Source organism: Musca autumnalis, unplaced genomic scaffold, assembly GCF_047663935.1.
Source record: "Musca autumnalis isolate F117 unplaced genomic scaffold, ASM4766393v1 scaffold_1, whole genome shotgun sequence".
NCBI classification, from domain to species: Eukaryota; Metazoa; Arthropoda; class Insecta; order Diptera; family Muscidae; genus Musca; species Musca autumnalis.
In genome coordinates, this window is record NW_027411644.1 from 16663006 (window position 1) to 17816438 (window position 1153433).

At 36.8% G+C, this 1153433-nt stretch overlaps 10 protein-coding genes and 1 long non-coding RNA gene across 45 annotated transcripts; 5 read left to right on the plus strand and 6 right to left on the minus strand.

Annotated features, from left to right (window-relative positions):
* Positions 1-137156: 137156 nt before the first annotated feature.
* dsx (transcription factor doublesex) lies at positions 137157-617242 on the plus strand. 12 transcript variants are annotated; one of them, XM_073968035.1, is made up of 8 exons: positions 172844-172976; positions 184516-184855; positions 192882-193296; positions 245032-246539; positions 543097-543228; positions 543432-543578; positions 589564-590032; positions 617066-617242. In XM_073968035.1, exons 4-7 carry the CDS (start codon positions 245564-245566, stop codon positions 589920-589922), a joined length of 1614 nt encoding a protein of 537 aa, XP_073824136.1. In that variant the 5' UTR covers positions 172844-172976; positions 184516-184855; positions 192882-193296; positions 245032-245563; the 3' UTR covers positions 589923-590032; positions 617066-617242. The 12 variants fall into 12 exon arrangements, with proteins under 12 accessions (XP_073824174.1, XP_073824189.1, XP_073824198.1 ...); XM_073968059.1 differs by having other exon boundaries at positions 172853-172976; positions 245035-246539; XM_073968017.1 differs by having other exon boundaries at positions 172973-173346; positions 184224-184855.
* LOC141394159 (uncharacterized) lies at positions 575937-576371 on the minus strand. Its single transcript, XR_012410271.1, has 3 exons — positions 576288-576371; positions 576163-576227; positions 575937-576099 (listed from the first exon to the last, which is right to left on the minus strand). It is a non-coding gene; the product is annotated as an uncharacterized lncRNA (long non-coding RNA).
* A 156506-nt stretch (positions 617243-773748) lies between the features above and the next one.
* Positions 773749-779965, minus strand: lds (transcription termination factor lodestar). The gene is made up of 4 exons (XM_073968109.1): positions 778322-779965; positions 777705-778023; positions 774787-775640; positions 773749-774722 (listed from the first exon to the last, which is right to left on the minus strand). The coding sequence occupies exons 1-4, from the start codon at positions 779795-779797 to the stop codon at positions 773958-773960; spliced, it is 3414 nt and encodes a 1137-aa protein (XP_073824210.1). The 5' UTR covers positions 779798-779965; the 3' UTR covers positions 773749-773957.
* Positions 779966-781775: 1810 nt separating this feature from the next.
* On the plus strand, positions 781776-783189 carry mgr (prefoldin subunit mgr). The gene is made up of 3 exons (XM_073963272.1): positions 781776-781972; positions 782156-782553; positions 782615-783189. The coding sequence occupies exons 1-3, from the start codon at positions 781886-781888 to the stop codon at positions 782721-782723; spliced, it is 594 nt and encodes a 197-aa protein (XP_073819373.1). The 5' UTR covers positions 781776-781885; the 3' UTR covers positions 782724-783189.
* A 2866-nt stretch (positions 783190-786055) lies between these two features.
* mRpL40 (mitochondrial ribosomal protein L40) lies at positions 786056-786971 on the minus strand. Its single transcript, XM_073963273.1, has 3 exons — positions 786816-786971; positions 786520-786759; positions 786056-786455 (listed from the first exon to the last, which is right to left on the minus strand). The coding sequence occupies exons 1-3, from the start codon at positions 786839-786841 to the stop codon at positions 786140-786142; spliced, it is 582 nt and encodes a 193-aa protein (XP_073819374.1). The 5' UTR covers positions 786842-786971; the 3' UTR covers positions 786056-786139.
* A 3256-nt stretch (positions 786972-790227) lies between these two features.
* Nasp (Nuclear autoantigenic sperm protein) lies at positions 790228-817982 on the plus strand. The gene is made up of 5 exons (XM_073968597.1): positions 790228-790419; positions 812428-813290; positions 813367-813526; positions 813603-813880; positions 816834-817982. The coding sequence occupies exons 2-5, from the start codon at positions 812490-812492 to the stop codon at positions 817098-817100; spliced, it is 1506 nt and encodes a 501-aa protein (XP_073824698.1). The 5' UTR covers positions 790228-790419; positions 812428-812489; the 3' UTR covers positions 817101-817982.
* On the minus strand, positions 799080-986807 carry LOC141394267 (uncharacterized). 24 transcript variants are annotated; one of them, XM_073968423.1, is made up of 8 exons: positions 986659-986807; positions 970416-970821; positions 941687-942035; positions 836499-837816; positions 834930-836414; positions 818452-818691; positions 800038-800175; positions 799080-799957 (listed from the first exon to the last, which is right to left on the minus strand). In XM_073968423.1, exons 4-8 carry the CDS (start codon positions 836794-836796, stop codon positions 799677-799679), a joined length of 2442 nt encoding a protein of 813 aa, XP_073824524.1. In that variant the 5' UTR covers positions 836797-837816; positions 941687-942035; positions 970416-970821; positions 986659-986807; the 3' UTR covers positions 799080-799676. The 24 variants fall into 24 exon arrangements, with proteins under 24 accessions (XP_073824524.1, XP_073824638.1, XP_073824494.1 ...); XM_073968537.1 differs by having other exon boundaries at positions 837449-837816; positions 986659-986781; XM_073968393.1 differs by having other exon boundaries at positions 986411-986751.
* A 17451-nt stretch (positions 986808-1004258) lies between these two features.
* On the minus strand, positions 1004259-1024216 carry LOC141394339 (inactive CLIP domain-containing serine protease A3). The gene is made up of 5 exons (XM_073968608.1): positions 1023584-1024216; positions 1005717-1005868; positions 1005372-1005631; positions 1004881-1005310; positions 1004259-1004758 (listed from the first exon to the last, which is right to left on the minus strand). The coding sequence occupies exons 1-5, from the start codon at positions 1023777-1023779 to the stop codon at positions 1004600-1004602; spliced, it is 1197 nt and encodes a 398-aa protein (XP_073824709.1). The 5' UTR covers positions 1023780-1024216; the 3' UTR covers positions 1004259-1004599.
* A 33884-nt stretch (positions 1024217-1058100) lies between these two features.
* Positions 1058101-1061536, plus strand: LOC141394169 (putative SERF-like protein). The gene is made up of 3 exons (XM_073968123.1): positions 1058101-1058378; positions 1058710-1058815; positions 1060442-1061536. Exons 1-3 carry the CDS (start codon positions 1058372-1058374, stop codon positions 1060521-1060523), a joined length of 195 nt encoding a protein of 64 aa, XP_073824224.1. The 5' UTR covers positions 1058101-1058371; the 3' UTR covers positions 1060524-1061536.
* Positions 1061537-1079701: 18165 nt separating this feature from the next.
* On the plus strand, positions 1079702-1135178 carry LOC141394385 (uncharacterized). The gene is made up of 4 exons (XM_073968656.1): positions 1079702-1080265; positions 1129220-1129484; positions 1129550-1129703; positions 1134776-1135178. The coding sequence occupies exons 2-4, from the start codon at positions 1129245-1129247 to the stop codon at positions 1134874-1134876; spliced, it is 495 nt and encodes a 164-aa protein (XP_073824757.1). The 5' UTR covers positions 1079702-1080265; positions 1129220-1129244; the 3' UTR covers positions 1134877-1135178.
* Positions 1135179-1141918: 6740 nt separating this feature from the next.
* On the minus strand, positions 1141919-1145577 carry Manf (mesencephalic astrocyte-derived neurotrophic factor). Its single transcript, XM_073968648.1, has 5 exons — positions 1145410-1145577; positions 1145089-1145175; positions 1144898-1145022; positions 1144567-1144708; positions 1141919-1142249 (listed from the first exon to the last, which is right to left on the minus strand). The coding sequence occupies exons 2-5, from the start codon at positions 1145171-1145173 to the stop codon at positions 1142083-1142085; spliced, it is 519 nt and encodes a 172-aa protein (XP_073824749.1). The 5' UTR covers positions 1145174-1145175; positions 1145410-1145577; the 3' UTR covers positions 1141919-1142082.
* Positions 1145578-1153433: the final 7856 nt, after the last annotated feature.

A 1153433-nucleotide genomic window follows, 5' to 3' on the forward strand; every position in this document is an offset into this window, starting at 1 on the left:
TTAAGATTAAATAAAAGTTAGATGGTATTGAGTAAAGTTTGAAGCAAATTTCAAATATACCCTACATTGAGATGATCGACCAAAAGCATTCTATTAACAATTACGGTTGATTGCTTCTTTGACATTCTGTAGATAAAGGGCATATTTAAAAAAATATGTAATTTGTTTACCCAATATATAGAGGAAGGACTTAATTAAGGATTTAGTGCAAGATGATAAACAGAGGACTTTTTTTAACGGAACACGCTACGTGAAAATATTGATCCAAAGAATTACGGGATAGTCAAATTGAGATACCTCCCTAAAATGAACATTTATAATTGGGTTTGATATGTGGTAACTATGATATTTTAGTACCCATCCCAGACAAACTAGAAGCGTTTGAATAATCATATCATACCAATCGGTGATATGCATGTCCATCGTAAGCTAGATTTTCAATCAATGCGAAATCCTACTACAAAGAATGTGAATGGACGGCTTGAAAGGACCAAAGCTGTAGTCGCTCGCTAAATACCAGGTGGTTGAACACTCGAATGAGTTTGATGAACTTCGTCATACGGAGTTGAGTATTTTACAACTTTACTCAAGTTTTACCGCTATCCACGCATATTGTCAAATATTGGCGCCTGGAATTTTCGCTCGGTGGTCCCGCTACAGAAGCCAGGCAAGGATATTAACAGCCCTAGTTTCCTTCTATCAACAGGAGGCACTACTACTGCACCAAAAAAGACCGTGCGATACAGGGACTTACGCAGGGGATGGGCCAGGAAATAATCAATTATATTTCGAAATAAGAAGTCGAAGACCCGTAGAATGAAACACGGAATCCCTCAAGACGGAGTGATATCTCATAAGCTGTTTAACCATTACCATTGTTATATTCCGCACCCTCTGGACGGCATAGAGATCGCAATGTATGCCGATGATTGTACGATCTTGGCGTCGGGTCCTATCGTAGATGACATATTTAACTAATAAGAAAATATCCGTCGCATACATCGGGCTCCTCGCGGATAGTTTTGAAATTTGTTGCAGTAGGTTGTCCTTGCGAATCCCTTTACGACGGTACAATTTTTCTCTTGCGCAAGTCCACACTTCCTCAGGTAATGGCCTAAAAGCTTCAGGAAACCTTGAAAACACCACCTAAAATGGCAAATCCGCAAGATAACTCTCGCAGGGATTTTCTGATTGGTTCAAACTTTGCACATTGTATTGTTTCATCTAATCATGTATCAGCGGCCTAATTATGTGAGTCGATTCGATTGTGAATTTACTCGTGAATAAGTTTTCAACACGAGAAAAAAACGACATGATAAGTCTTCTGCCAGACTATGAAAATTTTCATGAAAATGTTTTGAGCTTATGGGTAAGAAGGGAGAAAGGGAGCTCCTTCAACTCCGCTCTCTCCTAAAAGCTAAAATATTTTCATGTGTTATTTTCAGTGTCTGACACAAGAGTAAGACTCGATCGAAATCTTTGATCGAATGTTTCGAGAGTAACCGGTAATCGAACTATGTGTTCTTCAGGGAATGTTATGAAGGTAGATGTCAAAAAAATGTGTTTATTTCAAAGCAAAAACTAAAAAACAAAATTATGGATGAAAAATGTAAATATTTGTGGAATTTTTTGAACAATACATTGAATAATAATTTCGGAATGAAGTTTTGCTAAGAAAATATAAAAATTAGTAATGTTTGCAAAATTGTTTTGACATGCTTGTTACAGTTTGCAAATACATCTACCTTAATAATTCTCTCTCAAAATAAATGAGAGAATTTGGTGGGTGTTTTGACTTAGCCTCTCTGAGAGAGTATTTCCTTTGGTAAACAACTGGGGATGAGCTGTTTAAAATGCACTTTATTAAAAGTTGTTCACCTATAAAGTGAAGGCTATTAATCTTAAATAATTTTTTGTTTTGCAAAATTGATATTTTTTCAACTTGTATTTTAACGACTGCAAACACTAATTTTTGGTTAATGATAGCATGCATACATATGTATTTATTTTAGTTCTAATTTTATCACAATTTCTCAAAACGACTGAAAAGGACTTTTCCCAATTTCTCTTGTTATTTTGTGTAAAAAATGCTCACAATTGTTTACTAATATCATTTTTCCTCTATAAACCGTCAATAAACAACAATTTTTTACATTTTAAACAAAAATAAAATAAGAAATCTTTCATTTCGTTTGTTTACGATAGGCCATTTGGCTACGAGAAATTACTCGCAAATTTATGCTCAATTTCTCGATAATTTTACTCGATAACGAATGTTGTCATCCCAACTTTGAGTACTCGGGTCGAAACAACTCGAGATCGCATCACGTAATTAGGCCCCAGGTTGGCATATGGCCTATATCGGTCAAGTCCTTTGGGTACCTCCCACACAAAATTTGGGAAACAGCTCATGTCGGATTGTTTTCTATTTTTTCGTGAGATAATGGCACTAAATCTCAAAAAAAAAAAAAAAAATGCAGGTATCAACTAAATTGGGTAGTACGTAAGATAACTCCTGAAGGGACAATGGTCCAAACGTTGTACATTGTATTATTTCTTACAGAATCGAATTATTTCCGAATATCGACTACATCGAACAACTCTTTCGGGTAGCTCCCACACAAAGTTTAGAAAGAATGCAGTTTAAGAACTCGTCTTGGATCATTTTTTTTAAATTTTGGCAACATATTTTGTATGTGGCCCTAGTTAAAACGGTCAAATTTTTTCGGAGGCAAATCTATACTTCCTGAGAAATTGGCACAAAAACTCAAAGAAATCCTATAGACGTCAGAAGTCTTTGTTTGCTTCTTTCCTTAAGATCCGATACCGATACTTTCTTACTTGTTATGTTTGAATCTGGACACAGAAGAACCGGAACCAGATAACTGAAAACCATATAGGAATTAACATATTTGCGGTCGACGCAGTCGATCATCGGATGTCGATTTCTGACCACTCATCCTAATGAATGAAATGAAATGATTTCAAATGTTGAACTGTTACCTATTTTAATGGGAACAAAGTTTTTACTTAATTCCGAGGCCTCCACCTTTTCATTTTTCCTGTGTCACACACAGAATCCTGTAAATGTAAAAAATAATGCTCGCAGCTATGCTATGGGCTGATCATCTTAAAGAGACGACCATGACACTGTGTTTTCAACCGAGTAACCCTAACTAACCACTACACTGCGATGGATGATCAACAAGGCATCCGTAAGGACGCCCAACGTCATAGACTCTTTCTGATATTACTCACTGTCTGGTGGAATACGCGAAGTGAAACTGATTTTCTTAACAAAAGCGGTGAGATTGGAAAATTAATGGTGAAAAGCTTCGCCAAACCGACCCCAATAACTCCAAAACTAGGAAACTGATAACGGACTCAACAGATTGACCGGTCAGCAGGAGTGTAATATGGCTGGGCCATCTGAAGTACTGCGATTTAAGAATTCTAAAGCCTTGGGAAAACGCATAACAGGACTTCAGTCACATTTGACGATATCACCCTGAGTGATTAGAAGAAATGCGCAAGATTTTTCAACGGACAGTTTGTCGAACACCTCAAGCGTTGTTGTAACAGTGTTTATTATTGAAAGTTTGTTCGTTCTTCTGCTCAATCTAGGTCTGGGTCTATATCCAGTTCAAGGAATATGGATGCTTCGATGGGATGTAACCACAGGTCCACTGGAGTTAGATTAGTAGGTTTGGTAGGACTGTTGAAAAGGTGCAGTGTGTTGGGCCGCATGCTGGGCAGATGTTTTGCACGAAGACATTGATCTTTACCCTGCAAGAATTCAGGCGACTGCAATATCCCGAGCGTAGTTAAGCCAAAACTACTTTGGTTTGCCGTGGTAGTTGACGCTCTTCAGCTGCGATAGATGGGGGATGTACTCAGGGGACTTTATTCACACTGTACTTGCTTATGGCCTTAGTCACGGTGTCCGTATGAATGTTATTCTAACCTGCTTGTTGATCTAGGTGTTCTCTCCTGTATCGTTGGACCAGATGGTGATTGGGATGGCAAGTACTGCAACGAGAGCATTCCATCAACACTACGGCAGTGAGTTCTTTTGAATCGACCAGCGGCTGCCAATCCAGCATCAATCCTATGCTTCTACGTAGGTTTAATGCTGCTACAACAACAATGAAAGCATGGCATTGTTTGATGTACTTGAATTCTTCAAGTCTCTTTGTCTCTTCATTCCATGTAGATGTTGCAGTCCTCAGGGGCGCATTCCGATAGTTTTATAGCTTACCACAGACCTACCTATCGCGTTATATGTGGTCATCAATGTTTCTTTATTTGCACACCAAGTGCTGCCGGCTAGAATTTAAGGGCCTTGTTCCTACATCTCAGCTAGTCTCAGATACCTGTGCCGTGTGCGGACGACGAAAACATTCTGTTGAATGTGACTCCTTGAATCTTGAGAAAGTTCGTGGTCGGAATTCTGCTACCTTCGAGAGAGTGACTTAGCCGTTGTCCACAATTCACTTATTCTGGGATGATTCGATACCCGATTGACCTGGAACCACACAACACAAGAGTTGCGGCCAATTGCTGCCACCTCAGTCTACACATGTCTGTTAGGTAATATAATGTGTTGCACTACTTACACTGTTATGATCATTGCACTGTTAAGATTCGTATGGACTTCGGTGCTATCGTAAGGACCTTCTCGATGTCATCGAACGTCAACTAACTATCGAATATCGTGCATCAACGTTCTTCAGAAACTTCGGGTAGTGAGTGTTGTCCAAGACGGAACCTCAATCGTAATAATGAATTATACTCATGAGGATTCATTAAAATCCTCAACCTGTAGGTGGCCACATTCATCGTACACGAAGTCTGGAAATGGACAGGTTGGTGTATATATCAGCAAAAGTAAGCCGACTTCTTCTCAGAATCGGCAATAACTATGCAGTTGGCGATCACCCGTCACACTGTTTGAGGTTGCTAAAATGTGCAGGTCGAAATGGAACAATTCGGATCGTTAACTATCCGTGACAAACTGAGAAGTAGGAGCATGGTAATATTGTACCTAGCCAGCAGGTGCAGGCAACGAAACCTTGTTGAACTCAAAAACGAAATATGTCGGGTCTGAAATAAGATGTGCAATGCCAGCTTGGTCGCTTTGCGATTTGTAACCCGCCCTAAGAACTACAAATTGTGACACCTCAGTAAAATTAGATGCTTTCGTTGCAGTTCCTGCTGGTCGGAGCGGCTCATGCAGGATTGATTAACTGGAGCCCTATATCGGCATGCACAGATTCCGAAGGAAACCCAAGTTGATTACACTACCGCTCACTTGAATAGAACCCCACTGCAAAATTTTTTTCAACCTCAATTTTTTCCAAATTATACAAGATATGAAATTATTACGTTTTATTATATTTTGCTTCCTTTGTTTGGAGTAAACTTAGACATTCATTTGCATTCAAATCCAATTTGTATAAGAATTATGCAAGGAAAACAAAATAAAGTCAAAAATTGAAGTAAAAAAATTGGCTCATTTGAATAAAACCCCCCTTTAAAACTTGGGAATACAGAAAGATTGTATTAGAATATCAATGCATATTTACTCTATATTGAAAACGAAGTACTTTCAGTAAAATTCAGTAAAAGTATATCCCTCCTGATTAAGGATACACCCGTATATCCTGCTTTGGCAAGGATTCTTTAAATAATCGGGTGTAATGCCCAACAAAGCTTGCTTTTTTTATTCAACAAGTTTATTTTTGGAAGATTGCTGTCTCCTTTAGTCGTACATTTTACGCATAAATCATTCCCATACATTTTAGAGAATATTTTCCACTCTAGAATATGGCGGCCCCCGCAAGGACATCCGCATTTCTTTTCAAAATTTTAAGTTTTTATGACTCGAAGTGTACAAACGTTTATAAAATCGTGATGAAATTTCCACACGGGATATCCAAAAATGTAACTCACTACTGGATATGTCTGTTTCAGAACTCCTTTGTAAATTGTCGTGCGCATTAGGGTGAAATAAATTGACGCCCAAGTCCTTCATAATTAGTAAGGACTATCCTTATTAAGTAAACAATTGCATAACTATAGAACTATTTTTTTCGCGTCTATTGAATGGAAGACCATCTTCTAAATTGTTTCTGTAGCGACGAATGTGCTTTTATGGTGCTGGAAGGCATTACTAATTATTAAGGACATGAGCGTCAATTTACTTCACCTTAATGCGTACGGCAATTTATAAAGGAGTTCTGAAACAGACATATCCAGTAGTGAGTAACATTTTTGGATATCCCGTGTGGAAATTTCATCACGATTTTATAAACTTTTGTACACTTCGAGTCATAATAACTTAATATTTTGAAAAGAAATGTGAAAATCCTTGCGGGTTCGCCATATTCTACAGTGGTAAATATTCTCTAAAATGAATGGGAATGATTTATGCGTAAAATATACGACTAAAGGAGACAGCAATCTTCCAAAAATAAACTTGTTGAATGAAAAAAGCAAGCTTTGAATGTCTAAGTTTACTCCAAACACATGAAGCAAAATATAATAAAACTTAAAAAATTCATATCTTGTATAATTCGGAAAAATGGAGGTTGAAAAAATTTTGCAGGGGGGATTCTATTCAAGTGAGCGGTAGTGTATATCAAAGCGCGGTATTCCATCTATTTCAATGTCATCTTATGGAATAAATGTTCCATATCGTGTCATCTATCTTATACATATTATTTAAAAAAATAGCTAGACTGAGATTCAAAACAAACGACCTCCACAAGACGTCAACACTGTTTTTATTTACTAAATGTCGAAGTACCTACAATTTCCTTCCTCATGTCACCTGAATGTTTTTTTTTTGTTTCCTCTTCAACAGATGTCTTCCTTTTTATTTAGTTTTTGTTTCCAAATATTTTGAAAGTCAATTGCTATTGTTTGATAATTTAAGTAGTTGTTGTAGCCAGCCAAGCATTGTGGAAAAGTCGAAAACTTTCTAAATTGTATGCAACCACAACAAATGAACGAACAAACAACAAACAAAAACATTTGTTGTACTATTCAGTTGTTGGTTGGTTGGTTGTGTTGGCTACTGGTTATTTGTTACTGACAATGAGTGGTTTTTGTATCTTCATTTTGTTAATAGCAGCCCAGAGATCTTCGGTTATCTCGAGTTTTTCATTTGTGTGTTCAAATAAACCGTACGCACATCAAAACTTTGAGGTAGCTACGTATGTGGCTCAATGTGGCCAGTGGCTTTTTGAAAGGTATCTTAGTGGAGATATGGGGGCCTTTAAGGGGTACAAAATATGAAGAAAAATTATTAAAATTAGAAATGTGTTCATTTAATAATAATTGTATGTATCAGCAGTGAGGAAGTATCTCTATAATGTAATAAATGTTAAGGAAATAGAAACTAATTTTGTTTATTATGACTATATATGCGTATACATTATGACAACACAAATACGTACCCCTGCACGTAATATTATTTAAATTTCAATGTAAAAATGACCACCGCTCTATCTGGGTTTATTTGAAGTAATATGGAAATATACGTTGGTCAAATATATATCCATAGAGGCAAATATATATCCATAGAGGCATGGGTGACGTAGGGGATGGAAGATACCAAGGAACGGTCCTGACCGGTTTTAACATGGCAAAGCCCAGGATTTATCTTGGTCCCTCTTTCATCTCAAGTGGACACTGACCTCCCCGTGGTGTCACCTGGGGAACTGCCTTTAACACCCGTTAAAGGTAGTGAGCTAACATGTGCCGCGCGTTCACCCATAAGAACGTTAAAAACTTGGGTTTGGGCGTCGGGTTAGTAACCCTCCCCTAGAAAAAACAGCCTACTATGAAAAAACGAAAGAAAAGAAAAACAAACCCCTCTAAAGTTGACGAACCCCGCAAACGTTTTAAGGACCATGATCTGCGAATCTGCACCTGGAATGTTCGCACTCTTTATAGAGAAGGTGCAGTCTTCGCATTGGCAGACGTACTTGAAAAGTACAAGGCCGATATTACTGCCATACAGGAAATACGATGGATTGGGAAAGGCGTCACAACAACACCTAAAGGTGACGCACTGTATTATAGCTGCCATGACGTAAAGCATGAGTTTGTTTGCGGATTCGTAGTTAGTCGGAGACTAAAACATCTGGTATCCAGCTTCACCCCAGTGAATGAAAGACTTGCTGCAATTCGAATAAAAGCTAAATTCTTCAACATCAGCTTTATTTGCGCTCATGCTCCCACTGAAGAAAAGGACGAACAGACCAAAGATATATTTTACGAGCGCTTAGAAGAAACATATGATTTTAATGCCAAAATTGGAAAGGAGAATATCTTTGGCCCAACAGTCGGGAAATTCAGTCTCCACAGTGAAACATCTGACAATGGTATGAGGCTGATAGACTTTGCAGCTGCAAAAAACATGGTAGTTAGCAGTACCAGATTTAATCATCTCGATATTCATAAGGGCACCTGGCTGTCCCCAGATCAAAGAACAAGTAATCAAATTGATCATGTTGTGATAGATGGAAGACATTCATCCAGCGTGTTGGATGTACGATCGTTCCGAGGCGCAAACATTGATTCGGACCACTATCTTGTTGCAGCAAAGGTACGTACCCGTCTAAACGTTGCAAATAAAGCACGAACAGACACAACGCGGAAGTTGGACATCGATAGGCTGCAAACACAACAGATAGCCACAGCATATTCCACTCAACTAGCCCAATTGCTTAACGCGAGCACTCCTTGTCCCGATAACATAACAACACAATGGCAAAATATTGCCCACTCCATGCAAACAGCCGCAAAATCCATACTTGGATTCCAGAGACCTCCACAAAGGAATTCATGGTATGACCAGGAGTGCCGTGCTACTACCGAAGATAAAAATGCGGCATATAGAGCTACTTTACAATCAGTAGCAACGCGTAGCGCACGAGAGAGATATCGGGAGAAAAGGAGAGAAGAGAAACGTCTTTTCCGCAAGAAAAAGAGAGAGATGGAAAAGCGGGAGTGTGAAAAAAATCGAGATGTACAGGAGCCAGAATGAAGTCCGAAAATTCTACCAAAGAGTGAAACATCAAACAGATGGCTTTGGTACAGGCATATCCTCCTGTAGAGACCAGCAAGGTAATCTTGTAACAGATACAGATAGCGTGCTCAGGATATGGAAGGAACATTTCTCCAATCTGCTGGTGTCCAATAGTGGTAAAGACGATGATACCGCAGATCCAATCCCAGAAGATGGTATAGAATGTATACCACCCGGCCAAGATGAGGTAAAAACAGCAATCAACCGGCTGAAGAATAATAAAGCAGCAGGAGCCGATGGCTTACCAGCCGAGCTGTTTAAAACCGGAGGCGACGCGCTAATAAGGTGTATGCATCAGCTAGTTAGCACCATCTGGCAGGAAGAACGCGTACCCGACGATTGGAACCTGAGCATACTATGTCCCGTACACAAAAAAGGAGATAAGACTGTATGCTCCAATTATAGGGGCATAAGTCTACTCCCTATTGCCTATAAGATAGTGTCAGGGATACTGTGCGAACGAATAAAGCCTATGGTCAACGACATAATTGGACCATACCAATGTGGCTTTAGACCTGGCAAGTCCACCATTGACCAGATATTTACCCTGCGGCAAATCCTAGAGAAGACCCAAGAGATGCAGATCGACACATTTCATCTTTTTGTCGATTATAAAGCAGCATTCGACAGTCCCCTCCGATCAAAGGTATTCCATGCAATGTTTGAATTTGGTATTCCCGCAAAGCTCATCCGGCTTTGTAAGATGACTCTAACTGATACTAGGTCCTCAGTTAAAATTGGAAAGAACCTCTCCGAAGAATTTTGTACCAAAAGAGGTTTCAGACAAGGAGACAGCCTTTCGTGTGACCTATTCAACATTTTGCTGGAAAAGGTAATACGAGATGCAAATGTCAAAAGAAATGGCACAATTTACACCAATAGCCACATGTTACTTGCCTATGCTGATGACATAGACATCATGGGACGATCAGTAAAGGAAGTAACTGATACCTTTAGGAAGGTCGAAGCAGAATCTGCGAAAGTGGGTCTGGCGGTAAACGGCGAAAAGACCAAATTGATGGTGTCGACGCGCAAAGCGTCCATAGAGCTCGGACCAACCGTAGAAGTTGGTACCTACAATTTTGAGGTAGTTAAAGACTTCGTCTACCTCGGCACTGCCATAAACACAACAAACAACATCAGTTGTGAAATAAGAAGAAGAATTGTATTGGCCAACAGATGCTACTATGGTCTAAGTAAGCAATTTAAAAACAAAGCCACATCTCGTCAAACAAAAATAACACTATACAAAACGCTGATACTACCCGTGCTAATGTATGGCTCCGAAGCATGGGTACTTGCGCAAGCAGATAAGGCAGTGCTTGGTGTGTTTGAGAGGAAAATTCTTCGAAAGATCTACGGGCCGATTTGCGTTGACGGTGAATATCGACGTCGTATGAACCACGAGCTATATAAACTATACAAAGACATGCATATAGTTAAACGTATCGAGATGCAACGATTGCGTTGGCTAGGCCATATCATGAGAATGAGCGATGATGAACCCGCTAAAAAGGCGTATGAATACATGCCACATGGCGGTGCACGCAGAATCGGCAGGCCTAAGCTTCGATGGAGCACACAAGTGGATGAAGAAATGGAAAGGCGCGGTATTCCAAAAGTCAAGCGAAAAACAGAGAGGAATGGAGATCTTTTCTTAGTTCGGTCTATGGAACAAATGTTCTGTAATGGGCCAACTAAGTAAGTAAGTAAGAGGCATGATAATCAGCGCTAATCAAAACCTAGCCTGCATATGTGGATTAGAGAATCATAATAGCATGAAGGCCCCGTTCTCCATATTTTTGAAAATTCTTTTCCAACATTTGTTTCCTCTTACTTCATCCCTGACCATGTGTGGCGTTTATTTGCATTAGCAACTGAGTTTATGATGTCTGAGCGTAATTTTATATTCTACAATTACTGTTTTTGTTGTTGTTTCAAGTTTTTCTTTACACTTTACCATGACTTGTGTTTGTATGTTTGTCTATTTTCCATTTTAATATTACAACTCGGAATTGTTTGTACATGTTTCTGAATGTTTGGTTAGTAGCTAAGAAGAAGACGAAGCAAAAGATAAAGAAGTTTAGCCATTTCACAGTTTTCCACTTGTATTTGTTGTATTGTTTGTGGTTTATGGGGTCAAAATCGATTCAAAGTGAAAATTGTTCATGTCGAATGTATACAAATGTTTATTTTGAAATGGCCTTTGTCGAATTGTCTTAAGAAGCTGTGGAATTTTAAACATGAGGAAATTATGTAAATCTATCCCTGGTATGTTTGCAACAATGTCCAGGAAATTTAGGCAAGTCAGTCCTCTGCTAAAGAAGAAAACATACATTTTAACATTAAAGTTATACTGCCAGTACATTAATCAAATCACTGGTATAGTCCAGATCTATTTTGTAAGAAAGGGAGAATAAGTTAAAGGGAGACCATCATTTCTCGAACGAAGTAGAATTGAATGAAGACTGAATACAGAACGAGGCTAAGCTAAAGCCAGATCTTCATCTTTATTAGACTCTCAGTCATCTTGTATCCATAAATAGGTGTGAATGGATGAGAGGCGTCTAACATTTGTATGAAGCATTTCTTTTAACTTTACAGAATTCCAATTCCGTTTGAGATTTTCGACTTGATTTTTGAATTGGCTAATCCCACGATCGATTTATTCTTAAAAATTTCAAGATGTTATACCTCAATTAACAAAACCATCTATATGAACTCTGAAAATATAATCATGCCTGGGAATATGCGGACTGAATCTGACAATTGCTTTTTTTTGACGGAATTCAATACGAGTTTATTTAAACTCAAATATTAAACAAGAATTGCAGCATTATATTGTATTTCTTCTTGCAAAACTGCTGGGTATAGAACAGAATTTAACAGATAAAAAAAACAATGTTCGTAGGTGACAAAAGAAGAAGTGATAGTCGCTTAGTAGAAAGGACGTTCCGAGACATCATCTCTGCTGCAGCGGCACGCCAAATACCTGCGGGTCGAATATCCGAAGTGAGACCAAACTTTCCAGCAGAGGAGAAGGGACTAGCAAAAGAGTGTGATGAGCTTCGTCGTGCCAACCCCAGTGACCCCAGAGTCAATAAGCTGACACTGGAAGTTAACAGGTTGGTTGGCGGGCATAAACATAACACGTTTTAAAATAATCTGAAAAATTGAAACATTGGAGCCGGGATAAGTGAATTTTTGGCAACGGCTAAGTCACTCTCGAACCCTGGAAAGAAGGAAGATAGGACCTCAGTCCTGTTTGACGACGTTACGATCCGAATTGATCCAAAGAGCTGCGCAAGTTGGGGACGGCGTCGTATTAGATATCTTCCTGAACTACCACAATGGATAATGTTGCGAATGTCATGAGGAACGCTAAATCATCCAAAGCGTTGGTCCCCGATGGAATCTCCATGGAAATGCTGAAACAGCTGGCCCTTGAGGCTTTAGTCCTCCCCAGCTTGAGAAACAGCTATCCAGTTGCCGATCATCAGCGTGGATTCCGTAAGCAGCACAGCACGACAACAGCGCTGCACGCCATCTCCACACATATTAGTCGAGGAATCAACCAGAGCAAGCCGTGTGACAGAACAGTGATGGTGGCGCTTGACCCTTGATACTGTCAAGCACTCCACGCTGTTTGAGAACATCGAGCAGACAACCCTCCGGCCAAGTTTGAAACGTTGAAACGTTAAATTATATGCGTGGACGCCAGTCGAACGTTGGATTCAGGAACAAAAAGTCTAAGCACCGTAAGGTGAAACAAGAAGTTCCCCAATGTGGTGTGATATTTCCAGAACTGTTTAACCTCTACCATTCCTGTTTCCACCAACTCTGTTCACCCTGGACTGCAGAAGAGAGAACAGATTTGAATGTCATTGGTGGTAGCAGAATTGCGACCACAAACTACGCCAAAATTCTAGGGGTTACGTTCGACAGCATGTTCACGTCGTCCGCGCATGACACTGCTATCTGCGATAAGCTGAAATGTAGGAACAAGGTCTTCAAGACCTTAGCCGGCAGCATTTGGCGTGGAGACAAAAAAACTTTGTGTTAAGTTATGCTGTGGCAGTTTGGTCCGCGAATATAAGTGCAACGCGATGGAAAAATATTCAAACTTGTCAGAATGTAGCCCTGAGAAATGCAACTGGGTGCCTCCTCATGTCTGCAGTGGACCATCTACATGAGGAGATAAGATTGTTTCAGTACAGCAACACAATGGCATGCTTTCGTTGCAGTGCTTGCTCGGGTGTTAAAGTAAGTGAATATTATCCTAATCAGCATATGGTGGATAGGACCCCCCCAACCAGACACGCCTGGAGGTATCTTCATGATCTAGACAAAGAAGTCTAGCGTTATAAGAGAGAATACCTAGATCAACAAGCCTATAAAGCAGGTTTAAATATCATTTACACGGATGCAGTCACTGATGCCATAAACAACTATAGTGTAAATGCGGTCCTTGGACCTTCGGACCTATCTATCGCAGGTGAGGAGCGTCAGAGTAGTTTCGGCTCCAGTAGATTTGTGGTTACATCCCATCGAAACAGCGGCATTCCTAGAACAGGAGAAGGTGAAGGGCGGAGAACTTGAGGGGGCTATTTGAGACGGGGAATTTTTTGTGGGGGGGGGGGGGGGGGTGTAGGGGGCAATTATTGGTACGTCAATTTTTTTGGATGGGGGGATATTTTTATCTGAGGATATAGTTCCCATCAAAACTAACCCTATGTAGACTTTTGTCAGAACAAAATATATGTTAAGGGGTAGTTTACACTATCTATCAATGTCATATGACACGAACTAAAAACATTTCATATCTACCCACGCAGGTAATGTGAAGACGCATTCTTATTACATTTTTGTTTGTGTGGACCAGAGTGAGGCAGAGAAATTTTTTGGATCTCCCTTGTGCTCTCAATGAGCGTAAATTTGTTGTTGCTCGCAACGTGTTAGCATCTACACAGGCTGTGAACGATAACCAATTTACGCTCACTTAGAGCACATTGGCTCTCTTGTGAGTCACAATGCCTTCCACTGGTGTGGACGCACAAAGTAAGTGGCGTAAGGAAAATCCCCACATATTAGCGACTATATAACGATGGAAAATTGCATGTCATACTCGTATGACAGTTACATATAGTGTAAACTACCCCTAAGTTGTATTTTTTGTCATTTTATATTGAGTTACTTGGTCACAATACTCAATTCGAAAATACTCGGTGAGAACATTCCGGTCCTATCCATTTATTAGTCTATGTCGCGAGTAGAATTCGAGCGAGTATTTCGGAGCCTTGGATAGAACCAGAGCCACGTTAATCAGAAAATTAACTTACAAATATATATTAAGAACACTGTTACAACAACAACAAAAGAATTTCTGGACGTTCTCAGGATGGGCATTTCCAGCTAACAGACCTAATCATCATAGTGTACACAGAATAAAATTAGTTTTCTTGCTATACAACCATTTTAGTTGGATCCATGGACTTGCCCATGAAAAAAAATGTTCAAAGGATCGAGTTACCTCCCGAAACACATGATATCGCTGTAAACAGTACCCCAAGGAGTACTTTCGGTAAAAATTTCAGAATGATCCTCGAACAGCCGTTAAACTGCATTTAAGCGAAAATGTTTAACTTTAGTGAGAAATGTACCCGATGATGTTGTTCGATATAGACAACTGCAGGGATGGAAAATAAAAAATTCCTAAAAGTACTAAAATAGTACTTTTTTCATTGAAAAAGTACTTTTTTATTATTTTTTAAGAAAAAATTAAAAAAAAAATTTGCTCACTTATCACGGTGTGCCTTAACAAATTTAAATGGAAGGTGCTTACACCTCGGAAGTTTTTGCTGATTCTGAAAACAATGCTAATAGATGAGAAATATCAAGAAACAAAAAAAAAATCGCCGGAGGGATTTTAAAATAAATCGCGATTTAAGTTCACATTTTTAGGGGTTCTTTAGGTTTTCACGATTTAGCTTGGAAACCGCGAGTTCTGTGTAAATGGGTCTAAAGAAAATGTTGTAGCAGAGAAAATTATCCACAAGATTGGCCCTTATGATATTTTCGTAGGTTTTACCGTTTTTGAGATATGGAAGTTCAAATTGGGACAATGCACTGACTGTATCGCAAATCGTTTATATTGAATCGTTTATATATCTAATCACTCGGAGAAATTTTACGATGCGTAAAGTTTTAGCCAAATAGGATGCTCAATTCGTAAGTAATCGTTCTCATCAGTCATTATACTGTCAGCCGATAGGCTAAAGAGGGTATATAATACACTTTGATACGATCAAAAATGTGCTTCATCGAAATAATTGTTTTAGACCCCAAGTATGTTTAGACGGATTTCGTTTCAGACAGTTTGGAGTCGATTTAGTCATATCCGCCCGTTTGTCTGCCTGGTGTGCACCATAACTCTCGGACGGATCAAACTTTTCGCTAAAATGTTGCGCACGATAACTCTCGAAGGCAGTAAACGAGTTGGTTCATACTTTGCACGTCGTAAAATTTCTACCAGACATAGATGAGGTTACAATATGAACTCTATATGTCTACTCCATCGGATACCTCCTATACAAAATTTCGGAAAAGTGCAGTTTAAGACCTCCTCTCGAATCCCTTTGATTCTTTTTGCAACCAATTGTATTCGCTGTCCCTATTACGACGGTACACGTTTTTTTCATGGGCAAGTCCATACTTCTGAGAAAATGTCCCGAATGCAGTGTAGCGGATCCGCCCATTCGGTCCAAAATTTGTCCTTCGTAATATTTGGTTCAAATATAGATCCTTTGGAAATTTAGTCCATGCATCCTGACGTAAAAGCTCTAAATTATACGGTGATCAACTGAAAGGACAGGTGGGCGCGATATCTAGTGAAAAAAAATTTCTCCCAAAAATAAGATCCACTTCCAAAATAGATTCATTCAGGCCCTTCTCTATATTTTTGTCGGCAAGTTCATAATTTCAAAAATGGCCAAAAAACTTAGAAACTCCTCTGAATACATAATTTTTAGGAAGAAGCGGCCACACGCTTTCGGCACAATCGGCTTACACTTTTATAATTGGCGTCGGCAGGTTTTTTTTAATTTTGGGAAGCATGGAAGTTTGGACTTGCAGGGGAAAAACATTGTACCTGCTACAGAAAAATTCAAAACTATTCGAGACATGTCCTTACAAATATAGTGATAGGGTAGGTATCGGAGAGAATTTGTCACATTTGGCATCTTCGTACTTGAAGTTTTGACAAACTAAGACCTAATGGGTTAATCCGTTTAATAAATTACACGCAGAGAAAAAATATTTTTCGCTTTTGTTGGAACAAAAATATCTGTTTTGGTTCCAAAAATGTATTTGTTTTGTTCAAACATTGTAATCCAAATCCAAAAATACCATCTTTTGTTCCAAACATAGAAAACAAAAACAACTTTCGAATTTCCGCAATATTGTAAAAATCGTTAACAATACCGATTGTAGGAACTATCATAATCTAATTTTTGTTAATTTTCTCGTTTAGAGTTAAGCTTGATGATCTGAAATTATTTGCAAGTGAAAAAGGAAAGCCAAGGACTCGAACCCACATAGTCACCAAATTACGTTACCTGGTTTCATTGGTGGTAAAGCAAATCTTCGGACGTATCGACTATGTAATGGCTTCTCTGTCCTAGAACTTATCGTTTCTCAAATGCAAATGTGTTTTTGTACATTAACGCGGATACTTGGCCACAGAAATGTATTTTCTTCACGACAAACGCTTTTTGCGCTGACTTTGAAGTTATGAGTTTTTGGCTTTGAACGCTAACACGCCATGACAACATTTTTTGATATGTTTTTCAAGGACGTGGGTTCAAATCCCAGCCGGGCTCAGCCTGTTTTTTACTTTTTGAAATTTTGCCTTTTTTTAGAGCGAAGATAATTTTTTTAATGATTTTTGTTAATTTTCTCGTTTAGAGTTAAGCTTGATGATCTGAAATTATTTGCAAGTGAAAAAGGAAAGCCAAGGACTCGAACCCACATAGTCACCAAATTACGTTACCTGGTTTCATTGGTGGTAAAGCAAATCTTCGGACGTATCGACTATGTAATGGCTTCTCTGTCCTAGAACTTATCGTTTCTCAAATGCAAATGTGTTTTTGTACATTAACGCGGATACTTGGCCACAGAAATGTATTTTCTTCACGACAAACGCTTTTTGCGCTGACTTTGAAGTTATGAGTTTTTGGCTTTGAACGCTAACACGCCATGACAACATTTTTTGATATGTTTTTCAAGGACGTGGGTTCAAATCCCAGCCGGGCTCAGCCTGTTTTTTACTTTTTGAAATTTTGCCTTTTTTTAGGGCGAAGATAATTTTTTTAATGATTTTTGTTAATTTTCTCGTTTAGAGTTAAGCTTGATGATCTGAAATTATTTGCAAGTGAAAAAGGAAAGCCAAGGACTCGAACCCACATAGTCACCAAATTACGTTACCTGGTTTCATTGGTGGTAAAGCAAATCTTCGGACGTATCGACTATGTAATGGCTTCTCTGTCCTAGAACTTATCGTTTCTCAATTTTGTTTACAAAAAGTATTGTCAACCCATAAAACCAGTCCAGAAATTTTTGATTTGAGTGTATATACTTCTCATATACACTTTTCACATAACATGTGGTCTGTTGCAGTACTGCAAGAATCTACTATTTTTGACTACTTTTTCCGATAACATAAAGGAAAAAGTGTTATCGTAGTAAAAAATAGTAGCTTCTTGCAGGTTCTGAACAAAGCAATGGATATAAATGTCGCATATAATATTGCAATCATTGATGAACACAATACATGGTTTGCTGCATTGGCTGGCAACAAAGCCAAACAAAAAGCCACAAGCACCCACCCACCACAACATAAGGAATAATTAAACACCATAACAAACTCCGATATAACACCAAACCTCAAAGCGTAATGAAGATGGAAAAATGAAACAAAACAGAAACAAATAAAAACCAGTAAGGAAAGGATCAAAGTCGAGCGGGGCCGACTATATGATACCCTACACCACTGTGAATATGTAAAATATAAATCGGAGCTATATCCAGATCTTAACCGATTTTGATATAATTTGGCACATTTATTTCCAGACCGAATTCAGTCACACATTCCAAATATCATTGAAATCGGACTTATATAGCGTGTTTGGAGCAGCAAATACGCGAAATCAGCCGAAAATATATATGGGTGCTATATCCAAATCTGAACCGATTTCGATATAATTTGGCTCATTTATTTCTAGACTGAATTCAGTCACACATTCTAAATTTCATCGAAATCGGAAATGTATAGCGTGTTTGGTACAGAAAATACGTGAAATCGGCCGAAAATATATATGGGAGCTATATCCAAATCTGAACCGATTTCTATATAATTTGGCACACTTATTTCTAGACCGGATTCAGTCAAACATTCCAAATTTCATCAAAATCGGACGTATATAGCGTGTTTGGTGCAGCAAATTCGTGAAAACGGGCGAACATATATATGGGACCTATATCCAAATTTGAACCGATTTCGATATAATTCGGCACATTTATTTCTAGACGGAATTCAGTCACACATTCAAAATTTCTTCAAAATTGGACGTATATAGCGTGTTTGGTGCAGCAAATACGGCAAATCGGGCGAAAAAATATATGGGAGCTATATCTAAATCTGAACCGATTTTCACCAAAAGCAATAGCGTTCTTCCTATGGCTAAAAAAGTTGTAGTCCCCAATTTTCAGCTGAATCGGACAAAAAATCCGACCTGAACGTTGCGAACAAAAATACATGGACAGACGGACAGACAGACAGACAGACAGACGGACGGACATGCATAAATCGACTCAGAAAGTGATTATATGTATATCCCCAAAAGGAACTATGGGTCTATTTCGTTTCCTTTTGTATGTTACATACAAATGCACAAAGACATAATACCCCTTACCACATAGTGGTGTAGGGTATAACAAGAGTCTCATTGTTGGTATACATACACACAAAAGCAAAGATAAAGGCATCATGTCATACAAACAAAACTCACCATAATTGTTTTTTTTTTTCAACACGGATCGAATAGCGAGAGAAGAGAAAAAAATGTCGAAGAAAAGAGAGAACTATTGTCCAGTTGACAAAACACAATTGTTGGAATCACAATACTACATTTGGAATTTAACAATATCTTTACAATACATATTTTGCTCTTCGAATATTGTTGGATCAATCATATTTTTTTCTCTGCGTGTAGGCCGGAGCTATATCCACTGAAAAATGTTCTTAATTCATCATTGAATGATAACTATTTTTGAAAAATTCGAAGGCCTAAAATTACAGTCAATTTGTATAATTTATTTATTAAAAAATATCAAGTAAAAGTAATAAGTTAACTCTCCTAAATAATTTCGAAAAGATTTGTATTTTATGTGCTAAAAGAGGAGACTCTCAGCTTCAAAAATCCTGTAATACATACATATGTAAACGTACTACAACGTTGAAAAAGTTTTACAACTCATAGTCGTTATTCAGAAAATTTAATAAATATAGTTTTACTAACTTACCTCCTTGCCACTACACCAACCTGATGATATTCCAAAACAAATAAAACAATGAAAATGGGTTCAAACATTTCAACACTTCTGCAATAAAACCAATCCATTTCACCATATCTTTGACAATCTCTTTGACACGAAATTAACACTATCCGAACCGAAACGAAATATATATGGTCTGTTCCTTTACTTCTGAAAATGGTAAAACCGGCAAAAGTAGCAAAAGTTGTTAACTGCCCCCATATGAATTGTATGGTGTCTGAAGTAAAGGAACGCTTTCCGAGTAAAAAGTGGTAAAACTTGAAGATACTTGAACGTAAAGGAACAGAGCTATAATAGTAACTCTGTTTCTAAACTTCTCCAAAATAGGCGCGATTTCGTTTCAACGATTTAAAAAATACCGAACTCGGGGAGATCACTATTTAGAACGCAATAATTACGGAGCGGCGAAAACAAAACGAGAAAATTGCAACCGATTTACTCTCATGACAACACGAATTACGTCACATTAGCAAAATAACACTGACAATAAAATTGAAAGACCCAATTTCAAAAGAAAACACTTTTATTTTACAATTACACTGAAGACCATAAATCAGAGTTTTGGAATTGACACTTTTCCAGGATTTTTAATAAAATAGTTTCATAAATTTTTACATTTACCACTAACGAGCACAATTCACGTCCGACCGCCTTAAAAATTATGAATAACTGGAAATGAATAAGGAAGAAACAATGTTGTCAATTTTCAAAGGAGAGTAACGCGTTGCCAAATGCATTGACCGACCGACCGACACAAACACACAAATTCTGTTAACAGAGCGACTCATAAACAAAAGAGCAACAACAAGTACATCTCCTCACTGGGTAATAAAGAATCACAATATTATTATCGAATTTCCGCTGAAAACATTTCTATTTCGCTATTATGTTATTTTTTTTTTCATGAATAGATTCGTTGTAATTGATGATTTTATTATGATTTTTAACAAAATATTTCCTTCAATTGCTAATTTACGAATAACGATCACAATTCACGACCGACCGCCTTTAAAATAATCGACAACTGATTGAAGGAAGAAGCAGTGTTGTCAATTGTCTCAATAGAAAAACGAATTTTTAAATAGGTATCCCAAAAAATGTTTCTGTTTTCTGGGGTTTACACAAGACACTACGGTATAATAAAAGAAAACTCCTGCCTTCGGGGGAGCTTTGCTGATTATTTCGGGTGCGGATAGTTGTACATAGTGAATCAAATAGAATAGCAACTGCGGACAGCTAAGAATAATTTGGTGAAGATATTGGGGCAAACGTGTGAGTGCCTATGAATTATGTATTGACAAAGTTTACTTTTAGCACCACTAAAATATCCCATTAGTCCCGGTTCACACTAGAACGATTTCAGGGAAAAAAGTTCATGAAATTATGTGTCCATAGATCGAGTTTCATTGTAGAGTAATATCATGAAAATGAAATAGTGTCCCCATTCGATCTAAGATCACCTAATTTCATGAATTTTTTTCAATGAAATCGCTCTACTGTGGACCGGGACTTAGGATATCGATACTTTATAATATCGCTTTTCTGGAAGTGCGGGAGAGGAGTCATTACAAAGTCTAGAAGTAATACAGCGCTTATAGCGTTGCTATGAGAATGGAATATACACATGTTCTTTGCCATTTTTTTATAAAAAATAAATAAAATTAAGGACGACAGCAATTTATTAAAAATTATTATTTGTAATATAGCCTAAAAGGCCAGAACAGAATCGATCGTCGCTTGCTTTGCTTGTTTCCCCAAATGTCAAATTATAAAGGAATGCCAGAGCCTCCCAGCAAAATGTTCGATGCCAAAGATGACATTCAATCATGGGTGCAAGTGATCTAGCATGTCATCTTTTTAGCATCTTCATCGATGAATTTTATATGAGCGTGGACCCCAAAAGATGACGTTCTTTTCTGGATCCTATGCATGTCATTTTAACCAATGCGTTGACATGTCATTTCCACCAATGCTTTGGCATGTCATTTCCACCAATGATTTGACATGTCATTTTCACCAATGCTTTGACACGTCATTTTCACCCATGCTTTGACATGTCATTTTAACCAATGCTTTGGCATGTCATCTTCACCAACCCCTTGGCGTGAAATTTTCATGTCTTGTTTGGAAAATGGAAATGCTGTATTGAAATATGGTTTTCATGAAAAACAAAACTCTTTATTAATTCAAACGAATTCATGAAATAGCTACAATTAATTTATCAGTTTAGTTTTTCAAAAGTTTACATCCAAAATTGCAATGTAATCACCACCGCTGCAACGCAAAAGATTACTTCCTCCGTTCTCCGCAACTGATATTCTTTCATCTTACAAAAGGTTTTTTCAATTATCTTCCCATCACCAGTTCAGATTTCAACATGGACTCCAAATGCACTCCTTTAAGTATTTTTATTTCGTAAATTACTTTTATTTTATAATTTTGTTATTTTATAACAACATTTTGGTAATTTATACTCTTTTGTTTAGTGACGGAAATATGTAGGGATCTACAACCCGGCTTGCTTTAGGGATCTCTAAGAACAAAATGTAACGAACGGAGAGGAGAGACTTTTTCTGGAAAATACCATTTATGCTTAATTAATTTATTTTTAATTGTTGCTTTCCAAAAGTCGTTTCTTCTTTATTTTCAGATTCTTGTTCCTTTTCGTTTCGGACTTTTTTTCAAATTCCAAGAAGCGAGATTTGATTGATTTCGTTCTATGTCAGATTTAGATCAGACAAGGGAACTTTTAAAATAGCAATGTGTGCAGTCCGATTCTATTTTTAGCTCGATGATTGGGACTTCATTTTTATTGCAGACATTTCGAGCTTCATACAATACCAATTGTTTAGAAGTTTTTGTTGTCTGATATGCAGGAAATGTAAGACAACATCACGACGACAGCTCTAACAACTTTGGTCTGTCCCAGAACCTGCAAGAATCCACTAATTTTTACTACGATAACAATTTTGCCTTTATGTTATCGGAAAAAATAGTAAAAATTAGATTTTTCCAGTACTGGAACATACCAATATGGAAATAAACAGGTGTGCAAATAAAAACACAAACATCATCTCTATTGGATCGATGGAATGGGTACAAATGCTGATGAAAAGATCGGATCTTTCACGACTTCGTTTGCATTGGTTCAAATCCTAATGAAAAGATCGGACCTTTCACGACTTCCTTTGAACCAATGCAAAAGATGACATGAAATCACGTCATCGCAAAGAAACCATTCCTTCAAATTTTGCTGGGCTTGTTGCAAATCCGCCTGCGTTCTCCTTTAGGAGGCTCTGGCATTCCTTTATAATTTGACATTTAGGAAGCAAGCATAGCAAGCGACGATTGATTCTGTTCTGGCCTTTAGGCCTTTAATACGACCAAAAATGTGCCTCATCGAAATAACGGTTTTAGACCCCAAGTATGTTTTGACAAAATTCGTTTCAGACAATTTGGGGTTGATTAAGCAATGTCCCGCCGTCTGTCTGTCGGTCTGGCTGGTGCGCACGATAATTCTCGAACGGATCAACCGATGCGAACCAAATTTTGGGTCTCGTAATATTTTCTCCGAAGACGGGTCATATCGGTTCACTCCTTCGGGTACCCCCCTCCACAACAGTTCTAAACTAATTCATTCCCCTCAATTGATTTTATATCGCTTTTCGGATTCTTTCATGGTAGTTACTCCGTTTACATTCAAAGCGCATTTACATTTTCCTCTAGAGACCACATTTATGAGCGGTAATTTTTATTGCCAAAGCCCTATGAAGCAAAAATAAGAAGGCTTCTGGTGGAGTACGGGCGGTGGAGAAATAAAACAAAATGATGCTTCATTGAAGGAAGTGTTTGACATCACCAGTTAAAAGGTGATGTTCCAAGAGGAAAAGAACCACAAACTGCAAATTGTGAGCAAACGCCGCATTGATTACTCCAGAGCTGCCAAGATCATCCACACTTAACAGCTCAGCGATTTTGATTGTTCCGAAAGTAGAGCGGACTCATCCGACAACAGCATAGATAGCCCGCGGGAGTATACTCATACACGCAGAAAAATATATGTTAGAAATATGTTTGGATCCAAACATAATTTGTTTGTGTCCAAACAAATATATGTTTGCAACATTTTGTAACATATCTCAATTGAATATGTTTGAGTACCAACATAATTTTTATGTTAGAACATATTTTTTATGGGTGGAGAGGATTTTTTCAAAGAGAGTAACAACAGGGCTCTCGCAGCTGCGGAATGCTACTTTATAATAAAGAGCTGTGTGCATGGTGTAATGCGTAATGTGTTGTGCTTTGTTGTTGTTAAACAACGTAACAAGCGAAGAGGAAAAGAAAAAAATGGTAATAATTATGTTGGTATTTTTTCATCCGTGATCTAGAGAACATCATTGAGTAAAGACGGTAAAGTGAGTGAATAAATCAGTGTTTTGTATTTTCTTAAAGAAATTGTGCTTTTTAGTAAATTAAATGTCCAATACATTTTATAATTGAATCAAAAAGGTGAATGGAAATATTTCATTGGACAAGGAAGAAAACGCATTTAATATTGGTAATTATTACATCAATGCATTTTTCATATACATACATATGTATATTTGAATATGGATGTACTTGTTTATTACACTATATAATCATTTGATTCCAGATGCCGATTTCCCGCTGATGATTTCAACTTTGAAGAAAATGTGTTTTATTTCACAACTAAGGAGAAGCGTTCAATGATGTTTCTATATATACACTCCACGTCAGTAGAATAGAACACCTAAATTTTTGTTAATGATAGCTTATTTGTAGAGATTTAAAGTCTATGATGTTCCGTATCCAATACAAAAAAATTATGTTTCTAGCCCTTCGCGAAATGTTTTTATGATCAATTTTCTGAGAGTACTATGAAAAATAGGCATTTATTTTTGGTCATCAGGATAGAACAGTCATTTTATTTTCGCGAATTTTTGAGATATTAATGCCGAATTTTCTTTCAGTCGATAAACCAAGGCTTTCTGATCATTTTTCACCAAAGAAAACCTATAAATAATTCTGCGAACACCGAAATAATAGCTTAAAAGGGTTTAAATTGACCGATAAATGAAAAATCTCGGAATATCAATATGTGTGGCGAATAAACACAATAAATTAGAATATGACACAGACAACCTCGACGGAAACAATCGACTGCTTCGGATGCTGATAACATGGAACATTTTCAAAATAATTATGAAAAACGACAAAATTTTTTTAGAAAACCTTTGTTTAACAAAATTATTTTCCGCGATTTATTTCGATGAGGCACATTTTTGGTCGTATCAAAGGCCTAAAAGCTGAGGGTATAAAAAGAAAAAAATATTTATTTTTAAATATATTGCTGTCTTTTCTAATTTTTATACCCTCAGCCTTTAGGCTATGAAGGGTATATACACTTTCATACGGGCAAAATGTGCCTCATCGAAATAATGGTTTTAGACCCCAAGTATGTTTGGACGAAATGTGTTTCAGACAATTTGGAGTCGATTGAGCAATGTCCGTCCGTCTGTCTGTCTGTCTGGCTGGCTGGAGCGCACGATAACTCTCGAAGGGATGAACCGATTCGGTTCCAATTTTGGCTTTCGTAATTTTTTGCCCAAACTTAGTTTAAGTTCGAAGATGGGCTATATCGGTCCACTCCTTCCGGTACCTCCCCCACAAAAGTACCAAAATGTTCGGAAAATGTGTGTGCATGATAACTCTTGAAGGGAGTAACTGATTTGGTCCATACTTTGCACATCGTGAAATTTCTACCAGACTTAGATGAGGTTCCAATATGGGCTCAATCGGCCCACTCCTTCGGGTACCTCCCACACAAAATTTCGGATAAGTTCAGTTTAGGACCTGCTCTCGAATCGCTTTGATTTGTGTTGCAACATCCCCCATACGACGGTACAAGTTTCATTAGGGGCAAGTCCATACTTCCTGAGAAAATGGCCGGAAAGGTGCAAAAAGCCCATATGACACCTTGTGTAGTGGTTGGAGCGCAAGATAACTCTCGAACGGATTTGTCGATTCGGTACAAAATTCGGCCTTCGTAATATTTTATCAAAACATAGTTTAAATTCGAAAATGGGCTATATCGGTTCTTTCCTTCAGGTACCTCCCCCACAAAACTTCAAAAATGTTCGGAAAAATTTTGCGCACGATATCTCTTGAAGGGAGTGACCGATGTAATCTATACTGTGCACATCCTAATATATCTACCAGATATAGAACACGTTCGAATATGGACTATATTTGTCTACTCCTTCTGGTACCTCTCATGCAAAATTTCAGATAAGTTCACTTTAAGACCTGGTCTCGAATCACTTTGATTTTTGTTGAAGCGATTTGCGTTCGCTACCTCCATTACGACGGTAAAAGTTTTTTCAGGGGCAAGTCGATATTTCTTGGGAAAATAGCCCGAAAGTTGTAAAAACCTCTACGTCACCATATGTGGCGGTCGATAGCACGATAACTCTCGAACTGTTCAACCGATTTGGTCCAACATTTGGTCTTCGTCATATTATATCCAAACTTAGTTTCATGGGCAATACCGGTCCACAACTTTCGGTACATCTCCCCAATATTTAAAAAATGTCACTAAAATGCTAGGACGATATCACTTGAATGGGGCAACCAATTTGGTCCAAGCGTTGGATCTCCTAATATTTTATCAAAATTTAGTTTAACTTCTAAAATGGCCCATATCCGTCCTCCCTAAGTCCCAATTTACATTAGGCGAGTTTACTTGCGGCAATTGTCAGTTTGATGGAGAGAGAGGTGAGGCATATGGTAACCCTTTGCCTCTCAACACCCTCTCTCACCTACAAACTGACAATTGCCGCAAGTAAACTCGCCTAATGTAAATTGGGACTAAAGGTGCCTGCCCTACAAAAGTTCAACATTTGTGTCTTAATGCGGTTAATTCCTAATCCACATTTTTGTCGCCAAGTTCAAATGTCCAAAAAGGGCCACAAAATTCTGAAGAGACCTTTAATACATTGATCTGTCCGGAAGTTAAAGTTTCGCTTCACATTGGCTGAGGGTATATATCTGTCGGCAAAGCCGACTGACACTTTTTTACTTGTTTTTTATTAAAAATGGCAAATAGTGTGTGTATATTCCTTTCTCATAGCATCGCTATAAGCGCTGTATTAGCACTTTTACGCTTTGTAATGACTTCTCTCCCGCACTTCCTGAAAAGCGGTATTATCAAGTATCGATATCTTATGTCCCGGTCGACAGTAGAGCGATTTCATTGAAAAAATTTCATAGAATTAGGCGATCTTATAGTACGTTTATATATAACCGGATTTAACAAACCCACTGGGTTTCAAATGTCAATTCCATTACATATACGTCAAACAAATCCTCATAAGGAAGGTTAACCCTGCAAAAGGCTATAATATAAACATGGCCTTAGATCGAGTTCCCCACTATTTCATTTCCACTATTTCATTTTCATGATATTACTCTACAATGGGACTCGATCTAGGTACACACAATTTCATAACATTTTTCCATGAAATCGCACTAGTGTGGACCAGTACTAATGGGCGTGGAATTGAATATTTTAGTGGTGCTAAAAGTAAGCTTTGCCAATACATGATTCATAGGCACTCACAAGTTTGCCCCCAATATCTTCACCAACTTCTGCTTAGCTGTACGCAGTTGCGCACCCGAAATACTCAGCTAAGCTCCCCGATGGCAGGAGGTTTTTATTATACACAAGACACTAGTGTAAACACCAGAAAACATAAACATTTTTTGGGATACGTATTTAAAAATCGTTTTTCTATTCGGACAATTGACAACACTGTTTCTTCCTTCAATCAGTTGTCGATTATTTTAAAAGCGGTCGGTCGTGAATTGTGGTCGTTATTCGTTAATTGGCAATTGAAGGAAATATTTTGTTAAAAATCATAATAAAATTATCAATTACAACGAATCTATTCATGACAAATAAGAAAATTGTGAAATAAAAGTGTTTTCCACGGTGTTAAAGCATTTGTTGTTGGCTCTTACTGGTCGCACACATTGTTCAAAGGGCCTGAGTTGTTTTTTAAATTATCTATATTTATTTATTAATGTCTTTTCGAAAGCATAGTAGTTAATATTGTCTCATTTGCGACTACATTTATTTTCACAAGCATTCATTGCATCAAGTAATTCGTATACATGCATTTACATGATAATTTACGTTAAGTCGAGTCATAAATAATTTGTCATATAACGAGAGCTATCTGTATTTATTTCTTTGTTATGTCTTTTTGGCTGTTGAATTCGCCCTGAAACCTAGCAAGATAGTGTTGTTGTGATATTCATCCAGCAGTCAAGAGAGACCAACAAGAGAAGACAAACGTGAGTACATATGTATACATGTGCGTACATATGTACATTCATATCAACGCACTGTTCTTTCCACTATTGTTGTTGTTGGTTTCTTTCTCTCCTGGTAATGCAAAATAATACCGCTAATACTAAATTGTTGATTATTAGAAAATAGAAATAAAGTCAGAATTTAGAAAACGTTGAAGAGTGAAGATCTGTGTTTTACTTGGTAGCTGCAAGAAGTAAAAGGTTGATTTACAAAGCAAATAAACCAACACTGTGGTTTAGTTAGAAAATTACAAAGTGCTTAACAAGTGATTTGTAAATTTAAATGAGCTAACTGGCCCTTGAGGCAATTAGAAGATATTCAAGTGGATGGTTATTTCTCGGATTTCATGAAGTTCGCCAATTGAGGCAAGAGGTGTTGCTTGAGAAAACTATCAACAAATTACGCTTTCCCTTGTGGAGACAAATTGTGCTGTCAAGAGGCATTTTGTGAGTGAGACATCGAGGTTTAATTGCTGTTCATGAGCTAACAATCTTGGAGAAGATATCCCAGTAAGCGGCTAACCCAGGTAATTTCCAGTAGTGACCCACTGAGTAAGTTTCCGTACCCAAGCCGGACCCTTGGGTTAGGAGTGTGCCCATTGTTCGTTGGATACATTCCAGGGTTGCCAAAATAGGCAATCCTTAACATTGGCGACCGTGACAGGACATTTGTGTCCTTTTAACATAAAACGAAATTGCTGTTATTTCCAAGTGCATTTGGAAATTGTACCCGCCTTTTCTCGTCAGCCATCATTTCCGCTATTTTGCATAAATAAAAAAGTCAATTATAAGAGACAGATTTGTTGCTTCAGATTGCTGAATTCAAAATTTAGAGTGAGACAGCATTCTCATCAAAGCTTCTAACTTGCTTTTCCATTTTTTGGATACAAACTTGCTCTTTAGCAATTCGTTGCGTAACTTTTTTTTGTCGTTGAGGCAATTTGTTCTTGCACAAATTTTATTCGGATAAAATAATTAATTAAAAATGACTGATGAGTCAAATCAGGTGTCCCAAAGGGAAGCAACTATTGAGGAATTGAAACAACAGAGGGGTTCGTCGAAAGGAAGTATGACGAGAATAAAAAATGTCATTGAGTCAAATGCTTCATTATCCGCTACCGAGTTGGAATGCAGGTTAGGTATTATTGAGTCTTACTATAAGCAAGCCTCTTACTACCAAAACCAAATCGAACGCTTGTCCCCTAAAGACAATGACAGGGGTGAAATCGATGAACTCTACATAAGTGTTAAATCTAAAATCCTTACTCTCATAGGGCAAGGTAGAAGGTCAAGCATACCTGAACAGTCATTCATATTGCCTCAAGCCCCATCCAATAGATTACCCAGCCTTAAATTGCCCAAATTTGATGGAAAGTATTTAGAATACAAGAATTTTATAAATACTTTTAACAATTTGGTTCATAACGACACAAATATTTCCACTTCCGAAAAGTTTAACCATTTGTTGTCTTGTCTCAGTGGGGAAGCTCTTGCTACTATTAAAGCATTCCAGGTGACTGATGAAAATTATCCCAGTGCCCTTAAAAGATTAAAAGAGCGATACGACAATGACACACTAATCTTCCTCGAAAACGTAACGTCTATGTTCGAACTTCCCAAATCCAATAAGCCTGTCCCGAAACAATTACGAAACATTGTGGACACTATTTCTGCCCTGTATAGTTCACTGAAATCTCTTGGCTCATTTGAACAGATTTGCGATGCATTTATAATTCATCTCGCAATGAGCAAAGTCGATTCCGAAACCAAAACACGTTGGGATGAGTTCATTGATTATTCAAAATTGCCCTCTTGGGCTGAATGTTGTTCCATGTTGGACAAACGTTGCCAACAATTGGACGCGCAGTGCCGACGGACATCAAAACAAATCACTGCTAACCCAACAACAAGTTACTCTCATAGTAATAACAAACAACATGCATTTGTAACTAAAAACATGCCTCATGATTTCATTTGCAACCATTGCTCAAAATCAGGCCATATGATTTCAACCTGTCAACGATTCATCGTTTTAACTCCCAACCAACGGATCGAGCATGCCAAAAAACAAAATCTTTGTCTCAACTGTTTAGCAAAAGGACATGGTTGCATACAATGTCCCTCGAAGTATTCATGTCGATTCTGTAAACAACGACATCATTCGCTTCTGCATAAGCAAACAGAATCGTCTTGCTCTAGAGAAGAAGAAGAACCATCAACTTCTTCCGCTGCCTCGCATGGCACTTTCGAAAACAAATCCAGTCCTCAAGTGAGTAATGTAATTCTTGCTACTGCCTTAGTTTTGGTTCGTGACTCTGAGGGAAACTATAAATTTGGACGTGCTCTTCTTGACTCATGTTCTCAAGTGAATTTTATAAGCGAAGGTCTCTGCAGGTCTCTCAATCTAAAGAAATGTTCAAATTCGGCAGACATTTCCGGAGTTGGCTCTTCTAAGTTGAAAGTCGCTCACAAAACACAAACTACAATCCGTTCTCGCTTGAATAACTTCAGCATGTCTTTGGAATTTCTTGTCTCTCGCAACATTACTGGTTATCATCCAGACGAAAACATGTCAATAAATGATTTCAATTTGCCCTCTAACATAGAGCTAGCAGACCCGGAATTTCACCGTAGGAAAGGAATTGATATGTTGCTTGGCGCAGAGTCATTTTTTACCCTCTTGTCTGTTGGTCAAATTCGACTTGGAGAAAACTTGCCCACATTACAAAAAACCCTCTTAGGTTGGATTGTCTCAGGGAAGTATACAAGTAGAAATACGACAACAAAACATAAATCATCCTACGCTGTTGTAAAAAATGATAATATTTTGCAAGAGCTTAACAAAAACGTTGAAATGCTTTGGAAAATGGACTCAGTTGAGGGCAAACGTCAAATTCTGTCTCAGGAACAGCAAGAATTCGAACAACACTTCTTAAACACAATAACTGTTCAATCCGATGGTCGAATAATTGTGAAATTGCCGCTTAAAGGCGATCCAAATAGGCTTGGCGATTCAAGAGATATTGCTTTGCGTCGTTTCTTTTCCATAGAACGAAAATTGAATAAAAATCCAGAGTTAAAGGGAAGTTACACCCAATTCCTTAAGGAATATGAAGAACTAGGTCATATGTCTCAAGTCGATGATGCTGATATTTCATTTCCCAATTATTATATACCACATCACTGTGTTCTTCGACCAACCAGTGTCTCAACGAAGCTCCGTGTGGTTTTTGACGCATCATGTCGTACTTCCTCGCAGGTGTCACTAAATGAAATAATGATGGTTGGTCCAACAATACAAAACACTTTACTCATAACATTGCTTCGTTTCAGATGCCATCGCTATGGATTGACAGCTGATATAGTTAAAATGTATCGGCAGGTTATGGTTCACCCTGAAGACAGAAAACTACAGCTGATCCTTTGGCGAGATAATTCTACGCAACCTGTGCAAACATTTTGTCTCAACACCGTTACCTACGGAACTGCTTCAGCACCATATCTAGCAGTCCGAAGCTTACATTATGCCGCGGAGCGTTTTCCAAAGGATTATACAGTTGGGAAGTCAGTTGTCACAAATGACTTCTATGTAGACGATATGGTTACTGGGGCAGATGATATTGCCTCGTTACAACGCATTAAAAAAGAAGTATCAGAAATTTTATCTTTCTCGAAATTTGCACTCTCTAAATGGCATAGTAGTTGTCCAGAAGTCACATCATACGATGATGGAATTAAGGAAATGAAACTTGCAGATGACGTCACCAGCACATTGGGTATGACATGGCACTCGAATGATGACACATTCCAGTTTGAGTTTCGGCCATCGAAGACTTATTCGCATAATACGAAAAGGAACATTCTTTCTCTGACGTCAACGCTCTTTGACCCAATGGGTTTAATAAGTCCTATCATCATAAGGGCGAAAATCTTACTCCAACGTCTTTGGATTATCAAGTGTGATTGGGATGAATCCGTTCCCCAAGAAATTGATTCGGCATGGGAAGTCATTTTGGCCGATTTTCATAATCTGTCCCAGGTGCAACTTCCTAGATACATTCTCTTACCCAATTCCATTGATGTCCAACTTCACGGATTCGGAGATGCTTCTACTAAAGCGTATGGGTGTTGCTATTATTTTCGCTGTGAGGATGCGTATGGTAACGTAGCAATTCGTTTGGTAACATCGAAATCCAGAGTTGCACCTTTAAAGACAAGAACACTACCTCGACTGGAGCTATGTGCTGCCCACTTGCTCGCAACTTTCTGGAACCAGTTGAGACCATTTTTTAATTTTCCTATATCAAAAATCTTCTTCTGGTCGGATTCACAAATTACCCTCCATTGGATCAACTCACATTCGTCTTCTCTATCAACATTTGTGGGTAATCGAGTTGCAGAGATTCATGAAATTTGTGGCGATGTCTCTTGGAGATATGTTCCCACCGAGAAAAATCCGGCTGATTTAGTATCTCGAGGTTGCTCTGTCTCTGATCTTGAAGAATCGTCTTGGTTCCAAGGACCCTCCTTTCTCAGGGGTACAGTTTCAGATTGGCCAATTCATTCTGGTCCCAGTCTCAGCGAACCCGAGTTGCTGCTGGAAAGACGTAAAACCACATTGGCAACAAATTCTGAAGAGCTACCTTACATATTAAAATCAGTCCATAAATACAGTAACTATTTAAAATGTCTCAGAATTTTCTCATACATGTTCCGTTTTCGTTCAAGGAAGTTAACCAAGGAGTGCACCATAACACCAGATGAATTAAAACATTCACTTCACAGGATAGTATGGTTCATCCAACAATATTATTTCTCGAAGGAGTTCCTTGAGCTTTCAAAATATGGCTCTGTTTCTGGTCATCTCTCATCATTGGCTCTGTTTATGGACGATGTTTCAGGAGTACTACTTATACGAGTAGGTGGCCGGCTGTTAAATTCCGACTTAACACCAGAGATGAAATTTCCATTGTTATTGCCCAAAGTGGATCCGTTCGTCAAAAATATGGTAATTCACATTCACCGCTCTAATTATCACGCTGGTCCGAGGGCCCTAGTCTCACTAATTCAACAACAATTTTGGATCGTAAATTGTCGTTCTTTGGCCCGCCAAGTCGTCCATCAGTGCATACATTGCTCTAGATACAAACCAAAATTACTGTCTCAGGTAATGGGCAACTTACCCAAGGAACGGGTAACTGGTTCAAGACCATTTGAAGTTGTTGGAGTTGATTTCGCTGGTCCTATACCAACGTATCTCAGGATTCGAGGGAGGGCTCCCCAAAAGTCCTACGTAGCAGTCTTTGTTTGCTTTGCCTCAAAGGCTGTCCACCTTGAAGTTGTCTCTGACTTGTCCAGTGAAGCTTTCATAGCATCTCTAAAGCGGTTCGTTGGACGAAGAGGCATTCCGTCCAAGATACATTGTGATAACGCAACTAATTTTGTGGGCGCAGACCGGAAATTAACCGATTTTCATAAATACTTTCACAATGAAACAAATAAAGAAGCCATCTCCAATTTTGCCTCAGGGAAATTGATAGAGTTTTCATTCATACCCCCAAGGGCAGCACATTTCGGTGGTTTGTGGGATGAACGCTATATATCCTGCCCAGTGCGTCGGTCGAATATACATTTGGCCATCCTTCAACGGGTTTTCCCTGTTTGCGCCTTTGAAATTTTTTTGATGTTGGAATCCATGTATAGTATGACGGTACTTGTGAATATAGCAAAGTTTTGGCGAAGGGATCGTTTGCACATAATTCGAAGAATGCTGTTAAAGTCGTAGCCGGTGGCGTCACTGCTCTTTCTCGTGCATTTGCTTCGTTGAAATAAACTCTTTGCCCATTTTCAAGATGTACGGATAAGTGCACAACAGTTGGGTAGCGTTGGTGGATAGGGAATCCCAAAATTCTCCAAACTGCCTCATTGCTGCAATCCTTAAACACACGGAGATTCAATAAAAAATAACGTTTCTTTGTGGTCCATTGATGAGATTGCACAAGTTGTTGCTCTTTTGTTTATGAGTTGCTCTAGCTCTGTTCCTTTACGTGCAAGAATCTTCAAGTTTTACTATATTTTACTCGAAAAGCGTTCCTTAACCTCAGATACCATACAATTCTTATGGGAGCAGTTTACAACTTTTACTACTTTTGCCGGTTTTACCATTTTCAAAAGTAAAGGAACAGACCATCTGTTAACAGAATTTGTGTGTTTGTTGTCGGTCTGTCAATGCATTTGGCAACGCGTTACTTTCCTTTGAAAATTGACAACATTGTTTCTTCCTTATTCATTTCCAATTATCCACAATTTTTAAGGTGGTCGATCGTGAATTGTGGTCGTTAGTGGTAAATGTACAAATTTATGAAAATATGTTATTAAAAATCCTCGAAAAGTGTCAATTCCAAAACTTTGATTAATGGCCATCAATGTAATTGTAAAATAAAAGTGTTTTCTTTTGAAATTGGGCTGAAAATTATGTTCTATTTGTCAATTCAATTTTATTGTCAATGTTGTTGTTCTTTTGCGAATTTTGAGTAATTCGTGCTGTGATTAGAGTAAATCGGTTGGAATTTTCTCGTTTTGTTTTTGCCGCTCCATAATTATTTGTGCGCTTTAAATAGTGATCTCCCCGGGTTCGGTATTTTTTAAATCGTTGAAACGAAATCGCGCCTATTTTGGAGAAGTTTAGAAACAGTTACTATTATATATGTATTTCGTTTCGGTTCGGATAGTGTTAATTTCGTGTCAAAGAGATTGTCAAAGATATGGTGTATTGGAGAGGTTTTATAGCAGACGTGTCGAAATGTTTGAAACCACTTTCATTTTTTTATTTGTTTTGGAATATCATCAGGTGAATTGGCGTAGGTTGGTGTAGTGGCCAAGGAGGTAAGTTAGTAAAACTATTTTTATTAAATGTATGTGTATATGGTAATATTCAAAAATGTTTTACAATCGTTGAAGTTGAGGTTCACCATTTAATAAGTCGCGAACTGTCAATATATTTTATAAAATATGAATATATTTATATTAACTGAAGTGTTTTAGCCACGATCTCATAATATGGACCATAACAAATAATTTTCGTGGAAGCTGCGTTGGTGGTAATATAAAAAAATGGGTAAAAATGTGTTGAAGTTAGCAAGCTTTTTTGTGTTTTTTCTTGATTTCTGGTCAAACCAGGGAAAATTCAGACCTGAGCTCAAAGAAAGAATTGAAGAATACCCCTTGGGCAACATGATTCTAATGTGTGACTTCTCGATATATACAGTGCATCCCCCTAAAATCGATGCTGACATTTTGAAATCGGGGTTTTTTGAATTTTTCTTATAATTGGAGGGCGCAACCAGATAATGACCTAGTCTGTTTATTGGATTGTAGAACTCGTGATTCCACGTCGTTTGATGTATATCTCATGAGTGTGCTCCCCACAGCTCCCTAGTAATAGGAGTCCAAAGTCGAATTTTTGGTGCGTAATTTTTCTTTAAAAACCTATTTTTTGGCTTAAAAATTTACAACTGTGACTCAGGTACCCTTGAACACCGCGTGATTTTAGTTTTTTTCCGCGCCGGATTCAATGAGCCCTACCGCGATCGAATCCATCCACTAAAACCGCTGATATAGATACCCTGAAAATAGGAAAATAAGCAAAATTTTATTTTGACTAATCCGCATACTTAACCGAGATTGCCCTTAAATTTTTTTACATAAATGGAATCCTTTATACACGATTATAAAATTTGTCAAAAAGGTGTGTCATGAATTTCAGAGATTCGGGAGTAGTATTCGTATTTAACCAAAAATAGAATCAGGTAGCACATCCGCGGTTCTTGACGAATCTGTATAACATTTGCCTTATTGAGGTATTTTTAACAGGGGGTCACTGAAATCGGATGCGCCTTATAATCATATGAACATCGCGTTATTTTTACCCACATGAAGCATTTTGGTGTAGTAAGATGCAACTGATGGCACACTTTGGCGGTTAAATGAAACATGGAAAAATGCAAACATATTGACAGAGATCCACTCGCTCTATGCGAAAAGCACATGCGCCTCAACTGATTTTAACTATTTCGCGCGTTATACGGTTTTTAACTTTTATGTTTTTTGTTTGATTGTAATATCTATATCACTCTTTATTTTCTAATTCTATTGCTTATCACACTATGCAAATATACTTTCACGATGATAAACTATTTTTCTTGAAGAGGTTTTAGCAAAATAATTCAGGTTTTGTTAGGAAATTTAGCGAAATAGTAGAATAACTCCAAAAAATTTTCTCAAATTTTTCGTATTAAACCAAACAATATATTCTTGAAATAATGTTCCAACAATAAACTTTTGTCTTTTGTTGTAGCTGCAGTATGCAATTTAAAATCCTAATCAATAAAATTTTGGTCTCACATTTTTCTGCACGTTGTCTAGATTCTGTACGTATTTTTAATTTATTTTTTAGAGATTTTTATGGACTCTGAGTAAGAATAAATAAAATTTACTCCAAGATTCCTTCATTATTTTTTGATTTTCCGCGAAAATGAAAATAAATTTAGCTAATATTTAGGCGTCTACGAATAGATATTAAATGTTGTTACCGATTTATATATACATTTTGGTATTACAACACAAAGGGCATTTTTATACCCTCAGCCTTTAGGCTATGAAGGGTATATACACTTTCATACGGGCAAAATGTGCCTCATCGAAATAATGGTTTTAGACCCCAAGTATTTTTGGACGAAATGTGTTTCAGACAATTTGGAGTCGATTGAGCAATGTCCGTCCGTCCGTCCGTCTGTCTGTCTGTCTGGCTGGCTGGAGCGCACGATAACTCTCGAACGGATGAACCGATTCGGTTCAAATTTTGGCTTTCGTAATATTTTGCCCAAACTTAGTTTAAGTTCGAAGATGAGCTATATCGGTCCATTCCTTCCGGTACCTCCCCCACAAAAGTTCGAAAATGTTCGGAAAATTTGTGCGCACGATAACTCTTGAAGGGAGTAACCGATATGGTCCATACTTTGCCCATCGTGGAGCGTGTACCAGACTTAGATCAGGTTTTAATATGGACTCCATTGGTCCACTCCGTCGGGTACCTCCCACACAAAAATTTGGAAAAGTTCAGTTTAGGACCATCTCTCGAATCGCTTTGATTTTTGCTTTAGCAACTTGTATTCACTGCCCTCCATACGGCGGTATAAGTTTCATCAGGGGCAAATCCATACTTCCTGAGAAAATAGCCTGAAAGTTGCAAAACACCCCTATGACACCTTGTGAGGAGGTTGGAGGGCAAAATAACTCTCGAACAGGTCTGCCGATTCGGTCCAAAGTTTGGTCTTAGTAATATTTTGTCCAAACATAGTTTAAGTTCGAAGATAAGCCATATCGGTCCACTCCTTTAGGTACCTCCTCCACAAAAGTTCAAAAATGTTCGGTAAAATTGTGCGTACGATAACTCTTGAAGAGAGTGGCCGAATTGGACCATACTTTACACATCTTAATATATCTACCAGATATAGATCAGGTTCAAATATGGACTATATTTGTCCACTCCATCCGGTACCTCCCACACAAAATTTCCGATACATGTTCACTTTAAGACCTGCTTTCGAATCACTTTGATTTTTGTTGAAGCAACTTGCATTCGCTGCCTCAATTGCGATGGTAAAAGTTGTTTCAGGGGCAAGTCCATACTTCTTGAGCAAACATCCCTGAAGTTGTAAAAAACCCCTATGGTACCATATGTAGTGGCCGGAGATCCATTCTTTTTAGTATCTCTAATCCTAATCAACATTTTTGTAATTTCAAACGCCCACAATTCCCTAAATACATGCGTTTTTTGGGAAAAAATTGTTTCAATATACACAGGCTGAGGGTATATCTCTGTCGGCCAAGCCGACTGATACTTTTTTACTTGTTAAATATTTTTTCTTTATAAGGGAATAAAACCCCCCATAACTTTTGGGCGCAGCATCCAATTTTGTGAACGCGAACATATTTGAAACCACGATTTTTTTCTGAACCCATGTAACAAAAATCGTGAATGTGCTTGTCAAAATTTTCTTAAATTTTTTCTCGATGGAATTGTAAAGGAAATTTGAATTTAACATATGTATATACATATAATATATAATTGCTCCACAAACATCCCATACGGGATACATATTGAGCTCAATGATATGGGACCTACTGCTTATTGCCGAGCCCGAACGGCGTGTCTTAAACACCACTTGTAGAGAAGTTTTATAATAATAATTGTTTTACATGGCTGAAATACTCAGGAAATGTCGCCAACATTACTGAGGGGTATTTTGCCACCGTTGACTGACCGGGGAATCGAACCTCCGGCGTGCAAGGCGGGTGTGCATAACATTGCACTACGGTGGCACATTTTAATGTGCTTCACATTCACATTTACGTTCCCTTGCTCTCAGAAAGCACCCACTGGTGCATGTATTTGTTTGCACCCAAACATATAATTTGCTTGGACCCAAACATATAAATTATTCTCCATTTAAAGGAAACCAAAAATTATTTAAAAGCCTTCCATAACTTCCGCAAGATGTTAGTGTGTATTCGGGAAGTGATTTATAATAAATGTGCGTTTTCGCTTGAATTTTACCTAAAATAGATGAATAGTTCCGACCTAATTTTCCCACAATTTCTTCAACTAACTCACAAAATAATTTTGAAAAAATATTTTTTCTTACAAACATTTTTTAAATTTGCTCAATATATTTTTTGTTTTTGCTATAATATGTGAACCGCTAAACAGATTTGTAAAGTTTTCATTTGAAGCTTCTCGATGTTTAGATTACGTACATATTTTTGAAATATTTTTAGGATGCATAAATAGCTTGAATATTATTAAAATAGGTTGCAAACTACCAATTTTTTTTAATTCTTTCTTATTTTCCGCAAAACATGACATTTTTTTACTAAAGTTATGGGACCTCAGTAATCATATAGTACGTTGGAAGTCATTAATTAACAGTACTTCTCAATATAATGAGTAGCGTTTTTTATATCCTCAGCATTTATGCTAACGAGGGTATATACACTTTCTCTAAAGCCACTCGCTGAAACGTTCATACGAAACTTTTCCATTATTTTGGCGTTCTTAGGTCGAGTTTCCCAATACAGTAGTTTCATAAAATCACTTTAGTATGGAACTCGATCTATAAAGTTTCGTATGAAAGTTTCAGCGTGTAGCTTTAGAGTTTCATACGGGCAAAATGTACCTCATCGAAATAATGGTTTTAGACATATTTATTTATTTAAACATACTTGGGATGTTTGGACGAAATCCGTTTCAGACAATTTGGAGTCGATTTAGCAATGTCCGTCCGTCTGTCTGGCTTGTGCGCACGATAACTCTCGAACGGATCAACCGATTCGGTCCAAAATTTGGCGTTCGTAATATTTTGCCCAAACTTAGTTTAAGTTCGAAGATGGATTATATCGGTCCACTCCTTTCGGTACCTCCCTCACAAAAGTTCGAATATGTTCGGAAAATTTGTGCGTACGATAACTCTTGAAGGTAGTCAATACTTTGCATATGGTGAAATATCTACCATACTTAGATGAGGTTCCAATATGGTCTCAATCTGTCCACTCCTTCAGGTACCTCCCACACAAAATTTTGGAAATGTTCAGTTTAGGACCAGCTCTCGAATTACTCTGATTTTTTTGTAACAACTTGTATTCACTGCCCCCCAAACGACGGTAAAAATTTCATCAGGGGCAAGTCCATACTATGGACTATGACACCGTGTGTAGTGGTTGGAGCGCAAGATAACTCTTGAACGAATCTGCTGATTTGGTCCAAAATTTGGCCTTCGTAATATTTTGTTTATATTTAAGTTCGAAGATAAGCCATATCGGTCCAATCCTTCAGGTACCTCCCCCACAAAAGTTCAAAAATGTTCGAAAAAATAGTGCGCACGATAACTCTTGAAAGCAGTGACCGATTTGGTCCATACTTTAAACATCCTAATATATCTACCAGATATAGATCAGGTTCGAATGGGGACTATATTTGTCCACTCTTTTTTGGTACCTCCCACACAAAATTTCGGATAAGTTCACTTTAAGGCCCGCTCTCGAATGGTCCAAAAGTTTTACGATGACCCACTGAAATTACTAGTAGGGGCGATATCTATCAAAAAGATATGGACTATGTCGGCCCATTCCTTTCAGTACCTCCTTCGCAACACTTTTGAACTTTAACCCTAATACACTTTTTTGTCGGCAAGTTCAAATGTTCAAAAAGAGCTACAGAATTCTGAAAACAAAAATCTTAAAAAAATTTTGAAATTTGTTCAATGGAAAACTAAAAAAATTGTCTTTTCCTCATATACCCTTTCTAGCCTAAAGGCTGAGGGCATAAATATGTATATGTATGTATAGTATAAAAGAAATAAGTGCAATGAATGCTTGGATGTAATTAGTGCGGGAACTTTTTTGAGTGTAGGGGAAAAGTGGCAATGTATTTCTTCATATTTTTCCATGGTCCACACGGCTATGCGGTGGTATTCTTGATATTTGAAAAAAAAAATTAAGAAACGTTATAACCCTAGTGAACACACATCAATAAAAACACTTCACTTTACACTTTGTTTATTGTAGATAATCCTGATGATTTGATTCAATGAAATTGCGAAATATCGATAAATAAATATTTACAACAGAATTTGACCTTGGACTTGACTAATCTATCCATTGTTAACAAAGAAAAAGTTCGAATAACAACACATTGATACAGTATGGGATAATAAACCCAATCAGTAGAGATTAATATTCCCCACGTAGGAGATGTGGTTCAATTAACCAGCCAGAGATACTATTAAGTATGGCTAAATCGGTAGACATAGAATTAAAGAATATTCTCAATTTCTAGAAGACACAAACATTATGACATATTCAGTACGTACCTCATATACAATTATTTTCTAATCTTTAACAATTGACTTTTTGCCCACAATGAAATCTTAACAGATTTTCCTCTTTCCAAAGTAACAACGCATAATTTTTAACTAACCTCAAGGTACCTCAAGGTGATTAGCTTGTCAAAGGAAGTCACAGTACAACTGTGCACACTGACTGTGTTGTCAACACTCAATTAAATAAACAACTAAAGCCAAATGGCATTCCACTCCATGTGGTTTTGTTGTTGTTTTTGTTACTGTTAATATGCGCATAAATTACCGTTTGCACATACCTATCATAAATGAAATGGCCAATATTGTTCAATGATTCCAGCCAGCATAGATACATCTCCAACTCCATCCACTCTTCATTTAAATTGGATGGCTGTGTAAAGGGTTATCATCATATCATGCGTGAAGTACCCTATCATGAAATTGATTGCCAACACTTTATTTGTTATGCATGCCGCCGCCGATATAACTACGAGGAGGGGGAAATGTAAACATATAACGACGATTCATACATAGTTGCTTGTGGTGACAAATTGTTTTCATGTTCTGGGTAGTTATAAACACATTTGAGTTATGGGAAGTATGCCACAAGCATTTGTAGTCCAATTATGGATAACAATTGAATTCGTATTTGTTTCTTCCAAAAAAATAATGAGTTTCAAAATTCCGTATCACCTCCTTAACAACAAAGAATTGACATTTGCACGTGACGAAGAAAGCCTTCAGTTTTTCATTGTTTCTGTAGGTATACTTTCCCAGTTATTTGACAGCACTTCCTATTATTCGTCATCATAAGCGTTGGTAACACACGACTGCATCAACATCAACGACAATCCATTTCACACCTTTTATTTATTGTTTATGATGGTCGAACGACAAACAATGCCCCCACCTTCCTTCGACCATCCATCAACATATCGTAACAGAGATGATATCGAGAGTTTATGTGTATAAGCGGGTGTTTGTGGAACTGATGGTATTAACATATCATGATTTAATTATACCACAAACAAAATTCATCATTCATTCATCCATTGTCAACAATGTTTTATTCTCTACAATCTTCTTGAAAGGGGTTGCTTTCACATTTCCTCGTCCACACACACTTAATCGACATAAAAACACGTGAACATTTCACACATCCTGAAACGTGTATAAATTTTAATGAACATTTCAAATGTGTGTGTTCGCAATGATTACTGTCATATTTGATGTTTGAAAGCAGCAACAGGCATATTTGAATGTGAAAGCGTGTTATTCATTTGCGTGAGAGAGATTGTGCGGATTGTTTTAAGAGTATTTCTGAATGGACTGTATAGAGCGGCAATCGGCACACAACAACAACCACTTGGGCAAACACTCTATATTATAGAGTTATGTTTAAGAATTGTTTTCAAGGACACGAATAGAAGTAAGAATATCCTATTATTTTAAGGTACTAATTATGCAAAAGTAAGCTTGTTCACTAGGCCGGGGCGATTTGTGTGGAAGAAAAAAACCTTAATGAGCCCTTCGCGTTTCTGATTCCTGGGATTGAACTGAGCAAAACAGTCCACTGGACCATATGTCTACGATGAAAATCGAGCCACCCGACACAATTATCAAGAACTCTCTAGTACATCGCAAAAGTATTGGAATGCTTCTTCAGGCAGTTTTGGCCTTGAGAAGGTGCAAACTTTTCGGAAAATGTCGATAAATGACATTGTGCTACAAAAGTTGACCAGAAAAATATTCAAGCGTTCTGATGCAAAATTCTATCGTATTGGATCCATGGACAACATAAGTGCCTTTAGTTTGTTTGGGTCACTTCGTTTTATTTTTTTATACGGTAAAAGTAGTGAAAATCTGGCTTTCTTACATTTTCAAATTTAAACGGACATATCTTCTTTTTCCGCAACGGATATCTATTGATCCTTCTTCCTTTTAAGAGGCGAATAATATCTTTCGAACAAGTTATTATTTTTTTAAATCGGTTAACAAATGGTTAATTTATAGTGGCTTAAGTCTGAAAACCCCCACAAACAACTATAACTGAATTTCTCACAATTTTCAAAATTAATATTAAACAAAACAAAGAACTGTTGTTGGCGTTTTTTTTATTGTTGGACTGCAGAATTTTACATCTTTGTGTTTATTTCAGCTTTAGTCCATATTTTGTTGTATTCAAGTATTTGAATAACAACAAAATGTTTTACAGTGGATATGAAATTGATTAGTTGCGGGCGGAGGGTAGGAAATACTATAGTTTCAGTTGTCACCAAACAACTTCATCAGTTCCCTTTTCCGCCGACTCTGTATCGATAAACAGGTCAATAAGCCCATCCAGCAAATTAAACAAAATGAGAAATTTGCTATATGGCCCTAAAACTGATTACCCTACAATTTGAGTCGAACTAAAGAATTTTATATCCACCACTGTTTTTATGTCGTCTTTGCTTTGCAAAAGAATGCGAACATAGGAGTGTTGCTTCAATAAGCGGGGGTAAAACAACGAGAAAGTTGTTGTTTTTGCATTACGCATTGATCAACAAGGCCGTGCTGATGCCTATTATTGTTGTTGGCGTTTTTTATTGTTGGACTGCAGAATTTTACATCTTTGTGTTTATTTCAGCTTTAGTCCATATTTTGTTGTATTCAAGTATTTGAATAACAACAAAATGTTTTACAGTGGATATGAAATTGATTAGTTGCGGGCGGAGGGTAGGAAATACTATAGTTTCAGTTGTCACCAAACAACTTCATCAGTTTTTGTTTAATTTGCTGGATGGGCTTATTGACCTGTTTATCGATACAGAGTCGGCGGAAAAGGGAACTGATGAAGTTGTTTGGTGACAACTGAAACTATAGTATTTCCTACCCTCCGCCCGCAACTAATCAATTTCATATCCACTGTAAAACATTTTGTTGTTATTCAAATACTTGAATACAACAAAATATGGACTAAAGCTGAAATAAACACAAAGATGCAAAACAAAGAACATTATATTTTTGAAAATTATGAGAAATTCAGTTATTGTTGTTTTGTGGGGGTTTTCAGACATAAGCCACTATAACTTAGACCATAGAACGGTACCTCTCGATTTTCCGTATTTAGAAGATTATGGCCACAATAATCCATTGAGATGTCTGAAATTTGGTATTTAGTCTTCCTTGGGGGTATTCAACTTTGTCCTCTAAATTTGTCGGTATAGGCCCACGCCTTCATATAGCTCTCATAGAACGGTACCTTCCGATTTTCGGTATTTTCAAGGTTGTGGCTTCAATATTCACCCGAAGTGGCTGAAATTTGGTATTTAGTCTTCTGGGGAAAAATTGTATACCCCCAAATGTTTCCACAGAATTTTGTTGGTATGGGCCTTATATAATCCCCAAGTAACGGTACCTCCCGATTTCCGGCATTGTCAAGGTTGTGGCCATCAATATTCCTCCAAATAGTTGAAATTTGGTATTTAGTCCTCATTTGAGGTATAAAACTTTCCATATGAAATTCGTCTTTAAAGGTCCACGTTGGAAGTAAAATCCTTTCCGACTGAATTTCGTCGGTATAGGTCCACGTTTCGATATAGCCTGCATAGAACGGTACCTCCAGATTTTCGTAATTGTAAAGGATGTGATGTCAATGTCCTACCGAAATGACTGAAATTTGTTATTTAGTCTTTCTTGGGGTTATAAATATGTTCGTTCGTGTATGTTCGTTCGTTTATTATTTCAGTTACCAGGTTCTGGTTCCTCTGTATACCGACTCAAGAATTCTGCAACCCGGACTGGTTGCGTCCATAAGGAATCTGGAGACAGGAGAGTGGGGTTAGCTGGGCAGCTAAACAAATGCAGTGTATCGTGGCTGCATCGTCCGGATCTAAACTGGGCTAAAACCATTCGAGTTTGCTTTGGCAGCTGGCGTTCTTCTGCTGAGATGGATGGGGGGTGGTCCCCAAGTACGGCATTCACACTGTATCCCTGTACTGCCTGCGCAACCATATCAGTGTGAATACTATCCTCCCTGCCTGGTAGGCTCCTTGATCTAAAGGTTCTCTTTTATACCGTTCGACCACTCTCTCTAGATCAGGAACATCTCTCCTGGCGTGTCTGGGTGGAGGATGCCTGTCCATTAAATCGTGACAGGGATGCTCACTGCGATAACACCCAAGCATCTTATTGCGTTGACGCCCCGGTAAAATCTTCGTCTTCTCATGAAGATGGTCCACTGGTGCCATGAGGAGGCACCCTTTGCAGTCATCGGGGCAGCATTCTGGCAGGTTTGAATCTTCTTCCACTGCGTAGTGCCAACAACGCTGGCGCCGCAGAGCTTACCACAGACCGGCCTATTGCATTGTAGGTGGTCAACAGGGTTTTCTTATCAGCTCCCCAAGTGCTGCCGGCCAGCGATTCAGCACCTTGTTCCTACCTGTGATCTTATCGCAAATAGCTGTGGCGTGCGCGGATGACTAAAACATGCTATCGAAGGTTACACCCAGTATTTTGGGGTAATTAGTGGTCGGAATCAGTGCACCATCGACCAATATGTTCAGTTGTGCATGTGGTGAACAGTGTGGGAGTGGATTGAGCGGCGAATATTTTCATATTCCTCAGATGAAAGAACTGCACTAAACGCCAAGATCGTACAATCATCCGTCTGGAGGGTGTGGAATTTCAGAATAAAATATGTTAAACAGTTCTGGAGATATCACCCCTCCTCGGGGAATTCCCTGTATCACTCTACGCATTCATTTCCAAGGCGGCCGGTTCTATGCACCGGTAGTAACTCATTATAACCCAGTTGCAGTGGACCAATGAAACTGAAATGTTGGACATATATCAAGGTTTTGGTATAGCCTCCATATAGCGGTACCACCCGATTTCAGGCATTTTAAGGATTGTATCTTCATTTTCAACCCGAATTAGCTGACAATTGGCATTTGGAGTTCCCAATGGTGCAAAAACTCCCCCATAGAACGATACCTCCCGATTTTCGGTATTTTGAAGGATGTGGATGTGTTTATACATTTCTCTATTTTATTGGCTTGTCTGAAGAGAATTTTAAACAGAAAAATTGTACACATAAACAGTTTTGTACCTATTATTGAAATATTTGTTGCATAAGAAAATATGTAAAATGCATAAATTTTGCATTTTGCATATGTCATATGTTTTGATTGCAATGTAATCAGATGCCAAAAATATGCCCAGTCCCAAAATTTGACATGAATCGGACCAAAAATAGGGGTTGCATATAATTCCGCTGTCTAATCATCAGGAATATTAGATGTTGTTGTTGAAGATTTTTAGGTTATGGGCGAATCGTGGGCTTTATGAACTTTATATTATATTTTTGAATACAGGACTATATAGTAGACACCCTGAGCATATCCGGAATGCCATATGAAGCTCCTATGACTTCCCCCGATGACGTAATTACAGCTTAAAGTACTCAAAATATGCAATTTTTACAAGATTCATCGTATGTTTTTTATATTTTTTGATATATATTCGCCATAATTATTTCAAAAAACGTTTTGTATCGAGCGTATAACATCTTCTTAATATATTAGTGTCGAAAAACCCGCACAAAATATTTGTTTGTATCCGAAAATAACGAAATTCTGGGTAAAACTCGTAAAAACCGATTTTGAGCTATATCTCAAGAACAAGAGCTGATGGAGAAAAACCGTGACCAGATTTGAAAATAGCTCGCCCATTTCATTTAGAAACAACAACAACATCGGTTGAAAGAAAAGTCGTGTTGACCAGTGTAATATTTTATTAAAAAAATGTTTAAGGATAGGTACATACATAAGCTGTCTCGCTTGCCTTGCTTGCTTCTGGTAAAGGCATAAAAAAAGAAAAGGGAAACCGAGTTCGAAATTTACTCGCCCCTCTTAATTCTTTTATTTTTTTTTATGCCAGAAATGAAGCAGGAAAGCGAAGTAAGCAGGCGAGGCTGCTTATGTATCCAGGCCTTTAGACTAAAGACGGTAAATATGGGGGATTACTGAGTAAAATCAGACACTTTCTCGAAAAGTGGTTTTTGATTTCCTTTATTTTTGTATGCTGTGGTGATGCTGCTTATCCGCAAAACATTTCAGTATATTTTCATTTTTTGTGTCAATGAGCAGCATCACCACAGCAAAAAAAAAATAAAGGAAATAAAAAATCATTTTTTGAAAATTGTCTGATTTCACTCAAAAATCGACATATACACTTTTATACGACCAAAAGTGTGCCTCATCGAAATAACCGTTTTAGACAATTTGGAGTCGATCTAGCCATGGTCTTCCGTCTGTCTGTCTGGTGCGTACGATAACTCTTGTACGAAGCAAACGATCGTGTCCTAAATTTGGCATTTGTAAAAATATTTTCAGCAAGTTGCGGCTTCCATTACGACGGTACATTTTTTTCGGGGTCAAGTATATACTCCCTGAGATAATGGCCTAAAAGCTCCAAGAAATCTTGACTTTGTAGCAAATCAGCAAATAACTCTCACAGGGGTTTCTGATTGGTTTGCATATTGTATTATTTCATCTAGTCATGTATCAGGTTGGAATATGGACTATATCGGTCCCGTCCTTCGTCCACACATAATTTAAGAAAAGTGCTGTTAAACTGCCACTCAAATTTTTTTCGGGGACAAGTCTATACTTCCTGAGATAATGGCCCAAAATCTCCAATAAAGCCTGCCGGCCCCAACTAAACTGCGTACTTCGTAAGATTACCCTCAAAGGGAGAAACCAATTTGGGCCTAAAGTTGTACATTGTATTATGTCTCACAACCTCGAAATGACTTGACTACATCGTGGATTGTTTTTAAATTGTTGGCAACATGTTGTGTATGCGGGCCTAGTCAAGACGGTGGTGTAATGTATTTGCTTCTTTTCTTTAGGTCAGTGGCTGGGGGTTTATCTCTGTCGGTACAGCTGACTGATATTTTCTTACTTCTGTAGGAAATATTTGATGTCAAACTAAGAAAAGATTTCCATTTCATATTTGTTGTTTTATTTCTCCAATTTGAAATAACACGCTTTTCGATCTCGTTTTCCACATGGTTATTCCATCGTAGCCTTGGCTCTCCAGTTCAGCGTGTACCGCCATGCGGCCCATATTCATACACCTTTTTAGAGGATTCATCATCGCTCATTCTTATGACATGACCAAGCCAACGCAATCATGTATCTCGATACGTTTACCTATTGTATAGCAGATACAGCTCGTGGTTCATACGACGTCGATATTCACCGTCAACGCATATTAACCTGTAGATCATTCGAAGAATTTTTTCTCAAACAAACCAAGTATTGCCTTATCTGTCGAAGGCTGCTGTATGATCGACAAAAACATTGTAAAGGCGTAGAGTTGCCGCATCTCGGCTGAATGTGTGCTGAAACACGATTTCGTATGCTTTGACTTTTGACTTAAAGCCGGAAGAACATGCAACTTAATGAACTAAGCCAGAAATCCTGTTATGTGACGAGGCCTTAAGTGTCGATCTGCATCATTTGGGGTTTCAATGGTGGATTTACCTGTCTAAAGCCGCATTGGTATGACCCAATTATTTCGTTGACCATGGGCTCTAGTTGTTCGCACAATATCCGTGACAGTACCTTATATGCAAAAGGGAGAAGACTTATGCCCCTATAATTAGAGTACACAGTCTTATCTCCTTAGGTTCCTATCATCGGGTATGTGTTCGTCCTGGAGGTGGTGTCGCTTATCAGAGTGTCGCTGTGGTTTTGAACAGCTCGGCTGGCAGATCATCGCCTCCTGTTGCCTTTTTATTCTTCAGCCGATTTATTGCTGTATTTACATCATCTGGGCCGGTTGGTATACACTCAATACCATCTCCTGGGATTGGGTCTGAAATATCTTCTTCGTCTTCGCTACTATTAGATAACAGTTTGGAAATATGCTCTTTTCGTATCCTGAGTACACTATCTGTATCAATTACCAAATTAACTTGCTGTTCTTTACGGGAGGATGTGCCTGTACCAAAACCATCAGTGTGATGTTTCACTCTTTGGTAGAATTTTCGGACTTCATTCTGGCCCCTGTACGTCTCGATTTTTTCACACTCCAGCTATTTTTTTTTTTTTTTTTGCTGGGGAAAAGACGTTTCTCCTCTCTCCTTTTCTTCAGATCTCCCGATCTCTCGTTAGCTACGTTTCTGCCGATTGTAGAATAGCCCTATATGCCGCATTTTTCTCTTCGGTAGCAGCACGACACTCTTGGTCACACCATGGATTCCTTGGCGGAGGTTTCTGGTATCCAAGGATGGATTTTCCTGCAGTTTGCATGGAGTGGGCAATACTTTGCCATTGTGCTGAAATGCTATCCGGACGAGGAGTGCTTTCATTAGGTGATTGGACCAGTTGATTGGAATATGTTGTGGCTATCGGTTGTGATTGCAGCTAACACGTGTCCAACTTCCGTCATGGTGCTCTTGAATCAATTTTAAATGGAAGGTGCTTACACCTGGAAAGTTTTTGCGGATTCTGAAACTACAATGTTCATAGATGAGAAAAATCAAAAAACAAAAAAAAAAAAATAGCCGGAGCGCTTTTTAAATAAATCGCGATTTAAGTTGACATTTTTAGGGGTTGTTTTGGTTTTTGCGATTTTGCTTGGAAACCACAAGTCTTATCAAAATGAGAGTAAAGAAAATGTTGTAGCTATCAAAATTCTCTACAAGATTGACCTTAATGATATTTTCGTAGATTTTACAACTTTTGAGATATAGAAGTTGAAATTGGGACAATTCAAATTCAATTCAATTCTGTATCGTCTCCTTATAAAACAATGTCATGAATGCAATTTTCCAACTTAAACTTATATATCTACAAAAAATGTACAACCTAGGAAAAATTACATAAGCCAGTCTTGTAGGGAATTTTCACAGCTATAAGATTTTCTCAGGTCCCATGCCGATAAGACGTGCCGTATTCAAGCAAAATCGCGAAACCCTAACAAAAAAAAAAAAAAACTAAAAATGTAAACTGAGCTTCTTTATCTCAAAAATGGTACCGCCTGAGAACAAATCATAAACATCAATCCTGTAGAGAATTTTCAAAGCTACAACATTTATTTTAGCTCCATTTCGATTGGACTTGCGGTTTCCAAGCAAAATAGTTTAGGCGTACCCTTCATGACATTGTTTTATAAGGGGGGCGATACAGTCAGTGCATTGTCCCAATTTGAACTTCAATATCTCAGAAATGGTAAAACCTACGAAAATACCGTAAAGGTAAATCTTGTAGAGAATTTTCATAGCTTCAACACTTTCTTCAGTCTCATTTTGATAGGAATTGCGGCTACTAAGCAAAATCCTTGAAACCTAAACAACCTCTAAAAATGTCAACTTGAATCGCGATTTCTTTGGAAAGCGCTCCGGCGATTTTTTTTTTTTGATTTTTCTCACCTATGAACATTGTAGTTTCAGAATCCGTAAAAACTTCCGAGGTGTAAGCACCTTCCATTTAAATTTGATTCAAGAGCACCGTGCCGTGTTATATCTGTTCGTATAATATTTGCTACGTTTAATAAGGTACGTACCTTTGCTGCAATAAGGCGGTGGCCCGAGTCTATGTTTGCTTCTCGGAACGGTCTGACATCCAGTCTCAAACATATATTTGTTTGGATCCAAACATATTTCTAATATATATTTCAGGGTGTGGTACTGCTAACTACCATGTTTCTTGTCCCTGCGAAGTCTATCAGCCTCATTTCATTGTCAGATGTTTCAATGAGGAGACTGAATTTCCCGACTGTTGGGCCAAAGATATTCTTCTTTTCAATTTTGTCATTAAAATTGCCATGGGCATTAAAATCGTCATGGACAGGACAACGGTGATGTGTTACTGCTAAGCGCTCGTAAAATATATCTTTGGTCTCTTCGTCCTTGTCTTCAGTTGGAGCATGAAAGCAACTAAAGCTTATGTTAAATAATTTTGCTTTTATCCATATTGCAGCAAGTTGTCTTAACCTCCAACCAATAACAAATCTGCAGCCAAACTCATGCTTTATATTATGACAGCTTTATATTATGACAGCTATAATACAGTGCGTCGCCTTTAGATGTTGCTGTGACGCCTTCCCAATCCATCGTTTTTCCTGTATGGCAGTAACATCGGTCTTGTATTTTTCAAATACATCTGCCAGTACCTTCTCTATAAGGAATGCGAACATTTCAGGTGCAGATTCGCAGATCATGGCCCTTAAAACGTTTACGGAGCTGTTAACTTTGTTTTTCTTTTTCTTGGTTCTTTTCGTAGTATCCCTCCCAAAATCAATATACTACGCCCAACCCAAGTTTTTAACGTCATTTTAGGTGAACGCGAAACACATGTTACCTCGCTACTTTTAACAGGTTTACAGATAGCTCCCCGGGTGACACGACTGGGAAGTCTGTATCCACTTGAGATGAAAGAGGGACCAAGATGAGTCCTGGGCTTTGCCATGTTAAAGCCGGTCAGAGCCGTTACTTGGTGTCTTTCAACAGGTGTTTCAAAAAGCTCCCCAGGTGACACCACTGGGAAGTCTTTATCCACTTGAGATGAAATAGGGAGCAAGATGAGTCCTGGGCTTTGCCATGTTAAAGCCGGTCAGAGCCGTTACTTGGTAACTTTCAACCGCTACGTCACCAAAATAATGTTTCAAAAATCTATCATGCCAATTTATACTATTCAAAACCATTAAAAGTTACGCTTCCTAAATTGAGGTTGTGATTTGTGCACTAAATTGCAGATTGAAATTTCGTTTAATGTCCTTGCTTTTGGTCAACTTCCAGGCACATTCATTTCACTGCATTTTGACAGACAGACAGTTGTTGTGGCATGTTTGTGTACCTACCTCTACTGACAATTGTTGTCATTTGTTTCTCACACTTTTAAATTTATGTACATTTTCAAAGCTATCACCGGAGTTAGTCCCTGTGTTACTAACCCATGCTCTATCGTTGTTGTTGTCATGTTACATTCATTTGCATTCTATTTTTTTTCTCACTTCACTTGCAAAAAACCATTCTAAAAATTGTTTGTGGCCGGCCACTCTATTTGATCCTTTGATATGAAAATTCCTTTGGAATGATGGTTGGTTGGCCTTGATGGATTTTTAAAAAAGCTTTTTAGTTGATGTCAACCAACATCGATGATTGATTCAACAAAATTTCAATCAAAATGTAGTTGATAAGTTTTTTTTTCTACTACAACAAAACAAATGATTTACATTTTGAAATTAAAAATAACACAAATTGAGACTACAGACATAAATATGCACATATGCAAATATTTGTCGTTTTCATAGTGAAAATTGGTTGTATGTAGAGTTTTTTTTGGGGTTATGATTAAAGTCATGTAGAATTAATGCGGAATGCGTTATTGTATGATTTTCTATACTACAACTGACAGCTACAGGGGTTCCATAGAAGACCAGAATGTCTTCTCATAAAAGATCTGTAGATATTTTCATAGAAAACAAGAAAAAGGAAACAGTCGGCTTGTGGCATAATGAAAAGAAGGAAATCCAGTATGGCTTGTTTTTTTTCGTTGTAGTAAATAGTGAGACAACTATCCGAATAAAGTTTACAATTTATGCGCGAACAAGTCTCAACCTCTTCCTAAGCCTAAATGTTTGAACTTTTGTGGGAGGGTGCCATTTTAGAATTTGACGTACGATTAAAAGAAAATTGCCAAATCTGGGACACCCTTTTGAGAGTCTTTTCAATTGGTGGTCGTAGAGTTTCAACAGGGCAATTATCTCAGGATGTATGGACTTACGCCTGAAAAAATATACTGTCAAAATAGCCGCGAGGACTAACTGTGTTAAATTTTTTTACCACGTTGCGTATGTACACATTTGTGAAAAATTATGTGAAAACGGGAAGAACTAGAATTCTGAAAAGTGGAATGAGGGTCACTGATAGAGAATTAGAAAATGTACCAAAGGGTTTTAGGAAATTCGACCTATAAGTGTTCGAAAGGTACTAACAGAAACTAAATTTGGTACCAATTGTATATTTTGAACGGTTATCACCGTGCTTTTGAATCAAATTTAAATGGAAGGTGCTTACACCTGAGAAGTTTTTGCGGATTCTGAAACTACAATGTTCATAGATGAGAAAAATCAAAAAAACAAAAAAAAATCGCAGGAGCGCTTTTTAAATAAATCGCGATTCAAGTTGACATTTTTAAGGGTTGTTAAGGTTTTCACGATTTTGCTTAGAAGCCGCAATTCCTATCAGAAGGAGACGTAAGAAAATGTTGTAGCTATGAAAATTCTCTTTAAGATTGACCTTTACGGTATTTTCGTACATTTTACCATTTCCGAGATATTGACGTTCAAATTGGGACAATGCACTGACTGTACCGCCCCCTTATAAAACAATGTCATGAAGGTTGCGCCTTAACTAACTTTTAATGAAAACCGCTTACACAGGGGAATTTTTGTGAATTCTGAAACAGCAATGTTCATAGTTGAGAAAAATCCAAAAACAAGAAAAAAATCGCTGTAGGGATTTTTAAATAAATCGCGGTCAAAATTCACATTTTTAGGTGTTTTTTAGGGTTTCACGATTTTGCTTGGAAACCGCAAGTTCAATCGAAATGGAGGTAAAGAAAATGTTGCAGCTGTGAAAATTCTCTACAGGATTGAAGTTTATGATTTATTCTCAGGTTGTACCATTTTTGACATAAAGAAGCTCAGATTACATTTTTAGGTTTTTTTGTTAGGGTTTCGCTATTTTGCTTGAATACGGCTAGTATTATCGGCATGGGACCTGAGAAAATCTTATAGCTGTGAAAATTCTCTATAAAACTGGCTTATGTAATTTTTCCTAGGCTGTACCATTTTTTTAGATATATAAGTTAAAGTTGGGAAATTGCAGACATGACATTGTTTAATAAGGAGACGTTACAGAATGGAATTGAATTTGAATTGTCCCAATTTCAACTTCTATATCTCAAAAGTTGTAAAACCTACGAAAATATCATTAAGGTCAATCTTGTAGAGAATTTTGATAGCTACAATATTTTCTTTATTCCCATTTTGATAGGACTTGCGGTTTCCAAGCAAAATCCCAAAAACCTAAACAACCTCTAAAAATGTCAAATTGAATCGCGATTTATTTAAAAAGCGCTCCTGCGATTTTTTTTTGCTTTTTCTCATCTATGAACTTTGTAGTTTCAGAATCCGCAAAAACTTTCCAGGTGTAAGCACCTTCCATTTAAATTTGATTCAAGAGCACCGTGTTATTGCTAAAATTTTGAAATTTGGTATGGGAATACAGTTTGGGAAATGGTGTTAATATAAGGAAATTGTTTTGGAAATTCGTACTTATATGTACGAAAAATACCAAATGGTACTAAATTTAGTACAACCTGAATTTGGGTGAACGGATGGAGCTGGAAACCTGAAATTTGGAATTAAGATTACTGTTGGATAGTAGTATTGCGAAATTTTGGAAATTCGTACTTATGCATACGAAAGTACTAAATGGTACTAAACTTGGTACAATTTGGATCTGGATGAACGGATGGAGCATACGAAGTAGCTGGTCCTTTGCTAGTCTTCTATAATCGAACTTGATTAAAGTGTGAGAGAAATATAACGATGCGATTCTGATATTTTACTTGGTCACAGTGGATGTTTTTAAAGCTTTTGTACCATTATGTCAGGAAACATGGACATGCCTACAAAAAAATTTTACCCTTGTAGAGGACCACAGGAAGTAATGCTGGTAAAAAGTTGCAAACTCTCTTCGAAGAGACTGAGATTTTGCGACATTATCAGAGGTGTGGTCCGATATAGTTAGTCCATATTCGAAGCTGATGTATATCGCGGTAAAATATTACGACTTGTAAAGTTTGAACACAATCGGTTACTCCCTTCGAGAGTTATCGCGATTACCATTTTATAGCAAAGTTTTGAACTTTTGTGGGGAAGTTCCCGAAGCAGTGGACCGATATGGCCCATCTTGAAATTGATTTAAATAAGGACAAAAAGACCAGCTGATCTTCTCCTAGAAGCCCATAGGGTCTTCTCCTTCAAACCCTTTCGTGTTCTCGTTGTAGTCCATCTAGACCAATGGGTATTCTAATAGAATATCATCTGGTCTTTACATGGAATATCATCTGATCTTCTTTGCGTAAAGGACCATCTGGACTTCACGTACAGGTCCATTTGATCTTCTTGTTGAAGTGCATCTGATCTCCTCTTAGAAGACCAGCAAGTATTTTCATAGAAGTCCAGCTGGTCTCTTCTTAGGAGACTCTGTTACAAGACCACCTTTTAGCTGTCCATCGGGTATTCTCGTAGAAGTCCTTCCCTGTCTCGATGAAAACCATATCGTCTTCTCGTAGACGTTCATCTGGTCTCCTCGCAGAGCAACAGTAGGTATTTTCATGGAATACCGAAGGTCTTCTCATAGAAGACCAGTAAGATGTCAGGTAAAAGGTCAGTAGGGGTCTTCTCATGGAAGACAAGTAGGTATATTCATAGAAAAAAAATTAGTAAGTCTTCCCATAGAACACGAGTAGATTTCTTAATAGAAGGCCAGAAAACCTTCTCAGCGAAGAGCAGCAGGTCTTCTGATAGAAGACCAGTAGGTATTCTCACAGAAGACCACTTGGTTTTTCGATAGAAGACCAAAAGGCCTTCTTAAAGAAAAATAAAATTTATTTAAGATTAATTTTTTTAATCGAGCTTTATGATCTATTATACAAGTGAAAAGGGAAAGCCGACGATTCGAACCCACACACCCACCACTATGTGACATCCATGTTTCGACTTTGGTAAAGTCTCCTCAGACATATCGGATGTGGAGCGGCTTCGATGTCCTCGAAATTTTCTTCTTTCAAATGCATTTTTGTTTTGTATTTTACAACAACAATGAGGATTTTCACATTTAGTTGTGCTTTCATGACAAACGCTTAGCGCTGCCTTTTAGATCATAAAGCTCGATTAAAAAAATTAATCTTAAAAAAATGATCTTCGCCTAAAAAAGGCAAACATTTTCAAATAAAATTTATTTGATCTTCTCTAATCGAAGACCGGTGAGTCGTCTCATAGAATATATGTATGTGGTCTCATAGATGACAATAAGGTCTTCCTATAGAAGACGACTAGGTCTTCTCAAAAAAGACAGGAAGGTATTCTTAAAGGAGACCAGAAGGTCTTCTCATAGAAGACCAATATGTCATCTCACAGAATACCAGTTGGTCTTCTCATAGATGGCCATCTGAACTTCTCGTAGAAGTCCAGCTATTCTTCTCATGTAAGACCTGGTTTTTCTCATAAAAGACCGGTAGGTCTTCTCGCAGAACATCCGTAGGTCTTCTCAAAGAAGACTATCTGGGTTTCTCTTAGAAGAGCAGTACGTCGTCTCATAAAATACCAGTAGATCTTCTCATAGGAGACTTTCTCGTTTCCTAGAAAAAGACCAATAGGACTTCTCCAAAAAGTAAAGAAGGGTTTCATTTACAAGACCACTTGTTTTTTTTATAGAAGACATGTAGATCTTCTCACATAATACCAGTAAGTCTCATAGCAGTGGGTTTTCTCATAGAAGGCCATTTGGTTTTCTAGTGAAAGACCAGTAGTTTTCTTTTCTTATATAAGACCCACGGTCTTCTTATAGAAGATCAAAAGTTCGATTCGCAGATCATCAGATTTTCTCTAATCAAAGACCACCTGGTCTTCTCATAGAATACAAGTATAGTCTTATTATAGAAGACGAATAGGTCTTCTCTAGACAGCGGAATCCTATGCAAATGCATATATGGTTAGGATGGTCGTAGAGAAAATCTGATTAGACAGAAACTCGTTTTATCACAAAATAAAACGAATTAGGCCCAGAAATTTTTGCATGTTTTACATATCGTACATATTTTGACATATTTTAACATATGGCTGAAATTTGGTATTTAGTCTTCGTTGGTGGTATAAAACATTCCACCTGAAATTTCTCGGATAGATTCATGTCTTCATATAGCCCCCATCGAACGGTACCTCCGGATTTCTGGTATTTTGAAGGTTGTGGCCTCAATAACCCTCGAACATGGCTGAAATTTGGTATTAAGTCTTCCTTGGAGGTATGATACTTTCAACCTCAATTTTGCATATGCAAAAATTTATGCATTTTGCATATGTTTCGATTGCAGTTTAATCAGAAGCCAAAAATATGCCCAGTCCCAAAAATGGACATGAATCGGACCAAAAATAAGGGCTGCATAAAATTCCGCTGTCTAGTCTTCTCAAAGAAAGCCTGTAGTTTTTCTTAAAGAAAACCAGAAGGTTTTCTCATATAAGGCAATTAGAACACCAGAAGATCTTCTCATAGAATGCCAGTAGGTCTTTTCATGGAAGACCAGAAATCCTCTCAATAGAAAACCATCTGGTCGTCTCGTAGAAGTCCAAAAGGTCTTCTGATAGAAGAAGGAATAGAAGTTGTCTTAGAAGACCAATAGGTCTTCTCAAATTCGAACGATTGGGGTTTTTATTGAAAAACTGCGGGTCTTTTCAGAGAAGGCCAATTGTGGTTCTCACAGAATACCTTTAAGGCTTCTAGCAGAAGACCAGTTTAGCTTTCCGTCGATGTTTTGGCTGTCCCCGATTGCATGTCCCACTAATATACACTGTTTTGCTTATAAGATCCCTGTAGGAAGCCTGTGGTCAAGTGTAGACATGTCACCACTTTATCTACTATTATGGTGACATTGTCACCATTTTGTCTACAGGTTGTAAAAAATCGTTTGAAATGTTCATTGTCTTATAAAAGTGGATTTCAAATGTCAATTCCATTACATATACGTCAAATAAATCCTCGTCATATATCCAGTGGATTTTATTGGACGATACGTTTACCAATATTGATGTCGTTGTATAGCAGATACAGCTCGTGGTTCATGCGACGTCGATATTCACCGTCAACGCAGATTGGTCCGTAGATCTTTCGAAGAATTTTTCTCTCAAACACACCAAGCACTGTCATGTCTGCTTGCGCAAGTACCCAGGCTTCGGAGCCATACATCAGCACGGGTAATATCAGTGTTTACATTTCAAAAGAAAACTCGAAAATCGACGAATAATCGATTTTCTGCGGTTATGAAAAAGTCGAGTTTTATGACAAGTGAAATAATCGCCAGACCGAAAAATCGCATTTTTAGTTTTAGACTAAAATCGAAAAGTCGAAAAATCGATTATTGCCTTCCATTACCTATCCCTATTTTAAACTGCTTACTGAAACCAAAGTAGCATCTGTTGGACAATACAATATAAACTCTTCGGAGAGGTTCTTTCCTATTTTAACTGAGGACCTCGTGTCATTTAAAGTCATTTTACAAAGCCGGATGGGCTTTGCGGGGATACCATTCAGACATGGCTTGAAATACCTTTGAGCGCAGCGGGCTGTCGAAGGCTGCTTTATAATCGACAAAAAGGTGGTATGTGTCGATCTGCATCTCTTGGGTCTTCTCCAGGATTTGCCGCAGGGTAAATATCTGGTCAATGGTGGACTTGCCAGGTCTAAAGTCGCATTGGTATGGTCCAATTATCTCGTTGACCATAGGCTTTAGTCGTTCGCACAATATCCCTCACACTATCTTGTAGGCGATAGGGAGAAGACTTATGCCCCTATAGTTGGAGCATAAAGTCGTATCTCCTTTCTTATGGACGGGAGACGGGATGCTTAGGTTCCAATCGTCGGGTACGCGTTCTTCCTTCCAGATGAAGCTAACTAGCTGATGCATACATCTCGGCTGGTAGGCCATCAGCTCCTGCTGCCTTATTATTCTTCAGCCGACTTATTGCTGTCTTTACCTCATCTTAGCTGGGCGGTATACATTCAATACCATCTTCTGGGATTGGACCTGCGGTATCTTCGTCGACTTCGCTTCTATTGGATACCAATAGTTTGGAAAAAATGTTATTTCCATATCCTTAGCACATTATCTGTATCAGTTACCAGATTACCTTGCTGGTCTCTACAGGAGGATGTGCCAGTTCCAAAGCCATCAGTTTGATGTATCACTCTTTGGTAGATATTTCGATATTTTCACACTCTCGCTTTTCCATCTCTCTCTTTTTCCTATGGAAGAGACGTTTCTCCTCTCTCCTTTTCTCCCAGTATCTCTCTCGTGCGCTACGCGTCGCTACGGATTGTAAAGTAGACACTCCTGATCATACCATGGATTCCTTGGTGGAGGTCTCTGGTATCCTAGTATAGATTTTGCGGCTGCTTGCATACAGTGGTCAATACTTTGCCATTGCGCTGATATGTTATCGGGATGAGGAGTGCTTTGATTAAGCAATTGAGCTAGTTGAGTGGAATATGCTGTGGCTATTCGTTGTGATTGCACCTTACCGATGTCTAACTTTCGTGTTGTGTCTGTTCGTACTTTGTTTGCTACGTTTAACCGGGTCCGTACCTTTGCTGCAACAAGGTAGTGGTCCGAATCAATGTATGCGCCTCGGAACGATCGTACATGCAACACTCTCGATGAATGTCTTCCATCTATCACAACATGATCAATTTGATTTCTTGTTTTCTGATCTGGAGACAGCCAGGTGCCCTTATGGATGTCGAGTTGCTGAAATCTGGTGCTGTTGACTACCATGTTTTTTGCCGCTGCAAAGTCTATCAGCCTCATACCATTGTCAGATGTTTCACTGTGGAGACTGAATTTTCCGACTGTTGGGCCAAAGATATTCTCCTTTCCAATTTTGGCATTAAAATCGCTTAGTATAATTTTTATGTCATGGGCTGGACAACGGTCATAAGTTTCTTCTAAGCGCTCGTAAAATATATCTTTGGTCTGTTCGTCCTTGTCTTCAGTGGAAGCATGAGCGCAAATAAAGATGTTGAAGAATTTTGCTTTTATTCGAATTGTAGCAAGTCTTTCATTCCCTGTGTGAAGTTTGAGACCAGACAATCCGCAACCAAACTCATGCTTTATGTCATGGCAGCTGTAATACAGTGCGTCACCTTTAGGTGTTGTTGTGACGCCTTTCCCATTCCATCGTATTTCCTGTAGGGCAGTAATGTCCGCCTTGTACTTTTCAAGTACATCTGCCAATGCATAAATTGCACCTTCTCTATAAAGAGTGCTAACATTCCAGGTGCAGATTCGCAGATCATGGTCCTTAAAACGTTTGCGGGGTTCGTCAACTTTAGAGGGATTTGGTTTTCTTTTCTTTTGTTTTTTTATAGTAAGCTACTTTTTCTAGGGGAGGGTTACTAATCCTGCAAACACTGCAAATTTTAGCTCACTGCCTTTAACGGGTGTTTAAGGCAGCTACCCCAGGTGACACCACGGGAATGTCAATGTCCACTTGAGACGAAAGAGGGACCAAGATAAATCCTGGACTTTGCCATGTTAAAGCCGGTCAGGACCGTTCCTTGTTATCTTTCATCCCCTCCGTCAGTATAGATTCACTATTGACATTTCCTACAGGGATTGATTGAATTAAACATGTAATTGTTTTGGTTCTACACATTGTTGCCTCCTCCAACATAAATTTTTGCTTTACTTCTCAGTGCATTCTCTTGAGCCATCAGTAGCATCGTGGAGCACACAACAAATTGTTCTCATTGTTTCAAAAACAGGATATTATCTTGGATTTGTCAATGAACAAAAAAAAAGCACAACAAAAAGACAAAACAAACAACTTGAAATTTACAGCAAAACATCTGCAAAAGTTCAACGAAAAATCAGGCTATGCATCCGGTATCCTACAAACAAAAAACGAAAAGAAAATAAACCAAATGCGATACCAAACTGGATGAAATAAACAAATGACAAATGGCTACTGGTTAATTCATATGTGTCCCATCATACTGGCACGATAATGATCTACGCTCATCGTGATATACGACGGGCAAGTGTCTGGTTTGTCATGGGACTTAAAATTGGTACCTGATGTACACTTCATGTTGCACTGATGTTGAAATAATTAAAAATGATTTGTTTTGATGATGAAGAGCAGGGGATCTACATAGGCAGAGTAATTTCATGACATTGACATTGCTGCTAACATGGTGAACTATACAAATATTCCACACCATCATAATGATGATGATAATGGGACTTTTGCCTCATAACAAAGTCTAACTTAAATTTGCATACTCCATCCAATCAATCTGGCATGAAAGGAAATATCCCTTCCATTCATCCCAAGGCATTCACATTTAGCAATGACCATATCAAAACACACACACACACTTTTATGTGCTTTAAAATGTTTGTTGTTTTCTACAAACGCCTGTTTTAAGTCTTAGCAACCCAAGACAAATTCCGTCTAGCTTGAGACCAAGCCAAAACATTCCTACCTCTAAATTTGGATTCATGATAATGAGTTTGTCAACAAAGATCTTGCTTTCGACTGTCGACCAGCCAACATAGTGCAAATGTTTGCCTTTAGATTTGTCGTGATACAACGCAGACATGAAAATGCACTAAATACAAATATGTTAATTTCTTTTGTCTCCGGAAGAAGTTCTAAAGAATGAGGATGAATGTTGAAAAAGTATTTTCTCCAGGGTGTTATTTGGAGGCACACACAGACACATCCAAAACTTAATTTTTATAAACGTTTGATTTTCCAGCAAAACTTGCCAAGTTCTGCCAGATATGAAATTATTTTCATTAAATCTTCCAGCCCAGATTCAGTTGGACATTTCATTATGAACAAAATTATCATCTCCAACCCGAGAAAAAAGTGTCATACGTTTGCCTAATAGGCCCCACCAGCCATGTATCACTGCAACAATACCCATAGCTTCCTGGTCCTTTGGTCAAAATGAAATATTTCACTTATGTGACCGACAATAAACTCTGTGACATGTTAATTGCTGCATTTTAATATACACTTGTGGCAATTTGTTGCTTGGCATAGCAGAGGATAGGTAGGTAATTATCTTTTATGTTTGATCTACCAGAAAACCCGGTGAACACATATAAAAATGTTTGTGGGAATAGTAGATGTCGCAATATTGGGGTGAATACTTCGTGTCTTAACTTAAAGCTAAAAATGTTTGAGTTATGTCACTGATACACAGTGGATCCACTTGTATGGAGAATCTGGCCAAAAGTATTTCCAGTGCAAATAGCAAGCTAATACCTTGGTTACAGCTTTGTGCTGCTGCGAAGATTATTTTAAGAAACCATGAGCATAGTATTCTCTAAATGTACGTGGTCAGATAACAGAGTTATTAATAACTTAGCTGGCCCATTACAGAACATTTGTTCCATAGACCGAACTAAGAAAAGATCTCCAATTCTCTCTGTTTCGTGCTTCGCTTTTTGGAATACCGCGCCTTGTCATCTTTTCATCCACTTGTTTGCGCCATATATTCCTTGGCCTGCCAATTCTGCGTGCACCTCCATGTGGGTCGAATTTATACGATTTTTAAGCGGGTTCATCATCGCTCATTCTTATTATATGGCTTAGCCAACGCAATCGCTGCATCTCGATACGTTTAACTATATTGATGTCGTTGTATAGCAGATACAGCTCGTGGTTCATACGACGTTGATTTTCACCGTCAACGCAGATCAGTCCGTAGATCTTTCGAAGATTTTTTCTCTCAAACACGCCAAGCTCTGCCTTATCTGCTTGCGCAAGTACCCAGGCTTCGGAACCATACATCAGCACGGGTAGTGTCGAGTTGTGGCTTTGTTTTTAAAGTGCTTACTTAAGCCAACGTAGCATCTGTTGGCCAATACAATTCTTCTTTTTATTTCACAACTGATGTCGTTAGTTGTGTCGGCGGTGCCGAGGTATACGAAGTCTTTTACTACTTCAAAATTATAGGAAACAACGTCAAAAGTTGGCCCGATCTCAATGGACGCATTGCGCGTCGACACCATCAGCTTGGACTTCTCGCCGTTTACCGCCATACCCACTTTAGCAGATTCTCCTTCGACCTTCATAAAGGTATCGGTTACTTCTTTTACTGATGTTCCCATGATGTCTATATCATCAGCATAAATAAGCAAGAAACATCTGGCTATTGGTGTAGATTGCGCCACTTCTTTTGACGTTTGCCTCTCGTATCACCTTTTCTAGCAGGATGTTGAAAAGATCACACGAAAGGCCGTATCCTTGCCTGAAACCTCTTTTGATACAAAACTCTTCGGAGAGGTTCTTTCCTATTTTAACTGAAGATGTTGTATCAGTTAGAGTCATTTTACAAAGCCGAATGAGCTTACTGAATGAGGATACCAAATTCAGACATGGCTTGGAATACCTTTGAACGTAGCGGGCTGTCGAAGGCTGCTTTATAATCGACAAAAAAGGTGGTAGGTGTCGGTCTGCATCTCTTGGGTCTTCTCCACGATTTGCCGCAGGGTAAATATTTGTTCAATGGTGGACTTTCCAGGTCTAATGCCGCATTGGTATGGTCCAATTATTTCGTTGACCATGGGCTTTAGTCGTTCGCACAATATCCTTGACACTATATTGTAGGCGATGCGGAGAAGACTTATGTCCCTATAATTGGAGCATAAAGTCGTATATCCTTTTTTATGGACGGGACACAGGATGTTCAGGTTCCAATCGTCGGGTACGCGTTCTTCCTGCCAGATGGAGCTAACTAGCTGATGCATACACCTTATCAGGGTGTCGCCCCCGGTTTTGAGCAGCTCGGCTGGTAGGCCATCTAGCCGGTAGCCGGTTTATTGCTGTCCTTACCTCATCTTGGCTGGGCGGTATACATTCAATACCATCTTCTGGGATTGGATCTGTGGTGTCTTCGCCGTCTTCACTGCTATCGGATACCAACAGTTGGGAAAAATGTTCTTTCCATATCCTGGGCACACTATCTGTTTCAGTTACCAGATTACCTTGTTGGTTTCTACAGGAGGATAAGCCATCAGTTTGATGCTGCACTCTTTGGTAGAATTTTCGGACTTCGTTTTGTTTCCTGTACATCTCTATTTGTTCACACTCCCCCTTTCCCATCTCTCTCTTTTTCCTGCGGAAATGACGTTTCTGCTCTCTCCTTTTCTCCCGATAGCTCTCTCGTGCGCTACGCGTTGCTACTGATTGTAAAGTAGCCCTATATGCCGCATTTTTCTCTTCGGTAGCAGCACGGCACTCCTGGTCATACCATGGATTCTTTGGTGGAGGTCTCTGGTATCCAAGTACTGATTTTGCGGCTGTTTGCATGGAGTGGGCAATATTTTGCCATTGTCCTGATATGTTGTCAGGACGAGGAGTGCGAGGAGTGATTAAGCAGTTAGGCCAGTTGAGTGGAATATGCTGTGACTATCTGTTGTGATTGCAGCTTGGACATCGGTCCAACTTTCGTGTTATGTCTGCTCGCGCTTTGTTTTCTACGTTTAATCTGGTACGTACCTTTGCTGCAACAAGGTAGTGGTCCGAGTCTATATTTGCACCTCGGAACGATTGTACATACAACACGCTTGGTGCATGTCTTCCATCTATCACAACGTGATCAATTTGATTTCTTGTTCTTTGATCTGGCGACAGCCAGGTGCCCTTATGAAAATCGAAATGCTTAAATCTGGTACTGCTAACTACCATGTTTCTTGCAGCTGCAAAGTCTATCAGCCTCATACCATTGACAGATGTTTCACTGTGGAGACTGAATTTCCCGACTGTTGGACCAAAGATATTCTCCTTTCCAATTTTGGCATTAAAATCGCCTAGAATAATTTTAATGTCATGGGCAGGGCAACGGTCATAAGTTTCTTCTAAGCGCTCGTAAAATATATCTTTGGTCTGTTCGTCCTTGTCTTCAGTGGGAGCATGAGCGCAAATAAAGCTGATGTTAAAGAATTTTGCTTTTAATCGAATTGCAGCAAGTCTTTCATTCACTGGGGTGAAGCTGGAGACCAGATGTTTTAACCTCCGACCAACTACAAATCCGCAACCAAACTCATGCTTTGTGTCATGGCAGCTATAATACAGTGCGTCACCTTTAGGTGTTGTTGCGACGCATTTCCCGTTCCATCGTATTTCCTGTATGGCAGTAATGTCGGCCTTTTACTGTTCAAGTACATCTGCCAATGCGTAAACTGCACCTTCTCTATAAAGAGTGTGAACATTTCCGGTGCAGATTCGCAGATCATGGTCCTTAAAACGTTTGCAGGGGTCGTCAACTTTTGAAGAATTTGTTTTTATTTTCTTTCGTGTTTTCATAGTAGGCTGTTTTTTCTAGGAGAGGGTTACTAACCCGACGCACAAACCCAAGTTTTTAACGTTCTTAAACGTGAACGGGCGTTAAAGGCAGGTCCCCAGTTGACACCACTGGGAGGTCAGTGTCCACTTAAGATGAAAGAGGGTCCAAGATAAATCCTGGACTTTGCCATGTCAAAGCCGGTCAGAACCGTTCCTTGGACCGTTCCATCCCCTACGTCACCCTCGGCTTAAAATAATGCACAGAAATCAAAAAGTCAAACGTATATTTTCAACAAAATTGTTTTTCATTTAAAAAGGTAAATATATGCGGCTAATGTTTTACAAGAAGATTCTCAAACCTTGAGAATAAGAAGGCCTAAAATAAAATGTCTCAACAAATTAACTGTTATATAGGGTAACATCTTTTGAATAAAGATTTTCTATAGTTTGGTATCACAAACTTCGGTTCGAAAATGTGGATAAATTCTCCAAAATGCCTGTACGGTTCTAATAAAACATGGACTGGAATTTAAACGGTGGGTCGCTGTTGAAATTTTCATATTAAATATTGTTTATTTGTATTTATTCCTTTTCCGCAATACGAAGTATCGGGCATTTTGCTAGTACTGTATAATCTTAAACCCATGACCTACATTGGAAGTGCGAGGTGGGCACTGGTGGGCATCATGACTGAAATCATAGGTCAAATTAATGTATATGATCGAATTGGCATTACAATTTTGAATATATTTAGTTGCACCTAAATTGTATGTTTTACTCACTACGAAAAAGTATTAGCAAAATGTTCCGACTTTTGGAGCTACTATTAAGGTGAACGCGTTCGAATGAAACAAAAACTAATATACATTTTTTTAAAAAGTTCCATGTCCTAGCTGTCACAGTTGCCACAGGTTGTACCAAAAATTGGACATTCAGTTTTTTTTTTATTTTTGCCAATGGCTAGAACCACTGTGTGATGGTGTAAATGGCATTTTGTGGTACAAAAATTTTTTTTTGTAAAAGAACTTCGTTAAAAGTTAAAAGAAAATAGTACAGAGAAGGCGGTTTTTAGAGCTTAGGAAACAAATTTATTTAAATGGAATCAAAGTCGATTCCAGCGCATTATAATTTACGTTTTGGAACTAAGTAAATTGAAATTTCACAAAACAATTTCGACTTTGCCTCAACTACTGCCACCAAGTAGTCTCAAGTCTGCTGTTATGCAATAAAACAGTATTTTTTATTTCAATGACGCATAATAATTTCTAAAACTAAAATCGTTGAGGAAAACTTTTTCATATATAACCTTGAATAAATATTATAACATTGTAATGAAATAAGTTATTCCAAATTCTAATTAGGTCAAGTCATTCATTTGCTTAGAATTACTTGTGTGTGAAATTTGCATAGCTGGCGTAGAATTTCCTGAAAAAAAAAATAATTTCATTAATTTTTTGCCTATACTTATCATAATACACACTATTAAGTAGCTATTATTTTATTTGGACCTTAATCATTGTCATTGTATTATAAATTATTTGATTTTTTTCATATCAATGGCATTAAACGTGGCGAAAATATTTTTAATTAATACGACAAAGTCAGGAAGTAAAAGGTCGGTTACTATAATTACCCCCAGAGGACAAAATTACGGTGGTTCTTAAATAGTTTTAGGAAAGCCAAAAAAAGAACTGTAAATTAGGATTCTTAAAACATTTTTAAATAATTTTTAGAACAAAGAATAGAAAAACTATAAACATATGCAGATGTTTAGAGTATTTTTATATTTATAAACGTGGATTTTTTTAAGAATTTTCTGAGGACTAGAAACGTAGATTTTTTAAAGAATTTTCAGAGGACTATAAACGTGGATTTTTTTAACGAATTTTCAGAGGGCTTTTAACGTATTTTTTTTTAAAGAATTTTCTGAGGACTATTAACTTGGTTTATTATTAAAATACTCAGCCAGCTAACTGTATAATTGTTAACTACAACTAGAATTCTATAATTGCCATTGTTTAGAACTGCAAATGTCATTGCGTTTCCTCCCTCCCTCCCTCCTCTTGATATGATGTAATTGTAGTACTTGTTTTTAGATTATACAAATTAAACACTTTAGTTTCAATAGTCGCGTCGTAGGCATGTGTAATCATATACATACTGACGGACAGCTAGGAGACAGACTGCTATATTTTTTTCATATTCAGCCTATTAGCAATTACGGTTGCAAGTATAAAGTGTTGTGCATTATTTATCATACATTACATTAGTCCAGTCAAAATAGACATTGAAATATCAAAAATTCCCACAAAGCCGAATTTGGTGGAGAGTTAGGGTTTGCCATTAGAAGCAATGTCCTAAAAGTCCCCATCAATCCCATGTATGCTAAAACAGTTATTCGGGGTCAAAGGTCAAAATTTAGAGATTTTTTTGGTTTTCGGATTTGAAAACAGTGGGTCTAATCAACAAGTGTATCGTGACAATATGATCTCGTACATATGCCGGCACACCCGTCTTAAACGCAGAAGATCATGGAGCTAGGCAACATCAAATTTTCAACGGTGGCAAAATACCCCTCAGTAATGTTGGCGACATTTCCTGTTTATTTCAGCCATGTAAAACGTCTCTACAAGTGGTGTCTTAGGACACACCATACGGACTCGGCGATAAGCTTTAGGTCCCATATATATGAATAGGGGTGCACTCATTAATATGACAGAAGTCTCCCTTGTCCCGCCTGGGATGTTTGTGGAACAATTATTATTATTATTATTATAGTATTTTTTCAACCATTGTAGTCAGTGCTAAGGGTGAATAATTCGCATTCACTTCATACAGCGACACACTCAAATATTTCGAAGTTAGTTGGTGATAGCGAGCTGGCTACTGCAGGGAGCTAGCTACACGTGTTAGAACTAAATGTTGTTTGCAATACTTTTTGAGAACTATCCATTAACTTGTGGTGGCTAATATATTTGGCACTGGACCTTCGGGGTTTTCAGTTCTACCGGGCTCTTGAGTCATCTGTTCCATTCGACACTGGACTTTCGGCTTTCGAATCATTTGTTCCATTCGGCACTGGTCCTTCGGGGTTTTCAGTTCTACAGGGCCTTCGGGTCTGCTGTTCCACTGTTTGGGTAATAGTAGTACATTGCAGAAACCAGACCGTGGCCTAGACTAACACCCGAACGACGTATCCATCGTGTTCCCGAACGTCAACAGCCGAACACACGTTAAATTTGTATTTAAACAATAAATCCTCGATTTAGCCTCCTGTAAAGGGAGAGTCTTTGTCTTTTCATTTCGTAAGGTTTAGTGGGTCCTTGTGGAGACCTTTTACACAACTGAGCTTACCCCAGCCAACGAGAAAACCACGTTACAAAAGTGACAAGAGCAAATATTGTAGACAGAAAAAATCTCTACATGTTTGGTCTTTATAATGTTTTCCTAGAAGAAGTCATTCTTGAGATATTGCGGTTTTACAAAACACATCATTTTTATGCACTTATGACGGCGTGGACGTATACCGACAAATTTCTAAGGGAAAGTTGTATACCCCGAACGTAGACTAAATAAAAATTTCAGCCATTTCGGAGGAATATTGAGGCCACAACCTTTAAAATACCGAAAATTAGGAGGTACCGTTCTATGGGGGTTATATCAAAACGTGGACCGATATAGCCCATTTGCAAACATCCTAGGAGTAATAGAAACTTCCATACCAAATTACAAAGCTCTATCTTAAAAATTGCGAGCTGTTTCTTGATTATATGTCGACTTAGAATTTTACCCTGATCAAGAATATATATAGTTTATAGGGTCTCCGATGAATATTTCGATGTGTTACAAATGGAATGACAAATTTTATTATACCCTCCATATTATGGTGGGGCGTATAAAAACTGAGTAAGGCCACAAAAATGTCCTTTGACCCTGAATAACTCAATTTTTCAGTAGTCACACGGTAAAGTTTGCGGTAAAGAAAATTGATTTTTTGGATGAGAACGAAGAGGGAAGAGCACCTCCCAGTTTTTTCCTCCACGCTCTCATCCAAAAACGCAAAGTTTGCGCATGTGACTACTGAATGGGGACTGTTAGGACGTTATTTCTAATGGCAAACCCTAACTTTCTAACAAAATTCAGCTTTGTGGGAATATTTGCTATTTCCCCTCGTTTTGTAATTAATTACCCGCATTTGTTGTACATAGTTGGAAAATTATAATTGTACTTAGTACTGGAATCCGCACGTGTGGTGGAGAATTTGATTTAAAATTAAGATATGAATAAGTGAATAGACGACATAACAAGTGGACAATGGCAACGACTTGACAGAGTAGATATGATATTGGTCTGATTTTTCTGGGTTCATAACAATAGCAGTCATGCCCCGCATTGTTACATTAATGTGGTGGAATTTAGAATTGAAATTGTTGACATATCTTAACGCGTTGAATCCAGTCACGACATTTTCTTTATATAATTAATTAAAATCAAATACTTGTTAATAAGTTATTCAGATTATGTTGCAATTTATATTTGCCCATGTTTCCATTAAATGTTCTTTGCGAATAATAAGTCATATGTGTGAATGCTGGTGAGACATAGTGGGACGTGTAGGCGTAAATGGTAATAATCATTGTTTAATGTCCTGCAAAAACAAAAGCATATGTATCTTAGTTGTTGGCAATGCCGGCAGATGTAAAAAATTCGTTGTATCTAATTTCCAATTGCAATTTAGTAATAACTTTATTATATATAAGACTGTGTGTAATTTTTTGAGTCATGGAAAATTATCCATATTCTGACACCACAGCGTGATAGAAGACGAAAAATAAGAAGATATGTGTCCCGGCGGGAACAGGGAACTGTTACATCGACTTTCGCGGTTATGGCCCTCCAAAGACCTGAGGCCTTAATGACAAAAGGGATCATTTTGACAAGCTCATATCTTCTAGACCACTAGGAATTTTGATTTACTCGTGGAAGCAAAATTGTAGCTCTTGTCTTAAAGATACTAATTGTGAACACAAAAAATCCATTCAACTTCATCTTCAAGGTCAAAATCGTTAAGGTCAAATTTCCGTTATAATTTTTTCTCGGACTTTGGTCTACAGATATCAAACCGATCAAAATTGAAGCAAACAACCAACTACAAAAATGTACCTTAGATCGCAATAAACAACTTTTTATAACATACGAACTCTGTGAAATGGTTCTTTAAGGTCAAAATGGCAAAACAAAGTTCTCTTCATAATTTTGTGGCCCTTTTTGGATCATTGAACTTGCCGGCAAAAATGTGGATTAGGAATTAACTGCACTAAGACACACATGTTGAACTTTTGTGGGGCAGGTATCCTTAGGGAGGACCTATATGGGCCATTTTAGAAGTTAAACTAAAGTTTGATAAAATATTAGGAGATCCAAAGTTTGGACCAAATTGGTTGCCCCATTCAAGTGATATCGTCCTAGCATTTTAGTGAAATTTTGTAAATATTTGGGAGAAATACCGAAAGTTGTGGAACGGTATTGCCCATGAAACTAAGTTTGGATATAGTATGACGAAGACGAAATTTTGCACCAAATCGGTTCAACAGTACGAGAGTTATCGTGTTCTCCGACCGCCATATTAGTTACACAGGGGGTTTTTTACACCTTTCGGGTTGTTTTCCCAAGAAATATGGACCTGCCCCTGAAAAAACGTTTACCGTCGTAATGGAGGTAGCGAATGCAAATCGCTTTAACAAAGATCAAAGTGATTCGCGAGCAGGTCTTAAAGTGAACTTATCCGAAATTTTGTGTGAGAGGTACCAGAAGGAGTAGACAAATATAGTCCATATTCGAACCTGATCTATATCTGGTAGATATATTAGGATGTGCAAAGTATGGATTACATCGGTCATTCCCTTCAAGAGTTATCGTGCGCAAAATTTTTCCGAACATTTGTGAAGTTTTGTGGTGGAGGTACCCGAAGGAGTGGACCGATATAGCCCATCTTCGAATTTAAACTATGTTTGGACCAAATATTACGAAGGACAAACTTTTTGGACCGAATCGGAAGATCCGTTCGAGAGTTATCTTGCGCTCTAACCACTACACACGGTGTCATAGGAGCTTTTTGCATCTTTTAGGCTATTTTCTCCGAAGGTATGGACTTGCCTCTGATGAAACTTGTTCCGTCGTATGGGGGGTAGCGAATACAAGTTGTTGCAACAAAAATGAAAGCGATTCGAGAGCAGGTCTTTATCTGAACTTATCTGAAATTTTGTGTGGGAGGTACCCGAAGTAGTGGACCTATTGAGTCCATATTGGAATCTCATCTAAGTCTGGTAGAAATTACACGATGTGCAAAGTATGGATCAAATCGGCTACTTGCTTCAAGAGTTATAGTGCGCACAAATTTTCCGAACATTTTCGAACTTTTGTGGGGGAGGTCCCGAAGGAGTGGACCGATATAGCCCATCTTCGAACTTAAACTAAGTTTGGTAAAAATATTACGAAAGCCAAATTGTGGACCGAATCGGTTGATCCATTCGAGAGTTATCGTGCGCTCCAGCCTGCCAGCCAGACAGACAGACGGACGAACATGGCTTAATCAATCCAAATTGTCTGAGACACATTTCGTCCAAACATACTTGGGGTCTTAAACCATTATTTCGATGAGGCACATTTTGCCCGTATGAAAGTGTATATGTATACCCTCGTTAGCATAAATGCTGAGGGTATAAAAATCATTAAAGATAAACGTTTGAAATTACAATCTTCCAATAAATTCCAATTAATAAAAAAGAGGCGTCAGATAAAAAAATTTCCTTCAATATTTATACTACGTTATTCCAAAATCGTTCAGAAATCTTTACGAAGATTCGGAAGGTACCTCCGATTTTCATACGATATTATTCGGAAGAAAAAATTCGCCTTCCGAATTTCCTAAGGATTTTCTTCCGATTTCGTTCCGAATTCTAACCGATAAAGCTTCGACGTTTCCTTCCGAAATTATGTCAACCACTTCATACAACTTTCGTTAAGATATTCACCACTTAATACACCTGATGAACACTGTCACCAAGTGCGAAACATATCGTGTAGTGGTTAGTTGATCACAATTTCTATGACATTCTTTTACATTTGCAAAAAGCCTCTGCTCATTCAGCTCATCTCGAAAGAGAAGAACAACAGAATTCTATTATACCCAATTCGGATCCGTTAGTCATTAGGTAACCCACTAAAAAGTAATGTAAATAAAAATATGTACTTATATTACTCCTTACTAAGTTATGAGTACGTTGGCACAGAGCGTGTATGTCCGACTAAAAATCCTTGGGTTGTATATTTAACGCTAACCGTCGTCATGCGAGCTTTTTGTTGACAAAATAAAGAACAGAAGTTGGTGCACATGTTAGATTTTAAGCAACCCTTAAAGTATGTACTCGTGGCCGAGTGTGTAGTGTGTTCGGCTACAAATGAAAAGTTCGCATGATCAAATCCAGCAGGGAGCAAAATAAAATAGCTAGTTATTCTAGAGGTCATAAAGGTCAGTGCGACATGTCCTTGTTAAAATAATGGGTTAGTAGGGGTTTTGTAAGTAGTTACGACTTCCGAAAAGTACTATAAAAACCCATTACCACCGAGCGACATTGATATAGTAAAACTTATGGAGCTGCAACGATAGCGTTGGCTGGGACATGTCAGAAGGATGGATAAAGATGGCACCGTCAGAAAGGCAGAAATAGCCCCTCAAGGGAAGGCCTAAAGTCCGACGGAAAGACCAGGTTGAGGATGCTATCACAAAACATGGCATCGAAAATTGGAGAAGTAAAGCAGAAAATCGGTGCGTTTAGAAATCTATTCTTAGTTCGGCTTATAGAACTGGACGTTCTGTTTAGTATAAAAACCATCTAATTAAGTAAGAAGCATGTGTACTTGCAAAGTCTGTCAATGGAGTGTTTGAGAGAAAATGAACCAAAAGCTCTATGAGATGTACGTCAACAATGTCATTTAAATTTTAATTGAATTTAATTTATTTTTAGAGAAAACCACTTTTGATGTATTTCATTCGCCACCCTAATTTTTTTTCAAAAAAGGTGGATGTTTGGGTCCTCCTAAAAGTACTTCATATCAAAGAGTTAACGCTATGTATTTAAAAATAAGTATGCAACTGAAAGATAATTTCAAAACTTTTTATTTAAATTGCTTATCACAGATTATAAAAATAAAATTTAATACAAAAATATTACAATTTAAATAAACACATCTTATCAAAGTAATTGGGAGGGGAATGTCATCTGTCGTCATATCCAAGCAAAAGCGTGTGCATATTTTGTTTTTTTTTTTAATAAACTGACCTATGACATTTATTGTCAAACAATGTATGCATATATTGTATGCAGGCAAATGTTTGCAGATTGATTTCATATCTTGCCACAAAAACGTTTTCCGTATTTTATTTTATTAACTCATGGTATCAAGGCTAAACATGTTGCAATAATATAGGTTTATTCAACTTGTGTGGGAATATGTCCAACAGAATGTTTAGGAGAACTAAATATCTAGAAAAATCCGATATCGATTTTTTAAAACTACTATAGTATTGCGCGTTCACCCATAAGAACAAGAAAAACTTATTATTAAAAAAAATGTTTAAGGACCATAATCTGCGAATCTGTACCTGTTTACGTATTTGCAGATGTACTTGAAAAGTGCAAGGCCGACAGTACTGCCATACAGGAAATACGATGGATTGGGAAAGGAGTCACAACAACACCTAAAGGTGATGCACTGCATTATAGCTGTCATGCCATAAGGCATGAGTCTGGTTGTGGATTTGTAGTTAGTTGGATGTTAAAACATATGGTCTCCAGCTCCACCCTGGTGAATGAAAGGCTTGCTACAATTCGTGGCATAATTACAGGTAGTGGTATCACACCAGCTGTTCGAATACGAAAAGTCAAATCCCTTTATAATAAAATTGTTTTTGTTTTAATTTCCCCAACAATATTAAGAAAATTTTGACATAAAATATTCACAATTTTACGATACCACTATGTGCCATGCTACAATTCGAATGAAAACAAAATTCTTCAACATCAGCTTTATACGCTATTCTCCCACTGAAGACAAGAACAAACAGACCAAAAATATATTTATTTTATTTATTTATTATACCCTCAGCCTTTAGGCTAAAGAGGGTATTTACACTTTGATACGACCAAAAATGTGCCTCATCGAAATAATGGTTTTAGACCCCAAGTATGTTTGTACGATATCCGTTTCAGACATTTTTGAGTAGATCTAGCAATGTCCGTCCGTCTGTCTGTCTGTCCGTCTGTCTGTCTGTCTGGCTGGCTGGTGCGCACGATAACTCTCGAACGGATCAATCGATTCGGTTCAAATTTTGGGTATCGATATATTTTGTCCAGATTCGATTTAAGTTCGAAGATGGGCCAAATAGGTCCACTCCTTCAGATACCTCCCCCACAAATTTTCAAAAATTGCCGCAAAACTTGTGCGCACGATAACTCTTGTAGGGAGTAACCAATTTGGCCCATACTTTGCACATTATGAAATTTCTACCAGACTTAGATGAGGTTCCAATATGGATTCAATCGGTAAACTCCTTCGAGTACCTTCCACACAAAATTTCGGAAAAGTTAAGTTTAGGACCTGTTCTCGAATCGCCTTGGTTTTTGTTGTAACATCTTGTATTCGTTGTCCCCTATACGAAGGTACAAGTTTCCTCAGGGGCAAATCCATACTTCCTGAATAAATAGCCTGAAAGTTGAAAAACCAACCCTATGACACCATGTTTATGGGTGGAATAACTTCACTTTAAGACCTGCTATTGAATTACTTTGATTTTTGTTGAAGCAACTAACATTCGCTGCCTCAATTACGATGGTAAAAGTTGTTTCAGGGGCAAGTCCATACTTCTTGAGAAAACAGCCCGAAGGGTGTAAAAACCCTATGGCACCCCTATGGTCTATGTCGCTCCATTTCTTAAGTACCTTTTCCGCAAAATTTTTTAACTTTAATCCTAATAAAAATTTTTGTCTGTTCATACGACCAAAATTTTGAAACCCCTAAATACATAAGTTTTTTGTGAAAAAAGTGTTTCAATTTGCACAGGCTGAGGGTATATCTCCGTCGGCAAAGCCGACTGATACTTTTTTACTTGTTTTATAAACTGACCTATGACATTTATTGTCAAACAATGTATGCATACATTATAAGCCGGCAAATGTTTGCAGTTTGATTTCATATCTTGGCACAAAAACGTTTGCCGTATTTTATTTTATTAACTCATGGTATCAAGGCCAAAAATGTTGAAATAATTTAGGTTTATCCATCTTGTACGGTAAAAGTACAACAGACTAAATGTCTAAGTAAATTATCTACAATGCTCTGGAGCTCTTTGAATTTGAGAAAACTAATTTTATCTTTACTTTGTTTTTCGATGGATAATAATGCATATTATGGGGAGCTGATTTTAAAACCCGTTAAAGGTAGGGAGCTAAGACCTGTCTCACGTTCACCCATAACATCTGATGGACTTCTCAGCTGCAAAAAACATGGTAGTTAGCAGCACCATATTTAAACATTTCGACATTCATAAGGGCACAATAAATCAAATTGATCACGTTGTGATAGATGGAAGACATTCATCTAGCGTGTTGGATGCGCGATCATTCCGAGGAGCAAACATAAACTTGGACCAGCACTTTGTTGCAGCAAATGAACGTACCCGGTTAAACGTAGCAAATAAAGTACGAACAGACACAATACAAACTGATGGCTTTGGTACAGGCACATCCACCTGTAGAGACCAGAAAGGTAATTTGGTGATGGTGCAGATAGTGTGCTCAGTATATGGAAATAACATTTATCCAAACTATTGATATCCTATACTAGCGAAGGCGACGAAGATACCACATATCCAATCCCAGATGATGGTGTCGAATGTATACCGCCCGGCAAGACAGCAAAAAACGGCTGAATAATAATAAGGCAGCAGGAGACGATGACATACCAGCCGAGCTGTTCAAATCCGAATGCGACACGCTGAGGTATATGTATCAGCTACACCTTTTTCAGATGTAATTCGAATTACTTTAATTGTAATTTGAGAATTCTTTAATTTGTAATTCTAGAATTCCATATGTTATTCGAATTATTCCTTTTGTATTTCTTATTATTTTATTTGTAATTCCAAACAAAACATGTATAAAATCTACTCAATTCATTTCTAATAAAATAATTCTAATTACAAATGAAATAATTCGAATTACAAATGGAATAAATCGAATTTCAAATGGAATAATTCGAATTACACATACAATAATTCGAATTACAAATAGAATAATTCGAATTACAAATGGGATAATTCGAATTACAAATGGAATAATTGGAATTATAAATGCAATAATTCGAATTACAAATGGAATTCTCGAATTACAAATGGAATTCTCGAATTACAAAGGAAATGTTGAAAAATGTGTAGTTAGCACCATCTGGCAGGAAGAACGCGTACCCGATGGTTGGAACCTGAGCTTCCTGTGTACCATCCACAAAAAGGGAGACTGTTGCTTATAAGACAGTGTCAGGGATATTGTGCGAACGACTAAAGCATATGGTCAACAAAATAACTGGGTCATACCAATGCGGATTTAGACCTGACATATCCACCACCAGATATTTACACTGCAGCAAATCCTAGAGAAGACCCAAGAGATGCAGATCTACACCTACCACCTTTGTGTTGATTACACGATTCGACAGCCAAAATTACACATGAATTGGACTATATACGTCTGAAACTGTAGGCAAAATGGAGTAAAATTACACTTAAGATTTTTCGTTTTCTCATCCTGTTTAAAGAACATTCAAGTTTAAAAGGACAAAATTTATCAACAACATATTTAAAATACTTGTACTCATGGCACAATGCTGCTGTTGGTGTCATATTAAAGAGAATAATATTGGCCTTATATAATAATTTTTATTTATTTCATTCAAATATCATCAAACATCAAAAATGTCCTTGAAAAATTAAATACTGAAAAATCCTTTGAAAACATCCTGTAATTTTTTTCAAAACAAAAAAAATATATGTTAATATCCTTTATGTAGTGCAAAACTTCCCGAAATTCCAACATCCTAGCTTTGTAAGTTATTTTTTAATAAATATTTGCATGCAATTTTTCAAAGATAACACTGTGCAACAAGGTTTCTGTGCGGTGGAAAATTCCTTTTGGAGATGAAAGCCCTTGATGAGTATATTAAGAACCCAAAAGGAAATTTTCCCCATAGGTCAAGTTTCTGAGATATCGCGCGATGAATTTTTTGAATTTTCGCCTATGGTGCTTGATAAAATAGCTTTATATCTCTGTTTGCCGTTATTGTAGCTTCGTTTTGAGATTACATTTCTTCAGTCAAATCGAATGGCGAATCTTTTTGTGGAACATTTCATTCTTCTAACTCAATTCCTTTCATGTCTTTTCGTCCTTTCTTTCTTGAACCGTAGTAAAAGTATCATAAGATGAGATTTTACAGCATCCAAATATTCCACAAAAATGTTGCTCAGAGAATTTTAGGTACGGTTCTCATTTACAACTAATCGATATTGTCACGTTTTCATTGTCTTTTTTGGCATTTACCCGGTTTTTGTTCAGAAAAAACCTATGTTTTGTTTTTCTGTATATTCGTTATTTGTTATGTATTGGTAGGTAGACATAACCATTGGTTATCGCTTATATTGACATCTGGGATGTATCTGAAATATTTACCATATATAGCTCCCGATATGCTGAACACGTTAATGACAAATTTTCTTCGAAAATAGATCCGGTTATCTAATATTTTGAACCGGATATAGCTATATAAAACCTGGATTTTGTACCGATTTTAAGTAACCGATACCATTTGAATGCTAATAAAATTGCCAATCACGGAAAATAAATTTTTTGACAGCATCTTACCTGAGTTCGGTGCTAAAACAAAAAACCCGTATTCTTGAACCGTTTTTAAGGAAAAAAATATGGAGATAAAAGCTTAGTGGATGAAATATTCTTTTTGCCGATGAAAGTCGATGAAGTTAATAATATGAACCCGGAAGGACAGTTATACCATAGGTCAAACTTCTGAGGTTTTATGTCTTTGTGCATTTGTATGTAACATACAAAAGGAAACGAAATAGACCAATAGTTCCTTTTGGGGATATACATATAATCACTTTCTGAGTCGATTTATGCATATCCGTCCGTCCGTCTGTCCATGTATTTTTGTTGCCAAGGTACAGGTTGCATTTTTTGTCCGATTCAGCTGAAAATTGGAGAATATAATTTTCTTAGCCATAGGAAGAACGCTATATATTCGGCCGATTTGACGTATTTGCTGCACCAAACACGCTATATACGTTCGATTTTGATGTAATTTGGAAGGTGTGACTTAATTCAGTCTAGAAATAAGTGTGCCAAATTATATCTTAATCGTTTCAGATTTGGATATAACTCCCATATATATTTTAGCCCGATTTCAGGTATTTCCTGCACCAAACACGGTATATATGTTTGGTTTCGATTAAATATAGAATGTGCGACTGAATTCGGTCTAAATATAAGTGTACCAAATTTTATCGAAATCGCTTCAGATTTGGATATAGCTCCCATATATATTTTCGGCCGATTTGACGTATTTGCTGCACCAAACACGCTGTATACGTCCGATTTTGATGAAATTTGGAATGTGTGACTGAATTCGCTCTAGATAAGTGTGCCAAATTATATCGAAATCGGTTAAGATTTGAATATAGCTCACATATATATTTTCGCTTGATTTCTCGTATTTACTGCACCAAACACGCTATATATGTGTGATTTCGATGAAATATGGAACGTGTGACTGAATTTGGTCTAAAAATAAGTGTGCCAAATTATATCGAAATCGGTTCAGATTTGGTTATAGCTCCCATATATATTTTCGGCCGATTTCACGTATTTGTTACACCAAACACCAATTTTGAAGACATTTAGGATATGTGACGGAATTTTGTCTGGTAATAAGTGTACCATATTATTTAGAAATCAGTTCAAATTTATATGTATATATCCCCTATATATATTTTACATATTCACAGTGGTGTAAGGTATCATATAGTCGGCCCCGCTCGACTATGATTTTTTCCTTACTGGTTTTATAATTATCATTTTCAATATGTTGACATTTTAAAGCTAAATGTAAAAAAGACCTGTGCCAAATTTGAGATTGGTTAATATATATCTGTCCTCATGTGCTAGATACACCGTATGGCGTGTGGAATCAATTTTATACCCTACACCATATTGTGGTCAGGGGTATTATGTCTTTGTGCATTTGCACAGAATCACTTTTTGAGTCGATTTTTGCATGTCCGTCCGTCTGTCCATTTTTTTGTTCAGCTGAAAATTGGGGAACATAATATTTCTAGTCATAGTAAGAACGCTATTGCTTTTGGTGAAAGTCGGTTCCGATTTGGATATAGCTCCCATCTATATATATAAAAGAGCAGTGAGGTGAGGTATTCACTGACTGATTCATCAGCGCCCAGACGAAACCGCTGAAGCTAGAAAGTTGAAATTTTCGGTGTAGGTTGATGTTGGTGTGTAGGGGTGAGATAAGGCTGGGTTTTTGAAAATTCGACCTAGAAGTGTACGAAAAGTACTAAAAGGTACTAAATATGGTACCCTTGGTATTAGGCAAACGGGAAGAGTTAAAATTCTGAAATTTGGAATGAGGGTAACTGATGGAGGGTTAAAAAGATGTACCAAAGGGGTTTCGGAAATTCGAACTACAAGGGTACGAAAAGTACTAATTGGTACTTAATTTAGTACAATTTGGATTTGTGTGACCGGATAGAGCTGGAATCCTCAAATTTGAAATTAGGGTCAATTGTGGAGAGTAACAAAAAAAGGTTTTTGGAAATTCGAACCATAAGTGCACGAATAGTACTAAATGGTACTAAAATTAGTACAATTTGGATTTGGGTGAACGGATAGAGCTGGAATACAAATATTTGGAATGAGGGTCACTGATGAAGAGTAACAATGAAAGGTTTTTGGAAATTCGAACCATAAGGGTACGAAAAGTACTAAATGGTACTAAATTCAGTACAATTTTGATTTGGGTGAACGGATTGAGCTGGAATACAGACATTTGGAATGAGGGTCACTGATGAAGAGTAACAATGAAAGGTTTTTGTAAATTCGAACTATAAGGGTACGAAAAGTACTAAATGGTACTAAATTTAGTACAATTTGAATTTGGGTGAACGGATAGAGCTGGAATCTTGAAATTTGAAATGTGTCACTGGTGGAGAGTAACAATGAAAGGTTTTTGGAAATTCGAACTATAACTGCACGAAAAGTTGTGAATGGTACTAAATTTAGTACAATTTGGATTTGGGTGAACGAATTGAGCTTGAATCCTGAAATTTGTAATGAGGGTCACTGATGGAGAGTAACAAAGAAAGGTTTTTAGAAATTAGAACTATAAGTGCACGAAAAGTACTAAATGGTACTAAATTTAGTACAATTTGGATTTGGGTGAACGGATAGAGCTGGAATCTTGAAATTTGAAATAAGTGTCACTGGTGATGGGTGCCACCGTGGTGCAATGGTATGCACGCCCGCCTTGCACGCAGAAGGTCGGGGGTTCGATTCCCCGGCCAGGCAACATCAAACATTTTTCAACGGTGCAAAATACCCCTCAGTAATGTTGGCGACATTTCTTGAGTATTTCAGCCTTGAAAAACTTCTCTACAAGTGGTGTCTTAAGACACGCCGTTCGGACTCGGCGATAAACAGTAGGTCCCATATCATTGAGCTAAATATGAATCGGGGTGCACTCATTGATATGAGAGAAGTCTCCCTTGTCCCGTATGGGATGTTGTGGAACAATGTTTTGTTTGTTTTGTTTTGTCACTGGTGGGGAGTAACAATGAAAGGTTTTTGGAAATTCGAACTATAACTGCACGAAAAGTTGTGAATGGTACTAAATTTAGTACAATTTGGATTTGGGTGAACGAATTGAGCTTGAATCCTGAAATTTGTAATGAGGGTCACTGATGGAGAGTAACAAAGAAAGGTTTTTAGAAATTAGAACTATAAGTGCACGAAAAGTACTAAATGGTACTAAATTTAGTACAATTTGGATTTGGGTGAACGGATTGAGCTTGAATCCTAAAATTTGTAATGAGGGTCATTGATGGAGAGTAACAAATAAAGGTTTTTAGAAATTAGAACTATAAGTGCACGAAAAGTTCTAAATGGTACTAAGTTTAGTACAATTTGGCTTTGGGTGAACGGATAGAGCTGGAATCCTGAAATTTGGAGTGAGAATCACTGATGAAGAGTAAAAATAAAAGGTTTTTGAAATTCGAACTATAAGTGTGCGAAAAGTAATAAATGGTGCTAAATTTATTAAAATCTGGGTTTGGGTGAACGAATAGAGCTGGAATCCTGACATTTGGAATGAATGAAATTTGGAATGAAGATTAACAAAGAAAGGTTTTTGGAAATTCGAATTAAAAGAATGCGAAAAGTACTAAATATAGTACAATTTGGATATGGGTTAACGAATAGGGCCGGAATCCTGAAATTTGGAATGGGGGTCCCTGATGAAGAGTAAGAAAGGTGTACCAAAGGTCGAAAAGTCCTAAATGGTAGTGAGTTTAGTATGATTTGGATTTGAAGAGCTGGAATCCTGAAATTTGGAATTAAGATTACTGTTGGAATATAGAATGGAGAGATGGAGGTAGCTTTGGAAAATCGCACTAATGTGCACGAAGCAGTACTAAATGGTACGGAATTCGCAATTTGTATTTGCGTGAACAGATTACTGTTGGAGTATAGGATTGAGGTAGTTTTGGAAAATCGTGTACGAAAAGTGCTAAATGGTACAAAATTTTGTACCTTTTGGTATTTGCTATATGGTATCGAATTTTGTATAATGGGTTTCAGGGGAACAGATAAAGCTGGAAAAGTGAATTGGGGTTAGGATATATGTTGAATATAAGGAAATAATTTTTGAAACGTTTATCTATGTGTACGAAAAGTTGGGTAACATGTTGGTACCAAAACCATTTTGGTATTGTGTAAACAGTTAAGGTACTAAATTTGGTATTGGTGTAGGAACAAAGCTGGGATTATATAATTTGGAAATACGCTATTTGTAGAAAAATACGAAATGGAAAAATATTTGTTATGAAGATCACTCTAAAATTTGAGACAAAGTTCTGAGTTTGAAAAATTGTACTGAATATTGTTCCATTGATATGATGTTAACGTCAAGGCGTTTCTAAATAATGTACTGAAATTAAGTAGTCAAACGTGAAGTATCTTTTCAAAAAATGTTTTTTGTTCTGACTGCTTTGGTATTTTAATTTGAAACCGTGGTCCAATGCAACAACTTTGTTAACTAGAAGTTACTTACCCCCTGATAATAAAAAAAGCCTAAATTGAAATGCCTCTAACAAATTTTTCGTTATATACGGTTGACATACCCGTGGACATTAACTACATTTTCTTGTATAAAAGTTTTTCTAACCTTTCATGCCACAAATTCCGAATTTCCGTTGGAAAAAAATACTCTAAATCTTCAAAATATCTCTTCTAATAAACCTGGATTTAAGTGGACATTTTTTAAGTTAAACTTTTATATCCAAATTTAAAGAAAATTGGACAATATAGATTTGTTCTTCTTTTAAAATACACTAAGTTGAGACGTACCGTTATATGGGGATATACGAAAACGCTAAAGCTAGATCTTGCATTGTAAATGTGCGTGATTGTTGTTGAAGGGGTGAGATAAAGTTTAGTGTTTGGAAATTCGTACTGGAAGGGAATGCTGTGTTAGTGAAGTGTTAAAACCAGGAGTCAAATCTGAAATTTGGTAGTGGTGTAGGGATGCGATACGCCATTTTATTTTTTTGTAAATTCTGACTACAATCAAAAAAATATTGGTAATAAAAATAGGTCTTAGTACAACAGAATTTCCAGTATTCACCATTCCCGTTTTAAATATTGTTTTTATATATGTTGTTCCCTTTCCGCATACGAAGTAGCGGGCATATGCTAGTATATGTATATTCTCGCCGTGAATTTGCTGCACAAAACACGCTATATATAGTTTCACCAAGGGCAGTAGATTTGCTGCTCATGATAGTAGATACACTTCAGTTATAATCGGAAATCTTAAACTTTTATTAATTTTGCATGTTAAATTTTGTTGAAAATATTACAGTGCATTAGTAACTGGTATTTTCGAATCCCACCCCTAGCACTTTCCTAACAAAATTTGGAACGCAGGACCTTACTTCTTGAGTTATCCTAGGTGACATTTCGTAGCATACTTTCATCGTTTTTACACGTAAATATTTACCATTATGGCACACTATCAATATTTCCAACATTAGATATTTTCAATATTTTATTTCGAAACATCGATTGCTATCGATATTATCGTTAATTTATCATCGCCATTAATTTGTAAATTAAAATGGCGGAAATGTCGATGCTTTTGTTGACATTTTGAACAAGTAGTTGACAGAAATATAAAGGAGAAAAAACAATTGCTTTTATTTAATAAAAAATACACAACAACATATTTAACTTTTCCGAAAAATTTGTACGTGTGACTACGGACTTATTTTCTCACATCCACAAAACCGAAAAGCCTAGAAATTTCTATTTATTTCAATGAATTTTAGGTTAGGGGTTTTTAATTCTATAATGTCGATAGACAAAACTATCTATCGATATTGAATTTAAAAAAAAAATAATCGATATTATCTATATAACCAATTTCTTTGTCCTTTAATTGCTAGGAGCTTATTTGCAAAACGAAACAAGTTGTTCTAGGTCAACAAAAAACTTATTATTGTAATTTTTGCGTTCCAGTTCATGTTTTTCTTATTTAATTTGTATAGTAATAAAGTTTGTGTGTTGTTAAATGACTTTGTAATCTATTAGAAACAATGAGAGATAACTGAACTTGTCATTCATTATTTGCAAATAGGCTTTCTAGACACTTGCCGATTGTTATCAGCTGTGGCATGTGGTGTAAAAGTAAATAAACGAAAATGCCTATCGGCTGGTAGTGACAATTGATAACCGTTTCTACTGTTTACCTAGGGCAAATAATGTCATACAATAGGTCGGAATAAGTATATTTTATTGTAACAATTAAACAAATATAGCACGGTGTGCCTTAACCAAATTTAAATGGAAGGTGCTTACACCTGTAAAGTTTTTGCAGATTCTGAAACTACAATGCTCGTAGTTGAGAAATATCAAGAGACAATGCACTGACTGTATCGCCTAGTTATAAAACAATATCATGTTCAGTGCGCCTTAACTAACTTTTGATGAAAACCGCTTACACATGGGAAGATTTCGCGGATTTTGAAACAGCAATGTTCATAGATACGAAAAATAAAAAAGCAGAAAAAAACGCCGGAGGGATTTTTAAATAAATCGCGATCAAAATTCACAATTTTAGGTTTTTTTTTAGGTTTTCACGATTTTGCTTGGAAACCGCAAGTCGTATCGAAATGAGTCTAAAGAAAATGTTGTAGCTGTGAAAATTCTCCACAAGACTGACCTCTAGGTTATTTTTGTAGGTTTTACCATTATTGAGATATAAAGGTTCAGTTCAAATTTTTAGGTTTTTATCTTAAGTCTTCAAGAAATTGGTTGGAAACCGCAAGTCATATCAAAATGATACTAAAGAAATTGTTGAAGCTGTGAAAATTCTCTACAAGATTTGATGATTTATTTTTTCCTAGGTTGTACCATTTTTAAGATACATATATAAGTTTAATTTGGGAAATTGCAGTAATGACATTGTTTTATAAGGAGGCGATACAGTCAGTGTTTTGTCTCAATTTGATCTTCTATATCTCAAAAACGGTAAAACCTAAGAAAATATCATAAAGGCCAATCTTGTAGAGAATTTTCACAGCTACAACATGTTTTTTAGACCTATTTACATAGGACTCGCGGTCTCCAAGCAAAATCGTGGAAACCTATAAAACCCCTAAAAATGTAAACTTAAATCGCGATTTATTTGAAAATCCCTCCGGCGATTTTTTTGTTTCTTGATATATCTCATCTATGAGCATTGTAGTTTCAGAATCTGCAAAAACTTCCCAGGTGTAAGCACCTTCCATTTAAATTTGGTTAAGGCACACCGTGATAGATGTTGTAAAATTGATAAACTGTATAATATAAACTATAAAATTTCATTGACAATAATGTCTTTAAGTTAATTTATATGCATTTTTGTTAATTCAATTATTGCGTAAATTTTTATTAAACATTTACTTTATTTGAATTAATTTTACAACAACTACTGTATAGAATTGAACTCATTATTTTCATGTTTATTTTATTTTAGGTTTTATTGTATTTGTTTCGATCATTAAGTTGCAGTCTAATACCCAATACAATTAATTTGCATTAAGATGTGCATTTAATTTTACCCTGTCAGACGACAGTTTCTGCATTTACGAAACAGCTGATTGCTGGTAAACAACTGTTTTGTTGTTGTTTGCAATGCAAATTGTGTCTCACATACTTATGCTCCCTCTTACATGAATATGGGCTCTCTTTTACAGTATTGCCATATTGAAATACCTAAATTCAGTTTGATTTTGTGCATTAAGAATGTGGATAATTCACGAATTAATTTGAATTATAGTTCAAGAGTTATGAACTACCCAGTTGGTTTTGTCCGATTGCGAAGCCTGAAAAATCAGCCACCAACCTAGAATAATACCGCCCGATTTCTCTTCTTTAACATGCAGTAAAAGTTAAACTTTTTACCCCTTAACATGGTTTTAGGGAATCGCATAGCACAACAACAGCTTTGATTTGCAGTAGATAACGACCAAAATTACGACTGGCCTATATTAGTGACAGTTCTTGATCTGTTTAAGGGGTTCGATACAGTCGATCATTCATTGCTGATTTCCGGCATCATAATTTCTACCCGTCGAAATGATGTCGCACATTGGCTTGCCAATTACTTTAATGACAGACAAGCCTTTGTCAAATTCCGTGATCAACAGTCGAAATATCGCAAAAACCGGAAGTGGCGCAAGATGGGGACTTTCTACCAATTTATTTTGCGTCAGGCGTTAATATTCACTACGTAAGAGCTAAGATTTCCGACTATCTAGACACCGTAGACCATTTCTTCCGGGAGCGAAATCTTGTTTCATCCCCCAATTTTCACTTCCTGGACGTGAGGAGGAAATCCAGAGCTAGAAGAACATTATTTTCTTCTTGGAAAAACGATACTGTTATGCTGGTGAGGAACACAATATTTCGTGACTGAACGAAATTATTGACCCCAAAAATAAGATATGGAAAAAGAAGAAATATAAAGTCTTGTACAGAAAGATGTACGAGGATAACACTCTCCTTGTGTTTGGAAAAAAGAGCTCTCCATGAATATTCTGACAATGACTAAAGTCCATGATTGTCTTATCTGCAATTGCGGGAGAAGCTCTGGATTTTCCTAACATATTGACATGGCATCCTTTGTATAGCTGCGTTTTTAGAAATTACCAAAGATGGCAATGAGGAGTTTTAACTTCACCCAAGCAACACAAACGGAGAGGACAAACTAAAAATTAGCGAGTGTGAAGGTAAAGCATCTTCAGAGTGAGAGATCACTAAAATGATCCTGGTTAACCAGGAACATCTCCATCGAAATAATATATGACTGTTTTTGTACCATCCGCTTTTAGGCTAAGGTATATACTCATGCATACGACTAAAATATGCCTCATCGAAATAATGACGCCTGAACAAACTTTAAACGAAAGGAGCTTACACCTGGGAAGTTTTTGCGGATTCTGAAACTACAATGTTCATAGATGAGAAAAATCAAAAAACTAAAAAAAATCGACGGAGGGATTTTTGTAATGTTTTTTAGATTTTCAGGAATTTGCTTGGAATCCGCAAGTCCTATCCCTTAAATGGTGCGCAAAACTCTCGAACATCGTAATATTTCTACAAGACATGGATCAGGTTTGAGTATGGACTATATCGGTCCATTTGACACACATTTTTACGAAAGGTGCAGATTAAGACTAACTCTCGAATCGTTTTTATACACCATTATATGTAGGTTATAATTAGATTTGTCATTCCGTGTGTAACACATCGAAATATTCGTCGGAGACCCTATAAAGTATATATTCCTGATCAGCATAAGATTTTAAGTCGATTTAACCATGTCCATCTGTCGCAATTTTTAGGATATAGATTTGTAATTTGGAATAGAACTTTAAATTACTACTAGGATGTTTGGTATTGAATATGGGCTATACCGGTCCACGTTTTCATAAAGCCCCCATAGAACGGTACCTCCCGATTTTCGGTATTTTGAAGATTTTAGCTTCATTATCACACCGAAATTGCTGAAATTTGGTATATAGTCTTCGTTGGGGGTATACAACTTTCCACCAGCATTTTTCGGTATAGGTCCACGTCTTCATATAGCCCCACCTCCCGATTTTCGGTATTTTGAAGGTTTTAGCCTCATTATCACACAGAAATGACTAAAAATATCTAATAAGTCTTCGTTGGGGGTATAAAACATTTCACCTTAAATTTCCAAGCAAAATAAATTGGAAGTAGTGCAATGTGGACTAGTTCTGTCACGGCATGTTTTGATGCAGTTCAACCGGAGTCGTGAAAAAGGCACTCCAGTCCTCACATTTTAACCGCATTTGGATGCAATCCAAAGAATCACATCCACTTGTCACATTTTAACAACATCCGGATACAGTTCAGCGGAGTCGTGAAAAATGCATTCCAATTCCTCACAATTTAACAGCATCCGGATGCAGTCCCAACGGAGTCGTGAAAAGGCACTCCGTTCGCTACATATTATTAGCAGTTGTTAGAGATCCCTATATGTACATAAATTAGTTTGTACATCTCTACAGACAGCGGCATACATTTTCCAATAAGAGATAATCGTGTTAACATTTTCAAACATTTGTTAATACAAACTAAATAATATTTAATTTGTGAACATTTTTCCGGTAACTCAAGAGAAGAAAATGTCCGAATGGATTGCTGTTGGAGTACATGTCGAAATCTTAACTGGTGATGGGAAGACAACCCATTTAGCAAATGAAGCAAAAACAGTTCAGCTTGGAACAAATGGAGAGCGGAGGAAACACGCATATTTGCGATTGAATTCAATGGAGAATTTTCATAATTTGTGTTAATGTAATAAAGTTCTTAATATATTTGTTTTACACAAATAATGCATTTTATTTGTTCTGGCATTTTTTGTAATGGCTTGCTCAATTTCCGCAGAATACCTGTATCAAAACACGTGCTTTGGACTGCCTCCTATTCTACCCCAAAGTGTTAGTTAAAATGCAATACCAAAGGGTCAGTTAAAATGCAGTGCCAGAGGGTCAGTTAAAATGCAGTGCCAAAGGGTCAGTTAAAATGCAGTGCAATGGAGTGCCTCTTTCCGTAGTCACGCTCTTGTAAAAATCATGAGTGAAAATGCATAATTTGATGCACTTCCAGATCACTTGTACATATCATTTAACTGCCTCTTTGGAGGCAAACTTTTTGCTGGGTTGTTGATATAACTCCTCGTCTTCATATAGCCCCCATAGAACAATACCTCCCGAGTTTTGGTATTTTGAAGGTTATGGGTTCTGTGTCCCACCGAAATGACTGAAAATGGTATTTAGTCTTTATTGGGAGCATAAATCTTACCAACTGAAGTTTTTCGGTATAGGTCCAGGTCTTCCTATAGCCCCCATAGAACGGTACCTCTCGATTTTTGGTATTTTTAAAGCTTTAGTCACATTATTCTACCGAAATAACTAAATTAGGTATTTTATTTTCGCTAAAGGTACAAAACATTTGTACAGGTACAAAAGATCCCTTACAAAAAATCAGATAGTACGAGGGCTGAACGATAACTATATGGCCCAACAATGAAAACGCGAATATTTACCATCAAGAATAGTTTTATTGTTTTCTTAAATAGTCTCCAGCATGATTTATAAGCTTTTTCATGAGCTCAAACCAATTGTTGAATCCCTTTTCCCACTCCGATTTAGACACCTACAGAACATGGTTTTGAACGCTTTTATAGCATCTTCTGGTTATGAAAATCGTTGACCACGCCTTTTTTTCTTGATATGCTGGAATCAAATGAAGTCATTACATCCCCAATCAGGGCTGTACGGCGGATGACCCATCAATTCCACCGTCCTACATTTCTCAAGCCGTATAGACACCACACGGTCAGTTTTGCCGAAGAAACAGGCAACCATTTGCTTTGAAGTGCTTCTTACATGAGCTGCTTTCGTCGGATTTGGCTCGCTTTAGAAGAAGAAATGACCAAAGATGTCTCTTTCTGACGGTGCATAACATGACGATCTTGCATTATCCGTTCACGCTAATTCACGGGTTAGTTTTTTCTTATACAACGGCCGATTTTGGGCGACACTCACGACCTTCGTTTTTGTACCCTTTTTGATTTTTGATTTTTGTTGTAGCAACTTATATTCACTGCCCCCCATACGACGGTACAAGGGCAAGTCCATACTTAATGAGGAAATAGACCGAAAGGTGCAAAAAACCCCTATGACACCGTATGTAGTGGTTGGAGCGTAAGATAACTCTCGAACGGGTCTACCGTTTCGGTCCAAAATGTGGCCTTCGTAATATTTTGTGCAAACTTAGTTTAAGTTCGAAGATTAGCCACATCGGTTCACTCCTTCAGGTACCTCCCCCACAAAAGTTCAAAAATGTTCGGACAAATTGTGCGTACGATAACTCTTGATGGGAGTGACAGATTTGGTCCATACTTTACACATCCGAATATATCTACCAGGTATAGGTCAGGTTCGAATATGGACAATATTTGTCCACTCCGTCGGGTACCTCCCACACACATTTTTGGATAAATTCACTTTAAGACCTGCTATCGGATCGCTTTGATTTTTGTTGAAGCAACTTGCATTCGCTGCCTCAATTACGACAGTAAAAGTTTTTACAAGGGCAAGTCCATACTTCTTGAGAAAAAAGCTCGATAGTTTTAAAAAACCCCCTATGGCACCATATATAGTGACTGGAGAGCTCGAACAGAATACTGCGTTCGTCCACACTTTGGATATCGTAATATTTCTTCGAATATTAGATGAAATTCGAAGGTGGAAGGAGTGGACCTTCCGATACCTCCCCCAAAAAGTTCGAAAATATTCGCTAAAATGGTACTCTAGTTAAAAAAGCTCTATCTGTCGATATCCCCGAAAACTTTTGCGCTTTAATCCTATCCATATTATTTTGAAAACCCCCTAAATACGTAAGTTTTTTTTGGAAAAAAAGTATTTCAATCCATACAGGCTGAGGGTATATCTTTGTCGGCAATGTCGACTGATACCTTTTTACTCGTTTCCTATAGTGCTTCATAGTGCTATAGGATAGCCCCTTATCAATTAAGTTGATCGAGGCACTCTTTATCACGTCGAAAGTTGTGAAAAATGATCGGACAAAAATGTTCCCAAGAAAATTCCATTTTTTGGCAAAGTGATTTTTCATGTCACAGTAAACAACACAACACAAAGTCGTATGGCAAACTGTCCTAAGTACGTATAGTCTAAAAATGTTCAAACAGTCCTAAAAAGTTTCAAAAGGCGCCTAGCAACACGCGGTGTCGCCTAGGCCAGATAGTTTTCCTGCAGCCCTTGATTTTTGAAGATTTTAGTCCTAATTTTCTACCGACTTGGTTGTTAATTGGAATTTTATCTTCCCAGACGATAGAAAACTTATAGAAAACATCCATATACATTAGGCCGGGGCGATTTGAAAACCTTAATGGTCCCTTCGAGTTTCTGATTCCTGGGATTGAACTGAGCAAAACAGTCAACGCTTGAATATTTTTCTGGTCAACTTTTGTAGTACAATGTCATTTATCGATATTTGCCGACAAATGTGCACTTTATCAAGGCCAAAACTGCCTGAAGAAGCAATCCAATACTTTCGCGATGTACTAGAGAGCTCTTTTTGTCCTTTGTTTTGGATCGCAAATCTCAATGGCTTGGCTGCTTAATGCCAAAATATTCGAAAAAACGTCAATAAAAAACTTCAAGTCAAAATCGGGAGGCTCGATTTTCGCGGTAGACATATGGTCCAGTGGAATTTTTTGCTCAGTTCAATCCCAGGAATCAGCAACGCGAAGGGCCCGTTAGGGTTTTTTTCTTTCACACAAATCGGCCCGGCCTAATATACATATAGGGTTTAAGTCTAGCCGGTTTTGCCCAATTTTATGTATTTCGAGGATTGTTTGTCAAATATTCGAACCGAGATTTGCTGTAATTTAACATAATGTGCTGCCTGATGATACAAAAACTCAATTCGGAAAAAAATTTAAATATTATTTTACAAAAAACAACGGTGGCGCCCTACATGTGCTCTTTTAAATGGAGGAATAAGAGGAAAGGTTTAGTACGTTTACAGACGAAAGAAAACTAACACCCCGGTTACACTTAACCGGATTAACCCAGTGGGCTTGGATTTCAAATGTCAATTCCATAGCGCAAACGCCAAATAAATCCTCTCGAAGTAGGTTAATCCGGCAAAAAAGTCTAGTGTAACCGTACTATAATTATTCCTATTCACTTCAATACAGTTCGTGGTGGAGGGTACAAAAAGTTCGGCTCGGCCGAACCTAACGCCGCGCAGAGGTTCAGAGTCGATTTTTCCTGGTCAAAATTCTGTAACCTTTGAAAGGATAGAGATATTATTATAATTGGAAACAATCAAAAACGGTCTATTAGTTGCAGACAAATTCACGGTCAACGTTTTTATACCCTCAGCCTTTAGGCTAGAAATGGTATATACACTTTCATACGGGCAACATGTGCCTCATCGAAATAATGGTTTTAGACCCCAATTATGTTTGAACGAAATGTGTTTCAGACAATTTGGAGTTGATTTAGCAATGTCCGTCCGTCTGTCTGGCTGGCTGGTGCGCACGATAACTTTCGAACGGATGAACCGATTAGGTTCAAATTTTGGCATTCGTAATACCTTGTCCAAACTTAGTTTAAGTTCGAAGATGAGCTATATCGGTCCACTACCTCCACCACAAAAGTTCCAAAATGTTCGGAAAATTTATGGGCATGATAACTCTTGAAGGCAGTAACCGATTTGGTCCATACTTTGCACATCGTGAAATTTCTACCAGACTTAGATGAGGTTCCAATATGGACTCAATCGGTTCACTCCTTCGGGTACCTCCCACAAAAAAAATTCGGACAAGTTCAGTTTAGGACCTGCTCTCGAATGGCTTTGATTTTTGTTGCAACAACTTGTGTTCACTTCCCACCATACGACGGTACAAATTTCATCAGGGGCAAGTCCATACTTCCTGAGAAAATGGCCGGAAAGGTGCAAAAGCCCCTAGTGGTTGGACCGCAAGATAGCTCTCGAACGGATCTGTCGATTGGGTTCAAAATTTGGCCTTCGTATTTTATCAATACATAGTTTAAATTCGAAGATGGGCTATATCAGTCCACTCCTTCAGGTACCTCCCCCACAAAACTTCCAAAATGTTCGGAAAAGTTTTGCGCACGATAGCTCTTTAAAGGAGTGACCGATGTAATCTATACTTTGCACATCCTAATATATACCAGATATAGATCAGGTTCGAATATGGACTATATTTTTCTACTCCTTCTGGTACCTCTCATTGATGTTTGTTGAAGAGATTTGCATTCGCTACCTCCATTACGACGGTAAAATTTTTTTCAGGGGCAAGTCCATATTTCTTGGGTAATAGCCCGAAAGGTGTAAAAACCCCTATGTCACCATATGTGGCGTTCGGAGAGCACGATAACTCTCGAACTGTTCAACCGATTTGGTCCAGAATTTGGTCTTCGTCATATTATATCCAAACTTAGTTTCATGGGCAATACCGGTCCACAACTTTCGGTACTTCTCCCCAATATTAAAAAAATGTCACTAAAATGCTAGGACGATATCACTTGAATGGGGCAACCAATTTGGTCCAAACTTTGGATCTCCTAATATTTTATCAAAATTTAGTTTAACTTCTAAAATAGTCCATATCGGTCCTCCCTAAGTGTCCCTGCCCTACAAAAGTTCAACATTTGTGTCTTAGTGCAGTTAATTCCTATTCCACATTTTTGTCGGCAGTTCAAATATCCAAAAAGGGCCACAAAATTCTGGAGACACCTTAAATACATTCGATCTGTCCGTAGGTGAAAGTTTCGCTTCTCATTGGCTGAGGGTATATATCTGTCGGCAAAGGCGACTGAAACTTTTTTACTTGTTTTTACTATTTTTCATCAAAATAAGAGTGTTTTTGTTTTTTATACCTTTCTATATATTAAAAACGGTCAAATTCCAATAAATAAACTATAAAAAAATGAAAAAATGGAAAGAATTCTTTTTTTGAAATGTTCATCATAACCCAACTTAGGTTTTTATGCAAAGAAAATTTGACCACGACCATCTTTTTCAATTTTAATCTTTTCTACAAAAACTACTGAACTGATTTTCCTGAAATTGTCATGGGATGTACAGCGATAGCCTCCGTTGGAAATAGGATGAATATTTACTTGCATTTCGAAGGAGGCGGCGTACTTCTCTTTGCCATATTTAAAAAAACGCCATATCTTTAGCAATAACGATCAAATGCTGTCATAACCCAACTTGGGTTTTTATGGAAAGACAATTTTACTGCGCCCACTTTTTTAAATTTTCGTTTCAATTTAAAGTTTTTCTGCAAAAACTACGGAACCGATTTTCCTAAAATTGTCAGAGAATGTACAGGGATGGCCCCCGAAAACAGGCTACATATTTTATTGAGTTCCAGAGGGGGCGGGATTTGTGATATTTAAAAAAACGCTATATTTGCTAAAATTACGGATGTATCGGTTTAAAAATATAGGGATCAATCTACAATGTAGTACTTCTTTGGGGCCTAAAGACACGAACACGCCTGTTTTTTAAATGTTATATCTTCAATACTACTGAACCGATTTCTATCAAGTTTGCTGTAAAAGCTCAATGTTTGCCGTTGTTATGTATATTTTATGCATTTTGGAAGAGGGGGTACCTTCCCCACGCCTTTCTTTTAAACGTTATATGTATAAGCCAAGCTTATGATTGTACCGGTCACAACATAAATTTTGGGAGGCAATGGGGTTGTGTGTATAATGTTTTTTAATTACACTGTGCAACACGAAAATTATTAACCATATTCTGACACTGCAGTGTGATAGAACACCAAAAATTAGAAGACTCGTGTCTCGCCGTTTATGCCTATCTCATCAACTTTCGCGGTTATAGGCCTCCAAATGCTTGAGGCTTTGATGTAAAAAGTGTCATTTAGTCAGGACTATATCTTCCAAACCGTTAGGAAATTTGAATTTATCTCGGAGGCAAAGTTGTACTCTTGTCTTAAAGAACAAAAATTGTGAACACGTATAATCCATCAAGCTTCATCTGCAAAGTCAAAATCGCCATGTTCAAATTTCTTTTTAAATTTTTTCCCATGTTTTGTTATACAGCTTTTAAACAGCTTAAATTTGAAGCAAACAACCAACTACAAAAATGTACCTCAGATCTCAATAAACATCTTTCTAGAATATACGAACTCTGTAGAAACGGATCTTAATGGTCAAAATAGCAAAACAATTGCGATTTTTATCCTATTTTCTAGGATTCTGCTCCATAGATATTAAAATTCAAGAAAACAATCAACCAAAATAGTGTAGCAAAGGCATCAATAAACAACTTTCTGGAATATGCGGTAAATGGTAAAAATAGCAAAAATCTTTTGAAAATATCCAATTTTTATACTTTTTTCTCCGACTCTGGTCCACAGATACGCAACCGCCCAAAAATTAAGGATACCGTCAATCACAAAAATGTACCTAAGTTTTCAATAAACAACTTTTTAGAGCATATGAAGATTCTAGGAATGATTCTTAGGGCTGAAATTCACGAACAATTAAATTTTTTTAGCATTCCCCCTGCTCAGGTTTGGAAATAACAAACTGTTAAAACTCAAGGAAATTTGAAAGGTTTGTTATTTACGAACCCGAACAGGAAAGAATGATCTTAAATAATCGAATTTTGAGCTTGAAGAATCGTTCCTAGAATCTTCATTTGTTCTAGAAACTTGTTTGTTGAAATCTACAGTACATTTTTGTAGTTGACTGTATCCTTAATTTTTTGGCGGTTGCGTATCTTTGGACCAGAGTCGGAGAAAGAAGTATAAAAATTGGATATTTTCAAAAGATTTTTGCTATTTTTACCATTAAGAACGGTTCATACACATTTCGCATATTCCAGAAAATTGTTTATTGAAGCCTTTGCTACGCTATTGTGGTTGATTGTTTTCCTGAATTTTGAACGGTTTAATATCTATGGAGCAGAAGCCGAGAAAAGAGGATAAAAATCGCAATTGTTTTGCTATTTTGACCATTAAGGCCTGTTCCTTCAGGGTTCGTTTATTCTAGAAAGATGTTTATTGAGATCTGAGGTACATTTTTGTAGTTGCTTGTTTGTTTAAATTTGATTGGTTTGGTAGCTGTATGACAAAACTTGAGAAAAATTTTAAAAGAAATTTGACCATGGTGATTTTGACCTTGCAGATGAAGTTTGATGGGTTATATGTGTTCACAATTTTTGTTCTTTAAGCCAAGAGCTACAACTTTGCCTCTGAGATAAATTCAAATTTCCTAACGGTTTGGAAGATACAGTCCTGACTAAATGACCCTTTTTACATCAAAGCCTCAAACCTTTGGAGGCCCATAACCGCGAAAGTTGATGAGATAGGGAAAAACGGCGAGACACGTATCTTCTCATTTTTGGTGATCTATCACACCGTGGACTCAGAATATGGTTAATAAGACATGACTCAAATAATTACACACAGTGTTATTTGTTTTTATTTCAATAAGATTCTTTACATTTCATTATATAGATGAAAGGTACAATAGGTACATGTTTGGAGCCAAATCGGACCACGCCCACTTTTTAAATATGTTTTATCTTGAAAACTGATGACAACGCCCACTCTTTTCAATACATTTTTTTCAAACCATTGAACCTAATTTCATGAAATTTTCAGGAATATCCCGTGGTCCAAAATGTTATATATTTGTAGACGAATTTCGGGAACCTAGAAAAACGATATGTATACAAATTTCCTTAAATGATGAGGCTCAACGGGCCATCAGCCATGAAAAACTAAAAAATATCAGTCTCAATAAGCGGAAGAATTCGACTTAACCATATTTTTTTAACTTTTATAATTTGATTCCCTGTCATCGACGATAATAAATCCTAAACAGCATCAATAGGCAAAAGTCCTACAGTAAGAAGTTACAGTCAAAATCTGTTTGTAAATCGGTCATATTTTTGCGAATACCAAACCTTGTTCCATATTGTTTTTTAAAAGTTCTACTCCCCTAATGTTGGAATTTCACTAAAAGTCAGTACCTGAGGAAAAACAAAATAGTTCACTACGTGTAAACACTACGGTAATTTATTACAACGTTTCTTAAAGGCAATAGTACTACCCACCTAACTAAAAACCAGTGAATACAATATCCCTAATAGTATTCGAGAAAAAGCTATTTCTTTCTCCATACATTTGTAAAAATTACGCATTTTCCTAAATGGGGGAAAATTTACGTCGTTAGGTGCATGCCAACCCCACACCTTTCAATATTTTGACCTAATTTTTTGATTTCCTAAGTTTCAATATGATAACTATCGAATCCCATATAGAGATTAAGGTTTGGTAACGACTAAAAATTTTTGTTTTGACCAGGAAATCGATTTTAGAACCATTGTGCGCTGTTCATTTTGCAGTTACTTGTCCTCTCGGCGCCTTCCACAGGAAATGTGTTAAAAGTATATCAAGTACCTCGAATAGACAATGAGCAAAAATGGCTACGTGCATTATAAGGCCTATTCGAGGAAGGGATATCTTAGGAAATTTCTACCGAATGTACTCTCTGTGGTTCTGTTTACAACGATATTATATGTTTCCGTAGGCAAGTCCATGGTTTCTGACATAATGTTCCAAATGTAGGATTAACTAACTGGCTGGTGGACGCGAAAATTATCTAAAGCCCTGATGGCTAAGACATTGCTGCTTACACAATTACCGGCATACACAAAACCACCATGATTAGGTGTAAAAACAAACTTTACTCACACAAGCTGTGTTAGTGCAAGCAAAACAAATGCTTATCCACGTGTGCATAGGATGTAATGATCTAAAGGAATGGCTCCACTTCCGAAATGAACTATGTCGGTCCATTCCTTCAGGCACCAACTCCACAAATTTTCAAAATGTTTGCTCTTTAATCCAAATCATTTTGTTAGCAAAATATACGAATTTATTTGGAACGTCCACAATCGTTGAAGTTAATAACCCAAAAGTTTAGATTTTTGCCGCCAAAAGGTTTTAGTAGTGTTAGCCGGTATTCGATGAAAGTCTCTACTCTCACAGACTGGTGGTATACCCTCTCGACGAAGCCATCTGATGCCTATTTTACCTGTTTTACATGCACCTTAACAGCGAGACCCTTAGGGAAATAAAATGTCGGTGCTTTCTGATTTATTATTTTTCCGCCTTACTGTTCTCTCGACCTTACACTGAATGGTACATTTAATACCGACCTTACATTCTTCTAGACACTGGAAGAATACCAATCTATATTCAAAACATGTTACCAAATTTGTCGTCTGTACAGAAGTATGTGGCTGTACTATTTTTATACCCTCCACCATATGGAGGGTGTAATTAAATTTGTCATTCCGTTTGTAACACATCGAAATATACGTCGGAGACCCTATAAAGTATATATATTATTGATCAGCATAAAATTCTATGTCGATTTAACCATGTCCGTCTGTCCGTCCGTCCGTCAGTCCGTCCGTCTGTTGAAATCAAGATACAGCTCGCAATTTTAAAGATAGAGAGTAAATATTTGGTACAGAAGTCTTTATTACTTTCAGGATGGTTGGTATAGAAAATGGGATATATCGGTCCACGTTTTGATATAGCCCCCATAGAACGGTACCTCCCGTTTTTCGGTATTTTTAAGGTTTTATCTTCATTATCCTACCAAAATGGCTGAAATTTGGTATTCAGTTATCGTTGGGTGTATAAAACTTTTCACCTGAAATTTGTTGGTATAAGTCCACGCATTCATATAGCCCCCATAGAACGGTACCTCCCGATATTCGGTATTTTGGAGGTTTTAGCTCTCATTATCGCACCGAAACTTCTAATATTTGATACTTAGTCTACGTTTGGGGTATACAACTTTCTCCCAGAATTTTGTCGGTATCGGTCCATGCCTTCATATAGCCCCCATAGAACGGTTCCTCCCGATTTTCGGTATTTTGTAGGTTTTAGCTTCATTATCACACCGAAATGGCGGAAATTTGGTACTTAGTCTACGTTGGGAGTATAAAACTTTCTTCCAGAAATTTGTCGGTATCGGTCCATGCCTTCATATAGCCCCCATATAACGGTACTTCCCGATTTTCGGTATTTTGAAGGTTGTGGCCTCAACATTCCTGCGAAATGGCTGAAATTTGGTATTTAGACAACGTTGGGGATACTCAATTTTCCTCTTTAAATTTGTCGTATAGGTCAACGCCTTTATAAAGCCCCCATAGAACGATATCTCCCGATTTTCGGTATTTAGTCTTCTTTGGGTCTAAAAACATTCGGTCAGAAATTTGTCTGTATGGATCGACGTTCTGAAATAGCTTTCATAGAATGGTGCCTCACATTGTTTTACAATTTAGTATTAAGTCTTCTTCATACACGAAAGGAAACTAATTATTCCATTTTACTTCAATATAACTCGTGGTGGAGGGTATAACAAGTTCGGCCAGGCCGAACTTAACGCCGTTTTTACTCGTTATTTTTCTCTCTTTGGTAGAATATTCGGATTTTATTCCGTCTAAATACTGTCTGTGCCATTAGCGTTTTGTCAATCCGTTTGTAATTTCATGTTTCTATTATCTGTTATTCATTGTGCCCAGGGCTTTCTAGTACTCATATTGTTCGGAATATAATTTTATGAATGAACAATTTGTAGACAGAATATCGTGTGTCATGACCTTGTCTAGAATTGAGTCCTTCTTCGGAATATATTTTTATACTTATGAACTGCAACTATGTCGAAAATTTAATTTTCCTTCCCTTTCCCAAGACCAACCCAACCTAACACTCATTTAACCCAACTCAAGGGTCTTTTGAATCGAATGTATGCACCACACACAAACACACATCAAATATCGGTCATATAGTATTCGAATATGCAGGCATATCACAACAAGGGACCGGGAAGAAGAGGAAGAAAAACAAACTGGCATACACGTGCCAACTTTTCGCTGCCTGCATTCTGTTCTAGTCACATAGCTGGGTGAGGGAAGTGAGCGAGTTGCGGTAGAACTAAGGCGCAAAAATTACACATTTTGTAGAGTATTTATAGTATGTACTTTGGTCATATATATATTGTGTCTACATACGTACATATGATGGGGTACAGGGAGCAGATAGGTAGGGAACAAACGAACAAGGGGCATACACTACTTCTACATGTGCTCGTGTTCGGTATTTATTTAAGCTTTTTAATAATACAGTTACTAATCTTGTAATAATACATTTCAAACATGAGCTAAAGTACACGTGGAGATGAACGAACATACAAATTTATATATTTTTTGTTAGGACATGGGAAAAACAGCAAACAAAAAGTTATAAATATACATAGTAGATATAATGGAGATTATTGTATCTTTATGTGTATTTGTATCTTTATGTAATTTGATTTGTATTCAGACACAAAAATATTCTACAATAATAAAATGATTTTTTACAATCATTTTGTTACAAATCGTATTTATTGTGGTATGTGTGTGGGCGTTTTTTTTTTTTATCGGTTTCAAACATGTTTGACATGCATGTTGTAAGTTAATTTCATTGTTTATTGAGGGCGGGGAGGTAGAAAACGTGTATTTTTTCACAATATTGTAAAGGTTTTGTTTTGTTATATTAGCTTCCGTTTCCTTCTTGTTTCGGATGATGACATTGACTTACATATGTTCACGGTATGACACGCATGCATTCATTCACCTCATAAACTTTCGTTTTTTACATTTCACTGTCATTGTCGTTTAAACATGCAATGTATGCATGTTTTTTATGTTCACAAATCATTAGGAAAATTAAAGAATTATTCAGTTGGGGTGGAGGTGGTGGATCGTGACAAAATTCTTAATAAAATTAACATAACCAAGTTAATGGGGAATGCATTTACAATTTATAGAACATGAAAGAAGAAACTGTTCCCTTCCACCTCTAAAGCAGGTTGTTATGTTCACATAGCGTATACGTTTTCCCATTAATCATGCACCATACTGTACCACAATGAAGTTAGAATAAAAAAATTGACTTGTTTAAGCGATATTATACATAGATTACTTCAAAAACTTAATGAATTTGGACATAACCAAAAGACTAAATCTCTACCCAGCAAAAATTTGGATCCGGTAGTCATTACGTAACCCATTACAAAGTTATGTAAACAAGCTTCTTTTCTCATTACTAGTAATCTGAAAAATGATGGGCTATTTCGTAAAAATTTTATAAGGCAAACCTACTTACATTCCTCCATTCTAAGTGATGAGTACGTTGGTACAGACTATAAATCCTAGGGTTGTGTGTTCAACGCTCACCGTAGGCACGCGACTTTTTGTTAATAAAAAATAACAGTTGGTAGTGAAAATGTGCACTGCACATTTAAATGTTTTAACAACCCTTAATGTTCGTGTGCGTGGCAGAGTGTGTAGTGTATTTGGCTAGAAATCTAACACATGAACCGTTCAAGTCAGGCAGAGCGCTAAATAAAATGAAGTAAAATGAAAATAGATTCTCCACATCAACTGTTCTAAAAATAGAATTTTTTTTAGTTTACTTTTCAACTTCTAGTTGCCACAGAATAGCTAGATATTCTAGTGGTCATAAATAACTAGTAAATCAGTGCGACATGCCCTTGTAAAAATAATGGGGAAGGAAGGGGATTTGTGAGTAGTTACGGCTGCCAAAAATCCTTTACAAAACCCATTATTTTCGGAGGACTTTTTTTTGCATCAGTTGAGAACGGCTGAACCGATTTCGATAATTCTTTCTGTAAAATGTTCGCCATAACCCGAATTGGGTTTTTATGCAAAGAAAATTTGACCACACCCACGTTTACGCACACTTTTTCAATTTTCAATTTGAATCTTTTCTACAAAAACTACTGCACCGATTTTTCTGAAATTGCCGGGGAATGTACAGGGATGTCCCCCGGGTAAAATAGACTACAAATTTAGTTGAATTCCGGAAGGGGCGGGGTATTTCCCCTTTAAAAATTACTTATCTATATAAATAACAAGTGAGCCAAGGCTATTGTCGGGTCGGGGCCGACTATGTGATACCCTACACCACTACACCTGTGCATAAGCTTTTGACTGCTAAAATGCAAAATATTAAAATTGAGATAGCTTAGCGCCTTTGCTCTGAATGTCTTCATTAATACAGGTCAATTTTTTTGAAACGCACTTAAATGCATCGTCGGTACAACTCAAATAAAACAAGTAAAAATGTATCAGTCAGCTTTGCCGACAGAGATATACCCTCAACCTGTGTGGATTGAAATACATTTTTTCAAAAAAAAAAAAAAATAATAATAAAAAAAATCCAAGTGATTCGAGAGCAGGTCTTAAAGTAAATTTATCCAAAATTTTGTGTGGGAGGTACCCGAAAGAGTGAACAAAATAAATATAGTCCATATTCGAACCTGATCTTTATCTGGTAAATATATTAGGAAGTGTAAAGTATGGACCAAATCGGTCACTCCCATCCAGAGTTACCGTGCGCACAAATTTCCGAACATTTTTGAACTTTTTTGGGGGAGGTACCTGAAGGAGTGGACCGATATGGCTTATCTTTGAACTTAAACTAAGTTAGCATAAAATATTGCGAATAACACATTTTGGACCGAATCGGTAGATCCGTTCGAGAGTTATCTTCCGGTTTTTTTTTTTGCAACTGATGAGAAGACTCCTAGTCTCATCACAAAGTGTACCAACGGAAACTAGAGAAAACTGAAATAAAATGAAAACACGCGCGAGCTATGTTGTTCGCTTCGCTGTTTATGAGAGACTCAAATTTTATTTGGTTATTTGTTTCAACTATACCTTAAAATCTAATCTAAAAATAAATAGACTCACAAAATGCACGCTGTACCTAAAAATGCATTATGTACCCAGCACGCATAATGCTTCGTGTGTAATAAAAATACACAATTTATGGCCGACAGTTTTCTTATCTTTAAATATAGACCCTAATCACACAATGACCTCATGCTTTGTTGATTACAAATCTATCTGACTCCACTTAACATAGGAAAACAGTTCTACAAAACTGTACAGCAACTTTAAGGCTATTTTCTCAGGCAGTATGGACTTGCTCCTAATGAAACTTGTACCGTCGTATGGGGGGCGGTGAATACAAGTTGCTACAAAAAAAATCAAATCAATTCGAGAGCAGATCCTAAACTTAACTTTTCCCAAATTTTGTGTGGGAGGTACCCGAAAGAGTGGACCGTTTGAGTCCTTATTGGAACCTCATCTAAGTCTGGTCGAAATTGCACGATGTGCAAAGTATGGACCACATCGGTTACTCCCTTCAAGGGTTATCGTGCGCACAAATTTTCCGAAAAATTTCGAGCTTTTGTGGGGGAGTTACCGGTAGGAGTGGACCAAATCGGTTTATCCGTTCGAGAGTTATCGTGCGCACCAGCCAGCCAGACAGACAAACGGACGGACATTGCTAGATCGACTCCAAATTGTCTGAAACACATTTCATCCAAACATACTTGGGGTCTAAAACCATTATTTCGATGAGGCACATTTTGCCCGTATGAAAGTGTATATACCCTCGTTAGCATAAATGCTGAGGGTATAAAAAGGATCATGATCTGCACCTACCATGTTAGAACCCTTTATAGGGAATGTACAATTTATATACTGGCGGATTACCTCCTGACAGCAAGAGCCATAGAAGGGAAAGAAAAAGCCAACTTTAAGGCCGCTATTATAGAAGACTTCGAGTTTGTAGTTAGCCGTATGTCTCTCTCGTCTCCAGATTTATCTCGGCCGATGAAAGAGTAGCTATAGTTCGGATAAAATCTAAATTCTTCAACAACACTCTTTTCTGCGCCCTGCCCAGACCGACGACAAGCACAAGTCGGCAAAATATATATTTTACGAGTTCTTAAAAAAACAAGTAAAAGCAATCAGTCGGCTATGCAGACAATTAACCACCCTCGGTCTATGACTTTAGAACATTCCGGCTTTGTGAGAATGTTCTTTGGACTTAATCTATGTAGATTTGAGAGAAATTTTACGGTTTGCAATGTTTCGGCTCAATTCATAAGTTTCTGAGTTTATCAGTCATTTTGTGCAGTGCATTTTTTGGGATTATCATTACCTTATTAGCCAAATCCAAATAGATATTAAAATAGCAAAAATTTCCACAAAGCCGAATTTTGGTGGAGAGCTAGTTTAAAGAAGAAAAGCCGCGGACGTCTATTCTTAGTGAGTGTTTGTTAGACACTGATTTTTATTCCAAAATATTTCTCTTACGAACTAATTATGACAATCTAACTTAACCTAATGCAACATAACAATAATTCTTATCCATTCTGAGAACATTGAAATGCTGCATGTTTCACCATTCAAGTGAACTTTTCTACCCTTTGAGCGCAACGACATGTGTGCGTGTTTGTGTGTGGTCATGGCCTTTCTTGTGATACACAGTTGTAGGCACAAGAGTACAAGATCACTGAATAGTTCCAATCCCACAGCAGCGGGTTCTTTCGTACCGGATTGACCCGGAACAACACAAAACCGATGTTCCGGCCAGCGGCTGCCACCTCAGTGTGTACATGTTTGTATTTGTTTCGTTTTTCTGTATTGGGAGCGGCATATCCCGCAATGCCTGCTCCGAATTCTATTGGTCCGAGCCGGGACGGAGGAAAACCCAGGACCAATATATCTGTGCTCAGTTTGTCACATCCGCATCTTCACCCACATCCAACCTTCGGTGAGATGCAATAGATGTCAGGAGTGGGTGCATCTAAGGGGTTGCTCTGGACTCGTCCACGTGAGGGACTACAACAGGGACTATGTTGCTGCATGCTGCGTGAACGCAGTCCCCAGTGAGTCGTCGTCGGATTACGAGACTCCCTCGTCGTCTGATTACGAAACTCCCCCGCAGTCCCCTCGACAACAACCGCACACGCAGCCTTTAACACCAGCCGTTGTTGTCCCAATCCCCGAAAATGCAGCCTTTTTGCAATTGAATTGCAATGGACTCCGAGGTAAGATCGAGGAGATAGTAGATTTTATGAGTCGGAAGAACATCAAGGTCGCGGCGGTGCAGGAAACCAAGCTGAACAACAACCACAGCTTAGAGCATTGTGATGGTTACAATGTTCTGAGGAAAGATCGCACCAGAAGTGGAGGTGGGGGATTGGCTTTCCTATTGCACCAGTCTGTCCAATACAGACCTATCTCGCTTGAGCCTGTCTCTAATGACCCGTACATGGAATGAATGGGGGTAGCAGTCAGGTGTGGAGCTGCCGAGATAGAGCTGCTGAATGTATACATCCCGCCGAGAAATAGCTGTATCCCTGATTATAGGCCTGACATTAGCCCGCTCTTGCAAGGTCATAATCGTGTGGTCCTGGGGGATTTTAATGCGCATCATGAGATGTGGCATTCGGCCCTCGGAAACGACCAGAGAGGTACAGCGCTGGCTGAGCAGATTGATAGCTCTACGTTTTGCACGGTCAATGAGGACGCCCCAACCAGAATTAGAGGAGAGTGTCACAGTTCGCCTGAATTAACAATCGTGTCACCTGGTCTGACAAATGACGTTACCTGGCAACCCGTCATTTCCCTTGGATCAGACCATCTCCCCATAATTGTCTCCATTAGCAGACCACCAGACTTCATCACCTCTGAACGCCGCACGTTCGTCAATCATAAGAAAGCTGATTGGCCGAGTTTCAGAGAGTTCACCAATCACCGCTTCAGAGAATTGTCCAATCCTTCTGATGTTCGGGTAGCGGAAAGGACGCTCCGGGACATCATCACTGCTGCAGCCGCTCGCCATATCCCTGCTGGTCGAATACCCGAAGTAAGACCAAATTTCCCAGCAGAGGCGACGGGATTAGCAAATGAGCGTGATGAGCTTCGTCATATCAACCCCAATGACCCCAGAGTCAGGGAGCTGACACTGGAAGTTAACAGGCTGGTCGGCGAGCATAAGCGGAACAAATGGTTAAATCATCTGAAGAGCTGCAACACTGGAGCCGGTATAGGTGAATTGTGGGCAACGGTTAAGTCACTCTCGAACCCTGGAAGAAGGGAAGATAGGACCTCAGTCACGTTTGGCGACGTTACGTTGACTGACCCGAAGAGGTGCGCAAGTAATTTCAATCGACAGTTTGTCGAGCATTCCGAGAGTGACAGGGCGAAGAGAAGAGTATTACGTCGCATCAGATCTCTTCCTGCCGAGGATGAACCACCACAATTCACAATGGATGATGTTGCCAATGCCATCAGGAACGCTAAATCAGCGTTGGGCCCTGATGGAATCTCCATGGTAATGTTGAAGCAGCTGGATGAGCCGGGAGTCGAGTATCTCACCAAAGTCTTCAACTTGTCGCTAGCCACCCTCATTGTTCCCGAAGTCTGGAAAATGGGCAGGGTGGTCCCACTACGGAAGCCAGGCAAGGATGCCAGCAAAAGTGAATCGTACAGACCGATTTCGCTTTTGTCGCCCGTAGCAAAGACACTTGAGGCCTTGCTCCTCCCCAGTATCAGAAATAGCTATCAAGTTGCTGATCATCAGCATGGATTCCGTAAGCAGCACAGCACGACAACAGCGCTGCACGCCATTACCACATATATCTGTAAAGGACTCAACCAGAGACGGCCGTGCGATAGAACAGTGATGGTGGCGCTTGACTTATCAAAAGCCTTTGATACAGTCAGGCACTCCACGCTGTTTGAGAACATTGAGAAGACAACCCTCCGGCCAAGCTTGAAACGTTGGACAGTCAACTATATGTGTGGACGCCAGTCGTACGTGGAATTCAGTAATAAGAAGTCCAAACCCCGTAGAGTGAAACAGGGAGTTCCCCAAGGTGGGGTGATATCTCCGGAACTGTTTAACCTCTACCTCTCCTGTATTCCACCCCCTCCAGACGGCATTGAGATCGTGACGTATGCGGATGATTGCACGATCCTGGCGTCGGGTACCTATCCTGATGACATCTGTGAGAGACTGAACAACTATTTAACCGATCTTACCACCTTTTTCCATTCGAGGAATATGCAGATTTCCGCCACAAAATCTACAGCCACTCTGTTTACCACATGGACAGAGCAGTTTGGACGTGAGTTGAATGTCGTGGTTGACGGTAGCAGAATTCCGACCACAAACTGCCCTAAAATTTTAGGCGTCACATTCGACACTACTTTCACGTCGTGTGCGCACGCCACAGCTATCTGCGACAAACTGAAAAGTAGGAACAAGGTCCTCAAGTCCCTAGGCGGCAGCACTTGTTGTGCAGATAAAGAAACCTTGTTGACCACATATAACGCGATAGGTCGGTCTGTGGTAAGCTATGAGGCTCCAGTCTGGTCCCCGAGATTGTGTGATACGAACTGGAAAAAGATTCAAACTTGCCAGAATGCCACCCTGAGAACAGCGACAGGGTGCCTTTTCAAATCTTCAGTGGACCATCTACATGAGGAGGCAAAAATTCTTCCTGTAAAGCAATACAATGAGATGCTTTCGTTGCAGTACCTGCTTGGATGTTATCGTGTGAGCCATCCCAATCACCATCTTGTGGGTAGGCCCGGCCCATTCAGGGAGATCAGGAAGGATATCCATGCTCTAGAGGGAGAGGCCCAACGATACAGGAGAGAACCCCCAGATCAACAAGCATATCAAGCAGGATTAAATAGCATTCACACGGACGCAGTGGCCAAGGCCTTAAGCAACTATAGTGTGAATAAAGTACTCGGAGTACATCCTCCATCTATCGCAGCTGATGAGCGTCAGCTGCCACGACAAACCAGAGTAGTTTTGGCTCAACTACGCTCGTGATATTGCAGTCGCCTAAATTCGTATTGGGCGGAAATCGATCGCGCCGTGCAAGACATATGCCCAGTATGCGGCATGGGCCCGCACGACACACAACACTTTTTTAACTGCCCCGCCAATCCTACCCATCTAACTCCAGTGGATCTGTGGCTACATCCCATCGAAGCAGCCATTTTTCTGGAACTGGAGATAGACCCAGAGCCAGATTGAACAGAGGAACGAACATATAAACATAATAAAAACTCTGTTACAACAATAACAACAACTGAATAGTTCAATACTTTCATTGCCTGCTGGAGAGCTGATAAATTACCAAATCTATTTTTATAAGTGGATTTTCCAGCGGCCAAATCTACCCAAAAGTATGTACAACATATCGACGCCTCCAAATAATAGTATGCTAAGTCGACTTAGCATGTTTTCAAGTTCTTTACATTTTTATATTTAACGTCCTTTAACTTAAATTCTGTCAAATTTTGGTAATGATCGGACAATCCGAACAGAAGTTATAAACAAATATTTACTTAGCATAGTACTGAAGATCAAAGAAATTTCCAAACTTTGAGAGCTTTTCCTGCAAAACTCACTTTTTAGACTTAGCATACTATTATTTGGAGGTGTCGATATGTTTGTACAGCTAGGGTTTGCTATTAGAAGCAACGTCCTAAAAGTCTCCATCGATCCCATGTGTGCAAAGAAAGTTATTCGGGGTCAAATTTTAAGGGTTTTTAGGTTTTCGGGTTTTTTTTTTGAAAACGGTTTATCTAATCAAAGAGTTACTAAAGTAAGTATTGTAGACAGAAAAATTATCTACAAGTTTGGTCATCATAATTTTTTCCTAGAAGGAACCATTCTTGGGATATAGCTGTTCTAAAAAACACATAATTTTTATGCACATATTCAGAAGAACCGGCTAAAATAACCGAAGAAATCGGGTCTGTCCCCAAAAAAAAATATATATATATGATTCATTGAAGAGCGAAATTACATATACTGTTTTTTTCGAGAATAAATAGTTTACAAATTTATAATTATTGTAATTAAAAAAAAAAATAGTGTACAGCCGTCAAACTCAATTCAAACATAATCAGTGAGACGATTTCTTTGCCTGTTTTTTTATTAGTCTGTGGCGTCAGACGTATTGTGTGTTACTTCTTTCCTTTGGGTCCCAGGCTGAGGTAATATCACTGTCGGCAAAACCGACTCATGCTTTTCTGCCTCATCTTCTTGGTAAATCCTTAATTTACTTTTGCAAAGGGAACCCTCGATATGCCGTTATAAGGGAAAAAAATTGTGTTCGATGTTAATGTCAACTTGCAAATCAGCATTTTTGCATATTACCAATTCCAGGCGTGGCAAGGAACAACTTTAGCTGTCTAAGACTATAAAACTCCGCCGAAACAACTTAAGCTCTGCCTAGCGCAACATCTGATATGCTTGATGAGCTGAATAACCACCAGCGAAACGATCGTAGCATATAGGTTAGATGTGTGTGGACTTCGCTAGTTATCACTTTTTCAATAAAAACTCATTTGGTCAATTAATTTATTCAATTAAAACTTTCACAAAAAACAGATATAAAAGTAACAGTCGGCTTGGCCGACAGAGATATATCCTCAGCCTATGTAAATTGAAACTTTCATCTACGGACAGATCGAATGTATTTAGGGTCTATTCAGAATTTTGTGGCCCTTTTTGAACATTTGAACTTACAGACAAAAATGTGGATTAGAATTAAAGTTCAAAAGTGTTGCGGAGGAGGTACTTGATGAAATAAACCGACATAGTCCATTTTGGAAGTGGATCTTATTTTGGGAGTCATATCTTTTCGATAGATATCGCGCCCACTAGTCATTTCAGTGGGTCATCGTATAACATTTGGACCAGTAAGCCGGGAAGAATGCAGTTGTCCACGGAAAACAAAATATCGCTGTAATAGCACTTAAACAAAAATGTTGAACTTTTGCAGGGGAGGTACCTTAAGGAGGGTGCCAACATTTGCCATTTTAGAAGTTAAACTAAATTTGGACAAAATATTAGAAGATCCAAAGTTTGGACCGAATTGGTTACCCCGTTCAAGAAAATGTATGGTACATACCATTTTAGTGAAATTTTTTTAAATTTTGGAGGGAAGTACTGGTGTTTGTGGACCGGTATTACCCACCTTCGAACTGAAACTTAGTTTGGACAAAATATGATGAAGACCAAATCCGTTGACCAGTTCGAGTACTATAGTGCGCTCCAGCCACTACACATGGTGCCATTGGGATTTTTACAACTTTCGGGCTATTTACTCAGGAAGTATTTAATTGCGCATGAAAAAACTTGTACCATCGTACAAAAAGACTCAAAGAACACTACATGAGCAACAGGATACTAGTGTATGATTTTGCGATATATCCACCTAAAATTGATGCTGACATTTTGAAGCCGGAATTTCGGGGTTTTTGAATTTTTTTAATAATCCGGACGCGCAGCAATGTAATATCTAAAAGTCATAAAAGGATTATAGAACTCGTGAATTTACATCCTTTAATGTATATCTCATGAGTGTGCTCCGTACAGCATCCTAGTAATTGGAATCCAAAGGCCAAAATTTGATGAGTAATTTTTTTTTTTAAAAACATAAAATTTACAAGTGTCATTCAATTTCCTTTGAATGCCGCGTGAATTTAGTCTTTTACGCGACGGATCTAATAAGTCTTTCCGCTTCTGAATCAATTCACTAAAACGGTGGATGTATGTAGATAACTTGAAAATAGAAAAATCTGCAAGAATATATTTGACAAATCCGCGTACTAAATAATTTGTATCATTTATACACTATTATAATACATATTTGCAAAAACGTGTGTCATAAATGACAGATATACGCCAGTAATATGGGTATTTCACCCAAAATAGAATGTGGAGGCACCTCCGCGGTTCTTGAATAATCTTTTTAAAATAGGTGTATATCGACATAATTTTGATGGGCGGTATTTTTGATGGGTGAAATCGGATGCGCATCAAAATCGTATGCATATTGCGCTACTTTTACCCAATTTAAGGTTTTTTTGCATTCCCTATATCCAAAATCGGATTCGCATAAAATGATTTTAACTAATTCGCGAACGACAGGCTTTTTAATTTTCACACTTTTTGATTGATTGTAATTTCAATATTCTTCTTAATTTCCTATCCTTATAAATTATCACATTAAGCAGCTAAGCTGTTGTGTCGGTATACCATATTTCTTGATGAAGTTTTAGCAGAGTACAATAATTATTGTATGAGATTTTAACGGAATAGTTGGAGAATTCCCAAATATTTTTTTTTCCTATCAAACCAAAAAATATATTTGGAACAATATTCCAACAGTAAGTTTTTTTCTCTTTTTTTGTTGCTATAAAATGCAATTTATATATCCAATCTCTATAAATTTGGTTTCATATTTTTCTATGCATTGTTTAGATCCTGTAGATATTTTTAATTTATTTTTTGAAGGTTTGTACGGACTCTGGGCGGGATAATTTACTTCAATAATTTTTAATAATTTGCTGATTTTTCGCGAAAATAAAAATAAATTTCGTAAATATTTAAACATGTACGAATATATATAGAATGCTGTAAGCGATTTATGCATACATTTTCTTATAAAAACAATAAAGACATTTTTAAGTATTTTTCTTTATATGAGAACAAAAACCGCTACAATTTTTGCTCGCATCGAACGAATTTGAAGCCAACATTTTTTCCAAAAAATGTTTACCAAAAATCATTGTTGTGCCACTAATTTTTTTAAATGTTTTCAAATGGAATTGCAAAAAGGAAATTGTTTATCATACATTGCCACCGACTAACTTCACAGTCAGTTAAATCATTAATTTATCAAATCAAATGGTTTAATTTAAACGTTTTTTGCAATCAATTAAAAGTGTGAGAAGAGAAGTTTATTTTTTTCGCCAATTTACTACGTCATATATTCTTTTTGTTAACTTATGGCATAAACGCGATAGCTTCACATACAATATAACCACATGCTTCTCAAGCGGCCTCATAAATCACCAATGAAGTGAGTAAACACGCTGAGACTCACACTCAGAGTGTTGATGAATGCAAACTGACCGCAAAATAAATGAAAAATAGGCTACAATATATCTAAAGGAACTAAACCCTTGGGCTTAAGATGCCGTTTGTGGCCATTTAAATTCGTATAAATTTTATTTTAACATTATAATCAGATCAATCTCAACGAAATTTGAGAAATTTCGGTTTAACAAGGTTACAGAACACTTTGAATCTACTGAACATATTTTTTTTTTTGTTTTAGTCCCATACAAAGTCATTTTGGAAATTCGTCGGTGTCATGCTTAAGTGTTCCATAGTTCATTTGCCTGATTCGAGAAAAACTCAAGTTAATGTTTGAGTCTATACAGTCTGAAAGTGGTGCAAAAATTCAATATTTAAAAGCACAATTCTGATTAATTAAACTCAAAGAATATATCAGAAGTTGATTTTAGTCAGATATCTCTTATAGTCTAGAAGTTATGGCCAATTTTTACAATTGCAAAAAGTTGCTGATTTGTTCCATGGGTTCTTTTTTCGTGTTTTTGGCAGTTTGCTTCACATGGAACACGTTATGTCACATTTCACCAAACCAACTTTTTGTCAATTGTGTTCCACCTCCCTTACGTGAAGTGCTACTGAGAACCGGAAATTCAGGTGGTTAAATAAAACAGTGGTATGAGAAAGAAATACATTAGATACCATTTTTAAATGTTTCCTTTACATTTATTTAAGGGGTTGCCACTTGTCACTTTGAAGAATAGCGATTTTTTGTTTTGTTTATCTTATATGTTTTGTGTTAGGTGGAGGCGTTAAAATTAAGCGAACATAAATTTAGTATCATATAACAGTACAATATTTAAAATAATTTAGATTTAAAGACTATTATTCTTCAGTTTTTAAACCAAGTCCTTTGAAACAATTTGTTCCATACGCCACATTATTCGCAACTTTAAAAGATTGTGCAATTTTTTGTTCTATACGCCAAACGACATGGATATGGAACTAAAGAGTTGAAAGTTGTTTTGTTCCATACGCCAGGCTTTATGGATATGGAACAAAATGATAAATTTGTCGGTGTCGCAGGGCGGATATGGAACATATTGGCATCTTAATATCTCAGAATCTATAAGAGATAGAGAAAAACCGAATAAAAATCTGAAAGAGCATGTTTCAAAACCTTGTGAAGGTACCTTTATCTCAAAATGTCAAAAATGGCGTATGGAACACTTAAGCATGACACCGAAGAATTGGGGTTTTTGTAAAATGTCTATAATACAAAAATTGAAAAACAAAATTGCAGTGTTCTGAGGTTCCCATTCAGTTTCGTCGGATTCCAAGGAAGACGAAAATACCGTTGATTTCTTTATAACGGTAAACGTAGAGAAAACGAGCTTTCTTAGGTTTTCAACTTTAAACGGCCATAACTTCTTCTTTGCAGAATGGATTTGAATATTATATTTCAAACAAGCCCTTTTTTAGATCGGTTAGCAAATGACTATGTTTTGGTGGTATAACTGTGGAAAAACGAACAAAACATAATTAGTTGAATTATTGTGCTATCACGACCTAAGGAGTTTGTATTGAAAAAGTGATACGGAGCGAAATCCACACATCCCACTAATATTCTACGATCCTTACGCTGGTGGTTATTTAGCTCATCAGGCATATTAGATGTGGTGCTAGATAAAGGCTGAATTTGATAACTTGTATTTATACTAAACTATACAATCGAAGGTTTTTTCCTTCATGAATTTTAATGTCTTTCAGTTTGGAAGATTGATACAAGAAACTCAGTCTTTGTCGAGCATCACATCTGATATGCCTGACGAGCTAAATAACCACCAGAGAGACGATCACAGTTTGTGTTCGTAATATGTATTTCGAATTTTTAAACGTTCGAACATCCGTGCGTATAATTAATATTATGTTTTTTAAGTGATATAAATTATACGCACGGATGCTCCAACGTTTTTGCCACCGCTCATTGGCCATAACTCTAAAGCAGTGATGACCAAAAACACACATTTGCAGATTATAACTTGCGCTAGTGTGAGTGGAAACGTAAACAATGCATTAACCGAACGAATGTGTTTACAGTGTACGTGTGTGTCGTATGCCCGCGGGCATAGGAAAGTTGTTGTTGGTGGCCATCACTGCTCTAAAGGTATGATGTCAAAGGCAAAAATGTTCTTCACTAGGGTTATGAACATTTGACTTTTTTTCTCAAAAATGATTTCCAGATCTACAATTTTTCCGTTCCTTTACTATTATGGTGAAACTGCTCATGAGAGAGCAATTTTGACAGTTTTCTCTTTTACCAGATTTACCATTAAAACTAAAGGAGCTAAGCTTAAAATAACGCTTATTCTATTAAAGTATTAAAGTTTACGTAAACCACTTTGATTTTTTTTAAATGCAGTGAAATTAAAAAAATCTGAAAAAATGATATTCTGTTGCACGAATGAATGACTTTTTGCTTATTATTGACTATAATAACTTTTATTCCATTTAAATATTGAAAAAGGTCCCGCACAAACCATTTTAATTGATATAAAATGATATATATGTAATGATATGATGACGATAAATTTAGTTAGAAACAAGAGGATATGTCATTTTGGTAATGTCATGTAGCCCCAAAGCTTATTTTCAGTTATGTATCTGCTTATAGTAACTTCAAAAGAATGAGTGACTTTTAAAGAATATTTTTCATATTTAGTGAATTTTTTAAAAAATATTTTTAAATATTTCGTGCATTTTTTAAAGAATATCGTTCCATGTTTCGTGGATTTTTAAAGAATATTTTTCAATATTTCGTGCATTTCGTTTTTATACCCTCAGCATTCATGCTAACGAGAGTAATATTTTACCCAAACTTAGTTTAAGTTCGAAGATGGGCTATATCGGTCCACTCCTTCCGGTACCTCCCCCACAAAAGTTCGAAAATGTTCGGAAAATTTCTGCGCACGATAACTCTTGAAGGGAGTAACCGATTTGGTCCATACTTTGCCCATTGTGAAATGTGTGACAGACTTAAATAACGTTCCAATATGGACTCAATCGGTCAACTCCTTCGGGTACCTCCCAAACAAAATTTCGGAAAAGTTCAGTTTAGGTCCTGCTCTCGAATCGCTTTGATTTTTGTTGTAGCAAATTCTATTCACTGGTGTCTATACGACAGTACCAGTTTTATCAGGGGCAAGTCCATACGTCCTGAGGAAATCGGTCCACTCCTTCTGGTACCTCCCTCACAAAAGTTCAAAGCTTTTCGCTAAAATGGTGTGCACGGTAACCCTCGAAGGTAGTAACCGAGTTGGTCCATACTGTGCACATCGTAATATTTCTAGTAGACATAAATTAGGTTCGAATATGGACTATATATGTCACTCCTTTTTCAGGGGCAAGTGTATAGTTCCTGAGAAAATGACCCGAAATCTGTAAACCCCCTACGACATCAGTATCTGGAGCGGACGGTAAGACTCGAACGAATCAGCCGATTCGGTCCAAAGTTTGACATTCGTAATATTTTGTCCAAATTTGGATTAAGTTCGAAGGTGAGCCCTTTCGGCCCACTCCTTCGGGTACCTCCCCTACAAAATTTAAAAAAATGTCACCAAGGTCCAAGGGGATACAAAGATCTCCTAATATTTTATCCAAATGTAGTTTAACTTCCAAAATGGTCCATATCGATCTTCTCTTTAGCCGACTGATACTTTTTTACTTGTTAAGATTATTTATAAAGAATATTTTAAATGTGCATTTTTTAAAGAATATTTTTTCATATTTCGTGGATTTTTTAAAGAATATTTTTTTTATTTGAATATTTTTCCATAGTTACTGGATTTCCTAAAGAATATTTTTTTGAATATTTGTCCATAGTTCGTGGATTTTCTAAAGAATATTTTTTTTTGAATATTTGTCCATAGTTCGTGGATTTTCTAAAGAATATTTTTTTTGAATATTTGTCCATAGTTCGTGGATTTTCTAAAGAGTATTTTTCCATATTTCATCGATTTTTTTAAAGAATATTTGTCCATAGTTCGTGGATTTTCTAAAGAGTATTTTTCCATATTTCGTGGATTTTTAAATAATATTTTTCAATATTTCGTGCATTTTTAAATAATATTTTTCAATATTTCGTACATTTTTAAAGAATATTTATTTGTCCATATTTAGTCGATTTTTTAATGAATATTTTTCCATGTTTCTTGGATTGTATAAAGTATATTTTTCATATTCCGTAGATTTTTTAAGAATACTTTTCATCTTTCGTGCATTTTTTAAAGAATATTTTTCCATATTTCGTGGATTTTTAAAGAATATTTTTCAATATTTCGTGCATTTTGTTTTTAAGATTATTTTTCCATAGTTCTTGGATTTTTCAAAGAATATTTGTCCATATTTAGTCGATTTTAAAGAATATTTTTCCATTTTTCGTGGATTTTTTAAAGAATATTTTTTCATATTTCGTAGATTTTTAAAGAATATTTTTCATATTTCGGGAACTTTTTATTGAATTTTTTTTTCCATTTTTCTTGGATTTTTTAAAGAATATTTTTTGAAATTTTGTAGATTTTTTAAAGTATATTTGTCATGTTTCGTGCATTTTTTATACCCTCAGCCTTTAGACTAGAAAGGGTATATACACTTTCATGCGGGCAAAATGTGCATCATCGAAATAATGGTTTTAGACCCCAAGTATGTTTGGACGAAATGTGTTTCGGACAATTTGGAGTCGATTTAGCAATGTCCGTCCGCCTGTCTGTCTGGCTGGTGCGCACGATAACTCTCAAACGGATGAGCCGATTTGGACCAAAATTTGGCTATCGTAATATTTTGTTCAAACTTAGTCTAAGTTCGAAGATGGGCCATATCGGTCTACTCCTTCAGGTACCTCCCCCACAAAATTTCGAAAATGTTCGGAAAATTTGTGCGCACGGGAACTCTTGAAGCGGTTACTCCCTTTGCACATCGTGAAATTTGTACCAGACTTAGATAAGGTTTCAATATGGACTCAATCGGTCCACTCCTTCAGGTATCTCTCTCACAAAAATTCAAAAATCTTCAGAAAAAATACCATACTTCATATACATCCATACTCTGCACATCCTAATATATCTACCAGATATAGATCAGGTTCGAATATGGACTATATTTGTCCACTCCTTTGGGTACCTCCCACACAAGATTTCGGATAAGTTCACTTTAAGACCTGCTCTCGAATCACTTTGATTTTTGTTGAAGCGATTTACATTCGCTACCTCCATTACGATGGTAAAAGTTTTTTCAGGGGCAGGTCCATATTTCGAACTGTTCTACCGATTTGGTGCAACATTTGGTCTTCGTCATATTTTATCCAAACTTAGTTTCATGGGGCAATACCGGTCCCCAACTTCCTGTACTTCTCCCCAATATTTAAACAAGTGAGCAAAGGCTATAGTCGGGACGGGGCCGACCATGTGATACCCTACACCACTACCCCTGCGCATAAGCTGTTCACTGGTAAACATTTCTTTAAGGGAATATAATCCGACTACCACCAAACATAATATGCCTCTTTCTCTCTGGGACCTCCATAAACAACCAACATTTCGTGACCATCAGATCAAAATTGCGACCTGTATCGTGATTGCAAAAAATGGAAGAATTTGATGCATTACCAACTATTGTAGTATCTCCCTTGTTTGACCACCTTCGCCAACCTACTTTACACCAATGTACAGGTAATATTTTCTTCTTCCATTGGCAGGCTTTGCCGTTGAAATACCAATATATCTCCGTTGTTTCTACTTTCCTTGCCAGGTTTTGCTTTTGATATACCTCTTAAAGAAACAGAGCTATTGACTTTGAAATAAAACGTTGACCTTTTAACAAATAAGTTTTTGCCCTTTTCGACCCCTAAATATTATCCGACTATCACCAAAATCAATAGGCTTCTTCCCCTCCGGGACCCTCATCAACACCCAAAATTTGGCGACGATCCGATCAAAATTGCGACCTGTATCGTGATTACAAGGTTTAGATGGACAGACGGACGGACGGACTGACGGACGGACACACATAGCCAGATCGACTCAGCTCGTCGAGACATTCATTTTTGTATATATGTATAAGTATGGGTCTACGACCATTATTTCAATGCGTTACAAACTTTTTGGGCAAAACCAACTTATAATACCCTCCCCACATAGTGGTGTAGGGTATAAAAATGTCACTAAAATGTTAGGACGATATCACTTGAATGGTGGAACCAATTTGGTCCAAACTTTGGATCTCCTAATATTTTGTCAAAATTTAGTTAAACTTCTAAGATGGCCCATATTGGTCCTCCCTAAGGGTACCTCCCCCACAAAAGTTCAACATTTGTGTTAATTCCTAATCCATATTTTTGTCGGCAAGTTCAAATGTTGAAAAAGGGCCACAAAATTCTAAAGAGACGCTAAATACATTCTGTTTGTCCGTAGATGAAAGTTTCAGTTCACATTGGCTGAGGGTATACCTCTGCCGACTCACACTTTTTTACATGTTAACAATATTTTTCCATATTTCGTGGATTTTTAAAGAATAATTTGTCTATATTTAGTCGATTTTTTAAGAATATTTTTCCATATTTCGTGGATATTAATAAATATTTTTAAAAATTTCGTGCATTTTTTAAAGACTATTTTTTCACATTTCGTTGATTTTTTAGAGAATATTTTTCATACTTCGTGCATTTTTTAAAGAATATTTTTTTCATATTTCGTGCATTATTTAAAGAATATTTTTATCCAAATTTCGTGGATTTTTAAAGAATATTTTTAAATATGTTGTGCATTTTTTAATGACTATTTTTTATACATCGTGCATTTTTTAAAGAGTATTTTGCCATTTTTCGTGAATATTTTTAAATATGCATTTTTTAATGATTATTTTCCATGTTTCTTGGATTTTTTAAAGAATATTTTTCCATATGTCGTGAATTTTTTAAAGAATATTTTTCCATATTTCGTATATTTTTAAAGAATATTATTAAATATTTCGTGCATTTTTTAAAAAATATTTTTAAATATTTCGTGGATTTTTTAAAGAATATTTTTATACATTTCGTGGATTGTTTAAAGAATATTTTTATACATTTCGTGGATTTTTTAAAGAATATTTTTAAATATTTCGTGGATTTTTTAAAGAATGTTTTTAAACATTTCGTGGATTTTTTAAAGAATATTTTTAAACATTTCGTGGATTTTTTAAAGAATGTTTTCCATATCTATATATATAAAAATGGTGTAAAAAATGTATAGTAATTCATAAAATGAGAACGGCTAGGCCGATTTCTGTAAAATTTTTTGTCAGTTATTCGTATTTTCGAGGAGAAGGTCTTTACGGAAGAAAATTTTGGATAATCTCTCTGGAAAAGTCGGAAAATTGGAAAATTCGAAAATTGAGTTTTTTGTATGAAATTTTATTCCTTAATAGCGAGACGAAGTTCGCCGGGTCCGCTAGTTTCGTATATTTTTAAAGAATATTATTAAATATTTCGTTCATTTTTTAAAAAATTGTTTTAAATATTTCTTGCATTTTTGAAAGAATATTTTTCCACATTTCTTGGAGTTTTTAAGAACATTTTTCCACATTTCGTGGATAGAATATTTTTTAATATTTCGTGGATTTTTGTAATTACATTCTTCCATATTTCATGAATATAATATTTTTCAATACTTCGTGGATTTTTTAAAAACATTTTTCCATATTTCGTGGATTTTTTAGAATAGTTTTCCATATTTCCTGCATTTTTTAAAAACATATTTGTCCATATTTTTCCATTTAGAGGGCAAGGGCGTAGAGTTACAAAGAGTAGTTCAAATGGGCGGCTCGTAGGTAATGATCACTGACAGATGCTTCTTGGTAATATACCACAAGAAGGTTAACTAGTAATCTAATTATCCTTCAAAGCAGATTTTTCCTTAACTTTAATTCGAACCTAGAAAGATGTCATGATGTCGTCTGTAAACACCCCACGACATTGTTTTCGTACATTCTACATGTCCGAAAAGTATGTTATTTGCCACATTTTTTTAATGTGTTATTTTATTATAATCCCAGCAAAATGTTCGATGCCAAAGATGACATTCAATCATGGGTGCAAGTGATCTAGCATGTCATCTTTTTAGCATCTTCATCGATGAATTTTATATGAGCGTGGACCCCAAAAGATGACGTTCTTTTCTGGATCCTAAGCATGTCATTTTAACCAATGCGTTGACATGTCATTTCCACCAATGCTTTCATTCATTTTCACCCATGCTTTGACATGTCATTTTAAATAATGCTTTGGCATGTCATTTTCACCAACCCCTTGGCATGAAATTTTCATATTGTTTGGAAAATGGAAATGCTGTATTGAAATATGGTTTTCATGAAAAACAAAACTCTTTATTAATTCAAACGAATTCATGAAATAACTACAATTAATTTATCAGTTTAGTTTTTCAAAAGTTTACATCCAAAATTGCAATGTAATCACCACCACTGCAACGCAAAAGATTACTTTCTCCGTTCTCCGCAACTGATATTCTTTCATCTTCTTTCATCTTTTACAATTAACTTCCCATCACCAGTTCAGATTTCGACATGGACTCCACATGCACTCCTTTAAGTATTTTTATTTCGTAAATTACTTTTATTTTATAATTTTGTTATTTTATAACAACATTTTGGTAATTTATACTCTTTTGTTTACTGACGGAAATATGTAGGGATCTACAACCCGGCTTGCTTTAGGGATCTCTAAGAAAAAAATGTAACGAACGGGGAGGAGAGACTTTTTATGGAAAATACCATTTATGCTTAATTAATTTATTTTTAATTGTTTCTTTCCAAAAGTAGTTTCTTCTTTATTTTCAGATTCTTGTTCCTTTTCGTTTCGGACTTTTTTTTTCAAATTCCAAGAAGCGAGATTTGATTGATTTCATTCTATGTCAGATTTAGAACAGACAAGGGAACTTTTAAAATAGCAATGTGTGCAGTCCGATTCTATTTTTAGCTCGATGGTTGGGACTTCATATAATACCAATTGTTTAGAAGTTTTAGTTGTTTGATATGCAGGAAATGTAAGACAACATCACGACGACAGTTCTAACAACTTTGGTCTGTTCCAGAAACTGCAAGAATCTACTTATTTTTACTACGATAACAATTTTTCCTTTATGTTATCGGAAAAAATAGTAAAAATTAGTAGATTTTTGCAGTACTGGAACATACCAAAATGAAAATAAACAGGTGTGTAAATAAAAACACAAACATCATCTCTATTGGATCGATGGAATGGGTACAAATGCTGATGAAAAGATCGGATCTTTCATGACTTCCTTTGCATTGGTTCAAATCCTAATGAAAAGATCGGATCTTCCACGACTTCCTTTGAACCAATGCAAAAGATGACATGAAATCACGTCATCGCAAAGAACCCCTTCCGTCAAATTTTGCTGGGAATTAGGCCCACTGTTAATATTTACTCCATTGGGCTTAAAACACCGGATTTTTTACTTCGTTTCTTTTGGTTCCATTCTTTGTTTTCCCTAAAAAAAACTATTGCTTTTAAAGGGCTATAGTTTGCAAAGTACAAAAACTTCTACCCGCATTCTTTGGCAAAGAAGATTCGTGAGAATTCGACAGTCATCCCAAATATTTCGAATTTCACTTAAAGAAACAAACAGTAAGAGCGGGAGGTAAAAGAAACCGTAACTGAAATGAAGCACACTTTAAACATGCGATCGGCATACTGTCAATAAAACGAATGATATTATGAATTTAATTGACATACTGCTACCGTGGTGCAATTTTTGGCAATCCTGAATTCCAGTCCCAGCAAATTGACCACAAAAAGATAGTAATATGAGAGCAACAATTACGATGATCAATTTTGTTATTGTGTAAGGTAAAAATCGTACACTGTCGTTCACATATATTGATAAATCTTACATTATCGCAGATGTTGAGCAAGGGGATGCCTGGATTTGAACTTTCAGTATTTAAGGCTTGTTGTGTGTAGACATACGCTTACTATTAATGCAAGCTTAAACACTTTGTTGTATTGTTTTTCATTTTTCATTATACCCTACACCACTATGTGGGGAGGGTATTATAAGTTGGTTTTGGCCAAAAAGTTTGTAACGCAGCAAAATAATGGTCGTAGACCCATACTTATATATACCAAAATGAATGTCTCGACGAGCTGAGTCGATCTGGCTATGTGTGTCCGTCCGTCAGTCCGTCCGTCTGTCCATCTAAACTTTGTAATCACGCTACAGGTCGCAATTTTGATCGGATCGTCACCAATTTGGGGTGTTGATGAGGCTCCCGGAGGGGAAGAAGCCTATTGATTTTGGTGATGGTCGGATAATATTCAGGGGTCGGAATGGGCAAAAAACTTATTTGGGGAAAAAGACAACGTTTTATTTCAAAGCTAATATCACCGCACCTGTAAGGGGTATATCAATAGCAAGACCTGCTGATGAAAGCAAAAAATATCACCTTTACAACGATGTATAGTAGGTTGTCGTAGGTGGTCAAACAACGAAGATATCGCAATAGTCGCTAATACAACCCAACTTTTCATTTTTGCGATTTTAACTATAATGACGAATGTCAAAGCTTTGGTTGAGGAGCTTCCAAAGGCAAAGCTTGGTTATGAAAGTAAAATATCCCACCTTTACAATGATGCAAAGTAAGTTGGTGTAGGTGGCCAAATAACGGAGATATAGCAATAGTCGGTAATACGAGGGCGGTTCGGAAACTTCTTAGCCTATCAATGAGAGAGAATAGTTAGTTTTTCAAAAACATTTGTATTTTTCAATATAATCTCCTGAAACTTCAATACACTTAGTCCAACGCTTTTCTAGCAATTCTATCCCTTGTTTTCCTCAAGGTCTTCAAAATAGTGGTTTACAACTGTAATTGCATCTTCATTTGAGATAAAACGCTTGCCAGCAAGGAATTTTTTTAGATTTGGAAACAAGTAAATGTCACTGGGAGCTAAATCAGGAGAATAAGGTGGGTGGTCAAGCAACTCGTACTTTAATTCGTTGATTTTAGCCATTGTTAAAACACTCTTGTGCGCTGGTGCGTTGTCTTGATTAAAAATTATTTTTTTGTTTTGTAAGCCAGGACGTTTTTCTCGAATTTGTACATTTAATTGATCCAGAAGGTTGCAATAGTACTCTGAATTTATTTTTTAACCCTTTTGCAGATAGTCAATCAATAAAATACCTTTGAAGTCCCAAAAAACCGTTGCCATAACCTCACCAGCCCGTTGAATTGTTTTTGCCTTCTTTGGGGCACTTCCTCCAGCTTCAGTCCATTGTTTGGATTGTTCTTTTGTCTCTGGAGTATAGTGGTGGATCCATGTCTCATCAGCAGTTATGAAACGACGCTTAAAATCCATTTTATTTCGCTTAAAACGATCTAAACAAGCTTGAGAAATGTTCATTCTTATGCGTTTTTGATCGACTGTTAACAAATGCGGCACCCATCTTGCAGAAAGCTTTTTCATCTGTAGTTCTTCATGCAAAATTAAATGGACTCGATTTGAGATGCCCATGATATTAGCAATTTCACGCACTTTTACTCGTCGATCATTTAATACCATATCATGCACTTTGGCTACAATTTCTGTTGTTGTTGCTGTTTTTGGACATTCAATACGTGGTTCATCTTCAATGCTTGTACGACCACGTTTAAATTTAGCAACCCAATTTTTTACTGTTGCATATGAAGGAACACTTTCACCTAACACATTCACCATACCATTATGAATTTCTTGTCCCGATAAACCTTTTTTATGTAAATATTCAATGACAGCACGCATTTCTAATTTTTCCATTGTAAAAAAATTGCGGATGTGCCTTTTTTGAACACCTGTTTCTATATGAAGGAGTTGCCAGATCGAAACAAAATTTAGCATGTGTTCATAACAGAGATGGAAGTTGCCAAAACACTTAACTTTTTTCTGTTTATACCGCGCTTTTTGTGCTAGGCTAAGAAGTTTCCGAACTGCCCTCGTACATCCCATTTTTAATTTTTTTTTTCGAAATCGCGATACAGGTTGCAATTTTGATCGGATCGTCACTAAATTTTGGGAGTTAATGGGGGTCCCACAGGGGAAGAAGCCTATTGATTTTAATGATGGTCGAATATTATTCAGGGGTCGGAATGGGCAAAAACTTATTTGGAGAAAAAGTCAACGTTTTATTTCAAAACCAATAGCTCTATTTCTTTAAGAGGTATATCAAAAGCAAAACCTGGCAAAGAAAGTAGAAAATATCACCTTTACAACGATGTAAAGTAGGCTGTCGTAGGTGGTCACACAACAGAGATATCGCAATAGTGGGTAATACATCCATTGATTTTGTTGATAGTCGGATAATATTTAGGGGTCGGAATGGGGAAAATCTCATGTGGATACAAATTCAAAATTTTATTCTTTGTGAATATATCGATTTCTAGTAGGGGTACGTCAACGGCAAAGCCTGTCAATGGAAGAAGAAAATATTACCTGTACATTGGTGTAAAGTAGGTTGGCGAAGGTGCTCAAACAAGGGAGATACCACAATAGTCGGTAATGCATCCAATTCTTCCATTTTTTGCAATCACGCTACAGGTCGATGGTCACGAAATTTTGGTTGCTTATGGGGGTCCCAGAGAGAAAGAGGCATATTGTTTTTGGTGGTAGTCGGATTATATTCACTAAAAGAAATTTTTACCAGTGAAAAGCTTATGCATGCCCACTGCCCCTGTGGTGTAGGATATCACATGGTCGGCCCGTCCCGACTATAGCCTTGGCTCACTTGTTTTTGATTTTAGTTATTTTTTTGTTTAAGGTATTTAGCGCCGAACTCTTCTTTGTTTGTTTGTATATATTTCTTATAAACCTTGAGGTTAATTTTTTTGTCTTCATCACTCTTGACATGTAGTTGGAGCTTCTCTGCAGTCTCATTTAATATCGGGCACAGCGTTGTGAAATTGGCGATATTTACAGTCAGTGCAGATGAATCCATAGATATTTATGACATTATTTCAAATACATGCATCATCTATACTCTGTATGCTTCATCTTACCTGACCCGATACCTAACATTCGCTTCTTCAGCCGTACTAAAAACATATTCCAACTCATCCATTATCATGGCATGACCTAGGAATTGAAATTTCCAATGTTCATCAAAGCACTGTGCGGTTTTATAGTGTATCTGCTCTATTTAAGATTGTCGTCTTGGATCAGACGTGCCAATTGCCGTTCGTTTTCGTGACAGCATACCATAAGTATTCTCACTTTCTTTATATCTATAGTTATGTGGTAATGAAAAAAATGCCTACCACAACGAGGCAACATATCTTTTGAACACAACAGTCTCTTAAATGGATAGTACAACAGTAACTTTTGACTCAGAGACTTAAACAGACATAAACTCTCCGCAGTAGTGATACTAATCGCACACTCACTCATTTGCAGCGGAATATACATAAATGTAAACGTTTTACCAACATTGCACATAAAATAGCTTAATACGTACCTACACTAGACCACATAAGTCTGGGAACAAAACTAAAAAACTTTATATTCGGCATATTAAAACAAGCGGAACACATTTATGAAAGTAATTAAGTGGTCCCGATAGAGAAATTTGTGCAAAGAACATTTCACTTTCCTTTGAGTCCACTGAGCTTATTGTTGTTGATTTGGTTTCCTCGTAGGTTACGGAGCAGATAAACTGTAGCAAATTGGACATTCGACTTTGAACATTTCGGACTGTCGACAATATTATTGTCTTCTTCAGAATTTGCGTAATCTATTGATCAAGACAATGATTGCTTGATTTCCCGGTTCCAACCTTTTTTGTCAGATGATGTTAGCCAGGGCTGAGCAAAATGGAGAGAGAGGAAAATTTAAGGGAGAATTGATATTTAAGTTTTCTTGATGTTTCATTACTTATTTCAACATTTTTTAAACATTAATGCTGTATTTACAAAGAAGAAAAATAACGAACGGAACTATTTGATGACGAACAAAGGCTATGTTAAAAGGATAAGATTTGCACAATGGAATGTCAGAACGCTCTATCAATCTGGGAAATTTGCTGAACTGCCAAAAGAACGTGATCGATTGAATATCAGTGTATGTGGTCTCAGCGAAGTCAGATGGAATGGATGTGGCGAGGTACGCAATAGAAAAGGAGATATACTACTGTACTCCGGAATGCCGAACCAAGATGATAACCACATAAGAGGCGTAGGGATATTTTTGACAAGGTCATCTCAAAAAGCCCTCGTAGACTGGAAGGCAATATCGGAAAGGATTATTACTGCCAACTTAAGAACTAAGCGTAATATAATTACTGTAATACAGTGCTACGGTCCCACAGAAGAAAGCGATCTAACAGAAAAAGAGTAATTTTACAGTCAGTTGAGCAACCTACTTTCCCATATACCAAAGAAAAATTTTGTACTACTGCTCGGAGATTTTAATGCTCAAGTGGGATGTGACAATGATGGGTACGAGAGTGTCTTAGGAACCCACGCACTTGGAAATCGCAACACTAATGGCGAACTACTAATAGAACTGTGCTGTAACTTTGATCTCAAGATAGGTGGTTCGCTTTTCCCTCACAAGCGAAACCATAAAACTACGTGGAGAGCTCCCTCTGGCAATTATGAGAACCAAATTGACCATATTTGTATATCAAGAAAGTGGAGCAGTATGCTATGTGATGTACGCAACAAAAGAAGTGCAGAAATCGGAAGTGACCATTATCTCGTTTTAACAGAGGTAAAACTAAAACTATCCCAGCATAAAAAGAAGAATGTCGACTCACAAAGAAAAACCTTTGATATCGAGAAACTAAAAAACAGCACAACCAAAAATATGTTCATAGACCAAGTATGTAATATCAACATAAACTCCCTTGATACACTAGAAGAGAAATGGAAACGATTTAAGGACAACGTAACGGAAATATGCACGACAGTTTTAGGATTGAATCGAAAACAACAAGATGCCGATTGGATAACGAGTGAAACATGGGAACTAATTGAAGAAAGGAAAATCGTCAAGGGCAAAATGCTTTCTGAAAATGCTGAAGACAAATTGGAACTATTCAGAGAGAAGCACAAACAGTTATCCAAAGATATTAAAAAGCATGTAAAAAAGGACAAAAAGTCTTACTATGGTAAAATGGGGAATGAGGCTCAGACAGCTGCTAACAAGGGGAACTTAAAAGAACTCTATAAAATTATAAGGAAATTGAGCGGCAAGGATACACTCATAAGTAACACGCCTGTAGAAGATGAAACAGGGTCTCTCGTGACATCAAAAGACGAACAAACAAAAGTTTGGAAAAGACATTTTGAAAAAACGCTGAACATCAGCCAAAACCACCAAGCACAATTCCTCATCTCAAAAATACATCCCACAAATGCATAGGTAAAAACAGAAAATCCTTCAGTTGCTGAAATAGAAGAAGCGATTAATACCCTAAAACCCGGTAAAGCCCCAGGCAACGACGGCATTCCAGCAGAATGCTTTAAAGTCTGTAGCAATATAATGGCTGAAAAACTACACCCGTTATTCAAACAGATATGGGAGTAGGAAACTATCCCACAAGACTGGAAAGAATCAATTATAGTGAAACTTCCTAAAAAGGGTAACAGAACAAAATGTGGCAACTGGATATGCCTCTTCTTACTGCCATCAACACTACAAATTTTCAACAAAATAATTTCAAATAGAATAGCCGAACCATTAGAAAAATTGTTGCGAAAAAACCAAGCTGGTTTCCGAGCAAGGAATTCATGCATCGACCACATATGCACAACAAGAATCATCATTGAACAATCCGTAGAGTATAACGCAAGTTTATATCTAGCATTTGTGGACTATGAAAAAGCGTTCGTGCCCTAAACAGAAAATACATATGGAGCTCACTTCTATCAAAAGGAATACCCAAGAAACTAGTGACACTTATAGAAAATAGCTATATTGGTACGACTTCCAGAGTGTTGCACGAAGGAGTCCTCAGCGAAGCGTTTTTTACAACCAGCGGAGTGCGACAAGGCTGCACATTATCACCGCTATTATTCGTCACAGTTCTTGAAAATCTAGACTCAACACCATCTGGTCTAAATTGGAATTTGTTCGACAAACTTGGGGATCTGGAGTATGCAGACGATGCCGTTTTACTTACAACAACATACTCAGATATGCAAAACAAATTACTCAACCTGTCAGAGGAATCATTAAAAGTTGGTCTGAAAATAAACTGCGGCAAAACAAGAACTATGAGGATAAATGCCAATAATAACAACCCGTTTATGATATATGGAGAAGCAATAAAGAATGTGGACCGTTTTGAATATCTTGGTAGCATTTTATCAACAAAAGGAGGTACCACGGAGGACGTTGATAACCGTATTAGAAAAGCCCAAGGAACGTTTGCGTCGCTGAAAAACATTTGGTCATCTGAAACATTAAATATAAAAACAAAAATCAATATCTTCAATTCTTGCGTGAAATCTACGATACTGTATGGATCCGAGACATGGCTTACCAATACCACAATAACCAATAAACTTCAAGTATTTATAAACAGATGTCTTCGCAACATATTAAAAATATGGTGGCCACAAACTATATTTAACGAACGTCTCTGGAATATAACAAATCAACAGGAAATAAAATCTGCAATCACTCAAAGGAAATATGGCTGGCTCGGCCACACTCTTAGAAAAAGCGAAACTGATATTTCCCACTCAGCTCTCCATTGGAATCCCCAAGGACGACGCAATAGAGGCAGACCGAAAACAACATGGAGAAGAACACTAACAACAGAAACCAACTTATCAATCGATCAATTAAAATATATGTATAGCAAATGATAGAAATGAATGGAGAATCTTTGTAAATAGACTAAGTTTATAATATGTTACACGTTTATAAACATGTCATAATAAATAAAAATGCTGTATAAAATCGTCCACAATGCAAATTATTAAAAAATATAAATAAAAAATTGCATAAATGTTTAATTATTCATGGTTCACAAATATTATGAGTAAGTTTTCACAATTTGCCAGTGTGCGGACTTACGCAGGATTTCATTTCTGTGGGGGCCCACCTTGCCCAAAAATCATGAAATTAAAAAAATGTTGTGCAGAGTTAAATAAAGCTATTTTAAAGGGTTTTTAGTTGATTTTATATGAAATATTGACACAAAGTATATAATTTCAAATGAGAGAGTTTACAATATTATAGATATAAGTTTGAAATTTGGAACAGAGTAAAATAAAGAATAACATAATACGTCTTGGGGGCCACCGTGGTGCAATGGTTAGCACGTCCGCCTTGCACTCAGAAGGTCTGCGGTTCGAATCCCAGGCCAAGCAACATCAAATTTTCAACGGTGGCAAAATTCCCCCTCAGTAATGCCGGCGACATTTCCTGAGTATTTAAGCCATGAAAAACTTCTCTACAAGTGGTGCCGTAAGACACGCCGTTCGGACTCGGCAATAAAAAGTAGGTCCCATATCATTGAGCCAATATGAATCGGCGTGCACTCATTGATATGAGAGAAGTCTCCCTTGTCCCTTCAGGGATGTTCTGGGAACATATGTATGTATGTGTGTATAATACGTTCAGTATAGTCCCCATACAAAAGTTCCGCATGGTATTTTGAAGTTTTTAACCAAATTCTCCAACGGAATTGGCGCAATAACTAAAAAAAACTTTCAAATGAATATTACACATGTAGATTTACGTGTTGGTGTATCCCAGAATTTTTAACCACAGTAGCTCTTATTTGGCATTTTCGATTCTATTTCAAAGATTTTCAGTATTTCTTATTCTTTAAAGTACATATCCATATATCACAAATTAACTTCAGTCCCATTAAAAAATTTTTGTGTTACTTTTGCCTTATTAAGTCATCAATTGGACAAATTTTTACCGCGAGGACTGATGCTTATAAGAAGATCTATCTAAAAAACCTATTAATGTTATTTGTATACCATTAATTAATTGAAATAAATAACTCCAAAAAAAAGAATAACTCGAATCTCCGAGTGCAGATTAGACTTGTACCGAACATTTCCAATCAAACATTTCCAGCTATTGTAAGAAAATAATATTCTTTTATGTCATAAAAACACGAAAACTTTACTATTTTACCAGAAGTTACAGAGTCCATGCAAACCAACTAAAAAATTCACAAAATTAGATTTATGGTCTGTTTCAGTACTGCAAGAATCTACTCATTTTTAGTAGTAAAAACGTGTAGATTTTTGCAGGTTCTGGAACATGCATTTAGAACAGAAAACATTTTTATCAGGAGTCGGGCGATACCAATTACGACTCATATACTCCGAATTCTACACGCAGTACTGTTTGAGACTACAAAACCCACATTCGGGCTCGGCAAAATTTTAGCTAAGTCCTGACAAAATAGGTTGTAACCTGACCGTTACATTGCAAAACCGCCTCTCTGATATTACATCCAGTATCAATACAAAACTACCTTATTAGTGCATGCATAATCCCAACTTCATGCATAATTACTACTCTATTCGAACATTATTCAAACTTCAGTGTATTTCCTGGTTAACTCGCCTTACAAATAATTCTCATTCACTCCGTAAACCCAGATGGATAAGATGTTTAGTTTTCGTCGCTGAATGGGTCGAGTGCTGGCGTTAAACGAAGTACAAGATAAGACGTGTGGCATTGTCCGCAGTCACTTGAACCGAACCTAGCAACAGCCGTCGGCCCTGCGATTCGTTCGCTCCTTGCGATTTGTTCGCTCCTGCCGATTCGATCGCTCCTGCCGATCCGTTCGCTCCTTGCGATTTGTTCGCTCCTGCCGATTCGTTCGCTTCTGCCGATTCGTTCGCTCCTGTCGATTTGTTCGCTCCTGTCGACTCGTTCGCTCCTGTCGATTCGTTCGCTCCTGTCGATTCGTTCGCTCCTTTCGATTCGTTCGCTCTGTTACCTCTTTGCAGAGTAGCAGAACCGACCGTCAACAGCCGAGTACGATCAATCACCCGAAAGCCGCCCAGCCGATTGTCGATCCAATACCGAGCCGAGTACTGCCGAGAAGAATATCGCCGCCAACTACCAACAAGCCGACAGCATCCGAGCACCCCAGAGCCGAGCAAACCCACCCGACGACTACCAACGAGTCGACCGTATCCGACGGCATCCGATTACCCAGAGCCGAGCAACACATCCGACATGCCGACGAACAACCAACAACCGAATATCACCGAGCCGATCCACATATCCGACGACTGTCGAGCCGACAGCCACCCGACTATCACTAATCCCATCACCACACCCGATCATCATCGGGCCGACAGGCATCCATCCGAGATTGTTCGTAGCATCAGCCAATCAATATACACTACATCCCCGACTAATCTCAAAACCATTGAATATTCATATATACGTAATTGTATCAATAAAGCATTGAAGCACAATTAACTGTTGTTCTTACTTAAGGTTTGTGGTCCTTAAGTCGACTCTGGAAACGGCTGAGCTAACTTCAGCCTTCGGTAAAACCACTCGTTATAAGGTTAAGTCGAAAAAACTCCATCTGATATCCCAATGGTTGTTCCGCCTTTTATCTATCTTAATTGTACGATTAGATGTTTATGAACTCGATGACATTTAAATCTTTCCAAGGTCTATGACCAAAGATTAAGCACTTCTGTCGGCACCAATTTACGAAAATTCATAACTTTTGTTTTCTCGAAAATATACCCTCAGCCTGTTTGAGTTGAGACTTTTATCTATAGACAGATCGAATACGGGCTTCATAACCAATATCTCTGTCCTAAAAATTGTGTAGTCAGGAAGTTTCATAATTTCGTGGTCTTTTTGGACGTATACACTTTCCGACAAAAATATCAAAAGATTTGGGTATAAAACTTCACGATTGTGAGCGTTGCGAATAAATGTTTATGTTGTGGTCATAAATTTGACTTCGATAAGAGCGCAAAAGTTTTGCACTTTTGTGGAGAATATACCTGAAAGAATGGACCATTTTGGAAGTGGACCTAATTTTGAAAGTCATTCCTTTTGATAGTTATCGTGTCAATCCGTCATTTTAGTTGGTCAAGGTACGATTTAGAGCTTTTGAACCGTTATGTCAGGAAGCATGGACTTACCCACGGAAAATAGAATATCACTGTAAACAAGACCACAAGAAGTAGCATTGCCAAAAAAGGTCCAATGGATTCTCGATAAAATTCACTTCACAAGCGAATTGCACTTATGTTGAAATTTGTGAGGGAGGTATCCGAAGATGTTGTCCCATATAGACCTTCTTGGTACTTGATATATGTACGTCCAGAAGTAATTTTAGGATGTTCAAAGTTTCGGTGAAATCGTATAATGGCATTTTGTATGGGAGGTTTGCTGAAGGAGTAAACCGATATAATCCAAATTCGATCCTAATCTATGTCTCGAAGAAATCGATTTGGACCTCGACAGTTATTGTGCGCACCATTTTAGCGAAACATTTTTTAGACCTATGGGAAAAAAGGAGTGGACCGATATGACATAAAGTTCGGTTGATCCGTTCGAGAGTTATCATGCGCTCGAGCCAGACTGACGAAAGAACTGGGCTAAATCGATACCAAATTATTTGAAGCGGATTTTATCGAAACATATGAGGTCATTATTTCGATGAGGTAAATTTTTATTGTTAGCCTAAAGCCCGAAATTACAGCAGATTTTAATACCATTTAACCAATGTTCGAGCATTAATTTTGTTTGCGGTTCCTTTCAGCTATAACTTTGTTAATGGTAGGAAAAAAATTAGGTGGGTATGCAACTTATAGCAGATATTAGCACTATATAATGCACAACAATAAATTTTTCTCCATTAAATAAATAATAAAAATATTAAGGCAGTAAAACAATTTTCTTATTGGTTTTAGAGTTTTCTCAAAAAGAGTATTCAAACAAAAAAATTTAAATATTTTTTAGACAACTTGTTTATAAAGTACATTTTTAGAAATTGAAAATTCCAAAAATAAAATTTATTTTAGTGAAAAACGTAATAATTTCTTAAAGTAGCTCAAAAAATTTTAGTCGACCAAACCATTTCGGGGGGCCCGAGCAAATTTCTCTACAAGTGTGCTCTTTATAATTTTTTCCTAGAAAGAACCATTCTTGAGATACATATGGCGGTTCTAAAAACACATCATTTAAACGCACAAATTCAGGGGAATCGGCTAAAATAAATAAGGTAACCGGGTATGTCCCCCCAAAAAATATATGTTTCGTTGAAGACCGAAATTATACATATCTTTAAAAAAATCGAACAAAATCGGAGCGTGTTTAGTAGAGTTATTCCATGTTAGATTCATTTTATGCACAAATAGACCGTTTAACCCACATGTGTAATCGAAAGCCCAACGGGAACGAACCGAACGAAAACTCTCCGATTTTTCTTTTTTGGAAATTTTGTTGCGCTGATTACTGAAATGTATAATTTTCATTGGTGGCGGATCCGGTTCGCCGGTTGTTTGACCCGGAAATCCAGAACTAAAACCGGGTTAGACCCGGTTCTACTGGACCGATATCCTTTGAAAGCTTCTGGAAATTCCTAACACATGGCGTTGTTATTTTAACCGGTGCGCCTCATAATGTTCTTACGCGGCTTACTTCTTCACTTGTGTAATTTGACACTTATATCACGATATCTCAAGAATGGTGACTCCTATTGACAAGTCATCAAGGCCATTCTTGTAGATAATTTGTAAGCCTGCAACTTTTACTTAAGTCGATTTCGTATAGATCTGACCGCTTTTGGAAAAAAACTTAATAAGGCCACCAAAATATGACCTTTGAACTGATACGAAGAGCACTAAAAGGTACTAAATATGGTATCCTTTGTGTTAGCCAAATGGGAAGAGCTAGAATTCTGAAATTTGGAATAAGGGTCACTAATGGAGAGTTAGAAAGATGTACCAAAGGGTTTTTGGAAATTGAACTACAAGTGTACGAAAAGTACTAAATTTTGTATCAATTGTATATTTTTAACGGATAATAGCTAAAATTTGGTACGGGAAGTGCTGTTGATGTCAGGAAATGGTTTTAGAAATTCGTACTTAGGTGTACGAAAAGTACTAAATTTAGTACAACTTGGATTTGGGTGAACGGTTAGAGCTAAAAACCTGAAATTTGGAATTAAGATTACTGTTAGATTGTATGATTGAGGTAGTTTTGGAAATTCGAACTTTTATGTACGAAAAGTGCTAAATTGTACTAAACTTGGTACAATCTGAATTTTGGGAGAACGGATAGAGTTGGAAACCTAAAATTTGGAATTAAGATTAGTGTTGAAGTGTAGGATTCAGATATGGAGGTAGTTTTGGAATGTGTACGAAAAGTACTAAATGGCACTAAATTTAGTACAACTTGGAATTGGGTGAACTAATACTCGTAGAACTAGAATCCTGAAATATGAAATTAAGCTTAATGTTGAAGTGTAGGATTGAGGTAGTTTTGGAAACTCGTACTTACGTGTACGAAAAGTACTAAGTGGTACTTAATTTGGTACAATTTGGTTACGGGTGAACAGATAGATCTTAGATTTGGAGTTAAGATTGCTGTTGGACTGTACGTTTGAGGTAGTTTTGGAAGTTTTGGGCTGGAGCCCTGAAATTAAAAAAATTAAGTTTACTGTTGGAGTGTAGGATTGAGGATATTTTGGAAATTCTTAGTTATGGATACGAAAAGAACTAAATTTGGTACAATTTGGATTTGAGCAACCGGATAGAGCTGGGCTGCTGAAATTAGGAATTAAAATTACTGTAGGAGTGTAGGAGTTGTGGAAATTCGCAAAATTGGCAAAATGTGCCTCATCGAAATAATGGTTTTAGACCCCAAGTATGTTTGGACGAAATCCGTTTCGGACAATTTGGAGTCGATTTAGCCGTCTTTCTGTCTGGCTGGTGCGCACGATAACTCCCGAAGGGATGAAACGATTCGATCCAAAATTTGGCTTTCGTAATATTTTGTCTACTCTTAGTTTATGTTTGAAGATGGGTTATATCGGTCCACCCCTTCCGGTGCCTCCCCCCGAAAGTTCGAACATTTTCGGAAAATTTTTGCGCACCATAACTCTTGAAGGGAGTAACCGATTTGGTCCATAGTTTGCACATCGTGAAATTTCTACCAGACTTAGATGAGATTTAAGTATGGACTCAATCGGTCCACTCCTTCGGGTACCTCCCACACAAATTTTTGGGAAAGTTCAGTTTAGAACCTGCTCTTGAATCTCTTTGATTTTTGTTGTAACAACTTGTATTCACCGCCCCCATACGATGGTACAAGTTTCATCAGGGGCAAGCTCTATCGGTCCACTCCTTCAGGTACCTCCCCCCACAAAAGTTGAAAAATATTCGGAAAAATTATTCGCACCATAACTCTTAAAGGGAGTGATCGATTTGGACCACACTAATATATCTACCAGATATATATGGAGTTCGAGTATTGACTATATTTGTCCACTACTTCGGGTACCTATCACACAAAATTTCGGATAAGTTTACTTTAAGACCTGCTCTAGAATCACTTTGATTTTAGTTGAAGCAACTTGCATTCGCTGCCTCAATTACGACTGTATTTTTTCAGGGGCTAGTCCATACTTCTTGAGAAAACAGCCCAAAAGATGTAAAAAACCCCCATGGCACCATATGTTGTGTGTGGAGATCACGATATATCTCGAACCGATTTTGTCCAAAAGTGTGGCCTTTGCCATAGTTTTATATCGAAGATAGGCAATACTGGTCCACAACTTCCGGCACTTCCCCAAATTTAGTTTAACTTCTAAAATGGAGGTACCTTAGGGTACCTCCCCGCAAAAGTTCAACATTTGTGTCTAAGTGCAGTTTAAGGTCTGCTCGCCTCTGCAACACTTTTAAACTTTTATCCTAATCCATATTTTCTTCGGCGAGTTCAAAAAAAGGCCACAAAATACTGAATACACTCGATCTGTCCGAAGATTAAAGTTTCAATTCACATAGGCTGAAGGCAAAGCCGATTGATACTTTTTTACTTGTTCCATTGCGTAGCACATAAATTCGGGGACTAAATTGGCGCCGCATAGCTTACCATAGACCTAGGTATAGCGTTATATCTCTTCAAGAAGCTTTCTTAATCTGTAACCCACGTGCTAGAGACTTGAGGACTTTGTTCCTACACGGAGGAAAAAACGGCCTATCTAAATATGTCCCAAACATATTTAGCAGCAAACACATATATGTGTGCAATAGTCCCAAACATAACATACCTATGATTGGGTCCTGCAAACAAATATTTGTTTGGGTGCAAATGATTGAGTCCTTGACTAACATGTGTCATGTGGATTGCTGATGGTGCTCGACAAACTAGCGATTAAAATGACATTCTTAGGCTTAGGACCTCAGTCTTCCTTTTTCGCCTATCCTATCCCTGCTCTAATTTTAAAACTCTTCAGATGATTTAGCCACTTGTTTCGATTGAGCTCATCGACCAACTTGTTAACTTCTAGTGTCTGCTCCCTGACTCTGGGGTCACCGGGGTTGGTTCGAAGAAGCTCATCACTCTCATTTGTTAATCCCGCCGCCTCTGCTGGAAAATTTGGTGCCAGTCAGGGGTTTTAGAGCTATAGGGCCATTATCTCAGGAAATAGGGAATTGCCCCCGAAAAAATGTAGAGGCTGCAAAAATTTCAAAATGTCCACGGTCCAATGTTTGAAACCATATTTCAGTACACACAATGCACAAGGCACAATGGTGTGGCTTGAACTCTAAAAATGCCGAAAATCTGGCGGTACCGTTCTATGGAGAATATAACATAAACGTGGACTTGCGCCGACAATTCTCTGTAGGAACATTCAAGCTATGGCAAAACGTTCGACCGACCATTCGCTGCATTAATATTTGATATCACTTGTGAAGTCGAAATAAATACCGAAAATAGGGCGGTATCGCTCTATGTGGGTTTTATAAAAACGTGTACCAGCACCGACAAACTTCTCAGGGAAAGTTTTGCAGTCCCAACGAATACTAAATACCAAATTTTTACCGTTTCGTTACTGTGGCTAAAACCTGCGAAATTGCCAAATTCGGGAGGCATCGTTCCATACCTACACCGACACTTATCTACAGGATGTATGTACATTAGGGCGACCCAAACAATGTTTTTTTTAAAGGCCTGCCACAAAATTCTTTTCCATTTGATGCAAGAACCTTATTAGGCGAACATTTATATAACGTACTTCTCTGTAGCGAAGCTGTTTTTGGGTCACAAGTGTAAATTTTAATTTTGAGTTATGAATGAATATGAATTCTGCCAAATGTTTAACTATTTTTACAATTTTAGACGATAACTTATCAGGTGGCCGGCTAAATCTTTTGTCGCATCAAACTGAAATCACTTTTCCGAAAGAAAATCACAAAATTAGCTACACTGTTACTATACTAGTCTTGTTCTCCTCTACTCAGAATGGTCTCTGAGAGTTCACGCTTTCGTGTTTTTCTTCGGTCTTGTTGTACTGCTCTGCTTCTCTGTCGCTGAACAGCTTTTGCAACATTGTATTAATTGTATTTGATTGGGGAGATCGTCGTCGTGGAGCTCAAATTTCTCAATATGTAGTGTTTTTAGTTTTGTTTTTGTTTCTTCGATTTCATGTGGTGTTGCTTAAGTATGCTGTCGGTTGGCCTCTCCTATGGATGGTTTTCGCGTCGTCTGGAAAAAGTGGAAATAAACAAACTTTAAAACTTATTATGTGTTGTTGTTGAAACCAGTTTCAAATTGTCACTGGTATCCTTAACATCGTTAATCGTTGTCGCCAAGATTGTGGGCTTTTGTGCTGCTTCGTCGTAGCAAAACAGAAAAGTGAAGAAAAGTGGATCCCACTAAAAAAAAAGGAAAAAAGAAGCTGTGTCCTCTATAAAATTCGTAGAATCGTTCTTTTTTGTGTTCAAAGATCAACGAATCTCTTCTGTCTGCCGCCAGCAGACCGCGATACGTCTGGTTTGATCGTTTGTTATATTTTTATTGTTGATATTTGAAAATTATTTGCATACGAATAAATGTTTGTATGTGTGTATCTATGTAGCTGTGAATCTGAGCAACAAATGAGAGATTTCTCAGTGACCGATAAATGAATGCTGGTTGTGGCGTAAAGAATGTGCGCGATTTTAAGTTCATTCTCCAAGCAAAGCGACAACCATTTTAATCAGTGAGCAAAGTAAAAGCATTGAGAGATGTCAGTCTAACACAAAGAAAAAAAAAACATAACCATTACCCCCCATTTTACCGGTCGCTCAAACGACTTCTGATCGACAATATCAGAGAGAATATTTCGAAAAGTGTTGGTGTAGGTGATCGTGTGTGTCTGTTTGTTTATAAATTTTTGTTTATTTTCGTATTATGCTTATCAATGTTTTGGCCGCGATTGTCACATTGTGGTTATAATTTAAAGGAAACAAAAAAATTAAAAAGAAGTGCATTCGATCGATTCGATTGATGTTGGAATTGTGACAAAAAGTGGTTTCTGAGGTTGTCAGTTTGCGTCTTTATCGATCGACACCTACTATGCGACTAAACACCCAACGTGGTTAAAATAGAAGCCGTTTTAAATTCCAACCGCATTAATGACAAATACGAAAACCAACAACAGCAACAATTACCTACGCACAAAAGTTGTTGTGCCTAAATAGTTTATAAACACTGGGCGACAAAAAATTTACAGCTATTGTTTAAAATTTTTATGAAATAAAAACTGCGGCCCTTTTTGATTATCGTATATGTGATCTTAAATATGTGATATTATCTATTTACCTATGTGTTCGTATTTTTATCTACCTAATGAGAGAATAGTAGTGCAGTCTAGTTTCCGAAGGTGTGTTAATTTTTATTGGTAAGTAAAATATGTACATTAGGCTTATTACTTTTTGACCTTTTTCTCAAAAATGATTTCCTGTGGCGGAAATGAATGATGAACTTTTGCCTATTAATTACTAAAATAACGGTTATTCTATTTAAGTATTAAAAAGGTCATGGTCATGAAATGACAAAAAAAATTTGAAAAAATTAATTCCTTTTGCTCGAATAAATTAACTTTTTGGGAAAAGTACCGAAAGGTACTAAATATGGCACCCTTTATATTATATTATTTATTTATATACCGGGCCTTTTCATCTCATCATCCATTTGTATGCGCCATCTATTCCTTGGCCTGCCAATTCTGCGTGCACCGCCGAGCGGTCCGTATTTATACACCTTTTTTGGGGGTTCATCATCGCTCATTCTTATGATATGGCCTAGCCATCGTAATCGCTGCATCTCGATACGTTTAACAATATTGATGTCGTTGTATAGCAGATACAGCTCGTGGTTCATGCGACGTCGATATTCACCGTCAACGCAGATTGGTCCGTAGATCTTTCAAAGAATTTTTCTCTCAAACACACCAAGCACTGCCATGTCTGCTTGCGCAAGTACCCAGGCTTCGAAGCCATACATCAGAACGGGTAGTGTCAGTGTTTCGTAGAGCGTTATTTTTGTTTGACGAGATGTGGCTTTGTTTTTAAACTGCTTACTTAAACCAAAGTAGCATCTGTTGACCAATACAATTCATCTTTTTATTTCACAACTGATGTCGTTTGTTGTGTTTACGGCGGTGCCGAGGCATACGAAGTCTTTTACTACCTCAAAATTATAGGAACCAACTTCAACAGTTGGTCCGATCTCAATGGACGCATTGCGCGTCGACACCATTAAATTGGTCTTCTCACCGTTTACCGCCAGACCCACTTTCGCAGATTCTCCTTCGACCTTCATAAAGGTATCAGGTGTCTATATCATCAGCATAAGCAAGAAACATGTGACTATTGGTGTAGATTGTGCCACTTCTTTTGACGTTTGCCTCTCGTATAACCTTTTCCAGCAGGATGTTGAAGAGATCACACGAAAGGCTGTCTCCTTGTCTGAAACCTCTTTTGGTACCAAACTGAGGACCTCTTGTCAGTTAAAGTCATTTTACAAAGCCGGATGAGCTTTGCGGGGATACCAAATTCAAACATGGCTTGGAATACCTTTGAGCGCAGCGGGCTGTCGAAGGCTGATTTATAATCGACAAAAAAGTGGTACGTGTAGATCTGCATCTCTTGGGTCTTCTCCAGGATTTGCCGCAGGGTAAATATCTGGTCAATGGTGGACTTGTCAGGTCTAAAGCCGCACTAGAATGGCCCGATTATCTCGTTGATAATAGGCTTTAGCCGTTCGCGCAATATTCCTGACACGATCTTGTAGGCAATCGGGAGTAGACTTATGTCCCTATAGTTAGAGCATAAAGTCTTATCTCCTTTCTTCAGACGGTTTATTGCTGTCTTTACCTCATCTTGGCTGGGCGGTATACATTCAATACCATCTTCTGGGATTAGTCTGTGGTATCTTCGTCGTCTTCGATGGATACCAACAGGTTTGAAAAATGATCTTTTCATATCCTGAGCACACTATCTGTATCAGTTACCCAATTACCTTGCTGGTCTCTACAGGAGGAGGTGCCTGTACCAAAGCCATCAGTTTGATGCTTCGCTCTTTGATAGAATTTTCGGACTTCATTCTGGCTCCTGTACATCTCGATTTTTTCACACTCCCGCTTTTCCTTCTCTTTTTTTACTGCGGAATAGACGTTTCTCCTCTCTCCTTTTCTCCCGATACCTTTCTCGTGCCCTGCGCGTTGCTACGGATTGTAAAGTAACCCTATATGCCGCATTTTTCTCTTCGGTAGCAGCACGACACTCCTGATCATACCATGGATTCCTTGGTTGAGGTCTTTGGTATCCAAGTATGGATTTTGCGGCTGTTTGCATGGAGTGGGCAATGCTTTGCCATTGCGCTGATATATTATCGGGATGAGGAGCGCTTTGATTAAGCAATAGGGCTAGTTGAGTTAAATACGCTGTGGCTGTCTGTTGTGATTGCTTACCGACGTCTAACTTTCGTATTGTGTCTGTTCGTACTTTGTTTGCTACGTTTAACCGGGTGCGTACCTTTGCTGCAACTAGGTTGTGGTCCGAGTCTATGTTTGCTCCTCGGAACGAGCGCACATCCAACACGCTCGATTAATGTCTTCCATCACAAGGTGATCTATTTGATTTCCTGTTTTCTGATCTAGAGACAGCCAGGTGCCCTTATGGATGTCGAGATGTTTAAATCTGGTGCTGCTTACTACCATGTTTTTTGCCGCTGCGAAGTCTATCAGCCTCATGCCATTGTCAGATGTTTCATTATGGAGACTTCAAGTATATCTGCCAATGCGTGGAAGTAGTGGACAAATATAGTCCATATTCAAACCTTATCTATATCTGGTAGATATATTAGGATGTGTAAAATATGGATCAATTCGGTCACTCCCTTCAAGAGTTATCGGGCGCACAATTTTTCCGAACATTTCTGAACTTTTGTGTGTTAGGTACCTGAAGGAGTGGACCGATATGGCTTATCTTCGAACTTAAACTAAGTTTGGACAAAATATTAAGAGGGCCAAATTTTGGACCGAATTGGCAGATTCGTTCGAGAGTTATCTTGCGCTCCAACCACTACACACGGTGTCATAAGGTTTTTTTGCAACTTTCAGGCTATTTTCTCAGGAAGTATGGGCTTGTCCTGATGAAACTTATACCATTGTATAGGGGACAGTGAATAGAAGTTGTTACAACAAAAATCGAAGCGATTCGAGAGTAGGTCCTAAACTGAACTTCTCCGAAATTTTGTGTGGTAGGTACCCGAAGAAGTTGACCGATTGAGTCAATATTAGAACCTCATCTAAGTCTAGTAGAATTTCACGGTGTGCATGGTACGGACCAAATCGGTTACTCCTTTCAAGAGTTATCGTGCGCACAAATTTTCCGAACTTTTTTTTTGGGGGGGGGGGGGGGGTGGGGACCGAAAAGAGTGGACCGATATAACCCATCTTCGAAATTAAACTAATTTTGGACAAAATATTACGAAAGCCAAATTTTGGAACGAATTGGATAATCCGTTCCTGAGTTATCGTGCGCTTCAGCCATCCAGACAGACGGACGGACATGGCTACATCAACTCCAAATTGTCTGAAACGGATTTCGTCAAAACATACTTGGGGTCTAAAACCATTATTTCGATGAGGCACATTTTGCCCGTATGAAAGTGTATATAGCATAAGTTTGTCTGTTCCAGAACAGCAAGAATCTACTTATTTTTACTATTTTTTCCGATAACATAAAGGAAAAAATGTTATCGTAGTAAAACTAGTAGCTTCTGGCAGGATCTGGAACAGAGCAAGTCTTGAGGGTATAATGATACAGGGATATGAGGTAGTAAAAAATACATAACACTAATGTACATACGCAAATATAGAAATGAGAGAAATACTGCTGGAAATAGTATTTTTAATCCTCTAGAAATGATAATTTACTACAAATTATGAATATTAATTACATGTTCATAGTTTATATAGTCTAATCCAGCGACTAGGTACCTATAAGATTGTGTCTGTTGTATAAACCACTAAACCATATGGTCAATACAATAATGGGGCCATATCACCAACGTACATTACGGTTTTACACGTGGCAAATCCACAGTTGGCCAGATATTTACCATGCGGAAAATCCTGACAAATACCCATGAGATTACTTACTTACCATATTTTTGTTAATTGCAAAGTGGCTTTCATCAGCCCTACACGTTGGTATTCCCACAAAGCACCTTGTAAGATGACATTAACTGATGTCAGGTCCTCTTCAGTTAAAATAGGAAAGAACCTCTCTGAACAGTTTGCTACCAAAGGTGGTTTCAGGCAAGGAGACAACGAATGCGTTGGCTAGGCCATGTCATAACAATGGGCGATATTGAACCCACAAAAAATGCGTATAAGTACTGGACGCACGGCGGTACACGCAGATCGGAAAGGCCATGGCTCTGTTCGAATAAACTAGTGAAAGATGAAATAAAAAAAACACGATACTCCAAAACGGGAAAGAAAAGCAACAAATAGAGAGGAGTGGAAATCTACTCTTAGTTCGATTTATACGATAAATATTCTGTAGAGGGTCATCTAACTGAAACTATCTAACGGGTGTTTAAAAATGCATGTTTCTATACAATTTACTACATCATTTTTGTTGATCAGTGTTGTGCGTATTGCTTTCGGTGTAACTGTTTCAACTAAGGGACCTATTACTTTAGCGACTCTGAAAACAAAACAACAACTGAAGTGACAAAAATGGCAATTTATTGCAACGGAATTAATATCTGTATGCATCTATATGTACATATGTATTTAGTTAACTTACATACATATCTACTTATGTATGTTTGTACGTTTATAAGGCATTGCAACAAAGTTGTTTAACTTGTTACATTACATTGCCATCGACGGACGACTAACTAACTTACCAGCAACGTCTATCTTCCAACAAAGTCAAATACCGAAATAACCTACCCATCGACCAACCGGCTGGTGTTGGTGTCTCAACTCCAAACGTCACATTCACGTTGATCGTTCTCTTTGTTTTGAATCTCAGTGTTTGAAAACAAAAGCGCTACAGACCAGGGATGGAAAATTAAAAATTTCAAAAGGTACTAAAATGGTATTTTTCATTGAAAATTGATTTTTTATTGTTTTTTTAATGAATTAAAAAAATATTCATTAAAAATACAACATCAATAGCTTATTTCTATGAAGAATGTAGCAAAATCGTAAATATGGTATAATTAACTTTGTCATTCCGTTTGCAACACATCGAAATATTCGTCGGAGACCCTATAAAGTATATAACCATTGGTCTGTCCCAGAACTGCAAGAATCTACTATATAATTGTTCCACAACCATCCCAGGCAGGACAAGGGAGACTTCTCTCATATCAATGAGTGCACCCTGATTCATATTAGCTCAATGATATGGGACCTACAGTTTATCGCCGAGTTCGAACGGCGTGTCCTAAAATACCACTTGTAGAGAAGTTTTACATGCTGAGATACTAAGGAAATGTCGCCACCGTTGAAAATTTGATGTTGCCTAGCCGGGGAATCGCACCCACGACCATCTGCGTGCAAGACGAGTGTACATACCATTGCACCACGGTGGCACCCAAATCAAGATACAGCTCACAATATTTAAAACAAAGCTTTTACTCGTAGGATTTTTGGTATTGAAAATGGGTTTTATCGGTCCACGTTTTGATACAGCCCCCATGCCACGGAACACTCCCAATTTTCGTTATTTTCAAGGTTTAAGTCACATTATCGTACCAAAACTGTTGAAATTTGGCATTTGATCTTCGTTGGGGCTACAAAACTCTCCGTGTCCACGTTCTGATATAGCCCCCATAGCACGGTACCAACAGATGGCCCAAAAAACATATTTTGGTGGCCGATGTTAACTTTGTTTTACGTCAATAATCAAAACGATAGTTTGACAATCGATAGTTTGACAGCACTAATATAGCCCCCATAGAAGAGGTATTGCAGGTTTTCTGATTGGAATGAACTACGATACCGCTCGATGTGAAGTCTTTCAAATGATTAGTCTACTTTATTGACTGTAACTTGGTACATATTTTGTATTCTCAATGGGTATATTCCCAATATGAAGGTACATGCATACATTCAAATTTGTCAACTTGTCGCAATAGAGGAAGTGAAATGGTACTGAATTGACCGCGGGCGTACTTCGGTACTTTTTATAGTGAAATGGTACTGAAAAAAGTACTATTGTACTGAATTTTCCATCCCTGCTACACCACTCAGCAGCCAAAAGAGCACAGATATGTAAAATTGAAAACGTCACAGGTATGCTATTTTTTATATCCTACCCTACACCACACTGTGGTAAGTAAGGTGTATTATGTCTTTGTGCATTTGTATGTAACATACAAAAGCAAACGAGATAGACCCATAGTTCATTTTAGGCATGTATATAGAATCACTTGTATGTCCGTCCGCAACGTACAGGTCGCATTTATTGTCCGATTCAGCAGAAAATTGGGGAATATCATTTTGTTAGCCATAGGAAGAACGCTATTGCTTTTGGTGAAAATCGGTTCAAGTTTGTATATAGCCCCCATATTTATTTTTTGATCGATTTCACGTATTTGCTGCACCAAACACGCCATATATGTCCGATTTCGATGACATTTGGAATGTGTGACTGAAATCGGTCTAAAAATAAATGTCCCAAATTTTATCGAAATCGGTTCAGACTTGGATATAGGTCCCACATATATATATTCGGCCGATTACACATATTTGTTGCACCAAACCCGCTATATATGTCCGATTTTAATGAAATTTGAAATGTGTGACTGAATTCGGTATAGAAATAAATGTTCTAAATTCTATCGGTTCAGATTTGGATATAGCCCAAGTATTTCAAGTATTTGCTGGCTGCACCAAACACCCCATATGTGACCAATTTTGATGAAATTTGGAATGTGTGACAGTTTAAGTGAATAAATGTACAATATTATATAGAAATCAGTTCACCCATATCTATTTTACATATGTACAATGGTGTAGGGTATCATAAAGTCGGCCCCGCCCGACTTAGATAGTTTCCTTAATGGTTTTCTTTTGGTTTGTTTTGTTCTTGTTTCTGGTAGTGATGCTGTCAGTTGATGTGTTCTTTTCAGTTCATCACTCTTCTTGGCGTGAATGCAAAGGAATAGCGTTCCTGTGTAACAACAAATCTTCTCTTACTAAAAAACACGATCAACAACTCAAGTTACAGTGCCAACTTATGTTGGAGACTGATAGTATAGCGTAGAGTAAAACGAAAGATATACCTCTGTTTAAGTGAATTCCTTATTTATAAAAAGAATACGTAAGGTTTTGCTCAGAGAATGCCTTGCAATTGACAGTAAAAATTCATACTATCAGCTTAGAGTTGGTAAAAAATCAATCACACGGAATGTTGCACGCTTTTTGCACGCTTATACTTCCTGACAAGATGACCTAAAACCTGAAAAATTTCTAGTAGAGCACGATAACTCTCAATTATTTTGAAAATTTTATCAAAAGTAATCCTTCCACACTTCTTGCTATAATAATCAGATAGCTCTAAAAAACAAAACTCTTGCTGAGCACGAAAACCCTCCAAAGGAGTAACATACATCCTCCAAACTTAGCATGTCATTTTATTTCTCCCAAACTTCAAGTTCGAGAATAAACTGCATCGGTCTATGCCTTTGGGTAACACACAAACTAAAGTTCAATACGTTTAAATACAGTTTCTGGTATCGTATTAACATTTTTACAGTGGCTAGTCCTTGTGCTAACGATAACTTGTTCAACTTCCCGAGATATGAACCCGAACCACACAAAATGATTTTTGTTTTGATAAAAATACAATTAAATTGGATTTTATTATTGTACACAGCGGTACAATCATCAATTGAATACTTAGGGTCACCTCTTCCTATATTTGACTTTCAAAGTTGTTTTTTTTACTTATCAGATCATTGGTTCAGCAGTGAATTGTTCCACGCCGAAGATTTTGAAGAACTATATGTGGCTTTGAACGACTGCCGAAAAATACTCAAATTCTGGAAGACCCACTGAAGACGTGAATATTTATTTTTTCACACACACCACCATAGTATGGCGGGTATATTAAGTTAAATTTCTGTTTGAAACACATCGAACTAATCATTTGCGACCATATAAAGTATCACGGTGCGCCTTAACTAATTTTAAATGGAAGGTGCTTACACCTGGGAAGTTGTTGCATATTCTGAAACTGCGATGCTCATAGATGAGAAATATCAAGAAACAAAAAAATCAAATAAATCGCTATTTAGGGTTCTTTATGTTTTGACGATTTTCCTTGGAAACCGCGAGTCCTATGTAAATGGGCCCAAAGAAAATGTTGTAGCTGTGAAAATTTTCCACAAGATTGACTTTTATGATATTTTCGTAGGTTTTACCGTTTTTGAGATATAGAAGTTCAAATTGAGACAATGCACTGAATGCAATTTCCCAAACTAAACTTATATACATATCTTGAAAATGGTACAACCTAGGAAAAAATAAATCATCCAATCTTGTAGAGAATTTTCACAGCTTTAACATTTTCTTTAGTCCCATTTTGATATGACGTGCGGTTTCCAAGCAAAATCTTGAAGACTTAAGATAAAAACCTAAAAATTTGAACTGAACCTCTATATCTCAAAAATGGTAAAACCTACGAAAAACCCTAAAGGTCAGTCTTGTAGAGAATTTTCACAGCTACAACATTTTTTTAAGACTCATTTCGATACGACTTGCGGTTTCCAAACAAAATCGTGATAACCTGATCGAGATTTATTTAAAAATCCCTCCGTCGTTTTTTTCTGTTTTTTTATTTTTCTTATCTACGAACCTTGCTGTTTCAGAATCCGCGAAATCTTCCCATGTGTAAGCGGTTTTCATCAAAAGTTAGTTAAGGCGCACTGAGCATGATATTGTTTTATAAGGAGGCGATACAGTCAGTGCATTGTCTCAATTTGAACTTCTATATCTCAAAAACGGTAAAACCTACGAAAATATCATAAAGGTCACTCTTGTGGAGAATTTTCACAGCTACAACATTTTCTTTAGGTCTATTTACATAGGATTCGCGGTTTCCAAGCAAAATCGTGAAACCCTAAAGAACCCCTACAAATGTGATCTTAAATCGCGATTTATTTGAAAATCCTTCCGGCGATTTTCTTTTTGTTTCTTGATATTTCTCATCTATGAGCATTGTATTTTCAGAATCTGCAAAAACTTCCCAGGTGTAAGCACCTTCCATTTAAATTTGGTTAAGGCACACCGTGGTATATAAATTCTTGACCAGGATGAAATTCTAAGACGATCTAACCATGTCCGTCCGTTGTAAACAGTCTAGCATACGCAATAATTGAGACAGAACGCTAACATTTTGCACCTGAGGGTATTTTTTTTCATAGGCAGGTCCAGTTCGAAGATAGGCTATATACGTCCACGGTATAGTATAGTGTATGGTATAAAATTTGAAATTTAATGGTTCCAATGACACAAAACTTCCCCACTACAAAATACGAAGATAGGACCACGTTTTGGTATATCCCCATATATAACGGTACTTCCCGAGTTAAGACATTTTGCGGATTTTAGATACAATTTGTAACCGAAATAGCAATAATTTGTAAAGTTGGGCAATCTCGTTCAATTGAACGATCCGGTTCACTACCTCGTTCAATGGAAACCGGTAATTTCTTTGACAAGACTGCGTATACTTAATTTCACACGTTGGTTTTTATGATGTTACTCATTCGTCTTTGAACGAGGACAGTGATCCGGATCGTTCAATTGAACGACACTTGAAGTTTTCAGTGGTCAAGAAACTTCTCCACCAACAAGTAAAAAAGTGTCAGCCGGCTTTGCCGACGGATATATACCCTATGCACCGAGCGAATGTATTTATGATCTCTTCAGAATTTTGTGGCCCTTTTTGGACATTTAAACTTGCCGACAAAAATGTGGATTAGGAATTAACTGCACTAAGACACAAATGTTGACCTTTTGTGAGGGAGGTACACTTAGGGAGGACCGATATGGGCCATTTTAGAAGTTAAACTAAATTTTGTACCTGAAGGAGTGGACCGATATGGCTTATCTTCTAATTTTAACTATGTTTGGACAAAATATTACGAAGGGCAAATTTTGTTAATTTTGCTGTTAATTAATTTTGCAGATCCGTTCGAGAGTTATCTTGCGCTCCAACCACTACACACGGTGTCATAGGGGCTTTTTGCACCTTTCAGGCTGTTTTCTCAGGAAGTATGGATTTGCCCCTGATAAAAGTTGTACCGTCGTATGGGGGGCAGTGATTAAAAGTTGTTGCAACAAGAATCAAAGCGATTCGAGAGCAGGTCCTAATCTGAACTTATCCGAAATTTTGTGTGTGAGGTACCCGAAGGAGTGGACCGATTGAGTCCATCTTGGAATCTCATCTAACCCTGGTAGCAATTTCACGGTGTGCAAAGTATGGATCAAATTGCTTACTTCCTTCAAGAGTTATCGTGCGCACATCTTCGAACTTAAACTAGGTTTGGACAAAATATTACGAAAGCCAAGTTTTGGACCGAATCGGTTGATCTATTCGAGAGTTATCGTGCGCTCCAGCCAGCCAGACAGACAGAGGGACGGACATTGCTAAATCAACTCCAAATTGTCTGAAACGGATTTCGTCCAAACATACTTTGGGTCTAAAACCATTATTTCCATGAGGCACATTTTGCCCGTATGAAAGTGTATATACCCTCGTTAGCATAAATGCTGAGGGTATAAAAATCGTTAACATAGGTCCATGTTTAGGTATAACCCATATGAACGGTACCTCGCAATTTTCGGTATTTTGAGGATTTTAGCTACAATTTTTAAGCTAATAAATAAATACACCTTATCGGCGTATCAACTCCGGTTTTGAACAGCTCGGCTGGTAAGCCATCGGATCCTGCTGCCTTATTCTTATTCTTCAGCCGGTTGTTTGTTGTCTTTTACTCATATTGATTGGGTGGTATACATACATTCAATACCATCATCTGGTATTAGATCTGTGGTATCTTTTTCGTCTTAGCTAGTATTGGATACTAACAGTTTGGAAAAAATTAGAACTATATGGAACTATCTAGTTCACTTCGCAGTTCCAATGGCCCACATTTTTTCCTTGAACAAACTGCGTATACTTAATATCCCACGTTACATTTCATGACGTTACTCATACGTTTTGGAACTAGTACAAGGAACTAGGCACTAGATTACCCAGCTCTAGAAAAAATGCTCTTTCCATATCCCGAGCACTGTAACTGTATCTGTTACCAAATTACCGGTAGGATGTGTCCGTACCAAAGCCATCAGTTTAATGGTTCACTCTTTGGAAGAACTTTGGGACTTTATTCTGGCTCCTGTACATCTAGATTTTTTTTCACACTCTCGCTTTTCGATTTCTCTCTTTTTTCTGCGTAAAACAGTTTGTCCGCTCTCTCTACTTTTCTCCCGACACCTCTCTTGTGCGCCACGTATTGCTGCTGATCAGGGATGGAAAATTCAGTACAATAGTACTTTTTTCAGTACCATTTCACTATAAAAAGTACCGAAGTACCCCCGCGGCCAATTCAGTACCATTTCCATACTCTAGTCTAGAAAAATTTTATTTGGTACTAAAAATGCAAAATTAAAGATTAAAATTACTAGAAATTTTATAAATCTGGATATATGGGAATATACCAAAATATGAACCTATGTTGATCATTTTCTTCGTGGAGCTCTTCCACCCTTTGAGAATCCGAAATATAAAGTTACAGTCACTACGGTAGACTAATCATTTAAAAGATTGACATCGAGCGGTATCGAAGTACATTCCAATACGAGAAACTGCAATACCTCTTTTATGGGGGCCATATTAGTGCTGGAAAACTATCGACAGTCTAACTATCATTTTGACTGCTGAAGAAAAACAAAGTTTACATTGGCCACCAAGACATTTTTTGGACTATCTGTCACGAATTATTTAAAAAGAAAATCATTTGTTCAGAGTTCAATATAAATACGGCGATCAATACGATAGGCGGACTATCGATAGTTTGCCAGCTCCAGGCTATTTAAAACGAAAACAAAGTATCTAATTTCAGTAATTTCGATGGGATACTGAGGCTAAATCTTTTAAAATACCGTTCTAATAGGGCTATATCAGAACGTTAACTCGCACTGACAAATTTCTGGGAGAGAGTTTTGTGGCCCCAACGAAGACTAAATACCAAATTTCAACAATTTTGGTATGATAATGTGGCTCAAACCTTCAAAATACCGAAAATCGGGAGGTACCGTTGTATGGGAGCTATATCAAAACGTGAACCGATAGAGCCCATTTCCAATACCAAACTTCCTAGGAGAAATTAAAGCTTCTGTGCCAAATAAAAAGCTCCATATTAAATATTGAGAGCTGTATATAGAATTCAACAGACGGACGGACCTGGTTATATACTTTATAGGGTCTCCCACGAATATTTCGATGTTTTACAGACAGAATGACAAAGTTAATTATACCCTCCAGTATGGTATAAAAAAATATACCAATTTGGAATATTCTTCCGATTTCATAGATTTAAGGTTTGTAGTTGTTTTTTACTGAATAAAAAAAATTTATATTTATCCTTAAAATATAATAAAAAGTACCTTTTCATTGAAAAAAGTACCATTTTAGTACTTTCTGAAAATTTCATTTTTCCATCCCTGCTGCTGATGGTAGAGTAGCCCCATATTTCGCATTTTTCTCTTCGTTAGCAACACGACACTCCTGGTCATACCACGGATTCCTCTGTGGTACGCAAGTATGGATTTTGCGGCTGTTTGCTTGAAGTGGGCAATACTTTGCCACTGTGTTGATATGTTATCGGGACGAGGATTGCTTTAATTAAACAATCATTCACTGGCGTGAAGCCGGAGACTAGATGTTTTAGACTCTGCTTAACGACAAAACCGCCACCAAACCCATGTGGAAGACCAGTCTCAGCATTTCTTTACATTTCAGAACAAGTGATTATTTGAATGGTTAAAAAACGTCAAGTTGGCATCCCTTTTATTATTGCTGCAGCTGTATTCTTATGAAAGTATGCTATTTCTTTCTCTCATTTCTCCACAAAGTGTATGCTACTATTTTTATAGAGTAAACAAACCACATCCTAATATATTTTGGTGTCTTTTTTTAAGTTAAAAATATTGTTTTATTTATTTATGTATGTACAGCTCTCGCTATCATATACGACCTCTTCGCTATCGCATCTCCGATATGCGATCTAGTGACTAAATATTAGTAACTTTGTAAATAAGTCACCAAATATTACTCACTAGCGAATATGTTTAGTGACAGCCACTAGAGCACATAGAAACTGTTTATTATTTAGTTTTTTTTCTGCGATCAGAGAACAGAAAACTCCTCTCTTTCTCCCAGAAAGCATGCTTTGCAATGCGGCGGCGACGTCAGTGGGAGAGTTACCTTGATTGCATTGCATTAATGATTGTGTTCGCGTATTGTTTTAGACTTCTTATCAGCAATCAAATATACCAGAAAAAAAAAAACACCAACAACATTGTTGTTATTATCGCTGTCTGCCTGCCTTTTTTGCCGGTATTGTGAGTATGCACAGTTTTTTTTTATTTGTGTATGGCCTAAGAGTTAACAAAACGAAACAAAAGAAGAACTCAGTAAGAAACGACAAAACAGTTCATTGTTTGTCTCTCAGTGTCTAAAACATGAATATGGGTCTGTCTTTTTGGTGTTGTTTTATAAATACGTACGTACCCTCGTTCGCAATTTATGGCCACTTGCCAAAATGCAGTGGCTCATTTGAAGTGTTTTTGCTGTTGTTGTTGGTTGGTTTGGGAACTACTGGCATGCTATGATGGATGGTATCAAGTTTGTCATTGCGTTTGCAACACTCCAAAACTTTTACAACACTGTGCAACATTTTTAAGGCGATCTTGTGCAAACAATTCGAACTGGGGATTTTTTGAAAGTACAGATCCAAACGACAAGAAACCCTAGTTGGGTTTTGTTGTGTCAGATCCAGCTCGGATTTTATGGACCCATCTAAACATGGTTAAATATTGAGTTTTTAAAGAAATTCTGGGCTATATCTATGAAATCAATGCGAATTTTCTTCTGACCTTTTTGTAGATAAGGACAAGAATAAAATATTTGGAGAAATAATGAACACGAAAAACTACATTTATTGCCTCAAATTTCAAAACATATGCAAAAATTTAACAATTTTTATACATTTCGCACCGTATCTCCAAAACCGTTAATTTTTTCTGAATATTTTCTTTCGGAAAAATATTCCCTGGAATGCAATACACAACTCTTCAGAACATGTCATTGTTGTAAAATGCCTCTATACCGTTGTTTTCAGTACATTTTTCAACGACAATTTAATAAAAATGTCAATAATGTAGTGAAATCCGAAATGCGAGAATAAACTGTTGGTGTGAACTGTGTTTGAAATACGTGTTGTAAAAGATATGATGCAAAATACCGCTGAAACAGCATGAAGTAAGCATTTAAGAGTTTCAGAATGTTCTAAAGAATTGTTGAGAACTTTATTTGGAAGACTTTTGCAAAAGGTTACTTCGTTCAACTCCCAATAGTTTAGCCGATACTGACCAGAATTTCAGCAATTATGTAAAATATTCTATATTTTATAGATTTTGATGCCCTAGATGGATTTTTCTTTAGGAGTTTTTTTCAAAAGGTAAGTTCTACTAGTTTAGGGCTACAATATTGCTAAAGACAGCAAGGCCAAATTCCTATTCGTTTCTGAGATAAAGGCCTGATAAATGCAAAAAAGTGTAGATTTAGCCCGGTTAAGATGAGGCAAAAAAAAAAAAAAGGAACTGGATCTGACAGAACAAAACCCTACTAGGGTTTTTGTAGTATAAATATGTACTTTCAAAAAATGCATACTAGTGCATAGTGCAATAGACCTAAAAATGTATGTATGTATGTGCATTTTGAGGTATTTCGAGGCCCATATCTCGAAAGGTATTGGAGTTCTGTGAAAATAATTATACTGTTTATTATGAATATTGAAAAATATTTTTTAAAAAATCCACAAATATTGAAAAATATTTTTTTAAAAATCCACAAATAATGAAAAATATTTTTTAAAAAAATCCACGAATATTGAAAATTTTTTTAAAAATCCACGATTATTGGAATATTGAAGTCACGAATATTGAAAACTAGTTTTTAAAACAATCCACGTACATATATTGAAAAAAAGGTTTTTTACATAAGCCACGAATATTGGAAAAAAAGTTTTTTTTTTTTTATATAAGCCGCGAATATTTAAAAAATGATTTTTTATATGTATAAGCCACGAATATTGAAAAATATTTTTTTTAAATCCACGAATATTGAAAAATGTTTTTTTTAATACACTAATATTGATTTTTTTTTTTTTTAAATCCACGAATATTGAAAAATATTTTTTTTAATTCCACGAATATTGAAAAATATTTTTTTTTTAATCCACGAATATTGAAAAATATTTTTTTTTGAATCCACGAATATTGAAAAATATTTTTTTTTAAATCCACGAATATTGAAAAATATTTTTTTTAATCCACGAATATTGAAAAATATTTTTTTTTTAAATCCACGAATATTGAAAAATATTTTTTTTTAAAGTCCACGAATATTGTAAAATATTTTTTTTAAATCAACAAATGTTGAAAAATATTTTTTTAACTAATCCAGGAATATTGAAAAATATTTTGTTAACTAATCCACGAATATTGAAAAATATTTTTTTAAAAAATCCACGAATATTGAAAAATATTTTTTTTAAAAAATCCACGAATATTGAAAAAATATTTTTTTTAAATAATCCACGAATATTGAAAATTTTTTTTTTTTTAAATCCACGAATATTGAAAAATGTTTTTTTTAATACACTAATATTGATTTTTTTTTTTAATCCACGAATATTGAAAAATATTTTTTTTTGAATCCACGAATATTGAAAAATATTTTTTTTTAAATCCACGAATATTGAAAAATATTTTTTTTTAATCCACGAATATTGAAAAATATTTTTTTTTAAATCCACGAATATTGAAAAATGTTTTTTTTTTAAGTCCACGAATATTGAAAAATATTTTTTTTAAATCAACAAATGTTGAAAAATATTTTTTTAACTAATCCACGAATATTGAAAAATATTTTGTTAACTAATCCACGAATATTGAAAAATATTTTTTTAAAAAATCCACGAATATTGAAAAATATTTTTTTAAAAAATCCACGAATATTGAAAAAATATTTTTTTTTAAATAATCCACGAATATTGCAAAAATATTTTTTTTAAAATAATCCACGAATATTGAAAAATATTTTTCTTTAAATCCACGAATATTGATCAATATTTTTTAAAAAATCCACGAATATAGAACAATATTTTTCTTTATATCCACGAATATTGTAAAATATTTTTTAAATCCACGAATATAGAACAATATTTTTCTTTATATCCACGAATATTGTAAAATATTTTTTAAATCCACGAATATTGTAAAATATTTTTAAAATCCACGAATATTGAAAAATATATATTTTTTAAATCCACGAATATTAAATCCGCCAATGTTGAAAAAATATTAAAAAAAAAATTAGGAATATTAAAAAATATTTACAAAAAAATCCACGACACTTGGAAGATATTTTTAAAATAAAATCTACGATATATTTTCCAATATACTTTTTAAAAAAAATCCAAGAATATAGTTTTTTTTAAAGCCACGAATATTAAAAAATATTTTTTTAAAGCCACGAATATTAAAAAATATGTTTTTTTTTTTTTAAAATACACTAATATTGACAAATATTTTTTTTTAAATCCACGAATATTGACAAACATTTTTTTTAAATCCACAAAATTGAAAAATATCTGTTTTAAAAAATCTACAAATATTAAAAAATATATTTTTTAAAAAATCCTTGAATATTGAAAGAATATTTTTCAAAAAATCCTCGAATATTGAAAAATATTTTTCTTAAATCCACGGATATTGAACAATATTTTTTAAAAAATCCACGAATATTAAACAATATTTGTAAAAAAAAATCCGGGAGTATTAAAAGATATTTTTTTTAAAAAATCCAGAAATATTGAGAAATATTTTTTAAAAAATCCTCGAATATTGAAAAATATTTTTCAAAAAAAAAAAAACACACGATTATTAAAGAATATTTTTTAAAAAATCTAGGAGTATTGAAAAATATTTTTTAAAAAATCCAGGAATATTGAAAAATATTTTTAAAAAATATATGAATATTGAAAAATAGTTTTTTTAAATCCACGAAAACTGGAGAATAGTTTTTTTTAAATCCACGAAAATTGAAAAGTATTTCTTAAAAAAACCCATGAATATTGAAAACTATTTTTTAAAAATTCCACGAATATGTTTTTTTAAATCCAATACTTTTTAAAAAATCTACAATTATTAAAAAGTATGTTTTTAAAAAATCCACGAATATTGAAAAATATTTATTAAAAAAATTCAAGAATATTGAAAAATATTTATTAAAAAAATTCAAGAATATTGAAAAATATGTTTTTAAAAATTCCACGAATATTGAAAAATTCTTTTTAAAAATTCCACGAATATTAAAAAAAATATATTTTAGAAAATCCATGAATATTAAAAAAAATATTTTTTAAAAAAACCACGAATATTGAACAATATTTTTAAAAAAATCCGGGAGTATTAAAATATATTTTTTTTAAAAATCCAGGAATATTGAGACATATTTTTAAAAAAAATCCACGAATATTGAACAATATTTTTCAAAAAAATTTCAAGATTATTAAACAATATTTGTTAAAAAATCTAGGAGTATTGAAAAATATTTTTTAAAAAATCCAGGAATATTGAAAAATATTTAAAAAAACATGAATATTGAAAAATAGTTTTTTTTTAAATCCACGAAAATTGGAAAATAGTTTTTTTTTTTTAAATCAACGAAAATTGAAAAGTATTTCTTAAAAAAAATCCATGAATATTGAAAACTATTTTTTAAAAATTCCACGAATATGTTTTTTGAAATCCAATACTTTTTAAAAAATCTACAATTATTAAAAAGTATGTTTTTAAAAAATTCACGAATATTGAAAAATATTTATTAAAAAAATCCAAGAATATTGAAAAATATGTTTTTAAAAAACCACGAATATTGAAAAATATGTTTTAAAATATCCACGATCATTGAAAAATATTTAAGAAATTCGCGAATATTGAAAAATATGTAAGAAATCTACGAAAATAGAAAAATATTTAAGAAATCCATGAATAATGAAAAAAAGGAAATTTTGTTTTTAAATCTGCGATTATGGAAAAAATATTTTTAAAAAAATCCACGATTGTGGAACACATGTTTTTAAAAAATCCGCGATTATGGAAAAATATTAAAAAAAACACGATTATTAAATAACAATTTTTAATAATTGGCAATTACTGATTTTTGTGGACTTAAATTATGAAAAATATTTTTTCACACATGCAATTGTATTCGTGTAGCCCTATGGGGCGTGGACCATTGCCAAAATCAGTTTGATGATAATCTGCTTGTAGTAGCCGGGTGGATGATAATTTACTTGGTAAAGTCGGGTTGATATAATTTGTCTTAGATTAGTCGGGTTGATATAAATCGACTTGGTGCAATCAGGTTGATGATATTCAGCTTCGTGTTGTCGGGTTGAAGGGATTCTGATACTGTAGACATGCTGATGATACTCGACCGAAATCAGATTGATGAAGTCGAGTTGACGATACCTGTCTTGGTGTCGGGTTGATGGCACTTGGTTGGTAGTAGTGAAATTGATGATACTTGGCTTGTTGTATTCGGGTTGGTGTAATCAGATTGATGCTACTCTGCTTCGTGTAGCGGAAGTCATTTTGATGATACTCTGTTTGCAGCAGTCGGGCTGATGATACTCAGCTGGGTGAAGTCGGATTGGCGATACCTGTCTTGATGTTGTCGGTTTGATGACACTCGACTGGTGGTTAAGGAGTTGAAGATACTTGCCTTGTTGTATTCGGGTTGATTTAATTTTTACTCGGCTTGTGGTTGCCTCGTTAGGGCTCCTTTGTTAATTGCGCTTTGAACGAAGAGCTGATGATAATTTTGACGAAGCAAACAACTCTCAGGAAGCCAACGAATCGCAGGAGGTGAACGCATTGCGAACAAATCGCAGAACCTAGGGCTTGGCACACCATTTTCGCTAGTACTAGGTGTAATTTCAGCACTTGACCTCTTCTGATGTCGAAAACTGACATACTAAAACGGGGAGCAACATAAAGGTATTCAGAATCGGCTAATCAATTGGACTATTATCTCTTTTGACCATTATCTCATGAAGTATATAGAGGACGCAAGGAAAACATACTGCGATATTTTTCAAAACGAGCAAAGACTGAAGATTGCACTATTGAAATTTTAAGTGGGAGGTACCTGAAGTAGCCATATTCGAACCTGATCAATGTTACAAGGAACAAATTTGGACAAAATTAGTTACTACTTTAGAGAGTTATAACGCTCACCATATGAAAGATCTAAATTGATCTAAAGGTTGTCGTTTATACCTTTGGATCCCTCTCTGCAGATCCCATATGAAAGATCTAAATTGATCTAAAGGTTGTCGTTTATACCTTTGGATCCCTCTCTGCAGATGCCTCCTGGCGTGCATTTGTGGGATAAGGCTGTCCAGTAGATTGTGACAGGAATGCTCACGGCGGTTACACCCAAGCAAGTGCTGCATAGACAACATCTTCTTGTATTGATGTACTCTAGCGCCGCATAGCTTACCACAGACCGGCCTATTGCCTTATAAGAAGTCAACAAGGTTTCTTGGGGTGCTGACAGCGACATGAGAACCCTGTTCTTACCTCTGATCTTACCGCAATTAGCTGTGGATTGCGCGGACGACTTGAACACGCTTTCGAACGTTACTACCAGTATCTAGGGGTAGTTGTGATCGGAATCACGGCACTATCGACCCCTTATTTCAGCCGATCAAGTGGGGAGCAGTGCGGTAGTGGATTAGGGACCCGAACAAATGGAAAAAAAACGTTAAAAAAAGATGTTTAAACAGATTAGATTAGGTACGTCGTCTAAAAGATTGGAAACAGTAAAAATATTTCTGAATTACTGTTATACGGAATGATAAATTTACCTTAAACTTTGTTAAGCAAATAATGAAATCATTGATAAGGAAGCATTTGCCTCAGTACCTACATATCTACCGACCACATGAACATTTCCATTTGCTTGCCATCCATATGAACCTTTCTAACCTCTGGTGCTGTGACGACATGAACAACTTTTGCTGTCTGGTTTGTGTGACACATAGAATTTGACCACCCCCATTTGGGAATTTCGGAAGATGTGATTGAGTAACGATTTGCCCAGACTCATACAAAAACAACAACGAAAACAATAAGGAACGTGCACATGCCACTTCAGTTGAATGTCAAACAGTGGAATGCATTTTAAAATGTTCTCGAACGTAAACACAAAGCTAAACAGGCAGCCAGCAAGCTATAGCTAGTCCGCTAAGCGGACACAATCTTAATTCTAAAAGAAATGAATAAAAAGTGCATACAAATTAAATAAAAATGCATACACCCCTACATACATATGTATGTACATGTATGTAAGTACATGTATGTAAGTACATGTATGTAAGTACATGTGTATGTATGTAATCAAGTGACATACCCATTTGCTGCTGATAACACGGCACAAATTGCAACAAAAAACAAAACGTATTTTGTACTATTTAAAAAAAAAATTAAAAAAAAAAATAAAGAGAAACTCAACTGTTTTCTAATCTCAAAACAAACAAATGTATCTACGAAAAGCGAATATAGTATTCCGCCAAGGGGTCGCTGCAGCCTCACCCTCTGTCCGCCGCCAACAAGCAAACAAAACAAAAAGAAGAAAACGCCAATAATGGATGCAAATAAAAACAAACAGAGACGGGGAAGCAAAAAAAATACCAAACATCACAAACATGAAAACAAACATTCTGCTTGCAATACAAATGTCAAATTGAAAAACAAGCAGAATGCCACAAAACAAAAATACAAGAAAAAAGCAACAAATTATTTTCAACAACAATCACAACCAGTTAATCTCAACTAACTAAAAAAGCCCACAACAGTATGGCAACATTTTAGCAGCGAGAGACCCAAAGATGCAACCTTCCAACTTGCTACAAACAACGTGTTCTTGGTGGCGAGTGTTTGTTTGCACGGCAAGTTGTAATGCAACTCGTTGCGAAAGAAAACCGGCAAGGTTGCAACATATAACAGACGCATTTTCACCTCCTCCCTCTCAGAAAACCCCTTCCTTCAACGACCAAACGGCCCATGACAACAGCAAACTCCAAACCAAGCCGGTCAGTCAACTATTCTCTTCGCGACCATCATATGTTTTTGTTTTTACTTTTATTCCCTTATTCAAGAATAGAACTCACCAATACTGCGACACTGCAGATGAGGAAGTGACATAAACTTAGTCTTCGCACAACGTTTGCGAGAGATTTGCAAACGTAAACATACTCTTCTGAGCTTATGCATATCTCGCCATAGAAGCAAACGAACTTTGCAGACAATCTCTCGGCCAAAGGTATTGTTGCCATCCATTGGAAAAGGGACAATTAGAAGTGGTCAAATGATACCGGTTGACTGGACACTGAACTCCTCTTCAAGACAATTGCGGATAGTTGGTAATAAAATATAACATTGTTCCAGTCAAGGAAACGTTATATAGTTCTATAGATTTTCAATTAGGAGCTGGACCTTCATCTCGGTGGCCGTGACTCATGATTTAACTTCGCGAAAATTCAATGGATTACAACAACAAATATCGAATTTCACACATCATTTCTTATGAATGTCTATGGTCCATTAAAGTTCGCAGCAAACCATGACTGAAAGAAATGTGGCTTCTAAGGACTCTTTCTGAAAGAAAGTGTGCTTCTATAGACCGTTTCTGAAAGAAAGGGTGCTTCTACAGATCCTTTCTGAAATGCAGGGTGCTTCTATATACCCTTTCTAAAAGAAAGTGTGCTTCTGTAAACCTTTTCTGAAAGAAAGGGTGCTTCTGTAAACCTTTTCTGAAAGAAAGGGTGCTTCTGTAAACCTTTTCTGAAAGAAAGGGTGCTTCTGTAAACCTTTTTTGAAAGAAAGGGTGCTTCTGTAAACCTTTTCTGAAAGAAAGGGTGCTTCTGTAAACCTTTTCTGAAAGAAAGGGTGCTTCTGTAAACCTTTTCTGAAAGAAAGGGTGCTTCTGTAAACCTTTTCTGAAAGAAAGGGTGCTTCTGTAAACCTTTTCTGAAAAAAGGTGCTTCTGTAAACCTTTTCTGAAAGAAAGGGTGCTTCTGTAAACCTTTTCTGAAAGAAAGGGTGCTTCTGTAAACCTTTTCTGAAAGAAAGGGTGCTTCTGTAAACCTTTTCTGAAAGAAAGGGTGCTTCTGTAAACCTTTTCTGAAAAAAAGGTGCTTCTGTAAACCTTTTCTGAAAGAAAGGGTGCTTCTGTAAACCTTTTCTGAAAGAAAGGGTGCTTCTGTAAACCTTTTCTGAAAGAAAGGGTGCTTCTGTAAACCTTTTCTGAAAGAAAGGGTGCTTCTATAGACTTTGTAAAAGAATGGGTATTTCTATAGACCCCTTCTGAAGGAAAGGGTATTTCTATAGACTCTTTCTGAAGGAAAGGGTGCTCCTGTAGACCCTTTCTGAAGGAAATGGTGCTTTTGTAGACACTTTCTGAAAGAAAGGGTGCTTTTATAGTCCCTTTCTGAAAGAAAGAGTGTTTCTATAGACCCGTTTTGAAAGAAAGAGTGTTTCTATAGACCCTTTCTGAAAGAAAGGGTGTTTCTATAGACCCTTTCCGAAAGAAAGGGTGTTTCAATATACCCTTTTTGAAAGAAAGGGTGCTTCTACAGACCCTTTATAGAAGAAAGGGTGCTTCTATAGACCCTTTCAGAAAGAAAGGTTGCTTCTGTAGACCCTTTCAGAAAGAAAGGGTGCTTCTGTAGACCCTTTCAGAAAGAAAGGGTGCTTCTGTAGACCCTTTCAGAAAGAAAGGGTGCTTCTGTAGACCCTTTCAGAAAGAAAGGGTGCTTCTGTAGACCCTTTCAGAAAGAAAGGGTGCTTCTGTAGACCCTTTCAGAAAGAAAGGGTGCTTCTGTAGACCCTTTCAGAAAGAAAGGGTGCTTCTGTAGACCCTTTCAGAAAGAAAGGGTGCTTCTGTAGACCCTTTCAGAAAGAAAGGGTGCTTCTGTGGACCCTTTCAGAAAAAAAGGGTGCTTCTGTAGACCCTTTCAGAAAGAAATGGTGCTTCTGTAGACCCTTTCAGAAAGAAAGGGTGCTTCTGTAGACCCTTTCAGAAAGAAAGGGTGCTTCTGTAGACCCTTTCAGAAAGAAAGGGTGCTTCTGTAGACCCTTTCAGAAAGAAAGGGTGCTTCTGTAGACCCTTTCAGAAAGAAAGGGTGCTTCTGTGGACCCTTTCAGAAAAAAAGGGTGCTTCTGTAGACCCTTTCAGAAAGAAATGGTGCTTCTGTAGACCCTTTCAGAAAGAAAAGGTGCTTCTGTAGACCCTTTCAGAAAGAAAGGGTGCTTCTGTAGACCCTTTCAGAAAGAAAGGGTGCTTCTGTAGACCCTTTCAGAAAGAAAGGGTGCTTCTGTAGACCCTTTCAGAAAGAAAGGGTGCTTCTGTAGACCCTTTCAGAAAGAAAGGGTGCTTCTGTAGACCCTTTCAGAAAGAAAGGGTGCTTCTGTAGACCCTTTCAGAAAGAAAGGGTGCTTCTGTAGACCCTTTCAGAAAGAAAGGGTGCTTCTGTGGACCCTTTCAGAAAAAAAGGGTGCTTCTGTAGACCCTTTCAGAAAGAAATGGTGCTTCTGTAGACCCTTTCAGAAAGAAAGGGTGCTTCTGTAGACCCTTTCAGAAAGAAAGGGTGCTTCTGTAGACCCTTTCAGAAAGAAAGGGTGCTTCTGTAGACCCTTTCAGAAAGAAAGGGTGCTTCTGTAGACCCTTTCAGAAAGAAAGGGTGCTTCTGTGGACCCTTTCAGAAAAAAAGGGTGCTTCTGTAGACCCTTTCAGAAAGAAATGGTGCTTCTGTAGACCCTTTCAGAAAGAAAAGGTGCTTCTGTAGACCCTTTCAGAAAGAAAGGGTGCTTCTGTAGACCATTTCAGAAAGAAATGGTGCTTCTGTAGACCCTTTCAGAAAGAAAGGGTGCTTCTGTAGACCCTTTCAGAAAGAAAAGGTGCTTCTGTAGACCCTTTCAGAAAGAAAGGGTGCTTCTGTAGACCCTTTGAGAAAGAAAGGGTGCTTCTGTAGACCCTTTCAGAAAGAAAAGGTGCTTCTGTAGACCCTTTCAGAAAGAAAGGGTGCTTCTGTAGACCCTATCAGAAAGAAAGGGTGCTTCTGTAGACCCTTTCAGAAAGAAAGGGTGCTTCTGTAGACCCTTTCAGAAAGAAAGGGTGCTTCTGTAGACCCTTTCAGAAAGAAAGGGTGCTTCTGTAGACCCTTTCAGAAAGAAAGGGTGCTTCTGTAGACCCTTTCAGAAAGAAAGGGTACTTCTGTAGACCCTTTCAGAAAGAAAGGGTGCTTCTGTAGACCCTTTCAGAAAGAAAGGGTGCTTCTGTAGACCCTTTCAGAAAGAAAGGGTGCTTCTGTAGACCCTTTCAGAAAGAAAGGGTGCTTCTGTAGACCCTTTCAGAAAGAAAGGGTGCTTCTGTAGACCCTTTCAGAAAGAAAGGGTGCTTCCGTAGACCCTTTCAGAAAGAAAGGGTGCTTCTGTAGACCCTTTCAGAAAGAAAGGGTGCTTCTGTAGACCCTTTCAGAAAGAAAGGGTGCTTCTGTAGACCCTTTCAGAAAGAAAGGGTGCTTCTGTAGACCCTATCAGAAAGAAAGGGTGCTTCTGTAGACCCTTTCAGAAAGAAAGGGTGCTTCTGTAGACCCTTTCAGAAAGAAAGGGTGCTTCTGTAGACCCTTTCAGAAAGAAAGGGTGCTTCTGTAGACCCTTTCAGAAAGAAAGGGTGCTTCTGTAGACCCTTTCAGAAAGAAAGGGTGCTTCTGTAGACCCTTTCAGAAAGAAAGGGTGCTTCTGTAGACCCTTTCAGAAAGAAAGGGTGCTTCTGTAGACCCTTTCAGAAAGAAAGGGTGCTTCTGTAGACCCCTTCAGAAAGAAAGGGTGCTTCTGTAGACCCTTTCAGAAAGAAAGGGTGCTTCTGTAGACCCCTTCAGAAAGAAAGGGTGCTTCTGTAGACCCTTTCAGAAAGAAAGGGTGCTTCTGTAGACCCTTTCAGAAAGAAAGGGTGCTTCTGTAGACCCTTTCAGAAAGAAAGGGTGCTTCTGTAGACCCTTTCAGAAAGAAAGGGTGCTTCTGTAGACCCTTTCAGAAAGAAAGGGTGCTTCTGTAGACCCTTTCAGAAAGAAAGGGTGCTTCTGTAGACCCTTTCAGAAAGAAAGGGTGCTTCTGTAGACCCTTTCAGAAAGAAAGGGTGCTTCTGTAGACCCTTTCAGAAAGAAAGGGTGCTTCTGTAGACCCTTTCAGAAAGAAAGGGTGCTTCTGTAGACCCTTTCAGAAAGAAAGGGTGCTTCTGTAGACCCTTTCAGAAAGAAAGGGTGCTTCTGTAGACCCTTTCAGAAAGAAAGGGTGCTTCTGTAGACCCATTCAGAAAGAAAGGGTGCTTCTGTAGACCCTTTCAGAAAGAAAGGGTGCTTCTGTAGACCCTTTCAGAAAGAAAGGGTGCTTCTGTAGACCCATTCAGAAAGAAAGGGTGCTTCTGTAGACCCTTTCAGAAAGAAAGGGTGCTTCTGTAGACCCTTTCAGAAAGAAAGGGTGCTTCTGTAGACCCTTTCAGAAAGAAAGGGTGCTTCTGTAGACCCTTTCAGAAAGAAAGGGTGCTTCTGTAGACCCTTTCAGAAAGAAAGGGTGCTTCTGTAGACCCTTTCAGAAAGAAAGGGTGCTTCTGTAGACCCTTTCAGAAAGAAAGGGTGCTTCTGTAGACCCTTTCAGAAAGAAAGGGTGCTTCTGTAGACCCTTTCAGAAAGAAAGGGTGCTTCTGTAGACCCTTTCAGAAAGAAAGGGTGCTTCTGTAGACCCTTTCAGAAAGAAAGGGTGCTTCTGTAGACCATTTCAGAAAGAAAGGGTGCTTCTGTAGACCCTTTCAGAAAGAAAGGGTGCTTCTGTAGACCCTTTCAGAAAGAAAGGGTGCTTCTGTAGACCCTTTCAGAAAGAAAGGGTGCTTCTGTAGACCCTTTCAGAAAGAAAGGGTGCTTCTGTAGACCCCTTCAGAAAGAAAGGGTGCTTCTGTAGACCCTTTCAGAAAGAAATGGTGCTTCTGTAGACCCTTTCAGAAAGAAAGGGTGCTTCTGTAGACCCCTTCAGAAAGAAAGGGTGCTTCTGTAGACCCTTTCAGAAAGAAATGGTGCTTTCAGAAAGAAAGGGTGCTTCTGTAGACCCTTTCAGAAAGAAAGGGTGCTTCTGTAGACCCTTTCAGAAAGAAAGGGTGCTTCTGTAGACCCTTTCAGAAAGAAAGGGTGGTTCTGTAGACCCTTTCAGAAAGAAAGGGTGCTTCTGTAGACCCCTTCAGAAAGAAAGGGTGCTTCTGTAGACCCTTTCAGAAAGAAAGGGTGCTTCTGTAGACCCTTTCAGAAAGAAAGGGTGCTTCTGTAGACCCCTTCAGAAAGAAAGGGTGCTTCTGTAGACCCTTTCAGAAAGAAAGGGTGCTTCTGTAGACCCTTTCAGAAAGAAAGGGTGCTTCTGTAGACCCTTTCAGAAAGAAAGGGTGCTTCTGTAGACCCTTTCAGAAAGAAAGGGTGCTTCTGTAGACCCTTTCAGAAAGAAAGTGTGCTTCTGTAGACCCTTTCAGAAAGAAAGGGTGCTTCTGTAGACCCTTTCAGAAAGAAAGGGTGCTTCTGTAGACCCTTTCAGAAAGAAAGGGTGCTTCTGTAGACCCTTTCAGAAAGAAAGGGTGCTTCTGTAGACCCTTTCAGAAAGAAAGGGTGCTTCTGTAGACCCTTTCAGAAAGAAAGGGTGCTTCTGTAGACCCTTTCAGAAAGAAAGGGTGCTTCTGTAGACCCTTTCAGAAAGAAAGGGTGCTTCTGTAGACCCTTTCAGAAAGAAAGGGTGCTTCTGTAGACCCTTTCAGAAAGAAAGGGTGCTTCTGTAGACCCTTTCAGAAAGAAAGGGTGCTTCTGTAGACCCTTTCAGAAAGAATGGGTGCTTCTGTAGACCCTTTCAGAAAGAAAGGGTGCTTCTGTAGACCCTTTCAGAAAGAAAGGGTGCTTCTGTAGACCCTTTCAGAAAGAATGGGTGCTTCTGTAGACCATTTCAGAAAGAAAGGGTGCTTCTGTAGACCCTTTCAGAAAGAAAGGGTGCTTCTGTAGACCCTTTCAGAAAGAAAGGGTGCTTCTGTAGACCCTTTCAGAAAGAAAGGGTGCTTCTGTAGTCCCTTTCAGAAAGAAATGGTGCTTCTGTAGACCCTTTCAGAAAGAAAGGGTGCTTCTGTAGACCCTTTCAGAAAGAAAGGGTGCTTCTGTAGACCCTTTCAGAAAGAAATGGTGCTTCTGTAGACCCTTTCAGAAAGAAAGGGTGCTTCTGTAGACCCTTTCAGAAAGAAAGGGTGCTTCTGTAGACCCTTTCAGAAAGAAAGGGTGCTTCTGTAGACCCTTTCAGAAAGAAAGGGTGCTTCTGTAGACCCTTTCAGAAAGAAAGGGTGCTTCTGTAGACCCTTTCAGAAAGAAAGGGTGCTTCTGTAGACCCTTTCAGAAAGAAAGGGTGCTTCTGTAGACCCTTTCAGAAAGAAAGGGTGCTTCTGTAGACCCTTTCAGAAAGAAAGGGTGCTTCTGTAGACCCTTTCAGAAAGAAAGGGTGCTTCTGTAGACCCTTTCAGAAAGAAAGGGTGCTTCTGTAGACCCTTTCAGAAAGAAAGGGTGCTTCTGTAGACCCTTTCAGAAAGAAAGGGTGCTTCTGTAGACCCTTTCAGAAAGAAAGGGTGCTTCTGTAGACCCTTTCAGAAAGAAAGGGTGCTTCTGTAGACCCTTTCAGAAAGAAAGGGTGCTTCTGTAGACCCTTTCAGAAAGAAAGGGTGCTTCTGTAGACCCTTTCAGAAAGAAAGGGTGCTTCTGTAGACCCTTTCAGAAAGAAAGGGTGCTTCTGTAGACCCTTTCAGAAAGAAAGGGTGCTTCTGTAGACCCTTTCAGAAAGAAAGGGTGCTTCTGTAGACCCTTTCAGAAAGAAAGGGTGCTTCTGTAGACCCTTTCAGAAAGAAAGTGTGCTTCTGTAGACCCTTTCAGAAAGAATGGGTGCTTCTGTAGACCATTTCAGAAAGAAAGGGTGCTTCTGTAGACCCTTTCAGAAAGAAAGGGTGCTTCTGTAGACCCTTTCAGAAAGAAAGGGTGCTTCTGTAGACCCTTTCAGAAAGAAAGGGTGCTTCTGTAGACCCTTTCAGAAAGAAAGGGTGCTTCTGTAGACCCTTTCAGAAAGAAAGGGTGCTTCTGTAGACTCTTTCAGAAAGAAATGGTGCTTCTGTAGACCCTTTCAGAAAGAAAGGGTGCTTCTGTGGACCCTTTCAGAAAAAAAGGGTGCTTCTGTAGACCATTTCAGAAAGAAATGGTGCTTCTGTAGACCCTTTCAGAAAGAAAGGGTGCTTCTGTAGACCCTTTGAGAAAGAAAGGGTGCTTCTGTAGACCCTTTGAGAAAGAAAGGGTGCTTCTGTAGACCCTTTCAGAAAGAAAGCGTGCTTCTGTAGACCCTTTGAGAAAGAAAGGGTGCTTCTGTAGACCCTTTCAGAAAGAAAGGGTGCTTCTGTAGACCCTTTCAGAAAGAAAGGGTGCTTCTGTAGACCCTTTCAGAAAGAAAGGGTGCTTCTGTAGACCCTTTCAGAAAGAAAGGGTGCTTCTGTAGACCCTTTCAGAAAGAAAGGGTGCTTCTGTAGACCCTTTCAGAAAGAAAGGGTGCTTCTGTAGACCCTTTCAGAAAGAAAGGGTGCTTCTGTAGACCCTTTCAGAAAGAAAGGGTGCTTCTGTAGACCCTTTCAGAAAGAAAGGGTGCTTCTGTAGACCCTTTCAGAAAGAAAGGGTGCTTCTGTAGACCCTTTCAGAAAGAAAGGGTGCTTCTGTAGACCCTTTCAGAAAGAAAGGGTGCTTCTGTAGACCCTTTCAGAAAGAAAGGGTGCTTCTGTAGACCCTTTCAGAAAGAAAGGGTGCTTCTGTAGACCCTTTCAGAAAGAAAGGGTGCTTCTGTAGACCCTTTCAGAAAGAAAGGGTGCTTCTGTAGACCCTTTCAGAAAGAAAGGGTGCTTCTGTAGACCCTTTCAGAAAGAAAGGGTGCTTCTGTAGACCCTTTCAGAAAGAAAGGGTGCTTCTGTAGACCCTTTCAGAAAGAAAGGGTGCTTCTGTAGACCCTTTCAGAAAGAAAGGGTGCTTCTGTAGACCCTTTCAGAAAGAAAGGGTGCTTCTGTAGACCCTTTCAGAAAGAAAGGGTGCTTCTGTAGACCCTTTCAGAAAGAAAGGGTGCTTCTGTAGACCCCTTCAGAAAGAAAGGGTGCTTCTGTAGACCCTTTCAGAAAGAAAGGGTGCTTCTGTAGACCCTTTCAGAAAGAAAGGGTGCTTCTGTAGACCCTTTCAGAAAGAAAGGGTGCTTCTGTAGACCCTTTCAGAAAGAAAGGGTGCTTCTGTAGACCCTTTCAGAAAGAAAGGGTGCTTCTGTAGACCCTTTCAGAAAGAAAGGGTGCTTCTGTAGACCCTTTCAGAAAGAAAGGGTGCTTCTGTAGACCCTTTCAGAAAGAAAGGGTGCTTCTGTAGACCCTTTCAGAAAGAAAGGGTGCTTCTGTAGACCCTTTCAGAAAGAAAGGGTGCTTCTGTAGACCCTTTCAGAAAGAAAGGGTGCTTCTGTAGACCCTTTCAGAAAGAAAGGGTGCTTCTGTAGACCCTTTCAGAAAGAAAGGGTGCTTCTGTAGACCCTTTCAGAAAGAAAGGGTGCTTCTGTAGACCCTTTCAGAAAGAAAGGGTGCTTCTGTAGACCCTTTCAGAAAGAAAGGGTGCTTCTGTAGACCCTTTCAGAAAGAAAGGGTGCTTCTGTAGACCCTTTCAGAAAGAAAGGGTGCTTCTGTAGACCCTTTCAGAAAGAAAGGGTGCTTCTGTAGACCCTTTCAGAAAGAAAGGGTGCTTCTGTAGACCCTTTCAGAAAGAAAGGGTGCTTCTGTAGACCCTTTCAGAAAGAAAGGGTGCTTCTGTAGACCCTTTCAGAAAGAAAGGGTGCTTCTGTAGACCCTTTCAGAAAGAAAGGGTGCTTCTGTAGACCCTTTCAGAAAGAAAGGGTTCTTCTGTAGAACCTTTCAGAAAGAAAGGGTGCTTCTGTAGACCCTTTCAGAAAGAAAGGGTGCTTATGTAGACCCTTTCAGAAAGAAAGGGAGCTTCTGTAGACCCTTTCAGAAAGAAAGGGTGCTTCTGTAGACCCTTTCAGAAAGAAAGGGTGCTTCTGTAGACCCTTTCAGAAAGAAAGGGTGCTTCTGTAGACCCTTTCAGAAAGAAAGGGTGCTTCTGTAGACCCTTTCAGAAAGAAAGGGTGCTTCTGTAGACCCTTTCAGAAAGAAAGGGTGCTTCTGTAGACCCTTTCAGAAAGAAAGGGTGCTTCTGTAGACCCTTTCAGAAAGAAAGGGTGCTTCTGTAGACCCTTTCAGAAAGAAAGGGTGCTTCTGTAGACCCTTTCAGAAAGAAAGGGTGCTTCTGTAGACCCTTTCGGAAAGAAAGGGTGCTCCTGTAGACCCTTTCAGAAAGAAAGGGTGCTTCTGTAGACCCTTTCGGAAAGAAAGGGTGCTCCTGTAGACCCTTTCGGAAAGAAAGGGTGCTTCTGTAGACCCTTTCAGAAAGAAAGGGTGCTTCTGTAGACCCTTTTAGAAAGAAAGGGTGCTTCTGTAGACCCTTTTAGAAAGAAAGGGTGCTTCTGTAGACCCTTTCAGAAAGAAAGGGTGCTTCTGTAGACCCTTTCAGAAAGAAAGGGTGCTTCTGTAGACCCTTTCAGAAAGAAAGGGTGCTTCTGTAGACCCTTTCAGAAAGAAAGGGTGCTTCTGTAGACCCTTTCAGAAAGAAAGGGTGCTTCTGTAGACCCTTTCAGAAAGAAAGGGTGCTTCTGTAGACCCTTTCAGAAAGAAAGGGTGCTTCTGTAGACCCTTTCAGAAAGAAAGGGTGCTTCTGTAGAACCTTTCAGAAAGAAAGGGTGCTTCTGTAGACCCTTTCAGAAAGAAAGGGTGTTTCTGTAGACCCTTTCAGAAAGAAAGGGTGCTTCGGTAGACCCTTTCAGAAAGAAAGGGTGCTTCTGTAGACCCTTTCAGAAAGAAAGGGTGCTTCTGTAGACCCTTTCAGAAAGAAAGGGTGCTTCTGTAGACCCTTTCAGAAAGAAAGGGTGCTTCTGTAGACCCTTTCAGAAAGAAAGGGTGCTTCTGTAGACCCTTTCAGAAAGAAAGGGTGCTTCTGTAGACCCTTTCAGAAAGAAAGGGTGCTTCTGTAGGCCCTTTCAGAAAGAAAGGGTGCTTCTGTAGACCCTTTCAGAAAGAAAGGGTGCTTCTGTAGACCCTTTCAGAAAGAAATGGTGCTTCTGTAGACCCTTTCAGAAAGAAAGGGTGCTTCTGTAGACCCTTTCAGAAAGAAAGGGTGCTTCTGTAGACCCTTTCAGAAAGAAAGTGTGCTTCTGTAGACCCTTTCAGAAAGAAAGGGTGCTTCTGTAGACCCTTTCAGAAAGAAAGGGTGCTTCTGTAGACCCTTTCAGAAAGAAAGGGTGCTTCTGTAGACCCTTTCAGAAAGAAAGGGTGCTTCTGTAGAACCTTTCAGAAAGAAAGGGTGCTTCTGTAGACCATTTCAGAAAGAAAGGGTGCTTCTGTAGACCCTTTCAGAAAGAAAGGGTGCTTCTGTAGACCCTTTCAGAAAGAAAGGGTGCTTCTGTAGAACCTTTCAGAAAGAAAGGGTGCTTCTGTAGACCCTTTCAGAAAGAAAGGGTGCTTCTGTAGACCCTTTCAGAAAGAAAGGGTGCTTCTGTAGACCCTTTCAGAAAGAAAGGGTGCTTCTGTAGACCCTTTCAGAAAGAAAGGGTGCTTCTGTAGACCCTTTCAGAAAGAAAGGGTGCTTCTGTAGACCCTTTCAGAAAGAAAGGGTGCTTCTGTAGACCCTTTCAGAAAGAAATGGTGCTTCTGTAGACCCTTTCAGAAAGAAAGGGTGCTTCTGTAGACCCTTTCAGAAAGAAAGTGTGCTTCTGTAGACCCTTTCAGAAAGAAAGGGTGCTTCTGTAGACCCTTTCAGAAAGAAAGGGTGCTTCTGTAGACCCTTTCAGAAAGAAAGTGTGCTTCTGTAGACCCTTTCAGAAAGAAAGGGTGCTTCTGTAGACCCTTTCAGAAAGAAAGGGTGCTTCTGTAGACCCTTTCAGAAAGAAAGGGTGCTTCTGTAGACCCTTTCAGAAAGAAAGGGTGCTTCTTTAGACCCTTTCAGAAAGAAAGGGTGCTTCTGTAGACCCTTTCAGAAAGAAAGGGTGCTTCTGTAGACCCTTTCAGAAAGAAAGGGTGCTTCTGTAGACCCTTTCAGAAAGAAAGGGTGCTTCTGTAGACCCTTTCAGAAAGAAAGGGTGCTTCTGTAGACCCTTTCGGAAAGAAAGGGTGCTCCTGTAGACCCTTTCAGAAAGAAAGGGTGCTTCTGTAGACCCTTTCAGAAAGAAAGGGTGCTTCTGTAGACCCTTTCGGAAAGAAAGGGTGCTCCTGTAGACCCTTTCAGAAAGAAAGGGTGCTTCTGTAGACCCTTTCAGAAAGAAAGGGTGCTTCTGTAGACCCTTTTAGAAAGAAAGGGTGCTTCTGTAGACCCTTTCAGAAAGAAAGGGTGCTTCTGTAGACCCTTTCAGAAAGAAAGGGTGCTTCTGTAGACCCTTTCAGAAAGAAAGGGTGCTTCTGTAGACCCTTTCAGAAAGAAAGGGTGCTTCTGTAGACCCTTTCAGAAAGAAAGGGTGCTTCTGTAGACCCTTTCAGAAAGAAAGGGTGCTTCTGTAGACCCTTTCAGAAAGAAAGGGTGCTTCTGTAGACCCTTTCAGAAAGAAAGGGTGCTTCTGTAGACCCTTTCAGAAAGAAAGGGTGCTTCTGTAGACCCTTTCAGAAAGAAAGGGTGCTTCTGTAGACCCTTTCAGAAAGAAAGGGTGCTTCTGTAGACCCTTTCAGAAAGAAAGGGTGCTTCTGTAGACCCTTTCAGAAAGAAAGGGTGCTTCTGTAGACCCTTTCAGAAAGAAAGGGTGCTTCTGTAGACCCTTTCAGAAAGAAAGGGTGCTTCTGTAGACCCTTTCAGAAAGAAAGGGTGCTTCTGTAGACCCTTTCAGAAAGAAAGGGTGCTTCTGTAGACCCTTTCAGAAAGAAAGGGTGCTTCTGTAGACCCTTTCAGAAAGAAAGGGTGCTTCTGTAGACCCTTTCAGAAAGAAAGGGTGCTTCTGTAGACCCTTTCAGAAAGAAAGGGTGCTTATGTAGGCCCTTTCTGTCCGACGTTACACCCAATATCTTGTGTGGTTAGTGCTTGAAAGCAGTCGAAGTTCCATCAATATGTTCAATGAAAACGTAATTTCATTACGTCGCCTGGAAGTTATGGAACGTCCGAAGGTTACAGGTAAAAAAGTTCACGAAATATCCCACAGCGGTGCACCGTGGAGAATTCATTGTTTCATCGCCTTTTTTTACCTTTCTGTGGCTTTTCCTGATTTTTTTACTGGAACGAAGCTAATGTCAACCACGAAAAATATAAATGGAATAGCCAGCAAATTGCCAGTTTGAGCATTTTTTTATTTCATTTTCATTCTCCCTACCCATTTCATCAATAAACCAAAACTTGCCGCAAGAAAGCTGGCCTAATCTAATTTGGGACTTATAGTAATGGTAAGATGTAGCACGGCAACCCTAGACAACATATCGGCACACAAACACATTGGTATGTGTGAGATTTCATTCCTATGTGGGTCGCTGTGGTGTGTAAAACGAGCAACAAGAATGCACTGTGGCACTGCTGAATCCAAAGAAGCTTGTGAAACGGTTGCAGTTGCAGTGTGTGCAGTGAAAGGGGAGAGGTCGAACTTACGTCAGTCGGCAGTGTGATGATGATGAGGTTTATGAAGTCCAACTAAGCTGAGCTGCAAGCATGCACTTCAAAACAAAGGGGAAATGCATGAAAAAGAAAGGTAATTTGAGAAGAGTACCAACACTATGTATTGACACTTACATATGTATATACCAGGGGTACATGATATGTACATAGGTACGTATGTATGTATTCCAGTACATAATTGAATACATAGGCTTACAAGACACCACAGCGCACGAGCAGCTCATGCAACCAATCCAATATATTTGCAACTCTCCGAATCCTTGCAAACTATCCTCCAGCAGCCAAGTATTTACCAAAACAAGAGAAGAAGAAACACAGTAGCAACAACAACAACAACAATAGAGAAATGGCAACAATAGTGCGCGCCAGTTCCATTCGTCACTGGTTGACTGCATGCTAGCATGCCTGCCTGTCTAGCTGTCAGCCTTGCTCAACGTGTAAAGAAGTGTGGCGAGAAAAAAAAGAAACAAAAACCCAAGCCCTAGGCTCCACACTACCACTGTGTCGTAGGTATGCACCACCAAGCAGAAATGCATCACCATCCAGTCCAGTCAGTTTGCATTGGCAAGCCCTAAGTGTTGGTACGCGATTTCAGGCTCGAAGCGAATAATTTCCGTGCGATTTCTTCTATGACGCCAATTTAAGTGGACGTGTTTTTGTTCTCCAAGTGAAATAAAGCGAAGTAAAAAAACAAATGTGACCGCGCGTTTTGGCGTTTATGAATTTATATTTGTCGCACGTTATAAAAACAATTACTATAAGAATATAAACAACAACAAAATCGGCTGAGAATAAAACAATAAATAAACAAAACCATTACAACAATTCAAATACGCCACCACACAGTTATAAGGCAGGCTAGGAGCCTGTCAAACCGACATAACAAATAAAAAAAATAACAAAAAAATATGTTAAACTAACCGGCCGGACAAAAAAAAAAACACCAACGACGACAGACCCACCGCCAGCTACAGTAGTGATAGACCGAGACCGGCATGAAACAATACCACTGGTGTTACCAGATTAATGAGAAAAAGCCTTCATTTATAAGTGTAAATAATACCGCTTCTTAAAATGACTGAAATTTTTGATCTGTACTGCGATTAATGTTACCGACAAAAATCGGTAACATTAAAACCCAAAATTATGAATGAAAAGTTCAAATAAAAGTTGACAACAGTGTAGCTATTTGTCGCTAACTCAAAGAATAATATCTGTAATTACTGAAATTACAAGTATTTTAATTTTAACGACATTTGTCGGTAACTCAAAAAAGTAGTTAGAGAATCGCACTACTGATTTGTTGGTGATACGAAACAGTTAAGAAGTCAGTCGGTATAATCCTCAGCCTATGGCACTAAAAGAATTCAAATTGAACCTAATTATTCCACGGACAGGTTAATTTGTTAAGGTAAGGTCACATTACGCAAATATTTGCTCCAGCGACAGTCAGTGTGCCATTACTGAGAGCAAGGGAGCGAAATAATGTATTGAAATGTATGCTCACTTGCTCTCAGTAAGCGCACACCGAATGCCGCTGGAGCAAATATTTGCCTAATGTGACCTTAACTTTAGAGATATGGTTCTTAAAATAGCCCTAAGCTGGAATAAATGGCAAAATGTTTAGCATTGTTGGGGGGAAGGTCCCAGAGGCAGTTAGTCTTAAAATTTAAATGGTAGAACCACAACCGCCTACACAAAGAAAAGTCTACTTCCATACATGGACCAACATTTTCAAAGATTATATGAAAATGTTTCCATTGGTGTGGGGACGGATCATCCCCTGGGCCGCACCCTTGGCTGCGTCCCTCTTAGAAAATATATGTCGACAGCTAAAATTTGGGAACCAAATGAGTTGTATAAACCATTACAAAGTAATGTAAACAAGCTACATTACGCGTAGGGTAAAAAAACTAATGACTTATTTCTGTAAAATTTTGAAATACAAAATCACTTATTTTACTCATTACTAAGTAATGAGTAACATTGACACAACGAAATTGTGGGTTAAACGCTCACCGTCGGCAAACAATTTTTAGTAAACACTTTTTTTATCAATTTTTAGTAGAACCACTAGGAGTTCTTGGATTGCATACCCAACAATAATTTAGGAGCCAAATGAACCGAATAACCCATTACAAAGTAATGAGAACAAGCTACCTGCTACATTACCAGTAGGACGAAAAATTAAGAAGAGTTGTACATTTAAGCGTTTTAAGAACCCTTAACGTTCTTAAGAGTGGCACAGTGTGTAGGGTGTTTAGCTACAAGTAGGTTCGCATGTTCAATTCCAGCACAGAGCAAAATAAAAATATAAAGTGTGTTGAAATTGAGCATAAAATTCTTCTCAGCAATTTTATGTTTTTTAGCTAATTTTTCGACTTCTAGTCGTCAAAGAATGACTAGTTAGTTAGCCCGACATACCCTTGTTTTTACAGTGGGCTAATAAACTGTTTTATTTTGTAATTGAATTGGTTGCTGGACATAAACGAGCGTTTAAACAAACCATGGTGTATGTAGTATTAGCCCGTTTAGACTATAACCTTTTACGATGATTAAGGGCATTATCTCTATTTAAGTGCTTAATCCACCCAAATCCACCCTGATTTACCATACAAAATTAAATCAATTCAAAACTTGGATTTGTTTTAAAACAAATGTTAAATCGAAAAATTAAATGTTAAATCGCAATTGATATACAACACTGCTTTTTGCTCCTAAAAATGCAACTATTGCAATTTGTACCAATATTGGCAACTATGTTCATGTGCCGTTTATTTACTAGGGTTATGACTTTTTGACCTTTTTTCTCAAAAATGATTTCCTGTAGCGAGAGTGAATGAACTTTTGCCTATTAAAAATTTGCTCCAAAATTGTTTTCCTGTTGCACGAATAAGTGACATGTTGCCTATTAATGACTAAAATAATTTTTATTCCATTTAATTAAAGTGACTCCAAATTTCCAAAATGCTCATCTATAAAAACTTTAAAAGCTTTTTGTGCGTGAGCTTGTAATTAAGTTTTTATCTAATCTTATGCAAAAGCTCATCAAAATATGGCACACGGATGTGAGGTTGTAAAAAAGTCATAACCCTATTATTTACATTTTTCAAATAACTGTAAACAAAAACACACAAAAACAAACAAGCGGAAAAATAGAAAAAATATTAAAAAAATGGATTTAATTTAATATAAATTGTAAACAACATATTTAATAGCAATTTGTCAGATTATTTTTTGCAGTATTCCATTCCATTTTTAATTTTCATACGTAAATTTTCATACGTAAACAAAGATCAGTTGACTGGCATCTTGTATCATTTTAGACTAGACTAGTCTACTAGGATTTGAAAGTTGGATCTAGAAATCGAGTCGATTTAAAATGACTAGTCTAAACGGGCTATATGTTTCGCAATAAATCAGAAGATCGCAGGTTCAGTACCAGCAGCCAACAAAAGAAAAATGTGGAGTGTGGTGAAATTGAACAACAGTTTTTAAAATGGAACATATGTCGTTTTTAGGCTATTTGTCGATTTTTAGTGGCTATTGAATAACTGCTTATTTCGGGTGACATGCCCTTGTTGAAATAACGTGCTAATAGGTTGATTTGAAAGTAATTATTTCAATTGTGTGTCGGTGACCTTCAGACAATTTGCAAACGATGTAGGCATTACCGTCCGTCTGATTACTATAACTTCCGAAACTTTAAACAGCTTTATATTTGTTATAAAGGGTTATATACACTTAAAACGACCAAAATTGTGTCTCATCGAAATGATGGTTTTAGACGCCAAGTATGTTTGGACGTCCGTATGTCTGTCTAGATGGTGAGCATGACAACTCTCGAACGGATCAACCGATTTGGTTGAAATTGTGGGTATCATAATATTTTGTCCATACTTAGTTTAAGTTCCAAGATAGGTCATATCGGTCCAGTACCAGCGCCACAAAAGTTTAAAAATGTTCGCTAAAATGGTGCGTTCGCTAACTCTTGAAAGTAGTAAACGAATTAGTCATAACATAGCATATGGTAACATTATATCTAGGCATATATCAGGTTTGAATATGTACTAAATCGATATACTCCTTCGTGTACGTCCCACACAAAATTTGGAAAAAGTACAGTTAAAAAGTTTTTCTCGGATCGTTTTGAAATTGTATGCAACAAATTCTTCTTGCTGGTCCAGTTACAACGGCGATTTTTTTCGGGAGGCAGTCAATGCTTCCTGAGATAATTGCTCGATTTTGAGTGGGAGTAAAACATGCTAAAACACGTAATTCGAAATATTTCATTTGTAATTCGAATTTCAAATGGAATAAAACAATGCTATGACAAAAACTAAAAGAGTACTCGGTGAGAGTAGAAGCTGCTAGAGCGTGTTTTACTCCCACTCAAAATCGAGCAAAGCATACTTACTTACTTAGTTGGCCCATTACAGAACATTTGTTCCATAGACCGAACTAAGAAAAGATCTCCATTCCTTTCTGTTTTTCGCTTGACTTTTTGGAATACCGCGCCTTGTCATTTCTTCATCCACTTGTATGCGCCATCTATTCTTTGACCTGCCAATTCTGCGTGCACCGCCTTGTGGCTCGAATTTATACGCCTTTTTAGGGGGTTCATCATCGCTCATTCTTATTATATGGCCTAGCCAACACAATCGCTGCATCTCGATACGTTTAACTATATTGATGTCGTTGTATAGCAGATACAGCTCGTGGTTCATACGACGTCGATATTCACCGTCAACGCAAATCGGTCCGTAGATCTTTCGAAGAATTTTTCTCTCAAACACACCAAGCACTGCCATGTCTGCTTGCGCAAGTACCCAGGCTTCGGAGCCATACATCAGCACGGGTAGTATCAGTGTTTTGTAGAGCGTTATTTTTGTTTGACGAGATGTGGCTTTGTTTTTAAACTGCTTACTTAAACCAAAGTAGCATCTGTTGGCCAATACAATTCTTCTTTTTATTTCACAACTGATGTCGTTTGTTGTGTTTACGGAGGTGCCGAGGTAGACGAAGTCTTTAACTACCTCAAAATTGTAGGTACCAACTTCCACAGTTGGTCCGAACTCTATGGACGCTCTGCGCGTCGACACCATCAATTTGGTCTTTTCGCCGTTTACCGCCAGACCCACTTTCGCAGATTCTGCTTCAACCTTCCTAAAGGTATCAGTTGCTTCCTTTACTGATCGTCCCATGATGTCTATGTCATCAGCATAGGCAAGTAACATGTGGCTATTGGTGTAAATTGTGCCATTTCTTTTGACATTTGCATCTCGTATTACCTTTTCCAGCAAAATGTTGAAAAGATCACACGAAAGGCTGTCTCCTTGTCTGAAACCTCTTTTGGTACAAAATTCTTCGGAGAGGTTCTTTCCAATTTTAACTGAGGACCTAGTATCAGTTAAAGTCATCTTACAAAGCCGGATGAGCTTTGCGGGGATACCAAATTCAGACATTGCGTGGAATACCTTTGGTCGGAGGGGACTGTCGAATGCTGCTTTATAATCGACAAAAAGGTGAAATGTGTCGATCTGCATCTCTTGGGTCTTCTCTAGGATTTGGGTCTTCTCTAGGGCTTGCCAGGTCTAAAGCCACATTGGTATGGTCCAATCGGACTTCATTCGGGCTCCTGTACATCTCGATTTTTTCACACTCCCGCTTTTCCATTTCTCTCTTTTTCTTGCGGAAAAGACGTTTCTCTTCTCTCCTTTTCTCCCGATATCTTTCTCGTGCGCTACGCGTTGCTACTGACTGTAAAGTAGCTCTATATGCCGCATTTTTCTCTTCGGTAGCAGCATGACACTCCTGGTCATACCATGAATTCCTTTGTGGAGGTCTCTGGAATCCAAGTATGGATTTTGCGGCTGTTTGCATGGAGTGGGCAATATGTTGCCACTGTGTTGTTATGTTATCGGGACAAGGAGTGCTCGCGTTAAGCAATTGGGCTAGTTGAGTGGAATATGCTGTGGCTATCTGTTGTGTTTGCAGCCTATCGATGTCCAACTTCCGCGTTGTGTCTGTTCGTGCTTTATTTGCAACGTTTAGACGGGTACGTACCTTTGCTGCAACAAGGTAGTGGTCCGAATCAATGTTTGCGCCTCGGAACGATCGTACATCCAACACGCTGGATGAATGTCGTCCATCTATTACAACATGATCAATTTGATTACTTGTTCTTTGATCTGGAGACAGCCAGGTGCCCTTATGAATATCGAGATGATTAAATCTGGTACTGCTAACTACCATGTTTTTTGCAGCTGCAAAGTCTATCAGCCTCATACCATTGTCAGATGTTTCACTGTGGAGACTGAATTTCCCGACTGTTGGGCCAACGATATTCTCCTTTCCAATTTTGGCATTAAAATCGCCTAGAATGATTTTAATGTCATGGGCAGGGCAACGGTCATATGTTTCTTCTAAGCGCTCGTAAAATATATCTTTGGTCTGTTCGTCCTTTTCTTCAGTGGGAGCGTGAGCGCAAATAAAGCTGATGTTGAAGAATTTAGCTTTTATTCGAATTGCAGCAAGTGTTTCATTCACTGGGGTGAAGCTGGATACCAGATGTTTTAGTCTCCGACTAACTACGAATCCGCAACCAAACTCATGCTTTACGTCATGGCAGCTATAATACAGTGCGTCACCTTTATGCGTTGTTGTGACGCCTTTCCCAATCCATCGTATTTCCTGTATGGCAGTAATATCGGCCTTGTACTTTTCAAGTACGTCTGCCAATGCGAAGACTGCACCTTCTCTATAAAGAGTGCGAACATTCCAGGTGCAGATTCGCAGATCATGGTCCTTAAAACGTTTGCAGGGTTCGTCAACTTTAGAGGGTTTGTTTTTCTTTTCTTTCGTTTTTTTCATAGTGAGATGTTTTTTCTAGGGGAGGGTTACTAACCCGACGCCCAAACCCAAGTTTTTAACGTTCTTATGGGTGAACGCGCGGCACATGTTAGCTCACTACCTTTAACGGGTGTTAAGGGCAGTTCCCCAGGTGACACCACGGGGAGGTCAGTGTCCACTTGAGATGAAAGAGGGACCAAGATAAATCCTGGGCTTTGCCATGTTAAAGCCGGTCAAGACCGTTGCTTGGTATCATTCATCCCCTACGTCGAGAAAAGCATATGTGCTCTTATTCGAGTGGCATAGAAACATAGAGAATACTCACGATGCTTTTGAATCAAATTTAAATGGAATGTGCTTACACCCGGGAAGTTTTTGCGGATTCTGAAACTACTCGTACAATGTTCATTGAAGAATAAAATCAAAAAACAAAAAAAAAATTGCCGGAGCGTTTTTTAAATAAATTGCGATTCAAGTTGACATTTTTAGGGGTTGTTTAGGTTTTAATGATTTTGCTTAGAAACCGCACCTCCACCATAGAAGGAGGGGGGGGGGGGGACCCATTTGACTACAGAATCGGTTGTAAGTTTGTATTTTGTTTTTCACAGTTTAAGAAATATTTCTACCACAAAATGTTTATATAGGTGCAGGTTTTGATCTAGACCCCATAGGACGATATCTCCCGATTTGTAGGTATAGGTCCACGCCTTCATATAGCCTTCAAAGGACGGTACCTCCGATTTTCGGTATTTTGAAGGTTGTGGCCTCAATATTCCACCGAAATGACTTAAATTTGGTGGTTAGTCTTAATTTGGGGTATAAAACATTCCATATGAAATTTGTCGGTATAGGTTACACGATCTCATATAGTCCCCATAGAACAGTATATCCCAATTTTCGGTATATTGAAGTTTTTAGCCTCATTATAACACGGAAATGGCTGCAAGATGGTACTTAGTCTTCGTTGAGGGTATAAAACTTTCCACCTGAAATTTGTCGTTATATATTTGTCGTTATAGGTGCATGTCTTCATATAGCCCCAATAGAACGGTACTTCACGATTTTCTACATATAGCTCGTTTTCAACCAAAATAGCCAAAATGTGCCGATATAGGTCGGTCAAATACCCCCATAGGACCGTACCTTCCGATTTACGGTATTTTGAAAGTTGTGGCCTCAATGTACCACCGATATGACTGAAATTTAATATTTAAATTGTCATAGGTGTATAAAATGTTGCAAAAAAGAATTATCAGTATAAGCCCTTTTCTTCAAATAACCCCATATAAGCGTACTTTCCGATTTTCGGTATTTTAAGGTTGTGTCATCAATATCCGATCGAAACGGATGAAATTCAATATTTAATCTCCGTTTGTGATATAAAACTTCCCACCTGAAAATTTCTGGTATTGTTCAATGTTTTTATATAGTCGGTTTTGTCCAATTTTAAGTATTTCGCTCAATTCGGAAAATTGTAAATATTGATCCATGTTTTGGAAACAACAAAAATGTCGCCCCATATTAACTGTTTTGAAGGGAGTATTATCAGTTGAGATATATGTACTACTCCTGCAATAAAAGGAAGAGTTTAGTACTTTCAGAAACGAAATAAAACTAATTGTTCCTATTCACTTCAATACAATCAATACACATAGACCAACGATGCCGTGCGACATCGGCTTATAGCACGTTTCCGATCTCAACTCATCCTCTATTAGTAGAAAATGTCTTCGGCCCTGCTCTCTTGAATTGTGTTTTCTGAGAAGGTAGAATAAGTCGATAATGTGAATAAATACCAAATTCCTGTTATTTCCGTGAGATAATGAGGCTAACATTTTCAAAATACCGATAGTTAGACGGTGCTGATCTATGGCGGCCATATCACAAAGTGGACCTGTATAGACAAATCTATGTCTGAATATTTTTTGCCCTCAACAAATACTAAATACAAATTTCAAGCTACTTTGGTTTATTGTTGGCTTATTAGGACGAAGTTCTTTTTTGTACACGTTTTCAATTTATTCAATTAATCCCCCCAGATGTATACATACCTACACATAATCAATGACGAATATACCGAAAAACAAAACATAGTATAATTCTGAACGAAGTCTGAATAAATGTCAAAAATGACAATGAAAACGGGACAAAATCGATTAGTTTTCAAAGAGAACCGTGTCTAAAATCTTCTGAGCAACATTTTTGTAGAATATTTGGATGCTGAAAAATTTCATCTTGTAGTACTTTCAAGAAATAAAGAATGAAAAGAACATGAAAGGCATTGAGTTAGAAGAATAAATGTTCTACAAAATGATCCGTCAATCAATTTGACTGCAGGCATGTCACCTCAAAACGGAGCTACAACAACTCCAAACAGAGATATAGAGCTAATTTCCCAAGTATTATAGGGAAAGAATCAAAAACTTCATAGAGCGATATCTCAGACACTTGACCTATGGCGAAAATTTCCTTTTGGCTTCTTAGTATTCCCATCAAGGGCTTTAATCTCCGAAAAAAATTTTCCACCCCCCAGACTTTGAGTTTTATTTGTGAAGTATTTTTGAAGCCTTTTCTATCAAGACCACCTATAGTCTTGTTTAGAATCATTTCTCAATAAATACACATTTACAATCGAAGGCTTTTTTCTTAATGATTTGTATTGTAATGCCTTCAGTTCAGAAGGTTGACAGATTGGCAGTAGCTTAGAACGATAAGACCTCGGCAACATTGTCGGTTTGTTGGAGAGGACCCAGGTTCGTAACGCAGCCGGGGCAGCCGGGCTCTGCTGTGAATTTTTATTTATTGTTGACCTATTAGGATGAAGGTCAATATTTATAAAAGTTTTTGATTAATTGAATTAAACGTAGTTTTGTATTGAAAAAGTGAATTCTAGCGAAGTCCCACACTACTTTAAAATTCCCAAATTCGGGAGGTACCTTTCAATGGGTGCTATATCAAAAGGAGATCCTGTACCGGCCATTCTCAGCAGGAATATTTTATACACCCAACAAAGACTAAATACTAAATTGTAGCTATTTCGGTTGAATATGTGATAATACAACCATCAAAGAACCGGACATCGTGACGGCTATATCAAAACGTTGACCGATATGGCCCATTTTCAATACCAAACATCCTAGGAGTAATATAAATTGTCAAGCTCAATCTTAGATACTGAGTTGTACAGTAGAATCTCGATAATTCGTAATGCAAGGGATCAGTCATGTTATACAAATTATCGAGGTATTCGATTTAGCGAGGTTAAAATGCAAATGATATGGCTTCAAGGGACCGGCAACTTATACGAATTATCGAGAATTTCGATTTTTCGAGGTACGAATTACCGCGGTTCTACTGTATTTTGATTTCAACAGGAAGACAGACGCACATATTGACGGACATCGTGTTATATAGGCATAGAATTTTATGCAGATCAAGAATATATACTTTATAAGATCTTCGAGGAATATTTGGATGTGTTAGACATGAAATGACAAAGGTAATTATACCCTCCTCCTCTTAAAATCCCACTGATCCTATTCCAAACCTGGCAACAAAACAAAGAAAGTGGCAACCTTCAATGATGCGATAGGCACATAGAAGCATAGGGTACTATCGAACAACACGATCGCACTGGGTTCGTTAATAATTTGTTGGATTGTTTGTTGTGTTTGAGCATGAGACGGGTTGTGTTTGTTGATAGTTCGATGGCAGCCACAAACGGAACATTGGCCACCAGCGAACGTCAAAAGTGGTGGTGTTGGTGGCGGGCGATACTTGTTTGCGCCTATTTTCCCTCCCCAAGCATTTGCATTGAATATATTATTGCTGTTATTGTTGTTGCTGTTTTTATAGTGATAGTTTGTTGCGCGTGTTTCATTTGTATTGCTGTTGTTGTTATTGGTGTACATTGCTGGTGCACACGTACTACAACAACGACAACTACAATGACAACAACAGCAACGACACAAGAACTATTATACTTGTCTATTTAACAACTACCAATGCCTTAGCCATCCATTGGGGGGACCTGGGGACCGACCAATGGTGCTTGTCTCAATGTTTGTTGCACTGCAGTTTAGCATTACCCTCAAACCACCAAGTGGTGAACACCTTAAAAAAAATAATAGAAAAGCCAAAAGAAAGAGTGAAACACAAAAATAAAACAAAGTGACAGTAGTAGCAACAAAAACAACAACAACAATAGCACCACTAATATCAAGAAGAAAATCAGCAACAAACAGTCTTCTCTCCGAACTAGGCAACCAGCCACAAGTTGGATCTTGTTGGCAACGGTTACGGCACAACAACGACAACGCGACGAAGTAGTTTTTGCATTTTTTTGCGAATATTTTTTTTTCGCCAACTGCACAGCCAAAGCAAAGTCTGTCAGTCAGTTCGTTGGTTTCCAACAAAAAATACGGTTGTAAAGTGTTGTCGAAGACGGTGGCGCGCATTGTGCAAGATCCATGAATAAAAAAACAAAATCAGAGGGCTAGCAACATCAAGAACTACTTCCTATGCCGACCTCTACCATTCATGTGCTGAAGACAACATCTTCAGACATCAGCATCTTCATCAGCTGAACATGCTGTTGATCAGCTTTGTGTGCTCTCTCTCTCGCGTGTGTACCATTTTTCTCTTCGCCTCTGTTGTTGATGGAACAACGTGCGGCGTGCGTTTAGTTCTTTCGCGTTAATGGTCAAGGGTGCGTATGTATGAGTGCGTGATTCGAATGCGTATTCGTTCATAGGGCCGTTTGTCACATTATTTTTTTATGGGATTGATGTTGATTTGATTTTGTTTGGATCCCTCTTTCTGATTGTGAATGTTGGACATTTAGCTTGGTGTCAATCTCTTTGTCACGCTGACCGAAAAATGCGTATGGAATGTTTGTGACAGTTTTTACCTTCGCCAAACCCAACGTGACGCAATGTAAATGCAAAATAAAAAGTAAACACAAAATGCAATAAAGTAACGAAAGTTAACAGAAAAAAATGTGGTAATTGTTTTCAAACAAAACATTAACAAAAATATTATTTACAAAATTAACTTAGCGGCGGTGTTTTATTTATAGAAGCCGAAAGAGATAAAAGTGCGTAAAAACAAAGAAGAAAAGAAAAACACAAAGCCAAAAGAAAAATAAACAAAAAAGCCGGCGGCCACTAAACATGAAATTTGTGTGCGTATTTTTAAAACAATAACAAAATCAAATTGAACAAAAAGAAAAAAAAAACTGAACGAAGCGCCAACAACATCAACACCAATAATATTATTAATTATTAATAAATTGTGTGCTTTGACTTAATGGAAGTGTCATTATAAAATTCCATAAAAATTTATTAATGAAAAAAAAATTAAAATTACAGAAAATAAAAACTCAATGAAATAACTAAAATCAATTGCAAAAATATTTTGTAGAAGTGCAACGCAAAATTAAGGCAAACAATAATGTAAATATTAAAATACAATATTTTGAATAATGAAAGTGTTACCGCAAAAATTTCAAAAGTCATACCCCAATCATCAGCAACATTACAATTAACAAATAAATTGTGTTCCAATTAAATATAAAGTTTATTAAAATCCACGAAAATTTTTCAGATGCTAATAATTTCGAAATAAGCTGAAAAAAAAATAAAAACAAAATATACAGTGAATACAATAGCTAAAATTTCAAAAGAGATTAAATAAAAATTACTATAAAGTGTAAGTTATTTAAATTAATAAATCAAGTGAATAATATTTACATGTGTATTTGCTAAGAAATTAATTGTTGGACATTCGTAGCTTCTCTGTGGACATAAATGGTGAAAATATTTACACACATATTTTTAGATGACTATAACAGAACGTTTGTTTTCCAGCCTAGGTCAGGATAGATAATGCATTTCTGCTCCTCCTCTGAGCTTGTCATAGATGTTTTAGTGTTCCCCCCATGCGTGCTATGTCAACAAGAACCAATTCCAAAATTTTTCACATGAATTGTGGAGGAATATTTCTCGCCTCAGCCTTATGGCAGAAGCGGGTATATAAATTTTGATCGAAAATTTTGCTCATCGAAATAATGGTTTTATACCAAATCAGTTTCAGATCATTAGGAGTCGATTTAGTCCTGTCCGTCGGCCCATCTGTTTTTTTTCTGGTGGACTGGTGCGCACGTTAACTCCCCAATTGTGTAACAAATTTGGCCCAAATTTTGGATTTCGTAATAATTTATCAAAACTTAGTTTAAGGTCGAAGATAAACCATATCGATCCAACAATCCTTCGGATAGCTCCCACACAAAAATGTTCGCAAAAATAAAGATTAAGAACATGTATCTGATCTTTGTGATTTTTATACCCTGAGCATTTATGCTAACGAGGGTATAAACACGTTCATACGGGCAAAATGTGCCTCATCGAAATAATGGTTTTAGACCTCAAGTATGTTTGGACGAAATCCGTTTCAGACAATTTGAAGTCGATTTAGCCATGTCCGTCCGTCTGTCTGTCTGGCTGATGCACAGTGCGAAATATGGGAAGTTTAGTGGAACTTTAAGGAAATTTGGAAGTACATAAAATTCATTATATTTATATTGCAATCGTTAGCTAAGTATCCCAACGTAAATAGCCCACAGTCAGTTTGGCGATTTACTTCGCGAAACGGCTTTTGAGATTTTACCCTTAAAGAAATGCAAAAAAAATATTATTGTTTTTGAACAGTTTTAATCGGGAAGAAGTGATTTTTGGAAGTTTTCAAAATATATTTTTTTGTTTTCCGTGGACATTTCAAAAGTGATTCCCTGAAATATTGGATCCTCCTCTGTTGGTAAAGCTATAAAACAGATACAGAAACGCGCAGTTTTCGGAAATATTCAAGATCTTTCTAAATGTCTTCGTAAATTTCATTTAATTTTACAAAAGCGGAAGGTAAATGCGGCAATGACTGGCATTTTTGACTGTGTTTTGAAGAAATGGACTTACAAATTCTAACAAACGATGATTGCTGTGAAATTAGGAATCCTCTCGCATTTTTTCATAGTTTTGACCTGAAAATGTTTGTGATTTATATAGTGCAACATTTTTAGATGCTGTGGTGTGCCAACCTGAACTTAATCTGAGACATTATTAATAAAATTTATGGTACAGCCCTGCTGAATAGACCAATAAACATTATAGATACAAATGAAAATAACAAGTAAAAAAGTATCAGTAGACATTGCCGACAGAGATATACCCTCAGCCTGTGTGGATTGAAATACGTTAAAAAAAACTTACGTATTTAGGGGGGTTTTCAAAACAATATGGATAGTATTAGAGCGCAAAAATTTGTGGGGATATCGATAGATAGGGCTTTTTTAAGCTGAGTTTCGACAGTATTTAGAGTACCATTTTAGCGAATATTTTCGAACTTTTGTGGAGGAGGTAGCGGAAGGTCCACTCCTTCCACATTCGAATTTCATCTAATATTCGAAGAAATATTACGATATACAAAGTATGGACGAACGCAGTATTCGGTTCGAGTGATCCGAGAGCAGGTCTTAAAGTGAATTTATCTAAAAATGTGTGTGGGAGGTACCCGACGGAGTGGACAAATATAGTCCATATTCGAACCTAACCTATACCTGGTAGATATATTAGAATGTGTAAAGTATGGACCAAATCTATCACTCCCGTCAAGAGTTATCGTACGCACAATTTTTCCGAACATTATTAAACTTTTGCGGGGGAGGTACCTGAAGGAGTGGACCGATATGGTTTATCTTCGAACTTCAACTAAGTTTGTACAAAATGTTACGAAAGCCACATTTTGGACCGAAACGGCAGATCCGTTCGAGAGTTATCTTACGCTCCAACCACTACACGCGGTGTCATAGGGTTTTTATACACCTTTCAGGCTATTTTCTCAGGAAGTATGGACTTGCACCTGATGAAACATGTAACGTCGTATAGGGGACAGTGAATACAAGTTGTTACAACAAAAATCAAAGCGATTAGAGAGCAGGCCCTAAACTGAACTTTTTCTAACATTTTCGAACTTTTGTGGGGGAGGTACCTGAAGGAGTAGACCGATATGGCCCATCTTCGAACTTAAACAAAATATTACGATAGCCAAATTTTGGACCAAATCGGCTCATCGGTTTAAGAGTTATCGTGCGTACCAGCCAGACAGACGGACGGACATTGCTAAATCGACTCCAAATTGTCTGAAACACATTGCGTCCAAACATACTTGGGGTCTAGAACCATTATTTCGATGAGGTACATTTTGCCCGTATAGAAGTGTTGGGTTGCGGGGCTCCCCCTAAAAGTGGACCATTTTTGACACTTTATGTGTGAGGAGGTTTTTTATTCACTAACATCTCAATTTTTGTCTGTAATCTTTAAAATACTTAAGATCAGGGTACGTGTCTTATGGGGGCTATACCAAAACGCTATCCTATTTTGAAAATATTTTGAACATAAGTTTTCTTTAACAATTTACAGCAAAATCAATTGAAAAATGAATGTAAAACGTATAGGCGGCAGCCGCCCTTACATGAGCGCTACAGGAAACCGCTGGTCTATATGGCCCAATTTGAACCACATACTATCCACTAATATAAACAACATTTTAGTAAAATTTTATGAATCTACGCCGCTTTCATTAAAAGTTATTAGTAAAGGTCCGCTAAAGTGCTCATATTTCGCATTGTGTGGTGGTGCGTACGATGAACCGATTCGGTCCAAACGGATGAACCGATTCGTTCCAATATTTGGCCATTGTAACATTTTGTCCAAACTTAGTTTAAGTTCGAAGATAGTCCACTTCTTCAGGTACCTCCGTCACAAAAGTTCGAAAATGTTTGGAGAAAATGTGCGCACGATAACTCTTGAAGGGAGTAAACGATTTGGTCCATACTTTGTTGATAGTGAATTTCTTACCAAACATATATGAGGTTCCAATAGCGGTCCTAGCGGTCTATTCCTTCTTGAGCTGATCAACCGATTTGGTCCAGAATTTGGCCATCGTAATATTTTACCCAATCTTATTTAAAGTTCGAAGATGAACCATATAGGTCCAATCCTTTATGAACCTCCCCCACAAAAGTTCAAAACTTTCGGTCCACACCAGTTATTTCAGTTACCTCCAACACAAATTTTCGGAAAAATGCAGATTAAGACCTGTAGTGCGATTCTCTGACTCATTTTTTGAGTTACCGACAAATATCGGTCAAATTAAAATGCTTATAGTTTTGGTTATTAACGATGTTTTTCGTTAGCGACAAATAAAAAGCAGTCGTAAAGTTCTACCGATAGCATGAGTGTTTTCAACTTTTATTTGAACTTTTCATTCATAATTTTACGTTTTAATCTTACCGATTTTTGTCGGTAACTCAAAAAAATGAGTTAGAGAATCGCACTACTGCTCAAAACTCACTTTAATTTTTGTTGTAACAACTTGTCTTCGTTGCTCTCATAACAAAGATACAAAATTTTCCAGGGGCAAGTCAATACTTCCTGAGAAAATGGTCAGAAAGTTGTAAAAAAAACCCTTATGACACCATGTGTAGTGGTTGGAGCGCACGAAAACTCTGGAAAAGACCAGCTGATTGTCTAAAATTTGGCCTTCATAATATTTTGGACAAACTTAGTATAAAGTCGAAAATGAGCCATATCGGTCCACTCCCCCACAAAAGTTCTACACTTTTCGCTAAAATAATACTCCCTATATCTGTTGAACGGAGTAACTGATTTGGTCCAAACTTTGGCTTACCTAATATTTTGTCCAACTGTAGTTTAACTTCGAAAATTATCCATATCGGTCTTCTCCTTAGGGTACCTCCCACACAAAAGTTCAACATTTTTATTTAAGTGCAGTTTAAGATCTGGAAAATTATACCGATACCTACTCCTTGTGGTCATGTTTACAGTGATATTATGTATTTCGTGGGCAGGTCCATGTTTCCTGACGTAATGGTTCAAAGCCCCTAGGTTATACAGTGATCAACTGAAATGACTCCCACATTAAAATCTACTTTCAAAATGTACTATGTCGATCCATTCCTTCGGGTACCTCCTTCGCATTACTTGAAAGCTTTATATATTTTTGTCGGACAGTTCATACGGCCAAAGAAACCACAATATCTAAACACCGCCTAATACATATTTATTGGAGAAGAGGTTGCGTAGTCGGTATTCGATTATATGTATATGGTCCGTAGAATAAAGTTTCAACTCACACAGGCTGAGGGTATATCTCCGTCGGCAAAGCCGACTGATACTTTTTCACTTGTTTTGCGGTAGATCGTTCTCCCGCCATTAATAATAACGTTAGAATTTTTTCGAAGGCAAATCCATATTTCCTGAGATAACGGCACAAAAATACTAAAAGATCCTGACTGTTGTGCATGAGAACCTACGAATTGAGTAAACGTAAAGTTTCTTTTTCCAAAGAGGTCGATCACCAGCCGATAAAGTACGACAAGACGCGCGGCTCGTCCGCAGTCTCGGCACTCCTCAGCTAAGACTCGATCAAACTCTTAGCAAGTTCCAAGTCTCTTAGCAAGCTCCAAGCTCTTAGCAAGCTCCAAGTTCATGGCAACCTCAACGTTCGTAGCCTGCTCAACGCTCATAGCCAGCTCAATGCTTAGCCAGCTCCTACATATTAACCGATTTCTTCCCCGACAGCAACCCGAGTGCAGAGCCGAGCACACCCGACAACTGCCGAGCCGACAGACACCCGATTGCCCCGAGCCGACACAAAACTCATATTGCATCAATTTTCCTCACATCGTTTAACAAACAGCAAGATTGTATAATAAAGATTGAAATCGTAAACACTCGTGTGTTACTTAAGGCTTGTGGGTCCTTAGGCCGTCCCTGTCAGCGACTGAGCCTACCTCAGGCCTAGGCAAAACCACTCGTTATAGTGCCATAGGGTTTTTTTTTACAAATTTCGAAGTTGTTGAGGCGACCATTTGCTTCAAGGTCTTCTTCCATAAACAAGTTTCGTTGGATTTGGCTCGCTGTTGAAGACCCAAACGGTCGATTTCTGTTTTGCTTCGCGCTCCTAAGCATATATCCAAGATTCTTCGTCTGTGACGATCTTATAAATGTAGTTCGAAGCACCGCGATTGTTTTCGTTCATAATTTCTTTGCACAAATCCTCAAGAGCCTTTTTTGAACGATTGACAAATTTTGCTGGATCTAACGAGAAAAATCCAGGTATTCATGCAATATCAAATGTTAGTTGCTGGAAGAAATGCCCAAGGATGCGTCTATCTAACTGTATATAACATGACGATCTTGCATTATCCGTTCACGCACGGTTTCATTTTTTTCTGGCACAAAGGCCGATTTTGTACGACCCTCAGGTGCTTCGTTTTTTGGGTGTGTCGGCCACGATTGAATTCAATAAACCTGTTTCTTATAGTGATATAGGATGGTCCTATATCGGCATACAAATATTTAATTTAATCGATGCACTCTTGCCGTGATTATCCATGTCGAAAGTTGTAAAAATTATAGGACGAAAATGTTCACAAGTAAATTCCATTTTTTTGCAAAGTGATTTTTTCAAGACACTGCAAACAACACAACACGTGCTCGTATGTCAAACTATCCTGAGTACGTTTAGGCTAAAAACTGTCAAACATTAAAAAAAATATCAAATGACGCCTGGCGACACTGCGTGTTGCCTAGGCTAGAAGGTTTTCTAGTGCACCTCGTAGTTTCCGATCTTAAATAGTTTAACGGCTCTTAAAGCCTAAGCATTTTATGCCGGCTTATTGCCGGACTTCATATAAACATTGAAAAAACAAAAGCAATGCGACTAAATACAACAAACAATCGTCCATTTCTTCTAAACGGAAAACCGCTGGAAAATGTGCAATCTTTTATATATCTAGGTAGCACTATTACAAACACCGGTGGAAGCGCTGACGATATCGAGAACCGTATAAAAAAGGCACAGCAAGCTTTTGGACAACTCAAGAACATTTGGACATCAACATCTCTTTCCATTCAAACCAAGATACGTATTTACAACTCAAACGTAACTTCAGTTCTTTTGTACGGTTGTGAAACATGGAACGCGGCGCCTCAGCTCATACAGCGACTACAAAGCTTCAGCAATCGCTGCCTAAGGCGCTTGCTAAGAATTTACTGGCCCAACACAATACCAAACAACAGGCTATGGGAGCTAACGAGTCAAACGACAATCTATATAAATATAATGGAACGGAAATGGAAGTGGATAAAGCATACACTACGGAAGGATGCTGGTGATATAACAAGACAAGCCATTGAATGGAATCCACAGGGAAGTCGGAGAAGAGGACGCCCAGCACACACCTGGAGGCGACAAATTGAAAAAGATGTTGAAAGAAGCGGTGTTACATGGAGTGAAATAAAATTATTAGCATTAGATAGAAATAGATTTCATAATTTTGTTCTGGCCCTATGCTCCTTATAGGAGTTTAAAGGAATAAATATATAAATATATATATTGCCATCTTGAAGAGTCATGCAGTCTAGGCAGCAGAATATATTGAAGACAGTCATACAACGGCACCGTATGACTGCACATTTCTTCCAAATTTGTTACATAAGTTCACTATTATTGGAAGATTCAATTTCATTAAATGTTTTTAAATCCAATATTTCTATTCTACCCCACTATGTGAGGAGGAGACATTGAGGTGATTTTGTCTCAATATTATGATACTAGAACCACCTTTTATCATATCCAATTGAATGTCTCGAGGAGTTGAGCCGATCTAGCTATGAGTGTCCGTTACGTTCAACTAAGCCTTTTAATCCCTCTACTGTTCGTAATTTTCTGTTGTCCGTATACTTTATCTATGTTCAGTAGGGTTATGATGAGTTTCTACATAAGATCACATACAATATTAATTATAAGATGATTCGGTACAAAAACCTCACTCACAAAATGATTTTAACATTTGAATTTATTAGAATTATGGCAATTTTTTGAAGTCACTGTAAACTGATATATAATTGAAAATAAACTTTACAGCCACATGAGACAACCAATATAACGTAACATTTACTTCTCACTAATTATATGGGCCATATAGGTCCACTCCTTCAGGTACCTCCCCCACAAATGTTCAAAAATTGTCGCAAAACTTGTGCGCATGATAACTCTTGTAGGGAATAACCGATTTGGTCCATACTTTGCACATCGTGTAATTTCTACCAAACTTAGATGAGGTTCCAATATGGACTCAATCGGTCCACTCCTTCGGGTACCTCCCACACAAAAAAGCCGACTGATACTTTTTTACTTGTTTTATTTAATTCTGAGAATCATAAACATGTCGTAAACGTTTTTTTTTTCTCAAATATATAATTTTTGTACAAAAAAAAAAAAAAAAAAAGAAAACGAATTATTCAAAATTTTTTGAAAGTGGTTGCTGCATGACCTTTTTCAATATTTGAATGGAATAAACGTTATTTTAGTTATTAGTAGGCTTAAGTTTATTCATTCATGCAACAGGAAATAATATTTGAGATTTTTTTTTTTTAAATCAATTTTGTGCGTATTTTTTATATATCAATAGAATAAACGTAAGTTTAGCGATTTAAAAAAAGCTCATTCATTGGAGGAACAGGAAATCATTTAAAAAAAGCGAAAAGTTATAACCCTAATTTTCAGCTTATCATGGATACGATAAATATAATAATGCTTATTACAAAACAAAAAAGCAATTTATATTTTACACATATTTTTTCTTTCATTTCAGATTAACGGCTAAATAAAAAAAATCTTTGTGAGCTGGATAAAATATCTAAAAAAGCAAACTATAACCCGAAATAATATAATTAAGTTTTGTAACTAAAAATACATAATAACCAAGCGCCGATGCAAACTAATATATACAAAAAAGTAAATAGCAAATGAAAAAATTTCTTTGTTATGAGAAAAGTGATAAAAATAATAAAAAATGTTATTTAAAATAAAAAAATATTTAAGAAAAGTGAATGAATAAAATTGCCGTCGGTATTTAGAAAATAAATTTCCGTAAATTGTTAAAATATACCGTTTGAAGAAAATAAAGTATAAAAAGTATTAAATATATACAAAGTGAAAACAATTTCATAAACAAAGCTGCAAATAATTCAACAACAAAAACAAAATTATTAAATATCACTGAAAAGGTAATTTTAAAATTAATAATGTAAACATTATTATTATTTTTTTCAAATATAATTTGTGAGTAAATATTTGTATTTATTTTTGTTCAATTACACTGTTCAACACTGAAAATAGATACAACTCCTACAAAACCCTAGTTGGGTTTCGTGTTGTTAGATCAAGTTTGCTTCAGAGGTTTAAACAAGATTCGAACTGGTTTCAGAGAAATTGCCTTGATTTGCTCTAAAAAGTCAATATTTAGTTATGTTCAGATGAGGCAATAAAATATAAACCCGATCTAAGAACACAAAACCCAAATATGGTTTTTTTCGAATCTGTCTGTACTTTCATAAAATCTGCAGTAGAATTTGTTTGCGCACAATTACCTTGAAAATGTTGCAAGTGTTATTTTGTATACCTTAATGGTAGAGAAACACCCTTTACCCCTAAGGTATAACACTTTGTTATGATCAAAATGTGGCTCATTGAAATAATGAGTTTAGACCCCAAATCCGATTGAGACAATTTGGAGTCAATCTAGCCGTCCGTCTGACTGAATGATTAACACGATAATCCTCGACCTAATGGACATAATTTGAACATTTGGAGTAAAAGGGAGTCATCATAGCATTGAGCGTTTATGTGGCCTCTCTGGAAGGTGCTTGCCTCTGGGAAAAAGATGAACCAGCAATTGGCTCCGTCATTGATCTCTTTTAGGGTGAGCTTTCTCTGATGATCGATAACAGTGCCTGCTGCGTAGTTCTGAGGTATCAACACGGACTAACCGTACATTCTTCGCCCTCCCGATAGTCTCGAGTTTTAAATATGTCGTCATCACGACAGTTTGTTTATGCGATATACCACGTCATGATAGCTCATAAAACATTTGTGAGCTATGATAGCTCATAAAACATTTGTGAGCTGAGGTGTCGAACAATCGTTCGATTGAGTTGACTCCCCTAAAAATATAGGGACACTTTTCCCCATATGGTCGAGCTTCAGTCCGATTTTCCGCTTGATATGTCCCTTTGTTATTTTCCCGAATTTTTCAGTTTTACCGTCAAGTACCTTAGGTTCTCTTCAGTTCAGCGTGCTTGGAGCGTACGCTGCTTGTGATGACCTGAAATTTGTACCATCTTAGATACCACCGACATAAGCAGGTTCATTTTTATACCCTCAGTCTCTTTGATATTTTCAGCCGTAAAGCTACTTACTTAGCTGGCCTATTACAGAACATTTGTTCCATAGTCCGAACTAAGAAAAGATATCCAATTCTCTCTGTTTAGTGCTTCGCTTTCTGGAATACCGCGCCTTGTCATCTCTTCATCCACTTGTTTGCGCCATCTATTCTTTGGCCTGCCAATTCTGCGTGCACCGCCATTTGGCTCCAATTTATACGCCTTTTTAGCGGGTTCATAATCGCTCATTCTTATTATATGGCCTAGCCAACGCAATCGCTGCATCTCGATACGTTTAACAATATTGATGTCGTTGTATAGCAGATACAGCTCGTGGTTCATGCGACGTCGATATTCACCGTCAACGCAGATTGACACAACAAGCACTGCCTTATCTGCTTGAGCAAGTACCCAGGCTTCGGAACCATACATCACGGGTAGTATCAGTGTTTTGTAAAGCGTAATTTTTGTTTGACGAGTTGTAGCTTTGTTTTTGAAGTGCTTACTTAACCGAAAGCAGCATCCGTTGGCCTATACAATTCTTCTTTTTATTTCACAACTGATGTCGTTTGTTGCGTTTACGGAGGTGCCGAGGTAGACGAAGTCTTTTATTACCTCAAAATTATAGGAACCAACTTCCACAGTTGGTCCGAGCTCAATGGACGCATTGTGCGTCGGCACCATTAACTTGGTCTTCTCACCGTTTACCGCCAGACCCACTTTAGCAGATTCTCCTTCGGCCTTCATAAAGGTATCAGTTACTTCTTTTACTGATCGTCCCATGATGTCTATATCATCAGCATACGCAAGTAACATGTGGCTATTGGTGTAAATTGTGCCACTTCTTTTGACGTTTGCCTCTCGTATATCCTTTTCCAGCAGGATGTTGAAAAGATCACACGAAAGACTGTCTCCTTGTCTGAAACCTCTTTTGGTACAAAACTCTTCGGAGAGTTTTTTTTCCTATTTTAACTGAGGATCTCGTCTCAGTTAATGTCTTTCTACAAAGCCGAATGAGCTTTGCAGGAATACCAAAATCAGACATGGCTTGGAACACCTTTGAACGTATAGGGCTGTCGAATGCTGCTTTATAATTGACGAAAAGATGGAAGGTGTCGATCTGCATTTCTTGGGTCTTTTCCAGTATTTGTCTCAAGGTAAATATCTGGTAAATGGTGGATTTGCCAGGTCTAAAAGCCGCATTGGTATGGTCCAATTATTTCGTTGACCATGGGCTTTAGTCGTTCGAACAATATCCCTGACACGATCTTGTAGGCGATGGGGAGAAGACTTATGCCCCTATAGTTGGAGCATACAGTCTTATCTCCTTTCTTGTGGACGGGACACAGGATGCCCAGGTTCCAATCGTCGGGTACGCGTTCTTCCTGCCAGATGGAGCTAACTAGCTGATGCATACACCTTATCAGGGTGTCGCCTCCGGTTTTAAACAGCTGGGCTGGTAGGCCATCAGCTCCTGCTGCCTTATTATTCTTCAGCCGGTTTATGGCTGTCTTTACCACATTTTGACCGGGTGATATACCATCTTCTGGGATTGGATCTGTGGTATCTTCGACGACTTTGCTACTATTGGATACCAACAGTTTAAATGCTCTTTCCATATCCTTAGCACACTATCTGTATCAGTTACCAGATTAACTTGCTGCTCTCTACAGGAGGATGTGCCAGTTCCAAAGCCATCAGCCGTAAAGCTAATGAGGATATATACTCTTTGATACGATGAAAATGTGCCTCATCGAAATGGTGATTTTAGACCCCAAGTATGTTTGGACGAAATCCGTTTCAGACTGTCCGTATGTCTGGCTGGAGCGCACGGTAACTCTCGAGCGGATCAACCGATTTGGTCAAAAAATCGGTTCTCGTAGTATTTTGTCCAAACTTAGTATAAGTTCAAAGATGGACCATATCGGTCCACTCCTTTGAGTATCTCCACCACAAAAGTTCAAATTTTTCGCTTAACGTTGCGCACGATAGGGAAACATTTCAATTGTAATTCGATTATTCCATTTGTAATTCGAATTCCATTTTTAATTCGAGAATTCCATTTGTAATTCGAATATTTCCATTTGTAATTTGAATTATTCCATTTGTAATTCGAATATTTCCATTTGAAATTCGAATTATTCCATTTGAAATTTGAATTATTCCATTTTAAAATCGAATTATTCTATTTGTAATTCGAGTTATTCAATTTATAATTCGAATTTCAAGTGGATAAATTCGAATTATAAATGGAATAACTCGAAAATCGACCAATAGTCGATTACAATCGATTTCCGGCCATTATCAAAAAGGCGAAGGTCGAGTTTTAGGACAATTGAAATAATCGCCAGACCGAAAAATTGCATTTTTTTATTTTTAATCCAAAATCGAAAAATCGATTACTGTTTTTCATTTCCTATCCCTATTCCTGTGGCCAAAAAGTATTCGCTTTTCAGTGCCGGACATTATGATCCCTTGAAACAATTTTAATGTAATGGTCAGGGCATTCGTTATATGAGCCCCTTTTGTAAATAACAGCCTCACACCAGATTCATGGTTACTGTCACTGAGACCCAGTATGGAGATCCCATATCTTAACATTTCCTGTTCGACTTGGAGAAACTTGGAATTGATATTTGTCTCGTCAATCCAATCATAAATCCATGTAGGATATCCAAAGGACGTCAGCGAGTATTCCGGTTAATTTCTGAAATTTTTGATTATCGATACGGTAGCAAGAAAATTTAAGAAAAGTGGGGTGTCAGCCTGCCTTTCTTAGTTTTATGTTAGGGATGCTACCTATGCGACCAAACACACAGCCATGTAACGGGAATATTTAGGACTCTGCTGCAGTGACTTTCTCCACCAGTTTTCACCTACTTCCTTCAAACGGCATGCATCACCGTGGCCATTCAGGCTAGAGAGGACCGCGAAAAATTCGCACAGTCACTCAGGGATAATAGGTTCTCGGACATATACTCCAAAATCACTTCTCTCCCTCTCCCACCAGACTGAAGTCCCCCCTCAATGGAGGGACTACGATAAATGGAACCTCATTTTCCGATATTTGTTTGATTTCGATTATTAATTTTTTATGAAAAAACATCTCGCCATTTGGAATTTCCATGAAACTTGTTATGATGGCTATTTAAGTCACAACATCATTGATGTCATTGAAAATCACAAAAAAATATTGTGTTAAGTTGTGGCGTGTCGTTGTGTGGAAAATGTCATCGATATTCATGCGATTAACAATTTAAATCCGATCAATCGATACGTCAATTCTCAAAGAAATAAAATTTGGTTTGGCAAGAAAATACCTTGGTCCGCCAGGTGTATTATCAGCAGCAGCAGCAGCAACAACAACAACAAGAACATCAGCAATAGCCTTATAATTGATTGGTGATTTTGTGGGACAACAACACGAATAATATTACAACATTATCCAACTTTATCCCATACCTCATATGTAAATTTTTGTAATATTGCAACTGTCACTCAATTTCAAGTTTCTGGCAACGCACACACACACACACCGAATATACAGCACAACAATGAAGATGTTGATAATGAAGTGGAGGCTGGAAAGTTGTTTCGCAGTTGCCTGCTCTTTAAGAGGTGATTACAATAAAAAATTCTGTTAAGAAAAAGAAAAAGCAACGCAAAAAAAATAAAAACTAAACCAAAGTAAATTCAAAATGGTTGTTGAAGAAATTCGATATCACACAACCACTTCCATTTCTTGTTGCAGCCATGAAGGAGAATAACTATGTTTTTCGCCTTCTTGCCGCTAACAGCCTCAGCAGCAGCTTAGACTATTGCCCAAGTCTTGGTGACATCTTCTCGAGTTACATTTAACACACAACAAAGTATTGATGGTTGGTTGGCTTTACTAACTGCCAGGCTGGCTGAATTGTCAAATGACTGACAGAGTAGAGCAGAATAGAGTGTCGTTTGTTGACGGTGAGCCGTGATGGACATCTACTATTACTTGAAGGCAGCCAATTATTTGTCAACTAAATTTGGTTGACGAAATTTCTTTTGAATAGTTTTTGTTTTTTTTTTTGGTTTTAATTGGAATTGCCTGTTGCTTTTGTTTGTATTTTTTCTTAATGAAAACCAAATGACAATTAAAAGCATCAAATACAAATCCTTGTTTTTTTATTGTTTAGCTTTGTATAGAGGATAATTTATTCACATTGGGTTTCATTGGAAAATACTTCACAAGAAAGTCTATTGTTTATAAACGAATTGTTAAATATTGAACCTAAATGTAGGTACACAAGTGGGGAGGTCACATTTTCAGTGGGACACTCTTAAGGTACGCCATTAAGTGGCCCATGTAAAAATAATTATAATAATTATTATTAAAATATCGATGAAAGATACCAAGCAACGGTCCTGACTGGCTTTAACATGGCAAATCCCAGGATTTATCTTGATCTCTCTTACATCTCAAGTGGTCTCTTACCTCCCCGTTACCTGGGGAGCTGCCTTTAACACCCTTTAAAGGTAGTGAGCTAACATGTGCCGCGTGTTCAAAATTTTGGTTTGAGCGTCGGGTTAGTGACCCATCCCTAGAAAAAAAGCATCCTACTATGAAAAAACAAAACAAAAGAAAAGAAAAGAAAAAAACACATCTAAAGTTGGCTATCCCCGCAAACGTTTTATGGACCATGACTTGCGAATCTACACCTGGAATAGAACAAGGTGCAGTTTACGCATTGGCAGATGTACTTGAAAATTACAAGGCCGACATTACTGCCATACCGGAAATACGGCGTCACAACAAAGTGACGCACTGTACTGTGGCTGCCATGACATAAAGCATGAGTTTGGTTGCGGATTTGTAGTTGATTGGAGGTTAAAATATCTGGTCTCCAGCTTCCCTCCAATAAATGAAAGACTTGCTACAATTCGGATAAAATATAACAATTAATTCTTTGACATCAGTTTTATTTGAGCTCAGGCTTCCACTGAAGACAATGACGAACAGACCAAAAATGTATTTTACGAGCGCTTAGAAGAATCACATTGATCACAGACATTAATTGAAAACAAATTAATACTAAAAATTATCTTCGCCTAAAAAAGGCACAATTTTCAAATAAAAAAAAAAAAAACATGGTAGTTAACAGTACCATATTTGGCATAAGATGAGTTGAGCCGCTCAGCTCCGATCGTGATGACATTTTTTATAGGTAGATCTCACCTTCCTGATCACGACAATATATAATTTCTTCTTGGGAAATCCATACTTCCCGAGATATCCTTTGAAATTCAAAAATTCCTTTGGTTAAAGCCCAGCTACTAAGAAAAAAAAATTAAATTAAAAAAAATGTTGTTCCCATGCCCTAGATTTGCTCCTGTCCATAGGAGATAGTCTTAAATGTAAAATGTCCATAGGAGAAAGTCTTAAATGTAAAATTTAAAGAAAAAAAATTAGCTGAGCGGCTCAACTCAACTTGCTCCCCAGATTTAAGCACCACGACATTCACAAGGGCACCTGGCTATCTACAGATCAGAAAACAAGAAATCAAATTGATCACGTTGTGACAGATGGAGCACACATTGACTCGGACCACTACCTTGTTACAGCAAAGGTACGTACAAATAGAGTACGAACAGACACAAAACGGAAGTTGGACATCGTTAAGCTGCAATCACAACAGATAGCCACAGCATATTCCACTCAATGGTCCAATTGCTTAATCAAAGCACCACTCTCCCCGATAACATATTCTAACAGCGCAAATTCCATACTTGGATTCCAGAGGCCCCCACTAAGGAATCCATGGTATGACCAGGAGTGTCGTGCTGCTACTGAAGAGAAAAATGCGGCATATAGCCCTTTACAACCAGTAGCCACGCGTAGCGCACGAGAGAGGTATCGGGAGAAAAGAAGAGAGGAGAAACGTCTTTTACGCAGAAAAAGATAGACATGGAAAAGAGGTAGTGTAAAAAATTGAGATGTACAGGAGTTAGAATCACGTCCGAGAATTCTACCAAAGAGTGAAACATCAAACTGATGGCTTTGGTACAGACACAAACTTGAACAAAAATTATGAAATTAAAAAATGTTGTGAAGCGTTACATAGAGCTATTTTAAAGAGGTTTTAACAAATTTGAACAAATTTTCCGAACATTTTTGAACTTTTGTGGGGGAGGTACCTGAAGAAGTGGACCGATATGGCTTATCTTCAAATGTAAACTATGTTTGGACAAAATATTATTAAGGCCAGATTTTGGACCGAATCGGCAGATCCGTTTTAGAGTTATCTTGCCCTCCAACCACCTCACACGGTGTCATGGGGGTTTTTTTGCAACTTTCAGGCTATTTTCTCAGGAAGTATGGACTTGCCCCTGATGAAACTTGTACCGTCCTGTGGAGGGCAGTGAATACAAGTTACTAAAACAAAAATCAGGGCGATTCGAGAGATGGCCCTAAACCAGGCCTGCTCAAGGTGCGCACCTGAGCTGTCGGTGTGTGTCAATTTTCTCACACACACAATTTAAAAAGAGAGCTTTTGTTTTTGTTTTGAATATTTTCAAAATTAAAAATCAGTCTCTATTGAACATTCAATGAGGAAGGTTCTGTTTTCGAATTTGTCTATGAATTTATATGCGTACACTGAAAAAATGAATGAAGATACTGAGTACGAATTTTTATTTGCCTAAAATTTTTACGGCAAATTAGAGTGTTTGGTTTGTCAACGCACTTTGGTTTGTCACGAACTTGATTTGCAACAAATTATAACATCAACAGTCACATTTGGTCAAAATAAAATAATTATTCTACTCTATATTTTGAAATATAAAATAAAAAAAACTGTTACGATATTTCTCACAGTATACAGAGAGACATAGGAAAATTGAAATTTGTGTATTTCAAAACCAACACAATTACAAAATGTGTTTGTATTTGTCTGAGCAGGCCTGCCCTAAACTGAACTTTTCCGAAATTTTGTGTGGGAGGTACCCGAAGGAGTGAACCTATTGAGACCATATTGGAACCTCATATTACTCTGGTAGAAAGTTTACACTATACAAAGTATGGACCAAATCGGTCACTCCCTTCAATAGTTATCGTGCGCACAAACTTTCCGAACATTTTCGAACTTTTGTGGGGGAGGTACCGGAAGGGGTGGACCGATGTAGCTCATCTTCCAACATAAACTAAGTTTGGGCAAAATATTACGAAAGCCAAAATTTGAACCGAATCGGTTCATCCGTTCGAGAGTTATCGTGCGCACCAGCCAGCAGGACAGACAGACAGACAGACGGACGGACATGGCTAGATCGACCCCAAATTGTCTGAAACACATTTCGTCCAAACATACTTGGGGTCTAAAACCATTATTTCGATGAGGCACATTTTCATCGTATCAAAGTGTATATACCCTCCTTAGCCTAAAGGCTGAGGGTATAAAAATTCAGAAAATTACATTTATGGTCAAAGATCTACACATTTTTAGTAGTTAAAATGTGTAGATTCTTGCAGGTTCTGGAACAGGCATTTAGAAAAAAACAGAAAACATTTTTATCAGGAGTCTGGCGATATCAAATACGACTCATAGACTCCGAATTCTACTCGCAGTACTGTTTGAGACTACGAAATCCACATTAGTTCTCGGCAAAATTTTAGCTAAGTTAAGTCGAAAAACTTCATCAACTGATATCCCAATGGTTGTTGTTCCGCCTTATTTCTATCATAATTGTACGATTAGATGTTTATGAACTCAATGACATTTAAAACTTTCCAAGGACTATGACTTCTGTCGGCACAGCGGAGGCAAACTTAAGAAAATTCAGAACTTTTGTTTTCTCGAAACAAGTTAAAAAGTATCAGTCGGGTTTGCCGACATAGATTTTGCACTTTTGTGGAGAAGATACCAGAAAGAATGGTCCATTTTGGAAGTGACCCTAATTTTAGAAGTCATTCCTTTAGATATGTATGATGTCAAGGCGTCATTTTAGTTGGTCATGGTAAGATTTAAAGCTTTTGAACCGTTATGTCAGGAAGCATGAACTTACCCACGAAAAATAGAATATCGCTGTAAACAAGCAGTGGCATTGGTCAAAATGTCGAATGGATTCTCGAACAACCCTTATATTGTATTTATGTTGAAATTTTGTTAGGGAGGTATCCGAATATGTTGTCGCATATAGACCCTCTTGGTACTTCATACACATATGTACGTCCGGAAGTAATTTTAGGATGTTCAAAGTTTCGGTAAAATCGGATATTGAAATTTTGTGTGGGAGGTACCCAAAGGAGTGAACCGATGTAATCCATATCCGAACCAAATATATGTCTCGAAGAAATCGATTTGGACCTTCGAGAGTTATTGTGCGCATCATTTTAGCGAAACATTTTGTAGTCTTGTGGGAAAAAGGAGTGGACCGATATGACTTAAAGTTCGGTTGATCCGTTTGAGAGTTATCTTGCGCTCGAGCCAGACAGACGAACGAACTGGGCTAAATCGGCGCCAAATTATTTGAAGCGGCTTTTGTCGAAACATATGAGAAGTCAAAGGCCATTATTTCGACGATTTACATTTTTATCGTTAGCATAAAGGCCGAAATTACAGCAGATTTTAATACCATTTATCCAATGTTTGAGCATTAACCCACTTTAAGCCACTGGTCGTTTAAACGCCACCAAAAATGGTTCCAAAAATTTACGCAAAATTTGGATGTTTTCGCACATTTTTGTGGGGTTTTTTGCATTTTCTTATAGTATTGTCTGTTATCTATGATTACATGCTCGTAAAGCTTTATTTGGCCTATGCATCTCCACGCAATTGGACTAAAACGCAAGCAATTAAAAAAATCTACTATAAGTTTTAGAGAAAAAAGTTAGTTATTAAAAATGATTAAAAAGTGTCAAAAATATCATTTTCATATAAAATTTTAAGTTTTCTCCCAAAAAAAATCTCGGCGCTAAGTGGGTTAATTTCGTTTACGGTTGTTTTCAGCTACAACTTTGTTAATGATAGGAAAAACATTCTGGTGGGTATGCTACTTATAGCAGATATTAGCACTTTATGAGGCACAACAATAATTTTTTCTCCATTAAATAAATAATAAAAAATTAAGGTAGTAACACAATTTTCTAATTGGTTTTAGAGATATACTCCACGGAAAACACTTGATATATCGTACATATTGTCCAGTAAACATGTCTTTTCATGCACTTCCAATCCGCACAGTACTAAACTCGTCATTTTTTGAATACAGAATGATTTTAAAGCCCACAGGGCCCCCACCCCTGCGTACGTCCCTGACTATAATAATTTTTCTGAAAATTTTGTTGGCACATTGGCTCTTGATTTCCGTTAATTGGACATATCTTCCGAAGCGAAAAAAACATTCGTCCATTTGTAAAAACATTTGTAAAAACATTCTGCCCATCCCTGCAACATTCTGACATACATATATCGGTTCAGATTTTATATAGCCCCCATACATATATATATATTCCCGATTTTGCTAAAACTCGTTCTATTTGATCGATTAAATAAATTTAGTATATGTTATTTTCTTAGGCCCCTGAGTAGTTTCACAGATTTTCGCAAAAATCGGTTCAGATTTGGATATAGCCCCCATATACATCTTCCCCGATTTTGCTATAATTTGCTCAGTTTTTCATGAATAGCCTTCATATTTAACGCGGAATGTTTCCTCAGGCCCCTGTTCTGTTTTACCTATTGACCTAGGTTGGTGAATGTTTGCACAAGTACTTATGAGGGCACAGGAATGGAAAATATCAACTTTGGTCTATATCGGTTCAGGTTTGAATATGGCTTCCATATAATATCGCCCGATGTCACTCAATTAGGAATAATACACATTTCCCTAATTTAATCAATAGCTCACATACATGTCGTGTTTAGCGCATTAAATACAAAAATCGGGCAAAAATATATTTGAGAGCTATATCCAAATCTAAACCGATTTTTTTCAAAATCGGTGAAACTGAAAAAGGGGCTAAGAAAACATGATATGTTAAATTTGTAGGCTATTTTTTCAAAAATTTACCGATTTATAGCAAAATCGGTGAAAGATATATATGGAGGCTATATCCAAATCTGTACAGATTTTTTGAAATCAAATCAAAATCTGTAATACTGAACAGGGGCCTGAGGAAAGACCCCATGCTAAATTTGAGGGTTATTCATAAATATTAAGCGATTTATAGCAAAATCGGGGAAAGATGTATATTGGAGCTATATCCAAATTTGAACCTATTTTTACGAAAATCGTTGAAACTACTCAGGGGTCTAAGAAAATGTCACATATAAAATTTGAAGGCTATTCGATTAAAGTTGACCGAATTATAGCAAAATCGGGGAAAGTTATATATGGGGGCTTTATCCAAATATTAACGGATATTTGTGAAAATCGGGGTAGCTTATTAGGGCGCTACGAAAATAACACATATTAAATTTGAAGGTTATTTGATTAAAATTGAACGAGTTGTAGCAAAATTGCAAAAAGATATATATGGAGGCTATATCCAAATCTGGACCGATATGGACCAAAGTTGATATTTTTCATTCCTGTACCCTCCTATGTACTTGTGCAAGAATGGGTCAACCTAGGTCAACGTCTTCTATTTTTATCCAATTTCGTATGGAAGCGGCAACACTGTGCGACGCGCAAGGCGCCCATAGAGCTTGGACCAACTGTGGAAGTTGGCTCCTATAATTGTGAGGTAGTAAAACAGTACGTCGGCCTCGGCACCACCATAAACACATTTCGTCAAACATAAATTACGCTTTAAAAAACACTGACACTACTTGCGCAATCAGCTAAGGCAGTGCTTGGTGTGTTTGAGAGAAAAATTCTTCGATAGATCTAAGGCCCATCTGCGTCGACGGTGAATATCGACGTCGCCTGAACCACTAGCTATACAACGACTGATAGTTAAATGTATCGAGATACGATTGCGTTGGCTAGGCCACGTCATAATAATGTGCGATGATGAACCCGCTAAACAGACGTATAAATACGGCCCACATGGCGGTACACGCAGAACATTAAGGCCAAGGCTTGGAGGGAACAAGTGGCATAGGACATTAGAAAACGCCATATCCAAGATTGGGAAAATACAGCAACAAACAGAGAAGAATGCAGATTTTTTCCCTAGTTTGGCTTATGGAACCAATGTTCTCTAAAAGACCAGCTAACTAAGTAATATTCAACTAACTCACTGAATTACTATTCCCCCGTATTTATATCTCATCTGACAAAGCAGGATTTTCTATGTATCTTCCACAATAATCCACTGAAATGGCAACTGTTAATCGATGTGTTCATTAGCTATAATACCTATAGAATTTCTTCTATGTACAAAGGACCTTTAAGATTTTCTATCCGTAGAATACCTATGGAAGGTCTTCTACATATAGATCTTTATAAAAGCTATATTCTATATATATAAAAGTTCTCCTATCCAATTTATGAGTCAGGGAAACAAACACCATGAAAGGACTTGGTTTCCTTATATTTTAGTCTGTCCAGTACGGGCCTATCTTCAGCATGACCCTAGTGTCCGGTACAGCGTGGAACTGCCGAGATAAAGGTGTTAAATATGTACATACTGCCGATGAATAGTTCTGCCCTGGGTCATATGTCTGATACTAATTCACTATTGGAGGGCAATAACCTACAGCGGCTTTCGCATAGAATTCTCGAATTACAATTAAAATAATTTGAATTACATCTGAAAAAGGTGTACTCTTTATGTGTGTTTTTAGAGCGCATCCTGGAGATCGTAATATTACAACAACATCTTCACACTTGATATAAATTCAGGGAGTGGCTCCTAAATTATCCTTACAATAGTCCAGAAGCTTAATCTCAATCTTACTAACCGTTCAATAAAAAATCGGTTATGTAGAAACTAAATTGTCGCTACAATTTTTCAACCCAAGCTTTTATGAACAAAAATTTTATTTTGCTTTTCAAAATAGTCAGGCTTAATCCCATAGTCGTTGTTTTAATATTTTATTAAAACAACTTTAGATTATTAGTGGAAAAAAATTGTTAATTAATCCTGAATTAATTTGTCTGCCTAGTTGGCAAGCAAACGCATTTAAGAATCATTTACAGCATTTACAATGATGATAATGGGAATGAACGTTGAAAGTTTAACTCTCCCGTTGAACGTTGAAAGTTTAACTCTTAAACTTGTTTAGCCACTTTATAAAAAATGCATTATGTTTGCTGTTGCCGTCCGGTTTTTCATTCAAAAAAATACTCTTAACACGATTTCTGCTACAATTCATGCAGGCAATCAATCAAAGATCTTTAACTCTCTCACATTTCTAATGTCCATGCAACAACACACCGTATGTCTGTCATGATATTTGTCAGTTGCTTGAGTGGTTTGGTGCCACTTCTTGTTACTAGAATTGTTGTTTTTTTATTTTTGCGCACGGAAGCTGCCGTTAGCGAACAGTTTAAGCTGCCGTTTCGAATAATGTAAAATGTTTTTTTAAAGATAAAGAACAATCTTCTATTACACTCTTTTTATTCTATTTAAGGTAATGTATAAAAATTCAAACTGTTGAATTGAGCAGAGGTAATCTTGGAGTAGGTCTCTATTTGACTTACAAATTCTTTGGTGCTATATAAATGGTGTCATGCTATGTTCCAGACGCCGTTCGGCCTCGGCATAAAAAGTTCGTTCCGTATCAATGAGCTACAAGTGGGGTCGGGCAGCACTCAATTGTAGATTTTGAAAAGTAACGGACAGAAAATGTTTAAATTAAAAATAATTTTGCTATAATATGTTTCTTGTGGTAATCTTCGGTATCTTCGGAAAAATTATATAGTTATTCGAGGTGTAATCGAAAAGTTTGGAGCCTAGGCAACAACGAGGAAAGTTAGAAAGTACCATTGGAATGTTAGATATGTTTTAGCATAATCGTACTCACTACAGTTTTACATACGACCATGTGTTGCGCTGTTTACAGCCACTTAAAAAATCAATTTGCCAAAAAAAAAAAAAAAAAAACACAAGTGAAAAGTCGTTAAGTTCGACCGGGCCGAACTTGTTATACCCTCCACCACGAGTTGTATGGAAGTAAAGTGGAACAATTAGTTTCCTTTCGTTTATGAAGAAGACAAAAACTATGGGTCTACATTTCAAAGTACCGAAAATTCGGAGGGACCGCTCTATGGGGGCTATATAAAGGTGTGGACTATACAGACAAAATTCTGGGGGAATGTTTTGTAGCCCCAACGAAGACTAAATACCAAATTTCAGCCATTTCGGTGGGATAATGAAGCTATAAACTTGAAAAAAGCGAAAATAGGGAGGTACCATTCTATGGGGGCTTTATAAAAGTGTGGACCTATACAGACAAAATTCTAGGGGAATGTTTTGTAGCCTCAACGAAGACTAAATACCAAATTTCAGCCATTTCGGTGGGATAATGAAGCTAAAAACTTGAAAATACCGAAATTCGGGAGGTACCGTTCTATGGGAGCTATATCAAAACGTGGACCGATATAGCCCATTTGCAATACCAAACATCCTAGGAGTAATAGAAACTTCTATACCAAATTACAAAGCTCTATCTTAAAAATTGCGAGCTGTATCTTGATTTCAACAGACAGACAGACGGACGGACAGAACATGGTCAGATCGACATTGAAATTTAGCCTGATCAAGAATATATATACTTTATAGGGTCTCCGACGAATATTTGGATGTGTTACAAACGAAATGACAAATTTAATTATACCCTCAATAGTATGGTGGAGGGTATAAAAAAAAACAAGTAAGAATCACGTTAAGTTCGGCCCGGCCGAACCTGTTATACCCTCTACCACGACTTGTATTCAAGTAAAACTGAACAAATAGTTTCCTTTCGTGTTGTGTAAAACACGGTGGCTAACTTTCGAAATACCGCAAAATGGGAGGTACCGTTCTATGGGGGCTATGTGAAGGCGTGAACCTGTACGGACAAATTTTGGGGGCAATGTTATATACCACCAAGAAGACTACCAAAATTCAGCCATTTCGGTGGAATATTGAGGGCATGAACCTGTACCGACACATTTCTGGGGAAAGTTTTATACCTTCAGCTACAACTAAGTACCAAATTTCAGCCATTTCAGTGTGATAATGAAGCTAAAACCTTCAAAATATCGAACATCGGGTGGTAGCGTTGTATGGGGGATATATCAAAGCATGGACTGATATAGCCCATTTCCAATACCAAACTTCCTAGGAGTGATAGAAACTTCTATACCAAATTAAAAAGCTCTAACTTAAAAATTGCGAGCTGTATCTTGATTTCAACAGACGGACGGAATAGAATTTTACCCTGATCAAGAATATACATACACACTTTATAGGGTCTCCGATGAATATTTCGATGTGTTACAAACGGAATGACAAATTTAATTATACCCTCCAGATTACGGTAGCCGATTTTGACACTCATGAGTCACTTGCTGAAAAACAATTGTAAATGTGGATTGCCACTCTAAACAATAAGTGCAAGTGTGGCTAGCCATTCAAAAAATAAGTTATCTGAAATCATGGGTCACCAACCACTACAAATGCAACCGTTCTGTTTGTGTTGGCCAAACACGTGATTTTCCATCCTTCTATCCGAATAGATAGCACCTACGAATTTTGTATACAGTGATATTTTGCCACTTATTTTACCATTTACGTATAAGCAACGGTCTTGATACGTTTAGTTTTTTGTGGTGGTGGAAAAAATTACTTACTTACTTAACTGGCCCATCACAGAACATTTGTTCCATAGACCGAACTAAGAAAAGATCTCCAATTCTCTCTGTTTCGTGCTTCGCTTTTTGGAATACCGCGCCTTGTCATCCCTTCATCCACTTGTTTGCGTCATCTATTCCTTGGCCTGCCAATTCTGCGTGCACCGCCAAACGGTCCGTATTTATACGCCTTTTTAGCGGGTTCCTCATCGCTCATTCTTATTATATGGCCTAGCCAACGCAATCGCTGCATCTCGATACGTTTAGCTATATTGCTGTCGTTGTATAGCAGATACAGCTCGTGGTTCATACGACGTCGATATTCACCGTCAACGCAGATTGATCCGTAGATCTTTCGAAGAAATTTTTTCTCAAACACAACAAGCACTGCCACGTGTGCTTGCGCAAGTACCCAGGCTTCGGAGCCATACATCAGCACGGGTAGTATCAGTGTTTTGTAAAGCGTTATTTTTGTTTGACGAGATGTGGCTTTGCTTTTAAACTGCTTACTTAAACCAAAGTAGCATCTGTTGGCCAATACAATTCTTCTTTTTATTTCACAACTGATGTCGTTTGTTGTGTTTACGGAGGTGCCGAGGTAGACGAAGTCTTTTACTACCTCAAAAATTATAGGAAACAACTTCCACAGTTGGTCCGAGATCAATGGAAGCATTGCGCGTCGACACCATGGGCTTTAGTCGTTCGCACAATATCCCTGACACTATCTTGTAAGCGATAGGGAGAAGACTTATGCCCCTATAGTTGGAGCATAAAGTATTATCTCCTTTCTTATGGACGGGACACAGGATGCTAAGGTTCCAATCGTCGAATACGCGTTCTTCCTGCCAGATGGCGCTAACTAGCTGATGCATACACCTTATCAGCGTGTCGCCTCCGGTTTTGAACAGCTCGGCTGGTAGGCCATCAGCTCCTGCTGTCTTATTATTCTTCAGCCGGTTTATTGCTGTCTTTACCTTGGCCGGGTGGTATACATTCAATACCATCTTCTGGGATTGGATCAGTGGTATCTTTGTCGACTTTGCTACTATTGGATACCCACAGTTTGGAAAAATGCTCTTTCCATATCCTTAGCACACTCTCTGTATCAGTTACCAGATTACCTTGCTGGTCTCTACTGGAGGTTGTGCTAGTTCCAAAGCCATCAGTTTGATGTTTCACTCTTTGGTAGAATTTTCGGACTTCATTTTGGCTCCTGTACATCTCGATTTGTTCACACTCCCGCTTTTCCATCTCTCTCTTTTTCCTGCGGAAAAGACGTTTCTCCTCTCTTCTTTTTCTCCCGATACCTCTCTCGTGCGGTACGCTTTGCTACTGATTGTAAAGTAGCCCTATATGCCGCATTTTTCTCTTCGGTAGCAGCACGACGCTCCTGGTCATACCATGGATTCCTTGGTGGAGGTCTCTGGTATCCAAGTACTGATTTTGCGGCTGTTTACATGGAGTGGGCAATGTTTTGCCATTGTTCTGATATTTTATCGGGACGAGGAGTGCTTTGATTAAGAAGTTGGTCCAGTTGAGTGGAAAATGCTGTGGCTATCTGTTGTGATTGCAGTTTACCGATGTCCAACTTCCGTGTTGTGTCTTTTGGCACTTTGTTTGCTACGTTTAATCTGGTACGTACCTTTGCTGCAACAAGGTAGTGGTCCGCATCAATGTTTGCGCCTCGGAACGATCGTACATCCAACACGCTCGATGAATGTCTTCCATCTATCACAACATGATCAATTTGATTACTTGTTCTTTGATCTGGAGACAGCCAGGTGCCCTTATGAATATCGAGATTATTAAATCTGGTACTGCTAACTAATGTTTTTGCAGCTGCAAAGTCTATCAGCCTCATACCATTGTCAGATGTTTCACTGTGGAGACTGAATTTCCCGACTGTTGGGCCAAAGATATTCTCCTTTCCAATTTTGGCAATAAAATCGCCTTGTATAATTTTAATGTCATGGGCAGGGCAACGGTCATATGTTTCTTCTAAGCGCTCGTAAAATAAATCTTTGGTCTGTTCGTACTTGTCGTCAGTGGGAGCATGAGCGCAAATTAAGCTGATGTTGAAGAATTTTCCTTTTAATCGAATTCCAGCGAGTCTTTCATTCACTGGGGTGAAGCTGGAGACCAGATGTTTTAACCTCCGACCAACTACAAATCCGCAACCAAACTCATGCTTTGTTTCATGGCAGCTATAATACAGTACGTCACTTTTAGGTGTTGTTGTGACGCCTTTCCCAATCCATCGTATTTCCTGTATGGCAGTAATATCGTCCTTTTCAAGTACGTCTGCCAATGCGAAGACTGCGAAGACTGCACCTTCTCTATAAAGAGTGCGAACCATCCAGGTGCAGATTCGCAGATCATGATCCTTAAAACGTTTGCGGGGTTCGTCAACTTTAGAGGGGTTTGTTTTTCTTTTCTTTCGTTTTTTTTTCATAGAAGGCTGTTTTTTCAAGGGGAGGGTTACTAACCCGACGCCCAAACCCAAGTTTTTAACTTTCTTATGGGTGAACGCGCGGCACATGTTAGCTCACTACCTTTAACGGGTGTTAAAGGCAGTTCCCCAGGTGACACAACGGGGAGGACAGTGTCACTTGAGATGAAAGAGGGACCAAGATAAATCCTGGGCTTTGCCATGCTAAAGCCGGTCAGGACCGTTCCTTGGTATCTTCCATCCCCTACGTCACCCGGTGGAAACAATTCTTGAGTGCAAAAAACAAGATCAAGTTGTGTGCTTGATTTTCAAGTGTTTTTTTTTTTGTAACAGAATGCATATGCATATTGTTCCTATCTCCAACAGGAAAAAACCTTCATTATACCCCAACTTTAAGACAAATAAACCTGTGAAGAGCTGAGTTGGGCTGAGCCCAACATTTTATACCCTCTACCATTAATTACAGTGAAAGCATATTTCAGCCATTTCTTTTGGATAATGCCGCTAAAACTTTAAATATGTCGAAAGTAGGGCGGTAGCGTTCTATAGACACTTCTGTGCTGAAATATTTGATAGCTCCAAAAGAGACTAAATATTAAATATTAGCCATTTGAATAATGTGGCTAAAACATACAAAATCAGGATGTAGCGTTATATGGGGGGTATATCAAAACGTCGATCTATACTAACAAATTTCTGACGGAAAGTTTTTAGACTCAAAGAAGACTAAATACCAAATTTTCTATATTTCGGTAAGAGAATGTGGCTAGAACTTAAAAAATACCGAAAATCAAGAAGTACGCTTCTATGGGGATATAGAAAGACGTGGACCTATACTGATAATACTCTTCTGGAATATTTTATAACTCTTGGAAGACGAAGTAACGAATTTCAGCCATTTTGGTAGGATAATGAAGCTAAAACCTTAAAAATACCGAAAATCGGGAGGTACCGTTCTATGGGGGCTATATGAAGGTGCGGGCCGATACCGACAAAATTCTGGGGGAAAGTTTTAGACCCCTAAAGAAGACTACGTACCAAATTTCAGCCATTTTGGTAGGATAATGAAGCTAAAACCTTAAAAATACCGATAATCGCGAGGTACCGTTCTATGGGGGCTATATCAAAACGTGGACCGATATATCCCATTTTCAATACCAACCATCCTGCAAGTAATAAAATCCTCTGCACCAAATTTTGACTCTCTATCTTTAAAATTGCGATCTGTATCTTGATTTCAACAGACAAACAGACGGACGGACAGACGGACATGGTCAAATCGACATAGAATTTTATGATGATCAATAATATATGGTAACATGGGGCGCCTTTGCCACGTTTTTGTTCAAAATGTTGTCATACCGACACCGTTAAAGTTTTTTCAAACATTATTTTTGGTACAAATATTAGCGTATCTTGACTATATGTTTTGATATATCACCAATATTTTTGAAAATTTAACATAGCTGAAGCCAAGGTTTACCCTTTTAGAGCACGCGACTTGTGATTGTATATTATACAAATTAAACATTTTTGGATAAAATGAAATGTTTTTGGACGTGGCAAAAAATTTTGGCCTTAAAAGATAATTTGCGTGGAAGCTGTGGCTATATTTATGTTAAAAAATGGGTAAAAATGGGTTGAAGCCACCATGTCTTTTTTGTTTTCTCTCGATTTGTGAGTAAACCACTCTTCTCTCGATTTTCTTGTCAAAGTAAAAGTAGAAGCAAACTAAATAAGCATCATCTCACTAATGCATTACTTTTCAATATTTGAACTGCTTCTACCCTTAAATGATGCTGACATTTTGAAGCCAGATTTACACTGTTTTTTTTGAAAATTCCTTCTAATTTCATTCCGCAAACAGGTTTTTCAAAAAACCATATATAGGATTGTAGTACTTGCGATTCTGAGTTATTTGATACGTATATTGTGAATGTTGTCTGCACAGCTTCATAGAAATCTGCATCCAAATGCGGAAATTTCGTGCGAAAATTTTTCTAAAAATCATATTTTTCGGGTCTAATATTTTCAATTGTCTCTAGAATACCTCGTACTCCATTGCACATTTTAGTTTTTTACGATCCGGATCCAATAAATCATTCCTCGTGAAAATCCATCTACTAAAACGCGAGTTACGAGAAATTTCAAAGTAGAAAAATCACCTAAAATTGTTTTTGAAAATATCACGTATTTTATCGCCTTTTCTGCGGATCGTTTCCACTGCAATGAAAAAACTAGTGCAGCATCTTCGTTTTAGCGGAAACAGAGATTTGAAAACTTCACTGATAAGGAAGCTACATTCATTTTATCCCAAAAAATGGTGTGTGATGCTACATCCACGGTCCTTGATTGATCGCCTTCAAATAGATATATATCGATGTAGATTTTCTTGGTGGACACTGAAATCGGATGCGGACAAAAATTGTATGCACTTTGCGCAAATTAGCGATATTTTATTAGTTTTTTAATGCTAAGATGCAGCCGATGCTACATCTTAGACTCCAAATTATATTTCGAAAAATATATAAAACTTAATAGATATGGTCTTGCTGTACATGAAAATCACATGCGGACAAAATGGTTTTGATAATTACGCGATTTACACGTATTTTAAAATGCATATAAATTAAAATGGGTTATTAGACCTCTATTTCCATTTCAGAAGCTTTGAGATATATCCTCATCAACCCAATTACCTTCCCTAATGGGAAAGCTTTAATATGAATGACAATAAAGCAAAATCCGTCTATTTTGTTGGGAGATTTAAGCAAAATGAAAGAAGTATTCCTATAGTTTTTTTACAATATTTTCTACTACATAATGCATGTGAAAAAATATTTTTTCAAACAAAAAATATTTTTTTGACCAAAATATATGCTTATTATGGATATAACATCGAAACTATTACACTAATCTGTATGATTATAGTCTCATTTGATTGACCGTGAAGTTTTGATCCACAATACATTTTTATGTAATTTTATGACCACTAAATGGGCCTTAATTTTGAAAAAAGTTGACTTATATTCAATAATTTATCAATTTTATGTACATTCTGCGAATTCTGTGTAACATTTTGATGGTATTATGCAATCTACTCGCTGAAGTCACTTCGATAGAACTTTTTTGTAACAATTGTGCTCATTAAAATAATTAGCGTTTTTATAATATTTTCTTCCTTAAAAAGCGAAATAAAAGCGCCATAACTTTTGTCCGCAACAACCAAAAATTGGCTCGCGACCAGATTCGTACTGGGCAATTTTTGCCTTAACCTACATATCAAAAATCGTTGATGTAGCGCGAAAAAAAATTATGCTTTTTTTCTGAAATGGAATATGAAATAATTGACAATATTCGTGATATAAATGGTTATAATTTTGTTTTTAAAATATTATTTTTAAGAATTTACAAAAAGTCAAAAAAGTGGCGAAGCCTCCCCACCCATGGGGCAGCTTCGCCATCGATATTGAATATTTTCCAACGGACTCTAAAACTGTAATTTACCATACTTTTTCCTTAAATATCAACATTATGCGAAAAAGGAACATGTTTTCTATTGAATAATCAAAAATGATTCTAAAATTCACAAAAAGTAACCGATTTTAGCGGTAAATTGAAATAGGTTCCTCGAATTTACGTACAAAAATCATAATATAACTAAAACGAGATACGTTTATGATACTATTTGATTTTAACTTCACATTATAGTGTGGTATATCTATGTCATAAAGAATTGAAGTTAAACATGACAAATTTCTGACATTAACCCACCACACCCCTATCATGGCGTAGGCGCCGCACTCCTAACATATCACATAATATGAATATATTGACATTTGTTATTGTTTTTATACCCTCCACCATAGGATGGGGGGTATATTAAGTTTGTCACTACGTTTGTAACTACTCGAAATAATCATTGTAGACCCCACAAAGTACATATATTCTTGACCAGCGTGCAATTCTACATCGATATAGCCATGTCCGTCCGTCTCACTGTGGGTGAAATCCAAATCTAGCAGGGAAAAATTAATAACTTTTAGACTAGTTAAGATAGACTATTGAAATTTTGATCATATGTTTTTTATGACCGTAGGCCCCATGTTATGGAGTATGGTTTATATTGGCCCACATTTTGGTGTAGATCCCATATAACGGTACCGCCCGATTTTCGGCGTTTTGAATAACTTTGCTAAATTTTCTGGCCGAATCAACTGTATTTTGACATTTCGGATTCCCTGAGGTCAAAAAAATTCTCCACAAAAATTGGGGCATAGATCCACGTTTTGGTTTATCCTCCATATATAGGTATTTTCCGATTTTAGTTATTTTAACGTTTTTAAAAAATTTTTCTGACCGACTTAGCTGTATTTTGGCATTTAGGGTAACCAGTGGCCAAAAAAACTTCTCCCAAAAAAGTGGAGGCATAGCTTCACGTTTTGGTATAGGTTCCATGTAATGATATCCAAACTAAACGACTTTTTTACTTCAAAATAAAATGGCGATAAAATAAAGAGTTGCAAATAGTAGCAGTCGGAATTTTCGGAGTAATTTCCTCGGAGTATGTATTTTAAAAAAAGCAATATTCGGAAGTGATCCCCGGTTATCCCCGGTTAGTTGTACTTTATATAAGATACTTAAAATCGAAGATTAGCGTCTTAATAATTAAAGATTATTTTTTTGAATATTTACAACAGTAAATAATTATGCAACCACTTTCTTTTTAAAGCAGCATATCCAAACTGTTGGAAAAAATTCAATTATGCACTCTTTACTTTAATTTTTCCCACAATTTTTGACGATCAAACCAAATACCAAAAAAGTCGATTTAGCAATCACGAATAAAAACTCCCAATGTATGTATCGCTATAACAGTCAACTACAATAAAATACAAATTTGTTTATTGTTTTCGGGTGCAGCAAGATGTTTAGAATAGGACGCCATTAATTATTTTCATATAACATAAGGTCAGTTTTGGCACTTTTGCTCCGCTAGATTTTAAGTTCGCCCACAGTGCGTCTGTCCGTCTGTGGAAATCACTCTAGCGTCGGAACGGATTGACGTAGGTTGATAAAATGTTGGGAAAATATATTATATGTACGTAGGACTATTGGTATTGAAAGCGGGCTATGTAGGTCCACGCTTTCGTATAGCCCCCATATAAAATGACGCGTGACGCGTCGCCGTTTTAAGGAATTTTTAAGATATTTGTCCCATTTTACCACCGAATTGGTTGTAATTGGGTACTTTGTGTCTCCAGAGGCCCAAACACTTTCCTACCATAGTTGGGTTATATAGGTCCACGTTTTGTTATAGCCCCCATTTAAGGCCCCATATAAAGTACGCGTCATTTTAATATATTTTGAATGTATTAGACCCATTTGACCAAAGAATTGGTTGTAACTTCGTATTTTGTGTTTCCAGAGGCTAAGAAACATTTCTACCATAAAATGTTTATATAGGTCCACGTGTTGATATAGCCCAAATAATACGATATATCCCGATTTTCGATATTTTGAAGGTTTTAGGCTCATTATCACACCGAGATGGCTGAAATTTGGTATTTAGTCTTCTTTAGGCGTATAAAACTTTCCCCCAGAAATTTGTAGGTATAGGTCCACGCCATCATATAGCCCCCATAGAACGGTACCTTCCGAATTTCGGTATTTTGAAGGTTGTGGCCACATTAATCCACCGAAATGGCTGAAATTTGTGGTGGAAGGTATAAAAAGTTCGGCCCGGCCGAACTTAACGCTTTTCTTACTTGTTTTCATGCAAATTATTGGGATTGCTATTCTTCAGTAGTTGTCATCTAACGGTATAAAATATGTTTTTGATATCACAAAAGGTAAAGAAGATATCACAAAAAACACCTACCATAATTATTTTTCCCAATACCCTCAAAACACAAAACCGCGTTCGTTCGCTATTATACTTATGACACAACTGCCAACTTTTGGGAGACGATAGATATTCATTAAACTCATAATTTTGCCTTTAGCGGATTTTTTCTAGCACTTGTATTTTGCGAGAAAATCGGGCCCAGTGGCGAAGGCGCCCCATGTTACCATATATACTTTTTAGGGTCTCCGACGACCACACATACACATATAAATAGAATGAATGTCAATGCAATTAACATAAGCTTTGTTCCAGAACTAAAAATTTTTAAAATTTTCACCACTTTTACACATTTTACCCGAGAAAGCGTTCCCATACACACTTCTCTTTAAACAAAAATGGCGCTGAATGACGTTCTCTTTAAAAACTTTTTACTCGAAGAATTTGAGCGTGTAAAAAATAGTAAAGTGGTTGCCGGCGTCTGATTGGGTTATACGCCGACTTTGACGTATGTTCCATTTTTCCGTTCCCGAACTATTTCAAACAACTTTTATGTGAGAATAATTTTTTTACAGTTCTCTGTTTTACGAGTTTTACGAGTTTTACTATTAAAAAGTACGGGAACGAAGCTATAATTTTGTGACGTTATCATCAGCGCTAAAAGCTATTAATTTGTAAATTCATTTCTTCACAATGTACAATGTTTCTATGTATGTGTGTCTTCCTCTTTTGATTCTAATACCGTGAATGTCGTAATAATTTCAGCAGAACATATGAGGCGTTGATTTCACATCAAGGAAATTACTTAATAATAAGTTCATTATTTATTTATTTTTGTTGTAAATTGGAGAAAAAAAATCAATGTTGTTTAAATTCGTATTAGGAAATTTATTTTTTAATTCCGCGAAAACTATTAGAAATTTTCATGTGATACGTCTCATATGTGTGAATTTTATATGTAATACTTCCCTGCAAACATTTGCTATCTGTTTATTGTCCAATGAGTCACTTCAATTAGATTGCACAAACGAATGCGATAGTCGCATTCTTGTCCAAAAAGATAAAGCTCTCGGGAAGAACTGTTCCACTCATTAGATACTTTTTTGAGTGTCTAATTGGACACTTCAGAAAGTTATTAAAACGATAATATCGGTGGAGCAGTGGTAAGCATGCTCGCTTTGCAATCTGAATGCCCGGGTTCGATTCCCAGGCCAGTCGACATTTTTTTAATGACAAATCTTTTTTTTAACTATAAAACATTAATATAGCTAAAAACTTGATAAAAATAATAATAAATAAAAAAGAACAAAATTTTATTTTGATTTTGTTTTTAACTTTATTCAATTCCTTTTTATTTTATGTTTTGTTTTATTGTTGTTGTTGTGTCGTTAATCCTTTGTTTGGGTTATTTTTAACTTTTTGGTTTTTTATTATTTAAATTAATTCAATTATATTTTTATAATTGTTTCAGGAATTGTAGCTTATATTAATTATGTCATTTGAAAAATGTGATGTCGCCTGACCTGGTAATCGAACCCCGGACATTCTCATTGCAAAGCGAGCATGCTTACCATTGCACCACCTGCGTATATAACCATCTGTGTACAAAAGTCTTATTTGTTCAACTTACAACAATTCTAAAAATAAATGTAAGCTGTCTAATTTGTATCCAAATAAAGGATGGAAAATAGATATGTCTATCTAATTTCCATCCTTCATTGAGATATAAATGAGATAGCTTACATTTATTTTTAGATACATATGTTATTGTTGTTATTTGTCTATCGTATTCTTTTCTAAATGGTGACTTTATACGATACAAATGGGATAACAATGCAATTGTTATTGTATATTAGACAAATGTCGCATTTTTACAGAAAATTAGACACCAAAAAGATCCTCATTTGTAAAATTAGATAAAACTCACTTCCAATTGCTGGCAGGGTTATTATTATCATATTCAAATGTATGTATGTATGTAAACTTGTACATATATTTTATGGCGAGCATATGTTGCCTAATAAAATATATGCGGATGCTACTGAAATATTTATGTTTAGTTACTATGAATTAATTTTTAGCAAATTAAAAGCGGTAGAGACGACTGTATAATAAAATGATTTACAAGTATCTTAGAATCTAATGTTTCGTCTTGAGGGGAAATTATAATCAATCATAAAAAAATTACACAGACATGCATCAAATTTGTGTTGTACTTTTTTCCAAAGTCATAATACTCGTATGTATTATTAAATCAAATTCCTTTTATAACTTTGTTTTAAAATCTAACATCACCCACCCTTTGTTAACCTTTGAAAATCCCATTTTATGGCTTTGTTTCTGAACACAAATCCTTGATAGCATTACAAATGCAAGATTAGAATTTTTGTATCCGAATAATACAACTATGAAAATAAGTGATTTAGTTTAGTTGCTGTTGCTGTTGGCAGTCAAACCTTAGAAAAAGTGGTCACGAAATTGTCGCTTATCAATCGTCTATGCAAATATGTACAAATTTGCACAGTTTTTGTTTGTTTGTTACTTTTTTGGCATACAAACTAATGATCGATGGACAGATGACAATACAAAAGTAAGAATGGCAATATACATTGGCTGATGGACATCATTCATTCACTGTTGATGGCCACATTGACAAATAAACAAAGAGTTAAAATGTATTACAGTCGAACTTCTCTATAGCGAACACTTCTTTTATGAATAATTCTCTACAATTAATGTTTAAGACAACACAACTTTTAAATCTGTAATCTTTTTACAAACAATTTGACCTATAAGTTAGTAATTATTTCTGCTCAGCAGCTACGTTATAGGGAAGTTGGTCTGTATTAAAGACTAGCTGATATGAACCGCAGTGCACTCATTGATCTGAGAGATGCCCCTTATGTGATCATGATTTTCGAATAGGAGACAAGAAAGTCTTATTATTGATGACCGGACTATCCCTTAAAATTCCGGGAGATAGTCTTATAGAAAAACTTCTGTTCCATAAAGGAGGATTTGCTGATCTTCGCCTGGCGGAGCTTTCTTTTATATATTCAACATATATTCTTTGACAAGTTCTGAAGTTTTTAATAAAGAATGTCGTAAAGTATAGACGGCCTTTTGTAAAAATATCGAAAGGTAATTTCATAAAAGACCAGCAGGCTTTCTAATAGAAGAGCAGAAAAATTTACCTTTAGGACGGTCCTCATATAGACAACCAAAATTTCGTCGCCTACAAAATCAGAACATTTTCTTTTTGGCGAGTAGAAGGCCCTTCTCATAAAAGGCCAGATGGTCTTCCTTTAGATGGCCACAAGAAAGACCAAAGAGTAAACTAAAGGGTCATCATATAGAAGATCATAAGGTATTCCCTTAGAAGACCAGGAATTCTATCCCTAGAATTCCAGAAGGCCTGCTCACAGAGAACCAGAAAGTCTGTTCATAGAACACCAGAAGGACATCCCATCAAAGTCCAAAAGCCCTCCTCATAGAATACCAGAATGTCTCCTCAAGAAGACCAGAGGGTCTTACCATAGTAGACCTAAAGGTCTCCTTATAGAAGAAAAGAAGGTCTTCATTTAGAAGACCAGAAATTCTAACCATTGAATTCAAGAAGGTCTGCTCATAGAATACCAGAGTGTCTTTCCCAAAGCAGAAGGTGTCCTCATAGAAGACTAGAAATTCTCCTCATAGAAAGGTTTTGAAATAGAGAACTCAAAAATTTTCTCATAGAACACCAACAAGCTTTCCCAGAAGTGTCCTCACAGAAAAAAGGTCACGTCATAAAAGACCATAATGCCATTGAAAGAAGACCAGAAGGTCTTCCCACAGGAGACCAGATAGTCTTCCCACAGAAGTCCAGAAGGTTTTTCATCAGAAGACCAGAAGGTCCTCCCACAGAAAGCAAAAAGGTCTTCGCATAGAAGACTAAAAGGTCTTCCTACAGATGACCAAGAGGTCTTCCTACCGGAGACCGATAGGTCACCTAATAAAATACTATAGAAGACCCGAAGTTCCCCTAATACAATACCAAAAGTTCCTTGCATAGAATGCAACAAGGTCTTCCCACAGAAGACCAGAAAGTCTTCCCATAGAAGACCAGAAGGTCTTCGCATGGAAGGCCAGAAGTTCCTTTTTGGGAATGCAAGAAAGTTTTCCTAAAGAAAACATAAGGTCTTCTCATAGAAGGCCCAAAGTTCTTTCCGTAGAGGACCAAAAGGTCTTTCTGGGGAAGGACAGAAGGGCTTTCCATAGAAGACCAGAAGGTCTTCGAATATATGACCGAAAGATCTTCCCATTAAATACCTAAAGCTCTTGAAATAGAGGACTAGAAAAGAAGTCCACATCATAAAAAACCGGAAGGTTACCTCATAAAATACAAGAGAAGACCCGAAGCTCCACTGAGCGAAGAGCAGAAGGTCTTCGCATAGAGGACCAGAAGGTCTTCTCATAGAAGACCAGAAAGTCACCTAATAAAATACCAGAAGGCCTTCCCAAAAGGTCTCCTCATAGAAAAGCAAAAGCTTTTCCCATAGAAGACCAAAAGTTCTTCCCATAGAAGACCAAACGTTTTTACCATAGGAGACCAGAAGGTCTTCGCATGGAAGGCCAGAAGTTCTTTTTTGGGAATACAAGAAAGTTTTCCTAGAGAAAACAGAAGGTCTTCTCATAGAAGGCCCAAAGGTCTTCCCGTAGAGGACCAGAAGGTCTTTCTGCGGAAGACCAAAAGGCCTGCTCATGGAAGACCAGAAGGTCTCCTCATAGAAGACCAGAGTGTCTTCCCATAGTAGAACTAAAGGTCTCCTTATAGAAGACAAGAAGTTCTTCATTTAGAAGACCAGAAATTCTAACCATAGAATTCAAGAAGGTCTGCTCATAGAATACCAGAGAGTCTTTCCAAAAGCAGAAGGTATCCTCACAGAAGACTAGAAATTCTCCTAATAGAAGACCAAAATATTTTCCTAAAGAATATCAAAAGGACTTTCTGAGGAAGACCAGAAAGTCTTTCCATAGAAAAAGGTCTACGAATAGAAGACCAAAAGGTCTTTTTATAGAGGACCAAAAGGCCTTGCAATAGAGAACTTTAATGTCTTCTCATAGAACACCAACAAGTTTCCCCCAGAAGTGTCCTCATAGAAAAGAAGGTTTTTGCATAGAAGACTAAAAGAGGTCTTCCCACCGAAGACTAGTACGACAGAAGACCAGAAAGTCTTCCAACAGAAGACCAGAAGATCTTCCAACAGAAGACCAGAAGGTATTCCAACAGAAGACTAGAAGGCCTTCCAACAGAACGCCAGAAGGTTTTCGTAGGGAAGACTCGAAGGTCTTCCTAGGGAATACCAGAAAGTCTTTCCAGAGAAGACCCACAGAATACCAGAAGGTCTTCGCATAGAAGCCCAGAAAGTAGCCTAATAAAATACTATAGAAAACCCGAAGGTCCCTTAATGGAATATCAGAAGTTCCTCTCATAGGAGACAAGAAAACCAGAAGGTCTTCCCATAGAAGACCAGAAGGTCTTCGAATAGTTGACCGAAAGGTCTTATCTACAAAGACCTAAAGGTCTTGCAATAGAGGACTAGAAGATTTCCTCATAGAAGACCAATAGGCCTTCCCAGAAGTCTCCTCATCGAAAATAAGTCCACATCATAAAAAACCAGAAGGTCGCCTCATAAAATACAATAGAAGACCAGAAGCTCCACTGAGCGAAGAGCAAAAGGCCTTCCCATAGAAGACCAGAAGGTCTTCCCCCAGAAGACCAGAACGTCACCTAATAAAATACCAGAAGGCCTTCCCAAAAGGTCTTCTCATAGAAAAGCAGAAGCTTTTCCCATAGAAGACCAAAACTTCTTCCCATAGAAAACCAAAAGTTCTTCCCATAAAATACCAAAATGACTTCCCATAGAAGACCAGAAGGTCTACGCATGGAAGTCCAGAAGTTCTTATTTGGGAATACAAGGGAGTTTTCCTAGGGAAAACAGAAGGTCTTCTCATAGAAGGCCCAAAGGTCTTTCTAATAGAAGAGCAGAAGGTCTTCGAATGGAAGACCAAAAGGTCTTCCCATAGAAGACCAGAATGTCTTTGAATAGAAGACCAGAAGGTCTTCGACTAGAAGACCAGAAGGTCTTCGAATAGAAGACCAGCAGTTTTTCGAATAGAAGACCAGAAGGTCTTCGAATAGAAGACAAGAAGGTCTTCGAATAGCAGACCAGAAGGTCTTCTAATGGAAGACCAAAAGGTCTTCCCATAGAAAACCAAAAGGCCTTGCAATAAAACTCGGATGTCTTCTGATAGAAGACCAAAAATTTTCTCACAAGTGTCCTCATAGAAAAGAAGGTCACCTCATAAAAAACCAGAAGATCACCTCATAAAATACCATTGAAGACAAGAAGGTCCCCATAATAGCAAACCAGAATGTCTTCGCATAGAATACAAGAAGGTATTCCCACAGAAGTCAAGAAAATCTTCCAACATAAGACCAGAAAGTCATCATAGGGAAGACTAGAAAGTCTTCTCACAGAAGACCAGAAGGTCGCCTATTAAAATGCCACAGAAGACCCGAAGATCCCCTAATATAATACCAGAAGTTCCTCGCATAGGGGACCACAAGGTCTTCTCACAGAAGACCAGAAAGTCTTCCACAGAGGACCAAAAGATCTTCCACTGAGGACCAGAAGGTTTTCCTAGGGAAGATCAGAAGATCACCAAATAAAAGACCAGGAGGTCTACTCATAGAAGACGAGAAGGTATCCTCACAGATGACCAGGAGGCTTTACAATAAAAAACCAAATGATCCCAAGACCAGAGTGCCTCCTCATAGAAGACCAGAATTTATACCTAGAAGTTCTTCCAAAAAAAGGATTATCTCATAGAATGAAAAATATCTTCAAAGAAGCCCCCTTGCTAAAAATCGTAACTACTTATATAACTTACTAGTAACATCTCATATAATAAGAAGTTAGTAAGGGTTTTGTAAAGGGTATTTTTGCTAGATAGGAATTCTTTTATAAGGTGTTTAGTCGGTCTTCCAGTCAAATAAACTACAATTTACGGCGTGACCTACATTGCCAACAAATAAATTCAACAGTTAATTTCACGTTTTGACAAATTATGTTTATTATTTGTTTGCGAAACTTTCCTGTGCCTAATTTTTTTAAGAGGACATGTCTAGGTGGCTGTCTAACTCTGGTGAAGGTTCTCAGAAAAAATTACAACAACACAATGACGGTCGGGTCACTCACTGCTAGACACTGTCAATTGAATTAAACAGAACAGAGCATATTACAAATACACAAAATCATAAAATAACAACAGCTACAACAAGAACAACAACAATAAAAACGAGAATAAAATGACATAGAAAGAAATCAGAGGAGGAAAAATGCGACGACAACAACAACTAAAATAGGAAACAATGCAAAATGATGTCATTTAAGGCGATTCAAGTCGCATTTGCTTTCTTTGTTGTTGTAAATTGACGACAATGTTTTACAATTCATTTGCTTTTCCATATTTTCAATTTTCATTCATTTGAACTACCGACTGACCGTAGACACTGCGTTGGTGATCGCCTGCAGTCAATATGCGATGTAGGTATGTATGTAGGTAGGTATGTATGTTTGTAGTAGACAAGTTTAACTTATGACCAGACCGACTAGCCAATCGACAGACATAGAATTTATTCATATAACATGAATTTTGATTTATTCCCTGCTTGTTGTCAATTATGTTTTCTTTCTTTTATTGTGTTTTTATTTTATGTGGACAATATTTATGGGTCCGCGTTTTTATGCCGCATGTTAAAGCTTTCAGATGGTTGTAATAAAAGAGTTATTGACATGACATAGGAAATAATTGCAAGTTTTAAAAGAAAAATTAGTTTGCACCTTATTTCACAACCCTTTAGATTTGAGAAATGTTGAAAAAATATGCAAGCAATTTGTATCAAATATCTAAGGCAAAGTTCTTGTGTTTGGTTCACCAATGATTAATCGGCAAATGTCATTAATAAAAACGTCAGTATCAGCTAATTAATTCCTTGGGACACTTGTTGTTGCGGTACCCACACTTGGTTGGGTACACTCGTATGTTGGAACACGAAATGTCAGAAATACATTGTATAATTATGGTAAAGACGGAACTTCTCGATTGCATATTTATATAAGTTTACGAAACAATAGCTAATGTCGTATTAAAAATGTTTTTAACCACAGAAAGTAAACAAATGTATAGCCCTTGGTCGTAGAAGGTCATGTTTCATAGTATTATTTTAATTGCTTTTAAAAATCGATTTCTACAGATGGATTTTCCCAGTTCTACCACATGTTCTAGGACCATATGCCGCCTTTATTTGTTAGCTACTAAAATAAATTATTTAACATTGTAAATATTATTTAATACTATTACTTCCTACATGTGCCAATGGTTTTCCTCCACCCAGCTCCCACTGACGTTTCAATCTAAACTATTATCATGTTAAACAGTATTTAAACTTATGCCCTCTGGTAATCATGTACCTTCTCACTTCACCATTTCATTTAACATTATTCAATTTGTACTACTAATCTCAAATCAATAAATTATGTGGTGATTATTCAGTTACACGCCCTCTGGTTATTTAATGCGATCATTGTTTATGGCAATGCTACAAAACACATAATAAAATTATTTCTTAAATGTAATAAATAAATAAATAAATAAATAAATAAATAAATAAATAAATAAATAAATAAATAAATAAATAAATAAATAAATAAATAAATAAATAAATAAATAAATAAATAAATAAATAAATAAATAAATAAATAAATAAATAAATAAATAAATAAATAAATAAATAAATAAATAAATAAATAAATAAATAAATAAATAAATAAATAAATAAATAAATAAATAAATAAATAAATAAATAAATAAATAAATAAATAAATAAATAAATAAATAAATAAATAAATAAATAAATAAATAAATAAATAAATAAATAAATAAATAAATAAATAAATAAATAAATAAATAAATAAATAAATAAATAAATAAATAAATAAATAAATAAATAAATAAATAAATAAATAAATAAATAAATAAATAAATAAATAAATAAATAAATAAATAAATAAATAAATAAATAAATAAATAAATAAATAAATAAATAAATAAATAAATAAATAAATAAATAAATAAATAAATAAATAAATAAATAAATAAATAAATAAATAAATAAATAAATAAATAAATAAATAAATAAATAAATAAATAAATAAATAAATAAATAAATAAATAAATAAATAAATAAATAAATAAATAAATAAATAAATAAATAAATAAATAAATAAATAAATAAATAAATAAATAAATAAATAAATAAATAAATAAATAAATAAATAAATAAATAAATAAATAAATAAATAAATAAATAAATAAATAAATAAATAAATAAATAAATAAATAAATAAATAAATAAATAAATAAATAAATAAATAAATAAATAAATAAATAAATAAATAAATAAATAAATAAATAAATAAATAAATAAATAAATAAATAAATAAATAAATAAATAAATAAATAAATAAATAAATAAATAAATAAATAAATAAATAAATAAATAAATAAATAAATAAATAAATAAATAAATAAATAAATAAATAAATAAATAAATAAATAAATAAATAAATAAATAAATAAATAAATAAATAAATAAATAAATAAATAAATAAATAAATAAATAAATAAATAAATAAATAAATAAATAAATAAATAAATAAATAAATAAATAAATAAATAAATAAATAAATAAATAAATAAATAAATAAATAAATAAATAAATAAATAAATAAATAAATAAATAAATAAATAAATAAATAAATAAATAAATAAATAAATAAATAAATAAATAAATAAATAAATAAATAAATAAATAAATAAATAAATAAATAAATAAATAAATAAATAAATAAATAAATAAATAAATAAATAAATAAATAAATAAATAAATAAATAAATAAATAAATAAATAAATAAATAAATAAATAAATAAATAAATAAATAAATAAATAAATAAATAAATAAATAAATAAATAAATAAATAAATAAATAAATAAATAAATAAATAAATAAATAAATAAATAAATAAATAAATAAATAAATAAATAAATAAATAAATAAATAAATAAATAAATAAATAAATAAATAAATAAATAAATAAATAAATAAATAAATAAATAAATAAATAAATAAATAAATAAATAAATAAATAAATAAATAAATAAATAAATAAATAAATAAATAAATAAATAAATAAATAAATAAATAAATAAATAAATAAATAAATAAATAAATAAATAAATAAATAAATAAATAAATAAATAAATAAATAAATAAATAAATAAATAAATAAATAAATAAATAAATAAATAAATAAATAAATAAATAAATAAATAAATAAATAAATAAATAAATAAATAAATAAATAAATAAATAAATAAATAAATAAATAAATAAATAAATAAATAAATAAATAAATAAATAAATAAATAAATAAATAAATAAATAAATAAATAAATAAATAAATAAATAAATAAATAAATAAATAAATAAATAAATAAATAAATAAATAAATAAATAAATAAATAAATAAATAAATAAATAAATAAATAAATAAATAAATAAATAAATAAATAAATAAATAAATAAATAAATAAATAAATAAATAAATAAATAAATAAATAAATAAATAAATAAATAAATAAATAAATAAATAAATAAATAAATAAATAAATAAATAAATAAATAAATAAATAAATAAATAAATAAATAAATAAATAAATAAATAAATAAATAAATAAATAAATAAATAAATAAATAAATAAATAAATAAATAAATAAATAAATAAATAAATAAATAAATAAATAAATAAATAAATAAATAAATAAATAAATAAATAAATAAATAAATAAATAAATAAATAAATAAATAAATAAATAAATAAATAAATAAATAAATAAATAAATAAATAAATAAATAAATAAATAAATAAATAAATAAATAAATAAATAAATAAATAAATAAATAAATAAATAAATAAATAAATAAATAAATAAATAAATAAATAAATAAATAAATAAATAAATAAATAAATAAATAAATAAATAAATAAATAAATAAATAAATAAATAAATAAATAAATAAATAAATAAATAAATAAATAAATAAATAAATAAATAAATAAATAAATAAATAAATAAATAAATAAATAAATAAATAAATAAATAAATAAATAAATAAATAAATAAATAAATAAATAAATAAATAAATAAATAAATAAATAAATAAATAAATAAATAAATAAATAAATAAATAAATAAATAAATAAATAAATAAATAAATAAATAAATAAATAAATAAATAAATAAATAAATAAATAAATAAATAAATAAATAAATAAATAAATAAATAAATAAATAAATAAATAAATAAATAAATAAATAAATAAATAAATAAATAAATAAATAAATAAATAAATAAATAAATAAATAAATAAATAAATAAATAAATAAATAAATAAATAAATAAATAAATAAATAAATAAATAAATAAATAAATAAATAAATAAATAAATAAATAAATAAATAAATAAATAAATAAATAAATAAATAAATAAATAAATAAATAAATAAATAAATAAATAAATAAATAAATAAATAAATAAATAAATAAATAAATAAATAAATAAATAAATAAATAAATAAATAAATAAATAAATAAATAAATAAATAAATAAATAAATAAATAAATAAATAAATAAATAAATAAATAAATAAATAAATAAATAAATAAATAAATAAATAAATAAATAAATAAATAAATAAATAAATAAATAAATAAATAAATAAATAAATAAATAAATAAATAAATAAATAAATAAATAAATAAATAAATAAATAAATAAATAAATAAATAAATAAATAAATAAATAAATAAATAAATAAATAAATAAATAAATAAATAAATAAATAAATAAATAAATAAATAAATAAATAAATAAATAAATAAATAAATAAATAAATAAATAAATAAATAAATAAATAAATAAATAAATAAATAAATAAATAAATAAATAAATAAATAAATAAATAAATAAATAAATAAATAAATAAATAAATAAATAAATAAATAAATAAATAAATAAATAAATAAATAAATAAATAAATAAATAAATAAATAAATAAATAAATAAATAAATAAATAAATAAATAAATAAATAAATAAATAAATAAATAAATAAATAAATAAATAAATAAATAAATAAATAAATAAATAAATAAATAAATAAATAAATAAATAAATAAATAAATAAATAAATAAATAAATAAATAAATAAATAAATAAATAAATAAATAAATAAATAAATAAATAAATAAATAAATAAATAAATAAATAAATAAATAAATAAATAAATAAATAAATAAATAAATAAATAAATAAATAAATAAATAAATAAATAAATAAATAAATAAATAAATAAATAAATAAATAAATAAATAAATAAATAAATAAATAAATAAATAAATAAATAAATAAATAAATAAATAAATAAATAAATAAATAAATAAATAAATAAATAAATAAATAAATAAATAAATAAATAAATAAATAAATAAATAAATAAATAAATAAATAAATAAATAAATAAATAAATAAATAAATAAATAAATAAATAAATAAATAAATAAATAAATAAATAAATAAATAAATAAATAAATAAATAAATAAATAAATAAATAAATAAATAAATAAATAAATAAATAAATAAATAAATAAATAAATAAATAAATAAATAAATAAATAAATAAATAAATAAATAAATAAATAAATAAATAAATAAATAAATAAATAAATAAATAAATAAATAAATAAATAAATAAATAAATAAATAAATAAATAAATAAATAAATAAATAAATAAATAAATAAATAAATAAATAAATAAATAAATAAATAAATAAATAAATAAATAAATAAATAAATAAATAAATAAATAAATAAATAAATAAATAAATAAATAAATAAATAAATAAATAAATAAATAAATAAATAAATAAATAAATAAATAAATAAATAAATAAATAAATAAATAAATAAATAAATAAATAAATAAATAAATAAATAAATAAGTAAATAAATAAATAAATAAATAAATAAGTAAATAAATAAATAAATAAATAAATAAATAAATAAATAAATAAGTAAATAAATAAATAAATAAATAAATAAATAAATAAATAAATAAGTAAATAAATAAATAAATAAGTAAATAAATAAATAAATAAATAAATAAATAAATAAATAAATAAATAAATAAGTAAATAAATAAATAAATAAATAAATAAATAAATAAATAAATATAGATAGATAGCCATATCAACGCCCACACGAAACCGCTAAAGCTATAAAGTTGAAATTTTGACTGTTTATTGCTTTGTTGTGTAGGGGTGAGATAAAACTGGGTTTTTGGAAATTCGTCCTAGAAGGGCACGAAAAGTACGAAAAGGTATTTTTTATTAGGCAAACGGGATGAGCCAGAATAGTGAAATTCGGAACGAAGGTCACTGATGGACAGTTGACCAAAGTGTTTTTGGAAATTCGACCTATTTGGTACCAATTGTATATTTTGAGCGTATATAGCCACAATCTTCAAATTTGGTATAGGAATCAAGGTTGGGAAGGGGTGTTGATATAAGGTAATGGTATTGGAATTTCGTACTTATGTGTACAATTTGAATTTGTTTGAACGGATAGCGCTGGAATCCTGATATTTGGAATTGATATTACTGTTGAAGCAGGGTTTAAAAGCCTGCATCTACAAGCAAGCATTAGCTGTACACTTCAACTGCTACACAATATTGACACACACGGCTAAATAAGCAACCGGACGCATATTTATTTTTGTACATTTTTTGCTTATTTCGCTTTCTACGCCTAATATTTTTTTCGTAAGGCATAACCGGCAACCACGCTACATATTTCACAGTCGGCTGACAATTCGTCGAAGGGAAATAGCAACAGAGGGTGTCTTTCTGATTAGAGTTGCCAACGCAGTAATAAAAAAGGAGTCATTTAATGTCAAAATGTCTCCATCATATGGTAGAACCTATAAAAAAAATTGTTCCACAACATCCCATACGGGACAAGGGAGACTTCTCTCACGGTAGAACCTATAGAATACTAATTATTATTGTTCAAAAATAAAAAATATATATTAAACGGCTTCACCAAAAATTCAGATGTCCTTTGAACGAAAAATTGGAAATTGATTTTTAATGCAATACACTGGTAACCCTGATCTCAAAAACAATTGTTTATTGAAAACCTGGCTAAGCCGTTGATACTTTGTTGCTTATTCTCTTTTCTGATATGTGTTGAACATGTGTGCTGCAAAATATGTGTATGCGTGTCTGATGCTATTGTATTATAGCGACGATATCAAATAACATCAGCATCGCTAGCAATATTTTTGTGAAATTTGTTGCTACTTGTTACTGTACTGAAAGTACTGAATTTGGTACAATGTGGATTTGGGTGAACATATGGAGCTGAAATCCTGAAACGTGGAATTAAGATTACTTTTGGATTGAGGTAGTTTTGGAAATTCGTACTTATTGGTACGGAATGTACTAAATGATACTAAATTCGGTACAACTTGGATTTGGGTGGACGAATACAGATGGAATCCTGACGTTTTGAATTATGATTACTGTTGGAGTGTAGGATTGAGGACGTGTTGGAAATTCGTACTTATAGTTACGAAAAGTACTAAATGGTACTTAAGTTGGTACAATTTGGATTTAGGCAAAAGGAAAGAGTTGTAACTTTGAAATGTGGAATTAAGATTATTGGAAATTCGTATTTATGGGCACGGAAATTACAAAATTTGGTACGATTTGGATTTTAGTGAACGGATGGAGCTGCAATTTGGAATTAAGATTACTGTTGGAGTGTAAATTGTGGAAGTTTTATGGGTACGAGACTTATTATAATATGGAGACTTATTACAATATGGAGATGGGTGAACGGATAGAGCTGGAATCCTGAAATTTCAAATTAAAATTACTGTCGATTTGTAGAAGTCAAATAGTTTTGGAAAATGGCACTAAATTAGGTACAATATGGATTTGGGTGAACGGATAGTGCTGGAATCCTGAAATTTGTAATTAAAAATAAAATATAGGTAGAACAATGCCAAATCTTTTCCACTAATAAAATAGTTGTTTTAAAATATAAAAACAACAACAATGGGATTAAGCCAGACTATTTTGAAAAAACAAAGTAGGACTGTTGGATTAAGAAAGTTTTGAAAATGTGTATTAATAAGTACGCAAAGTACTAAATTTGGTACAATTTGGATTTGTTAAAGTGAAGAATTTGGGATGTTTTGGAAAATCGTACGTATGGATAGGAAGAGTACTAAGTTTGGTACAATTTGGAATTGGACGAACGGATATAGCTGAAATCTTGAGATTTGGAATTACGATTACTGTTATTATTATACCCTCAGCCTTTAGGCTATGAAGAGTATATACACTTTCATACGGGCAAAATGTGCCTCATCGAAATAATGGTTTTAGACCCCAAGTATGTTTGGACGAAATGTGTTTCAGACAATTTGGAGTCGATTGAGCAATGTCCGTCCGTCTGTCTGTCTGTCTGGCTGGCTGGCTGGAGCGCACGATAACTCTCGAACGGATGAACCGATTCGGTTCAAATTTTGGCTTTCGTAATATTTTGCCCAAACTTAGTTTAAGTTCGAAGATGAGCTATATCGGTCCACTCCTTCCGGTACCTCCCCCACAAAAGTTCGAAAATGTTCGGAAAATTTGTGGGCATGAAAACTCTTGAAGGGAGTAACCGATATGGTCCATACTTTGCCCATCGTGGAGCGTGTACCAGACTTAGATCAGGTTTTAATATGGACTCAATTGGTCCACTCCGTCGGGTACCTCCCAAACAAAAATTTGGAAAAGTTCAGTTTAGGACCATCTCTCGAATCGCTTTGATTTTTGCTTTAGGAACTTGTATTCACTGCCCTCCATACGACGGTATAAGTTTCATCAGGGGCAAGTCCATACCTCCTGAGAAAATGGCCACAAAGGTGCAAAAAGCCCCTTGACACCTTGCGTAGTGGTTGGAGCTCAAGATAACTCTCGAACGGATCTGTCGATTCGGTCCAAAATTTGGCCTTCGTAATATTTTATCAAAACATAGTTTTAATTCGAAGATGGGCTATATCGGTCCACTCCTTCAGGCACCTCCCCCACAAAACTTCAAAAATGTTCGGAAAAATGTTGCGCACGATAACTCTTGAAGGGAGTCACCGATGGAATCTATACTTTGCAAATCCTAATATATCTACCAGATATAGATCACGTTCGAATATGGACTATATTTGTCCACCCCTTCTGGTACCTCTCACACAAAATTTCGGATAAGTTCACTTTAAGAACTGCTCTCGAATCACTTTGATTTTTGTTGAAGCGATTTGCATTTGGGTGCCACCGTGGTGCAATGGTATGCACGCCCGCCTTGCACGCAGAAGGTCGGGGGTTCGATTCCCCGGCCATGCAACATCAAACATTTTTCAACGGTGGCAAAATACCCCTCAGTAATGTTGGCGACATTTCCTGAGTATTTCAGCCTTAAAAAACTTCTCCATAAGTGGTGTCTTAAGACACGCCGTTCGGACTCGGCGATAAACAGTAGGTCCCATATCATTGAGCTAAATATGAATCGGGGTGCACTCATTGATATGAGAGAAGTCTCCCTTGTCCCGTATGGGATGTTGTGGAACAATGTTTTTTTTGTTGATTTGCATTTGCTACCTCCATTACGACGGTAAAAGTTTTTTCAGGGGCAAGTCCATATTTCTTGGGAAAACATTCCGAAAGGTGTAAAAAAAACCCCTATGTCACCATATGTGGCGGTCGGAGAGCACGATAACTCTCGAACTGTTCAACCGATTTGGTCCAATATTTGGTCTTCGTCATATTATATCCAAACTTAGTTGCATGGCCAAAAATGTCACTAAAAATTCTAGGACGATATCACTTGAATGGGGCAACCAATTTGGTCCAAACTTTGGATCACCTAATATTTTATCAAAATTTAGTTTAACTTTTAAAATGGCCCATATAGGTCCTCCCTAAGGGTACCTGCTTTAAAAAAGTTCAACATTTGTGTCTTAGTGCAGTTAATTCCTTATCCACATTTTTGTCGGCAAGTTCAAATTTCCAAAAAGGACCACAAAATTCTGAAGAGACCTTAAATACATTCGATCTGTCCGGAGATGAAAGTTTTGCTTCACATTGGCTGAGGGTATATATCTGTCGGCAAAGCCGACTGACACTTTTTTACTTGTTTTTTATTAATAAAGATACGAAAATTCTGATTTGACCAAAATTCGTTTTGAAGAAAACTGAATGCAATGACAGGCTCATATTTTTTATTTTTTTGCATATTTGCATATTTTGCATATGCACAAAATATGCAACTAATTTTTTTGACGAAAATCGTCAAATTAAATTTGGAAAGTCATCAAAAAGTGTTCTAAATTAAGTTTATTGTCGTTAAACGACGATTTCTTAGCAGATTATTATGTTATTAATTATTATTCCGCCACAGCAATAAATCTGGACTAAAAGACTTAGAAAATGTCCTATAACCCAGCCTTCTTATTACAACATAAGTTGCTTTCTAATACAAATTTGTTCAAAAACTCAATCAGAAATGTCAAAATGAACGTATCCAAATATGTTGATAGTTTCTGCTCGGCCAAAATTATCTGACAGAACAAGAAATGAGTTAGAAACTAAGGCTAAGGGCCATTATTAAATGTGTTCTTTTTCTATCTGATGGATTTGAAAACGCAAAATAAACCAATTTAGAGTCATCAAAAATATAACTTTTACATTGAATGTTATTGCCAGGAAGCTCCTCCCTGAAATTCAATCATCACTTTTAACTTTATGTTAACCGGAAAACTATAAATCTGTTCGGTAAATCTAAACTATAACAAAAGAAGACTTATAATAATGGGGGTAAGAAAATATTGAATATTACATAAAATCTCTTATATTTTACTAATAACATATAGCATAAAAAAACATATACAGGGCAATCATGAATATTTCCCTCTGAATTTTCCGCAAGGAAAATAATTTTAAAAAGTGAAATTCTTTTAAAATCAATATTTGTCAAAAGTGAAATTCTTTTAAAATCAATATTTGTCATTATGGCATATTTTAGTCGAATCGACAAAAATATTCCATTTTTTGGCATAAATATGGAAATAAAAAATTGTGAAATTGGAGAAAGGAAACAAATTCCGCGCGGAATTTTTATTTCTGATTGCACTGATAACTATATTTTAATACCCTACGGATATGATGTCTTAGTGAATGAGTTTGCAACATGCAAAAGTAAACGAAATAGACCAACAGTTCCTTTTGATTATCTGCATAGATTCGCACTTATTCATCTGGCCATGTCATTTTGAAAACAAAGTACAGGTCACATTTATAGACCAATTCGCATAAAAATTGGAGATTTTTGGCCCTAGTGCGATCCCTGTTTATTTTGGTAAGAATCGATTCAGATTTGGATATTGCCCACATATATAAAGTATAATCTCGATAATCCCTACACCACAGGTTTCGGCGGTGTCCGAATTATCAAATTGTCCGGATTAACGAATAGGAAAGAAAATAAATTATTTTCTATGATTAAATCACTCGTGGTAGTTATATAATAATACCATTTTAAATTATAATTGCTAATACCCAACTTTTAAATGAAATAAAGAAGTAAAAAGTGCTCTAAGTGTAAAAAGAAATGAGATTTTTCTATACGACAATCCGGACATTTTTGTTGGCATTGCCGTATTTGTTCCTTTCCTTACTTTTTACCAATTTACCATGCAACAAGACTCAATTTTCCCAAATTACATAAAAAGCCAATCAGATTGTGAAAGTAGAGCTAGAAATATGACGTTTTTAAAGTTTACAGCAGGATGTAAGCAAAACACGGGACAGATGTGAAATTTCATTTTTTTTTTGGAAATTAAGATTCCTTGCAATCTTTGCCTTTTAGGTGTATAGTGTCTTTGGCAACTTTAATGACAATATTGCGTTGAATATTTGTAGATTCACTTTGGCAGTTTTGTTGAGATGTGTGTTTTACTTACTATTTGTATGTAAGTCGAGCTTAATCTCATATTTGTTGTTTTCAAATTTAAAAAAAAACAAGTTTAAAGTGGGATGTAGTTAAAATTGATTACTTTTGGGATGGCAGAGAATACTAGTTTCGTCCAACGCCACTTGGACTCATCAGTTCTCTTAGTTCTTTGTATTGAAACAAAGAACCCTTCCCCAATTTTATAACGACTCGAGCTCAAGAATAAGTGTGACTGATGAATTCGTTTAAATGCGAATTCAACCGAAACACCCAAAAACTCTCGTAGCCGCATATGTAAACCAAAATAACTGCTCCCACTGTCATGTGTCCCCACATTGCAGAGAATGCACATAACTATTTTGACAGTTGTCGAAAAATAACAACAACCAATCGTCCACGGTGCTCTGTGTCTATTTTTAGATTCACTTTGGCAGTTTTGTTGAGATGTGTGTTTTACTTACTATTTGTATGTAAGTCGAGCTTAATCTCATATTTGTTGTTTCAAATTTAAAAACAACAAGTTTAAAGTGGGATGTAGTTAAAATTGATTACTTTGTTGTTTTTAAATTTGAAAACAACAAATATGAGATTAAGCTTGACTTACATACAAATAGTAAGGCGAATATTTTTCTTAATATATTTATTTATATCCTAGACAACAAGACTAATTTGTTATAAAAGGTGTTATATCCTTGTACTCGATAATTTTTACTAAATGTTGCTGAAACAATTTTTACAACAACTTCTCCATCAAACAACTGTCAAAATTCGAAGCATTTGAAATAATTAGTACACATTATCGAGTACACGGTAAGGTATAAGTTACTTAATTGCATATACAAAAGGGTTATGACTTTTCGACTGTGCTATCAAAATTGCTTTCCTGTAGCAGGAATGAATCAACTATATTTTTTAGCATTCCAAATGCTTTTCTAGCAGAAATATGTGAGTGGTTTTGTCATGTTAAAGATAATTCGAAGGTTTTTGACTTATTTTACCACTACCACGCTATTGTGTGGTTTTTCTGGGTGATGTCATTTTGCACTAATCATTGGGTGTTCTTCATTTTGCTTATTATTCATCGTGGATGGGTATAACAATAATGCATTACTTTTTTGTTTTTCAAAATAGTCTGGCTTAATCCCATTGTTGTTGTTTTATTATTTTAAAAAAACTAATTTATTAGTGGAACAAGTTTGGCATTGTTCGCCAAGGGGTAAGGCAGGGAAGACTAGTTTCGATCCACGCCACTGGATCTCATCAGTTCCCTTCTTTCCTGTTTGTGGATATTCTCCACCGAAGTTTTTTTTTTTAATAATTTCTTCAACAAGAAACTTTTTATACCCAAACATCAATCGTCAGCTCGAAGTATAAAGGTGAACAAAGAAAAAACTTCAATGAGAAGTTTTTCTTTGGCAACCTAACACAACTATTTTGAAAAACAAAATTGTATTAGATATCCCAATAAAAAACGACGCCACCAATGTTCAATAATGCATTACTTTTCGCCGAGGAGTGAACATTTCCCAATTTTGCATTGAGCGGTTGTATGCGTACAATACACATATAAAATTATGTATTTTAGTGCATTAAACTGAAATCATGCCATCAATATTAAAGCGGTAGTTAGAACATTTTTTCAAAGAAGCTTTTTGACCACAAAGAACAAAAATTGCCTATTTATGTCTGCATATACTGAATAAAGGACTAAACACTAAAATATATTCAAATCTAATATGTGGATTAGGGTTATGACTTTTTGACATTTTTTCTCAAAAATGATTTCCTGTAGCAGGGATGAATGAACTTTTGCCTAATAATCACTACGCTATCGTTTATTCCATTGAAATATAAAAAAAGTTCACGCACGCATCGATTTTAAAAACATAATTTTTTGAAAAAATGTATGAAATAAAAAAATTTTTTTTTCAAAAATTATTTTTTGTTGCACGAATGAATAAATATAACCCCACTAATAACTATAATAATGTTTATTTCACTCAAATATTGAAAAAGGTCATGCACAAACCACTTTGAAAAAATTTTAAATTTTTTGTTTTTTGTTAAAAAATTATATCCCCAGCAAAAAAAGTCATCCCAAAATCATGGGTTTTGTAAGGGATTTTTGGCAGCCGTAACTACTCGCAAACCCCCTTTCTTCCCCATTATTTTTACAAGGGAATGTCGCACTCAGTTTGTAGTTATTTTATGACCACTAGAATAACTAGTTATTCTGTGGCCACTAGAAGTTGAAAAAAATTCTATTTATAGAACAGTTGATGTAGAGATTTTTTTTAATTTCATCACACTTCTTACTGTTATTTTACTTTATTTTATTTCGCTCGCTGTGCGAGTTGAACGAACCCTCTGATTTCTAGCCAAAGACACTACATACTATGCCACGCACACGAACATTAAGGGTTGCTTAAGAACTTAAATGTGCAGTGCACATGTGCACCACGAACTGTTATTTTTTAATTAAAACAAGTAAGAAAAGCGTTAAGTTCGGCCGGGCCGAACTTTTTATACCCTCCACCACAAATTTCAGCCATTTCGGTGGATTAATGTGACCACAACCTTCAAAAAACCGAAATCCGGAAGATACCGTTCTATGGGGGCTATATGATGGCGTAGATATATACCTAAAAATTTCTGGGGGAAAGTTTTATAAGCCTAAAGAAGACTAAATACCAAATTTCAGCCATCTCGGAGTGGTAATGAGGCTAAAACCTACAAAATATCTAAAATCGGGAGATATCGTATTATGGGGGCTATATCAACACGTGGACTTATATAAAAATTTTATGGTAGAAATGTTTCTTAGCCTCTGGAAACACAAATACAATGTTACAACCGATTTTCTGGTCAAATGGGTCGGATACATTCAAAATATATTAAAATGACGCGTACTTTATAAGGGGCCTTATGTGGGGGCTATACCAAAACGTGGACCTATATAACCCAACTTTGGTAGGAATGTTTTCTGGCCTCTGAAGACACAAAGTACCAAATTACAACCAATTCCGCGGTCAAATGGGTCTAAACGTTCAAAATATATTAAAACGACGCGTACTTTATATGGTGCCTTATATGGGGGCTATACCAAAACGTGGACCTATATAACCCAACTTTGGTAGGAATGTTTTTTGGCCTCTGGAGACATAAAATACCAAATTACCACCAATTCTGTGGTCAAATGGGTCTAATACATTCAAAATATACTAAAATGACGCGTACTTTATATGGTGCCTTATATGGGGGCTATACCAAAACGTGGACCTATATAACCCAACTTTGGTAGGAATGTTTTTTGGCCTCTGGAGACACAAAGTACCAAATTACAACCATTTCGGTGGTAAAATGGGACAAATCTCTTAAAAATTCCTTAAAACGACGACGCGTCACGCGTCATTTTGTATGGGGGCTATACGAAAGCGTGGACCTACATAGCCCGCTTTCAATACGTACATATTATATATTTTCCCAAAGTTTCATCAACCTACGTCAATCCGTTCGGACGCTAGAGTGATTTCCACAGACGGACAGACGGACGGACATGGCTATATCGATGTAGAATTGCACTCTGATCAAGAATATACATATATACTTTGTGGGGTCTACAATGATTATTTCGAGTAGTGACAAACTTAATATACCCCCATCCTATGGTGGAGGGTATAAAAACTCGCGTGCCGACAGTGAGCGTTGAACACACAACCCTAGGATTTATAGTCGGACACACACTCACTGTGCCACCGTCCTCATTACTTAGTGAGGAGCAAAGTTAGTAGGTTTGCCTTGTAAGTTTTTTAAGAAGTATCCCATTACTTTTCAGATTACTTGTAATAGGAAAAGAAGCTTGTTTACATTACTTTGTAATGGGTTACGTAATGACTAATGGATCCAAATTTTTGCTGGGTCTTTAAATAAACGATTCTCAGAATTGAAGAAAATTAGTGAGAAATAAATGTTATGTCAGTTTAATTATCTCATGTGACTCTAAAGTTTATTTTCAATTGTATATCTGCTTACAGTGACTTCAAAAAATTGTCCATAAATTTAAAATCATTTTCTGAGTGAGGTTTTTCCACCGAATCACTTTATAATTATGATTTTATGTAATCTTATGGCGAAACTCATCACGCTATGATACAGGGATATAAGGTTGTAAAAAAGTCATAACCCTAATGTGGATATTCAAAACGTATACTTCTATTTATAGTTATATTCCATGGTTCTCTAGTACTTTTTCCCAATTTTGTGCTAAAAAACGAACCCTTTTTCCAAAAACTAGAAAAAATTCCGCTTTTATCTAAACAAAAATCGCGATGAGTAATTCTAGCTCCTTTGTTTTTCTGCTAGACAATTTTGGCCGAGTAGAAACTATCACCATATTTGGACACGTTGATTTTAACATTTCTGATTGAGTTTTTTGAAATTTTTCCATTACCTACATTTGTATAGGAAGCAACTTATGTTGTAATAGGAATGCTGGATTATTTGACATTTTCTCACTTTGTGAAAACTGATTTAAGTCTTATTAGTCCAGATTTATTGCTGCGGCGGAATATCTGGAGAGTCTCAATAACATAATAATTTGCAAAAAAAAACTATGTTAAACGGCAAAAAAAACTTGATTTAGAACTCTTTTTTTTTGATGATTTTCCAAATTTAATTGACGATTTTCGTAAAAAAAAAAAACAAAAAAACACTTGCATATTTAGCATATTTTTTGCACATTTTGCATATTTTTTGCATATATTTTGCATATTTTTTGTATGTTTTTTGCATGTTTTTGATATTACCCCAAATATCGAAAAATTGACCCTCAAAACGCCTAGATCCAAAATTTGAGTCCAATCGGAAAAGAAATAAAAAACATGCTAAAATCCGATGTCTAGTGATGAGTGAGTGACTGACATAACAACGCCCAGACGAAAACGCTAAAGCTAGAAAGTTGAGACAAAACTGGCTTTTTGGAAATTCGTCATAGAAGCGTACGAAAAGTACTAAACGGTTCTAGAATTGTGAAATGTGGAAGGAAGGTCACTGATGGAGAGTTGAGCAAAGTGTTTTTGGAAAATCGACCTATTTACTACCAATAGAATATTTTGAACGGATATAACTACAACCTTCAAATTTGGTATGGGAATCAAGGTTGGGAAGTGGTGTTGATATAAGGAAATGGCTTTGGAAGTTAGTACTTATGGGTACATTTTGGGTTTGGGTGGAATCCTGAAATGTGGAACTAAGATTACTTTTGGAGTGTAGGATTGAGGAAGTTTACGAAATTCGTATTTATGAGCACGGAAAGTACTAAATTTGTTACAATTTAGATCTTAGTGAACGGATGGAGCTGTAATTTGGAATTAAGATTACTGTTGGAGTGTAGGATTGAGGAAGTTTTATGGGTATGGATTTGGGTGAAAGGGTAGAGCTGGAAACCTGAAATTTGGAATTTGGAATTAAGATTAGGTAGGCTTGCTGGATTGAGAAAGTTTTGAAAATTCGTACTTATAGGTACGAAAAATAAAAAATTTGGTAGAATTTGGATTTGTTATAGTGAAGGATTGGGGTAGTTTTGGAAAATCGCACGTATGGGCACGAAGAGTACTAAATGGTACTAAGTTTGGTACAATTTGGAATTGGTGAACGAAAATACATAGTTGGAATCTGGAGAGAACGGTGGCAAAATACCCTTAAGTGATGTTGGCGACATTTCCTGAGTTTTTCAGCCATTTAAAACTTCTCTAAAAGTGGTGTCTTTAGGACACACCGTTCGGACTCGGATGAAGTCTCACCTTTTCCCTTACGGAATGTTTGTGGAAAAATTATATTATATATATTAGTACAACAAAATTGTCAGTGTTCGCCATATCCATATTAAACATATTTTATTTGTTTTTATATCATTTCCGCATACGAAGTAGCGGGAACTTTCCTAGTAAATAAAAAAAAAACAAATAAATATTCGAAAAAATATTACGATAAGCTAAGTGTGGACCAACGCAGTATTCGGTTCGAAAATTGTCGTGCGTAATAGCCACTACACTTGCTGCATTGTTTTTTTACAGATTTCGAGTAATTTTATCAAGAAGTATGGACTTGTCACTCAAAAAAAAACTTGTAGTATCGTAATAGGGGCCTTGAGTGTAACCTGTTGGAAGAAAAATTAAAACGATTCGAGAGTAGGTCCAAACCTGCACTTTTTCGACATTTCGTGTGGGAGGTATCCGAAGGAGTTGACACATATAGTCCATATTCTAACCTGTTGTTCGATTCTGTAACTCATTTTTTTGGTTACCGACAAAATGACACTTCTCTTCTCTCCTTTTCTCCAGATACCTCCCTCATGAGCTACGCATTGCTACTGATTGTAGAGTAGCCTTATATGCCACATTTTCCTCTGCGGTAGCAGTACGACACTCCTGATCAGACCATGGGTTCCTTGGTAAAGGTCTCTGGATTTTGCGGCTGTTTGCATGGTGTGGGCAATAATTTGCCATTGTGCTGATATGTTATCGGGAGGAAGAGTACTTTCATTAAGCAATTGGCCTAGTTGAGAGGAATATGCGGTGGCTATCTTTTGTGTTTGCAGCTTACCGATATTCAACTTTCGCGTTGGGCCTGTTCGTGCTTTATTTGCAACGTTTAGACGGGTACGTACCTTTGCTGCAACAAAGTAGTGGTCATAGTCTATGTTTGCTCCTCGGAACGATAGTACATCCAACACGCTCGATGTACATATTGTAGCAAGTTATTCATTAACTGGGACAAAGCTGGAGAATAGATGTTTAACCTGCGAACAACTACAAAATCCGCAACCAAACTCATGCTTTGTGTCATGACTAGAGTTGTACTTTTTAGCTCTTTTAGCTGATCGCTCTTTCTAGTTCAGCTCTTTTCAACGAACTTGTTCGTTCTTTTAGTTCAGTAGTTCAATCGTTCGTCGAAAAGCTCTGTCAGTCAGCTGTCTTTTCGTTCTATCGTTCACCTGCTCTGACTCGTTCGCTTGCAAGTTCGTTCATTTGTATACAAACACATATTTATACCGAAAATGATCAAACAAGAGAAGAATATTTTTAAGAACTCAGCAGCGAAAATAGGTTTGGTGTGATTAAAAAACAAATTTGGAATTTTTTAAACTAAACTATTACCTTTACAAAAGGCATCAGTTAACTCTGACGACGGCGTCACATTTTGATACGTGAATGATGTACTGAATCGTTCGCTGTTTAACCGTTCCTTCGTTGATCGTACTTTTATCTTTCGGTCAGTGCTCAGTGAACTACTGAACTTTATCGACAGATCTAGTTCGTACGCTCTTTTCAATGAATCGTTCAATTGTCATGACAGTCATGACAGCTATAAAAGAGTACGCCACTTTTAGGTGTTGTTGTGACGTCTTTCCCAATCCATCGTATTTCCTGTATGGCAGTTATATCGGCCTTGTACTTTTTAAGTACATTTCCCAGTTGCTTGGTATCTTTTATCCCCTACGTCAGCCAAGTTGGACTTTATTTATACTTTATTTATTAGGTCAGTTCGATAACTTCGAAAGTAAAAAGTATTTGCAAGTACTCCTCATTTCTCTTTTACTGAACAAGTTTGTTATCGATCCTGATTTTGTAAAAGTTTGTAAAAATTTGTAAACATTTTAGTGTTATCGTACAGACCTATTGTCAACAAAAAAAGAAAAAAGTATCTTAAGTGATGAGTGGGTGTCCGTCTGTAGAAACGCATTGCTAGACAGTTTAATGAAAGGCACCGGCTAATTTAGAAAATTTGCAATTTGTTGGCAAAAAATATGTACGCAATGGTCAATTTGTGCGCAAATTTAATGCTGTGGGAAACAATCAAAGTGCCGAAGCAGACATCGAAATAATTTTGTCAAGCAGGGTAATGAGTAATGTTCGAGGGTTTCTTTTGTGTGAATTTCTAAGGAAAAAAGCTTCTTTTTTAATTTTAATGAACACGGGCGTAGCTAGAGACCTACATATATTCATTGTATATAATTAAGCAAATGTTCAAGATGCGTTGTTCTGTAATATTCTGCAAAGTTCTTTGACATTACCAAGATTATTTTCTCCGTAATTATTCATATGCACATATGTATATTATCCCGTATGTTTTATATTATTTCAAACATTTGCTTTCAATTTAATTTAAATATTTTTAAATTTGTTGCCACAAATGTTTTCTTTTATGCGACAAAGTACACACATACATAATACATATCAAATATTTTTTCTATAAAGAATTTATTTTTGATTTTAATTCGATTTATTTTTCTTTTCTATCGTTGCAGCAGTTCCTTTCTAAAAATAACAAAATTTGATGTGATTTAGCAACAAAGATTCAAATTGATATTACAAAACACTTGCACGACGACCGCGACAACGTCAATCTCTGCAAAGTTGAAATACCTCGGTGACCGGTGTGGCAATTAACCAATTAAACTAAATGTGAAATTTGAAAGAATACAAAAGAAACAACAAATCAAAATCTTTTTCATTGAAATTGAAAACAGAAATGCAAACAAAAACAAAAGAAGGAAATCACAATAATGGATGAGCCATAATCGACGATTCTTGCATTGATCTTCTAGGCATAAACAAAATCTAAACAGACAATCACTTAACCTAAATTCACAAAGTTTTGAATTTTGAATACTCACAATTTTATCGCAAATCAATCCAATCTCATTTCTAAATTGAGATAACAAACTGTTTGTCAACAACCCACCGAAGCTTCTGTTTTGGTAAAGTAAAAGAAAACTGTCATCTCCTTGGCTTTTTGCTTTTTTCGTCAGCACCTTGTTGCCCAATTCAACATTTTGAATGGTTTCTGAGGACAGCGCTTGGAACAGCAGCGACACAATGTCCGATACGGACATGCACGATTCGAAGCATGACATTTGCGGTGGTGCTTCCAGCTCTAGTGGCAGCACTGGCGCCCCACGAACCAAGCCGAATTGTGCCCGCTGCCATAATCATGGCCTGAAAATCAAATTGAAGGGCCACAAACGTTATTGCAAATTTCGTTTTTGTAATTGTGAGAAATGCCGTCTGACAGCAGATCGCCAGCGGGTCATGGCCATGCAGACGGCACTGAGACGGGCCCAGCAACAGGATGAGGCCCGCATCCTGCAAATGCATGAAGTGCCGCCGGTCGTACATCCACCGACGGCATTGTTAAATGCCCACCATGCCCATCATCATCATGCCTTGCCGCATCATATACAGCAGCTGCATCACCATCCGCATCATCCCCACCCACATTTGGTGGATGCCTCAGCAGTGGCAGCGGCAGCAGCTGCTGGAGTTGGTGTTGGTCCGGTACCCGCTCATCATATTGCTGCTGCTGCTATTCCCACAATACGTTCACCGCCACACAGTGATCACAGCGCTAATGGTGGCGGAGGAGGAGGAGGCGGTGGGGGTGGCGGAGGAGGTAGTGGTGGCAGTGGATCTGCTCCTGGTTCAAATGGTGGAGGTGGTTGTTCAAGTGGTGGTGGCGGCGGCGCCGCTTCCAGTTCCTCTGCCATGAATGGCATGGCCAGGAGCAGTAGTGCCGCCTCAAGTTCCACAGCTCCACCACACCACACACCACCGGATCATACACAACATCACCACCACCATCATCATCCACATCCCCACTTAGTTTCGGTGCCACCAACCGCACAATCTGTCGACAGTTCATGTGATTCATCATCGCCGTCGCCGTCATCAACCTCCGGTGTGGCTGTACCGGTATTGGTATCAAATCGAAAGGCGAATCCAGAACAACAACAGAATGGTGCTGATATGTCTATAGGTAAGTTTATTTGCATTGAGTATTGTATTTTAATTTGTAAGAGTAACAAATAATTTTAATACTATAATATAGTGAGTGTACCGATCTTCATCTAGGTTTTGATCCACTGAAGTGTAATCATGAAGAAATATTTCTTAACATAATGTAGTGGACCGATCTTGATCTAGGTTTGGAAAAGGTTTTGATCAAATAATTATTACTCCATTCGTCAGGCGCCGTCTAAAAGAACTTGGTCTTAACCGCCTTTTGTATCCGGATCTTCGAATTCCATAATCAAGTAACCGTTTCCGTCCTCTTAATTAGGACAGTGGCAATTTTTTCTATTCCTATTTGGACTGACTATGTTGCCGGATCGGTTCATGCTAGGAGTAGCACGGTGCGCCTTAACTAACTTTAAATGAAAGGTGCTTACACCAAGGAAGCTTTTGCGGATTTTAAAGCTATAATGTTCATAGATGTTCATCAAAAACAAAAAAAAATTCGCCGGAGTGATGTTTGTTGTTTGCGCCATCTATTCCTTGGCCTGCCAATTCTGCGTGCACCGCCAAGCGGTCCGTATTTATACGCCTTTTTAGCGGGTTCATCATCGCTCATTCTTATGATATGGCCTAGCCAACGCAATCGCTGCATCTCGATACGTTTAACTATATTGATGTCGTTGTATAGCAGATACAGCTCGTGGTTCATGCTACGTCGATATTCACCGTCAACGCAGATTGGTCCGTAGATCTTTCGAAGAATTTTTCTCTCAAACACACCAAGCACTGCCATGTCTGCTTGCGCAAGAACCCAGGCTTCGGAGCCATACATCAGTACGGGTAGTATCAGTGTTTTGTAGAGCGTTATTTTTGTTTGACGAGAAATGGCTTTGTTTTTAAACTGCTTACTTAAACCAAAGTAGCATCTGTTGGCCAATACAATTCTTCTTTTTATTTCACAACTGATGTCGTTTGTTGTGTTTACGGAGGTGCCGAGGTAGACGAAGTCTTTTACTACCTCAAAATTATAGGAACCAACGTCAACAGTTGGCCCGATCTCTATGGACGCTTTGCGCGTCGACACCATCAACTTAGTCTTCCCGCTGTTTACCGCCAGACCCACTTTAGCAGATTCTCCTTCGGCCTTCATAAAGGTATCAGTTACTTCTTTTACTGATCGGCCCATGATGTCTATATCATCAGCATAAGCAAGTAACATGTGACTATTGGTGTAGATTGTGTCACTTATTTTGACGTTTGCCTCTCGTATAACCTTTTCCAGCAGGATGTTGAAGAGATCACACGAAAGGCTGTCTCCTTGTCTGAAACCTCTTTTGGTACTAAACTCTTCGGAGAGGTTCTTCCCTATTTTAACTGAGGACCTCGTGTCTGTTAAAGTAATTTTACAAAGCCGGATGAGCTTTGCGGGGATACCAAATTCAGACATGGCTTGGAATACCTTTGAACGCAGCGGGCTGTCGAAGGCTGCTTTATAATCGAGAAAAAGATGGTAGGTGTCGATCTGCATCTCTTGGGTCTTCTACAGGATTTGGCGCAGGGTAAATATCTGGTCAATGGTGGACTTGCCAGGTCTAAAGCCGCATTGGTATGGTAGTTCGCACAATATCCCTGACACGATCTTGTAGGCAATAGGGAGTAGACTTATGCCCTTTAGTTAGAGCATACAGTCTTATCTCCCTTCTTGTGGACGGGGCACAGGATACTCAGATTCCAATCGTGGGTACTCGTTCTTCCTACCAGATGGTGCTAACTAACTGATGAATACACCTTATCAGCGTGTCGCCTCCGGTTTTGAACAGCTCGGCTGGTAAGCCATCGGCTCCTGCTGCCTGATTATTATTTAGCCGATTTATTGCTGTTTTTACCTCATCTTGGCTGGGCGGTATACATTCAATTCAATCTTCTGTTGGGACTGTGGTATCTTCGTCGTCTTCGCTGCTATTGGATACCAACAGTTTTGAAAAATTTTCATTCCATATCCTGAGTACACTATCTGTATCAGTTACCAAATTACCTTGCTGGATGTGCCTGTACCAAAGCCATCTGTTTGATGTTTCACTCTTTGGTAGAATTTTCGGACTTCATTCTGACTCCTGTACATCTCGATTTTTTCACACTCCCGCTTTTCCATCTCCCTCTTTTTCCTGCGGAAAAGACGTTTCTCCTTTTCTGCCGATATCTCTCTCGTGCGCTACGCGTTGATATGGTTTGTAAAATATCCCAATATGCCGCATTTTTCTCTTCGGTAGCAACACGACACTCCTGATCATACCACGGATTCCTTGGTGGAGGTCTCTGGTATCCAAGTATGGATTTTGCGGCTGTTTGCATGGAGTGGGCAATGCTTTGCCATTGCGCTGATATGTTATCGGGATGAGGAGTGCTCTGATTAAGCAATTGGGCTAGTTGAGTGGTATATGCTGTGGCTATCTGTTGTGATTGCAGCTTACCGATGTCTAACTTTCGTGTTGTGTCTGTTCGTACTTTGTTTGCTACGTTTAAGCGGGTGCGTACCTTTGCTGCAACAAGGTAGTGGTCCGAATCAATGTTTGCGCCTCGGAACGATCGTACATCCAACACGCTCGATGAATGTCTTCCATCTATCACAACATGATCAATTTGGTTTCTTGTTTTCTGATCTGGAGACAGCCAGGTGCCTTTATGAATATCGAGATGATTAAATCTGGTACTGGTAACTACCATGTTTTTTGCAGCTGCAAAGTCTATCAGCTTCATACCATTGTCAGATGTTTCACTGTGGAGACTGAATTTCCCGACTGTTGGGCCAACGATATTTTCCTTTCCAATTTTGGTATTAAAATCGCCTAGAATGATTTTAATGTGATGGTCAGGGCAACGGTCATAAGTTTCTTCTAAGCGCTCGTAAGATATATCTTTGGTCTGTTCGTCCCTTTCTTCAGTGGGAGCATGAGCGCAAAAAAAGCTGATGTTGAAGAGTTTAGCTTTTATTCGAATTGCAGCAAGTCTTTCATTCACTGGGGTGAAGCTGGATACCAGATGTTTTAGCCTCCAACTAACTACGAATCCGCAACCAAACTCATGCTTTACGTCATGGTAGCTGTAATACAGTGCGTCACCTTTAGGTGTTGTTGTGACGCCTTTCCCAATCCATCGTATTTCCTGTATGGCAGTTATATCGGCCTTGTACTTTTCAAGTACGTCTGCCAATGCGAAGACTGCACCTTCTCTATAAAGAGTTAAAACCGGTCAGGACCGTTCCTTGGTATCTTCCATCCCCTACGTCACCATATTTGAGATATAGAAATTCAAATTGGGACAATGCACTGACTGTGTCGCCTTCTTTTAAAACAATGTTAAGTACGGTGCCCCTTAACTAACTTTCAATGAAAACCGCTTACACCTGGGAAGTTTTTGCGGGTTTTGAAACACCAATTTTCATAGATGAGTAAAATCCAAAAGAAGAAAAAATCGCTTGTGGGATTTCTAAATAAACAGCGGTCGAAATTCACAATTTTAGGTTTAACTTAATTTTTCAGGATTTTGCTTGGAAGCGGCAAGTCCTATCGAAACGGGACTAAAGAAAGTGTTCTAGCAGTGAAACTCCTCAACAACATTTTCGTTAGTCCCATTTCTATAGGACCTGTGAAAACATAAAAAAAACCTAAAAATGTGAACTGTGAACTGAATGTGAAAATGTGAACATGTGGTGTCTTAAGACACGCAGTTCGGACCCGGCGATAAACAGCAGGTCACATATCACTGAGAAAATATGAATCGGGGTGCACTCATAGATATGAGATAAGTCTCCATTGTCCCGTCTGGAATGTTTGTGGAACAATTTTAGGTAGTATAAGCTTGTTGTTCTAGAGATTATCCTTTGTATCTTTCGACATCTCTCTGTATTAATCATGAAAATGTTGCCTTACTAGTCTACCAGTAACGTCTCTATTAATACGTTGTTGACATGTATGACAAGTTCCATAACATCCAAGAATTATTTCCCCTTCTTATGCATACGATCATTTGGCGACATGACAAGACACCCGGTTGCAGTTCTCAGGACATCAGGTTTGGAGTTCCTTACGCTGCGTACCACTGGACCATTAGCAAACCATCCAGGTGTCGCATACTTTACCACAGACATGTTTATTGTAGTATCTGGTCAACAAGATTACCTTATCTGCATCTCTCTCGTGTTGTTGGCTAGCGATTTGAGAATCCTTTTCCTCCACCTTAGCTTATCGCAGACGGTTGTGGCAAGTTCGAAGTATCTGAATAGGATGTCGAATGTGGCCTGTAACATTTTGTAGTTATTTGTGGACGTAAATTCTTACTCTCTCTCTCTCTCTCCTTTGTCCACGTAGTGAAAAGTGTGGTTTAGATATTGTCAGGTTCCTTGAGTGAAAATATATCACCCCACCTTGGGGATCTTCATGTTCCAATATACTACATCCATCCACCGTCCCGAACTCGGTTGGAGGATGGTGTCGTTAAGCTGGGTGGGGTAGCTATCCGTACGGAATGCTTCCTACGAATCTAGTACCATGAGAACGGTCTTATCACACGGATTTTGCTCATAGAGTCTACTACTATTTTGTTTTGGCGTGAATAGTAATGATCGGCAATTTGGTAAGACATGAAGAGACACTCCGTCGGGCAGCACTATGATGGGTTTGAATATTTTTCCAACACGCTGCCCTTATATTCGTTGACTACCCTGACGCCGCATAGCTTACTACAGACCGACCTATCGCGTTATATGTAATATGCGCTGTTGTCGTGCTGAGCTGCTTACGGAACCCATGATGATCGGTAAGTGGATAGATATATTTTGGGGCTGGGAAGAAATAAGGCTCAAGAGTTTTTGGTACGGGCAGCAAAATCGGGCAGCATGGCTTCAGCCCATTTTCACCCAGCTCATTTTGTATACTTCAGATACGCTGTGGGTGGCTAGCGACAGGTTGAGAACTTTGGTGAGATACTCGACTCCCGGTTCATCCAGCTGCCTCAGCATTGCCATGAAGATTCCATCAGGGCTCAACGCTTTGGATGTTTTAGCGTTCCTGATGGCATTTGCAAGATTATCTTTAGTGGCGGTTCCTCCTCGACAGGAAGAGATCTAATGCGACGTAGTACTGTTCTATTCGTCTTTCCAGCGATGCTCGACAAACTGTCGATTAAATAACTTCGGCACCTCTTCGCATAATGTCGCCAAACGTGACTGAGGTTCTATCTTCGTTCTTTTTACGGTGGGAGAGTGCCTTAACCATTGCCCACAATTTACTTATTCCGCCTCCAATGTTTCAACTCTTCAAGTTATTTCGCCACTTTTTCCGCTTATGTTCACCGATCATACTGCTAAATTTCCAGTGTCAGCTCCCTGACTGTGGGGTAAGAGGGATTGGTGCGACGAAGCTCATTACGCTCATTCCCTTCGCCTCTGCTGGGACATTTATCAGACTGTCCTCTCTACTACCCGCACATCAGAATGGTTGGGAATATCTCTAAAGCGGTGATTAGCGAAATTTATGGTACTATTATCTAATTAACTTTCCCATGACTGATGAAAGTGCGGCATTAAGAGGTGATGAAATCGTACGGTATGCTAATGGAGACAATTATGGGGAGATGGTGAGAAATGACGGGTTGACAGGTGACGCCAATTGTCAGACCAGGTGACACGATGGTTATGTCTGGTGAACTGTGATAGGGCCGTCCTCATTAACCGTGGAAAACGTAGAGCTATCATCTATCTGTTCAGCCAGCGCTATAACCCTCTGGTCGTTCCGAGGACCTAATGTCCCCCAAGACCAGACGATTATGACCTACCAAAAGTGGGCTAATATAAGGCTGTCAACATAGGTCTTCCGTTCGAAGTCGCTCGAATTTCACTAGCGAGTAGAATTCGAGCGAGTTTTTCGGAGTTTTGCTGGCAGGTTCGCACGACAGTTCTCGAACGAAAAATTTTGATCTCGAAACACATATATTGCCCAAACTCGGTTTATGTTCAAAGTGGATCCTATCGGTTCACTCCTTGTGGCAAAATCCACACAAATGTTGAACATATTTGTCTTGTTAAGGGTCTGTTCGAGGATCCTTTGGAAATTTTTACGGAAGGTAGTTTTAGTGGCCCCGTTTACAGCGATATTATGTTTTTCGTGGGCAATCCCATGTTTCCTGATATAAAGCTCCTAAACTATATGACCCTAAAACAAGACCCACTTCCAAAATGGACTATGCCGGTCCATTCCTTTATGTACTTTCCCAGCAAAACGTTTGAGCTTTAATCCAAACCATTTTTTTGTCGGCATGTTCATACACACAAGATTCTACAAACCTGTACAATACATATTTTTTTAAAAAGTGTTTCATTTCACACAGGCTGAGGGTATATCTCTGTCGGCAAAGTCGACTGATACTTTTTTACTTGTTCTTTACTATACTGCAATAAATTTTGTCCAGCAAATAATGGTCCAGCCCATTCGATTGATACTCTATCATTAGGTAATAGTTACAACTTGTAATAATGACGGTAATTTTGCCCCTAAAGAGAGCTAAAGAAATTTATGGAATATTTCATTGTTTTGTTGTTGTTTTTTCAAGCAACTCCATTATAATTGTGGTTAAATTTGTAACGCCTTCCGAAGAAGACGCCGAAGTAAAAAATGGCCATTAAAGCAATGAAATTAAATCTGCCAAAGGTATTATTTGCCAATGTCAGCCAGGCATAGACGCAACATTTTTTTCGCTAGCCAATCATTGTAAGCATTGGCACTTTGTAGGGTTTCTTTTTAGTTCTAGATTTCATTAAATGATGGTGTATGAGTGTGTACAACATTATGCTGGCATTATGGTAATGTGAACGGGGTTACATAATCTCATACATATACATACATTTGTTCATATGACAGAAAGCAAAAGTGCCAGTTCCAGTGAATGATTGGGCATATTTTTTTGCAACCCTTCTTAATGTAAAGTGTGAAACAGAGGTGACAAGAATTTTGCGAATAATGGATTTGTTTCTTTTTACACCAAAAGTTCGTCTCAGGTCATTTTGGGCTATTATTTGTCTATAATGGGAAAGTAACTAAGAATAGCTTTATAGATTATATTTATCAGCCAAACCTGTGTATGTACATAGATACATATGTAAGTGAAGTGTAGATAGATATCGATGTGTAAGCGCTGTAGTAACGATAAGTGTTTTTTGTAGTAAATTTTAATCAACAGTTTAGAATGATGATAATCGTTTTTGTTTTTTTTTTCTTTGTACCTTGTATAAACATGCCGGCATAATACATGTCAAATAATTATAGTTCGCTTGTAAGAACATCAGAATGACATGTTAATGGGCCTAATGCATACTAATGCATGCACGTTTGCCCTAAACAATTATTGCAAATTGTATCACCGAACTGTGAAATTATTTTCACCGCAAATGTTAACAGGTTAACATTCGATGCTACAAATCCTCCGCCACGAATTGTTTAACCATTAAACATTTCACTTTTCCTTCATCGCATGCGATGATCAATGGGGGTTAAATTCATCGTAGCATGCATGAGATCTAAGATTTCCATTTCATATGAAAAATTTAAATTTTAGAAGGTTCAAAAAAGTAATTTTCTGTTTTGCTGGTTGTTTCGATGTATTTTTTTAACAACATAATTAATTGCCAGTCGTGTCGAAAATCAGCCGTAGGCAAATTTTAATGTAGCACTTAACGTCTATTAGGCCTGATTGTATGACACATAAGAAGATGTTTGAACATTTAAGATATCGGACCCTCCATAACAAAGGATTTTTTCTTTGTGAAATTCATGCAATCGCTTTTATAGAAGGAAACAAGCCTTTTGTGGGAATTTTTTTTGCTTCTGTTATAAAATTGCCAACTTTTCTTCACTAATAAAATGTTAAAACACCAACAATGGAATTAAGCCAAACTATTTTGAAAGAGAAACAAAATGTATTTTCATTTAATTATTAATCGAGCTATATGACCTAAGTAGATTATATTGAAAAATTTATATATAGCGAAGTCCTACACACATCAACCGCTATGCAACGATCGTTTCATTACCTCGTTACGTTAACATCATCAGGCATATTAGATGTGGTTGCTGCTAGACAATGTGCGTGATTTGGAGCCCTTAATTATATGTACAATATTGCAAATTAGCATTTGTGAATTTTAAATTGAAGCTTTTTATTTCCAAAGACGAGTCATTTGTCCCCCTGTCCAGTCAAAAGAGACGTGCGTTTAAGGGGAAATAGCAAAAATTCCCACATAGCTGAATTTTGGTGGAAAGCTAGGGTTTGCCATTAGAAGTAACGTCCTAAAAGTCCCCATCGATCCCATGTGTGCAAACGAAGTTATTCAGGATTGAAGTTAATTTTTGGTGGCCATATTCAGTTATTTTGATTTTTCTCAAAATCTCTAAGACCTATCAGAAATCGACTTAAGTAAAATTTGTAGGCTTCAAAATTGTCTCTAAGAATGATAATTATGACTTTTCAATAGGATTCAACATTCTTGAAATATCATGATATAAGCGCATATGTGAAGAAGTAAGCCGCGTAAATAACGACGCCATGTGTTAGGAATTTCCATAAGCTTTCAAACGAAACTTTGCGGTAATCGGTTCAGTAGAACCGGCTCTAACGCGGCTTCAAATCTGACTTTTCGGGTCAAATAACGGGCGAGCCGGATCCGCCCCGCAGAAAATTTTACATGACAAAATTTCAAAAAAAATAGGGGAGTTTTCGGTGGGGTCGTTCCTGTTGGGCTTTCGATTACACATGGGGTTTAGATGGGCTATTTTTGCACAAAATGACTCTAACATGTTTGATCTTTTATAGAAGGTCCATTGATCTTCTTATAGAAGGTCCATTGATCTTCTTATAGAAGATCCATTGATCTTCTTATAGAAGACCATTTGATCTTCTTACAGGAGACTTTTTGGTTTTCTTCTAGAAGACACTTTGGTCTTTTTATAGAAGACACGTTGGTATTTTTAAAGAAGACACATTGGTTTTCTTTTAGAAGACCCTTTGGTCTTCTTATGGGAGGCCTTTTGGTCTACTTATAGAAAACACTTTGGTCTTCTTATAGAAGACCCTTTGGTCTTCCTATAGGAGACTATTTGGTTTTCTTGTAGAAGGCACGTTGGTATTTTTATACAAGACACTTTGGTTTTCTTTTAGAAGACCCTCTGATTTTCTTATAGGAGACCCTTTGGTCCTCTTATAAAATACCCTTTGGTCTTCTTATAGAAGATCCATTGATCTTCTTATAGAAGAACGTTTTGCCTTTCTATAGGAAATTATTTTGTCTTCTTGTAGAAGACACTTTGCCTGCTTATAGAAGACCCTTTTGCTTTCTTATAGAAAACGCTTTGGTATTCTTATAAAAGATCCTTTAATTATCTTATTGATCTCTCGTTGGTCTTCTTATAGAAGAGATTTTGGTATTCTTATAGAAGACACATTGTTCTTCTTTTAGAAGACCCTTTGGTCTTCGTTTAGAAGACTATTTGACCTTCTCATAGAAGACCTCTTGACACTTGACACTTTGGTCTTTTTATAGAAGACACTTTGCTTTTCTTTTAGAAGCCCCTTTGGTCTTCTTTTAGAAGACACTTTGGTCTTCTTATAGAAGACCCTCTGGCTTTCTTATAGAAAACCCTTTGGTATTCTTATGGAAGATCCTTTAATTTTCTTATAGAACACCCTTTGGTCTTCTTATAGAAGACCCTTTGGTATTCTTATAGATGACTTTTTGGTCTTCTTATAGAAGACCCTCTGGCTTTCTTATAGAAAACCCTTTGGTATTCTTATGGAAGATCCTTTAATTTTCTTATAGAACACCCTTTGGTCTTCTTATAGAAGACCCTTTGGTATTCTTATAGATGACTTTTTGGTCTTGTTATAGACGAAACTTTGGTCTACTTATAGAAGACACTTTGGTCTTCTTAAAGAAGGCCTTTTGGTCCTCTTATAGAAGACCGCTTGGCCTATCTACAGGAGAATACCCTTTGGTCTTCTTATAGAACACCCTTTGGTCTTCTTATAGAAGACACGTTGTCTTTTTATAGGAAACCCATTGGTCTTCTTTTAGAAGACCCTTTGGTCTTCTTTTAGAAGACCCTTTGGTCTTCTTTTAGAAGACCCTTTGGTCTTCTTGTAGAAGACTCTTGGTCTTCTTGTAGAAGACTCTTGGTTTTCTAGTAGAATACCTTTTGGTCCTCTTGTAGAAAACCTTTTGGTCCTCTTCTTATAGAAGACCCTTTGTCTTTCTTATAGAAAACCCTTTGGTATTCTTATGGAAGATCCTTTGATTTTCTTATAGAACCCACTTTGGTCTTCTTATAGAAGACCCTTTGGTCTTCTTATAGAAGACCATTTGGTCTTTTTTTTTTGGAAAAGCCTTTGGTCTTCTTTTAGAAAACCCTTTGGTCTTCTTTTAGAAGACACCTTGGTCCTCTGTTAGAAAATCCATTGGTCTTATTGTAGAAGACCTTTTGGTCTTAAAAGAGGTCTAAGACGCTTTAGACCTTTTGGCCTTCTTAGTCTTCTTATAAATGAACTCTTGGTCTTCCTATAGGAGACTCGTTGGCCTACTAATGGAAAACCCCTTGGTATTCTTATGGGTGCCACCGTGGTGAAATGGTATGCACGCCCGCCTTGCACGCAGAAGGTCCGGGGTTCGATTCCCCGGCCAGGCAACATCAAACATTTTTCAACGGTGGCAAAATACCCCTTAGTAATGTTGGCGACATTTCCTGAGTATTTCAGCCTTGAAAAACTTCTCCACAAGTGGACACGCCGTTCGGACTCGGCGATAAACAGTAGGTCCCATGTCATTGAGCTAAATATGAATCGGGGTGCACTTATTGATATGAGAGAAGTCACCCTTGTCCCGTATGGGATGTTGTGGAACAATGTTTTTTTTTTTCTTATAAGATTACCTTCAGTCTCCTTGTCCTTGTCTCCTCCTGTGGCTTTTTATTGATGCCTCTTTGGTCTTCTTACAGAAGACCGTTTAGTCTTCTAGTAGAAGACATTCTGGTCTTCTTATAGAAGACGCTTTGGTCTTCTTATATAATACCCTTTCGTCTTCTTATAGAACACCCTATGGCCTTCTTATAGTAGACCATTTGTCCTCTTTTTGAAGACACTTTGATACGTTGGTCTTCTTACAGAAGACCTTTTGATGTTCTTATAGAAGACCCTTTGATCTTCTTATAGAATACCCTTCGATCTTCTTATAGAAGACCCTTTGGTCTTCCTATAGGAGACCATCTAGTTCGCTTGTAGAAGACCCTTTGTTCCTCTTGTAGAAGACTCTTTGGTCTTCTAAAGAAGATCAACTGATTTTTTATACGAAAGCCTTTGGTTTTCTTATAGAAAACCCTTTGGTCTTCCTTTAGGAGACTATTTGTCTTCCTATAAGAGACTATTAGAGGACACCCTTTTGGTTTTCTTATAGCAGACACTTTGTTGTTCTTATAGAAGACGGTTTGTTCTTTTTATAGAAAACCCTCTGGTATTTTTGTAGAAGACCTTCTGGTCTTTTTAAGGACGACCTTTTGTTCTCCTGATAGAAGACCTTTACTTCTTCTTAAAAAAGGTCCTTTGGCCCTTTTAGAGAGGATTTTTTCGTCTTCTTAAAAAAGAGTCTTCGGTATCCTTACAAAAGACACTTTGGTCTCCTTAAAGGCGACCTTTTGGTCTTCTTATAGGAGACCCTTCGGTCTTCTTATCGATGGAAGGCCCTTTGGACTTCTTATAGAAGACCCCTTGGTCTTCTTATAGAATGCTCTTTGACTTTCTTAAAGTAAACCATTTGGTCTTCTTAAAGAATATTCTTTGTTTGTCTTCTTAAAGAAGACCCGTTGGTGTTCTTATAGAAGGCACTTTGATTTTCGGTCTTCTTGGAGAAGACCCTTTCTTGTTTTTATAGAAGACACTTTCGTCGTCTTATAGAAGATACTTTCGTCGTCTTATAGAAGACTCTTTGGTCTTCTTATAGAACGCTCTTTAGTCCGCTTAAAGAAGACCCTTTGGTCTTCTTAAAGAAAACCATTTGGTCCGCTTAAAGAAGACCCTTTAGTCTTCTTATGAAGGGTTCTCTTCTGATGGCTGAGCAAAAGCTCTTCTCATACAATAGCCTGTGATGTTCCTAATGAAGGTCCTATGATCTATGATTATAAAAGACCCTTTGGTATTCTTACGGAAGGATAATAAGTTATTGTATAGACGATTAATAGTCGTCTTTAAGGTGATCAAAATTGCAAATGGCAGAACAAAAGCTCTTCTCAAGAGGACCCTGTGATCTTCTTATACAAGACATAAATAATTAAATTGTAATTGGTTACTAGGTCGTTTTTGTAATGAATTTGTAAACGTTTACTGTCACTTAATTTCATTAGTCATTTTGATTAAAAATAAAATCTTGTGGAGTTCCACTTATCCTACTAATGTGCTACGGTTGTTTCGCTGGTGGTAATTCAGCTCATCAGTTACTGGCTTTACTTGCATCTAAATATTTCAACATCATACGACATCTATAAACGTATTTGTGGCAAATATTTTTTTCTTCTTCTTTTTGATTGCGATACGTTTATATTTACAAATCTAGTTTTTCTAGATTGAAAAAAAAAACTCAAAACAAGAACAATTCTACTTTTTTTCAAACAATCCAATGCAACTTCATCATCACCTTCCTACACACGAACTTTTTCGTGCAATACCACAAACATGTTTAAACTTCCGCAAACCATAGCTGAGGCTTCAAAACAAGAATTTTATCTCTGCACAGTAATCTTGAATTAAGAAATAAATGTATTTTTTTGTGAACGAACACATTACAATTGCTGGGCATATTGGATATGAATAATGTTTATGATTGTTTAATAGAGAGATTGGCGCTTAAGGGGGAGTTCATTGTTCATTCAGTATTTTGGGAGATACTACAGATGATCGATAAAAGAAATAGATATTTTGACTACAGTTTTTACTTTAAATGAATTTTAATTGGCCATAAATCTGCAGGGCACACTATCCAGGAATATTCGTAATAAGTTATGCATGTAAAACAAATATTGTCGACCATTCGAATGAGACAATCGAATGTGTGTGACAGCTAAACTATGACACAAAATACAAATATCCTCAAGGAACTTCTAAAGCGTTCCTTTTTTTCTTTAACTGCGAAAAAGGCTCTAGTGTCGCTATCTCCAGTCATCGGTCTGTTTGGCCAAGGGGCTAATTTGCTCATTTAAATTTGCAAAATTATTGGTGTTACACATTGCTATTGTCGTTTCATTATGTATGTGTATAAATTTCAACCCTGTTTCGCTTACCCTCAGGAGAGCACTTTCCAGCTAAACTGAAATTCAATTGAATTTAACTGGTTCTCAGATCATTACTAACGAATATGCAAAGTCCTTTTGCATGTAAATTGTGATCTTAATTGTGAGAATTTTGAAAAAGAAACCACAAATGGCCAGTAAGTTATGCAAAATTTTAATTCTTCCCTGTCACAGAATGAGTGCTAAAAATTTACATAATACGTACTGACACTTTGAAACAATTTTGCATGTTACGCAAATTGGTTTCCATACAAAGTGTTTAATTTATTCCAAAAAATCCATTTCCCAAATCCCAGGCGTTTCTATGTGGAACTATTATTTCTTTTCATTTTAAAAATCTCAAAAAATCAAAAACCAGATCGATACAGTTATTCCCCTCACCAAAATTAAAAGTATATCAAATGAAGCGGTACAGTTATATTAGGGTCATACATAACTTTCCTTTCAGTAAACTATTCTAGGTTTCATAAAATAGTGGCAATTTCATAATTTACACCGAACTTCTTCCAACATAGCGACAAAAGAAAACGTGCCACAAATGCTTTTGCTAAGCATAGCTGTCTTTTGTTCAAATAATAGAAAAGAGAGAAGAGCCACTTTACAGCTCTGCGTATAGTTAGCTGCTCGTGCTCGCTCTAATGATGTTATTTGCCATAAATCACAACAGGCTCGAGATGACAAGCCCCATAAATTCTTGTTTAGACAACAAATTTGGATCGTTTGCGGTAAGCTGTTGCAAATGCAGCAACGTTTCTTTTTTCTTCTTCTTATGGCGACTTGTTGCTGCTATTAGCGAAATGCAAAAAAATCACGACATGCCAACCAAATAAGCTGGTGGTGGTGGTGGTAGCTGTAATTTGGAATCACCACTCATTTGGAATGGGAATTCAACCATAAAATTGTTATAACTGTGGCGAACGCAGTTGGGTCTTGGCTTAGAAAATTGATCGACTGACAACCAGTTATCACTTACACACACCCTCTTCACAATACGTTGTCATGTTTAATTTTGCATATTCCCATTTGGCTAACTTCATGTTTCATGCGGTTTCTTAAAAAAAACACGTTACAACATTGTTGATCTTTGTTTTCTTAGACTGTGGCAGCTTTGAGGCGCCTACGCTTTGAATGACAGTTTTTGTCAATTGGAGCGTAGATTGTTGGATTTGTTGTCATGAAATATTTTTGTTGACATTTTTTGTTGTCATGTGACAAGTTCTCAAGTATTGGCATGTGACAGAATTTTTTTATGAAGGGATATTCCATGTGGCATAAATATTACAAAGCAAAGGTATAACAGCATAAATGATTTAAGAGACATGAATGCTGGCTTTACTGTTCCCACAATTTGTTATTTTTCAACTTCAGTGCGCATTGGAATTTTGTATTTTTTTTTTGTGTGTTATAATTTAGATGCTATACCTACGAAAATTTTATAGCTCTTATGCTATTGAAAATATTGAATACGCATAGCAGGCCCTTAGGAGGTCTTCGATGCCTACAAGGCCAATTGGATGCCTTCTATCCCTAGAAGACCCTTATAAAATCTTCTATCAATAGAAGATCTTTAGAAAGGCTTCTATCTATGGGAAAGCTTTAGAAGGTTTTCTATCCATAGAAGTCGCTTAGAAGCTCTTCTATGCATAGAAGACCCTTAGAAGGTATTCAAACAATAGAAGACCTTACAAGGTCTTCTATATATAGAAAATCTTTAGAAGGTCTACAATCCACAGAAGACCTATAGAAGGTCTTCAATCCACAGGAGACCCTTAGAAGGTCTTCTATTCATAGAAGACCCTTTGAAGGTCTTCTATACATAGAAGACCCTTTGAAGATCTTCTATACATAGAGGACCCTTAGAAGGTCTTCTATACATAGAAGACCCTTAGATGGTCTTCTATACATAGAAGACCCTTAGAAGGTCTTCTGTACATAGAAGACCCTTAGAAGGTCTTCTATACAAAGAAGACCCTTTGAAGGTCTTCTATACATAGAAGACCCTTTGAAGGGCTTCTATACATAGAAGACCCTTAGAAGGAAGACCCTTTGAAGGTCTTCTATACATAGAATACCCTCAGAAGGTCTTTTTTACAGAGAAGACCCTTAGAAGGTTCTATACATAGAAGACCCTTTGAAGGCGTTCCATACGTAGAACACCCTTAGAAGGTCTACTATACATAGAAGACCCTTAGAATACCTTCTATACATAGAAGGCCCTTAGAAGGTCTTCTATACATTGAAGACCCTTAGAAGGTCTTCTGTACATAGAAGAGGCTTAGAAGGTCTTATATGCATAGAAGACCATTACAAGGAAGTCCTTCTATACATAGAAGACCCTTAGAACGTCTTCTATACATAGATGACCCTTAGAAGGCCTCCTATACATAGAAGACCCTTAAAAGGTCTTCTATACATAGAAGACCCTTAGAAGGCCTTCTATACATAGAATACCCTTAGAAGGCCTTCTATAGATAGAAGACCCTTAGAAGGCCTTCTATACATAAAAGACTCTTAGAAGGTCTTCTATACATAGAATACCCTTAGAAGGCCCTCTATACACAGAAGACCCTTAGAAGGTCTTCTGTACATAGAAGACCTTTAGAAGGTCTTCTATACAAAGAAGACCCTTTGAAGGTCTCATATACATAGAAGACCCTTTGAAGGTCTTCTATACATAGAAGACCCTTTGAAGGGCTTCTATACATAGAATACCCTTAGAAGGCCTTCTATACATAGAAGACCCTTAGAAGTTCTTCTATACATAAAAGACCCTTTGAAGGTCTTCTATACATAGAAGATCCTTTGAAGGTCTTCTATACATGGAAGAGACTTGAAGGTCTTCTATACATAGAAGAGCCTTTGAAGGTCTTCTATACATAGAAGAGCCTTTGAAGGTCTTCTATACATAGAAGAGCCGTTGAAGGTCTTCTATACATAGAAGAGCCTTTGAAGGTCTTCTATACATAGAAGAGCCTTTGAAGGTCTTCTATACATAGAAGAGCCTTTGAAGGTCTTCTATACATAGAAGACCCTTAGAAGGCCCTCTATACATAGAAGACCCTTAGAAGGTCTTTTATACATAGAATACCCTTTGAAGGTCTTCTATACATAGAAGACCCTTAGAAGGTTTTCTATACATAGAAGATCCTTTGAAGGTCTTCTATACATAGAAGACCCATAGAAGGTCTTCTATACATAGAAGACCCTTTGAAGGTCTTCTATACATAGAAGACCCTTAGAAGGCCTTCTATACATAGAAGATCCTTTGAAGGTCTTCTATACATGGAAGAGCCTTTGAAGGTCTTCTATACATAGAAGAGCCTTTGCAGGTCTTCTATACATAGAAGAGCCTTTGAAGGTCTTCTATACATAGAAGAGCCTTTGAAGGTCTTCTATACATAGAAGAGCCTTTGAAGGTCTTCTATACATAGAAGAGCCTTTGAAGGTCTTCTATACATAGAAGAGCCTTTGAAGGTCTTCTATACATAGAAGAGTCTTTGAAGGTCTTCTATACATAGAAGACCCTTAGAAGGCCCTCTATACATAGAAGACCCTTAGAAGGTCTTTTATACATAGAATACCCTTAGAAGGCCTTCTATACATAGAAGGTATTCTATACACCCTTATGGCTCTGGCACATACGGTCCGTTGTGCGTCGCATCACGCGTTGAAAACAACATCCACATGAAATATGTGTAAGCGATACCAAGTTTGTTCTTGTAGTTTTCATGTGGTTGTTGTAACGCATCGCTCAACGGTCCGTATGTGCTGAGCGCTTTAAAAGGTCTTCTGTATATAGAAAATCCTAAGAAAGTCTTCTATGAATATAAGACCCTTTAAAGGTCTGCTATCCATAATAGTCACTTAACAGGTCTTCAATCAATAGAAGACCTTTAGAAGATCTTCCATACATTAATGACCCTTAGAAGGTCTCCTCTTTTTATCCATAGTGGACCCTCTTCGAAAATCTTTTATCCACAAAAGACCCTCAGAAGGTTCTCCATCTCTAGATTGTTCGAATGTTTTTTCCCAAAATGCACTTAAAAGATCTTCTATCCATAAAAGACTCCTTAGGAAATCTTCTATCCGAAGAAGGCATTCTAACCATTGAAGATCCTTAGAATGTCTTCTATCCGTAGGAGACCCTTAGAATGTTTTCTCTCCATAGAGGACTCTTAGAAGGTGTTCTTTCCATAAAGGGACCGTGGAAGGTCTTATATGCATAGAAGAGCATTGGTTATTGTTGTTGTAGCAACACATATAAGTTCGTTCGTATATTATTTCAGTTATCAGGTTCTGGTTTATCTGTATCCAAACTCAAAAATTCTTCAATCTGGACTGGTTGCTTCCAGCAAGTGACAGGTGAGTGGGTTTGCCTGGGCAGCTTAAAAAATGCATTGTGTCGTGCGGTCCCAATCCACATGCCGGGCAGGTGTTGGGTATCGTGGCATCAATTCGGTCCCATACGAATTGAGGCGGCTGCATCGTCCGGAACTTAACTGGGCTAAAGCCATTCGTGTTTGCCTTGGCAGCTGGCGTTCTTCTGCTGTGATGCATCCATCGCATGGTCCCAAAGTTCGGCATTCACACTGTATATCTGTACTGCCTGCGCAACCGTCTCAATGTGAATGCTATCCAAGCCTGTCTGATAAGCTCGTTGGTGTAGAGCAGTGATGCTCAAATATTTTATGCATTAGCCTCTCTGAGAGTGCCTTTCCCTTGCTAAACAACGGCAGATATGAAAGAAAAGAGCGTATGTTGTTGTTGTACATCCCTTAATGTATATGTGCGGGTCTAGAGCAGCGTCAGGCGATTAGGCGCCCGTGTGCGCTCATTTAACGTTGCTCTCTCCACCCCCACAATTCAACCCATTGAAAAAGCATGCACTCACACAATGACATCCTGTAAAGTATGCAATAGAAAATTATGGTGCCTGACGCTGGTCTAGAGCAGCCAAGATCACCCATATACATACGTTAACGTGACTGCAACAACAACATATGTTCTTTTTGTTCTCATCTGTCGTAATTTAGCACAGGTATCGGTACCAATACAAACGCATTGTTTTCGGCCTCACGCATACGACTTCCTCTCGCTCTCTCCACAAACAGCTTGGGCGTTAATGCATTGCTAAAAATAAAAATCATTGAAACAAACGACAACAGAACCTTCTTCATTGACTTCTGAACGAAGACTGAGTGGTGGTTGTTCTGTTGTTATTCTCATCAAGGGCACGTGTGCCCCTTTTTGCCGGATGCTGATTTAGCAAAGGCAAGACTCGCTCAGAGAGACTAATACACAAATTATTTTGAGCACCGCCGGTCTAGAGCAAGGGTAGGCATTGTGACTCACAAGAGAGCCCATGTGCTCTAAGTGAGCGTAAATTTGTTATCGCTCACAGCCTGTGTAGATGCTAACACTTTGTGAACAACAACAAATTTACGCTCATTGAGAGCACAAGAGAGACCCAAAAATTTTCTCTGCCTCACTCTGGTCTAGAGGTTCTCTTTTGGACCTCTCTATCTTTAGATCAATGTGAGGCATTGTGAGATTCGTGAGCGTAAATTTACTCTCGCTCACCACCTGTTAGAGCAATGTGAGGCATTGTGAGTTTCGCGAGCGTAAATTTACTCTCGCTCACAACTTGTGTAGACTCTAACAGGTGGTGAGCGAGAGTAAATTTACGCTCACGAAACTCACAATGCCTCACATTGTGTTAGATCAGTATCCGGCACTAACACAAACGCATTGTTTGTGGTATCACGCATACGACTCTCTCTCGCTCTCTCCACAAACAGCGTGTGCGTTAATGCATTGCTAAAATTAAAAATCATTGAAACAACCGACAGCAGAACCTTCTTCTTTGACTTCTGAACGAAGACTGAGTGGTGGTTGTTCTGTTGTTATTCTCATCAAGGGCACGTGTGCCCCTTTTTGCCGGATAATGTTAGAGTCTACACAAGTTGTGAGCGAGAGTAAATCCAGGTCAGGCAATGTGCGCTTGCTGAGAGCAAGTGAACGAAAACTTTAATGTAAAATGCATTGAAATGTATGCTAACTTGCTCCCAGCAAGCGCACATTGCCTGACCTGGGAGTAAATTTACGGTCACGAAACTCACAATGCCTCACATTGCTTTAGATCATGAAGATCTTTCCTGACATGCCTGGTTGGGGGAAGCCTGTCCATTAAATCGTGACAGGGATGCTCATGGCGATAACACCCAAGCAGGTACTGCATCGACAACATCCTGTTTTGCTGATGCACCGGTAAAACCTTCGTCTTCTCATGAATATAGTACACTGGTGTCATTAGGAGGCACCCTGTTACAGTCCTTTGAGCGAATATTCTGGTAGGTTGGAATATTCTTCAACTGCGTAGCCACATATCCTACCACAGACCGGCCTATTGCTTTCTATGAGGTCATCAAGGTTTCTTTGTCAGTACCCCAAGTGCTGCCGGTCAGCGACTTGAGGACTTTGTTCCTACTTCTGATCTTATCGGAAATAGCTGTGGCTTGCGCGGACGACTTAAACATGTCGAACGTTACACACAGTATTTTGAGGTAGTTAGTAGTCGGAATTCGGACACCACCGGCGAATGTGTTCAGGTGGAGCCGTCCAAGTGGTGAACAGTGGCAGTGGATTTAGCAGCGGATATTTTCATACTCCTCTGATGTTAGAACTGCACTAGGTCAGTTATGATGATATTTAACCTATCACGTATGTCAAGGACCCCATCCGTATACATTACGATCTCTATGCCGTCTGGATGGTGTGGAATTCCAGAAATGTAGAGATTAAACAGTTCCGGAGATATCACCCCTCCTAAGAACTCCCTGTTTCACTCTAAGGGTCTTGGACTTATTGTTTCTGAATTCCAAAAACAACTGGCGGCCGCAAATATGGTTGATTGTCCAACGTTTTAAACACGGCTGGAAAGTAGTCTTCTCCATATCATCGAACACCTTGGCACGGTATCGAAGGCCTTCGATAGGTCAAGAGCCACGGCCTGTTCTGGTTTAGTCCTCTAATGATAGGTGGATATTGCATCCAATGCTGATGTAGTACCATAGACGACCTCTGGAAGGGTCTATAGACCGGCGGAAATATTCTATGCATAGAAGCCCCAAATAGGCCCTTGGTATGTCTTTTATCTATGGAATACCTTTAGATGGTCTTCCGTCTATATAAGTGCCTTAGAAGTTATTCTATCCATTGATAGAGGTCATATATCAATAAAATAAACTTTACGGATCTTATATGCATAGAAAACTCTCCAACAGACTATGGTTTCATCCACATAATCCTTGGCTCATTTTTTGCATCTCCACAGAAGTCGCAAAATAGCTACGTTATTAATTATATGGGAGTGTTCGTTTTTTTTTCACTCCCTCAATCCTCGGTAAAGAAGCGCAAACAAATTACACCCACTTTATTATTAACAATAGACGACGATTTTTAAAAAAGATAACCAAAAGAAAAGGAGTCAAATTAACCAGACATAATAAATGACACGCCTTTTAACATGTTAACGACTACCATTTGCCCAGAGATGACTTGAGTATCGTTTCAGCCACAGTTTTGCATGAAAAATTTAAACGCAAATGGTGATGGCAGGCAAACGTTTGACATAGACGCCTTAAAGATGTTTTTGCCTTTATGGTGATGATGTTAAGTTTTCGTTAGGCGGCGGAATGACTTGCTTTTTTGGTTCACTGCTTTGGTTTGTATCAGCAACAGGTTTGCTGAAGTTGTACGAAGTTGTACGTACCATTAATATAGACAAGAGCATGCAACAGGTTTGTTTGCCGTCGTCATTGGCCTCTAGAAATGTTGTTTAACATTAAACACAATTAAACAGACAGGATATATATCTTGTGTTTGTTGTTGTGTTTTTTGTTTTACTTTAATTTAAATCGATCTAAAGACAAGTTCATTGTGCGGCATGTGATGCCTAATGTCTAGCTAGGATTCGGATGTCAATGCTTCATGTGTTCGACTAGTTTTCAATAAAACAAGACAACGTGTGCTTAAGTAGTTGTATCGTTTATAACAAAAACAAAAAATATACATACGTGGGGACAACTTGTCTGTAGAAATGATTTCATTAGCAGAAAAACCAGTGCCACTTTCTTGCCTGTCTGTGTTTTTTTTCCTTTTTTTTTTTTGATGAACATCTGTCAACGACAGTGACATCTTTTACGGCATTCCAACATTTGTTTGGTTAATGAAGCGTTTTTGGCATTGCTATTCGGCTATGATGAAGTGTGGCAATATTCATGCAGCAACTATTTGACAATATCTCAGAGTGTCTCTGTGTAGGTCGTCTAATAGAAATTAGTGCGATTGTAGGTAGATCAGCTGTTGATACAAATTTCTGTTTTGGAAAATAGTCATATCGATATTACTTTGATATTGTTCGACATATGATTACAATGTCATTAGATTTTAAAGTAATTAATATGTGGAATTATGAAGATTTCTAAAACTAAAATACTAAATTGCTAACAATCAATTGGGCTATAAAGACGCTCTATTAAGATGTGAGGTGGATGTGGGCTGTGTTACATTTTTCTATTGTGTTGTTGTGCTTCCTCTTAAATATGGGCCATCGTATCACGTGGCCTATTCGTAATAAGAGATACAATGAAAATACGAACGATGCCCGCTTGACACGACGGGACAAATATGAAAAATCTTTTTATACCCTCAGCATTTATGCTAACGAGGGTATATACACTTTCATACGGGCAAAATGTGCCTCATCGAAATAATGGTTTTAGACCCCAAGTATGTTTGGACAAAATGTGTTTCAGACAATTTGGAGTTGATTTAGCCATGTCCGTCTGTCTGTCTGGCTGGAGCACACGATAACTCTCGAACAGATCAACCGATTCGGTCCAAATTTTGGATTTCGTAATATTTTGTCCAAACTTAGTTTAAGGTCGAAGATGGGTTATATCGGTCCACACCTTCCGGTACCTCCCCCACAAAAGTTCAAAGATATTCGGAAAAAATTGTGCGCACGATAACTTTTGAAGGGAGTGACCGATGTAATTCATACTGTGCACATCGTAAAATTTCTTCCAGACTTAGATGTGGTTCCAATATTGACTCAATCGGTCCACTCCTTCTGGTAACTCCCACACAAAATTTCGGAAAAGTTCAGTTTAGGACCTGCCCTCGAATCGCTTTGGTTTTTGTTGTAGCAACTTGTATTCACTGGCCCCCGTACGACGGTATAAGTTTCATCAGGGGCAAGTCCACACTTCCTGATAAATAACTTGAAAGTTGCAAAAAGCCCCTATGACACCGTGTCCCAGCAAAAATTCGGATCCATTAGTCACTACGTATGTAAACTATTACAAAGTAAACAAGCTTATTTTCGCATTACAAGTAATCTGAAAAAAAAATGGGATACTTCTTTAAAAAAATTACAAGGCAAACCTACTTACTTTGCTCCTCACTAAGTAATGAGACGGTGACACAGTAAGTGTGTGTCCGACTATAAATCCTAGGGTTGTGTGTTAAAAAATAACAGTTCGTGGTGCACATGTGCACTGCACATTTAAGTTCTTAAGCAACCCTTAATGTTCGTGTGCGTGGCACAGTATGTAGTGTCTTTGGCTAGAAATCAGAGGGTTCGTGTGTTCAACTCGCACAGCGAGCGAAATAAAATAAAGTAAAATAAAAGAAGAAGTGTGATGAAATTAGAAAAAACCTTACATCAACTGTTCTAAAAATACTTACTTACTTACTTTTCAACTTCTAGTGGCCACAGAATAACTAGTTATTCTAGTGGTCATAAAATAACTACAAACTGAGTGCGACATGCCCTTGTAAAAATAATGGGGAAGAAAGGGGGTTTGCGAATAGTTACGGCTGCCAAAAATCCTTTACAAAACCCATGATTCTGGGAGGACTTTTTTTGCTGGGGTGTAGTGGAAGGAGCGCAAAAATATCCATGCCCTTAAAAATTTTTTTTAAAATATGCACGCCCTTGAAATATATTATTTTTAACATATCCACACCTTTAAAAAGTCTTATTAAAATATCTACGCCCTTGAAGAATCGTTTTCAAGTATCCACGCCCAATGAAAAATCATTTTAAAATGTCCACGCCCTTAAAAAATCCTTCTAAAATATTCACGCCCTTGAAAAATCTTTTTTTAACATATCCACGCAAAAATCTTTTCAAAATATCTACGCCCTTGAAAAATCTTTTTAAAATATCCACGTCTTTGAAAAATCTTTTTAAAATATCCACGTCTTTGAAAAATCGTTTTTTAACATATCCACGCCCTTAAAAAATAATTTTTTAACATGTCCACGCCCGTAAAAATCTTTTTAAAATATCCACCCCCCTGAAAAATCATTTTAAAATATCCACACCCTTGAAAAATCTTTTTAAAGATCCACGCCCTTTAAAAATCTTTTTAAAATATCCATTCCCTTGAAAAAATCTTTTTTAAATATCCACGCCCTTGAAAAATCTTTTTAAAGATAAAGATCCACGCCCTTGAAAATTTTTTAAAATATCCGCGCCCCATGAAAAATCATTTTAAAACATCCACGCCCTTGAAAAATCTTTTCAAAATATCCACGCCCTTGAAAAATCTTTTTTAAATATCCACGCCCTTGAAAAATCTTTTTTAAATATCCACGCCCTTGAAAAATCTTTTTAAAATATCCACGCCCCTGAAAAATCATTTTAAAATATCCACACCCTTGAAAAATCTTTTTAAAGATCCACGCCCTTTAAAAATCTTTTTAAAATATCCATTCCCTTGAAAAATCGTTTTAAAATATCCACGTCCTTGAAAAATCGTTTTAAAATATCCACGTCCTTGAAAAATCTTTTCAAAATATCCACGCCCTTGAAAAATCTTTTTAAAATATCCATTCCCTTGAAAAATCGTTTTAAAATATCCACGTCCTTGAAAAATCGTTTTAAAATATCCACGTCCTTGAAAAATCTTTTCAAAATATCCACGCCCTTGAAAAATCTTTTTAAATATCCACGCCCTTGAAAAATCTTTTTAAATATCCACGCCCTTGAAAATTTTTTAAAATATCCGCGCCCCATGAAAAATCATTTTAAAACATCCACGCCCTTGAAAAATCTTTCTAAAATAATCACTCCCTCGAAAAAATCTTTTTTAAATATCCACGCCTTGAAAAATCTTTTAAAAATATCCACGCCCTTGAAAAATATTTTTAAATATCCACGCCTTGAAAAATCTTCTTAAATATCCACGCCTTGAAAAATCTTTTTAAAATATCCACGCCCTTGAAAAATATTTTTTAAATATCCACGCCTTGAAAAATCTTCTTAAATATCCACGCCTTGAAAAATCTTTTTAAAATATCCACGCCCTTGAAAAATATTTTTTAAATATCCACGCCTTGAAAAATCTTTTTAAAATATCCACGCCCTTGAGAAATATTTGTTAAATATCCACGCCTTCAAAAATCTATTTAAAATATCCACGCCCTTGAAAAATCTTTTTAAAATATCCACGCCCTTGAAAAATATTTTTTAAATATTCACGCCCTTGAAAAATATTTTTAAAATATCCACGCCCTTAAAAATAGTTTTTAAAAATCCACGCCTTGAAAAATCTTTTAAAAATATCCACGCCCTTGAAAAATATTTTTAAATATCCACGCCTTGAAAAATCTTTTTAAAATATCCACGCCCTTGAAAAATATTTTTAAAATATCCACGCCCTTGAAAAATATTTTTAAAATATCCACGCCCTTGAAAAATATTTTTAAAAAATCCACGCCCTTGAAAAATATTTTTAAAATATCCACGCCCTTGAAAAATATTTTTAAAATATCCACGCCCTTGAAAAATATTTTTAAAAAATCCACGCCCTTGAAAAATATTTTTAAAATATCCACGCCCTTGAAAAATATTTTTAAAATATCCACGCCCTTGAAAAATATTTTTAAAATATCCACGCCCTTGAAAAATATTTTTAAAATATCCACGCCCTTGAAAAATATTTTTAAAAAATCCACGCCCTTGAAAAATATTTTTAAAATATCCACGCCCTTGAAAAATATTTTTAAAAAATCCACGCCCTTGAAAAATATTTTTAAAATATCCACGCCCTTGAAAAATATGTTTAAAATATCCACGCCCTTGAAAAATAGTTTTTAAAATATCCACGCCCTTGAAAAATAGTTTTTAAAATATCCACGCCCTTGAAAAATATTTTTAAAATATCCAAGCCCTTGTAAAATATTTTTAAAAATCCACGCCTTGAAAAATCTTTTAAAAATATCCACGCCCTTGTAAAATATTTTTAAATATCCACGCCTTGAAAAATCTTTTTAAAATATCCACGCTCTTGAAAAATATTTTTAAAATATCCACGCCCTTGAAAAATATTTTTAAAATATCCACGCCCTTGAAAAATCTTTTTAAAATATCCACGCTCTTGAAAAATATTTTTAAAATATCCACGCCCTTGAAAAATATTTTTAAAATATCCACGCCCTTGAAAAATATTTTTAAAAATCCACGCCTTGAAAAATCTTTTAAAAATATTCACGCCTTGAAAAATCTTTTTAAAATATCCACGCCCTTGAAAAATATTTTTTAAATATCCACGCCTTGAAAAATATTTTTAAAATATCCACACCCTTGAGAAATATTTGTTAAATATCCACGACAAATTGGGCATTTTATCTTCTCTAGGGGTTTACAATTTTCCACCTGAAATTTCTGGGTATAGATCAACGTCTTCTTATAGCCCCCATAGAAGCATGCCTCCCGATTTTCGGTACTTTGAAGGTTGTGGCCTCAATATCTCACAGAAATGTCTGAAATTTATTATTTAGTCTTCGTTGGGGGTATACAACTTTCCACTCGAAATTTTAAGGTATAGGTCCACGTCTTATATAGCCCCAGTAGAACAGTACCTTCCTATTTTCGGAATTTTGAAGGTTGTGGCCTCAATATCCCACCGAAATGTCTGAAATTTCGTATTTATGGCCTGTTTCTCTAAGACGATTCGAATTCAAATTCGTTCGAATTACTAACAAACACGTATTGTTGTAAGAAAAATTTGTTTCATTGAAAACAAAAAAAAAAAATCAAATGAAGTTTGGTAGTAATTCGAACGAATTAGAATTCGAATCGTCTTAGTGAAACAGGACATTAGACTTCCATGGGGGTGTAAAATATTCCAGAAGGTATTATCAACATAGGCGCACGTCTTCGTATAGCCCCTATAGAAGCATACCTCCCGATTTTCGGTATTTTGAAGGCCACTTTTATGTGTTCGAGTTTTTGGTCAATTTTCGTATTGCTGAATTCTTTTAAAGGAAGTATTACCAATTAAGATATTCTGCTCCTGCAAGGAATAAAAGAAAGGGCTTAGTAATTGCATAAAAGAAAGGATACTAATTGTTCCTATTCATTTCAATAAAGTTCATGGTGGAGGGTATAACAAGTTAGACCCGAACGAACTTAACGCCGTTCCTACTTGTTTCATGTTCAATTTTGATTTAATTGTTATTTTCAATTATTCTCTTTTTTTTGTTTATTTCAGGTAAGTTGACTCTAACCATTTCACTATATGCATATGGGTAAGTTATTCTAATCCGCTTTTATAATTCGGAGAATAAAAATTTCTAGGTTTCCATAACATGTCATTAATAGGGTGTTACAGGACAGTTAGTTGACAGCTAATAATTTTCTGTGGTCACAGAACGTTTGCAACATAAATTTAAAATTTGCTTATATTCGGGTTAACGGCAAGCACAGCGTATAGTATTTGCAACTCATATCGTAAGCATGACCATAAACATGGCCCATCGTCTGTCTGTCTGTCTCTCTGTCTCGTCGACGGCTTAGTAACTCAGTTACAATCATTCACTCACACAAAAAACTCATTTGGTACATTCCGGGTTTTTCATTTATTTTTTTCTGTTGGTGTCTTCTTTGACTTCAATGTCAGATGAATGGACTGTTCCATCTAAACCACAGTGTATTGGGCCGTTTGTCTGCCAGCTAATATGGTTCGTTGGGCTGGTTTTGCCGGTAGTCAAGTCTTCTTGCATTCACCCGACTTTGTTTGTGGTGGCCAAGAGTTGTTTAAGTTCTTTGTTGGCTGGTTTGCCGGTGTCTGTTGTGTACCATCCACAACAACAACAGAAACATCCATAGACAGACACACACAAAGCTCTCGGATTATATGACATGCTTGCAACATTGTTGCAAATGTTTGGAATTTTAAACTTGCCTAGTTGATGGTGACGACGCCGACGAAGACCACGACCGGTATGCTTCAGTTCATGCTAAACGTTGCATTATATCTTATGAGGCCAAAAGAGAAGTCAAAATAAGTACTGGATGGATGCATCAACATGCACTCTGTGCACTCCATGCACCATGTCGATGACCAAGAAAAACGAAAACCGAAAGGCGAAAGGCGACGACGTCCAATATGCCGCGCCGGCTATTGCTCTTAAAGCTTTGACTAAGTAAGCTACTTCTACTGCTGCATCTTGGCAAAAAAAGGTGAAACCATCCAGTTCCATAACGCATATTAGTTTCTGCTTCAGTAAAGGGTTATGAAATTAGCGATTCCAGATGATCTTAATTAAAAAAATAGTCATTAAATCCCGTCTCCACAATGAAACATGTGACAACGGAATGAGTTAACAGCACCTGATTTTAATATCTCTTCATAAGAGCACCTGGCTGTCAGCAGATCACGTTGTGTCAGATGGAAGACATTTGAAAAATCCATACTTGGATATCAGAGGTCTCCACCAAGGTATCCATGGTATAACCAGGAATGTCGTGCTGCTGCCGAAAATAAGAATGCGGCATTTAGGACTACTCTAAAATTTGAAGCAACTAGACGCCCGAAGTGCTCGCTCAAATTCGAGTAGATAGTGAAAATGGCTCTGTTTTTCTATGCCACTGTAATAAGAACGCATATTCTTTGCTCCTAGTTTGCAAGTGGAGAGTCAACTTTTTGTGCAACTAAGGCTCTTTAAGTACACTCACTCGCGAGTAAATCGAAGCGAGCATATCGAAGCTCTGGAAATGGGAAACGTTTTTTCTGCGGTAAAAGGAGATGCGTTAAGTAGTTGACACCATCTGACAGGAGAACACGACGCCGATGATTTGAGTGTGATCATTCTTTGTACCGCCCATAAGTAAGAAGGTAAGAATTTGTGCTCAAATTATAGTGACATAAGTGTGCTATCAGTACGGCTATAGACTTGCCAAATCCACCATTGACCAGATATTGTAACGTGAAAAATATGTTCAGGTACATAAACCTGCCATAGACGCTTCTATAGGCCAATTCCACAACACAGCTCACCCTAATGCATATGGGTTTATTTCAGTTCGCTGCATCTTCGTTAAAGAAGCTAACGGAAATAGTTCCCATTCAACTCATGTCTGCTAAATTTTATGTATTTTAATTTTCGCTATTGAGCCAATGAGCTTGCTACTTCATGAGGGGGCTTTCTATTCGCCAAAGTAAACCTGGTTGAGAAGTTGTGTTGACAAATTGTTGAGGGAGTACCTTGACATTGATACATTACACACAGAGATTTTTGTTTACTGTACGAGACAGATACATCGGTTTTCTGTCCTAAAAGGGAACTTCGATATTCTGCAGAGTCCGAACGGTGTGTCTTACGACACCACTTGTAGAGAAGTTTTACATGGCCGAGGTACTCAGGAAATGTCGCCAACATTACACTGAGGGGTATTTTGCCACCGTTGAAAATTTGATGTTGCCTGGTCTGCGAATCGAACCGCAGAACTTCGGGTCGGGTGTGCATACCATTGCACAAGGATGGCACCTCCTACCCACCCTTACCTACACTGTCTGATTATTTGCTAAGGATGTTTTTACCTGTGTTTTGTATCCCTAGCGAAGACTAAATACCAAATTTCAGTCATTTCAATTGAATAATGCATATAAATCTTTCAAGATACCTAAAATTGGGGGTACCATTCTTTGGAGGCAATATAATGATGTAGAAAAATTTCCGGTGGAATGTGTTATAACCTCAACGAAGAGTCAGTACCAAATTTAAGCCATTTCGAACGCTAAAACTTTTAAAATACCGAAAATCGGAGGTACCGTTCCATGGGGGCTATATGAAAACGTGGACTTATACCGGCAAATTTAAGGTGGGATGTTTTATACACCCAACGATGTCTAATTACCAAATTTCAGCTTGAACGGTGGGATATTGAGGCCACAATCGTCAAAATACCGAAAATCGGGAGGTACCGTTCTATGGTGACTATATGAAGACGTGGACTTATACCCAACGAAGACGATATACCAAATTTCAGCTATTTCGGTGTGATATTGAGGCCACAATGTTCAAAATATCGGAAATCGGCGGTACAGTTATGCTGGGGCTATACGAAGATGTGGACATAAACCGATAAATTTTAGGTGGGAAGTTTTATACCTCAATCGAGGACTAAATAACAAATGTTAACCATGTAGGGGGGAGGGGGTATACTGAGCCACAATCGTCAAAATACCGAAAATCAGGAGGTACCGTTCTGTACGAAGACGTGGATCTATACCGACAAATTTTGGGGAAATTGCATACCCTCAACGTAGACTAAGTACCAAAATTCAGCTATTTCGGTGGGATATTGAGGCCACAACCTTCAAAATACCGGAACTCGAAGGTATCTTTCTATGGGGGCTATATGAAGACGAGGACCTACATATATCGACAAATTTTTGTTAGAAAATTTCATACTCCTCAACGAAGACTAAATACCAAATTTCGGTGGGATATTGAGGCCACAACCTTCAAAATACCGAAAATCGGAAGGTACCGTTCTATGGGGGCTATATGAGGACGTGGGCCTATACCGACAAATGTCTTGTTTAAAGTTCTTTACTCCCAGCGGAGACTGAATACGAAATTTCAGTCATTCCGGTGCAACAGTGAGGTCACAACCTTTAAAATACCGAAAATCGGAAGTGCCGTTCTATAGTGGCTGTATCGAATCGTGGACATATATATAATGACCCTGAAACCTTCAAAATACCTAAAATCATGCGGTACTTTTCTATGGAGGGCTATATGAAGATGTGGAATTATACCGATAAATTTAAAGTGGAAAATTTCATACCTCCAACGAACACAAAATAGCAAATTCCAGCCATTTCGGTTGGACATTGAGGGCACAATCTTCAAAAACCGGAAAATCAGGAGGTACCGTTCTATGGGGGCTATATGAAGACGTCAATCTATAACGACAAACTACAGGTGGAAAATTACATACCCATTAACGACGACTAAATACAAAATTTCGGTGTGATATTGAGGTAACAACCCTCAAAATACCGAAAATTGGCAGGTACCGTTTTATGGGGGCTCTATGAAGGCGTGGACCTATACCGACAAATTTAATTTGGAAAGTTGAATACCCCAAATGAAGTTAAATACCCCAAACTAACTACCAATTTTCAGCAATTTCGGTGTGATACTGAGGCTAAAACCTTCAAAATACCGTAAATGGGAAGGTACCGTTCTATGGGAACAATATCAAAACGTTGACCGATATAACCCATTTCAATGCCAAACATCCTAGGAGTAACAGAAACTTCCAAATTATAAAGCTCTGTCTTAAATATTGCGAGCTTTATCTTGATTTCAACAGCAGACGGTCGAATGGACGGGCAGACAGACAGACATGATTATATCGGCTTATGGCCTGTTTCCAATTCCAATTCGTTGGAATCACTACCAAATTTCTAGGAAATGTTTGTTTGATTGAAATAAAAACAACACGGTGCGCCTCAACTAATTTTAAATGAAAGGTGCTTACACCTGGGAAGTTTTTGCAGATTCTGAAACTACAATGCTCATAGTTGAGAAATATCAAGAAACAAAAAAATCGCCGGAGGGATTTTGAAATAAATCGCGATTTAAGTTTAAATTTTTAGTGGTCTTTAGCTTTTTACGATTTTGCTTGAAAACCGCGAGTCCTATGTAAATGGGCCTAAAGCAAATGTTGTAGCTGTGAAAATTCTCCACCAGATTGACCTTCAGGATATTTTCGAAAAATCCAAAAACAAGAAAAAATCGCTGTAGGAATTTTTAAATAAATCGCGGTCAAAATTCACATAGGTGTTTTTTTAGGGTTTTCACGATTTTGCTTGGAAACCGCAAGTCCAACGAAATGAAGCTAAAGAAAATGTTGTAGCTGTGAAAATTCTCTACAGGATTGACATTTATGATTTGTTCTCAGGCTGTACCATTTTTGAGATAAGAAAGCTCAGTTTACATTTTGAGGTTTTTTTTTGTTAGGGCTTCGCGATTTTGCTTGAATACGGCAAGTCTTATCAGCATGGGACCTAAGAAAATCTTATAGCTGTGAAAATTCTCTAGAAGACTGGCTTATGTAATTTTTCCTAGGTTGTACCATTTTTTTAGATATATAAGTTTAAGTTGGGAAATTGCAGTTGTGACATTTTTTTTATAAGGAGACGATACAGAATTGAATTGAGTTTGAATTGCCCCAATTTCAATCTCAAAAGTTGTAAACCCTACGAAACTATCATTAAGGTCAATCTTGTAGAGAATTTTGATAGCTACAACATTTTTTTTATTCTCATTTTGATAGGACTTGCGGTTTCTAAGCAAAATCGCAAAAAAAAACAACCCCTAAAAATGTCAACTTGAATCGCGATTTATTTAAAAAGCGCTCCGGCGATTTTTTTTTTGTTTTTTGATTTTTCTCATCTATGAACATTGTAGTTTCAGAATCCGCAAAAACTTCCCAGGGGTAAGCACCCTCCATCTCCGACGAATATTTACATGTGTTACAAACGGAACACATCTTTACCTCCACCATAATATGGAGGGTATAAAATTATGAGTTGTTATGACGTGGTTTTATCTTAGCATGGGCGGGGTATTCTCAGTCCCGGACAGAGTCTCCATAAGGGCCTACTAAACCAATCTGTTTTCCCTACCACACAATGAACGTAAACAAACAAAACGATTCCCGTTCCAATCACACAAAGCCAACAACTTTTCAGCTTCTCTGAATCGTTTTAAAAACAAAACCACAAACTTTTCAATGTAAAAATATGAAAACCGTACGATTGCTGAAATGTACTTCCGCTATGCTTTGCCGAGCTTTTTCATTCACCACCCAAACAAAAAGAATTTTTGGCAAACGTTTGCTGTGCGTTACGCACACAATCACATACACATGTTATTGCTTAACCACATTATAAGTTAGCATCAGCATACCACAGTGAATTTATCAACCACCAAACGTTTTTGATTTATTCACATGTGTTTAGTACTATTTCGTTTTCTATCTGCTCTTGTAGAGTTGAGTACTTTTCGCTTTTCGTTTTGTTCGCACTCACGAATATAAACAAAACAAAACTAAACAGCGAGCTCGGCCAACGAGGGTTATGTTTCGTTTTGTATTGTTCCTATGGAAAATACGAAACGAAACGATTGGAAATATTATTTAAAGTAGTTTTACGTACTCTGCTAATACATATATCATTCGTAACCCAAAAATCCGAAAACCTCAGTAAGTGCCAATGAACTTTCAGTCCATAAAATGCGTTTCGTTATTTTAACTCCGATAATTCGAAAAATCTCTGTAATTCTTAACAAATGCCCTGTCGGTAAATTGTGAGTGGTACCAGAAGGTTTGAACATGGACCCTTAGACTTAGACCCCTTTCCTTAAAAAAAAACTCCTGATTCAAATTCACTACACACAAAATTTTACTTGATCATCTAAATAACCCTTTATAGCTGGTTGCATTATTTGAGGAAGTTGTCGATAAGAACCACTTCCAAACGACAAGCACACAGTGCTACACATCACACTGATGCACCTTGCACTTGTTCAGATTACTCGTATAAGGTATTCTTGGTTATGCATTCGAAGCCTGCTATGTCGTCTGCAAATCTAGAGGCGTGGAGCAGTGTGTGTAATGAAAAACTAACTTCATTGTTAGTGGAGTGGGGTGTCTGGAATATATTTAACTGGTCTCTTCTAGTAAGGCGTAGCTGTTGCTACATATCTGGACTTAGGTTGACTTACAGTTTGGTTTCCCTGAAATAAAAAAAATGGCAAAGCCACATTTTTAAGCTTTCGCAGCAATTATCTTTGAATTGAATTTTAGTTGTTTTTCCTCATTGTGATTACAATTTGTTATTAATGTTGTTGTTGTTATACTTATTATGTTATGTGTGACACCGTAATGAAAATTTTGCCTCTTTGATGAATGGTTAACAAGAATAAGAATATTAATTATTTATTTAATATTGAGGCGTGTGGAAATTAAACGATTGTTCCATGAACCGGGTTGGACCAAATCGGTTACTACCTTCCATTCATCGTGCACACGATTTCAGCGAACAGTTTTGATCATTTGTGGGGGAGGTAACCAAAGGAGTGGATCGATATGATCCATCTTAGAACTTGATGACTTGATGATATTATGACTGCCAAATTTTGGACCGTATCGGTTTATCCGTTGGAGAGTTATAGTGTGCATGGTGCCTTTGCGGATTTTTACAGCTTTCGGGTCATTTTCTCAGGAAGTATAGACTTGCCCCTGAAAAAACTTATAGCGTCATAATGGGGCCAGCGAATACAAGTTGTTACAACAAAAACCAAAAAGATTCAAATTTTGTGTGGGAGATACCCGAAAGGGTGGAGCGATATAGGCACATTTTGCCCGTATGAAAGTGTATATGCCCTCGTTAATATAAATGCTGATGGTATAATAATCATATCTTGGTTTTTCTCAGTGTATTCCATGTTTATTAATTTTTTCACATTTTCCCCCTTTTTTATCCATTCATTCCTTTGCTGCACTATAGGCTGCACACACCACCACCATACAATTTCCCAATTGTAAAACAACGGCTTCTTGTGACTGAGACTCACTCGTCTCGAACTCAAATCGATGCGATGCAATGCAATGCCGATATTGATTTATTTCTTCTTTTACTGCTGTTACTCATTCTGACTGTCATTTCCATCAATGTTGCGTTATTGCTTTTTAGTTGATCGTAATCAATTTTGTTAATTTTATGATCGAATGTTCAATATTGCGGAATCTACTAAAGATCACACAAAGGTCAGGCAAGCAATCAATGCTTGCCCATCAAGCAGAAAGAAATTGTGAAAATCGAACGAAGGAATCGAAAAACGATGCAGAAAAATTATACAATCCAATTTGTTTTCGATTCGTTTTGTTTTTGCATTTTTGCGTCCTTCGTCTTAGGTACAGAGTTGCTCTGTCAAATATTGATGAAAATGATGTTGAGTTGAAAGATGACTTATTCATTTCTTCTTCACTAGTTAGTTACACAGGTGGCAAAGATACCCAAGTATGCGGAGAAAAATTTGACAAATTGACATAATATTTTAATACTTTATATGCCGCTTTTCGGTTTTCAATCAGAAGTTCAAAAAAGTCTCCCACTAGCATCGACCCATCTGCTGTTTGGTATACAGATGTGTTATACTGATGAGTCAATGGAAGGACAGAGAATTGGACTGGGATGCTTCAGGAGGAGTTTCAAGCGATTGCAGAGTGTCTTAAATGTCTAAATGTGGTGCATACATATGTATGTTCCCACAACATTCCCGAAGGAACAAGAGTAACTTCTCTCATATCAATGAGTGCACGCCGATTCATATTGGCTCAATGATATGGGACCTACTTTTGTATTGCTGAGTGCGAACGGAGTGTCCTACGACTCCAACTGTAGAGAAGTTTTTTTTATGGCTGAAATAGTTAGGAAATCATAGTCAACATTACTCTGAGAGGATTTGATCTGGTAGAGAAATACACCAAGACCTCACTTTGCGTCGTTTCACGTTGCGTTGTTTTCGAAGATGCGTCGTCCGATTTTCGACGTTGCGTTGTTTTAATGGAGGGTATATTAAGTTTATTTTTCCGTTTGTAACAAATTGAAATAATTATTTGTGACCCTATAAAGCGTAAATTCTATGTTGATATTAAGTCAATTCGGTGGGGTGAAGAGGCTAAAACCTTAAAAATACCGAAAATTGGGCGGTACAGTTCTGTGTTTCGTTCTATCAAATATTTGTAATACAAAACAACCTAGGAGTAATAACAACTTCTGTGCCAAATTATAAAGTTCTGTCTTAAATATTGCGAGGTGTAACTTGATTTCAACAGACAAACGGGCGGACATTAGGAGGTCCTTATTTCGGACACCTTTTCAAAAGGTGGTTTTTGGTCTCCATTAACATTTGCTGTGGTGATACTGCCTGCCCATCAGCAAAACATTTCCGAATATTTTCCAATTGTTTTGACTAGCCGTTCCAGTGATATCGCGCCTTGAAAAAGTCGAATCCTATAAAAACTGTATGCAGAGAAATACTCATAATTTCTTTAATATTGGTCACACATTGGGGCAAGATTCCAAAAAACGGAGATTAATTCAGGGATGCATTTGGGTGATCTAATGTTAATATTTTTCGAATGTTTACACTTCAATCAATATAACGGAACACAGTTTTGGTGCAAATTGAGGGATTGGAGAGGTATATTCGAAGCCCTCATAAATGGGTACCATATAAACTATTAAGTGTTTTTACGATTTTGCCTACATTTCTTATTTGATGAATCTAAAATCATCTAATATGATAAATTATTGGTTAAGCTAATATTTGGCAAAAAATTATTAAGTTAGATCAATATTTTAGTGTAGCTCCCATACAAGGGTATCTCCCGATTTTATGTATTTCGAGGGTCTTGACCACATTTTTTAGTACATTTATCTGTAAATTACGATTTATAGTTCTGAATGTCTAAAAATTCATAGTGTGGAAATTTGTCAATATAGGTCAATGTTTTGGTATAGAGGTACAGTCTAATTTGGGGGTTTTCGAATATTTTATGCATATATTGCAACTAAACTAGCTGAAATTGTGAATTGTGCATTTTGTAGGGATTGAAAATATTTCTATCAAACACCATCTCTATATATTTTCGTTTTGGAATAACCTCCATATAAAATATTCCGCTACTTTTTTAACTCTAAATACTTTTCAAAAATAGGGACAAATGGATACATTTTAAATTAATTTTTAATATGCTGCTAAACTTCTTTTGCCATAAAAATATTTTTCTAAGACTCAGATTTCTAACTGAAGTTGACGATTCCATTCTAAAAAGGGCAATTTTCATGCGTAAAAAATATTACTCTTTATACACCAAAAAATTTATTTTTTTGTGGTGCTCTTTAAATTATTAAAAATTGTTTAGCTTTATCACAGTTTAACTGTAGAAGTAAACAATAATAAACAATCTTGACATTTTGGTTAAAGACTTAGAATTTTGTACCATATTACAATGCAACGAGAGTTATACCAAACCCGAATTTAATTTTTTAATTAATTTCCATTTTTTGCGATTTCACCCCTTGTGCATCGTCATCATTTCATATAAATCATTATATACAGTAACTATAACATAATGGTGGACCTGCACACATTGTCTTATGTAGGGTGACCACAGACATTAAACCAAAAACACGACATACTGTACAACAATAACAGGAAAAATTAAGACAAAAACCCAAAAATGCAAAAATTTTACCCACAGCTATTTCCACCATTTTTGACATAACTCAAAATGGGCAAACAAGAAGCAAGTTTAGTTTGCGCAATATCAAAGACAACAATTAATAGAAAAATACAAAAAAATTTCTCACGACCTTCCTGACACTCTTTTTTGTTGTACTCCAATACATTTCAAAATTATGCAACATCTGGACACATTTTGACGAATTTTTTAAGCATTTGTACAAGACTTTTTCAGTACAATTTTTTCCTAAAATATTAAGAATTACCTCTGTTAGAAACTTCCATTTTGAAAATGCCAACTTTAAGTAGCAAAAACTACGTTATGTCGATTTGAAAACAGCAAAATTTAATATTTTTCACCTGTTTCATAAATTTTAAAAATATGTTCAACTTTAACACTGTGCTACACGAAAAGTAAACAACATACGACTTTGCTACTTTGGCTAGTGAGGTAGAATTTTGTACTCGTTAAACCTGTCAAGACAGATTATCAAAAATTTGTGTTTCAATTTTTCAATTAAGATCCGTTTTTTTTTCAATCTTGTCCCACCGTGCGTCGGGCGGGTACTATTTGTTAAAAAAAAAAAAAACAAACAAAAGTTGCGGTGCACGTGTTAGCGTTTAAACAACTCTTAATGTTCGTACGCGTGGCCTAGTGTGTTCGGCTACAAATCAGTTCGCATGATCAAATCCCATAGAGAGCAAGATAAAATAAAATAAAATAACAAGTAAAAATGCTTTGCCGGCAGAGACATGCCCTCAACCTATGTGAATTGAAAGTTTAAAGGAATCGACCAACATAGTCCATTATGGAAGTGGATCTTATTTTAAGAGTCATATCTTTTCGATAGATATCGCACCCACTAGTCAGCCAGAAAGGATGGACTTGTCCACGGAAAAAATTATATCGCTGTAAACAGGATCACAACGAACAACATCGGTAACATTTCCAAAGGATCTTCGAACAGACCTTAAACAAATGTTGCACTTTTGTGTGGGATGTACCCTAAGATACCTCCATTTTAGAAGTTAAACTAAATTTAGACAACATATTAGGAGATCTAAAGTGCATACCGTTTAAGTGATTTTTTTTTAATATCAGGGGGAAGTGCCGGAGATTATGGACCGGTATTGCCTATCTTCGAACTAAAGCTATTACAAAATATGACGAAGGCCAAATTTTGGACCAAATCGGTTGATCAGTTCGAGAGTTATCGTGCTCTCCAGCCACTACATATGGTGCCATAGTTGTTCTTACAACTTTCATGCTGTTTCCTCAAGAAGTATGGACTTGCCCCTGAAAAAACTTTTACCGTTGTAATTGAGGAAGCAAATACAAGTTGCTTTAACAAAAATCAAAGTGATTCGGGAGCAGCTCTTAAAGTGAACTTATCAGTAATTTTGTGTGATAAGTACCCGAAGTAGTACACATATGTAGAACCTGATCTATATCTGGTAGATATATCAGGATGAGTAAAATATGGACCAAATCGGCCACTCCCTTCAAGAGTTATCGTGCGAACAATTTTTCCGAACATTTTTGAACTTTTGTGGGGGACGTAACTGAAGGAGTGGACCAATATGGCTTATCTTGAAACTTAAACTATGTTTGGACAAATTATTACGAAGGCCAAACTTTGGACCAAATCGGTTGATCCGTTCGAGGGTTATCTTGCACTCCAACAACTACATCCTGTCATAGGGGATTTTTTGCAACTTTTAGACTATTTTCTCAGGAAGTATGGACTTGCCCCTGATAAAACTTGTACCATGGTATGGGGGGCAGTGAATTCAATTTGGTACAAAAAAATCAAACTGCTCTCGAAACTCTTTGATTTTTGTTGTAGGCAGATCCTAAACTGAACTTTTCCGAAATTTTGTGTTGGAGGTACCCGAAGGAGTAGACCGATTGAGTCCATACTAGAACCTCATCTAAGCCTGGTAGAAATTTTACGATGGGCAAAGTATGGACGAAATCGGTTACTCTTTTCAAGAGTTATGGCGCGCACAAATTTTCCGAACATTTCTGAACTTTTGTGGGGGAGGTATCGGAAGGAGTGGACCGATATAAGCCATCTTCGAACTTAATCTAAGTTTGGACAAAATATTACGAAAGGCAAATTTTGGGGGCAAATCGATTCATCCTTTCGAGAATTATCGTGCACACCAGCCAGCCAGCCAGACAGAAAGACGGACTGACATTGCTAAATCAACTCCAAATTGTCTGAAACACATTTCGTCCAAACATACTTGGGGTCTAAAACCATTATTTCGATGAGGCACATTTTGCCCGTATGGAAGTGTATATACCCTCGTTAGCATAAATGCTGAGGGTATACAAATAAACTAAAAACATTTCTATGTTTTTCTATTTTTAGAACTGTTGAGGTGGGAATTTCTTTTAATTTTAGCACACTTCATATTTTTATACAATCAGAATTTATGATAACGAGGGTATATAGACTTCCATACGGGCAAAGTGTGCACGATAATTCTCGAAAGGATGAACCGATTTGCCCCCAAAATGTGCCTTTCGTAATATTTTGTCCAAACTTAGATTAAGTTCGAAGATGGCTTATATCGGTCCACTCCTTCCGATACCTCTCCCACAAAAGTTCGGAAATGTTCGGAAAATTTGTGCGCACGATAACTCTTGAAAGAAGTAACCGATTTGGTCCATACTTTGCAAATTGTGAAATTTCTACCGGACTTAGATGGGGTTCCAATATGGATGCAATCGGTCTACTCCTTCGGGTACCTCCCACACAAAATTTCGGAAAAGTTCAGTTTAGGGCCTGCTCTCGAATCGCTTTGTTTTTTGTTGTAGCAACTTGTATTCACTGCCCCCCATACGACGGTATAAGATTTATCAGGGGCAAGTCCATACTTCCTGAGAAGATAGCCTGAAAGTTACAAAAAGCCCCTATGACAGCGTGTGTAGTGGTTGGAACGCAAGATAGCTCTCGAACGGATCTGTCGATTCGGTCCAAAATGTGGCCTTCATAATATTTTGTGCAAACTTAGTTTAAGTTCGAAGATATCGGTCCACTCCTTCGGGTACCTCCCCCACAAAAGTTCATGGGAGTGACCAATTTGGGTCCATACTTTACACATCCTAATATACCTACCAGATATTGATCAGGTTCGAATGTGGACTATATTTGTCCACTTCTTCAAGTTCACTCTAAGACCTGCTCTCGAATCGCTTTGATTTTTGTTGAAGCAACTTGCATTCGCTGCCTCAATTACGGCAAAACAATTTTTTCAGGTGCAAGTTAATACTTTTTGAGAAAACAGCCCGAAAGTTGTAAAAAAAACCCCTTATGGCACAATATGTAGTGGCGGGAGAACTCGAACCGAATACTGCGTTCTTCCACACTTTGGATGTTGTAATATTTCTTAATATTAGATGAAATTCAAAGGTGGTGGTTATATGTCCACTCCTTCCGGTACCTCCCCCACAAACGTTCGAAAATATTCGCTAAAATAGTACGCGCTATTTCTCATACACGTAGCAACCGATTTGGTCCAAACTTTGGATCTCTAAATATTGTCGAAACTTAGTTTATGTTCAAATTTGGGCCTTATCTGTCCAATCTTTGTGGTACCACCCACACAAATGTTCAACATTTTTGTGTGGTTCAAGGATCCTTTGGACATTTTTACCGAACGTTTTCTTAGTGGCCCTGTTTACAGCGATATTATGTTCTTCGTAGTCTAGTGTGATAAAAAAAAGCCCTATCTATCGATATCCCCGCAAATGTTTGAGCTCTAATCCTATTCATACTTTTGTCGGTTCATACGCCCAAAATTTTGAAAACCCCCCTAAATACATAAGTTTTTTTTTGGAAAAAAGTATTTCAATCCACACAGGCTGAGGGTATATCTCTGTCGGCAAAGCCGACTGATACTTTTTTACTTGTTCTACTTCCAAAGGCCATAAAATAACTAGTTATTCTAGTGGTCGTAGAATAACTAGTTATTCAGTGCGACATGCCCTTGTTAAAATAATGGGTTAGTAGGGGGTTTTGTAAGGAGTTACGACTACCAATGAGCACTATAAAACCCCATTATTTAGTAAGGATTTTTTTACTAGAAATGATTGTACTCTTTGAGTTTTTTAAATTATTTTGTATTAAACTACGATTAATTAAAAAAAGTAAGTCCTCTTTGAAAGTGGGCATGATATAACATGCTATAATTCTACCATGGTAGTGGGATTCGAATACTTACTACTTTTTCCAACTTTTTTAACATTTGTAAATAAAGTTATTCCCTTATACCAGTGTTTTATTTTAACAAACAAATTGTACTGATTAACATATTTGTTGTTGTTTATTAAGTAAATTATCTTAAACATCTTAAAAACTTCGTCATTTTTCGATTTTGCGAATGGTTGCACAAGAATCAATGTAACCATGAAACTTCACATGAAATTGACTTCCATTTAATTTTGCTGGGTAGGCAACACTGTTTTTAGATAGAAAATAAAACACATTTTAACATATCAATATAAAAATAGTTCAATAAAAACATACAATTTATCTATAATGCAATTGCAATAAAATGCTTACCATATGTCGTATGAACCCATTTACCACATGTTGTCTGGACATACTTTTGTTTAATAAACAATTCATCTGTAGCAGCTTGTGATCGTTCGTAATTATAACTCGCTTTTCTGATTCCACCTGTTTTGCAAGTGATCACCCGCAAATTTATATGCATTTTAATAAAATTGTCACATTAAAAATAACAAAAGCTGAAGTCGTAAAACTCTTCACTTTAAAATAACAGCAGCCATTGTCAGGAAGTCCTTATGCTAATCAATGAGAGAAGAAGATAAACATAAATTACATGAAATAAGATTAATATGTCCATTCAACACAAATGACGCTTTGAAATATCAAAATAAATGAAAGGAAATTTTTGGACAGCCATTAAAAAGGATCATGATTAAGGCGGCGGTGCAAATGAGAAAAAAAGCAGTATTTGATGTTGCTCCCTTTATTTTGTTCATATTATAATCGTGATCGTGATATTACTTATCACTGAATTTATCATCTTTTAGTTATAAGCTCTGAGCTCTTTATGTCAACGCCAATATCAATCCATTTTTATTTTTACTTCTACTGAAATGCTTATTTTTTCCGACCTGCCTAGATATCAACGACCAATCCATATCTCAATGAATGTCACTTTAAATCAGTTTGAATTTAAAATCTGCCGTGAAATTAACACGACCAAGTGAAGGTATCATTTTTTTGTAATTTTGCAAAAGCAAGCCATTTAACATTTATTATTCAATCAAGTGGAAGGGATATGTATGTGTACATATGTATGTATGTACCAATCTGTGTGTATGGTATTGCAGTGAATGGTTTCATGATGGGATTTCGCCTTTAGTTAAAAAAATGTTACAAACTTATATGGACGTCAACTCATAAAATCTTTATTTTTTGTTGTTTGCAGGGCCACATTGTAACAGCATCGACTTTGCATATATCATTTCTTAATATTGATATAAAATCGCACAACAACAAACATTTTATCGCATCGTCTATAAATGAATTTGTTTGCGGTATCCAGGGCAGATGTTAAGCAAGATTTATTTACGAAAAAAAAATTAATAAATCGTGACATTTACCATAATCTGGAAAAAAGTTGTGTTGAGTTTGGCTGTTTATTTGAGATGTAACATTAATAGCATTAAGAAATATAATAAAGGGAAATTGTTTAGACTCCGTTCTGTGTACGAGTATGTCAGACACCCAGCAAAAAAAAAAAAACTTACAAAATAATTCGTTTTTTTTTTTTGGTAGTCGTAACTACTTACAAACCCCCAACTAACCCATTATTTTAACAAGGGCATGTCGCACTGAATTACTAGTTATTCTATGACCACTAGAACAACTAGTTATTCTGTGGCCGCTAAAAGTTGAAAAAAGCTAAAAAACTATATTTTAAGAACAGTTTGTTTTTATTTTCAACGCACTTTATATTTTTATTTTATTTCGCTCACTGCTGGATTTGATCATGCGAACTTCTGATTTGTAGCCAAACACTCTACACACTCGACCACGCGTACGAACATTAAGGGTTGTTTAAACACTAACATGTGCACCACCATTTGTTCTATGTTGTCAACAAAAAGCTCGCGTGCCGACGGTGAGCGTAGAACCACCCTAGGATTTGTAGTCGGACACACACGCTCTGTGCCACCGTACTCATAACTTAGTAAGGAGTAATATTAGTAGTTACTTTTCTTTACATTACTTTGTAATGTGTTACATAATTATTAACCGATCCGAATTTTTGCTGGACATGAACATTTGTTCTAAAATCTACTGTGTACACGCAGAGAAAAAAATATGATTGATCCAACAATATTCGAAGAGCAAAATATGTATTGTAAAGATATTGTTAAATTCCAAATGTAGTATTGTGATTCCAACAATTGGGTTTTGTTAAATCCAAAAATAGTTTTTGTCAACTGGACAATAGTTCTCTCTTTTCTTCGACAATTTTTTCTCTTCTCTCGCTATTCGATGCCGTGTTGAAAAAAGCAATTATGGTGAGTTTTTTTTGTATGAAATGATGCCTTTATCTTTGTTTTTGTGTGTATGTATACCAACAATGAGACTCTTGTTTTTATTTGTTTCTGTTTTGTTTCATTCTTCTATCTTCATTGTGCTTTGAGGTTTGGTGTTATACCGGAGTTTGTTATGGTGTTTAATTATTCCTTATGTTGTGGTGGGTGCTTGTGGCTTTTTGTTTGTCTTTGTTGTCAGCCAATGCAGCAAACCATGTATTGTGTTCATCAATGATTGCAATATTATACGCGACATTTATATCCAAGTTATGTAAAAAGTGTATATGAGAAGTATATACACTCAAATCAAAAATTTCTGGGCTGGTTTTCTGGGTTGACAATACTTTTTGTAAACAAAATTAGATTATGATAGTTCCTACAATCGGTATTGTTAACGATTTTTACAATATTGCGGAAATTCGAAAGTTGTTTTTGTTTTCTATGTTTGGAACAAAAGATGGTATTTTTGGATTTGGATTACAATGTTTGAACAAAACAAATACATTTTTGGAACCAAAACAGATATTTTTGTTCCAACAAAAGCGAAAAATATTTTTTCTCTGCGTGTACAGTGAGGCAGGATTTGATTTTATAGACAACATGTAAAAATGTGTTATGTTCGGTCGGGCTCAAGTCTTTATACCCTCCACCAATATTCCAATATTCTCCAATATTCTGAACTAAAATGGAAGAAATAGTTTCGTTTGCTCTTCACAATTTTTCGATGATACATTTGTGTAACCACTAAGAACCCTGAGTGCGGAAAACTTCAAAATACCTAAAATTGGATGGTATCGTTATCGTTATAGCGAGACTAAGTCCTCAAATTTTGGTGGAGAATTTTCTACTCGGAACCTCAAATATCATATTACAGGCAAATTGGGCGAACAAAGTTAATAAAAACTTCAAAGTATCTGAAATTGGGCGGTACCGTCATATGGGCCAATACTAAAACGTGGGTCTACGTCAAAATTTTTTGCTGAAAACTTGTTTGACCACTGAAAAGCACGAGGTAGACTTCTCTCATATCAACGAGTACATCCCAATTCATATTAGCTCAATGATATGCAACCTACTGTTACAACGAGTCCCAACGCCGTGTTTTAAGACACCACATGTAAAGAAGTATTACATGTCTGAAATACTCAGGAAATGTCGCCAACATTACACTGAAGTGTATTTTGCCACCGCACAATGGTTCAGAAATCAATTTTCCTGGCCAAAACCCCAATTTTTTGACGTCGCCGATTGGTAATTTCTATATGGGATTATACCATGACCAACTGAAATGATTGGAGAACTCGATATCGAAAAGAATGACTCCCAAAATAAGATCTACTTCCAAACTGGACTATGTTGGTCCATTCCTTCAGGTATCTCCGCTGCAACACTTTTGAGCTTTAATCCAAATCCATATTTATGCTAACGAGGGTATATACACTTTCATACGGGCAAATTGTGCCTCATTGAAATAATGTTTTTAGACCCCTAGTATGTTTGGACGAAATGTGTTTCAGATAATTTGGAGTTGATTTAGCCATGTTCGTCCGTCTGTCTGGCTGGCTGGCTGGACCGCACGATAACTCTCGAACGGATCAACCAATTCGGTCCAAAATTTGGCCTTTGTAATATTAGGTGAGGTGAGGTTCTAATATGGACCCAATCCGTCCACTCCTTCGGGTACCTCCCACACAAAATTTAGGAAAAGTTTAGTTTAGGACCTGCTCTCGAATCGCTTTGATTTTTGTTGTAGCAACTTCTATTCACTGTCCTCTATACGACAGTACAAGTTTCAGCAGGGGCAAGTCCTATAACACCGTGTGTATTGGTTGGAGCGCAAGATAACTCTTGAACGGATCTGCCGATTCGGTCCAAAATTTGACCTTCATCATATTTTGTCCAAACGTAGTTTAAGTTCGAAGATAAGCCATATCAGTCCACTCCTTCCGGTACCTCCCCACAAAAGTTCGAAAATTTATCTCATAAACAGAGCACCCCGGTTAAGGGTCTGTGCGAGAATCCCTTGAAAAATGTTTACCTACTGGTCCTGTTTGCAGCGATATCATGTTTTTCGTAGGCAAGTACATGCTTCCTGATATAATGGTCCAAAACCTCTGAATTATATGGTGATCAACTTACACGACAGGTGATCGCGATCGCGATCTATCGAGGTTAATGACACCCAAAATAAGACCCACTTTCAAAATGGAATATGTCGGTCCATTCCTTTAGATAGCTTCCCCGCAAAACTTTTTGAGCTTCCCTTTAAATATATACATACGTTGAGGGTATATCTCTGTCGGCAAAGCCGACTGATCCTTTTTTACTTATTTTGTCGTCAGGTTCAACGTCCAAAGAATGTTGAAAACCCCCCAAATACATAATTTTTGAAGAAAAGATTTCGGTTGTGTATCCGGTATTCGATCTGTCCGTAGATGAAAGTTTCAATTCATAAAAACTGTGGGTATATTCATCTGAGAAGGCACATTTTGATCTACCTTCTGGAAATCTCTTGTTGAAAAAATATTGCACTGCTTTGCGGTGTCCACTCTAACTCGAAAACGGCTGGACTTAATAAGCTCACAAAGATGTACGTTTTCAAGCTACCGAGGACACCGACTTCAATTTTGCTATTTCGAGAAGAAGGCGTTTCAAGTTGTACAAATCCAAATAAATTTTTCCCTTCCGACCCTCGTATCACAATCAATTTTGTTCCGATCGACTTGAAAATTTAACTGCTATGATATTTATACTTCCAAATAACCCAGTGATTTTTATGCCCTCCACCATAGTATGGAGGGTATATTAAGTTTGTTTTTCTGTTTGTACCACATCGAACAAATCATTTGCGACTATATAAAGTATATATGGGGATTTCTGAGTGAAATCGGACACTTTTTCAAGATGAGGTTTTTGATTTCCTTTATTTTTTGCTGTGGTGATGCTGTTGACTAACAAAACATTTTAGTATATTTTCAGATTTTTTTTGACTAACGGTTCCAGAGATATCGCGCCTTGAAAAAGTCAAATTCTGTACAAACTACATGCAATGAAATACTCATAATTTCTTTAATATTGGTCCAAATTGAAAAAAATCTTTTTTTGTATGTTTTGTTGTTTTATCAGCTATTAAATGAAAAATACCGAAAAAAAAATGCACAGTGGGCTTGGATTCTATTTTCGCGATTTAATATTTAAAATCAATTTTTAAAGATGTTCGACCCCTTCGATTTTCTTTAAATTTTTTTGTATTAAACTACGTTTAATTACAAAAATTTTAAGTCCTATGTGGTAATGGGATTCGGACGACTACTATTATTTCTGAATTTTTTAAAATTTGTCAATTCAATTTTTCCTTTATACCTTTGTCCAAAATTTATTATTTTATTAAAAAAATTAAAAGTTTCATTTATAAATATTTGTTTTGATTTTATATTTATGAATTTATCTCAAACATCTTAAAAACTGCGTCATTTTTTCGATTTTGAAAATGCATCAGCGAAAATTCCATTAAAGCCCACTGTTCATTTTTTTCTATTTTTTATGATAAATATATAATATATAATGATAAATATGTACTCTTAGCTTCAAAAATACAGGAAATACAAATTTTGGACAAAGGTATTAAGGAAAAATTGTATTGACAAATTTTAAAAAATTCAGAAAAAATAGTAATCGTCCGAATCCCATTACCACATAGGACTTAAAATTTGTGTAATTGAACGTAGTTTAATACAAAAAAATTTAAAGAAAATCGAAGGGGTCGAACATCTTTAAAAATTGATTTTAAATATTAAATCGCGAAAATAGAATCCAAGCCCACTGTGCAATTTTTTTCGGTATTTTTCATTTAATAGCTGATAAAACAACAAAACATACAAAAAACGATTTTTTCAATTTGGACCAATATTAAAGAAGTTATGAGTATTTCATTGCATGTAGTTTGTACAGAATTTGACTTTTTCAAGGCGCGATATCTCTGGAACCGTTAGTCAAAAAAAAATCTGAAAATATACTAAAATGTTTTGTTAGACAACAGCATCACCACAGCAAAAAATAAAGGAAATCAAAAACCTCATCTTGAAAAAGTGTCCGATTTCACTCAGAAATCCCCATATATTCTTGATCAGTATAAAATTCTAAGACGATCTAGGTATGTCCGTCTATCCGTCTAATTGAGCTAGAGCGCTATATTTTTGCACCCGAGTGTCTTTTTTCCATAGGCAGGTCAAATTCGATGATGGGCTATATCGGACCTCGTTTTGGTATAGCCCCCTTATAACGGTATCTCCGGATTTTCGGTATTTTGGCGTTTTTTGCTACGTGAAATTTCACAGTTGGTCAAGAAACATCTCCACCAGAAACCGTCAACATAGGTCCATATTTTGGTATAGCTACATTATATGACCGCACTACCTGTAATTTGCCGTTTAAAGTTCTAGTGCTCACAAAACATTTCCATCGAAAACTGTCGACACAGGTCTATGCTTTGGTATAGCCCCCAACCTCCAGATGTTCGGTATTTTGAGGATTTTAGCTACAATTTTTAACCGAACTGCCTGTAATTTGACGTTTAGGGTTTCCAGTGGTTACAAAACATCTCCAATGAAAACTGTCAACATAGGTCCACGTTTTGGTACAGCCCCTCTATAAAGGTAACTCCCGATTTTCGGTATTTTGAGGATTTTAGATACAATTTTTAACCGAACTACCTGTAATTTGACTTTTGAGATTCCCAGTGGTCACAAAACATTTCCACCGAAAACTGTCAACACAGGTCTATGCTTTGGTATAGCCCCCAACTAACGGTACCTCCCGATGTTCGGTATTTTGAGGATTTTAGCTACATTTTTGACCGAACTACCTGTAATTTAACATTTATGGTTCCCAGTGGTCACAAAACATCTCCTCCAAAAATTTTTAACATAGATCCACGTTTTGTTATAGCCTCCATATAACCTCCCGATTTTGGGTAGTTTGAGGATTTTAGCTACATTTTATGACCGCACTAGCTGTTATTTGCCGTTTGAAGTTCCCAGTTGTCACAAAACTTCTCCACTAAAAATTGTCCACATAGGTCTATGTTTTGGTATAGCATCCATATAACGGTACCGCCCAATTTTCGTTATTTTGAAAATTTTAGCTACAATTTTTGACCGAAATATTTGCAATTCGACATTTGAGGTTCCCAGTGGTCACAAAACATCTCCAACAACAATTATCAATATTGGTCCACTCTTTCATTTATCATTTTAACTTATTTAGGTATCAGTGGTCACAGAATATCTCCGCCTCAAATTGTGGACAGGATAGAAAATAAATATTCAGTTTTAGTTCAGAATATTTTATGGTGGAGGGTATAACAAGTTCGGCCCGGTCGAACTTTACGCTTTTTTACTTGTTTTATTTTCGAAAGTGACAAGTGGAGTTAAGGACTTATACAGTTATACAAAACCTTAAGGTCTCGGTACATATGAAGCCTCGGCTTTCAGGCCAGGCGCCTTTTTTGTCTTGCTTCATTTCTGACATAATAAAAATAGTAAAGAAGAAAACAACCTAGTTCACGGCGCACCTGAACCAACGGGAACAGCAATGTTCATAGATGGGAAAAATAAAAAAAAACCAAAAGTTCACATTTTTAGATTTTTTTTTTTGGTTTTCACGATTTTGCTTGGAAACCGCAAGTCCTATCAAAATGTGATTAGAGAAACTGTTGTAGCAGCTAACATTCTCTACAAGATTGACCTTTATGATATTTTTGTAGGTTTTGCCGCTTTTATGATATATAAGTTCAAATTGGGTCAATGCATTTATAAACAATGATATCTACGGTGCACTTTAACTAACTTTAAATGAAAACCGCTTACACCTGCAAAGTTTTTGCAAATTCAGAAACAGCAATGTTCATAGATGGGAAAAATCCAAAAACAAGAAAAAATCGCTGGAGAGATTTTTAAATAAATCGCGGTCAAAGTTCACATTTTTAGGTTTATTTTACGTTTTTGGAATTTTGCTTGAAGACCGCAAGTCCTATCGAAATGGGGCTAAAGAAAATGTTGAAAATGAAAATTCTCTTATTTGTGCAACAAAATTTCTTATACATTTTTTTAATTTTCCCTTATTTTAGTCCATTGAAAAATCCCCAAAAAGTAGTTTACCTGAAAAAACTTGATATATTAATAGCTAGTTGTATGCAAATGTATGTATGTGATCTAGTCTTTTATCAATACTCGTTTTCTGAATCTACACCCATTCATTCAATCTGCAGCTTACAGCCATCCTTGATTACATTAATGATGATGATAATGACCAGCTTTGGTGTTATAGCTTAAATGATATAAATGGTTTTTTAATTATCACCTACCACCTGTCCATCTGCATTGTCATTAATCATCGTTTTTATGACAAATAAAAAAAACAGTAGCTGCATTTAGAAAGTATTTTTACACATACTGAGATATGGATAAAACGAAAATTTTGAAGATTTATGTATGTATGTGTTAAAGATTTATTTAAGTCATCCTTGAAATAGAGGAATTCGTTTTCTCTTGCTCTAATGTGCCTATCTCAATTTGTCAATTTACCTGTCATTGAAAAGATGATGATGGAGTTGTGGAATTTCAGGTTGCCTTATGGCAATCCTGCTTAACTAATTTAACAATTATGGTCACATAAAAAATATACATATAATACGAAAATATCAAAATATCAATTTTGTTAACAATTATTAATACGAGTACATACTTGTACATATGTATGTATGTTTTGATATACATATATAGCTTACAAATCAAGTTTTTTGGGAACACAATCAGCTGTTGTGGTGCACCGATAGCTTATCCCTATTTGGTAATAAAATGAAAGTGAGTTAATGTTAGCGGAAAAAAGTGGTTTTCTTAAAAAAAAAAAAACTGTGTCACATGTTGTATTTTAAAACTCATATGGCCTTGACATTCAAGTATATGATGAGAAAGCCATTTTCTTAATTCATTGCAAACATATAAGCGTGTTAAAAATCAATTATAAAATTTGAAATCACTTTTTAGGTTAATTAAAATTTTTAAAATTGTATTTCATTTTAAATGCCATAAATTATTTGAAATTTTTGGTTTAAAATACTAATTTAAAATTTGTTTCTTGAAAGAATGATTAATTTTATCATATATAGAGTTTTTATTTTACCATATATAGAGTTTTTGTTGATGTCATTAACATCGTTTTTTGGCATCACAAGCGAAACGTCGATAATTTTGAAGTTTATCGAAAAAAGTCTTTTTTTACAATTTCATTTTCAAGTTTTGGTGATAAAAGTTACTCATTTAAAACTAAGTAGAAATTCGTGTGGTCTTTTTATACGCTCAACCTTTATGCCTTTGGATGGCAAGTATGATTGGACAAAATCCATTTCAGAGAGTTCGATGTCGATTTAGCTCTATCCGTTCGTCTGTTGGTCCGTCTGGCTTGCCGTTGGGCGTAATAACTCTCGAACAGATCAATGTTGCGAAATTAGATCAAGTTCGAAGATGGGCGGTATCGGTCTACCCTTTTGCTTAAATAACATTGTGAACACAAATGTTGGGGCAGAGATAATGGAGATGAAAGCCCTTGGTGTGTGTATATTAAAAACCGCGAAGGACAGATGCGCCGTGAGTCGAACTTCCGCGTTATGACGTGATGAAGTTTTTGCAAGATACCCTGTAAGCCATCATGAATTAGCAATATATCTCAAGGCGGATCTGTACTTCGGGGTTCATAATATACTCACCAAGGCCTTTCTTCCCCAAGAGGAATTTTCCGTACCCCAGACTTTCACCTCCATTTTGTTGCACAGTGTTATCTAATCTAATCTAAAAAAAGTGTGTTCAGCCAGGTGAAAGGTACCACCTACGGGGCTATATCAAAGAGTCAACCTATCTTTAAATTTTTTGGCGGAAAAGTTTTATAGCTGCAGGGAACTTCAAGAGTCAAATTGAGGGTAGTTTCATCAAAACAATGTAGACCCTCAAAAATGGACCCATGTTGACGAATTTTAGTGGAGAAATTTCGTGACCACTGAAAATTCCCCGAAAATCGGGAGGTACAGTTATATGGGGGGATATACCAAAACATGGACCTATATTGACGATTATTTTTGAATAGACAAAATTGTACCTAAAATTCTCAAAATACCGATCATTACAGCTAGTTCGGTTAAAAATTGCAGCTAAAATTGTCAAAGTACCGAAAATCGGGAGATACCGTTATATGGGGGCTATACCAAAACATGGACCTATGTTGACGATGTTTCGTTGAAGATGTTTTATGACCACTGAGAACTTCAAATGTCAAATTACAGCTATTTCGGTTACAAATTGTGGCTAAAATTCTCAAAATACCGAAAATCTGGAGGTGCTGTTATATGGGGGCTATACCAAAACATGGACCTATGTTGACGATGTTTGGTGGAGATGTTTCATTACCACTGAGAACCTCAAATGTCAAATTACAGCTAGTTCGGTTAAAAATTTTAACTAAAATGTTCAAAATACCGAAAATCGGGAGGTACGGTTATATGGGGGCTATACCAAAACATGGACCTATGTTGACGATGTTTGGTGGAGATAGTTCATGACCACTGAGAACCTCAAATGGAAAATTACAGCTAGTTCGGTTAAAAATTATAGCTAAAATTCTCAAAATACCGAAAATCGGGAGGTACCTATATATGGGGGCTATACCAAAACATGGACCTATGTTGACGATGTTTGGTGGAGATAGTTCATGACCACTGAGAACCTCAAATGTCAAATTGCAGATAGTTCGGTTACAAATATAGCTAAAATTCTCAAAATACTGAAAATCGGGAGGTACCGTTATATGGGGGCTATACCAAAACATGGACCTATGTTGACGATGTTTGGTGGAGATAGTTCATGACCACTGAGAACCTCAAATGTCAAATTGCAGATAGTTCGGTTACAAATTGTGGCTAAAATTCTCAAAATACCGAAAATCCGGAGGTACCGTTATATGGGGGCTATACCAAAACATGGACCTATGTTGACGATGTTTGGTGGAGATGTTTCATGACCACTGAGAACCTCAAATGTCAAATTGCAGATAGTTCGGTTACAAATTGTGGCTAAAATTCTCAAAATACCGAAAATCCGGAGGTACCGTTATATGGGGGCTATACCAAAACATGGACCTATGTTGACGATGTTTGGTGGAGATAGTTCATGACCACTGAGAACCTCAAATGGAAAATTACAGCTAGTTCGGTTAAAAATTATAGCTAAAATTCTCAAAATACCGAAAATCGGGAGGTACCGATATATGGGGGCTATACCAAAACATGGACCTATGTTGACGATGTTTGGTGGAGATAGTTCATGACCACTGAGAACCTCAAATGTCAAATTGCAGATAGTTCGGTTACAAATTATAGCTAAAATTCTCAAAATACCGAAAATCGGGAGGTACCGATATATGGGGCTATACCAAAACATGGACCTATATTGACGATGTTTCGTGGAGATGTTTCATGACCATTGAGAACCTCAAATGTTAAATTGCAGATAGATCGGTTAAAAATTGTTGCTAAAATTCTCAAAATGCCGAAAATCGGGAGGTACCGTTATATGGGGACTATACCAAAACATGGACCTGTGATCATATCCTTTGGGATATAAGTTTGTTGATCACTAGGAACCCTAAGTGCCAAATTATAGCTAATTCGGTCTGCAAATGTGGCGAAGAACGTCAAAATACCTCAAATCCGGAGGTACCCTTATATGGGGGCTATATTTCAGCACTCTATCTCAATTATTGCAGACGCTAGAGTGATTACAACAGACGGACAGACGGAAAACGGACATGGCTAGATCGTCTTAGAATTTTATACTGATCCAGAATATAGATACTTTATAGGGTCGCAAATGATTAGTTCGATGTGTTACAAACGGAATGACAAACTTAATATACCCTCCATACTATGGTGGAGGGTATAAAAATACCGACTACCAAAACTGTTTAAGTGTATTTTTCTTTGGATCCACCGCCCAACAACGGTGAGGGATGGGTCGAAGGGATATTCTTTTCTGTAAAGGGCATCGAAGATCCATCCAGCCTATGTATTTAAGGAAGCTCTGGATATATTCAGATGTTGGTGAAACATATTTTATTTACCCACTACCAAGGCTGCTAAAGAGTAAATACTTTGGGGCCCCCTTCCAAGAAACGGTGAGGGGAGGGTAGAAGGGATATACATCTATACAGATAAATTTCTGGCGAAAGTTTTTAGACTCAAAGAAGACTAAATACCAAATTTCCGATATTTCGGTAAAATAACGTGGCTAAAACCTAAAGAAATACCGAAAATCAAGAGGTACGCTTCTACGGGGGATATAGGAAAACGTGGACCCATACTGATAATTCTATTCTGGAATGTTTTATAACCACTTGGAAGACTAAATAACAAATTTCAGCCATTTCAGAATTATGAAAGTCGGGTGGGACTGTTCTATGGGGGTGGACCTAAACCGACGAATTTCAGTCGGAAAGGTTTTTACTTCCAACGTAGGTTAAATACCAAATTTCAGTCATTTCGGTGTGTTGTTGTGGCCACAACCTTCAAAATACCGAAAATCGGGAGGTACCGTTCTTTGAGGGCTCTATGAAAACGTAGACCTATATCGACAAATTTTATATGGAAACTTTATACCCCAAATGAAGACTAAATACCAAATTTCAGTCATTTCGGTGGAATATTGAGGCAACAACCTTCAAAATATCGTAAATCGGGAGCTACCGTTCTCTGGGGCCTATATATAGGCGTCGACCTATACCGCCAAAATTCTTGAGGAAAGTTTAATACACCCCCTAAGACTTACGTACTTAGCTGGACCATTACAGAACATTTGTTCTATAGGCCGAACTAAGAATACCTGGAATACCGGAATACCGCGCCTTTTCATCTCATCATCCACTTGTTTGCGCCATCTATTCCTTGGCCTGCCAATTCTGCGTGCACCGCCAAGCGGTCCGTATTTATACGCCTTTTTAGCGGGTTCATCATCGCTCATTCTTATGATATGGCCTAGCCAACGCAATCGCTGCATCTCGATACGTTTAACAATATTTATGTCGTTGTATAGCAGATACAGCTCGTGGTTCATGCTACGTCGATATTCACCGTCAACGCAGATTGGTCCGTAGATCTTTCGCAGAATTTTTCTCTCAAACACTCCAAACACTGCCTTATCTGCTTGCGCAAGTACCCAGGCTTCGGAACCATACATCAGCACGGGTAGTATCAGTGTTTTGTAGAGCGTTATTTTTGTTTGACGAGATGTGGCTTTGTTTCTCACTGCTTACTTAAACCAAAGTAGCATCTGTTGGCCAATACAATTCTTCGTTTTATTTCACAACTGATGTCATTTGTTGTGTTTACGGTGGTGCGGAGGTAGACGAAGTCTTTTACTACCTCAAAATTTTAGAAACAACGTCAACAGTTGGCCCGATCTCTATGGACGCATTGAGCGTCGACACCATTAACTTAGTCTTCCCGCCGTTTACCGTAGGACCCTTTTTAGCAGATTCTCCTTCGACCTTCATAAAGGTATCAGTTACTTCTTTTACTGATCGGCCCATGATGTCTATATCATCAGCATAAGCAAGTAACATGTGGCTATTGGTGTAGATTGTGCCACTTCTTTTGACGTTTGCCTCTCGAATAACCTTTTCCAGCAGTATGTTGAAGAGATCACACGAGAGGCTGTCTCCTTGCCTGAAACCTCTTTTGGTACAAAATTCTTCGGAGAGGTTCTTTCCTATTTTAACCTATTTTAATCTCATGTCAGCTAAAATCATTTTTCAAAGCCGAATGAGCTTTGCGGGGTAACCAAATTCAGACATGGCCTGGAATACCTTTGAACGTAGTGGGCTGTCAAAGGCTGCTTTATAATCGACAAAAAGGTGGTAGGTGTCGATCTGCATCTCTTCGGTCTTCTCCAAGATTTGCCGCAGGGTAAATATCTGGTCAATGGTGGACTTGCCAGTTCTAAAGCCGCATTGGTATGGCCCAATTATCTCGTTGACCATAGGCTTTAGTCGTTCGCACAATATCCCTGACACGATCTTGTAGGCAATCGGGAGTAGACTTATGCCCCTATAGTTAGAGCATACAGTCTTATCTCATTTCTTATGGACGGGGCACAGGATACTCAGGTTCCAATTGTCGGGTACTCGTTCTTCATACCAGATGGTGCTAACTAGCTGATGAATACACCTTATCAGCGTGTCGCCTCCGGTTTTGATCAGCTCGGCTGGTAAGCCATCGGCTCCAGCTGCCTTATTATTCTTCAGCCGGTTTATTGCTGTCTTTACCTCATCTTGGCTGAGCGGTATACATTCAATACCACCTTCTGGAATTGGATCTGTGGTATCTTTGTCGTCTTCGCTGCTATTGGATACCAACAGTTTTGAAAAATGTTATTTCCATATCCTGAGTACACTATCTGTATCAGTTACCAAATTACCTTGCTGGTCTCTACAGCAGGAGGTGCCTGGAGGATGGGACTGTGGTATTTTCGTCGTCTTCGCTGCTATTGGATACCAACAGTTTTGAAAAATGTTATTTCCATATCCTGAGTACACTATCTGTATGAGTTACCAAATTACCTTGCTGGTCTCTACAGCAGGAGGTGCCTGTACCAAAGCCATCAGTTTGATGCTTGACTCTTTGGTAGAATTTTCGGACTTCATTCTGGCTCCTGTACATCTCGATTTTTTCCCGCTTTTCCATCTCTATCTTTTTCCTGCGGAAAATACGTTTCTCCTCTCTCCTTTTCTCCCTGTATCTCTCTCGTGCGCTACGCGTTGCTACGGATTGTAAAGTAGCCCTATATGCCGCATTTTTCTCTTCGGTGGCAGCACGACACTCCTGATCATACCATGGATTCCTTCGTGGAGGTCTCTGGTATCCAAGTATGGATTTTGCGGCTGTTTGCATGGAGTGGGCAATGCTTTGCCATTGTGCTGAAATGTTATCGGGATGAGGAGTGCTTTGATTAAGCAATTGGGCTAGTTGAGTGGAATATGCTGTGGCTATCTGCAACAAGGTAGTGGTCCGAATCAATGTTTGCGCCTCGGAACGATCGTATGTACATCCAAAACGCTCGATGAATGTCTTCCATCTATCACAACATGATCAATTTGATTACTTGTTCTTCGATCTGAAGACAGCCAGGTGCCCTTATGAATATCGAGATGATTAAATCTGGTACTGCTAACTACAATGTTTCTTGCAGCTGCAAAGTCTATCAGCCTCATGCCATTGTCAGATGTTTCATTGTGGAGACTGAATTTTCCGACTATTGGGCCAAAGATATTTTCCTTTCCAATTTTGGTTTTAAAATCGCCTAGAATAATTTGAATGTCATGGGCAGGACAACGGTCATATGTTTCTTCTAAGCGCTCATAAAATATATCTTTGGTCTGTTCGTCCTTGTCTTCAGTGGGAGCGTGAACGCAAATAAAGCTGATGTTGAAGAATTTTGCTTTTATTCGAATTGTAGCATGTCTTTCATTCACGGATGTGAAGCTGGAGATCAGGTATTTTAACCTCCGCCCAACTACAAATCCACAACCAAACTCATGCTTTACGTCATGGCAGCTATAATACAGTGCGTCACCTTTAGGTGTTGTTGTGACGCCTTTCCCAATCCATCGTATTTCCTGTATGGCAGTAATATCGGCCTTGTACTTTTCAAGTAGGTCTGCCAATGCGAAGACTGCACCTTCTCTATAAAGAGTGCGAACATTCCAGGTGCAGATTCGCAGATCATGGTCCTTAAAACGTTTGCGGGGTTCGTCAACTTTAGAGGGGTTTGTTTTTCTTTTTTTTTCGTTTTTTCATTGTAGGCTGTTTTTTCTAGGGGAGGGTTACTAACCCGACGCCCAAACCCAAGTTTTTAACGTTCTTATGGGTGAACGCGCGGCATATTGAGGTCACAACCTTTAAAATATCGGAAATCTAAAGTTGCCGTTCTATAGGGGCTATATGAAGGCGTGGACTTATACTGACAAAATTCTGGGGGAAAGTTTTATACCCACAACGATGACAAATTACCAAATTTCAGCCATATCGATGTGATAATGAAACTAAAATCTTCAAAATGCATAAAATCGGTTTGTACCGTTCTATGGGGGCTATATCAAAACGTGGATCGATATGGCCCATTTGCAATACTAAACATCCTAGGAGGAATAGAAACTTCCATATCAACTTACAAAGCTCTATTTTCAAAATTGAGAGCTGTATCTTGATTTCAACAGGACGGACAAACTAGCCATGTCATATCGGCTTATAATTTCACCCTAATTAGGAATATATCTACATATATACTTTATAGGGTTTCCGATGAATATTTCGATGTGTTACATATGGAATGACAAATTTAGTTATACCCTCCATGTTATGGTGGAGGGTATAATAAATATTTCTAATTGTGTTTGTCTATTTTGCCTATTTTGGTTCATTTCAACTAATTAGTGATTTTTGCTCCACAACTTCTTACAATACTTTTTTATTACATTGTATTCTTTGTACTTTTATTTGCATGCACATGTGTACACACATATGCATAGTTGTGTTTGGATTAGTTTTAAACTTATTTATGTTCGTGTATTTAAAAAACAAAATAATAATAAGAAAATATTTATTATTAACCATAAAAACATTTGGCACTGTTGTTAAACAGCATACCAACAAACACATTGTGGCATGGCAAAACCAACGGCAAAAAAATAAAACTTTGAAAATTTTTTAATTGCATTCAAACTCAGGATGCGTGTTAATTATTACTCACATTACACTGTGCAACAAAATTCAATTTTTTTCAAAATGATGGGAAAACACGGTTACATTCTGAAAGTAAAGCTAAAAATATGAGACACGTGTATCGGCGTTTTTAAAGTTTACGTCGGAAAGTAACCAAAATAGGCGGGGCAAGTTTCGCCCATTTTTAAATTTTTCGAAATATTCGAGTTTAGATATCTTGGAATCCTTGCATTTCAGGTATATAGTGTCTTTGGCAACTTTACTTAAAAGTTTAACCCTCATGCGGTTCATCAAAGGGGTATTTTTTGTCCTTTTTTCGAAAATCTTTCAAAAACTCATTAAAAATGTGTTCGTATCAAATCCGAATATTCTACAAAATTGTTCGCCATAAAATTTTACTATAGGTCTTAGAATACACCAAATCTGTAACTCTTGTCTAATCGCCAGGAATCTCTAAAAATGAAAAACACGTTTTAGGGTTAAAGTCGGACTTCATTTGAGTTTATTCAAAATTGTCCCACAAAACATAATTTTAGAGAGATGACGTCAAAAACAAAAATATTCTCCGTCAAATTTCACTATAGGTCACCAAAGAAAAGAAATGTCTATTTACATTCTATAGCATAAAAATATCAGTATCAATTTTGCTGAAAAAACATGAAAATATTTCCCAATTTTTTTGATGAAAATGTTTTCCTTCTTTTTTTTTTTGTTGATACATGGAAGTAATATAAAACTTGGTTATAGGTAAAAAGCGTCAAAGGATGAAAAATTCTACACAAAATTTCACTATGAGTTTCAAAATAAACCATAAATCTATGTACACCATTTCCTTAAAAAAATTAGATTACAAATTTAGATATATTAGGATGAAATTTTATGTTTTAATTTTGGACTGTTAATTTTACATAATTCCATACTGGATCAAAATCTAGCAAAATCCTTTACTTTTTGGGAATATTGTTAAAGAAAGAAATGTTCCAAATGAAATTTCTTTATAGGTCTCTGAATAAAAGAAATCTGTAACCATAGCATATAACATTCTTAGCAGCACTTGTTTTTGATATATATGCTTTAGGGACATATTTCCCAATTTTCATACAGATTGTCGTTGTGATTGAAAAATATAAATATCTTATTGATGTTTTTTCGTTACAAATTCATACAGAAGATGTTGTGCGTTCAATTTAAACAGCTTTAAAAACATTTGTTGTGAATATATATATGAAAAATATAAAAAACCCAGATCGGACCTGCCAAAATTGCGTATTTTTAATACTTTCAACTTAAATTCCGTAGTTAGGATAAGCCATTGGTTACTTATATTGCATGCGAAAATACAATAGAGGTCTACGGCTATAGTCCAGTGAAAATATAGGTGTCATATGGGCTCTCACATGCACAAGTTGGTGTGGTCCAAAAAACTACAATGATGGGACTCACTCCTACTTTGGTGGCATTTACGGAATAAACCTTAGAAAGTGACATAAATGACTATGACTGGGTTCGTTATGGTCATTCATGATACAGCTATTTATGTCAATTGCTAGGGTTAATTCCGTTAATGCCACCAAAGTACGAGTGAGTCCCATCATTGTAGTTTTTTGGACCACACCAAACTGTGCATGTGAGAGCCCATATGACACCTATATTTTCACTGGACCATAGCCGTAGACCTATAATGTATTTTCGCATGCAATATAAGTAACCAATGGCTTATCCTAACTACATAATTTAAGGTGAAAGTATTAAAAATACGCAATTTTGGCAGGCCCGATCTGGGTTTTTTAAATTTTTCAAATATATATTCACCACAAATATTTTTAAAGCTGTTTAAATTGAACGGACAACATCTCCTGTATGAATTTGTAACGAAAAACCATCAATAAGATATTTATATTTTTCAATCACAAAGACAATCTGTATGAAAATTGGAAAATATGGCCCTAAAACCTTTATATCAGAAACAAGTGCTGCTAAGAATGTTATATGTTATGGTTACAGATTTCTTTTATTCAGAGACTCATAATGAAATTTCATTTGGAACATTTCTTTCTTTAACAATATTCCCAAAAAGTAAAGGATTTTGCTAGATTTTGATGCAGTATGGAATTGTGTAAAATTAACAGTCCAAAATTAAAACATAAAATTTCATCCTAACATATATAAATTTGTAATCTAATTTTTTTAAGGAAATTGTGTACATAGATTTATGGTTTATTTTGAAACTCATAGTGAAATTTTGTGTAGAATTTTTCATCCTTTGACACTTTTTACATTTAACCAAGTTTTATATTACTTCCATGTATCAACTAGAAAAAAGAAGGAAACAAATTTCATCAACAAAATTGGGAAATATTTTCATGTTTTTTTCGGCAAAATTGATACTGATATTTTCATGCTATAGAATGTAAACAGACATTTCATTTCGTTGGTGACCTATATTGAAATTTGACGGAGAATATTTTTGTCTCTGACATCATTTCTCTAAAATTATGTTTTGTGGGACAATTTTGAATAAACTCAAATGAAGTCCGACTTTAACCCTAAAACGTGTTTTTCATTTTTAGAGATTCCTGGCGATTAGACAAGAGTTACAGATTTGGTGTATTCTAAGAACTATAGTAAAATTTTATGCCGAACAATTTTGTAGAATATCCGGATTTGATACGAACACATTTTTAATGAGTTTTTGAAAGATTTTCGAAAAAAGGACAAAAAATACCCCTTTGATGAACCGCATGAGGGTTAAACTTTTTAACAAAAATATTTCCCACACCCTCCTAAGTAAAGTTGCCAAAGACACTATATACCTGAAATGCAAGGATTTCAAGATATCTAAACTCGAATATTTCGAAAAATTTAAAAATGGGCGGAACTTGCCCCGCCTATTTTGGATACTTTCCGACGTAAACTTTAAAAACGCCGATACACGGTCTCATATTTTTAGCTCTACTTTCATAATCTACTCGATTTTCCTTGTCATTTTTTTTGTTGTCGCACAGTGTTATTAGGGTTATTGTTTGAGGAATACATAAGTTATCTTTATTTATTGTTTAAAATTAAAGGCCATACACATTTCAGAACATTTTGCAACTTCCTCATTTTCATTTTAAGAAAAAAATAAAATCGGAAAAGCTCAAACTCTACCTTATGCCTTTGTTACGCCGATAGAATACCCCCTATCCTGGCGTTTTTCTTGTGTGTCACCCAAAAATCAACTAAATAATTGAATATGCACGAACTTGTATCAAGTACATATATCGTAACCCTATTTGGACATAAAAAATCTGCAACAAATGCCTGAATATTTTCGTTTTCTCTCTGTTTTTTTTTTATTATTTTGTGGTGAAGTTGGAAATACCAATGTTTTGGGAAATTTAACAATAACATAAATATGTTATGAAAATATTATGTGTGCACCGCAGCCAACAACAACACCAACATTAACTAGGCTGATCAATGAAAAACGAAACGAATTCATTGCACGTTGTTATCAGGGACGTAGCAATTTTTGGTTGGCCTACCGAAATAAAAATGTGGGAAGTTCTTGGAAATGTTGATGTTTATTTTATTTCAAAATCAGTGGAATCGGTTTCATTTTGATGATCGATAATACTGAACGTGGATCATTTTTTGCCCCACGTTCTATGCTATGTATAGTAATACTGGTATCCACCAACTGGAACTCCTTCTCTTTTTAGTTAATAAGAAGATATGGTTGCGTATGGCAAATGTCAAAACGTATACGCCGCATTAATTTGAATAATACCTTCCAAATAGTATATTATTTAACTATAGTTGTCGGCAAAAGCGACTGCCACGTTTCTATTTGTTGTAAAATTTTTAGTTGTTGTAGTTCATACATATACCTTATACGGAAAAAGACAATTATTTTTAGCTCTCCTATAAAAGTTGACCCCTACTACGCCTATTATTGCTCCTGCTTATTTTTTTTTTCTTCAATTGCTTTCGAATTAAATTTTGGTGTTTTTTTTTCATTGTGCGTATAAACTACGTTGCTGCATATTTTTGTAGATCTACAAATTGTATCGGATTTGATTCCCTTAATCGCATTATTCTGCCGCATTCATTTCAGCACACTTGTATGCATTTCACACACAATTCATAAAATTGAGCAGTGCATATTTTTGCAGTTGATTTCTACTTTATTTGCTATTTGGGTTTTTCAGTTTATTGGTGTGTGATTTCTATACATTTTTTGTTATTTTTGCTAGCCTGACTATTATTATTTGTTTGTCCTGCAACCCAAACTATTGTCATTGCCTTATGGGATTCCATATGCTGGTCTTTAGTTAGGTTTTTATTACCTACAATTCCAGCGTGGTTTTTGTTTCTTTCTCTTCGTTTTTTGTTTGTTGGCTTGCGTGCGACAAAATCAGACATTTTGCAATATTGGAATGGTTGTATTCCGTTTATAAGCATTATTTATGATGTGGTGGTATTTCTTGACAAGTATAGAATTGTAACGAAGTAGAAGGGCATTTTTATACCCTCAGCCTTTAGACTATAGAGGGTATATACACTTTGTTACGACCAAAAATGTGCCTCATCGAAATAACGGTTTTCGACCCAAAGTATGTTTGGACGAAATTCGTTTCAGACAATTTGGAGTCGATTTAGCCATGTCCGTCCATCTGCCTATCTGTCTGACTGGTGCGCACGATGACTCTCGAACATATCAACCTATTCGAACCGAATTTTGGGTATCGTAATATTTTGTTCAAATTTAGTTTAAGTTCGAAGATGGGCCAAATCGGTCCACTCCTTCAGGTACTTCCCACACAAAATTCGTATTAAGTAAAGTTAAAGAGGTCCTCCTGGATCGTTTTTCCAGTAGATTGTCCTTGCGGCTTCCTTTACGACGGTACATTTTTTCTTGCGCATTTACATAGTTCCTGAAATATTGACCTAAAAGCTCCAAGAAACCCTGACGGCACCAACCAAAATGACAAATCCGCTTTGCTGCAGACTTTGCACATCGTATTATTATTTTATCAAGTCGTGTATCAGTTTGGAATATGGACTATATGGGTCCACTCCTTCGGGTACCTCCCACACAAAATTCGGATAAAGTGAAGTTTAAGAGCTCCTCTTGCATCGTTTTGAAATTTTTCAATAGATTGTCCTTGCGGCTTCCTTTACGACGGTAAAATTTTTTTCTTGCGCAAGTCAATACTTCCTGAGATAATGGCCCTAAAGCTCAAAAAATCAGCGTCCTTAAAATATTCTTAAAAAAGAAGATTTCTTCTAAAAGAAGATTTTGGAGTCTTCTACAAGAAAACTTTAAGCTTTTCTATACGAAGGGCCCTAAGTCAATCTGAAGACCTCTAAATCTACTCTAAGAATACCTCTGGATATTCCATATAAAGACCTTTGTTTCTTTTATGAAAATAACTCCGGTTCCCCACTGGGTCTTCTAGAATAAAACTTCTAATTCTTCTGTCTTCTTTAAGACGACCTCCTCTCTAAAAAGACCTATATGCCTTCTCTGAAGATCTTAGGGTCTTCTATAAGAAGACTTTTTCAAAAAATCCAAGCCCTTAAAAATATTTTTAAAAAATTTACGTTGTTGAAAAATATTCTTTAAAAAATCTACGTCCTTCAAAAATATTCTTAAAAAATCCAGGTACTTGAAAACATATTCTTTAAAAAATCAGGTCCTTCAAATATACTTAAAAAAATTCACGTCATTAAAATTTTTCTTAAAAAATCCAAAAAAGATTTCTACTGAAATAATAATTAGAACGCCACAATGCTTGAAGGTAAGAAATTGTTAAAAACCACCCTAATATTTCTACACATAAATATTGTCCAAAAAACAATAATGTAGAAGTGGAAAATAACTAAAATCGACCGAATATCTTCAATTAATTTTACAACATCATTAAAATACTCAAAATAAATTCCAACAAATTTCTGTTGCACATTTGTTGCGTAGTTGAAGTTTGCTGCCTGTACCCATATTGGATTGTTGTTATTGTTTCAGCAGCTATGTTTTTGGCATAAATATTTTTATTGGTTGTTTTGCGGTTGTTTTACAAGTAAGAAACAGAAGATCTGTTGGTTGATTAGAGAAATCGACTGGAAATGTTTATTTGGCAGTGTAAAAATGTTGTTGTAATAGCATTTATACAAGCTATTGGAATGATTTTTTGTGTTTGAGAATTGCCCATAAACTGCTCATTGCGGATTCCAAAAGATTTAAATTTAAATCTTCGTCAAAAAGCCAATCAGAAAGTTCGTTGGACATGGATGTCGATCAGAGGAGAAAATGTCGCTGTCGACTATTACCTTTTTATTGGAATTGCACTGAAACTAAACGAACACTCTTTCCTTTGTTATGATGCGTTCTTAATCTCCATAAAAACTCTACCTCTCTATGACCTCTGGGTCTTCTCTAAAGAGGCCTCTAAATCTTCTCTAAAAAGACTCCTGGTTCCTCTATCAGATGACTTGGAAGTTTTTTTATAGAGGATACAGAGGTCTTCTCAGAGAAGAATTAGGGGTCTTCGTATAGAAAACCTTTAAGTTTTCTTGTAGAAGACTCCAAAATCTTCTGTTATGAAACCTAGAGCTATTTTTTAGAAGAACCCAAATATCTTATAAAGAAAGCCTTCTGAGAGAAGACTAAAGGCCTGGGTACATAAGATGCCTCGGCTGCTTGCCTTGCTTTCCTGCTTCATTTCCGACATAACAAAAGTAAAATAATAAAGAAGGGCAACCTATTTCGAAATTGGCTCGGCCATCTTTATTCTCTTATTTTTGTTATGTCAGAAATGAAGCAGGAAAACAAGGCAAGCAGACGAGGCAGGCCTTTAATCTTCTCTCAGAAGGCTTCTTTTATAAGACCATTGGGTTCTTGTTAAAAAGTAGCTCTTGGTCTCATAAAAGAAGATTTTGGAGTCTTCTTCAAGAAAACTTTAAAGTTTTCTATACGAAGACCCCTAATTCTTTTCTGAGAAGACCTCTGTATCCTCTATAAAAAAACTTCCAAGTCTTCTCCAAGAGGTATTTTGGGTCTTCAATAAGAAGACTTCTAAGTTTTTTAAGAAGATCTCAGCGTCATCTAGAGAAAGAAATCAGAAAAATTTAACTTTGGGTCCCCTAAAAGCAGAACTTCGGGTCTTCTGCACAAGCCTTATAAACTACTATAAGATGACCACAAAGTATTATCTTAAAAAACGAGTGGCTTTTCTCTAAGAAGACCCCTGGATCTTCAATAAGAAGACCCCTTGTCTTAAATCCGAATAACTCTTAATCTACTCTAAGAATACCTTGGATATTCCATAAGAAGCCCTCTGTTTCTTTTATGAAAATAACTCAGATTCTCCTCTGGGTCTTCTAGAATAAAGCTTCTAAGTCGTCTGTCTTCTCTAAGAAGACCTCGGAGTCTTCTATAAATGACCCCTAAGTTCTCTCTAAAGGGTGCCACCGTGGTGCAGTGGTATGCATACCCGCCTTGTACAATGAAGGTCGTGGGTTCGATTCCCCGGCCATTTTCAACGATGGCAAAATACCACTGAGTAATGTTGGCGACATTTCTTAAGTATTTCAGCCATGTAAAACTTATCTGCATGTGGTTTCTTAGGACGCTCCGTTCGGACTCGGCGATAAACTGTAGGTCCCATATCATTGAGCTAATATGAATCGAGGTGCACTCATTGATATGAGAGAAGTCTCCCTTGTCTCTCAAGAGACCTCTAAGCCTTCTCTTTGAAAATCTTAGGTTCTTCTATAAGAAGACTTCTAAGTCTTCTCAAAGAAGTCCTATGGATCTTCTCTACGATGACCTCTGGATCTTCTATAAGTATTCTATAAGAATACCTTTTGGTCTTCTATAAGAAAGAACTCTGGGTCTTCTAGATAAACAATTCTGTGTCTCTTCTTAGCAGACCTTGGGGTCTTCTACAAGATAACCTTTGGGTCTTGTATAAACAGACCTATAGGTATCCTTTAAGAAGACTTCTAAGTCTTCTCAAATAGAACATCTGGATATTCTATACGACGACCCAAAGGGTCTTCTACAAGAAGAGTTCTGGATCTTCTATGAGAAGACCTCTGAGTCTTCTATAAGAAAACTTCAAGGTCTTTCGTAAGAAAACATCTAGGTCTTCTATAAAAATAAATTTGGGTCTTCTATAATAACTCTAGGTCATCCAAAAACAGATCCAAGAATACCTTTTGGTCTTCTATAAGAAAGAACTCTGGGTCTTCTAGAAAAACAATTCTGTGTCTCCTCTAAGCAGACTTTGGGGTCTCCTATAAGAACACCACTATGTCTTCTCTAAGAAGACCTTTGGATCTTCTATACGAAAACCTCTGGATCTTCTACACGAAGACATCAAAATCATCTAGAAGGAGACCTTTGGTTCTCCACCTAGATGACCGCCACAATCGGATACTAAATGTAAGTTATCGTGCCTATAAGTAATTTTCGTTGGTACCGGCAGGGGGTTTTAGGGACTTAGGACCATTAGTTAAGTATAGACTTGTCCCCCGAAAATATTGTATCATCGCCATAGGGGCTGTAAGGTCCACCTGCCGTTTCCGTACGAGACATGTCCTTTATCTGTACTCCTCCGAAACCATTTGGAAATGTCATGTGAGTGGTACCCGTAGGAGTGGATGAATCGAGTCTATGCCTGGTAGAAATAGTACCTGCATAAAAGATTAACAAAATTTTTAGAACATTTGTGCGGAAGGTGGGTGACGTAGGGGATGAAAGATACCAAGGAACGGTCCTGACAGGCTTTAACAGGGCAAAGTCCAGGATTTAACTTGGTCCCCCTTTAATCTCAAGTGGACACTGACCTCCCCGTGGTGTCACCTGGGGTAGCTGCCTCTAACACTTGTTAAAGGTAGTGAGCTAAAATGTGCCGCGTGTTCACCCGTAAGAACGATAAAAACTTGAGTTTGGGCGCAGGGTTAGTAACCCTCATCTAGAAAAAACAATCTACCATGCAAAAACAAATCCCTCGAAAGTTGACGACCCCCGCAAACGTTTTAAGGACCATGATCTGCGAATCTGCAGACTATGTTCGCAGACTTTATAGAGAAGGTACAGTTTACGCATTAGCAGATGTACTTGAAAAGTACAAGGCCGACATTACTGCCATACAGGAAATACGATGGAATGGGAATGGCGCCACAAAACCACCTAAAGGTGACGTACTGTATTATAGCTGCCATGACGTAAAGCATGAGTTTGCTTGTGGATTTGTAATTAGCCGGAGACTAAAACATCTCGTATCCAGCTTCACCGCAGTGAAGGAAAGACTTGCCAAATTTGCAAAGGAAAATATTTTTTGCCCAACAGTCGGAAAATTCAGTCTCCACAGTGAAACATCTGACAATGGTATGAGGCTGATGGACTTTGCAGCGGCAAAAAACATGGTAGTTAGCAGCACCAGATTTCAACATCTCGACATCCATAAGGGCACCTGGCTGCCTCCAGATCAGAAAACAAGAAATCAAATTGATCATGTTGTGATAGATGGAAGACATTCATCGAGCGTGTTGGATGTGCGTTCGTTCCGAGGAGCAAACATAGACTCGGACCACTACCATGTTGCAGCAAAGATACGCAACCGGTTAAACGTAGCAAACAAAGTACGAACAGACACAACACGCAAGTTAGACATCGGTAAGCTGCAATCACAACAGATAGCCACAGCATATTCCACTCAACTAGCCCAATTGCTTAATCAACATAACATATCAGCAAAGTATTGCCCACTCCATGCAAACATCCGCAAAATCCATACTTGGATACCCGAGACCTCCACCAAGGGATCCATGGTATGATCAGGAGTGTCGCGCTGCTACCGAAGAGAAAAATGCGGCATATAGGGCTACTTTACAATCCGTAGCAACGCGTAGCGCACGAGAGAGATATCGGGAGAAAAGGAGAGAGGAGAAACGCCTTTTCCGCAGGAAAGAGAGAGAGAGATGGAAAAGCGGGAGCGCGAAAAATCGAGATGTACAGGAACCAGAATGAAGTCCGAATATTCTACCAATGAGTCAAGCATCAAACTGATGGCTTTGGTATAGCCACATCCTCCTGTAGAGACCAGCAAGGTAATTTGGTAAATGATACAGATAGTGTACTCAGGATATGGAAAGAACATTTTTCAAAACGGTTGGTACCCAATAGCAGCGAAGACGACGAAGATACCACATACCCAATCCCAGAAGATGGTATTGAATGTATACCGCCCAGCCAAGATGAGGTAAAGACAGCAATAAATCGGCTGAAGAATAATAAGGCAGCAGGAGCCGATGGCATATCAGCCGAGCTGTTCAAAACCGGAGGCGACACGCTGATAAGGTGTATTGATCAGCTAGTTAGCACCATCTGGCAGGAAGAACGCGTACCCGACGATTGCAACATGATTATCCTGTGCCGCGTCCACAAGAAGCGAGATAAGACTGTATGCTCTAACTATAGGGGCATAAGTCTACTCCCTATTGCCTACAAGATCGTGTCAGGGATATTGTGCGAACGACTAAAGCCTATAGTCAACGAGATAATTGGACCATACCAATGTGGCTTTAGACCTGGCAAGTCCACTATTGACCAGATATTTACCCTGCGGCAAATCCTGGAGAAGACCCAAGAGATGCAGATCGACACCTACCACTTTATTATCGATTATAAAGCAGCCTTCGACAACCCGCTACGTTCAATGGTATTCCAAGCCATGTCTGAATTTGGTATCCCCGCAAAGCTCATTCGGCTTTGTAACTCTAACTGACACAAGATCTTCAGTTAAAATTGGAAAGAACCTCTCCGAAGAATTTTGTACCAAAAGAGGTTTCAGGCAAGGAGACAGCCTTTCGTGTGGTATTTTCAGCATCCTGCTAGAAAAGGTTATACGAGAGGCAAACGTCAAAAGAAGTGGCACAATCTACACCAATAGCCACATGTTACTTGCTTATGTTGATGATATAGACATCATGGGACGATCAGTAAAAGAAGTAACTGATACCTTTATGAAGGTCGAAGGAGAATCTGCTAAAGCGGGTCTGGCGGTAAACGGTGAGAAGACCAAGTTAATGGTGTCGACGCGCAATGCGTCCATTAAGCTCGGACCAACTGTGGAAGTTGGTCCCTATAATTTTGAGGTAGTAAAAGACTTCGTCTACCTCGGCACCTCCGTAAACACAACAAACGACATCTGTTGTGAAATAAAAAGAAGAATTGTATTGGCCAACAAATGCTACTTTGGTTTAAGTTAGCAGTTTAAAAACAAAGCCACATCTCGTCAAACAAAAATAACGCTCTACAAAACACTGATACTACCCGTGCTGATGTATGGCTCCGAAGCCTGGGTACTTGCGCAAGCAGACATGGCAGTGCTTGGTGTTTTTGAGAGAAAAATTCTTCGAAAGATCTACGGACCAATCTGCGTTGACGGTGAATATCGACGTCGTATGAACCACGAGCTGTATCTGCTATACAACGATAGCAATATAGTTAAACGTACCGAGATGCAGCGATTGCGTTGGCTGGGCCATATAAAAATAGATAAATTTAGATATTTTCTTAGTTCGGCCTATGGAACAAGTGTTCTGTAATGGTCCAGCTAAGTAAGTAAGTTGTGCGGAAGGTACCCGAAATAGTGGACCGATATGGCCGATTTTTTAATCAGTTTGTAGTTTCAGAATCCGCAAAAACTTCCCAGGTGTAAGCTCCTTTCATTTAAAGTTCAAGAGCACCGTGTCTATCGTTTTGATTGATGTCGTAAAACAAAGTATACTTCGGCCACCAAGACATGTTATTTTGGGTTATTTGTCGCGAATTATTTAAAACGCAATCGATTCTGAGTGCGATATAAACAATTGTTGTAAATGATGAAAACTACATATAGTCCAACTATCGATAGTTTGCCAGCTCTGGTCCGAAATGATTATTTCGATAAGGCATATTTTTATCGTATCAAAGTTAGTATACCATCGATAGCCTAAAGTCTGAGGGTATAAACATGCCTAAATCGAAACGATGACCTTAATTAGCCTAAATTAGCGCATAAAATTCCGCTGTCTAGTTCACCGTTATATAAATGAGGTAATACTTTAATATTTTTAAAATGTCGGTTGGTTTTCAACACTATTACTTGTGTAAGTCATTTGAGGTGGAAACTAATCCTTTAGCAGTGGTAAATAGCCATTGCTCGACTTTCTTCTATCTCTGTTTGCTGTGTTTATAACTCCATTGATTTATTATAAAGCAGCAGTTACTTCGCTGCTGTCGTGAACCGACATTGTAACGAACGTTTGTTTCATGCTGACATGACTTCGTGACAATTAAATATATTTAACTCAGGGAATAACGCTTTAAGCGCTAACTATACTCTGCTTTACCATCTATAATCGAGAATGTGTGCCCTCAAGTCTTTTAAACATGGATAAAGTTAAAGAATTACACTTTTAATTAGCTTTAACAGAAGGAATTTAAGGGGAATTAAGGAAATCACAAATAAAATATGATAGAAGTGTCCAAGTGAACGACTTTGTTTTAATTTAATCGCGTGCTGTCAGTCTTGTGCATTCAATGTATTCGTCAGACTATACATTTTTATCCACATTTTATTAAATAGTTATTTTCATCTGCAATTTGCCGCGCACACACACACACAGTTGCAATATATGTATCATAAAATTAGCATTGGTGACGGACGACTAACCGGAATTCTTTATAAAACGAAAAACAATTGTAGAAAAAATAATTTTTATGATTATGGCTGTATGAAAGGGATACAGTGTGCAGAAAACAGTAGAATGTAAACTCACTCCCTATACCCAGGTATTCACACATCTTTTATAAAATGTTTCATTGTTTGGCATAAAAAAAGCAAGCAGAATTTTTTAAAAATATATTCAACTAATTCATTTCCAAATTTAATATCACATTTACCTTATTTTATTTTATTTTATGTTTACCCCAAACTTCGAAATCATCTCCAAAAATTTCACCAAATTTCTTTTATTGCCATTCACTGTGTTCGTTTTAATCTCGAATTTCAGTTCGAATGAATGAATTGAATTACTTGATTTTGGGTAGAAGTAAACATAATTTAGCTTTGCTGATTGTCTGTCTTTCTCTTCGTTCCCTTGCAAATGATATCGCAGATAAGTGGCGGTTAAGTTGAGTGCCGCATACAACAATTGGCCATGAAATTGCGAATCCACCAAAACCCAAAAAAAGGGCAATAACAATAACATCTCCACACAACTGCCAATACATTTACGTTGATAATCAAAATTGTCTACGTTTTATGGCTTTATAATCAATTTTTTCATATTTTACGATGTAATTATGTTGAGGTTCCTCATCTCAGTTGCTAAGATAGAGAGATACGTGTTTATTTTTTGTGGGTACACCGTATTTTGGGGGCGCAACTAAAGCCGCAAAAAATGCTAAATTTTATGTGGTGCTATATCACAATAAACAGTAAATGATGGATGGAACAGTGGTATAGTTTTTTTAAGAAATAACAATCGTATAAGAAGATTTAACTGTCTTTTGCGAGAAGACGTAACATCTAACATTACATTAACAGTTTTCTGCGAGAAGACTTAACACGCTATTTGGGGGCGCAACTAAAGCCGCAAAAAAGGCTAAATTTTATGCGATGCCTTATCACAATAAGCAATAAAATATGGATGTGGAGGTTAACAGTTATTATTTTTCAGAAATAATAGTCTTCTAAAGGAAGACTTAACAGTCCTCTGCGAGAAGACCTAAAATTTAACATAACATTAACATTTTTCTGCAAGAAGACTTAACACTCCGTTGGAAAACTTGAGAGACCTCAGTAAACGTCTTAACAGTCTTCTATAGCAAGTCCTTACAGTTATCTATGAGATGTCCAAAAAGTCATCTGTGAGATGACTTAACAGTCATTTGTGAGAAGACTTAACAGTCTTCGGAGAAACAACCCTTCTACGTTACTGGATGTACAACAAAAACACACGCTCTCTTTATTGCTGTTGTTAAACAACGAAAATACTCTCTCAGAGAGACTAATGTACTGTAATAATTCTGAGCACAAATGCTTAAAAGAGAATATATACAAGTCTTCTTAGAATATACTTTACGGTCTTAAGCAAAAAAAAAACTTGTAGTCTTTTATATATGAAGACTTAATATCCTTTTGTGAGAAGTTCTAACAGCCTTCTATAAGAAGACTTAACAGTCCTCTGTTTGAAAACCCAACAATCTTCTATAAGAAGACTGAACTGTGTTCTAAGAGAAGACTTAACTACCAAGACGTAACAAACTCCTGTGAGAAAGCTTAGCCGTCTCCTATGAGAAGACTTAACAATCTTCGGTGAGGAGACATAAAAGATTTCTGTGAGAAGACTTAACAGTCTTTTGCGAGAGGACGTACCTGTCAGAAAGAAAACATAAAAATCTTCTTTGAGAAGAAAACTTAACACTATTTTGTGAGAAGTCACAGTCTTCTGTTTGAAAGCTTAACAGTACTCTGTGAAAATACTTAGCACTCTTCTTTGAGAAAGCTTAACAGTCTAATTTGAGAAGGCTTAACAGTCTCCTGTTAGATAACTTAACAGTCTCCTATTATAAGACTTAACAGTCTTCTGTGAAAAGAATTAACAGTCTTCTGTTAGAAGAATTAACACTCTTCTTTCAGAAGACTTAACAGTGTTCTCTTAGAAGACTTAACCGTCTTCTATCAGAAGACTTAACAGCCTGCTGTTAGAAGACTTAACAGTCTTATGTTAGCAGATTTAATGGTCTTCTGTTAAGACTTAACATTCTTCGGTTAGAAGGTTTACAGTCTTCTGTTAGAAGAATTTATGTTAGAAGACTTACAGTTTTCTGGTAAAAGACTTAACAGCCTTCTGTTAAAATAATTTACAGTCCTCTCGTAGAAGACTTAACAGTCTTCTGTTAGAAGACTTAACAGTCTTCTTAACAATCTTCTATTAGAAGACTAAACAGCCTTCTATTAGAAGAATTATCAGTCTTCTATTAGAAGACTTAGCAGCTTCTATTAAAAGACTTAGCAGTCTTCTACAAGAAGACTTAACAGTCTTCTAATAGAAAACTTCACAGTCTTCTAATAAAAGACTTCACAGACTTAACAGTCTTCTTCTAAGCAGCTTCTAGTAAAACTTCTATTAAAAGACTAAGCAGTCTTCTATTAGAAGACAATATAGCAGTCTTCTATTGGAACACTTAACAGTCTTCCCGAAGAAGACTTAACAGTCTTCTAATAAAAGACTTCACAGTCTTCTATTAGAAGACTGTAAAGTCTTCTGAGGCTATTAAGTTTTCTAAAAGAAGCCTGTTAAGTCTTCTAACAGAAGATTGTTAAGTCTTCTAATTGAAGACTGTTAAGTCTTCTAATTGAAGACTGTTAAGTCTTCTAATTGAAGACTGTTAAGTCTTCTAATAGACGACTGCTAAGTCTGTTAAGACTTAACAGTCTTCTGTTAGAAGACTTAGCAGTCTTCTGTTAGAAGACTTAACATTCTTCTGTTAGAAGACTTAACAGTCTTCTGTTAAAATACTTAACAGTCTTCTGTTAGAAGACTTAACAGTCTTCCGTTGGAAGACTTAACAGTCTTCTGTTAGAAGACTTAACAGTCTTCTGTTAGAAGACTTAACAGTTTTCTGTTAGAAGACTTAACAGTTTTCTGTTAGAAGACTTAACAGGCTTCTTTTAGAAAACTTAACAGTCTTCTGTTAAAATACTTAACAGTCTTCTGTTAGAAGACTTAACAGTCTTCCGTTGGAAGACTTAACAGTCTTCTGTTAGAAGACTTAACAGTCTTCTGTTAGAAGACTTAACAGTTTTCTGTTAGAAGACTTAACAGTCTTCTGTTAGAAGACTTAACAGTCTTCTGTTAGAAGATTTAGTAGCCTTAGAAGACTCAACAGTCGTCTGTTCGAAGACTTAACAGTCTTTTGTTAGAAGAGTTAACTGTCTTCTGTTAGAAGACTTAACAGTTTTCTGTTAGAAGACTAAAGGGTCTTCTGATAGAAGTCTTCACAGTCTTCTTTTAGAAGACTTAACAGTCTTCTGTTAGCAGATTTTGTAGCCTTAGAAGACTTCACAGTCGTCTGTTCGAAGACTTAACAGTCTTTTGTTAGAAGACTTAACTGTCTTCTGTTAGAAGACTTAACAGTTTTCTGTTAGAAGACTAAAGGGTCTTCTGATAGAAGTCTTCACAGTCTTCTTTTAGAAGACTTAACAGTCTTCTGTTAGCAGATTTAGTAGCCTTAGAAGACTTCACAGTCGTCTGTTCGAAGACTTAACAGTCTTTTGTTAGAAGACTTAACTGTCTTCTGTTAGAAGACTTAACAGTTTTCTGTTAGAAGACTAAAGGGTCTTCTGATAGAAGTCTTCACAGTCTTCTTTTAGAAGACTTAACAGTCTTCTGTTAGCAGATTTAGTAGCCTTAGAAGACTTCACAGTCGTCTGTTCGAAGACTTAACAGTCTTTTGTTAGAAGACTTAACTGTCTTCTGTTAGAAGACTTAACAGTTTTCTGTTAGAAGACTAAAGGGTCTTCTGATAGAAGTCTTCACAGTCTTCTTTTAGAAGACTTAACAGTCTTCTGTTAGCAGATTTAGTAGCCTTAGAAGACTTCACAGTCGTCAGTTCGAAGACTTAACAGTCTTTTGTTAGAAGACTTAACTGTCTTCTGTTAGAAGACTTAACAGTTTTCTGTTAGAAGACTAAAGGGTCTTCTGATAGAAGTCTTCACAGTCTTCTTTTAGAAGACTTAACAGTCTTCTGTTAGCAGATTTAGTAGCCTTAGAAGACTTCACAGTCGTCTGTTCGAAGACTTAACAGTCTTTTGTTAGAAGACTTAACTGTCTTCTGTTAGAAGACTTAACAGTTTTCTGTTAGAAGACTAAAGGGTCTTCTGATAGAAGTCTTCACAGTCTTCTTTTAGAAGACTTAACAGTCTTCTGTTAGAAGATTTAGTAGCCTTAGAAGACTTCACAGTCGTCTGTTCGAAGACTTAACAGTGTTTTGTTAGAAGACTTAACAGTCTTCTGTTAGAAGACTTCATAGTTTTCTGTTAGAGGACTAAAGGGTCTTCTAATAGAAGCCTTCACAGTCTTCTGTTAGAAGACTTAACAGTCTTCTGTTAGAAGGCTTAACAGTATTCTGTTAGAAGAATTAACACTCTTCTGTTAGGAGACTTAACAGCATTCTGTTAGAAGACTTAACAGTATTTTATTAGAAGATTTAAGGGTCTTCTGATAGAATACTTAACAGTCTTCTGATAGAAGATTTAACAGTCTTCTGTTAGAAGACTTAACAGTCTTCTTTAGAAGAATTAACAGTCTTCTGTTAGAAGATTTAGTAGCCTTAAAATACTTAACAGTCTTTTGTTAGAAGACTTAACAGTCTTCTATTCGAAGACTTAACAATCTTCTGTTAGAAGACTTAACAGTCGTCTATTCGAAGACTTCACAGTCTTCTGTTAGAAGACTTAACAGTCGTCTATTCGAAGACTTCACAGTCTTCTGTTAGAAGACTTAAGGGTCTTCGGATAGAAGACTTAACAGTCGTCTGTTCGAAGACTTAACAGTTTTCTGTTAGAAGACTTAACAGCCTTTTTTTGGAAGACTTAACAGTCTTCTGTTAGATGATTTTACAGTCTTCTGTTAGCAAACTCTGCAGATTTCTGTTAGAAGACTCTAGAGTTTTTGTTTTAGAGAACGCTGTGGCCTCTGTTAGAAGACTCTAGAGTTTTAAAGCTTGCTGTTGGAAGTCTTAACATTCTTTTTTCTGTCCATTGCTCTGTTATGGATTTTCCATTATTAAATATTCTTAACTGTTTTTGTATCCCACAAACCACTTCCACACATTTCGGTAATTTGTTGTTTTCGTCAAATGTTATTGCATAAAAAATATATGTTTTGTTTTTAAATATTATTGGGCATTCAACATAACACTCCCGTGCATTATGTTCTCCGCACATTGCTTTGTTTTTTCTGGAGCCTAATTATTTAGACGTGGTGTTTTTTTGATTCTCTCATTTATTTAGCATCACGTAGATGTCAAATATGCAATTGAAAAATACGAAATCAATTTCGAAATATTCTCGACTCTGAAAATAAAAAGAAAATATTTTCGTTTGCTTTAAAGGATGGAATCACGATTTCCTTTTGTCTGGCGAATTTTGCTTTTGTTTGGTTGATTGCTGCCAACAGAAATAAAATAAAAATCGCCTTAAAGTCATAACACTAAATACTACAACAGGGTTTGTACGTGACACAGTAACATGTTATTAACTTGTCGCTCAACGTACAATTTTTTTCCTCTTTACTTTTTGTATTTTTGCGCGAAGGAGGAGGCATGACAATGACTGGTTTTTCTTTGAGTAAGAACTTCTTACCTGCACTCATGTTAAGAATCTTGCTGTAGGTTATTTCAACCCATATCAAGAAAATATGGCAAAATTTGACCACAAAAGTTAAGAGAATTATTATTTTTTTTTTTTTTTTTCAAATATATTTTGATAAGTTAGCAACAAGGAAAATCTAAAAAAAGATGAACCTATTCCTTTTTGTTTACAAATATAAAAACCGTTACATCTTTATCTAAACACTTAGAATATTTCTAGTCATTAGAAAAAAAAAGACTAGAATTACAACAAATGCACAACAAACTTATATTCACTTCCAATAACAATAAACATCGGCATTTAATATTCACTGGACATAGTCGGTCGTCGTATGATTCTCTAGCATTACCCTCTGCATGTGCCCATAAAGTGTCAAAATTATTACAACACTGCATTTGCTTGAAGTTAATTTATAAGAAAAACAACTTATTTTGCACATTTTATTGATGGCAGAAGGAAAGAAATTCATTTGTCGCTTAGAATATCAAACTAATGTTAGAGTTCACACGTCCCCATAGACGAGGTCTGTCTTCATTCATTCAACAAGTGTGGTGGCCGATGTGTTGGTGTTGGTAGTGGTGGATTCATTAGATATGCAAACACGTTTTACATAAATACGTGATTAAAGTTATATATTACAACTTGTTAAAGAGTAAATAAATTAAGCACATTGCGATTGGAAGTAGAGGGAAATAACAAGAGGGAAATACAGAGCGTGTAATCTGTATCTTAGTGGGTGTTTTTAAACAACTTCATGGTTTGAGAATCTATGCTTCGGTAAATATTTATGTTTATAAAATAAATGAATGATGATGAAGTACTGATAGGTTAAATGTCTGACAGCTAATGAAAGCCCATACAAAACAATTATGAAATAATTAGTCGACTTTTCCGACAGTTAAATCCCTTATCCTATGATTGTACAAAAAATAACGAAGTCGTCAGGACTATTGAGAAATCCCTAGAACATAAACAATACACCTTGGCTGCTTTTCTGGATATAGAAGGTCTTCAACACCGATAGTACCTCAGCAATAAAACAAGCTCTAGATAACTTGGGCGTGGAATCATTCATTGGTAGCTGGATAACCACCATGCTGCCTCATTGGGAAACAGTATGCTGGCAAAGCACTTAAATAGGGGAACTCCACAGGGAGGAGTTATCTCGCCACTGCTTTGGCTCCTCGTCAAACTTGGTCATATGGGAATTAAGGTGGTTGCTTATGCGGACGATGTGGTAATACTCGTCTCTGGTTTGTTGTTCGTCCTGCTTTGGCTCCTCGTCATTAAGGAAATCCTTATCAAACCTGGCCATATGGGGATTAAGGTTGTTGCTTATGCGGACGATGTGGTAATACTCGTCTCTGGTTTGTTTCCGTCCGTGATAAGTGACATCATGAACAAGCTGTGGTCTGGGAGTGAACCCAGATAGAGGCCAAATAAGCAATCCCCAATCTACCAAGACTACGAAGTCAAGAAATACCCCTATCAGATCACGCCAAGTACCTAGGCGTCATCCTAGATTCAAACGTAACATGAAACATCTTCCTCACAAAGCAACAGTTGCATACTACACATAACCTAAAATGGTGTTATGGGTGTACACCAGCATAATAAGACCAATTCTCACAAATGGAGCACTAGTATTGTGGCCAACAGTGGAAAAGAAAACTACGCAGAAAAAAACTATAGAGCATACAAAGATCCGCATGCATCGAGGTGACAGGGGTAATGAGGACTTGTCCGACTGAAGCCCTCAATATAATGATGCACATTCTGCCAAAAGATTTACACATCAAAGTCAATAAGAATGTGGAGAGATAGAGCCTACGGACATGCGTGCGTGCTTACAAATTACCGAAAGTAATAGCAAATACTGTTGATTACTGCGCTCCTACAATGACATTTGATCAGACTTTTGTAGTTAAATTTTTAAGCAGGATGGAATAATGGATCACCTCTGACAGGGCATGACATCCAGGTATACACAGACGGCTCAAAGATGAAATGTGGAGTCTGCTCTGGTGTATTCTCAGATGAAGCAAAAAGATATACATCCACAAAGCTACCTGAGGACTGCAGTGTTTTTCAGGCGGAGATACTGGCAATAAAGGAATCTTGTATTAACTCTTACAGTTCCACAGACCAAACAAAATAGAATTTTTTGTCGACAGTCAAGCGACGCTCCTTGCACTAAAATCAAACTCTAAAGAACTAGCTAAACTAGGCCGTCTGTCAAGAGTAGTTTTCACTTGGATTCCAGGTCATAAGGAACTTGTTGGGAACGAAAAAGCGGACGAACCAGCTAGAGCAGGATCCGCCTCTAACGAACTCCCAAAGGCGTCAGTCGCAATACCAATGGGAGTAGTTAAAGGGGATATTTTCAAATAGTATCTATCACTGGTCGAGAGTAGATGGAACAAAACAGAAACATGCCGAATGTCAAAATAAGCATAGCCTCAGTGCAACTCCTAAACACTTTATATGGGGGCTATACTAAAACATGGACATAAGTTGAAAATTTTTGGTGTAGTAGCTTTGTGGTCACTGAGAAACTCAAACGCCAAAAAAAGCTACAATTCTCAAAAAACCCAAAATCCGGAGGCACCGTTATATAGTGGCTATACTAAACAAGTAAGAACGGCGTTAAGTTCGGCCGGGCCGAACTTGTTATACCCTCCACCACAAGTTGTATTGAAGTAAAATGGAATAATTAGTTTCCTTTCGTGTATGAAGAAGACTTAATACTAAATTTCAGCAATTTCGGTAAAACAATGTGAGGCACCATTCTATCGGGGCTATTTCAAAACGTCGATCTATACCGACAAATATCTGAAGGAAAGTTTTTAGGCTCAAAGAAGACTAAATACCAAATTTCCTATATTTCGGTAAGAGAATGTGGCTAAAAGTTAAAAAATAACGAAAATCAAGAAGTACGCTTCCATGGGGATATAGGAAGACGTGGACCTATACTGATAATACTCTTCTGCTATATTTTATAACTCTTGGAAGACGAAATAACGAATTTCAGCCATTTCGGTTGGATATTGACGTCACAATCTTCAGTATTACGAAAATCGGGAGGTACCCTTCTATGGGGGCTATATCTAAACGTGGACCTATACCGACGAATTTTAGTCAGAAATGGGGCAATATGAAAGCGTGGACCTGTACAGACATATTTCTGGCGAACAGTTTTATATCACATTGAAGACTAAATACCACATTTCAGCCATTTTGGTGGAATATTGAAGACACAACCTTCAAAATAGTACGAAAAATGGGGAGGTACCTTTCCATGGGGGCTATTAAAGGGGAAATTTGAGTACCCCCAACGAAGTCTAAATACCAAATTTCAGCCATTTCGGTGGAATATTGAGGCCACAACGTTCAAAATACCGAAAATCGGGAGGTACCGTTCTATGGGTGCTATATGAAGGCATGGACCGATTCCGACAAAGTTCAGGGGGAAAGTTTTATACCACCAACGTAGACTAAGTACCAAATTTCAGCAATTTCGGTGTGATAATGAAGCTAAAACCTTCAAAATACCGAAAATCGGGAGGTACCGTTCTATGGGGGCTATATGAAGATGTGGAACGATACCGACAAAATTCTTTATACCCCTAAAGAAGACTACGTACCAAATTTCAGCCATTTTGGTAGGATAATGAAGCTAAAACCTTCAAAATACAGAAAATCGGGAGGTACCGTTCTATGTGTGCTATATGAAGGTGTGGACCGATACCGACAAAATTCTGGGGGAAAGTTTTGTACCCCTAAAGAAGACTACCTACCAAATTTCAGCCATTTTGGTAGGATAATGAAGCTAAACCCCTAAAAATACTGAAAATCGGCAGGTACCGTTCTATGGGTGCTATATGAAGGCATGGACCGATACCGACAAAGTTCAAGGGGAAAGTTTTATACCACCAACGTAGACTAAGTACCAAATTTCAGCAATTTCGGTGTGATAATGAAGCTAAAACCTTCAAAATACCGAAAATCGGGAGGTACCGTTCTATGTGTGCTATATGAAGGTGTGGACCGATACCGACAAAATTCTGGGGGAAAGTTTTGTACCCCTAAAGAAGACTACCTACCAAATTTCAGCCATTTTGGTAGGATAATGAAGCTAAACCCCTAAAAATACTGAAAATCGGGAGGTACCGTTCTATGGGGGCTATATGAATGTGTGGACCGATACCGACAAAATTCTGGGGGGAAGTTTTATACCCCTAAAGAAGACTACGTACCAAATTTCAGCCATTTTGGTAGGATAATGAAGCTAAAACCTTAAAAATACCGAAAATCGGGAGGTACCGTTCTATGGGGGCTATATCAAAACGTGAACCGATATATCCCATTTTCAATACCAACCATCCTGCAAGTAATAAAAACTTCTGTACCAAATTTTGACTCTCTATCTTTAAAATTGCGAGCTGTATCTTGATTTCAACAGACAGACGGACAGACAGACGGACGGACGGAGGGACATGGTCAAATCGACATAGACTTTTATGCTGATCAATAATATATATGCCTTATAGGGTCTCCGACGAATATTTCGATGTGTTACAAACGGAATGACAAATGTAATTATACCCTCCATATGGTGGAGGGTATAAAAATGCACCTATATTGACAATTTTTAGTGGTGATGTTTTGTGACCACTGGTAATGTTAATTTCATTCTCAAAATACTGAAAATTGAGAGGTATTGTTATATGGGGGCTATACCAAAACGTGGGGCCATATAACCCATCTTTGAACTTGAGCTACCTATTCTTATTGCGGATGCTAGAGTGATTACAACAGACGGTCATGGCCATATCGACTCATAACTTTATCCTAATCAATCGGTTTGATGGTCGGGATCTTAATTGAGCTAAAACCACTTATGTGTGCCTTAAGTGGGGTACACACGATCAGTTTTGACTGTCAATTTTGCTCAAATAATCGGTTGCTTGCCAGTGTGGCCGTTCATTTTTGTCTGTCATCAGGCAACCACAAAATATTTTGTGGTTGCTGGACAGTTTGACATTAATAGATATTTCCGAAAAATTGACAGTCAAAACTGATTGTGTGTACCCCGCTTTAGCAGCTGACGCTTTTCTACTGCGATGGATGGGGGTAGTATCCGAGTACAGCATTCACATTGTATCTTTGCACTGCCTACGCAACTGCATCAGTGTAAATACTATCCAAGCTTGACAATCATCCGCATACATTACGATATATATGGAGGGTGTGGAATTTCAGAAAGGTAGCTGTTAAACAGTTCCGGAGATATCACACCGGCTTGGGGAATTTCCTGTTTCACCTTACGTGTTCGTTCGACTTCTTATTTCTGATAGTTGCATATCCAACACGGCTGGAGTGAAGTATTCCCCTTTTCCTCGAACTATGCATTTTTCGGAGTCCATGCTGCTGTGAGGTAACTCGGAAACAGGTTCTTACCATGGGGAGAAGTAGTGCCTCTTGAGTCTTCGCTATTGACAACAGGAGTAGATGTAGGTGTGCGCCTAAAAAATTATGCATGTAGACGAACTGAAACTGTTGTTCAGTTTCACACACTAACACAATCTGCCACGTTCCCGCACGAAACCTTTTTAATGAAAAACAAAGTAAGAGGGGAACTAGAAAAGTTTGCGGCCTAATAATGAAAACCCAATTATTTACCATCAAAAATAGTTTATATACTATACAGACTTCAACGAGAAAAATCCATTTTTGCGGCCAATTGGTCAAGCAATATCGAATATTAGATGGTGGAATAAATGCCCAATGTTGCCTCTATCTTACGGTATTTAACATGGCAATATTGCATTATCAGTCCACGCACGTTTTAGGACGACACGGCCACGATTGAATTCATTACACCGGTTTTTCATCTGGCAACACTACCGGTTGCATAGGCCGCAAATTTTCTAGTTCCCCACGTATGGGTATGTTGACGTTGCCTAACGGGTTGTTTATAAAATTTTTAAAGGACAATTTTGTACCACAAATATTAGGTACGATCGGCTTAAGGCACGACACGTGTCGATATTAGGCATGAAAGAAATCTGCTTGTAAGATTCTCTGCAAGCATCCTTGTCGGGCTTCAGTAAGAAACCGACTTCTGGTACAATATAGGTGACTAACACTTGTCAAATCATTGAGATTCCGTGTGGACTCAACGCTTTGAATGATTTCGCTTTTCGGACGACAGCGCTCATCGTAAATTATGGTGATACCCCCACGGCTGAAAGGGGTCTTAGGGTTTGGCAAACTCCTCTTCGCCCTACATCTCTCGGTGTGCTCTACAAATTGCCGAGCACCTCCTCGGATCTGTCACAATCACGCCGTTAAAAATAACAGCCCTTTCATCCTTAATCCTGTACCAATGTTACATTGCTACGGGTGGTTTGTCACTTTTTCTGCATATACTGTCGACTACTAACCTGTTGACTTCAAGAGTTCACTAACATTTGGGTCTTCCGGGCACTACTACTATCGCCTCTGTTAGAAAATTTGGTCTAATTTCGGACATTCGACCAACAGGTATGTGACTGCAGCTATGATGATGTCGCGGGAAACTCTCTCAGCTGCCAGGGGACCTGATCGAATAGCCAGCTCTCTGAAACTTATATTGGTAAATTCTCTGAACCCTTGTCAATCAGTTTTTCTATAGTTCAGAAAAAATACAACGGTCAGAGGTTATGAAATTGGGTGATATATTAAAGGAGACGATGATAGGGACGTGATCTGCGCCAAGTGAAATTACAAGTTGCCAGGACACGTCATTTATTAGACTGGATTCTGCAATAATGATGTCTGTCGAGCTGTGGTAATCTCCTCTTATCCTCGTAGGAGCCGTCTTCGTCTAGCGTGCAAAAAGTGAGCTATCAATTTGCTTGGCCAGCGCTGTCGTTGCTTAGGACGGAATGTCAAAACCCATGTTGACCACTGAAGTCCCCTAACACCAGACAGTTACTGCCAGGTATATAACGCAGGGCACAACAATTCATCGGTGGTATGTAAACATTAATCATCACTACCTCGGCAGCTACTGCTACACCATTTTTATTCCATGTATGAATCATTATAGTCAAGCTCAAATGAGACAGGTATGTACTGGACAGATTAATGTATAAGGAAGGCAAGCCCATCTCCTCCGATTCTTGTACGATCCTTTCGCAAAACGTTGCGTTACATCGCTATAGTCCTGGAGGCGACTGATTGAACATATTCATGTGATCTCGGAACAGGTATTCTGAGATACATTGCCGCTTCTATGGTGAAGAAATACACGAGCACACAGTTGATGAGGTGACGAAGATTCCTCGGAGACAATCCGGTGCATTGAATCGATCTCGGAACAGGTATTCTGAGATACATTGCCGCTTCTATGGTAAAGAAATACACGAGCACACAGTTGATGAGGTGACGAAGATTCCTCGGAGACAATCCGGTGCATTGAATCGGAAGCCGTGGGATTGATCATATTGATTAGTTATTTTAGTTGGTGTCGGCAGGGATTTTAGAGGTTTTGGACCATTATCTCAGTAAGTGCAGAAAAATTTTGTGTGTGAGGTACCCGAAGGAGTGGACCAATATAGCCCATATTTTATTCAAAATTATGTCTCAATTAGTGATCCTATTTTCTTCTATTTGCAATAAGACTGAAATCAAACCCATGCAAAAAGGAACTGCAGAATAAATTTCTCGCAGCATTTATGTTACTAACGCCTTCATTTAAATGTATGGATGCATGTACATATGTATCTCCACCTCTATCCTTTCATGCTACAAAACATTGTGTGAAATATCATATTATATTACAATCTAGCTTGTAGCTCTTACATGTAAAGTCACGTTTTTTTTTTTTGGCATATTTACCCAAACACTCAACCTAATTAGAAAAATAATTTATTTATAATTCGAAATTATGTTTTCTCTTTTAACATGTTAAGAGATTTTAACCAAAATTACTATTGGACATGCAATATCACACAACTGCTGAGCGTGCTTTGGTGGCTAAATTGCGGTTTAGGCCTAAGACTAACAAAAAAAAATGCTTAGGAATTGAACAACAAAAAATGAATATTTTTCACCTTAACCATCAACTAATTCATAACTTCCGTTTCTTTCTTTTTCTTGGTTTTCATTGCAGGTAAGTTGAATAAGAGGTTTCCACGGCAATAATGAAGTTTTATAAAACACGCACACGTAGAACCATAACATTGAAGTTATGCCTGTCTAAAAATGCATCAAGATCAACTGTCATGTTTTTTTTGGCAAAATACCAAAAACACGTTGACTGGGAATTGAGCGGTAAGAACAATGAGCTGGGCCAATAATGCCAACTAATAAAGCCGTTATTAACTACAGATTATTAATTTTGAACATCTGTTGCGATTTAGGCTGTAACACGAAATGTGAAATTTATTTGGTTTGTGAACATGTGAAAGGGAAATCTTACAAATTTTAAATCACAAAACTCTTCAAGGCAGGAAAAAGACAAACAATATATTATATTATTACAAAAGCAAAAACAAAAAGTGAAGTCGTCTTGATAGACGACCCCAATGTCATCTTGTTAGATGACCTTAAAGTCGTGTTGATAGACGACCTTAAATTCGTCTTGATAGACGACCTTAAAGTTCTCGGTTGATAGACAAGACGACTTCAAGTTGCTTATCGAGACGACTTCAAGGTTGTTCATCAAGACGAATTTAAGGTGGTCTATCAAGACGACCTTAAGGTCGTCATTTAAAGCGACTTTAAGGTCGTCTATCAAGACGACTTTAAGGTCGTATATTAAGACGACTTTAAGGTCGTATATTAAGACGCCTTTAAGGTCGCCCATTAAGACGACTTTAAGGTCGTCAATTAAAACGACTTTAAGGTCGTCAATTAAGACGACTTTCATTTCGTCTATCAAGGCGACTTTAAGGTCGTCTATCAAGACGACTTTAAGGTCATTTATCAGGAAGACTTTAAGGTGGTCTATCAATCGACCACATTAAGGTGGTCTATCAATCGAATATTTAAAGGTCGTCTACCAATCGACGACTTAAAGGTCGCCTATAAAGGAGACTTTTATTTCGTCTATGAAAACGACTTAAAGGTCGTCTTTTAAAGCGACCTTAAGGTCGTCTATGAAGACGATTTTAAGGTCGTCTATCAAGACGACTTTAAGGTCGTTTATTAAGACGACTTTAAGTTCATCTATAGAGACGACTTTAAGGTGGTCTATCAATCGACGACTTAAAAGTCGTCTACCAACCGACGACTTCAAGGTGGTCTATCAATCGACGACTTAAAGGTCGTCTATAAAGACGACTTTATGGTTGTCTTTTAAAGCGACTTTATGGTCGTCTATCAAGACGACTTTAAGGTCGTCTATCAAGACGATTTTAAGGTCGTCTATCAAGACGACTTTAAGGTCGTCTATCAAGACGACTTTAAGGTCGTCTATCAAGACGACTTAAAGGTCATCTTTTAAAGCGACTTTAAGGTCGTCTATCAACACGACTTTAGGGTCGTCTTTTAAAGCGATTTAAGGTCTTCTCTCAATACAACTTTAAGGTCTTCTATCAAGACGACTCTAAAGTCGTCTATCAAGACCACTTTAAGGTCCTCTATTAAGACGACTTTAAGGTCTTCTATCAAGACGACTATAAGGTCGTCTTTTAAAGCGACTTTAAGGTCGTCTTTTAAGCGACTTTAAGGTCGTCTATCAAGTCGACTTTAAGGTCGTCTATCAAGACGACTTTAAGGTCGTCTATCAATCGACGAATTTAAGGTCGTCTATAAATACGACTTTAATTTCGTCTATCAAGACGACTTTAAGGTCGTCTATCAAGGCGACTTTAAGGTCGTCTATTAAGACGACTTTAACGTTGTCTATCAAGACGACTTTAACGTCGTCTATCAAGACGACTTTAAGGTCGTCTATCAAGACGACTTTAAGGTCGTCTATCAAGACGACTTTAAGGTCGTCTATCAAGACGACTTTAAGGTCGTCTATCAAGACGACTTTAAGGTCGTCTATCAAGACGACTTTAAGGTCGTCTATCAAGACGACTTTAAGGTCGTCTATCAAGACGACTTTAAGGTCGTCTATCAAATATAATATAAATGACCTTTAATTTATCAGGATGAATTTAAGGTGGTCTATCAATCGACGACTTGAAGGTCGTCTATAAAGACGACTTTAATTTCGTGTATCAAGACGACTTTAATTTCGTCTATCAAGGCGACTTTAATTTCGTCTATCAAGACGACTTTAATTTCGTCTATCAAGACGACTTTAATTTCGTCTATCAAGACGACTTTAATTTCGTCTATCACGACGACTTTATGGTTGTCTTTTAAAGCGACTTTAAGGCCGTCTATCAGGACGACTTTAAGGGCGTCTATCAAGACGACTTTAAGGTCTACTATCAAGACGACTCTAAAGTCGTCTATCAAGATGACTTTAAGGTCTTCTATCAAGACAACTTAAAGATATTTTATCAAGACGACTTTAAGGTCGTCTTGCAAAGCTATTTTAAGGTCGTCTATAAAGGCGACTTTAAGGTCGTCTATAAAAACGACGTTAAGGTCGTCTATAAAGACGACTTTAAGGTCGTCAATTAAGACGACTTTAAGGTCGTCAATTAAGACGACTTTAAGGTCGTCAATTAAGACGACTTTATGGTCGTCAATTAAGACGACTTTAAGGTCGTCTGTCAAGACGACTTAAAGGTCTTCTATCAAGACCTTAAGGTCTTCTACCAAGACGACCTTAAGGTCTTCTATCAAGACGACCTTAAGGTCTTCTATCAAGACGACCTTAAGGTCTTCTATCTAGACGACCTTAAGGTCTTCTATCAAGACGACTCTAAGGTCGTCTATCAAGACGACTTTAAGGTCATCTATAAAGACGACATTAAGGTCGTCTACCAACCGACGAGTTTGATGTGGTCTATCCATCGACGACTTTAAGGTCGTCTATTAAGGCGACTTTAAGGTCGTCTATTAAGACGACTTTAAGTCGTCTATTAAGACGACTTTAAGTCGTCTATTAAGACGACTTTAAGTCGTCTATTAAGACGACTTTAAGTCGTCTATTAAGACGACTTTAAGGTCGTCTATTAATATGACTTTAAGGTCGTCTATTAAGACGACTTTAAGGTCGTCTATTAAGACGACTTTAAGGTCGTCTATTAAGACGATTTTAAGGTCGTCTATTAAGACTACTTTAAGGTCGTCTATTAAGACGACTTTAAGGTCGCCTATTAAGACGACTTTAAGGTCGTCTATTAAGACGACTTTAAGGTCGTCTTTCACGAAGACGTTAAGATTGTCTCCCAAGACTACTTTAAGGTCATCTATTATGAAGACTTTAAGGTCGTCTATCAAAACGACTTTAAGGTCGTCTTCAGAACGAATTCAAGGTCGTCTATCAACACGACTGAACTGAACTAGTTCTTCTAAATATGGATAAGGTTTGAATATAGACTATATCGGTCCACTCTTTCAAGTACCACCCTCACAAATGTTCACTATTTTTCTCAAAATTGTATATATTTACATGCCTCGGATCGTTTTGCAATTTTTTATGAACGTATAAGTCCATACTTCTTGAGATGATAGTTTAAAAGCTTCACAAAAGCATGCACCAACCATAAAGAATAATGGGCATGATAACTTAAAAATTTAGTACCCTCTTGGGCCGAAAATTTAAATTATTTCTTCCAAACGTACAACATTTTCCACATATTCCTCTCAAAATAGAATCAAGTTCCAACATGGTCTGTATCGGACAACTCCTTCGATTAACTTTTTCTCAAAACAATGTCGAAATTTTAGTTTAAATATAGTTTAAGGGCTGTTCGACGATAGTTTTGAAATTTTAACCGAATGTTCTCCTTGTGGTCCCGTTCACTGCAATTTAATATTTTACGTCCATGCTTACTGATATAATGACCCAACAAGCTCAACAAATCCTACGGTGATCAAAGAAGTTACTGAAATTGGTCCTGTCTTTGCAGATTGCAATATTTCTCTCAAACTTTAATCAAGTTCCAAGATCGTCTATATCGGACAACTTCTTTCTTTCCTCACAAAGAGGACGTCAAGAATATCTTTTCTTCATGTCTCAGACCAAACAAACAAACATGTAAAAATTATTCAATTTTCGAAATATTGCATTGTGTAAATACATAACTGACAGTATCTTTTCAACTTACTTCATCGCCTACAGAAATTGTTGTCTATTTTGTTTTGATTACTTAGTTATGGGTTTTTACTACATAAAAGAGCCATAATGACGCCAGTATAGCTTGATAACATGTCAATGAACTGGTTTCATGGGTTTAAGATAAAAATGAAACTAAAACTCAAACACTGAAGAATATGCCGAAGAAGCATAAACGGACAATGGTGTAAGCTACATGCAACAACAACAACTACACTGTTCACGAGTTATGGTCTTAATGATATTCGATGAAGATGCATTTCGATACATGGCTAAAATTTTTATGATCATCGAATGTAGTTTTCTTATTTTTTCATACACCTTGTTCCCTTGTACCATACATACATACACATGTATGTTGGTACATGCCTTTGAATCTTTGAAGTTGTTTCCTAACACCAGACTCACGTTCAGCAGGCTTTGCCACCCCATACCATATCCCCTGGGGTTAAAAAGAAAACCTCGTGTTTTGCTTATAGTTGCCTTTTGTGAAAACATGATTCCAGTAATTGATGTAAAGCCAACCTCTCGAAGCAGTTTACTGATTGTTTTTTGTGATATATCAAATGGTAGGTTGGAAGTAAGGAAACTTGAAGTTTTGCTGCGGTGCTTTGTGGGGAAAACACAAACGAAATCTATGGCGCTAACATTGGGCGTGAATAAACATGTTAATCATATTTCAATATTGCCGGGGAGATATAGTTTTGTTTTACTATCCTATTAAGGTTTAAGTGAATAAATATTATTTTATAATGGCCAAGCAAAAAAGAAAATTGTCAATTTTGGGTGGTGGATAAAACCAGGGGTTAGTGAAGAGTTTGAGATAAATTTCGGACCTTTGAGGGATTTGTAATATTAAGGTTACTATATGATGTTATATAAATTCCTAGGCGATTTTTTGATAAAGCTTCCAGTTTAATATTATTAGTATCAATTAGCCATCCGAAATTTTTTTCAATTATTTCTGAAGGCTAATTACATGAAGTTTTAATTTATTATTTATTTAATATATTAGTTTTTAGTAAATACAATGGTAATATGAAATAGCATTAGCTACAATCACTACCAGTTAGCTTTATTTTATTTCATCTAAATATTGTTTACACATTTTTATAATACATACATTAATTCAAACAATGGCGCCCAACGTGGGGTCCTTTGATCGCACAGAGCATGCCTATTACTACTTGTCATTCTATGTTTTATTTAGAAACGTATATTCCATATTAATTCTGCCTCATTATACCCTCCACCATATGGAGGGTATAATTAAATTTGTCATTCCGTTTGTAACACATCGAAATATTCGTCGGAGGCCCTATAAAGTATATATATTATTGATCAGCATAAAACTCTATGTCGATTTGACCATGTCCGTCTGTCCGTCCGTCTGTCTGTCTGTTGAAATCAAGATACAGCTCGCAATTCTAAAGATAGAGAGTCAAAATTTGGTACAGAAGTTTTTATTACTTGCAGGATGGTTGGTACTGAAAATGGGATATATCGGTCCACGTTTTGATATAGCCCCCATAGAACGGTACTTCCCGATTTTCGGTATTTTTAAGGTTTTAGCTTCATTATCCCACCAAAATGGCTGAAATTTGGTACTTAGTCTACATTGGTGGTATAAAACTTTCCCCCAGAACTTTGTCGGTATAGTTCCATGCCTTCATATAGCTCCCATGGAAAAGTACCTACCGATTTTTCGTATTTTGAAGGTTGTGTCTTCAATATTCCACCAAAATGGCTGAAATTTGGTATTTAGTCTTCAATGTGATATAAAACTGTTCGACAGAAATATGCCTGTACAGGTCCACGCTTTCATATTGCCCCATTTCTGACTAAAATTCGTCGTTGTAGGTCCACGTTTCGATATAGCCCCCATAGAACTGTACCTCCCGATTTTCGTAATACTGAAAATTGTGACGTCAATATCCAACCGAAATGGCTGAAATTCGTTATTTCGTCTTCCAAGAGTTATAAAATATTCCAGAAGAGTATTATCAGTATAGGTCCACGTCTTCCTATATCCCCATAGAATCGTACTTCTTGATTTTCGGTATTTTTTAAGTTTTAGCCACATTCTCGTACCGAAATATAGGAAATTTGGTATTTAGTCTTCTTTGAGCCTAAAAACTTTCCGTCAGAAATTTGTCGGTGTAGATCGACGTTTTGAAATAGCCCCCATAGAACGGAGCCTCACATTGTTTTACCGAAATTGCTGAAATTTAGTATTAAGTCTTCTTCATACACGAAAGGAAACTAATTATTCCATTTTACTTCAATACAACTTGTGGTGGAGGGTATAACAAGTTCGGCCCGGCCGAACTTAACGCCGTTCTTACTTGTTTTTTGTTTCAAACCTTGTCCAACATGTTTTCCCAAGAACCACCTACTTTTCATAACTTATTCTATGCTACACTTCCAAACTCGTATTAGTTCACGGTGCTCTTGAACCAACTTTAAATGAAAGGGGCTTACACCTGGGAAGTTTTTGCGGATTTTGAAATTACAATGTTCATAGATGAGAAAAATCAAAAAACAAAAAATCGGCGGAGTGCCTTTTTAAATAAATCGAGGTCAAAGTTCACATTTTTAGGGTTCTTTAGATTTTCACGATTTTGATGGGAAACCGCAAGCCCCATCAAAATGGTGCTAAAGAATATTTTGTAGCAGTAAAGATTCTCTACTAGACTGCCCTTCATGATATCTTCGTAGGTTTTACCATTTTTGAGATATAGAAGTTTCAGTTGTTACAATGCACTGACTGTGGGCCTTAACTAATTTTAAATAAAAACCGCATACACCTGGGAAGTTTTTTGCGGATTCTGAAACAGCAATGTTCACAGATGAGAGAAATCCAAAAACAGGAAAAAAATCTCTGGAGTGATTTTTAAATAAATTGCGGTCAAAGTTCACATTTTTATACCCTCAGCATTTATGCTAACGAGGGTATATACACTTTCATACGGGCAAAATGTGCCTCATCGAAATAATGGTTTTAGACCCCAAGTATGTTTGGACGTAATGTGTTTCAGACAATTTGGAGTCGATTGAGAAATATCCGTCCGTCTGTCTGTCTGTCTGTCTGGCTGGAGCGCACGATAACTCTCGAACGGATTAACCGATTCGGTTCAAATTTTGGCTTTCGTAATATTTTGCCCAAACTTAGTTTAAATTAGAAGATGGGCTATATCAATCCACTCCTTCCAGTAACTCCCCCACAAAAGTTCGAAAATGTTCGGAAAATTTGTCCGATCGATAACTCTTGAAGGGAGTTACCGATTTCATCCATACTTTGCCCATCGTAAAATGTGTACCAGACTTAGATAATGTTTTAATATAGACTCAATCGGCCCACTCCTTTGGGTTCCTCCCACACAAAATTTCGGAAAAGTTCAGTTTAGGGCCATCTCTCGAATCGCTCTGATTTGTGTTTTAGCAACTTTTATTCACCGCCCTTCATACGACGGTACAAGTTTCATTAGGGGCAAGTCCATACTTCCCGAGAAAATAGCCTGAAAGTTGCAAAAAAAACCCCTATGATACCGTGTGAGGTGGTTGGAGCGCAAGATAACTCTAGAACGGATCTGCCGATTCGGTCTAAAAGTTGGCCTTAGTAATATTTTTTCCAAGCATGGTTTACGTTTAAAGATAAGCCATATCGGTCCACTCCTTCAGGTACCTCCCCCACAAATTTTCAAAAATGTTCGGAAAAATTGTGCGCACGATAACTTTTGAAGGGAGTGACCGATTTGGTCCATACTTTACACATCCAAATATATCTAGATATAGATCAGGTTCAAATATGGACTACATTTGTTCACTCCATCCGGTACCTCCCACACAAAATTTCGGATAAGTTCACTTTAAGACCTGCTCTCGAATTTCTTCGATTTTTGTTGAAGCAACTTGCATTCGCTGCCTCAGATACGATGGTAAACGTTTTTTTCAGGAGCAAGTCCATACTTCTTGAGCAAACTTTCCGAAGGGTGTAAAAAAACCCTATGGCACCATATGTAGTGGCTGGAGATCCACTTCCATAATGGTCAATGTAGATCCATTCCTTTTAGTATCTCCTCCGCAAAACTTTTGATCTCTAATCTTAATGAACATTTTTGTCGGTTCAAATTCCCAAAATTTTTAAAAACCCCTAAATAGATACGTTTTTTGGGAAAAAATTGTTTCAATATATACAGGCTGAGGGTATATCTCTGTCGGCAAAGCCGACTGATACTTTTTTACTTGTTAAGTTTATTTTATGTTTACGAGATTTTGCTTGGAAACCGCAAGTCCTATCGAAACGGGGCTAAAGAATATTTTGTAGCTGTGAAAATACTGTTAGGTTTTCACGATATACATACTTGAAAACGGCAAATCTTATCGAAACGGGACAAGAGAAAATCTTATAGCTGTGAAAATTCTCTACAAGATTGGCTTTCGTAATTTTTTACTAGGTTTGCACCATTTTTGAGATATATAAGTTTCAGTTGGGAAATTGTAGTCATGACATTGTTTTATAAGGAGGCGATACAGTCAGTGAATTTCCCAAATTTGAACTTCTATATATCAAAAATGGTAAAACTTAAGAAAAAATCATAAAGGACAATCTTGTAGAAAATTTTCACTGCCACAACAGTTTCTTTAACTCAATTTTGCTATGGTTAGCGGTTTCCCAGAAAAATCGTGAAAACCAAAAAGAAAACCCTAAAAATGTAAACGTTGACCGCGATTTATTTATAAAACTTCCCTGGTGTAAGCTCCTTTTATTTAAAGTTGGTTCAAGAGCACCGTTGGTTTTGCTTCATTCTTTTTTGCACCATCTATTTTAAAGTAAATTACAATGTAAAACTGGTTTGAAAAACACGCACAATATAGAAAAATGTGATCTGCATCGCCCGACTGAATATTTTCTTCTTACAATTGGCTAGAGATTTGTTTGTTTACTTAGTCAAGATTTATGAGAGGATTATTGGCGCAGCAAAACAATTCTGGAACTTTATGTGCTTCAGTAATCATATCGTATTTGATTGTGCAAGCAAATATTCAAACAGTTGTTATAGTTGATTAGTTTCGTGGTAGCTGGGGCAGAATGAAACGTATGGCTGATCTAGCCAAATGAGGAATTTGGTGATTGCGGGGCGATCAGAAATGTGTATAGAAGTGAGGAGTTTGAAAGTATTTTTTATATTTTACATAGTTTATTTTTTTATATTTTAATAAAATATCTAAAAAGGGAAATTGATGATTGTATGAACCCAGTTATTGTTCCACGGACCATTTATAGTCCTAGAAAAAAGTTATAGTTCTATAAACCATCTAACCCACCCCAAAATTTATAGATTTATAAACAATTTATCCCATCTCTCCTTCTACTGGCAATTTATAGTTCTATGAACCATCCATGACTCTGTTCTATGAATCATCCATTATTTTATGAGCCATCTATGGTTCTACGATCAACAGGATGGCTCTATGGTTCTGCGAACCATCCAAACCATCTGTGGTTCAATGCACTCTCTATGGCTTTGTGAACTATCCACCCCAAAAGATCCTTACTAAATAATGGGTTTTTATAGTACTTTTAGGGAAACCTCCCTACCTCCCAAAATTTGAAATGAATTGGTCCAAAAATAGGGGTTGCATAAAATTCCGCTGTCTAATAATGACTAACGGATCCGAATTTTTGCTGGGATGTTTCGAAAACCCTTCATGGCAGGGGTGCGATGTTGGTGGTTTTCCCGCTACTTGTGGTGATTTTTGACGTACACAAACCACTGTTTAAGCAGGAATGTCAACTGTTTTAAGGTAAAAATCGCTACAGACCTATGGTGCGTATGTGGCTGTAGCGATTTTTACCTCGGAACAATTGGCATCCCTGCTTCGTGGTATAAACCATCTATCCCAGATATTCGTAAACTTGACACAGTAGGGTAATGACTTTTTTGCAACCGAGTGCATCTGAGTGGCGGATGGTCCTTTTTGCGGCACAATTGAGAGTCATAATTTCTCTAGTGGGTATTGGAGCATTTGAGAGCTTTCGTATTGTCAGTCAGAGCTAGAGTGCGGTACAATTGACCACCCAGCAAAAAAATCATTACCAAATAAAAGGTTTTTTAATCATTTTTGGTAGTCGTAACAGCTTTCAAATCTCCCTACTAACCCCTTCTTTTAGCAAGGGCACATTGCGCTGAATAACTAGCTATTCTAGCTAGCTACTCTTTGGAAAAATAAGCAAAAAAACATATTTCTATTTTTGAATGGTTGAGATGTAATTCAACACAATCCACATTTTTATTTTGCCGTCTGCTAGATTTGAACATACAAACTTCTGATTGATTTGTAGCCAAACGCTTACATGAGCACCACCAACTTACCGTAAATGAAGAAAGTAGTTTGTTTACATAACTTTGTACGACACGAGTGGTGTGGAAGAAGATTTTCATGTCATCTTTCTAGCCGCCTGTTTCTTTAATCTCAGTTATACCATTACTAAAGGTTCTTTTACTTGGCAATAATACCTTATCAAAACCTGCAAAAAGAAGTACTCGGTGATATATTTCACCCGTATAGCTATCGTCCATGAAAACTCCAACTGATGAACTTGGCTATGGGGTAGCCGTTCTCTTCGAATGTATGCTGCAATCGAACTGCAACGCCTGTAATTTTGCTGGTATTAACTTTTGTTGTGGCGGCAACAATCATCACAATTGATCACCACAGGATGGACACACATTCTGGAGAGCTTGTACGATCTGGCAATTCCAGCTTTTGGGCTAAAGGGGGTGTATACACTTCGATGCGACCAAAATGTGTCTGATCGAAATAATGGTTTTAGAACCCAAGTATGTTTGGACGAAATCTGTTTCAGACAATTTGGAGTCGAATTAGCAATGTCCGTCTGGCTGGCTGGTGCGCATGATAACTGTCGAACGGAACAACCGATTCGTTCCAAAATTTGGCATTCGTAATATATTGTCCAAACTTAGTTTAATTTCGAAGATTGACCATATCAGTCCATCCATAAATTGGTGTGAATGATAATTCTCGAAGAGAGAAATCGGTTTGCCCCAAACATTGCACTTCATATTATTTTTTCCAAATATAGATTGGGGTCCAATATCGTTCCAAAATTCGAAATAAGTGAAGTGTAAGAGCTCCTCTCTGCTCGTTTTGAAATTTTTCAGCAGGTTGCCCTTGCAGGCAACTTTATGACGGGCATCACCTGCACAGCATTTAGGAAAAAGTGTAGTTTAAGAGCTCGTCTCGGATCGGTTTGATTTTTTCCAAAAAGTTATTCTTGTGACGGCGTTATTTTGTTCGGGGACAAGTCCATACATCCTGAGATAATGGCCCTAAATTTCCAAAAAACCTGCCGGTACTAACTAAACTGGTAAGTTTAGTTTTGTACATTTTATTATTTCTTACAGCATCGAATTATAATATAATAATAATAATTGTTCCACAAACATCCCAGATGGGACAAGGGAGACTTCTCTCATATCAATGAGTGCACGCCGATTCATATTGGCTCAATGATATGGGACCTACTTTTTATTGCCGAGTCCGAACGGCGTGTCTGCATCGAATTATGTCCGAATATTTACTGCATCGTACAAAGATTTCGGGTACCTTCCATAGTTTTTAAAATTTTTGACAAGATGTTGCGTGTGCGGTTTTTATAATTTCTTTCGGGGACAAGTCCGTACTTCCTGAGATATTGACCCAAGCATTCGTTGCTTCTTTTCTTTAGGTCCGAGGCTGAGGGTACATCGTACAGCTGATTGGTACTTTCTTCTTCTTCTAGTACTTCAATAAAATTAAGATTCAATATAAGTGAAACCATTACAACTGATTAGATTTCGTAATTCGAGAAACGTGGAAGGTTTTTTTCTTTTCGCGTATTAATTATTTAGTCTAAGAAGGCATCTGAAAATTAGTGAGTTAAAATTATCGGATAAAAAAATATAAGAAAAAACTACACACACATTTTCTGCCAAGCTTAAGCCACACACACAGGAAACAGTTCAATCACTTAACTAAAAGTGGGTGGACATTTGTACAATTGTGAATTCATATCAGGTAATGACAGAATAATTAACAAAAAGAAAATGACAAAAATTGTATAAAAACACCCACTTTTAATTCATGTGTGGTTGTTGTATACTTTGCTAACGGGGTAAGGTAAATAAGGCGATATAAAATATAACAAGGGGAATATGGAGAACGATAGCTACGTGAAGCAATGATATTGATTGTATTTAATCAAGAAAAGACTCAATTTGATCCCACTTTCATCACAATTGGATACTGCCCAGCAAAAAAAAAAAACCATTACAAGTTAACGGGTTTATATAGTTATTCTATGGCCACTAGAAGTTTAAAAAAATATAATTTAAAAACATATTTTAAGAACTGTTGAGGTAAATTTATTTTCTTTAAGCGCGAATTTTCTTTAACAACATAGAAATATTTCTATAACAATTATATGTACATATCGGCCTTTTTGTAAATTTACTTCTGTTGAAACTGCGGTATGCGGTACTGTATCTCGCGAATTGTTGTAATAGTCCGGTCAAAATAGACATTGAAATAGCAAAAATTCCCACAGAGCTGAATTTTGGTGGAGAGCTAGGGTTTGCCATTAGAAGCAACGTCCTAAAAGTCCCCATCGAAAAATATTCGGGGTCAAAGGTCAAATTTTATGGGTTTTTTAGGGTTTCCGATTTATTTTTTTGAAAACAGTTGATCTAATCAAAAAGTGACTAAAGTAAATATTGTAGGCAGGAAAATTATCTACAAGTTTGACCATTATAATTTTATTCCTAGAAGGAACCATTCTTGAGATATAGCTGTTCCAAAAAACACATGATTTTTATGCACTTATAAGGGAAATATGCACATATTCAGACGAACCGGCTAAAATAAGCGAAGTAATCGGGTCTGTCCCCCCAAAAAATATATTTTTTCTTGAAGAGAGAAATTATAGCTATCTTTTAAAAAAAATCCAACAAAATCGGAGCGTGTTTAGTAGAGTTATTCAATGTTAGAGTCATTTTATGCGAAAATAGCCCATTTAACCCACATGTATAATCGAAAGCCCAACGGGAACGACCCCAACGAAAACTCTCCGATTTTTTTCAAGTTTTGTCCGAAGGTAGGGTTTGTTGCGCTGATTGCGGAAATGTATAATTTTCAACGGTTGCGGATCCGGTTCGCCGGTTATTCGACCCGAAAGGCCAAATTTAAAAACCGTGTTAGAGCCGGTTCTACTGAACCGATTACTGCAAAGTGGATATCGTTTGAAAGCTTACGGAAGTATCTAAAACATAGTGTCGTTACTTTAACCGGTTCGCCTCAATATGTACTTACGCGGCTAATTCTTTATTTGACCTTTAGGTCGCGATATCTCGAAAATGGTAAGTCTTTATTAAGAATCATAAAGACCATTCTTGTAGATAATTATTAAATCTACAACTTTTACTTTAGCCGGCTTTTGCTAAGTCTTACCCTTTTTGAGAAAAATTAAAAAAACTGAATAATGGCTCCAAAAATGACCTTTGACCCCGAATAACTTGTTTTGCACACATGGGATCGATGGGGACTTTTAGGACATTGCTTCTAATGGCTAACCCTAGCTCTCCACCAAAATTCAGCTTTGTGGGAATTTTTGCTATTTCCCCCTTATACGCATGTCTATTTTGACCGGACTATAATATACCATAACTTTTGAACGCATTTAGGTAAAATAAACTGTTTTAGCACGATTCACCGATGGATTTCTTAAAATTATAATTTGAGCGGAAGCTGTGGTCATATTAATGTAAAAAAATAGAAAAAAAAATCGTTGAAGGAAACGAGTTTTTTTAAGTCAGTTTTCAATAAGTGGCTTTACAATAAAATGTAGAGTATAATGTTCAAAGAAGAAGTTAAAGAATACACTTCAGAGATGAAGTTTCTAATGTATGATTTTTTAATATAACCACCGCATCAATCTCAAACGGATGCTGACATTTTGAAGACTGAAAAATTGGGTTTTTTGAATTTTTGCTCTAATCGGAACGCGCAACTGTACTCGTTTAAAAACTGATTATGAGATTGTAGTACTCGCGATTACGCATTTTTTGATGTATAACTAGGGCGTGTAGCCTTCAAAGGTTCACAACAATCTCAGCTTAAAGTCGAAATTTTTGTGCGTATTTATACCCTATACCACAATGTGGAAAAGGGTATTATAAGTTTGTTTTGGTAAAAATTCATGTAACACCGCGAAATATTCGTCGGAGACCCCCAATGTGGTATACCAATCTTCATATCTCGACGAGATAAAGCGATTTTGAGATGTGTGTCCGTCCGTCAGTCCGTCCGTCCGTCCGTCTGTCCATTATAAATTGTAAACACGCTCCAGGCCGCAATTATAGACCGATCGTCACGAAATTTTGTATGGAGGTCGGGTTTAGATCAGAATAGATCCCTATTCTTATTGGTGATGATCGTGAAATATTTAACGGGTGAAATGGACCAAAAACATAATATTTATCCAATTTTCTAGCGGCTCTGTAGGTCTCAATAATAGTCCGATCAACGCGTAATTTTAAGTAAGGTAAGAGTATATCACAAAGGAGTAGCTTGCAATTTGAGATGGCGATCGGATAATATTTAGAGGGTTAAATGGACCAAAACTTTTGTGTGAAAATTGTGAAAATTTTTAATATACAGCTTATATCTTAATTCCTGGAAGTGACATTCCGGACAAGTGAGATATACTTGAAAGTGGATCGCTTGACCTTTCAATTGATGCCAATTATGTTGGTCTACATGATCAGATAACAGAGTTACAGCCTAATATATTCCTTTATTTGTTTGTAGTGTAATAATAAACTCGCTAGAAGTCGCAATTATACATCAATAGTCACGAAATTTTGCACCGGGTAAGAGTATAGGTCGAAAAAGATGCCTACAATTTTGAATGATGATCTGATATTCTTTAGCGGGTGACATGGACCATTACTTTTGTATGAAAAATATAAAAATTTTATTTTTGGTCGATATTTTAATTCCTTGAGGACATATATATTTCGCAAAGTACCCTACATATGGAAAAAAACTACTGACCTTTCCTCTGATGTAAATTGCGATAAAGTGTTTGCTAGATAACGGGCCTACTGCCTAATATATAATGGGTTCTGTGTAGAGAACCACATTTTTATCCCATGCTACATATTGTCTCTCCAAAATTTATGTAACACCACGAAATATTCGTCCTAGACCCCTTATTTGGTATGCCAAAATTCATATCTCGACGAGATAAAGCGATTTAGCGATGTGTGTCCGTCCATTAAAAATTTTAAACAAGCTTAAGGCCGCAATTATGGAAATGGAAATGATTAGTTTTTGGTGATGATCGTGAAATGTTCAGGGGATGAAATAGACCAAAAACAAAATTTTAACCAATTTTGTAGCGGCTCTGTAAGTCCAATTAATAACCTGCAAAATTTTAAACAAAGTTTGAGTTTATGATGAAGAAGAAGCGTACAAACCAACGTTTGTGTGAATTAATTTTCCTTTCCTGCTACAAAAATGCCTTTGTCATGCTAGAAAACTTTTTGGTTTTGGTTATAAGTATTTTACATTACATCTCTGATATTTGATAATTAAATTTTCACAATCATTGGAAAGAAGTTCCGTGGAGAGCGATTGTCCAGAGATAGTGGTATAGGGTATCCCATGGTCGGCTCCGTCCGACTATAGACTTTTCTTACTTGTTTTTTTTTTTAAAAACCAGTTTTTTGGATTCAAAACTTACAAATGCCTTTCGATTTCAGTGGAAACCTGCGTGAATTTAGTTTTTTTACGTTCTGAATCTAACAAGCCTTTGCGCGTCTAAATAGATCGGCGGATATGATACCCCTCAAATTTCGAAAATATGCAAAAAATATTTTTGAAAATATCGTGTATTTAGACGCGTTTCAGATGTGTGATTCCTACTTAGATAAATAGAGCGAAACGCATATTTAAAATGTGCGAAAACAGATATTGAAAAACGTTCGCGAATCCGGAGATATAATAGATTTTTTCTAAAAACTGAGTGCGATGCTACATCCACGGTTCTTGATGGATCGCATTGAAATGACATAGGATGATGTATTTTTTAATGGTGATCATTGAAATCGGATGCGCATAAAATGCAAATGTACTTCGTGGAAATTATGGGCATTTTACTGTTTTTTGCACCCTAACATGCAACTGATGCTACATCGTGGTCGTCAAATGGAATTTCACAAAGTGTATATCAAATAAGAGGGATTGATTCGCTGTTTTGGAAAATCGGATGCGCATCATTTCATTTTCACTATTACTCGGTTTATATGCGTTTCAAATGTTGTAATATTCAATATAACATTATTTTAATGTTATGCCACAATTGGAATTCCTTGTGATTTAATATAATGTTCTAAAAATATTCGCCAATAGGAAAACTATAAGTGAAAAAGTTGTTGCAACGGAATATCTTCATTATTGCGTGAAATTTGGACGAAAATGACGAAGAACTCAATCATTTTTTCTTCAACATTTCCTATAAAACCATAAAAAAATAAAATTAGAATAACATAATTTTTATTTTTTTCGTCACATTTTCATTGTATTTTTGCAAATAACACGAATTCTATAGCTCCAAACTTAACGACTTAGGTTTCATTTTATTCCTCACAATGTCTGGATGCTGCTATAATTTTTTTATATATTTTTTGTAAGTATAAGCGCTATTGTTTCAAAAATATGTTTTTAAATACGTGAAATTGTTTAATAAATTTAATTTTTCGCGAATCCATTGAAACTTTTTGAATTTTTTTTTTGCATATTCTCAAAGGGTGCGAATTCAGTTAACGACAATTGGATATAACAGCTTACTATATTAAGCCGCGATTTTTTTAGAATTTTTTCTAATTAGCATAATTAAAACGGTCATATCTTTTGCGCGCAACAATCAAAGTTTGTAACGAAAACAGATTTGGAATGACGATTTTTTTCTTAATCTATGTACCAAAAATCATAGATGTAGTATCAAAATTTTTTTTTGATTTTTTTGAAATGGAAAAGACGATTTTAGACATTTTTGCTGATATATGTAAATGTGGCAAGTGTGTAGTGAAATCATTCACACAAAAGAAAGTGGAAACTAGTGTTTGAATGTCAAAAAGACGAATAATAATAAACCATTCACCTGATCAGCGCATTTATACTTAAAATTTACGCACAAAAAAAAAACATTTATATTTTTTGACATTTTAACCAAAATTATTACTTGTCACTCGCAGTAAAAGTGATGTCCTCTGCTCACATTACCACATTAAATATATTTACATTTTTCCTTTCATTACAAAAAACACACATCTGCATTTTATTACCATTACTCGAATGCACATCATCGTCAGGTCCCAAAGACAAACTTAACTAAATGTAAATCGCAAAGCCTGGGAAAGGCACAAGCAAAAGCAGTCAAACTGTCAGTGACATTGACCACCACATATCCAGCTGTCAATTTGGCGCTATGTCCAATAAGCTATTTGAATTTCATTAAAGAGTGAGTGTTTGTTGCAGTAAATGTTGTAGAAACAAAGTCTCCCCTCAACCTTAAATCGCCGCTTTTAAGCTACATCGACAGAATTACTCAATTTAGGCAAAAGCTATCTGTTGCATACATGTACATATGTGCGTATGTGTGGGGAGCAGAAAAAGCACCAACAACAAACATTTTAAAATTAATTTCATTTTTGTATCTGTCTATCTGTCTGTCGTATGCAAGGAATGTAATTGCAAAGTAGTTTCTTCCGGTTGATATCGAACGCTGCTACTGCAACTGAGTTTGAATGTAAATGAATTTGTTAAATTTCTTTTTTCGTTTGGTTTTTGTTGTGAGTTTCTTGTTTTTAGGAGTCCAACTATCATGGGCCGGCCAGTCGACCGGCCTTTCGATCGTTTAGCAAACAAAGTTAAATTGTGAATGTAGTTAAGCGCAAATATCCCGCTGTGCCAGGTATATAGATTTTCAGTTGGGTTACAAACATTAGCTTCGTTCCCGTACTTTTTTATAGTAAAACTCGTAAAAGAGTAAACTGTAACAAATGTTTTCTCACACAACAGTTTTTAAAATAGTTCGGGAACGGAAAAATGGAAAATACGTCAAAAAACTGGAACAAATGTCAAAGTCGCCGTATCAGCCAATCAGACGCCGGCAACCATGTTACTATTTTTTACACGCTCAAATTTATCGAGTAAAAAGTTTTTAAAGATAGCGCCATTTTTGTTTAAAGAGAACTGAACATTTTACAACTTTTTTTGTGTACCGGTACGGGTAAAATGTGTAAAAGCCGTAAAAATTGTAAAAACTTTTTAGTTCTGGAACAAAGCTATTATTTTGTATTTGTTAATGCTGTTATTTGTGATATTCAATATCTCCGTGTCACCTTGTTTAAATTATGATGTGTTTATAACCCTAATGCCGCTACACCAAGGCCTTGATTTGCATCCCTTTCTATATGCATCACGTGCTTACAAAAACAAAACAGATGTTAAGGTAAATATAACTGACATTTTTATGTGAGAGAAGATCGTCTAAAGATTGCCTAAAGAATTATCCAATGCGAACAAGAACGTTTAAAAAGCAAGAAGTTTTAAAAATTTTAAGGAATATACAGGAAAGCCTTAGCAAAGCGTACCGTTCCTTATCCCAGAAAAAAACACCAAATAACGGATATACACAGTAATTTTTGGTAGTCGTATTATTTTATGGTCACCAGAAGGCGGAAAATAAGCTACAAAATATTATATATCCCATAATATTTATAATATTAAAACCTGTAAGGAAAATACGAAAGTCGGGCGGAGCCGACTATGTGATACACTACACCACAATGAATATATATTCTCTTCAGTAATAAGAGTACTTAGTTTTACTTTATTGGATGCCTTTGCGGCTTATAAGCTAGTTAAATGTGAACGAAGATGGACATACACATGAAATCGGACCGATTTATATCTTAATAATTTATTTATATCTTAATACATATCTTAAAAAGTTTAATAGACCGCTCGCTATCTGTCCGAATTTCGTGATAAAATATACATATATGGGAGCTATATTTAAATCCAAACTGATTTAAATTAAATGTTGTTATAGTACGTTTATGTATTTAACAAGCCCACTGAGTTTCGAATGTCAATTCCTTTGCGTATACGTCAAATAAATCCACATTAAGAAGGATAACCCTGCAAAAGGCTATAATATAAACAGACTATTGCCTTATGTTTAATCACGTATTCCATTTTTAATCCAAATTGGAGAAGCAATGAGACGTGATCGGTGCGTCATATATATTAAATCACGCGAAAATATATGGGAGCTATATCCAAATCAAAACCGATTTCAATATAACTTGGCAAACTTATTTCAAGACGAAATTCCGTAACACGATCAAATCGGACAGAATTTGCGTGTTTGGTACACTAAATACCTCAAATCGGGTGAAATTATATATGGGAGCTATATCCAAATCTGAAACGGTTTAAATATAAGTTGGCACACTTATTTCTAGACCATATTCCGTCACATGTTCCAAATTTCATCAAAACCGCACAGAATTTGCGTGTTTGACGCCCCTAATCACTCAAATCGGGTGAAAATATATATGGGAGCTATATCCAAATTTGAACCGATTTCAATATAATTTGGCAAACTTATTTCTAGACGGAATTCTTTCAACCATTTCTAATGTCATCAAAGTTGGACATACATAGCGTGATTGGTCCTCCAAATACCTAAAATCGGGCGAAAATATATATGGCAGCTATATCGAAATCTGAACCGATTTCAATATAATTCGGCAAACTTATTGCTAGACCAAATTCCGTAACACATTTTAAATTTCATGATGGATGTGCCGGCAGTCGAGTATCTCACTAAAATTCTCAATCTGTTGCTAGCCACACACATCGGTTCCGTAGTCTGCTTTTGTCGCCCGTAGCAAAGACCCTTGAGGCTTTAATCCTCCCCAGCATCAGAAATAGCTATCCAGTTGTTGATTATCAGCATTGGGTTCCGTAGCGCTGCACGCCAGTCGAGGACTCAACCAGAGCAAGCCGCGTGATAGAATAGTGATGGTGCCATTTGACTTATCAAAAGCCTATGAAATTGTAAAGCACTCCACATTGTTTGAGGATATCGAACAGACAACGGCCAAGTTTGAAACTTGATAATCAATTATATGTGTGACAAGCCCCGTAGAGTGAAACAGGGAGTTCTCCAAGATGGGTCCAGACGGCATTGAGACCGTAACGTATGCCGACAATTGTACGATCTTGGCGTCCGGTACCTTCCCTGATGTCATTTGTGGAAGGCTGAACTCCTATTTGACTGATCTTACCACCTTTTTCCACGCGAGGAATATGCAAATATCCACCACTAAATCTAATGGACGGCAAAGGTGAGAACAGAGTTGAATGTCATGGTGGATGGTAGCAGACTTCCGACCACAAATTACCCCAAAATTCTAGGGGTCACATTCGACGCACAGCTATTTGCTACAACCTGAGATGTAGGAACAAGGTCCTCAAGTCCCTAGCCTTCAGCACTTGGGGTGCAGATAAAGAAACCTTGTTGACCACATACGAGGTGCACTAAAAAACCTTCTGGCCTAGGCAACACGCAGTGTCGCCAAGCGTCATTTGACATTTTCTCTGGAAAGTTTGACAGTTTTTAGCCTAAGCGTACTCAGGACAGTTTGACATACGACCATATGTTGTGTCATTTACAGTGACTGAAAAATTCACTTTCCAAAAAAATGGAATTTACTTGTGAACATTTTCGTCCTATAATTTTTCACAACTTTCGACATGGATAATCACGGCAAGATTGCATCGTTCAAATTAAATCTTTGTGTGTCGATAAAAGGCCATCCTATATCACTATGAAAAATTGGTTTAATGAGTTCAATAGATCAATCAATTGCCAAAAATAGACCGTTGTGCCAGAAAAAAATTAAGCCGTGCGTGAACAGATAGTGCAAGATCATCATGTTATATACCGTGAGATAGAGGCATCCTTGGGTATTTCTTCCACCAACTAAGATTTAATATTACATGAACACCTGGCCGCAAAAATGGATTTTTCTCGCAGGATCCAGCAAAATTGGTCTATCGCTAAAAAAAAGGATTTTGTGGATTGGTGCATAATTGTAAATAAAAACAATCGCGGTGCTTAACAGAACATTTATAAGATCGTCACAGACGACGAATCTTGGATCTATGCTTAGGAGCCCGAAACAAAACAGGAATCGACCGTTTGGGTCTTCGAAAGCGAGCCAAATCCAACGAAAGTTGTTCATGGAAAAAGACCTTCGAAGCAAATGGTCAACTGTTTTTTTTTCGGCAAAACTGACCGTGTGGCGACTATACAGCTTGAGAACTGTAGAACGGTTAATTCAGAGTTTTACACTACAATTTGTTTGCCTGAAGTCTCCTGAGGAATTCGAAAAACGAACAATAGAACACGAATCGTTCGAGCTCTGACACATCGACGCAAACCACTGCCTGTTTGACCGGACAAAACGTGGTCATGCGCCATACAGCCCTGACTGGGAATCCAATGACTTCATTTGATTGAAACACATCAAGAAAAAACGGCGTGGTCAACAATTTTCCTCACCATGGACGCATGTCAAACTGCCCAGAGTACGCTTAGGCTAAAAACTGTCAAACATTCCAAAAAAAATTCAAATGACGCCTGGCGTCACTGCGTTTTGCGTAGGCCAGAAGGTTTTTTAGTGCTCCTCGTATAACGCGATAGCTCGGTATGTGGTAAGCTATGTGGCGCCAGTTTGGTCCGCGCATTTAAGTCCTACGCGATGGAAAAATTGCAAATGAATTGCATCTTTTGGGGTCACGCTCTTGTAAAAAGAATGAGTGAATATGTTAAAAAGATTACATTCCATTTCACTTGCGCCCATGCTTGAATAGCATCTTTGGAATCGATAATTATGCTGGGTAGTAAAGGGTAAATAAAATAGTTTTGTCTTGTAAAATTTGTAAGAAATAACTCATTATTATTGAACATACTGGTAATGCTGTAGGTAGCATGTTTACATAATTTTGCATTGGGTTATTCGGCTCATGTGACTAAAAAATTTTTGCTGCGGCAAACCTGCCATCATCCCCTCCAAGCGAAAGAGGACAATGAAAACGACTGTGTCCCCGCTTACCAGCGAATTAAATAGGGATCAACGAGAAAGCATAACCTAACGTGCATTTGTTATAAGCTCCAAGCTGTCGTTCCAAAAAGCAGTAACGGTGTGTCATAGGTTTTTTCTGAGGATATTGAAATCTCAATCCCATGACAGTGAGGAATCCATAAGGTGATCTTTAGAGGGCTGTTTGGGTGAAGGAGGAAGCACGTTTTATCTGGATAAGTAGAGCATGCACTTTGATGACATACACGAATACCTCGAGAGCTTTGAATATCAGACCTCCAGAATGAATCTATTGAAATTGAAGTGGTTGCGCTCATATTGAAAAATGGAAAAACTGGAACAACTGTAGAAGGAATCTAATTATTTTCTAATGGTTTTCGGCTCATCTATCCTTTTTTTGGTCCCTTTTTAATTTATTTCACGAATTTGAAAAAATATTTATATTCTCTCGAAGTTAGAGGGAGAGAACAACTATTGACTAAACAAAATACTATCTTAACTGTTTTTTATCATCAACTAATTAAATCAAATTTTCACTTATTTTCATGACTTAACATAAAAAGTTCTCTACTCAATAGATTAACTTCACCACGCTATGTCTACCTCTAAACGATAGCATCAGAGAAAAAAATAAAACTTGAAAATTGGCCTAACGTCAATGGTCATCATTGTTATTGGCAAAACAGGTAGTTATGGCATTTTCACTTGATGGCTTATTCACGATTTTCAACTGCATTCGATCTGAGTTTAAGGCAATATTTTCAGGGTGTTTTTTGTTGCTATTTTGCATTTGATTTATTTGACATGACTTTGCGGTATCTACGATGGCTTTGGTACAATAATTCAAAGAGTTTCGGCTAAAATGTAACGAATTGAGATAATGATTTATGGCAAATAAAGTGGTGATTATGAACTGATAATGAAATGGTATTGTGAATCAATTTCTGACAGTGTCATGAAATAAACCGATTCAATGGTAACACGATAGTTAAGTTGGCTATCGTCATATCTAGAAATAGAATGTATTAAAGAAATCCTCTAAATACTTGAAACTGAAGTGGCATTACAGCAGCAGTTTACCCACCTAAAGAGCATAAATTGATATTCTTAAATAGTATTTTAAGGAACGACTTACCTGGCCACACTTTCTAAATTTCTTCTATACATCTGTTATAGTAGACACATGAAAAATAATATATACAAATGTGTGTATGTATGGCCATCATCAGCTCATAGAATAAAAAATGCAATTCAACGCCTAAACATGACACACAACGGATCATTGATCTCTTTGCTGGCTGCTAAAGTAGGAAGCACTTACGAGTACATGGAATCGTTGTTTAAAAAACACTCACACATCGCATAATTATGCATCATTTGTTGATGTACGCCCAAAGTCATGTCAGTGGTACAACAACATCAGCATAATTATACTTTAATGAATAGCTGCGATCTGTCAAAATGTTTCAACTGAATGAAGCAACAAAAAAATGATTGGAGTTTCCATTGTCCAAACGGAAATAGATTAGTAAAATTAAGTAAAAATGGAGTTATGTCGAAGGAGTTCTTTAGAAAAAAAAAACACAGCAAATGCTCCCATTACACTGTGCAAAATTTTTAAGCTGATCTTGTGCAAACAATTCGAATTTTGATTTTTTGAAAGTTTCTAAAGAAATTCGGGGCTATATCTCTGAAACCAATGCGAATCTTCTTCTGACATCTGAAGCAAATTTGTAGATAAGGACAAGAATAAAATATTTGGAGAAATAATTAACTCGAAAAACTACATTTATTACCTCAAATTTCAAAATATATGCAAAAATTCCACAATTTTTATACATTTCGCACCGTATCTCCAAAACCGTTAATTTTTTCTGAACATTTTCTTTTGGAAAAATATTCCCTGGAATGTAATACACACCTCTTCAGAACATATTATTGTTGTAAAATACCTCTATGTCGTTGTTTTCAGTACATTTTTCAATGACGATTTAATAAAAAAGTCAATAATGTAATGAAATCAGAAATACGAGAATAAAATTTTGGTGTAAACTGTGAAATACCTGTTGTAAAATATATAATACAAAATACCGCTGAAACAACACGAAGTAAGCATTTTAGAGTTTCAGAATGTTCTAAAGAATTTTTGAGAACTTTATTTGGAAGATTTTTGCAAAAGGCTACTTGGTTCAACTACCAATAGTTTAGCCGGTACTGACCACAGTTTCAGTAATTATGTAAAATTTTCTATATTTTATAGATTTTGATGCCGTAGATGGAGTTTTTCTTATGTGGTTTTTTCAAAAGATAAGTTCTACCAGTTAAGGGCCACAATATTGTTAAAGACAGCAAATCCAAATTCCTATTCGTTTCTGAGATAAAGGCCTGACGTTTCTTTTGGAAAAATATTCCCTGGAATGTAATACACACCTCTTCAGAACATATTATTGTTGTAAAATACCTCTATGTCGTTGTTTTCAGTACATTTTTCAATGACGATTTAATAAAAAAGTCAATAATGTAATGAAATCAGAAATACGAGAATAAAATTTTGGTGTAAACTGTGAAATACCTGTTGTAAAATATATAATACAAAATACCGCTGAAACAACACGAAGTAAGCATTTTAGAGTTTCAGAATGTTCTAAAGAATTTTTGAGAACTTTATTTGGAAGATTTTTGCAAAAGGCTACTTGGTTCAACTACCAATAGTTTAGCCGGTACTGACCACAGTTTCAGTAATTATGTAAAATTTTCTATATTTTATAGATTTTGATGCCGTAGATGGAGTTTTTCTTATGTGGTTTTTTCAAAAGATAAGTTCTACCAGTTAAGGGCCACAATATTGTTAAAGACAGCAAATCCAAATTCCTATTCGTTTCTGAGATAAAGGCCTGATAAATGTAGATTTAGCCCGGTTTAGATTAGGCCATAAAATCCGAACTGGATCTGACAGGACAAACCCCTACTAGGGTTTGTGTAGTCTAAATATGTACTTTCAAAAAATGCATACTAGAAGTTGTTTGCATTTTCAGTGTTGCATAGTGTTATGAAACAATTTTTGGTCGCCACACCTGCCTACAAATCAACCTACTAACCGCCTTTCAGGCCGTATTAATACGTCTTTTTAGCGGGTTCATCATCGCTCATTCTTATGACATGGTCTTATCCCAGCAATAAAATCATTACCAAATAATGGGTTTTTATAGTCATTTTTGGTAGTCGTAATTACTTACAAACCCCTCTACTAAAGGTAAGGTCACGTTAGGCAAATATTTGCTCCAGCGACCGGCAGTGTGCGTTTACTGAGAGGAAGTGAGCATAAAATTTAATTTAATTAAAATTTAAGCGCACACTACCGGTCGCTGGAGCAAATATTTGCCTAATGTGACCTTACCTTTACCCTTTATTTTAACAAGGGCATGACGCACAGTGTTGCAGCTTCCATACAAAAGTGGATAGAATAGAAGTCGTTTACCTATGTTGATGAATTTTTGCACAAGTACTTATGAGGTCACAGGAATGAAAAATATCAGATTTGGATATAGCTCCCATATATATCTTTTCCCGATTTTGCTACAACTCGTTCAATTTTGATAGAATAGCCTTCAAATTCTTTATAGGGAAGGTGCAGTTTACGCATTGGCAGATGTACTTGAAAAGTACAAGGCCGACATTACTGCCATACAGGAAATACAATGGAACGGGAAAGGCGTCACAACAATACCTAAAGGTGACGCACTGTATCATAGCTGCCATTACACAAAGCATGAGTTTGGTTGCGGATTTGTAGTTGGTCGGAGGTTAAAACATCTGGTCTCCAGCTTCACCCCAGTTAATGAAAGACTCGCTGCAATTCGATTAAAAGCAAAATTCTTTAACATCAGCTTTATTTACGCTCATGTTCCCACTGAAGACAAGGACGAACAGGCCAAAGATATATTTTACGAGCGCTTAGAAGAAACATATGACCGTTGCCCTGCCCATGACATTAAAATTATACTAGGTGATTTTAATGCCAAAATTGGAAAGGAGAATATCTTTGGCAGTCTCCACAGTGAAATATCTGACAATGGTATGAGGCTGATAGACTTTGCAGCTGCAAGAAACATGGTAGTTAGCAGTACCAGTTTTAAGCATCTCGATATTCCTACGGGCACCTGGCTGTCGCCAGATCAAAGAACAAGAAATCAAATTGATCACGTTGTGATAGATGGAAGACATGCATCAAGTGTGTTGGATGTACGATCGTTCCGAGGTGCAAACATAGACTCGGACCACTACCTTGTTGCAGCAAAGGTACGCACGGAAGTTGGACATATTCCAGTCAACTGACCCAACTGCTTAATCAAACCACTCCTCGTCCCGATAACATATAAGGACAATGGCGAAACATTGCCCACTCCATGCAAAAAGCCGCAAAATCAGTACTTGGATACCAGAGACGTTTACAAAGGAATTCATGGTATGACCAGGAGTGTCATGCTGCTACCGAAGAGAAAAATGCGGCATATTGGGATACTTTACAATCCGTAGCAACGCGTAGCGCACGAGAGGTATCGAGAGAAAAGGGGGGAGGAGAAACGTCTTTTCCGAAGGAAAAAGAGAGAGATGGAAAAGCGGGAGTGTGAACAAATCGAGATGTACAGGAGACAGAATGAAGTCCGAAAATTCTACCAAAGAGTGAAACATTAAACTGATGGCTTTGGAACTGGCACATCCTCCTGCAGAGACCAGCAAGGTAATCTGGTAACTGATACAGATAGTGTGCTAAGGATATGGAAAGAGCATTTTTCCAAACTGTTGGTATCCAATAGTAGCGAAGTCGACGAAGATACAACAGATCCAATCCCAGAAGATGGTATTGAATGTATACCACCCGGCCAAGATGAGGTAAAGGCAGCAATAAACCGGCTGAGGAATAAGGCAGCAGGAGCTGATGGCCTACAAGCCGAGCTGTTTAAAACCGGAGGCGATACGCTGATAAGGTGTATTCATCAGCTAGTTAGCTGCATCTGGCAGGAAGAACAAATACACGACGATTGGAACCTGAGCATCCTATGGTCAACGAAATAATTTGACCATACCAAAGCGGCTTTAGACCTGGCAAGTCCATCATTGACCAGATATTTACCCTGCGGCAAATCCTGGAGAAGACCCAAGAGATGCAGATCGACACCTACCACCTCTTTGTTATAAAGCAGCCTTCGACAGCCCGCTACGTTCAAAGGTATTCCAAGCCATGTCTGAATTTGGTATCCCCGCAAAGCTCATTCGGCGTTGTAAAATGACTCTAACTGACACAAGATCTTCATTTAAAATAGGAATGAACCTCCCCGAAGAGTTTTGTACCAAAAGAAGTTTCAGGCAAGGAGACAGCCTTTCGTGTTATCTTTTCAACATCCTGCTAGAAAAGTTTATACGAGAGGCAAACGTCAAAAGAATTGGCACAATCTACACCAATAGCCACATGTTACTTGCATATGCTGATGATATAGACATCATGGGACGATCAGTTCCGAAGCCTGGGTACTTGCGCCAGCAGATAAGGCAGTGCTAAAGTGTGCAAAAACCAAAATTTTGTTTTGTCAAAGATATTTAATTTCTATATGGGATTCGATAGTAAACATATTGAAACTAAGGAAACCAAAAAATTAGGCCCAAATATTGGAAGGTGTGGGCATGGCGTGCCCCTAAAGGCGAGCATTTTCCCCATTTTTGAGAAATACGTAATTTTTGCAGATTTCTGGAGAAAGACGAAGCTATTTCTCTGAAACTATAATAGTTATTGTGTTCTCTGTTTTTTTGTTAAGTAGGTAGGATTGTGGCCTTTAAAAATCGTTTTAGCAAATTACCGTAGCGTTTACACAACATGATCTATTTTATTTTTCCTCGGGTACTAAATTTTATGAAATTCCAAATTTAGTGGACTAGAACTTTTGTGGAACAACATGGAACAAAGCTCTGTTTTCACAGAAAGATGCCCGAAGGTCTCCTCTTCCAATCCATATATACTTTTGTACCCGTCCCGTTCCGTCCGTTTAACACTTTTTTCAATTTATTAAAATTACATGTGTAAAAATATGTGTTTTTCTATAATGTTTCCATATGAATTACAGTTTTTTGACAAAAATTACAACTTTTTTGAGTATATGAGTTTTTATACGAGTTATATAAGTTTTATTAAAACCCAAGGAGAATTTTTTTAATTATTGAAAAAATTTAATTTTTTTTGTAAAAATTTTTTTTACAAATTTTTGAAAAAAAATTTTTCGACATTTTTTCGATTTTTTTTTTAGTTTTTTTTTTGGTAATTATTTTGTTTATTTGTTGCTGTTTGACCATCTTTAATACATAGGAAGATATAAAAACCACAAAAACACTCATATTTTGATAAAAAATAGTTAAAAAACTCAAAAGTTTAACTTTGACCTTGAATTGCAACTACCAGACCGAACTTGACCGCTTAAAATTCGTCTGAAAGCTGATTGTCTTATCTGTCTAACAAAAAAATAATTATGAATATATCTCTATCCGTTCAAAAGTTACAGAATTTTGACCAGGAAAAAACGATTCTGAACCACTGTGCGTCGTATGAACCACGAGCTGTATATGCTATACAACGACATCAATATAGTTAAACGCATCGAGATGCAGCGATTGCGTTGGCTAGGCCATATAATAAGACTGAACGATGATGAACCCGCTAAAAAGGCTTATAAATTCGAGCCACATGGCGGGGCACGCAGAATTGGCGGGCCAAAGAATAGATGGCGCAAACAAGTGGATGAAGAGATGAGAAGGCGCGGTATTCCAAAAAGCGAAGCACTAAACAGATAATTGGAGATCTTTTCTTAGTTCGGTCTATGGAACAAATGTTCTGTAATGGGCCAGCTAAGTAAGTAAGTAAGTAAGCCTTCAAATTTAATATGTGTTGAATAGGCCCTTGAATAGCTACACCGATTTTTACAAAAATCGGTTCAGATTTGGATATAGCTCCCTATATATCTTTCACCGATTTTGCTATAAATTTTTGAAAAATAGCCTTCAAACCTGAAACCGATATGGAATAAATTTAACATGGAATGTTTCCTCAGGCCTCTGTTCAGTTTTACAGATTTTCATTTAATTTCGTACAAATATTTTATTCTTGTCCTTATCTACAAATTTGTTTCAGAGGTCAGAAGAAGATTCGCATTGATTTCAGAGATATAGCCCCGAAATTCTTTAAAAACTCAATATTCAACCATATTTAGATGGGGCCATAAAATCCGAGCTGGATCTGACAGAACAAAACCCAACTAGGGTTTCTTGTCGTTTGGATCTGTACATTCAAAAAATCCTCAGTTCGAATTGTTTGCACAAGATCACCTTAAAAACGTTGCACAGTGTAATCGACAAAAAAATGGTAAGTGTGGATCTGCATCTCTTGGGTCTTTTCTTGGTAATTATCTGGTGAATGGTGGTATAAAGCCGCATTGATTATTATTTCGTTGACCATAGGCTTTAGTTCTTCGCACAATATCTCCTACACTATCTTATAAGCAATGTGGAGCAGATCTCCTTGCTGGTGGATGCTCCGATTCCAATCGTGGGGTACGCGTTCTTCTTGCCATATGGTGCTAACTAGCTGCTGCATATACCTTATCAGCGTGTCGCCAAAGGTTTTGAATAGCACGGCTGGTAAAACATCGGCTCCTGCTGCCTTATTATTCTTCAGCCGGTTTATTATTTACATCATCTAAGCCGGATGGTATACATTCAGTACGAATCTTCTGGAATTGTATCCGTGGTATCTTCGTCCTCTTCGCTACTATTGGATACCAACAGTTTGGAAAAACGATCTTTCCATATCCAGAGCACACTATTAAATAAATTACCTTTCTGGTCTCAACAGGAGAATGTACCTGTATCATATCCACTTTGATGTTTCACTCTTTGGTTAAAATTTCGGACTTCATTGCTGCGGACTACCATGGTTTTTGCCACTGCGAAGTCTATCAGCCTCATTCTATTGTCAGATATTTCACTGTGGAGACAGAATTTCCCGACTGTTAGGTCAAAGATATTCTCCTTTCCAATTGTGGTATTAAATTGCCTAGAATAATTTTAATGTCATGGACAGGACAACGGTCATATGTTTCTTCTGTTCGTCGCTGTCTTCAGTGGGAGCATGATCGCAAATAAAGCTGATTATGAAAAATTTGCTACTTTAGCACATGTTAGCTCACTACCTCTAACGGGTTTTAAAAGTAGTTCCCCAGGTGACATCACGGTGTGGTCCGTGTCCACTTGAAATGAAAGAGGGACCAAGATGGGTCCTGGGCTTTGTCATGTTAAATCCGATTAGGGTCGTTGCTTGATATCTTTCATACCCTTCGTCACCCATTTACTAAGTAATGAGTAATATAAGTAGTATTACCTTGTAAAACTTAAAAAGGTAAATCATTACTTTTCAACTTACTGGTAATGTAGAAGGCATGATGTTACCATTACTTTGTAATGGGTTATTCCGCTTATGTTGCTCCCACTTTCTTGCTTGGAAGTCGACTTCATTTTATAGAATTTTTCATAATCCATAAAAAACGTGAAGTTATGATAAGATCAATATGAGCATTTATCAATAAACTTCAAATTATTATTTCAACTTGTCAAACTGCCTCCAATTAATTTACTCAATATCAATATGAGCATTTATTAATAAACTTCAAATTATTATTTCAACTTGTCAAACTGACTCCATTTAATTTACCTCCGCATTTCTTCATCAATCTCTTAAATTTCTAGTTTATTAATAGTTCCATCTTCTAGAGCACTTTCTTACAATTTCCTTTATGGTGTACGAGTTATTTTAGTCTTGCCTCAGCAACTTCAGCTATTCTTAGGATGTGGCTATGTGCCAAAGAAACCTGTTTGACATCTCTTGTCGTTACTTATTAAAGATCATCGATGATTTTTAATTGCAAAATGACATTAAATGCCAACAAATCGCCTAGAAATATATTGCATCGTATTATTAAATTATTTTTCATGCCATTCACAAAAATATCTTTGGGATCGGCAACAATTCTCCTCATTTATTCTAATTTAGCCTTGATTCAAAACTAAATTATGCTGACAACTTAACTAACTAACTAACTGGCCAAAACAGTTTTGTTAACCTTAATTTATTTTAATTACTTACTTCATGCATGCAACTACATGAACCAGCGCTTAACTCCTTGCGTGAAATGATTTGCTTTGGTTTAGTAGAGTTGGAATTTGGTGTTTTTTCAAGCCTGGCCATTTATGCATTTGACTTGGAGTTTGAAAGTGTTGGCATGAGTTTTTAGAAATTGACACAGTTTCATATTGAAAAAAATATTATCTTAATATCGTCGTTGTTGAACGCAATGACTATCGTATTTCAGCAACATTGTTGCACATGGATATTCAATAGGGTGTGACGATGTTCACACCAAAACGACATTCATAACCAACAAACAATGAATGACTGACGACACTGTAGCAAAAGTGACGTTAGAAGAAAAGAAACATGTTCGTTATACGAGGTTTACTTAGCAAATTTGATAAATGGAAATATTTCATAGGAGTGCCATGTATAATGTGAAGTAGTGCGTCCGGCTACAAATCAAAAGTTCGCATGATTACATCCAGCAGAGAGCAACCTCAAATATTCTAAAAAATATAACATATTTTTATCTTATTTTTCAACTGCTAGTGGTTATAGCATAATATTCAAAAATATAATGTTTTTTTGTTTTGTTCAATAATTATTTTCAAAATTATGAGAAATTCAGTTATAATTCTTTTGAGGGGTTTTTCAGACTTAAACCACTATAACTTAGCCATTTGCTAACCGATTTAAACAAATAATAACTTGTTCTAAAGATATTATTCACCCCTTTAAAAGGAAGAAGGATCACTAGAAATCCGTTGTGAAAGAACGAAGATATGTCCGTTTAAATTTGAAAATGTAAGAAACCCAGAATCTCACTAATTTTACCGTTATAAAAAAAATAAAACGAGGTGACCCCAACGAACTAAAGGCTTTGTCGTTGTCCATGGATCCCAACACGATATCATTTTGCATCAGAACACTTGATTATTTTTCTGGTCAATTTTTGTAGCACAGTGTCATTTATCGACATCTTTCGAAAAGTTCAATCCCAAGAATCCGAAACGCGAAGGGCTCATTAAGGTTTTTTCCTTCCATACAAATCGCCCACCCTAGTATCGAAATATTTTGTCCAGATTCGATTTAAGTTCGAAGATGGGCCATATAGGTCCACTCCTTCAGGTACCTCCCCCACAAATGTTCAAAAATTGTCGCAAAACTTGTGCGCACGATAACTCTTGTAGGGAATAACCGATTTGGTCCATACTTTGCACATCGTGTAATTTCTACCAAACTTAGATTAGGTTCCAATATGGACTCAATCGGTCCACTCCTTCGGGTACCTCCCACACAAAATTTCGGAAAAGTTCAGTTTAGGACCTAGTCTCGAATCGCTTTGATTTTTGTTTACGCAAGTTGTATTCGCTGTCCTTTATACGACGCTGTAAGTTTCATTACGGGCGAGTCCATACTTCCTGATAAAATAGCCTGAAAGTTACAAAAAACCCTAGGACACCGCGTGTAGTGGTTGGAGCGCAAGATAACTCTCGAACGGATCTGCCGATTCGGTCCAAAATTTGGCTTTCGTAATATTTTGTCCAAAATTAGTTCAAGTTCAAAGATGGATTATATCGGTACACTCCTTCCGGTACCTCCCCCACAAAAGTTCGAAAATGTTCGGGAAGTTTGTGCGTACGATAACTCTTGAAGGGAGTAACCGATTTGGTCCTTACTTTGCACTTTATGAAATTTCTACCAGACTTAGATGAGGTTCCAATATGGACTCAATCGGTAAACTCTTTCGAATACCTCCCACACAAAATTTCGGAAAAGTTCAGTTTAGGACCTGCTCTCGAATCGCCTCGGTTTTTGTTGTACCATCTTGTATTCACTGTCCCCTATACGAAGGTACAAGTTTCCTGAGGAAAAAATAGCCTGAAAGCTGAAAAACAAACCCTATGACACCATGTTTATGGGTGGAAGCGCAAGATAATTCTCGAACGGAAATGCCGGTTCCGGCCAAAATTTGGCCTTCGTAATATTGTTTCCAAACTTAGTTTAAGTTCGTAGATAAGCCATATCGGTCCACTCCTTCAGGTACCTACCCCACAAAAGTTCAAAAATATTCGGAAAAATTGTCGGCACGATAACTCTTGATGGGAGTGTCCGATTTGGTCCATACTTTACACATTCTGATAATATCTACCAGATATAGATCAGGTTCGAATATGGACTATATTTGTCCACTCCATCCCGTACCTCCCACACAACATTTTGGATAAGTTCACTTTAAGACCTGCTATTGAATCACTTTGATTTTTGTTGAAGCAACTTACATTCGCTGCCTCAATTACGATGGTAAAAGTTGTTTCAGGGGCAAGTCCATACTTCTTGAGAAAACAGCTCGAAGGGTGTAAAAAACCCCTATGGCACCCCCATGGTCTATGTCGGTCCATTCCTTTAAGTACCTTTTCAGCAAAATTTTTGAACTTTAATCCTAATCAACATTTTTGTCGGTTCATACGAGACCAAAATTTTGAAACCCCCTAAATACATAAGTTTTTTTGGAAAAAAAGTGTTTCAATTTGCACAGGCTGAGGGTATATCTCTGTCGGCAAAGCCGACTGATACTTTTTTACTTGTTTTTTATTAACTGCGACAAAGATAAGCTTTATTGGGATATGAATGATTTTTTTCAGCATGAGCAAGTCCATACTTCCTCCAAATGTCCCTGTCAGTACCAACTAAAATGACTGAAGAGCAAGATCACTGACGAATTGAACATCCGATTTGGCCGAAACTTTATACATTGTAAAATTTCTTCCAAACGTACATCAAGTTCCAAGGAGATCTATGTTGGAAAACATCTTAGGGCACCTCCCTCACAAAAGTTTAAACTTTTTGATTAAGTACAGCTTGAGGACTGTTCGCGGACCGCTTGTAATTTTTTTACTTAAAGTACCTTTTGTGGGTAAGTCTATAATTCCATATAAAATGGTCCAATTGCTCTAAAAAAATCACGGTGACCAACTTGCGTTCCTTATGGGTACGATAACTATCCAAAAGTAGTGATTGATATTGCTCCAACCTTTGCGTAGCGTAATATTCCTTTTACTTTCATTTCAAATCATGCCAAATAATTTGAATTTCTATCAGATATGAAAACTGTAGCAATTTGAAACTCATTTATTCATCTTTGTTATTTTTTTTTTTAAATTTTTTAGGAGATCCTCGTATATCCCTCTACATTTTGTCACTTTCTTTGTTCCAGTAGAGTGAGAGATATTTTATGGCACACTGGTCTGCAGATTGAACAATACCCAGATCATTTTTAAATCTGCTATGGTTGTGGGTAGTATATCTCCTCCTGTTGTCACCTTGGCAGACGATAGACAATCACATTATGTTGTTACCACCAGATAATAACAAGTCAATGGGTCTTCCCACTTCACTCTAGGGGGTAGTTAGATTTTCGTTAATGATATTTAAAAAAAAAGTTTGACATAAACAAAGTCAACAAATTGAAACAAAAGTGGAACAAATACAGAAGCGTAGCTAACAATGCGACAATAAATAATAAAACAACAAAATTATATGCCCCTCAAGTTAAGCTCTTTGTTACATCCCTGCTCTGCTGAAACTTTTCGGATTATGAAACCACATAAAGTACTTTTGTGGTAATATGATGCTAGAAATAGTAAAGACATTAACGTAAACGATTTTAAACATATATTTTTACTCCCTCGCACGTCGTTTTCCTCACTTTGTTTGCATCACTTGAAATACATTTAACAAATGTTAATATATTCCATACTAAAGTGAACTTTGTCCGCTCAACCTTTACTTGCGAAACGCCATCAAAACATTGAATCTTAAATCTTGCTTAGGTTTCTTGGTATCAAATAATAATTTCTCCAAAAATTGAGTCTCTATTGTTTATGCCATTTCGGCAATCATAGTTTAGCACTCCTACTAAGTAACGGAATAACATTTACTATGGAAGCAGTGAATTTCAATGAGACAAGGCAACAGCAGCAACATAACGGCAAAAAAAAAAACAAGTTCAGCCTATTTATCCTTGGTTAAAGAAAATGCATAGTTGTAGATTTAGTGCGGGGTTTTTTCATAATTTTCAAAATTGTTATAGAGACAAACTGCACAATGGCACGGTTTCAAATAGAGACTGAATATGACGAAACACTTCAAGTGCTAAAGATTCATGTTAAATCTTCATTACAAACTTAAGAATTCTTTTTAAATGTCTACTTCTTTAATGATCCAAAGCCATATGTATGTCCGTAGGGGCCTAAAATAAGAAATCTGCACATAAACACATATCATTTTTGTTATAATTACACAGAGGAAAAAAGGTCTCTCTAACTTATGTCCCAAACATATTTTTTAGCGAACATATATATGTTTGCAACAGTCCCTAATATAACATATGTTTAGGTCCTTACTTACATACTTAGCTGGCCCATTACAGTACATTTGTTCCATAGACCGAACTAAGAAAAGATCTCCAATTCTCTCTGTTTTTCGCTTCGCTTTTTCCACTTGTATGCTCCATCGAAGCTTAGGCCTCCCGATTCTGCGTGCACCGCCATGTGGCATGTATTCATACGCCTTCTTAGCGGGTTCATCATCGTTCATTCTTATGATATGGCCTAGCCAACGCAATCGTTGCATCTCGATACGTTCAACTATATTCATGCCTTTGTATAGCTGATATTGCTCGTGGTTCATACGACGTCGATATTCACCGTCAACGCAAATCGGCCCATACATCTTTCGAAGAATTTTCCTCTTAAACACACCAAGCACTGCCTTATCTGCTTGTGCAAGTACCCATGCTTCGGAGTCATACATTAGCACGAGCAGTATCAGCGTTTTGTATAGTGTTATTTTTGTTTGACGAGATGTGGCTTTGTTTTTAAATTGCTTACTTAGACCATAGTAGCATCTGTTGGCCAATACAATTCTTCTTCTTATTTCACAACTGATGTCGTTTGTTGTGTTTACGGCGGTGCCGAGGTAGACGAAGTCTTTTACTACCTCAAAATTCACCGCCAGACCCACTTTAGCAGATTCTCCTTCGACATTCATAAAGGTATCGGTTACTTCTTTTACTGATCGTCCCATGATGTCTATATCATAGGCATAAGCAAGTAACATATGACTATTGGTGTAAATTGTACCATTTCTTTTGACATTTGCATCTCGTATTACCTTTTCCATCAAAATGTTGAATAGGTCACACCAAAGGCTGTGTCCTTGTCTGAAACCTCTTTTGGTACTGAACTGTTCGGAGAGGTTCTTTCCAATTTTAACTGATGACCTAGTGTCAGTTAAAGTCATCTTACAAAGCCGGATGAGCTTTGCGGGGATACCAAATTCAGACATTGCATGGAATACCTTTGATAGGAGGGGACTGTCGAAAGCTGCTTTATAATCGACAAAAAGTTTATATGTGTCGATCTGCATCTCTTGGGTCTTCTCAAGGATTTGCCTCAGGGTAAATATCTGGTCAATGGTGGACTTGCCCGGTATAAAGCCGCATTGGTATGGTCCAATTATTTCGTTGACCATTGGCTTTAGTCGTTCGCACAATATCACTGACACTATCTTATAGGCAATAGGGAGAAGACTTATGCCTCTATAGTTGGAGCATACGGTCTTATCTCCTTTTTTGTGGACGGGACACAGGAGGCTCAGGTTCCAATCGTCGGGTACGCGTTCTTTCTGCCAGATGGTGCTAACTAGCTGATGCATACACCTTATCAGCGCGTCGCCTCCGGTTTTAAACAGCTCGCCTGGTAAGCCATCGGCTCCTGCTGCTTTATTATTCTTCGATTGATTGCTGTTTTTACCTCATCTTGGCCGGTTGGTATACATTCTATACCATCTTCTGGGATTGGATCTGTGGTATCATCGTATTTGCTACTATTGGATACCAGCAGATTGGAAAAGTGCTCCTTCCATATCCTGAGCACGCTATCTGTATCTGTTACCAGATTACCTTGCTGGTCTCTACAGGAGGATGCGCCTGTACCAAAGCCATCAGTTTGATGTTTCACTCTTTGGTAGAATTGTCGGACTTCATTCTGGCTCCTGTACATCTCGATTTTTTTACACTCCCGCTTTTCCATTTCTCTCTTTTTCTTGCGGAAAAGTCGTTTCTCTTCTCTCCTTTTCTCCCGATATCACCCACTTGCGCTACGCGTTGCTACTGATTGTAAAGTAGCTCTATATGCCGCATTTTTCTCTTCGGTAGCAGCACGACACTCCTGATCATACCATGGATTCCTTGGTGGAGGTCTCTGGTATCCAAGTATGGATTTTGCGGCTGTTTGCATGGAATGGGCAATATTTCGCCATTGTGTTGTTATGTTATCGGGACAAGGAGTGTTCTCATTAAGCAATTGGGCTAGTTGAGTGGAATATGCTGTGGCTATCTGTTATGTTTGCAGCCTATCGATGTCCCACTTCGGCGTTGTGTCTGTTCGTGCTTTATTTCCAACGTTTAGACGGGTACGTACCTTTGCTGCAACAAGGTAGTGGTGCGAATCAATGTTTGCGCCTCGGAACGATCGTACATCCAACACGCTCGATGAATGTCTTCCATCTATCACAACATGATCAATTTGATTACTTGTTCTTTAATCTGGAGACAGCCAGGTGCCCTTATGAATATCGAGATGATTTACTCTGGTACTGCTAACGACCCTGTTTTTTGCAGCTGCAAAGTCTATTAGCCTCATACCATTGTCAGATGTGGAGACTGAATCTATTAGCCTCATACCATTGTCAGATGTTTCAATGTGGAGACTGAATTTCCCGACTGTTGGGCCAAAGATATTCTCGTTTCCAATTTTGGCATTAAAATCGGCTGGAATGATTTTAATGTCATGGGTAGGGCAACGGTCATAAGTTTCTTCTAAGCGCTCAGAAAATATATCTTTGGTTTGTTCCTCCTTTTCTTCAGTGGGAGCATGAGCGCAAATAAAGCTGATGTTGAAGAATTTAGCTTTTATTCGAATTGCAGCAAGTCTTTCATTCACTGGGGTGAAGCTGGATACGAGATGTTTTAGCCTCCGACTAACTACGAATCCGCAACCAAACTCATGCTTTACGTCATGTTGTGACGCCTTTCCTAATCCTTCGTATTTCCTGTATGGCAGTAATATCGGCCTTGTACTTTTCAAGTACGTCTGCCAATGCGAAGACTGCACCTTCTCTATAAAGAGTGCGAACATTCCAGGTGCAGATTCGCAGATCATGGTCCTTAAAACGTTTGCGGGGTTCGTCAACTTTAGAGGGGTTTGTTTTTTTCTTTCGTTTTTTTCATTGTAGGCTGTTTTTTTCTAGGGGAGGGTTACTAATCCGACGCCCAAACCCATGTTTTTAACGTTCTTATGGGTGAACGCGCGGCACATGTTAGCTCACTACCTTTAACGGGTGTTAAAGGCAGTTCCCCAGGTGACACCACAGGGAGGTCAGTGTCCACTTGAAATGAAAGAGGGACCAATATAAATCCTGGGTTTTGCCATGTTAAAACCGGCCAGGACCGTTCCTTGGTATCTTCCATCCCCTATGTTTGGGTCCTGCAAACAAATAATACAAAAGCCACAAAAACATACACACATTTATAAATAGCGGTGATTGTTTATTTTATTGAAATGCATAGAAATATCAAACACAAAGCAACAACAGACGCATAGGTACATACAAAATCCCAAATACTAGAAATTTATAACAGAGTATAATGAAAGAAAAACGGAATAGAATAATTTATAAAAAAAAGTAGAAAAGTAAAAAAGTATTAATTATAAAATATAGAAACATCGTTGAACGCTTCTCGTTAGTTGTAAAATAAAACATATTATCCTCAAAATTGAAATCATCAACGGGAAATCGGTATCTAGAAACAAATGATTATATAATGTTATAAATAGTTACATCCATGTTTTAAATATATGTATGTATGTATATGAAAAATGTATATAAAATTAGATTTCTTTGTCCAATAAAATATTTCCATTTACCTTTTTGATTCAATTATAAAATGCATTGGGGATTTAATTTACTAAAAACTACCATTACTTTAAAAAACCCACAACACTGATTTATTTACTCACTTACCGTCTTCACTCAACAATTGTATTGAAGAAACTGAAGAAATAATATTCTCTGCCATGCTCGCAAAAAGAACAAAAATAATTCATACCTTTTGTATTTTCCTCTTCGCTTGCTTCGTTAGTTGCCTGTAAGTTACAGAAAAATGCCTGCTTGTGGAAGAATAAAACGCAAGAACAACAACAAAGACCGAAACACAAGGGTTTGGTCGCATACCACATACACACGACCAAAACAAAAACAAACTTTTACACCCTCCCGTCGTCGCTTCTGCGTCTTCCATTGCGAGAGCCCTGTTGTTAAGCTTTTTGACAAAAAGCCTCTCTCTCAACCTATAAATAATATGTTCTAACATAAAAAATAAGTTGGTACCCAAACAAATAAAATTGAGATATGTTACAAAATGTTGCAAACATATATTTGGTTGCAAGTCTCAAACATATATTTGTTTAAATCCAAACATATTTCTAACATATATTTCTCTGCATGTAGACATACAAAAATTCAAATAGATAAATTCTGATATCTTTGGCATGTTTTTAGATATTTTTCTCATAAAAATATGACAAAAGATATTCGAAATCATGTAAGAATATTATAATTTTTCTGTTTAATTTTTTTAAAAAATATGCAAATTTCACTGTCTACTCATAACATGCCCTTTTTTCTTCTTTACATTTTACATTCACTTTTGTCCCATTGTCCTCTGTCTTCTCCTAATAAATCATCCGCAACTATTTTGGTGCTGTTATCGAACTTTTTGTTTTCAATTCCTTTGCAACATTTTTCCTTTCTTCAATACCTCCTCTGGGTATTCAACAATGAAATATAATGCCACCCTTTGTGGCCATCATCAAAATGTAATGGTTTTTAAATTATGTTTCGACAACAACATTTTTCCATCAAAACATGTTTCAGGCTATTCGTAACATTGATGTGTTAATAATTCAATGGCAGAAATGCTGCGGCGATGAAATCATTGTTCAAAATAACACCACCCCAATATTGGTAAGCAACAACAGATAGCTATAATTATTTTCTAGACTGGCTAAAAATGATCCATGGAGACTGTAACACTGACTAAGATGGGTTAGGATGCAGCGCCACTGGAGAAACGATCATGACTAAGCACTGTTTTCCTCTTCTTCCTATTACAACTCTAATATTACAAGATACAACAAAGCAAAATTGGAAAAAGAATAGGAAGTAGTAGAAGAAAGTATCAACAAATTGATTGTTGTTCGCCTATATATAGTGATTTGTTTCAGGCAATTTTCATTTAAAAATATCATAATAACAATTATTGTTATTATTTCCCTGTGGCTAATGGCAAAGGTTGAACAACAAACGTTAAATACATTTAAAGAGGTTCCTAACAAGATATTATTACGACATAGTATCGATTGTAAGAATTATGCTATGAGCTTTCATTAATTAAATTGAATTAAATCGATTTTGTAATTTGGTATAGAATTTTATTAGAAGTAATGAGACATGGTTTGGAAACTCTACACTGTAAAATAATAAACAATATATGAAGTGATTTCAATGCTGATTTAATAACAAAGCAAGTTAAATAAAACACTGTAAAAACCAGTTCTTAGTTACTTAAAAATAAATGTTTGAGTGTTTGGATGAAATATTTGTTTTGATACATCTTCTATTGAAACGCATAGAAATACCAAACACAAAAGCAACAACTGGCGCATAGGTACATACAAAATTCTAAATAGAAGAATCACATAACAGTCTTTAATGAAAGAAAAGCCGAATATAATAATTTATAAAAAAATTTAAATAATAATAGCGTCACACTTTTAGAAAATAACGAATAAAACCTATTAATTATAAAATATAGAAACATCGTTGAACGCTTCTGGTTAGTTGTGAAATAAAACACATTCTCCTCAAAATTGAAATCATCAACAGGAAATCGATATCTGGAATCAAATGATTATATAATGTACTAAGTAGGTACATCCATATTTCAAATATGTGCATGTATATGAAAATTTTATTGATGTAATTACCAATATTAAATGCGATTTCTTCTTTGTCCAATAAAATATTTCCATTCACCTTTTTGATTCAATTATAAAATGTATTGGGCATTTAATTAACTAAAAAGCACCATTACTTTAAAAACACAAAACACTGCTTTATTTCCTCACTTTACCGTCCTCACTCAACGATTGTCTTGAAGAAACTTAAGAAAAAAAAAAAAACAAAACAATTTATGCCATTTTTTCCTTTTTGCTTGCTTGGTTTGTGAGTTACAGAAAAAAATGTCTGCTTGTGGAATAATAAGTCGCAACAACTACAACCACCCAAAGCAAAAACAAACTTTTTCACCCTCCCGTCGTCGCTTCTGCGTCTTTTTTGCACCATACACACAACTTTTTATTATAAAATAAGCGAGAGTCCTGCTGTTACTCTCTTTGAAAAAATACTCTCTCAACCTATAAAAAATATATTCTAACATAAACAAGTAAAAAAGTATAAGTCGGCTTTGCCGACAGAGATGAGGGTAGCCTATGTAAATTAAAACTTTCATTTACGGAGAGATCGAATGTATTAGGGTCTTTTCAGAAGTTTGGACTTTTTAACTTGCCGACAAAAATGTGAATTAGGATTACAGTTCAAAAGTGTTGCGGAGGAGGTACTTGATGGAATGAACCGACATAATTCATTATGGAAGAGGAACTTATTTTTTTAGTCCTACCTTTTCGATATATATCGTATTACTTTTGGACCGCAATGCCAGGAAGCATGGAAGATTTCACTAAGAACATAATATCGCTGTAAACAGGACCACAACACACAGCATCGGTATACATTTTCAAAGGACTTTCGAGCAGACCTTAAACTGCACTTATACACAAATGTTGTACATTTGTGGGGGAGGCATCCTAAGGTGAGGACCGATATGGGCCATATTAGAAGTTAAACTAAATTTGGACAAAATATTAGGAGAAATGTTTGGACCAAATTCACCGTCTACGCAGATTGTCCAGTAAATCTTCCGAAAAAATTCGTTCAAACACACAAAGCACTGCCTTACTGCTTGCGCAAGTATTCAGTGTTCGTAGCCGCATACTTAGCCAAATTTGGCCAATAATATTCTTCTTATTTTATAGCTGATGTTGGTCGTTTGTTTATTGTTCTGCCGATGTAGACGAAGTCTTTAATTACCTCAAAATTAGAGGAGCCAACTTCCACAGTTGGTCCGAGTCCTCCTCTCAACTTTCTTAAAGGTATCAGTTACTTCCCTTTCTGATCGTCCCATGATGTCAATATCATCAGCATCAGCATAACCTTTTCCAGCAGTAGGTTGAATAAGTCACACGAAAGGCTGTCTGAAACCTTTTTGGTACTAAACTCTTCGGAAAGGTTCTTTCCTACTTTAACCCGGTGTCAGTCAGTTAAAGTCATCTTACAAAGCCGAATGAGCTGAATTTGGGGATACCAAATTCAGACATGGCTTGGAATAACTTTTAGCGTAAGGGGCTGTCAAAGGTTGTCTTAAGTATCGGATTGACCCGAAACCATGGTGTTTCGGCCAGCGGCTGTCAACCCAGCATCAAACATTTGTTTCTACGTAGGTTTCATGCTGCTACAACAACAACAAAGGTCGCTTTATAATCGACAAAAAGGTGGTAAGTGTCGATCTGCTTCTCTTGGGTCTTTTACAGGATTTGTCGCAGGGTAAATATTTTGTCAATTGTGGATTTGACAGGTCTAAAGCCGCATTGGTATTTCGTTGACGATAGGCTTTGCTTTAGTCGTTCGCACTAGATCCCTGGCAGTATAAATGGAATATGACAATAGAAAGCTTTCTTGTGGAAGAGGCACAGGATCCTCAGGTTCCAATCGCCGGGTACGCATTTTTCCTGTCAGATGCATTTACCTAACTAGCAGACGCATATACCTTATCAACGTGTCGCCAATGTTTTGAATATCTCGGCTGGTAAGCCATCGGCTCCTGTTGCCTTATTATTCTTTAGCCGGTTTATTACAAAAACATTTTTTTTATTGGAAATCCTATCCCCTAAATTTTTCATTTGACCCAAAAATCGTATATATGACATATTATGTTTTTTCGTGGGTAAGTACATGCTTCCTACGGTGACCAACTGAAATAACTGGTGGACGCAATATCTATCGAAAGGAATGACTCCCAAAATAAGATCCACTTTCAAAATGGACTATGTCGGTCCATTCCTTCAAGTACATCCTCCGCAATACTTTTGAGCTTCAAACCAATTATATTTTTGGACGGCAAATGCATATTTACAACAAGAAAGAAAGTGTAAGTCAGCTGTGGCGACGAGATATACCGTCAGCCGGACTTAAAGGAAGTATCAATCTTGTAACTTCATAACTAGAGCCGCATACACAAATTTTTTTTCATAAATTTAAAAACGATCGCAGATGAGTCCTTAAGCATCACTTTTTCCAAAGTTTGTGTGGGAGGTACCGGAAAGAGTGGTCCGATGTTGTCAATATTCTGACATATTCCGAGTCTGTAAGAAATAATACGATGTACAACATTTGGAAAAATCAGTTTCTCCCTTCGATGGTAATCTTACGTACTACCAAGTTCAGTTAGTGCCGGATATTTTGGGCCATTATCTCAGGAAGTGTGGACTTGTCCCCGAAAAAAATGAGCAAGAAGAACTTTTTGAAACATTTTCCAACACTATCCGAGAGGAGTTGTTTTAACTGCACTTTTCCAAAATTTTGTGCGGGAGGTAAACGATGGACGGAAGCAATAGAGTCCATATTTCATCCTGACACATGACTAGATTAAGTAATACGATGTGCAAAGTTTGGACCAATCAGAAACTCCCTGCAAGAGTTATCTTGCGGAGTTGACATTTTTGTTGATGCCATCAGGGTTTCTTGGAGCTTTTGGGTCTTTACCTCAGAAAGTATGGACCTGCCCCAGAAAAAATTTCACCGTCGTAACAGGGACGGAAGAAAGACTTGTTGCAACAAATTTTCAAAACGATCAGAGATGAGCTGTTAAACTGCACTTTTCCCAAATTTTTGTGTGGGAGATACCCGAAGGATGGAACCGATATAGTCCATATTCCAACCTTATACATGAATGGATGAAATAATACAATGTGCAAACGTTGGACCAACCAGAAACTCCCTGCGATAATTATCTTGCGGATTTGCCATTGTGATTGATGCCGTCAAGGTTTCTTGGAGCTTTTAGGCCAATATCTCAAGAAGTATGGACTTGCGCAAGAAAAAAATTGTACCGTCGTAAAGGGAGCCGCAAGGACAACATGGTGGAAAAATTACAAAACTATCCGGGAGGAGTGGACCGATATAGTCCATATTCGAAGTTTGGACAAAATCGATTGCTCCCTTCGAGAGTTATAGTTCACACCATTTTACAGAAAATTTTTGAACTTTTGTGGGGGAGGTACCCTAAGGAACGTAAACTAAGTTTGGACTAAATATTACGATACCCAAACGTTGGTTCGAATCGGTCGATCTGTTCGAGGGTTATCGTGCGCACCAGCCAAACATACAGAGGGACGGACATGGCTTAATTGACTCCAACTTGTCTGAAACGAATTTTGTCCAAGCATACTTGGGGTCTAAAACCGTTATTTCGATGAGGCACATTTTTGGTCGTATCAAAGTGTATATACCCTCTAGGGTCTAAAGGCTGAGGGTATATAAAGGGTTCAAAATCTGTGTAGCCGGTATTAGATTCGATATTGTCAATAGACGAAATTTTCAATTCACACATAGCCGAGGGAAAAGCCGACTCATTCTGTTTACTTGTTTTACATTTTATTCACACTTTTCCACCTTCTCCGCAAAAGAAACAATTATTAAGTTATTGATGATCATGCATCAATATCAATTTGATTTGTTTAAAACTTTTCCATTGATTTCCTGTACGTGTGCTGCTACACTGACAACAACCCACTATTATTGGCTACTGTTTGAAAACATTTACAAATTGTAGGTGTGAAAATGAATATAAATCCCGTTGTAGTCGTATTTACATTTCGAAGCACTTGACAAATGCTATGATCTCTTAATTGCGCAAACCCATTTAAAACAGTCCCCGTAGCCCCATAGCGAATTTTTAAGAGATTTTTTTCTAATTGCTTATGGTAATTTGTTTGGTTAATGAGACACATAACGGTAATGGACGGGCATTAAGGTAAAGTGTGTGGCACAGTGGGTGGATCAAACTAATAAATGAAAGAAAAAAAACAAAGAGAAGACAGTTAACCATTTATTGAACCAAGAAAATTATTAATTCGTTCTATATAAAACACATTTTTTTTAAGATAAACAAATGTTTATTCCTATTGTAGTAAAATAAAAAACCCATTGAGAAGCCCAATTTTGTATCGAGTCCACGAATTCTTTAAATGAGAATTCTCAAAGAATACTTTAAAAATGTTGTTCCCTTACATGTTAATCAATTACCAATAGCCACTGTTAATTTTTATGTTATTAATATTTTATACAAATTCATGCAATTTAAAACCTAAACAACAATCTCTATTGTAAAGTTAAAAAATCATCACTCATTGTCTATTATATATTCCATACGTTTCTTGTTTGTAGATTGCATTGTAATTGTAATCAACCACCACCACCGCCAACAACAACCAACCCTTTCATGTGACATGTATAAATACCTCAATTAAGCGCCCCCTAAACCAAACAACAGCAAAAACAACGGTATTGGGCAACAATGAAAAGGCTAAGTCGAATCGATTTTCTAAATACATAAGTGAAAGAAACGTTTTCAACAGTAGGCGAATATGAATGATTAACAAAATGCTGAAAGCTGACTTGCAGTTAAGTCAAGTGATTCGTTCAATGTAGGAAAAATGCGGTAGCATAGTCGCAAAATACACACAACAACAGCAACAGTTGAGACAGGCAGGACCGACAGGCCGGCCAGACAATATCTTATTTATGCGAATAAATTGTAATTTAACCATGACTCGCGTGCACCGCCTATGACAGTAGAGAGACATTTACAAATGGTGCAGAAATTTTATTATCTAAAATGATTAATGATTACCACCAGGATTAGGTGATCTTGTTAGAAGATAACTGGTGAAAATCAAAAGCTTAAACAAATTAACCAACTTAATTAACCCCTTTTGGACAAACAATGATTTTTGATAATTTTTTTTATATCATATCAAAACAGTTAAGGCTTGAGTTCGACTTTTGAATATCCACATATCGCACCTGTTCAACAAAAGGGTAGCAACTCAAAATTTTGAAATTTTCTCTTTCTATTTAAAAACGACACATAATGTTTTAGTCAGCCAAGTTTTCGATACTGCACTTAACACTCTGCTACCTCTCAGCTGGTCGAGATGTTCATTAAAACCTCAGCCTTTCATGCAACAAAAATGTGCCTCATCGAAATAATGGTTTTAGACCCCAAGAAGGTTTGGACGAAATTCGTTTAAGACAATTTGGAGTCGATTTAGCCATGTTCGTCCGTGTGTCTGTCTGCACGATAACTCTCCAACGTATCAAGTGATTAGAACCAAATTTGTTGCACTTCGTAATATGTCCAAATTTAGTTTGAGCTCGATGATGGACCATATCGGACCACTCCTTCGGGTACCTTCCCACACAAAAGTTCAATTTTTTCTGTAAAGGTAAAAAAGTATCAGTCGGCTTTGTCGGCAGAGATATACCCTCAGCCTGTGTGGATTGAAATACTTTTTTCACAAAAAAAAAAAAAAACACTTATCTATTTAGAGGTTTTCAAAATTTTGGGCGTATGCACCGACAAAAGTATGGATAGGATTACAGCTCAAAAATTTGAGGGTATATCGATAGATAGGGCTTTTTTTATCACACTAGCCTACGAAAAACATAAAATCGCTAAGAAACCCTTCGGTAAATATGTCAAAAGGAGCCTCGAACCACACAAAAATGCTGTACATTTCTGTGGGTGGTACCACAAGGATTGGACAGATATGGCCCGAAACCTTATCTAAGTCTGGTACACATTTCACGATGGGCAAAGTATGGACCAAATCGGTTACTCCTTTTAGGAGTTATCGTGCGCACAAATTTTCCGAACATTTTCGAACTTTTGTGGGGGAGGTACCGGAAAGAGTGGACCGATACAGCCCATCTCCGAACTTAAACTATGTTTGAACAAAATATTACGAAAGCCAAAATTTGAACCGAATCGGTTAATCCGTTCGAGAGTTATCGTGCGCACCAGCCAGCCAGACAGACGGACGGACATGGCTAAATCAACTCAAAATTGTTTGAAATACATTTCGTCCAAACATACTTGGGGTCTAAAACCATTAATTCGATGAGGCACATTTTGCGAACTAAAGGCATTTTCGTTCTCCATGGATCCCAACACGATAGAATTTTGCATCAGAACGCTTGAATTTTTTTTCTGGTGGACTTTTGTAACACAGTGCCATTTATCGAAATAATGGGTTTTTATAGTACTTTTTGGTAGTCGTAACTACTTACAAAACCCCCTACTAACCCATTATTTTAACAAGGGCATGTCGCACTGAATAACTAGTTATTCTATGACCAATATAACCACTAGAATAACTAGTTATTTCATGGCCACTGGAAATTGAAAAATAAGCTGTAAGTTAAAAAAAATATTTTCTATTTTTAGAACAGATGAGGTGGAATTTGTTTTCAATTTCAACACACTTCATATTTTTTATTTTATTTCGCCCTCTCCTGGATTTGAACACACGAACATCTGCTTTGTAGCCTAACACACTACACACTCGGCCACGCGTACGAACATTAAAGGCTGTTTATGCGCGTACATGTGCCCCAGCAACTGTTCATTGTTTATACCCTCAGCATTTATGCTAACGAGGGTATATGAAGAAAAGACAAAATTTTTTAGTTTTTCATAAAAAAAAAATTAAAAATTTTTTTTAAGCTACATGAATGATTTTTGGTACATACATTGGGAAAAAAATCCCATTCTTAAATCTGTTCGAGATACTAATTTTGGTTGTTGCGCGCAAAAGTTATGGCGGTTTCAATTCTGATAAAAAGAAAAAAATCTTTAAAAGACTCTAATCATTATATTGAGAAACTCTCTTAATTAGGGGCTCCCTACATACTATATGGTTACTGAGGTCCCATAACTTTAGTGAAAAAGTTGTAAAATTTCGCGGAAATTAGGAAAGCATTCAAAACAATTGGTAGTTTACAACTTGTTCTAATAAAATTCAAGCTGTTTATGCATCTGAAAAATATATAAAAAATATGTACGCAATCTAAACATCGCGAAGATTCAAATGAAACCAAAACTATACAAATCCGTTTAGCGGTTTGCATATTATAGCTAAAAACAAAAAATATATTGAGGAAATTTATAAAATTTTTGTAAGAGAAAATATTTATTAAAATTTATTTTGTGAGTTAGTTGAACAAAATGTAAGAAAAATAGGTCGGAGTTTTTCTTCTATTTTAGTTAAATTCCACGCAATAAATCACATTTTTTATTCTAATCACTTCTCGAAAACACGCTAACACCTAGCAGAAGATATGGATATCTTTCAAATAAATGTTGGGTTCCTTTAAATGGGGTATAATCTTGAAATAAAATTGTATCGGGTAATGTTCATTTTGAAATGCGTGTAAATCGCGAAATCCTCAAAATCACTTGATGCGCATGCGGTTTACCAATACAGCGAATTCTTCTCTTTTAATTTGTACACATTTGCCAGGATTTACTTTGGCGGCTAAGATGTAGCATCGTCTGCAGTTTAGTGTGCAACAAACTGTATTACGCTTATATTTTGCACAAAGTGCATACACATTTTATGCGCATCCGATTTCACTATCAACTGTGAAAAAATACATCGATCTAAACATATTTCAATAAAATCCGTCAAGAACCGTGGATGTAGCATCACACAGTATTTTTTGGATAAATCGGATACAGCTCCCATGCCACTAAATTTTTCAAACCGGTGTTTTCGCACAAACGCGAGTGAAATGGAAACGATCCACATAAAACGCGAATTAGTCAGCGATATTTTGAAAAATATTTTTCGCAAATTTTTCAATTTTTGCAGTAGCCATTTCCGCCGTTCTAGTAGATGGATTTTTACGATCTGCGATTCATATGATCCGGATCGTCGAAAAACTAAAATATCGCGGGGTACCAGCACACTCAAAACGATATTGTAAATACTGTACCCAAAAAATAGGTTTTGTAGAAAAAATATCGCACTAAATTTTGGCCTTTGTCAGTAAATTACTCTGCTGCTGTGTGGGCTACATACTTAATATACATATCAGATTATGCGAAATCGCGAGTTCTTTACTCCTATAATTGGCTTTTCGAAATATCCGAATGCGCGTCCCAGTTACATAAAAAATACAAAAAACACCTGAAATCCGGCTTCAAAATGTCAGCATCCATAAAAGGTGGATGCAGTGGAAATTTTGGAAAGTGATACATTAGAAGTGTAATCTTCATTTTGCATTCTCCAACTTTTACTTTGGACAGATGTCCGTCATTTGAATGGTTTAATCAGAAATCGAATAGCAATGTAAAAAACCTGTTTAGATTCAACGTGTTTTTACCTATGTTTTTTCCTTTACGCGGTCGTAACTACCACGTAAATTAAATTTTTTTGCTAAATTTTTGAGCTTTGTACAAAAACATCTAAATTAATCCAGCAATAGTCATAGTTACTGGCAAACTACAATAGTTCGCGTATTATAATAGTGCAAACCTTGGCTTCATGGAAACTAAAAAATTTTGACTTTTCCTCATATACACTTTCATACGGTCAAAATGTGCCTCATCGAAATAATGGTTTTAGACCCCAAGTATGTTTGGACGAAATATGTTTCAGACAATTTGGAGTTGATTTAGCCATGTCCGTCCGTCTGTCTTTCTGTCTGGCTGAAGCGCACGATAACTCTCGCACGGATCAACCGATTCGGTCCAAAATTTGGCTTTCGTAATATTTTGTCCAAACTTAGTGTAAGTTCGAATATGGGTTTATTGGTCCACATCTTCCGGTAACTCCCCAACAATAGTTCGAAAATGTTCGGAAAATTTGTGCGCATGATAACTCTTGAAGCAAGTAATCGATTTGGTCCATAGTTTGCACATCGCGAAATTTCTACCGGACTTAGATGTGGTTTTAATATGGACTCAATCGGTCCACTCCTTCGGGTACCTTCCACACAAAATTTGGGGAAAGTTCAGTTTAGGACCTGCTCTCGAATCGCTTTGATTTTTGTTGTAGCAACTTTTATTCACTGTCCCCCATACGACGGTGCAAGTTTCATAAGGGGCAAATCCATACATGCTGAGAAAATACTCCGAAAGCTTTAAAAAACCCCTATGACACAATGTTTAGTGGTTGCAGCGCAAGACAACTCTCGAACGGATCTGCCGATTCGGTTCAAAATGTTGCCTTCGTAATATTTTGTACAAAAATGTTCGGAAAAATTGTGCGCATGATAACTTTTGATGGGAGTGACCGATTTGGTCCACACTTTACACATCCTAATATATCTACTAGATATAGATCAGGTTCGATTATGGACTATATGTGTCCACTCCTTCGGGTATCTCCCACACAAAATTTTGGATAAATTCAATTTAAGACCTGCTCTCGAATTACTTTGACTTTTATTGAACCAAATTCCATTCGCTGCTTCAATTACTACAGTAAAAGTTTTTTGTAAAAACCCCTATGGCACCATATGTAGTTGCCGGAGAGCTCGAACCGAATACTGCGTTCGTCCACACTTTGGATATTGTAATATTTTCTCGAATATTAAATGAAATTAAAAGGTGGTGCTTGTAGGTCCACTCCTTCCGATATATCCCCACAAAAGTTCGAAAATATTCGCTAAAATGGTAATCTCATAGACGTAGCCACCGATTTTGTCCAAACTTTGGATATCTAAATATTGTCGAAACTTAGTTTATGTTCAAATTTGGGCCCTATCTGTCTGTTCGAGGATCCTTTGGACATTTTTACCAAAGGTATCTATTTATCGATATCCCCGCAAACTTTTGAGCTTTAATCCTATCTATACTTTTGTCGGTTCATACGCCCAAAGTTTTGAAAACCCCCCTAAATACATAAGTTTTTTTTTTTGGGAAAAAAGTATTTCAATCCACACAGGCTGAGTGTATATCTCTGTCGGCAAAGCCGACTGATACTTTTGTACTTGTTTTCAGGAAGTTGGTTTTGCAACTCCCTTTTTGACGGTACAACTTTTTTCGGGGGCAAGTCCATACTTCCTAAGATAACAGCCCAAAGGTTCCAAGAAACCCTGAGGGCGCCAACTAAAATGGCAATTCCGCAAGATAACTCTCGCAGGAAGTTTTTGATTGGTTCAAACGCTGCACATCGTATTATTTCATCCTATAATGTGTCAGGTTAAAATAAGGATTATATCGCTTCCGTCCTTCAGGAAAAGTGCAGTTTAAGAGCTCCTCTCGGATGGTTTTGAATTTTTCAGCAAATTGTTCTTACGTTGGCCTTTAGGACTGTACAATATTTTTCGGGGGGCAAGTCCCTACTTCTTGAGATAATTACCTAGAAGGTCCAAGAAACCCTGAGGGCGCCAACTAAAATGGCAATTCCGCAAGATAACTCTCGCCGGAAGGTTTTGATTGGTTCAAACGCTGCACATCGTATTATTTCATCCAATAATGTATCAGGTTAAAATAAGGATTATATCGCTTCCGTCCTTCGGCTGCCTCCCACACAAAATTCGGGAAAAGTGCAGTTTAAGAGCTCCTCTCGGATCGTTTTGAATTTTTCAGCAAATTATTCTTACGTTGGCCTTTAGGACTGTATATGTTTTTCGGGGGGCAAGTCCATACTTCCTGAGATAATGACCTAAAACCTCCAAGAAACCCTGACAGCACCAACCAAAATGGCAAATTCGCAAGATCACTCTTTCAGGGAGTTTCTGATTGGTCCAAACTTTGCACATCGTTTTATTTCGTCCCATCATGTATCAGAATGAAATATGGATTATATCGATCCCGTCCTCCGATTGCCACCCACACGAAATTTGAGACAAGTGCAGTTTAAAAGTTCCTCTCGGCTCGTTTTGATTTTTTTCACCAAATTGTCCTTGCGGTCTTCTTTACGACTGTACAATGTTTTTTTCGGGGGGCAAGTCCATACTTCCTGAGATAAGGGCCAAAAACTCCAAGAAACCCTGACGGCAGCAACTAAAATTATTTCATCCAGCCATGTATTAGGATGGACTATGGACTATATCGGAGCAGTCCTTAGATTCGGTTTCCTCCCACATAAAATTTGGTAAAAGTGCAGTTTAAGAGCTCCTCCAGATAGTTTTGCATTTTTTCCAGCAGAATGTCCTTATAATTTGAATTTTTGAATTCTTTCAGCAAAATATCCTTGCGTTCCCCTTTACGACTTTACAATGTTTTTTTGGGGGACACGTCCATACTTCCTGAGATAATGACCTAAAACCTCCAAGAAAACATGGTGTGTTTCTCGAAGGGTGTTTCTGATTGGTCCAAACTTTTCACATCGTATTATTTCATCCAGTCATGTATCAGGTTGAAATGTGGATTATATAGGTGCCGTCCTTCCGTTGCCTCCCACATAAAATTTGGTAAAAGTGCAGTTTAAGAGCTCCTCTCGAATAGTTTTGTTTTTTTTTTCAGTAGATTATCCTTATATTTTTTTTCGTTTTCATGTTTTCCAAGAAAACATGACGACACCAACTAAAATGGCAAATCCGCAAGATAACTCTTACAGGGAGTATCTGATTGGTCCAAACTTTGCACATCGTATTATTTTATGCAGTCATGTATCAGGATGGAATATGGACTATATCGGTCCCGTCGTTCGGGCACCTCCCACACAAAATTTGGAAAAAGTGCAGTTCAAAAGCTTCTCTCGGATAGTTTTGGACATTTTTCCAAAATGTTCTTCTTGCGGGCTTTGTTAACGAGGCTCAACTTTTTCGGGGTCAAGTCCATAATTCCTGAGATAATGGCCCCAAATATAAAAAAAAACAACCTCCCGGAACTAACTTAAAGTAAGATTACCCTCGGAGGTAGAAATCGATTTGGTCCAAACTATGTACATGGCATGAACTTTGTTCGAATATAGACTACAGCAGACCACTCTTTCGGGTGCCTTCTAGTGCAGTTTGATGATTTGTCTGGGATCGTTTTTTTAAATTTTTGGTAACATGCGGACAGTAAAATTTTGTTACTGAGCAAATTGTTAGGTCCGAGGCTGTGGGCACAGTTGACTGATACTTTCTTACTTGTTTTGATATATGTAAAGGTGGGTCTACGACCATTAATTATTTCGATGGATTACAAACTTTTGAGTCAAAATCATTTTGCTACTGTTCCCACTTAGTGTCGTATGTTTCAGGATCAGACAGTCCTTTGATATCCTTCTTATGTCGTAAATGCTCCTTTATAGCTCCAAAAATACGTAGTTTTGTTTCAGACCGTGTAAAGAGTGTCGTTTAATGATTCGTCTGGGATCGTTTTTTTTTTTTTAATTTTTGGTAACATGTTGTGTATGCGGCCCTAGTTAAGACAGTAAAATTTTTTTCGTGAGCAAGTTGTTAGGTCCGACACTGAGGGCACAGTTGACTGATACTTTCTTACTTGTTTTGATATATGTAAAGGTGGGTATACGACCATTAATTATTTCGATGGATTACAAACTTTTGAGTCAAAATCATCTTGTTACTGTTCCCACTTAGTGTCGTATGTTGCAGGATCAGACTATACTTTGGTATCCTTTTAATGTCGTGAATGCTCCTTTCAGACCAGAGTCTTTTAAAAATATCGATTATCTAACAATGTTCACCACTGTTTGTCTATGGCATACAAGTGGATTCATGACATTGTCGTTAGTGATTTTATTCTATGTTCTTCTCGTTGATTCTTATTTTTTTTTTTTGAGCGTGTCGTTCTACAATAACAACAATCACAAATATGTTGATGCAATTTGTTGCATGTCGTCTAGATAGGTGAATGCAGCTGTTGCAGACAATTCTTCAACTTCATTGCATATCATAAATTGTAACGCATTGCTTGCATTTTTGTTTCTGCCGCTGTTGTTGTTGTTAGGCCCTCCCCACAACACCGGATAGATGAAAGAGGTTGGAAGCGTAAGTAGCTGTTGGCAATAATGAAGTGAAGAATACATGTTTTTTGTCTAATAGACTTTTGGCAGGCAAAGGCAGTCTTATCTTCAAATGTAATGTATGTTCTTCTTCGTCTTTACTTGTATCGTCCATAATCGTGGCCGCCAACAGGTCTTTCCTATTCATTTCTATGGACTTTGATTTTGAATTTACAGTAAAAAAACATAAAAGAATTTTCTTATGGTCGGCATAACTGGCGATTAAAATGCACAACTTGTAATCACAAGATAAATGTATGTTGTGCGTAAATTGGTTTGTCGAATGGGCAGCATTTAAAACGGAATAACAATCACTTGTGTGATTTCGCGACTTACAATAAATATAACATTACATAATGTAGAAACATTTTGTGTTAATGTGTGTAATTTGTGCGCATTTACCCCGCCGTTTCTATATGTCCAACATGGGATTTCAAAGCTGTGTTTAAATAATAGAATAATTTGGTCGCCTAATTGTCATTTTTTCAAAAACATATTGCGTAAACTTTAGAGCCCTTTAATTTAGATTTCAAATTTATATGAATACAATTAAAGTGACATTTGGTGTTCCTATATGAAACCAAAGACATAGAACTGTAAAGACTGGAAACGATGCATAATGCAAAAATGTTTATGAAACAAAGTATATAAACATTTTACCAACAACAGGGGTATGTAATGGATAAAAACACCATTAAAGCGCAATTCGGCTTATATAAATTGTAGGAAAGCAAAAAGTTGGACTCAGGATTGTATTCCACAGCAGTTTCCAGTTCATTGAATATGAAGTTGGCGGTTAAAATCGGCTGAAACTACTTAACAGAATGTTGTTATGATATCGTAACAACAGAGCTTAACTCCCTCTATTGACAAATGTTAACAATTGAGTTTTCCAATCTTTATGTATTTACATCTTTGATGAAACAAAGAAAACAACGCACAAACATAAACTATTTACTGACAAAATTATGACCCACTAAAAGTGTCAAAGCATTCACAAACGCTTGAAATATGATTGAATGCATGAATGAGTTGCATTTAGAGGCGTCTCGTTTAGCGGAGTGTAGCGATGCATTTTGCTGAAAATAATTTGTGTGCAAGCAGATCTTCAGCAGATACTTAACAAATAGTTGATTTATTTGTACAAAAAATATTATAAGGAAGGAATATTAAGTCATATTGAATACGACCCTTGGTGATATTGTTGCATTTTGATATGTGTATTTTATTGTAATAGATTATTTATTTTAATCCGAACTAAAATTTCTAACATGAATATATTTGTATTCTTCTTTTCAGGTATGTTCGCCAAAATATATTTCTTAAGATGTTGTCAAAAAAACTGTGGGTGAGTCAGAAAAAAATTGTTTTTGAATAAAGGCAACAAGTAAGAAATTATCAGACAGTTGTTCCGACAAAGATATACCCTCAGCCTCGGATCTAAACACAGTCCCTTTTTTTGAGTTTTTTTTTGGTCATTTTCTCAGGAAGTATGGACTTGCCCACGAAAGAAATTGTACCGTAGTAACTAGTGCCTCACACACAACATGCTGCCAACGATTAAAAAACTACCCCAGGCGAGTCCTTAAACTGCACTCTTTCCAAACTTTGTGTGGAATTTAGCCGGAAGAGTGGTCCGATGTAGTCAATATGCGCACAAAATGTGAGTCTTTAAAAAATAATGGAATACTCAATTCGAAATTTGGTATCCACAACATTCAAAATACCGAAAATCGGGCTATATGAAAACGTAGACTTATACCGAAAAATTTTAAGTGGAAATTTTATATTCCCAACGAAGACTAAATAACAAATTGCAGCCATTTCGGTGGGGTATTGAGGGCTCCACCTTCAAAATGCAGAAAATCGGGAGGTGCCGTTCTATGGGGGCTACATTTTAAAACGACAGATATAGGTTTTTTTCAATACCAATCACCAAGGAGTAATATCAATTTCCATATCAAGCAAGTAAAAAAGCATTAATTGGCTTTGTCGATAGAGGTATACCCTCAGCCTGTGTGACTTGAAATACCTTTTTCCCAAAAAACGTATGTATTTAGGGAGTCTTCAGAATTTTGGGCGTATGAAATTGCCGACAACGATATGGATTGGGATAAAATCTCAAAAGTTATGCGGGGGAGGTACCTGAAGGAATGGACCCACATAGTTCATCTTGGAAGCGTGTCTTATTTTGCGAGTCATTCATCTCGAAAGGACCATTACATCAGGAAACATGGACTTGCCCACGAAAAACATCAGGGCAAAACAGGGCTACTAGGAGTACCTTAGGTTTAGGTAAAAATTTCAAAAAGGTTCTCGCACAGACCCTTAACCACACTTTAAAAAAATGTTGATCATTTGTGTGGGTGATACCCTAAGGAATGGTACACTAAGTTGTCGTGCGCACCAGCCACTACACTGCTGACCGTAGGGGCTTTTACAATTTTTGAGTCATTTTCTCAAGAAGTATGAACTTGGCACTGAAAAACTTGAATAGGGGCCTTTAATGAAACCTTTTGCAATAAAAATCAAAACGATTCGAGAGGAGGTCCTAACTTGCACTTTTCCGAAATTTGGTATGATAGGTATCCGAAGTAGTTGACACATGTATCAGGATATTCCAGTCGCCTAAATTCTTATTGGGCGTAAATCGGACACGCCGTGCAAGACATCTACCCAGTATGCGGCATGGGCCCGCACGACACAAAACACCTTTTCAACTGCCCCGCCAAACATACTCAACTAACTCCTGTGGATCTGTGGTTACATCCCATCGAAGCAGCGACTTTCCTGGAACTGGAGATAGATCCAGAGCCAGATTAAACAGAAGAACGAGCATACAAACATAATAATAAACACTGTTACAACAACAACAAGTAGTTGACATACGTATATAGTCCACATTCTAACCTGATCTATGTCTCGTAGAAATATTACGATGTCCAAGGTATGGACCAAATCGGTTACTGCCTTCGAGAGTGTGCACCATTTTAGCGAAAAGTTTTGAACTTTTGTGGGGGAGGTACATAAAAAAGAGGACCGATAAGGCCCATCTTAGAACTTGATTTAACTTTGACGATTGCCAAACTTTGGATCGAATCGGTTTATCCGTTAGAGAGTTACCGCGCGCTCCATCCACCACACATGGTGACATAGCGGGCTTTTACAGCTTTTAGCCCATTTTCTCAGGAAGTATGGAGTTGCCCCTAAAAAAACTTGCACCATCGTTAAGGGACAGAAAATACAAGTTGCTACAATAAAAATCAAAACGATTCGAGGTGAGGACTTAAACTGCACTTTCCCGAAGTTTTGTGTGGGAGGTACACGAAGGAGTGAATCGATATAGTCCATATTCCAACAAATATTACGATGTGAAAAGTATAGACCAAATCGGTTAGTCCCTTAGAGAGTTATCGTGCGCATAATTTTTGCGAACACATTTGAACTTTTGTGGGAGAGGTAGCCGAGGGACTGGCCGATATGACCCATCTTCGAACTTAAAATAAATTTGGATAAAATATTACGGACCAAATCGGTTAAACCGTTCGAGAGTTGTCGTGGGCTCCAGACGGACGGACATTGCTGAATCGACTCAAAATTGTCTGTAACGGATTTCATCCAAACATACTTGTGACACATCTTTCCCGCATTAAAGTGTGTATACCCTCGTTAGCATAAATACTGAGGGTATAATTACAAAGCTGCGAGATGTGCCTTGAATCCAACAGGCATGGCTATATCGGATCTATTTTCGCTAAAATGGTGCGCACGATAACTCTCAAAGTCAGTTAACGATTTAGTCCAAACATTGAGCACCGTAATATTTGTTGCACATTGCATTTGGAAAATCAAAGTTCGTTAAGGTCAATCTTGTAGAGAATTTTCACAGATGCAACATTTTCTCTAATCCCATTTCGATAGGGCTTTTGATTTCCAAGCAAAATCCTGAAAACAAAAAAAGACCTAAAAATTTTACATTTTTATTAAAAAATCCATCCAGCGGTTTTTTCTTGTTTTTGGATTTTTCTCATCTATGGACATTGCTGTTTCAGAATCTACAAAAACACCCAGCGGTTGTTTTATAAGGAGGCGATACAGTCAGTGCATTGGACTGTGGTATTCTTTAAATATAAGAAGGAAGCTTCCAAAACAGATTGCATCGATATTCTTGGCCAAGTTATTCGAGGATTCTATACCACATAACTTTGAAGGAATCGATGTCCGTTTATGGCAATACAGTTTCTCTATAACGTAGCCTTTGCGGACGAAGAATAAAGTGAATATCTTGGATTAAAAAAATCATATTTTAAATCTAAAAGACAAATCTTTGAGGGTAATTTTTCATTACAAAGTTCGTCTGTACCTTGATTTCGATAGTGGGACTGTAATCGAATAGCTGGCGAATAGCTTTACGGTGTCGCCGTCGATGTCACCAACATATATATTTCCCAGTCACATTTTTAATATCAGACCTAAATTTGCAAAAAAAAATGCCCTCACTGCAGTTTTAGGAAGGAACTCAATCAAGAATCTCACTAACATTCCAATAGTAAAATAAAAAACCCAAATCAAACTTCCCAGCAAAATTTGAAGGAAGGTGTTTTATGCGATGACGTGATTTCATTGCATCTTATGCATTGGATGGAAGGAAGTCGTGAAAAATCCGATCATTTCATTATCATTTGAACCCATGTAAAGGCAGTCGTGAAAGATCCGATCTTTTCATCAGCATTTGAACCCATGCAAAGGAAGTCGTGAAAGATCCGATCTTTTCATCAGCATTTGAACCCATTCCATCGATCCAATAGAGATGAATTTTGTGTTTTTATTTATACACATTTTTGTAAATATGTAAGATTAATTTTTATACCCTCCACCATATGGAGGGTATAATTAAATTTGTCATTCCGTTTGTAACACATCGAAATATTCGTCGGAGAGCCTATAAAGTATATATATTATTGATCAGCATAAAATTCTATGTCGATTTGACCATGTCCGTCTGTCCGTCCGTCCGTCCGTCCGTCCGTCCGTCCGTCTGTCTGTTGAAATCAAGATACAGCTCGCAATTTTAAAGATAGACAGTCAAAATTTGGTACAGAAGTTGCTATTACTTGCAGGATGGTTGGTATTGAAAATGGGATATATCGATCCACGTTTTGATATAGCCCCCATAGAACGGTACCTCCCGATTTTCGGTATTTTTAAGGTTTTAGCTTCATTATCACACCGAAATGGCTGAAATTTGGTACGTAGTCTTCTTTAGGGGCACAAAACTTTCTCCCAGAATTTTGTCGGTGTCGGTCCATACCTTCATATAGCCCCCATAGAACGGTACCTCCCGTTTTTCGGTATTTTGAAGGTTTTCGCTTCATTATCACACCGAAATGGCTGAAATTTGGTACGTAGTCTTCTTTAGGGGTATAAAAGTTTCCCCTAGAATTTTGTCGGTATCGGTCCACACCTTTATATAGCCCCCCATAGAACGGTACCTCCCGATTTTCGGTATTTTGAAGGTTTTAGCTTCATTATCCTACCAAAATGGCTGAAATTTGGTACGTAGTCTTCTTTAGGGGTATAAAACTTTCCCCTAGAATTTTGTTGGTATCGGTCCACACCTTCATATAGCCCCCATAAAACGGTACCTCTCGATATTCGGTATTTTGAAGGTTTTAGCTTCATTATCCTACCAAAATGGCTGAAATTTGGCACGTAGTCTTCTTTAGGGGTACAAAACTTTCTCCCAGAATTTTGTCGGTGTCGGTCCATGTCTTCATATAGCCCCCATAGGCCGGTACCTCCCGAATTTCGGTATTTTGAAGGTTGTGGCCTCAATATTCCACCGAAATGACTGAAATTTGGTATTTAGACTTCGTTGGGGCTACTCAAACTTCCCCTTTAAATTTGTCGGTATAGGTTCACGCCTTTATATAGCCCCCATGGAAAGGTACCTCCCGATTTTTCGTGTTTTGAAGGTTGGGTCTTCAATATTCCACCAAAATGGCTGAAATTTGGTATTTAGTCTTCAGTGTGATATAAAACTGTTCGCCAGAAATATGTCTGTACAGGTCCACTCTTTCATATTGCCCCATTTCTGACTAAAATGCGTCGGTATAGGTCCACGTTTCGATATAGCCCCCATAGAACGGTACCTCCCGATTTTCGTAATACTGAAGACTGCGACGTCAATATCCAACCGAAATGGCTGAAATTCGTTATTTCGTCTTCCAAGAGTAATAAAATATTCCAGAAGAGTATTATCAGTATAGGTCCACGTCTTCCTATATCCCCATAGAAGCTTACTTCTTGATTTTCGGTATTTTTTAAGTTTTAGCCACATTCTCTTACCGAAATATAGAAAATTTGGTATTTAGTCTTCTTTGAGCCTAAAAATTTTCCGTAAGAAATTTGTCGGTGTAGATCGACGTTTTGAAGTAGCCCCCATACATTGTTTTACCGAAATTGCTGAAATTTAGTATTAAGTCTTCTTCATACACGAAATGAAACAAATTAATCCATTTTACTTCAATACAACTTGTGGTGGAGGGTATAACAAGTTCGGCCCGGCCGAACTTAACGCCGTTCTTACTTGTTTACAGTAGGCTTGATTTAGTAGGAGACTCGAAATCACCACCAATGTTGCAAAACCTCTCGTCGCAATGAAATGTCATTGTATAGGGTTGGTGAAAATGACATGCCAAAGCATTGGGGGAAATGACATGCCAAAGCATTGGTGAAAATGAAATGTCAAAACATTGGTGTAAATTACATGCTTTGGATCCAAAAATGAATAGCATCTTTTGGGGTCCACGCTCATATAAAATTCATCGATGAAGATGCTAAAAAGATGACATGCCAGATCACTTTCACCCATGATTGAATGGCATCTTTGGCATCGAACATTTTGCTGGGTTACTTTGCAACACCAAACGTGTATGGCAGTTTGGCACGCTAAAAGACAACAACATTGATGTTGATGTTATTTATGGGGCAAGAGAAGAATTGAGAATCCATTAAAAGTATCACTTCATTCTTTTATGCTCCACAAAAATAAAATACATTATTGCAAACAGTTGGACCTCGATTGTTTGGTATAACTAGGGGATAAAAAGAAAATATTTTGGATAATCGATTTTCCAGGAAAGACTAACTTTTTATAAGTTAACTTCTCGATTAATCATTTTTCCGATAATCAAGGTCCCACTGTAACCAAACAAGACTGCAACAATCAATACGAACAAAAACTAGGTACCTCTTTATTTGCCATTCAATTGTGAACCGGTTAAGGTATGTCGTGTCAAAATATTTACATTTTTTGTTGCTGTTGATCGCTCGCTACTACTGAACTTAATGGCGTGGGCACAAAGGTAAACAAACTAAACCAAGCGTAACATGGAATACCATATTTTAGATGCAAGTAACAAAAAACAATAAAAGAAAGCCACAATCCATTCTTTGCCTTAACCGTTTTGTGTTTGCTATCAAGGTGGTCCGTCCCCAGTAAATTGAGATTCTATTTCCATCATCTATTTCTGCAATTGCAATGATGATAGTCGGACAACTAAAAGGAGCTATGCCGTGAAAGACAATCTATTCAGAGAATATTCTTGAAAAATACAGAACAAAGACAAGGGGGATAAGGGTATTAAAGGGAGATTTTTTTAAGTATACTCGTAATAGTCAGAGGCTCTACCACAGTTATTTTAATACAGATTTTTCCGATTTTTTATCTTTTTATTTGTTTTTAAATTCCTAAAATATATTATTTTCTTCCTTCTTTAAAAAGTTTGTGGCAAAATCGTTTGTTTTGTTGCTGTAATAATCAAAGGTGCCTTTATCCCTTTATCCCATTTATCCCCAAACTCTGATATCGCGTCAATATAACGTTAATGATGCTTGATATTGTTTTTTCTTTCTTACCACAACGCATACTTTCACATAAACACCGGCAAAAATTCCAAACCACCTAAACTGTCACCGTAGACCTGGTTAAGACCAGCAGAGTGTAAATGTGCAACAATTGCTTGGACATTTTTTTCTGCCCTTCTTCTACAGCTACTTCGGTACAGTTCAAACCATTTGTGTCTTGTATGTTCAGCTTGTAAACAACTTTTGTGTGATTAATGATGCCAGAGAATACGAAAACCATGTGTTTGCTAAACAATGGCCAAGGAGTGTAAGGTAGTGGCCACCACCACTTATTATGCCACAGACATCTCTGACAGTTAACTAACCATCGATCCGACCAACCACCACACCATACATTGTAATCGATTTGAGGCTAATGATTGTTCCACCACTTATGGTGGAGAAGCCACTTATTGTTAGTCGCGGCAGAGAGTGGCGTAACATGAAACATGTCACCCAGCAGGCTAAGGACCTCACCAGATGAAAGTTTCAGTTTTTATAATGTTTAGGCTGGACACTGAACCGATAAATGCCAGTGTAATAACACTTTTTTATTAACACCAACATTGTGGAAATAACAATTTTAATTACAGACTCGGTAGGACATGATTTTAATTGATTTATTGAGAAAACGAACTCATAAACGATAAATCGAGAGAGAGATGATATTTAGATTATATTTCAAATTATAATAATTATTATTATAATTTTTTTAAACTGAAAATGAAGAAAAACCAATTTGGAATTCTTCTTCAAAAATAGAGAAGGATTGCCATTGTCCTTTAGAAAGAGTATTATGTAAAATGTCTTTTTTCTACGTCATTGTCCATTTTAAAACTATGTCTAAATTTGGGAGTCAAGAAACCAGGAAACCGTTTTATTTGGTCGCTATATGATTTTTTGAGCTTTTGTTTCAGTAAAAAACAACTACGAAAAATTATATTATTGTAATAAGAAACACATGGACTATCTACTATGAAAACAATCCTTGAACAGGCCTTAACTATCCGATATAGAACTTCTAGATACGTTTGGGACAAATATGTATTTCGATGTACAAAGTTTGGACCTATGTCATTCAGTTCTTTCCATTATCGTGACCAGCAGACATATAACTGAACCTCGCACTGCCTTAAACTACACTTAAACAAAAATGTTGAACCTTTGTGAGGGAAGTGCCCGAAGGTGTTATCCAATATAGGCCATCTAGGAACATAATGTACGATTGGAAGAAGTTTTATGATGTGAAAGGTTTCTGCCAAATCGGATATTCAATTCGTAAGTTATTGTTTTCACCAGTTGTTGTTGTTGTAGCAACATAGAAATCTACGTAGAGAAATATGTTTTATTTTGGGCTAACAGCCGCTGGTCGATACACTGTGGTTTCGGGTCAATCCGGTACGAAAGAATCCGATGCCTTCATCCATTTAATTTGGTATCGGCAGGATGTTTTAGAGCTTTCGTGAATTATCTCAGGCTTAGTAAAAATTTGTGAGAAACCGCTGCAAAATTTCTTCAAAAGAGATACCCAAAGGAATGGGAAATATTGCAAAATATTTGAACTTTTGTGAAGTAGGATACTGAAAAACTTATCTGTATGTGTTCTGCCTAAAGACGAAGTGCAAAAAGTCTTCTCTCTACACAACAACTTCGACAGGTCTTGTGTCCATATATGATAATAATTGTTCCACAAACATGCCATACGGGACAAGGGAAACTTCTCTCATATTAATGGGTGCACCCCGATTCATATTAGCTCACTCATATGGGACCTACTGTATATCGCCGAGTTCGAATAGCGTTTCTTAGAATACCACTTGTAGAGAAGTTTTAGATGACTAAAATACTCAGGAATTGTCGCCAACATTACTGAGGGGTATTTTGCCACCGTTGAAAATTTGATGTTGCTTGGCCGGGGAATCGAACCCATGACCTTCAGCGTGCAAGGCGAGTGTGCATTCCACTGCACCACGGTGGCACCCTTGTGCCCATATAATATTTTGAATGGTCCTTGTAAAACTTTCAAAAGGTCTTTTGTCTACAGAACACCTTTCTAAGGTTATCTGTATATAGAAGACCTTCAAAAGGTCTTTTGTCTACGGAAGACACTCAAAAGGTCTTATGTCTATAGAAGACTATCAGAAGGTATCCTGCTATGGAACGCATTCAAAGAATAACAAAGACCTACAAACTTTTATAGATAGGACCTACAAATGTTATTCTGTCTTAAGAAGACTCTGAAAAGGCCTTCTGTCTATAAAAGACATTGAAAAGGCTTTCTGCTTAAGACCTCCAAAAGGTTTTCTGTCTATAGAAAACCCTCAAAAGATCCTGTTTCCATAGAAGTTCTTCAGAAGACCATAAAATATCTTAAGGAGACCTTCTTCTGTTTGGAGAAGACCTTAAAGGTCTTCCTCCTTTAGAAGATCTTTAAAAGGTCTTCTGTTTATAGAGGACTCTCAAGCGGTCTTCTGTCTATAGAAAGCCTTCAAAATGTCTTCTTTATCTAGACCAACTTCAAACGGTATTCTGTCTCTAGAAGACCATCAAAAGGTATTATGTCTATAGAAGACCTTCTAAAGGTCTGTTCTCTATACAAGACCTTCACAAGGTCTTCTGTTTTAAAAAGTCCTCTGTCTATAGAGGACTTTTCAAACACCTTCTAAAAACCTTCTGTCTACAGAAAACCTTCAAAAGGTATTTTAAGTATGGAAGATCTTTCAAGAGTTTTCTTCAAAAAGAATATTTTGTTCATAAAAAAAATCTTCTGACCCTTTGAAGGTCTCCTGTCTATAGAAGGCTTAAGAAGGTCTTTTGTCTCTGAAATGGTCTTCTTTCTATAAAAGACTTTCCAAGGGTCTTCTGTCTATAAAAGTCCTCCAAAAGTATTTCCGTCTAAAGAAGACCTTCAAAAGTTCATTCCTGTATAGAAGACCTACAATAGGTGTTTGGTGTATAGAAGACCTTCGAACGGTCTTATGTTCATAAAAGGCGTTCAAAAACCCTTCTTTCCATAAATGACATTCGAGCGGTCGTCCTTCAAACGGCCTTATTTCTATAGAAGGTCTTCTGAAGATCTACAAAAGTCCTTAAAAAGGTCTCCTGTCTGTAGAAAACGTTCTTAGGGATTTCTGTCCATAGAAGACCCTTAAAAAATTATCTGTCTGTAGACGACCTTTGGTAGGTCTGCTTTGCATAGAATACCTTCAGAAGGTATTCCGTTTTCAATGGTCTTCTGTCTATAGCAGAACTTGCAAGGTTCTTCTGTCTATAGAATACATTAAAAGGGTATTTTTCCCATAGAACCTTCGAACGGCTTCTTTCCATTGAATACCTTTTAAAAATCGTCTGTCTGTCTTTTGTCCATATATGTCTACAAACCACCGGGGGGGCCACCGTGGTGCAATGGTTAGCACGTCCGCCTCAGAATGTCTGCGGTTCGAATCACAGGCCAAGCAACATGAAATTTACAACGGTGGCAAAATTCACCCTCAGTAATGCTGGCGACATTTCCTGAGTATTTCAGCCATGAAAAAAACTTCTCGACAAGTGGTGTCTTAGGACACGCCGTTCGGACTCGGCAATAAACAGTAGGTCCCATATCATTGAGCCAATATGAATCGGCGTGCACTCATTGATATGAGAGAAGTCTCCCTTGTCCCTTCGGGGATGTTGTGGGAACATATGTATGTGTATGTATGTCTATAAACCTCCTGTCTACATAAGATCTTAAAAAACTCCTATTTATAGAAGGTCTTTCAAGAGTTTTCTGGCTATAGAATGGTCTTATCTCCTTCGAACGGTCATAGAATACCTTCCAAAAATCTTCTGTCTACAGAAGACCTTCAATAGATTTTACGTCCAAAGAAGACCTTCAAAATATATTTGATGTATAGAAGACCGTCGAACGGTCTGAAGACGTTCAACAAATCTTCTGTCCATAAATGATCTTCTGTAAAAGGTATTCCGTCCAAAGAAAACTTTGTAAGGGACTTGTATCAATAGAAGACCCCTTAAAAAGTTATCTGCCTGTAGACGACATTAAGAGAATCTTCTTTGTACAGAAGACTTTCAAAGGGTCTTCTGAGAGAAGACCTTCGAAGGCCTTCTGTATGCCTTCTTTAAAAAAGTCTTTTGTGTACAGAATTCCTTCTGTTTATAGAATACTCTAAAATGGGTCCTTCAAAACATTTTATGGCCTTCTGAAGGTCTACAAAATACTATAATAATTGTTCCACAAACATCCCATAAGGGACAAGGGAGACTTCTCTCATATCAATGAGTGCACCCCGACTCATATTAGCTCAATGATATGGGACCTACAGTTTATCGCCGAGTCCGAACGGCGTGTCTAAGACGCCACTTTTGTAGAGAAGTTTTACATGGCTGAAATACTCAGGAAATGTCGCCAACATTACTGAGGGGTATTTTGCCACCGCTGAAAAGTGTTTTGATGTTGCCTGGCCGGGGAATCGAACCCACGACCTTATGTGTGCAAGGCGGGTGTGCATACCACTGCACCACGGTGGCACCCATACTATAAAAAATACTATAAAAAATTTAATTAGGAAACTTTCAGACGGATTTCTCTCCATAGAAGACTCTTTAAAAAGTTATCTGTCTGTAGGAAACATTCAGAGGGTAGTCTTCTTTGTAAAGGCCTTCTGTGTATTGCAGACTTTAAAAGGGTCTTCTGTCTGTAGAATGCCTTTACTTCATAGCTAACTTTATAAAGGTCTTCTGTCTTTGTGATACCTTCTATCTATAGAATACTTCAAGATGGTATTCTGTCTATAGAATGCCTTCCAAAGACCCTTTAAAAGGTTTCATGTCCATAGAAGACCTTCAAAATATCTTTGGTGTATAGAAGATCTTCGAACGGTCTTCCTGTGAACGGAAAACCTTCAAAAAATCGCCAGTCCATAAATGACCTTCAAATGGCCTTCTATCTTCTGATGACCTTCATACGACCTTCTGTCTATGAAACACCTTCAAACGGTCTTTTGTCCAAAGAAGTGCTGATGAAGGTCTACAAAAAACCATAAAAAGGTCTTCTGTCTATACAAGACCCTTAAACAGTTATTTCTCTGTAGACGTCTTTCAGATTATCTTTTTTACATAGAAGATTTTCAATGCGTCTTTCGACTATAAAATACCTTCAAACTGTCCCCTGTCTATAAATCAAAAAATCTTCTGTGTATAGAAAACCTTCGAAAGGTATGCTTCTCTTATCCGCACAAGACCTTCAAAAGATCTTCGGTCTGTGGAAGAGTTTCCAAAGGTTTTCTGTTTAAAAAAAAACCTTCAAAATGTCTTCTGTCTATAGAAGGCTTTAGAAATGCTTCTGTCTATAGACAAGTTCAAAAAGTCACATATCTAAGAAAACCTTCAAAAGGTCCTCTTTCCATAGAAGACCTTTAAAAGTCCTTCTTTCCATAGAAGACTTTTAAAAGATCCTCTGCCCGTAGGAACCTTCAAAAAATCCACTTTCTATAGAAGATCTTCCGTTTATAAAAGAGCTTCATATGGTTTTCCATCTATAGAAAACCTTCAAAAGGTATATGGAAGACCTTCAAATGGTTCTCTGTCTATAAGGGATCTTCGGAAGTGTTCTGTCTGTTGAATGCTTCGAAAAGGTTCAGTCTATAGAAGTCCTATAACAGGTATTCGGTCTATACGACACCTTAAACTGGTCTTCTGTGTATAAAATACCTTCCAAAAGTCTTCTGTTTATAGAAATTCCTCAAACAGTTATATACCAAAAGGAGACCTTCAAAAGGTCTTCTGTCTATAGAAGATTTGCAGATCCTTAATAGGACGTTTGTGATGTAAGTTTTCCAAAAGATATCCTGTCTGTAGAAGACTTTCGAAAATACTTTCTGTCGAAAGGATCTTCGCCGTATATAACGCCTTAAGAGAATTTTGTGTCTAAGTATGACCAATAGGGGGTATTTTCGTACGGAATACTTGTTTTATAAATAACGTATTTGCCCATAAAATGTGATCATCTTAAAAGGGTAACACTTTGGGTAACAGGAAGAAGAAGATTATTTTTATTTACACCAGCGCGACCTTTACATATTTTCGGCCCATAAATAGAGAGAAATCTTTCAATTTCAATCTGTTTTATTTAACTGTCGATTCGATTTGTTTGTTCATTTGTTTGAAATAGCCCACCGGAACACTTGCCCACAACTAACGACTTGTGGGTTACTTTGCCCTGATCCCCTCGCCCAATTTGCTAAAATGTTTATGGCACAGGAAACACGTGTAGCCGAATTGTGATGTCATTCCGCAAGATGTTCGAATACATGCATACAAATGTTGTACTAAATCTATCATAAATTTTAATTTGTAATTTTGATTTGTGTTGTTTGTTCGATTTTCACTTTTCTATTTTTTTTTTTCGATTTTCCTTTTTTCTGTAAATTGATTTCCAACACTTTGTTCTAAAAACACCTATCAAACAAAAGACCAGCCACTGAATGTGGTGGCTGGGGGGAGAAAGGTGACAATGGTTGGCGAGTGGGTACCCACACTGCAAAATGAGTTGTGCAAAATTTAAAATGAATTTGTTTAAATTGAAAACGAAAACTGCATTTCACTGTTGCTGCAATTGTTCATTTCACTTTTGTTTCGAGTGAAATGTAAACAATTGTGGCAATTATCGACTAGAGAAGCGTTTTGTTGTCTGTGGCGTGTGAATGTTTGGTACCTGTACATCTACATTGTACATATTTACATGTTAGAATGAATGGAGGTGGCTGGTAATAGAATGGAGATCTTGCAAAATTGGGTGTGTTTGTTTTTTTTTCTCAGGGGAAAGTGCTTGACTATTAACATAAATGATGTATCATGATTTCCATTTTACTTTTCTAAGTTCAAGGCAATTGCAAGTGTTACAAGATATTAGACAATTCATGCGTTCTCCCCAAACAGGCAGCTATTAACAAATCAATGAAATGGAAAAGTAAACAAAAACTGTCAGAAGTCATAAATTAAGGTATTGGAATGTTGAGTCAGTCAGTCGTGTATCATTCACTCAATACTAGTTTTTCGTTGGGAAACAAATTCCATTCAAAGTATTATTTCGCATTGCAACAAAATCAAATAGTATCGTATAACATTGACGTATATAAGCACCCTTTAGCAACTGCACTTTACTATCATTGATGTTGTTGTGGTTGTTTCTGTTGTTGTTGTAGTGACTGTTGTTAATAATATGGCTATAAGTTAATAATACTAATAAAAACTTGCACGTGTACCAATACACAGCCATTTTTCTAATACTAATTGTTTACTTGCGTATGTGTTAGTTTTGCTGTTAAACGTGTCAACTGATAAGTGCAATTTTGTTGTTTTTGTTATTGTAGAAAATAATTGCGACCTAAATTTATAAATTGTGCCAAGCAAATTTGTATTGACTGAATTCTTGACTTCTCTAAAAGATTATTAGTGCTATACATTATGCAGTGGGAAAGGTCGTACATATGGAAGTAGGTCAGAAAAAGTCGTGACTATTAAGTAATGTGCCAAAGGAGTTTTTCGGAAGGAAAATAATCTTTATTACTTGGGAGACAGAAGACCTTTTGAAGGTATTATATAAACAGAAACACTTCCAAAGTTCTTCTATAAACGGAAGATATTTAGAAAAATGTTAAAGGCCTTCTCTAGACAGAAGATCTTCTAAAGGACTTCTAGAAACAAAATACCTTCTAAAGGTCTTCTATAGGTTGCAACCCTTCTTCTATAGAGAAAAGTCCTTTTAAATGTCTTCTCCTCAAAATGAGGAAGAAAAACGTCAAAAAGTGTTTTTCTATGGACAGAAGAATTTTTGATTTATAGACAGAGGACCGTTTGAAGGTCTACTATAGACAAAGAAGTACTTCTGAAGATCGTCTACAGACAGATAACTTTTTAAGGGTCATCTATGGACAGAATACACTTAGAAAGTTTTCTATAGAGAGAAGACTTTTTATGGTCTTTTTTAGACCTTCAGAAGGTAGTTTACATAGAGAATACCATTTGATGACCTTCTATAGGCAGAAGTCCATTTGAAGGTCTTCTAGATATAAAAGACCGCTAGAAGGTAACTTATGAATAGAAGAACGATCGAAGGTATTCAATACATTCAAAAGGAGACCTTGACAAGGTCTTCTTGAGACATACGAACTTCTAAAGGTCATCCATAGAGAGAATACATTAAAAATGTCTTCTATAGACAGAATATCTTCTAAAGGCCTTCTGGAGATATAAGACCTTCTAAAGGTCCTCTATAGATAGCAGGCAGTTCCAAATGTTTTCTGTATCTTCCAATGACTTCTATGGACATAAGATTTTCTAAAAGTATTCTAACGAAATTAGACCTTGTATAGGTCTTCTAGAGGTCGTCTACAGATATAAGACATTTTGAAGGTCGTCTATAGGTCTAAGAACATGTCATTTATACAAGGAAGTTCTTCCTAAGGGTTTCTACAGAGAAAATACCTTCTAAAGGTCTTCTACAGAGAGAAGACAGTTCAAAGATTTTCTAGAGACCGAAGACCTTCCAAAGGTTTTCTATAGACAGAAGACCTTTTAAAGGTCTTCTATAGAGTGGAGACCTTGACAAGGTCTTCTTGAACTTCTAAAGGTCATCCATAGAGAGAATATATTCCAAATGTCTTCTATAGACAGAATAACTTTTAAGGGCCTTCTGAAGATATAACCCCCTTTAAAGGTCCTCTATAGAGAGCAGACCTTCCAAATGTCTTCTGTACCTTCTAATGTCTTCTATGGACATAAGACTTTCTAAAGGTATTCTAAAGAAATTAGATCTTGTATAGGTCTTCTAGAGCTCGTCAACACAAATAAGACCTTCTGAAGGTCGTCTATAAGTCGAAGACCTTGTCATTTATACAAGGAAGTCCTTCCTAAAAGTTTCTACAGAGAAAATACCTCCTAAAGGTCTTCTATAGAGAGAAGACAGCTCACAGATTTTATAGAGACCGAAGACCTTCCAAAGGTTTGCTATAGGCAGAAGACCTTTTAAAAGTTTTCTATAGAGTGAAGACCTTCTAAAGGTCTTCTACATACAGAAAACCTTTTATAGACATAACACCTTCAAAAAGTTATTCTATTGACAGAATATCTTCCAAAGGTATTCTATAGGCAGAAGATCTTCTATAGACAAAAGAATTTCTTAAGGTCTGATATAGACAAAAGACTTTCTAAAGGTCTTCTATACATAGAAGATTTTCTAAAGGTCTTCTAGAGACAGAAGACATTCTAAAGGTCTTGCACAGATATAAGACCTTCAAATGTCTTTTAAAACTGACATAGGATCTTCCAATGGTCTTCTAAAGATGAAAGACTCTCTACAGGTCTTCTCTTGATTTAAGACTTTCTAAATGTTTTCTATAGACAGTAGACATTTTAAAGGTCTTTTATAGACAGAAGGCATTCTAAAGAACTGAATTTTCTAAAGAACTGAATGATCTTCTATTGGCAGAATACCTTTCAAAGGCCTTCTATAGACAGAAGACATAACAAATATCTCCTGTAGGCAGACGACCTTCTAAGGGCCTTCTGTTGACAAAGGACCTTCTAAAAGTCTTCTATAGACAGAATATCTCCTAAAGGTATTCTATAGACGAAAGACCTCTTTAACAAAAGAAAAACTTTCTAAAGGCCTTTTATAAACGAAATCTATGGACTGAAGACATTTTACAGGTCTTCTATAGACAGAAAACTGCTAAGGGTCTTCTAAAGACAGAAGGCCTTCCAAAGGTCTTCTATAGTCAGAAAGCCTTCAAAAGGCATCATGTGGCCAGAAGAGCTTCTAAGGGTCTCCTATAGACAGAAGACCTAGTTCCAAAGAGCTATTCCGGAAAAAGAACTATTAGTTCATTTAGTTCCTTTCGTTTTTCTCGTTCCTTCAATTTAGAGGTCTTCTATAGACCGAAGGTCGTCTAATGGTCTTCTATAGACCGAAGACCGTTCAAAGGTCTTCTATAGACAGAAAAGTTTTAAGATTCTCTAAATACAGAAGACCTTCCAAAGCTCTTCTATAGTCAGAAAACCTTCCAATTGTATTCTGTAGACATAAAATTGTTAGAGGTCTTCTAAAGCCAGAAAACCTTCCAAAGATAGAATACCTTCTGAAGGTCTTATATACCTCTCCATGATCTACCATGGACCAAATATCTTCTGAAGATCTTTTATAAACAGAAATCTTTCCAAGGGTTTTCTATGATTAGAATACCTCTAAATCTTTTCTATAAATAAACGACCTTTAAAACTCTTCTAGAGACATAAGGCCTTCTAAGGGTCACCTGTGGCCAGAAGAGCTTCTAAGATATTGCAAAGGCTTGCTATGGGCAAAAGATCTTTCAAAGGTCATCTATAGACAGAAGACCGTCTAAAGGCTTTCTATGATCTATAGACAGAAAATCTCCCAACGGTATCCTCTAGACCGAAGAGCTTCAAAAGCATTTCTGTAGACAGAAGTCATAAAAAAATCTCTTCGGCATGGACAGAGAACATTTTAAATATCTTTTAAAGCAGAAAACCTTACAGACCGTTCAAAGGACTTCTACAGATTGAAGACCAACAAGGGGTTTCTATGATTAAAATCAAAAGAGCTTCCAAAGGGTTTCTATTGACAGAAGACCTTATAAGGATCGTCTATAGACAGAAGACGCTCAAAAGGTTTTATACAAACAAAAAATTTCTAAAGGTGTTCTATAGATGGACGGCCGTCTAGATATCTTCCATAGACAACAACCAGGTAAATGCCTTACAAAGACAGAAAACTTTCTAAATGTCTTCTCTGATCAGAAGAACTTATAAAGATCCTCTATATACAGAAGGCCTTACCACAGCTTCCTGGGGATAGAAAATTTTATAAGTATCTTCTATAGGCAAAAACCCATTCAAATATATTCTATGGATAGAAACGCTTCTAAAGGTTTTTGATCAGAATACTTTCTAGAGGTCGTTTTAAAACAGTTCCTGTGGACAGGAAACCTTTTAAAGGTGTTCGACCGTTCAAATGTCTTCTATGGATATAAGATCTTCCAAAGGCTTTACATGATCAGAATACCTTATAGAAGTCGTCTTTAACCAGAAGGTTTTCTATAAAGAGAACATGTCTTAAGGTGGTCTACAGACAGAAGAACTTCTAAAAGCCAAAAACCTTTCAAAGTCTCCTGCGGGCAGAAGACCCTACAAACATCGCCTAAGGTTAGAAAACCTTCTAGGAGTCTTCCATCGACCGAAGACTTTTTAAAGGTCTCTTGGGAGCGGAAGACATTATGAATGTCGTCTATATTTAATCTGCAGGAAGATGATCTTCTTAGGGGTTTCTATCGGAATTAGATATCATAAAGGTATACTATATAGAAAAGATCACCTCACTTGATTTAGGGACAGAAGACCTTTTGATTGCCTTTTAAAGGTCTTCCATAAACACTTCTTCTATGGGTATTCTATAAGAGATGGGGAATAAAATATATTCAACAAGATGTACGCCTGTTACAAGTTGTTGGTATCTTAAGGAATATACAACATTTCCCCAGAAATCTAAGTTAAGCTTCCTCTCATTATGGAGAGTTCCTGTTGAACTTCCCTCTTGTTTTGTTTTGTCCCCTCACAACATTTCTCATTATGATTTCTAAAAAGTATTTTCGCATGCTGACTGTGAAGTTTATTACCAAAAAACGATGAAAACGAAGCAGAACAATAAAACATTGCTTTTGCAAAATCGTTTCATTTTTTTATTTTAATTTTTCAAAAGAACAACTGCGCTTTACTATGAGCTCGCGTAGCATATGCACGAAGTCACATGTATACATATATCTGTAGTTTTAACAAAATATTAAAAAGCAGAAAAGGCCTTTGGCAATTTTTATGCAAAACAACAACAAAAAAACGAATAGGTCATAAAAATATTCTCCACTTTTTTTAAGTAGCGGGGACAGTTGATGTTCTTTAGTTTTGTAGAATTGGTTTTCCGGTAATTTCATTTCGAAAAAGAAAATAAAATATAAAAATATACATCTTACATATGCTCAAATCTTTTATCACAATAATTACAGTGGAACGCAGATATACAATTTTCTATTTTCCTCAACGACCACACATAAGATTCCTTTGTAAATGTTGGCATAAGAACCCGAAATCCACTGTATTGTATTTAACTTCAGTTGATGATTTTCTGTACACACACATTCGGGGTCTGCCTGGTCGATCATAAAAATGTTAATGCGGTTTTTAGAAAACAGAAATAAAAATTCTATGCCGCTGCAGAATGATTTTTAAGACCCCCTGATTATTGTGTGTCGCGGCTTTTGTAGTGTGTAGTTCTAAAGTTGTGTGAAACTTTTTGTATTTAAAATGCATCAGCATAGCCTCGCGTTGCCGGAGCATAAAATTAAAATTTACAACTTTGTTTTGAACATTTAATTCTCTACTTTGCACAAAAACTGATTAACTTTTAAAGTTAATAAGGGTTTTATAGGTTGAAGCGACTATTTGAGTTGCATGTCCGTTTTTTTTTTTCTAATTTAACTTTTTATGTCCTGGCGAAACAACAAGGGGAAGTCATAACAATTAAAACTAAGCCATAGAATATTAAAATCTAATCAAAGAAAAATGTTGATTAGTTAATAAAAATTGTTAAGGGAACCTCATCATCAGAGGGAAATGTACATGTAGATAATTTTTTTATTGCTGATTTAATTTCTTATGAGTTGGGGTTCCTGGAAAATTGTTATGTTCCTCAAAATGAAATGAAAAAGCTTTTGAAAAAGAGTATTTGTGTATACATATAACGGTGGGAGGTAATTGATGATAATATCCTGGGAAATGTGCCACTATCAGTCGTATTTTATTTTATGAGAGTTATGAGAGTTATTAACTCTCACGGTAATAGGAAAACCCATATAGAAGGCCCTACTAAATGTCTTCGATAGATCGAAGACTTTTTGTTTGCATTCTATATAAGACTCAGAGACGTTGTTTTACACCATTTTCAAACCAAATACATTCCAAAAACCTTTTAAATACAGAATTCTTCCATAAATAGGAACTTTTCTTAACTTTATCAAAAATGATAAGTCTATCTAAAGGTCTTCTTTCTTCTTATGTTACTTTATAGACCAAAAACCGACAAAACGTCTGATGTAACTGTTCTAAGGACAAGGCGAAGATACTTATAAAAATATAAATTTTCTAAAGGATATCTATAGACAGAGGGTCATCTACAGATCTACAGACTAGAATTGTTTTTGACCTTTTAAAGGCCATTTATACACAAACACGTAAAAAAGTATCAGTCAGATTTGCCGACAAAGATATACCCTCGCCCAATTTGAATTGAAACTTTCATCTTCGGACAGATCGAATGTATTCAGGGTCGTTTCAGAATTTTGTGGCCCTTTTAGGACATTTGAACTTGCCGGAAAAAATGTGGATTAGGATTTTATTTCAAAAGTGTTGCGGGGGAGGTACTTGAAGGAATGGACCGACATAGTACATTATGGAAATGGATCTTATTTTGGGAGTTAAATATTGAACTACATATGGTGCCATAGAGGTTTTTTATACCTTTCGGGCTGTTTTCTCAAGAAGTATGTACTTGCGCCTGAAAAAACTTTTACAGTCGTAATAGATGCAGCGAATACAAGTTGCTTCAACAAAAGTCAAAGTGATTCGACAGCAGGTCTTAAAGTGAACTGATCCGAAATTTTGTGTGGGAGGTACCCGAAGATGTGGACAAAGTAGTACATATTCGAACCTGATCTATATCTGGTGAATATATTAGGATGTGTAAAGTATGGACCGAATCGGTGATTATCTTCAAGAGTTATCGGGCGCACAATTTTTCCGAATATTTTTGAACTTTTGTGGGGGAGGTACCTGAAGGATTGGACCGATATCGCTTATCTTCGAACTTAAACTATGTTTGGACAAAATATTGCGAATGCTAAATTTTGGACCGAATCGGCAGATCCGTTCGACAGTTATCTTGCGCTCCAACCACTACATACGGTGTCATAGGGTATTTTGCAACTTTCAGGCAGTTTTCTCAGGAAGTATGGACTTGCCCCTGATGAAATTTGTACCATCGTATGGGGGGCAGTGAATACAAACTATTATAACAAAAATCAAAGCGATTCGAGAGAAGGTCCTAAACTGAACATTTCCAAAATTTTGTGTGGGAGGTACCCGAAGAAACCATATTGGAACTTCGTCTAAGGCTGGTAGAAATTTCACGATGTGCAAAGTATGGACCAAATCGGTTACTCTCTTCAAGAGTCATCGTGCGCACAAATTTTCCGAACATTTTCGAACTTTTGTCGGGAAGGTACCGGAAGGAGTGGACCCATATGGCCCATTTTCGAACTTAAACTAAGTTTGGGCAAAATATTGCGAAGTGCAAAATTTGGTTCGAATCGGTTGATCCGTTCGAGAGTTATCGTGCGCACCAGACAGACAGACGGACGGACATTGCTAAATCGACTCCAAATTGTCTGAAACGGATTTCGTCTAAACATACTTGGGGTCTAAAACCATTATTTCGATGAGGCACATTTTGCCTGTATTAAAGTGTATATAGCCTCGTTAGCATAAATGCTGAGGGTATACAAATCTATAAAGGCTTAAATAACTTCTGTTGTCACATTGGTATATAAATGATTTCTGTTTACAGATAATCTCTCAAAGTCTTACATAAACAAAGAGTTTTAAAGGACTTCTATCGACGAAAGGCTATTCAATAGCCTACTATAGACAAAAAAATCTCCATTAGTCAAAAGGTACAAATAGCTCCGAAAGTCTTTTATATATTGAAAATCTTCTTTAGGTCGATTACCTCCCAAATCGTTACAGAAGTCCAATAGACCAAGGTGATTTAGAAGGTAATCGACCTAAAGAAGGTTTTCACTATATAATAGACAGAAAACCTTTCTAGGGTCTATAAAAAATTGCCGTTCTAAAAAAAGTATACCCCCTAAAGATCTTCTAAAAACAGAAGGCTTTTTAAAGCATTCTAAAGACAGATGCCCTTCTAGATAGTCTTCCAGAGACAAAAACTATCCTAAGGTAATTGATTGGCCCTTTGTTTTAAACGAGTTCTTCTGTGTCTCTGTCTTATTTATCTCTTTCTTTTTTCTTCATCCTGCTGTGGCTCATAGGACGTTATTTTCTAAAGGCGCGTGATTCGTTTCAGTGTCAGATGAGCGAACCTTTGCCTTCTCTAGTGAAATTGAGGAAGTTTTTTTTGAGCTCTTTTTAGCGTTATCACATATTTTGTTTGGGCGTGCTCATTTACCATTTGCACTTTTACGATTTCGTAGATCTCTCCCAGAACTTTGCTCAGTAATTGCTTCTGGTTTTCTCCCGCCTGCACTAGTTTATTCCAGAGGTTTTTGTGGATATTTTTCGATTCACTCGCTCTCGATTTCATCGCGATTAGCTTGTTCCTCAATTTTATCGAAAGCCGCAATTTGTTTGTTTGTTTGTAGACGAGCAATTTGTTGATCTTCGTCTTCTCCGTATTGGTATCCCTAGTTGTTTCTTATTTGAGGCAAACTCGTTGTGGCGTTTACAACCTTGGACGTTCATCTGTAGAAAGATGTAAGACCATCACCATCTAAAGGCCTTCTATAGATTGAACAACGTCTTAAGGTCATCTATAGATAGAAAATCTTCTTAAGATATTCTATAGATAGAGGGCCATTAGAAGTCATTTGTACATGGATAAGATATTCTATAAAGATATTCTAGTATATATTGAAGACTTCTAAAGGTCATCTTTAGACGAAAGACCTAAAAGTCATCTATATATGGAAGACTTTCTTAAGATCACCTATGGATGGAAATCTTGCTTAAGGTCTTCTATAGATGGAAGAAGTCCTAATTGTTGATGTAGACCTTCTAAGGATCTTCTATAGTTGGAAAATCTTCAAATCGTATTTTATAGATGAAATACCTTCTGACGGTTTTCTATAGATGGAAAACTCTTCCATAAACAGAAGACCAGATAAAAAGTATTCCACCGATTGGAGACCTTTGGAGGACCTTTTATCTATAGAATACCTATAGAAGGGTTTTCATCAACAGAAGACCTTTTGAAAATGGTCTTCGATGGAAGACATTCGAAAGGTCATTTATAGATGGAAACCCTTGTAAGGTTCTTCTATAGTTGGAAAACCTTCAAATGGTTTCTAAAGGTTTTTTGTTTAAGGAAAAACTTGAAAAGTTCTACTGGATATGGCAGACCTTCTTACGGGCACCTGTAGATAGAAAACATTCTAAAGGTCATCTATAGACGAAAGCCCTTCTAAAGGTCATCTATGGATAGAAGACCTTATATCTTATATTGTATATATCTTGTATAGATGGAACCTCTTCCACTTTTCTTAACTTCCTCTTCTTAAAGTCTACTATAAGGATGTTCCATAGATGGAAGATATTTCAGTGAGGGGTCGTTTTTAGATGGAAGACCTTCTAAAGGTCTTCTATTACATTCTTACAGTCTTCTACAGACTGAAGAACTTCTAAAGTTCTGTATATGGAATACTTTTTGAAGGTCTTCTATAGACGGAAGATTTTCTAAAAGTTCTATATATCGAAGACCTTCTTGAAGCCTTCTACAGATGGAAGACCCTCTAAACGTCGCCTGTAGATGTGAGACCTTCAAAAATTATTCTATATATGGAAGACTTTCTAAAAGTCTTCTATAGATGGAAGGCTTTTTAAGGGACATCTATAGATGGAAGACTGTCTTTAAGTCTTCCTTAAATAGATGATGGGGGGAGACCTTCCAAAGATCTTCTATAGATGGAGTGTATTTAACTTGTCATCCACAGATGGAAGGCTTTCTTAAGGTCTTTTATATGACCTTCTTAAGGGCATCTATGAAATTTCATCTAAAAAGCCTATATATGGAAGATCTTCTAACGGTCTTCTATAGTGAGAAAACGTTTTTCAGTTATTCTGTAGACAGAAGTTCTTCTTAAGAACTTCCATCTTCTATGGACTGATGATCTCTTAAAGGGCCTCTATAGCTAAAACGCATTCTCATGATTTTCTTTAGACAAAAGATCTTCTGATTTCTTCTTTAGAACGAAAGCAACTTAAGTTCTTCTATATACAGAAAAACTTTTTACGGCCTAAAAACTAAGAGCGACAAATTTCTTCTGCGAAGAATAAGTTTTAATGGAATATATGCGACCATTTTTCTCCTTCAAAAAATCTCTCAAAGACATGATAACTTTTATAAATATATACATTGGTCTCGTAGAGACTTGAACCTTTTTAAGATTGTCAACTTATTGAAAGTCTTCATTAGAACATTTATAGACAAAAGATCAACTAGGGGTTTATATATCACACGTGAACACAGGTTAAAGACTTTTTTAAATATCTTGTTTAGACTACATACACAACTCCGTGTAGATACTGTTTTATTACCCGATACGTTTTGTATCAAATAAAGCTATGTTTCATTTAGATTACAGTCCTATATTAAAGTTACTTCATTTACTCACTTTTATTAATACACGATTTACTTCTTTACTAGACCGCCTCACAATTCCCCGGTATTTATGCCCAACCGCTACTCGTTGCCGATGTTTCTAGAAGATCTGGTAGCATCTTAAAACTAACTGTACAACAAACAAACATACGCACAACTCGCCTAAGCGACCACCAACACACATGTACGTGTGAGAGGATGACACATACAAAACAAACAAATGTTCATCAATGATATGAAGTTGTTGTTGTAAAACCGATTTAAATAAGAAGACTTTAGCTTTGTTCCTTTACTTTTTTAATGGTAAGGGTGGTAAAAGAGAAAAGTGTCAAAATTGCTCTCTCATGAACACTTTTACCAGAAAAGTAAAGGAACGGAAAAATGGTAGATCTGGCAGCAATGTCAAAAAGAAACATAAAAAATCAATTTTCGTCTTTTATTTCACAGTTTTTAATTTAGTTTTGTCAGCGTTCGACTTTTTCTTCTGTTTTTCTTTTTCATTGTGAAATAATCGTCAAACAAAAGTCGAAAAATCAGTTCTGGCATTTTTACCTGCAGAAATTTTGCTGGTAGCCTGTGGTAGAAGAGAAAGCCATTTTTGCTCTCTCCACTCTCACTCTCTTAAAAATTGCTTCCAGTTTTGCCACTTTTCGGGGTTAAGGAACGCTTTGCAGGTTAAAAATGGTAACAAATGGTAAAAATGGTAACCTCAGGTAAGTAAAGGAACACAGCTATTATAAGACAGCGTCAGGCACCATACTTTTCTATTGCATACTTTACGGGGCGTCATTGTGTGATTGCGTGCTTTTTCAATGGGTTGAATTGTGTGTGTGGAGAGAGCAACGTTAAATGAGCGCACACGGGCGCCTAATTGCCTGACCTGGTTATAAGAGTGACCCAGAAAAGAAGCCATATGCATTTGACCATCTAAACCAATGGAGGGCAAATTGCGAGAGACTTATGTATTTTTTACACTTTTGTGTATGAGGCCGAGCATTTCTACCCAACAGTGATCTAAAGGCTGTGTTCGTTTTTTGGAAGATATTTTGTCTTCACAAGACTTTCTAATCATCTGCAATAGACAGACGATTTTGTAAAAGTGTTCTCTATACAAAAGATCTTCTAAATGTAATCTACAGACTGAATTCTTTCCATAGACTTCCATATATAGTTTATTCACAGGCATTAGTAACAGTTTTTTTTTAAGATTTCTATAGTCAACGGACCTAGTTAAAATCTTCTATAAGCGTCCTTCTTACTGAAGACCTACAAATACCTTTAACAGACATTTTATTTCTTTAAAAACCTAAACCTTGGAGAACTTAAGTCTGGTTTTTTGTGTATAGAAGATCTAAAAATGAAAATTCTCTGGGAGAATAAGGTATTGCTTTCAAGTCCTTTCTTTTAATATTAGGTACATTACCTTAAGGAATATTAAAATTAAGGATTTCTCAATGAATTGTTTATGTAGATTAGTCGCTTTTACTGGATCTAATTAATGTTTCCTAAAAGTCCTACATACATACATTCATGTTGTGTGGCAGAACAAAAAAAATATACCTCGAAAGTATATTATACAAGACTTGAAAAAATCAGGTTTGCCTTAGGAGAGCGTGTAATTGGGGGTGTTCTCGTAGTGTAAATGCGGTAGCAACAACATTCCCTTAGCAACTATTTTTGTTGTATGTTTTCACTTTGAACGTTGTAAGAAGTCTTCAACTCATCTTACTGTAGAATACCAACAAAACCAACGATCATTAATATGAGCAGCAACAAGTCGATCGACATTTTTGAAAGGCAACATAAACTGCTGGCAGGAAGCCGCCTATGGCTTTTGTGTGTAGGCTATAAGCGAACAGACGCTTTTAATGGGCTTTTTATGAACGTTTCTTTAAGTTTCTTCTTACCAGAAAATTTGCACAATATATTTTACGATCGTAAAGGGCATCATTGCTTGCAGGCCGGCTGCCTGTCTGCTTTGCAGTGTAGTAAATAATAAGTACCGCCACCACCTCCATTCTTATTGCCATTCTACTCTCATGTTTGGCGTAGTACTGCAACATATTATTAATTCTGGTTTTCCTGGAGATCGCATTTGTTGTTTTATTCCACAGCAGGGCATATTTTTATGAGTTTTTTTTAATTTAGATTTTTTTATTTGAAGAATTCACAGTAGCTGCTGGTTAAGACATGAAGTCGTGATATATGAAGGTTAATGGGTGACCAGATTAAATATTTTTGGAGTTTTTTTTTAATATGATATAAATTAATATTCATGTATTTGGCTCTCTCTAGTGTTAACTTACTTTGATGTACAGAAATCCAGTGTGTTGGGTACTACTACTTCATAGACCTAAGTAAGTCCCTTATTGACAATTCCGTATAAAATTGTAATTCAACTGTTTATATCGTCCAACATAGTATGGAGGGTATATTAAATTGGTTTTTCTGTTTGCAACACATCGAACTAATCATTTGCGACCCTATAAAGTATATATACATATATATTCTTGATCAGGATCAAGCCATGTCCGTCTGTCCGCCTGTCTGTTGTAATCACTCCAGCGTCCGCAATAATTGTAATAGAACCCTAAAATTTTGCACCTGATTGTTTTTTCTCATTGGCAGGTTAAGTTCGAAGATGGGCTATATAGGTCCACGTTTTTGTATAGCCCCCATATAACGGTACCACCCGATTTAAGATATTTGAGGATTTTATCTACATTTTTTGACAAAACTAGCTGAAACTTGACGTTTGAAGTTCTTAGTGGACTAGGAACTTCTCTACTAAAAATTGTCAAGATAGGTCCACGTTTTGGTATGGCCCACATATAACGGTACCTCCCGATTTAAGGTATTTTGAGGATGTTAGCTACATTTTCCTCCCGAATTGGCTCCAATTTGGAACTTGGAGTTTCAAGTGATTAAAAAACTTCTGTACCAAAAATGGTGAAGAGAGGTCAACGTTTTGGTATAGGCCCTATATAACGGTACCTCCCGATTTAAGGTATTTTGAGGCTTTCAGCTCCATTTTTGACCGAATTAGCTGAAATTTGACATTTGAGGTTCCCCATGACCAAAAAGCCACTCTACTGAAAATTGGCAAGATAGGACCACGTTTTGGTTAGTCCCCATACGACGTTACTGCCCTATTTCAAGTATTTTGACGTTTTTAGCTATATTTGCAGACCGAATTAGCTGTATTTTGGTCATTTAAGGATCCCAGTGATCAAGAAACTTCTCCGACAAAAATTATGGATATAGGTCCACGTATTATTGTAGCCCCATATAACGGTACCGACCGACCGATCAGAGTATTTCATGGTGGAGGGTATAAAAAGTTCGGCTCGCTTTTTTACTTGTTCGCTTTAATTTCTTCTCTTTTTCATTCCAAGCTCCGTAAAAAATACAACTTTTTACTACAGACCCGGGGTTTTTCAAATGTTATTTTTGATATTGGGGATTGCTACATTATATGCATGTTGAGAGTAGTCTCCCCTGTCCCTTTGCGGATATTTATGGAACATATGTTATGTTATTCATGTTTCCTGTTTACTGCAAAATCTAAAAAAAAACCTTTAAAAAATTAGAAATATATAAGAGAAGATTTTACCACACTGTCACCCCTCTACGGCGTGTTCAAAATTCAAAAGCAATGTTTGTCATAAAATTTTAAAATTTATTACCCAAAATGTTATTTGCAGACATTTACAACTGTTGAAGTTGGCTAGAGTCGGCAATGATTTCTACAAAAAGAAAAGGCAAAATCCTCTATTTCCTCTTATGTGCTGGTCTAAGCTTCTAGCCATGTATGTGTGCTATGCTGTCGTTTGAATTATTGCCACTCTTAGAAAATAAACGCTGGACATATTTGACTTTTTTGTCGACCTTTTCAGTGTTAAGTACCGATGTTACCCAAACAACCACTCAAACAAGCACTCAATCTTCGATACTAAAAATGTCTTAAATTCTTTTTTAATGTGCATTCTACAATTATTGGGCGCGAAAAGTTTTTTTTATCTCCGGCTTGTTCAATGGAAACCGACCATAGAAATCTATTAAAAAAAATTTTATGCAATTTATAATTTATTTGATGAGCGGATTAACAGATTTATTGAAAACAAAAATCGTGGCATAAAACATTAGCATTTCAAATTTTATTTAACAACAATTTAACAACACCTATCTGAGCCATTCGAAGTAACTGAAATTAAATTCAGATAAATGTAAATGAATGAATAAGTAGATAGGCAGCATCTTGTGCCTGAGGAACATATTCATAATGGCAAATCAGGCACTAGAAGTAAGGCCAGACATTTGCTGAAACAATGCTGCAATCTTCTATTAACAAGTAAAAAAGTATCAGTCGGCTTTGCCGATAGAGATATACCCTCAGCCTGTGTGGATTCATCTATGAGATATATGTATATAGATATTTTAGCGAATATTTTCGAACTTTTGTGGGGGAGGTACCGGAAGGAGTGAACCTATAAGCACCACCTTTGAATCTCATCTAATATTCGAAGAAATATTACGATGTGCAAAGTGTGGACGAACGCAGTACTCGGTTCGAGCTCTCTACATGTGGTGCCATAGGGTTTTTTACAACTTTCGGACTGTTTTCTCAAGAAGTATGGACTTGCCCCTAAAAAAAACTTTTACTGTCGTAATTGAGGAAGCGAATGCAAGTTGCTTCAGCAAAAATCAAATTCGAGAGCAGGTCTTAAAGTGAATTTATCCAAAATTTTGTGTGGGAGGTGCCCGAAGGAATGCGCAAATATAGTCCATATTCGAACCTGATCTATATCTGGCAGATACATTAGGATGTGTAAAGTATGGACCAAATTGGTCACTCCCATGAAGAGTGCACACAATTTTTCCGAACATTTTTGAACTTTTGTGAGGGAGGTACCTGAAGGAGTGGACCGATATGTCTTATCTTCGAACTTAAACTAAATTGGTACAAAATATTATGAAGGTCACATTTTGGACCGAATCGGCAGATCCGTTCGAGAGTATACTTGCGCTCCAACCACTACACACGGGGTCATAGGTATTTTTTACAACTTTCAGGCTATTTTCTCAAGAAGTATGGACTTGTCCCTGACGAAACTTGTACCGTCGTTAGGGGGGCAGTGAATACAAGTTGGCACAACAAAAATCAAAGCGATTCGAGAGCAGTCCCTAAACTGAACTTTTCCGTAATTATTTGTGGGAGGTACCCGAAGGAGTGGGCCGATTGAGTCCCTATTGGAACCTCATCTAAGTCTGGTAGGAATTTCATGATGTGCAAAATATTTGCCAAATCGGTTACTCCCTTCAGGTTGTAGGCACCAACGGCTTCCAAACATTTTGCGACATGTGGAGTATGCAACGGTCACTCTATTGCCCAGATGTTCCATGTTACGTTTCCATAAGAGTTTCGAATCTAGGATAACACCTTGGTATTGGCACAAAATATTATGAAGGCCACATTTTGGACCGAATCGGCAGATCCGTTCGAAAGTTTCTTGCGCTCCAACCACTTCACACGGGGTCATCGGTATTTTTTACAACTTTCAGGCTATTTTCTCAAGATGTATGGACTTGCCCCTGATGAAACTTCTACCGTCGTATGGGGGGCAGTGAATACAAGTTGGCACAACAAAAATCAAAGCGATTCGAGAGCAGTCCCTAAACTGAACATTTCCGAAATTTTATGTGGGAGGTACCCGAAGGAGTGGGCCGATTGAGTCCCTATAGGAACCTCATCTAAGTCTGGTAGGAATTTCATGATGTGCAAAATATGGGGCAAATCGGTTACTCCCTTCAGGTTGGAGGCACCAACGGCTTCCAAACATTTTGCGACATGTGGAGTACGCAACGGTCACTATATTGCCCAGATGTTCCATGTTACGTTTCCATAAGAGTTTCGAATCTAGGATAACACCTTGGTATTGGCGTGATTTGATAGCGGCATTTTTATATATTTAGTCTTAAGACTAACCCCCAGTTTTTGTAAAAAAATTTATTCTTCTCACACGAATTGTCAAATTTTGTAGATCGATTTACTCGCTTTAGCGCAAATGTAGAGCGCTGATTTTTAAAAGAGGAATCCTTAATGATATATGGAACGGGTATACGAAATATTAGATGTGTATGTCATCTGGGGGCTGAGCTATGAATGCCTAAATTATTACGAATATAGACGAACGAACAAAAATAAGTTACAAAAACTGGGGGTAACGAGGGATATACACTTTAATACGAGCATAATGTGCCTCATCGAAATATGGTTTGGACGAAATTCGTTTCAGACAATTTGGAGTCGATTTAGCAATGTCTGTCTGTCTAACTCTCCAACGGATTAACCGATTTGGTCAAAAATATGGCTTTCGTAATGTTTTTCTTAATATTCTGTCCTAACTTAGTTTAAGTGCCACTGCAATGGTTTGCCCGCCCGCTTTGCACGCTTATGGTCGTGGGTTTGATTCCCAGGCCAGGCAACATCAAATTTTCAACGGTGGCAAAATATCCCTCAGTGATGAGTATTTCAGCCATGTCAAACTTCTCTACAAGTGGTGTCTTAGGACACGCGGTTCGGACTCGGCAATAAACAGTAGGTCCTATATCATTGAACTAATATCGCTCATGTACTCAAAGAGTGACACATCTCAAAAAATCCAGTTTCGAGGAACACGCGTTTTAAGTTGGCCATTGAAATTTGACTTCCCAATTTAAAAAGATTATTACACAAAAACTAAAATAACTACTTGGACTAGGGATAGGTAATGAAAAGCAATAATCGATTTTTCGACTGAAAATGCGATTTTTCCTTCTAGCGATTATGCCGTACTTTTTCATAACCGCAGAAAATCGATTATAATCGACTATTCGTCGATTTTCGAGTTTTCTTTTGAAACTGTAAAACCGCCAAAAGTGTAAAACCGCCAAGTCTACAATCTACGGGCAAGCTCGAAAATCGATCACAAGATAATCGATTATGCGATATTCCCTCCAGTCGACTACGATTTTTAGACTTTTGACTGCAAAAAGTCGACTAATCGATTAATCGAAAGTTGACTTACCTATCCCTAACTTGGACCATATTTTGCAAACTGCTAACCAGATATCACTGCTAAATTTATATGCAAGATCAAGCATGATTTGAAGAGTTTTAGTGCTTCATAAACTAAAAAACATTTTTGTTGAATTATGCCAAACTCTTAGTAAATGAGCTGTAACTCGTTGAGTTTAAGAGATATCAGCATGAAAATTTGACACAATATAAAATAGAAATCGTAGAAAATAGAAATTGTTAACTCTGAAAAACGTATTTTTTGAGTTATGCCACTCTTTGAGTAAATGAGCGATATGATCGGGGTGCACGCATTGATATGAGAGAAGCCTGCCTTGTCACATCTGGGACGTTTGTGGAACAATTATATTATATAGTTTAAGTTGGAAGATGGGCCATATCGGTCCACTCCCTCGGGAGTTCCACTCCCCACAAAAGTTAAAATTGTTTCGCAAGAATTATGCGCATGATAACTTTCGAAGAGACTACCGATTTGGTCCATACCTTACACATCATAATATTTCAATCAGACATAGATCAAGTTTGAGTAGGGACTATATCGGTCCACTCCTTCGGGTATCTCTCACACAAAATTTCGGAAAAGTGCAGTTTAAGACCTTCTCTCGAATCGTTCTGATTTTTATTCCAACAACTTGTATTCGCTGCCACCATTACATGTTTTTTTTCAGGGGCTAGTCCATACTTTCTGACAAAAGCCCCCAAGCTGTAAAAATTCTCTAAGGCACCATGTGTAGTGGATGCATCGCACGATAACTCTCCAACGGATATACCAATTCGATCCAAATTTTGGCTGTCGTAATATTTTGCGCAACCTTAAATCAAGTTCTAAGATGAGTCATATCGGTCCTCTACTTTAGGTACCTCCCCCAAAAAAAACAAAACTTTTCACTAAAATGGTATGCACGATAACGCTCCAAGGCAGTAACCTAGTTGGTCCATACTTTGCACATCGTTATATTTTTACGAGACATAGACCAGGTTCGAATATGGACTATATATGTCAACTCCTTAGGGTACCTGCCACACAAAATTTCAGAAAAGTGCATTTTAGGACCTCGTTTTGGTTTTTCTTGCAACACTCAAGCCCCTATTACGATGATACAAGTTTTTTGAATGGCAAGTCCATACTTCCTGAGAAAATGACCCGAAAGCTGTAAAAAACCCGAACGACCAGCAAGCGTAGTGGCTGGTGCGTACGACAACTCTCAAACGGAATACTGCCTTGTTCCACAATGTGCATATCGTAATATTGCTTCGAATATTAGATAAAATTCGAAGCTGGTGCTTACAAGTCCACATTTTCCGGTGCGTCCCCCACAAATTTTCGAAAATAGTACGCGCGATATCTCATAAACGGAGCAACTGATTTTGTTTATGTTCAAAAGAGGGCCCTATCGGTCCACTCCTTGAGGTACTACCCACACAAATGTTCAACATTTTTGTTTAAGTGAGGTTGAGGGTCTGTTCGAGTACCCTGTGGAAACTTTTACAGAAGGTATTCCTAGTGTCCCTGTTTACAGCGATATAATGGTCCAAAGGTCTAAATTATAAGACCCACTTCCAAAATGGACTAAATCCACATCCATATTTTTGTCATATTTTTGTTTTTTGGGAAAGAAGTGTTTCAATTTACACAGGCTGAGGGTATACTTGTCGGCAAAGCCGACTGATATTTTTTTAGTTGTTTGTCCAAACATAGTTTAAGATGGTACCTCCACAAAAGTGGTACGCGTTCTTGAACAGATATGCCGATTTGGACTAAGCTTTAGATCCCCTAACAGTTTGTACAAATGTAGTTTAACTTTCAAAATCGTCCATATCCTTCTTCTTCTTAGGGCACCTCCCCAACAAAAGTTAGACTATTTTCGGACAAATTGTGCGCACTATAACTCAAGAAGGGAGTAAACAATTTGGTCTATACTTTGCCCATCATAATATTTCTACTAAACATAGCTGAGGTTCCAATCGGTGAGGTCTGTCGGTCCACTCTTTCGGGTACCTTCCTTACAAAATTTCAGAAAAGTTCAGTTTAGGACCTACTCTCGAATCGCTTTGATTTTTGTTGTAACAACATGTATTTGCTGCCCCCGTTACGATGGTACAAGTTTTATCAGGGGCAAGTCCATACTTCCTGAGAAAATAGCCCCAAAGGTGTAAAAAACCCCTATGGCACCATGTGTAGTGGTTGGAGGACACGATAACTCTCGAACGGATATGCCATTTCGGTCCAAACTTTGTTTAAGATCGAAGATAAGCCGTATCGGTCCACTATTTTAGATACCTCCCCACAAAAGATCAAAACTTTTCACTAAAATGGTGTCCACAATATCTCTCGAAGTCAGTACCCGATTTGGTCTATACTTTGCACATCATAATATTTTTAAGAGACAGAGGTCAGGTCTATGGACAATATATGGTAAAAATCAAATTTTCTTCACAATTCCATTTAAAAAAAATTAAAATTTTGCGAGCACATGTACGATTTTTGGTTTAGAGGTTGAGGAAAAAATTGGCCGATGCGCGCAAAGATTATGGCGGTTTTTATTCTCTTACAAAGAACAAATATTTTAAAATTTCTTATTTGTTGAATTGATATTAAAATAGCTCAATAGGGTCCAAAATAACCAAAATCGGCCAAATATGCTTATTGAAGCTATATCAAAATCTGCCTTTGGCCCCGTACAAATTACTATGGAAACAAAGATCGCTAGGTTGGCACGGGTTTACTTTAACCGATCGCCATAAAATTTTATATATAAGGTTTTTGGATGAAAATGAAAAATTTTAGGGAGTAAGAAATCAAAAAAAGGAGATATTTTGTTTTCTTGGGTCACCCTAGTATATAACCAGTAAATAGAGTAAAATATTAATTGCTATTATTATTTGCAGCGCCATCACTTTTCTTGTCACTTGAAAACCACTTGAATTAAATTGTGTGTTTATATTTACATTACATAAAAGCCTTTTGACATTAATGGAAGCATACGTTATGCACACTTCAATTATGATCTACATCCCATTGATTTCGATAATTTAAATAAACACAAAAATTCACTTTTTTCTCTATCAAAAGTATTGCAGACACAATAATCACGGCTTAATGGAATTAACTTATTTCTGAGAATTCAAAAAAATGTATTTATTATCAATCAAATTTGCAAATCTGTAAATATTTTCTTTTGCCTTTGCTGAATTTTGTAATTTTTTATGATTTTATGCTTTTTTCATGTGACGCAATCCAGTCGCTGTGGGAGTTTGTTTCGCTTACAAATTATTTGACAATGTCTGTTTGTTTGTGTAACTGAGTAGCTGACATTTTGCTTTTTAAGCCTTGTGAATTGATTGTCATAAGATATGGGTCGGACGTTGATGCTGAAATCAAATGCTACATCGAAAAGTATAAACCGTTTAGTTTTATTAGTGAATGTTTTTTTTTTTTTGTTTTTGAGAAAACCTCACACCAGGAGAAATATTTCGGTTCATTATTGTAGGTTATTGACTCAAACATGAACATATTCACTCACTGTTATTTTGGATGTTTACTTGTACGTATGTATATAAACAAAATAAGTGTGTGTATTAATGTGGAACATATAACATATTTATGATGTAGAGTCTAACTTGGTTTACGTGGTGGCTATACTTTATAGCCTCAATTAGTATATAAGAAAGAAGGCCCACTGAGAAGTAAATATTAGCTTTGCAATTACCTAGCAAAAAAACTGAATTCTTCACAGAAGTTATATGTAGAAGTTGACTAGATTTTGGACCGAAATCTCAGATGGAAATCCCACTTATCCACCGAGACATCGTTCTTAATTTGGGGCGAAATCTAAGGGAAAACCTTGGGAAATTCGGAAGGGAAATTATAATATTGAAGGAAAAAACACCAAATCAAAAGAAGCATTAGAGAAAAATTTATAAAAATAAACTCAACAGAAAATGAAAATTCCATTTTAGTGAAGAGAAAAGCGCAAGTAGGACTGAATTCGTTAAGAATTTGTCTGAACATTCTGCCGAAATTGTGCAGACATTTCGGATATCCGAAACTTGATTTGCTGGGTATTCGTGTATTTATGTGGTACTTTCTTTGTCCCATATTATTGAGTAAAAATTGAATCAGGAGACTTTTCTCATATAAAGGAGCGCACGGACGTTTCTTGGTTTTCATTTTTGTACAATTTGCTTCTTGTTACGACCCAACTTATTACCCACATACATTTTGAATATGCTTAATTTGAAATCAACAAAACGCACACTTTTTTTGCTGATACACTCTTTTTATTTAATTCAATGCATAACAAATTCCTATATATAAAAACAAATTAATATCAACAACGAATTGCCAACGCAATGTTTACAACAAAACAGCAAATGCCACAACAACATAACATTATTATTGTTATAATAATAAAATCCATAATCGAATTTGTAAGCTAAAATATTGAACAAATAAATTTGACTGCATTATTTATGCATTTGTGAGTGGCCGCAATGCTGAAGGAGAGGAGAGAGAGGCCAACAAAACACATATATAAATAAATTGAGTTATAAATAAATCACAACATATTCTCTATGACAAAATCTAGTTGTAAATAAAAAAATAATGAAATTTTATTGGGTTTCAGTTTTTTTGATACCATGTTGTTGCTTAGAGCAAACATATGAATACTTGATTTAAAATTCATGCTGTAATATGGAAAGTAGGGACAAAATTAGCATATTTCACATCAAATTATATATTGTTTCTGTATATGGCGAATAACAAAATTCCTTTACAATTCCATTTGAAAAAAATTAAAAATTTTTTTTACGAGCACATCTACGATTTTTGGTACAGAGGTAAAGGAAAAAAATCCGGTTTCAAATCTGCTCGCGTTCACGAAATTGGCCAATGCGCACAAAAGTTATAGCGGTTTTTATTCTCATATAAAGAAAAAATATTTAAAAATATCTTTTTTGTTGTTATGAGAAAATGTATGCATAAATCGTTAACAGCAGTCCGTATCTATTCGTAGATGTTTAAATAGTTATTAAATTTATTATTATTTTCGCGGAAACTCAACAAATAAAAAAAAAATTGAAGTAAATCCAAATTATCCTGTCCCAGAATCCGTACAAACCCTCAAAAAATAAATTAAAGAATATATGCGGAATCTAGACAATGAGTAGACAAATATGATACCAAATTTATAGATATTGGGTACATAAATTGCATATTATAGCAACAACAAAAGAGAAAAACTTATTGTTGGAAAATATTGTTGCAAATATTTTTTGGTTTGATTCTAAAAATTAGAAAAAAATATTTGGGAGTTCTCCAACTATTTTGCTAAAATCCCATAGAATAATGAATGTATACAGTTAAAACTTCATCAAAACATATGGTTTACCATCGCGAAGGTTTAACTGATTACTGTGATAACTTATAAGGGTAGGAAATTAAGAGTAAAATTGAAATTACAATCATTCAATTAATATTATAATTAAAAAGCCTGTAATTCGCGAATTAGTTAAAGTCGGTTGATGCGCATCCGTTTTTGGATACAGCTAATCAATCTCTGTCAAAATTTATGCATATTTCGATGTTTCACTCAGGGGCCATTGTGTGCCACCAGTTGCATCATACACTGCAAAAAACCTTAAATTTGGTAAAAGTCGCGCAATGTGCATATGATTTTGATGCGCATCCGGTTTCGTCAGCTCCTATCAAAAATAGGTCCAAATATACCAATTTTAATTAGATTCTTCAAAAACCGCGGATGTGCCTCCACATTCTATTTTTGGTGAAAAACCCATATTACAAGCGAATCTCTGTAATTTATGACACGCGTTTTCGCAAATATTATAATCGCGTATAAAGGATTCCATTTACGTAAAAAAATTTCAAGAAAATCGCGGTTTAGTACGCGGATTTGTCGAAATAATTTTTTGCTGCTTTTCCTATTTTCAGGGTATCTATATCCGCGGTTTTAGTGGATGGATTCGATCGCGGAAGGTCTCATTAGATCCGTCGCGTAAAAAAACTAAATTCACGCGGGGTACAAAGGAAATTGAATGGCACTTGTAAATTTTAAACGCAAAAAATAGGTTTTTTAAAAAAAATCACGCATCAAATATTGGCCTTTAGACTCCAATTACTAGGATGCTGTAAGGAGCACACTCATGAGATATGCATTAAACGACGTAGAATCACGAGTTTTATAATCCTAATGTGAGTTTTGAATATTATCTTGTTGCGCGTCCGAATTATTAAAACAATTCAAAAAACCCCGAAATTTCGGCTTCAAAATGTCAGCATCAATTTTAGGTGGATGCAGTGGATATATCGAAAAATGATACACTAGTATCATATTGCCCATGAAGTATTCTTTGAGTCTTTCTTTGGGCATATGTCTATAAAATGTAAGGTTAAGTCTAAAATCGGAAGGGAGCATAAAAAAACTTGTTGGCTTCAACCCATTTTTACCTATTTTTCTACATTGATGCCAACACAGCTTCCACGTAAATTAATTTTAATGGTCGACCTTATGGGATTCCTCCTAAAACACTTCCGTTTAAAGAATGTATATCATACTATATAGAATATGTTAACAGTTCGCGAATTCTGAAAGGGTGAAACTCGGATTCATCGATTGTAAAAAATTTTTGTTTTTCGCCATATACACATTTTCATCTGTATATAGTTTGTGTCAAAATAGTTGTTTATTTTTTTGTCATTAAAGACATATCCAAAAAAGAAGAATAACAGTTTCATTAATGCAGTGAGATTCTGTACCTCTTATTTAACTGATACTGACTTCACAATTCGCCTTTATATCTTTACTCAAATAGTTATCATTCGGTATCTTTCATAAAGTTTTACATCTTTCTGCCTGAGTTCGTTTTCGATGGTACAATGACAACAAACAAAGACCCATAATAAATAATATTAAAAACTCGTCGGCAAAAGACAATATACAATAAATGTTTTCCCAAAGCTTACAAAAGAAGCTAGTTTATTGATTAAAGAAGATCGGGCAAAAAAGATACTGATGATTAAATAATTATGTCAATATAAAATATAAGGAGGATCGTAAACAAGTAACAAAAGGCTATAGTCGGGACAGGGTCCAATACACCACTACCCCTGCACATTAGGGATATAACTTTTTGCACTTTTTTGCAGTTATCGAAAATACCACCACATAGCCGTGTAGAGCATTAAAAACTATTATGAAATAAGGTGTAATTTTTTCTCTATCGCGAAAAAAGTTTCCGCACCAAATGCATTGAAGTTCAGTAATGCATTTTTTAATTTTATCAGTTATAACAACATGTTTGGTTTTCATTAAAATTTTTATTTTTTTGTAATCTCATTTAAAATCATTATCAAAGCGTTCTGGACCAATTTGTTCTCAAATCGCGCCATTTAGGACCATATTAGGATTTTTTGACACTATTACAATTTTTGGTTTTTCTTTATAAACTCGCGAATTTTATGTTTATATTTTTCGTACCTATCGGACAAGAGAATATGGTGTCATTTGGAACAAATTCGCGAAAGTTACAGACCGTTTTTAATGACTTTGCCTGTGAAAAATTTATTTTTGTCTATAAATATTTATTCAAACAAAGCAAATTTAAAATTATGAGTAGAAAAAATATCAAAAGGGTTTTAGTAATTGCGGTCGGTGCTGAAACTTTTTTCATCGAATCGATCTTAGAAACGCGTTTTCATTATTAGGACAAAATTCCCCACATGGTACTGGTGTTGTATTTTTGTAGAAAACAAATACAATTCTCACAGGCAAGGTCAACAAAAACATCCTGTAACTTTCGCGAATTCGTTGCAAATTAACTCAAATTCTCTTGTCCGATAGGTACAAAAAATACAAATATAAAATTCACGAGTTTATAAAGAAAAACCAAAAATTGCAATAGTATCAAAAGTTCCTAATATGCTCCGAAATGGCGCGATATGAGAACAAATTGGTCCAGAACGCTTTGATAATGATTTTAAATGAGAGTACAAAAAAATAAAAATTTTAATGAAAAGCAAATATGTTGTTATAACAGATAAAATTAAAAAATGCATTTCCGAACTTCCATGCATTTGGTGCGGAAACTTTTTTCGCGATAGAGAAAAATTGACACCGTATTTCATAATAGTTTTCCATTCTCTACACGGCTATGTGGTGGTATTTTTTTGGTTATAGCCCTACTGCACATAGCATTATAGGTATAAATATTACTTTTAGGGGGATACTAAAGTTATTAGCTTACCTGGCTTTTGATATCAGATTGTTTAAGGTTAAAATTATTACAACCGCACTAACGCAATCGCGATATTTTAATAAATATAGATCTATTACTTCAAAGCTAAGCGCTATAGAAAACTCGTTCTATAATACATTATGTATTGATTCCCTCGAATACATTAAATGTGTTGAAGGTACCTGAAGTAATGGACCGAAATAGTCCTTCTTGGAAGTGGATATGAGTTTATGGAGTAATTCCGAAATAGTCCTTCTTGGAAGTGGATATGAGTTTATGGAGTAATTCCTTTCGATAATTATCGGACCTACTAGCCATTCTAGTTAATAACCGTAGGTATTTTTAGAGTATAGACCGGCCCACGAAGAAATTCTCGTTGTAATCAGAATCAAATAATTTAAAATATTCATCGAATTGGTTAAAGTCGGTTGATGCGCATCCGATTATGGATACAGCAAAACAATCTCTTTCAATATTTTACATATTTCGATGTTTTACTCAGTGGCCATTGTGTGCCGTCAGTTGCATCTCACAATGCCAAAAACCTTAAAGTAAAGGGTGGTTAAATTGTAAGGGCCGATGTTGATTTTGAATAAAACACAAACTATTTAGGAAATTATTGTAATTTTATTTTATTATGATATATTGGTATTACTCAATTATGTATGGAACAAAATATCGGCCAAATGGGCGCCGCGACCACGGCGGCACACCTCCATCCGATGGTCCAAATTTTCGATGACCCTGAGGCATAATCTCATCCTTTAACTCTTGAATTGTTGCTGGCTTATCGACGAACACCTTTTCTTTCAAATAACCCCAAAGAAAAAAGTCCAACGGTGTCAAATCACATGATCTTGGCGGCCAATTGACATCGCCATAACGTGAGATAACACGGCCATTGAATTTGTTGCGAAAAAGAGCCATTGTTTCGTTAGCTGTGTGGCAAGTGGCATCTTCTACAGACCCGGTTTGCTCGAATTTTTTCACGATTTTTGCGATTGTACGCACATTTGGACGATCAAATTGACCAAAAAAATCACGAAGTGCACGATATGCATTTTGATTTGAACGCCCATTTTCATAATAAGTCTGGATAACTTTAACACGTTGTTGGATTGTGTATCTCTCCATGGTTCAAATTGAGTAAGTCTGAAATAGAGAAATGTCAAATAAAACTCGGAAAAAACTTGGCGTTTAGGTGTGGTTCACATTCAACATCGGCCCTTACAATTTAACCACCCTTTAGGTAAAAGTCGAGCAATGTGCATACGATTTTGTGCGCATCAAAAATACGTCAATATACACCTATTTCAAATAGATTCTTCAGGAACCGCGTATCTCTGTAATTTATGACACCCGTATTCGCAAATATTAGAATCGCATATAAAAACTTATATTTGTGTAAAAAATGTTAAAGAAAATCGCGGTTTGGTACGCGGATTTTTCAAAATATATTTTTGCTGATTTTGCTATTTCCTAGGTATCTATACCCGTGGTTTTAGTGGATGGATTAGATCGCGGAAGGACTCATTAGATCCGTCGCGCATCACATTTTGGCCTTTAGACTCCAATTACTAGGATGCTGTACGGAGCACACTCATTAGATACACATTAAAAGTTCTGTAATTCTATTATGTGTTTGGAATATTATCTTGTTTGGCATCGGGATTATTAAAAAAAAATTAAAAAAAAAAAACCCGAAATTCCGGCTTCAAAATGTCAGCATCAATTTTAGGTGGATGCAGTGGATATATCGAAAAGTCATACACTAGTATCATGTTACCCATGGAGCATTCCGTGATTCTTTCTTTGGGCATAGATATATAAAATATAAGGTTAAGCCAGAAATCTTAAGGGAACATAAAAAAAACTTGTTGGCTTCAACCCATTTTTACCCATTTTCCTACATTGATGCCAACACAGCTTCCACGAAAATGAATTTTATTGGTCGACATTATGGGATCCCTCCTAAAACACTTCATTTTAAAGAATTTCAATCATACTATATAGAATATGTTAACAGTTCGCGAATTCTGAATGAATGAAACTCGGATTCATCGATTGTAAAAAATTTTTGGTTTTTACCAACTTTTGGAATGTTTCTATTTAGAGATGACCGCTTCAGAAGGGCTTTTGTTTATAGAAGACCACATAAGGATGGCTTCTGTTTATGGAAGACGTCTTTAGGGAGGCTTATATATTTATAGGAGACAACTTTTGGAGGGTTTCTATCCTGAGAAGACCGCTTTAGGAAGGTTTCTATCTATGAAAGACCGCTTTAAGAGGTCTTCAGTCTATAGAAGAGCACTTCAGGAGGGCATCAATCTGTAGATGACCGCTTCTATATACTGAAGACCGCTTTAAGAGGCCTTCTCTCTATAGAAGACCGCTTTAGTATGGCCTCTATTTATGGAAGACATCTTTAGGAAGGCTTATATATTTATAGAAGACAACTTTTGGAGGGTTTCTATCCATAGAAGACTGCTTCAGAAGGGCTTCTATTTAAGAAAGACGTCTTTAGGAAGGCTTATATATAGAAGACAACTTTTGGAGGTTTTCTATCCAGAGAAGACCGTTTTCGGAGGACTTCTATCTATAGAAGACCAATTCAGGAGGGCTTCTATCTGCAGAAGACCACTTTAGGAGAGCGTCTATCTACAGAAGACAACTTGGTCTTTTCGCCGTTTACCGCCAGACCCACTTGCGCAGATTCTGCTTCGACCTTCCTAAAGGTATCATTTACTTCCTTTACTGATCGTCCCATGATGTCTATGTCATCAGCATAAGCAAGTAACATTGGCTATTGGTGTAAATTGTGTCATTTCTTTTGACATTTGCATCTCGTATTACCTTTTCCAGCAAAATTTTGAATAGGTCACACAAAAGACTGTCTCCTTGTCTGAAAGCTGTTTTGGTACTGAACTGTTCGGAGAGGTTCTTTCCAATTTTAACTGAGGACCTAGTATCAGCTAAAGTCATCATACAAAGCCGAATGAGATTTGCGGGGATACCAAATTCATTACATTGCATGGAATACCTTTGATCGGAGGGGACTGTCGAATGCTGATTTATAATCGACAAAAAGGTGATATGTGCCGATCTGCATCTCTTGGATCTTCTCCAGGATTTGCCGCAGGGTAAATATCTGGTCAATGGTGGACTTGCCAGGTCTAAAGCCACATTGGTATGGTCCAATTATTTCGTTGACCATTGGTTTTAGTCGTTCGCACAGTATCCCTGACACTATCTTATAGGCAATAGGGAGAAGACTTATGCCCCTATAGTTGTAGCATACAGTGTTATCTCGATTCTTGTGGACGGGACACAGGATGCTCAGGTTCCAATCGTCGGCTGATGCATACACCTTATCAGCGCGTCGCCCCGGTTTTAAACAGCTCGGCTGGTAAGCCATCGGCTCCTGCTGCTTTATTATTCTTCAACCGGTTGATTGCTGTTTTTACCTCATCTTGGCCGGGCGGTATACATTCTATACCATCTTCTGGGATTAGATCTGTGGTATCATCGTCTTCGCTACTATTGGATACCAGCAGATTGGAGAAATGTTCCTTCCATATCCTGAGCACGCTATCTGTATCTGTTACCAGATTACCTTGCTGGTCTCTACAGGAGGATGTGTCTGTACCAAAGCCATCTGTTTGATGTTTCACTCTTTGGTAGAATTTTCGGACTTCACATTGGCTCCTGGACATCTCGATTTTTTCACACTCCCGCTTTTCCATTTCTCTCTTTTTCTTGCGGAAAATACGTTTCTCTTCTTTCCTTTTCTCCCGATGTCTCTCTCGTGCGCTACGCGTTGCTACTGATTGTAGAGTAGCTCTATATGCCGCATTTTTCTCTTCGGTAGCAGTGCGACACTCCTGGTCATACCATGAATTCCTTTGTGAAGGTCTCTGGTATCCAAGTCTGGATTTTGCGGCTGTTTCCATGGAGTGGGTAATATTTTGCCATTGTCTTGTTATGTTATCGGGACAAGGAGTGCTCTCATTAAGCAATTGGGCTAGTTGAGTGGAATATGCTGTGGCTATCTGTTGTGTTTGCAGCCTATCGATGTCCAACTTCCGCATTGTGTCTGTTCGTGCTTTATTTGCAACGTTTAGACGGGTACGTACCTTTGCTGCAACAACGTAGTGGTCCGAATCAATGTTTGTGCCTCGGAACGATCGTACATCCAACACGCTCGATGAATGTCCTCCATTTATCACAACATGATCAATTTGATTACTTGTTATTTGATCTGGAGACAGCCAGGTGCACTTATGAATATCGAAATAATTAAATCTGGTACTGCCAACTACCATGTTTTTTGCAGCAGCAAAGTCTATCAACCTCATACCATTGTCAGATGTTTCACCGAGGAGACTGCAATTCCCGACTGTTGGGCCAAAGATATTCTCCTTTCCAATTTTGGCATTAAAATCGCCTAGAATAATTTTAATGTCATGGGCAGGGCAACGGTCATAAGTTTCTTCTAAGCGCCCGTAAAATATATCTTTGGTCTGTTCGTCCTTTTCTTCAGTGGGAGCATGAGCGCAAATAAAGCTGATGTTGAAGAATTTAGCTTTTATTCGAATTGCAGCAAGTCTTTCATACACTGGGGTGAAGCTGGATATAAGACGTTTTAGTCTCCGACTAACTACAAATCCGCAACCAAACTCATGCTTTACGTCATGGCAGCTATAATACAGTGCGTCACGTTTAGGTGTTGTTGTGACGTCTTTCCCAATCCATCGTATTTCCTGTATGGCAGTAATATCGGCGAACATTCCAGGTGCAGATTCGCAGATCATGGTCCTTAAAACGTTTGCGGGGTTCGTCAACTTTAGAGGTGTTCGTTTTTCTTTTCTTTCGTGTTTTCATAGTAGGCTGTTTTTTTTTTAGGGGAGGGTTACTAACCCGACGCCCGAACCCAAGTTTTTAACGTTCTTATGGGTGAACGCGCGGCACTTGTTACTTCACTACCTTTAACGGGTTTTAAAGGCAGTTCCCCACGATAAATCCTGGGCTTTGCCATGTTAAAACCGGTCAGGACCGTTCCTTGGTATCTTCCATCCCCTACGTCACCCATAATTAAAAACCAAATTAAATTTGGTCTTATAGCCTTTTTGTGCACACGGCATAACGATCACATGTAATTTTGGCCCTTATGACCCAAATGTAATTGACCAAAAGTGACCCTCGCTACGTTTAAACCTTTTCTCCACCAAGGCAGTGATCAGAGATGAGGATATTCTTCAGTATTTTCCACAATTGTAGATTTTTAAGAATATTTTTTCGAAATTGTCCATATATACTACTTCTGTGTATACCTTAAAACTCGAAGTCGTTTCCTCTTCCTTGATTTAACTTACCCCTTTTTTCCATTGAGATAAAAATCCTTCCCTAATCTTTTTTCAATAAACACTGCTACATGTGTGTTCATTTGTTTGCATTCAACAGAGGCTTTTGTCAATGGATTTTGTTTTCTTTGTTGTTATTGTCACATTGTGTACTTTTCACAGTTTATTGTGAAGCAAAACATAAAAAAACTCTTTGTTGATTCTTTTTTGTAAAATCGTATTTAACCGCTGATTGAAGAATTGCAATACAATAATGCGTGAATGATGGATTGGACTTTTGTCGGTAGGCAATTTTATAATATTTATTTTCAATTAACTGAACGATAAAAAAAATGATTTATTTTAATGGAATTTAATTGAGTTAAAAAAATAGAGAGGCGAGTTTATCTGATTTTCTGATTCTACACTATAAAAAAATAAACAAAAACTGGTTTAAGAATGTATACCTATTGTGATGTTGTCATTTGAAAACTAGCATAGATTAAACTAGGTTAAGTTACCAAGCACAGCTATGGGAGTCGACTTTAACCCCCTGTTTTGTAGATCGATTTGGGTGCCACCGTGGTGCAATGGTATGCACGCCCGCCTTGCACGTAGAAGGTCGGGGGTTCGAATCCCCGGCCAGGCAACATCAAACATTTTTCAACGGTGGCAAAATACCCCTCAGTAATGTTGGCGACATTTCCTGAGTATTTCAGCCTTGAAAAACTTCTCCACAAGTGGTGGCTTAAGACACGCCGTTCGGACTCGGCGATAAACAGTAGGTCCCATATCATTGAGCTAAATCTGAATCGGAGTGCACCCATTGATATGAGAGAAGTCTCCCTTGTCCCGTATGGGATGTTGTGGAACAATGTTTTTTTTTTTGTTGTTTTGTAGATCAATTTACTCGCCTAAGCGCAAATGTAGAGCGCTGATTTTTATATGAGGAATTCTTTACTAAATATGGAACGCGTCTACGAAAAATTTGGTACGTATGTCATCTGGGGGCAGAGCTATGGATGCATAAATTATTACGAATATAGAGGAACGAACAAAAATTAGTTACAAAAACAGGGGGTAAGGGGCTTTTAAAAAAACCCATATATAAACCCATTATTTGGTAATGTGATTGTTTTGGTACCTTTATTAACTCAAATAACAACCGTAATCTCGCAATATTATAGGATTGCCATACTATTCTACTTTTTGACACTTTAGATGTATTTAAATATGAATACGAAATCTCAAGGAAAATATTTTCGTCTGATGAACATTAACTGCCATAAATCAACACGTTCATCATCGTAGACTAGCTTTTGCACCTTTTTACAATAAATATTTCAGCAAATGTTTGTCGAATTTTGTTTTCCGAACATTGATTTCCATGAATGTGGCTTGTGTAGCCAACAAGCACTCGCATTATAGAATGGATGATTCATATTCATTAATTTATTTGCAATTGTAAAATGTTATAAATTTATAAAAGCCTAGTGTTTGCTTTTCATATTCAAACCGAAGTATTGTCTTATCATTTATCTGATAATGTCACAAAGAGGCTACAGGTGTTAGCACAAAGTAGCGTTAAATCAAATGAGTGTCAAATCTCAAAACTCCGGACATATGTCACATTCATAGTTGAAAGTTTAAGCTTATTTTGTTCCAATTTGTGACAGATTATCATCTGTGGAATTTTTTTATTTAGATATATGCAATATTATACTAAATTTGTTGATCTGAGCTGGCTGTATGTAAAAATTACACAATTTCCCTGTGCTGTTAGACCTATTCCAAAGATCATGATATCATTTGTATTCTTGTGTTAAAGTAAACAATTATTTATCTACTTATTTTTAATTTATTTCTCATTATATTAGTTGTATTTATATTTGCTATTGTCATATAAATGTGCCACGTGTCACGTATTATAGCCTATTTGAATGACGCGAATATAATAAAAGTGACGGTTTATTATGTTCAAATATATCTCAAAATTGTCAGTGGCCCCACCAGATTTCCTTAAAGTATTACCATTGAAATCTGAAAAAACATAAATATTACAAAAGCTTCCCTCGATAACGGTATTCGTAATAGAGACCAAAATACGATTTGAAACATGGAATATTTTCACAAAGCATAAACACTAAACCGGGGCGATTTGTATGGAATGAAAAAAGTGTTATCGGGCGCCTGGAGATTCTGATTTTTGGGATTGTACTGAGCAAAAAAGTCAACTAGACCATATGTCTACGGTGAAAATCGAGCCCCCGGATTTTGACTTGAAGTGTTTTTTCAAGGATTTTTGGACATTTTGGCATATAACAACCAAACCACTGAGATTTTCGATCCAACACAAAGACAACAATTGTAGCCAAGATAATAATAAAGAACTCTCTAGTACATCGCAAAAGCATTGGAACGCTCCTTCAGGTAGTAATGGCCTCGAGAAGGTGCACATTTTTCGGAAAATATCGATAAACGACACTGTGCTACAAAATGGAACTCAAAGTCAGTGGGTGGAAAACTTCTTTTGGAGATGAAAGCCCTTGGTGAGTGTACTGAGAACCCAAAATGAAATTTTCACCATAGGGCCAAGTTTCCGAGATACTGCGTGATTAATGGTTTAATTTTGGCCCCTTAATTTGTGAACAAATAGCTTTATATCTCTCTAAAGCGTTATTGTAGCTTCATTTTGACATTACATGTCTTTAGTCAAATCGAATGGTGAATCTTTTTGTAGAATATTTCATCCCTCTAACTCAATTCCTTCCATGTCCTTTTCGTCCTTTATTTTTTGAACCGTAGTAAAAGTACCACAAGATGAGATTTTACAGCATCAAAATATTCTACAAAAATGTTGTTCAGAAGAATTTAGGTACGGTTCTCATTGATGACCAATCGATATTTACCCGTTTTCATGGTCCTTTTTGACATTTGCCCGTATTTTGTTGAAAAAACTGTGTTTTGTTTTTATGTATATTCGTTATTGGTCTGTGGTGCTTCTGAAATACTTACCATAAATTGCTCTTGTAATGACGAACACGTTAATAACAAATTTTATTGGAGGAAAGATCCGGTTATCTAAATTTTTGATTCGGATATTCTGATATTAAAACCGATTTTGGAACCGGTTTTAAGTAACCGATAGACCGAATATGTATATCATTAGAAAGCTAATAAAATGGTCAATCAAATGACAGCAAGTAGCTGAAATGACAGCAAGTAGCGGAAAACTTCTTTCTCCAAAAGAAGTTTTCCACCCACTGACTTTGAGTTCCATTTTGTAGCACAGTGTCGTTTATCGATATTTTCCGAAAAATGTGCACCTTCTCGAGGCCATTACTACCTGAAGGAGCGTTCCAATGCTTTTGCGATGTACTAGAGAGTTCTTTATTATTATCTTGGCTACAATTGTTGTCTTTGTGTTGGATCGAAAATCTCAGTGGTTTGGTTGTTATATGCCAAAATGTCTAAAAATCCTTGAAAAAAACACTTCAAGTCAAAATCCGGGGGCTCGATTTTCACCGTAGACATATGGTCTAGTTGACTTTTTTGCTCAGTACAATCCCAAGAATCAGAAACTCCAGGTGCCCGTGATGATGTTCAAATCGCCCCACTCTAATAAACACTTTTTATACTTGTCCGGATTACAAATGATTCTGATAATATAAACAAGTAAGAACGGTGTTAAGATCGGCCAGGGCGAACTTGTTATATCCTGCACCCCGTGTTGTATTGAAGTAAAATGGAACGATTACTTCATGATGCTCTTGAAGCAACTTCAAATGGAAGGTGCTTACACCTGGGAAGTTTTTGCTGATTCTGAAACTACAATGTTCATAGATGAGAAAATTCAAAATACAAAAAAAAAAATCGCCGGAGCGCCTTTTAAATATATCGCGATTTAAGTTGACATTTTTAGGAGTTTTTTGGGTTTTCACGATTTTGCTTGGAAACCGCAAGTTCTATCGAAATGGGACTAAAGAAAATGTGGTAGCCAAAAAAATTTTCTACAAGAGTGACCTTTTTAAAAATTTCTTAGGTTTAACCGTTACTGAGATATAGAAGTTAAAATTGGGACAATGCATTGACTGTATCGCTACCTTATAAAACAATGTCATTGCTGCAATTTCCCTGCGCCTTGACTAACTTTAAGTGAAAACCGTTTACATCTAGGAAGTTTTTACGGATTTTAAAACAGCAATGTTTATAGGTGAGAAAAATCCAACAACAAGAAAAAATAGCTGGAGGGATTTTTAAGTAAATCGCGGTCAAAATTCACATTTTTAGTTTTTTTTTTTTGGGTTTTCACGATTTCACTTGGAAACCGCAAGTCCTATCAATATGGAACTAAAGAAAATGTTGTAGCAGTAAAAATTCTGTACAAGATTGGCTTTGGTATATTTTTCCTAGGCTGTACCATTTTTAAAATATATATAAGTTTAAGTTGTCAGTGCATTATCCCAATTTGAACTTCTATATCTCAAAAACGGTAAAACCTACGAAAACACCATAAAGGCCAATCTTGTAGTGACTTTTCATAGCTACAACATTTTCTTTAGTCCCATTTCGATAGGACTTGCACTTTCCAAGCAAAATCTTGAATCCCTAAAAAACACTTAAAATTGCCGACTTGAATCGCGATTTATTTAAAAAGCACTCCGGCATTTTTTTTTTGTTTTTCGATTTTTCTCATCTACGAAGATTGTAGTTTCAGAATCCCCAAAAACTTCCCAGGTGTAAGCACCTTCCATTTAAAGTTGCTTCAAGAACACTGAGCTTTCCTTTTGTTTATGAAGAAGACTAAATACCAAATATCACCAAGTTCGGTAAAACAATGTGTCTAACCTTCAAAATAACGAAATTCGGGAGGTACCGTTCCATGGGGGCTATATCGAAACGTCGATCTATACCTACACGTTTCTGGTGGAAAGTTTTTAGACTCAAAGAAGACTTAATACCAAATTTCCGATATTTCGGTAAAACCTTCAAAATACCGACAATCAAGAGGACTGCTTCTATGGCGGATATAGGAACCCGCGTACCTATACTGATAATTCTCTTCTGGAATATTTTATAACCGCATGGAGGACTAAATAACAAATTTCAGCCATTTCGGTGGGAATATATCTTTGGTGCAACTAGTGTTGAAGAATTTTGCATTTATACGTATTGTAGCAAGTCTTTCATTCACTCGAGTGAAGCTGGAGACTAGATGGTTTAACCTTCGATCAACTTCAAATCCGCAACCAAACGTATGCTTTATGTCATGGCAACTATAATACAGTGGGTCACCTTTAGGTGTTATTGTGACACTTTTCCCAAGCTATCGTATTTGCTGAATTGCAGTAATATCGACCTTGTATTTTCCAAGTAAACTGCACCTTCTTAATAAGGATACGAACATTTCAGGTGCAGATTCTCCGATCATGTTCCTTAAAACGTTTGAGGGGGTCGTCAACTTTAGAGGATTTTTTCTTTGGTTTTTTCATAGTATTTTTTTTAACGTCCTTATTTAACGGGAGTTAAAGGCAGCTCCCCGTGGTGTCACCTGGGGCAGTGTCCACTTGAGATGAAAGAAGGACCAAGATGTGTACTGGGATTTGCCATGTTAATCCCCTGCGTCAAAACCATATATGTATCACTTGCTATTATTACTTTTCAAAATAACCTCACTCCGACCATTAGTCCGGTCAAAATAGACATGCGTATAAGGGGGAAATAGCAAAAATTCCCACAAAGCTGAATTTTGGTGGAGAGCTAGGGTTGGCCATTAGAAGCAACGTCCTAAAAGTCCCCATCGATCCCATGTGTGCAAAACAAGTTATTCGGGGTCAAAGGTCATTTTTGAAGGCCCGCTAAAGTAAAAGTTGTAGATTCAATAATTGTCTACAAGAGTGGTCTTTATGATTCTTAAAAAAGACTTACCATTTTCGAGATATCTCGATCTAAAAGTCAAATAAAAAATTAGCCGCGTAAGTACATTATGAGGCGAACCGGTTAAAGTAACGAAACTATGTGTTAGATACTTCCGTAAGCTTTCAAACGATAATCGGTTCAGTAGAACCGGGTCTAACCCGGTTTTTAAATTTGGCCTTTCGGGTCCAATAACCGGCGAACCGGTTCCGCAACCATTGAAAATTATACATTTCCGTAATCAGCGCAACAATCCCTACCTTCGGACAAAACTTGAAAAAAATCGTAGAGTTTTCGTTGGGGTCGTTCCCGTTGGGCTTTCGATTATACATGTGGGTTAAATGGGCTATTTTTGCATAAAATGACTCTAACATTGAATAACTCTACTAAACACGCTCCGATTTTGTTGGAATTTTTTTAGAAGATAGCTATAATTTCGCTCTTCAAGAAAATATATATTTTTTGGGGGACAGACCCGATTACTTCGCTTATTTTAACCGGTTCGTCTGAATATGTGCATATTTCCCTTATAAGTGCATAAAAATCATGTGTTTTTAAGAACAGCTATATCTCAAGAATGCTTCCTTCTAAGAAAAAAATTATAAGGGTCAAACTTGTAGATAATTTTTCTGTCTACAATATTTACTTTAGTCACTTTTTGATTAGATCAACCGTTTTCAAAAAATAAATCCGAAAACCTAAAAACCCTTAAATTTTGACCTTTTACCCCGAATAATTTTTTTTTGCACACATGGGATCGATGGGGACTTGTAGGACGTTGCTTCTAATGGCAAACCCTAGCTCTTTACGAAAATTCAGCTTTGTGGGAATTTTTGCTATTTCAAGCTCTATTTTGACAGGACTAATATTCCTTTTCTACATCCATGTTTAAATTTTACCATATTTTTTATGTTTCACCATTCGAAATTCGTAAAGGTTGTAAATATTGTATAATTCCCCAACACTTTTTTGTTAATATTATCACTGCGGGTATTGCCAAGCACCGACGTAGCCAGGGGGGGGCCCGGGGGGCCCGGGCCCCCCCCGAAATGATTTTAGTTCCCATAGGATATTAGCTTATGTTACACATTTTTTTTAATTTTTGAGTAAAATTTTAAACCGTTTTAAATTATTCAAGAAATATGTAATGTAGTTGGAAGCATTACAGAGAATTATTTAACTACATTGGTACACTTATTGTCCAACATATTTGAAAATATAATAATAATGAACAAGTTAGGCTTTTTGAGCAATTTTATGCATAGTTCTTGTTAAGTTTTAAGGTGTTGTTTAATCGGAATTTTAGGCTGACGGTGTTACTAAGTTCAGAACAATACGTATATTTGTGTTTATTGAACGTTTGTTTGTAGGTCCAATACTTTGGCTTATAAACAACATCCAGAAAAACATTTTTGCGATATTTCGTTTTTGAAATTTTTTATAATAGCAATTCAACAAAAAAAAGTAAAACTGTTACTTAATCTTTGAGGTTTTAAGTATTTGTATATTTTCTCTAACACGTTGTTATGATGAACTATTTTGAAATTCATAACAATTACAAATTCTTTATTATGTTTGAAATTTGCAATAAAAATACTATTTTTTTGATATAATTTCTGTTCCACCGCAGTGTCCTAAATGTCTATTGGACAAAATGATTTTTCTGCCGAATTTTTATGTTTTGTTCGACCTTTCGAATGTTAATAAAATCAAGATTATTGAACTTGAGGTCAATGTTTGTATTTTACTAGCTGAACCCGGTGCGGTTCGCTACCCTGAATAAGGTAAAATATATTTTGACAAATTTATTTGTTGGCCAATTTTTCGTCACACATTGCAACTTTCATTAAAATCGGGTATATAAAGCGTGTTTGGTGCATCAAATACATGAAATCGGAGGAAAATATATATGGGAGCTATATCCAAATCTGAACCGATTTCAATATAATTTGAAAAATTTATTTCTAGACCCAATTCCGTCACACATTCCAAATTTCATTGAAAGTGGACCTACATAGCGTGTGTGCATAAAATACATGAAATCGGCCGAAAATATATATAGGCGCTATATCCAAATCTGAACCGATTTGAATTCTAGACCATTTTAGACCGATATATTTTTAGACCAAATTCCTACACACATCCAAAATTGGGAGACATTATCTGTTACCATTCTATAGATACTTGCATAAAAAATCTAAATTTTTTGGAGGTACCTCCGATTCTTATGATATATCTCCGGATCAACGCGGAATTTCAGAAATTTTTATAGCCTCTGTTATCTTCAGGGCATGTAGTGATATACTCTGAAAATTTAAGGAAAATCGGTTTAGCGGTTTTTGAGTCCAAAATTACAATGAATTTCATCTTCAGAGATTTTTCTGTGGATTACTCTTTGAATAAAACCAGAAGAAAACGGCATAGAAACCCACAGCAATTGTATTTTTGGGAAGTACTTTCAATGGATGCACATTTCTAGAAATGTTAATTTTTCCTGCTTCGGTAAAGGACCTTGTGACGACAAACGAAATCTAAAAACTGATCGGAAACAGGATCTTCTTCGTCAAAATCTTAACAAGTACCACTCGACTTTGCGGACAGGAATATACCCTGAGTCTGTGTGAGTTTAAACTTTCATCTTTGGGGGGAAAATACCAGAAGAAGTAGACCGAAAAGCACCATCGAATTTTGTATATATAAGGCTCGCTGAAATATTGCGATAAACAAAGTTTGGACCAACGCAGTATCCGGTTCGAAAGTTGTCGTGTGCACTAGCCACTACACATTTTCTCTGGAAGTATAGACTTGCCTCTGAAAAACCTGTACGGTAGTAATAGGAGCCCCGAGAACACTTGTTGCAAAAAAGCAATGCGTTTCCAGAGAGTTTTTTTTATTTATTAATTTATTTATTTTATATTTTTACTTATAACTAATTATTAGCATAAAGGGAGTAAAGCCATGAACAAGGTCTTAAGCTTACACAGCTTATCCAGAGAGGTCTTAATCTGCACTTAGCTGAAAATTTTTGAAAAACTCTGCGGAAGTTTGCCGAAAGAGTAGATAGATCAAAATATCACGAAGGCCAAATTTTGGACCGAATCGGTTGATCTGTTTGAGAATTATCGTGCTCCCCAGGCGACTACCCAGACGAACGGACATAACTAAGTCGACTCCAAGTTTTCTGAAACAGATTTCTTCCAAACACACTTTTGCCCTAAAGCCATTATAGAGTATAAAAAATGTGGGAAAAATTGTGTTTATGGATTTTTGCTAAAGGAATGTATACATGTATAGACCTTGGATTGGGCGACATAATTTAATTTTAAACGAAGTTAAGACTGGATTCCAGAGATTCCCTTGTTCCTGGTAAATTTATGAGAAGATCCAGAATTTCTATAAGTGAAGTCCGACGATTGGGCGCCAAAATTAGTCTTACATAACCGCGATTAGGTGCTAGAATTTCTTGATGGATAGACTAACTATTGCTCAGCATTAGTTCTCAGCCTTCAGAAATTCTTTGCGATATGTAGACATCGGATTTTTGCATATTTTTGAAAATTATAATGTTAAGATATTTGAAAATTAAATGTTATGATATTTCTAAGGTTTTCCATTGTATTCGCTTTCTTTTGGCCTTACCGAAGTGATATCACTGAATTTCATAACATTCGCTGTAGTTTTGAATTATTTGATAAATGATACGCCCAAAAATATATGGCATTATAAATATATTCATTGTTTTGACCATATATTAACTGTGACATATTGTAAAAAAGTTCTAAAAACAAGATAAAATTGGCCAAGAAGTATTGCGCCATATGAACTAAAAAATAGTATTATTTCATTAGTAGAGTAAGTCTAAAATAAGGTTTGCATCTTTACTAAACATGAACTTTCAAAATTTTGGTCAGGTGGGCCCCCCCCGAAATGAAATCCTGGCTACGTCCCTGTTGCCAAGTGGCTAGTGGATTTTTTTCCTTTATAAATCATGAGCAATTTTATAAAAGAAGAAAATAAATGCTGACAGTTGAATGGCGAGTTGTCAGTATATGTCAAATTTGGACAAACATGTGGTATGTTTAATTTAAAGACGAAGAAGAAGAAAAACGACTTTGCATCGCTTTTGTGTTAGCCATTGCGGCATCTGTAAAAATATTATGCGTATGACGCTGCTGTTGTTGCTCGTTATGGATGTGTGGCAGACGGCATAGAGACATTGTGAACTATGTTGAGATTTTTAAGAAAATATAACGAAGCCCAACAACAACAACAACACCGACGAAAAAATAACAAATATTTGGCAAGTGCTAAAAAAATGTTAAACATGTTGCACGTGACTTGTAACAAATTTGCTTGCATCGGAAGGATGACTGTTGGATGATGTGGTGGGCAAATGACCATGTCCATTATTCACACGCATATACATACACATACTGATATTGAAGGAGGTATTATGTTCAGCAAAAGAAACGGACAAAGAGTTTTATAATTCAGCACTACGAGAAACAGTCGAATGTTTGTTGCTCTTGGTGTGAGCCATAGCGGCTCTAAAAGAGTTTTGACCCCAAATAGTTAACTTTTTAGTATGTATTTCGAGTATTTTTGGTGATACAACCTTCCTAAAGGTGACAAAAGTCATAAGCCAACATTTCCATAACTTTGTAATTCAATAATCATATGAAAACAAACACAAATATACATAAATATGTACATATGTATGTGTATATGCTTGCTTTGCATCCATTATCCGTTAATACACATGCAAGTGTGAAACCCTATAACTGATATGTATGCCATCTTTAAGATCTCCTCTGCGTACTTATATGAAATAATCTACTCTGACGCCATTTAATATAAAAAGCGAACAAGAAAAATACTTAATGTCAATAGATGGCTTCAATATTAAGCTGCAGCTGCCTGCCTGCCAACTTCGGCTACTGCTGCCTGATTTCGCCATTCGTGACTACATTCCTATTATTGGCTTCGGAAATAAATAAATCATAGCAATATGATGGCGTGTATGATGAATTTATTTCTGCTTAAAATTATTGTCATTTCAATTATAGCCTGAATATATTTAGTCTCACGCAACACCATAGGGCATTAACTTTTTAAGCGTCTCTTCTTGACTTGGAAAGTAATAAAATTAAAAAAGGTTTCATTGGATTTGTGGCTGTTGTTATTACGGACGGCGATCACCTAGGGAGACTTCACTACAAGTTAGGTACGATTGGTGGGAAGGGGCGAACATTATTGTGACATATTTTAGGAGTTCATAGGTGGCCTCAAAAAAAAAAAACATTTTAAAAAATCCACGCCTCAGCAGTTCATAGGTGGTCTCAAAAATATGCTTAAAAATCCACGCCTCAGCAGTTCATAGGTGGCCTCAAAAATATTCTTTAAGATCCAAGGCTCAGCCGTTCTTAGGTGACCTCAAAAATATGTTTAAAAATCCACGCCTCAGCCGTTCTTAGGTGACCTCAAAAATATGTTTAAAAATCCAAGGCTCAGCCGTTCTTAGGTGACCTCAAAAATATGTTTAAAAATCCACGCCTCAGCAGTTCATAGGTGGTCTCAAAAATATGCTTAAAAATCCACGCCTCAGCAGTTCATAGGTGGCCTCAAAAATATTCTTTAAGATCCAAGGCTCAGCCGTTCTTAGGTGACCTCAAAAATATGTTTAAAAATCCACGCCTCAGCCGTTCTTAGGTGACCTCAAAAATATGTTTAAAAATCCACGCCTCAGCAGTTCATAGGTGGCCTCAAAAATATTCTTAAAAATCCACGCCTCAGCAGTTCACAGGTGGCCTCAAAAACATTCTTAAAAATCCACGCCTCAGCTGTTTGGAGGTGGCCTCAAAAACATTCTTAAAAATCCACGCCTCAGCAGTTGATAGGTGGCCTCAAAAACATTCTTAAAAATCCACGCCTCAGCAGTTGATAGGTGGCCTCAAAATTATTCTTAAAAATCCACGCCTCAGCAGTTGATAGGTGGCCTCAAAATTATTCTTAAAAATCCACGCCTCAGCAGTTGATAGGTGGCCTCAAAAACATTCTTAAAAATCCACGCCTCAGCAGTTGATAGGTGGCCTCAAAAACATTCTTAAAAATCCACGCCTCAGCTGTTTGGAGGTGGCCTCAAAAATATTCTTAAAAATCCACGCCTCAGCAGTTGATAGGTGGCCTCAAAAACATTCTTAAAAATCCACGCCTCAGCTGTTTGGAGGTGGCCTCAAAAATATTCTTAAAAATCCACGCCTCAGCAGTTGATAGGTGGCCTCAAAAATATTCTTAAAAATCCACGCCTCAGCTGTTTGGAGGTGGCCTCAAAAACATTCTTAAAAATCCACGCCTCAGCTGTTTGGAGGTGGCCTCAAAAACATTCTTAAAAATCCACGCCTCAGCTGTTTGGAGGTGGCCTCAAAAACATTCTTAAAAATCTACGCCTCAGCTGTTTTGAGGTGGCCTCAAAAACATTCTTTAAAATCCACGCCTCAGCTGTTTTGAGGTGGCCTCAAAATTATTCTTAAAAATCCACGCCTCAGCAGTTGATAGGTGGCCTCAAAATTATTCTTTAAAATCCACGCCTCAGCAGTTGATAGGTGGCCTCAAAATTATTCTTTAAAATCCACGCCTCAGCAGTTGATAGGTGGCCTCAAAATTATTCTTTAAAATCCACGCCTCAGCAGTTGATAGGTGGCCTCAAAATTATTCTTTAAAATCCATGCCTCAGCAGTTGATAGGTGGCCTCAAAAATATTCTTAAAAATCCACGCCTCAGCAGTTGATAGGTGGCCTCAAAAATATTCTTAAAAATCCACGCCTCAGCAGTTGATAGGTGGCCTCAAAATTATTCTTTAAAATCCACGCCTCAGCAGTTGATAGGTGGCCTCAAAATTATTCTTAAAAATCCACGCCTCAGCAGTTGATAGGTGGCCTCAAAATTATTCTTAAAAATCCACGCCTCAGCAGTTGATATGTGGCCTCAAAATTATTCTTAAAAATCCACGCCTCAGCAGTTGATAGGTGGCCTCAAAATTATTCTTAAAAATCCACGCCTCAGCAGTTGATAGGTGGCCTCAAAATTATTCTTAAAAATCCACGCCTCAGCAGTTGATAGGTGGCCTCAAAATTATTCTTAAAAATCCACGCCTCAGCAGTTGATAGGTGGCCTCAAAATTATTCTTAAAAATCCACGCCTTAGCAGTTGATAGGTGGCCTCAAAATTATTCTTAAAAATCCACGCCTCAGCAGTTGATAGGTGGCCTCAAAATTATTCTTTAAAATCCACGCCTCAGCAGTTGATAGGTGGCCTCAAAATTATTCTTTAAAATCCACGCCTCAGCAGTTGATAGGTGGCCTCAAAATTATTCTTAAAAATCCACGCCTCAGCAGTTGATAGGTGGCCTCAAAATTATTCTTAAAAATCCACGCCTCAGCTGTTTGGAGGTGGCCTCAAAATTATTCTTAAAAATCCACGCCTCAGCAGTTGATAGGTGGCCTCAAAATTATTCTTAAAAATCCACGCCTCAGCAGTTGATAGGTGGCCTCAAAATTATTCTTAAAAATCCATGCCTCAGCAGTTGATAGGTGGCCTCAAAATTATTCTTAAAAAATCCAAAAAAATCCAAGTCTCAGCAGTTTGTAGGTGAACTCAAAAATATTCTTAAAATCCACGCCTCAGCTTTTTGGAGGTGGCCTCAAAAATATTCTTAAAAATCCACGACTCAGCTGTTTGGAGGTGGCCTCAAAAATATTCTTAAAAATCCAAGCCTCAGCTGTTTGGAGGTGAACTCAAAAATATTCTTAAAAATCCACGCCTCAGCTGTTTGGAGGTAACCTCAAAAATATTCTTAAAAATCCACGCCTCAGCTGTTTGGAGGTGGCCTCAAAAATATTCTTAAAAATCCAAGCCTCAGCTGTTTGGAGGTGGCCTCAAAAATATTCTTAAAAATCCACGCCTCAGCTGTTTGGAGGTGGCCTCAAAAATATTCTTAAAAATCCGCGCCCCAGCTGTTTGGAGGTGGCCTCAAAAATATTCTTAAAAATCCACGCCTCAGCTGTTTGGAGGTGGCCTCAAAAATATTTTTAAAAATCCAAGCCTCAGCTGTTTGGAGGTGAACTCAAAAATATTCTTAAAAATTCACGCCTCAGCCGTTTGGAGGTGGCCTCAAAAATATTCTTAAAAATCCACGCCTCAGCTGTTTGGAGGTGGCCTCAAAAATATTCTTAAAAATCCACGCCTCAGCTGTTTGGAGGTGGCCTCAAAAATATTCTTAAAAATCTTGCTATGAAGTCAGAACTTAATCTTAGAGGTATTTTAGAACGTCCCGGAAAGACTAAAATAACTAGCAGAATCTAAAATATACCTGGTCCTAACCTCTTCTCCTTGAAATAAAAAAAAAACAATTGTTCAATACATAATCACTTACATATTTTACTCTTAGCGTATATTTGTTTGTTAGTGTGTTTTCGTTGTGCGTCAACACATCTGCTTTCGTATCGTCGTTATTCACTAGCAATCGAAGTGTACAAGTTACACCGTGCCCAATACAAATTGTCTTGGCCCATCAACATTTCCGATAAAATATAACTAAATACTCATCTTGAATAAATAATTGCAAAGCAACAATAATAAACGGATGAAGAAGCACACGCGTTGAGAAGTGGCCAAATGAAATTAAAACTGCATAGCTGAAATAGAAAGGAGACGAGTTTGGGACCACCAATAATACCAACATGAAATTTGTGCCAAGAATGATAGGGAAGGTAAGGCGGAAAAAATAGAATTGCAACAAATGATCGGTCCTGAAATAGCAAGAAATAAAATGAAACACACATCGACATGCATACACACTGGGCGAGAAACACTAGGTGACCGGGTGCAAAAAGTACTTTTAAATATTTTCACACATTAGAAATGACTTATCGTCATTTTTTTGTTTTTGGTTTTGTTTTGCGAGAATGTTGTGCATTTTGTTGCCGTTGACGTTGCCATTATTGTGTCGTCGTCTTTGTCGTGGTTCTTGTTGACTTTTTGTCTTAAAAGTATCTACAATAAATTACAAACTAATGTGTGTATTTAACAAATATCAACAAACGGCAGCGCTATTGTGCTGTTGTTGTTGCAATGCAACCATCCAACCGGCCGGCTGGTTGGTTGGTTGGACGAACGTCCAACTACGCGACCAGAGCAAACCAACAAACATCAACCAAACTATCGTCATCATCTCCACTTCAAACACACGCCAACGCCAACTATTCAAACCTAACCTCTCCCACCAGGGACCCCGTTATCGTTGGAAAATTATTACGTGATTTCATAGTTTGCTTGGCTTTCAACCTCCTTCACTTCCTCCTCCTCCACACAGTTTGGCTCTTAGCCATGGAAAGAACACTTGTACGCTATCTCTTCTGTTACATGCTTAGCAATTAAACAGACATACATATGTACGTACATCTATATTTCTTGCAGCGTTGTAAAATATATACAATAAACTGCTCTACGTTGTAGCGCAGCAGAGTCGTGGGAAAGGGTAGGGGATTTTTGATTTATTACATGCGTTTACAAATGATCCAGATTGCTCACAGAGGGCTACAATGAAAATGAAATTGTAGCAGATAAAATAAAGCCCTGCAGGCACTATAATAAACAATCGTTTAAAAGCGTGGATTTTTAAGAATATTTTTGAGGCCACCTCCAAACAGCTGAGGCGTGGATTTTTACGAATATTTTTGAGGCCACCTCCAAACAGCTGAAGCGTGGAATTTTAAGAATATTTTTGAGGCCACCTCCAAACAGCTGAGGCGTGGATTTTTAAGAATATTTTTGAGGCCATCTCCAAACAGCTGAGGCGTGGATTTTTAAGAATATTTTTGAGGCCACCTATCAACTGCTGAGGCGTGGATTTTTAAGAATAATTTTGAGGCCACCTCCAAACAGCTGAGGCGTGGATTTTTAAGAATAATTTTGAGGCCACCTATCAACTGCTGAGGCGTGGATTTTTGGGAATATTTTTGAGGCCATCTCCAAACAGCTGAGGATTGGATTTTTAAGAATATTTTTGAGGCCACCTCCAAACAGTTGAGGATTGGATTTTTAAGAATATTTTTGAGGCTACCTCCAAACAGCTGAGGCGTGGATTTTTAAGAATATTTTTGAGGCCACCTCCAAACAGCTGAGGCGTGGATTTTTAAGAATATTTTTGAGGCCACCTCCAAACAGCTGAGGCGTGGATTTTTAAGAATATTTTTGAGGCCACCTCCAAACAGCTGAGGCGTGGATTTTTAAGAATATTTTTGAGGCCACCTCCAAACAGCTGAGGAGTGGATTTTTAAGAATATTTTTGAGGCCACCTCCAAACAGCTGAGGCGTGGATTTTTAAGAATATTTTTGAGGCCACCTCCAAACAGCTGAGGCGTGGATTTTTAAGAATATTTTTGAGGCCACCTCCAAACAGCTGAGGCGTGGATTTTAAAGAATATTTTTGAGGCCACCTCCAAACAGCTGAGGCGTGGATTTTTGAGAATATTTTTGAGGCCACATCAAACACCTGAGACGTCGATTTTTAAGAATATTTTTGAGGCCATGTCCAAACAGCTGAGGCGTGGATTTTTAAGAATAGTTTTGAGGCCACCTCCAAACAGCTGAGGCGTGGATTTTTAAGAATATTTTTGAGGCCACCTCCAAACAGCTGAGGCGTGGATTTTTAAGAATATTTTTGAGGCCACCTCCAAACAGCTGAGGCGTGGATTTTTAAGAATATTTTTGAGGCCACCTCCAAACAGCTGAGGCGTGGATTTTTAAGAATATTTTTGAGGCCACCTCCAAACAGCTGAGGCGTGGATTTTTAAGAATATTTTTGAGGCCACATCAAACACCTGAGACGTCGATTTTTAAGAATATTTTTGAGGCCACATCAAACACCTGAGACGTCGATTTTTAAGAATATTTTTGAGGCCACATCAAACACCTGAGACGTCGATTTTTAAGAATATTTTTGAGGCCATGTCCAAACAGCTGAGGCGTGGATTTTTAAGAATAGTTTTGAGGCCACCTCCAAGTAACTGAGGCGTGGATTTTTAAGAATATTTTTGAGGCCATCTCCAAACAGCTGAGGATTGGATTTTTAAGAATATTTTTGAGGCCACCTCCAAACAGTTGAGGATTGGATTTTTAAGAATATTTTTGAGGCCACCTCCAAACAGCTGAGGCGTGGATTTTTAAGAATATTTTTGAGGCCACCTCCAAACAGCTGAGGCGTGGATTTTTAAGAATATTTTTGAGGCCACCTCCAAACAGCTGAGGCGTGGATTTTTAAGAATATTTTTGAGGCCACCTCCAAACAGCTGAGGCGTGGATTTTTAAGAATATTTTTGAGGCCACCTCCAAACAGCTGAGGCGTGGATTTTTAAGAATATTTTTGAGGCCACATCAAACACCTGAGACGTCGATTTTTAAGAATATTTTTGAGGCCACCTCCAAGTAACTGAGGCGTGGATTTTTAAGAATATTTTTGATGCCACATCAAACACCTGAGACGTCGATTTTTAAGAATATTTTTGAGGCCACCTGCAAACAGCTGAGACGTCGATTTTTAAGAATATTTTTTAGGCCACCTCCAAACAGCTGAGGCGTGGATTTTTAAGAATATTTTTGAGGCCATCTACAAACAGCTGAGGCGTGGATTTTTAAGAATATTTTTGAGGCCATGTCCAAACAGCTGAGGCGTGGATTTTTAAGAATATTTTTGAGGCCATGTCCAAATAGCTGAGGCGTGGATTTTTAAGAATATTTTTGAGGCCATGTCCAAACAGCTGAGGCGTGGATTTTTAAGAATATTTTTGAGGCCACCTCCAAACAGCTGAGGCGTGGATTTTTAAGAATATTTTTGAGGCCATCTCCAAACAGCTGAGGCGTGGATTTTTAAGAATATTTTTGAGGCCACCTCCAAACAGCTGAGGCGTGTATTTTTAAGAATATTTTTGGGGCCATGGATTTAGTGGATTTAGAAAGTTTTTATGTCACCCATTACATGAAAAACCCCTCTCCCCGTCCGACACTATCCTCCAAACAGGTGAGGCGTGGATTTTTAAGAATATTTTTGAGGCCATGGATTTAGTGGATTTAGAAAGCTTTTATGTCATCCACCACATGAAAACCCCCTCTCCCCGTCCGACACTACCAACAATCTCAACCTATAATATATATTTTCTCAATAAATAGTAAATTGTAAATGTTTGTATCATTTTGTTGTTTATTAGCTGTCGTGTATGTGTAAGCGGGCATGTCAAAAAGTGTGCATGTGTGAGTATTTGTTTATTGCATTCACAAACATGGCCTTTTCCATGTATTTGTGGCACGTGTAGGCAATTTACAGTGGTAATTGCGGGAGGGTGTGTCGAGGAGACGTGCATTAGAGAGGTTTGTCTAAACAACAATAACGTCCGTTCTACTGCTGAGAGCTGTCTACCTACACAAAGTCCACGTATATTTTTTATTTATTTTAGTTGCACTGTTGCTTCTGCATTTTGTGGTTACACTTTGTGCATGTGCATGATTTCCGCAATTCTGTTGCTCTAGTTGCTATATCAGATACCGGCGATTGCTTAATGAATAGCAAAAAAAGCCGGCAACAAACATTTTCATGCCTAACTAAAGGAATTTTGAGCTCTCTCTCTCATTTAGTGTGAGCAATAGTTTCCGTACGGAAAGAGAGTTACACGCGCTAACAAATATTGTTGCCATTGATGATGATAAATTTTGTTGAAAATACTACGTCGTTGTAAAACGCAAAGAAGGCGACGACGTCGACGTGGACGTTTGCAGCGAAGTCCACTTACGTTGAAAATAAAATTAAATCAAAATCGAAGAAATTGAATTTAAAAATAAATTGAAAGTGAATTACATGAGCAAATTGCCAAACAGGCGATATTCTATATTCGATGTATCATTTCTTTGTTTTTTTGTGCGTACACAAAAATGTTCTATTATCTACGCTAATAATAAGCTCAGTTAATGTCACCTACTTTAAGGGTCTAGAATATTTGCAAATTAACTGACACTGGTTAAAATAGAAACAATACAGATTAAGACCAATGATTATGAGTGACTGTCTGAGAGACTGGTATCTTCACTGAAGCTTCTGAAGCTAAAACATTGAGTCGTAATCGTAAGGGTGTTGAAATAACCCACTAGTTTGTGTCCATTTGATATGGTTTCGGTATAGGTATAAGGTTGCGCAGCCACTTCATCCAAGAAAGTTGTAGGAAAAATTAGTAATGCTGTACTCCAAGACAGTTATCTTCGGCTCAGACTGGAAAGTGTTTTAGAGCAACCTGCATCAGGTCAAACAAGGATGGCAAATATTTACCACTCGTCAGTTGATCAACATTCACAATAATTTCGTTTATAATCAAAACTTCGATTTGCTCGATTTTACTTGCCATTGAAAGTACTCGTAGAGTACGAGTTTTACAGAAGTTTAATCTCCATCCTTTTATTTTATGTGGCAGTGCTTACTTGTACTTCTTGTATACAAAGAAGAATGGGAGCCAACATTTTCGAAATAGAGTAAGAGTTTATTCTAAGAGTGAACTAGAGTAGCGACCAGTTTTTCAACACAGCTCATAAGGAAACACAATACGAGGGTTGCACGATAACGTTCTGGTCTAACAATGACAAACCCCCAAAACATGGTTTTAGAACGATTCAACAGCATCTTCGGACGACGAAAATCGTTGACCACGCCTTTCGTTCTTGATAAAATGAAGTCATTGGGTGCCAAGTCAGGGCTGTATGGCTGATGACCCATCAATTCCAGGCAAACAAATTGTAGTGTACTACTCAGAAATAACAGACCTACTTTGCTCAACCCGCATAGTCGCCACATGGTCAGTTTTGCCGAAGAAGCAGGCGACCATTTTCTAAGAAGTGCTTCTTCCATGAACAACTTTCGTAGGATTTGGCTCGATTTCATTGACCCACACGATTGTCAAATTGTTTTTGATCTAACGAGAAAATCCCATTATTGCGGCCTGGTGTTCATACTATATCAAATGTTAGTCGGTGGAAGAAATGTCCCAGAATATCTCTGTTTCACGGTATATAACATGGCGATTTTGTATTATCCGTTAATGCACGGCTTAATTTTTATACCCTCAGCCTTTAGGCTAAAGAGGGTATATACACTTTGATACGACCAAAAATGTGCCTCATCGAAATAATGGTTTTAGACCCCAAGTATGTTTGTACGATATCCGTTTTAGACAATTTTGAGTCGATCCAACAATGTCCGTCCGTCTATCTGCCTGTCTGGCTGGCTGGTGCGCACGATAACTCTCGAACGGATCAATCGATTCGGTTCATATTTTGGGTATCGAAATATTTTGTCCAGATTTGATTTAAGTTCGTAAATGGGCCATATCGGTCCACTCCTTCAGGTACCTCCCCCACAAAAGTTCAAAAATGTTCGAAAAAATTGTCCGCACGATAACTCTTGAAGGGAGTAACCGAATTAGTCCATACTTTGCACATCGTGACATTTCTGCCAGACATATGGACCCTATTGGTCCACTCCTTCGGGTACCTCCCACACAAATTTTTGCTTAAGTGCAGTTTAAGGCCTGCTCTCGAATCGCTTTGATTTTTGTTGCGGCCACTTGTATTCACTATCCCCATTACGACGATATAATTTTTTCAGGTGCAAGTCCATACTTCCTCAGAAATCAGCACGAAAACTGCAAACAAACCATATAATACCATGTGTCGTAGTTGCAGTGAACGATAACTCTCGAACGTATCAACATATTTGGTTCAATTTTTGGGTCTTTCAATATTTTGTCCAAACTTAGTTTAAGTTCGCAAATAGACTATATCGGTCCACTCCTTCCGGTACCTCCCCCACAAAGGTTCAAAATTTTTCGCCAAGATTGTGGGCATGATAACTCTAGGAGAGAGTAACCGAATTGAGCCAAAGTTTGCTATTGGTAATATTACTTTCAGGCATATATCGGGTTCTAATATGGACTATATCGGTCCACTCATTTGGGTACCTCCCACACAACATTTGGAAAAAGTATAGTTGAACAACTCCTCTCTGATCTTATTAACTTGCACTTGCCGCCCCTGTTACGACGTTGTAATTTTTTTTTCGTGGGCAAGTCCATACTTCCTGAGATAATGACCCAAAAAGGTCCAGAAAATCCTACCGGCACCACCTAAACTGCCTAATGTGTAAAATAACCCTTTAAGAGACGAATCGATTTAGCTCAAACATTGTAAATCGTATTATTCCCTACAGATTTGTATTAGGTCCGAATGTGTACTACATCGGATCACTCCTACGGGTACACTCTACCCAAAGTTTGGAAAAAATGCAGTTTAAGGACTCGTCTTGGCTCGTTTTTGCCGGCCATTTCCATCCTGGAAATTTTTCCCAACAGCTAAAAAACCTACAGAAGTATTGAGTTAACTTTTTTTCTTCGGGTACGTGGCTGAGGGTATATCACTGTCGGCTCAGCCGACTGATACTTTCTTACTTTTTTTATGGCACAACGGCCATTTTTGGCCGAACCTCACGACCTTCATTTTTGTAATTTGGTATGAATGTTTCTATTACTCCTAGGATGTTTGGTATTGCAAATGGGCTATATCGGTCCACGTTTTGATATGGCCCCCATAGAACCGTACCACCCGATTTTCGGTATTTTGAAGGCTTTAGCCTTATTATCACACCAAAATGGCCGAAATTTGGTACTTAGTCTTCGTTGGGGGTATGAAACTTTCCCACATAAATTTGTCGGTATAGGTCCATGCCTTCATATAGACCCCATAGAACGGTACCTCCCGATTTTCGGTATTTTGAAGGTTGTGGCCACAATAATCCACCGAAATAGCTGAAATTTGGTACTTAGTCTTCGTTGGGGGTAAAACAACATTCCACCAGAAATTTGTCGGTATAGGTCCACGCCTTCATATAGCCCCAACAATAATCCACCGAAATGGCTGAAATTTGGTAGTTAGTCTACGTTGGAGGTATATTTTGAAGGTTGTGACCACAATAATCCACCGAAATGGCTGAAAATTCGTAATTGGTCTTCGTTAGGGGTGTAAACTTTCCCCTAGAAATTTGTCGGTATAGGTCCACGCTTTCATATAGCCCCCATAGAGCGGTACCTCCCGATTTTCGGTATTTTGAAGATTGTGGCAACAATAATCCACCGAAATGGCTGAAATTTTGTAGTTAGTCTTCGTTGGAGGTATAAAACTTTCCCCCCAGAAATTTGTCGTTACAGGTCCATTCGTTATTTTGAAAGTTAGCCACAATTTTTTACCGAAATTGCTGAAATTTGAAATTTAGTCTTCTTCATAAACGCAGGGAAATTGTTCCATTTTACTTCAATACAACTCGTGGTGGAGGGTATAACAAGTGCGGGTATAACAAGCGCTAAACTTAACGCCGTTCTTACTTGAGTTTTTTTTTTTTTTTTTTTTTTGGAAGATGTCAAGTTCAGGTCACTGCAAACAACACAAGACATGGTCGTATGTCAAACTGTCCTATGTACGTTTATGCTAAAAATTTTCAAACTTTCCAATGGAAATGTCAAATGACGCCAGGCAACACGCAGTGTTACATAGACCAGAACGTTATCTTGCAGCCCTAGTATCATATGCTTTATTGGAACAGATTGCCGACAGTGATCTGCACTGTGTGATTTTGTTTCGTTTACAGCTGTGGATTGAGAAAATACCCCCTCTTACAAATAAAACAAAAAAAGCTAAAAGAGTAGTCGATTTTGAGTGTATTTTACTTCCACTCGAAAACGAGCAAACCTTATGTGCTCTTATTGGAGTGGCATAGAAAAGCAGAATATACTTGATTTCCTTTTTTCTCGCATATGTACTCCCGCTCGAATTCGAGCGAGTTTCACTATCTACTTTCACTATCTATGTACATTCAGCAGCTGCTTATAACCAGAGCCACAGTATAAATCAAGAACTTCTTTCCACTTTCCCTCCCGGTCTAGTTCTGTTTTGTTTTGAAAAATAAATTTCTAGCGTGTTGTTCTGGCTGTCCCTATTACAACGGTACATTTTTCCGGGAGCAAGTTCATACTTTCTAAGATAAGAACCCAAAAGTTCTATAAAACCTATCGACACCAACTAATATGACTGCTGAGCACCATAACACACAACTTGAGGACCCCATTTGTCCAACACTTTTAACATCGTAAAATTTCTTGCTAACGTACATAAAGTTTCAAGTTCTATATCGAACAACACCTTCAGGTACTTGCCTTCCAAATTTTCGTTTAAGTGTAGTAAGGGTTGTTCGTAAGGGTTGTTCGAAAATAGTTTTGAAATTTTTATCGAATTTTGTTCTTGTAATTTTTATTACAACTATATAATATTTTTGTGGACAAGTCCACGCTTCAGGCCATAAACAAAACCAACGGTGGCCAACTACAATGCCTGCATGGAAAGGAATGACTTCTACAATTAGATCGGGTTCAAAAATGGACTATGGAGGTGCATTTCTTTAGGCACCGTCTCCGCAAAATTCCAACACTTCTCGAATCCGAGGCTATATTTCTATCGGCCACTCTGACTGATACATTTTTCTTATTGTTTCCGAAGTTATATTTTCTTCAATTGGATTAGTTTAAAAAATTCTTCCCTTAATTCTTCCTTTTCAATTTAGAACGAATAGACAGCTAAACAAAAAGAACTGAATAGTTCATTTAAAAAACTGAGCTAAAATGATCTATTATGCTTCTATTGTATTTTAACTCTTTCGAAAATTTTAGCCAAATTTGGCCAATAACATTTGCATAATTATTTCTTTAGGCCACCCCTCAATTTGTTTACACGTGTAGAAACATGCGACACATGTCAGGTCATCTTTCAGCCTTCTTTGAAACCTTGTCTTTAATTTTGTCCAAACGATGTTATTTGTTTTTTTCGACAAATTTGTCACTTGTAAGTCATACCCCCAGTTTATGTATTTCGAAACGAAAATGTGTGCGCATGAAACACACCCAAACCTTAGTTTTGGAAATATTATTTCCTTTGCTTTTGATTCAAAACAAAAAACAAATTTGAAACGCACACTCAAATTTGGTAGTTTTTCTTGCGTATTCATTTTCTTATCGACATACATAAACAGGCCCTTAATGTTTTACACTTGTCAAACATTCTTATATTTGTACCCACATTTGTATGGTTTAGTGGTTTGGTAATTTAATTTCGTATTATATTTTTCAGCATTGCGTTATATCTTACGAACCAATTACATGGAGCGGAAGGTTGACGCTAATATTGCGATCATGTGTAATGCTAAAATTGAATTTAACATTGAATACCCTACCCTAACCCTACGTTTACAAATGCCAGTATTGGCATGGCAATAGCAAAAATACAAACCTTTTTCACAAATACATATACTGTCTGTGTGTAAACGCCTAGTTAGGTTGTCCACAGAATGTCAGAGTACCTCTAGGAATAATATTTAAGTTATTGGAGATACGTTCATGCCAACAGTTTAAAAGTTTTAACCCTTTTTAAAATATTAAACATAAATAAAAAATTAGAATTTTATAAATTTTAGTAGTTTAATTTCCATAATTAAATAAACATGTCATAAATATAAAACTGCATTTATTGATTAACATCCGACAATTTTAACGTCATTAAATAGTAAATTGATTGGCACTTTAATAGGGTATTCAATTGGTATTACTACTTCCATCATTGGCCTAAGCAATAAAGTTATTTTCAAGACCATCACTAACCAATCGGAAATGTAAAAATTGTCAATCAATAATTTTAATTAATTTAAATTTGTCTAGGCAATTAGTCACTGCTTAATTCATTGAAAATGTCTAATTCCAGTTTCTTGTCCGTTGGATTTGGATTTAGAAGTGAAATCAAATCATTCGCATGAATCATTTATTTAATTTATAAATGATACGATACTCGTATAAATTTACAATAATACCCCATACAGATTATATTGCAATATTTAACATTGCAGGTGCATATCAGCACAAGTTAACGGATTTAAGTTGTGTTTATGTAGTTGTAATGTCGTAACAGTTTTTTTCTTATTGAGAATATAGTTCAATGAGTTACACGTGCAAAAAGTAGATTGATCAATTTATCCTCTGTCGCGGATATGATCCCCCAAACGTTACTTAACAATAATCTCTTAAACAAGAACTTTTTATACCCAAGTGTCAATTGTTCGCTCGAATATGTATGTGTCCAAAGAATAACTCTCATTGAGAATATCTGACCTCTACTTAGAGAAGATAACCCGCAACGTCCCGAGATTTTATATACGCAAGAAAAGCTGACCTCAGACGAAATCTATTCTAAAGAAGATGGCCTTAGACGTCACATACTCTAAAGAAAATTACGTCAGACGTAATTTACCCAACTGAAGATGATCATTTCAGTCGTCATCTACTCTAGAGAAGATGGCCTCAGAAGTTATCTACGTTAAAAAAGATGACCTCAGACTTCATCTAATTTAAAGAAGATAACCACAAACGCCATCTACCCTAGATAAGATGACGTCAGATTTTGTTTACTTAAGATAAAGTTATCTCAGGAGTCATCTTACTTACTTAGTTGGCCCATTACAGAACATTTGTTCCATAGACCGAACTAAGAAAAGATCACCATGCCTCTCTGTTTTTCGCTTGACTTTTTGGAATACCGCGCCTTTTTATTTCTTCATCCACTTGTATGCTCCATCGAAGCTTAGGCCTGCCGATTCTGCGTGCACCGCCATGTGGCATGTATTCATACGCCTTTTTAGCGGGTTCATCATAGCTCATTCTTATGATATGGCCTAGCCAACGCAATCCTTGCATCTCGATACGTTTAACTATATTCATGTCTTTGTATAGCTTATATAGATCGTGGTTCATACGACGTCGATATTCACCGACAACGCAAATCGGCCCGTAGATCTTTCGAAGAATTTTCCTCTCAAACACACCAAGCACTGCATTATCTGCTTGCGCAAGTACCCATGCTTCGGAGCCATACATTAGCACGGATAGTATCAGCGTTTTGTATAGTGTTATTTTTGTTTTACGAGATGTGGCTTTGTTTTTAAATTGCTTACTTAAACTATAGTAGCATCTGTTGGCCAATACAATTCTTCCTCTTATTTCACAACTGATGTTGTTAGTTGTGTTTATGGCAGTGCCGAGGTAGACGAAGTCTTTAACTACCTCAAAATTGTAGGTACCAACTTCCACAGTTGGTCCGAGCTCTATGGACGCTTTGCACGTCGACACCATCAATTTGGTCCTTTCACCGTTTACCCACTTTCGCAGATTCTACTTCGACCTTCCTAAAGGTATCAGTTACTTCCTTTACTGATCGTCCCATGATGTCTATGTAATCAGCATAAGCAAGTAACATGTGGCTATTGGTGTAAATTGTGCCATTTCTTTTCACATTTGCATCTCGTATTACCTTTTCCAGCAAAATGTTGAATAGGTCACACGAAAGGCTGTCTCCTTGTCTGAATCATCTTTTGGTACAAAATTCTTCGGAGATGTTCTTTCCAATTTTAACTGAGGACCTAGTGTCAGTTAAAGTCATCTTACAAAGCCGGATGAGCTTTGCGGGGATACCAAATTCAGACATTGCATGGAATACCTTTGATCGGAGGGGACTGTCGAATGCTGCATTATAATCGACAAAAAGGTGATATGTGTCGATCTGCATCTCTTGGGTCTTTTCTAGGATTTGCCGCAGGGTAAATATCTGGTCAATGGTTGACTTGCCAGGTCTAAAGCCACATTGGTATGGTCCAATTATTTCGTTGACCATTGGCTTTAGTCGTTCGCACAATATCCCTGACACTATCTTATAGGCAATAGGGAGAAGACTTATGCCCCTATAGTTGGAGCATACAGTCTTATCTCCTTTCTTGTGGACGGGACATAGGATGCTCAGGTTCCAATCATCGGGTACGCGTTCTTCCTGCCAGATGGTGCTAACTAGCTGATGCATACACCTTATCCAGTTTTAAACAGCTCGGCCGGTAAGCCATCGACTCCTGCTGCATTATTATTCTTCAGCCGGTTGATTGCTGTTTTTACCTCATCTTGGCCGGGCGGTATACATTCTATACCATCTTCTGGGATTGGATCTGTGGTATCATCGCCTTTGCTACTATTGGATACCAGCAGATTGGAGAAATGTTCCTTCCATATCCTGAGCACGCTATCTGTATCTGTTACCAGATTACCTTGCTGGTCTCTACAGGAGGATGTGCCTGTACCAAAGTCATCTGTTTGATGTTTCACTCTTTGGTAGAATTTTCGGACTTCATTCTGGCTCCTGTACATCTCGATTTTTTCACACTCCCGCTTTTCCATTTCTCTCTTTTTCTTCCGGAAAAGACGTTTCTCTTCTCTCCTTCTCTCCCGATATCTCTCTCGTGCGCTACGCGTTGCCACTGATTGTAAGGTAGCTATATATGCCGCATTTTTCTCTTCGGTAGCAGCACGACACTCCTGGTCATACCATGAATTCCTTTGTGGAGATCTCTGGAACCCAAGTATGGATTTTGCGGCTGTTTGCATGGATTGAGCAATATTTTGGCATTGTGTTGTTATGTTATCGGGACAAGGAGTGCTCGCGTTAAGCAATTGGGCTAATTGAGTGGAATATGCTGTGACTATCTGTTGTGTTTGCAGCCTATCGATGTCCAACTTCCGCGTTGTGTCTGTTCGTGCTTTATTTGCAACGGTTAGACGGGTACGTACCTTTGCTGCAACAAGGTAGTGGTCCGAATCAATGTTTGCGCCTCGGAACGATCGTACATCCAACACGCTGGATGAATGTCTTCCATCTATCACAACATGACCAATTTGATTACTCGTTCTTTGATCTGGAGACAGCCAGGTGCCCTTATGAAAATCGAGATGATTAAATCTGGTACTGCTAACTACCATGTTTTTTGCAGCTGCAAAGTCTATCAGCTTCATACCATTGTCAGATGTTTCACCGTGGAGACTGAATTTCCCGACTGTTGGGCCAAAGATATTCTCCTTTCCAATTTTGGCATTAAAATCGCCTAGAATGATTTTAATGTCATGGGCAGGGCAACGGTCATATGTTTCTTCTAAGAGCTTGAAAAATATATCTTTGGTCTGTTCGAACTTTTCTTCAGTGGGAGCATGAGCGCAAATAAAGCTGATGTTGAAGAATTTAGCTTTTATTCGAATTGCAGCAAGTCTTTCATTCACTGGGGTGAAGCTGAATACCAGATGTTTTAGTCTCCGACTAACTAGGAATCCACAACCAAACTCACCTTTAGGTGTTGTTGTGACGCCTTTCCCAGTCCATCGTATTTCCTGTATGGCAGTAATATCGGCCTTGTACTTTTCAAGTACGTCTGCCAATGCGAAGACTGCACCTTCTCTATAAAGAGTGCAAACATTCCAGGTGCAGATTCGCAGATCATGGTCCTTAAAACGTTTGCGGGGTTCGTCAACTTTAGAGGGGTTTGTTTTTCTTTTCTTTCGTTTTTTCATAGTAGGCTGTTTTTTCTAGGGGAGGGTTACTAACCCGACGCTCCAACCCAAGTTTTTAACGTTCTTATGGGTGTACTCGCGGCACATGTTAGCTCACTACCTTTAACGGGTGTTAAAGGCAGTTCCCCAGGTGACACCACGGGGAGGTCAGTGTCCACTTGAGATGAAAGAGGGACCAAGATATATCCTGGGCTTTGCCATGTTAAAACCGGTCAGGACCTTTCCTTGGTATCTTCCATCCCCTACGTCACCCAGGACTCAGGAGTCATCTACGGACTCAGGAGTCATCTACGGACTCAGGAGTCATCTACGGACTCAGGAGTTATCTACTGCCCTAGAGAAAATGTATTTCATCTACTCTAGGAACGATGACTTTGGACGTCATTTACTCAATAGAAGAGAGAATATAACCTTAGACGCCATATACTCGTGAGTAGATGACTCGAGAGAAGATGACCTCAGACGTCATCTACTCGAGAGATGATGACCTCAGACGTCATCTACTCGAGAGAATATAAACGTAGACGCCATCTACTCGCGACAAGATGACCTCAGACATCATTTACTCAAGAAAATATAGCCTCAGACGTCACCTACCCAAAAAAATATGAACTTAAACCACATAACCTCAGACGTCATCTTCTCTAGAGAAGATGAATTCAGACGTCATCTACTCGAGAAAATATGACCTCAGACGCCATTTTTTTTCAGACGTCCTTAGACGTCATCTATACAATGAAGGTGCCCTGTAGAAGATAACCTCAGAACTCATCAACTCTAGAGACCTCACAAATAATAAACTCTAGATCGGATGACCGTAGACGTTATCTACTCAACAGAATTGAAACTCAGAATTTATTTGCTCTAGAGGAGACGACACCATTTACTCAACAGAAGATATGTTTAGACCTCATACACTCCATAGAAAATGACCTCAGACGTCATATACTTTATAGAAGTTGACCCCAGGCATCATCCATTCGAGACAAGTAACCTCCGACGTCATCTACAAGTGACCTCAAACGCAGGAACATACACAGGTAGTTTTTTGAAGTGTCCTAGTCCCTCCTGTAGTGCGATTCTCTAACTCATTTTTTGAGGTACCGACAAATATCGGTAACATTGAAATGCAAACTTATGAATGAAAAGTTTAAATAAAAGTTGACAGCACTCTTATTATCGGTAGAACTTTATGAATACCTTTTATTCGTCGCTAAATTACCGAAAAACATCGTTAATGGCCAAAATTATAAGCATTTTAATTTTACCGATTTTTGTCGTTAACTCAAAAAAATGAGTAAGGGAATCGCACTACTGATATGAAAATTGGTAATACACTTTTTGGCCAAATAGTCTTACTTGGTTGGTGCTAAGACTTCATATACTTTAGAGAAGATGATCCCAGGCCTTATCTACTCAAAAAATCCCTCTCATTTAGAATTTGGTTGTCCCTCTCATTTAGAATGTGGGTGACTTCTAAACCATTGGTGATCACTTCCTTACGGTAGCGTAAAAAACCACAAACCACACGTATTCTCTCTTTATTTCTCATTTGCCATTGCTTAGTAATGGGGAGAGTGTCTTACCACTACTAATACACGAACTATTCTGGGCACCCCTGTTCTAAGCCATGCAAATATTTCTCTATTTCAAAATTTTTAAAAGGTTCACCACGCGAAATGCCGATCTTAATTACCGCATTATAGAACCATTTTTCTAACAAAGCTCCCAGGCCGAACCACTACATGAGAGGCTTTGTGAATGTACATGTGCCAAAGTCTTAGCACATTCTTAAGCAAATATCTTAAAATTTTTATACAAATTTATCAAACGAGGCGCGTGTTCTGTTCCCTTGATCAAATATTAAATGTCAACTTACCTGTCAAAAAATGTTAACAAACTTCTATTCACATTTCATACTCTTTCAATCCCATTTTTATCTTTTACTAAAATGTTTACTTGCTTTATTTACATTCGTGCTTATGTATATCGTGACACTTGAAACTTAGCCATGAACTTGGCCAATTTATTTTATATCTTACCACAGTGTGGTGTGACGCTGCTGTCGTTGTGTATGAGTTCTTGGACTATGTCAACGTGTTTAGTATTGCACACGTTGCAGTTGTAGGAATGACAGTTTGACATTCATTCTTCGTTCATTCATGAACTGATAAAACGCGTTGCCTTTTTAGTTTAAAGGAAACCGAAATGCATTAACAAAGATAAATGGCCTTAGAATTTAAAAACATAACCTGACAAACTCAAACACACCGAGGAGACAGAGAACAAAGCTGGAACAGGTGGAAGGAAGTTGTAGGGTAAACAGTGATGACGTATGGATTACAAATTGTATTAATGAACATACAAACATATGTATGTACATTCGGGTTATAAATTTTCAGAATTTTTTGGAAATATCACAAATACCACTACATTGCCGTATAGAGCATGGACAAATATTAGGAAATGCATTATCACTTTTCCCATACCGTTAAAAAGTTTTCCCACCGATTGCATACAAATTTTTTATTGCAGTTTTTTCTTATATGTTTTCCATTACAATAGCATATCGTTATTAAACAAAGCTATTTGTTATTTAAATTGAACATAATCTTCAATATTGGAAAATTATAAATACCTTCAATACATAAATTTCGCCAAATCGCGATATATTAAGGGTTTATTTTAACATAAATAAAGCAAATGTATGCAAATAAATGTTTGTTAAAAAAAATAAAATCAAATTGTTTCTTTATAAAAACGTTCAAAAGGCGTTTAGAAATCTTAGTCGGTCCGGAAACTTTTTTCACCGAATCGAACTAAAACACGCTTTTTTGTTATCAGCACAATATTCCGCACATGGTACTGGTGTTGGATTTTTTGTACATTTTTACAATTATACGAGTATAATAATTTTATTTCATTTCATCAATGCTGGAATAAATATTTAGTATATTTTTATAACGAAGCGACTTAATTTACACTCGAAATCCCCTGTAACGAAGTTGTTTTTAATGCAAAAGTGGAAATTCTCACAAAAATAATCTCTCTATAATAAATTTTTTCTATAACTTAGTAATTTGTCGGTCCTCAAGTGCTACGTTATAGATAAGTTCGACTGTATGTTGAACTCCAAACTGCAACAACTAATAATATCAAAAAATACAGTTTTTATAGAATAGATTATTATTGAACCTCCCAATATTAGCAATAAATGACACACCCTTTATCTTTTTACATGATTTTGTTTAATATGAATATTCAAAAACGTAAGATATTTTGTGGCTCAAATATGAATGTATGCCTCATCGCCTTTTTTATTTTTCTTTCGCATTTCCCAATCTTAATTATATTTAATATTTCTTTATATACTAAACAAACATATGCACATATTTGTCGCGAACTATTTATGATTACATCGACAATTCATTTGCGAAAATCTGAATGGTTTTAATTGGCACTTGGCAAAATGTTTTAGGTACATAAAAATCATATTATTCAACAAGAGACTACTTAGTATGGTGTCACTCCCACACCTAAAATAAAGGAAAATGTGGTTACACACTTAAAAATTTTATAAATTTTCCTCATGAAAACAAACATCACAACGATATTACATCATTTCCATATTGATGGATGCATTCTGCAACAAATGTATTTGGTAATAAATTTCATTCGGATGGATACACTCAAATTTATATTGTCGTAGATTGGAATTTAGGAAACAACTGCATTTAATTTGAAAATTTGTATACACACATTATTATTAGACTTAGACTTTTTATATTTGTATGCAGTTCCCAGAGAAGAAGAGATCAACCATTTTGTTGTAAAAGGTAGCAATAAAGGGACATTTTCAGATGATCTTAAATTAAAAGTAGTTTAAACAAGTAAAAAAGTATCAGTCGGCTTTGCCGACAGAGATATACCCTCAGCCTGTGCAAATTGAAACACTTTTTTTCACAATAAAGTTATGTATTTAGGGGGTTTCAAAATTTTGGTCTCGTATGAACCGACAAAAATGTTGATTAGGATTAAAGTTCAAAAAGAGACCATGGGGGTGCCATAGGGGGTTTTTACACCCTTCGGGCTGTTTTCTCAAGAAGTATGGACTTGCCCCTGAAACAACTTTTACCATCCTAATTGAGGCAGCGAATGTAAGTTGCTTCAACAAAAATCAAAGTGATTCAATAGCAGGTCTTAAAGTGAACTTACCCAAAATTGTGTGTGGGAGGTACGGGATGGAGTGGACAAATATAGTCCATATTCGAACCTGATCTATATCTGGTAGATATTAAGAGAATGTGTAAAGTATGGACCAAATCGGTCACTCCCATCAACAGTTATCGTGCGCACAATTTTTCCGAATATTTTTGAACTTTTGTGGGGTAGGTACTACTACGTACTTAAACTAAGTTTGGAAACAATATTGCGAAGACCAAATTTTGGCCGGAACCGGCATTTCCGTTCGAGAATTATCTTGCGCTTCCACCCATAAACATGGTGTCATAGGGTTTGTTTTTCAACTTTCAGGCTATTTTTTCAGGAAGCATGGACTTGCCCCTGAGGAAACTTGTACCTTCGTATAGGGGACAGTGAATCCAAGATGGTACAACAAAAACCAAGGCGATTCGAGAGCAGGTCCTAAACTGAACTTTTCCGAAATTTTGTGTGGGAGGTACTCGAAGGAGTTTACCGATTGAGTTCATATTGGAACCTCATCTAAGTCTGGTAGAAATTTCATAATGTGCAAAGTATGGACCAAATCGGTTACTCCCATCAAGAGTTATCGTACGCACAAATTTTCCGAACATTTTCGAACTTTTGTGGGGGAGGTACCGGAAGGAGTGGACCGATATAATCCATCTTTGAACTTGAACTAAGTTTGGACAAAATATTACGAAAGCCAAATTTTGGACCGAATCGGCAGATCCGTTCGAGAGTTATCTTGCGCTCCAACCACTACACACGGTGTCATAGGGTTTTTTGTAACTTTCAGGCTATTTTCTCACGAAGTATGGACTTGCCCCTAATGAAACTTACAGCGTCGTATAGAGGACCGCGAATACAACTTGGGTAAACAAAAATCAATGCGATTCGAGACCAGGTCCTAAACTGAACTTTTCCGAAATTTTGTGTGGGAGGTACCCGAAGGTGTGGACCGATTGAGTCCATATTGGAACCTCATCTAAGTTTGGTAGAAATTACACGATGTGCAAAGTATGGACCAAATCGGTTATTTCCTACAAGAGTTATCGTGCGCACAAGTTTTGCGACAATTTTTGAACATTTGTGGGGGAGGTACCTGAAGGAGTGGACATATATGGCCCATCTTCGAACTTAAATCGAATCTGGACAAAATATTTCGATACCCAAAATTTGAACCGAATCGATTGATCCGTTCGAGAGTTATCGTGCGCACCAGCCAGCCAGACAGACCGACAGACAGACAGACAGTCAGACAGACACACGGACGGACATTGCTAGATCTACTCAAAATTGTCTGAAACGGATATCGTACAAACATACTTGGGGTCTAAAACCATTATTTCGATGAGGCACATTTTTGGTCGTATCAAAGTGTAAATACCCTCTTTAGCCTAAAGGCTGAGGGTATAAATATTGATTTTAAAAGACATTAAATTATTCCCAATTTACTTTAGGCAAGTTTACTTGCGGCAAGTCCCTGTTTGTAGGAGAGACACGTAAGGGGAATGGAAGTGGAAAAAATTGCTCGTACCGGCAATTCCTTTTATATTTTTCGTGTTTGGCATTATTTTCATTGTTTTGAAAACAAAACTTGTCGGAACAGAATTGCCTTTTATAAACGCAAGAGGCAAGTTTAAAAAGGAACGAGAAAAATTGCCACAAGTAATCTCGCCTAATATAAATCGGGACTTAGATTTTGGTTAAGAGTTGAACAAGCAACCCAACAAAGAAGTTAGATATCAGACCTCAGACGTCACCTACTCTAGAAAAGATAACCCCAGACGTCATCAACTCTAGAGAAAAAGACCTGAGAAAAATAGATGACCTAGAAAAGAAGACCTCAGAAGTCTCACACCTTAGAGCAGATGACATTAGACGTCATATACTCTAGAGAAGATGACCTCAGCCGTCATCTAACGCAGAGAAGATGACCTCACATGTCATATACTGTAGATAAGATGCCCTCAGACTTCATCTGGAATAGAGAATATGACTTCAGATGACTATCCACTCTAGAAAAGATGACCTCAGACATCAATTACTGTGTGAGGATGACCTCAAACGTAACTACTCTAGAGAAGATGACTTCAGACGTCATATAGGGCAGATAAGATGAGCTCAGATGTCATTTACTGTAGAGCAGATGACCTCAGACGTCAGAAACTGTATAGAAAATGACCTTAGACGCCATCTACTCCAGGGAAGATAAACTCAGACGTCATATAATGAAAAAAAAATAGCCTCAGACGTCATAGAGTGCAGAAAAGATGACATCAGACGTCATATAGTTCAGACTAGATTACCTCAGACGTCATATACTGCAGATCAGATGACCTCAAACGTCATAGAGGCTAGAGAAGATGACCACAGACAACATACACAGTAGAGAAAGTGACCTGAGACGAGAAAAGTTGAGCTTAGATGTCATCTACTCTTTAAAAGATATCCTAAGACGTTATATACTGCAAAACAGATAACCTCAGACGTCATCTACTCTTGCGAAGATGACTTCTGACGTCAATTACTGTAGGTAAGAAGACCTCAGGCGTCATCTACTGCAGAGAAAATGACCTCAAACGTGACTACTCTAGAGATGATGACTTCAGGCGTCATCTACTCTAGAAAAAAAGAATCAGACGTCATATAGCGCAGAGAAGATGATCTCAGACGTCATCTAGTGTAGAGTAGATGACCTCAGAAGTCATCTATTTATTGTGAAAAGATGACCTTTGACGTCATCTACTGCAGAGAAGATAACCTTAGATGCCATATTCTGTAGACAAGATTAGAGTTGGGTCATCTAGTTCCTAGTTCCTGGTACTAGTTCCAAAGCGTATGAGTAACATCATTAAATATAACGTGTGATAGTAAGTATACGCAGTTTGTTCAAAGAAAAAAGGTGGGCCATTGGAACTGCGAAGTGAACGAGATAGTTCCATATAGTTCCTTTGGCACAACTCTAGACAAGATGACTTCAGATGCCATATACCGTAGAGAAGATGTCTTCAGACGATGACCTGAGACGTTATATGCTATAGGAAGATGACCTCATCTAAATCAGAAAAGTTGACTTAAAACGTCATCTAATTTAGAGAAGATGACCTCAGTCGAAGATGACCTCTGCTGTAACGCAGATGACCTCAAACGTCATCTACTCTTGAAATAATCTCGGACGTCGTCTACTCTAGAAAAAAATGACCGCAGACGTCATATATTATAGAGAAGATGACCACAGTGGAGAAGGTGACCTCAAACGTAGAGAAGTTGAGCTCAGACGACATATACTCTAGAGAAGATGACTTCAGACGTAATTTATTGTAGAAAAGATGATCTCAGACGTCATCTACGGTAGAGACGATGACTTCAGACGTCATCTATACTTTATAGAAGATAATGATGTTCTCAGAAGTTTTCTACTCTAGAAAAGATAACCTTAGACATCGTCTACTTCAAACGTCATATAGTGCAGAGAAGATGACCTCAAACGTCATAGACTCTACAGAAGATGACCTCAGACATCATACACTGTTAAGAAGATGACCTGAGACGTTATATACTGTAGAAATGATGATCTCAGACGTCATCTACTCTTGAAAATATGACCTGAGACATTATATAATGTAGAAAGGATGGCCTCAGACATCATTTACTCTTGAAAATATGACCTCAAAAGTCATCTACTACAGAGGACATGATCTATGACGTCATGTACTGTAGAGTAGATGATATTAGATGTCATCTACTGCAGAGAAGATGACCTCAGACATCATACACTGTAGAGAAGATGACCTCAGAAGCCACATACTGTAGAGAAGGTGACCTCAGACGTCATCTACAGTAGAGAAGATGATCTCAGACGTCACACACTGTAGAGGAGATGACCTCAGACGTCATGTACTGTGGAAAAGATGACCTGAAACGTCATAGACTCTATAGAAAATGAGCTCAGAAGACATCTACTTTAGAGAAGATGACCTGAGACGTTATATATTGTAGTGAAGATGACCTCAGACGTCATCTACTTTTGAAAAGATGTACTCAGACATCATATACTGTGGAGAAGATGACCCCAGACGACATCAACTGTAGCGAAAATGACCTTAGACAACATCTACTGTCGAGTAGATGACTTCAGACGTCATACACTCTTTGCAAGATGACTTCAAACATCATATACCCTAGACAAGATGACCTAAAACGTCATAATACTGTAAAGAAGTTGACCTCAGACTTTTTCGACCGCAGCGAAGATGACGTCAGCTGTCATCTACTGTAGAAAATAAGAACTCAGACGTCATCTACTATGGAGAAGATATTGTCAGGTGCTTCTACTCTAGAGAAGTTGGCCTCAAGCGTCATCTACCGTAGAGAAGATGACGTCAGACATCGTCTAATGCAGGGAAGATGAACAGAGACCAGGGATGGAAAATTAAAATTTTCAAAAAGTACTGAAATGGTCATGATAGAACATGGTAGAACAAAGAAGGCAAAGTAAATACTACAATAAATACAACCAACAACAACCACATTGAAATTTGTTTTTGTTTGTAATGTTAGTGTCACCGGAATATGTAAACAAAATAAGGATATGTCCATAAATTATTGGAATTTAAAAAAAAAAACTAATAACTTTTGAAAAACATCAATAAAAATTCGTTACATTTTCAATTTGAATTTTTCCATATCATTCCACGAAATGCATAATTTCTCACAGAAAGTAGAATTCTTGCAAAAATGCTGGAAATTCTTTGATAAAGGAGATTCAGTTTCAATCTTTTGTTTTCGAAATCAAAGTAGCCCATGTTTATTATTACTTTATTTTTTTCAAATTTAACAAAATACCACACATATTAAATGTTGTACCGCCTCTGTAAGCGGCGTTTTAGTGTGCGGCACGTGGTTCGGACTTGAAGAAGATTACATGTCGTTGATATGAAGAAGTCTTTATGGGAAATAGTTTTTTCGGAATGATATATTTTTTCCTCAAAACATTATATCCCTAATGTACATCGAAAATTGAAGTAAATGTATAAAATGTACGGAATTTGACACTAACATTACAGTTCACGATCATTATACCAAAATTGTTGAAATTTCGTATTTAGTTTTCGTTGGGGCTACAAAACTCTCCTCCAGAAATTTGTCAGTGCAGGTCCAGGTTCTGATAAAGCCCTCACAGAACCGTACCACCCGATTTTGGGTATTTTAAAGGTTTTAGCATCATTATCCCATCGAAATAACTGAAATTAGTTATTTTTATTATATATTATTAAATGTATTTAAATTCACGTTTTACTATAGCATAGCTGGCACTATCGTTTTGATCGCCTCCGCAAAGCTCTGTTTATATTGAACTATAAACAAATTACTCTTTAAATAATTCGTGCAGATAGCCAAAAAAATGTTTTGGTGGCCGATTTGTTTTACGTCAGTAACGATGAAAATTATTAATGTAGGTTCATATTTTGGTATATTCCCAATATGAAGGAACAGATTTTTAAAATTTTTTGCAATTTGCGTAAATAAAAATTTTAATCGGGGAAGCAAAGTGAGAATTTTGCATTTTTATTTCTAGATAATTTTTTTTTCTAGAAATCGTACCGAATTGACCGCGGGGGTACTTCGGTACTTTTTATAGTAAAAAGGTGCTGAAAAAAGTACTATTGTACTCAATTTTTCATCCCTGCCACAGACGTCATATATTTAAAAAACAAAAAATGACCTCCGACGTCATTTACTACAGTGAAGATAACGTCTGGCGTCATCTACTCAGACTTAACCAACTTTACAATATATCACCTCGTACATTTTCTGCTCCACAGAATGTGATCTCAGCCTTCTGGTGAAGATGACCTCAGACATAACTACTTTAAAGGAAAGACCTCAGGAGCGTTTCAATAATTTGCTGTTATTGCTATTAACGACATATCTTCACTACACTGGGAAAATTGTTTTGCATCATAATTTTAAATTTTTGTTATTAATATGTATGTGAATACCTAATTATGTTATTTATTTCCTTTTTTTCGTTACAGGTATGTTATTATAAACTAAAAATTGTCACGGGTTTGAAATTTTTCTATGTAAGTATAACATGTTTAATATATTTTTTTGCTCTTCTTCTTTAAATGTACTTTGTTGGCCATTTGCGATGAGGCAAAAAGTAAATCAAAGTGAAAAATAAACATTGTTAACTACTATCAGGAAAACATTAGCGCACAGAATTTTAACAGCCGCACTAACTTGACATTTTGGTATGACAAGAATTTTCACAATGTCAACAGTAGTGACGAAAAAAGAAGAGAAGCCATGAAAAACATTCCGCCTCAACCTTCTGCTAGTCGAGTTATTTTAAATGCGATAAACTAAAAAAGGCCAATGAAAAATACTTCATCAATGGTCTTGAAATTTCGCATAAAATCTGGAGAATATATTTAGCTTGTCATTTCATTTGTAACAATACGACTCGTAAATTTCAATCAATTTTAGTGTGGCAACTAAAACCTAATCGATTGTTGTTATTGTCGATGTTATCGATTGTGTTATTTAACATAATTATGTATACGAGTATATGTATAGTATAGGTGGTATAACATAAAATATTTCCTAAGTATACGACTATCTTTTGTTGCTATGCATAAAAACATGCAGATGCCCCAAAAATCCTTCAATAACTGCTGCAATTCCTTGGCTTACAATTCAAACTTCCACAGAAGTCTACACCACTTTTGTTATGGTTCTTTGAAAATTTTATTAATGTAAACTGTTTACTTCTTTTTTAGTTTTCCTCCAGTCCAAAATGTCAGAGTCCATGACACCTAACATAGGGAAATTTGATATCTGAAAAGATGCAAAGAACATAAAGCTGATCTGAGCTACAGGATTTGCCACAAATGCAAACAAAAAAATAAAACAACAAAAACAACAGAAAAACAAACAACACCGAACGTAGTGTTGCTCCTTTAATGATTGTTTTGACAATCAGTCAATACAAGTTATTCGGGTTGGAGAGCAGAACTCTAGAGGATGGCATCATCTTTTGCAATTTTGCAGCAACTGCAGTTCACGTGAAGGCCTTTTGGTATTAAAGAGGCCGTGTTTTAGCTGTCATTTGTTGTTGCAGTGATTGCCGTCGAGGCATTCGAATAGCGATCTACTTGAACTGTGGTTTGAATGTTGCAACAGTGTTAGGCTTAACAACATTTTTCCTATCAGCATTAATTAATATTTCCCCCATCTTCCCTTCCCCTTTGAAGTCGTTCATCCATAATTAAATCTTAATCTTGTCTTATAAGGAATTGTAAATTATTCATATCTTATACGATGGGATAATGTAAATTGAAGCCTAGCTCTTGATTAATAAGCGCAGATGTTTGCAATGCTATTCCTACAGCTATTATCGTAATTCAACCAACCGACCAACAACAATGTTGCTAATATGGTAAATTGACGTAATTTCTGATCTAGTGTTAGAACAACCATGACATAATGCGGAATGACTTCAAGTGTAAGGTAGTGTTTTCTTGTCAAGTGTGATAGACGGCATCGTCTAATTATTAGATTAGAACGTCAATACTGCACAGTCTACTGGATTGGGTGAATGTGGCGTTAAAAAATAGTTAGCTTGAGGAATATTATGCTTTTGACCAGACGACCGGATGCACTTTATATTCTTAAAAAAGACTACCAAAGTCGTCCCACACTTAAAAATGAAAGACGTGCAACGTTCTCTAGAAAAAAGAACTACGACGTTAATTATTGTATAAAATATGACTTCAGGTGTCGCCCTCAGGTGACTTTAGAGGTCATCTAATCTTACGAAGATGACTTCATACGTTATCTGTTCTTAATAACATGACCTCAAACGTCATCCAGTCTATCTAGAAGATGACTTAGAAGAAAATGACCTTCACTTTCATCTACCCTAGAAAATATGACACCAGATGGCAACAACTCCTGATAACATAACCTCATCGCTTACTCTATAAAACATGATCGCCAAAGTCCTCTGCTCCAGAAAATATGTCCTGGACTTCATATATTCTTGACAGGATGTCTTTAAAAGCAGTATAATCTATAGAGGATGACATTTGAAATCACACAGTCTAGAAGTAATGACCTCAGGCGTCATATACTCTGGAGAAGATAAGCTGAGACGTCAGCTAATTTAGAGATGACCTCAGCCGTTATCTGACCACAGACGTCCTCTACTGTAGAGAAGTTGACATATTCTGTAGAGAAGTTGACATACTGTAGAGAAGTTGACATATTCTCAAGAGAAGACGTCATATACTTTTAAAAAAATGTCCTCAGACGTCATCTACTCAAGAGAATATGACCTCAGGCGTCATCTACTCTAGAAATGAAGATCTCAGACGTCATCTACTCTTGAGAAGATGACCTCAGATGTCATTTACTCTAGAGAAGATGGCCTCAGACGTCATCTACTCTAGAGAAGATGACCTCAGATGTCATCTACTCTAGAGAAGATGACCTCAGATGTCATCTACTCTAGAGAAGATGACCTCAGACGTCATCTAATCTAGAGAAGATGACCTTAGCCATCCTCTACTCTAGGGAAGATGACCGCAAACGTCCTCTACTCAAGAGAAGATGACCTCAAACGTCATATACTCTAGAAGTGATGACCTCAGGCGTCATCTACTCTAGAGAAGATGACCTCAGCCGACATCTACTCATAGAAGATGACCACAGACGTCATATACTCTTGAGAAGATGGCCTCAGACGTCATTTAGTCTTGAGAAGATAACCGCAGACGTCCTCTACTCAAGAGAAGATGACCTCAGACGAAATATACTCTAGAAGTAATGACCTCAGCCTTCATCTACTCTTGAGAAGATGACCTCAGATGTCATTTACTCTAGAGAAGATGACCTCAGATATCATCTACTTTAGAGAAGATGACCTCAGATATCATCTACTCTAGATAAGATGACCTCAGATATCATCTACTCTAGATAAGATGACCTCAGACGTCATCTACTCTAGAGAAGATGACCTCAGGCGTCATCTACTCTAGAGAAGATGGCCTCAGGCGTCATCTACTCTAGAGAAGATGGCCTCAGGCGTCATTTACTCTAGAGAAGATGGCCTCAGACGTCATCTACTCTAGAGAAGATGACCTCAGACGTCATCTAATCTAGAGAAGATGACCTTAGCCATCCTTTACTCTAGAGAAGATGACCGCAAACGTCCTCTACTCAAGAGAAGATGACCTCAAACGTCATATACTCTAGAAGTAATGACCTCAGCCTTCATCTACTCTTGAGAAGATGACCTCAGACGACATATACACTAGAAAAGATGTCCTCAGACGTCATCTACTTTAAAGAAGATGACTTCAGATATCATCTACTCTAGATAAGACGACCTCAGACGTCATCTACTCTAGAGAAGATGACCTCAGACGTCATCTACTCTAGAGAAGATGACCTCAGACGTCATCTACTCTAGAGAAGATGGTCTCAGGCGTCATCTAATCTAGAGAAGATGGCCTCAGGCGTCATCTACTCTAGAGATGATGACCTCAGGCGCCATCTACTCTAGATAAGATGATCTCAGGCGTCATCTAATCTAGAGAATATGACCTCAGATGTTATTTACTCTATAGAAGATGACCTCAGCCGTCATCTACTCTAGAGAAGATGACCTCAGCCGTCATCTACTCTAGAGAAGATGACCGCAGACGTCCTCTACTCAAGAGAAGATGACCACAGACATCATCTACTCTAGAGAAGATGGCCTCAGGCGCTGACGTTCTCTACTCAAGAGAAGATGACCTCGCTAGATGTGATGACCTCAGAAGTCATCTACTCTAGAGAAAATGATCTCAGACGTCATCTAATCTAGAGAAGATGACTTCAGATGTCATCTACTCTAGAGAAGATGACCTCATCCGTCATCTACTATAAGGAAGATGACCTTAGGCGTCATCTACTCTAGAGAAGATGACCTCCGATGTCATATACTCTAGAAATGATGATCTCAGGCGTCATCTATTCTTGAGAAGATGACCTCAGATGTCATTTACTCTAGAGAAGATGGTCCCAGACGTCATCTACTCTAGAGAAGATGACCTCAGATGTCATCTACTCTAGAGAAGATGACCTCAGATGTCATCTACTCTAGAGAATATGACCTCAGACGTCATCTAATCTAGAGAAGATGACCTCAGCCGTCCTCTACTCTAGAGATGATGACCTCAGGCGTCCTCTACTCTAGAGAAGATTACCTCAGGCGTCATCTACTCTGGAAAAGATGATCTCAGGTGTTATCTACTCTAGAGAAGATGACCTCAGGCGTCAAACACTCTAGAGAAGATTGCTTCAGGCGTCATGTACCCTAGAGAAGATTGCCTCAGGCGTCATCTACTCTAGAGAAGATGGCCACATGCGCCATCTACTCTAGAGAAGATGACCTAGGTGTCATTCAGTCATGAGAAGATAACCGCTGACGTCTACTCAAGAGAAGATGACCTCAGACGACATATACGCTAGAAGTGATGACCTTAGAAGTCATCTACTCTAGGGAAGATGGGCTTAGACGTAATCTACTCTGGAGTAATCATCTCTAGATGAAGTGTCATTTAAGATCACCTTCTCAGAAATAGATGATGTCTAGTAATCATCCTCTTGAGAATAGTTGACCTCTGCGATCATCACTTCTACAGTGTATGACGTCTTAGGCCATCTCCTCTTGAGTAGATGACGCCTACTTTAGGGAAGATGACCGCAAACGTCCTCTACTCAAGAGAAGATGACCTCAGGCGTCTTCTACTCTAGAGAAGATGGCCTCAGGCGTAATCTACTCTAGAGAAGATGACCTCAGGTGTCATCTACTCTAGAGTATATGACCTCAGGCGTAATCTACTCTAGAGAAGATGATCTCAGGTGTCATCTACTCTAGAGTAGATGACCTCAGGCGTAATCTACTCTAGAGAAGATGACCTCAGGTGTCATCTACTCTAGAGAAGATGGCCTAGACGCCATCTACTCTAAATAAGATGACGTCAGGCGTCATCTACTCTAGAGAGGATGACCTAAGACGTCATACACTGTAGAAGTGATGATCTCAGAGGTCATCTATTCTCCAGATGATGATTACTAGGCATCATCTATTTCTGAGAAGGTGATCTTAAATGACACCTCATCTAAAAAAGATTACTTCAAACAGCATCTACTTTAGAGAAGATGACCAAAGACGCCAAAGCCAAAATTTGGCTTTCGTAATATCTTGTCCAATCTTAGTTTAAGTTCGAAGATGGGTTATATCGGTCCCTACTTTGGACAACGTGAAATTTCTACCAGACTTAGATGAGGTTCCAATATGGATTCAATCGATCCACACTTTCGGGTACCTCCCACATAAATTTTGGAAAAGCTCAGACCTGCTCTTGAATCGCTTTGATTTTTTGTTGTAACAACTTGTATTCACTGTCCCCTATACGACGGCGTAAGTTTCATCAGGGGCAAGTCCATACTTCCTGAGCAAATAGCCTGAAAGGAGCAAAAAATCCCTATGACACCGTGTATAGTGGCTGGAGCGCACGTTCCCTCTCAAACGGATCAGTCGATTCAAGTCCAAAATTTGGCCTTCGTAATATTTTGTGCAAACTTAGTTTAAGTTCGAAGATAAGCCATATCGGTCCACTCTTTCAAGTACCTCCCCCACAAAAGTTCAAAAGTGTTCGTTAAAATTGTGCGCACGATAACTCTTGATAGGAGTTACCGATTTGGTGCATACTTTACACATCCTAATATATCTACCAGATATAGATCAGGTTCGAATATGGTCTATGTTGATATGATACGGATACGTATCACACAAAATTTCGGATAAGTTCACCTTAAGACCTGCTCTCGAATCACTTTGATTTTTGTTGAAGCAACTTGCATTCGCTGCCTCAATTACGACGGTAAAAGTTGTTTATGGGTAAGTCCATACTTCTTGAAAAAACAGGCTGGAGAGCCGATAACACTCGAGCTGATAAACCGATTTGGTCCAAAATTTGACCTTCGTCATACTTTGTTCAAACTTAGTTTCAGTTCGGTCCACAACTGCGGGTACTTCCCCCAATATTTAAAAAACGTTTCTAAAATGGTCTGCACGATATCTTTTGAACGGGGCTACCAATTTGGTCCAAACTTTGGATTTCTAAAATGGCCAATATGGGTTCTCTCCTTAGCGTATCTCCCCCACAAAAGTTCAACATTTTTGTTTAAGTGCTGTTTAGGATCTGTTGAAAGATCCTTTGGACATGTATGTATACTAATGCTGTTCGTTGTGGTCCTGTTTAAAGCGTTATTATATTTTCCGTGGACAAGTCCATGCTTCCTGGCATACTGGTCCTAAAGTTATACTATGACCCACTGAAATGAATAGTGGGCACGATATCTAGAGAATAGATATGACTTAGAATAGATATCTTCTTCCATAATGGACCAAGTCGGTCCATTCCTTTAAGTACCTCCTCCGCAACACTTTGAACTTTATCCTAATCCACATTTTTGTCGGCAAGCTCAAATGTCCAAAAATGGACACAAAATTCTGAAAAGACCCTAAATACATTAGATCTGTCCGTAGATGAAAAATTAAATTGACATAGGCTGAGGGTATATCTCTGTCGGCTGATAAATTTTTTTACTTGTTTTGAAGTACTATCAACACCAGTGTCTGTAACATGCAATTGTCAACTTTTATCTGATATTCTGATATTTCCATATTAACTATTGACAGTTACATGTCCAAGTTCATATATTTGTTATCTGTATTATTTAAAGCACAGTGTTCGGAATTCCATGTAGTACTTTCCTTAAACCCAAAGCAATCTCATTCAAGTGCATGTGAAATATTAATACATTGCGTACATTTTCGTTGAGGTCGTAACACTGTGACATTTAAGCTATGGCAGATTTTTCAACAACATGTTGGCAATATGCTTGACTCAATATTTCATAAATAATTAATTCAAACGCGTATTTTTAGCACAGCCTTCTTTCATCTCGCTGTTGTTGTTGTTGCTGCTGTTGTTTCCCTTATCCGGACACACAAAGAATGCGAAAAACGTGTGCCGATTCTTGGTTGGTGTTTGGCGGTCGATTATTTCCAGTTGGTTGATTTCGTTTATAAAGAAGTCTTTGGCTTTGTCGTCACTGTCATCATCTACATACAGACATACATACATACATATGTACATTTATCCAATATAAGTCGCACCAATTTAAGCAGTGAATCAATTTCCCTTGGACTTCATCATTGCTAGCCGCTATAACCACTTTACATTACTGTCGTTTGTGGTGAAGGCCAATGTCCCTCTTGTCTTGACATTGTTGTTGTTTTTTTTTAATATTCTGCTTTCATTAAATATTTGTTTAATATTCAATAGATTGTTGTCTGCTTGTCGGCTTTTTTCCCGGCTTCAATGTAATCGAATGTAACAAATACAAGAACGACAAAAAACCACAAAAATGCAAATGAAGATGTTTTGGAGGCCATAAATGCTTTGTGCCAGCATTTCAGAGTCATTTGAGCGCGACATGGTGTTTATGGAGGCAATTCATTGATGCAGAAAGTGTTAACTGCCAAAGGGTAAATATTTACGAAGCTTGAAAGGACATTTTTGTAATTGTTTTTGTTTGCCCATTTCTTAGTTTGGCATAATTATGTCCAAGGGATGACAAAGTCATGGGTAAGGCCATCGCCCAGATTTCACAAGCTTCTGATTTTCTATGAGTACTATTTTTATGTGAAATATGTTAATGTTTTTTTTAGGAAGAGGAATCTTTAGAAGCTATTAACTGTAATTATGTACATATTTAAGTTCAACAGTTTTTCTTAAATTTTTTGAAGCTTAATTGGTATCACAAATAAAGATTACTAAAAAGGTTTCTGCGACTTGATGTCATGAGAACATGGACTTCCCGCTATTACAATTTCGACACAATCCGAGGAGTGTCTTTAAAATGCGCCAATGAGCAAAAGTGTGCAAAAGTGAACTCTTCAGCGGAGGTGTCTGAAGAAATTGACGAACATGGTCCATCCTGGTATTGGATCTAATTTTGGAATCTATTCCTCTCGAATGTTATCGCGACAACTTGCCATTTTAGTCGGTCACCACCGTAGTTTTTAGAGCTTTTGGGCCATTATTCCATAATGAATGGACTTGTCCACGAAAAAAAGTATATCGTTGTAAGCAGAATTGCTAGGACTATTCGAACTTGATCTAAGTTTGGGCAAAATATTAAGAGGACCAAATCGGTTAATCCGTTCGAGAGTTTTAGTACAGCAGAAATATATCCGAAACGGAATTGATACAAAATTACATAGGCTCTGAAATTTCGATGATGCACATTTTTGGTCGGATCAAATTGTATATACCGTCGTTAACCCGAGGAATGAGGGTATAAACTAGACCTTTACTTAAAATTAATGCTCCATATGGGACCTTATCTCAGAATAAGTGCTCCGGACATATGCCCCTAAACTCAGAGTAGATTGTGCTTAGCGGACTGTAGTTATAAGTAAATGGCCCTAAACGTAAATGCTCTTGGCGGGACCTTAACTCAAAGTAAATGGTCTCAAATAGACCACAACTCGGAGTAGGTGTTCGTGTTCGGACCATAACTCAAACTTAATGGCTCTAGCGGGACCTTAAATCAAAGTGAATGCCTTAAATGGTCCATACCTCATGGACCATAACTCAATGTAGACAGTCCTGACGGGACCTTAACTCAGACTAAATTGCTCTGGCGGGACTTTAAATTAAGTCAGAGTAAATGGTGCTGATCGGACTTAAATTCAGACTGAATGGCTTAAGAGAAAACGGCCGGAACATAACTCAAAATAAAATACCTTAAATCTGAGAAGCAGGTCTGGACTGGACCTTAAATCATAACCATAACTTTAAGTATATGGACCTGAATGGACTTCAACCCAAGGTAAGAGGCAGTAATCGAACCATAACTCGGAGTTGATGGTCCTGGTCGGACCTTAAGTCAGACCAAATGGCTCTGACGTGACTTTGTCTCAAAGCACCCTGTCCGAACTTTAACTAAGAGAAGATGACCATGCACGGATCTAAACTCAAATTAAATTTTCTTTAATAGACCACAACTCTCAGCAGGTGGTTCTGTCCAATCATAGCAATTTACGCAAACATCAACCCAGATTAAGTGGCCCTAAATAGACCATAACTCAGAGTAGATGGTCCTGACATCTTTTAACTCATACCAAATGACTCTGACGGGACTTTAGCTCATTGTCAATGATGCTGTCCCTGTTCGGAACTGAACTCAAAGTAAACTGTCTTGAATGGATAGTAGTAACATCTTTTCAGATGTAATTCAAATCATTTTACACCTTTTTCAGATGCAATTTGAAACATTTTAGTAGTAATTCGTAACATTTCATTTGTAATTCGAGAATTAAAATTTGTAATGCGTAACATTCCATTTGCAATTCGAATTATTCCATTTGTAATTCGAATTATTCTAATTATAATTCGAATTATTCCATTTGAAATTCGAATTATTCCATTTGTAATTCGAATTATTCCATTTGAAATTCCAATTATTCCATTTGTAATTCGAATTATTCCATTTGTAATTCGAATTATTTCATTTGTAATTATAATTATTCCATTTGTTATTCGAAGTATTTTATTTGAAATTACAAAAGAAATCATTCGAATTACAAATGGAATAATTCGAATTTCAAATGGAATAATTCGAACTACAAATGGAATAATTCGAATTATAAATGGAATTATTCGAATTACATATGGAATAATTCAAATTTCAAATGGAATAATTCGAATTACAAATGGAATATTTCGAATTACATTTTAAATTCGAATTATTCCATTTGAAATTCGAATTATTCTATTTGTTATTCGTATTATTTTATTTGTAATTCGAATTCTTTTATTTGTAATTCAATTTATTCCATTTGTAATTCGAGTTATTCTATTTGTAATTGAAATTATTCTATTTGTAATTTCAAATGGAATAAATCGAATTACAGATAGAATAATTCGAATATCAAATGGAATAATTCGAATTACAAATGGAATAATTCGAATTTCAAATGGAATAATTCGAATTACAAATGGAATAATTCTATTACAAATAGAATAATTCGAATTACAAAAGGAATAATTTGAATTACAAATGGAATAATTCAAATTACAAATGGAATTCTCGAATTACAAATAAAATGTCACGAATTACAAATAGAATAATCGAATTACAACTGGAATGTTTCGAATTACATGTGAAAAAGGTGTAGAGTAGACGGTTTTGACAAAGCCTCAACCCAGAATAAGTGGCCCAATACGGACCATAACTCAGAGTAGATGGTCCTGAACGACCTTAACTCAGACTAAATGGTTCACTGCTGCTTACCGAACTTTCAATCAGAGAAGATGTACATTGCCTTATCTCAACTAACTCAAAACAGGAGGTCCTGAGTACGCCTTAGAATAGGTGGTTCTGACTAAACCTCAACGCAGAGTAGGTGGCCCTAAATGGACAACAACGCTGAATCGATGGTCCTGGTCGACCCTAATTTATACCAAATGGCTCTGATGGGACCTTAGCTTAGAGTAAAAGGTGCCGACCGAACTTTAGCACAGAGAAGATGGCCCTGCCCGGAACTGAACTCATAGTAAATTGGCTTAAATGGATCATAACTTAGATGTTCCGACTAAACCTCAGCCCAGAGTAAGTGCCCTAAATGGACCATAACCTAGAGTAGATGGCCCAGAACGACTTTAACTCAGACTAAATGGCTAACTAGTGCTTACGATATCTTAACTAACTCAAAACAGGAAGTCCCGAGTGGACCTTAAATCAGAGTAATTTACACAAAACAAACGAATAGGTGGTTCTGACTGAACCTCAGACCAGAATAATAGACCAAATGGCACTGAAGAGACTTTAGCTTTGAGTAAATGATGCTGGCCGAACTTTAACTTAAAAAAGATGACCCTGCCGGGAACTGAACTCAAAGTAAATTGCTTTAAATGGACCATAACATAGAGCAAATGGTTCTGACTGAACCTTTACCCAGAGTAAGTGGTCATAAATGGACCTTAGAATAGATGCTTCCGACTGAACCTCAGCTCAGATTAAGAGGCAGTAATCGGATCATAACTCAGAGTAGATGGTACTGGTCGGACCTTAACTCAAAGTAAATGACCTTAAATGGGCAAAAACTAAAACAAAAAATAACTAAAAGAAGAAAGCCGAACTCATAACTTCCAAAGGCTGCGCTAAAAAGCGTTTGTCATGGAAGTCTTACAAATTTAACGGACAAATATCCGTCATTGTTTGAACACATTACATTTGAGAAGTAAAAGTTCGTTGCCACAGTAGCCGATATGTCCGATGAGCTGCCTACTAACAGCGAAACTAGTCACGTAAACTGGTGGTTGTGTGGGTTCGGAGCTTCGGTTTTCCTTTTTCACTTGCAATAAAATCGCCGGTCATTAAGCTCAACTCCAACGAGAAATATTAATAAAAGAAGAATGTTCTGCAGTGACTATAGCTCAGATTAAATAGATCTAACCGGACCATAGCTCAAAGAACATAGCAATGCTCGGAACTTAACTCAAAGTAAATTGCCCTAAATGGACCATGCGTCTGAGAAGAAGCTCCAGTCGGGACCTTAACTCCGATTAAATGGCCCTTAACATACAAGAATTCGGAGTAAATGCTTATGGCCGGAGCTTACATTAGAGTAAATAGAGGTAACAGCACTTTAAATAGCTCTGACTGGACTTTAAGTCAGAGTAAATAGTGGTAGTGGACTTTAACTTAATGTGAATAGCCCTACACGTACCATAACTCGGAGAAGATTACTCTGCCCGGAACCTAACTCAAAGTAAATGGCCCTAATTAATTTGCTCTTAACGGACCAGAGTAAATGGTTCTGGCCAGAGCTATAGTTAGGGTAAATAGATCTGACTCGACTTTAAATCAGAGTAAATAGCTGCGATCGGACTTTAACTCAAACTAAATAGTCCAAAACGGACCATAACTCGGAGAAGATTACTTACTTACTTAGCTGGCCCATTACAGAACATTTGTTCCATAGGCCGAACTAAGAAAAGATCTCAAATTCTCTCTATTTGTTGCTTCGCACTCTGGAATACCGAGCCTTTTCATCTCTTCATCCACTTGTTTGCGCCATCTATTCCTTGGCCTGCCAATTCTGCGTGCACCGCCAAGCGGTTTGTATTTATACGCCTTTTTAGCGGGTTCATCTTCGCCCATTCTTATGATATGGCCAGCCAACGCAATCGCTGCATCTCGATACGTTGAACTATATTGATGTCATTGTATAGCAGATACAGCTCGTGGTTCATGCGACGTCGATATTCACCGTCAACGCAGATTGGTCCGTAGATCTTTCGATGAATTTTTCTCTCAAACACACCAAGCACTGCCACGTCTGCTTGCGCAAGTACCCAGGCTTCGGAGCCATACATCAGCACGGGTTGTATCAGTGTTTTGTAGAGCGTTATATTTGTTTGACGAGATGTGGCTTTGTTTTTAAACTGCTTACTTAAACCAAAGTAGCATCTGTTGGCCAATACAATTCTTCTTTTTATTTCACAACTGATACCGTTCGTTGTGTTTACGGAGGTGCCGAGGTAGACGAAGTCTTTTACTACCTCAAAATTATAGGAACCAACTTCCACAGTTGGTCCGAGCTCAATGGACGCATTGCGCGTCGACACCATCAACTTGGTCTTCTCACCGTTTACCGCCAGACCCACTTTAGCAGATTCTCCTTCGACCTTCATAAAGGTATCAGTTACTTCTTTTACTGATCGGCCCATGATGTCTATATCATCAGCATAAGCAAGTAACATGTGACTATTGGTGTAGATTGTGCCACTTCTTTTGACGTTTGCCTCTCGTATAACCTTTTCTAGCAGGATGTTGAAGAGGTCACACGAAAGGCTGTCTCCTTGTCTGAAACCTATTTTGGTACCAAACTCTTCGGAGAGGTTCTTTCCTATTTTAACTGAGGACCTCGTGTCAGTTAAAGTCATTTTACAAAGCCGGATGAGCTTTGCGGGAATACCAAATTCAGACATGGCTTGGAATACCTTTGAACGCAGCGGGCTGTCGAAGGCTGCTTTATAATCGACAAAAAGGTGGTAGGTGTCGATCTGCATCTCTTGGGTCTTCTCCAGGATTTGCCGCAGGGTAAATATCTGGTCAATGGTGGACTTGCCAGGTCTAAAGCCGCATTGGTATGGTCCAATTATCTCGTTGACCATAGGCTTTAGTCGTTCGCACAATATCCCTGACACGATCTTGTAGGCAATAGGGAGTAGACTTATGCCCCTATAGTTAGAGCATACAGTCTTGTCTCCCTTCTTGTGGACGGGGCACAGGATACTCAGGTTCCAATCGTCGGGTACTCGTTCTTCCTGCCAGATGGTGCTAACTAGCTGATGAATACACCTTATCAGCGTGTCGCCACCGGTTTTGAACAGCTCGGCTGGTAAGCCATCGGCTCCTGCTGCCTTATTATTCTTCAGCCGATTTATTGCTGTCTTTACCTCATCTTGGCTGGGCGGTATACATTCAATACCATCTTCTGGGATTGGGACTGTGGTATCTTCGTCGTCTTCGCTGCTATTGGATACCAACAGATTTGAAAAATGTTCTTTCCATATCCTGAGTATACTATCTGTATCAGTTACCAAATTACCTTGCTGGTCTCTACAGGAGGATGTGCCTGTACCAAAGCCATCAGTTTGATGCTTGACTCTTTGGTAGAATTTTCGGACTTCATTCTGGCTCCTGTACATCTCGATTTTTTCACACTCCCGCTTTTCCATCTCTCTCTTTTTCCTGCGGAAAAGACGTTTCTCCTCTCTCCTTTTCTCCCTGTATCTCTCTCGTGCGCTACGCGTTGCTACGGATTGTAAAGTAGCCTTATATGCCGCATTTTTCTCTTCGGTGGCAGCACGACACTCCTCATCATACCATGGATTCCTTGGTGGAGGTCTCTGGTATCCAAGTATGGATTTTGCGGCTGTTTGCATGGAGTGGGCAATGCTTTGCCATTGCGCTGATATGTTATCGGGATGAGGAGTGCTTTGATTAAGCAATTGGGCTAGTTGAGTGGAATATGCTGTGGCTATCTGTTGTGATTGCAGCTTACCGATGTCTAACTTTCGTGTTGTGTCTGTTCGTACTTTGTTTGCTACGTTTAAGCGGGTGCGTACCTTTGCTGCAACAAGGTAGTGGTCCGAATCAATGTTTGCGCCTCGGAACGATCGTACATCCAACACGCTCGATGAATGTCTTCCATCTATCACAACATGATCAATTTGGTTTCTTGTTTTCTGATCTGGAGACAGCCAGGTGCCCTTATGAATATCGAGATGATTAAATCTGGTACTGCTAACTACCATGTTTTTTGCAGCTGCAAAGTCTATCAGCCTCATACCATTGTCAGATGTTTCACTGTGGAGACTGAATTTCCCGACTGTTGGGCCAAAGATATTCTCCTTTCCAATTTTGGCATTAAAATCGCCTAGAATGATTTTAATGTCATGGGCAGGGCAACGGTCATATGTTTCTTCTAAGCGCTCGTAAAATATATCTTTGGTCTGTTCGTCCTTCTCTTCAGTGGGAGCATGAGCGCAAATAAAGCTGATGTTGAAGAATTTAGCTTTTATTCGAATTGCAGCAAGTCTTTCATTCACCGGGGTGAAGCTGGATACCAGATGTTTTAGTCTCCGACTAACTACGAATCCACAACCAAACTCATGCTTTACGTCATGACAGCTATAATACAGTGCGTCACCTTTAGGTGTTGTTGTGACGCCTTTCCCAATCCATCGTATTTCCTGTATGGCAGTAATATCGGTCTTGTACTTTTCAAGTACATCTGCCAATGCGAAGACTGCACCTTCTCTATAAAGAGTGCGAACATTCCAGGTGCAGATTCGCAGATCATGGTCCTTAAAACGTTTGCGGGGTTCGTCAACTTTAGAGGGGTTTGTTTTTCTTTTCTTTCGTTTTTTCATAGTAGGCTGTTTTTTCTAGGGGAGGGTTATTAACCCGACGCCCAAACCCAAGTTTTTAACGTTCTTATGGGTGAACGCGCGGCACATGTTAGCTCACTACCTTTAACGGGTGTTAAAGGCAGTTCCCCAGGTGACACCACGGGGAGGTCAGTGTCCACTTGAGATGAAAGAGGGACCAAGATAAATCCTGGGCTTTGCCATGTTAAAACCGGTCAGGACCGTCGCTTGGTATCTTCCATCCCCTACGTCACCCAAATCTTTAGAAGCTATTAACTGTAATTATGTACATATTTAAGTTCAACAGTTTTTCTTCATTTTTTTTTTTTGAAGCTTAATTGGTATCACGAATAAAGTTTACTAAAAAGGTTTCTGCGACTTGATGTCATGAGAACATGGACTTCACGCTATTACAATTTCGACACAATCCGAGGAGTGACTTAAAAATGCACCAATGAGCAAAAATGTGCAAAAGTGAACTCTTCAGCGGAGGTGTCTGAAGAAATTGACGAACATGGACCATCTTGGAATTGGATCTAATTTGGGATGTATTCCTCTCGAAAGTTATGGCGCCAACTTGCCATTTTAGTCGGTCACCACCGTAGTTTTTAGAGTTTTTGGGCCATTATTCCAGGATGAATGGACTTGTCCACGAAAAAAAGTATATCGTTGTAAGCAGAATTGCAAGGACTACTCGAACTTGATCTAGGTTTGGGCAAAATATTACGAGAACCAAATCGGTTGATCCGTTCGAGAGTTTTCGTGCAGCAGAAATATATCCAAAACGGATTTAATCCAAAAATACTTGGGCTCTGAAATTTCGATGATGCACATTTTTGGTCGGATCAAAGTGTATATACCGTCGTTAACCTAAGGGATGAGGGTATAAACTGGACCTTTACTTAAAATTAATGGTCCCTATGGGACCTTATCTCAGAATAAGTGGTCCTGACTGGACTTTATCTCAGAACATATGCATATCTCAGTAAATTTAATTTAAATTCTAAGTAAATGACCCTAAACGTAAATACTCTTGGCGGGACCTTATCTCAAAGTAAATGGTCTTAAATAGACCATAACTCGGAGTAGGTGTTCGTGTCCGGACCATAACTCAAACTTAATGGCCCTAGTGGGACCTTAAATTGACCATACCTCGTGGACCATAACTCACAGTAGACAGTCCTGACGGAACCTTAACTCTGACTAAATTGCTCTGGCGGGACTTTAAATTAAGTCAGAGAAAATGGCCGGAACATAACTCAAAATAAAATACTTTAAATGCACCATAACTCTGAGAAGCAGGTCCCGACTGGACCTTAAATCATAACCATAACTTTAAGTATATAGTGTTGATTGGACTTCAACCCAGGGTAAGAGGCAGTAATCGGACCATAACTCGGAGTTGATGGTCCTGGTCGGAACTTAACTCAGACCAAATGGCTCTGACGTGACTTTATCTCAAAGTAAATGGTACTGTCCCAACTTTAACTAAGAGAAGATGGCCATGTACGGATCTTAACTCAAATTAAATTTTTTTAATAGACCATAACTCTCAGCAGGTGGTCCTGAGGGGACCTTAATTTACAGTAATTTACGCAAAATGGACCATTAAACAGAGTAGGTGGTTCTGACTGAAACTCAACCCATATTATGTGGCCCTAAATAGACCATAAGGTCATGTTTATATTATAGCCTTTTGAAGGGTTAACCTTCTTAATGAGGACTTATTTGACGTATACGAAAAGGAATTGACATTTGAAACCTAGTGGGTTTGTTAAATCTGGTTATATATAAACGTATTATAACTCAAAGTAGATGGCCCTGGCAGTTCTTAACTCCGACCAAATGACTCTGACGGGACTTTAACTGAGAGTCAATGGTGCTTGCCGACTATAACTTAGAGATGATGGCCCTGTTCGGAACTGAACTCAAAGTAAACTGCCTTAAATGGATAGTAACATAGTTTTGATGGTTAAGACTGAATCTCAACCCAGAGTGAGTGGCCCTAAATTAACCATTACCTAAAGCAGATGGTTTTGTCAAAACCTCAACCCAGAGTAAGTGGCCCAAAACGGACCATAACTCGAGAGCAGATGGTCCTGAACGACCTTAACTCAGACTAAATGTTTAAGTGATGCTTAGCGAACTTTCAATCAGAGAAGATGGTCGTGGCCGTATCTTAACTAACTCAAAACAAGAGGTCCTGAGTGGACCTTAGAATAGGTGGTTCTGACTGAACCTCAACCCAGAGTAGGTGGCCCTAAATGGACAACAACGCAGAATCGATGGTCCTGGTCAACCTTAATTTATACCAAGTGGCTCTGACGGGACTTTAGCTTAGAGTAAAAGGTGCTGGCCGAACTTTAATTCATAGTTCATTTGGCGCATAGGGCGAAGCTGCTTTAAAGACCATAACCATAACTTAACTCATAGTACCTTAAGTGACCATAACTTAGAGAACAAGATCCTGACTGAACTTTAAATCACAATAATTTACCTTGTGTAGATGGTCCTGAATGAACTTCAACCCAGAGTAAGAGGCAGTAATGAGACCACAAATCAGCACCGTGTACGCTAACCGACGTTAACTCAAACCAAATGGCTCTGACGGGACTTTAGCTTAGAGTAAAAGGTGCTGGCCGAACTTTAACACAGAGAAGATTGCCCTGCCCGGAACTGAACTCAAAGTAAATTGCCTTATGTGGATCATAACTTAGAGTAGATGGTCCGACTGAACCTCAGCCCAGGGTAAGTGCCCTAAATGGACCATAATCTAGAGTAGATGACCCAGAACGACTTTAACTCAGACTAAATGACTAGCTGGTGCTTACCGTATCTTAACTAACTCAAAACAGGAGGTCCTGAGTGGACCTTAAATCAGAGTAATTTACGCAAAACGAACGAATGGGTGGTTCTGACTGAACCTCAGTCCAGAATAATAGACCAAATGGCTCTGATGAGACTTAAGCTTTGAGTAAATTATGCTGGCCTAACATTAACTCAGAAAAGATGGCCCTGTCCGGAGCTTAACTCAAAGTAAATTGCTTTAAATGGACCATAACATAGAGCAAATGGTTCTGACTGAACCTTTACCCAGATTAAGTGGCCATAAATGGACCTTAACTTAGAATAGATGCTTCTGATTGAACCTCTGCTCAGATTAAGAGGCAGTAATCGGATCATAACTCAGAGTAGATGGTACTGGTCGGACCTTAACTCAAAATAAATAACCTTAAATGGGTAATAACTAAAACAAAAAAGAAATAAAATAAGAAAGCCAAACTCATAACTTCCAGAGGCTGCGCTGAAAAGCGTTTGACATGGAAGTCTTACAAATTGAACGGACAAATATCCGTCATTGTAAGAACACATTGCATTTGAGAAGTAAAAGTTCGATGCCAGAGAAGCCACTCCCACAGCCGATATGCCTGATCAGATGCCTATTAACAGCGAAACTAATCACGTAAATTGGTGGTTATGTGGGTTCGAATCTTCGGTTTTCCTTTCCCACTTGCAATAAAATCTTCGGTCATTAACCGCAACGAGAAAAATTAATAAAAGAAGAATGTTCTGCAGTGACTATAGCTTAGATTAAATAGAACTGACCGGACCATAGCTCAATAAAGATAGCCAAGCTCGGAACTTAACTCAAAGTAAATTGCCCTAAATGGACCTTGCGTCTGAGAAGAAGCTCCTGTCCGGACCTTAACTCAGATTAAATTGCCCTTAATGTACAAGAATTCGGAGTAAATGCTTCTGGCCGGAGCTTACATTGGAGTAAATAGCCCTGACTGGACTTTAAATCAGAGTAAATAGTGGTAAAAGGACTTTAAATAGGTCTGACTGGACTTTATATAAGAGTAAATAGTGGTAACAGGACTTTAACTCAAAGTGAATAGCCTTACACGTACCATACGTACCATGGCCCTAAATGGACCATGCATTTAAGAAGAAGCTCCTGTCCGGACCTTAACTTAGATTAATATGCTGTTAACGGACCAGAACTCAGAGTAAATGGTTCTGGCCAGAGCTTTAGTTAGGGTAAATAGATCTGACTCGACTTTAAATCAGAGTAAATAGCTGCGATCCGACTTTAACTCAAACTAAATATTCCAAAAAGGGACCATAACTCGGAGAAGATTACCCTGCCCGGGCCTTAAATCAAAATAAATGACCATAAATAAGAGTAGAACGTTCTGCCCTGACCACAACTCAGAATAAATGGACTTGAGCGGGGCCTATCTCCCAGTAAATTACTCAAAACGGATCCAAACTTGGATTAGGTGGTCCTGACCGCAGCTTAACCCAAAGTAAATGAATCTGACCCATTATTTTGAGTAAATAGTTCGAGACGGATATTGCTGCATAGTAAAGTGTTATGCCTGGACCTTAAGTTAGAGAAAATGGTTTTACCAAAAAACAAATTTCTGCCCCGCCATCGTGCTCTCCAGCAAACCAGCCATCCAGACGGACAGGGCTAAATCGTATATATAGGTCTTAATGGCTACGATTATAAATAAGGTATATTAAAAAGTTTCACAGTTTTCCGTAAAAAAATAAATCTGCCTGCTTTAAGCCTCACGAAACTGAACATCTACAACTTATTATATATTTTGACATTAACTTGTTCATGCATACACCGTATCATTTAGTTTTGGTAAAAATATTTTAATCGACTTTGACATTTCCTTAAACAAGCTAATTAATTTTTTAAACCTTTTTGCCGCAGAACTTCGGCTGGCTGGGCCAATGACCATGCGTGCGTGTGTGTGTCACGTGGTTTATTATCAAATTTCATCCTATCACCCTTGCCAAAAGTAAAAAGCCGTCAAAATTCTTCGAAACTTAATTGTGCTTTGGCAAGCTCCCGAAAATTGTAATCATGCGGAACTTAAAAAAAAAAACAACAACATTGTGCCCCCTTCGATTATCAAATAACATTTTTCTAAAGGGCATTTTTTCAAACTCACTGAGATACCGAAAGGTGCCGAAGATGAACATCAATAGCCAGGCAGGCACCCTTCTAAGGATTTCATAATTGGAGACATTTTATGTTAGTGAATGAACTCAATGCTCTCAATGAAACTAGATGCTGGCTTTGGGTTTTTTCTCTATGCCGATAATATTTTTTTAAACAAAAATATGAATTTGAGCTCACAACATAGTTTAATGTTTTATTTAAGCGCCGTTTCGTTTATAGTTCTTGGTACTCTGTGGTTTGGAGGTTGGCTTCGTCAGCGGGTGATAATGAACTCGAGTAAAATCTTGTGTGCGATACCAAGACAATTGCGCAGCCAGGACAATGAAGTGCACACATTAAATGTCAAAACATGAAAAAATAGTTTTTAAGTAGACATTCGGACCATGGCAAAACAAATTTTGATGTCATGAATGACAATAAAAATGTTATTAATTTTGTTTGATTTCAGTTTTCCGATTTTTGTAGTTTTGTACTATTTTGTTAAGGAAAAAGGCAAAGCAGTGCGTAGACATTTGTCAAAAGTTTAAATGTATTTATTAGTGAAGAGGCTTGCACCTTTGCTAATGTCTGCTTAAATTTGACCTTTGTTAACGACAGGTTAGGGATCATGCTTTTGCAAATTTAAATGTCACACACCACATAGTGTCTCGTAATAATATCGCTATACATTCCTCGGAAATCATAGCCACTGGGAGATTTACAGGGCTTCCAAGACCCTCTCCTCCACATCCGCTGAATTTGACTAGATTATTTATTTACTTTGCAGCCCACAATATATCCACTTGACATTTCTATAGATGCTTTCGAAAAACTTTGACGAACATTACACCAAATACTAACTTTCCTCTTTTGAATATAATTCTATGCCAATCTTCATATCGCATTCAAAAAGACTCCACACCCCCACAAATCTCATTACGCCCAGGCTGTTATAAATCCATGAGATTTAACAAGTTTTTAAAAAAGTCCATAAAAATGTGTTGTTGTTTTCTAGCATTTTAGAAGTACTCACGCCACGTAATCACCTCTGTTGCTTATAAAACATCACAATTTGAATGTAATCCTGCATTTGAAGTTTTTTGAAGTTTTCTGTTAACGGCTAACATTTGTGAAGTACGTCATTATTACCCTTGTGGACGGACTTGGGCAGGTCGTAAAACTGAACTCGACTACTTTTGTTCATGAAACGAACTGCACAGTTGCTGGTTCTGCCTGACTGCTCCTTGCTTGCATGAAATTCATGGCTTTTTTATGACCTTTTGCCAAAAATGCACTGGCACGCACACTTCCACAGCAACAGCAGCAGCTTACGAACAAAGAATTTGTCTTATTGCCATGTTATAGTGTCGAAAACTCATAACATGAAAATATTTTAAGCTGACATTTAAATTTTACAATAATCCAAGTCCAAATTTTTGTCTGCTTTCTGTGATCCAAAAATTGAAGGGACACTTCTTGGAGGTCGCTAAATGAATGACTGAGCGACATGTGTAAATAATAAATTCTCTCATTGGAATATCTACACTGAAAAAATGTTATCACAATTTACCATAACAAACTACCGAAGAATACACCCGGTCATTGCGTAGTAGTTTTAGTTTCTGGTAGAATATAAGTTTGGTTTGACGAGAGGTGTTTTGCATCCATTTAATTATTCTCTTGATTTCAAAACTTGATGTTTTTAGTTTTATTTATGGCGGTCCCGAGGTAAACAATGTCATTTATTACCTCAAAATTATAGTTCTGAACATCTACAGTTGGTCCGAGTCTACTGGAGCGCTGTACTCCCAGTACTCCGCGAGTAATATCGAGCACATCGCAGGTCTGGTTTTAACTTGATGCCAAATACTGCAAGGGATCAGCAGTAAAAACGGAAAGATACCCGAGCAATTGATTTCTTCGGCTTGGGAAAGTTTACACAATTTAAGTTATGGTCCGGCCAGAACATTTTTCGTTGGTTAAGAGTCCTGGTCCATCTACTCTGACTTAAGGTCTTTACTCTACACCAAGCCCCATCCAGAACCATTTACTCAAAATTAAGGTTCGCTCAGATTCATTTACTCTGAGCCAAGGTCTAGTCAGGGCCATCTACTCAGAGTTATGGTCCGTTCAGGGCCACATATTCTGAGTTATAGTACGGTCGGTGTCATCTAATCTTAGTTATGATCGGTTTAGAATAATTTACCCTGAGTTAAGACCCGTCAGGACCATTAATCTGAGTTAAGGTCAGAACAGTAACTTCTTCTCAGTTTTATGGACTACTTATGGTCAGTTATTTTGAGTTAAGGTCCATTCAAAACCATTTTCTCTGAGTTATGATCCGATTAGGGCCATATAATCTGAGGACCAGTCAGGACCTTCTTTTTTGGATTATGGTCCATTTAAGGCAATTTACTTTCAAGTCCTACCAGGATCATTTTCTCTAGTTATAGTCTGTTCAGGGCCACTTACTCTGGGCTGAGGTGCGATTAGGACCATTTAATCCAGGTAGGAATGTTTACTCCGAGTCCAAATTCGTCCTGGAACATTTGATCAAACTAGAGGTGCGCTCAGTGCAATTTAGTTTGAGTTAAGTCCCGGTCATGAGTTTTGGTTCATTTAGGACGGTTAACCTGAGCTATTTGCTTTGAGTTAAGGTCCGGGCAGATACATCTTCTCTGAGAAATAATCCATTTAGGGCCACATACTTTGAGTTGAGTTCCGTTCAAAGCTATTTATTCTGACTTCAAATCCGGCCAGGACCAACTACTCTGAGTTATGGTCTGTTTAGGACCGCTTACTCTGGGTTGAGTTTCGATCAGGCCCAACTACTTAAAACTATAGTCCGTTTTGGTTAATTTGGTCTGAGGTAAGGTCCACACATGACTTTCTTCTTTGAATTATGGTTCATTTAAGGCAATTTACATTTGAGTTATGATTCATTTAAGGCCATTTACTCTAAGTTAGGATCCGGGCAGTGCCATCTTCTCTGAGTTATGATTATTTTAAAGTCATTCACTCTGAGTTAAAGTCCGGTATGCACCGTTTACTTTGAGTTAAAATCCCGCCAGAGCCATTTAGTCTGAGTTAAGTTCCTGTCAGGGTCATCTCTCTGCATTTTGGTTCATTTAGGACCTTTAATCTGAGCTATGGTCCGAACATGACTTTCTACTCAGATGTATGAACCATTTAAGTCCATTTACTTTGAGTTAACGTCTGGGCAGGACACTTACTTTGAGTTATGGTCCGATTAGAACCAGTTAATGTGACTATGTCCAGTCAGGACCTTCTTCTTTGAGTTGCGGTTCATTTATGTCCATTTGCTTTAGGTTAAGCTACGGAAAAAGCCACCTTCACTGATTAATAGACCATTTAGGGCTACTTACTCTGGGTTAAAGTCCGGTCAAATCTAGTTACTCTGACTTAAAGCTCGGCTACTCTGTGTTATGGTTTGTTTAGGACCACCTCCTCTGGATTGAGGTCCGGGCAGAGCATCTACTCAAAGCTATGGTCTGTTTTGGGTATTTTGCTCTGAGTTAAGGCCCATACATAATTGAGTTAAGGTCATTTACTATGAGTTAATGTCCGGGCAATGTCTTTATACCCTCAACCTTTAGGCTAAGGAGGGTATATACACTTTGATACGATGAAAATGTGCCTCATCGAAATAATGGCTTTAGACCCCAAGTATGTTTGGACGAAATGTGTTTCAGACAATTTGGAGTCGATCTAGCAATGTCCGTCCGTCTGTCCGTCTGTCTGTCCTGCTGGCTGGAGCGCACGACAACTCTCGAACTGATGAACCGATTCGGTTAAAATTTTGGCTTTCGTAATATTTTGCCCAAACTTAGTTTAAGTTCGAAGATGAGCTACATCGGTCCACTCCTTCCGGTACCTCCCCCACAAAAGTTCGAAAATGTTCGGAAAGTTTGTGCGCACGATAACTCTTGAAGGTAGTGACCGATTTGGTCCATTTTTTGTATAGCGTAAACGTTCTACGAGAGTAATATGAGGTTCCAATATGGTCTCAATAGGTCCACTCCTTCGGGTACCTCCCACACAAAATTTCGGAAAAGTTTAGTTTAGGGCCATCTCTCGAATCGCTTTGGTTTTATTTTAGCAACTTGTATTCACTGCCCTCCATACGACGGTACAAGTTTCATCAGGGGCAAGTCCATACTTCCTGAGAAAATAGCATGAAACTTGCAAAAAACCCCTACGACACCGTGTGAGGTGGTTGGAGCGAAAGATAACTCTTGAACGAATCTGCCGATTCGGTCCAAAATATGTCCAAACATAGTTTAAGTTTGAACATAACTCATACCGGTCCACTCCTTCAGGTACCTCTCCCACAAAATTTCAAACATGTTCGGAAAAATTGTTCGTACGGTAACTCTTGAAGGGAGTGGCCGAATTGGTCTATACTTTACACATCCTAATATATCTACCAGATATAGATCAGGTTAAAATATGGGTTATATTTGTCCACTCCATCCGTTACCTCCCACACAAAATTTCCGATAAGTTCACTTTAAGACCTGATATCGAATCACTTTGATTTTTGTTCAAGAAACTTGAATTCGCTGCCTCAATTACGATGGCAAAAGTTTTTTTTAGTGGCAAGTCCATACTTCTTGAGCAAACAGCCCGAAGAGTGTAAAAACCCACTATGGTACCATATGTTGTGGCTGGAGATCCACTTCCATAACGGTCAATGTCGATCCATTCCTTTTAGTATCTCCTCCGCAAAACTTTTGATCTTTAATCCTAATCAAGGGTATATCTCTGTCGGCAAAGCCGACTGATCCTTTTTTACTTGTTTTTCTCTGAGTTATGCTCCGCTTAAAGTAATTCACTCTGAGTTTAAGTCCGGCTACCACAAATTACTTTGTGTTAATGTCTCTCCAGAGACATTTAGTCCGGGTTAATGTCCGGTCCGGACTACCTAATCTGAGTTTTGGGCTGAGGTAGAGTCAGGATCATCTACTCAAGTTTTGGCCCGTTTTTGGGTATTTTTTTATCAGTTAAGGCCCAGTCATTTAAAGCCATTCACTACGAGTATTAGTTAAGGTCAATACCGTGCCATCTTGTCTGAGTTATGGCCCATTCACTTTGAGTCAACGCACTTTACTCTGTGTTAAAGGTCCGCCAGACCTTTGAGTTGTGGTCAACTTGGAGCCATTTACTTTGACTTTGATCAGCTCAGGAGACATTTACTTAAAACTAAAGACCGCTAAAAATTAAGATTATTCAATTAAATAATTAATTAAGAACCCGTCAGGACCATTTATTGTGAAAGTCCGGTCGGAACCATTAAAAAAGGGGTTAAGGGAGCGTTAGTCATGACATAGCCCATAACGCCATAACCATAGAAAACCAAAAACTATTTGGTTCTTATGGCTATGGCATTATGTTATGTCAGTACTAATCGAATGCATTGATTTCCATTGGTTTGGTTAAATCAGCTGATTAATATGGCGTTATGACGTTATGGTTATGTCATATTGTATCTTTAAGGCCCTTTTTTATACCCTCAGCCGTGGGCAAACCATGTGATACGATAAAAAATGTGGCTTTGGACGTAATCCGTTTCAGACTATTTGGAGTCGATTTAAGCCTGTCCGTCCGTCTGTGTGGCTAGAGCGCACTATAACAATTGAATGGATTAACCGACTTTGTCCATAATTTGATCCTCGTAATATTTTATTCAAACTTAGATGAAGTTCAAGGGTGAACCAAATCGGTCCACTCCCTCGGCTTACTTTCCACAAGGGTTCAAAGTTTGTGTCTACAATGGTGTGCACCATAACTCTGCAATGGATTTGGTCCAAATTTTGCACATCGTAATATTTCTTCAAGACACAAATCAGCTTCGAATATTGAATCTATCAGTTTAGGAACACTTCTTGGATCGTAATGAATTTTTTGCAACATTTTATGCTCGCATCCCCTTTTACGACAGTGCAATTTTTGGGGGCACGTCCATACTTCCTGAGATAATGTCCCAAAAGCTCTAAATAAACCTGTCGGCACCAACTCAAGTGACCGATAAGCACGAAAACTTACGAATTGAGTATCCCAAATAAGATCTGTGTTGCCGTTCCTTCAAACCCGTTTACTCTGAGTTGAAGTCTGGCCAGGATCATTTAATCTATGTTGGGGTCCTTTAGGGTCATTCATTTCACATTAGGGCCCGCTACAAAATCTCAGTGAAGAACACCGTAAACAATTAGCAGGAACTCCTTTAAAAAATGCCTGATAGATTTCCCTCAGTGTCTTTAATGTAAACGTCATTTATCTTCATTTACACGACAATCGTTACATATTTACATAACTAAACTTAAACATCCCTACCGTGTCATATTCTTCTATTCACTTGCCTGTCATACTCTTCGTTCTTCTTATCTTATCAAACTCTTAAATCATCATTGTCATAATCATCATCATTAACATTATCTGTGGTTATTGCTGCTGCTGCTGCTGTTATCAGGCAGCAGTACTTGAATTTGAAAACCAGAAAGAAGTCCCACAGCCCTAAAGTACTATTTGAAGATACCGGCCACAAAACACATACACACACAAACACTTACAGCATTAACCCCAGGAAAATTGAAACAATAAAGGACAAACTAAACTTTAGTTACTAAGGGAAAACAAAATTGAAGAAAAAGAGGAAGATATGTTTACGTGTGTGTGTGAGTGTTTGTGTGCAATCCAAGTGCCCTGGTGTTGGGTCGTTCGTTTTGATCATAAACTCTGGGTTGATTGTGGCCGTTAGCACTAATCTCTTCTACATGCGGTATTCTGCATATTGCTTTAGGGCGGGGCAGGAATTGCATGCAGTTGGATGGAGAGTTGTAAAATCTTTATTATCCTTTGTATGTATGCAAGGCAAATCAGTTGTATTTGTTTACCCACAATAAGGTTGTATACAAACACACATACGTAATTGGACATACATATGAATGTAGATTTTAATGTAGGTATGCAAATGCTAAGAATTTTGAGGCACAATGTTTAAGAAGCATACATACATATGTACATATAAAACTTTGGAGAAGACAATCGTGATCGGAATATCTTTATCTTAAGTTTATAGGGTCTGTAGAAGCACCATTTCTGAATGAAGGGGTCTATAGAAGCACCATTTCTGAAAGAAGGGGTCTATAGAAGCACCATTTCTGAAAGAAGGGGTCTATAGAAGCACCATTTCTGAAAGAAGGGGCCTATAGAAGCACCATTTGTGAAAGAAGGGGTCTATAGAAGCATCATTTCTGAAAGAAGGGGTCTATAGAAACACCCTTTCTGAAAGAAGGGGTCTATAGAAGCACCCTTTCTGAAAGAAGGGGTATATGGAAGCACCCTTTCAGAAAGAAGGGGTCTATGGAAGCACCCTTTCAGAAAGAAGGGGTCTATAGAAGCACCCTTTCTGAAAGAAGGGGTCTATAGAAGCACCCTTTCCGAAAGAAGGGGTCTATAGAAGCACCCTTTTTGAAAGAAGGGGTCTATAGAAGCACCCTTTCTGGAAAAAGGGGTCTATAGATGCACCCTTTCTGAAAGAAGGGGTCTATAGAAGCACTCTTTCTGGAAAAAGGGGTCTATAGATGCACCCTTTCTGAAAGAAGGGATCTATATAAGCAGCCTTTCTGAAAGAAGCGATCTCTAGAAGCACCCTTCCTGAAAGAAGGGATCTATAGAAGCACCCCTTCTAAAAGAAAGGGTCTATAGAAGCGCCCTTTCTGAATGAAAGGGTCTATAGAAACATTCTTTCTGAGAGAAAGGGTCTATAGAAGCATCCTTTCTAAAAGAAAGGGTCTATACAAGCACCCTTTCTAAAAGAAAGGGTCTATAGAAACATTTATTCTGAAAGAAAGGGTCTATAGAAGCACCCTTTCTAAAAGAAAATGTCGATAGAAGCACAATTTCGCAAAGAAAGGGTCTATAGAAGCACCCTTTCTCAAAGAAAGGGTCTATAGAAGCACCCTTTCTCAAAGAAAGGGTCTATAGAAGCACCCTTTCTCAAAGAAAGGGTCTATAGAAGCACCCTTTCTCAAAGAAAGGGTCTATAGAAGCACCCTTTCTCAAATAAAGGGTCTTTAGGAGCACCCTTTCTCAAAGAAAGGGTCTTTAGAAGCACCCCTTCTCAAAGAAAGGGTCTATAGAAGCACCCCTTCTCAAAGAAAGGGTCTATAGAAGCACCCCTTCTGAAAGAAAGGTTCTATAGAAACACCCTTTCTGAATGAAGTGTCTATAGAATCACCCTTTCTGAACAAAAGGGTCTATAGATGCACCCCTTCCAAAAGAAATGGTCTATCGAAGCACCCTTTCTAAAAGAAAGGGTCTATAAAATCACACTATCTGTAAGAATGGGTCTGTAGAAGTATAGAAGGCGTTTATAGAAGACATCAGACCTCAGCAAAAGGACATTTTAATGGTAAAATTATAAAATCTTAAATCAAAACCCTTTCTTAGCAGCTACGATATTTAACTTTATTAATTATGTAATGCCTCTTACCTTTTTTCTTCGCCGAGTCTACCCAATATCTAATATAAACCAAATAAATGTGCACTTACATATTTAACTAAGAACATCTATCCTATCGTTTCTTCCCATCAAAAGATAAGCCAATACTCAAATTATAATGCAATAGTTCCCCTTTCTTCTCCCAGTTCCACATGAAGATCATAAAAACTTTATATCCTTTTTAGAAGTGATTGCTTGTATGTATGTATGTGTGTGTGTGTGTGTGTGTGCCCAATGCCATTCATGTGGCATAAAGTATGGAATGTTCTGCAAAAGTGTTCATATTTGCATTTCTCATATTCCATCCATCCATTCCACTCAGGAGGCAATTTACTTTTGACTGGTTGCGAACACATGGCTGTTCGACTTGCATACACGAAATGCATAAATTAACTACACACAAACTCCCAGTTACAGTCAAATCAGATGTGTAAAACTTAACACCCATCATCATAATACTCTTTCTGCATATGCCAGTACCTACCTACTTGCCTGCACAATATTATCCATCACTTGGAAGTTCTCCAATGGAAGTTCTTCATTTCATTCATTTCACCAAGGATGGATTAAGATTTCCAAACATTAGCCAAAATGAAATTCCATTGACAGCCTTTTTGGCAAGTAAACCGTCTGTCTGTCTGTTAGGTCATGGGTAGTTACGTGAACGCATTCAGACTCTTTTGCTTGTGGTTTTTGTGTTCATCCATTAATTTGAGCACTGTTAGCCGAGGTAAGTGTATATTCCGAACGCAGTAATTTGAATATTCTTGAGGCCGTTGTGTAATCATGACAACAGGTAGAAAGAAGATCGTTAAATATTGTACTTAAATATCGTTAATTTGTTAGGGAGGGCAATATAAGGATGGACATTCCGGAACAGCTTCCAAGTTTGCGAAAAGTATAAGTTGTCAATTACTGTAATTTTTCTTAAATTACAAGTGTGGCTTTACTGTGTCCTATACATTAACTTTATTTTTTAAGAGTCCTTAGTAACGAGAAAATCCATGGAGATGGAGAATTAAGGTCTTAAAATTTTAACAAATATTCCAGAAGGGACAAGGGAGACTTCTCTCATATCAATGCCTGCACCCCGATTCGTATTAAATTAAAACAAGTAAAAAAGTGTCAGTCGGCTTTGCCGACAGATATATACCCTCAGCCAATGTGAAGTGAAACTTTCACCTACGGACAGATCGAATGTATTTAAGGTCTCTTCTGAATTTTGTGGCCATCTGAACTTGCTGACAAAAATGTGGATTAGAAATTGACTGGACTAAGACACAAATGTTGAACACTTGTGGGGGAGGTACCCTTAGGGAGGGCCGATATGGGCCATTTTAGAAGTTAAACTAACTTTTGACAAAATATTAGGAGGTCCAAAGTTTGAACCAATTTGGTTGCCACATTCAAGTGATATCGACCTAGCATTTAAGTGACATTTTTTAAATATTGGGGAGAAGTACCGGAAGTTGTGGACCGGTATTGCACCATGAAAATAAGTTTGGACATAATATGACGAAGACCAAATGTTGGACCAAATCGGTTGAACAATTCGAGAGTTATCGTGCACTCCGACCGCCACATATAGTGACATAGGGGTTTTTTCAGCTTTCTGGTTGTTTTCCCAAGAAATATGGACTTGCCCCTGAAAAGACTTTTACCGTCGTAATGGAGGTAGCGAATGCAAATCGCTTCAACACAAATCAAAGTGATTAGAGAGCAGGTCTTAAAGTGAACTTATCCGAAATTTTGTGTGAGAGGTACCAGAAGGAGGAGACAAATATAGTCCATATTCGAACCTGATCTATATCTGGTAGATATATTCGGATGTGCAAAGTATGGATTACATCGGTAGCTCCCTTCAAAAGTTATCGTGCGCACAATTTTTCCGAACATTTTTCAACTTTTGTGGGGGTGGTACCTGAACGAGTGGACCGATATGGCTTATCTTCGAATTTAAACTATGTTTGGACAAAATATTACGAAGGCCAAATTTAAGACCGAATCTGCAAATCCGTTCGAGAGTTATCTTGCTCTCCAACCACTACACTCGGTGTTGTAGGGGCTCTTTGCAACTTTTAGGCTATTTTTTCAGAAAGTATGGACTTGCCCCTGATGAAACTTGTACCGTCGTATGGGCGGCAGTGAATACAAGTTGCTGCAACAAAAATCAAGGTGATTTGAGAGCAGGTCCTAAACTGAACTTTTCCGAAATTTTGTGTGGGAGGTACCCGAAGGCGTGGACCGATTGGGTCCATATTGGAACCTCATCTAAGCTTGGTAGAAATATCACGATGTGCTAAGTATGGACCAAGTCGGTTATTCCCTTCAAGAGTTATCGTGCGCACAAATTTTCCAAACATTTTCGAACTTTTGTGGGGGAGGTACCGGAAGGAGTGGACCGATATAGCCCATCTTCGAACTTAAACTAAGTTTGGACAAAATATTGCGATAGCCAACTTTTGGACCAAATCGGTTCATCCGTTCGAGAGTAATCGTGCGCACCAGCCAGCCAGCCAGACAGACAGACAGACGGACATTGCTAAATCGACTCCAAATTGTCTGAAACACATTTCGTCCAAACATACTTGGGGTCTAAAACCATTATTTCGATGAGGCACATTTTGCCCGTATGAAAGTGTATATACCCTCGTTAGCATAAATGCTGAGGGCATAAATATGGGACCTACTTTTTATCACCGAGTCCAATACATAGACTATGGTGAATCTGATAAAAAATAACCGTTATAACCTGATCAAAAATATCAGTATTTATTTATTCATCAATAACTATCTTGCCCCCTCCAAAGTAAACCTCCTCAAACACTTTTGTCAGTGTTTTTTTCCCAATCCTCGAAAGGCTTCTGAAACGCACTTTTTGGCAGACATCCTGTTTCGATTTCTCTTGTATCTTCACAATCGTAGCAAAACGCTTTACTTTCATCGGTGTCATTAGATTTGTGAAGAGGAAAAAGTCAGCGGCGGTCAATTCTCATGAATACGGTCACAAAAGCTTTGTGTCTTGCTTTGTAGTTTCAGGAATTTAATATTTATACCCTCAGCCTTTAGGCTAAAGAGGGTATTTACACTTTGATACGACCAAAAATGTGCCTCATCGAAATAATGGTTTTAGACCCCAAGTATGTTTGTACGATATCCGTTTCAGACAATTTTGAGTAGATCTAGCAATGTCCGTCCGTCTGTCTGTCCGTCTGTCTGTCTGTCTGTCTGGCTGGCTGGTGCGCACGATAACTCTCGAACGGATCAATCGATTCGGTTCAAATTTTGGGTATCGAAATATTTTGTCCAGATTCGATTTAAGTTCGTAGATGGGCCATATAGGTCCACTCCTTCAGGTACCTCCCCCACAAATGTTCAAAAATTGTCGAAAAACTTGTGCGCACGATAACTCTTGCGGGGAATAACCGATTTGGTCCATATTTTGCACATCGTGTAATTTCTACCAAACTTAGATGAGGTTCCAATATGGACTCAATCGGTCCACTCCTTCGGGTACCTCCCACACAAAATTTCGGAAAAGTTGAGTTTAGGACCTGGTCTCGAATCGCTTTGATTTTTGTATACGCAAGTTGTATTCGCTGTCCTCTATACGACGCTGTTAGTTTCATTAGGGGCAAGCCCATACTTCCTGAGAAAATAGCCTGAAAGTTACAAAAAACCCTATGACACCGTGTGTAGTGGTTGGAGCGCAGGATAACTTTCGAACGGATCTGCCGATTCGGTCCAAAATTTGGCTTTCGTAATATCTTGTCCAAACTTAGTTCAAGTTCAAAGATGGATTATATCGGTCCACTCCTTCCGGTACCTCCCCCACAAAAGTTCGAAAATATTCGGAAAATTTGTGCGTACGATAACTCTTGTAGGGAATAACCGATTTGGTCCATACTTTGCACATCGTGTAATTTCTACCAAACTTATATGAGGTTCCAATATGGACTCAATCGGTAAACTCCTTCAAGTACCTCCCACACAAAATTTCGGAAAAGTTCAGTTTAGGATCTGCTCTCGAATCGCCTTGGTTTTTGTTGTACCATCTTTTATTCACTGTCCCCTATACGAAGGAACAAGTTTCCTCAGGGGCAAGTCCATACTTGCTGAAAAAATAGCCTGAAAGTTGAAAAGCAAACCCTATGACACCATGTTAATGGGTGGAAGCGCAAGATAATTATCGAACGGAAATGCCGTTTCAAAACTTAGTTTAAGTTCGTAGATAAGCCATATCGATCCACTCCTTCAGGTACCTATCCCACAAAAGTTCAAAAATATTCGGAAAAATTGTGGGCACTATAACTCTTGATGGGAGTAACCGATTTGGTCCATACTTTACACATTCTCATAATATCTACCAGATATAGATCAGGTTCGAATATGGACTATATTTGTCCACTCCATCCCGCACCTCCCACACAAAATTTTGGATAAGTTCACTTTAAGACCTGCTATTGTCTCATTTTTATTTTTGTTGAAGCAACTTACATTCACTGCCTCAATTACGATAGTAAAAGTTGTTTCAGGGGCAAGTCCATACTTCTTGAAAAAACCCCCTATGGCACCCCCATGGTCTATGCCGGTCCATTCCTTTAAGTACCTTTTTAGCAAAATTTTTGAACTTTAATCCTAATCAAAATTTTTGTCGGTTCATACGAGACCAAAATTTTGAAACCCCCTAAATACATAAGTTTTTTGTGAAAAAAAGTGTTTCAATTTGGACAGGCTGAGGGTATATCTCTGTCGGCAAAGCTGACTGATACTTTTTTACTTGTTTTTTTTAATATTCGAGTTAATGTATCGTGGAATCCTTGCATTTTAGGTATATAGTGTCTTTGTCAACTTTACAGAGGAGTATGTGGGGAATATTTTTGTTAAAAATTTTAACCCTCATGCGGTTTATCAAAAGGGTCTTTTTGGTTTTTTTTTCGAAAATCTTTCAAAAATTCCTTTAAAATGTGATCATATCAAATATTTTGCAAAATTATTCGCCATAAGATTTTACTATAGGTCTCAAAATACACCAAATCTGTAAATCTTATTTAATCGTTAGGAATCTCTAAAAATAAAAAAAAAAACGTTTTAGGGTTAAAGTTCTGAGTTTATTCAAAATTGTCCCACAAAACATTATTTTAGAGAGATGACTTTAGTGATATGAATTTCACTAGGGGTCACCAAATAAATGAAATGTCTATTTACATTACATATATTGAAAATATCAGTATCAATTTTACTGAAAAAACGCGAAATTTGTCCCAATTTGTTTGATGAAATTTTGTTCTTTCTTTTTTCGAGTTGATACGTGAAAGTAATATGAAACTTGGTTCTAGCTGAAAAGTGTCAAAAGAGGAAAAATTCTACACAAAATTTCACTGTGAGTTTCAGAATAAACCATATATCTCGGTATACTATTTTCTTAAGAAAATTAGATTAGAAATGTACATATTTTAGAATGAAATTATTGGTTTTAATTTTGGACTGTTAATTTTACATAATTCCATACTGGATTAAAATCGAATCCTTCCTGGGGATATTAGTCTCCTGATGCGATATTTTTGACTGTTTCGCGAGATGTACTTATCACTTTTTGATCGATCGTGAATTAAAAAAAATCATAAACGTCTTATTTTTCAGAAATTCCCGGTTTGAGACCCTTAGGACACTTTTTACCCCCAATATTATACATTGGTCCATATGGCAACCTTTAGTAGTGATATTCTATACCTGTAGTGCGATTCTCTAACTTTTTTTTAATATCGAACCGACATCGGTAGTTAACGAAAATATTCGGTTGAGTTTACAAATGTGCTATTCTGTAACTTTATGTTACCGATTGTAGAAATCGTTAGCACATACCGACGAATATCGATGGAAAGCAAAAATGTCAAATATTATATTTTAATATTTATTAATGAATTTTTGTGTTAAAAAGATAATTCCTTTGTAACTACTGAACATAAATCGCATAAATCTGGAAAAAAGGACTGCTGTTTGGAGGAATGTGCCGAAAATAAGTATCCGCAAGTACCCCAACAATGCGTTAAACAAGGGCAAAGCATCAAATGTTGTTGTTGTAACAACATTTGCTGTTGAAGCATAGAAACCTACGTAGAAGCACAGGTTTGGTGCTGGGTTGGCAGCCGCTAGCTATAGTTTCGGGTCGATCCGGTACGAAAGAACCCGCTACCGTGGGATTGGAAGCATCAAATGTTTATGTGAGTAAAGTAAGGAGGAAAATGAACAATACATGATTGACACAGACTTTGGTGGTTTTATTCCAGGATATGTTATCAGTTATGTAATAGCTCGGCAAGCCAAAAATGCAGAATATCTCTATTTAATGGATTTATAGTGGACCAATAAATTTGCCAACAATCTAAGGAAGTGTGCATCTATCTATACACCGTGTGTAGCAACAGAAGCTGCATGATTTATGTTTAATAGATGTAATGAGTGTGTGTGATATAGAAATATAAATGTGGTAGATCCTATATGTATGTATTTAAGTCGCTGTTTTATTTTGTCTAATTACATAGGATCATATTTTCGGTTTTGTGGCTTGTAATGAAATTCTGAATAGCGCAATTAAAAGAAGAACTAGACAAAGATTGAGGGTTAAAATTTGAAATGAGATCGTGGATCCACGATACCTCCCGACTTTCGGTATTTTGAGGATTTTAGCTACAATTTTTAACCGAACTACCTGTAATTTGCCATTTGAATGTCCTAGCGGTCACAACACGTCTCCACTAAACATTTTCAATATAGGTATTTTGAGAATTTGAACTACTTTTTGAACCAACCACCTGTTATTTTCATATGAGTTTGTGGTCACGAAATTTATCCACCGAAAGTTGTCAACATAGATCAATAATGCGGAATTTGTATATTTACATCATTAACATACATATTTTCAAATGAAAACGCCCTTTTTTAAAAGGAATTAGCTAAATATTGCAATAATGTACTGTCGTTAAGACCTAACAACTACTTTTTTTGGTTGTTAACTTAACAATAATTTTCGGTAATTAACGACAAAATTTACCGACAAAAATCGTTAAAATTGGTTACAGAATAGCACTTACCGAAAATTATCGTTAACTACCGACAATCGTCGTTAATTCTGTCGTTAAGGAGTTACAGAATCGCACTACTGGTACTTGTTAGTAGTTGATCCTTTTTATACCCTCCACCATAGGATGGGGGTATATTAAGTTTGTCACTACGTTTGTAACTACTCGAAATAATCATTGTAGACCCCACAAAGTATATATATTCTTGATCAGCGTGCAATTCTACATCGATATAGCCATGTCCGTCCGTCTGTCCGTCTGTGGAAATCACTCTAGCGTCCGAACGGATTGACGTAGGTTGATGAAACTTTGGGAAAATATATTATATGTACGTAGGACTTTTGGTATTGAAAGCGGGCTATGTAGGTCCACGCTTTCGTATAGCCCCCATACAAAATGACGCGTGACGCGTCGTCGTTTTAAGGAATTTTTAAGATATTTGTCCCATTTTACCACCGAATTGGTTGTAATTTGGTACTTTGTGTCTCCAGAAGCCAAAAAACATTCCTACCAAAGTTGGTTTATATAGGTCCACGTTTTGGTATAGCCCCCATATAAGGCACCATATAAAGTACGCGTCATTTTAATATATTTTGAACGTATTAGATCCATTTGTTGTAATTTGGTACTTTGTGTCTTCAGAGGCCAGAAAACATTCCTACCAAAGTAGGATTATATAGGTCCACGTTTTGGTATAGCCCCCACATAAGGCCCCTTATAAAGTACGCGTCATTTTAAAATATTTTGAATGTATCCGACCCATTTGACCAAAGAATCGCTTGTTACTTTGTATTTGTGTTTCCAGAGCCTAAGAAACATTTCTACCATAAAATTTTTATATAGGTCCACGTGTTGATATAACCCCCATAATACGATATCTCCCGATTTTCGATATTTTAAAGGGTTTAGCCTCATTATCACACCGAGATGGCTGAAATTTGGTATTTAGTCTTCTTTAGGCTTATAAAACTTTCCCCAAAAATTTTTAGGTATAGGTCCACGCCATCATATAGCCCCCATAGAACGGTACCTTCCGGATTTCGGGTTTTTGAAGGTTGTGGTCACATTAATCCATTGAAATGGCTGAAATTTGTGGTGGAGGGTATAAAAAGTTCGCCCCGGCCGAACTTAACGCTTTTCTTACTTGTTAAAAATAAAATTCTTAAAATTTTATAATTTTCAAGCCTTTACCAAAGACATGGGGTATTTTGGAACATCCATTACATTTCGAAAACATTTATTTAACATCTTCCATTAGATGTAATTATTGATTTTTGTTATTATTGTCGTACTATGTGGGTTAATATTTTATTTATACATTCATTCACATTTTTTGCAAAAATCCAACTAATCCAACCAACTAATTTTTGCAAAAAATCCGACTTTTTATCACAATTATCTGTTATTTGTTCATAAAATTGGCTGGTGGACGCGATAAGGAGTGACTGACATTGATCGAAACTATAAAGGACAAGTTCCTCCGGTACCTCCCTACCTCCGTCGGCCATATTTATATTTAATTTTTTAAATGCTTCGCTTTTTAGAAAAATTACTTTGTTAATTATTATTTTTTTGAAGCTGTAAAAATATAATTAAAATAAAACCCCCATCCAATTTGTATTTATTGCCAAATACAACTGGAACATGCAAAAGTCTTAAAAATTCTAGCAATAAAATTGTAACTAAAATAGCAATTTAGAGAGTCTTCGGCACAGACATTAACTACACTCGAATTTCTTAGAATTTCAGCTGCCATCTGCCAGCGAACATAGGTCAAGCTCTTTCTAGTTGTTGCACTACTAGTTTTATTAGTTATTTTTTATTAATTTTATTACCAAACATAAAAAATGTATTTTTCCTGAAAAAAAAAAACGAATGAAATCGCAAATGGAATGCAAATTTGTATTGCAATACAAAATAAAGCGAAAAACGTCAAGTCATAAAATTACAATATGTCTGGAAAATAAAAATATTTTGTTTTTTATTGGCTCACATTATGTGGTGGTTGTAGTTGTTGTTATACTCACAACAAGGCACAGAAGTAACAACCTGCAATCAAAAATGTTTGCCAAAGCCATACTTGGAGCCATGCTTCTTTTATTAGGGAAGCTCTAAAATTAATTATTTTATTAAAGTATTTCCATGTAATGCTTAAAATTTTTATAACAAAATAAGTCATATTTTTTTCTTTGTTGGAGAAAAAGTTTCATGAGAACTCTTCATACCCCTGGGATATGGATGGGTATGGTAATATGTTGTGTAAACAAGTCATTTTATAAATGTTGCATGCCGTCGCTGCCGCACACACAGCCATGCATGCAATTTGCATTTTGCATCAACAGACGATATACATACATAATTAGGCGGCTAACAAGATAGCAACCAGTCGTCATTCATCCAGACAACAAGTCGTTTGGCTAAACCACATCAGCCCATCACTAGACATCGGTCTGACAAAAAATTCCGCTTGGACGATAATCATCACAATATCATGCCTATTTTTAATTGGAACATATTTCAGAACGCTCATAACATTGTTGATGGCTGACCACAAATTTGTCCGCACCTAATTTGTCAAATGTGATCAGAGACAAAATAATAATGAAATGAGGATGGAATATCAAATAAATTTTAAATTTTATTCCATCAAAAAGCAAGCTATTAACAGACGTAGTCGAATATATCCGTTATTGCGAGATATAATCTGAATTTTGCTTGAAATGAAGTAAATACAAGTAAGAGAGGGTTATAGTCGGATGGGGCCGACCATGTGATACCCTACCCCACTACCATTGGGCATCACCAGTTTTCCACGGAATCTACTTAATATAATTGCGTAATATTTTTGCCGTCCGATAATACATACATAAGTTGATATACATGATAATATCTCAGAAATTTACACATACATACACCGTAATTACTGGAAAATTTGGGTGTAATTTTCCTTATTTTATAATGGACAGCCGGACCTTTTTGTATTAAAAAAAAATATCAAGAGGCATTTAGAAATAGCTTTTGGACGATTTTTATCGAGGTATTACATTACCTCGTACGGCGTTGTAATTTGCATCAACTTAAAAACACTTGGATTTTCACTAGCATGATTTGAAAACTCTTCTCTTATAATTCCGACATTTTGTAGCATGGAAGGTAAATGTAGTTCTTTACAAATAAAACGATAAATCAACTCACTTATATGTTAGACAGAAGTTTCGTATTCTAACCGCTACATTGATATAATTAGCATCAAAGAAGAGGTAAACAGTTTGTTTTTGGTTTTGTTTCTGTAATTTTTCGGATATGCCAAAGAATTTAAAATATGGACCAAATTATTTAATTTTGGATATTTTTGCACATAAATTATGATCAATTTCTCCCGATCATTATCCAGAAATAATGGCATTTTCGTTGACCAAAAATCTTACCTCGTGCAAAATTTTGTCATTATTGAAAGATACCTGCGGCTCCCAGAGTGATTTGATGACACTACACACAATTAAAAATGTGGAATTCTTGTACACTGTACCCCGGTTAACTGCCTTTCATAAAATTCCAAAAAATTGAGGCAGTTACGCGGAAAAGGAAGTTACAAAATCCCGCATAGCTACCTTATTTGGGTACTTACAAAAATCTCTTTTAAGCCATACAAATAAACGCCAATTTCCCATGCAAATATACGGTAGTGCATTTTGCCACTGTGTGGTTAAAAGAGCACCAGATTCCGGGAAAACTATAAGTTTAAAAAAAGTTATTTATTAAAAATGCTTAAAAATTAAAATAAAACTAAATTCAAAAAAATTAAAATTGCTAGATAAATAATTTCTGGCGCTAAGTGGGCTAGTTACCTTCCGAAAAATGACAACAATTCGACCATACTAGTGCGGGTAATAAACAGAGGAAATTATTGTGAAATTTTCTTTTTGGGGAAAAATTTGACGGGCAAATAATCGCATTGGGTACTTAGGAAAAGTAGTTAACCGGTACACTTTGAACTCATTTATATGAAAATACGTTGGGGATTTTGAATGTGAGGCAGGGATGGAAAATTTAAATTTTCAAAAAGTACTAAAATGGTACTTTTTTCTTTAAAAAGGTACTTTTTATTATTTTTAGGAAAAAAATCATTTTTTTATTCAGTAAAAAATACAACAAAGGCTTATATCTATGAAATCTGAAGAATGTTGCAAAATCGTATATATTTTATACCATACTGGAGGGTATAATTAACTCTGTCATTCCGTCTGTAACACATCGATATATTTGTCGGAGATCCTATAAAGTAAGTAACCATGTCCGTCCGTCTGTTGAAATCAAAATACAGCTCGCAATATTTTAATTAATTACTCCTAGCATGTTTAGTATTGAAAATGGGCTCTATCGGTTCACGTTTCGATATAGCCCCCATGCAACGGTACCTCCAGACTTTCGTTATTTTGAATGTTTGAGCCACATTATCATACCAAAATTGTTGAAATTTGGTATTTAGTTTTCGTTGGGGCTACAAAACTCTCCCCAGAAATTTGTCAGTGCAGGTCCACGTTATGATATAGCCTTCACAGAACGGTACCACCCGATTTTCGGCATTTTAAGGGTTTTAGCATCATTATTTTTAATTTTTTTGCAATTTGCATGAATAAGAATTTTAATCTTGGAAGCAAAGTGAGAATTTTGCATTTTTATTTCTACATAATTTTTTTGAATTGAATTGGCCGCGGGGGTACTTCGGTACTTTTTATAGTGATATTGTACTGAAAAAAGTACTGAATTTTCCATCCCTGATGTGAGGCAATTAAACGGGAAAGGCAGTTAAGCGAAAGGTAGATAACCGGGGTGCAGTGTATATTCTAGCCTGTAACTCTGTTATCTGATCACGTACATCAACATACATAATTGACATCAATGGTCAAAGGTTGCTCTTCTAAATATAACTCACGTGGGCGGAATGTGTCTTCCAGAAATCAAAATGTAAGATACATATTGAAAATTTTACCAAATTTGCACACAAAAGTTTTGCTCCGTTTAACCCGATATATGTATATTAACTGATCATCATGTTAAATTGCAAGCTTCTTCTTTGTCACAAACTCAAACATTACTCAAAATTGGACTGTAATTACGACCTACAGAGGCGCTACAAAATCGGGTAAATTTTTTGTTATTGGTCCATTTCACCCAGTCTAGTCTGGTCCGAACCTCGGAAAATGAAAAATTTCGTGACGATTGGTCCAAAATTGCGGCCTACAGTTTGATTGCAATTTTTAATGGATGGACACATCTCAAAATCGCTTTATCTCGTAGAGATATGAATTTTGGTATACCACATGTGGGGTCTACGACGATTATTTCGCGTGTTACATGAATTTTCGGAAAAACAATCTTATAATACCCTTTCCACATAGTGGTGTAGGGTATAAAAATCAGTCGGCTTTTCCGACAGAGATATCTTTAGACAAATCGAATACATTCTACATAACCGAAATACCTTTCCCAAAAATAATGTAATTAGGGAACATTCAGAATTCTATGGCATTTTCTTCACGTATGAACTTTGCGACAAAACAAGTAAGAAAGTATCAGTCAGATGTACTGACGTAGATATACCCTCAGCCTCGGACCTAAAAAATAAATAAACAACACAATCATTATGACGTACATAAAATATATTGATTTTGTACCACAAGTTTGATTGAAAATACGTGAAATCTGTAGGTACTATAATGTGGGGCTATACCAAATCAGTGACATATACACAAGATTTTAATAAGCAAACTTCAGATTCATAGAGAACTCGAAATATATAAGATTAATTTTGCACACTAGCCATCTTAGTATGTGTCGGCTGGCGTTTTTGGGGCTTTGCGCCATTATCTTAGGAAGCATAGACTTACTCCGGAAAAATTGTACCATTGTAATAGGGACCGTGAAAATAACATTCTGCAAAAAATTTCAAATAATTCAGAGTCCTCACACTACATCTTTCCCAAATTTTGCGTGGGAGCTACCCAAAGGACGGGACTGTATGAAATAATACGATGTGCAAAGTTCGGACCAATCGGAAACTCCCTACGAGAGTTATCTTGTGGATATGCCATTATAGTTGGTCAGGATTTCTTAAGTTTTTAGACCACTATCTCAGGAAGTATGGACTTTTCACCAAAAAAAATGTACTGTCGTAAAGGGGGTCGCAAAGATAACCCGAAGAATTGGACCGATATAGTCCATATTCAAACACGATCTATGCCTGGAAGTATTATTACCATATGCAAAGTTATGACCAATTCGGTATCCCGCGCACCATTTTAGCTAATATTTTTGAACTTTTGTGGTGGAAGTACCGGACGGTACTAAGATTGAACAAAATATTACGGTTGATCTGTTCGAGAGTTATCCTGGGCATCAGCCAGACAGACAGACGGACGGACATTGCTATATCAACTCTAAATTGTCTAAATCGGATTTCGTCCAAACATATTTGGGGCTAAAAGCCATTATTTCGATGAGGCACAATTTTGGTCATATCAAAATTTATATACTCTCTTTAGCCTAAAGGCTAAGGGCATATACATATATAGAAAATTTTAGGGTATTTTTCCTAACGATTGTGGACGTTCCGAATAAATGCTGCTTACGTTTTGCTAACAAATTTGATTTGTGTTAAGGGCAAAAGTGTTAAACTTTTGGGGAGGAGATAGCTGACCGACATAGTTGGGTATTGTAGGAACTGTTTGAGCTTTTGGGTCCAAAAAAGCATATCATTGTAATCAGAATCACAAGGACTACCTTCGATGGAAATAAGAAAACAAATGTTGAACTTTGTGATATAGATATCGTTGTTGTTGAATTTTTGTTGAATTTTTGTGGGTGAGGTGCCTGAAGCTATTGTCCGATATGGTTGGTCGGATGCTGATTGGTTTGCGTGGTGGCTTGGTTACGTGGGTTTAACATGCCGTTTCGAAAACCACACCCCTCATATAATGATTGCTATTTCGTTATAATCTATTGGTAGTTATATATATCCAGCCCGATGAATTGAGAAATATCAAAAGGTCGCCCAGACCTAGTTCGGTTTTATCAGCGAGATTATAAACGGAACGGTCACGGAACTTTCAACATCAGTGGCATTTGTGAAGGGCAGTAACTGGTGATGTCCTCAACAGTTTCCCCACTCCACCGTTTATTTAAAAAAAGTTTTTTTCATGGGCAAGTCCATACTTCTTGAGAAAACAGCCCGAAAGGTTTACAAACCCCCTATGTCACCATATATAGTGGCTGGGGAGCACGAAAAATGGTCCAAAATTTGGCCTTTGGTCATATTTTATCCAAACTTAGTTTCCCCCAAATATTTAAAAAAATTTACTAAAATGATATGATTTTCTATCTCCTGAATGGGGTCATCAATTTACCTTTTAAAATGACCCATATCGGTCCTCTCCTAGGTTCCTCTCCCACAAAAGTTCAACATTTGTGTCTAAGTACAGTTTAGGGTTTGGTCGAATATCCTTTGGAAATGTATACATACATGCTTCCTGGCATACTGGTCCAAACTGAAATGACTAGCGGGCGCGATATCTATCGGAAAGATATAACTCCCAAACTAAGATCCACTTCCACAATAGACTATTTCGGTCCATTTCTTTAAGCACCTCCTCCGCAACACTTTTGAACTTTAATCCTAATCCACATTTTTGCCGTTTCATACGCACACCCCCTAAATACATAATTTTTTTTTATTTTTTTTTTTTTTTTGAAAAAAGTCTATATTTACATTAGGCCTTGCGGCAATTGTCAGTTTGTTGGTTGGTGAGAGAGTGTGTTGAGAGGCAAAGGGTTACCATATACCATATACCTCAATTGCCGCAAGGAAAATTGCTTAATGTAAATATGGACAAAGAGTTTCAATTTATATAGGCTGAGGGTATATCTGTCGCCAAAGCCGACTGACACTTTTTTCCTTGTTTTTTTTCAAAAGTTGGAATGCTTTTCTAAAATACAAAAATAAATCTTCTAGTTTCCCCTACTTTCTCCATTGTTTGCTCTCTGTCTTTGTTTTACTCTCTCTCTTTCTCTCTCTCTCTCTCTCTCTCATGCAAAAACCGCTTTTTGTGTCCACCATAATATGGAGGGTATAATTAAATTTGTCATTCCGTTTGTAACACATCGAAATATTCATCGTATACTCTATAAAGTATATATATTCTTGATCAGGGTAAAATTCTAAATCTATATAACAATGTCCGTCTGTTGAAATCAGGATACAGCTCGCAATTTTTTAAAATAGAGCTTTGTAATTTCGTATAGAAGTTTCTATTACTCCTAGAATGTTTGATATTGCAAATGGGCCATAACGATCCACGTTTTGATATAGCTCCCATAGAACGGACCTTCGGATTTCCGGTATTTTAAAGGTTGTGGCCTCTATATTTCTCCGAAATGGCTGAAATTTGTTTTTTACTCTTTGTTGGTGGTACAAAAGTTTTCCCCAGAAATTTGTCGGTATAGGTTCACGCCTTCATATAGCCCCCATAGAACGGTACCTCCCGATTTTCGGTATTTTGAAGGTTTTAGCCTCATTAACACACTGAAATGTTTTAAATTTGGTACTTAGTCTTCGTTGGGGGTACAAAGCTTTCCCCAGAAATTTGTCGGTATAGGTTCACGTCTCTATATAGCCCCCATAGAAAGGTACCTCTCGATTTTCGATATTTTGAGGATGTGACCTCAATATCCAACCGAAATGGCTGAAATTTGGTATTTGGTCTTCATTGGGGTATACAACTTTCCAACTGAAATTTGTCGATATATATAGCCCTCATATTTATATAGCCACCATAGAACGGTACCTCCAGATTTTCTTTATTTTGAAGCTTGTGGCCTCAATATCCAACCGAAATGGATGAAATTTGGTATTTAGTTTACGTTGGATGTATTAAACCTGAAATGTATGGGTATAGGTTCACGTATTCATATAGCCCCCATAGAACGGTACCTATAGATGTTCGGTATTTTAAAGGTTTTAGGTTTTTATGGTATCAAAATTTGTCGGTATATATAGCCCCCATAATTTTCCCGATTTTCGGTATTTTGAAGCTTGTGGGATCAATATCCAACCGAAATGGCTGACATTTGGTATTTAGTCTTTGTTGGGGGTATAAAACTATCAGCCTGAATTTTTTCGATATACGTCCAGATCTTCATATAGCCTTCATAGAACGGTACCTCCCGATTTTAGGTATTTTCAAGGTTTTAGCCTCAATATCCCACCAAAATGGCTTATATTTGGAATTTGGTATTTGTTTGGTATACTCGTTGGCGGTATACAATTTAGCACCTGAAATTTGTCTGTATGGGTTTACGTCTTCATATAGCCGCCATAGAACGGCTTGCGCAGGCTAGGATGCTACTAAATAAACGCGACCCGTGCCCAGTCGTTGGCCATTTAGATCCTCGGCACATGAAATCCGTCGGCTAAGTCGAATGATTTCTTTTCACTTCTCTAGAAGCATTTCGGCCTAGAACACACTACCCTATGTTTGATATTTATTTTAAAATTTTCTGTAGCAACTACTCCTTACCGCGACTGCTAAAGACAACAATATCTTTTTATCTTATAACTTACACATACATTCACAAAAAGGAGTTAGCGTTTTTCTACATCTTAATGAGTTTAGAATACTAATCAGAAGAAAACACATTTGGGGGGTCTGATAGAAGAAGCTAACGCTTTAGAAACGCTAGCATGACACTCATTCGGCGCCATGTGTCATAATAAGACTGTCAATGCACACCTTCACAGTCATTAGAGTTTTTCGCAATGTCAACAATGTTATGTACAACAACAAAATGAAATGCCACCATCGAACGTTCGTATTTCCTTTTCTTCTCAACTGTCAAATAAATCAAACGATTAACTAAATAAATTATTTGATCAAACTAAGAGGTTGTGAGTTGAGATGCGGCATAGAAATAAAAAGAAGAACATTTACATAGTTATTCAATTTGTCCGCCGTCTGTCCGTCCCTTGGCCTGTCAGTCATTCAAATCACATGCCTTATTATGTGACATCGCACATTGACAACATCCACACGCTATCTGCAAATAAAACTCATAAATCTTTGTGCAGAAGGTAGCAACAACAACAACGACCAGCTAGCCACCCAGCAAACCAATCGTACCAACATCGTAACGAAATCGGAAAAAAAGTATTAGCATATTCTAAGGGAAATTTACTTCCGACATTCACTCCGAAATCGGAACGAAATCTGAACGAATTCCACTACGAAAAATCGTATAGAAATCGGAACGAAATCTAAACGATTTTGCTTCTGAAATTGTTCCGATGTGTCGGACATCCGACATTTGGTTTGCTGGGCAGCCCCAGCCATCCATACATCGCTACCGCCAATGATGATGATAAAGATGACAAACAAACGCGGCCGTTTTGTGTTGTAATTACATTCCTCACTAATTGTGGGCAATCTCTTCTAAATCGACACGCATCTAAACAAACAAATTTAAACGAAATAAAAGCAAAATAGATTTCCTGTCAAATTTAAATGGTCGGATAATTTATGGCGGCACTGACTAAAGGCAAGAGAAAATGTTTTGAAATGCAAAAAAAGAACTACAAATCGTTTAGAATGAAGAATGAACAAAATGATGCACATGTTCAGTACTGAGGTACTGGGACCCTTGCAAATTTATTTTTATTCAAATACCGTTTTTATGCAATATGACAATTTGAGTATGCAATTATAACATTTTGAATTGACAACCTATTTAATAACCCTTTAATATGTATTTTCTTTCCTCCAAACATAAATTCCAACCAATAGTTATTAAACAAACAACCTTGCCGAATGTTAAACGATGTAAAATTGAGCAATTACAATCGCTAATGGGACCGCATGGTTAACAACAATACCAAAAATGGGCTTGTTTTCCAATGCATACCGAATAGGCTAACTGACATGTTGTGTTGGTTTGTAGGCTCTGGAGTGACAAGGATAAAACACAAACAAAAAACGAGTAAATGTAACAGAAAGAGACTGAACGAACGACGATTTTTAGTTGTTCAGCGCAAATTGTAGGCAGGTATTGTGTTTTTAGTAGCCATGTAATGACGCGCGCATAACGGAAATAGCCGGAAATGAAAGCCTACAAGTGCTTTGAATGACACACTCATTTTTTATGAACAAAAGAAAGAAAGAAAACAAGCCAAAAAAATGTTTTACACGTATAGAATAGTAGACAAATAACAAATAACTTTACATGAATGCACATGTTTAGGTATTGTCGTAGGAAACCACAGAAACAAACCAGAAAACAGTCGACAAACACAACAGACTAATGGACAAAGTGTTCTTTAAACGTAAATGTAAATGGGGAGAGATACATCAGGCCTATATGAGTACATACAAATGTTAGACATATAAATGCATGGAAAGGGCGGAGCCATTGTCGAAGTATGTATTTTGTTTCCATTTTGTAAAACTTACCGTTTACAGATTAAACATTCTTATCATATTTTTATACCCTCAGCCTAAAGGCTAAAGGTATATGGTAAATTTCAAATTTCTTTTACAATTTCATTGAAAAAAAAAAATAAAAAAAAAATTTCCAAGCTCAGCCGAATTTTCACAGCTATAAGATTTTCTCAGGTCTCATACCGATAAGACTTGCCGTATTCAAGCAAAATCGCGAAACCCTAAAAATGTAAAATGAGCTTCTTTATCTCAAAAATGGTACAGCCTTAGATAAAATCATAAACGTCAATCCTGTAGAGAATTCTCACAGCTACAAAATTTTCTTTAGCTCCGTTTCGATGGGACCTGCGGTTTCCAAGCAAAATCGTGAAAACCTAAAAAACACCTAAAAATGTGAATTTTAACCGCGATTTATTTAAAAGTCCCTACAGCGATTTTTTCTTGTTTTTGGAATTTTCTCATCTATGAACATTGCTGTTTCAGAATTCACAAAAACTTCCCCTGTGTAATCGGTTATTAAAAGTTAGTTAAGGCGCACCCTTCATGACATTGTTTTATAAGGGTGCGATACAGTCAGTGCATTGTTCCAATTTGAACTTCAATATCTCAAAAATGGTAAAACCTACGAAAATACCATAAATGTTAATCTTGTAAAGAATTTTCATAACTACAACATTTTCTTCAGTTTCATTTTGATAGGCAAAATCATGAAAACCTAAACAACCCCTAAAAATGTCAACTTGAATTGCGATTTATTTAAAAAGCGCTCCGGCGATTTTTTTTTGTTTTTTGATTTTTCTCATCTATGAACATTGTAGTTTCAAAATCTGCAAAAACTTCCCAGATGTAAGCACCTTCCATTTAAATTTGATTCAAGAGCACCGTGTAATGCCACAGCCATAAACATAAAAAACCAATTGGGTTTTGGTTTTCTATGGTTATGGCGTTATGGCTATGTCACGTCTAATTCCACCTTTAGTTGATGGCGGCAGGATTTTTTTTCGTGAGAACGTTTTGCAATAAAAATTCAAAACCATAAGAGACGAGCTTTAAAGTGCGCTTTTCACAAATTTTGTGGGGGAGGTACCCGAAGGACGGCACCATATATTTCATATTCCGACCTGATACATAACTAGATGAAATAATACGATTTGCAAAGTTTGGACTAATCAGAATCTCCCTGCGAGAGTAATTTTGCGGATTTTCAATTTTAGTGGGGGCCCGTTAAGGTTACTTGAAGCTTTTAGGCCATTATTTCAGGAAGTATGGACTTGCGCCCAAAACAATTGTACTGTCGTTAAGGGAGCCGCAATAACAACCTGCTGAAAAAAAAATTCAAAACAATCCGACAGCAGCTCTTAAACTTCACTTTACCCGAATTTTGTGTGGTAGATACCCGATGGAGTCGACCGATATAGTCCATATTCAAACACGATTTATATCTCGAAGGGATAATGTGCAAAGATTGCACCAAATCGATTGCTCGCTTCGGGAGTTATCGTTCAAACAATTTTACAGAAAAATGTTGAACTTTTATGTGAGAGGTACCCGAAGGAGTGGACCGATATGGCCCATCTTAGAACTTAATCTAAGTTTGAGCAATTTATTGCGAGGTGCAAAATTTGGTTCGAATCGGCTAATCCGTAATCGTGCGCACCAGCCAGATAGACAGACGGATATGGCTAAATCGACTCCAAATTGTTTGAAACTAATTTCGTCCAAACATACTAGACCCAAAGTATGTTATTTCGATGAAGCACATTTTGCCGTATGAAAGTGTATATACCCTCGTTAGCATAAATGCTGAGGGTATAAACATCCTACTAACCCATTAACAAGGGTATGCCGCATTAAATAAATAGTTTTTCTATGGCCCCTTGAAGTTAAACAAGTAGCAGTCGGCTTTGCCGACAGAGATATACTCTCAGCCAATGTGAAGTGAAATTTTCACCTACGGACAGATCGACTGTCGATACCGACTATCGATACCCAACCACCGTCGAAAGAAGTAATTATCGAGGGAATTGACAACATTGTTGCTGAAATTCTAAAATATGACCCCGTATTCTTCGGAAATATTTTACATTCACATTCTCAACAGATTTGGAACCCAGCAGTTTCCCCAATGATTGATAATCATTATTACAATATTGTGCAGTTTACTGCTGGAGCGAATTGTCAAACAAGTCGATGACAAACTGCGGCCAGAACAAGCTGGATTTAGTAGCGGGGGTTCCTGCGTCGCTTAAATCAATACCTTACGGATCATAATCGTACAATCCATTGAAATGCGCTTCCCATTATACATTTTTTCGTTGATTAAGAAAAGGCCTTTGACTCCATACATCGACAATGTATTTGGGCAGAACTTTAATATCTGGGGATGCCACAAAAAGCAGTTACGAGAATGAACGTGATGCACGAGGGAAAAAACCAAACCCTTTACTACAATCTTGGGTGTTATATTTATGCTCTTCTTGGTGGTGATCGATGACGTAGTGATCGATGGTGATGACGTAGACGTGCCTACCACGATAAACCTAGAGGTATTTTGTGGGAGCCACTTAAACCTAAAAAGGTTGGTTTTACGCAATTGCGTAATACGAAAATTTAAATTTTTAAGCCTTGTGCTCATTATATTGAGAAACATTGTTAATTTATGGCTTCTTACGCACTAGATGATTACTGAGGTCCCATAATTTTAGTGAAAAAGTTGTAAATTTTCGCAGAAATTAAGAAAGAATTAAAAACAACGCGAAAATTCAAACGAAACCAAAACTATACTGTTTAACAGTTTGAATATTATATCAAAAATATATATGGGGTTTCTGAGTGAAATCGGACACTTTTTCAAAATGAGGTTTTTGATTTCCATTATTTTTTGCTGTGGTGATACTGTTCATTAGCAAAGCATTTCCGTATGTTTTTTTTACCAACGGCTCCAGAGATATCGCGCCTTAAAAAAGTTGATTGCTGTAAAAACTATATACAAAGAAATACTCATAACTTCTTTATAATTGGTCCAGTTTGAAAAAATCTTTTTATGTGTTTTGTTGTTCTATCATCTATTTAATGCAGCGACGACCACAGAAATACAACCAAAGCGAAGACATGAATGAACGTATGAGTGAAAAAAGCAACAAGCACATTATGTTTTTGTTTGTTTTCGTTCATTTACACTGTACGTGAGAGAGAAAAGCAAATGCAAAAACAACTCAGTGGGCGCCCTTACTATACGATCTAAGCAAAGAAGCTCGTCCCTGATTTAATGAAAAATAGAAAAGAAATTTGCACAGTGGGCTTTGATGCAATTTTCGCGATTTAATATTTAAAATCAATTTTTAATAACGATTGACCCCTTTCCATTTCTTTTTTGTATTAAACTACGATCAATTATAAAAATTTTAAGTCCTATTTGGTGGTGGGATTCGAATGACTACTATTTTTTTTAATTTTTTTTTAAAATTTGTCAATACAATTTTTCGTTTATACCAGTGTGAAACATTTGTTATTTTACCAAAAAAAAAAAAATAAAAAATTTTTACACTTGTTTTGTTGTTTTAAAAACGGAGTTATTTTTCGATTTTGAAAAATGATTAGCAATTATTGTACCAGCCGGACAATAAGCTTACTAAACTGATGATCAAATAACTACAGCTCGGGAATTATATGACTGAGCATCCGAGCCAAATAATTTACCAATTATTAAAGGGATATTTTCTTCAGAAGATGATTATTTAAATACGAAAGAGGATTAGAATTTGAAATATGCAATGGTTATACCTATCGCCGGCACAAAAAACTTTTGTTCAGTAATACCCACTAATGCTGGTACACCAGTTTCTAAACCATTCTTAAAACCGCTAAATAAAGAAGTTTTTAAGATGTTTAACATAAATTCCTACATAAAACAACAAAACAAATGTTAATAAATGCAACGTATTATGTTTTTGGTAAAATAGCATATTTTGCACAGAAAAATTTTATTGACAAATTTAGAAAAAATAGTAATCATTCGAATCCCACTACCAAATAGGACTTAAATAATTTGTAATTGATCGTTGTTCAATATAAAAAAATTTCAAGAAAATCGAAGGGGTCAATCAATCATTGTTAAAAATTGATTTTAAATATTAAATCGCGAAAATTGCATCAAAGCCCACTGTGCAAATTTATTTTATATTTTTCATTAAATAGATGATAAAACAATAAAACACACAAAAAAAGATATTTTAAAATTGGACCAATTATAAAGAAGTTATGAGTATTTCTTTGCATATAGTTTTTACAGAATTCGACTTTTTCAAGGCGCAATATCTCTGGAGCCATTGGTAAAAAAAATCTGAAAATGTACGGAAATGTTTTGCTAATGAGCAGCATCACCACAGCAAAAAAAATAAAGGAAATCAAAAATCTCATTTTGAAATAGTGTCCGATTTCACTCAGAAATCCCCATATATATTCAGCAAATTTACAACATTTTTGTAAGATATATTTTTTCAAATTTATTTTGTGAGTTTGTTGAGGGAAATGTACAGAAAATATGTCGGTGTTATTCTTCTATTTTAGTTAAATTTCACGCAGAAACGCATAGTTGTTATTATAATCACTTCTCGAATACACTCTAATATCTAGCGCTAGGTATGTAGGTGTTTCTTTAAATGGAATATAATCTTGAAATAAAACTGTATCGGGTAATATACATTTTGTAATGCGTGTATATGGCGAAATCCTCAAAATTACTTGATGTGCATGCGGTTTACCAATATTACGGATACCCCATCCCCTCTTTTAATTTGTACACATTTGCCATAATTTAATTTGCACAAAGGCCGTATTTTCGAAGTTTTAGGCACATACCACACCGAATTGGTTTTAATTTGTTATTTAGTCTTCGTTGGTAGCATTAAACTTCCCCCACAAATTTGTTGATATCGGTCTACCTTTTAGTATAGCTTCTAAAGAATGGCACCTCCTAATTTTCGATATTTTCAAAGTTTTAGTCTTCTTTGGGGCTACAAAACTTTGGTCAGTATGGTTTGATATAGCCCCTATATAAAGGCACCGACCGATATTCGGTACTCTCAGGGTTTAGGCCTCAGTTCCTACAGAAATGGCTGCAATTTAATATTTTGTCTTCCTTGACCTAAAAAATAGAGTCAGACAGCAATCTTTGATATGAAGGAAGCCTTTGCGAGGATGGTCGTGGGAAACAGACATTTAAACATATAAATACTCTTGAGCTAAAGAAAATGTTGTAGCTGTGAAAATTCTCTAGAGGATTGACGTTTATGATTTGTTCCCAGGCTGTACCATTTTTGAAATAAAGAAGTTCAGTTTTTTGCGATTGAATTGAATTTGAATTGTCCCAATTTGAACTTCGATATCTCAAAAATGGTAAAACCGACGAGAACACCATAAAGGTTAATCTTGTACAGAATTTTCATAGCTACAACATTTTCTTTAGTCCCATTTTGATAGGACTTGCAGTTTCTAAGCAAAATCGTGAAAACCTAAAAAACCTCTAAAAATTTCAACTTGAATCGCGATTTATTTAAAAAGCGATCCGGCATTTTTTTTTTTTTTTTTTTTTTTTTGATTTTTCTCATGTATGAACATTGTTGTTTCAGAATCCGCAAAAACTTCCCAGGTGCAAGCACCTTCCATTTAAATTTGCTCAAAAGCACCGTGCCCCCTTAGAACGGTACCCTCTGATTTTCGGAATTTGCAGGAATAGCCATTTTCGGTAGATTTAGCCACATTATCCTACAGAAATTTTGTATTTAGTATTTGATATGGGTATAAAAAATGCCTACAGAGAATCGTGATGCAGTGTATAAAAAGTTCGAACGGAGGATATAAAAAGTAACCCCGTTCTTACTTGTTAAAAACTAAAAAGTTTCCACTATAATTAAAAAATTCCCCAAACAGAGTCAGTCCTTCAAAAAGTTATATTTTTTTATGGTTTTTGTTCTTAGGCGGTGACAAACATCATTGCTAATTTTTTTCAGTACAGGGGCCTAATTTAGTTTTCGATTCGATCGAGTAGTTGCTCGTGAAAAAAGTTGTCGACACGAAATTAAACGGCATGATGGTTCTCGATCGAAACCTTTCATGTGTCCTTCAAGGAACATTATGAAGGTAGATGACAAACAAAACGGATGCATGTGTGAATGCACGAGTGAAAAAGCAACAACCAAATGATGTTTATTATTTGTTTTTGTTCACGCGTAGTGTAAGTGAGGGAGAAACGCAAATGCAAAGACAACTCAGTGTCTTTCTATTTTATCTACATAACATAACTATTGCTTTATATATTTTAAAGAGTATTCCTTATACATACATAAAAACCAGAATTATGCTGCCCAAATGGTTACTTTCGAATAATACCTACCACATCCCTTTTTAAATCATGTCTTGAGCATTGAAATTGCTTGTAGGTATCACTAGAATTTTCGAAAGAAAGAAACACAAATTTTCTCTGTTGTGTCATTTGATATCATTGGCCTACATTTTAAATGATGTGCTACTGATCCTTCTTAATAAAAAAAACTTTTTCTGGATTTCATCATCTCCTTTGCGGACAAAATAAGTACAAAGGTGTAGTTACCTATATCGTATAACCATTACCAAACATTTCTAAAGAAGTACCCACAGAAGGCTCATCACATCAACATTTACCATTGCTATCGGCAAAACATCCATTAACCCATAAATAAATTTTTCTTCATTATTTCAAATCAATTTCGCTGTAAATTTAAACATTATGCAATGCTACTCGCATGATTTTACATCGAAAGCTATGTAGTAATGATATTGCATTTCATATTAAAGTGGGGAAATGTCAGACACACATACACACACACACACACACCAATTTATGTACGTAAATTCGTTCTTCACCTTTGTTTTAACAAACAGTACAGCAGTCAATATCAATTTCTCCTTCATTACTGCACTTCTGCCTCTATCGGTTTGATAATTCACGTGTCTGTCTCTTTTGATTATTTCCCCACATGTTTAGACAACAACAACAACAACAAAAACAACAACACAAACACCAACAAGTTTTATGCTATCCACATGGTGGAGAGCATTTTTGAGCGAACACACATTGTCGTCGGCAAACATAAAAGGTGGAGATAACGAAGCCAAAGCAATGCACAAATTCTAACCAATAACCGATTGTTGTTCTGCCGTCTTAACCAGTGTTGCCGTTTTGGGCATTTCGGCCCAAATTTGGGCCGAATAAAAAATAATTTTTAATTTTGGGCCGATGGGCGGCCCAAATCCATTTTGGGCCGTTTTCATGCTAATAATTTTAAACAATATTTTATAAAATATCAGATATTAGTCTTCGAACACTTATTACATGCTTACTTTTACTATTGGATGGATTTGAAAACGTAAAATAAAGCAATTTGGTGGCATTAAAAATATAATTTTCACATTAGAACTTAATGCCAAGAAGGTCCTCCTAGTAGTTTAATGGCACTTTTAACTTTTAGTTACCCGGGTTTTGAAATATATTTTCATGATACTTAAGTATTTGGTAAAGATTCATGCATTGTGTTCATAAGTCCCGGTCCACACTAGCGTGAATTTCATTAAAAAATTTCATGAAATTAGGCGTTCTTAAATCGAATTCCTCACTGCAGCAACTTTAAGATTTTACTCTACTATGGAAGTCGATCTAGAGACGCATAATTTCATGACATTTTTTCAATGAAATCACTCTAGTGTGGACCGGGACTAAATAAAAAAGTTCATAATAATTTGGTGGCAACGGAATCATGCCAAGCTAGAGGTTTTTTTCTATTTTTGGCATATATTTTACCTATAATTAACAACCTTAAGAATGAATTTCAAGCAGGTGTATCCTATTTATATCCGAGTGTCAACTTAAATTGTCTTTTTATATAAAAAAATAAAAAAGAGCATCAATATATTGACATTGACTACAAAAATAAATCGTACCAGCTCGAAACTTCATGAATATTTGTAGGCACAAAAGCAGATAATTACATTTAAGTAGGACTTAACAGAAAATAAAAAGTTTGAAATAAAATTTGCTGTTTTGGAGTTTTATTTTAAATTACTAGATCAAAGTAATAAGAGAATAGACTATAAAAGTGACCCAAATACCCCCCTTTATTACAACTCTTCTTTTGTTAAAGTTTGGATTTTGCGTACAGATTTATAGCGTTTCGGCTAACTTAAAGTTGAAAGTAATGATTAAAATTGAAGGAGGACCTTCTTTGTATTAATGTTTAGTGTGAAAATTACGCTTCTAATGCATCCAAATTGTTTTTTTGCGTTTTCAAATCCATCCAATAGTAAAAAACTAAACTTCTAAATACAATAACTCCATATAAGGTAACCTCAAACAATGTTTTGCCTATTATGAACCAGTAGTAGGATTCTGTAACTCATTAAATTAAATCACAAAATTATGACTAAAAACATAAAGAAAAGTTGGCATCACTGTTTGTGTCGGTAGAGGCTTGCGACTACTTTTAATTCATCTTTTACTTACCGAAAAATTTCGTTAATTATCGTAGAATTTGGGGTCACAGATTGGAATTTGCTAAGACTCGGTGAAACTATACTTTCTTTCATCTCAAAGAACACATCTTATAATACCTTTGGAAATTTTGTTGTTGAAAAATAGTGCATATTCTTGAGGTAAATGGCTATCTGCGAAACCATCTTTTTGTAAAAGCGTTTTGCGGTGCCAACGATAGCTCGAAAACGGATGGGCCGATCATAGTATATTTTTGTAAGCGTTTTAGGAACCTAGTAAAACAGAGTTAAAAAAAAATATTTTTTAAAAAAAATTTGAGCTGTCAAAGTCAAAATTTCGATTTTAACAAAAAAATTTACTGTTTTTAACAAAAAAATTGGGAAAAATATTTTTTTTAATCTGTCTCGCTTAAAGGCAAGCGTTTTATGTATGAATGATATAATAAGGCCATATGAAGATCAGTCAATTCGTTTTAGAACTATGGTTGGCACCGACTTCAAAAACGTCGTTTCGAGAAACACGCACTTAAAGTTTATATGCCACATTCAAATCACAATAAATTATTGGCTTCCAATCATTATATCTCAGACAATTTTTGCCGACATACTACCTTTACGTAAAAATAGACAATATTTTTTTTCGATTTTTCTAAAAGTAATAAAAGGTATCTATGAGAAATACATATGTATATATCATGGTAGAACAAGAAAAGGTAGCAGCAATACCCAGCTGACTGAACTGGGCTGTAGTGTTAGTGTCAAATTCCATACGACATTTTATATATTTATTTCTATGTTCGATGTATAATAGGGATATACATTTTTTGAAGAAAAAAATTATTCATCTGAAATAAAAACAATTTCCCATAAAGACTCCTTCATATCAATGACATGTAACCTCCTCCAGGTCCGAACGACATGTCGCACACTAAAACACCACTTATAGAGGCGGTACAATATTTGTTAATATATGTGGTATTTTATTAAACTTGAAAATAATAAAGCCCTAATAAACATGTGCTTTTTGTTTTCAAAAGCAAAAGATTGAAACAGCTTCTCTTTTTTCAATGAATTACGAGCGACCCCAAACATTTTGCAAGAATTCTACTTCCTGCGTGATATTGTGTATTTAGTGGAATGATACGGAAACATTCAAACTGAAAATCTAACCAGTTTTCATTCATGTTTTTCAAAATATTCAATCAAATGTGAAAAAATTATTAGTTTTTTTTTAATTCCAATAATTTATAGACATTTCCTTATTTTGTTTACATTTATATTTGACACTAACGTTCCAAACAAAAACAAATTCCTTTGTGGTTGTTGTTCGAGTTGTATTTGTTGTAGTATTAACTTTACCTTGTATTTGTTCTACCATGTGTATATATTTTAATTTTTAATGTTGGGCCGTTTTAGGTCGTTTTGGGCCGTTTTTAGAAAAAATTTGGGCCGAAAAAAAATTTTCGAACGGCAACACTGGTCTTAACATTAGCTCCGCCTCTTTGGCAACCAAATTTAAACACGAGAGAGACTAACACTGACTGTCATTTTGCAATGTTGCCATCATCATTTGTATGGATGCGTGTGTTGTGTGCCTTTTGGTTGTGGTAGATGGAAAATGTGTATGAAGCATATACATAAAAAACAACAACAACATGGAAGTTTTTGTTGTTGGTTAGGTAGTAATGGTTATTGTCTACAGTATGTGGCAGTATAATTGGGATCATATAATATTTAATTAAATGGCAGTCATTGTATTGTCGTACACACAATATACAAATGTATGTAGCACGGTGCGCCTGAACCAACTTCAAATGAAAGGAGCTTACACCTGGGAAGTTTTTGCGGATTCTGAAATTACAATGCTCATAGATAAAAAAATCAAAAAAAAAAAAAAAAAAAAAAACGCCGTAGCGCTTTTTAAATAAATTGCGGTCACAGTCCACATTTTTAGGTTTTTTTTTAGGTTTTCACAATTTTGCTTAGAAACCGCAAGTCCTATCGAAATGGGTCTAAAGAAAATGTTGTAGCAGTGAAAATTCTCTACAAGATTGATTAATGATTTCCCATTTTTGAGATATAGAAGTTGAAATTGGGACAATGCACTGACTGTATCACTTCCTTATAAAACAATGTCATGACAACAATTTCCCAACTTAAGCTTGTATAACTCAAAAATGGTACAACCTAGGAAAAAAATTCAAAAGCTAATCTTGTAAAGAATTTTCACAGCTATAAGATTTTCTCTAGTCCCATTTCGATAAAGCTTGCCGTCTTCAAGCAAAATCGTAAAAACCTATCAAAAAAAAAAAAATAAAAATGTGATCTGGGACCTGATTCTCGCATACGTGATCGAGTAACTTCGATCGATATTTTCAGTATTTGCATTACGACATCCGTTATCGAATTCACTTTCGAGTGGAATCTTGCGAGTTTTTGCACGCCACACATGATTACCTTCGTTCCCGTACTTTTAATAGTAAAACTCGTAAAAGAGAGAACTGCAAAAAATTTGTTCTCACACACAAGTTTTTTGAAATAGTTCGGGAACGGAAAAATGGAAAATACGTCAAAACAAATGTCAAAGTCGGCGTACCATCCAATCAGACGCCGGCAACCATGTTACTATTTTTTTACTCGCCCAAATTTGGCGTGTAAAAAGTTTTTAAAGAGAGCGTCATTCAGCGCCATTTTTGTTTAAAGAGAAGTGAACATTTTACAACTTGTTTGTGTACGGGAACACTTTTTCGGGTAAAATGTGTAAAAGTGGTAAAAATTTTAAAAACTTTTCAGTTCTGGATCAAAGCTATTATTTTTGTGCCATAAAACGAACTTTAATGGAAGATTTTGCAATAAATCTAAACAAAAGCACATACATACTAATGATTTTTTCTAATAAAATGAGTAAGAAAAATAGTCAAAAATTGGCTCTTTCTTAAAAATTAAAAATATATTTTCCAACAATCCTCATTGCGATTTTTATATTTTTACAACGTGTGAAGCAATCCATCTCTTAGTAATTACAGTTTGAAGCTATCTACATTTCAATAGTAATAGTTTTAATAGTTTTGTATCTTTGTCATTGTGAATGTGTAACTATTCCTATTTTATATTGTGATTGATTCATTGAATTTTAAAGTTAACTGACTAAATGCAACCATGTAAATAATTTAATCTGCTACTCTTGTAAACCAACTCATTATTGTTAATTAGTACTTAATTGCATACTGAGTACCTAACTAGAAGAAAATTTAATAAAGTCGCTCAGTTGTTGATTTACAATCTAAGGCGTTACATATCCAACAGATAAGATCACAAGTGGTGATCTCTATTCTAACAAGTTATGTAACTATCAGATAAGATCACAATGAGACAAAGTGCACCTCCGGCAGTTACATCAAATCTCGCTTGTGTTTTCTTGTCCACTCCAGACACCATATTGTTACACGTGGAATTTAATTTGGGCCACTATTACTTTTAAATTTATTAATTTATTGGATTATTAATCATAAAAACGCTTTTTTCGAAAATGTATATTTTTTAACAAAAAAAAATTAAATTTTTTCAAAGTTGTTTCAATATTCAATATTTGAATGGAATAAACGTTATTTTAGTTATTAGTAGGCTTAAGTTTATCGTGTTAACTTGCCAGTCAGACAGACGGACAACGCTACTCCAAATTTTCTGAAACGGTCTTTGTCTAAAGACACAATGAATCGCGTTTCTGGTGGTGACCAAAGTGAATATATAATTTCTGTAGTCATATGGTTAAGCATTAACTAATTGTCGTGATATTGAACCTAAAATCGAAAAAAAACCGAAAATAAGTAAACGGTAGGGTTGACCTCCTGATGACCCTTATCCTTTTACCAGTTGGTTACGTATCCTCGTTATACCGTATTCTTATCAGACCGCTCGGAGGGAACCACCTACAATCCACTTTGGTTTATCTATTTTTTTATCCAAAATGCGTAAAGGGCCCATACCAGCGAAGCACCCAAAACTAAAGTAGCTGAGTGGGTTTGAGTTTAGGCGTTGGGTTAATATCTCGCACTAACAAAAAATAAAAACACAGTATAATAGAAAACGAAAAAGAATGAAAAGCATATTACATCTAGTAATTTGGCATTACAAACCCCGATTCATATTAGCTCAATGATATGGGACCTACTGTTTATCGCCGAGTCCGAACGGCGTGTCTTTACGACACCACTTTATAGAGAAGTTTTACATGGCTGAAATACTCAGGAAATGTCGCCAACATTACTGAGGGGTATTTTTCCACCGTTGAAAATGTTGATGTTGCCTGGCCGGGAAATCGAACCCACGACCTTCTACGTGCAAGGCGGGTGTGCATACCAATGCACCACGGTGGCATCCTTGTATCCTTTCAGATACACGATCCTTAAAATTCCTTAACCACCCACGAGGTCTAGCAGATAAAATTTTCCATAAAGACCTACGAGTTATGATAGTCCCTATACAAATATTCCTTAAATATCCAGCACCTATGATAGTCGCTCTAAAAATATTATTAAAAATACACGAGCTGAGACAAAACAAGTAAAAATATGTAAAAAGTTCGGCCGGGCCGAACTTTTTCTACCCTCCACCATAAAATATTCTGAAGTAAAACGGAATAATTATTTTCTTTTCTGTTATAATTTTGGGATTCCGAGACCACTTATACCTAAATAAGGTAAAAAAATCATAAAAATCATATGGGGCTAAATCAAAGTATGGACCTAGTTTCTGGTGGAGAAATTTTGTGACCAATGGGAAACTCAAATGTCGAATTGCAGATACTTGGATCAAAAATTGTAGCTAAAATCCAAAAACCCGAAAATCGGGAGGCACCGTTATATGGGGGCTATACCAACACATGGACTTACGTTGATAATTTAAAAAGGGGGGTGGCTATACAAAAACATGGACCAATGCTGACAGTTTTTGGTGGAGATGTTGTGTAACCACTGGGAACCTCAAATGTCGACTTACAAATAGTTCGGTCGAAATTTGTAGCTAAAATCTTGAAAATACCGAAAATCTGGACGTACCGTTCCATGGGGGCTACACCAAAACATGGACCTATATTGACAGTTATTGGTTGATATGTTTTGTGACCACTAGGAACCTCAAACGGCAAATTACAGGTAGTTCGGTCAAAAATTGTAGCTAAAATCCTCAAAATACCGAAAATCGGGAGGTACCGTTATATGGGGGCTATACCAAAACATGGACCTACGTTGACGGTGTTTAGTGGAAATATTTTGCGACCACTGGGAACCCCAAACGTGAAATTACAGGTAGCTTCGTCAAAAAGTGTAGCTAAAATCACTAAAATGCCGAAAATCGGGAGGTACCGTTATATGGGGGCTATACCAAAAAGTGGTCCGATATAACCCATCTTCGAACTTGATCTTCGAACTTGACTAGATCGTCTTAGAATTTTATACTGATCCAGAATATATGTATATACTCTATATGGTCGCAAATGATTAGTTCGATGTGTTACAAACAGAAAACCAAACTTAATATACCTTCCATACTATGGTGGAGGGTATAAAAATATATACATATACCTTAAAACTCCACTATCTCAGAAAGCCTCTCTAAAACAAAATCCACAAGTTTAAAAACTTCCTCAAAAATATTTATCTAACAGAAAGGGTACTTCTCTAGACCCTTTTTAAAACAAAGGTTGCTTCTCTAGACCGTTTCTAAAACAACGGGGCTTCTCTAGACCCTTTCTAAAAGAAATTGTGATTCTCTAGACCCTTTTAAAAAATGGTAATTGTCTAGACCCTTTCTTAAGCAAGGGGTGCTTTTCTATACCCATTCTAAAAAAAGTGTGCTTCTCAAGACCCTTTCTAAAACAAAGGGTGCTTCCCTATACCCTTTCTAAAACAAAAGGTGCTTCTCAAGACCCTTTCTAAAACAAAGGGTGCTTCTCTAGACCCTTTCTGAAACAAAGGTTGCTTCTCTAAACCCTTTCCAAAACGAAGGGTGCTTCTCTAGACACTTTCTAATAAAAGGGTGCTTCTCAATACGCTTTCTAAATCAAAGGGTACTTCTCTAAAACCTTTCTAACACAAAGGGTGCTTCCCTAGACCCTTTCTAAAACAAAGGGTGCTTCTCAATACCCTTTCTAAATCAAAATGTACTTCTCTAGAACCTTTCTAACACAAAGGGTGCTTCCCTAGACCCTCTCTAAAAGAAAGGGTGCTTCTCTAGACCCTTCCTAAAAGAAAGGGTGCTCCTCTAAACCCTTTCTAAAAGAAAGGGTGCTCCTCTAAACCCTTTCTAAAAGAAAGGGTGCTCCTCTAAACCCTTTCTAAAAGAAAGGGTGCTCCTCTAAACCCTTTCTAAAAGAAAGGGGTGCTCCTCTAAACCCTTTCTAAAAGAAAGGGGTGCTTCTCTAGACTTTTTCTATAACAAAGGTGATTCTGTAGACGCTTTCTAAATCAAAGGGTGCTTCTCTAGACTCTTTCTAAAATAAAGGGTGCTTCCCTAGACCCTTTCTTAAAGAATGGGTGCTTCTCTAGACCCTTTCTAAAAGAAGAGGTGCTTCTATAGACCCTTTCTAAAACAAAGGGTGCTTTTCTAGACCCTTTATAAAATAAAGGGTGCTTCTCTAGTCGCTTTCTAAAACAAAGGGTGCGTCTGTAGACGCTTTCTAAAACAAAGGGTGCTTCTGTAGACGCTTTCTAAAATAAAGGGTGCTTCTGTAGACGCTTTATAAAAAATGGTGCTTCTCTAGACCCTTTCTAAGACAAAGGGTGCGTCTGTAGACGCTTTCTAAAACAAAGGGTGCTTCTGTAGACGCTTTCTAAAACAAAGGGTGCTTCTGTAGACGCTTTCTAAAATAAAGGGTGCTTCTGTAGACGCTTTATGAAAAATGGTGCTTCTCTAGACCCTTTCTAAGACAAAGAGTGATTCCCTAGACCCTTTCTAAAACAAAGGGTGTTTCTCTAGGCCCTTTCTAAAACAAAGGATGCTTCTCTAGACCCTTTCTAAAAGAAGGGGTGCTTCTCTAGACCCTTTTTAAAACATTGGGTGTTTCTCTAGACCCTTTCTTAAACAAAGGGTGGTTCTCTAGACCATTTCTAAAACAAAGGTTGCTTCCTTAGACCCTTTCTAAGACAAAGGGTGCTTGCTTACACCCTTTCTAAAAAAAGGGTGCTTCTCTAGACCCTTTCTAAAATAAGTTGTGTTTCTCTAGGCCCTTTCTAAAAGAAAGTGTGCTTCTCTAAACATTTTCTAAAGGGGTGCTTCTCTAGACCCTTTCTAAAATAAGTTGTGTTTCTCTAGACCCTTTCTAAAAGAAGGGGTGCTTCTCTAGACCCTTTCTAAAAGAAGGGGTGCTTCTCTAGGCCCTTTCTAAAAGAATGGTGCTTCTCTAGACCCTTTCTAAAAGAAGGGGTGCTTCTCTAGACCCTTTCTCAAAGAAGGGGTGCTTCTCTAGTCCTTTTCTAAAAGAAGGGGTGCTTCTCTAGTCCTTTTCTAAAAGAAGGGGTGCTTCTCTAGTCCTTTTCTAAAAGAAGGGGTGCATTTATAGACACTTTCTGAATAAAAGTGTGCTTCCTTGGACCCTTTATTAACGAAAGGGTGTCTCCTTAGACCCTTTCTGAAAGAAACGGTGATTCCATAAGACGTTAAAGACTTCACTGTGACCCCACTTTTATCATTGCTTTTCTGGGTATTTTTTAAAAAATAATGTGGGTATGATATTATTATTTCTTTTTTAATACTATTCTATAAGTTTAATTTTTGTACTTTACTTTATTTATTTTTCTTTATAAAAAATTTAATTGTCTACAACTGAATATAACCACACGTTCCCTCTATTGCTGTTGACTTGTTTAGAACCAACAATTTCAAATTTCACGAAGCAATAATCAGCTACAAATATACACTAATTCATTGATTTAATACCTTGGAATCCATGTTCTCACGTAAATAAGTAGATACATGTGTATCTTGGATTCTACCCCCTGCTATTGTTAACAGAAAAAAAAAATTTCAATGTAATTTAAACATTTTAATGAAACCAGAATTATAGAATTATTTCATTTTGTTGTTATTTGTCTAGAATTGGCTGGTTCGCTGGTTGGCTGGGAAATTTGATTCTAATTCCATTCAATTTGTCAGCTCAAACAATATACACCCTACATCAGACACACAGAATGTTGTAAAATCTGCCATTAGAACGTCTTTTTATGGCGAAAAAAAATTAAATTCCACTACTGATGTCTCTTAAACGCCTGTTAGATTATACACTTATAACATGTTTAAGAGCATTATTTCGATTTATTTGACATATTTATATTGTATCAAAAAGACATATTGAAACGACTGGATTTGCAAAATCCGCCATAGTCTAAACGTACTATTACTATATTGTTATGAAATCATAGTAATTGAGGCTATGAAGGTTATAGCCACCACGTAAACCAACCAACCATTGTTATAAAGTATTTTAAAGTCGACTTTACCCGCAAATAGTTGATCTTGCTAGTTCTGTTTGTGGTTGCAATATTTGTTGTCTTTGTTGTTCTTGTAGTTTCATTATGTAGGTATTGTATGTCTTCTCTCATGGTTGTGTTGAAAACAGGCTGATTGAATGGCAGCCAAACGCCATCGTCAATAGGGGCAAGGTAGAAATAATGCTTGAATATACATACATACATATGTATGTATTTGTACATAATGAAATTAAATTCTCATACATAAGTAAGTATATTGATGTGTGAATTCTTATTTGTTTACAAAGGCCATTTTGTATTTATGAACTATTGTTCTTAGTCGAGAAGCTTTTATCAGCTTATGGTGTGATAAAGAAGCCCTTAAGTGTCTTAAGGGCCACGCGTATGTAAATACGTGACTATTTGTACGTAGTCTTTAAGCAACATTGAAAATGTTATCACTATCAGCTTTCCAAATAAAATTTTAAAAATGAGGAATGTTGCATATGTGTTTGTTTGACAATAGACTTAGTAGTTTTTATAGCACAGTCAAACTAAATATTGAAATTTACCGTTACAACTAATGTACTAAAATTACCCATGTTTGCAAACAGTAATTAGAGGTCAAAGATAAATTTTTGGATTTTTCTCAATACCATGTTCTCTAGGTTTCCTAAAGTCTAGCATTCGCGATGAGTTATCGCGATTCTATAAGTCATATTATACACCATATTCACAACTGCAAAAGTTGTAAGTTTGTAACACTCTCCGATATTTTGGAATTTGGTCCACAGGAATTATTACGAGAATGTATAGTTTTCCTTGGGACGGTCCCGGTTAAGTGTTATTTGATCCGAGAGTGAGGATAAACAAGGAAGAACGGCGTTAAGTTCGGCACGGCAGAACTTTTTATACCCTCCACCACGAACTGTATTGAAGTAAATACGAACAACTAGTTTCCTTTCGTTTATGAAAGTACTAAGCTCTTCCTCTACGTTAAGACTTATTCCTTGGAGGACCAGAATATCTCAATTTATTGTTTTCCTTTTGTATGTCATCCATTTCTATGGGATGGGTAATCTAGTTCCTAGTTCCTTGTACTAGTTCCAAAACGTATGAGTAACATCATGAAATGTAACGTGTGATATTAAGTATACGCAGTTTGTCCAAAGAAAAAATTTGGGCTATTTGAACTGCGAAGTGAAATAGATAGTTCCATATAGTTCCTTTGGCACAACTCTAATGATGAGACCACAAACTTCAAAATACCCAAAATTGGAAGGTACCGTCCTATAGGGACAATATGAAGACATGCACCTATCCCGATAAATTTCAATTGGAAAATTGTATACTCCAGCGAAGACAACGAGTAAACACCAAATTTCAGCCATTTCGGTTGGATATTGAGGCCACAACATTTAAAATACCGAAAATCGGGATGTACCGTTCTATGGGGACTATATGAAGACATGTACCTATACCGATAAATTTCTATCGGAAAATTGTATACCCCAGCGAAGACTAAATACCAAATTTTAGCCACTTCGGTTGGACATTGAGGCCACGAATCTCAAAACACCGAAAATCGGAAAGTATTGATTTATGGTGGCTATATGAAAGCGTGGACCTATACCGATAAATTTCTATCAGAAAATTATATACCCTAACGGAGGTTAAATGCCAAATTTCAGCCATTTCAATTGGATATTCAAGCCACAACCTTCAAATTAAGTCGTTTATCTATGCCGATAAAAATTGTATACCCTCAGCAGAGGCTAAAACCAAATTTTAGTCCTTTTGCTTGGATATTGAGGCCACAACCTTCATAATGCCGAAAATCGAAGGTACCCTTCTATGGGAGCTATACCGACAAATTTTATGTAGAAAGTTTTATAACCCCACGAAGACTAAATGCCACATTTCAGCCATTTCGATTGGATATTGCGGCCACAACCTACAAAATACTGAACATCGAAAGGTGCCGTTCTATGGGGGCTATAAAAGACGTCGACAAATACCTATAATTTTTTTGTGGAAAATTGTATACCCCCTGAAGCCATTTCGGTAAGATATTAAGGCCACAACCTTTAAAATACCGAAAATCAGCGGGTACCGTTCTTTGGGCACTACATGAAGACGTGGACCTACACCGAAGAATCACTGGTGGAAAATTGTATACCCCTGCGTACACTAAATACCAAATTTCAGCAATTACAGTTTGATATTGAGGCCACAACATTTTATGTGTTATCGTAACGTACCGTTCTAGGGGGTGGGGGGGGGGGGGGTAATCTTTTTTATCTCTACTGAAAAGTTTTTTAAGATACGAGGTGTAGAAAGTGGGCATTATCAGGGCCATTGGGCAGTAAATAACTCTTTGTTATCATATTTTGATAACGGGATCTAAAGTTTAATTTGTCCTTGAAAACTATTTCATGAGTTTTGAAGCAAACCTCTATTCTCTCCTAAAAAAATATTTCAGACATTTCCTTAAAAATACCGAAAATCGGAAGGTACACTTCTATGGGGGCTATATGCATAGGAGGAAATCTACCGACAATTTTCAGGTGCAAAGTTGTGCCCATGTATCATATTAATCTTTTTTTTCTCCTGAAAATAATAATGTTACGGAATTAGGTTTGAACTTAATCTCGTGTAGACGTTATTTTATTTCCCGATACGATTTGTACCAAACTAAACAGGGTTCGTTTTGGATTACGATTCTACAATGCTTTATTGAGGTTATTCATTTATTCCCGCAAGACTTTTTTTCTCTTCTAAGCACAAAGCTTATCTCCAGTAAGCACAAAGCTTTACTCTACTCAGGTTACTCATTACTCTTTAGTTTAAAAAGACGACGTAACTTGCAGAATGATTTATAACTACGCCGATTTACTACTGAATTCCCACCCGCTGCCCATTCGTATTTATACCCGCTTGCGCATGCATAGACTGTTCCACCACCCTTCATCTGGGAGGTTCTCCAATGTTCAACGAGATCCAGATGCATATACACACATACTCGAATACAAACAGACGAATAAATGTAAACAACGCATCAGTGCTCCATCGGTAATAAACACGATGGAGTACGAAGGTTTACATGACATCACATTATAGAAGCATAATAATTTCTTACTTACTTACTTAGCTGGCCCATTACAGAACATTTGTTCCATAGACCGAACTAAGAAAAGATCTCCAATTCCCTCTGTTTTTCGCTTCGCTTTCTGGAATACCGCGCCTTGTCATCTCTTCATCAACTTGTTTGCGCCATCTATTCTTTGGCCTGCCAATTATGCGTGCACCACCATGTGGCATGTATTCACACGCCTTTTTAGCGGGTTCATCATCGCTCATTCTTATGATATGGTCTAGCCAACGCAATCGTTGCATCTCGATACGTTTAACTATATTCATGTCTTTGTATAGCTGATATAGCTCGTGGTTTATACGACGTCGATATTCACCGCCAACGCAAATCGGCCCGAAGACGATGCATACACCATATCAGCGCGTCGTCTCCGGTTTTAAACAGCTCGGCTGGTAAGCCATCGGCTCCTGCTGCTTTATTATTCTTCTGCCGGTTGGTTCCTTTTTTACCTCATCTTGGCCGGGCGGTATACATTCTATACCATCTTCTGGGATTGGATCTGTGGTATCATCGTCTTCGCTACTATTGGATACCAGCAGATTGGAGAAATGTTCCTTCCATATCCTGAGCACGCTATCTGTATCTGTTACCAGATTACCTTGCTGGTCTCTACAGGAGAATGTGCCTGTACCAAAGCCATCTGTTTGATGTTTCAGTTTTTTGTTAGGACTTCATTCTGGCTCCTGTACATCTGGATTTTTTCACACTCCCGCTTTTCCATTTCCCTCTTTTTCTTGGGGAAGAGACTTTTCTCTTCTCTCCCGATATCTCTCTCGTGACCTACGCATTGCTACTCATTGTAAAGTAGCTCTATATGCCGCATTTTTCTCTTCGGTATCAGCACGACACTCCTGGTCATACCATGAATTCCTTTGTGGAGGTCTCTGGTATCCAATTATGGATTTTGCGGCTGTTTCATGGAGTGGGCAATATGTTGCCATTGTGTTGTTATGTTATCGGGACAAGGAGTACTCTCATTAAGCAATTGGGTTAGTTGAGTGGAATATGATGTGGCTATCTGTTGTGTTTGCAGCCTATCGATGTCCAACTTCCGCGTTGTGTCTGTTCGTGCTTTATTTGCAACGTATAGACGGTTACGTACCTTTGCTGCAACAAGGTAGTGGTCAGAATCAATGTTTGCCCCTCGGAACGATCGTACATCTAACACGCTCGATGAATGTCTTCCATCTATCACAACATGATCAATTTGATTACTTGTTCTTTGATCTGGAGACAGCCAGGTGCCCTTATGAATATCGAGATGATTAAATCTGGTACTGCTAACTACAATGTTTTTTGCAGCTGCAAAGTCTATCAGCCTCATACCATTGTCAGATGTTTCACTGTGGAGACTGAATTTCCCGACTGTTGGGCCAAAGATATTCTCCTTTCCCAATTTTGGCATTAAAATCGCCTAGAATGATTTTAATGTCATGGGCAGGGCAACGGTCATAAGATTCTTCTAGGCGCTCGTAAAATATATCTTTGGTCTGTTCGTCCTTTTCTTCAGTGGGAGCATGAGCGCAAATAAAGCTGATGTTGAAGAATTTAGCTTTTATTCGAATTGCAGCAAGTCTTTCATTCACTGGGGTGAAGCTGGATACCAGATGTTTTAGTCTCCGACTAACTACGAATCCACAACCAAACTCATGCTTTACGTCATGACAGCTATAATACAGTGCGTCACCTTTAGGTGTTGTTGAGACGCCTTTCCCATTCCATCGTATTTCCTGTATGGCAGTAATATCGACCTTGTACGTTTCAAGTACGTCCGCCAATGCGAAGACTGCAACTTCTCTATAAAGAGTTCGAACATTCCAGGTGCAGATTCGCATATCATGGTCCTTAAAACGTTTGCGGGGTTCGTCAACTTTAGAGGGGTTCGTTTTTCTTTTCTTTCGTTTTTTCATAGTAAGCTGTTTTTTCTAGGGGAGGGTTACTAACCCGATGCCCAAGCACAAGTTTTTAACGTTCTTATGGGTGAACGCGCGGCACATGTTAGCTCACTACTTTTAACGGGTGTAAAAGGAAGTTCCCCAGGTGACACCACGAGGTAGTCAGTGTCCACTAGAGATGAAAAAGGGACCAAGGTAAATCCTGATCTTTGCCATGTTAAAACCGGTCAGGACCGTTCCTTGGTATCTTCCATCCCCTACGTTATGATTGCAGTAATAGTTGTTGTTGAAGAACTCATACGAATAAAGTAAATCAGCGTTAGGCAAGAGAGCGCCCACGTGCTCTCAGTGAACCCTTTTCTCTCCACACACACACAATTCAACCTATTGAAAAAGCATGCACTCACGCAATGACACCCCGTAAAGTATGCAATAGAAAACAAGTGAGCAAAGGTTATAGCCGGGACGGGGCCGACTATGTGATACCCTACACCACTTTAGGGAGATACTAATGTTTTCACTTATCTGGCTTTTATAACAAATGACTTAAAGGGAACTGGACCAAAATAATTAATATTTAATTTCATATTTGACTACTGTCGACATCTACCTGCTACTGGTTAAAAACTTTGCTGGTCTTTTTGATTGCCATTTTGTCATTAAAGTAAAAACTTCAAGATATTAAAATTGTAATAGCTTATCGCCTTTTGCAATTACTCTTATATTTTATGCCACATTTTGTATTAATTTAAAACTCAGATGTTTATTTTCATTGCAATATGTCGAACAGAAGCAGAAATATCTGACATGGAAATAAAATGTCATAAATTGGAAATAGGGATATCCCAGAGTCTTTTCAACATCAGAAGCATTTTACCAATTTTGGTAACGCGATTGGGACCATTTTAAAGCTCAGAATATCTTTATTGTTGAAACGCATCCAACCAAAGCTGAGATATTTGAAGAGTACGATTCAAATACAAAAATGGGAAAGTGGGATATGCGCCAACTTATTTTGTATCATAATAAAGGTGATATTTTCCTCTTCTATTGACGGGCTTTCCATTTGGAATACGACTACTAAAAGCGGGGATATTCGCATATGAATAAACCTTTAAATTTTTGTCCACATACGTTTTTTTTTTGCCCATTCCGACCCTTAAATATTATCCGACCATCACCAAACTCAATATGATTCTTTCTCTCTGGGAACCCTATCAAAATTGCGACCTGTCAAAATTGTGATTACAAAAAATGGAAAAATTGGATATATTAACGACTATTGCGATATCTCCGTTTTTTGGCCACCTACGCCAACCTACTTTGCATCATTGTAAAAATAGAATTTTCTACATTCATAGTCATACTTTGCTTTTGGAATGTCCCCAACCAAAGCTGTGATATTCGTCATTACAATTAAAATCGCAAAAATTAAAATTTGGGTTATATTAGCGTAGCGTGATTACAAGGTTTAGATGGACAGACGGACGGACGCACATATCCAGATCGACTCAGCTCGATGATTTTGGTATATATAAGTATGGGTCTACGACCATTATTTCGATGCGTTACAAACTTTTTGGCCAAAACCAACTTATAATACCCTCCCCACATAGCGGTGTAGGGTAGATGTTGCCTATCGCTTGACTAAATGCAGCTTAAATGTCGTTTAGGGGCACCTCTCGGCTGAAATTTTTGCAGTACGGCTATCTACTGAATACAACGATATATAATTTTCCGGGGGGAAGTCCATACTTCCCGAGATATGGGTCTTGATATTTCGGAAATTTCGTACTTTCACATCTTGAGGTTGTTTATGGGCACCTCTCGGATCGGGCTGACATTTTTACAGTAGATAGCCCTTGGCATCCTGAATACAACGATATATAACTTTCCGGGGGAAGTCCATCCTTCCGAGATATGGGTCTTCACATTTTACAATTCTAACATGGCAATATGGGCATCGTTTTAAAGCTTATGGAATGTAATTTTATGCACGCGACCTATTTTTACACCTGTTTATAGGAGAATGTATTAAACTCCATTTCAAAGCCGGCTACTTAGGAAACTTTAAATTTACAAGAAAGTTTTGTTTGCGTAGCCCACTTTTGTCCCTGTCCATAGGAGAAAGTTTTAAATCCCCGGCTACTTAAGAACACTTTTCAAGAGAGTTTTGATCCCAATAATAACTTAATAAATTATTATTAGAAAATCTAATTACCATTATTAATTATTGGGGCCATTGGAAAGTACTCTTCGTGAGCTTTAAAACGAGTCCCATATTGCATAGGTTTAAAAAAAAATGGTGATAAAAGTAAAAAAGTCAAGACCCATACCTCGGGAAGGATGGACTTAACCCCGGAAAATTATATATCGTTGTATTCAGGATGCCAAGGGCTATCTACTGTAAAATTTCAGCCCGACCCGAGAGGTGCCCATAAACAACCTATAGGTGTTAAAGTACGAAATTTCCGAAATGTCAAGACCCATATCTCGGGAAGTATGGTCTTCCCCCGGAAAATTATATATTGTTAGAATCAGGGTCCCAAGGGCTACCTATGGTAAAAATTTCGGACCGATCCGAGAGGTGCCCCTAAACGACACTTGTTCCCTAAATGCTTAACAAAAATTTACGTTAAAATTCGAATTCTTAAATTAACAGAAATTCATCTAAATTTACTTAAGTCTACCAGTTACATAAGTAACAATATTATGTCCTCAGATAATATAATCGTGGCATTATCAGGGCTATTGTGTAGTCAACAAATCTTTGTTATCATATCTAAGATATCTTGAAAAATTATTTCATAATTTCTGAAACAAACTTTTTATTCTCTTTTAATTAATATTTTCTTTCTTCCCCTTTCTTCAATTTCAGATCTAATATTAGATTATTGCCAAAAATTAATAGAAAAATTTGGTTATCCCTGGGAGATGATGCCGCTAATGTATGTGATACTAAAAGATGCCGGTGTGGACATCGATGAGGCTTCAAAGCGTATTGAAGAGGGTAAGTTGGAACAAAAAAAAATCGAAAAGGAAATCATAGTAATGATTAGATAAACAAACGCCAATCCATAACTAATACCAGTGTTTTCTGTAAAAGCAAAAAAAAAGATATAGTTTCAAACCAAGAAATGAAACTCTCGTAATTCCAAATATTTTTTATCGGATATAGTCAAACAAGGACATAAATTACAAATTTTCTTACAGCCATACAATTATTTAAACAATACGACAGTCTGATAAACATCTATGATGGACACGAATGGCGTAGTAAAGCAAGTCTGAAACGTAAGATGGAAAATGATGCCAGAACAGCTGAATGTGATGAAACAACCAAACGTATGAGAATAGAGGGTAAGCTGTGCTGCATATTTCTTTTGATTTAGTTAAAGGGTTCAACAAAGAGTTTCTCTACTGATAGCCAGGATTCAAACAGAAAACACTGTATTCGTTCGTCTATTTCTCTGTGTGTGTGTGTGTGTTTCTGTCAATATTTGAAAATTGTTTCTTTTTTTTTAAATTTTGTTTTAGGACAACATGTTGTCAATGAGTACTCACGTCAACATAATTTAAATATTTATGACGGTTGTGAATTACGTTGTGCCACACGGCAATGTGGTTGATAAGTAATCTCACAAAAGCCGCCGTCATATTTCAATTGAAATTGTGCTTGCAAATAAAGTAGATTTTCTTTTTGTACAAATTCTAAAATATTCTATAAATCAACTAAAATTCAGTTACTAATATTGGAAATATTGGACTGAAATGAACAATTAACAAAAACAGTAAAAAGAAAAGGTGCTTAAATGTTATTGTTGTGTAAAGAATAAAAAGTAATAAATAATTTAAAAAAAAAAATTAACGAGCTTAACCCAACAATTTGGCAAACAACTGCTAATCCACTCTTCAATACCTTGAAAGACAAGCATACAAAAATAAAAGTAAAGTAAATTTTTAAATAAAAAAAATACTCACTATGATAATAAACAACAATCAACATACCTAAAGTTTCATGGATCATCAATCAAAATACCCTCCTAAACTGGAAAAATATGAGTCGCGACAAAAGGACATGGCAGCTGCAGCATATATATCAACAATCAACTATACCATTTCAAGGAAAAACAGTTATCAATGAAAATCGATACAAAATTTACAGAATGTCATGACTTCTTCCGCGGTGGAAGAAATAAATATCTTAATTTATCGAAATTTTATGAAATATGTAAACAAAAAAGAAAATTAATGGAAAAAGTTACGGAATAAGCCTGTGGACACTTTATGTGTTCCTGTACTTTTTTAGTGGTAAAAGTAGTAAAAGAGCGAAAATGAGATACACCCACAACATTATTTCAAAAGTACGGGAACGGAATAATGAAAAAACGTCAACAAAAACTGGAACAAATGTCAAAGTCGGCCTACCAGCCAAGGCCACAGCCATGTTACTATTTTTTACACGCTCAAATTTGTCGTGTAAAACGTTTTTAAAGAGAAGTGATTATTTAACAACTTTTTTTGTGTAAGGGAACGTGTTTTCGGGTAAAATTTATAAGAGTCGTAAACATTGTACAAAGTCATTAGTTCTGGAACATAGCTTTTATGTTTAAGTCCATATTTACATAAAGCAATTTTCCTTGCGGCAATTGTCAGTTTGTCGGTGAGAGGAGGTGTTGAGAGGCAAAGAGTTACTATATGCCTCACTCCTCTCTCCAGCAAAGTGACAATTGCGGCAAAGAAAATTGCCTAATGTAAATATGGACTAACATTTTTATTCTACACCATTTTCACATGTAATTCGAATAATTTCAGTTGTAATTCGAAACATTTCACATGTAATTTGAGAATTCCAATTGAATTTCGAATTATTTCATTTGTAATTTGAGAATTCCATTTGAAATTCGAATTATTTCATTTGTAATTTAAATTTTTCATTTGTAATTCGAATTATTTCATTTGTAATTCACATTTTTTCATTTGTAATTTGAATTTTTTCATTTGAAATTCCAAATGAAGAACTTTGATTTACAAATAGAAAAATCAAATTACAAATGGAAAAATTCGAATAACAAATGAAATAATTCGAATTTCAAATTAAAAAATTCAAATTACAAATGAAATAATTCGAATTTCAAATGGAATTCCCAAATTACAAATGAAATCATTCGAAATTCAATTGGAATTCTCAAATTACAAGTGAAATGTTTCGAATTTCAAATGAAATAATCAAATATCAACTGAAATTCTTCGAATTACATATGAAAATGGTGTAGTTGAAGTTTTTATTTTTACACTTCAAAAAAACGTTTTCTTGTTACACTTCAAGTGCCATCCTACGTATAAGGCATAATTATAGTACAGTTATCACCATACGATACCACAGAGACATCTGCTGGTGTAGGGATAGATAAATTGAGTATCAATTAATTGATTAGTGGACTTTTTTCGTTAAAAAGTCCTGAAATCGATGTCAACTTTTCGAGAAGTCGAGTTTTCATGACCGATTTTCAATTTACCTGCTAACTAGGGATACGTAAAGTCAATTTCGGTTAATCGATTATTGTTGTTTAAAAGTCGTAGTCGACTATTGACTGTGCGAAAACCGGATAATCGACTTTCGAAAGACGGAATCGATAATTAGTCATAGTTGACGTTACTCAAGTTTTAGGTTAATCAAAAGGTCTGTTCGATAACTCAAAAGTTTGTACAAACTTTTACAAAATGCGGTTCGATAACAAACTTGTTCAGTTAAAGAGAAATGAGAAGTGCTGCAAGTAGTTGCAAAAACTTACAAGTACTTTTACTTGCGAAGTTATCGAACAGGCCTAATTTTTAAGTTCTAAACGAAAACCGAATAACCGATTATTGCATTTCACTATGTATCCCTAATACTAATGGGTTTTCATAGGACCCTTCCAGAAATCCAAATCGCTTACGAAGCTCTATCTAATCGACTTTGATTTGAAGGGAAAAATCGACAAGTCTAAAGCGGGGTACACACGATCAGTTTTTACTGTCGATTTTTCAGATATATCGATTACTGTCAAACTGTCCACCAACATCAAAACATTTTGTGGTTGCCTGATGACTGACAAAAATAAACGGCCACACCGGCGAACAACTGTAAAAACTGATGGCGTGTACCTGTAAAAACTGATGGCGTGTACCCGGTTAATCCCCGGGCAAAAACAGCTGATTATCACTCCAGTTGTCAAAAGGCATTATTTTGAATAAAATTACATACAAAAGATAAACAAGCAATTCACAGTAATGGTGTGGTAAATGGTCCGATTATTGTTATCGATGTAACACCTTCTTATTCCGCCATGGTTGCTTGCTAGTGCGGCCGTTCATTTTTGTCATTCATCATGCAACCACAAAATATTTTGTGATTTTTGGACGGTTGGACCGTTATCGATAATTACGAAAAATCGACAGTCAAAACTGACAATAGATCTGTTCGATAACCAAAATGTTTGGACAAATTTGTACAACCTTTAACAATTGTTGTGTTCCTTTACTTACCTGTGGTTACCATTTTTTCCATTTGTTACCATTTTCAACCTGCAAAGCGTTCCTTAACCCCAAAAAGTGGTAAAACTGGAAGCAATTTTTAAAAATGCCTTTCTCTTCTACCACAGGCTACCAGGCAAATTTCTTCGGGTAGAACTGATTTTTCGACATTTGTTTCACGGTTATTTGACAATGGAGAAAACAAAAGTGAACAAAAACGGAAGAATAAAAGCGAACGCTGACAACACAAAATTAAAAACTGTGAAATAAAAGAAGATATGTGAATGTGTATGTTTCTTTTTGACATTGTTACCAGATCTACCACTTTTTCGTTCCTTTACTTTTCTAGTAAAACTGGTCATGAGAGAGCAATTTTGACAGTTTTCCCTTTTGCCACTTTTACCATTAAAAAAGTAAAGTAACAAAGCTAATGTGTACTGAACTTAAAAGTCGACTTTTACATTCGATTACGTATATCCCTCCAACAGATTTGTATGTATTCATGGTACACAGACGACATCGACTGTCAGAAATAACCTGTTACGCTGAGCCATCTGACTTTGATAATATTTTATCTCAAGCTTTTGCCACGATCATATCCATTAATTTAATAGTAAACGTAAGGTCATGTTTATATTAAAGCCTTTTGCTGGGTTAACCTTCTTAATGAGGATTTATTTGACGTATACGCAAAGGAATTGACATTTGAAACCCAGTGGTTTGTTAAATCCGTTACTATTAAATCGTATTCTGATTTAGACATTCTGCAAAAATTGTTGAGATTTGAAAGATATAAAAACTGTAATCTACAATCAATTAAACCCAATCAACAATCAACAAACTCAATTCAACAATCAAATAGCCATAATTCTTCAATCAACATACCATTATGTACCGCAAAGATCTACAATCAACTTTCTTCCTGGTTGGCGTTAAAAACTGGAGCAGCACCAACTTGGGGTATGTGCACTTCAATATACCAAGTCTTTTAATTTATAAACAGAACTACAATAATTTATATAAACTTTCTAAAATTTGAAATAAAACAATAGTTCTTGTAAAGCGTTTAAGCTTTGTTTCGCAAAAAAAAAATACATATGTGACACATTTCAAGATGTGGAAAATGAAAGTAATTCACTGAAATATTAAAATATTTCTCAAAAAACTAATTAAAAAAATACACCATTAAATACATTGATCTCGATTATAGATTCAAACTCATGAATCGATTAAGCGGAAAATGATACAATTTGATACACAAATGGCCTGTTCCAGAACTGCAAGAATCTACTAGTTGTTACTACTTTTTCCATAACATGAAGGAAAATTTGTTGTCGTAGTAAAAAGTAGTAGCTTCTTGAATCTACAAATTTTTACTACGTTAACAATTTTACCCATATGTTATAAAAAAAAAAATAGAAAAATTAGTAGATTCTTGCAATTCTGGAAAAGACCAAAAGTAAAAAGGTATTTTTGTGTTGTAACAATATGTATATATACATAAATATTAAATGCTTAAGTGTGAAAAAAGGAGAAAATCCATTTTCCGGAATATATCCGCGTTAATTCATTATTTATAATCGAGATATATATGTATGTATGTAAGTCTGCGACTCAATTTTTGTGAAAAAAAATGTGAAATGAAAACTATTGTGAAGGAAAAAAGTCAATTAAAAAAGATAAAGAAAATATTTCTTCTTTTACATTTTGATGGAACAAATTGTTACGAATACATATTTGGGTGATGACTTTATTACAACCTCATATCCTTGTATTATATTTAGATGAGTTCTTATTTAAGATACAATTTTACGCACAAAATGATTTTAACACTTTTATTTATATTGTTGGACGTTTTTTTCTTACTCCAGTAATTTTAGCATTTGCTTCCGAAACCATTACAGGCCTGGGTAACTGTAAGTAAGCACCATATGATCACTATTTACTTACAAACAATAGGTCTGTACGATAACTTCCCCAGCAATAATTACTCAGTAAGTTCCAGCAAACTCTCTCAGTGAATTTTACTCTCTCAAACAAGAAAAATTGCAGAAAGTTATAGAACATTTTGTAAGAACTTGCAAGAAAAACAGCTGTGAAATTTTCTTGTTCAAAAATTTTAACATTTCAAGTTGTTTACATTTAAACAGCTGATTAAAAGTCAGCTGACAAAACTTACAAGTAAAGACAAAGCAGTAGGTCTGTGTTCGATAACTCAAAAGTTTGTACAAACTTTTACAAAATGCTGTTCGCTAACATACTTGTATAGTAAAAGAGAAATAAGTAGTAGTTGCAAGTACTTGCAAATACTTTTTACTTGCGAAGTTATCGAACAGGCCTAGTGTGTTTGTTTGTATTAGGCCTGTTTGATAACTTTGCAATTAAGAAGTAAATGCAAGGTCTTGCAAACTTGTACAAACTTTTGAGTTATCGTACAAACATATTGTGTTAAACAACAACAAATGCCTCAATCGAACGAAGGCATACGATGTTGCCTACATTGTACGTGTGCGTCTGTTTGCCTTCCTATGCTACGTATGTATGTACGGATTTGTGTCGTTGCCCTTTTCTGATAATAAAATTTATTAATCCGCTAATTGACGTAAAAATACTAGAATTCAAAAAATTTCAAGTGGGTTTTTCAAGCTTCTTAAAGGCATCAGTAACATTTTTTTACTGATCGACCCATGACGTCAATATCATCAGCATAATCCGGTCGAATGAGCTTTTCAGCGATACCAAATTCAGACAGGACTTGGAATAACTTAGAAGGTAAATGGCAATCAAAGACTACTCTATAATTGGCAAAAATTTGGTAAGTGTCGATCTGCATCTCTTCGGTCCTTTCCAGGAAAGACCCAGGTCTTTCAGGTCAATGGTGGACTTGCCAGGTTTAAAACCGCATTGGTATGGCCCAATTATTTCGTTCACCATAGACTTTAGTCGTTCGCGCAATATCCCTGACACTCTTACAATAAGAAGCAAATTTACTTACTTACTTAGCTGACCCATTACAGAACATTTGTTCCATAGGCAGAACTAAGAAAAGATCTTCAATTCTCTCTATTTGTTGCTTCGCACTCTGGAATACCGCGCCTTTTTATCTCTTCATCCACTTGTTTGCACCATCTATTCCTTGGCATGCCAATTCTGCGTGCACCGCCAAGCGGTCCGTATTTATACGCCTTTTAGCGGGTTCATCTTCGCTCATTCTTATGATATGGCCTAGCCAACGCAAACGCTGCATCTCGATACGTTTAACTATATTGATGTCGTTGTATTGCAGATACAGCTCGTGGTTCATGCGACGTCGATATTCACCGACAACGCAAATTGGTCCGTAGATCTTTCCAAGAATTTTTCTCTCAAACACACCAAGCACTGCCATGTCTGCTTGCGCAAGTACCCAGGCTTCGGAGCCTTACATCAGCACGGGTAGTATCAGTGTTTTGTTTTTAAACTGTTTACTTAAACCAAAGCAAACAGCTGTTGGCCAATACAATTCTTCTTTTTATTTCACAACTGATGTCGTTTGTTGTGTTTACGGAGGTGCCGAGGTAGACGAAGTCTTTTACTACCTCAAAATTATAGGAACCAACTTCAACAGTCGGTCCGAGCTCAATGGACGCATTGCGCGTCGACACCATCAGTTTGGTCTTCTCGCCGTTTACCGCCAGATCCACTTTAGCATATTCTCCTTCGACCTTCATAAAGATATCGGTTACTTCTTTTACTGATCGTCCCATGATGTCTATATTATCAGCATAAGCAAGTAACATATGGCTATTGATGTAGATTGTGCCACTTCTTTTGACTTTTGCCTCTCGTACGACCTTTTCTAGCAGGATGTTGAAGAGATCACACGAAAGCCTGTCTCCTTGTCTGAAACCTCTTTTGGTACAAAACTCTTCGGAGAGGTTCTTTCCTATTTTAACTGAAGATCTTGTGTTAGTTAGAGTCATTTTACAAAGCCGAATGAGCTTTGCGGGGATACCAAATTCAGACATGGCTTGGAATACCTTTGAACGCAGCGGGCTGTCGAAGGCTGCTTTATAATCGACAAAAAGGTGGTATGTGTCGATCTGCATCTCTTGGGTCTACTCCAAGATTTGCCGCGGGGTAAATATCTGGTCGATGGTGGACTTTCCAGGTCTAAAACCGCATTGGTATGGTCCAATTATTTCGTTGAACATAGGCTTTAGTCATTCGCACAATATCCCTGACACGATCTTGTAGGCAATAGGGAGTAGACTTATTTATACCCCTATAGTTAGAACATACAGTCTTATCTCCTTTCTTGTGGACGGGACACAGGATACTCAGGTTCCAATCGTCGGGTACTCGATCTTCCTGTGCTAACTAGCTGATGAATACATCTTATCAGCGTATCGCCTCCGGTTTTGTACAGCTCGGCTGATAAGCCATCGGCACCTGCTGCCTTATTATTCTTCACCCGATTTATTGCTGTCTTTACGTCATCTTGGCTGGGCGGTATATATTCAATACCATCTTCTGGGTTTGGGTCTGTGGTATCTTCGTCGTCTTCGCTGCTATTGGATACCAACAGTTTTGAAAAATTTTCATTCCATATCCTGAGCACACTATCTTTATCAGTAACCAAATTACCCTGCTGGTCTCTACATGTCTGTACGAAGCAGAATTATCCCCCACAAAGAAGTACTCGATATTTGGTGATTTAGTCGACCCATGGAGCTCACGATTCAGCAAATTTGTGGGATGAAATTTCGCTTCATCGTCACACCGAAATGGCTAAAATTTGGTACATTGTCTTCGTAGGGGATATAAAACGTTCACCTAGAATTTTGTCTGTATAGGTCCACGCCTCCATATAGGCCCCATAGAGGGGTAGCTTCCGATTTTCGGTATCTTGAAGGTTGTGGCTACAATAATCCACCGAAATGGCTGAAATTTGGTATTTAGTCTTCGTTGGGGGACATACAACTTTTCATATGAAATTTGTCGGTATAGATACAAGTCTTCATATAGCCCCCATAGAACGGAACCTCCCGATTTCCGGTATTTTAAAGTTTGTGCCTCAATATTCCACGGAAATTGCTGAAATTTGGTAATTAGTCTTCATTTGAGGTATAAAATTTCCATATTAAATTTGTCGGCATAGATCCACGCCTTCATGTAGCCCCCATAGGACAGTGCCTTCCGATTTCCGGTATTTTGATGTTTGTGGCCTTAATGTTCCACCGAAGTTGCTGAAATTTTGTATTTAGTCTTCATTTGGGGTATAAAACTTTTCATATAGCCCCCATATAACGGTACATCGCAATTTTCGGCATTTTAAAAGTTTTGGCCTCAATATTCCACCGAAATGTCTTCGTTGCAGGTACAACATTTTCCACCTAAAATTTGTAGGCATAGGTTCACGCCTTCATATTGCCCCCATAGAACGGTACCTCCCGATTTTCGGTATTTTGCAGGTTGTAACTTCAATATTTCATCGAAATGGCTGAAATTTGGTATTTAGTCTTCGTTGGTGGTATAAAACGTTCTCCCGAATTTGTCCGTACATGTCTACGCCTTCATATATCACCATAGAACGGTACCTGCCGACCACAAATCTTCAAAATACCGAAAATCAGCCAACGAAATGGCTGAAATTTGATATTTAGTCTACGTTGGAAGTAACAAGTAAAAAAGTACCAGTCGGCTTTGCCGACAGAGATATACCCTCAGCCTGTGTGGATTGAAATACTTTTTTCCCAAAAAAAAAAAAAATACTAAGGGGTGTTTTCAAATTGTTGGCCCTATCCACCGACAAAAAAAGTATGGATAGGATTAAAGCTCAAAAATTTGCGCGGATATCGATAGATAGGGCTTTTTTATCACACTAGCCTGCGAAAATATATGCGGTTCGAGCCCTCCAGCCACTATATATGGTGCCATAGGGGTTTTTTACAACTTTCGGTCTGTTTTCTTAAAAAGTATGGACTTGCCCCTGAAAAAACTTTTACTGCCGTAATTGAGGCAGCGAATGCAAGTTGCTTCAAAAAAAAAATCAAAGTGATTCGAGATCAGGTCTTAAAGTGAATCTATCCAAAATTTTGTATGGGAGGTACCCGAAGGAGTGTACAAAAATAGTCCATATTCGAACCTTAGGATGTGTAAAGTATGGACCAAATCGGTCACTCCCAAGAGTTATCGTGTGCACAATTTTTCCGAACATTTTTTAACTTTTGTGGGGGAGGTACCTGAAGGAGTGGACCGATATAGCTTATCTTCGAACCAAATTGTGTGTGGAATCGGCAGATCCGATCGAGAGTTATCTTACGCTCCAACCACTACACACGGTGTCATAGGGGTTTTTTGCACCTTTCAGACTATTTTGTCAGGAAGTATGGACTTGCCCCTGATGAAACTTGTACCGTCGTATGGGGGGGGCAGTGAATATAAGTTGCTACAATAAAAATCAAAGCGATTCGAGAGCAGGCCCTAAACTGAACTTTTCCGAAATTTTGTGTGGGAGGTACCCGAAGAAGTGGATTGAGTCCATATTGAAACCATGTCTAAGTCTGGTACACATTTCACGATGTGCAAAGTATGGACCAAATTACGCCCTTCAAGAGTTATCGTGCGCACAAATTTTCCGAACATTTTCGAACTTTTGTGGGGGAGGTACCTGAAGGAGTAGACCGATATGGCCTATCTTCGAACTTCGTTAGCATAAATGCTGAGGGTATAAAAAATTCATCACCCTATTGTGTATTGTATACTAATTCACTCTTAATTATTTCCTAATGCTGTGAGAATCGCTATAACTAGGCCTTGTATTCTAATATGTTTACAAAATCCGTTTGGAAACATGTTTTACGTTTAGATTTTTATTATTCGTATGAGGACCGCAACAAAGTTGTGTCCAATATATGTACATTTGAAAAAATATGTAGAATCCAATGTGCCTAGATATAACTGAGTTCCTACATAATAATTTTGTGTTGCTTTTAAGGGAATATATTGGATATTGCCTTAAAAATACAAAAGAAACACACAATTATTTGTTTCACATTTTCAATTAAAATATTTACATCACACCTGTTGATATTTTTTGTTATTATTGTTAACAAAAATTAAATGTATATTTATTTAAGAAATTATTGTTATATATTTATTTGTAATTAGTTTAGAAAATATTTTTTTATGGCAGTTATATGTTCCATATAGAAATATTACTTTTTTTATATTTTTAACAATAAGGAATTTGTAAATTTATCTCACAATTATTTTTTGATAGTACGGTTTATGTTTTTTACTAGTGGCAACTCTATGGGGTGTGTAAAACATATGGCAATAAATGCCTGTAAATATTAAAAATATATTTTTTTATTATTTTTTGCCAAATGTTTTACCTTAGTTTTTTATTAATCTAATTTTAAGAAAAAATATAGAAATTATATTAAATTTTATTTAAAAAAAACAAATCTATAATTTTATAACAATTATATTATTTACAAATGCCATATATCATAATTATATTTCATGTCGAATTTCAATTTCGATACTTCAAATATTTTATACAAAAATATTTGGCAGCTTTAAAATTAAATTTCACACAAGATGTACTTAATATAAAGAATTAATTTTATTTAAGCTTTAAGGATCTCCTTCTAAATGTTTTCTTTTTTCATAACACTGTTGCAATGTAAACAATTTTTTCAGCACAAAACAATAGTCCTGTTCGATAACTTCGCAAGTAAAAAGTATTTGCAAGTTCTTGCAAGTACTTGCAACTACTTCTCTTTTACTGAACAAGTTTGTTACCGAACAGCATTTTGTAAAAGTTTGTACAAACTTTTGAGTTATCGAACAGACCTAATATTGTTTATTGTTTGCCGGCCTTAATATTGAATAAATAATTTAAGGTTGCAGCATCTTGAGTATGGTTTAAAAATTTCATTACTCAATAAAGTCGTGTCATGTTATGAACTGAAAACATAAAAACACTAAAAAAATATCAATTAACAATAAAACACACAATTCCATTGGCTGTTTAGAAAAAAAAAAAACAAAACTTAAATGTTCGCTATTTAAAAATAATATGCACAAATTATGTGCATAAATTTTTTATTTAACTAATTTCACCATCAAACTTTTGGAAAACTAAACATAATAAAAAATTAAAAAAAACAACAACAGCAACATAATACCAAAAATGTGTTAATTTAGAAATCATAACATTTTCGAAAAATCACTAATTTAATAATTAAATATAACAGAATCTATTAACCCATACATATATAGTAAAAATGCTTAAGCAAAGTTTGTAAAATTGAAAAAAATGAAAATTAAAAATAAAAATAAAATAGTTTTAATTTTACTTTGCTTAAATATTTTTCTTTTCAATTTAGATTTACATTTTAAACTTAATTCCCCAAAAATAGAACAAAAATTAACAATTACATAAACGAAAACAAAAACAAAATAACAAAAAAAAACTAAAAAAATAAATACACAACTTTCAATCTAAAAAAACTACATAATAATTTAATATAATAACACACAAATTTAATAAAAGAAAAAAATGTTTAATTAAGAAATTTACAATGCCACAATTGTTTTGTTTTGAATTTAGCCACTGCAATTCATTTGTACAGAATTATTGTAATTACCACACACACTGTATACAAATAAGCGTTGGAAGTTTTTTTTTTATTATATTATATTATTATTAATCTAATTTCCTTGTTTATTTTAAGTTTTATTAAGTTAAAAAAAGAAACATAATTGTGTATGAAAATTTTTATGTTAATTTTTAAATTAAATGTAAAAAAAAACTGAAAAAAAAAACAAACAACAAATAAAAATCACGAAAAAAATAAAGTTTTAAATGTTATAATAACAAACAGATAGTAAGTGGTTTCATTATTACAAGGTAAGGTATTTTAAATAAATAAATATACATTTTTTATAAATTCAATTAATTAAAATATTGTAATGAGTTTTACAACAATTTTTTTTGATTTTTTTTATACTCTGTTTTTGTGGTATAGACATCAAAAACACTGGGTCAACTTATTTCACCTAACTAAAGCTGGGTACACATTGCCAGTTTTGAATGTCGATATTTCGCAATTATCGATAACTGTCAAACCGTCCAGCAACCACAAAACATTTTGCGGTTGCATGATGAATGACAAAAATGAACAGCCACACTAGCAAGCAACAACAAAGCTGTCATTCAAAACTGACAATGTGTACCCAGCTTAAGACAAGAATAAAAAAATCTATAGCAAGAAATTAATTGGTTTGTTCCACTACTGCAAGAATCTACTAATTTTAACAATTTTTTCCGATAACATAAAGGAGCAAGGAGCAAATGTGTCAAAGCAAACACATCAAACATCAGTATTTTATATTTTTTGGTTTTCATTTCTAACGGTATTTAGTTAAGGGAAGTCAAATGATTTTTACATATATATCTAGATCCTCATGGTTGCTCACAAAATTTTTTTAGAGATAAAGGAACAATTTTTCAAATTTCAATAGGGTTGGTCCCATCTGTCGAAATTTTCCACCAGTTGTACATTCCAATAAAAGCTGTGTGCTATGATTTTTTTAAGATTTTTTAATTGATAAACAGTACCAACCCAGCATAAATTCGTATCCGTTAGTCATTATATTACATAACTACTTTCTTCACTCCTTACAAAGTAATGTTTACGGTGGCAGAGAGCGTGTGTGTCCGTCTATAAATCCTAAGGTTGGGTGCACGCGTATTTTTTGTTAAAAAAATAAATAAAACAGTTGGTGGTGCACATGTAAGCGTTTAAACAATCCTTAATGTTGATACGCGAAGCACTGTGGGCAATGTGTTTGGCTACAAACCAGAAGTTCTCATGATCAAATCTAGCAGAGAGCAAAACAAAATAAAATAAAAATATAAAGTGTGTTGAAATTGAAAACAAATTCCACCTAAACTGTTCTACATACAAGTAAAAAAGGATCAATCGGCTTTGCCGACAAAGATATACCCTGTGAATTCAAACACTTTTTTTTCAAAAAACGTATATATTTAAGGGGTTTAGAAAATGTTGGGCGTATGGACCGACAAAAAAAATGGATTTGGATAGAAGCTCAAAAAGTTTTGCGCGGAAGGTATCTAAAGGAATGAACCGATATATTCCATTTTGAAAGTGGGTCTTATTTTGGGTGTCATTCCCCTCGATAGATATCGCGACCACATGTCGTTTCAGTTGGTCACCATATAATTCAAATATCATAATTCAAATATCAGGAAGCATGTACTTGCCTACGAACAACATGATATCGCTGTAAACAGGACCACTGGGTAAAAAATTTCAAGGGATCCTCGCACAGACCCTTAACCGGGTTGCTCTGTTTATGAGATATCGCGCGTACTATTTTAGCTAATATTTCCACCGGAAGGAATGGATCTACAAGCATCACCTTCGAATGTCATCTAATATTCGAAGAAATATTACGATATGCAAAGTGTGGATCAACTCAGTATTTAGTTCAAGAGTTGTCGTGCTCTCCAGCCACTACATGGCGCCATAGAGGGGTTTTACACTTTTCGGGCTGTTTTCTCAAGAAGTATGGACTTGCCCCTGAATAAACTTTTACCAACGTAATTGAGGCAGCGAATGAAAGTTGCTTCAAAAAATCAAAGTGATTCCTGAGCAGTTCTTAAAGTGAACTTATCCAAAATTTTGTGTGGGAGGTACCCGAAGGAGTGGACAAATATAGTCCATATTCAAACCTTATATATATTTGGTAGATATATTGGGATGTATAGAGTATGGACCAAATCGGTCACTACCATCAAGAGTTATCATGCGCACAATTTTCCGAACATTTTTGGAACTCTTGGGGGGAGGTACCTGAAGAAGTGGACTGATATGGCTTATCTTCGAAGTTAAACTAAATTAGGACAAAATATTACAAAGGCCAAATTTTGGACCGAATCGGCAGATCCGTTCAAGAGTTATCTTGCCCTCCAACCACTACACACAGTGTCATAGGGTTTTTTTTGCACATTTCAGGCTATTTTCCCAGGAAGTATGGACTTGCCCCTGATGAAACTTGTACTGTCGTATAGAGGACAGTGAATAGAAGTTGCTACAACAAAAATCAAAGCGATTCGAGAGCAGGTCCTAAACTGAACTTTTCCGAAATTTTGTGTGGGAGGTACCCGAAGGAGTGGACGGATTGGGTCCATATTATAACCTTATTTAAGTCTAGTAGGAATTTCACTATGTGCAAAGTAGGGACCAATCGGTTACTCCCTTGAAGAGTTATCGTGTGCACAAATTTTCCGAACATTTCCGAAGTTTTGTGGGGACCGATATAACCCATCTCTGAACATAAACTAAGTTTGGACAAAATATTACGAAAGCCAAATTGTGGACCGAATCGGTTGAGCCGTTCAAGAGTTATCGTGCGCCACCAGCCAGCCAGACAGATGCACGGACATGGCGTTGTTGTCCTGCTTACATCGGTATTATGTTTTCCGTGGACAAGTCCATGCTTCCTGGCATACTGGTCCAAACGTAATACCATGACCTACTGAAATGACTAGTGGGCGCGATACCTATCCAAAAAATATGACTCCCAAAATAAGATCCACTTCCATAATGGACAATGTCGGTCCATTCCTTTAAGTACCTCATCTGCAATCCTTTTGAACTTTAATGCTAATCCATATTTTCGTCGGCAAGTTCAAATGTCCAAAAAAGGAAAGTTTCAATTCACATAGGCTGAGGGTATATCTCTGTCGGCAAAGCCGACTGATACTTTTTTACCTGTTTGTAAGTAAGTAGAGGTTAGTAGGGTGTTTTGTAAGTAGTTACAACTAATGATTTTTTTGTGGGAAATGATACAGTCCTGTAGAAACCACATATCATGCACATTCGTATCTTTAAATTCGGGCCATAAAAATTCGTTATCATTTCACTATAGCGAACACCGTTCACAGTAATTTCTTGATACCCTGCTTAAGCTTTTCATTGGTAAACATTTCTTTTAGGGAGATATTGAAATGTTCGCCCACCTTGGCTTTTATACCAAATGACTTAGGGATAACTGAACAAAAATAAGTATTTACCAAGTAGATTGTCGACAGTAGTCAATGTCAACTACTTCTGCTCAGATGGTCCAGTTTTACTATCAAGTTATCCCCTTGGAATATGACCAACAGAAGCAGAGATATCCGCATTGGAAATAAAATTCCACAAATTGAGATATCTCAGCGTCTTTTTCAGCTCAGAATGTCTTGATTATTATAGGTCACTTTTGTTAAAATGCGTCCAATCAAATCTGGCATATTCTCAATTCAAGTAAAAAATGGTACACGACCTAGTTTTCATCATTGTAATATCATCTTCATTGGCAGGTTTTGCTTTCAGAAGCGGAGATATTCCATAAGAACATCACGGTCAATTTTTCTCCACATTAGCTTTTTGCCCATTCCGACCCTTGGATATTATCCCACCACAAAAATCAATCAGCCCCCAAAAATTTCGTGACGATCCGATCAAAATTGTGACTTTTAGTCTGATTACAAAAAAAATTGGATGCTATTATTTTCCCCACATAAGTTTTGTAGCCATTCCGATCTCTGAGGTTCCAATATAGACTATATCGTTCCACTCTTTCGGGTACCTACCACACAAAATTTCGGATAAGTTCAATTTGTATTCGTTGCTCCCATTACGGTGGTAAAAGTTTTTTGCAGGGGTAAGTTCATACATCCTGGAGAAATAGTCCAAAAGGTGTTACAAAGCCTATGGCACGATGTGTAGTGGCTGGAGCACACTATAACTCCCGAACAGATTATCCGATTCGGTGCAAAATTTGGCCTTCGTAATTTGTTGTCCAAACAGTCCACTCCTTCGGGTACCTTCCCCACAAAAGTTCAAAAATGTTCGGAAAAATTGTGCGCAACCGATTGGGTCCATACTTTGCACATCGTGATGTTTCTACCAGACATAAATGAGGTTCTAATATGAATTCTATCGATCCACTCCTTCTGGTACCTCCCACACAAAATTTAGGATAAGTTCAGTTTAAGATCTGCATTCGGATCGCTTTGATTTTTGTTACAACAACTTGCATTCACTGCCCCATTACGACGGTACACGTTTTTTCAGGTGCAAGTTCATACTTCCTACAGCATCATGTTTAGTGAGAGGTCAGCCGATTCGATCCAAAATTTGTCCTCCAAACTTAGTTTAAGTTCGAAGAAGGGCTATATCGGTCCACCCATTCCAGTACCTCCCCCTAAAAATTCCAGCGAAATACACTAAAATGGTACGCACGACTATCTTGAAATTATCTTCAAATTTAGTTTAACTTCGAAAATGGCCCATATCATTCTTCTCCTTAGGGTATTTCCCATTTTTTTAAGTTCTGTTTACAGTCAGTTCGAAGACCCTGTGGAAATTTATACCGATGCTTCTCCGCGTGGTCCTTTTTACAGATATAATATATTTTTCATGGGCAAGTCCAAGCTTCCTGACATAGCGGTGAAAAAACTAAGTTATACGGTGATCAACTGAAATGACAGGAGGACGCGCTATCTATCGAAAAGACATTACTCCCAAAATAAGATCCACTTTTAAAATGGACTATGTCTATCCATTCCTTCAAGTACCTCCTCCGCAATACTTTTGAGCTTTAATCCAGCAAGTGGAAATGTATACCGATAGTCGGTACATAGAAAAAGAAAATGTAATACACTGTGCAGCAATGAAAATGCAAACAACTTCAAATGGTCATTTTCTGAAAGTAGATACTGAAAATTCAAAAACCCTAGTTGGGTTTCGTGTTGCTAGATCGGGTTTGGATTTTATAGCCTCCTCTAAACCGAGCTAAAACGACCTTTTTCTCCACTGATCGGGGTTTTATCTCAGAAACTAATAAGAATTTTGTTTTGCAATCTTCAGCAATATTGTAGCTATATAGAACTTCGTATCAAACAGAAGAACTAGGAAAAACTGCATCTAGCGCATCGAAATTGATAAAATATATGAAAGGTTACACAATTTCTGGAATTATGGTCAGCAGCAGTTAAACTATTAAACTACTTTCACAAAATTTTTCCAAATAATGTGCTCAGGAATTTTTCAAAACATTCTACAACTCTAAACTACTTATTTCATGTTATTTAGTCGGTATTTCATATTATACTTTTTACAAAATATATTTCAAACATTTCATATTTTCATATTTTGGATTTCAAATTGTATTTGAAAAATATGCTAGAAACAGCTTGATAGAGGCATTTTACAAGAATTGAATGTTCTGAAGACTTGTGATGACAACGAAAAATCAAATAGTTTTGGAGATATGGTGCGAAATATGCAAAATAATGGAATTTTTCGATATATTATGCATTTTGAGGCAATAAATGCAGTTTTTCGAGTTGATTATTTCTCCAAATAATTCCTTCATGCTCTTATCTACATCTTTGCTTCAGAGGCTTAAACAAGATTCGAATTGGTTTCAGAAATAATGCCTCGGTTTGCTCTAAAAAGTCAATATATAGCTAGGTTTAGATGAAACCATAAAATCTAACCCGATCTAACAACACACAAATAGTTTTTGTCGATTAGCTGTGTACTTTCATAAAATCGGAGGTAGAAGTTGTTTGCACAAAATTATCTTGAAAATGTTGCACAGTGTTATTAGACATATTTTTGTTTATGTATTTTTATAATAAAATGTTATTTGTTTGTCTTTAAAAGAAAATCCCTTGGATAAATAAAAATAAAATAAAAAAGTAAACCTTGTTTTTTTATTTCTGACCTAAAAGGCGAACAATACCAACAAAGATAGACAGTCCAAAAGTCAACAAAAATTACATCGAATTTTAATCCCAATATATATTTTTGTTGGCGAGTTCATACGTCCAAAAAGGGCCACAAAATCTGAAAACCCCCTAATACAAAATAAAGAATAAAAAACCATAACAAATATGAAAAGGAAACACAAATTATGACCAGGCCGATTAGAACTTAACTATCAAAACCTATAGAAGAATTGGAAAGAAGGAACAAATAAAAAGAAGAATATTATTGTTATGGGGTACATATACAAGAAACAAAGAGAAAATCATTCTGTCATACAAACAAAACACACACAAATTATTTTTTCACCACGGAGAAAAGAGAATAACATTGTCCAGTTGACAAAAAACTATTGTGGGATATGACAAAACTAATTGTTGTAATTGACAAAAACGATTGTTGAAGTCACACTGTAGTATTGTGACGGTATCGAACAATATCTTCACAATACATATTTTGCTCTTCGAATGTTGTTGGATCAATCATATTTTTCTCTGCGTGCTTCCCAGCAAAAAATTTTATGAACACGCCATTACTTCATGCATTACCGAGTAATGAGTGCCCATTACACTCCGCATTATCAGCCATTATATATAATGGTTAACACATAACTAATTACTTCTTTACTCACTAAGTAATTAGTACGGTGGCACAAAGCTAGTGTTTCCAACTACAAATCCTAGGGTTGTGTGATTAAAGCTCACCGTCGGCATGGGAGTTTTTTGTTCACACAATTACAATTAGAAATGTTGATGTACATGGTTGTGTTTAAACAAACCTTATGGGTATTTTACACGATATGTTTTTTACATATGGGTTGTCACTTTTTGTATACAAAATGTATATCCAAATTGTCAACACATATGTAAAATAACATATCGTGTAAAGTACCCATTACTGTTCGTACGAGTGGCCTAGTGTATAGTGTGTTTGGCTACAAATCAGAAGTTCTTGTGTTCAAAATCAGCAGGGAGTGAAATAAAAGAAAATGAGAAAACAAAAAATGTGATGATTTTAATTTGAATATAATTTCACCATAATTGTTCTAAAAATAGCTTAGCTTTTTTCGACTACCGGTATGTGGTTAAATATGTACTTAAAAACATATTTATGGAAGTACTTCCTTCCTATGACATCCCCATGTAAAAATAATGACTTTTACGGTCAATTTGTAGGTAGATACTACTGTCAAAATTTTATGAATAAAGTCATTACTTGGTAATGACTTATTTGCTGGGTATCCGCGGACGTAATATATTATAACCCCATGGAAGACTAAAAAACAAATTTCAGTCTTTCGGTGGAATATTGACGTCGCAACCTTAAGAATTACGAAAATCGGGAGGTACCGTTCTATGGGGGCTATACCGAAACGTGGACCTACACCGAATTTCAGTCACAAAGATAAATACCAAATTTCAGCCATTTCGGTGGGTTCCTGTGGCCACAACCTTCAAAACACCGAAAGTTCTATGGGGGCGTGGACCTATACCGACAAATTTCTGGGAGAAAGTTTTATACCCCCAACGAAAGCTATGTACCAAATTTCAGACATTTCGGTGTGATAATGAAGCTAAAACCTTCAAAACATCGAAAATAGGGTGGTACCGTTCTATGGGGGTAATATGAAGGCGTAAACCTATACCTACAGATCCCAGGTGGAAATTTTTGCACCCCCAACGTAAACTAAATACCAATTTTCAACCATTTCGGAGGAATATTGAGGCCACAGCCTTCAAACAACCGAAAGTCGGGAGGTACCGTTCTATGGGGGCTATATAAAAGCATGGTCCTATACCGACAAATTTCATATGGAAAGTTTTGTACCCCAAATGAAGACTAAACACCAAATTTCAGCCATTTCGATGGAATATTGAGGTCCCAACCTTCAAAATACCGAAAAGCGGGAGGTACCGTTCTATGGGGCTATACTAAGGCGTGGACCTGTACCGACAAGTTTCTGGGGGAAAGTTTCATACTCACAACGAAGATTAAGTACCACATTTCAGCCATTTCGGTGTGATAATGAGGCTAAAACATTCAAAATGCCGAAAATCGGGTGGTACCGTTCTATGGGGTCTATATCAAAACTTGGGCCGATATAGCCCATTTGCAATACCAAACATCGTAGGAGTAATAGAACCTTCTATACAAAATTACAAAGCTCAATCTTAAAAATTGCGAGCTGTGTCTTGATTTCAACAGACGGACAGACAGACGGACTTGGTTATATTGACTTAGAATTTTACCCTGATCAAGAATATATGTATGTATATACTTTATAGGGTCACCGATGAATATATCGATGTGTTACAAACGGAATGACAAATTTAATCATACCCTCCATACTATGATGGAGGGTATAAAAAGGTCCAGCCCAAACCACTTTGAATATTATATTTATGTGAAAATATACTATGAAGTGATAAAAATCCCTGTTGCACGAGAGAATCAACTTTTGCCTATTAATGACTAAAATAACGTTTATTCCATTTAAAATTATATATATTGAAAATCTACTACATACATATATTTTCTTTAAAGATTCCCTATGGAAATCTATTTCCTTAAAAAACGTTAAAGCAATACATCAAAGATTTCCTGAACTGCAAAAACTGAAACGTTCATACCAAGAGAGAGACATATAAAAAAGTGTTATTCCTCATGGAAAGCAAGGAGTCTTAAATAGACATTAAATGAAACATCTTATCCTGCTTCCACTTGCCATAGAACATACATATATATTATGCCATGTAAGAGACATTGGCATCGAAACGGAATTCATTTCCCATCTTGGCTATATGTGCCCCATCATTGTTTCCTTTGGTTATGCTGTTGGCACATTTTATGCACCCAACAAATGGTCGTAAAATGCAAAGTGTTTATGGCGAAATTCTTTTTTTCACTATGCATTTTAAATCTACTAAAACAAGTGATGGGAAGGGGTGGGGTTAATTTGATGACATCCCTTAAACAGATGCGTCAACTTTTTATCCTTTCGCAAAATATATGTTTGACGACATTTGATGTTAAGTTAGTTTGATGTTTTTATTACAAAAAAAATACATTAATGCAGTACGGCCGTACATACATATGCGATCGTATGAAATATGAAAATTACACACAAAATCCTTTTGCGACTTTAACACCATCCCTGTTCAATTTTTGACACTTTGAAGTAAACTCTTATGTTGTTCTTAGTAGTTTGGCGATGCGTAATGTCTAATTAGAGAAAATTATATGGCAAATAGTGTGAACGCACACCAATGACATTAGCATACCACAACATAAATAGCATCGTGATGATTTCAAAATTATAGTCTACTAAATTTTGCAGTTATCTGAAGATATCATTATCAAATGTCATTGTCCCAAATTAACAGCACAAGTCAAGACAACAGGTGTTTGCTGCTGCTACAGATGGATTGATATCATGAATGTCTCCAACATAGTTAACCATTTGATCAGCCATCATATTTTAACGACATTCAATTGCAAACATAAACAGAATCGATATCGATAGTTCAGAAAATGTACGTACGCTCACACTATGGGCGTTGTGAGTAATTTATTAATTCAAATTGGTATTTTTGGTTCCGTACACGTAATAACGCAGAAATCAACCAAAATTAAAATGCACATACGACAGGTGTTGTGTCAGGCTGACATTGTTAAATAAGAAAAGCTTCAATGAGGAGATACAGTGAAGGCGTAACTGTCATAACGCATCTTCATAAAATTATAGGTGTCTGATGTGATCTGATAAGCATTTGATTGATGAAACCATCAAACGTTGTGTTAATTATATGCGGCAGTTGGTTATGTAAGGTAATTTAAATACAATTTAAGATTTTAATGGAGTTTTACATTAACAGAAATTCAACAACAAAAATTAAACATATTTGACAATGAAAGGGGTGCACTATGGTTTCAGTCAGGAAATTTTTGGCCAAAACTATTTTTTTGAAGTGTCAAAATTTTAATTTTTTTCCCACGATATAATAAAAAATACTTTATATCAACCAAACATAAGTAGTAGGGTTATGAATTTTTGACATTTTTTCTCAAAAATGATTTCCTGTAATGAGAATGAATGAACTTTTGCCTATTAATGCCTAAAATAACATTCATTCCATTTTATTATAAAAACGCTTGAAAAAAAATAATTTGAAAAAATTCTATGAAATGGAAAAAATTTTTTTCTCAAAAAATTATTTCCTTTTGCACGAATGAATGGCCTTTTGACTATTAATGACTAAAATAACTTTTATTCCATTTAAAATTTTTATGATATATGAGATAAAGTTATATATAATATAAAATGATATATATGTAATAATACGATGATAAAATTAGTAATAAACAAACGGTTATGTCGTGTGCTCCTATACCTTGTTTTCAGCTAAGTATCTGCTTAAAGCGACTTAAAAAAATGGTCAAAATTTCTGAAAAATAAAAACTTTAAAAGCTTTTTGCGCGGAAGTTTTTATACAATCAGCTTTAAGGCTAGAAGGGAATATGAGGAAAAGTCAGAATTTTTTAATATTCCATTTGAAAAAAATTGAAATTTTTTTTTTACGCTACATGAACGATTTTTGGTAGTATTGAGAAAAAATTCCCATTCTCAAATCTGTTCGAGATACTAATTTTGGTTATTGCGCGCAAAAGTTATGGCGGTTTCAATTCTGATTATTAGAAAAAACTTATAAAAACGCTATTCGTTATATCGAAAAACATTGTTAATTTATGGCTTCCAACATACTATATGTTTAATGAGGTCCCATAACTTTAGTGAAAATTTTGTACATTTTCGCGGAATTTAGGAAAGAATTCAAAACAATTGGTAGTTTGCAAATTGTTTTAATAAAATTCAACCTGTTTATGCCTCTGAAAAATATATAAAAACAAGTGAGCAAAGGCTATAGTCGGGACGGGGCCGACCATGTGGTACCCTACACCACTACCCCTGTGCATAAGCTTTTCACTGGTAAACATTTCGTTTAGGGAATATAAACCGACTACCACCAAAAATAATATGCCTCTTTGTCTCTGGGACCCCATAAGCAACCAAAATTTCGTGACCATCCGATCAAAATTACGACCTGTAGCTTGATTGCAAAAAATGGAAGAATTGGATGCATTACCGACTATTGTGGTATCTCCCTTGTTTGACCACCTTCGCCAACCTGCTTTACACCAATGTAAAGGTAATATTTTCTTTTTCCAGTGACAGGCTTTGCCGTTGGAATACTCCTACTAGAAGCCAATATATTCACTAGGGTTATAACCAAAAAAATACCACCACATAGCCGTGTAGAGCATGGATGACTATTATGAAATGCGGTGTAAATTTTTCTCTATCGCGAAAAAAGTTTCCGCACCAAATGCATTGAAGTTCAGTAATGCATTTTTTTAATTTTATCTGCAACAACAACATATTTGCTTTTCATTATAATTTTTATTTTTTTGTAATCTAATTCAAAATCATTATCAAACCGTTCTGGACCAATTTGTTCTCAAATCGCGCCATTTCGGAGCATATTGATATTTGCAAAAAAGTGCGAAAAGTTATATCCCTAATATTCACAAAGAATAAAACTTTGAATTTGTCTCCTAATGAGTTTTTCCCCATTCCGACCCCTAAATATTATCCGACTGTCACCAAAATCAATAGACTTCTTCCTATGGGGGACCCGCATTAACTCCCAAAAAATTCGTGACGATCCGATCAAAATTGCGACCTGTAGCGTGATTACAAACAAATCGGAAAATGGGATGCATTACCGACTATTGCGATATCTCTGTTTTTTGAGCAGCTACGACAACCTACTTTACACCGTTGTAAAGGTGATATTTTCTACTTTCCTTGCCAGGTTTTGCTTAAGATGTACCTCTTAAAAAATCAGAGATATTGGCTTTGAAATAAAACGTAGACCTTTTCTCCAAATAAGTTTTTGCCCATTCCGACCCTTGAATATTATCCGACCATCATTAAAATCACTAAGCTTCTTCCGCTGTGGGACCCCCATTAACCCCTAAAATTTCGTGACGATCCGATCAAAATTGCGACCTGTGGCGTGATTACAAAAAAAAATCGGAAAATGGGATGCATTATCGACTATTGCCATATCTCTGCTATTTGACCACCTATGACAACCTAATTTACATCGCTGTAAAGGTGATATTTTCTACTTTCCTTGCCAGATTGTGCTTTTGATATACCTCTTAAAGAAACAGAGATATTGGCTTCGAAATAAAACGTTGACCTTTCTCGAAATAAGTGTTTGCCCATTCCGACCCCTGAATATTATCCGACCATCATCAAAATCAATAGGCTTCTTTCTTTTCGGGACCCCCATTAACCTCCAAAATTTAGTGACCATCCGATCAAAATTGCGACCTGTAGCATGATTACAAAAAAATCGGAAAATGGGATGCATTATCGACTATTTCCATATCTCTGCTATTTGACCACCTATGACAACCTAATTTACATCGTTGTAAAGGTGATATTTTCTACTTTCCTTTCCAGGTTCTGCTTTTGATATACCTCTTAAAGAAACAGAGATATTGGCTTTGAAATAAAATGTTGACTTTTCTCCAAATAAGTGTTTGCCCATTTCGACCCCTAAATATTATCCGACCATCACCAAAATCAATATGCTTTTTCATCTGTGAGACCCCCATTAACCCTCAAATTTTCGTGACGATCCGATCAAAATTGCGACCTGTAGCGTGATTTCCAAAAAAATAGAGAAATGGGATGTATTACCAACTATTGCGACATCTCCGTTATTTGGTTACCTACGCCGACCTAGTTTGCATCATTGTAAAGACGGGATCTTCTACTTTCATAGTCAGGCTTTGCTTTTGGAAAATTTTCAACCAAAGCTGTGATATCTGTCAATATAATTAAAATCGCAAAAATGAAAATTGGGGTTTTATTTGCTACTATTGCGATATCTTCGTTGTTTGATCACCTACGAGCACCTACTTTACATCATTAGAAAGGTGATATTTTGTGCTTTCATTATCAGGTTTTGCTTTTGGTATACCCCATATAGAAGCTGAGATATTGGCTTTGGAAAAAACGTTGCCTTTTTATCCACCTAAGTTTTTTGCCCTTTCCGACCCCTAAATATTATCCGACCATCACCAAAATCAATAGGCTTCTTCCCCTCCGGGACCCCCATCAACATCCAAAATTTCGTGACGATACGATCAAAATTGCGACCTGTAGCGTGATTACAAGGTTTAGATGGACAGACGGACGGACTGACGGACGGACAAACATAGCCAGATCGACTCAGCTCGTCGAGACATTCATTTTGGTATATATAAGTATGGGTCTACGACCATTATTTCGATGCGTTACAAACTTTTTGGGCAAAACCAACTTATAATACCCTCCCCACATAGTGGTGTAGGGTATAAATATTTACGTAAGATTCAAATGAAACCAAATCTATGCAAATCCGTTTAGTGGTTTGCATATTATAACAAAAACAAAAAAATATTGAGGAAATTTATAAAATTTTTGTAAGAGAAAATATTTATTAAAATTTATTCTGTGAGTTAGTTAAAAAAATGTAGGAAAAATAGGTCGAAGTTATTCTTCTATTTTAGTTAAAATACACACTAACATCTAGCGGAAGATATGGGTATCGTTCAAATAAATGTTGGGTTCCTTTAAATGGGGTATACTCTTGAAATAAAAATGCGGTTTACCAATACAGCGAATTCTTCTCAAATTATGAGTAATCGCGAGTACTTAAATACTATTATATGTTTTCTGAAATACCCGAATGCGCGTTGCAGTTAGATCACAAATACAAAAAACACCTAAAATCTGGCTTCAAAATGTCAGCTCCATAACAGGTGGATGCAGTGGAGATTTTGAAATGTGATACATTAGAAGTGTAAACTTCATTTTGTATTCTTCTACTTTTACTTTGGACAGATATCCGTAATTTAAACGGTTTAACCGCCAATAGAATAACAACGTAAAAAACTCGTTTGCTTCAACGTGTTTTTACCTATTTTTATTCATTTACGCGGTCATAGCTTCCGCGCTACATTTTTGAGCTTTGATTAAAAACACTTCGTTTGATCCAACTATGGTCATATTTCGTGGTACACTGCAATATTTCGCGAATTATAACATTGCAAACCTTGGCTTCATCAATGTTAATTTTTTTTTGACTTTTCGTCATATACACTTTGATACGAAAAATGTCTGTCAGTCTGGATTGTGCGCACGATAACTCTCGAACAGTTCAACCCACACAAAATTCAGATAAAGTGAAGTTTCTCGAATGGTTTTGCAATGTTTTTCAGTAAGTTTTCCTTGCGGCTCCCTTTATGACGGTACAATTTTTTTCTTGCGGAAGTCCATACTTCCTGAGATATTGGCCTAAAAGCTCCAAGAAACCCTGACGGCACCAACCAAAATGGCAAATCCGCCAGATAATCCTCGCAGGGAATTTCTGATTGGTGCAGGCTTTGCGCATCGTATTATTTCATCCAGTCCAGTATGGGATTGAAATATAGACTACACTCCGTTTCATGTCAATAGCACATTTCAAATTGCTTTTTGCTAAGATTGTATGCAATCGTTGGTAAAAACTCATCAAAGTATCATACAGGGATACAAGGTTGTAAAAAAGTCATAACCCTAATAAGTAGCTTTTGTAAATACCGATAGATGTCGTTAGTATGTGCAGTGTCAAAGTTGGCAATATTTTGTATAAAAACAAGTAAGAACGGCGTTAAGTTCGGCCGGGCCGAACTTTTTATACCCTCCACCACGAGCTGTATTGAGCTTTTTGTTTCCTCTGGCAACACGCAGTATTAAATAACAGCAATCTCGGTTCGACAATTTGACAAAAATTCCACTGAAATACAAAAAATTGGGAAATACTGGCTAGACTAAAACCCGGATATATGTACATGGATAGTTATTTGCGAGTAAATTTTCTGTCTTCTAGGGACACATACATAAATCCCATTAACAACCAATTCGGTAGAAAAATTGTGACAAAGATCTTCAACAAATCTTAAATGGGGGCACCCTTATATGGGAGCTATACCAAAGCCTGCAAAAAGATGTATATCCCAAAAGAAGCCTGAATACCAAAATTTCAGTCATTTCGGCGGGATATTGAGGTCATAAACTTCAAAAATACCGAAAATCAGGAGGTAACGCTCTATGGAGCCTATATGGTGTTGTGGATCTATACCGACAAATTTTAGGTGGAGTGTTTTATACCCCCAACGAAATCTAAATAGTAAATTTCAGCCATTTCGGTGGGATCAAAATACCGAATATCGGGAGGTACCGTTGTATGAGGACTATATTACGACGTGGATCTATACCTAAAAAATTTCAAACCTACCAAATTTCAGCCATTTCGGTGAGACACTGTAGCCACAACTTTCAAAATTCCGAAATACGGGATTTCAGATGGTGTGTTTTACACCCCAACGAAGACTAAATACGAAATTTTTGTCATTTCGGTGGGATATTGAGTCCACCACCTTCAAAATACCGAATATCAGGAGGTACCGTTGTATGAGGGCTATATTACGACGTGGATCTATACCTAAAAAATTCAAACCAACCAAATACCAAAATTCAGCCATTTCGGTGGGACATTGCAGCCACAACCTTCAAAATTCCGAAAAACGGGAGGTACCGTTCTATGGGTGCTATATGAAGGCGTGGGCCTAAACCGACAAATTTATACAATTACAAACAATTACAAATAAACTTTATAAAAAATGACCAAATATGACCACCGCCAAATCAGTTTTGGAAGCTAGCAGGGGGCCTTAACTAACAAATTCAGTAGTCATTTATTGCCACTTTTTGCCCCTTTTAAAAAAGGCGTTTTTATACCATTCACCATAATATGGAAGGTATAATTAAGTTTGTCATTCCGTTTTGTAACACATTGAAATATTCGTCGGAGATCCTATAAAGTATATATATTCTTGATCAGCATAACATTTTAAGTGTATGTGACCATGAACGACTGTCGTCTCTTGATATCAATATACAACTCGCAATTTTTAAGATAGAGCTTTGTAATTTGGCCTTACAGGCCGCAAGGCTCTCGGTGAAAATGACAACTTTGTACTAGCCTTCCTCATGCCCCTTTCGCAGCGCGACAAGTTCACCGAATGTTGAGGAGGTTTTGATGTTTAATTTAAACAGAAACCGGTGAACTTTTGTTACATCATATATGCCACAACCAGAAGATAAATCATTTGGCGACGCATCTGTTGCAAAAGTCGAAAACCACTGAATTTAAAATACGCCAATTCCTTATTACACAGAAAAAAATAATTACTGCATTTCAGGAATAGTGTTCATAAAGTCTTGCCAAGGTTCTACTTTCTGCATTTCATGAACGCCTTTCATAGAGCAAATAAAAATACTGGTTTTTTTCTGAGAGATTGAAAAAAATTTTTGACGAGCTGTTGTTTTTTTATTATTGGACTAACAACCGCCACACACCACCAGCCAAACCAGAGGACAAATTTTGCTACTTTTATTAATTCTTTTATTTTGTATTATTGTAACTTACTGTTTCTTCTAATGATTTTCACTGTAGATGTTATCGTCTTGTGAACATAGCAGAACAATACGAACCATATGTACATACATGCTGAGTCTATCAGCACTAGGTTGAGCTATTAGATGTTGCCTTTATATTAAAGAAATTAAAAATTTGTTGTTGTTGTTGTTGCAGCATTTAAACCTACGTAGAAGCATAGGTTTAATGCTGGGTTGGCAGCCGCTGGCCGAAACACTATGGTTCCGGGTCAATCCGGTACGAAAGAACCCGCTGCCGTGGGATTGCTTAAAAATTTGTAGTTGCGAACTATACAGCCAAACACTTTGTTTTTTCGACACCAAACGCACTGTACTTGTTTGGTTTGTCAGTTAACTGGTTCTGCCATATTCAATTTTTGCCCTTACCATATACTTCTAGAGATGTCCTGGGATGGAGACCTCCCTTAACCGCGGTTATGAACTTCAAATGTATTGTTCTATTAATCACTGCTTCATTGATAGATGCATAGTGATCATCAATTTTTAAAGAGTTGGACAAAACCATGACAGGGAATTTTAGTTTCTTTAGTTGTTGCACCGATTTGCCGTCCACAGAAAGCTGAATCTGTTAAATGCTGTTTATCTGGAATAAAAGTTAAGTTCAGCTCAGCACACTTTCTATTGAAAATTGTCGTTTTCCTTTGTAATTGTTCCATGGCCATATCATAATCTTGGTCGAAGACCATGATCAAGAAATCGTCCGCATATTGAAATACCAATACCATAGTTCTTGAAACCTTAACATCATGTAGCCCCGCTGAATATAGATTGAAACGAACAGGAGACAGACAGCATCCCTGTGGGAGGCCATCTGCCACTTCAATCTCTTCATCACCAAGTTTCAAAATCCGCTTAGAAAGAAAATTGATTATCCAATTGGAAATATATCGCTCATTTACTCAAAGAGTGACACATTTCAAAAAATCTAGTTTCGAGAAAAACGCTTTTTAAGTGTGCGATTGGAATTTGACTTCCTAACTTAAAAAGATTATTACACAAAAACTAAAATAACTACTTGGACCACAATTTGCAAAAAGCTAACCAGATATCAGTCTTGCAAGATCAAGCATGATTTGAATTGTTTTAGTGCTTCATAAACTTAAAAACCTGTTGTGTTGAATTATGCGAAGCTCGTAGTAAATGAGCTGTAACTCCTTGAGTTTTAGAGATATCAGCATAAAAATTTGACACAAGATAAAGTAGAAGTTGTAGAAAAAATAGAAATTGCTAACTCAGAAATCGCATTTTTTGTGTTATGTCACTCTTTGAGTAAATGAGCGATATGTGTTTAAACCAATCTTATTCATAATTCTAGCCAAGACATCAATCCGGAGTCCGGACGCAGTGTAGGCATTATTTATGTCTAACGAGAGAACATGGACCTTATAGTTGTGGGCTTTAAGCAGAGCCACTCGATGCAGAAATTCATTGACACATGTGGATGTGGACATCCACACCGTAATGGTAAGATGTTCTGGTTTTCAAGCTGCTCAAGAATTGAATCCTTCAACATTAGTTTAATGCATTTTACAAACACTGATATTAACGATATTGTAATTTTCAATTAATTCCAAGTCTTTGTTTGGCTTCGGGATTAGTACAATTTTGATAATCCGCCAGCTATCTCTAATCGCATTTTACTTAAGTGCATTGGACATGGGTTCTCTTTGATAGCCCAGGAAGAGCCCTTATCATTTCATACGTGATGCAGTCATGGCCAGCGGCCGAACCTTTTTTCTTTTTGGCAAGGACATTCTCACTCACGGTTTCATATAGCCCTCATAGAACGATACCTCCCGATTTTCGGTATTTTGAAGGTTGTGGCCTCAATTCCCGACCGAAATGGGTGATATTTGGTATTAAGTGCTAGTTGGGGATATAAAAGTTTCCCACTTGAAATTTGATGGTATAGGTTCACGTATGCATATAGCCCCATAGAACGGTACCAGAGAAATGCGTAAGTAGCTGATTTTGACACTCATGAGCCACATGCTAAAAACAAGCGTATGTACGGCTTGCTACTCTAAAAAATAAAGGGAAGTGTTGCTTGCCATTCTCAAAATATGTATGTACGAGTGTGGCTAGCCACTCACAAAAAAGGTGTTTAAAAATGGATATTTTTTTACACTTGTGTATGCTTTGCCAAGTAGTTTTAAATTAGGCCTGCTCAAAGTGCGCAACTGAGCTGTCGGTGTGTGTCAATTTGCTCACACACACAATTTAAAAAGAGAGCTTTTGTTTTTGTTTTGAATATTTTCAAAATTACCAATCAGTCTCTATTGAACATTCAATGAGAAAGGTTCTGTTTTCGAATTTGTCTATGAATTTATATGCGTACACTGAAAAAATGAATGAAGATGCTGAATACGAATTTTTATTTGCCGAAAATTATTACGGCAAATTAGAGTGTTTGGTTTGTCAGCGCACTTTGGCGCAACAAATTATAACATCAACAGTCATATTTGGTCAAAATAAAATAATTCTTCTACTTTAAATTTTGAAAAATAAAAACAAAAACTTGTACAATATTTCTCACAGTCTACAGAGGCAAAATGAAAACATTGAAATTTGTGTATTTCAAAACCAACACAATTACAAAATGTATTTGTATGTGTGTGAGCAGGCCTATTTTAAATACCCCAATAGAAAGTGTCTTCGAGACAACATTGATGACTCGTGCACGACATTTCCAATTCGTTCACGACTCTTTGCAGACAGCCCTTTGGGATCGTTGACGACTTTTTCACACAAGTGTCCCAGTATTCATGCACGACAACATGGGCGACAAGGTAAGCGAAGCTGTCGTCGAGGACGACTTCGAAGACAAAAACCCTACATTTCGTTAACGACCCTTTGCAGACAGTGTCTTGCAATTTGTCACCAACGACCCTCCAAAAGATAATTTCATTTACATACATATGTTTTTTTTTAAATTTTATTAACATAAATAATATAAAATTTATGTACATACATATAAAAATAAACTACATAATATAAAAGCATTTGCGCGGTAGTCTGGTATATAATCAAGAACGGTCCAAGACGCTCTTGAACAACAACTTCTAGGGCGGCATTTTAGGCGAATTCTGCAAAGAATAAAACATTATGCACAATCTTGTGATGTATAAATATATGTATATATGTCATTTATACACTTCCCTTTAATTGTTTCCAGGATCGCGGTCCAATATAATAGACTCCAAATAAACAATTCCGATTCGATGTTGATTGCTTCATCCTGTGTTAAAGAAACAAACAAAAGTCATTGTTTTAAAGTTAATATGTACATCAGCCATACTATTTTTCACTTACCTCCCGCTATTTACAAAAATGTCGCGAATTTTTAATTCAAAACGTAAAGTTTTAAAGATTTCAGTCGTATTAAAATATTAACAACTTTTAGATATACATACATACATACATACATATGTATGTACATAGCATCCCAGTAGAAAGTGTCTTTAAGACAACATTGATGAATCGTGCACGACATTTCCAATTCGTTCACGACTCTTTGCAGACAGCCCTTTGGGATCGTTGACGACATTTTCACTCAAGTGTCCCAGTATTCATGCACGACAACTTGGGCGACAGGGTAAGCGAAGTTGTCGTCGACGACGATCTAGATGACTAAAATCCCCATATTTCGTCGACGACTGTTTCACCGACCTTGTCTTGCTACTAGTCATCGATGACTCAATTAAAGACAATTTCGTTTATGTTGTCGTGTGTCAAATTTTTATTTTTATTTAATTATAAAATATATATTTTTTACAAAATAAATTAGTTAAACAATTAACAGTACTTAGCTCCAGTATGTTCTGCAATGTACCATTTTCTTCCAGCTTTACCACGCCTTACACTTTTTACCCCAGCCGACCGAAAGGCGAACTCCTTTTATTTTTGGATTCTGCAAAAAGAAATGATTTTAAATGAATGTTGTGAATATCTCCTAAATATTCTAAAATCTTACCATATACCACAGGCGTTGTATTTTACAGTCGCTGGAATTTTCAATGTTCTTTAATCTAAATGCACCTATTCAAAAAATAACTACAATTAATTTTAAAGTATTTAATTCTATTTATTCTAACTTACCGTTTTCTACATAATTCAGGTTGTATAAATAAAAATTGTTTAATCAGTAACGCGGTTCCGAATTTTGTGACTTTATAATTTTACATTCATTACAAATCAAAAATTGTATAAACAAACAACAACATAAATATGTATACAATTGTTTCAAAGCACACTTATGAGCATTTTTCGGTTTGTTGCCAAGACACAATGCAAGACATGGTCATGCATCGTGGCGTGCACGACAATTTCGGAAATTTCATCAACGAATCGTCGACGAAAATGTCATCGAAGACTCGATTTTCTATTGGGACGCAATTACATTTTCTGTTTTACTTTCTTGCTCATCGCACATCAAGTGTTGTTTTCAACCCTTGTAATTCAACCGTTTGTCTTATGTTCTCCGAGAGAGTGAGAGCAAAAATCATTTTCTAAAACTGATTTTCAAACGTTAGAAGAGCATGCAAAAGCACGCATAACATTCCAAGCAAATAAACAAAATCACACACAAACGAAACAACAAAAAATAAATTTAGAAATGTTTATTTTTTGTAATGTTGTGTGTGTGCTTCCACTTGATAAGTCACTTGGCAAACTATCTACGATTGCGAGTTTTGTAACAGTGCAAAATATGATGAATACTTGTTTTACTTATTACGCACAAGCAACGGTCTTGATGCGTCGCAAGTATTTTTGGTGTTGGTGGAAAAAATACAGAGTGCAAGAAAACACACGCGTTAAAAAAGCAAAAGGCTCAAAAAACTTTTGCGTGCACAATTGGCTTACGGGGACAAGTAACTCATTGATGATCTCTGAACGGTACCTCCCGATTTTCGGTATTTTGAAGGTTATGGCCTCAATATCCCACCAAAATGGCTGAAATTTGGTATTTAGTTTTCGATGGGGGTATACAACTTTCAACCTGAAATTTGGCGGTATAAGTCCACACCTTCATATAGCCCCCATAGAACGGTACCTCCCAATTTCCGGTATTTTAAAGGTTGTGGTCTCAATATTCCTCTAAAATGGCTGAAATTTGGTATTTAGTCTACGTTGGAGGTAAAAACGTTTCCAACTGAAATTCGTTAGTATAGGTCCACGTTTCGATATAGCCCCCATAGAACGGTACTTCCCGATTTTCGGTATTTTGAAGGTTGTGGCCTTAATATCCCACCGAAATGGCTAAAATTGGGTTTTAGTCTTCGTTGGGGGTATACAACTTTCCCCTCAGAAATTTGTAGGTACAGGTCCTCGTCATCATGTAGCCCCCATAGAAAGGTACCTCCCGATTTTCGGTATTTTGAAGGTTGTGGACACAACAACACCGAAATGGCTGAAATTTGGTATTTAGTTTTCGATGGGGGTATACCACTTTCAACCTGAAATTTGGCGGTATAAGTCCACACCTTCATATAGCCCCCATAGAACGGTACCTCCCAATTTCCGCTATTTTAAAGGTTGTGGTCTCAATATTCCACCAAAATGGCTGAAATTTGGTATTTAGTCTACATTGGAGGTAAAAACGTTTCCAACTGAAATTCGTTGGTTAGGTCCACGTTTCGATATAGCCCCCATAGAACGGTACTTCCCGATTTTCGGTATTTTGAAGGTTGTGGCCTTAATATCCCACCGAAATGGCTAAAATTGGGTTTTAGTCTTCGTTGGGGGTATACAACTTTCCCCTCAGAAATTTGTAGGTACAGGTCCTCGTCATCATGTAGCCCCCATAGAAAGGTACCTCCCGATTTTCGGTATTTTGAAGGTTGTGGACACAACAACACCGAAATGGCTGAAATTTGGTATTTAGTTTTCGATGGGGGTATACCACTTTCAACCTGAAATTTGGCGGTATAAGTCCACACCTTCATATAGCCCCCATAGAACGGTACCTCCCAATTTCCGCTATTTTAAAGGTTGTGGTCTCAATATTCCACCAAAATGGCTGAAATTTGGTATTTAGTCTACATTGGAGGTAAAAACGTTTCCAACTGAAATTCGTTGGTTAGGTCCACGTTTCGATATAGCCCCCATAGAACGGTACTTCCCGATTTTCGGTATTTTGAAGGTTATGGCCTTAATATCCCACCGAAATGGCTAAAATTGGGTTTTAGTCTTCGTTGGGGGTATAGAACTTTCCCCTCAGAAATTTGTCGGTACAGGTCCTCGTCATCATATAGCCCCCATAGAAAGGTACCTCCCGATTTTCGGTATTTTGAAGGTTGTGGCCACAACAACACACCGAAATGGCTGAAATTTGGTATTTAGTCTTCTTCGTAAATGAAGGGAAACTAATTGTTCCATTTTACTTCAATACAATTCGAGGTGGAGGGTATAACAAATTCGGCTTCATTTTTTTCATTAAACGCAGTCCGTATTTAATACGTTTGTTTTTTATATTATCAGCCTCACTCCATGCCATGAACTTACCTTCATGATCCTTTCTGTAGAAAGCTGGCTCGTTGTTAAAGCGGCGTTTTTTTTTTTTTTTGTTCTTGGTTAACAGTTCTTTGTAACTGTTCGTCTCCATTATTCATCTTCATCATCTTTCTATGCATACCTTCGTCACGTACAGACGTCGAAGCTTCCATAACCTCACACTGTTCGGCCACGGTCAAAAATTTGTTTTAGACCAAAAACAGCAAAGAACGCTGTGCAAATCCACGTCTCAACTAAGGAATAGATAGGTAAGTCGGCTTTGGATTAATCAAATTTTTGCTGTCAAAAGTCTAAAAATTGTAGTCGACTTTTGTATGGAGGGAAAATCGCATAATCGATTATCTTTTGATCGATTTTCGAGTTTGTCCATAGATTGTTGACTTGGCGGTTCTACAGTTTCACAGTCGATTATAATCGATTTTCTGCAGTTATGAAAAAGTCGTAAGTCGAGTTTTAAGACAATTAAAATAATCGCCAGACCGAAAAATCGCATTTTTAGATTTGAGCATAATCGAAAAGTTGAAAAATCGATTATTGCTTTTTATTACCTATCCTTAGTCTCCACAGCAAAAATATTAAATGATTTAAAATAATACACCACTTGCCGCTACAATCAGCTCCACAGCCACACAAATTCTTCACAGCAAAAAATTATTCAAAAGAAAGTTGTACAGAAAAAACTTTGTTATTTGCTCCACTTATACACAGTTTGATGACGTCTGAACTCTACAAATGCTCAACCAGGAATGAAGCTACGAACTAAATGCACAATTCTACTTCCATGCTAGAAAATGTCGCAATTATGATAGAAAAGTTTTGAAATTATGAAACAGAAATTAATTCCCAGTTTTTAAATAGATGTTAATTACAATGCTGAACGGGACTCGCAATACAAATTTTATATTTTTGAAGAGATATGTATGTTTACAACAAATTCTGTGGAAAACTACTCCCTAGGGGAAAATGTATAGTGTATCACATGGTCGGCCCCATCCGACTATATCCCTCTCTTACTTATTTTTTTCTGCATTTCACTTAACACTTCAATTTCAGACTACCTCAAGTTGAACCCTGGAAAGCTATTCAAGCTTACGAAAATCGACGCACAATGGTTCTGAAATCGATTTTCCTGGCCAAAACCCTAATATTTTGTCGTCAAAGAATGTTAATTTCTATACAAAAATTTTTCCCCATTTTGAAAATATGTAATTTTGCAAATTTCTGGAGAAAGAGATAGATATTTCTGGAAAACTATAACAAATATTGTGTTCATTGTTTTTCTGTTAGGTACATACATAGAAAAAATATGTTTCGCTTTTGTTGGAACCAGGTTTTCGGAGTCGGAGTCGAGCAATTTTGCTGGAGTCGGAGTCTGAGTCGAAAAAAGTAACTCGACTCCGACTCCGGGCAAAATTTTTTCCACGTTATAATATTAAAATTTGAAAAAGAACATTTTTTTAAAAATCACTATTTATTTTAAAAGAAAGGTATACGAAAACATATATGCAAACGGTATATTATACTAAGTTAAAGGACAATTCACAGGATATTTACTATCCTCTGCAGTCTATTCATCCCTATTTTTTGATTCAATTAATTTTTTACATTTTTGTAAACAAAAGTAATGTTCTATGACAATCGAATTAAGATTAGACCTTTAACCTCTTTCGTCAAAAGTCTTACTGGTCTTCTCACAAAGGTCTATTGGTATTCTCGTCTTGTTTTTTATGAGAAGTCATCCTAGTCTTCTATTAACGACATTGTGCAAAATCTTACTGAATACCCTGTGACACAAAATAGAAGTCAAGATCTGGGGGTGGAAAAATTCCTTTTCGGAATGAAAGCCCTAATGAAACCCCAAAGATCCCATAGCTGAAATTTTTGAGTTATGACTTAATGCATTTTTTGATTGACCCCCATCAATCGTTGAGAAAATAGTTTTATATCTCTGAGATATTGTTTCATCTTTTTTGGATGACATGTTTTCAGTTGAATAGAATGAGGAAACTTTCTGTCGTATATGCTGTCCTTCTAGCTCAGTTCCTTCCATGTCCTTTTTGTTCTTGAACTCAAAAATAAAACAAAATTAAATTTTCTACAAAAATGTTCACTGAAAATTATATGTAGGTTTCCCATACCCAAGAAATCGATATTGTTTATGTTTGTAATGTTTATGTATTTCGGTAAATTTCGCATAATCTATTAAATATGTATGTATGAAATTCGGATGGTTACGCTTCTGAATTAGGGCATCATAAATTCGTCGTTGGTCAAGGACAGATTCATTACGCCATAACGCAGAAGTCTGAAAAACAGCGAATCTTTCTTCTAGGATTCATTACAACCTCAATGAGGCCTTTAGAAGTAGTTTAAGGGGTGATCCCTACTTATACATTTCAGAAAAAAGTAGAAAGTATAAATAGCATAGAATATGTGTTCAAATTTTTAAGTCGATCGGAACAATATTGCCTTAGTATGAGTGTTGGATGGGAGCAAATTATTTTATTTTGTATGCCGCATATGGTAAAAACCAAAAATGTTTTACAATCGATATATCCTAGTTTCACCCATTCAGAATTCGCAAACTGTTAACATATTCTATATAGTATGACTGAAATTCTTTAAAATGAAGTGTTTTAGGAGGGATTCCATAACGTCGACAATTAAAATTAATTTTCATGGAAGCTGTGTTGGCATCAATGGGTAAAAATGGGTTGAAGCCAACAAGTTTTTTATGTTCCCTTCCGATTTCTGGTTTAATCTTACATTTTATAGACCTATGCCCAAAAAAAAGAATCACAATATACTCCATGGGTAATATGATACTAGTGTATCAATTATTCCATAAATGGAATCCTTTATACGCAATTATAATATATGCAAAAACGCGTGTCATAAATTACAGAGATTCCTTATGATTTGTATTGTCACATATTTTGAAAGCTTAAAGATTTTCTCACGCGGAAGAATTCCGTCAAGAATATACTCGTGCAAAAAAGGAAAACCTTCTAACTTTGTTATTTTTCAATCTACTATATTCATATATGAACATATATGTTCGAATGTATTCGAATGAATGTCCCATCTAATGAATATGTAAGGAAAAACTAACACATTAGCCTATATAGGCCAAAATATAGGAACAAATTAAAAACTTGTGCTCATTTTATTCATTTTTAGTGGTATAGGAATTCACTCTCGGAGTCGGGAGTCGTGAAAAAAACTCGTCTGGAGTCGGAGTCGAGCCAAAAATACCTCGACTCCGAAACCCTGGTTGGAAGAACAATTCATGTGTGTCCAAAAATGCCATCTTTTGCTCCAAACATAAAAAACAAAAACAACTTGCGAAATTCCTCAATATTGTAAAAATCATTAACAACACCGATGGTAGTCTAGAATTTTTACAAAAACTATTGTCTGTCCAGTGATTTGATCGCATATAATTCTAATATACACTTTCCACATAACTTTGGCACATGGCCAGGTTTTGAATGAAGAAATATAACTACTCCATTGCGCCAATCCTCCATGCACCTACCCCAACATAAGAAATAGCATAAAACCATAACAAATATTAAAGGAAAACACAAATTTACGACCAAAAAACACTTCCCAGATTGTGGTGTAACTCAACTATCAAAACACTAAGAAGAGTGAGAAAGAAGAAACAAATAAAAACAAGAATCTCATGGTTTACATTAACAAATATAAATTAAAAAAAAAAAAACAAAGATAAGAGGAACTCATACAAACAAAACTCCCTAAAATTATTTTTTCACCACGGCATCGAATACCGAGAGAATAGAATAAAATTGTCGAAGAAAAGATAATAATAGTGTCCAGTTAACAAAAACGATTGTTGGAATCACAATACTACATAAGGAATCTAACAATATATTTACAATACATATTTTGTTCTTCAAATATTGTTGGATCAATCATATTTTCTTCTCTGTCTGTAGGTAGGATTGTTGTTTTACACATAGTGTGCTATTTTATTTTTAGTGAAATGCCAACATTAATGGAGTACCAGTCCAGTTCCCTCCGTTTAACACTTTTTTAAATTTATTGGAATTACATGGGTAAAATGTGTGGTTTTCTGTACCGTTGTTTCAATGTTTACATGTACACAACCCAGTGTTCATTGTTTTTTTAACAAACAAACAAACACAACACTCTGATTTGTAGTCGGACACACTAGCTCTGTGCCACCGTACTCATAACTTAATAAGGAGTAATTTAAGTAGTTATTTCTGTTTACATTACTTTTTAATGGGTTACATAATGACTAACGGATACGAATTTTTGCTGGGCAGCTCTGTGCCACCGTTCTCATTACTTAGTAAGTAAGTAGTAAACAAGGAAGTAATTAGTTATGTGATGACCATTATGTATGTACTCCCTGATAATGCGGAGTGTAATGAGCACACATTACTCGGTAATGCATAAAGTAATGACATGTGCTTACTAACTTTTTGCTGGGTAATACCGGCTACGCAGATTATAAAAGTATGAACTTGTCGACTAAAAATATATTTAGTTTGAAGCTCAAAAGTTTGAACGTACTTGAAGGAATGGGCCAAAATAGTCTATTTTGGAAGTGCTTATTTTGTTATCTTTTTTTTGGGAGTCAATCCTTTCGACAGATTTCAGTTAATCGCCGTAGAGATTTTGGACCACTAGGACAGAAAGCATGGACTTGCCCACGAAAAACATAATATTGCTGTCAACAGGACCACAAGGAGTATACTCGGCAGAAACGAACAAAAAAATTCATTTCGAGGGGGCCCACTAGAACATACGAGTATATGACATTTTTGAAGAAGAATGTTAAAAAAAATGTATGAAAAATGTTCATTTCGGGGGGTGGAGGGGCCATGGGGGACCCCAAGGCCCCCCTTGCTTACTCCCCTGATCATCGGTATACACTTCCAAAGGATCGTTGAACAGATCCTAAACTGCACGTCAACAAAAATGTTGAACTTTTGTGGGTGAAGACCGATATTTCTGAAGTAAAACTACATTTGGACAAAATATTAGGAGATCCAAAGTTCGGACGGCTGCTCAGTTCAATATATATAGCGCGTAGCATTTTAGATATGGATAGAATTTTATAAGCCGTGAGATGCTTCTGCATCTGTAATTGGAGTATATTAGCTTGTCTCCTTTTTATGTACGGTTCCAATCGTCGCGCGTCCTTCTGTCGCATACTCCTTATGACCCTCAATATGCCGCATTTTTCTCTTCAACAGCAGTTCTTTGGTGGTGGCCTCTGATACCCAAGGAAAGATTTTGCGGCTATTTGTATGCAGTGAACAATATTTTGCATTTTTGTATTGTTTTCGGGACGAGGAGTGTTTATTTTTAGTAATTGAGTAAGTTTTGTGCGCCTATCTGCTGCAACTACAACTTTCCGATGTCCAGCTTTCGAGTCGTGTGCATGCAGGTACCCAAAAAACCCATCTATAACAATATGATCAATTTCTATGTCGAGATGTCTAATCCTGGTGATACCTAATTCCGTTATCGGATTTTCACTATGGAGACTGAATTTTTTGACAGTCGTTTTATTAAAATCACCTAGGATTATTTTAATGTCATGGTCGGGTCAAAATATATTTGGTTTGTTCGTCATTTTATTCAGTCGTTTCAGTTTTAACCGAATTGTCGCTAGTCTTTCATCCTCCGCTGATATTCTGGAGACCAGGGCCCTATTCCTCGAAACAACTTATCGCTTTTCATTTTGCACTTATCAAAAAGTAGTTATTTTGAAAAGTGATAACCTTTGTTTGTTCCACAAAATTACTTTTCAATTTCCCTTGCACTTAGCAAATTTGTCTATTACACATGAAATCATTCGAATTACAAATGGAATAATTCGAATTACAAATGGAATAATTCGAATTTCAAATGGAATAATTTGAAATACAAATGGAATAATTCGAATTACAAATGGAATAATTCGAGTTACAAATGGAATAATTCAAATTTCAAATGGAATAATTCGAATTACAAATGGAATATTTCGAATTACAAATGAAATAATTCGAATTACAAATGGAATAATTCGAATTACAAATGAAACTCTCGAATTACAAATGAAATGTTACGAATTACAAATAGAATTCCCCAATTACAATTAAAATAATTCGAATTACATCTGAAAAAGGTGTAAAAACCTTAAAATAGTTGAAATCGGACGGTACTGCTATATGGGGGCTATAAAAAACGTAGACCTATATCCATAATTTTTTGTGGATACGTTTCTTGGTGATTGACTGAATTATACCTAATTCGGCCTGGAAATGTAGCTAATAACCCCAAAGGAGCTGAAATTGGGCGGTATATGGGGGCTATAATAAAAGATGGGCCTATGTCGGTAAGTTTTGGAAGCATATTATAACTACATAATTCGTTCTGAAAATGTAGCTAAAAACTTTAAAATAGCTGAAATCGACGGCACTGCTATATGGGGGCTATAACAAAGCTCAACATCCAACTTGATTTAAGACACGTGTGAACAGCATTTCATCCCCCTATCTCAACTCGTTCGGAAGACAGCGCGATCACAACAGATGGACGGACGGATGTGGTTAAATCAACTTAGAATTTTACGCTGATCAAAAATATATGTATATACCTTATAGGGTCGCAAATGATTATTTCGATGAGTTACAAATGAAATGACAAACCTAATATGCCCTCCATATTATGGTGGAGGGTATAGTAATAAATAAAAATAGTCTCTCAAATAGAGTTTAGTCTAAATGTAAAATCGAGAAACATCGATTTGTGAGGTTGAGGGGTTGTTCGTAGGGTGGAATTTCGGATAGTGAGAGTTCGAAGTAGGATGGTTGATTCAGAGGGTAGAAGTTCGGAAAAATCTTTACAATTTCTTGTCATAACCGTGTTTTCACTATTTCCGAACAAAATCTCACTTTAACAATGTACATTGGCAAAGAGAACGTTTACCTCGCAAATTTAAGGCAAACTTATCAAAATTTGATCTGCAAAATCACAATGCAGTGATTTCTGTGGAACGAAAGAGCACATTTTTTTGCAAAATTTTAGCAAAATACCCTTTGTCGTTGAACTTTTCACTTAGCAGAAATAACGTTTGTGGAACGGAAATCAAAAAAAGAGCTACATTTTTTTTGAAAAGTAAGCAAACTCACTTTATAATTAGCAACTTATCACTTATCAAAAATAATGGTTCTGTGGAACACTTAACTTTGAGCATTGTCAAAAATATTGATAAGTGCAAAATGAAAAGTTGATAAGTTGTTTCGTGGAATAGGGCCCTGATCTGACTAACTGCCCACAGCCAAATTCACGTTTGGTCTCATTCCAGCTATAATACAATTCGCCTCCTGTAGGTATTGATATTGGTCGTATGGTGTTCGGCTTGTTCCATAGTATATCTTGTATGTCAATAATATCGGCCCTGTCCATATCAAGTACATCCGCCAATGTGTGCAAACATCATCTGAATTAAAACATTTTAGCTGCAGATTCACAGATCATGGTTATTAAAAGTGTTGGGCTTTGAGCTTTGGTTAAATATAAAGTACCGAAGTATCTCCAGCAAAGACATACAACTTTGAAGATATGTAGATAGGTGCATTTTGTGTATAACAGAAGCAAAACAGATACATTATAGTACATCTATAATTATAATAGGTTTGTCCTCGTACTTACTAAATATTGCTGAAACAATTTTTTCAGCAACTTTTCCTTTATACAACTGTCAAAATTCGAAACATGTGTAATAATTATTGCAAATTATCGAGTACACGGACAGGCATAATATAAATAAAAATATCCAGGTTTCTCCTCTGAAGTTTCTTTCTTCATTTCTGTTCTTTAAAAATGTGATTTTTCAAACAAAACCTTGCCTCCCCTAACGCATGATAATAATCCTGATGAAGTTTTGAAGTTTTCTATTGATGTCCAACAAAATCAAATATCAAATCCTTTCTTCTTTCGCCAAACATTTGAAATTCCCAAAAATAATAAAATTAAGAACTACAAAGGAGAACAACAAACTCACAAAATGTCATAAAAAGGAGTTTCATTTTTACTACCGTCACTATTTTTATTACTTAGATTTTGCGTTATAAGCATACACGCACAAACAGGCTCTCACAGACATGGTCGATTCCATGACATTGCCAGCAAATAATTGCTAACAAGACGGATGTTTAATGTGCAAAAACGTCTAGAACTTGCTAAAATATACAATAACAATTCATGAGGAAATCATAAAAAAGAGCGTCGTTTATTTGAGAATTTCACAAACATATGTGACCCTGATTGTGGCGATAAAAATGGATACACTAAAGGATAACACACCTAGACCAGTGAACTAATGAAGAATTTCAATTAACGTGTTGTTTTTGGACTTGAGATTGAAAAATGAAAAAAAAAACCGATTATAATAAAAGCAATTCAATATTAAATTGATGAAAAAAGCAAAAACTACCAACAAAATTTTAAGGTTCACATTCACTAACAAGCTTCCGTGTCCAGTCGATGATCCCTTTAATAACAATGTGCGATAACAAAAAAAAATACGCAGAATTTTATCAATTAGAAGAACTCTGTAAGAGCGTTTTATTAAACAGTAGACCTCCGCAGGAAAGTTCTATCATATATAAGACCTCCGTAGGAGGCTTCTATCATATAGAAGACCTCCGTAGGAGGCTTTTACCACATAGAAGACCTCCGTAAAAGGCTTCTATTATATAGAAGACCTCCGTAGGAGGCTTCTGTCATATAGGAGAACTCCGTAAAAGGCTTCTATCATATAGAAGACATCCGTAGGAGGCTTCTATCATATAGAAGACCTGCGTAGGAAACTTCTATCATATAGAAGACCTCCGTAGGAGGCTTCTATTACATAGAAGACCTCCATACGAGGCTTTTATCACGTAGAATACCTCCGTCGGAGGCTTCTATCATATGAAGACCTGCGTAGGAGGCTTCTGTCATATAGGAGAACTCCGTAAAAGGCTTCTGTCATATAGAAGACCTCCGTAGGAGGCTTCTATCATATAGAAGACCTGCGTAGGAAGCTTCTATCATATAGAATACCTCCGTAGGAGGCTTTTACCACATAGAAGACTTCCGTAGGAGGCTTTTACCACATAGAAGACGTCCGTAAAAGGCTTCTATTATATAGAAGCCCTCCCTAGGAGGATTCTATTACATAGAAGACCTCCATACGAGGCTTTTATCACGTAGAATACCTTCGTCGGAGGCTTCTATCATATGAAGACCTGCGTAGGAGGCTTCCATCATATAGAAGACCTCCGTAGGAGGCTTCTATCATATAGAAGACCCCCGTAGGAGGCTTCTTACATATAGAAGACCTCCGTAGGAGGCTTCTTACATATAGAAGACCTCCGTAGGAGGCTTCTATCAACTAGAAGACCTACGTAGAAGGCTTCTATCATGTACAAGACATCCGCTGGAGGCTTCTATCATATAGAAAACCTCCGTATTAGGCTTTTACCACATAGAAGACCTACGTAAAAGGCTTCTATCATATAGAAGACATCCGTAGGAGGCTTCTATCATATAGAAGACCCCCGTAGGAGGCTTCTATCATATAGAAGACCTCTGTAGGAGGCTTCTATCATATAGAAGACCTCCGTAGGAGGCTTCTATCAACTAGAAGACCTACGTAGAAGGCTTCTATCAACTAGAAGACCTACGTAGAAGGCTTCTATCATGTACAAGTCATCCGATGGAGGCTTCAATTATATAGAAAACCTCCGTAGGAGGCTTCTGTCATATAGGAGACCTCCGTAGGAGGCTTTTACAACATAGAAGACCTCCGTAAAAGGCTTCTATCATATAGAAGACCTCCGTAGGAGGCTTCTATTACATAGAAGACCTCCGTTTCTATTAAATAGAAAACCTCCGTAGAAGTTTCTATTAAATAGAAGATATCCTTAGGATGCTTTTTATCAAATAGAAGACCTCCGTACGAGGCTTATATCATATAGAAGACCTCCGTACGAGGCTCCTACCATATAGAAAATTCGGGAAGAAACCTTAATCATTTCTAGTTTTTCAAAATATTCGACTCAAGATATCTTGGAATCCTTGCATTTTAGATATATATATTGTCTTTGGCAACTTTACTGAGAAGGATGAAGGGAATATTTTTGTTAAAAAAATTAACCCTCATGCGGTTCATCGAAGGGGTCTTCTTGGTACTTTTTAAAACCTCCATCATCGTATTATTTTGGACCAGGCAAAAATCGTACATGTGAGGGCCCATATGTCATCTATATTTTCACTAGACCATAGCCGTATACCTCTCATGCATTTTCACATACAATATGAGCAACCTAGGGTTTATCCTGATTACGTATTTTAGTTTAAAGTATTTAAAAAAGCTGCCAAAGACACTATATACCTAATATGCAAGGATGCCAAGATATATTGACTCGAATATTTCGAAAAACCTAGTAATGGGCGGAACTTGCCCCGTCTACTTAGGTTACTTCCCGACGTTGACATATTCAGAATCTATTCGGTTTTTCCTATCATTTCGAAAAAAATAATTTTTGTTGCACAGTGTAATGCTTCAGACCATTTGTGAATATTTTTGAATCTTTCTTTTGTTTGTGGAGAAAATATTCAAAATTTAGAAAATTAAAAAATGTGTTTTTCTCATAAAGTTTGAAAGTGGAGTAGAACTCTAAGAAGACAACATTTTCTTTTGTTGGTTGTTCTGTTTTGATTTTACCTGCAATTTCTTCTTCGTCCAACTGCTTTAGAAAAATAATAATACATTTTCTTTTTTTTTTCCTTTCCCCTCCAATTTAACCAATCCCTTGACCTTATATAGCTACCGAACATTTAAATCAACTGACACAAACCTACTACAATTATCAGCGTTATGCAGCATTACCACCGGTCTATTGGGGCTATCCGTCCATACAATTTAGTCGTGCCGTTTGGACGGAATTACCAAATCCTAATTTTGCCGCAATTATACCACCGCATCTAGCTGCCACAACACCCGATGGACCTTCGGCGCTGAGTCGAAGGTCACCCAGTCCCCTGAAATTAAGTCGACCAAGTAGTAGTCTGGGAAGTGAGTCAGTAACGACAAATTCGTTACCAACACCAACGACTACAAGCGCATCGGCGGCCGGAGTTTTAGCAGCTGCAGCAGCGGCGGCGGCAGCAGCAGCTGCTACGTAGCATTATCATCAACAACAGCAACAGCAAAAATTGGGCGCAACGTCAACGTCATTAGCATCTGCAGCGGCAACTGCAACGGCGGCAATGGCAACAACAACTGTTTTGGAAGTGTAAGTATTGAATATTTTTTTTAATTTGGTATTTTTTTGTTCCCTTATGGCAATTCTTTTATTATGAGGCAATTGTTAAGTTGTAAGTATGAAATAACGTTGTAAAACATGGAAAATTGTATGAAATATACTCCATTACATTTTAATTTTACATACCAGCCTAACTACTGGGTCAAATTAAAATTTTTTTCTTTTTGATTCTTTCATTTTACAAACTTTACTGCAAGATATGGCGTTCATTTTCATAATGCAATAAATCTCCATCTTCGTTGTTTTAAATCTCCTCTGATTGTGGGCCGGCCAAAAGCCACAAAAAGTAGGCTGGCTTTATCCACATCTTGGCTTGTTCACAAAGCCATAATTGACTTGACAGCCATGTCTGTCATGGTTTATGGATTCGGTGTGAATATTATTATTTTATTTTGTTTTAGTCGTGTTCTTTGCCGTTGAACCTTGCCAAAGGATGAGCATTAAGAAGATAAACGACGCTTCATCGGTCTTCGGATGATATTTAATATGTGGTAAAACTTGTTTTAATCTAATAAATTTTATAGCATGCTTCGTTAGGCCAATGAAATTGGTAGAGTGTTGGTTTGAGTGTCAGAAAAATAAGCTGAATGTGATAGGAGGGAGGGCCATTGGATGCGTTTATTTTCTGCAAAAACGTATTTTTAACAATTTTTCAACATATTCCAACAAGAAAATTTCACCATGGAGCTTTACTTTTGGCTAGACGATGAAGAGCGCTGTTTAGAAAACTCAGGAACATACAACATTCTGCGAACCTACCCCTGATACGCGTGCACACTGATATTATTGCCCCAAAGGTAGTGCGATGAAATACGAGAAGTTTAGAGAGCTTTTAGAAGATAGATTTCATAATTGTTTGTTAATAATATCCTCGACAAAGTATCCCGCGCAGGCGTTTCAATTAAAAAACTAAAATTTTGGCATACATAAAACAAACAGCATTGGACAGGAATGAACTGCTGTCAGAACAATGGTCGTATTTGACACACTTCCCGTAGGTACATAAGTACCCACTTCATGTATGTAGTTGTAGTCGAAGAAGTTATGGCGAATTGGATGGCAACAGCTAATTTTTTACCTTTAAGATAACGAGAGAATACATTTCTGAGTAAAATCGGCCACTTTTTCAAAATGTGGTTTTTGATTAAATATTAAAAATCAATTTTTATCACTGATTATACTCTTCGATTTTCTTGAATGTTTTTGTATTAAACTGCTAATTATTACAAAATGTTAAGTCCTATTTTGGTAGTAGGATTCGAATAACTATTTTTTTTTTTCTAATTTATTTTTTAAATTTGTTAATAAAGTTTTGCTTATATACCACTGGGGATGGAAGATACCAAGGAACGGTCCTGACCGGTTTTAACATGGCAAAGCCCAGCATTTATCTTGGTCCCTCTTTCATATCAAGTGGACACTGACCTCCCCGTGGTGTCATCTAGGGAACTGCCTTTAACACCTGTTAAAGGTAGTGAGCTAACATGTGCCGCGCGTTCACCCATAAGAACGTTAAAAACTTGGGTTTGGGCGTCGGGTTAGTAACCCTCCCCTAGAAAAAACAGCCTACTATGAAAAAACGAAAGAAAAGAAAAACGAACCCCTCTAAAGTTGACGAACCCCGCAAACGTTTTAAGGACCATGATCTGCGAATCTGCACCTGGAATGTTTGCACTCTTTATAGACAAGGTTCAGTCTTCGCATTGGCAGACGTACTTGAAAAGTACAAGGCCGATATTACTGCCATACAGGAAATACGATGGATTGGGAAAGGCGTCGCAACAACACCCAAAGGTGACGCACTGTATTATAGCTGCCATGACGTAAAGCATGAGTTTGGTTGCGGATTTGTAGTTAGTCGGAGACTAAAACATCTGGTATGCAGCTTCACCCCGGTGAATGAAAGACTTGCTGCAATTCGAATAAAAGCTAAATTCTTCAATATCAGCTTTATTTGCGCTTATGCTCCCACTGAAGAAAAGGACGAACATAGCAAAGATATATTTTACGAGCGCTTAAAAGAAACATATGACCGTTGCCCTGCCCATGACATTAAAATTATTCTAGGCGATTTTAATGACAAAATTGGAAAGGAGAATATCTTTGGCCCAACAGTCGGGAATTTCAGTCTCCACCGTGAAACATCTGACTATGGTATGAGGCTGATAGACTTTGCAGCTGCAAAAAACATGGTAGTTAGCAGTATCAGATTTAATCATCTCGATATTCATAAGGGCACCTGGTGGTCTCCAGATCAAAGAACAAGTAATCAAATTGATCATGTTGTAATAGATGGAAGACATTCATCGAGCGTGTTGGATGTACGATCGTTCCGAGGCGCAAACATTGATTCGGACCACTACCATGTTGCAGCAAAGGTACGTACCCGTCTAAACGTTGCAAATAAAGCACGAACAGACACAACGGGGAAGTTGGTACTCGATATGCTTCAAACACAACACATAGTCACAGCATATTCCACTCAACTAGCCCAATTGCTTAATGAGAGCACTCCTTGTCCTGATAACATAACACACAATGGCAAAATATTGTCCACTCCATGCAAACAGCCGCAAAATCCAAACTTGGATACCAGAGACCTCCACAAAGGAATTCATGGTATGACCAGGAGTGTCGTGCTGCTACCGAAGAGAAAAATGCGGCATATAGAGCTACTTTACAATCAGTAGCAACGCGTAGTGCACGAGAGAGATATCGGGATAAAAGGAGAGAAGAGAAACGTCTTTTCCGCAGGAAAAAGAGAGAAATGGAAAAGGGGGAGTGTGAAAAAAACGAGATGTACAGGAGCCAGAATGAAGTCCGAAAATTCTACCAAAGAGTGAAACATCAAACAGATGGCTTTGGTACAGGCACATCCTCCTGTAGAGACCAGCAAGGTAATCTGGTAACAGATACAGATAGCGTTCTCAGGATATTGAATTTCTCCAATCTGCTGGTATCCAGAAGTAGCGAAGACGATAATACCATAGATCAATCCCAGAAGATGGTATAGTATGTATACCGCCCGGCCAAGATGAGGTAAAAACAGCAATAAATCGGCTGAAGAATAATAAGGCAGCAGGAGCCGATGGCTTACCAGCCGAGCTGTTTAACACCAGAGGCGACGCGCTGATAAGGTGTATGCATCAGCTAGTTAGCACCATCTGGCAGGAAGAACGCGTACCCGATGATTGGAACCTGAGCATCCAGTGTCCCGTCCACAAGAAAGGAGATAAGACCGTATGCTCCAACTATAGGGGCAAAAGTCTTCTACCCATCGCCTACAAGATAGTGTCAGGGATATTGTGCGAACGACTAAAGCCAATGGTCAACGAAATAATTGGGCCATACCAATGTGGCTTTAGACCTGGCAAGTCCACCATTGACCAGATATTTACCCTGCGGAAAATCCTGTGGAAGACCCAAGAGATGCAGATCGACACATATCACATTTTTTGTCGATTATAAAGCAGCATTCGACAGTCCCCTCCGATCAAAGGTATTCTATGCAATGTCTGAATTTGGTATTCCCGCAAACCTCATCCGGCTTTGTAAGATGACTTTAACTGATACTAGGTCCTCAGTTAAAATTGGAAAGAACCTCTCCGAAGAATTTTGTACCAAAAGAGGTTTCAGACAAGGAGACAGCCTTTCGTGTGACCTATTCAACATTTTGCTGGAAAAGGTAATACAAGATGCAAATGTCAAAAGTAATGGCACAATTTACACCAATAGCCACATGTTACTTGCTAATGCTGATGACATAGACATCATGCGACGATCAGTAAAAGAAGTAACCGATACCCTTATGAAGGTCGAAGGAGAATCTGCTAAAGTGGGTCTGGCGGTAAACGGTCAGAAGACCAAGTTGATGGTGTCGACGCGCAAAGCGTCCATAGAGCTCGGACCAACTGTGGAAGTTGGTACCTACAATTTTGAGGTAGTTAAAGACTCGTTACCTCGGCACTGCCATAAACACAACAAACAACATCAGTTGTGAAATAAGAAGAAGAATTGTATTGGCCAACAGATGCTACTATGGTCTAAGTAAGCAATTTAAAAACAAAGCCACATCTCGTCAAACAAAAATAACACTATACAAAACGCTGATACTACCCGTGCTAATGTATGGCTCCGAAGCATGGGTACTTGCGCAAGCAGATAAGGCAGTGCTTGGTGTGTTTGAGACGAAAATTCTTCGAAAGATCTACGGGCCGATTTGCGTTGACGGTGAATATCGACGTCGTATGAACCACGATCAGCTATATAAAGACATGAATATAGTTAAACGTATCGAGATGCAACGATTGCGTTGGCTAGGCCATATCATAAGAATGAGCGATGATGAACCCGCTAAAAAGGCGTATGAATACATGCCACATGGCGGTGCACGCAGGCCTAAGCTTCGATGGAGCATACAAGTGGATGAAGAAATGAAAAGGCGCAGTATTCCAGAAAATGAAGCGAAAAACAGAGAGAATTGGAGCCCTTTTCTTAGTTCGGTCTATGGAACAAATGTTCTCTAATGGGCCAGCTAAGTAAGTAAGTAGTATGTATATACCACTGTGCAAAATGTGTTTTTTTAGCGACAAAAATACATTTGGTTTTGTTATTTTATTTAGGAATTTATCTTTAATATCTTGAAAACTTCTTCATTTTACGCTTTTTAGAACGGTTTAGCAATTATTGTACCAGCATTAGTGGGTATAACTGAATCACTTGATGTGCCTACGATAAGTTTAGCCATTGTATGTCTCAAATTCAAATCCTCCTTCGTATTTAGGTAATGATCTTCTGGAGTAAATATCACTTTAATATTTGGTAGATAATTCGACTCGGATGCCCAGTCATGTAATTCCAGAGCTGTGGTTATTTGAATTTAAATTTATTTGAATTTAATCAACTTAGTTAGTTTTTTGTCCGGCTGGTACAATAATGCAATTTAATGTCATTTTACAAAGCTGAATGAGCTTTGAGGGGATACAAAATGCAGACATGGCTTGGAATAACTTTAACGTAGGGTGCCGTCGAAAGCTGCTTTATAATCGACAAAAAGGTGGTATGTGTCTATCTGCATCTCTTGAGTCTTCTTCAGGATTTACCGCAGGGTCAGATCAATGGCGGACTTTACAGGTCTAAAACCGCATTGGTATGGTCTAATTACTTCGTTGACCATAGGTACCCCACAAAAGTTCGAAATTGTTCGGAAAATTTGTGCGCACGATAACTTTTGAAGGGAGTAACCGATTTGGTCCATACTTTGGACATCGTGAAATTCCTTCCAGACATAGACGAGGTTTCCCTCCCACACAAAATTTCGGAAAAATCCCGTTTAGGACCTCCTCTCGAATAGCTTTGATTTTTGTTACGACGGTACAATTACAACGGTATAAGTTTTATCAGGGGCAAGTCCATACTTCCTGAGAATATAGCCCGAAAACTGTAAAAACCCATATGGTACCATGTGTTAGTGACGGGAGCGCATGATAACTCTCGAACGGTCGGCTGAACCGTTCGAAACTTATCGGTCAAAAATTAGGCCTTCGTAATATTTTGTCCAAACTTAGTTTGAAGAAGAGCACTATCCGTGGGCATTTTCTGGTAACCCCCCTCCCCTAGAAAAAAGTTAAAAAAGTGAACGGAGCAATCGTCCAAAGTTTGGTTCTCCCAATATTTTGTCCGAATGTAATTTTAATTCAGAAATGGTCCATATCGGTCTTCTTCTTAGGGTACCTCCCCAACAAAAGTTCAAAATTTTTGTTTAAGTGAAGTTTAGGATCTGTTCGAAGAAACTTTGGAAAATTATACCGATGCTACTCCTTGTGGTCCTGGGCAAGACCACGCTTTCTGACATAGTGGTTCAAAACATCTAAGTTATACGATGATCCACTGAAATGATTGGTGGATCCAATATCTATAGAAAGTAATGACTCCCAAAATAAGATCCACTTCCAAAATTGACTATGTGTGTCCATTGCGTCAAGTACATTCTCCACAACACTTTTGAGCTTCAAACCAAGTATATTTTTTGTCCGCAACTTCATTCTTCAAAAAAGGCCCACAAAATCTGCGTAGCCAGTATTAGATTCATATTTGATCTGTCAGTAGATGAAATTTTCAATTCTCACAGGCTGAGGGTATATCTCTGTCGGCAAGCCCGACTGATACTTTTTTACTTGTTAAAAATATTTTTCGCAAATTTTTCAAATTTTGCAGTAGCCGTTTCCGCTGTTCTAGTGGTTGGGTTTTCAAGATCTATGACTTATATGATCCGAACCGTCAAAAAAACTAACAAATCGCGAGGTCCCAGCACAGTCAAAAGGATATTGTAAATACTGTACCCAAAAAATAGGTTTTTGTTTTGAAAAATATATCGCAATAAATGTTGGCTTTTAGCAGTGGATTACTGTGATGCTGTCTGGGCTACATAGTCATTATACATATCAAATTATCCGTAATCGTGTGTAGTTTAATCCTATGATGCCAGCATTCATAAAGGGTGGATGTAGTGGAGATTTTGAAAAGTGATACATTAGAAGTGTAATCTTCATTTTGTATTCGTCTACTTTTACTTCGGGCAGATATCCGTAATTTAACGCTTTGACCGCTAATCGAATAACAACTTAAAAAACCTCGTTAGCTTCAACGTGTTTTTACCTATTTTTATTCATTTACGCGGTCATAACTTCCACGCAAATAACATTTGTTAGTCAAATTTTTGAGCTTTGTTAAAAAAAAACACTTAATTCCACCCAGCAATAGTCCTAGTTACCGGTAAACTACAATAGTTCGCGTATTATAATAGTGCAAACCTTGGATTCAAGGAAACTAAATTTTTTTGACTTTCACTCATATACCCTTTTTATCTGAATAATTGTGGACCTTTGTCCATACATTTGTAGGGATATTTCCTGCCCACAGAGAACTGGAAAAGCCGAATAACTGATTTGGTTGAAAATTTTATTAACGTGGGGCTACATACCAAATATTGTCCATTTGTCAGTCAGTTAATCCAGTTGGAAAACTTTTCTAAAACCTTCAAAATTCGTCAAATCATTGATCTGCAAATACACTCTTTAGCAACCAAACTTATCTTCGTGATTGATTTAAAGTCTGTTTCCCTATTCAAATATTATGATTTAATGCCGTTATTCCAATTATATGGAAATGCCGTTTTATCACATATGGCCTATAGCAACCCTGTGACTGACTTAAACCCATTACCTTCTCAACTAATGATCTCTTTCTCTCTTTCGCTGGCATATCTGCCACTCATGTGGGTAGTTTAGTTGGAGCTATTAAAATGGTCATAACGTTTAAATTTTTTGGCTCATAAAATGAGCAGAAAACAACTCTGCACCTGAGGTAGTAATGCAGCAGCAGCAGCTAATGTAAGCCCAAACACAAACGCACACACATACATATACATAAACCCTCCTGCAGCATTTCCATTTATAATGGCATTCTACGAATGAAATGCATCTTTACCATTGCAATTATTATTATTGTTGTTGTTGCTGTTGCCATTGAGCTAATAAAAGTAAAGCTCTCAAGACTTAAAAAAAACGAATTTGAAGAAGACAGGCACTTAAAAAGCTGGCAAACCATCATAAAACAGCAAAAAAAGCAAACGGCAACAAGAACAATACATACTACATAGACGGAGGGTAGCACAAACATTCATCGCAAACACACACAAATGCATACATACACGTGTACATACATTTTGACCAGGTGATTAAAACAAGTTTTAATACATTTTGAGTGAACATTAAGCGAAGATAGCACAACCTCTCCATAGTCGTCAACGTCCATCACATCACCTGAATCAGCTTATCCAGCCACTCACATTTAAAATTCAATTGAGAATTTATGCATTCAATAGTAGTTTTCTTTTTTTACATTTTTATCTTTCGCGTAATAATATAAATATTTATATACATATATGTATATGTTGTTGTGGTTACACTATTTTGTATTAGAGAAGAACTCTGTGGGAAATGTCTAAAATTCTATAGAGATCAAAATATTTTACTTACTTACTTAGCTGGCCCATTACAGAACATTTGTTGCATAGGCCGAACTAAGAAAAGATCTCCAATTCTCTCTATTTGTTGCTTCGCACTCTGGAATACCGCGCCTTTTCATCTCTTCATCCACTTGTTTGCGCCATCTATTCCTTGGCCTGCTAATTCTGCGTGCACCGCCAAGCGGTTCGTATTTAAACGCCTTTTTTGCGGGTTCATCTTCGCCCATTCTTATATGGCCAAGCCAACGCAATCGCTGCATCTCGATACGTTTAACTATATTGATGTCGTTGTATAGCAGATACAGCTCGTGGTTCATGCGACGTCGATATTCACCGTCAACGCAGATTGGTCCGTAGATCTTTCGAAGAATTTTTCTCTCAAACACACCAAGCACTGTCATGTCTGCTTGCGCAAGTACCCAGGCTTCGGAGTCATACATCAGCACGGGTAGTATCAGTGTTTTGTAGAGCGTTATTTTTGTTTGACGAGATGTGGCTTTGTTTTTAAATTGCTTAATTAGACCATAGTAGCATCTGTTGGCCAATACAATTCTTCTTTTTATTTCACAACTGATTTCGTTTGTTGTGTTTACGGAGGTGCCGAGGTAGACGAAGTCTTTTACTACCTCAAAATTATAGGAACCAACTTCCATTGTTGGTACGAGCTCAATGGACGCATTGCGCGTCGACACCATCAACTTGGTCTTCTCACCGTTTACCGCCAGACCCACTTTAGCAGATTCTCCTTCGACCTTCATAAAGGTATGAGTTACTTCATTTACTGATCGTCCCATGATGTCTATGTCATCAGCATAAGCCAGTAACATGTGGCTATTGGTGTAGATTGTGCCACTTCTTTTGACGTTTGCCTCTCGTAAAACCTTTTCCAGCAGGATGTTGAAGAAACCTCTTTTGGTACAAAACTCTTCGGAGAGGTTCTTTCCTATTTTAACTGAGAACCTAGTATCAGTTAAAGTCATTTTACAAAGCCGGATGAGCTTTGCGGGGATACCAAATTCAGACATTGCTTGGAATACCTTTGAACGCAGCGGGCTGTCGAAGGCTGCCTTATAATCGACAAAAAGGTGATAGGTGTCGATCTGCATCTCTTGGGTCTTCTCCAGGATTTGCCGCAGGGTAAATATCTGGTCAATGGTGGACTTGCCAGGTCTAAAGCCGCATTGGTATGGTCCAATTATGTCGTTGACCATAGGCTTTAGTCGTTTGCACAATATTCCTGACACGATCTTGTAGGCGATAGGGAGAAGAGTTTTGCTTATGTCTTATCTCCTTTCTTGTGGACGGGGCACAGTATACTCAGGTTCCAATCGTCGAGTACTCGTTCTTCCTGCCAGATGGTGCTAATTAGCTAAAGAATACACCTTATCAGAGTATCGCTTTCGGTTTTGAACAGCTCGGCTGGTAAGCCATTGGCTCCTGCTGCCTTATTATTCTTCAGCCGATTTATTGCTGTCTTTACCTCATCTTGGCTGGGCGGTATACATTCAATGCCATCTTTTGGGATTGGGTCTGTGGTATCTTCGTCGTCTTCGCTGCTATTGGATATCAACAGTTTTGAGAAATGTTCTTTCCATATCCTGAGTACACTATCTGTATCAGTTACCAAATTACCTTGCTGGTCTCTACAGGAGGATGTGCCTGTACCAAAGCCATCAGTTTGATGCTTGACTCTTTGGTAGAATTTTCGGACTTCATTCTGGTTCCTGTACATCTAGATTTTTTCACACTCCCGCTTTTCTATTTCCCTCTTTTTTCTGCGGAAAAGACGTTTCTCCTTTTCTCCCGAAATCATTCTCGTGCGCTACGCGTTGCTACGGATTGTAAAGTAGCCCTATATGCTGCATTTTTCTCTTCGGCAGCAGCACGACACTCCTGATCATATCATGGATTCCTTGGTGGAGGTCTCTGGTATCCAAGTATGGATTTTGCGGCTGTTTGCATGGAGTGGGCAATACTTTGCCTTTGCACTGATATGTTATCGGGATGAGGAGTGCTTTGATTAAGCAATTGGGCTAGTTGAGTGGAATATGCTGTGGCTATCTGTTGTGATTGCAGCTTACCGATGTCTAACTTTCGTGTTGTGTCTGTTCGTACTTTGTTTGCTACGTTTAACCGGGTGCGTACCTTTGCTGCAACAAGGTAGTGGTCCGAGTCTATGTTTGCTCCTCGGAACGAACGTACATCCAACACGCTCGATGAATGTCTTCCATCTATCACAACGTGAACAATTTGATTTCTTGTTTTCTGATCTGGAGACAGCCAGCTGCCCTTATGGATGTCGAGATATTGAAATCTGGTGCTGCTAACTACCTAGTTTTTTTCGGCTGCGAAGTTTATCAGGCTCATACCATTGTTAGATGTTGCACTGCGCAGACTGAATTTTCCGACCGTTGGGCCAAAGATATTTTTTCCTTTCCAATTTTGGCATTAACATCGCCTAGAATAATTTTAATGTCATGGGCAGGACAACGGTCATATGTTTCTTCTAAGCGCTCATAAAATATATCTTTGGTCAGTTCGTCCTTGTCTTCAGTGGGTGCATGAGCGCAAATAAAGCTGATGTTGAAGAATTTTGATTTTATTCGAATTGTAGCAAGTCTTTCATTCACTGGTGTGAAGCTGGAGACCAGGTGTTTTAACCTCCGACCAACTACAAATCCGCAACCAAACTGCTTTATGCTTTATGTCATGGCAGCTATAATACAGTGCGTCACCTTTAGGTGTTGTTGTGACGCCTTTCGCATTCCATCGTATTTCATGTATGGCAGTAATGTCGGCCTTGTACTTTTCAAGTACATCTGCCAATGCGTAAACTGCACCTTCTCTATAAAGAGTGCAAATATTCCAGGTGCAGATTCGCAGATCATGGTCCTTAAAACGTTTGTGGGGGTCGTCAACTAGGGGAGGGTTACTAACCCTGCGCCCAAACCTAAGCTTCTAACGTTCTTATGAGTGAACGCGCGGCACATTTTAGCTCACTACCTTTAACGGGTGTTAAAGGCAGCTACCGCAGGTGACACCACGGGGAGGTCAATGTCCACTTGAGATGAAAGAGGGACCAAGATAAATCCTGGACTTTGCCATGTTAAAGCCGGTCAGGACCGTTCCTTGGTATCTTTCATCCCCTACGTCAACCAAATATTTTATAATTCATATAATTTAACATAATTTTTATACAAACATTTTTAACGCTTCCCTAACCAACAAATATACTTTTACGAAACATGATAGGACGTCAAGCTGTTTATATTTTCGAATTTAAATATTTATAACATAAATTACTCTGTGTTGCAGACTATTTTGTGTTTGGGAATTTGTGTGTAAAATGTAAAATGCGATCACACAATAATATTCCTATTAATACGCCTATTAATATTTTGAAGGTGTAGCAAGATACCTTTTTTGAGTTATGGAGAACGTTTACCTCCAATACATTTGAAGACTGATCGTTCCTCTTTACAACACAATATATGTACATATGTACGTTCTCTGTTATATGATTGGAGGCGCCTTAGAGTTACGCTATGACTTGAGTTAATCTCCCACTCATGGAACCATGCACAAATAAATCACAAGTTTTTATCTATTATTTCCTATTCATTTTCTGGGATGAACTGCAACCAGAAGCTATGCCACAGCAACATAACTAGGGTACCAGCTATCTCTGTACATACGTATGTACATATGTATACATGTATGTATGCACTAGTAGCTAATATTACATTTTATTACATTACATTTTAATTGCTGCATTTAGAAGCCCAGCAGTAATCAACGGGCAATAAATTCCACAAACGAATTAAGTTATGCCTGGCAACTGGCAGTTTGAGAACACCACCTGTAAATTAATTAATTAAAATATGAAATACCCACTCACACACACTCAGGGGTGCAAAACAAAACATGTAAATCGAATGAATAATGTGTAAAATATTACAACTAAAAAAGAGATACATAATTAAACTAAAAAAAAATATGTGAAAATTAAAAGAACAATAAAGAATATATTTTATTTAATGCCTAGACAGTATGAACAACATTTTAAAATAAAATGTATTCTATTTTTAAGTCGGTTGTTTGGTTTTCATTCTGTTGCTTGCTGACCTTTCTTAACATTAATTTGTGCCGAAATTAGGTTCTCTTATCTGGACGTCATATCGTTTGTCGTCATGACGTTTGTTTAAAATGAGACTCTACCTACCACAAAAGAGTGTGGGGTTTGTTGTCAAGCATGGAAATCAAGCAAATACATGTTGTTGCCCCTTATCTTTCAAAGAGGATTGTAGAATCAACTGGTGTTTGTTTTTGCCTTAATTCAAATATTTGAAATAACACACACAACTGATAAGAATTCAATGTTAGATCTTTGTTGAGACAAATTTAATTCGATTATATACACACTTATTTTATGAGATATGAATCATCACATACCTAAAAGTGTATAAAACAGTGTTGAGTCGGGTTTGCCGACAGAAATATACCGCCAAAGCCACCGACGCACAATGGTTCAAAAATCGATTTTCCTGGAATGTTAATTCACAAAATGAAAAATTAGCATGAGAATTCAAAATCCTTTTGCGGTTTTGCTCTTCTGACATAATACCATCACCTCCATTTGGAATTTACCACACCCCATACTAAATCGCTTCGGAACTTGGACATGGGAGTTACCTTTATATGAAAAATTGGCCGACAGAAATATACCGCCACAGCCACCGACGCACAATGGTTCAGAAATAGCTTTTCCTGGAATGTTAATTAACAAAATGAAAAATTGGCCTGAGAAATCAAGACCCTTTTGTGGTTTTGCTCTTCTGACCTAATACCATCACCCCCATTTGGAATTCACCCCATATCGAATAGGTTCGGAGCCTGGATTTGAGAGATGCCGTTATCTGGGGGCTATACTAAAATATATATCTATATTGGACATTTTTTGCAGAAACATTTTCTACTCCCGAAGAAACCAAAATACAAAATGACAGTTAAATTGTTTGGGAAATGTGGCCAAGACCCTCGAAATGGGCAAAATCAGGAGATATTTATATGGGTGCTACTCCGCTACATTGCAAATTTTCTGCGAATAGGTGTGCTACCCTTTAAGAAACGAAGATTCCAAATTAGAGCCCAATCAATTGAAAAATATGGCCAAGACCCTCGAAATAGCTAAAATCAGTGCTAACCTATATATGAGGGCTATACCAAAGCTTGGGCCTATATTAATGATTTTTTCATAGATTGTTTATTTTTACTAATAACTCAAGGTACTAATATTTGGCGAAAATAGTTGGAAAATTTGGGTGAAACGTAAAAAATACTGGAAATAGGGGTATACCTTTATATGGGGGTATAGTAAAAAGTATCTGACATGACCCATTTGTATACCCTCAGCATTTATGCTAACGAGGGTATATACACTTTCATACGGGCAAAATGTGCCTCATCGAAATAATGGTTTTAGACCCCAAGTATGTTTGGACGAAATGTGTTTCAGACAATTTCGAGTCGATTTAGCAATGTCCGTCCGTCTGTCTGTCTGGCTGGCTGGTGCGCACGATAACTCTCGAATGGTTCAACCGATTCGATCCAAAATTTGGCTTTCGTAATGTTTTGTCCAAACTAAGTTTAAGTTCGAAGATGGGCTATATTGGTCCACTCCTTCCGATACCTCCCCCTCAAAAGTTCGAAAATGCTCGGAAAATTTGTGCGCACCATAACTCTTAAAGGAAGAAACCGATTTGATCCATACTTTGCACATCGTGAAATTTCTGCTAAACTTAGATGAGGTTCCAAAATGGACTCAATCGGTCTACTCCTTCGGGTACCTCCCACACAAAATTTCGGATAAGTTCAGATTAGGACCTGCTCACGAATCGCTTTGATTTTTATTGTAACAACTTGTATTCACTGTCTGCCATACGATGGTACAAGTTTCATCAGGGGCAAGTCCACACTTCCTGAGCAAATAGCTTGAAAGGTGCAAAAAACCCCTATGACACCGTGTGGACCGATTCGGTCCAAAATTTGGCCTTCGTAATATTTTGTCCAAACATAGTTTAAATTCGAAGATAAGCCATATCGGTCCACTCCTTCAGGTACCTCCCCACAAACGTTCAAAAATGTTCGGAAATTTTGCACGCACGATAACTCTTGAAGCGAGTAACCGATTTTATCCGTACTTTACACATCTTAAAATATCTACCAGATATAGATCAGGTTCGAATATGGACTATACTTGTCCACTCCTTCGGGTACCTCCCAAACAAAATGTTGGATAAATTCACTTTAAGACCTGCTCTCGAATCACTTTGATTTTTGTTCAAATAACTTGTATTCACTGCCCCCCATGCGACGGTACAAATTTCAGCAGGGGCAAGCCCATACTTCCTGAGAAAATAGCCTGAAAGGTACAAAATCCCCTATGACACCGTGTGTACCGGATCTGTCGTTTCGGTCGAAATGGTGGCCTTCGTAATATTTTGTGCAAACTTAGTTTAAGTTCGAAGATAAGCCATATCGGTCCACTCCTTCAGGTACCTCCCCCACAAAAGTTCAAAAATATTAGAAAAAATTGTGCGCACGATACCTCTTGATGGGAGTGACCGATTTGGTCCGTACTTTACACATCCTAAAATATCTACCACATATAGCTCAGGTTCGAATATGGACTATATTTTTCCACTCCTTCGAGTACCTCCCAAACAAAATTTTGGATAAATTCACTTTAAGACCTGTTCTCGAATCACTTTGATTTTTGTTGAAGCAACTTGTATCCGCTGCCTCAATTACGGTAGTAAAAGCTTTTTCAGGGGCAAGTCCATACTACTTAAGAAAGCAGCCCGAAAGTTGTAAAAACCCCCTATGGCACCATATGTAATGGCTGGAGGGCCCGAACCGAATACTGCGTTTGGATATTGTAATATTTCTTCGAATATTATATGAAATTCGAAGGTGGTGCTCATATGTCCACTCCTTCCGGTACCTCCCCCACAAAAGTTCGAAAATATTCGCTAAAATGGTACGCCCGATTTCTCATAGACGTAGCAATCGATTTGGTCCAAACTTTGAATCTCTAAATATTGACGAAACTTAGTTTATGTTCAAATTTGGGCCATATATGTCCAATCCTTGTAGTACCACTTCATTTGTAATTCGAGAATTCTATTTGTAATTCGTAACATTCCATTTGTAATTCGTAATATTCCATTTGTAATTCGAATTATTCCATTTGTAATTCGAATTATTCCATTTGTAATTCGAATTATTCCATTTGTAATTCGAATTATTCCATTTGAAATTCGAATTATTCCATTTGTAATTCGAATTATTCCATTTGAAATTCGAATTATTCAATTTGTAATTCGAATTATTTCATTTGTAATTCGAATTATTCCATTTGTAATTCGAATTATTTTATTTGAAATTACAAATGAAATCATTCGATTTACAAATGGAATAATTCGAATTACAAATGAAATCATTCGATTTACAAATGAAATCATTCGATTTACAAATGGAATAATTCGAATTACAAATGAAATATTTCGAATTACAAATGGAATAATTCGAATAACAAATGGAATAATTCGAATTACATGTGGAATAATTCGAATTACAAATGGAATAATTCGAATTACAAATGGAATTCTCGAATTACAAATGGAATTCTCGAATTACAAATGAAATGTTACGAATTACAAATAGAATTCTCAAATTACAATTAAAATAAATTGAATTACATCTGAAAAAGGTGTAGTGGTCGTGTTTACAGCGATATTATGTTTTTCGTAGGCTAGTGTGATAAAAAAGCCCTATCTATATCCCCGCAAATTTTTGAGCTTTAATCCTATCCATACTTATGTCGGTGCATACGCCCAAAATTTTCAAAACCCCCCTAAATATATATGTTTTTATTTTTGGGAAAAAAGGTATTTCAATCCATACAGGCTGAGGGTATATCTCTGTCGGCAAAGCCGACTGATAATTTTTACTTGTTTGTAATAATATCTCTATATGTAATCCAAAGATCTCTATAAATTTTCAAAACATTATCTTTAATCTTGTGAAGTAAAACGAATAATATTGGGGACCCATTGCTTTGGGGTGAGGTTATACAAGGGCCTCTAAAAAAATTGGCTTGAGAAATCTGATCTACTATTCGAATACCATCACACTCACTGACCCGAAAATTGTTGCGTAATAAGAGATGTTGTGTAATAAGAGATGACTTAAGGCTAATTGAACTTAAATAGCTATGCTGGTCTGCTTTGAATAACACGTTGGGATAGCTCATCGCCTCATCACCAACACATTTGGTATTGATTTAAAGATTTTACTATCAGGTTCTTACCTTGGAATATTTCCAACAGAAGCAGACATATCCGGCATTGAAAATAAAATGTTTTCGTATATCCCCATAGAACTGTACCTCCCAATTTTCGGTATTTTGACCATTTTAGCAAAACATTTTAAGCGAACTAGCTGTAATTTTACTTTTGAGATTCTCAAACGAAACTTCTCCACAAAAATTCGACAACAGTAGCCCATATTTTGGTATAGCCCCTATAGAACGGCACCTCCCAATTTTCGGTCTTTTGACGATTTTAGCAAAAAATTGTAAGCGAACTAACTATAAATTTACTTTTGAGATTCTCAGTGGTCACGAAACTTCTCCACCAAAATTCGACAACATGTTTTGGTATAGCCTCCATAGAAGGGTACCTCCCAATTTTGGGTATTTTGACGATTTTAGCTAACATTTTTAACCAAGCTAGCTGTAATTTGACATTTAAGGTTCTCAATGGTCACGAAACTTCTCCACCAAAAATTCGTCAACACAGGCCCGTGTTTTGATATAGCCCTTATAGAACTGTACCTCCCAATTTTCGGTATTTTGACGATTTTAGCTAAAAAAATTAACCGAACTAGCTGCAATTTGACATTTGAGATTCTCAGTGGTTGCGAAACTTCTCCACCAAAATTCGAGAACATAGGTCCATGGTTGATATAGCCCCTATAGAACGGTACCTTCCTAAGTAGGTCCATATTTCGGTATAGACCCCATATTATGGTAACACCCGATTTTCGGTATTTTGATAATTTTAGCTACATTTTTTTGACCCAACTACCTGCAGTTGACATTTGATATTCCCAATGGCCACAAACCCTCTTCACAAAAATCATCAACATAGGTTCATGTTTTGATATAGCCTCCATATATCGGTACCTCCAGATTTTCGGTATTTTAGTTAAAATTTTTAACCGAACTAGCTGTAATTTAATTTTTGAGGTTCTCAATGGTCACAAAACTTTTCCACCATAAATCGTCAACAAAGATCAATGTTTGTGTATAACCCCCATATAGGGCTACCTCCCGATTTTGAAGATTTTTGCAGGAATTTTTAACCGAACTAGCTGTAATTTGTCAAAACATATAAAAAATATTTTTTTCACATATTACTTATATTGTATGTGCAATAGGGTTATGACTTTTCGACATTTTTTCTCAGAAACGATTTCCTACAGCACGGATAAATGAACTTTTGTCCGATTAATCATTAAAATAATGTATATTTCATTGAAATATAAAAGAAGTTCACGCACAAATCCATTTAAACAAATATTTTTTTTTAAATTTATGAAATGGAAAAAATCTCAAACATTAATTCCTATTGCACGAATGAATAAACTTAAGCCTACTAATAACTAAAATAACAAGTAAAAAGTATCAGTCAGCTTTGCCGACAGAGTTATACCCTCAGCCTGTGTGAATTGAAACTTTCATCTATTGTCAATATCAAATGTAATACCGGCTGTACATTTCCAAAGGATCTTTGAATAGATCCTAAACTGTCCTTAAACAAATATGTCGAACTTCTAGGGATGAATACCGATATGGACCATTTCTGAAGTAAAATTAACTTTGGACAAAATGTTAGGAGATCCAAAGTCTGGACTGTTGCTCCGTTCAACAGATATAGCGCGTAGCTTTTTAGTGACATTTTTAGGTACCGGAAGTTGCGCCCATCTTCGAAATTAAACAAAGTTTGGAAAAATATTACGGAAGCCAAATTTTGGACCGAATCGGCTGATCCGATTAAGAGTTATCGTGCGCTTCATTCAGCCACTTTACACGGTTCCATAGGGGTTTTTATAGCTTTGGGGTCATTTTCTCAGGAAGAATGGATTTGAGCCCTAAAAAACCGTCGTAATGGCGGCGGTGAATGCAAGTTATTACAACAAAGATCAAAGTGATTCGAGAGCAGGCCCTAAACTGAACTTTTCCGAAATTTTGTGTGGGATTTACCCGAAGTAGTGGACCGATTGAGTCCATATTGGAAACTTATTTAAGTCTGGTAGACATCTTACGATTTGCAAAGAATGGACCAAATCGGTTACCCCCTTCAAGAGTTATCGTATGCACAAATTTTCCGAACATTTTCGAAGGTCGTAAGCTGCATTTTTTTGAAATTTTGTGTGGGAGGTACCCGAAGGAGTTGACATAAGTAGTCCATATTCGAACCTGATCTATGTCTTGTAGAAATATTACGATGCCCAAAGTATGGACCAAATCGGATACTCTCCTCCAGAGTTGTCGTGCGCACCATTTTAGCGAACATTTTTGAACTTTTGGGGGGGAGGTACCTGAAGGAGTGGACCGATATGGCTTATCTTCGAACCTAAACTAAGTTTGAACAAAATATTACGAAGCCAAATATTGGACCGAATTGACAGATCCGTTCGAGAGTTATCTTGCGCTCCACACGTTACACACGGTGCCAAAGGGATTTTTTGCAACTTTCAGGTTATTTTTTCTGGAAGTATGGACTTGCCCCTGATGAAACTTGTACCGTAGTATGGGGGATAGTGAATACAAACTGTTACAATAAAAAACAAAGTGATTCGAGAGCAGGCCCTTAACTGAACTTATCCGAAATTTTGTGTGTGATGTACCCGAAGTAGTGGACAGGTTGAGTCCATATTGGAAACTTATTTAAGTGTGGTAGACATTTCACGATTTGCAAAGTATGGACCAAATCGGTTACTCCCTTCAAGAGTTATCGTATGCACAAACTTTTCGAACTTTTGTGGGGGAGGTACCGGAAGGAGTGGATCGATATAACCCATCTTCGAACTTAAACTAAGTTTGGACAAAATATTACGAAAGCCAAATTTTGGACCAAATCCGCTCATCCGTTCGAGAGTTATCGTGCGCACCAGCCAGCCAGACAGACAGACGGACGGACGGACATTGCTAAATAGACTCCAAATTGTCTGAAACACATTTCGTCCAAACATACTTGTTATTTCGATGAGGCACATTTTGCCCGTATGAAAGTGTATACCCTCGTTCGCATAAATGCTGAGGGTATAAAAAATCCGTCAGGACCCTCTAGAGAGTAGAAGAAGTGACTGGATAAAAATTTCCTATTTCCTGTCTGAAATACTGTTTCCCATTAATATGCAATTTCATATGTTTACGTCCAAATGTAGAACTGACAAAACCAACACCGATCCTCAACATGACACTCACACACTCATATTTTTTTACAAAATACTTTATTATCATCAAAATTTATGTTGTTATGCTTACTGCATTATTGTCACGTAAATCTTCCTTGTCAAAATCTGCTCAAGCATAACTAAATTTACGTAAAATTCATCTTTTTGGCACACGAAAAACAAAGAATAATTTAATGAAGCTATTAAAAAAATAAAAAGTGAAACAAAAAACCACAGCCAACATTAAAACGAAAAAGAATTTCCGAAAAAAAGCAAATTTTATGATGACATTAACAGTTCTTGTCGTATGAAGGTTTCAAATCAAACTCAAATATATTATTTGCACATTTATTGCCGTAGGGATGGATACATTTCTTCATCCCTAAACGGCAAACAGCATCATCGCGATGTCAGGCAAACAAATCGAACTAGAAAACAATCAACAGCAAAACTTCAAAAGTCATTAAAGTTTTGGCGAAATAAAGTTGAAAAAAAAACAACAATTTTTTATTGCCTTTCGTAGAATTGTTGATGCCTTTGGGGTGATGGCGAGATGCTGACGACGATCTTCAAGATGATGATGATGGCGATGAACGTGTCATGTTGTGCCATTGTGTTTAGCCAACAACTTTGGTGGTGGTCCGGCGTAATGTGAGTCTATGTTTATATTGTTATTTGGCACTTATGATGCGTCGTATGCGAGGCCAAAGGAACCACCAAAAATTGATTTCCCTAAGAGCTGCGAAGAAGAGACATAACAGTCAAGCACTAGAAGTTTGTAATTATGCGTGTCCACTTAATTTGAAAAAAAAGAATACATTTTGTCAACATATAAAATTAACCGTAGAACATGAGCATTCGCCACCATAATGCCACGTCTGCAATGTCTTTGGCAATTCTGCAACCCAGAATACATATTTGTCGGTATTTCTTTCTGCCATCTTTGAATTTTATGCTTTGTGTTCGGAAATATGTTTTAAGTACTTTGAGATTTTATGACCATACAACAAATGTACGCAGCCGATTACTATTTCAATTTATATGTTACTTCGTTACTTGGAATCAAAAAAAAAAAACAATAAATAGGGAAGAGGTAAAATTATTTTTCAGGATACAGAAATGGGAAATCTCCAAGGGATAAATGATATATGTACCATAACTTTAGCTTATACCAGATCAGCAGTTGAAATTAAGAAAAAATGTCTAAAGCATTTAATACCAATTGAGCCTTTACACAAGATCCCTTCATGCAGTCTAACCTATTTAAAGCCTTATTGGAAAAGGTCAACCGATATGGGACTAAGCAAAATATACCTTCAACATGTCATATGTAGGAATGTATTTGTGATGTACCCAAGATGCCTCAGAAATGCATTTTTGAGTTTTTTTTTTTTTTTTTTTGTGGCCCAAAGGTTTCCCACAACGTTCTCCTCTTCTTCCATGTATAATTGATGCCTGGGGACTGAAAAAGTGGTGATAATGTGAAATTATAATTTCAATTTTTATAGTTCAACTAAACATGCGGCAACATTGTTCAAGTTTCTCATTTAAAAAAGGATTTATTCAAGTAATTCCTTGTTGAAGCGATGGAAATAAAACCCAAGCTTTTGTTTCGCCCCAACAACACAAAGAAGTGGAAGAAGGGAAATAAAAACAACTTTAATGATTTATTGCCGCAACAACAGAAGACGAAGAAAAAAGAAAGAAAATATAAAATTTTATGCCAAGAAAAAAATAATTAACCAAACTAAATTTATGTTTATTACTTTTAATGTTAATTTTTTCTGGTTCGGCGGCTATGAGGGCTAATAAAAGCAAAACCTGAAAATATCAAACTTATGATTTATAACCTTATATTGCACATTAGGGTTATGACTTTTTTACAACCTCATATATCTGTGAGTTTCTACATAAAATTACATAAAATGTTAATTATAAGGTGATTCGGTGAAAAAACCTCACGCACAAAATTATTTTAAAATTTGAATTTAATCAGAGTTATAGGCACTGTAAGTATATATATAATTTAAAATAAATTTTAGAGCCACATGACATAACCAAACTGTCATAAATAATATTTGTTTTTCACTAATTTCCATTAATTCTGAGAATCAATATGATATAAATTTTTCAAAAAAAAATAAATATATATCAAAGACAGCGCTAAGCGTTTGTCATGAAAGCACAACTAAATGGGCAAATACCCATTGTTGTTGTAAAAAACAACAAAAAAAATGCATTTGAAAGAAGAAAAGTTCGATGACAGAGAAGCCTCTCCACAGCCGATATGTCTGAAGAGTCTCTGCCAAAGGCGAAACATGCATGTCACATAGTAGTGGTTGTGTGGGGTTCGAATCTTCGGTTTTCCTTTTCCACTTGCATCATTGGTCATTAACCTCGATTCCAACAAGAAATTGATTAAAAATTAATGAAAAAACAAGTAAAAAAGTATCAGTCGGCTTTGCCGACAGAGATATACCCTCAGCCTGTGCAAATTGAAACACTTTTTTCACAAAAAACTTATGTATTTAGGGGGTTTCAAAATTTTGGTCGTATGAACCGACAAAAATGTTGATTAGGATTAAAGTTCAAAAATTTTGCGGAAAAGGTACTAAAGGAATTGACCGACATAGACCATGGGGGTGCCATAGGGGGTTTCTACACCCATCGGGCTGTTTTCTCAAGAAGTATGGACTTGCCCCTGAAACAAATTTTACCATCGTAATTGAGGCAGCGAATGTAAGTTGGTTCAACAAAAATCAAAGTGATTCAATAGCAGGTCTTAAAGTGAACTTATCCAAATTTTTATGTGGGAGGTACGGTGATCTATATCTGGTAGATATTATGAGAATGTGTAAAGTATGGACCAAATCGGTCACTCCCATCAAGAGTTATCGTGCGCACAATTTTTCCGAATATTTTCGAACTTTTTTGGGGTAGGTACCTAAAGGAGTGGACCGATATGGCTTATCTACAAACTTAAAGTAAGTTTGGAAACAATATTACGAATGCCAAATTTTGGCCGGAATCTGCATTTCCGTTCGAGAATTATCTGGCGCTTCCACCCATAAACATGGTGTCAAACGGTTTGTTTTTCAACTTTCAGGCTATTTTTTCAGGAAGTATGGACTTGCCCCTGAGGAAACGTGTAATATCGTATAGGGGACAGTGAATACAAGATGTTACAACAAAAACCAAGGCGATTCGAGAGCAGGTCCTAAACTGAACTTTTCCGAAATTTTGTGTGGGAGGTACTCGAAGGTGGACCGATTGAGTCCATATTGGAACCTCATCTAAGTCTGGTAGAAATTTCATAATTTGCAAAGTGTGGACCAAATCGGTTACTTTCTTCATAAGTTATCGTACGCAAAAATTTTCCGAACATTTTCGAACTTTTGTGGGGGAGGTACCGGAAGGAGTGGACCTATATAATCCATCTTTGAACTTAAACGAAGTTTGGACAAAATATTACGAAAGCCAAATTTTGGACCGAATCGGCAGAGAGTTATCTTGCGCTCCAACCACTACACATGGTGTCATAGGGTTTTTTGTAACTTTCAGGCTATTTTGTCAGGAAGTATGGACTTGCCCCTAATGAAACGAACAGCGTCGAATAGAGGACAGTGAATACAACTTGCGTAAACAAAAATCAAAGCGACTCGAGACCAGGTCCTAAACTGAACTTTTCCGAAATTTTGTGTGGGAGGTACCCGAAGGAGTGGACCGATTGAGTCCATATTGGAACCTCATATAAGTTTGGTAGAAATTACACGATGTGTAAAGTATGGACCAAATCGGTTATTCCCTACAAGAGTTATAGTGGGCACAAGTTTTGCGACAATTTTTGAACATTTGTGGGGGAGGTACCTGAAGGAGTGGACCTATATGGCCCATCTTCGAACTTAAATCGAATCTGGACAAAATATTTCGATACCCAAAATTTGAACCGAATCGATTGATCCGTTCGAGAGTTATAGTGCGCACCAGCCAGCCAGACAGACAGACGGACGGACATTGCTAGATCTACTCAAAATTGTCTGAAACGGATATCGTACAAACATACTTGGGGTCTAAAACCATTATTTCTATGAGGCACATTTTTGGTCGTATCAAAGTGTAAATACCCTCTTTAGCCTAAAGGCTGAGGGTATAATTAGGAATCCGCCGAAGTTCCACACATTCAACAATTATGCTACGTTTCACGGGTGGTTAAGTCCGATCATCGGGCATATTAGAATGTTATTTTAGTGGGTGGACGAAGGCTAAGCTTGGAAACTAGCGTTTATACCACAAATCCTTCGAAAATTGTATATCCGAATTATTTATTATTTTAATGTCAGTTATTTAATTCCAAAATTTTCCTAAACTTTTCCTATAGTCCGACTTGGCTGGCAACCCTATTTTTTATACCCTCAGCATTTATGCTAACGAGGGTATATACACTTTCATACGGGCAAAATGTGCCTCATCGAAATAACGGTTTTAGTCCCCAAGTATGTTTGGACGAAATGTGTTTCAGACAATTTGGAGTCGATTTAGCAATGTCCGTCCGTCTGTCTATCTGTCTGGCTGGCTGGCTGGCTGGTGCGCACGATAACTCTCGAACGGATGAGCGGAATTGGTCCAAAATTTGGCTTTCGTAATATTTTGTACAAACTTAGTTTAAGTTCGAAGATGGGTTATATCGATCCACTCCTTCCGGTACCTCACCCACAAAAGTTCGAAAGTGTGCGGAAAATTTGTGCATACGATAACTCTTGAAGGGAGTAACCGATTTGGTCCATACTTTGCAATTCGTTAAATGTCTACCAGACTTAAATAAGGTTCCAATATGGACTCCATCGGTCCACTACTTCGGATACATCCCACACAAAATTTCGGATAAGTTCAGTTTAGGGCTTGCTCTTAAATCACTTTAATTTTTGTTGTAACAATTTGCATTCACTGTCCCCCATACGACGGTACAAGTTTCATCAGGGGCAAGTCCATACTTCCTGAAAAAATAACCTGAAAGTTACAAAAAAATCCCTTTGGCACCGTGTGTAACGGGTGGCGCGCAAGATAACTCTCGAACGGATCTGTCGATTCGGTCCAATATTTGGCTTCGTAATATTTTGTTCAAACTTAGTTAAGGTTCGAAGATAAGCCATATGGGTCCACTCCTTCAGGTACCTTCCCCCAAAAGTTAAAAAATTTTCGCTAAAATGGTGCGCACGATAACTCTGGACGAGAGTATCCGATTTGGTCCATACTTTGAACATCGTAATATTTCTACACGACATAGATCAGGTTCGAATATGGACTACTTATGTCAACTCCTTCGGGTACCTCCCACACAAAATTTCGAAAAAATGTAGCTTACGGCCTTCGAAAATGTTCGGAAAATTTGTGCATACGATAACTCTTGAAGGGAGTAACCGATTTGGTCCATACTTTGCAAATCGTGAAATGTCTACCAGACTTAAATAAGTTTCCAATATGGACTCAATCGGTCCACTTCTTTGGGTACATCCCACACAAAATTTCGGATAAGTTCAGTTTAAGGCCTGCTCTCGAATCACTTTGATCTTTGTTGTAATAACTTGCATTCTCCGCCGCCATTACGACGGTTTTTAGGGCTCAAATCCATTCTTCCTGAGAAAATGACCCCAAAGCTATAAAAACCCCTATGGAACCATGTAAAGTGGCTGAATGAAGCGCACGATTACTCTTGATCGGATCAGCCGATTCGGTTCTGTAATATTTTTCCAAACTTTGTTTAATTTCGAAAATGAGCACTATCGGTGCGCAACTTCCGGTACCTAAAAATGTCACTAAAAAGCTACGAGCTATATCTGTTGAACGGAGCAACATTCCAAACTTTGGATCTCCTAACATTTTGTCCAAAGTTAATTTTACTTCAGAAATGGTCCATATCGGTCTTCATCCCTAGAAGTTCGACATTTTTGTTTAAGGACAGTTTAGGATCTATTCAAACATCCTTTGGAAATGTACAGCCGGTATTACATTTGATATTGTCAATAGATGAAAGTTTCAATTCACACAGGCCGAGGGTATAACTCTGTCGGCAAAGCCGACTGATACTTTTTTACTTGTTTCATTTGGCCTTCTATTCTATTAGAGCCCCCTAGGAAGGTCCTCTTTTCTATAGAAAACACATATGGAAATCTTATATTCTAACAAGACAGCTACGGAGGTCTTCTATTCTATAGAAGACTCCTACAGAGCTCTTCTATTCAATAAAAGAATCCTACATTGCTCTTATATTCTATAGAAGACTCCTACGGAGCTCTTCTATTCTATAGAAGACTCCTACGGAGCTCTTCTATTCTATAGAAGACTCCTACGGAGCTCTTCTATTCTATAGAAGACTCCTACGGAGCTCTTCCATTCTATAGAAGACTCCTACGGAGCTCTTCTATTCTATAGAAGACTCCTACGGAGCTCTTCTATTCTATAGAAGACTCCTACGGAGCTCTTCTATTCTATAGAAGACTCCTACGGAGCTCTTCTATTCTATAGAAGACTCCTACGGAGCTCTTCTATTCTATAGAAGACTCCTACGGAGCTCTTCTATTCTATAGAAGACTCCTACGGAGCTCTTCTATTCTATAGAAGACTCCTACGGAGCTCTTCAATTCTATAGAAGACTCCTACGGAGCTCTTCAATTCTATAGAAGACTCCTACGGAGCTCTTCAATTCTATAGAAGACTCCTACGGAGCTCTTCAATTCTATAGAAGACTCCTACGGAGCTCTTCAATTCTATAGAAGACTCCTACGGAGCTCTTCAATTCTATAGAAGACTCCTACGGAGCTCTTCTATTCTATAGAAGACTCCTACGGAGCTCTTCAATTCTATAGAAGACTCCTACGGAGCTCTTCTATTCTATAGAAGACTCCTACGGAGCTCTTCAATTCTATAGAAGACTCCTACGGAGCTCTTCTATTCTATAGAAGACTCCTACGGAGCTCTTCTATTCTATAGAAGACTCCTACGGAGCTCTTCTATTCTATAGAAGGCTCCTACGGAGCTCTTCTATTCTATAAAAGACTCCTACGAAACTCTTCCATTTCTACGGAGCTCTTCTATTCTACAGAAGACTCCTACAGAGCTCTTTCCTTCAAGACACCTGTAGAGGTCTTTTATTCTATAGAAGACTCGTGCAGATGCCTTCTCTTTGATAGAAGACTCCTGCAGAGGTCCTGCAGAGGTATAGAAAACTCCTGCGGAAGTCTTCTCTTCTACAGAAAACTTCTAGGGATTCAATAGATGACTCCTACGGAGATCATCTGTTGTACGGAAAACCGTACAAAAGTTTTATATTCTTTTGGTCTTTTTTATACGCTTTCGATTCTGAAGAAGGCCACATCCGTGGCTTAAATATTCGTTTTATAAGTAAATCCCAAGTAACTGAGAAACCGTTTTTCCTTCTTCTTTTTTATTTTCAGAGATGATTGAGATATCCACTCAACAGATGGCGTTTTATTGCCTGTCTAAAGGAAAGAGTCTGTCTGTCCATACCTGGCAAAGTATCTTCTAACTACAACTGTATTAAGTATCCTGTTTATTCGTTAATGTACTCGTATACTTCGTAAAGAAAAAAATCTACAAAAAAAGAAACAAAATTAATTACTCCAGTATAGGTATTTCGATTAATTAATTAAATAAGAAAATACATAACCACCAAAATTTATTTTTGGTTGAAAAGTCCTTCTCCTCCAACTGCTTCGATATTTCATTTCCTTTAATGCGCCAAATACAAATTAATACATTACAGTGTCACATACATATGTGCGTATATATGTACACCATCAATGGAATAAAACTACATGAACATAAACCAGCGATGCCCATAATATTTCCATGTGTGTATGCATGGGTGAAATAAACAACCACATGATGTTCATCGTTTGTGTATGTACACGTACACTGTACGTGAGAGAGAGAAGCAAATGCAAAAACAACTCAGTGGGCGCCCTCACTATACTGTCTTTGCAAAGAAGCGCGACACACAACATCCAACATCCAAACAAACATACATGAATGTAAGTTTAAGCTATATTAAGATTAAAGTTCTTAAAACTTAATAAATTTTTTATTATAAACAAGTAAGAACAGACTATAGTCGGACGGGGCCGACCATGTGATACCCTATACCACTATCCCTGTGCACTAGCTTTCCGGGCTAGCTGTTATAAGATGTGCATTAGAAATTTTACCAATTTTCACACAAAAGTTTTGATCAATTTAACCCGCTAAATATTATCCGATCATACCGTTGACTTGCACGCTACTTCTTCATCTCAAACCAAAACTACGTTTAAAATTTCGCGCCGATCGGACTATTATTGCGACCTACAGAGCGGCTACAAAATCGAGCAAAAATTTTGTTTTTGGTCCATTTCATCCCTTTAACATTTCACGATCATCGCCAAAAACTAATCAGTTCTATTCTGGTCCAAACCCGACCTCCATACTAAATTTCGTGACAATCGGTCCATAATTGCGGCCTCTAGCTTGATTACAATTTTTAATGGACGGACAGACGGACGGACGGACGGACGGACACACATCGCTAAATCGCTTTATCTCGTCGAGATATGAAGTTTGGTATACCACATGAGGGGTCTACGACGAATATTTCGCGGCGTTACATGAATTTTTGGGAAAACAAACTTATTATACCCTTTTCCACATTGTGGTATAGGGTATAAAAACAAATAAAGCAAATAAATGTGATGAAATTATTTAGAAACAACAAAAACAAGTCATTAGATTCTCTATATTACAATTTGTTTATAAAACAAGAAATTAATTAAAATAAAAACAAAAAAAAAAACATTTCAAACTTTGAATAGAAAATATGATCTCAATGAATTACAGATGGAAATTTTACACATGTATGTTAAAAAATAAATAAAATATTAAACGATTATGAAAATAAAAATGAAGTAAATAAATAAATGTATATTAAAAATACTAAAATAAATGTTTTCTTTCAAATAGGATAAAAATACAAAATAAAAATTGAAACAAATTTGTTATTGATGGAACTCAGTTCGTTATACCTCGATAGACAGAGTGTTTGAATGGTAGCCAATTTATATCGGGAATAATCAAATGCCTCTATAAGGGTGGAGAAAGAATATCTTACATCAAAGACCCACGGATAAACAAAGAAGATATGTAATGCCAATAAAAATCTTGACAATAAATTTTTAATTGTGTGTGTGTTTTTTTTTTCTAAATCATCGCCCTTTAGAGGAAAATGTGGCTAAAACTTTTAAAATGCCTCATATCGGATGACAAAGTTTAATTGTGGTTAAATCAAACGTGTACTCATTTTACAATTTCCAGTAGGATTATCTGAAAATCCTGTCAATTTGTACAAAAAAAAACGCGAAACAAACATATTGTGCGCCCAGCAAATAAAAACTAAACAGTCGGCATTGCCGACATAGATATAGCCTCCGCCTATGGAAGTTAAAAACAATTGAGCAAAGATTATATGCAGGAAGTGACCGAACACTACTCTTGGGAATGAGCTTTACAGGGATAACAATTCCCTTTAAGAAGGAACCGAAACTAGTAACAAATAAACCATCGTCGTTGCCACCAGCTAAGCAGAAATATCTGAAATGAAAATAAAATTCCATAAATTCGAAATTGGGATATCCCAGCGTCTTTTTCAACATCACACGTACTTCACCAATTTTGGTAACGCAATTGGGAACATTTTAAAACTCAGAATGTCTTTATTGAAGGTCATATGAAGGTCATACTTTCCTAATCCATTGACAGGCTTTCCAATTAGAGTTCGCATACTAGAAGCGGAGATATTCGCATAGGAATAAAACGTTGAATTTTCTCCACATAAGTTTTTTTTCCATTCCGACTAGAGTTGTATAGTTCATGAACGAACTAGTTCAATTGAACGATTCATTGAAAAGAGCGTATGAACTAGATCAGTCGATATAGTTCATTATAGTTCAATAGTTCACTGAACTATAATGAGTCGGTGACCGTACGATCAACGAACGATTCACAATCTAGTTCAACATGTCGTTCACAAATACATAAAGTGACGGCGTCGTCTATGTTAAGGGATGCCTTCGTAATGTGATTAGTTTGTTTATGTTTTGGATCAAGGTACATGGAATAGCTGTCCGAAAATTAAGATTTCTACAAAAACATATTGTAACATATTACAATATGTCGAATCGATTACTTAATGAATCTGCCTTTTTGGATAGAAAAAAGGGATAACATAAAAAGAAACACACACGCACAAAGCTTTTTTGCAATGACAATTTCTACACACACACACAACATAAGATTTTTTGCCAGCCACCTAAATGAAGGATGCTTTTTTTTTCTTAAATTAATTAATATTTCTTTAAGAATGCAATAAAACTATGTAAATGTAATATTTTTGTTATGAAGTAGTTAAATTATAATAGTCTTTTGTTTGTTTGTATTTGGTGTATGTATACGTTTTCATCTAACGACCGATTAAGAGCCGGTGAACGATTTTTATCCGAATGATCGAACTGGACAGTGAACTATGAACTAGATTACTGACCTAGTTCAGTTTAAAGAGCTGAGCTATTGAACTAGTTCTTTCAAATGAACTAGATTGTACAACTCTAATTCCGACCCATGAATATTATCCGACCATCACCAAAATCAATGGGATTCTTTCTCTATGGATCCGCATTAAACTCAAAATTTCGTGAAAAATGGGATGTATTTCCGACTTCTGCGATATCTCCGTTATTTGGCCACCTACGCCAACCTTAATTGCATCATTGCAAAGATGGGAGTTTCTACTTTCATATCCATGATTTGCTTTTGGAAGGTCCCCAACCAAAGCTGTGATATTCGTCATTATAACTAAAATCGCGCAAATGAAAAGTTGGATTTTATTTGCGACTATTGTAATATCTTCGTTGTTTGACCACCTACGACAACCTACTTTACATCGTTAGAAAGGTGATATTTTCTACTTTCATTGTTTTGTTTTTGGTATACCACTTATAGAAGCTGAAATATTCGCTTTGGAATAAAACGTTGACTTTTCCTCCAAATAAGTTTATTGCCCATTCCGACCCCTAAATATTATCCGACCATCACCAAAATACTCACATAGTGGTATACGGTAAAAAGTTTTGCAATCGTTGAATTTGAGGTTCACCATTTAATAAGTTGCGAACTGTAAATACATTTTATACAATACTAGGGGACCCGGCGAACTTCGTCTCGCAGTTTGTTAGGTACAGAACACAACTGAAAATCGGGACTAAGATATATTTTTTAAGCAAGTAACACGTTTTGCGAAGTAAATAAAAATATTTTGTAGCACAGTTGAAGCAAAATAATATCGTTATTCGTTTCATAATCGATGGTTTTCTGCAATTCTTGTTTTCATCACTGAACACGATATTTCACTCAAGCAATTGAATACGAAGGAAGGAATGCGATCGTAGGAATTTAAATTTAATGCTGAATATAGTGCTTCTTTAAATTTGCGTTTCAATCAATTAACATATTTTGAGCAGAGGGATACGATCGTTATCAGGTAACCACCTTCGTCTACATTTTTCTGACTTCTCTATTTAACGTGAATGCAAATTCGGAATTAGACGCAATAGCTCTGGTAACACGGACAAATGCGGTAATTTAATTTTGATTGGGACTGTACAATCCAGTACTTGATACATTGATCCTTGTTAGCAGAGCTATTCTATTAGTTGCCGTTCTTTGTGTGTTTCGGATGCTTAAAGTCTTGTCACACTAACACGTGACTGTTGTCGATTACTTAGTCACCCTATATTAAATATCGACGTAAATAACATAGTCAGATTAATATCACAAACTAATTAACGTTTAATAAGTATTTACCTACTTATGTCGCCCGATAATGAATATATGTCAGTACCTTCAATTTCTTGTTTATTTTTTCTTTGCGTATACTTCAAACAAATTCTCATTGAGAAGGCTAAACCTGCAAAAGTCTATAATATAAACATGGTCTAAGCCCTCTTCTTTTAAACATTTTCGCTGTTAATTTCCTAAAAATAAGCTTGAAAATAAAAGAAAATCGATTTGCTTGTAAAAAAAATTCTATACAACTTTCAAAAATTTACAAAACAGAGGCATTTTCGCCGAAAACTGTCCAAATAGGTATACTCCAAACGCGAAGCTCGATATAAATATGTGGAAAATTTGACTTTTTTGAAAAAATATTTTTGCAATTTATTCGCAAAGTTTCGCGATTTTTTTAGGTTTTATCCTTTTCTGCCATGAGACCATTCCGAATTGGCGCGAATTGTCAAAATCTGTTCAGCCGTTCTTGAGTTATAAGCGTAGTAACTAACATCATCCTTTTTTATATATATAGATGAATATATGTTTTTTTTTTTCCAAAATAGTCTGGCTTAATCCCATTGCTGTCGTTTTAATATTTTAAAACAGAGAGAGAGTTTGGCATTGTTCGCCAAGGGGTAAGGCAGGGAAGACTATAGTTTCGATTCTCGCCACGGAATCTCATCAGTTCCCTTGTTTCTTGTTTGTGGATATTTTCTACCGAAGTTATTTAAAAAAAAAAAAAAAAATTATACCCAAACATCAATCGTCAGCTCGTAGTATAAGCGTGAACAAAGAAAAATCTTCAATGTGAAGTTCTTCCTTGGCAACATCATACAACCCCAACGAAAGTTTTTTGTTGAAGAAGTTGTCGAAAAAAGATTCTGAGATTCTGTGGCGAGAATCGAAACTATAGTCCTCCCTGTCTTACCCCTTGGCGAACAATGCCAAATTTGCTACACTAATAAATTAGTTGTTTTTAAATATTAAAACGACAACAATGGGATGTTTCCAATATGAATTTATTTCTATTAATTAAAGTGTTTTCGCGACAATCTCATAATGTGGACCATAACAAATAATTTACGCCGAAGCTGTGCTGTTTGTTGGTAATACACAAAAATGGGTAAAAATGTGTTGAAATTAACAAGTATTTTTGTGTTCTTTCTTGATTTCTGGCCAAAAACGCAACATTCAGACCTTTGCTCAAGGAAAGAATTAAGGAATACACCTTGGTCAACATGCTTCTAAAAATCGATGCCGACATTTTGAAGTTTTGATTTCAAGGTTTTTTTTTTTTGAATCTTCTTATAATTAGACTGTGCAACCAGATAATAATCTGAACTAGTAATAGGATTGTAGAACTTTTGATTTTGTATATCTCATGAGTATGCTTCGTACAGCTTCCTAGTAATAGGAGTCCTACGGTGAAAATTTGGTGCGTGAACTTTTTCTTAAAACCCTATTTTTATACCCTCCACCATAATATGGAGGGTATAATAAAATTTGTCATTCCGTTTGTAACACATCGAAATATTCATCGGAGACCCTATAAAGTATATTTATTCTTGACCAGGGTAAAATTCTATATCGATATTACCATGACCGGCCGTCTGTTTAAATCAAGATACAGCTCGCAAATTTTAATTTGGTATAAAATGGTATAGAAGTTTCTATTACTCCTAGGATGTTTGGTATTGCAAATGGGCTATATCGGTCCACGTTTTAATATAGCCCCCAAAGGACGGCACCACCCAATTTTCGGTATTTTGAAAGTTTTAGCTTCATTATTCCACCGAAATGACTAAAATTTGGTATTTCGTCTTCTTTTTGGGTATAAAAATTTCAATATGAAATTTGTCCGTATAGGTCTACGCCATCATATAGCCCCCATAGAACGGTACCTCCCGATTTTCGGTATTTTGAAGGTTGTGGCCTTAATATTCCTCAGAAATGGCTGTAATGGTATAAATCTTTCCCCCAAAACTATGTCGGTACAGGTCGACGACTTAATATAGCCCCCATAGAATGGTACCTCCCGATTTTAAGTATTTTCATGGCTATGGATACAATAATCCATCGAAATGGCTGGTATTTAGTCTTCGTTGGGGGTATTCAACTGTAGGTATAGGTCTATGCCTTCATATAACCCCCATAGTCCCAGTTTTCGGTATTTAGAAGTTTGTGGCCTAAACTAAATGGCTGCAGTTTGGTATTTAGTTTCATTTGAGGGTGCAAAACTTTCCACCTGAAATTTTTAGGTATAGATCCACGCCTTCATATTGCCCCATAGAAGTGTACCTCCCGAATTTCGCTATTTTGACAAAGGGGTTTTTTTTTAATTTTTATTCCCGCCACCATAGGATGGGGGTATATTAAGTTTGTCACTACGTTTGTAACTACTCGAAATAATAATTGTAGACCCCACAAACTATATATATTCTTGATCAGCGTGCAATTCTACATCGATATAGACATGTCCGTCCGTCTGTGGAAATCACTCTAACGTCCGAACGGATCGACGTAGGTGGATAAAATTTTGGGAAAATCTATTATTTGTACGTAGGACTTTTGGTATTGAAAGTGGGCTATGTAGGTCCACGCTTTCGTATAGCCCCTATACAAAATGACGCGTGACGGGTCGTCGTTTTAAGGAATTTTTAAGATATTTGTCCCATTTTACCACCGAATTGGTTGTAATTTGGTATTTTGTGTCTCCAGAGGCCAAAAAAAATTCCTACCAAAGTTGGTTTATATAGGTCCACGTTTTGGTATAACCCCCATATAACGCCCCATACAAAGTACGCATCATTTTAATATATTTTGAATGTATTAGTCCCATTTGACAACAGAATCTTTTGTAACTTTGTATTTTGTGTTTCCAGAGGCTAAGAAACATTTCTACCATAAAATGTTTATATAGGTCCACGTTTTGATATAGCCCCCATAGGACGATATCTCCCGATTTTCGGTATTTTGAAGGTTTTGGCCTCATTATCACACCGAGATGGCTGAAATTTGGTATTTAGTCTTCGTTGGAGGTATAAAACTTCCCCCCCCCCCCCAGACATTTGTAGGTATAGGTCCGTGCCATCATAGAGCCCCCATAGAACGGTAACTTCCGATTTTCGGTATTTTGAAGGTTGTGGCCACATTAATCCACCGAAATAGCTGAAATTTGTGGTGGAGGGTATAAAAAGTTCGGCCCGACTGAACTTAACGCTTTTCCCACTTGTTTTCTTTATAAGGGAATAAAAACGAGCATAACTTTTGGGTAGAGCATCCAATTTTGTGTTTGAGACCAGATTTTTTTTCATAACGCATGTACGAAAAATCTAGGATATGCTTGCAAAAAAAATTATATTTATAATGGAATTTAAAAAAAAAAAATTCAAATTTACTTTATATGGTCGTAAATGATTAACAAGTAACACATCGAACTAATCATTTACGACCTCATAGTAAATGATTAGTTCGATGTGTTACAAACAGAAAAACAAATACCTCAATACTATGGTGGAGGGTACAAAAACAACCCTGTAGGGACTGTAGCCGATTTAAAGCAGGCATGACCAAAAAGAGAACGGAGAAAATGTGAATATATTCAAAATATTGGCAACTTATAACAGTGTGTTAGTAAGTTTGTATTCACGCAAGCTATAAAACAATAACAAATCAAAACATGTGTTCTCTTTTGTAAAGCCCACATAAAGCTAGCTTTTTTGTAAACATAAGTGGCTTTTTATCGATTATTTTCCCTTATGCCAACTGACCAATTTTACAAAGCGATGAGCGCCCAGTATTGTCCAACGCCAGATAACTTTTCGACTTATTATAAACTAACTTTTTTTTGCCTATTTGTAGTCAGTTTAAACCATAATGTAAAAGAAAAAACAATTTTTTTTATCTTTTTTTATCTTTTTTTTTATCTTTGACTTTCTCTCCCTCTCTTTGTCTCTCTCTCTTTTTTGTTAGAGAGAAGAAGAGGCAAATTTGTATATTTCCTTTGTGTTCCTTTTTAATTCCAGAATAATATTAGTAATATGTACGAATATGTTCAGTCCATCAACACTGTATTCTATAATTGGATGCTGCATTTATACGAAGAATATTAAGAAAAAGCAAGTGTGAATTATTTATACATTTGTGCCTTATTTTTTCGACAAACTCAAATACTTTGCAGAAGGTACATGTTTCTGTTTTCAGAGTGGTTGATCTCTAGATAACTTTTCAACCAATATAAAGTTAGTCGAAAAGTAGTGCAGACATGGACAATTGTCGAAATTTTTTGTGTTCAATGTGGTTGATCTCCAGATAACTTTTCAACCACTTTATAGTCAACCTACAAATAATCGATATATTATTAAACATTTTATCAACTGGTTGATAAAAGTCCGACAGGGAAGCTTTGCCGTATGTACTTTGGGGGTCTTCAGAATTTTGGGCGTATGAACTTTGCCGACAAAGATATGGATTAGGATAAAATGTCAAAAGTTTTGCCGGATGGACCGACATAGTCCATTTTGGAAGTGTGTCTTATTTTGGGAGTCATTCCATGGACTAGCCCACGACATCATATAGCTGTAAACAGGGCTAAGAATTAAGAAGAATTTCCAAAAACTTCTCGCACTTAAACAAAAATGTTGATATTTTACGTGGGTGGTACCCTAAGGAATGGACTGATAGGGCTCACTTTTGAAAATAAACTAAGTTTGGACAAACTATTTCGAGATCCAAAGTTTGGACCAAATCGGTTGCTCCGTTTTATGAGATATTGCGCTTACCATTTTACCGAATATTTTCGAACTTTTGTGGGGGAGGTATCGAAGAGGTGGGCCTATAAGCACCATCTTGGAATTTAGTATAATATTCGAAGAAATATTACGATATGCAAAGTTTGAACCAACGCAGTATTTGGTTCGATAGTTGTCGTGCGCACCAGCCACTACACATGCTGGCCGTAAGGGGTTTTTCACAGTATCCGAATCATTTTTTCCACTGAAAAAAAAAAAACTTGTAGCATCGTAATAGGGGCCTTAAGTACAACAACCTGTTGTAAGAAAAATCAAATCGATTCGAGAGGAGGTCCTAACCGGCACTTTTCCCAAATTTGGTGTGGGAGGTATCCGAAGGAGTTGACATATAAAGTCCATATTCTAACCTCATCCATGTCTCGTAGAAATATAACGATTTCCAAACTATGGACCGAATCAGTTATTGCCTTCGAGAGTTATCGTGCTCACCATTTTAGCGAACTTTTGTGGGGGAGGTACCCAAAGGATTGAACGGATAAGGCCCATCATAGAACTTGATTTAACTTTCAGCAAAATATTACGATTGCCAAATTTCGGATCGAATCGGTTTATCTGTTCGAGAGTTACCGCGCGCTCCATCCACAACACATTGTGCCATAGCGGGTTTCTTTACAGCTTTCAGGTCATTCTCTCAAGAAGTATGGACTTACCCCTGAAAAAACTTACACCATCGTAATGGGAACAGCGCAAACAAGTTGTGACAATAAAAATCAAAAGGATTCGAGACGAGGTCTTAAAATGCACTTTTCCGAAATTTTGTGTTCGAGGTACCCGAAGGAGTGGTAGAAATATTGCGCTGTGCAAAGTATGGACCAAATCGGTTAGTCCCATCGAGAGTTTTCGTGTGCATAATTTTTGCGAAAAAATTTGAACTTTTGCGAGGGAGGTACCTGAGGGAGTGGGCCGATATGCCCCATCTTCGAAATTAAAATAAGCTTGGACAAGGATTATCGTGCACTCCAGTCAGACGGACGGACATTGCCAAATCGACTCCAAATTTTCTGAAACGGATTTCGTCCCAACATACTTGGGTCTAAAACCATTATTTCGATGAGGTACCCGTATGCAAGTGAATATACCCTCGTTAGCATAAATGCTGAGGGTATAAAAATACTAATCCTAACAGATTTTTATTGTACTCCTTCCTATAATATTGAGGATTTTAGCTATAATTTTAACTCAACTAGTTGTAATTTGACATTAGAGGACCTTTGTGTTGGGACCCCTTCTCCAACAAGCATAGTCCAAATATGTGCATAGGTCCGATTTTCAGTGTTTTGAGGGTTTTAGCACATTTTTTTCACTGAACTATCCGTAATTTGACATTTAAAGATCCCTGCAGTCATGAAACGTCTCTACCATTAATTGTCAACATAGGCCCATGTTTTGGTATAGATAGGCCCCATTTAACGGTACCTCCCGATTTTCGGTATTTTGAGAATTTTAGCTAATTTTTTTACCCAACAACATGTAATTTGGTATATGAGATTCTCGTTGGACACAAAACTACTCCAATAGAAAATTTTAAACAAAGCTGAATGTTACCCTACCCTATTTGTCTGTCATTTGCCTTTTAGGGTTCCTAGTGGTCAAACAACTTTTCCAACGGCACTGCACCTTTTTAAGTAATTTGAAGTTTCTAGCAACATTTTCTCCTCGGATTAACTTTAATTTGGTATTTAGGGTTCCCAACTGTCAAAAAAATTAACCGCCTAAAATTGTATTCTTTAAAGGAAATTAATTATTCAATAGTTCAAAATATTTCATGGTGGAGGGTCTTAAATTTTCGAGCCGGTCTCTTTACTTGCCTGATGACAAATGAAATTGCTCTAAATGTCGCAAGTATTGTCCAATTGATGATGCCAGTTCATTTCTATGGCTAAAAAACGAATGATAAAGCATATTTTTGGAAAGAAAACGGAATAAGGATAGAGAGATAAAACATGTACAAACATTTTGAAGACCTCAAATTATAGTTGCCAAAATTAGTTATATTTTGTAAATTAAAAAAAAATATATATAATGTATATATGTATATGTACTTATATAAATTTATATATAATAAATAAAAAAGAAATGAAAGTTAAAAACATGAACAAAAGAAAAACCAATAAGAAAAGTATCAAAGTTGGGCGGGGCCGACTATATGATACCCTACATCACTGTGAAAATGTAAAATATATGTAGAATATATATGTAAATCTGAATGGATTTCGATATAATATGGTACACTTATTAATATACCAAATTCCGTCACTCATTCCAAATTTCATCAAAATTGTACAGATATAGGGTGTTTGGCGCAGCAAATACGTGAAATCGGCCGAAAATAAATATGGGTGCTATATACTAATCTGAACCGAATTCGATAAAAGTTGGCACATTTATTTCTAGAGCGAATTCATTAACACATAACAAATTTCATCGAAATCGGACATATATAGCGTGTTTGCTGCAGCAAATACGTGAAATCGGCCAAAAATATATATGTGAGCTATATCTAAATCTGAACCGATTTCGATATAATTTGGCACATTTATTTCTACACTAAATTCAGTCACATACTTCAAATGTCATCGAAATCGAACATATATAACGTGTTTGGTGCAGCAAATACGTAAAATCGGCCGAAAATATATATGGGAGATATATCTAAATCTGAACCGATTTCGATATATATTGACACATTTATTTTAAGATCGAATTCATCCACACATTTTAAATTTCATCACCGATTTCGATAAAATTTGACACATTTATTTATAGACTTAATTCAGTCACATATTCCAAATTTCATTGAAATCAATGAAATATTCCAAATTTCATTGAAATTCAGTCACAAATCGCGGTTGGTGCAGCAATTGCGTGAAATCGGCCGAAAATATACACGGGGGCTATATCCAAATCTGAACCGATTTCGATATAATTTGGCACATTCATTTCTATGCTGAATTCAGTTACATACTCCAAATTTCATCGAAATCGCACATATATAGCATGTTTGGTGCAGCAACTACGTGAAATCGGCCGAAAATATATGTGGGAGCTATATCTAAATCTCAACCGATTTCGATATATATTGACGCTTTTATTTCTAGACCGAATCCAGTCACACATTTCAAATTTCATTGAAATCCAACATATATATAGCGTGTTTGGTGCAGCAAATACGTGAAATCAGGCGAAAATATATATGCGACCTATATCCAAATCTCAACCGATTTCGATAAAATTTGGCACATTTATTTATAGACTGAATTCAGTCACATATTCCAAATTTCATTGAAATCGAACATATATAGCGTGTTTGGTGCAGCAAATACGTGAAATCAGCCCAAAATATATATGGGAGCTATATCCAAATCAGAACCGATTTCGATATAAATTGGTACATTTATTTTTGAATTGAATTCAGTCACGCATTCCAAATTTCATTGAAATCGGATATATATAGCGTGTTTGGTGCAGTAAATACGTGAAATCGGCAGAAAATATATGTGGGAGCTATATACAAATCTTAACCGATTTTCACCAAAAGCAATAGTTCTTCCTATATCTAAAGAAATAATATTCCCCAATTTTCAGCTGAATCGGACAATAAATCGTACGTTGCGAACGGACATAAATCGACTCAGAAAGTTATGACTTTTTGACATTTTTTTCCAAAATGATTTCCTGTAGTGAGAATGAATGCACTTTTGCCTATTAATGCCTAAAATAAAATTCATTCCATTTTATTATAAAAAAGATTCCTCCCAAACCACTTTGAATAAAAATTTGTTTTTTAAAAAATGCTATGAAATTTTGAAAAAAAATTTTCTCAAAAAATTATTTCCTCTTGCACGAATAAATGACCTTTTACCTATTAATAACTAAAATAACTTTTATTCCATTTAAATATTGAAAAAGGTACCGCACAAACCACTTTTAATTTTTATGATATATGAAATATAGTTATAGATATAATAAAATTATATATATGTAATAATACGATGATAAAATTAGTGAAAAACAAACTGTTATGCCATTTTTGTTATGCCGTGTGGGCCTATTCCTTAATTTCAGTTAAATATCTGCTTGCAGTGACTTCAAAAAATTGTCAAAAGTTCTGAAAAATGAAAAGCTTTTTGTGCGGAAGCTTTTTTTATCGTGCAAAACAAAAGTCGCCCCTTTGAAATAAATTTCGCTGCCTCGCTTGGAACTTTGTGGAGCAGTCTTAGCATCCGATGTATTGAAAACTATTGTGCGGGAAATAGATCTGGAATTTAATCAAGATTCGACGATAGTTCTTGCTTGGTTGAAGAGAACCCCCTCTACTTGGACGACATTTGTAGCCAATAGGGTGTGTCGAATCTAAGAAAATGTTGGCAATTACAATTGGTACCATGTCAAATCAGAAGATTTAACCAAGTATGTGTCTTTGTGTGTTTCTCTACAAAGGCAATTCATTTGGAAGCAGTGTTTGATTTGTCGACTGCTAATTTTATGGCTGCGTTACATAGATTTATTGCTCAACGTGGTTGTCCCCATTCCATTTTTTCGGATAATAGAACAAATTTTGTTGAAGCTTCGCGAGAACTTCAAAGGATTTTTAAAGACTTCCTCCGAAAAAGCGCTGACTCCGTCTCCTCGTCTTTATCAGACCAAGGCCTATCGTGGCATTTATACCTGCTGGTGCCCCTCACATGGGAGGGTTATGGGAAGCTGGAGTCAAGAGCTTCAAGTTACATTTTCGAAAGCAATCTCGATATTTAAAATTGAGGAATTAGCAGCGGTATTGGCTAGGATCGAAGTGTGCCATAATTCTCGTCCTTTATGTCCAATGTCGGATAGTCCAGACGAAATAGTGGCATTAACGCCAGGTCATTTTATTTTTTTTTTTTTTTGATTGGTGCCCCCTTGTTAGCCCCGCCTGAACCTCTCATCACAGAGCAACCATTAAGTCTAGTTAATCCGTTCAGGAAAGTTCAGGCCCTTGTCCACCAGTTTAGTTTGAGGTGGAAGAGATGAATATCTCAAGCATTTACATATGAGATATAAGTGGAAATTTCCACAACGAGAAATAGCGATAGACGATCTAGTTGTTGTTCGTCATGATCAGCTTCCGCCCACGTCGTGGAAATTAGGGCGTATCGAAAATGTTTTTCCGGGCACCGACGGGCACGTTCGAGTCGCGGACGTCCGAACCAAAAACGGCGTTGTAAGACGGTTCCGTTCTGACCGATCACACCCCCACAATCGAATAATATGGTTCTCTTCTCGTTATACAGTATGTCGATGAAAATCTATTCGGAAGACGAACTTTTGAACGTTTATGACAGTATTGTTGTGGAACCTCGCCCCACCGGTTCCCAAACTGGAATGTCGTCGGCTGCAGTGGAAGAAGCCCTTGTTGAGCCAATCGCGGCTGTAAAAATATCCGAGCCCGGGTTCGAATCCAATAATGAGGATTCATCTGCGGCCCCCGCCTCTACCAGCGACACCATGCAAATCCAGTCCGAATCCATCTCTGTGGGTTCATCTGCGGCTCCGGTCCCTGCGTCACCCCCCCCCCCCCAAATTGATACCTTACGAACCGAATCCGGATCTTCGGGTTCACCTGCGGCTCCGGTTACCACACCTCATTCGGAGTAGTCGGCCAAACGTTTAAGGTCCGAAACCCATAATGTTTCATTTGCGGCCTCACATAAATGTCGCCTTTGTGATCGCATGCACCCGCTGGATAGATGTAGTGACTTCCGGGTTATGAATGTTGACATGCGACGTCGCATTGTCGTAAAATATAATGTCTGCGTACGGTGTTTATCGAAATCCCACCAAGCTAGGGGCTGCCGAAGCAAAATAAAATGTGCCGTATGCAATGAAGAACACCACAATACCCAAACCCACAAATAATCGTCATCGTCGTCCGCAGACCGATTATAGATATCGGTCACGTAACAGTCCTAATAGTCGTCCGTCAGATAACGCTCCCTCCTCGCAGATAGGATTGGACGGCTTGTTGTCCCTCCAGACTGGTATCTGTCTATCCCCGACTTTGATAGTCAAGATTGTGTAGTCCGATCGACCCACTATTGTGAGGGCGGTTTTGGATCAATGCAGTAGGCAGAGTCTGATATGTTCCTCACTGGTGCATAGTCTTCGACTCCCTACTTCTATGATCGAAGGTAGCCAAATATGTCGCCTGACCGTTAGTTCGATCTATGACCGGAGTCAGTCCATTTCAATTGTCGCTGTGGTGACCAATTTGGACCATGCGCTTACGCCTACAGCGGCAATCCCAGAGCGCATTCATGACGCATTTTTAAGTCTTCCATTGGCAGATCCCGATTTTAATAGGCCTGGTCGGGTGGCCTTGGTACTCGGGCCGGAAGTTTATGCCAGGGTCATAACTCATCGGGTGCAAGCGACGCCAGGGATGCCGATAGTATAGTGGGCATTTGGTTGGCAGTTGTCGGGCATATGTATTATATAGTGTTACCAACATGTTTTTTGAAAAAAAAAATAGAATGAATTGGAAAAAAATAAAACAAACAAATGAATTGAAAACATTTATATTTATGTATTGTATTTTAGTTACAACATCGCAATATGTTGTAAGGTGGCCGGCATGAATAATTTAGATTTAAATTATTGTTTGTTAACAATTTTAGTCCTAAAGGGTTAACCTCGTTTAGATCTGTCAACGTAAATGTCAACAGATTTCAACGAGTGGCGAATGGCGCCAAAGCCCCCACCTTCCATCGTGTTATGATCGTGGACACTTACTTACTCTCGTCTCTTCTATCTCTCGATACGAAGTCGCGCTCCCCCGCTATAGTGCAAACCAGGTAATCTGTCTTACCAACCCTTATTTATTATTATTAATAAACTCGGCCTTTTCCATTATTATTTAAAACTAAAACCCCACTATTGTGTTTTATTTATTTATTGGTTTGGGCTTTGCATATTTCCCCGCATTGGCGCAAACACACATTATAATTAAGATTTTATGTAATCATACAGGGATGCGAGGTTGTAAAAAAGTCATAACGCTAATGTACATATATGCCACATATATTCCTTTTGAATGTTGGTGTAGGGTGGTGTAGGGTATAATAAAATATTTAAAAAATACCATTTGTAATATAAAGCTTTATGTAGTTCAATACGTTTGATAATTTATTTCAAAATAAAGAGAAAATTAACCCAGGACCTCTATATAAAATATTTCTAAATTTTGGTATTATTATATGCTTAAAGATAAATAATATAATATAGGAATTATTAAATAATAAATAAAATAAAACCCTCATACATAAATAAATGTATAGTTTAAAGAACATGTTTATATCTGTGTATTTAAATGAATTGCTCTCAACTATCTTTGTATTCTAAGTGTAGATGTGTAAATATGCTTAAATCAAACACTTCAAACAGATATAATGTTGAAAAAAAAATAATGAAAATAAATGTGAAATGATTTAAATTTAAAACAGCTTTTTGTTGTAATAGAATTTCATTATCAGCTTTGAGGTAACAGGTAAGTACAAAAGGTTTGCCTTTTTTTAAGTAGCACAGCAACTGGAGTAGTGTTTTGTTTCCTCTGACAAAGATTAACCAACATTTTACTGAATCCTTATCTCCAAAGACCTTTAGCACTCTTGATTTGTAAGGCCACACTAAGACGAACGACCAAACAACCTCACCTAACTTTGTCCATAAAACAAAACAAGAAAAAATGAGGAAACCAAAACCAATAAAAAAATAATCTGAAATAAAAAGGATTGTTTTTACGATGCCACAGTCTGGCAAGCATTTGAAGTTGTTTAACAGCAGCAACAACAAATAAACAAAAAATATCCTTGGCACGATTTTAACGTTGCTATTAACTTTCAAATAGTGTTAACGACGACTTTCGACATTCAAGGAATATCCACGTTGTAAGTTGTCGAAAGGCCTTCAAAGGATAAAACGTTAAACGTTCACGTAAGCGGACCGAAAAAAAATCCCATCTTTATATGAGTTACGACAAGTTTACGACTTTGTAGCGTCTATTTGCTTTATTTGATTTATTTTTGTTGAGATAGAATTGCATGCATTCCTTCATTGCATTACTCATGCAGGTCGAAAGACAAGTTTAGTCTTGGTTTTCAGGGAGTGGTTGGTCATCAAATGTCCGTAAATAGTCCAAGTAAATCGTTGCCAATCATTGCTGGGGAAAATCAAAATAAAAACATTGCAGTTTCAAAAAAATACAAATTGTCACGTTTGTCATTTTCATCAACTATTAGTCATCTTTTTTTATTTTCTTATACATAAATAAAATCGGCTTCCGTATTTACTACTCCATCTCTCCTGCCATTTTCTTGTGGTCTTTATAACCATAAAGTGTCCAACATTAACCGTGAACGAGACCAGTTAAATATTTAATTCTAACAAATCACTAGCGTGTAAAAGTTATTACACTAAACAATGGTATTATTTATTTCATAACATTTGCCATGGCAATAAGACAGGCGAATCAAAAGAAGATGTCTCACTTCATTTTTTAGGAATTAAAAAAACAATTGCGTGGAAAGAGGGCAGGGAGTTCATTATTTAAAGTATTTTTTGTTATATTTTAATGGTTTCCCGGTAGCCATAATAATGGCTATATTACAAGGAAATTCTCCGATTAACACTCACGCAATGCTGATGGAAGGAACCCTTTTTTTTCATTTACGAAAAAATGGTGTTGTCACACAACATGTCTAGACGTGCAGACGTATTAAATGCCTTCATATCATATCGTATCAATTTCGGGAGTTTTATGACAATTTGTGTCATGCGTTGTAAGTAGTTGGTAGTGGTTTGACAGGTCAGCAACTCATTTGTATGATTTGTTGAAATAAATGTACAGGGGTCATTGAATTGAGTTATTGAAAATTACAAACTATTTCTCACCAAAGTTCCATAAAGGATTTGTGGTGATTTTTCTCATATCGAAGAGTAGCGAATGCTTCGTTTTTAATTTTTATGCACATCGATTTCCTTTTATCTCAGAGTTCGGACAATGCGTTTTACATGGCTGAAATAATCAGGATGTGTATTCAACATTACACTGAGGGTTCCGAATGAAAGCCGGTCACGCTAAGCATGAGCATTAGGGTTATGACTTTTTTACAACATCATATCCCCGTATCATAGCGTGATGAGTTTCTACATAAGATTACATAAAATCTTAATTATAACTTGATTCGATAAAAAAAAAGCTTCCGCACAAAAGGCGTTTAATGTTTTTATTTTTCATTTTTTGAAGTCACTATAAGCAGATAGTTAACTGAAAATTAGGTATAGGGACACACTATTTTATTGTCTTTTCTTTACATATATATCATTTTATATTATATATATCATTACTTCATATATCATAAAAAATACAATGTGGTTTGTGCGGGACCTTTTCAATTTTTATATGAAATAAAAGTTATTTTAGTCATTAATAGGCAAAAGGACATTCATTCGTGCAACAGGAAATAATTTTTTGAGATTTTTTTCATTTCATAGTATTTTTTCAAAAAATATTTTTTTCAAAGTGGTTTGTGCGGAATCTTTTTTATAATAAAATGGAATGAAGGTTATTTTAGGCATTGGTAGGCAAAAGTTTATTCATTCTCACTACAGGACCTTATTGACCAGCCATGAGCTATACCAAATAATATATTCCGGTATAAAAGTATAGCGTGACATATATTAGCTTTGCTCCTTTACTTTTTTAATGGTAAAAATGGTAAAAGAGAAAACTGCCAGTATTGCTCAAAATTGCTCTCTCATGAACAGTTTTACCAGAAAAGTAAAGGAACGGAAACATGGTAGATCTGGTAGCAATGTCAAAAAGAAATATAAAAATTAAATTTTCTTCTTTTCTTTCACTGTTTTTAATTCTGTTTTGTCAGCGTTCGTCTTTTTCTTCTGTTTTTGGTTCATTTTTTCTTCATTGTCAAATTGCCATTGCCATTTTCTACCTGAAGAAATTTGTCTGGTAGCCTGTGGTAGAAGCGAAAGGCATTTTTGCTCTCTTAAAAATGGCTTCCAGTTTTACCAGTTTTTGGTGTTAAGGAACGCTTTGCAGGTTAAAAATGGTAACAAATGGTAAAAATGGTAACCTCAGGTAAGTAAAGGAACACAACTATTACATACGGCAAAAATTTTAATTAATTGCCTTTAATTATACAAGGTGGCGCAAAAGTAAACTTCCGATGTTTTTGGCTGTAATTTAAAAAAAAAGAAAAGCTTTGATTCTTCTTGTGGATTATTTTTATACCCTTAGCATTTATGCTAACGAGGCTCACGGTGCGCCTTAACTAATTTTAAATGGAAGGTGCTTACACCTGAGAAGTTTTTGCAGATTCTGAAACCACAATGCTCATAGATGAGAAATATCAAGAAACAAAAAAATCGCCGGAGGGATTTTCAAATAAATCGCGATTTAAGTTCACATTTTTAAGGGTTCTTTATGTTTTCACGATTTTTCTTGGAAACCGCAAGTCCTATGTAAATGGGCCTATAGAAAATATTATAGCTGTGAAAATTCTCCACAAGATTGACCTGTATGACATTTTCGTAGGTTTTACCGTTTTTGAGATATAAAAGTTCAAATTGGGACAAGTATCCTTATAAAACAATGTCATGACTGCAATTTCCCAACTTAAACGTATATATCTTAAAAATGGTACAGCCTAAGAAAAAATAAATCAGATAATCTTGTAGAGAATTTTCACAGCTACAAAATTTTCTTTAGTCCCAATTCGACATGACTTGCGGTTTTCAAGCAAAATCTTGAAGACTTAAGATAAAAACCTAAAAATTTGAACTGAACCTCTATATCTCAAAAATGGAAAAACGTACGAAAAAAACCTAAAGGTCAGTCTTGTAGAAAATTTTCACAGCCACAACATTTTCTTTAGTCCCATTCCGATAGGACTTGCGGTTTCCAAGCAAAATCGTGAAAACATAAAAAACACCTAAATATGTGAATTTTGACCGCGATTTATTTAAAAATCCCATAGCAATTTTTTCTAGTTTTGGAATTTTTCTCATCTATGAACATTGCTGTTTCAGAATTCACAAAAACGTGTTTTTCATTAAAAGTTAGTTAAGGCGCACCCTTCATGATATTGTTTTATAAAGGGGCGATACAGTCAGTGTATTGTCTCAATTTGAACTTCTATATCTCAAAAACGGTAAAACCTACGAAAATATCAGAAAGATCAATCTTGTGGAAAATTTTCACAGCTACAACATTATCTTTAGGCCCATTTACATTGGGCTCGCGGTTTCCAAGCAAAATCGTGAAAACCTAAAGAACCCCTAAAAATGTGAACTTAAATCGCGATTTATTTTAAAATCCCTCCGGCGATTTTTTTGTTTCTTGATATTTCTCACCTATGAGCATTGTAGTTTCAGAATCTGCAAAAACTTCCCAGGTGTAAGCACCTTCCATTTAAATTTGGTTAAGGCACACCGTGGGCTATATACACTTTTATACGGGCAAAATGTGCCTCATCGAAATAATGGTTTTAGACCCCAAATATGTTTGGACGAAATGTGTTTCAGACAATTTGGAGTCGGTTTAGCCATGTCCGTCTGTCTGTCTGTCTGGCTGGCTGGTGCGCACGATAATTCTCGAACGGATCAACCGATTCGGTACAAAATTTGACTTTCGTAATATTTTGTCCAAACTTAGTTTAAGTTCGAAGATGGGATACATCGGTCCACTCCCTCGGGTACCTTCCCCACAAAAGTTCGAAAATTTTCGGAAATTTTGTGCGCACGATAACTCTTGAAGGTAGTAACCGATTTGGCCCATACTTTGCACATCCAGAAATGTGTACCAGACTTAGATAAGGTTTCAATATGGACTCAATCGGTCCACTCCTTCGGGTACCTCCCACACAAAAATTCGAAAAATGTCCAGTTTAGGGTCTGCTCTCGAATGGCTTTGATTTTTTGTAATAACTTGTATTCGCTGTCCCCTATACGACAGTACATGTTTCATCAGGGGCAAGTCCATTCTTCCTGAAAAAATAGGCTGAAAGGTGCCAAAAACCACTATGACACCGCGTGTAGTGGTTGGAGCGCAAGATAACCCTCGAACGGATCTGCCGATTCTTTCCAAAATTTGGACTTCGTAATATTTTGTCCATGCTTAGTTTAAGTTCGAAGATGTGCCATATTGGTCCACTCTTTCTGGCACCTCCCTCACAAAAGTTCTAAACTTTTCGCTAAAATGGTGCGCATGGTAGGTTCGAATATGGACTATATATGTCAACTACTTCGGGTACCTCCCACACGAAATTTCCGAAAAGTGCAGTTTAAGAGCTGCTCTCGAATCCCTTTGATTTCTATTGTAGCAGTTTGAATTCGTGGCCCCCATAAGAGGGCACAAGTTTTTTCATCGGAAAGTCTATAGTTCCTGAGAAAATGTCCCGAAAGCTGTAAAAATCTCTTAAACGGACATGCCGATTTGGTCCAAAGGGATCCAAAGATTTCCTAATATTTTGTCCAAATCGGTCTTCTCTTTAGGGTACCTTCACCCAGGCTGAGGGTATATCTCTGTCGGCAACGCCGACTGATACTTTTTTACTTGTTTAACATCAGTCTCATCTGCGCCCATGCCCGACCGAAGAGAAAGATAAACATATTGTACGAGCGCCTAGAGAGAACATATGACTGCTGCCCTGTCCATGACATTAAGAATGTTCTAGGAGATTTTAATGCTAAAATTGGGAGGAAATATCTTTGGTCCCAAGGTCGGAAAGTTCAGCCTTCATGAGGTAACATCCGACAACGGAATGAGGCTGATCAATTTTTCAGCGGCAAAAAACAAGGTAGTGAGCAGTACCAGGTTGCAACACCTCGACATACACAAGGCCACGTGGATATCCCCAGATAGAAAAACAAGAAACCAGATTTATCATGTTGTGATAGACGGAAGACACTCGTCCAATGTGTTAGATGTCCGATCGATTCGAGAAGCGAACATCGATTCCGACCATTTCCTTGCCAAGGTTCGCACTCGTCTTAATGTTGCGGCAAAAGTGCGATCTAACACAGCACGGAAGCTGGATGTCGAGAAGCTGCAAACACAACAGACAGCACAAGCCTACTCCGCTCAACTGACCCGCATGCTGGAAAACAGCACTCCTTGTCCCGATAATATAGAAGCACGTTGGCAAAGAATAGCCCACCCCCTTCAGACTGCCGCAAAAACCATACTTGGGTACCAAAAACCTCCACTTAAAAATGTATGGTACGATCAGGAGCGTCGTAAAGCTACAGAAGAAAAGAACGCGGCATATAGAGCAACACTGCATTCAGTAGCAACACGAAGCACGAAAGAAAAATATTGGGAGAAGAGAAGAAAGAAGAAGCGTATTTTCAGATAAAAAAAGAGAGAGCAAGAAAAACGTGAGCGTGAGAAACTCGAGATGTTCAGGAATCAGCATGAAGTCCGAAAATTTTACCAGAGTGCAAAACACCAGATGAAGATACACCAGAACCAATCGCGAGGTCATGACAGCAATTAATCGGCTGAAAAACAATAAAGCAGCAGGAGCTGATAAGGAGTATGCATGAGTTACTTGCCGAAATTTGGCAGGAAGAGAGCATACCCAACCTCAGCCTCCTATGTCCCGTATACAAGACAGGAGACAAGACGGTGCGTACAAACTACAGAGGCATAAGTCTGCTACCAATCGCTTACAAAGTGCTGTCGAACGTACTGTGGGAACGTTTAAAACCCATGGTCAATAACATAATCGGGTCATACCAATACGGTTAAAGCCCTGGTAAATCGAAAATTGACCAAATCTTCACACGGCGGCAAATACTGGAGAAGACCCACGAAAGACAGATCGACACATACCACCTGTTCATCGACTATAAGACCGCCTTCAACAGTCCATTTCGATCGAAGGTGTTCGAAGCCATGTCTGAGTTTGGTTTCCCTGCAGAGCTTATACGATTATGCAGGATGACATTGGCTAGTACAAGATCAGCTGTTAAAGTAGGAAAGAACCTCTCGGAACCTTTTGAAACAAAACGAGGTTTCAGACAAGGTGACAGTCTATCGTGTGACGTATTTAACATTCTATTGGAAAAGGTCATACGAAAGCGAATGTATATACCGTTAGATATAAAAATAGCACTATATACAAAAAATATATAATGTTACTGGCCTACGCAGATGATATTTATATAATAGGTCGATCCGTAACAGCCACCTTTGCGAAAATTGAAACAGAGTCTGTCAATGTGGGTCTGGCAGTCAACGGCGATAAGACCAAATTTATGATATCAACAGGCAAGATGTCCAGTAGACTCGGACCAACTGTTAATGTTCAGAATTACAATTTTGAGGTAGTAAATGACTTTATCTACCTTGGCACCGCCATAAATAAAGCTAACAACATCAGTTATGAAATCAAGAGAAAAATAATATTGGCCAACAGATGCTATTTTCCCAGCAAAATGTTCGATGCCAAAGATGCCATTCAATCATGGGTGAAAGTGAACCTTTGCAATGACATTATCATTACGTCGAGAGTTTTAACAACGTTGGTTGTGACTTCGAGTCGCCGACAACATCAAGCCTATTGTAAGTAATTAATCTTATTAATTTAGAAAAATGTGTATAAATAAAAACACAAAATTCATCTCTATTGGATCGATGGAATGGGTTCAAATGCTGATGAAAAGATCGGATCTTTCACGACTTCCTTTGCATGGGTTCAAGTGCTGATGAAAAGATCCGATCTTTCACGACTTCCTTTGCATTGGTTCAAATGCTAATGAAAAGATTGGATCTTTCACGAATTCGTTTGAACCAATGCAAAAGATGTCATGAAATCACGTCATCGCATGGAACCCCTTCCTTCAAATTTTGCTGGGTTGGTCTAAGTAAACAGTTCAAAAGCAAAACCACCTCTCGTCAGACCAAACATACACTCTACCAGACGTTGATACTACCCGTACTTATGTATGGATTTGAAGCATGGGTACTTTCGAAAACAGATGAGACAGAACATGGCGTGTTTGAGAGAAAATTTCTTCTATAGATTTATGGACCAATATGCTTTGACGGTGAATACCGGAGTCGTATGAACCACGAGCTGTACCAGCCGACCGACATCGATATAGTAAAACGCATCGAACTACAACCATTGCGTTGGTTGGGCCACGTCAACAGGATGGATAGTCATGCCCCCGACAGAAAGGCATTTGAATACGAGCCACACGACGGTACGAGTATACGCCCCAGGGGAAGACCAAAACTCCGATGGAAAGACCAAGTTGAAGAAGGTATCACAAAACATGGCATCCAAAATTGGAGAGGTAAAGCAAAAGTTAGGTGAGTTTGGAAATTTATTCTTAGTTCGGCTTATGGAACAAGACGTTCTATTTAGTATAAAAGCCATCTAAGTAAGTAATTATACACTAAGCCTTTAGGCCAGCGTCGCCCAACAGAATACCATCAAACTGAAGCAAGTGTTTATGTATAGGTGAACAACAACAACCACATGATGTTTATCAGTCGTGTTTTGCTCACGTACACTGTGAATGCGGGAGAATGGCAAAAGCAAAACAACACAGTGGGCCCCCGCAGTATACAGATGGGCTTTAGGCTAAAGAGGGTATGTATATAGTATATGCCTTTTTTACAACCTCGTATACCTGTATGATATTTTGATGAGTTTTTACCTAAGATTACATAAAATCTTAATTAAACAGTGATTCGATAAAAAAGCTTCCGAACAAAAAGCTTTTAAAGTTTTTATTTTTCAAAGCTTTTGACAATTTTTTTGAAGTCACTGTAAGCTAATATTTATGTGAAAACAAGTTATAGGGGTACACAACATAGCCAAAATGACATAAATGTTTATTTTTCACTAATTTTATTATCGTATTATTACATATATATCACTTTTATATTATATTTAACTTTATTTCATATATATACCCACAGACTGCGTAAATTGAAACACCTTTTTCCCCAAAAACGTGGTAATGGGTCGAGTCATACCTCTGTCCACCTGTCATTTCAGTTGGTAACCATATAATTAAGAGGTTTTGGACCACTATGTCAAGAAGCGTGGACTTTTCTATAAAAAATAATAACTCTGTAAACAGGTTCACTAGGAGTACCTTCGGTAAAAATTTCCAAAGAATTTTCAAACATACCCATAACCGCACAAAAATGTTGAACATTTATGTAGGTGGAACCCCGAGGAGTGGACCCGACCGATAGAGCCCACTTTTGAATATAAAAAAAGTATTCGGTTGCTCCGTTTATGAAATATCGCGCGTACCATTTTAACGAATATTTTCGATTTTTTTTGTGGGGGAAGTACAGGAATGAGTGGACCTACAAGCACAATCTTCGAATTTCATTTAATATTCGAAGAAGTATTATGATAGGCATAGTGTGGACCAACGCAGTATTCTGTTCATGAGTAGTCGTGCGCACCAACTATTACACATGCTGGCCGTAGGGGTTTTTTACAGCTTTCAGATCATTTTCTCAAGAAGTATGGACTTGCCACTCAAAACACTTGTACCATCGTAAAAGGGACTTTGAGCACAACATGTTGCAAAAAATGAAAACGATTCGAGAGGAGGTCCTTAACACTTTTCCGAAATTTTGTGTGGGAGGTACCCGAAGGAGTTGACATATACAGTCCATATTCTAACCGGAAATATGTCTCGTAGAAATATTACGATGTACAAAGTATGAAGCAAATGGGTTACTGCCTTCGAGAGTTATCATGAGCACCATTTTAGCGAAAAATTGTGAACTTTTGTGGGGAGGTGCCCGAAGGAATGGCCCGATTTGGCCCATCTTAGAACTTGTTTTAATTTTCCGTATAATAGGTCGTAAAATATTACGACTGCCAATTTTTGACCGACTCGGTTTATCCGTTCGGGAGTTATCGTGCACTCCATGCACGTCACATGGTACCATAGCGGGTTTTTACTGCTTTCGGGTCATTTTCTCAGGAAGTATGGACTTGCCCCAGAAAAAACTTGTACCGTCGTAAACGGGGCGGCGAATACAAGTTTATTCACACTATATTTGCTTACGGCCTTAGCAACTCCATCGTGTGGATGCTATTTAACCCCGCTTGATCAACAGGCATGATCTAGGGGTTCTCTCCTGTAACGTTGGACCTCTTCCACTAGAACGTGGATATCCTATTTAATGTGCCTAGCTGTGTTGGACCTACCCACCAGATGGTGATTGGGATGGCTCTCATGGTAACACCCGAACTAGTACTGCAACGACAGCATCTCATTGTGTTGTACTGAAAGAATCTTTGCCTCTTCATGTAGATGGTTCACTGACGCCATGCGGCATTCTGTGAAGTTTGAATCTTTTTCCATTGCGTATCACTTAAATTCGGGGACCAAACTGGCGCCGAATAGCTTACCACAGACCGACTTATCGCGTTATATGTGGTCAACAAGGTTTCTTTATCGGCACCTCAAGTGCTGCCGCCTAGGGACTTAATGACCTTGTTCCTACATTTCAGTTTGTCGCAGATAGCTGCTGCATGCGCGGACGACGTGAACCTAGTGTCGAATGTGACCCCTACAATTTTGGAGCAGTTTGTGGTCGAAATTCTCACCTGCGGATATCTGCATATTCCTAGCGTGGAAAAAGATGGTAAGATAGAGTAAATTTGAGTTTAGTCTTTCACAGATGTCATCAGTGAAGGTATCTGACGCAAGGATCGTGCAATCATCCGCATACGTTACGATTTCGATGCTGTCAGGAAGGGGCGGAATACAGAACAGTTCCGGAGATATCACCTCACCTTGGGGAACTGCCTGTTTAACTCCACGGGGCTTGGACTTCTAGTTCCTGAATTCCACGTACGACTGGCCTCCACACATATAGTTGATTATCCAACGTTTCAAGCTTTGCCGGAGGGTTGTCTGATCAATTTCCTCAAACAGCGTGGAGTGCCTGACAGTACCAAAGGCTTTTAATAAGTCAAGCGCCACCATCACTGTTCTGTCACACGGCTGTCTCATCGACAACCATTTGTGGATATGCCGTGCAGCACTGTTGTCGTGCTATGCTGCTTACGGAATCCATGCTGATGATCGGCAACTGGATAGCTATTTCTGGGGAGGACTAAGGACTCAAGGGTCTTTGCTACGGGCGACAAAAGCGAAATCGGCCTGCACGATTCACCTTTTTTCTAGTATTCTTGCTTGGCTTCAGTAGCGGTACCACCCTGCCCATTTTCCAGACTTCGGGAACAATGAGGGTGGCTAGCGACAAGTTGAGAACTTTAGTGAGACACTCCACTCCGGGCTAGGGTTTTGGGTAGGGAAATTCCGCACCGGGAATTCCCGGGAATTTTCGGTTTTTTGGTTACGAGATTTTCCCGGGAAACAAAATCATATTTCCCGGGAAATCGGGAAATATCTTTTTACATTTATCACAACTAATATTGAATGAATAAGCTATGCCCGTCACTTTTATACTATAGAATCAGAATTCTATTAGATTTTACAGAATCAATAAATTAGAAATGATTTGGAAATAACTTAAATCTACATAAGTGTTTTCAGGGAAACAAGTTACAAAATCCGCACCAAATACATGGACTATAACGACGGATTTTTATTCTGTTCCATTTAAGTGCGAAAGAATATTTTCTTTTCTAAAGTCCCATTTTTATACCCTCAGCCATTGGGCTAAAGAAGGTCCGGCTGACAGGCTGGTGCGCACGATAAGTCTCGAACGAAGCCACCGATCAAGTAAAAAATTTGGCATTCGAGTTTTTTTCAAACTTAGTTTAAGTTCGAAGATGGACCATGTCCACTACTTCCAGTACCTTCCCCAAAAAAGTTCAACAATTATCGCTAAAATGGTGCGTACGACAACACTCAAAGGGAATAACCGAATCGGTCATAATTTCGCATATGGCAACGTTAGTTCCAGGCATAGAACGGGTTCCACACAAAATTCGGAAAAGGTGAGTTTAAGAGCTCCTCTCGGATCGATTTGTAATTTCTTCAGCAGTTTGTCTTTACGGCCCCCCTTTACGACGGTGCACATCTTGTCGAGGGCAAGTCCATACTTCCTGAGATAATGCCTTAATAGCTCCAAGAAACCTTGACGGCAACAACTAAAATGGAAACTTGGCGAGATAACTCCCGCAGGATGTTTCTGATTGGTCCAAACTTTGCACATGGTATTATTTCATCTAGTCATGTATCAGGTTGGAATATGGACTGTATCGGTCCAGCCCTTCGGGTACCTCCAACAAAAAATATAGGAAAAGTGCAGCTTAACAGCTCATCTCGATTTTTTTTTTAATTCGTTCCAAAAAGTTCTACTTGAAAGCAATGCTACGACGGCGCAACTTGTTTTGGGAGGGCAAGCCCACTCCTCCTGAGGTAAAGGCCCAACATCTCAAAAAAAGCCTGCCGGTACCAACTACATTGGGTAGTACGCAAAATAACCGTCGAAGGGATAAGTCTCCCACACTCTCTCTTTTAAATGTTTGGCAACATGTTTCTTTAGGTCCGAGGCTGAGGGTATATCTCTGTTGGCACTCCTGACTGATAGTTACTAACTTGTTTTAAGCAACCTTAAGTATAAGAATAAAACATAAGATTTTCGAGGTCCATAAAATTGGAATTTCGGATCAATAACTTCATTGTTTGAGCCAAATCACTTTCCATCGAGCGATTTCCTTAGCTTTGAGTAATGGAAATGGTCAGTGTGGGCAAATTAAAAAAATTATGGAAATATTGATCCACTCTCGTATTTTAAAAATTCCCGGGAATGGCAATTTTATGATTCCCGTTTCCCGGGATTGATAAAAACCGGGAAAACCCAAAACCCTACTCCGGGCTTATCTAGCTGCATCAGCATTACCATGGAGATTCCATCAGGGCCAAACGCTTTGGATGATTTAGCGTTCCTGATGGCATTCGCAACATCATCCATTGTAAAATGCGGTGCTTCATCCTCGGCAGGAAGAGATCTGATACGACGTAGTACTCTTTTCTTCGCCCTGTCACTTCCGGGTAGCTCGACAAACAGTCGATTAAAATAACTTGCGCACCTCTTCGGGTCAGTCAACGTAACGTCGCTTAACGCGACTGAGGTCCTATCTTCCTTCTTTCCAGAGTTCGAGAGTGGCATAACCTTTGGTCGCAATTCACTTATACCGGTCCCAATGTTGCAACTCTTCAGATGATTTAACCGCTTGTTCCGCTTATGACTCTGGGGTCACTGGGGTTGGCTCGACGAAGCTCATCACGCTCATTTGCTATCCCGTCGCCTCTGCTGGGAAGTTTGGTCTTACTTCGGGTATTCGACCATATACCTGCTGGTCCAGCGAGCGGCTGCAGCAGTGATGAAAAGCTTTCGGGATTTTTCAGGATGTACGGACTTGCCCCTTAAATAACTGGTAGCGTCGTAATGGAGGGAGTAAATGAAACTATCGGCGTGGATAATCACTACAAGAATGCATCGATCACTTTAAATCTTTGTATTTCGATAAAGGACCATCCTATAGCACTGTGAAAAACTGATTTAATAAATTCAATCGTGGACGACACTCGCCAAAAAAACGAAGTTCGTGAGGGTCGTCATAATCGGCCGTTTTGCCAGAAAAAATTAAGCCGTGCGTAAACGGATAATGCAAGATCGCTATGTATATACCGTGAGATAGAGGCATTCTTGGACATTTATTCTACCAACTAAAATTTGATATTGCATGAACACATGGCGGCAAAAATGAGGGTTTTCTCGTTGGATTCCGTTTTGATCGGTGCAAGAAATTTCAAAAAAATATGATCGCGGTGCTTCAAAAGACGTCCATAAGATGGATCCAGGTGACGAATCATGGAACATGGGACATTTATTCTACCAACTAACATTTGATATTGCATGAGCACATGGCGGCAAAAATGAGGGTTTTCTCGTTTTGATCGGTGCAAAAAATTTCAAAAAAAAATATGATCGCGGTGCTTCAAAAGACGTCCATAAGATGGATCCAGGTGACGAATCATGGAACTATGCGCATGAACCTGAAAAATAGCAGCAATCGTCAGAAGATACTGTAAAAGCGTTCAAAACCATATTTTGGAGTTGTCTCAACCAAGCCACTGTAAACAACCCAACACATTGTCGTATGTTAAACTGTCCTGAGTACGCTTAGGCTAAAAACTGTCAAACTTTCCAAAAATAAATTTTTGACCGAACCGGTTGATCCTTTCGAGTATTATCATGCTCTCCAGCCTGCCAGACAGAAGGACTGACATGGGTAAAACGACTCTAAATTGTCTGAAACGGATTTCGTGCAAACATACTTGGGGTCTAAAGCAATTACTTCGATGAGGCACATTTTTCTTATTAACTTAATTTACCTTCATCTATCAAAATACGATATGTTGAAATGAATCAAATTGTGATATGAGAAAAACTTCTTGTCGGATATATCGAATTCTCTATTTCGTTTTGTCGTCTATCGGATACTAGAATGAGATCAATGACTCCCTGCTATACCTAAAGTTATTGGGACATGGAAATACAAAAGTTGGTTAGTACCTCTACGGCACATAGTAAGACTGTTATTATTTTGGAAATCTTAGACTGACTTACCTCTGTCGTTTTTTCAGCGCTACCCCACAGGGTATGTATGTTTTGCGTTAGAGTAGCAGCGAGGTGTAAAGTACTAAGTTTATTCAACAAAATGATTATTGAACATAATTTTATTTCCACTTACATAGTTAAATATTAAAACTAAATTAAAGTTCTGACATATTCCTCTTCGATTTTGTGTTGAATAGAAATTTCTTCCCAAAAGAAGTATTGATGACGAAAAAAGGTCGTCTTATTTTGTTGCAAATGGTAAGGTGGCGTATACGTGGCGACACAAACCATACGTACTATTGTACATCCAAACAATACAAATCCTAGAAAATTACTTTCATTTATTCCTAACCCACAAATTTTCCATACAACTTATTTTAACCTTTTGGTACTTTTATCAAATGCGCATTGTTGGAACGAACACCCAAAACACATTTGCCATTATCAAACACGTACCGAATAGTTCTTCAAATAGTTTTCCTAACACAATTTTATTTGTTTCCTTTTTTTGTTTGTGGAGAACTTGCATGTGGATTTTATATTGTTTCACTAGCATCTAAAGACATTCCCTTGTGCCATTTTTTGCGGAAAGTAAAAAATGTGTTCGATGAAAGCTAGTCGAGTAATTTCAATTTTAAATTCCACTCTTCCTGTTTGTTACGCATTTGAAAGTTGTATTGTTTAAGAAAATTAAAACTTAAATAATTCTATGTATAAAAATAAACATATCCAAGAAAGGCAATAAATATTCGTTTCCCTTGATTGTTGTTGGCTAAATTTGCCCCATATTTATGAACCTTAAGACTTTTATGAGGGTGTTGTTGTGTCTTTCCTCAGGATAACATGAAAATTATTGGTATAGGTTAGAAATCACACTATCACAATTTCACATTGACTTATTGTCAGCTACTTGCAAACCAACTATGGCGAAATGCTTTAAGGTTTATTTTTGCGTAATCATGGTAAATGAAGACAAGTCAATTTTGAAAGGAGCACAAAAAATAACGTGGTACCAAACCCCCTGGCCACACGACACTCAATGTCCCACAAATTTACCAATGTACCACAAATTGACCAAACATGACTTAACAATTATAATAGTGTTGATATCTCATCATACCAGTTGATGACGTTTTTTATATTGGTTGTATAAAATTCTCATATACATTTTGCAAACAGCTATTGAATAAATACATATGTTTCCGCAAACATCCCAGTAAGGACAAGCGAGAATTCTTTCATATCCATTAGTGCAGCCCCATGCATATTCTCTAAATGATATGGAACCTATTTTTATACCCTCAGTCTTCAGACTAACACTTTCATACAGGCAAAATGTGCCTCATCGAAATAATGATTTTAGAACCCAAGTATTACTTACTTACTTAGCTGGCCCATTACAGAACATTTGTTCTATAGGCCGAACTAAGAAAAGATCTCCAATTCTCTCTATTTGTTGCTTCGCTTTCTGGAATACCGCGCCTTTTCATCTCATCATCCACTTGTTTGCGCCATCTATTCCTTGGCCTGCCAATTCTGCGTGCACCGCCAAGCGGTCCGTGTTTATAAACCTTTTTAGCGGGGTCATCATCGCTCATTCTTATGATATGGCCTAGCCAACGCAATCGCTGCATCTCGATACGTTTAACAATATTGATGTCGTTGTACAGCAGATACAGCTCGTGGTTCATGCGACGTCGATATTCACCGTCAACGCAGATTGGTCCGTAGATCTTTCGAAGAATTTTTCTCTCAAACACACCAAGCACTGCCATGTCTGCTTGCGCAAGTACCCAGGCTTCGAAGCCATACATCAGCACGGGTAGTATCAGTGTTTTGTAGAGCGTTATTTTTGTTTGACGAGATGTGGCTTTGTTTTTAAACTGCTTACTTAAACCAAAGTAGCATCTGTTTGCCAATACGATTCTTCTTTTTATTTCACAACTGATGTCGTTTGTTGTGTTTACGGAGGTGCCGAGGTAGACGAAGTCTTTTACTACCTCAATATTATAGGAGCCAACTTCCACAATCGGTCCGAGCTCAATGGAAGCATTACGCGTCGACACCATCAACTTGGTCTTCTCACCGTTTACCGCCAGACCCACTTTAGCAGATTCTCCTTCGACCTTCATAAAGGTATCAGTTACTTCTTTTACTGATCGGCCTATGATGTCTATATCATCAGCATAAGCAAGTAACATGTGACTATTGGTGTAGATTGTGCCACTTCTTTTGACGTTTGCCTCTCGTATAACCTTTTCTAGCAGGATGTTAAAGAGATCACACGAAAGGCTGTCTCCTTGTCTGAAACCTCTTTTGGTACCAAACTCTTCGGAGAGGTTCTTTCCTATTTTAACTGATGACCTCGTGTCAGTTAAAGTCATATTGTAAAGCCGGATGAGCTTTGCGGGGATACCAAATTCAGACATGGCTTGGAATACCTTTAAACGCAGCGGGCTATCGAAGGCTCCTTTATAATCGACAAAAAGTTGGTAGGTGTCGATCTGCATCTCTTGGGTCTTCTCCAGGATTTGCCGCAGGGTAAATATCTGGTCAATGGTGGACTTGCCAGGTCTAAGGCCGCATTGGTATGGTCAAATTATCTCGTTGACCATAGGCTTTAGTCGTTCGCACAATATCCCTGACACGATCTTGTAGGCAATAGGGAGTAGATTTATGCCCCTGTAGTTAGAGCATACAGTCTTATCTCCCTTCTTGTGGACGGGGCACAGGATACTCAGGTTCCAATCGTCGGGTATTCGTTCTTCCTGCCAGATGGTGCTAACTAGCTGATGAATACACCTTATCAACGTGTCGCCTCCGGCTCCTGCTGCCTTATTATTCTTCAGCCGATTTATTGCTGTCTTTACCTCATCTTGGCTGGGCGGTATGCATTCAACCAACCCAAGTATGTTTGGACGAAATTCGTTTCAGACTATTTGGAGTCGATTTAACAACGTCCGTCCTTCCGTCTGTTTGTCTGTCTGACTGGGTGGGTTCAGCGCATGATAACTCTCGAACGTTTGAACCGATTTGGTCTAGAAATTGGCATTCGTAATATTTTGTCCAAACTTAGTTTAAGTTCGAAGATGAACGATATCGATCCACTCGTTCCGGTACCTAAAAAAAATCAACCAGTAAAAAAAGTATCAGTCGACTTTGCCGATAGAGGTATACTCTCATCCTATGTGAATTGAAACTTTCATCTACGGTCAGATCGAATGTATTTATGGTCTTTTTACATTTTGTGGCCTTTTTTGGACATTTGAACTTGCCGACGAAAATATGGAGTAGGATTAAAGTTCAAAAGTGTTGCAGAGGAGGTACTTAAAGGAATGGACCGCCATAGCCCATTATGGAAGTTGATCATATTTTGGAAGTCATCTCTTTCCGATAGATATCGCGCCCATTAGTCATTTCAGTGGGTCATCCTATAACTTTTCGGCCAGTATGCCAGGAAGCATGTATCGTGTAAACAGGACAACAACGAACAGCATCTGTATACGTTTCCAAAGGATCTTCGAACAGACTTAAACTGCTAAGGTTCCTCCATTTTAGAAGTTAAATTTGTTCAAGAGATATCGTGCATACCATTTAAGTGACATTTTTTAAATATTCCGGGGAAGTATTGGAAGTTGTGGACCGGTATTGCCTATTTTCGAACTGAAACTATGACAAATATGAGGAAGGCTCATTTTGGACCAAATCGGTTAGTTCGAGAGTTTTCGTGCTCTCCAGCCACTACATATGGTGCCATAGTGGTTTTTTACACCTTTCGGGCTGTTTTCTCAAGAAGTATGGACTTTCCCCTGAAAAAACTTTAACCGTGAATGCAAGTTGCTTCAACAAAAATCAAAGTGATTCAAGAGCAGGTTTTAAAGTGATCTTATCCGTAATTTTGTGTGACAGGTACCCGAAAGAGTGGACAAAGATAGCCCGTATTCGAACCTAATCTATATCTGGTAGATATATTAGGATGTGCAAAGAATGGACCAAATCGGTCACTTCCTTCAAGAGTTATCGTGCCAACAATTTTCCCGAAAATGTTTGATCTTTTGTGGAAGAGGTACTTGAAGGAGTGGACCGATATTGTTTATATTTCAACTTAAATTATGTTTGGACAAAATATTACGAAGACCAAATGTTGGATCAAATCGGTTGATCCATTCGAGAGTTATCTTGCGCTTCAACCACTACACACGGTGTCACAGGGGTTTTTGCATCTTTTAGGCTATTATCTCAGAAAGTATGAGACCTGTACCGTAGTAAGCGTGGCAGTGAATACAAGTTTCTACAGCAAAAACCAAAGAGATTCGAGAGCAGGTCCTAAACTGAACATTTCGAAGTTTTGTGTGGGAGGTACCCGAAGGAGTGGACCGATTGAGTCCATACTAGAACCTCATCTAAGTCTGGTAGAGATTTCACGATGTGCATAGTAAAGTACCAAATCGGTTAGTCCCTTCAAGGGTTATCGTGCGCACAAATTTTCCGAACATTTTCCAACTTTTGTGGGAGAGGTATCGGAAGGAGTGGAACGATATAACCCATCTTTGTACTTAAACTAAGTTTGGACAAAATATTGCGAAATCCTAATTTGGGACCAAATCGGTTCATTCGTTCGAAAGTTATCGTGCTAAATCGACTCCAAATTGTCTGAAACGGATTTCGTCCAAACATACTTGGGGTCTAAAACCATTATTTCAAAAATATCATGAAAGTCAATCTCGTAGAGAATTTTCACAGCTACAAAATTTTTCTTAGTTCCATTTTGATAGGGCTTGCGGCTTTCCAGCATAATCGTGAAAACCAAAAAAATCCCAACAAATGTTTGATCGTGATTTATTTTAAAAGCGCTCCGTCGATTTTTTTATTTTTCTCATCTATGGACATTGTAGTTTCAGAATCCGCACGAACTTGCCAGGTGTAAGCTTCTTTCATTTAAAGTTGGTTCAAGAGCACCGTGCTATGTATAGTGTCTGAAGTGCACGATAACTCTCGAACGGATCTGCCGATTCGGCTCAAAATTTCACCATTGTAATATTTTGTCCGAACTTGATTTGAGTTCGAAGATGAGCCATGTGGGTCCACTCCTTTAAGCACCTCCTCGACAAAAGTTCAAAACTTTTCCCTAAATAATGGAGTACGATAATTTTCGAAGGCAATAACTGATTTGGTCCATACGTTGCACATTGTAATATCTCTAAGAAAAATAGGTCAGGTTTGAATATGGACTTTATATGTCAACTCATTCGAGTACCTCCTACACAAAATTTCGAAAAAATGCATTTTAATGCATGCCCTCAAATCGCTTTCATTTTTGTTGTATCCACTTGTACATACTTCCTGAGAAAAAAGCCCAAAAGCTATAAAATCCCCAATGACACCATGTGTAGTGGCTGGAGTGTACGATAACTCTCGGATATGCCGATTCGGTCCAAAATTTGGTCTTCGTAATATTTTGACCAAACTTAGTATAAGTCCGAAGATGAGCAATATCGGTCCCCTCTTTCAGGTACCTCCACCACACAAGTTCCGAACATTTCGCTAAAATAGTACACGCTATATCAGTTGAACAACCTTACTTACTTAGCTGGCCTTTTACAGAACATTTGTTCCATACGCCGAACTAAGAAAAAATCTCCAATCCTCTCTGTTTGCTGCTGTATTTTCCCAATCTGGGATGTGTAGCTTTCTGATATCTCGTTTCACTTGTTCGCTCCAACGAAGCTTTGGCCTTCCAGATCTGCGATAACCTCCATGCGGCCCGTATTTATACGCGTTTTTAGCGGGTTCATCATCACTCATGCTTATAACATGGCCTAGCCATCGCAATCGTTGTATCTCGATTCGTTCAACTACTTTGATGTCATTGTATAGTTGATACAGCTCGTTGTTCATACGACGCCGATATTCGCCGTCAACACAGATTGGCCCGTAGATCTCTCGAAGAATTTTTCTCTCGAACACACCAAGCACTGCCTTATCTGCTTGAGCAAGTACCCATGCTTCGGAACCACACATTAGCACGGGTAGTATCAGTGTTTTGTAAAGTGTTACTTTTGTTTGACGAGAGGTGGCTTTATTCCTAAACTGCTTACTCAGCCCAAAGTAGCATCCGTTAGCCAACACTATTCTTCTTCGTATTTCACAACTGATGTTATATGTTGTGTTTATGGCGATGCCGAGGTAGACGAAGTCCTTTACTACCTCAAAATTGTAGGTACCAACATTCACAGATGGTGCGGGGTTTGTGGACATATTACGCGTCGATACCATCAACTTGGTTTTTTCGCCGTTTACTGCCAGACCACCTTTAGCAGATTCTCTTTCGACTTTTGCAAAGGTGTCAGTTACTTCCTTCACCGATCGACCCATGATGTCAATGTCGTCGGCATAAGCCAGTAACATATGGCTGTTCGTGTATATCGTTCCATTTCTTTTGACCTTCGCGTCTCGTATGACCTTTTCCAGCAGGATGTTGAATAGATCACACGACAGGCCGTCTCCTTGTCTGAAACCTCTTTTGGTAATAAACTCTTCGGAGAGGTTCTTTCCTATTTTAACTGAGGATCTTGTCTCAGTTAATGTCAATCTACAAAGCCGAATGCGCTTTACAGGAATACCAAAATCAGACATGGCTTGGAACACCTTTGAACGTATAGGTCTGTCGAATGCAGCTTTATAATCGACGAAAAGATGGAAGGTGTCGATCTGCATTTCTTGGGTCTTTTCCAGGATGGTAAATATCTGGTCAATGGTAGATTTGCCAGGTCTAAAGCCAAACTGATAGGGTCCAATAATTTCATTGACCATAGGCTTTAGTCTCTCACACAATATGCCAGATACTATCTTATATGCAATAGGGGCAGACTTATGCCCCTGTAATTGGAGCACACAGTCTTATCAACCTTCTTGTGTACTGGACATAGGATGCTCAGGTTCCAATCGTCGGGTACGCGTTCTTCCTGCCAGATGGTGCTAACTAGCTGATGCATACACCTTATCAGCGTGTCGCCTCCGGTTTTGACCAGCTCGGCTCGTAGGCCATCTGCTCCTGCCGCCTTATTATTCTTCAGCCGGTCTATTGCTGTCCTTACCTCATCTTGGCTGGGTGGTATACATTCAATGCCATCTTCTGGGATTGGATCTGTGGTATCTTCGCCGTCTTCACTACTATCGGATACCAACAGTTTGGAAAAATGGTCTTTCCATATCCTGAGCACACTATCTGTATCAGTTAACAAATTACCTTGTTGGTCTCAACAGGAGGATATGCCTGTACCTAAGCCATCAGTTTGATGCTTCACTCTTTGGTAGAATTTTCGGACTTCGTTCTGTCTCCTGTACATCTCTATTTGTTCACACTCCCTCTTTTCCATCTCTCTCTCTTTTTCCTGCTGAAAATACGTTTCTCCTCTCTCCTTTTCTCCAAATACCTCTCTCGTGCGCTACGCGTTGCTACTGATTGTAAAGTAGCCATATATGCCGCATTTTTTTCTTCGGTAGCAGCACGGCACTCCTGGTCATACCATGGATTCTTTGGTGGAGGTCTCTGGTATCCAAGTACTGATTATGCGGCTGTTTGCATGGAGTGGGCAATATTTTGCCAATGTGCTGATATGTTATCGGGACGAGAAGCGCTTTCATTAAGCAATTGGGTCAGTTGAGTGGAATATGCTGTGGCTATCTGTTGTGTTTGCAGCTTAGCGATGTCCAACTTTCGTGTTGTGTCTGTCCGTGCTTTATTTACAACGTTTAGCCGGGTACGTAACTTTGCTGCAACGAGGTAATGGTCCGAATCTATGTTTGCTCCTCGGAACGATCGTACATCCAACACGCTCGATGAATGTCTTCCATCTATCACAACGTGATCAATTTGATTTATTGTTCTTTGGTCTGGAGACAGCCAGGTGCCCTTATGAATATCGAGATGCTTAAATCTGGTACTGCTAACTACCATGTTTTTTGCCGCTGCGAAGTCTATTAGCATCATTTCATTGTCAGATGTTTCACTATGGAGACTGAATTTCCCAACTGTTGGCCTTAAGATATTCTCCTTTCCAATTTTGGCATTAAAATCGCCTAGAACAATTTTAATGTCATGGGCAGAACAACGGTCATATGTTTCTTCTAAGTGCTCGTAGAATATATCTTTGGTCTGTTCGTCCTTGTCTTCGGTTGGAGCATGAGCGCAGATAAAGGTGATGTTGAAGAATTTTACTTTTAATCGAATTGTAGCAAGTCTTTCATTCAGTGGGGTGAAGCTGGAGACCAGATGTTTTAACCTCTGACCAACTACAAAACCACAACCAAACTCATGCTTTGTGTCATGGCAGCTATAATACAGTGCGTCACCTTTAGGTGTTGTTGTGACATCTTTCCCAGTCCATCGTATTTCCTGTATGGCAATAATGTCGAAAGTACATCTGCCAGCACGTAAACTGCACCTTTTCTATAAAGAGTGCGAACATTCCAGGTGCAGATTCGCAGATCAAGGGGGTTTCTAGCCCAACGCCCAAACCCAAGTTTTTAACGTTCTTATGAGTGAACGCGCGGCACATGTTAGCTCACTACCTTTAACGGGTGTTAAAGGCAGCTCCCCAGGTGACACCGCGGGGAGGTCAGTGTCCACTTGAGATGAGAGAGGGACCAAGATAAATCCTGGACTTTACCATGTTAAAGCCGGTCAGGACCGTTCCTTGGTATCTTTCATCCCCTACGATAAGTCTCGCATAAATCGATTCGAGCCAAATTTGGCCTTCGTAATATTTTGACCAAAGTTAGTATAAGTCCGAAGATGAACCATATCGGTCCACTCCTTCGGGTACCTCCACCACAAAAGTTCCGAATTTTTCGCTAAAATAGTACACGCTATATCTGTTGAACAACCGATTTGGTCCAAACGTTGAATCTCATAATATTTTTCCAATTGTAGTTTAACCTCGAAAATGGTCCATAGCGGTCTTTTCCTAAGGGTACCTCCCCCACAAAATGTTACCATTTTACGGTCTGTTCGAATATCCTTTGCCAATTTATTCTGATGCTACTCCTTGTGGTCCTGTTTACAGCGATATTTTTTCATGGGCAAACCCATGCTTTCTGACGTATTGGTCCAAAACCTCTATGTTATATGGTGACCAGCTGAAATGATTGGAGGGCGCGCTATCTATTGAAAAGAAAGGACTCCCAAAATAAGAACCACTGCCAAAATAGACCATGCCGATGAATTTCTTCAGGTACCTCGTCCGCAACACTTTTAGCTTTAATCCAAATATATACTTTTGTCGGCAAGTTCGTACGTCCAAAAAATCTGAAAATTATTGAAAATAATTTTGACCGGTAGTTGATCTACCTTTAAATGTACATAAGTTTCAATTCACACAGGCTGATGGTTAGGCCGGGTCGATTTGTATGGAAGGAAAAACACCTTAATGGGCTCTTCGCATTTCTGATTCAAGTCAAAATCGGTAGGCTCGATTTTCACCATAGACATACGGTCTAGTTGACTATTTTGTTTTTTCGCTCAGTTCAATCCCAGTTATCAGAAACGCGAAGGGCCCATTAAGGTGTTCAAATCTCTGTCTGCAAAGCCGACTGATAATTTTGTATTTGTTTATCTTATAGACACATTTTACATAGCTGATATTACCTAAATTATCCTGATGATGTTGTGATATTGTCTGACCAATCCAATGCACTGCGGCGATACCAAAATATACATACATATATTTTATACTTTTTCCCTCCTCAAAATATTCATACTTCATTCTGAATCCTGGTGTTCCCTCCTTTAAAAAAGTTCACATTCTATCTTCAAAATATTAAACTTTTTGACTTAATCCATTTTGGCATTTAATAATTTTATGACATATGTTTCCCTGCCACTATCTTGTGGTCTCTCACATTGACCACAATAAGGATAATAAATTATAACACAAATGTACAAGGAACACTTAGATTTTAAAGACATATTGCCACTAGCAGCAGCAAGAGCAGCAGCTATATAAACATAAACTCACACTCGCTCTATTCTTAGAACAAGACATGAAGTTAAATAAACACAGGAGCACACACACACATTCTCACATTTTGCCTTTGGCTTTCAGTTAAGTAGAGGAAAGAGACACAACAAGACAAGACAATGTATTACACTCATTGCCATTATCCTGTCATTTTATCCAAAGGATAAATATTTACCCAAATGCTTATTATTAACGAGATTTATCGAAGGAAGGCAACAACGATTAGCGTATTTTGAAGGATATTTGTGGTGAACGAGATTTAAAAGGGGCATTAATGTAATTTGGAGATGCAAAAGTTAACACTTATGTATGTGGGTGTGTGTATAGAGTATTTAAATTAAATTCATGAAATATACAATAAATTAGGTCATTTATTTCATATGGTTTGCAAATATATTCCTTTACAGTATCATATGGTAAATATACTTTACCAATGTCATAATAAGATCTGGCTCTTAAACCTCCTCCTCATGTACAGCGTGTTACATCTTAGACAAGCTTTCTAAAAATTATGATAATTATGCCTCATTAGAGCAAGTCATAATTATGTTGATACGGTAGGTAATTACAATGGCCATAAAATCAGATCATTATTGCTGATATGATATTGTTTATGTCCATATTACAAAGAAGTTAACATCCATGCCTCATTATAGGGAACAAACACAGATAACATGCATTTTGTGTAGAATTACAAATGGTTTGTGGTTAGAGAGAAATTTTCATTTCAATACACAAGTCACATCGAAAGAAACACAAATTTCCAAATGCCAAAAAGTTTTGGATTTTTAAGAACATTTTTGAGGACATCTCTAAGCAGCTGAGGCGTGGATTTTTAAGAATATTTTTGAGGCCATCTCTAAGCAGCTGAGGCGTGGATTTTTAAGAATATTTTTGAGGCCATCTCTAAGCAGCTGAGGCGTGGATTTTTAAGAATATTTTTGAGGCCATCTCTAAGCAGCTGAGGCGTGGATTTTTAAGAATATTTTTGAGGCCATCTCTAAGCAGCTGAGGCGTGGATTTTTAAGAATATTTTTGAGGCCATCTCTAAGCAGCTTAGGCGTGGATTTTTAAGAATATTTTTGAGGCCATCTCTAAGCAGCTGAGGCGTGGATTTTTAAGAATATTTTTGAGGCCATCTCTAAGCAGCTGAGGCGTGGATTTTTAAGAATATTTTTGAGGCCATCTCTAAGCAGCTGAGGCGTGGATTTTTAAGAATATTTTTGAGGCCATCTCTAAGCAGCTGAGGCGTGGATTTTTAAGAATATTTTTGAGGCCATCTCTAAGCAGCTGAGGCGTGGATTTTTAAGAATATTTTTGAGGCCATCTCTAAGCAGCCGAGGCGTGGATTTTTAAGAATATTTTTGAGGCCATATCTAAACAGCTGAGACGTGGATTTTTAAGAATATTTTTGAGGCCATATCTAAGCAGCTGAGGCGTGGATTTTTAAGAATATTTTTGAGACCACCTCTAAGCAGCAGAGTCCTGGGTTTTTAACAATATTTTTGGGGCCATCTCTAACCAGCCGAGGCGTGGATTTTTAAAAATATTTTTGAGGCCATCTCTAAGCAGCTGAGGCGTGGATTTTTAAGAATATTTTTGAGGCCATCTCTAAGCAGCTGAGGCGTGGATTTTTAAGAATATTTTTGAGGCCATCTCTAAGCAGCTGAGGCGTGGATTTTTAAGAATATTTTTGAGGCCATCTCTAAGCAGCTGAGGCGTGGATTTTTAAGAATATTTTTGAGGCCATCTCTAAGCAGCTGAGGCGTGGATTTTTAAGAATATTTTTGAGGCCATCTCTAAGCAGCTGAGGCGTGGATTTTTAAGAATATTTTTGAGGCCATCTCTAAGCAGCTGAGGCGTGGATTTTTAAGAATATTTTTGAGGCCATCTCTAAGCAGCTGAGGCGTGGATTTTTAACAATATTTTTGAGGCCATCTCTAAGCAGCTGAGGCGTGGATTTTTAAGAATATTTTGAGGCCATCTCTAAGCAGCTGAGGCGTGGATTTTTAAGAATATTTTGAGGCCATCTCTAAGCAGCTGAGGCGTGGATTTTTAAGAATACTTATGAGGCCATCTCTAAGCAGCTGAGGCGTGGATTTTTAAGAATATTTTTGAGGCCATCTCTAAGCAGCTGAGGCGTGGATTTTTAAGAATATTTTTGAGGCCATCTCTAAGCAGCTGAGGCGTGGATTTTTAAGAATACTTTTGAGGCCATCTCTAAGCAGCTGAGGCGTGGATTTTTAAGAATATTTTTGAGGCCATCTCTAAGCAGCTGAGGCGTGGATTTTTAAGAACATTTTTGAGGCCATCTCTAAGCAGCTGAGGCGTGGATTTTTAAGAATATTTTTAAGACCATCTCTAAGCAGCTGAGGCGTGGATTTTTAAGAATATTTTTGAGGCCATCTCTAAGCAGCTGAGGCGTGGATTTTTAAGAATATTTTTAAGACCATCTCTAAGCAGCTGAGGCGTGGATTTTTAAGAATATTTTTGAGGCCATCTCTAAGCAGCTGAGGCGTGGATTTTTAAGAATATTTTTGAGGCCATCTCTAAGCAGCTGAGGCGTGGATTTTTAAGAATATTTTTGAGGCCATCTCTAAGCAGCTGAGGCGTGGATTTTTAAGAATATTTTTGAGGCCATCTCTAAGCAGCTGAGGCGTGGATTTTTAAGAATATTTTTGAGGCCATCTCTAAGCAGCTGAGGCGTGGATTTTTAAGAATATTTTTGAGGCCATCTCTAAGCAGCTGAGGCGTGGATTTTTAACAATATTTTTGAGGCCATCTCTAAGCAGCTGAGGCGTGGATTTTTAACAATATTTTTGAGGCCATCTCTAAGCAGCTGAGGCGTGGATTTTTAACAATATTTTTGAGGCCATCTCTAAGCAGCTGAGGCGTGGATTTTTAACAATATTTTTGAGGCCATCTCTAAGCAGCTGAGGCGTGGATTTTTAACAATATTTTTGAGGCCATCTCTAAGCAGCTGAGGCGTGGATTTTTAACAATATTTTTGAGGCCATCTCTAAGCAGCTGAGGCGTGGATTTTTAACAATATTTTTGAGGCCATCTCTAAGCAGCTGAGGCGTGGATTTTTAACAATATTTTTGAGGCCATCTCTAAGCAGCTGAGGCGTGGATTTTTAACAATATTTTTGAGGCCATCTCTAAGCAGCTGAGGCGTGGATTTTTAACAATATTTTTGAGGCCATCTCTAAGCAGCTGAGGCGTGGATTTTTAACAATATTTTTGAGGCCATCTCTAAGCAGCTGAGGCGTGGATTTTTAACAATATTTTTGAGGCCATCTCTAAGCAGCTGAGGCGTGGATTTTTAACAATATTTTTGAGGCCATCTCTAAGCAGCTGAGGCGTGGATTTTTAACAATATTTTCGAGGCCATCTCTAAGCAGCTGAGGCGTGGATTTTTAACAATATTTTTGAGGCCATCTCTAAGCAGATGAGGCGTGGATTTTTAAGAATATTTTTGAGGCCATCTCTAAGCAGATGAGGCGTGGATTTTTAAGAATATTTTTGAGCCCATCTCTAAGCAGCTGAGGCGTGGATTTTTAAGAATATTTTTGAGCCCATCTCTAAGCAGCTGAGGCGTGGATTTTTAAGAATATTTTTGAGCCCATCTCTAAGCAGCTGAGGCGTGGATTTTTAAGAATATTTTTGAGCCCATCTCTAAGCAGCTGAGGCGTGGATTTTTAAGAATATTTTTGAGCCCATCTCTAAGCAGCTGAGGCGTGGATTTTTAAGAATATTTTTGAGCCCATCTCTAAGCAGCTGAGGCGTGGATTTTTAAGAATATTTTTGAGCCCATCTCTAAGCAGCTGAGGCGTGGATTTTTAAGAATATTTTTGAGCCCATCTCTAAGCAGCTGAGGCGTGGATTTTTAAGAATATTTTTGAGCCCATCTCTAAGCAGCTGAGGCGTGGATTTTTAAGAATATTTTTGAGCCCATCTCTAAGCAGCTGAGGCGTGGATTTTTAAGAATATTTTTGAGCCCATCTCTAAGCAGCTGAGGCGTGGATTTTTAAGAATATTTTTGAGCCCATCTCTAAGCAGCTGAGGCGTGGATTTTTAAGAATATTTTTGAGCCCATCTCTAAGCAGCTGAGGCGTGGATTTTTAAGAATATTTTTGAGCCCATCTCTAAGCAGCTGAGGCGTGGATTTTTAAGAATATTTTTGAGCCCATCTCTAAGCAGCTGAGGCGTGGATTTTTAAGAATATTTTTGAGCCCATCTCTAACCAGAAGATGCGTGGATTTTTAAGAATATTTTTGAGGTCATACCTAAGCAGCTGAGGCGTGGATTTTTAAGATCATTTTTGAGGTCATATCTAAGCAGCTGAGGCGTGGATTTTTATGATTATTTTTGAGGTATTATCTAAGCAGCTGAGGCGTGGATTTTTAAGAATATTTTTGAGACCATCTCTAAGCAGCTGAGGCGTGGATTTTTAAGAATATTTTTGAGACCATCTCTAAGCAGCTGAGGCGTGGATTTTTAAGAATATTTTTGAGACCATCTCTAAGCAGCTGAGGCGTGGATTTTTAAGACCATCTCTAAGCAGCTGAGGCGTGGATTTTTAAGAATATTTTTGAGACCATCTCTAAGCAGCTGAGGCGTGGATTTTTAAGAATATTTTTGAGACCATCTCTAAGCAGCTGAGGCGTGGATTTTTAAGAATATTTTTGAGACCATCTCTAAGCAGCTGAGGCGTGGATTTTTAAGAATATTTTTGAGACCATCTCTAAGCAGCTAAGGCGTGGATTTTTAAGAATATTTTTGACGCCATCTCTAAGCAGCTGAGGCGTGGATTTTTAAGAATATTTTTGACGCCATCTCTAAGCAGCTGAGGCGTGGATTTTTAAGAATATTTTTGAGGCCATCTCTAAGCAGCTGAGGCGTGGATTTTTAAGAATATTTTTGAGGCCATCTCTAAGCAGCTGAGGCGTGGATTTTTAAGAATATTTTTGAGGCCATCTCTAAGCAGCTGAGGCGTGGATTTTTAAGAATATTTTTGAGGCCATCTCTAACCAGCAGAGGCGTGGATTTTTAAGAATATTTTTGAGGCCATCTCTAACCAGCAGAGGCGTGGATTTTTAAGAATATTTTTGAGGCCATCTCTAACCAGCAGAGGCGTGGATTTTTAAGAATATTTTTGGGGCCATCTCTAACCAGCAGAGGCGTGGATTTTTAAGAATATTTTTGAGGCCATCTCTAACCAGCAGAGGCGTGGATTTTTAAGAATATTTTTGAGGCCATCTCTAACCAGCAGAGGCGTGGATTTTTAAGAATATTTTTGAGGCCATCTCTAACCAGCAGAGGCGTGGATTTTTAAGAATATTTTTGAGGCCAAATCTAAGCAGCAGATGCGTGGATTTTTAAGAATATTTTTGAGACCATCTCAAATCAACAGATGCGTGGATTTTTAAGAATATTTTTGAGGACATCTCTAATCAACAGATGCGTGGATTTTTAAGAATATTTTTGAGGCCATCTCTAACCAGCTGAGGCGTGGATTTTTAAGAATATTTTTGAGGCCAAATCTAAGCAGCAGATGCGTGGATTTTTAAGAATATTTTTGAGACCATCTCTAATCAACAGATGTGTGGATTTTTAAGAATATTTTTGGGGCCGTCTCTAACCAGCAGAGGCATGGATGTTTAAGAATATTTTTGCGACCATCTCTAAGCAGCTTAGGCGTGAATTTTTGCGAATATTTTTGGGGCCGTCTCTAACCAGCAGAGGCATGGATGTTTAAGAATATTTTTGCGACCATCTCTAAGCAGCTTAGGCGTGAATTTTTGCGAATATTTTTGAGGCCATCTCTAAGCAGCTGGTGGATTTTTTATAATGGCAAAATAACCAACTATTCACTCTAAAGGTCTTATTATGATATAGTGAATCATCATATCGCTCAACTGCAAGCAAATCAATCATTAATCATTCCCTCATACTGGTCATAAAAAGAAACTAAAACACTATTTCTAAATACAACAATAAATTGTAAGCTTATGTTGTTAAAAACTACGACAGAATATAAATACTAAAATCCTCCTCTCCAACCCTCGTCATAAAGATTATGAAATTTATCAAAAATTATTAACTAAAGTAATAGCCAAATTCAACTAAAATTAACATTAAATAAAACTTCAACTCGCTTCTTCTCATACAAAAGAAATCGCCATAAAAACAAAACTTAAATATACAACAACTTAATCCCCGTGATCAGCAAGAGTGTTTGTCGTAAGACGTCGCATTTAAAACTCGTAAAGTTGCAAAGCATATTTTTGAAGCGAAACAATCCACTCGGTGCGATAACAAAAGCATAACAGCTCCTTAAGGAGCAATGCAGTAGAGAGCATCAAAATGAAATTCTTGCGCTTTAAATGAGTGTCATAACGAAACTAAAGTATTTCAAGTTAAATTTGAACACATATACATCATGTTTTGACATGATTTTTTTACAACTTCATTTTAGCGGTAATAAGGAAATCCTCTATTTTTGTTGTTTTTGATGTTGTTGTTTTATACACAATTGTTGTAAAATATATATTACAACCAAATTTTTATACTAAACAATGACAAAAGAAACTCTAACAGAAATGTGAATAACTAAACGGAGCTAGAGGAAATTAATTCACGATAAATGAATAGTAAAACAAAATGAAATTATAACATGCACTTCATTTTGCAAAGAAAATTCTACTGAACAAGAAAATTAATTTTTTTCCAAAATTAGAAAAAATGTAAGCAAGTAAAAAAGTATCATTCGGCTTTGCCGACAAAGATATCCCCTCAGCCTATGTGAATTTAAACTTTCATCTACGGACAGATCAAATGTATTAAGGGGCTTTTAGAATTTTGTGGCCTTTTTTGGACATTTAAACTTGCCGACAAAAATGTGGATTAGAATTAGGAAGTTCAAAAGTGTTGCGGAGGTGGTACTTAAAGGAACGGACCGACATAGTCCATTATGGAAGTGGATCTTATTTTGGGAGTCATATCTCTTCGATAAATATTGCGCCCACTAGACATTTCAGTGGGTCATCGTATAACTTGTTGACCAGTATGCCAGGAAGCATGGACTTGTCCACTGAAAACATAATATCGTTGTAAACAGGACCACAACGAACAGCATTGGTATATATTTCCAAATAATCTTCAAACAGACCCTAAACTGCACTTAGACACAAATGTTGATCTTTTTTGTGGGAGGTACCCGAAGAAGTGGACAAAAATAGTCCATATTCGAACCTGATCTATATCCGATAGATATATTAGGATGTGAAAATTATGGACCAAATTCGTTACTCCCTTCAGGAGTTATAGTGTGCACAATTTTTCCGAACATTTTTGAACTTTTGTGAGGGAGGTGCATGACGGAGTGGACCGATATGGCTTATCTTCGAACATAAACCACGTTTGAAAAAAGTATTACGAAGGCCAAATGTTGGATCGAATCGGCAGATCCGTTCGAGAGTTATCTTGCGCTCCAACTACTACTCACGGTGTCATAGGGGTTTTTTTTGCACCTTTCAGTCTTTTTTCTCACGAAGTGTCGACTTGCCCCTGATGAAACTTGTTCCTTCGTATAGGGGACATTAAATACAAATTGCTACAAAAAAATCAAAGCGATTCGAAAGCAGGTCCTAAACTGAGCTTTTCCGAAATTTTGTGTTGGAGGTACCCGAAGCAGTGGGGCGATTGATTCGAAATTGGAACCTCATCTATGGCTAGAAGAAATTTCACGATATACAAAGAATGGACCAAATCGGTTACACCCTTCAAGAATTATCGTGCGCACAAATTTTCCGAACATTTTCGAACTTTTGTGGGGGAGGTACCGGAAGGAGTTTACCGATATAACCCATCTTCGAATTTAAACTAAGTTTGGACACAATATTACGAAAGCCAAATTTTGGACCGAATCGGTTGAACCGTTCGAGAGTTATCGTGCGCTCCAGCAAACCAGACGGGAGGACATGGCTAAATCAACTCCAAATCGTCTGAAGCGGATTTCGTCCAAACATACTTGGGGTCTAAAACCATTATTTCTATGATACACATTTTGTCCGTATGAAAGGACCAGAAGAAAGCCAAATCCCGGACGAAAGGACAATGTTGAGGATGATATTTCAAAACATAATAATACAGGTATGTGATGAAAATTGATTTCGATCTTAAAACGAGTCAAAAACTACTGTAAGTGTGATGCATATACATTTTCCGACATCGAATTGTTTTCGATATCGGTTTCATATTCCATTTTGTTCTGTGGAAAAATTGATCAAATAGATGCAATCCGATAATCGTTTATTTTCTCGTTTTGAAAACGGTCATATTTTTGTGGTCGATTGAAAAACGATGTAGCAAATTTGGATAGATTTTTTATGAGAAAAAGTTTGAAATGTAAGAACGGGAATATAAAGATAATTTAACATTTATTTTACTTATTTTTGGAATATTTTGTTAACAAAATATTTGATATTTTGATAAAAAAAAAAGCACAGAACAAAAAATTTACTTTTAAATTTGTGTTTTCTCCAAAATGGTGAAGACACCCGCTTAATATGTTGTTATGCGCTGTTTGTAGTTCTCGTCATGTAATAGCACAAGAATTTCCTCACTAAGCTCTTATATAGGCAAATTTCAATAAGAACACGCATTTATTTTATTTTCCATTAAATTTTACTTCGGCATTTGTCTTCGCCACAACAAAAAGTCTTTTATGTCGCTTTCAGCTGCAGATTCGGGATCACTAGTCCGTTTTTTGTATGTGGGAATTTAATGAAATTGAAACAACGTGGAATTGAAATTCGATGCGGTTCCCATCACATCTAAATACAACACTCGTTTTGGACAAATCGTTTTCATACAAAATCGATTCGAAATTCATCACATACCTGATAATAATTGTTCCACAAACATCCCAGAAGGGACAAGGGAGACTTCTCTCATATCAATGAGTGCCATAAATGTCGCCAACACTACTGAGGGGTATTTTACCACAGTTGAAAATTTGATGTTGCTGGTCGGGGGAATCGAACCCACGACCTTCAGCGTGCATGGCGGGTGTGCATTAGGGTTTTGACATTTTAACAAACTCATATCCCTGTATCATAGCGTGAGTTTCTTCATAATACTACATAAAATCTTAATTATAAGGTGATTCTGTGGAAAAACCTTGCGTACAAAATGATTTTAAAATTTGAATTTATCAGAATTATGCACAATTTTTGAAGTCACTGTAAGCAGATACATAATTGAAAATAAATTTTAGAGCCACATGAGATAACCAACCTGACATAACATTTCTTTTTAACTAATTTTCTTTAGTTTTTCATTAATTCTTAGGATCATAAAAATGTCGTAAACGCATTTTCAATATTTGAATGGAATGGACGTTATTTCAGATGTTAGTGGGCTTAAGTGTATTAGTTCGTGCAACGGAAATAATTTATGAGATTTTTTTCATTTCATAATTTTAATCAAAAAACAAGTAAGAAAAACGTTAAGTTCGGTCGGGCCGAACTTTTTATACCCTCCACCACAAATTTCAGCCATTTCGGTGGATTAATGTGGCCACAACCTTCAAAATACCAAAATTCGGAAGGTACCGTTCTATGGGGGCTATATGATGGCTTGGACCTACACCTACAAATTTCTGGGGGAAAGTTTTATACGCCTAAAGAAGACTAAATACCAAATTTCAGCCATCTCGGTGTGATAATGAGGCCAAAACCTTCAAAATATCGAAAATCGGGAGATATCGTATTATGGGGGCTATATCAATACGTGGGCCTATATAAACATTTTATGGTAAAACTGTTTCTTAGCCTCTGGAAACACAAAATACAAAGTTAAAACTGATTCTTTGGTCAACTGGGTCTAATACATTCAAAATATATTAAAATGACGCGTACTTTATAAGGGGCCTTATATGGGGGCTATACCAAAACGTGAACCTATATAACCCAACTTTGATAGGAATGTTTTCTGGCCTCTGAAGACACAAAATACCAAGTTACAACCAATTCTGTGGTCAAATGGGTCTAATACATTCAAAATATATTAAAATGACGCGTACTTTATATGGGTCCATATATGGGGGCTATACCAAAACGTGGACCTATATAACCCAACTTTGGTAGGATTATTTTTTGGCCTCTGAAGACACAAAGTACCAAATTACAACCAATTCGGTGGTAAAATGGGCCAAATATCTTAAAAATTCCTTAAAACGACGACGCGTCACGCGTCATTTTGTATGGGGGCTATACGAAAGCGTGGACCTACATAGCCCGCTTTCAATACCAAAAGTCCTACGTAAATATAACATATTTTCCCAAAATTTCATCAACCTACGTCAATCCGTTCGGACGCTAGAATGATTTCCACAGACGGACAGACGGACAGACAGACGGACATGGCTATATCGATGTAGAATTGCACGCTGATCAAGAATATATATACTTTGTGGGGTCTACAATGGTTATTTCGAGTAGTTACAAACGTAGTGACAAACTTAATATACCCCCATCCTATGGTGGAGGGTATAAAAATATATTTTTAAAACCGATTTGTGCGTGAACTTTTTTATATTTTTATGGAATAAACGTTATTTTAGTGATTAATAGGCCAAACGTTCATTCATCCTTGTTATAGGAAATCATTTGTAAGAAAAAAGGCCGAAAAGTCATAACCCCAGTGTGCATACCATTGGTATGATTGGAAATTTATTCTTATTTCGGATTATGGAATAAGTTATAAGTAGACATCGGATTTTAGCATGTTTTTTATTTCTTATCCGATTGGACTCAAATTTTGGATCTAGGCGTTTTGAGGGTCAATTTTTCGATATTTGGGGTCATATCAAAAATATGCAAAAAAATATGCAAAATATATGCAAAAAAATATGCAAAATATATGCAAAAAATATGCAAAATATGCAAAAAATATGCTAAATATGCAAGTGTTTTTTTGACAAAAATCGTCAATTAAATTTGAAAAATCATCAAAAAAGCATTCTAACCCAGCAAAATTTAATGGAAGTGGTTCCATGAGATGCCATGATTTCACTGGATCTTTTGCATTGGTTCAATTGAAGTCGTGATAGATACGATCTTTTCTTCAGCATTTGAATTAATTCCTCGAATGATAAATCAACTCGTGAAAGATCCGATCTTTTCTTCAACATTTAAACCCATTCAAAGGAAGTCGTGAAAGATCCGATATTTTCATCGGTATTTGAACCCATTCCATCGATCCAATTGGGATGAAGTTTATTTTTAGGTATATTTTCTTTTATTTATTACACTGTGCAACAAAATGAATGTGAAAATCTGGGTCACGGGAAATTCCTCTTGGGGATAAAAGCCCTTGGTAAGTATATTAAGAACCCCGAAGGACAAATCCGCCGTGAGTTGAACTTCCGCGTTATGGCGTGATGGATTTTTTGCTAGAGGCCCTGTAAGTCATCAGGAATTAGCGTTGTATCTTTGTTCAGTTATGTTTTAGCTCTTAAAATGAAGGACGATGAGGACATCGAAAGAAGCGAGTTAGAAGGTCGAAGTACTCTACGTAAATAATCCTCATTCGATTTGACTGAAGACATATTATCTCAAAAATAAGCTAAAACAACAGTGAACAAAGATATAACGCTATTTCCTGATGACTTACAGGGCCTCTAGCAAAAAATCCATCACGCCATAACGCGGAAGTTCAACTCACGGCGGATCTGTCCTTCGGGGTTCTTAATATACTTACCAAGGGCTTTTATCCCCAAAGAGAATCGTCCATGCCCCAAAATTTTTGTGCACAGTGTTATTTATAGGAAGTCTGCAATATGGGGTCAAAAAATAGAATCGAACTGCACTCTTTGATACTAAAAGAGTTTCCTTGTCTGTGCTAGGATCTTATTTGTAAATACATAAGTATATTTTATAAAAGGTTTTAATTAGTAGTATGTCCTTATACATTTCTTGCAAATGTTTGCTTGAATCCTATTTCAAGTACATAAATACATATATGCAAAATCTGTCGAATCAAGATGAAACGTTGGATATGCGACTAACTCTGACTTAGAATGAAATCAATCAAATCTTGTTTTCGAAATTTGACCAAAAAGCCCGAATCGAAGAAGAACAGGATTCTGAAAATGAATGGTAAGTAAAGGTCGAGTTAAGCATGACCTGATTATGTAGTATTTTTCTACAAACGTGCCTTCGTGGACAAGGAGGCTTATCCCACATCAATTAATATACCTCGATTCAATTTTAAACTCATTGGTAGTGATGTACTTCTATAGCCGTGATGTACTTCTATGGAATTGGTAAAAATTCCATGCTAGAGGCTTCATCAAGATGACATGCCAAAGGGTTAGTGTAAATGCTATTCTAGGAATTGGTTAAGATGTCATGCCAAAGGGTTGGTAAAGATGACATGCTAAAGGGTTTGTGAAAATGCTATTCTAGGAATTGGTTAAGATGTCATCCCAAAGAATCGGTTAAAATGCCATTCCACGGGGTTAGTGAAGATGACATGCTTAGGATCTGAAAAGGAATTGCATCTTTTGGGGGTCACGCTCTTGTAAAAAGAATGAATGAAGATGCTAAAAAAATGACATTCCATATCACTTGTACCCATTCTTGAATAGCTTCTTTGGCATCGAACATTTTGCTGGGAAATTAAGTTTTTTGACGTTTAACATAGTTTTTTGCAGATTATTATGTTATTGAAACTCTCCAGATATTCCGCCACAGCAATAAATCTAGACTAACAAGACTTAAATCAGTTTTCACAAGGTGAGAAAATGTTAAATAACCCATCATTCCTATTACAACATAATTTGCTTCCTATACAAATGTAGATAGATAATGGAAAAATTTCAAAAACTCAATCAGAAATGTCAAAATCAACATGTCCAAATATGGTGATAGTTTCTAATCGGCCAAAATTGTCTAGTAGAAAAACAAAAGAGCTAGAGTTAGTCATCGCTATTTTTGTTTAGATAAAAGTGCAATTTTTCTAGTTTTTGGAAAAAGGGTTCGTTTTTTAGCGCAAAATGGGAAAAGTACTAAAATACCATTTACGATTCAAGGTTCTGGAATATAACTATAATTAGAAGAATACGTTTTGAATATCCACATATTAGATTTGAATATATTTTATAGTGTTTAGTCCTATATTTGTGGTCAAAAAGCTTCTTTGGAAAAATGCTGTAACTTCCGCTTTAATATTGATGACATGGTTTTAGTTTAATTCACTAAAAATACATAATTTTATATGTATATTGTAAGCATACAACCGCTTAATGCAGAATTGGGAAATGTTCACTCCTCGGCGAAGAGTAATGCATTATTTTTTTTAGATTCACTTTTGGCAGTTTTGTTGAGATGTGTATTATTTTATTGTTGTAAAATAATTTCAGCTTAATCTCGGGTTTTGTTGTTTTCAAATTTTTAAAAACAACAAGTTTTATTTAAAGTGGGATGTAGTTAAAATTGATGTGAAGAACACCAAATGATTAGTGCAAAATGACATCACTCAGAAAAACCACACAATAGCGTGGTAGTGGTAAAATAAGTCACACCCTTGGAATTATCTTTAACATGGCAAAATCACTCACATATTTCTGCTAGAAAAGCATTTGGAATGCTAAAAAAATATAGTTCTTTCATTCCTGCTGCAGGAAAACAATTTTGATAACACAGTCGAAAAGAAATTATACAATTAATTAAGTTATACCTGACCGTGTACTCGATAATTTGAACTAATTATTACAAATGTTTCGAATGGAGGAGTTGCTGTAAAAATTTTTTCTGCAACATTTAGAAAAAATTATCGAGTACAAGGATATAACACATTAGTCTTGTTGTCTAGGATATAAATAAATATATTAAGAAAAATATTCACCGCAATATTGTCATTAAAGTTGCCAAAGGCACTATACACCTAAAAGGCAAAGATTTCAAGGAATCTTAATTTTCAAAATAAATGAAATTTCACACCTGTCCCGTGTTTTGCTTATATCCTGATGTTTACTTTAAAAATGTCATATTTCTAGCTCTACTTTCACAATCTAATTGGCGTTTTCTGTAATTTGGAAAAATTGTATCTTGTTGGATGGTAAATTGGTAAAAAGTAAGGAAAGGAACAAATACGGGCAATGCCAATAAAAATGTCCGGATTGTCGTATAGAAAAATTTCACTATTTTTAACACTTAGAGCACGTAGAGTATTATATAACTACCACGAGTTATTTAATCATAGAAAATAATTTATTTTCTTTACTATTCGTTAATCCGGACAATTTGATGATTCGGACACCGCCGAAACCTGTGGTGTAGGGATTATCGAGATTATACTATATATATGGGTGCAATATCCAAATCTGAATCGATTCTTACTAAAATAAACAGGGATCGCCCTAGGGCCAAAAAATCTCCAATTTTTATGTGAATTGGTCATTAACTGTGACCTGTACTTTGTTTTCAAAAAGACCTGGCCAGATGGATAAGTGCGAATCTATGCAGATAATCAAAAGGAACTGTGGGTCTATTTCGTTTCCTTTTGCATGTTTCAAACTCATTCACTAAGACATAATACCCTTATGGTATTAAAATATAGTTATCAGTGTAATCATGAATAAAAATTCCGTGCATAATTTGTTTCCTTTCCCAAATTTCACAATTTTTTCCATATTTATGCCCAAAAAGGGAATATTTTTGTCGATTCGACTAGAATATGCCATCATGAAGCGAATCTAGTAGCTTTCAACTTTTAACAAAGATTGATTTTAAAAGAGTTTCACTTTCTAAAATTATTTTCCGTGCGGAAAATTCGGAGGGAAATATTCATGATTGCCCTGTATATGTTTTTATATGTTATATGTTTTTAGTAAAATATGAAAGATTTTATGTAATATTCAATATTGTCTTAGTCTTAATTTCTACCTCATTTGTTATTCTGTCAGACAATTTGGCCGAGCAGAAACTATCAACATATTTGGATACGTTCATTTTGAAATTTCTGATTGAGTTTTTGAACAAATTTGTATTAGAAAGCAACTTATGTTGTAATAAGAAGGCTGGGTTATAGGAAATTTTCTAAGTCTTTTAGTCCAGATTTTTTGCTGTGGCGGAATAATAATTAATAACATAATAATCTGCAAAGAAATCGACGTTTAACGACATTAAACTTAATTTAGAACACTTTTTGATGACTTTCCAAATTTAATTTGACGATTTTCGTCAAAAAAATTAGTTGCATATTTCGCATATTTTGCATATTTTTTGCATATTTTGCATATTTTTTGCATATTTTGCATATTTTTTGATTATTTTGTGCATATGCAAAATATGCAAAAAAATAAAAAATATGAGCCTGTCATTGCATTCAGTTTTCTTCAAAACGAATTTTGGTCCAATCAGAATTTTCGTATCTTTATTAATAAAAAATATGCAAATATGCAAAATCCGATGTCTAGTTATAAGTAAGTGCGAAAGGTACTCGTAGGAGTGGGCAGATATGAACTGCAATAGGACCTGTAGTGCGATTCTCTAAGCCATTTTTAGAGTTACCAAGGAAAATCGGTAACATTAAAATGCAATATTATGAATGAAAAGTTCAAATAAAAGTTGACAAGTTGGTCACTAACTTACTAGGTTAGGTTCAAAAGTCGCCACATGTCCAATGGACATACACTTAAGCCAGAATAGGCCTGTTGTGCGCTCTAGACTAATTGAAGAAAGGGTCGTATTTGGTCTCTTTATTTTTTAGGAATTCTGTGCCCTTAACAAAATCCCTTAACTGTTTAACATCATTTACCGTTATCTGATTAAGTCCCGGTATAGTGTCGGTCCCTAAAGACTGGGACCTGATATTTGCGAAACCTGGGCTTTGGCAAAGAAAGTGTTCCAACGTTTCGTCGTCCTCTCCGCATGCCCTGCATAAGCTGTTATCTGCGCATTTAATTTTATGCAGATGTGCTTGTAGGCCCAAGTGACCAGTAAGGATACATGTTAGCCTACTAATGTCTGCCTTACCTAATAATAGTAAGTTTTTAGTGAGAATCTTATGTCCAATTTACATTAGCAACTTTTTCGTCATTTGGAGCTGTTTCGTCATTTATTTGCTAAAACAGGCAACATTTTGCGTCATTTACCATACAAAAATAAATGACGATAGCTGCGTCATTTATTCTAAACAACGCACGAAAACACCATACTATTATAAGCAGCCCAGTTTTTTTGTCATAAACTATCAAAAAATGCAACTGTTTTATGATGTCTTTGTGTGAAGTGAAAATAAATGTTTAAATGTTTGTGTTATTGTATAAGTGTGTATGTGCGATTGTGTGCGTAAGCAAATGACGCAAAAAACAGATATAAATACACTTCATTTGATTCTAGGATTTCGTAAAACGAAATCATTTAATGTGCATATGTAAATTGGACTTTAGTGGTTTTCCCCATCTCCTCTCTATTTCATAGGGATTTATGGGCCTGTTTTGCCCAATTTTTTAATTCTAGACGTGACGCATTTAGAGGCTTTGCGCTGTCTAAGTTTATTGTTGCTAATTCCTTGTCATTTTTTGCCCGAGAATTTGCTCTTTCATTACCTTTAATCCCCGCATGGCCTGGTACCCATATAATGCGCACTGTTTCTTGCTGGAAATAATTGTTTATCGTATTTATGTAGTCCAGTACAGTTTTCGATTTTACTGTCTTGAATGTTATTGCATTGATTGCCATTTTGTATTGTAGTTGGTCTCGAGTTAGCATTAAGCCAGTTCAGACACTCTGTGATCGCCCTGACCTCCGCTTGAAGGACCGTATTGTGATCCGGCAACCGATGAGAGATTTCGGTCTCTGGTTCTTCAATAAAAAGTCCCAGTCCCGTCCTCCCACCTAACATCGAGCCGTCTGTATAACAGCAGTTTCCAGGAGGCTTTCCAGCTAGGGTCCCGCCGATCCACGAGTCTCTGTCAGGTATTAATGTTTCATACGAGGCAACTACAATTGTTTCAGGTATACGGTCCGAATTAAAGTTATCCATTGACTCCCCCGTTATTACCTGTAGAATTTTTTGATGGTATGTTACGTGGTCCTTTTCGATCCACTCGTCTGTCGCCTTCAGCCTTATGGCTGCGACGGCAGCTTCATACCTTATCTGAATTTCTATTGGGTGTACGTATAGAATAGTTTCTAGTGCCCTCCAGCACATTCTTTGGACTTTTTGTAAAATTTTTATATTACATTTTTTATCCATCGCTGTCCACCAGACTACTGACGCGTATGTTAGTATGGGTCTAACTAAGCTTTTGTATAGCCAGTGTGTCATCTTTGGATTGAGACCCCATTTAGAGCCTAAGGCCCTTCTACAGGTTGACCAACATCTGTATGCTTTGTTGGCTCGTTCTTGGATATGATCCTTCCATTTAAGTTTCCTATCCAGGATTACTCCCAGATATTTGACCTTATTGGAAATCTTAATAGTCTAATAGTCTATCTAACTTACTAACTATTTTATTTATTTTTATTTATTTAGCTGGCCCATTACAGAACATTTTTTCCATAGACCGAACTAAGAAAAGATCTCCAATTCTGTCTGTTTAGTGCTTCGCTTTCTGGAATACCGCGGCTTGTCATCTCTTCATCGCTCATTCTTATTATATGGCCTAACCAACGCAATCGCTGCATCTCGATACGTTTAACTATATTGATGTCGTTGTATAGCAGATACAGCTCGTGGTTCATACGACGTCGATATTCACAGTCAACGCAGATTGGTCCGTAGATCTTTCGAAGAATTTCTCTCTCAAACACACGAAGCACTGCCTTATCTGCTTGCCCAAGTACCCAGGCTTGGGAACCATACATCAGCACGGGTAGTATCAGTGTTTTGCAAAGCGTTATTTTTGTTTGACGAGTTGTGGCTTTGTTTTTGAAGTGCTTACTTAAGCCAAAGTAGCATCTGTTGGCCAATACAATTTTTTTTTATTTCACAATTGATGTCGATTGTTGTTTTTACGGCGGTACCAAGGTATACGAAGTCTTTTACTACCTCAAAATTATAGGAACGAACTTCAACAGTTGGTCCGATCTCATTGGACGCATTGCGCGTCGACACCATAAACTTGGTCTTCTCGCCGTTTACCGCCAGGCCCACTTTAGCAGATTCTCCTTCGACCTTCATAAAGGTATCGGTTATTTCTTTTACTGATCGTCCCATGATGTCTATATCATCAGCATAAGCAAGTAAAATGTGGCTATTGGTGTAGATTGTGCCACTTCCTTTGACGTTTGCCTCTCGTATAACCTTTTCTAGCAGGATGTTGAAAAGATTACACGAAAGGCTGTCGCCCTGCCTGAAACCTCTTTTGGTACAAAACTCTTCGGAGCGGTTCTTTCCTATTTTAACTGAAGATCTTGTGTCAGTTAGGGTCATTTTACAAAGCCGAATGAGTTTTGCGGGGATACCAAATTCAGACATGGCTTGGAATAACTTTGAATGCAGCGGGCTGTCGAAGGCTGCTTTATAATCGACAAAAAGGTGGTAGGTGTCGTTCTGCATCTCTTGGGTCTTCTCCTTCTTCCTGCCATATGGAGGAAACTAGCTGATGCATGCACCTTATCAGCGTGTCGCCTCCGGTTTTAAACAGCTCGGCTGGTAGGCCATCAGCTCCTGTTGCCTTATTATTTTTCAGCCGGTTTATTGCTGTCTTTACCTCATCTTGGCCGGGTGGTATACATTCAATACCATATTCTGGGATTGGATCTGTGGTATCTTCGTCGACTTCGCTACTATTATATACCAACAGTTTGGAAAATGCTCTTTCCATATGCTTAGCACACTATCTGTATCAGTTACCAGATTACCTTGCTGGTTTCTACAGGTGGATGTGCCAGTTCCAAAGCCATCAGTTTGATGTTTCACTCTTTGGTAGAATTTTCGGACTTCATTTCATTCTGTCTCCTGTACATCTCGATTTTTTCACACTTCCGCTTCTCCATCTCTCTCTTTTTCCTGCGGAAAAGACGTTTCCCCTCTCTCCTTTTTTCCCGATACCTCTCTCGTGGGCTACGCGTTGTTACTGATTGTAAAGTAGCCCTATATGCCGCATTTTTCTCTGCGGTAGCAGCACGACACTCCTGTTCATACCATGGATTCCATCGTGGAGGTCTCTGGTATCCAAGTACTGATGGATACTGAATTTCCCGATTGTTGGGCCAATGATATTCTCTTTTCCAATTTTGGCATTAAAATCGCCTAGTATAATTTTAATGTCATGGGCAGGGCAACGGTCATAAGTTTCTTCTAAGCGCTCGTAAAATATATCTTTGGTCTGTTCGTCCTTGTCTTCAGTGGGTGCATGAGCACAAATAAAGCTGATGTTGAAGAATTTTGCTTTTAATCGAATTGCAGCTAGTCTTTCATTCACTGGGGTGAAGCTGGAGACCAGATGTTTTAACCTCCGACCAACTACAAATCCACAACCAAACTCATGCTTTGTGTCATGACAGCTATAATACAGTGCGTCGCCTTTAGGTGTTGTTGTGACGCCTTTCCCGTTCAATCGTATTTCCTTTATGGCAGTAATGTCGGCCTTGTACTTCTCAAGTACATCTGTCAATGCGTAAACTGCACCTTCTATATGAAGAGTGCGAAAATTCCAGGTGCAGATTCGCAGATCATGGTCGTTAAAACGTTTGCGGGGTTCGTCAACTTTAGAGGGTTTTTTTATTTTTTTCGTTTTTTCATAGTAGGCTGGTTTTTTAGGGGATGGTTTCTAACCCGACGCCCAAACCCAAGTTTTTAACGTTCTTATGGGCGAACGCGCGGCACATGTTAGCTCTCTACATGTAACGGTATGACACAACGGGGAGGTCAGTGTCCACTTGAGATGAAAGAGGGACTAACATAAGTCCTGGGCTTTGCCATGTTAAAGCCGGTCAGGACCGTTCCTTGGTATCTTCCATCCCCTACGTCAACTTACTAACTAATATCGTTAATTACCGACATTATAAGCATTTTAATTTTACCGATTTTTGACGGTAACTCCAAAAAAGTGTTAGAGAATCGCACTACTGATGCCTGTCTGGAAGCAATTTAGCAAACTATTTGAAAATTTTGTGGGGGAGGTATCGGAGAGAGTGAAACAATAGGTACATCTCCGAACATAACGAACATAACAGGGTACCCCTTTCATACAAGTTTCTAGTATTTTGCGGATTTACCATTGCCGAAAAATGTGATGTTCTACTCTGGAGGAACAACCACAGATTTTATGTATACTCTCAATATGCTTCAAATATAATTTCTTGTTAAATTTCCGTTTAATTTCAAAATTTATTTATACTTACTCCTATTTTCTCTGCCTCTTTCTCCCTCTCACACACACATAAAAGGCCTTTGTTAATAACTTTTAATGGTCACATGGTTGATGCGTATTGGCATTCACTACTTTTTTCTCCACAAAGAAAAAAAGAGTTGATGGCATTTGCAAAAGACTAACAACAAAAACAAGAAGAAGAACAACTGAAAGTAGTAAAAATTTAGAAATTTCATTTCGCGTCGTGAAATGTCGTAAAAATACAACATGTCGTAATTTTATGACAATTCTTTGCACAAAATGCTTTGCACTAAAAGCAGGAAGAAAAATTCCTGAATTGCAGGAGAAGCAGCAACAGCAGCTGATGTGCATTACGTTGTTTGTGACTGCTGCTGTTGATGTTTCACCTTCGTTGCTTTCTTAACACATTTGCACTTTTTCGTCTTGACGAAAGGACGGACAGGCCAGCATGAAAATAGTGCTGACGGCTTATGTCACAAAAAAGCAAACGCACACACACACACAAATAAAATAACTTTAATCTTCAAGTTGTTTGTTCATTGTTTCCGTATTTTTTCGGTTCTTAATTTCTGAAGTCAAGTACGCATGGAAAGCATTGAAATTGTGTAGCTTTGTGTTTTTTATGACTTTAATAAGTGTTGTTGCTGTTCGTATTTTTGCTCTTTTCTTTTTTAAAGGTAGTTGAGGTGCTAATCTAGCTTAATTGAATAATTTCCAAGTAAAAAATGCATCAAAAAAAACTTAAATGAGGATTATTAGTGGAATTATGAATTTCTGAGTTTTAATGTGGCGAATTATGGGTTTTATGTGGGGGAATTAAGCACATTTTTCATATAAAAAATAGTAAGAGCCCACAATGTGGGAGGGGTATGTTAAAGAAATATACATAAAGTGGCATTAGAAATAGCAAACATACACACAAAATGGTAATTTTCGTAATAAAATTACTAATACGCCACAAAGGTTAATATACGACATGTATGTACATATGTATGTGTGAATGTGACTCTTACGTAAAGGAATACTTCATATTCTTAGTTTATAGAAAGTTGTTCTTATCAAGATATTTTAAAGGATTTTTAAAGACTTACGGCCTGTTTCAGCAAGACGACTCATTTGTTTCTTGAAAATTATTTGATTCATTTTCACGGTGCGCCTTAACTAACTTTAAGTGAAAGGAGCTTAAACCTGCGAAGTTTTTGCGGATTTTGAAACTGCAATGCTCATAGATGAGAAAAATCAAAGAACAAAAAAATCGCCGAAGGGATTTTAAAAATAAATCGTGGTCAAAGTTCACATTTTTAGGAGTTTTTTAGATTTTTACGATTTTGCTTGGAAACCCCAAGTCCTATCGTAATGAGACTAAAGAAAATGTTGTAGTAGTAAAAATTCTCTACCAGATTGACCTTAATGGTATTTTCATAGGTTTTACAATTCTTGAGATAAAGAAGTACAAATTGGGACAATGTACTGGCTGTACCGCCTCCTTATAAAACAATACCATGTACGGTGCGCCTTAACTAACTTTAAACGAAAACTACTTATACCTAGGAAGTTTTTGCGGATTCTGAAACAGCAATGTTCATAGATGAGAAAAATCCATCATACGCTCTGTAGTGCAAATTATCTCAATTGTTTATTTCTATTATAGGGGGGCGCATTATCAACAGAAATTCCAAATATTGCGTATACGAATTAACATTTGCATTACCTAACACTGTGCAGCATAAAAACTGAGAGCTTTGTTTCTTTACTTTTTTAAGGGTAAAAGTGGTAAAAGAGAAAAGTGTCAAAATTGCTCAAAATTGCTCTCTCATGAACATTTTTACGTGAAAAGTAAAGGAACGGAAAAATGGTAGATCTGGTAGCAATGTCAAAAATAAACATAAAAAATCAAATTTCTTCTTTTATTTCACAGTTTTTAATTTTGTTTTGTCATCGTTCGACTTTTTCTTCTGTTTTTGTTCATTTTTTTCTTCATAGTGAAATAATCGTCAAACAAATGTCGAAAAACCAGTTCTACCATTTTTTACCTACAGAAATTTGTCTGGTAGCCTGTGGTAGAAGAGAAAGGCATATGCGGCCTCTCTCCTCTCTCACTCTCTTAAATATTGCAACCAGTTTTACCTCTTTTTGGGTCGACTTAGTCGACAGAGATATACCCTCAGCCTATGTGAATTGAAACTTTCATCTACGGACAGATCGAATGTATATTTTAGGAGTCATACCTTTTCGATAGATATCACACCCATTAGTTATTTCAGTGGGTGATCGTATAATATTTGGACTAGTATGCCAGGAAGCATGAACTTGTCCACGGAAAACATAATATCGCTGTAAACAGGACCACAACGAATAGCATCGGTACACATTTCCAAAGGATCTTCGAACAGACCCTAAACTGCACTTAAACAAAAATGTTTAACTTTAACAGGTGAGGTACCTTAAGGAGAGGACCAAATGGGCCATTTTAGAAGTTAAATTAAATTTGGACAAATATTAGAAAATCCAAAGTTTGGACCAAATCGGTTACCCCGTTCAAGAAAGTGTATCGTGCTTACCATTTTAGCGATTTTTTTTTAAATTTTGGGGGGAAGTGCTGGAAGTTGTGGACCGGTATTGCCCATCTTCGAACTGAAACTAAGTTTGGCCAAAATATGACGAAGGCTAAACTTCGGACCAAATCGGTTGACCAGCTCGAGTGCTATAATGCGCTCCAGTCACTACACATGGTGCCATAGGGATTTTTACAACTTTCGGGCTATTTTCTCAGGAAGTATTTACTTGCCCCTGAAAAAACTTGTACCATCGTAAAGGGAGTCAGTGAATGCAAGTAGCTTCAACAGAAATCAAAGTGATTCGAGAGCAGGTCTTAAAGTGAACTTATCCGAAATTTTGTGTGGGAGGTACCCGAATTAGTGGACAAATATAGTAGATATATTAGGATGTGTAAAGTATGGACCAAATCGGTCACTCAATACAACTGGTGTCATAGTGGTTTTCTGTAACTTTCAGGCTACTTTGTCAAGAAGTATGGGTTTGCCCCTGATGAAAGTAGTACCGTCGTATGGTGGGCAGCGAATACAAGTTGATACAGCAAAAATCAAAGCTATTCGAGAGCTGGTCCTAAACTGAACTTTTCCGAAATTTTGTGTGGAAGGTAGCCGATGCAGTGAACCGATTGAGTCCATATTGGAACCTCGTCTAAGCCTGGTAGAAATTTCAGGATGTGCAAAGTATGGATTAAATCGGTTACACTTTTCAAGAAATATCGTGCGCACAAATGTTCCGAACATTTTCCAAATTTTGTGAAGGAGGTACCCGAAGGAGTGGACAGATATGACCCATCTTCGAACTTAAGCTAAGTTTAGGCAAAATATTACGACACCCAACATTTGGATTCAATCGGTTGATCCCTTCGAGAGTTATTGTGCACACCAGCCAGTTAGACAGACGGACAGACGGACGGACATTGCTAAATCGACTTCAAATTCTCTGAAACGGATTTCGTCCAAACATACTTGCGGTCTAAAACCATTATTTCAATGTGGCACATTTTGCCCGTATGAAAGTGTATACATATACCCTCGTTAGCATATCAATGAGTGCACCCCGATTCACATTAATTCAGTGACATGGAACCTACTGTTTATAGCCGAGCGGCGTGTCTTAAGACACCACTTGTAGAGAAGTTTTACATTGCTGAAATACTCAGGAAATGTCGTGTACATACCATTGCACCACGGTGGCACCCCCATAATTTTGTACGGCCTCCATATAAAGGTATTTTTTCACCGTCTATATTTGGTCCGAGGATATTGGATGCCTTGTAGATACCATAAACTTGGTGTTATCAGATGTTAGGCTGAAGAGGGTGTATACACTTTGATACAAAAAATGTGTCTCATCGAAATAATGGATTTAATCCCCAAGTATGTTTAGACGAAAGTTATTTCAGACAGTTTGAAGTCGAATGAGCAATGTCAATTCGCCTGTTTCTCAAACGAAGTCACTAATCGGGTCCAACATTTCGCAATCGTAATATTTTGCCCAAACTTAGTTTAAGATCGAAGATGGGCCATACGGCCCACTCCTTCCGCTACCTTCTACACAAAATTCGGAATAAGTGAAGTTTCAGAGCTCCTCTCGGATAGTTTTTAAATTGTTTCAGCATGTTGTTCTTGCGGTACCCTTTACGACGGTACAATTTTTTTGGGGGCAAGTCCATAATTCCTGGGATAATGGCCTAAAAGCTCCAAGAAACCTTGACGGCACCAACTTACATAAATGGCAAATCCGCAGGATAACTATCGCAGGGAGTTTCTGATTGGTCCAATCATTATACATTGTATTTTTTTCATCTACTCATGTATTAGGTTGGAATATGGACCATATCGGTCCCGTCCTTCGGGAACCTCCCACACAAAATTTTGAAAAAGTGCAGGTCTTCTCGGATCGTTTTGAAATGTTTTCCAAAAAGTTCCTCTTGCGGGCCCTGTTACGACGGTTTATTTTGTTCTCAAAAAAAACCTTACTGCACCAACTAAACTGGGTAGTACGTAAGATACCTTCAAAGTGAGAAACCGATTTGGTCCAAATGTTGTACGCCGTATTATTTCTTACAGATTCGGATTATATCTGAATATTTACTACATCGAACCACTCTTTTGAAAGAGTGCAGTCTAAGGACTCGTCTGGGATCGTTTTTAAATTTTCGGCAACATGTTGTGTATTCGTCCATACTTCTTTAGAAAATGGCCCAAAAACTCAAATAAGCCCTGTCGTTCAGAAGTATTGTGTTTGCTTCTTTTCTTTAGGTCCGAGGCTAAAGGTATATCTCTGTCGACACAGCTTACTGATACTTTCTTACTTGTTCAATTATTCCAACGGTGGGCATTGCGGCTCTCTTTGATCGACCTATTCTGTCGATGTCATCTGCGTAGGCCAGCACGCTATTTCTTTATTGTATATATTGCTATTTGTATATATTGCTATTTACAGTGTAAAGAGGGTATATACACTTTGATACAATGTGCCTCATCGAAATAAAGGCTATAGACCAGTAGTGCTCAAATATTTTGCACATTAGCCTCTCTTAAGGTACTGAGTGCAAGTAAATGTCAATGCATTATTTACGCTCACTTTCCCTCAGTAAGCACGCACTGCCGGTTGCTGGAACACATATTTGCGTAATGTGACCTCACCTTTAGAGAGTCTTTCTTTTGCTAAACAACGGCAGAGGAGAATAATAAAAAGCGTAAGTTGTTTTTGTTATAGACCTAACTGTTATAGACCACTAGCATGTTTGGACGAATTCCGTTGCAGACGATTTGGAGTCAATTTAGCAATGTCCGTTCGGATCAACAAACTTAGCAACAAACAAGCTCGAAGATGGGCCATATTGGTCTGCTCCTTCGGGTACCTACACAAAAACGTTCAAAATTGTTCACTAAAATTGTACGCACGATAACTCTCTCTGTCGTAATATTTCCTCCAGATTTCAATATGGACTATATCGATCCGATCTTCGAGTTCCTTCCACACTAATTTTCAAAATTGTTGGCACCAGTACAGTTTATGGAGTCGGATCGGCATGATATTTTTTCAGCAGTTTATGTTCTCGGCTTATTCAACGACGGTACAATTGTTTTCGGGGGCAAATCCATACTTCCTGAGATAATGACCAAAAAGTTCTAAATAACCCTGCCTGCACCAACTAAAAGGAATTATGAGCACGGAAAACTTACGAATTGTGTGTGCGATATGTCAAAAATATTGGACATCGTAAAATTTCTTCCCAAGAAGGACAATGCCTTCTAGTACCTCCCTCACAAAAGTTAAAATGTTGACTTAAGGGCTGTTCGAGGATCGTTTCCAAATTTGTACCGAAAGTACTTTTGTGGTCCTGTTTACGCGCGATATAATATTCCTCCTGACATAATGGTCTGAAACTCTAAAAAATCCACTATGCCTGATGAGCACAATAACTATCGAAAGGAGTAATTGATAGTGGTGCAATCTTCGCGCATCATAATATATCGGTCCTCTTCTTCGGCTACCTCCCACACAAATTTTCAGAATATTGGGCAAATTGGCAGTTTAGAGACATGTGTAGGAACGTTTTGAAACTTTTACAACACAAACTCATTGCAGGTAATATCACGACAGTATAATTTTTTGGGGGTAAGTCCATATTGACTGAGATAATTACTCTAATACTGTAAAAACCGTATGGCCACCAACTGTGGCTGTTAAGGGGAATCATAGACCTTAGTGGGCATTCAAAGACAGCCTTACAATCGACGAACATGTGGTATGTGTCGATCTACATGTCATGGGTCTTTGCTAGGATTTCTCAGGTCTAAAACCGCATTAGGATAACCCGATTATTCCATCGACCATAGATTTTAGCAACTCACACAATACTGTCGACCGCACTTTATGCGTCCTGGCTCATTTCTTGTCTTGTGAGGTTCCAATCATTGAGTATACATTCCTCCAGTCATTTTTTTGTAATCAACTGATGTATACCTCTTATATTTGTATTACCACCGGTCTTGAACAGTTCGACAGCTCCTCCTGCTTTATTGTTCTACAGTCTATTAATTGCTGTCATGACTTCACATTGGCTATGGAGTAAATGCCGTCGCTTGGAAGTCGTTCTTAGGCATCTTCATCTTGATTAAATGCTCTTTCCATATCCTCAGTACGCTATCTGTACCATTTTTGCATTTTACACTCTGGTAAGAAAACAAGTAAAAAGTATCAGTCGGCTTTGCCAACAGAGATATACCCTCAGCCTGTGTGGATTGAAATACCCTTTTTCCAAAAATAACTTATGTAGGGGGGTTTTCAAAATTTTTGGGCGTATGAACCGGCAAAAGTATGGATAGGATTAAAGCTCAAAAATTTGAAGGGATATCGATAGATAGAGCTTTTTATCACACTAGCCTACGAAAAACATAATATCGCTGTAAAGAGGGTCACTAGGAAAACCTTCGGTAAAAATGTGCAAATGACCCTCGAACAGACCCTTAACCACACAAAAATGTTGAATATTTGTGTGGGTGGTACCACAAGGATTGGACAGATAGGGCCAAAATTTGATCATAAAATAAGTTTCGACAATATCAAGATATTCAAAGTTTGGACCAAATCGGATGCTACGTCTATGAGAAATCGCGCGTACCATTTTAGCGAATATTTTCGAACTTTTGTGGTGGAGGTACCGGAAGGAGTGCACCTATAAGCACCACCTTCGAATTTCATATAATATACGAAGAAATATTACAATATCCAAAGTGTGGACGAACGCAGTATTCGGTTCAAGCTCTCCAGCCACTACATATGGTTCCATAGGAAGTCTTACAACTTTCTGGCTGTTTTCTCAAGAAGTATGGACTTGCCCCTGAAAAAACTTTTACTGTCGTAAATGAGGCAGCGAATGCAAGTTGCTTCAACAAAAACTAAAGTGATTCGAGACCAGTTCTTAAAGTGAATTTATCCAAAATTTTGTGTGGGAGGTACCCACAGGATTGGACAAATATAGTCCATATTCGAACCTGATCTATATCTGGTAGATATATTTGGATGCGTAAGATATGGACCAAATCGGTCACTCCCATCAAGTTTATCATGCACACAATTTTTCCGAACATTTTTGAACTTTTGTGGGGGAGGTACCTGAAGAAGTGGCTTATCTTCGAACTTAAACAAATATTACGAAAGCCATATTTTGGACCGAATCGGCAGATCCGTTCGAGAGTTATCTTGCCCTCTAACCACTACACATGGTGTCATAGTGGTTTTTGTACCTTTCAGGCTATTTTCTCAGGAAGTGTAGATTTGTCCCTGATGAAACTTATACCGTAATATGAGTGGCAGTGAACACAAGTTGCTACAACAAAAATCAAAGCGATTCGAGAGCAGGTCCTAATCTGAACTTTTCCAAAATTTTGTGTGGGAGGTACGCGAAGGGGTGGACCGATTGAGTCTATATTGGAATATCACCTAAGTCTGGTAGATGTGCAAAGTATGGACCAAATCGGTTACTTCCTTCAAGAGGTATCGTGTGCACAAATTTTCCGAACATTTCCGAACTTTTGTGGGGGAGGTACCGGAAGGAGTGGACCGATATTACCCATCTTCGAACTTAAACTAAGTTTGAACAAAATATTACGAAAGCCAAATTTTGGGCCCAATCGGTTGATTCGTTCGAGAGTTATCGTGCGCTCCAGCCAGACAGACAGACGGGCGGACATGGGTAAATCAACTCCAAATTTTCTGAAACACATTTCGTCCAAACATACTTGGGGTCTAAAACCATTATTTCGATGATGCACATTTTGCCCGTATGAAAGTGTATATACACTCGTTAGCATAAATGCTGAGGGTATAAAAACTCGAGAAGTTCGGGAGTCAGAATGAAGTCTTCGAAAAGACAAGGAAGACTTCTCTCATATCAATGAGTGCACCCTGACGCATATTACTCGTAGCTCAATGCCAGTGGGTGCCATACTGCCGAATCCAAACGGCGTATCTTCACACACGACTTCTAGAGAAGTTTTACAACGTTTTTATGTTACATGGTATAGGAATCGAACCCATGCATTCATCGTGCAGAGCGGATGTGCATAACATTGCACCACGATGACACCCGAAAATGTTACCATAGTGTTCAATTCTCTCACCTCCATTCCCTTTCCTTTTTTCCTTTCGTGTTGCTATTGACTGTAGGGTTGTCCTGTACACCGCGTTCAGTAGCCTTACTACACTCTTGATCGTACCATAAATTTTTAGGTGGTGGTTTCTGGTACTCGAGTAGTTTGAAGAGAGTGGGCTATTCTCTGCCAATGCGCTTCCTCATTATCGGAAGTTGGGCGGAGTAGGCTTATGCTGCTATCTGTTCTGTTTTCAGCATTTCTACATCCAGTTTCCATCCTTTGTTAGATCACACATTTGCCGCTTGTCTGCTACAAGGAAATGCTCCAAATCCATGTTGGCTCCGCGAATTGATTGAACATCTAATACAGTGGAAGAGTATCATCCATCTATCACAACATGAAAGACCTGGTTTTTGATTTTTCCATCCCCATGACCTTGTGTATGTCGAGGTGTTGCAAAATCGATCAGCCTGATGAAGGCTAAACATGCCGACTGTGGTACCAAAAATATATTACCTTCCAATTTTATCATTAAAATATACTAAAACAACGGGCATATGCCTTCACTGGGTACTCGTAGATATATGCTTGGTCTATTCATCTTTCCCTTAGATCGGGGCGTGGGCGCAGATGAGACTGAAAGAACTACCAAAGTGAAACTGTAGACCGATTTATCTTAATTCCAATCCCTAGCTCATGTTTTGCTTCCTGACAGAAAATAGTTTGTAGTGTGTGATCTTTAAGTCGACCAGATTCCACCGCACTTCCTGTAAGGCGATAATATCACTTTTGTACTTTCCAAGTGCATCCGCCAGTGGGCAAACGCACCTACTCAGTAAAGAGTCCGGTCATTAGAGGTACATATTCACCGCTTAATGTTTGCGTGAGTGGCCAACTTTAGAAGAGTTTGTTTATACCAGGGATGCACTTCTTTGCTTCTTTTTATAGTGAGGGCGCCCACTGAGTTGTTTTTGCATTTGCTTCTCTCTCACGTACAGTGGACGTGTAAATAAACAAACGATGAATATCATGTGGTTGTTGTTTTTTCACCCATGCATACACACATGCTTTAGTATTGATGGAAATAATATGGACGACACTGGCTTATACCATCAGCATTTATGCTAACGAGGGCATATACACTTTCATACGGCAAAATATGCCTCATCGAAATAATGGTTTTAGACCCCAAGTATGTTTGGACGAAAGCCGTTTCAGACAATTTGGAGTTGATTTAGCCATGGAGCGCACGATAACTGTCGAACATATCAACCAATTCGGTCCAAAATTTGGCTTTCGTAATATTTTGTCCAAACTTAGTTTAAGTTCGAAGATCAATTATATCGATCCACTGCTTCCGGTACCTCCCCCAAAAAATGTTCAGAAAATTTGTGCGCACGATAACTCTTTAAGGGAGTTACCGATTTGGCCCATACTTTGCACGTCGTGAAATTTCTATCAGACTTATATGAGGTTCCAATGTGGAATCAAACAATTTGGCCTTCGTAATATTTTGTCCAACCTTTGTTTAACTTCGAAGATAACCCATATCAGTCCACTCCTTCAGGTTTCAGTAAAAGTTCGAAGATGGGCAATACCGGTTCACAACTTCTGGTACTTACCCCCAAATAATTAAAAATTTCACTAAAATGGTATGCACGGTATCTCTTGAACGGGACAATTAATTTGGTCCCAACCTTGGAGCTCCTAATATTTTGTCCAATTTTAGCTCAACTTCTAAAATGACCCATATCGGTCCTCTCCTTAGGGTAGCTACCTCACAAAAGTTCAATATTTGTGCCTAATGTCTATTTGTGTACTTAATTTAATAATAGCTTGAAATTTGGAATAAGAATTAGAGTTGATATGAAGAGGTGGTTTTGGAAATGTGCACCCATGTATATGAAAAGTACTAAATGGTACTAAATTTGGTACAATTTGGATTTGGGTGAATGAATATAGCTGGAACCATAAATTGGGAATTATGGTTACTTTTAGAGTGTAGGGTACTTCACCCAGAGTATAGGGTTGAAATATGGAGGAAGTTTATGGGTATGAAAAGCATGAAATGGTACTAAATTCGGTACAATTTGTAATTTGGAAATAAGATTGTGATAGAGATAGTTTTGGAAATTCGTAATTATGTGTACTAAATTGTACGAAATAAATGGAAAAAATTTGGAACCTTTTGGTATATTCTAAAACATAGACCGGAATTCTGAATTTTGGGATTATTGTCGGTGTTGGTGTGTAGGGTTGACATATGGAGGTGTTTATAGAAACACAAGCCATAAGTATACGAAAAATAGTAAATGGTACTAAATTTCATATAAGAATAGAGCTGTACAAATTGGTATTAGGGTCAGTGTTGCTGTATAGGGCTGAGAAATTGATGTTATTTTAGAAATACGTACTATGAAATTTACTAAATGGTTGAATTAGACTTTGGTACAAATTATTATTGAGTAAAGTGGTGGAGCTGGAATTTTGAAATTCTAAATGAAATTTAAAATGTGGCTGGCTGTTGATGTGCAAGAGTGAGATACGGCCGATTTTTTGGAAATTCGAACTCATGGGGTACGGACTGCACTTAAATAAAACTAAAAATCAATTAAAATAAAATAATAAAAATTACATTTCCATTTTAAATATTATTTATTTGTATTTATCCACATACGAAGTTGCGGACACTTTGCTAGTAATCCTATAATACTAATAATAATGAAAATGATTTATTCGCATTAACCATGTAGTGAATATCTATTACTCAAAATCTGTAGGGACTAATTTGATTTGATTGGATTCCATGGACCAAAAATTTCCGAGTTGCACAAATATTCAATATTGTCTACCTAATGGCATTTAATAAAAACGAAAACTATTGAAACCTCCCTACAGCTTTACTACTAAAATAAATTAAATATTTTGCATTCAGATTTACATTCTCCCCAAGCAATCATTCTAAATTTTCAAATAACATTTCCTGCAAAAATTATTTCTCAACAATAGCAGCAGCTTTCAGCAGCTGAAGCCAAATGGTTGGTATTCGTAAAACTAATATTTTCTATTTTCAAAATTAAAATGAAATCCTTGAAAGAAAACTTTTTAATATTTCAACAAATAAAAGCAAAACAGAATTACCCAAAGAATCGTAAATCGTAAAACTGATGCAAGCAGATACCAAAACGGAGAATTGACGAACTTAGCATAGGAAGAGCCCAAAGACGAAGAAGTGGAAGAGCAGAAGAGTTGCACATATAAATTGTAGAAATTTGCGTAAATTTGTGCAGTTTTTATTACCCTTTTGTGAAATGTTCTTTTGTTTTTAATGATTTTTGGCAAAATGTTAAGATGCTTGGCTTGGCTTGCTTTTGGCCATGGCCAAACTATGAGGACTGTTTGTTGTGCCATGCCATGCTAGTCATCTAGCCAGCCAGCCAGCAGTATGCTTGATTGGTTGGCTGCTTGAATGCTTCACTGCATTGCCATTGCCAGTGCGTAGAGCTAGCAGAACGTTGCTGATGTGATGATGAAATGCATTCCAGTGCAAAGTCGTAAAACGTAACCACAATAAAAATAAATATATCGACAGATCACAAATACTGATATAACCGAAACCCACATACCCTTCGTGTCCCAATGCAGCATCAATCTTTCGTAGATGACGATGATGATGATGACGATTCCAACACGACTCCATCACTGACACAGAAATGGAAAAAAACGAGAGGAACAGGAAAAAACAACTAAAGTTTTCTGGGAAATTACAATAAGCCACTGATGAATCCCTGCCTCGTTTTCCTCTCAAATATTTCCTTCGTCATACAAGCAGGACCTTTCGTGTTGATTTACTTTCAGCCGTACTGTAAGCAGCTTGTGTGTATTTGTGTGCTCTCAAGGATAAATGCGTTTAATGATGTGTGCGTACATTAGGGTTATGAATTTTTTTACAACCTCGTATCCCTGTATGATATTTTTATGAGTTTTTACTTAAGATTACATAAAATCTTAATTATAAATTGGTTCGATTAAAAAAGCTTCTACATAAAAAGCTTTTAAAGTTTTTATTTTTCAGAACTTTTTTGACGCACTGTAAGCAGATATTTAACTGAAAATAAGGTATAAGGCATATAAGGCATTACCAAAATGGCATAACAGTTTGTTTCTCACTAATTTCATCATCGTATTATAACATATATAACATTTTGTATTACATATAACTTTATTTCATATATCATACAAATTAAAAATGGTTTGTGCGGGACCTCTTTCAATATTTAAAGGGAATAAAAGTTTTTTTTTTTAGTCATTAATAGACAGAAGGTCATTCATTCGTGCAACAGGAAATAATTTTTTGAGAAAATTTTTTTTTCATTTCATTTAAAAAAAAAATGGTCAAAGTTTGTGCGGAACCATTTTTTTATAATAAAATGAACTGAATGTTGTTTTATTCATTAATAGGCAAAAGCTCATTCATTCTCACTACAGGAAATCATTTTTATGAAAAAAAGTGAAAAAGTCATAACCCTAGTGTACATGCGTTTGTAAGGTCACAGTGAAGCATTCGAATATTATATCAGGATTGTTTTAATGATTTATATAAGTTATCTTTGTGTTGAAAATATGCAGATTAAACATTTTATATCGGTATAATCTGTTTGATATGATCAAAAATGTGCCTTGTCGAAATAATGGCTTTAAAACCCAAATTTGTTTGTACGAAATCACATTAACAACCGGATCAGTTCAAACATTCAGAAAAGGTCTATAGGAGCAACCTGTTATTCCAAAAAGGTCTATAGGTACACCCTTTCTTTCCAAAAAGGTTTAAAGGAGCACCCTTTCTTTCCAAAATGGTCTATAGGAGCATCCCTTCTTTCCACAAAGGTCTATAGGAGTACTCTTTCTTTCAAAAACAGTATACAGGAACACCGTTTCTTTTCAAAAAGGTCTATAGGAGCACCCTTTCTTTCCAAAAAGGTCAATAGGAGCACCCTTTCTTTCCAAAATGGTCTATACGAAATCCTTTCTTTCCAAAAAGGTCTACAGGAGCACCCTTTCTTTCCAAAAAGGTCTATAGGAGCACCCTTTCTTTCCAAAAAGGTCTACAGGAGCACCCTTTCTTTCCAAAAAGGTCTACAGGAGCACGCTTTCTTTCAGGAAGGGTCTATTGAAGCACCCTTTCTGAAAGAAAGGGTCTATAGAAGCAACCGTTCATTCCAAAAAGGTCTATAGGAACACCCTTTCTTTCCAAAAAGGACAATAGGAGCACCCTTTCTTTCCAAAAGGTCCTTTCCTTCCAAAAAGGTCTATAGGAGCACCCTTTCTTTTCAAAAAGGTCTATAGGAGCACCCTTTCTTTTCAAAAAGGTCTATAGGAGCACCCTTTCTTTTCAAAAAGGTCTATAGGAGCACCCTTTCTTTTCAAAAAGGTCTAAAGGAGCACCCTTTCTTTTCAAAAAGGTCTATAGGAGCACCCTTTCTTTTCAAAAAGGTCTATAGGAGCACCCTTTCTTTTCAAAAAGGTCTATAGGAGCACCCTTTCTTTTCAAAAAGGTCTATAGGAGCACCCTTTCTTTTCAAAAAGGTCTATAGGAGCACCCTTTCTTTTCAAAAAGGTCTATAGGAGCACCCTTTCTTTTCAAAAAGGTCTATAGGAGCACCCTTTCTTTTCAAAAAGGTCTATAGGAGCACCCTTTCTTTTCAAAAAGGTCTATAGGAGCACCCTTTCTTTTCAAAAAGGTCTATAGGAGCACCCTTTCTTTTCAAAAAGGTCTATAGGAGCACCCTTTCTTTTCAAAAAGGTCTATAGGAGCACCCTTTCTTTTCAAAAAGGTCTATAGGAGCACCCTTTCTTTTCAAAAAGGTCTATAGGAGCACCCTTTCTTTTCAAAAAGGTCTATAGGAGCACCCTTTCTTTTCAAAAAGGTCTATAGGAGCACCCTTTCTTTTCAAAAAGGTCTATAGGAGCACCCTTTCTTTTCAAAAAGGTCTATAGGAGCACCCTTTCTTTTCAAAAAGGTCTATAGGAGCACCCTTTCTTTTCAAAAAGGTCTATAGGAGCACCCTTTCTTTTCAAAAAGGTCTATAGGAGCACCCTTTCTTTTCAAAAAAGTCTATAGGAGCACCCTTTCTTTTCAAAAAGGTCTATAGGAGCACCCTTTCTTTTCAAAAAGGTCTATAGGAGCACCCTTTCTTTTCAAAGAGGTCTATAGGAGCACCCTTTCTTTTCAAAAAGTTCTATAGGAGCACCCTTTCTTTTCAAAAAGGTCTATAGGAGCACCCTTTCTCTTCAAAAAGGTCTATAGGAGCACCCTTTCTTTTCAAAAAGGTCTATAGGAGCACCCTTTCTTTTCAAAAAGGTCTATAGGAGCACCCTTTCTTTTCAAAAAGTCTATAGGAGCACCCTTTCTTTTCAAAAAGGTCTATAGGAGCACCCTTTCTTTTCAAAAAGGTTTATAGGAGCACCCTGTCTTTTCAAAAAAGTCTATAGGAGCACCCTTTCTTTTCAAAAAGGTTTATAGGAGCACCCTGTCTTTTCAAAAAAGTCTATAGGAGCACCCTTTCTTTTCAAAAAGGTCTATAGGAGCACCCTTTCTTTTCAAAAAGGTCTATAGGAGCACCCTTTCTTTTCAAAAAGGTCTATAGGAGCACCCTTTCTTTTCAAAAAGGTCTATAGGAGCACCCTTTCTTTTCAAAAAGGTCTATAGGAGCACCCTGTCTTTTCAAAAAAGTCTATAGGAGCACCCTTTCTTTTCAAAAAGGTCTATAGGAGCACCCTTTCTTTTCAAAAAGGTCTATAGGAGCACCCTTTCTTTTCAAAAAGGTCTATAGGAGCACCCTTTCTTTTCAAAAAGGTCTATAGGAGCACCCTTTCTTTTCAAAAAGGTCTATAGGAGCACCCTTTCTTTTCAAAAAGGTCTATAGGAGCACCCTTTCTTTTCAAAAAGGTCTATAGGAGCACCCTTTCTTTTCAAAAATGTCTATAGGAGCACCCTTTCTTTTCAAAAAGGTCTATAGGAGCACCCTTTCTTTTCAAAAAGGTCTATAGGAGCACCCTTTCTTTTCAAAAAGGTCTATAGGAGCACCCTTTCTTTTCAAAGAGGTCTATAGGAGCACCCTTTCTTTTCAAAAAGGTCTATAGGAGCACCCTTTCTTTTCAAAAAGGTCTATAGGAGCACCCTTTCTTTTCAAAAAGGTCTATAGGAGCACCCTTTCTTTTCAAAAAGGTCTATAGGAGCACCCTTTCTTTTCAAAAAGGTCTATAGGAGCACCCTTTCTTTTCAAAAAGGTCTATAGGAGCACCCTTTCTTTTCAAAAATGTCTATAGGAGCACCCTTTCTTTTCAAAAAGGTCTATAGGAGCACCCTTTCTTTTCAAAAAGGTCTATAGGAGCACCCTTTCTTTTCAAAAAGGTCTATAGGAGCACCCTTTCTTTTCAAAGAGGTCTATAGGAGCACCCTTTCTTTTCAAAAAGGTCTATAGGAGCACCCTTTCTTTTCAAAAAGGTCTATAGGAGCACCCTTTCTTTTCAAAAAGGTCTATAGGAGCACCCTTTCTTTTCAAAAATGTCTATAGGAGCACCCTTTCTTTTCAAAAAGGTCTATAGGAGCACCCTTTCTTTTCAAAAAGGTCTATAGGAGCACCCTTTCTTTTCAAAAAGGTCTATAGGAGCACCCTTTCTTTTCAAAGAGGTCTATAGGAGCACCCTTTCTTTTCAAAAAGGTCTATAGGAGCACCCTTTCTTTTCAAAAAGGTCTATAGGAGCACCCTTTCTTTTCAAAAAGGTCTATAGGAGCACCCTTTCTTTTCAAAAAGGTCTATAGGAGCACCCTTTCTTTTCAAAAAGGTCTATAGGAGCACCCTTTCTTTTCAAAAAGGTCTATAGGAGCACCCTTTCTTTTCAAAAATGTCTATAGGAGCACCCTTTCTTTTCAAAAAGGTCTATAGGAGCACCCTTTCTTTTCAAAAAGGTCTATAGGAGCACCCTTTCTTTTCAAAAAGGTCTATAGGAGCACCCTTTCTTTTCAAAGAGGTCTATAGGAGCACCCTTTCTTTTCAAAAAGTTCTATAGGAGCACCCTTTCTTTTCAAAAAGGTCTATAGGAGCACCCTTTCTTTTCAAAAAGGTCTATAGGAGCACCCTTTCTTTTCAAAAAGGTCTATAGGAGCACCCTTTCTTTTCAAAAAGGTCTATAGGAGCACCCTTTCTTTTCAAAAAGTCTATAGGAGCACCCTTTCTTTTCAAAAAGGTCTATAGGAGCACCCTTTCTTTTCAAAAAGGTTTATAGGAGCACCCTGTCTTTTCAAAAAAGTCTATAGGAGCACCCTTTCTTTTCAATAAGGTTTATAGGAGCACCCTGTCTTTTCAAAAAAGTCTATAGGAGCACCCTTTCTTTTCAAAAAGGTCTATAGGAGCACCCTTTCTTTTCAAAAAGGTCTATAGGAGCACCCTTTCTTTTCAAAAAGGTCTATAGGAGCACCCTTTCTTTTCAAAAAGGTCTATAGGAGCACCCTTTCTTTTCAAAGAGGTCTATAGGAGCACCCTTTCTTTTCAAAAAGGTCTATAGGAGCACCCTTTCTTTTCAAAAAGGTCTATAGGAGCACCCTTTCTTTTCAAAAAGGTCTATAGGAGCACCCTTTCTTCTCAAAAAGGTCTATAGGAGCACCCTTTCTTTTCAAAAAGGTCTATAGGAGCACCCTGTCTTTTCAAAAAAGTCTATAGGAGCACCCTTTCTTTTCAAAGAGGTCTATAGGAGCACCCTTTCTTTTCAAAAAGGTCTATAGGAGCACCCTGTCTTTTCAAAAAAGTCTATAGGAGCACCCTTTCTTTTCAAAAAGGTCTATAGGAGCACCCTTTCTTTTCAAAAAGGTCTATAGGAGCACCCTTTATTTTCAAAAAGGTCTATAGGAGCACCCTTTCTTTTCAAAAAGGTCTATAGGAGCAACCTTTCTTTTCAAAAAGGTCTATAGGAGCACCCTTTCTTTTCAAAAAGGTCTATAGGAGCACCCTTTCTTTTCAAAAAGGTCTATAGGAGCACCTTGTCTTTTCAAAAAAGTCTATAGGAGCACCCTTTCTTTTCAAAAAGGTCTATAGGAGCACCCTTTCTTTTCAAAAAGGTCTATAGGAGCACCCTTTCTTCTCAAAAAGGTCTATAGGAGCACCCTTTCTTTTCAAAAAGGTCTATAGGAGCACCCTTTCTTTTCAAAAAGGTCTATAGGAGCACCCTTTCTTTTCAAAAAGGGCTATTGGAGCACACTTTCTTTTCAAAAAGGTCAATAGGAGCACCGTTTTTTTTTCAAAAGGTCTATAGTAGCACCCCTTCTTTTCAAAAAGGTCTATAGGAGCACCCTTTATTTTGAAAAAGGTCTATAGGAGCACCATTTATTTCCGAAAAGGTCTATAGGAGAACCCTTTCTTTCCAAAAAGGTCTATAGGAGCACCCTTTCCTTCCAAAAAGGTCTATAGGAGCACCCTTTCTTTCCGAAAAGAGCTTTAGGAGAACCCTTTCCTTCCAAAAAGGTCTATAGGAGCACCCTTTCTTTTCAAAAAGGTCTATAGGAGCACCATTTCTTTCCGAAAAGGTCTATTGGAGCACCATTTCTTTCCGAAAAGGTCTATTGGAGCACCATTTCTTTCCGTAAAGGTCTATAGGAACACCCTTTCTTTCCAATAAGGTCTATAGGAGCACGCTTTCTTTCCCAAAAGTCTATAGGATCACCCTTTCTACAGGAGCACCCTTTCTTTCCAAAAGAGGTATATAGGAGCAACCTTTCTTTCCAAAAAGGTCTTTAGGAACACCCTTCCTTTCTAAAAAGGTCTATAGGAGCACCCTTTCTTTCGAAAAAGGTCTATAGGAGAAACCATTCTTTCCAAAACGGTACAGAAGCACTCCTTCTTTTAGAAAGGGTCTACAGCAGCACATTTCTTTCAGAAAGGGTCTATAGAGCACATTTTCTTTCAGAAAGGGTCTATTGCAGCACCCTTCCTTTCAGATAGGGTCTATTGAAGCATCTTTCCTTTCAGTTAAGGTCCATAGAAGCACGCTTTCCGAAAAAGGGTCTATTGAAGCAGCCTTTCTATCATAAAAGGTCTATTGAAGCATCCTTTCTGAAAGAAAACGTTCTATAAATGGACCTTCCTTTCAGAAAGGATCTATAGAAGCACATGTTCTTTCAGAAAGGGTCTATTGAAGCACTCTTTCTTTCACAAATGGTCTATAGAATCATCCTTTCTTTCAGAAAGGGTCGTTTGGAGCACCCTTTCTTTTAGAAAGGGTCGTTTGGATCAGCCTTCCTTTTAGAAAGGGTCGTTTGGATCACTCTTTCTTTTAGAAAGGGTCGTTTGGAGCACCCTTTCTTTTAGAAAGGGTTATAGAAGCACCATTTCTGAAAGGAATGGTCTATAGAAGCACCCTTTCTAAAAGAAAGGGTCTATAGAAGCACCCCTTATTTCAGAAAGGGGTTATAGAAACTTGTTTTCTTTCAGACTTGAAAAATTCCTAAATCATTTATAATCCTACCAAATAACACTGTATTCTATCTCTGCATTATTTCATTCAATCAAATACGAGTTCAGGGAGGGAATACAGCAGAGAGGGAACGGCCAACTATGCACAAATACGGAAGTAAAAAGCTATAAAAAGGAAGTATTATTTAGATATACTTCTGGTTGCATTTTTTCTTCCTTTCCTTTTTTCTTATTAAAAATCTACAACAACAATTACAAAAGAACAAAATCAACTAACTCGTAAAAATGATGGCAGAGAACATTACTCATTTCATACGCATAAGTACATCACAATATCCGTAGTATGTGTAGAAGAAGAAGAAGTTTATAACAAATATACAAATGCAAACACATGCACACGCACATACATATAAACAACTTTTGAAGTATTTGTTTTGCTCATTACAACTTGATGGTGCATACACCACAGACGATGAAGGTTTTGTTCCATGGAATTCCTTTAGTCTTCTTCTACATGCCAGGAGGCTAGAGCGAGCGCTTGCCGAACAAGTAGGTTTTTGCACACAAAATTTTATGCGTTTTTCATTACATTTCGGTTTATGAGTTTTATCAGAAAAACTTAAGAGTAGTGAAACAAAACTAAAACCAAAACGAAAACGAAAAAAAGAAATATGAACAAAAACTAAGTTACAACGTCGGCTCTATAAAAATATAACTTTTATTTATCTCATCTGCACATCTTTACAGTAGATTTGTATTACTTGCCAGAACCATTAAAGTTTTCTGGTAGGAGGGTTTTTATTATTAACAAGGTTCTTGATGCAAAGCGGACAACAAAGGGGTAGGAGATTTTGAGAAATATAAAAAATGCATATCGTTATCCAAAAACAAACTAAACCAAATATAAATAAATTTATTGATTATCCAATTTGTTCACATATTGAGGACACATTTTCCCACTTTCTTCACAAAACCCAGCACATTGAAGGAGTTTAACAATATCTACATTCTTTTCCAATTAGTCAATTTCCTATTACAGCGAGACGCTCATAAAATAACTTTTAATCGCAATAATGCAGACATACTGCCTTTGATGGCTGTATAACACAAGACACCAATACCTTGAAACACCACACAGCAACAACAACAAAACTACCATTATCTTCAAATAACCATTTTAACTTAACATTTTGTGCGTTATCATAGGGCTATGGAGTAACACTTAGATGCTGCTTATAAAATCCAAACAAAAACCTAACCCCAGACAATATACATATTCGTATCCTTCTCATAGAAGGTATGCTGCTGCATGTGTACCTTCTTGGTCACCATTTGCTGAGCTTTCAACTTTATGATCACATCCATGTTGCACTTACCGTCATCACATTTTGTTAGCTGAAAGGAACATGAAGAAAAAAGACTAAAGACGTAGTCAAGCGGAACAAAGCCTTTATGAGTTGTATGGTTGGATGGATGAGTGGCCAGTCAGTGGGTAAGTTTGTTGGTTAGTCCTGCGTTTTACTTTGGCCACCACCATCAAATGTTAAGTGAACTCAACTGTCCGGTTAACTGTTTATGGCCCAATATATCAATGGCCATTTGTTATGTCGGTGGCATCATTTGTCTTGTAATAAAACTTATTTTTATGATCAATTCCATACAGGACCTAGAAAACGAAAACAACAACAGCAGCAAACAATTGCTGCAACTAAAAGAAAAACAATATCCTGAAGAATATAAAAAGGAGAACTTTAAGGTGTGTATTTAAAATGAGAATAAAATTTGAAGAAGTTTAAAGCATATTATGTCTAGTAGTAGTATTGGGCCACAATGTTTCGTCTCCATTGTCCAAAACCAAAGTTTAAAGACTGTATAGGCCCTTTCTGATAGAAAGGGTACATCTATAGACCATTTCTTTCAGACCCTTTCTGAAAGAAAAGATGCGTCTATAGCAGACATGAACTTACGTTCAGTTGTTGAGAAGGCTACAGATTAACATGCACACGGGTGTAGACATTATTTGCTTTGATATTTATTAATATTATGGTTTTTATTTAAAATTACCTTTTCACCTTTTGGACCTCTTCGTATTGACTTAACAATAAAAAAAACTAATAAAACCCAGAAAAGCATTTTCTTCGTGTGCATCTCTGATCAATAGCATGGATGACCAAAAAGAGAACAGACAAAATGTGAATGTGTTCGAAATATTGGTAACTATTGATAGTGTGTTAGTAAGTCTGTATGCCCACAAGCTACAAAACAAAAATAAATCATTACCGCCCATTAATGGTAATCACTTTAGCATCCACAAAAGTTGAGATATATCGCTAAAGTTTTGGAAAATGTGTCTTTTGTTTAGGGGCATGTCAAAATCGAAGGTGAACAATATCGGTCCACGTTTTGTGCTTCTATAGATCCACTCTGATAGAAAAGGTGCCTCCATAGACAAATCCTGGTAGAAAGGGTGCTTCTATAGAGTCACTCTGATAGAAAAGGTGCCTCCATAGACCGATTCTGATAGAAATTGTGCTTCTATAGACCCACTCTGATATAAAGGGTCCTTCAATAGACCCAAAGGTGCATCCATAAACCCATTCTGATAGAAAGGAAGCTTCCATAGATCCACTCTGATAGAAAAGGACCCACACTGATAGAAAAGGTACTTCTATATACCCACTCTGATAGAAAAGGTGTCTCGATTGACCCTTTCTGAAAGAAAGGCTGCTTCGATAGACCCTTTCTGAAAGAGAGAGTGCTTCGATAGACCCTGTAACGTGACCGTTTCATATATGTATTTCTACATGCATCCATTACCATCAACCACCACTTCACAGTCAGTATAGTGGACAAATTTAACTTGGGGGAAATTAACGATAACCACCGTTTATAATAATTCTCATTCACTTCGTGTGACTAGCCGAATATGTATTCTGGGTTTATTCACCGAAGTCGTCGATCACCAGCCGACAAAGTACGACAAGACGTGTGGCTCGTCCGCAGTCTCGTTACTCGTTAGCTACGATTCGAACACGCTCCTAGTAAGCTCCAAGTCTCTTAGCAAGCTCCAGTCTCTAAGCAAGCTCCAAGCTCTTGGCAAGCTCCAAGCTCTTAGTAAGCTCCAAGCTCTTAGCAAGCTCCAGACTCTTAGCAAGCTCCAAGCTCTTAGTAAGCTCCAAGCTCTTAGCAAGCTCCAGACTTTTAGCAAGCTCAACGCTCTTAGCAAGCTCCAAGCTCTTAGCAAGCTCAACGCTCATAGCCAGCTCGACGCTCATAGCCAGCTCAATGCTCATAGCCAGCTCCTAAATATTTACCGACCTCTTTCCCCCACAGCAACCCGAATGCCATCGAGCCGAGTCATACACCCGACGACCGCCAAGCCGACAACCACCCGAAAGCATTACCGAACCACAACCGACAACTGCCGAGCCGAAAGCCACCCGATTGCCCCGAGCCGACAGCAACCCGAGTCTTGTAGAGCCGAGCCGAACGATTACCGAGCCACTGCCGATAATAATAACTAATATTGCATCCACTCTCCACACACATATATTATTCGTTCACCAAACACCAAGAGTTCACAATAAAGATTAAACTTGTAAACACTAGTGTTTTACTTAAGGTTTGTGGGACCTTAGGTCGACCCTGGCAGCGACTGAGCCTACCTCAGCCCTAGATAAAACCACCCGTTATAACCCTTTCTGAAAGAAAGGATGCTTCGATAGACCCTTTTCTAAAAGTAAGAGTGCTTCGACAGACCCTTTCAGAAAAAAAAGACTGCTCCTATAGACCAAGAATGCTCACATTTGGAACGGCGGTGCCGATGATTTTCGGAAATTTACACGCAGACGACCCGAATCCACAGAAAGAGCGTACAAGAGAGAACAAATGTTTTGATTTGTTATTGTTTTATAGCTTGCGTGAATACAAACTTACTAACACACTGTTATAAGGTGCCAATATTTTGAATACATTCACATTTTCTCCGTTCTCTTTTTGGTCATGCCTGCTATAGACCCCTTCTGAAAGAATGGGTGCTCCTATACACAATTTCTGAAATAAATGGTGCCCCTATAGACCCTTTCTGAAAGAAAGAGTGCTCCTATAGACCCTTTCTGAAAGAAATGGTGCTCCTATAGACCCTTTCTGAAAGAAAGGGTGCTCCTATACACAATTTCTGATAGAAAGGGTGCTCCTATAGACCCTTTCTGAAAGAAATGGTGCTCCTATAGACCCTTTCTGAAAGAAATGGTGCTCCTATAGACCCTTTCTAAAAGAAAGGGTGCTCCTATAGACCCTTTCTGAAAGAAAGGTAGCTCCTATAGACCCTTTCTGAAAAAAAGTGTGCTCCTATAGACCCTTTCTGAAAGAAAGGGTGCTCCTATAGACCCTTTCTGAAAGAAAGGGTGCTCCTATAGACCCTTTCTGAAGGAAAGTGTGCTCCTATAGACCCTTTCTGAAGGAAAGTGTGCTCCTATAGACCCTTTCTGAAAGAAAGGGTGCTACGATAGACCCTTTCTGAAGGAATGGGTGCTCCTATAGACCCTTTCTGAAAGAAATGGTGATTCGATAGACCCTTTCAGAAAGAAATGGTGATTCGATAGGCCCTTTCAGAAAGAAAGTGTGATTCGATGGACTCTTTCTGAAAGAGAGGGTGTTTCGATAGACCCTTTCTTTTAGAAAGGGTTCTTCGATATACCATTTTGATTGAAAGGCTACTTCGATAGACCCTCTCTGAGAGAAAGAGTGCCCCTATAGACCCTTTCTGAAAGAAAAGGTGATCCTATAGACCCTTTCTGAAAGAAAGGCTGCTCCTATAGACCCCTTCTGAAAGAAAGGGTGCTCCTATAGACCCTATCTAAAAGAAAGGGTGCCCCTATAGACCCTTTCTGAAAGAAAGGCTGCTCCTATAGACCCTTTCCGAAAGAAAGGCTGCTCCTATAGACCCTTTCTGAAACAAAGGGTGCTCCTATGGACCTTTCTGAAAGAAAGGGTGCTCCTATGGACCCTTTCTGAAAGAAAGGTCGCTCCTATAGAAAGGAAAAGGGTGCTCCTATAGACCCTTTCTGAAAGAAAGGGTGCTCCTATACACAATTTCTGAAAGAAATGGTGCTCCTATACACAATTTCTGATAGAAAGGGTACTCCTATAGACCATTTCTGAAAGAAAGGGTGCTCCTATGGACCCTTTCTGAAAGGGGCCTCCTATAGACCCTTTCTGAAAGAAATGGGGCTCCTATAGACCCTTTCTGAAAGAAAGTGGGCTCCTATAGACCCTTTCTGAAAGATAGGGTGCTCCTATAGACCCTTTCTGAAAGGGGCCTCCTATGGACCCTTTCTGAAAGGGGCCTCCTATGGACCCTTTCTCAAAGGGACCTCCTATAGACCCTTTCTGAAAGAAATGGGGCACCTATAGACCTTTTCTGAAAGAAAGGGGGCTCCTATAGACCCTTTCTGAAAGAAAGGGTGCTCCTATAGACCCTTTCTGAAAGAAATGGTGATTCGATAGACCCTTTCAGAAAGAAATGGTGATTCGATAGACCCTTTCAGAAAGAGAGTGTGATTCGATAGACTCTTTCTGAAAGAGAGGGTGTTTCGATAGACCCTTTCTTTTAGAAAGGGTTCTTCGATGTACCTTTTTGATAGAAAGGCTACTTCGGTAGACCCTCTCTGAAAGAAAGAGCGCTCCTATAGACCCTGCCTATACACCCTTTCTGAAAGAAAGGGTGCTCCTATAGACCCTTTCAGAAAGAAATGGTGATTCGATAGACCCTTTCAGAAAGAGAGTGTGATTCGATAGACTCTTTCTGAAAGAGAGGGTGTTTCGATAGACCCTTCCTCAAAGAAAGGGTGCATCAATAGTCCCTTTCTAATAGATAGGGTGCTTCAATAGACCCTTCCTGAAAAAAAGGCTGTTTCGATAGACCCTTTCTTAATGAATGGCTGTTTCGATACACCCTTTCTGAAAGAAAGGCTGCTTCCATAGGCCCTTTCTAAAAGAAAGGGTGCTTCGATAGACCCTTTCTCAAAAAAAGGGTGCTTCAATAGACTATTTCTGAAAAAATGGCTGCTTCGATAGACTCTTTCTGAAAGAAAGGGTGCTCCCATAGACCCTCTCTGAAAGAAAGGGTGCTTCCATAGACCCTTTCTGAAAGTGTTTTGTCGGTAACTCAAAAAATTAGAGAATCGCACTACAGATGTTCTATCCTCCGACGAACTAAAAATCTCATATCACATATAATATAGTGCGTCACATTTCGGTGTTGTTTGGCGCCTTTGCCAATCCATAGTATTTTCTATATGCGGAAATATCGGGTTTACACTATTGTGGAACCTTCTTACACTTTATTGGCAATAATGCTGTATATTAGAGTGACACAAAAAAAACCAAATTTCTTTTTTTTTTATTTCCTACGCCCTAAATTTGTTTCATTTTATCCTAAAACCTTATATATTTAATTTTATGGCGATCGGTTAACGTTAACCCGTGCCAACCTAGCGATCATTGATTCCATAGTAAATTGTATGGAGACAAAGGCGCATTTTCATCAAAATTCTCCATATGGCAAAATTATGATCCGATCGATGAAAAAACTTTACCATTTCATTAACCTTTCTTTCAAAAAGGGTGGGTTACCCTACTGTGTATTCCTCAAAGTAGCTTTGTACTAATTTCTCGCAGTGTACTTAGTACATTTTACCAGTAAACCCCAAATTCCATTGCCAATAAAAAGATGGAATGAAATAAAATTCATTTTATAAACGCTAATATGTGTGTTAGTAAATACATGCATACCCGTACTTACATATGTATGTATATAGATGTGGGTGCATGTTAAGTCAGCATCTACAACAAATATATATATATTTTAAGTGCAAAATGCCAAGAACTTTGCAATGCATCCTTCTGCAATAGATTTGAGGAAAATGAGAGCAAGAAAAAACGCACTTAGATGAGAAAATGCTGTGGCAACAACTTAAACAACAATAACAACATCTGCATCAACCAACAACTGCCACACAGCAACAATACTTTTATATACTATTTGAAATATTTTTATGTAATTTGAGTAGAATTGGTTGTTGTTGTTTTTGGTTGTATTTTCCATTATAAAGTTTTCCTGTTGCAGCAGCGGAACTGAGTTGTGTAGAATTGTTTTTGTGGTCGTTAGTTTAGTTTAGCTTGGCTTGTTGTTGTACTTACTTGGTTCTTGATGGTGGGAATTTTCAGCGGAAGCCGGAAAGTGCAAGAAGGGAATATTTTGTTATGTGGCATTAAGAAAAAGGCGTTGCTTGAATGCCATTGGTTGAGTTTGTTTAAGCAAAGAATGGTTGTAGAATGAAAGAATGGTTTTACATTTTTGCATTACTTTTTGTCAATATTCTCAGGGCTTGCTGGTACGAACATGTGGGGCCTGTGGGGTATCTTGGCATGTAATATAACAATAAAATGCCAGACAAAGCACACTGCAAAAAGGCACAACAACAACACAAATTGCATCTAGCCTAGAAAGCCCACTTTATGTTGTTTTACCTCCCTCCCCCTTTAACCCATCCTTGTTTTTATGATTTCTTTGTGGGTCTTGGCCTTTCGGTATGTAGCAGTGTTGTTGCATTTATGTCCATTGCGCCTGATTGCTTTTATGGATTTGTTTGTTATGCTGCTTCTTTTTATCTTTGCCTTGTCTTGCTATGCTAAAACACATTTTGTAAATACCTTTTTGTGGTTTTTATTTGAATCTCCTCGGCTTTTATTTGTAATTGCATTGTTAGCAAATTTTATCAAAATAAAAAAATACACACACAAAAATGCAGCTGTGGTAAAATGTTACATACAAATAACATATGTATGTATATTTACATGCATATATTTTATTTTTGTGGAGCTGAGGTGGTTTTATCCAATGGACTAGAATTTGTTTTAAATAAAAAACATATTTTCAAAAATACCTCAGAGCTTTATATTACGCTTACAAGAGAAGACTTTGTACAGGTCTTCTATGACCATGTACAGGTCTTCTATAAAATTATTCTATTGGGAAAAACCCTTCTACAGAGAGAAGACTTTCGACAGGTCTTTTATAACGAGAATACCATATTCTTTGTAGAGAACACCTTCTGCAGGTCTTCTATGGAGAGAAGACCTTCTACAAGTCTTTTATAAAGAAAAGACATTCTACATGTTTTCTATCGAGACAAACCCTTCTACAGGGTTTCTATAGAAAGAACGGCATTCTACGGAGAGAAGACATTCTACGGAGAGAAGGCATTCTACGGAGAGAAGGCATTCTACATGTCTCCTATTGCGAAAAAGACCTACTACCAGTCTTCTAGGGGCATTGTATAGAGAAGACCTTCTAGAAAAATTACATTCTACAGGTTTAGAAAGAAAATCTCCTACAGAGAGAATATTTTATATATGTCTTCTCTAGAGAAAAAAACCTTCCACAGGTCTTTTGTAGAGAGAATACCTTCTACATGTCTTCCTTAGACTATCTTCAGATATTCTATAGAGAATATCTTTCTTCAGGTCTTCTATAGAGAAAAAATATTCAACAGGTCTACCCAACAAATAAGATTCACAACAGGATTTCTATAAAGAAAATACCTTATTGAGGTATTTTATAAAGGAAAGATCTCCTATAGGTCTTGTATAGAGAGAAGACCATCCACAGGTCTTCTATAGACCGAGGATATTCTAGAGGTAAAGTATACCATATATTTTCTACATATAGAAGACTTTCTGTAGATAGAAGAGCTACTAAAGGTCTTCTATAGGAAGAATACTTTTACAGGGAATATCTTCTAAAAACAGGATATGTTTTAGGGCTTCCATAAAGAGAGAAGCTTCAACAGGTCTTTTAAAGAGAGAAACCTTTATATAGGTATTATACAGGTCTTCTATGGATAAAATACACATGGTGCGCCTTGACTTACTTTAAATGAAAGGCGCTTAAACCTTGGAAGTTTTTGTGCATTCTGAAACAGCAATGCTCATAGATGAGAAAAATAAAAAAAAAAACAGTAAAATCGCCGGAGTGATTTTCAAATAAATCGCGGTCGAAGTTCACATTTTTAGAACTTTTTTAGGTTTTCACTATTTTGCTTGAAAACCGCGAGCCCTATCGAAATAGGATTAAAGAAAGTGTTGTAGCAGTGAAAATTCTCTATAAGATTGTCCTTTATGATGTTTTCGTAGGTATTACCATTTTTGAGATGTAGAAATTCAAATTTTGACCATATACTGACTGTATCATCTCCTTATAAAACTAGGTCATGACTGCAATTTCCCAACTTAAACTTATATATCTCAAAAATGGTACAACCTAGGAAAAAATTACGAAAACCAATCTTATAGAGAGGTTTCACAGCTATGAGATTTTCTATAGTCCCATTTCGAAAACTTCAAGCAAATCGTGAAAACCAAACAAAAAAACCTAAAAATGTGACCTGCACTTCTATATCTCAAAAATGGTAAAACGTAGGAACAAATCATAATGGTCAATCCTCTTGAGAATTCTCACAACTACAAAATTTTCTTTAGCCCCATTTCGATAGGACTTGCGGTTTCCAAGCAAAATCGCGAAAACTTAAAATAAACCCAAAAATGTGAACTTCGACCGCGATTTATTTGAACATACCTCCGGCGATTTTTTTATTTTTCTCATCTATGAACATTGTAGTTTTAGAAACCGCGAAAACTTCCCAGGTGTCAGCACCTTTCATTTATATTTAGTTCCATAAATGGGCTTCTACAGATCTACTATAGAAAGAAGACCTGGTCTTCTTCAAGTACAAGACATTCTATAAGTCTTCTAGCAATCTCAAGGGGGACCGGTTCTACGCACCGTATTAACTCCGAGAAATTAATCTTTGATCAGGGACCGTCACGTCAACAATTATGTGGTTATTTTCGTGTAATTTTAAGAGAAGTAATATATCTCAGAATGCCTGTTCCGAGCACGTGCCGGAATAAAAAATAACCCCGGGCAATGGACCCGTTCCGTTTGCCAGATACGCATCCACCATACGTAAACATCTGTGAGATGTACCGGATATAGTGGTGCACTTCCAAGGCTGCTGTTTGCTATGCCAGAACATCTTGCAGGTTCTGCAGGTATCTTTAACTTCGTCGTCGTAATAAGAGACACCCCAGCAGTTTCCCCAACAACAAACAACAAACGCACGTTTCAGTTCAGCTTCCCCGGAAACGCATAGTTTCGGCAATTCAATTGCAACGGTCTCGACAATAAAGTCAGAGAAATTGTGGACTTTATGAGTCGGATAAAAATCATTATTGCCGCGAACCAGGAAACAAAACTAACCACACTTGTTGCGTGCAACGCTAAGATGCACAGTGGGAATAAATACCGATCTAGCGTACAGAAAATCAAAAAATGGACTTGAAGGAAAGTATGAAACGCTAACACAGTATTGAACTAGAGCAATGATGGCCAAAAACACACATTTGCAGATTATAACTTGCGCTAGTGTGAGTAGAAACGTAAACAATGCATTAACCGAACGAATGTGTTTACAGTGTACGTGTGTGTCGAATGCCCGCGGGCATAGGAAAGTTGTTGTTCGTGGCCATCACTGAACTAGAGTGTTGACTGTACTCAACGGCATATGTAATAATAAGAAATAGTTAGTCAAAACGGAATAACGGTACATTTAAAATTGATATTTTCTACAATGTTAACGATGACCTTTTTTAGGTGCAAAATTGCCATAGAGGCGTGAATTCTGTGAATATATTATTGCCGAAACTTTTGTATTTTTGATATACCGTAATTGTACTTAAATAAATTAAATAGTTTTTAACCCATAAGTTATTTTAATTAAGATGTTTCGGGGTAAATAAATTTCAGGCCCATTTTTCCTAAATTCTTCAATTAAATTAGTCGAGTTTAACTTTATTTTTTTTAATTTTTTAAGTATCTTTTCTGGAATAATGTCTAAAATTTTTTCCTGCGACTTTTGGTTTAATAGAAATTTTTAGGAAATATGCCAATTCGGCTTTTTTTAAGTTTGGTTCAAATAAAACTGCGATTATGGGAAACATTTTGACAAATATGGTCAAATATCTATTAGAATTCATCACGACATAGCAGATAAGAAACTACAAAATGAAAAAGTCCTTCGTACGGTTCCAGCGATACGGGTGGAAGTAGGAAAATTAATGCAGAGATTCGTCTCCAAACAAAGTGTTAAATACAAGTCCAACAATTCTCTGTCGGAATATTTTATACCCCTAACAAAGACTAAATGCCAAATTTCAGGCATATCAGTTGGATAATGCGGCTAAAATCTTCAAAATTACAAAAATCGGCGGTACCTTCCTGTGGGGGCTATATCAAAAAGTGGACCTGTACCGACAATTCTCTGTTGCAATATTTTATACCCCAAACGAAGACTAAATGCAAGTTTCAGCCATTTCAGTTGGATAATGCGTCTAAAATCTTCAAAATTACCAAAATCAGGTGGTACCTTCCTATGGGGGCTATATCAAAAAGTGGACCTGTACCGACAATTCTCTGTCGGAATATTTTATACCCCCAACGAAGACTAAATACCATATTTCAGCCATTTTAGTTGGATAATACGGCTAAAATCATCAAAATTATATAAATCGGGAGGTACAGCCCTATGGGAGTTATATCAAAAAATATATAAATAATACAAATCGGCCAAATATATCAATAAATGAAGTAAAATTGTCAATCTAAAGCTATTTCTATCATAATTATGGATAAACATCGACTTTTATTTTCTGCACGCTAGATCTGCATTTTTTCCCACTGTGCGATGGTTACAACGCTTTGCAAAACGATCATACAAGAGACGGAGGAGGACGTGCCTTTCTTAAACACGAGTCTATCCAGTACAGATCTATCTTGCTTGAGCTTGACTCAAGTGTGCCATACATGGAATCAAAGGGGGCAGCGAATGCATGTTGCTTCAACAAAAATCAAAGCGAATCGAGAGCAGGTCTTAAAGTGAACTTATACTAAATTTTTTGTGGGAGGTATCCGAAGGAGCGGACAAATATACTCCATATTCGAACCTTATCTATATCTGATAGATATATTACAATGTGTAAAGTATGGACCAAATCGGTAACTCCCATCAAGAGTTATCTTGCGCACAATTTTTCTGAACACTTTTGAACTTTTGTGGGGGAGGTACCTGAACGAGTGTTGGCCTGCGAAGGCCAAATTTTGGACTGAATCGACTTCTATGGACATCGTTTTTTGCCTTCATTTCTCGGTCTCCACTTTCCTCTACATGCTCAGGGGCTTAAATATTAATTGGACAGATTACTCGAATGATATTATTACGGAATTAGGTTTAACTTTAAATCCTTCATTCCCCTATACGATTTATATAAATAAAACGAGGGTTAATTTAGATTAGGATTCTACAATTCTTTATTACCGTTACTTCACACAAGACAATACTTCTCTAATAAGCACACATCTTAACTCTAACGATCACACGTTTCTTCTATACTAACTGACGGTTTTGATTCGTTCACTCACCCATCTGCTACTCTCCCGTATTTATACTCGCTCGCTGATGCATAGAGTGTTCTATCGTATTAGCTTTATTCCCCGATACAATTTATATAGATAAAACTATACTCACTGGCGGTTTTAATTCGCGGTTTGGATTACATATCACTCACCCATCTGCTACTCTACCGTATTTATACTCGATCCAAAATTCCATTTTTCCTCGAAATTACTGTTTTCCCAAAATTTGCCTATTTTGGTATACCGGAATCCTTGGTATGTATCGGAGGTGTTTGTATAGATATATCGGTGTCAAGTCTTGTTCTCACATCTGTTGATGACCTCTGAAAGATCTGCTTAATAATTCGAATAATTATTTGATCATCCCCTGCAGGAGATATTGTTGTCCTTACACCTCCTTCCCATCTTATGACGATTTTTTACGCGGTATCCAGCTCTGTTTTAGATATTGTGCTGTTCCTATGTTTATTATATTTATTTAATTTAATTTGTGTTTTATTTTGTAATAAAAATCCCATTGGCCAAGGAACTATTACAATATGTTATTATAAAAAACTCTACTACATTTAACATTAATGACATAAAAACATATAGAAATAAACTTAAAATTAACGAAAATCTTACATTTAGGGGTCTCCTATAAAGAGCAACTACTCCATATATTTATATTTTTGGGCTTCGTTGGATCAACAATTTTCAAAAATTACCATTTTCGCAAAGCGTTGATATAAATTTCAAGTCATAATTCTAGTTTTTTTCTGAAAAAATTAGACATGTCTTGTTTTCGGCATATTTGTCTGTCAAATGTAAACATAGGTGGGATAAAATGTACTCCTCATGAAAGCTTTTTGCCTCCTTCTTCTGATTAAAAACAATGCCAATCAATACAAAAAAATCGTCAAAAATGAACTAATAGATATTCGTACTACGGAGTTGCAAATGTTTTGAGCAGGCTAAAAATATGTTCCTCCGATATTTCACACGTTATTGCAACATATATTTTTATAACTGAATAATCATTTTTAAGTCTTGAAAATAGCGTCAATAAAGAATCAAATAAGAAATATAATTCCAACCTAAAATGTCCCTAAAAAATATATTGAATGTGATATAAGGCCTGTACGATAACTTTCCCAGCATTTTGAAGCCGCAATTTCTGGGTTTTTTTGAATTTTTTTAATAATCCGGACGCGCAACAAGATAATATTCCAAACTCATAATAGAATTATAGAACTCGTGAGTTAACGTTGTTTAATATATATCTCATGGGTGTGCTCCTTACAGTATCCTAGTAATTGGAGTCTAAAGGCCAAAATTTGATGCGTAAGTTTTCTTAAAAAACAGGGTTTAAAAACCAGCATCTAAAAACATTAGCATTAGCTGTACACTTCAACTGCTACACAATATTCACACACACGGCTAAATAAGCAACCGAACGCATATTTATTTTTGTACATTTTTGCTTATTTCGTTTTTTACGCCTAATCTTTTATCGTTAGGCATAATCGACAACCACCATTCGTCGCAGCGAATTAGCCACAGAGGGTGTTTTTTGTGATTAGAGTTGCCAACGCAGTAATAAAAAAGATGTCATTTAATGTCAAAATGCTTCCATCATATGGTAGAACCTAAAGAATACTAATTATTATTCTATAAAAAAAAAATTATTTTAAACGGCTTCACCAAAAATTCACATGTCCTTTGAACGAAAAAGTGGAATTAATTATATCGTGATTTGTAATGCATTACACTGGTAACCCTGATCTCAAAAACAATTGTTTGCTGAAAACATGGCTAAGCCGTTGAAACTTTGTTGCTTATTCTCTTTTCTGATATGTGTGCTGCAAAATATGAGTATGCGTGTCCGATGCTTTTTTATTATAGCAACAATATCATCAGCATCGCTAGCAATATTTTTGTGAAATTTGTTGCTACATGTTGCCGTTCTTCATTGTTACTAAACATATTTCGAAAAAAATTTAGCAGGCAAATCAGCAAATATTCGGTGTTTTTGCTAATATGGCGTTAGCATTTTAAACCCTGTAAAAAACCTGTCATTCAATTTCATTCGAACCCCGCATGAATTTAGTTTTTTTTACGCGACGGATCTAATGAGCCCCATCCGCGATCGAATCCATCCACTAAAACCGTGGATATAGATACCTTGAAAATAGGAAAATCACCAAAAAAATATTTTGACCAATTCGCGTACTAAACCGCGATTTTCTTTAAAATTTGTTACACAAATGTCATAAATTACTGAAATACGCGAATAATATGGATTTTTTACGCAAAATAGAATGTGGAGGCACATCCGCGGTTCTTAAAGAATCTATTTGAAATAGGTGTATATTGACGTATTTTTGGTGGGCGGTAATGAAACCGGATGCGCATCAAAATAGTATGCAAATTGCGCGACTTTTACCCACTTTAAGGTTTTTGGCATTGTGAGATGCAACTGGCTGCAAACTTTGGCCGCTGAGTAAAACATGGAAATATGCATAGATATTGAACGATATTTATTCGATGTATCCCAAAAGATATTGATTCGATGTATCCCAAAACAGATGCGCATTAGGGTTATGACTTCTTTGACTTTTTTTCTCAAAAATGATTTCCTGTAGCGAGAATGAATGAACTTTTGCCTATTAATGACAAAAATAGCATTCATTCCATTTAATTTTTAAAAAAAGTCACGCGCAAACCACTTTGAAAAAAATGTTTTTTTTTTTGGGAAAATCCTATGAAATGAAAAAAACAAAAAAATCTCAAAAAAAAGACATTTCCTGTTGCATGAATGAATGACCTTTGACCTACTAATAACTAAAATAACTTTTATTCCATTTAAATATTAAAAAAGGTCACGCACAAACCACTTTCAATTTATATGATATGTGGAATAAAGTTATGTATGATATATGAAGAAAAGACAAAATTTTTTAGTTTTCCATAAAAAAAAAATTAAAAAATTTTTTTTAAGCTACATGAAAGATTTTTGGTACATAGATTGGGAAAAAAATGCCATTCTTAAATCTGTTCGTGATACTAATTTTGGTTGTTGCGCGCAAAAGTTATGGCGGTTTCAATTCTGATAAAAAGAAAAAAATCTTTAAAAGACTCTAATCATTATATTGAGAAACTCTATTAATTAGGGGCTCCCTACATACTACATGTTTACTGAGGTCCCATAACTTTAGTGAAAAAGTTGTGCATTTTCGCGAAATTAGGAAAGTATTTCAAACAATTGGTAGTTTGCAACTTGTTTTAATAAAATTCAACAAAGCTTATGCCTCTGAAAAATATATAAAAAATATGTACGTAATCTATACATCGCGAAGATTCAAATGAAACCAAAACTATACAAATCCGTTTAGTGGTTTTCATATTATAGCGAAAACAAAAAAATATATTGATGAAATTTATAAAATTTTTGTAAGAGAAAATATTTATTAAAATTTATTTTGTGAGTTAGTTGAACAAAATGTAAGAAAAATAGGTCGGAGTTTTTCTTCTATTTTAGTTAAATTTCACGCAATAAATCACATTTTTTATTCTAATCACTTCTCGAAAACACGCTAACATCTAGCAGAAGATATGGATATCTTTCAAATAAATGTTGGGTTCCTTTAAATGGGAAATACTCTTGAAATAAAATTGTATCGGGTAATGTTCATTTTGAAATGCGTGTAAATCGCGAAATCCTCAAAATCACTTGATGCGCATGCGGCTTACCAATACAGCGAATTCTTCTCTTTTAATTTGTACACATTTGCCAGGATTTACTTTGGCCGCTATGATGTAGCATCGTCTGCAGTTTAGTGTGCAACAAACTGTATAACGCTTATATTTTGCACAAAGTGCATACACTTTTTATGCGCATCCGATTTCACTATCAACCGTGAAAAAATACATCGATCTAAACATATTTCAATAAAATCCATCAAGAACCGTGGATGTAGCATCACACAGTATTTTTTGAATAAATCGGATACAGCTCCCACGCCACTAAATTTTTCAAACCGCTGTTTTCGCACAAACGCGAGTGATGATTCACTTTCTTCATTGAAATGGAAACGATCCACATAAAACGCGAATTAGACAGCGATATTTTGAAAAAAATTTTTCGCAAATTTTTCAATTTTTGCAGTAGCCATTTCCGCCGTTCTAGTAGATGGATTTTTATGATCTGTGATTCATATGATCCGGATCGTCGAAAAACTAAAATATCGCGGGGTACCAGCACACTCAAAACGATATTGTAAATACTGTACCCAAAAAATAGGTTTTTTAGAAAAAATATCACACTAAATTTTGGCCTTTGGCAGTAGATTACTCTGCTGCTGTGTGGGCTACATACTCAATATACATATCAGATTATGCGAAATCGCGAGTTCTTTAATCCTATAATTGGTTTTTCGAAATATCCGAATGCGCGTCCCAGTTACATAAAAAATACAAAAAACACCTGAAATCCGGCTTCAAAATGTCAGCATCCAAAAAAGGTGGATGCAGTGGAAATTTTGGAAAGTGATACATTAGAAGTGTAATCTTCATTTTGTCTTCTCCTACTTTTACTTTGGACAGATGTCCGTCATTTGAATGGTTTAATCAGAAATCGAATAGCAATGTAAAAAACCTGTTTAGCTTCAACGTGTTTTACCTATGTTTTTTCCTTTACGCGGTCGTAACTACCACGTAAATTAAATTTTTTTGCTAAATTTTTGAGCTTTGTACAAAAACATCTAAAATAATCCAGCAATAGTCATAGTTACTGGTAAACTACAATAGTTCGCGTATTATAATAGTGCAAACCTTGGCTTCGTGGAAACTAAAAAATTTTGACTTTTCCTCATATATGTTATGATATGGCGATAAAATTGGTGAGAAACAAAACCTTATGTCATTTTGGTTATGTCGTGTGGTTTTAAAGCTTTTTTTGAGCTATATATGTGCTTAAAGTGACTATTTTTTTTTTCAAAAAAGCTCATATATTATATCTTTGAAAGCTTTTTGTGCGTGAACTTTTTTTTTGTCGAATCAACTTATAATTAAGATTTTATCTAATCTTAGGCAAAAGTTCATCAAAATATGATACAGGGATATAAGGTTGTAAAAAAGTCATAACCCTAATGCGCATCAACAGATTTTAACTAATTCGCGAATTACAGACTTTTTATATCCTTATAATGTATCACAGTAAGCAACTAAGCTTTTGCTATGGTAAACCACATTTTTTGATGAAGTTTTTGTAGAGTACATTAATTATCGTATGGATTTTAGCGAAATAGTTGGAAAACTCCCAAATATATTTTTCTAATTTTTCGAATCAAACCAAAAACTATATTTGCAAAAATATTGTCTAACAATAAGTTTTTCTCTTTTGTTTTTGCTATTATATGCAATTAATGTACCCAATCTTTATAAATTTGGTTCCATATTATTCTGCGTATTGTCTAAATTCCGCAGATATTTTTTAATTTATTTTCTAAGGCTTTGTACGGACTCTGGGACTGTATAATTTGGATTTACTTTAATATTTGTTTATTATTTCTGGACAATTGTAATATATTGTTTTACGCTTTTGCACAACAGAATGTGTTTTGTAAATCATGATCAGCATGAATGGAAAATGTAAAACAGCGATACTCGAGCTCATTATTATCGCTCCATGATTCCAACAAAAATCTTCTAAAAATCGATTAGAAACATTCCTTTTTATTTTGATTTTACAATTTATTAAAAAATGTCTAATCCTATTTGACTATGCCTAAAAGTATGCACCACACATTTGTTCTACGTTTTTTTTATGAAAACCACATCTGCATGCATATTTTGCATCATATGTTGTAGATTACCATACCCGCTGTGATTCTTTGACGTGCTAATATGGTATTTTTGCAAAAACAAAACAAAAACAAATAAGTATGACACATAAATAAAAGCTTAAAATCTGCAGCATAAAACTGCATTCAAAATGTTCTTTAAATAATTTTCACATTTTTCCAATATGTCGTTAATTACTCCTCAACAAAGGCATTTTACATGGATGCTTCCGTCTCAATAGCTAACCTTGTACTATTTATGCTCCAACATGCCAATTCATTTTCTCAACAGAATTTCAAATGCTTAATGTTTGACATAACATCAAACATACAACATGTTGAGCAGAAAGAAAAAAAAACATCCTTGGCAAATCCTGCAAAGCTTGCCGAGTTGTAACATATATTCACATTTACTGCACGTCGTCCCACTGCAGTAAATGGAAGTTGTGCAGTAGCATTTTTTTTGTTTTCAATTTTATTTTGTTACAATAAAATTTCGAGCATGTATACAATTCGGTCGGTTATGGTCGGTCGTTGGTCGTTCGTATAAAAATTTCGCAGTCACAACAATACATTTATGGGAGTTAACGACCATATTTTATGATTGTATGTGCTTGTATTTACTAGTTGTTGTTGGGTTTTGTTGTAAAATTGTTCGTTTTTAATTTTCTCTTTATTTTAATCGTGTCATAAACACGAATCAGAGATGCCACTGAGGATGGATATTTCCGCTGCTTGCTGGTGTTGGCCTTACTGAAGGAAATAGGAAATGAAAAACTTTTACTGAGTGCATATTTGGTGTTTGTTGTTGTGCTATGAGAGTGATGTAATATAGAATATATTTAGGATGTATGTGTGTATTTGTAAATATTATATACACATTTCACAGTAAATGCAAGGGTGGAGCTATGCAATTTGTATATATATATTTTTGGTAAATTGTATATATAATAAACCATTATGGACGCAATCCCCTTCTTAATGGTATTTTATTATTTTCTTTCATTTTTCAATACACAATGGATAAATTGAATGGTTAACTTTATAGTCATTTGCTTTTTTGTTGTTGTTTGGTTGGTTAAACTATGAAAAAGTTATTTAAAATTTGAAAATGTTTTTAAAGTTATAAGTAGTTTAAAAGCATAAATAGAATACAAATATGCATACATATATTAGGAAATAAAACAGAAAAACCAATTTCACAAAAGAGATCTGTTTTAGAAATAACAAAAATAACATTTTCCAAAAATTCGCCCTTACGAGACAGACATCGAAGCCGATTTTCACAAACTTTTGTAAGATTGTTTTTTTTTAAACCAGTACAACGAACTAGTAAATTTTTTTTAGCGATTAGACAATAAATGTGGCCTGTAGAGCAAAATTCAGAAATTGGCCTTTGGTCCCAAACAAATTACTATGGAACCAGAGAATGCTCATGTGGCACGGGTTAACGTTTACCGACTGCCAAAAAATTTGATATTTAATTAAAAAGTTAGGGGGTTGGCTTTCAAAATGTTTTTTCTATTTTTTTTTTTTTGTGTATTTGGATTGATGGACTTAAAGGATATGACCAGCATCCTAATTTTAAAAACTAATACCTTTTTCGTATGCTGTAAAAAAAGTTTTAAAACAGTGGGCTTAATTATTTCAGTGGACTTTATCAAGAGAAATATGAAAAATAACAAGTAAAAAGTCGTTTAGTTCGGCCAGGCCGAACTTTTTATACCCTCCAACATAAAATATTCTGAAGTAAAATGGAATAATAAGTTTCCTTCCCTGTCCACAATTGACAATTTTTGTGCAAAAGTTTTGTAACCGCAGGGAACCTGAAATGTCAAATTACGGGCAGCTCTGTCAAACAATGTATGTAAGACCCTCAAACTACAAAAATCGGGAGCTATGGGGGTATACCAAAACATGGACATATGTTGGAGAATTGTTGTGACCACTAAGAACCTCAAATATCAAACTACAGCTAGTTAGGTTAACATTTTTAGATAAAATCTTCAAAATACCTTACAAAGTGTGGACATATCTTGACAGTTTTTTTTTTTTGTGGAAAAGTTACAAAGACCGTCAAAATACCGAAAATCGGGAGGTACCGTTCTATGGGGGCCATACCAAAACATGGACATATGTTGGCAAATGTTTGTGGAGAGGTGTTGTGACCTCTAAGAACCTCAAATGCAAATTTACAGCTAGTTAGGTTAAAATTTTTAACTAAAATCCTCAAAATACCAAAAATCGGAACGTACCGTTATATGGAGACTATATCAAAGTGTAGACCTATCTTGAATTTTTTGGGGGAAAAGTTTTGTAAATGCAGGGAACCTCAAATGTCAAATTACGGGTAGTTCTGTCGAACAATGTAGGTAAGACCCTCAAAACGCCGAAAAACGGGCGGTGCCGTTATATGGGGGCTATACCAAAACATGGACCTATGTTGCCAATTTTTTGTGGAGAAGAGTTGTGAGCCCTAAGAACCTTAAATGCCAATATAAAGCTAGTTAGGTTAAACTTTTAGCTAAAATCCGCAAAATACCGAACATCGGGAGGTACCGTTCTATAGGGGCTATACCAAAACATGGACCTATGTTGTTGTAGAGAAGTGTTGTGAACACTAAGAACCTTAAATGTCAAATAAAAAATAATTTAACCAAGTTAAAAAGCGTTAAGTTCGGCCGGGCCGAGAGTGAGAAAATATCGAGATGTACAGGGGCCAGAATGAAGTCCGAAAGTTCTATCAAAGAGTAAAACATCAAACTGATGGCTTTGGTACAGGCACATCCTCCTGTAGAGACCAGCAAGGTAATTTGGTAACTGATACAGATAATGTGCTCAAGATATGAAAAGAGCATTTTTCCAAACTGTTGGTGTCCAATAGTAGCGAAGACGACGAAGATACCACAGATCCAATCCCAGAAGATGGTATGGAATGTATACCGCCTAACCAAGATGAGGTAAAGACAGCAATAAACCGGCTGAAGAATAATAAGGCAGCAGGAGCTGATGGCCTACCAGCCGAGCTGTTTAAAACCGGAGGCGAAATGCTGATAAGGTGTATGCATCAGCTAGTTAGCTCCATCTGGCAGAAAGAACGCGTACCCGACGATTGGAACCTGAGCATCCTGTGTCCCGTCCACAAGAAAGGAGACAAGACTGTATGCTCTAATTATAGAGGCATAAGTCTTCTCCCCATTGCCTATAAGATAGTGTCAGGGATATTATGGCAACGACTAAAGCCTATGGCCAATAAAATAATTGGACCATACCAAGCGGCTTTAGATCTGGCAAGTCTACCATTGACCAGATATTTACCCTGCGGTAAATCCTGGAAAAGACCCAAGAGATGCAGATCGACACCTACCACCTTTATGTCGATTATAGGGCAGCCTTCGACAGCCCCCTACGATTCCACCGACACACTCACTTGTCCACATTGTAATTAGAATGGAAAGCAGTATCTTCGGTAAACATTTTTTTGAACTTTTGCGAGGGACGTACCCGAAGGAGTTGTCCGATATAATTTATCTCCGAACTTGATTTAAATTTGAGTGAAATATTACGATGTTAAAAAGTTGGACCAATTCTAGTCATTACATTCGAATTTTATAGCGCTAGTATTCATAGCTTTGTTGCAAGAGGAAATATGTTCGTTCGAATATCTTTTCCGGTTCCTCTGTGTGCAGATACAAAAATTCTGCATCATGCACTAGCTGCGTCCACAAAGAAAGAGTGGGTTTATACACTATGCAACACTGAAAATGCAAACAACTTTTAGTATGCATTTTTTGAAAGTACATATTAAGACTACAAAAACCCTAGTAGACTATTACAAAAGACTACAAAAACCCTAGTAGGGTTTTGTCCTGTCAGATCCAGTTCGGATTTTATGGCCTCATCTAAACCGGGCTAAATCTACACTTTTTTGCATTTATCAGGCCTTTATCTCAGAATCTAATAGGAATTTGGCCTTGCTGCCTTTAGCAATATTGTAGCCCTAAACTAGTAGAACTTATCTTTTGAAAAAACCACATAAGATAAGCTCCATCTAGGGCATCAAAATCTATAAAATATAAAAAATTTTACATAATTGCTGAAATTCTGGTCAGTATCGGCTAATCGCAGTATTGGTAACTTTTGCAAAAATCTTCCAAATAAAGTTCTCAACAATTCTTTAGGACATCCCGAAACTCTAAAATGCTTACTTCATGTTGTTTCAGCGGTATTTGCATCTTTTCTTTTACAACACGTATTTCAAACACAGTTCACACAACATAAACTCGCATTTCGGATTTCACTACATATTGAAAACAACGACATAGAGGCATTTTACAACAATGACATGTTCTGAAGAGTTGTGTATTACATTCCAGGGAATATTTTTCCAAAAGAAAATATTCAGAAAAAATTAAGGGTTTTGGAGATACGGTGCGAAATATATAAAAATTGTGGAATTTTTGCATATATTTTGAAATTTGAGGCAATAAATGTAGTTTTTCGAGTTCATTATTTCCAATTTGAGGCAATAAATGTAGTTTTTCGAGTTCATTATTTCCCCAAATATTTTAATCTTGTGTTTATCTACAAATTCGATTCAGAGATCATAAGAAGATTCGCATTGGTTTGAGAGATATAGCCCCGAATTTCTTTAAAATCTGAAATTTCAACCATGTTTAGATGGGGCCATAAAATACCAGCTGGTTCTGACACAACAAACCCCAACTAGGGTTTCTTGTCGTTTGGGTCAGTACTTTCAAAAAATGCTCAGTTCGAATTGTTTGCACAAGATCACCTTAAAAATGTTGCACAGTGTATATAATAAAGGGTGATCTATTTAGAGATTCCTACATTCTTTAAAGAAACAAACACAGAAAAATCAAACTGAATGGGGAATATTTATTATCATTTGAAAGAACATTCGATGACATATATTTTTTGCAGATTATGTCTAACAAATATTGGCCGAGGTGGTCCATCCGTTGAGTCCAATTTTCAATGACTCGTTCAAGCTTATCGACTGGTAACTGGCGAATGGCACGTCTGATGTTTTCCCCCAAGACCGGAATCGAAGTGGCTTTATCCGCATAAAATTTTGACTTTACATATTTTCACTGGAAAAAGTATAACGGAGTGATGTGAGACGATCTTGGTGGCCAATCGACTGGTCCAAAACGTGCTCACCGAAGTGTTCTTTCAATAAATCCATTGATTGATGTAATGTGTGGGAAGTGGCGCCATTTTGTTGAAAGCAAATGTCGACGAGATTACGAGCTTCAATTCCAGACATCAAATAGTCGGTTATCACGGCGCAATAGCGGTCGCCATTGACGATGAAGTCCTAGCCGGTATCATTTTTAAGAAATAGGGTCCGACAATTCCACCGACACAAAAACCTTATTTTTTTCTGGATGAAGTGGCAGCTCTTGAATCTTTTTAAGTTGCTCTTTTTCCCAAATGTGGCAATTTTGGTTCTTTACATAACTATAAAGCCAAAAATGTGCTTCATCACTGAACAAAATTAGGCTTGAAACACACTCCCCACATAACGCGAATTTTCGTAATAAAAGCTCTGTTCCAGAACTAAAAAGTTTTTACAATTTTTACCACTTTTACACAGTTTGCGTTCCCGTACACAAAATTTATATGAAAATCTATTACGACTTTTACAACTTTTACCACTTTATAAAGTACGGGAACAGACCAAAAGTTGAACGATTTCTAAACGTTGTAGGGGCGTAATAGCCCGTTTAGACTATACCCTTATACGATGATTAAGGGCATTATCTCGATTTAAGTGCTTAATCCACCCAAATCCACTTGATTTAACATACAAAATTAATCAACTCAAAACTTGGATTTGTTTTAAATCAAATGTTAAATCGAAATATTTTGATATACAACGCTGCTTTTTGCTCCTAAAAAAATGCAACTATTGCAGTCTGTACCAATATTGGCAACTATGTTCATGTGTCGTTTATTTACTAGGGTTATGACTTTTTGACCCTTTTTCTCAAAAATGATTTCCTGTAGCGAGAGTGAATGAACTTTTGCCTATTAATGCCAAAAATAACAACGTTCATTCCATTTAATTATTGAAAACCAAACAAACCACGTTGATTTTTTTTTTCAAATATCCTATGAAATGAAAAAAATTGTTGCACCAAATTTTTTTCCTGTTGCACGAATAAATGACATTTTGCCTATTAATGACTAAAATAATTTTTATTCCATTTAAATATTGAAAAAGGTCCCGCACAAACCAAATTCAATTTATGTGATACATGGAATAAAGCTATATATGATATAAAATTATATGTATGTAATAATATGACGATAAAATTGGTGAGAAAAAAAGCTTATGTCATTCTGGATATGTCGTGTGGCTTTAACGATTGTTTTGAGTTATTTATGTGCTTAAAGTGACTCCAAAATTTTTTTCCAAAAAAAGCATGAGCTTTTTTCTATCGAATCACCTTCTAAATAAGATTTTATCTAATCTTATGCAAAAGCTCATCAAAATATGACACAGGGATATGAGGTTGTAAAAAAGTCATAACCCTATTAATTACATTTTTCAAATAACTGTAAACACAAACACACAAAAACAAACAGAAGCGGAAAAATAGAAAAAATTTTAAATAAAAATAAAATGGATGTAGCTTTAATTTAATATAAATTGTAAAAAACATATTTAATAGCAATTTTTCAGATTATTTTGTGCAATATTCCATTCCATTTTTAATTTTCAAGCAATTCTTTTTGCAGATTCGAGTATGTATATGTAAACAAAGATCAGCTGACTGGCATCTTATATCATTTTAGACTAGTCTAAACAACTAGGATTTGAAAGTTGAAAATGACTAGTATAAACGGACTATAAGCTTTTCCATGATAAAATGTCAAACAGTACTAAACAAAAATACCATGAACACGTGACACGACTCACGCGTGATCTGTCAAAAAAGCCGTTGAAAAAAGTACCTCTTGTTGGATTACCCATTATAATTGTTCCACAAACATCCTATGCGGGACAAGGGAGAATTCTCGGATATCAATGAGTGCATCCCGATTCATATCAGCTCAATGATATGGGACCTACTGGTGATCGATGAGTCCGAACGTGTGCACAATATTGCACCACGGTGGGTTTCGCTGGGTAATTAACCAAATGCAGAGTGTCGTACCATTCCAATTGTTCCATCAATTCGAGTCCAATACGAATTGAGACGACTGCATCATCCGGATTTTAACTGGCAGCACAACTACATCAAGTAAACACTATTTTAGCATGCCTCAACGGCTCGTACATCTACCAGCGTTAGCCCCAATATATTATATTAAAGTACAACGTTAATCGTCGGAATCAGTACACTATCGACCAATATGTTCTGTGTGAGCTTCATTTCAGCCGCCCAGATGGTGAACAGAATTGCAGAGGATTCAGCAGTGGATATTTCATATCATATTCCTCAAATGTGTGAACTACACTAAGTCAGCTATCTATCTATTTAATAGGACCCGTCACCAAGATCGTACAATTATACGCAAACATTACGATGTCTATGCCGTGTGCAAATACAGAAAGGTAGAGGTTAGATAGTTCCGGAGAACTCCCTATTACAGAGCTCGCTGTAGTATTGTGAGTCCAACAATAGTCTTTGTCAATTACAACAATTGTTTTTGTCATATCCAACAATAGGTTTTGTGTTCTTCGAGAATTTTATGCTATTCTCTCAGTGTACGATGCCGTGGTGAAAAAAAAACAATTTTGGTGAGTTTTGTTTGTATGACTGAATGATTTTATCTTTATCTTTGTTTTTTTTTTTTTTTTTTTTGTATGTATGCCAACAATTAGTTTTTTTGTTTTTATCTGTTTCTTCTTTTTCATTCTTCTTTGGGTTTTGATAGTTGAGTTATACACGGCACAATCTGAGAAGTGTTTTTGGGATATATTTTTGATGTTTTTTATTCCTTATGTTGGGTGGGTGCTTGGATGAGCGCAATGAAGTAGTTATACTTCTTCATTCACTTTGTTGTCTTTTTAGATAAACCTGGCAAAACCAGGCCTCGTGTTGTGTTTGCCAATACTCTTAATATCATACGTGACATTTATATCAAAGTTATGTAGAAAGTGTATATGAGAATTGTATACAATTACATTAAAAATTTCACTAACAGGTTTTCTGGGCTGATAATTGTTTTTTGTAAAAATTCTAGGTTATGATAGTTCCTACCATCGGTATTGTTAAAGATTTTTACAATATTGCAAAATTTCGAAAGTTGTTTTTGTTTCTCATATTTGGAGCAAACGATGGTATTTTTGGATTATAATTACAATGCTTGAACAAAACAAATAAATTGTTGGAACAAAAATATATACTGTTGTTCCAACAAAAGCGAAAAATATTGTTTCTCTTCGTGCTCTTGAGTGGGCATGTACATATGTAGGTAGTGCTTGCTTTTCTACAGTTCCACTATTTTCAGGTGCTAAACTGGAGCTAAACTGGGGACAAAAGAACGCGAATATGACGTTCTAAAAATTAGACATGATCTATGCTTACCGTTATCCTTCGTGTATATGGTTTTGTACCCTTCCGTATCCAAGCCCTTTTACTTCGTTTTCTTAAAAGTAGGGTTTTTGTATAACGACTGTGTCTAGATACTTCTCAAAAAGAAGGATCTGCAGGTTATCTGAAGCGAAGGTCTGAAGCTCTGGAGTGCTTCAGACTGATCTGCATGACCTGAAGCATTATTTTTGTTAGAAGATGATATGGGTACAAGGGTTATTACTTTTTGACATTTTTTTCTCAAAAATGATTTTCTGTAGCAGGGATTTATGAACTTTTGCCTAATAATCACTACGCTATCGTTTATTCCATTGAAATATAAACAAGTAAAAAAGTATCAGTCGGCTTTGCCGACAGAGATATACCCTCAGCCTGTGCAAATTGAAACACTTTTTTCACAAAAAACTTATGTATTAAGGGGGTTTCAAAGATTTGGTCGTATGAACCGACAAAATGTAGATTGCGGAAAAGGTACTTAAAGGAATGGACCGACATAGACCATGGGTGCGCCATAGGGGGTTTTTACACCCTTCGGACTGTTTTCTCAAGAAGTATGGACTTGCCCCTGAAACAACTTTTACCATCGTAATTGAGGCAGCAAATGTAAGTTGCTTCAACAAAAATCAAAGTGATTCAATAGCAGGTCTTAAAGTGAACTTATCCAAAATTTTGTGTGGGATGTACGAGATGGAGTGGACAAATATAGTCCATATTCGAACCTGATCTATATCTGGTAGATATTATGAGAATGTGTAAAGTATGGACCAAATCGGTCACTCCCATCGTGCGCACAATTTTTCCGAATATTTTGAACTTTTGTGGGGTAGGTACCTGAAGGAGTGAACCGATATGGCTTATCTACGAACTTAAACTAAGTTTGGAAACAATATTACGAAGGCCAAATTTTGGCCGGAATCGGCATTTCCGTTCGAGAATTATGTTGCGCTTCCACCCATAAACATGGTGTCATAGGGTTTGTTTTTCAACTTTCAGGTACTCGAAGGAGTTTACCGATTGAGTCCATATTGGAACCTCATCTAAGTCTGGTAGAAATTTCATAATGTACAAAGTATGGACCAAATCAGTTACTTCCTTCAAGAGTTATCGTACGCACAAATTTTCCGAACATTTTTTGTGGGGGAGGTACCGGAAGGAGTGGACCGATATAATCCATCTTTGAACTTGAACTAAATTTGGACAAAATATTACGAAAGCCAAATTTTGGACCGAATCGGCAGATCCGTTCGAGAGTTATATTGCGCTCCAACCATTACACACGGTGTCAGAGGGTTTTTTTTTGGAACTTTCAGGCTATTTTCTCAGGAAGTATGGACTTGCCCCTAATGAAACTTACAGCGTCATATAGAGGACAGCGAATACAACTTGCGCAAACAAAAATCAAAGCGATTCGAGATCAGGTCCTAAACTGAACTTTTCCGAAATTTTGTGTGCAATTTTGTGGAGGTACCCGAAGGAGTGGACCGATTGAGTCCATATTGGAACCTCATCTAAGTTTGGTAGAAATTACACGATGTGCAAAGTATGGACCAAATCTGTTATTCCCTACAAGAGTTATTGTGCGCACAAGTTTTGCGACAATTTTTGAACATTTGTGGGGGAGGTACCTGAAGGAGTGGACCTATATGGCCCATCTTCGAACTTAAATCGAATCTGGACAAAATATCCCGATACCCAAAATTTGAACCGAATCGATTGATCCGTTCGAGAGTTATCGTGCGCACCAGCCAGCCAGACCGACAGACAGACAGACGGACGGAAATTGCTAGATCTACTCAAAATTGTCTGAAACGGATATCGTACAAACATACTTGGGGTCTAAAACCATTATTTCTATGAGGCACATTTTTGGTCGTATCAAAGTGTAAATACCCTCTTTAGTCTAAAGGCAGAGGGTATAAAAAGTTCATGCACAAATCGATTTTAAAAATTTAAGTTTTTGAAAAAATGTATGAAATAATTTTTTTTTTTCAAAAATTATTTTTTGTTGCACGATTGAATAAATATAAGCCTACTAATAACTATAATAATGTTTATTTCATTCAAATATTGAAAAAGGCCATGCACAAACCACTTTGAAAAAATTTTAAATTTTTTGTTAAAAAATTATATCTTTAAATAAAAGCGTTAACGACATTTTTACGATTCTCAGAATTGAAGAAAATTAGTGAGAAATAAATGTTTTGTCAGTTTAATTATCTCATGTGACTCTAAAGTTTAATTTCAATTGTATATCTGCTTACAGTGACTTCAAAAAATTTTCCATAATTTTGATAAATTCACGTTTTAAAATCAATTTGTGCTTGAGGTTTTTTCACCGAATCACCTTATAATTATGATTTTATGTAATCTTATGGCAAAACTCATCACTCAGTCATAACCCTAATGGGTACCCCCTCTAGGTGCATGTTGCCCAGCAGCTTTTCGGCATTGTCGACTTCATTTACATCGTCTTCTTCATTGGGGAGTAAGGTTTTAATTTTGGCCTTCCTTATGCCTAAGAACAGCTTATTTCCCAGTTTCTGCAGAGCCTCCAAAAATAAATAGTTTTATACAGTTGTTGTTGGGTTGCTCAGTGACGATTACCGACCACTCGTCCAATGGAACATCCTTGTCCATCTTCTCCCGACCTCTCAGCAACGTGGGTCGTCGCCTTCTATCCTGAACAACCAAGCATCGCTGAGCTTAGCCATGCATTTTTCCAGAAACGTCTTTGAGAATTCGTCCCTGCATTTGATGAACCTGTAACCACGATGCACCTCGCTATCGTCAAAATGGGGCACCAAAGAATCTTCATTTGTAAAAACATATTCCATAACTTATTGGGATAAATTAGTTGCCTCTTGGCTATTTTGCGGAGAATAATCTTTGCCTTTGAACGTTTCGAACGTCGGAAGGACTTTTTTGGTAGGTTATACATCTTTCGCGATGAACAGAGTCGCGTTACCAGCTTCTGGCTAGATGCTAAGAGGTCATGCTCGGAAAATTTACCACACTGCAACCAAAGAATTTGTATTTTTCTCCGTATATTGTTCCCACGAATGTGCCGTACGACGATGGACCATAGTACGCAGTGACGGCTTGTGCAAACTAGGCTACAAAAAAGAACCCGTGACCGGGGTTAGAGGTGGAGTTGCTAGCGACTAGACTTCTTCAGCCCAACTCCTTTACCAACTTGATCTTAAAATTGTATATTACTTACTTACTTAGCTGGCCCATTACAGAACATTTGTTCCATAGACCGAACTAAGAAAAGATCTCCAATTCTCTCTGTTTAGTGTTTTCTGGAATACCGCGCCTTGTCATCTCTTCATCCACTTGTTTGCGCCATCTATTCTGCGTGCACCGCCATGTGGCTCGAATTCATACGCCTTTTTGGTGGGTTCATCATCGCTCATTTTTACTATATGGCCTAGCCAACGCAATCGCAGCAGCTCGATACGTTTAACTATATTGTTGTCGTTGTATAGCAGATACAGTTCGTGGTTCATACGACGTCGATATTCACCGTCAACACATATTGGTCCGTAAATCTTTCAAAGAATTTTTCTCTCAAACACGCCAAGCACTGCCTTATCTGCTTGCGCAAGTACCCAGGCTTCGGAACCATACATCAGCACGGGTAGTAGCCGTGTTTTGTAAAGCGTTATTTTTGTTTGACGAGTTGTGGCTTTGTTTTTGAAGTGCTTACTTAAGCCAAAGTAGCATCTGTTGGCCAATACAATTCTTCTTGTTATTTCACAACTGATGTCGTTTGTAGAGTTTACGGCGGTGCCGAGATATACGAAGTCTTTTACTACCTCAAAATTATAGGAACCAACTTCAACAGTTGGTCTCAATGGACGCATTGCGCGTCGACACCATCAACTTGGTCTTCTCGCCGTTCACCACCAGACCCACTTTAGCAGATTCTACTTCGACCATCATAAAGGTATCGGTTACTTCTTTTACTGATCGTTATCGTATATTAAGGTGGTTTTTTCTCAAAGGGAAAAAATCTATGTCGGATTTTTTAGGTGGCACCCCCTTAAGGATTTTAGTTTTGTTAGATTTTAAGATTGTTAAATTTTGAGCACAAAAGGAATATGTTAACACGTGCCACTGGGACCCCGAAGTTTCCATAGTATGTAATTTGTATGGGGCCACAGGCGAATTTTAACGAAATCGCTGTACAGGCCAAATTTATTGTTCAATTGATAAAACATTTTTATCAGTTCTTTCTTGTGGGTAAACAACTAATTCTACAAAAAATTTGGAAAATCGGCTCCGATTTTAGTATTAGCCTATATAAAGGGGAAACTTTGGATCTCGGGTATTTACATTTCATAAGTTGACATGAATCATAAGGCTCTCTTTATCTATATAATTCGTCTACGGTGGCCAGTCCATAGTATCCTGCAGCTTAATTTAAATTCAATACACATAATTATTGTTAAAAAACCATAAAAACTTCAAACATTCATATTTTTGTTGTTTTATTTTTAAGTATCTTACAAATATTTTACAACTTAAAATTATGTTCTCTTCATAAATTTATTGCAATAATAAAATTAACTTTTTTCAATAGTCCAGTCTGGGTTTTTGTGCGTGCATGTGATTAGTTCTATTGACAATAATAATACAAATGATAATGATGGTGATGATGATTCATTCATATCCTCCAACATTAAACATACCCCTCCTCACTGTCCTTAAAATGTAATCATAGATTTTTCTGTTGATTGTAGCATAAAGTCGTAAACAAGTCTGTATTTTTTCTTTCTATTTTGAATATTCAATGCATTGTTTTACGATTATTATGAATTTTTTATTTCCGACGCATTTTTTCTCTTTCCACAATAAAACAAAAACAATTTCGCTTTATTATGTGTTTAATATTTGCAAAGAAAAACAATAAATACACTTTTTATGGTCGCTTTCACACAGAAAAAAGAGAAATATGTAAAACATTTCGAGATAATAATTTTGCTATTGATTTGTCTACAATTCATAAATATTAAATTATGTTTAAAATTATTCCAATACATAATTATGTGGCGGTACTAAATTTGTCAAATATTTTTTTGTTTTATATTTTCTTTAAAACAAGGTACCTCTTTTCAAAATCTTGAAATTCTCTAATTATCATCTTACATTCCCTGTTTAATTTACCTTAAACCGGCCATCTGGACATAAATCTATCCCCCCTAAAAACAAATGAAATTGAAAGAAAATTAATTCTTTCACAACAGATTTTGTTTCATTCTTTGGCGATTCAATGCTGTTGCTGCTCCTTCTGTTTATGCTGCTTCTGTTCCTGCTCCTGGTGAAACAATTGAAATCACTTTTCGCAATGGATTCAAAAGAAAATAACTATCGTTGGCATTGTGAATGAAAAACTGTTGTTAAAACACTTAAGTTTTAATTAAAAACCCAAAATGCCAACGCAACATGAATCAAGCCAAAAAATATACGTCGGGACAAACAAAAGACCAGCTTAAACTATTAACAACGCAGAAAGAAAGATTTGGTGCAAAAGGAGCTGCCTGCCACCACCACCACTTGAGTAAAAATGTTTTGGAGAAAATTGTGAAATGTCATTTTTGTGAAATAAATAACAATGCAATACAACACCAAGGACAACAACTACAGCAGCAGCAACAAAAGAAATATTGCGGGTGTTCTGCACAAATATTTCTCATGCAGATATCAATGCTTTGAGTGATGTATTGAGAACAGTGGCTCAGGGACATATTTTGGTATCCTACAGTTCGAAGGATACCATTCTAGATTTGGAGTTTGTCAACATGCATATATTAAGTATATTAAATACATCTAAATTATGAAATTACTTTGCAAGAAATTGTTCAGGAGTAGAATTCTGTGATTAATTTTTTTGTTACCGTCAAAATGGGTAAAATTAAAACGCAAAGTTATGAATGAAAAGTACCAATAAAAGTTGAATTTTTTTTATTTGAAATGTTGCATGATAGTGCGAGGATCATTTATTGTTAAATTTTATTTTTATTCAAATACAAAAAAATCAGCTTGAGCCAGGCTGGGGTTTGAACCCACGTCCTTGAAACTCATATGAAAAAAGTGTTGAGTGGACAAATATCAACCACTGTAAATTGCCTTTGAAAGAAAAAAAGTTCGATGACAGAGAAGTAACTCCACCGGTAAGTATAAGTATAAGTATAAGTATAAGTATAAGTATAAGTATAAGTATAAGTATAAGTATAAGTATAAGTATAAGTATAAGTATAAGTATAAGTATAAGTATAAGTATAAGTATAAGTATAAGTATAAGTATAAGTATAAGTATAAGTATAAGTATAAGTATAAGTATAAGTATAAGTATAAGTATAAGTATAAGTATAAGTATAAGTATAAGTATAAGTATAAGTATAAGTATAAGTATAAGTATAAGTATAAGTATAAGTATAAGTATAAGTATAAGTATAAGTATAAGTATAAGTATAAGTATAAGTATAAGTATAAGTATAAGTATAAGTATAAGTATAAGTATAAGTATAAGTATAAGTATAAGTATAAGTATAAGTATAAGTATAAGTATAAGTATAAGTATAAGTATAAGTATAAGTATAAGTATAAGTATAAGTATAAGTATAAGTATAAGTATAAGTATAAGTATAAGTATAAGTATAAGTATAAGTATAAGTATAAGTATAAGTATAAGTATAAGTATAAGTATAAGTATAAGTATAAGTATAAGTATAAGTATAAGTATAAGTATAAGTATAAGTATAAGTATAAGTATAAGTATAAGTATAAGTATAAGTATAAGTATAAGTATAAGTATAAGTATAAGTATAAGTATAAGTATAAGTATAAGTATAAGTATAAGTATAAGTATAAGTATAAGTATAAGTATAAGTATAAGTATAAGTATAAGTATAAGTATAAGTATAAGTATAAGTATAAGTATAAGTATAAGTATAAGTATAAGTATAAGTATAAGTATAAGTATAAGTATAAGTATAAGTATAAGTATAAGTATAAGTATAAGTATAAGTATAAGTATAAGTATAAGTATAAGTATAAGTATAAGTATAAGTATAAGTATAAGTATAAGTATAAGTATAAGTATAAGTATAAGTATAAGTATAAGTATAAGTATAAGTATAAGTATAAGTATAAGTATAAGTATAAGTATAAGTATAAGTATAAGTATAAGTATAAGTATAAGTATAAGTATAAGTATAAGTATAAGTATAAGTATAAGTATAAGTATAAGTATAAGTATAAGTATAAGTATAAGTATAAGTATAAGTATAAGTATAAGTATAAGTATAAGTATAAGTATAAGTATAAGTATAAGTATAAGTATAAGTATAAGTATAAGTATAAGTATAAGTATAAGTATAAGTATAAGTATAAGTATAAGTATAAGTATAAGTATAAGTATAAGTATAAGTATAAGTATAAGTATAAGTATAAGTATAAGTATAAGTATAAGTATAAGTATAAGTATAAGTATAAGTATAAGTATAAGTATAAGTATAAGTATAAGTATAAGTATAAGTATAAGTATAAGTATAAGTATAAGTATAAGTATAAGTATAAGTATAAGTATAAGTATAAGTATAAGTATAAGTATAAGTATAAGTATAAGTATAAGTATAAGTATAAGTATAAGTATAAGTATAAGTATAAGTATAAGTATAAGTATAAGTATAAGTATAAGTATAAGTATAAGTATAAGTATAAGTATAAGTATAAGTATAAGTATAAGTATAAGTATAAGTATAAGTATAAGTATAAGTATAAGTATAAGTATAAGTATAAGTATAAGTATAAGTATAAGTATAAGTATAAGTATAAGTATAAGTATAAGTATAAGTATAAGTATAAGTATAAGTATAAGTATAAGTATAAGTATAAGTATAAGTATAAGTATAAGTATAAGTATAAGTATAAGTATAAGTATAAGTATAAGTATAAGTATAAGTATAAGTATAAGTATAAGTATAAGTATAAGTATAAGTATAAGTATAAGTATAAGTATAAGTATAAGTATAAGTATAAGTATAAGTATAAGTATAAGTATAAGTATAAGTATAAGTATAAGTATAAGTATAAGTATAAGTATAAATATAAGTATAAGTATAAGTATAAGTAAGGGTATCTTCAGGAGAGAATAACGGGAGTAACGACCCCGCGGACCCTAGTTTTGGCGGGTGTGGAGATCGTACTAAAATAGTGCAAGTGCTTTATGAAACCCTGTGTCGGGGCGAATGAATACCGCCCACAATTATGTATTCCACCATAGGGGTACACCTCAAGAGAGGTTTGAAAAGGAGGTGACGACTCCGTGGTTTTCCCCAGTCAAACACCTATACAAGGAGGAACATGAAACCCTGCTGAAAAGCATCAAGATCAAGCCAGCACGATCTTGATTATGACATTACTGGACTACGATTTGGAATTGATGAACCCTGGGCTGACGGCTGTGGTATTCTGGAACCTGAGTATGTCGGGGTGGAACCTTACAGAAATGGCTTTCAGGCTAATGCCACAGCTGCCTCCTTCCCGTTAAAACCTGGCAAGTCTCAAAGTACGTTCAATGCTCGTCCCATTAAGTTGGCAGTGTAGGTTCGGATGCACGGATCTGGCTCTGAACGGGAGACCTCATAAGGGTCTCTCGTCAACCCTCGCATGGACCTATAAGTATAAGTATTGCTAGAGAAGCCATTCCCCAGCCGATATGCCTGATGAGCTACGTAACTAACAGCGAAACCGATCAAATAATTTGGTGGTTGTGTGAATTCGAATCTTGGGCTTTCCTTTTTCACTTGCAAAACAAATACATACATATGCGGCTACGAGATTTTTTAAATGTTTCTGATTAATTTGCATTTAAACAAATTCATCGGTTACGTTTATTCTTGAGTTATTTTCGTCATAAAATTGGGGAAGAGTTCTTTGTTGCAATACAAAGAACTAAGAGAACTGATTAGTCTGAAGGGTCTCCCAAAAATACAAACCTTTTCCTTGACACACTGTGCACACAACCAACTAGACAGATATTGTATCAACATCCTCACTTCCAGCAAGCACTCATTCATCCCAACAACTGAATGAATAGTTCACACTGCATTTCATTCATTGCAATTGTAGAGTGTTGATGTACAATATACATATTTCCGTTTCCGTTTTCTTTTTCTTTTCGTTTTTTGTTCCAACGCCAACAAAAAGGAAACATAACCTGTCATCAATTGTTGTTGTCCTTCCTCTTGTTGTTGCTTTTCATTAGCTAGCGTGTAAAAATGAAACTATTTAAGGAAAATTGTAAAACAATACCGGAAAATTGCATCAACATTGCTGGCATTGCATGACAAGGCAAACAAAAAGCAAGGATACACATTCCACAATCAAACAAACCAACATTGGGAATTCAAAATGCATTCTAAAAAAGGAAAAAGGAAGAATATAAAACACTTTAGAAAAGAAAGAAACACAACGCAACAAAATTGTTATGATAAAACTATGCTTTGGCAAAATTGATTTGATTAAAAGTGCCTGTTCTGCATTGAATACCAAATTAGCTGTTGAAAAAGTCCGCATAAGAATTCAGTGCTGCATCCGATGTATCCTGGGACGAGTAGATAGTCAATCGACAATTTCACTTTTTACCCCCTTTTCCGTTTTGTTTCCTCTCAGTGGCAAGAAAAGGCAGTCAAGCAGCCAGCCAGCCAGTCAGCCAGCCAGTCAGCCATGAGAAATAATCCTTTCTCTGCATTGTTGTATTGTTACAAACAAATGATGATTATGCAACAAACACCTTTTTGTTGTTGTTATTGATGTTGCAACAACAAAATTATGCTAAAGAATACATGATATTCATAACATACTCCAAAGTATTCGACAAAAAGAAAATTGGATGAAAATTTATGTTTAAAAATAAACAATACCTTGGAAAAGTGCTATGATTAAACGTGGGAAAATTAGTTTTGTATAGAAAAGAGGGACAGCAAAAGTTTTTCAAAACTGTCCAAACTTAATAAAAGTAAGGAACTTCTATGAACAGAAGAGCTTCTGTAGGAAAACGGCCTTTAATAGGATGTTTGCAGATTGTTATGAGGATAAACTACTACACCCAAAGAAAAATGGATCATTGTATCAATTGATTTCTTTCTTTTTACGTTGTTGCAATGGAAACCTGGTAACCCTATTTTCCAATGCTTTATTACAAATACTAAGGCAGCTTTTCCATCTTTATTTATATTTGTCCTTCTGTATCAGAAGATTTTTGATCATCAATATTTGTCATCGGAATCTTTGAAAATATGATGGTGGCTTAGAACGCTAAAACTCCGGCAAGAATCCCAGCCTGGCTCATGCTGAAATTTTGATATTTCAGTTTTACCTTAAATATTTTCCAACATTGTTACTCCTTCTACCCTCTCGTATTCATTACATCTGTCCTATTTGTTGTTTACATTTATTCATCCGTCTTTGTGTATGTGCATTTGTGAATCTATAGGTATTTCGCTTGACCATTGTATGACATCCCAGATTGACATCTAATGCTTTAGCGAGCGAGTTTAAATACGAGAGAATAACAGGTGAAAGAGTGGGTTGTAATCAGACCGCGATATAAACCAGTCAGCTAAAGCATAGTAGCGGTAAGATACCAAGTAACGGTCCTGACCGGTTTTAACATGGCAAAGCCCAGGATTTATCTTGGTCCCTCTTTCATCTCAAGTGGACACTGACCTCCCCGTGGTGTCACCTGGGGAACTGCCTTTAACACCCGTTAAAGGTAGTAGGTCAGTTTCCACAGTTAAACATCTGACAATGGTATGAGGCTGATATTCTAGCGGCAAAAAACATGGTAGTTAGCAGCACCAGATTTCAACATCTCGACATCCATAAGGGCACCTGGCTGTGTCCAGATCTGAAAACAAGAAATCAAATTGATCACGTTGTGATAGATGGAAGACATTCATCGAGCGTGTTGGATGTGCGTTCATTCCGAGGAGCAAACATAAACTCGGACCACTGCCTTGTTGCAGCAAAGGTACGCACCCGGTTAAACGTAGCAAACAAAGTACGAACAGACACAACACGAAAGTTAGACATCGGTAAGCTGCAATCACAACAGATAGCCACATCATATTCCACTCAACTAGCTCAATTGCTTAATCAAAGCACTCCTCATCCCGATAACATATCAGCGCAATGGCAAATTATTGCCCACTCCATGCAAAAAGCCGCAAAATCCATACTTGGATTCCAGAGACCTCCACAAAGGAATTCATGGTATGACCAGGAGTGTCGTGCTGCTACCGAAGAGAAAAATGCGGCATATAGAGTTACTTTACAACCAGTAGCAACGCGTAGCGCACGAGAGAGATATCGGGAGAAAAGGAGAGAAGAGAAACGTCTTTTCCGCAAGAAAAAGTGAGAAATGGAAAAGCGGGAGTGTGAAAAAATCGAGATATGCAGGAGCCAGAATGAAGTCCGAAAATTCTACCAAAGAGTGAAACATCTAACAGATGGCTTTGGTACAGGCACATCCTCCTGTAGAGACCAGCAAGGTAATCTGGTAACAGATACAGATAGCGTGCTCAGGATATGGAAGGAACATTTTTCCAATCTGCTGGTATCCAATAGTAGCGAAGACGATGATATCACAGATCCAATCCCAGAAGATGGTATAGAATGTAGGTAAAAACAGCAATCAACCGGCTGAAGAATAATAAAGCAGCAGGAGCCGATGGCTTACCAGCCGAGCTGTTTAAAACCGGAGGCGACGCGCTGATAAGGTGTATGCATCAGTTAGTTAGCACCATCTAGCAGGAAGAACGTGTACCCGACGATTGGAACCTGAGCATCCTGTGTCCCGTCCATAAGAAAGGAGGTAAGCCTGTATGCTCCAACTATAGGGGCATAAGTCTTCTCCCTATTGCCTATAAGATAGTGTCAGGGATATTGTGCGAACGAAATAATTGGACCATACCAATGTGGCTTTAGACCATTGACCAGATATTTACCCTGCGGCAAATCCTAGAGAAGACACAAGAGATGCAGATCGACACATTTCACCTTTTTGTCGATTATAAAGCAGCATTCGACAATCCCCTCCGATCAAAGGTATTCCATGCAATGTCTGAATTTGGTATCCCCGCAAAGCTCATCCGGCTTTGTAAGATGACTTTAACTGATACTAGGTCCTCAGTTAAAATTGGAAAGAACCTCTCCGAAGAATTTTGTACCAAAAGAGGTTTCAGACAAGGAGACAGCCTTTCGTGTGACCTATTCAACATTTTGCTGGAAAAGGTAATACGAGATGCAAATGTCAAAAGAAATGGCACAATTTACACCAATAGCCACATGTTACTTGCCTATGCTGATGACATAGACATCATGGGACGATCAGTAGAGGAAGTAACTGATACCTTTAGGAAGGTCGAAGCAGAATCTGCGAAAGTGGGTCTGGCGGTAAACGGCGAAAAGACCAAATTGATGGTGTCGACGCGCAAAGCGTCCATAGAGCTCGGACCAACTGTGGAAGTTGGTACCTACAATTTTGAGGTAGTTAAAGATTTCGTCTACCTCGGCACTGCCATAAACACAACAAACAACATCAGTTGTGAAATAAGAAGAAGAATTGTATTGGCCAACAGATGCTACTATGGTTTAAGTAAGCAATTTAAAAACAAAGCCACATCTCGTCAAACAAAAATAACACTATACAAAACGCTGATACTACCCGTGCTAATGTAGGGCTCCGAAGCATCGGTACTTGCGCAAGCAGATAAGGCAGTGCTTGGTGTGTTTGAGAGGAAAATTCTTCGAAAGATCTACGGGCCGATTTGCGTTGACGGTGAATATCAAGGTCGTATGAACCACAAGCTGTATCTGCTATACAAAGACATGAATATAGTTAAACGTATCGAGATGCAACGATTGCGTTGGCTAGGCCATATCATAAGAATGAGCGATGATGAACCCGCTAAAAAGGCGTATGAATACATGCCACATGGCGGTGCACGCAGAATCGGCAGGCCTAAGCTTCGATGGAGCATACAAGTGGATGAAGAAATGAAAAGGCGCGGTATCCCAAAAAGTCAAGCGAAAAACAGAGAGGAATGGAGATCTTTTCTTAGTTCGGTCTATGGAACAAATGTTCTGTAATGGGCCAACTAAGTAAGTAAGTAAGACATTGCGAATGTCATCAGGAATGCTAAATCATCCAAATCGTTGGACCCTGATGGAATCTCCATGGTATTACTGGTCACCGAAGTTCTCAACCTGTCCACACATATTTATCGAGGACTCAACCGGAGAAAGTAGTGATGGTAGTCTCGGTAGTGGTAGTGCTCGATTTATCATAAGACTACTTTGATACTGCCAAACACCCCACGGTGTTAGAGGAAATTGAGCAGACTAACCTCCGACCAAGTTTGAAACGTTGGATAAACAATTATATGTATGGACGCCAGTCGTACGTGGAATTCAGGAACAACAAGTTCAAGCCCCGTAGAGTAAAGCAGGGAGTTTGCCAAGATGGGGTCATATCTCCGGAACTGTTTAACCTCTCCCTCTCCTGCATTCCACCCCTTCAGAGGGCATTAAGATCGTAAGCTATGCAGATGATTGTACGATTTTGGCGTCAGTAGTGCGATTACCTAACTCATGCTTTGGGTTACCGATAAATATGGGTAAAATCAAACTGCTTATAATTTCGGTAATTAACAATATTGTTCGGTAAGTTAGCGACCAATAAAAGGTAAACAATTCTACCGATAGCAAGAGTGCCGTCAACTTTTATTTGAACTTTTCATTCATAATTTTGCGTTTCAATTTTACCGATTTTTGTCGGAAACTCAAAGATGAGTTAGATAATCGAACTACTGATAAATTCCCTCATGTCATTTCTAAATTGACTGATCTTACCACCTGCCGAGGTGAGCACTGACTTGAATGTCAGCAGAATTCCGACCACCAACTACGCCAAGATTCTAGATGTCACATTCGGCAGTATGTTCACGTCGCCCGCGTGTCACAACATTCTGCGACAAACTAAGATCTATGAAAAAAATCTTCAACACTCTAGCGGCAGCACTTGGGATGCAGATAAGGACGCAATGTTGACCATATATGTATAACGCAATAGGTCGGTATGTGGTAAGTTATAATCTGTCAAAATTATCTGTTGAAAAGAGGTTCTTTGTTGTAATGATTTCCGATGCATTTACTTTGGTAATTGCGCCATGGATGAAGCATATATGCGATAGTGGTAGCTGCGAAGCACATAAGCAATCGCGGATAGACTCTTTGGAACAGTCTCGGAGTAAATGTTCTCGATCAGTGAAGCGAGTATTTGCAATTTCAAGTATTTTTAGGAAATAATTTCACTTTAGGTGTGTCATTTTCACACTATTCAAGAAAAAACACAACACATGAAGAAGATACTAGTTTATTACATCAGCTGATATATGTATGTATGTATATGTATGTACAAAGATAATTTAATAATTACATAAATTCAATATTCCTTGGGACCTTGCAATAGTTTGTCATTAATCCATAATTTTACAATACTTTTAGATCTAGATTTCCACCCATTCATCAGCCATTTCTTCGTCATTATAACCACCAATCCGAGGACGATTCACCATAAAACGTTTATAGATGTCATTATTGAGTGGACACAATTCAAAGCCAGAACAATTTTCCCTACTCTCACATTTTTGACAAATTCCACACGTGGTGCATATGGCATTGTAGGCACATTTGGTTTCACGATCGCAATGCTCATTTATTCCAGCAAAACATTTCAAAATGTAGGGACAATTTTTGTCATGGCGAATAATTTCACCGCCATGTTTACATGGTTCCTGAATGTGTTGATTTTTTTCCAGGCAACGTATGTTGGGATTTCCATTCAATCCCAATACCGTTCTATTCAAGCCATATGCCATTGAACACTGCCACCAGAACGATAATATTAGCAAAACTACAACAGCACTGAGAAGGAATCTTGGATTTGATGGTGCTGCACAACGTTGTGGATACATTTTGGCTGGTTTTTTTCCTTATAACCTTTGAAGTTTCTTCCAATGTCCTTTCTTTACCTTATTCACTTAAGTTGTGTTATTTTAATTGATTATCAACTGGTCTTTTATATCAAAGTCATTTGGTGTTTTGAGTTGGCTTTTCTGTTGCACCATCATCTTCATCTATAATCGGTGCATTGAAGAGGATAATTAATGGATTCGTGTGGCCTTTACATTAGTTATTATCTATGTGGGGTTCTCATGGTCAACGATAGTTAGTTTTAATTTACATTATTAATGCAGAACGTGTAATTGAAAATGAAAATCTTTAAAGAAGAGCATTATGGTTCCGGTTATGTATTTTGTGAAAATTGTTAATCGATGGAAATGTTCTTTAAGGAATTTTCAAATTAAAGAAGGCAATAAGAACGGCTTTAAGTTCGGCAAGGACGAACTGTATTGAAGTATGTACACTGCACCCCAGTTAACTACCTCTCATAAAATTCTAAAAAATGAGGCAGTTATGCGGGAGAGGCAGTTACGAAAATCCCACATAGCTACCTCGTATGGGTAGTTATAAAAATATCTTCTCAACCTTACAAAAAATGAAAAAAATGACATTTCAAGTCTAAAAATATACAAGTTATATTATTTGACCAATAAGAAATTTAGTCATCGGGGAGCATAACATGGCACTGGACAACTTCATAACAATTCAGGTAGTCATCGAAATTGATTATCTCAGAAATACACCAGTGCGGGTATTAAACCGATAAAAGTATTATTAAAAGTTCATTTTGGGGAAAATATTAGCCGGGCAAATATCTTATAGAAAAGTAGTTAGCAGGGACAGATTGAACTCATTTATATGAAAAAACTTTGGGGATTAAGGTTGTGGGGCAATTAAACGGGAAAGGCAGTTAAGTAGAGAGGTAGATAACCGAGGTGCAGTGTAAATATGAACAATCAGTAACTACTAAGCTCTTCATCTACGTTAAATCTCATTCCATGGAGGAGAATTTTCTGTGTGGAGGTTTGCTACCCACCGTGAGCGCGGTTCAATTGGGACTATATAAAGACGTACACCCACAAATTTCTGTTGGAATGTTTTATACCACTAACGAAGACTAAAAACAAAATCTCAGATATTTCAGTGAGATAATGAGACTAAAATCTTAAAAATACCTAAAATCGGGAGGTACCGTTCTATGGGGGATATATGAAGTCGAGGACCTATACCCATAAATTTCAAATGGAAATTTTTATACCTCTAACGAAGACTAAATACAAAATTTCAGCCACTTCGATGTGATAATGAGGCTAAAACCCTTGAAGTACCGAAAATCGAGAGGATCTGTTCTATGTGGGCTATCTGAAGACGTGGACCTTTACCGATAAATTTCAGGTGGACTTTTTATATCCCCAACGAACGCTAAATATAAAATTTCAGCCATTTGGGTGGGATATTGAGGCTAAAACCTTGGAAATACCGAAAATCGGGAGGTACCGTTCTCTGGGGGGTTATATAAAAACGTGGACCGACAGAATTCAGGTGGAAAATTTAACACCCCAAAGAAGACTGAGTAGTTTTTTCATTTTTTCAACAAAAAATTCATTTGTTGTTATCTCAAGATAATAATTCTATTTGAGTAGTTATTTACTTACTCAGTAATTTATCAGAACTTACTTTTCAGATTACTATGAAAGAAAAAGTGGAAAGTTGTAAACTCCCAACGATGGCTAAATACCAAATTTCAGTCACTTCCATGTGATATTGAGGCCACATCTCTCAAAGTACCGAAAACCGGGAGGTACGGTTCTAGGTATGAAAACGTGGACATATACCGACAAATTCCAGATGGAAAGTTTTTTACTTACTTACTTATTTAGCTGGCCCATTACAGAACGTTTGTTCCATAATCCGAACTAAGAAAAGATCTCTAACTCTCTCTGTTTAGTGCTTCGCTTTCTGGAATACCGCGCCTTGTCATCTCTTCATCCACTTGTTTGCGCCAACTATTCTTTGGCCTGCCAATTCTGCGTGCACCGCCATGCGGCTCGAATTTATACGCCTTTTTAGCGGGTTCATAATCGCTCATTCTTATGATATTTCCTAGCCAACGCAATCGTTGCATCCAAATACTATACCGTATGTCGTTGTATAGCAGATACAGCTCATGGTTCATACGACGTCGATATTCACCGTCAACGCAGATTGGTCCATAGATCTTTCGAAGAATTTTTCTCTCAAACACACCAAGCACTGCCTTGTCTGCTTGCGCAAATACCCAGGTTCAGAACGGGTAGTATCAGTGTTTTGCAAAGCGTTGTTTTTGTTTGACAAGATGTGGCTTTATCCCCAAACTGCTTACTCAGCCCGAAGTAGCATCTGTTGGCCAACACTATTCTTCTTCGTATTTTACAACTGATGTTGTTGGTTGTGTTTACGGCGGTGCCGAGGTAGACGAAGTCCCTTACTACCTCAAAATTATAGGAACCAACGTCAGCAGTTGGCCCGATCTCTATGGACGCATTGCCGTTTACCGCCAGACCCACTTTAGCAGATTCCCTTTCGACTTTTTCAAATGTATCAGTTACTTCCTTTACCGATCGACCTATGATGTCAATGTCATCGGCATAAGCAAGTAACACATGGCAGTTTGTATATACTTTTGTGCCACTTTGTAGTGGCGCATGTAGATTTAGCCTGATTGATTTCTGCATTTACTTTGGCACCCTTATACCACATTACTGGACACCTCTGCGAGGTTTTACAATGTTAAGTCACTTAACATTCGTTTATCATTTCATTGCTTGAATAACATTGCTATGTTGTTACATGCCAGTACGTTCAAAGCCTCTCTTTGATTTAGTTTGAATTCGTGAGATTTTTTTTTTGCATCTTATATTCTATTTATAGATTTTGATTTCTGGCATAGCAACCGCAGTCGATCTCTCTCTCTGTTGTTACAACTTTGTAATGTTGTAACGAAGGTTTCAAAATCATAACGGTCTTACGTCGTTGGCCATTAGCCGAGGTGGTTCGCGATTAGCTGGTCCGGAACCAAGTCTTTCGGTAGCCTAGAGGAAGTGTCTTAGATTCTGAATCGGGGGGCCCGGGTTCGAGCTCTGGTACGATCGATTTTTTTTTATCCCATTTTTTTTCTTTTTTTATCATTTTTCGTTGATATTTTTAATTTTTGTTATTTTTATATTTCATATTTTGAAGTCTTTTGACATTTAGGAAACACTGATGACCTTAAAGTAGTTATCTTATCATAGCCACCATTGTTGTATACTTGCTATAATTTATCTTTAGTAGTGTGGTGAAAACCTCCCTTCAATGTATTCTGCCTATTTCATAGGTTTTGTATTCATGTGTTTAGAACCCTTCGGGTTTGAGTGTTTTGTTGATGTATGGGTAGTAGAAAGTGGCCATGATAGATTTTGGAAATTTGATTTCAGTTAGGTATTCAGCCGTATTCCCTGTATCTTAGCTGAGGTTACAAAAGGTGGTAACTGAGGAGACATGTTGGTCATATTATTCTAACTGCGAAACTGTGCATATTGTCCAAGTCAAGTCTTGGTTTTAAAGAAAAAGAGGAAAAAACTTCAGATTATTAGTTTTTTTCCAAAGTGATATTTTTCTGTCGAAATGATTGTTTAAAGAGTGTTAAATATTTAATCGAGTTTGTCATCTTCTGTTTTCTGAAAGAAAACTCTGTTTTCATCTTCCTATCGAGGATCAGAAGTTGCGTCAGAGGTTGGATTTTATTTGTCGTCCTTAAGGACTGCTTTCGCATTAAAATCCACTGTTTCCTTGGCCGTTATAAAATAGTTTCGCTTGGAGCTGTCTAAACCTTATTTGTTTCCTGGGAGCGCTGTTTTTATTTCCTGGCAATACCACGTATGTGGTCATTTTTTCACTTGGTAAGCACAGCTTTTACAAAGGTCGCTAATTTGCCTTAAAACTACAAGTGCCCTGGGGTTTTTTTCTTGTTTCTATCGTTTTTAGGATTTCCCTTTTTACCCGCCTCGTTATATTGCTGCCCTTAATGTCCACAAGTGGCTGTGTCTACGAATCAACTCCAACGTTGTGCCATATTCAGTTGTTTCGTGTGTTCCCCGTCGGCCGGTTGTGACAGCATCCTAAAGTTGGATAATTTTGCTTATGTTCGATCTCGGAAGCCGTAATTGTCAGTGATTCTTGGGAAAAATCGTCATATAATCCCTAGTGCCCTAGTGTTAATTTGCTTAAAAGTTCTGATTTAAAAAAAAAAACTACATAATTTCATAATTTATTTTAATAATTTTGCAAGGGTGTAATGTTCTTTGAGAGAGATTTGCTAAATAGTTGTTGTTTTGTTAAAAAAGTGCGGTAAGATTCGGAACATTCGGTAACGAAACATTTAAAAAAAAGTTGAGAGAATTTAATCGGTGTGTGTGTGTGTTCATCGGTTTTGATAAAAACCTACTTGATTTAAATTTTTTTCATATAAAATACAATCATATCAAGTATAAGAACTGTGTTTCATAAATATAATTGGCAAGGAAAATGCCTACAAAGTTCGACATATGTGCAGTTGAAAGGAGTTGCTGATTAATTTTGCATCAATCACCCCCCCATGGAAGGCCTTTCATCGTGGGAGCTCCAACCATAACAAAGTGAGTCTAAATCTCTTATAATTTGTGTCCAACAACCACCAACCAAATTGACCAAACGTTTTGAGAGTGAGAGATTAACCGCTACTGCTCTCAAAATTCGTTGACCATCAACGTTTAATATTTTTTTTTTGCAAATTTGCTTTTTTAGAATTTTAAAACTCTTTGTTTTAAATTTTAATGCCTTTAAAATATCTTATTTTCCCATATGAAATAATTTAAAGGATATCTGTGTTGGTGTTTGTTAGAAATGATCATTTCATATGTTAAACCATATATGTGTTGGATATGTTATGTTAAGTGGTCGGTGAACAGACGACGTGCTGTTATAAACAGTATTTTGGCATGTTAACTGCAATGAAGAGAGGACATTGTATTTAATGCACTGTTAACTTCTTGTTTATGTTAATGAATAAATTTCGTTTTTCTTCCATATTTGAATGATATTCTATGATTATTGTTAACAAATCCAACACATTATATATATTGAAATACATCCTTCTATGCATGATATGATTTATTGGGTATAAAGTTGTTATATGAACAAACCAAATCGCTTTGAATTGCTATTGAAATCAAGTACCTTGATCGTGTGTGTGTGGTATGTAAAGCATCACTCGCACAGGTCAATGTACTAATCAGCTGTTCGATTGAAAGACAAATATAAAACATGAAAAACTGAAACACACAAACATACGAACAAACGTAACCATCACAGTTTATTGAATATTGGAGATTGATACAATCGTTTCGAACCAGAATATTTTGAATATTACCCATTTTTACACCGATAAAATATCATATTATATTACATGCAAATTGTCATTCTTACATTTTACTATATTTTGAGGAATATCTTTGAAATAGTTGCCATGAATTTACATGCATGGATTTTGCTTGGCTTTTCAATGTAGGTTAAATCGAATTCTGAGATACATATATACATACATATTTTTTTAATTGAAATAGTCGTACATATCACACTCGAATAGTTTTCAGTTCCTAGACTTATTGGATATCATGTCAAGGGATTCAGTATTGGAAATTTTTGATTATATAATCAGTTCGATTTATAATATTTTAGGCTAGTTATTTGGATATTTGCTGAATTTTTAATAAAATAGATATAATGAATATTGTTGCTAATAAAGAGTTGGTTACTTCAATCATGTGGTAAACAGAAAATCTTAAGTTTAATTTGAAAAGGGTTCGGATTTGTGAAGCAGGGTAAGCAATTGTGGGTTACCATAAAGATAGATCGATTTCTATGGATATCTGGATGTTTCCGGTAAACAGGATGGGAGGGCGAGCCATGCATGTCAACTTAGCATGGCGTTAGCTTACTATGACGGATATAGACTCTGTCCTTTTCTTCTTCTTTTCCCTTCTGGTCTATAGGTATCTTACTCTCTGGTTATTTTTCTAGCTTTTTCCTTTCTTTTCTTTCCTCCCTATCACTTTTTATACATGCATAAGAAAATAAACTGTAAGTTGGCATATCGTAAGCATGAATTCTCGGCAAGATCCCACCCCTACGACGAGCAATAAGGCTGGTGAATTATGCATGCCAGGCCAAAGGATTCATCTTCAAACATTTCCACCTAAATTTCTACAAATTTAACCCCTTGCATACTACAACTTTTTTCACCTTCACATCTCGTATAACCTTTTCCAGCAGAATGTTGAAAAGATCAGACGAGAGGCAATCACCTTGTCTGAAACCGCTTTTGGTACCAAATTCTTCGGAGAGGTTCTTTCCTATTTTAACTGACGATCGAGTATCAGTTAATATCATTCTACAAAGCCGGATGAGCTTTGCAGTGATACCAAATTCAGACATGGCTTGGAATACCTTTGAACGTAGGAGCTGTCGAAGGCAGCTTTGTAATCAACAAAAAGGTGGTAAGTGTCAACCTGCATCTCTTGGGTCTTCTCAAGGATTTGCCGCAGGGTAAATATCTGGTCAATTGCCAGGTATAAAGCCGCATTGGTATGCTCCAATTATTTCATTGACCATAGCCTTTAGTCCTTCGCACATTATCCCTGACACTATCTTGTAGGCAATAGGGAGAAGACTTATGCCCCTATAGTTAGAGCATACAGTCTTATCTCCGTTCTTGTGGACAGGGCACAGGATGCTCAGGTTCCAATCGTCGGGTAGTCGGTCTTCCTGTCAGATGGTGCTATCTAGCTGATGAATACGCCTTATCAGCGTGTCGCCTCCGTTTTTGAACAGCTCGGCTGGTAAGCCATCGGCTCCTGTTGCCTTATTATTCTTCACTTATTATTGCTTATTGTTGTCTTTACCTAATCTTGGCAGGGCGGTATACATTCAATACCATCTTCTGGGATTGGATCTGTGGTATCTTCGCCGTCTTCGCTACTATCGGATACCAATAGTTTGGAGAAATGTTCTTTCCATATCCTGAGCACACTATCTGCATCAGTTACCTAATTACCTTGCTGGTCTCTACAGAGGATGTGCCTGTACCAAAGCCATCAGTTTGATGTTTCACTCTTTGGTAGAACGTTCGTACTTCATTCTGGCTGCTGTACATCTCGATTTTTTCACACTCCCGTCTTTCCATTTCTCTCTTTTTACTGCGGAAAAGACGTTTATCTTCTCTCCTCTTCTCCCGATACATCTCTCGAGCGCTACGCGTTGCTACTGATTGTAGAGTAGTCCTAAATGCCGCATTTTTCTCTTCGGTAGCAGCACGACACTCCTGATCATACCATGGATTCCTTGGTGGAGGTCTCTGGGATACAATTATGGATTTTGCCGCTGTTTGCATGGAGTGGGCAATATTTTGCCATTGTGCTGATATGTTATCGGGACGAGGAGTGCTTTCATTAAGCAATTGGGCTAATTGAGTGGAATATGCTGTGGCTATCTGTTATGTTTGCAGCTTACCGATGTCCAACTTCCGTGTTGTATCTGTTCGCGCTTTATTTGCAACGTTTAGACGGGTACGTACTTTTGCCGCAAACTATGTTTGCTCCTCGGAACGATTGCTCGATGAATGTCTTCCATCTATCACAACATTATCAATTTGATTATTTGTTCTTTGATCTGGAGACAGCCAGGTGCCCTTATGAATATCGAGTTGCTTAAATCTGGTAGTTTGTTTTTCTTTCGCTACCTTTAACGGGCGTTAAAGGCAACTCCACAGGTGACACCACGGGGAGGTCAGTGTCCACTTGAGATAAAAGAGGGGCCAAGATAATCCTGGGCTTTGTCATGTTAAAGCCGGTCAGGGCCGTTCCTTGGTATCTTGCATCCCCTACTTCACCCAAAGTTTTTTACTCCAACGAATACTAAATAACAAATTTCAGCCATTTCGGTGTTATAATGAGGCCAAAAACTTGAAAATACCGAAAGTCATGAGGTATCGTTCTATGGGGGCTATTTCAAAACGTGGACCGATATAGCCTAATTTCAATACCAAACATCCTAGGTAATAGTAATAGAAACTTCTATACAAAATTATAAAGGTCTATCTCTATTTTGATAGGTAGACGTAGGGACTAATCAAGAATATATATATATATATATATATATATATATATATATATATATATAACCTTATATCGCTGTAAACATGACGTAACACATGACATGTGGTCCTTGTCAGTAACACCTTTCGTTAGTTGCAGTGCCAACCATTCATTTTAGTTGGGCGCCATAGGATTTTGTAGAATTATTTTACTATTATACCAGCAAGTATGGATTTGAAAAACATTATATCGCTATAAACAGGATGACAAATGTCAAAACTATTCTCAAGCAGTGCACTTTAGAGAAAATTTTTAACTTTTGTAACTTTTCTAAATTCAGTAAATTTTCTAAATTCATTTAGGTTTCACAGAAATATTACGATGTGCAAAGTTCACACCAATATCAGTAACTCCTTTCGATGGTTATCGTGCCCAACCAGCTACTTTAGTTGGTCATCGTAAGATTTTTAGAAAACCTTCTGTAACAATTTGAAAAATATCTTTCAAACGCTCTTAAAGTAAAATTATGCAAATATTTTGAACTTTTGTAAGGGAGGTACCCGCAGGTGTTGCCATTTATAGGCCTTCTTTAAACTTCACGTACATCTGCAGAATTCTGGCAAAATCAGATACACAATTCGGAAGTTATCGTGCTCATCCATCATTATACCCTCCACCATATGGAGGGTATAATTAAATTTGTCATTCCGTTTGTAACACATCGAAATATTCGTCGGAGACCCTATAAAGTATATATGTATATTATTGATCAGCATAAAATTCTATGTCGATTTAACGATGTCCGTCCGTCTGTCTGTTGAAATCAAGATACAGCTCGCAGTTTTAAAGATAGAGATATCGGTCCACGCCTTCATATAGCCTCCATAGAACGGTACCTCCCGATTTTCGGTATTTTGAAGGTATTAGCTTCATTATCACACCGAAATTTGGCTGAAATTTGGTACTTAGTCTACGTTGGTGTTATAAAACTTTCCCCCAGAACTTTGTCGGTATCGGTCCATGCCTTCATATAGCCCCCATAGAACGGTACCTCCCGATTTTCGGTATTTTGAACGTTGTGGCTTCAAATTTGTCTGTACAGGTCCACGCTTTCATATTGCCCCATTTCCGACTAAAATTCTTCGGTATAGGTCCACGTTTCGATATAGCCCCCTTAGAACGGTACCTCCCGATTTTCGTAATACTGAAGATTGTGACGTCAATATTCCACCGAAATGCCTTAATTTTGGTATTTAGACTTCGTTGGGGGTACTGAACCTTCCCATTTTAATTTGTCGGTATAGGTCCACGCCTTCATATAGCCCCCATGAAAAGGTACCCCCCGATTTTCCGTATTTTGAAGGTTGTGGCTTCAATATACCACCAAAGTGGCTGAAATTTGGTATTTAGTCTTCCATGTCTGTTCGCCAGAAATTTGTCTGTACAGGTCCACGCTTTCATATTGCCCCATTTCCGACTAAAATTCTTCGGTATAGGTCCACGTTTCGATATATCCCCCTTAGAACGGTATAGGAAATTTGGTATTTAGTCTTCTTTGAGGCTAAAAACTTTCCTTCAGAAATTTGTCGGTATAGATCGACGTTTAGAACGATGCCTCACATTGTTTTACCAAAATTGCTGAAATTTAGTATTAAGTCTTCTTCATACACGAAAGGAAACTAATTATTCCATTTTGGGCCCAGCCGAACTTAACGCCGTTCTTACTTGTTTTAGTTTTTAAAGGCTTTGAGTCATTATCATCAGGAAGTATGGACTTGCCCCCGAAAAAAATTGTACCGTCGTAATAGAGACCACAAGGAAAATTCGCTTCAATATTTTTCACAATTATTGAAGCGCCATGTTCTTAATTTGGCTCAGTCTCTGGGTCTAGGAATGTGGATAGGTTTGAGTAGATTGTAGGTTTGTCAGGCCAGTTGAAAAGGTGCACTATGTCGTGGGGCCCTTTTGCACGGTGTCATATAACCTGGACCTATAAAAATTTAGACGGCAACACCATCCCGAACGTAATTGAACCAAAGCTAATCTGGTTTGTCGTGAAAGCTGACGTTCTCCAGCTGCAATAGATGGGGATGTACTTCGGGCACACGATAGTTATTTATGCCTTCCATAGAAGACCTCAGAAACACCGCGATAGATTTTCTTTTGTACATGGAAGACCTCAAGAGATCACCTTTTGTCTACAGAAGGCCTTAAAAGGTCGTATCTTGTCTATAGAAGACATTAACAGATTTCTCATATTTTTATAGAAGGCCTCAAGAGGTAGTCTTTTGCCTATAGAAGACCGTAAGAGATCTTCTTTTGTCTATAGAAGACTTCAATAGGTTTTCTTTCGTCTATGAAAGACCTCAAAAGGTCTCCTCTTGTCAATAGAAGGCTCCATAAAGTCGTCTTTTGTCTATGGAAGACCTCCAGAGGTAGCTTCTTGCCTATAGGAACCTCAAAAGGTAAAACCCCAATAAGTTTTCTATCTTCCATGGAAGGCCTCATGAAGCCTTAAGATGTTGTCTCTTTTCCAATGATGACATTAGTAGGCATTCTGTTTCAAACTTGGCTGAAGAGTAGTATGCTCGATGACCTAAAATAGCGTGGAGTATTTGACAGTATCATAAGCTTCCGATAAGTTGAGTCCTCGACTAATATGTGTGGACGTGCATACATGAAGTCTTTGCTACCGGCGATAAAAGTTAAATCGGTCTGTGCTATTCACTTTTGTTTTGATGGCATCCTTGCTTGACTTCAGTAGTGGGACCTCCCTGCCCATTTTCCAGACTTCGGGAGCAATGTGATTGGCTAGCGATGAGAACTTTGCTGTGATACACTCTAAATTATTTGTTGAAAATTACAATGAAAATCACTGTGATTTTTTGTTGATTTTTTAGGAGGTGCATAAAAATTAACAAAATGTAGTGCACTTTATGGAAATGCGTATTTTCAAACACAAACTGCTTAATTTCAAACAAAAAACTGCAAAAACTGTAATTGCAACAGAATTTACTTGAAATTAAACCAAGCATGGTCACATTTGGCACGGCGGTGCCGATGATTTTCGGCTTTTTACACGCACACGACCCGAATGCACAGAAAGAGCGTACAAAAGAGAACAAATGTTTTGATTTGTTATGGTTTTATAGCTTGCTTTAGTACAAACTTACTAACACATTGTTATAAGTTGCCAATATTTTGAATACATTCATATTTTCTCCGTTCTCTTTTTGGTCATGCCTGAATTAAACACAAAAAGTAGCAAATTCGTTTTCGCTCAGCAATAAGCAGAAGAACAACAAAATTAAAAAAAACACGTGTTAGTTGCTCACGGTTTTTTGTTCGAAGCGGAAGAAAGGTTGTGTAGATATTGTTGTTTAATAGATCACAATAAGAAATAAATAAAAAACAATAAAGAATTGTAAAAAATATGCAATTTACAATTTATACACAATTTATACACATTTACTTTTATTAGTATTTTCAATTGCATAAATCAAATAAGTTATGTTTTTGTATAAATAAAAGAATTTTTCCTCCTTCCTACACACATTCAGATATTATGTAGGCATTTGAATACATTTATATACACAAGTGTGTAAAATTACAATAAATTGTACCTTAAATCACAACTAAAAATGTATAATGTTTTAAAAACATTTTGCATTTTGCGTAAAATCTTACAACAACAAAGCTGTTGAAAATTAAGCATTTTTGTGGCGCATCTCGATGCCTATCATTATCATTGTGAAATTCACGACTGCCGACTCATCCAGCTGTTTCAGCATTACCATGGAGATTCCATCAGGGCCCAACGTTTTGGGTTATTTAAAGTTCCTGATGTCATACCTCCTCAACTGGAAGAGATCTAATGCGATGAAGAGAAGAGTACACTTCGCCCTCCTGGGGTGCTCCATAAACTGTCAATTAAAATAACTTGTACACCTCTTCCGATCAGTTGGTGTAACGTTGCCAAATGTGACTGAGGTCCTATCTTCCTTCCTTCCAGGGTTCGAGTGTGACTTATGCCTTATATTTTGCCTTTTTCAAAAATGTACTACTCCGAAAAATGTTCGATGTTTGCAAACATCGGAGCAAGTAATTTGAAATGACATTAGTAATAATACCCAAATCAGTCCATACAAAGACTCTGCCAATAAGTTATTATTTTTTTTACAGAAATATTGAAATACATTCCAATTCAATTTGCAACAATAATTTTAATTACATATTTATTTAACATTGAAAAACATCAACAACATAGACAAATTTATAGGTTATTTAAAATTGTAAAGATCTAGTTGGCCAGCCCTTAAAGAATGTACACGTCGGTCTCCTTTATACACAGATTAATTTGCACCATAGTCCATCACACGCTTCTGCTGCATAAAACGTTTGTTAAAATTCATTCCCCTAATTCCGGGGCACAAACGAAAATTAGAACACTGTTCACGGCTATCACATTTCTGGCAAATGCCGCAAACGGTACAAATGGCATTGTCGGCACAACGATCTCCAGGATTACACATTTCATCTAAACCGACATAGCAGACATAACGATCGGCACAATTGCGCGGGTCATGATTCTCAATGTAGCCACCATGTTTACAGGGACGCCAAATGTTGTTAACTTCATTTTTACCCGGACAGCGTATATTTGGATTCCAATACGGTGTTGTTGAAGTATTGCCATTGCCATGTTGCCATTGAACACTGCCACCAAAACGATAATATTAGCCAAACTACAACAACACTGAGATGGAATCTAGGATTTGGTGGTGCTGCACAACGTTGTCGATACATTTTATCTGTTTTTCCCAGGGTTTCGGAGTCGAGGTATTTTTGGCTCGACTCCGACTCCGACTCCAGCAAAATTGCTCGACTCCGACTCCGAAACCCTGGTTTTTCCATATGACTTAGGACTTTCCTTCTAATGTCCTTCCTGTTCCTTATTCACTTTTGTTGTGTTATTTTAAGTGATTATCAAGTGGTATTTTATATCAAAGTCATTTGGCGTTTTGAGTTGGCTTTTTTGTTGCACCATCTTCATCATCTATAATCGGTGCATTGAAGAGGATAATTAATGGATTCGTGTGGCCTTTCGACTAGTTTAGCTATGTGGGATTTTCATGGTCAGCGATAGTTATTTTTAATTTACATTATTAATGCAGAACGTGTAATTGAAAAATGAAAATCTTTAAAGAAGAGAATAACGTTTCCGGTTATTTGTTTCGTGAAAATTGAAAATCGATGGAAATGTTCTTTAAGAATAACATTGTTGCGGTTTTTATTGAGATAGCTGCGGCAATTTTGAGATTAACCCAGATAGTTCTTTAAGAAGTTTTCAAATAAAAGAAGCCAATAATGAAAAATATTTTCCAGAAAACTAGATATTCGTTTCGCTGTGGATTTGTAGTGGGAGAAAATACAGTCTTAAACCTTTTTTGTGATGGGGGAATAGAATATTCAAGTACAGCTAATTTTCTGATGCATTCACCTTAACAGCGGGCCATCTCCGAAATTTTCAAATAAACAATAATCAGATTTGGAAGTTTTCAGTTTAAAAATTATATGCGTTTGTAGAGTAAGTATTTTAAAGAGTGGGCCTGGTTATTCCTCTGACAGACCCAATGAATGCAGCCCCCAAAAAATAATCTTCGGCTTTCCTTTTTCACTTGCAAAAAATCTTAGATTATTAAGCTCGACTCAAACGAGAAATTAATTAAAATAATATCAAAAATTATCTTCGCCGTAATAGGCAAAATTTTCAAATAAAGCCAGGTTGGGGTTTGATGCCACGTCCTTGAAAAATATATGAAAATTGTTATCACGCCGTGTTAGCGTTCAAACCCAAACTCATAACTTACGAAGGCTGCGCTGAAAAAGCGATTGTCGTGGAAGTCATACTCGGGTTCGATCTTCAAGTCAGGCAGCATCAAATTTTCAACAGTTGCAAAAACGCCTCTTATAAAACAGTGGTGTCTTTAGACAAGTCGTTCGGATTGGGTTATAAAAGTGGGACCCATATCATTGAACTAAAGTGAATAGAGTCGGACTCATCGATATGAGAGAAGTCTCCTTTGTTCCGTCCGGAAAGTGTTTGTAGACTAATTATATTATTGGCTTCCCTAGCAAAAAAAGTATACTATTGTAGTGACGATTGGGCGCCACCATTGTGCAATGGTAAGCACATCCGCCTTGTACACTGCATGCCCGGATTCGATTTCAAGATCTGGGAACATCAAAATTTTTAACCTTAGGAAAAACGTCACTCCACATAATGTTGGGGACATTTCCTGGGTATTTCAGCCATGTAAAACTTCTCTACATTGGTCCCGTATCATTAAAGTACCATGAATTGATATGAGAGAAGTCTCCCTTGTCCCTCCGTAGTGTTTGTGGAACATATGTACATACAAACGTATACATGTGATACATTTTAACACGATCCGATCATTGGCTTGGATTAAAGCGCAAATGTGTTACTTGAAGAACAGGGAAAACATAGACCATCTTGGAACCGGATCTAATATTGGAAGTCGATGATTTTGGTATTCATCGTGCCAACCAGTCATTTCAGTTGATCGCCGTGGGATTCTTAGATCATAAAGCATGAAATTGCCCTCGAAAAAAAATGATATCATTGTAATCGTAATTGTTGTCTCAAGCACAATGTGTCTTTTAAATACGCTTTTGGTAAATTTTTTGAAATTTTGCTGTTGTTGTTGTAACAGCATATGATTCGTTTTTTTAGGTTCGTTTTCTTGCTTAATCTGCCTCTGTATCCAGGTCTAGGAATGTGGCTGATTCGATGGTTTGTAACCCCAAAGCTACTGGAGGTTGAGTAGGTTTGACAGGCTAGTTGGAAATGTGCAGCGTGTCGTGCATGCCTGTGCAGATGTTTTGCACGGTGTAATCAAACCTTGCCCTAAAGGAATTTATACGGATGCACAATCTAAAACGTAGTTGAACCAAAGCTACTCTGGCTGGTCGTGACAGCTGACGTTTTTCATATGCGATAGATGGGAGATGTATTTGGAGCACACGTTAGTTGTGTATGGCTCTTTAGAAGACCACAATAGGTTTTCTTTCGTCTATGGAAGACTTCAAGAGGCCTCCTTTTGTCTATAGAGAGTCTTTTTACTGTAGAGGTCCTCAAAAGATAGCCACTTTTCTATAGAAGATATAAAGATATCAAGTCTATAGAAGACCTACATATGTCTTTTTTTGTCCATAAATGTCGTCAAGAGATTGTCTCTTGTCTAATAAACCCCCGCAATAGGTCTTATTTATTTTATAGAAGACCGTAAGAGGTCTCCCTTTATGTAAAGAATACCGTAAAAGGTATCATTTGGTCTATAAAATGCCTCAAGAGGTCGTCTCTTGTCTAAAAAAGACTTTCTTTCATCTACGGAAGACCTCAAGAGGTCTTCTCTTGACTGTAAAGTCTCAAGAGGTCTTCTTTTGTCTATAGAAGGTCTCAAAAAATCGTTTCTTATCAATAGAAGACAGAATTGGCAACATCATTAGAAACCAAATAGACTTCATTCTTATCAACAGGCGACACTGCTCATCAATAAGGAAGGCCACAACATATCCGAGTGCTGATGTACCATCTGATCATAACCTTTTAATGGCAAAGATACGCATAAAACTAAAAACTCATACTAAAGAGGCACAAAGTAAAAAACTTGACTTAGGAAAACTTCAAAACCAAACACTAAAATCGGATGTATGTACAAGAATAAATACAGAGCTGAATAATGTCGACAGCGAAGATATAGAAAATATATGGAATAATGTAAAGAATACTATAAACTCAATAGCCAGAAACACCCTAGGCAATTTTATAAAACCAAAGACCAAAAATTGGATGACTCAAGAAATCCTGCAGCTAATGGATGAAAGAAGAGCATTTAAAAATAAAGATTACGAAAAGTACTGGGAACTAAATAGAGAAATTCAAAGGGAGATACGTAACGCAAAAAATAATCACCTAAATACTCAATGTCAGGAAATTGAAAGACTTATGAGCCTACATGACGATTTCAACCTGCATAAGAAATTGAAAGAAGCATCTGGACAATATAGGAATACAAATCCATCTATCCTTTTCAATAACAACAATGAACCGGTCTTTGAAATTGCAGAGAAGAAACATATCTGGAAAGAATATATCCAAACACTATTTAAGGATGATAACAGATCAAGCTACGTTAACAATGCACCAGATTATATGACAGGAAACAGCATCACAAATAATGAAGTAGAATCAACAATAAAATCCCTTCGAGATGGAAAAGCTACAGGGCCTGATGAAATTCCAGTTGAATTATTAAAAATGCTAAATAACAGCAACATTGAGCTACTGACAAAACTGTTTAACTACATCTACGATACTGGAATATACCCACAGGATTGGCTAAAATCCACCTTCATAACAATACCAAAAAAACCCCATGCCAAAAAATGCAATGACTATCGTCTCATTAGTTTAATGAGTCACGCTCTTAAAATTTTTCTTAAAATTATCCATAAGAGAATATATGAGAAATGTGAAAAGGAAATGGGAGAAACTCAATTTGGTTTTAAGGAAGGAAAGGGAACCCGTGAGGCTTTATTCTGCATACAAATACTCGTTCAAAAATGTAGAAATGTCCACAAAGACGTATTTTTATGCTTTATAGATTACGAAAAAGCATTCGACACTGTGCAGCATGATAAGCTCATGGAAATTCTCACAGCAATTGGAATCGATGAGAAAGAGATAAGGTGTATTAAAAGCTTGTACTGGCACCAGACTGCCCAAGTCAACATAAATGGAGATTTATCTGAAGATGTAGCAATATCTAAAGGAGTTCGACAAGGATGCATTTTATCCCCACTACTCTTCAATATTTACTCCCAACAAATTTTTCACGAAGCAGTAGATGGCATCCAAGAAGGTATATTGATAAACAACAATTACATAAATAATATCAGATATGCTGATGACACTACATTAATATCCGACAGCATATCAGGCCTACAAAATCTTGTTGATAGACTAACATCAAGTAGTGAGTTGTATGGTCTAAAAATAAACACCCTCAAAACAAAATTTATGATAATAAGTAAGAACAACGCTCACAACGAGTTGATTTTAAAAATACAAAATTTCCATATTGAGAGGGTACAAAGTTTCAAATATCTGGGAGTTTTGCTAAATGATCAATGGGACTACTCAAAAGAAATCAAATGTCGCATAGAAATGGCAAGAGATGCATTTCATAAATATAAAAAAGTTCTAATAAGCCATGATATAAATGTTGCAACAAAATCTCGTTTAATAAAAGCGTATATATGGCCAGTCTTGTTATATTCAGTCGAAGTGTGGACGTTAAAAGCGGCAGATATCAAACGACTCGAAGCATTTGAGATGTGGGTGTACCGTCGAGCACTAAAAATACCATGGGTCCTGCATGTATCAAATACTGAAGTATTGCGAAGAATGAATACAACAAGAGAATTATTAAACAACATAAAGAAACGGAAAACGGCATATCTAGGGCACATTATGCGAAACCGTAAATACATCATTCTCCAGGAAATACTACAAGCAAACATAGAAGGAAGACGTACCAGAGGAAGAAAAGAGACGTCATGGATACAAAATATCCAACAATGGACAGAATTCCAGAACGCCGAAAATTTAATAAGCATAGCGAGAAATAGAGATATATTTTCCTATTTTGTTAATAATTTATAAACACATAAACATGTAATTTTTTTGACAATTGTAATATGATCGCTAACATTCGAAAATCGAATAAGCAATAAAGAAGAAGAAGATCAATAGAAGATATTAAGAACTCTTCCTTTGTCTAATGAAGATCTCAAGATGTCTCCTTTAGTCTATAGAAGGGCTCAAAAGGTAATCTCTTGTCTATAGAAGATTTTAAGAGCTCTTCTTTTGTTTATAGAAGACCCCAATAGGTTTTTTTTTTTCATTGCAGTTCTCAGGGAGGCATTCTGACAGGTTTGAACATTGTTTCATCTCGTTCTACTTATGTTCGCGGACCGCACTGGCGCCGCATAGCTTACCAAAGACCGTAATATGTGGTCAACAAGCTTTCATTGTCTACACCCCAAGTGCTCCCCGCTAGAGAATTGAGGACATCCTACTTCTTAACTTGCCGCAGATAGCTTCGGCATCCACGGACGACGTGATTATACTGTCGAATGTGACCCCTAGAATCTTGGGGTAGTTCCCGGTCGGAATTATGTTGCCATTGAGCACAACATTTAACTCTGTCTCCGAACTCTGTCTCTCACCTCCGAAGTCCATGTGGTGAACAGAGTGGTTATAGGCTTAGTGGAGGATATTTGGCATGATCGATTAAATATTAGTTCAGTCTTTCGCAAATGATAGGACATAAGTGAAGGTACCCGATGCCAAAATCGTTCAAACATCCGCATACATAACGATTTATATCCCGTCAGTAGGGTGTGGAATGGTAGAGGTTAAACAGTTTTCCAGATACCACCCCACATTGGGGAACTCCCTATTTCACTTCTACTTTTTTACTTCTTGTTCCTAAATTCCACGTACGACTGGCGCCCAAACATACCCAGCGAAAAGTTTGCCTCCAAAGAGGCAGTTAAATGATATGTACAAGTGATTTGGAAGTGCATCAAATTATGCATTTTCACTCATGATTTTTACAAGGGAGTGACCCCGGAAAGAGGCACTCCATTGCACCGCATTTTAACTGACCCTTTGGCATTGCATTTTAACTGAACCTTTGGCACTGCATTTTAACTGACCCTTTGGCATTGCATTTTAACTGACCCTTTAGGGTAGAATAGGAGGCAGTCCAGAGCACGTGTTTTGACTAACAAAATAAAATGCATTTATTATTTGTGTAAACAAAAATATTAATAACTTTATTAAATTAACACAAATTATGAAAATTCTCTTCATTTAATCCAAGCTTAGGTGCTTTTGCTTCATCTGCTAAATGGGTTTGATATTGTCTTCCCATCACCAGTTAAGATTTCGACATGTACTCCAACAGCACTCCATTGGGAAATTTTCTTCTCGTGAGTTACCGGAAAAATGTTCACAAATTAAATATTATTTAGTTTGTATTAACAAATGTTTGGAAATGTTAACACGATTATCTCTTTTTGGAAATTTATTCCGCTGCCTGTAGAGATGTACAAACTGATTTATGTACATGTAGGGATCTCTAACAACTGCTAATAAAATGTAGTGAACGGAGTGCCTTTTTCACGACTCCGTTTGCACTGCATCCGGATGCTGTTAAATTGTGAGGAATTGGAGTGCCTTTTTCACGACTCCGTTGAACTGCCTCCGGATGTAGTTAAAATGTGACAAATGGATGTGATTCTTTGGATTGCATCCAAATGCGGTTAAAATGTGAGGAATGGAGTGCCTCTTTCACGACTCCGTTTGAACTGCATAAAAACATGCCGTGAAAGAACCAGTCTACATTGCACTACTTCCAGTTTATTTTGCTGGGTATAATTGATTATTCAACGTTTCAAACTTGACCGGAGCGTAGTCTGCTCAATGTCCTCAAACAGCGTGGAGTATTTGACAATATCGTAGGCTTTTGATAAGTAAAGCGCCACTTTCTCGGTTCTAACGTACGGCTTGTTCTAGTTGAGTCCTCATCTAATATGTGTGAACATGGCGTACGTGGAGTCTTTGCTACTGGCGACAAAAGCGAAATCGGTCTGTACGATTCACTTTTGGTGGCATCCTTGCTTGACTTCAGACCACCATGTCCATTTTCGAGACTTCAGGAACGATATGGTTGACTAGCGATGAGAACTTTATTGAGATACTCGACTCCCGGCTCATTCAGCTGTTTCATCATTACCATGGAGATTCCATCAGGGCCCAAGGCTTTGGGTTATTTAGTGTTCCTGATGGCATTCCTCCTCGGCAGGAAAAAATCTAATGAGACGTAGTACTCGTCTCTTCGTCCTGTCACTCCAGTGGTGCTCGACAAACTGTCTATTAAAATAATTTCCGTACTTCTTTGGATCAGTCAGCATAACGTTGTTAAAAGTGACTGAGATCCTACCTTCCTTCCTTCCTTCGTGGGTTCGAGAGTGAAGTTACTCTGTTGCCCAAAATTCACTTATTCCGGCACCAATGATGCAACACATGTTCCGCTGATGCTTACAGACCAATCTGTTAAATTTTAGTGTCAGCTTCCTGACTCTGGGGTCAGTGGGTTCGGCACGACGCCTCTCGGAAAATAGCCCAATTAGCTTTCCCATAATTGATAAAAGTGCGTGTACACATGCGTGAAGATGGAGTGCAGCTCTGTTGTAGTGCTCCGCTACTTACGAAATCCATGCTGATGGGTTGGCAAGTGAATGGCTATTTCCGACACTGGGGAGGAGTAAAGCCTCGAGAATCTTTGCAACGGCGACAATAGTGAAATCGGTCTGTACGATTCACCTTTGCTTGCGTCCTTGCCTGGCTTCAGTGGGGAGACAACGTAGCCCCGGATGTGGGTTGCTTACATAACATATTGTTCCGAATATAACTGGTAGATTTAAGTAAAGTTAGTTAAATTTCTGCTAATTTAAGAATTTGAAGTGTAACGTACATTTTCATTAAGCATTTAGTTTATTTGTATCAGTTTTGCAACAACAACTACTGTATGGAGTTTATTGCAATCAATTTACACAGTTATTGTTTAGTTGTCCTCTTTTTTCTCTCTGTCTCCTTTATTTTGATTATTAAGTTATGCTTCTGCATTGTGACGTCATTCATTGTAACCCCTTCTCCTCTGCCTTATTTACTACCTCTGCCCCATTGTTTGTTTACTTGCATTCGTCTGTTGGTATACGAGTATTTGTGTATGTGCATCTTCGTCTCGTTTGAGCATTGGAGAACCTCCCAAATTAAGGGGGCTAGAACGGTCTATATATCAGCGGCCGAGTATAAATATGGAAGAGAAGCAGCAGGGCGCTTGAGTTGTAATTCAAACCGCGACTTAAAACCGTCAGTGTTAGTTTAGTAAGAAGAAAACTGAATAGGCTTAAGCTGTGTGCTTATAATAATAATAATAATTGTTCCACAAACATCACATGCGGGACAAGGGAGACTTCTCTCATATCAATGAGTGCACCCCGATTCATATTAGCTCAATCATACGGGACCTTCTGTTTATTGCCGAGTCCAAACGGCGTGTCTTAAGACACGCTGAAATACTCAGGAAATGTCGCCAACATTACTGAGGGGTATTTTTCCACCGTTGAAATTTTTTATGTTACCTGGCCGGGGAATCGTTCATACCATTGCACCACGTTGGCTGTGTGCTTAGTGGTAAATAAATTCTCGTGTGAATAAGTGAATAACGTCAATAAAGCATTGTAGAATCGTAATCTAAACGTAGCCTCGTTTTATTTGGTACAAATCGTATCGGGGAATAAAACAACGTCTACAAGGGATTAAGTCAAAGCTTAATTGCGTATTTTATTTATGTCTAAAAGAAATATTGAGATGTGTAAAGTTTGGACCAAATCGGTTTATCCTTTTGAGAGTTATCGTACGCACCAGCCACATAGATAGACTGACGGACCGGGCTAAATCGACTCTAAATTGTCTGAAAATGATTTCGCCATAAACTTACTACGGATTTTTGATTCCCTCAACCTGTACGAGGGGTACTAGAAAACTATCTGGCCTTGGCATTTGGCCAGACGACATTTGACTTTTTTTGGAATGTTTGACAGTTTTTAGCCTAAACGTACTCAGGACAGTTTAATATACGACCATTTGTTGTGTTGTTACAGTGGCTTGATTGAGACACCTCCAAAACATGGTTTTTAACGGCATCTTCTGGCGTCAAAATCGTTGATCAAGTCTTTTTTATTGATGTGCTGGAATCAAATGATGTCATTGGATCCCAGTCAGGGCCGTACCGCGCAAGACCCATCAATGCCACGTTTTGTCCGGTGAAGCAGGCGCTGGTTTCAATCGATGTGTGAGAGCTCGCATTGTAATGGAGACTTCAGGCAAACAAATTATAGTGTAACACTCAGAATTAACAGTCTTACATTTATCAAGCCGTAAAGTCGCCACAAGGTCAGTTTTGCCGAAGAAACAGGAGGTCTTCTTCCATGAACAAATTTCGTTGGATTTCGTTGGATTCGAAAACCCAAACGGTTGAGTCATGTTTGACGGGCTCCTAAGCATACATAGATCCAGGATTTGTCGTCTGTGGCGATCTTATTAATGTCGTTTGTAGCACCACGGTTGTTTTTATTCACAATTTCTTTGCGCCAATCCACAAGAGTCTTTTTTTTTTTTTTGATGAGCGATTAAGAAACCATTTTTACGGTCAGGTGTTCATGCAATATCAAATATTAGTTGGTGGAAGAAATGCCCAAGGGTGCCTCTATCTCAACATGGCGATCTTGCATTATCCGTTCACGCACGGCTTTATTTTTTTTTCTGGTACAACGTCCGATTTAGAGCGACCTTCACGACCTTCGTTTTTTGGCGAGTGTCGGCCACGATTAAATTCATTAAACCAGTATTTCATAGTGCCACCGGCTGGTCCTTTATCGACATGCGAAGAGTGATTATCCACGTCGAAATATGTAAAAAATTATCGGACGAAAATGTTCACAAGTAAATTCCATTTTTTTGTAAAGTGATTTTTTCAAGTCATTGGAAACAAACCAAACAATTGTCAAATGAAGCCCTGCGAGACTGGCTGTTGCCTAGGCCAGATAGTTTTCTAGTGCCCCTCGTATATAGCCTCGTTAACCTTATGGCAGAGGATATAAAAACTAACAATTAATCGATTATCCCCTCATTCCACATAACCCCAATAAATTCTTCGAATATTTAAAATATTTGGTCAATGAAATAATCAACGAAAGATATAAAGATGAATGAATTACGGGGGCGGCAAATTTTAATTTCTAATGAAAGGTCAGTATATGGCTGCACTTCGACATCTTAACAAGACATTGAAATAATTAAAATGACAGTGTTCGCCTGTTTTGCAAATTTGCCAAAAAAAATGATGCTTATTTCATTGAACTTGCGGATCACGAAACAAGACAATTAAGTCCACAAAAGGAGTTAATTTTTACAAAACGGTCCAGCAAGTTGTGGTGGTCCTTTCTATGCGTTTGTGAAAAATACCTTATTTTGTGTAAGAAGAGTGTAAGAAAAGTTGTCTTTCATTATGTACTGGAATCGTAATATCCAAAACCTCAATAATTCGTAACAGTCTCTTGGTTCGAAAACATCCTAAACTCGAAAAAAGCGGTTGATGCCTTGTCATTACATGATAATAATCCGATATTACCCTGGTGTTATTTGTATTAATATGATTCCTTGGACCTTAATGAATAATATGTTTTGTTTTTTTATTCGTTAACTGCACTTAGACCTTTTTTGTAATATAACGGTTTTGTTATTCACTTGTTTACCAAGAATTTAACAAATGACTATAAAAGCCAAACAGGATAAGATCTTGCTCAGCATTTTGGTTGGAATCGAATACAAGCAACACAAATTCCCAAAATGTTGTCTCTCAAGGAAAATAATAATAATTCTAATCACTTAAAACGAAGAAGCCCTGGCAACGCATTACTCTTGGTCCTATTACTCCTACAATTGTGGCAATGCTCTCTGGCACATGGTATCTCCAGCAGTTACAATTATACTGATCTAAATCCAAATATCCGCTGCCCCGGCAAAAATGAAGAGAACATATGGCGTCCTTGCAAACATGGTGGTTATATTGAGAACCTAGATCCGGTCAATTGTTCCGATCGTTATATTTGTTATGTGGGCTTGGATGAAATTTGCTATCCTGGGGATAAGTGTGCCGATAATGCAATTTGTTCGGGTTGTGGCGTATGTCAGAAGTGCGATAACCGAGAAAATTGTGCCCAATTTCATTTGTGTCCTGACAACAGGGGTATGAATTCGTTGAAACGTTTGCTGCAAAGGCGCCTAATGGATTTCAGTGATAAATAAAGAGGGGTGTATGGAATTTAGGCCAAATGGATGATGATATGAACGGATTTATTGCTTGAAAATTTTTATTGCATACGAGTATTGAAAGAAAACTCCAAAAATTAAAAAAAAAATCGTATATTATTATAAATTCTTATAAACGTGATAACTTGAAGTAATATATTATTAATATTGATTGAAAAAATATATATTAAACATGCATGTTTAATTATTACATCAAATAAATAGAACATAAACCAAATTATTTACATATTTTTTATTTGTTAAGGCGAATACCTCAAATATTCTTTATTTGTTGGAAGTTTTTTTCGGACCACAAGGACTTCAAGTACTGCACATTTTCAAAACAATCAAATACCTGGCAATAAACCTGATTGAGGGCCACATTTCTAGGCGTTTCTAGTGGACCTAATTATTTGGTCCACAGTTTGTTTCTCGTAATATTTCTTCCAAACATAGATCGAATATGGATTATATCGGTGAACTCCTTCGGTTACCTCCCACACAAAAATTCAAAGTTTGTGGCCAAAGTATAGTTACAAAGATAAAGTCCCAGGAGACCTAAATAACTCTGCCGGCACCAACTCAAATGACTGATGAACACGAAAACTAACGAATTTAGTATCCGATTTTGGCCGAAACTTTACACATCGTATAGATATTATATTTTTCGTGGGCAAGTCCATTCTTCCTGGGGCGATCAATTAAAGTGCCTGATGGACACGATAACTATCAAAGGAGTGATTGGCCTTGTTCCAACCTTTGCGCATGTCAATATTTCTTTCACACTTAAATCTAGTTCAAATATGGTCCACTCTTCCGGGGTACCTCCCACACAACATTTCAAAGTTTGTCGCTAATTTGCTGTTTAGGGACATCGTTTAAAAATGTTTACAGCAGGTAGAAATCGCGGCTCATATTACAACAGTATTATTTTTTTCGGCTGTAAGTCCATACTAAGAAGGATAATTGCCAGAAAGCTCTAAATAAATAAATGGAGTCCTTGTCCTTCATCAAGTCAGCACCAACAAAAAGAACTGATAAACACGACAAATCAAAGTGTTCCTGTGTTTTCATTCGTCATGACACGGACCATAAGAATCCGGAGCAGACATTCCGGGATATGCTGCTCCCAACACAGAAAAACTATACAAATATATGTACACTGAAGTGGCATTCACTGGCCAGAACGCTGACGTAGTGTGGTTCCGGGCCAATCCTATGTCAAAGAACCGTCCGCGTGGGATTGCCTGGTGCTCGGCTTATCACATTCGCGACCACCACACTCAAACTTTGTTGATATGCAATAGATGTCGAGAGTGTGTGCACATCAGAGGCTGATCTGGACTCGCCCATGTGGACAGGAACTATGTGGCTGCATGCTGCGAGCCGGATGAGCTTTGCGGGAATACCAAATTCAGACATGGCTTGGAATACCTTTGAGCGCAGCGGGCTATCGAAGGCTGCTTTATAATCGACAAAAAGGTGGTAGGTATCGATCTGCATCTCTTGGGTCTTCTCCAGGATTTTCCGCAGGGTAAATATCTGGTCAATGGTGTACTTGCCAGGTCTAAAGCCGCATTGGTATGGTTCAATTATCACGCTTTAGTCGTTCGCACAATATCCCTGACACGATCTCGTAGGCAATAGGGAGTAGACTTATGCCCCTATAGTTAGAGCATACAGTCTTATCTCCCTTCTTGTGGACGGGGCACAGGATACTCAGGTTCCAATCGTCGGGTACTCGTTCTTCCTGCCAGATGGTGCTAACTAGCTGATGAATACACCTTATCAGCGTGTCGCCTCCGGTTTTGAACAGCTGGGCTGGTAAGCCATCGGCTCCTTCTCCGGCTTTTCAGCCGATTTATTGCTGTCTTACCTCATCTTGGCTGGGCGGTATACATTCAATACCATCTTTTGGAATTGGGACTGTGGTATCTTCGTCGTCTTCGCTGCTATTGGATACCAACAGTTTTGAAAAATGTTCTTTCCATATCCTGAGTACACTATCTGTATCAGTTACCAAATTACTTTGCTGCTCTCTAGGAGGATGTGCCTGTACCAAACCCATCAGTTTGATGCTTGACTCTTTGGTAGAATTTTCGGACTTCATTCTGGCTCCTGTACATCTCGATTTGTTCACACTCCCGCTTTTCCATCTCTCTCTTTTTCCTGCGGAAAAGACGTTTCTCCTCTCTCCTTTTCTGCCTGTATCTCTCGTGCGCTACGCGTTGCTACGGATTGTAAAGTAGCCCTATATGCCGCATTTTTCTCTTCGGTGGCAGCACGACACTCCTGATCATACCATGGATTCCTTGGTGGAGGTCTCTGGTATCCAAGTATGGATTTTGCGGCTGTTTGCATGGAGTGGGCAATGATTTGCCATTGCGCTGATATGTTATCGGGATGAGGAGGGCTTTGATTAAGCAATTGGGCTAGTTGAGTGGAATATGCTGTGGCTATCTGTTGCGATTGCAGCTTTCCGATGTCTAACTTTCGTGTTGTGTCTGTTCGTACTTTGTTTGCTACGTTTAAACGGGTGAGTACCTTTGCTGCAACAAGGTAGTGGTCCAAATCAATGTTTGCGCCTCGTAACGATCGTATGTACATCCAACACGCTCGATGAATGACTTCCATCTATCACAACATGATCAATTTGATTACTTGTTCCTTGATCTGGAGACAGCCAGGTGCCCTTATGAATATCGAGATGATTAAATCTGGTACTGTTAACTACCATGTTTTTTGCAGCTGCAAAGCCTATCAGCCTCATACCATTGTCAGATGTTTCACTGTGGAGACTGAAATTCCCGACTGTTGGGCCAAAGATATACTCCTTTCCAATTTTGGCATTAAAATCGCCTAGAATGATTTTAATGTCATGGGCAGGGCAACGGTCATATGTTTTTTCTAAGCGCTCGTAAAATATATCTTTGGTCTGTGCGTCCTTTTCTTCAGTAGGAGCATGAGCGCAAATAAAGCTGATGTTGAAGAATTTAGCTTTTATTCGAATTGCAGCAAGTCTTTCATTCACTGGGGTGAAGCTGAATACCAGATGTTTTAGCCTCCGACTAACTACGAATCCGCAACCAAACTCATGCTTTACGTCATGGCAGCTATAATACAGTGCGTCACCTTTAGGTGTTGTTGTGACGCCTTTCCCAATCCATCGTATTTCCTGTATGACAGTAATATCGGCCTTGTACTTTTCAAGTACGTCTGCCAATGCGAAGACTGCACCTTCTCTATAAATAGTGCGAACATTCCAGGCGCAGATTCGCAGATCATGGTCCTTAAAACGTTTGCGGGGTTCGTCAACTTTAGAGGGGTTTGTTTTTCTTTTCTTTCGTTTTTTCATAGTAGGCTGTTTTTTCTAGGGGAGGGTTACTAACCCGACGCCCTTACCCAAGTTTTTAACGTTTTTATGGGTGAACGCGCGGCACATGTTAGCTCACTACCTTTAACGGGTGTTAAACGCAGTTCCCCAGGTGACACCACGTGGAGGTCAGTGTCCACTTGAGATGAAAGAGGGACCAAGATAAATCCTGGGCTTTGCCATGTTAAAACCGGCCAGGACCGTTCCTTGGTATCTTCCATCCCCTACGTCACCCACGTAATGAAGCTACCGCCTCCAAATTTTAAACGTAGGTTTATAACAAGCCAAAAATATAGAAATCCATTTCTAGTGGATGTAGGTCCATATTTGGGTATAGCTCCCTAGAAAGGTACCTCCAGATTTTTGGTATTTTGACGATTTTGGCCAAATTTACCAACCGATTTGGATGTTATTTTGCATTTTAAGTTCTGAGTGAATAAACTACCTCCTTGCAAAAAAATATTCATTATAGGTTCACGTTTAGGTATAGCCCCCATATAAATGTACCCTCAGATTTTCGGTATTTTGACAATTTTATCGACATTTTCCAACTGATTTGGCTTTAATTTGGCATTTTGAGTTCGGAGTGAACCAAATATTTTAAAGAAAATTTCCAGACTCACAAATGTTCACAACATTAGTAAAACTCAACATAAATTAATAGTAATTATATTAAAAATAGCAGGAAAAGTCATTTATAAAGAATTTATTTTTAATGAAGTTAGGAAATTAATTAAGATTTTTTTCGTTAAAACATTGTCAATGCTACCACCTATAAGTTTCATTTTGAAAATTTCACATTTACCTCTCCAATTTTTTATAATTTTACTCATACTCATACTCATTTTTCGTTTTTAATGCCTAAATCACAACTTCTTCGGCTTAACTTGGCACATAAGCGCTGTAAATTTACAAAAATAATGCTGGATGTTAAAAATTTGATATGTTTGGAGAATATTTATTCCAATCGCAATCAAATTTGACGCCATAAATATTTCGATTTTTGTCCACGGGCGGGACGGGAGATATAGCTAGAGCCGGACTTAGAAGGAAAACGAACATATAAGCATATCAAATGCTGTTACAATACGAGTAACAGCGAACTGAATAACACTATGAATTACGAATTGAGCATTCGATTTAGCTGAAACTTTGCTCATCGTAAAATTTCATCCAAAGCTATTCCACAAATTATTTATGTTGGCTCTGGCAGATAGAGGTTAATGTCTTTGAATTGATGAGGGTTCTTCCTCCATGCCACGGTTAGGATTATTCCGCCACTGATCTGTCGCCAGAGCCTCTTTTACGTGAACATATAACACCATGTCTTAAATGAGCAGTGGGTGAGATTGACGTTTGAAAAGAATTTACGATGAGAACAAGTATATTATTCGTAATTTCCATTAAGTGATTTCGAATTAGTGCTAGTCCTCCCACAACTTACTTTTCTAACAGAAATATTGAAATACATTCCAATTCAATTTGCAATAATAATTTTAATTTTTTATTTAACATTAAAAACATTAACAACATAGACAAATTAATAGGTTATTTAAATTTTCAATTATCTGTTTGGCCAGCCCTTAAAGAATTTACACTACGTTCTCATTCACATGAAAATACATGTATGTCCATTAATTTTCACCATAGTCCATGACACGCTTCTGCTGCATAAAACGTTTGTTCAAATTCATTCCCCTAATGCCGGGGCACAAACGAAAATCAGAACACTGTTCACGGCTGTCACATTTCTGGCATATGCCGCAAACGGTACAAATGGCATTGTCGGCACAACGATCTCCAGGATTGCACATTTCATCTAAACCGACATAGCAGACATAACGATCGGCACAATTGCGCGGGTCATGATTCTCAATGTAACCACCATGTTTACAGGGACGCCAAATGTTGGTGACTTCATTTTTTCCCGGACAGCGTATATTGGGATTTAAGGCGAACATATTACTGGCAACAAATTCACGTATTCCAATGGCCACCGAGCATTGCCAACAAAAGGATAACAGTAAAAATAACAGCAAAAGCTGTTGATGGTTGACAATGGGTTTAGTAGAACTCCGTTGAAACATGTTGTCTGAAGATGACTCCAAGGGCTGGCTTGGTATGTTTTGTCTGTTGACTTGAACTCGAAGTTCTGTGATTTGTGTGTGTCCTGCATTGTCCTTTTATAGGCAAAATAAATTTACTTTTCTCAATGCATCATTGGGGTAATTTTTTAATTTATGTAATAATTTACATAAAATAAGAATGATAATGAGTTACAGATTTATTCTTTGGCAACAGGATTTCATTTTTAATAATTTTCTTATTGTAAGCTTCCATGTAATTGTGGCTATTTTTGAATGTGGTTAAAAGTGTTTTAAAGGAACAACAATTAGAATGTGGGGATTTTGTTTAGCTTCCTGCTATAATATATATTCTTTAATATTCTTGATTACATAATTAATTACAGAAATATTGATTATTAAATTAATAATTCATTAACTAACCATAAAATCTCAAACCTGACATCAATGAATAAATAAACAAAAGCCTAATTTAATGCAAATTAATACAACAATTAAAAGTCCATGATGTAACAAGGATTACATGCAATGCTGCCTACCTTTCTGCCTATAAAAGGACAACACAAGACCAAAAGATGTCACAGCAACCATCAGTTCATAGCTGAGTCGAAGCATTTTCAAACAACATGAATCAAAGCGTTACAACTACTGCCAGCCACTCCAGACTCCTGCTCCTTCTATTGGTTTTATCCTTTTGTTGGCAATGTTCCTGGGCCGCCTTTGGAATGCGTCAATTTTTCGGCTTAAATCCCAACATACGCTGTCCGGGCAAAAATGAAGTTAACAACATTTGGCGTCCCTGCAAACATGGTGGCTACATTGAGAATCATGACCCGCGCAATTGTGCCGATCGTTATGTCTGCTATGTCGGTTTAGATGAAATGTGTAATCCTGGAGATCGTTGTGCCGACAATGCCATTTGTACCGTTTGCGGAATTTGCCAGAAATGTGATAGCCGTGAAAAGTGTTCTGATTTTAGTTTGTGTCCTGGCATTAGGGGTTTGAATTTGTACAAACGGTTTATGCAGCAGAAGCAAATAATGGATTATGGTGAACATTAAAATAAGTTTAAAAATTAGGGACTGACACTCATCTATTAAAACCTTGATTATGTAAATACACACATGTATGTTTGAAACTAAATAAAATATTTAGAAATTATGGATATTGCAAATAAATAAAAAAAAAAACAAAGAATTGGACAATGTAATGTTGTGGTTGGTATTCTTCATAAGGTAGCCAAGTGTAACATAAGTCTAACAGAGGAATATATCCTGGGGTCGTAAGCATAATTACTCACAGTTTCCTGTGATGTCCAGCAAGTAAAAAGTGTCAGACGTCTTTGCTGAGCAAACTCAATATGAGCTATTTTCCCAACACAAACCGCTCACTTCTGACGTCCAAATAATATATTGTTTTAAGCTGTGGGACTATAGCAAAACTTTTACTTACGCCAATGTTTCGTAAGCAGACTTCTGAATTGAAAGATAGATTTGGACTGGCCCACTAAAATACAATATAGCTATAAACAGGACCAGAAGGACTACCTTCGGTAAAAAATTCCAATGGACCCTTAAACTGCACTTAAACGAATATGTTGAATTTTTGTGGGAGTTACCCGAAGATGTTGTCCAATAAAGCCCCTGTTGGAAGTTGATGCAAACCTGATCTATGTAAGCTAATGTGGATTTTTAAAATAAATATTTTCTTGATGCTTGGATTTTCTAAAAATTATTTTTAAAATGCGAAACTTTTTCCACTAATAAATTAGTTGTTTTAAAATAATAAAACAACAACAATGGGATTAAGCCAGACTATTTTGAAAAAAAAATACAAAATTGTATCAGCTATTTTTTCAGCAAATTTTTTTCTTGATGTGTGGATTTTTTAAAAATATTTTCTTGATGCGTCGATTTTTTAAAACAATATTTTCATGATTCGTGAATTTTTAAAAAAAAAAATAAAAAAAAAATTTCTTGTTGTGTGGATTTTTTAAAAATATTTTCTTGATGCGTGGATTTTTTAAAAATTGTTTTCTTGATGCGTCGTATTAAAAAAAAAAATATTTTCATGATTCGTAAATTTTTAAAAAATATTTTCTTGATGCGTGGATTTTTTAAAAATATTTTCTTGATGCGTTGATTTTTTAAAAAAATATTTTCATGATTCGTGAATTTTTAAAAAATATTACCTCGATGCTTGCATTTTTTTAAAAAAAAATTTTTCTTGGTATGTGTATTTTTTAAAAATATTTTCTTGATGCGTGGATTTTTTAAAAATTGTTTTCTTGATACGTCGTTTAAAAAAAAAATATTTTCATGATTCGGAAATTTTTAAAAAAATATTTTCTTGATGCGTGGATTTGTTAAAAAATATTTTCTTGATGCGTGGATTATTTTAAAAATATTTTCTTGATGCGTGGATTTTTTAAAAATATTTTCTTGATGCGTGGATTTTTTAAAAATTGTTTTCTTGATGCGTCGTTTTAAAAAAAAAAAATATTTTCATGATTCGTAAATTTTAAAAAAAAAATATTTTCTTGATGCGTGGATTTTTTAAAAATATTTTCTTGATGCGTGGATTATTTTAAAAATATTTTCATGATTCGTGAATTTTTAAAAAATATTTCCTTGATGCTTCCATTTAAAAAAAAAATTATCGTGCGTGGATTTTTTAAAAATATTTTCTTGATGCGTGGATTTTTTAAAAATTGTTTTCTTGATGCGTGGATTTTTTTAAAATTGTTTTCTTGATGCGTGGATTTTTTAAAATTGTTTTCCTGATGCGTGGATTTTTTAAAAATAGTTTTCTTGATGCGTGGATTTTTTTAAAATTGTATTCTTGATGCGTTGTTAAAAAAAAAATATTTTCATGATTCGTCAATTTTTAAAAAATATTTTCTTGATGCGTGGATTCTTTAAAAAATATTTTCTTGATACGTGGATTTTTTAAAAAAAATATTTTCTTGATGCGTGGATTTTTTACAAAATATGTTCTTAATGGCTTGGATTTTTTACAAACTATTTTTTTGATGCATGGATTTTTTAAAAAATATTTTCTTGATGCATGGATATTTTAAAAAATATGTTCATGATGCGTGGATTTTTTACAAAATATTTTCTTCATGCGTAGATTTTTTAAAAAATATTTTCTTGATGCGTAGATTTGAAAAAAAATTTCTGACGCGTGGATTTGTTTAAAAAAAATTTCTGACGCGTGGATTTGTTTAAAAAAATTTTTCTGACGCGTGGATTTGTTTAAAAAAATATTTTCGTTATGCGTGATTTCTTTTTTTTTTAAATAACACGTGGATTTTTTAAGAAATATTTTCTTGGTGCATGTTTGCGTTATTCAGCGACTGCATCATCCATACTGACTATTCAAACCTGTTCCATAAGCCTACTGATCTAGAGCAATGTCCGGCAAAAAGGGGCACACGTGCCCTTGATGAGAATAACAACAGAACAACCACCTCTCAGTCTTCGTTCAGAAGTCAAAGAAGAAGGTTCTGTTGTCGGTTGTTTCAATGATTTTTAATTTTAGCAATGCATTAACGCACACGCTGTTTGTGGAGAGAGAGTCGTATGCGTGAGGCCGCAAACAATGCATTTGTATTGGTGCCGATACCTGATCTAGAGCAATGTCGTGCTTTGATATTGTTAAAGTTACGAAGTTTTTAGGCAATTCACACACACACGACCCGAACGCAACGAAAGAGCACTCAAATGTTTTGATTTGTTTTTGTTTTGCAGCATGCGTGCATACAACGTTACTAACACACTGTCAAAAGTTGCAAATATTGAGAATTTTGTGTGAACTCTTCTTGGTCGGCTGTGATCTAGAGCAGACAAGATCACCCATATACGTTATCGTGACTACAACAACAACATATGTTCTCATTTTTTCTCATCTGCCGTGGTTTAGCAAAGGAATGACTCGCTCAGAGAGACTAATGCACAAAATATTTTGAGCACCACCGATCTAGAGGCTCTCTCTTGTACCTTTGTACCTCACTAGATCACGATGATCTCATTTGATGTGCACAGCAATGACGCCGCATAGCTTACAACAACCGACCTATCGCGGTTTCTTTATCGGCTCTCTAACAAAGTGGTGCTAACTTGCACATTCAGTGGAAACTTTATATGCGCAGTCCATGTGATGAACAATGAGGCCGTTGACTTAACGGCAATATTTTTGTGTAGATGATCACTGGACTCCACACATATAGTCGTGAGCCAATGTTTCAAGATTGGTCGGAGATTAGTTCTTTCGTGGCATGATTGAACGTTTTTAATGCTTCTCTTCTGTGCCTAATATATGGAGAAATGGCGTGCGGTACTATTGTTATACCATGCTACTTCCAGAACGCATGTTGACGATGCGCAACTGAATAACACTCTCCAATGAAGGAAAGACTTAATACCAGAATGTCCTTGCCTGGTTTTAGTCAAACGAAGACCGGTCCTGATTGATTTAAGGAATCATCGCTCCGACCTTATGCTGCCAGCCTATACCCAATGTTCGTGTTCGTCTTGCCAAATTGTTGCCTGACTGACAGACACGAACGCAAATATTTGCATTGCTACAACAACGATCTCTTCCTTTCCTTAAGACCGTAAGATTTGGCCTAAGATATTAAAACAACTCCCATGATTGTACTGAAATTCGTAACTTAATAAAAACTCTTTATATAAAAATAAATAGGAATTCGTTTATTTAATTACAGAAAACAAAAAACAAAACCAATATAAACAATTCTGTTCTTGTAACGAATATAAAATACATAAAAGAGAAATATGTTTTTACATCACACGATGCTACAGAACAATGCATGTGTGTGTGTGGAATGAGATTTCAATACCCAAAAGGAAACATAAACTGTAATACAAATATAAATAATTTAAATACCAAATAGACCCTTAAGATCATCCATAGTAAGTTTACTACCCTCACTGGCGCGAGCACCAGTCAAAACGCCATTGGCTAATTCCATTTTGTGATCTTGCAATGCTTTTATACGCTCCTCAACAGTATCTTTGCACATAAACTTGTAGATGATAACATCCTTCTTTTGTCCAACACGATATACACGATCCTGGGCCTGAGCCTCCAATTGGGGATTCCAATGTAAATCGATAAGCAACAAATGATTGGCCCCAACTAAATTTAAACCCACACCGCCAGCAGTCAAAGACAGTAATAGAATACGTTTTCTGCTATTGGCGTTATTAAATTCGGACACAATGTCTTGACGATTTTTAACAGCCACCGTTCCATTAAGTGATAAAGTTGCAACATTTTCCCTTTCAATGTGGGTCTTTAGGATATTTAAAACACTTGTCCACTGTGATACCACAATAGCTTTATCGCCAGCAGCCAACACACGTTCCTTTAAAACTTCCATGACTTTCATCATTTTCGATGATGGACGATCCAAATTAAAAACTGGATTGCCGCGTTGCAATACACGGGCCGAGGCTTTGGCCATTACTTGCTCTTCAGGTCTTAACGATGTATCAGCTTCATTCATGCTATTACCCATTATGGTGCCGCTTTCATTTTTATCAGTAATGGCTAGTTTGTTGAGTTGCTCCAATAAATCGATTTCCGGATGAGACATATCACTATCGGTGTCCATGTGATGGGCATCATCATCCTCTAACATCTACAAGGGTGCAAAAATTATTTAATATTAAATACTTAAGAAAGCAAATAATCCTTTTACTCACCGAATCAATTAACCCCGGATGACAACAAATTTGCCTTAACCTCAATAATAGCACCAAAATTTCATGAGATTTAATTTCCTTCGAACCCTGGTGTAAGTTTTTAAATTTCTGATGCATTTTATAGTAAGCACCATTGGGATCTTTTGATTGCATAAAAGTAGGCTTTGAACTCTGATCCGTATAATATAAATCCGTATTCCTCTCAGCCCGTTGCATTAGAAATTGGGCAAATAAGCTACGCGAGAAAATCATAATCTTCTGATAGACATTCATTTCATCCTTGTCCAATTCTACTTCAATCAATTCAATCTCCTTTTTGGGCAAACATTGTAGCTCACCACGATCTTGTAACTGGACTTTGGTACGTCTTAACATAAGTGACTTCATAATGGTATTTAGACGCTGTTGGCCACCGGCACTTTTATCAATCCATTTCTTCCAATGGTTAAAATCATCGAATGGAGAGCACCGAAGAAATTTCAATAAAGCATAGACATCCATTTCTTTGTTTTGAATAGGGGTACCGGTCAAGGCCCATCTATATTTGCCTTTTAGTTCACAAACGGCCATTGAAGATTGTGCCTTATGATTACGTACAACATGGGCTTCATCGAGTATAATACGCTTCCATTTAATGCCAAACAAGGCTCCAGTGCTTTTATGTTCCCGAGCCACAATGTTATAGGTGGTTACCACCATATCATAGGTACGCAAATGTTTGGGTTTTGAGTCGCGATTATTGCCATGATGTACACAAACCGTCAGACGATGACGGGAGACTTTCGTTTGGGTTTCATCTTCCCATTGACGCATTAAACTGGCGGGACACACGACTAAAGTACCACCAGGGTAGTCTAAAAGTAAGAAAAGGTGATTTAAAAATTGCAGAGTAAAGTCTAGAAAATCTGGATATTTATAAATTCAGTAGAAGCGAGGGCTAACGACAGTATGTTGCTGCGGAACACATCCCCGGTGAGTCATCGTTGTCATCAGAATACGACTCTCCTGCAACCTCTTTCTGAAAGAAAGGGTACTTTTATAGACCCTTTCTGAAAAAGATGGTGTTTTTATAGACCCTTTCTGAAAAAGATAGTGCTCCTGAAGATCCTTTCTGATAGAAAAGGTGCTTCTGTAGACCTTTCTGAAAGAAATGAGGCTTCTATAATCCCTTTCTGAAAGAAAGGGGGTTTCTGTAGACCCTTTCTGAATGAAAGGGTTCTTCTATAATCCCTTTCTGAAAGAAAGGGTGCTTCTGTAGACTGTTTCTGAGAAATAAGGTGCTTATGTAGACCCTTTCTGAAAGATAGGTTCTTTCTGTAGACCCTTTCTGACAGATAGGATCCTTCTATAGATCCTTTCTGAAAGATAGGGCGCTTCTGTAGACGCGTTCTGAAAGATAGTGTACTTCTGCAGACCCCTTTTGAAAGATAGGGTGCTTCTGTAGGTACATTCTGAAAGATAGGGTGTTTCTGTAGATCCTTTCTGAAAGATAGGATGCTTCAGTAGACGCTTTCTGAAGGATAGGGCGCTTCTGTAGTCCCTTTCTGAAAGATAGGTTGCTTCTGTAGACCCTTTCTTAAAGATAGGGTGCTTCTGTAGACCCTTTCTGAAAGATAGGGCGCTTCTGCAGACCCTTTCTGAAAGATAGAATGCTTCTATAGACCCTATCTGAAAGACCCTTTCTAAAAGGAAGGGTGCATATGTAGAACCTTTCTGAAAGACAGGGTCTACAGAAGTACCCTTTCTTTCAGAAAGGATGCTTCTATAGAGCCTTTCTGAAAGATAGGGTGCTTTGTAGACCCCTTCTGAAAGATAGGGTGCTTCTGTAAACCCCTTCTGAAAGATAGAGTGCTTCTGTAGATCCTTTCTGAAAGATAGGGTGCTTCTACATTCCCTTTCTGAAAAATAGAATGCTTTTATAGATCCTTTCTTTCCTTTTTGAAAGAAATAAGGCTACTATACATCCTTACAGAAAGAAGGGATGCTTCTGTAGACCTTTTCTGAAAGATAGGGTGCTTCTATAGATGCTTTCAGAAAGATAGGGTGCTCCTGTAGAACCGTTGTGACAGATAGGATGCTTCTGTAGACCCTTTCTGAAAGATATGGTGCCTCTGTAGACCCTTTATGAAAGATAGGTTGCTTCTGTAGACCCTTTCTGAAAGATAGGGTGCTTCTGCAGACTCTTTCTGAAAGATAGGGTGGTTCTGTACACCCTTTCTGAAAGATAGTTTGCTTCTGTAGACCGTTTCTGAAAGATAAGGTGCTTCTGCAGACCGCTTCTGAAAGATAGGGTGCTTCTGTAGACCCTTTCTGAAAGATAGGGTGCTTCTGTAGACCCTTTCTGAAAGATAGGGTGCTTCTGTAAACCCTTTCTGAAAAGTGGGGGTTCTGTAGACCTTTCTGAAAGATAGGGTGCTTCTATAGATCCTTTCTGAAATATATGGTACTTCTGTAGACCCTGTCTAAAAGATATGGTGCCTATATAGACCCTTTCTGAAAGATAGGTTGCTTCTGTAGACCCTCTCTGAAAGATAGGGTGCATCTGTAGACCCTATCAGAAAGATAGGGTGCTTTTGTAGACCCTTTCTGAAAGAAATGTGGCTTCTGTACACCCTGTCTGAAAGATATGGTGCCTCTGTAGACCCTTTATGAAAGATAGGTTGCTTCTGTAGATGCTTTCTGAAAGATAGTGTGCTTCTGTAGACTCTTTCTGAAAGATAGGGTGCTTCTGTAGACCCTTTCTGAAAGATAGGGCGCTTCTGTAGACCCGTTCTGAAATATAAGGTGCTTATGTAGATCCTTTCTGAAAGATGGGATGCTTATCAATCCGCCAGCCGCTCGCTAATCCTGACTCCTTAATTTGAATTTACCGCTTTCACTCAGATTTTCCCAATTTGACAATAAAGCAAATAACTTACAATCTTTTCTGCCCTTCGAAGACCAACCAGTTTTGGGTTCATCACGATCATCTTCAGATTCACTTTCCTCCTTTTCGTTTTCATTATCCTCCTCCTCTTCTTCTTTATTTTTGCTGGCCAGCACCAATGAAATCATAGTTAACGTTTTACCCAAACCCATATCATCGGCTAAAATGCCCCCTCTAGGTTTTTGTTTTTCACGCCAGAACATCCAAGCCAATGCATGTTTTTGATGATCCATGAGAGTAACTTTAAGACCCTTGGGATCTTCAGCCAATACATTTTCTGCTGGGCAACTTTCCAAAGACCCATGCAGATCCTAAAGGAAATTTAAAAAAGGTTTTACTACTTAAAACAAAGAAAGGAATTATTTTTATTCAAATCGGTAGGTACATATGTATACTTCAGAGTTTGGGTGTGTGAAAGGATTTTAATCAATTAATGTTAAATTTCATTCGCCACCGATCAAAACTAAACATATTAACTCATGTCTTAGTTCTGTCATAGGTTACCAATGAAATCTAAACATTTTATTCAGATATCCGTTCTATGTTTTCATCATGAGTATAACTATTTACATATACCTAAGCAGATGTCATTTTTATCTTCTCACTTACCTTTAGACGTTCTATTGTTAAAACTTTTTGATTATTAAATGTGGCCATGCCCTGTTTGCCGGTGTGTGTTGGCTGAATTTGATTGACAGCTGCCGAAAGATCGTCCCAGTCAGGAGGCGCATTATTATTAAAGAATGCCTTCCGCTGTTGTTGTATAGCTTGTAACTTTTGCGAGGGTGAATCGTTATCTTCAGGTGGATATTTAGGTCCACTTGCTCCAGGAGCATCTTCTATATACAAAGAAGCAATATATTTTGATTTAATGCTCACATCATTACGCAAACGTTCTATACGCAGTGACAATTGTTTGCCGCCATCGGGCAATGATTTGGATATTTTCTCCAAGAGTTTTTCAGCATTTAATAATTCTGCCTTCATTTCCTCAAACTTCTTAATTTCTTTGTCGTAGTATTCTTGGGAGACATGTCTAAGGTTCGCCTTATTCATGGGAGTTTTTATGGCTGGAGCTTTATTGCTTAAGGCAGACATTATTTTTGGTTGAACCAAATTTTTCAGCGACGTTGTATTGTTTGTATTTGTTCTATTTTCCTTATCCTCCTCCTCCTCAGATGATGATAATACTATGGGCTTTTCTACTTTTTCAATAATTTGTATGTCGCTGTCGCCAGATGAGTTTATTTCCGGTTCTACTTCTCGTGGCTGGTACAAAGTGGAAGACAATTTATCCTGTATATCTTTCGCAAAATGTATGCTATAGCGTGGTGCATGTGGTGAATTAGCATTACCATTGGCTCCATTGGCAATGTGGGGGGATGTTGTGCTGGAGTTTTTCTCACCAGAAGGCTCTGCAATTTCTGAATGACTAGACATTTCAGATCTGTCGCCATTACCCTCTGACTGATTCATTGTGGAACTGTGTAAATCTGACTTTTCTCCCGCCGAGTTTTCTACGAAGGAATTGGCTTCCCTGGTATCTTCGTCTTCCTCTTCGTCATCTGAATTGGCATCCCTTGTATATTCTGCTTCCTCTTCACCATCATCTGTTTCAATGGCCGAACCTTCTTCATCATTGTGTACTTCTTGGCCCCCTTCTTCTTGGTCATCATTGTATACATTTGAATTATTACTATGATTGGTATTTCCCTCTTCGTCATCGTCAGAGTACTCTATTTCACTTTCATCATCTGTCAAATCTGCAGGTCTTATTCCGGTAATACTCATCCGAGTGCGTGGCGAAAATGCCCTTTCCTCCATTTCTTCTTCCTCTTCTTCAAGTTCTGTATCCGAATCTATTATGACCTTTTTCTTCTTCCCAACACCTTTGCTTCTTTTCACCACGATCATACTCTCTTCTCCATCATCGGATGTGACAGCATCAGAATCCTCAACTGTTAAATCTGCCTCTGGAACTGGATTGGCTTCATCGACCTCACTGTCGTAAGCATCACTGTTTTCCACTTCGCTTTCATTGTTCGATTCCTCATCACTGGTTATTATCTCATCTGAATCTGACATTTTTATTAAACCTTAAATTTGCGTGTTGTGAAATTGAAGATTGAATGAAGCCTTTTAAGTTCAAGTTCTTTGTTCGTTTTGAAATAAATTGAAAAAATGGAAAAAAATGCTATTCAGTTAATATTTTTTAAATGACATGCCGCCACAGTACCAAATGTCAACAGTGACAGCCGTTTAATTTGAAGTAATACAGCGTATAGCGTATTGCAGGGCGAACATGTTTATAGTACGTTTACATTTACGAAATCGAGTGGATTTCAAGCGTCAATTTAGCTCTGTTCCAGAACTAAAAAGTTTTTAAAATTTTTACCACTTTTACACATTTTGCGTTCCCGTACACAAATTTTATATGAAAATCGTTTACGACTTTTACAACTTTTACGACTTTTACCACTTTATCGTGCTATAGTACGGGAACAGGCCATTTATTTGCTTATTCGTAAATGTAAACCAAGCCTAAGTCCTGTCCACACTAGCGTGATTTTCAATAAAAAAATGTCACGAAATTATCAGTGCAATCATGAATAAAAAATCCGTGCGGAATTTGTTCCCTTTCCCCAATTTCACAATTTTTTATTTCCATATTTATGCGCAAAACGCAAATATTTTTGTCGATACGCCATAATGAAGCGAATTTAGCAGTTTTCAAATTCTACAAATATTGATTTTAAAAGAATTTCACTTTTTAAAATTATTTTCCGTGCGGAAAATTCCGAGGGAAATATTCATGATTGTCCTGTATGCGTTTCTAGATCGATTTACATAGTAGAATAAAACAATTAAAAACAATATAGTAGGGAATTCGATCTAAGAACGCCTAATTTCATGAAATTTAAAACAGAAATTCACTAGTGTGGACCGGGACTAAGGACGCATAATTTCATGATATTTACTTTCATCGTGTGGCAGGGGGCAATCATCTGAAAGTGATTGGATTTCATTTGACGTTTAATGGTACATTTCCACTCGATTTTAATTGTCGATTCCATTGCTTAAACGTCAAATGAAATCCAATGGATTTCAGATACTTTTTCATTTTGCTATGTTTACATTTACGAAATCCACTCGATTTCATCTGTCAAATCCATAGGTTAAACGTCAAATGACATCCAATGGATTTCAGATGAGATTTCATTTGACGTTTGAGCTATGGAATTGACAGATGAAATCGAGTGGATTTCGTAAATGAAAACTTAGCATTTGACGTATGTATATGCAAAACAATTGACAATTGAAATCCACTCGATTTCGTAAATGTAAAAGTACTACAAAAGCCTTTTACATGTGCATTTTAAATGAAGGTTATTTACACCTGTCCCTTGGACACACTAGTGAGTTTCTTGAGACGAATAATAGGAAGATACAATATCGCAAACACTGAAAACCGCGTACAGCGATTTCCCTACCTCATACCCCTCGCCTATAAGCTCGAAGTCGGCATGTTGAAACAGCGCCAGTGTGACCTTCGACTTAAGGCCGCTGAACATACGGCGCGTTGAGAGTTGCGTTACAACAACCACATGAAAATTTCAAGAACAAACTTGGCATCACTTACACATTTTTCATGTGGTTGTTGTTTTCAACAACGGACACAACGGACCGTATGTATTTGGGCCATTACATATCCACACGCACACAATCACACATGTGCACGTACTCAATAATTTGAGAAACAAATAAGAATTTTGCAACACAAATGTTTATCAAAAAATCTTTGCAAGATTCTTAAATCATTTATTTTCAATTTTGTCAAGGGCTCTACACATACGATCCGTTGAGTGTCGCGTTACAACAGCCACATGAAAACTTCAAGAACAAACTTGGCATCACTTTCACATTTTTCATGTGGTTGTTGTTTTTAAAGCGTGACGCGACTCACAACGGTCATGTATTTGGTCCCTTTATCGAATGTTGGATCCCTCAAAATAAACGCCGGCCGACCAATCAACAAAACGCATCAACGTTTTAACGCCGTTAGAAACAATTAAATACTCAGCCCAGTGCTCTAATAAATAGTCGCTCTCAAAAAAAATCGAACTGCTGTGAATATTTTTGATAAATTTCCAATTAAAAACTTAAGAATAAACAATGACTGGAATCATGGATACTGTAGAAATGCCAAAATTACCCGAAAATCAAAAATCCTTTGCAGGAATACCCGAAGCAATATTTTTAGTGAGTAAATCTTGCACGGATGGTCATATATGACCACCATAACCTACAAACACTGGATGAAACAGGGTGTTCTGACTCACGCAGAGAAAACAAATGACAGACGGACTTTAAGTGGAAAGAAATCCTGCGGCGATGGATTGATAACACTAATATCCTTTTTTTCTATTTAATATTTGCTTTTAGGAAGAAATCGACAGCTTTATGAGTAAACCAGAAAATGAAGAAAACTGTGAAAAGGTGTTGCAACGCCTCGATGAACAGCACAGTAAATACAGATTTATGGCATACAATTTAGAGGCACGCAAACGTAAACTCAAGTCTCAAATACCCGATTTGCAGAGATCTTTGGAAATGATTGATGTTTTGCGCAAAGAAACCGAAGAACGTGAAACGCAGTTCTTGTTGAGCGATCAGGTATTCATTAAAACCATTGTACCACCAACTAAAACAGTATGTCTGTGGTTGGGTGCCAGTGTTATGTTGGAATATCCTCTAGATGAGGCTGAAGAATTGTTAAAACAAAACATGACCTCCGCCATATCGAACTTGAAGACTGTTGAACATGATCAAGATTTCTTGAGGTAATCAACTAGTATAACAGTTATAGTGACATTTGTACTGAAAGGTTTTTTTATATTACAGAGATCAAATCACCACCACCGAAGTAAATATGGCTCGTGTCTATAATTGGGGTGTCAAAAAACGTCAGGCTGCTGTTAAAGCTGCTGGTGGTCCATCAACTTCATCGTAATAAACATTTCAAAAAGAAGCAAATGTGTGATTTCACTCTACTCTTAAACTTCTTTTTCATATTGTATTGTATGCTTGGAATACACAGTATAACCATATATAGATTCTCGACGTTGATTATTAGCTACAACTCTTCTACGCAATTACAACAAAAAACATTACACTTTTTTATTCATCGAACAAATTCGTATTAAAGTTTTGTTTGTTTTGCATATTTGTTTAATTTATTTATATTTAATCAAAGATTCAATTATAAATTGAAAATTAACAACAACACAACAAAAACCTTTGAAGAGTGCATCTGTATTTAAGCTTCTTTGAAAAAACAAAACAAAATTACACACTTACATACATACTTAAAATACAGTTTGTGCATTTACAACAGTTTGGCACTTAATAGCCAAATTTCATTAAAATGAGAGAAAATAATAAAACAGAATGCTTATTTAAAAATTCGATAATAAAAATCGTATTGTCATAGACTTATTAATGTGTAGACGCCGGAATGTTCTCACCGAGTATGTTCGAATTGAGTGTGGTGAGTGACCAAAATGCTAAAAAGGCATAAGTTGAGTTTTGGGCCCGGTCCCGGATCTTGATGATATACCGCAAATAGTCCTTGTATATAAAGAGATTTTGTCCCTGAGTATAATGATATACATTTTGTCTTGCTCGAGTCCATACTTCCCGAGATATGGGCCTCTGAAATTCCAAAAATCCTATTGTCAAGGACGACTACTTAGAAAAATTTATAATTTAAAAGAAAATGCTGTTCCCGTTCCGGAGATTGGTACCTTTCCAAAGGAGAAAGAATTTTGAAAAAAAAAATTATATTAAAATTAAAAATTAATTATTTAAAAGAAAATTGTGTTCAATTTAGAACTTTAAATGTAATGCCGGGCATACACTATGGGCATGCAGGACAGCATTTGTAATAGTATTAGTAAATTTTGAAGTTTTTGTCAATGCCCAGTTGTTCGGGTAACTAGGGAATAACTAGCAATTTTGCTGGCTACTGGTAAACACCCCTAGTTACCACCCAATCTACTCGCAATGTTATAGACTGGTGAATTTAACATGGGGATGTCATAGGAAGGGGTCTATTGTCCCCTCACTGCATTACCAGTAACCAGCCAATTCGATAGTCATGTGAAAGGCAATTGTCCCCTCACCGCATTACCAGTAACCAGTCAATTCGGTAGTCAGAAATGATAGCCAAAAATACTAGTAACTTGAAGTCAGATAAATGGGTTAATGCATAAATGCATTAGCCACACTTTATTTTAATACATGGAGTGCGAATATTTTACAAAGGACAATATAATCTTGTATACATACAGATCTTGATCCTTGATTCTGGAACTAGTGTATGACTACTTGATTCAGCGACTGACGTTTATTTGATCCTTGGAATGTTTTTCTCCTGGGTCCTTCAGATCATTCAAAAGTTCCTGAAATAAAATGTATAAAAGTTTAATGAAATGCCGCGATAATGAATTGTGACAAGATATGTATCAATACTTACCACATATTTATTATAAATATTCTTCTTAAATTATTCATCCTTCTTATGATTTAGCTGGTAACACGTTCTATTTTGTATCTTAAAATTTTTCGCAACAAACCCATCAATAAGTTTTTTAATTATGAATAAACACACAAAATGACAGAATATTTTTTCTATTTTGTTAAAAAAAAACAAATAATGTTGAAAAGAGATTACAAGAGAGAAACATTGTCTATTACACTATCCATCGGTAGTCTATAAAATAGTCAATATATTACACGCCGCATTACCTGTAACTAGTGAATTGACATGATAGACAAGGAAGCCCATTTCCAGTGACAAAAGTGAGCTATAGGCTATTTTGTGTGCCATTTTTTGGGTGTAAATTAACTAGGATCAATGAGTAACTAGTTACATGCCTATGTCAAAGTAGACAATTGCTATTTATTGAACAACTGGGTGTATTTGGGAGTAGTTTTGGCAGGATTGAAATCAAAACAGTTTTGATATTGTAAATGAACCCCTTTCACTCCGATGAATTTTTTTATTTTCCAAGTAACCAACAAATAATTTTTGAAAACAACAAATATTATTTGTGAGGAAATTAAAAATTTGGAAAACTTCAACCCAAAATCGAGTTCTGGAGGAAAATTCATCATTTTTGAAATATGGATTGAAGGAATGCCACACACTATTCAATCACACACTTACACAAGGGTTCATCGGTTGCTGTCCTGCATGCCCATAGTGTATGCCCGGCATAATGAAAGTGCCCTACAGAACCGAGTTGTCAAGATTCTAAGGGCCATATCTTTGGATCCAAAGAAGGTATTAAAACGTATAGCACCATTTTGGAAAGGTTAAAGTGTGAGCTACAATCTGGCTTACATTAAATGTGCCCCCATAATGGGTCCATTTTAAATTTTTTGAGGTTTTTATGGAAAATCCAGGTCCAAAAATCAGTTTTGGGCTATATCACCTGAAAGTAACCCCATCATATGACCACTTGTTGGATAGGTATTTCCATAAGCTTTCAGTAGAGGTAACCGGGTCCGTCCCCCCAAAAAATATACATTCCCATGATCAGCGCAACAATATCTACCCCTGGAAAAAATCGGAGAGCCTTTTCTAAACTGGAGTTGTTTCAAATCGTATTGGCATAGACTAATTAATGTATAGACGCCGGAATGTTCTCACCAAGTATGTTCGAATTTTGTGTGGTGAGTGACCAGATAAAAATATCCAAGAAATTGTTGCTATTTTTTTTTTCAAAAATCATCCGGGTATGTGATGAAAACCGAATCGATTCGATTTGCAGAATCGAAATGGTATATAATCGGAGTGCCGTTGATGATATATATTGTTTTGCTTCGCAAAAGCCCCTTATTTGAATAATATTTTTAAAATCCATTTTCAATTTCATTAAAATATTCACCAAAATTAGAGATATACGATATCGATTTATGGCAAAACGAGTCGAATCGTTTTCCATCACATACCCGATCATATAACTATTTTGAGTTTTCGGGTTTGAGTGATTTGACCGCCGAAAAATTGAGTAATCCTTCGTCTATACCTTCATTAGTCCATGCTATTGTTTTTTTTTTTTTATTGCAGGCCGTGTTTACACCCGCATTTATGATTTTTTTTCTTCGTTTTGTGAACTTTTACAGAAATGTCTTCATTTGCCAGAAAATTGTCCTAAAAATACGTTGACAGTCGGTGGTTTTCAATGATGGTGTGTACTGGCCTTTTATCTTGTGAGAGTCTATAAGAGTCGTTTCAAGGAAAATATATATTTTTTTAAGATTCCAAAAGTCGAACTATTTCAATTGTTTCTAAATTTCAACATATTTTTATTAACATAAACAATAACATGTCGCTTAAAATGTATTATCTCCCATGCGATATTAAATATCCCACTTCTTGGATTCCAAGATATATTCACCATCTGGAGATGCATAATTGGAAATAGGTGGTGTGGCCACCGGTCCCTTTATTTTCACTGGCAACAATGTCATATCGGGTTGTATAGCCTCTTGATACAATTCTTCCGATTCTAAACGCAGCTCTTCCAAAGCTTTCCGCTGTGATTGCATTATGCGATCCATAATTTGATATTCATTCATTTTCTGTTCATGTTTATAGCGGGACCATTGTTTATTCAATTGAATTCTCTTCTCCAACTCAGCTTCACTCAAAGGAGGTAAGGTACGTTTACGTTGCCTAAATGGAATGGAAGAAGCTTAGAATCAGTAATCTCAAGTTCATGTAACAACAAAACATTTACTTTTGCTCATCTATCAATGTCAGTGGCACCTCCAATTCTTCAATCGGTTTCAATTGGCGGGCATTCTTTTCCAAACGTCTAATCTGTTTCTCCAACTTCTTTTTACGTCTCTCTTCACGTTGCTTGATGATTTGTGGATCCAATTTCTTCTTTTTCTTCAATGGTTCAGCCCACATTACCGGTGATGTATGGAGCCATGATGAGGGTTGTGTCAAATATTTTGACGATTGCAAGGTTAATCTAAATGAAATACCGTCTCAATTGTTGATATATACAATGGGTTGTGTTTATCATACCTCGAGAATGCATTTAGCAATGACATTTTGCAATATTGTATAATTTATTTTAATATTTTTAAGTAAAACTGCTCAATTCATTCTTGCCTATGAGGAACACTTGTCAAAAGTGACAATGGTTTCATAACAACTTTTATTTGTTTTTCTAAACACAACACTGACGGCGGGAGAAAGCGTCAGGATGGTTTGTTATAGTACGTTTATTTTCACGAAATCTCAATTCCATTGCTTGCTTATAGTACGTTTATATATATCCGGATTTAACAAACCCACTGAAACTATGTTTACATTTACGAAATCCACTCGATTTCATCTGTCAATTCCTTTGTGTATACGTCAAATGAAAACTCATCTGAAATCGATTGGATTTCATTTGACGTTTGAGCAATGGAATTGACAGTTGAAATCGAGTGGATTTCGTAAATGTAAACATAGTATGAGTTTCAAATCTCAATTTCTTTGCATATACGTCAAATAAATCCTCATTAATGCTAGGTTTACATTTACGAAATCCACTCGATTTCAACTGTCAATTCCTTTGCTTAAACGTCAAATGAAATCCAATGGATTTCGGTTGAGATTTCATTTGACATATACGCAAAGGAATTAACAGTTGAAATCCACTCGATTTCGTAAATGTAAATGTACTATAAGAAGGGTAACCTTGCAAAAGGCTATAATATAAACATGGCCTTATACCCCGCTAACACTTAACCGGATTAACCCAGTGGGTTTGGATTTCAAATGTCAATTCCATAGCGCATACGTCAAATAAATCCTCTCGAAGTGGGTTAACCCGGCACAAAAACGCTAGTGTAACCGTACTATTAAACGGCGTTTGCACTAGAGATTTTTCCTGGTTAAACTTCTTTATGAGGCTTTATTTGACTATTGCGCTAAGGAACTGATAGTACGGTTACACTAGAGTTTTTTGTCGGGTTAACCCACTTTGAAGGATTCATTTGACGTTCGCGCTATAGAATCGACATTTTGAATCCAAACCCACTGGGTTAAAACGGGGTATTATGCTGGGTTTACATTTACGAAATCCACTCGATTTCAACCGTCAATTAAATTTGGTCTGTTCCTTTACTTTTGAAAGTGGTAAAACCGGCAAAAGTAGCAAAAGTTGTAAATTGCTCCCATATGAATTGTATGGTGTCTGAAGTAAAGGAACGCTTTTCGAGTAAAAAGTGGTAAAACTTGAAGATTCTTGCACGGATGGATTTCAAATGAGATTTCATTTGACATATACCAAGTTTACACTTACGCTCCAAAATCCACTGGATTTCACGAATTCCTGAAATACATCCCGGGTTTACACTTATTTTTTTTTTGCTGATTTCAAACATATCACAATAATCAAGGTAGATGCATATGCGCATCTGATCGAAAATGAATTTTCAAAACAAGCTGTTGTAAATCGAATTAGTCATCAAAAAAATACGACAAAATAGGACTTTACTGCTTTATTTTGAAAATTATCTATATATCGTATTAATTGTGTATAATACTAACAAATGAAAAAATAAAAAGATCATTTTATCGTTGAGACATCATAATAATAAATTTTGATAGAAAAAAGTTGTGTTAAGAACCTGCAAAATATTACTACTTGCAGTAGTTTTCCCGTTTAGTGCTACAAATGCGTTCCCGTACTTCGAAATCTAGCAAGACTTGCACTTTTCTATAAACAAAAATAGCGCTGAATAACAAACACCCTCCTCTCCTGTTTTCTGCTATACAAATTTGACATAGTAAAAAAGTAAAAAGTTTATTGGCATCTTAATATGATAGCTGATACATTGATTTTGACATTTCTGCTGGAGTTTTTGCAATTTCCGTCATTTTTTCATTCCCGTATTTTTTAGGAAATTTGTATGGTCCCGGGCCACACTACAGTAATTTCACCGAAATTTTGATATGAGATTATGCGTCTCTAGATCGACGTCCATAGTAGTGTAAAATCATAAAATTGCTGTAGTGGGGAATTCGATTTAAGAACACCTAATTTCATGAAATTTTTTAATGAAATTCACGCTAGTGTGGACCGGGACATGGGAAAGAAATTTTTGACAAATTCGCTCGTTTTTCTAACATTACCATTAAAAAGGTACGGGAACACAATGGAAAATATCCTTGTAACAAATTTATTTAATATTTTTTTCACGTTGTTTCCACATTTTGATACTAAAATTTGACCATCTATCTTGTTCATTGTGATACGCGAAAAGTGTTGCAACTTTTGGTACTTTTTTAGGCAAAAACAGGGTTGTATATCATGAGTACTGTGATTTCGATGTTGATTTCGCTGAAATCACGAAATGAGATGATTTCATGATTGATGATTTTTTTCATAGCACAATTACCAAGGTAGCTGCCTTCAGGCCTGCGTACATAAGCTGCCTTGCCTGCTTACCTTGCTTACTTCTGATAAAAGAATAAAAAAGAAAAGGGCAACCCAGTTCGAAATTTCCTAGGCCTTCTTTATTCTTTTATTTTTATTATGTCAAAAATGAAGCAGGAAAGCAAGGCAATCAGGCAGAGCAGCTTATGTACGCAGGCCTTAAGCCCATCTGATCAAATTTGAAACGTCAAAAGAAATTATTGTAAATTGAATTCATCTTAAAAAACATACGCCAAATTAAAAATGTATGCTCTGTTCCAGAACCTGCAAGAAGCTACTAAGGAACCCTTGTTTTCATGAAATTGTTTAAATGAAACACTCTAGTGTGACCTTCGACATACCTAGGGCGTGTGTGGGGAAAAAAGTAGAACACATGTATTCTTATGAGAACTACCGAAATACGTCGAGCGTATACATTTTGTAAGTTGAACAAATTCAACTATGACAGAACGTTTTGTATGCAAGTATGTGTGTGTTTAGTATTTTGAAAACAAAACCTGGGGCTGGATTCTTGTTCTATGAAAATTTGAAATGAAAAATATTTTCTTTATAATTTTTTTAATTTGACATTTATTTTCTTTATAAAATTTTTCATTTCACATTTTCATAGAAACAGAATTAAGCCCCTGAAATCCAATTAATTGCAAAGGAAAATTATTTATTATACCAATGAAAACATTTAAATAAGTTTTGGTCGCGGATTTGGTATTTTAAATGTGATTTTGTACTCAACGTATTTGGGTAATACGGACGGTCAGAGAGCGTTGTTGTGGTAGAAAGGTGAAATATTTGTGTACGTCCCGTCGTTATTTAGGTTTAGCAGCGAAAACGGAGAGCAAGAAATGAAAGTACAGAGTGTAAAAGCCGACTAATTGACAGTTGAAATCGAGGGGATTTTGCAAATGTAAACGTACTATAAAAACGTTCTAGCGTAGAAACAACAGAAGCTATACGCTCCATATTAAACAGCGTATGTACATAGATGTGGCAACGCTGACAAATAATGCCAAAAATTTGCAACATTGCCTTGAGCCGCCATTTATTGTTGTGAACGCACTCCTCAGTTGCAAAAAAATATATTTCATTGCAAGCATTTGTGAACGTTTGTTCGACATTACAGAACATTGAAAGAAAATACGTTTGTAAGAAAAAAAGTGTTAATAAATTTGTGGAAAAAACTCGAGTGATTCTTCTAAGGTGAGTGACCGGAAGTTATGGATATTTACAAAATTGCCAACGATTAAAAATATGTCACAATTATTGCATTTTTTCTGAGATGATGCTATTTGTGTGCTGATTACTAATTATTTACAACGGGCACAGGGATTTTGTGATTTTATTAAATTATTTGCAAGTTGAATGAACTTGATTCTATTGTTTGTTTGCATTGATATACCTATCAAGTGATGAGAAATTTCATAATTTCTGGTATTTTCAATGTGCGTGCTAGTTATGAAAACTGAAATTTCTACAAATTTCTGTGCATAGCAAAAACAAGAAAAGAAACTGTTGACAGCTGTGTCGCAGTCTGTGTTGAAACAACAGCGTCACCGCATGCCGGAACATCTTCAGTTGGTAGTTTTTTTGCGCCCTTTTTCTTTGCAGATGCTTTCTGCAAAGTTTGTTTTTTGCACAAAACACTAAACAGGGTTACCAACTCAAACTGTTTACGATTAGATTAATCATCCCATAACATGGAACAAAACATTAAAATGACCGCACGTTCAATCTGTTTATTGTGCGTTAAATGGTAACGAACCTGCTGCTGCAATTGCTCTTCTTTCCCCACGCTCGCGCGCTTTTAACAAACAATGTCATTGCACTTTATCGTGCATTTTAAATTTTGTCCAATAACAAATACATGTAAAATAGCTTTTCATTTTATTTAATTTTTCTGAAAAAAATGTACAACATTTGTATAGCAGCACATCTGTAGGTAGAATTCCGTATGCATATTGTTTGGATGGATGGATTGCTGGTTGGTTCATTGTATGGATGTATGAACTTTTTGTAAATGAAACACGTTTTGATTTTAACTCTTGTACATGAACACATTTATGTGTGTGCGAGAGATGTGCAAATGTTTGTATTCATGTGAAATACGTTTATTTTATGTACAAACTCAATGTGAAAAATACCGGCAGTACCTACTTGTAATTTATTATTTGAATGGAGAGCGGGCAAAGACACCATCTTCATCTAAATGATTTTAAATGACACCGATGTACCCAGACCGCAGACTTCTTTGCGCAAATTACATCAGTGGAAGGCATTGTGACTCACAAGAGAGCTCTGCCTCACTTTGAATTACATACAGAAGGCCTTGAATTGTAATATGGTCTGATACAATCCTTGGACGTCAAATGAACCAGAAATGTGAAATACATATTCTGTTACAAACCTGCTCCCGAAGCTTCCATTGGATCAAAATATAAACACTACCAAAAAAGCATGAAATTTGTACCGTGAACAATGTCGTTTTTGTACTATGATCATTACCGTCACTATAGGGGCGAAAAGTTTCGGATAATTCTACATTTCTGAGTCAATTGATGTCCCAGGATTGTATCATACCATATTACAAGGCACTTCAATGCCTTCTGGATGTAATTTGCGCAAAGAATTCTGCGGAATCTATGAACTTCTAGCGAAATCTGAGGAAAAAAGTACATTATCGACGTCCAGGAAGGTATATTATGAACAAGAACAACTTCAAAGCTTTCTAGAGTCTCAAGATTTGCCATCTGACACTAATTTTGTGCTTTTTATAAAGTACAATACCTAAAAACGCAAAGAATTAAGCAAGGGTCAGCTTTGATGAGGAATACAAGAATTCTGACCTAAAATAACGACATTTAACCCCCAAAAAGACGTTCGCTGAAACAACAAAATATATAAATTTTGCTGCTAAGGGGTAGCTTACACTATATGTAAATGTCATATGACACGAAATAAAAACATTCCATATCTACCAACGCAGGCAATGTGGAGACGTAAAGTATTACATTTTTGCTGGTGTGGACGCACAAAGTAAATGGCGTAAGGAAAATCCCCAATATTGCACATATTAGCGACTATATAATGATGGAAAATTTCATGTCATATGACATTTACATATAGTGTAAACTACCCCTAATTCCATAAATTCTACGGTAATACACATATTTCCTTGCGGTGTATGTAAACTTTTGTCCCCATCATTTTTTGGTTTTTGTAAATTTACCGTTATTTGTACAATGGAATATGCTTTTGTTGTTTCAAATATTGTTTATTACTGAGAAGAAATAAAACGCATACTTAGAATTTCATAAAAATCATTACTTATCCTAAAACCCGAGATTTATGGGGTGTATGTTAACTTTTGTCCCTAACTGTATGTTTTTTCCTGCCGTTTTCCATATTAATTATAGATTTTTTACTCAAATTGGCATTTTTATGAGTTTTAGGAAAACCCGAATAGTCCGAATGGCGTGTCTTACGACACCACTAGTAAAGAAGTTTTTCATGACTGAAATTCTGGGAAGTCAGGCAGTGAACCGCAGACCTTCTGAGTACAAGGCGGACGTACAAAATTTCAAAAATTGTCTCAGATAGTTCTGATTACTTTTTGTAGCTGGTTTTCCTCGCGGCCCCAATTGCAAAAGTACAATTCTTTTCGAGGGCAAGTCCATACTTCCTGAGGTAATCGCAATGGCCTAAAACTAACCCAACTAAAGTGATTTATGAGCACGATTATTTATGAATTGAGTATGCGATTTGGTCAAAACATCATAAAACTTCTTCATGAGTAGTTCCTGAGATATGGACTTCGAAATGGCCGGAATGACCCATTTTTGTGCCAATACCGGACGCTATAGACAAAAAAGGATCTGTGAAAATCTTCAAGACTTAATTTTGACTCCTTCCATTTTTTCCAATGCAACACTATGTGGTATAAAATTACCTGTTTTTCTCAGAAATGAAACCTAAAAATAGAAACAACCCTTCTCAATTCAATAAAGAAGCTATTACAATTAATTATATTATCCATATTCAAAGCCACTGTAAATTACTTATGTGGATACATCCTCACATTCAAATATCAACAGCAATGATTTTGCCAGTGCGTAAGAAGCACTGGAAGAAACAATAAAATCCTGTGTTTTGATTGCCAGCATAACCAAAGGTCAACAAGCGAAACAAGAAAACTTAAAAATAAACTTTTTTATTTGAAATGTATTCGTCTACTTAAATGACAAATATAGCTTTTAGAAAATAATTATTATCACAAAATTCACACATTATATAATCCTTAAATGTCCTCATTTACGTTGGGTTCAAGTCAATCCCAAATTCTAAATTGGTATTTATAAAACATTTTAGATTAAATTACAATTTAAGGCTAATATGACCATCTAATAACACTGTGCAACATTTTTAAGGTGATCTTGTGCAAACAATTCGAACCGATGATTTTTTGAAAGTACAGACCCAAACGACAAAAAACCCTAGTTGGGTTTTGTTGTGTCAGATCCAGCTCGGATGTTATGGCCCCATCTAAACATGATTAAATATTGAGTTTTTAAAGAAATTCGTTGCTATATCTCTGAAACCAATGCGAATATTCTTCTGACCTCTGAAGCAAATTTGTAGATAAGGACAAGAATAAAATATTTGGAGAAATAATGAACTCGAAAAACTACATTTATTGCCTCAAATTTCAAAATATATACAAAAATTCCACAATTTTTATACATTTCGCACCGTATCTCCAAACCGGTAATTTTTTCTGAATATTTTCTTTTGGAAAAATATTCCCTGGAATGTAATACACAACTCTTCAGAACATGTACTTACTTACTTAGCTGGCCCATTACAGAAAATTTGTTCCATAGACCGAACTAAGAAAAGATCTCCATTCCTCTCTGTTTTTCGCTTCGCTTTTTGGAATACCGCGCCTTTTCATTTCTTCATCAACTTGTATGCTCAATCGAAGCTTAGGCCTGCCGATTCTGCGTGCACCGCCATGTGGCATATATTCATACGACTTTTTAGCGGGTTTATCATCGCTCATACTTATTATATCGCCTAGCCAACGCAATCGTTGCATCTCGATACGTTTAACTAAATTCATGTCTTTGTATAGCTGATACAGCTCGTGGTTCATACGACGTCGATATTCACCGTCAACGCAAATCGGCCCGTAGATCTTTCGAAGAATTTTCCTCTCAAACACAAAAAGCACTGCCTTATCTGCTTGCGCAAGTACCCATGCTTCGGAGCCATACATTAGCATGGGTAGTATCAGCGTTTTGTATAGTGTTATTTTTGTTTGACGAGATGTGGCTTTGTTTTTAAATTGCTTACTTAATCCATAGTAGCATCTGTTTGCCAATACAATTCTTCTTCTTATTTCACAACTGATGTTGTTTGTTGTGTTTATGGCAGTGCCGAGGTAGACGAAGTCTTTAACTACCTCAAAATTGTAGGTACCAACTTCCACAGTTGGTCCGAGCTCTATGGACGCTTTGCACGTCGACACCATCAATTTGGTCTTTTCGCCGTTTACCGCCAGACCCACTTTCGCAGATTCTGCTTCGACCTTCCTAAAGGTATCAGTTACTTCCTTTACTGATCGTCCCATGATGTCTATGTCATCAGCATAAGCAAGTAACATGTGGCTATTGGTGTAAATTGTGCCATTTCTTTTGACATTTGCATTTCGTATTACCTTTTCCAGCAAAATGTTGAATAGGTCACACGAAAGGCTGTCTCTTTGTCCTCTTTTGGTACTGAACTGTTCGGAGAGGATCTTTCCAATTTTAACTGTGGACCTAATATCAGTTAAAGTCATCTTACAAAGCCGGATGAGCTTTGCGGGGATACCAAATTCAGACATTGCATGGAATACCTTTCATCGGAGGGGACTGTCGAATGCTGCTTTATAATCGACAAAAAGGTGATATGTGCATCTCTGCATCTCTTGGGTCTTCTCTAGGATTTACCGCAGGGTAAATATCTGGTCAATGGTGGACTTGCCAGGTCTAAAGCCACATTGGTATGGTCCACCATTGACCAGATATTTACCCTGCGGTAAATCCTAGAGAAGACCCAAGAGATGCAGAGATGCACATATCACCTTTTTGTCGATTATAAAGCAGCATTCGACAGTCCCCTCCGATGAAAGGTATTCCATGCAATGTCTGAATTTGGTATCCCCGCAAAGCTCATCCGCAAGTACCGTACAAGCATGGGTACTTGCGTTCGGAGAGGATCTTTCCAATTTTAACTGTGGACCTAATATCAGTTAAAGTCATCTTACAAAGCCGGATGAGCTTTGCGGGGATACCAAATTCAGACATTGCACGATGGGGCCAATGAGAGGTTTTCGAGGCAACAAATCACTGGGGCAAGCTAGACCTTCCAAATTTTGTACAGATGTTTATAATGGGCTTAGAAACTAATATGCCAAATTTGGTTCATATCGGTTCATATATACATATAGCTGCCGTATATATGTTCGCCCGATTTCAAGCAATTGATGGACCAAACACGCAAATTCTGCCCAATTTTTATGCGATTTGGAAAATACCACGGAATTAGGACTACAAATAAGTTTGCCAAGTTATATTGAAATCGGTTCAGATTTTGATATTGCTCCCATATATATTTTCGCCCGATTTTAGGTATTTGGTGCACCAATCCCGCTATGTATGTCCAATCTTGATGAAATTTGAAATGTGTGACGGACTTCGGTCTAGAAACATTTTTGGCAAATCATATTGAAATCGGTTCGGAATTGGATATAGCTCCCATATATATGTTCGCCCGATTTCAGGAAAATGATTGACCAAGCATGCAAATTCCATCAAATTACAATAAAATTTGGAAAATTTTACGGAATTCGGACTACAAATAAGTTTGTCAAGTTATATTGAAATCGGTTCAGATATAGAAATAGCTCCCCTATATACATATGTTCAAATTTCATGGTTTTGTCTGTGCTTTGTTATAAGTTAATAAAAAAAAGGTTCCAAATTTAGTAAAAATCGGCTAAGATTCCGACACAAAAGCCAAAGTTTGCGATATCTTTGATATTATATATTATTATTATTATATACGTCTATTAAATTTTTCCGAAATCCAATTGGTAACATTAATGGGTTTCCGATTATTCGCCAACCAAAACATAAAAATTTCCATATTTTTAAGTATTACGACATCTGAAATCAGATTTTTATGAAAAGGAGCAGATAGGCGCAGCTAATTTTTTCACAAAATGATAGTACACATTAATACCTTTCACCACATATATATAATATCCTAGATCTACCTAGATCTCAAAAGTTATACTCCAGAGAACACATGGATAACAAAGCAATTGTTCACTTCAAAAATTGACTTTTTGCCTCGAAAACCTGCTATTGGCCCCATCGTGCATTGCATGGAATACCTTTCATCGGAGGGGACTGTCGAATGCTGCTTTATAATCGACAAAAAGGTGATATGTGCATCTCTGCATCTCTTGGGTCTTCTCTAGGATTTACCGCAGGGTAAATATCTGGTCAATGGTGGACTTGCCAGGTCTAAAGCCACATTGGTATGGTCCAATTATTTCGTTGACCATTGGCTTTAGTCGTTCGCACAATATCCCTGACACTATCTTATAGGCAATAGGGAGAAGACTTATGCCCCTATAGTTAGAGCATACAGTCTTATCTCCCTTCTTGTGGACGGGGCACAGGATGCTCAGGTTCCAATCGTCGGGTACGCGTTCTTCCTGCCAGATGGTGCTAACTAGCAGATGCATACACCTTATCAGCGCGTCGCCTCCGGCTTTAAAGAGCTCGGGTGGTAAGCCATCGGCTCCTGCTGCTTTATTATTCTTCAGCCGCTTGATTGATGTTTTTACCTCATCTTGGTCGGGCGGTATACATTCTATACCATCTTCTGGGATTGGATCTGTGGTATCATCGTCTTCGCTACTATTGGATACCAGCAGCTTGGAGAAATGTTCCTTCCATACCCTGAGCACGCTATCTGTATCTGTTACCAGATTACCTTGCTGGTCTCTACAGGAGGATGTGCCTGTACCAAAGCCATCAGTTTGATGATTGACTCTTTGGTAGAATTTTCGGACTTCATTCTGGCTCCTGTACATCTAGATTTTTTCACACTGCCGCTTTTCCATTTCTCTCTTTTTCTTGCGGAAAAGACGTTTCTCAATGTTTGCGCCTCGGAACGATTGTGTTGGATGTACACGCTCGATGAATGTCTTCCATTTAACACTACATGATCAATTTGATTTCTTGTTCTTTGATCTGGAGATAGCCAGGTGCCCTTATGAATATCGAGATGATTAAATCTGGTACTGCTAACTACCATGTTTTTTGCCGCTAGAATATCAGCCTCATATCATTGTCAGATGTTTCACTGTGGAGACTGAAATTCCCGACTGTTGGGCCAAAGATTTCTCCTTTCCAATATTGGCATTAAAATCGCCTAGAATGATTCTAATGTCATGGGCAGTAGTAGTCTAAATATGTACTTTCAAAAGAGCTTGACAAAATATGGAAGCAGATTGCGCACAAATGTAAAATACAAAATGTTTTTATTTTCGAATTGCACAACTCACCCACCCATTGGAACCAAATTTAAAAGGCTTTCTTCAATGTTAATTACATGAAATAAATTCCACTTTATTTTTAATAGATAATTTCGAGTTTATTTTTACTTTTTTTGTTTGGTTTATTTCTCTTAAGGCAAAGCGTTTACATAAAAATACATTTTGTTGTTGTTCATTTCATGGTTATTTTCATCTTTGTGTTTTTTTTATCAATTTTACCTTTTTTATTTTTTGATGTATAAATTATGTGTTGTTGTTTCTTAGAGCTGTTTTTTGTTTAAAAAGCAATAAAAGCATTGCATTTTAATATTTCGTTTAACAGAATTTTTTGTTTTGTTTCTTGTATGTCAAAAAATAGTAGTGTTATTTTGTATTCGTTTATTACTATTTTTATAACTATGAATATTTTTGTTAAACTGTAAATATTTTGTTGAAACTTAACAAAATAAGTATATTAAAAAGGTTTAATTATTTAGAATTTTTTGGGTATTGTTTTCTGCGGCAAATGAAATGATAAATATCTATAAAATATTTTTATTATATATGTATGTAGGTAATATTTAACATATAGACAAACTGTATTTTGTTACATTGGGATAGACTAATTATTTTTAGTGTTATCTTTAGCTTTTTTGGGAATATTAATAAAAATATAATATTTATAGTTTTGTTATAGAATTTATTTTAATTAGATTTTCTTTGGAAAATAAAGGCCATTTGATTCGCTTTGTTTAGAGTTGTATAGTTTTTAGCAATACAATAATTTTTGTATATAATAATAAAATAATTCGTTAATGGTGTGTTTGATAGTTATAAGAATATACGTAGTTTGTTACTAAAATGAGCTTTAAGCAAGAATTGTGTGTTTGTTTTTGGTATTAAATTTATTATAAAATATGCAAAAAATATTTTTATAAATTTAATTTAAATAGATAGCATTTATAATTTCGAATTTTGTTCACAGAATTATTTTAATTAAATTTACAAGGCAATTTGTAGAGTATGTTTTAGTTTTTTTTGCAGTGTATTTGTAATGTGGCATATTTCATTTGACGAAATATGACAAGAACGGCCAAAAACAACATTTTTATATGAAAATAAATCATTTTAAGAATACCAAATAAATATGCCACATTATTTTTTAAACTGTTAACAATAGAAAAGTTAATATGTAGCTTGAAATATTAGAACATGAATATAAAAGATTATTTTCAAAAAATGGTAATAAGCAAATTGGTTCTTTTGTTGATAGTTTTTAAAAGTGTTTTTTTTTTTTTTTTTTTGTAAAGACATAATTGATGCATTCGAAACAAGTGATTCCATTTATGAATCACTCAGTTTTAATGGGGTTGCATGAAAAGAAATTTAGCTTGGCTATTGGTATCTTTCATTTTTACAAATGTGTCAGTAGTATAGCTATTATCATCTAGCATGTTAGGCTACAAATTTTGTTGCTTAGTTTTTGGGTTTAATTTATCTAATTGAAATTTCCATAAAATGTTTCTTGTTGTAAATTCCTCTACACAAATACTTAATGCTATTGATTTCTTTATACGGAGTTGGTTGCTCGATTTTTTTTTTGGTTTACTTGTTCCACTGTAAATGAAAAGCTTATAATAATACAATAATTCCCATTTTGTAATGTTTTCCTTTTTGTTTTGTTAATAAATCTTAAGGTACTCGAAAACTTGCAATCAATCCACCAGAACTTAACACAAACTTTTCTTCAAGAAAAAAAAAACACTGAAGAATTTAAATGGTGTTAAGTTCTTTTGTTAAACTTTAAGAGAACTCTTTGTTGCCATAAACTTGCTTCGCTAGTGTGTGTAGCTGTGTTTGTTTGACTCTCTTAAATCATTAACGTTGAAAATGGATTATAACGCATTATCTTGGATAGTAGTATCCACAGAACTGAGGTAATGGCACATAAGACCACACCACCCCAGCCCAAATCCAAACTCCAAGATGTTAAAAATACCCGGGCACCTAGTAGATTTTTAGCCATAATAGCTGGACCCCCGGGACGGGCCACAATTCCATCCACGGTGCCATCGTAATCACTATCCAGCATAGGTCTACCTTGTTGCCGTTTAAAGTGTATAATCATCAATGTGAACAAGGCAAACAATGCTGTAAAAGGGAAAAAGAAAATAAAAGAAGAATGTTTATAAACATTTTATCAATAAGCGTAAGCGTAATAATGTAAATACCTGCCAATAAATACATAACTCCCGTTATTAGAATTGCACTTATTTGCCTTTGACAAACGCCAAAGGCTCCCACTAAGGCTGCACTGCCCAATATTATCAGACACACCAGTGAACAGGAAATTGACAAATTTTGCATTCCTGTAAAATGGAAAATTTAAATTAATTTTTATCTAATTAAAATAATATTTTTTTTATTTGTATTTTTTTTAGTATTATTTCGATTAGCTACTTCTACATCTGAAAATGGAAAATTGAATTTAAAATAGTTATTAAAAGTCAAAGGTTAAGAAAACAAAGTGCATAAATACATAAGGAGAGTGTCTTACATTGCTGTTGTCCAAGGTGCAGTTGGACGTGATACTTTTTTCACGGTTGATTGGTGCCTTTTTTTACAAACGAAATATAAAAGCCTTATTGGGTTTTGGGTACAGAACATTGTATCGTTTTGATTTTATAATTATCTCTACAATTTTCGTTATAAAGATCCAAGTTTCCGAGTAGTAAATAATACGGAATTTCAATATTGCCCAAAAAAATTTTGTTTTATGTTTGCCAATTGTACGTTTGAATTTCAATGTATGCAAATGAGTTCGTTCGTGGGTGGTTACTGCTGGTACCAATGCTGCATGAATGGGACAATTTTGACGAATTTGGAAGCGAGAAAATAAAGTAATTGCAACTCTGTGCAGAAAGTTTTTGAGTAGTAAACTAACTTCCGTTTTGCCATAGAATTATGACATAGTCTGACGAAGTGTTATAAACCTAAATGTAGAGTCCATCTCGAACTACTACGTGATCTTGCATAAATCGACTCTTAAGTCAGAAACCTACCATAAGAGTATGTAGTCAATGTTTTTGCCATCTTCTTGCCATCTTTCTATTGAAGCATTCAAAAAGATGTATATTGTTAGTTCCTCAATCAGGCGTAGGACCGCTTAGTTTTTTCTTTTAACATTCTTTTCCGAAATATTCCATTTGAGTACGATCTACTGCGTTAGATTCTTTTACGATGTTTACCAAATAATACTGCCACCTTTGACAACAGCAAAATTATGTTTACCCTTATAAGCCACACATTTAAATGCATACAATTTAGGACAAATTAAGGCGAATACGATGCGAATAGATAAATATTTTAATTTTTATTGTAATAGATTGTTGTAATAGATATTGTCTTTAATTTTTTTATTTGCATTGCGCAATATTAATATGAAATAGTGTACTTTTTCTTCTACTGCACAAAGTGTGGTTTATAAACAAAATATCTGGAAGTTTTTTTTTTTTATTAATGAAAAGGTTGTTTTTTATATATATTTATTAATATTAATGAAATCTATAAGCAGCAAGACCAGATGAATATGATTATCAGGAGATGATGTTGCAAGCCAATGAAAATAAAAGAGAATAACAAGTAGCTGCTCTTAAACAATTGGCTATTTTAACGTAAAGCGCTATAGAACAAGAACAATTTTCAACTGTAATAATATTTGAATAATATATTTTAATTAAATAGAATCCACATAGCTCGCTGGGTATAGTACTTTTAGTGAATTCTTAATTTTTGATTTTGGCGAAATTAAAAAGTAGAAAACCACAAATTGAGTCCAACACCTTATTACGAATTTTTTTTATTCGCACCTGCGAAAGCCTCTTTTTGAAAAAATTGCTTTGCCGTGCCAAAGATAGCTCAAAAACGAATTGGTCGGTTTTTCGTATTTTTGTGGGCGTATTAAGAACCTAATAATCTTGTCTTTAAGCGGAACAGAATGAAAAAATCTATTTTAGGACAAATTTTGAATTGTCAAAATCAACATTTCGATTTTAACAAAAAATTCTGTTTTACCGTTTTTTTGTCCAAAGCTCGGACAAAAAAATTTAAAAAAAATCTGTCTTGCTTAAATATAAGATTTTTACGTATTTAATAGCTCACAAAAGTATATGAAGATCGGTCCATTCGTTTTCGAGCTATCGTTTAGCACCGACTTCAAATGCCATTTCAAGAAAAACGCATTTTAAGTTGCGCCTCTATACATAAAACACAACGGGTTCTTCACTTTGAACGGTCATCTCAGCCAATTTTGCTTTGATTGACTAAAATTTCTGCATACTCTATACTACTTGTATTTCAAAATAAGCCAATAAAATTTTGTTCGATTTTTATACCCTCAGCATTTATGCTAACGAGGGTATATCGGCCTTTTTGTAGAAAATTTACTTCTGTTGAAACTGAGGTATGGGGTATTGTATCTCGCGAATTGTTGTAATATACCATAACTTTTGAACGCATTTAGGTAAAATAAACTGTTTTAGCACGATTCACCGATGGATTTCTTAAAATTATAATTTGAGCGGAAGCTGTGGTCATATTAATGTAAAAAAATAGAAAAAAATCGTTGAAGGAAACGAGTTTTTTGAAGACAATTTTCAATTAGTGGCTTTACAATACAATGTAGAGTATAATGTTCAAAGAAGAAGTTAAAGAATACACTTCAGAGATGAAGTTTCTAATGTATGATTTTTTAATATAACCACCGCATCAATCTCAAACGGATGCTGACATTTTGAAGACTGAAAAATTGGGTTTTTTGAATTTTTGCTCTAATCGGAACGCGCAACTGTACTCGTTTAAAAACTGATTATGAGATTGTAGTACTCGCGATAACGCATTTTTTGATGTATAACTCGGGCGTGTAGCCTTCAAAGGTTCACAACAATCTCAGCTTAAAATCGAAATTTTTGTGCGTATTTTTTTTTTAAAAACCAGTTTTTTGGATTCAAAACATACAAATGTCTTTCGATTTCAGTGGAAACCCGCGTGAATTTAGTTTTTTTACGTTCTGAATCTAACAAGCCTTTGCGCGTCTAAATCCATCCACTAGATCGGCGGATATGATACCCCTCAAATTTCGAAAATATGCAAAAAATATTTTTGAAAATATCGCGTATTTAGACGCGTTTTAGATGTGTTATTCCTACTTAGATAAATAGAGCGAAACGCATATTTAAAATGTGCGAAAACAGATATTGAAAAACGTTCGCGAATCCGGAGATATAATAGATTTTTTCTAAAAACTGAGTGCGATGCTACATCCACGGTTCTTGATGGATCGCATTGAAATGACATAGGATGATGTATTTTTTAATGGTGATCATTGAAATCGGATGCGCATAAGATGCAAATGTACTTCGTGGAAATTATGGGCATTTTACTGTTTTTTGCACCCTAACATGCAACTGATGCTACATCGTGGTCGTCAAATGGAATTTCACAAAGTGTATATCAAATAAGAGGGATTGATTCGCTGTTTTGGACAATCGGATGCGCATCTTGTGATTTCCACTATTACGCGGTTTCTATGCGTTTCAAATGTTGTAATATTCAATATAACATTATTTTAATGTTATGCCACAATTGGAATTCCTTGTGATTTAATATAATGTTCTAAAAATATTCGCCAATAGGAAAACTATAAGTGAAAAAGTTGTTGCAACGGAATATCTTCATTATTGCGTGAAATTTGGACGAAAATGACGAAGAACTCAATCATTTTTTCTTCAACATTTCCTATAAAACCATAAAAAAATAAAATTAGAATAACATAATTTTTATTTTTTTTTCGTCACATTTTCATTGTATTTTTGCAAATAACACGAATACTATAGCTCCAAACTTCACGACTTAGGTTTCATTTTATTCCTCACAATGTCTGGATGCTGCTATAATTTTTTTATAAGTATAAGCGCTATTGTTTCAAAAATATGTTTGTAAATACGTGAAATTATTTAACAAATTTAATTTTTCGCGAATCCATTGAAACTTTTTGAATTTTTTTTGCATATTCTCAAAGGGTGCCAATTCAGTTAACGACAATTGGCATACTACATTAAGCCGCGATTTTTTTAGAATTTTTTCTAATTAGCATAATTAAAACGGTCATATCTTTTGCGCGCAACAATCAAAGTTGGTAACGAAAACAGATTTGGAATGACGATTTTTTTCTTAATCTATGTACCAAAAATCATAGATGTAGTATCAAAATTTTTTTTTGATTTTTTTGAAATGGAAAAGACGATTTTAAAAATTTTTGCTGATATACACTTTCATACGGGCAAAATGTGCCTCATCGAAATAATGGTTTTAGACCCCAAGTATGTTTGGACGAAATGTGTTCAGACAATTTGGAGTCGATTGAGCAATGTCCGTTCGTCTGTCTGTCTGTCCGTCTGTCTGGCTGGTGCGCACGATAACTCTCAATCAACCGATTCGATCCAAAACTTGGCTTTCGTAATATTTTGTCCAAACTTAGTTTAAGTTCGAAGATGGGCTATATCGGTCCACTCCTTCCGGTACCTCCGCCACAAAAGTTCGAAAATGTTCGGAAAATTTAGCACATCGTGAAATTTCTACTAAACTTGATGATTTTCCAAAATGGACTCAATAGGTCCACTCCTTCGCGTACCTCCCACACAAAATTTCGGATAAGTTCAGATTAGGACCTGCTCTCGAATCGCTTTGCTTTTTGTTGCAACAACTTGTGTTCATATCCCCACACGACGGTACAAGTTTCATCAGGGGCAAGTCCATACTTCCTGAGAAAATATTTTGAAAGATGCAAAAAGCGCAAGATAACTCTCAAACGGATCTGCCGATTCGGTCCAAAATTTGGCTTTCGTAATATTTTGTCCAAATAGTTTAAATTCGAAGATAAGCCATATCGGTCCACACCTTCAGGAAAAATTGTGCGCACGATAACTCTTGAAGGAAGTGACCGATGTAATCCATACTTTGCACATTCTAATATATCTACTAGATATATATCAGGTTCGAATATGGACTATATTTGTCTACTCCATCCGGTACCTCTCACACACAATTTTGGATAAGTTCACTTTAAGACCTGCTCTCGAATCACTTTGATTTTTGTTGATGCTATTTGCATTCGCTACCTCCATTACGACGGTAAAGGTTTTTTCAGGGGCAAGTCCATATTTCTTAGGAAAAAAAACCTCGAACCGATTTGGTCCAACATTTGGTCTTCGTCATATTATATTCAACTTAGTTTCATGGGACCAATACCTCCACAACTTTCGGTACTTCTCCCCAATATTTAAAAAATGTCACTAACATGCTAGGACGATATCAGTTGAATGGGGCAGCCTATTTGGTCCAAACTTTGGATCTCCTAATATTTTGTCAAAATTTAGTTCAACTTCTAAAATGGCCCATATCGGTCCTCCCTAAGGTACCTCCCCAAAAAAGGTTCAACATTTGTGCCTTAATGCAGTTAATTCCTAATCCACATGTTTGTCGGCAAGTTCAAATGTCCAAAAAGGGCCACAAAATTCTGAAGAGACCTTAAATACATTCGATCTGTCCGTAGGTGAAAGTTGAAATTTTTTAAGTTTCAAGTGGAGTTTACGGGCTTTTAGAAGATCATTTGGAAGGCGATATAATGTACTTCGTGGGAAAGTGAATGCTTCCAGACATAATGGTCCAAAAGCACTAAAAAAACCTACAGTTTCCAACATAAATGGCTGTGGTCACGACAATCGAAAGGTGGACCCACCTTTGCCCATCGTATTATTGCTCTCAAACATAATGTTCCAAGAAAAGGTATATATCGAACAACACCTTCGGGTACCTCCCACAAAAAAGTTCGAAACTTTGCTTACGTGCATTTTAAGGACTATTCGAGGATTGTTTTGAAATTTTTATTTTATTCTTTCATAGTTCCTGTGATTATGATTACACGATACACACACATATACAAAAAATGGAAAATTGCCACGTTAACTATCGACAGGAATGACAGTCAAAATCAGACTATAACATACCAACATAGACTATGGCATATGGACATTTTAATAGCGTGTGGTCAGAAGAATACAATACTTGCTGAGATATAGGCCCCGAATGAAAAAACACAATGTTTAGTTGGCCCACTCCTTAACACATCTCTCGCACTAAATTTTTAGTTGTCTTTGTTAGGCCTTTCAGTGGAAAAATTACGAATACGTACCCCACAAACATCTAAAAACGTACTATGAAACTTCCAAAGCTTATTTGTCCCCTTAGGAGAACGCTATACATTTTTAAAACTAGGATCTGTTCTTAGCACATTTATTTTCAGGACGGATAATTTTTTATTTGTTACAATTTTCCCTTAAAAAACCCCCACTTGTGTTTAACAAATTATATAACCTCACTTTGGCAGCTTTTAGATGAACTCAAATACGCGTCATGGATAATTAACGTAATTTTACTTAACATATATTCTAAACATATATTCTAACCAACTAAACTTTTGCTTTATAGTAGCATATATCCTACCTACCACACGTCATCATACCAACTGTCAGTCAGTTGTCTCAGCTTGACCATTCATCCATTGTGTGTGTAGTTTTGACCATCAAAATGTAATGAAATGTAATTGCTTTGCTGCATTATCATAACCCAAATAATGCTAATCGTGCCACAATTCTCTGTGTGGTAGATTAATCATGTGAGGGACGGGTTTTATGATAAAGAGGATATCCACACATATGTTATGTGAGGCCATTTATTCACACCACTGCATACACACTGCAGTATATATTTTGGTTGAATGAATTAGGATTTAATTGACATTGTGGTTATAACAATTATGATTATGTAATTTATTTTTGCAACGAAAATATGATAATATGGTTAAAATGTTACAATAGATTTATTAACGAGACTTGAGTTAATTTACAGAACAATTCGAAACTAATCACTGTGCTCTTGAAGAAAATTTAAATGGGAGGTGCTTGCACCTGGGAAGTTTTTGCAGATTCTGAAACTACAATGTGCAAGTCCTATCAGAAGGGGACTAACGAAAATGTTGTAGGTATCAAAATTCTCTACAAGATTGACCTTTATGGTATTTTCGTAGGTTTTACCATTATTGAAATATAGAAATTCATCTATGGATATTGTAGTTTCAGAATCTGCAAAAACTTCCCAGGTGCAAGCATCTTCCATTTAAATTTGTTACAAAAGCGCACCATGTAACCTAAAAAAATTGAGGTATGTATATGTTTTACCTTTTTTCTTCTGGTAAAATTATAACCGGAAATTATTTGGAATTCCAGTAAATAAATGTGCTGACCCTGACTTAACCTCATGTTATAAATATTTAGTACATTCTTGATAAAATTGCATGCAGAAGAGCGTTAACTCATTGACGTAATGCAAAATATTGCAATCAGTTTAAGTATTTACAATTTAAAATAATTATCAATAAACCTACTTTAAATAAACGAATAGCCTCCTTTTCAAACCATCTTCTTAATTTAAATAGCCCTGAAAGCCATAATTTCACTCAGATTACGCGCCTTTTGAAAATCACTGAACCGTTTATAGATTTGAACTTTACCTCAAGAAAGTTACAGTGTCGGCTAAAAACAAAACTTTAATGTTTTGTTGTGTGACACTAAAATGCAACATAAAAAGTCCTTGATATTTATACGCTTGATAGAAAAAAAAAAAAAAAAAAAAAAAAACAACTCGGTTTCTGTTTAAGATTAACAATAAAAGCGACAAAGCTATCACGGGGAAATAAAACTGAATTGTACACGATAGAAACCTAAAAATGTCATTTAGTTTTCTCTTTTAGTGGGGGGTTTTATTTGTTTTTCCTTCTATATTGTTTCGAACAAGGTCAATTTGTTATTATACATCATTTATTTATACTCTTATGCCAGAGACTGAAAATAAAACATTAAAGTATTTTAGCTTTTAGGAGAGAGCGGAGGTGAAGGTGCTACCTTTCTCCATTCTTACCCATAAGCTCAAAACATTTTCATGAAAATTTTCATAGTCTGGCACAAGACTTAATTTGATTGCTATTTTAATCGAATGATAAAATTAGTATTCTAGATTCTATGACTCCGTGCATGACCTTTTCAACGAGTAAAGAAGTATTAGCCGACTTTGCCGAGGGATATATAGGATAACATGGGGCAGCTTCACCACTCGTTTGCCAGTTCCGATTTTATTGATGCTACATGAAGATCGTCAAAGGGAAAGTTGTAGATCTTCGATTAATTCATACTTTCCCTTGGACGATCTTTATGTAGCATCAATGAAATCGGCGCTGGCGAAGGCGCACCAGTTGCGAAGTTTCCCCATGTTACCCTACTCTTAGCCAGTGTGAATTGAGACAAGTATCTATGGACAGACAAATATCGTTTTGCTAATAAATTTATCCATTTTGGAATTGGATCTAATTTTTGTTGAAATTTCTTTTAATAGTTGTCTTGGAAACAGAGGTTTTAGTCGGTTCCCGTAGAATTTGTCATAGCTTATGTATGGGTCATTACGCCAGGAATCATGGACTGACCCATGAAAATAATTATATCATTGTAAACAGGATTTCAAGGACTACTTTCATAGAAAACTTTAAAACAATCCTCGAACAACCCTTAAACTGCACTTAAGCGAAAATTTTGAACTTTTGCGAGGGATGAACTGGAAGAAGTTGTCCTATAAAGTCCATCTTCGAAAAGCTCGACCAATGTCAGTCACTTTCACAAAGATTGGTCTAATATCAGTCACTCCCATAAGCCATTTTTGTTGGTCACCGTAAAATATTTTATAAACTTTTATAAACCACTATGTCAAGATGCATGGACTTGCTCATGAAAAAAAATTGTAAACATTGCCACAAGATACCTTCGGTAAAAATTTCAAAACGACCCTCAAACAGTCCAATTATGAATATCATCTCCCCGTGAATTTTCTCACTTTTTCCTATAAGTTGAAACGGCAGAAAGACAAAACTCACAGGGAGTTTATTACATTCATAAGCACCCTGTATGTGTACGTTTGGAAGACAATTCCGATGGGCCAAATCGGATACTTATTCCTAAGATATCCTGCTTATCAGTTGTTGTAGCAACGCAAATATGTTTATTTATTCAGTTATCTGGTTCCTCTGTAATAATTGTTCCACAAACATCCCTGATGGTGGGACAAGGGAGACTTCTCTCATATCAATGAGTGCACCCCGATTCATATTAGCTCAATGATATGGGACCAACAGTTTATCGTCGAGTCCGAATGGCGTGTCTTAAGACACCACTTGTAGAGAAGTTTTACATGGCTGAAATACTCAGGAAATGTCGCCAACATTGCTAAGGGGTATTTTGCCACCGTTGAAAATTGTTTGATGCTGCCTGGCCGGGGAATCGAACCCACGACCTTCAGCGTGCAAGGCGGGTGTGCATGCATAGCATTGCACCACGGTGGCACCAATTGATGAATAAATGAAATGAAAATGAAAAAAAAGAATAGTCTCTCTGCTATTCAAGCCTGCCAGGTAGATTCGTTGATCTACGGTTCTCGCTTATACCTTTGGAACTCTATCTAGATCTTCATGATGATCTCGGCTGTCTTGCCTGGTTACAACTTGTAGCAAAAATATCTATACGATCGGATAAATGTCCTTAAACTGGACTTTCGCTAAAATTTTTTTTGAAATTTTATGTGAGAGGTAACCGAAGGGGCATATGCCTGGGAAGAAAGATAAGGGCAACCCAGTTCGAAATTTGGCCTTCTTTATTCTTTTATTTTTTTATGTCAGAAATGAAGCAGGCAACAAGGAAAACAGACGAGGTTGCTTATCTACCCAGGCCTTGAGGGTATATAAATCGGAACCAGACTTGTTTAAACGCGCTCTTATTGGACGAGGATTAAGGACAATATACATATCCTAAGGGAATTAGGAGCGAACTTTACAATGAGACCTCGAGGGTCATCTAGCGACGATAAATCACCAGGCATGATATTGAAAGATGTTGATATCGTTATCCAAAATATAGGGGGTTGATCTGAACGCAAATTGAAACGTGGAAAAGGGACAAAGGCAAAAAATGTCCGTTCAAAATAACCCCAATAAATTACTGGAACCAAAGTAACCCTCCTCTGGACGGTCTGTCATCCTATACAGATGGCTCCAAGATGGAAAAAGGTACAGGTGCTGACGTCTACTGTGAAAGCATAGGTCTTGAACACTCCTACTAGTTGAACAACGACTGTAGTGTATTCCAAGCTGAGATCTTCGCGATCAAAAAGTAGAATTGATAAAAAGTCTGGATGCTGAGACCTTTGAACTAGTGACTGTCGTTGACAAGCCTTTAGCATCAAACCTGAGGCCATGCTTGAGTGTAGAAACCTAACAAATGTTTTCCGACTATACTGCTGGTACCCAGATTGGGAAATGAAAAGGCAGATGAATTCGCTAGACATGGATCACAGTCAGTATGTCAACATAAGAACCACTGACTCCAACAAAACACCAAATACGTCACTTTTTTGTCGAAGACGAAACTTTTTTTGGCTTATCTTTCCTTTACCGACCCACCTCAGAAAATTATGAAAAAATTACCGCAGATAGTGCTTTTTATCCCGATTCCAACCATGTATTGCTTTTGTTGCGGAAATGTATACTTCCCGAGATATGGGCCTCCAAAGTTCCACAAAGACCCCAGTATAAAATGTGGATATTTTGAGGCCCATATCTCGGGAAGTATATATTTCCGCAACAAAAGCAATACATCGTTGGAATCGGGATAATAAAAAGCACTATCTGTGGCAATTGTTTTCAATTGTTTGTTCTGCGATGTTTTGCCAAAGTTATAGGTTAGGGCCTTCGCGGATCTTTGGAGGCCCATATCTCGGGAATTATACATTTCCGCAACAAAAGCAATACATGCTTGGAATCGGGATAAAAAGCACTATCTGTGGTAATTTTTTCATAATTTTCTGCGGTGGGTCGGTAAAGGAAAGGAGTTCCCGTTTTTCGACCAAAGAGGCAAGAAATTATGGAACAATGAATATAAGTGCAACAATTTGGCAAACTTTATTGATCTGCAGAGCAAATTAGCAATTATGGTGCGTTTTATGCAACATTCCGCCACAGCAACAACCAAAATAGTCTCTCTAGTTTCGAGGCGGTCTTTGCCAAAGTCTTATCCAAAGAATATAGGAGAATAGATGGGTTTAAAAAGTTGTTCAATTCTATATTTTGTTCAATGATAAAGTCCACTCCGAAAGGAATGTAGCACTTAGTGCGACAGTACTTGTGTGGTTTCACTCGACTAATGCCCTGTTTCACTAAGACGATTCGAATACAATTTCGTTCGAACTACTACCAAACTTATGTTTTTGAAAAATATTTTATTCATTTATGTGTATTTTTAATCAAATGAACATTTTCTACTACAACGGGAGTTTGATAGTAATTTCAAAGAATTTGAATTCGAATCGTCTTAGAGAATAGGACCATTATAAATTCTTTCGTTCACAAAACCCAAAAACTCCTCCTTGTCTACAATACTGTCATCTGCCTGCAGCAATTTTCCTTTTAAGGTGATTTTTTGTCTCAGTAGAATAGGATCTTCTAACTTAAATTCCATTATTATTTGAGTCAATGTGTACCTCGTTTGAATATTCCCAACAGAGAGGGCACATTTTATGAAACACATTCGATTGAATATTTAAATCCTTTATTTGGTGAATATTTTGAAGGAAAGTGGGAATTTATTTTGTTTGTTCATATAGTGGGCCGAATGGGGTAGGTTGTTGTCTGTTGAATGGTTGATGACCATGAAGTGTTTCGGCCAGACATTGGCATGTAGTTTGTGATTCAGTACATGTTGTTTTTCATCTATGACCTCAGACGAAATGCATAGAAATTCAAACAATTTACACTTGATGTGAAATTCAGGCAGACTCGCACACACACACATACCGAGACTGGCAATAACCCAACCAAAAAAGGAAACGGAAATGGCCTAGGGCTTTTCTTTACTAAAAATAAAACATTACAAGCATATTTTCGGTTAAAGCAAGTTAAACAATTACTTAGTTACTACTGACGCTTTAGGTTTTTTAATTGGAAATGCAATATATAAGGGGCTATACATACATACATCGTTATGTATTGTTGGAAGGAAGTACCCAACTTAATATAAAATGGCAAGCTTTTAATTACATTTAGCACTAACGAGACAAGCTTCAAGCGTTTTCATGCAAATTGTTTTTGTTTTGTTTCAAAAGCATATTGAATTTAAAAGGAAAATCTCTTTTTTGGAAATATTCTAGAATGATTTTTAGAGATGATAATTTTTGCGGTACAACCTACGTGATAAAGAGCCTTTCTTTTTATCTACTTTCATATCCTTAGAAAAAAAAGAATTCAAAAAAAGAGGATTGGAAATAAAATGCTACAAATTTTGTTTGTTGTTGCCATGAATTTTGTCGCTCATAAAATTATTCGACATGCATGCATGTGGTAAAAGAACGGCGTCAACGAATAGCCTAGAAAATAATTAATATGCATATTTTTTCTTTCTATATCTTTGCAGAAATTATTCTTTATCTCTTTTGTAAATTGGAAAACACATAAAAGCACACACCCACACACAAAATGTCGGATGAAAAAGCTGCCGCAGTTGTTGCTGAAAGCAATACCCCCGCTGCTACAGAGGAAACTCCTGCCGTCACTGCCGCTGATGCCAGTTCAACTGATTCAGCAGCGCCCCCTTCATCAGAAGCTGCCCTTGAAAGAGAACGTTCTGAGAAAATCCTCAAAGCAAAAGAGTTATACAGTCATGGTTCACGTAATTTCTTGGTCAAATCGTATGCCGAAGCTGCTGATGAATTGAGCCAGGTTTGTGCCCTCTATGGAGAATTGCATGGTGAATTGTCCGATGAATTGGGTATGCCTTATTTGTTATACGCAAAATCATTGATTGCATTGGCTTTGGATGAAAACAAAGTTATTGATGTACCCGATGAGGAGGAAGATGATGAAGAGGAAGAGGAGGAGGCAGAGGCTGCTGCAACAAATGGTGATAAACCCGAAGAAAATGGCACAAAATTGGAAACAATCAAAGAGGATGCAGCTGCTGCAGATTCCACAGAGAAAGTTGAAGAAAAACCTACAGAGGAACCTACAGAGAAATCTGAAGAAAAGGCCGATAAATCCGAAGAAAAGGCCGAAGATAAAACCGAAGAAAAAATGGAAGTTGATAAACCTGCAGAAGCAACTGCTGCTGAATCAGAAGTAAGCAGTACCGATGAAAAGAAGGATAAGGAAGAGGAAAGCAAAATAACAAATGGTGCAACCACCAATGGTACCGCCATAGTAAATGATGGTGAAAAGCCCTCCACATCAAATGGAGATACCGGAGAAGATGCTGTCGATGAGGATGAAGAAAATGAGGCCGTAAGTTTGAGCTTTTTGTGAATTGCACCTTAACATATTTTTATAACCAATTTTAATTATTATTCTCTTCACTCAGGCCTCAAATCTCCAATTGGCCTGGGAAATCTTAGAATTGGCAGCCAAAATCTTTTCACGTCAAGGCGAAGCTGGCCGTTCAAATCTGGCTGAGGTCCACACCGAATTGGGCAACATTGAATTTGAAAATAATGTTTTGGATTCTGCTCGTGAGGATTATGGTAAGTTTATACTCCACTTTATTTGACTTTGAAAAGTTGTTTACCCTCTTTTTTTTTTCTTTGTCCGTTTTTGCAGAAAAAGCTCTCACAATCTACAAGGAATTACCCGCCAATTATCGTCGTGCCATGGCTGAGATACATTATAAAATTGGCCTTTCCTACTTAATGCAACAATCAAATAAAGAAGGTGCTGCCTCCTTGAAGGAAGCCTGCAAATTAATTGAAGGTGAAATTGAGGAAATCAAAGCCAAACCAGATCTAACAGATAAAGATAAGAATAATATCCAAGATATGGAAGAAACTAAACAGGAAATTGAAGCAAAAATCGTGGAAATTGAGGAGACTCAAGCACAGGTAAGAACAGGAACAGGAGCGACAATACAAATACAGCAAAACAAAATGGGCTTGTTATAAGCAAGACTGAATCCTCGATCCGCAACACATTCCTTGTGGGAATCTTAAGTCCTTCTTTTTATTCGTTAGCGGACATAACGCCGGATGGCTATAATAAGGCTTAGAAAGAATTAATATTTTATTTTGGATTCTCTTATTGATATGAAAGAAGTCTCCCCGTCACTTCAAAAACGTTGGTGGGACATAAAAACAATGCAATTCTTAGACCAAGTTATTTAAAATTGCATGGTCATTATGGAGCGAAAGTTTCGTTTGGGGCCATTTGTTGTGGGTGCAGAAAAGTCTACCAAAACAGTTCGCTTTGAAGTGCAAAGCTTGGGCTTTATGTTACGCATTCTACCTTCGTTATCGGCCTATGGGACTCAACACTACATGTCAGGCAACGCGAAGAGTTCTAAGCTGTATGAACTGAATCTTTGGCGCGCCAGCTTCTATTGGCATGGATGCATCCTGAGGAAATTGGGAGCAAAATTTAAAGTTGATCCCCGAGGGAAACTTGGCGACTATATCTGGAGTCTACTGAAAAAGGCTAAGTCTTGAACACGTAATCAGTTGGATAACGACTGCAGTGAATTCCAAACTGAGATCTTCGCGATCAGGAAGACAGCAGTTTTGATAAAAAGTCTGGATGCTGATATCTTTGAACCGGTGACTATCTTTGTGGACTCTTCAAGCCAACAAACATTTAATGTTAGGCAGAGCGTAGTGCTCTTAGGCTGAACTGAAACATTGGCGCGGCAGCACCTATGGGCATGGATGTAAGGGAAATGGAAGCAAACTTCATGTGATTTGAAGATGTTGAGCAGTAGAGATTAATGTAACCGATGGCGGTCTATCCTTCTATACAGACGGCTCCGACATGGAAGAAGGTACTGGTGCTGGCGTTTACTGTTAAAGGATAGGTTCTTCAACACTTATACTAGTTAGACCACGACTGTAGTGTATTCCAAGTTGAGATCTTCGCGATCAGGAAGAATAGAATTTATGAAAAGTCTGGATGCAGAGATCTTTGAACCGGTGTCTTTCTTTGTAGACTCTTAAAGCCAACATTAAATGTCAGGCAGAGCGTAGTGCTCTAAGGCCGAATACACTGAATCTTTGCGGCAACCGCACACATGAGCGTGGATGTTATCCTAAGGGAATTTGGACCAAACATTAAAGTGGATTCTCGTGTGAAAGAAATCTAGCATCTATATATCACCAGTCATGAGATTTGAAGACGAGTAGGTCATTGTACCAATAAGAGATGACCCGAAGTAACCCTCCTTTGGCCGTTTTGGCATTCTACACAGACGGCTTCAAGATGTAAGAAGGTACTGCTGCTGGGATTTTCTATGAAAGGCTAGGTCTTGAACACTTATACTAGTTGCACAATGATTATAGTGTATTCCAAGCTGAAATCTTTGCGATCAGGAAGGCAGCAGATTTGATAAAAAGTTTGGTTGCTGAGTTCTAGGAACCGGTGACTTTCTTTCTGGATAGTGAAACGATTCTTAGAGTCATAAAATCCTTTAGCATCAAGTCAGAGGTCGTACAGGAGAGCAGAACATCATTGCAAAACCTAACAAATGCTGGGTACAGCGACTACCAGTATATTGCGCCAGATTGGGAAACGAGAAGGCAGATGAACTCGCTAGACATGAATCAGAGTCAACAAGTCTAGCAACCACTGACAAAGCACATATGGCACTTTTTTCGGAAAGATGAAACATTCTTCTATGAAAAAGCCAAAGAGTTCCAGCAGCGTGTCAAGAGCCATTTGGCCAACTCTATCAATCAGCAGAACAAATACACTTATTTGAGCAAATCACCAATTAGGGCGATGATCGTCCACTGTAATATTAATGTTTTCTCCAGCATATGGACCGATGGACAACGGTGTATTACTGGAGGCTCTGCGAAGATGAAGAAGAGGCTGAGGCAATGGAAAATCTTTTAAGTCGTTACCCAATACAAGCTTGCAAGCGATATAGCATGCTAGGAGGAGACCATTTTCCTACAAGTTTACCATTTTAAACAAACGTGGAGCCCGTTCCCATCATCAAGAGCTTGGACGGGGCAACTTGGAAACGTCAAATTCTATATAAACGTCAATTTTCTACATCTTTATAAAACGCACCTTTCAATTTCAGTTTATTTCAATTCTTAATGGCCAGTCTTTCAGTCTTTGTATGACTTAAATATAGTAGCTTAAAATACTAAGGACGGAATGCTATACTACTCAAAAGCAAAGGAAATACTGTGGGTAATTAAGAGTAAAGGGACTTTTAAGTTGTACTCCTCCTTACAGAAACTTTTTTTAATTTAAAATGAATGAATTTAAACCACTCAATGAAGGAGAGAGTGGGAGGGATATTAAACTACTCCAAAAACTATTACTACTACTCTTTCTTCTTTTTGCCATAATTGTGCTACTCCTCCACCCTTCGATTCCTTATATTTTTTTGGATGATCACAATGGACCGAATGGTCTATGAGTGGCCATTTTTGTTATTGTACCATTTCAACACCGATTTGAAAATACATATCCACCCCCTAGTCTGCGGACATAAATTTATTTCACTCGCATATAAAGGACAGACCGATTTTCTAATAGTACGTTTACATATGACTGGATTTAATAAATCTGGTCTATACGCCAAATAAATTCTCATAAAGGAGGATAATGCGGCAAAAAGCTCTAATGTAAATATGGCTTTAAACAGACTCGTGTTTCTTGATTGAGTACACAGTTCTTAATCTTCGGCACTCTTCTATAGCCCTATTTTTTCTTTCAGCCAAAAATAATAGTTTGCATTTGGTACTTGCTCTCAACTTAATTGTTAAAATTACTAATAATTTCCTGTGAAATTATTTTGTTTATTTTATGGCTTCATTTCTTCTCTTTTTTCAGAATATTGCTGAAGTGCGTGCTGCCTTGGATAGTTATATTAAGCCAATGAGTAGTGGAGATGCAGATGCTGGCACTTCGAAAACAGCAGCAGCCGCTGGGGCAGCAACTGATGGCGCTACATCTACCTCCGGCTCTGCGGCGGCAATAACTTCATCATCGAAACCAACAGATATTTCACATTTAATTAAACGTAAGAAGCCCGAGGAATCCACATCAGAAGCTGAGGCAGCTGTTGCTTGTTCACCGGCCAAACGTCCAGCGGTATAATTACAAGGACTGGCATAAATTAAGTGCATTCCAGCAGCAGCAACATCATCAGCAACAACAATACATTTTAGCAAGAGAAAAAATGGTCACCTTGTTGTAATATCTCTATCTTTGTAGGCCACCATCACCTTTGTATCATTTTTCTTTTCAGTTCAGTTGGTTTTTTATCTTTATGAGAACTTTCCCTATTTTCCTTTTGTTGTTTACTGCACAGACAGTGAAAAGGACCTACCTTCCTACCTAGATATTTACACACACACAAACACATAAACATACATTTTAAGTTTTAAGTAGAAATTGTTTTCTTTTTCATTTTTATCCGTTACTTTGTTGTATCAGCCAAATTTATGTTCCCCCATGAATTCTGTTTCCTTTATGAAACGAAAAAATATAAAAGGAAAAACTTTTGTTGCGCTCAAACTTTATTTTTGCAAATTGAGAATGTATTCTATTTAGTTAGTGGTTTAATGTTAATTTTGTTTATGCGCCCCCCTTAACGAAGATAGGAGTTTTGTTTCTTTTTTTGCATTTTTTCATATTTTTTATGTTTTACTGCCATAGGGCACATTATTATAAAAATATATCAAAGTCCTTAATTTTCGTTTCATCTTGGCTTTAGGCTACACAGTTTTGCGCAGAGAATAGGACATCAAGATTTTTTAATTGCATGTAAATTTTCTGAAAATTATATCTAAAAATCTGTGTGGTCTAAATGAAAGCTTCAACACCACTCATATTTTATAACTATTCGCCACATTCGAATTGAAGCTTCAAGCTTAAAATCCTCATTACAAAAACAAATAGTATTTAAGATAACACATCTACTTATAAAGCTAATAATAAAAAAAGAAATAAAATAAATCTTTTTATTCTTAAAACCCCGAAGAATTTCAAGTGAATTTTCTTTTGAAAACCCACAACTCAACACAACAACAAGGAAGGTGGTACGTATACAGCAGACAGGGCGGGTGTTTATCTATTCTTCACCTTCAATTTTTACCACATGCATGTCACGCGTCTTTGAAACTTACAAAGCAAAACTTTGTTATATTTTTCTTGTTTTTTTGTTGATTGTTGTTGCCTTCAATAAACATTCGCTCTACTCTATATATGTTTATATATGTATCTACTGATGTAGTTAGTTAAAAACAAACATCATCTGTAATGTGTATGTATATGTATGTTTGAAAATTGTTGCACTATAGTGTTTTGGTTTGTTTAGTTTTTTTTTTTTCAAAAGGGAAAGAAAAATTTATAGAGACAGTAAGAGAGCGACAGATAGACAGTCAGACAGACAGAATGGACACTTTGTTCATGAACTACACACACACATAGATTGTACCATACGTACTTAGATGAGGCTGCAAGGTGGTCTGTGACTCACTATGTTGCCAATCGTTACGTTGCTCTTCCCCCCGAGCATTCTCCATTGATCCGGCCAAATAGTTGAGGCAGGTTGGTGCACTTCGTGGAAATTTTGGATGTCTTCTCAGTTCTTGTATCTCGTGTAATGGTAAATCTATACAAAGGGTCCAGATACCACCATGCATGGGTACCAGAAATAGATTATCCCGTCGAAAACGATGATCGGCTAGAAATAGAGAAAGGGGAAAAAGAAGGAAGAGAATGGTAATTTATTAGGTTTCATTGATAGAAATATAGAATGTAGTATGTGTGAAGTAATTGTGCAAAATAACAAATTAAACAATTTCAGGCAATATATGACCCTGAAACTTGGATTATTTTAGAACTAGCGGAGCAATGCACTAACGCATCACAAAAGAGAGTAACCCCATGGGTAACGTAGACTTTGTAAAGATGTGACAAAAATAATCGGGCATGTTCCGGAATTCACGGTGTATCCATTTCACATCACACATGCACTTCACCTGTGAAAGCAATTGATGTTCTGTGTTTCACGTGAAAAGAGCTTTCATATTTCACGAAAGAACTTTGGAAAGCTTTACTACAGCTTTCAAACGTTATCATTTACAATGAAAAACATATCAGTCTGCGTTGGCGCATCAACGAATACACATGCGTGTGTGGGTATATACGCTTTGTTCGTTTGATTGTTTACGAAACAGGGTAAACAAAGAAACGAACTTCTACAAGAGCGCGTACATGTTGAATTTGGTACTTTAAGAAAAATATATTTTTAAATCATATTGTGTTAAGAAAATTAAATATTTTTTTTAAATACTCATAGAAAACACATTAAATTTTAGTCCTAGGCAGTTTTTTGTAGGAATTTGCAATTAGTTTCTTTAAAAAATAAGGATTCACTCAGCTCTCGCCATCAAAATTACAGTGTGAGGAATACACCCCAATTAGGTGTAAAGTGTGTTGCAGAACAGCTTTAGGTGTATTCGATACACGTGAGGTGCAGAGGTGAATGACAGAACATGCCCGAATAAAAATAATTGAACACCTATCGAAAAAGGTACAACACTCCCTCGAAAATCTCAATTTGTATTCCAACGTGGCACACTGGGTCAGTTACTGTCAGAGTGATTTAACCGTTGCCCACAATTTACTTAATCCTGTACTAGTTTTGCATTGCTTCAAGTGGCCTAGCCTACTAGACTTTTGACTTCAAGAGTAAGCTCTCTAACTCTACGTACGACTAAGCTCATCACGCTCATTTGCTAGTCCCGTGGCCTTTTGCTGGTAAATTTGGTCTTATTTCGGGTATTCGCCCAGCAGGTATGTAGCCAGCGGCTGCTGCATTGATAATGTCCCGGAAAGTTCTCTCAGCCAACCGAGGGTCTGATGGAATGGGCAGCTCTCTGAAGCGGTGATTGGTAAAATCTCTGAACCATTGCCTGAATCAGCTTTCCCATGGTTCAGGAAAGTACGGCGTTCAGAGGTTATGAAGTCGAGTGGTCTATTTACGGAGACGATGATAGGAAGGTGGTCTGAGCCAAGGGAAATTAAGGGTTGCCAGGATACGTGATTTATAAGTTCTGGTGCCACAATGCAACGCAATTTCCTCTAATCATCGTAGGAGCTTCTTCAATCACCGTGCAAAACGTGGAGCCATCAATTTGTCCGGCCAGCGCTGTACCCCTCTGGTCATTACCTAGGACGAAATGCCAAAGCTCATGATGGCGATTGAAGTCCCCTAGCACCAGAGGGTTATTGCTCTCTAAAAGCGAACTAATGTCGGGCAATAACGCAGGTCACAGCTATTCATCGGCGGTATGTACAAACCCACCCCCACATTTCATGTACCTCCTCCGCTTCTTGTGCGATCCTTCCGCAAAATGTTATAACCATCACAAGGTTGCATGGCTTTTCGACTCATAAAATCCAAAATTTCGTTGACTTTATTGACCGGAGACCGTTGCAATTGAATTGCAGGAATGGTGCATCATAAAATCCAAAATTTCGTTGACCTTATTGCGGAGACCGTTGCAATTGAATTGCAGGAATGGTGCAATGGCCGTTGAACAACAACTTGTGGCGTTAGATGCTGCGTTTATTGTTGGGGAGGCTACTGGGGCGTTTCGTATTCTGACGACGACAAAGTTGGAGACACACTGTGCCATGTTCGGACGCAGCAAGCATCAACATACATATCGCATACCTAAGGCCAGAGCACCTTCGAAAATTCACCCATTCTCTCCATCCATTATATCGCACCATTGTTAACATGAGGTGTATGCGGATCTGGCAAACGCAACAGATCCATACTGGACCGGAGTTCATCTCTATCTCGACACAGACCAACAGAGCTCGGAGCAGGCAGGCTGTTACTTTGAACGACGTGACATATCTATAGAAGTGGGCGTGTTATTTTAACGGTGTTATTTATAGAGCACCCCGAGAGTGATAGGACAAAGAGTAATGTATAAGAGCTTTCTCAGCCAAGGAGGTACCACCACTATTTACCATGAGCGATGTTGTAGATGTCATTCGAAACGCGTAATCATACAGATCGTCGGGTATAACCGGAATCTCAATGGTAATGCTAAACTGAATGAACCCAGAGTTAAACATTTTACAAGTGTCTTCAATCTATACTTAGACACCCATGTTCTACCAGGAGCCTGGAGAGTTGACAGAAGGTCCAGCTACTGGAACCAGGCAAGTATGGTAGTAGAGGCTAATAGTGCAGGCCTATCTACCTCAAGTCGTCGCTAGCGAAGATTCTATACTCCTTGTTGTTGTTGTAACAGTGTTTGTTATTATGTTTGTATGTTCGTTCCTCTGTACAATCTGGCTCTGGGTCTATCTCCAGTTCCAGGAAAGTGGTTGCTTCGATGGGATGTAACCACAGATCCACTGGAGTTAGATGAGTATGTATGGCTGGGCAGTTGAAAAGGTGTTTCGTGTCGTGCGGGCCCATGTCGCATACTGGGCACATGTTTTGCACGGCACGATCGATTTCCGCCCAATAAAAATTTAGGCGACTGCAATATCCTGAGCGTAGTTGAGCCAAAACTACTCTGGTTTGTCGTGGCAGCTGACGCTCCTCAGCTGCGATAAATGGGGGAAGTACTCCGAGTACTTTATTCACACTATAATTGCTTAAGGCCTTAACAACTGCGTCCGTGTGAATGCTATTCAAACCTGCTTGATATGCTTGTTGATCTAGGGGTTCTCTTCTGTACCGTTGGACCTCTTCTCTAGAGCATGTATATCTTTCCTGATCTGCCTGAATGTGTCGGGCCTACCCACAAGATGGTGATTGGGTTGGTTCACACGGTAACATCCATGCAGGTACTGCGACGAAAGCACCTCATTGTGTTGCTTTGCTGGAAGAATCTTTGTCTCCTCATGTAAATGGTCCACTGAAGATTTGAGGAGGCACCCTGTTGCTGTTCTCAGGGCGGCATTCTGGCAAGTTTGAATCTTTTTCCAATTCGTATCACATAATCTCGGTGACCAGACTGGCGCCGCATAGGTCACCACAGACCGACCTATCGCGTTATATGTGGTCAACAAGGTTTCTTTATCTGCACCCCAAGTGCTGCCGGCTAGGGACTTGAGGACCTTGTTCCTACTTTTCAGTTTGTCGCAGATAGCTGTGGCGTGTGCGCACGACGTGAATGTAGTGTCGAATGTGACCCCTAAGATTTTGGGACAGTTTGTGGTTGGAATTCTGCTACCGTCGACCACGACATTCAATTCTCTTCCAAACTGCGCTGTCCGTGTGGTGAACAGAGTGGCTGTTGATTTTGTGGCGGAAATCTGCATATTCCTCGAATGGAAAAAGGTGGTAAGATCGGTTAAATAGTTGTTCAGTCTCTCACAGATGTCATTAGGATAGGTACCCGACGCCAGGATCGTGCAATCATCCGCATACGTTACGATCTCGATGCCGTATGGAGGGGGGGGGGGGGGGGGGGTAATGCAGGAGAGGTAGAGGTTAAACAGTTCCGGAGATATCATCCCACCTTGGGGACTCCCTGTTTCACTCTAGGGGGTTTGGACTTCTTATTCCTGAATTCCACGTACGACTGGCGTCCACACATATAGTTGACTATCCAACGTTTCAAGCTTGGCCGGAGGGTTGTCTGTTCAATGTCCTCAAACAGCGTGGAGTGCCTGACTGTATCAAAGGCTTTTGCTAAGTCAAGCGCCACCATCACTGTTCTATCGCACGGTCGTCTCTGGTTGAGTTCTTGACAGATATATGTGGTAATGGTGTGCAGCGCTGTTGTCGTACTGTGCTGCTTACGGAATCTATGCTGATGATCGGCTATTTCTGATACTGGGTGTCTTTGCTACGGGCGACAAAAGCGAAATCGGCCTGTACGATTCACTTTTGCTGGCATCCTTGCCGGGCTTCCGTAGTGGGACCACCCTGCCCATTTTCCAGACTTCGGGAACAATGAGGGTGGATAGTGACAAGTTGAGAACTTTAGTGAGATACTCCAATCCCGGCTCATCCAGCTGCTTCAGCATTACCATGGAGATTCCATCAGGGCCCAACGGTTTGGATGATTTAACGTTTCTGATGGCATTGGCAACATCATCCATTGTAAATTGCTGTGGTTCATCCTCGGCAGGAAGAGATCTAATGCGACGTAATACTCTTCTCTTCGCCCTGCCACTCTCGGGGTGCTCGACAAACTGTCGATTGAAATTACTTGCGCACCTCTTCGGGTCAGTCAACGTAACGTCGCCAAACGTAACTGAGGTCCTATCTTCCTTTCTTCCAGGGTTCGAGAGTGACTTAACCGTTGCCCACAATTTACCTATACTGGATTTAACCATTTGTTCCGCTTATGCTCGCCGACCAGCTTGTTAACTTCCAGTGTCAGCTCCCTGACTCTGGGGTCATTGGGGTTGGCACGACGAAGCTCATCAAGCTCATTTGCTAATTCCATCGCCTCTGCTGGAAAGTTTGGTCTTACTTCGGGTGTTCGACCAGCAGGGATATGGCGAGCGGCTGCAGCAGTGATGATATCTCGGAACGTCCTTTCCGCTACCCGAACATCAGAAGGATTGGGTAATTCTCAGAGGTGATGAAGTCGGCTGGTCTGCTAATGGAGACAATTATGGGGAGATGGTCTGATCCAAGGGAAATGACGGGTTGCCAGGTAACGTCATTTGTCAGACCAGGTGACACGATGGTTATGTCTGGCGAACTGTGACACTCTCCTCTAATTCTGGTAGGGCGTCCACATTGACCGTGCAAAACGTAGAGCTATCAATCTGCTCAGCCAGCGTTGTACCTCTCTGGTCGTTTCCGAGGGCCGAATGACACATCTCATGATGCGCATTAAAGTCACCCAGGACCAGACGATTATGACCTTCCAAGAGCGGGCTAATGTCTATAATCTGAGATACAGCTATTTCTCGGCGGGATGTATACGTTCAGCAACTCTATCTCGGCAGTTCCACACCTGACTGCTACCTCCATACATTCCATATACGAGTCATTAGAGACAGGCTCAAGCGAGATAGGTCTGTATTGGACAGACTGGTGCAATAGGAAAGCTAATCCCCCACCTCACTTCTGGTGCGATCTTTCCTTAGCACATTGTTACCATTACAATGCTCTAAGCTGTGGTTGTCGTTCAGCTTGGTTTTTTGCACCACCGCGACCTTGATGTTCTTCCGACTCATGAAATCTACTATTTCCTCGATGTTACCTCGGAGTCCATTGCAATTACATTGCAAAAAGGATGCATTCTCTGGGATTGGGACAACAACGGCTGGCGTTAAAGGCTGTGTGTGTGGTTGCTGTCGAGGGGACTGCGGGGGAGTTTCGTAGTCTGACGACGAGGGAGTTTCGTAATCCGACGACGACTCACTGGGGACTGTGTTCACGCAGCATGCAGCAACATAGTCCCTGTCGTAGTCCCTCACGTGGACAAGTCCAGAGCAACCCCTTAGATGCACCCACTCCTGACACCTATTGCATCTCACATAAGGTTGGATTTGGGTGCGGATGTGACAAACTGAGCACAAATATATTGGTCCTGGGTTTTCCTCTTTCCCGGCACGGACCAAAAGAATTCGGAGCAGGCATTTCGGGATATGCTGCTCCCAACACAGAAAAACGAAACAAATACAAACATATGTACACTGAGGTGGCAGCCGCTTGCCGGAACGATTGTGTTGTTCTGGGTCAGTCCGGTACAAAGAACCCGCTGCCGTGGAATTGTGATGTTTGACAGCATGTTTAAGTCGTCTGCCCAAGCCGCAGCTGTTTGCGACAAGATCAGAAGTTGGAACGAGGTTTTGAAGTCGTTTACCTTCAATAAGGCCAGTATAGTAAAGCAAGGAGTTCCCCAAGTAAGGGTGATGTCTTCGAAACCGTTTAATCGCTAACTTTCCGTCCTCCAGACGGGAAAGAGATCGTATGTATGCGGATGATTGTAGGATCTTGACATCTGGTCCTATCGTCCATGACATATATTTGTGATAGTTTAAATTCTACATAGCTGACTTAGGGCTGTTCTTCCGTCAGAGGAATATGAAAATATCCGTTGTTCACCACCTGGATGGCTGAAATGAGGATGCCCCTGAATATATTGGCCCATGGCTTCAAGGTGTTTCCCAAGGCGAGGTAATATCGCGGAACTGTTTAATCTCTACTTTTCTGAAATGCCGCACTCACTTATTGCACCCCGCACCATTGCAGTTCTTACATCTGAGGAATCCGAAAATATCCGCCGCTAAATCCACTGTCACACTGTTCAATACCTGGACGGCTGAAATGAGGCTCCCCCGTAAACATTTTGGTGGCCTGGTGTCCTGATTCCGACCACTATTGGGTGTAAAGTTTGATAGCATTTTTAAGTTGTCTCGCTATTAGCGAGAAGATTAGAAGCAGAAACAATATTATCAATTCACTGGCCGGCAGCAGTTGGCTTGTGGACAAAGAAACCTTGTTGAGCTCTTATAAATCAATATGGTACTCTGTGGTAAGCAATATGGGGCCAGTGTAGTATGCAAATGTTAGCGCTAAGCAGTGGAAGAATATTCAAACCTGCCTCATAACACCAGTGGACCTTCTTCATGAAGAGACATAGATTTTACCAGTACGTTAACACAATAATATGTTGTCGATGTAGTACCTGCTTGACTGTACTACGATATACGAACGAACATATTTGCGTTGCTACAACAGCAACATCGGACATCGGCCGAGTGTCAATCGTCACGACCAATAATTATAGCCTACATAGAGTCCTAGAAAAGTTCAAACAATAACAAAAGGAAGCTTATAATTATGGGGGTATACCTATGTCGATAAAATTAAATTTTTGCATAATTTTAAAGTAGATATCTACTTGACCTAGCATTAAACTTATTGGAAACAAATTAAAGCCTTCCAAGAACTTGCTTTAACGAACAATAATTTCTTTTCCTTTTAATTTAAACTATAAATTTTAGTTCGTTTCATTTCTCTTTCTTAGCATTCGCAGCACGTGCCTGTTGCTGCTGTACCATGCCCCATGTACGGTGTTGTTGTCTAACATCCTCTTCAACTTGACTTGATACTTCCGCAATAGATAGTGAAAGTAGCGAAAAAGAGCCAAAATCGATTTAATCGCTAGGAAAAGAAAGACAAAAAAACGTCCTCCTCCTCCTTCACAACTTTAACAGTACATTGAAAGTAAAGTTTTTATTCCATGCTCTCGTTGTTGTTGTGTGTGTGACATTGGCGTACTTTAATTTTATTTTGCCAACCAACAACGTGAAGTTCATATCGCGTTATAAGCAATTCCATTTTTCCTCCTCCTTTTAGTTCTTCCCTATGCTACAGTTGTTGGCATGAATTTGAAGGTGAAATATTTTCTTTATTTTTGTTTCCTCCTTTCATTTGTCAGTGATGGGTTTGGCCGACGGGAAAGTCACGTCAGCCCATAAGGTTAAGTTGCTCTAAATGTGAATGAATGAACTTGGTTGGTATTTTTAGAGAGTCAGTCAGTCGTGCCAAGGGAATTTAGAGACAGGTGCGGCATCAAGTAGTATATGATTTTTAGACGTGTGGCGTAGATATCCTACCGGCTTTATATATGGCAATGACGTGGTGTATCTGTATGTGTGTTTGTTTTTTTTTGTATTTGTTATCGCAATAGTTTATGTCTCCAATGAATAAGGTCAAGGTTGTTTTTTTCCTTTGTTGATTAACATATTTGTATGTGTATATGTGTGTGTGAAGAAGTGCATGTGTAGCTATTTAATTCTATATTCTATTCTATATTTGTCTGCATACCTAATTAATGTGGCCAATTTAGAAAAAAAGGGTGGGGGGTTTTTAATGAGAAAATGGGTTGATAAATTACGCATAATTTATAAAATAATGCAATGGATTAGAAAGGAACAGGATAATAGGAGGAGATTACCACGGCCATTGTTGCATGTGAACTCAAGCTCAGATCACCTTCCTACTCTTAAAATCTGGCCCACTCGGAGGGGGGCCAGGGGCCGTCACCTCAACAATTATGTGTTTGTATATTTTTTACCATGGGAGCGGCTATATATTCTGGAATGCCTGCTCCGACCCCTTATGGTTCGTGTCGGGATAGAGAAGAATCTAGGTCAAAGGATATGTTTCGTGTGCCAGATCCGCACTCACCATATGTCAACATTGTTGATATATAATAATGTGTGTATGCAATGGGTACCCCTCAGTAATGTTGGCGCATATCTTGAGTATTTCAGCCATGTAAAACTTTATGAGTCGAAAGAACAGCATGGTCATAGGGATCCAGGAAACAAAGCTAACCGCCAACTGTAGCTTGCGACGTTGCTATGGTTACAACATTTTGCGAAAGAATCATACAAGAAGCGGAGGAGGACTCGCCATACATGGAATACGTATTTAGGGTAAAGTAAAGTGTGGTACTGCTAAATTAGAGTTGCTTAATGTGTACATAGCGCCGATGAATAGATGTGCCTTGCGTTATATGCCCGACATTAGTTCGCTTTTGGAAGACAATAACCGTCTGGCGCTAGGGGACTTCAATGCTCACCAAAAGAGTAGAGGAATACATCGCTAGCCGAGCAAATTTATTGAACGAAGACGCTTCTACGAGAATTAGAGTAGATTGCCACAGCTCGCCAGATATCACCATTGTGGCACCCGGTTTGATAATGAGGTGTCCTGGCTACCCTTGTGTTATATGTGCTCAACAAGGTTTCTTTATCCGCATCCCAAGAGTTGTGATAGCTGTGGCATGCCCGGACAAAGTGAACATGAAAAAGGTGGTAAGATCAGTTAAATAGGGGTTCAGCCTTTCAGCCAAATGACATCAGGGTAGGTACCTGACGCCAAGATCGTACCCTCATACGCATACGTTACGATCTCAATCTCAATGTCGTCTGGAGGGTTTGGAATACAAGAGAGGTAGAGGTTAAACACTTCAGGAAAAATCACCCCACCTTGGGAAACTCCCTGTTACAATCTACAGGGCTTAAGGCCTGGGTACATAAGCTGCCTTGCCTACTTACCTTGCTTCTGATGAAAGAATAAAAAAGAAAAGGGCAACCCAGTTCGAAATTTGCTCAGCCTTCTTTATTCTTTTATTTTTATTATGTCATATATGAAGCAAGAAAGCAAGGCAATCAGGCAAGGCGGCTTATAGACCCAGGCCTTTAAGGCCTGCGTACATAAGCTGCTCTGCCTGATTGCCTTGCTTTCCTGCTTCATTTTTGACATAATAAAAATAAAAGAATAAAGAAGGCCGAGGAAATTTCGAACTGGGTTGCCCTTTTCTTTTTTATTCTTTTATCAGAAGTAAGCAAGGTAAGCAGGCAAGGCAGCTTATGTACGCAGGTCTTTAGACTTGTTGTTCCTGAATTCCACGTACTACTGGCGTTCATACATATCCAACATTTCAAATTTGGCGGATAGTCTGCGCAATGTCCTCAAATAGCGAGGAGTTCTTGACAGTATTAAAAGGTTTCGATAAGTCGAGCGCCACCATCACTGTTCTATAGCACGGCTTGCTCTAGCTGATTCCTCGACTAATGTCTGTGGAGATGGCGTGCAGCGTTGTTGTCGCGCTGTCCTTTTTACAGAAACCATGCTGATGATTGGCAACTGGATACCTATTTTGACGCTATGGAGGACTTGGTACATAAGCTGCCTCGCCTGCTTACCTTGCTTGCTTCTGATAAAAGAATAAAAAAGAAAAGGTCAACCCAGTTCGAAATTTGCTCGGCCTTATTTATCCTTTTATTTTTATTATGTCAGAAATGAAGCAGGAACGCAAGGCTAGAAATGAACTCAGGCCTTTAAGCAGACAAGCAAGGCAAGTTACATAAGCTGCCTCGCCTGGAATTGGTTCGGCCTTCTTTATTCTTTTATTTTTATTGTGTCAAAAACTGAAGCAAGGCAAGAAAGCCAGACGATGATGATGCTGCTTGCCTTGCTTCTTGCTTCATTTCTGACATAATAAAAATAAAAGAATAAAGGAGACCGAGCAAATTTCGAACTGGGTTGCCCTCTTCGTTTTTATTCTTTTATCAGAAGCAAGCAAGGCAAGCTGGCAAGGCAGCTTATGTAACTTGCCTTGCTTGTCTGCTTCATTTCTGACATAACAAAAATAAATGAATAAAGAAGAAAAGGGAAGGGAAACTCAGGCCTTAAGGGCTGCGTACATAAGCTGGCTCGCCTGCATACCTTGCTTGCTTCTAATACAAGAATGTATTATCAGAAGTAAGCAAGGTAAGCAGGCAAGGCAGCTTATGTACGCAGGCCTTAAGGGCCTCAAAGGTCCTTGCTACGGGCGACAAAAGCAAAATCGGCCTGTACTATTCACCTTTCCAGGCATCCTTGCCTGACTTCAGTAGCGGGAACTCTCTGCCCATTTTCCGGACTTCGGGAACGATGTGGATGGCTAGCGACAGGTTGAGAGCTTTGTTGCGCTACTCGACTGCCACCTTATCCAACTAGTTAAACATTACCATGGAGATTCCATCAGGCCCCAAACGCTTTGGTTGATTTAGCGTTTCTGATGACACTCGCAACATCATCCATTGCGTTCATCTCCGGCAGGAAGAGATCTAATGCGACGTAGTACTATTATCTTCGCCCTGTCACACCCAGGGTGCCCGACAAACTGTCGAAGTCCTTTCCTATTGCATCATAAACACAACTCTTTATTAATAAATAAGCGAGAGCAGCCCTTTAAATAAAATATTTAAAATTAAAGGTAAGTTTGTTGGTATGTTCCAGGACCTGCAAGAAGCTACTATTTTTTACTACGATAACATTTTTTCTTTTATGTAATCGGAAAAAATAGTAGATTCTTGCAGTACTGGAACAGACCATGTGTTAATGTATTTATTTATTGCTCTGTTCCAGAACCTGCAAGAAGCTACCATTTTTTACTACGATAACATTTTTTTCTTTATGTTATCGGAAAAAATAGTAAAAATTGGTAGATTCTTGAAATTCTGGAACAGACCATATGTGTATGATGTGTATAATACCAAAATTCTGACCAAGTTGGCAGATATTTCAGATATTTTACTAATCCGCGCTTCAGAGAGCTCCCCATACCCTCAGATCCTCGGGTAGCTGAAAGGATTTTCCGGGACATCATCCTTGTTGCATCAGCTCACTACATACCTGTTGGTCGATTACTCGAAATTAGACCAATTTTCCCAGCAGAGGTGACGGTGCTAGCAAATGAGCGTGGAGAACTTCGTCATATGAACCCTAAATATCCAAACAAACAAACCACCAGAAATTATAACCTCCGACCATCGTACTTTTCTGAACCATACAAAAACAGATTGGCGAGGTTTTAGGTAATTTACAAATCTCCTCTTCAGAGAGCTCCCCATTCCCTCAGATTCTCGGATTTTCCGGATCCCACTACATAACTGTTGATCGAATACTCGAAATTATACTAAATTTCCCAGCAGCCAATGAACGTGGAAAACTTCGTCATACGAACCCTGAAGACCCAAGTGTTAGGGTACTTTCTCTTGAAGACAAAGGCAAGTAGGCGAATATAGCCGAAAAAATGTGGCTAGACACCTGAAGCAATGCAAGATTGGTACAGGATTGAGTAAATTGTTGGCAACGGTTAAATCTCCCTCGAATCCGAAGAGGCATGGGCGAAGAGGAGTGAGCTACCCCGAGAATGATAGGGCGAAAAGGAAAGTGCTACGCCTTATAAGAGCCTCCCAGCCGAGTAGGTAACACCACAGTTTACGATGAGCGTTGTTGCAGACGTCATGCGAAACCCTAAATCATCCAACATTTTCGGCCTACACGGAATCTCAATGGTAATGCTTAAGCAACTGGATGAACCCGGGGTTAAGTAATTAACAAGTATCCTCAATTTATCCTTCCATATTGTACGAGAAGTCTGGAAAATTGACAGGGTGGTGCCGCTACTGAAGCCAGACAAGGACTAAAGCAGAGGCCGATTTACCTCTTGTCGCCAGTAGCAAAGATTCTGGAGACACTACTACTTCCCATAATGAGAATCAATTTCCCCAGTTGCCCAACATCAGCATTCACTCCGGAAAATGCAGGGCACCATAACAGGTCGTGCGAACTAGCAGTTTAGGTGATTCTTGACCTATCAAAAGTCTTCGATACCGTCAACCATACCAAGCTGTTCGACGATATAGAGAAGACTTCCCTCCAACTGTGTTTGAAACGTTGGATAGTCAACTATGTGTGTGGGCGCCTGTGGTAGAATTCAGAAATAAGAAGTCAAAGATCCGAAGATTAAAACAGGGAAATCCCCAAGGTTTGGTGATATCTTTTAATCTCTACCTTTCTGAATTTCCGAAGCCTCCGGAAAAGAAAGAAATCGTAATGTATGAGGAATGTAGGATCTTGGCACCTAGTCCTATCGTCGGTGGCATATGTGATAGGTTAAATATCTACATAGCCGTCTCAGTGCGGTTCTTCCATCTGAGGAATATGAAAATATCCGCTGTTCTCCAGCTGGACGGCTGAAATCAGGCTCCGCCTGAATATATTGGCCCATGGCTTCAAGGAGTTCTCCAAGGTAAGGTAATATAATATAATATGTTTAATCTCTACTTTTCTGAAATGCCGCACTCTGCAGTCGGGAAAGAGATGTCTGTCGAAAATAACCTTCTCTAAATCCGTGACATTATTCACACCTGGACGGCTGAAATGAGGCTCCCCCTGAACATATTGGTCGATGGTGTCCCGATTCCAACCACTATCCCTACCTACCCACTACCTCAATATATTGGGTGTGGCGTTTGACAGCATGTTTAAGTAGAGCGAACAAACCTTATAAAGCAATAGGCCGGCCTTTGGTAAGAAATTCGGCGCCAGTGCGGTGTAAAAATGTTGGCGCTACGCAATGTAAGTATATTCAAAGCTGTCAGGATGCCGAACTGAAAACTGCAACTGAATGCCTCCTCATGACACCAATGAACCATCTCCATGAGGAGACGAATATTTTAACGGTGCATCAGCACAACGGTAACGGCGTGTTACCGTCTTGAGCACCCCTGCCACGATTTAGTGGACATGCTTCCCCAATCCAGGCACTTCAGGAGAGATCTTCATGATCTGGAAAGGAAGAGAGAGGTCCAAAGGTTTAAGCTAGAATCTCTAGATCAAAAAGCCTATCATGTAGGCATGAATAGCATTCGCACAGAAAGATTTGCGCAGTTGAATGCCGTGCTCGGAGACCAGCACCCGAGCACATCACGACAACAGCGCTGCACGCCATTACCACATATATCTGTCAAGGACTCAACCAGAGACGACCGTGCTATAGAACAGTGATGGTGGCGCTTGTCTTATCAAAAGCCTTTGATACATTCTGGCACTCCATGCTGTTTGAGGACATTGAGCTTGAAACGTTGGATAGTCTATTATATGTGTGGACACCAGTCGTACGTGGAATTTAGGAACAAGAAGTCCAAACCCCGTAGAGTGAAACAGGGAATTCCCCAAGGTGGGGTGATATCTCCGGAACTGTTTAACCTCTACCTCTCCTGTATTCCGCCCACTCCAGACGGCATCGAGATCGTAACGTATGCGGATGATTGCACGATCCTGGCGTCGGGTACCTATCCTGATGACATCTGTGAGAGACTGAACAACTATTTAACCGATCTTACCACCTTTTTCCATTCGAGGAATATGCAGATTTCCGCCACAAAAATCTACATACACTCTGTTCACCACATGGACAGCGCAGTTTGGACGTGAGTTGAATGTCGTGGTCGACGGAAGCAGAATTCCGACCACAAACTGCCCTAAAATTTTAGGGGTCACATTCGACACTACATTCGCGTCGTGCGCACACGCCACAGCTATCTGCGACAATCTGAAAAGTAGAAACAAGGTCCTCAAGTCCCTGGCCGGCAGCACTTGGGGTGCAGATAAAGAATCCTTGTTGACCACATATAACGTGATAGGTCGGTCTGTGGTAAGCTATGTGGCTCCAGTCTGATCCCCGAGATTATTTGATACGATTTGGAAAAAGATTCAAACTTGCCAGAATGCCGCCCTGAGAACAGCAACAGGGTGCCATCTGAAATCTTCAGTTGACCATCTACATGAGGAGGCAAAGATTCTTCCAGTTAATCAACACAATGAGATGCTTTCGTTGCTATACCTGCTTGGATGTTACCGTGTGAGCCATCCTAATTACCATCTTGTGGGTAGGCCCGACACATTCAGGCAGATCAGGAAGGATATCCATGCTCTAGAGGGAGAAGTCCAACTATACAGGAGAGAACCCCTAGATCAAAAAGCATATCAAGCAGGTTTGAATAGCATTCACACGGACGCAGTTGCCAAGGCCTTAAGCAATTATAGTGTGAATAAAGTACTCGGAGTACATCCTCCATCTATCGCAGATGAGGAGCGTAAGCTGCCACGACAAACCAGAGTAGTTTTGGCTCAACTATGCTCGGGATACTGAACAGTTGCCTAAATTCTCGGAAATCGATCGCGCCGTGCAAGACATCTACCCAGTATGCGGCATGGGCCCGCACGACACAAAACACCTTTTCAACTGCCCCGCCAAACCTACCCATTTAACTCCATTGGATCTGTGGCTACATCCCACCGAAGAAGCCATTTTTAAGGAACTGGAGACAGACCCAGAGCCATATTGAACAGAGGAACGAACATACAAACATAATAAAAAACACTGTTACAACAACAACAACCAGCGTCCATCCATCGCAGCAGAAGAATGAAGCAATGAAGCCGTCTCAATTTTTTTAATCTGGATAAAGAGGAACCAGAACCAGAATAGATTAATTTGCTACAACAACAATAACCTCCTGCCGTACTTTTCTGAACAATAAAAAACCAGATAACCAGGGTTCAGAGAATTTACCAATCACCCCTTCAGAGTGTTGTCATCTCTTCGATCCGAGAACTTTCCTGCACCATCACTGATAGCATGCTAGCCCAATATCCGAAATAAGACAAATGACAATCTGTAGTGACAGATCACAATAGGTGTGGGTGTTATTTTAACCGGAAGTTCATAGAACACCCCGATAGCGACAGAACGAAGTGAAGAGTGCTATACCGAACAAGAACCCTCCCAGTCGAGGAGGAATTATCCTAATTATCCTAATATACCAAATGTCATCAATCATCGCTACAAATAACTGTCCAACCCTTCTTATGTGCGGATATCATCTCAGCTGAAGCCTCTCTCTATTCGACCAGCAGGACGAATACTTGAAGTGAGACTAAATGTTCAAGCACAGGTGGCTGAATTGGCAAACGAGCGTAATGAACTTCTTCGAGCCAACCTCAGCGACTCCAGAGTCAGGTCGCTGACAATGGAAATTAAACAGCGGAATAAGTGGCTATATCATGTGAAAAGTTGCGGCATTAGAGGCGGAATATGTGAATTGAGGGCTAACCCTTGCCCTATCGAACCCTGGGAAGAAAAAAAAATAGACCTCAGTCACGATTGGCGGCTTTACGATAACTTATCTGAAGAAGTGCGCAAGTTATTTTAACCCAACCCGGGAAGACAAAGAGCACAGCACTACATGGCATTAGATCTCTTCCTGCGGAGGAGAAATAACCACAATTTACAATGGATGTAGATGCAAATACCATTAGGAACGGTAAATCATCCAAAGTCCTGGGCCCTGACGAAGTCCCCATGGTAACGCTGATGTAGCTGGTTGAGCCGGGATAAAAGTATCCCTTGAATGTCGTTAGCCTGTCGCTAGCCACAGACATTGTACCTGAAGTCTTGAAAGTTGACAGGATGGTGGCAGGGCTACTGACTTAAAGCCAAATCGGAAACCTTAACCACATTTTATTACGTCCGGAAGATAGTGCCGCAATATTATGATCCTCAAGAAATTTCGTAAAAAAATCCACAAACTAAAAATCAAATGAAAAAAGTTTACATTTCCACTTACCTCTCTTATCGGGTTTCAACATCGCCACCGTGTCATCCATTATCCATTCCAGCTGTAAATTCGAACGATTCGAATAACGTTCCAAACTGGCACGATCCCACTTGACATGTTCCCAATGATCAGTCATTATGGCAGCACATAGCATGGCTGTGGCACTGGTTGTCATTAGCAGCGTTACGAATAGGAAGAGCAAAGGCGGTGGACCCATGCAACAACTTGAGCAACAATTCGAGGCACCCACATTACTGGTCACATCCATGGCGGAATTGAGAGATGTGGGGCTATCTAAATCTCCACCACCACGCCCTGTTGAGTGCATCATTATTTTCGAGGAACAGCTACTGTTGCGCAATAAAATGCTATTGCTGCGTCGCAACGATTCGATGGCAGCTGCCGACGAACTGTGTGGATCGTATTGTAGTGAGCTGGCGACCACAGCCGAGGGATGCTCATAAATGCTGTTGTGACGAGAAGGTGAAAAATAGTAACAGGTTGTTTGTTGTTGTTGTTGCTGGTTGTATTTTGCTGCGGAACTGCTGCTGCTGTTGTTGCTATAATTATTATTATTGTTGTTGTTATAACCACCACCACAACCGATAAGACTACTGCTGCTTCTACCACCATTACCCTGAGCCACCACACCATCTGCCGGACATTCATTGATTGTGCTTAGGTCCTCATTGCTGGACGAATAGACAATCGACTGCTTGAATTGATTCGAATAGCAATTCTGTTTGAACGACGATGAGACAACGGCCGCTGGATACTGCGAGGGGCCCTTGGGTGCTGCATTCGCATACAAGGCCTCGTAGTCGTAGTGATGTGGGTTGCGATAGATCACCGGCCAAGAGCGGGTCGTCTTCGAATTGTGCGAATAGGTGGTGTAGGTTGTTGCTGTTGTTGGTGTCGGTCCGACGTTGGTGGCAGTGGAGGCAACGGTGGTGGCGGCGGCTGCGGTAGTGGTGGCGGTTGTGGCTTGTTGTTGGTAATAGGTCGTGTTTATGCTGTTGTTGGGCGGCGAATTGGTCGAAGATGTCGAGTTGTTGATGTTGGCCGCATATGCCGGGGGCTCTTCAACAGCGTGTTGCGGTGTTACCAGCGGTGTTGTTTCGTTCGGTTGACTATCGGCACTCGTTTGAGGGGTTATATTCGTTGATGTTGTACTCCGTTTACTTTTCGTTTGCACTGTAGCTGCTGCTGCTGCTGTTGTTGGACTTGTCGATGACGATACTGATGCAGTGGAGGCCTGTTGACGTTGCAGCACATTTCTCACTGAGGCTGCAATGGTCGAACAGGGCCCCTGGGCCGAAATGACGGCGCTATTAATCGACTGTTTGAGTTTTAGCGGTGGCAGATGTCGGCTCGTTTTGCTAGCCTGCTCGCTGGGACTGCTGCTGTTGTCTGCTGCTGCTATCACAATGTGGGTGGTTGTTGTGGGTACGGCGGTAAGTTCATTAAAGTCTTCCTCTTCGACAAGAGTGGCTCCTGAGGGGGAGGGGGAGGAAATGTTTGCATTAGTGTTGTTGGCAATGGTTGGGGGACTATCGAGGGAGCTATTTGGACTATTACTTTTGCCTTGAATTTTGTTGCTATTCTTCAAATTCTTGATGTTGTTGCTGGCGTTGACTTTGTTCTGGCTGAGGATAATGTGGTTGTGGTGGTGTTGGTTCTTACCGGACGTGTTTGTGTTCGTGTTACTGGTAGATGTTGGTATGTTTTGGGAGTAGCTATAATATTGGGTTGGTGAGAAACTACATGAATTAGAGGAGGAGATGGTGGTGGTGTTGACTGATGATGTGGGTGTCGATGTGGAGGGTGCTCCGGGGGATAGTGCATTTGTGGGGCCTTTCACATCTTGTCCAAACATGGCACTCTCTGTGGGCGAGGTAATGCTCACTTCGGGCACACATCTAGCCGTTACCTTATAACGACTACCCGTATTGCCAAGGCCCAAACCCAAAGCACCCTTGGTACGCACCAGTCATAAATCGGTGTCACGTTTTTTCATTTTGTTTGCATTCATGGCGTTTTGTTGTTGCTGCTGCTGCTGATGTTGTTGTGGGGTATGGCCGTGTGCGCAGCAGCAGCGGCGGCGGCTGAGATTGTGTTTGGATTTGTCTTCGTGGTGGTCGTTATTTTGTAAGGATGCTGGTGGGTGTGATCCAATGATTGTGACGGTGATTGGACCAATGCTGATGCTGGCGTTGGTGCGTGGTGTGTATGAGTGTCGTTGTCTGCTTGGGTGTCTATGTTACAGGGTGTGGGGGATTTTGGTTGTTTGTGGATTTTATTGATTTTGAAAATGTTTGTTTGGGGGTTTTTTTGGGGGGCAAGGCAAGTGCAAAAGAAGCAGCAGCAGCGGGAGTTGTTTAAGCCAAAGTTGTGTAAATGTGTGTTTGTGTGTGGTTTTAACAAGTGTTTCGGTGCCAATTGTGTGCCCAATAAGTGCTGGTCTCTACTTTAGATTTCCGTGTATTTATTGCGGTTGGAAATTAGATCCTTATGAATGCACTTTTTACACGATTTTTGAGATTTGTAAAATGGAGATTTCAAGTTCTTGCAGATACTTGAATCTACCAGTGTTAGAACTGGTGTGTTGGTGATTGCTGTGTTTTTGGGTGATTCCAGGTTAAGAGGCTGGAGGCGGGTGTTAGTGTGGTGGCGTCTGTTGCCTTTTCAATGTGCTTCTCTGGCCTTAGTAAGTCACGGGATTTTTCCGCTTCTTAAGTAAGCAGCTCAGTTTTGTTTTTTGTTGTTGTTAGTAGTGGTTGCTTGTTATTAACACGTTTTTTACAGTAGAAGTTTTTGGTTTTGCTCAAGCGTTTGCTAAATTTATTTATCTATGTCAAACTATTCTTTTTTTGGAATTGCTATAGAAGTGGTTGCTCTATTTAAAAAAGATTGAAAAAAAGAAAGAAATCCACAAAAAATAAAAGAAAAGAAAAAATGCGATTAGTTAAGTTTGCCTTATCCGGTTTGATAGACCAAGAGAAGAGAAAATACGGAGAAGGTTAAAAAAGCAAGCTGTTAAATTTTAAAGATGTTTAGTGGAAGATAACTAACAAAGATAACATAGGATAAAAATAGAGGAATCTAAATACAGCTGGAAAATTCTAAGGATATACTGTGGTGCATTATGAAATGATGTTTTGAGGATGACATTAGGACAAGCTATAATAATGTTTCAAAGAACATATGTATGTGTGCTATTAGTAGGGGTTTGTGTCATATTTATAAATTTAAATTTTTTCACAAATTCTAAAAGTTTATTATATACATATACATTAGGTCGGGGCGATTTGTGTGGAAGGAAAAAAACCTTAATAGGCTCTTCGCGTTTCTGATTCCTGGGATTGAACTGAGCAAAAAAGTCTACTGGACCATATGTCTACGATGAAAATCGAGCCTCCCGATTTAACAGCCAAACTATTGAGATTTTCTAGCCAACACAAAGACAAAAATTGCAGCCAAGACAGTAATTAAGAACTCTCTAATACATCGCAAAAGCATTGGAACGCTTTTTCAGGTACTTTTGGTCTTGAGAAGGTGCAAAGCTTTCGGAAAATGTCGATAAATGACACTGTGCTACAAAAGTTGACCAGAAAAATGTTCAAGCGTTCTGATGCAAAATTCTATCGTGTTGGGATCCATGGAGAACGAAAATGCCTTTAGTTCGTTTGGGTAGCTTCGTTTTATTTTTTATAACGGTAAAAGTAGTGAAAATCTGGGTTTCTTATATTTTCAAATTTAAACGGGCATGTCTTATTTTTACCACAACGGATTTCTTTTGATCCTTCTTCCTTTTAAAGGGGTGAATAATATCTTTTGAATAAGCCCTTATTGTTTTAAATCGGTTAACAAATGGCTAAGTTATAGTGGTGTAAGTCTGAAAACGCCCACAAAAAACTATAACTGGTGCTCTTTCATACCGGATTGACCCGGAACAACACAAAATCAGCGGCTGCCACCTCAGTGTACATATGTTTGTATTTGTTTCGTTTTTCTGGGACCAGCATATCCCGGAATGCCTGCTCCGAATTCTTTGGTCTGTGCCGGGACGGAGGAAAACCCAGGACCAATATTTCTGTGCTCAGTTTGTCACATACGCATCTTCACCCACATCCAACCTTCGGTGAGATGCAATAGATGTCAGGAGTGGGTGCATATAAGGGGTTGCTCTGGACTTGTCCACGTGAGGGACTATGTTGCTGCATGCTGTGTGAACACAGCCCCAGTGAGTCATCGTCGGATTACGAAACTCCCTCGTCGTCTCACTACGAAACTCCGCCGCCTACAACAACCGCACACGCAGCCTTTAACACCAGCCCTTGCTGTCCCAATCCCAGAGAATGCATCCTTTTTGCAATTTAATTGCAATGGACTCCGAGGTAAGATCGAGGAAATAGTAGATTTCATGAGTCGGAGGAATATCAAGGTCGCCGCGGTGCAAGAAACCAAGCTCAACAACAACTGTAGCTTACAACGTTGCGATGGTTACAACGTGCTAAGGAAGGATCGCACCAGAAGTGGAGGTGGGGTGGATTAGCTTTCCTTTTGCACCATTCTGTCCAATACAGACCTATCTCGCTTGAACCTGTCTCTAATGACCCGTACATGGAATGTATGGGGGTAGCAGTCAGGTGTGGAACTGCCGAGATAGAGTTGCTGAACGTATACATCCCGCCGTGAAATAGCAGTATCTGAGATTACGTGCCTAACATTAGCCCGCTTTTGGAAGGTCATAATCGTCTGGTCCTGGGGGACTTTAATGCGCATCATGAGATGTGGGATTCGGCCCTCGGAAACGACCAGAGAGATACAGCACTGGCTGAGCAGATTGACAGCTCTACGTTTTGCACGGTCAATGAGGACGGCCCTACCAGAATTAGAGGAGAGTGTCACAGCTCGCCAGACATAACCATCGTGTCACCTGGTCTGACAAATGACATTACCTGGCAACCCGTCATTTCCCTTGGATCAGACCATCTTCCCATAATTGTCTCCATTAGCAGACCACCCGATTTCATTACCTCTGAACGCCGCACATTCGTCAATCATAAAAAAAGCTGATTGGCCGGATTTCAGAGAGTTCACCAATCACCGCTTCAGAGAACTGCCCAATCCTTCTGATGTTCGGGTGGCGGAAAGGACGTTCCGAGACATCATCACTGCTGCAGCCGCTCGCCATATCCCTGCTGGTCGAATACCCGAAGTAAGACCAAACTTCCCAGCAGAGGCGACGGGATTAGCAAATGAGCGTGATGAGCTTCGCCGAACCAACCCCAATGACCCCAGAGTCAGGGAGCTGACACTGGAAGTTAACAGGCTTGTCGGCGAGCATAAGCGGAACAAGTGGTTAAATCATCTGAAGAGTTGCAACATTGGAGGCGGTATTAGTGAATTGTGGGCAACGTTTAAGTCTCTCTAACCCTGGAAAAAGGACCTCAGTCACGTTTGGCGACGTTACTTTGACTGACCCGAGGAGGTGCGAATTATTTCAATCGACAGTTTGTCGAGCACCCCGAGAATGATAGGGCGAAGAGAAGAGTATTACGTTGCATCAGATCTCTGCCTGCCGAGGAGGAACCACCACAGTTTACAATGGATGATGTTGCCAATGCCATCCGGAACGCTTAATCATCGTTGGGCCCTGATGGAATCTCCATGGTAATGCTGAAGCAGCTGGATGAGCCCGGAGTGGAGTATCTCACTAAAGTTCTCAACTTGTCGCTATCCACCCTCATTGTTCCCGAAGTCTGAAAAATGGGCAGGGTGGTCCGACTACGGAAGCCCGGCAAGGAATTGTACAGGTACAGGTACCGATTTCGCTTTTGTCGCCCGTAGCAAAGACCCTTGAGACCTTAGTCCTCCCCAGTATCAGAAATAGCTATCAAGTTGCCGATCATCAGCATGGATTCCGTAAGCAGCACAGCACGACAACTGCCCTGCACGCCATTACCACACATATTTGTCAAGAACTCAACCAGAGACGGCCGTGCGATAGAACAGTGATGGTGGCGCTTGACTTATCAAAAGCCTTTGAGGACATTGAGCAAACAACCCTCCGGCCAAGCTTGAAACGGTGTATAGTCAATTATATGTATGGACGCCAGTCGTACGTGGAATTCAGGAACAAGAAGTCCAAGCCCGTAGAGTGAAACAGGGAGTTGCCCAAGGTGGGGTGATATTTCCGGAACTGTTTAACCTCTACCTCTCCTGTATTCCGCTCCCTCCCAGACGGCATCGAGATCGTAACGTATGCGGATGATTGCACGATCCTGGCGTCAGGTACCTATCCTAATGACATCTGTGAGAGACTGAACAACTATTTAACCGATCTTACCACCTTTTTCCATTCGAGGTATATGCAGATATCCGACACGAAATCTACAGCCACTCTGTTCACAACATGGACAGCGCAGTTAGGACGTGAGTTGAATGTCGTGGTCGACGGTAGCAGAATTCCGACCATAAACTGCCCTAAAATTTTAGGGGTCACATTCGACACTACATTCACGTCGTGCGCACACGCCACAGCTATCTGCGAAAAACTGAAAAGGAGGAACACGGTCCTCAAGTCCCTAGCCGGCAACACTTGGGGTGCAGATAAAGAAACCTTGTTGACCACATATAACGCGATAGGTCGGTCTGTGCTAAGCTATGCGGCTCCAGTCTGGTCCCCGAGATTATGTGATATGATTTGGGAAAAGATTCAAACTTGCCAGAATGCCGCCCTGAGAACAGCAACAGGGTGCCTCCTCAAATCTTCAGTGGACCATCTACATGAGGAGGCAAAGATTCTTCCAGTGAAGCAACACAATGAGATGCTTTCGTTGCAGTACCTGCTTGGATGTTACCGTGTGAGCCATCCCAATCACCATCTTGTGGGTAGGCCCGACACATTCAGGCAGATCAGGAAGGATATCCATGCTCTAGAGGGAGAGGTCCAACGATACAGGAGAGAACCCCTAGATCAACAAGCATATCAAGCAGGTTTGAATAGCATTCACACGGACGCACTTGCCAAGGCCTTAAGCAATTATAGTGTGAATAAAGTACTCGGAGTAAATCCCCCATTTATCGCAGCTTAGGAGCGTCAGCTGCCACGACAAACCAGAGTAGTTTTGGCTCAACTACGCTCGGGATATTGCAGTCGCCTAAATTCTTATTGGGCGGAAATCGATCGCGCCGTGCAAGACATCTGCCCAGTATGCGGCATGGGCCCACACCTTTTCAACTGCCACGCCAAACCTACCCATCTAACTCCAGTGAATCTGTGGCTACATCCCATTGAAACAGCCATTTTTCTGGAACTGGAGATTGACCCAGAGTCAGATTGAACAGAGGAACGAACATACAAACATAATAATAAAAAACACTGTTACAACAAAAACAACAACAAAATCAGTTGGTAAATTTAAAATCCTCCTCTATTTGACAATGGACCGAAGAAGTGAGGTAGAAAATACCTATTTTTGAATTGTCAAGCATGAAGACCATAAAAAGTTGTCATTAAAACTCATTACGACTGGTCAGGAATGCGGACCGGGGTCTGATAGTATAAATTAAAAGAAAAATATAATAAAATATAACATAAAAAATATTAAAGTGTCTATTGTTGGTTTGTCCCTATTAAGTCGTATCTGGTAAATGACTAAAGACCAAGTTCGACCTAATTCAAATGTGATTCTGAAAACTTTTTATTAGGTCGAACTTGGTCTTTAGTCTTTTATCAGATATGACTTCAGCAAGAATGCCATGCTTCTTATGTGTCGAGGCCATAAGAGATATTACATTCAATCATTTAGCAGGTGTGTACTCTTTTAAAGCATTCCGGTAAGTGTCTTAACAGTTTAATTGACAAAACAACATCTTCTGCAGCTTTTTCTTCGTAAGACGGTTAAAAGCTTTCCTGACCAGATACTGTAGTATATTTCAACTCCAAAGGGGCAACCCTCAGCCTATCAACTACGTTTAACGGATGATAGATGTTGCTCCCCAGAAAACGCCATGGGGTGGTCAGTATTCATTTGAGGTGAATCTTGAACGAAAATAAACCCTAATAGTGTCTATGTGAGAGCCTATCAGAATCATTTCTCCATATCTATTATTCACTATGCCACGCCTTTTTCATACTGAGCCATGAACTGCCGCCACCAATAATGAAAATATTTATTTATCCAATTACTGATTACTTATTTATCCCCATTTACTTTCATATTTAAAATTTACGATAGCTTTTCATTGAACTTTTCATGTTTTTCCATTCATTCACCCATTCAATATACATAACATGTTTGTATCATTCAATTTGTTCCACTGAAATGCACTTCAAACTCAATTGAAAATATGACCTGCAATTCGTAACCTATGTTTCGTTCTTCTTTTTTTACTTGTTAATTTAATAATTCATTCGGATTTGAATTTGGTTGCTATGAAATTATTGCGTTCCTGAGTATGAATACATGAGCATATTGACATTGAGGGGAGGTTGAAGTTGGAAAGTTTCTTAACACTTTAAGAACTGAAAGTGTGGTGTGGGCAAAAAGATACAACGACATATTAATATTAAGAATTATTACGCCCTTAACCATATCAAAATCGATCAAATCAATATCAAATTGAAATAAAGCCAACTATATTAGCATATTGATAATATCAAGGTATCCAAAGGGATAATATCAAGGTAAATTCACAAAGTTCTCAAAACCTGCATGTGGTTTTTATTTGTTACGGCATTTTATGCTCTATAAACTTTTATGGTTTATTCCATTTAAACAGCTATATACTGGAGCAACAACAAAGCTTTTTAACCACATCGATATGAAAAGGTGAAGGAGGGATATAATAGAGCAAATGTTGAGTAATATTTAAATGCAATATGACATTTGTGTCACAAAAAATTAAATTATATATTCATGGATATACCACGAAATCGATGAACTTGAGTTGATTAAAGTTATACAGCAGGAAATCAATATCATATATTGAGTAACATGTGTGAGATATTAGTTTTATAAACGAGAATTTGATTCTATTAGAAATTTTAAAATCAAATATTGACAGTGATTTATCATTGAAAAGGATCAACAAAATTAATACAAATGTGATGAGAAATTTTATATTTTTTATTTTATATTTTAAATTTTATATTTTATATCTCATATTTTATACTTTACTAGCGAAATGCCCGCTACTTCGTATGCGGAAAAGGAATAATATACAAATAAACAGTATTTAATATGGTGAACACTGAAAATTTTGATGTACTAATACCTTTTTGAATTGATATTTAATTTTCAAATTCAATTCAATTTTCAAATTTCAAAAAATACCTATTGCACCCCTACACTTCAACATGATTCCAGCTCCATCCGTTCCCCCAAATCCAAATTGCACTTTATTTGGTACTATTTAGTACCTTTCGTACCCATATGTAAGAATTTCGAAAACTTCCTCCATATCTCAAAACCTACACTCCAACAGTAATAGTAATTCCAAATTTCAGAATTCCAACTTTATAGGTTCGCCCAAATTCAAATTGTACCAAATTTAGTACCATTTAGTACTATTCGTGCACATGATCACTCATTTTCAAAACTACCTCCTTATATCAACTCATCTTCTAAACCTTGATTTTCATTCCAAATTTCAAGATTTTAGCTCTATCCGTTCACATAATACCAAATGGTACTAAATTTAGTAACTTTTAGTACTTTGGTACACCTTTCTAGCTCTCCATCAGTGGCCCTCATTCCAAATTTCAGAATTCTAGTTCTTCGCGTTTGTCTAATACAAAGGGTACCATATTTAGTACCTTTTAGTACTTTTCGTAACGTTCTAATTTTAAATTTACCAAAATATTTTGTCTGTAACCTTTCTTTTCTTTTACGGACTGTCGTATTTTTTCGCCCATTGATGCTGTTTAGAATTTATTATCGTCCATGCCCCCTGTCGTTATCCTAAAGCGATCTAATTATAAAAGTTAAAAAATGGTTAAGTCTCCCGCTTCCTGGCTGGTGGAACCTCCTAATTAAAGCAAAATTGTAAATATATAATTTTTCTTGATGGGAGCACAACCACCGTTGTCTCGAAAATTAATTTCCAAGCCGATTTACTCATAAGTTTAGCAAATATAGCGATTATAAAACAATATACTCCAGAAATTCTTCTACAAATATATAGCATTTTGGACCACGTGATATTCCTGAACATTTTCCGAAAATTTCATGAAATTTGGTTCAGTAGTTTTGGAAAAATAATGTATTGAAAAGAGTGGGCGTGGTCATCAGTTTTCAAGATGTAACATATTTAAAAAAAGTGGGCGTTGTCCGGTATTTTGGCTCCAAATATGAAGGTACTCACAACCTCATTGTCTCCCAAAAATTATGCTGAAACCGATATAATCATAGCGTTTAAAATAAAGTCGTGGGGAAGGTACCCCACCTCATCCGAAATTCATAAAATATACATAACAACGGCAAACATTGAGCTTTTGCTGCAAATTTGATGGAAATCGGTTCAGTAGTATGGGGTCTTTAGGCCCCAACGAAGTACCTAGATTGTAGATAAATCCGTAAATTTTTAAACCAATACATGCATAATTTTTGCAAATATAGCGTTTTTTAAATATCGCATAGAGGAGGTACCCCATCCCCTCTGGAATTCAACAAAATATGTAGCCTGTTTTCGGGGGCCATCCCTGTATATTTTTTGACAATTTCTGGGAAATCGGTTCAGTAGTTTTTGCAGAAAAAAATTAATTGTTAATTGAAACAAGTAAAAAGTCGTTAAGTTCGGCCGGGCCGAACTTTTTATACCCTCCACCATAAAATAGTCTTAATTAAAATGGAATAATTAGTGTCCTTTCACAATTTTTGTTGGAAACAATTTTCGACCATGGATAGATACACCAATTGTCTTAATTATCAAATCTAATCTAAAAAATGTGTTCACCCAGGTGAAAGGTACCACCTATGGGAGCTATACGAAAAGATGGACCTATGTTGACGAATTTTAGTGAAGAAGTTTCGTGATCACTGAAAATTCAAATGTCAAATTATAGCTAGTTCGATTAAAAATTCTCAAAATACCGAAAATCGGGAGGTATCGTTATATGGGGGCTATGCCAACCCATGGACCTATGTTGGCGATGTTCGGTGGACAAGTTTGATGACCGCTAAGAATCTCAAATGTCAATTTACAGCTAGTTCGGGTGAAAATTGTAGCTAAAATTATCAAAATACCGAAAATCGGGAGGTACCGTTATATGAGGGCTATACCAACCCATGGACCTATGTTGGCGATGTTCGGTGGAGAAGTTTGATGACCACTGAGAACCTCAAATGTCAATTTACAGCTAGTTCGGGTGAAATTTGTAGCTAAAATTCCCAAAATACCGAAAATCGGGAGGTACCGTTATATGGGGGCTATACAAAAACATGGACCTATGCCCATATCCTTTGGAATATAAGTTTGTTGATCACTAGGAACCCTAAACGTCAAAGTATAACTAATTCGGTTTGAAAATGTGGCTAAAAACTTCAAAATACCTCAAATCGGGAGATACCGTTATATGGGGGCTATACCAAAAAGTGGACCGATATGGCCCATCATCGAACTTGACCTGCCTGCAAACAAAAGACGCCTCTTCAGCGTCTTATCTCCATTTTTGTGGATGCTAGAGTGATTACCACAGACGGACGGACATGCACAGATCGAATCAGAATTTTACGCTGATCAAGAATATATATACTTTATAGGGTCGCCGATGAATATTTCGATGTGTTACAAACGGAATGACATATTTAATTATACCCTCCATATTATGGTGGAGGGTATAAAAAGTGGGCGTGGTAAAATTTTCTTTCCATAAAAACCTAAGATGGGTTATGACGGCATTTGATTTTTATTCATAAAGATATGGGGTTTTTTTACTATGGCAAAGGGAAGTACCCCGCCCTTTCAAGAAAATATGAATTTTTTCATCGGGGACCATCCCTGTACATTCTCTGAAAATTTCAGGAAAATCGGTTCAGTAGTTTTGTAAATGTAACATATTTTAAAAAAAAGTGGGAGTGATCAAGTCTTTGGATCCTAAAAAAATAGTTAAGGTCGGAGACACAACCACAATTGTCTCGCAAGAGTAAACATAGCATTTTTAAAGAAATAGGGTATAGGGGAAGTACCCCGCTCCTTATGAAATTCAACAAAATATTTAGCCTATTTTTACCGGGGGCCATCCCTGTAAATTCCATGACAATTTCAGGAAAATCAGTTCAGTAGTTTTTGTAGAAGAGATAAAAATTGAAAATTGAAAAAAGTGGGCGTAAAAGTGGGCGTGGTCAATTTTTCTTTGCATAAAAATCTAAGTTGGGTTATGACGAACATTTCGAAAAAAGAATTATCCAAATCGGTTTAGCCGTTCTCAACTCATGTTATTACCAACGAACGACATTTGTTTATACCCTCAGCCTTCAGGCTAGAAAGGGTATATACACTTTCATACGGGCAAAATGTGCCTCGTCGAAATAATGGTTTTAGACCCCAAGTATGTATGGACAATTTGGAGTTGATTTAGCAATGTCCGTCCGTCTGTCTATCTGGCTGGCTGGTGCGCACGATAACTCTCGAACGGATGAACCGATTCCGTTCAAATTTCGTAATATTTTGTCCAAACTTAGTTAAAGTTCGAAGATGAGGTATATCGGTTCACTCCTTCCGGTACCTCCCCCACAAAAGTTCCAAAATGTTCGGAAAATTTGTGGGCATGATAACTCTTGAAGGGAGTAACCGATTTGGTCCATACTTTGCACATCGTAATACTTCTACCAGACTTAGACGAGGTTCAAATATGGACTCAATCGGTCCATTCCTTCGGGTACCTTCCACATAAAATTTCGGAAAAGTTCAGTTTAGGACCTACTCTCGAATAGCTTTGATTTTTGTTGCAACAACTTGTATTCACTGCCCTCCATACGACGGTACAAGTTTCATCAGGGACAAGTCCATACTTCCTGAGAAAAAAGCCTGAAAGTTGCAAAAAACCCCTGTGACACCGTGCGTAGTGGTTGGAGCGCAAGATAACTCTCGAACGGATCTGTCGATTCGGTCCAAAATTAAGCCTTCGTAATATTTTATCAAAACATAGTTTAAATTCGAATATGGGCTATGTCGGTCTACTTCTTCAGGTACCTCCCCCACAAAACTTCAAAAATGTTCGGAAAAATTTTGCGCACGATAACTCTTGAAGGGAGTGACCGATGTAATCTATACTTTGCACATCTTAATATATCTACCAGATATAGATCACGCTCGAATATGGACTATATTTGTCTACTCCTTCTGGTACCTCTCACACAAAATTTCGGATAAGTTCACTTTAAGACCAGCTCACGAATCACTTTTTGTTGAAGCGATATGCATTCGCTATCTTCATTACGACGGTAAAAGTTTTTTTCAGGGGTAAGTCCATATTTCTTGGGAAAACAGCCCGAAAAGTGTAAAAAACCCCTATGTCACCATATGTGGCGGTCGGAGAACACGATAACTCCCGAACTGTTCAACCGATTTGGTCCAACATTTGGTTTTCGTCATATTATATCCAAACTTAGTTTCATGGCCAATACCGGTCCACAACCTTCGGTACATCTCCCCAATATTTATAAATGTCACTAAAATGCTAGGACGATATCACTTGAATGGGGCAACCAATTTGGTCCAAACTTTGGATCTCCTAATATTTTATCAAAATTTAGTTTAACTTCTAAAATCGCCCTTATCGGTCCTCCCTAAGGCTACCTGCCCTACAAAAGTTCAACATTTGTGTCTTAGTGCAGTTAATTCCTAATCCACATTTTTGTCGGCAAGTTCATATGTCCAAAAAGGGCCACAAAATTCTGAAGAGACTTTAAATACATTCGATCTGTCCGTAGGTGAAAGTTTCGCTTCACATTGGCTGAGGGTATATATTTGTCGGCAAAGCCGACTGACACTTTTTTACTTGTTATTGTAAATATAGCATTTGTAAAAATAGGGTATAGGGGAAGTTCCCCGCCCCCTCCAAAACTAAATTTGTAGCCTACTTTCACCGTGGGCCATAGTTATACATTCCCGGACAATTTCAGAAAAATCAGTTCAGTAGTTTTTGTAGAAAATATTAAAATTGAGAGCAAGTGAGAATAAATTTACGCTCACTTGCTCTCAGTAAGCACTCACTGCAGGTCGCTGAAACAAATATTTGCCTAATGTGACCTTACCTTTAGTTGGGTTATGACGAACATTTCAATTATCCAAATCGGTGCAACCGTTCTCAACTGATGCCATTACCAACCAACGACATTTGATTTTTTATTTATATAGATTTTATATTTTATGTTTTATATTTAATATTTTATATTTAAAATTTGGGTGCCACCGTAGTGCAATGGTTTGCACACCCGCCTTGCACGCTAAAGGTTGTGGGTTCGATTCCCAGGCCAGGCAACATCAAATTTTCAACGATGACAAAATACCCCTAAGTAATGTTGGCGACATTTCCTGAGTATTTCAGCCATGTAAAACTTCTCTACAAGTGGTGTCTTAGGACATGCCGTTCGGACTCGGCAATAAACAGTAGGTTCCATATCATTGAGCTAATATGAATCGGGGTGCACTCATTGATATGAGAGAAGTCTCCCTTGTCCCATCTGGGGTGTTTGTGGAACAATTATTTTTATATATTTAATATTATATTAAATATTTAATAATAAAATGTATTATTATTATATTTAATATTTTATATTTTGTATTTTTTTGTTATATTTTTCTCATTGTAAAATAAAATCCTCCAATTCTCCTATCCCCCCTCAAACCTTTCATTGCATGTGATTTTAGGTAATTTTCAATTTGTTTTGTGTAAAAAATACATCAATTTGTTTTATGCCGACCTCAGCTGTTCAGCTAAACAAACTTTTTGTACATGTGATGTTGTTGTTGGTTGTTTTCTTTTTCTGTTTTTTTTTGCCATGCAAATTGTTTAACCCTAACTTGTTTATGTGTCTTATCAATATTTAAATAGATAAATATTTGCCACAATTTACCAACAACAACTACGGCAACAACATCGTTGTTGTCCTCGTCCTACAACAGATGACGACTGGCTGGAACATCCTCAGCATCGAACCGACAAGGAGTGAACAAACAAATAAAATACTAAAATTTTATTAAGGATACAATAATAAAATGCAAATTGAATTTGGTTCCAGCTGTAGAAGTAGCTTCATGTTCTGCCACTTGATTCCACACGCCTCCACCCACTCTCTCTCTCTAGCATTTATTGTTGAACACCAAACCCCAACCCGTTGCAATCAAAATATCCTTGTTAGTCACTTTTTCTGCATGCTCGTTCGTTTGTTAGGTTTTTGTTTTTCTTGGTGTGTTCTCTTCTCCTTTGTCCTGTTTTCATTCATTTGTTGTGGCTTTGAATTTTAAACTAAAGGTGCAAATTGAATAGAAAGAAAATTGTTTGCCAGCAATGTTTGGGAAAGAAGAGTGGCGGGGGGAAACATGTGTTGCTTATACTGCGTCTCTTGGGTATTTTGTGTCAAGAAAACATGAATAGAGGGGAGAGGGAGAATTGTTGGATCACAAGCAATGTGTTGATAGCAATATGATGCTTGTTTACCATCTTTACACTTGGGTATAGTTTGGCACACACACCACACGCTGATGAGTAATTGTGCAACAAGCGAGATTTAAACCGAAAGAGAGGGGAAGGGACCATGAACCTTAAATAAATATCTTGAAACCCAAATGGCGTGGAATTGTTAGTCACGCTTGACGCTATATACATAGGTATATCCTTAGGACATGACATAATGTATAGGGAAAACGTCTTTTACAGCAAAGAGTTCAGCTTGTCCAATCATCTATCGCCGAGTCTAAAAGGAGAGTCAAAATAGTTGACACCCTTGCACTTATAAAATAAGTGTTCTGTGTTCGGATATTTTTTTCACCACGGGAGCGGCAATATATCCACGAATGCATGCTCTGATCTACTTTGGTACATCCACCACATGTGAACCTCAGTGAGTTGTAATGGATTTAGGGAATGGATACATTTCCGAGGCTGCCCTGGCCTGGTAGACTTTATGAGTAGAGAAGCAGCAATGAAACCGTGATCCAGGAACTAAAGCTCACCGTGACATGTAGCTTGCAGGGATGCGATGGTTACAAAGTTTTTCGAAGGCATCGTAGAAGAAGCAGAGAAGCTGGACTTGTATTCTTTATATACCAGTCTGTCCACTAGTTCGATTTTGGATATTTGGTGCTAGGGGACTTCAATGCTCATCCTGAGCTTTGGCATACCGCCCTAGACAATGATGCGAGGGGTACAGCGATGGCTGAACAAATTGATAGCTCCACATTTTGAACGGTGAACGAAGACGCTCCTATGAGATTGCCACAGCTCGCCACACATCACCTTTGTGGTACCCGATATAATAAATGACATGTCCTGACAGCCCGTAATTTCGCTTGGCATCGTCTCCGTTAACTGAACACCCGATTTCAAACTTTTGACCGCTGTTCTTTTTTAAACCATGGAAAAGCTGATTGGTAAAAATTCAGAGAATTTATCATTCACCGCTTCAGGGAGCTGCCAATTCACTCAGATCCTCGGGTATCTGAGAGAATTATGCGGGACATCATCACAGCTGATGCCGCTCGTTACATACTTGCAGGTTGAATACCCGAAATCGAACCACATTTCCCAGCGGAGCTGACGGGATTAGCAAATCAGCGTGATGAGTTTCGAATATCCAAGAGTTAGGGGACTTACTCTAGAAGTCAACATGCATAACCGGAAAAGTGACTAAACCACCTGAAGCAATGCAAGATTAGTATAGGATGGTATAGTAAATTGTGGGCAACGGCTAAATCAGGTTCCAATCTGGGAAAGAAGGATGATAGAACGGCTGTTATTTTCAACAGAGCGACAGTGACAGATTCGAAAAGGTGCGCATGTTATTTTAACCGCCATTTTATATAGCTGTCCGAGAGTGATATGGCGAAGAGGAATGTATAAGAGTCCTCTCAGCCGAGGAGGTACTACCACAATTTACGATGAGCGATGTTGCAGATGTCGGATGCGATATCATTCAAAGTGTTGGACCCCCCATCTTAATGGTAATGCTTAAGCAACTGGAAGAACCTGGAGTGAGTTGAATATTTGACAAGTGTCATCAATTTGTCGTTAGCCCCTCATATTGGGCCAAAAGATTGGAAAGAGTGGTGGTAGATACTGAAGTCAGACAATGATGCCAATAGAGGCGTATCATATAGGCCGATTTTCCCTTGTCGCCACTAGCGAAGATCCTAGAGACACTACTCCTCCCTATGTATTCGGAAAATGCACATCAGCATGGATTCCGATAAATGCTCTAAATCCACAAATTATACTTCCTATCCACAAAAATCAATCTAAACCTAAAACAGAATCGGTCGTGCAACAGAACAGTCCTGGTGGCTGTATACCTATCGGAGGCCTTGGATACAGTGAATCATGCCAGGTTGTTCGAGGAAATTGAGAAGACTTCCCTCCAACTCAACTAGATGTGTGAACGCCAATCGTTTGTGGAATTCAGAAATAAGAAGTCTAAGGTCGCAAAGTGAAACAGGGAGTTTTCCAAGGTGATATCTTCGGAACTGTTTAATAGAGAGATTCCTTGTTCCTTGTACTAGTTCCAAAACGTATGAGTAACATCATAGAATGTAACTTGTGACATTAAGTATACGAAGTTTGTTCATAGAAAAATGTGTGTGTTTGGCACAATTCTACTGTTTAACCTCTACTTTATAGAAATTCCATATCTTCCACACCCCAGGACATCGTAATGTATGCGGATAATTGCACAATATTGGAGTCAGGTCACATGGCCGACTTAGTGGTTAGGTTCTTCCATCTGAGGAATATGAAAATATCCACTGTTCACCAGCTAGACGGCTGAAAATGAGGCTACTTCTGAACATATTGTTCCATGGTGTCCTGTTTCCCATCACTAACTACTCCAAGGTATTGGGTGTAACGTTCGATTGCTTGTTTAAGTCGTTTAGCGGCCACATGTATTTGCGACAAGATCAGAAGTAGGAATAAGGCCCTCAAGTCGCTGACTGGCAGCATTTGGGGTGCTGACAAAGAAACCTTGATGACCTCTCATAAAATATAGACCAGTTCGGCGGAATTATACGGTGCATGTGTGATATGCAACTGTTAGCGCCACGCTGTGGAAGAATATTCAAATATGTCAAATTGCCGTCCTCAGGACTGCAGAATGACACCACCGGTGCATCAGTACAACAAGGTGATGTTGATGCAGTATCTGCGTGGATGTTGTTCAAGATCTACAGAGAGAGAAAGGTCCAAAGGTATAAATGAGAACCTCTAGACCAAAGATGAACACGGTGACACCCAAATTGCATTTTAAATTATAAGCGGATGCTCTCTGTGTTATTTGCTGCTTGCTTTCAGGCAAGCTTGATGTCGTTGCCCATCTAGTACAAAGATACGATCCATCGCAGCAGGAAAACGCCAGCTGCGCGGAGAACTCCGCGAGGATGAAACATCTTCTCGGCCTTTACTTTTTACTTTTTCGTGTTCGTCTTTATTTCCGGAATGCCAGCTCCGGATTCTTTTGCTGCGTGTCGGGATAGAAATTAACCCCGGAACATGGTTTTGCATCGTTTGTCAGCGTCTCATCCACCATAAGTCGGTGTCGCTGAGATGCAACAAGTGCCGTGTATGGGTGCATTTCAGGAACTGTTCAGGCCTGACCTTCCTGAGGGAGTATTACGACAGGGTTTATAATGCTTCGTCCTGCGCCAACATGATCCCCAGTGAGTCTTCATCATGGACTATGAAACTCCCCCGCAATCTCCCCAACAGCAGAATCAGCCGCAGCAGTTAATATCACGTATTGCTGTTCCAGTTCCTGAGAATGTGACATTGCTGCAGTTTTACTGCGATGGTCATCGAAACAAGCTCAGTGAGATCGTGAATTTTATGAGTCGAAGAAATTCAGGAAACGAAGCTGAACAACAACTGCAGTCTTCGAAGTTGTGATGGATACAACGTTCTTCGCCTGGATCGTACGAGAAGTTGGGCTGGTGGACTTGCATTCATACTGCACTAGTACAGACCTATCTCGCCTGAGCTAGACTTTAGGGACCCATACTTGAAGTGTATGGGGGTAGCGGCAAGATGTCAAACCGCCGATATAGAACTAATAATTGTGTATTTCCCGCCGATTAATAGCTGTGCCCCGCGTTATTCACCTAACATCAGAACTCTGTTGAGAGCTGATAACCTTGTGGTCCTAGGGGATTTCAATGTGCATCATGAGTTATGGCCTTCGGCAATGACTAGAGAGGCACAGATCTGGCTGAGCAAATAGATAGCTCCACATTCTGCACTGCGAACGAGGACGCACGCACCAGGATTATGGGCCAAATACATAAGGTCCGTTGTGTGACGCTTTGCGCGTTGAAAACAACAACCACATGAAAAATGTGTAAGTGATGTCAAGTTTGTTCTTGAAGTTCTCATGTGGTTGTTGTAACGCGACACTCAACGGACCGTATGTATTTGGCCCCTTAGAAAAGACTGCCACAGTTCGTCATTCATATCCATCGTGTCACCCGGTCTGACGAATGACGTTACATGGCAATCCGTAATTTCCTTGGATCGGGCAATCTCCCGACACAACAGGATGCAGTACTTGCTTGGATGCTATAGGCAAGACCACCCAAATCACCATCTCGTACATATGCCCGAACCCCCCGCAAAGTCAGGGAGAATTATCGTGATTTGGAAAGGGAGGTCCAGAGATATAAAAGAGAACCCCTAGATCAACGTTTTTATCAGGTAGGTTTGAGAGATATTCTGATGATGCGGTCGCTGAGGGTCTAGAAGCCTCTAGTGCGAATATCGTCCTCAAAGATCATCCACCACCCTTGGGAGCGTATTGGTACAACTAAGATCTGGTTGGTGCAGCCGCGTCAATTCTTATTGGGCCAAGATTGATGGCACGCAGAATATCTGCCCTTGTTAACTGCCCATCCAACCCAACACTCTCAATTTGGACTAATCTTATTCAGGTGGCGTCCTTTCTGAACTTGGAGCTGGAGGCAGAGTCGAAACAATAAAATGAAGACTTCCACATACATGTAGAAGCTGATACAATAACAACAAATATGACTAGTTTTAGCACAATTGAGATCCGGACAATGTAGCCGTCTCAATTCGTATTTGGCCATGTGGATATGGACCGCACGATACGCTGCATTTGTTAAATTGCCCAGCTCAGCCCACTCACCTGCCTACTGTTTCTTTATGGACGCAGCCAGTTCAGGTTGCAGGTCGGAGGTACCAAAATACCGACAATATATATGAACGCGTTGCTTCAACAATAACTATATTATTATCGATTGCCAATGACTTACTTACTTAGCTGGCCCATTACAGAACATTTGTTCCATAGACCGAACTAAGAAAAGATCTCCAATCCTCTCTGTTTTTCGCTTCGCTTTTTGGAATACCGCGCCTTTTCATTTCTTCATCCACTTGTATGCTCCATCGAAGCTGCCGATTCTGTGTGCACCGCCATGTGGCATGTATTCATACGCTTTTTAAGCGGGTTCGTCATCGCTCATTCTTATGATATGACCTAGCCAATGCAATCGTTGCATCTCGATACGTTTAACTATATTCATGTCTTTATATAGCTGATATAGCTCGTGGTTCATACGACGTCGATATTCACCGTCAACGCAAATCGGCCCGTATATCTTTCGAAGAATTTTCCTCTCAAACACACCAAGCACTGCCTTATCTGCTAGCGCAAGTATCCATGCTTCGGAGCCATACATTAGCACAGGTAGTATCAGCGTTTTGTATAGTGTTATTTTTGTTTGACGAGATGTGGTTTTGTTCTTAAATTGCTTACTTAAACCATAGTAGCATCTGTTGGCCAATACAATTCTTCTTCTTATTTCACAACTGCTGTTGTTTGTTGTGTTTATGGCAGTGTCGTGGTAGACGATGTCTTTAACTACCTCAAAATTATAGGTACCAACTTTCACAGTTGGTCCGAGCTCTATGGACGCTTGGCGCATTGACACCATCAATTTGGTCTTTTCGCCGTTTACCGCCAGACCCACTTTCGCAGATTCTGCTTAGACCTTCCTAAAGGTATCGGTTATTTTCTTTACTGATCGTTCCATGATGTCGTGCCATTTCTTTTGACATTTGCATCTCGTATTACCTTTTCCAGCAAAATGTTGAATAGGTCACACGAAGGGCTGTCTCCTTGTCTGAAACCTCTTCTGGTACTGAACTGTTCGGAGAGGTTCCTTCCAATTTTCACTGATGACCTAGTGTCAGTTAAAGTCATCTTACAAAGCCGGATGAGCTTTGCGGGGATACCAACTTCAGACATTGCATGGAATACCTTTGATCGTAGGGGACTGTCGAATGCTGCTTTATAATCGACAAAAAGGCGATATGTGTCGATCTGCATCTATTGGGTCTTCTCCAGGATTTGCCGCAGGGTAAATATCTGGTCAATGGTGGACTTGCCAGGTCTAAAGCCACATTGGTATGGTCCAATTATTTCGTTGACCATTGGCTTTAGTCGTTCGCTCAATATCCCTGACACTATCTTATAGACAATAGGGAGTAGACTTATGCCCCTATAGTTGGAGCATACAGTCTTATCTCCTTTCTTGTGGACGGGGCACAGGATACTCAGGTTCCAATCATCGGGTACGCGTTCTTCCTGTCAGATGGTGCTAACTAGCTGATACATACACCTTATCAGCGCGTCGCCTCTGGTTTTAGACAGTTCGGCTGGTAAGCCATCGGCTCCTGCTGCTTTATTATTCTTCAGCCGGTTGATTGCTGTTTTTACCTCATCTTGGACGGGCGGTATACATTCTATACCATCTTCTGGGATTTGATCTGTGGTATCATCGTCTTCGCTACTATTGGATACCAGCAGATTGGAGAAATGTTCCTTCCATATCCTGAGCACGCTATCTGTATCTGTTACCAGATTACCTTGCTGGTCTCTACAGGAGGATGTGCCTGTACCAAAGCCATCTGTTTGATGTTTCACTCTTTGGTAGAATTTTCGGACTTCATTCTGGCTCCTGTACATCTCGATTTTTTTCACACTCCCGCTTTTCCATTCCTCTCTTTTTCTTGCGGAAAAGACGTTTCTCTTCTCTCCTTTTCTCCCGATATCTCTCTCGCGCGCTACGCGTTGCTACTGATTGCAAAGTAGCTCTATATGCCGCATTTTTCTCTTCGGTAGCAGCACGACACTCCTGGTCATACCATGAATTCCTTTGTGGAGGTTTCTGGAATCCAAGTATGGATTTTGCGGCTGTTTGCATGGAGTTGGCAATACTTTGCCATTGCGCTGATATGTTATTGGGATGAGGAGTGCTCGCATTAAGCAATTGGGCTAGTTGAGTGAAATATGCTGTGGCTATCTGTTGTGTTTGCAGCCTATCGATGTCCACCTTCGGCGTTGTATCTGTTCGTGCTTTATTTGCAACGTTTAGACGGGTACGTACCTTTGCTGCAACAAGGTAGTGATCCGAATCAATGTTTGCGCCTCGGAACGATCGTACATCCAAAACGCTGGATGAATGTCTTCCATCTATTACAACATGATCAATTTGATTACTTGTTCTTTGATCTGGAGACAGCCAGGTGCCCTTATGAATATCGAGATGATTAAATCTGGTACAGCTAACTACCATGTTTTTTGCAGCTGCAAAGTCTATCAGCCTCATACCATTGTCAGATGTTTCACTGTGGAGACTGAATTTCCCGACTGTTGGGCCAAAGATATTCTCCTTTCCAATTTTGGCATTAAAATCGCCTAGAATGATTTTAATGTCATGGGCAGAGGGCAACGGTCATATGTTTCTTCTAAGCGCTCGTAAAATATATCTTTGGTCTGTTCGTCCTTTTCTTCAGTGGGAGCATGAGCGCAAATAAAGCTGATATTGAAGAATTTTGCTTTTAATCGAATTGCAGCAAGTCTTTCATTCACTGGGGTGAAGCTGAATACCAGATGTTTTAGTCTCCGACTAACTACGAATCCGCAACCAAACTCATGCTTTACGTCATGGCAGCTATAAAACAGTGCGTCACCTTTAGGTGTTGTTGTGATTGTTGTAATATCGGCCTTGTATTTTTTAAGTACATCTGCCAATGCGAAGACTGCACATTCTCTATAAATAGTGCGAACATTCCAGGTGCAGATTCGCAGATCATGGTCCTTAAAACGTTTGCGGTGTTTGCCAACTTTAGAGGGGTTTGTTTTTCTTTTCTTTCGTTTTTTTCATAGAAGGCTGTTTTTTCTAGGGGAGGATTACTAAGCCGACGCCCAGACCCAACTTTTTAACGTCCTTATGGGTGAACGCGCGGCACATGTTAGCTCACTACCTTTAACGGATGTTAAAGGCAGTTTCCCAGGTGACACCACGGGGGGGTAAGTGTCCACTTGAGATGAAAGAGGGACCAAGATAAATCCTGGGCTTTGCCATGTTAAAACCGGTCAGGACCGTTCCTTGGTATCATCCCCTTGGTACCATCCTCTACGTCACCCGATTGCCAATGACATTTGTTCTAATTATCTAAGTTATCCACTTTACGAAAGAGTTATTCCCATTATACCAACATCTCGAAATAATTATTCACATTAGAAATTACATTATTACATCTTAGTTCTCATAACAAACTACGTTAAAATCACACACTCCAGGAAATTTGAGTTGTATGATTTCTACATCCACGTGTCAATTATTTTTTTCATTCCTCCCTTCATTCTTCTTCTTAGATTGGCTTTGATTACAAAACCATTTTGAATTGTTACCAAAAACGTTCATGTTTTCTATCAGTTTTACCTACCCCAAGCCAACATGGCGTAACGTTTTCCTGCTTCCACAAAACTAGTTTATTCATGTAACAATGTGTGTGGCAGGCTGGATGGCTGGCTGGAACAAAACAAAGTCAAAGTCATTTTGAACTAAGTGGATTGAGTGCAATAAGGAAACCGTGTAGGTTTTTTTTGGCTATGTTGGTAGATTGGTTGGTTGTTTGGTTTAGTTCATTTTGTTAAGTTTTCCCCTTGAGAGATAGTTGAAGGAGAACGAACATAGAGCTGGAGAATCTCTTTCAACAAAACGGAAACCATTGAAATCTTTGTTGGTTTAACTTTTTCATTCCACTTGGTCAGAGATTTGTGGGTTTGATTTGTAACATGTTTTTGGCTTTTAAGGAATCAATAAAGATGAGCAGGGGAGGATTCTCTTAAAAGGAAAAGTATAACAAGTTAATGGAAATACTAATAACATTTATTAAGTTAAACTCTTTTGTGGGAAATGTTAAGTTTTGCCTTTGGTGCCATGGTGCGTATGGTAATTAATATTTTTTTGCTAATATTTACCATACGCCCTAATGGCCCAAAATGTCAACAACATTAGTTTATGTTACCTTTAGGGCGTTTTAAGCGTCAGCTAATGTCACAGAAGAGGAGTAAATATTTGTTGTTTTACTTCTATTTACTGTCTCTAAATAATTCTGCTATGCCCCAAAACGAAAGCTTAAGCAAATAGCAATTAATTTTGGTATTATTTTAACAGCTGCTACCAATAAAAAATTATTCAAGAATATACAAACATATTTATTAATTAGGTCACAGCGATTGACGCAATAAAAAATATTGAGCTACAACAACGGTTGTGGAGGATATAAAAATAAAGCTTTTTCCCAAATTCTCTTAAATTTTGTAATAAATACTAATTGCATGTTGCTTCTAAAACGAACGAACGAAATGAACTCACAACCACAAGAAGCAGTTTGATTAAATTTATTACGCTTGATGTTGGTAAACCATTAGCCTTTTAAAAACAACCAAACAATGCCATGTAAATTCTAAGCTCTCAAAATAAGACCACTCGAAGTGTAGAACAACTCTATTTGCCACAACCACAATATGTTCATTCTTCTTCCGAAAAAGGCGAGCGAGCAACTGGCAAAACATGACACATGAATGAATATATTATTGCGGAGGATTTCAACAATTCAGTTATTATCTTTGCCCATGTATGGAGTAGAACTTAGAGGGGCCTATTAAAAACAAATGCGTAGACATGTTGATACCCTACAGAATAAAACGGAATATGGAAAACAAATTTAGGAGACCATATTGATGATAATTTTATATAAGAAAACTACCAATGATTGGTGATAATTTTCTATAAGAAAAGCATCAAGGATTGATGATGATTTTCATCAAAGAAAATCATCAGCGATTGTTGATAATTTTCCATAGGAAAATCATCAGCGATTGGTGATAATTTTTTCTATTAAAATTATTATTGATTACTGATCATTTTTTCTATGAAAATCTTCAACCATTGGTGATAATTTTTTTATGAAAATCTCCAACGAATGGTGATCATTTTCTATTTGAAAATCTTCAACGATTGGTGATAATTATCTCTATAAAAATCATCAACGATTGGTGATAATTTTCTCTATGAAAATGATCGGCTTTTAGTGATAATTTTCTATATGAAAATCATCAACGATTGATAATAATTTTCTGTATGAAAATCAACAACGATTGGTGATAATTTTCTATACGCAAATAATCAACGATTGGTGATAATTTTCTATAAGAAATCTATTACCAATTTGTGATAATGTTTTACAAAAAATCTATCACTAATTGGTCATAATTGTTTATAAGAAATCTATCACCAGTAGGAGATAATTTCCTATACGAAAACCTTCATCACCGTTGGGTGATAATTTTCTATACGAAAATCATCAACGTTTGGTGATAATTTTCTATACGAAAATCATCAACGTTTGGTGATAATTTTCTATACGAAAATCATCAACGTTTGGTGATAATTTTCTATACGAAAATCATCAACGATTGGTGATAATTTTCTCTATGAAAATCTTCATCACCGTTTGGCGATAATTTTCTATACGAAAATCAAATAAATAAAATCAGCTGAGCCAGGCTGGGGTTTGAACCCACGTCCTTGAAAAACACAGGAAAAAAGTGTTGTCACGGCGTGTTAGCGTTCAGAGCCAAACTCGTAACTTTCAAAAGCAGCGCTAAGCGTTTGTCATGAAAGCACAACTAGATGGGAAAATCCTCATTGTTGTTGTAAAATACAAAAGAAAAATGCATTTGAAAGAAGAAAAGTTCGAGGACATCGAAGCCGCTCCACATCCGATATGTCTGAAGAGTCTTTACCGAAGACGAAACATGCATGTCACATAGTGGTGGGTGTGTGGGTTCGAATCGTCGGCTTTCCTTTTTCACTTGCATAATAGATCATAAAGCTCGATTAAAAAATTAAAAAAAAAAAATGAAAATCATCAACGATTGGTGATAATTTTCTATACGAAAATCATTACCGTTTGGTGATGATGATAATTTTCTATACGAAAATCATCACCGGTTGGGTGATAATTTTCTATACGAAAATCATCACCGGTTGGGTGATAATTTTCTATACGAAAATCATCACCGGTTGGGTGATAATTTTCTATACGAAAATCATCACCGGTTGGGTGATAATTTTCTATACGAAAATCATCACCGGTTGGGTGATAATTTTCTATACGAAAATCATCACCGGTTGGGTGATAATTTTCTATACGAAAATCATCACCGGTTGGGTGATAATTTTCTATACGAAAATCATCACCGGTTGGGTGATAATTTTCTATACGAAAATCATCACCGGTTGGGTGATAATTTTCTATACGAAAATCATCACCGGTTGGGTGATAATTTTCTATACGAAAATCATCACCGGTTGGGTGATAATTTTCTATACGAAAATCATCACCGGTTGGGTGATAATTTTCTATACGAAAATCATCACCGGTTGGGTGATAATTTTCTATACGAAAATCATCACCGGTTGGGTGATAATTTTCTATACGAAAATCATCACCGGTTGGGTGATAATTTTCTATACGAAAATCATCACCGGTTGGGTGATAATTTTCTATACGAAAATCATCACCGGTTGGGTGATAATTTTCTATACGAAAATCATCACCGGTTGGGTGATAATTTTCTATACGAAAATCATCACCGGTTGGGTGATAATTTTCTATACGAAAATCATCACCGGTTGGGTGATAATTTTCTATACGAAAATCATCACCGGTTGGGTGATAATTTTCTATACGAAAATCATCACCGGTTGGGTGATAATTTTCTATACGAAAATCATCACCGGTTGGGTGATAATTTTCTATACGAAAATCATCACCGGTTGGGTGATAATTTTCTATACGAAAATCATCACCGGTTGGGTGATAATTTTCTATACGAAAATCATCACCGGTTGGGTGATAATTTTCTATACGAAAATCATCACCGGTTGGGTGATAATTTTCTATACGAAAATCATCACCGGTTGGGTGATAATTTTCTATACGAAAATCATCACCGGTTGGGTGATAATTTTCTATACGAAAATCATCACCGGTTGGGTGATAATTTTCTATACGAAAATCATCACCGGTTGGGTGATAATTTTCTATACGAAAATCATCACCGGTTGGGTGATAATTTTCTATACGAAAATCATCACCGGTTGGGTGATAATTTTCTATACGAAAATCATCACCGGTTGGGTGATAATTTTCTATACGAAAATCATCACCGGTTGGGTGATAATTTTCTATACGAAAATCATCACCGGTTGGGTGATAATTTTCTATACGAAAATCATCACCGGTTGGGTGATAATTTTCTATACGAAAATCATCACCGGTTGGGTGATAATTTTCTATACGAAAATCATCACAGTTGGGTGATAATTTTCTATACGAAAATCATCACAGTTGGGTGATAATTTTCTATACGAATATCATCACAGTTGGGTGATAATTTTCTATACGAAAATCATCACCGGTTGGGTGATAATTTTCTATACGAAAATCATCACCGGTTGGGTGATAATTTTCTATACGAAAATCATCACCGGTTGGGTGATAATTTTCTATTCGAAAATCATCACCGGTTGGGTGATAATTTTCTATACGAAAATCATCACCGGTTGGGTGATAATTTTCTATTCGAAAATCATCACCGGTTGGGTGATAATTTTCTATACGAAAATCATCACCGGTTGGGTGATAATTTTCTATACGAAAATCATCACCGGTTGGGTGATAATTTTCTATACGAAAATCATCACCGGTTGGGTGATAATTTTCTATACGAAAATCATCACCGGTTGGGTGATAATTTTCTATACGAAAATCATCACCGGTTGGGTGATAATTTTCTATACGAAAATCATCACCGGTTGGGTGATAATTTTCTATACGAAAATCATCACCGGTTGGGTGATAATTTTCTATACGAAAATCATCACCGGTTGGGTGATAATTTTCTATACGAAAATCATCACCGTTGGGTGATAATTTTCTATACGAAAATCATCACAGTTGGGTGATAATTTTCTATACGAAAATCATCACCGTTGGGTGATAATTTTCTATACGAAAATCATCACCGTTGGGTGATAATTTTCTATACGAAAATCATCACAGTTGGGTGATAATTTTCTATACGAAAATCATCACAGTTGGGTGATAATTTTCTATACGAAAATCATCACAGTTGGGTGATAATTTTCTATACGAAAATCATCACAGTTGGGTGATAATTTTCTATACGAAAATCATCACAGTTGGGTGATAATTTTCTATACGAAAATCATCACAGTTGGGTGATAATTTTCTATACGAAAATCATCACCGTTGGGTGATAATTTTCTATACGAAAATCATCACAGTTGGGTGATAATTTTCTATACGAAAATCATCACCGTTGGGTGATAATTTTCTATACGAAAATCATCACCGTTGGGTGATAATTTTCTATACGAAAATCATCACCGTTGGGTGATAATTTTCTATACGAAAATCATCACCGTTGGGTGATAATTTTCTATACGAAAATCATCACCGTTGGGTGATAATTTTCTATACGAAAATCATCACCGTTGGGTGATAATTTTCTATACGAAAATCATCACCGTTGGGTGATAATTTTCTATACGAAAATCATCACCGTTGGGTGATAATTTTCTATACGAAAATCATCACCGTTGGGTGATAATTTTCTATACGAAAATCATCACCGTTGGGTGATAATTTTCTATACGAAAATCATCACCGTTGGGTGATAATTTTCTATACGGATAATTTTCTATACGAAAATCATCACCGTTGGGTGATAATTTTCTATACGAAAATCATCACCGTTGGGTGATAATTTTCTATACGAAAATCATCACCGTTGGGTGATAATTTTCTATACGAAAATCATCACCGTTGGGTGATAATTTTCTATACGAAAATCATCACCGTTGGGTGATAATTTTCTATACGAAAATCATCACCGTTGGGTGATAATTTTCTATACGAAAATCATCACCGTTGGGTGATAATTTTCTATACGAAAATCATCACCGTTGGGTGATAATTTTCTATACGAAAATCATCACAGTTGGGTGATAATTTTCTATACGAAAATCATCACAGTTGGGTGATAATTTTCTATACGAAAATCATCACAGTTGGGTGATAATTTTCTATACGAAAATCATCACAGTTGGGTGATAATTTTCTATACGAAAATCATCACAGTTGGGTGATAATTTTCTATACGAAAATCATCACCGGTTGGGTGATAATTTTCTATACGAAAATCATCACAGTTGGGTGATAATTTTCTATACGAAAATCATCACCGGTTGGGTGATAATTTTCTATACGAAAATCATCACCGGTTGGGTGATAATTTTCTATACGAAAATCATCACCGTTGGGTGATAATTTTCTATACGAAAATCATCACAGTTGGGTGATAATTTTCTATACGAAAATCATCACCGTTGGGTGATAATTTTCTATACGAAAATCATCACAGTTGGGTGATAATTTTCTATACGAAAATCATCACCGTTGGGTGATAATTTTCTATACGAAAATCATCACCGTTGGGTGATAATTTTCTATACGAAAATCATCACCGTTGGGTGATAATTTTCTATACGAAAATCATCACAGTTGGGTGATAATTTTCTATACGAAAATCATCACAGTTGGGTGATAATTTTCTATACGAAAATCATCACAGTTGGGTGATAATTTTCTATACGAAAATCATCACAGTTGGGTGATAATTTTCTATACGAAAATCATCACAGTTGGGTGATAATTTTCTATACGAAAATCATCACAGTTGGGTGATAATTTTCTATACGAAAATCATCACAGTTGGGTGATAATTTTCTATACGAAAATCATCACCGTTGGGTGATAATTTTCTATACGAAAATCATCACAGTTGGGTGATAATTTTCTATACGAAAATCATCACAGTTGGGTGATAATTTTCTATACGAAAATCATCACCGTTGGGTGATAATTTTCTATACGAAAATCATCACCGTTGGGTGATAATTTTCTATACGAAAATCATCACCGTTGGGTGATAATTTTCTATACGAAAATCATCACCGTTGGGTGATAATTTTCTATACGAAAATCATCACCGTTGGGTGATAATTTTCTATACGAAAATCATCACCGTTGGGTGATAATTTTCTATACGAAAATCATCACCGTTGGGTGATAATTTTCTATACGAAAATCATCACCGTTGGGTGATAATTTTCTATACGAAAATCATCACCGTTGGGTGATAATTTTCTATACGAAAATCATCACCGTTGGGTGATAATTTTCTATACGAAAATCATCACCGTTGGGTGATAATTTTCTATACGAAAATCATCACCGTTGGGTGATAATTTTCTATACGAAAATCATCACCGTTGGGTGATAATTTTCTATACGAAAATCATCACCGTTGGGTGATAATTTTCTATACGAAAATCATCACCGTTGGGTGATAATTTTCTATACGAAAATCATCACCGTTGGGTGATAATTTTCTATACGAAAATCATCACCGTTGGGTGATAATTTTCTATACGAAAATCATCACCGTTGGGTGATAATTTTCTATACGAAAATCATCACCGTTGGGTGATAATTTTCTATACGGATAATTTTCTATACGAAAATCATCACCGTTGGGTGATAATTTTCTATACGAAAATCATCACCGTTGGGTGATAATTTTCTATACGAAAATCATCACCGTTGGGTGATAATTTTCTATACGAAAATCATCACCGTTGGGTGATAATTTTCTATACGAAAATCATCACCGTTGGGTGATAATTTTCTATACGAAAATCATCACCGTTGGGTGATAATTTTCTATACGAAAATCATCACCGTTGGGTGATAATTTTCTATACGAAAATCATCACCGTTGGGTGATAATTTTCTATACGAAAATCATCACCGTTGGGTGATAATTTTCTATACGAAAATCATCACCGTTGGGTGATAATTTTCTATACGAAAATCATCACCGTTGGGTGATAATTTTCTATACGAAAATCATCACCGTTGGGTGATAATTTTCTATACGAAAATCATCACCGTTGGGTGATAATTTTCTATACGAAAATCATCACCGTTGGGTGATAATTTTCTATACGAAAATCATCACCGTTGGGTGATAATTTTCTATACGAAAATCATCACCGTTGGGTGATAATTTTCTATACGAAAATCATCACCGTTGGGTGATAATTTTCTATACGAAAATCATCACCGTTGGGTGATAATTTTCTATACGAAAATCATCACCGTTGGGTGATAATTTTCTATACGAAAATCATCACCGTTGGGTGATAATTTTCTATACGAAAATCATCACCGTTGGGTGATAATTTTCTATACGAAAATCATCACCGTTGGGTGATAATTTTCTATACGAAAATCATCACAGTTGGGTGATAATTTTCTATACGAAAATCATCACAGTTGGGTGATAATTTTCTATACGAAAATCATCACAGTTGGGTGATAATTTTCTATACGAAAATCATCACAGTTGGGTGATAATTTTCTATACGAAAATCATCACAGTTGGGTGATAATTTTCTATACGAAAATCATCACAGTTGGGTGATAATTTTCTATACGAAAATCATCACAGTTGGGTGATAATTTTCTATACGAAAATCATCACAGTTGGGTGATAATTTTCTATACGAAAATCATCACAGTTGGGTGATAATTTTCTATACGAAAATCATCACAGTTGGGTGATAATTTTCTATACGAAAATCATCACAGTTGGGTGATAATTTTCTATACGAAAATCATCACAGTTGGGTGATAATTTTCTATACGAAAATCATCACAGTTGGGTGATAATTTTCTATACGAAAATCATCACAGTTGGGTGATAATTTTCTATACGAAAATCATCACAGTTGGGTGATAATTTTCTATACGAAAATCATCACAGTTGGGTGATAATTTTCTATACGAAAATCATCACAGTTGGGTGATAATTTTCTATACGAAAATCATCACAGTTGGGTGATAATTTTCTATACGAAAATCATCACAGTTGGGTGATAATTTTCTATACGAAAATCATCACAGTTGGGTGATAATTTTCTATACGAAAATCATCACAGTTGGGTGATAATTTTCTATACGAAAATCATCACAGTTGGGTGATAATTTTCTATACGAAAATCATCACAGTTGGGTGATAATTTTCTATACGAAAATCATCACAGTTGGGTGATAATTTTCTATACGAAAATCATCACAGTTGGGTGATAATTTTCTATACGAAAATCATCACAGTTGGGTGATAATTTTCTATACGAAAATCATCACAGTTGGGTGATAATTTTCTATACGAAAATCATCACAGTTGGGTGATAATTTTCTATACGAAAATCATCACAGTTGGGTGATAATTTTCTATACGAAAATCATCACAGTTGGGTGATAATTTTCTATACGAAAATCATCACAGTTGGGTGATAATTTTCTATACGAAAATCATCACAGTTGGGTGATAATTTTCTATACGAAAATCATCACAGTTGGGTGATAATTTTCTATACGAAAATCATCACAGTTGGGTGATAATTTTCTATACGAAAATCATCACAGTTGGGTGATAATTTTCTATACGAAAATCATCACAGTTGGGTGATAATTTTCTATACGAAAATCATCACAGTTGGGTGATAATTTTCTATACGAAAATCATCACAGTTGGGTGATAATTTTCTATACGAAAATCATCACAGTTGGGTGATAATTTTCTATACGAAAATCATCACAGTTGGGTGATAATTTTCTATACGAAAATCATCACAGTTGGGTGATAATTTTCTATACGAAAATCATCACAGTTGGGTGATAATTTTCTATACGAAAATCATCACAGTTGGGTGATAATTTTCTATACGAAAATCATCACAGTTGGGTGATAATTTTCTATACGAAAATCATCACAGTTGGGTGATAATTTTCTATACGAAAATCATCACAGTTGGGTGATAATTTTCTATACGAAAATCATCACAGTTGGGTGATAATTTTCTATACGAAAATCATCACAGTTGGGTGATAATTTTCTATACGAAAATCATCACCGTTGGGTGATAATTTTCTATACGAAAATCATCACCGTTGGGTGATAATTTTCTATACGAAAATCATCACCGTTGGGTGATAATTTTCTATACGAAAATCATCACAGTTGGGTGATAATTTTCTATACGAAAATCATCACCGTTGGGTGATAATTTTCTATACGAAAATCATCACCGTTGGGTGATAATTTTCTATACGAAAATCATCACCGTTGGGTGATAATTTTCTATACGAAAATCATCACCGTTGGGTGATAATTTTCTATACGAAAATCATCACCGTTGGGTGATAATTTTCTATACGAAAATCATCACCGTTGGGTGATAATTTTCTATACCAAAATCATCACCGTTGGGTGATAATTTTCTATACGAAAATCATCACCGTTGGGTGGTAATTTTCTATACGAAAATCATCACCGTTGGGTGATAATTTTCTATACGAAAATCATCACCGTTGGTTGATAATTTTCTATACGAAAATCATCACCGTTGGGTGGTAATTTTCTATACGAAAATCATCACCGTTGGGTGATAATTTTCTATACGAAAATCATCACCGTTGGGTGATAATTTTCTATACGAAAATCATCACCGTTGGGTGGTAATTTTCTATACGAAAATCATCACCGTTGGGTGATAATTTTCTATACGAAAATCATCACCGTTGGGTGGTAATTTTCTATACGAAAATCATCACCGTTGGGTGGTAATTTTCTATACGAAAATCATCACCGTTGGGTGGTAATTTTCTATACGAAAATCATCACCGTTGGGTGGTAATTTTCTATACGAAAATCATCACCGTTGGGTGGTAATTTTCTATACGAAAATCATCACCGTTGGGTGGTAATTTTCTATACGAAAATCATCACCGTTGGGTGGTAATTTTCTATACGAAAATCATCACCGTTGGGTGGTAATTTTCTATACGAAAATCATCACCGTTGGGTGATAATTTTCTATACGAAAATCATCACCGTTGGGTGGTAATTTTCTATACGAAAATCATCACCGTTGGGTGGTAATTTTCTATACGAAAATCATCACCGTTGGTTGATAATTTTCTATACGAAAATCATCACCGTTGGGTGATAATTTTCTATACGAAAATCATCACCGTTGGGTGATAATTTTCTATACGAAAATCATCACCGTTGGGTGATAATTTTCTATACGAAAATCATCACCGTTGGGTGATAATTTTCTATACGAAAATCATCACCGTTGGGTGATAATTTTCTATACGAAAATCATCACCGTTGGGTGATAATTTTCTATACGAAAATCATCACCGTTGGGTGATAATTTTCTATACGAAAATCATCACCGTTGGGTGATAATTTTCTATACGAAAATCATCACCGTTGGGTGATAATTTTCTATACGAAAATCATCACCGTTGGGTGATAATTTTCTATACGAAAATCATCACCGTTGGGTGATAATTTTCTATACGAAAATCATCACCGTTGGGTGATAATTTTCTATACGAAAATCATCACCGTTGGGTGATAATTTTCTATACGAAAATCATCACCGTTGGGTGATAATTTTCTATACGAAAATCATCACCGTTGGGTGATAATTTTCTATACGAAAATCATCACCGTTGGGTGATAATTTTCTATACGAAAATCATCACCGTTGGGTGATAATTTTCTATACGAAAATCATCACCGTTGGGTGATAATTTTCTATACGAAAATCATCACCGTTGGGTGATAATTTTCTATACGAAAATCATCACCGTTGGGTGATAATTTTCTATACGAAAATCATCACCGTTGGGTGATAATTTTCTATACGAAAATCATCACCGTTGGGTGATAATTTTCTATACGAAAATCATCACCGTTGGGTGATAATTTTCTATACGAAAATCATCACCGTTGGGTGATAATTTTCTATACGAAAATCATCACCGTTGGGTGATAATTTTCTATACGAAAATCATCACCGTTGGGTGATAATTTTCTATACGAAAATCATCACCGTTGGGTGATAATTTTCTATACGAAAATCATCACCGTTGGGTGATAATTTTCTATACGAAAATCATCACCGTTGGGTGATAATTTTCTATACGAAAATCATCACCGTTGGGTGATAATTTTCTATACGAAAATCATCACCGTTGGGTGATAATTTTCTATACGAAAATCATCACCGTTGGGTGATAATTTTCTATACGAAAATCATCACCGTTGGGTGATAATTTTCTATACGAAAATCATCACCGTTGGGTGATAATTTTCTATACGAAAATCATCACCGTTGGGTGATAATTTTCTATACGAAAATCATCACCGTTGGGTGATAATTTTCTATACGAAAATCATCACCGTTGGGTGATAATTTTCTATACGAAAATCATCACCGTTGGTTTTCTATAAGAAAACCATCAATCACCATGATTGATGCCAGTTTTCTCTAAGAAAATTATCAATCTCCATGATTGATAAAAGTTTTCTATAAGAAAAAAAACTTTTTCCGATTTTATTCTTTTCATCAGAGATATTCGGGTCATCCGATTATAGTAAATTTTATTTGCTTTTGATATTAAGACTGTGTGGTTTTTTGCTTTAATTTATACATGAATGTAAATTTATGTATGTAGATGTGTACCTACATGTGTAATATGTGTATTTGCAGATGACTGCAGATGATTAAAAACCATGTTATAATTAAGTTAAATGGGACAATAGTTTATTTTATGCTCAACTGCAGTATTGTGTTAAATTTGTTTTTTTTTTTCTTATAACTCACACTCACACTCGCTCTCTGTCTCTCTCTTTCTCTTTGCCCTTTAAGTGCCATAAAAATGCCTGGAATTCATGAGGTTGTCTTACATCCATGGCTTTATACTTTTAAAGTATTTCAATGGAATATTCTCGTCTTTCTTATCCGTTGACTGTGGAAACAATAGCTGCATTGAGTGAAATTAGAGTCTTTGGCCAATATGGCCACAATTGCCACCACGACATTGTGGCAATATTCTTCTTCAACTGCTACTTAACTTTATTGTTTAAACCGATACCGATACCAATACACCCACAAAAATAACAACGACAACAATGTTGTAAAGGAAACATTTTTATTTTTATTGGTTACATTTTTGTTGTTGCTGTTGTTATTGTTTTGCGACAAAAAGCCAGAGACAATATTGAAATTAACATCTCAAATTACCATTGCTGTGTGGCATTGTCCTATGAGAAGGGAGGGGGATGGAGAGAGAGAAAGAATAGATATATTCATAATTGTTACAAAAGATGTGGTGGGTATAAAATTGAAATATCCAAAATGTTGATGGACGAAATTTAAGTTCATGGAATTTTTATGGGTATTTTGATCTTATACAATAAAAAATTGAGGTTATAAAGAAACAGACCAACACGCGATGATAAATGAAATGAAATAAAAGGTCTTTAATTTGTAAAGTAGGAGCTGTTATTTTTGGTTATGTCCTTCAAACGATTGCTGGCCGTTGAAGGACATTTGGAATATTTCAATTTTATGGCACCTCGTTTAAGGCAATGAGTGATGAGGCGTGGGGGATTAAATTAAGTATTGTCATATTTTATTAGTTTTTATATTGGGAGTTAACTTGGTGCAGTTCTAAGTGTTACCGGCTTGTACGCAAGTGGTTGTGTGTTCGGTACTCCGTTAATGCAATATAACATGTTTGGCTTTAGCCATATTCCTCACCAATATGCAAGCAACTATATATGCTTGATGATTTTCATTTTTCATTTTATAATTTTACAAAACAACACCATCAATCACCGTGATTGATGATAATTTTTACAAAACACCGTGACTAATGATTGTTTTCTGTAAGAAAACCATCAATCACCATGACTGATGATAGTTTTCTATTAGAAAACCATCAATTACCGTGATTGATGATACTTTCTTATAAGAACACCATCAATCAATGAAAGACCCCATCAATCACCATGATTGATGATAGTTTTTTTATAAGAAAATCACCATAGTTGATTATAGTTTTCTATAAGAAAGCCATCAGTCACCATGATTGATGATAGTTTTCTATAAGAAAGCCATAAGTCACAATGATTAATGTTAGTTTTGTATAAGAAAACCATCAGTCACCATGATTGATGATAGTTTTCCATAAGATAACAATAAAGCACTGTGATTGATGATAGTTTTCTATAAGAAAACCATCAGTCACCATGATTGATGATAGAGTTCCATGTTTAATGATAGTTTTCTATAAGTAAACCATCAGTCCTGTATCAGTGCATCAGTCACAGAAATTGATGGAAGCTTTCTAAGAACACCATCAATCACCATGATTAATGAAAGAACCCCATCAATCACCATAATTGATGATAGGTTTCTATAAAAAATATCAGTCACAATGATTGGTGATAGTTTCCTATAAGAAAACCATCAATCACCATAATTGATGATAGTTTTCTCTAAGAAAGCCATAAGTCACCATGATTGATGATAATTTTCTATAAGAAAACCATCAGTCACCATAATTGATGATAGTTTTCCATATGAAAGCCATCAGTCGCGATGATTGATGATAGTTTTCTATAAGAAAACCATCAGTCACCATGATTGATGATAGTTTTCCATAAAAAAACCATCAGTCACCATGTTTAATGATAATTTTGTATAAGAAAACCATCAGTCACCATGATTGATGATAGAGTTCTATAAGTAAAACCATCTGTCATGTATCAGCCCATCAGTCACAGTGATTGAAAACCATCAATCGCTGTGACTGATGATAGTTTTCCATAAGAAAACAATCAAACACTGTGATTGATGATAGTTTTCTATCATCAATGATTGATGATAGTTTTCTATAAGAAAACCATCAGTCACCATGATTTATGATGATAGTTTTATAAGTGATAATAGTTTTCTATATGAAAACCATCAGTCAACATTATTGATGACTATCATAAATTTCTTTAACAACAGCATCACACAGTGATTAATATTAGTTTTCTATAAGAAAACCATCAGTCACCATGATTGATGATAGAGTTCTACAAGTAAACATCAGTCACAATGATTGAAAACCATCAAACACTGTGATTGATGATAGTTTTCTAGAAGAAAACCATCAGTCACCATGATTGATGATAGTTTTCTAATTGATGATTGTTTTCTATAAGAAAACCATCAGTCACCATAATTGATGATGATAGTTTTTTAATTGATGATAGTTTTCTATAAGAAAACCATCAGTCACCATGATTGTCGATAGAGTTCTATAAGTAAACATCAGTCACAATGATTGAAAACCTTCAAACACTGCGATTGATATGATAGTAATTGATGATGATAGTTTTCTAATTGATGATTGTTTTCTATAAGAAAACCATCAGTCACCATAATTGATGATGATAGTTTTTTAATTGATGATAGTTTTCTATAAGAAAACCAGCAGTCACCATGATTGATGATAGAGTTCTATAAGTAAACCATCAGTCACAATGATTGAAAACCTTCTAACACTGTGATTGATGATAGTTTTCTAGAAGAAAACCATCAGTCACCATGATTGGTGATAGTTTTCTATAAGAAAACCATCAGTCACCATAATTGATGATAGAGTTCTATAAGTAAATCATCAGTCACAATGATTGAAAACCTTCAAACACTGTGATTGATGATAGTTTTCTATAAGAAAACCATCAGTCACCATGATTGATGATAGAGTTCTATAAGTAAACCATCAGTCACAATGATTGAAAACCTTCAAACACTGCGATTGATATGATAGTAATTGATGATGATAGTTTTCTAATTGATGATTGTTTTCTATAAGAAAACCATCAGTCACCATAATTGATGATGATAGTTTTTTAATTGATGATAGTTTTCTATAAGAAAACCAGCAGTCACCATGATTGATGATAGAGTTCTATAAGTAAACCATCAGTCACAATGATTGAAAACCTTCTAACACTGTTATTGATGATAGTTTTCTAGAAGAAAACCATCAGTCACCATGATTGGTGATAGTTTTCTATAAGAAAACCATCAGTCACCATAATTGATGATGATAGTTTTTTAATTGATAATAGTTTTCTATAAGAAAACCATCAGTCACCATGATTGATGATAGTATTCTATAAGTAAACCATCAGTCACAATGATTGAAAACCTTCAAACACTGTGATTGATGATAGTTTTCTAGAAGAAAACCATCAGTCACCATGATTGATAATGGTTTCTATAAGAAAACCATCAATCATCATGATTGATGATAGTTTTCTTTATGAAAACAGCCAATATACATAAGTTCTTCGGTTATATAAAGCCTTTATTAAATGGGTCGTATTAACATTGAACTACATAGGGTACGGGCGAGAAAATTAATAAATATAGTTGGACACATTGATATAAGCAAAGTTTCCTTTGACCTCTTGGTGTATGGTCGAGGGCCATAGGTTTTGTCTGTTTTGTTTAGTAAAAAGTTAAAAATTTCTAAAGAAGAATTCCATCGCTAATGCAATGGCTGCGAAATATTTCAAGTTTAATCTAATTCTTAATAAAATTTCCCTTCACATTTAATGACAATATGTGACCAGACATCAATTTTAAATAAAGAAGACGAAGAACGAAATGAATAACAATTACAAAACTTCAGCTACAGAAATGTCAGTCGATTCAACATGTCTTAGATGGCCGGGCAACAACATGCTTGTGCCATTTGCCAATGGAATCTGTAAACTGCTTCATATGCTGGCTGACTGACTGCCTTTGCATTTGTATCTCTTTCAATGTCCTTTGGCCTCCATTGTCGATAGTCGTCGATTGTCGTTGTTCTTATACCATTCAATAAATAAATAAATGAAACGAAATAAAATACAATTTACAGGCGGCCGTCTCTTCGAACAATGCAGTCAAAGCAATTATTACAAAGGAGGAGATGGCAGCATTGTTATGCATGAACACTGGAACTTGGTCTCTACAGTTAGGCAGTCCAACGTAGAAACTTCAATCGAATGAAGGAAGGATATAAGAAAGTGCATTGAAAACCATGTATTTTTCTATTGCTTCCTATATGAACGGCAGAGACAGAGGTACAAAGTGGAAGGTACAGGGAGGTATGGTGTTGAATATTTTCTTGGTGGCAAGGGAAGGCAAGTAAAAGCAGGCGGCAATTGTGTCTTTTACAATGCAGAACATTTCAATTGATGAGACCTTCATTATTAAGTGAGCGCAATAGAAATGCAGCCAACAGGCACCTATCATTATTATTATTGCATGTGAAAGGACATGCTGCAGAATTTATGGCCAATAAAATGCAGTTAGGCAAGAATTTTAATGTAAATTATAGCATAAAAGATTGAGGATTTTATCATGTTCTTCTATGAGAAATGATCTCTTAGAAAGTCAGTTGGAATGATCTCTCAATTATATCTAAATATTAGTAGACGATTGTTCGATATAAATGCAACATATACCCAGCAAAATCTTCGATGCCAAGGATGCTATTGGATCATGGGTACAAGTGATCTGGCATGTCATCTTTTTAGCATTTTCACTCATGAATTTTATATGAGCGTGACCACCATAAGATGACATTCATTGTCGGATCCTAAGCATGCCATTTTGACCAATGCTTTGACATGTTATTTTCACCAACCCTTTGGCATGACATTTTCATGTCTTGTTTGGAAAATGGAAAATTCTGTATTGAAATATGATTTTTTATGACAAACCAAACTCTTTATTAATTCAAACTAATTCATGAAATAACTAGAACTAATTTATCAGCATAAAGTTTACACCCAAAATTTCAATTTAATCACCGCCGCTGCACCGCAACAGAGTTTACTTCGTCCACTCTCAGCCACTGATTTTGTTTCATCTTACAAAAGCTTTTCTATTATCTTCTCATCACCAGTTTAGATTTCAACATGGACTCCAACAGCACTCCTTTGAGAATTTCTAGTTCGTGAACCTACATTTAATTTGTAATTTTGTAATTTTATAACAACCATTTTGGAAATGTATACTCTTTTGTTTTAATGTCGCTACATGTAGGGATGTACAAATCGACTTGTTTGTTTATAGTGATCTGTACAAATGATTCAAATGCTGATGAAAAGATCAGATCTTTCACGACTTCCTTTGTATGGGTTTAAATGCTAATGAAAAGATCCGATCTTTCACGACTTGAACCAATGCAAAATATGCCATGAAATCACGTCATCGCATAGAACCCTTTCTTTCAAATTTTGCTGGGTAATTATTCAAGCTGGTATTGGTAGACTCAACATAAACTCCTATAACCACAAAGCTATAACAACGTTTAAAATGACACTCTTCCACTATCACAACAAAATAATGACATTGTGCTAGGTTTGGTGCTTAGAGTCGTAGATAAAATCCATACCAACATTTTGTTTTCAATCTCTCTTGGAAGAAGCCATTATTTTGCGAATTAGAAACAACATTCATAATATGCATGAATTTGAACATTGACAATACGTTTGGAAACCTATTCTTCTTCTATACCCTAGCCTCAAGATTTAGCCTTAAGAGGGTATATACACTTTGATAGGGCAAAAAATGTTCCTCATCGGTCGATTTCAGACAATTTGGAGTTGATTTAGCCATGCCCGTCCATCCGTCTGTCTGGCTAGCTGGTGCACACGATAACTCAAGAACGGATCAACCAATTGGTTCAAAAGTTGGTGTTCGTAATATTGAGTCCAAACTTAGATCTAGTTCGAAAATGGGCCATATCGGTCAACTCCTAAGGGTACTCCCCCAACAAAAGTTCAATATGTTTCGCTAAAATAGTGCGCACGATAATTTTCGCAGTTCTTGGTTTGTTCCATGCTTTACACAACTTAAAATTTCTTCCAGACATAGTTTAATCATTTTTTGTCGTGGTCAAGTCCCTGCTTCCTGAGATAATGTCTCAGAAGCTTTAAATAACCCTGTCGGCACCAACTCAAATGACTGATGAGCACGAAAAGTTACGAATTTAGTATCCGATTTTGCCGAAACTTTGTACGTCGTAAAATTTCTTCCAAACGTACATCAAGTTCCAAGGAGGTTTTTATTGGAAGATATCTTTGGGTGACTCCCTCACAAAAGTTCAACATTTTTGCTTAAGTGCATTTTAAGGAATGTTCGATTATTGTGGTCCTGTTTACAGCGATATAATATTTTTCGTGTCAAGCCTACGCTTCCTGATGTAATGGTCCAGAAGCAATAAAAAATTCACGGTGACCAACAATACCCAGCAAAAATTCGGATCCATTAGTCATTACGTAACCCATTACAAAGTAATGTAAACAAGCTTCTTATCCCATTACAAGTAATCTGAAAAGTAATGGGATACTTATTAAAAAAATTACAAGGCAAACCTACTTACTTTGCTCCTCACTAAGTAATGAGGACGGTGGCACAGTGAGTGTGTGTCCGACTATAAATCCTAAGGTTGTGTGTTCAACGCTCACTGTCGGCAAGCGAGTTTTTTTTAATTAAAAAATAACAGTTCGTGGTGCACATGTGCACTGCACATTTAAGTTCTTAAGCAACCCTTAATGTTCGTGTGCGTGGCATAGTATGTAGTGTCTTTGGCTAGCAATCAGAGGGTTCGTGTGTTCAACTCGCACAACGAGCGAAATAAAATAAAAGTAAGAAGTGTAATGAAATTAAAAAAAACTCTACATCAATTGTTCTAAAATAGAATTTTTTTCAACTTACTTTTCAACTTCTAGTGGCCCCAGAATAACTAGTTATTCTAGTGGTCATAAAATAACTACAAACTGAGTGCGACATGCCCTTGTAAAAATAATGGGGAAGAAAGGGGGTTTGCGAGTAGTTACGGCTGCCAAAAATCCCTTACAAAACCCATGATTTTGGGAGGACTTTTTTTTTGCAGGGTAGTGCCTGATGGGCAGCATAACTAAAGAGAAGAGTGATTGACATTGGTCCAAATTGCGCATCGTAATATTTTATTCGTTTTTTAATCATGTTCGAATATGGACCATATCGGTTCACCCCTTGTGGTACTTCTAGAAATTTCAGAATAGTTAGCACATGTTTAATTTACGTCCACCAACTATACTGTGAGTTCTCCGTCGATTTTGTCCAATCATCACACATGGTAATCGTTAGCATTGTTACACAACATCCCATACAGGACAGGGGGACTTCTCTCATATCAATGACTACACCCCGATTCATATTTAGCTCAATGATATGGCACCTACTGTTTATCGCCGAGTCCGAACGGCGTGTCTTAAGACACCACTTGTAGAGAAGTTTTCCACGCTGAAATACTCAGGAAAGGTCGCCAACATTGCTGAGGGGTATTTTGCCACCGTTGAAAAATGTTTTTATGTTGCATGGCCGGGGAATCGAACCACCGACCGTCTGCGTGCAAGGCGGACGTGCATACCATTACACCACGGTGGCACCTAATCCGTTTGTTATTAATCACTCTTCCAAATTTACGTCAAATTTTGAAGATTGGCCTACTTCATCGGGTGCCTCGCCCGAAAAAGTTGAAATATTTAGACTTAAGAAAATGTTCAGACGTATTCTTGGATAAATTTTAAACTTTGTTTCGGATCTAATAAATCGTAAATGTAAGATATGGGTGTGGTTAGGTGTGAAACTGTCGAGGTAGGGTCGCTTAACGTAGAGTATACATCCCGTCGATAAGTAAGTGTGCTCCAGGTTATAGGCCCAATATTTAAGCTCTTTAGGCTGGTCTTCGGGGACATTAATGCTTATCATAAGTTGTGGCATTCGATCGTCGGCAATGGCCAAGGGGGTATAGTGCTGGCAGAGCAGGTTGATAGCTCTACGTTTTGAGGACGCCCCACCAAGAATTAACTGGGAGTGCCTCAATTCGCTATATAACAATCGTGTTACCTGGTCTGACAAATGACGTCACCTGGCAACCCGTCGTTTCGCTTGGGTCAGATCATCTCCTCATAATTATCTCTATTAGCATATCACCTGATTTCATAACTTCGGAACGCAGCACTCATCAATCAAGGGAAAGCTAATTGGCCTAGCGTCAGAGAGTTCGCTTGAGAAACCTGCCCAAGCCTTCTGATGTTCAGATAGCAGATAGGACGTTCAGCTACATCATCACTTCTGCAACCGAAGTGAGACCAAATTTCCCAGCAAATGAGCGTGATGAACTTCGTCGAGCCAATCTCAATGAAATAAAAGGTTGGTCGATGAACATAAGCGGAACAAGTTATTAAATAATCTGAAAAGTTGCAATATAAGTGAATTGTGGGCAGCAGTGAAATTACTCTCGAACCCTGGAAAGAAGGAAGATGTGGCCTCAGCCACGTTTGGCGACGATACGCTGACTGATCCGAAGAGGTGCACAAGTTATTTTAATCGACAATTTTTCAAGCACGCCTGGAGTGACATGTCGAAGAGAAGATTACTGCGTCGCATTACATCTCTAACATCTGAGGAGGAACCAGTGGATGAGACTGAAAATGCTAAATAACGCTAAATAAACCAAAGCGTTGGGCCCTCATGGAATCTCCATGGTAATGTTGAAAAAGCGGAATGTGCCGGGAGTCGAGTATCTCACTAAAGTTTTCAACCTGTCGCTAGCCACCTACATCGTTTCCCAGATCTGGAAAATGGGCAGGGTAGTCCCGCTATTAAAGCCAAGCAAGGATGCCAGCAAAGGTGAATCGTACAGACCGATTTCGCTTTTGTCACCCGTAGCAAAAACTCTTAAGGGTTTACTCCTCCCCAACATTAGAAGTAACTATCCAGTTGTCGATCATGAGCATGGGTTGCGTAGGAAGCACAGCACGACAACAGCGCTCCACACATATTAATCGAGGACCCAACCGGAACAAGCCGTGCTTATCAAAAGCCTTTGATACTGTCAAGCGTGTAGTGCTTGACTGTTTGAGGGCATATAGAAGGCACTTTCCCTTATGTCATTTGTGAAAAGCTGAACTCCTATTTGACTAATCTTACCACATTTTCCACACGAGGAATATGCAAATATCTGCCATTGAATCTACTGCCACTCTATTCACTAGAGGGACGGCAGAAGTGAGAACTAAGATTCCGACCACAAACGGTTCCAAAATTCAAGGGGCCACATTTGACAGCATATTCACGTCGTTCTGCGACAAGCTGAGATGTAGGAACAAAGTCCACAAGTCCCTAGCCGGTAGCACTTGGGGTGCAGATAAAGAAACCTTGTTGATCACAGATAACGGGATAGATCGGCCGGTGAGAGCGTCCTCATCACCATATGATGGATAAGACCTCCCCACCCAAGTTCTTGGAGTACATCCCTCACCTCCAAGCCCCGTAGTGTGGAACAGGGATTTCCCTAAGATGGGGTAATCCTACCCCCTCCATAGCACTGAGATCGTAACATATGCGAATGATTATGCGATCTTGGCGTCAGGTACCTTCCCTGATGCCATTTGTGACAGGCTGATCTGAACTTTTTCCAGGCAAGGAATATGCAATTATCTGACACTAAATCTACAGCAACTCAGTTTATTAAATATAATGCTGAGAACTGCGGTAAATGTCATGGTTGATGGTAGCAGAATTCCGAACACTAACTACAACAAGACACGACAGCATGTCCATGTCATCCGCGCGTGCCACAGCCATCTTCGACAGGCTGAGATGTAGCAACAAGGTCCTCAAGTCCCAGGCGGTAGCACTTGTGGTACAAACAAAACCTTCCTGACCACAGATAACGCGATAGATCGGCTTGTGGTAAGCTATGTGGTGCCAGCGTTGCCCTTGAATATAAGTGCAACGCGATGAAAAAATATTCAAACCTGTCAGATTGTCGTTCTGAGAACTGCAACAAGGTGCCTTTTCAAGTCTTCAGTGGGCCATCTGCATGAGGAGCCGAAGATTCATCCAGCACGGCAACACTATGACATGTTCTCCTTGCAGTACTTGCTCGGGTGCTACCGTAAGAGCCATCCCAATCACCATATGGTGGATAGGACCTCAGGCGGGATCAGGTGGTCCAACGTTACAAGAGACAACCCCTAGATCAGTGGTACCACATACGTAACATAAGTCTGTAGGCATTTTTAACTCGGAACAATTGGGATTCCTGCTTAAACAGTGTTTTTTTTTCGTCAAAAATCACCACAAGAGCACTCACACAGATGCAGTCGCAGATGCCATCAAAACCTATCGTGTGAATGTAATGCTCGGAGTACATACCCATCTATCGCAGCTTAAGTTTGTCACCGTACAAAACAACTGCCCAGTATGCGTCGAAGGCCAGCAAAACGCCCGCTTTTCGACTGCCTGGTCAAACCTAATTTGTAGTTTGTGTTTACAAATCATCAAAGCAGTCACGTTGCTAGAACTGGAGTCAGATTGAGCAGAAATCAGCCATCTTAGTTGGTCACCGTAGGCTTTCGAGCATTTGGACCATAATGTGAGGAAGCATTGACTTTCCACGAAGGACATAATATAGCTCTAGACAGGACGCCAAGGAGTACCTTCTGTAAAAATTTCCAAGGATCGTCAAACAGTCCTTAAACTGCTCCTAAGCGAAAATGTTGAACTTTTATGAGGGAGGTACCCGAAGATGTTGTTCGATATATACCCTCTTAGAGCTTGCTGTATCTTTGGTAGAAATTTCATGACGGGCAAAATTTCAGCTGTATACTCACACAGTTCGTGAGGTGCCGGCGGGGTCATTTAGTGCACTTGTGGCAAAGTTTTTGAAATTTTATGTTTACCTCCTCCTTAAGGAGTAGAACGATTTCAATCTGTTTCTGGTAGGAATATTACAATGTGGACTAAATCGGTAAATCACTTCGAGAGTTATTGATCTAAGTTTAGGCATAATATTACGAGGGGCCGAATTTTGGACCAAATCGCTTGATCCGTTCAGTGTTATGGTGCGCTACAGTCAGTCAGACAGACAGACGGAAGGACATGGCTAAATCGACTCCAAATTGTCTGAAACGGATTTGGTCCAAAAATACTTGGGGTCTAAAACTATTATTTCGATAAGGCACATTTTCATCGTATCAAAGTTAGCCTAAAGGCTGAGGGTATAATGAGCATATCATATTATGTTACAACAAAAGCAACAATTAATCCCACAGATTGAAAACATCTGAAGTGCTTCTTCTATTATTTAAGCTTTGCATCTTTCAATTTGAACGCAGCCGACTTAATTTCCATAAATTTATTCTTGTGGACCATTGTCTGATCTTCATAGATCTCTACGTGTTTGTCGTCAAAGTACATGATCCACTTCTCCATATGAAGCTTACCAAGAACAACTTCTTCAAACGAGCAGGATACACCACCCAAATTACTATATGAAAGCACCCCTCGTCCCTATAAATATCATCGCAACGACAAAGTGAAGTCTATGAAAATAGCAGCAAAATCTGAAAATGAGTATCATAGGCTTCCACAAAGAAACCATTGGTACGACCGTGAGAGTATTGCTTCTAACGAAGAGTAGAGTACGTCATATAGGAATACTCTGCAATGGTTAGTACACGAGAGATGCATCGGGATAAAGGAGCGAGGATGAATGTATTTTACTCAGGAAAAAGAGAGCATTGGAAAAGTGGAAGCCGAAATTTGGAACAAATATTCAGAATAAAGTCCGAAAATTTTGGTTTTAGTATAAGCCCATCTTTTATTAAAATGAGCAATGTAATCTGGCAAATGTCGAACTTCTCTATAACAAACGTCTCTATAAAGAATAATTCTTTGTAACTAATCGTTTTATCGTTTTATAAAAAAGTAAGAAAGTATAAGTCAGCTGTGCCGACAGAGATATACCCTCAGCCTCTAACCTAAGGAATAGAAGCAAACACAATACATCTGACGTCTATAGGGTTCATTCAGGGTCCGCAAGAAGAACTTTTTGCAAAACAATTTCAAAACAATCCGAGACGAGCTGTTTAACTGCAAATTTTGTGTAGGAGGTACCTGAAGGACTGGACCGATATAGACCAAATTCCAACTTGATACATGACTAGATAAAATAATACCATTTGCAAGGTTTGAACCAATCAAAAACTCGCTGCGAGAGTTATCTTGCGGATTTGCTATTTTAGTTGGTGTGGTAAAGGTTTCATGGAGCTTTTAGACCCAATTTCTTAGGAAGTATTGGCTTACCCCTGAAAAAAATGTTACCCTTGTAAAGGGGTCGCAAGGACAATCTGCTGAAAAAAAACGTACAAAACGATCTGAGAGGGGCTCTTAAACCTCACTTTTTCCAAATTCTGTGTGGGAGGTACCCGAAGGAGTGGACCGATATGGCCCATCTTCGAACTTTATATAAGTTTGGGCAAAATATTACTTACTTACTTAGCTGGCTCATTACAAAACATTTGTTCCATAGATCGATCTAAGAAAAGGTCTCCAATTCTTTCTGTTTTTCGCTTCGCCCTCTGGAATACCGCGCCTTTTCATTTCTTCATCCACTTGTATGCTCTATCGAAGCTTAGGCCTGCCGATTCTGCGTGCATCGCCATGTGGCATGTATTCATACGCCTTTTTAGCGGGTTCATCATCACTCATTCTTATGATATGGCCTAGCCAACGCAATCGTTGCACCTCGATATATTTACCCAGCAAAATGTTCGATGACAAATCATGAGTTTAATCATGGGTGCAAGTGACATGTCATAGGTGAAAATTTAGGTGAATCACCAATGACATTTACAAGGGAGTGACACACACTTTCACCAATTCATTGTCATAGCATCTTGCACCAGTTCATCTACATAGCATCTTGCACCAGTTCATTGTCATGGCTTCTTGCACCAGTTCATTGTCATGGCTTCTTGCACCGGTTCATTGTCATAGCTTCTTGCACCAATGCTTTGGATCCGCATTTTCGCAAATCAGAAATAAAATTTGCAATACAATTATGTAATTTGTTAAATTAATTACAATACAATGCACAAATGATTTGTATCGCCAGATGTTATTTTTCTTTATTTTGTATGTAATTTTCAAAATTATATATTATATTAATCTGCAATATCATATTTATCTCTTCCGATGGCTGCAAGATATTTCTTTCAACTTGGGGTTCCATTTTTCCAATATTCGATAAATTATAGCTCTGTTCCTTTACGTGCAAGAATCTTCAAGTTTTGCCACTTTTTACTCGAAAAGCGTTCCTTTACTTTAAACACCGTACAATTCATATGGGAGCATTTTACAACTTTTACTACTTTTGCCGGTTTCACCATTTTCTCTCTGAACCAAGCTCATCATTTGGGAAATCTAGTATAAATTTGAATTCCGTTATGTTATTTCAAAAGAAAAACTTATCCTGTAATAGTTACCATGTTATGGTCTCTTTTATACTTATTTTACCGATCTTCTACGGAGTGCAAAATTGTTCTGTTCGAGAGTTTTTGGGCCCACCAGCCAGACAGACGTCCGTCTGTCTAAATCGACTCCAAATTGTCTGAAACGGATTTCGTCAAAACATAGTTGGGGTTTAAAACCATTATTTCGATCAGGCACATTTTTGGACGTATCAAAGTGTATATACCCTCTTTAGCCTATAGGCTGAGGGTGGGACGCTGTTTCTCTAAGACGATTTGAAACCAAATTCGTTCGAATTATTACTGAGTGAAACTGGCCAATAAATATGTATTACCACACAAATTGGATCCTTCGTCCCCATAAAAATTTTATTATGGGCAGCTCAAGGTTATTGCTTCGCTCTTACTTAAAAATTTATTTGTATAAAAAAAATCGCAGAGACTACGGTGCCCTAAACACAATAATACATACAAACATGTCTCCCCTTTAAGAACACACAATTGCCATCTAAACAAATTAATTTATTTGTAAATATCACATTTCAATTCAATAAAAATATAAGCTTTTTTATTATAATCCCATTTCCATAATGCTCTGCTAGAAACACTTAACATAAGACCTTCCCAATTGTTATGCGGCCGCCCCAAACAAAGATAAGATAATTTATTTACAACATAAACATGAATTGTAATATAGACAACAACAGCAACAAAAATAATAATAACAACGACAATAACACTAAATAATGGCAGGGAATAATGCATTAATATATATAACATATCTTCTTCTACCCCAAAGTCTAAGGCAAAGAATCTGTGCACTGACAAGCGAACCGAAAACAACAAAGCCGTTGTGAGAAACGAAGAAAATCAGGTCATGAGACAATGAAAGTGAAATTCAGTGTTTCGGTTCATGAGGTGAAGGCCATCGAGTTTTTGGCACGTACACTTTGGCGACTACAATATGCCTGGCAAATCCTTAGCCTGAGACGTGTAACAATTACACGACGAACCTCAAACATTCGCTCATCACACATGCATGTGTGGATGGTATGCATGACGAGGAATGAGGAATGGATAGATGGATGGGACGGGATGCTGAATGGAATCGCAAATGTGATTCAACAATCAAATTCGTTGTTGTCGATGTCATTCTTCCTTTGGCATGTCATTAAAAATGAAAAATGAGAAAATGTTATGGAAATTTTGTTTATAAATCATACAACCGAAGAAGAAGATGAAGAAGAGGTGAGGAAAATTATGGGAACAAAAAACACCCAATGCAGATTTAATTTCGTTTGACATGTAATCAGATTACCATCAAAAGAGGACTCCAAACACACACGCATACATTCAGTCTGTCTGTTGCAATAAGCGTTTGTAATAAAAAAATCTATCATTTCCAATCAAATTGTTCGCCAATCATTAACAACATCCTACCAACATCATCAGAAGCGTTTGTTTGGCTGTGGGTGATTTGTATTTTGCCTTTCCCACGTAATTGCGATATTCAGAACCTTTGATGTTGAAAACATGTTAATTTTAATGAGTTTAAATGTGATACAAATGATGTGTTGGAAATGATGGGAATGGGGTAAAGGAAGAGAAACATGGTTGCTTTGATTTCACGGCCCCATATTTAAGCAATAATTATTTTTCAATTTATTGCGCATAAACAAAAGGGTTTCCTTGTGTTGATGGAATAGGTGGATATGAATACCTTATCCTGAGTATTTCAGCCATGTAAAACTTCTCTACAAGTGGTGTCTTAGGACACGCCGTTCGTACTCGGCGATAAACTGTAGGTCCCATATCATTGAGCTAATATGAATCGGGGTGCACTCATTGATATGAGAGAAGTCTCCCTTGTCCCGTATGGGATGTTTGTGGAACAATTATATTATATATATTATATTATCTAGAAGTATTTTTGTCACACCTTCCCATGTAAGTGCCACCACTGTGCGCTGTAATGGGGGCAGGAGTCGAGAGTACCTTTACTTTTCCGAAATTTTGCGTGGGGGGTAGGGAGTGAACCTATATAGCCCACATTAAAACTTGATATATGGCACGCAGAAATATTATGACGTGCAGGGTATGGATCAAAGCGGTTATTGCCTTTGAGAGTTATTGTTTACTTCACTTTAGCGAAAAGTTTTGAACTTTTGTAGGGGTGGGAGGGGAGGTTTGTAGTTGAGGGCGGAGTACCTTACCTTTCGACAAAATACTACGAAAGCCAAATTTCGGGCCGAATCGCCTGATCCATTTGAGAGTTATCGTGCGTGGCCATAGGGTTTTTTACAGCTTTTCGGTAATTTTTTTCAGGAAGCATGGACTTGCCGTAGTTGTTGTAAAAAGAATCAACGCGATTTGAGAGCAGGCCCTAAACTGCACTTTTCCGAAATTATGTGTTGGATTTACCCGAAGAAGTTGACAGATGTATGTAGTCCAACAAATGTGTGTAGTCGAACCTGATCTACGTCTCGCAGAAATATTACTATTTGTAAAGTGTGCACCAAATCGTGCTCAGGTTTTGAACTTTTGTATGGGAAATACCCGAAAGCGTGGACCGGTATGGTCCATCTTCGAATTTGTTTGCCGGCCATTTTTCAGGAAGTATATATAGAATTGCCACTAAAAGAAATTGTACCGCCGTAAGGGTTCAGCGAGTACAAGTAGTTGTAAAAAATCAAAACGATTTGAAAGTAGATCGAAACTGATCTACTGGTCTCGCAGAAATATTACGATATGCATAATATGGATCAAATTGGTTAATCCCTGCGAGAGTTATCGTACGCACCTTTTTAGCGAAAAGTTAAACTTCTGTGTGGGAGGTACTCGAAAGAGTGGACCGATATGTCCCATCTTCGTATTTAAACAATGTTCGGACAAAATATTACGAAAGCCAAATTTGGAACCGAATCGGTTGATCCGTTCGGACATAGCTAAATCGACTCCACATTTTCTGAAACAGATTTCGTAAAAACCTAATTGGGGTCTGAAACCATTATTTCGATGAGGCACATTTTGGTCATCTGAAAGGGTACATAATAAGAAAGCCGAGTCAATGGCTTCCCTGCCGAACTTCTGAAGTCCGGAAATGACACACTGAAAAGGTGTTTGCATAAATACCGTAGCACGATCTGGTAAAAAAGCATACCCGATGAATGAAACTTGAGTATCCTGCGCCCGACCACAAAAAAGGAGGCAAAATTGGGCCATACGTTTCCTCTGTATAACGTAAGTTTTTCCAATAACATCCGTGAAGGGATTCGCTCAATGATATGGGACATACATTTAATCCGCGACCCGAACGGCGGGTCTTAAGACAACACTTATAGAGACTATGACTAAAAACTCATGAAGTTTCGCCGAGATTACGCTGAGTATTTTCGCTACCGTTGAAAATTATTGGCAGTTGTTTTGTATTCGTGCATGAAACTAGGTGTTCTTAAATCGATTTCTCCACTACTGCAATTTCATAAAATTACTCTTGTATGGAACTCGATTGAAAAAACCCCTAGTTTCATGCACGAATACAAAGCAACTGACAATAAGGAAGTCAGTCTAAATGTTGTCTGTAGTGGTATTCCCTAACGCATTTTCGGTTACCGACAAAAATCGGTAAAATTGCAATGCTTATAATTTCGGTAATTAACGAAATTCGTAGCAGCCAAAGTAAAGTTGTCGATAAGTCCAACCGATAGCAACAGTGTTGCCAACTTTTATTCATACTTTTCATTCATAATTTTGTGTTTTAATTTTACCGACTTCAGCGTGCAAGGCGGGTGTGAATACCATTGCACTATGTTGGCACCGTTTGTATTGCTCCCGCCTTATCGAATAAATGGTTTTAGGCTCTACATTTGTTTGTACGAAATCGGTTTCATCCAATCTGCAGTCGGTTTATCTCTGTTCGTTCGTGCGTATGGCAATTAACTGTCGATCAGATCAACCGATTTTGTCCAAATCTTCGATATTTTGCGCAAACTTAGTTTAAGTTCGAAGATTAGCAATATCGGTCCATAACTTCTAGTACCTCCCCCCGAAGAAGTTCAAAACTTTTTGCTATAATTGTACACACAATATTTCACGAAGGCAGTAACCGAGTTGGTCCATACTTTGCACATCGTAATATTTCTATGAGACATAGATGAAGTTCGAATATGGACATTATTTAAAAAATATTTTTCGGCTTATACTGTTTTTTGTCATTACCGTAGTTAGAAAATAAGCACGGTAATGATGGAAACGTGGTTATTCTTGGATTTAAATGTGGATATCTTCAAAATTTGTTACAAAATTCAATGAAGGCTTAAGAAATGAATACACCATTACCATAAATTTGGAAATTATAATATAAATAACGGGAAAAATACTCATTACGGGAGTGACAAATTTTCGTGAACATGCACAAAAAGCACTAAACACATCAACAGTTTTCAAACAACTGACTATATATTTCACTTCTGTCGATTATCTTTAAAACTAACGGGAATTGTCGTTACAATGACAGATTACATATAAACAAAAAACCGGTTTAAAGCATTTTTTTCTTAAAAAACGGATTGGCGCACGGGAATGACAAAAAATAGGGACACGCCTAAAATGACTCAATATGACTGATATATGAAATTAAAATAGACATTGTTCATTCTTCTAGAATAACTCGGCGTACTTCATTTATATAATATACTAGCTGACCCGGTCCGCTCTGCTGGCCCGTTTTTGAGGTCCCGGTATAAACATTTACAACAACATCTTTTTTCTACAACGGATTTCTACTACCAACACACCAACTAATGATGTAGACCACAATTACCAATGTCATGTTTACCAATAATAATATCTGAAATTTCACGTTTTGGTCAAAACAGCTGGGGGGGAGGTCACCACTGCTTCCCGTTATACTATGAGAATTTGCATTGAAAGCTGTTATTTCGATATTTTGAAGAACTTTGGCTGATTTCCCAATCGGCTGTTTTGGAATTTTGGTCAAGTGCCATTTCAAATTATCGGAATTTTACTGTGAAAATTGTGAAGGTAACCGCAATGTCTAGCTTATTGAAGCCAGTGTTTATAGCGCTTTTAAAGACACACGTACTAACTATAAGGATATTGTGGACCGCGATTTTTCACTTCCACGATGACCATTCAGGGTCAGGGCAATAATTACCATAGCATAGCAAAAAATGTTTAAACAATAGGTTGAAAAATATCTTCGATTTTACGTTTTGTTAAAAAAAATTGTGTGGGAGGTACCCTGGTCACTCCACTGACCACTATAAAAAGTAGTTAAAAACCTATTCTCAGACCTACAAACTCCACATACAAAGTTTCATCAAATTCGGTCCAGCCGTTTCGGAGGAGATCAAAGCCGAACACCGTGACAGGAGAATTTTATATATATATATAGATTTTGAAATATTAATGAGTATCAGTGTTTTTGAGCACAAAACGGTAATGAGTATTTGCAACTTGCGACCAATTTTTTTCATATAAATATGTAGAATATTTTATTTTGATTTTCGAGCCTCGTTTAAGGACATTTTTTCTTACTTATTCCGTTTCTAAGAATTAAATTTTTTCAATATTTTATATAGTGTTGACTGTGTTGATTGGATCTGTCCGTTTCGGAAAATATCCTTACCAGTCAAATGAAACAAGCAACAGATTATCACTAGCATATTGATGAATGTCAGCTTTTTCTCATTTGCGTTAGATATGTTTTGTTTTTCAACCCCTTAATTTAGATTAATATCCATTTAAATCGTGTCAACGTTTACTGATGCGATAAAATGTCTATTAATATTTGCGAATATATTACGCCGAACCTAACCTCATTAATTTACTTAATTTGAGGTTCACCTTAAATTGTTCTGTCATCGCTTTGATGTGATAAGGGTTCGGATGTCATGTTGCTATAATAAAACACACACATACACACACATACACACAAATTCATGTTAAACTTTTCGATAATAAGTTCGTAATAATTTAAGCAGATATTGAGGGTTTAATGATGAAAATATGTCAGTATTATTATCAATAGACTGCGGAATCCTATGCAAATGCATATATGGTTAGGATGGTCGTAGAGAAAATCTGATTAGACAGAAACTCGTTTTATTACAAAATAAAACGAATTATGCCCAGAAATTTTTGCATATTCTGCATATCGTGCATATTTGTACATATCTGCATAAAATGAGCATATGCAAAACCCTATGCAAAAATATATTCGAGGATTTGTGGTCTAAATATCCCAACAAAATGGCTGAAATTTTGTATTAAGTCTTCGTTAGGGTTATGCAACTTTACAACTGAAATCTGTCCGCATAGGTCCACGTCTTCATATAGCCCCCATAGAACGGTACCTCCCGATTTTCGGTATTTTGAAGGTTGTGGCCTCAATATCCCTCCGAAATGGCTGAAATTTGGTATTAAGTCTTCCTTGGGGGTAAAAAACTTTCCACCTAAAATTTGTCGGTTGAGGTGCAGGCCTTCATATAGCCCCCATAGAGCGATATCTCCCGATATTCTGTGTTTTGAAGGTTGTTGCTGTGGTTATATATTTCTCTATTTTATTGACTTGTCTGAAGAGAATTTAAAACAGAAAAATTGTACACACAAACATTTTTGTACCTATTATTGAAATATTTGTTGCATAAGAAAATATGTTAAATGCATAAATTTTGCATATGCAAAAATTTATGCATTTTGCATAATTTTGCATATGTTTCGATTGCAATGTAATCAGAAGCCAAAAATATGCCCAGTCTCAAAATTTGACATGAATCGGACCAAAAATAGGGGTTGCATAAAATTCCGCTGTCTAATTATCAAACAACTAAAAAAGTATCAGTTAGCTTTCCCGACACCCTTAGCGTGTGTGAAATGAAAATTTCATATACTGACAATATCGAATCGAACGCAACCAAAATCATTTTCCCCAATAATTATGTATTAGGAGGTTTTCAGATTTTGTTTCCCTTTTTGGAACTTTCCTACAAAAAAAAAAAAGAAAGTATCAATCAGCTTTGCCGACAGAGATATATCCTCAGCCTATGTGAATTGAAACTTTCATCTACGGACCCATCGAATACCGGGGGGTTTTAGAATTGTGTGGACCTTTAGGGACATTTGAAAAACGGGTTCATGTATTTCGCAAACTCTCGTGCGACTGCCCTTACGTATCCTATGCGAAATACTACTAATTTGAATGTACATTCATACAACTATGTTCCATAAATGAGAGCCAAATGAGAAATAAAAACAAAATCCACACCGATATGACCCATCTTCGAATTTAAACTAAGTTTTGGACGAAGACAGACGGACATGGCTAAATCGACTCCAAATTGTCTGAAATGGATTTCATCCAATCATACTTGAGGTCTAAACCCTTTATTTCGATGAGGTACATTTTGCCCGTATGAAAGTGTACATACCCTCGCTAGCATAAATTCTGAAGGTATAAATATATTTTTGAATATAAGCTCAAAAGTGTTGCGGAGGAGGTACCAAAAGGAATGTACTGACATAGTCCAATTTGGAATCATTTCTATTAGATATCGCGCACACAGTATAATTTAGTGCTTCTGGACCACTATGTTAGGAAGCCCACGAAAAACATAATATCGCTGTAAACAGAACCACAACGATTAGCCTTGGTATAAATTTCCACAGGATCTTCGAACAGACCCTAAACTGTACTTAAACAAAAATAATGAACTTTTGCGGGGGACGTGCGGTCCATCATTTTCGAAGTTGAATTAAATTTGGAAAAATATTAGGAGATTCAAATTTTGGACCAAAACGGTTACTTCGTTCAAGATAATCGTTCGTACCATTTTTTAGCCCTCCTTAGAACTTAAACTAAGTTTAGACAAAAAATTTCAGAAGCCAAAACTTTGGTTCGAATCACTAGCCACTATACCTGTTGCCCTAGGGCTTTTCATGGACCATTTGGACCATGAAATATGGACTTGCCCCTGAAAAGACTTGTACCGTCGTAATGGAGACAGCAAATGCAAGGTGTTGCAGAAAAATCATAGCGATTCGAAAGCAGGTCTTTAACTTCACTTTTTCCTAAATTTTGTGTAAGAGGGACCTGAAGGAGTGAATCGATAGAGTCCATATTGGAAGCTCATCTATGTGTGGTAGAAATTTTACGATGTGCAAAGTATAGACCAACTCGGTTGCTGACTTTGTGAGTTATCGTGCGCACAATTTTAACGAACAGTATTGAACTTTTGTGCGGAAGGAGTGGACCGATATGACTAATCTTTGAACTTAAACTATGTTTGGACAAAATATTACGAAGGCCAAATTTGGATCCAATCAGTTCATGCGTTCGAGAGTTATCGTGCCAGACAAACGGACGGACATTATATACCGACTCCAAATTTTCTGAAAAAAGATTTCGGAGAGCTAGAGTTTGCCATTAGAAGCAACGTCCTAAAAGTCCCCATCGATCACATGTGTGCAAAAAAAAAAAAATTATTCGCGGTCAAAGGTCAAATTTTAAAGGGCTTTTTGGTTTTCGGATTTATTTGTTGATAACGGTTGATCTAATCAAAAAGTGACTAAAGTAAATATTGTAGACAGAAAAATTATCTACAAGTTTGACCTTAATATTTTTTTCCTAGAAGGAACCATTCTTGAGATATAGCTGTTCTAAAAAACACATGATTTTTATGCACTTATAAGGGAAATATGCACATATTCAGACGAACCGGCTAAAATAAGCGAAGTAATCGGGTCTGTCCCCCAAAAATATATATATATATTTTCTTGAAGAGAGAGATTATAGCTATCTTCTAAAAAAAATTCCAACAAAATCGGAGCTTGTTTAGTAGAGTTATTCAATGTTAGAGTAATTTTATGCAAAAATAGCCCATTTAACCCACATGTGTAATCGAAAGCCCAAAGGGAACGACCCCAACGAAAACTCTCCGATTTTTTTCAAGTTTTGTCCGAAGGTAAGGTTTGTTGCGCTGATTACGGAAATGTATAATTTTCAACGGTTGCGGATCCGGTTCGCCGGTTATTCGACCCGAAAGGCCAAATTTAAAAACCGGGTTAGACCCGGATCTGCTGAACCGATTCCTGCAAAGTGGATATCGTCTGAAAGCTTACGGAAGTATCTACCACATAGTGTCGTTACTTTAACCGGTTCGCCTCATAATGTACTTACGCGGCTAATTTTTTATTTGACCTTTAGATCGCGATATCTCGAAAATGGTAAGTATTTTTTAAGTATCATAAAGACCACTCTTGTAGATAATTATTGAATCTACAACTTTTACTTTAGCCGGCTTTTGCTAAGTCCTACCGTTTTTTAGAAAAATTAAAAAAACTGAATAATGCCTCCAAAAATGACTTTTGACCCCGAATAACTTGTTTTGCACACATGGGATCGATGGGGACTTTTAGGACATTGCTTCTAATGACTAACCCTAGCTCTCCACCAAAATTCAGCTTTGTGGGAATTTTTGCTATTTCCCCCTTATACGCATGTCTATTTTGACCGGACTAGTATAATAAGAAAGCCGGGTGGATTTGTCGGCCTAACTTCTGAAGTCCGGACTCAATTTAGTTATTTTATTATCCGGCTGGTACAACAATTGCTAATTCGTTTTCAACATCGACAAATGACGCAGTTTTAAAGTGTTTAAGATAAATTCCTAATTAAAACATCAAAACAAATGTTAAGGCAAAACATAAATTAAATTATTAAATTTGGAATAAATGTATCTACCTAAACTCGAGCAACTTCACGAGGCGAGATCTGAAACTTCCCTGCCTTACCCATTGGTAAACATCGCCAATTTTTTTCCACTAATAAATTAAAGTTGTTTTAATAAAATATTAAAACAACGACTATGGGATTAAGCCTGACTATTTTGGACATCGGACACTTTTCCAAAATGAGGTTTTTGATTTCTTTTTTTTCTGTGGTGATGCTACACGCAGAAAAATTTATGTTAGAAATATGTTTGGATCCAAACAAATATATTACCCCGGTTACACTATTGAAGGTTAACCCACTGGGTTTAATAGATCCAGTGGGTTAATCTTTGCTGGTTACACTTAGCTTTTCGAGGATATAACCTGTCAGCTGATGTTTGTTTACGTATACATACAAAATAACTAATAAAGTCGTGTTTTACACTTTTAGAATTTCTCGTATGAGATATCGTCCCCTCTTTGCTCATATTGGTATATTTTACACACAGGGATACATTTTTGTATCATGGTATCAAGCGTACTTTTTGTTAAAAAAGTGTCCAATGTAACAAAATAAATAATTTTATGATTTTCAAATGACTTTAGATTTATTAACTCCATAAAATCTCATGCGACCAATCGTAAACGTGTAAAACACGACTAACTCTGTTGCAAAAACAGTTGCAACTTTTGGTACTTTTTGAGTAGAGTTGGATTTTTTTGCACAAATACCGAATACAACACTGTATTTTTGGTGGATTTGTGCCGGATTTAAAATAAACCCAGTCGTGAGAGGATTTAATTTTTGTATGGCAAATCTGGTCAGATTTGACCAGATTAAGCAATAAATCCTCATGAAGTGGGTTAACCCGGCAAAAAGCTGTAGTGTAACCGTGCTATATGTTTGGGACCGGTTGCAAACAATTATATGTTTGGATCCAGACATAATATGTTTGGGTCCAAACAAATATATGTTTGCAACATTTTGTAACATATCTCAATTTGATATGTTAGGATAAAACCTATTTTTTATGTTAGAACATTTTTTTCATGGGTGGAGAGAGGATGTTTGCCAACGAGAGTAATAACAGTACTCTCGCGGCTGTGGAATGCTGTTTTATAATGAAGAGTTGTGTGTATTGTATAATAGAAAACGTAGAAGCGAAGAAGGGGGCTTTGGTGGCATGTATGCGTCAAACTCGTGTGTTTCTTGCTTTGTTGTTGTTAACCAACGTAGTGGGCGAAGAGGATAAGAAGAAATGGTATGAATTATTTTGTTTTTTCTTTCTTCAGTGTTTTAGTTGCCAGCGTAGCGTCAAGACGGTAAAGTGAGTGAATTAATCAGTGTTTTGTGTTTTCTTAAAGAAATTGTGTTTTTACTAAATTAAATGCCCAATACATTTTATAATTGAATCGGAAAGTTGAATGGAATTATTTTATTGGACAAGGAGAAATCGCATTTAATATTGGTAATTACATACATACTTATGTATATTTGAAATATGGCATATCCATATTTATTTATTACATCACATAATCATTTGATTCTAGATGCCGATGCCCCGCTGATGATTTCAACTATGAGGACAATTTGTTTTATTTCACAACTAAGGAAAAGCGTTCAACTACGTTTCTATATATTTTTCCTTTTTAAAAGTGTGACTATTTACAAATTATTTCAATCAGTTTTACTTATATTAAAGTGTGTTATGTATTTCTTTGGAATTTTGTATGTACCTTTGTGTTTGTTGTTCTTTTGCCTTTTAATAAAAAACCACAACATTTGTGTGTATACTATAGAGATAGCCAGTAAGTTCTTACTGAGAGCAAGTGAGCACACATTTCAAAGTGTTTTACATTGAATTTTACGCTCCCTTGCTCTCAGTAAGCGCCCACTGGTGCATGTGTTTGTTTTTTTGTGCCTTTTGGGTTTGTATTTTTGTGCACCCAAACATATAAAATGTTTGCTCCCAAACATATAAAATGTTTGCACCCAAACATAAAATTGTTTGCACCCAAACATATATATCTTTGCACCCAAACATAAATATCTTTGCACCCAAACATAAATATCTTTGCACCCAAACATATATATGTTTGCACACAAACATATATTATGTTTGGGACTGTTGCAAACATATATATGTTTGCTGCAAAATATGTTTGGGACATATGTTAGAGATGACGTTTTTTTTTGCTTGTACTCATTAGCAAAACATTTCAGTATGTTTTCATATTTTTTGGACTAACAGTTCCAGAGATATCGCGCCTTGAAAATGTCGAATTTTGTAAAAACTATATGCAAAGAAATGCTCATAACTTCTTTAACCAATTTGAAAAAATCCTTTTTTAACAAATTATAAAAAAAAACGCACAGTGGGCTTGGAAGCAAATTTTCGCGACTTAAAATTTAAAATCAATTTTTAGCAATGATTGACCCCATCGATTTTCTTGATTTTTTTGTGTTAAACTACGATCATTTACAAAAATTTTTAGTCCTATTTTGTAGTGGGATTCGAATGATTACTATTTTTTCTTAGTTTTTTAAAATTTGTCAATACAATTTTCCTTTATACCAGTGTGAAACATTTGTTATTTTACCAAAAACAAAATAAAAAATAAATTTTTCCACATTTGTTTTGTACTTTTATTTTGGAATTTATCTTAAACTTCTAGTAAAATAGTAATCATTCGAATCCCACTACCAAATACGACTTAAAATTTTTGTAATTGATCGTAGCTTAATACAAAAAAATTAAAGAAAAACGGAGGAGTCAATCATTTTTAAAAATTGATTTGAAATTTTAAATCGCGAAAATTGCATCCAAGCCCACTTTTCAAAACTTTCTTCTATTTTTTGTTAGAAAGCTGATAAAACAGCAAAGCACACAAAAAAATTTTTGGACCTATATTAAAGTAGTTGAGTATTTCTTTGCATATAGTATTTACGGAATTCGACTTTTTCAAGGCGCGATATCTACGGAGCCGTTAGTCAAAAAAAAAAAAAAAAAAAATCTGAAAATATACTGATATGTTTTGCTGATGAGCAGCATAACGACAGCAAAAAAAAAAGGATATCAAAAACCTCTTTTTGAAAAAGTGTCAGATTTCACTCAGAAATCCCCATATAATTTTTCTTATTAAAAAAAAAAGCTTTTTTATGAGTATTTTTCATACACAATCTAAAACGGAAATATCGAGTCACAGTCACTAATTGATGTTCTACTGAATGACAATTTATTCTTATTTGTATAAGCTGTTTTTTCAACCCTTTAATGTTGATTAATATCCGTTTAAACCGTGTCAACGTTTACTGATGCGATAAAATGTCTGTTAATATTTTCAATCTAATATTTGCAAATATATTACGCCAAACATAACCTCATTCATTTACTTAATTTGAGGTTCACCTTAATTTGTACTGTCATCGCTTTTATGTGACAAGGGTTCGGATGTCAAGCTGCTATAATAAAAAACACACATACACACGCAAATTCATGTTATAATATTCGACAATAAATTTAAACATTTTAGGCAGATATTGAAGTTTTAGTAATGCAAATATTTCAATATTGTCATTTCTGTATTTAATCAAAAAAAAAAAAAAAAAAAAAAAATGAAAAGCCCCCTAGGGTAATGTTGGCGACTTTCCCCAAGTATTCCAGTAATGTAAAGTTTTCTAAGTATTGTACTCAGACAAACCGTAAGAGGTACCATTTCTTTGAGCTAGTTTGAATTGGAGTGCACTTTTTGATATGAGAGAAGTCTCGGGATGTTCATGGAAAATATTTGTAAATATCTACATATGTATGTATGTATAATAGAGAAAAGTTTACCCCGTCCCATAAGATAACATTTATTTTTAAATATCTTGAAATGTCCTTAAATATTTTCATTTAATTCAATGTCACTTTGTGTTGACATTGATATTTATTTATATCTTTTTTTCTTAACATTTCCATTAAAAAGAGAACTGGTAAATGATGTAATTGTGTTTATAATTTATGACAATATTGTTGTTGGACATACAAACACACACACAACAAAAAAATTATTGTTAATTTATAATGGCATGGCAGGGCACTGTCGTAATGGCTCATATTTCGCCCACACACATAGAATCTCCAGCACAATGAAATTAAATTCTGCAATGAGATCCTTTGAGAAGAAATGACAATTTATTGTTGAATTTTTAAATTGTTAGCAAATGTTGGATATTTTATTTAAAATGATTTCTAGTTGTTTTTAAATACTTGAATAACTTCAACTAGTTTAAAAAACGGTTTTCTATTCTAGTAAATAAAAACAGAAGAGTATATTCTGCAATATATTGCATTTAGTTTTTGGAATATTTGCATTCTTTTTGAAATGAAAACAACATGACTTTCTCATAAAACAAAAAGCAATTTTATTATTCTCTTGTTCTTGATATCATCGAAAAAAATATTATTATTTTTGTATTTTAAGTTGGCATTGGATTTTTTGTTGTTGTTATGGTAGGCATATGCATTTCATGAATATTTAATATGTCCATGAATATACATGGTATGAATTTTGAAAGCATTTTTAATTTTTCTAGCTGACACCGTTGAGCTTTACAATCCCTACTGAACGCTCTCAGCCCATTAGGAATCAAATGTATAGTTGTAAATGCCGATAGTTTCGTTATGCAGGATGCTGTACCTGCACTAAATCCATCAGTTTGAAGTTTCATCGTTTGTAGAGTTTTAGACCTGATTCTAACTTCTCTACCTTTCGATACATGATGGCAGAGTATCCCCTTAAGTCGTAATCTTCTTTTCGGTTACAGCATGACTTAAGTGGTCGTAACATGAGTTTGAGGCTTTGACAACACAATTACGGATTTTCGGTATCTTTACAAGGAGAAGAAACTAATTTGATATTATAAGTACGAGGCGTGTTTACAATATACGAGAAAGTTGAGTGAAGTCTACTGAAGTTGTCTGTTGTTATAGACCATCCCCATGACCAGCTTTCATGTTGTGTCAGTTCGTACTTTTTTGTCGATTCTCAATCATGTGAGAACCTTCGCTGAAGAGAATATTTGCTTCTTGAATCAATCATATGCTCTCTTCGTAAATTTTTGTCTAAATTTAGATCAAGTTTGAATATGGGCCATATCGGCCACACCTTCCGATACCTCCCTCAAAAAGTTCAAATTACCTATTGAAATGGAAATTATCTAATGGGACATCCGATCTGAGCTATACTTTGCCCATCGTAATATGTTTACCAGACATAGAACAGGTTCGAATATGGACTATATCGGAACACTCCTTGGGTACCTCCCTCACAAAATGTCAAAAATTGTCGCAAAAGTGCAGTTTAAGGGACAAGGTCACACTTCTTGAGATAATGACCCAAAGCAAGAGACTGACGAGCAAGAAAATATATGATTGAATTACAGTCAATTTAGGCAAAAAAAGTAGATACAAACTTTAAATTGCTTGAAATCGAGTGGTACCGTTATATGAGGGCTACACCAAAATCTGACCCATGTCCACAATTTTTAGTGGGGGAGTTTCTGTACAATTGGTAACTAACTCCAAATGATAAGTTACAGTCAATGAGGACAAACAAATTAAGACAAAATCCTCAAAACACCTGAAATCGGGCGGTACCGCTATATAGGGTCCTATATGCAAAAATGGACCCATATTAGTTTTGGTTTGATATTCATGTATTCACATCCAAATCTGAAAAGTGTGCACAGTTTCAGTTCGATTGTTAAATAAAACACTGTAAAAAGGTCTACATTTGGGTCCTACCCCACAAAAGTTCAACATTTTCGCTTGAGCGCAATTTAATGCTGTTCTAGTATCCTTTGAAAATTTTACCGAAATTAATTGTTGTGGTCCTCAAGTCCAAAAGCCTTACGTCCTCTAACTACAATGACTCTAAAACGGGATCCTCTACCTTTGGTCCAATCTTTGCAGATCGTATTTTTAATACCCTCAGCATTTATGCCACACTTTCATACGGGCAAAATGTGCCTCATCGAAATAATGGTTTCAGACCCCAAGTATGTTTGGACGAAATGTGTTTCAGACAATTTGGAGTCGATTGAGCATTGTCCGTCCGTCTGTCTGTCTGGCTGGTTGGTGCGCACGATAACTCTCGAACGGATGAAAATCGGTTCAAATTTTGGCTTTCGTAATATTTTGCCCAAATGTAGTTTAAGTTCGAAAATGGGCTATATCGGTTTACTTCTTCCGGTACCTCCCGCACAAAAGGTCGAAAATATTCGGAAAATTTGTGCGCACGATAACTCTTGAAGGGAGTAACCGATTTGGTCCACACTTTGCACATCCTGAAATGTGTGTCATATGGACTCAATCGGTTCACTCCTTCGGGTACCTCCCACACAAAATTTCGGAAATGTTCAGATTAGGCCCATCTCTCGAATCGCTTTGATTTTTGTTTTAGCAACTTGTATTCACTGCCCCCCATACGATACGATACGGTGCAAGTTTTATTAGGGGCAAGTCCATACTTCCTGAGAAAATAGCATGAAAGTTCCAAAAAAATCCCCTATGACACCGTGTGAGGTGGTTGGAGCGCAAGATAACTCTCGAACGGATCAGCCGATTGGGTCCAAAAATTGGCCTTAGTAATATTTGTCCAAACATAGTTTAAGTTCGAAGATAAACCATATCGGTCCACTCCTTCAGGTACCTCCCCCAAAAAAGATCAAAAATGTTCGGAAAAATTGTTCGTACGGTAACTCTTGAAGGTAGTGGCCGAATTGGTCCATACTTTACAAATCCTAATATATCTACTAGATATAGATCAGGTTCAAATATGGACTATATTTGTCCACTCCATCCGGTACCTCCCACACAAAATTTCGGATAAGTTCACTTTAAGACCTGATATCGAATCACTTTGGTTTTTGTTGAAGCCACTTGCATTCGCTGCCTCAATTACGATGGTAAAAGTTTTTTTCAGGGGAAAGTCCATACTTCTTGAGCAAACAGCCCGTATAGTGTAAAAACCCCATAGGCACCATATGTAGTGGCTGGAGATCCACTTCCATAATTGTCAATGTCGATCCATCGATCTGTTCAAACGCCCAAAATTTTTAAAATCCCATAAATACATACGTATTTTGGGAAAAAATTGTTTCAATATACACAGGCTGAGGGTATATCTCTGTCGGTAAAGACGACTGATACTTTTTAACTTGTTTTATCCTAATTTTGTTTGTTTCTAACTCAAATTTTCGTTGAAAAATTCGGATGAAACAGAAAACTTTTTCCATTTTTGGTGGCCAGTGTAATTATTGGGGAAAAGAATTTTAGTTGCGTAGCCGGTATTCGATTCCATATTGTCAATTGATAAAAGTTTTAATTCATACAGGCTACCCTCAGTCGATTGTCCTTCCATAATTTGATTGGTGTTTCTTTGGAAAAGCCGAAAAGTGAGTGTCATTCTCATTCATATGAGAATACTAGATACTTAAAGAGTTCGGTTTTTCGCTAAGAAGGCATCATTTCAAAAACTGAGAAGCCAATTCATAATTCCCTTCGCCGGGATGAAATCATGATATTGGTAGCGATCAGTAAAATTTTGCAACACTGTCAGTTCGTTTTGAAAAACATTACTCTCTGTAATAGAGAGCAATGATGAAGTTTAAGCCATTGGGGGTAACACTCCACACTTAAAAACAATCAAGTTGATTGATAATTTACTTGAAGACCTATTGACATTGCTTTTCAATAAAACTTCATATTAGTTTTCTATAAAAACACCTATCAGCGTTCTACAAAAATACCTATGGGTTAGCTAAGCTACACTAAAACCTCTTAAACTTAATATTAAATAACAAAATTGAATTTAAAATATTTCATTTTATTATCGTGTTTAGGAATTTTGCCAATTTCTAAATAAAATTGAATATTTTATGGGCGAATACGAAAGAAATCTAAATGCATCGTTGTGAGTGTGTTTGTGTGTGTGAGTGTTTGATTCTTTTTGAAAACGTATCTTAACCCCAGTCATAAATCAATAAGAAAATCTTAAATTTTATTGGGGATATGGGAGAACACAGAACTGGACAAGAAATCTCTTAGCTGCCATTTAAAACAAAATTTTTTGGGACAATGTGAAACAAATAGTCATAAGTATATATGTGTTCATATGATAATGCATCTTTATATAGTTGAGATTGTTATGAGTGGGCATTATTGGTTGCAACAAAAAATACAACAATTGAGCTATTGTAACTATATTTTTTCTCGATAAAGTCATAACAACTTTAAGCTCTGTGTTAAATGAAGTTAAATTTACCGAAATACTATCAACTATTCCCCTTGGTAAAGAAATTCTTCGAAAAACATAAATAACACATTTATTTAAATAAATATATATTTGTGTATGTGTGAGATTTTTAAATTTCAAATGTGCATTCATATGGTAAAAACCAAATTTATTTTGCAATTCCATTTGAAAAAATTAAAAAAAAAATGTGAGCACATTTACGATGTTTGGTATATGCATTCGGTTTCAAATCCGTTCGCGTTCACAAAATTGGCCGATGCGATTCTTATTATCCTTTAAAGAAAAAATATTTAAAATTTTTATGAGAAAATCAATGCATACGTCGCTAACAGCATTCCATATTTATTAGTAGATGTTTAAATATTTACTAAATTTACTTTTATTTTCTCGAAAACAACAAATAATATAAAAATCTTGGAGTAAATCCTCATTATCCTGCCTCAGAGTCCGTACAAACCTCTAAAAAATAAATTTTAAAATATCTACAGAATTTAGGCAATGCATATAAATGTGTGACACCGTATTTATAGAGATTGGGTATATAAATTGCATATTACACGCAGAGAAAAATATTTTTCGATTTTGTTGGGACAACTGTATCTATTTTTAATTAATTTAATTAATCGAGCTTTATGGCCTAAGGAGATTACATTGAAAAATTGGTATCTAGCGAAGACCTACACACACATCAACCACTATGCGACGATCGTTTCGTTATGGGTACTTTACACGATATGTTTTTTACATATGAGTTGTCACTTTGGATATACATTTTGTATGGGAGAAGTGACAACTCATATGTAAAAAACATACATAAGTACACATTAGATGGTTAGGCTAACATCATCAGGCATATTAGATGTTGTTGTTGTTAGAAAATTTTCGCCATTTGGAGCCCCTATTTATATATCAAAGATTGCAAATTTGCAATTGTGAATTTTAAATTGAAGCTTTTTATTTTCCAAAAACGACTCATTTGTCCCCCTTCTATTCCAGAAATCAATTTTTATACCCTCAGCCTTTAGGCTATGAAGGGTATATACTAGGGTTATAACTTTTTGCACTTTTTTGCAAATATCAAAAATACCACCACATAGCCGTGTAGAGCATGGAAAACTATTATGAAATACGGTGTCAATTTTTCTCTTTCGCGAAAAAAGTTTCCGCACCAAATGCATTGAAGTTCAGTAATGCATTTTTTAATTTTAGCTGTTATGACAACATATTTGCTTTTAATTAAATTTTTTGTTTTTTTGTAATCTAATTTAAAATCATTACCAAAGCGTTCTGGACCAATTTGTTCTCAAATCGCGCCATTTCGGAGCATTTTAGGAATTTTTGACACTATTGCAATTTTTGTTTTTTCTTTATAAACTCGTGAATTTTATGTTTATATTTATTGTACCTATTGGACAAGAGAATATAGTGTCATTTGCAACAAATTCGCGAAAGTTACTGACAGTTTTAATGAATTTGCCTGTGAGAATTGTATTTGTTTCTATGAATATTTATTCAAACAAAGCAAATTTAAAATTATAAGTAGAAAAAATATCAAAAGGGTTTTAGTAATTTCAGTCGGCGTGGAGACTTTTTTCACCGAATCGATTTTAGAAACGCGTTTTCATTTTTAGGACAAAATTCCCCACGTGGTACTGTTGTTGTATTTTTGTAAAAAACATATACGATTCTCACAGGCAAAGTCAACAAAAACAGCCTGTAACTTTCGCGACTTCGTTGCAAATGACCCCATATTCTTTTCTCCGGTAGGTACAAAAAATATAAACATAAAATTCACGAGTTTATAAAGAAAAAGCAAAAATTGCAATAGTATCAAAAGTTCCTAATATGCTCCGAAATGGCGCGATTTGAGAACAAATTGGTCCAGAACGCTTTGATAATGATTTTAAATTAGATTACAAAAAAATAAAAATTTTAATTAAAAGCAAATATGTTGTCATAACAGCTAAAATTAAAAAAATGCATTACTGAACTTCAATGCATTTGGTGCGGAAACTTTTTTCGCGATAGAGAAAAATTGACGCCGTATTTCATAATAGTTTTCCATGCTCTACACGGCCATGTGGTGGTATTTTTTTGGTTATAGCCCTAGTATATACACTTTCATACGGGCAAAATGTGCCTCATCGAAATAATGGTTTTAGACCCCAAGTATGTTTGGACGAAATGTGTTTCAGACAATTTGGAGTCGATTGAGCAATGTCCGTCCGTCTGTCTGTCTGGCTGGCTGGAGCGCACGATAACTCTCGAAGGGATGAACCGATTCGGATCAAATTTTGGCTTTCGTAATATTTTGTCCAAACTTAGTTTAAGTTCGAAGATGAGCTATATCGGTCCACTCCTTCAGGTACCTCCCCCACAAAAGTTCGAAAATGTTCGGAAAAATTGTGCGTACGATAACTCTTGAAGAGAGTGGCCGAATTGTTCCATACTTTACACATCCTAATATATCTACCAGATATAGATCAGGTTCAAATATGGACTATATTTGTCCACTCCATCCGGTACCTCCCACTCAAAATTTCGGATACATGTTCACTTTAAGACCTGCTTTCGAATCACTTTGATTTTTGTTGAAGCAACTTGCATTGCTGCCTCAATTGCGATGGTAAAAGTTGTTTCAGGGGCAAGTTCATACTTCTTGAGCAAACATCCCTGAAGTTCAAAAAAACCCCTATGGTACCATATGTAGTGGCTGGAGATCCATTCTTTTTAGTATCTCCTCCGCAAAACTTTTGATATTAAATCCTAATCAACATTTTTGTCAGTTCAAACACCCAAAATTTTTAAAACTCCCTAAATACATGCGTTTTTTGGAAAAAAATTGTTTCAATATACACAGGCTGAGGGTATATCTCTGACGGCAAAGCCGACTGATACTTTTTTACTTGTTCAATATTACATTCATATTACAGCCAATAGCTTTTTTCCATCGTAGACTGTATATGTCTTTCACATCGAAGTATCTATTTTTGTTCCAACAATTTAATTGTTTTGTTCAAGCATTGTTATTATAATCCAAAAATACCATTATTTGCTCCAAACATAAAAAAACAAAAACAACTTTCGAAATTTCGCAATATTGTACAAATCTTTAACAATACCGATGGTAGGAACTATCACAATCTAGAATTTTTACAGAAACTTTTGTCAGCCCAGAAAACCTGTTTCTAAAATTTTTGATGCGATTGTATATATATACACTTTCTACATAACTTTGATATAAATGTCACGTATAATATTATGAGTAATGACAAACACTACACATAGCGGCCAGGTTTTGCCAGGTTTATCTAAAAAGACAACAAAGTGAATGAAGAAACATAACTACTCCCTTGCGCTCATCCAAGTACCCACCCCAACATTTTCCTTATGTATATAACATACGAGTATTCCTTATGTATATATAAAAACCATAACAAATATGAAATGAATACACAAACTACGACAAGGTAGGTTTCCTCTCAAAAACACTTCTCAGATTTGCCGGGTATAACTCAACTATCAAAACCCAAAGAAGAATGAAGAAACAGGTAAAAACAAGAATCTCATGTCGGTATACATACACAAAAGCAAAGATAAAATCATTCAGTCATACATACTGAGAGAAGAGATTAAAATTGTCGAAGAAAAGAGAATAATGTAGTCCATTTGACAAAACCAATTGTTGGATATGACAACAACAATTGTTGTAATTGACAAACACAATTGTTGGACTAACAATACTACATAAGGAATCTAACAATATTTTTACAATACATATTTTGCTCTCCGTGTAAAGAAACAACAAGAGAGAATAAACTTACAGCCTGTTCATGTATGTCGACCGAAAGGTTTTTTTGCGCTTCGGAAGTGGAAAAAAATCATTTTCTGTTCATGTAAACGTCTTCGAAACGAAAATCTATGCGACCGACAAGCCATACGAAATAACACGTAAACGTACACTTTTCCATTAAATTTGGTTTTATGTATTTCGAAAGGAATGTCTCTTATAGAAAGAGAATGTCAAAATCACTCACTTACAAATTTATGCAACACATTCTTGAAACAAAATAAAAATTTTATAGACACGTTTTAATGGCGGTTTCATTCATTATTTTGAAGAACTCAATAAAATAAAATAATTCAAAATACCGACACATTTTATTTTTCACACAAAACAAATCACACATATTCCAATGTTTGTATGTATATGTGGATTTTGTTTTCATTTCTCATTTGGCTCTCATTTATGAAACATATTTGTACAAATGTACATTCAAATTAGTAGTATTTCGCATAGGATACGTAATGACAGTCGTACGATAGTTTGCGAAATACATGAACGCATTTTAGACGGAAGTGGGTGATCGCTTTCCTTTCGTACAGGTTTCCTTGCGACATACATGAACAGGCTCTTACCGCCTGTCGACCGAAAGGTTTTTTGCGCTTCGTAAGTGGAAAAAATCATTTTCTGTTCATGTAAACGTCTTCGAAACGAAAATCTATGCGACCGACAAGCCATACGAAATAACACGTAAACGTACACTTTTCTATTAAATTTGTCTCTTATAGAAAGAGAATGTCAAAATCACTCACTTGCTTTGTAGCTGCCGAGTAGAACGTAAACTCGCGAATAACACCGAAAATCTTAAAACAAATTTATGCAACACATTCTTGAAACAAAATAAAAATTTTATAGATACGTTTTAATGGCGGTTTCATTCATTATTTTGAACAAATCAATAAAATAAAATAATTCAAAATACCGACACATTTTATTTTTCAAACAAAACAAATCACCTATATTCGAATGTTTGTATGTATATGTGGATTTTGTTTTCATTTATCATTTGGCTCTCATTTATGGAACATAGTTGTACAAATGTACATTCAAAATAGTAGTATTTCGCATAGGATACGTAACGGCAGTCGCACGATAGTTTGCGAAATACATGAACGCATTTTTAGACGGAAGTGAGTTACTGCTTTCCTTTCGTACAGGTTTCCGTGCGACATACATGAACAGGCGGTTAGACTTGAAAACACGCTGAGGCCTTTTTGCCGATAAATTTTAAACTTTATTTCGGATAGTAAAAAAGTATCAGTCGGCTTTGTAGGCAGAGATATACCCTCAGCCTGTGTGAATTGAAACTCCATCTATTGGCAAAATCGAAATTGAATAGCGGCTACGCAACCGAAATCCTTTTCCCCAATAATTATGTATTAGGGGGTTTTCAGATTTTATGATCCTTTTTGGACGTACTCCAGTTTGGAATTGGATCTTACTTTGGGAGTCATTTCTTTTCGATAGACAGCGTGCCCTTCAGTCATTCAGTTGGTCGATATGGTCATCTTCGAACTTTAATTAACTTTAGACAAAATATTACGAAGGCCGTGCGCTCCAACCACTACACATGGTGCCATAGGGGTTTTTACAACTTTAGGGCCATTTTCTCAGGAAGTATGGTCTTGCCCCTGAAAAAAAGTGTGCTGTCGTAATGGGGGCAACGAATACAGGTGGTTACAAAAAGAATCAACGGGATTCGAGAGCAGCTTGTTAAATTTAACTTTTTCAAAATTTTGTGTGGGTCCTATAGAGTCCATATTCGAAATATTACGATGTGCAAAATATGGACCAACTTGTAAAATATGGAAGCCCTATATACGAAGAACTATAAGTTTTCTATGAAAATACCAATAGGCCACTTATATGATAACTTCTTTAACTTGAAATTAAAATACAAAATTTAATTTTATTTTTTATTATCAAGTTTTTGGGAATTCTGCCAATTTCTAAATAAAATTGAATATTTTATGGGCGAATACGAAAGAAATGTAGATGCATCGTTGTGAGTGTATGTCTGTGTGATTCTTGTTGAAAACGTATCTTAACCCCAGTCATAAATCAACAAGAAAAACTTGAATTTTATTGGGGATATGGGAGAACACAGAACTGGACAAGAAATCTCTTAGCTGCCATTAAAAACAAAATTTTTTGGGACAATGTGACACAAATAGTCATAAGGATATGAACATGTGCATACGTACATACATATATGTATGTATGTGTTCATATGAATGTGCATCTTTATATAGTTGAGATTGTTATGAGTGGGCATTATTGGTTGCAACAAAAAATACAACAATCGGACTATTGTAACTATATTTTTTCTAGATATTGCCATGACAACTTGAAGCTCTGTGTTAAATGAAAAATCAAATACTATCAACTATTCCCCTTGGTAAAGAAATTCTTCGAAAGAACATAAATAACACATTTATTTAAATAAATATCCCAGTTGTTCTATAAATAGCAATTGTCTACTTTGACATAGGCATGTAACTAGTTACTCATTGATCCTAGTTACTTTACGCCCAAAAATGACACACAAAATAGCCTATAGCCTGCTTTTGCCACTGAAAATGGGCTTCCCTGCCTATCATGTCAATTCACTAGTTACAGGTAATGCGGCGTGTAATATATTGACTATTTTATAGACTACCGATGGATAGTGTAATCGACAATGTTTCTCTATTGTAATCTCTTTTCAACATTATTTCATTTTTTAACAAAATAGAAAAAAATATTCTGTCATTTTGTTTATTCATAATTAAAAAAATTATTGATGCGTTTGTTGTGAAAACATTTTAAGATGCAAAAAAGAACGTGTTACGAGCTAAATCATAGAAAGGATGATTAATTTAAGAAGAATATTTATAATATAAGTATATGTGGTAAGTATTGATACATATGTATCTTGACACAATTCATTATCCTGCCATTTCATTAAACTTCTATACATTTTATTCCAGGAACTGTTTGAATGATTTGAAGGACCCAGGAGAAAAACATTCCGAGGACCATAATTCGCTGTATCATGTAGCCGAGTGTATGACTAGGATCAAGATCTATATGTATAGAAGATTATATTGTCCTTTGTAAAATATTTGCACTCCATGTAATAAAATAAATGACTTCAAGTTACTAGTATTTTTGGCTATCATTTCTGAGTACCGAATTGACTGGTTACTGGTAATGCAGTGAAGGGACAATTGGGTTTCCCAAGACTATCGATTTGACTGGTTACTGGTAATGCAATGAAGAGACGATTGTCTCTCACACGACTATCGAATTGGGTGGTTACTGGTAATGCAGTGGGGGGACAATAGACCCCTTCCTATGACATCCCCATGTTAAATTCACCAGTCTATAGCATTGCGAGTAGATTGGGTGGTAACTAGGGGTGTTTACCAATAGCCAGCAAAATTGCTAGTTATTCCCTAGTTACCCGAACAACTGGGATATGTATATTTGTGTATGTGTGAGATTTTAAAATTTCAAATGTGCATTCATATGGTAAAAAACAAATTTCTTATGCAATTCCATTTGAAAAAATTTAAAACAATTTTTGTGAGCACATCTAGATTTTTTGGTGTGTGGATTTGGCTTTAAATCCGTTCGCGATCACAAAATTCGCCTATGCGCTTTTTATTCTCATTTAAAGAAAAAATATTTAAAAATGTCTTATTTATTTTTATGAGAAAATCTATGCATAAGTCGCTAACAGCATTCCATATTTATTAGTAGATTACTTTACTAAACAAGATATTTGTTCAGTGATATGTTGACGTAGGGGATGGAAGATGACAAGGAACGGTCCTGACCGGTTTTAACATGGCAAAGCCCAGGATTTATCTTGGTCCCTCTTTCTTCTCAAGTGGACACTGACCTCACCGAGGTGTCACCTGGGGAACTGCCCTTAACACCCGTTAAAGGTAGTGAGCTAACATGTGCCGCGCGTTCACCCATAAGCACGTTAAAAACTTGGGTTTGGGCGTCGGGTTAGTAACCCTCCCCTAGAAAAAACAGCCTACTATGAAAAAACGAAAGAAAAGAAAAACAAACCCCTCTAAAGTTGACGAACCCCGCAAACGTTTTAAGGACCATGATCTGCGAATCTGCACCTGGAATGTTCGCACTCTTTATAGAGAAGGTGTAGTCTTCGCATTGGCAGACGTACTTGAAAAGTACAAGGCCGATATTACTGTCATACAGGAAATACAATGGATTGGGAAAGGCGTCACAACAACACCTAAAGGTGACACACTGTATTATAGCTGCCATGACGTAAAGCATGAGTTTGGTTGTGGATTCGTATTTAGTCGGAGGCTAAACATCTGGTATCCAGCTTCACCCCAGTGAATGAAAGACTTGCTGCAATTCGAATAAAAGCTAAATTCTTCAACATCAGCTTTATTTGCGCTCATGCTCCCACTGAAGAAAAGGACGAACAGACCAAAGATACATATATTTTACGAGCGCTTAGAAGAAACATATGACCGTTGCCCTGCCCATGACATTAAAATTATTCTAGGCGATTTTAATGCCAAAATTGGAAAGGAGAATATCTTTGGCTCAACAGTCGCGAAAATCATTGATTCGGACCACTACCTTGTTGCAGCAAAGGTACGTACCAGTCTAAACGTTGCAAATAAAGCACGGACAGACACAACGGGGAAGTTGGACATCCATAGGATGCAATAGATAGCCACTGCATATTCCACTCAACTAGCCCAATTGCTTAATGAGAGCACTCCTTGTCCCGATAACATAACAACACAATGGCAAAATATTGCCCACTCCATGCAACCAGCCGCAAAATCCATACTTGGATTCCAGAGACCTCCACAAAGGAATTCATGGTATGACCAGGATTGTCGTGCTGCTACCGAAGAGAAAAATGCGGCATAAAGAGCTACTTTACAATCAGTAGCAACGCGTAGCGCACGAGAGGGATATCGGGAGAAAAGGAGAGAAGAGAAACGTCTTTTCCGCAAGAAAAAGAGAGAAATGGAGAAGCGGGAGTGTGAAAAAATCGAGATGTACAGGAGCCAGAATGAAGTCCGAAAATTCTACCAAAGAGTGAAACATCAAACAGATGGCTTTGGTACAGGCACATCCTCCTGTAGAGACCAGCAAGGTTATCTGGTAACAGATACAGATAGTGTGCTCAGGATATGGAAGGAACATTTCTTCAATCTGCTGGTATCCAATAGTAGCGAAGACGATGATACCACAGATCCAATCCCAGAAGATGGTATAGAATGTATACCGCCCGACCAAGATGAGGTCAAAACAGCAATCAAGCGGCTGAAGAATAATAAAGCAGCAGGAGCCGATGGCTTACCAGCCGAGCTGTTTAAAACCGGAGGCGACGCGCTGATAAGGTGTATGCATCTGCTAGTTAGCACCATCTGGCAGGAAGAACGCGTACCCGACGATTGGAACCTGAGCATCCTGTGTCCCGTCCACAAGAAGGGAGATAAGACTATATGATCTAACTATAGGGGCATACGTCTACTCCCTATTGCCTACAAGATCGTGTCAGGGACATTGTGCGAACGACTAAAGCCTATGGTCAACGAGATAATGGGACCATACCAATGCGGCTTTAGACCTGGAAAGTCCACCATTGACCAGATACGTACCCTGCGGCAAATCTTGGAGAAGATCCAAGAGATGCATATCGACACCTACCACCTTTTTGTCGATTATAAAGCAGCTTTCGACAGTCCCCTCCGATCAAAGGAATTCCAAGCAATGTCTGAATTTGGCTTTGTAAGATGACTTTAACTGACACTAGGTCATCAATTAAAATTGGAAAGAACCTCTCCGAACAGTTCAGTACCAAAACAGGTTTCAGACAAGGAGACAGCCTTTCGTGTGACCTATTCAACATTTTGCTGGAAAAGGTAATACGAGATGCAAATGTCAAAAGAAATGGCACAATTTACACCAATAGTCACATGTTACTTGCTTATGCTGATGACATAGACATCATGGGACGATCAGTAAAGAAAGTAACTGATACCTTTAGGAAGGTCGAAGGAGAATCTGCGAAAGTGGGTCTGGCGGTAAACGGCGAAAAGACCAAATTGATGGTGTCGACGCGCAAAGCGTCCATAGAGCTCGGACCAACTGTGGAAGTTGGTACCTATAATTTTGAGGTAGTTAAAGACTTCGTCTACCTCGGCACTGTCATAAACACAACAAACAACATCAGTTGTGAAATAAGAAGAATAATTGTATTGGCCAACAGATGCTACTATGGTTTAAGTAAGCAATTTAAGAACAAAACCACATCTCGTCAAACAAAAATAACACTATACAAAACGCTGATACTGCCCGTGCTAATGTATGGCTCCGAAGCATGGGTACTTGCGCAAGAAGATAAGGCAGTGCTTGGTGGGTTTGAGAGAAAAATTCTTCGAAAGATCTACCCGCCGATTTGCGTTGACGGTGAATATCAACGTCGTATGAACCACGAGCTATATCAGCTATACATAGACATGAATATAGTTAAACGTATCGAGATGCAACGATTGCGTTGGCTAGGCCATATCATAAAAATGAGCGATGATGAACCCGCTAAAAAGGCGTATGAATATATGCCACATGGCGGTGCACGCAGAATCGGGAGGCCTAAGCTTCGATGGAGCATACAAGTGGATGAAGAAATGAAAAGGCGCGGTATTGCAAAAAGCGAAGCGAAAAACAGAGATAATTGGAGATCTTTTTGTTAAAATATTATTCCAATGTATATTTTTTGGTTGGATTAAAAAAATTAGAAAAAAAATATTTGGGAGTTCTCCAAATATTTCACTAAAATCCCATACAATAATTAAGGTATTCTTCTTAAACTTCGTCAAGAAATATGGTTTACCATCGCACATAAAGGATTCCATATATGTAAATATTTTCAAAAAAAAAAGAAAAAACGCGGCTTAGTACTCGGATTTGTCAAAATATATTTTCGAGGATTTTCCTATTTTCAAGGTATCTCCATCCACCGTTTTAGTGGATGGATTCGAACGCGAAAGGGCTCATAAGATCCGTCGCGTAAAAAACCAAATTCATGCGGGGGTCACATGAAATTGAATGACACTTGTAAATTTTACACGCAAAAAATAGATATTTTAAGAAAATTCACGCATCAAATTTTGGCCTTTAGACTCCAATTAATAGGATGCTGTACGGAGCACACTTATGAGATATACATTAAACGACGTAAAATCACGAGTTCTATAATCCTATTATGAGTTTGGAATATTATCTTGTAGCACGTGCGGGTTATTAAAAAATTAAAAAAACCCCGAAATTCGGTTTCAAAATGTCAGCATTAATTTAAGGTGGATGCAGTGGATATATCGAAAAACATACACTTGTATCATGTTGCCCATGGAGTATTCTGTCATTCTTTCTTTGGGCGTAGGTCTATAAAATGTATGGTTAAGCCAGAAATCGGAAGGGAACATAAAACAAGTAAAAAAGTATCAGTCGACTTTACCGACAGAGATATACCCTCAGCCTATGTGAACTGAAACTTTCATCTACGGACAAATCGAATGTATTTAGGGTCTTCTCAGAATTTTGTGGCCCTTTGTGGACATTTGGACTTGCCGACAAAAATGTGGATTAGGATTAAAGTTCAAAAGTGTTGAAGAAATGGACCGACATAGTCTATTATGGACATGAATCATTTTTGTCGCGCCCACTGGTCATTTCAGTGGGTCATCGTATAACTTCTGGACCGGTATGGCAGGAAGCCACGGAAAACATAATATCGCTGTAAACAGGACCACAAGGAACAGCATCAGTATACGTTTCCAAAGGATCTTCGAACAGACCCTAAATTGCACATAGACAAAAATGTTGAACTTTTGTGGGGGAGGTACCCTAAGGAGAGAGCCGATATGGGCCATTTTAGAAGGTAAACTAAATTTGGACAAAATATTAGGAAATCCCAAGTTTGGATTTTGGGGAGGAAGTTGTGGACCGGTATTGCCATCTTCGAACTAAATCTAAGTTTTGACAATATATGACGAAGGCCAAAATTTGGGCCAAATCGCTTGATCAGATCGAGAGTTTTCGTGCTCTCCATCTACTACATATGGTGCAATAGGGGGTTTTCAACATTCGGGCTGTTTTCTCAAGAAGTATAGACTTGCCCCTGAAAAACTTTTACCGTTGTAATGGAGGCAGCGAATGCAAGTTGCTTCAACAAAAATCAAAATGATTCTAGAGCAGGCCTTAAAGTGAACTTATCCGAAATTTTGTGTGGGAGGTACCCGAAGAAGTGGACAAATATAGTTCATATTCGAACCTGATATATATCTGTAACATATATTCGGAGGTGTAAAGTATAGACCAAATCGATCCACCCCTTCAATTGTTATCGTTCGCACAATTTCTCCGAATATTTTTGAAATTTTGTTGGGAGGTACCTAAAGGAGTGGACCTATATGGCTTATCTTCGAACTTAAACTATGTTCGAACAAAATATTACGAAGGCCAAATATTGGACCGAATCGGAAAATCCGTTCGAGAGTTATCTTGCGCTCCAACCGCTACACACAGTGTCACAGGGGCTTTTTGCACCTTTTAGGCTATTTTTCAGGAAGTATGCCCTTGTCCCTGATGAAACTTGTACCATCGTATAGGGGGCAGTGAATGCAGGTTGCTACAGCAAAAATCAAAGCTATTCGAGAGCAGCTCTCAAACTGAACTTTCCCCAAATTTTGTGAGGGAGGTACCCGAAGGAGTGGACCTATAAAGTCCATATAGGAACCTCGTCTATGTCTGGAGAAATTCCACGATGTCAAAAGTATGGACCAAATCGTTTGCTACCTTTAAGAGTTATCGTTCGCACAACTTTTCCCAACATTTTCGAACTGTTGTGGGGTAGGTACCTGAAGGAGTGTACCGATATGGTCCATCTTCGAACTTAAACTAAGTTTGGACAAAATATTACGATCCGCTCGAGAGTTATCGTGCGCACCAGTCAGCCAGACAGACAGACGGACGGACATTGCTAAATCGACTCCAAATTGTCTGAAATGGATTTCGTCCAAACATACTTGGGGTCTAAAACCATTATTTCGATGAGGCACATTTTGCACGTATGAAAGTGTATATACCCTCTTTAGCATAAATGCTGAGGGTATAAAAACTTGTTGGCTTTAACCCATTTTTCTACATTGACGCCAACACAGCTTCCCCAAAAATTAATTTTAATGGTCTACATTAAAACACTTAATTTTAAAGAATTTCAGTCATACTGAATGGATGAAACTCGGATTCGTCGATTGTAAAACATTTTTGGTTTTTACCATATACATATGTATTCATATGAGTATAGAAGTCTTTGTAGTTGAGATTTTTATGAGTGGCTATTATTGGTTGCAACAAAAGAACTACAACAATTGGACCATTGCATTTATATTTTTTTCTAGATAAAGACATGACAACTTTAAGCTCTGTGTTAAATGAAAACCCAAATACTAACAACTATTCCCCTTGGTAAAGAAATTCTTCGAAAAAACATAAATAACACACATTTATTTAAATAAATTTAAATGTATGTGTGAGATTTTTATTTCATGCATATGTATTTCCTATGCATTTTTTTGTTCCAACAGTTTTTTTCTTTTGTTTTGAAATACTTTAATTTCAAACAAGCAGCCATAAACTTTCAATGGAAATAGAAGTAATAAATTAATTGTTTGGTGAAATAAATTCAAACCGAAAAAATCTTTCCAATTGGAATTGTTCAAGTCATTCCCCAAACAATCAACAACAAATTTATTGTTTGAACAAAAATGCCATGACTTAATTTGCATTTATTGGCAAATTTAACATCAGATATCCAGAGAGAAATAAAAAATTGGATATTGTCAGTTGACCGAAATTAAGAAAAACATTTTAAATAGTAAAAGCTCAACTCCAACGAGAAAATTTGCAAGAAAAGTGATCATTTGCAAGAATTAAAAAAATGCATTTCAATACGGGAAGCTCTTCCCCAAGGCAGTTTGATTTCTATGTGTGCATATTTCTGCAACAAAAACACATTTGCATTTGAAAAACAAAAAGTTCTAGGACAGAGAAGCCATTCGACAGTCTATACGTCTGAAGAGCTGCTTAACCAACAGCGAAACCAGGTAACGTAATTTGGTGTGGGTTCGAGTCCTTGGCGTTCCTTAACTCTAAAACAAGAAAATTAATAAAAAATCATTAACAATTATCTTCGCCCTAACAGACAAAATTTCAAAAAATAAAAACAAATTCAATGAGAAAATAAAACTATTGAAAGATCTAAGCAGCTTATAATTAATAAATTCATGTAAATAGTCTTTGGGATAGATTCCTTTTATACTGGAAAAAAGTATGTAACACCTCTTCTCTGTTTTTACACCCTTTGTGACTAGTAACACCAGAATAAATTAACTCATTTTTTTCTTAATTTATAATTAACATCAATAAGCTTCCATTTTATGTTTATGTCAACTTCTAGGATAATTAGACCATATTATGTGCGACAACAATGAAATGAATCATGGACAGGACATGTTAATTTCCCATGTTTTCCTTGTCTGACAAATGCGCAGCTAAGATTTTTTTAATTATAAAATACAACTCAAGCACACTCACGGGGATACCTAGTCGGGTCACAAAAGCCGTGAAATGAGCAAAAATATACTCTAGGGGAAATGTGGTAAGAGTAGAAGAATAGAGATGTACACACTGCCGCTGCGGCTGTCGAAAAGGCAAATGTTGTTGAAATGGGAAATGTCATAATGACATCTTTATGTGGTAATGCACTCAGAGAAAATATGCATTTGTTTATGGTTATAATGCGACTCAAGAATTTGATGTAAAATGGAGGAAAAAATTGAAATTAAATCAATAATTTATAGACTGAAGACTTCATGAGCCTTTCTATTGACGGAGACATCTTGAAGTTTGCAAAACCAGAAAGACTTCTAAGTTCCTCTATAAACATTATAACTTTTGAGGTATTCTATGAGCAGACGACCTTTTACGGTCTTCTATAGACGTAAACAATCTTCAGGTCTTCTATGAACATGCATAATTTCGGTCTTGTATAGACAGAAGGCTTCTTGATGTCTTCTAGAGACATATATATAAGACTTATCCAGATCTTGTGGTAGCCTATTCTGATTTTCTATAACATAAAACATTTTCAGGTCTTCTATTGATAGAGGACTGGATGAGGTCATCTCTAGGCAGAAGACCTCGTGAGTGTAACATAAGTACCACCTAAGGTCTTCTATAGGCAGACAGAAGTCCTCTTGATGTCGTCCTGACCTTTCTTCTGTCTTCTATAGACAAAAGACCGCTTGAGGTCTCCATAGGCAGAGGACGTTTTGATGTCTTCTATAGGCAGACAGTATATCTCTTGAGATCCTTTAAGAGTGAAGACCTCTTGAGGTCTTCCATAGACATAGGATATTTTGAAGTCTTCTAGACAGAAGACCTTTTGAAGACCTACTATAGTCAAACAGAAGACCTCTTTAGGTCTTAGATAGGTAGACAGAAAACATGCTGATGTCTTCTATAGGCAGACAGAAGACTTCTTGAGGTCTGTTAAATTCAGACAGAAGATCTCTTGAGGTCTCTGATAGATAGACAGAAGATCTCTTGAAGTCTTATATACACAGAAGATCTCTTGAGGTTTTCTATAGACATGAGTCCACTTGAGGTCTTCTAAAGACAGGCAAACAGAAGATCTCTTGAGGTCTTCTATAGTCAGAAGACCTCTCGAAGTCTTCTATAGGTAAACAGAAAATCTCTTTAGGTCTTCTATAGACAAACGACTTCTTGGGGTCTTCTACGGGCAAGCAGAAGATATTCTGAGGTCTTCTGTAGGCAGACAGAAGACCTCTTGAGGCTTTACATAGGCAAACGGAAAACGTTTTGTGACCTTCTATAGGCAGCCGACCTTTTGAAGTCTCCTATAGGCAGACAGAAGACCCCTCTATACGTAGGCCTTCTATAGACAGAATACCTCTTGAGTTCTCCTATAGGCAGACAGAAAGTCATTTGAAGTCTTCTATAGACAGAAGACCTGAGGTCTTATAACAGAATACCTAATGTGGTTTTCTAGTTAGAAGAACTCTTAAGGTCTTCTAGACAGTAGACCTCTGATGGTCTTCTAGAAAAAATGCCTCTTGAATCTTCTATTGAGCAAAGAGAAAAATGGCACGTGAATAGACGTATTTTTTGTTCGCTCGTGAAAAAAAAAAATAAATTGCTAAAATCTTACTTATCTTACATGTGTAAAAAGTGGATTGACTGAAAGAATTAGTGACAAAGTTGCAATATTATATGGAATATCTCTGTAATTGTTTAAAACAATAAATAAAATAAATATAATTTGTTCATTGTACACTGCATAATTTGTGCGAGATAAAGGAAAAGGTGTTAAAGACAAGATAAATAAAAGAGTTACCAACAAAACAACTCCATAAACAGCCGAAACATCGCGTATTCAAATAACTCTTAAATTCTATAAGAAATCATCAAGATAAAAATTAAGAAAACAGAATTCTCTTAGACTGTCATCTGCATCGTGCTTTGAGTTGAGAGACTATTTTGAAACAAATAAGAAAATAAAATAAATACAACACTGCATATTTGGTGCGGGATAAAAAAGTGGTAAAGAGAAGATAAAAAGTACCAATAAAACAACTACAAACATCGCTAAAACATCCAGTATTCAAATCTCTTAAATTCTGTTAGAACTACCGTGATTAACAAATAAATAAAACATAATTCTCCTATACTGTCGTTTGCCTTTTTCTTTGAATTGAGAGATTATGTTGAAACAAAAATATAAGAAAAGAAGTACAAAAAGGTGTAATTGCCAAAAATATCCCATGCACACACGTTTCTAAAAACAAAACAGAAAAAAGACTGCTCAGCAAAGAAAACTAAGAAAGTAAACAAAACAAGATCAACAAAATAATAGCACATAAAGCAAGTAACGAAATAACTAAGAAGGAAAAAACTGCCAAAATCAAAATAATAAGAATAAAGAGATACTAAATAAGAATAAGCAAAATTCAATAATTTAAAGCAACTTCAACTCATAACCAATTTTTATACTAATAAAATATGTTGTGTCGAGAATGTAATAGAGACTGCGAACGCAGTAATATTCAATGTAAATTCTGCAAACATCAATATCATGTTGCTTGCGCTCCTAGCAATATTCCTAACATGACGCTCAAAATGGTAGAAATGATTAAAAAGAGCGAAGGAGCGATGATTTTTCAATGTGGAAGATGCATAAACAAACCGGTTGGAATTATGAATGATAGTGAAGAAACTGGAACGCGAAAATCCACTGGTGTAAATAAGAAATTGGATAGCTTAGAACAAAAAATAGAAAATATCTCTACGCTTCTTAGTGACAATGTATTAACGCAACTGTCATCCATAAGGGATGACATCAGTAATTGTGTTTCGAGAGTTGAGAGGTTTGAAGAAACTACAAATACTAGAATCGAAAAACTTGTCATCGAGAACAATAATTTGCACAAGCAAATCAACAGAGGAGATTTTTTAATAAGTGGCCTGCCTGCTTCGATTGCGAGTAGTGAATTATATGCTGTTGTTGAGAAGATTTGTGAGGTGCTTGGTGTGAAGCTCGAGCCATATGATATCAACTTATGTGTTTGGATTAGAAATAAAAAAATAGCCTTGGTCAAGTTTAACTCCATAAGGAAGCGGGATGAAATAATTAAAGAATATTTTAAAACACGAAATTTACAATTGAACCAGATCACTGAGACTGACAACTTCTAGGGTGTACATCAATGACCATATTACCCCACTCGCTGCTAAGCTTCAATTTTGGTGCAGAAAACTGCAGAAAGAAAAACGAATTGTTAAATACTACATTAAAAACTTGGTTGTTCCTGAGGCAAAGTTGGTACTCCCCGATGGATCTGAGAAGACTGTCCGAAGCGATAAAATAAATGATGTTAATATCTAGATTACAAACAAAAATTTCTTTTCTCTTTGCAAGCTAATTCATTGTATCTTTTCACTTCATGTTTTTACATATTGTTTATAGTAAGAATTTATACGTTTTTATAACCATTAAGACGTACTTATGTATGTATTATCTGCTATTCAAAACGTTTCTGCTGGTTATAAATTTGAATTGATATGCCTTTTTTATTCTTTTTATTTATTTTTTGCGAGCAATAAATGTAAATAAAATGGAAAATAATAAAATTATAACATGTAGGTTTAGTTTTAATCTTAAGTCTTTTTATGTATCATGGGTATGGTTTGCTTCTCTATATAAATATTATGAATGATAATTTGGGGGTCATTGTCAATAGGCATGAGATTCATAATCTAAATCTTTCTCCCAATAATCTTAATATTTTGCATATGAATGCACAAAGTATTGCTCCAAGATCTGCATGTACAAAAATTGACGAAATTCGAGATCTTGTGGATAATGGAAAATTTGATGTTGTTGGAATATCGGAAACCTGGTTAAGAAGTTATACTCTAGATGGAGCTGTAAAAATTGATGGTTACAAGATTTTCAGAAATGACAGGATATTGAGAAGGGGAGGAGGAGTGTGTATGTATGTAAATGAGAAATTTAAGTCTAAAGTGGTGTTTGATATTATGGAGGAGGGGCTGGTTGAAGGGTTATTTGTGGAAATTGACATGACAGAGGGAAGAAAGTTATTAGTTGGTGTCTTATACCTACCCCATGGCGGACTACCGAGATGTGAACATGTTCTGTCGGAAATGGTTGGAAGGTATGAGAACGTGGTCTTCATGGGAGACTTTAATATAGATTTATTTCAAAGCGGTCACATAATGAGAGACGCGTGTAGAAGATTAGAGCTGGAAATAATTCATAACTGCCTTCCGACTCATTTTAGTATAGGTTCGGAAAGAAGTTCCTTAATAGACTACTTTTTAGTATCTAATAGGAATTTAGTTCTAAATAGCAAGCAATTCCAATTTCCAGCTTTGAACTCATATCACGCCCTAATATATATGTCATTAGCAATTCAATGTGATTTACGTGAAAATGTGAAATATGTCAGAGATTACAGTTCATTTAATTTTGATGATTGTGCAATGGATGTAAGTGCAGTAGACTTCAGTGAAATCTACTATAGCGAAGACATAAACTATAAAGTGGAACTATTAAATGCAGTTATTACTGATCTATTTGACCGACATATCCCACTCAAGAGAGTATTCAATCGAAAAAGCACGACTTGGATGAATGAGCCTGTTATTTTACTAGCCAAAGAGAAGAGGGATATGGCTTACAGGGCTTTTATGGAAAACAAGTGCAATGAGAACTGGAGAATTTACTGTAAATATAGGAATAAACTCAAATCTATTATAAGAAAGCGCAGAAACGTCTATTTTCAGAATTTGTTTGAGTCAGTGTCTCATTCTGGTAGGTGGAGAGAAATTAGAAATTTAGGTGTAACTGAGAGTGCTAATGAACTTGGTGAACAAGTAGATGCTGAAGAATTTAATAATCATTTTCTCCTTCGTCCTCCTAGTAATGCACCTAATTTAATTTTTCCAAACTCAGAGAGAAATAATTTAAATGAATTCTGCTTTCAATCAGTAGATGATCAAGACGTGTGGAATGCATTGCATAGCATAAAATCAAACGCTACTGGTGTGGACGGTATATCCCCTAAGTTTCTGCAGTGCATATATCCATTAATTTCAAGGCATTTAGTGCATATTTATAATTATATTTTAATGTCGAATTCATATCCTGATTTGTGGAAGGTTGCAAGGGTTGTTCCCATTCCCAAAAATCGTAGACCGATTAACTGTTCTGATTTCAGGCCAATAAGTATTTTGCCAGTATGTTCCAAAGTCCTCGAGATTTTAATGAATAAACAAATTATCGTTAGTGAGAATGTGTCTGAAAGAATTTCAAAATTTCAGTCGGGTTTCAGGAAACATTTCAATACTACAACTTTAATGACAAGTTTAACTGACGAAATAAGACGTAATACGGACAACAAAAAAGTTTCTATATTAATTACATTAGATCTGAGCAGAGCCTTTGAGTCGGTATGTCATGAACTATTATTAAACAAATTGTTTAACACCTTCCACTTTTCGAAAATGTCATGTGCTTTATTAAAGAATTTCTTATTTGAGAGAAAGCAGTTTGTGAAGTTTCAAAATACAGTTTCATCATTGAAGATTGTGGAAACGGGAGTACCACAGGGATCGGTTTTAGGGCCCTTGCTTTTTAGTTTATATATAAACGACATATTTGAAAGTCTCACAGATACGAGCAGCCACTTGTATGCAGATGATTTACAAATGCTTTTTTCCTCTAATATAGATAATGTAGGTGGTTTAATATATAATATTCAAATGTCTCTAAGTAGAGTTGAGGACTGGTGTACTGTAAATTTTATTTCTTTAAATACATCGAAATCTAAAGCTTTGGTATTTAACGCACGCTCATGTGACATACCTGATATCAACATAGGTGGCAATGTAATCGAGTATGTTGACCACATGAAAACTCTGGGAATTTATGTTGATCAAAGGTTAGATTTTAGTACTCATATAAATCACATTTTATCAAGAATTACCTTTGGTCTTCGCCGACTACACGGAATTCCCTGCTCCCTGTCTCTAAATATGCGAAAGCTTATGGCTCGATCCTTTTTAATGCCAATTATTTTATATGGGTTGGAGGTTTATTCCGGAACAACAACAACAGATGTAACATCCCTGAGACTATGCTTTAATAGAATAATTCGATATGTGTATGGACTACGTCCCAATGATCATGTGACGCAGTATGTTTTTGATTTCCTAGGTTGCTCATTTGATACCTTCATAAAAGTAAGATTACTGCTAATGTTTTATAGAGTGTTTAAAAATGGATCTCCGCAATACCTAACGTCAATCTTTTCTTTTGGACCGTCACCACGATTGAGAACATTGGTTTGTCCAAGATTTAATTCTCTCGCAATGCAATACTCTTTTGTAGTAAGGGTATGCAGGCTGTGGAATACATTTATACCTTATAATGAAAGACATTTTGCACATACTATATCGGCTTTTAAAAGTAAAATTATTAATTTTATACAATAAACCGGAATCTCACTGTTGACAATGGCATACGTCTTTATTTTAAGAGAATATGGAGATGCATCTATACCCATGATACATACATTTGTAGAGTTTAAGTTTTATATGTAAAATCTAATGCCATAAATAATTGAAATAACTTTGTAATTAAATTGGCCCAAAGGCTTAATTATTACGAATAAATGAATTGAATTGAATATACATATATAAGACTTATTCAGGTTTTGAGGTCCCATGTAGCCTATTCTGGTCTTCTATAACATAAAACATTCGTAGGTCTTCTATTGACAGAAGACTGTATTAGGTCATCTATAGGCAGAAGACATCGTGAGTGTAACAGAAAGACCACCTAAGGTCTTCTATAGTCAGACAAAAGACTTCTTGATTTCGTCCTGACCATTCTTCTGTCTTCTATAGACAAAATACCGCTTGAGGTTTCCTTCCATAAACAGAGGACGTTTCGATGTCTTCTATAGGCAGACAGAATACCTTTTGAGATTCTCTATAGACAGAAGACCTCTTGAGGTCTTCCATAGGCTGAGGATATTTTGAAGTCTTTCTGTAGGCAGACAGAATTCGGAACATGTTCAACACGAATCTTTGATAAATATCACGGTGATCTTGAATCAACTTTAAATGGAAGTTGCTTACACCTGGGAAGTTTTTGCGGATGCTGAAACTACAATGTTCATAGATGAGAAAAATCAAGAAACAAAAAAATCACCGGAGAGCTTTTTCAATAAATCGACTTTATTGTCTCCTTAAAACAAACATTTTTTGTGGATTGATTCACTTGATTCACTCTCTGTATAGCGAATGATGATCTGCTATCAGTTTCAACTAGTCAAGGAAGCACTGAGGTTGATGTACAGAGTTCAAGTTGCTTAAGAGGAATGAACGAATTTACTTAATTTCGTTCTGTTTAACTTCTATTTTTGAGAAGCGATATTGTAATCTAGTATTGCTTGATAAATTTGGTAGTACATAGTTGCTTATATTAGTAGTATTAAATATATTTTACAGAGGTGTATTTTTAGCTGTTAACTTTAAATTTAAAAATCTCAATGACAAATGTACAAAAGCTTAAAAGTGATACTATTGAAATATAGATGGCGTTAAAACTTTAATTATTAACATGTTGATTGCTTCATCCTTATAAACAATGTCATGACTGCAATTTCCCTATTTAAACTTATATATGTCAAAAATGGTACAAACTAGGAAAAAAATACAGAAGTCAATCTTGTAGAGAATTTTCACAGCTATAAGATTTTCTTTAGTCTTATTTCGATAAGACTTACTGTTTTCAAGAAAATCGTAAAAACCTAACAAAACAAGTAAAAAAGTATCAGTCGGCTTTGTCTCACCCTATATGAATCGAAACTTTCATCTACGTACAGTGGCTCTTTTTAGACATTTGAACTTGCCGATAAAAATGTGGATTAGGATTAAAGTTCAAAATGTTGCGGAGGAGATACTTAAAGGAATGGACCGACATAGTCCATTATGGAAGTTGATCTTATTTTGGGGATCATACCTTTTCGATTGATATAGCGCCCACTAGACTTTAGTTGGTCATAGTATAACTTTTGGATCAGTATGCCAGGAAGCATGGACTTGTCCACGGAAAACATAGTCTCGCTGTAAACGGGACCACAACGAACAGCATCGGTATACATTTCCCAAGGATCTTCGAACATACCCTAAACTGCACTTAGACATAAATGTTGAACTTTTGTGGGGGAGGTACCCTGAGGAGATGGCCGATATTGACCATTTTAGAAGTTAAACTAAATGTGGACAAAATATTAGGAGATTAAAAGTTTGTACCAAATTGGTTGCCGCGTTCAAGATATATCGTACATACCATTTTGTGAAATTTTTTAAATATTGGGGGAAATACCGATATTGCCCATCTTCGAACTGAAACTAAGTTTGGACAAAATATGACGAATACCAAATTTTGGACCAAATCGGTTTACCCGTTCGAGAGTTATCTTGCGCTCCAACCACTACACACGGTGTCATAGGGGCTCTCTTGCACCTTTCAGGCTATTTTCTCAAGAAGTATGGACTTGCCTCTGAAAAAGCTCTTCCCGACGTAAAGGATGCAGCGTATGCATGTTGCTTCAACAGAAGGCCAAAATTTTACGAAGGCCAAATTTTGGGCCAAATCGATTGATCCGTTCGAGAGTTGTCTTGCGCTCCAACCACTACACACGGTGTCATACGGGTTTTTGAACCTTTCAGGCTATTTTCTCAGGAAGTATGGACTTGCGCTTAATGAGACATGTACCATCGTAAGCGGGGCAGTGAATACAAGTTGCTACAATAAAAATCAAAGAGATTCGAGAACAGGTCCTAAACTGAACTTTTCCGAAATTTCGTGTGGTACCCGAAGGAGTGGACCGATTGAGTCCATACTAGGACCTCATATAAGAAGTAGAAATTTCACGATGTGCAAAGTATGGACCTAATCGGTTACTCCCATCAAGAGTTATAGTGCGCACAAATTTTCCGAACATTTCCGAACTTTTGTGGGGGAAGTACCAGAAGGAGTGGACCGATATAACCCATCTTCGAACTTAAACTAAGTTTGGACAAAATATTACGAAAGCCAAATTTTGGACCAAATCGGTTCACCGTTCGAGAGTTATCGTGCGCACCAGCCAGCCAGACAGACGGACATTGCTAAATAGACTCCAAATTGCCTGAAACACATTTCGTCCAAACATAGTTGGGGTCTAAAACCATTATTTCGATGAGTCACATTTTGCCCGTATGAAAGTGTATATACCCTCGTTAGCATAATGCTGAGGGTATAAAAAATACCATCTTGCTCCAAAAATACAAAACAAAAACAACTTGCGAAATTCCTTAATATTGTAAAAATCATTAACAATACCTATGGTAGGAACTATCATAATATAGAATTTTTACAAAAACTATTGTCAGTCCAGAAAACATGTTACGGAAATTTTTGATTTGATCGTATATAATTCTCATATACACTTTCCACATAACTTTGGTATAAATGTCACGAATAATATTATGAGCATTGACAAACACAACACATGGCCAGGTTTTGCCAGGTCCAACTAAAAATACAACCAATTGAATGAAGAAACATAACTACTCCATTGCGCTCATCCTCCAAGCACATACCCCAACATAAGGAATACCATAAAACCACAACAAATATCAAAACACAAAGAGAAGAATGAGAAAGAAGAAATAATAAATAAAAACAAGAATCTCATGGTGTACATATGTACACAAAAAGGACAAAGATAAAATAAAAAAAACAAAAATATGAGGAACTCATACAAACAAAACTCACCAAAGTTGTGATTTCATCGAATACCGAGAGAAGAGAATAAAATTGTCGAAGAAAAGAGAATAACATTGTCCAGCAGACATAAAACTATTGTTGGATATGACAACAACTATTGTTGGATATGACAAAAACAATTGTTGTAATTAACAAAAACGATTGTTGGACTCACAATACTACATGCGGAATCTAACAACATATTTACAATACATATTTTGCTCTTCGAATATTGTTGGATCAATCATATTTTTTCTCTGCATGAACCCACAACAAAAAATGGAACCAAATCAAGAATATCGCTAATGATAGAAGAAGATGGAGAAAATTCGTAATCGCCCTATGTTCAACATGAACCTTTGTTAAATATATGTATTTGCAATCTTTATTAACAAATAAAGGGACAGAAGACCGCTTGATGTTTTCTTTACACAGAAGTCCTCCTGGGGAAAAGGCCTCTTGAGGCCTTTAAAAGAAACAAGATTTTCTAAAGTTTTCTATTGACAAATCCTTCTTGGGGTCTTGAATAGATAAAAGACTTCCTGGGGTCTTCAATTGACAAACGATTTTGTAGTCAGAAAACTTCCTAAGGTCTTCTATTGACAGAGAACGTATATAGACAGAAGACGTTTGTAACAACAAGAAGACCTCTTGAAGTCTTAAGGCTGAAGACCAGTCTGGAGGTCTTCTATTGAAGGAATAGTAATAGCAGGAATAGAATAGTAATTAGCAGTTGATTATCCTGTTAGTTCGAAAGTCGTTCCCCCAATGCCTTATTGGATCAACTGATTTTTTTTTTTTTTGTAAAATTTCACTTCTCCTGATGACTTAATTTCTATTTCACGGCCTTTGAATTTTATTTGTTTTTTTTTTTTCAATGTATTTTAGTATGAAACTCTTTCATTACGTGTCATTATTTAGTTCATATGTCACATTAAATACCAGCAAACGGCAAGCAGCACTGCTGAGACTCAGATAATAATGTTCCCTTATGTATGTAATATACTACGTACGTACATACATATGTAAGTAGATTTGATGTAATCTTTTGTAAATACCAACATTTGCATCTTAATTCATGTAAACAGTGGCTCAGAAAGAGATGAGGTCCTTTTGTCTCTTGCCCTCAAAGGGAGTTCCTTTACTAATAGAAAATATATTTTTAATTTTTTTTCTAAATTTTATTTTGGAATATTTTTTGACGAATAATTAGAAATTAAATGTATTCTATATAACAGGCATATATGAGAAACTCCTCTGTAAGACCATCGATATATATTGCCTAAAAATATCTTATATCAGTGGATGTTCTGTCATATGTAAAGTCGGAATGTAAATTTATCTACATACATACAAGTTTTTACCATACATGCACAGTTAAAATTAAACCAAATTTAATATTGTATTTTTTTGAGCCACTGTTAATAGACATTCTCCTGCCGCCATCCGCCAACATCTCATTAATGTTGTCGACATGGGAATTTCCCTCTCTCTCGCTACCTGTTAATGAACAGGTGATGGTTTTTATTATGAAAAATGTTGCTTTGTAAATATTTGATAACTAACAGAACACCAACAACAACGACGAAGACTTTTTAACGCCGGAGGTAGATGCTTCCTTTTTTAGCTGAATTTTTCGTCAACCGATTACAGAATTTCCTGGCTGAGCGTGAGGTGGAATGTAATGTTTTGTCTGACTATGTTTTTATATATTTTTAACTAATTAGCCTTGAGTATTTTCTTGATTAAATGAAAAGCCCAATTGTAAGCTAAACCTAAGATTCTTCTTCTTCATTTTCTTAGCTGAATTTTTCGTCAACCGTAATGTAAGCTAAACCTAAGAAAATGTTTTATTACTATTTTTAAGTAGCATAGTGAAGAGGACTATCAAGGAATTATGTAGGTTACTTGTAATGTTGGAAAAATATAAAGATAAGAGAGACTACAAATTAAGAAATAAAACACAAGAAAATAAAAAAAGTGTTTCAGCATAAAGAAAATTATTAAGAAATTCCTCTCATGTTGGCGATCACCGCAAAAATTTTAGGGATCTCAAACTTTTAATCAGGGCCTTGAATGAGCACAAGTTAAATAGAACAGGCCCAGTTTTCGTACTGGCAGATGTATAGATTTCGTTGACAAGGTTTTGACATTAGATAGAATCATGATGATGGATATAAATCTTTAGCCTTTTGAACATTCAAAGCATCGCCGATATATCAAAATTTTATAATCGAATGTATCGATTGTTATCGATAGGTAATAACTTAAGTCATGCATTTAATAACAATACATGTCAGTTCTAGTTTCAACCATCGACGAGACGCAGTTAGAAACTTTAACTCGATTATATAACACATGTTGGATGAAGTTTCCGTAGCAGAGAACTCCTTCAAAATGGCAACGAATACATTCCATATGGATCCGTTCGATGAGAAAACAATGAAGTGGAGCCGTTGGGTTAAGAGGTTTGAGACCGCTTTGCAAATTTTTGGCTTGGAAGAAGCGAAGAAAACACAATACCTTCTGCATTATATGGGCACTGTAGCATATGACAGACTTAGTGATAAGGCTCTACCTCAGACAGCAGAAGAACTGGCGTATTGTGACATAATCAAAAAACTGGAGGATTATTACAACCCGGCTCCGAATGAAATTTTGTTAAATTTTGGGTTTAATTCACGCAGACAGAAAATCGGCGAGAATGCAGAAGAATTTCTAGTGGCGTTGCGACATTTGGCGGAGGGGTGTGGATTTGCGGAATATTTGAACAAGGCATTGCGAAATCAATTTGTATTTGGAATGACAAATACAAAGATACAAAGCCGGTTTTTGGAAAAAGCAGACCTCACACTTGAACAAGCAGTAAGTATAGCCAATGCATACGAAAGCGCGGAAAGAGGATTTGAAGAAATGAGCAAAGAGAATGATGGAGTAGTCGAAAATTACATGAGAATAGACTGAGGAAAGAGGGAATCGTCGAAAAAGTACACGAAAAGAGAATAAAGAAGAAAAAGACAATACCACAACAAACATCAGTTGACAGGATGAAGTGTTTAAGATGTGGCAACACGGATCACTTGGCAAACAGATGTAAACACATCGATGCGATCTGCAATTATTGCAAAAGGAAACGGCATCTACGGAGAGTTTGTTTCAAAGCTAGGAAAATGCTAGGGCAGATTGCAGACTATGAGGAGGATTTAAATACAGATGGTGGTAAGCGGTAAACATATCAGGTTTGAAATTGATACAAGTGCACCAGTTACAATAATGAGCGTATCGGAAAGTATTTTGGGAAAAAGGTTAAGGTCGAAGAGCCAGACCTAGAATTGTACAGCTACTGCAAGACACCGATCGACTGTATTGGCTATGTGTGGGTGGAAGTGAAGACAACAAAGAAGATTAAGGTGAAGTTATATTTGGTAAATTCTGACAGGAAGCCGCTGTTAGGCAGGGAGTGGTTGCGGTCGGTACAGCTTAACTGGCAATTAATTTTGAAGAAAAAGTTAAGACCGCCGGCAACAGTGAACCAAATCCAGGAAGTAATTGAGCAGGAAGGCAAATTAAGAGGCGTTTTGGAAAAGTATCCTGAAATATTTTCGAGTACACCCAGAAAAATTACATCTTTTAGAGCACGATTACATGTGAAGACGGGAACTAAACCGAAGTTTTTGAAAGCTAGACGCGTTCCATTTCCGCTACTACACGCTGTGGAAGAGGAGTTGGAGAATCAAGTGGAGAATGGTTTGTTGGTGGAGGTGGATGCGTCGGAGTGGGCCACACCTGTCGTTGTGGTGAGGAAGAAAAATAATGCAGTCCGCCTTTGTGGGGACTATAAAGTTACCTTGAATCCAGAGTTGCTGGTAGACGAACACCATCTACCGACTATTGATGAATTGTTTAGTTCAATGGCTGGAGGGAATAAGTTTTCCAAAATCGATCTGGCTCAGGCATATTTGCAGTTAGAAGTTCACCCCGACGATCAACACCTCCTGACATTGAACACACACAAAGGATTGTATAGACCCACAAGGTTAATGTACGGGGTAGCCTGTGCCCCATCAATTTGGCAGCGTTTCATGGAACAATTACTGGCCGACATTCCTGGTGTAAGAGTGTTCCTGGATGACATCAAAATTACAGCGACTAACCATAAAATTCATCTAGACAGGCTGGATGAAGTTCTAAGACGGTGGAAGGCGCACAATATGCGGGCCAATCTGGACAAATCACAATTTTTGCAGGATAAAATAGAATATTGTGGGTATATTATTGACAAGTTCGGAATACATAAAATGCCGTGCAAAGTCGATGCTATTCAAAGGATGAAGCAACCTTCGAACAGAGAGAAAATTCGGTCCTTTTTGGGGCTAGTAAATTATTACGGTCGATTTATAAAGAATCTTAGCTCCATCGTGCAGCCGCTAAATAGACTCTTGCACAAAGACGTACAATTCAAATTTGATTCAAAGTATGAAGTAGCGTTTAAAGAAGTGAAGCGGCAGATTCAATCAGATGTCATATTGGCACACTATGACCCAAACACGCCAATTACATTGGCTGTGGATGCAAGTTCTGGGGGGGGGGGTAGGTGCAGTTTTAAGCCACGAGTACGGAAATGGGGTGGAAAGGCCGATACAATTTGCGTCACAAACGTTAACTAAAACGCAACAACGGTACAGCCAAATTGATAGGGAAGCCTACGCTATAATTTTTGGAGTCCAAAAGTTTTACCAATATTTATACGGCCGGAAATTTACCTTAATTACAGATAACAAAGCTATATCTCAAATTTTTGCTCCAATTAAAGGCCTTCCAATACTTTCGGCAACACGGATGTAGCATTACGCAGTTTATTTGGAATCTTTTGAATATAACATACGGCATTGGAGTTCGAAGGACTGCCTACCCCTGACGTACACGAGGGGAACTACGAAGTCGATCAGATTGAAACAGAGGCAATTGAGAACTTACCGGTTACAATAAATGAATTAAAACGAGCAGTTAAGCGAGAGAAAGAAGTACAAATGTTGGTTGAGTGCCTGAAGTATGGACGGAAATGTGAACCTTGTCATAGATTTGGTATCGAACAACACGAATTTACACTACAGCAAGGGTGCCTACTAAGAGGTGTACGAGTATACATTCCGCAGCCGCTCAGAACAAAAATTCTACGGGAATTACACACTGGACACTTTGGTACCGCAAGAATGAAAGCATTAGCTCGTGCTTATTGCTGGTGGAAGGATATGGACAGGGATATTGAGAGCATGGTGCTAAATTGTCGAGCCTGTCAGGATTCGAGACCAAATGATGCCAAGGAACAGGTACATTGTTGGTTGCCCCCCAAAAAAGTGTTTGAAAGAGTGCATGTTGAATATGCTGGGCTCTACTTAGGGAAATATCTGTTTGTGTTAGTAGATGCTTACAGCAAGTGGCCTGAAGTACGAGTAGTGTCTCACATCACAACTGAGACCACGGTGAAGGTATTTAGAAACATTATTGCTACTTTTGGTATACCAATTGTCCTGGTGAGTGACCATGGCACTCAATTTAAGTCCGCTGAGTATTGTACATAAATTGGGTGCACCATACCACCCAGCCACTAACGGACAAGCGGAACGATTTATTCAAACACTTAAAAATAAACTCAAAGCAATGAACAGCAATCCTGGCAATTTACAAAAGAATATAGACAAGGTGCTTTTATCATATCTACGCGCAATTCACCCGGCCACTGCGAAATCACCAGCGATGATGATGTTTAACAGGCAAATTCAGTCCAGGCTTGATTTAATCCTACCCGGTAACGCACCACGTGATCCTCAGCGGAAATCTGTAACGAAAAACTTTAAGATTTGGGACACTGTGGCTGTCAGGGAATATATCGGAAGAAACAAGTGGCAATTTGGAATAGTAGAGGCGAAGAATGGAGATTTCCATTATTCGGCAAAATTAGAGGATGGCAGAGTTTGGAGGCGTCATATTAACCAGATACGCAGAGTTGGAGGAGACGCAGTAAAGAGAAACAAACCTCAATTTGTGCCGTCTGGTGTAGTAGAAGAAAAACCACAGACCTATGCTGAACAATGCACACCTGCCGTCGGAAGCGAGTCCTCGGGCATAAACGCAGAGCGATTGGAACCCCCTTCAGAGGTTACGGATCATCCTGAAGTTGTAAACGATGAAATCCAGATCAGTGTTCAAAATGATAGAGAACAGGCAGACTTCCAAGGCACCTACTGGACTACCAACTAGATGTCTGACGTGATCCTGTTTGACGAGATGTAGTTTTAGACTGAACACCACCTTGTATTTATATATATATATATATATATATATATATATATATATATATATATATATATATATATATATATATATATATAGATAATTAATTAATATGTACTTGAATTATAAAACAGGGGAAAGATGTTATAATCGAATGTATCGATTGTTATCGATAGGTAATAACTTAAGTCATGAATTTAATAACAATAAATGTCAGTTCTAGTTTCAACCATCATAAGACCACACGTGTTTTCATAACACAAAACATGGTATTTCAGATTTCAGGATAAAAGATTTTCGCATTTGGAAGTCAATTCGTAATTCGCTTTATTCCGCAAATCTTATTTTTTCAACCACCAAAGTACTTATTTTAAATTGTTATATCTTAATTACTTATTTCTAAACTGTTGACAACGTGAAAAAATCTATTTTTGCAACTAAATTGCAATTAATACTTTGTGACAAGTATCGTTGCGGAATAACAAAGACATTTCATTTAATTAAATTTCACGCCATGCTTTGCCATGTCAGCAAAGCAAACAAATTTGTCCAAAAAGTCCTTAATTCTGTGTCGCATTTAAATGCGAAATCCTTCGTTGACGCTACAAGGACAACAAACTTTCGACGACGTTGACAGCGATTTAAGTAAACACAAAAGCTTTGTAGTTAAAACTAAATACAATTTTATTAAGAAATTGACGTAAAAGCAAAAGCGTTAGGTGACGCATTAACAAATAGAAGCGTTTGAGAGATGTATAAACACAAACACACTCCTATATAAACACACACACACATACACAAAGTTATTTTAAATTTGTTCTTTGAAAACTTGATACCAAAATAAATGTCATTTTGAGAAGTATTAAATTGCAAAGTGGAAAGGTTCTTTGTTGTGTTCTTATTGAAAAAGTTTCACAACTAATCATGGATTTTTTAGGTATTTTTTCAAAGGGGTGTTGGACAATATTTGAGGAAGGCCATTGAAGAGAAATGAATTTGGAATGAATATATGAAATATGTTAAAGGAAAAAAGGAGATTTCCGAGAACAATGTCTTTAAATTTAAATTTTATAAACATAAATATTTTAATAAAAATATGTTGCTTGTTTTTAAGCCGCACCCTTTTTGGATTTCCAATTAACAACAATGGACTGAATAAATATTCCCTAAAAGTGACCAAAGCTTTGAGGTTTTTTGTTATGGAAAAATTATAAGCTGCTTCCCAAGCCATTCACATTTTCCTTGATTTTATGTTGTGGTTTTACAAAGGAAAACCTTTTTTTTTTTGTAAAAAACGTTTAACACAGTCACCATGATCACAATAATATGTACATACATACGTACGTACATACGCAGTAAATATATATGTACTTTGTAAGACCAATGTAAACGCTATGTTCGTAATAATGTAATTTGTGTAAAATGTTGAAAGAGGTAGAAGGGGTTGACGGACACGTGTTGTTGGGTGCCTTGTTCATTTTTCCAATGGCGACAGAAAAAAACCAAACGCACCAACTTGCTCATACACACCTAAATCAACAAAAGAAATGTATAAACTTCTGACCTGCTGCTAGGTTCCCAACTTATCCCCCCTCCCTATCTTTGCTAAGAAATGTTATGTCCTTTTGTTAGAATTCTTTTTCTTTGCAATTAAACGAATACTCGTGATAAATATTTGTAGAAAAAAAAACATGGCAAAACAATCAACTAGAAATGCAATTAAGGATATAAAAGAAAGGGAAAATATTTTAGTTTTACAATTTAAGTAGACTTTTTGAGTGAAAACAAGAAACATCAAAACCATACATGGGGAAATGTAATTAGGAAATAATCAGTCTCTTTTTCCACGAAAACATTTTTGAAGAATATATTTTTTAAAAAATATTTGCTATTAAAAATTGATTTTTTTACAAATAAACGTGGATTTAAAAAGATTTCAACAATATTTTTTTAATTTTATTTGAAAATTTTGCCTACTTTTTAGTAGGAGGGTATAATTAAATTTGTCATGCCGTTTGTAACACATCGAAATATTCGTCGGAGAACCTATAAAGTATATATATTATTGATCAGCATAAAATTCTATGTCGATTTAACAAAGTCCGTCTGTCTGTCTGTTGAAATCAGGATACAGCTCGCAATTTTAAAGATAGAGAGTCAATATTTGGTACAGAAGTTTTTATTACTTGCAGGATGGTTGGTATTGAAAATGGGCTATATCGGTCCACGTTTTGATATAGCCCCCATAGAACGGTACCACCCGATTTTCGGTATTTTGAAGGTATTAGCTTTATTATCACACTGAAATGACTAAAATTTGGCACTTAGCCTTTTTTTAGGGTATAAAACTTTCTCCCAGAATTTTGTCGGTATCGGTCCACGCCTTCATATAGCCTACATAGAACGGTACCTCCCGATTTTCGGTATTTTGAAGGTTTTAGCTTCATTATCACACCGATATGGCTGAAATTTGGTATTTAGTCTACTTTGGGGGTATAAAACTTTCGCCCAGAATTTTGTCGGTATCGGTCCATGCCTTCATATAGCCCCAATAGAACGGTATATTGAACGTTGTGGCCTCAATATTGCACCGAAATGGCTGAAGTTTGGTGTCTTCAACATTCCTCCGAAATGGCTGAAATTTGGTTTTAGACATCGTTGTGGGTTCACAACTTTCCTCTTTAAATTTGTCGTATAGGCCCACGCCTTCATATAGTCCCCATAAAACGGTACCTCCCGATTTTCGGTATTTTGAAGATTGTGGCCCCAATTTTCCTCCGAAATGGCTGAAATTTGGTATTTAGACTTGGTTGGGGATACTCAAAATTTGTCGGTATAGGTCCACGCCTTCATATAGCCCCCATGGAAAGGTACCTCCCGATTTTTGGTATTTTGAATATTGTGGCTTCAATATTCCACCAAAATGCCTAAAATTTGGTATTGAATTTTCTTTGCGTCTAAAATTTAATTGAAACCAATTTTTCCATTTTACTTCAATACATTTCGTTCTTACTTGTTTTTATTCATTTCTCGTTGGAATCGAGCATAATGACCATTTATTTTTGCAACTGAAACGGAAAGCCGAAGATTCGATTCCACGCGGCTTTTCTTCTTTCAAATGCAATTTTTGTTTTTTACAATATTTAAAATATTTTTTTTTAATATTTTAAAAATACTCTGGAATTTTTTAAATATTTTAAACTATTAATAAAAACGTGGATTAAAAAAATCCAGATAAACGTGGATTTTTTAAAAAATATTTTCCAAATAAGCATGGATTTTTTAAAAAAATACTTTCCAAATAAAAGCGGGTTTAAAAAAAAATTTAAAATTAACGTGGATTAAAAAAATATTTTCCCAATAAAAACGTGGATTTTTTAAAAAATATTTTCCATTTATTTCATAAGAAATATTTTCCTAATAAACGTCGAATTTTTAAAAAATATTTTCCATTTATTTCATAAGAAATATTTTCCTAATAAACGTCGAATTTTTAAAAAATATTTTCCAAAAAAAAAAAAATATTTAACATTTTCAAAGAAACAGGATTTTTTAAAAATATTTTCAAAGAAACGTGGATTTTTTAAAAATAATTTTAAATAAATGGGAGTTTTTGAAAAAATATTTTCAAAACAACGGGGATTTTGTAAAAATTATTTTACAAAAAAAAAAATACATTTTTTAAAAAATATTTTTCAAGCAAATATAGATCTTTTAAAAAATATATTTGAAATAAAGCTGGATTTTTCAAATAAACATAGATTAAAAAAAAAATATTTTCCAAATAAAAGTGGATTTTTAAAAATATTTTTGAAATAAACTTTGGTTTTTTTAAAAAATATTTTTCAAAACACTTATTGTTAAAAAATATTTTCGACCATGAGTGGATGTTTTAAATTGTGGATTTTTGAAAATGTTTTCCACCAATAGTAGATTTCTTAAAAATATGTTTTACCAATAAAATATTTAAAAATATTTTTCACCAATGGTAGATTTTTTTTTTTTAAATATTGTTCTCCAATATAGATTTTGTTTAGAATATTTCCAACCAATAGTGGGTTTGTTAAAAATATTTTTTAACAACAGAAGATTTTTCAGAAATATTTTTCACCAATTGTGGAGATTTTAAGAATATACTTCCACCAATAGTGAAATGATTAAAAAAATTGCCAACAATAGTGGAAAAATTAAAAAAAAATATTTTTCCGCCAAAAGTGGATTAAAATAAGATCTTTCCCAGAAGTAGATTTATTAATAATTAATCCATCAAAAGTGATTTTTTTGTTTTAAATTATTTTCATCAAAAGAGATTTTTTTAAAATTATTTTCCATCAGTAGTGGAATTTTTCTCCTAATCGTGAATTTTTTAAAAATATTTTTACAGCAATAGTGGATTTTAAAAGAATATTTGCCTACCAATCGTGGATTTTTGAAGAAATACGTTTTTACCAATAGTGGATTATATAACAATATTTTCCCTCAATCTTGGATTTTTTAAAAATATTTTTCCTATAATCGTATATTTTTTAAGAACATTTTTCCACCAATCGTAGATTTTTTAACAATATTTTTCCACCAATCGTACGTTTTTTAAAAATATTTTCCCTAAAAAATATTTTTCCCCCAATCATAGATTTGAGGGAAATTAAAAACTTGGCCTTTTAAAACATATTTTTCAAAAAAATCGATTTTTAAAAAATACTTTTCAAAAAACTTCGATTAAAAAAAAATTCAAAAAACATTGTTTTTTAAAAAAATATTTTTCACAAAACTTTTCTAAAAAATATTTTCCACAAAGAGTGGATGTTTTAAAAATGTTTTCCATTAATAGTGGATTTTTAAAATTTTTTTCCACCAATAGTTGGTTTTTTATGAATATGTTCAACCAATAGTGGATTTTTGAAAATGTTTTCCACCAATACACGATGGGGCCAATGACAGGTTTTCGAGGCAACAAATCACTGGGGCAAGCTAGACCTTCCAAATTTTGTACAGATGTTTATAATGGGCTTAGAAACTAATATTCCAAATTTGGTTCATATCGGTTTATATATACATATAGCTGCCGTATATATGTTCGCCCGATTTCAAGCAATTGATGGACCAAACACGCAAATACTGCCCAATTTTTATGCGATTTGGAAAATACCACGGAATTAGGACTACAAATAAGTTTGCCAAGTTATATTGAAATCGGTTCAGATTTTGATATTGCTCCCATATATATTTTCGCCCGATTTTAGGTATTTGGTGCACCAATCCCGCTATGTATGTCCAATATTGATGAAATTTGAAATGTGTGACGGATTTTGGTCTAGAAACATTTTTGGCAAATCGTATTGAAATCGGTTCAGAATTGGATATAGCTCCCATATATATATGTTCGCCCGATTTCAGGAAAATGATTGACCAAGCATGCAAATTCCATCAAATTACAATAAAATTTGGAAAATGTTACGGAATTCGGACTACAAATAAGTTTGTCAAGTTATATTGAAATCGGTTCAGATATAGAAATAGCTCTCCTATATACATATGTTCAAATTTCATGGTTTTGTCTGTGGTTTGTTATAAGTTAATAAAAAAAAGGTTCCAAATTTAGTAAAAATCGGCTAAGATTCCGCCACAAAAGCCAAAGTTTGCGATATCTTTGAAATTATATATTATTATTATATACGTCTATTAAATTTTTCCGAAATCCAATTGGTAACATTAATGGGTTTCCGATTATTCGCCAACCAAAACATAAAAATGTCCATATTTTAAAGTATTACGACATCTGAAATCAGATTTTTATGAAAAGGCGCAGATTGGCGCAGATAGGCGCAGCTAATTTTTTCACAAAATGATAGTACACATTAATACCTTTCACCACATATATATAATAACCTAGATCTACTTAGATCTCAAATGTTATACTCCAGAGAACACATGGATAACAAAGTAAAATACTCCAAATAAGACATAACATCTTAACTCAAAAATACATTTACCACACATAACATTTTTATTATTTGTTAACACTATCTTATTTTACATACCCATTGAAGAGCTGTCCATGTTTAAAAAAATATAAAAATGTTGAAATGTTCTTTTTGGCGCCTAAAATGCGTTCTTCCTGGAAGTCAGGTACCGCAAACGTAAGACTAATTTGGAAGAAGATTTCTTCATCTTGCCACTGATGCCACTTATGTTAAAGTACGTGGTCAGATAATATATCCATAGAAACCCTATTCTAGGGCAGCTTTAGTCAGCGACCCACCATTTATAGTCTGGCACTAGATGGCAGCTGATTTTAATACTGAATAATCTTAAACCCACGATCAACTTTGGAAAATTATTCCCGAGGTGGGCACTGGTGGGCATCATAACTAAAACCTTATGTCAAATTTAAGTATATGATCGAATTGGCATTACAAAATGCACTAAGAAAATATGCAGCTAACTAGAATTGCACAACACGCTAAAACACTATTTTTTAATGAAAATTAAGCTATTACCTCCCTCTTCAAAATCCACTTTAATATTTTGCAATACGTATTAGTTTCGCGATATTTTGAATATATTTATTTACACTCAAAATATATGTCGTACTCACAACAAAAAATATTAGTCAAATGTTCCGACTTTTGGAGCTATTTTTAAGAAGATGGCGTTCGAATGAAACAAAAACTAATATATTTTTCAAAAGGTCCATGTCATAGCTGTCAGATTTGCCAGATGTTGTACCAAAATTTTGACATTCATTTTTTTATTTTTGGCCAATGGGTGGATCCACTGTGGAATCGTAGATTTTCTTTATAAATATTTCCCCTAACTAGAGTTTTTAAAAAATATTTTCGAACAAGACAGTATGTTTCAAAATTAAAAAAAAACGTTTTTTCGCCAAAAGAGGATTTTTAAAAATTATCTTTCACATTTTTCACCAATCATGATTTTTTTTTAAACATTTCCCCTAATCGTGGATTTTTAAAAATGTGTTTCCACCAATCGTTGGTTTTCTTATTAAAAATATTTCCCTACTTTTCCACTAATCGTGGATTTTTTAAAGAACTTTTCCTCTAAAAGTGGATTTTTTGAAGAATTTTTTGCACCAATCGTGGATTTTTTAAAGAATTTTTTTCCACCAACCGTGGATTCTTTAAAGATTTTTTCCACCAATCGTGAATTTTTAGCGACTTTTTCCAGTCGTGAATTTTTTAAAGATTTTTTTTTTCCAAAAATCGTGGATTTTTTAAAATAATTTTTTCCAAAAATCGTGGATTTTTTAAAGAATTTTTTCCAAAAATCGTACATATTTTTAAAGAATTTTTCCAAAAATCGTGGATTTTTTAAAGAATTTTTTCCAAAAATCGTACATATTTTTAAAGAATTTTTCCAAAAATCGTGGATTTTTTAAAGAATTTTTTCCAAAAATCGTGGATTTTTTAAAGAATTTTGTTCACCAATCGTGGACTTTTTAAATATTTTTTTCCACCAATCGTGGATTTTTTAAAGATTTTTTTTTTCAATAATCCTAAATTTTTAAGAATATTTTCCAACAATCGTGGATTTTTTAAGAATTTATTTTTTCAAAAATCGTTAATTTTTTAAGATAATTTTTCGAAAAATAGTGAATGTTTAAATTTTTTCAATTTTTTATAAAAATTATCCTATTTTAATGATCCCCACTGTATTGCCAACAAAGTTTAAAACACCTCGAACACTGGCCAGCAAATTAGCTGCAAAACTGTTTAAAGGGCCAGCAAACAAGCCCATCAAAATGAATACAAGCAAAAGAGGCCAAGAGGCTACTTGTCAACCTTGAAAGTGATAGCTAAGCCTAAGGACAACAATACGCACAGAGGCATACTGACTGACTAACACACTCACACACACAACCCAACGAACAACTGGTCTTAAGAGGATGAGTGACAACAAACAATGATGATGACGACGGTGATATGGACAAAAGTGGTCTTATGATTATTTAGGCCAAACATACAAATAATTGCCAGAACATGAAAAGGACACAACAGTAACAAAATGACAGGACAACAAACTTCAATCCATAGGAAAACAAAAACAACAAAAAAAAATTGTGGACCATCACAAAATGATTGAAAGGAAAATCTCTGAATAGAAAATATTTTCTCGTATAGCAAACCTTTTTTGTAGCCATTCAACGAATGACATATTGACTTGATTGACAAGGAGAACATGATGGAGATGGAGTGGTGGCATCAGTGCCACCCAGCAGCAATGAATACCCAAAAGTGATGACACCATAAGTCACCTGATCCATGCCACCCTCCTGGCACCAACACCTCTAGTGGTTGGAAGTAACCTTTATATGGCGCAATATGTTACTACTCTGTGTGTCAAAGCAGCCAATATAAGTCAAGTTAAGTGTGGAATCAGTAGGCTTGACTGTGTTTGGGGCAGATGTAACACATATGGCCTACGTTATGGCGACACTGTCATTCATGCAAGACGTCTGCCGACCGACCGACTGGCTGAAAAAAGGACAAAAATAAACAGAGGAAATGAAGAGGAGATTATGTTAGGTTAACAACAGAATAGGAACATATGAAACGGCACAAATCCGGCTACAACTGCCGACCAAAAAGGAAGTATTTCAGATTTGCTTTTGTTTTTCTTTTTGGTTTTAGACTTGTTGTTGTTCATGAGCTAAAGACTATGGTGCAAAAGTGTTTTTTTTGTGTTCAAAATGGAATAAGAAATGAGATTTAGCAATTCTATGTATTTTTTAAGAAATCTAAAAACCAGAAACATGTAGGGTCCTACCGAGTGATAACCCTGCGAGTTAGGTTTTCATGGATAAAAAATTGATTTAGGATAAAGATATTTTTATTTTTTCCAAGGTCTGCTGATCTTGTGTGATTAGCAGTTACATAATTTTTAAATTTAAATTTTGCAATAACTCGGTTTGGGGAATCCCAGTTAATATACTTAAGAGGTGCATATTAAATGAACAGCGGAGAACAAATTAGCGGCGTATGATCCTCAAGTTCAAAGCACATGGACCAGCTTTACTAACAGTTTCACGGGGATCCTCTAACATTCCCTAAACTGCACTTAAGCAAAAAGTTTGATGTTTTGTGGGAGAGATACTCGTGGATTTTATGAGTCGGAAGAATATCATAGTGGAGGCGGTGCAGGAAACCAAGCTCAAAAACAACAGCAGTTGTGGTTACAACGTACTGAGGAAGGATCGACCCAATCTATTCAATACAGGCCTACAGACATAGCCATCTTGTCACCTGCTCTGACCAATGACGTCTGAAGAATATCATAGTCGCGGCGATGCAGGACACGAAGCTCAAAAACAACATCAGTTGTGATGGTTACAAAGTACTGAGGAAGGATCGCGCCAGAAGTGGAGTTGGGGGGATTAGCTTTTCCATTGCACCAGTCTATACAATACAGACATAGCCATCTTGTCACCTGGTCTGACCAATGACGTCATCTGACAAACTGTTGTTTCTCTTGGATCAGACCATCTCCCCATAATTGTCTCCATCAGCAAACCGCTCGATTTGATCACCTCTGAACGCCACACTTTTAACAATCATAATTAAGCTAATTGGCCGAGTTTCAGAGATTAATAATCACCGCTTCAGAGATCTGCCCAACCCTTGTGATGTCCGGGTAGCAGAAAGGACGTTCCAGGACATAATCACCGCTGCAGCAGTTCACCATATACCTGCTGGTCGAATACCCAAAGTGAGACCAAACTTCCGAGCCAACCCCAGTGACCCCAGAGACGGGGAGCTGACACTGGAAGTTAACAGGTTGGTCGGTGAGCATAAGCGGAACAAGTGGTTAAATCATCAGAAGAGTTCAAACCCTGGAATGAAGGAAGATAAGAAATCAGTTACGTTTGTTACGCTGACTGATCCGACAGTTTGTCGAGCACCCCAGGAGTGAGAAGGCGAAGATAAGAGTACTACGTTTCATCAGTTCTCTTCCTGCAGAGGATGAACCACCACAGTTTACAATGGATAATGTTGCGAATGCCATCAGTCACGCTAAATTATCCAAAGCGTTGGGCCCTAATGGAATCTCCATGGTAATGCTGAAACAGGTGGATGTACCGGGCGTCAAGTATCTTACTTAAGTTCTCAAAATGTCGCTTGGCAACCACATCGTTCCCGAAGTCTGGAGAATGGCCAGGGTGGTCCCGCTTGTGAAGGATGGATGCCAGCAAATATGAATCTTACAAACCGATTTTGCTTTTGTCGCCCGTAGCAAAGACCCTTGAGTCTTTAGTCCTCCCGAGCGTCAGAAATAGCTATCCAGTTGCCGATTAGCAGCATGGGTTCTGTAACCAGCACAGTATTATGAGAATTTTCGTTATATTTTTGGCGAAATTTGCAACATATGTAGGTCTTTGTTTTGGTATAGCCCCAACATAAATATACCTCCCGATTTAAGGTGGAATCCTTGCTTCATTTTATAACTGAACTACCTGAAATTTGACATTTGAGGTTTCCAATGGTTTCAAAACTTCTCCATTAAAAATTGTCAACATAGGTCCATGTTTTTGTATAGCCTCAATAGTAATGTACCTCCCGGTTTTAAGTATTTTTAAGGTTTTAGCCCCTCCACCCTAATATGGAGTATATAATTAAAGTGTTCATTCTGTTTGTAACACATCGAAATATTAATCGGAGACCATATAAAGTATATATATATTCTTGATTAGGGTAAAATTCTAAGTCGAATTAACCATGTCCGTCTGTCCGCCCGTACGTCTGTTGAAATCAAAATACAGCTGGCAATTTTTAAGATAGAGCTCTGTTATTTGGTATAGAAGTTTCTATTACTCCTAGGATGTTTGGTTTTGCAAATGGGCTATATCGGTCCACGTTTTGATATAGCCCCCATAGAAGGTACAGCCCGATTTTTTTGAAGGTTTTAGCTTCATTCTCACACTGAAATTTGGTATTTAGTCTTCGTTGGCGGTATTCAACTTTTTCCCAGAATTTTGTCGGTATAGGCCCACGCCTTCCTACAGCCCTCATAGAGCGGTACCTTCCGATTTTCGGTATTTTCAAGGTCTCAACATTCATCCGAAATTTGGTATTTAGTCTTCGTTTGGGGCATAAAACTTCCCATATAAAATTTGTCGGTATATGATAGGTCTACGCCTTCCTATAGCTCTCATAGAACGGTGCCTCCCGATTTTCGGTATTTTGAAGGTTGTTACCTCAATATTCCTGCGAAATGGCTGAAATTTGGTATTTAGTCTTCATTTGGGGTATACAAATTTCCATATGAATTTTGTAGGTATAGGTCCACGCCTTCATATAGCCCCCATATAACGGTACCTCCCACTTTTCGGAATGTTGAAGCTTGTGGCCTCAATAATCCTCCGAAATGGCTGAAATTTTGTATTTAGTTTTCATTTGGGGCATACGCTTTCATATAGCCCCCATAGAACGGTGCCTCCCGATTTTCGGTATTTTGAAGGTTTTTACCTCAATATTCCTGCGAAATGGCTGAAATTTGGTATTTAGTCTTCGCTGAGAGTGCAAAACTTTCCACCTAAAATTTTTAGCTATAAGTCCACGCCTTTATATAGCCCCCATAGAACGGTACCTCCCGATTTTCGGTATTTTGAAGATTGTGGCCTCAATATTCCTCCGAAATGGCTGAAATTTGGTATTTACTCTTCGCTCGGAGTGTAAAATTTTCCACCTGAAATTTTTATGTTTAGGTCCACGCCTTCATATAACACCCATAGATCTGTAGAGTTGGACAATCTAGTTCCCGGAGCGGATCGATCTTTCTAGTTCCCTTTCCCAAAAGGAACTAGTTCTTTAATATAGTTCCATAGTTCCAAATAGTTCCGAGACCGATATAGTTCAACGAATCGAATGCAGCGAACACACAGCAACGACGAAAGATCGACGTAGGTGTTAAATTGAAGGAACGAGAAAAACGAAAGGAACTATATGAACTAAAGGAACTATATAAACGCAAGAACTGGATATAGTTCCAACAGTTCCTTGTCCGGAATAGTTCCTTGGAAGTAGTTCGTTCCGGATCTACACAACTCTATAGAACGGTACCTCGTAATTTTCTGTATTTTGAAGGTTGTTATCTCAATATTCCTGCGAAATGGCTGACATTTGGTATTTAGTCTTCATTTGGGGTATACAAATTTCCATATGAATTTTGTAGGTATAGGTCCACGCCTTCATATAGCCCCCATATAACGGTACCTCCCACTTTTCGGAATGTTGAAGCTTGTGGCCTCAATATTCCCCCGAAATGGCTTAAATTTGGTATTTAGTCTTCATTTGGGGCATACAATTTTCCATATGTCGATATAAGCCCACGCCTTCATATTATGGGAGCTATATGAAGGCGTCATCCCAGTTTTCGGTATTTTGAAGTTTGCGGCCTCAATATTCCACCGAAAATGCAAAAAAATTGGTATTTAATCTTCGCTGCGAGTGTAAAACTTTCCACCTGAAATTTGTACGTATAGGTCCACGCCTTCATATAACGCCCATAGGACGGTACCTTCCGAATTTCGGTATTCTGAAAGTTAGTCACATTGTTTTACCGAAATTGCTGGAATTTGGTATTTAGTCTTCTTCATTGACGAAAGGAAACTAATTGTTCAGTTTTACTTCAATACAACATGTGGTGAAGGGTATAACAAGTTTGGCCGGTCGAAACTTAACACCGTTCCTACTTCTTTCTGCATAGAATTGTCGGTATAGCACCAGTCTAACCCGAGTAGAACGGCACTCTTAATATTTTTGCATAAGCCAGCTAAAATGGCTGAAATCTGGCTCCAATCCAATTTATGGTGGAGGACATAAAAAGTTTAATTTTCACTTGTTATTAAACAATTTACATATTTTAGAGTTTACTTCCCATTATTTTCCTATTCCGTTAGTCAGTAGTCACACGCGCAAAATTTGCGGTAAAGAAAATTGAGTTTTTGGTTGCGAGCGGGGACGAACGAATACAGAGGGGCTCTTTCCTCTATGCTCTCTCCCAAAAATTCATTTTTCTTTACCGCAAATTTTGCGCGTGTGACTACTGACTTAAGGTATTCAACGTAGAAATGTTGGCTGATTTTGTGAAATATTGTTTTTGGTTTTCTTCTCTTCCACTTCTAAGTATTCCGTAATAATGACTAGCTTTTGGCACCTAATATTTGGCACAGGTATTCAAGTTATTATTCATTGTTTCATGTCCAAATTTTGTAAATGAAGGACGACATGTCCTTCAAAGATAACAAACTTGAAGAATTACAAATCATGACAAAATTCTGTGGAAAATATTCTTTGCTTCACTTCAAGTGAAAGTTAGGATGTAGAGAGAATGTCATTGGTTTGTAGTCGGTTTGAACAGTGGAGAATGTCTATAATTTGTAATGACAATGAAAGTGTAATTTTATTTAACAAGATTAGAGGTAGGAATTAGAGATCTTCTGGTGGTCGACAATTTATTTTTGGGCATTAATTTTTTTATTTAATAGGTGTTCAGAGTATCAGAATTCTACTGTTTGCATAGATTATTGTATTATCTTTCTTAATTTTTTTGGAATGTGAGAACGAAGGTATACCAAGCACCTTCGTTCTCACATTCCTTGAAGAAAAAGTTTTTTTTATCTCTTTGAAATGTTCTCTTCTGAAAGAAGAAAACAAAAATGTAGAATACATATGAATGTCTCCCAAAATCTGTTGGTGTTGCTGTATATTGTATTAAGTATTCTAATGAGCCTTCGCTTTGATTGAGGAATGTTTGAACATTTGTGGATAAAGACGAGTTTTTTTTTTGTGAACGCATAGTTTTTTGTTTGTTAAAGTACATAGTTTTTGAATTGATGTATCAATACTATTTTGAATTCAAAAATCGTTTTGCGGAGGCATCAGTATAGCAGTTATGGTAAATTGGGTCGGCTTTGTCAATGGCGCGCCTTCGCCCACGCCGATTTTATTGATTCTACAAAAGGATTGTCCCAGGAAATGTTGTCAGTTATCGAAGATCTTCAACTTTCCCTTAGACGATATTTATGTAGCATCAATAAAATCGGCCCTGACAAAGGCACACCTGTGGCGAAGCTGTCCCATTTAACCCTAACTGCTTACCTCTATAAAATGGATTTTGAATCCATAGTAGTAGAGATCCTTCCATTAAAAAACTGTGTGCTTTAAAGCCTCACTCACAACTTCTTTATTTTTTGCCCTTTAAATCCAACCAATAACAAACATAACCTAACTTTTAATAATGGCTCTTAGACACACATAAATGTTTATGACACCAGCTATTGTGATTATTGTTCTCCTACTCCTACAGCCAGCCTAGTATCCAACTAGGCTACATGGAAATATTGCAATGAATTTATGACCATATGGAACATTACAATGCACTGATAGGTATGTGAAAAACAGAAGAAAAGAAGAAGAAAAAAACTAAATCCCATATTTCTATTTACTGCACACACATTTACAGGGATATGCTTTTTACAGATGTTTGTGTTTGCACCATGGGGGGTCTTCTTTAATAAATATTTTCATATTCATATTGTAAACATTGCCATAATTTTATAATTAAAATAATTAAAATATAAGACTTAAAGAAATGTGTAAGGGCGTTAGAAGGAATTTTTAAGTAATATTTAAAATGGTTGCAAAAATTTCCTTAAAGTCATCCCACTGTGTCGGGAGTTTGTTTTTCAATTCACATAAAAAAGGACACAGAAACATGTCGGACCATATGTGTGACACATTCAATGTTGACACGCACTTATGGACGGACACTCAATGTTTGTTTCCTTCCTCTACCTTTGTCTTCTTTATTCATTGTTTCCATAGTCACTGTTTTTAAAGTGAAAATATACATAAATGTCATTTTGGTGTGAGTTTTGTAACAGTTTTTAATGTGTGAGTTGGAGAATAAAAAATGGCGTCAAAATATGACTTTTTGAAATTTGAAACAATTTAAAAATTATTGGTGTGACTAAACTTCACATTTGAGGGCGCATGAAAAATGAATTTTCTAAATTTTATGGTTGAAGTTGAATTAGGGCAGGGAACAGAGGCGGCGGGAGGTCTTTGTAAAATATACACAAAGGTGAAAGGTCAAGATTCCGATGGAGTAAACATGCGAACCAAAAGCGTGATATTCAACATTGAAATGACAATGTAAAGAATCGGAGAAGTTGGGAATCTATTCTCGTTTTGGCATATGGGACAAATGTTCTGCATCGGGCCCAAAATCGAACGTTCTGTTCACTAAAAGGATATTTGTAATAAAGTATGTGTTTTGAACGAATTTGTTAAAAATATACTTCTCCGGTATTTTTATACCCTCAGCATTGAGGCTAACTATTACGGTATATACACTAGGGTTATTACTTCTTGACCCTTTTTCTGTAAAATTATTTCCTGTAGCAAGAATGAATGAACTTTTTATTATGACTAAAATAACGATTATTCTATTTAATTATTAAACAAGTAAAAAACCGTTAAGTTCGGCCGGGCAGAACTTTTCATACCCTCCACCATCAAATATTCTGAACTAAAACGGAATAATTGTTTTCATTCCTGTTCCAAAACGTGGAGCTATGTTTACAGTTTTGGAGGAGATATTTGTGACTACTAGTAACCTTAAATGTTAAATTACAGGTAGTTCGGTTAAAAATTGTAAAATCCCCAAACTACCGAAAATTGGGAGGTAGCGCTATATGGAGCTATACCAAAACATGGACCTTTGTTGACAGTTTTTAGTGGAGGTGTTTTGTGATCACTAGGAACTTCAAATGTTCAATTACAGGTAGTTTGGTCAAAAAATGTAGTTAAAGAAAGTGGTCCAATATAGCCCATCTTCGAACTTGACCTGCCTATGGAGAAATGACACTCGGGTGCAAAAATATAGCGCTCGAGCACAATCTAATTTTAAAAATTCATCAAAATATAATACAGGGATATAAGGTTGTAAAAAGGTACATTTTGATGCTATAAAAAAGTAAAATAGTATCAGTCGGCTATGCCGACAAGATATGACCTCAGCCAGTGTGAATGTGTGGCATTCATCTCCTTTCTATAGATAGCGCGCCCGCCAGTCATTTTATTTGGTCACCGTACATGTGCTTGCCTACGAAAACAGGACCACAAGGAGTACTTCGGTAAAATTTTTCAAAGAATCTTCGAACAAACCTTAAACTGCACTTAGGAGGAGTTACCCTAGGGAGTGTACCGCTATTGACCATTTTAGAACTTAAACTGAGTTTGGACAAAATATTACGAGATTCAGAATGTGGACCAAATCAGTTGCATCGTTCAAGAGATATCGCGGGTGCCATTTCCCAGATTATATTTGAACTTTTGTGGGGTAGGTAGCGGAAGGAGTTAACCGATTAGGACCATCCTCGAATTTTATTAAAGATTAGCGGAAATGTTACGGTATGTAAAGTATGGACCAACGCAGTAGCCGGTTTTGAAATTGTCGTGCGCTCCAGCCACTACATATGGTGGCTCTGGAGGGTTTTTACAGTTTACAGGTCATTCCCTCAGGAAGTATGGACTTGCCCCTGTATTTTCGTAAAAAAAACCTCAAGCAAAACCTACTACAAAAAATAATACGATTTGAGAGGTACCCTAAGTAGTGGACCAACATGGCCCATTTTCGTACTAAAACTAAGTTTGAACAAAATATTACGAAATCCAAAGTTTGGACCAATCGGTTAGCAAATTTTAGCACTTATTTTTTAACTTTAATGGGCAGGTATCGGAAGTTGTGGACCGATAAGTACCATATTTGAGCATTGTCTAAGATTTGCAGAACTACTATGATATGAAAAATTTGGAACAACCCAGTATCCAGTTCGAAAGTTGTCGTTCGCACAGACACTACATATGGTGACCGTAAAGCTTTCGAGCCATTTTCTCAGGAAGGATGGACTTGTCCCTTAACAAACTAGTACAGTCGTAATGGGAGGAGCGAATACAAATTGTTCCAGAAAAAATCAACGTGATTCGAGACCGGGTCTTAAACGGCACTTTTCCGAAATTTTGTATGTAAGGTACCTGAAGGAGTGAACGGATATACACCATCTTCGAATCTGATCTATGTCTGGTAGAAATATTACGAAGTGCAAAGCAGGTATCGGAAGGAGTGGACCGGTTACTGCCTTCAAGAATAATCGTGCGCACCATTTTAGCGAAAAGTTTTGAACTTTTGTGGGGAGGTACCCAAAGGAGTAGACCGATATGGCCTATGCTCCAGCCAGTCAGATGGACGGACATGGCTAAATCGACTCCAATTTATCTGAAACGGACTTCGTCCTAACATATTTGGGGTCTAAACCATTATTTCAGTTAAAAATATGCCTCATCGAAGTAATGGTTGGCTTAACGTAACAGTATCGGGTTATAAAGATTCTGAGACTGATATCTCTTTAGACGAAGTGTGACATATTTTTTGTGGTACGTCATTGTTATAATTGTTCCACAAACATCCCAGGCGGGACAAGGGTGACTTTTCTCGTATCAATGAGTGCACTCCGATTCATATTAGTTCAATGATATGGGACCTACAGTTTATCGCTGAGTTCCAACGGCGTGCCCTAAGACACCACCTGTAGAGAAGTTTTAAATGGCTGAAATACTCAGGAAATGCCGCCATTATTACTGAGGGGTATTTTGGCACCGTTGAACATTTGATGTTGCCTAGCCGGGGAATCGAACGCACGACCTTCTGCGTGAAAGGCGGGTATGCATACCATTGCACCACCATGGTACCCAGTGATCCGCCATTACGGACGCTTTTCGACTTTGCTAAGGTCTTACAAAGAAATTCCGATAAAATAGGTTTTTATATTATATCTTATCTTAACCGGTTCTGAAATTAGGTCACACATAAAGCCTCGGTATAGAAGCAGCTGACATTTTTGCTCAAGTTATTTCTGGTGAAAGACAAAAGCAAGGGGTATCATAATTCGAATTTGACTCGGCCTATCTGTATTATTTTATCCGAAATGACTTAAGCAAAAATGCCATGCTTCTTATGTACCCAGGGCTTTACACTGCTTGTATGTAACCGAGATTCTCCACATTTTCTCTTATAGTGGACATATCTGGTTACAGGTATTTAGGCTCTACAGTCTTTAGTATCAAAATCTGCAATAAAAGCTCCACTCAGGCTCCCCTGGTTGTGGATCTCCAAACCTTTGGATATCCCTGTCCAATTTCAAGCTGCGAGGACGGCTTTTAGGTTCCAAGAATCAGGAACTTGGATAATTTCACGGTTTGTATATGCAAAACTCTTAAACTTAATTGAACATTGCTCTTAAAGCGCTTGAACAGTAATGTCCACCTCTTTCAGATTTGGTTCACCCTCAATAATTATTCCAAGCGGAAACATTTGACCGCACAACCTTCGGAAATGTAGTTAACTTAACTTGGGTGAACTTAACCAGGTCATCCCGATTCGCTTGACAAGAGGACCTATTTTTCGGTGAACTTAGTCAGGTCACCACGACAAAACGACGATAATCCGAAGCTGAACTCATAGGTTTCCGAGTGAAATGGTCACTGTTTTTGGTGTCTGCGCATATATCCTTAAACCTGATCTTACCGAACATAATCGGTGAAAATAACTCATTGGTATGACCCCTTGTTCGACGTGTACTTCCATAAGTATTCCAATAACACACATTATAGTAATTGGTTCAGTGGAACCGTGTATAACCCGAGTTTATACCCAAACTTTGGGGTCAAATAAATAGTTACCCCGGTCCTTCCCCCAAGAAAATAATGCATTCCTGCAAGCAGCAGGGAGACAGGACAAGGGAGACATGCTACTCTCATATAAAAGTGCACTCATTGATTCATGACCGATTCATATTAGCTCAATGAGACCTAGCGGCTATAATTACCGGGACCGAACGGCGTGTCTTTACAACACCACTTGTAGAAAAGTTGTATATGTTTGAAATACTCAGAAAATCTCGCCAACATTACGCTGTGGTTTATTTTTGCCACCGTTGGAAGGAAGTATCTTATTTCTGCCCGGTCTGGGAATCGACCCCGAGCATACAGAGTGCAAGGCGCAAGTGCTTACAATTTCACCATGTTGGCAAAGGTCTTCAGCTTTTCTATAGAAATATACGTCCTGAGGTCTGAGGTCCTGAGGACAGACAGAAGATTTCTTGATGTATTCTATAAGTAGATAACGGACCTCTTGAGATATTTTGTATACATAAGACATTTTCAGGTCTTCTACAAACGGAAGACATCCTGAGGTCTTCTATAGACAGACAGAAGGCCACTTGGGGTCTTTATCAGCATAGGAAAGACTACTTGAGGTTTCTATAGGTAGCCGAACGAACTCTTGAAGTCTTCGATAGGTAAACTGATGCCCACTTTAAGGTTTTCTGTATAATAAGACCATTCAGGTCTTCTTTTGTGTTTTTGTCACCGTTTAAATGTAAATGTTGGATGTTGACTGGCCTTGTAATCGAACCCGCAGATTCAGGCATTCAGCACAGTGGCACTCTACATCTTTTAAATATACCGGAGATATATAAATACTAATTTAGAGTTATTCCTAATAGTTTTAGGCCTTATGAGTCGATCTGGCTATGTCCGTGTGTTTGACTGGCTGGCCGGCTGTGCACGATTGCTCTTGAACGGTGTAACCGATATGATCGAAACTTTGGACATCTCAATATTTCTTCCAAATTCCGTAAACTTCGATAATAGGGAACATTTATAATTATAAGGTTCGTTCGAGGAGAGTTCTGACATGTTTTTACCGAGGGTAGTTTTCGGGGTGGTGATTTTATTGATATTTTTATACCCTCAGCATTTATGCTAACGAGGGTATATACACTTTCATACGGGCAAAATGTGCCTCATCGAAATAATGGTTTTAGACCCCAAGTATGTTTGGACGAAATGTATTTCAGACAATTTGGAGTCGATGCCTGGCTGGCTGGGGCGCACGATAACTCTCGAACGGATGAACCGATTCGGTTCAAATTTTGGCTTTCGTAATATTTTGTCCGAACCTAGTTTAAGTTCGAAGATGGGCTATATCGGTCCACTCCTTCCGGTACCTCCCCCACAAAAGTTTGAAAATGTTCGGAAAATTTGTGCGCACGATAACTCTTGAAGGGAGTAACCGATTTGGTCTATGCTTTGCCCATCGTGAAATATGTACCCGACTTAAATAATGTTTCAATATGGACTCAATCGGTCCACTCCTTCGGATACCTCCCACACAAAATTTGGGGAAAGTTCAGTTTAGGGCCATCTCTCGAATCGCTTTGATTTTTGTTTTAGCAACTTCAATTCACTGCCCTCTATACGACGGTACAAGTTTCACCAGGGGCAAGTCCATACTTCCTGAGAAAATAGCCTGAAAGTTGCAAAGAAAACCCTATGACACCGTGTGAGGTGGTTGGAGCGCAAGATAACTCACGAACAGATCTGCCGGTTTGGTCCAAATTTTGGGCTTAGTAATATTTGGTCCAAACATAATTTAAGTTTGAAGATAAGCCGTATCGGTCCACTCCTTCAGGTGCCTCCTCCACAAAAGTTCAAAAATGTTCGGAAAAATTGTTCGTACGGTAACTCTTGAAGGGAGTGGACGAATTGGTCTATACTTTACACATCCTAATATATCTACCAGATATAGATCAGGTTCAACTATGGACTAAATTTGTCCACTCCATCCGGTACCTTTCACACAAAATTTCGGATAAGTTCACTTTAAACCTGCTTTCGGATCACTTTGGTTTTTGTTGAAGCAACTTGCATTCGCTACCTCAATTACGAGGGTAAAAGTTTTTTAGGTGCAAGTCCATACTTCTTGAGCAAACAGCCCGAAGAGTGTAAAAACCCCCTATGGCACCATATGTTGTGGCTGGAGATCCACTTCTATAATGGTCAATGTCGATCCATTCCTTTTAGTACCTCCTCAGCAAAACTTTTGATCTTTAATCCTAATCAACATTTTTGTCGGTTCAAACGCCCAAAATTTTTAAAACCCCCTAAATACATACGTATTTTGGGAAAAAAATGTTTCAATATACACAGGCTATATATATCTCTGTCGACTGATACTTTTTTACTTGTTCTTGGGCAAGTCCATACTTTTTAAGATATTGGCCCAAAAGTTCCAAAAACCTGGAGATATGAAAGAATGGCTGCTCAGCACATTAAGTGAGTACCCAATTCAGACCAAAAAAATAAAAAAATTAAAGTCCTATCTAAATTATTTACATTTGATCCATTGGAGCTTATATGTATGCGTATGAAATTTTATGGCAATTGGTTAACGTTAACCCGTGCCAACCGAGCGATCTTTAGCTGACTTTCGTATCGTCAGTTGCTTTACAAATGACTGCAAATCTGCGAAGTATTATGTTTCTTAACGCCGTTGTACTTATTGTACTTATTTCCGGTGCATTTGCATTTTCGAGGAACAATATATGAGTGTGCAACTGAAATATTTTGACAAAGTTTAAACAAGACAAAGCAACTGACGATACGGGAGTCAGCCTTTATTTCCACAGTAATTTGTATGGGGCCATAGGTGCATTTCCACTAAAATTCTTTAAGGTCGTATTTATGGTCCAATCGACAAGAAATCGAATCGAATTTTGATATATCTATATAGGACCCAAAATATCTAAAATCGGCTAAATATGCATATTGGAGGTGTAAAACCGCGAAATCTTCTGCTGGGTTTTTAGTAAATTAGAGATGAAGAAAGTTATTCGAATCGCCAGAGTCAAATCTATCTAAGGTACATTTACGTTCACAACTTTTGGTATGGTCTGTGTAGAGTATATATAGCTGAGTGCATATTGCCTCTTTATGTGTTTTGAAATAAGTTTAATATATTTTCTGCAAACCATGACATAAGCAGTATTAACGTTATTATTAATTTATAAAGCAATTAAATTATTATGATATTCAAAAATGTAAATTAGTATAATATTGCTTAAGACATCAATAATCATAAAGACCGGGGTCAAAAGCTTTTATGACTTTCTCAATTCTAATTACAATTAACAATTTATTATTAAAATTGTATAACGTAGGCTGTCTTTACAAATCCCAGGCGGATAATACATAATCCTGAGATATTTGGAACAAAAAACAAAAAGAAAATTCCTGGAAACATTACTTAATAATATGTAGTTGTAGTAGCTTTTCAACAAATTATATATGTATGTATGAATGTATGCACAGCTTGTATACATAGCTATTAATTAGTCATCATTATCTATATAAATGTCTACGGGTGGTTGGTTGGGTGGTTGGTATAAATTACAAAGAATCTCCTCTTAACATCAACTGAATAAAGAATGAAATGCTTCGTTGATATTTAATAAGTCTAATTAAAAGACAAGAACTGAAGAAGAAAGTGAAGTGAAAGCCGAAGAGTGATAGATAGAGAGCAAAAACACAATTTATTAGAAAAGCATGATGTACAGTTGGAAATATGAACTTTGCTGAATGTTAATTACTAATTAGTAAGAAATAAAAATATCAACACGATAACAACGACAAGAAATTTATACGTATATACAATGCAAATGTTGAATTTCTTTTTTGCTACTCCTTTGTATGAAATTAATGAGGAATGATTGGAGTAAATGAGAAATGAATTTCAATAAAAGATGAACGTGCGTGCAGTGCATGGGAAATTTCATTTCTATGTCGGCATTGGAAAACTTTTGGTAAAATATTTTACAATAACATACAACAATTTTTTGAAATTGCTTGCATTTTAGGCCAATTGCGTGGAATGCTAGATATACAGACAATACAAAATGCAAAAACCACACAAAAAATACCCGAGCTTTACGCCACGTTTTGCAACCATTTGTTGTGGCGTTTAAACGACCAGTGCTTTCAGTTAATAAAGCAATCTTCTGTGTGATTGTAAATATACTGTGTTAAATATAACATTATTTAGAGTATTATTTTTTTGGTTTCTGATTAAAATGTATTTTGTATTTCTTTACATTAGATCCCTAGGGCGTATGATTGTTATTACAATCTTTCTAATTTATAACAATCATACGCCTTGGGGTTCCAATGTAAAGAAATACAAAATATTAATAAAAAAATCAAAACCCAAAAGTTCAAGCACAAAAAATTGCATAACTCATCTATTTTTATAACATCTACCCTAATGCTCGTATGGAGGGTATAATTAAATTTGACATTCCGTTTGTAACACATCAAAATATTCGTCGGCACACATGCTACCTTTAACACCCGTTAAAGGTAGTGAGCTAAAATGTGCCGCGCGTTCACCCATAAGAACGTTAAAAACTTGGGGTTGGGCGCCGGGTTAGTAACCATCCCCTAAAAAAAGCATTCTACTATGAAAAAACAAAAGAAACGAAAAACAAATCTCTCTAAAGTTGACGACCTCCGCAAACGTTTTAAGGATCATGATCTGCGAATATGCACCTGGAATGTTCGCACTCTCTATAGAGAATGTGCAGTTTTCGCATTGGCAGATGTACTTGAAAAGTACAAGGCCGAAATACGATGGAATGGGAAAGGCGTCACAACAACACCTAAAGGTGACGCACTGTATTCTAGCTGCCATGACATAGAGCATGAGTTTGGTTGCGGATTTGTAGTTGGTCGGAGGTTAAAACACTTGGTCTCAAGATTCACTCCAGTGAATGAAAGCTGAAATTCTTCAACATCAGCTTTATTTGCGCTCATGCTCCCACTGAAGACAAGGACGAACAGACCAAAGATATATTTTACGAGCGCTTAGAAAAAACTTATGACCGTTGCCCTGCCCATGACATTAAAATCATTCTAGGCAATTTTAATGCCAAAATTGGAAAGGAGAATATCTTTGGCCCAACAGTCGGGAAATTCAGTCTCCACAGTGAAACATCTGACAATGGTATGAGGCTGATAGACTTCGCAGCGGCAAAAAAACATGGTAGTTAGCAGCACCAGATTTTAACATCTCGACATCCATAAGGGCACCTGGCTGTCTCCAGATCAGAAAACAAGAAATCAGATTGATCATGAGATTGAGTTCGTTCCGAGGAGCAAACATAGACTCGGACCACTACTTGTTGCAGCAAAGGTACGCACCCGGCTAAACGTAGCAAACAAAGTACGAACAGACACAACACGAAAGTTAGACATCGGTAAGCTGCAATCACAACAGATAGCCACAACATATTCCACTCAACTAGCCCAATTGCTTAATCAAAGCCCTCCTCATCCCGATAACATAACAACACAATGGCAAAATTTTGCCCACTCCATGCAAACAGCCGCAAAATCCATACTTGGATACCATAGACCTCCACCAAGGAATCCATGGTATGATCAGGAGTGTCGTGCTGCTACCGAAGAGAAAAATGTGGCATATAGGGCTACTTTACAATCAGTAGCGCACGAGAGAGATATCGGGAGAAAAGGAGAGAGGAGAAACGTCTTTTCCGCAGGAAAAAGAGAGATGTACGGGAACCAGAATGAAGTCCGAAAATTCTACCAAAGAGTCAAGCATCAAACTGATGGCTTTGGTACAGGCACAACCTCCTATTGAGACCAACAAGGTAATTTGGTACCAGATACAGATAGTATGCTCAGGATATGGAAATAAAACATTTTTCAAAACTGTTGGTATCCAATAGCAGCGAAGACGAAGAAGATACCACAGATCCAATCCCAGAAGACGGTATTGAATATATACCACCCGGCCAAGATGAGGTAAAAACAGCAATCAACCGGCTGAAGAATAATAAAGCAGCAGGAGCCGATGGCTTACCAGCCGAGCTGTTTAAAACCGGAGGCGACGCGCTGATAAGGTGTATGCGTCAGCTAGTTAGCACCATCTGGCAGGAAGAACACGTACCCGACGAATATAACCTGAGCATCCGGTGTCCCATCCACAAGAAAGGAGATAAGACTTTATGCTCCAACTATAGGGGCATAAGTCTTCTCCCTATCGCCTACAAGATAGTGTCAGGGTTATTGTGCGAACGAATAAAGCCCATGGTCAACGAAATAATTGGACCATACCAATGCGGCTTTAGACCTGGCAAGTCCACCATTGACCAGATATTTACCCTGCGCCAAATCCTGGAGAAGACCCAAGAGATGCATATCGACACATATCACCTTTTTGTCGATTATAAAGCAGCCTTCGACAGCCCGCTACGTTAAAAGGTATTCCAAGCAATGTCTGAATTTGGTATCCCCTCAAAGCTCATTCGGCTTTGTAAGATGACTTTAACTCTAGGCCCTCAGTTAAAATTGGAAAGAACCTCTCCGAACAGTTCAGTACCAAACGAGGTTTCAGACAAGGAGACAGCCTTTCGTGTGATCCCTTCAACATCCTGCTGGAAAAGGTCATACGAGAGGCAAACGTCAAAAGAAGTGACACAATCTACACCAATAGCCACATGTTACTTGCTTATGCTGATGATATAGACATCATGGGACGATCAGTAAAAGAAGAAACTGATACCTTTATGAAGGTCGAAGGAAAATCTGCTGAAGTGGGTCTGGCGGTAAACGGTGAGAAGACCAAGTTGATAGTGTCGACGGGCAATGTGTCTATTGAGCTGGGACCAACTGTGGAAGTTGGTTCCTATAATTTTGAGGTAGTAAAAGACTTCGTCTACCTCGGCACCGCCGTTAACACAACAAACGACATCAGTTGTGAAATAAAAGAAGAATTTTTTTTTTTTTAAATTTTTTGAAAACTTTGTTTTCTCAGGCTAAAAGGTCAGTTTCAGTGAAAATAAAGATTATTTATTTCATTTTCTTATCCGACGTTTCGCTGGTATTTTCCAGCTTCTTCAGGGATAATAATTTATTAAATCTGGCAACGACAATATGAAGTAAACAGAATTATAATTACATTTTGCTTTTATAAATTTCTAAGAAAAATTGGACTTACATTTAATCTTTCGTCAAGTTTTGCATTAAATTTTATAAATTTGCAGGTTTCTTTACACAACACAACAAATAAAATAATAAATAATTGCAAAAATAATCAAAAAATCAATGTAAATATCACAGCTTTTCTTAATACTACGGATCACAGGCATTTGAATTACAACTAAAATATTGCTATTGTATAAATTGCATTTGTGTTGTCTTTGTCTTCTTTTCTATTTATCGCAGATTCCATTTTTTGTTGTATCCTTAGGCTCTCTATTGTATATCTTTTATTCTCTATTCCCTCTTTATCTAGAATTCTGACGTTTTTGAAATCAGCTGAGTGATCTGTGTCCAAGCAGTGTTGTGCTAAAGCTGTTGTTTGTTTTTTCTTTTTTATGTCCGTACTATGCTCTGCTATTCGTGTGCCTAAACTTCGTTTTGTAGTGCCTATGTAAGATTTCCCACATTGCTCTTCTTCTTTTCCATTGCATTTTATTTCATAAACGACGTTGTTTTGATCTGCCTTTTCTATTTTATCTTTGGTGTTTGTGTACAGTGAAGAAATTGTCCGATATGCTTTGTGTGCTAATGATACTCCTTCCTCATTTATTAGTTGTTTCATTTGTTTAGTTTCAGTCAGCTTTGGAATATATTGGATACTGTAGAATTTTGTGTTGCCAGATGTGCTGCTTTTTGGTTCTTGATGGGATTGGGATTTTTTTAAGAGATTGTTTATTATTTTCGTCGGGTAACTATTTTGTTTGAGTAATTCCTTTAATTTTGTTATATTTTTGGTTTTGAATCGTTCATGGCTTAATGTTAATACCTTTTTTATGAGACTAGTGGCAGTATTAATTTTTTGTTGTAAAGGTTGTGTTGAGTGGAAATTTATTATTCTTCCCGATGAAGTGGGTTTCATATACCAGTCGGTATATAATTTATTTCCAATTTTATGAAGCCTGATGTCCAAGAACGGTATGCTGTTGTTTTCTTCTAATTCAATTGTGAATTGTAATTTTTTGTGGTAATTGTTTAATGTCTCCAAGATTCTCATTTCCTGCCCTCGTTTTATTATGGCAAACATGTCATCAACATACTTCGTCAAGAATTTAAAATGAATATTTTCTTTGTCAAGTTCTTCTATAATCTGCGTCAATAGTGTGTCTAAAACTATGTTAGCTATGGTTGGGGATAATGGATTTCCCATTGGCATACCATATATTTGAGTGTAGAAATTCCCGTCATATTTAAAATAGTTGTTATCGTTAAGACAAAATTGTAGAATTTTCAAGAATGTTGATTTTGGTATTTTTGTATTTTTTACGATCGTGTTCCACTGTGCCATTATATTTCTTATAGCTAGATGAATCGGTATGTTGGTAAACAACGATACCACGTCGAAAGATACCAAAATGTCATCATCGTCTATATTTAACTCATCTAACTGTTTTTTCAGCTCAATTGAGTTTTTTATGTTGTACTTTTCATTTATTATACATTTCAATATATTGCCAACGTGTTTTGATAGTTTATAACATGGGACTTCAACTGACGATGATATCGGTCTAAGTGGCATGTTAGGTTTGTGTACCTTTGGAAGTCCATATAATCTCGGGGCGTTTGCTGAGTGTGTGGTTAGCTTTAATTTTTCTTGTAGTGTTATTTGATTCTGTTTATATAGATCCAGTACTATTTTATTGTTTGCTCGTTGTAGTTTTTGTGTTGGGTCCAGTCTCATTATTTTATACGTAGTTTTGTCCTCTAATAGATTTTTCATTCCATCTTTGTACAATTCCCTGTACATTACGACAGTTTTGTTCCCTTTGTCAGCTTTGGTAATGATAATTTGATTCTTATGTCTCTTCAAAAATTGTTTAGTTTCCTCAATTAGAAATAAAAGAGACAAACATAAATATAAATAGCATAAAAGCAAATATATACAACATATCAAAAACGTTAAAATTGACAATGCAGACAGATGAATACAACAATTTTATAAAGCGACAACGCACTAGATACCGAATTCTTACGTTAAATGATAGAGAAAAACAAACATCAAAATTAACAAGACTGAAACAAAACGAAATGGAAAAATATGGCTTCAAGTTGAACGATTCATGGTTTGTAAATAACACAAACATAACATTCAGCTATGAGAGTATGTGGTTACTATCACTGGGTTCAAAATTTGCAATACCAATCAGCAACAACGACTTTTCGTCAATCAAACTTATCGCAGACTTAGAACAGTGGGTGCAAACATTAGCAGATGATAGAGAGAAAGAAATAACCAGAGTCAAAATCGCAAATAGAATATTAACATATAAGAGAACAACAAAAATAAGCCAAAAGGATAAGTTTATAATACGCATTTTTGAGGAAACTAAACAATTTTTGAAGAGACATAAGAATCAAATTATCATTACCAAAGCTGACAAAGGGAACAAAACTGTCGTAATGTACAGGGAATTGTACAAAGATGGAATGAAAAATCTATTAGAGGACAAAACTACGTATAAAATAATGAGACTGGACCCAACACAAAAACTACAACGAGCAAACAATAAAATAGTACTGGATCTATATAAACAGAATCAAATAACACTACAAGAAAAATTAAAGCTAACCACACACTCAGCAAACGCCCCGAGATTATATGGACTTCCAAAGGTACACAAACCTAACATGCCACTTAGACCGATATCATCGTCAGTTGAAGTCCCATGTTATAAACTATCAAAACACGTTGGCAATATATTGAAATGTATAATAAATGAAAAGTACAACATAAAAAACTCAATTGAGCTGAAAAAACAGTTAGATGAGTTAAATATAGACGATGATGACATTTTGGTATCTTTCGACGTGGTATCGTTGTTTACCAACATACCGATTCATCTAGCTATAAGAAATATAATGGCACAGTGGAACACGATCGTAAAAAATACAAAAATACCAAAATCAACATTCTTGAAAATTCTACAATTTTGTCTTAACGATAACAACTATTTTAAATATGACGGGAATTTCTACACTCAAATATATGGTATGCCAATGGGAAATCCATTATCCCCAACCATAGCTAACATAGTTTTAGACACACTATTGACGCAGATTATAGAAGAACTTGACAAAGAAAATATTCATTTTAAATTCTTGACGAAGTATGTTGATGACATGTTTGCCATAATAAAACGAGGGCAGGAAATGAGAATCTTGGAGACATTAAACAATTACCACAAAAAATTACAATTCACAATTGAATTAGAAGAAAACAACAGCATACCGTTCTTGGACATCAGGCTTCATAAAATTGGAAATAAATTATATACCGACTGGTATATGAAACCCACTTCATCGGGAAGAATAATAAATTTCCACTCAACACAACCTTTACAACAAAAAAAAATTAATACTGCCACTAGTCTCATAAAAAAGGTATTAACATTAAGCCATGAACGATTCAAAACCAAAAATATAACAAAATTAAAGGAATTACTCAAACAAAATAGTTACCCGACGAAAATAATAAACAATCTCTTAAAAAAATCCCAATCCCATCAAGAACCAAAAAGCAGCACATCTGGCAACACAAAATTCTACAGTATCCAATATATTCCAAAGCTGACTGAAACTAAACAAATGAAACAACTAATAAATGAGGAAGGAGTATCATTAGCACACAAAGCATATCGGACAATTTCTTCACTGTACACAAACACCAAAGATAAAATAGAAAAGGCAGATCAAAACAACGTCGTTTATGAAATAAAATGCAATGAAAAAGAAGAAGAGCAATGTGGGAAATCTTACATAGGCACTACAAAACGAAGTTTAGGCACACGAATAGCAGAGCATAGTACGGACATAAAAAAGAAAAAACAAACAACAGCTTTAGCACAACACTGCTTGGACACAGATCACTCAGCTGATTTCAAAAACGTCAGAATTCTAGATAAAGAGGGAATAGAGAATAAAAGATATACAATAGAGAGCCTAAGGATACAACAAAAAATGGAATCTGCGATAAATAGAAAAGAAGACAAAGACAACACAAATGCAATTTATACAATAGCAATATTTTAGTTGTAATTCAAATGCCTGTGATCCGTAGTATTAAGAAAAGCTGTGATATTTACATTGATTTTTTGATTATTTTTGCAATTATTTATTATTTTATTTGTTGTGTTGTGTAAAGAAACCTGCAAATTTATAAAATTAAATGCAAAACTTGACGAAAGATTAAATGTAAGTCCAATTTTTCTTAGAAATTTATAAAAGCAAAATGTAATTATAATTCTGTTTACTTCATATTGTCGTTGCCAGATTTAATAAATTATTATCCCTGAAGAAGCTGGAAAATACCAGCGAAACGTCGGATAAGAAAATGAAATAAATAATCTTTATTTTCACTGAAACTGACCTTTTAGCCTGAGAAAACAAAGTTTTCAAAAAATTTAAATAAAGAATTGAATAAGGTCGAAATAAAACTATTTACAATAAAGAAGAATTTTATTGACCAACAGATGCTACTTTGGCTTAAGAAAGCGCTTCAAAAACAAAGCCACAACTCGTCAAACAAAAATAACGGTTTACAAAACACTTATACCACCCGTGCTGATGTATGGTTCCGAAGCCTGTTACTTGCGAAGGCAGATAAGGTAGTGCTTGGCGTGTTTGAGAGAAAAATTCTTCGAAAGATCTACGGACCAATCTGCGTTGACGGTGAATATCGACGTCGAGCTGTATCTGCTATACAACGACATCAATATAGTTAAACGTATCGAGATGCAGCGATTGCGTTGGCTAGGCCATATCATAAGAATGAGCGAAGATGAATCCGCTAAAAAGACGTATAAATACGGACCGCTTGGCGGAGCACGCAGAATTGGCAGGTCAAGGAATAGATGGCGCAAAGAAGTGGATGAAGAGATGAAAAGGCGCGATATTCCAGAGTGCAAAGCAACAAATAGAGAGAAATGGAGATCTTTTCTTAGTTCGGTCTATGGAACAAATGTTCTGTAATGGGCCAGCTAAGTAAGTAAGTAATATTTTGTCCAAACTTAGTTTAAGTACGAAGATGGGTTATATCGTTCCAGTCCTTCCGGTACCCCCCCCCCCCCCCCCCTCCCCCCAATACAAAAGATCGAAAATGTTCGGAAAATTTGTGCACACGATAACTCTTTAAGGGAGTAACCGGTTTTGTCCATACTTTGTACATCGTGATATTTCTACCGGACTTATATGAGGTACTAATATGGACACAATCAGTCCACTGCATCGGGTACCTCCCAAACAAAATTTCGGAAAAGTTCAGTTTAGGGCCTGCTCTCGAACCACTTTGATTTTTGATGTAATAACTTGTATTCACTGCCCCCTTACGACGTTACAAGTTTCATCAGGACAAGTCCATACTTTCTGAAAAATAGCCTGAAAAGTGAAAAAACCCCTATTGCACCGTGTGTAGTGGTTGTAGCGCAAGATAACTCTCGAGAATAAGATAAGTCATATCGGTCCACTTCTTCAGGTACCTCCCCAGCAAAAGCTCAAAAATGTTCGGAAAAATTTTGCGCATGATAACTTTTTATAGGAGTAACCGATTTGGTCCATAGTTTACACATCCTAATATATCTACCAGATATAGATACACGGTGCGCCTTAACTAATTTTAAATGGAAGGTGCTGGCACCTGGGAAGTTTTTGCAGATTCTGAAACTACAATGCTCATGAGATGAGAAGTATCAAGAAACAAAAAAAATCCCCAGAGGGATTTTTAAATAAATCGCGATTTAAGTTCACATTTTTAGGGGTTCTTTAGGTTTTCACGATTTTGCTTGGGAACCGCGAGTCCTAAGTAAATGGGCCTAAAGAAAATATTGTAGCAGTGAAAATTCTCCACAAGATTGACCTTTATGATATTTTCGTAGGTTTTACCGTTTTTGAGATATAGAAGTTCAAATTGGGACAATTCAAATTGGGACAAGTCTCCTTATAAAACAATGTTATGACTGCAATTTCCCAACTTAAACGTATATATCTCAAAAATGGTACAACCTATAAAAAAAATAAATCAGCCAATCTTGTAGAGAATTTTTACAGCTACAAAATTTTCTTTAGTTCCACTTTTATCATGACTTGCGGTTTTTAAGCAAAATCTTGAAGACTTAAGATAAAAACCTAAAAATTTGAGCTGAACCTCTATATCTCAAAAATGGAAAACCTTCGAAAAAACCTAAAGGTCAGTCTTGTAGAGAATTTTCACAGCTACAACATTTTCTTTAGTCCCATTCCGATAGAACTTGCGGTTTTCAAGCAAAATCGTGAAAACATAAAAAATACCTAAAAATGTGAATAAATGTATATGCGAAATTATGTCAGTTAATTGAAACTCCAAACTTTTCCTATAGTCTTGCTTGGTAATCCCATTTTTCAATGTTCACAAATACTATGGTAAGTTTTATTCCTACATCATTAGTAATTGTTCTTCTATATCAGAAGATTTTATTTTTGATTTTATCATCAATTTTCAATCAAGTTTTTGACAAGTTGATGGTGGCTTAGAACGCTAAGACGCCGGCAACCTTGACACTCAGTTGTCGGAGACCCAGGTTCGAATCCCAGCCTGGCTCATGCTGAAATTATTTTTTATTTTTGCCTTATTAAGGCGAAGGCCATTTATAGTGATATTTAATTAATTCTCTTTCGAGTTGAGCTGTTAGGCCTTTAGAGAGATTTTTGTTGAAGCAACTTGCACTCAATGCCTCAATTACGAAGGTAAAAGTTTTTCCGCGCAGCCCACACTTCTTGAGAAAGCAGCCTGAAAGGCGTAAAAATCCCCTAGTCACCATATGCAGTGGCTGCAGAGCACGATATCTCTTGAACGGGACAAGCAATTTGGTCCAAACTTTGGATCTCCTAATATGTTGTCCAAATTTAGTTTAACTTCTAAAATGGTCCATATCGGTCCTCTTCTTAGGATACCTCCCCCACAAAAGTTCAACATAAGTACAGTTTAGGTTCTGTTCGAAGATCATTTGAAAATGTGTACCGGTGTTGTTCGTTGTGGTCCTGTTTACATATCTCAGGCAATATTGTTCCGATCGACTTTTTTACCACATATTCTATGCGCCTTCAACTATAAACCAATAAAAAATTTTCGATTTTCTGAAATTTACATGTGGGGGTCACGGCCTTAAGGTTTTGGCTGCTTGTTCTGCCAAATTTGCCGTAGATATACATTGCCTGTGCATTTTGTATATTTGTTTTAGTCCGTATTATTAGTAACGAGAAAACTTACGAACAAAAAATTGTATTGAAGGTTATGCTACATTTTTAATTCGATAGTTAGCAAATGTCTGTTTATATTTTCCAAGATTGCCATTTCCCCCATAGTGGTTGATTTCAAAAGGTCGGCGCGGTCGTGCTTTACGCCTTTATTACTTGCTTGATTTTATGTCGTCCTTTATCACGTAGTTGTGTCCGCATATGGTTAAATTTTTATGATATTTTATTTTATTTTTATTTTTTGCAGAATAACATATTTTGTGTGTTTCCGTACACAAAAACTTGTAAAAGTTTGCAGGTTCTGGTAAGGAGCAAGTTATTTTTCTACACTGTTTCAAACAACGCAGAGCGTTATTATTTTATCCTAGTTGGTAGTTTGCAAGTCAACTTTTTATTAATTTTATTTGTGGAACTAGAAAGTTTTTGATCCAATGACGGACGCTGGGAATTGGTCAATTTCTTCTTAAATTACACTGTACAACAAAATTGAACTTTTTTTAAATTACAAGAAACCCCGCATAGATTATGAAAGAAGGCCGAAAAAAGAAGACATTTGTATCAGTGTTTTGAAAGTTTACGTCGGGAAGTAACCTGAATAGGCGTGGCAAGTTCCGCCCATTTCTACAGGTTTTGAAATATTCGGCATCAGATTCCTTGGAATTCTTGCATTTTAGGTATAAAGTGTCTTTGGCAATATTACTGACAACAATGCGGGCTATCTTTTTATGAAAAAAATTAACCCTCATGCGAGTCACTAAAAGGGTATTTTTGGTCCATTTTTTCAAAAAAGTTTAAAAACTCCTTTCAATTGAGATCGTATCAAATCAAAATATTCTACAAAATTAATGAAATATGTATTTACAATATATATCAGGAAAATATATACATCAAATTTACCAACAAAACATCTAAATATTTTTTGAATAAATTTGTTTTGTTCTTTTTTTCGGGTTGATACATGAAAGTAACATACAATTTAGTTTTAGACGAAAGTTGTTAAAAGAAGAAATATTCTACACAAAATTTCACCGTAAGTCCCAGAACAAACTAGATATCTAAGTAAAATACTTCGTTAAGAAAATGGCGTTACAAAATTAGATATTATAGGTAGAAATTATTTATTAAACTTTTAGACTCTTAATTAAAATTTATTCCATACTGAGTCAAAATCTCCTAAACTACCTCACTTTTTGGGAGTTGTGTCAAAAGAAGAAATGTTCCAAATCAAATTTCATTATGAGTCTCTGAACAAAAGAAATTTGTAGCTATAATATTTAACATCTCCAGAAGCTTTCGCTTTTTATATATGATTTAGGACCATATTATACCGTTTTTATTCACATTTTCGTTATTTGAGATCACAAAGTATATTTTATTGAAGTTTTTTTGATAATAAATTCTTTCAGAAGATTATGCGTGCTTGATCCAAACTGTTTTTGAAATATCTATGGTGAGTATATATAGGGAAAATATTTGGGTGTTTTGTTGGCAAATTTGATGTATATATTTTCTTGATACATATTGTAAATACATATTTCATTTATTTGGCGACTTATATTAAAATTTGATGTAGAATATTTTTATCTTTGACGTCTTCTATCTAGAATGAAGTTTTGTGGGACAAAACTTAATAAACTCAGATGAAGTACAACATTACACTAAAACGTGATTTTACTTTTGGCAGATTCCTGGCTTTTAGGTACGATTTAGAGTTTTGGTATATTCGGGGACATATAGTAAAATTTTATGACAAATAATTTTGTAGAATATTTCGATTTGATACGATCTCATTTTAAAAGAGTTTTTAAACTTTTTTGAATAAATGGACCAAAAATACCCCTTTAGTGACTCGCATGAGGGTTATTTTTTTCATAGAAAGATACCCCGCATTGTTGTCAGTAATATTGCCAAAGACACTTTATACCTAAAATACAAGGATTCCAAGGAATCTGATGTCGAATATTTCGAAACCTGTAGAAATGGCCACGCCTATTTAGGTTACTTCCCGACTTCAACTTTCAAAACGCCGATACACGTGTCTTCTTTTTTTCGGTCTTCTTTCATAATCTGTGCAGGGTTTCTTGTAATTTAAAGAAAAGTTAAATTTTGTTGTACAGTATTATTCACAGTTTTGTTTTATTCTACCTTTTTGTTGATTAAAATTAAATGAATTGATCAATCAAAACACAGACCTCGAGCTTCATCAATTCATTTTATTTTAAATTATTCACATTATTTAATTTTGTTTTTTTTTTTTATTATCCTATTCCTTATTACTATTTTCATCATTAAGAGATTTACAACAGCTTCCTTAATAAATTACTTTATTTTGCATACACATGTACATACATATTTCTCATAGTACCCATGAACTATGATGTTATTGCTATTAATGTTTAAAAGAAACACAAAGGAAAGAAGGAAGAATGGCGAAATAAAACATTCAACAAATAATACTACCAAAACATGCAAATAGTGATTTTTTATGTGTTGTTAAAATATAATGTGCTATTTTTACACGAAAACATACAAACAAACATATAGAACAGAACCAAAAATATATATTTTTCTTACAAGACAGACGCCAGCATCAACCATCAGCCAGTAATGAACGGAGCAGCAGCATCCAACAAACCAACCAATAGAAAACATTACACAAAAATACACAAAATACCAAAATAACAGGGACAGTGGTTCAAAGTAATAAAGGGAAATAAACTTGGGGTTTTATAGGACAGGGATAGGTATTCTTTAAAGTGGCAAAAATGGCTTCTTATAGAAGACCAAGTGGTCTTCTTATAGAAGAAATATATGACTTCTTTAGGTAGATATGTTTTTCTACTACATGCCTCTTCCTTAAGAAGACCAATGAATCCAATTAAAGAAAAAAGGCTTTATATAGAATACCAATAGGTCCTCTTACAGTAGCCCAACAAGTCTTCTAGACCAATAGTTTCTTCATTAAAAGACAAATATGTAAGTCATCTTGAAGAAGATCAAAAAGTCTTTTTGTAGAAAACGAAAAGGTCTTCTACATATAACAGTATTATTACTTTGAACCACTGTAAATAAATAATGTTGTAGTAAATATGAATAAAACAACAACAACAAAAGATTACACCAAAAAATACCAATACATTGAATGTAATAATAACTGTGAGATAAAAAGAAGAAAACAAACTAAACAATAAAAGACAACAACAACAAGGGCAACACAGGAATTCTCAGACACAAGAAAAACAAAAAACCGAACACACATCAACAGAACCACGTAAAAAAAGACACAAAGTCGGGCGAGAATAGCACAACAGCCCCATAGAAGAAATATGAAAAAATGAAGAAAGAAAAGAAAATGAAAAAAGCCATTTAAGAATAAAGAAAAAAATAGAAACACATTTTGATTGTAGTAAATAAGTTTGAGTGAGAGTGGAATTGTGTGTATGTTTGAGTGTTTGTGTGTGTGTGCGTTTAAAGAACGTATGGTTTGCGTGGTTCGGAATGATGGCGATAAAAAAGTCAACAAAAAGAGACAGCAACGCAAATGCATGCAAACACACACTGGTACACACACATACATACACACTATCCAACACTCTCTCAAGACAAGGATAATGAACAAAAATTGAATTCTTTTTTTTTTTGTAGATTTTAATGGGAAACACATTTACGCACCAATTTTCTGTTGTTATTCCTTTGCAGCGGGGTTTAGCTATTGTTGTTATTGTTAGTAGTTATCCTTGTTGTGGTTATTATTATCCAAAACCAGCAGCGTTTTTTTTCTATAATGTCAAAAGCCGCTTAGTATGACTGGCAAAATGTTTCAGCTTAAGCTGATGGTTTCGTTTTTTTATTTGGCTGTAGTTTGTTTTCAGATTTCAATTAAGCATTTGTTTTGTTTTTTGTTGTTGTTTTTTATTGTTGCATTTATTTTATTTCAATATAACGTTTATTTTTTAATTCAATTATTTATTCACTTATTCCACGCAGCTTGGCAAATTCTCTTTAAATTTGCAATTTCATTGGTTTTCGCTTTGATTTTAATCGGTTTTCCAGCGGGAAAGAGGAGATGAGAGAGGGACTGCAACAGAAATATTTTTAAATTGGCAACAATTTGCATAAATTATTTAATTAACTAATTGTTGGCAATTAATTTTTCTATTAATTGATTGCAATATTTTCTGGGATATATATCACAAAGAGATTATTTGAATGAAATGTTTTTCAAAGTGCCAGTCGGAAAAAGGTTTCAAATAACTTCAAAATAGGTTTTAAGGTATATGGAGGGTGATCCCTAGTGAAAATAATTAAGGACGTGAAATTCATGATAATAAAACAATAAAAGAGAATGACATCATTCTGTAACTCTAATTATCAATGACATGTTAATGAATAAATTCGTTTATTAACCCAAACTGCCGTTAAGATAATGACTTACACATAAATATAATAATAAAATAACAACCACCTTAGTGGGTAACGTCCTAAAAATAGTATGCCCCAAACAATTTTTCCATGGAATTTTCCTACAAATTTATTAATAACAGTATGACACAAAAAATCAGGGGATCTGATGTAACAATTCGGGTTTTCTAGAGTCAATGGAATACGAAAATACCTTTGGTCACTTCATAAATTGATTTTATCATGGTAAGTGTAGTTAAAAACGAGGTTTCTTAGATTCGGTTCAAATTTTGGGTATCGAAATATTTTGTCCAGATTTGATTTAAGTTCGAAGATGGACCATATATACGGTGACCAACCGTACTCTATTATAGAGTACAGTACTCTATTTCAGGCGTCCGTACTCTATTTATTTAACGTACTCTATTTGTCCTCTATTTTCATTGGACGTACTCTATGTCCTCTATTTTTGATTTGTTTTACGAATACATGGATTACTCGTACGTATGTATTCAACGTATTCCTACGAATTCAGAGAACCCCAGGCCGAAACTAATTTTTTTCTGTTGATTTTAAAACTTTGAAAGGTAAATTTTTATAATAGCAACATTATTAAGCACCAAAAAACTATTTTTCATGAATTTATACAAGAAATTTCCAAAAGTTTTTAGATTTTTTTTTCATTTGAAAGGTCACTCCTTGGTCTACTTTCGGAATTTTTTGAAATTTTTCTGAAACACTGTTTTTACTGAAGCAGCTTGCGCTGCTTGCTGTAGCTCGAAAACAAATAAACCTATCGGCATATAAGTTTATTTCCTTAATAATCTTTTCGTTAAATGGTGAACTGTCAAGCCAAAATTGAAAACTGAATAGTTTTTCGCTATAAAGCCATTAGCAAAAATAAAAAATCTCTCGCTTAAGGACATGCTTTTTTAATACAGAAAGATCGGATCATCCGTTTTCGAGCTACAGGGGCACCGCTTTCAGAATGCGTTTAAAGTTTTTTCATAAGTAGTGAATTATGGCCTATTTCTCTAAGACGACTCGAATTCAAATTCGTTCGAATTACTACCAAACTCGATCGAAGTTGTAATCGAATCGTCCTAGTGAAACAGGCCATACATATCTCAGACAATTTTTGTCAGATCGATTATTAATTTTTTAATATTTTATCGATACTAAAGATTTAGCCAATAGAAAGTTCCACCTTTTTTTAATTTTGCAAGTGGCTTTAACTCCTTAAAATTAGTCAATTTTTTGTTAATGTATCTCAAAATTCCTGTCCTCTTTTTTGCCTGTAACTGTGTATATGTACTCTATGTGTATATGTACTCTATTTTCATCCAAAAATATTGGCCACCGTAACCATATATGTCCACTCCTTCAGGTACCTCCCTCACAAATGTTCAAAAATTGTCGCAAAACTTGTGCGCACGATAACTCTCGAAGGGAGTAACCGAATTGAACCAAACTTTGCATACGGTAATACTACCTAAAGGCATACATCAGGTTCGAATATGGATTATATCGGTCCACTGCTTTAGGTACCTCCCACACAAAATTTGAAATAAGTTCAGTTTAGTGACACCTCACGAATCGTTATGAAATTTTACGTAACAGGAAGTTCGTGCGGGCCCCGTTACGTCATTGTATTTTTTTTCGAGGGCAAGTCCATAATTCCCGAGATAATGGCGCATAACCTCAAAAAAAAAAAAACGCTGCACTATGTCGCGAGTTCAAATAAACGGTGGCCAAATATAAAAGGAGTTGGCGTTTGCAGATGAATTTTGGTATAAATACTTATAGTTCACTGACAATGTCGAGAGCCAAAAATTGGGAAGGTCGGTCCACGTTTTGGGATAGTCCCCATGCAACGGTACTTCTTAATGTTTCTATATTTTGAATATTTTAGCTAAAATTATCAACCAAATTGGTTGAATTTTGAGATGCGGGGTTTTCAATTTACAAAAAACTTTTCCTATAAAAATTATGGACATAGGTCCACGTTTTGATATAGACCCCATATAACGGTACCTCCCGATTTTCGGAATTTTGAAGATTTTACATATGTTTCACGCCCAAACACGCCGAAGTTTTGCATTGATGGTTCCCAATGGACCAAAAAACTTTTCTGATAAAAATTATGTACATAGGTCCATGTTTTGATATAGCTCCAATAGAACGGTATCGCCCGATTTTCGGTATTTTTTTTTTTTTTTTTGAAGGTTTTAGCCACATTGAACAACCAATGTAGGTGATATTTGGTATTTAGTCTTCGCCAGGTCTTGCGAAATATTTTTACAGAGAATTGTTGATATTGGTTCACGTTTTTATATAACCCCCGTGGATTTTCGGGTTTTTAAGGTTTTAGCCACATTATCCACCCAAAATTACTGGCATTTGGTATTCAGTCTTCATATATTTTTGTGAATTTATTGAATACATCAAAGTTTTGTCTTCAAATAAGAGAATTTTCCTTAAAATTTTTTTGACCGATTATGGTCAATTAACGGCACATTTTTTGTTAAAAATCGAAATTTTTACTTTGTATTCTTTTCCTTGACGTTGTATTCTTATACTTTTTGAGATAATGGCCCTGGAGTTTCAAAAAATCTGCCGGCACTAACTAAACTTGGTTGTGCCTAACATAACACTTGCGTACATACTTGGATTACGTCCAAATATGGAACGTACATCGTTGCACTCCTTTGGGTATCTTCCACACAAAATTTGGAACATGTAAAGTTTACGGGTTTTTATACCCTCAGCTAACAAGGGTATATACACTTTCATGCGGACAAAATGTCACCCATCGAAATAACGGTTTTAGACCCCAAGTATGTTTAGACGAAATGTGTTTCAGACAATTTGGAGTCGATTTAGCAATGTCCGTCCGTCTGTCTGTCTGGCTGGCTGGTGCGCACGATAACTCTCGAACGGATGAGCTGATTTGGTCCAAAATTTGGCTTTCGTAATATTTTGTCCAAACATAGTTTAAGTTCGAAGATGGGTTATATCGGTCCACTCCTTCCAGTACCTCTCCCACAAAAGTTCGAAAATTTTCGGAAAATTTGTGCGTACGATAAATCTTGAAGAGAGTAACGGATTTGGTCCATACTTTGCAAATCGTGAAACGTCTACCAGACTTAGATAAGGCTCCAATATGGACTCAATCGTTCCACTCCTTCGGGTACCTCCCACACAAAATTTCGGATAAGTTCAGTTTAGGGCCTGCTCTCGAATCACTTTGATTTTTGTTGTAACAACTTGTATTCACTGCCCCCCATACGACGGTACAAGTTTCATCAGGGGCAAGTCCATACTTTCTGAGAAAATAACCTGAAAGTTGCAGAAAAATCCCTTTGACACCGTGTGTTATGGGTGGAGCGCAACATAACTCTCGAACGGATCTGTCGATTCGGCCCAAAATTTGGCCTTCGCAATATTTTGTCCAAACTTAGTTTAGGTTCGAAGATAAGTTATATCGGTCCACTCCTTCCGGTACCTCCCCCACAAAAGTTCAAAAATGTTCGGAAAACTTGTGCGCACGATAATTCTGGAGGAGAGTATCGGATTTGGTCCGTACTTTAAACATCGTAATATTTCTACAAGACATAGATCAGGTTCGAATATGGACTGCATATGTCAACTACTTCGGGTACCTCCCGCACAAAATTCCAAAAATGCTGTTTACGGCCTTCTCTCGAATCACTTTGATCTTTGTTGTAATAAATTGCATTCGCTGCCGCCACTACGACGGTACAGGTTTTTTAGGGCGCAAATTTATTCGTCCTGAGAAAATAGCCGTAAAGTTATAAAAACCCCTATGGAACCATGTAAAGTGGCTGAAGGATGCGCACGATAATTTTCGATCGGATCAGCCGATTCGGTCAAAAGTTTGGCTTCCATAATATTTTTCCAAGCTTTGTGTAATTTCGAAGATGGACACTCCAGGCATCACACCCCCCCCCCCCCCCCCACCCACAGTTAAAAAATGCCACTAAAATGTACGCGCTATACCTGTTGAACGGAGCAACCGTACAAACTTTGGATCTTCTAACATTTTGTCCAAAGGTAGTTTTACTTCGGAAATGGTTCATATCGGTCTTGAGAAATGGATCTGTTTAGGGTTTAGAACCTGTTCGAAGATCCTTTGGAAATGTACAGCCGGTATTATATTTGATATTGTGAACAGATGAACGTTTCAATTCACACAGGCTGAGGGTACATCTCTGTCGGCAAAGCCGACTGATACTTTTTTACATGTTTTAAGTTAAAATAAGTTTGGAAAAAAATTTTGAAAAAGTTTGAGAGTTATCTTACTCTCTAGCCATTTTAGTATTTGCGGTGTGCAAAGTTTGGACTAATCAGAAACTCCCTGCGAGAGTTATCTTGCGGATTTGTTATTTTAGTAGGTGCATTCAGGGTTTCTTGGAGCTATTGGGCCATTTTCTCAGGAAGTATGGACTTACCCCGGAAAAAATGGTACCATTGTAAAGAGGACCGCTAGGACAAACTAGTGAAAAAAGAATTCAAAACGATTCGAGATTAGCTCTTAATCTTCACTTTTTCCCACTGTTGTGTGAGAGGTGCCCGAAGGAGTGGGCCGATATAGTTCATATTATTTTGCGGATTTGCCGTTTCTTGGAGCTTTTAGGTCATTATCTCAGGAAGTATTGACTTGTGTCCCAAAAAAATGTACCGTCGTAAAGGGAGCCGCAAGGACAACCTGCTGTAATAAGTTTCAAAACGATCAGATCGACCCGAAATTTTCTGCAACGAATTTCGTCCAAATATACTTGGGTCTAAAATCTTGATAATAAGAAGGATATGCATGGGGTTCGGCCGTTAAAAAATACACATTTTAATAAAAACGAGGACAATGGAAGCTACTGTGTCCACGCTTGGGAGGATAAAAATGCCGCATCAACGAGCAAAAGGAACCATATTACAGGACGCTTTGTTATAAGCTCAAAGCTGCCGTACCACAAAGCAACGGTTCGATACCAATTTTACGCTGAGTGCACAGAAATTCCAGTACTGAGATAATACCCCACTCTAAATTCTAAAAACTCAAGCCACATCATCTATAATGACTGATGAGAATGATAACTTACGAATTGAATATCAGATTTGGTCAAAACTTTACACACCGTAAAATTTCTTAAAACCCTATATTAAATTACTCAATATCGGACAAGAGCTTTGGGAACCTCCCTCACAAAAGTTCAAAATTTTCGATGTCCTTGTGGTTCCGTTTACTGCGACATAATGTTTTTATACCCTCAGCCTTTAGGCTAGAAAGGGTATATACACTTTCATACGGGCAAAATGTGCCTCATCGAAATAATGGTTTTAGACCCCAAGTATGTTTGGACGAAATGTGTTTCAGACAATTTGGAGTTGATATAGCAATGTCCGTCTGTCTGGCTGGCTGGTGCGCACGATAACTCTCGAACGGATCAAATGGTTTGGTCCAAAATTTGTCCTTCGTAATATTTTGTCCAAGCTTAGTTTAAGTTCGAAGATGAGCTATATCGGTCCACTCCTTCCGGTACCTCCCCCACAAAAATTCCAAAATGTTCGGGAAATTTGTGGGCATGATAAATCTTGAAGGGAATAACCGATTTGGTCCATAATATGCACATCGTAAAATTTCTACCAGACTTAGATAAGGTTCCAATATGGACTCAATCCGCCCACTCCTTCGGGTACCTCCCACACAAAATTTCGGATAAGTTCAGTTTAGGACCTGCTCTCGAATCGCTTTGATTTTTGTTGCAACAACGTGTATTCAGTTTCCCCCATACGACGGTACAAGTTTCATAAGGGCAAGTCCATACTTCCTGAGAAAATGGTCGAAAAGTTGCAAAAAATCCCTATGACACCTTGTGTAGTGGTTGGAGCGCAAGATAACTCTCGAACGGATCTGTCGATTCGGTCCAAAATTTGGCATAGTTTAAATTCGAAGATGGGCTATATTGGTCCACTCCTTCAGGTACCTCCCCCACAAAACTTCAAAAATGTTCGGAAAAATTTTGCGCACGATAACTTTTGAAGGGAGTGGCCGATGTAATCTATACTTTGCACATCCTAATATATCTACCAGATATAGATCAGGTTCGAATATGGACTATATTTGTCTACTCCTTCTGGTACATCTCACACAAAATTTCGGATAAGTTCACTTTAAGACCTGCTCTCGAATCACTTTGATTTTTGTTGAAGCGATTTGCATTCGCTACCTCCATTACGACAGTAAAAGTTTTTCAGGGGCAAGTCCATATTTCTTGGGAAAACAGCCCGAAAGGTGTAAAAACCCCCTATGTCATCATATGTGGCGGTCGGAGAGCACGATAACTCTCGAACTGTTCAACCGATTTGGTACAACATTTGCTCTTCGTCATATTATATCCAAACTTAGTTTCATGGGCAATACCGGTCCACAACTTTCGGTACTTCTCCCCAATATTTAAAAAAATGTCACTAAAATCCTGGTCCAAACTTTGGATCTCCTAATATTTTACCAAATTTAGTTTAACTTCTAAAATGGCCATATCGGTCCTCCCTAAGGGTACCTGCCCTACAAAAGTTCAACATTTGTGTCTTGCAGTTAATTCCTAATCCACATTTTTGTCGGCAAGTTCAAATGTCCAAAAAGGGCCACGAAATTCTGAAGAGACCTTAAATACATTCGATCTGTCCGGAGGTGAAAGTTTCGCTTCACATTGGCTGAGGGTATATATCTGTCGTCAAAGCCGACTGACACTTTTTTACTTGTTCATGGGCAAATCCATGCTTCCTGACATAATGTTCCAAAAGCTCTAAACACCTAAAATGGCTGGTGGCACGATAACTATCGAAAGGAGCGATTGACATTGGTCCACCCTTTTTCTCAAATCTAAATCAAGTTCGAAAATGGACTCTTTTGGACAACTCCTTTCAGTACCTCCCTCATAAAAGTTCAAAATTTTCGCTAAAGGGTCAGATTGTTTTAATTTACAAAATAATGAATCGCAACTGCCTGTAAATTTCCAACATTGTGAAATCGTAAATAAAATTCTCTATTCCATTCACCATTTTTAGTTATCTCTCCTCATTTCACAACACAACTTTAACCACACCGCATAATTAAACATAAATGTTTTTAAATTAAATTGAATGTGAATCCCTTATATCCGATACTAATTAAATGCGTTTTTATCTCCAATAAATTTAATACAGATTGACATTTAAAGGCACATGAAATGACACAACGGAAGTGACACTTAAATACTATCTGCAGTTAAACATATATCCATACATACCCGTATGCACACCATAAATACCAATGAATCATTAACAGTTATACATAATTAAAATATTATTCTCAGTTGCAATTCAATAATAATACGAACAAAGCAGAAATCTCTGAAATGTCAGAAAGGATTACACACGGAACAATGATTAACAGATTTTGGGATATCTTTGAAATAAAATAAACAACAAGATCACACAGTTTCAGACAAAGGGATAGTTTTTTTGTATAATTCTTTCAAGATTCTCTGGATAAGGATATACGTTATTTGAATGGGTCGCATTCTGGTGGTATTTCATAGACAGATGGGATGCTGTTAGTCTTCTGTGGACTAGATGGTTGATGGTCTTTTGCGGACCAAATAACCCTCTTTTGTCGACCAGCCCTCTAAAGACCAGTCGTTGTTAGTTCATAAATCAGTTGATGATATATCCAATTGATGTTTTAAACATGCCGATGTTCTTCTAGATATCCGCTGTTAATTTTTTAATGACCAGACAGGTCTTGTGGCGTTTTATAGATCAACTAAAGATTTACTAAAGAAGAGTCGAGAGTCTTCTATATACTAAAAGTGAACTGCATAAAGTATACGCCGAAAAATAAGAAAATTATACCCTTGTAGTGATAAAGAAAACGCATGTTCGATTCAGTAAAAAAATCCCCCACCGAAAGTAATTTCTGAACTATTTTTGATAATTTAAAAAAAATTTTAATTTTATTTTTTGAAGACAAATTTATGTATGTATAAATAGGTTTCATTTAAATTAAAATAAGCGATTAAGAATTTCACGATTTAGCAAAATTGTGTATTCGACTTATGCGGGAACTTTTTATCGGTAGTGAAAACTGACAACGCATTATCTAATATATTTCAATGATCTATTTGCAAAGAATGCAAAAAAGTTATAACCCTAATACACACTTTTTTACGACCAAATTTACCTCATCGAAATAATGGCTTTTGACCCCAAGTATGTTTGGACAAACCCCGTTTCACACAATTTGGAGTCTCCATTTATCCCCATCCGTTCGACAGTCTAGCTGGTTGGTGCACGCGATAACTCTCGAATGGATCATAATTTGCCACTCGTATTTTTTGTCCAAACTAAGATCATATTCGAAGATGGGCTATATCGAGTCATTGCTTCCGGTACCTCCACAACAAAAGTTCAATATTTTTTGAGTATCCGTTTTGGCCTATACTGGTTTTCGTGTGCTAGTCCATGCCTCCTGACATAATTGTTCAAAAGCTTTAAAAAGTTCTTGCAAACTTATGTCAAATTTGAAGAGGGGACTACTTCTTCCGGTACTTCCCCACAAAAGTTCAAACAGTTAGGTTTAAGGGGTTATGGCCACTTTTTTACAAGAAATCTAGCAAACATTTTCAGATGATTTTTCTTAATAATAATATTCTTAATAAAGCAGTTTGCGGTGCCATCTGTAGCTCGAAAACGAATAAACCGATCAGCATATGGTTTTTCGGGATCATTAAGCACCTAACAATTTTGTACTTAAGCGAAACGGAATTCAAAAATATCAATTTAAAAAAATAGTGAACTGTCAAAATCAAAATTTTGATTTTAACAAAAAAAATTATAGTTTTTTCCCATAAATCCGTCAATTTTTTTTAAAAAAGTCTCTCCACAAAAACTTTTAAAGATCGGATCATCCGTTTTCAAGCTACAGTGGGCACCGAATTCTAAAATGCCATTTTGAGAAAACCGCGTTTCAAACTTCGATGTTTTTATACCCTCAGCATTTCGGAAATGTTCGGAAAATTGAAGGAATTAACCGATTTGATCCATACTTTGCACATCGTGAAATTTCTACCAGACTTACATATATGATGTTCCAATATGGACACAATCAGTCCACTCCTTCGGGTACCTCCCACACAACATTTCAGAAATGTCCAAAATGTGGCCTTCGTAATATTTTGTGCAAACTTTGTTTTAAGTTCGAAGATAAACCATATCGGTCCACTCCTTCAGGTACCTCCCCTACAAAAGTTCAACAATGTTCGGAAAAATTGTGCGGAAGAAAACTCTTGATGGGAGTGACCGATTTGGTCCATACTTTACACATCCTAATATATCTACTAGATATATATTAGGTTCGAATATGGACTATATTTCTTCACTCCTTCGGGTACTTCCCACACCAAATTTTGCATAAATTCACTTTAAGACCTGCTCTCGAATCACTTTATTTTTTGTTGAAGCTACTTGCATTCGCTGCCTCAATTACGACAGTAAAACGTTTTTTCAAGGGCAAGACCATACTTGTGTAAAAAAGTGTAAAAAACCCTATGGCACCATATGTAGTGGCTGGAGAGCACGATAACTCTCGAACTGATCAACCGGTTCACAACTTCCGGTACTTCCCCCCAATATTTAAAAAAATGTCACTAAAATTCTATGCACGATATCTCTTGAAGGGGGCAACCAATTGTGTTCAAATTTTAGATCTCCCAATATTTTGTCCAAATTTAGTTCAACTTCTAAAATGGCCCACATCGGTCCTCTTTTTAGGGTACCTCCCCCACAAAATTCAACATTTGTGTCTAAGTGCAGTTTAGGGTATGTTTAAGATCCTTTGGAAATGTATACCGATGCTGTTCGGTGTGGTCCTGTTTTCAGCGAACTTATGTTTTCCGTGGACAAGTCCATGCTTCCTGGTATATTACTCCAAAAGTTATACGATGACCCTCTGAAATGACTAGTGGGCGCGATATCTATCGAAAAGATATGACTCCCAAAATAAGATCCATTTCCGTAATGGACTATGTCGGTCCATTCCTTTAATCCTAATCCACATTTTTGTTGGGAAGTTCAAATCTGCAAAAAAGGTCCACAAAATTCTGAAAAGACCCTAAATAGTACATTCGATCTGCCCGAAGATAAAAATTTCCATTCACATAGGCTGAGGGTATATCTCTGTCAGCAAAGCCGACTGATACTTTTTTACTTGTCTCTTTCTAACGCTCATAACTCAGCTAATTTTTTTTGTCCGATCAACTCGACATTTTTGCAACATATTCTATTTTACCCCTGTACTTTAAAATGAGCCAATAAAAAATGTTCGATTTTGTAAAATTTGTAGATGGCCATAACCCCTTAAGAACAGGTGCAGACGTGTTCCTGAATAAATTTTAAATTTTACGTCGGATAGTTGTCGCAGTACTCATTACAACTGTAATATTTTGGAAAACCAACCTATACTGGATTTGCTTCTTTTTACCGGACTGAGGGTATATCTCTGTTGGCGAAGCTAATCTTGGATATTTTAATTTTGCATAATCGCATTGATTTTGCAGGAATACCCAACACAGGCATAGCTTGGATATGCTTTGACCTTATTGGGCTGGTTCTAATGGATCTTATCTAGGACTTGAAAAATTTGGTCAATTGTTGATTTATCAGGTCTAAAACCGTATTGGTATGACCCGATAATTTTATTGAGCATAAGTTTAAGACGTTCACACAGAACGCTCGATAGCACTTTATATGCGATGGGTAGGAGGCTAAAGGGCTGAGTACATAAGCTGCCTCGCCTGCTCGCTTCTGATAAAAGAATAAAAGAGAAAAGGGCAACATAGTTCGAAATTGGCTCGACCTTCTTTATTCTTTTATTTTTGTTATGTCAGAAATGAAGCAGGAAAGCAACGCAACCAGGCGAGGCAGCTTATGTACTCAGACCTTTATGCCTCTGTAACTAGCACAAACCGTCTTGTCTCCATTCTTGTGTACAAGACATAGTAAACTTAGGTTCCAATCATTGGGTACGCTTACTTCCTGCTAAATTTCGCTAATTAATTGATGCATACTCCTTGTCCGCATTTCGCCACCAGCCTTAAACAGCTTGTCACCTCCGGCTGCTATATTGTTTTGGGTTTTGATTGTTGTTTTTTTAGCCGATTAATTGCTGTCATGAACTCGCTTTGACTAGGTGGTAGACATTCAACTTCGTCCTTTGCGTTCTGGGGTATCTTCATCGTCGCCCTGAAATTCTCTTTCCAGATCCTCAGTATGCTATCTTTATCAGTTACCAGATTGCCGTCATCATCTTTGCAAGAGAATGTGCCTGCACCATACACTACGATCTGGTGTTTTACACCCTGGTAAAACTTTCGGACTTTATTCTGACTCCTGAACATTTCGTGTTTCTCACGCTCAAGTTTTTTTTTTGTTGCTCTTTCTGCTGAAAATCCGCTCTTCTCTTCTTTCGATATTTTCTCTTTGGTGCTTTATGCTGCTACTGAATGCAGGGTTGCTGCGTACTTTAGATTTTTAGGTAGTGGTTTTTGCTACCTAAGCACTGCGCTTCCACATTATCGGGACAAGGAGTGCTGTCTTTCATAATTTGCGTCAGTTGAGCGGAGTAAGCTTATGCTATCTGTTGTGTTTGAAGCTTTTTGACTTCCAGTTTGCGTCTTGTGTTGGATCGCAATTTTGTCGCAACATTAAGATGAGTGCGTACCTTGGCTACTGCAAGGAAATGGTCCGAATCGATGTTCGCTTCTCGAATTGATCGGACATATAACATGTGTCTTCCACCTATCACAACATGATAAATCTGGTTTCTCTTTTTCCCATCTGGTATATCCACGTGGCCTAGTGTATGTCGAGTAGTTGAAACCTGGTGCTGCTCACTACCATGTTTTTTGCCGCTGCAAAATCTGTCAGCCTTATTTCATTTGTTGGATGTTAGCTCATGAAGGCTGAACTTGCCGACCGTGGGATTAATGATGTTTTCCCTCCCAATTTTAGCATTAAAATCTCCTAGAACAATATTAGTGTCCAGGCCAAGGCAGCGGTCATGTACTTTTTTTAGGCGCTCGTAAAATATGTCCTCTGTCTGTTCATTTTTCTCTTCGGTCGGGGTATGGACGGATTGTAGCAATTCTCTCAGCAGCCGGAGTGAATATGGAGACAAGATTGTAAGGCCCCGATTTACCATATATCCAACAACTACCCCATGTTTCGTTTCATGGTAATAATAAAGTGCGTAATCGTCTATCAGTTTTGTACTTATCAAGTACATCTGAGCAAACTTCCTGCACCTATTCTGTAGAGAGTCCGCAAAATCCAGGTGCAGATTCATTAAAACGTACGCGGTGGTCGTCAACTTTAGGGAGGTTTGTTTTTCTTTTTTTATAGTAATTCCAAGTTTTTATCGTTCTTATTGGTGAATGCGCAACACGTGCTAGCTTTCTACCTTTAACGGATGGTAAAAGTAGCTCCCCAGATGACACCACGGGGAGGTCAGTGCCCACTTGAGATGAAAGAGGGACCAAGATAAGTTCTGGAATTTGGCATGTTAAAACCAGGTAGAACCGTTGCTTGTCATCTTACACCACCTACATCATTTCAATTAAAAGTCAACTCATTCCAAGACCAAAACCTTAACAATCCGGAAAACAGCTGCAACTACGACTGTCACAAATCGATCTGAGGCCAGGAACTTACTCGAACATGCTTGAATGCATTAAGCTCAAACATCAACTTCATATTGTCTGAAACGGAGTTGATAAAAAACATGCGTGGGTTTCAAAACCATTATTTTGATGAGGCACCCCCGGGCACCTCCCACACAAAATTCGGATAAACTGAAGTTTTAGAGCTCCTCTCGGATCGTTTTGAATTTTTTTTCAGTAAGTTGTTTTTGCGGCTCTCTTTACGACCGTACAATTTTTTCCTTGTGCAAGTCCATACTTCCTGAGATATTGGCCTAAAAGCTCCAAGAACCCTGATGGCACCAACTAAACTGGCAAATCTGCAAGAAAATTCTCGCAGGTAATTTTTGATAGGTGCAGACTTTGCACATTGTATTATTTCATCCAGTCATGTATCAGGTTGGAATATGGACTATATAGGTTCACTCCTTCGGGTACATCCCACGCAAAATTCGAATAAAGTGAAGTTTAAGAGCACCTCTCGAATCGTGTTGATTCTTTTCTTCAGTAGGTTGATCTAGCCGCCTCATTTACAACGCTACATTTTTTGCGGAGTAAGTCAATACTTCCTGAGATAATGGCCTAAAAGCCTAAAAGCTCCGCCTGTTGGCACATACTAAAATGGCTACTGTGCAAATAACTCTAATTTTTTTTCAAAATTTTCTTTCAAACTTTGTTTAAAGTAATTAAATATTTCGAGTCCATTATGAAGAAGTTTGGTTGCTAAAAATGTTTACTATACATATGTCAATGATTTGGTATAGCCCCACATTACGGTACATACAGATTTTGAAGAAAACTCGTAATACAAAATCAATATATTTTATATACGTCATAATTATTGAGTTTGGTTCTGTTTTGGTGATATTTTATTTGGTCAGTGGCTGAGGGTATATCTCCGTCAGCACAGCTGACTGATACTTTCTTACTTGTTTTAATTAAAATGCAACTCATTCCAAGCCCAAAACATTAACAATCCCGAAAACAGATTTAACAACGACTATCACAAATCCATCGGGAACCAGGACCTTAATCATGCAGAACATACTTCACATTGTCCGAAACGGTTTTGATAAGAAACATGCGTGGGGTTCAAAATCATTATTTTGATGAGGCACCCCACGTACTTTAATTTTTCGTTTAATTTTTTAATTATTTAATTTTTCGTTTAACTCGTTTTACTCACAGATTTTAATTTTGTCTTGTATTGAATCAAAGTCGATTTATGAAATTAAATGAGGATTAAGACCTAACCGCCGACCGATTTCAAATATAGGAATCAAAACAAATATAGAATCGCTTACGTATGAAAGAAATTCCACGTCCACTCAGGTATGTTTGTGGTTTTTTATTGGATCTGTTGAAAAAATTGCATGACACTTTTTTACTGGCTTGAGAACAAATTTTCGGAATATCCTGAAGACTTAAAAATATCAAAATCTGCAAAGTTTAAATTATTCCCTTCAAAAAATTTTTTAATTTAGACGTCTTTAAACACAATTGCTTTGGAGCGTATACTTTACATAAAAAATCCCAGATAATAAACATTGAAGCGTATGATTAACTCAAATTAACAATAATGCAAACGCACACGTACACACACATACATATATATCATTCTTGGAAATTTGTTGTTTGACTTTTTAACCAGAATACAACAGCAAACGATCAATATGGCTTTCTATCATTCATTCATTGAATCGTTTACTTCATTAGCATTTAAACCTCTACAAATGTAAATAAATAATTGCCTATGTATGTGTGTAAATACGCATGTTGAACATACATATCTCGTAACCAATGTTCTTTAGAGACTTAATGACGACATCAAGGACAAAGTTGTTGTATGATTACGCGTTTCAGTCATCAAAGTTAGATGTCGAAGAAACGAAAAAAAAAATAAAAACGATGGAATGGTGTAAAAGAATGGAGAAATCTACCAACAAAACTGAAGCAAAACTATGTCATTTCATGCTTATAAACCTCATACCAAATAACAAAAAAAAAACTCTCATAGAAGAGTACTGAAGTGTTTTTGTTTTGTTGTACAATTTGAGGTCGTGGCAGTTATAGTCTGCCGCCGCGTCTGACGCCAAATAAGAAAATATTACTACTTCTTCTCCGACTGGCACTTGTGTGTGTGGAGTCATGCTTTACTTTCCCCTTTTTCCCATCGAACGATTTCACCAACTTTCACTTTCAATCTTTAAATGGGGGGAAGGAAATAAATTTCTAACAGTTTTTTCTTTTTGTTATTTTTGTTGTTTTGCTCGATTACACAACACAATGACAAAACTCTTTTTTTTTGTTAAGTTATTTTTCTTGTTGTTGTTTTATTTTTTTTTTTAATTTTCATTCTTGAATTTATTGCAATTTTTATGTTGATTTATTTGCAGTTGATGTTGTTGTTGTTGCTACATTTCTTTATTTACACAGCAATTAAATTATTGATAAAGTTATTCGCTCTTGACACACTCTCATACACACATACACACACAGACACATTAGAATTACCACTTTATATAGCCAAGGAATATCTCTTTTTTTAGGAGTAGAGGCCATCAAATGGATTAATGGTCAACTATTATAAGCCGTTATTGCTGTTGGTTTTGTTGGGGAAACATTCACTTTTTTCTTTTTCTTATTCTTTACTACTTTTTATGTTTTATTTATTTTTCTTTTTCTTCCACCTCCTCCTCCTTTTTCTTTTGTTGTTGTTGTTTTATTTTCTAACTTTATTAACTTCTAATAACAACACACACACTTCAGCGTTTGTTTGTTCTCCGTTCGTTCTTAGATTTCCTTAATTTTTAGACCACGTCTGTATTGCTTGAACTCTGAGGACGGACTAACACGTCCGACTAAATAAACCACTAGAAGACTTTTAGCAAACGAATGGCTTACAAGTGTCAATTCTCTGTGGTGTGTGTGAAGGATAATCTCCATAAATATTCACCTCACTTCGTTGATGAGTTGAAGAGAGCTGCATATTTGCTTTTTAAGCCCAAGAGAGCTCAACATGAATAATGTATGTTTTTTCTTTGAATGCTGCTAAAGAGCAATTAAAGAGAACTTCAATCCAATTGAAAGGCAATAACTTCTTTGGCAAAAAGGCTTGGCAAGAGTTCAATTAATCTTTGAGACAAGTGCATAAATTGGTATCCTAGAGACACATAGTTTGAATTGACAAGTGGCATTGTTTTCTACTAACAATGCAACCAGGTTGAACTGAAAATGGATAATCTCCTGTGGTACGGAGGCGAATCTTTTGATAGAAAAAAACGTTTGTAATTTCAAAGGTTCTCATAGTACATAGTTTCATGCTAAGGGTACACTAAGCGTAAATGATCATCCTAAGTTTTTTTTATAGATGAATACCTATCATAGACATTCTATAACCCCCAGTTTATGTATTTCGAAACGAAAATGTGTGCGCATGAAAGACACCCAAACTTTAGTTTTTGAAATATTATTTTATTTGCTTTTGTTTCAAAACAAAAAACAAATTTGAAATACACACTCAAATTTGGTAGTTTTTCTTGCGCATTCGTTTTCTTATCGACATACATAAACAGGCCCTAAATAATTGGGTTAAGTATGTCATTCCCTTTGAAACTACTAGAAATAAGAATTTTAGACCCCACAAACTATATATTCTTGATCGGCGTGCAATTCTATATCGATATAGCCATGTCCGTCCGTCTGTGGAAATCATGGATTGAAGTATGTGGATGATATTTTGGTATTGAAAACGGGCTATGTAGGGCCACGTTTTCGTATAGCCCTCATACAAAGTGACGCGTGACGCGTCATCGTTTTAAAGCAGTTTTAAGATATTTGTCCCATTTGTGTCTCCAGAGGTTAAAAAACATTTCTACCAAAAATTTCTTACATTTGACCACAGAATCTGTTATAATTTGGTATTTTGTGTGTTCCAGAGGCTAAGAAATAGATTAAACATTGATATATTAGGCGTTAGTGAAACATGAATGTCACACATTTAAATCCTCCTCAGGAAATATGGAAGGGACACACAGAAAAGGTGTAGGTGTCATTGTTAGCAAAAATGTTGCTGGTTCTGTTGCTGGATTTGTTCCAATGTCCGACAGGACTATGATGGTCAAAATAAAAGGAAAACCACTTAACTTAAACGTTATTCAAGTTTACGCTCCCACATGTGATGGAAACACAGACGAGGTGGAAAAATTCTACGATGAAATCAATAAGCTGCTAAAAATGACGAAATCACATGAAATCACAATAATCCAAGGTGACTTCAATGCCAAAGTAGGAAGCCAAGAACATTCGTACAAAACTTTCAACAATTCAAAAAAAGAAGAAACGGCTCCGAATTAATTGTGAAAAACTTAATGATCCAATGATTAAAAACCAAGTGAAGGATAATTTAAATAAGGAACTTGAGAGAATCGACTTGATCGATGTGGAAACTCTTTGGCATAATGTGAACAGTACAATATACAAAATAACAGAAAATTCGCTTGGAAACTGTAATAGAGAAAATAATGAAGAATGGATGACGGATGAAATTTTACAGCTTCGAGCAGAACGCAGTAAATTTAAAAATGCGGATTATGAGAAATACTGGGAAGTCAACAAAGAAATTCAAGCAGCAACCCGTGCTGCCAAAAATACTCTTATAAATAGAAAATGTCGTGAAATTGAGCATCTACATAGTTTGCATGATGATTTTAATCTTCATAAAAAATTGAAAGATGCGGCCGGAATTTATAGAAAATCCACCACAACCACGCTTTTAGATAATAACAACCAGCCAATTTTTGAGATGGAACAAACAAAAAACCATTGGAAAGAATACATTAAAGAATTGTTTACTGATGAAAGCAGATCGTGCAATGAAAACGTTAATATGGATATTGCTGGAAATCCAATAACGGAGTCTGAAGTAGAACATGCAATTATAACACTAAAGGACAAGAAATCGACAGGACCTGATCAAATCCCGTCCGAAATGCTGAAACTAGTATATGAACGCAATATACCAATAATAGTAAAACTTTTTAATTATGTATATGACACTGGTCAATACCCACATGACTGGTTACTATCGACCTTTGTAGCAATACCAAAGAAGTCTAATGCAAGGAAATGCAGTGAGTACAGACTCATTAGCCTTATGTGCCACATTCTAAAAATATTTCTGAGAATAATACACACAAGAATATATCCTGCATGTGAAAAAGCTATGGGAGACTCAGAGTTTGGGTTCAAAGAAGGCATGGGGACGAGAGAAGCTTTGCTGTCCATGCTGATACTGGTGCAGAAATGCAGAGATGTCCAAAAAGATGCTTTCCTCTGCTTCATAGATTACGAAAAGGCATTTGACACCGTTCAGCACGACAAGTTAATCAAAATATTGAAGGACATTGGAGTTGGGGAAAAAGAAAGAAGATGCATACAAAACTTGTATTGGAATCAAAAAGCTCGGATGGAGATAAACAGTGAACCAACAGACGAAATTGAAATATCAAGAGGAGTGAGACAGGGATGCATATTGTCCCCTTTGCTGTTCAAAATTTTTCCCAGAAAATATTTAAGGAAGCCATTGAAAGTGAACGAATAGGAGTAAAAGTACATGGTATAATAATCAACAACATACGCTATGCAGATGACAATGCAATAATAGCTGCCAGCATATCTGGTCTACAAAAGCTCTTAGACAAGGTTACTTGTGTGAGCGAAATTTATGGCCTAAAAATAAACATTAAAAAACCAAATACATGGTTGTGAGTAAGAAGAACGATCAATATAACACCACACTAAAAATTAAAAATAATAATATTGAACGAGTCACAAATTTTACATATCTTGGGGTATTATTAAACGAAAAATGGGATTCGTCAAACGAAATTAAACGACGTATAGATATGGCCAGAGATGCCTTTTTCAAGTATAAAAAAGTATTAACAAACCACGACATAAGCCTCTCAACAAAAGCCAGATTTGTGAAATGCTATATATGGTCTGTACTAATCTACGCAGTTGAGCCGTGGACCATCAAAATTACAGATGAGAAAAAGCTTGAATCCTTCGAAATATGGGTCTATCGAAGGATTTTAAAGATACCCTGGACCGACCATGTATCTAACCAGGACGTTCTAAGAATAATGGGATTAGAAAGTCAACTGCTGCAACATGCCAAATCTCGAAAAATTGCATACCTAGGACATCTCATGAGAAATGACAAATATAAGTTTCTGCAAACCATTATAAAAGGTAAAATAGAAGGAAAAAGAGGAAGAGTTAGAAGAGAACTGAACTGGCTGAAAAATATTCAAGACTGTACAGACTGCCAAGATGAAGGAAATGTGATTTCGGCTGCAAGAAATAGAGAGCTATGTATGCCTGAATAATCATTATAATATAAATATGAACTTATATAAACATATTTATAATTCTATTGTATGATCGCTTATATCCGAAGAAGAGAGTATACATCTTTCCATATAAAATTGGTCGGTATAGGTACATGCCTTCATATACATAGCCCCAATAGAACAGTACCTCCCTATTTTCTGTATTTTTATACCCTCAGCCTTTAGGCTAAGGAGAGTATATACACTTTGATACGATGAAAATGTGCCTCATCGAAATAACGGTTTTAGACCCCAAGTATGTTTGGACGAAATGTGTTTCAGACAATTTGGAGTCGATCTAGCCATGTCCGTCCGTCTGTCTGTCTGTCCTGCTGGCTGGAGCGCACGATAACTCTCGAACGGATGAACCGATTCGGTTCAAATTTTGGCTTTCGTAATATTTTGCCCAAACTTAGTTTAAGTTCGAAGATGAGCTACATCGGTCCACTCCTTCCGATACCTCCCCCCACAAAAGTTCGAAAATGTTCGGAAAGTTTGTGCGCACGATAACTCTTGAAGGGAGTGACCGATTTGGTCCATACTTTGTATAGCGTAATCTTTCTACCGGAGTAATATGAGGTTCCAATATGGTCTCAATAGGTCCACTCCTTTAGGTACCTCCCACACAAAATTTCGGAAAAGTTCAGTTTAGAGCCATCTCTCGAATCGCTTTGATTTTTGTTTTAGCAACTTGTATTCACTGCCTTTCATACGACGGCACAAGTTTCATCAGGGGCAAGTCCATACTTCCTGAGAAAATATCATGAAAGTTGCAAAAACCCCTATGACACCGTGTGAAGTGGTTGGAGCGCAAGATAACTCTCAAACGGATCTGCCGATTCGGTCCAAAATATGGCCTTTGTAATATTTTGTCCAAACATAGTTTAAGTTTGAAGTTAAGCCATATCGGTCCACTCCTTCAGGTACCTTCCCCACAAAAGTTCAAAAATGTTCGGAAAAATTGTTCGTACGGTAACTCTTGAAGGGAGTGGCCGAATTGGTCTATACTTTACACATCCTAATATATCTACAAGATATAGATCAGGTTCAAATATGGACTATATTTGTCCATTCCATCCGGTACCTCCCACACAAAATTTTCGGATAAGTTCACTTTAAGACCTGATATCGAATCACTTTGAATTTTTTTGAAGCAACTTGCATTCGCTGCCTCATTTACGATGGTAAAAGTTTTTTAGGGGCAAGTCCATACTTCTTGAGCAAACATCCCGATGAGTGTAAAAACCCCTTATGGCACCATATGTAGTGGCTGGAGATCCACATCCATAATGGTCAATGTCGATCCATTCCTTTTAGTATCTCCTCCTCAAAACTTTTGATCTTTAATCCTAATCAACATTTTTGTCTGTTCAAACGGCCAAAAATTTTTAAAACCCCCTAAATACATACGTTTTTTGGGAAAAAATTGTTTCAACATACACAGGCTGAGGGTATATCTCTGTCGGCAAAGCCGACTGATACTTTTTTACTTGTTAAAGTTGTAATCTTAATAACCCACCGAAATGGCTGAAATATGGTACTTGACCTGAAATTTGTTTGTACAGGTCTACGTCTTCAAATAGCCCCCATAGAACGATACCTCCCGATTTCGGTATTTTGAAGGTCGTGTCCTCAATATCCCACAGAAATTTGTGAAATTTGGTATTTAGTATTAGCTGGGGTTGCGAAATTTTCCACCTCAAAATTGTCGATATAGGTCCATGTCTGATTGACTGACTGTTTATGATATGATTGAAATTTAGTAGTTAAACTGCCTTGGGTATATAAAATATTGCAGAAGAGAATTATCGGCATAAGTCCATGTCTTGAAATAGCCCCCATAGAAGCGTACTTCCCGATTTTCGGCATTTTGAAGATTGTGCCAACAATATCCTATCTAACCGGGTGAAATTTAATATTTAGTCACCGTTGGTGGTATAAAACTTTCCACCTGGAATTTTCCGGTATTGTTCCATGTTCTTATATAGCCCCCATAGAAAGGCCCCTCCCAATTTTCAGTGTTTTGAAAGTTTTAGCCACATTATTGAATGGGAATAACTTACAAAAATTTCCTCCAGAAATTTATCGGTACAGGTCAAAGTTTTATACAGCTTCCATAGAACGGTGCTCCCGATATCCAAATCCAGAACATCCAGGTTTAGGACTAGTCTATATTGCCTAATTTTATGTATTTCGCTCCATTCGGAAAATTGAAAATATTGGTCCATGTTATGGAAAGAACAATGATGCCGCCCCATATGAGCCGTTTTGAAGGGAGTATTATCAGTTGGGATATACATATGTACTACTCTTGCATTAAAAGGAAGAGTTTAGCACTTTCATAAACGAAATTAAACTAATTGTTCCTATTCACTTCAATACAGTTCGTGGTGGAGGGTATAAAAAGTTCGGCCCGGCCAAATTTGACGCCGTTGCTACTTGTTCCAAATTTAAATTGTTAATTTCGGACGGGGACATACCAAAAGTAGACTTCTGATATTCCTCGAGATACCTGAAATTCCTTAAAAATGTATGTCGCTTACTAGCCATTTCAGCTTTCTCCTCGAAAAAATATATTGTCGTAATGGGAGGTAGCTGCTGTAAAAATTTAAAAACGATACAAAATATGTCCTTAAACTACACTCCTGTGAAAGAATTTTGAAATTTTGTGAGGGAGTTATCCGAGGAGGTGGATCGATAATGTTCACATTCGAACTTGATTAAAATGTGGGAGAAATATAGCGTTATGCAATGGTTGGACCAATTTCATGCACTCCCTTCGATAGTTATCGGGCCCATCTGTCATTTTAGTTGGTCACTGTAAAATTGTTGACGGCATTTAGGCCATTATATCAGGAAGCATGGACTTATCCACGAATAACATTGTATTGCTATAAACAGGACCACACTTTCGAGGAAATATTCCAAACTATCCTCAAATAGCCCTTAGACTGCACATATGTGAACATTAGAATTTTTGGTGAGGGTGGTACCCGAAGGTGTTGGCCGGTGTAGACCTTGGAAGAAATTTTACGATGTGCAAAGTTGCATGTACATACATCAGATTCGTATGTTATCGTCTTTGTCAGTCATTTTAGTTGATGACGACAGGAATTTTAAAACTTTTGGGCCATTATCTTAGGAATTATGGACTTGCACTCGAGGGACTGAGTCATGTCCTTAAAGAACAATTTTGCGAAAATTGTTGAGAATTCGAACCTAACGGTGACCAAATCGGTCACTCCGACCGAAATTATCGTGCGCATCATTTTAGTAAAAATTGTTGAACTTTTGCTGAAGATTTGCCCGAATGAGTGGAACGTTGTGGCCCATCTTCGAACTTGATCTAAGTTCGAACAAAATATTTCGAGGAACAAAGTTTGGAACGAATCGGTTGATTCGTTCGAGAGTTACTGCGTGCAGCACCAGACTGACAGATCAAAAGCGACTCCATATTTTCTGAAACGGATTTCATCCAAACATACTTTGGGTATTAAACTATTATTTGTATAAGGTACATTTTGGATCGTATCAAAGTGTATATACCTATATTTAGCATATAGGCTGAGGGTATAAAAAGGAGTTTAAAAGGTATTAGAAGGTATAGACGAAGGGTTTTTATACGTATTCATAACATTGAACGTCTTCCTAAGTTTTCTATAAATCGAATGACTTTTATAGGGGGTACGCGTTATTCTGGGCTACTAGAGATGGAAAACCTTCCAAAGTTCTTCCATAGATAGAAGAATCGCTATAGGTGTTAATAAGATTCAATACCTTATAGATCTTAAGATAGGAGACCTTCCAACGTCCTCCATAGGAGAACTGCCCAAGTTCTTCAAAATCTTTAAATTGAGGACCTTTAAAAGAATTTGTATAGGCAAATAGAAGAACTTCTACATAGTCAACATAAGAATCAATACCGCCCAATGGTCTTCCATAAGCGGATAGACATTAGAGTTTTTCTGTTGTGTTTGTTAAGCATGACCTTCATTGGTTATTCCCATCTCTGGAATTTCCGCATTTTCCACTAATTTTTCCCTTTGGAAGTTGATTTTTGAATTAATATTTTTCAAGGACCTTGGACGTCTTGCTAAGTTTTCTATAAATCGAATGTCTTTTATAGATGGAACACGTTATCCTGGGCTCCTATAGATTGAAAACCTTTCAAAGTTCTTCCATAGATAGAAGAATCGATATAGGTCTTAATAAGATTGAATACCTTATAGATCTTAAGATAGGAGACCTTCCAATGTCCTCCATAGGAGAACTGCCCAAGTTCTTCAAAATCTTTAAATTGAAGACCTTCAAAAGAAGTTGTATAGGCAAATAGAAGAACTTCTACATAGTCAACATAAGATTGAATACCTTCCCATAGTCTTCCATAAGCGCATAGGCATTAGAGTTTTTCATTGGGTATTCCCATCTCTGAAATTTCGGCATTTACCAATAATTTTTCACTTTGGAAGTTGATTTTTGAATTAATAATTTTCAAGGACCTTATGACGATTAAATGCAGGCTTTTAAATTAATATTTTTCAATGATCTTCTGACCATTAAACGTGGATTTTTAAATTAATATTTTTCAAGGACATTCTGACCATTAAACGTGGACTTTTAAATTAATATTTTTCAAGGATTTTTTGATTAATATTTTTCAATGACTTTCTGACCATTAAACGTGGATTTTTTAATTAATATTTTTCAAGGACCTTCTGACCATTAAACGTGGATTTTTTAATTAATATTTTTCAAGCACCTTCTGACCATTAAACGTGAATTTTTTAATTCATATTTTTCAAGGACCTTCTGACCATTAAACGTGGATTTTTTAAAAGAATATTTTTCAAGGACCTTCTGACCATTAAACGTGGATTTTTTAAATTAATATTTTTCAAGGACCTTCTGACCATTAAACGTGGATTTTTAAATTAATATTTTTCAAGGACCTTCTGACCACTAAACGTGGATTTTTAAATTGATATTTTTCAAGGACCTTCTAACCATTAAACGTGGATTTTTAAATTAATATTTTTCAAGGACCTTCTGACCATTAAACGTGGATTTTTAAATTAATATTTTTCAAGGACCTTCTGATCATTAAACGTGAATTTTCAAATTAATATTTTTCAAGGACCTTCTGATCATTAAACGTGGATTTTTTTATAAATATTTTTCAAGGACCTTCTGACCAATAAACGTGGATTTTTAAATTAATAATTTTTAAGGACTTTCTGACCATTAAACGTGGATTTTTAAATTAATACTTTTCAAGGACCTTCTGGCCATTAAACATAGTTTTTTATTTAATATTTTTCAAGGACCTTCTGACCATAAAACGTAGATTTTTTTAATTAATATTTTTCAAGGACCATCTGACCATTAAACGTGGGTTTTTTAATTAATATTTTCCAAGGCCCTTTGGACCATTAAACGTGGATTTTTTAAATCAATATTTTTTTAAGGAAATTCTGATCATTAAACGTGGATTTTTAAATTAATATTTTTCAAGGACCTTCTGACCATTAAACGTGGATTTTTAAATTAATATTTTTTAAGAACCTTCTGACCATTAAACGTGGATTTTTAAATTAATACTTTTCAAGGACCTTCTAACCATTAAACGTGGATTTTTAAATTAATATTTTTTAATGACCTTCTGACCATTAAACGTGGATTTTTAAATTAATACTTTTCAAGGACCTTCTGGCCATTAAACATAGTTTTTTATTTAATATTTTTCAAAGACCATCTGACCATAAAACGTAGATTTTTTAATTAATATTTTTCAAAGACCATCTGACCATTAAACGTGGATTTTTTAATTAATATTTTTCAAGGACCTTTGGACCATTAAACGTGGATTTTTTTAATCAATATTTTTTTAAGGACCTTCTGACCATTAAACGTGGATTTTTAAATTAATATTTTTCAAGGACCTTCTGACCATTAAACGTGGGTTTTTAAATTAATATTTTTCAAGGACCTTCTGACCATCAAACGTGGATTTTTAAATTAATATTTTTCAAGGACCTTCTGACCATTAAACGTGGATTTTTTAATTAATATTTTTTTAAGGACCTTCTGACCATTAAACATGGTTTTTTAGATTAATGTTTTTCAAGGACCTTCTGACCATTAAACGTGGATTTTTTTATTAATATTTTTCGAGGACCTTCTGACCATTAAACGTTGATTTTTTTAATTAATATTTTTCAAGGACCTTCTTACCATTAAACGTTTATTTTGAATTAATACTTGTCTAGGACCATTAAACGTGGATTTTTTAATTCATATTTTTCAAGGACCTTCTGACCATTAAACATGGATTTTTTAATTAATATTTTGCAAGGACCTTCTTACCATTAAACGTTTATTTTGAATTAATACTTGTCTAGGACCATTAAACGTGGATTTTTTAATTCATATTTTTCAAGGACCTTCTGACCATTAAACATGGATTTTTTAATTAATATTTTGCAAGGACCTTGTGACCATTAAGCGTGGATTTTTTAATTAATATTTTTCAAGGACCTTTTGACTATTAAACGTGGGTATATAAATTAATATTTTTCAAGGACCTTCTGACCATTAAAAGTTGGTTTTTAATTGATATTTTTAAGGACTTTTTGATCATTAAACTTGGATTTTTTAAATAATATTTTTCAAGGACGTTTTGACCATTAAACGTGAATTTTTTAATTAATATTTTTCAAAGGCCTTCTGACCATTAAACGTGGATTTTTTAATTAATATTTTTCAAGGACCTTCTGACCATTAAACGTGGATTTTTCAGTTAATATTTTTCAAGGACCTTCTGACCATTAAACGTGGATTTTTTAATTAATATTTTTCAAGGACCTTCTGACCATTAAACGTGGATTTTTCAGTTAATATTTTTCAAGGACCTTCTGACCATTAAACGTGGATTTTTTAATTAATATTTTTCAAGAAACTTCTGACCATTAAACGTGGATTTTTTAATTAATATTTTTCAAGAAACTTCTGACCATTAAACGTGGATTTTTTAATTAATATTTTTCAAGGACCTTCTGACCATAAAACGTGGATTTTTAAATTAATACTTTTGTAGAACCTTCTGGTCATTAAACGTGGATTTTTTGATTAATATTTTTCAATGACTTTCTTACCATTAAAAATTAGGGTTTTTGCAGGAAAATCGAGTGCTGAACCATTGTGCGCCGAAGGATAAGTAGTGCTAAAATCACAGCTAGCTAATTTTTATTTTTTTCAATAGTAGGCTGGGGTTATTTTTCTGTCTGACTGATTTTTTTTATAATATAAAAATTATTGTGTCGAGGATAAATGGGCCACAAAATGTCAGTAATCTTTTACAGACCACCAACTTGCTTTATATCTTTAGTAAACCATACTGTTTGCATATTCCCTAATTTTTGTCGCGACCCATTTGAATGTCGATTTAAAAATGCAAAAATCATATTTGTTTTGAAAGCAACAATTTACAAATTTCTTCATTTAATTTTCTCTCTTTGCGCAGTTGCTGGACTTCAAAAATGAGTTACTCTCTTTTGAAAAACTCACCTCATTGTGTTAAAGGATTTTTATTGTCTCTGTATTCTGTAGTTATGTTTCAAACTCAAATATCCAAATAGGAGAAGATTTTTGTTTACCATTTGTTGACAAATTGTTTTGACCGCCTTCAAAGGAGGGCGAAAAGCGGCATGGTAAAAGAAATAACAATTCAAAGGTTATGCTAAACAAATAAGATTTTTGGTGGGATGGATAGGAGGAAAATATTTAAGTAAAAAATAAAAAAAAAATCAAGAATGCTTATAATTTTTTTATTTATTGTATAAAAAAACTCCTCTTTAATAGTCTCACCCTAATATCTAACCAATTTCTCCGTATTATCCTTTACCCATGAAGATGACTCATTGTTATTGTATTATGTTTTACTTGTTGTGGTTGTTATTTTTTCTTTCTTTCTTGTTTTGTTAGTTCTTCGTTTGGAGTCTTCTCTTTGTTTGCGTATAGAATTCTTGTTTGTAACCAACTAAAACTGAAATTGTAAGGTCAAAACAAACAACAAAACAATAACAAATATTATAGCTGTCAGGACACACATATAAATGTGGAAATGTGAAGTATTTTCTTTTTTTTCTAAAGGGGGAAATATTTACAATAGTTGCGAAGACATGATGTTTACGCATTACAACGTTATTAAGGAACATAGGAAAATAAACAGTGGTCGTCGACATGGTCAAATAGTTGATGTTCTATTGAGCATAGTGGACCAATAAGACCAATATAAGATGTTTTATCTATTGAAGATAATGATTCTATGGATAGATACTTACAAAAGGACATATATATCTGTAAAGGACTTTAATAAGGATGAAAAGTCCCCCATGTATAGGAGACCCTTAAAAATGTTCTGTCCATTAATTAAAAGTTCTTCTGGCAGTAGAAGATATTTGAAAAGCCTTTCGACAATAGATGTCCTTTGAAAGGTCTTATGTGCATAAATGACCTTTGAATGGTTTTCTGACTATATTAGACCTTGGAAAGGTCTTCAGACTATACAAATCCTTTGCAAGGTCTTAGCTTTATAGACTTTTGAAAGGTCTCCTCTATAGAAGAATGGTCTCCTGTGTCCGTTTCGAAAGTTTTTCTGTCTGTAGAAGACCTTTAAATGCTCTTCTGTGTATATATAAGAGACCTGTCAGAGGTATTCCGTGCTTTAAAAGGTCTTTTGTCTACTAATGACCTTTAGAGATCTACTGCCATAAAAGAGCTTTATAGGTTTTCTGCCCATAGAAGATCTTTAATGGTCTTCTGTCCATAGAAGACCTTTAAAGGACTGCTGTCTACAGAATACCTTAAATGGTCTTCTGTCCGTAGAAGACCATTAGAAGTCTTATGTCCAAAGAAGACCTTTAGAGGCCTTCCGTCCATAGAAGAGTTTAAGAGGACCTTTAGAGGTCTTTCGTCCAGTGAAGACCTTTAAAGGACTTCTGTGCAAAGGAGACCTTGAGAGGACTTCCGTCCATGCAAAATGTTTGGAGGACTTTTGTCCATAGAAGGCCTTTAGAGATCTTCTGTCCATTGAAGATCTTTAGAGGTATTCTGTCCATACAGGACCTTTAGAGATCTTCTATCCAAACGAGATCTTCTATCCAAACGAGATATTTTGAGGGCTTCGGCCCACAGAAGACCTTTAGAGGTCTTCAGTCCAAAGAAGATCTTTAGAAGTTTTCTGTTCATAGAAGTCAATTAGACGTCTTCTGTCCATAGAACACCTCTAGAGGTCTTCTATCCAAAGGATATATTTTGAGGATATTGTCCATAGAAGAACTTTGGAGGTTTCTGTCCATAGAAGACCTTAAAAGGTCTTCTGTCCGTAGAAGACCATTAGAAGTCTTATGTCCATAGAAGATATTTAGAGGTCTTCTGTTCATAGAAAACCGTTATAGATCTTCTGTCCATAGAAGATCTTAAGAGGACTTCTGTGTATAGGAGACCTTTAGAGGTTTTCTGTCCATAGAAGACCTTTACAGGCCTTCTATTCATAGAAAATCCTCAGAGGGCTTCTGTTCGTAGAAGACCTTTAGCGGACTTCTGTGCATAGGAGACCTTTAGAGGTACTCTGTCCATAGAAGACCCTGAGAGGACTTCCGTCCATAGAAGTCGTTTAGAGGACTTTTGTCCATAGAAGACCTTTAGAGATCTTCTGTTACCAAGCAACGGTCCTGACCGGTTTTAACATGGCAAAGCCCAGGATTTATCTTGGTCCCTCTTTCATCCTAAGTGGACACTGACCTCCCCGTGGTGTCACCAGGGGAACTGCCTTTAACACCCGTTAAGGTAGTGAGCTAACATGTGCCGCGCGTTCACCCATAAGAACGTTAAAAACTTGGGTTTGGGCGTCAGGTTAGTAACCCTCCCATAGAAAAACAGCCTACTATGAAAAAACGAAAGAAAAGAAAAACAAACCCCTCTAAAGTTGACGAACCCCGCCAACGTTTTAAGGACCATGATATGCGAATCTGCACCTGGAATGTTCGCACTCTTTATAGAGAAGATGCAGTCTTCGCATTGGCAGACGTACTTGAAAAGTACAAGGCCGATATTACTGCCATACAGGAAATACGATGGATTGGGAAAGGCGTCACAACAACACCTAAAGGTGACGCACTGTATTATAGCTGCCATGACGTAAAGCATGAGTTTGGTTGTGGATTCGTAGTTAGTCGGAGACTAAAACATCTGGTATCCAGCTTCACCCCAGTGAATGAAAGATTCCGAATAAAAGCTAAATTCTTCAACATCAGCTTTATTTGCGCTCATGCTCCCACTGAAGAAAAGGACGAACAGACCAAAGATATATTTTACGAGCGCTTAGAAGAAACATATGACCGTTGCCCTGCCCATGACATTAAAATCATTCTAGGCGATTTTAATGCCAAAATTGGAAAGGAGAATATCTTTGGCCCAACAGTTGGGAAATTCAGTCTCCACAGTGAAACATCTGACAATGGTATGAGGCTGATAGATTTTGCAGCTGCAAAAAACATGGTAGTTAGCAGTACCAGATTTAATCATCTCGATATTCATAAGGGCACCTGGCTGTCTCCAGATCAGAAAACAAGAAACCAAATTGATCATGTTGTGATATGTGGAATACATTCATCGAGCGTGTTGGATGTACGATCGTTCCGAGGCGCAAACATTGATTCGGACCACTACCTTGTTGCAGCAAAGGTACGCACCCGCTTAAACGTAGCAAACAAAGTACGAACAGACGCAACACGAAAGTTAGACATCGGTAAGCTGCAATCACAACAGATAGCCACAGCATATTCCACTCAACTAGCCCAATTGCTTAATCAAAGCACTCCTCATCCCGATAACATATCAGCGCAATGGCAAAGCATTGCCCAATCAATTCAAACAGCCGCAAAATCCATACTTGGATACCAGAGACCTCCACCAAGGAATCCATGGTATGATCAGGAGTGTCGTGCTGCCACCGAAGAGAAAAATGCGGCATATAGGGCTACTTTACAATCCGTAGCAACGCGTAGCGCACGAGAGAGATACAGGGAGAAAAGGAGAGAGGAGAAACGTCTTTTCTGCAGGAAAAAGAGAGAGATGGAAAAGCGGGAGTGTGAAAAAATCGAGATGTACAGGAGCCAGAATGAAGTCCGAAAATTCTACCAAAGAGTCAAACATCAAACTGATGGCTTTGGTACAGGCACATCCTCCTGTAGAGACCACCAAGGTAATTTGGTAACTGATACAGATAGTGTACTCAGGATATGGAAAGAACATTTTTCAAATCTGTTGGTATCCAATAGCAGCGAAGACGACGAAGATACCACAGTCCCAATCCCAGAAGATGGTATTGAATGTATATCGCCCAACCAAGATGAGGTAAAGACAGCAATAAATCGGCTAAAGAATAATAAAGCAGCAGGGGCCGATGGCTTACCAGCCTAGCTGTTCAAAACCGGAGGCGACACGCTGATAAGGTGTATTCATCAGCTAGTTAGCACCATCTGGCAGGAAGAACGAGTACCCGACGATTGGAACCTGAGTATCCTGTGCCCGGTCCACAAGAAGGGAGATAAGACTGTATGCTCTAACTATAGGGGTATAAGTCTACTCCCTATTGCCTACAAGATCGTGTCAGGGATATTGTGCGAACGACTAAAGCCTATGGTCAACGAAATAATTGGACCATACCAATGCGGCTTTAGACCTGGCAATTCCACCATTGACCAGATATTTACCCTGCGGCAAATCCTGGAGAAGACCCAAGAGATGCAGATCGACACCTACCACCTTTTTGTCGATTATAAAGCAGCCTTCGACAGCCCGCTGCGTTCAAAGGTATTCCAAGCCATGTCTGAATTTTTGGTTTTAGACAAGGATACAGCCTTTCGTGTGACCTCTTCAACATCCTGCTAGAAAAGGTTATACGAGAGGCAAACGTCAAAAGAAGTGGCACAATCTACACCAATAGTCACATGTTACTTGCTTATGCTGATGATATAGACATCATGGGCCGATCAGTAAAAGAAGTAACTGATACCTTCGTAAAGGTCGAAGGAGAATCTGCTAAAGTGGATCTGGCGGTAAACGGTGAGAAGACCAAGTTGATGGTGTCGAAGCGCAATGCGTCCATTGAGCTCGGACCGACTGTGGAAGTTGGTTCCTATAATATTGAGGTAGGAAAAGACTTCGTCTACCTCGGCACCTCCGTAAACACAAGAAACGACATCATTTGTGAAATAAAAAGAAGAATTGTATTGGCCAACAGATGCTACTTTTGTTTAAGTAAGCAGTTTAAAAACAAAGCCACATCTCGTCAAACAAAAATAACGCTCTACAAAACACTTATACTACCCGTGCTGATGTATGGCTCCGAAGCCTGGGTACTTGCGCAAGCAGACATGGCAGTGCTTGGTGTGTTTGAGAGAAAAATTCTTCGAAAGATCTACGGACCAATCTGCGTTGACGGTGAATATCGACCACGAGCTGTATCTGCTATACAACAACATCAATATTGTTAAACGTATCGAGATGCAGCGATTGCGTTGGCTAGGACATATCATAAGAATGAGCGATGATGAACCCGCTAAAAAGGCGTATAATTACGGACCGCTTGGCGGTGCACGCAGAATTGGCAGGCCAAGGAATAGATGGCGCAAACAAGTGGATGATGAGATGAAAAGGCGCGGTATTCCAGAGTGCGAAGCAACAAATAGAGAGGAATGGAGATCTCTTCTTAGTTCGGCATATAGAACAAACGTTCTGTAATGGGCCAGCTAAGTAAGTAAGAGATCTTCTGTCCATTGAAGATATTTAGAGGTAATCTGACCATAAAGATCCTTTAGAGATCTTCTGTCCATAAAAGACCTTTAGAGGTCTTCTGTCCAAAGAAGACTTTTGGAGATCTTCTGTCCATAGAAGATCCTTAGAGGTCTTCTGCCCAAGGAAGACCTTTAGAGGTCCTCTGTTCATAGAAAATCCTTAGAGGTCTTTTGTCCATAGAATACCTTTAGGTCTTTTGTCCATAAAATACCTTTAGAGGTCTTTTTGTAGAAAATCGTTCTGTCCACAGAAGAAACCTTTCATAGAAGTTCATGAGAAGTGTTTTCCCTATAAAAGACTTTTAGAAGTCCTCCGTCCATAGAAGACCTTTAGAGATCTTTTGTCCATAGAATACCGTTAGAGATCTTCTTCCCGTAGAAAATCCTTAGAGGTTTTCCGTCCATAGAAGACCCTTAGTGGTCTTCTATCTATAAAAGACCTATAGATGCTCTCTGTCCAAGGAAAACCTTCCGAGGTCTTCTGTCCATAGAAGACTTTTGGAGATCTTCTGTCCATAGAAGATCCTTAGAGGTCTTCTGCCCAAGGAAGACCTTTAGAGGTCCTCTGTTCATAGAAAATCCTTAGAGGTCTTCTCTCCATAGAATACCTTTAGGTCTTTTGTCCATAAAATACCGTTAGAGGTCTTTTTGTAGAAAATCGTTCTGTCCACAGAAGAAACCTTTCATAGAAGTTCATGAGAAGTGTTTTCCCCATAAAAGACTTTTAGAAGTCTTCTGTCCATAGAAGACCTTTAGAGGTATTTCGGCTATAGGATAACCTAAACCGATTTCCGTCCATAAAGGACCTTTAGGAGTCTTCTGTTCATAGAAGACCTTTAGAGGTCTTTTGTCCTTAAAGATCTTCGGAGGTCTTCTCTTCATAGAGGACCTTTTAAAGTCTTCTGCCTCTAGAAGGCCTTTACAAGTCTCCTGTCTATAGAAGACCTTTAGAGGTGTTCTGTCCCTCCCTATAGGAGACCTTTAGAGGTCCTCTCTCTATAGCAGACCTTTAGAGTTATTCTGTCTTTAGAAACATTTTAGAAGACTTTTGTCCACAGATGACATTTAGAGGTCTTCTGTCCATAGAGTCAGCGGATCCAGAAATACACCTTTAAAATGAATTTTTAATTTATTTTTTTTATAAAAAGAGAAGTTTACAATATTCTCCAAAGTTACTAAAACTAATTGCAATTATATGTATAACGAAGAAATACACAATACATACATACATAATCAAAACTATAAAAATTACAAAAACACCAGAAGAGGGGGGTCAAAAAAATATTACGCCTAATTTAACTGCAACGGTCAATGAACTGTTGGTGTAACGATTTGCGATGTTTTTTGCAGCTATGCGACGTGCTGCGATGTGGTAGGCTGGTGATGGTTGTTGTTTAACGGCTTGTCCTCTACACGTCGTCATTGCCTTCATCATCCTCGGCAAGCGGAAACTATGAAGCCAACACTGTTTGTATCCAGGGTAAATATGTGGCCACATTAACATAAACGCCTGGTACACCTGCTGTGGCACAACCAATGCCCCAAGCCACCATACCGACAACATACCAGAGGCCATTACTTTGGCAAACCAAAGGCGAGCCACCGTCACCCTGTTGAAACAAAAACAAATACATGTGAAAGAAAAACAAAAACAATGAACACACAAACACTAACTCCTAAATATGTGTGAGTGTGGACAAAATTACGCATTCATTCCTCTATTTGTACTTACCGTACACGCATCCTTGCCTGCCTCACCCCCAGCACATATGAAACTGGCATTGTCCAGTACAAAGCTGGCCCCCAAGCGTGTTTGACGCAATGCAGTTTGACAATCGGCATTCGGTATCAACGGCACATCAACTTCACGTTGTATCGCCTGATAGGCACCGGTGGGACCAAAATCATTTTTACCCCATCCCGCCACATAGCAACGTTGACCCACAAACGAGGTGGTGGGTAGGCAAATTGTGCCCACGGTTGATTTGCTTGTCAACGAAACTGGTGTGGCCAACTTCAGCACAGCTACATCATTCTGTAGATTGTCTTTGTTGTAGTTGGGATGGATGAAAACATTTGCCACCATAACATCCTCAGCTGGAATGGGTTCTGTGGTACTGGCAGCATCCCATTCACCAATGCGCACCTTAAACGAGGTAATGCTGCAATTCCAAACAGGGAGATTAAATGCCGTTCGTCGACAAAAGAAATGTTTAGACTTACGGTAAATTTGCCACCTTATGGGCTGCGGTCAGGACATGTTGTGCCGATATCAAAGCCCCCGAACCTAAATATACTTCTCCGGTTGTCAGTAAAGCAGCCTGCCATGGATATTCACCAAATGATGCCTGTCCAGCACCAGCTGCCTGACTGTTCGGTGGTGGTGGATAGCTATGACCACATTGATATGTACCAGCTTGACAACACACAGACAGGCCATAGCCACAGCTAAATGGTGCTGCTGTTGGTGCTGGTGTTACTCCCTGTAAAATTTTAATGGGAATTTATGGGAATTTAAAGCCATCACTAAGCTTAAGCGGAAGGTAAACAGCGATTTACACAACTTACCGTATTCACAATTCGTATATCAATTTGCCCACTACCATCGGTGGGTGGTGTCGGCAGGGGATTTGGACATGATCCAGCCGGTACACAAATACAATAGGATGGTGTCACAATATACGGATTGATGGTACCCGATATTAATTGACGTGTCTGAACTGCAAAGAAAATAAGGGGGAATTGAATGAATGTGGACATTTAAGGATTTGTGGATTCACAGTTTTCAAAACCAGGAAAACATGGACCATGATTCTGAGAACGGATTTGTCGATACCACATTTATAAAGGGTCATTATTTAAACAGGTATTTAAAGCTTATAGTCCTATGGGGCAAAGCATTGAACTTGAAAAAGAAAACAAAACGTTGATTCATTGTCAAACATCACAAGGTAAAGTGCGAAGAGATGTGCAAAGAGGAACAGAACCTCTACAAAGTGCAAAGTGAGAGCAAATGCCTCATTTGTTACTCCAGCGGTAAACTTGCTGCTGTCAATATCACCCATGCATTCATGCGAAAGAGAACAGTAGAAGCGAATGTGTCACTACTTACCAGAGCAGAGATAGCTGATTGTTCCGATAGTATCACGGATTTATTCGACAACAGTACATATAGTTCTTGGGAGGATAACAATGCAATATTACAGGCATTACAAGACACTGACGTCATACTGAGGGCATTGAAATCCTAACGCCATGCCAGTCAGGTATCGACAAGGCTATATATGTACAAGAAATATGCTCGGGTGAAGGAGCTCTTGGTAAGGAAAAATTATTTGGAGAAGTGGAGTAGAGTGGAGAGTAGTTTTGAATATCCGACCGTGATCCTCTAGTACGAATATATGGAAATTAAATTGGAAGCCTCAAACAATCGCAAGATGACTCCAGAATGTGTTAGATGTGTTCAACCTGTGGTGATTTCAGTATATGATATGCCCAGTTCTGATATGTCTCTAGTTCTAAAAATGTGGCTGCTTCTATGGGATGTAACCACAGATCTACTGGAGTTAGTTGAGTATGCAGGGTAGTTGAAAAGGTGCAGTGCATCGTGCGGGCTGTGCCGCATGCTGGGCAGATGTGTTGCACGGTGTCATCGACCCTTGCCATACAGGAATTCAGACGGCTGCACCATCCCGAGCGTAGTTGAGCCAAAACTACTCTGGTTTGTCGTTCCAGCTGACGCTCCTCCGAGGACCGCATTCATACGATAGTTGTTTGTGGTATCAGCGACTGCATCCGTGTGAATTGTTGATGATTGTTGGTTGTCTCTTGTAACGCTGGATCTCTCTTTCTAGATCATGAAGATCTCTCGTGGCATGCTTGGGTGGGGAGTACTAACCACCATTTTGTGATTAGGATGGATTTCACTGTAGAATCCGGGCAAGTACTGCAACGAAAGCATGTCATTGTGTTGCTTTACCGGGAGAATCTTTGTCTCCTTACGTAGATGGTCCACGGAAGACATGAGGAAGCACCCTGTCGCAGTTCTAAGGGCGGCATTCTAACAGGTTTGAATATTTTTCTATCGCGTTGCACTTATATTTGGGGACCATACTGGCGCCGCCTAGTTTTTCACAGACCGACCGCGTTATATGCGGTCAACAAGGTTTCTTTATCTGCACCCCAAGTACTGCCGGTTAGGGACTTGAGGAACTGTTCCTACATTTAAGAGTGTCGCAGATAGCTGTGGCATGCGCGGACCACATGAACTGATATTTGCATATTCCTCGCATTGAAAAAGTTGGAAGGATCGGTCAAATAGGAGTTCAGTCTTTCACAAATGTCATCAGGGAAGGTAACCGATGCCAAAATCTTAATATCATCCGCATACGTTACGATATCAATGCCATCTTGTGGGTTTGGAATACAGGAGAGGTAGAGGTTAAACAGTTCCGGAGATATCACCCCACCCTGTGGAACTCCAGCTTCGCTCTACGGGGCTTCGACTTCTTCACGTAGGACTGATGTCCACACATATCAATTATTAAATTCAAACTTGGCCGGAGGGTAGCCTGTTCAATGTCCTCAAATTGCCCTGGGTTGCTTAACAGTATTAAAGATTTTTGATAATTCGAGCGCCAACAACACTGACCTATCGCATGGTTTTTTCTGATTGAGTCCTCGACTAATATGTGTGGAGATGGCAAGCAGCGCTGCTGTACTGGTTACGGAAGCCATGTTGATGATCAGCAACTGGATAGCACTTGTGAACCTGGAGAGGAGTAAAGCCTCAAGGGTCTTTGCTACGGACGACAAAATCAAAATCGGTATCCTTAACTGCCTTCAATATCAGGACCACTATGTCCATTTTCCAAATTTCCGTTTTCTGTTAAGGCCCAATATGATTAAGCATTTCGGATTGCATTCGCAGCACCATTCATTGTACATTTTGGTGGTTCCTACTCAGCAGGAAGAGATCTAATGCAACGTAGTACTCTTCTCTTCGCCATGTCATTCACGGAGTGCTCGATAAGTTGTCGATTTAAATAAATTGGGAACCTCTTCGAATCAGTCGGCGGAACCTCGCCAAACGCGACTGAGGTCCTATCTTACTTCTTCTCAGGGTTCGGGACTGACTTAATCTCTACAACCAACACTGCTGCGAAAACCATATCAAAGTAGAGGGTATGAGGATATATGCACCAGGCAGAGCTGCCAATGCTTTAATCAGCACAATGATGTTCAATTTAGCAAAGACACAAACCAAAACGATGCCAAGTATTTAATTATATTTTCCACCAGATGACGCATAGGGTAGACGCAATCCAAAAATGAAAAAAGAGAAAATCTTTCAAAGGTTTCATAAAGGTTTTGGTTAAGGGTCTCAATAGAGGGAAAACCTTGCCCTATCTTACAAAGATTTTTTTTATCTTGTAAAGGAATCTTCTTATTAATTGTTATATGCTACTGTTTGTCAGTAAATCGCGTTTCATCTAGTCTGTAAAGAGGGTTTATTTCATAAAGACTCCCAACTCGTCTATAAAGACTTTATTCAGGTCGACAATAAAGCAACCTCTTCGAATCAGTCGGCGGAACCTCTCCAAACGCGACTGAGGTCCTATCTTACTTCTTCTCAGGGTTCGGGACTGACTTAATCGTTGTTTACAATTCACTTATTAATTAGTTTACACACGCGATGAGCAGCCATATAATAAGCAGCAGTGACTGTATCCGGGAACGTACTTTCTGCCTACCGAAAATCAAAAGGGTTAAGCCGTTATCTTAAGCTGCGATTGGTGAACTCTCTGAATCTGGTCCAATTAGATTTCCCATGATTGATAAAGGGTCGTCGTTCCTAGGTGATGAAGACAGTCAGTCTACAGATGGCGACAATTATAGGGAGATGGTCTGAACAAAGACCAGATGGCGACATTCATCAGACCAAGTGACACGATGGTTATGTCCGGCAAACTGTGGCACTCCTCGCTATTTCTGGCAGGGCGGTCCTAATTGACCGTGCAAAATGTAGAGCTACTATCCTGCTCAGGCCACGCTATTCTCCTTTGGTCATTACCAAGGACAGAGTGTCACAACTGATGATGAGCATTAAAATCCTTTAAAACTAGTCGGTTATGACCTTCCAAAAGCGGACCTCCAACCTGGTGTACAGCTATTTATCGGTTGGAATTATAAGTTATGCAACTCTACCTCGGCAGTTCCGCACCTGCTTGCTAACATATGTACGGGTCATCGAGGCCAGTCTCTTGCTAGATAAGTCTGCATTGAAGAGACTGTTTCAACGGCTGTGTTCACGCAGCATCCAGCTACATGGGTCCTGTCGTAGTCCCTCACATGGATGAGTCTAGACCAACCCGGGAGATGCACCCACTCCATTGATGACATCTATTGCAACTATTGCGTCTCGCCGAAGCTTAAGTATGGTGGACACGGAGGTGAAAAATGGGACATATCCATATTGGTCCTGAGTTTTCCTCCGTTCCGGAAAAGCAAGCAAAAATTCCGGGATATACTGTTTCCAACATAGAAAAACCATTCAAATATTGTCCTGATTCTTAAGCAAATTGTTCTGATTACAACGATACAAGTTGTTTCTTGGCTAAGTCAATGCTTACTGAAACAGTCCTAAGGTGACCAACTACAACTTTCTGGTTGGCACAACGGCTATCAAAATGAGTGTCTGCCTTTGGTTCCAGTTCAAAAATTGGTACAACTCCTTTGGGTATCTCCCGGGTACGGTAGTTTAAGGGCTGTTCAAGGATCTTTGTGAAATTTTCACCGAAGGTAGTCCATGTTTCTCTGAGTACGACGTTAAGATGTTTTCCAGGGTTTCTAACATACTGCCTAGAAAGCTCAAAAAAATCCTACAGTGGCTGCTTCAATAGCTATCGAGAAGATATCAAGTTTTAAGATGTACTATGCCGGCCCATTCCTTGCGATACTTCCTTCTAAAAAATGTCAACACTTTTGTGAAAACATCCAGTTTAAAGCCACTTCTTGAAATATGGACCCTGCAGTGATCCTATATTTAGGACGACTCCTTCAATATCTCCCGCACAATAATACAATTGAGTCCAGATTTTTGCTGCAGTTATTCTTTGAGATCCCTGTTATGGCTCTAAAATTGTATTCCATATACTTGCCTCGTCAAAAAAGACGAAGCAAAAGTGGTTTTCGATTTTAGTTGTGTAGAGTGTTAAGTCGTCGGTACATAAGAAGCCTCGCCGGCTTACTTTCGTGCTCCGCTTCATTTCTGACATAACGAAAATAAAAGAATAAAGAAGGCCGAGCGAATTTCGAACCCTTTTATTGGCAGAAGGCATTTTAAAAGTTCTCTAAACTTACCATCGGAAACCTGTCAAAGAACATCTAAAGGAAGCCCTTTCGGTGGTCTTCTAAAGTCAGAAGACATTTTAAATGTTTTCTAGACACAAAGTTCTTCCAAAGCAGATGACTGTTTATATAACCCAATGACCTTTCAATGGTCTCCTATAAACGGAAGACCTGTTAAAGTTATTCCATAGACAGAACTCCTTAACTTCTAGACACAGAACACCCTCCAAAGTCCCACACAGGGAAGGCTTTTCTGCAATCAATAGCAAAACTACTCACGAAATTTGTATCAAAGTAGAGAGGATATTAGGATGTGTTCACCAGTCAGGGCTGCCAATGCTTCAATCAGCACCACGATTTTAAATTTAGCAAAGGCACAAACCAAAATGATGCCAAGTATTTTATTATATTTTCGAACAAATGACGCATAGGATCAACACATTCCAAAAAATTAAAAAAAGGAAATCTTTCGGTTTTATTTAGGTTTTGGTTAAGGGTCTCAATAGAGAGAAAACTTTGCCTTCGGAATGTCTACAAAGATTTTTTAGCTTGTAAAGGAATCTTGTTATTAACTGATGTATGTTACTGTTGGTCAGTAAATGGCTCTTCAGCTGGTCTTTAAAGAGGAGTTTTTTACCCCCTGTTTTTGTAACTATTTTTTGTTCGTTCGTCTATATTCGTAATAATTCAGGCATCCATGGCTCAGCCCCCAGATGACATACGGACCTAATTTTTCGTAGACGCGTTCCATATATAGTTAAGAATTCCTCTTTTAAAAATTAGAGCTCTACATTTGCGCTGAGGCGAGTAAATCGATCTACAAAATTTGACAATTCGTGTGAGAAGAATAAAAACTTTTGCAAAAACAGGGGGTTATTCTATAAAGACTTCCCACTCGTCTATAAAGACTTTATTCAGGTCGTCAATAAAGAATCCCTGCTGGTCCTCTAGATAGTCTCGCTTCTATTCGTCGTTCATAAAGACTACCTCCTAGTCTAGATAGGCTCACTTCTATTCGTCTAAAAGGGGCTCGAAGCGTCTATTCGTCTGTGATGCTGCTACCGGAAAGAACAAACAGGGAAGGCTTCTGTACAACCAATAGCAACACTGCCCACGAAAATTGTCTTAAAGTAGAGAGGGTATGAGGATGTGTGCACCAGGCAGTGCTGCCAATGCTTCAATCAGCACCATGAAGTTCGATTCAGCAAAGACATAAACCAAAATGATGCCAAGTATTTTATTATATTTTCCACCAGATGACGCATAGGGTAGACACAATCCAAAAATGAAAAAAGAAAATCTTTCAACGGTTTTATAAAGGATTTGGTTAGGAGTCTAAATAGAGGGAAAACCTTGCCTTCGGAATGTCTACAAAGACTTTCTTTAGCATGTAAAGGAATCTTCTTATTAATTGATATATGATACTGTTGGTCTGTAAAGAGGGTTCTTTATTGTATAATGGCTCCCCACCCGTCTATAAAGACTTTATTCAGGTCGTCAATAAAGAATCCCTGCTGGTCGTCTAGATAGTCTCGCATCTATTCGTCTAAAAGGGGCTGGAAGCGTCTATTCGTATGTGGTGCTGCTACCAAAAAGAACAAAGTCCCACACAGGGAAGGCTTCTGTACAACCAATAGCAACACTGCTCCCGAAAACTGTATCAAAGTAGAGAGGGTATGATGGTGTGTTGCCAATGCTTCAATCAGCACAACGATAAAGACACAAACCAAAATGATGCCAAGTATTTTATAATATTTTCCACCAGATGACGCACAGGGTAGACACAATCCAAAAATGAAAAAAAAATCTTTCAAAGGTTTTATGAAGGTTTCAATAGAGAGAAAACTTTGCCTTCGGAATGTCTACTAAAACTTTTTGTAGCTTGTAAAGGAGTCTTCTTATAATTTGATATATGCTACTGCTGGTCAGTAAATGGCTCTTCAGCTGGTCTGTAAAGAGGGTTTTTTTATTCTATAAAGACTCCCCACTCGTCTATAAAGACTTTATTCAGGTCGTCAATAAAGACTCCCTGCTGGTCGTCTAGATAGGATCGCTTCTATTCGTCTAAAAGGGGCTCGAAGCGTCTACTCGTCTGTCGTGCTGCTACCGAAAAGAACAAAGTCCCACAAAGGGAAGGCTTCTCTACAATCAATAGCAACACTGCTCACGAAAACTGTATCAAAGTAGAGAGGGTATGATGATGTGTTCACCAGCCAGTGCTGCCAATGCTTCAATCAGCACCATGATGTTCAATTTAGCAAATACACAAACCACAATGATGCCAAATATTTTATTATATTTTCCACCAGATGACGCATATTGTAGACACAATTCAAAAATGAAAAAAGAAAATCTTTCAAAGGTTTTATAAACGTTTTGGTTAATGGTCTCAATAGAGGGGAAATCTTGCCTTTGGGATGTATACAAAGACTTTATTTAGATTGTAAATGAATCCTCTCATTAATTGATGTATGCTACTGTTGGTCAGTAAATGTCTCTTCATTTGGTCTTTCTTTATTCTATAAGCACTTCCTACTCGGCTATTTAGACTCTCTTCAGGTCGCAAAAAACGCTCCTTCTTGTCGTCTAAAAAGACTTCTGTAATGGAATTCTGTAACACACGAGCTACCGACAAATATCGGCAACAATTAAAATGCTTATAATTTCGGTAATTAACGAAAATTTTCGGGAAGTAAACAACCAAAATAAAGCTGTGTTTAAATCCTACCGATAGCAACAGTGTTGTCAACTTTTATTGATACTTTTCATTAATAATTTCGTATTTTAATGTGACCGATTTTTTGTCGGTAATTTAAAAAAAAATAGTTACAGAATTCCACTACCAGTCGTTTATAAAGTCTATCATCTACTCGTCTGTAAAAGGTACTTTCAGGTCGAATATAAAGACTACCTTCTAATAATTGTTCCACAAACATCATATGCTGGGCAAGGGAGACTTCTCTCATATCAATAGTGCACCCCGATTCATATTAGCTCAATGATACGGGACCTACTGTTTATTGCCGAGTCCGAACGGCGTGTCTTAAGACACTACTTGTAAAGAAGTTTTACATGGATGAAATACTCAGGAAATGTCGCCAACATTAGGGGTATATTTCCACGGTGGCACCCAAAGACTACCTTTTAGTCGCTTATAAATACTCTCTTCTATATAATGTATAATGACTCCCTTTTGGTCGTCTATAAAGACTTCTTTCCGGTGGTCAAAAAAAGACTCCCTTCCGGTAGTCAATAAAGACTCCCTCTCTGGTCTATAAGAACTCTCTCTTTCTTGTATAAAACTTTGTAGATAAGAATTTCATATCGGCTTTTGCGATGTGTTTTAGCCACCGACAGAAATTTAATATTGACGTTCTTCAGTGTGCAAGGAGGGACTCTGACTACAGTATTACCTTCCCTACACACGGTGTGTATAGAATTACGTCTATGCAGAACTTAATTTTAGTTGTGACTATAAATATAATTCTTGTGTCCTTTCCTATATCCACAATGAACATTTTCATCCAAAAATAGCTTCATATTTCACGAAATAATTTCGAGTGCGGCTGTCCTTCAACAGGACATTTCCAATGAAAACAATTGTTCGTGTTTCACTGCAAACAATTAAATAACAGTTACATATCTAAATCCTGTTCAAACAATATGTCACACAAATAATCATGGGAATTAAGCGATATATTCACATACATACACACCAAAGCACATACACATATATACACTCAATGCTATTAAATTTCCCAGAAAATCTTCGCCCACATTCGGGCTTTTCCAGCTTATCCCGATATTCGCATGTCAATTCCAGTTTAATAATTCATATGTAAATATTTACCCTCTCTACATATACATACATACATAGCATATGTAAATTGATGTTTTTATTATTGTTTCAATTGCTTCACATAACAGTACAGCTAGGTGTGAGTGTGTGTGGCTTTATATTCACGATTACGAAGTACACGCGATTTAATGAATTGTTAAGCAGATATTCATGGCGAATCATTCAGGAAATTCCATACAGGCAAAGTACGCACACACCAAAAGCCGTTGGCCAAATTGTATCCCAGCCCCCAACAGGGTTGCAATAGTAGTAGTAGTGGTTGTTGTTATTTTCACAACTGCAGGTTGCTAACTGTTACCAATAAAACAAATGGACGACCAATAAAAAATAATTACTTTACACATGTCTCTGCTGAAGGATACACAAGAGGGGTATCCTTGTTATAGATTGGCAAAGCTACGATATAAATTTCTTTTATCCACTGGGGGGAGAGAGAGTCGGAGAGTTTTGTTTTAAAGTTTTCCATTCGTTAAGGTTGTTGTTTACAGATTTAAGAAAGTATAGGAGGCGGATGAGCATTTTTGTAGCAAAAATTCTCTGACATCAATGGCCAGTGTCCAAAAAAAGTTTCTTCCCTTTTGGAGAAACATACCTGAGAGCTAACGGATGCTTTTACAGTTTGCGGATAGTGGAATGATCAAATGCAGTGCATGTTGGGTTACTATTTATCAAATAAGCAGCGGATCAGAGTTTCTCCCGGGAGAATCAAGAATTAAATCTCCGAGTTCCTTTGGTCTCTGATCGAGGACGAGAAATATTCAATGGAAAGAATAGGTGAGAGGTACCGGAGCCTATCACTATACTATTAAAAAACCAGGAATGATGCAAACGAACGCCTTAATATTTGCGACCTCTGGATACATGTTAAAGGCCATGATCCGCGAAAGCATTCATAGATTGTGTTGAACCCACAGATTCCAAGCAAATAGCTGAAATTAAGGAAACCTTGCTACAATAAGAACTGTCGTGCTGCTACCAAAGAGGATAAAGTCCAACGCAGGGAAGTCTTCTCTGCAATCACTAGCAAAACTGCACACGAAAAATTTATCGAAGTAGAGAGGGTATGGGGATGTGTGCAGCAGGCAGTACTGCTAATGTTGCAAACCAGTGTCGCAATGTTCAATTTAGCAAAGACACATACCAAAATGATGCCAAGTATCGTATTATATTTGTCACTAGATTACGCATAGGGTAGACAGAATCCAAAAATGCTGCCACTTGGTGATCTGGAGTATTAAGAGAATAAAGTCCCACGCAGGGAAGTCTTCTCTGCAATCACTAACAAAACTGCACACGAAAAATGTATCGAAGTAGAGAGAGTATGGGGATGTGTGCAGCAGGCAGTACTGCTAATGTTGCAAACCAGTGTCGCAATGTTCAATTTAGCAAAGACACATACCAAAATGATGCCAAGTATCGTATTATATTTGTCACTAGATTACGCATAGGGTAGACAGAATCCAAAAATGCTGCCACTTGGTGATCTGGAGTATTAATCTGCAGCAGCATGCAGCCCTACACTCCCCTACATATTGAAGTAAAAATAGAAAGGCAACAGAGACCTGTGTATATTGAAACTTTCATCTATGGAATAAATTCGTGGCTCTTTTGGACGTATGAACTTGCCGACCAAAATATGGATTTTGCACACGAAAAATGTATCGAAGTAGATAGGGTATTGGGATGTGTACAGCAGGCAGTACTGAAAATGTTTCAAACCAGTGTCAATTTAGCGAAGACATACCACTAGATTACATAGGGTAGACACAAACCAAAATGCTGCCACTTGGTGATCTGGAGCATTAATCTGCAGCAGCATGCAGAACTACACTTCCTTATATATTAAAGTAAACAAGTAAGAACGGCGTTAAGTTCGGCGGGGCCGAACTTGTTATACCCTCCACCACAAGTTGTATTGAAATAAAATGGAATAATTAGTTTTCTTTCGTGTATGAAGAAGACTTAATACTAAATTTCAGCAATTTCGGTAAAACAATGTGAGGCACCATTCTATGGGGGCTATTTCAAAACGTCGATCAATACCGACAAATTTCTGACGGAAAGTTTTTAGGCTCAAAGAAGACTAAGTACCAAATTTCCTATATTACGGTAAGAGAATGTGGCTAAAACTTAAAAAATACCGAAAATCAAGAAGTTAGCTTCTATGCGGATATAGGAAGACGTGGACCTATACTGATAATACTCTTCTGGAATATTTTATAACTCTTGGAAGACGAAATAACGAATTTCAGCCATTTCGGTTGGATATTGACGTCACAATCTTCAGTATTACGAAAATCGGGAGGTACCGTTCTATGGGGGCTATACCGAAACGTGGACCTATACCGACGAATTTTAGTCAGAAATGGGGCAATATGAAAGCGTTTCTGGCGAACAGTTTTATATCACATTGAAGACTAAATACCAAATTTCAGCCATTTTGGTGGAATATTGAAGACACAACCTTCAAAATACAAAAAATTGGGAGGTACCTTTCCATGGGGGCTATATGAAGGCGTGGACCTATACCGACAAATTTAAAGGGGAAGCTTGAGTACCCCCAACGAAGTCTAAATACCAAATTTCAGCCATTTCGGTGGAATATTGAGGCCACAACGTTCAAAATACCGAAAATCGGGAGGTACCGTTCTATGGGGGCTATATGAAGGCATGGACCGATACCGACAAAATTCTGGGGGAAAGTTTTATACCCCCAAAGAAGACTACGTACCAAATTTCAGCCATTTTGGTAGGATAATAAAGCTAAAACCTTCAAAATACCAAAAATCGGGAGGTACCGTTCTATGGGGGCTATATAAAGGTGTAGACCGTTAACGACGAAATTCGAGGGAAAAGTTGTATACCCCTAAAGAAGACTACGTACCGAATTGCAGCCATTTTGGTAGGATAATGAAGCTAAAACCTTAAAAATACCGAAAATCGGGAGGTACCGTTCTATGGGGGCTATATGAAGGTGTGGACCGATACCGACAAAATTTTGGGGGAAAGTTTTATACCCCTAAAGAAGACTACGTACCAAATTTCAGCCATTTTGGTGGGATAATGAAGCTAAAACCTTAAAAATACCGAAAATCGGGAGGTACCGTTCTATGGGGGCTATATCAAAACGTGGACCGATATATCCCATTTTCAATACCAACCATCCTGCAAGTAATAAAAACTTCTGTACTAAATTTGGACTTTCTATCTTTAAAAATGCGAGCTGTATCTTGATTTCAACAGACAGACAGACGGACGGACGGACAGACGGACATGGTCAAATCGACATAGAATTTTATGCTGATCAATAATATATATACTTTATAGGGTCTCCGACGAATATTTTGATGTGTTACCAACGGAATGACAAATTTAATTATACCCTCCATATGGTGGAGGGTATAAAAATAGAAGGGCAACAGAGACCTGGGTATATTGAAACTTTCATCTATGGAATAAATTTCGTGACCCTTTTGGACGTATGAACTTGCCGACCAAAATATGGATTTTCATTAAAGTGTTGTGGAGGAGGTACCTGACGAAGGGACCGATATAGTCCATCTTGGAAGTGTATACCTTAAACTGCACATAAACAAAAATGTTGAACTTTTGTGAGGTAGGACCACCCAAAGGAGTGAACCAATATGAACGATTTTCGAACATAAACTAAGTTTACGAAATACAAAGTTTGGACCTAATTGGTTGCTCCGTTTAAGAGATATCGTGAACACCATTCTAGGACAAATTTTTGAACCTTTGTGGGGGAGGTATCGAAAGGAGTAGACCGATGGGCACCATCTATTGAAATATGAATGGACTAACGATGTATCCGCTTCGAAAGTTGTCGGGCATACCAGCCACTACATAAGGTCGCCGTAGAGGTTTTTATGGCATTCGCACCATTTACCTAATAAACATGACGTAAGGGATGAAAGATACCAAGGAACGGTCCTGACCGGCTTTAACATGGTAAAGTCCAGGATTTATCTTGGTCCCTCTTTCATCTCAAGTGGACACTGACCTCCCCGTGATGTCACCTGGGGAGCTGCCTCTAACACCCCCCCCCCCCCCTAGACAAAAGCAGCCTACTATGCAAAAACGAAAGAAAAGAAAAACAAACCCCTCTAAAGTTGAGGACCCCCGCAAACGTTTTAAGGACCATGATCTGCGAATCTGCACCTGGAATGTTCGCACTCTTTATAGAGAAGGTGCAGTTTACGCGCTGGCAGATGTACTTAAAAAGTACAAGGCCGACATTACAGGAAATAAGATGGACTGGAAAAGATGTCACAACAACACCTAAAGGTGACGCACTGTATTATAGCTGCCATGACACAAAGCATGAGTTTGGTTGCAGTTTTGTAGTTGGTCAGAGGTTTAAAAATCTGGTCTCCAGCTTCACCCCAGTGAATGAAAGACTTGCTACAATTCGATTAAAAGCAAAATTCTTCAACATCAGCTTTATCTGCGCTCATGCTCCAACCGAAGACAAGGGCGAACAGACCAAATATATATTCTACGAGCGCTTAGAAGAAACATACGACAACGGTCGTCCTGCCCATGACATTAAAATTGTTCTAGGCGATTTTAATGCCAAAATTGGAAAGGAGAATATCTTTGGACAAACAGTCGGGAAATTCAGTCTACATAGTGAAACATCAGACAATGGAATGAGGCTGATAGACTTCGCAGCGGCAAAAAACATGGTAGACATTCATCGATGGAAGACATTCATCGAGCGTGTTGGATGTACGATCGTTCCGAGGAGCAAACATAGATTCGGACCATTACCTCGTTGCAGCAAAGGTACGTACCCGTCTAAACGTTGCAAATAAAGCACGGACAGACACCGCTAAGCTGCAAACACAACAGATAGCCACAGCATATTCCACTCAAATGACCCCATTGCTTAATGATAACATATCAGCACAATGGCAAAATATTGCCCACTCTATACAGACAGCCGCAAAATCAGTACTTGGATACCAGAGACCTCCACCAAAGAATCCATGGTATGACCAGGAGTGCCGTGCTGCTACCGAAGAAAAAAATGCGGCATATAAGGCTACTTTACAATCAGTAGCAACGCGTAGCGCACGAGAGAGGTATCGGGAGAAAAGGAGAGAGGAGAAACGTCTTTTCCGCAGGAAAAAGAGAGAGATGGAAAAGAGGGAGTGTGAACAAATAGAGATGTACAGGAGACAGAACGAAGTCCGAAAATTCTACCAAAGAGTGAAACATCAATCAGATGGCTTTGGTACAGGCACATCCTCCTGTAGAGACCAGCAAGGTAATCTGGTAACAGATATAGATAGCGTGCTCAAGATATGGAAGAAACATTTCTCCAAACTGCTGGTATCCAATAGTAGCGAAGACGATGATACCACAGATACAATCCCACAAGATGGTATAGAATGTATACCACCCGGCTAAGATGAGGTAAAAACAGCAATAAACAGGCTGAAGAATAATAAAGCAGCAGGAGCCGATGACTTACCAGCCGAGCTGTTTAAAACCGGAGGCGACACGCTGATAAGGTGTATGCATCAGCTAGTTAGCACCATCTGGCAGGAAGAACGCGTACCCGACGATTGGAACCTGAGCATCCTATGTCCCGTCCACAAGAAAGGAGATAAGACTGTATGCTCCAACTATAGGGATATAAGTCTTCTCCCTATTGCCTAAAAGATTGTGTCAAGGATATTGTGCGAATGACTAAAGCCAATGGTCAACGAAATAATTGGACCATACCAATGTGGCTTTAGACCTGGCAAGTCCACCATTGACCAGATATTTAAGCTGCGGCAAATCCTGGAGAAGACCCAAGAGATGCAGATCGACACATATCGCCTTTTTGTCGATTATAAAGCAGCATTCGACAGTCCCCTCCGATCAAAGGTATTCCATGCAATGTCTGAATTTGGTATCCCCGCAAAGCTCATCCGGTTTTGTAAGATGACTTTAACTGATACTAGGTCCTCAGTTCAAATTGGAAAGAACCTCTCCGAAGAATTTTGTACCAAAAGAAGTTTCAGACAAGGAGACAGCCTTTCGTGTGACCTATTCAACATTTTGCTGGAAAAGGTAATACGAAATTCAAATGTCAAAAGAAATGGCACAATTTACACTAATAGCCACATGTTACTTGCTTATGCTGATGACATAGACATCATGGGACGATCAGTAAAGGAAGTAACTGATACCTTTAGGAAGGTCGAAGCAGAATCTGCGAAAGTGGGTCTGGCATTAAACGGCGAAAAGACCAAATTGATGGTGTCGACACGCAAAGCGCCCATAGAGCTCGGACCAACTGTGGAAGTTGGTACCTACAATTTTGAGGTAGTTAAAGACTTCGTCTACCTCGGCACTGCCATAAACACAACAAACAACATCAGTTGTGAAATAAGAAGAAGAATTGTATTGGCGAACAGATGTTACTATGGTCTAAGTAAGCAATTAAAAAACAAAGCCACATCTCGTCAAACAAAAATAACACTATACAAAACGCTAACACTATACTCCGAAGCATGGGTACTTGCGCAAGCAGATAAGGCAGTGCTTGGTGTGTTTGAGAGAAAAATTCTTCGAAAGATCTACGGACCAATCTGCGTTGACGGTGAATATCGACGTCGCATGAACCACGAGCTGTATCTGCTATACAACGACATCAATATAGTTAAACGCATCGAGATGCAGCGATTGCGTTGGCTAGGCCATATCATAAGAATGAGCGATGATGAACCCGCTAAAAAGGCGTATAAATATGAGCCGCTTGGCGGTGCACGCAGAATTGGCAGGCCATAGAATAGATGGCGCAAACAAGTGGATGAAGAGATGACAAGGCGCGGTATTCCAGAAAGGGAAGCAAGAGACAGAGAGAAATGGAGATCTTTTCTTAGTTCGGTCTATAGAACAAATGTTCTGTAATGGACCAGCTAAGTTAGTAAGTAAATAGATTACGCATAGGGTAGACATAATCCAAAAATGCTGCCACTTGGTGATCTGGAGCATTAATCTACAGCAGCATGCAGGTGTAGGGCTGCACCTCCCTACATATTAAAGTAAAAATAGAAAGACAAGTTTAGAAGTATCAGCCATCTTTGCCGACAGAGACCTGTGTATATTGAAACTTTCATCTATGGCATAAATCAAACAAAACAGGAAGTACTTTCAGTAAAAATTTCCAAAGGATCCTCGAACAAACCTTAAACTGCACATAAACAAAAATGTTGAACTTCTGTGAGGTAGGTACCCAAAGGAGTGAACCAATATGAACGATTTTCGAACATAAACTAAGTTTACGAAATACAAAGTTTAGACCTAATCGGTTGCTCCGTTTAAGAGATATCGTGAGCACCATTTTAGGACAAATTTTTGAACTTTTGTGGGGGAGGTATCAAAAGGAGTAGACCGATGGACACCATCTATTAAAATATGAAAAGTTGGACTAACGCTGTATCCGGTTCGAAAGTTGTCGGGCACACCAGCCACTACATAAGGTCGCCGTAGAGTTTTTATGGCATTCGCACCATTTACTTAAGAAACATGGACTTGCCCCTGAAAATACTTGTACCGCCATAATAGGGGCTGCGAGGGCAAACTGTTGCAAAAAACAAAACAAGTAAAAAACATTAAGTTCGGTTGAGCCTAACTGTTTATAACCTCCAGCATAAATTATTCTGAACTAAAATGGAATAATTAATTTTCTTGTAGTAGCAAACATTTTTCGACCACGGATATTCCAAATGTGTTAATTAGGTCATAAATTTTATCTAAAAATGTATTCAATCTGTTGGTACCTTTATATGGGGTATATTCCACATGGACCCATGTGGACGATTTCTGGTGGAGGATTTTCGGGACCTCTGAGAACTTCAAATGTCAAATTACAACCAGTTCGGTTAAAAATTGTGGCTAAAATCGTAAAAATCCCGAAAATCGGAGGGGTACCGTTATATGGGGACTATTCCAAAAAAATGGACCTATGTAGACGATTTTTGGTGGAAAAGTTTTGCGACCACTGAGAACCTCAAATGTCAAATTACAGCTAGTTCGGCCCAAAAAAATTAGCTAAACTCCCCAACACGCCTTAAATCGGGAGGTTCCTTTATATGGGGTCTGTACCAAAAATGGACCTATGTGGACGATTTTTGTTTGAGATGTTTCGTGACAACTGTAGCTAAAATCCTCAATGCACCGAAAATCGGGGGGTACCGATATATGGGGGCTATACCAAAAAATGGACCTATGTTGATGATTTTTGGTGGAGAAGTTTCGTGACAACTGAGAACCTAAAATGTCAAATGTCAGCTAGTTCGGTCAAGCATTGTAGCTAAAATCCTCAAAGTACCGAAAATCAGGTGGTGCCGTTATATGGGGGCTATACCAAAACGTGAACCTATCTCCACTATTTTTGGTGCAGAAGTTTTTTGATCCTTTTGAAACTCCAAGTGCCAATTTGGGCGAAAAATGTAGCTAAAAACCTTAAGATACCTTAAATCTGGAGGTACCGTTATATGGGGGCTATACCAAAACGTGGACTTATCTCCACTATTTTTGGTACAGAAGTTTTTTTTGAAACTCCAAGTGCCAATTTGGTCGAAAAATGTAGGTAAAAACCTTAAATTTCTTGGCCATTTGAGGTTTCCAAATGTCAAATTTCAGGAAGTTCGGTCAAAAAATGTAGCTAAAATTCTCAAAATACCTTAAATCGGGTGGTAACATTATATGTGGGGTCAATACCAAAACCGTGGACCTATATAGCACATTTTCGAACTTAACCTGCCTATGGAAAGAAGACACTCGGTGAAAAATTTTAGCATCCTATCTCAATCATTGCGGACGCTAGGGTGATTACAACCGAGGCAGAAATATTACGATTACCAAAGCATGGACAAATTTTGCGAAAAACTTTGAACATTTGAAGTAAAGAAAGAGTTGGACCGCTATGGCCTATTGATCTAAGTTTGGACAAAATATTACGAGAGTCAAATTTTGGACCGATCCCGTTCGAGAGTTATCGTGCGCTCCAGCCAAACAGAAGGACGGGCAGGGCTAAATCGTTTCCAAATTGTCTGAAACAGATTTCGTCCAAACACACGTTGGGTCTAAAACCATTATTTCGATGAGGCCCAATTTAGGTCCAAATCTTCCCCATGTTCATAGGTCTTCCTACAGCGAGACCTGTTAGTATGAAAAAAAACCTTATTCATTTTTTAACTCTTACTTGTTGCACTTCCTCCTCCTGCTGGTTGTGACTGTTCTGGCACCGATTCCTGTTGGCCATCACTGCTGGCAAATGTGAAAAGTCTCAGCTTGGTAAAATCCCTCCATGATAATCCCTGGACGGCCAAAAAATGCCAGCAGGATAATAACAAAATCATTGACACATTTTTCATTATGGATATGCTATGGAAATTCATTGCACGCTGAGGGTTATTCACTACGCTTCCCTTGTTTTAGCACACGTTGGCCGACGGAAGCAACAACTGTTTTTTTTTTTTTGTATTATTTTATTGTTTCTGTATTTTATTCCACTACTTGTTTTGTCTGTATATTTTAACTATATCCACTGAATGTCCTTTTGTTACAGGTAAGTACACATGCACACACACACAAATATATGTGACTATAGTCCTTGCCAACCAACTTTTTGAAATGGTTTTATGAATACCCGCTTTGTAGTACACCGTTCTCTTGTTTCTGACAACACACACGTTCACTCTTTAGTTGACCAGCAATCACTGATGAATTTGTTAACAATTTAAATTTTTATATGACAAATATGGCCAGAACACCCAGCCACACACACACGCTCACCACACACCACTCATTGTAGCCAGCACACGGTTGAGCACTTCTGTTCACTTGAAAAGTGGAAACAAAAACTAGCCATCACACACATACACGTTGTGCCATTAATTGTCCACTCTGTGTAATTTCAACAAATTGCAACAGGGCTGTGTAACCGACGGCACATAGAATAAACGGGTAATGTGAAGAAGACCTAATAGCAGTATTATACGGACAGTTCTGAGTAACTTCAATAAGAAATGTTCCATAGAACGACCCATTAGTTTTTACCCAAATTCTTTTTGGTCTTTTAATAGAAGGTCCAAAATTTTTGGGAAGAATCAATGGTCTTTTATGAGGTAATCTATTAGTCATCTATTCTCAATCCTGAAGGTAAGGTAAAATGTCGGTGGTTAAGATGTCGGTCAAATGGAATAGAAGACATCCGTAGGGGTCTTCTATAGAATAGAAGACATCCGTAAGGGTCTTCTATAGAATAGAAGACATCCGTGGGGGTCTTCTATAGAATAACTGACCTCCGTAGGGGTCTTCTATAGAATAGAAGACCTCCGTAGGGGTCTTCTGTAGAATAGAAGACCTCCGTAGGGGTCTTCTGTAGAATAATAGGTCTACGTAAGGGTATTTTATAGAATTCAAGGCCTCCGTAGGGGTCTTCTATAGAATAGAAGACCTCTGTAGGGGTCTTCTATAGAATAGAAGACCTCCGTAGGGGTCTTCTATAAAATAGAAGACCTCCGTAGGGGTCTTCTATAAAATAGAAGACCTCCGTAGGGGTCTTCTATAAAATAGAAGACCTCCGTAGGGGTCTTCTATAACATAGAAGACCTCCGTAGGGTTCTTCTATAGAATACAAGACCTCCGTAGGGGTCTTCTATAACATAGAAGACCTCCGTAGGGGTCTTCTATAAAATAGAAGACCTCCGTAGGGGTCTTCTATAGAATAGGAGTCCTCCGTAGGGGTCTTCTATAGAATAGGAGTCCTCCGTAGGGGTCTTCTATAGAATACAAGACCTCCGTAGGGGTCTTCTATAAAATAGAAGACCTCCGTAGGGGTCTTCTATAGAATATAAGACCTCCGCAGGGGTCTTCTATAAAATAGAAGACCTCTGTAGGGGTCTTCTATAAAATAGAAGACCTCCGTAGAGGTCTTCTGTAAAATAGAAGACCTCCGTAGGGGTATTCTTCTATTCTATAGAAGACTTCCGTAGGGGTATTCTATAAAATAGAAGACCTCTGTAGGGGTCTTCTATAGAATAGAAGACCTCCGTAGGGGTCTTCTATAAAATAGAAGACCTCCGTAGGGGTCTTCTATAAAATAGAAGACCTCCGTAGGGGTCTTCTATAGAATAGGAGTCCTCCGTAGGGGTCTTCTATTGAATAGAAGACCTGGGTAGGGGTCTTCTATAAAATAGAAGACCTCCGTAGGGGTCTTCTATAAAATAGAAGACCTCCGTAGGGGTCTTCTACAGAATACAAGAACTCCGTTGGGGTTTTCTATAGAATAAAAGACCTCCGTAGGGGATGTCTTCTATAGAAGACCTCCGTGGGGTCCGTATGGGTCTTCTATAGAATAGAAGACCTCCGTAGGGGTCTTCTATAGAATAGAAGACCTCCGTAGGGGTCTTCTATTGAATAGAAGACCTGGGTAGGGGTCTTCTGTAAAATAGAAGACCTCCGTAGGGGTCTTCTTCTATTCTATAGAAGACTTCCGTAGGGGTATTCTATAAAATAGAAGACCTCTGTAGGGGTCTTCTATAGAATAGAAGTCCTCCGTAGGGGTCTTCTATAAAATGGAAGACCTCCGTAGGGGTCTTCTATAGAATAGAAGACCTCCGAAGGGGTCTTCTATTGAATAGAAGACCTGGGTAGGGGTCTTCTATAAAATAGAAGACCTCCGTAGGGGTCTTCTATAAAAAAGAAGACCTCCGTAGGGGTCTTCTATTGAATAGAAGACCTGGATAGGAGTCTTCTATAGAATAGAAGACCTCCGTAGGGGTCTTCTATAAAATAGAAGACCTCCGTAGGGGTCTTCTATAAAATAGAAGACCTCCGTAGGGGTCTTCTATAGAATAGAAGACCTCCGAAGGGGTCTTCTATTGAATAGAAGACCTGGGTAGGGGTCTTCTATAAAATAGAAGACCTCCGTAGGGGTCTTCTATAAAAAAGAAGACCTCCGTAGGGGTCTTCTATAAAATAGAAGACCTCCGTAGGGGTCTTCTTTAAAATAGAAGACCTCCGTAGGGGTCTTCTACAGAATACAAGACCTCCGTTGGGGTTTTCTATAGAATAAAAGACCTCCGTAGGGGATGTCTTCTATAGAAGTCCTCCGTGGGGTCCGTATGGGTCTTCTATAGAATAGAAGACCTCTGTAGGGGTCTCCTATAAAATAGAAGACCTCCGAAGGGGTCTTCTATTGAATAGAAGACCTGGGTAGGGGTCTTCTATAAAATAGAAGACCTCCGTAGGGGTCTTCTATAGAATAGAAGACCTCCGAAGGGGTCTTCTATTGAATAGAAGACCTGGGTAGGGGTCTTCTATAAAATAGAAGACCTCTGTAGGGGTCTCCTATAAAATAGAAGACCTCCGTAGGGGTCTTCTGTAAAATAGAAGACCTCCGTAGGGGTCTTCTTCTATTCTATAGAAGACTTCCGTAGGGGGTATTCTATAAAATAGAAGACCTCTGTAGGGGTCTTCTATAAAATAGAAGACCTCCGTAGGGGTCTTCTACAAAATAGAAGACCTCCATAGGGGTCTTCTATAAAATAGAAGACCTCCGTAGGGGTCTTCTTTAAAATAGAAGACCTCCGTAGGGGTCTTCTATAGAATAGAAGACCTCCGTAGGGGTCTTCTATAGAATAGGAGACCTCCGTAGGGGTCTTCTATAAAATCGAAGACCTCCGTAGGGTTCTTCTATAAAATAGAAGACCTCCGTAGGGGTCTTCTATAGAATAGAAGTCATCCGTAGAGGTCTTCTATAGAATATAAGACCTCCGCAGGAGTCTTCTATAAAATAGAAGAACTCTGTAGGGGTCTTCTATAAAATAGAAGACCTCCGTAGGGGTCTTCTATAACATAGAAGACCTCCGTAGGGGTCTTCTATAACATAGAAGACCTCCGTAGGGGTCTTCTATAGAATAGAAGTCATCCGTAGGGGTCTTCTATAGAATATAGGACCTCCGCAGGAATCTTCTATAAAATAGAAGACCTCCGTAGGGGTTTTCTATAAAATAGAAGACCTCCGTAGGGGTCTTCTATAACATAGAAGACCTCCGTAGGGTTCTTCTATAGAATACAAGACCTCCGTAGGGGTCTTCTATAACATAGAAGACCTCCGTAGGGGTCTGCTATAAAATAGAAGACCTCCGTAGGGGTCTTCTATAGAATAGGAGTCCTCCGTAGGGGTCTTCTATAGAATACAAGACCTCCGTTGGGGTTTTCTATAGAATAAAATACCTCCGTAGGGGTCTTCAATAGAAGACCTACGTGGAGTCCGTAGGGAGAAGACCTCTGTAGGGGTCTTCTATAGAATATAAGACCTCTGTAGGGGTCTTCTATAGAGTAGAAGACCTCCGTAGGGGTCTTCTATAGAAAAGAAGTCCTCCGTACGCGTCTTCTTTAGAATACAAGACCTCCGTAGGGGTTTTCTATAGAAAGGTAGACCTCCTTAGGGATCTTCTGTAGAATAATTGGCCTACGTAAGGGTATTTAATAGAATTCAAGAACTCCGTAGGGGCCTTCTATAGAATAGAAGACCTCCGTAAAGATCTTCTATAGAATAAAAGACCTCCGTAAGGGTTTGATATAAAATAGAAGACTTCCATAGGGGTCTTCTATAGAATAGAAGACCTCCGTAGGGGTCTTCTATAGAATAGAAGTCCTCCGTAGGGGTTTTCTATAGAAGACCTCCGTATCTTCCGATACATTTCACGTGCGCTACATTTCACGTGCGTCGCTTCAAGTATTTTTTTCTAAGAATCCCTTCTATAATAAATCCATAATGGTGTTTTATTCTCCTATTAGTCACCTCTGGTTTGGACACACCGTTCTATTAAGTCAAACTATATACCTACATCACACACAGATACAAACACACTTCAATATGCTAGTCCAGCACTTAAGCGATGTAATGCTTGGTTAGATTTGCTTTACGGACACAAATTAAAACACTGCTCTGACTGACTCTCTACGGACCAACGAGAAGTGAGAAGAAAAAAAGCTAAAGTGCAAATATTCGTCCATTTCGTAAAGGTACAAAAAGCTACACACAACCGCACATGACTAACAAAGTCATTGGAAAACATTTTAATATTTCCCCAACGGATACAGTTTTCTGTGTATTTTGGGGTCCAACACCAAAGCAACTGTAGTGAGTGAGTCCGATTATTAACACTTTGCCACCTTCGTTGTTCGGTCAATGTTAACAAATTACCACCACTACCGCGGGCATAACCACCTACCACCCAACTCCTCCTAAACAATCACGACTATTGACCTTATTTTTTGTAAGCCATTTTTGGTTGGTGTAAATTCTAAATGGAAGTGATTGCACACATTGTTACTAATTTCCCACTTCAAAGCCCACCCCTCATAACTTTTATAAAGTTCTTTTTTTCACTGAAGCTCTGATTTTGTTTGTTGTTGTTTTTTACTGGCAGTTTCTCTAATTTGTTTTTAACAACTTAATCGTTTCCATTTCAATTGTCAAACGTAAATACAACAAACACGAGCATCATAATTGACATACGCACGTATTTTCCCGGGGGGTTTTCATAATATTTTCAATGATGCTTCAATGACTGCTGGTTAGCGTTAATAGGCTGTTAGTAGTATGGGGTATTTTTTAGTTGTGAGGTTATATCTCCTGTGTATGTTTTTAATATGTAACAAAAGTCAAGGCTGGTCCGGAATCTCGACGAGTCTACTATTTTTGAAATATTGACAATTTTTTCCTTTAAAGATTTGTCAAAAAATTCAGAAATAGTAACTTCTTGCAGTTTCTGGAACAGAGGAGACATTTCTATAAAAAATACAAGTCAGATTTCCTTTCTCGTTTTATTAGAAACGAGCCGAATTTGAGACGAATGTTTAAAAATTCCTTCGTTGGTTCTATTGAGTCTCTTACCACGGATGGAGAAAGCTAAATTTTTGGTAGGTCCAACAATTAATATAATATGATGCTTTCAGCATAAAACAAATACAGACAGCCGCAGCTCGTCTATACAATCTGAGTGTTATTAAGAAACTAATTTTATTTCAATATTCCTGTACTTAGTGTAACAATACAATACTTTGTTCTTGTTGTAACAGTGTTTATTATGTATGTTCGTTCTTCTGTTCAATCTGGCTCTGGGTCTATCTCCAGTTCCAGGAAAGTGGCTGCTTCGATGGGATGTAAACACAGATCCACTGGAGTTAGATGAGTAGGTTTGGCGGGGCAGTTGAAAAGGTGTTTTGTGTCGTGCGGGCCCATGCCGCATACTGGACAGATTTCTTGCACGACGTGGTCGATTTCCGCCCAAAAAGAATTTAGGCGACTGCAATATCCCGAGCGTACTTGAGCCAAAACTATTCTATTTTGTCGTGGCAGCTGACGCTCCTCAGCTGCGATAGATGGGGGATGTACTCCAAGGACTTTATTCACAATATATTAGCTTATGGCCTTAGCAACTGCATCCGTGTGAATACTATTTAAACCTGCTTGATATGCCTGTTGGTGCTCTCCTATATTGTTGGACCTTAGTTTCTAGAGCATGAATATCCTTCCCGATATGCCTGAATGTGTCGGGCCTAGCCAGCAGATGGTGATTGGGATGGCTCTCACGGTAACAGCCAAGCAAGTACTGCAACGAAAGCATATCATTGTGTTGCTTTACTGGAAGAATCTTAGCCTTCTCGTGTAGGTGGTCCAATGAAGACTTGAGGAGGTACCCTGTTGCTGTTCTCAGGGCGGCATTCTGGCAAGTTTGAATCTTTTCCCAAATCGTATCACATAATCTCGGGGACCAGACTGGCGCCGCATAGCTTACCACAGACCGACCTATCGTGTTATATGTGGTCAACAAGGTTTCTTTATCTGCACCCCAAGTGCTGGCGGCTAGAGACTTGGGGACCTTGTTCCTACTTTTCAGTTTGCAGATAGCTGTGGCATGCGCGCACGACTTGAAAGTAGTCTCAAATGTGACCCCTAAAATTTTGGGGCAGTTTGTGGTCGGAATTCTGCTACCGTCGACCACGACATTCAACATCAGGCACCGTAATCTAATATCAGGCACCGTAATCAATTCTCTCCCAAACTGCGCTGCCCATGTGGTGAACAGAGTGGCTGTTGATTTTGTGGCGGAAATCTGCATATTCAGCGAATGGAAAAAGGTGTTAAGATCGGTTAAATAGTTGTTCAGTCTCTCACAGATGTCATCAGGATAGGTACCTGACGCCAGGATCGTGCAATCATCAGCATACATCACGATCTCGATGCCGTCTGGAGGGGGCGGAATACAGGAGAGGTAGAGGTTAAATAGTTCCGGAGATATCACCCCACTTCTTGTTCCTGAATTCCACGTACGAGTGGCGTCCACATATATAGTTGACTATCCAACGTTTCAAGCTTGGCCGGAGGATTGTCTGCTCAATGTCCTCAAACAGCGTGGAGTGCCTGACTGTATCAAAGGCTTTTGATAAGTCAAGCGCTGCCATCACTGTTCTATCACACGGCTATCTCTGGTTAAGTCCTTGACAAATATATGTGGATATGGCGTGCAGCGCTGTTGTTGTGCTGTGCTGCTTACGGAATCCATGCTGATGATTCCTGGTACTGGGGAGGACTAAAGGCCTGGGTACATAAGCTGCCTCGCCTTGCTTGCTTCTGATAAAAGAATAAAAAGGAAAATGGCAACCCAGTTCGAAATTTGCTCGGCCTTCTTTATTCTTTTATTTTGTTCATGTCAGAAATGAATCAGCAAAGCAAGGCAACCAGGCGAGGCAGTTTATGCAAACAAGGCAAGCAGGCGAGGCAGCTTATGTACCTACCCATAAGGCCTCAAGGGTCTTTGCTACGGGCGACAAAAGCGAAATCGGCCTGTACGATTCACTTTTGCTGGCCTCCTTGCCTGGCTTCCGTAGCGGGACCACCCTGCCCATTTTTCAGACTTCGGGAACAATGAGGGTGGCTAGCGACAAGTTGAGAACTTTAGTGAGATACTCCACTCCCGGCTCATCCAGCTGCTTCAGCATTACCATGAAGATTCCATCAGGGCCCAACTCTATGGATGATTTAGCGATCCTGATGGCATTCGCAACATCATCCATTGTAAACTGTGGTGGTTCATCCTCGACAGGAAGAGATCTGATGCGACGTAATGCTCTTCTCTTCGCCCTGTCACTCTCGGGTTACTCGACAAACTGTCGATTGAAATAACTTGCGCACCTCTACGGGTCAGTCAACGTAACGTAGCCAAATGTGACTGATGTACTATCTTCCATCCTTCCAGGGTTCGAGAGTGACTTAAACGTTGCCCACTCTTCAGAAGATTTAACCACTTGTGTTCGCCGACCCACCATGTTAACTTCCAGCTTCAGCTCCCTGACTGTGGGGTCATTGGGGTTGGCTCGACGAAGCTCATCACGCTCATTTGCTAATCCCGTCGCCTCTGCTGGGAAGTTTGGTCTTACTTCGAGTATTCGACCACCAGGGGTGTGGCGAGCGGCTGCAGCAGTGATGATGTCTTGGTATGTCCTTTCCGCTTCCAGAACATCAGAAGGATTTGGCAGTTCTCTGAAGCGGTGATTGGTGAACTCTTTGAAACTCGGCCAATCAGCTTTCCTATAATTGACGAACGTCGAACGTGCGGCGTTCAGAGGTGATGAAATCGGGTGGTCTGCTAATGGAGACAATTATGGGGAGATGGTCTGATCCAAAGGAAATGACGGATTGCCAGTTGACATTAGCTGTGTTCCTTTACTTACCTGAGGTTATCATTTTTACCATTTGTTACCATTTTTAACTTGCAAAGCGTTCCTTAACCCCGAAAAGTGGCAAAACTGGAAGAAATTTTTAAGAGAGTGAGAGAGCGAAAATGGCTTTCTCTTCTACCACAGGCTACCAGACAAATTTCTGCAGGTAAAAAATGGCAGAACTGAATTTTCGACTTTTGTTTGACGATTATTTCACAATGAAGAAAAAATCGACGAAAAACAGAAGAAAAAATCGAACGCTGATAAAACTAAATTAAAAACTGTGAAATAAAAGACGAAAATTGATTTTTTTATGTTTCTTTTTGACATTGCAGCCAGATCTACCATTTTTCCGTTCCTTTACTTTTCTGGTAAAAATGTTCATGAGAGAGCAATTTTGACACTTTTCTTTTTTACCACTCTTACCATTAAAAATGTAAAGGAACAAAGCTATTATTTATCAGACCAGGTGACACTGTGGTTATGTCTGGCGAACTGTGACACTCTACTCTAATCCTGGTAGGGGCATCCTCATTGACCGTGCAAAACGTAGTGATATCAATCTGCTCAGCCAGCGCTATACCCCTCTGGTCGTTTCCGAGGGCCGAATGCCACATCTCATGATGCGCATTAAAGTCCCCCAGGACCAGACGATTATGACCTTCCAAAAGCGGGCTAACGTCAGGCCCGTAATCTGAGATAGAGCTATTTCTAGGCGGGATTTATACGTTCAGCAACTCTATCTCGGCAGTTCCACACCTGACTGCTACCCCCATACATTCCATGTACGGGTCATGAGAGACAGGCTGAAGCGAGACAGGTCTGTATTGGACAGACTGGTGCAATAGAAAAGCTAATCCCCCACCTCCACTTCTGGTGCGATCCTTCCTTAGCACGTTGTAAGCTACAGTTGTTGTTGATCTCGGTTTCTTGCACCGCCGCGACCTTGATGTTCTTCCGATTCATGAAATCTACTATTTTCTCGATCTTACCTCGGAGACCATTGCAATTAAATTGCAAAAACGATGCACTTCCTGGGATTGGGACAACAACGCCGGGTGTTAAAGGCTGCGTGTGTGCGGTTGCTGTCGAGGGGACTGCGGGGGAGTTTCATAATCAGACGACGACTGTATCCACGCAGCATGCAGCAACATAGTCCCTGTCGTAGTCCCTCACGCGGACAAGTCCAGAGCAACCCCTTAGATGCACCCACTCCTGACATCTATTGCATCTCACCGAAGGTTGGAAATGGGTGAAGATGCGAATATGACAAACTGAGCAGAAATAAATTGGTCCTGGATTTTCCTCCGTCCCGGCACGGACCAAAAGAATTCGGAGCAGGCATTCCGGGATATGCTGCTCCCAACACAGAAAAACGAAACAAATACGAACACATGTACACTGAGGTGGCAGCCGCTGGCCGGAACATGGATGTTGTGTGGTTCCGGTACGAAAGACTTATTCTATTAGAAATACTTAAGCGCTCGGCACATAAAAAAAGTGTAAGTGAAGCCAAGTTTTTTGAAAAACAACAATATGGCTGACGCATTAAAGTTAAACATAATTTAATTGTTTTGGGACAACGCGTGTCCCAACCTGTCACTAAAGCCCTCGGCACATACGGTCCGTTTAGTGACACGTTGGGACACGCGTTGTCCCAAAACAGTTAAATTATGTTTAACTTTAATGCGTCAGCGCGACGCTCAACGCATCGTATGTGCCGAGCGCTTAAACGGACCGAATGTGCCGAGGGCTTTATTCAATTGATGCACAAAACTCTTCTCAATAAACTTCATTAACTACAAACATTTAATGACTAAAGAATTTCCCACAAAAAAGAAAAAAACTCTAAGTGGTGCACCCACCTGATAGACTGAAACATCATATAAAAATTCTGCTCAAAGTATTTCGAACAAAACAAATATACGGATTTGAATCACCGTATGTTCTCATAGTATAGCGCGATATCTTCTACAAAATGACAATAGTTTTCCTCTTTGAATACCAATGGATGATAAAAATATCTTCATATAGAAGAACAATAGTTATTGTTCTTGAAGTTTTCATGGGGTTGTTGTAACGCGACGCACAACGTACCGTATGTGCCGAGGGCTTTAAAATGTCAATTGGACTTCATATAGTAGTTCCACAAATCTCCTTGCTATAAAAAGCTCTTATTTTTATACGTTATTTTAATCAATATACAATTCATACATATTCCATACGTAAAATTATTTCCAATTTCAGTGAAACTTAACAAAATAATTGCACACCTTTTAATAACAACCAATTAACACCTTTCGCCCATCAAACCATAACCATCTGTGAAGTTTAATTCATAATTGTAAATTAATTGTGTTTATTTTCTCGGTTGGTTCCAGTGGATGACATCTATTTTTATATTTGGACAGACTCACTCACACTCGTTTTCCATTTCACCTAACCAAACAAATATTGCACAATTAATTCTACATTTTTAAACGGAAATTAATAATTTGTTTGTTATTTTGACTTCTGTTTTACAATGTGTAATTGTAAGCTTCCGCAAATGTGAATACCTATAGTGTGCATGGTTTCATAAATAAAGTGGGATTTACAATGAGGCCTATGAATTTAAAAATGTAATTTCGTTGAGTGTTAACTCGATTGGGAATGAAAGTAAATTAAACGTATAAAGATAATTATAAAGATAACATGGAATGAATCAACAACAATCAATCGTTGGAATTGGTAACATTTTAAAAATCAGAGAGTTTACAATGTCATTGAAAGTAAAAGTTTTTTCAAATCAATTGAAATGTTCCAGAACCTTCATGAATCTATCCATGATGCAATTACCAGGTGATCCTCCAGTAAGCCCAAAGTCAAAATACCTATATTTTGTTCTAATAAAATAATAAGAAAATATTTCACTTCAAGCAAAAGTATCCCAACATACCAGAAAAGCTTGAGAATTATATTATAATAAGCTTACCAACATAAGCCTTAAGCTTATAAAAGACTTGAGAAATCAGTTGTTAAAAGCTTATGTCATAATTGTAGAAAAATCGAAACGGAACCCTTGTTTATAAGCTTACCCTTGTAATTGTAGAACAAGCTTATGCAATTAATATTATCTTAAGCTTACCCTTGTAATAGTAAAACAAGCTTACATATATTTTTTTTAATTTTTTATTAAAATTTTATAAATTCAGTTCATATTTTGAGATTTAGTTATAAATTAACAATGTGTGCAGTGTATTTTATCATTGTTATTTTTTAATTTAAATTAAGTTGATTAGTGATTTAAGTTTTCACTCTATAATATAATTAAAATAATTATATTTACTGTTACGTTTTTTGGTTGTATAATTATTTCGCATCTTTATACGATTTTTCGCGAACCGTCTTGAATGAAAGTGTCGTTGGAGTTGCGGCATCTATAAAAAAGTAGAAATTTAGTGATAATTTTTTCAGTTAATTTTGTAAATTGAACTTACTTTATATAGCCGTTCTAGTGCAATAGTTGTGCGCTTTGCACTCTGTATGCACGGTTTCGATTCTCAGGTCGGGCAAAAACATCATACTCTCCAACGGTGGCAAAATATCCCTCAGCGTAATGTAGACGACATTTTCTGATCAACCATGAAAAACTTTTATACAAATGGTGTCGTAAAACACTCCGTTCGGATTCAGCGATAACAAGTTGGTCCCATATAATTAAGTCAATATGAAGCGGCGTGCACTGATTGATATGAGATAAATCTCCCGTGTCTATTATGGATGTGTATGGGAACATATGTATGAATGTCAATTATATAATTATTAAAATTTTCATCACTTTCACTTTGTTCGCATTCACTTTCATCACAACCGTTATTTATGTCACCAATTCTGAAAACTTCTTCGGATTCGTAATTTTTTGGTTTTTAAGAATTCAACCGAACTTCTTCATGGACTTTTTTGTCTTTCAACACTTTTTATATTTTTTGGCATTGCAATTTGTATGTTTTAGCACAACACGGATATTTATTTGTTAACAAAACGCGGATATACATTTAATTACATAAAAACTAAAAGGACACAAAAAAAGTTTCAACAAAAACTAATTTATCAACAAATGTCAATTAACAAAATACTTTTCAGGCAGACTTAAGAAAAGTTTGTGCATGTAATAGTTTTTCAAGCATTGTTAAAAATTGATTGTGAATTTTCTATTTTTATAATATTATTCTCAAGTTCTATTACTTTTTATTTTTATTTGGTATGTTGGGATATTTGTACAATTTCTTAATTTCATTTTTGTCAATATGTGTGTTCGTTTACTCAAAATTTATTGTTGTTGTAGCAACGCATATATGTTCGTTCGTGTATTATTTCAGTTATCATGTTCTTCTGTATCCAGACTCAAGAATTCTGCAACCTGGACTGGTTGCGTCCATAAAGAATGAGGAGACAGGTGAGTGGGGTTAGCTGGGCAGTTGAATAAATGCAGCGTATCGTGTGGTCCCAATCCACATGCTGGGCATATATTGGGTATCGTGGCGTCAATTCTGGCCCAATACGAATTGAGGCGGCTGCATAGTCCGGATCTTAACTGAGCTAAAACCACTCGTGTTTGCCTTGGCAGCTGGCGTTCTTCTGCTGCAATGGATGGGGGATGGTCTCCAAGTACGGCATTCACTCTGTATCTTCGCACTGCTTGTGCAACAAGCCTGCCTGATAGGCTCGTTGATCTAGCGGTTCTCTTTTATACCTTTGGACCTCTCTCTCTAGATCATGAAGGTCTCTCCTGACGTGCATGGGTGGGGGGAGACTGTCCATTAAATCGTGACAGGGATGCTCACTGCGGTAACACCCAAGCAGGTACTGCATCGACAACATCTTATTGTGCTGACGCACCGGTAAAACCTTCGCCTCCTCATGAAGATTGTCCACTGGTGTCATGAGGAGGCACCCTGTTGCAGTCCTCAGGTCGGCATTCTGGCAGGTTTGAATCTTCTTCCACTGCGATGCACTAACCTTTGCAGATCACGCTGGCCCCGCATAGCTTGCCACAGACCGGCCTATTGCATTGTAGGTGGTCAACAAGGTTTCTTTATCAGCACCCCAAGTGCTGCCGGCCAGCGACTTAAGAATCTTGTTCCTACTTCTGATATTATTGCAAATAGCTGTGGCATGCGCGGACGACTTGAACATGCTATCGAACGTTACACCCAGTATTTTAGGGTAGTTAGTGGTCGGAATCAGTGCACCATCGACCAATATGTTCAGTGGGAGCCTCATCTCAGCCGTCCATGTGGTGAACAGCGTGGCTGTGGATTTAGCGGCGGATATTTTCATATTCCTCAGTTGGTAGAACTGCACTAGGTCAGCTATGTAGACATTTTACCTATCACAGATGTCATCGACGATAGGACCCGACGCCAATACAATCATCCGCATACATCACGATCTCTGCCGTCTGGAGGGTGTGGAATTTCAGAAAGGTAGATATTAAGTAGTTCCGGCGATATCACCCCTCCTTGGGGAACTCCCTGTTTCACTCTACGGGTTTTGGACTTCTTGTTTCTGAATTCTACAAACGACTGGCGTCCCCACATATAGTTGATTACCCAACTTTTCAAACATGGCTGCAAATTAGTTTTCTCTATATCCTCAAACAGCTTGGCATGGTTGACGGTATCGAAGGCCTTCGATATTTCAAGAGCCACCATGACTGTTCGGTCGCACGGCCTTTTCTGGTTCAGTCCTCTACTGATATGTGTTCTGTCATGTTATGCCGTTCTGTCATCCTTCTTTTCCGGACTCGAGAGTGATTTAACCGTTGCCCACAATTTACTTATTCCTGCACCAATGTTGCATTGCTTCAGATGGTCTAGCCACTTTTTCCGCTTATGTTCGCCTACTAGCCTGTTGACTTCAAGAGCAAGTTCTCTAACTCTTGGGTCTTCGGGGTTCGTACGACGAAGCTCATCACGTTCATTTGCTAGTCCCGTCGCCTCTGCTGAGAAATATGGTCTTATTTCGGGTATTCGACCAGCAGGTATGTAGCGAACGGCTGCTTTAGTGATGATGTCTCGGAAAGTTATCTCAGCTACCCGAGGATCTGAGGGGGTGGGCAATTGTCTGAAGCGGTGATTTGTAAATTCTCTGAAACCTTGCCAATTAGCTTTCCCATGGTTTAGGAAAGTACGGCGTTCAAAGGTTATGAAGTCGGGTGGTCTGTTTACGGGAGGTGGTCCGAACTAAAGAAAATAACGGATTGCCAGGATACGTCATTTATCAGACCTGGTGCCACAATGGTGATATCTGGCGAGCTGTGGCAGTTTCCTCTAATACTCGTAGGAGCGTCTTCATTCACCCCGCAAAATGTGGAGCCATCGATTTGCTCTGCCAGCGCTGTACCCCTCTGGTCATTATCTAGGACGGAATGCCAAAGCTCATGATTAGCATTGAAGTCCCTTTGGACCAGACGGTTATCGCCCTCTAAAAGCAAACTAATATTGGGCATATAACGCCGGGCACAGCTATTCATCGGCGGTATGTACACAATAAGCAGCTCTACCTCGGCAGTACCACACTTTACTGCTACCCCCATACACTCCATGTAGAGGTCACTAGAGCCAAGCTCAATCGAGATAGGTCTGTACTGGACAGACTGGTGTATTAGGAAGGCAAGCCCTCCTCCTCCGCTTCTTGTGCGATCCTTCCGCAAAACATTGTAACATTGTAATCACAACGTAAGCTACAGGTGGCCGTGAACCTTGTTTCCTGGATCGCGGCGACCATGATTTTGTTCAGACTCAAAAAGTCCACAATTTCACTGACCTTATTGCGGAGACATTGCAATTGAATTGCATGAATGATGCATTTCCGGGCCGTTGAACAACAACATGTGGTGTTAGATGCTGCATTTGTTGTTGTTGTTGGGGAGACTTGGGGAGACTTCGTCTCGTATTCCGACGACGACGAAGAGTCAGACGACGACGTAGAAGACGCACTGGGTGATGTGCTGATGCAAGAAGCAGCAACATACCTGTCGCTGTAATCCCGGGTGCTACTAAGGCCCGAGCACCCACGCACCCATTGCATACATCCATTACATCTCACCATTGTTGACATGTGGTGGATGCGGATCTGGCAAACGGAACAGATCCATACTGTCCCGGGGTTCATTTCTATCCCGGCACAGACCAGAAGAGCTCGGAGCAGGCATTCCGGGATAAATTGCCGCTCCCATGGTGAAAAAAATACACGAACACAAACACATAATTGTTGAGGTGACGGCCCCTGGTCGAAGATTCCTCCGAGTCAATCCGGTACATAGACCCGGCCGTCGCGGGTTTGACTCACTCAAAATTTGTACAAATTGTTACTGTATGCTGTTCGTTTACTCTACAGTACAATGTAAAAGACCTTAGTCGGTTGCAAGAAGTTACTGGACTTGTACAAATTTGTACAAATTATTGAGTAAACGAACACACCTAATAATATTTCGTGGTTTTGTTCTTTTTGCTGCATTCCTCGCTACAACAACTTTTGACATCAAGAGAAGACTTATACCCGGCTACACTTAACCGGATTAACCCAGTGCGTTTGTGTTTCAATCCTCATGAAGTGGGTTAACCCGGCAAAAAAGCTCTAATGTAACCATACTATAAGGCCTTAATTCGTCTTCTGTGTCACCTTACAATATACGCCAAGACTGATTTAGTAAGATTATCTAGGAGGCGAATTCAGTCCTCAGTCTTAATTTTCTGTCAAAAATGTTTGTGCGAATAATCCACCAAATAATGAAGGAAACGATAAAATGTTCTTAATTAAAGATTTTGTACACTTATATTCTTGACAAAGCTGAACTATTTTTTTTTTTATTTTTGATTGAAAAATGAGTTTTGACAGGAAATGAAGGTGTCAATTCGCCTTCTTAAATTCGCCTTGATATTCGCCTTAAATCTACTATTTTTAATTTTTTATAAAAGAAAAATTGTCAAATTTTCGAAAAATTTAGACTCCTGCAGGTTTTGGAACATTGCAAATATGTGTGTCCGTGTACTCAATAATTTGTAAAATTATGAGGAAATTGGTAAGAAATTATCTAATTCACAATTTCAATGACATTTTATCATCATTTAATATTGTCACATAATAACTGACCCTGAAAAATAATGAATGAATTTCGTATAAAAAATCCTTATGATTATTTCGTCTATTACCTCACATAGAAATAACAAGTCATTAAACACAAATTTGCCTTAATTTATTATAATTACAAATATGTGAAACATTTTATGTTCATTCCATATTAAACGCCGTATACATTAGGGCTTTTTTGTCGGGTTAACCTTCTTTGTCAACTAAATTATTGTAAACGATGGATTTTTAAAAAATTAAATTTTCATTTACAAATTACTGCAATAATTTTTTTCAATAATGTTGGGTTTTTTATACATATGAGTTGAGTAATATCATGTAATTGCTGTAGTGGGGAACTCGATCTAATAACGTCTAATTTCATGTATTTTTTCAATGCAATCACTCGAGTGTGGACCGGTACTATGGAATTCAATCTAAGAACACATAATTTCACTTATTTTAGCTTTGTCGGTGTGAGAGGGTGTTGAGAGGCTAAGGGTTACTACATGCCTCACCTCTCTCTCCTTCAAACTGACAATTGCAGCAAGGAAAATTGCCTAATGTAAATATGGACTTTGTTCCAGAAATTAAAAGTTTTTAAAATGTTTACAACTTTTACACATTTTACCTGAAAACCCGTTCACAAAAAAGTTGTAAAAAGTTCACTTCTCTTTAAACAAAAATGGCGCTGAATGACACTCTCTTTTGCTTGGTTTACATTTACGAAATCCACTCGATTTCAACTGTCAAATCCATAGGTTAAACGTCAAATGAAATCCAGATGAGATTTCATTTGACGTTTGAGCTATGGAATTGACAGTTGAAATCGAGTGGATTTCGTAAATGTAAACTTAGCATTTGTCCCGGTCCACACTAGAGTGATTTCATTGAAAAAATTGCATGTAATTATGCGTCTCTAGATCGACTTCCATAGTAGAGTAAAATCATAAAATTGCTGTAGTGGGGAATTCGATATAAGAACGCCTAATTTCATGAAATTTTTTAATGAAATTCACTCTAGTGTTGACCGGGACTTAAAACACTTTTTACGCGACAAATTTGAGCTTGTAAAAAATAGTAACATGGTTGCCGCCTTCTGATTGGCTGGTAGACCGACTTTGGCGTTTATTCCAGTTTTTTGCCGTTTTCCGTTCCTGTACACTTTGAATAAAGTTGTTTGTGTGCCTAATTTTTCACAGTTCGCTCTTTTACTTCTTTTACCAGTAAAAAGTACGGGAACGCACATTTTGCTGGGAATAAAATGTTATTTTTAGTTTACCATCACAAAAAGCGAAAAATGTATATATGTATTATTGAAGAATTATCAACACCAACTAAATTCATGGTCTGTTCTACAAATTTTTACTACGATAACAATTTTTCGTTTTTGTCATAAAAAATAGTAAAAATAAGTAGATTCTTGCAGTATTTGTTATTCGAAAATTTTCAATCATAATTTTACAACTGTTTTTACAGTTGTCGGGACGCGTACGTTATACAGGTATGTTTTGGGTTTTTGACAATCAATACACATGGTAGAACAAATACAAGGCAAAGTTAATACTACAACAAATACAACTCGAACAACAACCACAAAGGAATTTGTTTTTGTTTGTAACGTTACTGCCAGTTGTATTTGTAAACAAAACAAGGAAATGTCTATAAATTATTGGAATTTAAAAAACTAATAATTTTTCACATTTGGTTCAATATTTTGGAAAACATGAATGAAAATTCGTTACATTTTCAATTTTTATGTTTCCACATCATTCCACTAAATGCATAAATTCTCGCAGAAAGTAGAATTCTTGCAGAAAAGTTTGGGGTCGCTGGAAATTCATAGAAAAAGGAGAAGCTGTTTCAATGTTTTGTTTTAGAAATCAAAGAATCACATGTTTATTAGGGCTATATTTTTTTTTTAAATTTTAACAAAATACCTCACATATTAACAAACGTTGTATCGCCTCTACAAGCGGGGATTTACTGAGCGGCTTATCGTTCGAACTTGGAGGAGGTTACATATCATTGATATGAAGAAGTCTTTCTGGGAAATGTTTTTTTCCGTATGATATATTTTTTCTCAAAAAATATATGTCCCTAATGTACATCGAAATAGAAATAAATGTATAAAATGTCATATGAAATTTGACACTAACGTTACAACCCAGTTCAGTCAGCTGTGTATTGCTGCTACCTTTTCTTATTCTACCATGATCAATACATGAACTAATGGGTACTTTACCCGATTTGTTTTTAACATATGGGTTGTCACTTTTTAAATACAAAATGTATACGCAAAGTGACAACCCATATATAAAAAACATATCGTGTAAAGTACCCATAAACTGTCCTGCCATATGTAAACGAAGGGTTAAAGCTGTTAAAAGTCACGTATTTTTACTTTGCTTATGGGTACTTTACACGATATGTTTTTTACATATGTGCTGTCACTTTGCATATATATTTTGTATGGGAGAAGTGACAACTCATATGTAAAAAACATATCGTGTAAAGTACCCATTAGTGTGTGACCACTAACTAATGCCAAGTTTACACTTGCGCTCCAAAATCCATTGGATTTCACGAAATCCTGAAATACACCCCGGTGTTTACACTTATTTTTTTGTTGATTTCAAACATATCACAATGATAAAGGTAGATGCATATGCCCAGCTGATCGAACATGAATTTTCAAAACAATTTATTTTAAATTATATATACGACAATATAGAACTTTACAACTTTATTTGGAAAATTGTCGTAAAATTATCTATATATCGTATTAATTGTGTATAGTACTAACAAATGAAAAAATAAAAAATTATTTTATGGTTGAGACATCATAATAATAAATTTTGATAGATAAAAGTTTTGCTCAGAATCTGCAAAATATTAGTACTTGCAGGAGTTTTTCCATTTAGTGCTAAAAATGCGTTCCCGTACTCCGAAATCTAGCAAGACTTGCACTTCTCTTTAAACAAAAATAGCGCCGAATAACACGCTCTTCTCCTGTTTTCTGCCATAAAATTTTGGCCTAGTAGAAACTAGCAGCAAGCATGTTCATATGTTCATTGGTATCTAATATTAAAGCTGATACGTTGATTTTGAAATTTCTGCTGGCGTTTTTGCAATTTCCGTCATTTTTCCGTTCCCGTATTTTTTACGAAATTTGTATGGGGAAGCAATTTTTGACAATTCGGTCTATTTTCTAACATTACCATTAAAAAAGTACGGGAACACAATGAAAAATATCATTGTAACAATGTAATTTAATATTTTTTCACATTGTTTACAAATTTTGATATTAACATTTTTTGTTCCAGCAATTCGCACATCTACCTTGTTTATTGTGATACGTGAAAAGTGTTGCAACTTTTGGTACTTTTTTAGGCAAAAGCAAGGTTGTATATCATGTGTACTGTGATTTCGATGTTGATTTCGCTGAAATCACGAAATGAGATGATTTCATTTTTGTATGCGAAATCATGATAAAATTAGCTTGATTCCGCGCGAAATCACGAAACGCCTTCGAAATCACGAAACGACGCCGAATGTAAACCAAGCATAAGGCCGCCATCAGACCATCTGCTTTTTCACATGTATGACATCAGCTGTTCTGTAGTATTAGTATACCCAAAGTGACAACATACATGTGAAAAAGCAGATGGTCTGATGGCCGTCTAAAGTCCCCGGCACATACAGTCCATTGAGTGTCGCGTTACAACAACCATATGAAAACTTTAAGAGCAAACTTGGCATCACTTACACTTTTTTCATGTTGTTGTTGTTTTTGACGCCTAACGCGACGCTCAACCGTATGTGTCGTGACCTTAAAGCTGAAAACACATACAACGTTTGAGTAAAGTTTTGTGTTGGGCGTTGAGAAAAAAAACAACAACAACAGGACGACGCCGACACCAAAGTCCAGCGTTGATCGGTTTGCCGGCATATATTTCAAATGAATTTGAATTTTTCGACATCATGCCCAACAGTGTAGAAACGGCCAAAACCACACAAAACTTTACCCAAACGTTGGGTACCATTTTTTTTCTCACTCCACTCAATTTAAAATTTGCTTCAGAAAATTAATAAACATACGCCAAGTTCACACTTGCGCTCCAAAATCCACTGGATTTCTCGAAATCCTGAAATACAACCCATATTAAAATAATCAAGGTAGATCCATATGCGCAGCTCATCGTATATGAAGTTTCAAAACAAGTTGTTGTAAATTGAATTAGTCATCAAAAATATGCGACACAATTTTATTTCGAAAATTATGTATATATCAGGAAAAATGCCTAAAATTGTCTTTTCCATTTCAAAAAAATCAAAAAAAATTTTTGATACTACATCAATGATTTTTGGTACATAGACTAAGAAAAAAATCAGCATTCCAAATCTGTTTTCGTTACTAACTTTGATCGTTGCGCGCAAAAGATATGACCGTTTTAATTATGATAATAAGAAAAAATTCTAAAAAATCGCGGCTTAATCTAGTTAGCTGTTATATCCTATAATCGTTAACTGAATTCGTACCCTTTGCGATGATACAAAAAATAATCGCAAAGTCTCAATGGATTCGCGAAAAATCAAATTTGTTAAACAATTTCACGTATGTACAAACATATTTTTGAAAAAATAGCGCTCATAGTTACGAAAAATATATAAAAAAAATTATAACAGCATCCAGACATTTTGAGGAATAAAATGAAACCTAAGTTGTGAAAGTTGGAGCTATAGTATTCATGTTATATGAAAAAATACGAAGAAAATATTACGAAAAAATTAAAATCATATTATTCTAATTTTATTTTTTTATGGTTTTATAGGAAAAGTTGGAGAAAAAATGTTTGAGTTCTTCGGCATTTTCGTCAAAATTTCACGCAATAATGATGATATTCTGTTGTAACAAATTTTTTGCTTATAGTTTTCCTATTGGATAATGTTATTAGAACCTTATATTAAATCACAAGGAATTTCAAATGTGGCATAACGTTAAAATAATGTTATATTGAATATTACAACATTTGAGACGCATATAAACCGCGTAATTATGAAAATGACATGATGCGCATCCGATTTTCCAACACAGCGAATCAATCCCTCTTTTTTGATGTACAGTTTGTCAAATTCTATTTGGCGGCCACGATGTAGCATCTGCTGCATTTAAGGGTGCAAAATACAGTAAAATGGTCATAATTTCCGCGAAGTTCATTTACATTTTATGCGCATCCGATTTCAATAATCACCATTAAAAAATACATCCTTCTATACCGTTTCAATGCGATCCATCAAGAACCGTGGATGTAGCATCGCACTTAATTTTTAGAAAAAATCTATTATATCTCTGGATCAGCGATAGTTTTGAAATATCTGTTTTCGCGCAGTTAAAACACGCGTATCGATCTATTTATTTAAGTAGAACTTGTTACATATATTAGTTACATAAATATATCATCACTATCAAGTGTCATCACTATCAATATGAGTAATCGGTATCCTTACTAATAGTTAAGTATCTAGAATTATAGATCACTAGTTATAAGTATACGCTGGGCATTGTCTAATCTCAACTCAGAGTGTAAAGACTGAAATAATAAACACTTTTTAAGTTAATCACAACTTTGTCTTTCATTGTATAAAAACACAACATGGTGTCAGGAGTGAGTGTTGTCTAAAGCAAGCAGTCAAATAAAAAGTTAGAAAAAAAGTCAAACAACCGTGTGCAAACAAAATGACTGAAAACGTAGTTAAGCCGAGTGCAAATTTTTCTTCGTCGTTGCCAAAATTATTCTCATCCACAAATTTGGATAATGAAAGCAGAGTACGTAAAAATACTTTAAATAAAATTTCCAATCGTTTCGTTTCGTATTTTCCATAGGAACAATACAAAACGAAACATAACCCACGTTGGCCGAGCTCGCTGTTTAGTTTCGTTTTGTTTACATTCGTGAGTACGAACAAAACGAAAAGCGAAAAGTACTCAACTCCACAACAACAGATAGAAAACTAAATAGTACTTAACACATGTGAATAAATCAAAAACGTTTGGTGGTTGATAAAATTCACTGTGGTATGCTGATGCTAACTTATAGGGTTGTTAAGCAATCACATGTGTGTGTGTGTGTGTCTGAGTGTGTCCTTGACCATAACGCACGGCAAACGTTTCCCAAAAATACTTGTCGTTTCGGTGGTGAATGAAACAACTTGGCAAAGCATAGCCGAAGTTACATTTCACCAATCGTACGGTTTCCATCTTTTTACGTTGAAAAGTTTGTGTTTTTGTTTTAGTTGTGAGAATGAAACGATTCAGAGAAGCTGAAAAGTTTGTGGCGTTGTGTGATTGGTACGGGAATCGTTTTGTTTCTTTCCGTTCATTGAATGAAAGTGCCGCAGAATGGAAAAAGTGGTGGCAACAATTTGAAATATATTTATTGGCCACAGGACTTGACAAAGAGTCTGAAAAAAGAAAAATTGCTATTCTATTGCATTCGATGGGTAGTCGCAGTATGGAAATTTTTAATGCATTCAATCTTGATATGGAAAAGGCTACAATGTCTGAAGTGAAATCCAAATTTGACACATATTTTGAGCCGACAAAGAATCTAACCATGATTAGACACAAATTTTTCGTGCGAAAGCAGAAGTCTGGTGAAAACATAAGGGACTTTGTTACGGATTAGGAAAATTTAAGTACAAACTGTGAATTTGGTGAATTGAGAGAATCGTTGGTTAGAGATGTTTTTATAGCCAACATGAATTCGAACATGTCTCATATTCATCAGCGTCTTTTGCAAGAAACAAATCCACCGTTACAAAGAACCGTTGAAATTGCAAAAACAGTCATCATAGCCCAACAGAATGCAGAGACAATTATGAGAGAAGAGAGTTCTACAACAACAAATGAAATGGTCATTATGCTAAATTTTGTTTTAAAAATAAAAATGTTAGACATTTAGAGTCAAATCAAAACAATAGTGAAGAAGACAAACAATTTTTCATTTAATGCAGTTCCATGTATTGATCCGCCGAGAAAGGTTCAATTTGCCTTGTTAAATGATTTGAAAGACGAACTAGATAGAATGGAAAAAATGCAAGTAATACAAAGAGTCACAAAACCGACGTCTTGGGTTAATTCTATTGTCGTAACAGTTAAAAAGTCAGGTGATTTGCGGGTATGTCTTGATCCCAGAAATTTAAATAAATACATAATGAGAGAACATTACCAATTACAAAATATAGATGATATCAGGTCAAAGTTAAAAGGAGCGTCTTGTTTTTCACATCTAGATGCGTATTCAGGTTTTTGGTGTCTCAAGCTAGATGGAAAAAGTTCTGATTTATGTACTTTTCAAACTCCATTTGGTAGATATCAATATTTAAGACTTCCTTTTGGTATAAATGCTGCAACTGAAATATTTTATAGAGTCATGAGAGATCTTTTGGGAGATTTAGAAGGAGTTTTAATATTTGTCGATGATATTTTGGTGTATGGTGAAACAGAGGAAATTCATAATAAACGATTAGCAAAAGTACTAGAGAGAGCAAGAGAAATAAATTTAAAACTTAATAAGAATAAATGTAAATTTTCACTGCAAGAAGTAAGATTTCTAGTATATGTTTTTAGTCAAAAAGGTGTCAAAGTTGATGATGAGAAAGTCAAAGCAATAAAGGAAATGCCTGTCCCAAAAAATAAAGGTGATTTGCAAAGATTTCTAGGCATGGTAAACTTTTTAGGTCCATTTATTGAAAATATGTCTGAAAAAACAAAAGTTTTGAGAAATTTATTGAAAAATAATGTTGAGTGGCTATGGGATGAAAATTGCAAACAAGCATATCAAAATTTAATTACAGCAATCTCTAATGCTCCAGTTTTGTGTCACTATGATGAAAAATTACCATTAGTATTGTCTGTTGATTCGTCGAAGTCTGCGACAGGAGCAGTTTTAATGCAAAATAATAGACCTATTGCTTATAGTTCAAGAACACTAAAGGCCTGCGTACATAAGCTGCCTTGCCTGCTTACCTTGCTTACTTCTGATAAAAGAATAAAAAAGAAAAGGGCAACCCAGTTCGAAATTTCCTCGGCCTTCTTTATTCTTTTATTTTTATTATGTCAAAAATGAAGCAGGAAAGCAAGGCAATCAGGCAGAGCAGCTTATGTACGCAGGCCTTAACTATGTCTCAGGAGCGTTATGCTCAAATTGAAAAGGAGCTATTTGCAATCCAATTTGGATGTGATAAATTCCATCAGTATGTATATGGTAGAAAGGTAATAGTTCATACTGATCACAAACCTTTAGTTTATTTATTCAAGAAACCATTACATGAAGTCCCGGCTAGATTACAGCGTATGATGCTAGCTTTACAAGCCTATGATTTACAAGTCGCATATGTACCAGGAAAAGAAATGTATATTGCAGACACATTGTCAAGAGCAGCATTAAAAGAAAATTATATTCCTCATTATGAGTCTGATTTAAAATGTCATGTAAATGCAATATATTCAAGTCTTGCAGTCAGCAAACCATATTTAGAGAAATTGGCTAAAGCTACAAATTCTGATGCGAATTTGCAAATTTTAAAAAGTTATTACCTTAATGGATGGCCAAGTAGTAAAGACAAGGTCCCAAACGCTTTAAAATCTTTATGGAAATTTCAAGGTGAAATACATGTATTAAATGAGATAGTCTTTAAAGGAACAAAATTAATAGTACCATCTTCTATGCGTTCAGAAATGTTAGAAAAGATACATAAAGGTCATTTAGGTATTAATAAATGTTTAAACATGGCAAGAGAAATTTTGTATTGGCTCAACATGTCTGTTGATATAAAAAATATGATTGATCAATGCTTAGTATGTGCAGAATTTAGACCGTCAAACACAAAAGAGCCTTTAAAAAACTATGAAATAACAAAATTTCCTTTTCAACAAGTAGGTGTTGATCTAATGTATTTTGATAATAAAATGTATCTGATAGTCACGGATTATTATTCTAAATTTATTGAGATTGGATTTTTAAATAATGATTCTACGGCTGATAATGTCATAATAAATTTAAAATCTATTTTTGCTCGTCATGGTATTCCCATATCGTTAGTGTCAGATGGGGGTCCACCATTCCAATCTTTAAAATTTAAAAACTTTTTAAATGAATGGGATGTAGAACATATTGTCACAAGCCCATATCATGCAAAATCAAATGGTCAGGCTGAAAGTTCAGTTAAAATTGTAAAGAACATTTTAAGAAAATGTAAAGAATCAAAAACTGATCCATATTTAGCATTATTGCATTATCGCAACACTGAGAAAAATAACTTACCGTCTCCAGCACAACTTTTGATGTCTAGAAATTTGCGTATAAATATTCCTGTCCTATCAAATAAATTGAAACCAAAAGTTGTGAAATTTAAAGAATATAAGAGGGCTTTTGATAAAGAGAAAGAACAGTCTACCAGATACTATAATCGAAACAGCAATGAGTTAAGTCAATTTAATATAGGGGATAAAGTACATTTTAAAAGAGATCCAAAACTAAATTGGCTTCCAGGAACAGTGGTAGGAATAATGAATTGTAAAAGATCATATTTTGTTCAGGATGAAAGAGGTGTTAAATACAGAAGAAACAGAATACATTTAAGACCAAGGAAATGTGATGACAATAGAAATACTCAACGGGACATGTCTAATCTATCTAACTTTGAAAACATGCAAAATACAATGTCTCATTTTTCTGATCTTCATTCGGGAACAATCGTGGAACATGAAATTGAACAAAGTCATAATCCGGTATTAAATAATAGCATACTTGTGGAAGATCATCAAGGTATTTCTATGAGCCAAAATGTAGAAAATGAAAATAATAATCCTATAGAGAATCGACCTTATATTACTAAATCTGGTAGATCTATAAAAACTCCAAAAAGATATGCTCATTGAAATTTATAAATTGAGATAACTAAAAGAAACTTTGTCAATTAAAATTTTGGTAATATACTAAAACTTTATCTTGAGGAAAGGGATGTTACATATATTAGTTACATAAATATATCATCACTATCAAGTGTCATCACTATCAATATGAGTAATCGGTATCCTTACTAATAGTTAAGTATCTAGAATTATAGATCACTAGTTATAAGTATACGCTGGTCATTGTCTAATCTCAACTCAGAGTGTAAAGACTGAAATAATAAACACTTTTTAAGTTAATCACAACTTTGTCTTTCATTGTATAAAAACACAACAGAACTGACACATCCAAAACGCGTTTTAATATGCGATATTTTCAAAATAATTTTTTGCAAATTTTCGAAATTTGAGGGGTATCAGATCCGCCGATCTAGTGGGTGGATTTTTACGCGTCGTGGCTTGTTAGATTCAGAACGTAAAAAAACTAAATTTACGCGGGTTTCCACGGAAATCCAATGACGTTTGTAAATTTTAAACCAAAAAAATAGATTTTTGAGAAAAATTTACGCACAAAAATTTCGTGTTTAGGCGCAGATTACTATGATCCTGTGAGGGCTACATCCTCATGTTATACATTAAAAAATGCGAAATCGCGAGTACTACAATCCAATAATAAGCTTTTAGCGAAAACCTGCTGCGCGTCCCGATTAGAGCAAAAATTCAAAAAACACAATTTTTCAGGTTTCAAAATGTCAGCATCCGTTTGAGGTAGATACAGTGGATATATTAAAAAATCATACATTAGAAACTTCAACTCTGAAGTGTGCTCTTTAACTTCTCCTTTGAGCATTAAGCTCTACATTGTGTTGTAAAACCACTAATTTGAAAATAACATAATGAAACTCGTTTATTTCAACGATTTTTTCCGATTTTTTTACATTAGTACGACCACAGCTTCCGCTCAAATTATTATTTTAAGAAACCCCTCGGTGAATCGGGCTAAAACAGTTTATTTTGCCGAAATGCGGTCAAAATTTATGGTACAGTAAAACTGATCGCGAGTTACAATACCCCATACCTCAGTTTCAACATAAGTTAATTTTCTACAAAAAGCTTGATATATCGTATTAATTGTGTATAGTACTAACAAATGAAAATATAAAAAAAATATTTTATCGTTGAGACATCGTAATAATAAATTTTGATAGATAAAATTTGTGTTCAGAACCTGCAAAATATTACTATTTGCGGTAGTTTTCCAGTTTAGTATTAAAAATTCTTTCTCGTACTCCGAAATCTAGCAAGACTTGCACTTCTCCTTAAACAAAAATAGCGCCGAATAACACCTTCTTCTCCTGTTTTCTGTCATACAATTTTGTCCTAGTAGACACTAGCAACATGTTCATTGGCAGCTAAATACGATAGCTAATACGTTGATTTTTAACTTTTCTGCTGGAGTTTTTGCAACTTCCGTCATTTCCATTTCCGTATTTTTTAAGAAATATGTATGGGGAAGCAATTTTTGACAATTCGCTCTTTTTTCTAACATTACCATTTAAAAAGTACCTGAATACAATGAAAAATAACATTGTAAAAATGAAGTCACATATGAAATCCATTGGATTTCATTTAACGTTTAACCAAAGGAATGACAGTTGAAATTGAGTGGATTTCGTAAATGTAAACCAAGCATAACAACGTAATTTAATATTTAATATTAATTTTGATACTACAAATTTTTGTTGCAGCAATTGACCATCTACCTTGTTTATTGTAATACGTGAAAAGTGTTGCAACTTTTGGTACTTTTTTATGCAAAAACAGGGTTGTATGTCCTTTGTTCGATGTTGATTTCGCTGAAATCACGAAATGAGATGATTTCATTTTTGTATGCGAAATCATGATAAATTTTGCTTGATTCCGCGCGAAATCACGAAACGCCTTCGAAATCACGAAACAACGCCGAATGTAAACCAATCATTAGTAATACATGTTTGGGTAAATGTAAACACCATATGATTAATATTTAAAGGTAGTTTACACTATATATCAATGTCATATGACACGAAATAAAAACATTCCATATTTACCCACGGAGGCAATGTGGAGACGTAGTTTTTTCACATTTTTGCTGGTGTGGATGCACAGAGTAAATGGCGTAATACTATGTTTACATTTACGAAATCCACTCGATTTCAACTGTCAATTCCATTGCTCAAACGTCAAATGAAATCCAATCGATTTCAGATGAGTTTTCATTTGACGTATACACAAAGGAATTGACAGATGAAATCGAGTGGATTTCGTAAATGTAAATCAAGCATAAGAAAAATCTCCAATATTACACATATTAGCGAATATATAACGATGGAAAATTTCATGTTATATGACATTTTCATATAATGTAAACTACCCCTTACATGCAAACAGAAGTGTAGCCAACTTTATTACATCCCAAGAGAACTTATGGCCCCGGCACATACGGTACGTTGTGCGTCGCGTTACAACAACCACATGAAAACTTCAAGAACAAACTTGGCATCACTTACATTTGTTTCATGTGGTTGTTGTTTTTAACGCGTGACGCAACGCACAACGTACCGTATGTGCCGGGGCCATTAGAAACAATTTTTGCAGTGACCGTTACTTTTAAATTTTAAATATTAACACATAATATATGGTATGTTCCTTTACTTTTAAAAATGGTAACAGTGGCAAAAAATGGCAAAAGTGGTAAACTGCTATGATGTAAATTGTATGCTGTAAAAAGTAAAGCCCTCGGCGCATACGATCCGTTGTGCGACGCGTTGCGCGTTGAAAACAACAACCACATGAAAAATGTGTAAGTGATGCCAAGTTTGGTTATGCATTTTTCATGTGGTTGTTGTAACGCGACGCTCCACGCGCCGTATGTGCCGCGGCCATAAGGGAGCACTTTACAGGTTAAACATGGTAAGAAATGGTAAACTCAGGCACGTAAAGGAACAGAGCAATAATTTATTAATTTTAGAAGAAAAAAAAACACAAAAATGCGTATTAACTAAAATTGTCGGATTTAAATCCTCATACAGCAAAAACTACTTCACGTATCTTAATTAATATGTTTTCCATCACTCCCCATCAATAAATTTGTTCAACGAAGTATTTAGTTTTTACCATTTTTGGCCACGGTCGTGACACTGTGCGTCGTCTCCGTGACGAAAGCACAATGTGTAAAAGTCATCAAAGAAAAATTGGGTTTTTGGGTGAGAGCGGGGAGGAAAGAGTATAGAGGGGCGGTTTCCTCTCCGATCTCCAGCAAAATCTCACCGCAAACTTTGCTCATGTGACAACTGACTTAAAATATGCCACTCGCCCTGCGTTAAAGTAAAAGATAAAAAGGGGTTGTACAGTGATGTAAACTAGCCCAAAAACATCATAAATCAGTTGGCTGCACTGAATTTTCACATACACTCAAGGCATAAGGCCTCTTTGATAACCCACATTTGTTTTACAAATTTGTACAACAGACCTATATACCGAGGTACATGGCCCAATTATACAGGTCCCCCACAAAAATCAGCTGATTTCGATTTGAGCTGTCAAAAATTATATTTGTCATTTGAATTTGCTGTACACTTAAATTATGTCTAGCCGACTTCCGTATTGTCAGTTGCTCTAGCTCTGTTCCAGAACTAAAAAGTTTTTACAATTTTTACTACTTTTACACATTTTGCGTTCCCGTACAAAAAATTTATATGAAAATCGTTTACGACTTTTACAACTTTTACGACTGTTACCACTTTATAAACTACGGGAACAGGCCGTTTGTTTTCGTGCATGAGACTAATGCTATGTTTACATTTACGAAATGCCCTCGATTTCAACTGTCAATGCCATTGCTCAAACGTCAAATAAAATCCAAACGATTTCAGATGAATTTTCATTTGACGTATACACAAAGGAATTGACAGATGAAATCGAGTGGATTTCGTAAAAGTAAACATAGTATAAGGGTTCTTAAATCGAGTTCCATATTAGAGTAATTTCATGAAATTGCAGTAGTGGGGAAATCGATTTAAGAACCCCTAGTTTCATGCACGAATACAAAGTAACTGACAATACGGAAGTCGGCCTCTGTTTGATAACCTGGCAAGTAAAAAGAACTTACAAGTTCTTGCAACTGCTTCTCATTTCGCTTTTACTGAACAAGTTTGTTATCGAACAGCATTTTTAAAGGTTTGTACAAACTTTTGTGTTATCGAACAGACCTAAAGTCAACATTTGTTGTATTTTTGTATGAGAATTTAATTTACAACAGCTTATTTTGGCCGATCAAGTTCAATCACCTGGTTACGCCAAACAAAACTAAAGGCCGAGACAGAATCAGCTCTTGGCTTGCTTTCAATTATATGGGGGAACGCCGGCGGAATTGCAAGGAAGCTCTGGCATTCCTTTAGTCCCGGTCCACACTAGCTTGAATTTCATTAAAAATTTCATGAAATTAGGTGTTCTTAAATCGAATTCCCCACTACGGCAATTTCATGATTTTACTCTGCTATGGAGGTCGATCTAGAGACGCATAATTTCATGCATTTTTTTCAATGAAATCACTCTAGTGTGGACCGGGGCTTATATTTTGACATTTGGGAAGCAAGCTACGATTGATTCAGTTTCTAACTTGGCAGAATCAGCTCATTGCTTGCTTTCAAATAATATGGTGCATGGTATAATGAAGCAGAGGTAATCCATGGGCTGGATTCTTGTTCTATGAAAATTTGAAATGAAAAATATTTTCTTTATAATTTTTTCATTTAACAGTTTTTTCCTTTATAAAAGTTTTCACATTTTCATAGAAACAGAATTGAGCCCCATGTATGAAAATTACTGAAAAATACAACCCTGTAGCCATGGCTTAAAACGTCAAATGACATGGAGCAATAATAAAGGTAGATGTACATATATGCATAATTAGTCGGTTTTATAAAAACATATGAAATTTAGAAGTTCACTGTTTATGTTAAAAGTAGCAAATAAAAAATCACTTCAGTTATGCTCCAGAATATTATTGCTATAGAAGTGTTCCAAAAATAGCAAACGTGGTACCCAAAACTTAATGCTATGTTTACATTTACGAAATCCACTTGATTTCATCTGTCAAATCCATAGGTTAAACGTCAAATGAAATCCAATGGATTTCAGATGAGATTTCATTTGACGTTTGAGCTATGTAAACTTAGCATAAGACAGTGAAAACAAAAATGCTATTCTCTTATCTTCTACTTGAAAAGTTTGGCTGATCTAACATCGTGATTTCTGGCATCCGATTTGCTGATACTGCGGAATAGCTAGAAATTTTACAATATTTTTATTTTTTCCGTTATGCCAAGTTTATACTTGCGCTCCAAAATCCACTGGATTTCACGAAATCCTGAAATACACACCAGTGTTTACACTTATTTTTTTGTTGATTTCAAACATATCACAATAATCAAGGTAGATGCATATGCGCAGCTGATCGAACATGCCCTTTCAAAACAAGTTGTTGTAAATTGAATTAATCATCAAAAATATACGGCAATATAGGACTTTACAACTTTATTTCGAAAATTATCATAAAATTATCTATATATCAGTTGTGTCTTTTTACTTTTTCAGTAATAATTATTCAGTAATTTCTTTCCAGAGAGTAAGAGAGATTTTACTCTTTGATACGAAAATAGAGAAAAAAGACAGCATTTAGTAAACTTTAGCAAGATAAAATTTGATAACCAAAACAAAAACATTGGCGCCAATGCATGAAAGAAAACTAACTCCAAAGCAATGAAAAAGTTTTTCAATTTTAAGCAAAATAAATAAAAAATTATTATTATTATTATATTAATAAAATAATCAATAAATATAGCTGAATCGTAATATTTATTGTATTTTTCCACAAAAATAATATGCTGTTTATATTAGAGCTTTTTGCAGGGTTAACCTTCTTTATGAGGATTTGTTTGAAATATAAGCAATGGGATTGACATTTAAAACCCAGTCGGTTTGTTAAATCCGGTTATATATAAACGGGGTATTAGCTAAACATTGAGCAGCTGACCATTAGCAGATGATCGAACTTGCTAAATGTTGCTGGGAAAAATACTTTCAGCGACATTTAGCAACTTCTCAGCAAACAACTGTCAAAATTGATCTCTCATTTCGCTCTCTTTTACTGAACTTTTGTGTAAAAAGACAGCATTTAGTAACATTTCGTAATAATTATTACAAATTATTACGTAAAAGGACATACCTATCGTATTAACTGTGTATAGTACAAACAAATGAAAAAATAAAAAATGATTTTATCGTTGAGACATCACAATAATAAATTTTTGGTATGTTCCAGTACTGCAAGAATCTACTAATTTTTACTATTTTTCCAAAGTATTACTACTTGCAGCAGTATTCCCGTTTAGTGCTAAAAATGCTCTCCGTAATCCGAAATCTAGAAAGACTTGCACTTCTCTTTAAACAAAAATAGCGCCGAATAATACCCTCTTATGCTGCTTTCTGCCATACAATGTTGGCCCAGTAGAAACTAGCAGCATGTTTATTGGCATCTAAATACGATAGCGGATACGTTAATTTTTACATTTCTGCTGGAGTTTTTGCAATTTCCGTCATTTTTCTGTTCTCGTATTTTTTAAAAAATTTGTATCGGGAAGCAATTTTTGACAATTCCCTCTTTTTTCTAACGTTACCATGAAAAAAGTACGGGAACACAATGAAAAATAGCATTGTAACAAAGTAATTTAATATTTTTTCACATTGTTTACAGATTTTGATACCAAAAATTTTTGTTGCAGCATTTTGTTTGGTTTACATTCGGCGTCCTTTCGTGATTTCGCGCGGAATCAAGCAAAAATTATCATGATTTCGCATACAAAAATGAAATCATCTCATTTCGTGATTTCAGCGAAATCAACATCGAAATCACAGTACACATGATATACAACCCTGTTTGTGACTGAAAAAGTACCAAAAGTTGCAACACTTTTCACGTATCACAATAAACAAGGTAGATGGTCAATTTTAGAATCAAAATTTTTAAACAATGTGAAAAAAATATTGGATTACTTTGTTACAATGCTATTTTTCATTGCGTTCTCGTACTTTTTTAATGGTAATGTTAGAAAAAAGAGCGAAATGTCTAAAATTGCTTCCCCATACAAATTTCTTAAAAAAATAATGGAACGAAAAAATTACGGAAATTGCAAAAACTGCAGCAAATCAACGTATCAGCTGTCGTATTTAGATGATAATGAACATGTTGCTAGTTTCTACTATGCCAAAATTGTATGGCAGAAAACAGGAGAATAGGGTGTTATTCGGCACTATTTTTGTTTAAAGAGAAGTGTAAGTCTTGCTAGACTTCGGAGTACGGGAACGGGTTCTATACACAATTAATACGATATATAGATAGTTTTACGATAATGTTCGAAATAAAGTTTTAAAGTTCTATATTGTCGTATATTTTTGATGACTAATTCAATTTGCAACAACTTGTTTTGAAAATTCATGTTCGATCAGCTGCGCGTATGCATCTACCTTGATCATTGTGATATGTATGAAATCAACAAAAAAAATAACTGTAAACACCGGGATGTATTTCAGGATTTCGTGAAATCCAGTGGATTTTAGAGCGCAAGTGTAAACTTGGCATTTGACCATCTACCTTGTTTATTCTGATACGTGAAAAGTGTTGCAACTTTTGCTACTTTCTTAGGCAAAAACATGGTTGTATATCACGTATACTACGAAATGAGATGATTTCATTTTTGTATGCAAAATCATGATAAATGTTGCTTGATTCCGCGCGAAATCACGAAACGACGCCGAATGTAAACGAAACATTAGCCACATTTTCTAAACGAACTAGTTATGCAGTGACCCATATGTATATGCAGTAGTGGTGACGGCGTTGCTTTACAACAGCAGCCGTCATCGTGAAATAGAACAATCGTATTTGACGTCGTCATTCACACAAACTATCAACTTCGTTTTGTTGTGCAGCATTTTGGAAAAGAAAAGTCGAGAACAAGACGTGAATAATTTCACAGATATTTTAAATTGGTGAAAAGGAACCCGAAAAATTTGAGCAGCGTTTAGGCCACGCGTTAGAAAAGAGTCCAGGAGGAAGAAGTTAATAAAAAAATACCCATTTTTAAGCAAAACAACTAAAGAACCACACAAATAACCATGACTCGTAAGTAGAAAAATGGAATTTTGTAGAATAAATTTATGTCTGTATGTGCGTTTGTGTGATGCCCAAAACAATTTGTTAATTTGAAAAAAATTACGAAAAGTTATTCCTTGTCACGCAAAAATTAGCACTCTATTTCTTTGTTTGTAAAATTAGACAAAAAGTGATATCATATCTGATTAATTTTTGTTGTTTGCCCACATCTCATATGACTTGACTTGGTTGCATTGCATTTCTTCTCTTTACATACCGTTTTTTTTTTCTTTATATCATTTTACATGGTTATGTATATAGTATGTATTCTATTTATTTTATTGCAATTTTCTTTTTACAGGAGGAAATCAACGTGAACTTGCTCGTGCTAAAAACCAAAAGAAACAACAAGAAATCAACAAAGGAAAACGAACAGACAATTTAACCGTCGAACAACGCAAACAGAGGTAATTAATTGTAAAATAAAAAAAAACAACAAAAATTTAATGTAATATGTATACATACTAACCTCATCATCTCGTTTTGGTCTATATACTTACATGTTCCTTTGAGATATGTAATTGGTATCTTTATTATAACCTAAAATGGATTTTGTTGAATAGGAAAAATTACAATTATTTTGTAAATGGAGATAATAGCAATATTCTATTACGCAGTTCGTTTTTCCTTTTTTATTATTATTATTATTAATTAATAATGAAATCATCTGTGTCACTATGTATACATTATATCTATATACTATGTACATATCAATGATTGTTTATAAACAAAACAGTATTGTTGAAGAGGATTTCGGGGAGTAGGAGTGGTGTACGTGCATACATCTGTTATGAATTCAATTTCATGATTCAAAATCAGTTTCGGTTGAAGAATATCGGTTTTTTGAGTTAGATTACTGTCAAGGCATATAGACCAGGTAGTTTCATCGAGATATTTGGAATATGTTATTTTAACATTTTCATTATGTTGTTCGAGAAATTACAACAAAAATAATTTTTTTTATAAAGGGATTTGACACTTCATATTCGAACAGCTGGTGTGATACCACTACTTTGATTGCTACAAGGTTGCTGTTATATATCACACGGAGTGGATTTTGAAATATAATTAATGTAGTATTGTATGTTATAGTCTAGAGACTTTAATACATATTTAATTCCATCATATTACATTAATACATATTAATGTCTTCTATTCTATAGAAGACCCCTACGGATGTCTTCTATTCTATAGAAGACCCCTACGGATGTCTTCTATTCCATAGAAGACCCCTACGGATGTCTTCTATTCCATAGAAGACCCCTACGGATGTCTTCTATTCCATAGAAGACCCCTACGGATGTCTTCTATTCCATAGAAGACCCCTACGGATGTCTTCTATTCCATAGAAGACCCCTACGGATGTCTTCTATTCCATAGAAGACCCCTACGGATGTCTTCTATTCTATAGAAGACCCCTACGGATGTCTTCTATTCTATAGAAGACCCCTACGGATGTCTTCTATTCTATAGAAGACCCCTACGGATGTCTTCTATTCTATAGAAGACCCCTACGGATGTCTTCTATTCTATAGAAGACCCCTACGGATGTCTTCTATTCTATAGAAGACCCCTACGGATGTCTTCTATTCTATAGAAGACCCCTACGGATGTCTTCTATTCTATAGAAGACCCCTACGGATGTCTTCTATTCTATAGAAGACCCCTACGACGGATGTCTTCTATTCTATAGAAGACCGACCCCTACGGATGTCTTCGATTCTATAGAAGTCCCCTGTGGATGTTTTTTATTATATGGAAGATCCGGGTCCTAAGCAGGGCTTGCCTCATAGATTTAGTTAAATATGTGCCCAATCTTCGCTTTTATTGAATGATTTCCAAAATATTCATTTAAAAAAAATGGTTGAAGTCAATTTTAATATTTCCATTTTAAAGAAAATATTCCAGTTAGTCAGACACACCTTATTTTATTCCCCTTACTAAAATTACCATAATGTAATTGCATCCTATTATATGTACTCTGACTATAATTCAACACATATTCACTTGTAATTTCTATTTTGCTTTTACAGAGATGCCGAGTTGATGAGAGAAAAACAACGTAAAAAGGAAGAAGCGGCAAGGGCTGCAGGCCATCAAATAGCCGCAAAATAAAAATAACGACACAACAACAGTTCATTAACATTAAAATGGGGCCCATGGTCATTATCATCTCTTCACCCACAGTCAGTCAATCAATCAATCTATAAATACAAGAAGAAAAAGAAAAACTACATTCAAAGTAAAATCTGTATGTCATCATCATAGCAGGTTCGTTTGAGCTGCTGTGTTTGATCCATTACTAAAGAACTTACTAACAACCAAACTACACACAAACAAAAACAAACATTCTTTCCTATGTGTTCGCCAAGAACTTGGACTTATTTCTCTCTTATCGAATACAATGTCGATTAGTAGCTCCATACAACAAAACAGAAGCAAATGTACATCTTTTTTAAATACAAAAAATCATTTCAATATAGCTCTACATTCAATATTTTAGAAGCTACAATAGAAGATAAGACAATTCTGGAAAAACAACACAATCACAAGTATGGAAGTTAGACGCCTAACATAATTAATTTTTAATTTACCCAACAATTTTTATTTTATAGTATTGAAATATCCATATTAATATTCTGTATTTTGTTTAATAAGTAGTTTGGTTTCTCCTCCTCCTTCTTTGTATTTAAATTGTTCTCATTCATATTTGATAAATTACGCCAAGTATTGATTGTGAAATCTCTCGTGTCTCCTCCCGTCATAGAAATTCCAAATATAATGAACATTAAATAGGTTTTTTGATAACAAAAGAAGGTCACATCCAAAGATCAAGAAACGGAAATGTTAACAAATATGAATGGACAGCAGAAACACAAGAAGCATACAATATTTAGTAATAATGTTTCCTTTCCCTTTTTATTTTATTTTTTATAGTTTACTAGACTTGTAAGTATGATATTAAATTTAAAGTAAAAAATTACAAAAATACAAAAAAAAATTGAAAAAAAATTTCTTAAAATTTAAGAGAGTATATAAAAATTATAAATTGCAAATTTTTGTGAAAAAATAAACTACAAAAAGAAAACCAACAATAAAACATAAATATACAATGAAATATTGCAAAACATGTTTTTAAATTGTTCACTGTAGGAGTCAGTAAAAGAAATGCTACGTTTGTAAATGTTTAATATTACTGTTATTGGATATCAATGGGATCTGCTAGATATCGAAATTTCAATATAAATGTATTAAGATTGCTATGGTGAGTATTGGAAGTGAAATTTATTTTTTAGTCATCTATTTAGAATACAACTCAATATTTCAGAAATAACATTATTAACAAGAAAAATTCCTTTGGGGACATACAAATATGCAAAATTGAAAGAAAGATAAAACAGGGAATTAATTATTATCATCTTAATGTATAATTGGATATAATTTGCTGTTAATCGGGAAGTCTCCAACTTCACATGGAATTTTAAAGAACAGTTTTAGCCGAAATTTAAAGAAATCAGAATCACAATGAACCTAAAAGTCTTGGATTGCTATGCTCTCGCCACCAGAAAAATCAGGTAAATTAGGAAAAATATGAACTTATCTTGGTAACATCCTTGCATATTTTAGTTTAAATATTCTATAATTTACCTAAAGAAAATTCATGGTTAACTTAATAGCTTAACTCGGAATCTATCTCAAAAGCAATCCATGATTGAGGGTAATACAACATTTACCCTTAAACCCATAGTTTTACCATACCTAAAGCATCTTCTGAATCGTTTTAGAAAAAAGTATAGTATACTTTAGGGATGCCTGCTCATATTAGAAGTGTGGGAACACATTTTTGTTTATGCTACAAAAAAGTTTTGGTTTCTACCTCCCAAGATGGATGAACATTCTTTTCAAAAAAAAAAAAAAAAAAAATACATGTTAAACAGTTGTTGTTGTACCAAATCGAGATGTTCATTTGTATATCATTTCAGTTAAATAATCAGAAAATAGGTGAGAGGGTTTAGGGATCGTGCAATTAAATTTAAATTTATGAAATTTAGGTAGTGGGGAACTCGATCTATGAACGCCTAATTTCATGAAATTTTTTCAATGAAATCAGTCTAGTGTGGACCGGGACTACAGCAACACAGTGGCATGCTTTAGGTACAGTATGCGGTATGGTGGAAACCAAAAGCGTTTCGCCCAGCGGATACCAATCCAGCATCAAACTACGAGAGTTGTTGCCCCCCCCCAATCAACCTACCCCCACCCTCAACTACGCCCACATAAACTTCCCACCAACATTACACAAAAATTTTTCCAAAAATATATCAATTCATTTTTACTCGATTTTACTCTTCGAGTGAACTCGTACTCTATTTCGTGTATTTTCACTTCCACTCTTATTTTTAAACCCCGAGTACTCGCGAGTGCTCTCAAATAAAACAAAACACTGGAGAGTAAACTTCTTTTAAAACTCGCACTCTTTGAGTACTCCCACTCGCAGGTACTTTTCACTCACGAGTAAAAACGAGCAAATCGGACTTTTTACTCCCACTCTTCGAGTACTCCCACTCGCGAGTAAAAACGAGCAAATCGGAGCTCTGGTTGTAAACTGCTCCCATATGAATTGTATTGTATCTGAAGTAAATGAACGCTTTTCGAGTAAAAAGTGGTAAAACTTGAATATTCTTGAACGTAAAGGAACAGAGCTTATGTTGTTGCACAAATTCTATTCTATCATTACCAATGAAGAGATCAATTGAAGATAAAGCAGGGTTAGTAATAACAAAGGTCAACGCATTAGTTTTCGATGGATTGACTTTTAATGAGTTTTTCTGTTGCAAATTGAACAAATATATTTAAATCAGAGTTTGTCATTTCAAGTGAATTGGGAATATGATGATTGCCATTAAAAAGCAAAAATATGTCATCTGCGAATAAGTGGAGCAAGCCGTAGAATTTAAGAGACGCGGAAGATCATTCATATGTAGAATGAATAAGCGAGGACCAAGGACAGATCCTTTTGGTACCCCAGACAATTCAGAGAATTAGGGGTCGATTATGCATTGCAACTAAACTTGTGTTGCGTTGTCAATAGTCAGCACAACTGAGATGAAATGTTGGATTATTGATGTCAACCCAACTGGGTTGTCGATAAACGTGTTATCGATCAGTGTTTTTCAAACTTGTGAACTCTATATTAATCCAAAAGGCACAATTCGCAAAAATAAGAACTGTTTTAAAATAAGTTCAGTGGAATTATTTTTTGATGATGAAGAAAATGTGCAGGACATGACATCTATTAGAAGAAATTTGAGGGACAAATCGAATTCATTGGAATTGCCATCTGCACTGTAATCAGTAAACTATTTTAGGTTTAAGGCGTATTTTCGATTGCCAAAGGATGTCTTAGTTTACATTGTGGAAAGGATGACTTTAAAGTTACAGATCAACAGCAGTACCCCCACTTTTAAAAGTGTGCGCTGCGTTGAGATTTTTTGCGGAGGGAAGTTTCCAAAAGTCCCATGGCAATGATTACAACAATTGCATAGCGTATTTTCGATTGGCAAAGGATGCCGTAGTTTACATTGTGGAAAGGATGACTTCGAAGTAAGTTACAGATCAATAGCAATACGCCCACTTTTAAAATTGTGCGCTGCGTTGAGGAAGTTGTCCACTTGATAGAGGACAAATCGTGCCAAAATTGGATGGTTTAAAAATTGTCGGAGGAAAAAAGACAAAACAAAAATCATTTTTATTCAAAAACGACATTTCCTGGTGTTGTCGGCTGTATAGATGGAATCCATGTGCACATTGGATTTGCACTCAATTTATTAATTAATATTTCAAACTGTTGTTTTATTGTCATTTTCACCATATTTTTGATACATAACATTAATTAATCAACAAATGTTAAGAAAAAATTTTTTCCTTTCAATTTTACTTTTTGTTTCTTCGAAAATATTCACTGCAACTGAAAATAACTGGTTGCTGAAAAATAGCCGGTTCTTCAACTAAGATTCGCAACTTCAGTTGAAGGTTGCCATACATAAAGTAATTTTGACAACTGACAACTCCACTCAACGATAATTGCTATCGATAATCGACCCCTTATTAGACTTAGCACCATTTAACTGGAGAAATTGATTTCTGTCACATAAATAAGAAAAAGTCAACTTACAAGCAGATTTTGAGAAATGAAAATCATTCATCAGCTTGAAAATCAGTAACGAATGGCCAATACTGTTGAAGACTTTACCCTGCGTTTACACATGACAGGACAGTTGAGTACATGTATTGATTGTCAAAAACCCAAAACTTGCCTGTGTGACGTAGGCGTCCAGACAACTGCAAAAACAGTTCTAAAATTATAAATGAAAATCGTCGATTTCTTTTTGTTTTCCATTCACATATTTTGTTTTTGTTCATATTCGTTTGTTTTCAACACATTTCAATTATTATCTCACTTATTTTGACAAAAAATATCAAAAAATTTCTAAACCCGGCTGTCTGTGAAAAAATGATGGACAGCTGGGAGACAGGCGACAAATGTATGTGTTAGTAAATCAGAGTTGTATTTGTAGACAGACTGTCGTGTGTAAACGTCTAGTTAGACAAATCTATGGAAATTAGCACATTCAGCCTATTCCCATAGTAGTAGTATGTCGGTTTTGAAAGCAAATGGGTAGTATTAGATATTGGCCTGAGATCATTAGAATCACGGACAGAGCGACACTTGGGAATAGGCACCACGCGAGCTGTTTTCCAAATAGTAGGGAACGTCGACGTAGTTAAAATGCAATTTACAAGTTCCATTATAACTGAAGAAATGTATGGAAAAACGAGTTTCATAACGTTTTACCAGCGGCACCTACAGATTTAGAATGCACTTTACACATTGCCTCAAAAAACTCTACTTCATCAACACAGGGCAAAGAGAAAGTTGAATCCAAATCAGTGAAGTTATCAATGTTAATCCGAGAAGCATTATTTCCATAAGAGGTATTGACAAAATAATCATTAATGCAGTTTACATCAATGTCAAATCACATCCTGATCATTACCAGAGCAACCAGATTTTTTCAGGAACTTCCAAAGCCTAGCAGAATTCATTCCACCCCAGGTCCTAATAAAATGTCGTCTTCTTGTCGTACGAATAACATACTTTACTATATTCCTGTATTTACAGTATATTTTCCATTTCTCCTGAGATTTATCCCTTACGAATTCCAACTACGCTAATGCTTGGTTTACATTTACGAAATCCACTTGATTTCAACTGTCAATTCCATTGCGTATACGTCAAATGAAAACTCATCTTAAATCCATTGGATTTCATTTGACGTTTAAGCAATGGTAGTGACAGTTGAAATCGAGTAGATTTCGTAAATGTAAACCAAGTATAAGTCTCTTATCGATACAGTATACCTTACCTCACTAGAATTCATCCAAGAATTAGGAGAGCTTTTTATTTCTTTTCTAACTATAGGAACAAAAGTAAAAAGAGAATCATGAATAGAAGAGATATAAGAGCATTTATTATCAGCGTCCATACTCTCAAAGACCAAATTAGGGTGAACAGGGACGTACGCAGGATTTCATTTCGGGGGGGGGCACAACTTGACCAAAAATCATGAAAAATTCAAATGTTGTGTAGCGTTACGTAAAGCTATTTTAAGGGGTTATGGCCACTTTTAAGCATGAGAAAAGCCATTTTCATGCATTTTTTATAAAAAATCTATTAAACCTTAAGTTAGCTTCTAGTTTTTTTTTTTTTTTTGAAAAATCTTACATTCAAATTCCCGCTTATAAAGCACTGTTTTTACTAAAGCAGTTTGCGGTACCCACTGTAGTTTGAAAAAGAATAAACGGATCAGCATATATTTTTGTGGGATCATTACGAACCTAATAATCTTGTCCATTATCGAAAAGGAATTAAAAAAATCAATTTTTAAAAATTTTGAACAGTTAAGATCAAAATTTCGATTTTAACAAAAACAAAACACCGTTCAAAATTGATAGTTTTTCTGACTCCGTCAGCAATTTTTTTAAGACTCTCTCGGTTAAGCACATGATTTATGTATACAATAGTCCCACAAAAACATATAAAGTGCACACTTCGAGGAAAAGACGTTTTTAGTTTCTATGCTACATACAAAACACAATAAATGTTTCCCTTCGAAAGCTCATATCTCGGTAAATTTTTGTCCGATGGACTGGAAATTTTGGCACATATTCTATTCTATATTTTATATGAAATAATGGTACAAAGTATATAAATTCAATAGAAAGAATTCATAATATTTAGTCCCAATTTACATTAGGCAAGTTTACTTGCGGCAAGTCTCAGTTTGTAGGAAAGACACGTAAGGGGTATGGAAGTGGAAAAAATTGCTCGTACCGGCAATTTTCTGGCAATTCTTTTTATATTTTTCGTTTTTGACATTATTTTCATTGTTTGGAAAACAAAACTTGCAGAAACAGAATTGCCTGTATAAACGCAAGAGGCAAGTTTAAAAGATAACGAGAAAAATTGCCGCAAGAAAAATCGTTTAATGTAAATTGGGACTAAGGATACAATTTTAAATATTTACAGAGTAGGATATTTAGAATTGAAAATAGACAATATCGGGCCACGTTCGGTAATGTCGCCATGTAAAATTTATAGAAGTATATTGAAGTTTTTAATCATACAGGTCCACGTTATGGTTTATCGCAGAATTTTACAACAACAAAGAATTGCCGTTGTCTTTGCTATAGCAAGATTTTCACTATTTCGATGATCTTAGCCTAATTTTTAAGAATATCGGCTGTCGTTGTCGTTGATATGTTTCCAAATGAAAACATTAAGAAAAATTTAACAGTTTTGGAGATATGGTGCGAAATGTATACAAATTATGGAATTTTTAGATATATTATAAAATTTATTTTTTTTTTCATTTCTCCAAATATTTTATTTTGGCCCTTATCTACAAATTTGCTGCAAAGGTCAGAAGAAGATTTGCATTGGTTTCAGAGATATAGCCCCGAGTTGTTTAAAAAGTCGATATTTAATAATGTTTAGATGGGGTCATAAAATCCAAGCTGTATCTGACTCAACAAAGCGGAACTAGGGCTTTTGTACTTTGGGTCTGTACTTAAAAAATCCTCACTTCAAATTATTTGCACAAGATTACCTTAAAAATTTTGCACAGTGTTATTTACCGAAAGAGATAGATTCTGATACCAGGATTATTTTTACTTTTAATATTATGTTACAAAAGAATTTGTTTTCTTAATTGTACGGTTAGATGTTTATGGACTCGATGACAAACACTTTGATGGACTTAGTTCTATATAGTTTTGACAAATAACAATCGAACCCCACATAATAATTTGAGAGACACTCCTCCCGATAGTTACCGCGCCCATAAGCTTTTTAGTTGGCCACCGTAGTGTTTAGAGCTTTGTCAGGAAGCATAAACTTGTCCACGAAAAGTAGGATATCGCTGTAAACAAGACTACAAAATGTCCAAAGAATCATCGAACAGTCTTTAAACTGCAGTTATGTTAGACTTATATAAGAGACCTGAAGATGTTGTCCGAACATATTCTCTTGGACCTTGATGTACTTTTGGAAGTAATCTTGCGAACCATATTAGGTTCGATTTTAGACCGAATCGGTTAGTCCCTTCGACCATTTTAGTGAACATTTTTGAACTTTTATGGCGGAGGTACCGATATGACTTAAATTTAATTTGGACAAAACATTACGAGATCCATAACTTGGACCGAGAGTTATCATGAGTTCCAACCTGCAAGACAAACAGAGATACAGACGGACGGACGGTGGTAAGTACTTCCATCTTGGCTGAAACGAATATCGTCCAAACATATGTGAAGTCTTAAATCATTATTTTGATGAAATGTATACAATCCTAGTGTATATAATATCGTAATCTAAAGTCTGAGGTTACAATTATACTTCGGTAATGATAAGTAAAAATCAAGTGACGCACAAAAATTCATTTGTCTTCATTATTTTCTCATACTGTTTAGCAGCAAATTTGTCTAAAACAGAATAACAAAATTTTGGCCATGGCAGTAAAACAAATTTCTAATTGGCTTTCAATATGTAGTCCACGAAGGACCGACCCTTCATACATTTTATTCAATAGATTTTTTTTATATATGTATTTCCATTCCCATAATACTGAACTCGTTATTTTTGTTATAACCGGATGAGTTTTAAGCCTCGAGAGCTCAAAACCAGCTTACAAACAAACATTTTTAAAATATTTTCTTACAAAACTTGTTAATGATGTACATTTTCTGTTCAGAAACTTAAGAAAATATAAGTTTTAATTTGAAATCTTCAAATATACAAACATTTATATGAGAAAGAAATACAATAACTAGTTACAGTAGCTTGAAAAATTTTGTTCGACCAAACCATTTCGGGGGGGGCCCGGGCCCCCCGTGCCCCCCCCCCCCCCCTTGCGTACGTCCCTGAGGGTGAAAAGTGTTCAGAAATGAAAAAATTAATTCCAGTCAATTTGATTGTAATCCCGATATTCAACAAAATGAGAAATACTGTGGCAAAGAGATAGAGATGCAAGAATAAGTGCATTATCTGAAATTGTGGGACACTGAACCTGATCTGAATGACTCAATAGAGAGTTGTCTCTAATCAATATGAAATCTATCAGAGACGTAGAATGATAAGTTATATCAAAATGACTAGGCATACAATTATGCACAATATTAAGGTTCAACCTAGTACAGAGTGATCGAAACAAGTTCGCTTTGGAAGAATTGAACAAATTACAATTAAAATCACCAGTAACCATTATGTTCTCATATTGGGCAAAAAGTTCGTGATGAAGACTTTCAAAAAGATCAATATTTCCCGAAGGCAGATATATGGATCCAAAAAGCAGTTTAATTCCACCAAGGTGTAGTTCAAAAAACATGGATTCACAATGAGCAATCAATCGATGTTTTATGTATGTATGCATTTATGTCGGATTCCCCTAGAAACGTAAATCACGACACCACCACCTCTACCAGGTATCTGACGATCATTACGACAAAGACAGAAGCCAGGAATGGAAACCGCAGAATCATGTATATCACTTGTGAGCCAAGTCTCTGAAACATCAAAAGTATTAAATGTACATATTGCCTTCTAAAATGAATTTTATTTCATCCAGTTTTTTAGCAGACTTAATGCTTCTACAATTTGGGCAATTTTTAAATGTAACTCGATTTACAGAATTCCACTACAGATAACAATATGGTTATGCCTGGCGAACTGTGACACTCTCCGCTAATTCTGGAGTCGTCCCTCCATTGACCGTGAAAATCTACTCAGCCAGCATCATACCCCTCTAGTCGTTTCAGACGACCGAATGCCATAACTCATGATTAGCATTAAAGTCCCCCAAGACTAGTTCAAATCGAGCTAATGTTAGACCTATAACCTGGAGTACAGCTATTTATCGGCGGGATGTATACGTTCAGCAGCTCTAAATTGGCAGTTCCAAACCTGACTGCTACCCCCATACATTCCTTGTACGGGTCATTCACTCAAGCGAGGTAGGTGTAATAGGAGAGCTAATCCCCCACCTCTAATTCTAGTGCGATTCGTAAGGTGTACAATGAGCAAACAAAATACACCAAAATGTTGCTCTGTGATGTACATTGACAAGTTGCAAGAAATTTTTCTAATTTTCTTATTACAGCAACTTTTTCCTCTAATATTATTTCCTCCGTTAGGATTTTAAAAAAGTTTGTCATAACGGAAACAAACTTTATAGTTACTTTTAAATTGTTATTGTTCCGGTCTTGTTTTGTTTTGCGTTTGTCATGGAGTTGCCGCAAAACAGTATTGTTGAAAATCTGTAAGTACGGTTCAATGTTGAAAATTTCGTCTAATACAAATTGTTCAACATTTGTGCAATTTTCTTTCACTAAATCAAACAACAAGTGTAAGAAACCACATTGGAATTTCTGCACCAATTTTACTAATAGGTGGTATACATACATATATCGTACACGAAAAATGTTCCTCTTCCTCCAAATGTCATCAAACCTTTGCGGTAGTTTGGTATTGCTATGTGGAGTGAATTCGAATCGCAAACGTAGGAAACTATCCGAGCGCCTACGCTTGCAGCTTTTGGATAAATTCTTTGCAGAATTTCTCTGACAATTTCCCCTGTATATTCGTTATGATACTCCGTTCTGAGGAAAATGCTAAATTCTGTGAAGGCGCCAACTAATATGAAGCAATATAGTGCAGTTACTATTTCGTCGACTTTAACCTTAAGGGCATCAATAATCAAGTGACATTTTCGGTGCTCTTCTGGCAAACTTGCAAAAAAAAAACGAAACTAATTTAATTTTCGTCGAATCGGCGTTGCCCATCTGCCGTCTTGGGTACCACGACTCTTCCAGAGTTGGTGTCTGGGATCACATTAGCTGTTGCTCCATAACGTATCCGCTCCTTTACAATAACGATTTTTGAATAATAATGCGGGTTTCCTCCTCTGTATATGAGCGGGGGCTTCCAAGCGCAATTCTAAACATAGCTTCTTGGATAGCTATTAACATATTTCGGTCCATTTTATAAAAAAAATTAATTTTTAATTCCTTTGCACAATAAACACTTTCTGCCTCGGAACGCTCTAGGAAAAGTAAGTCGACTTTAAACAATCGAAATATTGCATAGACTAATCGAATAATTTGTAATCGATTTGCCAATTTCTTCGGTGTCATGCTTAAATGTTCCATAACCATTCTCCCGTTTGAAATAATCGCATTTTAAAAATTTTCAAAAATTTAGAGTAATATCTGTTGGAATATAAAAGATTCTATATCATCTATCATTTCAGAAGTTAAACGAAGAACTGAAACCATTAATGGAGTGCTTACGAGGACAACAACATCCATACGTAGGAAATACCTATACAAGAGGTAAGTACATTTTATTATGTTCTTATTTACTTTTTAATAAAAGTTCTGCTAATTTTCTAGACACGTGACAATGCATTCACCCCCACCTGCCCTACCTGTGGTAGGTCCACAACCAGAGCTTCACGAACCACCACCAGACCTTCGCCAGCCACAACCAGACGTTCACCACCACAACCAGAGCATCACCAGCCACCACCAGAGGTTCACCACCCACCAGCTTCGGCAGTCACAACCAGAGCTTCGTCAGCCATAACCATAGGTTCACCAGCCACAATCAGACGTTCACCACCACCAACCAGAGCTTCAGGAAATCAAAATCAGGATCATATAAATGCATTGCTGCAGGAGGCGATAGTCAGGACGCAGAGGAAGCGAAATACAGCTGGGAATGGGGATGAGCAAAAAAAAAAGGAGGAATGATTATCCTGAACTCATGCAAACAGCAGTTGATTTTTGCATGAAAAATAAATTAACGCCGACTCTGGCAGAGTTATTTTACGGTCTTCCTGCTCGAACCGTATCAACAAAACTTAAGGCTGCAAAGAAACAAAGGTTCGCCAATATGCCTCCTTCGTCTTCTGTATCAGACTATGCGCCTGACAATTGATGCCTAGGATTTTGTTTTTTCACGCAAACGCTATGAAATTTTCTTAATTCCTTTTTGTTTTCAACATCATCAAAAATTCTTCATTCAACATCACAACGCTGTAAGGTGCAATTGTTGTTGACGTGGTTTCCTGCACCATCGCGACCATACTATACTCCCGAGTCATGAAATCCACTATTTCCTCGATCTTTTCTCGGAGTCCATTGCAATTAAACTGCAAAAAGGAAGTATTTTCTGGGATTGGGACAACAAAGGCTGGTCTTAAGTGATATTACTGCGGTTGGGAGGGAGTCGCGTATTCTCAACAAGCACCAACACTGAGATCGATCCACCCACTCCCGACAATTATTGCATCTCAACGAAGTTTGAGTGTGGTGGAAATGAATGTGACAAACTGAAGACAAATAAATCAGTCTATCAATAAATAGCCTAAAAATGTATCTTAACTGTTCTTTCCACATTCCATTTTCCAGATTCATAACATTAACTGTGCAACCAACAATGGTTTGTGAATTCATAGGAAACATGAAAATCGAAAAATACAAATAGACAACAAACCGTTAATGTAAACAGGCAAAAGAGAACCAAAAATAGGTAAAGCAAAACTGGTGAGAAATAGCATCAGTGAACCATCAACATCATCGTCAGATCAGATCAAACCATAAACGGTCATTGAGGACAAAAAGCAAATGAATTAAATCCCCAAAGTAGCAGCAGCAACATCTGCATGCATCATCCATCTGTAACGAGCCTTTCACAAGAAGTGGATATTACCAAAAATGTCCAAGTCCACATTGATCATCATCAGCATCATTTACTGCATGAGGGAAATGCATTGTAGTGTCTAACGGAATCTAATCACACAAATAAGGACATCTGACATCTGCAAATGAAACGAAACGAATGAAAACAATGAACAACAACAACAGCTACAACAAGAGACTTCAACTGTGCAACAATGCCATCACATCGGGGCAAGCTACTAAATAAGGCATTGAAGATGTTTGTTGCCAAAGAAGATTCGTAGCACAAACAAAAGAAGAATCACTACATTAAATATCTGACCATGGCTGGTGGTTTCTTCTTTAGTTACATCTTAGTGGTCCACCACAATACAGTGCTTGTTTATTTGTTGGCTTTTAGAGGGTGGGAGACCTTGTTGTGGTATATTTACTTAGTTATTTTTTGTTTCTTCTATGATTTTGTCACCATTCTTACGAGTTTCTACTTTTCTGATTTCTATAGGTAGATATCAAATCGTTTGTGTGTCATGTTAGCGTTATGTAGTGGAACAATGGTTTGGGTAAATATGAGAATTCTCAGTTTTTTTTTATTAAATTGTGAATGTGAGGAACTGTAGAACATCTCCTATCCATAGAAGACCTATAGAAAATATTAAATCCAAAGAAGACCGTAGATGCATAGGAAATCTGTAGAAAGATGTCTATGCTTAGGAGACCCGTAGAAAGCCACGAAAACCTCAGGAAGGTCATTATTACATAAAAGGGCTGTAGGAGGTAATAGGTCACAGAAGACCTAAAGTCTTCTATCCGTAGAAGACCATTAGAAGGTTTTCAATCCATATGGGATCTCTATATTGCAATCTTTTCATAGAGAATCTGCGGAATGTCTTCTATCTACAAAGAAGTCACAGAAAGTCTCGAATCCATAGAAGACCTGTAAAAGTCTTCTATCCATAGCAGACCTACTTAAGGTCTTCTTTCCGTAGATGGCCTATAGAAGCTCTTCCTCATTACCCACTCTGTTATGTTTGTACTTTATTACCAATGAATAATAACATGTATCAAGATCGCTCTCCATACAGAGGTTAGCATCATCTCTTAGACCATTGTTTTGTTAGGAACTTGTTTAACATTGACAAAAAGATACACCGAATTGTAATAGTCAAGATGAATTGTCTCAGCTTCGTGGAATTTTTTCGTTGGAGACTTAATATTTGGTCGTCCATTCATTGTCAGGCAACCAACCGGCCTGTTAGCTAGCCATTGTGTTTGCATAGGTTAATGTCTTTATTTTGTTGGCAGGGTCATAAACAATAACATGCAATTGTTTTGTTGGAGGATAAGAAATACCTTTGTTTGTGGTCAAGGTCAAAGGTTATGTTATTTATAATGTGACTGTTATGTGGACTATGAAAGTGGAATGATTTATATTAACATGTCCAAGGCATAATGTGACAAATGGAATGGTTTGAGACCTGTGGCATGTAGTAACTGACGTGGTTATGTTTATCTTGTAATTGGTTATTAAAACGATCCTCAATGGAACGTCACAACAACACCTTAAGCTGACGTATTATAGATGTCATGAAGCGGGGCATGAGTTTGGTTGTGGTTTATAATTTGGCAGATGATAAGGAGTCTTGGCTCCAGATTTTTTCCGGTGGATTGAAGACTGACAACATTTGAGATGAAAGCCTAATTCGTTGTTCATGCCTCGGACGATGACCAGAACCAGCAGATAACGGCGGAAAACACATAGTAATTATTCGCAACATTTTTATACTTCGCAATATATCACCGCCTTAATCGTCTACAACTCTCTTTCCATCGTTGACCAAGGGGTAAGAAGGACCGTGAATATCAATGTTGAAGACCGGACAATGTCAACAGTCCAGAATGCAAAAATCCTTGGCGCAATCTGCGACAACCTACTAACCTTCTCAAAATATTTAACCGCCATAAAAAAAGTTCGAGAAACGGAATAAAGTGCTAAAATGCATATCTGGCACATCATGGGGTAAGGACTTACGAAGCAATCAGTCGCTTAATTTTGAATTACGCTGCCCCAGTTTGAACTTCATTTTAAGCGATACTAAGTTTAGAGTCTTGCAGGCGACACAGAAAAAATTCTAATTGTATTACCTGCTGGCATGTCATCAGGCATCTCGTCCCAACCACGACAGGATCCATCCTCAAGACACATTCGGAAGAATATCCTATGATCGCCCCACTTTTACTGGCTGCATCGTTAAATGGCATTCATACTAGCGCAGTCCAGCAAGTTGTTGAATGGTATGAACCTCACAGTGTCCTATAACAACATCCTACAGAGATACTCTAAAACTATCCTGGCACAAATAAGATTTGACTGGCCAGGATCATCGAAGACATTGAGGATATTTGCCGGTAATGGTTATACAAGGTACTCACCATTCTAGGAGAAAATATCGACTGTTAAAGTCTTCGACACTGGATTCCGGCCAGCGGCTGCATCCTCAGTGTATATATGTTTGTGTTTGTATCGTTTCTTTGTATTGGAAGCAGCATATCCCGAAATGTCTGCTCCGTATTCTTTTGGTCCGTGGCGGGACGAAAAAAAGCAGGATCAGCCACCACACTCAAACTTCGGTGAGATGGAAAAAATATCTCAGGGTTTTAACTGGACTCGTCCATGTGAGGGACTACAACAAGGATTATGTGCCATACTGCGAGAACACAGTCCCCAGTAAGTTCTCGTCGTCATTAGAATACTAGACTCCCCCGCATTTCCCCAACAGCAGTCGTGTGAACGCAGCACGTAACACCAGTCATTGCTGTTCTAATCCTAGAAAATGCATTGAGGAAACATTGGACTTTATGCGTAGGAAGAATCATGGTATCGGTGATGCAGGAAACTAAGATCAACAACAACTGCAGCTTACAGCGTTGTGATGGTTACAACGTGTTAAGGAAGGATCGCACCAGAAGTAGAGGTGGGGGATTAGCTTTCCTATTGCACCAGTCTATCCAATACAGACCTCTCTCGCTTGAGCCTGTCTCTAATGACCAGTACATGGAATGTACGGGGGTAGCAGTCAGGTGTGGAACTGTCGAGATAGAGTTGCTGAACGTATACATGCTGCCGAGAAATAGATGTATCTCAGATTACGGGCCTGACATTAGCCCGCGTTTGGAAGGCCATAATCGTCTGGTCCTGGGGGACTTCAATGCGCATCACGAGATGTGGCATTCGGGCCTCGGAAACAACCAGAGGGGTACAGCGCTGGCTGAGCAGATTGATAGCTCTATCTTTTGCGTGTCGCCTGGTCTGACAAATGACGTCACCTGGCAACCCGTCATTTCCCTTGGATCAGACCATCTCCCCATAATTGTCTCCATTAGCAGACCACCCGATTTCATCACCTCTGAACGCCACACGTTCGTCAATCATAGAAAAGCTGATTGGCCGAGTTTCAGAGAGTTCACCAATCACCGCTTCAGAGAATTGGCCAATCCTTCTGATGTTTGGGTAGCAGAAAGGACATTCCGAGACATCATCACTGCTGCAGCCGCTCGCCATATCCCTGCTGGTCGAATACCCGAAGTAAGACCAAACTTCCCAGCAGAGCCAACGGGATTAGCAAATGAGCGTTATGAGCTTCGTCGAGCCAACCCCAATGACCCCAGAGTCAGGAAGCTGACACAGGAAGCTAACAGGCTGGTCGGCGAACATAAGCGGAACAAGTGGTTAAATCATATGAAGAGTTGCAACATTGGAGCCGGTATTGGTGAATTGTGGGCAACGGTTAAGTCACTCTCGAACCCTGGAAGAAGGGAAGATAGGACCTCAGTCACGTCTGGCGACGTAACGTTGACTGACCCGAAGGGGTGCGCAAGTTATTTCAATCGACAGTTTGTCGAGCACCCCGTGAGTGACAGGGCGAAGAGGAGAGTATTACGTCGCATCAGATCTCTTCCTGCCGAGTATGAATCATCACAATTTACAATGGATGATGTTGCGAATGCCATCAGGAACGCTTAATCATACAAAGCGTTGGGCCCTGATGGAATCTCCATGGTAATGCTGAAGCAGCTGGATGAGCCGGGATTGGAGTATCTCACTAAAGTTCTCAACTTGTCGCTGTCCAACATCATTGTTCCCGAAGTCTGGAAAATGGGCAGGGTGGTTCCACTACGGAAGCCCGACAAGGATGCCAGCAAAAGTGAATTGTACAGGCCGATTTCGCTTTTGTCGCCCGTAGCAAAGACCCTTGAGGCCTTAGTCCTCCCCAGTATCAGAAATAGCTATCAAGTTGCCGGTCATCAGCATGGATTCCGTAAGCAGCACAGCCCGACAACTGCGCTGCACGCCACCTCCACATACATATATTTGTCATGGACTCAACCAGAGACAGCCGTGTGATAGAACAGTGATGGTAGCACTTGACTTATCAAAATCCTTTGATACAGTCAGGCACTCCACGCTGTTTGAGGACATTGAGCAGACAACCCTCCGACCAGCCATAGTCAACTATATGTGTTTTACGCCATTCGTACGCGGAATTCAGGAACAAGAAGTCCAAACCCGTAGAGTGCAACAGGGAGTTCTCTAAGGTAGGGTGATATCTCTGGAACTGTTTAACCTCTACCTCTCCTATATTCCGCCCCCTCCAGACGGCATCGAGATCGTAACGTATGCGGATGATTGCACGATCCTGGCGTCAGGTACCTTCCCTGATGACAGCTGTGAGAGACCGAACTCCTATTTAACCGATCTTACCACATTTTTCCACGCGAGGAATATGCAGATTTCCGCCACAAAATCTACAGCCACAGTGGACAGCGCAGTTTGGGAGAGAATTGAATGTCGTGGTCGACGGTAGCAGAATTCCGGCCACAAACTGCCCCAAAATTTTTTGGGTCACACTCGACACTACTTTCAAGACGTGCGCACACGCCACAGCTATCTGCGACAAACTGAAAAGTAGAAACAAGGTCCTCAAGTCCCTAGCCGCCAGCACTTGGGGTGCAGATAAAGAAACCTTCTTGACCACATATAACGCGATAGGTCGGTCTGTGGTAAGTTATGCGGCTCCAGTTCGGTCCCCGGTATTATGTGATACGAATTGGAAAAAGATTCAAACCTGCCAGAATGCCGCCCTGAGAACAGCAACAGGGTGCCCCATCAAGTCTTCAGTGGACATGAGGAGGCAAAGATTCTTCCAGTAAAGCAACACAATGAGATGCTTTCGTTGCAGTACTTGCTTAGGTGTTACCGTGAGAGACATCCCAATCATCCCACCATCTTCTGGCTAGGCCCGACACATTCAGGCATATCAGGAAGGATATTCATGCTCTAGAGAGGGAGGTCCAACAATATAAGAGAGAACCCCTAGATCAACAAACATATCAAGCAGGTTTAAATAGTATTCACACGGATGCAGTTGCTAAGGCCAAAGGCAAATATAGTGTGAATAAAGTCCTCAAAATACATCCCCCATCTATCACAGCTGAGGAGCGTCAGCTGCCACGACAAACTAGAGTAGTTTTGGTTCAACTGCGCTCGGGATATGGCAGTCGCCTAAATTCTTATTGGACGGAAATCGACCGCGCCGTGCAAGACATCTGCCCAGTATGCGGCTTGGGCCCGCACGACACAAAACACCTTTTCAACAGCCCAGCCAAACCTACTCATCTAACTCCAGTGGATCTGTGGTTAAATCCCATCGAAGCAGCCACTTTTCTGGAACTGGAAATAGGCCCATAGCCAGATTGAACGGAAGAACGAACATACAAACATAACAATAAACACTGTTACAACAACAACATAATCAATTATATGTGTGGACGCCAGTCATACGCAGAATTCAGGAACAATAAGTCCAAGCCTCATATAGTGAAACAGGGAGTTGCCCAAGGTGGGGTGATATCCCCGGAACTGTTTAACCCTTTCCTGTATTCCACCCCCTCAAAACGGCGTAGAAATCGTTACAAATGCGGATGATTGTAGGATTTTGGCGTCGTGTATCAGCTTTGATGTCATTTGTGAAAGGCTGAACGTGAGGAATATGCAAATGTCCGCCACGGGAGAAATGAGCACTGCATAAAACCTCATGGTCGGTGATAGCAGAATTCCGACCATCAACTATCCGAAGATTCTAGCGGTCACTTTCTACGACAAGCCGAGATGTAGAAAAAATGTCCTCAAGTCTCTAGCCGGCATAACTTTATATGCAGATATATAGAAACCTAGTTGACCACATATAACGCTGTAGGTCCGTCCGTGGTAAGCTACATATGTTTTGCTAGTGTGGTCCGCAAATATAAGTGCAACGCGTTGGAAAAATATTAAAACTTGTCAGAATGCCAGAACTAGAACAGGATGCCTCCACAAGTCTTCAGTGGGTAAAGATTCTTCCAGTAAAGCAACACAAAGAGATGCTTTCGTTACAGTACTAGATCGGGTCTTACCGTGTAAGCCACCCCAATTACCATATGGTGGATAGGACTCCCCCACCTAGGCATGTCAGGAGGGTTGCTCATAATCTAGAAATAGAGGCCAAACGTTACAAGACAGAACCCCTAAATCAACACGCATATCAAACAGGGGAGTAAGGACTTCCCCCGGGTAAGCCATCTATCGTTGTGATCAGGGTCCTTAGGACTGCCAGCACGATCCGAGAGATGCCTCTAAACAAGATTAAACCTTTTTGTAATTTTTAATTCAATTGGTAAAGCTAACTTTTTATTTTGAGTGTATGCAAAATTATAAGTTTTTCAACAACAATTTTATGAAGTGTATTTAAAATGTTTTTCTTTGCAAAAATAACAATTATAATACCAACAACAACAACAGAAAATAACTAAATCAAAAAAACTCTCTTTTAATTAAATAAACAAATGAACAGAGAAGCGTTAAAGTAGCAAAAAAAAAACAACATCATGATCAACGGCGACGATGATAATGATATTATAACGACTACGTATACGCCAACGAACAGACAATAACAAAAACCACACAAATGAAAACCAACGCGCTAAAAAGTCAACAGAGAAGGAAGGCAAACGACGGCAACAACAGCTTTTGCGCGATACAACAACATATTTTTGCCACAATAAACAAAAGTCAAAAAACGATCAGTCGAGAATTGAACGCGGAAAGCGGAACGTGTAAACACGGTGTTGATGAGACGTTGAAAAGAAATCTCAAAATCAAATAAAACAAACGGAACGTTGGCTATTATTATTGTTATACGAAGTGGTTTAATAAATTAATTCTACTTTATTTATTTGTCGTTGACTTGAAAATAAAACCTGAAAAAAACCTGCCAAAAACAACAACAAGAGAACAATAAATAAAACAACGACATCGAATAATAAAAATTACATACCTATAAAACAAGCAAGCATTTAATTTTCAAAAAAGGAAAAAATATTCAAAACACAAAATTTCAGAAATTACTCGAATATAAACAAAAAAGAAACGAAACGCCAGAGCCAAGTGATATTTGATTATCCAACCAAGTGAAAACAGTTGTTTCAACTTTAGTCGTTTTTATAGGATTTTAAAAGAAAACAAGGTGAATTTTTTGTATGCAATTGAAAAAGACTATGTTTTATAATTTGATTTTAAAAAGTTGCTGTGTTTGACATAGAAATGCTAGTTGAATAACATTTTTAAATAAAATATAACTTTTTTATAGTTACACAACACAACAAATATTCTTTATAAAAATATCTTAATTTTGAATTTAGTAAAATGAAATATACATTTTCAAAGTAATTTTGATCAAATCGAAATATTTTGCCTGAACATAACCCGGTTTAGAAAGTGGACAATATTGGTCCACTCCTTCCGGTACATCCCTTGTGGTAGTCTTCTCGAAATAATACAAGAATACAAAATATTTTGGCGAACAATACCAAACTTTTTCCACTAATAAATTAGTTATTTTAAAATAATAAAACAACAACAATGGGATTAAGCCAGACTATTTTGAAAAAACAAAATTGTATTAGCTATTCCAATAAAAAACGACACCAACAATGTTCAAAATATTTTTTTTCATATTTTTTTTTAAATTCGAAGTTTTTTACGAAATATGAATTTATTTTCATTTAAAAAAATGAACAAAATATTTGCAAAATAATTTAATAATTAAATTATACTCTGTCTATCTCTATTAAGGTTTAATTTCAAAATCTTTTGATAAAAAATTACAACCTGTTTTAATAATAACATAACTAATAACTGTATATAACTATAATATTTTAACTATTTAACCAGTAAAGAAAGGGTCAAAGTCGGGCGGGGCCGACTATATGATACCCTACACCACTGTGAATATGTAGAATATAAATCGGAGCTATATCCAAATCTTAACAGAATTTGATATAATTTGGCACATTTATTTCCAGACCGAATTCAGTCATACATTACAAATTTCATCGAAATCGGAAATATATAGCCTGTTTGGTACAGAAAATACGTGAAATCGTCCGAAAATATATATGGGAGCTATATCCAAATTTGAACCGATTTCGATATAATTTGACACATTTATTTCTAGACCGAATTCAGTCACACATTCCAAATTTCATCGAAATGGGAAATATATAGCGTGTTTGGTACAGAAAATACGTGAAATCGGCCGAAAATATATGAGAGCTATATCCAAATCTGAACCGATTTCGAAGAAATTTGGCACACTTATTTCTAGACCAAATTGAGTCAAACTTTCCAAATTTCATCAAAATCGGACGTATATAGCTTGTTTGACGCAGCAAATACGTGAAATCGGGCGAAAATATATACAGGAGCTATATCAAAATCTGAACCGATTTCGATATAATTTGACACATTTATTTCTAGACTGAATTCAGCCACACATTCAAAATTTCATCGAAATCGGCCGTATATAGCGTGTTTGGTATAGAAAATACGTAAAATCGGCCGAAAATATATATAGGACCTATATCCAAATCTGAACCGATTTCGAAGAAATTTGGCACACTTATTTCTAGAGCAAATTGAGTCAAACATTCCAAATTTCATCGAAATCGGACATATATAGCGTGTTTGGTACAGAAAATACGTGAAATCGGGCGAAAATATATGTGGGAGCTATATCAAAATCTGAACCGATTTCGATATAATTTGGCACATTTATTTCTAGACTGAATTCAGTCACACATTCAAAATTTCATCAAAATTGGACGTATATAGCGTGTTTGGTACAGAAAATACGTGAAATCGGCCGAAAATATATATGGGAGCTATATCCAAATCTGAACCGATTTCGATATAATTTGGCACATTTATTTCTAGACTGAATTCAGTCACACATTCAAAATTTCATCGAGATCGGACATATATAGCGTGTTTGGTACAGAAAATACGTGAAATCGGCCGAAAATATATATGGGAGCTATATCCAAATCTGAACCAATTTCGGTATAATTTGGCACACTTATTTCTAGACCGAATTTAGTCACACATTAAAAATTTTATCAAAATCGGACGTATATAGCGTGTTTTGGTACAGCAAATACGTGAAATCGGGCGAAAATATATGTGGGAGCTATATCAAAATCTGAACCGATTTCGATATAATTTGGCACATTTATTTCTAGACTAAATTCAGTCACACATTCAAAATTTCATCGAAATCGGACATATATAGCGTGTTTGGTACAGAAAATACGTGAAATCGGCCGAAAATATATATGGGAGCTATATCCAAATCTGAACCGACTTCGGTATAATTTGGCACACTTATTTTTAGACCGAATTTATTCGCACATTTAAAATTTCATCAAACTTGGACGTATATAGCGTGTTTGATGCAGAAAATACGTGAAATCGGGCGAAAATATATATGGGAGCTATATCCAAATCTGAACCGATTTTCACCAAAAGCAATAGCGTTCTTCCTATGGCCAAAAAACTTGTAGTCCCCAATTTTCAGCTGAATCGGACAAAAAATGCGACCTGTACGTTGCGAACAAAAATACATGGACAGACGGACGGACATGCATAAATCGACTCAGAAAGTGATGTATATCCCCAAAAGGAACTATGGGTCTATTTTGTTTTCTTTTGTATGTTATAACACGGTTACACTACAGCTTTTTGTCGGGTTAACCCACTTCATGAGGATTTATTTGCTTAATCTGCTCAAATCTGACCAGATTTGCCATACAAAAATTAAATCCTCTCATGGCTGGGTCTATTTTAAATCCGACACAAATCCACCAAAAATACAGTGTTGTATTCGGTATTTGTGCAAAAAAATCCAACTCTACTCAAAAAGTACCAAAAGTTGCAACTGTTTTTGCAACAGAGTTTGTCGTGTTTTACACGTTTAATAAATCTAAAGTTATTTGGAAATCATAATCATAAAATTATTTTTTTTTTCATTAGACACTTTTTTAACAAAAAGTACGAAATGTATCCCTGTGTGTAAAATATATACCAATATGAGCAAAGAGGGGACGATATCCCATACGAGAAATTGTAAAAGTGTAACACACGACTTTATTAGTTATTTTGTATGTATACGTAAACAAACATCAGCTGACAGTTTATATCCTCGAAAAGCTAAGTGTAACCAACAAAGATTAACCCACTGGATCTATTAAACCCAGTGGTTTAACCTTCAATAGTGTAACCGGGGTATTACATACAAATGCACTAAGACATAATACCCCTTACCACAGTGTGGTGTAGGGTATAAAACCTGACTGTAGTTTGTGTCTATAAAAGGGGCGAAGGGGGAGTTTTTATAAGCGAGCTAAAGCGAGTCTCTATAGACGGGCTGAAGGAAGTTTTTGCAGACGACCTGAAGGAGTGTTTATAGATGGACTGTAGGTCCCGGTCCACACTAGCGTGAATTTCATTAAAAAATTCATGAAATTATGTGTTCTTAAATCGAATTCCCCACTAAAGCAATTTTATGATTTTACTCTACTATGGACGTCGATCTAGAGACGCATAATTTCATATTAAAATTTTAATGAAATTACTGTAGTGTGGCCCTGGACTAGGGAGTCTTAAAAGACGGACTAATGAAAGTCTTTATAGACTTTCTTAAATCCAAAGTTTTTATATAAAAAAATATATTTATTTTAATTTAAAAGGTAGAAATAAACATTTTAAAAATAAATGGTAGGGTTTTTTTTTTGGGATAAAATAGTCTGGCTTATGCTTGGCTTACATTTACGAAATCCCCTCGATTTCAACTGTCAATTCCTTTGCGTATACGTCAAATGAAAACTCATCTGAAATCCATTGGATTTCATTTGACGTATAAGCAATGGAATTGACAGTTGAAATCGAGTGGATTTCGTAAATGTTAGGCCACGTTTATATTATAGCCTTTTGCAGGGTTAACCTTCTTTATGACGATTTGTTTGACGTATATGTAATGGAATTGACATTTAAAACCCAGCTGGTTTGTTAAATCCGGTTATATATAAACGTACTATAAAGTTGCTATTAATCCCCTTGTTGTTTTAATATTTTTTAATCAGGGTGATTATGAATATAAATTCCCCGTGAGTTTTGTTATTCTGCAGTTTCAACTTAGAGGGGAAAGTGAGAAATCTCACGGGAAGTTGATATTCATGATTACGCTGATTTTTTTCAATAAAATTATAATCTTTAAAATATTAGTTTCAAAAAATGTTTTTTTTTTTTTTTTTGTCAACAATTTACACAGTTTTTCAATTGTTTCCCTCACCTAATAACTTTTTTTAACCACAAAAAATATAAACACAAACTATTACATTTCTTATAACACTTTCTATTATAAACAACAAAAGCAACAATAAATAAAATAAAACTGCAATATAATGACTCATTTTTTTATACAATTCCAAATTAGTGCTTCTAAAACAAATAAATTGTTTGTTCATATTGAAAAAAAAAAAAAACAAATCGAAACGTATGTTGTTATTCAATGGCATGATCAATTGTTGAAATTTTAAATTCTCTCACATTTGAAATTCCTATTTGTATTGTTATTTCGTTGCATTTGCATGTATAACTGTGGGGCGGTGTGTGTTAGTGCTATTCCTCTCTCGCTGCTTCTTTGATGTATCAAATGCGAAACAAAATAAATAACAAATTAAGTTATAAACAATCAATTGGAAATTAATCAATTACAAGTTCAGCAACATTGCGAAAGACTGACTGATAAGACGAAATGTAAAGAAGATGTTTTTTATTTTTCATTTAAATCGGCTCTTAACGATGGAGGGAAAACATTTCCTTCTTACAAGTGTGATTCGGGGTTCGAAATATAATGCCCCACACCATTAATACGATAATAATAATTGTTTGCAAAAACGTCCCAGAAGGGACAAGGGCGACTTCTTTCATATTAACGAGTCTAAGTCGATTCATATTAGTTCAATGATATGGGATCTAATTTTTATCGCTGAGTCCGAACGGCGGACAGTGGTCCCACTTGTACGGAAAGAGTGCCAAAAATAGTTATAATCGAAATATTAAACATAGGTTTATAACGAGGCAAGAAGATAGAAAATTTGGGTATAGCCACCCCCATATAAAGGTACCGCCCGATTTTTGGTATTTTGTCGAATTTAGCAAAATTTTCATAGCGATTTGCTTGTAATTTTGTATTTTGAGTTCTGAGTGAACAAGACACCTCCTTGTCTGATTTTTGGTATTTTGAACTATTTTTGCCAAATTTTTATACCCTCAGCATTTATGCTAACGAGGATATATACACTATCATACGGGCAAAATGTGCCTCATCGAAATAACGTTTTTAGACCCCAAGTATGTTTGGACGAAATGTGTTTCAGACAATTTGTAGTCGATATAGCAATGTCCGTCCGTATGTCTGTCTGGATGGCTGGTGCGCACGATAACTCTGGAGGAGAGTATCCGAGTTGGTCCGTACTTTGAACATCGCAGTATATCTACCAGGTATAGGTCAGGTTCGAATATGGACTATATTTGTCCACTCCGTCGGGTACCTCCCACACACATTTTTGGATAAATCCACTTTAAGACCTGCTCTCGGATCACTTTGATTTTTGTTGAAGCAACTCGCATTCGCTGCCTCAATTACGACAGTAAAATTTTTTCAAGGGCAAGTCCACACTTCTTTGGGAGAAAGCCCGAAAGTTGTAAAAACCCCCTATGGCACCATATGTAGTGGCTGGAGGGTTCGAACCGAATACTGCGCCCGTCCACACTTTGGATATCGTAATATTTCTTCGAATATTAGATGAAATTCGAAGGTGGAAGGAGTGGTCCTTCCGATACCTCCCCCACAAAAGTTTGAAAATATTCGCTAAAATGGTACTCTAAATGTTGTCGAAACTCAGTTTAAAAAAAAGCCCTATCTATCGATATTTTTGCCCTTTATTCTATCCATATTGTTTTGAAAACCACCCTAAATACGTAAGTTTTTTTTTTATTTGAAAAAAAAAGTATTTCAAGAAAAAGAAAATGATACTGGATATTAAAAATTTGATGTGTCTAGAGAATATTCATTTCATTCACAATCAAATTTGTCGCCATGAATTTTTCGATTTTTGTCCACGGGCGGAACCACTGTGCGGCGTGCCTTACGACACCACTTATAGAAAAGTTTTACATGGCTGGAATACTCAGGAAATGTCGCCAACATTACACTGAGGGGTATTTTTACCACAGTTGAAAATGTGATGCTGTCCGGCCTGGGAATCGAAGCAGGACATTTAGCGTGCAAGGCGGGTGCACCACGGTGGCATCCGTCCTACACTACTAAGAGGAGAGGGTATATTGTGAAACACTTTGTATATTTTGAGTCGGACTCGTCATTATAATACTAATATAATAATAATAAAATCGATAAAGACAAAAAAATTGGAGTTTGGATGGTGAAATAAAATTGTGAATCATTGTGTGGCGGTTCATCCCAGCAAACCAAACTGTCTGAAACTCTGATGCTGCTTACGATTTGAAATTAATTGGGAAATTAATTTTGCCGCATTTAATTTGAATGTGATTTCTATACGCTTTCTTAAGCAATGCGTATGGGAATCCATGGTAGAACAAGAAAAGGTAGCAGCAATACCCAGCTGACTGAACCGGGCTGTAATGTTAGTGCCAAATTCCATACGACATGTTACATATTTATTTCTATGTTCAATGTATATTAGGGATATATATTTTTTAAAGAACAAATTTATTCATCAGAAAAAAACTATTTCCCATAAAGACTCCTTCATATCATTGACATGTAACCTCCTCCAGGTCCGAACGACATGCCACACACTAAAACACCTCTTATAGAGGCGGTACAATATTTGTTAATTTGTGTGGTATTTTGTTAAACTTGAAAAGAATAAAGCCCTAATTAACATGTGCTTTTTTGTTTTCAAAAGCAAACGATTGAAACAGCTCCTCTTTTTTCAATGAATTACCAGCGACCCCAAACATTTTTGCAAGAATTCTACTTTCTGCGAGAAATTATGCCTTTAGTGGAATGATATGGAAAAATTCGAATTGAAAATCTAACGAGTTTTCATTCATGTTTTTCAAAATATTCAATCAAATGTGAAAAACTATTAGTTTTTTTTTAAATTCCAATAATTTATAAAAATTTCCTTATTTTGTTTACATGTACGTTGACACTAACGTTTACAAACAGAAACAAATTTCTATGTGGTTGTTGTTGAGTTGTATTTGTTGTAATATTTACTTTACCTAGTTTGTTCTACCATGATGGGAATCGAATTAGTTTGCCAAATCTTCGTTCAAAATGCTGTACAAATTCTGAATAATATGGTATTAGTCGGCCTTGCCGACCAACAGAAATACACCTCAGCCAGTGTGAATTGAAACTTTCATCTATGGGGAGATCGAAAACCGGCTACATAACCAAAATCCCTTTCCCCAAAAGTATGTATTCAGTGGGTTTTCAGCATTTTGTAGCCCGATTTGAATGTATAAACTTGCTGGCAAAATATATCGAAATTGTCTGGTATTTATCGTAACAGTAGTGGTCGTTCCTAATAAATAATTAAGTTCGGCCTATAAATTTGGGTGGGTCTAAAATGCAAAAGTTTTGCGGACTACGTACCGTTAGGAATGGACTGACAATCCATTTTGGAAGTTATTTTATTTTGACCTTTTGATAGATATTGCGTCAATCAGTCATTGTATGTATATTAAGGTTATGACTTATTTACTACCTCGTATCTCTGTATCATACTTTGATGACTTTTTATCTATGTCCATATTTAGTATATTAGGCAATTTTCCTTGCGGCAATTGTCAGTTTAAAGAAGAAAGAGGTGAGGCATGTGGTAACCCTTTGCCTCTCAACACCCTCTCTCACCAACAAACTGACAATTGCCGCAAGGAAAATTGCCAAAATCTACCCGATTTCCCATACAAAAATAAATCCACGTATTGAGTGGATTTGTTTTAAATAAAGCTTATTTTAATCTACCAACCCCCATTACTATAAGTATTCTTTTGTTATAGTTTGGATTTACCGAACAGATTTATAGCGTTCCGGTTAACATAAAGTTAAAAGTGATGATTGAATTTCAAGGAGGAGCTTCTTGGAATTAACATTCAATGTAAAAATTATATTTTTAACGCCTCCAAATTGGTTTATTTTCCGTTTTCAAAATCTATCAGATAGTAAAAGAACACATGTAATAATGGTCCCAAGACTAATATTTACGATGTCTAAACCATAAAATAATTCCTTATTTGCTCATTAGTTAGCATTAGTAGCATAATGTGTTAACATTATCAATATTAAACAATAAATTTGTAATTTGCCGTATGTTTTTTGAGACAAATTCAATTTACAACAATTTCTTTTGACGTTTCAAATTCGATCAGATGGGCTAATACATCTACCTTGGTAATTGTGCTATGAAAAAAATCAGCTGACTGCCATTTAAATCCTACAAAATGTATATCTAAATGCAATGATATTTGTACTGGATTTATTAAATTTATTAAATCCAGTTGAGGATTTACGGCTAGTCTAAATGAGCTATTAGACTAAATAAAATAAAAATGCTCACACACAAAGTCATTTGAAACTTTTTCTATATGAGCTTTTTTGATAAACTTTTGATGTCACTAAAAGCAGATATATAACTGAATATTAGCTTGGGAATAGAGCTGGCACTATCGATAATATCGATTATTTTTTTAAAAATTTAATATCGATAGATAGTTTTGTCTACCGATATTATCGGATTAAAAACCCCTAACCTAAAATTCATTGAAATAAATAGAAATTTCACGGCTTTTCGGACATTTTCGCAATTTTCATTTCCAAATTAATGGTGATGACAAATTAACGATAATATCGATAGCAATCGATTTTTTTAAATGAAATATCGAAAATGTCTAATGTTGGGAATATCGATATTTTGCCAGCTCTACTTTGAAGCCACACGACAGAACCAAAATAACATAATAGGTCTGTACGATAACCCAAAAGTTTGTACAAATTTGTAAAAACTTTTACAAAATGCCGTTCGATAACAAACTTGTAAAGTAAAAGAGAGCGAATTCGGAGAGAATTGTGAGAGAATTTTGGATAGTCTTGGAGACTTTTGTTACTGAGAACTTACAAGTTTTTGCAAGCACAATTTTCCTTGTATGAATTTGCAAGTTTGATCAGCTGATTTAAATTCGAATGTTTTGTGGCGGACTTTGCAATTCTTGGCAAAAACATAAACAAACATTTGGTTATTAAAATAATTACAAGATAAAAAAAGAGAAGAGATAACTAAATAAATTATGGAAAACGACTTATCTTGTAAAATAACTTATTTTGTAGTTTGTGATGATTGTTTTATTTCTAAGGTATAAAATCCAAGCAAAAAGCGGCGCATCCATGGAGTAGGAGGAACACTATGTGGACGGCCAGCCGTTAATTTATAATATGGAAAGAGAACTGTTTTTGTAGCAATGGATAATCAAACAATCTTCGATTGTTTAATTAAATCTTATCCGCCAAACTTCTTGTTTGTTAAATCAGCTGACTTCTTGCAAGTTTTTGCAAATTGTTGTTCGAAAACATTCTGCAAATTTTTAGCTTCGAGAGAGTAAAATAAGTGGAGAGAAGTTACTGAGAACTTGCTGAGTACTTGCAAGTACTTTTTACTTGTGAAGTTATCGTACAGACCTAATTGTTTCTCACTAAATTTATCATCATACCGTTACATACATATAAAGGTAGATAGAACTTGAAATTGTAAAAAATAACACAAAAATTAAATTGTAATCAAATTGTTTTTTTATTCGAAAGATCAATACGTGACATTAACATTTGAAAATGATTTCGGGCATATGGGCACCGCGGCTGTTCTTGACGAAGTGCATTCTGGACGTCCAATTTTTGGCCACTTTTTCGAGCACTGCTGGCCGTATGTCACGAATAACACGAACAATGCTGGCCTCCAAGGCATCAATTGTTGCTGGTTTATCAGCATAAACCAGTGACTTCACGTAGCCCCACAGGAAATAATCGAGAGGTGTCAAATCGCACGACCTTGGAGGCCAATTGACAGGTCCACTTCTCGAAATCAACTTATCGCCAAATTTTGATTTCAATAAGTCGATGGTTGCGTTCGCCGTATGGCACGTAGCGCCATCCTGTTGAAACCACATCTCCTCCGGATCAATGGCATCCATATTTTCAAACAAAAAATCATTGATCATGGTGCGGTAACGATCTCCATTGACCGTAACGCGGGCTCCGGCCTCATTTTTGAAGAAATAAGGTCCGATGATGCCACCAGCGTGAAAACCGCACCATACGGTGCATTTTTCTGGATGCAATGGAGTCTGTAGGGTCTCTTGTGGATTGGTCTCACTCCATATGCGGCAATTTTGCTTATTAACAAACCCGTTAAGCCAAAAATGCGCTTGTTCAGATGGACGATTATGTACGCCATACAAATGACGAAGTCGTCTTTAAGTTGCGCGAATCGACGACTGATTTTCAAAGTAAATTTGGATAATTTCGTAGCGTTGTTCAAGCGTGAGTCTATTCATGATGATTTGTCAGAGTATACTGAAACAAATAAAAAAGTTTCATCAAAATTTAATTTTTTGTGTTACTTTTTACAATTTAAAGTTCTATCTAGCTTAAAAAACACCCTTTATAACAGTTTATGTTATATATAATTTTTTCATATATCATATTAATTAAAAGTGGTTTGGGACTTTTTTCAATATTTAAATGGAATTAACGTTACTATAGTCAATAATAGACAAAAGGTCACTCATTCGTGCAACAGGAATACGCTTTTTGAGATTTTTTTTTTTCATTTTTTCAACAACAAAAATAAAAGTGGATTGTGCGTGACCATTTTTAATACTTACATATAATAAACGTCATTCATTAATAGGCAAAAGTTCATTCAATCAAATCATTTTAGAGAAAAAAATATCAAAAACTCATAACCCTAATGTACATTTAATTTGTTCTGGGATTACGCCAGACTATTTTGAAAAAAAAAAAAAACAAAACTCCGATTTATTGTTAAAACGTATACGCCCAGGTCGGTCAAAGTCCACCCGCCTCTTACTATGTATGCCCAGATTTTCAACGGTGGGTGCACTCATTGATATGAGATAAGTTTCTCTTGTCCCTTCAGGTATGTTTGTGGCAAAATGTGTAATTAATTATACGTCCAAAACAACTGTCTGTGGAGAAGCATCAAGAACATTGCCCCCTACTTTATCGTTCAGATCCGCCAACTTAAACACGTTTCTAACAAAAATAGGGCGTGTAAACAGATTGTCAGTTATATTAACAATATTTGTTTGTTATTTTCACAATGCAATGTCTACGATAACGAAGTGCACACATACTTTTTTAAAACAAGTCGCAATACATATTAATTTTACTTAAATAAAGATAATATCTATGCTATATATAAAGCGGGAGGAATTTGTGCAAAAAAAAGTAAACTGTCAACCACAGCAGCTGATAACGTTTTGTAAATAAAAAATGAATAAACAATTGCAAGCAATAGATTAAGGAGTGTCATAAAACAAATGTGTGATGGAATGGAATATGGTTTAATATTTATTACACTAAGTAGCTTCTATTGATTAGAATAATAATATACATATGTATATCCATATGGATGTATTTAATTGAGTATCGAATGATTTGAGATCTGTCATTTCAGACAAATTGGTGTTGAATATTAAATTAAATTGTGCCAACAATAAAATAGATATGTTGGTAATTTCATATCTTTCACACTTTTGCTTGACTTAATGTCATCATGCCATGCCTTGCCTTGCCTTAATGTGATACAAGTTGAATTTAATGCCACAAATGAATTCTGTTGACCATCAACCAACTGGAACACGATACGAAGCTACTAAGCCCCTTGGCCATAATCCATGACACTGATGAAGATGCCCCTGCCGTTAATAGCTTTGTTATGGCAACATTTTTATTTAAATTTCACATAACTCAGACAGGCAGACAGACAACAAATTAAAAGGAAATTAGTTATAAATTACATACAAATCGCCAACATATTGGAGCTAAGCCTAATTGATACTTATGTATGTATGTTCATCACTCGACTACTGTAAATAAATTGACCATGAAAGCGTATTGTGGCTACTATTATTTTTGTTGTTATTTGAGTACAAGTGTAATGATCACTTGAACATATAATGCAGAAAGAGCGAGACAGTAATAGAACTATGGCAAGAGGCGAAATGTTGCTAAGGAACAGACAAAAGCAATAAAAATTATATTAATTAACACTACACTGGCATATTTAGAACAAATATTTTGAATAGCTTGGCATTAAAGTAGTAGAACTGCAATGCAGTTAATTGAAAAGCATGTAAAGGCGAGAGGGACTGTATTTAGCCATATTTACGTAGATATATGACGTTGGTAAAACAAGCGTAAAGAAAAATCAATGGAACATTGATAGTAATTTACAACAATTACTAATACTTCCCAATGTATTTGAAACATTTTTTTTTGCAAAAATATTGTATTGCATAGACTCCTATCTATAGTTAAACAAAACTAATTTATATTGTGAGAGACTGCAACGTTAATTTGCATTAAGATGGGCATTTAATTTTAACCTGACAGATGACAGTTTCTGCATTTACGAAACAGCTGTTTGCTGGTAAACAACTGTTTTGTTTTTGTTTGCAATGCAAATTGTGTCTCAGAGCATAAATATGCTCTCTCTTCTACATGCATTGCCATATTGAAATACCTAAATCCAGTTTAAATTCCCTTTGATTTTGTGTATAAAGAATGTGGATAATGCACGAATTAATTTGAATTAAAGCAGTTAGTTGCACTACGCTGCCGTCTGTCTAGGGTATAACAAAACAGTATTTGGTACCTGTTTGAACGCCCTATCTCGGTAAAAAATTTGATAAAATTTAGTGTACGAATCAAAGTTTTTGGTACTTCCACACAAGCCCAATCTTATATAATAATAACAGCAGCTATGTTCCAGAACCTCCAAGAACCTTCACAATAATTATAATAATACGAATAACAAAAAATAATAATAATTGCATTGTTCCAGCAAGAGTCTGATATTTTTGAAATTTTGGCAATTTTTTTTTTTATTTTTTTTAATGTAAAAAATTACACCATCTCATGCTCTGGAACAGATCAAATAATTATGATAAAATTAATAAGATAACCATGGGCGTATAATTTATAATAATAAAGAGTTGATGTAGGCGTATACGTAGTAAAAATTCAAACAAATAAAGTATACGCTGCGAAAAATTTTATCTAGCCGTTTAAACAGAACCATCTCGATTAATCATATTAGCTTTGTTCTTTTACCTTAAAGTTTCTTCAACTTTTACCATTTTTAACTCTGAAAGCTTTCTTTAACCCAAAAAGTAGTAAAACTGGAAGCAATTTTTTAGAGGGTGAGAGAGGAGAGAGAGGCAAAATGGCTATCTTTTTACTACTTTCTGCTCGACAAATTTCGTTGTGTAAAAAGTGGAAAATCTATCAAGCTGCTGATTTGACATTAATTTGACAATTAAGGCAAAAGGAAAAAAAGAAAATTACGCGCTTTGTCAAAGCAAAATAAAAAGAAATAAAATAAAATAAAAAACAGTGAAATTTATTTTGTTTGTTATTTTTTTAACAGCCATGTTTGTTTTTTGACTTTGTAGCCAGATCTACTATTTTTCCGTTTCTTTACTTTTGTGCAAAACTGGTTACGTGAGAGCAATTTTCACAGTTTTCTGAGAGAAGAGAGAACTTCTCTCTTTTGCTACTTTTACTCAGAAAGGGTCTAACGAAGCACCCTTTCTTTCAGAAAGGGTCTAACGAAGCACCCTTTCTTTCAGAAAGGGTCTAACGAAGCACCCTTTTTTCAGGAATAGTCTAACGAAGCACCCTTTCTTTCAGAAAGGGTCTATCGAAGCAGCCTTTCACTTAGAAAGGGTCTATCGAGGCACCCTTTCTCTTAGAAAGGGTCTATCGAAGCACCATTTCTATTAGAAAGGGCGTATCGAAGCACTATTTCTCTTAGAAATGGCGTATCGAATCACTATTTCTCTTAGAAAGGGTCTATCGAAGCACTATTTCTCTTAGAAAGGGTCTATCGAAGCACCCTTTATTTCAGAAAGGGTCTAACGAAGCACCCTTTATTTCAGAAAGGGTCTAACGAAGCACCCTTTATTTCAGAAAGGGTCTAACGAAGCACCCTTTCTTTCAGAAAGGGTCTAACGAAGCACCCTTCTTTCAGAAAGGGTCTAACGAAGCACCCTTTTTTCAGGAATAGTCTAACGAAGCACCCTTTCTTTCAGAAAGGGTCTATCGAAGCAGCCTTTCACTTAGAAAGGGTCTATCGAGGCACCCTTTCTCTTAGAAAGGGTCTATCGAAGCACCATTTCTTTTAGAAAGGGTTAATCGAAGCACCATTTCTATTAGAAAGGGCGTATCGAAGCACTATTTCTCTTAGAAATGGCGTATCGAATCACTATTTCTCTTAGAAAGGGTCTATCGAAGCACTATTTCTCTTAGAAAGGGTCTATCGAAGAACCCTTTCTCCTAGAAAGGGTCTATCGAAGCACCATTTGTCTTAGAAAGGGTCTAACGAAGCACCCTTTCTTTCAGAAAGGGTCTAACGAAGCACCCTTTCTCTTAGAAAGGGTCTATCGAAGCACCCTTTTTCTTAAAAAAGGGTCTATCGAAGCACACTTTTTCTTAAAAAAGGGTCTATCGAAGCACACTTTTTCTTAAAAAAGGGTCTATCGAAGCACACTTTTTCTTAAAAAAGGGTCTATCGAAGCACCCTTTCTCTTAGAAAGGGTCTATCGAAGCACCCTTTCTCTTAGAAAGGGTCTATCGAAGCACCCTTTCTTTTAGAAAGGGTCTAACGAAGCACCCTTTCTCTTAGAAAGGGTCTAACGAAGCACCCTTTCTCTTAGAAAGGGTCTAACGAAGCACCCTTTCTCTTAGAAAGGGTCTAACGAAGCACCCTTTCTCTTAGAAAGGGTCTAACGAAGCACCCTTTCTCTTAGAAAGGGTCTAACGAAGCACCCTTTCTCTTAGAAAGGGTCTAACGAAGCACCCTTTCTCTTAGAAAGGGTCTAACGAAGCACCCTTTCTCTTAGAAAAGGTCTAACGAAGCACCCTTTCTCTTAGAAAGGGTCTAACGAAGCACCCTTTCTCTTAGAAAAGGTCTAACGAAGCACCCTTTCTCTTAGAAAGGGTCTATCGTAGCACCCTTTCTTTCAGAAAGGGTCTATCGAAGCGCCTTTTTCTTAGAAAGGGTTATCGAGCACCCTTTCTATTAGAAAGGGTCTATCGAAACACCATTTCTCTTAGAAAGGGTCTATCGAAGCACCCTTTCTCTTAGAAAGGGTCTATCGAAGTACCATTTCTCTAGCGGAAATTCGATCAACTACGCTTGTTATGAGTAGAGATTGCCCACAAAACACTTCGGCCCTGAGATCTTCGTTCTTTGAACTAATATGTTGATAGTTTCGACAATTTCATAATCAGAGCAATCGTCTAAACAGATTCTTATGATGAAAACATCTTGGAAGACTGAGTTACTAACTCAGAAACGCGAACAAGCATTCTTTCCTCTCGAATCTGCTGCAATTTGTTCATTTATCATTTTCACCATTTCTCACTTCAGGTGACATTATATAGAGACTCTACACCAAAAAGACTCCCTTCTCTGGGCGTCGAGTCATTCGTTTAATGTCTTTACGTCTACCTTTAAGGTATTTTTCTTGGCAACCTTGTATAATAAATAAATAAAATAAATACATTTGTAATTTGCCGTATGGTTTTTGAGACGAATTCAATTTACAACAACTTCATTTGACGTTTCAAACTCGATTAGAGGGGCTGATGTATCTACCTTGGTAATTGTTCTATGAACAAAAATCAGCTGACTGGCATTTAAATCCTCCAAAGGCAATGCAATGAGATTTGTACTGGATTTGTTAAATCCAGTTGAGGATTTATGGCTAGTCTAAATGAGCTATTATATGATCTCTTCTAAACATCACAATATTTTTAAAGATTACGGCGATTTTACTCATTAAACATCGTATAGTACGTTTATATATAACTGGATTTAACAATCCCACTGGGTTTCAAATGTCAATTCCATTGCTCATATTTCAAATAAACCCAAATAAAGAAGATTAACCCTGCAAAAGGCTACAATATAAACATGGCCTTATAGTACGTTTATATATAAAAGGATTTAACAAACCCACTGGGTTTCAAATGTCAATTCCATTGCTTATATATCAAATAAATCCTCCTAAAGAAGGTTATAATAAAAGGCTATAATACAAACATTTTCGACGATAACAACTTTTTGGCGATTAAAAATCTAAAAAAATGTCACACGGGCCGTGTGACACGGCCCATTTCGGTCTATCAGACTCATTCAGTCGCCGGGTGTTACACTAAAAAGGCTAAAATTTCCGGCTATTTGAACAATGTATATACATATATTTTCCGATTTTAATATGGTAAGATCGGGTCATCTTCAATGTGTTCCTTTCGTAAAATTTGTTCTGGCGTTATTCTTGAAAATTAATTGGGCGTCAGAGACTTGCACTGTCGATCCAGAGACAGCACTCGTAGATTTACTGTAGAGATGGGTGCGTGTCACGATCGTGACACTAAACAACAACAACAACTAAAGTGTTTCAAATGGCAATTCCATTGCGCATACGTCAAATAAATTTCCATAAAGAATATTAAAACGACAAAAAGCTCTAAGGAAAGCGGCGTTTTAGTCGTCGCTAAAGTGCTTAGTTGATGTTGATTAGTGTCACGATCGTGACACGAGCCCTTCTTTAATTTACTCCCTGTTTAGTAAAATTATGCTTCCACATCCTCAACACTCCTTGTGTTTTAATAACCTCCTTTTCTTTTTGATCTTTGGTAGAGAATATTACTGCTAAAATATTAACATCTTTCTGAACGAACGCAGTCCGAATATTCCACCGATGACCAAACAAAAAAAAACTTTATGAGTACACAATTCAATAATCTTTCAATCTTTATGATTTTTTGTTCGTATTGTTCATTAATAACATCTCTTGATTTTATTCCACTTGAAGCTATTTACGTCATATTATTAAAAGCGAAATGTTCAACTAACATAAACATAAACAATGTCTGTAAAGTTTCAGAGGAATCGAGGAACAAAAGTGGAACATATTTCTCATAGATGAAAAATTATATTTTTTTATAAGGAGCATAGAATTGTATTGCAATGCCTGATGACCTAATTACGAGTTAATGAAAGCGACATTGATGCTGTTTGCTTTTTTTCTCGGTTTTTTAAAAAACGTATAAATAACACAAATATGATGCAATTCGTTTGTATATGTGGAGCGAAACGACGCATCATGCCTTATACTATAAGACTATTTGTTTAGAAGAGAAAATATGAATTTTTTAAACAATAATAAATGGGAACAGTAGTCGTTTACAATATTATGGTAAATATGTGGCAGTACGTTTACGTATGTATAACCGGCTCTATTGTCAATTGGTCTGTTCCTTTACTTTTGAAAATGGTAAAACCGACAAAAGTAGTAAAAGTTGTAAACTGCTTCCATATGAATTGTATGGTGCCTGAAGTAAAGGAACGCTTTTCGAGCAAAAAGTGGTAAAACTTGAAGATTCTTGCACGTAAAGCAACAGAGCTAATAAAAAGCTATAATGTAAACAAGGCATAAGGTCTGTTGCATTTGCTTTATAGTACGGTTACATTAGAGTTTTTGCCGGGTTAACCCACTTCATGGGGATTTATTTGACTCAATTCTATTTTACTGAACAAGTTTGTTTTCGAACAGCATTTTGTAAAAGTTTGTACAAATTTGTACAATGTTTTTGGGTTATCGAACAGGCCTATTGTTTGTTCTACATTAGTTATAATTCACATGCTCTTTACTGTATGCACCTGTATCTTACGTTGATCTGACAACAAATAAAATCATATAGATGCATATACATACGCCTGTACGTATACATTTTCTTAAATTAGTCTCATGAATAATAAAACACAAATAGGAAATAGTCGTTTATATGGACGTAACAACTTTTTAATTCTCTGAGACTACTTTACACTCGTGAAAAATTCTCAGTGAGAGTGAATGGGACGGAATTTGAGTGATGGGTTCAATGTACATGAATTTGACATTGAAAACTGTTAAGTGCAATGCAACCGATCATGTCATCTTTCTTATTTGGTGGGCTACACTCATAGCAGTGAGAGCAGGTTTTATTCTCAATTGTATTTTCGCGTTTTATTTGTTTTGTTTATTTCTTAAAAATAAACAAAAAACGAAAAAACTACCCACTGGGTAGAACTCATAGTGAAGGATGTTAAAACAGGTTCAACATTTTGCCACAAAAACATAAATTTGCCAATTTAATTTATATGTAAAATACATATGTATGCATGTATATGAATATAAAAACGTCTACCCATAAATGTGTTAGCCTGCCTGCTCATTTTGCCACAGAAAGTGTCTAGTTTATTTATATTTTCGTTCAGTGGTTTTTGTTTTTGTGGGCGTCAAGTATATAACCTTCATGACGTTTTATATAGCAATTTTAATAAAAAAAAAAAATATGACTAAAAGAAAGTTTTGTATCGAGAGTGAATGTTTTTTTTTGCAAAAATGTTTGAAGGCCAAATGATGACATAGTAAATATTAATATCTGATAATGCTATAAATTAATATTTACAAATGTATTTATGTTTCTTGGAGAATGTTTGTATTACATATAAGCAAAGGAAATTACCATTTAAAACCACTGGATTTACTAAATCTCGTGCAATGTAAACGTACTACAAAAGCATGTTTATATTTACGAAATCTAGTGCGTTTCAACTATCAATTCTACGTCAAATAAATCCTCATCTGAAATCTAGTTAATTTTGTTTGCCGTATACGCAATTAAATTGACAGTTGAAACGCATTGTATTTTGTAAATGTAAATGTACTCTAACAATATAATTTACTACTATAGCTTTTTGCCGTGTTTACCTTCTTTTTGAGGTTTTATTTAACGTAACGTAACGAATTGACATCTGAAACCCAGTGGGTCCATAAAATCTGCTTTTGTGTAAACGTACTGTTACGAATGTAGCTGATAGATTTTAAGCGGGGTACACACGATCAGTTTTGACTGACAGCTTTACTCAAATAATCGGTTGCTTGATAGTGTGGCCGCTCGTTTTTGCCAGTACAAAATATTTTGACGTTGCTGGACAGTCAAAACTGATCGTGTGTACCCCGCATAAGACCGTGTTTAGACATTCAAACTGGAAAGAAAATTTTTCTTCTCAATTTCATTTAAATTGTTTGTTCCTTTACTTTAAAAAATGGTAAAACCGGCAAAAGTAGTGAAAGTAGTGAAAGTTGTAAATTGCTCCCATATGAATTGTATTGTGTCTGAAGTAAAGGAACGCTTTTCGAGTAAAAAGTCATAAAACTTGCACGCAAAGGAACAGAACTAAAATTTCCTTGTTGTTTAGACACGGAAATCATAGCTCTGTTCCTTTACGTGCAAGAATCTTCAAGTTTTACCACTTTTTACTCGAAAAGCGTTCCTTTACTTCAGACACCATACAATTCATATGGGAGCAGTTTACAACTTTTGCTACTTTTGCCGGTTTTACCACTTTCAACAGTAAAGGAACAGACCACATGGTTGTGTCAATTTTATAATTTTTCTTATTCTTCTTCACACTCATTTTCTCATTGCGCCGTTCAAAAACAAAGCCAAGGCAAACCCTTGAATTGCCAAGCAAACCCTTGAATTGCATTTTAATTTTGATATTTCCACTTATTTCGAATTGTTTTTGCTTAAAAAATAGTTTTTCCTCCAAATGGTTTTTTTCAATTGTCTCCGCTGTTGTTTGTTTCTCGACAGAGAAAATAAAATGAAAGAAAATGCAAAAACAAATCTGCAGCCAACTTCAGGTTGTATAGGAAGAAAAACGAAACAAAACAGAATTTGGCAGTACAGAGGTGTGTGTGTACCCCCTCTTATTCCTCTATACTCCCTCGCCCATAAACTCAATTTTCTTTCCCATCAACTTTCCCTGTATAAACAGGGACTAAGTTAATTTAGATGAATTTCAATACATTTTTAGCTTTGTTCCTTTATGCTAATGCTTGGTTTACATTTACAAAATCCAATCGATTTCAACTGTCAATTCCATTGCATAAACGTTAAATGAAATCCAATGGATTTCAGATGAGTTTTCGTTTGACGTATACGCAAACGAATTGACAGTTGAAATCGAGTAAATTTCGTAAATGTAAACAAAGCATTACGTTAAAGTTTCTTAAAGTTTTACCATTTTGAACTCGGAAAGCCTTCCTGGAAAATACTCTTAATTTAATTAATTCAACAACACTTGGGCGTTTAAGTATTTTTTGTAATAATTCATTTGTAGCACGATTTTAGGTAACATTAGTGCTTAAAAATGTCTAAATATGTAATGAAACAACAAGAAAAATTAAATATTAATTCTCTCTTAAATTTTCTCTTTTCCTGTTTTGCTCACCATTGAACTTGAAGCAAAATTTAAAAGAGTGCATGCCATAATAGCTTTCTCTTTCACTACTTTCTGCTCAACAAACTTCATGGTGTTAAAAATAAAAAAAACTGTCAAACTGTTGATTTGGCATTTATTTGACAATTAAGACAAAGAAAAAAAAGAAAACAACGCGCACTGCCTAAGGCCGCCATCAGACCATCTGCTTTTTCACATGTATGGCATCAGCTGTTCTGTATATTAGTATACCCAAAGTGACAACATACATGTGAAAAAGCAGATGGTCTGATGGCTGCCTAAGCAAAATAAAAGAAATAAAGTAAATATAAATAATGAAATAAAAAACAGTGAAATTTATTTTGTTTGTTGTTAATGTTTTAGGCAGCCATGTTTGTTGTTTGACATTGCTACCAGATCTCCTATTCCGTTCCGTTACTGAAAAACTGTGCAAAACTTGTTACGTGAGAAGAATTTTGACAGTTCTCTCTTTTGCTACTTTTACTATTAAAAAAGTAAAGGAACAAAGCTTTTACTAAGTAGTTACATTCAGGGCAATGGTGATTAAAAATTCCGTGCGGAATTTGTTCCCTTTCCCAATTTCACAATTTTTTATTTTCATATTTATGTCCAAAAAGGGAATATTTTTAGCGATTCGGCGAAAATATTCCATAATTAAGTGATTCTAGTAGTTTTCAAAATTTTAAAATATTTATTTAAAAAACTTCACTTTTTAAAATTATTTTCCGTGCTGAAAATTCCCTGTATATATGTAAAACTGAACAACAAAAACTAGTATGGATTTTTTTGCTATCGTTTTTGTTGAACTCTCTTTCATGTTACCAGCTCTTTTTTCTAAAAACATCGACGACGAGAGATAATTTCTAATAAAATCGGGAGAACTGTGAGCAGTCGGTCAGTTGTAATTCATACCGCGAACTGAAACCGTCAGTTAGAGAAGATGTAAAGGAATGTTGTGTGCTTAATAGAGTTAAGCTGTGTACTTAGTAAAGTAAAGTCGTTTACGAAGAGTTAAAGTAAAGTTACTAAAGCATTGTAGAATCGTAATCTAAACCGTATAGGGAAATAAAACAACGTCTAAACGAGATTAAGTCAAACTCCGTAGCAGTACAATTAAAATGTTCGTGAAGTAGATTGTAAAGAAAAAATAATATAGTACTTTGTAAATCGTATACAAGTCGTATCGTGGTATATCCGGCGCGCTATTAGGACTCTTAAGTCATGTTTACATTAGAAATTTTTGCCGGTAAACCTCTTTTTTAATTTATTTATTAATTTTTTTTTTTTTGCTTTTCTTGCTTATATGACTTATAGCCCATTTAGATTGACTTCATTAGCCGGATTTAGCACATTATCGGGTTTTATTTGCTAAATCCAGCCAAAATCTACCAGATTTCCCATACAAAAATAAATCCTCGTATTGGGTGGATTTGTTTTAAATCCGGCATAAATCCTCGTATACAACTCTGTTTTTTGCAACATGTTGCTAGAAAATACAAAAAGTTGCAATCTGACACAAGAAACAAGGTAGATGCATCGGTGAATTGCTATTACAAAAATAATTTAAAATGTCAAAATTTGTAAACGATGCGAAAAAAAAATAAACTTGATTTGACATACAAAGATGATTTTAATCAACCAAAACAAATATTTGCGATGTTTAAACGATAAAATAATTCTTTATTTGCTCAGTAGTTAGCATTAGTAGCAGAATGTGCTAACATTTTCAATATTAAACAATAAATTTGTAATTTGCCGTATGTTTTTTGAGACGATTTCAATTTACAACAACTTCTTCTGACGTTTCAAATTCGATCGGATGGGCTGATGCATCTACCTTGGTAATTGTGCTATGAACAAAAATCAGCTGATTGAAATTGAAATCCTTCAAAAGGTATATCTAAATGCAATGAAATTTGTACTGTCTAAATGAGCTATTAAATACATTGGGTGATTTGACATCTTATATCAACTGGATTTAAAAACTCCAGTTATATGTAAACGTACTATTAGTTATTTTTTAAGATGATTCGGGAATCACGGACACTATAGGGGTTATTTTGAACCATACACGAGAAAGTGGAAAATTTCACGGCGAATTTTCGTTCCGAATAACACAATATATTTCTGTTCAAGAACCGGCAAGAATCTACAAATTTTCTTAAAGATAACATTTTTTTCTTTATATTATCGAAAAAATATTAAAAATATAATTAGTAGATTCTTGCAGTCTAGAATAAAACATATACGATTTAACTTTTACTCAATCAAGTACGAAAATTTCAATTAAATTTTTCCGAATTGTTTTTTTTTTTTTTTTTTTCTTTGAAATCTGCCGACAAGAAAATATAAAGAAATTCTTCTTGAAATTGACTTCCACATTCTTTGCTTTCGTTGTGTGCCTCTCCTCAATAATTTTCACGCTTAATTGATTCTGTTGTAAATGTATTTGTGTAGATGCATATGTGATTTTGATTGTATCTCTAGAATTTTCAATCAATTAATGGTGTTCATTGACTTTTTTAGGAAAATGCTTTCAATTGTTTGTTGTTCACTTGAACTTTTTCCATTTTACACGAGAACACCAAAAAAATGTTTGCTAAAGATGCTGTCAGTCAGTGATTGTGCCCTTTTCTCGAGTATTTCATTCATGCGGCACTGCAAAGTTCGATTATTTTATATGCACGCACGCAATCGAACATTCAATCAATCAATGGCTTGTATTGTTGTGGATTGTGTTCGGCGGACGGATCACTCAATCAATTGGATTTCCGCAATTTCTTATTCCGAAATGTTGGACAAAATGCGTCTTACATGTTTATATTAGAAAAGAAATGTTTATTTACATAGTTGTTTCAATTAATGGGTGATGATTAGACCAGGTTAACTCTAAAATGTGGTTGGTGATGAGAATTTCTTCGCGAATTTGAAATGGCAAATAAGAGTACTCAATTGGTCATCAATTAAGATCAAACATTTTTCTTGTAAAATATATTTACACTTCTAGTATTTATATAATACCCCGGTTACACTATTGAAGGTTAACCCACTGGGTTTAATAGATCCAGTGGGTTAATCTTTGCTGGTTACACTTAGATTTTCGAGGATATAAACTGTCAGCTGATGTTTGTTTACGTATACATACAAAATAACTAATAAAGTCGTGTGTTACACTTTTACAATTTCTCGTATGAGATATCGTCCCCTCTTGGCTCATATTGGTATATTTTACACACAAGGATGCATTTTTGTATCATGGTATCAATCGTACTTTTTGTTAAAAAAGTGTCAAATGAAAAAAAAATAAATAATTTTATGATTTTCAAATAACTTTGGATTTATTAACTCCATAAAATCTCATGCGAGCAATCGTAAACGTGTAAAACACGACAAACACTGTTGCAAAAACAGTTGCAACTTTTGGTACTTTTTGAGTAGAGTTGGATTTTTTTGCACAAATACCGAATACAACACTGTATTTTTGGTGGATTTGTGCCGGATTTAAAATAAACCCAGCCATGAGAGGATTTAATTTTTGTATGGCAAATCTGGTCAGATTTGAGCAGATTAAGCAAATAAATCCTCATGAAGTGGGTTAACCCGGCAAAAAGCTGCAGTGTAACCGTGCTGTAAGATACCAATGACCGCATTTTTCTAAATGTTATTTAAGTTTTCCGGATTTCCACCATTCCCTGTACGTTAATAAAAATCTCAGTCATCCAAAGTTTGGCAATGCACCTTGATTTTGGCAATTCCACCAAGATCCCTCAACAAAATTTAATTCTTGCCATGATTCATTCATGTTTTCTTTTTCAAATCTAATAATAAACATACAATTGTATATAAATGAAAGCTATATAAAATATAAAAAAAAACAAAACAATCTCTTGGGGTTTTTGTTAAACATAAACATCAAATAGAATTGAACAGCCACTGAAATTAGTAATAAATTTCCATTAAAATTAATTAACAAATTTTAAATATTCCAAAGTTTTGATTTATGTTTTAGTTTCTTGAAAGGAAAAATAAAAACTATAACAAAAATTTATGATGCCCACCCTCCATTAGACGCACGTATTCTTCTTTTAAATTATAAACTTTGCCTTAGCTTTTTTGAACAAAAATTAAGTCATAAAATCAACTCAAGGCCAAGAAAACTATAAAATAAAAACATGGACATAAAATAAATTTTAAAAGAAAAACATCTCACAAAGCGCCCAGCGCCATTTGCACGCACGTTTAACATAAATAAAACCCTGTACACATTAAACTGTGGGTAATCTAGTTTGTTTAGTTCGCTTACTAGGGGTGAATATATTTTAAATATTTTATAGAATTTCACTGTTTTGTACCTCAGACAAAAAATCAATTTACTTTCTGCCCCTTGTTATTTTCAAGATTATTTTTTGGCATTGAACCTGAAAAAAACTGTTGTTGCTAACTGAAAACAATAGGAGCGTTTTTTCGCTTTTTTAAAATGATTCCCAATGTTCGTATTAAACAATATTCTATTTTAAGTTCTGAAAAAAAAACCCACCTATTATTTAATTTCCTTACGCACAATTTAAGTTTGTTTTTTTTTCGCTGGCTTTTTTTAATGCCACAACGCTGTCGTCACCTATACGTAAGATTTAAGGTGTGTGAGAGTGACAATGTGACATTTAAAAAGTCGTTTTTTTTCTCGCCGGTCTTTACGAATTGACAGCATAGATCGAAATGGACAGATGGACAAGTTTTGAGTAGTGTTTTTTCACAATTTGTCAAGGTTGAGGAAATGCTTCATTAACAAATTATCTAATAAATTATATTTAACAAATATTAGCGTAGAATTTTATTAAGTGAAATCATAATTTGTAAAAAGATTTATATTGTAAGCGAAGCAAAACGAACGACCGAGTTACCTTGTAAAAGGGCAATGACACTTGAAAAGGTTATTGATCTTGTAAAATGACACAAGTCTATGTGTAATCAATCGAAAGTAATAAAACACAACTTGTGCAAACACATGAGGTAAAACGGCGTTTGCATTAGAGCTTTTTCCCAGAAAAACCTTTTTTATGAGGATTTATTTGACGTTTGCGCTATAGAATTGACATTTGAAACCAAGTGGGTTTATTAAATCCGGTTAAGTGCAAACGGGGTATTAGCCCATTTATATATGACTTCATTAACCGGATTTAGAACATTATCAGGTTTTTTTTTTGCTAAATACAGCCAAAACCTACCAGATTTCCCATACAAAAATAAATCCTCCCATTGAGTGGATTTGTTTTAAATCTGGCATGAATCGTCGTATACAACTCTGTTTTTGCAACATTTTGCTAGAAAATACAGAAAGTTGCAAGCTGGCACAAGAAACAAGGTAGATGCATCGGTGAATTGCTACACTAAAAATAATTTAAAATGTAAAAATTTGTAAACAAGGCGGAAAAAATAAATTTGTTTTGATGTATAAACTTGATTTTAATCAACCAAGACTAATATTTACGATGTCTAAACGATAAAATAATTCGTTTATTTATTTTAGATGGGCAAACTGCGATAAAATAATTCTTTATTTGCTCTCTAGTTAGCATTAGTAGCATAATGTGCTAGCATTTTCAGTATTAAACAATAAATTTGTAATTTTCCTTATGGTTTTGAGACGTTTTTTCAAGTTTACAACCACTTCTTTTGACGTTTCAAATTCGATCAGATGGGCTGATGCATCTACCTTGGGAATTGTGCTATGAACAAAAATCAGCTGACTGCCATTTAAATCCTCCGAAATGTATATCTAAATACAATGAGATTTGTACTGGATTTATTAAATCCAGTCGATGATTTATGGCTATTCTAAATGAGCTATTATACTACGATTAAGAGCATTATCTCCATTTATTTGAAAAAATTGTATTAAACATGTGCTCTGTTCCAGAACCTGCAAGAAGCTACTATTTTTTACTACGATAACATTTTTTCCTTTATGTTATCGGAAAAAATAGTAAAAATTAGTAGATTCTTGCAGTACTGGAACAGACCAATGGTTTTATTTGATATATAAGCTTCGTTCCAGAACTAAAACATGTTTATACATTTAACACATTTTTCCTCAAAATGCGTCCCCGTACACCAAAAAAGTTGCAAAATGTTCCCTTCTCTTTAAAGAAAAATGACGCTGCATAGCTTTCTCTTTAGAAACTAATTGGCTGATACGCCGACTTTGACATTTGTTCCAGTTTTTTTTACGTTTCCGTCTGAAAAATGTGTGTGTGGAACACATTTTCGACAGTTTGCTCTTTTAACACTTTTATCATTAAAAAGTACTGGAACGAAGCTATATTGTATGAAAAAGACAACTTAAATCGATTGAATATGCTAAACCAAACATTGTCTAAAAGGGTATAAACATCACAACTTAAATCCGCTGGATTTGCTCAATCCTAAAATATGCTCCAAATGTACTATAATAAAAGTATGAAAAACTTGTGTTTTCTCACAACAATAAGAAATATGAATGTCATGGCCCGAATGTTCCAAAATCCCTCCCAAGAAGAATTATGATTTTTCGATTTCGAAAAAATAGTAAAAATGTGTAGAAATGTGCAGTACTGGAACAGACCAAATGTTTTAAAATATCGAAATTATCGTTAAGTTGTCATCGCTATTAATTTGGAGATGAAAATGGCGGAAATGTCAATGATTTTCTTGAAATTATGCAAAAGTAGTTCACACAAAATGTAAAGGAGAATAAACAACTGTTTTTATTTTATAAAAAATGTAAAAAAATTCATTTTATTTTACCGAAAAATGTGTACGTGTGACTACGGACTTACTTTCTCACACACACAAAACCGAAAAACAGCGAAATTTCTATTTATTTCAATGGATTTCAGGTTAGGGTGTTTATTCCGATAATATCGATACGCAAAACTATCTATCGATATTGAAATTTTAAATAACAATCGATATTATCGATAGTGCCACCGATTTTTTGCCCGCTCTAGTAGACAGTGTATATTGGGTCTGTCAAACGGCGTTTGCATTAAAGGTTTTGGCGGGTTTACCTTCTTTATGAGGATTTATTTGACGTTTGCGCTATGGAATTGACATTTGAAATCCAGAGGGTTTATTAAATCTGGTTAAGTGCAAACGGGGTATAATAGTACGGTAAAACTAGAGTTAACCCACTTCGAGGCGTTTTATTTGACGTTTGCGCTATGGAATTGACATTTGAAATCCAAACCCACTGGGTTAATCCGGTTAAGTGTAACCGGTGTATAAATCACTATTGTATATAAAATCATTATTGGTCTGTTCCCGTACTACACATTTCTACACATTTTTACTCCGATAACCGATTTTTCCTTTATGTTATCGAAAAAAATAGTAAAAATGTGTAGAAATGTGCAGTACTGGAACATGTTTCAAATTAATTGTAGAAAAATTCAACCTAAAAACCACCAATACATTTTTATATGGGTAGCAACTGTTACGGAATATATCCTTAAAAATATTTTGTTCGTACTGAAATTATTTATTATTTTCTCAAAGACTTTTCCCGCAATTCTGGAGGTTTCCAAACGACCCCTAATTTCATCCATTATTTTAAAAAATTTATACATTTCCAATTTGTACGTAAAGAAATTGCTCTGTTCCAGAACCTGCAAGAAGCTACTACTTTTTACTACGATAACATTTTTTCCTTTATGTTATCGGAAAAAATAGTAAAAATTAGTAGATTCTTGCAGTACTGGAACAGACCAAATGTATCTCAGCTTACCGTTTAATTTGCCATGAAATATATTCCAAAATCATTTCTTAAAAATTGTTTTTTTTTTTTTTGCTTAAAATATGAAAATTCTTTTATGTCGGTAGACTTAACGACTCCTTTTTTTCTTCGGTAACTGACCGATGATTTTCTATAATTACCTACATTAAAATCGGTAAAATTTGTATACAGAATAGCACTTACCGCCAAATATCGCTAACTATCGACATTTGTCGTTAATTCCATCGGTAGAGAGTTACAGAATCGCACTACTGTTCATAGTACATTTATGTCCATTACTCCAGTTATGCTTGGTTTACATTTACGAAATCCACTCGATTTCAACTGTTTAAGCAATCGTCAAATGAAATCCAATGGATTTCAGATGAGTTTTCATTTGACGTATACGCAAAGGAATTGACAGTTGAAATCGAGTGGATTTCGTAAATGTAAACCAAGCATTATTATACCCTCCACCATATGGAGGGTATAATTAAATTTGTCATTCCGTTTGTAACACATCGAAATATTCGTCGGAGACCCTATAAAGTATATATATTATTGATCAGCGTAAAATTCTATGTCGATTTGACCATGTCCGTCTGTCCGTCCGTCCGTCCGTCTGTCTGTCTGTTGAAATCAAGATACAGCTCACAATTTTTAAGATAGAGAGTCAAAATTTGGTATAGAAGTTGTTATTACTTGCAGGAAGGTTGGTATTGAAAATGGGATATATCGGTCCACGTTTTGATGTAGCCCCCATAGAACGGTACCTCCCGATTTTCGGTATTTTTAAGGTTTTAGCTTCATTATCACACCGAAATGGCTGAAATTTGGTACGTAGTCTTCTTTAGGGGTATAAAACTTTCCCCAAGAATTTTGTCGGTATCGGTCCACACCTTCATATAGCCCCCATAGAACGGTACCTCCCGATTTTCGGTATTTTGATGGTTTTAGCTTCATTATCCTACCAATATGGCTGAAATTTGGTACGTAGTCTTCTTTAGGGGTACAAAACTTTCTCCCAGAATTTTGTCGGTGTCGGTCCATACCTTCATATAGCCCCCATAGAACGGTACCTCCCGTTTTTCGGTATTTTGAAGGTTTTCGCTTCATTATCACACCGAAATGGCTGAAATTTAGTACGTAGTCTTCTTTCGGGGTATAAAACTTTCCCCTAGAATTTTGTCGGTATCGGTCCACACCTTCATATAGCCCCCATAGAACGGTACCTCCCGATTTTCGGTATTTTGAAGGTTTTAGCTTCATTATCCTACCAAAATGGCTGAAATTTGGTACGTAGTCTTCCTTAGGGGTACAAAACTTTCTCCCAGAATTTTGTCGGTGTCGGTCCATGTCTTCATATAGCCCCCATAGGACGGTACCTCCCGATTTTCGGTATTTTGAACGTTGTGGCCTCAATATTCTACCGAAATGGCTGAAATTTGGTATTTAGACTTCGTTGGGGGTACTCAAACTTCCCCTTTAAATTTGTCGGTATAGGTCCACGCCTTCATATAGCCCCCATGGAAAGGTACCTCCTGATGTTTCGTGTTTTGAAGGTTGTGTCTTCAATATTCCACCAAAACGGCTGAAATTTGGTATTTAGTCTTCCATGTGATATAAAACTGTTCGCCAGAAATATGTCTGTACATGTCCACGCTTTCATATTGCCCCATTTCTGACTAAAATTCGTCGGTATAGGTCCACGTTTCGATATAGTCCCCATAGAACGGTACCGCCCGATTTTCGTAATACTGAAGATTTATACTATTATTTATTTATTATTTCGTCTTCCATGAGTAATAAAATATTCCAGAAGAGTATTATCAGTATAGGTCCACGTCTTCCTATATGCCCATAGAAGCGTACTTCTTGAATTTCGGTATTTTTTAAGTTTTAGCCACATTATCTTACCGAAATATATGAAATTTGGTATTTAGTCTTCTTTGAGCCTAAAAACTTTCCGTAAGAAATTTGTCGGTATAGATCGACGTTTTGAAATAGCCCTCATAGAATGGTGCCTCACATTGTTTTACCGAAATTGCTGAAATTTAGTATTAAGTCTTCTTCATACACGAAAGGAAACAAATAACTTAATTCCGTTCTTACTTGTTGTTTTTTTTTTTTTTTTTTTTTTTGTACAGTCATCGGCTGAGTGCAATACGAGTAGCTGGTCGACGAAAAACATATTTTAATCTGTAGAATTCAATATGTAAACTTACAACAAAGATCTCCACAAAATTGTGGCTTCACCCTTGCCATATCGGACCCAAAATTACATAAGTTGAACCTGTGCAGTCATTAATTTCTATGTTCTAGGTTCATTTATTATCTAAATCCATTATATTTAATAACCAATTTCCGTTTACAAGCACAAACCATTGTTTGCAACAATTTGTGACACAAATGGCCTACACCGAAATTGTTGAAATGGCTAAAAAAATAAATAAATAACAAATGCCAATGTGTTGGGAAACCCATAAATGCCGCCACAAAAATTACAAAAAAGCAATGATAGTTTTGAAAACGCTTCTAAACAAAGCGACAACAACATGATATAGATCAATGGACATGAATTGAATTCCAAACTCTGGCACATGCGTGTGTGGTCTGTTTGTCTATCTGTTTGGACGGACGTTCGTACGGTCGGTCATACATCAATTGGCGGCCGGTGATGACATTGGATGATCGTCAATCTGTTTTGCCATTACGAAGTGAGCTTTACGTTAAATACCAATGATCTTTTTGCTTGCCCTTGTCTATGGCCTGAAAATGCGATGAGCACAGTGTTTTGAAGACAAAATGCAAAAGAAGGGAAATTGGAGAGCTATTGAAATATAGCGAGGGATATTTTGGCTTAAGATTTTTTTCGGATTTACCTTCTCTATGAGGTTTTATTTGTTTAATCCTGTCAAATCTGACAATCTCGCGTGCAAATCTGCGAAAAAAAAAACTAAAGAAAATAAAATGCGAATAGAAAAGATAATTTGAAAAATTGACATTTCACACTATTTTCGCCTAGCAAATTAATTATGAATAACAAGTTTCAAACAAAGATTTCAAATGTCATTTCCCTAGCGTAAACTTCAAATAAATCCTAGTTAAAAATCCACTGCATTTTATTTGACGTATAGGCTATAAAGCAAGGTTTATACTACGCACATATACGATTATTAAGTGCATTGTCTCGATTTATTTGACATATATTGTTAGAAAATGACAACTTATATAAGGTAAGGTATATGCATGGCTCAATTACCCAGGTAGTGGCATCGTAAAATTTTGAATATGTTATGTCAAAACTTTCTTTATGTTGTTAGGGAAATTACAACAAAAATATTTTTTTATAAAGGGATTTGACTTTTCATATTCAATCAGCTGGTGTGATACCGCTACCTGGTAGTTTTGCCATGGGTATATGCCTGAATTACAACAACTAACAAATTTACAAAAACGACATTGTTGTTTTTAAAAATTAATTGTCAAAGAAAAAATTGAATAATAGGGTCGATCCAAAAATGTTCTCAGGAAAAACATAAATACATTTTTAAAATCCTCTAATATAGAAAAAATTTGAATCAAAATGCAAATATAAAGCATTCAGAACTGTCGTAGGGCATTTTTATTACACTTTTAGGATGAAAAGCAGTATTTTATGGTAGCAAATTTCAAATTTCATATGTAGGCCCTATTACATTTTGAAAACTAAATTTACAAAAAAAAGTAAGAATACAGCTGATTGTCACTTCTACCTTATATAAATATGCCTTGGTTACTATTATACACAGTAATTATGACATATGTACATATACACAATTTTACGATGATTTTCGAAATAAAGCAGTACATTTTTATATTTTCGTATATTTTTAAAGACAATTTAAATTTGCAAAAGCTTATTTTGAAAATTCATGTCCGATCAGCGGCACATATGCATCTATCATGATTATTGTGATGTGTTTGAAATCAACAAAAAATAAGTGTAAACAACGGGGTGTATTTCAGGACTTCGTGAAATCCAGTGGATTTCGGAGCATAAGTATAATGCTAAGTTTACATTTACGAAATCCACTCGATTTCAGCTGTCAATTCCATAGCTCAAACGTCAAATGAAATCTCATCTGAAATCCATTGGATTCCATTTGATGTTTAACCTATGGATTTGACATTTGAAATCGAGTGGAATTCGTAAATGTAAACCGAGCATGAATCAGCTATAAGTCCTGATCCACAATAGAGATATTTCATTGAAAAAAAAAAAAATTATTTAAATTATGCGTTTCTAGATCGATTCAATAGTAGAGTAGTGGGGAATTCAAACTAAAAACTCCTAATTTCATGAAAGTCACTCTAGTATGGAGCGGGACTGTGTCCTCAAATGTCCTCAAATTTGAAAGATTAATAAAAATAATTTGAAACGCTTCTACGTTTACATTTACGAAATCCACTCGATTCCACTGTCAATTCCTTTGCGTATACGTCAAATGAAAACTCATCCGAAATACATTGGATTTCATTTGGCGTTTATACCATGGAATTGACAGTTGAAATCGAGTGGAGTTCGTAAATGTAAACTAATGCTTGGTTTAGACTACACACTTATACGACGATCAAGCGCATTTTCTCCATTTATTTGACATATATTGTATGAAAATGACAACTTAAATCGACTGGATTTGCTAAATCAAGCATAGTCCAAACGTACTGTTAGTGTAATTATAAAAGTGACGTAATAGCCCATTTAGATATGACTTCATTAGCCGGATTTAGCACATTATCAGGTTTTATTTGCTAAATCCAGCCAAAATCTAACAGATTTCCCATACAAAAATAAATCCTCCTATTGAGTGGATTTGTTTTAAATCTGTTTTGCAACATGTTGCTAGAAAATACAAAAAGTTGCAAGCTGGCACACGAAAAAAGGTAGATGCATCGGTGAATTGCTACACAAAAAATAATTTAAAATGTAAAAATTTGTAAACAAGGCGGAAAAGTTAAATTTGTTTTGATTTACAAAGTTGATTTTAATCAACCAATACTAATATTTATGATGTCTAAACGATAAAATAATTCGTTTATTTATTTTAGATGGGCACACTGCGATAAAATAATTCTTTATTTGCTCTTTAGTTAGCATTAGTAGCATAATGTGCTAACATTTTCAGTATTAAACAATAAATTTGTAATTTGACGTATGTTTTATGAGACGAATTCAATTTACAACAATTTCTTTTGATATTTCAAATTCGATCAGTTGGGCAGATGCATCTACCTTGGTAATTGTGCTATGAACAAAAATCAGCTGACTGCCATTTAAATCCTCCAATATGTATATTTAAACGCAAAGAGATTTGTACTGGATTTATTAAATCCTGTCGAGGATTTATGGCTAGTCTAAATGAGCTATTATAGCATGTCAATTCCGTTACGTATACATGCGTCAAATAAATTCTTAGGCGGCCATCAGACCATCTGCTTTTTCACATGTATGTTGTCACTTTGGGTATACTAATATACAGAACAGCTGATGTCATACATGTGAAAAAGCAGATGGTCTGATGACGACCTTATGAAGGATTTCCGACAAAATCATGGCAGAACTACCAAGTAGTGGTATCACACCAGCTGATCGAATATGAAAAGTCAAATCCCTTTATAAAAAAATTATTTTTGTTGCAATTTCCCCAAAAACATAAAGAAAGTTTTGACATAACATATTCAAAATTTTACGATGCCACTACCTGGGTAATTGTGCCATGGACAAAATACTCTAATGTAAACCTGTCATTAGTGAGCTCAAAATAAACATTAGGTCTGTACGATAACCCAAAAATTTTACAAATTCGTACAAATTTTTACTGAATGCTGTTCGATAACAAAATTGTCCAGCAAAAGAGAGCGAGTTTAGAGAGATATTTGCAGAGTTTTGTGACTGAGTGAGAACTTGCAAATTTTTGCTGGGAAAATTTGTCCTGTAAAAATTTTTAAGTTCGGCCAGCTGACTTTTAATCAGCTGTTAAATGTAAACAACTTGAAATGTTACCATTTGTGACCAAGAAAATTTCACAATTTCACATTTATTAGATTTTAAAGCGTTATGGATAGGATTATATCTTTAAATAAGTCAAATCCAATTTTAAAATTTTTGTTTTCGTTCCATTTGGTTTAAATTATCAAAAGAAACAAAAACAATTTTCATACATTTTCGGAAACAGCTGACTTTCTTTCAAGTTTTTGCAAAATGTTGTTCAATAACTTCCTGCAATTTTTCTTGCTTAAGAGAGTAAAATTCATTGAGAGAGGTTGCTGGAACTTGCTGAGTAATTTGGTCTGTTTCAGAACTGTAATAATCTACTAATTTTTATTTTTTTCCGATAACATAAAGGAAAAAATTGGTCTGTTCCAGTACTGCAAGAATCTACTAATTTTTACTATTTTTCCGATAACATAAAGGAAAAAATGTTATCGTAGTAAAAAATAGCAGCTTCTTGCAGGTTCTGGAACACAGCAAATGTTATCGTAGTAAAAAATAGTAGCTTCTTGCAGGTTCTGGAACAGGGCATTTAGTGCTGGGGAAGTTATCGTACACACCTATTATATGAATAGAGATATATATTTACCATGGTACAAATACACAGGTAGCCGCATCGGCAATTGTTGGTAACATAAGGTGTCAGAATTTGACATTAATACAATGCAGTTGACACATTATGTTACCATCAGCTGGCATGATAATGCTACCTGTATTATTGTACCATGATATATATTTACGAAATACAATTGGTCTGTTCCTTTACTTTTGAAAATGGTAAAACCGGCAAAAGTAGTAAAAGTCGTAAAGTGCTCACATATGAATTGTATGGTGTCAGAAGTAAAGGAACGCTTTTCGAGTAAAAAGTGGCAAAACTTGAAGATTCTTGCACGTAAAGGAACCGAGCTAATATAAATCTTTCCGTTTTTAAACACTGTAATGCTAACAACCCAATTCTCTCGCTCTATTTCCAAACAAACATTTGGCCAAAGCAAACTGAGCGGTGTTGAACAATTAAACGTGTGTTAGATTAGGTCGTGTGTGTTTTTTATAACATTTGTAGCGATTTTTTTGCTTTTGTTTAACGACAGCTTTCGATTTTAATTACATTTGACATTATTCCCACTACTTCAATACAACAACTGCAAATAAGTACAACAAAAATTTGTAGATAACACAAAATTTAGTTATTTTAAAGCCTCAAATGACTTTTGTCTGCACAAAAAAAGTTTACCGGTTTGACAATGTTTTGCCGCCAAGCATGGCAAATTATTTTTGTTGTTTGGTTTTTTATTTTCCAATTTGGATTGGCAATTATTTGACATTTCAGTGATCAATAGATTTAAAGGCATGTTTTAGCTTCTACATATTTTTGTTGTCGTTATCTACAAATGCTGTCAGTTTCCCATAAATTTTTTTCAACGTTCATTGACAATTGACTACTTTGAAGAGGCTATCAATGGATTTTACGTCTTAAAAGTTTAATGATCTGTCTAATTGAATAGCCAATCACTTGATGGCATCAAAACAATGCAAACTGTCTAACATTAAATCCATAGATCGATGGTTTCAAATAGTTGATCTTTATATTTGAAGATCATGATATATGGAACTGTATATAGGTAATCTATGATGGAATAAAGATATAAAAAAATTCTTCTTTGTATATCCAGATGGTATTTAGACTGTATCAATGTGTAGAATATAGTCTATATGAAGTTTATCGATCTTTACATTTAAAGATATTCAAGAAGCCTCTAAAAATCCAATATTAAATCATATTTGTTTACATTCTCTTCTAAAATATTTGCTAAGTGAGAATATATACAAATATGTATGAACAAATCGCACAACAGACATCACATACGCAATTTGACCAACCCACGAAAACCGGTCAGAAATAACTTTTCTATTTATGTGAATTTTTAATGTAAAGAAACATTTAAGCGCTGTTCTTATAACTACCATATAGAACAGACCACGCATTATCGTCTCGGTATCATGGCAGCGGCAGCTATCATAACTTTAGGAAACCATAATAAACTACCGCGGTAGTGGTGTGTGCGTTTGTTAAAACGTAGGCTTGGTTTGTTTTTCTCATTCTTTATCTTCATTTCAAAATGATATCCAACGCTTTAGCGAAAAGTTGTGTATGTCTGTCGTTCGGTCTCTCTGTTTGTTTTGTTTCATCAAATATTTGCCCAAATTTGTAACCAGTTTTTCCAAAAGTTTCTTCGCATCAATTTCCGCATAAAGCGTTTCTCTCGCTTTGTGTCAATGTGTGTGACAGATAAACAGCTATAATCGTAATTTACAGAGATTTGTTTGACAGGCCTTTGGCCTTACAACAAACAATTTGGAAGAAGGTTTACGTTGAAAAAAGTTTACATCATGGCTCGTTTGAATTGTTAATTGTCGTTGTCAGTTGATGTTTACCAGTTGACAAAGTTTATCCCAAAACTTAAACATTACAATGGACTTAAAAAATTAAGTCCTGATCAACACTAGAGTGATTTCATTCAAAAATTTCATGAAATTATACGTTCTTATAGTAAGTTTACATTTACGAAATCCACTCGATTTCAACTGTCAAATCCATTGCTGAAACGTCAAATGAAATCCAATGGATTTCAGATGAGTTTTCATTTGACTTATGTATACGCAAAGGAATTGACAGTTGAAATCGAATGGCATTATATCGAGATCAATAGCAAAGTAATTTTATGACTCATGACAAGACATGGGATATTTGACAGGTCATATAGATAACTTGTGTAATGTAGACTTAAGATGGTAATTGGCACCATAAAGATTTTCTATAAATAATACATACCGCAGAATATTAAAAAAATGACGTATAAAATATTACCTTTCAAAAGTCTTTTATATAGAAACAGAGGGTCTACCAAATTCCACCTAGGGATTGGAGAATTTCTACCGATCATCTATGCCAAATACTTTCTAGAAGTGTCCCTTAGAGCGCATTAACATCAAATGAGAATTTGTAAAGCTCGTCATTTAAATTAACAAATTCCTCGTACACAACTATTGACATTCAAAAATGTCAGCTTGTATTTTTTCTCTTTGAGCAAATACATACGCAAATAAAACAAGACCTCGTCTAAGCTTGGTTCAAAGCTTCGCTTCATATTCATTCATAAAGTAAACAACTTAATATTTGCGTTGGTGTTTATTTGCGATCATTAATACATATCTCTCTTTATTTTTCGAGCATTGAGTACTTGAACATATTTGAGTATCCAACAAAAATCTGACATTAGATGTATAATTAATTGGCAGCGCGTATAAAAGCCCACGTTGTAGACAGATGTGACTACATTTGGGGGAACCTGTATTCTTGTATATGCTTATTTACAACAACATGTTGTGAGGTTTGTACAATAGGGTGTAATGATGAAGAAGTATGTATATACAAATATGATATACACATTTAAACGTATTTAACATTTAACATGTTTTATAAAACATGCATCATGTAAGTTGTCAATTCCATACAATATCTGTCAAATAAATGACGTAAACTCCACCCAAAACACCCGTTTTAAGTGCAAGTGTAAAATACGTTTTATTATATAATTTTTCCAAAGGGATGAATGAAAGTCTGTGTTTAGACACACAAATTTCTCGGGAAAGTAAATTGAGTTTTTGGGAGAGAGCGGAGAGGAAAGAGCTCCTCAATACTCTTTCCTACCTCCTATTGCCTAAAAACTGAATTTACTTCCCGTGTGTCTAAACACTATTTCATTAATTAAATGTTTTTATTAAATCTTTTTATGTTTGTTTTGTTGTTAACGTTTGCTTGAGAAAATAAAAATGAAAGAAAATGGAAGAAAAAATCTTGCAACGAAAAACAAGAAGAGGCAACATAACAAACACAGAAAACCATGTACATGGGTTTCAATACTTCATACCCCTCGCCTATAATCTTGACGTCGCCATGTTGAAATCGTGCTAGTCTGACCATCGACTAAATGTAAATCAAGCATAACCGAGACTCCCATATTTTTTATTATACCCTCAGCCTTTAGGCTATGAAGGGTATATACACTTTCATACGGGCAAAATGTGCCTTATCGAAATAATGGTTTTAGACCCCAAGTATGTTTGGACGAAATGTGTTTCAGACAATTTGGAGTCGATTGAGCAATGTCCGTCCGTCTGTCTGTCTGGCTGGCTGGAGCGCACGATAACTCTCGAAGGGATGAACCGATTCGGTTCAAATTTTGGCTTTCGTAATATTTTGTCCAAACTTAGTTTAAGTTCGAAGATGAGCTATATCGGTCCACTCCTTCCGGTACCTCCCCCACAAAAGTTCGAAAATGTTCAGAAAATTTGTACGCACGATAACTCTTGAAGGGTGTAACCGATTTGGTCCATACTTTGCTCATCGTGGAGCGTGTACCAGACTTAGATCAGGTTTTAATATGGACTCAATCGGTCCACTCCGTCGGGTACCTCCCACACAAAATTTTGGAAAAGTTCAGTTTAGGAACATCTCTCGAATCGCTTTGATTTTTGCTTTAGCAACTTGTATTCACTGCCCTCCATACGACGGTATAAGTTTCATCAGGGGCAAGTCCATACTTCCTGAGAAAATAGCTTGAAAGTTGCAAACAACCCCTATGACACCGTGTGAGGAGGTTGGAGGGCAAAATAACTCTCGAACAGGTCTGCCGATTCGGTCCAAAGTTTGGCCTTATTAATATTTTGTCCAAACATAGTTAAGTTCGAAGATAAGCCATATCGGTCCACTCCTTCAGGTACCTCCCCCACAAAAGTTCAAAAATGTTCGGAAAAATTGTGCTTACGATAACTCTTGAAGAGAGTGGCCGAATTGGTCCATACTTTACACATCCTAATATATCTACCAGATATAGATCAGGTTCAAATATGGACTATATTTGTCCACTCCATCCGGTACCTCCCACTCAAAATTTCGGATACATGTTCACTTTAAGACCTGCTTTCGAATCACTTTGATTTTTGTTGAAGCAACTTGCATTGCTGCCTCAATTGCGATGGTAAAAGTTGTTTCAGGGGCAAGTTCATACTTCTTGAGCAAACATCCCTGAAGTTCTTAAAAACCCTATGGTACCATATGTAGTGGCTGGAGATCCATTCTTTTTAGTATCTCCTCCGCAAAACTTTTGATATGAAATCCTAATCAACATTTTTATCAGTTCAAACGCCCAAAATTTTTAAAACTCCCTAAATACATGCGTTTTTTGGAAAAAAATTGTTTCAATAACCACAGGCTGAGGGTATATCTCTGTCGGCAAAGCCGACTGATACTTTTTTACTTGTTATTGTATGTTTACATATACGAAATCGAGTGGATTGCATATGTCATGGATTTCGTAAATCTTTAATCCACATTACAAATCTAGTGCACATATTTGATGTACATACATATAAACACTAGATTTGACATTTGAAATCCACTCGTTTAAATATAACCGGATTTATAAATTCACCGTGTTTAAAATGTCAACCCCATTGCGTATACGCTAAATAAATTCTCATAAAGGAGGTTAAAGTACTTTTAGACTATGCTCGATTTAGCAAATCCGGTGGATTTAAATTGTAAGTTTTATTCAATATATGTCAAATAAATCGTGATAATGCACATAACTTATATAGTCTAATATAAACAGGCATTATATTTGTCTGGTCACTTGCAAGTTCTTGCAGCAATAACTTGCAAGTTTTCAATGAAGAACTAATGCTTAGTTTACATTTACGAAATCCACTCGATTTCAACTGTCAATTCCATTGTGTATACGTCAAATGAAAACTCATCTGAAATCCATTCGATTTCATTTGACGTTTAAGCAATGGAATAAACAGTTGAAATCGAGTGGGTTTCGTAAATGTAAACCAAGCATAAGTCCATATTTACATTAGGCGATTTTCCTTGCGGCAATTGTCAGTTTGTAGGTGAGAGAGGGTGTTGAGAGGCAAAGGGTTACCAAATGCCTCATCCGTCTCTCCAGCAAACTGACAATTGCCGCAAGGAAAATTGTCTAATGTAAATATGGACATAGTGTTAACAGATAACAAGTGAGTTAGCCGACAACTTTCTGTAAAAATTTGTACAAATCGTTGCAAACATTTGAGTAACCAGACAGACCTTCTTGCTCTGTTCCTTTACGCGCAAGAATCTTTAAGTTTTACCACTTTTTACTCGAAATGCGTTTCTTTACTTCAGAGACCATACAATTCATATGGGTGCAGTTTACAACTTTTACTACTTTTGCCGGTTTTACCATTTTCAAAAGTAAAGGAACAGACCATATAATAGCCGATCTTAACATCTTATGTCTTTTGCCATTCCACTCTAATGTTTATATAAATACTGAAAGCAAGTTTATCATTCAATCTGTTTTTCTGGAAGTTTGAAATAAATGACGTGTGCCTCATTGAGTTTGGTATTTAAGATGACGATGACGGCGCTTTACACCTGTATAGCGTGAATGTTATCACCTACCGTCAATGAAATAACTCATAAAAATGACTTAATATTTTGTTTTTATTTTATTTTTTGTTTAAAAACGGAAATTCAATTCATTACTAATCAATGAAATAAATGAATGAGTGTTTACATTGCAATGTTGACTGACGGACGAATGCAATGTCTATAACTTTCAATGATATTGTGGCTGTTATTTTTAGCCTTGCAATCAATGATGGATAGTAACCCAGCAAAATTTGAAGGAAGGGGTTCTTTGTGATGACGTGATTTCATGTCATCTTTTGCTTTGGTTCAAAGCAAGTCGTGAAAGATCCGATTTTTTCATTAGGATTTGAACCAATGCAAAGGAAGTCGTGAAAGATCCGATCCTTTCATCAGCATTTGTACCCATTCCATCGATCCAATAGAGATGATGTTTGTGTTTTTATTTACACACCTGTTTATTTTCATTTTGGTATGTTCCAGTACTGCAAAAATCTACTAATTTTTACTATTTTTCCGATAACATAAAGGAAAAATTGTTATCATAGTAAAAATTAGTAGATTCTTGCAGGTTCTGGAACAGACCAAAGTTGTTAGAACTGTCGTCGTGATGTTGTCTTACATTTCCTGTATATCAGACAACTAAAACTTCTAAGCAATTGGTATTGTATGAAGCTCGAAATGTCTGCAATAAAAATGAATCATCGAACTAAAAATAGAATTGGACTGCACACATTGCTATTTTAAAAGTTCCCTTGTCTGCATGGTAGAACAAGAAAAGGTAGCAGCAATACCCAGCTGACTGAACTGGGTTGTAGTGTTAGTGTCAAATTTCATATGACATTTTATACATTCATTTCTATTTCGATGTACATTAGGGACATATATTTTTTGAGAAAAAAAATATATCATTCGGAAAAAACCATTTCCCAGAAAGAAGTCTTCATATCAATGATATGTAACCTCCTCCAAGTTCGAACGATAAGCCGCGTAGTAAATCACCGCTTGTAGAGGCGATACAACGTTTGTTAATATGTGCGGTATTTTGTTAAAATTTAAAAAAATAAAGCCCTAATAAACATGTGCTTCTTTGATTTCTAAAACAAAACATTGAAACAGCTTCTCCTTTTTCTATGAATTTCCAGCGACCCCAAACTTTTCTGCAAGAATTCTACTTTCTGCGAGAATTTATGCATTTAGTGGAATGATGTGGAACCATAAAAATTGAAAATGTAACGAATTTTCATTCATGTTTTCCAAAATATTCAACCAAATGTGAAAAATTATTAGTTTTTTAAATTCCAATAATTTATAGACATTTCCTTGTTTTGTTTACAAATACAACTGACAGTAACGTTACAAACAAAAACAAATTCCTTTGTGGTTGTTGTTCGAGTTGTATTTGTTGTAGTATTAACTTTACCTTGTATTTGTTCTACCATGCCTTGTCTGTTTTAAATCTGACATAGAACTAAATCAATCAATGTAATTGTAATTTGAAAAAAAGTCCGAAACGAAAAGGAACAAGAATCTGAAAATAAAGAAGAAAAGACTTTTGGAAAGAAACAATCAAAAATAAATTAATTAAGCATAAATGGTATTTTAAAGAAAAAGTCTCTCCTCCCCGTTCGTTACATTTTGTTCCTATAGATCCCTAAAGCAAGCCGGGTTGTAGATCCCTACATATTTCCGTCACTAAACAAAAGAGTATAAATTACCAAAATGTTGTTATAAAATAACAAAATTATAAAATAAAAGTAATTTACGAAATAAAAATACTTAAAGGAGTGCATTTGGAGTCCATGTTGAAATCTGAACTGGTGATGGGAATATAATTGAAAAAACCTTTTGTAAGATGAAAGAATATCAGTTGCGGAGAACGGAGGAAGTAATCTTTTGCGTTGCAGCGGTGGTGATTACATTGCAATTTTGGATGTAAACTTTTGAAAAACTAAACTGATAAATTAATTGTAGCTATTTCATGAATTCGTTTGAATTAATAAAGAGTTTTGTTTTTCATGAAAACCATATTTCAATACAGCATTTCCATTTTCCAAACAAGACATGAAAATTTCATGCCAAGGGGTTGGTGAAAATGACATGCCAAAGCATTGGTTAAAATGACATGTCAAAGCATGGGTGAAAATGACGTGTCAAATCATTGGTGGAAATGACATGCCAAAGCATTGGTGGAAATGACATGTCAACGCATTGGTTAAAATGACATGCCTAGGATCCAGAAAAGAACGTCATCTTTTGGGGTCCACGCTCATATAAAATTCATCGATGAAGATGCTAAAAAGATGACATGCTAGATCACTTGCACCCATGATTGAATGTCATCTTTGGCATCGAACATTTTGCTGGGAACTGTTCTTGTGAATTCACATTCAATATTTGACATCAATTGATTAAACAAGACAAATAATTGTGTCAAATTAATTGTTATTAATTGAAAATAACAATAAAACTAAAAGAAATTTAAAGAATAAATATTTATATTTTTCTCTGGGTGTAAATAGTATGTGCGTAGAAAATCCTTGCTTGGTAGATACAACGAAAATTATTTAAGCAGTTTTTTTTTGCATTTCCATTAACATCAAGATTTTATTTTCTTGATTTCCCTGAAACAATTTGTAGGTGTTGATTTGCTAAGACTGAACGATTCTGGCAGTATACATCTATCGACGTGCTAAAGAGGATGTCTGTTTGAAAAAAAAAAAACAATTTACGTAATTACGCGTTAATTGAAATACAATAATGATGTTTCGTTTTTGTTTAAATATTGAAACAGAGAACAAATAGATTTGTTCGGATCATTATGAGCATGGCTATTTAAAACATGATTATTTATACAGTATGCAAAGTTCATATTCGTACACCCCTAAAAAATGAATAAAATCGTTATTAATTCCATATTTTATGTGCAAATATGAAATAATTGATGGGAATTACCATAACGAAGAAAGATTTAAGAATAACAAAACAAATTTTTAATTTATTCCGTCATTTAGGTATAGATGGCGCCTGTGTGGGTGGCAAAGTTCGTATTCGTATATTTGGTGTTTTTAATGATTTTCAAAGCAAAATACCACAGATTTTTGTTCTTTTCTTCTTTTGGAATGCCTCTGCTATAGAAATATGTACAAATAACGGTAATTTTATCAAAAATTTTGCATGAATAAAAAGTCGGACGAATATTTGAAATAATTAAGAAAAAATGTGCTAGATATGATTAACTATTGCAATTTATTCCCGAATTTTAGACGAAATTAGCTAATCGCAGTCCTTCTGTACCAATATTCGAGGTCTAATATGAAAATAAATGTTGTCAGCGTTTGGAAATGCAAAGAAACGTAATCCGGGCTTAGGTAAAGTAAACACATTTTTGGTTTTTACTTGTTGAAAATCATAAGTTTAGTTTTATATTTGACATTAAATGTATTGAAGTTTTAGAATACGGTTTCGAACATCATTTTATGTCAAGACATATCGGAAATTACGAGAAATAATAATTTTTTAAGGAAGAAAATTTCCCCGAAAATAATGCATTTCTTCAAAAGGTTACCCCACGTTCTTTCCTGGACAATTTGTTTCATTCTTTTGACATTTTTGAACTCATTTTGTATCCTTCGGTAAAGAAATATAATTTTCAAGAAGTAGAAACCATTATTTTCACAATTTTGGCAGTCATAACCCTCGTTCATAGTACGCGTAGAATTTCAGTCGTACGCAGACAGTACGAAAACTTGTACAGTTTCATTTTTCTTCATAATTTCTCACAGTTTTCGACATAAAATGATTTTCGGAACCGTATTCTAAAACTTCAATACAATTAATGTCAAATATAAAACGAAACTTGCGATTTTTACCAAGTAAAAACCAAAAATGTGTTTATTTTACCTAAGCCCGGATTACGTTTCATTGCATTTCCAAACGCTGACAACATTAATTTCCATATTAGACCTCGAATATTGTTACAGAAGGACTGCTATTAGCTATTTTTGGCCCAAATTCGGGAATAAATTGCAATAGTTAATCAGATCTAGCACATTTTTCTTAAGTATTTCAAATATTCGTCCGACTTTTTATTCATGCAAAAATTTTAATAAAATTACCGTTATTTTTACATATTTCTATAGCAGAGGCATTCCAAAAGAAGAAAGGAACAAAAATTTGCGGTATTTTGTTTTGAAAATCCTTAAAAACATCTTTGTGTTTATTTCAGCTTTAGTCCATATTTTGTTGTATTCAAGTATTTGAATAACAACAAAATGTTTTACAGTGGATATGAAATTGATTAGTTGCGGGCGGAGGGTAGGGAATACTATAGTTTCAGTTGTCACCAAACAACTTCATCAGTTCCCTTTTCCGCCGACTCTGTATCGATAAACAGGTCAATAAGCCCATCCAGCAAATTAAACAAAATGAGAAATTTGCTATATGGCCCTAAAGCTGATTACCCTACAATTTGAGTCGAACTAAAGAATTTCATATCCACCACTGTTTTTATGTCGTCTTTGCTTTGCAAAGAATACGAACATAGGATTGTTGCTTCAATAAGCGGTAGGGCCATATAGCAAATTTCTCATTTTGTTTAATTTGCTGGATGGGCTTATTGACCTGTTTATCGATACAGAGTCGGCGGAAAAGGGAACTGATGAAGTTGTTTGGTGACAACTGAAACTATAGTATTCCCTACCCTCCGCCCGCAACTAATCAATTTCATATCCACTGTAAAACATTTTGTTGTTATTCAAATACTTGAATACAACAAAATATGGACTAAAGCTGAAATAAACACAAAGATGTAAAATTCTGCAGTCCAACAATAAAAAACGCCAACAATCCTTAAAAACTCTAAATACATATATAATGCTTATAGGTGTACGAATACGAACTTTGCCAACCACACAGGCGCCATCTATAACTAAATGACGGAATAAATGAACAATTTGTTTTGTTATTCTTAAATCTCTCTTCTTAATGGTAATTCCTATCAATTATTTCACATTTGCACATAAAATATGGAATTAATAACGATTTTATTAATTTTCTAGAGGTGTACGAATATGAACTTTGCATACTGTAAGTAGTTTAAGGAACCGCTCAAAGCCCCATGAAAATGGATTTTGAATATAAGTTTTAGGGAACATAAACATTGATTTTTAATAGTATCTTTGGGGACATTTCAAGGCACGACAATTTGTAAAAGTAATTTTGTCGAGATTTTAAGCGACGTGGATTTTTAAAAGTATTTTTGAGGGCATTTCAAGGCACGTGAACTTTTAAAACAAATTTTGGGGATATTACAAGACACGTGGATTTTTAAAACAAATTTTGGGGACATTTCAAGGGACGTGGATTTTTAAAACAAATTTTGGGGACATATCAAGTCACGTAGATTTTCAAAACAAATTTTTGGGGCATTTCAAGGCACGTTGATTTTTATATCCTCATCCTTTAGGCTAAAGAGGGTATTTACACTTTGATACGACCAAAAGTGTGCCACATCGAAATAATGGGTTTAGACCCCAAGTATGTTTGTACGATATCCCTTTCAGCCAATTTTGAGTAGATTTAGCAATGTCCGTCAGTCTGTCTGGCAGGCTGGTGCGCACGATAATTCTCGAACGGATCAATCGATTCGGTTCAAATTTTGGGTATCGAAATATTGTGTCCAGATTCGATTTAAGTTCGAAGATGGGCCATATAGGCCCACTCCTTCAGGTACCTCACCCACAAATGTTCAAAACTTGTCGCAAAACTTGTGCGCACGATAACTCTTGTAGGGAATAACCGATTTGGTCCATACTTTGCACATCGTGTAATTTCTACCAAACTTAGATGAGGTTCCAATATGGACTCAATCAGTCCACTCCTTCGGGTACCTCCCACACAAAATTTCGGAAAAGTTCAGTTTAGGAACTGGTCTCGAATCGCTTTGATTTTTATTACGCAAGTTGTATTCGCTGTCCTCTATACGACGCTGTAAGTTTCATTAGGGGCAAGCCCATACTTCCTGAGAAAATAGCCTGAAAGTTACAAACAAACCCTATGACACCGTGTATAGTGGTGGAGCGCAAGATAACTCTCGAACGGATCTGCCAATTCGGTCGATAATTTGGCTTTCGTAATATTTTGTCCAAACTTAGTTCAAGTTAAAAGATGGATTATATCGGTTCACAGCTTCCGGTACCTCCCCCACAAAAGTTCGAAAATGTTCGGAAAATTTGTGCGAACGATAACTCTTGAAGATAGAAACAGATTTGTTCCATACTTTGCACATTATGAAATTTCTACCAGACTTAGATGAGGTTCCAATATGGACTAAATCGGTAAACTCCTTCGAGTAACTCCCACACAAAATTTCGGAAAAGTTCAGTTTAGGACCTGCTCTCGAATAGCCTTGGTTTTTGTTGTAACATCTTGTATTCACGGCCCTCCATACGACGGTATAAGTTTCATCAGGGGCAAGTCCATACTTCCTGAGAAAATAGCCTGAAAGCTGCAAAAAACCCCTATGACACCGTGTGAGGTGGTTGGAGCGCAAGATAACTCTCGAACGGATCTGCCATTTCGGTCCAAAATTTGGCCTTAGTAGTATTTTGTCCAAACATAGTTTAGGTTTGAAGATAAGCCATATCGGTCCACTCTTCAGGTACCTCCCCCACAAAAGTTCAAAAATGTTCGGAAAAATTGTTCGTAAGGTAACTCTTGAAGAAAGTGGCCGAATTGGTCTATACTCTACACATCCTAATATATCTACCAGATATAGATCAGGTTCGAATATAGACTATATTTGTCCACTCCATCCGGTACCTCCCACACAAAATGTCGGATAAGTTCACTTTAAGACCTGATATCGAATCACTTTGATTTTTGTTGAAGCAACTTGCATTCGCTGCCTCAATTACGATGGTAAAAGTTTTTTAGGGCAAGTCCATACTTCTTGAGCAAACAGCCCAGAGAGTGTAAAAACCCCATATGGCACCATACTCGTATGTTGTGGCTGGAGAGCCACTTCCGTAACTGTCAATGTCGATTCCTTTTAGTATCTCCAAAACTTTTGATCTTTAATCCTAATCAAAATTTGTATCGGTTCAAACGCTGTAAATACATATGTACTTATTTTGGGAAAAAATTGTTTCAATATACACAGGCTGAGGGTATATCTCTGTCGGCAAAGCCGACTGATACTTTTTTACTTGTTAAAACAAATTTTGGGGACATTTCAAGGCATTTGGATTTTTAAAACAAACTTTGTGGACACTTCAAGGCACGTGGGCTTTTAAAACAAACATTCTGGACACTTCCAGGCACGTGGGCTTTTAAAGCAAATTTTTGGGACACTTCAAGGCACGTGAATTTTTTAAAAAATTTTGTTGACATTTTAAAACAAATTTTGGGGACATTTCAAGGCGCGTGAGTTTTTAAAACAAATTTTAGGAAAATTTCAACGCACGGGGATTTTTTAAAAAAATGTTGGGGACATTTCAAGACACGTGGACAATTTCACTGACATTGTTGCTAAGGCCCTTACAATTTAATTACAGGAATGTTGAATTTTCGAGGTTCTGATGCGGCGGTGTCTCGAATTCCGAAGACGTAGTTGGAGCCACGCTGGGAGAAGATCTGGCGCTGCAAGCAGCAACATAACTACTATCGCAGCATTCCTGAAGACTACTAAGACCGGAGCAGCCTCGCAAGTCCACCCATTCCATAAATCCATTACATCTCACCGATGTTGGCATATGGTGATCGTAGGACATATTGTCAAATAGGTTGAGACATTTAATACATTTATATTGTCAATTGCATTGTCAAATTATATCAAAGGAAGTTAACCCAAAAACATTTCTAATGTAGACATGGCGTTGTTGAAGAAGTGCTTAATTTGTTTAAATTAAGTGCTGCAATAAATGGACACTTTTACATTGGAGTTTAGTATCATGAGAACTGGTCTATGTCTACTTCATGTGACGTAAAATGTTTGAACCAATCAGTAGAGCAAATCAACATATAGTAACTATCATGATAATAAACACCTGTGCGAACGTACTTTAAAATTATAAATTTGCAGTGTTGCATTTTTTAGTTTTTTCACATTAATAATAATTTTTATACGGAATTGTTAAATTAATTGTCTTTCTTTTCACTTCCTTTTACAGTTAAATTAAATTCCCCCAAACAAAAATGGCCAATCCACCATTGAATTCCTGCTGTTTCTGCACCTCAACCCGTAATGGCTCGATTATTTCGGGCCTGTTGGCCATTGTCTTATCCATCATAACTATTGTCGTCATATTCACAACTCGTGTTGCATTTAAGACAATATTTTTCGATTTGGATACAGATATTGTGAAGATCATTTTGGTTATAAATTTGTGCATGACCATTCTGATATCGACACTGATGATTGTTGGCGTTATCAAGGTATGTATACAAATCTTAATGTTTTTGCCGGTTTTATCTAATGTTTCTCTAAATGTACATTGCAGCGTAATCACTACCTTATGATGCCATGGGTTGTATTGGGTATTATGATTGCAATTGGTCTCCTGGTTTCGGTTATTTATACCGCCGTGGTATTCTTCATTGATGGCTATGTGTTATCTGGAGTATTGTGGCTTGTCTTTGGTTTGATTGCATGCGGTAAGTATTAAGTTTTCATATTTATTTATTTGATCTAAATAGTTTGATATGTGGTAAAAGAAGTTTAGAAGATTAAAAAACAAATGACTGCATTTACATAAGGGCTTATAACAACGATAATCACTACAAAGGTACAAAGGAAGTACCATATCAAGGAGTTGCAATACCAAGAGTGAGAGAATGTCCCATTGTCTCTTCGGAGATGCTAATGTTCTTAATTTTTACGCTTAGATAACAATGAGTTAGGTTAAACACAACAGTCACGAGAACAAAGGTAGATTGTCCTAAAAATTCTGAAAGTTCATTTTGAAAAACATGTCCATTTCGACCACTAACTACCTCAAGATATTTTGTGTACAGCAGTTTAAGTCGTTCGTGCAAGGCCCAGCTATATATTATAAGTAAAAAATGTTGTCAAGGTCCTAAGTCGTTGACCCGCAGCACTTGGGTTGCTGACAAAGAAACCTTGTTGACCTCATATAAAACAATAGGTTGTTATAAAGCAATAGTAAGCTGTACGCCGGCGTCAGTGTAGTATGCGAATGTTAAGGTGCAAACACAATGAGAAATTCAGGCTTATCCAAGCCTCATTTTATGTAAAAAAATAAATACAAAATCGGATTTTAATTAGGTAGAACATTCCCTTTATTCTTTTACATGAAATTGAGCGTGAAGTAAGCGACGAATTTCATTGTGTTTGCACCTTTAAGTTAGAAACACGATGAAATACGCCTCTTTTTCACGCTCAGTGTCATGTAAAAGATTAAAGGCCAAGTACTACCTAATTCAAATGAATTAGGCAGCATTTGAATCAGGTAGTACTTGGTCTTTAAGCTGAAAACAGATACAACGTTTGATTAAAGTTTTGCGTTGGGCGTCGAGAAAAAAACAACAACAACAGGGCGACGCTGACATCAAAGTCCGGCGTTGATGTGTTTGCCGGCATCTATTTCAAATGAATTTGAATTTTTCGGCATCATGCCCAACAGTGTAAAAACGGCCAAAACGACACAAAACTTTACCCAAACGTTGTATGTGTTTCCAGCTTTAATCTTTTACATGAAACTGAGCGTGAAAAAAGCGCCGTATTTCATTCTGTTCACACCTTTAGCTCTACGCAGTGGAAAATGTTGCAACAGGGTACCCCTTCAAGCTTTCAACCCAACAAAATGTTGCAGATGGAGTATCTACTAGGATGTTAACGATCTAGTGGACAGGCTTTCTGCACACAGGAACGACAGGAGAGATCTTCATTATCTGGATAGGGAGGTCCAAAGTCCCGGTCCTCACTAGAGTAAGGCCATGTTTATACTATAGCCTTTTGCAAGGTCAACCTTCTTTATGAGGATTTATTTGAAATATAAGCAATGGAATTGACATTTGAAACCCAGTGGGTTTGTTAAATCCGGTTATATATAAACGTACTATTATTTCACTGAAATTTTGACAGGAAATTAAAAAAATGTAAAACAACAACTGTATTGCAACAAGGCAAAATTGACGAACACATGAAATCATGGCCCAATAATAGGTCCTCCATCAAGCGAATTCAAAGAAAAATGAAGATTTTAAATGTCAAAATTCATAAACAGAGGCGAAAAAATTTTTGAGGCGAATTTCTTTTCTGTCAATTCAGGTAGATACATACAAAACATTTTCCGAGAAAAAGTTGTTACCGTAGTTATTTTTGTTTGACGAAACAGAAAATACCAGCTGATTGAACTTGAACTGCTAAAATAAGTTATTGTAAATTAAATTCTCATACAAACACAACAAATGTTGACATTTTACGTATACAACTTTAAGTTTATTTGTTTTCTTTTTTCGAGATACATCTACCTGTTTCTATACAGTTCGACATTTCAATACCTCACAGCGAATTCAAATGACAAATATGAATTTTGACAGCTCAAATCGAAATCATCTGATTTTGCCGGAGGACCTATAATTGGGCCATGCTTGAAATTATGAATTTCCCCCCAAAATATGCAATATTTAATGTCAAAATTTCAGTGAAATGACTCTATTGTGGCCCGGGACAAAGGTACAAGCGAGAACCTCTAGAACTCCAGCTGCCAAGGAAAACACGCGTGGTTTTAGGCCAGTTAAGATCCGGAAGATGCAGCCGCTTTAATTCATATTGGGCCCGAATTGATGTCACGATACCCAACACTTGCCCTGCATGTAGTTTGTGACCTCACGACATGTTATATTTGTTTAACTATCCAATTAAGCCCACAAAATTACTTTTATTTGAAATGTCCCCAAAACTTACTTTTAAAAATCCACGTGCCTTGAAATGTCCTCAAAATTTGTTTTAAAAATCCACGTGCCTTGAAATGTCTTCAAACTTTGTTTTAAAAATCCACGTGCCTTGAAATGTCCCCAAAATTTGTTTCAAAAATCCACGTGCCTTGAAATGTCACCAAAAATTTGTTTCAAAAATCCACGTGCCCTGAAATGTCCCCAAAATTTGTTTCAAAAATCTACGTGCCCTGAAATGTCCCCAAAATTTGTTTCAAAAATCTACGTGCCTTGAAATGTCACCAAAAATTTGTTTCAAAAATCCACGTGCCTTGAAATGTCCCCAAAATTTGTTTTAAAAATCCACGTGCCTTGAAATAACCCCAAAGTTAATTTTAAAAATCTACGTGCCTTGCAATGTCCCCAAAATTTGTTTTAAAAATCCACGTGCCTTGAAAAAACCCCAAAGTTAATTTTAAAAATCTACGTGCCTTGCAATGTCCCCAAAATTTGTTTTAAAAATCCACGTGCCTTGAAATGTCCCCAAAATTTGTTTTAAAAATCCACGTGCCTCGAAATGTCCCCAAAATTTGTTTTAAAAATCCACGTGCCTTGTAATGTCCCCAAAATTTGTTTTAAAAATCCACGTGCCTTGAAATGTCCCCAAAATTTGTTTTAAAAATCCACGTGCCTTGAAATGTCCCCAAAAATTTGTTTTAAAAATCCACGTGCCTTGATATGCCCCCAAAAATTTGTTTTAAAAATCCACGTGCCTTGAAATGTGCCCAAAATTTCTTCAAAATTTGTTTTAAAAATCCACGTGCCTTGAAATGTGCCCAAAATTTCTTCAAAATTTGTTTTAAAAATCCACGTGCCTTGAAATGTGCCCAAAATTTCTTCAAAATTTGTTTTAAAAATCCACGTGCCTTGAAAATTTGTTTTAAAAATCCACGTGCCTTGAAAATTTGTTTTAACAATCCACGTGCCTTGACATGTCCCCAAAATTTGTTTTAACAATCCACGTGACTTGAAATGTCCCCAAAATTTCTTCAAAATTTGTTTTAAAAATCCACGTGCCTTGAAATTTCCCCAAAATTTGTTTTAACAATCCACGTGACTTGAAATGTCCCCAAAATTTCTTCAAAATTTCTTTTAAAAATCCACGTGCCTTGAAATGTCCCCAAAATTTCTTTTAAAAATCCACGTGCCTAGAAATGTCCCCAAAATTTCTTTTAAAAATCCACGTGCCTTGAAATGTCCATTAAAATTACTTTCAAAAATCCACGTGCCTTGAATTGTCCCTGAAAAAATACATTTAAAAATCCACATGCCTTGAAAAGTCCTTAAAATTACTTTTACAAATCTACCTGCCTTGAATTGTCCCTGAAAAAATACTTTTAAAAATCCACGTGCCTTGAAATGTCCTTAAAATTACTTTTACAAATCTACGTGCCTTGAATTGTCCCTGAAAAATTACTTTTAAAAATCCACGTGCCTTGAAAGTCCACAATAAATTACTTTTAAAATTCTACGCGCCTTGAAATGTCCCCAAAATTTGTTTAAAAAATCCAAGTGCCTTAAAATGCCCGCAAAATTACTTTTAAAAATCCTTAAAACTCCAAGTTTCCTCTTGACAACTTCGAACCTATTTACTACGTACATTTCCGCAAAGTAGAACAACTTTGATGTTAGGTTATAAAATCCCATCTGGTGTAGATTGTCATAATAAACAACTTTCCACATAACCCAGTACCTACTTTCATCATCATATTTACAACTTAATTGTAATTTAAAACTTTTGGTGGTTTATCTGGAACACGCTCATCAAACAACATCATTGCAGAGAGTAGGCTTAAAAATTAGGTTTGCTCCTACAATTTCATCTTTTTGTCTTTTTTAGCGGTTTTTACTTTTTATAGGCCAACTATGAAATGTGGTTAGGATTTATTTACACAATACAAAAACGAATAGCGTTTGGCTAATGAAGAAAGTTGTTTGCTCTCTGTGTAAAACCTAGCGTTTTATATTACCCCAAGCCCCAAATGGGTAGTATTGTCATTTGCAATACACATTTGTTCGTATGCCTCGTATGCCATAAATACGGCATGTCAAAACCCTTAACTGGTGACAGCGTGTTTTGCAAAAATTTGATCTACAAGTTGTACTTTTACGGAACACAAAATATTGTCGCTTATTGGCCTTTTTTGTGAACAATTGGAATTCGTTTTATATTACCTTGTTAGCTATAGCTCTGTTCCAGAACTAAAAAGTTTTTACAATTTTTACCACTTTTACACATTTTGCGTTCCCGTACACAAAATTTATATGAAAATCGTTTACGACTTTTACAACTTTTACGACTTTTACCACTTTATAAAGTACGGGAACAGGCCATATTACACACAGCAAGCAGAGCATTACAAACAAACTTAACCATGTGTAGACTGACTTAAAGCATGGCTTGAAAGTGTGTGATTATTCGTTGCATTTTTTGGAAAGTGAAATTGCAATGAAATAGGGGAATATATATGAGCTAAGGGAATGCCTTCTATTGAATAAACGTTGCGAATTTGAATCAGGATTTGTATTTATATCTTTTTACATTTCAAGACAAACCTCAGGCTGTTATTTTGATGACGGTCTTTATCAGGCAGGGATATAATATACTCTAAGGTCAAACATAGACAGTTTGTTCATGGCTTTACGCACCACAAGTCGCTTCCAAACACCTTATCATGCAGCATACCTGTCATTGGTTTATTATTAATATTAATACATTTATTTAATTACTTTCTAATTATGTTTTTCTTTTCTTTCTTTCATTACAGCCATCATGACCTATTGCTGGTGTGTGGTGTACAGCGAATACACAATTTTGGCGCAAGAAAACGAAAGAGGTCGTTACAATAAACAACCCTATAGACGTTAAATTCCGAAATAAATGCGAAAATTTTATACACCAATAGAGTTAATTTATTAACAATTTTTTTATTAATATTTATTTAAATTTTTTTATGTATGATTAATATTTTATTTTAATAAAGAACAAAAAAACTTTAATTTTAAGTAACACATAACATAACCTTAAAAAATCCCAGTGCGAATTTTTATTTAAAAAGAAATGTAATGCGAATCAAAATTTCGTCCAAAATCAATAAATGTAAAATAAATCTATGTATGGAAACTAATGTTTGTAAATTACAAATAAAGTAAAAAACGGAAAAATAAAAATGACACATTAATATTTTTAAATCTGTTCCTCCTTAGTAGATGAACCATTGATTGTTTGAAGGTAATAAAGGTAAATATAATACGTTTTCAAATAGAAACAACGTACAGGTCTTCCATATATTGAGAAAAGTCCTAAAATTGTTAAACATTTTTATTATGCCATCTATTAATTCTATTTTATTGGTTTGATCTTCGTTGAAGAATTTCTATAGGTCGACCTACTAAGGTTTTTTTCTAGACGGAAGACCTTCTATAACTATACTATAGGTAGAAAACTTTCTATACATTTCCTATCGTTAAAAGACTCATTCGTTTTCTATATGCAGAAAATATTTTATACGACTTAGGTAGCGGACCTTTTATAGGGTTTTTAGATTAGATCTTTTAATAGCCATTTAAAAGATACATTACTTCATAAAGTAATTCTACCTATAGGCTTTCTATAGACAGACATAATTTACTACACCTTGATTTTCTATAGATCGACATCCTTATTAAAGGTCTTTGCAGATCGAAGTCTTTATAAAGGTATTCTATAGATAGAAAGCATATAAACAATTTCTATAGATGGAATACTTTATGAAGATCTTCTACACATCGAAGACCTTCTAACCGTCTTCTAGAGTCATTCTCCTACCGCGTTGCTGTTGTAACAGTATTTGATTTGTTTGTATGCTCGTTTTCCTTCTTTATCTGGCTCTGGGTCCATCCGGATGTTTCGATGGGATGTAATCACAGATCCACTGGAGTTAGTTGAGTAGGCTTGCAGGGCAGTTGAAAAGGTGCTGTGTATCGTGCGGGCCTGTGGCGCATGCTGGGCAGATGTTTTGCAAGCATCCTGGCGGGATCTGACATCATCCCGAGCGTATTTCAGTCAAAATACTTTGGTTTGTCGTGGCAGCAAAAGGGGGGAGGGATGTTCCCCGAGGACCACATTCACACGATAATTGTGAATGATATTTAAACCTGCTTGATAGGATTGCAGATTTAGGGGTTCCCTCTTATATCGTTGAACCTCCCGTTCTAGATCTTGACATGCCTGTGTGAGAGCATGCCATTCTGTTGCTGTATTGGGAGAATTTTTTTCTCCTCATGTAGATGGTCCACTGAAGATGTTGCAGTTCTCAGGTCGGCACTCTTTCAGTTTTGAATATTTTTCCATCGCGTTGCACTTATATTCGCGGATTAAATTGGCGCCGCATAGGTTTCTTTCTTTCCAAGTGCTGACGGGTAGGAGGTTGCATGTGCGGATGACATGAACCTGATTGTATGTTTGTGTGTCCGTTCTTCTGCTCAATCTGGCTCTTTGTCTATCTCCAGTTCAAGGAAAGTGGCTGCTTCGATGGGATGTAACCACAGATCCACTGGAGTTAGGTTAGGTTGAGAAGAGGGGTGATTCAAGATCACCACATGTCCTTAAAAGAAAGGGGATACACTTAAGCCAGAAGAGGCGAGTTGTGCGCTCTAATTTTATGTGTCCTGGAAGTTGTTGTTGTATAAAATTTTTTTATTAGTTTAGAAGTTCCGTCCCATTGATGTAGTCCCTCAAGTTTTTGAACCCGATGTCCTTGATATGGTCGAGTCCTGTAATTATGTCGTTTCCCATTAGTTGAGTTCTCAACTTTGTGAAAGCCAGGCAGTGGCAGAGATAGTGTTGCAACGTTTCGTCGTTTTCGCGACATGCCCTGCACAGCCTATCCTGTGCAGATGCGCTTATAGTCCTAAATGCCCTGTAAGGACACCAATCAGTCTACTGATATCCTTTTTAATCATCACTAGGAGGTCACTTGTTTTGTCCTGGTCTGGGTTTCCCCATAGGATTTTTGTAGTTTTTCCCTTTTCCTGGTTATTCCATACGGATACATGAGCATTCTTTGCCCAAGCTTTTAGTTCTATACGCGCCGCCTAGACTTACTGTCGGTAGCTTCCTGGCATGTTTTGCTAAGGAGATTGCTACTTCGTTTCCCGTAATCCCTATGTGTCTTGGAACCCATATAATGTTTACCAAGCCATAATGGGAATAGTCGTAAATTGAATTTTTACACTCTAAGACAGTTTTTGATGTTGTTGCCCTACTTGTTATAGCTCTAATTGCTGCTTTACTATCCGTCAGGATGTTAACTGTGAGTGGCTTTGTATTTGTTCTAAACCAGTTCAGACATTCTGTGATCGCTCGGATTTCGGCCTGGAGGATCGTGTTATGATCCGGCCGAAGGGAGATCCTCGTTTCCGTATCTACGATATAAAGACCCAGTTCCGTTCTCCCCCCTAACACAGCCCCGTCCGTAAACCCGCAGCTTCCAGCGGGAATTCCATCGATCCACATATGTATCTCTGTCCGGTATTAGAACATCACACAGAGCTACTTCACTTGATTCTGGTATCCGGTCCGATACTATTTGATTTATAGATTTACCCGTTGTGAACCGTAATATGCTTTGGTGGTATGTTTGGAGGTCTTTTTCGATCCACTCGCTCATCGCTTTCAGTCTTATAGCCGCGATGGCTGCTTCATACCTTACCTGTATTTCTATTGGATGGACAAATAGAATTGTCTCTAAAGCCCTAGTTGGCGTAGTGCTCATCGCCCCGTTAATGCTTAGGCAGCACATTCTTTGGAGTCTCTGCAATGTTTCCACATTGTATTTTTTGTCCATAACTGTCCACCATACAACAGATGCGTAAGTAAGAATCGGTCTTATTACGCTTCTGTACAGCCAGTATAGCCCTTCTACAAGTTGGCCAACATCTGTGTGCTTTGGCAGCCCTTTCCTGAATATGGCCTTTCCATTTAAGTTTCCTATCTAGAATTACCCCCAGATATTTAACTGTTGGAGATATAGTTATTGCCTTATTCAGGAAAACTGGTTCCTCGACGGAGCCCAATTTCATTTTCCTAGTGAAAAGACATAACTCTGTTTTTTCCGGGTTAACATTAAGACCTCTTGGTCTAGCCCAGTTGTAAGCTATATTTAGAGCCTCACCAAGTAGATTTGGATTCTTTCCCCTTAGAAGCATTATAACGTCGTCTACATAACAGACTGGTTCAAATCCTTCCTTGGTTAAGGACCTTAGTAGACGATAAAATCCCCCCTGTGGCGTTCCCTGTCCTACTTTGTCCCTTTTTGTTACGTCATGTAGGGCGCAGCTTATCCATCTGTTCCTTAGCATGTCGTATATCCACTGGAGTTAGATGAGTAGGTTTGACAGGGCAGTTGAAAAGATGCTGTGTGTTGTGCGGACCCATGCCGCATACTGGACAGATGTTTTGCACGGTGCTATCGATACTTGCCCAATAGGAATTTAAGCGACTGCAATACCTGAGCGTAGTTGTGCCAAAACTACTCTGGTTTGTCGTGGCAGCTGATGCTCCTAATTGCTTGATATGCCTGTTGATCTGGGGGTTTTCTCCTATATTGTTGGACCTCCGTCTCTAGAGCATGAATATCCTTTCTGATATGCCTGAATGTGTCGGGCCCACCCACAAGATGGTGATTGGGATGGCTCTCACGGTAACATCCGAGCAAGTACTGCAACAACATCTCATTGTGTTGCTTTACTGGAAGAATCTTTGCTTCCTCATGTTGGTGGTCCACTGAAGACTTGAGGAGGCACCCTGTTGCAGTTCTCAGGGCGGCATTCAGGCAAGCTTAAATCTTTTTGCAATGCGTATCACATACATTCGTGGAGCAAACTGGAGCCGCATAGTTTACCACTGGCCGACCTATCGCGTTATATGTGGTCAACAAGGTTTCTTTTTCTGCACCCGCAGTGCTGCCGGCTAGGGACTAGAGGACCTTGTTCCTACATTTCAGTTTGTCGCAGATAGCTGCGGCATGCGCGTATGACTTGAAAGTAGTGTCGAATGTGACCCCTAGAATTTTTGAGCAGTTTGTGGTCGGAATTATGCTACCATCGACCGCGACATTCAATTCTCTCCCAAACTGCGCTGTCCATATGGTGAACAGAGTGGCTGTTGATTTTGTGGCGGAAATCTGCATATTCCTCGAATGGAAAAAGGTGGTAAGATCGGTTAAATAGTTGATCAGTCTCTCACAGATGTCATTAGGATAAGTACCCGACGCTAGGATCGTGAAATCATCCGCATACGTTACGATCTCGATGCCGTATGGCGCCAATTTAATCCGGAAGAGATCTAATGTGACGTAACACTCTTCTCTTCGCCCTGTCACTCTCGGGGTGCTCGACAAACAGTCGATTGAAGTAACTTGCACACCTCTTCGGGTCAGTCAACGTAACGTTGCCAAACGTGACTGAGGTCCTGTCATCCCTCCTTCCGGGAATACAGGAGAGGTAGAGGTTAAACAGATCCGGAGATATCACCCCATCTTGCGGAACTCCCTGTTTCACTCTACGGGGTTTGGACTTCTTGTTCCTGAGTTCCACGTACGACTGGCGTCTACAGATATAATTGATTATCCAACGTTTTAAGGTTGGCCGGAGGGTTGTCCGCTCTATGTCCTCAAACAGCGTGGAGTGCCTGACTGTATTAAAGGCTTTTGATAAGTCAAGCGCTACCACCACTGTTCTATCACACGGCTGTCTCTGGTTGAGTCCTTGACAAATATATGTGGAGATGGCGTGCAGCGCAGCGCTGTTGTGCTGCTTGCGGAATCCATGCTGATGATCGGCAACTACATAGCTATTTCTGACACTGCGGAGGACTAAGGCCTCAAGGGTCTTTGATCGACCTGTACGATTCACTTTTGGTGGCATTCTTGCCTGGCTTTAGTAGCAGGGCCACTCTGCCCATTTTCCAAACTTCGGTAACAATGAGGGTGACTAGCGACAAGTTGAGTACCACTCCCGACTCATACAGCTGCTTCAGCATTACCATGGAGATTCCATCAGGTCCCAACGCTTTGGATGATTTAGCGTTACTGATGGCATTCGCAACATCATCCATTGTAAACTGTGGTGGTTCATCCTCGGCAGGAAGAGATCTAATGTAACGTAACACTCTTCTCTTCGCCCTGTCACTCTCGGGGTGCTCGACGAACAGTCGATTGAAGTAACTTGCACACCTCTTCGGGTCAGTCAACGTAACGTTGCCAAACGTAACTGAGGTCCTGTCATCCCTCCTTCCGGGGTTCGAGAGTGACTTAACCGTTGTCCACAATTTACTTATACCGGCTCCAATGTTGCAACTCTTCAGATGATTTAACCACTTGTTCCGCTTATGTTCGCCGACCAGCCTGTTAACTTCCAGTGTCAGCTCCCTGACTCTGGGGTCTTCGGGATTGGTTCGACGAAGCTCATCAGGCTCATTTGCTAATCCCGTCGCCTCTGCTAAGAAATTTGGTCTTACTTCGGGTATTCGACCAGCAGATATATGGCGAGCGGCTGCAGCATTGATGATGTCTCGGAACGTCCTTTCTGCTACCCGAGCATCAGAAGGATGGGGCAGTTCTCTGAAGCGGCGATTGGTGAAATCTCTGAAACCCGGCCAATCAGCTTTCAGCAGTGCTGCTTGCGGAACCCATGCTAATTATCGACAACTGGATAGCTATTTCTAACGCTGGGGACAACTAAAGCCTCAAGGGTCTTTGCTACGGGGACAAAAGCGAAATCGGTCTGTACGATTCACCATGTCCATTTTTCAGACCTCGGGACGGTGTGGGTGCGACAGCTTGAGAACTTTATTGAGATACTTCACTACCAGCACATACACCTGTTTCAGTATTACTATGGAGATTCCATCAGGGCGCAACGTAGTACTCTTCTCTTCGCCCTCTCACTCCGGGATGCTCGAGAAACTGTCGATTGAAATAACTTGCGCACCTCTTCGGATCAGTCAGCGGCAGAATACCGCAGGAACATAGACTGGTGATGGAGAATTCAAGAAAGCTCAAGCAAAAGTCTACGACTCTGTAGATAGATCTGTCAAAGAAGTTAAATATACAAAGCCCAACATATATGTTGTGATGTAAATTCTGAGAAAGAGCTCGGTGTTCTTCATCAGACGTAAACTCAGATACATGAAAAAATCGAAATAACTTAAGGGTAAGTATATCTCGAAACGAGCTTCAAGTGGATAAATTTTTCGACGATGCTTCTAAGTTCGACTCAAGTCGACAGTCACTGGAGGAGGCTAGTTGAAATCGGAGTGATACTGATTACGCCATAAATCGATATCCAGCAAACTGGACAAGGTTGAAAGAGCAGCCTCGACCTTTCGGGGTCGATTATGGATGGCAACCCCACTTCAGTTAAAAACTAGGTCCTGAACAATCATACAAGTTGCACGACTGTAGTGCATTCCAAGCTAAGATTTTTTGATCAGGAAGTAATAGTTCTTGGAAATAGTTCCAAATGGACAGGACCAGGACTTAGACTTGCTCATACAAATTGTGCCGTTGCAAAAGTTGCCGCGAGGGCAACCTGCTGCAAACAAAAATAAATAAAAATATTCGAGACATGTCCTTAAGCTGCACTTGTGCGAAAAATATTGAAATGTTGTGTTTTTGTGTTCTATATCTTTATTACCAGAAGCAAATGTTAAACCAAATCGTGCGCTCCTTTGCAGCGAAACGTTTTTAACTTTTATGTCATGCCGGAAGGAGTGGACCGATAATTCAAATCTTGAAACTTGATAGCAACAGTCCTTCTTTCAACTTTAAACTCTTCATTCATAATTTTGTGTTTTAATTTTACCCACTTTTAAAGGCAGCCAAAACAGAGTTACAGAATTCCAATACTAATTAAAAAAAAAAAAACTATTTTATAATATGTAATGAACAATAAACTATATTATATAAATAAAATTGTTTATGTGTAAATTGTTTTTTGTTTTAATTTATTTATGTAACTAAATTCAAGTCTTTTTTTGTGTGTTATTTTTTCTTAAATTTTTGTTTGAACTGTGGGTGTTGTTGCTTTCTTCTTATAATTCATTACGAACATATTTAGGTTTGAGCTCTTCTATTCTCTTAATGAAATCGGTCTTTTCAAGACAACCATCACAGGTTTCATCCCAGTCATTGAGGATTTTCTTTAAATCACGTACTTTGAGTTTCTTCAAATCGACAGCGTTCAAATCGATTTGTTTTTCTGAAAGAAAGAGGAGAAGGAGAACGAAAAAGTTAATGTTAGTAAAGAAATGATAATGGACTGTAAAGAAACTTTCAGGGTTATCATGAATAAAAATTCCGTGCGGAATTTTTCCCTTTCCCCAATTTCATATTTTTTTATTTCCATATTTATGTCCAAAAATTAAGTGATTCTAGTAGTTTTCAACTTTTTAAAATATTGATTTTAAAATAATTTCACTTTTTAAAATTATTTTCCGTGCGGAAAATTCCGAGGGAAATATTAATGATAACCCTGTATATAAATCTACATTACTATCTATATACGACAAACATTCCAAAAGGGTCAATGGAGATTTTTCTCACATCAATGAGAATTATAATATATACATGACAAACGCAGGACATTTTTGCGGAGCCCCCAACCAATATCACTAAAAATTCTAACAAATTTTCACAGTTCACTCCGGCAATAAGCAGCTGTGAATCTCACGTTCACCACTGATGATTGTAGCAAGGCTAGGAATTATTGAAAACAAAGACACTGAGTTATGGAGAATGGCAAATTCATATTTGTTATAGACCCCAACATGGTCTGAATTGGATACGGTTCCAACAGGATACCTATCCAAAGAACCGATAATTCACCATAAAACCATTCCATTAGGTGTACTATTCTGCAAGCAAAGACATTTCATCTACTGAAACAATGTCTATATCCATCAGGATGCAATGGATCCCAGTTCATTTGTATACAATTTGAGTTATAACTCGTTTTGGAAAACAGAAAAGGCATTCCGCCTCAAGGTAAATTCTTCTTAAATTATAGGTGAACACGTTGGTAGTTAGGGCGACTAACATTTTGCCTCATGATGAGTCTACATGTACACATCCGTGGGTAAGTCTGTTCAGTTTACCTTGTTTTGTAATAGAAATTCCTTGTATTCTCCTCTGTGTCTGTCGATTCATAATCCGATACCTCCTAGTAACTCTAATTCTAATTCCGAAGAAACTCATTGAAACCCCCATTAGATGTTGGCAAAAGTCATCTGAAAAATCTAGTACCTCGAAGTATGTTGCAGGTTGTTTCAATTATGTGTGTGGATGCCAGTTGTACGTGGAATTCAGGAAGTTCCGTAGAGTGAAAGAGGAAGTTCCCTAAGATTCGCGCGAGGATTAACAAACTTCCGTTACTAAGTCTACGGCCACTCAGTTCACCTCATGGACTGCGGAAATGAGTACAAGGTTGAAGGTCCTGGTCAACAGAATTCCGACCACTTATTGCCCTATGTTTGCTGGGGGTAACTTTCGCCACCGTTCAAGTCGTCCGCCTAAGCCACAGCTATTTGCGACCAGTTGGGGTGTAGAAACAAGGTCCTAGTCTCTAGCCGGTACCACTGAGGGTGCAGACAAAGAAACCTTGTTGACCATGTATAACGCTATATAGGTCGGCGAGACGCCAGTGTGGTCCGCGAATAGTGCAACGAGATATAATATTCAAATCTGCCATAACGCCTCCATGAGAACTGCAACAGGATTCCTCCTCATGTCTTCAGTGTACCATCTACATGAGCACTCAATATTCTTCCAGTAAGACCACACGATGGCATGCTCTCGTTGCAGTACATACTTGCTCGGGTGTTACCTTGAGAGATATGCTAATCACTGTATGGTTGATAGGACTCCCGATTCAGACATTTCAGGAGGGATCTTCATGATCTTGATCATCAAGCCTATCAAGCTGGTTTGGGCCGAGCAAGTTGAGTTTAAGCATTAAGCTCGGATAAGATTATAATTTTTTTTAAGTAGCCGGCCTTCGGCCGGGGATTTAAAACTTTCTGCTATGGACAGGTGCAAATCTAGGGCACGGGCACAAAATTTCTTTTAAATTGAAAATTTTTTCTGAGTAGCCGACCTTTAACAAGGGAATTTTCGGAAATTTGGAGGCCCATATCTCGGGAAGTGTGGACTTCCGCAATAAATGTTATATATATTTGTGATCAGCGTAACGAGACCTATTTGTGGGAAAATTTGGTCGCGATCCGAGATTAATGCTTAAACTCATCTTAAGCCGTTTGGGCTTATCTTTCCTTTATCGACAGTTTACAGAAGGCGTTTTCCCTGTCCTGCCAAAAAATTCTCAACTAACTCCTATAGTTTTGTGCTCATCACAAAGATATTCATCGAATATAGGGAGCCCCTAAGCTGAACTTGTTTTAAATGCAAGTTAAGACGCTAAACTGAACTCGTTCAAAAGGCGTTTCCTAATTTATTATTTCCGATACGCCCCCACTTGGTAATAACTACATTCTATTAATAAGTACTTTTCTTCTACTCACCATAACGTAAATCACAGATTTGTGAATCCTTCTTCTTCAATTTTTCACAAACTTTTTCAGCGGGCATAGACCAACTCAATGGTTTGGACATTTCATTCAGAATACCAGTAGCTGATTCTTCCAGGCCACCCAAATAGTAACACTAAAAAGTAATAAAAGCCCCACATTAGTTATGTTTACAAACAACAACAAAAACAATAGCAACATGAAGCAAGTAACAGACCACGTCATTCGTAGTCATATCAACCACAAAAAGAGAAAATATCAACAAGCGGTATTTGTTTTCGGTGATAGACGATGTGGTCGGTGTGTTGATGTGTTGTGCACTTACCAATCTTTGTTCCTTATTTTTCTGTGTTTTACAGAATTTTTTGAATTCATTTTCAATTAATTTGTAGTCTTTTTTTGTGGCATCATCCAAAGTTTCAGCAAATTTTCTAATAGTTTTTACACAAACTGTGGAAATTAGAAGAAAATAATTATAACTTTTATTGATTAAACTAAATTCAACAACCAACATACCTTCACAGTCTTCCTCTTTTAATGCATAGGAAATTTGGGCCAAAACCAAGCCCACAAAAAGTGTACAAAGAATTTGAGATTTCATTGCTGCAATAAAAAGAAATCGATTTCCATTAATAAATTAATGTTTTAATCGAAAATATACTACAGCTGATCAGATGTTTAATAAAGGTAATTTTCCACTATTAAAGACACGTAAGCTAATTCAGTTTTCCCCGGAAAACATCTGATTTCCGATATGATATGGGAAGTTTTTTAGCTCAATGCCAATGACTGGGGTTTATTAGTTTTTCTTGCATTATTAATATTTTAGATACTTACTGTTGATTTTTGATTGAATAGTTCCACTTTTTCAATTCTAGCACTTTCTCCTCCAAATATTAACTAAATACGTGTATTCCAAGTTGCTTTTCTAGAGGTTTTAGCCGGTGTGGTGACTGACGGACAAAAAATTACAAATGGTAATGAGAAGAACTTTTCCAAAATCCCAACATTGCTCTCAATTCAGAGAGAATGCGAGAAAAGCACTCCACGATGTCGGTTTACTTAAATAAACGGCGTTAACCACTCGGAATATAAACAATTTAATAGTTTTATAAACACTTCGAAAGATAATTAATTTGATATTACGCTAAAATTCATTCATGTTTCGTTATGTATTTATTTTATTCCTTAAATCTATACATTTTTAATTCAATATTTTAATTATATGACAATGCATTTGTTATTTTACTAGGGCTGGCTTTGTACTGTTACATGTTCTCAGTGTCTCTCATCCGCCACGCATTGCTTTCCTATTGGTTGTAGCAAAAACTTAAGTGGCGTGGCGACACCACATACTTATCCGACTTCTTAAATTGAAGAGTCACCCTGTTTTTTAACTGGTCAATATTAATAAGAAAATGAATTGTTTCAATTCGTTGAATTATTAAGCTTCGTTCCAGCACTAAAAAGTTTTTACACATTTAACCCATTTTGCACATTTTTCACCAAAATGCGTTCCCGTACACCAAAAAAGTTGCAAAATGTTCACCTCTCTTTGAACAAAAATGGCGCTGAAAAGCTTTCTCTTTAGAAACTTTTTACGCGACAAATTTGGGCGAGCAAAAATGTGCAACATGTTTGCCGGCTTCTGATTGGTTGATTCGCCGACTTTGACATTTGTTCCAGTTTTTTTGACGTTACTGCCATTTTTCCGTTCCCGTACATTTTGGAAAAATGTGTATGTGGAACTCATTTTCGACAGTTTGCTCTTTTGACACTTTTATCATTAAAAAAGTACTGGAACGAAGCTTTAAATTTGCTGCAATACCAACACGTCACTGCGAATCAATAACTTCCGCCTTGTTTACAAATTTTGACAGATTATAAAAGTTGCATCTGTAGTAGAAGTACCTTTGTGCAATTACTAAACATATAAAAGAATAAAGCTGAAAACACATACAACGTTTGAGTAAAGTTTTGTGTCGTTTTGGCCGTTTTTACACTGTTGGGCATGATGCCGAAAAATTCAAATTCATTTGAAATATATGCCGGCAAACAGATCAACGCTGGACTTTGGTGTCGGCGTCGCCCTGTTGCTGTTATTTTTTCCCACCGCCCAACACAAAACTTTACTCAAACGTTGGATCTGTTTTCAGCAACAACAACAGGGCGACGCCGACACCAAAGTCCAGCGTTGATCTGTTTGCCGGCATATATTTCAAATGAATTTGAATTTTTCGGCATCATGCCCAACAGTGTAAAAACGGCCAAAACGACACAAAACTTTACTCAAACTTTGGATGTGTTTTCAGCTTTATTGTGAATAAAATCAAATATAAAATGTAAACAAGCAATTCACAGTAATGCATTATTGTGAGCAAATTTGACATTTGACATGATTTGATGTAACACCTTCTTATTCCACCATGGTCAGTAGTCACACGCGCAAAATTTACGGTAAAGAAAATTGAGTTTTTGGGTGAGAGCGGGGACGAACCAGTACAGAGGGGCTCTTTCCTCTCCGTTCTCTCGCAAAAACTCAATTTTCTTTACCGCAAAATTTGCGCGTGTGACTATTGACATACCGGATTACCTCGGAAACACTCAATACCCGTGTTCCGGCCAGCGGCTGACACCTCAGTTTACGCATGTTTGTATTTGTATCGTTTATCTTTGTTGGGAATGCCTACTCCGGATTGTTTTGGTCCGTGCTGTGGCGGAATAAAATACAGTTTTTCATATCCGCATCCACCACACTCAAACTTTGGGGGTTGCTCTGGGCTCGTCCACAGCGTACGTAAAAATAGTTTATAAAACGTTTCTAATGGTTTCGTTTCGTATTTTCCATAGGAACAATACAAAACAAAACATAACCCACGTTGACCGAGCTAATGGGTATTTTACACGATATCTTGTTGGGTTGTCACTTTGTATATACAAAATGTATATGCAAAATGACAACACATATGTAAAATAACATATCGTGCAAAGTACCCATGACTGTTTAGTTTCGTTTTGTTTACATTCGTGAGTGCGAACAAAACGAAAAGTTCGCAACTCCACAACAGCAAATAGAAAACCAAATAGTACTAAACACATGTGAATAATTAAAAAGCGTTTGTGGGTTGATAAAACATCAACCGTAGTATGCTTATGTTAGCTTATAGGGTTCTTAATGCTTGGTTTACATATACGAAATCCACTTGATTTCAACTGTCAATTCCATTGATTAAACGTCAAATGAAATCCAATGGATTTCAGATGAGTTTTCATTTGATGTATACGCAAAGGAATTGACAGTTGAAATCGAGTGGATTTCGTAAATGTAAACCAAGCATAAGCAATCACAAGTGTGTGTATGAGTGTGCCATCATTTCGCACAGCAAACGTTTGGCAATAATTTTGTTGGTGAATGTAACCACTCAGCACAGCATAACCGAAATACATTTCAGCAATCGTACGGTTGTCATCTTTGTGCATTAAAAAGTTTGTGGTTTTGTTTTAGTTGTGAGAACGAAACGATTCAAACAAACTGAAAAGTTTTTGGCTTTGAGTGATTGGTACGGGAATCGTTTTGTTTGTTTACGTTCATTGCTCGTCGATGTGAGGGACTATGTTGGTGCCTGCTGTATGAACATAGTCCCGAGTAAATCATCGTCATTTTAATACGAGACTCCCCGCAGTCCCCCAACAGCATCCACATACGCAGCACTTAACACTAGCCGTTACTGTTCTAATTCCTGAGAAACATCCTTTTTACAATTTAACTGCAATGGACTTCGAGGTAGGATAGAGGCAATAGTAGATTTTATGAGTCGGAAGAATATCACCGGTCTGTTGAATACAGTCCTATTTCGCTTGAGCCTGGATCTAGTGTTTAACGTATACATCCCGTCGATAAATAGCTGGTGATGGGGGACTTTAATTATCATCATGAGTTGTGGTGGTCGATCCTCAGAAATTGCCATAGGTGTATAGTGCTGGCTCAGCAGATTGATATCTCTACGTTTTACACGGTCAATGAGGAGAACGGGCCTACCAGAATTAGCGAAGGTTTTCACAGTTCGTGTCACTTGGTCTGACAAATGATGTCACCTGGCAACCCGTCGTTTCTCTTGGATCAGACCATCTGCCCATTATTGTCTCCTGAACACCGCACTTGCATCGATCATGTGAAAGCTTATTGATCTAACTTCAGAGAGCACACTAATCACCGCTTGCAATTACTACTAGATCCGCCCAACCCTTATTCACTGCTACAGTCGCTATCCATATACCTCCAGGTCGAATACCCGAAGACCAAATTTCTCCGCAGAGGCGACGGGATTACCAAATGAGCTTGCACAGGTTAACAGCTTGGTCGGTGAGCATAAGGCAGTGTTCACCAGCAACAACAAATTCAACCGCTGCGTTTGTGTTGGGCACACACACCAGATTATCTATTGCTAAGTTTACATTTACGAAATCCACTCGATTTCAACAGTCAATTCCATAGCTCAAACGTCAAATGAAATCTCATCTGGATTTCATTTGACGTTTATCCTATGGATTTGACAGTTGAAATCTAGTGGATTTCGTAAATATAAACCAAGCATATCCCTCTCTAGATAAACATCGTGTGCGTTAATTCATTGCTAAAACAAAGAAAATGATCGGTGGTGATGGCAACGTTCAAACTCACCACAATTGAGATTGTGTGTGTTCACACAGACACGGTTCGCGAGCCCAGTGGTGATTAACACTGGCATAAGGTAACAAGTGGCTAAATTATCTAAAGAGTTGTAGTATTGAGTCCGAAATGAGTGAATTGTGGACAACGGTTAAGTCACTTTCGAGCCCTGGAAAGAATGAATAAAGGACCTCAGTCACGTTTGGCGGTGTTACGCTATTTTAATTGACAGTTTGTCGAACACACCGTGAGTGACAGGGCGAAGAGAAAGCACCGTCACATTAGATCTCTTCCTGTCGAGGAGGAACCACTACAATATACAATGTATGATTTTACGAATGCCATCAGGAACGGCAAATTATCCAAAGCGTTCGGTCCTGATGGAATCTCCATGGTTATGGCGAAACAGCTAGATGAGCCGGAAGTCGAGTATCTCACCATAGTTCTCAACCACATCACATCGTTCACGAAGTCTAAAAAATGGGCTCCCGCTACGGAAGCCAGGCAAGGATGAATCGTAAACACTGATTACGCTTTTATCGCCCTAGCAAAGATTCTTGAGGCTTTACTCCTCCCTAGCACCACAACAGCGCTGCAGGCCATCTCCACACATATTATTTGCGGACTCAACCAGAGCAAGATGTGCGATGGAACTCGACTTTGAAAGCCTTTGAAACTTTCACGCATTCACCGGTGTTTGAGATATTGAGCAGACTACCCACCTCTGGTCAAGTTTGAAACGTTGGATATGTGTGGACATAGTCGTACGTGGGATTCCCGAACCACACGTCCAAGCCCCGTAGAGTGAAACAGGCAATTCTCCGTAAATGTTTAATCTCTACCTATCCTTTATTCCACCTCTTCCAACCGGCATAGAGATCGTAACGTATGTGGATGATTGCACGATATTGGATTTAGGCACCTTCCCTAAAGTCCAAAGTGAAAGGTTGAACTCCTATTTGACGTATCTTGCCACCTTTATCCACGCGAGGAATATGCAAATATTCGCCACTAAATGTACGGCCACTCGGTTCACCACCTGGACTGAAGAGGTGAGCACTGTTTTGATTGTCATGGTCGATGGTAGCAGAATTTCGACAACGATTCTAGTGGTCACATTCGACCGCATGTTCACGTCGTCCTCGCAGTCAAAGCTATCTGCCGCAAACTGATGTGTAGGAACATGGTCCTCAAGCAGTTAGGTCCGGCAGCACTTACATGCAGATAAAGAAACTTTTTCGACTACATATAACGCGATAGGATGGAAAAATATTCAAACATGTCAGAATGCCGGCCTCAAAAATGCAAAAGTCTTCAGTGGACCATCTACATAAGGAGACAAAGATTCTTCAAGTACAGCAACACAATGGCATGCTCTCGTCTCTAGAAACAGAGGTCCAACGTTACCAGAGAGAACCCTAGATCAACAAGCCTATCAAGCTGGATTAAATAGCATTCACAGGGATGAAGTCGCAGATGCCATTAACAACTATCGTGTGAATGCGGTCCTCGGAAAACATATCCCATATGTCGCAGCTGACGAGCATCTTCTGCCACGACAAACCAGAGTAGTTTTGGCTTAACTACGTTCGAGATGGTGCAGCCGTCTAAATTCCTATAGGGTAAGGATTGATGATGCCGTTCAAAACATCTATCCAGCATGCGCACAGCTCCGTACGACGCACTGCACCTTTTCAACTGCCCAGCCAAACTAAATCAACCAAATGAAGAAGAAAAACGAAATTAAAAACATATCAACACATTGCAATGTTAGATTTTTTTGTGATGAAAATTGAAAAATTCTAAATTTGGAGTTACAACCTTTTTGTTGAACAGTATATCACACACCTCAGAGAGCGAGTTGGAAATATAGGTGTGCTTCGTTGTGTGCATGCAGGAATTTTCATTGAACAAGAGTCAGTGAAAGTTAACACATCAAAACATCAACAAAATAACAAAATGGAAGCCGCGCGAATTATGTATAATATCACCACAGGAGAGTCCGAGGAGGAGAAAAGGCTTATTTTAAGAAATGCATTAGGATCGATGCGTTCATACATCTTGCAACAAGTGTTAAACGGTTTCAGCGGACCACATACTGAAGTTGTAGGGCGATGGTACCCCCGGTCTAAAATGGTTTTTGCTGATTCTACAGCAACAATGTTGAGACAATTTTCGCCGGAAAAACGGAAAGGTACAGTTTGTGCGAGCTCAATTTTGATGCCATAAACATCAATCACCAAAACACGAGGACGGCAGGACTTCATGCTGGCTGGCCTGCTAACGAACTGGAATATATTCATCGGCACCGAAGGCTGGAGTTGTGGAGAGCACACAGTTGTGGATATTCAGAACATGTTGTCGATAATATACACCGCAGCCGAGGACATAGATGCGAAAATTGAGCACAAGGTATGCGATGTGGATTCCCGGCATGTGTCGATGTTGCCACATTTACAGCTTGGGCATGACTTTGGAGCTCCTGTCCCGGAAGAAGAAAGATTTGGGGTTTAGATCCACAACATCTTCTAATAAATTTAGTGAGGTTATTCACTAAATCAAAATTGATGTATCGGGGAACCAAACTCCACTTTTCTTACATAAAACAGTTCAGCACAAAATCAGAAGTTTTCAACAAGAAATATTTTTACGAAAATTTCGCGTTGGATTTCCAATATTACTAGGAACTTTTCAGCATCAGAAGTATAAGACATTTGGCAGGTCTGGCGGAACCTAGGCCAAGGCCAGCTGACATAGAGCCTACAATTAAATTTATCGGTGCTACGGCTCATTTTATTAGACTTTTGTCACAAGAAGTATCTCTCGAAGAAAAGAACTCTACGCAATATTATACCCCGGTTACACTTAACCGGATTAACCCACTGGGTTTGGATTTAAAATGTCAATTCCATAGCGCAAACGTCAAATAAATCCTCTCGAAGTGGGTTAACCTGGCAAAAAAACCATACTATTAGAGTCAAAATAAAAAATATCAACGCAGAAAGGGCATATACTACATGTCGCCAAGACAAAAATACAATAAAACTACTTGCTAAAGGACAAAGCGCAAAAATAAATGCCTTCAATTTAGCAAGACATATCTCTGTAGTCCAGGATATCAGTATCGAAACGGTGTTTCGCTACATTATCATCCCGCACATAGATGGAGAAATATTGGACCCGCTGTCAAAATAATTATTCTTTGGCGAGTGTCCTTTAGCACCAACATACTATTTACAGTTGGTGGAAGCCTTAACATTTCTGGGAATACCACACTCTCAATTTAGCATGGAGGTCAATAGGAACGCTGAAGGTTCTAGTAAGGCTAATAAAATATTATCGCTAAAGAAACTATTACCTCTGAAGATCATATTATCGTTGAAGATGAAGATACTATTATCGGTATAGATACTATTGAAGATTCCTTAGAACAGCTAGAGCCCACTACCAAAAAAGAGAGGTTATTAGTTTGCTCATACTATGTTTACATTTACGAAATCCACCCGATTTCAACTGTCAATTCCATTGCTCAAACGTCAAATGAAATCCAATCGATTTCAGATGAGTTTTCATTTGACGTATACACAAAGGAATTGACAGGTGAAATCGAGTGGATTTCGTAAATGTAAACATAGTATAAAATCGATTGGATTTCATTTGACGTTTGAGCAATGGAATTGACAGTTGAAATCGAGTGGATTTCGTAAATGTAAACATAGTATCAGATTGCGACAATTTATTAGGATTCAACAGCGATGGTAATCCAAATAGTGATGCTATTGATGTGAATAGCAAAGTATACCTATTATAAGCTTTGTTCCTTTACTTTTTTAATGGTAAGAGTGGTAAAAGAGAAAAGTGTCAAAATTGTTCAAAATTGCTCTCTCATGAACATTTTTACCAGAAAAGTAAAGGAACGGAAAAATGGTAGATCCGGCAGCAATGTCAGAAAAAAACATAAAAAATCAAATTTCGTCTTTTATTTCACAGTTTTTAATTTAGTGTTGTCAGTGTTCGACTTTTTCTTCGGTTTTTCGTCCATTTTGTGAAATAATCGCCAAACAAAAGTCGAAAAATCAGTTCTGCCATTTTCTACCTGCAGAAATTTTGCTGGTAGCCTGTGGTAGAAGAGAAAGCCATTTTCGCTCTCTCTCCCCTCTCACTCTCTTAAAAATTGCTTCCAGTTTTGCCA

What these genes read in the sequence shown, in the direction of transcription:
- LOC141394385 (XM_073968656.1), top strand. Translation starts at nt 1,129,245, where the DNA reads ATGGCCAATCCACCATTGAATTCCTGCTGTTTCTGCACCTCAACCCGT. An exon ending in TGATTGTTGGCGTTATCAAG is followed by an intron (nt 1,129,485 to 1,129,549) that starts GTATGTATACAA and finishes TGTACATTGCAG; the next exon opens with CGTAATCACTACCTTATGAT. An exon ending in CTTTGGTTTGATTGCATGCG is followed by an intron (nt 1,129,704 to 1,134,775) that starts GTAAGTATTAAG and finishes CTTTCATTACAG; the next exon opens with CCATCATGACCTATTGCTGG.
- LOC141394169 (XM_073968123.1), top strand. An exon ending in GTCGAACAACGCAAACAGAG is followed by an intron (nt 1,058,816 to 1,060,441) that starts GTAATTAATTGT and finishes TTGCTTTTACAG; the next exon opens with AGATGCCGAGTTGATGAGAG.
- Manf (XM_073968648.1), bottom strand. Translation starts at nt 1,145,173, where the DNA reads ATGAAATCTCAAATTCTTTGTACACTTTTTGTGGGCTTGGTTTTGGCC. An exon ending in AAAAGAGGAAGACTGTGAAG is followed by an intron (nt 1,145,023 to 1,145,088) that starts GTATGTTGGTTG and finishes TAATTTCCACAG; the next exon opens with TTTGTGTAAAAACTATTAGA. An exon ending in AATCTGTGATTTACGTTATG is followed by an intron (nt 1,142,250 to 1,144,566) that starts GTGAGTAGAAGA and finishes TCTTTCTTTCAG; the next exon opens with AAAAACAAATCGATTTGAAC.
- mgr (XM_073963272.1), top strand. Translation starts at nt 781,886, where the DNA reads ATGACTGGAATCATGGATACTGTAGAAATGCCAAAATTACCCGAAAAT. An exon ending in TACCCGAAGCAATATTTTTA is followed by an intron (nt 781,973 to 782,155) that starts GTGAGTAAATCT and finishes ATTTGCTTTTAG; the next exon opens with GAAGAAATCGACAGCTTTAT. An exon ending in CATGATCAAGATTTCTTGAG is followed by an intron (nt 782,554 to 782,614) that starts GTAATCAACTAG and finishes TTTATATTACAG; the next exon opens with AGATCAAATCACCACCACCG.
- mRpL40 (XM_073963273.1), bottom strand. Translation starts at nt 786,841, where the DNA reads ATGTCATTGCTAAATGCATTCTCGAG. An exon ending in TTGCTAAATGCATTCTCGAG is followed by an intron (nt 786,760 to 786,815) that starts GTATGATAAACA and finishes TATTTCATTTAG; the next exon opens with ATTAACCTTGCAATCGTCAA. An exon ending in ACATTGATAGATGAGCAAAA is followed by an intron (nt 786,456 to 786,519) that starts GTAAATGTTTTG and finishes CATTCCATTTAG; the next exon opens with GCAACGTAAACGTACCTTAC.
- lds (XM_073968109.1), bottom strand. Translation starts at nt 779,797, where the DNA reads ATGTCAGATTCAGATGAGATAATAACCAGTGATGAGGAATCGAACAAT. An exon ending in TAACAATAGAACGTCTAAAG is followed by an intron (nt 778,024 to 778,321) that starts GTAAGTGAGAAG and finishes AATTTCCTTTAG; the next exon opens with GATCTGCATGGGTCTTTGGA. An exon ending in ATCCGGGGTTAATTGATTCG is followed by an intron (nt 774,723 to 774,786) that starts GTGAGTAAAAGG and finishes GCACCCTTGTAG; the next exon opens with ATGTTAGAGGATGATGATGC.
- LOC141394339 (XM_073968608.1), bottom strand. Translation starts at nt 1,023,779, where the DNA reads ATGAATTTCCATAGCATATCCATAATGAAAAATGTGTCAATGATTTTG. An exon ending in ATATACGAATTGTGAATACG is followed by an intron (nt 1,005,632 to 1,005,716) that starts GTAAGTTGTGTA and finishes AAAATTTTACAG; the next exon opens with GGAGTAACACCAGCACCAAC. An exon ending in CAGGCAAGGATGCGTGTACG is followed by an intron (nt 1,004,759 to 1,004,880) that starts GTAAGTACAAAT and finishes TTGTTTCAACAG; the next exon opens with GGTGACGGTGGCTCGCCTTT.
- LOC141394267 (XM_073968423.1), bottom strand. Translation starts at nt 836,796, where the DNA reads ATGTTTGGACAAGATGTGAAAGGCCCCACAAATGCACTATCCCCCGGA. An exon ending in CAACAAAATTCAAGGCAAAA is followed by an intron (nt 836,415 to 836,498) that starts GTAATAGTCCAA and finishes CCTCCCCCTCAG; the next exon opens with GAGCCACTCTTGTCGAAGAG. An exon ending in AGTTATGTATTTATTGGCAG is followed by an intron (nt 799,958 to 800,037) that starts GTATTTACATTA and finishes TCCCTTTTACAG; the next exon opens with CATTGTTTGCCTTGTTCACA.
- Nasp (XM_073968597.1), top strand. Translation starts at nt 812,490, where the DNA reads ATGTCGGATGAAAAAGCTGCCGCAGTTGTTGCTGAAAGCAATACCCCC. An exon ending in AGGATGAAGAAAATGAGGCC is followed by an intron (nt 813,291 to 813,366) that starts GTAAGTTTGAGC and finishes CTCTTCACTCAG; the next exon opens with GCCTCAAATCTCCAATTGGC. An exon ending in TTGAGGAGACTCAAGCACAG is followed by an intron (nt 813,881 to 816,833) that starts GTAAGAACAGGA and finishes CTCTTTTTTCAG; the next exon opens with AATATTGCTGAAGTGCGTGC.
- dsx (XM_073968073.1), top strand. Translation starts at nt 245,564, where the DNA reads ATGGTTTCTGAGGACAGCGCTTGGAACAGCAGCGACACAATGTCCGAT. An exon ending in TTCAAAGCGTATTGAAGAGG is followed by an intron (nt 543,229 to 543,431) that starts GTAAGTTGGAAC and finishes ATTTTCTTACAG; the next exon opens with CCATACAATTATTTAAACAA. An exon ending in CAAACGTATGAGAATAGAGG is followed by an intron (nt 543,579 to 589,563) that starts GTAAGCTGTGCT and finishes GACCTTATATAG; the next exon opens with CTACCGAACATTTAAATCAA.